Genomic DNA, 1,153,433 nt, shown 5'->3' with positions numbered 1-1,153,433 from the left:
ACATTTCTTCTCCCATTTCCCTTTCAGCACACACATCCTCTCATTCACATCCTGCAAAGCTCTTTTTCCAGCAGCTCCCTACATAGCTCAACAAAGCTTCCTATTCCCACAGCCAAACTCTGGACAATTATATGTTATATTTCCAGGGCCAAACCTATTCTCATAACACAAGATAAGCCACATCGTTTCTCTTAGGCTAGAGAGGTCACATTGACCAACCAGTGAGTAACACTTGGTCATGCATGTAGCTCTAAGTTGGTGAGTATTCCCAAATAGAAAGTAAACAGTTAGTTAACTGAACTTTGAACCTTTAACATAAACTGAGGCTGAGATTATGTGCAAAAAGTCAATTGCTGAGAAAGTTATGCCTACTAAAGTTACTTCAAGCTCTGACCTTGAGTCAGTAACAAACACCTGGGAAAATGGCCTTGTGTATTTGTCTCTAGGGGCAAACAGATATTCATCTCCAGGGGCAACCAGTCTGTTCTGAATCTGCTCTGGAGTCTAAAATTAGCTGTCTTTGTGACTGAGAACACCAGTATGTTGAACATTGGTCGTCACCTGCTTGAATACTTCCACATCAGCTCTCAACATATACCTATATAGGCCTCTCCTTCTTTAGGTTAAGAACATTTGCTTCTATGATTCTGTTAAAAATATTTTCTGGGTCTTTGAGCTGGGATTTCTCTTTCTCTATTCCTCTTATTCATGGATCTTTTTATAGTGTCCCAGATTTCCTGGAAGATTTTTGTCAGGAAATTTTTAGTTGTACCATTTTATTTGACTGGGGTATCCATTTCTTTTACTGTGTCTTCATTTATTGAGATTCTTTCTCCTCTTGTAGTTATTTGGTGGAGCTTGCCTCTATAGTTCCTGTTCGCATTCCTAAATTTTTAGTTCCCAGAATTCCCTCAGCTTGTGTCTTCTTTATTGCTTCTATTTCCACTTTCAGGTCTTGAACAGTTTTATTTATTTCCTTCAACTGTTTTCTTTTCGTGGCTTTCCTTAACGTATTTATTAATTTCCTCCAATTGTTTTGTGTTTCCCGAATTTCTTTTTTTTTTAACATTTAACTTTTTAACTTTTTATTATGATACTTTCTTCCTTTTGTAACACTTGTACCCCCTTTCTCCCGGGTCTGATACATTTGTCAAAACCCAAAATTCAACACTAGTATGTTATTATTACCTAAATTCCCAAGTTCATTAAATTTTATCATTTTTGTTTCCCACACTAACGTCCCTTCTCTGATCGAGTATGCCACATTGCACTTGGTCATCAAATCTCTAAGTCTCCTTTGGCCTATGCCAGTTTGCTCATCTTTCCTTATGGTCCACGATCTTGACAGTGCTTAAGGACACTACTCAGCTGTCTTGTATAATGTTCCTCATTTTTAACTCATTTGATGCTCTCACCAAAGGGGAATTTGACTTCCGTTAGCTTTTGTGGACGAATTTCTTTAATAGATCGATTCATTTCCTCTTTAAGGAACTTTGTCATCTTTATATAGTTTGTCTTAAGGTATTTTTTCTTGTACTTCAGCTATTTTGGAATACTCAGAGTCTTCTGTGGTATGGTAGCTGGACTCTGGTGGAGACATATTACCCTGGCTCATGTTGATAGTGTTCTTATGCTGGCGTCTAGGCCTATGGGATGGGGTTTATTAAAGTCTAGTTGCTGATTTCTGTTTTTGTTATCTTTGTTGTTGTTGGAGGTTTTGTTCCTTGATTTCTGTTTCTTCTCTAGATTTTCAGAGTGTGTGTTGGCTGTGTGATGCCTACTTTACTGCCCTGCTCTGCTGATGTGTTCATAGGGAATGTTTGCTGGGTTTAGAAGCATTGCTGCTTTTGGGGAAGGGGAGGCCTGGGAGAGAGAGTCTGTTGCTGCACTAGGGGCAGCCCTTAGGTTTGCTTCTGGGGGAACAGAAGTAGAAAAGTCAGAGGGCAGCCTACATTGTCTGTTAGCAGGGGTGGCCTATGGTTGAGTCAAGGCAGTCTCCCTAAGTTGGGGCTTATACACAGGGACACGAGGGGAGGGAAGGGGTGGCTAGGTGATATAGTCTGTAGGACCCACAGGATGTGTGGACTGGGGAGGGAGGAGGAGGCAGCTGGTGTTTGGGTGCATGTGGTGAGCCTGGGAGTTGCGTCTGGAGGGAACAGAGAGCCCATTATGTAATTGTTGATTTGTTCACAATAATTATACTTCATTTTTTGTAAGATTTTCGTTTAGTTACCTTTTTGGAAGAAAAGTTAGATTTATTAGAACAGAAATAAAGGCACTCTTGCCCTTTGTGTGATTCATGTGCTTCTATTGTGTTACTCTAAATCTATGTGTATTTTAATTCTAAACTCTCTTATAGATAACATATGATTAAACTGTGCACTTTTATCCAGTCTAAGATTTACTGCTTTGTGATCAAAATACTTATTACATTTAATGTTCTTATTGATATTATTGGATTTATGTATACCATTAGCCATAATTTTTCTGTATGTTGTTTGTAATCTTTTTTCTTTAGTTTTGTTTTAGGAACTTTTTTGATATTATATGAATATTTTATAGTGACATTTTTGGTTTACTTAAGGATTTTTATGTTAGGAGCTTAGCTGTAGTGGGGAGAGGATATTGAACTACAATCTATCAGAATAGCTATAAGAATAACTTAAGCCAAGATTAAATTAACTGTATAGTCTTTAATTGTTTATTGCAAGAGGACAAGTTCAACAAAGGACTAGCTCCTTCCCCTCAGTTCTGTTTTTCTCTGTATAATGGCATGAGTAAAAAAGCAAATAGATCAGTCCACATTGGAGAATTTTTTTTCAATGTTCATGGCACCCTGAGTAACATCTCTGCCTATTTTAGGACCTTGGAGTCTAGGATAAAAGCTAGCAGCATAAAAATACTGATTAAAGAGCCAGAATTAAGAATCAGTAGAGACTCTCCATCCTTCTTAATGATGTTTTGGCAGAAGTACCATAGGCAGCTCTATGTTGAAGGCCTCCAATAAAGCAGCTTCTAAGTGAAAGCAGCTGGACTAGGAATAGAAGTGTACAGAAAAGCATAGGCAGCCAAGTAGGCCTGAGTCTGTTACATGGCTCCTTTCACAGATTGCAGGGCATTGACATTAAAATAAGTTTATATTAAGAAAAGAACTTTGTGCCCTGAGGATGGACAGGTAAAGTTTTCACCTTGGAAAAAGTGTCAACTCTTATTTTAAGGCCCAGTGATTACTCTTAAATGGACTCAGTGGTTCAGTATGATTAGCTTGTTAAGAATTAAGAATACCCTGGTCTATTGGTTTGCATTATCTATCCATGACAGGCTTTGGTACAAGCTAGTATAGCATATTTTCAGATATAAGGTTTGTTTTCCATGCTGCTTGTACATTTTAGTAACAAAAGCCATTTATGTGTATAGGAAAACTCTGGGATGTTGTTTTAATTTCTCTCCTTTCCTTACATTTTCCCCCACTTCTGCCTTAGTTAGGGTTTCAATTGCTGGTCGTGGCAACTCTTATAAAAGAAAACATTTAATTGCAGCTGGCTTATAGTTCAGAGACTTAGTCCATTATTGTCATAGCAGGAAGCATGGCGACACACAGGCAGGCGTAACACTGGAGAGGTAACTGAGAGCTCATCTAGATCCAAAGACAATAGGAAGAGAGAGGGTGACACTGTGCCTGGCTTGAGCATATTAAACCTTAAAGCCCACCCCTGGTGACACACCTCTTCCAACAAGACACTCCCTATGAGTCTTTGGGGGCCATTTTCATTCAAACCACACAATTCACTCCCTGGTCCTCATAGATTGGTAGCCATATCATAATGTAAAACTGCATTCAGTCCAACTTCAAAAGATCCCGTAGGCTATCACAGTCTCAACAATGTTTAAAAGTTCCAAGTCTCTGAGATTCATGAAATCTCTCTACTGCAATCCCCTGTAAAATCAAAATGTAAATCAGATCACATGCTTCCAACACCCAATGGCACAGGATATACATTACCATTCCAAAAGGGAGGAAAGGGAACATAGCGGGGAAATACTGAACCAAAGACAGACTGAGAACCAGCTAGAAAACTCCAAACTATGCATCCCCATGTCTGGTCTGATGTCAAAGTGTTCTTCAGAACTCCAACTGCTTTTTAGCTTTGTTGATTGCAACACACAACCGTCTCTTGACTGGTTCCATTTCCTGTTAGCAGCTTTCCTCAGCAGATGCCACACATCAAGGGGTCTCCAAGGCAATCCAGGCTTCACCTTCTTAGCTTCATAAAATGGTCTCTCCAGGCCTCCATGCAGGGACACCTTTATATATGCCTGGCCTCCGCAGATTGTCTTTTTCTCGGAGGGAGATTCTATAACCACTTTCTTGTATCCTTGAGGCTAACACTAGAATCATTTGACCAAAAGCTGTCCAGTGCTACTGCTTGCTAAGGCTGTTTTTTGTTTTCAATGGTTTCCTTCATTGCTTAAACTTGGTTGTCCTAGAACTCTCTCTGTAAACTAGGCTGGCCTTGAAATCAGAGATCTGCCAGGCTCTGCTTTCTGAGTGCTGGGATTAAAGGTGTACACCATCCCAACTGGCCCTAAACTTTTCTTTAATTCCTTTTTACTAGTTGGAAGCTTAAGCTGGGTGGGGTCTGGCCCTGAGACCACTACTCCCTTTATTCCGTTTGTGCCAGGCTTTTCTTGAATCTGTTTACATGTCCTACTGCTTTTTCTCTCCTCCAATACTACATTTTGGATTTTTCCTTGCTCAGCTTGTTCATTTTTATTATAGATTTGCATAAGCCTGGCTACTAATAGCCACACTGTACAGTCAGTGCTAGGTTGTTTGGAAATATCCTTTGCCAAAGCTGTTAATCTATAACTCTTCGATTTAGCCTCAGGCAGATTTTTTAGACAAGGACAGAAAGCACCTGCATTCTTTACCTAGATATCACAAAGAATGATCTCTGGCCACATATTAATATTCACCTCCTCTGAAACTTCTTGAGCTGGGTCCGCAGAGTTCAGATCACCCTTTGCACCGCTGTCTCCCATGCTCCCATTAGTATGGTCCAGTAAGTCCCACTAAGCACTCAACTCCTTTTTGAATGCAAAGTCCACATTCCTCCAAAAGCATAAATCATGGCCTGGTCAACAATACCCTAGTCCCTGGTCCCACTTCTGTTTTAGTTAGGGTTTCAATTGCTGTGAAGAGACACTATGACCATGGCAACTCTTAGAAAGGGAAGCATTTAATTGAGACTGGCTTATAGTTCAAATGTTTACTCCGTTATCGTCATGTGGCAGCATGCAGGCAGACATGATACTGGAGAGGCAGATGAGAATTCTCCATCTGGATCCCAAGACAGCAGAAAGAGAGAGTGACAGTGGGCCTGACTTGAGCATATGAAACCTCAAAACCCACCCTCAGTGACACACTTCCTCCAACAAGGCCATGCCTGTTCCAACAAGGCAATATCTTCTAATAGTGCCACTCTCTATGAGCCTATGAGGGCCATTTTCATTCCAACAACCTCAACTTGTTTCTGAATTATTTTATTTTTCGATTTTAAAAATATTTTTAATTAAAAATTCATTATATTATATACTAACCACAGTTTCCCCTCCCTCCTCTCCTCCCCTTCGCTTCCCCTCTTCCCATCTACCTCCGTTTCCATCTACTCCTCTGCCTCCATTCAGTCAACAAAGCAGGACACATCAAGTTAAGGCAGGACCAAGATCCTCCACCTGTGTCAAGGTGGGACGAGGCATCCCAGCATGGGGAATGGGTTCCCAAAAGTCAGTTCAAGTGCCAGGGACAGGTCCTGATCCCACTGCTAGAAGTCCCACAAACAGGCCAAGCTGCACAACTGTCACCCACATTCAGAGGTCCTAGATCAGTCCCATGAAGACTCATTCATTAATGCATATAATGTGTTTGGATTTAATCCAACCCCATTCCCTCCCCTCTAATTCCTGCCCCATAGCTTCCCCTCCCAACCTCACGTGCTGTACTTTCAGTAGTTTATTTATTCCTAGTTCATAAGTATCGGTGTTGGCTTACATGCATATATATGCACCACTGGAGTTACAGATAGTTCTGAGCTACCATATGGGTGTTGGGAGGAACACTTCAGTTTTCCGTGAGAGGAAGAAATGCCCTTAACTGATGACCTACCATTCCATCTCCTTGTTTGCTCTCTAATTTTTAGTTTTAACTTGATACTGATTGAGTCTCTGTAGTTCTGCCTGTGTGCCTCCCAAGGCTTTCTTCCCGGAAGAAAACTAACTCTCCCTCTCCCTCTTCCAGGAGCCAATAGCTCTTCAGATAAGAGTGGGACTTCATGAGCCTGTCCCCTCTCCATGCTTTTATTCTGGCTGGAGTGAACTTATGCATCTCTTAGGCATGCAGTCCTAGACATTATGATTTCATGTGGGTAGCTACATTGCTACATCTGCTAAACACTGTTTCACAACAGACATTCCTTATCTCAGCATCTTGTGGTCTCTCTTCCCTCTGCTGGTGATGATTCCTGAGCCTTGGAAGGAGGGGCGTGGAATTGGTGGCCCATTTAGAGCTGAACACTGCACAGTCTCCTATTCTCTGTACATAAACCAGCTTTTTGTCTCTACCACAGAAATAAGATTCTCTGGCTATGGCTGTGAAAGGCTCAGTACCAGGTATAAGTTGTTTCTTCTCATGGTGTTTGCCAGTAAGGTCCCACAGCACGCCCCCCCCACACACACACCATTACAGGTCATTGTTCTTGATTGCCCTCCCCAAGTCTATGGTAAGATATTATTGCTGAAGATCTCATCACTGAGTTTACAGGTAACAAAGGTCTTATTAGGAGCAGAAATGATTTTTATCTCAATATATTGCTTCCACCAGGCAGGTTTGTTTTATGTGCCGTCTGAAGCTTGCCAGTGGCCTGATCAGGTGGCCGAGCCATTAACTGTAACTGCTGAGTTATGCAGGTTAAGACATTTCCATATCTCACTTAAAGTGGCTCTAACTATACCAATTCTCATTAGGATCTAGGAGTGGATATTTTCAGAGCCATACATATAAATATATAGTTCAATGGTAGAGTTCAGGAAAATAGAGATTTTCAAAGACCCCCAAATAATTCACATACAGATAGGTTTGTGTGGGGGTCTTTGGGGTGGTGCATTTGAACTCTGAAGGAGAAGATGCTCCCTGTTTTCCCCCATCTCAGTACAGGGGTTTTAAGAATCACAACCAGCTGTGTGACAACAATTAGAAGGCTAGGTAGGTTGACTCATTTCTTTATTGAATCCTAACCTTGGTGCAAGTATGCCTTGCATATTTCTGGACAGAAAAGTCTTGCTTGATTTTGAAAGCTGACTTTTCTGAGCAAAAACTTATGAGCATTTTAATCTATCCAGAGGCTTACAGAGAGGGGCACCACGATCAGGAGATGCATCAATCACAGGTGCTGCCTATTTCTAAAAGCAGGCGGGGCCAACTGGCTGGCTTTGGCAGAGGCAGGGTGCCGATTATGGGCTGAAGCAAAACGGCTCCTTCTTGGCTGGAACTTTTGAGCCCATGCAGAGAGAACAGTTGAAGTAGAGCCTGGACTTCCCTGGAGGGACACAGCATCCAGATGGTTACAGCTGCTCTTCCACTGCTGTTTACATTCTGTCGTCATGGCTGAGGTTGCTGTTAGGGCACCGCAAAGGCGGATGTTCCTAGCAACATCTACACCCTTAACTTTAACAGGCTTACTTCTAAAAGGATTAGAGCGGATCGAGTGAAGTTTCTAAACTCTCTTCAGGACTCTTGAGTACTACGGATCTTTTTTTCCTTTTGAAGTTACGCAGCTTGCTGTACTGTAATTCGTATTTGCACCAGAGACAAATTTACAGTTACTCCATTTGTGAGGGAACCTGCCTCCTTCCCCATTTCTGTTCCTACTGTCATAGGATAGCTCCTATACTGGAGCTATGTCACTGCTTCGCTGACTTTTTTCAAATATTTTCATTGGATTTCTTCTCTACTTGCCAGTAGAGCACAGCTAAAATGCCAAGGATTAAATAGAAAGACCTACGTCTCCTTTGGCTCTGAAATATTTATGCAAACATCTGGTAACACCTTGGAATGTCCCACAGTTTCCTCTAATACTTTCTAAGATCACATACATAGCTAATAAAGAGATCCCTGGAACCCACAAGCTCACGGAAACCAAATCCATTAGCAAACCCCCCTGGGATGCACAGGAGATTCAAACACTTCCCAAAGGGACTTGACAATCTCAAGCATTTTTAAATGACAGTGGTTAACTGACTACCCATACCACTGCAGCCATTTGGCAGGAGTTAAATTGAGGAGGAGGAGAGCAGAGCTCTGAGGTGTCAGAATAGATATTCAAACGGATGTTTGAGACAATTAGCCAAAATAAAGAGCACAGTCAAGGTTTTAATTGCTCCTCTCTGTTCTAGTTCAGGGCTCCATAGATGAACAAAGACATGGGGGTGGTCTCACTAATGTCAAAAGAAATCAGAGCGGAATGCTGGAGAGCAAAGGTGAGTGCTTATTTAGAAATGTGCAAAACATTCCTTTCCCGTCTGTCACGAAAGATTTCAGCAAAGGTCTGTGACAAAAGTATCTGTCAAATATACCTGAGAGAGGTTACTAAATCCAGGCAACTGGGCTATGGGCACAGCTGTGTGAGAAAGCATGGCTGGCCAGGGACTTGGCTTGTTGACAGCAACTTCTCTCTGGGAGGACAAAGCATCAGTTATACAAGTCTGGTGTGGGGAGAGACATTTTTTTCCCATGAGATCTACTAAGTAAAAACTTTTCTCACAATCTATAGTCAGGCAAGAAAAGCTGTACTTAAGTTTTGAATCAGGAATTAGAATCACACTCTACTTTTTCCTTTCCTTCATTTTTTCTTATCTCTTTTCTCTTTTCTCTGTTCTCTTTACTTCCCTTCCCCTCTCCTCCCGTTCTCTTTCTTCCTTTCTTCTTCTCTTTTTCTTTTTCTTTTTCATTTAGTGCAAATATTTTCCCCTGTGACACTAAAGTATTTCCTTATGAAATTTTTCATACATTAATGTCTGTCCTTATTTGATCATATTCATCCTCTTCCCCCACTGCCCTTTTAATGGGGGAGAGTCTACTGTTTTGTGTTACCCGGGACACTGCCTGCTGCTCCTACTACTACACCCTTTGCCATCTCGTGCTGTGGGCGCTCCTTCAGCCAATAGCCTTTAAGATACCAGCCCACTTGGGCCTAGTATCTTGTACTATAATGTTGTCACAGAGCAGTGTGGATTCTCTTTCTCTCTCTCTTGGTTTCTGGATTCAGTTCCTGTTCCCCACTCGTGCAGAGGACTGTGATTTGTGAGTCTACTCCTAAATAAAGAATCTTCTATTATATTCAATTTTGAGCTAGTGTAAGACTACTTTATCGCATCCATCTGCAATCCTACCTACTGTGCTTCTTACAGGATCCCTCCTCCAAATAACTCCCATTTCTAATTCATATATAATGTGTATTGCAATAATCTCTTTTTTCCTTCTCCCGTCTATTATGATAACTTCATCCTCATTTATAACTTTCTTTATACTTTGTAGTATTCCCACCCATGTGCATATGTATATTATATAAATTTAAATGACTATTTTTGCATATGAGAGAAAACTTGTGCTTTTTAAAAAAACTAACAAACTGAGATAAATTTTGATAAATTATTTTTGAGACTGAGTTCCATGTACTCTAGACTTTCCTTGAGCTTTTGATGTAGCTCCAAATGACTTTTAACTTTGAATATTTTTGCATCTGTCTCATGAGTTCTAGAATTATTGACTTGTATCACCAGCCAGGTTTTATATGTTACTGAAGATTCAGCCCAGGGCTTTGTACAGGCTAAGCAAGTAAGTATTCCAGTCACTGAGTGGCATCACTAGTCCCTTAAATTCTTTCAGTTTTATTAATTCAAAGATTTCTCTAAGATGTACTGTGTGCTTAGGTTTGAGAAACAGATTTAAACTACTGTATTCCAGTTAGAACTACAAATATTCCTTTCCCTCTTTTCATTTGGATATATTGGTTTTGCAAAATAATAACATCCATTTTATTATAATGAAACATTCTATGTAGCTGCAGATCCTTTGCTATTTTATAATACTATTGCATAACAATACCCATTATATCTAATATATGTTACACACAAAAATGATGAATTGTTATAGTAATTACTTTAGATAATTTTATGTTTTTTAAAGATTATTAATTATCTGGAGTAGTTGGTCATACAAATTATAGACTATTATTTTTGTGTACTTTTAATTCTTGTATTTTTGTCTTATTGATTTTTTTGTCTTTTTTTCTGAATACGGAAAGGGTTGGAGGAAGAAAAAGAATATGATCAAAATATAGTATGTTAAAAAGTTTAAATAAATTAGGTAGATAGATGGACAGGTAGACAAGCAGACAGAAAGACAGATAGATAGAAAGATAGATGGAAATCAAGAAAAGAGGATCAAAGGTATACCAGACTTTTTCTTTGGGACCCCCAACCAGCTCCCAAATTATTTCATGGAGACATTAATAATTATGAAAGCTCAGCCTAGTGTGGGCTCATTTCTGACTAACTCTTTTAACTTAAATTAATCTGTTTCTCTTCATCTACATATTGTCTTAGGGATTTTTCCTTTTTTTTTCCTTCTGTATATTTTACTTTTACTGCTTCTTGTGTCTGGATGGCTAGCAGCTGCCTGGCTTCTTGCCCTGGGTGTGTCCCTCTCTCCCTCATTCTCTTCTTCTCTCCTTCTTCTCCTGAGCCTAGATTCATCATCCTATTTATTCTTTCTACTATCCCTCTCCTGCCTAGCTATTGGCTATAAAGCTTTAATTGAACCAATCAGGTGCCTTAGGCAGGCAAGCTGAAACCTTCTTATTTATCATGGGTTTATTTTGCTTTTCTGTAAATTAATGTTACTATATGAAGCAAAATCCTTGACTAGGTAAATATATCCTCACTCTTTAACTTTTGTGCTGTTATTGACAAAAACATCATATATATTGTGTATTATAGATCAAAATATGTTATATAAATATTGTAGTATATAATCAACCTTCATATGGTTAAGAAAGAATAGATATGACTCCGCATAATTGCTCTTACTGATGCTCCTTTGTGTGAATGGATTCAAGTTATCACCGGAAATAACACATTCTCAGCCTGAAAAATTTCATCTAAATATTTTTTGTATAGTTATATGTATAACAGACAGACTAGCGACAAATTCGGTAATGTATCATTTTTTTCAGTCTGTGTTTATTTTATCTAGTATGTACACTGTATTCATGTGGTGTGTGTGTGTGTGTGTGTGTGTGTGTGTGTGTGTGTGTGTGGTATGGTACATGCTCATGCAGGTATTCACAGACCAGATGCCATCTACTTTCACTTTCTGCTTATTCCCTTGAGACACTAAACTTGGAGGTTGCTGGATATTTTTCACATTTTTGAGACTGTTAATTTATATTCTTTTCATTGACAGTATGAAAAATTATCATCTGTCTACAGATTTAATAGTTATTCTGATAGTTTTCATCCACTGTTGAGTTCCTCTAATATTTTTCATGTTTTGTGTTTTCGACTACGGATTTTTTGTTGTTGTTGCTTCAAAAAATAGTTTCTGTCTTTTCATTTATATTTACCATTTGATTTTTTTTTGGGGGGGATGTTTCATGACAGGGTTTCTCTGTGAAACAGTCCTAGTTGTCCTGGAACTCACCCTGTAGATCAGGCTAACCTTGAACTCACAGAGATCTGCCTGCCTCTGCCTCCCAAGTGCTGAGATTAAAGGTATGCACCACCACCACCTGGCAACAAGTGTTTGCTGCTTTGAGATCTTTGAACTTTATTTTAATGATTTTCTTATTTTTATTTATGTGGGAACCCAGAGATTTGACTCTCTTCTGTCTTGACTTAAGATTAGAGAGTTCAAACCTATTCTTGATCCCCAAAGCCAGATAACTGGATGTTTGATCTAAGGTGTGTGTTGCTTTGTCCCACTGAGATGCCCCTTGGGGGAGGGGGCAAGTATGCACAGGGTCAGTGTCATAGATACCCAGAGACAGGTTGAATGCAGAAGCTCAGTTTATTCAGGAAGGGGAAGGCCTTATATACATACCCTCTACCCACCTGGAAGAGGGGAAGCAGCAGCATTGGCATCAGGTCATTTCTTGTGGAGGCTGGAGATCCATTTAGGTTGTCTTGTCTCGTGGCTTGGCAGCTGTCACTGGGTTCCCTTGACAGACCTAGGTTCAGTCATGAGGAAGTTAACACAGAGCATGCTCAGATAGCCGGTTTAGTCCTGTTTAGGCCAGCAAGGACCTGGTGGCCCTCAGGCCCTTTGTGTGTGACCAAATATCTCCCTACAGGTGTGGTCACTAGACTCTTGATCCTCAAGGCCAGATAAAAGGATGTTTGGTATAGGGGGTGGTTACTAGGTGTCTTGAGACACATAAGGAGGTAACTATTGTCTATTGTTTATTTCTTTCCTCAATCCTCACTCCCCGTTTCAGGCACACTCGAATAGGTCAGCTAGTTTCTGACGTATTTATGCGTCTGTGTGTGTTTCTATGTGAATTAATGTGCATCTCATGCATGCAAGTGCCCATAGAGGCCATGAGTTTGTTGGAGTTCCTTGATCTATAGCAGCATTTCACAACCAACTACTATTTGAATGTGTATAAGTTCTGCTCCATGAGATAGGACCTATAGCTGGTACTATTAAAGGGGCCAAGAAACTGTAGCTAAATAGGTCATAGGCACTTTAGGAATACCCAATACTATTGTCATTCTACTAAACAGACATAGTACTAAAATGACTTCTGATGACTTATTGCTATTAACATGATCAGCACATTTCTCAACCCTCACCATAGAGGCTTCTCCTTATAGTAGATGGCAAATAATGGAGACTCTCAACTTGTCCATATAGAGAGAAGTAAGAAACTGTGGAGTACTCAGCTCTAAATGGGACATGAGCATCACACTCCCTACATCCAATGCTCAGGGATATTCTCAGCAGAGGACTTAGAGAGATTGTAAGAGCTTGTGGTGGTGGATAATGTCAAGGAAATGGTGTTTTCCCTACGTGACAGACAGGATAGTTGCAGATAAGAAGTCATAGTGGTTGTGACAGTACATATAAGACCTGCACAAACTCAAGTCAGACAGAATCCCAGCATGCAAGGGGGAGGTGGCCACAAACTCCCACCACAAGCCGAGGAGCTACTGGCATTTGATAGCTGCTGGGAGAGAGAGTCAGTTTTCTTTAATGAGGTGACCCCTGGTAGGTCAACCACATACCAGGCCTGGCCTCACTCCCAAGGGTACTTGTGTAAAACAACCTGGACTTGATGGGGGGAAAAAGGTAGAAAACTCAACAGTTGTGTGGAAAGGGAGGGGGAGAGGAAGAGGTTTGTTAGGAGAGGAGTTAGGGGAGGGAAAACCCACATGTCTTAAAAAATGAATAAATTTCAATTTTTCTTGTTACAATAAATTAATTTTATTTCTATAATATTTTTATTAACTATTACCTATGAGAAAAATACGTTTCTTGTATAAAAACACCACTATTCTGAATTACAAATGTTGTGGTTTTGCTCATAAACTATATTAAAACAAAGTTTTTCATGTAGTAAATTTTAAGCAGTTCATTGATGTAACATGTTGATAACATCCACAATAGATTATACGGCATAAAACAACTTGTTACAAAGTTGAAATCTGACAGAATCCATACCTTTGAGCTAAATGATAGAAAAGTTAAGTGTTTTCCTAATAAGAGAACTCATTGTAAGTACACATTTGAAAACAAAAACTGTTCTAATATGTATAATATGCTGTCTATATCATCCCATAAAATTAACCTAGTTTGAAAGTGTCAGTTGTTTTAAATGAGCACACACAATATAAAATTTCTTTTTAGGAAAGAAAATGCTATTCTCTGACATCATTGTACAAAAAGAGTCTGTGCCTGTGACAAGTTAGTGCAATCGAGCTGCAAAGCGTGTTTTTATAGATTATGATCTGGAGAAAAAAAAAGCCCCTTCCAAACTCTACCAGTTATATACATAAATGTTACAAAGTGAAGCATATGCTCTTATAGTTACTGATTTACCTAATTTTACCACTTTTAAAGAATCTTAGAGAAGAAATGAGAATATATGCAGAGTCATAAATTCCTTGTTATTGTGTGTCTGCAATAGGTAAGACCTGGAATGTTTCCCAATGATCCACATGGTAAAAAGCTTTGTTTCCAGCCTGTGGTGCCATTCCTAAATGGTGAGAACTGTGAGGGGACTACTTCTGTTTAACATATGAACCACGTACAGTAGCTTCACCAGAGAACAGGTGTGTGTATGTGTGTATCGTTTTGGTGCTGTGGATTGAACCCAGGCTTTCAACATGCTAAACATAATATGATCTACCACACAGAGCTACATGCACAGTGCTGAACCAAACATTAAAGACTGTTTTCATACACCATAGAAAGTGATGGAGGAGTTACTTTCATTGGTTAATAAAAAAACTGCCTTGACCCATTTGATAGGCCAGCCCTTAGGTGGGTGGAGTAGACAGAACAGAATGCTGGTAGGAAGTGAGGCAAACGCTATGCCTCTCCTCTCAAGGCAGACACAATGAAGCTCCGACCCAAGATGGATGTAGGCTAGAATCTTCCTGGTAAGTCACCATCTCGTGGTGCTACACACATTAATAGAAAGGGTTAATCAAGATGTGAGAGTTAGCCAGTAAGAGACTAGAGCCTATGGGCCAAGCAGTGTTTAAATGAATACAATTTGTGTGTTGTTATTTCCGGGGCATAAGCTAGCCAGGCGGCTGGGAGCTGGGTGGCAGGAACGCAGCCCACAGCTCCTTCTATAAGAAAGACACTATGGCATCAGGTTAACAGCACTGAGGGCTTGAATGTGCTGTGCCACAGGGTTATATAGAAGTAGCATAGTTACTAAGACTGTTGCATTGAGCTTCAAATTGATCATAACCAAGACCATAGTCAAAAGAATTATCAACTCATACAAAGAACACATATGATAAATTAAAAAAAGATTTAAAAAATTAAACTTCAACATAAAAAAGTGAATTGCTTATTCTTGTTCCATCTTTCACTTTGAAGGAAAAAAACCCAGAATGCTGTACTAATTTATATACATGAATATTGAAAGTAAAAAAGTAACAAACCTCAAAATATTGAGTTACTATACTGAATACTTCATTCATAGAGAAAACAGAAAGCAATAGTAATATATGGAGCCAAAAAGATGCCCAAATTCTTTCTCTGCACAGATTGGCATGCATAGTAATTACAAGGTATACTTTTATACATTATGTCTGTGTATTACTAAATATATTACCATCTGGAATGCATGTCATCAGAGTAGCTTAAGTATCAAGAATTTAAACATTTTCATCTATTCTAAATCAGTTTCTTTAAGTAGAATCATCTGTAGTAAAATATTACAGAAGTAAAATATAAATATACATCTTTGCTATTATTATTTACACAAACTATGATAATTTAATGTTAATATTTAATATAACGAAAAATATAAAAACAGTATTCAAAGTCTAAATAGAATGTTGACAAATTCTAGTTCAGTTTTTTGTAAAAATCAAAACTGTAAGAAGTCTAGTGGAATTCGGGAAAATAAACTGTCATTTAGTAGCCATTTTCATTGAGATGAAAATCTCAGAGCTGTAGAAAACTGGCTTTGTACCCATGTAGAACATTAAAGAAAAAGAAAATAAAAAGTGCCTTAATTCTTTTTCTTTTTTTTTTCTAAGAAAATGGTTCACAAAGGGAGTGGCACCATTAAGAGGTGTGGCCTTGTTGGAGTAGGTGTGGCTTTGTTGAAGGTTGTGTGTCACCATGGAGAAGAACTTTGAAGGCTCTTATATGCTCAAGCCACACCCAGTGCCTCAGACCATGTCTTGTTGCCTTCAAGATATAGAACTCTCAGTTCCTTCTCCAGCACCATGTCTGCCTGCACACTGTCATGTATCGGCGTGAATAAACGCAGGCAAATATTAAAGAATATATACAAATTTAATGATTAAATAAAACTTACAGAACCGAGGTTCCCTCGTAGCACAGGAGTTAGGAAAGATTTATCGGTATGCATTCGCCCGAGGCAAACCCGCCTCCTAAAGGGGCTGGCTTAAACCTACACTGCCATGTCCCACCAGGATGATAATGGACTGAACTTCTGAACTATCAGGGAGTAACCCCAATTATTTGTTTTTTATTTATTTTTTCTTTTGTTTTATTCTTTTAAATTTATTTATTTATTTATTAAAGATTTCTGCCTCCTCCCTGCCACCGCCTCCCATTTCCCTCCCCCTCCTTCAATGAGGTCTCCCTCCCTCATCAGCCCGAAGAGCAATCAGGGTTCCCTGCCCTGTGGGAAGTCCAAGGACCACCCACCTCCATCCAGGTCTAGTAAGGTGAGCATCCAAACTGCCTAGGCTCCCACAAAGCCAGTACGTGCAGTAGGATCAAAACCCAGTGCCAGTGTTCTTGAGATCTCAGTTGTCCTCATTGTCCGCTATGTTCAGCGAGTCCGGTTTTATCCCATGCTTTTTCAGCCCCAGGCCAGCTGGCTTTGGTGAGTTCCCGATAGAACATCCCCATTGTCTCTGTGTGTGGGTGTACCCCTCACGGTCCTGAGTTCCTTGCTCGTGCTCTCTCTCCTTCTGCTCCTGATTTGGACCTTGAGATTTCAGTCCTGTGCTCCAATGTGGGTCTCTGTCTCTGTCTCCTTTCATCACCTGATGAAGGTTAATATTCAGGAGGATGCCTATATGTTTTTATTTGGGTTCACCTTCTTATTTATCTTCTCTAGGATCACAAATTATAGGCTCAATGTCCTTTATTTATGGCTAGAAACCAAATATGAGTGAGTACATCTCATGTTCCTCTTTTTGGGTCTGGCTTACCTCACTCAGGATAGTGTTTTCTATTTCCGTCAATTTAATTCTGTTTCAATTACTTAACTGTAAAAGAAAGACAATGTTCATAAACTTTAAGTATCCTTCACAAATCTGCTTTTAACTTACTGTGCATGTGCAATCTGACATAGACTTCAGTAAAGATTTGCTATTATTGGAAACCAAAACATAGAAAAGCAAGAGACAATACAAAATTTAAACTTTCAATGGCAATGAGAATATTATTATTGAAAAAAATGTTTCGTGCAATGAATTCTGATCAGGGAGGTTTTCTTTCCCCCAACTCCTCTGAGATCCTTCCCACATCCCTATACACCCAAGGCCATGTTTTCTTTCTCTCTTTCTTTTGAGAATATTTTTTGTGTGTCAGTTCACAAGGCCCTGGTTTGTTTTCTCCTTCAGTGACATTACAAATCTTCGTGTTAATTTTGGGTAAAGACAGTTATTCAAAGGAAATCTCTCTCTGGTGTTGAGATCAAAAGTGTACTGAACTGTACATGAGCTTTCAAAAAATTGTATCAATTTTAGGAGTTCCTGGGCAATTTTAATCTATAATCTGACTTTCCATTAGAAGGCTGATAAATAAAGCCTGATTGTAGGTTGCCAATTTTTTAATGTGGTGTTACATTTCTTCCTATTTCTATATGTAGTTTTCTTGTATACAGTGTTTAAAGAAAGGCTGGTACCCACGTAGGCATATTTTGGAGTCTTACATACACTGTAACTTTTTTGGTACACCATCTTCTTTGCCGAAATGTGACTATTATATATCTGAGGGGTTCATTTAAGGGATTCTTTGAATTATGTTCTTGATCTCAATAAACCTAAAAAATGATACCTTGGAAACGACCAGTGAAGGAAACAGTGCGTCTTTCCAGCTCATTTAGATGGACCACAGAAAAATAGTGTTTCCAAAAATAGGCAGAAATAGGCTGTGCTTGTTTTCAATGGAGAACAGCTAAGCCATTTAGTTGTTTTCTCTCAGTGACAGAGCAAGCCTGATGAAATAATAAATACCAAATTGCTTTCCATTATTATTTCTAGGTGGTCATTTGTATGAGCTGATGAATAATAACTATCAAGTCTAGAGTAAGGTGACCGCAACAGCCTCGTCTATTTCTTTTTTTTTTTTTTTTTTTTTTTTTGGTTTTTCGAGACAGGGTTTCTCTGTGGTTTTGGAGCCTGTCCTAGAACTAGCTCTTGTAGACCAGGCTGGTCTCGAACTCACAGAGATCCGCCTGCCTCTGCCTCCCGAGTGCTGGGATTAAAGGCATGCGCCACCACCGCCCGGCAATTTCTTATAAGCCTGTCTTTCAATAGCCTGACTTGAGCTGCTTGGGTCAGAACATACCTAATCACTGATTCTTTAGCAAGAGTAGCATGTTTTATCCACCTGTTTTATATACAGATGTTTTATTATCTCTCCAGCCTCTGCAGTCTGTCCCAGGAACTCTGATTATGCTTTATTGTTGGACAGCAGTTGGAAAAAAGTTGATAGGGCAAGACTCAGTCCCCAATAAGGAAAGCCTTTGGTGATTTCCAGAGGAAGGATTGCTTCTAATTATAACTTTGTGTTAATGTGATTTATAATTTCATTATTGTTATTGAGATTGGAGTCACGTCTATACGCCAAGAAGTCAGTTTCAGCTTCAAGAAATCTTTTTAAGCAGCCAAATTAATAGGGAAAAGTAGAAAAAGGAGACTTATTCAATGTGGTCACACTGGGGAAAAGTAACAAAAAGATCTAATGTCTGCCCCTTGTACCCCAAATCCATCTTTGGAGCATAAGTAGAGGGCCAGCGAGGTGGACATCTAAGCATTTCTGGCCAAGGTGTGGTGCTGCCCATCACCAAGCCGTTATTGTCTGGACTCTGGTGTCTCCAGTAAGGTGTTCTGATGGTATGTCACAAAATACCTTCCTGGCATGTAAAATTGCCCTTTAGCTGGCACCAGGATTCAGCTTCTTCCTTCTTCCATCAGGAAATTCCGAAAGGAGCATTTTTTTCCCCAATAGTCTCATAGTCAGATTGAGGGACTCGAATGATTCTTCAGAATATATTCAAAGGTGTAACAACAGACTTAGAAGGGAGCTTAAATAATTTATTGGAATTAGAGAAAACATCAAGACAGGCAAGTGAAGATCTTGGCAGGTGCCTGAGGGAAAGGAGATGAAAAGGAGAAAAAAGTTAGACTTTCTGAGTTAGAAGTTAAAGAAAGCAGGAAGCCTCGGCCTGAAGCAAAAATCTCTGAGTCGATGTATGGAGGTTGGAGAACCTGAAAGTGCTGGTGAATAGCAAGGTCATCAGGTGTTGTTAGAGCACCTCTGCTCAGGCCACAATAAATACAGCATCAGTTCCCTCTCTCCAGTCTCACAGTGATTGGCAGGCAACCGAAAGAGAGTCTGTTGGTGAGTCTTTCGTTTTCTAGCAGACTCCCTACATATCTTCCCAGGACTTTTCAAATATGTTTGTCAGACTCCAGCAACAGAAATCTACTAGTGGTTACCAGTAGCAACACTTCTTCCTCCCTCACCATGGCTTTCCTTGCTTCCCCAAACATCCCCACTTTTTCAAACACCTATAAGAATGGACCCCCACTTCTTCTTCATGGGCCCGATTCTCTCTGGAGCCCTCCGCATGTTGACTTTAATTCTGGAGCCTGAACTCCTGAGTCCTCATCATGGTGTTAATCTCTCTTCTAAGGAATGTCTCACTCCCAACTTTCCATACCCCCTTTGAACCCAATGCCCGAGGACTTTCAGCAACCTTAGGGTTCTGCCTGGTATCAGAAGCAGGCTGGAAAGAGGGCAGAAGAGAGAGAGTTACCCTTTTCTGAAATGAACTCAGAGAACAGAGTGTGAGAGCGACTACATCAAGGGCAGGGCTTTTGTAGGTCTTCAAGTTCATATTTCATCCTGGGGATCACTATTCCTCTCACTATCATGTCTTCAGGCATATCACATTTCTTTGCAACTTTTGGATTTATGTTGGTCTTCAGGTTGTGAAAAAGGGTTTCTCCTCATCACAGGAGGTCTCTGGCCTTGTGTGACCAAGGGAAGCACTTGCTTTCAACCATAAAGTGCATTAACCACTAACCAAAATATTTGTAAACCATGCTATTTCTGTTAAAGGATGCCAACTTTATAGCAATCATATGTACTAATATATGTGGTCCCAGGACACAAGAGCTTCCCCCTCCAAGTTGTGAAAGAAGGATCTTATCAGGCACAGATCATGCCATTAGTGGCAGGATTCTGCCATAGTTAGATATTCCTATTCCCAAACACTGCCTGGGAAGCACCTAGCTGAAAATGGTCACTTTTACTCTATCTTCCTGAATATTATCCCTTGTGGCAAGGACCAGAATCAAAGCAGTCTTTTTACTCCAAAGGATGCCTCCACAGTCTCCACAAATTCACTGTTCTGGAGTTCTGCCACACCATGGTCGTCTGGGGACTGGGTGTTTGATTTTAAAAGTTCAGTTGGATTTAGTGTGTCTGATGTTGTGTATTGGTGTTTAGTAACCTCTTAGTATCTCAGGGAGAGTGATACTGTCGAACTGTAAATTGGAATAGGTCAAACTCAGAGTTAGACAAATTTGTTGAGGTTTTTCCCCCCCAGCAATGCTCGGTATTAATTCTTCCCCTTTGGAGTCTGCTATTACTTTCTTTTTTTGATTATTAACTGGTTGGATTATTTTGACAATGTCTACTTCTCCCTCCCTTAGGACACAGTACCGATGGTCTTTGGAAAGGTGTATTACCTTCATTTGTAGGCCCACAGTTACCCTGGGAGGAGAGTGGTTTTTTTGTGATTCACTTTGATCGTTTCTTTCCCTGACCACACTCAGCCATTACTCTCTAGTCTCTGCTGGTTGGGGAATACATTGCTCAACAGATTGATCCAATTAAATTCAGGTTCCTTTGAAGGAATAATGTTTTAGGCTGTACTTGAAAATTTTCTGACTCCAATAGGGAGTCTTCTTAAGTATCTTTATCCTTGATTCTCTTGGCAAGATAGCTCGCCTATTACTTTAGCTTTTATTTGTAATGATTCTAGTTCCTCTCAATTGCTTCTAACCACAGAGTCTATTAATTTTTGAGAGGACCATAAGCTTTGACTTTATACTGTGTTGCAAGTGGATTAACTCTCTGAGGGAAACTATGCAGAAATCTCTGCCCTATGAACTGCTTTACCCCCTGGGAAAATGTTGGTGCTGTTGATGTGGATATGGGAGATAGGGGGAAAAGCTTAGGGTATGGAACCAGTCTTTCAAATCCTAGCCAGAGTAACTCCTTCTTGCTGCAGACAACATTTAGCTGTTCTGTGCCACAAAATGCAGCAAAAAAGCCATTCTTCCCAAGGTTGTACTGAGAATGCCAAGACCAGAAGAATCCTTAAGAAGAGTAAGGACAGAATACATGTAAATTTGTAACTCTCAGAAACTGGTTTTATTTATGGCATATATTATTTGAGCCCAGTGTTCCTCCACTGCGTTAACACCAGGTAGCGCTCTGAACTTAGGCTTGTCTCTATTCTGTTGTAGACAGAGAGCTATGTAAGTTAGGAACGTGATAAGCAGAGATGGGGGAGTGAGTGGTATAATAGCTGGACTTTAGAGAAATAACCGCAGTTGCAATCACCAGTGCTCCTTAAGTGGCTCCAAACAATCTCAATTTGCTCATTAAATTTAACTTGAGTGAATCGTTCTTTGGGACGTTTATATTATTTTAGGTTGTAGTCAGATGTTAATTATATACACCGAAAAAGTCATGCAGTGGGATCTCTTTAATAAATGACACTACTTTAGGAGGTTATGTACCCAATGATTATATTAGTGGAGATAGGAGCTTTGTAATAGGGACAATAAAAAGGAGACCCAGCCAAGTATGCAAGAATACAGGTAAGGTTTTAATGAAATCTCAAGTGACTGTTTTTGTTTGGAAGCAAAAGGGAGACAGCATAGACCAAAGAGAAGATCACACTGCTCTCTGAACATAGGGCGAGAGTTGCTGCAGGGGGCTCTCTGAACACAGGCAGAGAGTTACTGCAGAGGACTATCTAGCAGCCTGCATCTTGCCCTAAGAGCTTTGGATGTATCCCTTGCTGCGGCTTCTCACAGGGCATGAGGGGAAAATATGAAGTGTTCTCAAGGACTGACTCTTCAAGAGAAGAATCTCTCTATCCAGCTGGGGACCTAATAGTCTCAGCACTGTTGGAACCATGTTAGGGCCTTTGTCTCATAAGTGATGGCAGCATGAAATAAGAGAGCTTCTACGTCTATACTGCATTTGCCTGGAAATCAGATTTGGGGGAAAAAGTGGTTGAAACAGCATTCAATCTTTAAATGCTCTGTTCTTTTGAGAAGACTTTTGAGTGGTGACTCCGGTGTTGGATGAAGATAATGCACTGTTGTATTGACAGCAACAGTCTTGAATCTTCCTGTACAAAGGAGAAAGAGGGTTCTCTGTCCAGATCTGTACCCCATTTTTAACTGGATTATTTGGTATTTTGATGTCTAGTTTCTTGAGTTCTTTGTATATTTGAGATCAGCGTTCTATCAGATATGGGGTTGGTGAAGATCTTTTCCCATTCTATAGGCTGTTATTTTGTCTTATGGACTGTGCCCTTTGTCTTACAGAAGCTTCTCAGTTTTAGAAGATCCCATTTCTTAATTGTTGCTCTCAGTGTCTGTGCTACTATTGTTATATTTAGGAAGTGGTCTCCTTTGACAATGTGTTCATGTTTACTCCCCACTTTTTCTTCTATGAAGTTCCATGTAACCAGATTATGTTGAGGTCTTTGATCCATTTGCACTTGGGTTTTGTGCATGGGGATAGATATGGATCTATAACAGAATTTTCAGCAGAGAAAGCTCAAATGACTGAAAGACACTTAAGGAATTGCTCAACATCCTTTGCCGTCAGGGAAATGCAAATAAAAACAATTCTCAGATACCATCGTATACCTTTCAGAATAGCAAAGATCAAAAACACTCATGAAAATTTATTCTGGAGAGGATGTGAAGTAACACTCCTTCATTGTTGGTGGGAGTAAAAACTTGTATAGCTGCTTTGTAAATCAGTATGGTAGTTTAAAATCGGGAATCAATCTACCTCAAGACCCAGCAATACCACTCTTGGGCATATACCCAAAGGATTCACACTCATACCACATAGACATTTGCTCAACTATGTTCATAGTAGTGCTATTCATAATATCTAAAACCTGGAAATGACCTAGATGGCCCTCAACCAAAGAATGGATGAAGAAAATGTGGTACATTTACACAATGAAGTACTACATAGCAGTAAAAAAACAATGGCATCTTGAAAGTCACAGGCAAATGGATAAAACTAGAAAAAAAAGCATCCTGTGTTAGGTAACCCAGACCTAGAAAGACAAACACAGTGTGTACTCTTATTAGACATAAAACAAAGGATAAGCAGCCACAGTTTACAATCCTAAAGTAGCTGGGTAACAAGGAGGACCCTAAGAGAGATGCACATGGTTCCCACTGGGAGGGGGAAATAGACAGGATCTCCTGAGTAAATTTGGAGCATGGGGGAACGGAGAGAGGGTGGAAGGGGAGGGGGAGGAGAATATGAGGGAACAGGATGGTCGAGTTGGTGGAAAGACAGAGAGGGGGAACAAGGAAAGAGATATCTTGATAGTGGGAACCATTATGGGGCTAGAGAGAAACCTGGCACTAGGGAAATTTCCAGGAATTCACAAGGATCACCCCAGCTAAGACTAATCAGTACTAGAGAGGGTGCCTGAACTGGCCTTCCCCTGTGATCAGATTGATGACTACCTTAATTGCCATCATAGAACCTTCATCCAGTAAATGATGGAAGCAGATGCAGAGATCCATAGTTAAGCACTGGGTCAAGCTCCTGGAGTACAGCCGTAGAGAGAGAGGGGAAATAATATGAGCCAAGGGGTCAAGGCCATGATTAGGAAACCCTCAGAAATAGCTGACTTGAGCTAGTGTGACCTCACTGACTCTGGACTGATAGTGAACCTGCAGAGGACCGAACTAGGCCGTCTGAATGTGAGTGACAGTGTGTGGCATGGGCAGTTTGTGGAGCCAATGGCAGTAGGATCAGGATTTATCCCTAGTGCATGAACAGGCATTTTGGATTCCATTCCCTATGGAAGAATATCTTGCTCAGCCTAGATACGATCCTCGGTCCTGCTTCAGAGAGATGATACAACAGACTTTGTTCATTTCCCATGGCAGATCTTAACATCTCTGAGGAGTGAATGGGTGTGGGGTGGGGTGAAAGTGAGGGGAGCGGGAGGAGGAGATGGAGGGGGAATTAGGATTAGTATGTAAAATATAAAAAGATTCCTTTAAAAATAAAGAAAGAAGAAAGAGGGTGTGGACATTGGTTCAGATATCATAGTCTCCCATTATTATAATTGAATTTAAATAGATTTTTTGAATTAATGGTGCTTTACTTGATGTATTACCTTAACATCACTCCTAAAGAACTCAGTCAAAGCCGGGCGGTGGTGGCGCACGCCTTTAATCCCAGCACTTGGGAGGCAGAGGCAGGAGGATCTCTGTGAGTTCAAGGCCAGCCTGGTCAACAAAGGGAGTTCCAGGACAGGTTCCAAAGCTACAGAGAAACCCTGTCTCGAAAAACAAAAAACAAACAAACAAAAAAAACCAAAAAACACAAACAAAAAAAAGAACTCAGTCAATTGGATTAAAAACAATTTGGGGGACTGGGAGATATTTTAGTCAAAATAAAATTTTTCACGAAAACATAAATTCCTAAGTTCAACCCCTAGCATTAATGTAAGAAATGTAGTTGTTTTGACATTCATAATTCTGGTGCTGGTGAGGTGGAAGTGGGTTGATGATATCTGAGGTTTGCTGGCCAGCCACTCTAATCAAATCACCAAGCCCCACGTCCCAGCTAGAGACCCTGTACCAAAAAACAAGATGGAAAGTTCCTGAAGAACAATGTATTGCACATTTACCTGTTCACCATACACATGTGAACCCACACACAGGAACATGCACACACCCCAACACCCACATAAATAATAAGTTTTACAACTTTAACTGAGAGAAGATCTGCAGAGCTCCTAAGAATATCACACCTGAAATGTTGCTTCCAGAAATATTACTAATAGATTCTTTAAAAGAACCATCTTGAAAATACCAGCAACACAAATATGAAAACAGATTATGAAACAACCCTTGATTCTCATGGCTACTAGGACACCAACAGAAGTTTTTCATCATGAGTAGTATGCCATTGCCTGACTTCAAATGTTCCAGTTACCCAAAACTCTGGTAAGGCTTAGTTCCAAGGATGACTAGTCTATGGCTAGATTTTCCTATGGACGTAGGAATAAAACTTTCATACTGTATAACTTACTCTTCAGTTGCTATGAGAAAACACCATGGCTACATCAACTTATCGAAGAAAGGGTTCATTTGAGCCAACGATTCCAGAGGATGAGTTCTTCATGGTAGGAATGCATGGTAGCTAGAGCAGAAAGTTGATGCCTTACATCCTCAACCACATCCATGAAACAGAAAGAGTGAACTGAAAGTGATGAGAAGCTTTTTATTCTTCAAGCCAGCCTCCAGTGATGTACTTTCTCTATCAAGGCTAGATCACCTAACCCCACCTCCTCAGACCGCACTACCAACTGGAGACTAAGTGTTCAAGTACCCTAAATTATGGGCACCAATTCTATTCCCGCCACTACAATAACCCAAAGAAGTTTCAGTTCCTTCTGGACAACAATGGTAGCCACAAAAGAGGCAGAGAACCCTTATAGTTAATTTCCAGGAATGAGCTGTGTCAGTTCCTTTAGTTCCATTACTTAAGTGTTTTCTGTATTTGTGTGGAGTAAGGGAAATTGAAGACAGGGACTATGATTAGGACACTGGTAGTGTGGCAAAGGCACATCTGTTTTCTCTAACCCCGTCATGTGTTTAGTATAAAGCAGCACAAAACACCAAGAGAAGCCCCACAAGTCCACAGGGAAAGAGGAGACTAAATATTTAACATAACCCACCTGGACCGTTTACAAGGCTCAGGACAAGACTTCAACTGGGGGCCTGCATGACATCTACATAATGATTTGGAATGTTTCAGTCAACTAATTACTTGTTAAATAAAACAGTGTGTATCTGTTCCTGGTTATTGGCTGTGTGCTGATTGTTTCCAGGTTCTTGACCTTTTATCTGAAAACTGGAAAAGAAAGGCTCATGGAGATTTGCAAAAGAAGTAAGATAACTTTTTTTTTTGTGGAGCAAAGCAGTAGTGCGGATTGTTAGAGGAATATGCTATTAAGACTGACATCAGGTCACATGACTTTGAGCACACACAGGCAGGCCCCAGGCTGTCTCTTTCTATGGATCTATGGGAAAGAGGTTGGGTCCTAGGAAGTGTAGTTTGGGTGGTGCTCTATCTTGATCCATACATTAGGCTATATATTCCTTTCTCCTCTGTGAATGACACTTCCAAAAATAAATTTGATTTCAATCATATTCACAGCCAAATGCATGTACCCATCAGATGATAAATAGGATTCTTTCCAAGAAGTTACTGGAGGACACCATTTTGCTTTACTGAGCACGTACCCAAACCTACTTCAAGCCAGACCTGCCCTTTATATATCTCAATATGTCATCAAAACTTGAATAGAACTGTCTACATTTGATTTTTAGCTGGTGGCAGAGAAAGTTACAATATTGTTCAGATACAGGAGTACGTGTAACCCAAAATGAGTTAGGGGTGAAGGGAGTTCTGAAGTTGCTAGGAGAAGGGTGTGTTTTAGTTGGAGTTTTTATTGCTGTGAAGAGACACCATGGCCACAAAAACCCTTATAAAGAGAACATTTAATTGGGGTGGCTTACTTACTGTTTCAGAGGTTCAGTCATTTTCATCATGGAGGGGAGCATTGTGGCATGCTGGTAGACATGGTGCTAGAGGGGTAGCTGAGAGTCCCTCATCTTGCAGGCAACAGGAAGTTGACTGTGTTACTGGGTAGCATCCTGAGCATAGAAAACCAAAAGGCCCACCCCCACAGTGACATAATTCCTTCAGTAAGCCCATATCCATTCCAACAAAGCCACAGCTCCTAATAGTGTCACTCCTTATGAGATTATGGGGGACAATTACATTCAAACTACCACAGGGTGTATGCATAGTATGTGCAGAGGAAGGACGCCTGCCAGGTAAATTCTTACAAGAGAGTGTGCATAACCCAAACCCAAATGGGGACACCAAACTGAGCCTGCCTCAACTGGCCCTTGAGAACTCCAAACTTACCTGGCAGGCCGTCATTCTTAACAGTACCTGACTCTACAATCTATGTTATCACTTTGCTACAGATAAAGTTATCTTGTTCTTTTAGCAAATCTGTGTGAACTCTTTCTGTTTGTTTGTTTTGGTTTTGTTTGGGTTTTCTAAACAGAGTTGCTCTGGATCCACTCACTCTGTAGACCAGGCTGGCCTTGAACTCACAGAGATCTGCCAGCCTCTGTCTCCCAAATGCTGCCATTCAAGGTTTGTGCACCACGGTTCAGCTGTGAGCTCTTATTTTTAACTCTTTGGATAAGAGACCAAGAACCTGGACACACAAAACCTGGGCCCCATCCACTAGTAATACTTTTTATTCCATAATAAATCCACCATATCAAGGGCCAAGAGGTTAAGTTTGAATTTAGAATTCTTTGACTGCTATGCATTTTATACTATCAATGTGGGAATACCAACTACCATCCTTCTAGCCCCTTGACCCCAAGTAAGCCTGTAATCATTTGTCTCTATCTGTTTTCCATCCCTCACATTGACAGGATACATCTATACAAATGTAAATACCTTGGGCCATGGTTCTATGTGGATACTCCCACAGTTAGTACTCAAACAAACAAAAATAATTACAGATAGGAAATATAAAGATTAGGGTATTGATATTGGGACAAATGTACTAATCTCATTTTAAAAAGTCATATGAGAAAAAAAAGTCATATGAGTAGCAAAAGCAATACAAAGTCCTCAAGGTATGTCCCAAAGGCCCACTGGGGACTGAGTAAGCAAATTGCTTAGTATAGTTGTATACTTATTTTTCTTGTTGCTATGATGAAATACTTGTAAGAAGCAACAGAAAGAAGTAAAGATTTGTTTCTGGCTCACAGTTAGAGGGGGAAATAATCCATCATGGAGGGGGAACTAGGCCGCCCATGGCTCCATGGTGAAAATAGTGTGCAGCTGGGACTCCTCATCTTTGAGGAACAGGAAGCAGGGAAGAGACAGAAAATAGAGTTGAGCTATAAGGCCTTAAATCCTGTGCCCAGTTACCTCTATACATAACTTTCTGTTGTTTTTCACTTCCAGTTAAACAATGGTGTTAAAAGGACCTGTGCTGTCTGTCTCTCTTAGTGAGAAGGAATAGTATGTGATTATGCATCTTTGTCTTTCTTTTTTATTTATTCTTTTTTGTTTGTTTTATTGAGCTCTACATTTTTCTCTGTTCCCTTCCCTACCTCTCCCCTCCCCTCCAACCCTCTCCCAAGGTTCCCATGCTCCAAATTTACTTAGGAGATCTTGTCTTTTTCTACTTCCCATGTAGATTTGATCCATGTATGTCTCTCTTAGGGTCCTCTTTGTTGTCTAGGTTCCCTGGGATTGTGAATTGTAGGCTTGCTTTTCTTTGCTTTATGTCTAAAAGCCACTTATGAGTGAGTACATGTGATAATTGTCTTTTTGGTTTTGGGTTACCCCACTCAATATGATGTTTTCTAGATCCATCCATTTGTATGCAAATTTCAAGATGTCATTTTTTCTGCTGTATAGTACTCCACTGTGTAAATGTACCATATTTTCCTTATCCATTCTTCAGTTGATGGACATCTAGGTTGTTTCCAGTTTCTGATTATGATGAATAATGCTGCTGTGAACATAGTTGAGCACATGTACTTGTGGTACGATTGAGCATCCTTTGGGTATATACACAAAAGTGGTATTGCTGGGTCTTGAGGTTAATTGCTTCCTAATTTTCTGAGAAATTGCTATACTAATTTCCAAAGGTGCGGTACCAGTTTGTACTCCCACCAGCAATGGAGGAGTGTTCCCTTTACCCCACATCCTCTCCAACATAAGCTGTCATCAGTGTTTTTGATCTTGGTCATTCTTACAGGTATAAGATGGAATCTCAGAGTTGATTTGATTTGCATTTATCTGATGGATGGCTAAGGATGTTTAACATTTCCTTAAGTATCTTTCAGCAATTTTAGATTCATCTGTTGAGAGTTACCTGTTTTGGTCTGTATCCCAGTTTTTATTGGATTATTTGGTAGTTTGATGTTTAGTTTATTGAGTTTTTTTAATATATATTTTGGAGATCAGTCCTCTGTCTGATGTAGGGTTAGTGAAGACCTTTTCCCATTCTGTCAGCTGCTGTTTTGTCTTGTTGACCATGTCCTTTCTTTACAGAAGCTTCTCAGTTTCAGGAGGTTCTATTTATTAACTTGTTTGCAGTGTCTGTGCTATTGGCGCTATATTTAGGAAGTGGTCTCCTGTTCCAGTGTGTTCCAGTGTACTTCCCACTTTCTCTTTTATGAGGGTTCTGTATGGTTGGTCTTATGGTGAGGTCTTTGATCCATTTGTACTTGAGTTTTTTTTCTTTGGCATGGCAATAGATATGGATCTATTTACATTCCTCTACATGTTAATATCCAGTTCTGCCAGCAACATTTGTTGAATATGCTTTCCTTTTACCATTTTATATTTTTTGCTTCTTTGACAAAAATCGGGTGTTTGTAGGTGTGTGGATTAATATTCAGGTCTTCGATTTGGTTTCATTGGTCCTTCTGTCTGATTTTATGTCAATACCAGGGTGTTTTCAATACTTTAGAAGAGTTTGAAGTCAGGCATTATGATGCCTCCAAAAGTTCCTTTATTGTACATGACTGTTTTGATTATCCTGGAATTTTGCCTTTCCATATAAAGTTCAGTATGGTTCTTTCCATGTCTGTGAAGAATTTTGCTGGGATTTTTTTTTGGGGGGGCATTGCATTGAATCTCTAGATTGCTTTTGCTAAGATTGTCATTTTTACTATGTTAATTCTACCTACCTAAGAACATGTGAGACCCTTTCATTTTCTGGTGTTTTCTTCAATTTCTTTCTTCAAAGCCATGAGGTTCTTGTCATACAGGTTTTTCACTTGTTGGTTAGAGTTACTCTGAGATATTTTATGTTATTTGTGGCTATTGTGAAGGGTGATGTTTCTCTAATTTCTTTCTCAGCCCATATATCATCTGCATAAAAGAGGGCTACTGATTTTTTGAGTTAATCTTGTATCTTGCTACATTACTGAAAGTGTTTATGAGTTGTAGAAGTTCTGTAGTAGAATTTTTGGGGTCACTTATGTAAACTATCATATCATCAGCCAATAGTGAGAGTTTGACTTCTTCATTTCCAATTTGTATCCTCTTGATCTCCTTATCTTGTTTTATTTCTCTAGCTAGAACCTCAAGTACTATATTGAATAATTATGGAGAGAGTGGATAAACTTTTCTTGTTCCTGATTTTAGTGGGATAGCTTTGGGTTTTTCTCCAGATTTTTTTTTTTGAGACAGGGTCAAGACAGAGTTTCTCTGTAGCTTTGGAGCCTGCCCTAGAACTAGCTTTTGTAGACCAGACTGGCCTCAAACTCACAGAGATTCGCCTACCTCTGCCTCCCAAGCGCTGGAATTAAAGGCATACACTGCTACCGCCTGGCTTATTTATTCTTTGTATCTTTCACATCAAGCATCTTCATCCCATTCATTTCACCATCCTTTTGTATTCTCCCTCTGTCCTTGCAAATTTTCCCCCAAAATAAAATAAAGAGAAAGAAGAAAAAAGAGAGCGAGAAATCAATCTTACCCTGGAAACTGTAGTGTGACACGGTTTTTTTTATGCTTTTATCCATCTGTCTTTACTTGTAAGTAAGTGTTCATTGCAAAGAATTTGGTTCAAGGCCTCTGGTTTCTGCTACCCTATCGATGCTGGCCCTCACCAGAACTCCTCTTTGGTATCCTGTTGTTGCCCTGTGTGAAAGAGATCCTGCAACTTTGGGTCTACAGGACTGGTCCCTTCATGTGCTCCAACAGATCATAGATAGGGTGGGCTAATTCTTATCCCTGGTTTGGGGCCTGGGTAGTTGTAGGGTTGAAAAATCTGCCAGCTTTCCCCTGTCTTCAACATCATGGTGAGCTCTCCTGCATTTCCTTGGCTAATTCACCCCTTGGAGCAAACAGCAAGGGGCAGGGCCAATTCTCCTGTTTTATTGTCCTCAGCCTGGGTTCTCCCACACCAACACCTTCAGAGCCAGCTCTACTGGTTCTACTATGTTACCAGGGTATGGCATAAGGGTCACTTTCCCTGAGTCCTGCAGCTAATGAGATGCAGGGAGAGCTCTCAGGCTCTTATGCCTCAGGCACTGTGGGGAGCATCTCTTCCCTGCCCATGCTGCCACATGACAGATGAGTAATGGGGACAGCTCTCCCATGTTCACAAGTTTAGGGCTACCTCACCCATATTTCTGCCAACAGTATTGGCTCTATTGTGCTGCCCAGGTGAGGTGCAGGGCCTGCTCTCCTGAGTGTTGCAGCTTGTGGGGGACATGAGTAGTACTCCTGTTCTCATGGCATCAGAGTCAACTCTCCTACCTGTCTCAGGCATCGATGGGTTGTGGGAGGGCATTTCTCCCCCAATTATTATACATTTTAATAGTCAATACTAGTGACAGAAAGGGGCATATTTTGGATGCATTTCATTAATTTAATTTTAATATAATAATTGAATATGTACAATGGTGAAAAAAGCATTATGAGAGTACAACTAACATGTTTTTAAGGCCTTACACATTCAGAATTTCATAATGCTGGGGATGTCAGAATGGGTAGACTTGCAGATACACAAATACAAAAATATGATGTGCACATAAACATGCATGAGAGAGCGCTCATAATGCCCCACCTCTAGCTAAGAAGTTGTTGGCAATGGATGGATGTTGGGGATGCGGGAGAAACTTTTCTTTGCAGGTGTTATAGCTTGCCTATGGCCCAAAATAATTCCAAGGATTTTAAACACACAGAAGGGAAAAATGGAACCACAGGACAATCAGTTGTTATTTTTTTTATTTTCACTAGTGTTTATTAATTCCATAAAATAATGGGTGTCATTATGGAATATATCAGACATATGCATAATTATACTTTGATCTTTGTAAATTGTATACCTTCCTCCCTCTCCTTTTGCAACTTCATTTACCACCAAGTCTTACTTCTATTTTTATTTTCATGTACTGCTTCGTTATTATTTTTGCATGTATGCATACATAGAAATATATAAATACAACCTGATGAGTCCATTTAGTGTTGTCCATTTGTATATGTGTTTTCGGTTGACCCCTTGGGATTGGTTAACCAATCATGGGACTTGTCCCTAGAAAATACTGGTTTTCCCCCACTTCAGCAAGAATTAGATTACTGTAGCTCTTTGTCTAGGGCTGGGACCTAGTGACATTTCCTGCAGTCATGTCTCCAAGGTAACTGGTATTTTCACTGTTCAGATCTTGTTTAAAATGAGATACTGTTGAGATTTCATGGGTGCAGCTTCCCTGGCTGTAGGAAATTCTGAAGGACTGAAATCCTCAGTGAGTGTGTGGTGTTGACCTGGGCCAGATCAAGGACCTCAGAGCTTCAAACCCATGGAGGAATGGCAAAGGCTATCTATCCCCTTGGGGTAAAGCTCATAGGGAAATGGTAAAGCCTTTCTTAGGGAACCAAGTGAGTGCAGAAAATGTCCACCATAGCTACTTCCCCAAGTATTAACAACCTCGATATTGTACCAATAGAGAGACTGCTTTGCTGTGGGATATTTGATCACACTGTGAAACTCGGCGGCTATGTTAATAAAATTAACCTTGAATCAGGGGGCAGAGTCAGCAACCAATTGACAAGAATTAACCATAGAGAGTACAGAGGACCCAGGAAGACTGACAGAGAGATGCACAGGAAGTAGTAGAGAGAGATGTGTGGAGAGAGAAACACTTACTGGGAATCCAGTAAAAATGGGAGAGTCAGCTGTTCACTTCTTCTCCACTTCTTTGATTTGTCACATTATTTTACCCCAATATCTGACTCCCAAGTCTTTATTGGTAATAGAAGAATTTAGATAAAACAATGTGGAGATTAGCTAAAACTCCTACTGAGATTAGCTAAAACTGCCTCCTTGATCCAGCTTTATACCATAAACACTGACTCCTTGTTCAGCTGTATGCAATATCCTGCCTCTCTATTCTACTATATATAACAAACATTCTGAGGTTCCAGGGTGTTGTGGTTTCTCTAGCAGAGATCTCAGTCCACCCAATTCCTGCTGTTCTGTTGTGTGCATGTATGTCTTTTCTTCAACCATCCTCCCCTTATTAAGTTAAAGTCCTTGGAGCCATGCTGGATGCAGCAACTGTTCTATATAGAAGGCACAACTTCAAAGTGAACATCTTGGTTCTCTGGCTCTTATAATCTATATGAACCCTTGTCTGCAATGTTTCTTGATCATTAGGTGTAGAGGTTGTGTTTGTAGGTATACCAGCTGAGGCTGGTCACCTAGTGGTTTTCTGCATTTTTACCAGTTGAGGATTCCTATAGTGGGTTTTGTCTGCTGCAAAGGCATGCATCTTTGATGAGTGGTGAGATCTACAAATATCTATGTGTAGAAGGATAAGTATTTATAATGCAGCTAGAAATTATACTGGTTTAGGAAAATTGGTGTGGGAGAATTGTTTGTATTCTGTCAATTATGTTTTAAATAAACACTGATTGGTCAGGCAGAAAGTATAGGTGGATCAACCAGACAGGAAGTAGAGGCAGGGCGATGAGAACAGGAGTATTCTGGGAAGAAGGAAGCTCTTTCCCAACTGCTGCCCAGATCACCAAAAAAGCAGGATATAACCTATCCCGCTAAAAAAGGTACTGAGCCATGTGGCTAACATAGACTAGAATAATGGGCTAAGATAAGTTATAAGAGCTAATAAGAAGCCTGAGCTAATGGGCTAATCAGTTTATATCTAATGCAGACTTTCTGTGTGATTTTCTCTGGGACTAAAATGGCTGGGGGACCAGACGGGACAGAACCCCAGCAAGCAGGCCCACATGTTACAGAAAATACCAGTTGGCTATTCTTTGGGGTCCATGGCCTCACCAGTCATGTACAGCAGGCACAAATCTCCTGCTATTAAGCAGCCCTAAAGTACAATTTAAAGGATGTTGATTGCTCCCCCCCCCCAATATATAAGTGATGGGGTAGAGTCTTCTGGCTTGTGTTAATTTCATTGATTAAATAAAGAGATTGCCTTGGCCCTTTATTAGGACATAAAATTAGGTAGGCAGAGTAAACAGAACAGAATGCTGGGAGAAAGAAGCTGAGTCAAGGAGTCACCAGATTCTCCCACTCCAGCCAGACGCAGGTTAAGATCATTCCTGGTAAGCCAGCTCGTGGGCTACACAGATTATTAGAAATGGGTTAGGTCAATATGCAAGAGCTAGCCAATAAGAGGCTGGAACTAATGGGCCAGGCAGTGTTTAAAAGAATACAGTTTCTGTGTAATTATTTCGGGGCATAAGCTAGCCATGTGGGTGGCCAGGTGCCAGGGACGCAGCCCACCGCTCCTATTACAACAGAGTGGCGACCAGACGTGATGGGCTAAATCCACTTAAAAACCTGAGAGAACTTAATTTTAAACAGAGAAAAAACAGAGTTTAACACAGAGTTTTGCTCTTTGTTGGTGGCATGCCATAGAGAGATTTCCTGATTCGGCATCAGCATCAGAAAAAACGCTGCATCTTGGGGCTGTGCTGCCAGCGTGAACTCTGGCTTTAAAGCATTTCAATGGCTTTTATGGGACTGGATGTTTGTGTTCCTGCTTGGGGATCAGAAGGAGAGTGGTCTAAGACCCTAAGACCGTGCTGATGGCTCAGTGCTCCCCGCCTGCACCTGGGCAGCCAGCCGAACAGGCTTAGGCAGGCAGAAGAGCATGGCGGATTCCTGCCGCCATACAGAGACATGTTTTCAGACTGCGCAGTGCTCTGCCTGTCAGATTTGACCGTAACTTGGATAAAAAAAATTTCTGTGCTGCACGCTCAGTCTCAAAATTAAAGTGCTGAGTGCCGCTCCTACCTGGTGGACCCAGAGCTAGCACAAAATGGTACGTCCTCCATTTTGAAATTTTCCTGACTCAGCAGCAGAAAAAAACTGGCTGTTTTAAAATGCCGGCTTTCTGGGCTGTGCTACCATTGTGATCTCTGTCTGGCTCCTGTGGGAGACAGAGCATTTAAATGGTGTATTTGGAGTAAGTGCTACGATTTGTTGGATGGCAACTAGACTCGCTGTGTGCCTTAAAGGAAGTCATTGCCTGCTGTGGCTCAGAGACACAAGCAGCTCCACCATGCTACTGGTGCAATGTGCAAGGATCAGAGGTACAAGCGGCTCTGCCATGTTGGACTGGGCGGGGCAAGCAGGCAGTACCTGTTTTTGACCTAGGAATTATCACAGCTTAGATTCTTACGTGCTTAACGATTTAAAACTGCAAAACAAAGTGTTCCTAGACAGTAAAAAAATTGCAGATTCACAATAAAACAGATTCAGACATAAAAGACCACAGTGTTGTATGAATGTACGTAGGCTTGAGAGAGAGAAGAAAAAGAATATAAAGAATAAAGTTAATGTCTTAAAAAAGTCTGTAAAGAGACAGAGTACAGATAGTTAAGAGATTAAAAGAAATAAAGAAAAATAAGCCACGTAAAAATGGAAAATTCACAGAGAGTCTGGATTATGTACATTGTGTTTTCTTTAAAATTTTTGACTGTAAAGGAGCTAAGTACAGAGAGACATTTCATTATATGGGCTGCCAAGTGGAACCAGAATAGATATCATGAGGGTATGACTTCAGAATTTGGGTCTAAGATATGATGCTTTGGAAAGGGTTTTCTTTTGTTTTCACAGAGGATGTGACCCTGTGGATTGCATCTATTCCAATATGGTATGATAGATCTTGCCCTCCTGAAAGGTTGCTGTGAACACCCTCAAAAAATTACTTCACTCAACTGCCAACTGAGATAAACCTGGCACACAGGTTACACCCTAAATGATCTGATTAACAGCGCCCCCATTCAGCAGAAAGCAGTTTGGAGAGAAAAAATTGTGCCCATGTTCCCAAAATATTGTTTATAAATGTTCTTTTACATTTAAAGGGGGAAATGGTATAGGTATGAATAATTTGCATTGGTATGGATTTTAAGGTCAATTTTGTTATATGTATTTCTGATCTTGATTAAGGTATTGTGATTGTGTAGTTCATTTTTAAAATATAATGTATAATTAGGAAATATAGGTTGTTGATGGATAATCATAAATAATAGTCAAGTTTGTAGTCATGTTACTTAGATTTTCTAGATATATAGAGATATATTTCAGATAGGCATTCTTCATGTCTCTCAAAGGCTGCAGAATATGGCATTTAAAATATTTTAATAACTTAGGACTTTTCATGACAATGAGACATGTCTGCTCCTGGCGGCACCAATCTACTTCGAGAGGACGATGGGCATCGAAGAGGATCCTTATGGAGTTTGATAGCCATTTGGGCAAGACACTGCTCTTGCCTGGACTGTTGCATAAACTGGACACAGAGAACCCTCAGAGAGAGGACTGCTGAACTTGCCTAAAGGTGAGACGGTCTTTTGGGGTTCATGACTCATGAAAGAGTCTGCGCGACATTCTGCAGGACACAGCAGATAGTGACTGAACTGTCTTTGAAATTTCCTGCTTCATGGAAAAGTCTGCTGGATACTATGGGCCGGAAGGCTGAAGATGGATGCCCCAACGGTACAGAAGAACTTTTGGTGACTGTCCAGGCAGCGAGATATCTCTGTCATTTCTAGAGCTTTGGATTTCTTGTTTGCTTAGGTAATATTATATCCTTCTGGAGTCTTTGATGGAGTTGAAGAATGGTTAGTTATAGTTATAGTTTTCCTTAGTTATGATAAAAGATAAAATAGATATAAATATTGTAACTGTAATTCTTGCTTGATAACTGTTTTGTTATATGTAATCTTACTATGTTAAAATTAAAACCTTTCTTTTTTGTTTAAACAGAAAAAGGGGAAATGATGGGGGAGAGTCTTCTGGCTTGTGTTAATTTCATTGGTTAAATAAAGAGACTGCCTTAGCCCTTTAATAGGACATAAAATTCGGTAGGCAGAGTAAACAGAACAGAATGCTGGGAGAAAGAAGCTGAGTCAAGGAGTCACCATGATTCTCCCACTCCAGCCAGACGCAGGTTAAGATCATTCCTGGTAAGCCAGCTCGCTGGCTACACCGATTATTAGAAATGGGTTAGGTCAATATGCAAGAGCTAGCCAATAAGAGGCTGGAACTAATGGGCCAGGCAGTGTTTAAAAGAATACAGTTTCCGTGTAATTATTTCGGGGCATAAGCTAGCCATGTGGGTGGCCGGGTGCCGGGGACGGAGCCCACAGCTCCCTATTACAACATATAAGTACCACCACTACTGCACCTTGGGGGATTTCTTGCTTTGCTGGTTATTGTGCTTCATAGGCTGTACTGCTGACTAGGACTATGGATTGCTTTTCTCCCAAGGCAGCTTGCGTAGCACCTTCTTGCACTATAGGAGCTAATAGGCAGGGAGGACGCTTCCTAGTCAGTTGTAACTCGATACTTCCAAGCCCTGTTTCCAAAGTATGTACTGTATTCAGCAACAGGAACTTACCATAAAAATCTGAGAGGCACTCAAGAGTGATGGCACTAGGTTATCATATTCTGGGAGGGGGTGTTCTGGGGGATCTCTTGGATTGTTCTATCAACTTGAAAAAAAATGAGAAGTCTTTTTGTGTGTTATTGTTAGTCTATGGCTTTGCATGTGGAGCACTGTGATCCCAACTGGCAGAAATTTATTTAAACTGTGTAACTATATAGGCATATACCTAAAACATGCATGTATATATAGTCTTAGGTAAACATGAAATACTATGATTCTATATGGCTTTTTCAAACATCTTTAGTGTTATATAGCTCTCCTCGAGTACTCTCCCTCTGAGTAGTCCTCTCTCCCCCTTCCTAGTCAAAGAGCCCCCTTCTTAACTATTTCCCCTTTCATTGCACTTGTCTTCTGCCATTTCCATCTCTGGAGCTCCTTCTCTTCTCACGTTGGTTCCTTCTACATACCCATGGATGAGGAGGGTGCTTAGAAGTAAGGATCAGAAGGACCCACTAAGCTAGTCCATGGAAAAGGATGTGTAGGATCTGGTTGAGTGGAGAAACTGGAAGTGGTGTTTCATGCCCATTTTAAACAAACGTGTTTCCCTTCTAGGGGAAGTCCATGGAAGAGCAGCTGCTGTGATGCACACTTTGACTTGTCTTGATAGCTTTTGCCATAACACTGAAAGTCCATAATTGTGAAAGGACCGATAATGTAGTCACCACACTTCTCATATTCATTGATTTTTCTGGTTTTGAGCAAGTGATTCTGGGATACAAAGCAGAAAAGGAAGGCTGTATACTGGCTTTAAGCAGTGGCTCTGCCATGACTTCCTTGTATAAGTCACCTTTTACATCAGTTTCCCAGAACAACATGTAGCATTGGGTCCCACTTCCAGACAATAAGTGGGATCATTCTGAGATCACCAGCCCATCAGGCTTAGATATGGGTTAATGATCATAGAAGATGCAGTTTGGGAAGACCATCTGTATCCCAGCATTTCACTCATGTCAAGTATTGATGGGTCCCAGACCATGACCAACACGACCAAACCTCTTGGCCCTTCTCTGGAAACATCTGCTATTCAGTTACTCTAGTGTTTTTTGATCCCCTCCACATTCAAGTACCACCCCAGGGATCTGTTATATCAACTGGGAGCTCTTCTTCCATCATGTTCAATAATGTGGCTGCTCCACAGACAGGAGGCCTTTGGCTCAGAAGGCTTCCTGTGGTTCATCGTGTACCCGTGGCTCACTTCTGCATGAGTCAGCTTCAGTCCTCAGCCTCAATGGAACTTTTGTTCAGGATTATTTATCCAGGCAGTTACTGGAGCCAGCTGACTGTGCTGATCCCTGGGTCTCCCATGATTCCAGCTTGGTTAAGCTGTAGAAATCAACTGACTCAGACATGCTCTGCCTAAAAGCTACATTTGAAAATGAGCTTCAAATGCTACATTTGCAGTCGTTTAACACTGTCTTCTAATGACGGTGGCATTGATCCTCTATTTCTCGAAGTCTCCTTAAAACATTATTTTCAAAACAGATATTTGCATAGATGAAAACTGAAGCTAACCTAGTGGATATGATCTTGGAATATTCACGATCACCCACTTAAGTCCAGGTATCATATGCTGTTTGTTTTGGGATTGGGAGTGCTCCCCGTGCAACACTACATTCTTCCTGAGCACGAATGCAAACAGCTGTAATCTGGAATAGACTAAAAATGCTCCTATTATTATAGCTTGTTAATTTTGCTTTTATGCTGGCATATAAACCAGCATAATGGGTTTTCTGGTGAGAAAATAAGAGCTTTGCACTTTGTTCCTATCATAAGCTCTCCTGCCTAGTTAATGCTGTGCCCTAATTCATATCGGCCTGAACAGGGGCAGGCAGTAAGCAGTTATGCTGGTTGGTCACTTGTCAGCAACCAAAAATCATGCAAAACACATCTCTAGAAAAAATCCATTTTCCAATGTAGATGTTTAGATTAATTTTAAAGTAGCAATGGTAGTTTATACTGACTTTTCATGTTACCATTCTGACTTTAAAAGGATGAGGTATATGTTTCTCTGAAGGAATGTGAAATGTTACTTTCTAACAAGAGTAGATTTTGAGGTGTTTAACAAGAAAACAAGAAGAGGAAAGATGGCTCAGAGGTTAAGAGCACTGACTGTTCTTGCAGATGTGCTGAGTTCAATTCCCATCATCCACCATGTGTAATGTGTAATGGCTCACAACCATTTGTAATGAGATCTGGTGCCTTCTTCTGGCCTGCAGGCATACATGCAGGAGGAGCATTGTACACATAGTAGTAATAAATCTTTGCCGGGCAGTAGTGGAGTAGTGGCACAAGCCTTTAATCCCAGCACTCGGGGGGCAGAGGCAGGCAGATCTCTGTGAGTTCGAGTCCAAACTGGTCGACAAAAGCTAGTTCCAGAGCAGGCTTCAAAGCTACAGAGATACCCTGTCTCAATAAATCAAATAAATAAATAAATAAATAAATAAATAAATAAATGAACTTAACCATTTAAAAAAGAAGAAAGTACTAATACTAAAGAGAAAGTATGTAAGTAACCTTATGCAATGTATAAACAGGGTCTTCTATCAACGTATCTCTGGCCTTTACCCTTATACAGTCTTCTACAAAAATTAATTAAGGCTTTATTTTCTTTAAATAGCTTGTAGCTATTAGCCCCATTTCCATTTTCCCTCTAATGTTTTGTCAGTTTTTTTTTAATTATTTATTTATTTATTAAAGATTTCTGCCTCCTCCCCGCCACTGACTCCCATTTCCCTCCCCCTCCCCCTATCAAGTCCCCCTCCCTCATCAGCTCGAAGAGCAGTCAGGGTTCCCTGACCTGTGAGAAGTCCAAGGACCACCCACCTCCATCCAGGTCTAGTAAGGTGAGCATCCAAACTGCCTAGGCTCCCACAAAGCCAGTATGTGCAGTAGGATCAAAACCCAGTGCCATTGTTCTTGAGTTCTCAGTATTCCTCATTGTCTGCTATGTTCAGCAAGTCCGGTTTTATCCCATGCTTTTTCAGACCCAGGCCAGCTGGCCTTAGTGGGTTGCCGATAGAACATCCCCATTGTCTCAGTGTGTGGGTGCACCCCTTGCGGTCCTGAGTTCCTTGCTCGTGCTCTCTCTCCTTCTGCTCCTGATTTGGACCTTGAGATTTCAGTCCTGTGCTCCAATGTGGGTCTCTGTCTCTGTCTCCTTTCATCACCTGATGAAGGTTAATATTCAGGAGGATGCCTATATGTTTGTCTTTGGATTCACCTTCTTATTTAGCTTCTCTAGGATCGCGAATTATAGGCTCAATGTCCTTTATTTATGGCTAGAAACCAAATATGAGTGAGTACATCCCATGTTCCTCTTTTTGGGTCTGGCTTACCTAACTCAATATAGTGTTTTCTATTTCCATACATTTGCATGCAAAATTCAAGAAGTCCTTGTTTTTTACTGCTGAGTAGTACTCTAATATGTACATATTCCATACTTTCTTCATCCATTCTTCCATTGAAGGGCATCTAGGTCGTTTTCAAGTTCTGGCTATTACAAACAATGCTGCTATGAACATAGTGGAGCATATACTTTTGTTGTATGATAGGGCCTCTCTTGGGTATATTCCCAAGAGTGGTATTGCTGGGTCCAGGGGTAGGTCAGGTTTTTATTTATAAATATCTAAGTCTTACACAATATTATAGAATATATAATCATCCTTCAATATCTCTTAGAGATTATTTTCAGAACTTGGTGAAGATGATAAACTCCGTGATATTCAAGATATTAAAAAATGACATAGCCAAACATGTAGCATTTGTATATAACCCTAGTAAGCCATCAATATCTCTATATTACTTAGGATATATATTATGTAAATTATTTAAGAACTAAAGAAGAAATATATATATATATAGCATAATTGTTTTTCAAACATTTTTGATTCATATTTCAATTCATAGATATAGAATATGTAGATATGAAGTCAAATGTATTTATACTATGTACCCACCACACTATTTAATATATAAGAACAATGCAAGTTTTCTGTTTCTTCTAATAAACTGAATTTCATTCTCTAAAATAAGGAATGTCAAATTCTAATATCTACTACGTATAAATGTGATTTTATTTGGATATGTTGTCTTTGAAGATCAAATTTACTAAGAAACACAAGATGGAGAGGCCCTGCAGTGAGCAGGGTCTGGGGTGATGTCTGTGGATCCTGATAACACTGAGGTTTCTGCAGATGCACGGGGTCGAGACCATATTGGTGTCTTTCTTAGTTAGGATTTCTATTGCTATGAAGAGATACCATGACCATGGCAACTTTTGTAGGAAAACATTTAATTGGGGTTGATGGAGGAAGGTCATTGGTTAAATAAAAAGAAACTGCTTGGCCCTCATTGGTTAGAAGATAGGTGGGAGGAGTAAACAGAACAGAATGCTGGGAGGAAGAGGAAGTGAGCTCAGACTCCACAGCTCTCCTCTCGGGAGCAGACACCTCAGAGAGACACCATGCTCCCAGCTCCCAGGCAGACGCATGCGATGAAGCTCCGACCCAGGATGGACATAGGCTAGAATCTTCCCGGTAAGCGCACCTAGGGGCGCTACACAGATGATTAGAAATGGGCTAAATTAATATGTGAGAATTAGCCTAGAAGAGGCTAGATAGAAATGGGCCAAGCAGTGATTAAATGAATACAGTTTGTGTGTTGTTACTTCAGGCATAAGCTAGCTAGGCAGCCGGGGTGCTGGGGACGCAGCCCCACCGCTCTTATTACTACATGGGGTGGTTCACTTGCAGTTCAGATGTTCAGTACATTATCATCATGGTCAGACATGGTGGCATGCAGGTAAATTTGGTATTAAAGAAGTAGCTAAGCATCCTACATTTTGCAAGCAACAGGAAATGGTCTGAGACACTGAGAGTAGCTTGAGTATAGAAGAGCTCAAAACCCACTCCCAAAGTAACTCACTTCCTCCAATAAGGTCATACCTTTTCCAACAAGGCCACAACTCCTAATGCTGCCACTCCCTTTGGGTGCCATTTTCTTTCAAACCACCATTGTAGCCAAGGGCAATGCTGCCACCAAGGACATCCTGATCTGGGTGCCCCTGTTGTAGGAGGAGGACCCGCTTGTTCACCCAGGCTGCCCAGCTAGCTTAGCCTCAAAATAACCACACAGAAACTGTATTAATTAAAACACTGTTTGGCCCATTAGCTCTAACTTCTTATTGGTTAACTCTTACATCTTAGTTTAACCCATTTCTATTCATCTGTGTATCACCATGTGGCAGTGGCTTACAGGCTAAGTTTCAGCAATATGTCTTACTCTGGCAGAGGATCTATAGCATCTCTCTGAATCTGCTTCCTTTCTCCCAACATGCCATTTAGTTTTCCCTACCTACCCAAGTTCTGTCCCACCAACATGCCAAGGCAGAGTCTTTATTCATTTATGGTAATCACAGCACACAGAGGGGACTCCCACATCACCCTGTGTGGTCACTGGGGCCTTGGTGACATCTGGGCCTAAGCTGCTGCCAAGGGTCATGTCTGGGTCTATGTTCCTGCTGCAGCTAAGGTCCATGATGATGTCTTTGACTGGTGTTAACCCAGGGAATGATAAGGACTATGCATGTGGAAATCCGAGTGTTGCACTGAGCCAGCCATACCCTCACTTGCCATGGGATAGCTGGCCCTGTGATAGCTAGACACTACAGCAGGAGAGCTGGTCTATGAATTGGGCAAAGATGGCTCTACCCCTCATCATGGGTCTGCAACTCACCTGGGCAACACACTAGAGCTGACCCTGTTGTCAGGACTCAGGCCAGTGAACTGGTCCTGGGGCATGAGAGCAGGAGAGCTGATCCCCCCCTTATCTGCCATGTGGTGGCATGGGTGAGCAAAAGATGCCATCCTCCTTCTGCCATCTCCCTTTGGTGACCACCATAGGTGAGAGAGCTGGCCCTGGGGTCATAAGAGTGAGGGAACTAGTTCTACCCTCCCCAGCTGTAGCACACAGGAGACCTAGCCATGCTCCCTCATCTGGACAGAACACTAGATCTGACCCTGTTTTCAGGGGTGCAGGTGAGCCATTGCTGAGAGCATGAGAAGAGGAAAACTGATACCCCTGTCCCCATGCCCCATACAACAATCAGGAGAAAGGATCTGGCACCTCACCTGGGCAAAACAGTAGAGCTGGCCCTGGTGGTATGACCAGATTTGAGGAACTGAGAGCAAGCAAACTGGACTTGATCCTTGCTGCAGGCTGCATTGGGTGAGCTAGCTGAGGCAGTGCTGCAGAGCTCACCTGAGTAGTGAAGATGAGAGAAAGCAGACAGGCTAACCAATCCAGCAACCACCCAGGCCTAGAACAAGGGCTATATGAGTTAGCCCACTCTAACATAAACCTCAACTATAAACTGCTGTAGCATGTGAAGGGGATGAACCTACAGATCCAAAACAGCAGGATCTCCATGACACAGAACAACAACAGGATATCCAAGAGGAGCCCCTGTGAGAATCCATTATCAGTGATGTAGCAGAAGCCAGAGGCCTTAAACCAGACCAATGACTCATAGCAGTTTGATGAATGGACTAAAGGGTAAACCGTGTGAGTCAACAAACCACATTACAGCTTCCACAATGAGATTCTTCTCTGTCTTCTTTTTGTTTGTTTGGTTTTGGTTTGGTTTTTCTTTTTTTTTGTTTTATTTTTGAGGGAAAGTTGCATGGGTGGAGGGTAGATGTGAGGGCTCGAGGAGATAAGTGGGATTGGGAAGCCTGATGTGAACTTCACAAAGAATCAATAAAAGTTTAAAACCAAAACAACAACAACAAACAAACACACTATGTAATTCTCCTATATTTCTTTTGAGTCTTAAATCAAATTATTAGTGTCATCAGCTAAGAGAAAGGATATGGAGAAAGAAAGTATGCCATACATGAGCTTTCCTTATGAGATGTAAAGAACCATTTAATCACCCCAGATAGAGCACTGACTGACTGACAGAAAGATTCCATGCAAATACAGCTTGGTGAAGCAATGGGTTTATTGAGGTTATATATAGGAACATGGGTGATTCATGCCAAGCTATCTGAGCAACAGACCTGCAGCTATACAACTGAAGAATCCCATCCACCTCATGAATAACACATAAAATGTTATACCTCTGAAGAATGAAGACCCCATGGGTCACATACTTGGAGCTATACAACCAGAGTCCCACAACTTACCAGCGTTTCACCTCCTACATAATATTGGGGAAAGAGGAGCTTTGGGGAAAATCTCTCAAAGATTTTGATCCCTATAATCCCTGAAAAAAATACTCCATCCCTCCACTAGGGGAAGTGTATAAGCCTGATCTCAGGAGGATTGGGAGGTAAATTATCATAGATGCTCTGATTCAAGATAGCAATGGTCATATCCATTCTGGAGGAAACAGACAAACAAGAGAAAATCACATAAAAAGTGACCAGAAGTTAGAGAAACAAGGATTCTTTCCTAAAGCTATGAGTGAGTGTTCCTGAATTAGCAAATTGATTTCAGATTTGTGGCCTTCAGAACTGTCTGAGTATAAATGTCTCTTGTTTTAAGCTATTTGATTTTGTAGTAATAATTCATCATAGATTTATAGAACCAAGAGTACCTTCTCCAAATGAATTACCCATCATCTCTCTTCTCAGCTAGCCATTCTTCTAAATAAAGTGCTTATTATTGACCTACACTCCTCTGTGCAGTCTACACATACAGGCAGTAGTCATATGTATCCCTTCTTTTACACTTGTATGACTTTGCCACTAGTATATGGTTATTTTATACATTATAAACTGTATATATGACATCATAAAATTGGTATATTCCTAGGATTAGCTTTCTTCTCCCTTACCTGATTCCCTTCCTTCCACAACATAATCATTAAGCTTCCACATCTTTATGTTCGGACACTGAGGAATTTAAGTCTTTTCTTCATTATTTATTTCCCTGTTCAATTTACTGAAAAGAGTCTCAAATGAATTAACTAACACTCATAAAGCAGAAACCTGGCCTTCCATTGCTCTAATCTAGTGTTTGTAAAGCATTAATAGGCTTTAGAATCACCTAAAAAAACTTATAAAAACTCAGGGTTTTGGTTTAACTTGAACATTTCTGAGTCAGCTTGTCTGTAGTGGACTGTAGAGAGAGCTGTGGGCTGTGTTCCTGCTGCCCAGCTCCCAGCCCCCTGGCTAGCTTATAACCCAAAATAATGACACAAAAACTGTATTCATATAAACACTGCTTGGCCCATTTCTATTAGTGTGTGTAGCACCACGAGGTGCACTTACCAGGAAGATTCTAGCCCATGTCCATCCTGGGTAGGAGCTTCATTGTGTCTGCCTCAGAGAGGAGAGCTATGGAGTCTGAGCTCACTTCCTCTTCCTCCCAGCATTCTGTTCTGTTTACTCCAACCACCTATGTTCTAACCTATCAGGCCAAGCAGTTTCTTTATTAATTAACCAATGAAAGCAACAGATTGATATATGACAGTCCCACATTAGTGGACTTGTGTAATTGCATTTCTAACAATTACCTAGAAGCTTCTTCTTCTTCTTCTTCTTCTTCTTCTTCTTCTTCTTCTTCTTCTTCTTCTTTCTCCTCTTCCTCCTTCTCCTCCTCCTCATCCCCCTCTTCTCCTTCTCCTCCTTCTGCTGCTGCTTCTGTTGCTGTTGCCACTGCCACCACTGTGCAATGACACTATCTGGCTTCCAGACAAGCCAGTACATTCATTAGTTTCCATGAATAGAAGCTAGACCTCTGCCTCTCTCTTGAAATAAATCGTTTAACACTAATGTTGTAGTAGCTGGGGGCTACTAGTGAAAGAATTTAAAACATGGTCACAAATGGTCCCCTTTAATATCTGCTATATTAAGACAAAAACAATATTAATTAATTGACTCAGTGTTCTGCGAAGAATCTTTTGTTTATGCTTGTTAAGTCTTTTATTTTGTACTGGACACTGTGGGTTATAGGAAGACAATACAGTAAGACATCAGATAATGATAAGGTTAACTTAAAAGGGTGATGAACTTTGAACCACAATCTGTGTTGATAAAATCTTCATGTGTTTCTGCCTTTCTGTATTTCATCTCTATGCCTTCAAGCTGTAGGAAGTAATAAGGGATAGTTAGTACTTGTAGAGCATTAACATGGACCAGCTACTTTGCAAAACGAAGAAAGAAGTCAACCTAAGATGCATGTGCTGTTTTAACATGATCTTTACACAGCATGTCTCCATCATAGCCTGGATCTTTGGGGATGAAAGTGTTCATACAGAATATGCAGTCAATCCCTCTCCTACTATAGCAACTTCATTTTTCTCACTTTTTGAGCATTGAAAAATTCTGTTTTGTTGTTTGCTTTGGAGAAACCATTCTGGAATTTTAGTATAGTCTCTTCTTGGAACCAAAAAGCAAACCCTGCTAGCTGGGCATAATGGGGCACATCTGTAATCCTAGCACTCAAGATGTGAATACAAGAGGATTCTGAGTTTGAGACAAGCCTGGCATATATAACAAGTTCTAGGAGAGTGTGGTCTATGTTATGACACTATAGGAAACACTGTATTCTCTGTTCACAAATCATACTCTCTTAACCCACAAGATCTATACTAGTAAAAAGGGAAAATGGAATGATACAATTAGAAATAAACTAAAAATAAATTCAATGGGAAAAATAATCTTCCAATGACTAATTTTTAATGACTGTTAAATTAAATAGTAATAATTTTGACTAAATGAATACTAAGATACCAATCACAGTGATTCTAGTTATTAAACATTTTTCCCTGTTAAAATAGATTATTTCTGTTAGTACATGATGAAGTCTCAATTACTGTATGTAAATACAACTTTAGCCATTTGTTTTGGGTTCTCAAAATGTCATGGGCTCAACTATCCAATGTAGCAAATCTTCTCTTGATCCTTATAGCTATAGCTGAATGAATAGAAGTGAAGACCATTTGGGATAGGCAGATGGCTTGGCAGTATCCTAGAGAAGCTAGACAACAACGAGGACCCTAAGAGAGACATACATGGATGTAATCTACATGCGAAGCAGAAAAAGACAAGATCTCCACAGTAAATTTGGAGCATGGGAATCATGGGAGAGAATAGAAGGGGAAGGAGGAAGAATGTAGGGGAGCAGAGAAAAATACATAGCTCAATAAAAACAAGAAAAAAGAACAGATAGATCCTAATAAAGCATTTGAAAAGAAAAGAATGCTTTCTCTATGTGCGTGAGGGTCTGGGTTCTTATCCTAGTACCCATATAACAAGTTAGGCATGGCCTTGTGCTAACCTCTAACTCCAGTACTGAAAAAGGGAGAGACTGGATCACTAGGGCTTTCTGCTTTGTCAACCTAGCCAGAAAACCTTGAACTCTGTAGTCACAGATGCCGCCTTAAAGGAAAAGGGTGACAAATGATGAGAGGAACACACCCAATGCCCTCTTCTGATTCCTGACTGCATACATATGTACATCCCATATATGAATATACCACACTTAGTCATACACCATACTCACACACATATAAACACTCAACCACACACACAAATTATTTTTTAAAAAGATAATTAGGAACATTTAAGAACATGTTGTTGTTTGTACTATCTAGTGTTTATTACCAACCTTAAACTGAATTTAACTATTTTTTTAAAGTTTTCATTATTTGGTTTACCAAAGAAAACTTTAAAAATAACACAAGCACACACACAATATACACATACAAACATAGACAGGAATGATTGAATGCTATACACTACATATAGATACCTGGATACTACTCTTTGTTTTCAGCTGAGTTTGGATTATTGTCATCTTCCTCCTCCTGGTTTTCATTTTCAGACTCAAGGTTCCCTGTAACCGCAGCTTCTTTGGTCTCATCATGGGATCGTTCATACAGATGGTCATTTACTTCAATAAGTAAAGAACAGACATTGAGACTAGAACTTCCAAAAAATTCGGGTTTATGATCAGCAGTAATATGCTTTGTATTCTCAGTATAAAAGTAAGTAGAAACAAACAAAATACCAACAAATACTTCTGGGTACCTTCCTCAGGGGTCAAACTACATTTGCATAATCCTCAGATTGTAGTCGAGGACTGGATTGTAAGTAGTTGATAGTTTTCAGGAACATTTCCTTCTTTGCAGTACAGCTCACATCCTGTGTGGCTAATTATTTCTGACTCTTGGGACAAGAACCACTTGGGTCTGGTGTTATTTGCAGCCCTCCCCCACAAAGAAAAATATTCATTTGCATTTATAAACTAAGACAGCATATTGTTTCTCCAGGTTCAGTGTTTTCCCAGGTTCACACGGGTGTCTAACTACCACAAAGCCTGCATGGGCCCTTGAGCAGGATGCGATTGTTACCACAGATATGTTGTATAGAAGGACATAGCAGACCTCGATTAAAGTGCCAAAATTCTGACACAGATAACTCACCAGTGCCTGTGACGGTTTCAGTATGCTCATGATTAGCTTCATCGTCATCTGCATCATCCTCTTCCACATCGTAAACCCAGCTCAGGTCTTCCATGAGCTCTGCTTGATTCTCCTCATCATCATCATCATTTATGTCCTGCTCATGAAACACAATGACCTCGTCCCCATCATCCAGTATCAGGTGGAATTCCAGTTCTGCTTCCAAAGCCACAGGGATCAAGTTTTCTGGAACTAAGTTCACATATTCTTCAGGCACGAAACCTTCTTCATTGATCAGATATGGGCCCATTTGTCTACCAACTTCAGCCTGATCTCTTGGAGATGGGTTTCGCTCTTGGTTATAAAGCATGGTGTAGCACACACCTGTCAAGAAATATGGTTGGTATAGCTGTTTTCTGGGGAGGAACACTACTGGGCAAAAAAAAAAAGTTCTGGGGGTTGGTGAGGACAACTGCTACTTTACTCTGAGACCTCAGATGAGCAGGAAGGATTCACATTGGCAGTTGGCATGGGCAGACCTAGAGGAGTCATAAAATACCAGCCTATTTTTCTAATATGCTGTAAGCTCATTTGCTGAGAACTGATGATTGACATAGTTTGTGTCCAATGAATAACCTAGGTTCTTTGCAAGTGGTTTATCTTAGCTACATGTCTCTTGAGTCTTTATGTTTCTGGGCTAACTTTAGATTCACTGATGCCCTATCTATCTGACAAATTCCACCATTGCCAGAAAAAGTAAAGTGTTATAATATGTTTGTATGTTGTGGCATGATACACTATGATGTTTACCCTCCTGATTTCAACCTAGGGAGGACTCATGTTAATAGGGACAGAAGCATTAAAAATAGTATAGAAACCAGGACTCAGCAGTTTTATAAACCTCTCAGAGCAAAAGGAGATTGATATTGTTTGCATATTTTAGTGTTAGTAAATGTATTTATTTTAAAAGCATATAAAGTTGAAATTTAGAATAGGTTGAAGAAAAGTTTTTTTTTTTTATAGCAAAGCTGGTTGTTGTATAGCATGCACTTGGGAGGCACTTGGGAGGCAGAGGTAGATGGATTTTTATTGACTTTGAGGCCAACCTGGCCTACATAGCACACTGTAGGCTAGCCATAGTTATAAAACAAAAGAAAGAAAAAAGAAGAAGAAACCAATCCATCATCACCACTAAAAATAAAATTTTAATGAAATTAACAAACAAAACTAGAAGGATTTAATGAGTGCTTCTCAGATTACACAAAACCTCCAAAGGGTGCATAGGAATAAGACATTGAAAAACAACTATACTATCCACCTCAGATTATGCCTCTTCTGTCTCATTCGGAGAATGTGGCCTTTACTCTGCATTGCAGAAATGCTTGACTTCTAGTTGACAGGAAACTATCATTCAGACTCTATCAACACTTGATCACTATAAAACTCCAGATTGCCCAACTCCAGGTGTCTGGAAAATATTGTTTTTCTGCATGTTGCCCCTATAAAAATCTAGTACTTCTCTAAGATCTTGGGAAAAGAGGAATTGAAACTAAATTTCTCCTTCTTTCAGGTGTCTATCATCTTCATTAAAGCTATTCTCTTTTCTCAACACTTGTCCCTTGGTCACTGATCTTGGTGACATGCTTCTGAGTAGAATTATGGCAACAGATAGTTTCTCAGGAAACAAAATAAGACTCTGACTTGCCAATTAGCCCCTCCTAAGCCATGGCCTTGATTTAAAATGTTTCTTAAAATTATAGAGACAGATGTTACATCAAAGTTTTTTTTAAATAAAAAAAGCATGGGATAAATCCGGACTAGCTGAACATAGCGGACAATGAGGAATACTGAGAATTCAAGAACAATTGCAGTGGGTTTTTGATCCTACTGCACGTACTGGCTTTGTGGGAGCCTAGGCAGTTTGAATGCTCACCTTACGAGACCTGGATAGAGGTGGGCAGTCCTTGGGCTTCCCACAGGTCAGGGAACCCTGATTGCTCTTCGAGCAGATGGGGGGGGGACTTGATTGGGGGAGGGGGAGGGAAATGGGAAGCGGTTGTGGGGACGAGGCAGAAATCCTTAATAAATAAATAAATTAAAAAAAAAGAAAAAAAAAGAAAAAATGACTTGTGCATCAGATTATTTTTAGAAAAAATATGTATTTACAAACAGCTTTAGAAATATCAGATTTCAGGAAAAAATAATACCAATAAATCTCTTTCATAACTCTAAACAAATTGCAATGCTTTTAAACTTTGCCTCTGGCGCCCACCTTAACATGGGAGCACAGTGGTCATCACTCCTTTGGTTTAAATTTGGAAGGGAATGTAGATAAATTCTAACCCAACAACAAAACTGGATAGCAATCAAATCACGCTGAGATGGAAACTTGGTTTTACCCTGAGCTCTCCCATGTGACTTTTGGTATATTGTTTGTCATTCTCAGACAGCAGTTTTACAATTTACCAAATTAATGAATTGATCCCCTTGTTGCTACATAAGACTTCTTTGAGAATCATTTAAGGTAGCAAGCACAAAAGCACATTTTGTATTGTAGTATACTATATGTATATAAATCAACAGGTTAAGTATCCCTTACCTTAGATGCTCAAAAAGGATTTTGTTTATAGTTCTTTTAGATTTTCATAAATTTGTGTTTATATAGTGAAATATCTTGATAATGGGACCCAGGTCTAAATATATTCATTTTCTGTTCATAATCTTCTACAATATTTTTGAATACCTAAAATTTGACATTTACATTTAATATTAGCACAATTATGAAATTTCTGCTTGTAATATTATATTGGATTTCTTTTGGATTTTGAAAAATGTCAGATTTAGGATTTTGGGTATATTAAACCTCTAATGCTTTTGTCTCAATCTTGTATTTGTGTGAAGCCACTGATTGTTATTTTCTTCATCCCCCAGAGTAAAATCTCTAATTTGGTTTTAGAGGAATCCATTTTCCCATATACAATATTTGTTAGCAAAAGTACTACTTTTTTTCCTATAAAGCTTCTGGGGAGTCTCCGAAACTTGTTCTCTGGAAGAGGGGATTTTCAGTAGACAATTGACTGCACACCACGGCAGAGTAGCACTGCAATGACTTGGGTACTTTGGATTTTTTTGCAGGACATGGGGTCAGGAAGAGAGCCATGTAAGGGAAAATGGGATTGAAAGCAGGAGGGAAACTCTGTCTCACATAGATTTTGTACCTCCTTATGCATACAGATTCAATGCCACAGTAAATGGGACCTTCAGGAAGAGAAGTGTTAGTCATGTCATAACTTCTTATACCTGGAACAGAAATAAAAGTATCAGAAGGCAGAGGACATTTGTAGCTGCAGGCATGAATGGGCTACTATCACTGATAACAGATAGAAAAGAGGATCCCGGACCTACATCATCCTTCAAAGAGTAGTTTTTCCTTTTAGTTTCTGCTTTCTGAAGCTTAGATTGTTGTGAGCAATCCTAACAAAAATCATCTAAAGAAGCTATCTGAGATATGTTTTTGGTCTTAGCAAACTTAACATTTGTCTTGATTAGAGTTTCTATTTATATCATGAAACACCATTACCAAAAGCAACTTTGGGCAAAAACAGTTCACTACATCTTACAGCTTATAGTCCATCACCAAGGGAAGTCAGGGAAGAAACAAGCTGGGAACCAGGAGGTAGAAACTGAAGCCAGGACAATGAAGTAGGGCTGCTTAAAGCATCCTCCCCAGGTCTTACTCAGCCTGCTTTCTTATGCATGTTTTCTTATGCAAAGCAGGAACGCTAGCTTAGGAGTGCTATTGCCCACCCTGATCTTGGTCCTCCTGAATAAGTCATTCATTAAGAAAATGCTCTACACTTTGCTTTACAGAAGCTTCTCAGTCTCAGGAAGTCCGATTTATTCAATGAGGCCCTTAATGTAAAAAACAAGGACTTCTTGAATTTTGCATACAAATGGATGGAAATAGAAAACACTATCCTGAGTGAGGTAAGCCAGACCCAAAAAGAGGAACAGGGGATGTACTCACTCATATTTGGCTTCTAGCCATAAATAAAGGACACTGAGCTTATAATTCGCGATCCTAGAGAAGTTAAATAAGAAGGTGAATCCAAAGACAAACATATAGGCATCCTCCTGAGTATTAACCTTCATCAGGCAATGAAAGGAGACAGAGACATAGACCCACATTGGAGCACAGGACTGAAATCTCAAGGTCCAAATCAGGAGCAGAAGGAGAGGGAGCACGAGCAAGGAACTCAGGACCACGAGGGGTACACCCACACACTGAGACAATGGGGATGTTCTATTGGGAACTCACCAAGGCCCGCAGGCCTGGGTCTGAAAAAGCATGGGATAAAACCGGACTTGCTGAACATAGCAGACAATGAGGACAACTGAGAACTCAAGAACAATGGCAATGGGTTTTTGATCCTACTGCACGTACTGGCTTTGTGGGAGCCTAGGCAGTTTGGATGCTCACCTTACTAGACCTGGATGGAGGTGGGCGGTCCTTGGACTTCCCACAGGTCAGGGAACCCTGATTGCTCTTCGAGCAGATGAGGGAGGGGGACTTGATAGGGGGAGGGGGAGGGAAATGGGAGGCGGTGGCAGGGAGGAGGTAGAAATCCTTAATAAATAAATAAATTTTAAAAAGTTTCTAATAAATAAATAAAAAACAAAAAAGAAAAAAGAAAATGCCCTACAGAGGCCAATCTGATAGAGGTGTTTTATCAACCAAGAGTCCCTCTTCCCACATATGTCTAGATTTCTGTCAAGTTGACAAAAACCAAGTAGCACAGTGTTGTACAAACTTCCCCCAGAACAACCTGGTCATCTTAGAGCATTCATATTTAACTTCTGAGTAACAAAAAGGATGCAAAAGCATCTTTTCACCTCTCAGGATGTTGTCACATGTCACTGAAAACATGTGAACCCTTTTTACACAAAAAGATATCAAGGCCCTGCTTTGGTCTGAGTGTTTGTGTTCCTCTCAGATCTCAAGATTAAATCCTACACCATGGGGCTTCAAGTAAAATGCTTAACGCATGAAAACATGACTTTGATTCATAGAAGCAATGTTAAAAAGGTGGGCAATGGTGGTGCATGTCTGTAATCCCAGTGCAGGGGTCATGGGTGCAGAAACAGATGGATTCTCCAGCTCTTCCTGGCCAGCCAGAATACTCTATTGAATGAGATCCAGTGAGAGACCTTGTCTCCAAAAACAAGGTGAATGGAAAAAGTCTGAGGAGCTACAGCCAAGATTCTTTTCTTGTCTTAAAAAGGCATGTGCGCATGCGCTATCACTCACATGAACACAGACTTGTACAATCAACACACAAATTGGTTTTACAAAAGAAACTCCACTACTTGAGATGGTAGTGTTAAGAGATGGTTCCCTAAGGATGGGTTGAGTTTATGGTAGCATAGTCCTCATGGGTAGGATTAGTCCCCTCCCAAAAGAGGCCTTGTCATATTCCTTTATCACGTCTACCTTGAAGATGTAGGCATAAGGTGCCATCTATGAGCCTGAAAGCAATCTGTCAAATGAAAATTGTGATGGCTAAGTTTTAGATGTCAACTTTACAAAATATATTATCACCTGGAAAAGGCTTTGGGTATGTCTGTGGTGGGGGGATATCTGGATTGAACGGGGAGATGTGATGAGGCCCAGTCCACCGTGAGCAGCACCATTTCCTGAGTTTGGGTCTCACATGTGTAAGAGTGGAAAAGGTGAGCTGAATAATAAGCATATACGCATTCATTCCTGAGGCTCTTTACTGTAGGACTAGCTGCTTCAGGCTCCTCCCCTGATACCCCAGTAGTCATGGGAATAAACACTTTCTCCCTTCAAATTGATTTTGTCAGGATATATTTTATCATGTTAACAAGAAACAAAATTAGGGCAAATATTGAATCTTTCAGTCCCGTAAACATTGCTTTCTCATTCTTTAGGATGTTGAGAAATACGTTTCTGTTGTTTAAAAACAACTCAGTTTATGGTAAATTGTTCTGGAAGGCTGGATGAACCAATGTAGCCCTTTCATTTATATCTGGATGGTACTCATTCCTGCTCCATGTATTGATTGCAATGCTGAGAAGTTAAGTACAACTAACATATTTTATGTAAACATGAGTGGATATAGAAATAAAAGTAGAATAAATGTTTAATATTGATATAGGCATATACTGGTACTAGCACTCTAATTTTCTTCTTTTATTTCTACTCATTCTATATTCTTCTTTCCTTTAACATACACCTTATATGATCACATTTCCTTATTTGCCTTATCTGGATGTATAACCCAACATTCATTTCTTCGCTGCATCTACACACAGAATGAGATGTATTATTTCTATTTGGGAGATCAAATATCAAGTAAAACCAGGGGGGAATGTTTGCACATGAAAGTAACTGGAGAAACAAACATTTACAAAATAAAACTTGAAGGATATTGTATGGCAATAAATTATGGCATTTATCAAAAATAATATGTATAATGTTAGATCTGAGTGAATTCAATGGTATGCTAACACTTTTAAGAGAGTTACTATTCACTCTGCTTAAGGACCCAGTTCTTGACTTGCCTTTGAGACTTAGTTAACAGGAAGAAAGCCACTTTGCTAATTTTACCATTTCATATCCATTATCTTCTCTGCATCTCTAGCAAGACCAGCTTAACACAAGGCTAAAAGTATGCTAAACACAGCTTTATAAGAGGGGTCAGGTTCATCTTGAAGGGAAAGTGTTTGGTGAAAGCAGAAGAGAAGTATGGGTTGGGCATTTCAGTGAGATGAGAAACATATTTCTGCTGATAAAAATGGAGGGGGGAAATGGAGTTTCTGGATTCCCAGGATGTGTCAGCTTCTAGCCAGTCATTCATGTGTGGATGATTTCAATGTGTCTCCTAAGGGTTTGTGTGTTGGAGGCTTGGTCTTCCTCATGTCAGTGTAGAGGCACTGGGAACTTTGCGAAGTGGGGTTAGTATTAGGCCATTGTTCATGGTCCTCAGGAGGGACTAAGTTAGTGCTTGGGGTCTTCTTGAATTAGTTATGTTTTCATTGACTGCTTTTGTTTTATATACATATATGTGTATGCATCTATGTATTATGTGTGTATGTGTATATGTGTGTATATATGTGTATGTGTATAATATAATGTGTGTGTCTGTTCCCACTGGTTCCCTTAAGTAAATTTTTACTAAAAGCCTGAACCTGTGTCATTGTCCAAACATGTCACCAGAGGGCACAGGTTTAAAATTTTCTTTCTTTTTCTTTCTTTCTTTTTCATTTAAAACTTTCTTCGTTTCTTCTTCAAGGGTTTACTGGAGCTAATAGCATCTGAGAAAGTAGACAATATGTTGTTTTATTACCAGGGTTGAGTGTGAGCTGAACAGGTAACCAAGGGACTCAAGCTTGACATGGCCTTTCTGTGTACCACCTGTGCTAGTTACCATTCTATATGTGAGATGTAACCTTACCTATTAAGCTTGAGCAGTGGTGCCATGAGATCACAAAGGCCACTTTGATGGAGGATGAATATTCGGCATTCACCTTTGAAATCCCAGGACTGAATATGTTGTTTTGTATAGAGTAAGACTTTACTATATTTGATTGAAAAGAAACAGCAGCATATTATAGTCACACTCACTGTACTTACCTCCTTTTCAAAAATCCCCCCAGTGTCTTTCCAATGAACTTAAGTTAATATGTTCAACTTATCTTGGATTTCAAGTCCTTCAATAAACTATACATTGGATTAACTTCAACTAGCCCCAATAATGTTCACTATGTCCTTGATTAACATATTGATCCTTTTTTCCCACTAATGTAATATTTTTATTGATTGTTTGAGAATTTCACAACATGCACCCCACCACACTCACTTCCCATTCTCCCAGGTCTGCCCATCCCCTTTGTAACCTCCTCCAAAAAAGAAATAAAAAGATAGGTCTAATTTGTGTTGCCCACATAGTCACTGGAGTATAGTCAAACTCCCAGTGGTCAGCACTTTAAAGAAAACTGAGTCTTTCTCCACTCCCATCCCTGCCAGAAGCCATCAATTGTGGAAAGCTACACTTGATCATCCTTATCGCAATTTTAAGTGTTTTCTTCAATGGCTTGCTGTCTAGGCTGTTACTTTTTTTGGGGGGGTGAAGTAGGGTGGGGATAGGGGTTGTCACAGGAGCCTTATATGTCTTTCTCAACTGTGAGTCTGCAGTCACAGGAGCCTTATATGTCTTTCTCAACTGTGAGTCTGCAGTCATCAGTATCACTACAAAAGCTTCCTTAAAAGATGCCTCCTTGCCCTTTGCAGTCAGCAGGAGCACACATCACAGACATCCCCATGGGCGCTGGCATCGGCATGAGCCACTTGAACCTCAGCATGGTATCCAGTGGCATTTTAGACCACGGACATCAACACATGGCCCTCTGCTGCAGCACAGGCCATAGACATCAACAGGGCCCCCCCGGTAAAATGGGCCATGGACACCAGTATGGTCTCCAGTGACAGCCTAGCCCATGGACATCAACATGAACTCACCAAAAGTCATGTGGATGTTGATGGTCTATGCTGCTAAATGAATACATTGATCATTAATGTAGTTCTTAAGGTAGTTGTTTGGTGAGTCAAGTGTTTTGTGCCATGTCCTTAGCTTGATCAAATAGCAGGAGAGTTACTGTTACTACTATTACTTTAAGTAGAAACTGACAGTCAAGAATAAACTGAAGTTTCATGATGAGATCTAATTACTTTGTTTCTATTTCTTCTTTGTTTTTGTTGTTTTGTTTTGTTTCTGTCTTGTGAGAAAGAATTTCTCTGTGTAACAGCTCTGGCTGTCCTGGAATTTGCTTTGTAGACCATGCTGGTCTCAAATTCACAGAGATCCACCTCCCTCTGCCTCCCAAGTGATGAGATTACAGATGTGTGCCACCACCACCCGGCTTTTACTGCTTGTTTGTATATTTCATATCAGGTAGATGATGCTTGTTCTTATCTTACATTCTTGGCCCCTTATATACCATATTCTGGAGTCCTTGGGTTAGCGGAGGGTGTAATGGACTTTAGTGATCACAAGACATGACTAGTTTACCTTTGAGCATTAAAAAGTCTAGGATTTGAGAGCATTTTCTCCACCTACGCTTAAACCCACCCTACAACATCCAATTAAAAGATTCACCAAGTCTCTGTCTGTACATATCTTTTTTCTCAAATGTCTTCTTGTTATGGCACTATTTGGCAATGGCAATAAAAACTGTTTTAAATGAGGGATGTATGTAGAAGCCAAAGAATTATGTAAAGTTTTACCCAGAGTACAAACCTTATTTTTTAAGCTTTTGTTTTCATTTGGCCTTGGTTTTGTGCATCAGCTTTAGAAAGGCCATCCTAGCATTCATGTCATGGTAAATTGGTAACTAAGAATGCTCTAGTTTTGCAATAGAGGGCATGTTATAAAGATGGGAAGGTATTGCTATGTGAGAGATGCAAGCGGCTTCTTGGGCCTGTACTGTGAGTATTTTTGCCCTTGGGAACACTGAACATTCTAACAAGCCTGAGTTCCAAATAACTGAGTTTGAAGTTTGTCGGTTCAGGAGGCAAGGTCTAGGAGTGGTCCCTGCTAGCTGACCCTCTGGTGAGCCTTGTTAACTTTGGTAGGAAGAGTACTCAGTGATAATGTGGAAATTTACTCTAGAACTGGATGAAGGAAGGCTGGAGGAGGTAAGAGGCCCTCTATCGTGCTTGGAGCAGATAAATTCATCAAAGCCTTAAACTTAGGCATTGGCAACTGGCAGTAGAGATGGAGAGAAATGAAAAGTTTCGATAAGTATTCAGATAGTATTCATTGGTCATCACGACCATTAGTAGTGGTTAAAGAGCATTGCCTGCTCTTCCAAAGGTCCTGAGTTCAATTCCTAACAACCACATGGTGGCTCACAACCATCTGTAATGAGGTCTGGTGCCCTCTTCTGGCCTGCAGACACACACACAGACAGAATATTGTATACATAATAAATAAATAAATAAATATTAAAAAAAGAAGTGGAGAACAAAATTGAAGCAAGCCCTTTTGATATGTGTCTGTCTATTAAGAGGGGTGAAATATATTGGAATATAGAATGAAAATGAAGAAGTGGTTTGGGGAGTTGAGATAGAATAAGTTTACATTTGGAAACTGAGATTTCCCAATGGAGGTTGAAGAATGAATGGACAAACAGGGTGTATATGTCCAGTAGCAGCTGGGTAGTTGAGTAACAATTCAGTAAGACGATATGGGCTAGACAGACATTTTTATATAGCAATTTAGTACCTAAGATGAGGCCGCTCATGAAGAAAATTAAAGGCTTCAGAAGAGGTCCTATACTGCTTTCAAAAATCTTTTTTCTAACCACTGGTGTATAAATATTTGTGGCTCTATATCATGCTCCTTGTTTCTATGTACTATTTCATGCTTAAAAAACTCTCGGCCTTCCTCTCTAAATGTTACAAAATTCCATGCATACTTATAAGAACAAGATTATTAAGATCTGTTAGAAGTGAGAAAAGACTCTTTAGGTGGCACCAAAAGAAGAAAGTCTCTAAAACAAGAATGGTTTACTTCCATTTTCCTATCATTTGAAAATACTCTTATGGTTCCCATATATTTCACAGGTGAATGAATTTTGACTTGCTATGTTGTATATAACTTAATCAACTATCACCCTTCAGTTCCAACTAGTTATTTCTTGTAGGAGCTGTTCTCATTTTATCATATCACAAATGGTACCATAAAATACACACATATACACAAACCAATATTCTTATGTACATGTAACATAATCAGAAGGAGTGCTTGCTTTGTCTAATGGCTCTTCATTCAAATGACAAATGATTCAATTTCCATGAGTTCAAATTAGTATCAATATTTTCACATGCTATTATCATATGTTAATGAATTTATGACATCATATTTCTGTCGTCTAGGCAAATCATTTCTCCTACTCTCTTTCCCAAGTAGACATGTCACTGGTGTTTAGAAAAAAGAGAGACTATCACCTCTTGTTCCCCACTGGAAGACATCTCCAAATGCTTCCTTTAGTTTTATAAATCAAGGTGAGTGACTTTTATGTTTGTCTGAATCAGAAAGTGTTTCATCTACGCTCCCCAAATTGTTATCTCACTTCATGTTTTGTAGATCTTCTCCATTCCAGAATGTCAGTGTTCCTCTATCTGTTTCTCTTGGTATTTGGACTACAAGACTACAATCCATTGTGCACAATATAACATCTCTGAAGGCAAAGTTACAATCTGCCATTTGTCCCAACAAAATGCCACTCTCTATAAGATGTCATCTATCAATGCTGGCTTTGCATTCAGTCGATATTGTAGGTTCCCTGTGGGGAACCCAGATTGGAACATCTTCTTTTCCCCTGGGAGCACATCTGCTGCTTTAGCCATGCTTTCTTTTGCATCTGTCTCTAACACTCAAACTCAGATTCTGGAGGTCTTGGGGTTTAACCTCACAGATACTCCAATAACAGCATTGTATCAGGGCTTCCAACATTTGATCTGTTCATTGAATTTCCCAAAGAATGAACTGGAATTGCAGATGGGAAATGCAGTTTTCATTGGGCAGCAGCTGAAACCACTGGCAAGGGTTTTGGATGATGTCAAGACCCTTTATGAAACTGAAGTCTTTCCTATCGACTTATCCAATGTTTCTGCAGCCCAGCAGGAGATCAACAGTTATGTGGAGAAGTAAGCCAAAGGGAAAATTATAGACCTAATTCAAGACCTTAGACTGAACATTATCATGATTCTGGTGAACTAAATTCATTTCAAAAGTAAGGCATTAAGACATTAATTTCCAGTCTAGTATTAAGATAGAGAAGGGGGGGGCATTATGGCCTCTTGTCACTGGCATCAGTAGGTATTCTTCATACCAAAGTGATTCTTCACTACGTAAGTATTTATGCATTGTGTTGGATTATTCCAGGATGACACACAGTTCTTTATATGAGCCCAGAAAACTTTTAGGTAGGTAACACTTTTAAAAATGTGGTTGACAATGTTATGACTATTCTGATTAGGCTAAATAATTATAGTTTCTAAAATCATTTAATGAGGTGGGAGAAGCCCATGTTCGGCAAGCCAACTGAATTTGTATTTAAGCATAATGTGGTCCCTACTTCCTGTGTAGATTTGGATACACTGCATAAATCCCTTTTACGATATGTTAAGTACTTACTATGTGCAATTATGCTATAGATATCCAAATACCATGGATAATTTTCACTTCTACCCTTTCCAGCAAGGCTATCTAACCCTGAAGTTAGAGCTTAGAGTAAGTATCATGTGCCCTCTTTTCTGAAAGGGCTACACCCACATAATTCCTCTTGATTTTAGAGAACCTGTCTTTCATGTTTGGATGAGTGGGTTTTTTTTTTGTATAAGCCACACACCTATATATGCTTAAAATAGCAGAACATTTTGTTATCTCATTTCACCCATTTTCTGGACACTCCTATACCTTTTCATGGAAGGAGATACTGTTTCTGATGGGTGTACAAAGTTTAGTGTTTCTAGAAATATACTACGAAGTTCAGCAGCATCGGAAAGGAACTCTGTTTTTGCCATGTGGTAGCTGGATTATTATGTCAGCTGACCTTGTTTCTCTGATGCTTACTGAGGCACTTGTAATCATTTGGAAAACTGGGTGACAGTAGACCGTCTTGATTATTAAGTGAATGACTAATATTTTCAAAGAAACATCTCTTCTCTTTCTTTGTTTTAAGCCCAGTGGGCAAATCCTTTCCACATATCTAAAACAGAAGAGAGTTCCAGCTTCTCAGTAGACAAGACCACCACAGTGCAAGTGCCCGTGACACACCACCTAGAACAGTACTATCATTTTCCGGATGTAAAGCTGAACTGCACAGTACTCCATATGGGCTATAGTGAGAATGCCCTGGCACTTTCTGTCCTTCCAAAGGACGGCCACGTAGAGTGGGTGGAGGCAGCCTTGTCATCTAAGACATTGAAGAAGTGGAACTACTTACTACAGAAACGGTAAGCAATTTAGAGGGTGTGATGACATATGGGTGGGCCTAACAGTGGAGATGAGGCTGAGTTCAGAAGAAACCTAGAGGCAGGAAAATGACCCAGGTGCACTTGTCAATGGTATGATGATATTTAGAGTAAGTCCAGTACAGTGTGCATGAGACTTTTCTGGATACTTTCCACAGTGTTTCAACGAAGCATACTGAGAAAATGCCAAAGGAGAAATTTGTCAAATGATAAATCCCCATAATGCTCCCCAATGTGAGCATGCTACAACGCTGATACCTTTTCAGGGACCATATAAAGCTTTGGGATGGATAAGGTTTGATATTATTACATGGAGTTGGCAGTCATTCTTAGAATTGCAAGACGGAAAATCCTGGAGGTGCCCATGCACTAAACTCTTATCTTCATTCCATTAGCCCCTGTCCTTGCTCAGTACCACAGAGACACATCTTTCTGTAATAAAGGCCCAGGAGACCATGTATTACACTCCAGCATTGTCCGAGTCCGAGACAATTTCTACAACAATATCTTTTGTGTTTCTGGTGCCATGTTAGTAGTTCTCAATGTTCAGGGGAGTAGTAGAGTTGATTGAGAGAAAGAAAAAGAGATATATCCTGGTGTGTTTTGTGATTAGTGTGGTGACTGTCATGTCTCCCTTTCCTTATTCCACACAGATGGGTTGAGTTGCTTGTTCCTAAGTTTTCCATTTCTGCCACATATGACCTTGGAGGTACACTTCAGAAGATGGGCATGAGGGATGCCTTTGCTGAAAGTGCCAACTTTGCTGGAATTATGAGAGACAATGGTCTAAAACTTTCCTGTGTAAGCTGATGGATTGTTTTTTTTTCTTTCAAGAGACAATTAATTCACCCACCTTGTTTAGTCAGTGAGAAATCTCATGTCTATGGTGACAGTGTGATTCTGTTAGGTCAGTATCATATGAGAGTATTCTTGTTACTCAAAATAAATCATTTTAGAAGTTACTTCTGGGACTGGAGCAACGACTCTGCAGGTAAGCACACTGTTTGCCCTCCCAGAAGTCTCAGGTTAAATTTCCACTGCCAACATAACATGAAAGCTCAAAACTGTCTATGATTTCAGTCCCATGAAATCTGATACCCTCTTTTAATCTCTGTAGGAGCAAGGCACACATGTGATGTAAAAAAAAACATACATGCTGGCCAGGTACCCAAATACATAAATAAATGTAATTTCCATCCCTAACCCTCATGTACTAAGGTGACTCTAAGATGATGGAAAGCCTTAATGATCAGAAGCAACTCATGAGATGCAGTGCTAGAGGATGTCTGGAAGACACTAAAAAGGTACCTTCTAGAGATGAAAGGTGATGGAGAATGAGATGCTACCCAAACAAATAGTCCTAAAATCACAGAAATTAAGGAAACTTCTCAAAGTAATATTCATATTCAGGTACCATCTACATAATATATAGTATTTCTTTTTGTACTTCTAACACACCCAAAGGCTGTTGCCACTTTTCAGGGGACCTTCAGTGTGTGTTCCTCTCCCATAGGCTTTTCACAAGGCTCTGCTGCATATTGGAGAACAGAGAACCAAAGAAGTAGCTGCTCCTAAAGCTGTGTCTCTGGAACAGCCAGAAGTGGCTTCTCTTCATCCCATTATCCAATTTGACAGAAATCCTTATTGATGGTTTTGGAGAAAAGGACCAGAAGCATTTTCTTTTTAGGGAAAGTCATTAACCCAGCTAATGAGTAATTGAAGAAAAGGCTATTGAGTGTGTATATTATATAATGGGAAATAAACATTTAACATAGCTTGATATACTTGCTATGGGCTTGGACGTTATGTCTTTTGTGCAAGGGATAAAAGGAATCATTCCACCTCCTTTTCCACAATGTTCCCTGACTCAGCTATAGGGTTGTGTTGTAAATGTATCTGTTTAGGTTGGGTACCACAATTCACTTATTCTCTGCATATTGATCACATGTGGATTTCTGTGATAGTCTCTATATTTGCTAACAGTAGCTTCTGTGATGAGGAGACAGAACTACACTTGTGTGTACAAGGACATGTATTATAGTAGAGTTAGAAGTTATAGTGGTTTGAGGGAAACAGTAGCAGTAGGTTCCTAGGGTCTATGACCTCTCTTGCAAGGTCTGCAGCTACGTAGTGTCTTATAGATATGATAGTGCTGCTACACCCATGGAACCTCAACAGTATGACTGCCTAACATATCTGCTTAATGACAGCAATGAGCAGGTATGCCAACACGGATGGGGGAACTTTCACAAGGCCTCACTCCTAGACGAAGGGCTACAGTCAACGGCTATTGAGAAAAGGACTATCAGTTTCCTCCAAGGGTGAACCTCTCAATATGTTATCCAATACCAAGCAATTAGCCCTAAGCATGTCTATATTAGCAATGTTAAATGGAGATTCAGTAGTGTGTGTGTGTGTGTGTGGTATTCGTTACCTTTCTCTTGATATGATAAAATACCATAGCCAAAAAACAACTTTTAAAAGAATTTATTTTGGCTTATGGTTCCAGAAGAGATCTCACAATGGCAAGGAAGATAGAGCAGCAGGTAACCAGAGTGGGAAAACTACTGATCACATTTCATCAAGTAGGAAGCTGAGAGAGCAAACTGGGAAGTTAGAAGAGGCTATAAACTTTCAAACCCTTCCCCTAACAATGTACTTCCTCTAGCAAGGCTCTGCATCCTAAAAGTTCCATACTCTTAGCCCTAAACATGCCACTAACCAAATCCAAGTATTTAAGCGTGTGAGACTATGAGGGACATTTCACATTTAGACCACGACAATCTACTCTATGGTCCTCGAAGGTTTGTTGCCATATCATAATTCTAAATGCATTTAGTTCTACTTTAAATGCCTCAGTTGTCTTTCTGTCTCAACAGCGTTTAAAAGTCCAGTCTCTTCTGAGACTTAATGTAACGTCTTAATTGTGACTTGGAAACTCTGTAACTCCATGTCATTGTCTGCTACATTGGTTTTTAAGGGTTTTGATGGCTTAGTACCTCCAGCTTTGCTATTTGTAACGTACACCTCTCTCTTGGCTTGCTACTACAGTGAATATGCAGCTCTTCTTGACAGGTGTCTCATGTCTCTAGCATCTCCAACGTATAGGGATCTCTAATACAATGCAGGCTTCACTTACAAAGCTTAATGCAGTGGCCTCTCAGAGCCTTCTTGTGGCAACTCAAGTACTTCCATGTATTGACTGACCCCAGTGGCTCCCTCAAACAGTGACGGAAGAATCTACAAACACCCTCATTTTGGCAGCATTTATGACCCAAAGCATGTACAACATGGATTACATTGTTAAATTTGGCTGTCATTTTAGGATGGACCTTTGCCCCTTTCTACCACATTAGCTAACAGATTTTGTATGTTGAAACAATTGCTTTCTAGGACCCAGAAACCCCTCAGGCTTTCTACTTTCAAAGTTAAAAGTTTCTCATCGTTCACATTGTCCCTTTCAGAATAGGAGATCTTTCCTTGACATATACATTTTAGGCAGGGTAGCCCTTGACTGGAACATTAAGCCTCCCAGTATTTTTTTCTCTTTAAACTTTATTATTTATTCATTTATATCCTATTGACTCTTTTTTTCTTAAGTTTAGACGTGTATAGAGTTGCTAGCAATAATCACACCACAGACTCAATGTTACATTGTCTTGAAAATTCCTCTCAGCATTAAGGTCATCCTGGGTCCTACTAGAATAGCTTATTATACTCTCTTAGAAAATTTAACCACGTTTCTTATCCAAACCTCTAGAATCTCTCACACTCCTCCATAAAGCAACATGGTCAACATGATGGTTAATTTTGGTTTTCACCTTGACATACCTTGAAAGAAAAAACCTTAGTTGAAGAATTTCCTCTACCAGATTAGCTGGCAAGCATGTCTATGAGGCATTTTCTTGATTGCGTATTGCTATGGGACAACTCTCCCTGCTATTGTATGTAATACTATCACTGGGGATATGGATCTGGAAGTTGAATGTCAGCCTGGAAGCAAGCCAGTAATCAGCTTTCCTTCACAGTTCTTGTTTCTACTCTTGCTTAAGTTCCTGATCGGTTTTAAATTGTCACCTAAAAGTATAAGCTAAAATGAAACCTTTTCTCCACAAGTTCTTTTAGTCAGTATTCCAAAACAGAAACAGAAAAGCAAACTAGAAATATACATAACAATGCTAGTTATAGACAAGAACTTCAAAAGGAGTAGAAGAGACAAAAGAGGGAATGGATGATGGAGACTAAAGGGTGGAAATCATGTAATTTAGTATTCATGTATGAAATTCTAATCTACTCTGAGACAGGGAAACTTTATCTATGATACCCCAACAGTATGGTTGTCTAAACAAGACCTGAACAAGGACAAGACCAAAAATTGCATTGTGGAGGAGGACAATCTCATAGGGCCCTGCACTTAGACAAAGAGCCACAGGCAATTAAATGCTAAAAGAGAGAATATTAGTCTTCTCCAAGGATGAGCCACCTAATTAGTTATTCAATACAAAGTTGCCAGCCAAGAAATCATAAACACATGTATAGTGGTAATAGTAAACAATATTTAGTAGTACCAGTAAGCAGACTGTATTATTACATTTATATACACATATATGTATACGTTATACATAAATATATGTATATAATATATCATATCTAAAAAAGAGGTCATGAATTAGATAGGGATCAAGGGGTTGAGGACATGGGAAGGATTGGAGTGAGGAAAAGGAAGTGAGGGGAATATATTCATATTTTAATTTTAAAATGTTATTTCAAAAATTAAATCAAATTAAATTGGGTTTATTCGAATAAATGATAGAGGGATGAATCCAATGATATGCAGATAAAATGGATTATTTCCTTTAATAAAAAGGAAATCTTCCTCTTTGTTTAGGTAAAGTTTGGGGACAGTAATCCAAATAAGATAGTCATAACTGTTCAAATCCCTTTATCATCACATCTGTATGAGGCATTAGATTAGTCATGCTTGTAGAAACAGAAAGTAGGATTGCCATTGCTATAGGGAGCAGAAAATGGTGAGATTTTATTCAATGTATATAATACTTGAATAACATCAGTTGTATTGGTTCTAGAAATTTGTGAAACAGTGTCTGTACTTGCTAGTACTATAATATAGTATTAAATATTTTTGATGATAACTCTCACATTTATTGTTTTCTTTATCAGAAAATACAGTGAAGGGCTTAGTGGTATAGCAATTGCCTAGTATATTTAATACATGTAGCCGGGCGGTGGTGGCGCACGCCTTTAATCCCAGCACTCGGGAGGCAGAGGCAGGCGGATCTCTGTGAGTTCGAGACCAGCCTGGTCTACAAGAGCTAGTTCCAGGACAGGCTCCAAAACCACAGAGAAACCCTGTCTCGAAAAACCAAAAAAAAAAAAAAAAATACATGTAAAGCATTGAGTTCAATCCCCTACACTGAAAAAGTTGAAACAAACAAGTAAAATAAAAAAATATTGATACTATATAGTAGTATATACATTTCTATAAAAACAAATAATCTATTGCTACATATCTAACTCTGTTGAGGTGGTTATAATAAGGTACCACTGACTGGGTGGCTATAAACAACAGAAATTTATTTTTCACATTTCTGTAGGCTTGGAGTCCAAAATCAGGGTGTCAGTGTGTTTAGTTTTGGTGAAGATTATCTTCTATCTTGCTGGTGTTTGTCTTATACTTACTTATATATACACATCACATGCTGAAACATAAGCTAGACACTGCTCACATATACTTTTTAAAGGGTTGTTGATTTTCATGAATGCTCTGCTCTAACACTATCACCTTTTGGGATAGAAAAATCCATCCCAGAAAGTTGAAAATGGTATGTATTCACTCATAAGTGGATACTAGCTGTAAAGCAAAGAATAATAAGTTCATGATCCTAGAGAAGCTAAATAACAAGGTGAACCTTAAGAAAACATATATCGATACACCTGGAAATGGCAAATAGACAAGTTCACCTGAAAAAATTGGGACCATGGTGGTAGGGAAGAAGAGAAAGCAGAAGAGGAAGTGGAGCGGAGAAGGGGAGGCGGAAGAGAACTTTAGGGAACAGGATAGTCGAGATGGAGGAAGGACAGAGATGAGAGCAAGGAAAGAGATATTTTTATTGAGGGAGCCATTATGGGGCTAGCAAGAAACATGACACTAGAGAAATTCCCAGGAATTCACAATGATGACCCCAGCTAAGACCCTAAGCAATAGGGGAGCAGGTGCACGATCTGGCCTTGGCCTATAGTCATACTGATGACTATCTTAAATGTCACCATAGAACCTTCATCCAGCAACTGATGGATGGAGATGGAAACAGAGGCAGAGACCCATAACGTAACACTGGGCTGAGCTTTCAAAATCCAGTTGAAGAGTGGGAAGAATGAGAATATGAGCTAAGAAGTCAGGCCATGATGGGGACACACACTGAAACAGTTCACCTGAGCTAATGGGAGCTCACCAACTCCAGCCAGACAGGGAAGGAACAAGCATAGGACCAAACTAGTCCCTTTGAATGTGGTTAACAGTTGTATGGCTGGGGCAGACTGCAGGGTCACTGGCAGTGACACCAGGATTTATCCCTACTGCTTGTACTGGCTTTTTGGAACCTGTTCTCTTTGGATGGATACCTTGCTCAGCCTAGATACAGTAGGGAGGGCCTTGGACCTTCCCCAAAGCAATGTGGCTTGCCTGCTCTGGGGAGTGGATGGGGGTGGGGTGGGAAAGAAGTTGGAGGGAATGGAAGGAGGGGAAGGAGTGGAAACTGGGATTTGTATGTAAAATGAAAAAAAAAGATAGTTTTTAAATAAAATAAAAGAAAAAAAAGGAAGAAAGAGAAAAGAATTTTAACACACAGTGTCAGTAATTTTAATCACCCAAGCCATAACACAATATGTACAATAGATAAAAATTGAAATTGTGATATTTTGATTACAATTGGCTATGAAGTCTATAAGTTTTAAAAGTGATACAGCTGTTATCATTGTAGTATGGAACCATCTCTTCAAGAAAGGACATATTCTAGAACCTAGGAGTCCTGTTAGTAGACAACCTGAAAGTTAGTCATTTCAAGGACTATCTTGCTTGCATGTATTTTCTTTAAATTTTAAAATTACATTCATGTAATTTTACATATGTACATACATATGTATGTATTTATCATGTGTATGTGAGTATGAACTTGTAACAGTCCATCGTGGAACCATATCTATAACAAATGCTCAGCTATATTTTGGGCAAATATTACTTCTTATGTCCATTTCCCATAACAATTCGACAAGATAAGAGATTATCAATAATCTCTTGATTATTGTGTCAAACAAATGATGCTGGAATCTGTTTTGTAACACAGTCTATTGCCCTTCCTGATTATTGTGGTCAATGACCCTTGTGTACATGGAGTAATGAAGAGTCTGACTCCAGTTGTTGATAGTTGCTGTCATTTAAGCCTAATCTCTACCTCATTCCTTGTACTTCATATTTGAGACAGCTGATAAGAAATACATTGTCTTCTCTATTATGAAATTATGAGCGGTTCAAACCACATAAGACCTTTTCTATATAGATAAATACTGTAGGGTAAAAAGACCAGCCAAAGAAACATACCCTAATCCTGCAACCAGAGCCAAAGAAACACACCCCAAACCCAAGACCAGAGCCAAAGAAACATATCCTGGTCCTGAGACCACAGCCAAAGAAACATATCCTGGTCCTGAGACCAGAACCAATGAAACACATTTTGACCCTAAGTCCAGAGCCAGTTAACTGGCTTTGATACCAGAGCCAAAGGTTAAACAGAGTCAGTGAAAGAAACACACTCTGGCCCTGAAACCAGAGCCAAAGTTTAAAAAGGGCCAGTAAAAGCAATACACTTTTTTTTTTTTTGGTTTTTCGAGACAGGGTTTCTCTGTGGTTTTGGAGCCTGTCCTGGAATACACTTTGATCATGAAACCAGAGCCAAAGAAACACATTCTGTCCCTGACTGACCAACCCAGCACAAATCAGCCAATCCCTGAACACAAAAACAACCAATCCCTGAGCAGGAAAACCAACCAACCACTGAGCATGAAACCAAACAATCCCTGGGGAGAAGAATGAACTAATCACTGAGAATGAAACCAACCAATTCCTGAGCATGAAATTCAGTCAGGGATTGAAATCCAATTCTCACCCTGAAAAGTCTTAACCCTGAAAAAACTGTGACCCCTACGAAGCCCTATATAAGCCCTGTACCTGTTCAGTTGGGAGTCGCCTTTTCCACCCTGGCAGAAATATCCTCTCTCCTGGATTCTTCCCTCCCAACAAATCCTTGGAATGAGATTTGGGTGAAGACTTCTTTTGCTGGAACAAAGCACAGCAGAGAAGGGAGCAGAGAAGTAACAGCTTTCTTCTGAGCAGAGAAGAGTGGAGCCGGACTGTAACACTTTGCCTGGGGAAATATGCCCCTAGCAGAGAGGAGTTGTTAAGCTCCTGGGTAAACTGAGGAGGAGCAGAGTAGAGCCAAACTGTAACTTTCCCTGAGGAAACTGTTCCTAGTTGAGCAGAGTTGTTAAGCTCTTCGTGATCTGAGGAGGAGCATCGTAGAGCCGAACTGTGTAATTTTCCATAAGGAATCCTGCCCCTAGTGGAGCAGAGTTGTTAAGTTCCCAGGAACCTGAGTAGAGCAATAACAACTTCTCAGGGGAAACCCCTCCCCTGCCAGAGCAGAGCTGTTACATTGGGGGAAGCCTTCTCCTGACGCAGGGCTGTAAGATACTATGCTTATAGTGCCTGTAGTATTTCTTGACTCCTGATTGCCAGGATCCCTTTTCATCCGAGCTGTAATGCTTACAGATACAGACACTCCATCCATAAAAACGATCAGAGCACACATTTGGGTCATTTTTTGCTCTCTTGAGCTACATTAGTTAACTTTCTATTACTGTGATAAAACACCATTGTTGACCAAGGTTTTCTGTCCTGCCCGGTCCTGCAGCTGTTAAGTCCCAAAGAATCACACAGAGGTCTACATTAGTTATAAACTGATTGACCCAGTAGCTCAGACTTCTTATTAACTCTTATAACTTATATTAGCCAATTATTCTTGTCTATGTTAGCCATGTGGCCTGGTAGTCTATTTGGTGAGGTAGTCACATCTTGTTTCTTCTGAGGCTAGGTCACAGACTGCAATCTGAGACTTCTGTCTTCCCAGAATTTTCGTTTCCCCACCTCTACTTCCTGTCTGGCTACATTTATTTAAAATATATGTGACAGGGTATAGACCATTATCCCACAGCACTCCCCCCTTTTTTTCAAAACAAGAACTCTGAGTCTAATCTTCCTTGTTTACTTCTTCCTGACCATTACCCATAACAACTTGTAACCAACATTCTAAGGAAAGGAAAATATCCATAGTCCATTTTTGGGAATGTGGGCATAGTTTTCCAGGCTACTTCCTGCTGATTAGGGATGCTGATAATCTCATGGGGACCCAAAGAAAATTTAGAATTATAATCAAGTCGTGACTGGAGTATCCTGTGAGGCTTGATCATCTCAGGCAGCAGTCTTGAATCTGTAGACCAGCGTGCCATTGAACTCACAGATATCTGCCTGCCTCTGTCTCCCAAGGGTTGGGATTAAAGGTGTGTGCCACCACACCCAACTCACTACAACCAAGACAACTTATAGAAGGAAGGATTTGTTTGAATGTAGAGCTCCAGAGTGTAAGAGTCTATCTCTAACATGGCATCAGGCAAGCATGGCAGCTGGAGCAGCAAGCTTAGAGTTCATATCTTAAAACAAACAGGAAGCTGAAAGAGCACTGTGAGAGTGATGTGCAATTTTTAAAACCGCAAATCCATCCCCAAGTTACATACTTCCTCCAACAAGGATACATCTCCTAAGCCTACCCAAACATGACCATTAACTGGGGACATTGTATTCAAATCCTTGAGACTTTAGGGGACATCTCATTCAAATAACACACAAGCTATTCTTAGATTATCTTGGGTCCTCCTAATTCTCCTGTAAAAGTGTCATTCAGTAAGCAATGAAAATTTTACTCTTTTGGTATATTGTGATACCATCTGTATTCATCTCTGAACCACAATTTCTATCTCTGACTATGGGATGGCCAAAATGAGGAGGAATTCTTCTTCCTATCCTCTGTTACCTGAACACAGACATCCTGAACCGTCTAAGCAGCATCCATATATCATTGGTGAATGCCTTCTAGCTACATTTCATGAGAAAATATTCACCCCTTAGTTTTTATGATTTACAAGACACCCCTCCCAGCTTAGCACTGTAGAAACTGGAAGCAGAGTCTCCAGGTGAGTTATTGATAGTTATGTTTGGGTCCATCCATTGTTTCTCTGAGCTTTGCATTCTTCCTACTGGGGACACAGGACACATAGCTATAGATAGTGAGTAAAGTTAATATACTGCATTTAAGGGAACAAACTAGAATTTTTAAGTATCATATTTGAACTGGAACTTCAAGCAAGCCTTAAGCAAGTCAGACTCTCTCTATTACTGTGGCAATGTATCTCAGAAAAATATCTTAAAAAGGGAATATTTATTTGGGTTTATGGTTTCAGAGATTCAAGTATATGGTCATTTGGACCAATTACTAAGTTTTTATTGGCACAATATCATGGAACAGAGTGTGTGGAGAGGAAAACAGGCCCACCTCCTGGCAGCCAGAATGAGGACTGAAAATATGGTATACCTTTCAAAGTCACACCCTGAGTGACCTACTTCATCCAACCAGATGTCACCTCCAAGCTACCATAAATAATTCTTTAACAAGCATTCTTAGAGCTCTTTTGGTGAAGAAATACATATGAAGCTCAAATGAACTTGAGACTGTGGCTGCACACATAAGGCCTGAACAGGTAGGTTCAAGTCAGCCAGAGTCTTAGCACTGAGAGGGGCAAGTGGACATGGGGTCCCACTCACAATCAAAAAGCTATTTGAAATTGATATCGCCAGGCAAATGGAAAATTTGTTTTCTACATTTGTTTGTTACTGGGTATATCAACCACATTTGCCCAGGAGTACTTTGTCAAGACAAAGAAACAAAAATAAATAGAACAAACAGAAAAAAATCAAACAAACATGCATGCTTTTTTGTGAAAAAAGCATTCAATGCGTTTGTGAATTTTTTGATTCTATTTTTTTGTCTCACTGTTTTTGTTTGTTTTGATTTTCATTTTTGTTAAAAGGGATAGAGATAGATAATAGATGGATAGATAGATGATAGATAGATAGATAGATAGATAGATAGATAGATAGATATGAGTGACAGAGAGAACATAAATTTGGGTGGGGATGGAGTTGGGAAGAATCTGAGAAGAGTTGGGAGAGGGGAAACATGATTGAGACCTATTATATGAAATAAATTAAATTAATATAGAAAAAAGATTTCAAGCAATAGGAATTGGCAGATTAGAGGATACACACATAGCCAGCTTCCATAGACTCCAATCTCTCTGGGTTAAAATCTGGATTTAGCGTATTTTGTTTGCTAGAATTATTTCAATGAAAGCTGTTATGAATCTTTCTCTCTAACAAATCCAAATTACCTACTTGAATTCTTTGCCTTTTTCTAAGGTTTTTCTTTGCCTCAGTAAGACCGGAGTGGTGTGGAGAATTCCATCCTGATTTTCTGTATTATTTCTACTTATGGCCTTTTAAATTTTTATAATATTTTATTTAAAAGTATTTTTTTCAATTTACATACCAACCACAGTTCTTCCTCCCTTCCTTTACTGGCTCTTCCCTCACCTTCCTCCCACCCAGTCCCCCATCCACTATTCAGAAAGCTTAAGGCCTCCCAAGGGGGGGTCAACAAAGTCTGTCACATCAAGTTGAGGCAGGACCATGTCCCTCCCCCCTGTATTGAGGCTGAGCAAGGTAACCCTCAGAAGGGAATGGATGGTATGGACTGGTAGGAAGGGAATGGGAGGAGGGGAGGAAGTGGGAACTTGGATTGGTATGTATAATGAAAAAAGACAGTTTGTTTTCTTTTTTTAAAAAAAAAGAAAAAGAAACTCAAATCCAGATGGATGAAGGATCTATATATAAGACCAGATACTCTTAATCTGATAGAAGAGAAAGTAGGGATTAGATTTAAACTCATTTGCACAGGCAATTACTAACTGAACAGAATACTGTTAGCACAGGTACTAAGACCAACAATTAGTAAACGGGACCTCATGGAACTGAAAAGCTTCTGTTAGGCAAAGGACACTGTTATTCAGACAAAACAACATCCTACAGAATAGGAAAATATTTTTTTACCAATTACATATCTGATATTGAGTTAGTATGTAAAATATCTAAAGAACTAATCAGACAAACAAACATAAAGTGGGCACAATGAAAACAATCCTCAGAGAGAAATTTATAGTTGTAGGTGCTTTTAACGATTAGAAAGAGCAGAAATAAGTGGCCTAACGACACAGCTGAAAAAGCTGGGGAAAAAAAAAGAACAAACCAAGTTGTTCAAAAACAAATCGAAACCTAGTTGATGGCAAGAAATAATAAAAATGAGAGCAGAAATCAATGGTTCACAAAGCGAGCAATACAAAAAAATCAAAACCTAGGAACTGCTTGAGAAGATTAAACAAGACTGACAGACCCACGGCTTGACTGATAAAAAGGAAAAGATAACAGAAATTGCCAGAATAAGAACTGAATAGGGAAAAATTACATCAGACAACAAGGAAATACAGAATATCATACAGGACTATTTTTAAAGCCTGTACCCCATTAAGCTGGAAAACCGAAAGCCTAGATTCAGCCAAACCGCCAAGAAGTCCACAACCTAAACAAAACCACAATAAATGAGGAAATTGAAATGATAATGAAAAGCCTTCCAGCAAAAAAGGGGTCAGCGCCAGATGAATTCACTGCATTCAGACATCTACAGCGAATCCTTCTTAAGCTATTAAGGACGACGACGACGAGGAGGAGGAGGAGGAAAAGAAGCAGAATGAACAGAATGAATACTCACAATCGCTTCTACGAAGCCAGTATCACTGTAATGCCGAAAGCAGGTAAAAACGCAACAAATAAAAAAAAAGAGCCAAAGAGCACGTAATAAAAATGTCCAGTAGCAGACATGAAATTCTCTTTTTTGAGTTATCGACCAGGGCTCTCCAGGAAACAACCAAAACATGTAACGTTTTGCTAGTGCTCTTCGTTGCGCTTAAGAGGTGGAATACGCCATGCACTTCAGACACAGGGTTCAGAGGTTCCTGATCTGGAACTGAACGGAAAGCCTCCTCCCTGAGTACTAGTTTTCAGGGTACCAGAAAGTGCCATGCAAGCTTCCAAAGGAGGGAAGCAGCAATTCTATCTAGAAATGAAGTCCAAACACTCCAAACAACAGGAGTAATACAACAACTCTCTGGTTGCATTAGCTGCACTCATACCTTGGCAATAAACAGCAGCTCTCTAATTGGACTTAAGACCCACACAACAAGTGAGAAATCATGACTGGTACTGGAAACCTGGCCATCTCCTCAGGGGTACTGAAGTTATGGATCTTGCAGGAGACCATACTAGTCACTATTTTACTAAACCAACATAATCTCTAACAACAATATAAACATCTATTCTTAGTGCTAACTCTTAACCATGAAAGCTTCTCTTTGTGACAGAGACCACACACCTGATCAAAATGCAGAGTTGTGAAGCCAAGTCCCATTGGGTACATCTACAAGATACTCTGGCACCTTAAGACTCAAGGAGCACTGTGGAAGAGGGGGCAGAAAGATTAACAGGCATGTGATCAAGGAGTTTCCTAGTAAAGTCAGAAGTTAAACCCATATAGTTCCACCAACACAACACCTAAACATGAGCTTAACAAAGAAGATACCAATAGGCATTTGAAAACAGATGTGGGAAAGTCCATGATGCTTCAATCTTACACAAAGCACTACATACAGAATGTAGCACGATTTCTATTGGTCTTAATAATAAAAACCCAGAGTCAAATTTTAGGGGTATGAAAGCTGAAAGATAAGAGAAGCAGAGCAACCAGCCACTAGTGCCTTCCTCTACAAAATCCTCAGACTCAATGTGGTATTTGGTCCTCAGACTAAATGTGGTATTTGGTCCTCAGACTAAATGTCTTCTCTACAAAGCCTCAGACTGAATCCTGAGCTCCTGTCTCCTCCTGACTGATATTCCTCTCTCCACCCAGTCATATCACTCCTGTCTCCTCCTCCCTAGTGCTAGGAATAAAAGCATGTGATCCCAAGTGCTGGGATCAACTTTGTGTGAGCTACCACTGTGGCCTGGTTCTGTTTCTCTTTTTAGACTGGATTAATTTCGTGTAGCCCAGGGTGGCCTTGAACTAACAGAGATCCTTCTGCCTCTGTCTCCTGATTCCTGGGATTAAAGGTGTTTGCTACCACTGCATGGCCTCTACAGCCAACTAGTGTGGCTAGCTCTGCATTCTGATCTTCAGGCAAGCTTTGTTTGTTAAAGCACAAACAAAATATCACTACATAAGTAACTAGGGAATGCTAAGAATAGGAGAAATAGTCTTCCCCAGAGAAGGCCCACCATTTGGTTATAGAGTAGCAAAATGTTCAGCCCTGAATACACACATGTAAACATCATACAGACTGAATATGTTACAATTATATATGCTAAGCAATTAATGAAAAAGGAGGCCATAAATGTTAAAAAAGAGCAAGAAAGGGAATGTAGGAGAGTTTGGAGGGCAGGGATAAATTATGTAACTGTATTATAATTTCAAAAATAAATACAAAATAGAAAGTTGTAGATTTTCATACCACATATTTACGCACCATTTTCTTTAGTTAACCCTTCCATCCTGCTCCTTGAGCCACAGAAAACTTGGTTCAAATATAAGCTCTTTGATGAAGTAATCTGTCATTCCCATAACTAGACTCAATGTCTCCATGTAACTGTAGATTCTCTCCCTGATAACTTAATACTATCACTAAACACAATCTATTTCAGTAACTTATTTGCAAGTGAATGAATGGAACTGAGGATCATGTTAAACAAATTGAACCAGACTCAGAAGTCAAGTATCATGTATTTTCTCTTGTGGAGACTCTAGATCTAAAACTAAAATGAATTTAGAATAGGAATTAACAGAAAATAAGTAGGAAATCAATGCAAGTAGAGGGAATACAAGTTTGGGTAATGGAGGCATCAATTTAACTGAAGTATATGGCATACATGTATAAGATATAATAACAAACTCCACCATATTATTCAGATAATGGACATTAATAGAGTAAATCTCCACATATGTTACCACTCCCATATGAGAGAAATATACAAAGAAACCCCTTCTGCCCTGTAAGTAGTGTGCTAGATTCAGCTGAAGCAGAGTAATGGGAGATGAGGTCTGACGTGAATAATTTTCAAGAACCTTAAAGATTCTAAAGCATAGCCATGGTGAAAATCATTTCTTTTGGTTTGAGCCCCATGCAAACAAAGATTCCTCAAAGTGGAGTCAAGACTGTCTCTGTTACACATTTGTTTCTAGCTTCCAGGAACAGAAATAACATAAAGCTGGTGGCTTATCCTATGTTATCCTGGAAAAGCACCTGTGGCACTCCTGTTAATATTAAACAGAGGCCATCCGTTTCATAAGACTATTGAGAAACAGAAGGAAGTCACTGTGAGAAACAGAAGTGACAGCTGTGGGCTCTTGCAACTGTAAGCTATAGTTTTTCTCCTTATTATAAGATGTTTTAGTTTCTTGAAAGCTTTGTCTCTGCAGAGAGAATCCCTAGGTTTGGGGTTTTGACTGCTTTGCATATAGCATCACCTTGGAGAAAATGATGGATTAGATCTAGAAAAAAAATCTATGTTAGGTTCTTTTCTATGGACAAAAACTTCATACAAAATTGTGTGACATTTTCTTCATTGAGTGTGATGGCTAATTTTACATGTCAAGTAAATTTGGCTGTGGTACCTTGATTTTGGTTGGTACCCTAGATGCTGCTGTGAAGTTGTTATTTTGATGTGATTTGCAGTTTACTAAGACTGTCAGTGACTATATTTCATTTGAAGGTCTATGGAAAAATAAGGAATTCTGCCTCTGGACCACTTTGAACTTCACAGTGAAGCATCAGATTGTTCTTTGGGTTCTAACCTGCTGTTCTATTACTTGGTTTTCTACTTGTTAGGCCTCAACAATGAAGTATGAAGTAAGTCAATTCTTTAATATTTATATATATATATATATATATATTTGTATATGTATATATTTGTATATATGTATGTATATGTATACTATTCTCCAGAACTTCCTAATGCAAATTTAACATTTCTTTGAAGTAAAATATATTATTTTCCTGTAACAAACAATATTGATTGATCATAAGCATCAAGCCTGTTTAATAACTCATTAATTTATCTAGTATTGCCCAGATAAGTTTAGTCTCTTAGGAAGTTTTCCTTTTTCTTTTCTTTTGTATGGTACAAATTGAAATTGTCATTTGCCTTATTCTAACTACTCCATGATTTAACTAATAAGGGAGAAAATGGATTGCTTGTGTATTAGTTTCATGCCCAAAAGTAGTTAACGTATGTACACAGTGATTTCTGCTAATATTTCAACACTGGCATTTATCCATTCCTATTGCCATTGGCTCTGTCCTGCCCTGCCCTGCCCTTCAATCCATTGTCCCAACACCAATTTATCTTCCACTCCTCTGCTTCTCTCTCAGAGCTTTAGGTAGGGATTAGCAGCCACTCTCCCTACACTATACAAGAATGCCCTTGTGTGCATGTATGCCAATACTTCTTTTGGTTGTTGAAATTTTTCTAAAATACTATATCTTATTTGTGGCTTGTCTATGAAGGTTTTAGACTATCAGATGGCATATTAGTAAAGAAAGAGCCTTGCTGCCTGAACTTTCCTAGTGAGGTGTAAACAAATGTCTAATTCACCCCAGATAATGTCAGATCAAATGGACAGTCCATTCAAGTCTAACTTAGTGAACAAATGAATCTTCTGCAATGACTTAAAAAGCAGAGATAAATGTTTACTTACAAGAAAGTAGGTGGTCTTAGAAGAGCTGTGTCACGGCTGTTGACGTCCCAAGCACTGTATAAATGGAGCCCTCCTCTTCTAAATCTCCTATCTCAAATGCACTGGGGCACCTCTGGATACCAACTGAATACTGAGCTAGGAGGAAGACAGCTGTAACATCAGCTGATTATCCAATGACATCACTCCTTTCTATGATGTAATGTTAAAAGCCCAGTCCTATGAGTGTAATAATGGTAGCTGAAATTTCAAGAAGGTAATGGCTATGACATGTGCAGAGGACAGCATTCTACAGTGCTTCATTTGGTTTTACGTTCATTTTGCTTCCTTTCCTATGAAAAACCCTGCATTTTGCATTTTGATACAGATGAATGATTGTTTTCATCCATTTAGAGCTGGCTATTGGATTGCTACATCATAGCAGTACTCTTTTATGCTCAGTAGCAGTTTGACTAATTATGAGCCTTTGAAATAACTGGTGCCCATTCAAAAAGAAGCTTCCTTGACCATGATTCAGAGCAGCAATAATCGTTGGGCTTGAACATAAATGCTAAGAAAGCAATTAGGCAATTTGACAGGCATATAATTTCCACTAACCAAAATAAGAGCAATAGTTTCTTCTCTGGGACCTATGACCTCCTAGCTATAGAATTTTGTCTTATAGTACCAAACATGTGGCTTCTCATGTGAAGCAGATCCTAAACCAGTGATTCATTCAGTATTCATATTTTCCTCCTTCATACCCTTCTCTCCTCTCAATCCCTCATGTTCCCATCCTCACCCACCCCCAATCTGGCCACAAAATCTCTCCTTTTTCCCCTTCCCGGGGAGATCCAAGCTTCCTTCCTGGGCTCTCCTTGTTTCCTAACCTCTCTGGCTCTATGGATGGTAGCATGGCTATCCTTTACTTACAGCTAATATCCACTTATGAGTGAGTTGATACCATGTTTGTCTTTCTGGGTCTGGGTTAACTCACTAATGATAATTTTTTTTCTAGTTCCATCCATTTGCCAGCAAATTTCATGATGTCCTTTTTTTTAAAAAAAAACAGCTTAGTAATACTCCATAGAGCAAATATATCACATGTTCTTTATTCATTCTTTGGTCAAGAGACATCTAGGTTGTTTCCAGGTTCTGGCTATTGTGAATAAAGATTATATGAACATAGTTCATATATTATACACACATACAGAGAGAGAGAGAGAGAGACAGAGAGAGAGAGAGACAGAGAGAGAGACAGAGACAGAGACAGAGAGAGAGTATGTGTCTGTGTGTGGCTTTGCAAATATCACAGTGCATATGTGGAAGTCAAAGGACAACTTGCAGGAGTTGGTTCTCTTCTATCATTTACATCCCAAATATCAACTTTAGGACATCAACCCACAATCATTCCTCATGTTCCACTGCACTTCCCATCATTAGGCATCACCAAAGGCTCCTGACGATTTCCATACCCCCAAAGGAGCTAGGCCTGATGTCATGGCAAAAAGGAACAGGAGAAACAATAAAATGCTCTTTCTGCTTCAGCTGGATCTGACAGATTAAATTCTGGTATTGAAGCTGGTCTCTGTTTCTTCAGTGGCCACAGCTTGCTGCTAATGTGTACTTGGATGGGGGAACAATCTCTACCCTTAGGAGAGAAATATACACACGATACTCTGGGGGAATAATTGAACAACTTTATGCCAAATTTTGTTCCTTTTGCCTGCACCACTCTATTTCTGTATCTGTCTACTTTTGACCATTGCCCTTGATGTTTCCTAAGGGCTGCAAAGCACAACTGGCTCTGGCATCCACCCAAGTCCACTTATTGAATGCACACTAGAAGGGGAACAATAAATCTACAATTCCATGGCTTCCAGATACCAAATGCCGTACTACAGTAACTGCCACAACAGGAAAAGCCTCGATCTGTTTGGTGAACTGTGGTGCCCCTGATACAGCACTAAAGACAAACCAAAGAAGCAATCTGATTTTAGTCCAGTTTGCTGGACCACTGAGTTTATTGAGTTCACTTACTGCTGTGGGACAATGGTTTGTACCCTGTCAGTTGAATTTTAATAAAATGCTGATTGGCGAGTAGCCAGGCAGAAAGTATAGGCAAGACAACCAGGCAGGAAGTAGAAGTGGGGCAACAAGAACAGGAGAATTCTGGGAAGAGAAAAGCTTGGTCTGCAGTCATTACCTATCCACAAAAGAAGCAAGGTGTGACTGTCACGCCCCAAAAAAGGTACCAAGCCACATGGCGAACTCAAACAAGAATTATGGGCTAATGTAAGTTATAAGAATTAGTTAATAAGAAGTCTGAGCTACTAGACCAATCAGTTTATAACTAATGTAAACCTATATGTGATTTCTTTGGTACTTAACAGCTGCAGAACCGTGCAGGAGAGAAAACCTCAGTCAACAACTTACCACAACATGGGTGAGGGTTTATGTACAACAAATGAGTCCTAAATAATAGTGTTGCCAAGAAGTCCCATTCTAGCATGGGTGGAAACCACCTGAAATCTTGGTGAGTGAAACCATACTCTCCTAGTTTAACTCTGAGACCAGGTGCATCTAATTAGGGTTATGCGCAACTGGGCAGAAACATAAGAACGAGTAGCTGGAATATCAGGTGAGGGTCTGATCACAATCACCCTTTCTGTAAGGGAATTTTCTTTTCTTTTTTTTTTAACTTTTTTTTAAACTTTTTTTTATTGAGAAAAGAGAAAAAAAAACAAATTTCCTCCTCCCAGCCTCCCATTTCCCTCCCCCTCCTCCCACCCTTCTCCCCCTCCCCCCACTCCTCTCCCCCTCCCTCTCCAGCACAAAGAGCAGTCAGATTTCCCTGCCCTGTGGTAAGTCCTAGGTCCTCCCCCCTCCGTGCATTTCTAGGAATGTGAACATCCAAACTGGCTAGGCTCCCACAAAGCCAGCACATTACGTAGGTTCAAAACCCCGTGCCATTGTCCTTGGGTTCTCATCAGCCCTCATTGTTCGCCATGTTCAGAGAGTCCAGTTTTATCCCATGCTTTTTCAGTCACAGTCCAGCTGGCCTTGGTGAGCTCCCAATAGATCAGCTCCACTGTCTCAGTGGGTGGGTGCTCCCCTCGTGGTCCCGACTTATTTGCTCATGTTCTCCCTCCTTCTGCTCCTCATCGGGACCTTGGGAGCTCAGTCCAGTGCTCCAGTGTGGGTCTCTGTCTCTGTCTCCATCCATCACCAGATGAAGGTTCTATGATGATATGCAAGATATTCGTCAGTATTGCTCTAGGATAGGGTCATTTCAGGTTCCCCATCCTCAGCTGCCCAAGGAACTAACTGGGGACCTCGGCTTGGGTATCTGGGAGCCACTCTAGGTTCAAGTCTCTTGCCAACCCTAAGGTGGCTCCCTTAACTAAGAACCGTGCTTCCGTGCTCCCCCATCCAACCTTCCTTCATCCCAATCCTCCCCCTTTCCCAAGCTCCCCCCCATTCTCCCCTTCTCCCTTTTCTCTCCCCATCTCCCCTTACCCCCATCCCACCCCACCCCCAAGATCTCAATTTTCTCCCCGGCAATTTTGTCTACTTCCCATAGTCAAGAGGACAACTATATGCTTTTCCTTTGGTTCACCTTCTTACTTAGCTTCTTTGGGATCACCAAGTGTAGACTCCGTGACCCTTGTTTATGCCTAGAAACCAATTATGAGTGAGTACATCCCATGTTCATCTTTTTGGCTCTGGGATACCTCACTCAGGATAGTGTTTTCTATTTCCATCCATTTGCATGCAAAATTTGAGAAGTCATTGTTTTTTAACGCAGCATAGTACTCTAATGTGTAGATATTCCACACTTTCTTCATCCATTCTTCCATTGAAGGGCATCTAGGTTGTTTCCAGGTTCTGGCTATTACAAATAATACTGCTATGAACATGGTTGAACAAATGCTCTTGTCATGTGATAGGGCATCTCTTGGGTATATTCCCAGGAGTGGTATTGCTGGGTCCAGAGGTAAGTTGATCCCGAATTTCCTGAGAAACCGAAACACCGATTTCCAAAGTGGTTGCACAAGATTGCATTCCCACCAGCAATGGATGAGTGTTCCCCTTCCTCCACAGCCTCTCCAGAAAAGGCTATCATTGGAGTTTTTTATTTTAGCCATTCTGACAGGTGTAAGATGATATCTCAAAGTTGTTTTGATTTGCATTTCCCTGATTGCTAAGGAGGTTGAGCATGACCTTAAGTGTCTTTTGGCCATTTGAACTTCCTCTGCTGAGAATTCTCTGTTCAGTTCAGTGCCCCATTTTTTAATTGGGTTAATTAGCATTTTAAAGTCTAGTTTCCTGAGTTCTCTATATATTTTGGAGATCAGACCTTTGTCTGTTGCGGGGTTGGTGAAGATCTTCTTCCAGTCAGTAGGTTGCCTATTTGTCTTGGTGACAGTGTCCTTTGCTTTACAGAAGCTTCTCAGTTTTAGTAGGTCCCATTTATTCAATGTTGCCCTTAAAGTCTGTGCTGTTGGGGTTACACATAGGAAGCGATCTCCTGTGCCCATCTCCTGTAGGGTACTTCCCACTTTCTCTTCTATCAGGTTCACTGTGTTCTGAATGATAGTGAGGTCTTTAATCCATTTGGACTTGAGTTTTGTGCATGGTGATAGATATGGTTCTATTTTCATTCTTCTACAGGTTGACATCCAGTTATGCCAGCACCATTTGTTAAAAATGCTTTCTTTCTTCCATTGTATACTTTTGGCTCCTTTATCAAAAATGAGGTGTTCATAGGTTTTTGGGTTAAAATTCGGGTCTTCTATACGATTCCATTGGTCAACTTCTCTGTTTTTATGCCAGTACCACACTGTTTTCATCACTGTAGCTCTGTAATAGAGTTTGAAGTCAGGGATGGTAATGCCTCCAGAAGATCCTTTATTGTATAGGATTGTTTTGGCTATCCTGGGTTTTTTGTTTTTCCATATAAAGTTGATTATTGTCCTCTCAAGAACTGTGAAGAATTTTGATGGGACCCTGATGGGGATTGCATTGAATCTATAAATTGCCTTTGGTAGAATTGCCATTTTTACTATGTTGATCCTCCCAATCCAAGAGCAAGGGAGGTCCATCCATTTGTTGGTATCCTCTTCAATTTCTTTCATCAATGCCTTAAAGTTCTTGTCAAATAGATCTTTCACTTCCTTGGTTAGATTTACCCCAAGATATTTTATGCTGTTTGTGGCTATCGTGACTCCTTGGTTAGTGATTTTCCTTCTATTACTTTCTGTAAGGCTGGATTTGTGGCTGCATATTGTTTAAATTTGTTTTTATCCTGGAAAATTTTATTTTCTCCATTTATAGTGAACGAAACCTTGGCTGGGTATAGTAATATGGGCTTGCATCCATGGTCTCTTAGTTTCTGAAGTACATCTATCCAGGACCTTCTGGCTTTCATCGTTTCCATGGAGAAATCAGGTGTAAGTCTGATAGGTTTACCTTTATAAGTAATTAGGCCTTTTTCCTTTGCAGCTCTTAATATTCTTTCCTTATTCTGTATGCTTTGTGTTTTGATAATTACATGGCGAGGGGATGTTCTTTTTTGATCCAGCCTATTCGGTGTTCTGTATGCTTCTTGAACCTTCATAGGTATATCTTTCTTTAGGTTGGGAAAGTTTTCTTCTATAATTTTATTAAATATATTTTCTGGACCATTGAGCTGCACTTCTTCCCCTTCTTCTACTCCTATTATTCTTAGGTTTGGTCTTTTTATTGTGTCCCATATTTCCTGAATATTTTGTGATGAGAGTTTGTTGGACTTGCTGTTTTCTTTGATCAGAGTGTTTATTTTCTCTATGGTATCTTCAGAATCTGAGATTCTTCTATCTCTTGTCTTCTGTTGGTTATGCTTGTTTCTGTATACTCTCTTTGTTTACTTAAATTTTCCATGTCCAGCCGGCCCTCTGTTTGTGTTTTCTTCTTTGCCTCCATCTCAGTTTTCACGTCTTGCACCGTTTCCATTATCTGTTTGATTGTTTTTCCTCGGTTTTCTAGGGTATCATTCACTGATTTATTCAGTTCTTCAAACTTTCTGTTATATTTCTCATCCATTTCTATAAGGGCATTTTTTACATGCTGTTTAAGGGCGTCAATCACTTTCATGAAGTCAACCTTTTCCACATCTTCTTGATTAAGGTGTTCATGTCCTCCAGTTGTGAGGTCGCTGGTTTCTGGTGGCTTCATGTTGCTTTTCAGCTTGTTGGGCGAATTCTTGCCTTGGCGTCTACCCATCTCTTCTTCCAAATGCTCCCTTATGGATCTTCTTTACCGGATCAGGTCTCCTTGCCTACCCAATGCTGGATCTCCCCAACGTTGTCTCTCCCCAATGCTGGGTCTCCCCAAGGCTGGGTCTCCTGGCGCCTAGAGATCAGGCCTCCCTGCTGGTGGGCAGGTTGCAAACAAAGCGCCTACCCTGCTTGGTGCAGGCAGGCCAAAGAGACAAAGGAACTCCCGCCTGCTTGGGTGCCCCGAGGATTCGGACCCAGTGCCCAGACAGGCTGGGCTGGGTGATGTTATGTGCAGAAAGAGGGCGGTGGGGCAAATTGGGGAGGGTTCTGGATGGAAGCTGGGTGGGCTAGGAAGAAAGAGGAGGTATGCAGGGAGTGGGGGCCCTGCCTAGAGCTCAAGAAGGATAGGGGGGCAAGGAACCTCTGAACTCCCCTTCCCGGGCTGGCGCCGCAGGGTCAGAAACTCACCCCAAGCTGGGTCTCCTGGCGTCTAGAGATCAGGCCTCCGTGCTGGTGGGCAGGTCGCAAACAAAGCGCCTACCCTGCTTGGTGCAGGCAGGCCATAGAAACAAAGAGACTCATGCCCGCTTGGGTGCCCCGATGATTCGGACCCAGTGCCCAGACTGGCTGGGCTGGGTGATGTTATGTGCAGAAAGAGGGCGGTGGGGCAAATTGGGGAGGGTTCTGGATGGAAGCTGGGTGGACTAGGAAGAAAGAGGAGGTATGCAGGGAGTGGTGGCCCTGCTGAGAGCTCAAGAAGGATAGGGGGCCAAGGAAGCTCTGAACTCCCCTTCCCGGGCTGGTGCTGCAGTGTCAGAAACTCACCCCAACTCTGGGTCTCCTGGCGCCTAGAGATCAGGCCTCCAGTGCTGGTGGGCAGGTCGCAAACAAAGCGCCTACCCTGCTTGGTGCAGGCAGGCCATAGAAACAAAGAGACTCCTGCCCGCTTGGGTGCCCTGATGATTCGGACCCAGTGCCCAGACTGGCTGGGCTGGGTGATGTTATTTGCAGAAAGAGGACAGTGGGGCCAAGGTGGGGAGGGTTCTGGATGGAAGCTGGGTGGGCTAGGAAGAAAGAGGAGGTATGCAGGGAGTGGGGGCCCTGCCGAGAGCTCAAGAAGGATAGGGTGCCAAGGAAGCTCTGAACTCCCCTTCCCGGGCTGGCGCCGCAGGGTCAGAAACTCACCCCAATGCTGGGTCTCCTGGCGCCTAGAGATCAGGCCTCCCTGCTGGTGGGCAGGTCGCAAACAAAGCGCCTACCCTGCTTGGTGCAGGCAGGCCATTGAAACAAAGAGACTCCCGCCCGCTTGGGTGCCCAGATGATTCGGACCCAGTGCCCAGACAGGCTGGGCTGGGTGATGTTATGTGCAGAAAGAGGGCGGTGGGGCAAATTGGGGAGGGTTCTGGATGGAAGCTGGGTGGGCTAGGAAGAAAGAGGAGGTATGCAGGGAGTGGGGGCCGTGCCGAGAGCTCAAGAAGGATAGGGGGCCAAGGAAGCTCTGAACTCCCCTTCCCGGGCTGGCGCCGCAGGGTCAGAAACTCACCCCAAGCTGGGTCTCCTGGCGCCTAGAGATCAGGCCTCCAGTGCTGGTGGGCAGGTCGCAAACAAAGCGCCTACCCTGCTTGGTGCAGGCAGGCCATAGAAACAAAGAGACTCCCACCCGCTTGGGTGCCCCGAGGATTCGGACCCAGTGCCCAGACTGGCTGGGCTGGGTGATGTTATGTGCAGAAAGAGGGCGGTGGGGCAAATTGGGGAGGGTTCTGGATGGAAGCTGGGTGGGCTTGGAAGAAAGAGGAGGTATGCAGGGAGTGGGGGCCCTGCCGAGAGCTCAAGAAGGATAGGGGGCCAAGGAAGCTCTGAACTCCCCTTCCCGGGCTGGCGCCGCAGGGTCAGAAACTCACCCCAAGCTGGGTCTCCTGGCGCCTAGAGATCAGGCCTCCAGTGCTGGTGGGCAAGTCGCAAACAAAGCGCCTACCCTGCTTGGTGCAGGCAGGCCATAGAAACAAAGAGACTCCCACCCGCTTGGGTGCCCCGAGGATTCGGACCCAGTGCCCAGACTGGCTGGGCTGGGTGATGTTATGTGCAGAAAGAGGGCGGTGGGGCAAATTGGGGAGGGTTCTGGATGGAAGCTGGGTGGGCTTGGAAGAAAGAGGAGGTATGCAGGGAGTGGTGGCCCTGCTGAGAGCTCAAGAAGGATAGGGGGCCAAGGAAGCTCTGAACTCCCCTTCTAGGGCTGGCGCTGCAGGGTCAGAAACTCACCCCAAGCTGGGTCTCCTGGTGCCCAGTGTAAGGGAATTTTCATAGGATAATCTCGTATCTCATTCAGGTATTCATGATTATTCTGAATTCAAGAGAGTAGCAATCACGCCATAACATAGAGGTCAATGCACCACCACAGTTCCTAAATACTTTGAAGTACAGATATATTTGCCAGACCCTAAAAGAGGAACTTGAAAGCTGCTCTTACACTGTCTCCTGTACTTAACTCAGGTGAGTCCTAAATGGAGAGGCTAAAGGAATCTCAAGATATATTTAGGAACTGTGGTGCTATGTTATGGCGTGATAGTGATCACATATTCTGGCATTTCTTGGAATGGGGAAACATTCTATTCTGGAGATATGAGCTAAGGATCTCTTGTATATATATAACGGGAAGCTATATTTGAGACCCATGTTCAGAAGGAGGTAAGGAAGTAAGGCTTTCTAAGTCAGTAGGACTAACCTGAGAACAATGCACTATAGGACACAGACAGTAATAATAATGTATACATGTTGTACAGGGACACTGAATTAATAGAGCATTCATCAAGAGAAATCATTTACTTAAAAAATTAACAGACTCCTATAGTAATAGTGAAACTGATTTTGAAATTGATAATCAAGTCTTGTATCATGAAGATTAAGATATAGAAAGAAATTACACAAATGCTTTCTGGGTTTCTGCGCTAAGGTTCCTGAGTGTTCAGAAAACCCACTCTAAGTTAATGAATAGAGAAAACGATCTTCATTCTGGGTATCAGCTTGACTCTGTGTCTTTTCTCACAATGCTTTTGATTATAGGCATGAGAAAACCATAGCAAATTCTTTGACAGACAGGGTTAAGTGGTGTGGGGAAAAATATACCACTCTAAAGGAAGATTACCTAATTTGGGAGAAGAGAGTTTGATTTGGAAATCACTTCTCAGTAGGAATCCTTTCCCAAAGTAAAAAGTAAGCCATTGGAGGAAAAAAAGTAGAGAACAACTGTGATTTGGAATAATTTGTTCTTTCTTTGTACTTTGCTACAGTATTTCTCTTTTATTCTCATATCAATCTTTATTTTAAAAATAAGTGATATCTGAAAAGATAATCCACATTTGTAGATTGGCACCTAATATTTTAAAAATGACAGTTCCACCCAAACTGGTGTACAGATGCAATATAGCTTCCACCAAACTCCAAAGGCCATTTTTTTCATTTTTATATTAATTAAATTTGGTCCAATTATGCCCATATGCACATGAGAGTAAGGACAGTCACTGGGACAAGGAAAACCTATGGTGGTCATACCTCCTAACAGTCAGTATCTTCTTAGCTGAGGTGCATTTGGGAGCTGCTCCCCACTTCCTGTTGCAATTTGGAACTGGCTTGAGCTCGTGCAGGTCTTGTGCAGCTAACCACAGAATTCGCATTTCACAAGTGCACCAGCCATCCCGTGGCCAGAGAGCAGCATTTCACAGCACTCCTTCACATCCTCTGCCTCACACACTCATTCCACCTCCTCTTCCAAGATGGTCCTGAGTCTTGGCAGGTCTAGGAAGCCCATTTACATGTCTCAATGACGACTGAACACTTTTTTTCTCAGCACTTTGAACAGTAATGATTCTCTATAGTAACTGCTGCCTGATGTGATAAACTTCTCTGCTGAGATCAATTTTTGGAGAAAAAAAAATCTCATCCTAATGTGTATCAAAGGGCTCAAACTAACCAAAACACCCAGGAAAGGACTTTGTAATTAAGAAATGATGTGAGAAGTTTTTTTTTTTTACTTGTTTTTTGAGGCAAGGTATCTCTGTGTAGCTCTAGCTGTCCTGGAACTGGCTCTGTAGACCAGGCTGGCCTCGAACTCACAGAGATCTGCCTACCTCTGCCTCCCAAGTGCTGGGATTAAAGGCATTTGTCACCACTTCCTATCAAGAAATTATCATATGCAAAATTGCTTGGGAAGCAGAGAATTGATGTTTTTGGTAAAGAGGCTTAGAAACCTTCTTGAGAGTGAAGCTCTATACACATGAAGTTGGTACTCTCCAAAATAAGTATTACTATAGCTCAGAGTTGTGCAAGAAGTTTCACTGAAAAGCATAAGGAAAAAGATAGAAGCACATTTATCTATATCAATCTTTGAGACCTTATATATAATGGCTATATACATTGAAACAAGTGCCTTCACTTAGCCTTTAAACTCCAGAGATCTTGTAACGAAGTGACAATTTTGGAAGTCTTTAAACTGATTAAAAATAATTATAGTTGATCTATGCCCAGTTAGTTAAATATATGTTTCATCTAAGTTTTGTTTTTTAAATGAAATCAATAACTACAAAATGGACAACTGCCTTGAGATTCCTGCAAAAAAATCTCTGGACAGAATATAATTCTAGTAATGCAAATGAAGCCAGTGGGAAAATGGCAAGGATGACACATTCGCTATTCACAGCACAGCTCATCAGCCTGCACATTACTGTGAAAACAAGATGCTGATTGAATCCAATTTCTCAAGGAGCTGGCTAAAATCATTTAAGCCATTGAGACAATTACAACACGGAATTAATATTCACTCAGTGTAATGATCTGTAGTTAATAAAAATTTCAGCTTTCATAAAAGCAAAAACAAACAAAAGAGGTAATGGAAGAGGAAGCATACGCACGAACAATACAAATGGCTAGAAGGAGAATAGATGATCTGCTATTCCAGGGGTTTACTCTATGCCAGGCACTATGCTAAGCATTTTTGCATATATTATCTTATTTTTTTTCCAAATCCCTATGGAGTAGTGTCTAAATAAGCTATCTGTCCTACTCTTGACTGCATGGTGAAGGAAAATTCTGGAAAATGTACAGCCACGGGGGTGTGAGTAACTAAAATTTCCATCTATTCCTGTGCAGTAAAATGTGGTAATATGATTGGTTCTTGTGCTAGACTGAATAACATTTCCCATAGTGGGGAGTTCCCTAAACTGTGTAACATTTCCCATAGTGGGGAGTTCCCTAAACTGTGTAACCTGTGAATTTTCTTTTATATGAAAAAGGACCTTGCAGATGAATACAATTAAGGATCTTCAGGTGGAGAGATTAGCCTCAGCTATCCAGGTGACTAACAAATGTTCCTTTAAGAGGGAGGCAGAGGGGTATTTAATCACTGAAGAAAGTACTGCAATCAGAGAAGTAAAGAGACCTGTGAAGATGGAATATTGCTGGCATTAAGGTTGGATTAAGGTCCTATAGGTCAAGGGATGAATTAATTTTCTCTTAGTGCCTCAAGATAGAATACAAAGCTACTTGTGTCTTCATTTATTTACAGTAAGTCTACTTCAAATTTATGATCTCCAGAGATGTAAGGAAATAATTTTTGTTGTTTTCAGCACATTTCATGACAACTTGCTATATCAGTCACAGGAAACCAGTAAAGACCCTACGTAAGAGCAAGGATATCAGCAGGATTTCAGAGCTATTTGCACAAACCCCAGGTGTTTTTATCTTATGAGCTTTTTTTCTTGATAAAATTATGCTTTATAGGTGCATTGATACAAGAATGAACATAATCTTGGCTTAATTCGCTATGTCCAAAATCATCATACTTTGTTTTATTTGAGAGTCTGTGTTCACATGTGTGCAGTTGCATGTTGACTGCATGGTGAAGGAAAATTCTGGAAAATGTACAGCCATTCTGGAAAGTGTACCTGGAGGACAGAGAGCACAGTAGTTACATTGTCATTCTTCAGGAGGTCTCCTTCTTTATTGAAATAGGATCTCTCATCGACTGGCGTTTGCCAGGCAGGCTAGGCTGGCTGAGTAAGGAGCCTCAGGGACCATCCTGTAATCCTGTATCCATTTGTCTCCATCTCTCCCATTTCAGCCTCCCTAGCACTGTGATTACAAGGGAGACACCATACCTGTTGTTTTTTTTTTTTCCTCCCATGAGTTCTAGGTCTTCATGTTTGCAGGGAAATCACTTTACCTCCTGGGAAATTTCTTCAGTCTACCTTTCTAAAATTACATTTATCTACTATTTAATGTGAGGAGAAGGATTGTGTGCCATATTGCATGTGTGTAAGTTGTAAGAAAACTTGTGATAATTTTTCCTTTCTTTTCACTATTTCAGTTGTAAGGATTGAACTCAAGTCACCAGGCTTGATGGCAAGTTGAATCATATCACCTGCCTGCCTGCTTTAAATGTGGGTCCTGGTTTAGTTTCTTTTCTATTGCTGTGTTAAGACACCATGACCAAAAACAACTTTGGGAGGAAATAGTTTATTTCATTTTATAACTCCCAGGTCATTTTATACCACCTCCTGAGGAATTGACATGTAACTGGCTTTATTTCATTTTATAACTGAGGGAAATCAAGGCATAAACTCAAGGCAGGAACCTGGAGGCAGAAACTGTGGCAGAAGACTTGGAAAAGAACTGGTTACTGGCTTGACTCAGCCTGCTTCTTATACCATCCAGAACCAGGACCAATTGTTCAGGGGCAGCACCACCCACAATGCAATTCGATGGGTGCATTTTCTCAGTTAAAGTTCCCTCTTCTTAGATGTCTCTTGCTTGTGTTGACAAGCAAACCAAAAGAAGACAAACAAACCAAGACTAACCAATACAATTGACCCTTTATCATTTGACACACAAATACATCCCTATTAAATCATAAAATTCCCTTTCTTGTTTGTCCCTAAGATGTCATATTTCTTATTAATATCACAGTATAAAATATAATATAACTTCAAATATTCTATGACCTTTAAATTTTTCATTGCTTTAAAAAGTATGTGTTCTCCTTAAAAATCCAATGTCTCCTTAAAAGTGTATTAACTGTGGGCGCCTAGAAAACTAAAAGTAATTGAAATATTTTCTTGATTCAATTAGGGGAAATAAACAGCCCTGTCACAGCTAAGGCAAAGCAAAACTACTTCCAACAGTGTAAATAATTGAGCATACAATATCTGGGGTTCACTCACAATCTTCTGGGCTCCAAAGGACTTAGGCAGCTCCACTCTGGCTCTGCCTTTCAGAGCACACATAGCATGACTCATAGGCTCAGGCTGGCTCCAAGCCACAGCTGCTGCTGTTCTTGGGGGTCACCCTACAGGCCTGGCATTTCCAATATGCTTGGATCTCCACAGGCTGCACTTTCGCCAATAGATTCCTGTCCTCTCTTTAGTGACTCTGACCATGCCACATGGTGCCTAGCCTCAGCTGTTTTGCATGACCCCTTTAAATTCTGCAGCTCTCGTGTGACCCAAACCAGTAACATGTGGGAGATTCTTATACATTACCCAGTTCAGTTGCCAGCATGGCTCCTGCAACAGCCTCGACTATTTCTTATAAGCAAGCCCAGCATGGCTCCTTCTGGGCCACACCTTCTGTACGTCGACCCTGAGGAAATACTTTCAGAGGATTCCACCTCATCGAGGCTGGTCTATTGTTAATCATTGCTAATTTCTCAGCTCCAGTCAATCAACATTGATTTTGTTCCTGTGATGCAAAGGTTTTGCTTCAGTGGTTCTGGTCTCTTAGTTAAAACTTTAGCCCAGAGACAAGCGTCATAAATTCTTAATTCAAAATACTACATGAGCAGCCTTTGGGGCAGAGTCTTTGGGAGATGCTTAACTTAAACTTCCCTCTTAGAATCATAAGCCAGGGCTCCATCATCTGCACTACTCTTGGCACTATCTTCCAAGTTCCCATGATAGCTCATTAAGCGCTGAGAACTAATGGCTTTTCCATCCTGAAATACCAAACACATATAGATCGTCCCCTGAAACAAGACAATCAGGTCTGGCACAGCAATACCTTATTCCTGACACCAATTTCTATACTAGCTACTAGCTTGTGTTCGATTGCTGTGATAAAACTCTGTGACCAACAGAAGCTTTGGTAAGAAAGGGTTTACTTCAGCACTGTTCATCATGAACGGAAATTAGAGCAGGGATTCAAGGCAGAAATCTGAAAGCAGGAATTGAAGCAGAAGCCATGAGGAAACACTGTTTCCCTGCTTTCTCCTCAGGGCTTGCTCAGTCTGCTTTTTGCATCAACAAGGACCACTTGTCCAGAGACAGCACCACCTGCAGTGGGCTGGGTCCTCCCGTATCAGTTATTAATTAAGAAATATCCCCTGCAGACTTACCAAAGGGTGATCTGGTGGAGGCAGTTCCTTACTTGTTGCTCCCTATTCCTACATGACTGTAGTTTGTGTCAAGTTGGCAAAAGATGACCAGGGCAGTTATTGCTTGTCTATCAATACTTACATCATACTATTACTTAAATAAAAAAGCTTACATTGTCTTAATCACAAGACTGTAGCGGATTTAGAAAGCGGCTAAAAGTGCCTTAAGAAATGTATAAATTGGCATGTTGAGGCAGAATGTATCTATAATATAATCTTATACTTTGTGGATTTGCCTTAGTGATAAATTTATGTGAAGGAATGAAGCAGACACTGAAAATGGAGATATTGGTACCAACTATGTACAGGGGCAGAATATTGGGCGAATTTATCATATGTGATAATTTGGAAATCATGTCAAAGATTACAGTAGCTGGACCTGTAGAAGTTTAAGATAATGTTGGTAGTGGAGGCATGGTAATGGTGTAGGAGGTTCTTCTGTCTATGTGTTGCTTTCATTGGTTGAATAAATAAATTGCCTTGGCCTTTTGATAGGGCAGAACTTAGGTAGGCAGAGTAAATAGAACTGAATGCTGGGAAGGACAGACAGGCTGATGCCATCTCCTGCCCTAGATGGATGCTGGTTAGACTCATGCCCATAAGCGACAGTGAAGTGGCGATACACATTAATGGAGATGTGTTAAATTAATATGTGAGAGTTAGCCAGTAACAGGATAGAGATAATGGGCCAGGCAGTGTTTAAATGAAGACAGTTTCTGTGTGGTTATTTCGGGTGTAAGCTAGCAGGGTGGACAGAACAAACGGACCCTCTCTCACACAACATGTTAAGCTGTGGCATTTTAGCAAGGTATATAAATAATCAGATGCATTGGACATTAAAGGAAAGAAGCACTAATTTAACAATTAGTGCCTGCACTAGTAATCTAAAGTTGCTACAACTAAATATTATATAACAAGTGACTTAAGCAATACAAATCTCTTTTCTCACAATTTTGAAAGACTGAGGTCTAAGATTGAGATCTAACAGTGGGATCTATGTTTGGTAAAGATTTTCCTCCTGGCTTGTAGGCATTTGCCTTCCAACTGAATTCTCTGGTGGTCTTCTACATGAAGAGAAAAAATGATTTCCTTTTCTACTGCTCTCAGACCACCAACCCTATCAGATTAGGGCTCCATCATCATGATCTTATTTTACCTTAGCTGTATGCTATATTTTTTTTCTCTAAATACGTTCATATTGGTGTTGAAAACATCAACACATACATTATGTGGAGAAACAAATCTATCCCATTCAAATGGCATTGCAAGTTTTTAAATGTCAGCTACTGCTGGATAAAAAACAGAATTCAAGATGAAAGTGTCTTTAAGCAAAAGGGTTAACTGACAAGTATCAATCATAGAAAAGCTATTATAATAAAAAAAATCTAAAGTCCTATAGTATCACAAAATTAGCCTACAAACTAAAAGTAATGGTTCTAATAACTTTTTCTAAACTCCAGACACTAACCAAAAGTTGCAAAAAACTAGAGAAATTAATAATTAAGAAAATATGATATAATTAGAATAGAAAGAGTGATCTGTGAAATTTTAAATTGCATTGATTCCCCAACTCAATCCTGGCCTTTCAGACAACAGCTGATATCCTAGAGAGAGGTACTACAAGGAGAAGAATGAACATTTTTTAAATGGGTCACTGCTACTTATTACTATTTCTTTGTGTGTGTGTGATGGCTCCCTAGAGAAAAGTCTGAGAATTTTTATTTTACCTCGTTATCCCACTGATGTGATGGCTAGCCGAGAAATTATTGTTGAAACTATTTAAAGATAAGTAACATATGTTAGGGAAAAAGACTAGAAATAAGATCTTTTGGACATAGGACTTTTCAAATGTTCTAGCATATTCCTAGGAATCAAATAAACACACACACAAGTGTGTGTGTGTATCCAGGAAATTTCTAGAGCATAAACCTAATATTCTGCTCTGTGCAAACAAGACGTGACAGCTAAAGAGGTATAAGAGCAATACTAAGTGTTGAAGACAGGTCTTAATAAGTACACTGGCATTAACCTAATGTAGGAAAGCCTTTATTAAATACACACAAAAGAACATAGGCTTTATGAAACTAGTCAAGAGCAATAATTGTTGAAGTCTGAAATGTATCCCAGAAGCTCACAGCTTGAATGCTTGCTTCCCAGTTGTTGGCACTATTTTTAGAGGTTATGCAAACTTTGGGACATGGAACATAACTGGACAAAATGTTTGTCTGGAGATGGGTCCTTGTGGGTATAAGATTCTGAGCAGTTCCTGGCTCATTCTCTCTGTTTCTTGAAGGCTGGAATGTGAAGAACCTTTGAACATCCGCCACATGCTCTTTTCACCATTGAGTAAGCTGCTCTATTATTCATTCTTTAACACAAATGCACTGAATCCTCTGAGGTCACAAGAAGAAATAAATAACTATTCATTTAAATGGTTTCTGCTTGGCATTTTATCACAAAAATTAGAAAAACTAATAACTACATAAATAAGACCAACAACTCTATTGAATATGGATAAAAATCAAAACCCAGGGATAGGATCTGACTTCCACAACTGCCATTTATAAAATTCCAAAGCCCAAACAATTAATAAGAAATTAGATAGCATGTAAAGAAACGTGAAAATATAGCCAATATATTGTGGGCAATAAGTTAATAGAAAATTTTCTGGTAGAACATACATATTGAGTTTCCTAAACAAGGTCTTTAAAATAAGTAATTTACACCAAAGAAAATCTCATGGTCAGAATTAAAAGAAGCCAAGAAATAATACATCACCAATTAAAGCATAAAACAAACCAATTAGAAACTTGGCAGTTGGAAATATAACTTTACCCAAAAAATCCCTTACTGGATTCAGTAGCAGATTTGAGTAGAAGTGAGTTGACAAGCCTAGCAAATGTAGATTATTCAAGAATCAGAATGGTGAAATAAAAGAATGAAATGTATAGTATTGGTTAGATCAACCTATAAATAATGACCATCCCCTAAGGGACGGAGGAAGAAAAAGATATTTCAAAAAGTAATGATGTAGAAATTTAGCTGAAATTTGAAAGATATTACTATACACACACACACACACACAAACACACACACACACAAACACACACACACACACACACAAACTTAATGGAATCAAATTAGAATGAAGTAAAAGAGATCCATGATGAGATGTATTATAGTCAGACATTCAGAAGACAAATGGAATGGTGATCCTGAAGACAAAAAATAGAGAAGCATCTTCTCAGTTTTATGTGTTCCTGAATAAAATTCTAACTTACTCATCATCAGAATCCATTGAGACTGAAGGAATTTGAAGACACATTTAAAATAATGAAAAACAAAAAATATGTCAACAAAGAGTTTTCAAATCTAGCAAGCTATACACTGTAATAAAGACAAATTAAAATAATACTAGACAGAAAATATTAAAAGGAATATGTTGTCTGTAGTGTTGCCTTAAATGAAATTTTAATTTCAGGATGAAGTAAAAGATTATCATCTAGCACCTCAATTCCACAAGAAGAAATAAAGCATAGCTTTAAAGGTAAGATAGAGAAATACACGGTTTAGGGGGAAGGAAAGAATGCGATCAAATACATTGTATGAAAAAATTACATACAAATTTTTAGAAAGAAAAAATATACCAGTGATCAAATCTCATCCTTTGGAGATCCAAAAAATTACTGTAGAGAATAGAGCTCAATTGCCTGTGAGAAGGGAGTGAGAGAAAGAGAAGGAATGGAGGAAGGGAAGAGTTCAATTGCCTGTGAGAGGGGAGGAAGACAGTGTGCAAGAGTTTGAAGTAAAAGACATGAAACTAAATGGAATCTTGAGAAGTGAAGCTTAGTCTTCAGCCTTGACAATAATGCTAAAAATAAAATAAAGAACAACAAAAGAACTAAACTAAGTTTCTGCAGTTGGCATTCTCTTGTGCTTTATAACACACAAACCTGCTAAGAGGACCACTAGAGCTAGTTAATATATTCAGGAGTGTGGCAGGATGAATAGCCAACACATAAAAATAAGTCCTGTAGCTATCCATCAGGAATGAACAATTGCAAAGAAAATTTGAAAATTCCATTTAAACTCATACAATAGAGATGAAAATTCCTAAAAATATACTTTACCAAGAAATTTAAGACTTGCACATAAACTATATAACGTTGTTGGAAGAAATCAAAACAGACCGACCCAGAAATAGAAAGCTATCGTGGGTTCTTTAGAAAAAAAAATACATTGTTAAAATGGTATTCTTATTCTTCCTATCAATTCGTATATCATTGCAATTCCTAACAGATTTTAACAACCCTCTGCTCCTACACAAATGGAAGGAAGCATTAGCCCTAAAAGGTACATTGAATTGGAAAAGACAAGAATGTTACAAGGCTCACATATCTCTATTCCTAAGCTTATACAAACCTATCTTAATAAAAAGCAGTGTGGTACTGGCACTGATAATCATGCAGGTCAATCAGTGGAATAGAAATGAGAGTCTAGAAATAGCTTGTGCTTTTTTGGTGAATTGATTTTATTGAACAGGGACTTCATGACCATTTAAACGAAAATGATGGTCTAAGAAGACAGATGCTGGAACAGATATATATATATATATATATATATATATATATATATATATATATGCAAAAGAATAAAATAGGACTGTTATGCCATATAAAAACCTATCCCAGGTACAAAAGCTTCAGAATTAAAGAGCCCTTAACCACAAAGGTCCATTAGATCCATTGAGACCTGCCATTTAAAATGATGGGCTCGTATGAAAGGGAGGTTCGTTCTTTCACACTGAGCACAACTGGTTCAGCAAGTGGCTGAAGGTGCTGTGTACACTGCCAAGGGAGGTAAGCAACTGAAAGTCCTACCTGACTGTTAGTCCTATGAACTGCAATAGTGACTAGATGGCAAGCTATTTATAAAGGTGCAATAGTTGCATTCATAATTGGGTGGTAACTAATTACTGTCTAATTGGACTTAAGACCTACTCAACAGGAAGGACATCATACCTGGTACTAGAGTACATTGGGCTTATGAGGTCACAGATTTTAGAGGAGAGCCTACTACCATGAGTTTACTAAACTATCATAATTCATATATATGTATAAACTTATTCCTATATACTTTATTATAAACACAAAAATAAATTTAAAAGTCACACACCAAAATTAACTGTACTAACAAACCTATTACTACCACCATACCAGCATGCTTCCTAACTGTATTCTAAACACACATTCTTCAAAAATATGTGTGACTCCTATTTCTCATCAAAGAAGCTTCTTCAGCAGATGGAAACTGTTACAGAAAGCCATAATTCCTCAAAATGCAGAGAGCCACTAATCATGGGGCCCTCAGCATCAATAGTTATATACCCAAAAATCTCCTACACCAAGGACCAGGGAGCATTGTGAAAGAAGGTGCAGCAAAGTTTCTAGGAGCCAGAGGGCTATAAAATGTGCTGTTAGATGGTTGCCTAGAAATACAGGGAAGCTTTACCCATGATACCTTGAGAAAATGGTTATCTAAACAAGATTTGAGCATGGACAGCACAACGAGACATGGTAATATAGAGGTGGGAAACCTCACAGGGCTCACACCTAGACAAACACCTATAGGAACTAGGACTCCTGAGAGAGGGAGAATTAATCTTTCCCAGGGAAGCTTAAACTAAATTCAATTTAAAACCTTAATGTCAAATTATAAACTAAATCTGACTTTGAAAAAAAGAATAAAACAAAAAGACAGAGCAGTTCATGGAAGATGGCCTTGTGGGTAAAGTACAGTATTAGGTAGATCAACATATGAAGAACAGGAGACCCCAAAAGGAAGAAAAGAGAAAAGAAATTTGAGCAAATAATGGTAGTGAAAAACTGCTTAAATTTTAAACGATATGAGTACATATTTACAAAGCAGGAACTAGCTGAGGAGATGGCTCTCTGGGTAAAGTGTTTGCTTTGCAAACATGAATTTGTGTCCCTAGCAACCACATTAAAGCATGGTATGGTGGGGGAGATACATTTGCAAGCCCAGCTTTGGGAACTGTGGAAATAGTTAGCTTCCTGCACTTCTCTGGACAATCTGTCTGTCCAATCTGTAAACTCAAGGTTCAGTGAAGGACCCTGTCTGAACCGGTAAGGTTGAGAGTGATACAGAAAGGGACTCCAAGTTTTCCTTTGGTCTCCATGCGCACATATGCAGGCAAACACATCCATACACACACATGCACACACACTGACACATGTCCACAGAAAAGACAGAGTAGGGTGAGTTACTAAAGAAAGAAGGCAGAGAATGACTGTTTAGAAAAGGATTAGGCGTGCTCGCTGGAGCTCAGGACTACTTGCATGTAATTAGAGTGAAAGGTTACTGATTCTTGAGATATTTATACAGCCAAAGAAACCAGAAGTCAGTTCTAAAAGATCTCCTTTCATTGAACAAAGTTCTTGCTGACGAACAGTGGCATATCCGAGGCTCATGTTTCCCAGACAGACTTAATCTAGATGGATGTTGTGACTTGTTCAAATCAATATAGTTAAAGGGATCTATCTGTACTTCATCTGAGTCAAGGAGATTAGGAGGCAGAAATCCCATCCCACTGTTGCATTTCCCATTTTGTCTGCTGGACGTAGGATATTCCAGAGCCAGAGGGTAGAGAAGAGTCAGTCAGTCAGGAAACAGGAAGGAGCCTGGACCTCTGAATCACCAAGTGACAAAGACTCATAAACCTCTTCACATCTTAAATGATATCAAGAAGAAAATATAGGAAAATTGATTGTTCTTTTACAGTTTTGCCAAACTAGGGAGAAAAAGCCTCTGAGTACATTTCCTCCTTCTTTACTATAGCAGTGTTAGAGTTTGATAGAAAAATGATGAAACAGAACCCAGGAAATATGCATATATTAATAGAAGTTGTCAGTGTTTTGTGAAATCTTTTCTGGGGAGGTATGTTCTTCCTCTGGCTAGAATGACAGCTGTTACTGTGCCCCTAGAATGGAATTCCTGGGGAAATTTTCATTTTTCAAGGTTCATAGTTTCAAAAGTCTTACAGCCAAAGAGGGAAGTGCAAGTATCTCTCTTGATAAAGGTTTCTCTCCCATCATGGAACTAACAAAACCATACATAGGTGATAAACAACTGCATTCGATTCATATACAAGAGTGAAACAAGCTACTGATTTATTAAGCCATAGAAATGGTGATAATGTTGACAAAACATTACTCGGAGGTAGAAATGTACCATTACTATCCATCATGGAGAGGAGGAAGTAGAGTCAGAGAAAGCTAAGGATCTCACTCAAAGGCACATGAGTATTTAGGAGTATATTCAGTACTGTCTCCTCTGGACTAGGATTTGATCTGCCTCCTGGGAAAGGGTTGTAACAGGGACAATGGCAGCAATAGTGGCCTCTTTCCAAAGTTACTTAGTGTTGCAGCAGAAAACCAGCCACAAGGTAAACAGAAGACAGCAAGCAAATGTTGTCAGAAAGCTTTACTACTTTTTGAGAAGGAATCACCAGTCTCCCAGAAGCCAGTTAGGAAGATGCAATACGACACTAGAATCCTAACATCTCCATTCAAAGGAGGGGTTTACAAATCCTCTAGATGACATGTAATTGAATCTTGCACTTGACACAGACCCGTGGAAAGTCTAGCAGGGCATGTTTTTACAAGACAGAGCAAAACATGGCTCCATGTAGACATTCTAAGCGAAAGAGTAAACTAAGTAAGTACAGTGATGGGATGAGAAGCTATTAGAAATTGATAGCTACTTAGAGAGGAAAAGATGGTTTTCTACAGGGATGTGGCTCCTGAGAGATCCCCCATGCTCCAGTAGATGGTTCTACACTAATATCTGCACAGACAGGACTAAGAGAACTCAGTGAGCTGAAAAAAAAAAGAGCACATGAAAGTTGGAAGGGATAGTGGTGTGGAGACATAGGGGAGAGGTCGGAGAGGAAGGAATGGAGATAGATTTGATCAAAACATATTCAATTCATTTTTAAAATTCTCAATACAAAAATTAAACAAAAGAACTATGAGAAGAATAAAACTGGCATTGCTGTTCCCAGTCAGCTCTGCAACCTGGAGAAACTAAATCTCTTCTCTCTCTCTCTCTCTCTCTCTCTCTCTCTCTCTCTCTGTCTCTCTTTTCTCCCTGATATACTACACTTCCCAGAACCTGGGAAGAAATGCCCCACCCCCACAAGATCTAAGTTGATTTCACCTCTTCGTATTTGTTTGTTTTGTGTCTTATTTGTGTCTCTGCAAATGATTAACCTTGCAGAGGGTGATTTTGCAAGCCCTTGCTTTAGTCTGTTTCTCCCTTCCCCACCGTGTTGTCACAAATGTCGCATTTGCTCTCCATTCTGCTACTGGCAAGCACAGGAACTCTCCTCTGTTGCTTGTGAGTCTACTATGCAGTCTATTGTGGGCAAAATTCACTATACGATCCCTGCACTTCCTGACTCCAGGCTCAGTGTCCCTGCTCATCCATCCCCCGGCCTGCAAGGAGCAGAACCAGGATCAGAAAGCTGAGGTTTGAAGTCAAAGGTACCTGAATACAAACCCCGATTTTACTACTTATCTCCTATGGGAATTTGGTAAATTACATAAAGCCTAGCTAGGTAACATGAAATAGGTACAATGCTCAAGAAACATTTTGGATCATCGCATAGGCAGTAGATAGGGAGATGGCACTTTTTTGGTTCAACTTTTCTCGAGGAGGATTTTCAAAGTCTCAGAGAATCCACCATTTAGTTTGATGTGCCAACATACTTACTAAGCTGTTAGCAGGAGTTAATTAGGCCTGAAGTGTAGAGGGCCAAAGTGGAAGAAAGGTGCAGATATGGATATAGGGCATTTAAATTTTAATTTTATATACTTTACTTTTTCTAAATAGAGCATCTGATGATTATACAATTTTAAAGCTCTGTCTTTCCCCTTTTAAAAGTATTTTTTAAGGTAACTCATTTAAATAATCTCCCTTTGTATGTGTTTTATCTGTGGCTGAACTCTCCATGGCCAGTCATTATAACCATTTTCTTGGGTGTGCCCTTGGCTGCTGTTTGAATTATTTTCTGTTTTGAATTTATTTTTTTTTAATTTCAGTTTACATTGAAACCACAATTCTCCCACCCACCCCTCCTTCCCACCCTCTCACCTCCTCCCCATGCCCACCTTCTATTTACTCTTCCCAATGGGGAAGGCCTCCCATGGGGAGTCAACAAAGTCTGGCACATTAAGTTGGGGACAGGACCAAGCCCCTCCCTCGCATTAAGGCTGAGCATGGCATCCTACCATGGGGAATGGGCTCCAATAAGCTGGCTCATGCATCAGGAATAGATCCTGGTCACTTTCAGGTTCCCCTCAGATAGTCCACGCTTCACCACTGTCTCCCACATGCAGAGGGCCTAGTTTGGTCTCATGGAGGTTCATCAGCTGTTGGGCTGGAGTTCATGGTTTTCCATGAGCTTGGTTCAGCTGTCTCTGTAGATTTTTTCATTGTGATCTTGACCTCCCTTGTTCATATATTCTCTCCTTCCTCCCTCTCTTTGATTGGATTCCCAGAGCTCGGCCTGGTGCTTGGTTGTGGATCTCTGTATCTGGTTCCACCAGTTATTGGATGAAGGCTCTCTGATGATAGTTGGGGTATTCATCAATCTGATTGCAGGGGAAGGCCAGTTTGGGCACCATCTCCACAACTGCTAGGAGTCTTAGCTGGGGCCATCCTTGTGGATTCTTGGGAATTTCCCTAGCACCAGGCTCTCTCTAACAAGATATCTCGTTCAGGATTCTTCCACTTCCTCCCTCCCCCCCCCCCCGACCATCCCTCATTTTTCATCTCTCTTCTCCTCCCTTTTATAGCCCCCCATCACTCCCAGGTTACCCAGGAGATATTTTCTATTGTGTGGATGAGAGATACAATCCCACTGCTACCTGAAGCAACCTGAGGGCTTCTTTCCAGCAGCATCAACACAGTTGTATATAGGATCAGTGACTTCATCATAGGAAAGGAGAAGCCAGGATGAACTAGAGTTGGAGTTTGATATGTGAATGTTCATGCATGGCGTATGTGTGGGTGCATTTGCATGTGCATAAGTGTGCAAACATCCTAAGTTAACAACTGATGTCTTCCTCAGGCACTTCTCTACTTAATTCATTAATGAATTTTGAAACATGCTCTTAGTATGAAGCCCCTGGATATCATGATACTTGTTAGGTAGACAGGGCTGCTGACCTGAAACTGACGGAGATCTGCCTCCCACCTGCGAGGATTAAATGTAAACATCGCCATGCCTGGTTCAGCCACCTTTTTTTGTTTGTTTGTTTTTCTTGAGATTAATCTTCTGCTGAATCTGGGGTTTACAGATTGAGATAGAATGATTGGTCTGCGATTCCCTGAGGTACTTCTCCAGAGCTGGGATGTAAACCTGTGATTCCCAGCTCCGTGTGCATGTGTGCTGGAAATCTGAATTCAGGTCCTCATGCTTGTACGGGGAACATTTTGTCGCCTAAGCCATGTCCCCTTGGAGTTGGAGTTTCTTAAGAAGAGATTCTGAAAAAGATTGAAGCATGGGAATTATAGTAAAAAAGAGGAGTGTTCTTGGAAAGAAGAAGATGCGCCCAAGTGGGCATCTTGACTGCTTAAAGAAGAGTCTTAAATATTTTAGCAGTAGCAAAATATGCAATATTAGAGACTTTCAAGTTACATTTCAAAGGGTTTCTAAGAGAGTTTCCCTCTCTTTCTATTTCCCCTCCTTTTTATGTTTTTTAGAAATATTGTTTATTTTAAAGAAACTGGTACAGACGATGTCCCTTAAGAACTCATGTCCCAGGCCAAAAAGTACAAACAGAATCAAAAGGGGCAGTGTCTGTTGTGTAAATTTCTACCTGAGTAACGTTTTTGCTAACTGCTGAGGAAAATTAGAACTTTTCTCGGGATCTTCAGACAGCCTGCCTTACTCTTAGAATGCTTTCTCTCTCTCCAGTGAAGCCATCTTTGGAGTTAGCTGCATCTGTCTCCTTGACTACAAATGTGATGCTCTTCTTTTGGTCCAGACCCTCAGATTTTTAAAACTAGCTTCAAGCTGAGAACAGGCCATTTTCCCCCAGTTCAGTTCTCTGCACAATTTCTATCTCCCATCGCAAATCAGAGTCCTGGAGTGAAGCAGCTGCGTGCTGGACCTTCAGGGCCAATTGGAAGAGTGTAGGAAAGTTTACACTGCTTGGCCTTTTTATCACCACGAACCTGAAAATGTACAGCCCTGAAAAGGGCAGTCTCTCTGTGCACACATGACATTTTGTTAAATGAAAAAAGGACAATATTAAGGGAGCTGAAGTTTGATCACTAAAAATCAACACAAAAATAACAACCAATAGTGAATTTTGAACACTAGAATTCAGATTAGCAGATGTTCTAAAGAGCTGGAGTGTCCGTATTCAATTTTCATTTTGAACACGTTACAAAAGAACCTATTTTAAAAATAGAAAATGATTGAGAGAAAAGGAAACAGTAAAAAGAATTTGTGACACCATCAAATGGCACTCCTCCCCCATCCAGTTTGTTTTTGATGAACATCAGCCTCATCTTCTTCCATTCCCAGTTCTTGTGGAGTATGTTCATCAGCAATTCTCTGCCCTTCAAAGAGAAATCCAAATGAATCTGTTGGCCCTCCCTGTCTTTGTGATTTTCTTTTGAGTTTCTTCTGATGTGTTGCTATTTTCACTTTGAAATGTATCTCACTGCTATCCTATCCAATAACTTCGAGTTTAATGTATTCCCCTTCCTTCTTGTCCCCTAAGTCCTCAGTTGAAGGTTTTATCTCCTGGCCAGATATGGTGATAGTGGCTTTATTGGAGATCTGTGCACCACAGTGGTCTCTGCAAGGCACATCCTTACTCTCTCTGTTTTCCTTCAGTTTTCAGTAAGTGAAATTACAAGGTGTCTTCAGGGTTCTGTATCTTGTATGGCTTGTAATCTGATGAATCAAGGGTCACAAGGGTCGCGCAATGATGTGAAGTAAAGACATGTACTATACAGCAAATGGGGCTTCTAATGAGATTCCTAGAAAATTGTAGGTTTGCTGCTGGGGAAGAAGAAAGACCATATATCACTTAAGGGCTTAAGCATAGAATATTGGTGTTTTAACACGATAATTTAAAATAGCTTTCTTTAAAAAGTTTTATTTGTTTTTATTTTATGTGTCTCTTAGTTATTGTTCTATTGCTGTGAAGAGACACCATGATCATAGCAAGTCCTATAAAAGAAAGCATTGAATTGGGGGACTGCTTACAGTGTCAGAGGCTTTGTCATCATGGTTGGGGGCATGATGCTAGAAAGGTAGCTGAGAACTACATCCTGATGCACTGGAAGCAGGCAGAGACACTGGGCTGGGTGTGGGTGTTGACACCTCCAAGCCAACTTCCAGTGACACACCTCCTCAATAACGCCACACTTTCTTCAACAAAGCCATACTTCCTAATCCTCCCTGGATAGCTTTTCAATTGGGGACCAAGTCTGTAAACTTAAGAGTCCATGGGGTGTCAATCTAACTCAAATAATCACATTCCACTCCCTGTCCCCATTAGGCCTATAGCCATATCTTAATGCAAAATGTGCTCAGTCCAAGATCAAAAGTCCCCATAGCCTTTCACAGACTCAACACTGTTTAAAAGTCCAAAATCTGTTCTTAGACTCACAGAAATCTTGTAACTGTAATCCTCTGTAAAATCAAAATCAAAAGCAGATCACATACTACCAACATACAATAACACAGGATATATATTACTGGGCTAGAGAGATGGCTCATAGGTTAAGAGCACTGCCTGCTCTTTCAGAGGTTCTGAGTTCAATTCCTGCAACCAGATGGTGGCTCACAACTATCTATAATGAGATCTGGTGCCCTCTTCTGGTGTGCAAGCACACATGCAGGCAGAACACTGTATACATAATAAATAAGCATTTTTAAAAAAGAGAAAAAAGGAATATACATTATCATTTCCAAAGGGAGGAAAGGGCATGTAGGGAGGAAATACTGGACCAAAGCGTGACTGAAAACCAGCAGGGAAATCTACAAATTCTACATTTCCATGCCTGATGTCAAAGTGCTTTTCAGATCTCCTCCTATCAACTTTATTGGAGCTCGTTTCTCAGCCACTGTTCCACTTTCCTCGGCAGGTATCCTAGAACCATGGCAACTCCAACATTTTGGAGTCTTGAAAGTTTCAAATTTGCAGCTCCATGCATTGGCCTCACTGGACCTCCATACCGAGGCTTCCCTTACCTTACACCTGGCCTCAGCAGCTTTTTTTAGCCCTGGAGGGAGAGTGCACAACCCCTTAAAGCCAAACCCAAGTGGTCCCAAAGCTACCAAATCTGCCTCTGCCTAGGGCCAAAACCTGAGCCCCTGGATTACTCTTATTTGCCTAAACTTTGACTTGTTGATAGTTCCCTGCACTGCTCCTTCAATGCATTTATTCAAGTTGGGAATTAAGCTGTGTGGGACCTCGCCCCCAGGTCACTACTCCCTTTATCTCATTTAGCATCAGGCATTTCTTTAAACTCTTTATCTCCTTGAGCACAGGATTTAGATCCAACATTACTCTTCCTGTTTAACCCCACAGGTCAGGGAACCCTGATTGCTCTTCCAGCTGATAAGGGAGGGGAACTTGATGGGGGGAGGGGGAGGGAAATGGGAGGCGGTGGTGGGGAGGAGGCAGAAATCCTTAATAAAGAAATAAATTAAAAAAAAAACATTACTCTTCCTGGTGTCTGTTTTCTCTTTACACTACACATTTTGTGTTTCTGCAGTGTAGATCTGTATCAAAGTGATTCCAGCTAACTACAAGACAACAGTCAATACTAGGCTCTCTTGAAATCTATCAATTCCATTAATCCAAAATTCTTCACTTTAGCCTTTGCCAGAGGAAAAGAACAAAACACCAACCACATTCTCTAGCAAAATGTCAGAAGAATGATCTCGAGGCCAGTCGTTAATATTTTTCCTCTCCGAAACCTTCTTGTGCAGGGTTGTCACTGTCCACATGTCCCTTAGCATCCCTGTCTATGCTCCTACTCAGAGGACCCAGTAAGTCCAGCATAAAGAATTCAACCATGTTTTCCTTGGCCAAAGATCCTGGGTAAGGATGGGAACAGTTAGTGGTATGTGGTGGTTCGAGTAAGATTCACCCCCATAGGCTCATATATTTGCATGGATGGTCCTCAGTTAATGTGCTGTCTGGGAATGACTAAGGGGCATAACTTTGTTGCAAGAGGTGTGCCCATGTGGGAGGATGTGTGTTACAGGGAGTAGGCATGGAGTGGAGTTTGGGAGTTTTAAGAGCCCACATTTATTCCAGTCTCTCTCTCTCTCTCTCTCTCTCTCTCTCTCTCTCTCTCTCTGTGTGTGTGTCTGTGTCTCTCTGTGTCTGTGTCTCTCTGTCTCTCTCTCTGTCTCTCTCTCTGTCTCTCTCTCTGTCTCTCTCTCTGTCTCTCTCTCTGTCTCTCTCTCTCTCTCTCTCTCTCTCTCTCTCTCTCCTGCCAATGGATCAGGATGTAGTTCTCTAACATCATGCCTGCCTGAGTGCTGCTATGCTCCCCACCACAATGATCATGGACTCATCCTCTGAAACTGTAAGCAAGGCCCTGGTTAAATGTTTTCATTTATAAGAGTTGCTGTCATCATCGTATCTCTTCACAGCAATAAAGCAGCAACTAACATAATATGTATGGGCATCTCAACTGCATGTATGTCTATGGACCATGTGTGTGTAAATGTCCTTGGAGGACAGGAGAGGGCATCAAATACTCTGGAACTTGAATTACAGATGTCTGTATTATCTTGTGGGTATTGGGAACAGAACTCCGGACCTCTGCAAGAGGGGTATGTGCTCTTAACTTCTCAGCCAATCTTTCCAGTTCCAAAAATACTTTCAGATAAAAGGAATATTGTCAATTATGATGGAAGTGTTGACACTCAGTTGGCAAGAGGCTTCACTCTTCCAGGGTGAAGGGCTCCCTTCCCTTTTCAAGTTCCTTTCAGTTTTCTTGTTTCTATCCTGCTTCGAAGGTATCTGACAAAGATAACTTCAGAATGAAAAACTGCTTCAGTGCACAGTTTAAGGGTATTTCAGGCCATCACAAGAGACAAGTCCCCGATAGAACATCCCCATTGTCTCAGTGTGTGGGTGCACCCCTCGCGGTCCTGAGTTCCTTGCTCGTGCTCCGTCTCCTTCTGCTCCTGATTTGGACCTTGAGATTTCTGTCCGGTGCTCCCATGTTGTCTGAAAAAGCATGGGATTAATCCGGACTAGCTGAACATAGTGGACAATGAGGAATACTGAGAACTCAAGAACAATCGCAGTGGGTTTTTGATCCTACTGCACGTACTGGCTTTGGGGGAGCCTAGGCAGTTTGGTTGCTCACCTTAGGAGACCTGGATAGAGGTGGGTGGTCCTTGGGCTTCCCACAGGTCAGGGAACCCTGATTGCTCTTCGAGCAGATGAGGGAGGGGGACTTGATCGGGGGAGGGGGAGGGAAATGGGAAGCGGTTGCGGGGAGGAGGCAGAAATCCTTAATAATTAAATAAAAAAAATTTAAAAAAAAGAGACAAGTCCCCAACAGCAGTGTTCATAATGGTCACTGTCACAGAAGTGTGTGGTATAGACTCCTTTCATAGGGACAAGAATGAATGTAGTGGCATTTCATTGTATTTTTATAAATAAAGACTGCGTGAAGATCTGAGAGTACAACCATCCCACTGATCATCTTTACAGACCAGGTTAGGGTAACACACACACACACACACGCACGCACACACACACACACACACACACACACCTTTAATCCCAGTAGCCACACTAGTTGCCATAGAAACTGGGTGGTTCATGCCTTTAATCCTAGCCCTAGAGAAGAATATAAGATGGGGGAGGGGAGGGAGACAGCTCTCTGAACCAGGGAATGGTGCCACTCACAATGGGTTTGTTCTTCCTACATCAATTAACAATCAAGACAATCTCTCCCACGGATGTGCCTATAGGCCAATCTGATCTATATGCAATTCCTCAATTTAAATTCTCTTACCAGTTACTTCTAATAAGTTGCTTACATTGCTATATGTAGCACCATCTTATTTCCTGTATTGCTGAGTAATATTCTGCTATATGAACACACGATAGTTTGTTTATTCGATTCTTTTTCACAGACAGTGGGGTTAATTTTTATGGATGGGGCTAGTACACATCAAAGACGCTACTAAGGTTATTACTCAACTCTTTTGGAAGCACATGTTTTCCTTTCTCTACAGTAATAACACAGTGATGGAATTGTTGGATCCTGTGTTGAGAATATTTTTGACTTTGTGGGAAGCTGCTAAACTGTTTCCTAAAGCAGTAGTTCTGTTTTGTGTATCACCCTTCATGTGCGAGAGTGTTACAGTAGCTTCACACACTTGCCAACAGCAACTGATGCCAATCTTTTGATTTCAGCTATTCTAGAAAGTGTAATTTCTTTCTACTTTGATGCTGCTTTTATTTAATTTTTTATTTACAAACATTTGGCTTTATTTTAAGCCTCCCATTATAGTGATTACAGAGCAACCTTTTTTTCTCATTTGCCACAGGTTTCTTTCTATTCTTTTTTAATTAATTATTTTATTTAATAGTCATGCATGCAGACAATGTTTCTGGATCCATTATGCTCTCATTCCCTTCCCCATTCCTCCCCTATCATAAATACTTTTCCTTCCCAACTTCATGTGTTTTTCTCCTTCTTTAAAAGTTTAATACCCGTGCAGTCCTCTCGGTGCTACCAGTATGTCCATGGGAGCATGGGTAGCCTCCCAGATGCCGCATCCTTGAGGAAAACAAGTCTCTCCCAGCAGCTGTGTATCGTCAATAGCTTCTCAGATTGAGGTGGGAATGCACGAGCCCCTCCCCCATCCATATTGGGATTTAGCGTTGGCTTGATTTTGTGCAAGCCTTGTACATTCTCACAGCTGTTGGGAGTTCATGTGTGCACTGTGCTGTCATGTTAAGAAAATGCATGTGTCACTAGAGACATCTACTTCCTTTCACTTTTCCAGTCTTTCCACTTCTACAGCCTTGGGGAAATGAGGTGTGTCACGGATGTCCCATTCAGAGCTGAACAATCCACAGTCTCTTGTTCTATGCAGTAACAATTAAGAGTTTCTGTATTAATCACCATCTACTGTAAAAAGAAGCTTCCCTGATGGGAGGTGATAGACATCCCAATCTATTAGTATAAATGTAAGAACTTGTGGGGGACAGGTTATTATTTATTTAGCAGAATAAAAGAGCTATTTTTCCCCCCTGGGACCTATGGCATAACCAGCCCAGATTTTTTTCTTTGTTTTTTTTTTGTTTTGTTTTGGTTTGGTTTTGGTTTGGTTTGGATTGTTTATTTGTTTTTTCCTTTTTGTTTTTTTGGCTCAGTTAGTAGTATTAGCTGGGGTCCCACTTACGGCAAGCACCTTAAATCCAATCAGAAAATGGCTAGTTTACATGATGGCATTTGTGCCTCTGTTGTACCAATGGGCATATCTTGCCAAGATAGTCATTATTGTCACTCACGTGTTTCACAGCTGGGTAAGGTGGATGATGACTTTTCTCTCCAGCTAACGTGACAAGAACTTCTCCACACTGGGGAAGTTAGCCACTAGGAATGAAGCTTTGAGGGTGGCAATAGTTGGATTTCTCCGTGTCCTCTGACACAGGTATGTGATATCTTCAGCGACTTTAAGCTATTGATTATTTAGAGATACTACACAGCTTTAGAAGGCTTCATTTCTCCGGAGCACCATTTCGTTTATAAAGGCAGTTGAGCGGGGCTGAGGCTGGAGCTCAGTGACAACACTTTCTTGGATGAACAAGGTCTTGACTTCAGTTACTAGAACTGCAAAAAGAAACTGAGTGACTAGAACAGAATTCCAATGATTCCAATTCTTTCATGTCCCACCAATAATTATCATCATGATTTAATGCTGGGTATTTCATACAATTAGAAAAATCGCTTTGCATTATTAATAGCTATAAATGATTGCTTACATTAATTTGAATTATTGGGCCTATACAATTCTAAGGATTTGATCAATGTGTGATGGCATACCTACATCAACATGAAATGGGTAATTGCATGTACCCAGGACAGTTTCATCATTATCTAAATGTCCTTTGCACTCTACCTGTGTACCTCACACAGGCTGTCCTAAGCCCTCTCTATATTTTTGTCTTGTCCAGAATTTCATATGATTTGGATCATATGATATGTTGTTTTTGTAAACTGGCTTCTTTATCTTAGAAGTATGCACTAACATTCCTCTCTTTTTATCTTTTTGTAGTTTGATAGCTCATTCATTTTTATTGATAAAAGAAAATCACAGTTTGGCTACTCATTCACTTCTGGAAGGATAGCATGTTTGTTTGACAAGCCTTGGTTAAACTGCTGTAAACAGTCACATACAGATTTTTGTATTGACATACGTGGTTAAACTGTGCGGGTTGAATTCAGCACTGTAAGAAAATTTCAAACTGTCTTTCACAGTGCCGTATTGTTTTATAGTCTCACTTGTCCTCAAGAAAAGATCCTCTTGTCAGGATTTGGCATTGACAAATTCAAAAAAATAGTTCTGCTATGTTCACAGGTTTGAGTTGATACATTAATCTAGTTTTAGCCTTCATTTTTTGTATGGCATATTACAAAAGTCATCATTTATAAACATATATCTGTCAAAGTTTTTCTTCATTTTTAAATTATTTAATCCTGTTCAAATGTGTGTAATATAATATTTGCCATGTTAACTACTTTTAAATATATCACTCAGTAGCTATTGTTTAGTTCATATTTTTGTACAATCAATATCCAGAATGATTTCATCTATACAAAATGAAACTCTATGCATATTAAAGAGTATTCTGGCTTCCCAGCTGCTTTATCTTCAGATCTTATTAGCACTATTATGTTTTCCTTATCTATGAATTGGATCATTATCGTTATTTCTAATTTTGTACGTTGAACATTTTTATTTATCTGATTTTGTAGATTTAACATGTGGTTGCTTTCCGGGACTGATGAAATGGCTCAGCTCAGCAGTTAAGATGGTTTGCTGCACAAGCGTGAAGACCCAGCCAGTCATGGGATTGCACACCCCATTAAGCCCAGCATTGAGTGGGCTGAAGACAGGAGGATCTCTGGAACTGCTGCCTTCCAGCCTAGTGTATGTGTTTTGGGGGAGGGAAATCTGAGCTCTAAATTCAGGACATAACTTGTCATGAAGGACTAAAGCAGAGGGGGGCTGAGAGAGATGGCTCAGTGGTTAAGAGCAGAGGACTTGATTTTGGTTCTCAGCACCCATGTTCAGGTGCCTCACAACCAACTGTAACGAACTCCTGCTCCAAAGAGATCTGATGCCTCTGGCCTCCTTGGGTGAGTACACACACACACACATAACTAAAAATAATTTTAAAAAATTATATTTTTGTCTTCTGTCAAGAAATGATCCTGTTGCCTGGATTTGGTATTGCCAAATTTGATATATGTATTTGTTTTTTGCATGGTATCAGGTTTGAGTTGACATCTTAATGTAATTTAAATATATATTTTTCTTATAACATATGATATTATCATACATGTATCCATATAAAGACTCACACAAATACATAGTTCAGAGTAATAAAATCCATTACAAAAGTGAGGCATAGAATAATAGAGAAAACCAAATGTCATGCTCTGGCCTACTTGAGTACACATAGGCTTGTAGACTCCCCCTCCCCACATAGATACATAAACCACATACATATACCACACTCACATACATACACAGAAAAATAATAATAGTTAACTAAAGTGAAAATGTTTAGCTATAGAGAGGTGGCTCAGTAGATAAAGTGTTTGCTGTGCTAACATGAGGATCTGGCTTCAGAACTCTCGCATTCACATAAACAACAGAAGTGAAAGAGAGTCTATGATGCCAACAACTTGGAGCTGTGCTGGCTAGTTTTTGTAAGCTTAACACAAGCCAGTCACCTGGGCAGAGAGAACCTTGATTCAAGAATTACCTCCGCTAGAGTGGCCTACAGGCAAGCCTGTAGGGGCATTTTCTTGATTAATGGTTGATGTGGGAGGGCACAGGTACTGTGCCAGTGCCACCACTAGGTAGGTAGGTGGTTCTGGGTTGCGTGAGAATGCAGGCTGAGCAAGCCATTAGAATCAAGCCAGTAAGTAGTACTGCGCGGTGGCAGTTGCTTTAGTTCCTGCCCTGCCTTTCTTTGATTATGGACTGTGATGTGGAACTGCATGTAAGCCAAACACGCCTACTCTCCCAAGTGGCTTTTGATCAGTATCACAATAGAAGCCTAACTAAAACAGAAAGGAAATGGTTACTTTAAGTGACCTATTTGCAAGGTGTTCATCATAGTTGGAAAACATATGAGTGGACCAGTGAGGAAGACCAATGGGGAAGGGTACTTTGTCAATAAGGTTGGCAATCTGACGGACTCAGGTGGTGGGGGTGGAAGAAGAAAATGAGCTTCTCCAAGTTGTCCACTGCCTCTCCATGAGCTTCTGTGGCACATGTTACACCCTCTCCATAGAAAATAAATAAATGCAGAAGAAAAAACATATTCATAAGAACATTTAAGTTAGAGTTTGAACAACGATTGGGCACTAGAGCCTTGTCAGGTAGATATGTAACAATCCCCATCACAGAAGGCTCCTTAGTTCCCCTGTTTTATCCAGAATGAACTCTGTAATAGCCTTGGAATCCCTAGTGGCTCCTGTGTTGCCACCCCTCACTTTTCTGTTATCTGCCACTTTCCCCCTTTCCATTGGACTAATGATGTATCGAATTCATTGATTGTTCCCATTGTTCCTTAGTTTTCTTCTTCATTAATTTCTACTCTGATATTTATTAGCTTAATTTGGGTTTTACTCTCTATTTTAGGATTTTGTAGGTAGAAGTTGAGGTTACCAATAGGAGACCATATTATTCAGACACAAAAGGAGAATAGATATTTTCCGTACTGTGGGCCCCATACTCTTTGTTGCAATTTCTGAAATTTGCCATTAAAACATAATCACACAATTGCGTACATGAATTGGTGTTGCTTGGGTTCCATATAATATTATTTATCAAAGTAGGTGAGAATCTGCCTTAGGTCTTTTCCTTTCATTTGCTGACTACAGGTTAGGTTGAAAGAATGAATATTTCATTCCTTTTAAATGAGTTGAATGGGGACACAGCTTTAGCTCTAATTCAATTTAGTGCATAGCCGACGAGGCTAATTCCCAGTTGCACCACTGCCACCACTTTTAATTTGACGTTATTTGATTTGCAAAGGCTTCGGCTGTAGTACCTAATATTTTAGGTTTGTTTGGATTCTGGTTTGCACAGCCTAAATCCAAAAAGTATAGGAGCATAATTACTGCAGTTTTTCTCTGCCTTCTAGCCTATTTTCCACCAATACAATCTGGACAAATATTCAGGATGTATCTGTACGATGAATCATTGGTTCATGTGAATTCTCTCTACATCTGGGGCCCATCTAGTTCATATATTTGGCCTATTTTTAGCACAGCACACACAGTACTCTTTTCATACTGTGCATTAGATTGTGTACCTCTCCTTCTCAACCCCCTCCAGGAGAGTCGAATTTCATTCAGAGGCAAAGACAGTGTCTTTCTAATTGCCGACAGGCCCTTCAGATTCTGTCTGCTGTACTTAGTCTTCTCTATCTAATCTCTCTGTTCCTTTTACTCCATCGATGTGGCCTTATTGATTTTCTGCTGATATATCAAGAGCATTCTTATTTTAGGTTCTTTGCTCTGCCTCTACCACACTTGGATTGTTTCTGCCAGATATCTGCTTGACTATGTTTCCCACTTCCTTCAAATCTCTTCTTCAAAATCAATTTCTCAGCGAGAGTTACTACAACAAAAGCTATTTAAAACTGCACATGGTTGGTATTTTTTGGCTTTGAATCGTTTTTATTTTCAAATCAAGATGTATATATTATAACACAAATGAACTTTAAGGGCACTATACTAGGTCAAACAAGCCAGTCGGAAAAGAACAGTTGCTGCATGGAAAGAGGAGCTACAGCAGCTAGGGTCTCAGTTGCATTTCCATGACAGGGAGAAAGTAGCCAAGCACTAGAAGCCGAGGGGAGATTGATGGTCACCAGGTGCTGGGGGAGTGAGGAAAGAGGAGCTACTACAGCAGCTAGTGTCTCAGTTGCTGGGCTTTTAGCTTTGCCGGATAGAAAAGCCCCAGAGGTATGTTAGAAGCAATGTGTACTACTTTATTGTGCACTTTCAATTTTAGGCTGTGCTTTCTTCACACACAGGAAAGAAATCAACAAGCACAAATTAAATTTAGCCAATTAGATGAAAGAACAGAAAGGTCAATTTTGACTTCTGGTTTAATCGTGAGCACAGAAAGACCTGAACAATCACTATTCCCTGGCTCGCAAAAACTAAAAATCGAGGGAATTCAAAACAGATATTTTTTTCACTTTTACTTCTTTATTTCTTTTTAAATTAAATACATAATTTTTGAAAAGAGCCTATCACTTGAAGGGGTATGCAAGGGGTTTGAAGGTGGGTATAAAGGGAAGGAGAAGTGATGTAATTCCATTTCAATTAAAAACACCAAAGAAATTATCAGGCTGAATTTTCAGGGCAAATACCACATTTCGGAATGGAGAGAAAGAACCTGGAGAGTCCCAGGCAGGTTTTTGCCAGAGCTAGAATCCACTAAGGTTCTCACGCATGTGGCTACTTTGAGGAGACACCTGTGGAGGATAGCAATCTGAGGGCAACGGAGGGCAAGGCCACCACAGTTGTCTGAGCTTTACCTCCAGAAAGCTCATTAGCTTTTCATAATGGAAAGCCCAAGGACGCCACTGTTGTTTGGCAGGAGAACAAGTGTGCATTAAAAGACCTGCTCTCCACAGCAGCAGACTTTACCGGAGCTCCATGACATCTGAAAATGTATCCCATTGGCTTCAGCTGCCTCCCATCTCCCTCCCTCCCTCCCTCCCTTTTTGTCTTTGTGAGGGTTCCTAGTTGTTTTTTCAATTTCTTAATTTCTATTTAAAATTTTTGGTGGTATATGTTGATCATATTCTTTACCCTCCCCCAACTTACTTCACATCCTCCCTGACTCTATACCCACACAACTGAACATTGTCTTTTAAAAACCCACAAAGTAAAAAAAAAAAAGCAACAAGAATCAAAACAGACAGACTGAAGAAAGAGAAAAATCAATAAAACAAGAAAGAAAAAGAAAATGCATGAAAACATCATGAAGTCTATTTTGTGTTGGGCAACTATTCCTGGGTATTGGACCTGCCCTAGACTGTGGTTGATATACCCAGTGGCACTGCATGGGAGAAAACTGATTTTTCTCCTTTTCCAGTAGGTATTGACTGCAAATAGCTTCTCGGTTAGGTATGGAACTTTGTGTCCATGTCTCCTTCTCAGTGCTGAGATTTTGTCTGGTTTGAGTCTGTGCAGGTCTTTCATGTGCTGTTACAGTCTCTGTAAGCTCATGTGCATATCAGCCCAGTTGTGTCCGGAAGATGCTGTTTTCTTGGGATCATCCACTACCTCTAGCTCTTAAAATCTTTCCACCTCTGCATCTGCATCTTATTCTGTAGCCTGCCACTTTGCTGGAATGACAATGTGGTTTGCTGGTTAAAAATTATAGTCCATGTATGTAAACGGAGAGAAGCGTGAAATATTAAATTGATGGTGGGAAAAAGAAAAAATGAGGAACTTAAAATTGTGTAAGCAGTAAAATCAATTAAAGAAAAGTTCAGCCTATTGGTTCAGGTCTGCATTCCTAATTACTGTGAGGCTGATGCAGGAAGGTTGGAAGTTCAAAGCCTGCTGAAGCTATAGAGTGAAATCAAGGCTGCCTGAGAATCCTAATGAAATCCCATCTGAAATAAGCTAAAAGAAACTATGAATTTAGCTCAGTGGTATAGTGCTTGATTACCATCTCAAATCTCAAATATCACAAAATAAAGTGAACTTTAAAAGCAAAACAAAAAAAAAAACAAAATAATTCATTTTTCAAGGTATTTTTACTCAAAAGCAGTCATTCTCAAGCTATGAGTTTAACCCCTTTAGGGATCGAAGGGCTGAAGAGAATGACCCTTTAACAGAGGTCCTCTAAGTACACCAGAAAACACAGATGTTTACATTATGCTTCACAACAGAAACTAAATTGCAGTTATGAAGTAACAATGAAAGTGGGTTTATGGTTGGGGTCACGAGAACATGAGGAACTGTATTAAAGGGTCACAGTGTTAGTGAGGTTGAGAACTGGTACTTAAAGAACCTAAAGATGATTTTGTTAGGGACAAGGTACTCTTTAAGTCAAAACCACAGTTTTATATAAAACTGGGAAGAATTCCAGAAGAAAAAATAAATGAAGGTAAAACAAAATCCTCCATTTTTCTTAGTTTCTCTAAAAGGCAAAAGATGGATTAAAATAAAAAAATACAACACTACATTACAGACTTGTAGCATTAGAAGACAAGAAATGAATGGTAGGATAGGCCTGAAGAATTTGAAATGCTTTATTCAAAGGTATGTGTGTTGCATATGAAGTGGTGAAGTGTTATTTGAAGGGGGATTTAGGCTAATTAAGATGCCTACTGGAACTTAAGATTACTACTTAAGAAGTTTAAAAATAAATGAAATGTAAACTCAAGTAAAACCAGAGAAGGCTAAAAAGAGCGAGTACGATGAATGGAAGATAATAAACATGGAAGTTATTATCACTAATCAAAATTTACTGATTGTGATAAAGGACATAGCCTGGATCCAACTAATTAAAACATAAAAGGCAATGCAAAACAGGTTCTGAGTACATATTGTTTATAAAAACTGAATTAGTTTATTGAGCAGATTCTCACTATGTTTCCTGGAGTGGTCGCAAACTTCTAGAGTCCAGTGATCCTCTGCTGCGAGCACTCCGAGTAACTGAGACTATGGGGCTCATTCTCACACCCAGCTAACAAAGCTATCTTAACTAAGAAGACAGCTCAATTGAAAGATGCAGGATGACAAAGATATATGTGAATAAAAAGAAAATTGTACTTTCTATTAATTTCAGTAAAGCAAATCTCAGAATCAGGATGACTTTTACAGAGAAAAACAGGCATTACATGTAATAAATGTGTCAGGTACCCAGACATAATAATCCTTAAATTGTATTCACTTAACAATAAAACATCAAAGTAGGAGACGCAGAACTGCTAAAACTACAAATTGCAGTAGATAAATCCACCCCTATATTTGGAGACATCATAAAACTGCCAGTAGTCAATAGATTAAGCATCCAGAAGGATGGTAAGGAATCAGTAAATCAGAAAAGCACTAGTAAAATCAACTTGAAGGAATTGACATTGATAAAATATTCCCTGTAGTACCCGTATTATAGGCCACAAAGTACACCTTGAACTAGTGCCCAGGAAACAAATAATGACTGGGGAATTGTCAAATCTAAGGAGATTAAACAATATATTTATAAATAAAACACAGATAAAAGAACTCTCAAGGGAAATCTAAAAATAGTTTGAATTACATCAACATGGAAATAAAGCTATAAAATTTTGTTAAGCTTCAAGACCAGTTTTCAGGTAGCATTAGATAGATATACATTGTATGAAGTCGTATGTAAGGATGGGAGGTTGGAGATGAGGAGTTGGTAGGAGTGCTAAGAAAGATGTATGAAAAGCTTTATGAAGATTCACTACATTGTAAGCTAATTTAAAGACATAATTTTGCTGGGTATTGTAGCACATACCTTTATCTCACTACTTGGAAGGCAGAAACATACAGAGTCTGTGAGTTAGAGGACAACCTGGTCTGCATAGCAATTTCCAGGACAGCCAGTACTACACAGCGAAGCCCTGTCTCAAAACAAAAAACAAACAAACAAAATACCAAAACCAGAAATCACAACCAAAAACACCCAACAAACAAGACTACCAACAAAAATAAAGCAAAGTAAAAATAAAATTTTTATAAGGAGCTTAAGTGGAGGTGTTGTAGGAGCTGAGGGCTGTGTTCCTGCTGCCTGGCTAGCTTATGCCCCGAAATAACAACACACAAATTGTACTCATTTAAACACTGCCTGGCCCATTATATCTAGCCTCTTTTAGGCTAATTCTCACGTATTAATTTAGCCCATTTCTAATAATCTGTGTAGCACCAGTCTTACCCAGAAAGATTCAGCATATCTGACCTGGCGGCTTGCTTCATCGTGTCTGGCTCTGAGAGGAGCTGCATGACGTCTGATCTCACTTCCTCTTCCTCCCAGCGTTCTGTTCTGTTTACTCCACCCACCTATGTTCTAACCCATCAGGCCAAGCAGTTTCTTTATTACGTAACCAACGAAATCAACAGATTGATATGACACTCCCACATCATGGGGGTGCTCTGCATATACTGGTAATGCCAAATCCAGAAGCTGTCACAGACTTCCTTGGTTTTCTGCATAACTACAACCCCATCCTAATACTGACTTGGCTGATTGCAACCAAGGGTTGGCACTATGTTTTGAATATTCAGGTTGAAACTTAATGCTCAAGGCAACAATACTAAGAAGCCAATATCAAACTCTAGAAGGAGAGAACAGTTTCTAACCTAACCTTTCTCAGTTAAGCTACTTCTCAGTTATACATGCATGTAAGCAGTTAGTCATTCTTTCTCTTTCGTCCTCTCCCCTTCTTCTGTTCTTTGCATTGTCCATCCTTTCCTCTATAGATATAGTAACTTTTATGGAAGAGAGAATATGTGTCAAGAATGTAGTAAAAGCCCAGAGTTGATTCCATTTGATTTTGTTGTTGCTTTAAAACCATTCTGTATAGTGCAATAGTGTAATCTGGTAATATTCGAGGAAAAAGACATTTAAAGGTCTGGAATGTAGCTCAAGTGTCTTTCTCATGAATAACATGTGTAAGTCCCTACATGTAATCTTCAGTGCTGCAAAAAGGAATACAGTCCCTGAATTTGAGTAGGTGTGGTGGTCCAAGCCTTTCATTACAGATGTTGGGAAGAAGAGGCAAGAGGATCTCTGAGTTTGAGGCCACTCTGGTCTACAAAGTGAGTTCTAGGACAGCTGAGTCTACATAGAGAGACCCTGTCTCAAAAACAAAAATCAAAGAAAATAGTCTTCAGAATTAAAATTTGATGCTTCAGATCAAGTTATCTTACTTTCACAAACTTTATTTTACTTTCTATTAAGTTACACATAAGCTACAGGGATTAATTTGTTGCAATTTGGTCACAACAATGTATATAAATTATCACATTTAACTAATTTCAATAAGCATGAGTTTCTTGATTATATGTATATAGTGTTATTCACATATAACATACAAGCACTCACATGCAGTAATTTAAAGTGAAGAGATTCAATATGCTTGTAGCACAGTGTACAATTTTTTAGAACATTTGGATTACTAGAGGAGCCTTAAAATCAGGAAATCTATTTAAAATAAATTGTCTTTGGGCATTTCTATTAATATCCTTTCTTCACCTTGAACATATTTTGGAGCAAGTTCTATGCTATCCAGCCTGGCTTGTCTATGATGTCCAGCCTGACTTTCAATTCCTAACATGTATGTATATTGTGGTGATATTTGTTTGTGATCGAACAAATAAAGTTTGCCTCAAGATCAGAGTGCAGAGCTAAGCCACTAGTTAGCCATAGAGGCCAGGCAGTGGTGGCACACACCTTTAATCCCAGCACTTGGAGGGCAGAGGCAGGTGGATCCCTAGGAGTTCAAGGTCACCCTGGGTACATGAGATTGATCCAGTAAATAAGAAATACAGAGCCTGGTGGTGGTGTCTCACACCTTTAATCCAGTACTTGGGAGTCCCACACCTTAAATCCCAGCACTAGGGAGATGGAGACAGGAAGGGATATGTCTGGGCAGAGAAAGGAATATGAGGCAGGAGGAGACAGAAACTCAAGGCATTCAGTCTGAGGATCACCCACTCAGTCTGAGGATTTGGTAAACTAGTGACTGGCTGTTCTGCTTTTCTGATCTTTCAGCGCCACTCCTCTATCTGACTCGATGTTTTTATTATTAAAATCAATTAGAATTCATACTACAATATATGGTAATTTAATAACGACAATCGTTATAAAATAGGCATATCTTATAATATTAATCTTCTGAGTAGATTGATGACACATCCCAGTAGCTGTATCACTGGCTGAAAACAAAATCAAGCTTTTCTGTAATCACAGGAATCATAAAACAGAAGCGGGAAGAATAGAAGAACAAAGCTATGGCAGGTTCTAATAGCAAGACCCTATGTCAAGAAGTACCATACTCACCACCAAAGCTTCTTTTTATTCTCTGTACTTTTATTTTTATCAGTCAATGTACATATATTGGTCAAGTATAATGAGCATTTTATAATATTGTATAATGTCTTCTCACCACATCCTCCCCATCCTCCCTCTTTTCTCCCTTGTCTCCATTCCATTGATCTGTGCCCATTTCCTCCAAGACAATTTTATTTCTTTTGTTTAACATAATCGTTCATGAATTTAGGTGACTATATAAAATCTACAAATGATGTATAAGAGGAAATATGATGGTTGTTTTTCTGAGGTTGGCTTAATTTATCTATTCTTTTATAGTTTTCCCCATTTCTGTGTGTGCGTGTGTGTATCTGTTATATACATATACATATGTGTATAATAGATAAAAAGTAGAATTTTTAATTATAAATGTGAGGTAGTTAATTAACAAAGATTTAGTAAATATATACATATGTGTGTATGTATACTTGCATGTGGATGTATATTTGTGTCAGTTTGTGTCTGTGTGTGTAAGTCAGAACTTCACATTGGAGAGTACAGAGATTGATGTTCCTATATCTTCCTCAATAACTCTTCAATTTCTTTTTTGAGACAAGGACTCTTCCTGGACCAGGAACTTACTGGTTCAGCTAGAGAGGCTGACCAACAAGCTCTAGGAATTGTCCTTTTTGCCTTCCCTGGTGCTGTGATGAATTTGGGAGTTAAGTCTTCTGCAGCAAGCAAGCAATTTACCAACTACAACATCTCCCCAGTACGCCCCCCCACACACACTCTTATTTATATATTTACAATTCTCCCTCTATTCTTATTTATTTCCTTCCTGAGTATCCTTCTCTTCCTTGGTTCTACCCCTTGGATATCAATAATATCACCTTCATTCAGTTGCTGCAAACAAATTGCCTTTAGATTCTGCCAAATGTCCCAAGAGCAAAATGACCGTGAGACAATGCCTCTCTTTATCATTACTAACTACTCTAGATAGTAAGAATTTGAAAAAAAATAGATGCAAAGTAGAGCTTTCAATCATAATTGTGAGATAGTTAACAAAGATTTAGTAAATATAAATTTCAGGCACTTATCCCTTTAAGCCTTCTTGTATATCAAGTTTTTACATTTATTTTCAATACTCATAGAGCATAGGCAAATTAAATGCAAGGGAGAATGGGGTTTTAAATAACAAGACAATAATTTCTAATGTTGCAGTTGTATTACAATCTTGTAGTTGTTATAAATAATGTGGTTATTTATATGAAATAAAATTTTGTTTTCTTTCTTTTGTCTTTAACCTCTAGTCCTTCTATGTGGTCAGACCTGTCAATCTCAAGCTTTAGCTTCTGAGTACTCATTTTAAAGAAGATGGTGAGGCTTTGGATGGAAAACAGCCTACAGTTTTCTGCTATGTTTAAAAAAGTCTAAGTTATGTAATGAAATAACTGAACTCAGGATGCATGCTTTTCAAACATGAGCTTATAGCACCACTTAGTGGTTTACATAGTTCATAGACACAGGTCTAAGAATGGTTCGAAGAGGTTCAAGTGGTCCTAAAACTAAAGGCTGCTTCTACCTGCTACATTCGATCTAACACTTACTTAAAACAAGCTACAGGAGAGCCACACAATCCAAACAGTAAGTAAGTTGTCCCACGAGAGCTCAGGTAAATATCATGTTCACCCTTGTCTGCTCTAGGTTTGGCAACTGCTCTGTTTCACCCTATACTATTCCTCTCCAACAATCAGAATTACACCCGTAGGAGAGTTGGAGAAAGGACCAGTGAGTATTCAGATTTGAGTAAGGAGACAATATTAAATCGTGCCATGTAGAATGTAGAAACAGGACTTTCTCAGGAGCAAGGACTTCCCCAATATTTTATAGTTAAAATAATACCTAGGTTTTGGAAATAATTTATAAAATTAAAAAATAAGCAAAATTGTTTTATCCAAAGTATGTAGGAATTCTAAGAGTACAACAGGGCTAGGTGATAAAAACTAGGTATTTTACTAACCCAGGTAACATTTCCCTCCTTAGAGGCAACAGTTGAGTTAAGAGTCTATGCAGTATAATCCATTATATATATTTTTCTGTTATTTTACATCCATTTTTGCACCTTGCATTAACACTGCTTGTGCTAAGTGGTATGTGTAGTTGCACAACCAGAGAGGGCATGGTTCTGATATCCTTTGTTAACTCTTGTTAACCCAAGTAGTAGAAACCAACCCTGTTGCATCCGTGTGTGTGTGTGTGTGTGTGTGTGTGTGTGTGTGTGTGTGTGTGAAAGAGAGAGAGAGAGAGAGAGAGAGAGAGAGAGAGAGAGAGAATAGTAACTCCCCTGGTAGGGCTCTAGAGTTAACATCTTCATACCATTGAGGCACTTATTTGATGATATTTGTTTCCTCTGCCAGTTAAAAACTTAAAAGGCAAGACAATTCTCAAATACAATAGGTAACAGCAGGGGAAAATCTCAGCAGCCAGATGAGCTGATGAAGAAAGATAATTCATTAAAGGTGGGGAAACAACACATACAAACATATACAGACACGGGGAGGGGAGGAGAAGGGAAGGGGAAGAAAGGAGAACAAGAGAGGGAGGGAGAAGTAGAGGAAGAGACAGAAATGGAGACTAGAGACAGACAGAAACTAAAACAGAGACAGAGATGCACACAGAGAGAAAGATCCTCAGTAAAGTCGAATGGGAATTTTAGAAGCTGAAGTCAGGGCTGGGGATTTAACTGTCTCCTCTCTGAGGTATCTCTTCTCTCTATTTTAGGGTTGATAATTTTGAACAAAGACAGGGAGGCTGATAGACCCAAAACTTTGATGTGAATATGTACTGATCTGGTCATTTTCAGACTGGTTCCTCAGTAGTAGAGCCCTGCTGGCAGAAGAAAAAGCCAGTCCTTTAGACCTTTGTTTCAGGTCAGGAATGTGAGGAAGCCAGAAGTTTGTCATCTTTCTTATATATTCATGCTCTCTTTCCCTGTCTGTTTTACCAGTGATCTTTCTTTCCCAAACATCAAGAAAATGAAGAAGCAGGATGGTTCACAGACCATGTTAGTGATCTATAGAGTTAGGCAAAAGAGAGCTGCTCATCTGTGTGGCTGTGCCCCATTTTGCTCTTTTGAGGAAACAATTGAAGGAAGCAGTGGAATCTTCTCATGTACCTTGATCACATGTTTTAAACCCCCATAGCTAATAAATCCCAAGACCAGTTGGCACTTGCTGGAATGAATAGATTTTGGACTTTTCAGATCCTGCTCACTTTTATAGCAATGTTTCATTATATAAAACTAAGCTCTGGATGATTCACAGGTCTAGAAAAGCATCTGAAATGTGCAAGCACACCTAAGCAAGTGATGATGGGAAATCAGTTCTTACAAGATGGAACAGCAGGTACAGAAATGTTATGGTTGGGTGAAGTATAGATAAGAACTAACAAAGTACCTGAAGAAAAATCCTACAAAAGTTTTTACCTACAGAAGACCAAGATGGCTGCGAGAATCACCACTTTCCTCAAGAATGCCTGGGCGAAAGAGCCGGTGCTGGTGGTGTCCTTCTCAGTCTGGGGCCTCGCTATAATTATGCCCATAATCAACCCCTACACCAAGTATGCTTCCATGATCAACCAGGCAACACCCTACAACTACTCAGTCCCTGTACGAGATAATGGGAACATGCCCGATGTGCCCAGCCACCCCCAGGACCATCAGGGCCCAAGCCTGGAGTGGCTGAAGAACCTGTGAATACTCCTGCTAATGAAAGAGGCTCCTTCCCTGTTGCCCCCCAATAAAAAACAAAAAAACCAAAAAAAATTTATCTACAAACATTAGGAGAGTTGTTAGAAGTTTGAAAAAAGGTATTTTGAATAGGTAGATAAAGGTGCTTTTAGAAGCCATAAGGATGGCACATGAAAACATCAGTGTCACTGATAGGCTATCTCTTGGGTATGTTGCTCTCTAGGGAAACCTCTGAAGTCACATATTAATAGGCTATTGCTGTTGTTGCTTTTATGACAGAACTAGATGTTAAGTCACTTTTTTGTTATTGTAGACATGACAATGGGATCTCTAGTTGAAGAACATAGAGAAATCTAATTTGGACTGAAGAGGAACTTTGCTTCCAGCTTGTTAACATGCTCACTATTAGAAGGTCCTAGGTATGCTACTAGGGAAGAATTGCCACCAAGTCCTTGTTTAGCTCCAGACAGCATGTAAATCCATCAACATGGCAAAATGTGCTCAGTGGTTCAACGATGGTAGGAATGTTCTAGATATATCCAACTTTTTCAAATTGAATTTAAGGCATACAACAGAGGAGGGGTTTCATGTTATCATAAAGGGGTGTTGAATTTTGTCAAATGCTTTCTCAGCATCTAATAAAATGATCATATGTTTTTTTCTTTCAGTTTATTTATATGATGGATTACATTGATAGATTTTTTGTATGTTGAACCAGCCCTGCATCTCTGGGATGAAGCCTACTTGATCATAATGGATAATTTTTTTGATGTATTCTTGGATTTGGTTTGCCAGTATTTTATTGAGAATTTTTGTGTCGATGTTCATGAGTGAGAATGGTCTGTAATTCTCTTTCTTGGTTGAGTTTTTGTGTGATTTTGATATCAGGGTAACTGTCGCTTAATAATGTTTTAACATTCTATCCTAAGGAATCTATATCTTGTATTGGAAATGGCTTGGCTAGGTCATAAGAGGATGGTAACTATGACTATCTAATCTTTAAACCCATCGAAGACCTGAGAAGGGAGATAATATTACTTGAGTAGGCAAGAAGTACAACCAAGCAACCAAATTGGCAAGGACTAGAATAAGTAACAGACAATTTTCAGAGGCAGGAAAGTTTTCTGAACTGTCTTACACTGTTTTGGCAAGATTTGACAGTGTTTTTTCTTATATCCTGCTTATCCAGTCCAGACATCGTGCATTTTGTCAGTGGTAGAGGCATGGGCAGTTTCTTGTGCAAAGGCTAATTGTGCCAAGAAAAAAAATGAACGCCAAGTAGACCATTTTTGGTGCTCAACTCTCTCTCAGGAATATATTGGTGCTGCCAGGAGCAATTGTGTCTCACATCAGCAGAATCATAAGCTATTTAAATGTCATGTCCTACAGATATTTAAAGCAGTTGAAGGTTACCTATCTATGCATAATACAATGTCTATGTATCTAAAGAACCTAATTAGTCTGACTAAAACTATAACAAACATGAATGACTATTTACCTATAATACTTAATACATATATAACTTAAAGATTAAGACTTCATATCAGAATATTAAACAATTGTTAAAAAACTGTGCAGTGAAGGAGAACAATGACTTCAAAATGTAAACAATGTATATATATATATATATATATATATCTTGATCAGAGGTAAAAATATATAAAGCAATATGATAAATATAACCTAAAATTATATCAATATACAAAATGTCTTAAACAGAGGTAGAAACATGCATACATGCAATATGATAAAATAACTTTGCATAGCTATCAAATATTGTAAACAGAAATAGGAACATATTCCATATAACAAATATAATCTGAACTTGTATGATGTGGAAGGGTCTTCTTTTTTTGTGATGATTTCATTGGTTAATAAAGAAACTGCCTTGGACCATTTGATAAGCCAGCCCTTAGGTGGGTGGAGTAGACAGAACAGAATGATGGGAAGAAGGGAAGTGAGCCTGATGCCATGCCTCTCCTCTCTGGTCAGGTGCAATGGAGCAAGCCACCAGGTCAGACATGCTGAATCTTTCCCAGTAAGACACCATTTCGTGGTGCTACACAGATTACTAAATATGGGTTAAGCAAGATATGAGAGTTAGCCAAGAAGAGGCTAGATATAATGGGCCAGGCAGTGTTTAAATGAATACAGTTTATGTATTGTTATTTCGGGGCATAAATTCCATGTAGCCAGGAGCCGGGTAGCAGGAATGCAGCCTGCTGCTCCTTTCTACACTTGTATCAATTTACAAACATCTATACCAATGTAAATTGTCCATAAATAATAGTTCAAAAGTATTCACTCTATTACTCACTATTACTATTATTAATGTAAGTTCACACTAATCTGCCTATTATCTCATTCAGTTTTCTCTCTTTTTTTGAGATCTCTGAGCCTCTATAATTTCCACTCCAACCCCCAAACCTGTATGAGTAATAATCAACCCCAAAATGGTGTCTCTAACCCAGAGGAAAAACTTTGTTGGGAGAGGAAAATATCATCTTCTAGAGTTGCTTACAGCTGTCGTGGGGGTCAATGTTTTATCTATGGAATCCTGTAAAAGTAAAATGATAGTTAAGTTTCAAGATTGCTGTTTTGTATAATTGCAAATGGTCTTTGAGTAGTCAATAGGGTCTTTTTGTTTGTTTGTTTGTTTTTTGAAGTTCTTATTTGGAGTTCTGTCCAGAATGTTCTAAGAAGGTGCACCATTTCCACAGCTGGTACCCCCAAACCAGCCTTATACTAGCGCTATCAGCATCATGACATCATATCAACCAAATGAAGTCATTGTTATAGGACCCCATCTTTGATGGAGGAAGGTCATTGGTAATAAACTGCCTTGGCCCATTTTGATAGGCCATCCCTTAGGTGAATGAAGTAGGCAGAACAGAATGCTGGGAGGAAGAGGAAGTGAACTCAGAGGCCATGCTCCCCTCGCCTGGGCAGACGCCATGAAGCTCCGACCGAGGATGGACGTAGGCTAGAATCTTCCCGGTAAGTGCACCTAGGGGTGCTACACACATTATTGGAAATGGGCTAGTCCAAGTGCACGAGTTGGCTGAGAAGAGGCTGGATATAATGTGCCAAGCAGTGTTTAAATGAATACAATTTGATTCAACCTCTTTCCTAGTTTCTGAATTCTGTCCCAAGCTTTTAAAGCTGCTGTGCTACACAGAGACAAGGTACATTCATTGTAGTGAGCCTGTTCCTGAGAATCAGAGTAATGATGTTTGCCAAGAATTTGATCTTGGGGAGTCTCAAATTCTTTTGCTTTTCTAAAAGTTTTGTCTCTTCTCTTCAATAACACTTCCAAAGCAGCTGAGGTCCATCTTCTAGGACTGCTGAGATTAATTGAAGCCAATTGTGTGGGGTAGCCTTAGTGCTTGAAGCCCATATTTTCACCATTTCCCTTAAAAACGGAGAATGTAGCACATAAGAAATTATTGCAAGCTTTATTTCTTTTAGATTGATCATATGTCTTGGTTCCTATGCATATTCTTCGACTACCTTAGGGTACTTTGTGCCAGATAGTATTTCTGAGGAAATTACCAGATATGAAGTTGAAACTCTATGTAAATCATCTCATGGTCTGGCATGTACTGATGAGGCTAAATCCTGTCCTTGTACCTTCTGTCCCTGCTCATTAGTTTCATTAAATTCCTCAATCTTTTAATCTTTTTACTACTGCCTTTTGTAAAATCTGAATCTCCTGACCAGTGTTCTGTTCTAATGCCTTCACTGAAGACTCCAAGGTATGAAACTTGTCCAGTAAAGGTAACATCTCCTCTTTGGACATAATTTTGATTGTGTGCATATTACGTTCCTGGAGAGATATCTTATCCATTAATCTATCATAACTTTTCAACAGATTCTGATAGTTAAATTGAACAGCACAAATTCTTTCAGATAATTTTGTCAAATGGATGCTATCCTTCTCCATAGTATTGGACCATTTTTAATGAGATAATATTGAAAACAGAACTAATTCCTAGAATCAAATAAAGGGGTATAGGAGGAAAATCACATAAGCCTTGCAGAATACCTTCTATAGTATAAGCAAAATAATTATTGAACTCCTGGATGTTATCAGTCACTTTTTGTAGTTTTTTTCAGATCTTACCTGTCATAAGGCAATTACAATGAATTGCAGTAGGTGTAATAATCGTTATTGGCCAGCAGGTGTCACAGTTGCAGCCACGTGGCCAAGAGATGCTGCCAGCAGTGAACAACATGTGTTGCTTACTTAGGTACTGAAAAATATGCGTTTAACAAATTAAAAGCAGTTATTAAGGTGATCAAAGAATTCTGAGAGTTGGGGCCCAAGAAAAAGAAAAAACCCAAAGTTTTCTGTCAGTACAAGTTGCTGACTGTGTACATCACAGGGATTGCAGGCAGCAGCATGTGGCCTGGTGTGTATCGCACAGAGAGGTAGCATGTGGGTCATGAGCAAGGCAGTGCTGAGCAGCAGCCTGCTGCATCTGAGGGCTTGCTAGAGCCATGGACAGGAGATTCAGTGCCCAGTGGGCCACGCAGCTGGCAGACCAATCCCAAAAATTGTGGACTGGTCCCCACGTTCCAGCACCAGATGATGGCAGAAGATACAAAATAATATCACACTAGCTGAGTATTACTTATAATAAAGGTTATTTTTTTTAGGGGAGGCTCATAGATTACTATCCTATAATAAAGAGGTTTTTTTTTAGGGGAGACTCATGTGGATTCCAGCTATGATAAGCTAAGTATGGACAGGTCCCCAAAAGAAGTTCTTTATTTTCAACCATTATCACCTGCCAAAGTAGAACTCAGCCCTTGATAAATTTAATAAGAGGCCTGAGTCTCAGTAGTTTACCCTGAGGCAATACCTGGTTACAGGACCTGACCACCACCCAAGAACAGACCATTCAAAGGAAATGCCTAACATTCCAACTGCTGTAGATAAGATCACCTGCCAGCACACATTCACCAGGACACCACCACTAGACAAATGTCAGCCAATCAGGGGTCCTGATATGGTACAGAAGAAAAGCAAAAATCTAAGGGCTATTTTATTGTTATTCGTCTCATAATCCTTTGGTTTTATATTGACCCCTTAACATATTTTCTTAAGGTATAAGATTTATAGTATATATATGAAACTTTTTGTTATGATATTAATGGTCATATAGAGTACTAATTAATTCTAGAAAAAGGTTCCATATACTTTCCTGTATATGATTTCAGGTTTGAGTGTCTCTCAGTTTTCTGCAGTGAACCATGAACATAAGGAGGATGGAGCCTCACAAGGACAACTCCTCCAGGACTATAATAACACCACTAAGTTGAAAAACAACACCTCCGAATAATTTTGACGTAGCTAGTTGAGATGATCCAGCCTAACAGACTACTGTAGCCAGGACTTGAGACAAGCCCTGCACTTTCCCATGTTGCATAGACTGGACAAAAAGGTGCTAGAGCACAGGGGAAACAGAAGATTGGCTAAAAAGGGAACTCCATCAATGCAGCTTGGAGGAAGTTACCACCATCATTTGTTTAGTCCTATCCGGGTTTATCTGGTTTTATTTTATCTTACTTTATTTTCTTATTCTTTCAGATGACTGTTTGTATTCTAATGAGAGAAACAAAAGATGTGATTTGTATGGGTGGTGAAGTCTGGGAGGGTCTGTGTGTAGATGCGGATAGGGGAAATAGTAATCAGACCTGTATGAAAAAAAATCTATTGAAAATTAAAAAAAAATTAAAAACTGAAAGGGAAAAAAGCCAGAACAAGACTATGCATGGTGACATACACCTTTAGTCCTAAAACTTTGCATGGTGACATACACCTTTAATCCTAAAACTTTGCATGGTGACATACACCTTTAATCCTAAAACTTTGCATGGTGACATATACCTTTAATCCTAAAACTTTGCATGGTGACATACACCTTTAATCCTAAAACTTTGGAGCCAGTGGCAGCAGGATCTATGTAAGTTTGATGCCAGCCTATTCTACATAGGTAGTTTCAGATCAGGGCTTGATAATGAGACCCTCTCTTAAGAGAAAGGAAGAAGATGTGGTAGAAGCAGAAGAGCAAAAGGAGGAGGAGGCAGCAGCAGCACACGGTTCATAGTTTTTTTTTCTTTTTCTTTTTTTTTTGGTTTTTCGAGACAGGGTTTCTCTGTGGTTTTGGAGCCTGTCCTGGAACTAGCTCTTGTAGACCAGGCTGGTCTCGAACAGAGATCCGCCTGCCTCTGCCTCCCAAGTGCTGGGATTAAAGGCGTGCGCCACCACTGCCCGGTTCATAGTTTTTAATTACATGCCTTTAATTATAGCATTTGGAAGGCAGAGGCAGGCAGTTTGAGGTCAGTCTGCCCTACAGAACAAGCTCTAGAACACACAGGGCTGTTACACAGAGAAACTCTTATCTCTATAAAAAAGAAACATCAAAGAGAGGTGGGGGAAGGAAGGAAGGTGGGAAGGAGGGAAGGATAAAGAGAGAGCATGGAGGTGGTGGGGAGGTAGGCCAGAAGAGCAAGGCCAATAGGATGGCTCAGTGGGCAAAACACTTGGTTCAAGCCTGCCAGCCTGAGCTCAGTCCTCAGAACCCATGTAAAGCAGAAGGAAAAAAACTGTTTCCATGTAACTGTCTTTGCTCGCTCACAGTCTCATGCTGATCTCCACCAATCCATATTGCTGGAGTGTATTGGCACACCCAAATCCATACATACACACATTATCCACAAAATAAAAAAAATATTTTGTTTTTTTATTTAAAAGTTTTTTTCATTTACACTCACCCACCCATTAACTCCCAAGAAAGGGTTAGGCCTCCCTTGGGAAGTCAACTAAACTGAGGCAGGACCAAGCTCCTCTCTGCTGTATTAAGGCTGAACATGGTATCCCTCGAAAAAGGCAGTTCATACACTGGGGATAAATCATAGTCCCACTCCCAGTGGTTCCACAGACTGCCCAAGCCATAAAACTGACACCCGCATTCATATGGCTTAGTTTGTTCCCCAGCTATCAATAGTCCAGAATCACTGAGCTTCTCCTAGCTTGGGTCAGCTGTTACTGTAGGTTTCCCCATAATGATCTTGATCCCTTTGCTCATATAATCCCTCCACCCTCTCTTTGACTGGAATCCAGGAGCTCGGCCCAGAACTTAGCTGTGAATCTGTATCTGTTTCCACCAGTTACTGGCTGAAGGTTCTATGATGACAATTAGGGTGGTCATCAATTTGATTACAAGAGAAAGCCAGTTCAGATACCCTCTGCATTATTGCTAGTAGTGTTAACTAAAGTCAACCTTGTAGATTCCTGGGAGTTTCCCTAGTACCAGATTTCTCCCTAACCCATTACTCCCTGTATACCTCTCTCCTTTCTCTCCCTCTCTGTCCCTCCCACAACTCAACCTTCCTGTTTCTTCATGTTCTCCTGCCCCCTTCCCTTCACCCCTCCCTCTGACAACCCTGCACTCCCAATTTGCAGACTAATTGATAGAACTACACAAAAACATTCCTGAGTGAGGTAATCCAGACCCAGAAAGACAAACATGGTTCGTATTCATTCATAAGTGGATATTAGATGCAAAGAAAAACAGTTTAAAAGGAGAAAAACTCATCATAAAAGCCATCACAAGATGATATCTCAAAGTTGTTTTGATTTGCATTTCCCTGATCGCTAAGGAGGTTGAGCATGACCTTAAGTGTCTTTTGGCCATTTGAACTTCTTCTGTTGAGAATTCTCTGTTCAGTTCAGTGCCCCATTTTTTTATTTGGGTTAATTAGCATTTTAAAGTCTAGTTTCCTGTATTCTCTATATATTTTGGAGATCAGACCTTTGTCTGTTGCGGGGTTGGTGAAGATCTTCTCCCAGTCAGTAGGAGCACTGGACTGAGCTCCCAAGGTCCCAATGAGGAGCAGAAGGAGGGAGAACATGAGCAAAGAAGTCGGGACCACGAGGGGTGCACCCACCCACTGAGACAGTGGAGCTGATCTATTGGGAGCTCACCAAGGCCAGCTGGACGGTGACTGAAAAAGCATGGGATAAAACCGGACTCTCTGAACATGGCGAACAATGAGGGCTGATGAGAAGCCAAGGACAATGGCACGGGGTTTTGATTCTACTTAATGTGCTGGCTTTGTGGGAGCCTAACCAGTTTGGATGTTCACCTTCCTAGATATGGACGGAGCGGGGAGGACCTTGAACTTTCCACAGGACAGGGAACCCTGACTGCTCTTTGGACTGGAGAGGGAGGGGGAGAGGAGTGGGGGGAGAGGGAGAAGGGTAGGAGGAGGGGGAGAAGGGTGGGAGGAGGGAGAGGGAAATGGGAGGCTGGGAGGAGGCGGAAACTTGTTTTTTTTTTCCTTTTCTCAATAAAAAAAAAAGCCATCACAAATCATATAAGAATCCCAACTCCAGTTTCTGAGCTATGAATGGAATTAGAGGAGACTAGCTTCTTTCCTTTGAACTGAACTGTGATGTGGCTGAAGGTACTGGGCACTCAGGACCACAAGAAGTGTTCCTACATTCCATGTACTTGTAATCGGGGAGCCTCATGAGGGACCATACTCCAACATTTGAAACCAAATTCCCTCAGTTTCTGGTGTGAAACCACTTGTTATTTTAAACAGTTTAGACAGATATTTGAATATACAAGCAAACACATTCTTTCAACTGAAGCCCATGATATAACCTCATTTAACTTTGTAGATGATAAACAGAGACAAAGGCGGAATTGGCTGCGACGAGATTTCTCAGTGTGTGCCCATGTATCCAGACCAGTGAGAAAAAGATACACTTGTTCGGGATAATAGCTGCCTTCTGCTTCACTCACCTCTTATGAATTACTTTTGCTCTCAACTCCAAGTCAAGAAAAGCATATCATATTTCCTAACACATGTTATCAAGTAAGTACCAGGAGAGCTAATATTCATGGCAACTATAGAGATATGTGTCATAGAGGTGTGTGGCTCTGCCGCCGTAATAGGAGAGCAGAGGATTTTATTTGTTCTCTTTTTTTTTCACACTCTACTCAAGACATTTCATTCAATCAGTCAGTGTTTTCTGAGGCTGTGTGATTGTGTGTGGTGTATGTACCTGTGCATTCTGAGTGTGCCGACCTACATGCTTATGGAGGTCAGAGGACCATCAGTGGTCTTGTTCTAACATTCCCCACCTTATTCCCTTGACACAGGGTTTCTCACTCAACTGGGAGCTAGGCTGGCATTCAGCAAACCTTCAGCTTTGGTTACAGGCACATATTCCATGCCTCGATTTTAAATGAGTGCTTAGAATCTCAATGTGGGTCTTAATACTTGCACAGTAAGCATTCTTACCAACTGAGCCATCTCTTTAGCCCTCACCAGCTTTTTAAGGCTCCATCCACACCCACGCTTTAAAATTAACAATGGGACTTAATGTCAAATAAGTATAATCTTATCCTCCAACAACTGACAAGTAGATGAAAAATTGCACTTATTAATGATTCTGCAGAAAGATATTGTTTGAAGTATGTTGATATTCATTTCTTCTCAATTCTAAGGAACAGCACACATTCTGAAGCCAAACTTTGTAGAGCTTAAATCCTAGCTGGGCCATGATGAGTATCAAACCTTCGCAAGCTATCTTTGACTAAAAGAATCTCCAAGTTTCCTATTGGATTTAAAATTCCAAAAGAATCCACAAAATGAAGCAGACTGAATGACCACCCATGCCCAGTAACTCTTCAATCAGGTTCTGTAAAGTCAGTCAGTGAAGTCAATGATTCATTAAGCTGTGCCCAATTGGGTGTAATCATTCCTCTGGTCTGTCACTGGGGTCATATATGGAGCGAATATGTATTTATTTATTTTACCTAGGCTAAGTAATTCAACACAGCTCATGAGAGTTACTTAAAAATCTTAGGCATTTAAAGGGGTTATATAATAGAGCATGAATGGAACTCTTCTTAAATCTAAGTTCATTGGCATGATTATATCAGGTCATTCTTAAAAGTGAATGAAAAGACAATTAATTTTACATGAAATGGGATGGGGTGCAGACAGATTAAAGGGCTGATTGGAAAAAGATTAATCAGGAGTGGAAAGGATACAGCGAACTATAATTTGCAAAGCTATTACCCAGGGAGGTTTATGACCCAAGGTATTTGGGCACCTAGCCCAAAGACTCTCATGGATGCTCATGCCCAGGAAACCCCAAAGCCACTTCAAGCTATCAAGTATCTATTTGGATGAATGTAGACAATAGACCAATGGGCATTATCAAATATATCCCATATTTTCTCAGCTTGTCATATAAATTTAATTTTACCTATGGAAAATAACTTTGCATTTTGGTAATTCAATCAGTTTTGACCCCATTATATTGATTGCTAGAGATTCATCTTTCTGGTTCGGAATGCTTGTTTTAATAGCTTCCTCCCTAAAAATAATTTACCTACTAGAAAGGTACCTTCAATGAACACAGGAACATATGTTTATAGTAACATAACATTTGTGAAAGAAAACATATCTTGGGATGCAACAAGATAATTTGTGGAAAAGGACCACATCAAAACAAATGTTTGTATACCAGAAAGCAAATACCTTACTTTGTGATGCCTGCAATAACTAAGAAAATTGTCATTACCTATGATCCTTAAAGTATATAGGTCACAGTGGCCTCCCTTTTGAGGGAGATGGCTCCAAATCTGATTTTCTATTTATCTGCAATATTGACAAGCTTCTGAAAACATAATTCCACATAAGTTAATTTTACCTCTTCTGGAACTACTATTTTGAATCAGATTGATGTTTCTAAATATACATAACAAGTGACAATGCCATGTTGATGCTTTCTTCTCTCTTCAGTTATCAGCTTTTACAAACCCCATTATGATTACTAATAAACTACAAATATGTACTCTTCTCTTTGCATAAGGTTCTTACTTTTCATCTCCACCAAACATTCAGATACTGGGGTGGGATTCTAGGGAAGGTAGTATTGAGGTTTGCTTGGGTTTGCCCATATTGAATAATTCTGTACTTATGTGGCTACCAGTGTTCCATGTTAAATCAAAATGTGTTAAACTCTATCCTATGTGATTCTATGTCTGTAGTCCCACATATCTAGAGGTGATGTAGGAAGGTCATTGGCTAATAAAGGCACTGCCCTGGCCCGTTTAATTGGTTAGAGGATAGGTGGGAGGAGAAAACAGGACAGAACGCTGGGAGGAAGAGGAAGTGAGGTCAGAGACTACACAGCTCTGCTCTCTCGGGAGCAGACGCCTCAGAGAGAGACGCCATGCCCCGCTCCTGGGATGAAGCTCCGACCCAGGATGGACTAGGCTAGAATTTTCCCGGTAAGACCGGTTCTCACAGATTATTAGAGATGGGTTGATCGGGATGTGAGAATTAGCCTGTAAGTGCTAGAACTAAAGGGCCAAGTAGTGCTTAAAAGAATACAGTGTCTGTGTAATTATTTTGGGGCATAAGCTAGCTGAGCGGGCGGCTGGGGTGCTGGGGAAGCGGCCCCGCCGCTCCTATTACTTCATATGGCGCCCACGTGGACAACTGCTTCCACATAAAGCCTGAGACAGCTTGGGAAGTAATTCTAGAACAAAATGAAAGCATTGTGCCTGGTTTCTTGGTAGCAGCAATTTCTCGGTTCTACTCTGCTTGCTAGAGGCAAGCAAGCGCCTCATCTAAGAGAGGCTTCCTGACTCAGCTTTAGCTGCAAAGCCTGCAGCTCATTAAGAGGTCCTGCCACGAAACACTTAAACGGTGTTGACGAAAAGCTGATCACATGCTTTTCGGTTTTCAGCCATAGCAGGAAAAAGCTGCGCCGTTTAAAAATGCCGGCTTTCTGGGCTGTCCTGCCAGGGCAAACTCTGACTGTTTGAGGCAGGAGGGCTGGCTACCGAGAGGACTTGAGTGTTGTCTGTTGTAGCTCACTTGCTGGCAGGGACCTTGAAATGCCATGCAGTTGTTGCAGTAAACATGGCTACAGCCTGTATATCCGCCATAGGCTGGAAAGCTAAGGAATGGACTGGATCTAGCTGGCAAAGCCACGCCTTTAGTCCTACTGAGATTGCTTGGTAAATTAAAGATTCATGTGGTCAGAAAAAGAGAGATATACAGTAAAGAGAGATTCAAAGACAGAAAATTTCTGAATGGTTTAAAGTGTGTTAAAAATATATGCAGACTAAAAGTTGAAGTTCTTAAAGTAAAAAACAAAAAAAGGAAGAGAGTTGTTGTGTGTGGTAGCACACGCCTTTAATCCCAGTGCCTAGAAGGCAGAGACAAACGGATCTCTGTGAGTTCAAGGTGTAGCAGTGTACACCTTTAATCCCGAATGCCTGGGAGGCAGAGACAGGCGGATCTCTGAGAGTTCAAAGACAGCCTGGTCTACAGAGTTACTTTAGGTCAAAGATACAGAGAACCTGTCTCAAAAAGCAAAGAGTTAAAAGTAAAAATAAACGAAATAGAGGTCAAAACAAAGCTGTACAAAGATGGGAAATGGACAGAGAATTTTGATACTGTATGCTATTATGCTCTCTTTGAATTGTTTGAATGCTGAGGAAGGAACAACAGCTGCTAAAAGATATTTATTTATAAATACTGCTGAACTAATCCAACATAGATATTATGAATTTGGATCTAAGGATATGATACTTTGGAAAGGAGTTTCTTATTTTGTTTTCACAGAGGATGAGACGCTGTTCACTTCTTCTATTCCGATTTGGTATGATGGACCACGTCCTCCTGAATGGTTCCTGTGCACGCCTTCAAAAAATTGCTTCGCTCAACTGCCAACTGAGATGAAACTAGCACACAGGTTATACCATGAAAGACCTAATTAACGACGCCCCCATTCAGCAGGAAGCAGTTTGGAGAGAAAAAACTGCGCCCATGTTCCCAAATATGGTTTATAAACGTCCTTTTACATTTAAAGGGGGATATGATATAGATATGAATAATTTACATTAGTATAGATTTTGCTTTATTGATAGAAATTTAAGGTCAATTTTGTTATATGTATAAGTGTTTCTGATTTTGATTAAGGTATTGTGATTGTGTAGTTCATTTAAATATGTACTGTATAATTAAGAAATATAGGTTGTTAATGGATAATCATCGATAATAGTAAAGCTTGTAGTCATGTTAGTTAGATTTTCTAGATATATAGAGATGTATTTCAGTTAGATAGACATTCTTCATGTCTTTTAAAGATTACAGAATAGGACATTTAATGTTTTAATAACTGAGGACTTTTCATGACAATGAGACACTCTGCTCCTGGCAGCACCAATCTACTTCAAGAGGAAGATGGGCATCGAAGAGGCACCTTATGGAGTTTGATAGCCATTTGGGCAAGAAACTGCTCTTGCCTGGACTATTGCATAAACTGGACACAGAGAACCCGCAGAGAGAGGACTACTGAACTTGCCTAAGGTGAGATGATCTTTCGGGGTTCCTGATTCATTTTGAAGGAGTCTGTGAGACATTCTGCAGGACACAACAGATAGTGACTGAACTGACTTTGAATTTTCCTGCTTTATGGAAATGTCTGCTGGATACCATGGGCCTGAAGGCTGAAGATGGATGTCCCAACGGTACAAAAGAACTTTGGGTGACTATCCAGGCAGCGAGATGTCTTTGTCATTTCTAGAGTTTGAAGTTTCTTAGTTCTTGTTTACTTAGGTAATATTATATCTTTCTTGAGTCTTTGATGGAGTTAAGAATAGTTAGTTATAGTTATAGTTTTCCTTAGTTATGATAAAGATTATTGTAACTTTTACTTGATAACTGTTTTGTTATATGTAATTTTGCTATGTTAAAGTTAAAGCCTTTTTTTTTTTTGTTTAATCCGAAAAAGGGGAAATGATGTAGGAAGGTCATTGGCTAATAAAGGCACTGCCCTGGCCCGTTTAATTGGTTAGAGGATAGGTGGGAGGAGAAAACAGGACAGAACGCTGGGAGGAAGAGGAAGTGAGGTCAGAGACTACACAGCTCTGCTCTCTCGGGAGCAGACGCCTCAGAGAGAGACGCCATGCCCCGCTCCTGGGATGAAGCTCCGACCCAGGATGGACTAGGCTAGAATTTTCCCGGTAAGACCGGTTCTCACAGATTATTAGAGATGGGTTGATCGGGATGTGAGAATTAGCCTGTAAGTGCTAGAACTAAAGGGCCAAGTAGTGCTTAAAAGAATACAGTGTCTGTGTAATTATTTTGGGGCATAAGCTAGCTGAGCGGGCGGCTGGGGTGCTGGGGAAGCGGCCCCGCCGCTCCTATTACTTCATAGAGGAAATGTTATTAGCTTCTAATTGTACAAGGGTAACCTCGGAGCTATTTACATAGGATGTTGTGTTTTCTATATATGTTCATGTGCACTTGAAGGGCACAGATCAACATTGAGCACCTTCCTCGGTTTCTTGCCACTTTATTTTATGTCTTGCTGAGTCAAAGACTCTGATTTTGGCCATACTGGTTGGCCAGCAAGCTTTAGGAATCCACTTTTTATCCCCTCCCCCAATGCTGGGTTTCCAACAGCTCTACCAATATTTTAGGACTCCACACTGACACCTTCATGCTTGAATGACAAGATCTTTACTGGTTCACACCCCCAGTTTACAGAAAGGTCTCTTATTAGATAGATACGGGTTTCCTTGACCAGAACCATGCAACAGAGAGACCCTCAAATATACACTAATTGTTAGATTCTTACTTGTTTTAAAGAAATTATTTCTCAAATGAGTTCAAATTCCAAGACACTGTGTATTTCAATAATGACATCAATCAATAACTGCAAATTTTTATTTAAGAAGCCAAACAATGATCCATTAGAGTTTCCAATCAAACAATTAGTCTCAAAGATTAACTCCATACACGTTGAGTATAAATGATTCAAACAGGCACATATCTTGAGACAAATCAAAAAGTACTTAAAAGATCCCATTGAGAGTATGTGGCAATATTCATTATCTTATCAAGACCATCTCAGATGAATGAATTGTGTTTTGTGTGTGTGCCTGTGTATGCATGTGTATGTGTGTGTGTGCCTGTGTATGCATGTGTATGTGTCTGTGTTATGAAGGAGACAGAGGGAGGAGGGAGGGAGGGAGGTGAGAGAAAGGGGAAGGAGGGAGGGAGGAAGGGAGGGAGGGAGGGAGGGAGGGAGGGAGAGCAGAAGATAACATCCAGTGTCATCCTCAGGAATGCCATCCACCTGTTTGGAGACAGGGTCTCTCATTGGCCAGAAGCTCTCCAATTAGTTTAGAATAGCTGGCAAGCAATCTCCAAAGATCTACTGGTCTCTCTTTAGCACAAGAATTGGAAGTATCCACTATCATGACTGGAATTTCTATGTGATTTCTGGGGATTGAATTTAGAGCCATAAGGCACGGGCTTTACTAATCTAGTTATCTGTCCAGCCTTCAAATCAACGAATCTTTGCAGAAAACATCAATTTACCTCGCAACGAATTTAATCTTTGGCATTTTAAAATTTGGGTGAAGGGATGTAAGTGTAGGAGTGATACTGATTTGCTCATTTTATTGCTTTGATAATTTTCACTTCTTGCAATTAGCATCTTACTTTGCTTGAACCCATTAATCCATTCAGAAATTTTGCTATCAGTCCTCTTCTTAAACTGTTTTCAAAACATTTTGCACAATTTCTTTTATTACAAGTAATTTAAAGCAACTAAACCACCATTAAATCAAACCATACTCTCACCAGTGCTGATAATAACCCGCTAAAATATTCATGCTTCCAATCATAATCCTAGTTACACTGGCCTTCAGGGGTGCCTCTCCACACTTCTGTGATATGCTGGGCCTTCTAGGCACTGTTACATGGTATAGCACATATGTCATTTCTTCTATTACCGAGTATAAAGACTATGAGATGACATTGTTCCACTGTTCTGGCTCACCTGCCAAAAGCTATATAGATCCTACACAGATGTACACCTAGACTGGAAATATTCATTAGTGACATTTATTACTAGTGAACTACTTCAACTATTTCAATAGCTCATACTTGGCCACCCAATGCGTGCGGCTTCCTTTTCCTTGCTAGGTGTCAACCTTCTTTTCCTCACTAACGCATTAGCCTTCAAAGCACAGCAGTGCAGTGCTAATCTTTCCTGTGTGGTTGGTTTGGGACAACTTTGGAGAGTCTGCTTGCTATTTCCTGTGTTTGCTGGAATACTTGCCTTGGAGAGCAATGGGAGGTGAGTTGCTAAAATTAATTTTTTAAAATGTATTACTGCCTTAAACATATGATTTTAAGATAAAACTTATTATAAGCTTAACTGAGTAAATATGAAGAAGAAAAATGCTTAAAAGACTTTCCTACATACTACTTAAATGAGAAAAATTTCTGAAATTCAAACATAGCAAGCTCCATTTGCTCAGCGATGAGGTACTTGCACCAAGTTCCCCACGGCCTTTGGTGTACAATTTTTTTTTTAAAAGAAAACTACTTCTAAGGTATTGATTTGACATTAAAGTTTGCTTATTTAAAGTAACTACTGAACTTAAAAAAGTAATTTGAATTGTAAACATTGAAGGATAAGCCAGTTTTAGGATCACATTATTGTGTCACAGTAACAGAAATGTGAATCACATTTCACTTGGGGATTTAGGTTCGTCTACAATCTGAACACTGAGCTACTGCACTCTTGATAGAAGTCATGAGAAAATGCAAATCTTCATTTCTGGCACAAAGGTTCCAGGAAATGATACACTGCCAGGAAATCACACTCAGTCAGCTGCTTTCTGTTTTGGTTAACCAGGTAGTTTAACAGGCTTCAGATTTCAGACTAGAGGGCTTGTTGAGGTATACTTTGTGGTAGGTTCTGTGGCTTTTACTCTCGCCCCAGAACTAACCATGGCATTGAGGATGGATAGGTATAAATCACGTTTTCTTATCAGGTAGCAGTTACCATAGGTGATCAAATATCACCTATTTTGGCGTCTATAAAATATTTGGTTATGGACTGGCATGAATTTCACTAGTCCAATTTTGCAGACTTTGATATATGATTAATGTCATTGTTTTAAATCTCTTGTAATTTACTTACTTATAGCAAATTACTAAATTTGAGATTATCACTTGATGACTTTATTTCTCAGTTTGTAGTGATAGAAATGTGAAAATGCAAGTATTAGCTATCAATGTTCTTTTCATTTTGTCACATTGCTTTGTTTAATACCTGGAAGGGCGTTTTATATAGTTTAATGTAGGATGGGGAAATTCATATTCATTGCTGTCTGATGGTCATAGTAATAGCTAGATAATAAAATTAAGAACCCAGCCAATCATGGGGACAGAATTTGACGCCTACTTAGAAGTATTAAAAAAAAAAACAACCTGTCTACAGTACATGTGTATTGGAGTTCAGTTCTGTATTCAAACTAGTAAATACATTGTTTAGTAGGTTGTAAAACAGTTATTGCACATATGTGGGACTTTAGGATGGGGGAACCAAACATCTGAGGTTTTCTCCTTTTCTTCTTATATACAGAAAACCAGTTTAGCAAGGGGGAAAAATCACAATTGGTCTCCAACTGTGGATTTATTATGAAAAAGAATTGGGTGGCATTTCCCCCTTGATCACTGTAGTTTTCTTTTGGTATGCAGGTTGTTCAACCTGAGTCTGGGCTATAAAAATCCTTACGTTTTTTCTCTTAATCTAACTTTTCTTGGAAAAAAGTCACCTACATTAATTAAATTTTTTCTTTGGAAAAGCTTATTTAGGGCCAATTTATTTGAAAGTCACTTGTAAAGTAATTTATAACAGGTTTCTATTTTCCATGCTATAAATCTGAATACAGATACTGTCCAAACTGTCTTAAGAATAATGTCTGAATTCACAGTAACAAAAGTTACAAAGTTCGTGCAAAAGATATTGTACACCATTGGAGTACATAGAGCTTGCTATAGTTAAGTTTGTTTATAAAGCTGTACTTGTCACTGAAACTATGATGTGCTACATTAAAAGCCTCTGATTAAAGTTTTTCTAATGGTAAAACTGGAGTTTTAGGATGTAATGGCATATATGTGATGGATGTAAATGCTGGAGGAAATCATTGGGATCTTTCACACAGCATAACTTCTTTGGAGCTCTTCAAGTTTTCCAAGAGTCATAAAGTAAACCCGGCCGTGGTGATTGCTCAGTGTAGACGTAAAGAACAGCTTTAAAGAAATAAAGAGAAAAGCATCATCAGTGATTGGCTTATCCATTTTAGCAAGATAATAAACAAAAGTGGTAAGTACCAGTTTATAACTATAATTCGATGTAATTAAAATATTAAGCCATTTTGTTTGGAATAACTTTTCTTATTTTAAGAAGCATAAGTTTGATTAGTTTGGAACTTAAATTGCATATTTCAAGGTAACCTTTTCACCATAGTCTAGAGAATTGCAGTTCATATATTTTATTAATTTGGCTTTATGTTTACTTTTAAAATTTATTCTTTGAGACTTTCATACACCTATACAATGGATTATGATCACATGATCACTTACTCAATTCCCTTTGGATCCCTTCAACATGTTTCCTCCCATCTTCATATTCTCTTTTCAAAATTTAAAACCCACTGGGTCCAATCAGGGCTGACCATATGTGCACAGGTGTGAGGCCGGGAACCTACGAGTGCCTTCCCTAAAGAATTATGCTTCTACTTCCCTTAGCAGCTACCAACTGCCATATAATATTTATTATTGATGGTTTTCGTTGGCTGAAGTGCTTTATTAGTTTTGGTTAACAACACTTTCCTTTAGCTGAGGACATGCCAAACTGGATTGGAAAGCCCACAAGACCTCCACTCTATACAAAGAATTATAGGCAAGTGAGGAAAGCTGAGAGCTGGAAGTGGGAGAGGTGCTTTTCCACCAGGTAAAACCACACCAACTAGTTGTCTAGTGCCAAAAAGCCAGCCCTGAATACATACATACAAGGAATACTTTGTGGACTGAACAGGCTATATTTAGGAATATATATGAATATAAAAATTATGATGCAATAAAAATTAGTGAACAAGGGACTATGAATTTGAATGGCTGGGAGAAGTAAACGAGAGGGTTTGGAGGGAAGAAAGGGAATTAAATTTCTACTTTTTAGGATACAAGTTCATTTCACTTTAGGAAAAAACCATAAAAGGTAGAACATTCCTATAACTTCTTAAATATAAGCACAAGTCACAAGTGACAGCAAAAATTCTTTCCTTGTGTTAAAAGACAATTTGAATTAGAATAAATTTGTTTTTATTTTTTGAGATTATAATTGAATTGTAACATTTCCTCCTTTCCTTGGTATAATGAATGAAACCCAATGGAATAGAGAGGAACGTGGTGTACAAACATGGGTTCTTCCATAATAAAGAAAATCAGAACAGAATAGACACAAATATCAGAAAGAAATCAAAGCTTTTTTCCATCATTCAAAGTTCTATTTAGTAGGGCATGCTGACAACGAGCAGCTAACGTTAGCACATTTCATGTGCCGAATCCTCTGTAAGATGCTTACTACATTCTTGTTGTGGAAGAGATTTATCTTCCTTTCCCAAACAGTAATTACTAGTTCTATCTTAGAAATAAAGGAATTAAGTTTTTAAAAAGCCGGTCAGTGGTGGCGCACGCCTTTAATCCCAGCACTCGGGAGGCAGAGGCAGGCGGATCTCTGTGAGTTCTAGGCGATCCTGGTCTACAAGAGCTAGTGCCAGGTCAGGCTATAAAGCTACAGAGAAACCCTGTCTCGAAAAACTGAAAGAGAGAGAGAGAGAGAGAGAGAGAGAGAGAGAGAGAGAGAGAGATAAAACAAGGGTTGGAGATGTGACCCAACGGTACAGTGTTTGCATAACACATGTGAGATCCTGGGTTCCATGTCCAGCATTTTCCTACCCCCGACAAAAGAAACATAGGAAATATCAATTAAACTTCTCTGGTTCTCACATCTTGTTAGGTGGCAGAGCCAGAACTGCAAGCCTAACTCTCTGACCTCAAATCCTGGTTCTTAGCATTGAATTCCAAAATCGGGCACCTTTCCTTGACATGTGGCAAGTTTGCCCACTTTCCCTTATAGTAACTTGAATTCTGTATAACCTGTGGTAATGATTATTAATTCTATTAAGATTAATTCTTCAAAGCATTATTTCTTAAAATGTTAACTGAATTGATGAAATTTCCCATCTAGCTATTTTCAACAGTTAACACTGATCAAATTTCAGAGACAATTTCCAAGACTCAATTTTCATTTTCTTTCCTGTATTCTTCATTATACCTACTTGCGAAGATATAATTGAGACAGCTTCTGAAATAGCAACCATAAAGCCAAACATATAGTTATATATTTAACAAACGTAAACACTTCTTCCTTCTCTTATTCTTGGAATATGCTGAAAGCTAGAAATGGAAGATCTTCAAAAAGCAAAGAAAATGCTGATAAGGAGCTGGCAAAAAAGAATTTCTTGCACTGTTGGTAGGAGTGCATTGTTATAGCCATCATAGAGAATGGTATAAGAGCAGCTCAAAAAGTTCCAGACAGATAAAAACACAAAATAATAAGCTTTCCATGTGATCTGGTTCTCATATATCCAATTGGGTACCAGCCTACCAGAAATATTTGTATGCTGTGGTTATTGGAGCACTATCTACAATAACTTCTGCGTCAGTCTAAGTACCCATCAACTGAAGAAAACCAAACCAAACAAAACCAAACAACCCTCCCAAAACTAAAATCATGCATTTGCATAAAATTACATAGAGCTAGAGAACTTATATTAATTGAAATAATCCAAAAACAAAATATTAATGATTTATTTTGCATATCAAAGGTAAAAATGTCTATCTAGAGATCAGAATGATGTTGGGACTAAGGCAGATGAAGGGAGCTTGATCTGATTAGTTCACATGGATGGCATGCACTGAAATATCACAATGAATGTCACTGGTATGTGTGATTAAATTATGATAATCAAACCAAAATATTTAAATCATCCTAAGGAGGCAGATATGCTTTCATATTTTCTTAAATTTCTTGGTATGAAAGTAAAAATGACTTTGGATCAAAAATAATGTAAGTTCATGCCAAATAAAATATCAAAATTTAATGCTAATGTAACTAGAGATTTTTACTTTGAAATGAGGTTATGTTGAAACAAAATTACATTATTTACCAAATCTATTTCTGCTGCAAAAAAGAAAATTGTTTTTATTAATAGTGTGCTAATTTAAAAAATATATTCTTAAATATTTATGAACAAAAGGTAAAGGTCAGAAAGACTAATTAGTGTCAATGGTTAGTTTATTTTTCCTTTACTGAAGGGTATAAACTATACCTTGTCACCACGGGTGCACAGGAATCTCAGTTTCTTGATTGACCTGCGCTTGAACTCATTCTCGAGAATACTGGATTGTAGGGACCGCACTTCAACAGCCTTTTGGTCCCATCCGGTGATTCTCTGTGTACACTCAAAAGCTATAATACAAATGGAAATATCAAAAGACCATTTAGTTTTTGTAGAAGTGAGGTAAAACTCAGTCATTATCTATAGATCCCACAGTGATTCACATTGACTTGCTAGATCTTTGTCGATGTTTGTATTAGGATATTGTAAGACCATAGACAACTTTGTAGACATTCTGATCAACCCATGATTTAAAAAAAAATGGTAACAGTGTTGGTGAAGTGCAGTGTCACACCAGATACAGGTTGAGTGGTCCCAATAAAGAGCCATATTGTAGTATACATGGAAAACTGATTCATAAACAAATTAAAACAATGGCAGAGAGAGAGAAGCTATGGAGCCTCCAGAGTCAGGCATGCCAAAACTTTGCTGGTAAGCCACTGCCATGTGGCGATACACAGATTAATAGTAATGTGTTAAATTAATATGTAATAGTTAACCAATAAGAAACTAGAGCTAATGGGCCAAGCAGTGATTTAATTAAGACAGTTTCTGTGTGATTATTTCGGGTCTAAGCTGGCCGGATGGCCAGGAAGCAACAGGTAGCTTACTCCTACAACAGACTTGAGTCACTCTAATGTTACTGAGTAATTGTCCTGCTAGAAGCAGAACTCAGAGTAGTTGTCGAGGAAAATGTTATTGCATTTAAATTTCTTAGGCCTGTTTTATAATCCTTTGTGACAATATCATTTATGAAAATACTATCTGAAAGCAGAGTGCTTTTTATTAAACATCCATATACTTCCGTAATTCTGTGAAGTATTTTATGGCCAAAGAAGTAATATTATTAAATGTTTCACTTTCAAGCTACTATTCTTTATGTTATCTATAGGGAATAAAACTCCATACATAAAGTAAATTGTAACATTTAAAATCGCAAACATTTTAACTGCAGGTAATACACAACAAAATCTGGCACTTTGATGACTGAAAGCAGAATTCTTTAATCTATTATTTTTCTTTATTTGAAGGGGGAAAATTGGTGTCACTATAACTATGTCTTTTCTATTTAAAAAAAATCACCCATTTTTATCAAATGCTCCCAGGTACTTTTGTTTAAACCAAAATTTACCTGCTGTATTCTACATTAAATTTACATAAAATAACTTATAGAAGACTTTGTAAACTGTAAAAGTAACTTTCAAATGCATACTGGGAGAAAGGTGGCTTACCTCAAAGAAAAGTTCAAAGCATGTATTATCCCTGTTTTCACTACAATGAAAACTATTACTTGTATGATATTGATATCAATTTTTTTCTAAATTACTACGATATTTTGACTATGAAAAATAACTGTTCTGAAATAACTTTATTAGTGTAATATAGGGTCCTAATTAAATTTTGCCACAGGAAATACAAAGAACTAATGGCCTGCCTTACAGTAACTAGTAACAGAATTAGCATGTATAAATTTGAGTATTTTACTCACATGACTACTATATAAAAATAGTATTCTTCTCAACAGCCATAGAGATCCAAACTTTCTAATTTAATACAGCCTGTTTACCGAGTCCAATACCCAGTGTTTATATCATCACACATCCACTTAAACTAGTTTGTTTTCTGAAATCTTGAAGTAGAGATTTTTGGTAAAATTTTCTATAATTCTTAAACTTCTGTACAAATATTTGGGAATAAAAACCTTGTCCTTGTTATTGAAAACATCATAGATTAATGAAATGTAAATTTTAGTTTAGGACAATTTGGATTTAAGCTAGTTGTTAAGAGCAAGATGTTTGGAGTATGAAAACAGACTGAGTTCTTTCATTGATATTAGTGTTATATTGTAATATATTCTCAATATGCACTAAACAATAACATCATGGGCTTATAGTGCTATAATTTGTTTTACATATACGTGTCTTTCAAATTCTACCAAGCGAAATTAGCTTTTTGATCTAGGTTAGAAATTTTCTTGCCTGAGAACCAGAGATGATGTAGACATTGAAGATCCCTTTTACTCTTGTGATTACCTAGTGGCTTGAATACTAGGGTTATGCTCAGTTTCCCATTTGAACTTGGCTACCTGACTTTCATTTCTGGTTCATATACTTTTTGAGGTTCTGGGGATGCATTCTTTCCCTAGGCTGCATCACTACTTTCTACTTGACATATTATTTCTAAAAGTATTACTATAAAAGATATAACATGACTCATCGCTTTTACTTCCCTTTGCCCTAGATTCATCAATTTGTACCATAAGCATTAAGTTTCTGTCATTTATAATGGTTTTAAACCCTCTGTGAATTCTTACCTGTTTTAAGAAATTAGGGTAGGTTTTCAGGACAATTCTTAACATTAAAAGATTTTGCAGATCCAATGCAAAGAACTATCACCCATAGAAAAAATGTCCAAAAATGAGTTCTTTCAAACTGGAAATTAAAATAATGTGGGTGTCGCTTTTCTACCCACTGTACAGACATTTTAGAAGATTCTGTTATCTGTTTGGACAAATAGCTTTTTTACCCTTCCCTTTCCATCTCTTTTGTATAACCCACTGTCTCTTCAAACACACACACACAGGGCGGGGGAGTTGCCATTCATTCAGCTTATCATTCTACCATTTGCCCATGCTAACATTTTAACTATTGGTATGTATTTTATTTTCTAGCCACTGAACATTGGAAACATACAGAAGAATATCAGATTATGATAATTTCCCAGACCAGAAGGTCTGGGAAATTATTTTAGAGAAATAAAGTGTTCTGGTCAGAAAAAAAACGGATTTTCATGTTGCCACCTACCTGGGTGGCAAATAACAGGTATTCCAGGCAGTATCTGTCTTTTTATATAACTGATTTTAAATAAATACTACTCTATAAACAGAAAATTGATGACTAGACAAAATAGAGTCCCTTTTAAATGTGCAAGACTTTAAATTATCCACCAGTGCTTTAAGGAAAAAAAATTCTGGAAACCTTATTTAGGATACATTTTATACTCTTCAAACTTCTTGGTCTCATCTGAGAGAAAAAGTTGGTACATACCTACGGAAGATGGTATATCTTTCCACACATCAAGGATCTTCTTGTAGAGTTGTTCATTTGCTTCCTCAGAGGCAGCTTCAGCATTGAAGGAAAGCATCACGCCAATTCCCAGGCCATCAGGTAAAATGATGATGTTCTGTGATATAATGATTGCCAGGGATTGGTACTATGTTTATAAAGATTTTTGTGTCCAGAATTTTATCACTATTACATTAATTGAAGCAACTATGCCTTTAATTGAAGACCAAAAAATGTTCAACGTGCAGGAAGGAAGATAACCTCTGTTTCTAAATTAAACAGAATGAGATAAACTAAACATTTGAGAAGAGTTGGTTTTTATTATGTCATGAAGCCTTTGATTTAATTCTCTACTTTTGCTTAGGATAATAATTTGGAAAAAATAAGTAAAGCTGCACTTCCAACACAGTGAAATATTGTGAAATTCCACGAAAGTATTGTTTATTGTAATAGGAAAAATAATACAGTTCTGAATTTAAGATTCATTTCCAAAATTAAGCAATATTTTCATAATGAATATGTGAGCCAAGTAACAAATCATATACATAATTCTTGATCATCAGCAAATTCGTGAAAAAAGGGAAAATAACCCTCAAATAACTTGAGCTTAAAATGTTTTAAGGGACAACTTTTAATACTGTTATGGCTTGTTTAATTATATTTGTCCCCTATTCAAGAAAACGTAGACTTCTCATTCAAGTCACATGTTACCATAGGCTCAATATACAAATTCAGAAGTGTTGGTTGGCAGAATAAGGAAATACTAAGAGATAACTAAATATTTCTAAATATTTAGATTTATAAACAAGACAAAATTTGTTTAGAACACAGATATTATGCCAGTGTGTTTTTCCAAATTAGCAAGTTACAGGAAAAGAAAAGATGAGAAACTATACTTGCCAAAGCCAGCGTCCTCAGGCCAAGTGCTTGAGGCCATGTCTCAGCAACAACAATCCTCAAAACTAAAATGGGAATCCAGAGGCGAAACGCAGTTTTAATGCGTTCCCTGGGCACTTGCATGAGCAGTTGAATCAGAAACCAGATAAGAAAAAACGAAAGAAAATCCAAGAAATAAGGTTGTCTCAAGAAAATCTGTTTGTAATAAAAAGGGAGTGCTGCGAATCCAGACAGCCTCTGAGGTAATTCCCTTGCTTCTCGGATGCTTGCTGAAGGAATGGCATATTCGTCAGCACGCGTGGCTTCTCTGTAACATTAGAGCCTTTGTAAACTAGCACTTTGGAGAAAATATTATTTTTAGGACATTCTCTTTTAGAGACAGCATCCTCTCCCTTATATTAGAGTCCTTTCTATTTTAGTGGGTCAAGACACTAGGGAATTTGTCTAAAAATACGTTTGCGTATATATGAGGGATCCTAATTAGGTCAGAAAAATGATTTGTGAAATCTCTTCCTTTTTCATTCTCGTTTCTAAAGTTAATTAACTGATTTTCTAAAGCAGATAATTTCCCTGCTCATTATTTAGATTTAAACTTCTTTAATGATTTTATTTTTCAAACCAGTGACTAGTATATCCCAGGTTGGCTTCAAATTTGTTAAATAGCTAATGCTAGTAATAATACTGCCAAACTTCCTGCCTACACTTCCAAAGTTATGGGATTATACGTGTGCACTAAGATACCTGGCTGGACTTTTCAGTAAGTGTTAACTTAAGCCAACATTCCAGTATTCTTTATTGAACTGGCTTCTGAACAAAGGCTATCTGTTATGATGATAAATAAGATGCAGGAAGCTACAGAGACAACTTAAATATAGTTATATTTTTTTTCAAAATTATTTTGTGGGTTTGACTGAGGTTGTGTTTAATATTCTCACAGTACGAACAGTGTAAATTGTCTATATGGGCAGCCACTGGGTCATTAGCTAATGATTGCCAGTTTCACCAAAATGCCTTTAAAGATGTCTTCACCAATGTTCTGATTGCTTTATGTAATTGTTTTAATTGCATTATTAGAGACATGCTATATTCCTAAAATGTTCAAGATATCACACAAGTTGAGTGACTTAAAACACACAAATGTTATACAGAATGATAAGCTGCTGAAATGTTAAGATTCAGCAAGCTCAGTATCTTAAAGGAGATGAAGAAAAAGAACGGCGGTGGTGGCGCACACCTTTAATCCCAGCACTCAGGAGGCAGAGACAGGAAGATTTCTATGAGTTGGAGGCCAGCCTGTCTATAAAGTGATGTTCAGGACAGGCTCCAAACACTACAGAGAAATCCTGTCTCCAAAAACCAAAAATCAAAAAAGCAAAAATCAAAACAAACAAAAACCGAAAATCAAAATAAAAAAACAAACAAACTAAAAAACAACAACAACTGGTAAAGGCATTCCTTTAAATATAATTTTCAACAAGGAAAGCCATCAATTCCATGATAAATATTTTGTATGATGCACTTGGTGTGATATGATGTTCTCGTCAAGCTCTTTATATTAATGATGAGTATTTTCACAACCATTCGCAAGTTAGATCTAGACTTTTATTTACATGTTAAAATTGTAGAGCATTTACTTTAAAAATACTGAATCTTTTCGTCAGAAATTCCCAAATATAATGAATATCATAAATGAATTTTAAAGTAATTTGCTATAGTCTATAGAAAATGCAATAAAGAGGGGAGTACACTTAATTATGTAATTCTGCTATTGATTTCTTAACACAATGTATTAGTATATTACAGGGTATAGAAATTCTAAAGCCAATTGAAAAGTATCCTAGGGCCAATTAGTCTAAATGCAGAAAGATAAACAGATAGGGAATGTAGAACACAAAACCATTAAAGGGAGAAAGACCTCAATGAGTTCCACTTGATAATGACCAGATGGTGGTGTGGGCTTGAGATGAACAGATCTGGTTAATCAATATAACTGGATTGTAAAGGTTACATGTATTCATTAATAAGAAAATCATTATGGTCAAACAAAATCTGTCTGCAGACTGCATTTAAATACCTGGAAAATGAAAGCTTTAGTGATTCTTATTTATGTAGCAACACTTTCTGATATGCTTACCTGTTAGATCTCTACACCCTCAGAAACACATGTACATACAGGCAAACTATCAATGCACAGGAAGTAAAAATAAATATTGCTTTTAAAGTAAAAGAAATGAAAGAAAGTTACACTTTAAACTTTTGAGAGGTCTGATAACTGGAAAAATTCAAAGTGTTTACAGTAAGTCCAAGGGATCTGAAGGTGTTATCTTACATTATTTGGCAAGGTCACATCAGACATAACTTCAGATTCTGCATCAATGCTGTGGTAACCATTTGCTGAGCTGAAGAAAATCTTCAGTGTTTTTTCAGAACCAACAGCCAGGTCAACTTTCACTGGCTTAAGGTCAGGAGTTGGAAACACCTGAAAATATAAAAGCAAACATGGCCCAAAGGCCAAAATGACATTCTGACTAGGCAAAGATTTCCCTATTCTTTTGCTAGATTTACAAGTTTATAAAACTCAGATGGCTGTTTATGATTGGCTGATTGATTGATGATCCTGGTAACTGAACCTATAGTTTCCTATAAGCTACAATGACCAAATTGTTATGACCCTCAGAACTGCATATGGCCTTGTTCTCTCATTAGTGGCCCTTAAGTTCCTTGCCTTGAGCTTCAGCAAATGAAGGAGCTCATCTGGTCTCTTAAACCGGTTCGCTGGATCAGCTGCCTTTATTTTTGCCAATATTCGTATATAGGCTTCATAGGACATGTAGTCTCCTTCGGAGTCTGCTGATTGATCAATGCATACTTGGTAAGGAATGAAAAAGGCCATACACGTTAACCTATGGTAGACAGACTATCCTCGAAGACTCCTATGTTTTATAGTCTAAGGAAACAAAAAGGCAAACAGGATTCTTTGCCAAGATCAGCTTATATATCACATCACAGGATTCACAATAATGTGCTTATGAGGTGAGCATCAGAAATGGAAATGAGAAGTTGACAGGAACTGGCTAGACTTATTGTTGGTACTTATCTCTTTGTTTTCCAGTTCCATACCAGGTAGCGCTGACAAGCCAGCAGACACCCAAGAATTAACACATATCCAAATGTTGACAGCTGAACCAAGACCCAGTTTAGGCAGATCAGATCAGGGATGCTATATCTGTCATGGTAGACTGATTGTCTATATAGTAGCCATTCTATCTACAAAGAGGACACTGTGCAAACAGTGCAAATAGTTCTTGAGGAAAATTCATATGTGTTTTACCGTGATCAGTGTATCTATAGATGATGTTCTGGCCTAAAAATAGAACCTCATCTAAAATACAAATGTATTTCATGAATACCTTGAAGTCTATCAGGATGTGTTTCTACAAGAGCTTTGTGAAATCTGTAGGTGGACTGAGTAGTTCAGTATCACAGGGAACATTTATTAAAAATCAGGTTCTCAGGCCCCACTACAGAACCACTAATTCAGCCTGGAGTTGGGTCTGAGATCCAAATATTTAACAAATGCTTCCAGTGATTCTGATGCCTATAATCAGCAAGATAAAATAGCTACTTGCCTTTTGTAAAAATGTATTCTATTTAAATAGAACCCAATTTATGGGAAAGGGAAAACCTCAGCAGCAGATTATTTGGGCCATTAGATGGCTAACTTCCACAGCTGATGCATAAAAGGCAGCGAAATCTTTACATGTGAAGCACACTGCTGTGCCTACCCGCTATGTCCCAGAACAGTTCTCCAGAGAAGAAATCAAGACACCACTTGCTTCCCCCACCCACCTATTGTACTGCTAGCTGGAGCAGGCTTTTATCACCCCCTTCCAATGTGGCTTCCTCAGTATCTCCACATCTCTTCTTACCTTCCCTCTACTCCCCACCCCCCACTAAGAGAGAACAGGGACTTTCCCAGCTTCAAGTTATTGAGGTGGCACCTGAAGCCTGTGTTTTGGCCTCTAGAAGTGAAGATCTTCATGTTGACTACAGGAAATGGGAGTGAGGAGCTGGTGGGGATGTCCTGTAAGGGGAAGGGTTGGGGACATCCCTCAAACTCTCCCTTGCTGTGGCACCTGTGGATTTTCTAAAAAGGGGTTAAATGATAATTATTGACATGATATATTCAAATTGCAATAATTGTAGCCAAATGGTATGTATTTCCACATCTACATTACAAACTACTATTTTGTTTATAATTTCTTTATTTAGAGAAAACAGTATTATGCAAATGAAACGGTCACTCACTTTAATAGCAGTGCTTTCATCAAAGGATTTTGGTGCCCAGGCATAAAGGTGAATGGATGACTTCACAGCCACTGCAATGTATGTTGTTTCCTCATGTTGAACTTATAATGGCAACATACAAAAAGTCATACATCAGAATTAACAAGAACACTCAGGTGTTTATATTTATTATCACAAATGAAATGACAATTTTAAGAGCTAAAACTGCATATTTTTAGAATAGCTACTTGGCTGGAATTGTATTCTTGTCATTCAATATTAATATCACTGCATATTTCCATAGATTGTATTTATCTGTATTTAAGTGATATACTATCCAGGTACTAAAGAAAAATATTAGCAAATTACTAATCTGGTAAGTGTCTAGTATAAACTGGGCAGTGGTGGTGCACACTTTTATTCCCAGCACTTGGGAGGCATAGGCAGGCAATATCTGTGAGTTCGAGGCCAGCCTGGTCTACAAAAGCTAGTTCCAGGACAGGCCCCAAAGCTACAGAGAAACTGTGTCTCAGAAAAAAAAAATGAGTAGTATATAGGATGTATAAAAATTTCTACAACTCTATTCAGCATCAGAGCAAAAAGACTAGGCAAAGTACTTACTTTAAGAAAAATATACAAATGGTCAATAAATACATTAAAAAGTATGGAAGGGCATTACTAACCAACAAAATGTTCACTGAGTTATGAGGAACTACTTTAACTCTGCTTTAGGATGACAAATACTGTAAGGAGAAACACACACATATAAACATTCAAATGGATATGGAGAAAATGCAATCCTTATATATTAGTGGTGGTGATGGGAAATTCTGCATCTAGTTTGAAAACAGTTTAGGAGTACTATCCAAGAGAGAAAAAAAGAAAATGCACATAGATACCCATAGCAGAATTATTGTTATAAGCCTGAAAGTAGCAAGCAGACAAACATCTGCTAACTGATACGCTGATAAATACAAGTGATGTCTATATAATATATTAATATTCCTGAGTTTGAAAAATGAATATTGACATGTGTTGTATTATGACACAATACAAGTGAACCTTGGGAGTATTACACTAAGTGAAAGAAAACTGTTACAGAAGACCACATAATACACAGATATATTTATATTAGCTTCTGAGATAAGGCAAATACATAAAGAAGGAAAGAAGATCAAGGTTTCTCTAGTATTTGACAAAACATGGGTAAGGGGCTGGGCAATGGTGGCACACAGAGCAAGTTCCAGGACAGCCAAGGCTACACAGAGCAACCCTGTCTTGAAAAAACAAAATAGAAAGGGGAAAAGGTAGGAAATACTGAATGCCTGTCATTGAATTCATGGAATACTGGTCTCTTTGGGGACTAAAATCTGAACTTTTATTTAAATAAGATCATAGTAATGGCTATTGAGTTTTCCATTTTTAAAAACTACATTTCATAGTAGGTAAATAATTTCAATATCACTATTGATAGAGAAAGTAAAGGTTATACAAAGCACATGGTCATTTATGTAACATCCCACTTCTTTGGCTAGAATACTGCTTCTGTTCTGATTCTCTCCAATATTCTGTCTCTTTATCGTATTTCCTTCCTCTTTTTTAATTTTATCTCTTCTACCATTTTACCTGTTAATGGAAGAAATGATTTTTGGTAGTCCTGGATAGAAGTATTATTGATTAGAACAGGCTCAGCTAGGAAAAAGGACTTCACTTGTCCATTCACCTAAAGCAGATTTCAAAGGTGATTACCCTCATAAAGATCTATCATTGTGCTAAAAAATTGCCAGCTTAGTAAGAGGAAGTTGTTCAATATAAACTGCTGAATTAACATCTTGGAATGTCTTTCACCTTTGGGGCTATCATAGTTATATGACTGCAGGGCAGTGTGGTATCTAAAGCTAGAAGAAAGAGTTTATCTTGTCCTTTAGTTTTCTAGACACAAATCCCTTCATTTAATGCTATATGTTTATATGTGCACATATGTGCAAACAAAAAGTCAGTTATGATATAAATATTCTCTTGCAATTTGTATAAAGTGATTTCAGCAATCCTTCACCTACATTACCAATTCTCCTCTGAGGGCCAATGGCTTCAGAGTAAAAGGAAACTGAGAACAGATGGGATTTGCTTCAGAACTGGAATAGACTGGGCTAACATTACTTCATAGTCATCGAAAGCTCAGAACAATATTCTGTGGACAAAAGAGGTTCTTACTCTATTTTACAGAAATATTTGTGAGGAGACACAGGATATGAAAAAGTTCTCTAATAAAACATAAAGTATTAGGAGCAACAGTCAGTAGATCACAGAAACACTCTTTCAGAACCTACTACACCACTATAACGTTTCCTGGTCAGTATTAAACAGGATCCTATTTTATTTCCATTAAAAGGGAAGAAAATATCATATACATCTCTGTAAGTTGCTAAAGATACATCAAACGTAGTTACAGTAAGGAAAATATTACTTTTAAATATTAAGAGTGACTAGGAAAGGAAGAAAGAAGTAAACCAAATTGAACTCCAAGAGTGATTCCAGCCAATAGGTATGATTACATAGAAGAGGCCTAGGAGATGCCTCAATGACATTCACTCACATTTTCATTCAAAACTGCAAATCCTTTCCTTTCCTTGCCTTGTCTCTTGCAATTATGGACCTCTCCACATGAATGGAAGCACAAACTATATAACAATATTAAATGTGAAATGGACGTACGGACACTGAAGTGTTCACAGCCAGTCAACTTATCGATAGATTTACAAGCTTCCTCCGTCTTCAGCATTTCCTTCTGTCTTCTCTTACTTTCCGGATCATTATTCAGAATCTTGTTCCTCAGCCAAGTCAAATGATACACGCGAAGTCTGTTCTTGCGACCTGGTAAGAAAACATGATGGTATTTCAATTCTCTCTCTCTCTGTCTCTCTCTGTCTCTCTCTGTCTCTGTCTCTCTCTCTCTCTCTCTGTCTCTCTGTCTCTCTCTCTCTCACTCTCTTTCTCTCTGTCTCTCTCTGATATTCAAAATTCAAAGAAGCAGGGTGTACGCCTGTTTAAACCAATTGTTCATTAAATTAAGTCACTTTTAAAAGCTAACATGATAATCGTATCTTCTGTCTCAATTCCAAAAGACAGTTGGGTTCTACTGTCTGCCTCTATGCCTATCTGAAGTGGATCTAAAATACTCCGCTAGCATAGGTTAAGACTGTCTCTAGGATGCCAACCCAATGACTATTTGTTTGGATTTTCCTAAGTCATAGCTCCCCAGAAGTTTCCAGTCCTAGTGGTGGTCCCCGTATGTATGGATGAGATGTCTGAATGCTGACTGTTTGGGCATTTGGAACCAGGAAATGGATCTTCTAGAGTTCTGTCACCCTAGCATGTTTATAAATGAATCAGACACATTTATTATTTGTTTCTTCAATTCTTTTATCTAAAAAAATTTTGTCTTTTAAGGCTTATTTTTATATGTTTATGATGTATAATGTGGTATTCATGTAGACTGGGGAAATAAGCATATCCATTACTTTAATTGAAAAAATTTATTTATGGTGACTACATTCACTTTCCTTTTCTCTATTTTGATATACATAATCTGTTATTTTTCATACATTCACCTGTTTTACCATAGAACAACAAAATGTGGTACTCTTATTTAAATTTTACTTAACATGTACCTATTGCTTTCTATTGCCTTCCTTCCCTCTTTCCATTCAGTCCAGCCACTGGCAACCACCAGCCTAAATTCAGCCTCTTTGAGACAATGTTTGAATTATTTCTTTTAGTTTTTGAGATTATAATATAATTACATCATTTTCTCCTTCCAAGCTGTCCCTTATAACACTCCCTTCTTTCTTTAAAATCTATGGCCTCTCTTAATTGCTATATATATACACATGGATATTCATAAATACATAAATATAACCCGTTGAGACAATTTTTGAGATAGTCTTTAATTGTAATTTTCTCATTACAAAATTTATTTAAACACTAAAGAATTTATATGACTTTATTCTTTTTTGAAGTCTTATTTATCCTCTCTCTCTCTCTCTCTCTCTCTCTCTCTCTCTCTCTGTAACAGCCCTGGCTGTTCTGGAACTCACTATGTAGAACAAACTTGCCTCAGACTCACAGAAATCTACTTCCCTCTGCCCCCCAAGTGCTGGAATTAAAGGCATGTGCCACCACTGCCTGGCTTTTTAGTCATTTTTAATATTGTTATAAAAGTCCCAATAATAAGAATCTGTGAGAACAGGCTGACTTCAAACTTGGAGATACTCTTTCCTCTATCTCCTGAGTGCTGAGATTAAAAGTGTGTGCCTCTATGCTCAACCTAGCAGCAAAATTTTAAAGTGATTAATTTTACTGTGATTTTAGAGGGGAATTTTAAATAAGTGTTAGGGTTCAGAAAATCACACTTATGGACATTTTATACTCAATTGGTAGAATAAACTACTGATAATTTCACATTGCATCCTTATAACTTCTTTCAGGGTAGACTTTTGGGGATCCTCATCTGACAATAATTTTTTTATAGTATTTGACACAAAATAATTTGTAGGCTGAGGGATGCTTGCTTACCATGCACAAGGCCTTAGTTTTAAAACCTAGTAACAAACATTTGGGTAAACCCAATTACATTTGGGTTAAGTTTAAGGAATCTAAAGAGGTATGTCTGGGTTTGAGAAAATCAGATGAAAAAAAAATCTCTTATCCAGATGTGCATAATCTCTAAGCTATCCAGATGTTTTCAAAACTAAATGTTGCTTCTGTGTACCTGAAATTATTGCAAATGATTGGTCATGAAATATGATTAAAATATTATGATAGCTGAGTTTATCTCTAAAGGGTTTTGCCTTTCTTTAATCAAACCTTGAAGCAAAATGAATCAAATCCAATCACATGAAAATTTGCTAATATATATTCCACATATATCTTATATGTTATAAAGTACAAAAATTCATATAAATATCAGTGGTTGGTATGGTTTTATTTGGTGGCTGAATCTTACGTTAACCATTTCCATTGATTCATTAGTTGTCTTTTGATTTTCTGATACTAATTCCTGTTTACTGTTAGCTCTCAAACCCAAGACAAGCGGCTTAACTAAGGTACTTATTAACATATCAAAGCAGACACTGGCTGCCAGGTTCTCCCAGCGTCCCACAGTCCCTATGGGTTACAGGAACCTGCTGGTTGGCATATCCTGTCCCCCACCCAGAAGCTTTCAGCTCAGGGGCTGGGCTGTCTTTTTCCCATATATATGTTCTCTTATATTATACACTCTCTTCCATGTATATCCCAGCCATTTTGGCTACACCAGTTTTTTTTTTATTCTTTTGCCTTTTGAACTCTTGGCTGCCACTCCAGGCTCCCCTCTCTCTCATATTCTTGTTCAGTCTGTCATGTCCACTCTGGACTCTCCCAGATGCCTCTGGCTATGTTCTCCCTTCCATCTACAGTAAACCTCCTCGACCATACCTAGGAGCAGTCTTGTCCTTTTATTTTTTAATTCATTTAGTAGTCACAATTAATTTAACACCAGCTTACTTGCTTTTTCAGAGTCAGGCTCTTATTATGAAAATTATAAAAGATTATGAAAATCAACTGCTGTTTGGGAAAGGCGTAGATAATCTTGTCTGGTTGCCCTTGTAATATTACGTGGAGACAGGGACTATTCTTTCTTCTACCCAATAATTCATCCATTTGTGTTTTGGACACATCAAAAGCTAGATGGTGGCTATTAGTGTAGTCCCTTGTACGTGAGATTACTCACGGATACAAACATAGTTTTCTTGATCTCCAACCAAGGTTAAGTGCATCAACATCAAAGGGATTTTGTTTAAAGTGTGAATGGATAAGAAAACACAAGTAGGAGATTCTGCTGTCCCAATTAAAGGTTATATTTAAAGTGATTTCCTATGAGCACTTTCACCTAAGAAAGCCTTTAACCTAGTTTGCAGTTCAATTACTCTGCATAATTACTCGGTTAATTTGAGGACTTAAACAAACCAGAGATGGTAATCAGCAAATTGAGTGACTCCACGACTTGGATCTGGCGGAATGGTCTGCGCTTTATAAGTTTAATGATGTCTGCCTTTCCACTTCTGTCCATCAGGTACAGATTAGATCGGGTGCCCAGCAACAAATTGACTCCTGTTCAGACACAGAAAAGTGCTGCATTAGCTGATTATTTTTATGAGTGTGTATTAATTCTACAGAAAGGGTTTTCACTATGATGTTTTTATGCTTATCTATTACATAATTTAATCAAAATCACGGACATCAACCTCCCTTATATTTCCTTCTCACTCCCTCTGCATCCTATTCCATTTCCCTGTCTCCATTCAACTTTTAGGACCTTAAGAAAAATAAAACAACATTTTATAAATAAGGGGAAATGTGATGTTTGTCTTTATACATGTGGCTTATTTCAATATCCAGTTATAACCTACTTTTCTACAAACATGGTTCGAATCTTTTTCACAACTTAATAATACTCTACTATGTATGGGTGTATTCCACACCTTTTAACCTTTACCTATAGATTTAAGTAAATATGTATGTACAATTACTTTTCTTTTTTATTGCAGTTTGCTAATCCATGCAAACCTGACTTTTATCATTTCGGGATAATATTAGCCTTGTTAACATCATACTATTCAGATATGTACACTCCTCGCAGGTATGTTTCATTAAAATGAGTAGATAGCTCTCTATACATACTAGTAATATTCTATTGCCTGCTGTCTAGTGTGCCATCGGACATACAGAATATTATATATACATAGCACTATCTTATTATTTGTCACATACATTTCCAGAATCAATTAGACCTTCTGAATATTATCTTTAAGCAAATTTAGTGTATACATATATCTATACATACACAGTTAATTTTGGTTCTTAGACATCAACTACATCACATCATGCATTATTATCTGAGCCACTAAATTAGAAAATCATTGAGGATGACCATTTTCTTCTAAGGACTCTGTCCCCTGTATTTTTCTTTAAAACTCATCTTCAATCATATATGGGTTAAAATCTATTAAGTGTTAAGTTAGAAGTGGATGTTTACTTTGGACTCTGGTTGTGTTAAGTTATTTTTTAGTACTGTACTGTGTAGACTTGCTTGGGACAACCTATATATAATCTCAGATCTGCTGCTATGATCATTAATATTCTGAAACAAAGAGTTGAAAAAGTCTGTCAAATTTAACATTTATAGGGAAAACTTATACATCCTCTACACTTAAAAATTGCAAGATCCTAAAGAAACCTTTCTTGTAATAAGTATATACAAACTTAGAAAATATTAAACTCAAATTTTCAAATAATCATAGTGAAGTCTAATTTTGTATTTTACTCTAGTTAACTCAAGTTAAAAAGCATAAAATGGGGCAAGACATTAATTCAACAGGCCAAATCAGTCCTGAACCAATTACTATGAATTCATTTTAATTGATTGGCAATGGTAAAATGTTTTACTTCTACAACCTTCCCAAGTTTTCGATATGAACATGGATTTAAAACAGAACAAAAACAAAACTCAGTTTCAAGAACTCAAACTCACCCCACAAAGAACCACAGCAGATCTCAGACGTAAACTCCTTTTCGTACACATGGATTAGTGGTTTGTTATATGCTGGGAAGATACAGAGTGGGTTAATATTTACTTCAAATGGTAGGTGAGGGGGGTTTTCAGGCACCTCAACAAACCCAGCATGTACTGCAAAGGGAAAGGCATTGAGACAAATCACTGATCTATATACTAAATGTGCCAAGTATTTTCATAATGGAGATGACCCTCAAAGTTTGATTTCCTTATTGTATTTCATCTTCTATGTTAGATTTAGTAAATTTTTAGCTCATTAGAAAATACAAATCATACTGGTTAAAATAAATTGCCGAGTATGGATGTGATTTGTGGCTTTGATTATAGTGTAAAAGCAATAATTGAATGAGGGACTCAATTTCTCAATTGCAGGTCAAATCTAATCATCATAAAGAGTCAGTGAGAGCTGGGTATAATAGCAAGTGTCTGGGATCCCAGGAAGATGAGGAAGTCAGTGCCAGCAGCAGCTAGAGAATGAAATTAATGTCATCCCGGTTACACGAGACTCCCAAAAATCTAAGGAAAAAGAAAAGATTTTACTGAGGAGGAATTAAAAAGAAAAACTTATATATTATTTACTTATTTAGGCACATATGTTGTGGTTGGTTCTCTCCTTCTACCAAATGGGTCTAGGGGATCAAACTTAACTCGTTAGGCTTGGTAGCAATATTTTTACCTTCCGACGCATCTTGCCAGCATTCATCAACCTCATTTTATACCATATGAATATTCAACTTCTTTGATTTATCACACACCATGAACTACTGTATGAGCAAGTGGAAGCATGCAGCATGGAAAGATTGCACCAGAAATACTCACAGTTGGCGCTCGCAGTGTCGGTATCAGAGGCAGAAGCAGACCCTCCAGGAGATGAGTGGATGATAGGGAAACCCAGTGTTGCTGATGACCCTGCTGTGTCATTGGGATTCTCACCATCAAGTGCAAGGGATGTGATATCCAAGGCAATTGAATCTGAGGTCTCAGTTCCACCATCTGACTCCTATAAGAAGATATAGGATTGGGGAGCTGGTAAACAGGGGGTCTAAGGTTTAAAAGGAATATCTAAACCCTACATGCATACACCAATAAAACTACTTTGAAAAAAATCACACCCTGGGGGCATATCATCCCTTAGTTTACTATAACTACAGCGCCAATTCTGGTGGTACATACATATATTCCTGGCACATGCAAAACTGTTGCCATGAGTCTTAGGCCAACCTAGGCTACATAACAAGTTCTAGGCTAGCAGGAGCCTACAGAGCTAGAACCTGGTCCTAAAATTGTAAAACACAGACATGCAAACAACCAAAAATAAAATAAAATAATACAAAACAAAAAAACAGGAACAGAACAAAACAAGAAAAATGGCTAAGAAGAACCGTGGGGGTGTGGTTCAAATGACCAAACAAAAGACAGAAAACAAAACAACAAAAAGATTTATAACAATCCTTAAGTAAACATATTTCACACTTCCATTAATGGAGTAGATGCTCAAGGATAAAAGCCTCCAAGCATGACAATTCTATGTTCAGTATGTGGAAGAATTTTCAACTCTCTGGTGGGGTTATTGAATATTGAAGGTCGGGGGGAGAATTAGGAGTTAATTATTTGTGACGATTAAATATACCAGCCTAGATGTCTAATAGATTAATTGTAAAACAAAATGTGATATGTACATATACACAATGGAATTTTTTTCATCCACAAAGAAAAATAAAATCATGAAAATTTCAAAATAATGGATGGGTATGGAAATTATTATAGTAAGGGATATAATTCTACTCAGAGAAAAACATCCTTCCATTTCTTAATGACAGACACACAGATCCTAGAGTTTAATATGTGTGTGTGGGGGTGCGTGGGTGTAGCAGAGAACTAGAAGAGATTATCAAGAAAAGGGAGAAAAAAGGGAGAAAGATTTTAAGGAAGAGTAATGGGGAAAATGGATCAACAGAATCCATGTGACATAGACTTGAAAGGAAGGAAAAGGTACAGTTGAGGGGGCAAGGGAATGGAAGGAAGAGAAGGACCAACAAGATCAAAGTATGTGTGAAAATGCTGTAATGAAATTCATCACTTTATGTGCTATAAAATACAAATAAATACAAAATGCTAATGGTTGCACAATATTGTGTATGTCTAAAATGCTAGCTATATGAATGCTTTACTTGGAAATTTTTAGTATGTTTTCTACAGCTATAAATAGTATGACCAGTACCTTGAAATACTTCTCCATATGTATGATCTAACTTAAATTGACCAAAAAAATCAGGGATTTTTTTCCCCTGAAGTATATAAGAACCGTCAAATTGTATGTAGTGAAGATCCCATGCACTTATAATTTAATTATATATTTAAGTTATTTCAGGATTTGGAATACAAAAATATAATCATTGTGAATAGCTGAAATGTTACATATTATGTGCTGATATACATTCAAATGCTTCATTACCTCCTGCTCACGTTCAAACTCCTGAAATATATGTTGATCCAGTCCTGCACCATCTTCCTGTGAGTGAATTTCGTCTGCACAGAATCCATATGCTCCATTCTCTTCCCTGTTTCCATTGATTCCTCTGTATCTGGCACCTCTATTGGCTCCATGTCCATCTTGGCTTCTAAAGGCTGCACTGGCTTCAGCAGCAGGGTTTCCACGATACTTTCGGGCTCCATCGTTTCCATAGGCTCCGAAAGCCCCCCGCTCTCCATTCCTTCCACCTCTGCCACCATGCTTGAGTATTCCTTCTCTGCGATAGCTCTCCCTGTTAGCAAGAACAAATTCGTGAAAGAAGACCGTTCAATGTATCACAAAAGAAATCAGATTTTACACATATACACACCCATATAGGTTATGCTCAGGAATATTTTTGCTTTTTATTAATGCTTTTGTTTTATATACATGTGAAAATTTCCTCAATGTTTTTCCAGTATTAAATACTGAATTAACATGATAGCCACTGAATTAACATGATAGTCTTCATCATCATGTGGTAGACACGACTGTTTAGTGCAGAAAATACTCATTTTTCTTAAATAACTGAGTAAAAATTTCAGTCATGTTAATGATAAAACCCATAGTGATATTATAATATTTTTCAGTATTCTGTTACTTTTAACATATGTTTTCATTTATTTACATGTATATAAACAGCTCTGCTATAGACCTTTGGTCAATACTCTCACCAGAGTGTTCAAATGATATAGGCTTCATATGTTAGAGTAAGAGAATCACATAATCAGGGTTTATAAATGTTAAGTTCTAAAAATGCTCAATCCTTCATTTTACATGGAGACAATATTAAACCTGTGTCCCTATGAAGATTATAAATTAAAATCAGTATGAAAATGGAATTCTTTATAGTTTTTCTATTTGGGAGAAAAATTCAAAAGATCTTTTGGTAACTTCTGCACCAATTAAACTAATAAATATCATACCAAGTTGATCATATACAGGACAAAATCATCTCTACTCTCTGGGAAATGCTTAGCCAATCTTTCAAACAGTAGTAGAATCCTTCATCTTTTACATCATTTCTCATTGTGATTTTAAAGCAAAAGAAGATTCAATGGCATTGATTTGAAGAGAAACACTCGGACAATCCCAGTTATCAAGAAACTAATAAATAACTGAATTTAAATTGTATATACGTAATTCAGAATTATATGTTCTACATTAGAAAAATTTAAATCACAATACTGAACATATAACCAATATGAAAGTACAGTTCATTAACTCTCACAATGTTATTTTACATTTAAAAATAAACCAAATATGTCAATAGTTCTGAACTCATAAGCATCTAGTATAATAACAGAGACAAACCAACCTTGACCCATTAGTAGCAGCACCAAGATTATCATCTATGCCACGAAGAGACTCATCATCATAGTCACCATCACCACGGACTTCATAGACATTTGCCTGATCAGTCTGGTTATTCAAGTCATCATGGCCATTGACATGGTCACAGTTATCTTCATAAGCATCGTAAGAAGCTTCCTCATCAGTATTAGCACCAGCATCATAGAGTTCAACATAATCACCATCTTCTTCAGGTTGCTGAGTGACAGGTGCAGGAATTAGCCAATCATCCCAGAAGATTTCAGAGAGTGCATTATGGCCTACCCATTCATTTGTCAAGTATACAGGGGGTGATATTTTTCCCACTTTAAATCCATCTGGAACCTGTGTGCACAAGAAAGGTTAAGGTAGTCTCTAATAGCTTCTTATTTTCTTTAGCTATTGGAAGTTTCCAAAATGACAACATTTCAAAACATGTTAAAATCATATTCTTACTGAAACAAAGATGTCCAGCCAATACAGAGAGCAAATATTTTAGTGAAGATGAGTTGCCCAAATCCAAACATTAGTAATTAGTTGTGGACTTTGTAGATCACACAGCAAATAGCAAATTTACTCACTCTTTTATTAACCCTACTTGCCTGCTGAGCAGTAGACATTTGCACTTGATGCCAGGTAGTATGTTCTCTGCATGATGCCAGATAGTATGCTCTCTACAAAGTCTGTTTTTTTCCTTTTGTTTTATTCTAACACTGAGATTAAAGTATCGCTCTTGAAATAGATACATTATTTTTCCAGGTTTGTTCATATATGCCATATATTATCTTAAATTATTTCAAATGCCTCCAAAAAGCAAATGAATACAAATGTAATTCTTATGTTAGGCATAAACATGTATACAAAAAAGTATGGGTATTGTGAACATAGAACAATATGATCTGAAAGCAAATTACAAAAGTTTAGGGTGATCTTTTACTTCTACAATCAAAAGATACTAGTTTCATTAATATTTTCTTTCATTATGTATGGAACACTATTAAACAACAGTTAAAATGTAACTTATACCTCTTGATCGTAACTTAATTTCTAGAAATATCTGTTTGTCAGTATTCTTTCCTATATATTCTATTTGTAATTTGTGTGGTACTGGGATTGAACCTAGAAACTTGAGTATGCTAGGCAAGCATTCTACCATTAGATTAAATCCTTAACACATCTCTTCCACATACCCTGACAAAAATGTGAAAATACAACACTGATCAGATAAGTGCTTTTTCCTATTTCAATTTTAAATTTAGAATTTTCTATTTGGAATACTTCCCCAACAATGTAATCTTTTTAAATAAAGGCTAATAAAACACATTTAAACTCTTTTACTTCTCCATTTAAAAATATTTTATGGTATAAGTGGTTTCCTGTATGCATATTTGTGTGCATTGTGTGTGCCTGGTGTATGCAAAGATCAGAATAAGGTGTTAAATATGGAGCTGGAATTGCAGGTGATTATGAGTCACCATAGTCATTGTGAAAAGCAGACCCTCGTCTTCTGGGACAGGAACAAGTGATGAACCATCTGTCCATGCCTACCCTTTATCTTTTAATGTCAAAAAGAATAGGAAAAACCAAAATGATCTTAAAAGTAGATATAAATGCATCATGAGATAAACCTACATGGATATCAATCAGTAACTTCTGATCAATAGTAGAATAAGGCGGCGATGACTGGGACTTCCTCCTAGTCACAGGACTCTCCTCCTCAGAAGATGACTCTATGGAATGCCAAAAATTACATTAATAACAACAGTGATTTCACAACTGCTTCGGTATGTATAGTGGATCAGTTCAAAACCTTATTGTTTTTCTTTCAGCCTTTGTCATTCTATTTTGAAATTATCAGTTAATATTAAAATCATTGTGACAGTAATAAAGAAACAAGCAAGCTTAAGCCAATCATAGACTGTCAATAGATCATACCATGTCAAAAACAGCAAGTACGTCACTCTAAGAAGTAAGCAATTTCTGTATTTTACTTCTCTGTTATTTGGTTAGTATCAGCCAGTGGCGTAATTTTCAGTGTTTTCTGGTTCTGAGCTCAGTTGTGCTTCTTAATTTATCAAACTCTGTTACATTAGAAACACCTATTGTGGTTGTGGTTCTGAGTTCCACTTCCAAGGGTACTAGTAGGCTCAGGTTTTGTTCATGCTGCAGACCTACAAGGCATTTTTGTCTTCAGTATTTAGCGCACACTTGAGAAATCTACCAACCTCCCAAGTTTTAACCAAGTTATGAATAGCCAAATATTTCAATAAAGATGAAGATTGGGATAATAAAAATTTATAAAACTTAGCTTTGTGTCATAGATTTGGAAACTTTAGAGTAATTTGTGAGACAACTTTCTGCAGTGAAGGAAATATTCTGTGTCTGTTTGGAAATGAACATTTGGGAGTACTGAGTATTAACCACTGGACCACCAGGGTAGCTTCAGAGCATTTAAAATGTGGCCAGTACACCTAAGAAATAGGCTTTGTAAATGTTTACTTAATTTTTCTTTTAGTTTTCATTTTAATAGTCACAAGTGGTGTGGCTGTTTACAGACACATTGGGCAGCACAATTCCATTATGATAATAATTCTATTTAAAATACAAATTCTTTCAGTATAACAGTATAGATTTTGAAAACTGTGATATGATACATAATAAGTTGCATAAAAATTCAGTGAGAATACAAAATAGGCCTAGAACTCAGTAGAGTATAAATGAACATATTTATTATAAAAAGGTGTCCTACTGGAATACTGGCTCCATGTTTATTTCTAGGGGTATTAAGTATAAATACTACTGACCTTTTGTCTGCACACTAACTATAGATAGTTTAAATCTAGACATTACAATTAAAAACCCTGCATTTGCTGTGCTGCTGTCTTTTGAAAATGTTATATACCATATCCCAGAATCTGCATTCTTGCCTTCTTGTGCTGGAACCTTGCTACTTATTGTTTTTCAGGAAGCAATTCTTTCAAGTCTTTTCAAGTGGAAGGAGAGCGACTGTGCAGTCTCAGCGGCTGATGACTTCTCTGCACATCTACATATGTCCTAATCTGCTGGCAATGTAAGATGCTCTGTGGCATACACGTAACAGAGGCTCAGCCCTGAAAGGGTTAGCGCTTCTCAGCAGAGACAGTACTTCTTCTTTCTCCTATCAGTGTTTAGGGATTAGTTTATTCCAGAAAGGCAAGTGAGTGAACTATAAAACTGATGTGTTTGCCATGTATTAGCAAATTTATACGTGACCAAACCAGAAGGAAAATATTGCAGGGAAAACATTCCTAATATTTTGCCTTATCTTTTCAAAACATCATTTTTATGTGAGGCTGCAGTATGAAAAGAATTCTTTCATCATAGTACTCTCCTAAGGTCTCCTAAGGGTTTTAAAATTCAGAAATTTGAATGTTTGATTTTCTATATCCCTTATGATATAAACATTATCACAGATCTGTATTCTACATTTTTATAAATAATGTGAGGGCTTGGTCAGAAAATGTCCTCTAACTAAACAGATCTTGCATGCTTAAAACTGGAAAATGCCGATTTATGACCTAATGCCTAAGTTTATGACAATTTTTTGATTTTTCCTAATGCCTAAAAAGGTATAATAAATTTAAAGTCCATTAAATGCATATCACTAATAAAATACTTGACTGAAATTGATACCAAATTTTGATAACCACTCCTGTTATTATTTGATCAATTAATTTTGTGTATTTTAAATAAAGCCATTGCTTTGTGGTATTTAAGAAATATTTATGTGATACTGTGTATATCATATTTTGAAGAGGTGAGATAAAATGACAAATAAAACTTCTTCTCACAATTATTCTGCTCATATTGTAAATGCAGCCTAATAGATGTTGGGTAGATGGAGAATAGTCCTCAAGTTCTTTAACATATGGTCTCATGTTGTATAGGAACTAAAGGAAATTATCACTTTCCATTTCTCAGAGGTCACCACTAATCACTCAAATACCAAATCAAATCAACTGTTTTTCTTAAATACTACTTGGCCTCCTTAATATTTTTCATTCATTTTTTCTGGAAATTCTTTAGTTCTGAACTATATGCTGTTATATATTTGGTCTATGTATTTGACTGTTCTAACTTTGAATTTCGAATCACCTGATGCTGCTTGGAAATTCTGAGGGTTTAGGAAACTCCTCTGTCTGATGTCCATGGGCTGCTGAACTTCTTCGAAAAGAGGCTGCTCAGAGACACTAAAATGATAAATAGACAAAAGGTTTAACAAAGATATGTTTACAATCATGATAAGCATATTGGGTTTACCTTCATCTCTTAAAACCATTTGTGAAAGAAAACCAAACTAAATTAACACAGAGACAGGAAGGCATGTGCCACAAGATCAGGCCCCAAAGCTACAGAGAAACCATGTCTCGAAAAGCCAAAAAAGAATTTTCTTAAAATTATACATCACACTGAAAAAAAAGTAGAGCATGGATATTATTTTCCAATTTTAATTTCCTAAACCTATTTTATCTATGATAGAGAAACAATTTCCACGTGTAGAAATGAAAGAAAATACTTTTCAATATAGCATGCATTTCCTTCACATATAATATATTCTATAAGTGTTCAGAATAATATTCAGATAAAATTATCCAGATAACATCAGCAAACAAAACCGTCCATTGTATAATAGACATTTCACATGGCAAATACAAAGAGTTTGTTATTATAAATATTCCGCTGTTATCCTGTCTTATTTGCCCATAATTCATGTTTTAAGTGTATTGTTCCTGGTCTGAATAGGTAACACCTTGGATACATAAGCACATCCATGTTTACCATTAAAATTTAAATGCCAGTGTAGACACTTTTATTTGCTCTCAGTTTTATATCTAGGAAGGATTTCTTTTGTTAATTTAAGTTTATAACAGACAAAGACATTAGTATGGCCAATCATTTCAGGAATAACTCAAGGTTCATTTACAGTAATTTTATGAATTTATTTTTGTTTGTGAGTTCATTATAGTTTATGCATTTTACAAATTTAAATATACTTTGAGGAAATGCATTTGTTATTAATAAATTAAAAATCTATTTGTAAAGTTACTGATCACTCTCAAGTTGACATCAAGTTTAAATTTTATATACTGAATTGTATTAAAATCATATCCAAGGGCACTAACAATTTTTTCAAAACTAACCTCATTTCTTCTCTTTGAGGTTAGAAGCATGGTAACTCAGGCATTGACTGGAGAGAAAAACAGCTCTCAATCTGACTTAATTTTTGCAAGTTTCTCTCTCAGGTTTCTTGTGAAAACAAAGTCACAAGATTACAAAACAATGGTGTATGTCTATGCGTATCATACATGAACTCTGCCGTCTGTCTGTACTGTGCAGTATCTTTAATATTATTTGTATTGTTTTTTCTTCAAAGTTTTACTATATTACATGGTGAGTATATACTTAGGAAAATCCAAATTAATTTACTTAGAGAAAAAAATTGTAGAACACTGATTATGAGATACGTTTATCAGTGTGTGTGTGTGTGTGTGTGTGTGTGTTTGTGTTTGTGTCTACATGCACCTAGAATTACAAACATGTCATGTCAGCTATGTGGAAGTCATAGGGACAAATTGTGGAAGTTGGTTCTCTTCTTTGTGTGGGTTGTGAGAGCTGAACTCGGGCCAATAGGCTTGATACAATGTGCTTTTACCCAGCAAAATACCTTGCCGGTCCTGTCTAATAGCTTCAATATAAAGAACGATTAATACATATTTGCTGAATGTTTGACTGAATGAACATAGGCTATGGCCTATTCATTGTGTGTTTAGTCCATTTTAAAAATTGTCTTTCATGTATATTGCATAGCACAGAACAACTGACTTATGGAACATAATCTTTGAAAATTACTGAAACCAGCAATACTACAAAGATGAAAACTACAATGAATAGTTTCTATGATGCATATGTCATCTTATTTATCTGACAATGATTCATTTTGACCACAGAACACTTTGAGGCTTTCCTATTCCTATTTTCTATTAGTTTCTGCACTTATGAATAATTTGTTTTATTATATTGTACATTCAAGAAAACACACCTGACACTTCTTAAATCCTACTGCTAAATGAATCATATCAAATACATTATTTTCAAAATTGTTAGGTAATTATTGAATTAAATCAAATGAACTAGATTATGAAAGCTGTTACTGGAAGATGTTATTAATGGATCACTGCAGCGAGGTTTTAAATGTAAGCCAATTTTGGCAAACTGTCATGATGTGAGTGATAATTTAGTTTTGACTTTACGCGGAAATTAATTTCAAAATTTTGTTTTTGATTTCACAGTTACTCACAAGTAATTTGCAAACAGAAATACATACCTTGAGGAAAATGTCACATGATGTGTACGATTCCGGTTGCCAGGCCTAGAAGCAGAGCTCTCTTGAGCCTTAAAGACATAATGTAATCAACAGTTTAATGAACGTACTTGACCATAAATTCTAAAACCAGTTAAGTTTTCAAACAAAAATTAAGAATTTAAGTTCAAAATCATGTCCATCCAAACTAACTCTAGATTTCACACAGAAAATACATTATAGTTTCTTTGAGAAAGTATGTCATAAGAAGTGTTTCAAATACTTTTTGTCACTAAGGAAATTATTTTGGGTTTTTAGATCCATACACTCATTTGACATTGTAAAATACTCAAAAAAGAGCACATACAATGTTAGCTTACATCAATGAGGTAGAATTGTTTTCTGTTAGCAATAGCAGGCAGATCCATAATCTCTTGCCTTGTCTCATTTAGTTTTAAATCACTGTTTTTACTCCCAGCAATTTTCTGTTCTGCCCCCCAAAGGCAATTCGAACAAGCAATAAGAAAGTCACTATACTATTTAGGGAGAAAATTGCATCATGTTACACTTTAAAAAAATAATTTTTCTCTAATTCCTAGAAGCTGTACTTAGTTTTCATACATTAGTTTGTCCTACGAAGTGACTTTTCAATGTTGCCCTTGTACTGCAACAGACAGATTGGTGAGAATCTGTCTTTTATATTTGGCTAACACGCAGTTCCAAATATAACCAGATGTTTTACAGTATTCATGATTATCATCTTTCTGAAAAATGTTTTCTAATTTCAGTTTAGATAATTGGCTATCCTGGTCAATTCTAGTTCTCTTATGAAGTTGATCTCAGAAAGTTTCTATTTTATTCAAAGATTATTTTTATTTTTGTTTGATATTAGGTCCCTATGTTCCACAGGCTACCCTAAAATTTCCAAGCTCAAATGATCCTCTTGCCTCTGCCTCTCTATAACTGAGACTATAAATATGTAATGCTACTACAGCCAAGTCAAGAAACTAAGCAATACTTATTAAAAGAAATGTCAAAAATCACCAAATGTATATAATGGTAAAAAATGAAAAGGCAAGGCTTAATATGGCTTGACATTCTTTGGTATGAAAAATGGGAAACGGAAAAAAAATTAGTAAGAATTGCATATATTAAGACACAATATGTTCCAAAGCAAACATTACTTTTTCATTGCATATCTTGCTTAGTGTCAAGCTGAAGGTACTAACTACCAGCTGGGAATAGGAGCAAAGCCATGTGCTAAGGCAGCAGGGGAGACATTAGTGACTGTTCTCGTTAACTGACACAGCCTCACTATCTTCCTTCTGTAAATAGTTAGTATTCACAAAAAAGTAATCTTGACTCGTCAATCAAGAGTCTTGAAAAATTTCATAGTACACTTCAGTGATCAAAATAAATTTGTAATGTTGGCTGTTAGGAATGCAAGTCATGATAATGCTACCATGTCTGTTTAAAAAGAAAACTCACAACCCCAGTCTCACAAATGTGGGTTATGAATTCTGTATTATTTGACGTGATCATCAAAAGAGAAGTCACCCTCACATGTAATCATCTAATTTCTCTTCTGTGAGAAAAAGAATCATAGGTTAACTGAGCCACTATTTGTGACAAAGAGTATACCAGAAACAGACACAATCACGGTAAAGGATGGCATGCGGTTATGTTACACAGTGAACTACTAACATTTTGATAGAAAATGTTCTATTTTTAAAAACATTGAAAAGCCTTCTTACTTGAACTTTGTGCATGTGCTAGAAATTTTAAATGAATTACGTCTGCAAACTTAAGAAAAAAAATCAAAGTGATGCAATTTGGCAGCAATTATAAAAACATGAGCTTTTAAGGGATAATTAGAAATTGTAAATTAGTATCTGTTCCCGAGTACTTGACAGCTTATGAATACTCAGTTACATTTATGGTACAATTGGTAGTGATGTTCAAAAGTACTGCTTTGATATTGTCAAACAGAATGTAAACATTTGGGAGAATCTGTATACACAGTGAACTAATATTTTCCAATTGATGAATACATGAATTTATAAATAATGCATAAGTGAAATATCTATTCATAGTACAAAACAGGGCAATGGATTTTAATATCATTACTTGTATACAATTTTATGAATATGACTTTAGATTCTGTTTGTCTAGTTTGGCTGTGTTACCAAAGAATATGCATAAGTATCTGAAGGGAAATCTCCAACAGTCACAATTATCTGAAAATTTTATCCAATTTCCGCCCCCACTTTCTAACCTTCTATAAGTAACAAGCCAGCTCTTATACATATATCTCAGGCAAAACACCATATGGCCACAGATTGAATTATGAAGTAGATATGAACATACAGATGTTTTCTATTAAGCAAGACAGAGTAAAAGCATCTGAAAATATGAGACAATGACATCCCTATAATAATATTTTGGGAAAGATAAATACCATTCCTTTATATTTATTTATCATGTTAAATGTATTTATACCTTTTCAGTTTTATTTTTCAGCAAGTTAGATAGTGAATGACATAATGAAAAAGCTTTACGGAATTCTCAATATTGAAGATTATAAAGGGATCCTGAGAACACTAAGTTTAAGAGGCACTTTTCTAGGTACTTATTAATATCCTAACAACTCATATTGAGAAATTTACCTCATTTCCTGTAGGATTTGGAGCGTATGGTTCTATTTGGACTTCAGCCTGAACTGAATGAAACACTTCATCATTGTCTGATGAGTCATCTTCTTTATCCTTTGAAACCAAAATCATAGAAATGTTTAAATGACCACAAGAGTGCAAGTGATAGGATGACAGAATCATCTTAATTTGTTACCAGGATGAATGATTTGCAAATATTTAAAAATTTTTTAAATGTGCAGCTTCTAACAGCTTTTGCTTAAGGATCCCTTTTCAAGCTGAGGAAAGGTGCCGATTACCTACTAACTGCATTTGCACACACATCTGCATAGATTTCAGCTGAACTGCTGCCTTCCCGAAGCTTATCTATGGGATCCAAATTATGAATCTGATTTAACACTTGATTAGCATATAATCACAAGCTAACTTGCACATTTGTTGAGCTGCTATAACTTCAACATTTAGTCCTGAGTTGCAAAGATTCCTCCTAAATTAAGCTCTCAGAGCTAAGAAATTGTTCAATCAAATGTATCAACCGCCATTATCTCATCCAATTACAAGGAAAATATATGCATTTTTCTTACTAGTACAGCAAAGCACTCAGACATGTCTTTAAATTCCAATTAAATTTCACTTTAAATTGGATTGTGACTTTATCTTTAGTATGAAGGATTTTATTTCCTTTCGCTTGTTCTTAAGAAATGCATATAAAGATATTAATGCCTATGTAGGAACCTAGGTTCATAGGATGGCAACAATTACTCACTGACTTATTTACATCTTGAAATGGCTTCTCATACATACATAGACATACATACCTATGTATGTTATATATCTAAATATATATAAATCCAAAATAATGATTGTAAATATGTTCTCTGCTGCTAATATTTTCAGGATCAAATCAAGTCTTGTTCACTGATGCAAATTCCATTAGCTCTCTCTAACTGGTTAAGAGAGCTCATTGAGAATTGTCATTAGCATGTTAGATGCCTTCATTTCAGACTCCTATCTCCCCTTCTGCCTGTGATTTCTATCTCTTTATATTCTGGAGGTGATGCATTCATTTCTGCTTTTGAGCCATTCTTTCTTTGCTTTTTAAAGTCTTTTCTCATGTAAATATGTCAGAGAATTACCAACTGTTTAACTGATTTAGTGTGCACACACTAAACAATTACTTATTTAGATACTCAGGCAAGGTTCATTTGTAATTAATACATCAGTTATTATTTAAGTGGATGTGGTTAACTGTTTAATCTTCATATAATAATTCCTTTTTTATAAATGAATATTGAAAATTATTAGAAAATAACTGTTCTAATTTTTCCTGACCTAATTCGCTTTTGAAACCTACAAACTACTCATTATCAGATTATTATTGCCAGATAAAATTAACAAAGCCTGTCAAATTTTATCCACCTATGTATAGGAGTTTTATTTGTGTATGTATTTTCGCGAACATGTATGTCTGTGTACTATGTATGCACAGTGCACAGAACAGAAGAAGGTATCAGATCCTCTAGAACTGGAATTATTGATCATTGTTAGATGTCACGTGGTCCTGGGAACTGAACCTGAGTCCTCTGAATGAGTAAGTACTCTTATTTTTTGATACATCTCTCTAGCCCTGACTTTTTGCTCTTATCTTAATTTAAAAGTCCAAAAGCACAAACAAATGCAATTCATACAAGTAGCACTGTCCAGCATTCTATGGCAAGAAATAACAAATAAGCAACTTCAGATTAAAAGAAAATTGCTTATTTTTATTTATATGTATGTGCCTATTTCAATTCATTTGAACCATATATGTGCAGAAGCCCATGGAAGACAAGTTATAGACAGTCAAGGGCTGCCATGTAGGATTCTGGAAACTAAACTCATGTCCTCTGCAGAAGCTGCAAATTCTCTTATCTTCTGAGCCATCTCTCTAGTCCCAGAAAGTTACATCTTAGAGGGATAAAAAAAGGAGGCAAGTCTGGAATTTTAAATTAAAAATGTTTCAAGAGTCAAATAATTAAGTGTTTGTATGCCATCTCTTTACTGGTTAAGGGAGTAACTGGTAAAAGCAAACCAAACACCTAATAACGAAGGTGCAACTCCTGTAGAGATACATTAAGCCATTACTTGTATTAGTAAAGCACTTTTTCCTCTTTGGATCACAATTATCTGGAGATTTCAGAATGATTCCTTTGAAGTGCAGATTAGTAAATCTTTGGTAGAAGCACAATTCCATTGTGTGTCACAGAGGAAATTCGTAAGCATTAACTTGTACATTTTCTTAATAGTTTTCACTGAGGAAAAATATCAAAATCTCTTACATTTTCAACTTGTCTTAATTCCTCTTCATGCTGATTAAAGATGTCCTCCCATCTACGCTGGCGTCGTCTCCTACTGGCTTCTAAATCGGAAAGGTCAAACTCCTCAATTCTCCATAAGGACTTTGCCCTGAACCTCTTGGGTGACAGTCTTTTGGCCAGTGCTTGCTTTAGACTAGAAACTTTTGACTTTTTCTTCCGTGTCTGTTCTGGTTGAGTGTAAAACTCATTTGACGACAAATTCTCCATCAAGATTTGTAGTGGACCAAGTGGTTTTGAGATATAAGCATTTGGTGCTCGAAGCAAGTCCCTTGATAGTCCCTCTATCAGTGCTTGAACTGCTCCAACAGCCTGTGAGGCCTCCAGAGCCCAGGACTGTGCTGGAGGTGCCTCTTCATTTTGTTCCCCTACTGGAATTAGCAGCTGTGTATCCAAGTGAAGAGGCAAGAGCACATGATGGTTCTGTGACAATAAAGGCAGGAACACCTGGGCATGTACTTGGAGTACCTCAGGTTCCTTATCCTCAATTTCAGCTTGTGGGGGCTCGACAGCCTGTTCTCGCAACTCTGGCTGCTCAGGTGCCCTGTTCTGGTCCAGATGCTCTTCTGGGACCTGATTCTGCCTCTGCTGTTGATCAGCACCCTGGCCCTGCCCTTGCTGTTCGGATGCCCTATCTTGCCCCTGAAATTCTTCTGGCACCTGGTCCAAATCTTTAGCCTCTCCTGTTTCTAAGGGCTCAGACTGGGCCTGCTGTTCATTTGTTATGGGAGCCTGTACCTCTAGAGGACTAGGTTCTTTATCCTGAGTAAGGAGTGGCATGAGCACCCGGGCTGCGCTCTTTAGTCGGGGAGGTGCTTGAATCTGCTTGAATAGAGGTGTAGATATCTTAGCTTTAACCTGAGCCTGTAGTGGCATGAACACCTGAGCTGCCCCATGTAGGCACTGTGGTGCCTGTGCCTGCTTCTGTAAGGGTGGATTGTCCTGAGCATGTAGAGGCATGAACCCTCCGGCTGCCCCATGCAGTTGCTGAAGGGCTTGGAGTTGTGGCTCTTCTTGATCCGGTAACCACCTTGGCTGAGAGGGTTCTCCATGCAGGACTCTAAGTGGTCTGCATCTGCTGCTAGTTGGCATTTTCAGAAGTTCATGAGTGCAAGAAGGTCCTCTAAAATAAAAATGCAGATGACTGTCATTTACAGAGAGTGTTCAGAAGAACTAGGTCATGCATGAGAATTGATTTAGTTTTTAAAAGATACAGCCCCCCCCCTCTCCACAAAGATAACAAAGAATTCTGGACTAACTCCTGCAATGTCTGAAATAGTCTGCAGGAAATATATATAGTTCTAATGGATTAAATCCTTAGTGTAGTTTGGTATTCTACATGATTATTCTATTGATAATGTATAAAGTCGTTTTGGAATAGTAACACAAATTCTCAATATTTTCACACAACAGCTCATAGAGCAGAAGTATGCTGTGTTTTTGCTTGTTTGTTTTGTACCAGAAAGGATTAGGTTGTCTTGAGCAGAAAGCAATAGTATCAAATCTATTTTCTTAGGTAACATGCTGCTATCTGATTACATATTTAGTTTTCCCAACACACCTGAATCTCTCTGTGGTGCACTGCTCCTTAATATCTGCTTCTCTCTCGAAGACCAGGGGTATGCCTTAACATGAAAAAGAGAACAGGAAATGATGCATAACCAGTGTGTGACTCTACTTAGTTGCCTACCAGATTCTAAGGCTCACGATGTAGAGTGCATTCAAACCAAAAAGAATACAACAAATAAGACAGCTCCTCAAACATACTTGGCTGTTGGTACCAATTCTCAAAGTATACTTTTGAAACACAGTAGAGATATTTCAGACATTGGTTTTTCTAGACATAAAGAAGGAAAAGTTTTGGCAATATGCTTGCTGCAGTTCTAAAGAGGTAAAAGGAAAAACGGAATAAAGGGGATGGGAGGAACAAGAACAACTTTCTGGTGTAGGTTTGACCTGTAGGGCCATGAATATATGAACACTGCTCCGAGTCGGCTCCGAAAGAGGCTTAACTATGTATGTGTATGATCCCAAGCCCATAGTGGCATAGACACGTTGGCTGCCCCTGAAGTTGTTGAAGTGCTTTTCACTCAGGTAACCACCTTGACTGAGGGGAGTTCTTCATGCAGGGCTCTCAGTCAGCCTTGCTTGTTTTATACCTAACATAACACATTCGGCTTCATTCCTGTCAGCTGCGCTGTTACTACCAAAATGTAGAATCTTACAAATGGAAGAGTTTTCTTTAAGTTTCCTGTGTTAAATCGCTTAGGATAGCTCTAATTACATTTCTAGAGTAATCTCCAAATAAATGGGACTTTCCTGTAACATTTTTTTGAAATCTTATAACTCTAGATTTCATCAAATTATGGCTGATTTTCCTGCAGCAGTTTGAGAACCGCTGACCTGTATGATGCTGGACCCAATAACTTCAGTATCAGAGGAGCATAAAGAACCCTGGAGCTCCCCATTCGGAAAAAGGACACATAATTTCGTAGATGGGACAAGCAATACTGCAGTAACTCCCACTGTTGATTAGATCTTAGCATGCTTTCTACCCTTCTCAAGTTCTCTGTTTTCCACTCCGTAGTTACTCTGGACACTGTCTATGGCCCCTAATTCTAGAAAATATAAAATTGGAGATTTCTGAGTATTTTCTTCTACACTCACTAAAATCATGTCACCCGTTGGCATGAATAGGTACAAGATTACCTTTGGGTACATAAATTATCTTCTTAAATTTATCTGATATTTTGTGATTTGAACATAAAATTAACTTCACATATATATACAAATTATTTCACAACTAATTCATTAAATTTGTAATTATGAGCACATTTATTTCCCAAGAGTTGATTTAATTTCTTTAGTTTGCAGTTTACTTAAAATAGTATAGCCATAATACAATATTCTATTTGAATTTGAGGCTTAAGCCTTGTAAATATGAATACTTAATATGTATGGTAGGAAAAATTAATAACTTCATAGATAAATGCTCACAAAAGAGGTAATTATATGAACTAGTGACATGCAACATTGAAAAACCTAAATGTCAAATTGCTCTGGGTTTTTCACTTTCAGACTAAGTTTTTATATGTGTGTGTGTGTAAGTGCATGTAAGTGTGGGTGCGTACAGAGCACGGGTGTGTCAGATCTACTTGAGGTGGCGTTGATGTTTGTTATGAGCAACCTGACATGGATTCTGGGAACTGACCTCAGGACCTTTTGCCTGCTGAACCACCTCTCTAGGTCCCAATAACTAAATTCTTAAACAAATATGAAACTAAAGTCAGCCAATAAATGTAAGATCCTCTCTTATCTGAATGATACAAAACGTCGCCATCTCCACCTTTACTCTGTCTCTTTTGAATGATCCCAGTAAGATGCTTTGTCAAGGACTCCGCAGCGTGCCGTTCACTTTTAATATTCTCCACGAATGGGTGATGAAGCATATTTTCAGATGTAGGACGAAATAGGAAATTTTTGATCATGCACTTTTCCATGAAATTGTGGAACTTACGGGACCTGAAATAAATGAAGCATACAGAGAAAAGACATTGTCACCTGCTGCACTGTTCCTATCCTACTACTGTGCTACTTTCAAGGCCAAATATTCTGAAAGGCATGTTAGATTTCTATTTGTCTTTCAGTTAGCAAATATTCCATGTCTTAACAATATTCGTTCTACAATGAGTTCATTTAAACTTCAGAAACAGGAGTCGAGTAAACAGACTTTTCTACTCAATAGAAATTTCAATGAATTTGGCAGCATGTACATGGTGAAGGTCATGTAATAAGATGGCAATTAAAAGATTAATGTGGCATATGTTGTCAGGGATCGTATACTGGTCATATGATTTTGACATTCATTCTCTGAAGGTGAATGTTTCCCGTACTATATACAATTCTAGCCACAGAAGCTTCACTATGATTTCAAAACAAGGTATTGATAAATAGGACAAACTAAGTTTGTAAAATAGCACATGAAAAGAGATACAGTCCAAAAGCTTACATATATGGAAAGAATTAAGTTCAGAAAAAATGCCAGCAAAGAAATAACAATTGCAACCTCTTAGTAATCTTGTGCAAGAGTTTTAACTGGATTAACCAGCTTCATAGAACAGAATTCTCATGGTTGCCTGGTCTATAGCAATGCAGAAGGAGTTCTTCAAGTCTATGGATGTTTAATTTAATGGGCCAACCAATAGGGCTGTATATCAGAATTTTCACTGAATGTCTAGGCATCATGAAAAAATATTGCTTATGGGTGCCATTGCTTCACCTCATTGATATAGAAGCAGATGAAAATGTCTGTTAATGAAAAGACTATAACATTCTCACCATATATTATTATAGAGGATACTACATATTTCTAGGTAACCATTTATATCCTGCTGAAAACTGGCTATTTAGACATCAAAGTTAAGATACAGGAAATGTTGTCCAACAAAAATGTTGAAGCAAGAATGAACAAATTAATGAAAACTTTGTTATAAAATATTAAATCAATATATTTAAGAAATTCATGTTTACCATCCACTGGATTTGACTGTGGGAGCAGATTCCCGTAGAATAACAAAAAGGGCTTCCAGAGGCTGAAGGTTCCACAGAGCTGTTAAGGGAAACAGACGAATTTAGAAAGTAAGTAAAGGGTAACTCCGAGCCTACTGCTCACTCCAAAGTCTCAGTGTTCATCCACATATCCTGTTAAGTAGACTAAGAGATAAGCAGATACAAATAAACGTAGAACAACTTAAAGTAACATTTGTTTTAATAAAAACATTACTTTAAGTCAATATCTTAGAAAGTAAGAAAAGGGTAACTGCAGAGCCTACTGCTCATTCCAAAGTCTCAGTGTTCATTCACATATCCTGTTAAATAGACTAAGAAATAAGCAGATACAAATAAATGTATAACAACTTAAAGTAAAATTTGTTTTAATAAAAACATTACTTTAAGTCAATATCTCCATTACCAGGTCTAACAAATCAATTAGAAATGGCTAATAGAAAAATGGTCAACAATATTAAAATATTTACACAATATCCGGGAGAATGCAAAAATAGGGAAACATATGGCTCAGATGAAAGGAAACTGGCCTGGTACTCAGGAGGAATTTTTGTCCACATTCTGCTTTGCAACAAGCAGAAGATCCACACTGTCACAAAAAAGGTAGAGGCTCAGAAGCATATCTCTTCAACTTGTGATCTACGGTGTTACGGGTTTAAATGCTACTATAAATCTTCCAGCCTCAGTGAAAAAAGCCCCCATATTGCTTAAGTCCCCACCTATACTCGAAGAACTAGAAAAGCTCCTGCTTTCCAAAAGGTTCTGTTTTTCTATTGTTAAAGCACCCTCTCCCTGCTAAGTTTTTCCTCTTTTTTTTCTCTGTTTCTCTGGGAGAGCCTGATGTAAAAAAGATCAAAGGATGATAATTTTCTTACCTAAATCTTGGAAGACACCATCTGATAATTGTGGTTTTGGAAAACTATTTCCTCTGAGATGATAATTATCATCACCTAGAAAATTGCTTCAGTTAAATTGATGAGTATCGTTTTCATGCAGAGTAAATACTCCAGGCAATAAAGGATAGTAGTGAAAGAGAAATTTTTGATAGGGAGGCTATCCAGAGTTGCTTGTGATTAAAGCAATTTTCATTAATTATCTAGGCAATGGTCTATCTGCTTGTGAGTTCAGAATCTCCTGGCTCTCACACATCTTTCTAAAGAAGCTTGCCATTTACAACCCCTATAACAAAACTTTTCTGCCCTCGATGAGTTTGCGCTTCAGTCCTTTTCATTACTTAAAAATCTCAAAATAAAACTAATGCCAACTATCACATTCTGAATTTGAAGAGATGTACAGAGAAGTAGATATTAAAAGATAAGACATAAGAAATATAAAATGATAAGAAATACATCATATATTTACATATGGTGATTTTTAACCATGGTGTTTGGTCATTATTGAAAACACGACCATTTATGTTTTGGTACATGATGTCACATGAATAGCCAATCAAAGCTTACTGTTCCAAGTGTTAGCATCATTTTTTAGAGATACAGGTTTGTACAATACACTTGCACAATTTTTAAATAGATTAACTATATCAAACATTTGTACTTACGAGGAGCTCCTTCAGCCATTTCAATAGCAGTGATTCCCACAGACCACACATCACTCTAAAAATGATAGCAAGAAACCTACTATTAAAATGGGAAATTACTATTAAGAACCTCCAAAACATTTAGGCAGGGATGTTTTTTAATAATACCCACTTCATAGGATTCTTATGCATGCATATGTATATGTATATGAGCGTATGTACATATATTTAATAAACATAGCTATATTTAATAATTTATGAGTTAAACATTCACATACAAATTATTCTACATATAAACTATATTTGCTAATATATTTTATATAAATTATTGAATACATATTTCATTTGCTCCTGAGATAAAATCAACTGAACCTACAAAACATTATGAAGCACTTATAAATTATCTTCACCATTATCAGCTGTATTTGGTTTGTCAAAGTATAAAAAGGGGGTTGGTGAGATGGTTCAGTGGGTAAAGACATTAGCTTCCAAACCTGCCGACCTGAGTTCACTCATCAGGATCCATATGTTGAAAGGAAAGAATTGACTTCTACAAGTTTTCCTTTGAGCTCCACCCATGTGCTTTTACATGCACAGCATGCAGATGCATGAGCATAGATATCATACTTAAATAAAATGTGTATATAGGAAAGAATAAAAGGCACCATACTGGTTGACTCTTAAAATAGTATACTCTAGTTTTGGAGCCTCAGTTTATAGATGCCTTAACTTTGCTTTTTAAGAGACTTAAGGTTTCTTTCAATTATTTTCAGATTAAATAATAAAAACAAGTTAAAGTATTTGAAAGACTGCAAAATTTAGACAGATATAAGTTACCATATCTTGCAGTAAATGGGTTAAAAAAAACTTTGTTTCCGTAGTCTTCATAGCTCTCACTGTAGTGCGGAAAATGCAATAGGCTCTCAGTAAATAATTGCTTTACAGAACAAGCAAAGGACATTGGAGGAAATGGCAAAGAGATAAAATGTAAATTGACTGATTTCACGTATTGAGTCCTAAGTACTACAGAGAGAGATCACAGTGAATTGAGTGAATTGTTTGGAGACTTATGATGTGGTAAGTGAGTGAGGTTTCTAGTTTTTAGCAAATGGGGAGTTTTGAATTTTTGGAATATATGTTTGTATACATATATTTATATGTGCATTTCAAATTGAAATTTTAGTTGAAATTTTAATATATACCTCAAATTGTTAAATTTTCTATTCCACTGATTTTCTGTGGTTTTGGAGATGAGCCGAATGCCAAAGATTTTCTCCAGTATACTAAGCAATTAAATTATTATTTTTAATTTTTACTTATAAGAATTAATTATTTGTCTTATTCTATATGTGTGAAGCTGGTGATTAAGCATAGGGCCTTATGAATGTTAGACCTACTGGCCAGCATCATCAACTCTACTCGTCACTCTTAATTTTGACACAAAGCTGAACGTAAACTTATTTTGTAGCTCAAGCAGGCCTAATATTCCTGCTTTTACCGCCCAAGTAGTTGGGATTACAGTCTTGAGGCCCCAGTCCTGGCTTCATTTTATTGAGTTTAGAAATTCCTCTGCTCTTGGAAGTTGAATCTCCAAATGAAGCCATCTAATATATTTTTATAAAGAAGTTGCCAACAACTTGAGCTAGATATTCCCTCCTGAATCTGAAAAAGTGCCAGTGTTCGACTTTGCCTTCATTATTAGACAATATTATTCTTATGCATACTATGAAACCACACATAGGAAATAGAGACTACTATTCCTGATTAGAGGTTATTTAAAAGGAAGAACTACTTTGTATTCTTTTATCATTAAAATAGACATAGTTGGATCTAGCAAGATGGTTCAGTAGTTAAGAGCACTTGTTGCTTAATCACAAAGAGCAGGATTCAGACCCCAGCACTCACAGTCACCTGGCACTCAAGATCACCTGGCTAACAACTCATTGTAACTCCAGCTACAGGGTATTCCATGCTGTTATCTGTCCTCCATGGACACTTGCACACAAATGTGTGTATACACTCATACAGACACATACATCCACATTTAAAAATCAATCTTCACAAATAAGATAAATGTAGTCCACATTTTTTTTCAAATTTGAATTCTCCCTGTCTGAAGTAGCGCACTCACTCTGTAATCATAGGAGCACCTTGGGTCCTCATCACAATGAATCACCTCAGGCGCCATCCAGTATGGTGTACCAATGAAGCTGTTTCTTCTTCCATTTGTTCTGCTCACTTGGGCACTCACGCCAAAATCCACTACATATGTCAAAAGAATTAATCAGGAACACAAATCTCAGTAAGTTATTGCTTTAACTTGGAAAGGCAATACAAAAGCCACAATGGATAACAAATTTTCTTTCTGGCCCAGAAAACTTTACCATGAAGTCTTCTCCAGGAATACTGGGAAATGAGCTTTAGCTGCTATTTATGTTGGAATGAGACCCAACAGTGCTGTTATAAATTTAATGTAGATTTGGATAAATGTTTTTCATGAGTATTAAAAATAAAGTTCCACTGATTACTAAATGTGGCATATGGCATACGGATCCGCCACCAAGCTAAAGGATGACTAGCACTAGGAGCCACATCTTAGTAATGTATGTACTGGTAACAGTTAGGAAGCCTCATGCATGACATCGGAAACTCCAACCCACTGATAAGGAAAAATGAGCTTCCTGATAGAAGCTAAGTAAGTATCCAGATCTTCTGAATCAGGTACAAACACTATCCAGACTATCTATATCTTAGCTTTGTGCTATACAAGTTCAGTTTCTCATTCATCTGTGGGATACATTGTAAGAAAATATTTAATATGGTATCCTGAGAAACTGACAGAAAAGAGCTTAAGTAGATTTGGGTTACTAATTCCAAAAACAATAAGACAGGGATGAAATATGAAGTAGATTTTCAAATTTATAATAGTTTCTGGGAATCTGGAATATGGTGAACAAAATAACTGAAAAGCAGCTTGAATAATTTAGTAGAATCAAAGAAAAATGAAATAAAGTTAATATTTTAAGGCAGTCTTTCAGAGAGCATCTAACAAGAGGAAGGACTATTCCAAATATTTTTGAAGACCATTGGTCTCATTATCTAAAGTTTAAAAAAGTATTTCTTTACACAATAGCTCAACATTCCCACTCTCCAATAGCCAACTCAAAGGCCAAGAAAGACCTATGAAGGACATAAACCGATATACCCCGTATATGCAGGGAAAGCAAGTGTGGAAAATCTAGAAGAAATAATGGAAAATACAAGATTTAAAAAGGCAAAGAGAAAATTATGATAAAATGTAAAATTGAAAACTCAACAATGAAGCTGGGTGTGGTGGTACACACTTTTAATCCCAGCACTCAGAAGACTGAGGCAGGAGTATCTTTGAGTTCAAGGCTAACCTAGCCAAGAGTGAGCTCCAGGACAGTCAGAGCTACACAGAGAGGCTCTGTCTTAAAACAACAGCAGCAACAACAACAAAAACGAAACATCAACAATGAAATAATTTGTATTTTCCTAGTGATACAAGGTACAGATTATGGAGATTATTATCATTTTACAGTATCTTTCTTGGTGCTGTTTCTATAGGTGTCATTTTCATGTACTTTGCTTAAGAGATAATGTGATCTGTGTAGTTTATGTTGCTAGTTTTGTAGCTTATGCATATAAGGCATCGTACATTGTCTCAAAACTACTGTTATTTCAATAACACACAATTGCTTTCTCATTTGTTCCACAAATATTCAATAAATATTCTTAATGACCAAAATCTCTACTCTGGTTCTGTTTATTTAGCAAGAAAATGGGAAATGCAGAATTTGGTTTCTATATTGCTACAACATCACTTCTGATCAATATAATTTCAAAGAATAAATACAAATAAGAAATTTATGTCTAAGCAATTGAAAGCTATTTCATAGTCTTCAAATATGGGCAGGAATATTTTGAAATGGTTAATACCTGCCATAATTCAATCGCTGAAATAAGTATGAGAGCTATCTCTAACATAAAGCACTAAATGACCAAAAAACACAAGTCTATTATATTTAAAGTTAGTTTATTTGCAGTTTCAAAGAACTCATTAGGCACGCCCCTTTTACTTTCATGTCAGTTCCATGCCAAAGTTTCAAGCAAACCCAAATACTACATTGGCACTGCTATGATCAAAGGCATTCTTCTTCACATCCTTCCTCACCTAACCCTTGCAAGGATGAACTTACCTAATTTTACTTCGGCGTTATGAGTCAGCAGCACATTTTGGCCTTTGATGTCCCGGTGAATTACTCGGTGTGCATGAAGGTGAGCTAAGCCCTGTACATACATACACATTTTAAAAGTCAAGTAAATATATAGATGCGTATTATTTTTTCAGTTTTCTAGGATTGCTTTTAAGTTTTTTGGGTAAAAAAAATCTTTTGTTAAGAAAAATTGTCCACATTTGGTTTTTCAAACAAAATTCTTTCTTTAGGCTGGAATGACTACAACCAGTTCCCAGAAATACTGCTTTTGGCTATAAGGAAAGGAAAATAAATCAGAATACTCATGAAAGAAAAAGAACACTAAAAAGTAATATTTATATAGATTGGGAAACTTTATCCTCCTTTATAGCCTCCATATTTCTGACTAGCCATGACAGTAAGGACATGGGCATTTTAACTATTAACTGTTTTCTTCTATTTTTTTTATCAAAATATTTGTTTAGTTCAAAATATGTTCTGATGAGTCCTGTAGACCTAGAATTTGAGCGAATATGGAAATTCATTTTAAAGTGTGTACAATTTGTGTTGGCTTACCTTCTTGGCGCCAGCCCATTCAGCACTTAAAGAACCCCAAGACCTGGCTAAACCATGACATTGCATGCATTATTACATTTAAGTGAGATCATGCCAGACACTAGTTGGGCATTAATAATACTTTATTGAGCTTTTATTCTGTGCCAGACATGGTGCTAATGGTTTAAATGGAATCATCACTAACTTATCCCAGAATCTCTTTGGAGAATATGCTATCCTCCTATATTATGGAAAAGGAAAATGAGTCATGGGGAAATCAAGAAACTGATTAAAGTTCATACAACTAACATGTGACAAACTAAAATCTAAACTTGGTATATGATTTGCATTGTTAGCACAAATAAATTCAAACAAAATTGAAAGAATGCCATTCCAAAGTGTTGTGGTACTCTTCATTTTATTAATATCCTTTTTTGATGACCCTAATGAGTTAAGCACTGAGCATCAATTGAAGTTGGCTGACCAAGAAACTCATTGCTTTCATCCAATTTAATGTGAGATGTAAAAGAAAATGTGGGGCTGTTTTCAAAGATAATATATGCCTTTTTAAAAGGCAGCAATGGTTTGGGGCCACACTGCAAAACCCTGACTTTTCATGACTAGACTTCATCTTAATCTATGATAATAGTGATATGCTTAAAAAATAATTAAATCATAATGTCAGTCCCACAATGTGATGAACACAGTAGCATGAAATTCTCAGAGAGCCTTTCAAGGCTATGATTTGAACTTTTGGATCTCTGAAGAAATTACTTATCACAGGTTATATCTAAAATTCTTAGTCTTATTCTGTATATATATATATATTATGTATATGTATATATGTAAAACTTTGTGTTTGTATATGTGTGATTGTTTGTTTGTTTTATAGCTAGGTTCTTTTAAGATCAGGGATTATTATAATTATTATAACTAAGTATTATTTATATACTCACCTGAAGAATTTCTCGACAGATGTAAGCAATCCAATCTTCTTTTAAACTCTGATTTCTTGTCATCCGAACTACATCAGTGACTGAGCCTGCTGCACATAGCTCCATCACCATCTGCAGATGATCCACAAAAGCATAGCGTATTGTATTTGTTAAAACTTTCAACAGTGGAAGGAGAATTTGTGAAAGTAGATAAACCAAGAACCACATTTGAATGGCTCATTAGCAGCTGGGATTTGAACTAATTCATGTTTGTAGGTTGTAGTTTGAGATATTTAGAAGGAAGATCATTTAAGTTTATATATATATATATATAAAACAAATGCCCCTGACCTTGAAAAGAAGTGTGTGAGGAGGAAAAGGCTGACTGCTGACTGGAGAGAAAAAAGAAGGAGTATTTGAGAGAAAAGTTTGCCTGATATGCAAAGACTCCACAGCAGCACACTGTTAACCTTGGATTTACTTTCATTTCTTTTTTTTTTTTTTTTTTTTGGTTTTTCGAGACAGGGTTTCTCTGTGGTTTTGGAGCCTGTCCTGGAACTAGCTCTTGTAGATCAGAATGAACAGAATATATCTGATAACAAGAGTTAATATTTCTAATAACTTTACATATTGTGTGAAAGCTAAATTTTGTAATATTTTATGAAAAAGACAGTATACAAACAAATATTAAATATGGTAACCACAGAGTTGTGGAACAATATTTAATAAGATTACCACCTCAACTGTCAGAGAATAAAGAATTCAAGTTGCCGGACATCTGAGAAAAAGAGGGTTAATTTGAACATCTTTAAATTTGATGGTTCTAAGAATTCTGGTAGTAATCTGGGAGCACCACCATCATCTGTGAACTTACTAGAAAGTCTAAACTTCACAGGCTTTTCAGACCTACTTAATTTAAAATCTGTGAAGGTGGTCCAGCGTTCGGTGTTATAGAAAATTCTCCAGATGATGCAAGATTCATGCTAAAGTTTCAATTTCATTGGAATGTGTTGCTGTAAGCATTTTTCCAGCAACAATTGCCTTAATTTCCAAAATCCATTCTGTAGAATGTAGTAGGACTTTTGATTGACACTGGAATAGCCTAAAAACTTTCTGTTATTATTTTAAAAAAGACATTACACCAGGTTTTGTCCCAAATTCTCGTTTTAAAACTATCATTGACTAAAACTCATTGTCTAAGACAGTGGAGAGAGTATGGGAAAAATTCTAGTAACTAATTCAGGGGATTAGCTAGGCTAGGTTGCAGTTAGTTACTGAAATTTGTATTTTTTGATATGGAATTTATAATAGTCCAGCCATGATGGCAAATCAACAAACCATTTTGCAATATTTATGCATAAGTGCACAAATGTCAAAGCACCTAATACATAGCTATTTGTTCATGTCAAGTACTAAATCAAATTTGTCCTCATCTGTTTATTGTTTTTAGCCCATCAAGTCACCTGGAAACCAGCAAAAAGTAAAACCAGCAAAGCTGTCATTTCCAGTCTGAAAGTTAAATCAACAGTGTTCATGTGTACCCTCCTCCATCCCACTGGAAAGCTCCTAGTCGGGCATTTGTTATTCTTTTCATTTCTTATCATGCTGTCCCAAGGAGTCAGAATACGTTTTGCCACGCTATCTTGAACAGCTGAGGGCTTAAATTTTCTAGTCAGAAAACAAGTATCACATCTCAGCTCTTTTACTGTGTTGACTTTTCTTATAGAAAAAAACCAGGGCAAAGAAAGACACACCCAAAGTTGATGCCTGTGGCCAGGGGGACTCAGCTTGAAAAAGGCACCATAGAAGGCCACAATGTTTTTGTGGAAAGAGTACTTCCTCAGCAGATTGAGTTCGGTCCTGAGATCCTCCTCTTCATCCTAAACAGTAAAACCAGACAACAAAGTTTGAAGCTAAGCAAACTGGTAGCAGTTCGTCTCAAAAGTGCAATATATTTATAAAAGAAAATCTTTTTTTTTCTTTTTTATTGAGAAAAAAATTTCCGCCTCCTCCCAGCCTCCCACTCCTCCCCCCCTCCCCCCCCCTCCTCCCCCCCTCCCCCCACTCCTCTCCCCCTCCCCCCACTCCTCTCCCCCTCCCCCACTCCTCTCCCCTTCCCCCCACTCCTCTCCCCCTCCCTCTCAAGTTTGAAGAGCAGTCAGGGTTCCCTGCCCTGTGGAAACTCCAAAGTCCTCCCCCCTCCATCCTGGTCTAGGAAGATGAACATCCAAACTGGCTAGGCTCCCACAAAGCCAGGACATGAAGTAGAATGGATGAAGAAAGTGTGGAATATATACACATTAGAGTACTACTCAGCGGTAAAAAACAATGACTTCTCAAATTTTGCATGCAAATGGATGGAAATAGAAAACACTATACTGAGTGAGGTAACCCAGACCCAAAAAATGAACATGGGATGTACTCACTCATAATTGGTTTCTAGCCATAAATAAAGGTCAATGAGTCTATAATTTGATATCCTAAAGAAGCTAAATAAGAAGGTGAACCCAAAGAAAAATATATAGCTCTCTTCCTGGGTAGGGGAAGTAGACAAGAAAATCTTATAATAAAAGTATATTCTGTAGTAATTGAAAATAAGATATCAAGAATGAACAGTGATGGAAATATCTGATAAAATTACAATTTAGGAGCAAAAAGAAAGAGTAAACTAAGGATCTTTTAATTCAGAAGTTCTTAAAATGTGTCCCTTGAAAATCAGCACTACACCATGAGAAAGTATCCAATGAGTGGTTTCATTTCTTTTCTAATTTTATTGAGAGGCAACTCACATAATATAGACTTAAGTCACTTAAAATGGAACTTCTAATTGTTTTAGTGACATATGTGTGTGTGTGTATGTATGTATGTATGTATGTATCATTGCAGTCAATCACAGAATAATTTTCCTCTAAAATGAAGCTCTATGAACTTTGGTTCATAGCCTGGCCCCAATTCTACCACAGTCATCTTAGTTTTGAGAAACCACTAATTTACATTCTATCCAAAGTACATAAAAGAAAATTTTTAATATGTAGTCACATCACACTAGCTATTTCTGAGGTTTATACGTGAAATATCCATTCATAAAATATTAGTACTTCATTTATTTTGGTTTATAATCAATCAAATGATGGGCACATTGGTTATTTCTACCTTCTGGGTACCATGAATAATGTTTCTATGAACATTAACATGAAATTTAACGTAAAAGTTTTCATTTCATTCCGGTGAATCTAGTATGTTTTATACTATGATGAAATGCCAAACTCATTTTCAACAGCAAGTGCATCACTTTACCATACCAACATGACATATATAAGAATTTCTGATCGTTGCACATGCACCCAAAGTTCTTACATCTGTTCTTTGCGAGTGACATTATAGTAGCATGTGATTTTGAGTTATAATCCCCTGGTGAGAACTGGTTTCAGATTATCTTATCAATTTCCTATTAGCGTGTGTGTTGCAAAATACTGAAATAAAAAATTCTTTGCATGTTTAAATGTTGGGTTGGCTTTTCATTATATAAGTGTAAGCTATTTTTTAGATATTCTAGATACAAATTTTTTATTAGATAGTGGATTTATAAGTATCTTCACCAATTCTCCGAGTTGCCTTAAACTTTCATGCTTTCTTTGGAGCACACACATTTTTACTTTTGAAAAAGTTCAACTTATTATTGTTTTAGTTTTAGTAGTTTTGGTATCATATGTAAGGATTCATCATCAAATCAAAATCAATCACAAGTATTTGTCTTTATGTTATTTTCTAAGCATTTTATACTTTGTAAAGCACTTTATAGCTCTCATGGTTAAATGTTTGATCTATTTTTAGTCAGAATTTTTCTTTTACATTTATAGAGCTAGTTGCAAAATGTTGTGACTATCTTTTAATACATTTTAAAGGTATAGGTTCATTTGATTTTAATCTTGTCAAGTAAGTTTATAAAAAAATTAGTTTTTCTAATCATAACAGTAGTACATGTCTATAAAACAAGTAATGATCTAGTCTCACTAATTATTTTCACAGATTCGTGTTAAAAAGTTGTAGTACACATTCTGTCAGAATTATGCATGCTAACAGACTAGTTAGAGACTGAACGGAAAAATACACAATGCATATGTGCAACATATGATACACACAATAGTTATAGATAGTATATGTGGTATTTATTTGAATCTAAGCCACTGCATATTTTTCTTTTGTAATTTTAATCAGCACATAAAGAACATCTATCTACAGAAATGAATACTTCTACATCCTTTGTTGGCAGTATAAAATTATGAAGAGTTGAGATATGGTTCTGGTGCTCAGGGGATGTTGAAGTACTCTTTTCAAGAATTACCAATTTATTGATATCTGAATTCCACCTAGTTAGGTGAGATCATTAAGGTGAGAAGCATAATTTCAAAAGACAACTATCAAAAAGATAAGTTAAACTTCGTCAGAAAAGAGCAAGTACTTAGTGTATTACTAATACATCTCTTTTTATCCACTTTTTCATCCCAAGGTTCCCTTTACTTAGAAAATACAGTAGAAACCAGGAACATATCCCTGTCTTCACAGAAGATCTGTGTATGTGCAACTAACACACATTTTAGCTAAAATAATCAAGCTGATTTAGAGATGCTAACTGATTAGCTAGCAACGATGTTCCTTTACTAAAACATAATCACAGAATTCAAAATACATGACTTAAAAAAATAAAACTTCCAAGAGTGGGCTTCCCACATAAATGTAAACTCTCCCAAAACAAATAAATGAAGATCAGATATGTTTGGAAAGCATTAGTGTGTTTGCCACTCTCAATTAACGGGAAGTTGAGCTTGTAAGAAACACACAAGTGCATAATATCCATCAGGCCAAGTGGGTAATTTAAAACTCTCACACATCTCCCAGTAATAGGATGCTACAGTGTTTCCTGGCTCCTTGCCAGTTGATCCCAGACTGGCCTGGATCCCCTGCTTTTTGTCAGAAGGCAGCTCAAGGATGCCAGAATTTCCTTTGTAAATTCACCAATGCTACAAGCAAAATCCCTTTTTTATATGGAAAGAATACCAGAAAGGTCTTGGAGACTTTAAAATTTTTTCATTAATATACACTTCTGAGGAAAACACAATTGGTCAAATAATTTTAGTTTTCATTCCGTTTGTTTAGTGGGTTTTTGATCTACCAAATCCAGTTACAGCTGCTTCCTCTGAATATATTTGTACTGTTATGACACATTATAAACAAAATAAGCCTGTTGTGTAACAGATAAATCATGAAGGTATTTTGCAATGGATTTTTCATATACCTAGAAAGATTCTAAATGTGCTTGTTTGTATTAGTAGAAGGGGTTATTTTTAATGTACGTGACACTATATTTATTAAGGCATAAAAGCCAAAAACATATGAACCTTATTTATTTGACTGCAGGAGAGAAAACTAGAAAAATTAATCAAGGATTCATATTTATATGAATAATAATTTTGGTTTTATGAGCATATAATATTATGATAGAAAACTAAGGTCTTTTGAAAACTATACTTCTGTGTGTATGAACTTATTCTAAAGCCAGTGATCATGGGTTAAGGGGCATCTCAAAAATTCTACAAGATGAAAGTGTTTGACACTCCTTTTTGTGTTAAAGTATTGTGGACAAATATCTGAAGAGTGTTAGGATAGCACCCTGGTGGCTTTTTACTTTGTGTATTGACTTTGTAATATACAGAGTAGATAGGCAGAATTTGGATCATATATAATGATGTCTGTGATCAGTATAACTGAACAACAATGATTCACTCTAAAGAAGATGTGCAACATGTAAAAAGGAGTTTGCTAAGGTCAATTTTAGGAGAAAAGTTATACTCGGTACAGTCAACTCTTCCTCTGTTGCTAGCTAATGAGAAGCTTCTATACTCTGTAGATACACTCAAAGTTTGCCCTGCAACCGATATTTTAGTATGCAAAGGAACATTTCTTCTAGGCCCTCCTCTTCTTTGACAGATGTTAGTGTTCAACTATGATGACTGAATCTATATGAACAGTAGAAGATATACACGTTATCCTTTCCAGCAGGAGCATTTTGGAGGGACCCAATATAGACAAAATGATGAACTGAAGCCTAAAATTAAAGGACAGCCTCTGGAGGTGCTAATGAAGATGTTTAGTACTCACACTGTATCTCCAGCCAACAGACTTTTGGTATTTATTCACTCTCACCCGCCTTCCTATTTCAGGCAAAGGAGTCTGGGGGGAAAAGCAAGGAAAATACTCTCAGACCTACTAGTACACTTTTGCAATCATTTATGCTGACCTATTTTTAGCTACTTTAGCACTAAATTGTAGAGGAATAAAACATCACTCCTTTCTTGCTTCCCATTAATTGTACTAATTTAAAAATTGAGCCCCCCTCCCTCCCTCTCTCCCTCTCTCTCTCTCTCTCTCTCTCTCTCTCTTTCTCTCTCTAGTTTTTCAAGATAGGGTTTCTCTAGGGTTTTTTTTCGTTTTTTTTTGGAGTCCTGGCTGTCCTGGAACCAGCTCTTGTAGACCAGGCTGGCTTCAAACTCACAGAGATTTGCCTGTCTCTGCCTTTCAAGTGCTGGGATTAAATGCTTGTACCACCACAACACGACAAAATTCAGTCTCTTATGACATGTGTAAAGTGATCACTAAATTCATGGATGTAAATGACACATTAATGGGAAATTTTTATAATACTAAAGTGCTATTTTCCACTTAAAAATGCAGACGGTAAATATTGAGCATCTAGAGGTTTAAGTTTTAAATATTTCAACAAAGATTTAATGTGGTTCTAGAGCTCCTGAGTTAAAAGAAGCAAATATGCATTTTACAAAGTATTACTAAAAAATGCGGGGTTATTTGGAAACTATGCTTTAAAAATCTGCAAAGCTCCTAAACTCCCTGAATCTCACGTTGGTTTGCAACATTTGACATTTACTGGCAAAAAAAAAAGTACTCTACTCTTTCTTCACTTTTCAAAGTAACATTTCATTGTAGGATACAGCAGTGCCATAAAGCTAGAAAGTCTTTCAAATATTTTTCCTTTTGGGTATAATAAAATAAAAATTTCTTAACTTCTGTTATGTTTATGTTAATATTATTTTGACAAAGTGAATTACTCAAGCTAAAGAAAGAGGGCAGAAATCAGTCCTTTGCAAATTCTTTGACAATAGATTATGAACTGTGAGGCAATTTTATGAATATTAGCAGGAACAGTGCCAATTAAATGGTCTCTTGCTTGTCTGTCTGAAAATATATGAAAAGCGTGCATCTTTGACAACTTTCCTTCTACCTGTCATTGACAATCTAATGGCCTCAACTCTCAAAGAAATTATCTGAGGAAAAACTAAGACAGAGTAGAACACTATTACCACAATACAAAAGGAAGTATTTTTGTTGCTAACCCCAGCAATAGATAACCACTGAAACTAGAGGGCAAGATAGGCATTTTCTCAAGTGGCCTATAAAGTCAAATACTTGGAATTTATGATGTGAATGAATCATTTTTTAATGTGAAAATAAAAACCAGTAAGTGTAATACATTGTTAACTGTGATTACATAACTACAATTATTTCAGCTTAACTCACTAGCATATAAAATCATTACTTCAACACAGTGCTTTAGAGTTGTTTCTCCCATGCACACAGTATATGAAGTGCACAGCATACAGAGAGGGCACAGGTTAGATTACCTTCCGGGCATTCATTACTTTAACAGCTGTGAATGAACCCGTCTTTTCATGGAGTCCCTGAAAGAAAGGATAGTGATAAATGTCAAATGTTTGCTATTTACTTAGCTACCAAGAAACTAACAAAGCAAAATATATTAATTAAAGTCAAAGTCATAGCATGTTAATAAATAGGTATATGTGTTTATAGCAAACATAACTATGTCATCAACATTTACATAAATCTGAAGCACTTCACTGGAAATGAAGCAAGCTTATTAGGTAGCTTAGATGTTTGTGCTTATGTTAAGCAGTGGACATAACTGATCATCTAAATTACTGAATATAACTAGTAGTGTCGATTTGTGTTCCACCAAAGAATCCAGATGGAAAGTACACATCTTCAATTAAGACAGCAACAAAAGGAAGACATTTGACTCTACACTTTTGACCACATTTATGTGGCACTGTGCAGAGATTATCTTCCTATTGAATATTTCTTCATACACACAATTTCTTCCATAGTGATCACTGGTAAGAGTGACACATAATTAATTCAACAGCCTCTTAACTTCTTTTTTTTTTTTTTTTTGGTTTTTCGAGACAGGGTTTCTCTGTAGCTTTGGTGCCTGTCCTGGAACTAGCTCTTGTAGACCAGGCTGGCTCGAACTCCCGGAGATCCGCCTGCCTCTGCCTCCCGAGTGCTGGGATTAAAGGCATGCGCCACCACCGCCCGGCTCTTAACTTCTTAATATGATTAAAGGCATGCGCCACCACCGCCCGGCTCTTAACTTCTTAATATGTCTTGAATCATAGGAACCAAAATCGTATGAAGTAAGTTCTGGAAGACTTTTTTTCTTACTGGCATCACAATGATGTCTAACATTGTAATCTTAGGCTAAATGAAAATCATAGATTATAATAATATCAAAGTAAACATATAGATTTTTAAATTAAAGCTTATTTTGGGTGCTAATTTTTAAAAAAATATTTCATGCTGTGGTAATAGAAAAATACCAGTCCAGTGTTACTATGAGTAAACTAAGTGGAATGCCTTATATGATAGTTCTCTAGCAGAAAATTATTCTTGGACTATATACTAAGTTGAGCAGTAATTTCCCAAATTCCAAGTTCACCTTGTACTCCAGATTGTGGCCTTGTTTGGTTATACCTGCATTTCCCCGTAGACACAGTGAATTACATCTTTCCTTTTTTTGATTCTAAGAGGTTATTCACGGGTCAAACTGCTATTCTGTTCATACTGCTATTTTGTACAATATAAAGCATTTGGCAGACTAGCAAAGATAATAATCATATATCACCTTTTTTGACTGACAGCAAAATTTAACACCTTGCAAAATTAGAACTCCATCACCACCATATTTGTGAACACATATTAGTGAGGTAATGGAATGTCACTAAGTGCTAGTAATCATGGTGTAAAGAAACAGTTTGTTAATGTCCTCTCAATCTGTGATTGACTCTCATTTCAAAATTACACACAATTTGTACTAAAGTCGAGTTTCAAGAATTTACTCACTATTCCTGAAGGGAAACTAGACCCTAGGTCTTCAAATCATTTAATAGGTTAAGACAACCATTACAAGCTTCCACAGATGTCCAGCATATTTAAAAATACATAATTATAAAGTGTTGCGATTAAGATAATGTTTCAGGTAACATTTGTATACTGAGTTTTTTAACATTTAATATGAAATAATTTCAAATCCAGAGATTAGTTTAAAAATATTGCAGAGTTCCTATGAATTCTTTTTCAGTTTTCTATAATGTTAGTATATTATGTTACCATGGTATAATAAATAAAAACAGTAATTTAATGTTGGTATGATATTACTTTAAACTATATTACAGTTTATTTGTGATTTTCTTGGTCAACCACATTGTATAATGTATCTCAGCTTTGGTTTGTCTGATGCTTTCTTGTAATTATTCTGAGGTTGCACACTTGGGCAAGAAGTCCCTTTATATCACATATAAGTGAAGTGTATTACAACATAACAATTACGATGTTTTGTCCTTGATCACTTGCCCTAAGACCTATGAAGTTTCTCCACTATCAAGTCACTATTCTCCGTGTCACTGTATTTCAGTGAAAGTGACTGACATTAATTGGGAGGGATAAGGTTATTCCTGACCAGCTATTTAGAGAATCTAGAAAGCGCCTCTCTGAAATAAACTCATTGTTCAGTAGTGCCATCTTGTGGTTTGCTGATTATGAGGAAGCTGTTTTCTGATAAGAGCTGAAGGTTCTGTAGCGAGAGATGTGTATCATTTGCAATGTGGGGGCTTAATGTGGCCTTTCCTTTTCCAGGAACAATTTGTGTTTTATGCATGTGAATTTTTCTGTAAATGTATGCAGAAAATGCTAAGAAATCAGACAGGTTTTGTCTACAATATTAAGAATTGTCATTGGTTCTCATGAGTATTGAAAAGTCCACAACTATAAATTGGATTTTGTCATCCACTTTCCCTACGGAAATATCAACAATATACAGAATCCATTAGTTGGACCGGAATAATAATCTTTAAAATATAAAACACTCAAAGATAATAGAAAGATAAGCTGTCTGGAGTCACAATTTTTAAGATATGTATGATTATGATAGTTAGGGAAAAGAAAACTCAAAAAATAGTTACTCATATAAATTCTTGAATCCTTAATAGAATCTCTTAAAGGGTTCAAGACAATTAATACAGGCTACTATTTTTAAAAAAAGACATAAATAAGGTCCCAAATAGCTGTACTAGCAAATTATAATGTCTTCAGAACTAAACATGTACTCTTTTTACATATCTATTTGAAGTAACTCAGGAGAGAACATATACCCCTCAATGTGCTAATTTCAACTTGGCAAAGATTTGTGTTCTTAATTAATTTAGGTTAGTCAAATAAACAGCATTATTTAGTTTGCTTCCTCTGGGAAAAGCAGAGTTCATTATTGTGCTGTTGGTCTTGAATGATAATATCAGCATTCTGAATATATCTTACTAACAAAAAATGCTACATACCCCTAAATTGAAGACAGTAGTCACAAACATGTAGATATAATGTATACTTACATAAATGTATAATATGTAGATTTAATGTATAGGTAGTGTTTCTTTAATTGGAGACTAAACCTTGATATGCACAAAAGGTAAGGGGAGGTCATGAACACAATATTGAAGGTTAAAGGACGACTTGTACTACTACTTGGTAGTCAGACTCCTCCAATTCCCTTGGGAAGTCAAATTACTACACTAAAGAATAGTTACAATTTGTGAAAGTGTCTTGAAAATAATAAAGGAAGGCTCATTTGAACACTAACATTCCAAAAGTAAATCTAACTGAATTTAGAACTACAGAAGAAATATATGACTTAGCGGTGTCCACATCGCCTAACATTCAGCCTTACCAGGTCCTAACTAACCAAGAAGTCAACCATCTCTCCAAGCCCAAATTTCCTTTCTGTTGGCACTGATCCTTTCAATTAAGCTTTTCTTGCTCTTTATTTCGTACTTCTTCCCTTCATCGTTGGGGCTGCTTAGGTGAAGATGAGTGTCTGTTCCAGTTATTTGCCATTGGAATAGTTGGGAAACCGTCACGGAAGTGGCACAGATGACAATGGGAACATGAATATGGCGCAGCATTTGAAAAGATTAGAGATTAAATCGTGGTCTCATGTGGATAGAGCTTCATAAACAAATACTATCAGGCAATGATGACTGGGGAAACCCACCAAACACAAAAATATTAATAAATGGGGGAATGAGCATACAGCAAAAAAATGAAAACAGAACACCAGAGCACACCTGCTTTAGTCATATCTGAAATGTCAGCGGGAAAGTAAAATCTTGCTGAGAGGGGGAGAGAAGACATCGCTGATTAAATAAGCCATTAGTTGTCTACTGTATGACTGCCTTCTGTTAGCTGAACGTCTGATGCAAGTTTCAAAATCGTCAAGGCACTGAAAAGTCAGCACTGAATTGCAGTAATGATCAATTTCTTGGGGATTATACATTTTAAACCATAACAAATGATTTAAAATAGCAGTTGTGACAGCTGTGTTGGTAAAAATCCATCATTCTGCAACAGTTAATTACTATGTTTTCCCCTAGAAAGAATATAGGATAGTTCTTGATGGCCTTGTAATCTCCATTAAGCAATTTTTATATTATGTAGTTAAAGAAATTGTTGTGGAAAAACTGCCTTCTCTTCAGCCATTCATTCAGAGTCCCTCCAGTCATTTGCTTTGTTTGCAGTTGGCAAACTGAAAGCACCCACACGTATTTGTGGTGCAGAAAGACCACTCAGCTACTCTCGGTACTCATGTTCATTCTACAGCTGTGTGGCTTGCTTTTTATCCACACAGTGTTGTCCTTCATCATCTGTTTTGATCCCTAGGACAACATCCAACTGATTCTTGAAGGCTACCACAAGGGCAGCCATAAGCAGTATCTGGGAACACTTGCTGAGACAACATGACTAACTGAATAGTTACTATAAACAGATCTATGTAGAAATACAAAAGCACGTGGTTGGCTGAAGGGTTTCAAAGAAGGTTAGCATGGCCTCCCAGGAACTATTCCTTCAGACTGGTTGTAAGGGTACTGTTTCTGACATGCATGTCTTCTCATTTTGTTTTCTTTTTCTCCATCCATCATACAAACCAGCTTAAAAAGCCCAAATTGACAGATGTTTTCAGAGTATTCAGTTCTTGGAGGTGTGATTAAAATCAACAAAGATATAGCAAAGACGGAGGGTGAGAACTGAGGCCATGCATGAAATATCGATCACTCTTTACAAGGAGTTGTAGTATATTTTGAAAGAAAAATGAATTTTATGGGCTTCAAACTTAGATTTTTAAATATATGTTTTAAGGGACACAAATATGTGGATATTTGATCGATGATAATTACTAAATGACAAAATTCTCATTCCCACAAAGCCTAGGATACGCAAGAACACACACTGATCATTACATTAGAATGTATGACTGCCAGAGAGCATTATGCAGAACATGTCAATATTTGTATGAGCATCTTTCTCACTGGTACAAAGATTTTGGCAGAGCATGTGCATCAAAAATGGAAAAGTCTTCCTAGGTGTGATTGCTCTTCCCACTTGAAGATAACTCAGAGTAAGCAAGGGATTGTGCCTGGAAGCAAATGGAGCCTGAAACTGAATTAATACTATTATAACATTGAAGCTTTAGGATTTAAGACTTCTATAATCAAACTATTATAACTTTCATGGAAAGTTACAGGGGAGAACAAAAAGCAGTCATTTTCTGTTAAGAATTCCAAAGAAGAAACTCTTTTAAGAGATCATAAATATTACTTATTATAAATATCACTTACAAAACAGTTGTTCTTTACAGGCCATTGCAAAGCTATGTCACATCTTTGCATAAAATAAGGGTAGGTTTATACTCCAGTTACCTAAGTTACATAAACTTAAATTATATAATCAATTGATAACTTATGTATCTGATACCCCAAACATTTTTTACCTAATAAATAATTTACCTATTCCATCTACTTATAGATGACAGTTAAGGGAAATTTTCATTTTTACTTAACTTTAGGATCACAGGCATTCAGCAAATGCGTATTGGGCTAAACCAACTTAATTGAAATATGATTCTAAAACGGAAGGGGATGGGCCAAGTGGAGAGTGTAGACATGTGAGTGGTGGTGGGAAACATCATTTTATGCCACATAAAATAGGAGAAAATTTAGGAAGACCATAGTTCCTAATCATCACGATGATACACTGATATTTCCAGACAAAACCTCTTAAACGTTGCAGTATTGCACAGTACTCCAGGAATCCAAAGGACATTGATTTATCAGTAGGTGAATTTTCCTTCTTCAACCCTACAATCTTCTCTGTGGTTCCACTGGGAGGCCACTTAGAGTTCCAAACAATTCTCTTAAGTTAGAAAGCCTCAAGTCTTAGAAAGACACATGCTTGTCCGTGTCAGAGGGCAGGAACCCATAAGAAGTAAGCAGAACCAAGGCTCTTGCCAAACCCACAGAAGGTTTGTCTGTCAGGTAGCATTACCTAATCCTCAGCTGTGCTCCTATACTGAAACCTTCACTAACTATCTGCAGTAGATATTAATACTACATATTAATATTGTATATATACATACACATACACACAGATGTGTACTTCTGTCAAGTCCAGCGCCATAAAGTAGTGAGAGCGCCAAGTACTTTACCTCTTTCTTTGATAGCAAACCATCCAATTACACAGACCTTGGCTAGTTGTAGTAAATGAATTCATAGTGAACCAGACTTTGAAAGTAAAAAGCTACAGAAGCATCAGAATAACCAGACAAACTAATGCTTTTCCTCTTACAGAAATCTGGGACAGTCATAGTCATGCTTACTAGAACTGTGAATAGGCAGCAGAGGGCCTTTGCGGTTCCAGTGGCTTTGTAGCTTAGGGTCTGCCCTGTAATTTGAGGCAGTTATGTGTGCTTATACAGCAGCTTCAACTGACTTTTATTACCCTTGTTATTACTCCTGCAGGGAAAATAGGTCAAAATATGTAGCAACATCATTTGCAAATGCAGTTGCTCTCTCTGATACTACAGTGCACAAACAGAAAATTGCAAAAAATGTACAATAAAGTCCAATATACTTGACTAAAATTGTATGTATGTGTGTGTGTATTAGAAATACATGAATGGCAGTTAGTAGGTAACTAAGAGATGCCCTCAATAGATTGGTACATAAGTCAGATCTAAAGGTGAAAAAAATACAAAACCTTTGAAAATTATTCTTACAAGTAGGTGGCATCATAAAACATCCAATGCTGGTCACTAATACAAGTTTAAAGTCATAGTCCACAGGAATAAAATGTTGGCTCAGAGGCTAAGAACACTAACTGCTTTCTCAGAGGACTTAAGCTTGGTTTCTAGCACCCATATCCGGTGGCTGATGAGCACCTGTAACCCTAGCTCTTTTGGCCCCTATTGGCAGTTGCATACACACGGAATGTTCATACACACACACATAGATGGGAGGGGCTTTTAAAATGTCAACCCTACAGTCTAGGACTGTATATGATGAGAAAACTATGACCTGCATGAGCCTAGTGCCCACGTACCTCAAATCCACTGACGACACTTCTAAGCATCATTATTCAGTAAAATATAGTGAAAACATGAGGAAGTCAAAGAGAGCTACACAGCTCACTGTGGATGCTTTTAAGCCTACGACAACTGCTTTCCTCGGAAAGCACATTACAAAAATAAGAGGGGGTTGGATATCAGAAGCCACTTGACTTTTCACATTCCTTCCCCTGCCTGCTCTCTGTCCCAGAGTTGCTTCTTTCCCTCTAAGATCTGTCTAGACTTCACCATGGGACTTTGTGTCAGGGCATGGGCAAGTGCAAAGAAACAAATTCCTTGTAAGTGCGCAGGGTCTAGCACGGACTGGATAATGCTTCCTCACAGTGTCGCAGTGTTTTAGCATGAACTGCCGTCTTTCCGCAATGCATGAATCAGCTAACACACTCACACAAAATGTATTCCATGTGTTCTGACAGATGTGACCTGCAGTGTCTCTAGTTCTACCAAGCAACTCAACTACTGAAAGAAACACGTTGAAACAGATGAGGAGAGGGCCATGACAACCAGAAGCAACAGCTTTGCCTTACAAATCCCCCCACTCAAAAGGAGAGTCTTAACTCTTCCAGGTCTGCCTATAGAGGGATAAACACAACAGCCCTGGGTATGAGTCTAAGGTAGAGAGGGTGTCTATGATTTCAAGAAAAGATTTAATGTGGAGCGTGGAACAGATTTTATTTAAGAAAATCACTGGGGAATATCAGTTCAATTTAATAAGGCAATCTTTAAATGTAAGGTAATATGAGAGATTAAGACAGTCACCTAAAGGAAACATATGTTCATGAAAATATTCTCAGATCTGGAATAAAAAAAGGTATAAAATATCATGAGAGCATACAGAGTATAACTTTGCCTTGTTAAAATTTGAGTTTCTTTTCTTTCCTACTTCATATTGTTTCATAACTTTCCCTCCTATATTGTTCACTACTAATCTCTAAATTTGTTAATTCACACAGCCAGTGATAGGATTAACAACAGATCCAAGACACAGTCCAAGAATCACTTCCTATTCTGGTCTTGGTGTTGTGTTCTTTTACTTTTTCCACCTGTCTCTGTACATTTTTAGTTATTCTGTATTCCCTTTAAACTATACAACAAGCTAGATATGTGATATAATCTAATGGTAATAAAAAATTTGAACAAATCTACTTTTACAAGTAGATTAAATAATCTCCCTTCATGTAAGTCAATTATACTAATTGACTTAACAATATTTTATTCAGGCCCTCAGAAAATCTTTATGAATTATGCTGTAAATTTATTATTACTTGATATGTATTAAATATTGCAAACAAAAGCACTCTTTGATTAGATAAATATCTGAGATAACATGTTTTTGAATTTATATTAAAGTAGTCATTTGCCTCCAAATTAGACACATAAGCATGTGGTTCATTTCTGAATGTATCATAAAGATTTAGTGTATTTTGTCATCGCTTTCTAATTTTGGGGGGGGGGCTTATCCGGAGGAGATGCTCAGTGGTCCCTCATGAAATCCTAAGTTCACATCCTGGAGAAGAAGAATTCCTCTCGTTTATTCTCCAAACAGCCTTATATATCAAAACATAAACTGAGGGGGAAATTCATTAGCACGCCATATCCTAGGTAACTAGGTAAATGTCTCCTGTCACGTCCACATCTACCTGTGTCTCCTGTGTCCCATTTTCCTGGTCTTTATGCTAGCTTTGTCACGTAGGCTGAATTAGATCCTCGTTTCAGGCATCCAGTATGTTTTGTAGAATACGGATTCTCTGAAATGTAGACTTAAGCATATAGTCAGGCTTTTTAATGTTCTATATGTGCATAGAAAGAATAGTCGCTAATTGTTTGGTAAAGAGTTCTTCATAATTCAAGAAAATAAGGTTATCATTTTTTGTCAACTACATTTATAAAAATTTTGAAACAAAAGTCAAAGACTTCCACTGTAATTTTGGATGTACTGTATTAATATCATGTTGTAATTTTACTAATCCAACCTCATTTATTTTAGACATATTTTCCATTACTTTGCTTAAAAGTTCTTCTGTTTTAATATTAGAACAATAAATTTTAGAATTCAACTATATATTACACCTCTTATAGCTTATAAAAGTAAATGTGAACTAAGAAAACAATTCCATTTGAGACTTCACAGGAGAACTAAAATTGTACCATCAAAGAATCTTCTGATTTTGTTTCCTTTTTAAAAAACGTATCTGACTTTTATTGTTAGAAAGCTATATGTACCACCTAGAATATTCACAAAGTGAAGAATTCCTTGAGCCTATATTTAGAAAAATAAGACTAAAGTGTATTTCCATTCCCCATGGAGTTCCAAAAAAAAAATTTCCAGTATTGGCAAGATAAAAATGAAGGGACGATTCTGCAATGTATTTTCCACAGCATGGTGACAGGGCTGCCAGATCAATTCCTTTCTTCCTAAACAATTCTTCGTCTTCTTTAGTGACAGAAAAAGAGTTTGAGTCTTAAAAAGAAAGGTGGCAAAGTAGGATGGTTTATTTTACTTGGGTACTCTGATTTATTTATTTATTTATTATTTTTTTTTTCATTTAAACACTGCTTGGCCCATTCTCTTCTAGGCTAATTCTCACATATTAATTTAGCCCATTTCTAATCATCTGTGTGTAGCACCCCAAGGTGCGCTTACCGGGGAGATTCTAGCCTAGTCCATCCTGGGTCAGAGCTTCATCCCGGGAGCGGGGCATGGCGTCTCTCCCAGGCGTCTGCTCCCGAGAGCAGAGCTGTGGAATCTGATTTATTTATTAATATACCAAGCCCCATTAAATTACAGGCCAAATAACAGATTTACATAAACTACAGTGCATCAGGCTTCGCCACTTGTATGGGCCCAAGCATTTGTTGCACACCTTAAGAGCTACTGGAGCATACTGCTATAGTTCTACTTAAACAAGGCAATTAAAAAAAACGACTCAGGATGTCTACATCTGGTATTTAACACAAAAGTATTTTGTCTCCAAGGGTTTTTGCTGGTAACTGAGCCATGAGTCATTGTCAGCAGTGTAGTTTAAAGGTTGTTCTTACTGTCATGTACTGTATACTTTTATTTCATTGTAAACTATGGTAAGTCGGAGAACATCTCAAGTCTTTATGGGGTAATACCTGAAAGACTGAGCTCAAGACCTCCTTAGTGACTGTTTTCTAGCAAAAACCAATCTGTCCTCAGAATGTACTTCTACCCCAACTGCTTTCCCATCCACTGTTCTCCCCCTACGATCACAATTAATGTCTTAGATGCACTGTTTTCTTATTACCTTGCTTAGTAGAACCCTTGCAAAATGTCTCATTATGCAGCTGCAAAGGAATGCAATAAGGAAATTTCCAAGCAGGAGGTGAGGAGGGGCGGGGGGGGGGGCAGAAAACATCTCACAAGGATGAAGGTAAACACAGTGCTATATGGGGAGTAGAAGGAAACAGCTCTATCCTGATGGAGTAACTTAGGACTGGGAAAGTGTAGAATACCCACATGCTGCCTTCCTGACACAAGAGCTGAGAGAAATGGATCCAGAGGGAATAAAAGGAATGAAGAAAAGAGGAGAAAGAATAGAATGCTTTTTTCTTGAAAACTGGGGAGAGTTGTGGTTTTTATGTTAACTGATATTCAATAAGTGTTAGGATACTGAGTAATGTGTAGAGCCAAGTAACTCATGTGACTCGTTCTTTTTCTTTGGAATTTGTGAAATGTAGCTACTATTATAGCAAAATCTAGGTTCCTTGAATGACTTATTTTTTTCTAGTAAATTAATTCTGTCTTGACCCAGTGTTCCCTTACAGAATGTCAATCAGAACTGGTATTATTTTGGCAAGTTTAATCATCAAGTTGAAACAGGAAAATTGTTTAGCCATTGAGAAATATATGTGTGTGTGTGATTCACATTTTATTTTAATTTTGCACACTTTGAACACAACTGTTTTTGCCACCAGTTAAAATAAATGCAGATTTCTATAAGCCTTAGATTTGTTTCTACAACTATTACACCTGATGGTTTCACATATTCTGTGTTAACATTTTATTTAACTTTAAAGGATCTTCAAACACCTGAGGGTTTTTTTTAATAAACAGACCAACTTGATTTTCAAAACTGCCAAGTCATAGCTGGCCTGTGGCCTGTAGAAGTGTCAAGATCTCCTCCATGTTGATGAGGTAACTAAATATACTATGCGGTATTATATGCTGACTGATGTTTTCATATTTCACTTAGGTCTCTGGTTATTAACTATTACTGAGAACTGGAGATTCTTTCCTCTTCTACTGATAATTGTATGGTCTGTCCTTTGATTAAGATATTAAATTCACAATATCTCTAAGTATATAATCTAAATAAAATGGAAATATAGAAAAACTAAGGTACAAATTTAAATCTCCTCACAAATGACAAATAGGTTCATGTCACAGAATGCCCTTGTATGGGGGAAACCTCAGAAGATCATTCTCTTGCATTTGTGAGCAAACTGACTTCTATAGTGAAAGTGTCTAGGAAATGCCTTAACGTAAGCCTTGCTTATATAATTCTTAGAAATCACTATATGAGGTGACTAAAATGACAGTGTGAAAAAAATCAGGTAAAAAAGTCAAGTCACTTAGAATTCTGAGATTGCCAGGCTCCTTCCTTCATCTGAAAAATTATAGAAAGTGACTTTTTGAATAGACTTCACTTCAATCAATTTGAATATTGTTACCATTAAAGGTGAAGAAATTACTGAGTTGTTAGTCTTAACAAGGAAGTTTGCAGGTACTAGGGTTGTTACACTGCAGGGAGAATAGGCCTAATGTTTACTTGAAAGATTCTTCAAGTATATAGAAGATCTTGGATGCTGCTTTATCTGTAGCAAGCTGATAAAATGAGACAAGTTTATGAAATATTTTGACTAAACATCAGTAATAAACATTGAAAATGACAATTTTGCAAATATATATGTTTGCTCAACTAACCCAATAATCTTGATGTACGGTAAGTCTGAATAGAGGGTGTTGCTACTCTTTTCCCCAATAGTATTCAATAACACAATTGCCTTCTTAACTTTTGCAACTTTAGCATCCTTAAAATTATCCCTGGTGTCTTCACAGTGACTTTTTCATGATATTTAGCAAGTGTAACTAATGTAATGAAATGATTTTGGTCGTAATTTCATAAAATTCATATATTATACTATTCCACAACATACCAACTTTTCCTTATCTACCAACTATATCTACCAACTATACAATATGATTTTCCACCCCTAGGCCAATCCCAAGAATGAATGGGATATACCATTTCCTGCTACATTTTATTTTTCTAATAACTAAAATCTTTACTTTCAAACCCATGACTTATCATACAGAAAGTTTAAACCCAAAGTGTGAGCTTGCTATGTACATACAGTGCCACTCTGCCACAAATATATTGCCTACTAGAAAGAAGTTCAGTAAATTTGCTAGGACGCATTAAGAAGATGGCATAAATACAACCCTCCCTATCCTGGGTCTAACATCTGTCACTAATTGTGTTCATCACAAACGTTGACTTAGGAAAGTTAAAGCCACAAATACATTCACTTTGGAGCCAACTTTTTCTCTATATAGTTTGTTTGTACATCAAATGATCCATATCCTGGTACCAAAATATTCTGTCACCCATTGCTAGCCTTTGAAACACATCTCTGGATAATCTCAGTCAAAGGAAAATCATGAGGAAGAAAGTATGTCTGAGACTTTAAAATACTTTTCTCTTCCTTTTAGATATGGATGATGACTTTCCTGTGATTCTTGTTTTGTGAAATGTCTTATGATTAGGTTTAATTAGTGCAGGATGATTATCTGGCTTCCTTTTCTTTTCCTGTTTGAATTTTAGTGGCTAATCAGTGAGGAATTCTTGGATTTTACAGACAGCACCAATGATGACATTTATATATTTTTTCCCAAACTAGCTACCAACTAAATACAAATTCAAGGTTAAACTAGTGTAGCGAAAATTAATTTATTATAACAGAGACTCAATTAAATTTTCCTTCTGGTTGTTGGCTCTGTGGTTTTGTTTTTATTTTGTTTTGTTTGCTAGTTTATTCTGAGCCAGAGTTTCAGTGTAGGCCCAAGCTTGCATGAAACTAACTCTGTTAGGAAGCATGCCTCCTCCTGACAGCAATAATGCCTTGGACTTAAAAGTGGTAGTATTGCAAGTATAAATGGCCACATCTGGCCACATTTGCATTCAGTGTTAAAAGTCACTATTCTTTCATGAGTATAAAATCCTTTCAATAATTACTTGACAGCAAGTAAGCTCACTTTTTATGTTACTATCTCATTTTCACGGAGGCAAAATGTCTAAACCAACTCCATAGCAAGAATAATTAATAGCCCTGACAATTACACAAAATAAATTAAAAATCTTTATATTTACAGCTTATTGGGATTTTTTATGAGAATAGCAGCGCAAGTCATTGGAAACTGTTAAAGAACTTTAGCAAATAATACTGAAACTATAATTTTTTTTAAACTTTCAACTTCTTTCTACTCTATACAGACAGTAACTCAAAATGAATAAACTACCTAAATACAAAAGATAAATGTAAAACATAGTAGAAGAAAACTTATTTTTTAACTATGACCCCCCACAAAGCCCAAAGAAGTAAGGTAAACATAGATAAATTGAATTTATGAAAACTAAACTATAAGGCTGGGGAGACAGGGGCGAAAGGACCACAAGTGTGAGTATATCCCTGGCTACATAGTATGTCTAAAGCACACCTGGGACACATGAGATCCTGTGTCAAAAATTGAAGTATAAAGACAATTCATGGAATAAGAGAAGATAATTATGTAGCTTCTCTGGGACTTGTATTGACAAAATATTTAAATATATTATTCAAGAAAGGTACACAAGAGGTCAAATGCTCATAACAAGGTATTCAAAATTATTGGATATTAGGAAGTTGCCTCATCTGAGAAAAAGGAGTAACTTTTCCACATAGAGTTGTTTTTTGAAATTAAAAAGAAGGCTGGGTGGCGGTGGTACACACCTTTACTTCCAGAATTTGGGAGGCAGAAACAGGTGGATCTCTGTTTGAGGCCAGCCTGGGCTAGAGAGTGAGTTCCAGGGCAAACTCTAAAGCTACACAGAGAAACCCTGTCTCAATAAAAAGAAAGAAAAGAAAAGAAAGAAAGAAAAAGAAAAGAGACAAAATTAGAAATAAAAATATAAATACAAAAAGTATCACAATGCTTGACCCATGGTAAGCACTAAACACTGAAAAATCAAACAGAACTACTACATTCAATGCAAAGTTATAGGCTTGAGCTTCAAAAAGAAATCAAAATCAAATAGTATTCCAACATTATCATCAACCACTTTTGCATTCTTTCTAACTTTCTGCATGAAAATGAATCCCCAACTATTGATTTCCCCTCAAAATTTAAAGAAACTGTGCTACATGCCCACAGAAATACTATAAATTGTGGCAAAAATAATTTTGCTTGTGTGTCCCTACGTGAAAAAGAAATTAGAGTAAAACAATTTTTAAAACTATAAAACTGGAAAGTCTCCTCCTTCCCGTCTACACACTGCTCAAAATGTCCTGTGTCAACTAGATTCTGAGTTTTGTAACCTGATACATCATTTCAACCAGGTGGCTCCATCTTGACCCAGGCCCTGTTATAGGCAAACAGATGTTTCTCAAATTTCACGTGACATTATCCATTCCACCTGTTTTTGTGACAGATGATTTACTTTCTGATACTTAAACAATTCTATTCCCGCCATCACCCTGCAAATCAGGTCACCTCAACAGAGAACCGCCTTAGTTTAATGAGATTCTAATCAAAACCCTTCAGTTTGCAGACACATAAACAAACTACAGAAAAGTAAAGTAACCTGATGGTGCCACTTGGATGAAGAATGTTCCTGGCAAAGCATGAAATTATGTCTGTGGGATCTCGGTCTCAATTCTTTCATCTGTAAAATTTTATCTTTTATTTTTATGGGATGGGGTCTTGCTATTTTGTTCAAGCTGACTTCAACAAGCAATCCTTCCCAGCCTTACTATTTGTTACCCAAGAAAAGAGGTGCACACTACCATGATTGGCTTTAGAATTTTACATTTTTATTATTTTGGTTGTCTGCCATTAATTAATCTATGCATTTGTCTCATGTTTTCATTTTTCTTTATGTTTTTGAGAAGCTCACATGAGTACTGTATTGATATCATTTCCCCTTCCATCTTTTCCTTCCAACTCCTCTAAAACTCATGGCCTCTTGTTCTTTAATTATTATTGTAATATATAATATATATATATACTGGTTATATATATGTATGCACACATTATATATATATATATACTGGTTATATATATGTATGCACACATACACACACATATATGTTCATAATTACAGCCAGTTGAATCTCCTTAATGATGTTGTATGTACATGTGTTTAGGAATGACCATTGCAAGTGGATACAGGGGATTTGTTCCTAAAGAAGACTGATTCTCCCTCTCCCTGTAGCTCTTCATGCAGGGGTGGATTATGTAGGATATATATCAACTGGTATTATCATATTCAAGTATACTTTAGGCAATTGTATTGTTAAGGTTTCATGGATACAACTTCCCTCTCATATACAGAAGTTACTGTCTTGCAACAAATCTCCTGGTTATTTGACTCTTCTGCTGGGTCTTCTATAACCTAGGGTGTCTTTGTAGCTATTCTCCATGCCTTTAACTCCAAAGTACTGGGATTTAAGGTTTTGGATTAAAGGTATATGTAACATTCCTTGCATGATGCACAATTATTGGATAGGTTTACTGGGTTATAATTAGGATATGTCTATTAAGGTATAATTTACATACATAAATACATACTAAAATTAGTGTACATTTTTATGAGTTTTAAGAAATACATGTAATAATGTAACTACTGCCATATATTATACACACACAATATATATATATACACAATATATATATATATATATATGTGTGTGTGTGTGTGTGTGTGTGTGTGTGTCTTACTATATTATATTACAGCTCTGATAGTGGATTCATCATTTAATTGGATTTTTTATTTTACTAAATTTTTAACTTAATATAGGGACAATCAAAAACATTTTATTTTTCTATATTTGTTTAAAGTTTTCTAATATGTCAGGGTTTATTTGCTGGTGAGGAGAGGAGAGGAGTCAAAGCGTTTCGTCAATAAAAAGAGCAACATAGCGCTGGGATCAAAGGCATGCACAACCACTGTCCAGTTAGTTCTGTTTTTGTTTAATGGGATTTTTCTTTTGTTGTTGTTGTTGTTCTTGCTTTTGTTTGTTTGCTTCCTTGCTTTGTTCTGTTTTCTTTTGTGTGGAGGATGCAACAGGGATGGGAGTAATATAGGAGGACTGGAGGGTGAACAGAACTGGAGTGCATGCTGTGAAACCTCCAAAGATTTAATAAAGAGGAGAGAGAGAGAGAGAGAGAGAGAGAGAGAGAGAGAGAATATCAAAAAAGACAGAGGAAGAAGGAACATAGAAGAGGCATAGAAGCAAAAGAAGTGGGGTACAAGACGGCTTGAATGTGGCTTATTCACATATGTTGAAATGTCAGTCTTAACTACTCTTTACAGACATAGAGGTTATGAGAATTGCAGCTGAATTTTTTTCCTGACTATCCATAAGCACCTGAAGAAAATAGCTTTTAAACTTGTTTTGCTATAGCTCTACTTGCTTGGTAAGATTTTTATGTAATATAACACCTATGTGCAGCCAAGGAGTCCTTCTGATTATCCTTAACTATTTAAGATTTGACCACAAAACAATTAGTTGTTTTTCTCTGAAGACATACAAGTTCTGTGTAAACTGATATAAAAGAGTTTTAATTTGCTGAATAATGATGCTTCTGCCAATGGATAGCATATATGAAGGTGGTCACACACACACACACACACACACACACACACATATAATATCTATAGGGTTCTAACTAACATGAAAGACATTCACTAAGAGCTTTTCTATCCGAATGTATCACCATCATTAAGTGATGCCTGATTGTAGTTATTCACCCATTCACTTAGAATACCAGAAAGTCCATTCTATTCTATTCTGTTAATCTCATTATTTTGTTAGATTCTTGAAATAATTTCCTTTTTTTATTTTAGTTTCTCATATCTCACCTTGATATTTCACATATTAATAATATTATAAACCACTTCCAGTCCTTTGACCAGCAGGAGGGTTGGATTTCTAAGCTCTTTACATTCAGCTGCTTGATAGCTGGCTATGAAGATCACTGTGAAACACAGGATCTATATCAAGCTTTTGCTTCTTAATCAACTGCCTGTACTTTTAGAGGATTAAGATACCAAGCGAAGATAGAGCACTCCTGCTTTCACTTTTCTTACTGGTTTATGTCAGTATACAAAGTAACTGGTTTCATTAGAGCAGTTTCATACATTCTTATTTTCCACCTCTCTCACTACCTCACTACCACCCTGCTCTCCTGTTGCTGGTCTTCTCTCCTTAGTAGTCCCCCTCTGCATTCATTGCGCATGTACTCCATTACCCTATCTTATATTCTTCCCTCATTAGAGATCTATTTTCGAAAAAGTAGAACAGAGCAACAAAACAATGACTGCTTTAGAAAGGAAATAAATGCTTGAAGTTTCAGTAGTATGCTTAATATGATATCGTATTGTCCCCCATTCGTTCAAAGTCAGTCATTAGATTCAATTAACATCAATGACAAAACTGCTGATGGCTGACTACATAACATGTTAGTTCCAAAAGCTACATACATAAACTCAGTTAGATCTCATGACTACTTGATCGGTCAAATCATATCACTATACTCACTTTGCAGATGAGGAAAGTAATCACTTAAGGGACAGAATATATAGATCCAAAACATCTGACTCCATAGCTCAAGTTTTCAACCGTTATGCAAAATTTTCTTCCCATATGTTTACTGAATTATATTTGTTAAGGTTCTTTACTAATCTCAAATGTACTTGATTCTGTTCCTAAGAAAACTGGACCTTGTATCACTGTAAGTGATCCCAAGTTCCCTACTCTTTTACCTAAACAGACAGTAGTACTGTGGTAAAGACATCTTAGCCTGGACTATTTTATTTCTTTTTACCAAAATTAGGATGGCCTGTAGTTAGTGAACATTGATATTCTTTCATTATTTTTCATTCCATGAATATTCTTCATCAACTAGCATATGAATAACAATATAATTCCAAAGCTATTACATATAAATTTGATCAAATATCCATGTTTTTGGATTGATATTTTCCTATAATTACCAAAAGCCAACCTCTGAGAGAACTTAAGAACCTTTATGAATTGGCATATCCATTTAAAATATTATGTACCAGGATATAGTGAGTCTGGATTCAGTCAACTTGGGTGAAGGTTAGGAGAAACACAGGTGATGTATTTTAGAGTACATAAGGGTTGGTACTTTCTGTGACTCAAATGAATATGTTTTGTCTGAAGCTCATTAACTATATATAATATCATACTCATATTGCCTCCGTTTCTTACCAGGAAAATATAAAAGTCCAGCAGTAGCTTGAGGCTATGCATCTTGAATGACATATTCAGCCAGTGTAAACTAACCAAGAATTAATTTAGTCAAACACGTGGTTTGACAAACATTTTTTTCTCTCTTATTTCCTTATTTATTCTTAAATGGATTTACAGAGTTGACTGGAACAATGGAGGAATACATTTGACAAGAAAATAGCAAAAGTCTTCAAATCATCTCTAAATTATCTCTTTGTAAATCTCACCATGAGAGCTTACAACTTTTTCTATCTCCACTGTCAACTTCTGCCCTTTCAAAAAAAAAAATTCTGCCCAGGTTTCTAGATCTGAAAGTTCTGCAGAAACATTTAGTGCATTCTAAGCCATCAGCACAGAGAAATTTACTGCAGAACGCTGTTACACTACTGCAAACCAGTGCATTAAGCTGCCATCAGTAACTTGCCAAAAGAGAACTTTGTGAAGACTGTCCCAAAATGCTACTCGACTGTGTATTAAGATGTAAGGAACAAATTGCTTAAGTTTCCACATCACTAACAGAATACATATGCCAAGCAGAGGAAAGTAACTAATTCTATAATCAAAACCAGGGCTGCATGTATTTCTAAACTTTTAAAAATTTGTGGGAGCAGGAGAGTCAGGGTGTTTGCTTTTATCCATGCCCAAAGACATACTTTCATGGCTTATAATTTATTTTTATTGTGAAGGAGAGTCTTACATTTCTTCATCAAACATATATGTTGTAAGATCTTAACCTGGAAAATTTTATGCCTATTTCATCTTTTATCTTTATTATTTTCCAAGTGGAAAGAAAACAATTCACTTTCCCTTTCATGGAATGTTGGAATTTTAAATAATAATATTTTTGTTTTCTAACTTTCATTTTTGCATGTGTGAGCATGCATAGTGTGTATATATTTGTGTGTGTGTGTGTATGCATGTTGTGCATGTGTGTTTAAGTTTGTGTGTATCATATATTTAGGAGATTGGAAAGGAGTTTAAGTAAGTTTTGCCTAACGACCTTGAAACTCCAAGTAAAATGTGTTTTACTCCTGGTCAGTAGCTGATTCTATGTAAAATGGGAGGAAAGAATAAGAAATGTTTTTCATCAGTGACTCTTCCACTAGGTGTAAGCCAGAATGACATCATTTGTTAAAGCAAGCTGTCTGCTTCACCCAGTTAGCATTCCCAACTCTGTTTGTTTCCATATTACTGGAATGAACCAAAACTTCTACATTCTTACCAAGTTTTTGGGTGATGCTGATGCTGTTGGTGATGCAGTAGCCTGATTTTGAAACTGACAACACAAACGGAATTAAGATATAAAAGTAGAATCTGATAATTAACTACTCCACGGGTCATAAATGAAAAACTCAAACAGGATGACCATAATGAGGCCCTGAAGGTAACAGGCTAAGCCAGAAGAGAAGGGGCAGAAACACAGGTAAATGCCCACTTCTGTAATTTCATTAGTTGGATGACAAACTTCCAAAGGATATGATGGGGTATCCAAAAATTTTTTAAAGACACTGCATTTCTCCTTCCTTTACTATCGGGATTATTAACATCTTGGGGTTTCATAGAAATTTCAGATTTCCAGTAAATCCAAAATGACTAGATTTTAATTTTGTATTATTATCTGCCAAGACTTTAGCACTGGCTTCTGGGCTTCCCTTAAGAAAGTGGTCCACATGCCACTTAAACTGGCTTCCTTAATTGAAAACATTGGTAATGCTTTAGGGAATACGTGTCTACCATGGGAAGGGAGGAGTAAGTTCATGAGTCTGGTTTAAATCCTGCTGCTTAGATTTGATATGTGCTTTAATCCTCCTTTTACATAGCCAAATATGAAAAAGAAAAAATATTAAAGTCCAAGACTCAAGTTAACTGACCAAAAAGAAACTGGATGATCCAAGAATGGATTAATCAAAACCACATTTTAAAGTGAACATAGTCTCTGAACTATATGTACTCTGAAGACATCTAGACAAACAGGCTTTATTGATAACTGGAAAGAGATTTAAAGGGGGATAGTAAAAGTCATGGTTGCCAATGTCGTAGTCCCCAAATTCCATTTATATGGGCAAACAGAACTTTACCATGTCTCTCTTCATCAGTTAATTTTAAACAACCTAATCTGCACGACCATGTCCCCATTTTCTCTGTCCTTCAGTCGGAATCCTTAGCTTGTGACCACTACAACATTTTCACCACATCAAAGAGGTCTCACAGGATTTGACCCAATGGTCAATCCCCCTTTCCACTGGAGAACTTAGAAGGCGTCATAACTCTAAATGAGGTTCAGGTAAGCAAATAAAATGCCGTGTGCAAAGAGACTGAGAAGGTTGTTTCTCCATTGGCTTAGTGTAGTCTGTTTTCCTGAAATGCCAAATAAATTTGAACAGTTGCTTGGAATATACAGTGTGTGCTGTCCCTTCTCTGAATTGGTCCGATCAATCAGCTGTTTAATACTTTGTAACTTAAGGGTTAGGATTAAGTCCTTCAGTCTTTCTCTTTTTGTTGCTTTGCATTTAAATGAACTAGGGTCAGTGGAGGGTCATTCGAAGTAAAAAAGACTTGAGCCTGTAGGAGTGAGAGAACCAGGCTCCCTCCATCAAGGGCAATTGGATAACCTCTGACAAAGTGTACTTTGCCTTCATCCCCCACCCCTCCCACATAGCCCTTAAGGCTCTTTCCTTTTACAGAGGTGCTACATCTGGCTTTGCTTTTCTTGGGAGCAACTCTCCTTGTTAGGAAATTCTCCCTCTTAATTCTCACACAGCCATTAGAAATAATTTACCTGCCATGGAGCTCATTTCCCTTGGGATTAGGTGAGAACTAATCTCATGTGCTAAACTGTTCATCAGTGGCTTAATGCACTTCTTAATTTATAAAATGCATGTAAAAAGGTGATTCCTGGCAAGAAGACCTAGTGTATGGCTGTCCAGTGATGGGAGATTGGAGAAATGCAGCAAGCTGTTCTGTGAGAAATATTTTTGGTCTCTCTTTCCAGAAAATCATACTATATTGAGTCAAACCTCTATGTACTCAAAACTTATTAAGCTAAAGTTTTCTAGCTTCTGAATAAACGAATAAGCCCTCCCGGAGTCTTCGTGTTCACATCTGAAGTTTAGCTTAGCAGTAGTTCTCAATGGAAATATTTTCATGTAGACCTTGGACATGTGTTTATGCAAATGATTCCTCCGGAGGATTTTGGTGTGCACCCCTATTTAAGAACTTGTGCAGTACAAAAATAAAGATATTATATTCCATTGAAGGGATGCAAGTCCAGGATGCTACTAACTCTGCTTGCATTGTCGCTGAAACAGTTCATATCCAATTGTTGATTACTCTGGAAAGAATGAAATACTGACGTTTATCCCATTTTATATCATTAATTCTCCCTCTATTACTGCCTCCTAGTCCCAGGTATATCTGGCACCAGCAATATAGACAGACTTCCCTGCTTTCAAAGGACCATCACCATCTAATACAGCTAGGACAAATTACCTAAGATTTGACATAATAATATATAACACACGGACATAAACGTGGTGGAAAATGATTGTAGAAAGCCAGGAACAAATTTTCTTCCCATATTTTCAGATTCTTTCCAGAAAAATTTGAAGAAATTTATGGCAGTGTAAGCTTTTCACTGTACTAAGCAGTATTACTATTTAAAGAGAAAAGAGTCAAGAGAGACGAGACAAAACAAAACAATGATCCAGAGAAAGATGTGTGCCATGGGACTTCTGTGTGCCTCAGATGGAAGACTCCTTCTTTCCTCCTTGAATTTTGATGAATATCAATAAAACTCCTTTACATAAATTGATTAATATTGTTTACTCATGGCTATCACTCAAAAGATCTCAGAGAAACATTTGAATCACATTTAATTTCCAAAGAAATTATGCTCCCCTGGTAGAGGAACAAAAGCTAGTACTATCAGCCTGTATTAACATTTTAATGATTGACAATCTGGTACAGAAGCAGGGGGAAAGTGAGATATTTCACCTTCAGCTCTCTGGAAAGAAGTAGGATATGTAGATCAGAGCTGCCTGCAAACTGGAGTAATAATTAGTATCTGGAAGCCTTGCATGAGTGTACATTAACAAAGAACATGAATTTTCTATAAAGCATTAGGTTTTACGTCCTTACTTATTTGACTTTAAGCATGTAATTTCCCTGTTGAGGGCTTGGACTTTTTATTCATAATTTTTGTTTTTTTTTTTTAAAGACAGGGTTTCTCTGTAGCTTTGGAGCCTGTCCTGGAACTAGCTCTTGTAGACCAGGCTGGCCTCAAACTCACAGAGATTCGCCTGCCTCTCCCTTCCGAATGCTAGGACTAAAGGCCAGCAAAGAACTTTGATTCTTCCCAATCTATATCAGCTTTCAGAGAAGTCATTATTTTATTTTATTTTTGAGATAATAATGTAAATACATCATTTCTCCCTTCCATTTCCCCCTTCCTGCCCCTCCCATATACTCCTTTCTCCCCCCAAGTTCATGATCTCTTTTTTCATTAATTGTTGTTATATACATGTGTATATTTGTATACACATGTTCCTAAACATAAGTGGCTCAGTCTATATACTGTTACTTGTATATATGCTTTTGAGGCTGACCATTTGATACTGAATAACTATTAGCATTGCTTTTCCCAGAGAGCCCTGTTTTTTCCATTCTAAGCATTCCTTAGTTGCCTGGACCTCTATCATTTCCCCCATCCTCAATGAAAATAAAGATGTTGTACAATTTCTAGCATTGGTGAAAAGTTTTTGCATGTTCTTTCAGGGATAATAACAACTATGTTACATAATGAATTTCCCCATTCCCATTGTTTTGTAAAACTGAGCTTAAAGGAGGTGAAGTGACCCACCCCCTAGCCATTCTACTTGTTAAATTCAGACCTGTATGATACCAAAGCATGTGTTCCCACTGTGGCATAGGGACCAGAACAAATTTAATTACAGAAATAAGTTTTCTGCATTGAATTTGTTAGCAACGTGGAGTTTAATCCAGAAAACAGTTATCTTCCTGGGCAGAACTCCTATCAAGAACATTAGTCTCTTAAGTAGTATACACATCTACTATCTAATTAATTGTGAGAAAGCTTTTCCCTTTTAATCTGTATAGCACAATATCAATAACATATCTAATTTGTTTCTGTTCTGGTTAGCTTCAAAATACATTTTGCACTGGACACTTTGCTGTTGAAGTGTTTGACATAAAATTTATTCTTTTTTTTTAAAAAAAAACTTGTTCTAAAGAAAACAATTCTAAAGGAAACAAACAAGTAACATTCATAAAACTAATTCATGGGGTTGATATGAGAAAGAAAATTGTTTAATTCCCATATAGTATATAGAATATCTGGCATATAGCAATCAATTAAAGTTATTATGTATTTTTGTCACCTACAAATAAAAATTTAAGAATTTTATCTACATATTACCTTGATAAACTATCTCTACTTTAAATTAATAACTACTTTTCATGATCCACTAGGAAGAAAACTGATGATGTTAGAGGGACCAACAAATGTCCCTAAGATGGTGACACTGCTCAGGGTTCTTCTTTCCACTGGGACTCAGCAATTGCTTACTGGTATAACTAGCAATGCCACATGACCTAGAGAGCTGTTTTGGTGTTCTTCCTAAAATTAAAGATACACTATTTTTCTGGAGACTGTCAGTAGTAGTGGAGGGAGCATCTCTAGACCATGCTGATATAATTTTAGAAAGGGTGAAGTAATGGCTAGTTTTAAGCAGCATTGCTGCTAGTCTACCTCCATTCCATGCTATACACAAGCTTATTCGCAACCTGTATATGTTTCTGTTGGTTAAAAGTACTAGTACCATATATAGAATAAGTGATTTATCACAACTCAAAAAAATGGACTATATCTGATTGAGTTCTAAGCAACACTAATCTTTGGTGGCCAGTCTGCTTGGCCTCTGTCATAGAATAGATGGTCTTTCAGCAGAAGAAACACCAACATTATCGATTTTTATTAGTTGCAATCATACTAAGTGATTAGACCCATTATGAGGTGCAATGAAGCTGGACAAAGACTGACAAGTTCGCCAGTTCAGAGCCCATCGACATACACAGTAAGAAAGAAAAAACACACAGTAACTTAGGACGGCTACAATTGTCTTAGACAGCCTAGTAGAGTGAGCAGGCAAGTCTTCTCCTTTGTTTGCCAAGGTGAAAACTCTCCTTTGCTTGCTTCGGCCCTTCAGTGAGGAAAAAATTATTCACCTGGACTTAGTGCCCCCTCCAGCTGCCAGCAAAGCAGCTTTGCTATGGAGAGCACAAAGAAGAACAAGACAACATTTGCTAGAAGCAGGGAGGAGTAGCAGCTGTTTCAGGACTAGAAGAGCAGCCCTCCCCACCCTTTGGCAGCAGTTTTAGTTAAGCTGATTCAGCATTCCTCGCCATACCATAGCAGGTGGGTAAGACAGGGCCCCTCTTACTTCTTAATATAGGGCTAGCGGACAATAGATTTGTGGTTGGCTAAAGCTGGTACTGCATAACGCTGGCAGCTAAAGCACAGGACTTGCCCGGCTAGACTCTAGTTTCAGGTGGACAGCTGTGCTTGGAGTAGAAGTATATACCTTTGGGGCATACTTGGAGTAGAAGTATATACCTTTGGGGCAGACTGGCCCTAAAATTATGCTCTGTTCCAAAAGATTCCAATTTAGCTGAAAGTTGTGGGCCAAATCGGCAACTCTAGTTCTGAAGACTCTTAAATTCCTCTATTCCTGTCCTTTTACCACACATGCTTTCTTTTCTTTCCCTTTTAAAGCCCTACCTGTTCATCAAGGCATTGAAATATAGCATTTAAATAAAGAAAACCAGAAAATATACAATAAACCAACAAATTTGTTTTGGTATACTGCTTCTGCAGAGAAGATTAAAGAAATGATAAATATTATCTAGCCCTTGTCCTCATGGCTGTTTTTCAATAAATGTCTCAATTAGGAATCAACAAAGTTATTTAGTTTACCTCTCATTCTGCATATTTTAATGCAAGTATAAGGCAAGTCCTATAAACCTAGCGACATATCCTCAGAAAATAAATCTTTATTGCTATAACTCATGCATCTAAATTTTACTCATCCATGAAGTGAGTGGTAGTCTCGACAAAAATAACTCAAAAGATAATTCAAAACACCACCAGAATCCCAAAGGCACTAGTATTTGCAAAGTTGAATATAACTACCAAAAAAACTGGTATAGAAAAGCAGGTTCTTTGCCTCCTATAATATTGAAAACATACATACAAGTAACATTATTCAGACTGAACAGATTATCTTTAAGAAAATAAATGTACATATGTATACATACATGCATGTAACAATCAATGAGAAAGTGGCCATGAATTTGCAAGAGAGCACGGGGTTATATGGGAGTGTTTGAAAGGAGAAAGGGAAGAGAATTGTTGTTAATTATATTATAATTTCAGAAATAAAAAAGTTAAAAAATATAAATTATCCTATTTTATAATGTCTGAAAGGCCTTATAACAGTTTTAACAGAATTACTGGCATAGTTGTTTTGCCATTTTTTCTAAACATTATCTTGCATAGATTAATTAGCTATGTTTCAATGGGTTCTGTAAACCCTCCTCCAACTTCACATACTCACACATGTCATTGGTACTGTCAAATATGGAGGAAATTGGGGAAGGTTTATCTGTAAAGTTCTGGCTTCATGCCAGAGTATCCCATCTAGAGGGCATCAGGGAAAGATGCTGACGGTAAGTTATTGTTCTGGAATCTTCTTCTCTTGATTCTAGGCATTCAGATTTGTCTGAGAAGTCCCCAAAACCATTTAGGGTACAATACAAAAAACATCTATGTTCTATTTTAGTAAGGCTATATATACCAGTTACCAATAAACATATTTAATAATTTCTTCCAAATAACCAGTCACTTAATTCTACTTGTGTATTTTCAATGGTGGTAGTACGTTGTTGTGAAATCAGTTGAAGTGATTCTCCACTGCCCTGGCTGGAGTAACCAGGGCCTCTGCACTCTAACAATACCACACTATTTTATTTTCCATTTCAACTAGTTTGCACACTTTTGTTCATGCTGATTATTTCTTCCACTACTATTCAGAAGTGGATATGTCTACTTCACACCAAGTACAATATGTTTAAATGAGTGAAAGGGTTATAAATCAAGCATACATAATCTCTCTCTCTCTCTCTCTCTCTCTCTCTCTCACACACACACGCACACACACACACACACACACACACACACACACACACACACAGAGTTTGACTAATAGTAGCATTCTGGGACCTTGCAGCTGGAAAAGCACCCAGTAAACCCAGACAAGTTTGTTATCAATGAAGAGAGAGGGAGTGGGAAAGAGAATAAAAGAGAGGCAGAAAGGAAAGAGACCAAAGCAGAGTGGGAAGGGGGAGGGACGAGGAGAGTAGCAAAAAAAAAAAAAAAAAAAAAAAAAAAAAACAAAACAAAACAAAAAAAAACTACACTACTAAATTTTTTAGAGTTTTCTATTTTGGGTCATTTAATTTATTTTAAAGCATAATAAAATTTAGTATAGTTAAGAAGCTGGCGAGTATGGGTAGAAGTTGAAGGGAAGCAAGGACATTTGTATGTTCTTATTTATTTGTGTTTTTCTTCCTAATGGCTGCCAATTTTCCAAGTCAGGAAATATTTGTACATGCTCTAGACATCTTCCTGAAGGTATGAAGCTCTCTTGAAACCATCTTATTTGGCCATGCCAACAACACTACAGCAAACTACAGTACCCTGCGAAAAAAATATACTCTTTCAAGCTTTCTAAATGACTCATTCAGAAGAGAGTAATAAAAAGTAGAGCTAATATTTCCATCCTTTGGAAATATTTATCTCTACACAGTACCACCTTTTTTAAAAAGTCAGAATAGAAAGTTACTTAGGTGGCATAATTTGAAAGGCTAAGCAGGGTGTCATTATTCCTTCCCATCAAGGTGCATCTGCAGAGAGCTCCTAATAAAGTGCCATTTGTGAGGAAGTCATTTCTGTACACATCCTTTAGGGCCAACAGAAAATGCACTAAGCACTATGGGTATAAGGTACCATGCTTGTTCCAACGAGAATTAAAAAGTGGTTAAAAATTATTTCCTGGATGCACCCCTTCTAAATCATAATCTCTTTGTTAAATGATAATTCTTAAGGTAAAATGGAAACATAAATGTGGACAATAGAAAATCGACCAGGAAATTTTCTCTTGTTATTTGTTCTTGATGGCCTTCTCTCCTCACATGTGCAATTAACTTCTTTATGCAATCCAGAAGTACAGTCAAAATTTTATAAACCGTATAACTGGATCCCTGCTCTCTATAGAATTTCCATAGCAGTTTTAAAGACTAACTAACCTTTCGCCATCCACTCCAAGCCTTCTCGCTGGCTTTATACTGTCATTGCAACACTGTTTTGTGACAAGGTGGGAAGAATTTGGCTGATTACAACTCTTATAGAGGCTAAGCACTAGGGAAATCATGAGCAGTAAGTTCTGTTGAAACCTGCACCCCCATCTGAAGAGACAATATAAGAGACATCTGAAAAGGTACATCTGGTTCTCATCTCCACATCTGCAATGCCAAAGCTTTCCCTCTATGTCCACTTGCTCAACTCTCACCCTCTGCCACTGTCTAACCTTCCAAGCTATGGCCACTTAACCCTTATGTGCATTTTTTTTCTGTCTTTTCTGGGAGAAGTTATGTTCTTAAGCAGAGAAAAGGGTCTCTAAGCTTTCTACAGTCTAATCTTTACACGTTACTAGATGTATATCAACAGATACATTTAGTACATACACTTAAGAGTGTTGATTTTAGTTTTATTTTATTAGTTCTTTAAGAATCCCACTCAATGTTTTTGATCATATCTGATCCCTACCCCAACTCCTTCCATATCCATTCCTCCTTGTCCTACTTACCATCATGCCCATCTTTTAACAAAGCCATCAAGTCATGCTAATCTATTTTGTGTGTATACAATATTATATACATATATTATATAACATATAGAAATTGCAAAGTAAACCCCAAATTTCCTCAATCCTGGGATGTGTGCTCTTAGCTATACTATATTATAGATTTTTGTCAGTTTGTTCATTATCTCTTCCATCTTCTGTGTTCTAATGTGTGAATGAGCAAGACACTCAAATCACAGTGCTCTTGTGAGTTAGAAAGGTAATAATTAAAAGTAAGAGCTAGGAACAGTGCAATGTGCTGTTTAGACCTTGAGGTCACACTTGCTAAAAGTAGATAATATTTCAATAATATATTGCAGTATTTTTCTCCAAGTCAAGAAAAGTTGTCCTTCTCTGAGGACTCTTAGGCCTGTACTTTTTTTTTATCATGGTGGCGCTTTTTTGTTTTTTGCTCTTCACAGTTAATGATTTATACAAAATGTCACTGGCATTGCTTAGACTATAATCAATCTTTTCTCCCCTCAGGGAACTCTGAACAATCCAACCTTCTTTTCCTATTCATAGAGGGACTCTGTCTAAAAAGACAAACTTATAGATGCTTTCTTATTTTATAATACAAATGACACATAAGCCACCACTATGATGCCATCATTTCCCCAACATCCCATTTTCCTCTTCTTTCTCATGCTTTTGTAGGAGAGCACTTTATTATAACATAGGTGTTGCTCAGCAGGGGAAATAAAACTGTAGCATAAAGACCTGTTGGTATATTTTAGTTGCCCTTTATATTGTCTTTAATTTTGCTAATTAAATGTAAGTTTTTAACCACCGAAATCACTGAGCAAAATCAATTTCTAGGAGCTTCCACGTTTTTTTACACTTCTCAGAGAGTCACAATGACATACTAATTTCTAATCACAAATATTGCACCATTCACAACAGTATCTTAGTTAAAGGTATACAAATATGATAGACTGTTGAGAAGCCTGAAAAACAAATAGGGCTCATTCTTATTTTATTGCATTATTTCAATAATGCAAGTGTTATTTTACAAAGTGTCTATTTAATAAAATGTGATGGTGACCTAGCGAGAAACTGGTAAAAGCTAAAATAAAGCCAAAGGAACTAAGTTTGCTCTGCTAATATGAAAACGATTTATATGTGTATTTAAAACTTGCTCTTCCATATATTATATTGAATACATTAATTATATTTTAGAGGCAGAAACTCATACATGACTTGTTCTTCTCTAACTATAATGTTAATGGCTTCTTTCTTCTTCAAGATTAATTGAGAAGCACAAGTTTTGATAATATGGGGGGAAGGCAAGCCTAAAATTCAGAGGCCTATATCCTTTACCACAGTTTGAGAGAGACACTGCCAAGATAGAAACACAACCTTTTCTCCAAGGCATGTAAGACTCAGTACTTTCCATTAATTTGGTCCTGAGTCTCAATTCACTTGGCCTATGCTGGTCCTTTTCACCACCATACTACAAATATTCAACCTCTGTTCCCTTAGTGAAGATGAAGTTGTTCTAGTAATCTCATTGGTCAGAACCTTCATTATACTTCGTATATTCTCCTCTTTGGCCATTCTAATTTTTCTCCCTTTTCTTCCTTTTATTCCTTTGTCAAACGGAAGTCTCAAATAAAAAAAGAAAAATTGTCTCCCCATAGGTTTCTGATTGTCTTATCACATTCTAATGAGCACAATATATGAGACAAAGTACGTAATCAATAACATTTTGGAAATTTCTATCATGAACATTTTAGACATTCGAAACAATGCTTTTTGTAATAGATACACTTAACATTTCTTATGCTAGGTCAGTCTGATGGTGCTTGAGAAGGACCAATTCTTACATCTGAGGCATATCATCACAAAGGAGCAAAGTGACAGAAAGGAGGCGACAGAACTGGGGTATTGTATGAGGAGGACACAATAGCCTGGTAGGCCTATGGTTTCAATTAAGCATCAGCTTCAGCTCCTGCTTCAGAGGCTTGCAATAGATGATAAAATACCCAGCGCTGTGTTCTCTGTGGGCACTCAAGTAATATTTGTTGGCTGACTTAATTGAGCTATATTTGCAAAATGGCAAGGATGTTAGGAAACTTTCCTACCTAAAAAGAAAGCATTCACAGTGCTAGACATTTGGTAGGCAAATAAACAGTATAATTTCAGCCTAAAAGGAAAAATATTCATTCTCTCATCCAATAGACCTAGTGGCTAGGCAACTAAAATGTCAGCACCATATTTCTGGAAATTAATTTTAAATATCATAAATTGTATGCCATCAACTTTGAAGACTTTTCTTTCCTTCCTTTCTTTTCCCATTCCTTGCTCTAAATTTAAATGCAGAAAATGCAGCTAATAAACCTCACTCTCGCCTGTATGAGAAGGACTGCAAAAAGAAGCAATGTGTCCAACAGTGCATATGAACAATTAAATTTAAGAGCCATGCATTGGATGGTGTTTTCAAAGAAGGTGTGCACAATAAGTGGTGCATTTCCAGAGCAGAACCAAGTCAGGAATTATTTACTATAATTTACCTGAATTAACCTTCTGACTAGCAACGGGCAGATTTCTCTAAGATCTCCCAAGGATCAACATCCAAGGTAAGCTTCAATTTCATCTACATAAATTTTTACTATATTTCACATGAATTTTCCTTTGCTTGAAACAGTTGCCTTGAGACATTTAGCTCCTTTAATTGTCTTCCACACATCTAAATGGTAATGTAGGAGTGGGTTTCAAATGTGAGAAGTACAGTTGAGATCTCATGAAGGCCAATGTCATTTAATTCATTCTGAAAATCCTGTTGACTGTTTCACTAATATTACATACCTATGCATATTTGCATTCTTCATATTCTTACTGCAATTTTTTACCTGTGCAATGGCTAATAATTACTCGGCTAATAATCAAGCCTATCGTGTGGTGAAACAGAGGAAGAAACAGAAAACCACACTGAAGAATATTTTGTTTGGTGAACTAAAACATAGAACTACTGCAACAAATTGGCACTAGCCAATAATCAACTTGTAGTGTGTAAGAAGACAGAGGGACTACAGGATTGTTGTCATTATTTTAATGATAGTACAACTTGCTACATTACATGTGGTGTCAGGCACTATGTGAAGTGCTGTATCTCAAAGCTCAAAGCACAAGAAACTTTGACAATTATCGTGTCTGAAACATTTATATTATTGTTGAATATATATGCTTAGAAAATTAAGGTGACATGCTTAGTGTAAGTTAACATGGTCAAGTTGTCAGTATCCCTCCTTCCTCCCCAAAGGGTCTTGGTCTCTTGCTCAGTATTTCATATAATTACCGAGGCTCGTCTGTGTACATTGCTCCTAGAGAAATTTGAGTATTATCCTGCATCATTGAAGAACGAATTGCAATATATTTTTACCATCTCTGGAGAGGTGAGGGGTATCACTCATATGCCATAGTGTACATACAGAGACTGGAGAACACCTTTGTAGATTTGATTCTCTCCTACCTTCATACCGACTCTGGGGGTTGAACTAAGGTCATCAGGTATACACTGTAAGCACCTTTACCCACTAAGCTAGCTTGCCAGCCCATATCCTATTTTCTTTTTGCAGATATACCATCTCATAGCCAAATATTAAATATCCTTCCAATTGAACTTGCTAGTTAGACGCTATGAGACTAGTAGTTAAAGGTAAAGAGAAAAATATCATTTCTAACCCCACTGGGGGAAAGGGGAAGAGCTGTACTTCTCTCTCTCTCCTAAAATGAAGAAGGAAAAGGAAACCCAAAATTTCGAGTGAAGTTTGTATTGGCAGGAAGAAGGATAGAGAGGGAAGATAGCTGTCTAATTAGAAGACGGGAAGGAGAAGAGTTACAAGGTAGAACACAGTGAAAGTCAGTCTTCATTCCTATGTGCACAGACCTCAGCAGACAGCTGGAAACCTGTCAGAGAAGGAGGCCTTGGAAACAAGCTGGAAGACATTGGAGAGACTTTTAACCAAAACAAACAACAGCAGGGGATGTGGTTGGCAGCACCAAAAAAGCAAAGGACTCTGTGAGTCACTCACACAGTAACTTTGAATGGTATCATATCTCCATTTTGTTGTATAGGTTAGTTGTTTAACAGGTGGTACTATTGAATATAGAATAGATGTATATATGTAAAATTTAGACATGTGTTTTTATCTCAAGCATTTAATATTATAGACAGAAAAAATCTAGCAAAAATATAGACTAGAAAAATTACCCAATATCTTACTAAACTAAGGTTTACTCAGTATTTTTCAGCTGCATATTTAGTCATAACCATAATCAAGATGTAAGTGTAATAATGACTATATCATTCTGTTCTGTCATTTTACAAAATACTGCTTTACAATACAGTGAAATACCAAGCATAAGGTTATTCTTTCCATCACTTTTTTTTGTATTATTTACAGTGTTACTGAATTTTTCTTTGTGGAAATAATTGTAGCAATAATGACAGTAATAGCCGTTTTAACAGAAATCTACCATATGTCAAACGTTCTATAACTACTCTTTCTAAGTTGTATTCAAGTCTGCAAGGTAAGGAGAATGAGCTCTCTCTTATAAACAACAAAAGAAATGTGTAATCGGAGGTTAAGTGACTGATTCACTGCCAGAGCGCTAAGCTCTGAAGTAGAGCTGCCTGGTTCAATGGTGCTGTGTCCTCACCACAATAAGCCAACTTTCCACTGCAGGGAGTATCTTAATTCTTCTAATTTGGAGTGTTCAATTATACACTTCTAAAAGCAGAATTATTAGTGTAAAGAGGAGAATCACTTTAAAACTGATGAACACTTACTCCATGTTGTTTTCTATGAGGGTAATATTACTGTATCTTTCTGCAGAAAGAAATTAATTTGAGATATAATAAAAAGGGGTAAAGTCATGTGTGAGTGACAGAAAGACAACTTTATGTTGTAAATAGAGCTTTAATCATCAATGTCACAAAACTGGGTTCTGTTTAGAAAACCCGAGAATGAGAAATATTTTTTACCTCTGGATCTCAATAGGTTCACATAAAATCTACACAATGAATGACTGCATCCTGAGCTCTCATTAAAAGAAATTCAGGCAGACTGCTCGCTTTGAATTAGGATATGAATTCCAGAAAGAGAATCACTCCTAGCCTAACAGCAAGAAAAAAAAATCAAACAATCTACAAAATCACACTTTTTTAATCTAGAAAGAAGTTTCAAAGCAGTCAACAAACCTTAAGTCTGAAGAAAGGCGTGGACTCACCTATGGCCACAGGGGGAACAGACATACATAGAAGCAGACATGAAGAAGTCATGTATTTTTTAAGTGAATTACTAAAGGCCAAGCACGAATCTGCAAAAATCTCAGTAAGTGAGATACAGGATATAATTGCAGACATAAAAGCATCTCTGTATGGATTTATGGCACAAACATAATAAAGGAAGGTGCAACCCTACTAGGATGGGGCAAGAAAATGAACTACACAGGAACACACACACTCTCTTTCTCTCCCTCCCCCCTCATATACACAAGACTTCAGAAACTATGGAAACCAGATGGAAATGGAGTAACGTGTTTATATTGCTGAGAGAAAATGTCAATAGAGCTCCTATGGCTGTAAATATCTTCCAGAAGTAAAGAAGTCGTGCATTTCATTAGTAGAAACCTCAAACTATAAGGGACATTAAGGCCTTCGGTCTTAAGCTCTTCATACCAGATACAGAATTGAATTTTTATAAAAAAATAAAAATTTTAGAAATGACTAAATTAAATGTTAATATAAAAGGCATTATTTTTATTTTGTCTAAGGAACTTGACCATCCAACCCCCAAAAACAATAAGCATAGAAACAGTGAATATATAAATAAATTTATAGCACAATAGTAATTATATGTAAAAACAAAATTCATAATAATCATAATCATCGCACATCATCTGGTATACCACACAGCTGAGTGTAAGAACATTCCTTGACTTTCATTAACATAAAAATTATATTAAAGTCTTTATTGTGGTGATAGCTATATGACTATAAATATTTGTTTAAACTTATGAGTAAATTTTATTAATTTTATACTAAACCCGGAGTTGTTGTTTTTTTAATAAATTATCATGCATAACATACCTTTTTTTTTACCTTTTTGACTGTTCTTCTGGTCAAGACATCACAGCTCTGATGTCCTCTGATGGATGTTCAATTCTTACCTTACTTGCATCATTTGGTGATGGAGGAGTTGCTATACTTCTTAGTCAGAGGAATTACAAATGCATATATACATATATACATATGTCTCAGGAACTAAAATATCTATGGAATATACATATTCTAGATGTATCTGTCACAAAAAGGTATTTTGCTGCCCATGTCTATGGTATTTTATCATTGTATCAGGAGGCAAAAGTGAGAATATTAGCAAGTATGAAATAAAAATTAGCATAAGCAATATACTTGGCTCTGTGCCATTAATACTGTCTGTAGCTAATCGATTCTGTTTATTTGAAGAAAAGGAAACTTTTGTCCTTTTGATTATCATTCTCTCTGTTTTTCGTACTTGCTAAGCTTCTCTCTGTATGTAGGGCTTGCCAACATTGCTCTTGCTACTCTTTGGAATGTACTTTGGTGAAAAAATTTAATAAGCATCTCTCACTCCAATATTGGTAGATAAATTAGAGAAGACACCTCATGCCCTTCTAGAGGGCACCCTTGTGTCAATGGGAAAGATGTTTTCTTTAGGTCTATATTAGGACACTGCTACGCAATGCATATAACTATGACCTGCGATCAGTGGGCAGTTAGGTTAGCTAGTAGGGACACTGCTATTGGTTTCAAGGGAAAGGCCTTAGAAAAAGAAGTGCTTCCTTGTGCACAACCTTATATTTTATAACATATGATAGAGAACTAGAAATTTACCATACTTTTGAGTACAAGAAGCAGGCTGGACTAAGGCGACAAGGCTATTTGCAAGTCTTTATTATTGTCCTGCCCTGGTGGAATGTCTTAATATCCACCATGACAGCACTTCATTCTTTATCCTCCTGATATCAGTTTTTAACTCTTTAGGAAGTGGGTCAGCATTGATCCTTTAATATAAAGGAATTTTCATGTTTTATCTATCTATATTGCTAGGAATTTTCTAACAGTTAATGCATGACAATTAAAATTATAAAGCTGTCTGTTTACTTATATACTATATGTGGGTGTTTTAAAAAAAGCCTCTCTGCATATGCATACTTGACATGTTTCAATATTGTAAGGCTCAAAGAAGCAGGACTTACACTTGTTTCATTCATTAGTTCATCCCGAGAGATTATCATAATTCCTGTGACAGACTTAAGTTTTTAATATATAATTATTAAGTAAGTGTAGCACCCCCCCCACTGAGATTGAGTTTCTCTGTGTAACAGGCCTGGATGTCCCAGAACTCACTCTATAGACCAGGCTGGGTTTGAACTCACAGAGATCTGCTTGCCTCTGCTTCCCAAGTACTGGAATTAAAGGTGTGTACCATGGAAAGTGTAGCATTTCTTGAGAAATTAGCAAATTTTACACATTTGCAGACTCGTGTGCATTAATATAGAAAATTAATAAACTTTGCCTATCCATAATAAAACATTCAATTTAAAGTTGAAAATAAATAACTAAAAATCATTAATACATATTATAACACAAATGATATTATTATTTTGGCACATTCTATTTGGTTTTTTCCCCTTTCAGTCGAAGAGTCTTATTTTTGCTTTTAATTTTGCATCTTATGTTCATTGCTTCAATATAGATTTCTCAATCCATTTTTGCATCAATAAACAGTAAATTTTTAAACCTCATATTTTAAATTGATTCGCCTATCAGATTTATGCATTGTACTTTATACGCTGTATTTTATTGGCATTGTTAGGGTTTAACTCACAATTGCTGTTATTAGAAAATTAAGCATGAATAAATAACCTAGTTCCACTTACCAAATAGATTCTTCCATAAGTACCAAGACCAATGGTTTTATCTAGTGAGAATATTCCAGTTGGATCCTACAAAATGTAGAACAAAAATTATCAGTTTTCTTGAAAAAAATCTGCATTGTTCCTTTAGAATTTATAAAACAAAAGGCACTCCCTAGAACATGTTCTTTGATGAACCCACATCCCAAAAGAAATAAGTAAAAATGTCCTTAGACTGAGTATAGTCACTTTTACATGCATCCTCATGGATTATCTTCCTATTTTCCAAAAACATGGTTCAATAAATTTAATTTTCTTAATCAATAGCAGAGATTTTAGAAAATTTTGTATGAATCATGAGTAGATATCATGTCATACACAGAATGGTAGAGACATTGGCAAATACTTGCAAATCCAGAAAGTGTATAGAACACAAATATTTAATGATATTATAAAATAATTTTATCACTATAAAAATGCAAGATAAAAAATTATAAACAGAAAGCTACTTAGTGTAAGGAGCATCCACGAAGAAAGTCATAGATTTCTTAAGATTAGTATGATATTTACCTGGTCTAGCAAAACTGTCAGGCAAATGACAACTCTGGCTCAACCTTAGTCACACACAAAGCAGTCAGAACAACGGAGTTTTAGCTCCAGAGACGCTATTTACTAACTATACAACTTTGGGTAGTTTATTTATTCTCCTGGGTTCCTTTAGCCCACGTGGAAAATAAAGACATTATGTCCAGTGATTTCTGAGTTCTAATATCTTATAAGAAAAAAAAAACAGGTTCTTTGATCCTAAAATCGAGACGTTTCCCCAGTATTGACAAAAACATTGTTAACGCAGCAACCCAGAATCCTACTTCCTTAAAACACTAATTGAAGTTGATATCACAATAAAGTCATGATTATAAGCAAGTAAATCAAGGTACATCTTCCTATTGAAAGTTTAAAAAAATGTTGAAAGGACAGCTTTTAGTATTTGAGAAGTCTATCTCTTATCTAGTATGACTCTCAGCTTTTTCTATGACTCTCGGCAAGGTTTATGGGGAAGAGGTAAATGACACAGGAGTTAGTAAGAACCAGCTTTTAGGGACTATCACTTTAGCATATTTCGTTCAAAGAGATCATTGAGAAGCTTTTTTTACACTATTAGCAATTCAAGAGAAACAACAACTGTTCACTTTTTTAAAAATCCATTAACTTATTTTTTCATTTCCTCTCTGCTGTGTGTGGACATGTTCATACCTGCCATGACACACAGAGGGAGGTCAGAGGACAACTCCTGAGGAGTCTGTTTTTTGACCTAGTAAGTTCCGGGGACTGAAGTCCAGTCTTCAGACTTGGGGGCAAGCATGATTACCTCCTGAGTCATCTCGCAGGGCCAGGTTCCTTCTTAAAACAATCAAGTTAGCTAACTCGTATTGGGTAAGCTATTGTATTTATAAGTGCATTTGTGTTTAGCGTGATAAAGACGCCATTTTAGGCAACTCTCATATTGTCTGTCAATATAGCTGGTATCTCTGAATTTTCAGAAAAAGTCAGACATTTATCTTATCCTATTTCTGCCTACAACAATAAGTATGTCTTATATGAGATTTTGTCAGATGTCTACTCAAAAAAAGAAAGTGAGGAGCTGTAAAGTGCAAACCCCAGAACCCTCATTTTAGCTTCCTTAACATTGCCAGAAATCTGTTTTCTAGTCCTGACAATGACACCATCTTAATTACCCTAACACTAACTTTAAATAAAATAATACATTCTTAAACTTCAAGTTTTAAAAGCATATCAAACTTAGTCTTCCTATGTTTTAAGGCTAATGTTTTCACTCAGTTTGTGTAATGTTGTTAATCCATGTCTCATCTGCTTTACAACTAAATGCTAACTAAACTCAAGTAAAAAGAGGGAAAACTGATTTTTAAATTAATACTTCAGTCATTCCACTTTTATTTTGGATTATAAAAAAAGAAACCCAGATTCCTAGATCTTCTCTCAAAAAGTGAAATTTTAAAAAAAGGGGAGGGGTCAACTTATTTCTGAGCCAGAAACCATTAGGCAATTTTTAAAAACTATTTTTCACATACTTCGACATATTCAAGTTAAAAATCCCTAATTGAGTTGCCCTTGGAAGCTGGAATTTGAGAGCTGTTTCTTCTGAAGGCAGGAGGAGCTGGAAAGACTGAGACCACAGGGGCTCACTTTCTTAAGGGTGTGTGGTGGAAGGGTGCACAAGAACCACTAGAAGGCAGTGTTTCCTGGTCAAGGAAGACAGTCCTAGCTTGATCAATAAAACTAAATGCGCTATACAAAGGGAGAAAGAAAAGCAATCCACGATCAACACAGGCAGCAGAGTTTCCAATGTACTTACGTTCACTTAAAGGTTAGGGAACATGTTCCACGGCTTACACAGCAAAGGGTGGGAATAAACACTGGGAGTATAGAGAGATGGCAGAGGATTTCTTCCACGTGCTTTAATGGTACAAAAAGTGCTTTTAAGTAAAGAACTTGTGGGTAGAGTTCCTAAAATGTTGGTTCGAATGAGCTAAATACTAGAGCAAAACTCAGAGACAATGGCTAGGATGAGCTTCACAATCAAATCAGAGCTTAGAGAAGAAAACCTTTATAGATGACTACTTCGTAATCCATGGCTTGGCTGTCTATTCCCTCCACAAGACTCATTTAGAAATCTTGTTTAAAAATAAAGAATCCTTAGGCTAGTAGGAGATTATGAAATCAGAATTCCCTTGGACAGACAGTTCTTTTAAGATACCCAGATGATTCTCAATTCATGTACCCTGTGTGTGCACTACCATGAGGAACAAAACCTGTGCTAGGGACAAGGAATGTGGCTCAGAAAATAGATTGAACTGCAAGGTCAAGCCGAAGCAGTATTCTCCATGTAATGGATGTTATGCTGGCTGTTTCAAACCTGGTGCCCTCGAAGGCAAGAATTGGTTTCCACACAGTAGCTGAGGAACTTGGTCAAGTGGGAAGCGTCTCAGGACTGAATGCGGAACTCGGGTTTTGCCTTCTTAGTGAAGAGTGGGGAAACTGGATGTTATAATTAAATATAAGCCTAATGTATTTCAAATATAGCATTTGGATCATGCACTATTTCGGATCACTTCTGCCACTACTGCCCTCAAAGCCTGTCTAATCCTGACCCCAATATAGATTAGGAGTACATATGTCAGCGTCAAATACCAAGGGCAAAGCCACTAGGAATGTCATTACCATACTGGGCAGGAAATGCTTGGGGACAATCGTCGTGAGAGACCAGCTAGATTTGGCGAAGAAGAAGATTGAGTTATGCAGGCTTACTTGTCATACATACATATATAATAAATTATAAATTAATCAAAATGTAATATACAATTCAGTTATAAACACATACAACATTGCAATTGTCTCTGCAAAGAAAACATAAAATCACAAATCTCTGTACTTTTCTTCTCCTATAGGAAGTATACATTCAGTTAAAAATTGGGAAAAGTTAGAGCAGGTCATTAAAAAGTGTGATTATGTGGTGACCCATATTTACTACCAGTACATAGAAAATAAAGGCAAAAGAACTTGAAGCTCAAGAGCAGTGTTAGCTATAGAAATAGTTGGAAACCGGCCACGGCTACACGAAACCCTGTCTTAAAAACCAAGAGCAAATATGATTGAATTGATAATTGCAATGGCTTTCGTATTTTATGTCTCTAAGGCCCTATGCAAAAGGTTTGATAAGTACATCAAAACAACATTTATGATTGTGAAAGTTATATAATTTTTCTCTTCTACTTTCACTACTGATTAATGTTTCAGTATAAAACATTATCTAATTAAAAATACCACATAAATTTATATCACTTTTTGTTGTTTTGTGTCACAAAGAGAGTCTTTTTGGAAGCTCAGGCTATTCTAGAATACTATGTAGCCCACACGAGCCTCCAAGTCATGGTCCTTCTAATTCCATGGCTCAAATTCCCATCTGTTTCTTAGATTCTGAAATGTACTCCTGTTCAAGCTTATACTCTCTAGGGGTTCTGGTTTATGTTCATTTACTTGAACAATCACAAAGAGTATGTAATGTATAAATACCAAACCTATATTTACTTGTACTTCTAGACTCTTAAAGATTTACACATACGTTTCTGTGTGCCTGTGTGATATGGGAACGGGACCCAAGGCCTGTGCAAGCCAGGCGTGCACTCTACAGCTCAGCCAGGCCATACCCTGGCCTCCAAGATTCTTTGTGATCACTCTGGCCTTTCAAGGTTTGAATCTCTCATCATTATCTAGCTGTTTGCAAACTATTTCACTTAGCAGGAACATATGCCAATATTCTTCTGTCCTTCACATGTGTCCTATTGAAGATAACTATTGCAAGGGACACTCACTGCTCTGTGCCCTTTTCTTTGCTTGGTCAGGTCTCTCTGCGTCAAACTGCAAATGTCTATCTAACTTATCAATTCATCTATTCATTTGCTTACAAAGTCTTCAAATATAAGTTAAATGTGAAATAAACATTAAATGTAAAAAAAAAACAACTACACCTCGGTGACTGAAGAAACTGCAACTTTACATCTCTAAACATTTGATATAAAGAAAAATACTGACGAGCATGCCACTCCTCAGCAATATTTCTCTTCTTGGAATTTAGATCTAGGGAGAGGGGAGAATTACCCATGATTTGCTCAGATAGTACAGAAAATTACTCTAAAATAAAATTCTGAAATATAAGAATTTTCCTAAATTGAACCTTCCATGATGATTTAAAATGAGGGAAAATACCATTTTTACCCTATTTTTTGTGTCTTTTCCATTTTCCCAACATTACAAATCAATTTTTTTCTTTTTCTCCTGTACCCATTACCACCCTCACCCAATCTTGAGAATACTAATCTTCTAGTGAACTATAAAATCAAGATTTAAGCCTTTTTGCTCATCTCATGGACTCCCATCAGATCTCTATGTTCCAAAGCCATAACCAGGTGAGTGAATCCAGGGAATTTATCCCCATTGTTTGTGGGAATAGCACCTTTACGTTTTCTGCTATTGTAGTTCTTTGAGTTTGGAATTCCCTGTGCTATCATTTCTATCCTCAATTTGATCCTTTTCAGAAACCAGTTTATTTCAGCTTGTCCATGTGTGCTTCCACACCATGTGGATGCGCGCGTGTGCGCATGCACGCGTGCGCTCGCTCTCTCTCTCTCTCTCTCTCTCTCTCTCTCTCTCTCTCTCACACACACACACACACACACACACACACACATGCACGCATGCACGCACGCGCGCGCACATGGCACTGAGGAGGCAAGGAGGTCACTCACGGGCTTTAATCTTAGTTAGAATCAAATCAACTTTAGACTGCATTGAAAAATTCTGCTCAGAAGGCAATTCACCAACGGAAGCCTCCATAATCCAGACATCTCACGTGTCCATCCTGGAAAAGAAGTGATTTTAAGTGTATGTGGGATGAAAAATGGTTTAAGTTTTTTAAATTCTTTGATCTTATTTTATGAAGTTGCAACAATAACAGCAATTCTAACAATTGACATGTGACGGTTTTGTATTGATGCATGTTCTTTTACTTACTGATAACAGTTTGCTAAAATATTAGCCATGTAGATCACCTCCCCTCACCACAGACCACACCACATACTGTGAAATTATTAAAGGAGGCCTTGGGAGTGGCCCATTTTTAGGGAGTCAGGTATCTGCCATCATTAACAACACGTATCTTTAAATGCCAAACATTCACAAAATTAATTAAGTCACGATGACTTTGAATAGTCCTATAACCTCACGGTTAATATTTAGCTTTTCTCAAGGCAAGGAGGCCAATGCCCCGAACTCCACATGCTTGGCGATCATTCCAACACAGTGCCTGGTTAGTTCCCCTTTGGAGAGTCTAGCAGACGTTTGCATTCAAGATTGGGTGCAAGTGAAATGCCAATCTAAAAAGGGAACTTGAAAAATGGATTTGGGTGGGATCCAGTATCAGCCAGAAACCAGATGCCAATGAAATAAACGGTGTTGTTACAGTAGTAAGTCTGTTGTTTGCGATGGCTTTAATGGCTCACCAAGCAGTTTCAACGGGACACGGAGCAAAAGGAGACCCTGCGCATGATAACCACAAACAAAAAATTACATTTCAATATCTAGCGGTCATAATACATTGTTTTAAAAATTAAAAGGCCATGTTCAGAGTTCAGTTTTTATCCAGGCGGCGTCGAGTTCTTTTCGCTCCAGCAACACTAAGTCGAGAACATTCTCCTGGTAAGAGTAAAGTTTTAGAAACTGCTACTATAGTGTGACTACGATGCTTCATTTTTTCTAGTGCTCATTACTTTTTTTAAGGGCGTCACCCATAGGTACAGAGATCTCTTCGGTCCGGGGGGGGGGGGGGCAAAGGAGGTCGTCAGCCACTTGTCCGCTCTAGGAACCCTCCTATTACAGGTACCCGGGCGCTGCTAGACAATGCTGGCTCTAGTTAAGAAAGATCCCACACTTTAGCACCCACTTCTTTCTCCCCAACCTCACCCTGTCCCTTTGATTTTTGTGGCCTTCACCTCGGCCAGGAGCCCAGGGGCGCTGATTCCGCACAGGAGCTTCTCTGGCCCATCCTGAGCCACGGCCCTTCGAAGTCCTGGCCTAGGCACTGGAGGGTGTGGGCTTTCTTCCCCGGGCTTTGCAAGCCTGGGAAAGAAGCGCACAAGAAAGGCGATGGCCTGGTGTCCTTTACTTACCGGTAAATGGCCCAGATCTGTCACCTCCTTGTCCCTCCAACCCCCTGGTCCTGCCATGACTTCGAGAAGAACCGGAGCAGGAGACCGAGAAGGAGTCCAAGCAGGAGCGCTGGGACCGCGTCTCTGAGTTGAAGGAGGAAGAAGAGTTTAAGGGGGTCCCGGGAAGGGAGGAAGGGGTGGGCGAAAGGAGAGGGGAGGTGGGTTTGTGGCGTGGGAGAGGAGGGGGAAAAATGGAGTGGCAAAGAACAAGCTTAAGGGAGGAGGAAGAGGGAAGCTCGGAGTTTTCGAGAGGCGGGAAAGAAAGTTGGGCTAAGGGCAAGAGAAGAGAGCTCAGGCGTCTGTCCATCCGAAAGACGAAGAAGCCAGAAGGGTGCTCCACGGCCAGAGCGCAGGGCGGTCCGGGCAGGGTGCGCCTTTCAGGGTGAGGAGGGGGGCGGTGCAAGGCCAAGGGGCCCGGAGGAGCTCGAAGGGGATTGGTGGAATGTCACGTCGCCAGGTGGGCAGCCGCGCAGCGGGGAGGCGAGCCAGGGGGGGCCGGGGGCAGAGGGAGTCTCTAACGATCTGCGGGCCGGCCCCTAGCCGCCTGCACCCCGCCCCCGGGTCCTGGGCTGCGCCTGCCGCCCCCGCCCCCGCCCCCGCTGGCCACTGTTCCACAGGAAACTTTTGCTAGGCAGCTGCCAGCCCCGGAAAACCGGTCCCGCTCAGCGCCGCTCCCAGTCTGGGCCCCACAGCCCTGCCACAGTCCAAACAACCCGCACGGTCATCTCCCCCAAAGAAACATTGTAACTTTCCTAGTGGTCTGAGTTCTCTAGCTCGCCCCTTCTCCTTTAATCGCTCCATCGATTAAAGAAGCAGAAGAAGAAAAAAAGAATCAGGAAAGAGTGGGAAAGGATTCGCTCATCCGTTTAGGGAGCAGACTTGGGTACACACTAGTGCGAGTGGAGAAACTGAGTCCCCAGGGCTGCTACAGCTTGATCTTCAAAGCCTTTGGCACAGAACAGGACAGAAAGGACAAAGTTCCTTAGGTCCCCTTGGAGGCATCTGTGGCTCCAGCTCCTCCAGCCCGGGGGCTAATTGTCGTCTGGCGGAGGCTGCTCAGGCAAAACCAGACCTGTGTTTGGGTAAAGAGACACAGACCCACTGTCAGCAGCCCTGGCTGTCCTGTGGCTCCAAAGTTTGCAGGCTTGGAGCTTACTGTGAGCCCAGAAAGTTTCTGCTTGCTTTCCAGCCTCCACTTTCCGGCCCGGTTTCATTCATTCACTCATTCATTGCAAAACTTTTAAGGGCTCCGGAGCTGTGCGCCCCTGTTTCTCCACAAAGCGCAAGGAGGTTGACACTTGGTTCCCGCATGGCAAACTTTAATAAGTTGCCTCTTCAAGCATTTACAGAAAAGGGAGCCAATGCGTAGAACTAACTAACCGCATTCTAAAGCTCTTGCGCACTACAAAGAACACTTCAGAAAATGCCCTGAAGCTGCTTACATTCCCAGGAGCGAGCTTACTGTGCTTAGAGTACCAGAACTCCAAGTCGCGATGCTTTAAGGACCTTGTTTCCTGTTTCTTTCTTTCTTTTTCTTTTTTTAAAACGAAGAAATTTTGTTACCTATCCTAGGAAGATTTATACAAAAATAATCCCCCCCCACACACACACTGTCCTCGAATCTCTCATTTCTGACCCAGCTTCTGAACTTTTGTAATTGTTGTTCTTATATGTTAGTGAATTTTGTTTATTTTCTGACTGTTTCAACGCTAGAGTTTGACTTCTTTACGATCCTTTATCTCAGAGTCTCCATGAGCTCTGTAATGGCTACAGTTTATCCAAGGAACCCAGTCTAGCTACTTAAAGATTCTCGGTTAAAGGCTACAGAAGCAATCAACCACCTCCTCCCTCCTTCAGAATAACAAGCCTGGGTGTTCTGAATCAAATCTTCTAAAACCATATATATATAAATATATATGTAATTACAGAAACTACACTATCAAAGAACTCAAATCTTGACAACCCTGCCACACAAAACCCTATTCCTTTAAAACAATTTAAGATTTCCTGAGAGACCAGCAAAATTCTTCTGGATTTTCCTAAGTGGAAGTAGGAAAAATAAAATTTCAGAACTTTAAAATGGAAGATTTGCAGCTGATCGAAAATTACAACGTTGTAAGTATGTCCTGTTTTAAGAAACCAAGCCAGGAAAATCAAGGAATACAATTAAAGGAACTATGAAGATTATCCTAGGAGAGTCTTTCTTTGTTAAAGGGAAGACATGTTCACAAGTTAACATTTTTACTTCTGCTGTTGTTTGTTGACTGTGGGGGTTGGGGTTGGGGAAATGTTCCTGTGACCAACTGTTTCAGCCTAAGAAAGCCATACCGGACCAAGCAAGAGAATGCAGGCTAGATCTTTGAGTTTTCTAGCCACGTGTTGGAAAACTTCAGGAGCTGGTCTAGTTAAAGTGTCCGGATGAACTCCTGTGGGTGGGGTGACCAGAATCTAGATGTTTCACCAGAACTCCACAGAAAAATAACCTTAACTTTTTTTTTCTTTTTCTTTTTTTTTTCTTTTTTTTCTTTTTTTTTTTTGGTTATAGCTTTCAGGGAAAAGAAGGCAAGGATGAACGTGGACACTGCGTTTAAGATGGCATTCCTGGGATTTTTGAGGCTCACTTGGAGGAAGGTGACCTAACTTCTGCAGGAGCAGATACAAGCAGCACCCACCCTGGAGGCTCAGCTTGGAGGGATGTTGAAACAGGGCACCTGTTTCCCGACCTCAGCACTTTTCCCCTCACCCCACAGTCCACAGGTCCCTAGCCCCTTCCCACATGGCCTCCACCCTTCCTCTCCTTCCGTCCCTCCTTCCTGACCTCAAGTGCCATAAAAGTAATCCTACTTTGTCCAAGGTCCAGGAATTTGTCAGGTTGCGTTTTAGCCAGAAATGAACTCTCTGCCCCCATTTTAGATCCCAAAGTTTTCCACACTGCCTTTGTCCAACACATTATGTTTTCTTAAGACCCTGGGCCCTTTTCAACTTTTGGTCACCGATATATTTTATCACTAAAGTTTACTGAAAAGGTTTTCCCTATGTGCCACACTAACAGCTTTGCATGTAGTATTTCCTTAATTTTGTCAACACTTTTTGTTTTCTAATTTATTCACTATAGTCTTCATTGTTAAGTTAGGGAAATTGAGGCAGGGAGTAAAGAACTGACTTGCCGAAAGCCTCACAGGTAGTAATTAGATGATCCTGGCTTCCAGCTCAGGCACTCTGGCTCCAGAGACCACTTGTCAATGGCTGTGGAAGGGCTGGCACATATTTCAAGACTGTGTGAAGAGGAGCCAGATTCAAAAACGCCCAAGGGTAAGTGAGATCAGATGACAGTAGCTGGGCTCCTGAGCTATCCAGTTCCCTCTTCCCCCTTCCAGTCCTCAAGCCCTCCTACCAGGAATATCATGAGCTCTGTAACCTAGCTGCCTAAGGCAACTATGACTGTCAGGGCAAAGAGCACCAGGTGGAGGAGTACCTAATAGGGACATTTCACAGACCTGAAGCTGAAGATGTGTCCAGAAAGTTCCCCAACCCCCTTCAGTGCCCTAAAAATCTCCCCTCAGAAGACCTTCAGTGGCTCCTTAGTAGAGATTCCACCATGGATGGGGTGGGGGCTCATGAATCCCTGCCTCTAGGAGAGAAGCTTTTAGCAGTAGTTAGGTGCTGGGGAAGGAGGAGCCAGTTTTCTTCCTGCTATTGCCCCTGGTAAGTTGTCCTTTCTCTAGTGGAGGTCCACAACTCATACTCACAGGGGCAGCAGGAACTGGACTCAGAATGTGCTGTTGAGCCCGAGACACGGTGGGAGGGGTCTTGGAGGAGTTGAAGAAGAGAGGCCACATGACAAAAGTACATTGTGTACATGAATGAGATTATCAAAGAATAAATAAAAATAGTTTTTGAAATCCATGAATGTTTCTCCCAGAGAGAAGTTTGGCATAACCAGTACTCGCTGAGGATCTGAATCCTCCTTAGTAGATGTGCCGCACTAAATGCAGAGGAACAGCTAAGTCGTTAGTCACTTGAAAAGAGCTCTGGAAAATGAGGGAAAGAGTGGGTTTACTCCCCCAAGGGCCCACTGTACATCTCTATCTTCTTTGGTATTGAGTACATCTCCTCTCTTGCCATTCTGTGTGCCTTTTAACAGATAATCAAATTCCAAGTCAATAATTTCATCTTCGTCAAAAGAACTACATATTCTTTTTTTTCATAGACTTGGCTAATGACAATAGTCTTGAAAGATTAGTACTACAAAACCCAGGTATATTTCATAAACAGTAAGGGTTTCAAAGATTCCAAATGTTTCTAGAAGCAGAAGCAAGATGCTCTAAAAACAATAAAAAGATTTTCAATTGTTGTTCCTCTTTTTCACGAATGCATTTACTCTCCTGAATATATATCAATCGACATATAATGAAGCTTTACATTTTTTAATGTTATAAAATGCTTTATTAAAAATTTAAAGTACAATGTTTCCTCATTTATCTTCGGAGAATACGTTCCAAGACCCACAGTATGTATCAGAATTCACAGCAATTACTGAACTCAGTACACACCTATCACTTTTTTCCTATACTTGATACCTATTATAAGGTGAATGAGAAAAGTAACAATAACTAATGATAGAACCAAGCTATTATAATAGTATACTTTAATGAAAATAATAAATGGAAAGTTATAAATCAGTCATTTCTGGAATTTTCCAGTCAATACTTTAGAACCATAGCTCAATGTAGTTAAGTGAAGCCATGGAAAGCTACTGAGGATTAAGAATGACTGCTGTGTCGGACCTTGATGACGCATGCCTTTAATCCCAGCACTCAGGAGACAGACGCTAAAGGATCTCTGTGAGTTCGAGATCAGCCTGGTCTATAAAGTGAGTTCTAGGACAGTCAGGACTGTTACACAGAGAAACCCTGTTTCAAAATAAGAAAAAAAAATGGCTGCTGTAAACAAAAGGTCTGTTGTTTTCTCTAAGACGCCATCTCTAAAAATGAATTAATAACTTAAAAACCTCTATTAGCATAAGATTATTGTGTGCAGCACAGGGTCCTGGGAAGGAATAGTGAAGCAAGGGTGTACAACGTAATTCAAAACGCTACCGATTAGAATCAACATGGGCAGCATGTCTGTGTTGTCTCAAGCAGTGCTAGTAAGGGGAGGAAAACTTTGGGCTCTGCTCTGCTGAAGACTTGATGAGATTTTGCTGGTGGAGACGTCTTTGCAACACCGTTTCTGCAACAGTTCGCAACAATCTACCTTTTTTTTTTCTATTTCTGATGGGCTTCTCCTTAGGAGATAAAGCAACAACCCACACGCTATTTGTCAGGCTAAAGGTCATGAAATGTGCCTTCTAACCATAGTTTGCAAAGCTTCGGCTGCTCGTCACGGAATGCTCTTAGGCTCAGCCTGGTTTGAGCTATGCTTGTTTCTAAAATGGGGCCCTGGAAACCTGATCCTGGTTGAACATGGTTTCATTGCTCTTGAAAACTGGAATGCTACTCCTAAAAGTAAAGTCAATTGTTTTATAAGAGAATTAAACTAGGGACACTAGAACCAAGAGCCAGATTTCTGAAACTGATGGCCAAGCTTCCCGTTCTTCCTAGCCTTTTCTTTGTTTTAGAAGATAGACCATTCTTTTTTTTTTCTTTTTTTTTCCTCTTTTTCGGAAAAGGCTGATTTCCTTAGTTACTTTATTGCTTTGTAAACTTGATTTTTTGGTTAATTATTCTGTTTCTTTTTTTTTCTTTTTTTTTTCTGTGTGTCAATTTTATTTATTTTTTTTTTAAATTTATTTATTTATTAAGGATTTCTGCCTCGTCCCCACAACCGCTTCCCATTTCCCTCCCCCTCCCCCGATCAAGTCCCCCCCCCCTCATCTAGCGGACAATGAGGAATACTGAGAATTCAAGAACAATTGCAGTGGGTTTTTGATCCTACTGCACGTACTGGCTTTGTGGGAGCCTAGGCAGTTTGAATGCTCACCTTACGAGACCTGGATAGAGGTGGGCAGTTCCTTGGGCTTCCCACAGGTCAGGGAACCCTGATTGCTCTTCGAGAAGATAGACCATTGTTATCCTCAAATGTATAACTTCAGGTTACACATTGCTGCTGCCTAATACAGATACACACAGACACATGTTAACGGGAAACACTAATGCAATGAATCATGAGCTTTAGTGACTGCTGCTCAAGGTCTTAGGATAATCCAGTAATACTGCATTGATATTGCTGTATTCCTGCTCTAAGTGAGTTTCCTCTATTATGAAGGTTTTGCACCTAATAACTTGGCTTTGGCTGGGCCAGTACTACATACTGACAACATAGGAAATTTGAAATGTGTGGGTATCTAAAAATCTCCAATTTAAGCAGTCAGGGTTTAAAAATGAATTTAAGTTAATAGTGCAAAGCTAGAAAATACATATTTTCAAAAAAGGAAATACCCAAGAAATTTTAGCGTTGAACTTCAAGAAATTGTCTGTCTATATAGAAAAGGAAATTTTCCTAAAAGCAGGATAGATAGCGTTTATCTGGAGATAAAAGAAAGGATAAAGGAAACATATAATATTGTTGTTGTGGTACACTACAGACTGATATAAGGAACTATTTGCCAAGACTTTTCTAATTCCAGGTCATTGTACTGTTTGAGAGAAGCCATACTGATACCATGCATACATACAACAAAAATCAATTTTTAAGAACATAGGGATTTTTTTGTTCAAAATCAGAATAAATGTATGCATATATATGTAGATATGAGTAAATTGTTCGCATCAGATACACTTTAAGAAAATGTGTAAGTAGATTTTAAGTTCCCAGTGGAACCAAAATAATAATCAATCCAAATGCAACATGATAAACCTTAAGAATACATTCCCAAATTTCTGACATATAGGAAACATAAAGGAGAAAAAATACTTTTTAAGCAATTCACCTTAGGGATGACATATTACAAAGCACTAAATAACTAGTTGACTGGGTTACTTATCAAGTGGACCATTACACACACACATACACACATTACATATATATTATATACACATATGATTTCATGATCTATTATTGAATAAAATATAATAATACAACCAAAGCAAAATAAGCATATTAAAAACTTAACAAAAGAAAACAGTTTCATAGAAGTAAATGAATCATTGGAAAATAAAGTGAACTTACAATATTGATACAAAAATGCAAAAAGGATGGAGAAATGGCTGTTACCAAAAACAGGTAGTATTGTTCTTTTAGTGGATCTGAATTTGATTCCCAGAACCCACATTTTGGTATTAATGGGAACCTGAATATATAAAGCATACACTGACACAAACATACTCATATACATAAATAAAAATAAATCTTTAAAATTTATTATTAGAATAATCAAACATTTTAGAATAGCGCTGTTCAAAAGAACTGCCGTAGAATTGAAAATATTCCATATCTATATTATAGAGCCATGATAGCTAGTGGAAGCATATGCCTAAGTGCTCGGAGTGTGAGAAGTTAAGAATTAAAATTAAAATGTATTTTGTTTTAAAATAAAATTAAATCTATATAGACCCATAGAGATCGGAGTCTTAAGATATTAGATGTGCTAAACTCCAGAAAAGGAGAAGTAGAAACGTAAGCAAAGCTATGCTAAAAGGAACATAAAACAGGTTTTGTATTCTTGGCTCCTGGTCCAACTTATTCATTGATGTTTTCGGTGGCAACATGAAAGGCATGGATATAAGTTTTCTTGATGAACTCAAAGTTGGCAGTATTACTCCTATACAGATTTATGTATTTTTCTGATTATGGTCAGACAAAGAAGGGAGTAGAGTTTGAGAAGTGATCCAGCTAAGTCATGAGATAGTCTTTAGGGTTAGTTCAAAGGAAAGGGTCTCGAGGCCAGAATAGGTTAGAAGAGAGAAGCAATAAATTGGGCCTAGGTTTGGGAGGCAGGGGAGCAGAAAATCTGAGAAGATAAAACTAGAGATAAGACCTGGGCTGACAGGAAACTGGAATGATGAATTAGCAAGGGGTTAAGAAAGGGAGGATGGGAGCAGATTGAAATGGAACGAGGAATAAGCACAGATGAAGGCCAGTTCATGCTGGCTTTTGTTTCCTTGGTCCTCCCACTTTCCCCCTCCCTCACGTTTTACATTTTCTCTGCGCTTTAGCTGGAACATTAAAACTGCAGGTCCATTTCGAAGAGAGTCACACTGTTCAAAAACCTAGAATTATTGGCCTATAACAACCAAACTGTATTTGACATAGATACAAATAAAATCCTTGTCACTAAGCTTAGAAAACTGGTCCACAAAGATGGAATTTGAGAAACCAATGAAAACAGGTAGCATTAATTTGGCGCTACAGTGATAACACAGGCCAAGAAAATAACCAAATCGGGGGCAATTGTCTAAAGCGAGCTGGATTGTGTGAAGAACTCTTAGGGGAATAACTGTTTCAGACAACTGTGTTTGAAAGAAGCAGAACCGTCTCTTGATTAAGAAGAGGAAGATGCTGAAGAATTTTGAAATCAGAACTTATTTGGAAAGGATGGCTAGCATTTTGGAAGAGAAAGAAGACTTTGGGGAGTGGGGCTTTGAAGCTGTCTTTGAGTGCTTCTAACGGGAAGTCATAAGGGAAAAGAATGAACACACAGATATTATAAACAGGTAAAAGTTGCAACAGTAGGAGAACAAGGCTCTGATAATTGCCGCTTGTAAATAAGTATTTTCTAAAGGACACATTTCTCTAAAATTAGAACTATTTCAAGCTGAAACTAAATAAATATCTGCCTTGAACTTGCATTTGAAAATAAGGTGGGTTAAAAGATAAATCAATCTAAAGCAACTGTCTTTTCTGATTGTTTGAAGCTATGATATTATTGTTCTTTTTTCATACTGTACATTGTGGTCCTGGGCTGTTTATCCAGAAGACGCCGCAATTCTATTTCTAATGCAAGGGCATGTACTATCCTTAAAGTCACACCCAGGAGACTACATTTTATGTAGGGTCACAGAACAAATGCTACACTGGGCTAGAATGAAGAGGCATAGCTGGCTATTTTTATATATGGAGCAAGCACCAAGCAATGCAGACATCGCCACCACTCCTTCCCTTGTTCCTTAACCTCCTCCCAGTGCGAGGCGTCACCACAGTAAGGGCACTCTTGATCCCAGTCTGCAAATACCTACTAGTGCAGTCTTCTCTGTTATACTCTTCAAAGTGCTGTAACATTAAGGAGGGTCTTCAAAGTCTGCTAGTGCATACGTGAGAGAGGTGGGTTGTGACTCACCTTTGGAAATGTGTCGAAATGATTGTGTTACACATCCAACCACAAGTTATAGGATATATTTAATTGATTCTTTATCTCTGAGCGCTTCCAGTTTCAGAGAGTGGTGCTTGCCCCGCACAATATGTGTTTTCTCCAAGACTGCTGAAAGCATAGTGGTGCTATTCTTCCAGACATTTCCACTTACCCTTTTCATGGACATATATACTTTTATTGATTTTGTAACATGTCAAAACATACAAGGAAGTGTAAAGAAAATGCCAGTTTTCCCTAGTCTTCATCTTATTCCACTGAGATAACAAACATTATTAGCTCCGCGATTTCATTTCCCTAACTTTATTTTTCACTACACTAATAAACACAAAGATACACAAATATAGTTTGCTATCCTGTGTTTTTCAAGATTAGGAACTATATATATATGTTATTACTGATTTATCGTATTTCATATAAATTATTGACTTTGTTGTGTTTTTAAATGCAAGAAAAGATGGACAGTTTGTCTTACAGAAAAGAGGGAGGAAGGATTGTAGAAGCCAGAGGGGTCAAAAAAAAACACACAAAATCAACTTACCTGGGATCACAAGGGCTCACAGAGACTGAACCAACAAACAGAGAGCCTCCATGGGACTGACCTATGCCCTCTGCACTTATGTGACAGTTTTGTACTTTGGTCTTTTTGTGGGGTTCTTAACAGTGGGAGCAAGGGTTGTCTCAAACTCTGTTGCCTGATGTTTGGACCCTTTCCCTCTATGAGGTTGCTTTGTCCAGCCTTAACAGGACCAGTCTTACTGCAGTTTGGTACGCTGTGGCTAGTTCAAATCCATGGAGACCTGCCCTTTTCTGAAAAGAAGCGGAGGAGTGCATGGGGAATGAGAAGAGGGCAGGTGGGGGAAGAGACTATGGTTGGGATGCAAAAAAATTAATTAATTCACTAAATAAATAAATAATATATACTTCAATATATTATTAGTCAACTTCATTAGTAGTCATGGAAACACAAGGAAAAAAACAATTTTCTTAAAATTAAAAAAAAATAGTGAAACCATTTCAAAACACACTAAAGTAAAACTGTATAGATGCATAGATAGACAATAAATTTTTAGCCTAATCTTTATACTGATATGCTCACTCTCTGTAAGCTAAGCATACCAACTAACCTAAAATTTACTGTGCACTTAAAAACACATGAACTTTTATCAGTGGTTATTTTCATAAAGAGCATATCTGTATAATTACTGATTTTTTTGCTGAAAATTATTATGGACATTTGACTACTCAATCTGCCCAAATCTACCTCATTGCTTTTTGTTAAAACTACGTTATATTCCACAGCCAAGATCTCTCATAGTACATTCAAACTATTTATGAACTTTTATTTTAAATATTTATTCATTTAACATTTTTTTTTTGAGAAAGGGTTTCTCTGGGTAACCCCGGCTGTTCTGGAACTCACTCTGTAGACCAGGATGGTCTCAAACTCAGAGATCCGCCTGCCTCTGCCTTCAGAGTGCTGGGATTAAAGTCGTTTGCCATCACCACCCAGTATTGGTTAACTTTTTTATTTAAATGGATTTACGTTTTAGGTTAAGATATAATTATATCAGTTCCCCCACACCTTTCTTCCTCTAGATCCCTCATGCCTCCCTGAAACCACTCCCATGTCCCCACTCTCCAATTGAAAACCTCTTTTTCTTTACTATGGTTACATATACATATGCATGTATATATGTGAATAAATGTATAAATATAACCTACCGAGTCCATATGTGTTGTTTATATGCACATGGTTTCAAGTATTACAACTTTGTACTAGATGAACAATCAGGGGTTCATCACAGGAGAGGTTAACTTTCCCTCTCTAGGAACTCATTAGCTGCTTGCAATTCTGTTTTCTAGGGACAAGACCCCATGAGATTTCTGTCTTTCTGCATTAGCATGTCTGTCTTCATCATTGTTTTATTGCTGAAAAGAGACACCATGATCAAGGCAACTCTTAGAAAGGAAAGTATGTAATTGGCTGCTTGCTTACAGTTTCAGAGGTTAAGTTCTTCATGGTCATAGCTCGGGGTGTGGTGGCACACACACTGGCACACTGGAGCTGAAAGTACATCCTGATCTCCAGGCAGACGGGGGAGCCAGAAACATGGGCCTGGAGTGATCTATTCGAAACCTCCAAGCTCACCTCTAGTGACACACTTCCTCTAACAAGGTTGCAACTCCGTGCCACTAAGCATTCAAATATATGAGCCTATTGGGGTTCATAGTCAAACTACGATAATGGCTTTTTGATATTGTCGTTGCTCAGGTATTGTTTATAGAGCCCTGTTTATTGGGCATGAAGTGCACCTACGTAGCTGTTGGCTACCACTACCATGTTAGGGCCCTACTAACCTTTATGGATATCTTGTCATATTGGTCATTGTTATGATTTACAGATTCATTAGTTTGATAAGACTGTCAGTTTCTTCCCTCCCTTGGTAGCTTGAGTAGTGCTTTCTGGAACTACAATAGTTAGACTGTAAGAAGGAACCTTTCCTGTTACATCCATCTTGAACAATCCAAGTCCTATGTCCTACATATGCTGCGTTTTCAGCAACAGGAGCTTATCTTCAACCTCTAAGTGGCATTCAAAGACAATGGCTGGGAGTTTTGTTTGGACAATGTTTGGGAGTCATTTGGACTACCCTGAGCAAAAACTTGAAAGGAAGTTTCTTGTGACTGTTACAGGAAATTTTGTTCATCTATGGAGCATGTGGGGAGTGTTATCAGTCAAAAAAGAGTGGGTATGTATTACAGTATAATTTTAGGTGAATATAATTAGTTATGACTCCTGATGATTTATCAAAGAACCATGATATTATTTATCCTTCCTCTGTCCTCCTCTTCTTTTTGTAATTATAACCCTCCAGATCCCCAGTTAGAGGCCCCTTTCCTGCGTCATGTCACTGGCGTCCTGCTCTTTCCCTATTTCCTTCTCAAGCTCTATCTCTCTCCCCCGAACTTTTGTCTATGTCTGGATTACCTCGCTCAATATCTATAGTCTTTTTTAAGTCCATCCATTGACCTAAAATTCTCATTTTTCTTGACAGATCAATAATATCCCACATTTTTATACCCATTAATCAGTTCAAGTCTATTTAGGTTGATTTCTGTGTCCTGGCCATTGGGAATAAGGCAGCAATGAACATGGCTGAGCTAGTATTTGTAGAGTGGCAAGAACAATCCTCTGGGCATCTGCCAAGGAACGGTATAGCTGGATCATGTGACAGGTTTACTTTTAGTATTTTGAGCATTCTCCAAACTGATTTTCAGAGTGCCTGCATCAGTTTGTGTTCCCATCAACAGTTAATGAAGGCTCCCCCTTCCCTTTCCTTCATCTTTGTCAGCATTTGTTGTCAATTTTTTTTTACCTTTTTCTTTTCTGACCAGGGTGAGATAAAATTCCAGAGTTGTTTAAATTTGAATTTCCCTACTTGCTAAGGTTTATGAACACTTTTTGAGGCATTTCATAGCCAATTTCATTTCATCTATTGAGAGCTCCGTGCTTAGAACCCCAAAGCATATTTTTAAATTGTGTCATTTGTTTCCTTGCCTCTTTGTTTTTGAGTTCTTTGTATGTTTTTGGATATTTATTCTCTGTCAGATACGTAATTTGCAAAGAGAGTCTCTTCAACTCTGTGGTTTTCTCCTTCACTGAACTGATTGCTTCCTGAGCTATACAGACACTTTTTAGTTTCATGAGGACCCACTTGCCAATTGTTAACTTTAATTCCTGTGCAAATGGAGTCCTATCCAGAAAGTCCTTTCCAATAATTATAACTTTTAGGTTATATATATATATATATATATATATATATATATATAATTTTAATAACAATCCTTAAATAAGTTTACAGAATGCCTGCTGCCAATATACTCCCACTAGCTGCTAACAAAGAATTCTTACATCTCCAATATTTTGCTCTGATAGATTCACCAATCTTTCTTTCTTGCCTCCTCCTTCCTCCTTACCTCCTTTGCTTTCTCTTTCTTTCCCTCCCTTTCATCCTGTCACTCCCCCTCTCTGTCTTTTTCCTCTTTAAGTGAAAAAAGATTACCATGCTGTTTTATTCTTCATGCAGAACTATAAGAACACTTGATTATAGAGAACTTTTACAATGGATTGTTGTGGTTAATTCTTATTTTAAACTAAAACTAGTAAGAAGAAGTATTTTCTTCAACTGTGTGTCTTAATGAAGTTGCATGATCCCAATCTTTTCTCTCAAGTTTATGAGCCTATTGGAAAGGGGATAACAATAAAAAAGAAAAATCCTGAAATAATGGTGGAGACAAGAGTCTTAACTGACTGTCTCTCGTCACCAAATGAACCTTCCAGTACTGGGATTGAGATACATCTAATTTATTTGTTGGCCAAAGTGGTACCGTGGGAATCCCCACACAAATGAGTCTGTTGCCGAGACAATCTGTTGCCCTCCACAAACTGACCTCAGGGTCCCAGTGCTGAAGAGAACACCTACACATCACACTGAACATGGAGCAGTTGAGTTAGTGCTTTCACGGAGCCTTCCCCCTTATGCTCAGTGTCCTTGGTACAAAAAGGAACTTTACACATTAACAGAAGATAAATGTAAACCCCAAGTCGGCCACAAACCTTTGACCTACAAAGGTGTCTTGCCTGCAAGATATGCTAGGACAATGGTGACATAAAACTTGTGGGAGTGACCAACTAAGATCTGATTTGACTTAAGCCTACTCCAGTAGATGGAACCCACACCCATCACCACATGGGTTACCAGAACAATAGATTAGATATCCCAGGGACATAGGGAAAATCAAATACTTATGGTCTAAAACAATAAAAACTACAAAGAAGCTACCGTAGCAACAAAGCAAAGTGATAAAAATGATTCTTAATGGCATTCATTCTGCTATACTCAGATTAGTGCCTCATTGAACCGTAATCACAGAAGCCTCTTTCTAGCAGGTGGGAACAAATATAGAGACCCACAGCCAGAAGTTTGAAGCATGATGAAATAAAAACTCAGAGAGAGAAATTGGGGTTCAACCTGAAGATCTGAAAGCGAAGCAGCCAGCCACTGGCTCTTTACCTCAGTCCAAAATAGCGATCCTGCTCCTGGAATCTCAGAATGAGACTGTGCATAAGAGCTGTCTCCTCCCATTTATAATCCTCTCTAGGGCTGGGATTAAAGGTGTGCACCACTGGGATTAAAGTCTTGCACCGCTTGGTTTCTATGGCAATTAGTATGGCTACTGGGATTAAAGGTGTGTGTCATTGTGGCTACTGATATTAAAGGTGTATATATCATTGCTGGCTGGTCTGTAAGGCTGACCAGTGTGGCTGTTTTACTTTCCCGATCCCTAGGCAAACTTTCTTTATTAAAATACAAGTGAAATGCCACTACTGATGTTACCATTACATGAGAGGTTGGGAGTAGGCAGAGAAACAGACCTTGAAACACTCATCCTTAATGGGGTGTCTCCATCAACTCCCTCCTCTCATGGCTCAGGGAACACCATGAAAGAGGGGGCAGACAGAGTGTAAGAGCCAGAGGGGATAGAGGACACGAAGAAATCAGGACCCTCTAACATGAGCAAAACTCATAGACACTCACAGGGACTGAAGGAACATGCACTGGGTCGCCACGGGTTTGTACCCGGTCTTCTGTGCAGACATTATGGCTCTTAGTTTAGTGTTTACATGGGACTTTTAAGTGCATGAATGACTGGGTCTCTGATTCTTGGGTCTTCGCTTGAGCTCTTTTCCTTCTCTCAGTCTGACTTATCCACTCCAAAGTGACAGGTTTTAGTTTATCTTATTATATTTTATTTTGTTATATTTTAGTATTATCTCTTAGCAATCTGTTCTTTCTAATGCGAGACAGAAAGAGAGTGGCTCCAGATGGGAGGGAGGGTAGGAGAAACTGGGAGGAGCAGAGGAATGGGAAACTGTAATCAGGATACAGAATGTGATAAAAAGCCTCTGCTGTCAATAAGAGGTGGGAAAAGGAAAAGAAAGAGGCTTGTGAAGTCACATACAATGGTACTAGCTGAAATGAAAGATTCAGAAGTTAGATAAAACGGAACAGATGGCTTTCACTTACTGTCAATATGCCAACTAAAAGCTGAAGTCCCCATTTTTGTACACTATCCAGTCAGTCTAGAAAAAGACATTATCATTTTCCTATGGAGTGGTCCTGAGAGCAGTACGTGAGCAGCTTTATTACTAGACAGTTCGGAGGGTGACTTGACAGTGTTGGGCAGTTCTTCAGATTGCAGGCCACCATCTTGTTTGTCAGATACATTTCAGCAAAAGCACCAAAAGTGCCATTTAGGACTATTTCTTTGTCTGTACTCCTAAGCCTTTTGTTTCTGACTCATAGAATCAGTCAGAATTGTAGTAAGCAATCTTGATTTACTTAATGCTTAAAAGATGACTGGCACTGTGCTGACATTTTCACTATTTACCTCTTTTGAATTATGTAGGGGTGCTATTAACATCTCCTCTTGTCATATAGGAAAATGCTATTTGCAGCTCTTTCGTGAGGAGTCTTAGATCCAATTCTGTGAAACTTTTATGCCAGGGGTTGGCAAACTTTTTCTACACATGGTCAGATAGTTAAAGTGTTGTGCTTGCCAGGCCATACAGTTTTTATTGTAACTAATTAACTATGCCATTGTAGCTCCAAAGCCACCTGAAATAATTCATAAGAAAATAAACATAACTGTTCACGAGGCACCTTTTTTCAGACACTAAAATTTCAATGTCACAGTATTTTCCCTGTAACAAAATATTATTCTTATTTTTATTTTTTTCAACCCCTTAAAATGTAAAAACCAATTTTAGCTCAAGGATCATAGCAAAACAGGTGGTGACCAGATTTAGTGGGGGGGGGGCATAATTTGCCCTTACTAGTCTATGACATCTTGAAAGCTTTCAGAGCATATACAAACCACAAACCTAAAGAACTTCTACCATCCTATATTTTCTTAATGCCTCAATATAAGTTAGTCATTCAGTCACATATCTAAGCATTTTTGGAGCTCCTTTTTCTATTCAGTGCCATAAAAGTATCAATTTTATCTGGCATCAGATAGTCGCTTTTTAAGGATCCATTCAAGTACTCGAACATTCACTGAACAAGCCTGTATTTATTGGAGTCTTTTTTTTTAAACCTGGCTCTTTTTTTATTCCTCACTCCATGCCAACGATTTGCCCCTCTTTGCCAACACTTGTTCTATGACATATCCATCCTCCAACAGCTGGAGGCCATCTTTTACACAATTAATGTGTCTTATAAAAATAACAAATATGTGACTTTTTAATGTTACAGTGATTGAGGGATTATATGATTGTCAATGATTTCAACAATGGGCAACTTTACTAAAAAGCTCTGAGCCATTGCAATGCATGCCAAGAGATATTCTATTTCCCACTCCCAGTCTCTTTCAACATTATTATTTGTTCTGAATATCTCTACACAGAGATCCAGAGTAGCAAAGGCCTTTCTTTTTACTGCCTAGGCTATTACTTGACCCAGAGTAGACACTCACTTATGGGACTGACTGAGTTCTAATTTTCCTTGTCTAGCTGGCAATGTATAGAGCCACCATGAGTGATGGATGGAGCCTGATGTTGTTCAATTACGACATAAATTAGCACCTTCTGAAGAATTTGCATTTTCTAGCAGTATTGTAAGAGCAAGTGCCCTGCTAGTGTCCCACCAAGCTTTGAATGAGGAAAAAATAAAGGAGTTGTTTTTGAAGCTTGTTCTTTGTGGATAAAAATGTGTGGCAGCCCGGATAATCCCTTTTACATGTCTGGAGGTTGATAACCTGGGAGTATGCCTTGAGTTAGCATACTCTTTGAAGATCATGGGTTGCCTATTGTTCCCCTCTCACAGCACCAAACAATGCATTTCCCAGTATAAAGGGTTGAGCTTTATGTTCTGTGTGCATTTTTAAAAATAATTAGGGGGAAGGAAGTAAATAAGATTGCAGTTTGGAGTATAGTTTTCTTAGCGATCTGCATCTTTAGCCATATTGTGGAACTTCAGACGTTAGCACTATCATCTGCTCTGTGAGAAACTCTAGTCTTACTTCACAAGGTAGAGATTGTTTCCTAGTTTAATAAAATTCTTTTAACACAAACTTAAAATAAGTTCAAGCATATGGTTTCCCAGCAGAAGCAAAATAGAAGTGCTTGTGGCCTTGGAGAAAAAGTAAAGTATGTATGGAGTGAGGGGAGGTTTTCACTCCAGTGAGTAGAATAAGCGAGATGCCTGAATTACTTCCATAGACTGATGCATCAGTATAAGTAGGAGGGAGCTGGTCACAGAATAGTATTGTAATTTATTGAAAAAAAAAACTGTGATTTGTTCATTTAAGGAAAGTTTATTGTTATAATTATAAAAAACATAATATAATAATAAATTATAATTACCTCTATGCTATGACAATCAATTAGACAAACAGAAGAACAGCATATTCTGACAAGTGAAATAAAAAGTGTAGAGGAATACAGGGGCTGCATGAAAAAAAAAAGCTCACAACCTAAGACACATCCTCAACTAGCTTAATAATAGAATAAAGACTAGAATAATGTAATAATGGATTGTGATAAAAGAAGCTTACCATGTCTAAAGTAACCAGACAAAGTCTCTATAAACAAGGATGCTTTCCTGAGAATGCTAATTATGCATTCAAATACACTCTGACATATTTTAAGTTCAAAACTTTTGCTTTGGAACAGATATTCAAAATGGGGACAATTTCCCCAATGCAGTAATTCTTTTCAATAGGAATGAAAGATCAGTTAGTGATACGCAGAATGAAAGGGACTAACACTTAGTGAGCATTGTCTCTGAATCAGGGAACCAGACACTTTATATCTATTCATTTCAATCTTGTAATAACACCATGAAGCCTTTGTCATAATTTTTATATTGTGTATGAATATACTAAGAATAAAGAAGGTTACACTTTTTAAATTTGTTTTAATTTTTTTGAGATTATAATATATTTATCCCCTTCTCCCTTCCTTTTCCTACCTCTACACCAGAGTTGCTCAACCCGTGGGATGAAACCCCTTCAGGGTCAAATATCAGATATCAATTCAAAATAGTAGAAAAATTACAGTTATGAAATAGCAACGAAAATAATTTTATGTTTGGAGTCACCATAGCATGAAGAACTGTATTAAAGGGTCATAGTATTTGGAAGGCTGTCTTGACGTGGCTTATTTTCCTTTACTCCTTTCAATAAGCCAGAGGTACATTTACTACCATTTCTGGGACTGCTGGGTGGGAACCATGCTCACCACTTCAACTCTCGCAAGCACCGTACAGCACATAATCCCTTTACATGTAAGTAAAAGCTAAATCTGCCATGCAGCACACTGCACAGCCTGGAAATGTCTCTGTGTATGGTGGCGGGAATCTGCCATGTTTTCCTGCCTGTACACACCTAGCAGACCCTATTCAGCTGCTTTCCCAGGGAGGGTGCTGAGTGGCAGGCATGCTCTCAGCTACTCTCCTCCTATCCCCGAGTGGGTATACAAGCACCCAGACTCAAAGTGTATGGCTGGCCACACGGGTTAACTCTATAAGAACGGGTGCCATACAGCTTGTTGGTTTCCCATTGTAAGCTGAGACTGCACGTTGTTTCCCAGCCATCCAGACCCAAATAATCACACAGAAACTATATTAATTACAACACTGTATTAGCTAAGGCTTCTTATTAACTAATTATTACATCTTGAATTAACATATTTCTATTTTTTCTGTGTATCACCACGAAGCTGTGGCCTACTGGTAAGTTTCCAGCATGTCCTTCTCTTTTGGCAGTTACATGGCATCTCCCAGACTCTGCCTATTCTCTCTATATCTCTCCAAGCCTGGCTATATTCTGCCCTGCTATAGACCAAAGCAGCTTCTTTATTAGCCAAAGGTAATAAAGCATTCTTAGCATACAGAGGGGAATCCCACATCACAATGTCAACAAAAGAACATTCTTAGGATTATTATTTCACTTCTATTAGCTTTGGGGTAAACAACTAGATTATTATATATAAGAATAAAAATAAAGCATCTTGTTCAAGTAGCATTTCAAGTCAATTATGCCTAGGATGTTTCCCATGTGATGATTTTGAGTAGTTGATCCTACTTTTAAAACTTTGGGTATCTGCCTGGACTAGTCAGGTATCACTGATGTGGCTCTGTCTTGGGCTCTGATTGAATAAAATGTTAGCTAGTTGTATCCTTACCTTTCTTAATTTTCAACCCAGCTTCTGGGTTAACAAGGCAGTCAAGCAATAATATTACACACAGATGAAATATAGAGGCTACTGCTTGTGTTTCTCACTTGTTAAAGAAAATGCCATTTTCTAGAAAATATAAGAAAGTTATTCCATGAGCCTCCTCTGAAGAGAGAAATGTATTGATGGTGAGAGGTAAAATGTCTGACTGTCAGTTCCCCTTCATTTCAAAACAAACAAGCATGGGTTGTTTGTAGATGTCAATAAAGTTGGTAATATTAGTTGCAGTATCATGATTCTGGGAAAAGAGACTCAGAGTCAACATTCATTTGTTTTCCCAAATCATGCAGCTAATATGTGTGGGTCAAAAGTCTGACAGACTCAAGCCTAGATACTCAACAAAATATTTTATAATCTTAACACAAAATTATAAAGCAATAAATGGTAAAGTTAGGCATCAGCAAGCTACATAGTCATGTGTGGGATGATGGTAGGGATAGAAATGCATCTAGTCTATCACTTTTCATAATGAAAAAGAAAAGCTCTACTCCATTTATTATCTCTTACATGATATCATGATTAAATGAGGTGAAGTATAATTGCTTATTTTGTTCATGAATTATTCTGATTGATGATATTACTAAATTGTACTTTTGGGGGAAGAGGAAAAGTTTCATTTTTCATCATAGGATTACTAACATGTATCTCCAGATGTTTAAATCTGCATACCATTTGATATCTACCTTTGGTTTGTTAGTGCCCTTTGAAGTTAATGAACATTCCTCAGTGATTGAACTGAATTCAAATGTTCTCATCTACATTTCCTGGTATGTGGATGCTATCCAATTTGTCCATTCCAACATCATTAGTTTTTGAACAAATGAAATAGTTTTAATTCCCTGGAGACAATATTGAATCCTAGATTGTATTATATAGGTACAAGTTTGAGGGTCAATTATAGTGGTCTTGCGTCAATAAGGCCAGAGGAAGGCATCAGCTTTTTCTCATCTATAAACAAGCTGGCAAAGAATATTCCTAGTATACTTCTTTTTTAACATGCAATGTTTTGTTACCAGTGTCACATTCTAGTTGAGTAGTTTGGTCATTGGTTCTTTGTACTGTGATGACAATAATTTTTTGAAAAATGAAGGCTCTTGCTAAGCTATAATAGGATGAACTATGTCATAAGGGGATGAGCACATGTATGTAAGTGACAATATGCATTACGTGCTGCGTAAGTTTCTGCCCCTCTCAGGCAAAACAATTACCTTAAGTCTTACAGTTTACTAATTAGTCCATCTTAGATTTATTGTCTTGGCCTTCTAATAACTCTACTTATTCCCTTATTTCCTACTTATCTTTTAAAGTGCCAATAATGTATAGTTGAGCATAGGAGGAAAGAAACCTGTGTTACTGCCATAGCTCCCCTTCTACCCTCCCTTCTCTCCTTGCTCCCCTCTCTTCCATCTCCAATACTGATTATTATGGAACCTCTAAATTTTTGTATAATGCATTCTTTAAAACACCATTTTATGCTAAAATGCGGATATACATGCCTATAATCACAGTACTCAGAAGGTTAGAATCAGATTTGTTTAAATTTGTTAAATGTGGAGGCAATTTGTAGTATGGTAGGTAACACAGTCAGAAATATAATAGTGGAGCATTTAATGTCCAGATAATGTCCTTAAACATACCTTTCTTCTGTTCCCTCCTCTCAATAGATGGTATAGAATGGATGAAAGTCAGACATTTGGAACCACAGAACAGTATAAGAATAAGGGAACCAGAGTTCCTGTAATTATTGTATATACTTTTGCTCCGGATCACCTCTACCTACAAACATGACAGAAACATCAGAACAACAATTTAAATAATGTTATTTTATTAACAAATCTAGCCTTCTCTTAGTCAGGGTTACTATTGCTATGATGAAACACCATCACCAAAGAAATTTGTAGAGGGGGTAGAGGTGGTGTATTATATGGCTTATGCTTTCATATCACAGTTTATCATCAAAGCAAATCATGACAGGAGCTCCAACAGGGCAGAAACCTGGAGGCAGGAGCTGATGCAGAGGCTGTTGAGTAGTGCTGCTCACTGCCTTGTTCTCTCAGCTTGCTTTCTATATTTTTGGTCGTGAGCCTAGCCTTTAACGGCTGAACCATCCTTCCAGGCCTCAGCTTGCTTGCTTATAGAACCCAGGGACTGCCAGTCCAGAGATCACCCCATGCACAATGGGCTGGAGCCTCCCACATCAATCATTAATTAAGAAAGTTTCCTGTAGGCTTTCCTATAGTCTGTCCTTGTGGAGGCATTTTCTTAAATGCGGCTCCCTCCTTTCCAATGACTCTAGTTTGTTGTCCTAACTACCAATTCTATCAGATGCTAGTTTTACCACCTGAGAAGCATTTATGAAATACTGTTATCTTTCTTCCCTAGAGTGCACAAAAAATAATGTCTGCCCAGTTTTTCTCTTTGAGAAACTTCTAGTCTATTTTCAAGATTGTTTTCAGGGTCAAGCTAAATTTCTCTCACTAAATTCCATCCCCACTAGACTATCCCTCTTAAGCTTAACATCCCAGCTGTTCTAAAGAATGCCAAATCATTTGAATCTTCTTTATTGAGCTCTAGTTTTCTTCCTGGACTTTAGTACAAACTTATGCATGGTTTTATTGCCTCAAAGCCTCCATTCTTGTACTGGCAAGAGAACAATAATAATAACTTCTTCCTAGCATAGATTAAATAAGATAATATATCTAAAATATTTATTGCTAGTCTTTATATAAGTACATAAAATTTAACTAATTTGCTACAAATATCACCCTATTCAGAATATCATCTTATTGATGCACTTCTTCAAAACAAAGTTTTGTGTTCAGTCTGGTCTTCTACAGTTCTAGTATGTTAGAATATTGCCTTTGAGCTCTCCCAGAGAAAAATGCTTCAGTTTTAAAGAATAACTCTAGTGTTGGAATTGCTAGATACTAAGACAGACTAAGACCTTCTCAGATGTCCTTCCTCATATTTACCTATGACAAAATCGTTAATGAAAAATGAAGTTTTAAAAGAATTTTGGCCAGGCAGTGACTCCTTTCATCCCAGGACTCAGGAGGCAGAGGTAAGCAGATCTCTGTGAGTTCAAGGCCAGCCTGGGCTGCAGAGCGAGTACCATGACAGGCTCCAAAGCTACTCAGAGAAACCCTGTGTCCCAAAACTAAAAAAAAAAAAAAAGAAAAGAAAAAAAAATTAAGGACTTCATATGTAAAAACTCTCCGTACTTCTAACTGCATTGTAAACACTTATCCTAATATTGAGAGGTAAGTGTAGCTATCACTCCTCATCATAGAAACTCCTTTTGGAAGCAGGAGACCATTTTGCAGTCCACTACCAGTCAAAGTGCAGAGAACAACTGCTGGAGGGGTACCCAGCCTAAATTGATACATCTATAGCACAGCAGCACTGAAGGCCCAAGGATCATTACAGAAGAAGGGACAGAAAGACTATTAAAAACAGGAGGAGTGGGAGGTCTTCAGTGAGATTGTAACTTCTAGCTCTGCTAGGAAACTACACACATGAAATTTCAACAACAACGTGGCTGCCTTAACAAGATCTGAAAAATAGCAATACCAAAAGTTTGAGGGGCAGGAGAATTTCAAAGGGTCCCACCCCTAAATGAGCTGCAAACAATAACAACTGCTAAGAGACTGAGAATTAGCCTTTCTCAAGGCTGAGAACCCTGATTGATTGCCCAGTACCAAGTGGTCAGCCCTAGAAATATATACCTACAGGTAACACCGAGCAAGCTGTGTTTATATATTTTTTATTTATATGGATATGTAACAACAATGGTTAAAAAAGTCCTTGCTTAAATTTGGGAGTGAATGAGATGTGTGGAGGTGGACACGGGAGATGTAGAAGGGAGTAGAGGGAGAAGGAAATGATGCAATTATATTTTAATTAAAAAGCCCTCTCCTCATCTTTTTTCCTTCTTCTATTATGATGACTTGTTTATGCTATTCTATGAAGGTCTTTCTTGCTGGGTGTGCTGGTGGTGGATCATACTGATTTTCTTATCTTCAAAATGGTAAAGCAGACAGGGAGTAACCTCTGAGTGAGTGAGCCAGAGCCAGAGACTGCTGAGGGTCCAGATGTGAATCTGGGACCTTTAAGGGAGTAGACTTAAGCCAGAACCCCTGTGGGTCTGGGCATGAGTCTAGGACCTCCCAGGAACTAGGCCTGACCCAAGACCTCTGCTAGTCTGGGCATGAATCTGGGACCTCCAAGGGAGTAGGCAGGAACCAGAGATCTCTGCAAGGCCAGGAGTGAGTCTGGGACCTCAGAGGAAGTAGGCCTGAGCCAGGACTTCTGTGGGTCCTGGCATTGGTCTGGGACATCAAAAGGAATAGGCAGGAACCTGGAACCTCTGCAGGTCTTAGTGTGAGTCTGGGACCTCTGAGTGAGTAAGTCTGAACTAGGACCTTGGCAGTTCTGGGTGCACCCAAGCCTGGGATCTCCGAGGCAGTAGACCAGAGCCAGCAACCTTTGTAGGACCAACTCCAAGTCAGGGACTTCTACAGGAGGGGATCCAGACCAGGATTTACAGAAATAGGTCAAAGCCAGTAACTTAGGCCCAACTAGGCCTGGGGCAAGGAACTCTACCTTGGGCAACAAATTCCACAGGAGAGGGACTGAACCAGCTATCTGGGACAGAGTTGGCCCTAGGAAGCCAGCTCTACTGGAGCAGAAGCCAAGAGCCAAGACAGTCATGGGAGCCAATTCAGTACCAGGACACTGGCTGAGTAGGACTGAGCCAGTGATTTGATCCAGAGTCAGCAATCTCTACCAGAACAGGTACAGGGAAGTAACTGCTCAACAAGTGAGCCAGGGCCAGAGATGGCTGAGGGTCTGGACATGAATCTGGGACCTTCAAGGGAGTAGACTTAAGCCAGGACCACTGTGGGTCTGGGCGTGAGTCTAGGACCTCCCAGGAACTAAGCTGACCCAAGACTTCTGCCAGTCAGGGTGTGAATCTGGGATCTCCAAAGGAGTAGGCAAAAACCAAAGATATCTGTGGGGCCAGGTGTGAGTTTGGGACTTCTGAGGGAGTAGGCCTGAGTCAGGACCTCTGTGGGTCTGGGCATTGGTCTGGGACATCAAAGTGAATAGGCAGGAACCTGGAACCTCTGCGGGTCCTATTGTGAGTTGGGGACCTCTGAGGGAGTAAGCCTGAGTCAGTTCCTCGGGTTCTGGGCACACCCGAGCTTGGGAACTCTGAGGCAGGAGACTGGATCCAGAAACATTTGCAGGAACAACTCCAAGTCAGGGATCCAGACCAGGATTTACAGAAACAGGTCAAAGCCAGTAACTTAGGCCAAAGTAGTAGGCCTGAGGCAAGGAACTCCACCTAGGGCAACAAATTCCACAGGAGAGGGACTGAACCAGCTATCTGGGACAGAGTTGGCCTGCCGAAGCCTGCTCTACTGGAGCAGAAGCCAGGAGTCCATCCAGTCCCAAGAGCCAAGTAACATATAAAGATATACCTATCAGAATTACACGGGACTTCTCATTGGAGACAATGAAAGCTAGAAGGTCATGATCAAGTCTTATGCAGACATTAAGAGACCACAGATGCCAGCCCAGACAATTATACCCAAAACTGTCAATCACCATAGAAGGACAAAACAAGATATTCCATGAGAAAAGTAGATTTCACTAATACCTAGCCACAAACCCAGCTCTACACAAAATACTAGAAGGAAAAGTTCAATCCAAGGAAGTTGGCTACACCAACAAAAACACAGACAATTGATGATCTCATAGAAGCAAATCCCAAGGAAGGGAAAAAACGTACAATTTAACATCACCAACAATGTAAACTAAATTAACAGGAGACAGCAATAACTGATCATTAATATGCCTTAATGTAAATATACTCAACTCACCTATAAAAAGACACAGGCTAACAGATTGGATACAAAAACAGAATCCATCCTTCTGTTGCATACAAGAAACACAACTCAACCTCAAAGGTAGACATTATCTCAGAGTAAAGGGTTTGGAAAAAAATATATGAATCAAATGAACCTAAGAAACAAGCAGGTATAGCTATCCTAATCTCTAACAAAATAGATTTCAAGCTAAAATCAAAGAGACAAAGAAGGAAATTTCATATTAGTGACAGGAAAAATTTATCAAGAGGAAATCTCAATATTGGACATCTTTACCCCAAATACAAGGGCAACCTCATATATAAAAGAAAATTTTTCTAAAGCTAAAATCATACATCAAACCCCACACACTAATAGTGGGAGACTTCAACACTCCCCTCTCACACTTCTGGACAGGTCAATCAGACAAAAAAATGAACAGAGAAATAAGAGAACTAACAGATGTTATGACTCAAATGGACTTAACAGACATCTATAGAACATTCCATCCAAACAGAAAAGAATATACCTTTTTCTTAGCACCTCATGGAACCTTCTCAAAAATTGACCATATACTCAGTAACAAAATTAACCTCAACAAATACAAAAAAAAATTGGAATAATCCCATGTATCTTATAAGATCACCGTGGTTGAAAACTAGAAGTCAACAGCAATACTAATTCCAGAAAGCCCACAAACACATGGAAATTAATCAGTGCTCAGTGAATCATCAATGGGTAAAGGAAGAAATAAAGGGGGAAATTAAAGACTTCCTAAAATTCAATGAAAATAAACATACAACATACCCAAATTTATGGGATACAATGAAAGAAGTGTTAAGAGGAAAGTTCATAGCACTAAATGCCTACATAAAGATGCTGGAAAAATCCTACACTAGTGAATTAACAGAACATTTGAAAACTTTAGAACAAAAAGAATCAAACTCACATAAGAGAACTAGACGGCAGGAAATAATCAAATTGAGAGCTGAAGTCAACAAAATAGAAGTAAAGAAAACAATACAAAGAATCATTGAGAGAAATTAAACAGACCTATAGCTGTTAAAGAAATAGAAACAGTCATCAAAAGTCTTCCAACCAAAAAAAAAAAAAAAAGCCCAGGACAAGATGGTTTCAGCTCAGAATTCTACAAGACTTTCAAAGAACTAATACCAATACTCCTCAAACAGAAGGAACAATGCCAAACTTTTTTTATGAGGCTACAATTACCCTGAATCCCAAACCACAGAAACACATTGCTAAGAAGGAGAATTACAGATCAATTTTGCTCATGAACATTGATGAAAAAATACTAAGTAAAATACTGGCAAATTGAATCCAAGAACACATCAGAACTATCATCCACCATGATCAAATAGGCTTCATCCCAGAGATGCAGGGATAGTTCAACATGCAAAAATCTGTCAGTGTAATCCACAATATAAACAAACCAAAAAAATAAAAACCACATGATCATCTCATCAGAGGCCGAAAAAGCTTTTGACAAAATACAACATCCCTTCACGATAAAGGTCTTGGAGAGAGCAGGGATACAAGGAACAAACATAAACATAATAAAGGCAACATACAGCAAGCCAACAGCCAACATCAAACTAAATGGAGAGAAACTCCCAGCGATTCCACTGAAATTTCAAATGGAAAAAAAGCATATTCATATTTAACAAATGGTGCTGGTATAACTGGATATCAACATAACTGGATATCAACATGTAGACGAATGAAAATAGAACCATATCTATCACCATGCACAAAACTCAAGTCCAAATGGATCAAAGATCTCAACATAAAGCCAGCCACACTGAACATTATAGAAGAGAAAGTGGGAAGTACACTTGAATGCATTGGCACAGGAGAGCACTTTCTAAATATAACCCCTGCAGCACAGACACTGAGGGAAACAATTAACAAATGGGACCTTCTGAAACTGCAAAGCTTCTGTAAAGCAAATGATACAGTCAACAAAACAAAACGACAGCCTACAGAATGGGAAAAGATATTTACTAACCCAACATTGGACAGAGGTCTGATTTCCAAAATATATAATGAAATCAAGAAATTGGTCATCAAAAGAACACATAGTCCAATAAAAAAATGCAGTACAGACTTAAACAGAGAACACTCAACAGAGGAATACAAAATGGCTGAAAGACACTTAAGGAAATGTTTAACATCCTTAGTCATCAGAGAAATGCAAATCAAAACAACTCTGAGGTTCCATCTTATACCTGTAAGAATGGTGATGATTAAAAACACTGATGACAACTTATGCTGGAAAGGTTGTGGGGAAAAGGGAACACTTCTGCATTGCCAGTGGGAGTGACAGCTGGTACAGCCCCATTGGATGTCAATGTGGCGATTTCTCAGAAAATTAGGAAACAACCTTCCTCAAGACAAAGTAATACCACTTTTGGGTATATATCCAAAGGATGCTCAATCGTGCCACAAGGACATGTGCTCAACTATGTTCATAGCAGCATTGTTTGCCATATCCAGAACCTGGAGACAACCTAAACGCTCCTCGGCTGAAGAATGGATAAGGAAAATGTGGTGCATTTACACAATGGAGTACTACACAGCAGAGAAAAATAATGACAGCTTGAATTTTGTAGAAAAATGGATGGAGCTAGAAAACATTCTTTTGAGTGAGGTAACCTAGACACAGAAAGACAATTATCACATATACTCACTCACAGGTGGTTTTTAAACATAAAGCAAAGAAAACCAGCCTACAAACCACAATCCCAGAGAACCTAGACAACAATGAGGACACTAAGAGAGACTTACATAGATCTAATCTACATGGGAAGTAGAAAAAGACAAGATCTCCTGAGTAAATTGGGAGCATGGGGACCTTGGGGAAGGGTTGAGGGGGTGTGGAGAGGCAGGGAGGGAAGCAGAGAAAAATATAGAGCTCAATAAAAATCAATAAATAAATCTCTAAAAATAAATACATAAAGATATAAAAATAAAATAAAATCTGTATGCCACAAAACTGTCCCTTAAAAAAAAAAAACGGTAAAGTAGGAAGATGGTGACTGTGAAGCCTCCTGGGGCTATATAACAAGATCCTATATTCAAACAAAAAAAGCTCTTTCTTTTGAAATTTTAAAATCATACTTTATTTGATTTATAGCAATACTAAGTACAGATTGAATAGCACTAAAATAAAATGATTTAATATAGTTTTACAAAGACAAATCAGGTTACAGAGACTTTCCTCCCTCCACCCAGATCAATTAAATCAACAACAACAACAAAAACTCTGACAGTCTTTCTAAGATAGGCTAATGTAACAAATGCATTCAGTGACTAGTCTTGTCTAATTCCTATTGCATTAATGGTCAATGGGATTAAAAAGAAATTTCATTTTTCACAGTCACAGGCTTAAAGCATTAACACATGTTGATTTTTTTCTTTTGGTTTTTTGAGACAGGGTTTTTCTGTAGCTTTGGTGCCTGTCCTGGAACTCGCTCTTGTAGACCAGGCTGGTCTCAAACTCACAGAGATCTGCCTCCCTCTGCCTCCCGAGTGCTTGGATTAAAGGCGTGCGCCACTGCCGCCTGGCAGATGTGGATTTTTTTTTTTTTTGGAAAACAAAAATGGTTCTTGATAATTCACTGCACAAAAAGTTGAATTCATGTGTCTACTGCAGTAATGAGGGTAACTGTGATGGAGTTGAACCCACACAAAGTAAAGCTTTCTATCTTTCTTCATGATTCATGAATCCTTTTGCCTATACTATTTCCTTGCGCATTACTTAATATTACTCTTGGTCTCTTTTCTAAAATTTTAAACTTGATCCAGACACTTGGTTACATGCATACATCGTTATGTAATAGCCTAGGGTCTGTATACCAGGGTAAACATGCAAGTCTTTTGTTTGTTTGTCTTCCTGAGTTTGGGTCACCTCACTTAATATTATACTTTCAAGGTCCATTGTTTTGCTGAAGATTTCATGATTTTATTTTTCTCTACAGCTGAATAATGTTCTACTGGGTATATGTATCATATTGCCATTAACCTTTCATCTGTTGACAAACATACAGGGTTCTCCTATTTCTTTATCTTGAATAGAGTTGCAATAAACATGGATGTGCAAATAATTCTGTGATAGGATCTGGAGTTGGTACTGACTGGTTTTGTGTGTCAACTTGACACAAGCTAGTGTCATCAGAGAGGAAGGAGCCTCAATTGAGGAAAGTCCTCTATGAGATCTAGCTCTAATGCAATTTTTCAGTTAGTGATCAATGGGGGAGGGCCCAGCACATGGTGGGTGGTGCCATGCCTCGGTTGGTAATACCAGATTCTATAAGAAAGCTAACTGAACATACCTTGTGAACAAGACAGTAAGAAGTACCCCTCCGTCGCCTCTGCATCAGTTCCTGTCTCCAGGACCCTGTATTGTTTTATTTCCTGTTCTTGACTTCCTTCAGTGATGAACAGCAATTTCAAAATGTAAGTCAAATAAACCCCTTTCTCCCCAACTTGCTTTCTGGTCATGGTGTTTCTTTGTAATAATAGAAACCCTAACTAAGACCGAGTTCTTCAGGGTTGTGACAGGGAGTAGTTTGGCTCGATCATATAGCAGAGAAGATAGAGAATGAAACAGAATGGAAGAACTGGAAATAAACTCAGAATGCTATGGCCTCTTAATTCTTTGACAAAGGTTTTTAAATACGCAGTGTAAAAACGTTAGCCTATTCAATGAATAATATTAGAAAAACTGGGTATCCACTTACAAAAGAATGAAATTAAATCAGTGTCTTTCACTTTGTACCAAACAAACAAACAAACAAACAAAAAACCAACTAGAAGTGGATCAAGAGAAATGTTGAGGCTAGAAAGATGGATCAAGAGCTCACTACTCTTTTAGTTCCTAGCAGTCATGTTAAGCAGCTCAGGGCTGCCTATACTTCTGGCTCCAGGAAAATCCCATACCTCTGGCCTCAACTGGCACTGGCATTCCTGTGTACATTCTGGCCTCCCCCATACACATAATTTTAAAAATAAATCTTTAAAAACTAAAGATAAAAAATAATGTAAAACTACTAGCGGAAAAAATATAAAAAAAATCAACATGCTGGTATAGGCAAGAATTTTCTGATCAGAGTCCCGATAGCACAGAGAGCAGTCCCGCATATCACTAGATGGGACTACATGAAATGAAGTAGTTTCTACATAGCGAAAGAAGCAATCATCAGCCCACAGAAAAGGAGAAACTGGCTCTTTACCTACTATATTTAGCCCAGAATTTATGAAGAACTACAGAAATTAAACAGCAAGGAAATAAAACTTCCAATCAACAATTGTGCTAACAAAATGGAAAGAATCACAAATGGCCAATAACTATTTTTTAAAAAGTATTCAGTGTCCCTAGACATTAGTGAAATGTGAACTGAAACTGCTTTAAGATACCTCCTCACACCACAATGACTGCCATAAAGAAATCGGACAAGAAATGTTGAAGACTGTGTAGGGAAAGAGGAAACCTTATTCCCTGCTGGCGGGAGTTCAAATAAATAAAGCCATCATGGAAATTCGTTCAGAGATTCCTCAAAAAATTAAAAATAGAACTGCCATGTGGCTCAGCCCTACCACAAACCTCTTTCTTACGTGCTCATTTGCCTATTTGGATTCATGGAAAGACTTAAGTACAAAGATGCTTCTTTCCTATCTCGTCACTGCATTATTTGCAGACACACAGTGTATGGATTTAAAGACGAAATGCTGTTCAGATTTTGGTCTCCTCAGTGGAATTTGTAGCTTTTGCTGTGGTGGTCATCTATGGAGTAATTTGTTTTGGCAAGTATTAGCTGGCCTTGTTTTCTGGAAGTCAGGGCTAGTCATATAATCTGATCCCAAACTCATAGGAATTCTTTCTGCTGCTCACCCAGCTGCTTTGGCTTGCCTGCGATTCTTAATACTAGATTTTTCATATGAATCTCTTTGCTCTCCACTCCACCCAAGAAGAGATTTCCCCCAAGGCTGTGATCATAATTGGAAGCCCTGGAAAATTATTTTAGCTCTAATTGGTGATAAAGAAATCCTGAGCTGGCCCCAGGGTGCAGCAGACTCGGATATTCTGTATAAATGAAGTTTAACAGAGCAAACAGCGTCTACAGACTTTAATGTTAATTATGAAATATGGTCCTTATAGATGAGAAAGATATTCTAACTTGCCACCATGAACTTTTAGTACTGTTTTCTTTCTATACCTGCTTTTGTGGTTATAATTGGCTGTACAATGCATCTTTTATCTTCTTTTGAATATTAGGGATATGAATCTAAAAGGGAAACAATGATTTTTTTTTGCATTTTTAAATATTTTACTATATTTATTTTTATTTTATTTATTTCTTCTCTTTTATCCCCCTCATATACTCCTCCTTGCTCTCTTTCAAATTCATGGCCTCTATTTTTATTATTTTACATGTAAATAGATAGATACAGAAATATATTCCTGCATATAACCTGCTCAAGATTTATAATATTACGCATATGTATATTTTCATGGATGAATATTTGGCTTTGAATAACCAATTGGTGTGTTCTTCCTTGGGAAACATATTACTGAATTATTGGCAATCATAGATTTTTTTTTTATTTTTAGTTTTTACTTGCTTGCTAGAGATCAATGGAACTCAGTCCTCATGCTTGGGTGGAAAGTACTTCACCAACTGATTATTTCTCAAGCTCTAATGCTCATAATTTAAATAAATGGAGATGATTGACTGTACATTGCATTCATTGCAAAGCTATAGACAGAGACCAACCAAAATTTTCTAAGCCAGTGTGATAGCCCTCCAATGTGGTCTTGAAATATGTTTTGCTTTCTATGTATTGTATTGGATAGATTTAGCCTATATAAAATGTGAAGGTGATACAGGTTTTAAAAACCTGTTAGTGTTTTGTTGAGTTAGAAAAATCTGGAGTCTTTATGCATTGTTGTTAGGATTATATATTAGTACAATTGCTATAGAAAATAGTTTTATGGTACCTCAAAAGTGAAATATAATTTCCATATGATCCAGCACTTCCTTTCCTAAAGGTCTATCCAAGTTACTAACACCCATGCTACACTTATGAACTTCAACAGTTTGATTCAAATTGAAGTAAAGAAGTTAGAAAAGGAGCTTCCATGATTTGGTTTATATGAACTATCCAAAATAAGTGCATTACTAAAAACCAAAGGCATTCTGGAATTCGAGAAAGGCTGGGTGAGGGTCTGGATAAAGGACTGAGTGCTTAATAAATGTGCTTTTATGCCATTTTAATTTGATGTGATGAAAATGTTTCAAAACTACATTATTTGTTGAATAAATAACACTGCAAATCTAGTGCATACTAGTGAGATGTATGGTTTGAAATGGTTAATTTCATGTCATGCAAATGTGACTTCAGAAATGTTAAATAAAATCTATAATGGGTTTAGCAAGGAACCTTCTTGAGTTAAAGTTATTTATTCTGAGACAGTATTAGTAACAAGCAAAAAGGTTCCTTAGGTCATCTATGTTTACCTAATACCTTGTTAAAACACACACGGATGTCAAAATGATGACCATTGAAAATCAATGTGTCTAACTGAAATATTATTTCTTCTAACCTGTCACATTTTATACCCAGTAATAATATCTTATTTTCAGCTTGTCAGACATGTATGTTATTTCGTTATCCTTTTGTATCTTTTATCTTTGTGTTTGGAATTGCCCTCCTATACTTTTCTAACTAGCACCCTTAATTTGCTGGGATTACAGGCATGCACCACTGTTCCTGCTTTTTAACTTGGTAACAAGGATAGGACCAGGGTTTTTTTGCATGCAATATAAACACTTCCAGCTTGAACAATTCTTTGAGACAGGGTTTTGCTATGTAGTACAAACTGCCATCGGATTTACTATCCTGCTTCAGGCTTCCATGTGCTTCAGTTGCAGATATCTGTCTTTAGATCCTGTTCACATTCATTTCTTAATGAACTAAAAGACTTACATATAATTACATGCTTTCTTGTCTATTATCTCCACCAGACTAAACCTCTTAGGAATAGGATCCATATCCACTTTCCTCTTGCCTGTGTTCCTAGTAGCCAGGAAAGTACAGTGCCTATAAGAGGAACTTAGAAAAAAATTTTGTTGAAACAATTATACAAGCAACAGCATGATCTTGGTTTTCACAGAGGCAGAAGAATGGAAATATCATTGGAAATCTGGAGATATCCAAGAGTGATTTCAGCTGCCATAAAATTCTTTTTAAGAATGTTAGCCACAAAGAATCCTGTCTCAAAGCCTCAATCATTTATCTCTTCCCCAAACACAACGTCTCTGCTTTTTGTTCACAGCTTCTCCATTTGAGAAAGGTTCGTGATTATTTGTCCTGGCAAAAGTATTTCCTGTAGATGTTCTTAATGTAAAATACAGCATTCTGAGATCATGGGATCTACACGGAGCAAATTTGTTTCCCACTTATATCTGCTGCCATGGATCAATTGTTCTGAAGACTTGGACACTTTTTTGTGACCTGATTTTCTCCAAAAAAGACAACTCCCTCATCCCTAGAACCCTTGGAAGTCTTTAGAAGCTTTAGTGAGGCAAATGAGTCCGCCAACTTCAGCACTCTGCCAGTTTCCATCCTGTACATGTTTTAACCCTCAGGGTAGAGCAAACGCCTGGAGATATTCTTTCATAACATTTGTTTGGCAAGAAATATAGAAAAAAATGATAGCAGCCAAGGGTCACAGTTTCTGCATTCTGAAAGACTATCCTTAAGCATAATGTGCTTTTATTTTTGCAAAGTAAAAAGTCCATTGCTTTGTGACAGTTCCTCATATATCCATGCAGTATTTTGTTTTTGATTTTGTTTAGTTGTTGTACGAGCTATCACATAGATCATTCTGGAGTGTACATATCCTTTGCAGTTTTGCTTCATCTGACATTGTTAAATTACATCACCTATTTTCCCCCTTTATCTCTCTATGTTCTGTTTTCAATATTGAAAGGAGGTACTTTTAGTATGGGGGACAACTAGCTCTTAATGCAGCCCATAGAAGTGTTTCTGGAGATACATAGGCCTTTTGGATTGTTACTTCACCAACATTTTAGCTAGTGTTTTCCTATGGAGTATATGCATTTCCCCCTTAGAAACATACCCACGATTTTACCCAGATTTCCAAAGTGGTCGTAGAATGTACTCAGAATCACCATCACATACAAACCTAAACAAATTTGCTTTAGAGGAATTCTTCAAAGAATAATATAAGCATCTCTGATCCTGAGAATACTTTCTGCTCATGACATTTCTTTTTTTATTAAAGGGGGTCCTCCTGAAGTGAGACTTAATTTTTTTCTAGATTGTTTTGCAATTGAATAAACCATCACACCTTAAAATTGAGTCTCCTTATTCAAACTGCTGGAACTTACAGAGCCCTAGTTGAGCTGTTGAAAGTCACATAAAAATCACCAGTTGTAGCTTCTAAAGGAGAAAACAGCAAAGGAACTGTTGCTGGACTTATAAATCTTTTTCAAATATTTGAGGTCCAGCTGTTATTTGGAGGTTGCTAGAGAAAATGTTCCAGCATATTAATATCTGCAAATTTATATGTGTAAACCTGTGTACATTTCTTTATCAATCTGCATTTATTCAGCACTCTAAGATGATTTACACCCTCCTAGTCCCTGAAAACCCCGAGGACAGAGTGTTACACATACTCCCAATTATTTATGCATAAAAATATGAGGTTTGGCTATTGGACCCACTGACATAGCTAAACATTTTTGGCCTCCTCACAAGGTAAAGAGTGGAGATGTGGCGGTTTGTGGACTTACATTCCATAGTCTGCCTTGGTCTGTGGGGGAAGTGAAGAGTGTGGAGAAAAAGGGCTCCTTCAACTTCTCAGGCTGCTCTCTGAGAAACTGCTTCATGCGTTGAGGCACACATCTGAACTGGGACGTGTTCAGGTTTTGTCAACTTGGAGCTCTCATTTCTGCCCTTAAGCCATTCCCTTTCCCAACACTGCTCCCTATACATATGCCTGCTTTGACTAAGTGAGGAGTCAGCTCCATATGAAGACGTGCTTATGTTTCACACTTGGAATTCTTGTGTCTATAGTCACCATTCATTTAGACCTGACAGACTTTCTGTTTCCCTACATTTTATTCTTTTTCTGGTCTCGGGGAAATCAGGAGCTGTAACTTAGACATTGGTTTTCCTGCATGTCTAGAAATATGCTCAGTATATAACATTCAGTATCTACTTATTTCTTCCTGTACATTAATTTGTGATTCTGTCTTTTTATGACCTAAATCCATCTTTCTCTATGGAATAAAATGTTTGGATATTCACTTGCAGTATGAAACCAAAGAATGTAGTTGATTGGTTAGAGGTAGTTTAGGTGTGCTAAATTAAACCATTCCATTCTTAGTTGTAGCTAATTCAGCTTCGATCTTCTTAGCTTGAATAAAACTCCAGCTAGACTGGACAAGTTTCAAAGTCAGCAAATGGCATATGGCACCAAAATATAAGGATAAGAATACAGATTTTAAAATTGTTTCACATTATAAAGTCAGTGTTGTTTTGTTCAAGTTAATTTGATTGCATGCATGTATGGTTTACAGAAGGATAATTCATGTTCACTCTTCTTCCTATAAGTCTGCTATTTCACATAGTTTATTGGCCATATTTCAAACTACCAATTCTATAGAGCTATATATTCATGTTTCTTTTGCTTACTTCTGTGTCCTTTCACCAAAACAGTATTTCCAGAGTGAGTGCTCAATAAAACTTTAAAAGTACAGTCAGGTGGTGGTGGAACACACCTTTAATCCCAGTACTAGTGATGTGGGATTTCCCTCTGTATGCTATGATTACCATTGATAAATAAAGGAACTGCTTTGGGCCTATAGCAGAGCTATAGCGGAACAGAGCTAGGCAGGGAAAGCTAAACTGAATGCTGGGAGAAAGGAGGGAAGAGTCAGAGAGAAGCCATGGAGTTACTGCCAAAGACAGATGTGCTAATACTTTGCTGGTAGGCCATGACTTCATGGTGATGCACAGATGAATAGAAATTGGTTAAATTAAGATGTAAGAGTTAGTCAATGAGAATCTAGGGCTAATGGGCCAAGCAGTGTTTTAAATAACATGGTTTTTGTGTGATTATTTCAGGACTGAGCTGCTGCACACCTGGGGAACCAATAAGCGGCCTCCTTCCAACAAATTGGCACCAACATCGCTGACTACATCCACGTAAAACCTGAGAAAACTTGGAAGGGAATTCTAGACACAGAAAAACAAAGTTTAGCTGCATTTTATTTTGTGCTGGTGGCGTGTGGCAGCTCCTTTTAAGAGAGGTTTTCCTGGTTCAGCGGTAACAGAAAAAAATCCATGCCATCTTGAAATGCCGGCTTTCTGGACCATGCTGCCAGCACAAACTCTGACTCTTTCTGGAGGTCTGGCTATGGAGCATTTAAATGGGGGGTTGTGAGCAGACTACTACAACTTGCTTAATGTCAACAGAGAGTGGCTGTGTGCCTAAAAATGGGAATGTGAGCATGGCTCTCAGAGGCAGCAAACAGCTCCACCATACTGGACTGTGCAGGGTAAGCAGGCAGTGCTGTATATACCATAGTAATGCTACATCTTAAGTTTTTAAGAAGAGCTTAGTATTTTAAGAAGCAGTCCTGGACAGTAAAGAATTACAGATATGCAATAAAGACAAATCTCAATAAAAAAAGACCTCTAAAGGGGTTACAGTGTTGGATAAATGCATGTAGGCTTGAAAGAGAGAAGACAAAATATAGTATAGACAGTTATAAAAGGAAGTAAATGGTTTTAAAAAGTAAAAGAAAGTCTTTAAAGAGACATAGTACAGACAGTTCTAGATTAAAAAGTTTAAAGAACAATAAGCCAAGTAAAGGTGGAAAATACACAGAGAGTCTAGATTATGTATATTATTGTTTTTCTTTAAATTTTTTGACTGTGAAGGAGCTAAGTATAGAGAGACATTTCATTGTACAGGCTACTAAGCTAAACCAGTGTGTATGTTATAGAGGTATCTTGACTTCAGAATTTGGGTCTAAGGATATGTTGCTTTGGAAAAACGTTTCTTCTTTGGTTCTACAGAGGAAAAGAACATGTGGATTTTTTCTAGACTAATATGGTTTGATGGACCAAGACCCTCTGGAAGATTGCCTTGACCACCCCTCAAAAAAATTACTTCACCCAATAAACAGCAGGAAGCAGTTTGAAGAGAACTATGTCAATATTCCCAAATATTGTGTTTGTTTATATTTAAAGGGGGATATGCTATAGAGATAGATACTTTGCATTGGTATGGAACCTGGTTTATTGATTCAAATTTAAGATCAATTTTGTTTTATTTCTGCTCTTGATTAAGGTATTGTATGCAGTTCATTTAAAAAATGTAATGTATAATTAAGAAATATAGGTAAATAAATAATCATCTGTAATAATCAGCCTTGTAGTCATGTTAGGATATATATGTGTGTGTATATATATATATATATATATATATATATATATATATATATATACACACACACATATATATATTTCAGTTAGATAGGTATTCTTCAAATCTTTCACAGGCCTTCAGAATATGGCATTTAAAAAGTTTTAAAAATTTAGCAGTTTTCATGACAGTGAGATACATCTGCTCCTGGTAGCACCAATTACTTCAAGAGGCAAATGGGCATCAAAGAGGCTCCTTATGTAGTTGGCTAGTTTTTTGGGCAATAAACTGCTCTTTCCTGGACTGTGTGATGAACTGGACATGCAGGACTCACACAGAAATGACTGCTGAACTTGACTAAAGGTGAGACTGTCCTGATTCATGAAAGAGTTTGCAAGACATTCTACAGGGCACAGAAGAAAGTGACTGACAAACTGCCAATATAGGCGGAACTGTTTTTGAAATTTCCTGCGTAGTAGAAAAGTCTGTTGGAGACTATGGGATTATGGGCTAAAGATTGGATGCCCCAATAATACAGAAGAACTTTGGGTGACTGTCCAGTCAACAAGATGTCTCTGTCAATTCTTGAGTTTTGGAAATTGCTTACAATGTACTTTCTGTTTACTTAGGTAATATTGTATCCTTATGGAGACTTTAAAGGAGTTGAAGAATAGATACTAATGATATAGTTTTCCTTAGTTATGATAAAAGATAAAATAGATATAATTCTTTCTTGATAACTGTTTCATGTAATTTTACTATGTTAAAGTTAAACCCTTTCTTTTTATTTAAATATAAGAGGAGATGTGATGTGATATTTCCCTCTGTATGCTGTGATTACCACTGATAAATAAAGGAACTGCTTTGGACCTATAGAAGAGCTATAGGGGAACAGTGTTAGGAAGGGAAACCTAAGCTGAATGTTGGGAGAAAGGGAGGCAGAGTCAGGGAGAAGCCATGGAACCGCTGCCATAGACAGACTACTGAAACTTTGCTGGTAGGCTACGACCTCATGGCGATGCACAGATTAATGGGAATTGATTAAATTAAGATGTAAGAGCTAGCCAATAAGTATCTAGAGCTAATGGGCCAAGCTGTGATATAAATAATATGGTTTCTGTGTGATTATTTTGGGACTGAGCTGTTTGTACAGCCAGGGAACCAACAAGCGGCCTCCCTCCAACCCACTCAGAAGGCAGAGTCAGGCAGATCTCTGTGAGTTTGAGGCCAGCCTGAGCTAGTTCCAGGACAGGCTCCAAAGCTATAGGAAACCCTGTCTCAATAAACCACAAAATAAGTACAGGCAAATAATTAAGAGTTTACTGAGCATGGATGATGTACTAACAAAGAAGTATGTTTTATGAAAATTCAAAGAAGGTTTTAGAAATCAAATAGTTCTCATTATCTATAAGAAGAAATGAAAAAAATAGAAAATTATTTTAAAGCATACAGAGAATAGAAATATCCAAGTTGTCCAGTTTTGGAAGCAATATTAGTTCCTTAACTGAAAAACAAATGTGAATTATATAAACTTAGAAACTGGAAACATAGTAAGTCTGTGTTTGAAAAATGGGCAATGAGTTAAGAGACACAGTGGGCCCAAAATAAAGGGGAAGGTCAGGTAGTTTTGGACCTTGAAAAATGAGTTCCACTTAACTTTGTGGCTAATGGGAATATCTCAGGAAGAAACATAGTCTATTCACATTCATGGGGTAAACTGCAGGTTTATTCTGGTTAGGATAACTTTAACACATTTGCAGAAGAGTGAGAAATACAGCTGTCAAATTGAAGTGTTCAGGTAGTAGAAAAAAGGATTTAGAACAAACATAGTCATATCCATCTAGTAGGAGTTTCTGGAACATAATGAATTCAACATATGTCTTAAATATTACATATTTGTGTTTATAAGTAGTAGGAAACAAATTTGGGGAGAAGAAGATATGGGTGTAAATTGGAGAGGAAAACAGATGGGGCAAAGATAAAAAAGAGACATATGAAAGCCAAGTAAAAAGATTATCTGATAGTAATGGGGAAGGTCTGGTAGAAGTCGATGCAGCTAGTTCAACAATATGAGTATCATTGGGCTATAATCATGGGTTTGATTTAGAAATTTTCCTTGATATCAACCACTTTAAGTCACACAACTAGAAATAATCTGTTTTCTTCCCAGCTCTGAGGGTTTGCAACAACAAAGTTTAACACTTTTGTGAGCAGCAATTCTGTTTGTGGGTAGTCTATATCCTTAGACAGGACTTTCAGATCCTGAGCCTAAATTTGCCTCTTCATGAGTTCTACTTATTATCCTGATTCTCCCACAGGGACTACACTGAATAAATCTAATTTTGTTTCCATGTCATATTCTGGCTAAATTTCTTCTTTTTAAGGAAAAACAAAAATTTCCAGTTCCTCCCTTCATGGCAGAATTTCAGAAACTTCAGCAACATCTGCACGATCTTTTATGAGTTTCTATACTGAAACAGTTCGTATTAGAATGCGGGTGCTTAGATATGCGCACAGACCTCTGTCTGTCGTGGAGTGATTTTCTTAGACTGGGCATTTTACTTGTATTACTGTCTTCTAGCCCCGCGTTTGCTTTCGAAGCAGCTTCATCATACTGTTGACTCATTACTTGTGATTGCCTAAAAGCCACAACTATGCAGTGGCTTATTGACCTACTGAACTTTCTCTTTATATTTTGGGCCTTTTAAACCCGTTTGTGCTTTTGTGAGTGGAAATTTAGGGAGTTTGGCAGGTGGGAAAAAATCCTACTTATTTCTTTAAAGTGACCAGGATAGCTTGTACTGGGGAGATGAGGCGAACTGAGGAACAGTCACTACTCACTAATTCCAAACTGTTGGAGGATCTATTGTCTTAGTGTAAACTTTGAATCTCATTCTAATTTGAAGAGAAATGCAGGTTGATATAAAAATAGTAATTGGAATAAAGATTACACTAATGTTTTCAAGGAAAGTGCATGCTTGACTAAGCTTAATGAGTAGGCAAGACTGGTAATTAGAGGCATCCTTCCTCGCATACATTTCATGGATGAAATCCATTAAAACAGTTCCTGCCATGCTCAGTGTTGGAGATTAATTTGCTGAGCTCATTTTTTTCTCATTTTTCCCCCTATATAGTACCAGGTATCAATTTTATGACCTCTATTGTGTGTGAACCCCCTTTCTAGGCATTTTTATGATCATTTTACTTAAATCCTTGTTAGTATACCCATATTACTCTCTATTTTACCACGGAGGAAACTGGGGCACTGTAAGTTTAAGTAATTTATTGATACTGAGATAGCCAATAAATTCAAGTCTAGAATTTAAGTATACAAATTCTGATTCTAGACTTGGTAATGGTAGTTCTTCTCAGATGCAAATACTCATCCTAAAGATAATATCATAATTTGCATAACTGATACTATGTGGGAAATATCTTCTACCCCTAGTAGTTCAAGGCTAACCTGGGGAATTATTGATACTTTACCTCAAATTTTAAAATGTTTTTTTTTCTAAAGGATGGGTATGTAGATCAATAGTAAAGTGCTTACTTGGTATATATAATAAGGTCTTATGTTTAATCCTAAATATCCTCAATAAAAAAAGGAAGAAAATGTTCAATTTGCTTTGGGTAGGAAGTATAAGTTTAAGAACAAGTTAAACTCCCATAATATTAATTTATCTTTTCTCTTGTAAGTGGCGGTGGAGTTTACAAAGAGGAACTTTCCCATTTGATTCTAGGCTCTTTGTGTAGTTAGTGTATCTGGTATAACATTGAGGATATCTCTGATGCATCTATATGGCATAAAGAGATTAAGAAAGATTTAATATTTCAAGCATTAGCAAGAGATTGTCCTTCCCCTACAATGAAAGAGGGACATATGGACAATTTCAGTTATGCATTCATTTTATTTTATCTTATTGAGATGCTGGTGAAGGAACCCAAGGCCCTGGGCATGCTTAGCAAATGATCAGCCACCGAACTACACTCCCAAATCCTGGATGAATGTTTTAAGAATCTGCTCTTTGAATTGTTGAAGGTTGATTAGGATAATGAAATGATTATGGTCAATCAGGAACTCTTGAGTCTAGTTTTGGCTCTGTCACTAATTAGTTTTCTAATATTGGATAAGTGACAACATTTTCTCCATCATTAAAAGAAGAGTATTAGATTGTTTCCCAGGTTTCTTCCAACTTAAAACATCCCATGCTTTAAGAGATTAAAGGAGACCGATGTTGGAGAAATGGTGAAAAAAGTTTAAAGAACTTTCATGAATGAAGGAGGCATGTAAAGTTTGGCTTCATCATTTTTAATCAACCTTGGGTTGTGGCTAGAATAGAAAAGTAAAGAGGAAGATCAATGACCCTCATCCTCCAAAATGTGGCTCAGAACTCGGTTTGCACACATTAAAGGACAGGAAAGAAAAAAGATTTCTCAAACCAATAAAGCTCATTTCATGTGAATTGGCATCCGTGCAAAATAAATGAGATGAGGAGTTTACAGTATATCTCTCATAATAATCTGACTTGTCTTGAAGCATTGAGTTTTTTAAACACATTTTTACTGCCTGGTCCATGGCTTTGTGGTTTCATCGTGCTCGAGGAAAACTGCTGACAACTGGTTTTCTGTTTCCACTGGCAGCATTAATGTTTTTAAATTGAAATGATAAATGGTTGGGTATGGTGCAATGGTTGTGCTTTGAATTCTATAGAGATATTTTGCATTTCTTTTTTATGTACATATTCTTATTTCCAATAACTTTCCATTTTGTTAAAAAAATAGTGAACATCGTGTACTAACCAAAAATCAGTGCACAATTATATTCATCTTGGTACTAATTCTCTCCAAAATGATACACCCTACCTTAGGTTTCTCTTTATTATGTGAGTGTGCATTGAGGAGACATTTCCTGCATTTCTCAGGAAGAAAAAAAGTTTCCAGTTTATTTTCTGTATTGGAAAAAAACACAGAATATTTTCTTATATGTATGCATATACATATACAATTTAAAAATTCATTTTACATACCAACCACAGTTTCTAGAATACCTTATTATTTAGTTTTTAGCCTTTCCTTTTGATGCATTAGAGATTTCTTGATTTGTATTTCTCTATATACTTGCCAAACACAGTGCTAGAGACCTGGAGAGACTCACTTGGATCTTAAGGTGGTGTTGCTGACTTTGTACTTGTGTAATTGAGCACTAGCTGATAATCACAACCAACTCCCAAACCTGGGATTAGTTCTTCAGTGCCTTACTCAGGTATATGTAGCAATTCTTAAAACTTTACATCATCACGTGGCTAATAAGCTCTTCTGGAACCCAAATAATGTGTATACTCTGATTTTTAACCACTGGGGAGGATGGGACAATCACAAAAGAATGTTACTTGTGATAAATAATATGGTATACATTAACACAATTTTCACAAGAGGATCATCATAGAATTCAAAGTACAAAGATACTATTTACCTTGGGATTCCCATACCTTTCCTTCACATTCTCCAAATAACTCACACTTCTATGGTCGATGTATTCCTAGCATTCCCCACGTGACCAATGTCGTCATGAATTTCTTAGTTACTGTTTTTCTTCCCTACTTCCTTAGACTTTGCCAAAATTCACCAGCAGTTCACTCAGAACAGTATGTTTCTGTATCCCACAGTTCTTTTGTCAGTTGAGCAAGTCATGTCACCTCTGGACCATTTTCCATGAGGGAAATACAAAGGTCGAAATAGACGATCTTGAAGTTCTTTTTTGTTTCTAAAACTGTGAATCCTAAATGTGTCACTCAGTCAATGGGTTTCTTTTCTTGATATAAAAGTTCAGTAGAATTCTCCAGGGTAGACTGTGACTGCTCACTCATAATTTAACTTAGTGAAAATTATTTTAGGGCACTGATGAAAGACATTTTGGAAACATCTTTATGAACTTTGATTATCTTCAACTCACATTCCCAAAATGGCTACCATTATTGCTTATGTCTTTAGTTAGTGTTATATTCAAAGTAAAAAATATTTCTTAAGTGGTAATTTCATAAGTAGGAGAAATGTTTATATTTTTCATTTAACTACATATATGTATATGTATTTAGCTGAGAGCAGACTTCTTTACAAAATAAGCACCATTGTGAGAGATTTCTTGAGCAAATTTGCCTTTACTATTGGTATAATCTCAGCCAAACAGTTCAGTGTAATCAGCTCTTCTGATATACTTTCTCACTGTAACAACTATTGTCTCTCATAATGGGTATGTATAGATCAGATTTTTTTTAATGAAGCACATCCATCTGGATCCATTATCAAAAAGATCCCCAATCAGCTTTTGGACATTTTAGAATTCTATAATAAGCAATCAGTTTAATTTTGCCCAGGTTAAGGGAAACACAAACTATGGTAGATTTTTATTTTGTTTTCTTTTGGACTTCTTTTTCTTTTAAAACAAAGAACAAAATGACAAATCCAAATTTGAGACATCTGGATGTTTCCCATCATAAGGCTTAAACATCTGCATTTTTTCACTTCTTATCCAGATGTTTGGGGCTTATGTAAACCTAGCTAAAGTAAAGCAGAATATCAAGCAATCATCTGTGGACTTTGATTAACATGGACAGCAAATCTGAATAATCCATGTTCTGGGAGTCCTGTTTTTTGTCTAGCTCAGAACACATTACTAATGAGGTCAAAGTTACTGTAGGCTTGTTCTTTCTATGGGCCAGCTAGCTCTGATCTGTTCCATGACCACAGAATGCAGCTTTTGCCTAACCAGCTGTCTGGAAAATGAATGTCCTTTGTCATCCAGGCAGTCACGCACGAAACCAAATAGCCCATCTCTTCCAATTGGGAAGTAAAATAAAATGTACATTTTTTTTGGATGGAAGTTTGCTGTACCATTTCTGTGTCGAATAATAATTATAGTGGTAACTTCTTCAATATAATTCTTATGCAGTGCACAGTACTATTCTAATCGCTTTACCTATAATAGTCACAATTCCCCCTTTATGTGTTTATTTTTCAAATTACAAAATGAGATAGAAATGCTAAAGGATTTTCCCCAGCTGGAAATAGATGGAACTGCTCTGGTTTCTAGGTGTTTTTACACAAGCCCTCTATCAAGATGGTGAAGGACTCTTGGTTTCTTTACTGCTTGGAAAATTCTCTGACAGGGTAGAAACTGGATTATTTCTGCATACTGAATTCATTGGTAGAACTGCTGGTGGGTCTCACTCTGTGCCCAGTAAATGAGGCTAATCTAATCCTTATTCTTCCACCTAGAATACTAATTATAGGTATAAATGTAACCTTTGGAAAACAAGAAGTTTTTGTTGGCAATGAGTGGGCATATAAAGTATGTGTTTAGGGAGAGGGATGTTGTGGTCGGCAGCAATGAGCTATATTGGGTGGCCTCGTGGAACTAAACTGTCTGAATCTTTTGAGGAATAATGATTTGTGTAACTGGCAGAATCTTTAAGAAACTTTGATCTCCCACCACAAATATACTTAGAATCATAAAATCCTAGGCCCAGACAGGATATAGAGAGATAATCTCCTACATTTCCCCTCTTGTTAAATTGCAAAGTTTCTTACTATAAAAAGCAAATGAAAGATAACATGTGTCTTATGTGATGGACTTCACAGAAGCTCCTAACTTTCTTTTCCCAGTTAACCAACAAATGTGATGTGATCGACACCTTGTGATGGGCTCTATACGGGTATTAGGACTCCAGCCAGGAATGAGAAGAGTCTACTCATCTTTAAAACCTCACTTCTTTTGTCTTTTCTTTTTGTATTTGACACTTAAATTCTCTCTCCCTCCCTTCAGCTCTCTCCACATGTGTGTAAGTGAAGATGTGGAGGAATGGGAGTTGTGTGAGAGTTGGGCTTCTACTTCTACCATGTGGGTCCTGGGGATCTAACTCAGGTAGTCCGGCTTGGCAGCACGTGGTTCTACACACTGAGCCATCTTGCTTATCTTGACTTAATCGTTTCAATTCTTTCATTTCAAGGTCATAATTCTTTATTTCAAAATGAGATGTGGAATTTAAATAGAACCAGACAGTGGTACTTGAGAACAAAAAAATCCCATCTTTTTCTTCCTTGGGAATTTGGAATTACAAGTGGAGCAAATATAGTTGTTTCTAAACCCGATTTAAAGAAGCACTTTGCCATTTCAGAGAATTTATCTCTTTCAAATGCTTCCCAGGGCATTTCAGTACCAGTTGCCCCTAGCTCTTTGCTTTCTATCTTCTTGCCCTGGCAGTGTTCAGTTTAAAGTATGGGTTAAATGCTCACAAAATTCCTTTGATCCAACTAGTGTTTTTGATTATTGAACTGTTTACTTTTTTTCATTTTTACTTTCTGCATCACTATATCCTGTCTACTTCTTCTTCGTCTCTGTCTGCTCCTTGCTGAGGTTTAAGGTCACCTCTTATCTCCCGCTCTCATTTCAACTGGACTGTGAGAATAGTCTCATAACTGGCTTCCCAGCCTCCATTCCCTTTCCCTTCCTAATTCTCTCTAAGTCTGCTTGCTCTTAGATGAATGCTTTAACATTCCTCCCAGTCTTACTCAGATCTCTGCTCTTGCTATCACCTGAAGAGAATTTTGTTATGCTTCCTTCCGTATTCACATGTGTTATGTTCTGTATCAGAGAAATTTCCATTTTCACCACGGTTTTCACTATCCTAAACTTATCTCTTGTCCAAGTCTATACAGAATCCCCATCTCACTTATTACTGCACATGAAAAATATTATTTTTCTACACTGAAAATGTATTACAAACACTGCTTTCTTCATGAATGTGATGTATAAACTATTTGAGAACAAGTATTGTGACTTAAAATTTCCTATTATATTTTGTGCACTGGCCAGTATACAACAGGCAGTCAACAAATTTAATGATTGACTTTAACACCTTCTGGAAAAAATATAGTTGAGAAAATAGCAGTGAGCATGTAGAAAAACAAACGTAGGTGGTTGTACATAATTTTACAAATTCTGTTTACATGGTAATTAAGTGGAGTGATAAATATTCTTCTTAAATTTCTCTTAGCTGATTTCAGTTTCTTTTAAAGGCAACTTTGATATGAAAGAGTTTAAAGTGAATGATTAAGCTTATCAAAGTGCTTCATATGTTTATCAGAGAGCCTTAATATTTAAAACTCTGACCGTGTATCAGGCATCTCACAATAAAAATGCATGAGTAATAGAGGAACTGGAGCCAGACAATTTTCAACATTAACTTCACTCCCCAAAAAAGAGTAACAATGATTCAGTGTTCCTATTTAGCTGATCACTATAGGACAACTTTCCATCTTAGCTTTAGCATCAGTTCATTACCTCACCTTGGGAAATGAAGACAAGAACTCTGAAGATTTATACGTGTAATTTTCAGGGTATTTTCTTTGGTCATTTATTATTATTATTTTGGAAAACACATTGTAAAAGTGAATAGTTTATATTCTCTCTCTCTCTCTCATATATATATATATATATATATATATATATATATATATATATATATATATGAATATGAACTTGCAAGTGTACATGCCAGAACAGGATGTTTGGTGTCTTTTCCAACTTCTCCAATTTCCTGCCTTGAGACAGGGTTGCTTATTGAACCAAAACTTACCTTTCAGCTCAGCTTCAAGACCAGTTAGGTCACAGAATCTTCATCTCTCCACCCTCCAATGATAGGTGTGCCTGGCATCCATATTCAGGTTTTTGCATAGGTGCTAGGGATTTGAACTCAGGTTGTCATACTTTTAGAATAAATACCTCCCTAACCCCCAAAGTGAAGCCATTTCCTCTTTATTAGTTTATTTAAAAATAAAATGCCAAAAGACAGCAAAGGATTTAGACCAGTGATTCTATACTCTTGTAAGCCCTATTTTAAAAAAATACAGTTGTCACAGATTTTCCTTCCTCTACTTGTCAGAGTCTTCTTGTTTTTGCTTGCAGTGTTCCAACTGATTACATTGCAATCATTTGGTTACTATTCATCTCCATCTCAATTCACACTGAAATCCTATAGATGTGTCTTCACAACTGAACTGTTTTCACTTCTCACTATAGCCCTCTAACAATTTTCAGCCGCACAATATTTATCTTCCATCCACAACCAAAACATCTTTTTTTTACATGATGGCACACTGGATTCAAACCTTACTGGAAGTTTGATGGCAACTCTGTGTCATAGTTCTGAATGAATTCTTGGTAGTAGGACAGATTTGGCTCTAATTCAATTAAGGTTTAGAGGCAGTGATGATATAACTTTTCAGAAAATACACAGTTACATTGTTATTTCTCTGGTTTGATCGGAGACAATAGTTATGAAACCTGCCCAGAAGTCATATTTTGCTATGTAAAATGGATGAACATGTTGCCCATATCTGTGAGCATTGTTTACTCTCAATGGAATGCTTTCATTTGTATATATTATCATGCTTTTTGCATTTTTGTATTTTTCATTCTGGTTTTCAGAACATTTCACCTTTAAAATTCATTTTGGAAATGTATTTTCACATACAATAACATAAAAATAAATTTGTTACGAGTGTGTAAGAACTGCTTGTAACCATGGTTCCTAGATTTCCAAAATTCAGTGAAAAGTTGAAAAGGGGGGAAAAAGCCTCATCATAAAAACAACTGGAAGCATATTTTGTGTTCTCTACTAAATACTTATTATACCCCATGGGCTATATCTTTCCTTTTAAAAAAATCTCAGATGAAAATTAAATTTTGAATTGCCATCTAGAAATAAATTTTTATAGATAGTATACACATTAGTTCCTGAAAATGGTAGAAAAGGTTTCTTGTCAAGGTCTGCAGCACAAGTGTGAATGCTCTGTTTCTGCGCACCTCCAAGCAGTGAAAGGACACATTGTGGCCAGCCAACTCAAATTGCTACCCACGTTTAATCATTGTAAATAAAGGAAGCAGAGAGGCCCATGTTATATTTTCAGAACTGGCATGCTCAATACAGAACTATTAGTTTAAAAATACGACTGAACATTCTATTTGAATTAATCTAGATTTCTGTGAAAAATAAAACAGTTAAAAAGTACAATTGTCCACTTAGAACACACAGCACTCATTTCATGCACATTATTAATTTAGTCATTACATGTAGCATTAAGGAACACCCAGAGTAAATACAACTTTGTAACACAGGAAAAACACTTGAGAATTGATACATTTTCATTTCAAAACACCTATGGTTTTTAGAGAAGTTTCCATTCTTGGTGGAAAAAATACATCTATGAAACGCCTACATACATTGAACAGGCCTCTTCAAAGGAGGAGCTAATTGTCTTGCTGTGAAGTGCATGTGTATCACTGTGAAACTTTCACATAGTCTGGTGCACAATGTATTTTCTGACCAGTTAGATATAGGAAAGCAACAGGGAATCAGGTATTTTCACGGAACAGACGAATTATGGGGAACCAATCATGGAAAGAGATTAGAGACAGGTCAAAGCATGTTTTCTCATATTTGTTTCTACTTTGGGGGTCTCACAATCACAAGGGGTAGACAAAGTCTTAATTTTTACACATTTTGTATATTGTCCTTGTTTATAATTGTCCAAGAATTTTCTGTTAAGAACCATTTACAAAGTTTCTGAATCAACTTTGATATGCACTTAAGAAGTTGACCACCACAGGTATCAAGTTGTAGATCACACAAATTAATTGTAAGTGCTGGAAAGACATAATCCTCAAGAAATGCTAGAGTAGGGGTACATTTCTTCCAGCCATTAGGAAACAGGCTATTGACAAAGATGTTCTGCCATGGTACAGTCACAGTTACTGCATGAGGGCAGGCAAGTTTACTCTATCAAATAGATTCTCTGAAGCACCTGGAATACAGATACTTCTGTGGGAGCTTTGTACGTAGCCGAAAAGATTCATTGTATGTACAGGATAGTCCATTTCACAACTAGGTTGAGAAGAAAACGTCTGCAGTGGCTGCTCTCTTAGTAGTAAACGTGAATAACTTAGCACTTCATTTCTGAACAGTGTCGTTACTTCTTTTCAACTGCAGATATTTGCGGTCAATATATGTTTAAGTTCAACTTGCAATGAGGCTGAAAAACAAGTAGGGCAATGCCCACATCTTCACAGAAATCTTAGAGAAGATCACAAGAGTGTTGGAGGGAAAAACAGGTAAATGCAAATGTTTTTAGGAAACAAGAAAAGGTGTACTTTAAGGTACATTTTCAATGTTGTAAAAATGTTGTTGTTTTTTTTTTTTTTAATGATCCAGAAAGGCTCACTAAAAATCATCTTTAGAGAGTTTAGAGCTGACCATTCATTTGCTTCAGGAATGCACGTAGATTACCTACCTACCAGTTTGGCTACAGTTGATGTGCTTGTCTAATAGAACTGAAAGCGGTTATTTCAGGCTGTTGGTTTAGTCTACAGGAGTTGTCCATTATGTTGAAGAGTTTCAATCATACTTTTCTCAGCTGATCTTCCTGGATAAACAACCTTCCAATTGGCTGCATCAATATTTTTTCCTTTGTTATTCCCAACTGTTTTTAGCTGTTCTATAGAAGTTCTCTTTTCTCTTAAACATTCATTTACAATTTTCAAATTCATTGAGTCTCTAGGATTTCCTTTTTTATTTTTGAAAAATATGTTTAAATGCTGAACTACTAAACACGGGCAGTTCATGTGGTGCCATAAAACCTACTTGAAAAGGACACAATTCAGTTTTTTTTTCTTTTCAGGAAAAAATAAAACTGTACATTGGGACAAGGTGCTGTACTACAAAATCAAGACCTTCTATTCCCCGACTATTCTATAAATGTAAACAAAAATAGTTAAGTATAAACATGATTTTTGTGCCTTTTTTTTCACATTTTCAGCATCTTGATGCTCTTAGGTGCCATTTATGCTCAGTATAGCGTAGCACAAATTCCATATTATCATGTTCAGAGACACTGATATTTTTTTCTCACTACCAAATATCACTGGTGAAGCTAAGCTCTTTGGATGATAATGGCAGTAGGGAATTGTTTCTTGAGAATTCCTCAGTCTCTTTCAGGGGATTATTAAGGGGTATCTGTCCATTGAGTAGTGTCAGTGGCAAATTACAGTAAGTATGGTGGTTGCCTAAGGAAGGTACTGGCAGGGTGTTGGTTGGCATCTCGTGTTTGTATCCTCTGCAACAGTGCCTCATTTGCATTGAATCCGAATGGTGGAAATCAGGGAGATCAGCTTGCGATGGCACCATTGTGGCTGAGGTACTCGTCATGGCAATTGAAGGGATAGGCTGAAGTTCTCCAAAAAGCCCCTGTTCTGCAGAGTCTAGCACATGGCAATGGGATAGCATTTCTTTTTTCTTGATGGGCATTTCATACACTAAGTGCTTCCAAAACTTAGAATTTAATTTGCTGCTTTTGGGCCCCTTCCACTTGATCAGTGATAGAAGTTTGATGCTGTGCTTTAGCGATTCCACTTCCTGGCAATTCACCTTTCCTTTTAATTCTGTACACTCAATCAAAATCACTTTGATTTCTCCACTGACGAGCATGTTGTGGAGTCTGCTTTCCAGTTCGAAAATACTCCATCCCCATCGGAGTATATAGTCTGGAGTTAGCACGATAATAAGTCTTCTGCTTTGCTCAATGCATCTTGTGAGATCTTCAATGTATGCTATAAATCACAGAAAGAGAGAAAGAGTAAAACAAAGGCATTGCCAATCTTTAAAGCATTAGGTTTGCATTCTAGATCTAGTCTTTCACTAATGTCCATTGCATTTTCTCTTTGGTACTGCACGTTCAGAAAACCCATGTCTGCAACAATTTAGAAATTATGAACTGATTAAATTATTATTTTCTTTGCCTTATTATTACTTACAGTGTACTGATGACCCATACAAACTTTGACTTCTTCAGAGTTTAGCTGTCTTTCAATACGTTTTGTTTATTTAATCACTTAACTGAAAACAAACTTACAAACTAGTTAGTTTAGTAAACAAGTAATCAACCAGTTGATGAAAAATAAACAGAAGTCCTTTAATAAATGGTTATTTTACTTCTGAGTTTGGTATACTTTCCTCCTTCTTTTCTGTGTTTTATATTTACAACTTTTAACTAACAAATACTACTGGTCCACATGAATCCTATTTCAACTGCTAAAATATTACAGAAATTATGTATGTGTGTGCTATCAACATGAGAGATTGTGCGAGAGAGACAGCAGAGAATCTCTTCCAGCATCACAATCGCCTTATTTATCAGAAGATGCTCTGGCCATTCGCAACATTAGGTCCTCGATATTGTCCTTCAAACTAACAGATAGGGAAGTGATGTGTATTCATGAATTAAATAGGAACGATCCTTTGCTTTTTGGTTCAAGGACGAAGACTAAAGGATGGAGTTAGAGATGAAGATGGTAATGGAATAGAATGACTGGTAAAGAGGAAAGGAGGCCAGAGAATTATAAACAAACTTTTGTGTTGTAATTTTGAAAACTTGTTGAATATGTTATGGCTTTCTTCCTGGTAGAAAAATACTCATATTGCCTCTAGGTTTGTCTATCCCATGCATTAATCCTTTTGAGATCTCACTTCCAACAGTCTCATCTGCCATAAAGGGGAGCCCATATATGTGTGTTTAACAAATAGAGACTTGGACACGGTACTGCACCAGAAAGCAGTCTTTACTAAGCAGAGCAAAAGGCCCTTTCTAATGTACAGTGTCCTCTAGCAAAAGCAGTGCTTATGGAAGCATGGCGACATTTGCCACAACAAATCTGTCCTACGTTATGGACTGCTTCTGAGTAATCACAGTCAGCACATGTTGTTGGGAAGGGGGATATCAAACAGCTTGGTACAAGCCATTTGAAAAGAGAAACATGGTTTACAGATGCACATTTTACTGATGATCTTCTTTTTCCAGTATCATATTTTTTTTTAACCACTGGCAGCAAGACAACTTTCCAAAGCACTAATGAACATTTCTACACACCTCCACTCATAAACAACAGGAGCAACAACAAAACAAACATTTAAAAGAGATACATGGAGTTTTCCATTTAAACAATTTCTTGCTAAAAGTGTTTTTACAAATATGCTTCAGAATATTCTCATGCAGTAGTTACATTTGACAGTATTTTCGAGTAAGAGGTTAGTCACTGAGTTCAAATGCAGCCTTGAAATAATTTTAAATGCTTTTCTTTATAGATTTGGTATCCAGTGGGGAGAGTTGGTATTGCAATCTACAGAAACACTACACACATAGCAGTGGGGAGGTTTCTCACTGAGAGAACTGGTGAAACAAAATGAAGGAAAGGTGGAAAGTTTCAAGAGAGTGGAAAGATCCTATCCCAATGTATCAACAGCTCTGACTCTTCCTTTTCTTCCTTCCTTTCTGTTCCCAAAAAGAAAGAAGTTATGTGGGAAGCTTCATCATTAGAAGTTGGATCTGTAAGATACAGTAAAGTAAAAAAAAATTACTTTAAGCCTGGCAGTAGTGGCGCACGTCTTTAATCCCAGCACTTAGAAGGCAGAAGCAGGAGGATCTCTGTGAATTTAAGGCTAGCCTGGTCTATGGAATGAGTTCCAGGACAGCCAGGACTATACTGAGAAACCCTGTCTTGAAAAACAGAAATAAAGAAAGGAAGGAAGGAAGGAAGGAAGGAAGGGCAGTTATAAGGTGTCCCATAATTCATCACTGTTAAAATTAATTAACATATGCTAACAGAAAACCTTTGGAAAAAAGAATTTAGGGCATCACTGAGCAAAACAAAGAAACAAAGAAAGAACACATAATTTCTTTCTGCTTTCATTTTGATATCTGCTCTGGAATTGTAACGGAGTTCCTCATAGTTGACGCTGCCTGTGGAAGGATCCATGACTCAGGGGTGTTGTCTTCCTATTCTTTAAGTTGAAGTAGTGTTTGAACAGGAATGGATAGAGGCTGGAGTTTGCTATGATTACTCTCAACTGGACTAGTTAGTAGTGTACCTCATTAGCAGAGAGCCTAGCCAGTGCACAGAGGGCCTGAGGCTTGTGGCACCACAGAAAAGATTTAAATATAATAACATCTTCAGTAATCAGGAGAATGACAGAAAAGGATTAAAAAATAAAATACACAAAAGAAAAAACATAGAGAAATAATATTTTTAAAAGGAAAAACGATTTTCCCCAGCCGAGGTGACTAGTGACTAGAAAAGCAAAAGAAGCGGATGATCATGGTGTATGCTGAGCACTGCTTCACTGTGCGGCTTCTTAGGGTTTGCCATGGAGATTCATATTCTTTCTGTTTCAGAACTTGCCAAGTATCCAGCATAAAGGAGGGTGGCAAAAGTTAGCTAAGCTTCGTTTCAGCTGGGTGGCACCAGGCAGAGATTCTCTCGGGAGGTTATTAGGCTGTGCAAACCAAGGACAGTGCAAAGCAGAGTTGCAGACCCCCAGATACTCTTGTGGTTTTCGTGGGGCATGGAACTGCGGCGTTCTGTGTTGGGAGTGGGGCCTTTTGAATCTTAGGATCCGCCACTCTCGATCCTGGTTTTCCTGCACATGGTACGCCCTAGAAACCTTTAGTTACGTCCCTAGACCCAGAGGGCAGGCTCCCTGACTGACTGACTCTACTGCCCTCTACATCACAGCTTGCATTGCCTACAGCACAGAATTCTCAACCAGTTCGTGCTAGCGACATTCCCAGAGCCAAGCGCGTCTCAGGGCAGTCTACCAACCGCTGATGCCGGACTGCAGTGTTCTGGAGATGGGAATATGAGGAGGTTTCCACCCTTGGTGCAGTACAAATAATCGTACCATTCCTGAGATGGTTCCTAGCATCGGTTCCCCCAAATTTCTCTGGGAAATGTACCGTACTCCTTTTCTAAAGATCAGGAGCTGAGTGACGCCAAGTCGCTTAGCTCTTTAAGAAGCATGACTACGTGATGCCAGCTACTGCACTAGCGGGGTGGCTGAGAGAGACCTGTTCTCTTAGCGTTTTACTTCTGCCAATTGGAGTAGATTTCCCCTTCTTAACCAGGGTGCCCCAAGACAAGGCCTGGGGCACTCTCTTTCTCTTGCTGTGTTGTGTCCCGAAACTTAGGATTTCACTAGGTCTCTTTGTCTCTGTTGCTGAATTCAGTCCTCCACATGCAGCCATTCCACTGGTTCAATTTTGTGGAAGAGGAGGAGTGTCGGCATCCAGGCATCTGTGCTGGCCTGTCCTTGAGGTCCGGACAGGACATGGCCTCAGCTGCAGCCACCTTCTGGGCACCTTCGCTACATTTTCTTTTAAAAGGAATGATGCTTTCTAATTCATTCTCCTGCCTCGAGATTGCCCGTGTTGGCATCAGTTTTGAACTTTGGCCCAGAACATTCCCAGCGCGCCTGTGTTGACCTTAGCTTAGCCTCACATTAGGTACACAGACCACAGGCCATCTTAATCTTGTGGTCAACCTGGAGCGTTTTTCCTTGCTGGTCACTGACAGGCTGGTCTCTGAAAACCAGTCTCCATGGGGTGGCTTCGGCTCCCACTGTGGACTTGTGACGAAGACAAGCTTTTGAGGAAATGGAAAAATGAGGGAAGCTTCCACGCCCCCAGTTTCTGGTTCTTTCTACGGCAACAAATTACAAGCATAGTGGCTTCGTGTGGTTTTACTACCTGACAGTTGTTGGCCATGACTTGTGCTAGTCATTCTGGGTTAGGTCAGGATGTCACCAAGAATAAGCTCCTTTGGGGGTGCTCTGGTGTAAGTGCTGTGCTGATATAGAAAATCATTTTTAGTGCAAACAATTTTGTGAACTAAAAACCACTTGTGGGTACTTGAACACTTAGAAGAAAAGAAAGAAAGAAAGAAAGAAAGAAAGAGAAAAATGCACCCCAGTGTTGCTTGCAGGCAGATTTTATGGAGGCATTTTTTCAGTTGAGAGTTGCCTGTGTTGGCTTTTGACCTTTTCCTTCCCAAGTGGCTGTTGTCTTTCAAGTGTCTTCCACACCAACTCCTCTGCTGCCTTTTTCCATTTAAGGAATTTTCTGAAGACAGAGCCTGCTGAGGTAATCCAGGATCCATCTGTTCAGTAACCTTAGTTCTCCTCTACACAGGGTATCCTCGGGGGCAGGATGGTCTGTTTGCCACCACCTGTACAGTATGCAGAGCCGAGTGCAAACCCTCCTTTAGGGGACAGCTGTCCCTTAGACAGGTTAGTCAGGTTGTGGATATCTGGCCTCAGGGCAGGGCCTCCCTGGCTCTGGGGGAGATAGTGCAGAAGTCACTTCAAAAACAGAGTGGTAGAAACCAGGAGACTTGAGGGATTGTTGGAGGGAGATTAAAGACAAGGACCTTGCTATAGAGTACCACCAAGTGGTGAAAAGTGCCTAAGAGAGAAACAGCCAAGGCCAAGGAATGTGTTAGGTCACTGGCCACCTATGCCTTGTCTTTGGTGCCTTGGAGACAGACTGTGGTTTTGTTGTTGTTTTTGAGACAGGGTTTCACTGTGTAGCCCTGGCTGTTCTGGGACTCACTCTGTAGACCAGGCTGGCCTCAAACTTACAGAGATCCACCTGCCTTTGCTTCCTGAGTGCTGGGATCAAAGTGGGGTGAGCAGGGCGAATAAACTATGAGAAACAAGCCAATAAAAAGCACTACTCCACGGTTTCTGCATCAGCTTCTGCTTCTAGGTTCCTACCTTGAGTTCCTGCCCTGACCTCTCTGGATGATGGACTACAGGCTGTAAGATGAAATAAACCTTTCCAACCCAGGCTGATTTTGGTCATGGTGTTTTAGCACATGAATAGAAACCCTTACTGAGACAGCCATCTTTCTCCATGAGAAAAGCTTTTTAGATTCATGCAGGTGCCCAATAGCCAATGTGTCTAGAGGCCATTTATGGGACAGCAGAGCAATAGACCATTCCGTTACACAGAAAATTCTGTTGGGCATTTCTGTTCTTAAGTCAACAGATAATAGCATCTGTATAAAGAATGGTAAATGAGATTTAATGATCTATTTTATTTCTTTCAGATTCACTTTTATTTTCTTTTTCCTCCTCACACACAGAACTTCTCCACACACATTTTCTGAAGCTATAAAGTTAGCTGCTGTTGGCAAGGAACTATTTTATCTCTAAAACTTTGCTGCTCCCGGACGGCAGTGGCTCACACCCTTAATTCCAGCACTTGAGAGGCAGGGAGAGTCGGATCTCTATGAGTTTGAGGCCAGCGTGGTCTATAGAGCGAGTTCATAGACAGCCAGGTTACACAGAGAAACCTTGTGTTGAAAAATGGAAAAAAAGAAATACTGTGGGGTACTCAGTCCTAAATGGGGCATTTATATCACTCTCCTAGCATCCAAAGCTCAGGGACAACTTTCAAGGAGGGGACAGAAGGATCGTAAGGGCTAAAGGTTAGGGAGGACTGCTGAAAGGCAGTGTCTTCTGGACATGACAGGGTTTCTGCACTCATCAACTCAACTCATAGCGGTTGCGATTGCCCCAACCAGATCAGAACAGTATGAAACCTGTCAAAATTCCAACATGGATGGTGGATGGAACACAGGAAACTCTTGGAAGTTGGCAGTTGCTCAGGAAAAGAAGGGCAGTTGTTCGCAAGGATGTGACAACTTGTCAGTTGTCTGTGCCTCAGTGGATGGTCCTGCTCCTGTGCACATACACATAGCATTGGTGGATATAGTGAATTATAAATATAGGGCGTAATGTTGGCAAAAGAGATTTGGAGGAAGAGATTGGGATGGAGTAGGAGAGGGGGGTGAGCATGGATGCTTTAAAAATATACTGTATACTTATAAGAAACTCTCAGCTTGGTGGTAGTGGTACACACCTTTAATCCCAGAACTCTGAAGGCAGTGATAGGCAGATCTCTGTGAGTTTGAGGCCAGCTTGGTCTACAGAGTGAGTTTCAGGGCAATCAGAGCTGTTACACAGAGAAACCCTGTCTCAAAGCCCCCACAAAAAATAGACATTCTCAAAAATGAAGAAAATATACTTTAAAAACTTTGTCTACAGATATGATTGACTTTTGGGAGGAAAATCCCAAAGCAACAATAAAAATCCCCTGGAACTAAAGAGTTGTCAGATGAATAAATATAAGTCAATTGCTATTTTTTCTATGTCACTTAAAATAGAAATTGAAATGTGAAATTCAAAGTATACCATTGTTACATTAGTATCCCCCAAAGGGCAATATTTCAGCTTAAGTTAAAAATGCATAAAATATCTAAAGAAAAGTCCCAAACTCTGATAAGTCAAAGATCTAAATAAACATATTTCTAGAAATTTGTAGTATTTTGGTATAACTGTAAGAAACAGGAGAAAACAGAATCAGAAGACGAACCAGGGACCAACAATGACCTTCATAAGCATGATTTCTATGACCTACTTCCTTCAGCTAGCTCCTGTCTCCTAGAGGTTCATCTGCTTCCGCAAATAGTGCCATCAATTAGTTCATCAAAAGTTCAACAGACAAGCTTGTGGGGACATTTCATATTCAAACCAAAATACCAACAAAGCTTCCTAAATTACTTTATGTATACTAATTAACACTCGGAAGCTAGTAAGACAAAGGACACAGAATAACCAACATAACATTTGAAAGAACAGGGTCAGAACAAAGACACTACTGAGTTAAATTTTGCCATAAAGCTCTCAGTCCAGGCAATGATGACTGAAAATATTACTTAACCAAAAAGCAAAAATAGAAACCACAGAACAGATACCCAAGTAATTCCCACACAAGAGTCAGCCTAAACTCAGTGAATGAAACCCTGAGAATAGAGCAATGATAACATAGTGGGAAAATACTGCATTTTCAGAAAAACTAACATCCCTATATAAAACATAATGTAGACATTGATTTATATATTTTTTCCAGAAGCAACGTAAATTATAATTCTGTAAAGTACAAAACTGTAAAACTTACAGAATATAGCACAAGAAACCATGTAGGTAACCTTTAATATTTAATAATTTAGATACAAGAGTAAGGTACAGTTCATAAAAGGAAAAACATGCTAAGTTGTATTTCATTAAGATTAAAAAACCCATTTTGCAAAAGTTGAGATGATTGAAAAGGCTACGCAGTATATGATCACAATTACATGAAGACAAAATATTACAAAGAGTAAAATTAGCCAATAATTCAGAAACTACACTCACTAAGTCTCACCAACATAACTGCCTAAAAATGAGCTGAACAGAATAACAACAATAGACAAGTTAACTTCATAAAGAAATAGCCTTTCCCAGGAAAGAGCACACCAACTAGTTATCCAATACAAATTAATTAGCTTGGAAAACATACATAAAAGTGATATTATACAGACTGAGTGTAGTCTGTATGTATATGTGTATTCAATAACAATTACTGAAAAAAAGGCCACAAAGTTGAAGTAGAGTGGGGAGAGGTTATGTAGAAGCATTGGAATTGGGAAAAAGGAAGGGGGAAAATTTCAAAAATGTCTGGTTACTGGGGGTTTCAGTGAAGAAGTGAGGGTGAATTGAAGCAGAAAATAGGATTTATGAGACAGCTAACTTCTGAGTATGATACTACAATGTTTGCTATAGGAATTATAAGCGTTCCAAGTCCATAGAACTATAGATTACAAAGGGTGATTCCCAGTGTAAATTATGAGCCTTAGTTCACAATATTGCGTGATAGTTTTTCTGTGAATTGTAACAAATACCCCACAATAATGCAAGATAGTGATGATAGGGAAAAACGGAAAGAGGTACAGAGGGATGCATAAGAGTTCTCTGTATTTTTCTGCTAATCATTTTACTGTGATGAAAATCACATAAAATTTATCCATGTATCTTCTCATTTCTTATAAAGATAATAAATCGCTATTAAATATGCCTAATAAATAACTCATTTATCTTTGTCTTTCCAAAAAGTATCATAATAGCAAAGAGTTGTTGGGTCCAATAGCAGCTCCAGCACTTGGGAGACAGAGGCAGTAGGACCGAAGGCTTGAGGACAGTGCCGTAACATCAGGAAAACCAGATAAAAATAAGTCAGATGTGATGTCTTTAAAGCATAGTAGAACATCATGGAATGACACAGAAAACCCACAAATGCATTTAAATAAGTAAAAAAGTCAATCTGAACAAGTTATGTGCTGTATGTTGTAAAAAAGCTAAAAAAAAAAGTAAAAGGAAAAACTATTTATATTGGATTCCAACTCTACAATGTTTTAGAAAGAGCAATTATAGTACAAACATCAGGAGACTGATCATGTGATTTGGAAGGAGAGAGACAAATATGTGGGTGGTTTATGAGGTTAATGAAAGAATTGTACATGATACTATATTGGTAAATAACCTATCACTTTGCATTTGCTGAAATATTAGGAATGAACAATACCAGGAATGGATGCTGGTGTAAACGGCAGACTTTATATGATAAGGATATGTCAGAGTTAACCAGTGTACCCATAATGTTGCTGTTTAGGGGACAGAGATAAAGAAGAACTCTACTTTTCATTTTGATATTTCCATAAGTTAAGCCTTTAAAAAATTAAATCTGAATGTATGTGTATAATGCTAGCAAGGTACTACATGAGTTAATTTGGTATAATCAGTGCCAATAAAGAAATATTTTTAAAGCTCCATATACTTAGAATTGTGATGAGCTCAGATATATCAATAAAATTAACACTTTTTAACTTTTCATTATTGATTCCCTGCAAGAATATTTAACTATGGAAATAAAAGGAAAGGAGAAATTAAGCAATAAATAACTCTGAGCTGCCCTTTTCTCTGGGTTCTGCATCCACAGATTAAGACAGAGATTGAAAATATTTGGAAATAATAATCCTAGTATTAAACATGTAAGAATTTTCTTATCATCATTCTATGATTCATGCAGTATAACAATGTTGTATATAGCATTTACATTGTATGTAATATTATAAATAAACTGGGGTGATTTTAGGTGTATGGAAATGATGACTTCTGCATGATCTCTCTCATCTATAGAAATTTTTTGTGTGTATGAATGTTTTGCCTGCGTCTACATATGCTGTGGGACAATAGTCTTTTATCCTGTCACTTGTATTACTTTTAATAAAACACTATATTCTGTCAATTATGTTTTAAATGAATGCTGATTGGCCAGTAGCCAGGCAGGAAGTATACATGGGACAACCTGGCAAGAAGTAGAGGTGGGGCAAGGACAACAGGAGAATCCTGAGAACAGGAAAGATTTAGTCTGAAGTCCTCACCAAGACACAAAGGAAGCCAGACACACAGCAAGCAAGATGTGACTGCCTTGCTTAATAAAGGTACCAAGCCACGTGTCTAACACACACACACACACACACACACACACACACACACACACACACGTATTATGGGCTAATATAAAAGTTAATAAGAAGCCTGAGCTAATAGGCCAATCAGTTTATAATTAATGTAGGCCTCTGTGTGTTTCTTTGGGGCTAAGGGGCTGTGGGACCAGGAGGGACAGAAACCTCAGTCAACATATATATGTGCACCATGTACAAGCAGTGCCTGTGGAGGCCGGAAGAGGGAGCCTGATTCTCCAGAACTGGCGTTTCAATGGCCTCCATGTGGGTGCGAGAAACTGAACCTCAGTTCTCTGGAAGAGTAGCAAGTGCTCTTAACTACTGAACCATCTCCCTAGCTCCTGTGTAGATTTTTTTTTCCAATATAGAGTTTCTCTGTAGCTTTGGAGCCTGTCCCAGAACTCACTCTACAGACCAACCTGGCCTTGAACTCAGAGATTGGCCTGCCTCTGCCTCCCAAGTGCTGGGATTAAAGCAGTGCATCACCACAACCCAGAATGTATAGAATATTTTAATTTGATTTCATAGAAGAAAAAATAATGGTTCTCAGAGGTGGGAGAAGATCAGGACATACTGACCAAACAGTGTGAAGTAACATAACTGTGATAGGCATAAGTAGTTCCAACATATTACTGTAGAATAGGTGGTTATAGACAATAGAAAGGGATATTTCAAAAATTAGAAAAAAATGGATGTTGAAAGTTTTCATTATTAAGAAACGATAAATATTTAAGGTGATAGGTTTATTAAAATTGATTTACATGTTATACAATTTATACCTGTATTCAATCATTATGCCTTATGCCATGAATATGCATAAAATTTATTACTTAAGTTAAAAATATTTGGGAAATACATAAGATACATGCACATAACTGTGCCTTTTTCTATCTGTGGATTTTTGGTGTCTGACAGGGGTTACGGAAGCAATGGAACATGTAAACTGGGTGAGGGCTTCTACTTTCAAGTTTCTTCCAGTAGCAGCAGGGCTTTTAGTAATTTACTTGTCAGTTTACTACCCGTGAGGCCACAATCCATCTGCATCGTTGTAGGTACATTTCACAGACTCCATTGCTGCCACTAATGAGATCATGCCCAGAGAGTAAAGAATAGGATCAATAGAATGGCTTAGCAGGTAAAGTCACTTGCCACAAAAGCCTGATGATTTGGGCTCAATCCCTTTAATTCATATAAAAATCCTGATGCAGTTTCCAGTTAGAGGGGAAGCAGAGACAGAAAACTTACTTAGAAGCTTGCAGGCTCACTGGCCTCGCGTATGCAGCATGATAGAAATGAAAGAGAAACTACATAGACAAGGTGGAAGGAGACAACCCCTGAAAATTGTCCTCTGACCTACACATTCAGGCCATGTCACAGTCCAGTATATAAATGATTGCATGATGGTGTGACTGACTAGGAGCTGCAGCTTAATGGTACTGCCCAGCATATCAAAAGGGTGTCATATCATTTATCATCGGTCTGGTCAAGGTTGGAAGCAGTTTCTACTAAAAGTGTGTCTATTTTGTGTTAGTTTGAAATCATAGTCTGAAGAATTGTAAACTTGGGACTCTGCATCTAATAGTAAGCAGTGAAATGAGAGTAGGAACTCTACGATTCTGTAGATGTCCTTTTTCTGCTCACCTGAAGATCAAAACCGAGAAAAAGCACTCCGAAAGGGAATGGCAACATGACATGACATGTAGATAAAGAACATGGATGCAATGAAATATTGGTTAATTGAATTGGATGGGCCTGGGGATTCTGGCTAACTGAATTTTCTGTTCACCTGCAATTTAAATAGAAAAGTGTGTTGGTTTCTTAATCGAGGTAAATAGTACTATGATGTCTAAATCCAATTTCCATTGGCTGTAAATACCCCCTTCAACCAAATTGACTCCTCCTTTGATGTCTTAGTTCATGCAGAGTGTCTGGGTTATTATTCTGAATTAATAGCAATCATTGCCCTGAGATGATGGCTGAGAATATGAAAGACAGGAGGCATATTTAAAAAAAATACTTTCAATTGAATAAATCTCTCTTTTGATGTTATGTGTTTCCTTCTATTTTTCTATTAAATCTTTGTTAGTCCAAGACCAGCATCAAGTCTGTAGTCTGAGCAGATCAGATTTATTGACTCAATACATTGAGGAGAGGGAGTCAAGCAGCTGCCAACTGATCGTCGATTTACCAAAAAAAAAAAAAAAGTGTAACATTAAGATTTTAAGATTCTGAGGGGATCATAAAGAAGAATTGGTGATTTCTGGGATGTTTTCTGGAGTGGTATCAGAGAAAGGGGAATTAACTTTGGCTTGGATTTTGTCACGAGGTGAGGGTGGCTTAACTTCTGGGTATCCTTGACACTAAATGCCGATAGCAAAGCAGAGCTGGGCATCATTGGTAGAAAAGCAGTTATCACTTGGGGGAGGATGGGTCCTTCTAACATTTTACAACTGCTCCGTGTTTTCTGTTAACTTTGCAGCTAGCTTTATCTGTCTGTCGTCCCACCCTGATTAATGGCAGGACTGCTTATCCTCACTCCATACTGACTTTCACTCTTTCGATTCCGGGGAACTTTTGTCTCTCTGCAGCCTAAATGTTTAATGCAACAAAATATTTTGGCCAATTAAAGATTCTTGAAAGATATGCTTTTATTAATTCAATCTACCGTAACTGTACTGGTAAACTGCTGAAGAGAAGTTATTCCTTAATCTCTAAACCTCTGTTTCTTTAGTTGCCAAATAAAGATAATACTCTTTATCTTAGCTGACTAGGATGAGACTGACTGCAATGCAATATTCTGAGTATTATAACAATGCAAAATAGCAGTATTACTATTATTATTATTTATATTATATGTTCTTGCCCAACAAATCATACAATTCAAGACAGTATAGTTGAGGCTCGGGCATCTAAGTACACTCAGGAAATAAGGAGAAATAACTAAAGTGTCTTAGATAGACTTTAACTATCTTATGCATGTATTCAGGTTAAAGCTCGGTGGATACCAGTCCTCACAAAAGAATACTTCAGAGAAATGGCAGTTCTAAGATTAATGGCAATTAAGACTGACCTGGGCTAAAGCCATGCTGCCTACCAAGGTTTTATTTTATCTTGAAACCTTTGTGTGATTTGTCAAAATTTGCTTACTCATATGTGTTATATTTGAAATTCATTGAAATCACATGAAAATTGCTTCATGATCTTCCTTCTGGGCTGAAAGTGAGTGAAATGGGAAATTACTTTGGAAGCCTCCCTATGGGAAGATGGAGAATATGTGGTGTGCTTAAAGGCACTGAAAAAGTGTGCGTGAAGTTACCAGAACAGAGAATATTGTTTTGCTCTGGGACTCTCAGTTAGTTCCTCTACACAGGCATGAATGACATAAAGATATTTAGGTAAATGGTAGATACATGTATGACCATGTACCTCTAAGGTGACAACTAATTGCAACATAACCATCGTAATCTGTGCATGTTTGTAGTATGATATCCACACAGTATGGTATGTGATTGCCTTGCAGTATACTTATCAGAATATATTTAATTCTTTAAGTGACACATAATTACCTTATGGGGAAAACTACATGTGCTGCATATTGTTTTATTAGAAAGGTATACTGTTTTTTGTATGTGGGGAGATGCACGCCCCAGAGCATTTTGAAGATCTGAGGACAACTTGTGGAAATCTGTATTCTCCTTCTATCATGGGAGCCCATGTCATCAGGTTTGACAGAAAGTACCTTAAAGTGTTAAATGAGCCATGTCACTGGTCCAGAGGGATAGACCGTTAGTAGGTTATTTGGTAGCTCTTAAATAGAGTCACTTTAAGAATAAAATATTTTGTTATATCTATTTCCTTTTTTGTAGCAGTACTCCATTCATTCATAGAGAATATTACAACTTAAAGGTATACTGAAGACCAAAAAGAGTTGAAAGCAAAAGGAAGAAATTGCTACTCAAAACAAAGCTTATATTGAGTTTCTAGCCTTTCAGAAATAGAGTGGAAATGAACTTATTTCCATTTTAAGACGTTTTTCATATAAACGAGAAGATAGATTGAACATGTCTTTGGAAGGCTGTAGCAGCAGGCCCTTGTTCGTCCTGGCCACTCAGACCTGAAATAATCACACAGAAACTGTATTATTTAAAACACTGCCTATGAGCTCTAGCTTATTATTGGATAATTCTTACATATTAATTTAACCTATCTTCATTAATCTGTGTATTCTTATGTAGCAGTGGCTTACTGGCTAAAGTTCTGGCATCCATCTCTGGCCCAGGCTACATGACTTCTCTCTACTCAGCCTCCTTTCTCCCAGCAGAGGGCAACAATTATAAAAGATTCTGTAAACTGTTTTGCAGTATTGCCCAAGGAGAAATCATTTGTCATTGATGGAGTGATTTGTAGCGTGTGATTTATAATAAAAAAAAAATATTCGCCATTGGAACAAAGCAATTGCTGTGGAATTTATCCAGGTTCTTTAACCAATCAGATGCAATTTACATCCCTGCAGGCGCAGGCACTCTTTAAAACTAATATTTTTTGTTTAATAAGATTGATTCAATGTTATCTGGCAATTTAGTAGTAACGTGGAATATATATCTTGGTAGAAAATAGAGGGAGGGGGAGAGGAGTGGGGGGAGAGGGAGAGGAGTGGGGGGACGGGGAGGGGAGTGGGGGGGAGGAGTGGGAGGCTGGGAGGAGGCGGAAATTGTTTTTTTCTCAATAAAACAAAAAGAAAGTTTAAAAAAAAGAAAGAAAAAAAAATATATATATAAATTTAATTCTCATGAGTCTTGGATGTTAAGTAAAGAAATTGATGTGCACATGCACAGCTGAAGTAGCCTTTCATGATTCTCCCCCTCAAAGGCTAGTCCTTTCTGTGAACTCTCTATTTGCACTTTGTAATACAGTTCCCATCCAGCTTTAGCAGGGTCACAGCAATTACAAACCCCTCCCAGTAACAGCCCCAGTCAGTTCTTCTTCAAATGATCATTTGAGTTATCTGAAAAGACACAGTGAAGCTTGCAGAAAGATTTCTTGGAATCACTTTATATCATAGAAAATGTAATGAAAAATACAAGGCACACATGAACCTCTCACCACTTCTACAAATTACGCCTTACATAGCCAGTAGAAGAGTTTGGGTGTAATTGCTTGGGGCAGGCTGGCAAGTGTGAATAGATAATTCCCTACGAGCTCTAATTTTCTTGGGGATCAATGTTTTCTCAGCAGTTTCCGAGACATGAAAGAGTTACACCCATCTTTTTTTAAAGGGAAATGATTGGGAATACGGCAATAAGTGCAAATCAAGACGTGTTAAGGACATCAGAAGTCAAAGTGATTCAAAACAAACTGATAATTCTGAAACCTTGGCCAGGTTTTACACTCAAATTCTGAGCAAACCGCTGGTAAACTGCTGTCTTCAGAGGTTGTAATCTCTGAAGATTGAGGAACATTATATCATTGATCACCCCCTGCTAGTAAATATCAACATTTGCTCTAGGTAGCTTATTGTATTTTATTTATTTGTTTCTAAAAAAAATGTTTTGAATTGAAGCAGAATTATATTACTTTCATCCCCTCTTTCCTCCCTTAAGTCCCTTCCAGCCTGCCATCCCCCTTGTTGAACCTAAAGCCTTTCATTCCTTTGAGGAAGTAGCATGAGGTTCCAAGCTGCAACAAATACTCATAGGATGAAGCGGCACCCAGAGACCGAGAGTCTAGACAGAAGGGTTGCTTCTCAACTATCCAAGGACTGCTTACTTAATTTTGTTTTCAGTTTTAGCTACTTAACAATGGACTTTAAAACTTTTCATAAGTACTAATTATAATATTAATAAGGTCTCATAGGACAACTCTATACATGTATATATAGCACATGCTGACCAAATCCAGCAACCTCCCCTTTCCCCTTGCCTTTTCCCTTCCCAATCTCTAATAATCATCATTCCACTTTCAGGCAGTGCACTGTTAACATGCACATACAACACAAAAACTATGACTAGATTAAAACACAAGTCCACTAGAATGCCCTCTCCATAATATGAATACTTGTCTCTCTTTTAATAAAATTCATATATTGCAAATGAACAGCAAATATATTAGTGTTAACAGTTGAACACTTGGAAATTGCTTTAGCCATAAAAGCCTTGCTCTAATGAAAGAAATTAGGGCTTTTATCAGAGAAACTCAAGAGAGCTATTGTTCCCCTTCTGCTATGTGAAGACACATGCAAAAGCACCAAATCTGATGACTCCTTTCCTAGCCTTCATGATGGTGAGAAATATTTCTGTTGCTTATAAAGTATACAGTTTAAAATAATTGATAATAAAAACCTGAAGAAAGAAAGACAGTATGAAGGAAAACATGTATTCACAGTCAGTCTTGTTTACAGAAAAGCCTTTGAAAAAAATCCTAGAATTAAAAACTCAGCATTTTACATTTACAGCGACACCCTTTAGAGATAAATTTGTAGGCCATGGAAGAATTCAGATCTTGGTTCTAGTAATTATATCATTAGCATTTTTTACTGAACTGTGTTATTTGTGCCAATCTGCTATTCTTTGTGAAATATCTTGTATGCTTCTTTCAAGGACATTGGCTTTGGAGGCTAGAAGACAGGGTCTAGTAATTAATTCCTATTTTAGCATAAATGGCCATAGCCTGAAGGAATGCTGGAACACACACAAGCTCCCAAATAAATCACAGATCACACAATTAATATTACAAAATGGCTGACCATGTGTTTATCTTGGCCAGGAACCCCTGCCTCTTCGTTTTTATTTCTCTAAAGGTGTCTCTATTTAGCTAGTGGGTTTTGTAAAAGTTTCAAAACAAATACTCTGCAACTTTCCACCAGTGCAAGTAAGTCATGTATTCTTCCTTTAAAAAAAAATCTGTTAGTGAGGGGTTGGGGGAAAGTAGAGGAAGAAAATATAACAAAATCAAATAAACAATAGCATTTTGCAAGTCCCTAAAGGCTGATTCATTTAGCACCTAATATAGTGACTCTGGCTCTGAACTCACTTCATGTTTGTGTATTTTGTCTTCTGTCAGCTCTAGAGAACAGCAGCAGAAATGCTTGCTTCTCTTTAAAATGTTGTAACTACACTGAAATGTAATTAGGCATCTGCCTTAAATGCTAATCCTGGAGAAAGAAAAAAATGGTAAAAGCTAAGGGAAGCTAAATTTAAGGATGAATCTTAGTTAACAAGTATGCAGTGATTTTTAGTTCATGTTATAATAAATATAACATAGAAACAGAAGATATTAATAAATAATAGGAGAAATTTGGTGAAAATAAATGGGAATTTTCTTTAACACATTTACAAATTTTCTGTTCAAAAGTTTTGAGAAATATTAAGCTTGTCTGCCAAAAAAAAATGAAAGAGTCCAAAGTGTTTCAGCACATAGACAGGACAGACATCTGAGGAAAGAAGAATGCCAATACTGTATTTCCCCCATAAATATATACAATATTTTTCTTTTTTAGCATCTTACATTAAGTTGAGTTCTTTTTTTTTGTTTTTTGTTTTTCAAGACAGGGTTTCTCTGTGTACCCCTAGTTGTCTTGGAATTCCCTCTGTAGACCAGGTTGGCCTCAAACTCAGAAATCCCCCAGCCTCTGCTTCCCAAGTACTGGGATTAAAGGCATGTACCACCACCACCACTCCTAGTGGTTATCTTGATGTTCTTGTGGGACTCCCAGCAGTATCAGTTAGGGCTGTCTCTGACTCTTTTGCCTGTTCTTGGGACCTTTTTCTTCCTATTGGGTTCCTTCACCAAGCCTTGATATGAGGGTTTATGCCTAGTCTTATTGCAGCTTCTTATGCCTTTTCTGTTAATATCCCTGAGAGACCTGCTCTTTTCTGAATGGAAATGGAGGAATAGTGGATCTGGAGAAGAGGTGAGGAGTGGGGGGGGGCAGTTGGAATAAGTGGAGGTAGGAGAAACTGTGGTAGCCAGTGATGTATTGAAAACAAAAATAAATAATTAAAATATGTACAATACTAAAACTAATAGTAAGGACAACACCAAAGGACATGCCAAAAAGGATGGGGGAAAGCCAACAAAGCCTCAACCCTACACAAAGAATTATAGGCAACTGAGGAAAGCTGGGAGGGCGAAAGATGGTCTTCCCAAGGATGAAGCACACCAAATGGTTGTCTAGTGCCAAATGGTCAGCCTTGACAACATACATACAAGTAATATTATAAGGGATAATCAGGCTGTATTTTAGAAGATATATACATATAAACATTCAATAACAATTAATCAAAAAGAGAATATGAATTTGAAGGAGAATGGGGATGTTTATATGGGAGGGTTTGGAGTAAAAAAAGAGGAGGGAAAAATGTCGATTATAATCTTCCCTCCAACAAAAGATGAAAGCAAGGTATGGAGGTGTACACCTATAATCTCAGCATTCTGGAGGCAGAGGGAAGCAAATCTCTGTGAGTTCAAGGCCAAACTGGCCTACATAGAGTTCCAGGACTACATAGAGAGACCCTGCATTTGTTTGTTTTTGAGTTCATTTTCTTAAAGGTGGCTCCCTAGTCATTAGGAAAATAGATTTGGAAGTTAGATTTACATCTCAGAAGGCAGGGAAATTATTCATAATTGTGATATTTCTAGAGTACTTGAATAAAGATGGAGTTTGTGGGCCTGTCCAGCTGTTGTAGGGAGGAGGGCCCACTTGTTTGTTCTGGCTGCCTAGCTTGCTTAGCCCCAAAATAACCACACAGAAATTGTATTAATTAAATTACTGCTTGGCCCATTAGCTCTAGCCTCTTACTGGCTAACTCTTACATCTTGATTTTACCCATTTCTATTCATCTGTATATCACTACGTGGCAGTGGCTTACTGGGAAAGATTCAGCATGTCTGACTCTGGCGGCTCTCTCTCTCTCTCTCTGCTTTCCTCCTCCCAGAATTTAGTTCTGTCTTCCCCGCCTACCCAAGTTCTGCCCTATCAACTAGGCCAAGACAGTTTGCTTTATTTATTAACCAATAAAAGTAACACATAGACAGAAGGACCTCCTACACCATCCACCTATGACCAGGCTTTGACTAGAACACAAAAATCAATGTTCATAGCAGCATTTAACTTTCTCACACAGATATTTTAAAGGATACTGTGACCATTGGAAAAATACAGACAAAAACTGGCAGGAACCATGACAGATTCTGATGCAAATATTGAAATGTGTTTGTCATTTGTTGAAACTGCTAGCAACTGGGAGAATATTTATTCTTTTCAGTATATTTCATTTGTCTATTGTGTATCACTTCTCATTGTGACTTAAAACTAGGAAACCCAAAGTAAAAGTGAAATTAAATTAAATTCAAAGTAATGTATATTTTAGTACACATACAATCAATACTCGAGATCTGTACCACACGTTTTTTGCACATTTTCTGTTTTATTTATTTTGTGTTTAAAGTCATTTTTGAAATGCAATTCATATGGTTGAGTCTCTCCATATATATCTATGTGTCCTTAATGAAATAGTTCCATCATGGTGTGTAGAGTCATCATGGCCATAAAAATAGCCCTGGATCCTAACCTTTGCATCAAAGCTAAATTATTCTGCAAGCTAGTAATACATTCCTAGCCGTTATGTCTCTGCTCTTTGATACAATGAATGTGTTAAATCAAATGATTTCATTAACAAATAATACTATTCTGAAAAACATTAAATGAGTATGATGCATGAGGACAGACAATTAAAAATAAATTTGCCATTAGTTGCACTAAATTATATAATATTAAAAAATAAGTGAAAAGCTAAATGTACACTTTATATGACTTGCCTACTCCATATCTAGATATTTTGCCAAGGAAAAGGGAACTATATCTCCATAAAGACATACATATATGAATGTTCATATCATCTTTACTGGTTCTAAATTAGATATAACCCAAATGCAATCAACAGAAGAATGAATAGTCAAATTTGTATATACTCTCTCCACATACCATACTCATTCATATTAAGAGAATGAGCTATCCATACACATAACACATGGCTAATTCTCAGAATGACTTCTCAAGTGAAATAATCCAAACATAAAGCATATCTACAATATTATTTTGTTTATATAAAACTACAATATTTAGACTGATTTATAGTGACAAGAAAATTAGTGATATAGGAAATAAGAGGTCCTAACTCCTTTATGGCACCTGTTTTGCAAGCATATGCGTACATCAATTAGCTTATGTGGATTTTAAACCTTCACTTGTGAGTTGTTTATTGCCTGTCAATTACAGCCCAATAAAACTGTTTACTTTCAAAATCAGTCACATCCAAGAATGGGGAGATAATTACTTTGGGTTCATATAATTACTATTCTTGTTTAAAAAAAACTGAGCTCTAAGCCTTTGGGTAGTAGAAATTCAATTAGGAACTAAGTAGATACAAATATATTTAACAGGTGTCCTTTTTGAGGGATAATTGCATTCTCAGAAAAAAAATTAAAAGTGGTACATTTTAAAGCAGGTATGTTGATAATTTTAAGCATGAGTATTCTAAAGTGGTTTAAAATAAATTTAACTATATATTAGTTACAAATAAATGATTAAAAAATTTCCTAATAAAATGGCACTAACTAGTAAACTTCAAGTTTACAAGGATTTTAAATTTGAGGCTTATTTTTTGCTGAATATCTTTGCTATGCCAGGTAACCAATGAATTCAAAATTTAAAGCATCTGAGATTATATGGGTGCCACAAATTACGCTTGATTGGTTTTACAAAAAAAAGAAGTGGACACAGAGTTTGGTGGGTAGTGAAAGGTCATGGATCTTGGGGTTACTGGGGAAGGGACTGGATATGGTCAAAACACACTGTATAAAAATTCTCAAAGAACTGATTAAAAACTAAAAAAATGCACAGTGAAAACAGCTTTATCAAAAAACCTGGCATGGTAGTTAATGACTGTAATTATCAGCCCTAGGGAGGTTAAGGAATTCAATGCTAGCCTCAGCTTGAGAATACCATACCTCAAAATACTCCTGAAAATGGCTTTTATTTGAGAAAAAAAAATCACATACTATACAATTTCCTTTTGTCAAAAAGAAGCCATAGTCTATGAAGTCCAGGATTTTCTTTTAGAGTTTTGAAACTGTTCTTGTAATATATAATGGTAGTAATTGTATAATATTATGAAGGTACAAAAACCCCCCACTGAACCGTATACTTGAAAAATGTGCATTTATGTTAATTTTGATTTGACTACATTTGCAAAAATGTTGCATCTATTCACTGTGACTATGAGCACCTATAATACCATCCATCCAAACAGCCTTGGGTAGGCAGGAATCATGCTTACAATTCTGTAGATATCTTGTTCCAAAAATTTCTTATAAATGAAATTATACAATATGTATTCTTTTGCTACCAGTATATTTTTACAAATGTTTTCCAGTTTGTTTATGTTGTTATTAGATGCCGGTACTTCAAAACATCTTATAAAAATAATATTCCACTCTGTAGATATACCACATTTCATTTATCTATTCCTTACTTGATAGACATTTATATTTTTCCATTTTTCACTCAACATAATGTTTCTATCAACATTCATATGCATATTCCTTTGTGGATATATGCTTTGATTTGTGTTGGGTATATACCTAGCAGGTATAGTGCTGTATTACCTAATAACACTATGATTAAGCATTTGAGGATTTTTCTGAGTTTTGTTCAAAGTTGTTACACGACTTTACATTTGTATCATTGGGGTGTGAGATTCCTAATTTCTCCACATCTTCACCAACATAATCTATGGCTCAGATTTTTTCTATTTTTTATTTAAGGCATCCTAAGGAGTATGAAGTGGATGCATATGATTTTGATTTTTTTGATAACTGCTGACATCAAATATACTTTCCTAAAATATTTTTCCCAGAAATATACCTCTATTGTCAATTTTAATATGTGATTTTGGAGATTATGAATCCTCACAATTACGAATCTATAGGTTAGAATTATTGAGTAAACACATGAAGACTGATTGTCACAGGAGTAATTATAAATAATACTAATTATGGTTAAGTATTTTACAGTGTGAGCAAAGTATGGGGCACATATGCCTACAGTTCTATCTATTTTGGGTTGCTGGAGTGGGAGGATCCATTGAGCACAGAAAGTCTAAGACTAGCCTGACTAACATAACAAGACTTTGTCTCAGAAAAAATATAGGAAATTACATATTACAAGTTCTATGAAAATCATGCTTATTTCTACTGCATGATGCTTGGTGGGAATGAAAGGAAAGTGTGCTCTCACCTATCAATAGCCACTATATATCAGACTGAAAGAATGTTCATCTTTCTATTGCACAAATGAGGAGATATTTCAACTCAATCTGATGTGTGATGCTTATACACTGTGTGAATATGTATTGCTGTGACTGGTGTAATAAAAAGCTGAACAGCCAATAGTTAGTCAGGAGAGATAGGCAAGGTTTCCATGGAGAGAAAGGAAGAGGAGGAGGGATCTAGGTACACGGGAGATGCCAAGAGACATGGGGGACGAAATAGGGGGCACAAAATGGAAGAGAGGGAATACCATGTCATAGAACATAGATGAATATAAATGGGTAAATTTAGGTTATAAGAGCTAGTTAGGAACAAGCCTAAGCTATAGGGGGAACTTTCATAGTTGATAATAAGTCTCTGTATAATTATTTGGTGATGTGGGATTCCCCTCTGTATGCTGTGAATGTGTTTTATTGTCATTGGTTGATAAAGAGTCTGCTTTGGGCCTATGGCAGTGCAGAATAGAGCACAGCAGGAATTCCAAGCAGAGATAGAGGAGAAAAGAACACTGAGTCAGGGAGATGCCATGTAGTCATTGAAAGCCACAGATGCTGGATGGAGCCTTATCGGTAAACCATATTCATCTTTTTGGGTCTGGGTTATATCACTCAGTAAAGTGTTTTCTATTTCCAGCCATTTGCAAGCAAAATTCAAGATGTCATTTATTTTTTTTTAACCGCTGAGTAGAACTCTAATGTGTATATTGCCACACTTTCTTTATCCATTCTTCCATTGAAGGGCACCAAGGGGATGTTCCCAGCTAGGTCCTTGGGCAGCAGAGGAGAGGGTGCCTGAACTGGCCTTCTCCCATATCCACACTGATGAATATCTTGCATATCACCATAGAACCTTCATCTGGCGATGGATGGAGATAGAGGCAGAGACCCACATTGGAGCACTGGGCTGAGCTCCCAAGGTCCAGATGAAGAGCAGACGGATGGAGTAGATGAGCAAGGAAGTTAGGACCGTGAGGGGTGTGTCCACCCACTGAGACAGTGTGACTGATCTAGTGGGAGCTCACCAAGACCAGCTGGACTGGGGCAAAACAAGCATGTGATCAAACTGGACTCTCTTGGCTGACAATGGGGGCTAACTGAGAAGGCAATGGTAATGGCACTGGGTTTTGATTTTACTGCATGTACTGGCTTTTTGGGATCCTAGTCTGTTTGGATGCAAACCTTCCTAGGCCTAGATGAAGGAGGAGGGCTTTGGACTTCCCACAGGACAGGGTACCCTGACTTCTCTTAGGACTGGAGAGGGAGGGGGAAGAGAGAGTGGGGGGAATGGAAGGGAAATGGGAGGAGGTGAAAATTTTTAATAAATGAAAAAATAACATATAAAAAATAAAATGTCTGCATTATTGCTTAGTAATATGATCAAATAAAAAATTTAACCAACAGAAACAAAACAAAACAAAAAAACAGCAAATATAAATAAATAAGAGGACGTTTTGACTCAGCATTGGCAGCAAAGGCTGCTCAGCTTCTTTAGGGGTGGGCTTTTTGGTTCATGCTAATTGCATGAACAGCTCTGGCTCTTTCAGGAGGCCAAGCATGTAAATGGGGGTCTGTAAAAAGTGTGTTGCAAAATGCTTAATGGTGACATAGACCCACTCAACCCTGTAGCTGGAGTGGAGTGGTGTGCTTGGCTCTCAGAGGCAGTGAACATGCCTCCACCATGTTGGACTGGGCAGAGCCAATAGGCAGTACCATGTAGTTGGTCCTATCCATGCCTGCTTAGCATTTTAAAAAAAGCATTCCTGGCCTGGCGATGGTGGCGCACGCCTTTAATCCCAGCACTCGGGAGGCAGAGGCAGGCGGATCTCTGTGAGTTCGAGACCAGCCTGGTCTAGAGAGCTAGTTCCAGGACAGGCTCCAAAGCCACAGAGAAACCCTGTCTCAAAAAACCAAAAAAATAAAAAAATAAAAATAAAAAAGCATTCCTGGTCAGAAACAAATTATAGATAAGCATACAATAAAGACAGATTCAGATGAAAAAGACCTCTAAACGAGTTACAGTGTTGAATAAATGTATGTAGGCTTGGGAGAGAGAAGAAAATGAGTACAAATAATTATAATATAAAAGAGTACATACAGTCATAGATAAAGGAGTAAAGATAATAAAACACATACCTAACTTGTAAAAAAAATATAATAGAGTAAGAAAAATAAGCCATGTAAAGATGGAATATACACAGAGAGTGTGGGATATATATATATATATATATGTATTTTCTTTGAATTTTATGACTGTGAATAAGCTAAATACAGAGAAACATTTCATTGTACAGGCTGATAAGCTAAACCAACATATATTTGGGCAGGAAACTTTCCTTACCTTGACTACTGACTGTATGCTGTCAAAACCGGACAAGCAGGACACAAAAGAAAACAACTTCTAAACTTTCCCAATACAAGATAGTACAATCCTTCAAAATCCTGATTCACAGAAAAGTCTGTCAAATATTCTATGTCTGTAAACCAAATATGGATGTCTCAGCCTTGCAGAGGAATTTTGAGTGACTGTCCAGGCAGTCAGCTGTTTCTGTCTTTTCTGTACTTTTGGAAGTACACTTCCTGTTCGTTCAGGTAATATTATATCCTTCTTGGATTTTTGATGGGGTTGAAGACTAAATAGTTATAGTTTTATAGCTTTCCTTGTTTCTAAATTCAGAAAATAAACTTACATAAGAGATGTAAAGTTTTTAAGGTTGAGAAACATAAAAGTTAAATTGTTTATCTAATCAGATATTTTTACATCTACACAGATATTTTTAAGATGGTAATACAAGTTATAATATAAAGTTAGATACAAAACTTTGAATTCACTTAGATAGGATAGACAATACAGTACTTTCTCCAAATTTGCCAAGTACATATGAACTAAACTTTGTGAATATAATTCTTACTTGATAATTGTTCTCATTGTATATAGTTTTACCTTGTTCAAGTTAAAACCTTTCCTTTTTATTTAGACAAAAAGAAGGAAACGTGGGATATTTTTACAGTGTGGGTAGATGTATTGCTGTTATTAGTATAATAAAAATCTGAACAGCCACTAGCTAGGCAAGAGTTATAGTTGAAATTTCCAGGGAAAGAAAGGACAATGAGGAGGAATCTAGGTGCACAGGAGATGCCAGGAGACATGGAGACAATACAGGGGCTGCAAGATGAAAGAGAGATAATGCCATGTGATAGAACATAGAGTCATATAAATGGGTCAATTTAAGTTATAAGAACTAGTTAGGAACAAATCTCAGCTATCGCCAGCCAGTCTCTGTTATTATTTGGGAGCTGGTTGGCTGGACAGAAGAAGATTTGTCATACCAATACCTAACTGTAGTCTGAACATTTGTCTTTATACTCAAAGATAAGTATATTCTTCACCCTGCACCAAAGAAAGTTCTCTTTGCAACATACAAAGATGATTTCAGGCAACTACAACCAATCAAAATTGTGGATTTGTGAAGTCCAGTTCCAATGGCTACATCTACAAAACAACCCACACACCTGAGGTTAAGGGAACATTGGAAGAGATGGAAAGATTGCTAAGAGACAAAAAGAAAGATTGTGGTGTGACACTGTATCTTCCATGGATGTCAGGGATGTACCCACCTATGAAGTTTTACTAACATGGCTTCACAAACATGAGATAAACAAGGATAATAACAACATATATCCTGAAGTGGGTGGAGAAAGTGCCCAGCCCTATACAAAAGTACAAGCAACTAAGATATGCTGAGAGTGGGAGAAATAACCTACCCCAGGGAAAAGTACACCAACTAGTTATCCAGTACCATATAGTCAACTCTGAAAAATTACATACAAGTAACATTATGCAGAATGAGCAAGTTGTATTTATGTACTCAGGAATATATATCTATTTAAATATATAGACAGATTTTATAACAGCAGTTATTGAAAAAGAGAGGCCACGAATTTAGAAGAGAGCATTGAGGGTTCAGAGGGAGGAAAGGGATGAGGAAATGATGCAATTATATTTTAATCTCAAAAATAAAGAATAAAAACACAAAGCCAAATGAGTTGAACTGATAGCTACACACTAAGATGGGACAACAATAAGAGGACAGCGAAAAACGTTGAAAGAGGTGCTAAATTGAAGCATCACTTTCTTTCAGAAAGCAGTGGATGCTGAGACAAAAAAAAAGAAACACTAACAGGAACCAACAGTTATTGTGGAAGAGCATCAGATTTCTACCACTAACACAGATTCACACTTATGACATAGGAAGATGTTCGATTCCCAAGGAAAGAGCAGAGATTTGTCCATCAAACTTAGATGCCACCTGCAAAGTTTAAAGCCCAGATCTTACCAGTGTAGAAACAGTAGCCTAAACTTGGAAAAGATCATGGAATTTGCCTCGAAAGCTTGAAGGGGATCATTAAATTTTGAGGAAATCTTCCAAAAATCTCAGAAATGACTATTAGACATGAGAAGAAAAGCCTTTGTTTTTGCAAATGTACATTTTTAAGGAGGACATCACTCTTAATCTTTCCAAAATATCAGGTCTTAGAGAATAGACTGGCTTGAAATTGCAATGAAAACTTTTTAGTTAGAATTCCTCCTAGCATGATTCACGGACTAATTGTAAAGACAACAAAGAAAAATAAACAATTGGAATCCTATACCTTATTTCACCTTCTCTAATGTGACCTGCCAGCTCTTCAATAAACTTCTCGCCTTTCATCCAATAGATCATTGGTCCAGACTCTCCACTGAATCCAAAGAATGCTTTGCATGGGATATTCAGAGGTTTACCTGAGAAAGAGAAAAAAACAACAAATGAGCAAATCTCTTCCTGTTCTTATTGTGAGACAAGGATGGACAGTTCACATACAAAAGAAAACTCACAGGTGGCCTATTTTCCAACAATTCTTGCGTGTGAGAAAAAATGTTATTATGAGAGCTTCAGGAAAATTATTAAATTCAAGCTATTATAAAAATTGAAAAGTAAATAAATTATTACTTTATAGCATTTTAATTATATTGTACCTCTCCCAAGAACTGACATAAAAGAATCAAATGGAATAATCCCTAATTATTTTTTCTTTTTTGAGAGTACTAAGTATTTCTAATGAGAATTTGCCTTTAAAATTAAAATTATTTAAGAGCATATGTTAATTCTTTATAAGTGAGAAGGTATATCAATAATAGAGTGTCCACTATTTAGATTGTATAGACTTTAATTTGTTTCTTCCTATTATGATCTATTTTGAGAAAAATAATACAGAATCCTAGTTAAATTTTGGTGTTGACTTGAGAGGATTAAGGGATACCACCATAGCTGATCATCATTATTTCTGGTCACATATATAAGATTTTTTTAGAAGAGGTTGGCATCAGAGGTGATGGGTTGATTTGAGATTGTACACACTGTTGAGTGCCCAGGTGGAATTAAAAAGCGAGAGTGTGGCTATACACCTCCTTGTTTTTTTCTCTCTTCTCCCCACCTCTCTAGTATAAGTAAAGGTGTGTACTTGTGTCTAGGTATGGAGACCAGAGATCAATGCCAGGTGTCTTCTATAATATTTTTGCAGCATTGTCTCTTAGTAAATCTGGTGTCTTCTTTCAGTTGGCAACCTGTTTGTTACTATTGCAGTTGGGCCAGGCTGCCATGTCCAGGTTTTTGTGTAGGTAAAGGGGATCTGAACTTGGTCCTCTTGCTTATGTAGTAAGCAATTTATTTACTCAGCGATCTCCCTGGTCCTGGGACGGTTAATCTTGATTATCAACTTGATGAGACTAATAAATTTCTCAGGGATTAGTTAAGAATACCTCTGTTTATGTTCCCAGTGACATTTCTAAGGAAAACTGGATTACAAAAGGGCTTTCATCTTTTTGGGTCTGGGTTACCTCACTCAGGATAGTTGCCCTATCCTATAGCCATACTGATGAATATCTTGCATATCACCATAGAACCTTCATCTGGCGATGGATGGAGATAGAGACAGAGACCAACATTGGAGCACCGGACTGAGCTCCCAAGGTCCCAATGAGAAGCAGAAGGAGGGAGAACATGAGCAAGGAAGTCAGGACCATGAGGGGTGCACCCACCCACTGAGACAGTGGGGCTGATCTATTTGGAGCTCACCAAGGCCAGCTGGACTGGGACTGAAAAAGCATGGGATAACCGGACTCTCTGAACATGGCGAACAATGAGGGCTGATGAGAAGCCAAGGGCAATGGCACTGGGTTTTGATCCTACTGCATGTACTGGCTTTGTGGGAGCCTAGCCTGTTTGGATGCTCACCTTGCTGGACCTAGATGGAGTGGGGAGGACCTTGGACTTTTCACAGGGCAGGGAAGCCTGACTGCTATTTGGACTGGAGACGGAGGGGGACAGGAGTGGGGGAACGGGGAGAGGAGTAGGGGGTGGGGGAGGAAATGGGAGGGGAGGAGGCGGCAGAAATTTTTTTCAATAATAATAAAAAAAGAATAGAAAGAAAGAAAAGGGCTTTCAAACAACCACTGAAACCCTGGAGGGGTATGTTATGTGATTGCAAACGTGGAGTTTGCTGGAAGGTGGGTGGGTGGTTTAGCCTATTGGAATAAGTAGGTTTCTGGTGATAGGTCTTTGAGCTATTCCCGTCCTCCTTTGTGCGTGACTTGCTATTCATTTCCTATGTCAAGAAATAAAGAAGTGCTTCTTTCATTACAGCCCTGCTCTCACCATGTTTTCTGCCCAAGTTTTTCAGGGGACAAAGCTACCAGGAACTGGACTTTATGAATGCATAAGCCTAAAAGCATCTTTCCCCCTTAAAAGTTATACGCAAAGGACAATGGCACGGGGGTTTGATCCTACGTAATGTGATGGCTTTGTGGGAGCCCAGCCAGTTTGGATGTTCACCTTCCTAGATATGGACGGAGGTGGGAGGTCCTAGGTCTTACCACAGGGCAGAAAACCCTGACTGCTCTTTGGACTGGAGAGGGAGGGGGAAAGGAGTGGGGGGAGGGGGAGAAGGGTGGGAGGAGGGGGCGTAGGGGGGGAGGAGGGGGAGGGAAATGGGAGGCTGGGAGGAGGTGGAAACTTGTTTTTTTTCTCCTTTTCTCAATAAAAAAAAGAAAGAAAAAAAAAGTTATATTACCCATTACTTTGATCACAGTGACAGAGCAGTCACTAATGGAAAACAGTCATTACTAGAAAACTTACCCTTTTTGTCCTAGACCCTACTCTTCTTTTCCTGGTTTTGGATACTAGGACTAGAGTTCTCTTGCCCTTGAACTCAAAGATAGCCACTAACAGTAATTTAAGATCTCTTGTGTCTTCAACTTCTTCATTGAGAGCTACACCAGAAGTTTCCCTGGTTCTAAGATTTTGAGTCTTGCTACTGTCTTGGTTGTTTATCACACAAAAGCTTGTTGTGGTTTGTTTCAATTTCCATAATCACATGCATTAATCCTCTTAATAAATTATCTTTCATCACATTGGTTCTGCCTCTCTGGAGGATCTTAAAATAAACTAAAATTAACATGTTGAATTACAAATATGTCTACAAATACAACCTCAGGAAAAACTCAATTTTGACATATATTCCATATTCTTTACATTACTTACAGTGTTTAATAATTATAGAAACATTATATAACTTTGTTATGTAAATTTTAATTATATTTTTTTCATCATATATACAGGTATTTATAATTTTGATGGTATGAATTGTATGTTTTTTCCTGTAAAGTAAGTATGGGAAGAATGATATAGAAAATACAATGCTGGCGCTTGACACATGAATCAATCCACTTATAACTATATCATAGTATTTTAGTAAGGGTTTATATTGCTGCAATGAAGCATCAAAAAGCAAGTTGGGGAAGAAAGGGCTTATTTGACTTACACTTCAACATTGCTGCCATTGCTGAAGGAAGTGAGGACAGAGACTCAAAGGGCAGGAGTTAATGCACAGGCCATGGAGGGGTGCTGTTTACTGGCCTGCTCCCCATGACTTGCTCAACCTGCCTTCTCATAGAATCCAGGACCACCGTCCCAGGGGTGTCACCACCCACAATAGGATGAGCCTTGTCCCCTTGATCACTACTTGAGAAAATACTTTACAGCTGCGTCTCATGGAGGCATTTCTTCCACTGAGGTCCCTTCCTCTCTGATGACTCTAGTTAGTATCAGGTTGACACACAAAACCAGCCAGCACACATAATTTTCTCCACAAATCACACTTTTCCATTGTTTAGAACACGAGAAAAACCACTTCAAAAATATTTTCCTTGTAGAGCTTTCATCCTTATTCTCTACCATAGACAAAGTCCTCATTCTATATTAAATTTATCAAAAGCTTTCATGTTCTAAATTATTACTTTCTCAATCAAAATATCTTTCAGCACCACAACTAGAAAATGACTTTCTTGGACATTTTTTTCATAAAGGAACAACTAAATAGGAGTTAGAGTCTATGTGAAGGCAAAGTAGAATACAAGGAACTCATAAACACAGAGATATTGGGCAATAGCTTGGGCTTAACCACATAAAGACATATATTGATGATATTTTATTATAATATTAATATATCCCTTCTCAAATTTCAGGTCCTGGACCTTAGAAATCTCCTATAGTTATCCAATTTGTCAAGGTCAAGAATCTGCACAATGTGATTAATACAAATTAGAGACTGTATCTTTAAACACATGCTTCATTTGAAGTTGGGTAAAAGTAAGATACTTGTGCATTATAGAAAGTACATTGGACTGAAATTCAAGAAATTTGGATCTTATATTTAAATATGTCATGACCATAGCCCCTGAGCTGATACTCCTAACCTAACATTATATTAATTGCCTAAGGATGTAGTGAGGTTGGAAGATGGTAATAATTCTGGAAGCTCAAAGAAGACAATGTATATGAAAGTGTTTCATGAACTCAAAAACATTATTGGAAATTTAGCTCAGTATTTTCTGTCTTCTCAGACTTGATTGTCCATGGAGAAATTAAATTTGAGGAGAAGTCTGATATGGTCTTGAGACAGAGATATTTTCATTTGGACTGTGGCAATATTGTTTTCTTTTATTTATGAACATCTGTGGGACAATACTTTCAACATTTTCTTATAAATTTTTCTTGCATTTAGAATATGCATGATTCACCTGAAAAGAGCCTATGTTTTCTAAACCTGAAAATGTTTTTTTCCTATGCCTTTTGCCTTTCATTCTCATAACAAAACTAGTCTACAGTCCACAACTCCAGAGAACCTAGACAACAAAGAGGATCCTAAGAGCTACATACATGGATCTACATAGGAAGGAGAAAAAGATAAGATCTCTCGAGTAAATTGGGAGCATTGAGGTCACAGGAGAGAGTAGAAAGGGGAGAGGAGGAGAAGAGGGCAGTAGAGAAAAATGTGTAGCTCATTAAAAACAATAAAAAATAAACAAGATGACAGAAAAATTAATAGATCATGATAAACTTTATTATAAGAAATTTTAATCACTAAAACTACCAGTGTATACAATTATAGATATAAATATTGGTTATTGTTCTTTTGGGCTATCTTGAAAATATATCTGATATATATCATCTAATTTACATATAGACACATTATATAATATATATTAAATATTCTACATATTTAATGTCTTTATATATTAAATTAAATGTCTACATATTAAAATATCTTTAAATGATTCTTAGTGTGTGGGTGTCCATGACTGGTATGATTTTAATCGAGAAAGGCAATTATTGTAGTGTTTAAAAAAGGGATCTTCTTGAGGTGCTCTATCAAAAATAACAGTGTCTGCCCTTTCCCTTGACACGACATCCAAAGAACTGGCCATTGAAGCAATTTGTCTTGTAAGTAATTTTTCTCTTCCCATCAGAAAGATCCTTCTTAAATAAACAGAAGAGACAGCTATTTCAGAAGTTTATTTTATACAGTGCTGAGTAAATATTCTGAAGCCTTATGCTGATGGCCCCAAACAGTAAAACTGTTCAGCCATCATCTGCCACATTGGAAGAATAGTTCCCAAGGGAGCTTTTATCATATAGTTATTTTCAGTATGTGCTAAAGAGAAGAGATCCTCGCTTGCAAGAGGCAGGGAAGGATCTCTGCATTGACTGGGCAAAAATCTAAAGCAGAACCTTTCTAGATATCTCTGATATGTGCCTGATGTATCAAATTCTATCGAGAAGTGGCATCTGTTAGCTATTCTATTGTTTTGTCTCTAGACAGTTTGAAGGTCATTTTTTTATTGATAAAAGGAGAAAAAGAAAAAAAAACAAGTTTCCACCTCCTTCCAGCCTCCCATTTCCCTCCCCCTCCTCCCACCCTTCTCCCCCTCCTCCCACACTTCTCCCCCTCCCCCCACTCCTTTCCCCCTCCCTCTCCAGTCCAAAGAGCAGTCAGGGTTTTCTGCCCTGTGGTAAGTCCTAGGTCCTGCCCCCTCTGTCCATATCTAGGAAGGTGAACATCCAAACTGGCTAGGCTCCCACAAAGCCAGCACATTAAGCAGGATCAAAACCCCATGCCATTGTCTTTTGCTTCTCATCAGCCCTCATTGTTCGCCATGTTCAGAGAGTCCAGTTTTATCCCATGCTTTTTCAGTCACAGTCCAGCTGGCCTTGGTGAGCTCCAATAGATCAGCCCCACTGTCTCAGTGGGTGGGTGCACTCCTCGTGGTCCCGACTTCTTTGCTCATGTTCTCCCTTCTTCTGCTCCTCATTGGGACCTTGGGAGCTCTGTCCAGTGCTCCAGTGTGGGTCTCTGTCTCTATCTCCATCCATCACCAGATGAAGGTTCTATGATGATATGCAAGATACAAGGGTCATACCTAAATATAATAAAAGCTATATACAGCAAGCCGACAGCTAACATCAAATTAAACGGAGAGAAACTCAAAGCCATCCCGCTTAACTCAGGAACATGACAAGGCTGTCCACTCTCGCCATACCTCTTCAATATAGTGCTTGAAGTTCTAGCAATAGCAATAAGACAACATAATGGGATCAAGGGGATTCGAATTGGAAAGGAAGAAGTTAAACTTTCGTTATTAGCAGATGATATGATAGTGTACTTAAGTGACCCCCAAAACTCCACCAAAGAACTTTTACAGCTGATAAACAGACTTGGGAATGTGGCAGGATACAAGATCAACTCCAAAAAAATCAGTCGCCCTCTTATACACAAAGGATATGGAAGCAGAGAGGGAAATCAGAGAAGCCTCACCATTCACGATAGCCACAAACAGCATAAAATATCTTGGGGTAAATCTAACCAGGGAATTGAAAGATCTATTTGACAAGAACTTTAAGGCATTGAAGAAAGAAATTGAAGAGGATACCAAAAAATGGATGGACCTCCCTTGCTCTTGGATTGGGAGGATCAACATAGTAAAAATGGCAATTCTACCAAAGGCAATTTATAGATTCAATGCAATCCCCATCAAGATCCCATCAAAATTCTTCACAGATTTGGAGAGGACAATAATCAACTTTATATGGAAAAACAAAAAACCCAGGATAGCCAAAACAATCCTATACAATAAAGGATCTTCTGGAGGCATTACCATCCCTGACTTCAAACTCTATTACAGAGCTACAGTAATGAAAACAGTGTGGTACTGGCATAAAAACAGAGAAGTCGACCAATGGAATCGTATAGAAGACCCGGATTTTATCCCACAAACCTATGAACACCTCATTTTCGATAAAGGAGCTAAAAGTATACAATGGAAGAAAGAAAGCATCTTCAACAAATGGTGCTGGCACAACTGGATGTCATCCTGTAGAAGAATGAAAATAGACCCATATCTCTCACCGTGCACAAAACTCAAGTCCAAATGGATTAAAGACCTCAATATCAGCCCGAACACACTGAACCTGATAGAAGAGAAAGTGGGAAACACCCTACAACAGATGGGCACAGGAGATCGCTTCCTATGTATAACCCCAGAAGCACAGACATTAAGGGCAACATTGAATAAATGGGACCTACTTAAACTGAGAAGCTTCTGTAAAGCAAAGGAAATGGTCACTAAGACACAAAGGCAACCTACTGACTGGGAGAAGATCTTCACCAACCCCGCAACAGACAAAGGTCTGATCTCCAAAATATATAGAGAACTCAAGAAACTAGACTTTAAAATGCTAATTAACCCAATTAAAAAATGGGGCACTGATCTGAACAGAGAATTCTCAACAGAAGAACTTCAAATGGCCAAAAGACACTTAAAGTCGTGCTCAACTTCCTTAGCAATCAAGGAAATGCAAATCAAAACAACTTTGAGATATCATCTTACACCTGTCAGAATGGCTAAAGTCAAAAACACAAAGGATAGCCTTTGCTGGAGAGGCTGTGGAGGAAGGGGTACCCTCATCCATTGCTGGTGGGAATGCAATCTTGTGCAACCACTGTGGAAATCAGTGTTTCAGTTTCTCAGGAAATTCGGGATCAACTTACCCCTGGACCCAGCAATACCACTCCTGGGAATATACCCAAGAGATGCTCTATCATATGACAAAAGCATTTGTTCAACTATTTTCATAGCAGTATTATTTGTAATAGCCAGAACCTGGAAACAACCTAGATGCCCTTCAATGGAAGAATGGATGAAGAAAGTATGGAATATATACACATTAGAGTACTACACTGCGGTAAAAAAAATGACTTCTCGAATTTTGCATGCAAATGGATGGAAATAGAAAACACTATCCTGAGTGAGGTGTCCCAGACCCAAAAAGATGAACATGGGATGTTCTCGCTCATAATTGGTTTCTAGCCATAAAGAAGGGCCACGGAGTCTACAATAGGTGAACCTAAAGAAGCTAAGTAAGAAGGTGAACCCAAGGAAAAACATATAGTTATCCTCTTAGCTAAGGGAAGTAGACCAAATTGCGGGGAGAAAATTGAGATCTTGGGGGTGGGGTGGGATGGGGGTAAGGGGAGATGGGGAGAGAAAAGGTAGAAGGGAAGGAGGGGGGACTTGGGGAATCAGGAGAATTGGGATAAAGGAAAGGTGGATAGGGGAGCACGGAACCACAATTCTTAGTTAAGGGAGCCACTTTAGGGTGGGCAAGAGACTTGACCCTAAAGGGGCTCCCAAGTGCCCCAGATGAGGTTCCCAGTTAGTTCCTTGGGCAGCTGAGGATTGGGAACCTGAAATGACCCTATCCTAGAGCAATACTGACGAATATCTTGCATATCATCATAGAACCTTCATCTGGTGATGGATAGAGATAGAGACAGAGACCCACACAGGAGCACTGGACTGAACTCCCAAGGTCCCAATGAGGAGCAGAAGGAGGGAGAACATGAGTAAAGAAGTCGGGACCACGAGGCGTGCACCCACCCACTGAGACAGTGGAGCTGATCTACTGGGAGCTCACCAAGGCCAGCTGGACTGTGACCGAAAAAGCATGGGATAAAACCGGACTCTCTGAACATGGCGAACAATGAGGGCTGATGAGACGCCAAGGACAATGGCACGGGGTTTTGATCCTACTTAATGTGCTGGCTTTGTGGGAGCCTAGCCAGTTTGGATGTTCACCTTCCTTGATATGGACGGAGGGGGGAGGACCTAGGACTTTCCACAGGGCAGGGATCCCGGACTGCTCTGTGGACTAGAGAGGGAGGGGGAGATGAGTGGGGGGAGGGGGAGAAGGGTGGGAGGAGGGGGAGGGAAATGGGAGGCTGGGAGGTGGTGGAAACTTGTTTTTTTTCTTCTTTTCTCAATAAAAAAAATTAAAAAAAAAGATTCCATCAAAATTCTTCATAGATCTGGAGAGGACAATAATCAACTTTATTTGGAAAAACAAAAAACCCAGGATAGCCAAAACAATCCTATACAATAAAGGATCTTCTGGAGGCATTACCATCCCTGACTTCAAACTCTATTACAGAGCTACAGTAATGAAAACAGTGTGGTACTGGCATAAAAACAGAGAAGTCGACCAATGGAATCGTATAGAAGACCCGGATTTTAACCCACAAACCTATGAACACCTCATTTTTGATAAAGGAGCTAAAAGTATACAATGGAAGAAAGAAGGCATCTTCAACAAATGGTGCTGGCACAACTGGATGTCAACCTGTAGAAGAATGAAAATAGACCCATATCTATCACCGTGCACAAAACTCAAGTCCAAATGGATTAAAGACCTCAATATCAGCCCGAACACACTGAACCTGATAGAAGAAAAAGTGGGAAATACCCTACAACAGATGGGCACAGGAGATCGCTTCCTATGTATAACCCCAGAAGCACAGACATTAAGGGCAACATTGAATAAATGGGACCTCCTAAAACTGAGAAGCTTCTGTAAAGCAAAGGACACTGTCACTAAGACAAAAAGGCAACCTACTGACTGGGAGAAGATCTTCACCAACCCCGCAACAGACAAAGGTCTGATCTCCAAAATATATAGAGAACTCATGAAGGTCATTTTATAACTGAAGAGATAGCCAATTGACATTTACATTCAAGCAGTCAGACGATTATCAAAATAGGAGAACTTTATCAGTTTATTCCTCAGTACTAATTAATAAGGTAGGCAATGTTTATTCTATTTTATTTTTTTCAAAGTAGAGTACATGAATTGGACTGGTTCTCCTTTGCCTTAGCTTACTTCAATTTTCTTTCTCAAAGAGCTTTCTGAGAATCAACATTTCAAAGATTGCTTTGAGACCTTGAAAATCTAGCAATCATTACCAGCTTAATTATTTTGACATTTATTACTGTACCAGATCTTGTCTTGAAACCGATGTACTCAAGCTAAGGATGGGCTCAGGAGGAATGTCTCTAAAGTGGTAGTACAAATATTTATATCCCATAAGAGCCCAAATCAAAGATTCTCTTCTCATCTCCCCTCCTTTCCCTTTCTGTCACCTATTTCCTTCCTTTCTCAACCCCCTACCACCTGCCTTCCCATTCTCCCTCTTCTGGAGATTGAACCATTGGTAATTTTTCTACTGTCCCTCAGCTTGGACTTCATCATATGATTATGATGTAAGAAAATCAAAATGCAATGATGTCTGTGACAGCTGTAGTGGCTGTATGGTTTGTGTGGCCCTGTGTGCCCGTGGGTGTCTGTGTAGCATGGGTATTTGTAGGTAGATGGGAAAGAGTATGGATGGAATCCACATCTTATTATTACAAACTGTTCTGTATAACAAAGATATCCTTCAGTAGTTTACTGACAAATAATGAACAACTGGTGTCTTAGATATAAGTATACATGCATCACAGAAATTTCTTATATACTTTACTGGTAATAAAAGATGGAAACACAATTTATACATGATGATAAGAATAAATGTAATGTTTTTGTGAGTATTGTGTATTCAATAGTCTCACAGGATACTTTCATTTATTTGTAGAATTATTGTTTATAGAATCTGTGCTTGCAATGATAAATTACTAAAGTCCAAATATGAGTATTGATCCATATCTTCTCTGACATTAATGAGAAAGTTGAAAGTAAGACAATAAATGGATTTCTGAACTTCTCATATTTTTCAGGTGTGTGACTGACAAGCTTCAATGACTTTGATAACAGATTCATTCTATTTTGCATTTCAAATCCAGATAATTACTCCTTGAAGAGCTTTAAAAGATCCTGAGATTGACTTAGCAGATATGAGAGAACTGCAAGCCAGGGTGAAAATAGAAAAGGCATTTCATTTTCCACACATCTTAATGTCTTCCTGTAACAGGATTTCTAAGAATTTATCACAGGCAACAATTTGCTATTATTAAATATAGTTATCCCATCTCTAAATTGCAATTTTTATATAGGCCACGAGTAACCATCATTGATCTTTTTGGCCACAGTTTTCTACATCCTTACTTTTTATCTTTTAACACTGTCCAAAATCTTCTAATGCCTCTGCAATTACTCTAGCATCCCTAATTCACAGAAAGGGTCTTTTCTCATTTGTGCTGTTGAAAGCACTCTCATCGTAGCTAATTTTTTGTAAGGTTTGTATTTTCATAACTGTGTGCTCATCCATGTTTGGGATTATTTTTGGTGAGTACCTTGGGAGCTCAGAACTGTAGTGGAATCACAGCATTGCCAAGCTTGCCTCTTCCTATCTCAGTGGCATGGAAATAGGTTTTTCTGGCTTTCTTTGCTTTCAGGATTATTCACTTATGTAATGTATGAATCTTAATTTCATATGCTTGTTAACTATAGGTTATCCAGATCTAATGTATCTTGAATGTATCTGTCAGTTTCTAGCTATGGCTCCAGATGGAGTGTGAATTTCCTGAAACAATGAATGGGTTTTTCTAGCACTGTGTGTAGCTTATGGGTTTTCAGTCATTACAGAATATCTAAGCATCTAGATCCACACTTTTTTAAATATCATGTGCAGAACTCAAGACTCCTCAGGCTCATATCTGGTTGTGATGTCTGCTGGAACTATTCCCTTTCTCTGGTTTTGAGTTACCTTTTCTTTCTCAAAACCTCATACTTGCCTTACTTGCTTTTAAAGTTCAATGAACACATAAACTGTTGTTTTTAAAGTATAACTTTTCAGTGACTACAAGATGATTGTCTTTAACATATCAATTAAGTCTGAGTTAAATTGAGTTGCTGTCTGAATATCTACCATAGAAATCTGTAAATTGTGTAACATCAGCTGGAATGATGCTAATTTTTTATTTCATTTTTGGAAAGTTGTTAAAGTTGTCTTCTTACTGCTAGCATAAGCAGAGATCTGATGTGGGATTCCTCTAAGAGCTGTGAATACTATTGGTTCATAAAGAAACTGTCTTGGGCCTATGCAGGGAAGAGAGATAGATGGGGAGGGGAATAAAGTTACTGCTGTGAGGAAGAAGGAGGAGTCAAGGAAAAGCCATGTAGCACCATCAGACACAGACACCGAAACTTTACCCGGTAAGCCATAGCCATGTGGTGATACACAGATTAATTGAGATGGGTCAAATCAAGATGTAAGAGTTAACCAATAAAAAGATAGATACTAATGGGCCAAGCAGTGATTTAAATGATACAGTTTCTGTGTGATTATTTCAGGGCTGAGAAGTCGGGAACCAACAAGTGACCTCCTCCAACAGAGATCATCCTTTCTTTTATAGGATCACTTAGATTTGGCTTTCACAAGATAAGATGAAAAAGAGAGAGGACAGTCATGATGTCAACATAAAAGCTGTCCCATTTCCTGCTGTGCTTTATGTACTTAAGTTGATTCATTTCAAGAGGGCTATTCACTTCTCAAGAAGGAAATCCACTATCAGGGCACACAGTCATGTGTGAGCAAGTCCTGAACTTTACTTTGTAGAATAATCAATGTCGGGACACACAGAGGCACACTGCCTTTGGATGTAAGATATAGTTAAGAATTTTGGTTCCTAAAAATGTCACTTCCTATGCCTAATCAAGTCTGCTTTTCTTTAGGATAGATTAAGGGTGGACTAATAATTTGTAAATGTCTCACTAGAAGTGTTTGTATCAAATGTCTAATGTCTGTATTTGAAGTCCACTGTATCAGGAAGGCAAATACTGGCTGTAGTTCTAGTCTAGCTTGAAAATCTGAGCTAGATCTATAATCAGGCAAGTGCAAGGGCCTGGATTGTAGTCCCAACTCAAGAAAAAGTTAAAGAAATAATAAATTACAAGTTTAAGAAAAGAGAAAGGTCCAAGGTTTTCTTTCCTGAAACGGAGGGCAGCATACATTGTCCTGTTTTGATAATAAAATTAAGATTTTCCCTTCCTCTGTATGTATATATGAGTCTGTGCACATACACACATGCATACACCCACGCCACTGCATCTTATTCCTTTCCTTCACTCTGATGTTCCATTCCTTACATTAGCCTTTCTTATCTCTCATCCTACAGGTTAAGTGCCTACTTGAAACCAAAAGTATACTGATGAAACCACTGGTGTCTTTCTTTACTCTGAGACTCCAGTCTCAAATCAACTGACTGGGTTATTAAGGTTTATAAACAAGGCCAGAGATAAATTAAGTGGCTTTACTGAGGTCAAAGTTGGAACCAGAAGAAAGGATGCATCATTTCTAATTCATTTATTCTAGTATGTAGCAGTGTTTAACGGACTAGATACAAAGTTGTCATTCCACTAGTACACACCTAGAAAAGAAAGGAGCTTCTGCCTTCCACAGTGATCTTATGCAGCCTTTTCTAAACCTTTTTTTTTAAGGAGAGGTCCTTTACTCACAATTCTCCAAATTTAAGTTAGATGCTGACATCACTATGCGACATCCTGAATTATAGTTGATAGTGAGCATAAGTAAAGTTTTAAAAATGCATTTCTTATACTAATTTCCAAAGGGATTAAAGACCAATGACACAATAAGGCATATAAGCTTGTTGTCCAAGATGGTCAAAACCTCAGAAATACAGTGTTTACTATCCAGGAAACAATAAGACTTTATGGTGAAGAAAAGTAAATGCTGACATTAATTCACCCGGGAATAAAGAAGACTGGGAAAAACACATTGGTATCTTTGGGCAAGAATAATTATTAGCAAGAGAAGGAGGAGTGTGGAGAGAATGGGACAGAGACAAAGAGGAGGGAGGGACCAGGTACAGAGCACATAGCGGGTGCCTTAAACTTTCTATTTGTGTGTACATGTGTATGTGTGTGTTTGTGCACATTCGTGCATGCATCTATATGTTTAAGAAATCCTTTTTGAGGATAACAAAGAACAAGGGAATAGTTACTTGCCTATACTATAGGGAAGTAGAACAGCATTGGTTTCAAAGTAATATGAGAAAGAACAGTTTTCACAGTTTCAAGTGATGAGCTGACACTGGTCCACAGTTGATTCAGTGTGACAAATGTTGTGATGCCACGCAGAGAATGAAGTGTTTAGATGAATTGACTTGATGAATTGCCAAGTAGCCTCAATCCCGATAAGTTTCTCTTGTTCTAGGGTGAATGACCAGAACCTCCATTTTAACTACCCAACATGTCCATAACTTAGCGTAGTTTTCTTTCCTCCATTCTCCTCAGACTAAAGACCTGTGGGCTCCGTAAATATCCTGTGCTCTCAGTCATATCTGCCATCCAAAGTCTCTTTGCAGAGGTGAGGCACAAGGTTATGGAATGGGTAGTGCAGTCAGAACACTGAATCTGTGGCTTCAGCCTTCCCACCATGTTGCTGTTTTTTTTTTTTTAAATAACTCCACTCTCTCAACGAGCTTCAGTTATTTTCTTCTAAAAACTGATAGACAATTAAGAAATTCTCTAAACTTTCTTCCAAGTCTAACTTTTTCAAACTTTACACGATTTTTCTAGAATAATATGTTTTAGACTTTGAAAGGTGTGACGAACTATTTCACTCCACTTCCACCCATCTAGAAAAAGCACTTGCTGATTAGTTGAAGGTCCCAGGACCATGGTGTGTTGTTTTGCTTGCCTGCTGTCTCTGGACTCTCAATTCCTCTATATTCCCTACTCAGACTGTTTCTTTCAGAGTGGGCTTCCTGCCTATTAGCACTACTTTGCCTTGAACCCTGTTTCTAGCCTCTGGCTCCTTGGTGCTTATATTGCCTCTGATGATCTTGGCTTATGGCCTGCTTTCCTTGACCCAGTGCTCTCTAGATCTCAGCTTGACAGAGGGATTTTTTAAGTTCTCTGGGGTAGGGGAGAAGATAAAGTCCTTGGATATTAGCTTATTATGGACTTATGAGTCCAACTCATTCACAGCAAAATGAGATGTCAGGAGAGTTGAATGATGCAGGTCCTCTGTGAGTGTGCATTCAAGAAGATGTAGAGTTCCAAAAGAATTCATTTGGACTGAATTAATAGTTCAAAATTAAATACCCATTATTTTTTATATTATGCTAAGTGGAGGGAAAAAGTCAGACCACTTTGCTTGCTTTGAGATAACAGGACATCACATTTTAAAATTTCTCATACGGATTTAGAAATCTAGGTTAGTAGCAAAGTCAGTCTATACAGAACAGCAGTAAACACAGAACACTGGATCACCATGACTTTTGAAAGAAGTTACTTTTGTCATTTGAAAACACTTGATTGAAAATTGAAATTTGTTTTTTTTTTCTGTTTGCCCTCTGCATCATCAAAAATAGGTTTGAATCCCTTACTGATAAGATAACAATTCCTGGTACTACAAAAATCTTGCTAGTCAAATCCCACTGTACAAGTTTGGGGAGAAACACATCCCTACTGCAGCGTTTCTTACTGCGTAGCTGAAGACTGACTCGGGGCTTAGACGGCGGCTGCAGAAAAGACCGCTGTGGTTTTTCTAGACATTATGGTGTGATCTAAATTGTGGCTATGGGAACCTTCAAAGAATCTTCAAAAAATAAAAACAGAATCCAATATGCCAAGGGTTTAACACGGGTACCATTCACTTTGAAGCCTCTCACTTGCTGTCTGCAGACTATCTTTGGAAAAAATAATGCTTAAAATAATCCCGCAAAGATCCTCTGATCCTTCAGAAAATGGAAATATCAAGGTTTAATGTCCAGTTGAGAAAATGAAATATAAAGCTGTCCACAGACTACAGATCAGATTTTGGCGACTTTATTGATTTTCTGAAGTTCTGTAATAGATCTTTTGGCCTCTGAATTTCCTCTCACCACAAATACCTGTAGTCTCAGTATTAAGTATGCTCTCATTTATAGCCTACTTGATTGGCATTACTTCACCCTTTACCAAATGCCAACTTAAATTCATAGACACCAAAATCAAGCTCCCTTTTCATCTATCTTACCTAGTGTACACTCACCTCTCCTTTCTTCTACATTCTGTTTTCATATGGCCACAGGGGTTAAAAGCTGAGATATGCTCTAATTTATAGGATTATTGCAACAAGAATAAGCAAAGTACTTAGTATGTTCAGTACATTTTAATTCTCACATAAAGTTGGTATTAAGGCATTATTATCATCAGCTCACAATAAGCATACAGATGTAGGAAAAAGGTTAAACAATTTGTTCAAAATCATAAATATCATTTAGCTGATACTTATAATCAGACAGATTGGAGAGTCAAAGATTATAGCCAATCAGACAGATTGGAGAGTCAAAGATCATAACCACTCTTCTCTGTTGCATTTTTACAAATACATGTTTCTTCTTCCCAAGTAAATGTTATATTCTTTAAAGGTTGACCCATATCTTCTTTTTACATGCATTCATTTCTTGTGTGTGTGTGTGTGTGTGTGTGTGTATGCATATGCAATAGCACATGTGTGAAGGGCAGAGGACGAGTTTCAGAAGTCAGTTCTCACACTTTTTCTTTACAGTGACTAGCAAGGTATAGTAAGCATACTGTAATAGTATCTGCTTGATTTTAAAAAGCATAGCTTAATTTTCTTAATTCTATTTATTTTAATTGAGTTTGTTTTGTTGAGCTAAATTTGTCTTGTAAGTTATGACAAATCCACTTTGGCATAAGGCAAGGTAAGAATAGTGGCAAGTCAGTGCCTTGCAGTTCATGATATTTCTTTCTTTCATTTATGCTTTTTAAAAAAAGTATTTATTTACTTAATCCTAAATATTAAGCTTATTAGACAACTTCACAAATGAATAAAATATACTCTAATCACACTTAGCCTCTAACTTCTCTTACTCTCATTCTACTTCTGTTCACCCTTCCTTCCCACAAATCTTCCTCTTTCTGGTTTGCTTTTATTTATGACCTATGTCGTTTAAACAAGATTGTCCCCTTGAATCTGGGATTGGAGTTATCCAATGAAGCATGGAGAAACCACTAGTGGTGATACTACTAAAGATAATGATTCGCTTTCCCAAGAATATATCAGCAGTCAATAGTTCCCCAGGGAAGAGCAGGGCCCCATGAGGTTTTTCTCCACCCATGACTGAATGTCCAGAGGCCCAAGCTTATGCAGGCCTTGTACAGGCTATTGTAGCATCAATAAGTTTACTATTACAAGGGCTACATCATGTCCAAATGAGAGCATTTGCTTATCCCTCACACCTTACCATTTTGATGAGGAAGGAGGGAGAAAGAAAAGAGAAGAGAAGAAAATAGATGTTATCTGTGTTTTTGTCCTTGAAAAAGTTCCCTCATAGCAAGGTCACAAATGAAGCAGGTGACAGGAGGTGGATGTCACTGTTATATGCTTGTGCAAATCATCCAAACCATACTGCTGTGTTTAGGTAATGCTAACTGTAGAATGGCCTCTATGTCTTTTTGTTTGCATTTTAGAGTTTGCCTGGAAATGTCCCATGCGTATGGAATATTTCCTTCCCTATGGTCAATAATTCTAGAGGACAGAAGAGAGGCCAATGGATCCAGAAAGGCATATTAGAAAAGATACACTCTGCTCATGGAAAAGGTTCAACTGATGAGTTTTCTTCTTGGCAACAGAAGGCGATTTATGTAAGGTACGGAAACAGGGATTTAAAGTGAGTTATTAGTTATATCACCACATACAAGAAGCTATGTTCTCTTTAGGCCTCTGCTCCAGAGCATCATTATGGAAAGGAATCTAGACAATTAGCATTGTTTCCTTGTCTAATTCTTTGTACCTTCTATGATGAAAACCATTGTGTGATTTCATAAAATAAGGCCCAGTTATTTGAAACCATGAGCTGCAGATTCAAAGGTGTAATTTCAAAGTATTTCATGAAATAGACATTTTTCCTTGAAAATTAATGTGCATATTTAGTGGGCTAATACAAGGAATAACACAACTGCTAAGCAATAAGAATTGTTTCACACAGCAGAGCTTCCTAAAATTCTTCATTATAAATTAATCCACTCAGTTCCCAAAGTAGCTGTCCAATAATCTTGCACTTTCTGCATCTAAAATTCTCCCAGATCCACAGGGAATATGTTTGTCTCATCCTATCTTCTGGATCTAGCCCTATATTCTGCATTTCTTCTCTGCATTTCTTTTTCAGTGTCTATAAACTATCAACTTTTACTATAAAGTAGTGCTTATAATTTTTTCCTATTCGGTAACTTCCCAATTATAGCATTACTTGCTTTCTAAGCATCTTGCGAGGAGGTTTCTAGTTTCAGTTTTATAGGGTTATTCTGTCTTGCTCCACAAACATGCCACTTCATTTGAATAAACATATAGCAAGTACGCCCTGTGTGGAAAACCCTTTCCTGGTGTTCATCAGCTATAATTCAAAAAAAAAAATCACAGTCATCTATGCTTCCAATAATTTTGGTGTCATGAAGGACTCTTTATCAAAGACAGTTTTATGGTATGGGGGGGCACTGGTTTTATTTTCATGTATGTGGGTAAAACCTTCAGAACGTTTTGCTAGTCTCCTTGGTGCAGGACCATCCCTTGTACTACTCCCAATGTCCCACAGTGAGACTGTTGTACGGGTAGAATATCAGGGGGGACCTAGTTTGGGAAATAAAGTCTCAGAGCTGATTGTTTCTGTCACACCCTCTTCTCCGTTTGACAGGAGCCAAGGCGACCTCAACATTCCTTCACTCCAGCCCATTCTCCGCACATCCTTTCTTTAACTTTCAGGAGTCAAAAGCCTGATTAAAAGCAAGTTTTCTCCAAACAGTTCTCAAGTTAAACAGACACTCAAAAATGAGTTCCCTTAAATACTCCCCTCAGAAAATGAAGGCTTTTTTCTTCATGCATTTGGGCTGGAACCTGGTCAAGGTGTGCATGGATTGGCTCTCTGCCTTGTGTTCGTGGCCACCTACTAGAAAGGCATTCAAACACCATTACAAAGTGGGCTAAGAAAGAAGCTGTACATAAGGAAATGGGCAAACCTTTTGGAAGTAATATTTCAGTTAAAAAATGGCAAATAACCTCTGTAGTTAGGAGTCCAGATAGTGACGCAAAAGTCCCTGCATGACCGTGCTGATGGGAGAGGAGATAGTGTAAAGACACTGTGTTCCTACTTTTGCTTATGTCAGTGCTGATAAAAACAGAGTCCAAAGCATTCGTGTTTTCCATAGGAATTATGAAGGAAGGGGAAAGTGGAAGCCTTGGTTCCAGAGGAAAGGTTGCCTCCAAGGAAGAGGTTTCACGTAGCTCTGATAACATATGTGTATTTCTAAACTTTAAAAAAAAAATTTAACACTGACCCAGGAAAGGCAGAGACAAAAACAAAACAAAACAAACAAACAAAAACCAAAACCAAACCAAAAACAAAATACTGGGAGTCTTTTCTAACTGTTTGGCAAATAAATGAACTCTCCTTCAGTAATTTCCGGCATAACTCTGTTCAAATACAACAGATTTATAAATTTGAGTGCCCTGGAAACACCATTATTTTTTTAAAAAAATCAATGAATGTCAGAATTACACAACTATGACGTGCATTTTGTTTTTAAGGAGAGCAGACATGGAACTCCCTGAGGCTACAGAGCTTGGTTTTCTCTGAAATCTTCTGGAGTAGCCAGCACAGTGCTAGGTACATATCAGGCTTCGTTAGCTGACTGGAACACTTCTAATTTAGTGATATTCTAAAGCATATCAGCGTGAATAAATGAAAGTATGGTTGTTTCAAATCAATCTTATTTACTTCAACCTTTTTTTGGCTAACATACAAAATAATGGGTTTTATAATGATATAATGATATATTCATATCTATTTCCACATTTATTTATTTATTCATTAACTATTTTTTTTAAGACAGTGTCTCACTATGTAGTTATATCTGTCCTGGAACTCGCTCTGTAGACCACGCTGGCCTAGAACTCACAGAGATCCACTTGCTTCTGCCTCCTGAGTGCTGGGATTAAGAGTGTGCCTGTGCTACCACACTTTTTTTAAAGATTTATTTATTAATTATGTACGTACACAGCATCTGCCTGCATGTATCCCTGCAGGCCAGAAGAGGACACCAAATCTCATAACAGATGGTTGTGAGCCACCATGTGGTTGCTGGGAATTGAACTCAGGACCTCTGGAAGTGCATCAGTGCTCTTAAACTCTGACAGCCCCGTGTGCTACCACACTTGAGTGAGCCACCTTGCCCAGTTTCATATTATGCTTTGAATGCAGATGGTGCTCAGGGATTTGGGTTCATTTATTTTCTATGATCACTTTCTTAGGATCTGAAGGAAAAGAGTACAGTCATCTGCTTTGCATTGGGGTGCTCTCCTCTTTTCTCCTTATCCCTCGTAATTATGCAAACATATTCCATTCTTACCTACCAAGGACTAGTCTCAGACCTCCCTAACTCTGTGAAGAATTTCCTTCCTGTATTTCTATAAAGACAGGAGTTGGATTCCAAGTAAAACAGTCTGTTGTACTTCTTTTTCTCAACAAGTATTTTCTTAGAACATCTTGTCTCTTCTTTCTGTAGTTTATGTTTCACATTTCTCCCCTTTACCCACATTGTTTTTCTGGACAATAATACATGCATCATTCCAGATGTTGTCTTTTACATTTCAAAACTATCTGATAAAGTCACCCAGAAATATCTATACTAGAAGGGAAAGTCTTCATTGTTTAAAACCTTGAATTATACATTTGGGGTATGATTGGACCTTGTGTTCATAGCTGTTCTTCTGGTCCTCAAATATTTTTAAGGAAGCCAAACAGATGTGGCCATTATTTCCACTTTTGGTCTGTTCACGAATTAAAGAAAGAAAAATAGTATGGTAACTTGGCAGAGACAAGAAAGTAAAGTCGAGCTAATTCCTAAATAATAGCTCTTGGTGTTGTTTTCCTCTGGCTCATATGTAGACAGAGACACATATTTACATGTCTTCCACATGCATGTTTATTGTTTGTGTATTTTTAATATTTTTATTGCTTGAGAATTTCACACATGTGTATAATGTGTTTTGATCAAGTCTACTTCCCATTCCTTTCCCTGCAATCCATGCCCTGTCTTCTACCACTTTTGGCTCCTGATTTCAGGTGCTAGTTTACATATTTTTAATTTTTCTCTATATTTATCTTCTGTCTATCAAGGAAGCTCCATAGCTACCTGCGTACCTAACTTCCTTTCTATCATCTATCTGTTTATTTCATTTTGGGGGTAGCATGGTGCTTTTTCCCTCAATTAATTATAGCTGTCTCTGGCCTATTCTCTGTAGACTGAATACATGTACAATGCAGTGTGCACATACCTTGGGATTTGTCTCAAGTATCTGCTATGTACATACCTCTGCTGATGAGCTGAAGATAGGGTAACAGAGAACTTCCCAAGAAACAGGTCAGCAGAAAACTATTCCCGCAGATCTTACGCTTATTTGTATGGCATATTATAAAACCTTAACACTAGAAATGAGAACAAAGGTCACTAAGGTTTAAAAAGTAGTATAGATACAATTTTAATGTGTATATTTAATATTTAAAAACTCTAAAATATTTATTTTAAGTTGTTCAGTGCAATAATTTGCATATAAACATCTCACTAATTGCCAAAGCCTCCAGTTTACTTGTTAAAGATGTACTTGAAAAACAAGTCAGCCTATGCGTAGAGCAATTACAAATACTAAAAAGCAAAAATTTCATGGAATATATTCATTGTACATAGTGAAAAGCTTCATAAGTACATTTTCACTTAAGAATATTGAGTAGTTTTACTACTTTTAGCTCCTATACTTCCATCTCTTCCTTCTTTTTCTTGTAGTTGCCTTTGTTGACACAAACAGGTTCTCTCATGCATTTATGTTGTGCATGTATGTATTAATGCTCCTGCGTTTATGTTGTGCATGTATGTATAAATGCTCTTGCATTTAGGTTGTGCATGTATGTATAAATGCTCCTGCATTTATGCTGTGCATGTATGTATAAATGCTCCTATGCATCTATAAAAAAATCTATGAGCCACAAATCAGAGTAATCACACAACATTCATCTTTCTGAGCTTGGCACATTTCACTTGCTGTGATGATACCATTTGCAGCTATTTCCCTGCAATGACATGATTTCATTCTTTTTCATGACCAAATACAACTCCATTGTCTTCATATGTGTATATATACCATGTATTCTTCATAATTTCTTTTTGTGATGGATACCTAAGCTGATTTTATAATTTGCTATTGTAAACAGCGTAGCGATGAACATAGGTACGGACTTACCTCTGTAATACACTGACCAAGAGTCCATTCTAAAGAGTAGTATGATTGGGTCATATAGGAGTTCTGTTTTTATTCTTTTGAGGAAACTTAATACTAATCTCTACAGTGAACAAACTAATTATATTCCTACTAGCATTTGAGTTGATGAGAATTGATTATAATTTTCTCAAATATTAGGAAAATCTAGCATAAATACTGTGTTTTGTTTTTAAAAAGAGCAAAATAAAGTCCATGGCAGATTGCACAATTAATACTGTAGTTAATGTTTGTCAACAGTCTTTGCAAAGCCTAATGGCACATTTTCCTAAAGTAGGCTTTCAGTACCTCTCCTGTGTAACACTTCATCTATTATTTATATTGGAAAGAGATACAGTCACATGCCTTTAACGTGCATCACATGGGGCTGGCTAGATGACTCGGTGATTGCTATCAAGACTTCCGATGTGAGTTTGATCACTGAGATCCACACAGTGGGAAGAGAGAAGTGGTTCCTCCAATTTGTTCTTTGACCTCCACACATAAGCAATTGCACATGTGAGGCTACACTTTAAATTACTACAGGTAATTTTAAAAATAAGATATATTGCACAATGTATATGTTAGTTATTTATGATTTACTTTTGTATTGAACTTAATCTGAGATGTCAAATCATTACACAAAGTAGTACCCATTTGATTTTCAATTGCTTTACTTTTAGAATGGAGAATAATGAATGTGGTTTAAGTTAGTGAGGGTATTTTTACATCTGTCGCAAATGGAGCTAGAATGGGACTTTGAGATCATCATGTCTCACCTTCTAATTCTAGATCAAAAATTTGGAAGGGAAGCGCAGCATTAAAAGTGACCCTTCTAATAAATGCTAACAGTTGGCAAAGTTTCCAACACACTCCCAGAGCCTTATCTCTAACTTTAACGATCTTTCCCATATAGAAGCCATTTTTGGCTCACACCCAAAAGCCACTGCCATAGCCTCCCGATAGGGTTTATATTTTTCTTTCTTTTTAATCATTCCTGCCTTTCAATTTATTCTCTATGTTTTGGCTAGTTTTGTCTTCTCTAAGCATGGAGATATTCATGGTACATATCTACTTTAAAATATGGATAGTTTCCAAAATCTAATTATTTAAGTGGTTTTAATGGTGTTGGGGGCTGGGCAGGGATTTTATCGTAGTAGAAACACTGGGTAATATGTGGAGACATTTCTATGTTGTCATAGTTGAAGGAGAGTACATTTTTGGTATCTGTTGAGTGTGCTACTAAATACCTTATAGTGCACAGAAAGAGTTACCCAGCCGCATCGTCAGTAGTGCTGTTTGGGAACTGGATTTTTTGTTCTCAACTTTCTTTCAGTACATTATTTCCCAAGATTTTCCCACACTTGGGAAAATTGGACTGCTTCCACATTTTTCCATTCCCCTGATTTCTCTTAACTTAGGATGGTTTTCCTCATCTGTCCACATTCTTCCTCTGTGTTAAAAACTGGACTGTATTTGATATCCATAAAATCTTTGATCCTTACAACCAGATCATCATTTTTCCCTAGAAATATGCATGTTAGCAGATTTTTTAAAAAGTTTATATATTGTTTTGGCAGAGTTTGACCATTGGATTCAGAAACAGTTGTATGAAAATATACACTCTGATTGGAATCCAACATGCTATAACTTTCCCATTTTTTAAAATGTGTTTTACATTGGGCAGGCCATCCCATCTCACTGGGTCCTATATTTTTAATCATTGAGATCAGATTAAAACTACCCACTTTCTAAAGCTAGTCAGTGGGAAAAGTAGAAGGATCTGAATGAAAGTGTTTTGTATATGTTACAAGTTTATGCTAATGTGAGGAGCTGGCCTTGACAGTAAGGTCAAAGTCTCATTCAACATCACATGGGGAATAAGTAATGCTGTGGACCATACTGCAGATTTTCTGTTTGACCTTGTATGAGGGCAGGGCATATACTTCAGTCTAATTTTATCCATGAAGAATACAGTGTGTTCTTTACACGCTGTGTCTACACGCATACTGGGAAGGAAAACTCCCTTTCTCTGGAGAAGAAAGAGAACAGGTGAATGCACACACTAATTACTCACAAGAAGAACACCAGGGGCAACAAGAGAGTTGTAGAAGACTTTTCAGCAATCAAATACATCCAGGTCATAAAGAATATAATAATTTATTTCTAGGCTCCTACAAGGGCATTTGTGGAAATGCCTTTCCTTTCTATCTCAAAATCCCAAGAATGAAACTTCTCTTTGGTAACCAAGATTTAGGGATCAAATATATGAGGACTATTAAGGATAAACGCAACGTTGTTTTTAAATAATGATGGCTCACATTTGTAAAAGTCTCGTTTGTCACATTTCCCATAACCTGAGGAAACTAAGGCTGGGTAAGAGGCCTTGAAGCTTGTATAACTATACAGATGTTTTACACTAGAGGTCACTCTTGCAATCTAAGAATAAAATCCAGAAAATAAGAAAATATAGCAAAAGAAAACAAAAAGCAAACAACCATTGTCAACAACATTTTGTTACGTATACAACAATGATATGAAAATTAGAGGTGCGGGTTTTCTTTTCTTTTCTTTTTTTGTTTGTTTGAAAGCTTTGAAGATACTCTTAAAATGATGAAATGAATTGGTATTGGGAGGAACAGTTATAGTGAGAGAGAGCTAATTAACAACACTTGCTCTACCCTGCAAGTAGGTAGGCCATCTATCCTGGAAGCAGCCGGTCTTCCTTGGCTTGGAACACCAAGATAAAGCTGCAGTGAAGCAATCATCTTGATAGACACTGGCATGACAAACACATTTTGAAACAGTTACTACACAGGAGAAATTGCAGGAATCCAAATGCAGCAAACTAATAAAACATATCAATTATTCCTGGTTGTTTTAAGAATGGGATTATTATTGTTGTTGTTATGACGAAAACTTAAATAAGTAAATTTAGGATTTGTGTATGAATTTTCTCAAAGATTAGGCACATTTTTCACACACTTTCTGTGTAATTCATAGTAAAAGATTCAAAATGTACCCCTGCTGTTCCACACCCTTCATCCATCATGTAAACCCAGCTGTCTTGCATTGTACCTACACGTCTATTGTAATATCTACCACAAGTTATTATGTTTCCAGATGCCTCCTATTAAATTCAAAAACTCCTGTGATACATAGGGCGGTAAATTATATCTATTACACAGACTTGAATTCATTTTTGTGGTCTTTCCTTATTGAGTCCCTTGACAGGACATGGAATCTGGTAGGAAACATTGCCAGGGTTCCAGGACAGAAAGTTCAGTATTGGTAGGTAACCTGAACCCAAGTGAGGAGGGGAGGGCGTGTTGTGAAGGACAACTAGGTACTTTTACATTTAGTCAGGCTTATGTATGGGTGGGATTAAAACACTCAGCCTTTCATTTCCAAATCAAATCAACATGATCATGAAGCAAACATTTTTATACTTTCAGTGGCAGAAGTAATAAGATGATAAATACTGTTATTGATAAGATACTGAGAAACAAGTCCTAGCTCACTAATAAATCAAAGGGATACTGAAATAGTAAATTTGATCATTCTCACACATCTTCTCTTTTAATGAGCTGTTAGAAACAAAAATGAAGTGGGCTTTGCTTTTACAAGCTAGGATGTTGTAGTTATGAGAACCCGCTAGGAAAATCTCATTGTAAAGCCCCGGTGATTTAAGCCATTTTTACTAACGTCAAATGCTTTTGCCTGGGAAACAAGAGACAGCTGTACTGAATAAGGTAAATAAGTTCTATGATTTGAATCTTGAGGAATAAGTTAGTCATTTAGGAAAACTTTTTTTTACCATGTACACATTTGGAGAAAATCAGATCATGTCTACAATTCTGCCAAAACATGAGGAATGGGGTGGCTATGTGACTCCATTATTTCTAATAATCCAAGGTTCCAAGTATCTCTCTCTTGCCTCAGGTTCATATTTAGCTCCCTGTAAAATTACTGTAAGAAACTGACATTAGCACTCATTTTTCTCTGAATACAGTGATGGCTATTAGAGCCGTGCAGGAAAGGGACTCTCTCTGAACCAAGCCCACTCCAATTTATATGCCAATGTTTGACATTTTTCTTTTATATTTAAAATTATAATAAAATTGCATCATTTCCCCTTCCCTTTCCTCCTCCTAAATCTTCCTAGGTACCCCTCCTTGATCCTTCAAATTCATGACTTCTTTTTTCACTAATTGTTGTTACATGCATATATGTATAGCTTTTATTGTCCTCTATAACCTTGGGAGACTTTGATTGTTCTTATCAACACCAACTGTTCCACAAGGAATGGGAAGTGGGAGGTACTGCTACTGAGGGAAAAAAAAAAAAACCTCTGTAGAAATCCTACAAAATATAAAGTGCACATGCGCAATGCACACGCGCACACACACTGCTGTTGTTGCTTCGAGAGAAATTCAGTGGCTGCTTTAACACATTTGAAAGGAGTCACCTATTCCCTTCTACATAGAAAGCGGAAAATGATGGCTAAGGATCTGTTCCCATCGACATGCTGTAATTTGAAAACCTAAAAAAAAATATAAGCACTGACCTAGAGAATAGGATAAAAAGGATCAAGTGTATGCTCAGAATATGTTCACCCAAAAGAGATAAAATAAGATCATGTTAAAAATAAGTAAGCCTTCCCAAGAACTGTTTCTCGCTCATGCTAGGACCCTTGCAGGTCACAGAGAGAACAGAAAGATATCCAGGCTTGCAAGGGAATTGATCCCATTACTTCATTTTATAGAGAGGGAAAACTACAGCAATGAAATAGAAATTAAGTTGAAGAAAAATTCCTGTAATGTACTCCAAAACTGTTTGCCCATTTTTATTTGTATTATACAAGATAATGACAATGTATCAATATAGCAGCTTATTTAGAACACATTTTCTATAAAATGAAGAATTGGTTTGTCTTTGATGTTCCTGCTGTGTTAACAGAACTTACTTGCAAAATTCACAAAAATACTAAACTCTAATATTACTTTGCTAAAAAACTGAATAAGTGAAGTATATTTCTCTAATATTTCAAGTATAACAGGAATATCATGAGGCTTAGGTTATAGAATTCATGTATATGTACCAGTTTGAGTTTTGTGGATTCCTAATCCATACAATTTGAAGGGAAATACAATTACCAAAAATAATTGAAAATTTGAATTATGAAATTGTATGTGAAACTATTTTAGGATAAATACGTATTATATATCTAAGTTTGAACATACAAACATATATATTTATGTACATAAACACTACATAATTTTAAAAGCTGATAAATGTTACAATCATTACAAAATCTGGAAAAATCAACAATGTTTTCATGGATTAACTGCATGAAATATAGTTATATTTATGCTTTATTGCAGCGGTTTTCTTTACATTACAGTAATTTCTTTACACAGAATGGTAAGGAAGTTCAATCTTTAGTATAATTGATTTAGACTTATTTTTGTTTGTGGTACATTTGAAAATATCCTTCACCTGTATAATTTATTATTATTAATGTCATATAAAGTTTCATAATTGTGATCAAATTTGTCAAAATATATCTACCAATTTTAAAATAAAGTGTTTATTGGCTACCCTTTAGATTTGGAATGATTTTCCAAAGACTGATTACAGTTCTCTATTTCAAAGAAGTTGTCCCTTTCATTTTCCGTCTTTGCTGCCTAACACTTTGGGTAGGTGATTATGCTATGACTTCTGGTTCTTTCGGCCCGTATTTTGAGTTATTTAGCACAGGGACCTGGATAGTATAATATAAGGATGTGCACATTATCTACTATTTCTCTGTATATGCCTTGCTAAAGCCAAGATAAATATTTTACCAGATAAACTTCATCTTGGCTAGATCCCTTGAATGCTCATGTTCATTCAAGTGCCATCAAGTAAAAGGAAATGTCTCAACTAAATTCTGTCAAAATGTCTTCTGTACATTTGATAAAGACATATGGCATGGGAAAACGTTGTCAAGGGTACCCTTGAAGGTTTTTTTTTTTTTTTTTTTTGGTTTTTCGAGACAGGGTTTCTCTGTGTCTTTGGAGCCTGTCCTGGAACTAGCTCTGTAGACCAGGCTGGTCTTGAACTCACAGAGATCCGCCAGCCTCTGCCTCCCGAGTGCTGGGATTAAAGGCGTGCGCCACCACCGCCCGGCCCCTTGAAGGTTTTGGAAGTCCCAGAATGTTCATCTCATTAGTTTCAGATTTGCAGGTAAGTTTACTCAATGAAGTCCATAGGGTTAAACAAGTACTAGTAACAGTAATGATGGCAAAATACCATGTAACCTGGTGACGTTTGTAGAAGATATCAAGTTACAGAAGACGTCACACTCAGGCTTGGAGGAGATTTTTTGTTTGTTTGTTTGTTTTTTGAGACAGGGTTTCTCCGTAGCTCTGGAACCAGATCTTGTACACCAGGCTGGCCTCAAACTCTGCCTCCCGAGTACTGGTGTGCACCACCACCACCCAGTTGTAAGAGTCATTTTTAAGCCACGTGTAATTTATTCCTTTGAGCAATATTGAAGTTCTGACCTAGGTCTCCGGAAGTAGGGAGGAAAACTGGAGTCTTGTGTAACTATGCCTTTCAACAGTCTCCCCAAAAGATCGAGGTCCTCTCCAAGTTTGTCTCATGAGTGTCAAGAAAATCTGCATTGTAGTTCTAATTTGAATCTGGCAGCCTTCTATATTAGACTGCTTATTCTCCCAGGTGGTTGTGTGGGTGGTTCTTGAAACTTTAGGAGTCAGACCAGATGGCTTAGTGGTTAAGAGCACTGCCTGCTCTTCTAAAGGTCCTGAGTTCAATTCCCATCAACCACATGGTGACTCACAATCATCTGTAATGAAATCTAGTGCCCCTCTTGAGGAAGAGACCTGGTCATCCTCATCAACTTAGACCATGAGAACCAATATGGACAAGTTCAACAGAACTGACATATATGGACTACCAATGCATGCTGCAGCAGTGCCAGGGCACAAATGTCATTTCATTTTAGATCATTGGTTGGAGGTGTGTAGTAATAAGAGCGGCGGTGGGGCTGCGTCCCCAACACCCCAGCCGCCTGCTCGGCTAGCTTAGCTTATGCCCTGAAATAATTACATGGACACTGTATCCTTTTAAACACTGCTTGGCCCATTCTCTTCTAGGCTAATTCTCACATATTAATTTAGCCCATTTCTAATCATCTGTGTGTAGCACCCCAAGGTGCGCTTACCGGGGAGATTCTAGCCTAGTCCATCCTGGGTTGGAGCTTGATCCCGGGAGCGGGGCATGGCGTCTCTCTCAGGCGTCTGCTCCTGAGAGGAGAGCTGTCGAGACTGAGCTCACTTCCTCTTCCTCCCAGCGTCCTGTTCTGCCTACTCCTCCCACCTATCCTCTAACCAATAAAATGGGCCAAGGCAGTTCCTTTATTAGCCAATGACCTTCCTCCATCATTTCTCCTTTTTCGGTTTAAACAACAACAACAACAAAAAAAGGCTTTAACTTTAACATAGCAAAATTACATATAACAAAACAGTTATCAAGTAAAAGTTACAATAATCTTTATCATAACTAAGGAAAACTATAACTATAACTAACTATTCTTAACTGCATCAAAGACTCCAGAAAGATATAATATTACCTAAGTAAACAAGAACTAAGAAATTTCAAACTCTAGAAATGACAAAGACATCTTGCTGCCTGGACAGTCACCCAAAGTTCTTTTGTACCGTTGGGGCATCCATCTTCAGCCTTCAGGCCCATAGTATCCAGCAGACATTTTCATCAAGCAGGAAATTCCAAAGGCAGTCACTATCTGCTTGTCCTGAAGAATGTCTCGCAGACTCTCTCATGAATCAGGAACCCCGAAAGATCATCTCACCTTTAGGCAAGTTCAGTAGTCCTCTCTCTGCGGGTTCTCTGCGTCCAGTTTATGCAATAGTCCAGGCAAGAGCAGTTTCTTGCCCAAATGGCTATCAATCTCCATAACGAGCCTCTTCGATGCCCATCTTCCTCTTGAAGTACATTGGTGCTGCCAGGAGCAGAGTGTCTCATTGTCATGAAAAGTCCTAAGTTATTAAAACATTCAATGTCCTATTCTGTAATCTTTGAAAGACATGAAGAATGTCTATCTAAAATATATCTCTATATATCTAGAAAATCTAACATGACTACAAGCTTTACTTTTATCGATGATTATTCATTAACAACCTATATTTCCTAATTATACATTACATTTTAATAATGAACTACACAATCACAATACCTTAATCAATACCAGAAATACATATGCATATAACAAAATTGACCTTAAATCTCTATCAATAAAGCAAAATCTATACTAATGCAAATTATTCATATCTATATCATATCCCCCTTTAAATGTAAAAGAACATTTATAAAATTTTTTGGGAATATGGGCGCAGTTATTTCTCTCCAAACTGCTTCCTGCTGAATGGGGGCGTCGTTAATTAGGTCTTTCATGGTATAACCTGTGTGCTAGTTTCATCTCAGTTGGCAGTTGAGCGAAGCAATTTTCTGAAGATGTTCACTGCAACCCTTCAGGAGGGCGTGGTCCATCATACCAAATAGGAATAGAAGAAATGAACAGTGTTTCATCCTCTGTGAAAACAAAATAAGAAACTCCTTTCCAAAGTATCATATCCTTAGATCCAAATTCAAAATATCTATGTTGGATTAGTTCAGCAGCATTTATAAACAAATATCTTTTAGCAGCTGTTGCTCCTTCCTCAGCATTCAAATAATTCAAAGAGAGTATAATAGCATACAGTATCAAAATTCTCTGTGTATTTTCCATCTTTGTGCAGCTTTGTTTTAACCTCTATTTTGTTTATTTTTACTTTTAACTCTTTTCTTTTTGAGACAGGTTCTCTGTATCTTTGACCTGAAGTAACTCTGTAGACCAGGCTGTCTTTGAAATCTCAGAGATCCGCCTGTCTCTGCCTCCCAGGCATTGGGATTAAAGGTGTATGCTAAGACACCTTGAACTCACAGAGAACTGTTTGTCTCTGCCTTCTAGGCACTGGGATTAAAGGCGTGTGCTACCACACACAACAACTCTCTTCCTTTTTTTTTTTTACTTTAAGAACTTTAAATTTTAGTCTGTATATATTTTTAACACACTTCAAACCATTTAGAAATTTTCTTTGTCTTTGAATCTCTCTTTACTGTATATCTCTCTTTTTCTGACCACACGAGCCTTTAAATTACTGAGCAATATGGGTAGGATTAAAGGCGTGGCTTTGCCAGCTAGATCCAGTCCATTCCTTAGCTTTCCAGCCTCGTGGCTGAGGTACCGGCTGAGCTTCAGCAGCCTGTGCTTGCAAACCGCATGAACTGCCTGTGTAAAAGAGTCAGAGTTTGTCCTGGCAGGACAGCCCAGAAAGCCGGCATTTTTAAACAGCGCAGCTTTTTTCTTGCTACAGCTGAAAACCGAAAAGCATGCGTTCAGCTTTTCATCAACACCATTTAAGTGTTTCGTGGCAGGACCTCTTAATGAGCTGCAGGCTTTGCAGCTAAAGCTGAGTCAGGAAGCCTCTCTTAGATGAGGCACTTGCTTGCCTCTGGCAAGCAGAGTAGAACCGAGAAATTGTCACTATCAAGAAAACATGCTTTACTCTTTCCCAAGCTTTTTCAGGCTTTCTGTGGATTCAGTTGTCCACGTGGGTGCCATATGTAGTAATAAGAGCGGCGGCGGGGCTGCGTCCCCAACACCCCAGCCGCCTGCTCGGCTAGCTTAGCTTATGCCCCGAAATAATTACATGGACACTGTATCCTTTTAAACACTGCTTGGCCCATTCTCTTCTAGGCTAATTCTCACATATTAATTTAACCCATTTCTAATCATCTGTGTGTAGCACCCCAAGGTGCACTTACCGGGGAGATTCTAGCCTAATCCATCCTGGGTTGGAGCTTGATCCCGGGAGCGGGGCATGGCGTCTCTCTCAGGCGTCTGCTCCTGAGAGGAGAGCTGTCGAGACTGAGCTCACTTCCTCTTCCTCCCAGCGTCCTGTTCTGCCTACTCCTCCCACCTATCCTCTAACCAATAAAATGGGCCAAGGCAGTTCCTTTATTAGCCAATGACCTTCCTCCATCAGAGGTGATTGTACATACCTTGTCCATGGTCCTTTGTCTCTGTTCCTTTTGTGAAGAAGAACCACTTCCACTATAGCTTCTGTCACCATGTGATTTTGTCCAAGCACATGGTATCAAGAAGGGATGGACAGAATCCTCAGAAACAGACCCAGAAATCAACATCAGGTCTTTCACCATATTGATAAAAATAACTAATACAATTACAACTCTTTGTTGTATATATGTGTTAACATGTACATATATAGGTACACACGTCCTGAATAAGCTTCCGAGGAGGCCAGAGGATGATGTTTGGTGTCCTTTTGTATCACTTACAACCTTATTCCTTCAAGACATGGTCTCTCACTGAACCTAGACCTCACTAATTTTAATTTGCTTGGCTTGTCAGAAAGCCTAGGGATCCTCTGGTATTTACCTCCACTTCCACTAGTACTGAAGTTCTAAGTTACAAAGCGCCATGTCTGGCTTTTTACATGAGTCTTAGAGATCTGAACTCGGGTCCTCATGTTTATGCAGCCAGCACTCTTACATAATGAGCCACCTCTCCATCCCGCCTTACTTATTTTTAACCATGTGGGTTTTAGAAAAACAAAGAATGATGAAAATAGCTCCAAATGCACTGAGCATTAGACTAGATGCACACTTTATGCATCACAAGAACATTTGCACACAACTGGACACATCAGTGGTCTAGAGATATGAGAAGGACATCGACTGAGCATTCTGGTCTAATTGTGTTCCTATGGTTTCACAGAACGTTTCAGTTCCTAAAATAGTTCTGACCCCAGGAGAGTACATTAAGATTGTGTATCCCATCCAGGAGGGCAGCTGGAAATTTTCTCCCTGTGTCAGCACATCTACTGTAACTTCCAGCTACTCCGCTGCAATCACACAACTGAAAGTCTTGTCCAGTGTCCATTCTGCACGACTGCTGCTTGTTCCCACAAATTTGAGTTATTCATTAGTTGTTCCTCCCATGAATGGCTCGGCTTCAAGCTTCAGATTCAGGCATTTTAATACAACACTTTTATGTTGAAACTTGTCTTCTTTTCTTTATTGAAATCATGGTTCTGTTTGTGCTAATTATAGTTCTTTATGCCATCCAAAATAAATATTGTATTGTTGCTGTTCTTGGATTCCAGAAACTCATATCTTGGGGCCTATCAGTTATGTTCCCTTTATTCAAGAAATGGAAACTGGATGGTGGAATTAGCATATTGTATCCATGAGGTGAGGCTCAAGTGTACCTATGTATCTCAAATTTTTTTTCTATGTTTATCATTTTTTTTACAACTTTCATGATGAGATGCAGTTTAACTCCAGTTCATTTGGTTGGAGCATGATACCTTGCCTAAAGTTTTGGCAGCTTCTCAACTCTTAATCCTTAGAGATTGGATGTACTGTTCCGTATTCACTCAGCATCAACACCCGGTTTATAAACACTTTATCTGCTTTGATGTTAAACACCAGATGGAGACCCTTTGGCTATTTGCCATAATCTAAGCGAAGCACATCTCTCTCTTTAGACGGTATATCTTTTTAGATATGATGTATGTGGATGATAGCTGGTTACCTGGAATCGTGCCCATACCCTTTGTCCTGGTTCCTGGCCCACCTATCTTTCCTTCCTTGCTGATTTATGTAGCTGAGGCCTCATGTGGCTCAAGATAAACAACCAACTGAGTCAGTTGATTTTATACAGTCAACTATGAATCTCTAGTTGATTTATGTGTTCTCCTTATCTCTCTGATGAGTTATGGACTTCTTTATGAAAGGAACCATGCCTGCATTTATATCTTTTCACAGTCCTGGTCATACAATGAATAGTCACTAATTGTAAAAGTTTAATTGGGGTAGAATTTCCAATCCTTCATCTTACTGAATTGTTGTGGGCTACCATTAAAATAACTTCCCTATAGACATTGATTTATAGGCATAAAAGCAATTCATTGAGTATGGGATTTAGAATTAGGCAGATTTGAATCCTGTATTAGATTTCTGGGTTTGACATATTCCAACTGTGGATGCTTGCTCAAGTCACCTATTATTGACACTGTAATATCTTCATATATAAAATCATGATGGTAAAGGTGTTCACTATGTGATGCTTCTGTTATGACTCATTGAGATGAGGCAGAAAGACTAGAACAGTACCTGCTACACTAATATTACATTAGGTGTTACTTTTATATCTTTACTAGAGCTATTTAATACTAAAAGTCTGAAAAAACAAAAGGTTTTACACATTGGCAATATGTATTAAGGAGTCTGTTACATTTCTCTTTATATATTATCATCTAGGAATTTCTAGGGTAGTTAGTTATTGGTCAAAGAATATAAGGTTACAGCTATAAGGGAACGAGATTCAAGAGGTCAATTACATAATGGTGACTATAGTTAATATCCCTGTTTTGTACAGCTGCAGAGGAAGTTAAATGTTTTCAGTTTAAACAATAATTATATGAATCTATGCAATCAATGTAGATTCAACAATATATTTGCATACATATCAAATATACCATTAAAATCAATCTGATATACATAATGATAATGACTATCATTTGTTGAACATATCCTATAAATCTTATGCTGGCTAGGTTTTTCTAATGTTAGAAAAGGTCTTCAAGCTACTTCTATTTAGCTGCATGATTAATGGAAGCACAATGTATGCTGTATATTAGATGATATCCTGTATTTTGTGGAATAAGAATTTCCAATGTAATAGTTTACTTGGGATCTGACATATTATTTCCTGAAAATACACTGCATATGTAGTGATATTTTGTTACGCTTTAACAAATAATGCTTGCCTGAAGATCAGAGTGCAGAGCTAAGCCACTAGAAACCAGGAAGTAGTGGCACACACCTTTAATCCCAGGAATCAGGAGACAGAGGCAGAAGGATCTCCGTTATTTTGAGAGTACTCTGGGCTACACAAGATTGAATCTGTCTAAGAGAGAACAGCTCACACAAAGGTGATCCCAGTAGTTGGGACCACATGCCTTTAATCCCAGCACTAGGGATGTAGAGACAGGAGTGATATGCCTGGATGGAGAGAGAAATATAAGGGGAAGGGACAGGAGCTCAGGGCAGCCTGAGGTTTGGTGGAGGCAGATGGAGTCTGGAGATGCAGTCTGAGTACAGGACTGCCCCTTCAGTCTGTACATTGGTAGAGGTAAAAGAACTCTGTAGTGAATGGCTTTTTTGCTTCTCTGATCTTCAGCATTAACCCCTATATCTGACTCTGGGTTTTTATTCTTAAGACCAACTAGAAATTGTGCTATATACAGATTTTGTAGCTTGAATATCTCACTTACCTATTGATAAATAACACCATGTTATATTACTTATCTATAGGAATTGAGACCAAACTAGAATGTACCTTTTTACATGTAAATTCTAAGTAGTGACATTTAGAAGTAAATCTTTATAAATTTAAGAACAGCATCACTTACTACATTTGTCTTTGCAGTTTTCATGATACTACTCAGTGACATAAGTAAACAGTTGCTAAAGAAACTAGTTACAAAATATATTATCACTTAAGAAATAAAACTGATCTTTCTCAACTTTGGCTGTCTGTAGCTTCCTTAGCTCACCAATCCTTCTCAAAGAGAAAAACAAAGAAGTAGAAACAACTATCATTTCTAAAAAAAAGGGGGGGGTATTTCTCTTTTTTATAAACTGCAGCCCCCTCAAAAGAAATCTTAGTCAATTCAATATTTTATGCTTATTATCCTCTTGGTGTGATTCTAAAAGACGGACTTCTTTGAATTTTCTTTTTTACTATTGCCTTCTCCTTTGAGTTTTTAAATTTAGTTAAAATATAATTACATTATCCCCCCTTTTGTTGTCTCCCTCTATCCCCTACCATCAACTCTATCTTCCCCTAACTCCCTCTCAAGTGTTTGACCTCCTTTACTTTGTGTAAGTGAGGTGTATGTGTGTGTATGTCTGTCATATATATATACAGCTGACACAGTTACTTGTTCCTTGTATGTATATGACTTCAGAGCTGATGATTTGCTATTGGATAGCCAATTGGAGGCTCATCATTTGAACCTCATCAATTCTTCCTCTCTCAGTATTTCTTAATTGTCATATTTCTTTGTCTAGGGGTGGGACCTCATGAGATTCTGCCGTTTCATGGTAGCATGTCTACTGCTGTTGTCATTGTTGTGGTGTTACCTGTGTAGTTTCCCTGTCAATTTCTAGGAGACATAATTATTACCCCGGCCTCATAATTTCTGGCATGGAAAGTTTTGATATTGCTATATCAGTTTTATAGAAATACCAGGTGGAAGTGAACATGAATATGCATTCTAAATGAAACAAGGCATATATTTTGATTAACCTGAGATCTTAGAAATGAAAAATCATGTGAGTGCCAAGATCTTGCGTTATAATTAAACTTATACAACACTGTATGAATTATTTTTGTGCCCTCTGTGTTTTAATATTCCCCTCCATTGAAGGTAGGTGATAATGTTTATTGAACTTTCAAGTGAATATAACATTTTGCCTCTACTGTGTTCCTCATTCAATTAATCATTGAATTTGATGGCACATCTACTACATATGTTTTGAACTTCTGCTCAAAGAAACTTAATGAGTTTTTTTCACTTATCACCTGGATTATTCTAAATGCCTTCAAATGGATTATGTTGGATTTAAAAGGGGGGAGGGAAACACCATTCTCTTCGGTCTTACAATCAAGAGATAAATTCCATTCTCCCATCCCCAAATCTTTGACTTAGTTAAATGAATAGGATGGATGTGACATTATATAATTCCTGAGCAATGTCTCTAAAGGTCTTATAGCTTCTCCTTTTATCGAATCACTTACAGCCTTTAAAGCACCATGTAGATTTGATTTCAGTTGTTGTTATAACAAACAGTTACATATTGGTATTCGTTAATATTATGATTTATAAGACCTGAGGCCCAAAGCATAGATCAGTTTCAAGAAGTCAGCCCAGTTGACTTCCATGGTAGATGATGTGGGATTCCCCTTTGTATGCTGTGAATATGTTTTTTTACCATTGGTTAATAAAGAATCTGCTTTGGGCCTATTGAAGTGCAAAATAGAGCAAGGCAGGAATTCCAAGCAGAGATAGAGGAGAAAAGAAGGTGGAGTCAGAAAGACACCATGTAGCTGTTGAAAGAGACAGATATCAGAGAAACTTACCAGTAAACCTTGAACTTCATTGCAATACAAAGATTAATAGAAAAGGATTAATTTAAGATGTAAGAGTTACTTAATAAGAAACCTGAGCTAATTGGCCAGGCAGTATTGTCATTAATATAGTTTCTTTGTGATTATTTCAGGTCTGGAAAGCTGGGAGCAAACAAGCAGCCTCTGCAAACAAAATGATGCCCACCACCTGGGGCATGGATCCACATAAGATCTAAAATAAGCTAAAGAAAAAGAAAGAGGGCTTCCAGACATACAAAAACAGGAGTCAATTGGAGCTTCTTGGTAGCCACATATTTTTTAGATAGGTTTTGTTTGGTGGTGGTGAACAGAAGTGTGGCTTCTTGAAGAGAAGGCTTCCTGAATTGTACTGGTGGCACAAACAACTGCTGGCAGCATGAACAGCTCTTGCTCTTTTGGAAGGTCCTGTTATGGTGCATTTAAATAGGGTATGTGAGCAGAGTGCTAAAAATTGCTTAATGGTGACATAGAACCAGCTGTGTCCCTGAAGCTGGGGAAGTGTGCATCACGTGTAGAGGCAGTGAACACACCTCTGCCATGTTGGATTGGGCAAGGCAAACATAGTTCGTCCTAGCCATGCACATTTAGCAATTTTAAAAAAACACTCCTGGTCAGAAAAGTATTTCAGATGTACAATAGGACAGATTCAGACATAAAAGACCTAAACAAGAAAGAGGGTGTTTAAAAATGTGCATAGGCTTGGGAGAGAGAAGAAAAAGAATATAGACATTTAAAAAAGAAATAGGTTTAAAAGATAAAACAAAGTTTTTAAAGAGATAGTAAAAGTACAATAAAAGAGTACAGACAGTCATAGATTAAATCTGTAAAGATTAAAAAGCAACAGAGTAAAAAAAAGTCACGCAAAGATGGAAAATACACAGAGTCTGGATTATGTACATTATTGTGTTTTCTTCAAATTTTTTGACTGTGAATGAGCAAAGTACAGAGAGACATGTTATTTTACAGGCTGCTAAGCTAGGTCAACAAATATATTTTAAAGGTATCTTGACTTCAAAATTTGGATCTAAGGACATGTTGCTTTAGAAAAGAGGCTCTGCTTTTGTTTCTACAGAGGATAGAAAGCTGTGGATTTCTTACTGGCTAATATGGTTTGATCAAACAAGAACCCTTGAAGCAATGGCTTAGAATTTCCAACATCTATGACAGCTTCAGGACTGCTGGCTGAGATGGATCTATCACACAGGATATCCCGAGAAAGACCTGATTAACAGGGTCCCCAATCAGCAGGAGTAAGCCAAGAGAACAACACCCAAATTCCCCGAATGATTGTTTATAAATGGTTATTTATATTTAAAAGGGGATATGTTATATAGATAAATACTTTGCATTGGTATGGATCTTGGTTTATTGATACAAATTTAAGGTCAATTTTGTTATAGGAATATTTCTGCTCATGATTAAGGTATTGTGTTTGTGCAGCTCATTTAAAAATGTAATACATAATTAAGAAATACAGGTTAATAGAGTCATCTATAATAGTCAAGCTTGTAGTCATGTTAATTAGGCTTTATAGATGTACAGAGATATATTTCAGATATTCAGGTATTTTCTAAACCTTTAAAAGACTTACATAATATAGCATTTAAATGTTTAAGAACTTAGACTTTTCTCAACAATGAGACACATCTGCTCCTGGCAGCACCAATCTACTTCCAAAGGATGATGGGTATCAAAGAGGCTCCTTATGGAGTTGGTTAGGCATTTGGGCAAGAAACTGCTCTTGCCTTGACTGCTTGATGGTATGCTGTATGAACTGGCCATGTAGAATTCACAGAAAAATGACTGATGAACTTGCCTAAAGTGAGGGTTCCTGTTTCATGAAAGAGTCTCCTAGACATTCTGCAGGAAGCAGAAGAAAGTGACTGACAAACTGCTAATAGAGGTGAAACAGTCTTTAAAATTTCCTGCTTCATGAAAAAGTCTGCTGGATACTATGGGCCTGTAGGCTGAAAATGGATGCCCCAGTGTTACAGAAGAAATTTGGGTGACTATTTATTTATGTAGCAAGATGTCTCTGTTAATTCTAGAGTTTTGGAAGGTGTTTACAATGTACTCTGTGTTAACACAGGTCATATTATATCCTTCTAGAGTCTTTTATGGAGTTGAAGAAAAATAGTTATAAAAGGTAGGTTAGATATAAAACTTTAGACTCACAAAGACATGACAAATAATATTTTCCTTAATTTGCCAAATGTAAATGGACTAAATATTGTGACTATAATTCCTGCTTTATAACTGTTTTGTTGTATGTAATCTGTAGGTTGTCAATATGTTTTATTACCATTGGTTAATAAAGAAGCCTTTTTGGGTCTATGACAGGGCAGAATAGAGCAAGGCAGGAATTCCAAGCAGAGATAGAGGAGAAAAAAGGCAGAATCAAGGAGATGCCATGTAGCTGCCAAAGGAGAAACACACCAGACCTCACTGGTAGGTCACACCCTTATTGTGATACATAGATTAAAAGAAATGAGTTAATTTAAGATATAAGAGTTAGGTAATAAGAAGCCTGAGCTAATAGGCCAAACATTGCTATAATTAATGTAGTTTGTGTGTCATCATTTGGGTCTGGGCAACTATGAAATATGAACAAGCAGTCTTTGCCTACAGGTAGAAACTGTTTTCTCCACATGCCCACCCCATCTTTGTCTCCTATCCATATCTTTGGTTCATGGTTTGGTCTTTAACCAATGACCTTCCTCCATCAAGTACATTTCTAGTTTTTATGTCTATAAGTCACTTATGGTGAGAATGGTGAAGTACCCTTATTCATTGATAAAGTGCAGTCTGGTGTGCCACTGTGGAAATAAGATGTAATTTGTTTACTATGTGGGATGTTTGAGGAGATTCATCAAAGCCATGGTTGCCCATGGATTTCTATTATTACAGTCTTTGTGGTACTTTGCTTAATATCAGATGATAACAGAATATTATTCTAAATCATAATTATCATTACTTTAAAATACTAACTTGGTCAAAAAGTTATATCTTTAATATTAATCTATAATCTCTATTTTTTATGATTTTAACTGGAAGCCATATCTCTTATCAAATAATTTCTTAATACACAGTAAAAAAATGGAGCTATATCTAAGACATTCTAAACTTCTGCTTGATATTGCTACATTCTTGGTTTATTCTGATTGTAAGTTTGGCATACTTCCTCCCATTATATAAAGCTTATTATATTTCATATTGAAGGGCTTGTTCTTCCATATTTATAATTATCCACTTTTATAAATTAAGAAAAGTTTATATCAGGTACTCTTAGATAAACTTTAGCTAACTCAATGTATATGTCTACCTTGATAAAAGGTGATATTTTTAAGACTATTGTATATTTTTAAATTTTCTATTTCTTGAAAATATAAAGAAGACATTTCTTTTTTTTTTAAAAGCGGTTGTATGGTTTAGGCCATGATGCTCAGTTGATGCTGAGTATCCTGAACTTAAGTTACATTTGAAAGGCTTCATACGCAAGGTTCTTCTGACCTTCTATCCTTGTGGTGCCTGTTTCTCTTTCTCCTAATTCTAGACATCTCCAATCTCATACCCAGGGAGAAGAATGCCACACAGACAGTTCAAGGAGAATCTGAACGAATAAGTCTTGTTTGCTCTCCTTTCTCATTATATTTCAATCAGATCAGAACCATTTTATCCAATAATATTTCTGTGTTATTGAATTCAAATATATAAATGATTATTATGTGAGTAACTAAACACTCTGATTATATTTGAGACCTGCTCCTCAGGAGGGAATTATGGTACTATAAATAGTCTGGTACTATAAACATAGTCAGGTTGAGAAGGTCATAGGTCCTATAGGAAACTTACTGCTAAGGTTTAGCTAAATTAACATAGTTCCTGTGGTGGTTTGAATAAGAATAGCCCTCATCTGCTCTTGTATTTGAATGCTTAGTCATCAAGGAGTGGGTAGCACTGTTTGACAGGATTAGAAGGATTAGGAGATAAGGCCTTCCTTGGAGTAGTTAAGGCCTTCTGGGAGGAAGTACGCCACTAATGGGAGGGCTTTAACATTTTAAAAGTCCACACTAGGCAGTAGGCCAGTCTCTCTCTCTCTCTCTCTCTCTCTCTCTCTCTCTCTCTCTCTCTCTGCCCGTCTCTCTCTCTCTCTCTCTCTCTCTCTCTCTCTCGTGTGTGTGTGTGTGTGTGTGTGTATCAGGATGTAGCTCTCTGCTACTGATTCAGTGTCATGCTCTCTGCCCTGCTGGTAATGAACGAATTCTCTAAATATGTAAGCAAGCCCCCCACTTCAATTCTTTCTTTTCTAAGAATCGCCTTAGAGTTAAAGATTTTATCATCTAAGATTTGCCTTGGTCATAGTATCTCTTCACAGCAATTAAACAGTGACTGAACCAGTGCCAAACTGCTTTCTAAGCACCAACATTTATGCCTACAGACAAATGCTTCTTTCAATCTTCTTTAGGGAAGCCTCTCTGTAGTAAATAATAGTAAATGCAGAAAATTTTAGATGCTCATGTTACTAAGAATAAGAAATAGTTGAGGGCCCAAACTTAAGTAAAATATTTAAATCACCCTCTAAGGCTCAAGAACTTTGGAGAATAGAAGTCAGAAAAAAATGCAAAAACTAGAAGACAGGGTGGGGGTGGGGCAGTGGGGAGTGGAGAACAGGAGAATGCTGTGAAATGCCACCTTCTGAGCGTGGCACAGCTATTTCATTCAGGAAGTCAAAGAACTGGATCAGCAAAATATTGTACCTACCATCAGTAGCTGTAAAGTTACCTGCCCACTTGGGCATGGCTTCTTATACTATTTACGCCAATGCAACCTCTTTCCTGCTGTGGGATTCCATTGCTGTTCTCAGTTCCAGCAGAGGATTGACTTGTGAGTCTCCCCCTAAATAAGTAGCCCTCTATTATTCTCAATCCTAAGCTAGTGTGGGATTTCTTTTAAGTATCCTTCTTCATCAAAAGACTGGCCTTGTCAGCCATTAATTATGGATGGTGGAAGTACTCATGGACTTGACAGCTGCCTTCTAAACTGATGGGTTTTGGGTGTGAGGAAACCTTGTTTTCAGTTGTATACTTACTAGTGAGCCCCCCTCCCCCGAAACTCCAGTGGATAATTCTAAACCCAAATGTCACATGAGTGAGCCTGGTTCAGTTCGTTTGACCAAAAAAGAAAATAGAAAGGCATGAATGTGGGAAAAATACTTTGTAGAGGCCAAAATGAGAAACATGTGAAGGAGATAAGAGAGGGTGGAGGAGACAGGAATCAGGACCTCCACCTTTTAGGTGGTCTCTCATGGGATTGCTCAAGTGCTATCATTGTATAAGTCAACTTCTGCAACAAATCCTTCTCATATATCATTATGTATACTCCATTTATTTGATCTTATTAACAGTCTCCATTTCAGGCAAATTTCAATGTCTCTTTAGTCCATAAAAGCATTTACTTGTTTGCTCATAAGATATTAATATCTGCATAAAAGCATGAATTTAGCATCTTTTTGAAGTTCAAGAAATGATACCAAATAATCTAATGCTGCAATATGCTGACATCTTTGAACTAAGAGCACCTAAGAAAAATAGAACAAAGGCAGAGAATTTTCCTGGGCTTCATTCAGTTGCCTAAAGAGGGATTGATGTGGGATCCCCTCTGCGTGCTGTGAATAGGTTTTATTACCATTGGTTAATAAAGAACCTGCTTCAGCCTATAGCAGGGCAGAATGTAGCCAGGCTGGAAGAGATCTAGAGAGAGAGTAGGTGAAGTCAGAGAGAGACTATGTAGCTGCTGAAGGAGACAGATGCTGAATCCTTACCAGTAAGCCACAGCCTCATGCCAATACATAGATTAATAGAAATGGGTTAATTCAAGATGTAAGAGCTAACTGGAAATATTCCTGAATCATTGGCTGAGCAGTGTTGTAATTAATATAGTTTCTGTATCATTATTTGGGTCTGGGCAGCCAAGAAATGAATAAGTATTCTCTACCTACAAGGGATCTTCCAACAGAAACAACATTGTCATGAAGTCCCTCCCTGGGAACCTTCAAAATCAAAAAATAAAATAAAATAACTTGGATCACGGGAGCGGAGACTGGGGGTTGAAACAATAGCCACATCACTTTTTTCCTGGACAACTGTTCCTAGGTAATTTTTATCACCTGGGTGCTTTTTAATCTGCAAATAATAGCAACTTTTATTCCGTATATATTTCCTCCCTTTATCCTCCCATAACTCATCACCACATCCTTCTAGAATCCCAAGGGCCCTATTCCCTTTGTAGCCTAGAATGCAATACATGTTACAGTCATGTGGCCCTTCCTTGAGTCTTTATATTTTGTGATATGCCCATGTGAATACATGGACTTAATTTTTCCTCTCATTAATCTGCATTATGTCAAGTTAATTTGTAGCCATGCCAAATACCCTAGAAAAGTGGAGGCCCCTACATTTGGAAAATGATCTTTGACAGTTTATTTAGTCTTTACTTACCTTCCTTAACTTAGAAACTGAGTTGTGTTCTTACTATCAAGGTTATTTATAATTCAAAAATTTAAAAATGAAGCATGAAAGAAGACATGCCATGATATATAGTGTGTATCATAACTTAGAGACTCATGTCATTTAGAGTTATATTCTGTTGTGATCCCTCTTTCAGTATAGTTTCATATATTAAACACATGGAGGAAATCAGAGGCTAGGTAGGGGAATGAAAAAATTACTTTGTGTATCATATGCTAAGAAAAATGAGGAACTTTGCTAGAAGTTTTCCTTTGACACATTTGGAGGACGTGTTTTATTCCCCAAATAAATAATTTCTCCCACTTTTCCTGTCTGCTCTATTTTTTTTGTTTTTGTGCAATAATACATTAATTTTTCTGCTTGTTTGAGAGAATTATTTAATTTATTTTAGTTGTAATATACATGCATATATATATATGTACAGATATATATTTTCGTCTTTGCTATCTTACAGTCAGCATAAAGAAGATTTTAAAGACTCCTTATAATTTTTTAAAGACCTCAGTCATAGATTAAGAGTTAACGGCAGTCAGGAACTGCTGAAGAGGATAGAATCAGCTTTCACCAAAAATGAGCCCCTGATAGGGTATCCAATACTAAATGGTCAGTCCTAAGGACATACTCTTATAAGACTTGGGTATCTCCTTAGGATCCTCCACAGTCACTGAGAGGAAGTGTAGTTTGTGCTATCAGAGTCTTGCTCTTAACTCTTCCCACCACGGTTTTTACCCTAGTCTCTCCAGTAGAATCTATTTAGAAGATATAAAAAGGTAAGGCAAACAATGGCAAGAGATTTCAGACCCTAAAGAGAACCAGTTTGAGGTTCCTCAATACATTTCATATTCACTGTTTTTCATTTATATTAAATTCATTATTCAATTATCTATATGTTATGTTTTAGTATTGAATGTTAACTGATTAGACATGAATGTAGTATTTGTATTAACTGGTTTATGTTTTGTTGTTTGTTCTTTTTTGTATTTTTAGACAGCTTCTGGTTTGGGTCATTAATAAAAAAAAATTGAACCACAATTTTTATATCCGGTGAGGAGTCTGGGCTTCAGAGTGTAATAGAAAATGTTTATTTTTACTTCATTTTATTTATTTTTCATTCTTTAAGAATTCCATGGATGGCTACACTATATTTACATTGTTTGTGCCCTTCCTATTCCTCCAATATCCCCCAACACCCTCTAAAGTTCATGATTTCTTCTACTATAATTATTGTTACATACATACAAACAAACATATGAGACCTTTTCACAAGACATCACCCATAGCTGAAGGCAATTAATGGCTCCTGAATGACAAAGAATCTATTCTCTCCAGAGGTGAGTCACATGATCCTAAAAGGTCAGCTGTAAACACATGAACATATGGACAACACCGAATAGTCTCAATGGGTAGCATTTCTTCTTTACAAAAGACCAGATAGTACTACATCCCTTACAAGAAGTTTTCTTCCAGAAGAGTTTCAGTTGGCAAATAGGCTATGATATATAGAAGTATTTGAATATACTACAGGATTGATGAGAATATTATTTTAAACCTGTATTTAAGTTTTTCACAGAGTATTCATGGGAACACAGTGCTAGAGGGAACTTTGCTTCCCAGGAGACATTTCTCAAAGCCTTGAGGCATTCTGGGGTGTCACAGCTGATGGGGAGTACTTGAAGTATTTAGCTGGTAGAGGTAAGTGGAATCATTGAACCACAAAAGACAGCCCCATTTGCCAAATAATTTTTCAGGTCCTAAATGTCAAAAGTGGTGACATATAATATCCTAGTCTGTGTATTAACCCTGCATCTAAACAAATATGAACAACTATATCTGGAATAAGGGCTGTAAAAATACTGCTTTGTCTTTGGTAGAATCAGATTATTCATGACATATGTCTTTGCTCATTCTCTAGGATTTAGAGATGAAGTGGGGACCCTAGAGACTTTCAAATAATATAGAATGGGCATAGTGGTTTAGATTTTGGATGGAGAACATACCTTACAATGCTTAGTGAATGAAATCATTCTACAGAGTTGTCAAGACTTGGATTTTATTTGTCTCCCAAGCATTGATTATTAAGTGCTTCCTTCCACCTTCATGCTATTGAAAGATGAAAGAACCTTTAAGAAGTAGAGGTTATCTGGGATTTTTTAGGTCACTGAGGTACCTACTAATGAAGATAATTGTGGGATCTCCCAATCTCTTTCCCTTTTGTATACTATATTTGCTTCACTATGACATGACAGCCTCTGTCCACACACCAGGACTTAGGTTTAATTCACATTATCACACAAACTTTAGGTCCGATAATGTGCTAGGATATAAACAACTGTGAATCAAAGGAAACTTCATCTCTTTGCTAGTTGATTATCACAAGCATTTATTTGTTCGGGGGAAAGGTAATCTTCAATCTAACCCAGGGACGAACCTTGTCATCTGTAATAATGACCTTCCTATAAGATATACCCACTGATGTAATAATGGCACAAATGTTGTGGGAAAATAAATTACTTTTAAATTGGATTTAAGGCCTACTATATGACGTGGAACCCATACCTGACACTGCTAACGTGGCTAAGAACCTGAGATCAGTCCTGGGCCCAAGGGAAAATCTAGTACTACTATTAGTCTGCTAAAGGAATTTAGCAACAAATTAACTCCTAATGACAGATCGTTTTCCCCATAGATCAGTGACTCTCTCAAGTCTAATCAGAGAAACTTGTTTCTATAATAGATGGGAATTAACACAGAGACCCACAACTAGACAATGTACATTGTCAAGCTCTCAGTCCTAAGTAGGATGTCTTCATCAAACCTCTCTCCTCAGGGCTCAGGGGTTGGTGCAGAAGGGGAGGAAGAACGAATATAAGAACCAGAGGTGATGGATGACTTCATAGCAACAATGTCTTCCAGACTCTTCAGGACAGATTTGTATATGAACTTATAGAGATTGCAGCAGCGCACACAAGACCTGCACTGGTTTATACCGGATGGAGTCCCAGCACTGAGAGGAGGATGTTCCAAGCCTAACAAAGGCACTATTGGCAATTGATACCTGTTGGCAAAGGGAATATCAGTTTCCTACAATAGAGTCTCTGGTGTAGGAGGTCTTTCTGTCTTTGTATTGCTTTCATTGGTTAATAAAGGAACTGCTTTGGGCCCTTGATAGGGCAGATCTTAGATAGGAGGGGAAAATTAAATGGAATGCTGGGAGGAAGAGGGCAGATTCAGAGAGAGAAGCCATGGATCCTCCACCTGAGATGGATGCCTGCAGGCTAGAATCTTTCCTGGTAAGTCACTGCCATGTGGCGATTTACAGATTAATAGAAATGGGTTGAATCAACATGTGAGAGTTAGCCAATAAGAGTCTAGAAATAATGGGCCAGGCAGTAATTTAATTAATAACAATTTCTGTGTGGTTATTTCGGGGCTAAGCTAGCTGGGCAGCCAGGACAAATAAGTGGGCCCTCCTCCAACTAGTCTTAATGGATATAACAACCACATCAGAGCAGGTCCGTCCCATGCATAGGAGTAGTTGGCTAACTCAAATATTATTTGTGGGGGAGGCAGGGGAGGCTTTTTGTTTACTTTTGTTTTATTTTGGCATTTTTGTCTTATTGTATTTTGGTTTGTGTTGATTTGTTTTGTGATTTATTTGTTTTAAAGAGAAAGATTAAAGAATATAAAGTTGGTGGGTAGGAAGCTTGAGAGGAGCTGGGAGGAGTTGGGGAAGGGGAAATGATTCAAATATATTCTATGAAAACCCCCCTTTTTAAATACAATATTTAGGCCACGTTTACAAATCCTGTGAGATTTAATATTTACATTAATGAAAAGGAGGAATACTTATCAGAAATTCTTAGAACTAGTGACATATTCCATGATACAGACACTTTGGTGACAACTTTCTCTTTTAAAATCATTACCAACTTTAAAATTTTCAAAGCACAGATTTGGAATCAAGAGAGAAATGAAAATATTTCTTTCATATTTTTCCTTTATACAAGAAAAAGACTTTTTAGTATGATATAAATGTTAATAAAAAGCTATACTAGCCAAATCAACAATAATAACAACCTAAAAAGTATTTGATTTCTTAATGGGATGCTTGCTTCACATAACATATAGCAAAAATAATTAAAATACTTTATAAATTATATTTAATATTATTTTAAGAAAAAAATGTATGAACCACCTGGTTATTAGTATAGAAATATGTGGTCACTAAGGCATTATGTCTAGGTATTTTGCTGTTTCTCTGATATACTGACTGGCACTAGAGAAAGAAAGTGAAAAATATGAAATTATAATCTAGTTTTTACAAGCACTGTGCAGTTACACATTACTTTTTGCTTTACAATTATTTAAAAGGCTATTTAACTAACATTTCCTGCAATTTGAGTAGAGTAGCCTTACAATATCAATTCAAGCAAAGTCTAATATTGAAGCAATTTGCCAAAATTTATAGCAATAATCTTAATCAGGTCCCTCCAAAGAAACAGATGTTCAAGTGATATATTCTATTTGGCTAAAAAGATTATTGGGTAAAAGAAAATATGTTTTCCATGTTTCTTAGGTTAATCTCATTGTGTTTGCCTGTGAGAAGCCTTTAAATGGAATTTCATGAGTCTGACACCATGAAGAAAATGACAAATATTTTATAGATTCCTTGTAATGAACTCTGATAACCTAGGAGGATATGGTAACCACTCCTTTTTTGCAGCTGCAGTGGTTTGCATAAGAAATGTCCCCTAGTCTTGAGTATGTGAAATTAGTCCCTACTTGGTGCTTCTTGAGAACATTTAGGAAGTTCAGCTTTAATGGAGAAAGCTCTCCAGCACTGGGCTGGGAGTAACCTTTGGGATGCTATGTTCTCACCCTACATTTAGCTTGCTTTCTCTGCTTCTTTCTTGTAATAAAATATGTAATTTCTCAATTTCCTGTCCCTGATATCCTGCCTGCTGCTTATTGCTATGGTTCCCCACCAAGGAGGACCCATAATCCTCATGGAACTGTAAATGAAAATAAAATCTCCCAGAAGTCACTTTTTGTGATGGTGTCTTCTCACAGCAACCTAAAAGTAACTAATACATTGACAACTAATAAAAGACAAATTGTGTTTTAGAGACTATTTGCCACCACCAGCATCTTGTTTCAAACTTGTATAAAACAAAACTAATATGAATGAGTTTTAGTATTTTCTGTGATATTTTTGTAATCTTGAAGGAGCTCATTACTCGTTATCAATGGGATAAAAACTTAATTGTATGCAAATTCTGTTTATAAACCAAGTGTAGAGACATAAATTTTGGAAGTTTTATTTTTATATGTGGAATCTTCATTTAAAATATATATATACATACATATGTATATATATGTATATATACATATACATACATATATATACATATATACATACATGTATATACATATATATACATATGTATATATATATATATGATGTGAAACTATAAGTGAACTATGTGGGGGAAAATAAAGAGTCTTAAAGGAAGCTGAACAATAAATAACAATGAATAGAGAAGATAAATATTGTTTTCATTCATATGCATAAGCATCCATCCATATTCCCCCACATATATAATTTATATATTACATACAAATCATGAAAGCAGAGGAGTTACTATTAAGTTGAAAAGGGAATCATCAGGAGAAAGCAGGAATGGCTAGGTAAGTATACATAAATAAATATAAGAAAAGTACAATTATGTATTATGCACATGTATGAAAATGTCATAAAGAAGTCTATTATCTACAAACCAAAGATAAAATAACAGTTTTTGAAGGCTTCTTCTAGAAATATGGAACAGATATACTTTTCCCTTTTTCTCTCACTAATTACAGCCAAGGTATCTGGTTATTTTGTATGAAATATAAAAGCGGACTATGAAAATAAAGAGAAAAACACTTAGGTCTTATTATGTCATGGTACTAGATTTTTAATAAATGAGGCCTTTCACCACTGCCAAGTGATAATGAGGCAATTTCTACAATGGTGCTAATAGAAACTGTGGAAAAACCAGGAATTCACACTTGCCCAATAGTGAGTTGCTGACCCTCAATTTGAGTGTTAGTGGAAGATGGGTATGAACTCCACACATTTATCTCTACCTAAAAACATTGAGGTAATTTTCTCTTCCCTTGATAAGGGTGGTTTCAGATTAAGCTAGTCAAGACAAAAAGTTTACATAAAAATGTCCCTGTTTTAATAAAAAATGTCTAGTCAAATAAAAAATAGGAATATTTCTAATTAAATGAAACCGGAGGTTCAACAGAGACTGATTCCAAAACGATAGCTGTTATAATGAAAATCTTGTATGCCTTAATAAACTAATTTGAAGCCTTAGAAAGCCCAAGAAAAGCTTTGGAAAATGTAAATTTGGGTTCTCTAAGTCCAAGGCTATTTTCCAGAGACTCACTTCCTCTCCGTCTATCTTCCTCCTTTTAGAATTTGCCTGAATACAGAAGGTTCTTTGGCTTGGACCCTGTTGTCAGCACAGGTGATATGCATCTGTATTCTCCTTTACTGCCTTCTTCCTTAGGGTTACCCAAATCCTGGGGGCTGCTTGTCAAGGACAGATACTCTTGGCCATTTCTCCCCCTTTGGGACTTGCTAGAACCTCACCTGGGACCCTGCAGCCAGTATAAGTGACCAGAGTCTTGAGTCCTGTCAGCTACCAGACTGGGACTATCTACTTGCACTATCTGGTATTGAGACCTGAGACCACTACACCCTGTCAGGAGAAATGTGTTAGACTGTAGCAGAGAAATAGAAGACCTGAGATAGAGATTGTATCACCAAATATCAGATAAACAAGGGAAATTTAGATCATAACCATGCAATAAATTAGCCACTGACTGAAGATTGTAAGCATTTCTGCTCAAAGAAGTAATGTGATGTGTATAAAATAAACAAACAAAACTAGAAAAACGCACCCAACAAAATATCCTCAGATGTATACAAATCCCAATACATAAATAAAATAGTACAAAAATTTCAAAGATTATTCCATCTATTAAAAGCACAAGTTCCTCAGTATTGGCCCCAAATGAGAATAATTCAAAAGAAATATTTTAATGAGGTTTAGAATAAAAACTTAAAGAATAAAAAGACATGAATAAAATAAGGAAGTCAATCAAAATGTGAAAATGAGTTTGAATTTTTCAGCAATTTCAAAGTAAAATATGCTGGAGATTAAAAACTGAAAAACCGTGGTGGAAAGCATGAGCAACTAAATAGATGTTGAAAACAGAGTTTAAGGAATAAAAGACTGCTGTGGGAAGTCCTTTGGTATTCATGTTGTTTTTATTGGTTAGTGAATAAAAATGCTTCTTAGAAATGTTAAGAAAATTACAGTGGAGGCATCTTCAGTAAAATCATAAAATGAAGACGGACAATCTAAAGTAATCTAACACTAGCTCAGAGAGTATAATAAATGGTTATTTATTTAGGGGTAGACTCACAGATCACAGTTTTCTGTATGAACTGGAGAACAGGAACTGAATCCAGCAACCAGGAGAGAAAGACATTGCAATCCATATGGCTGTATTTTTAGTATAAGAGACCCTGCCCAAGTGGACTGGTATCTTAAAGGCTATTGGCTGAAAGAGTATCCACAGCACCTCCCCTTTTTGTCTAAATAAGAGAGTTCTAAGCCTAACATAAAACTATATACAATAAGAACAAATATCAGGTAAAAATTAGAATTACAAACAGCATAAACAATATCAAGCAAGTAACATATGCTAAATGTTTCAATAATTATACTATTTTAAGAAGTCAAAGTCTTATATTAGAAATAGCTTGGCCAAGTCATGAGAGGAAAGTAACTGTGACTATCTAGTCTTCAATCCCATCAAAGACCTGAGAAGGGAAATAATATTACTTGAGTAAACAGGAAGTATAATCAAGCATCTTCCAAAATGTGTAATAAGGACAGAAACAACTGGCTACCTAGGCAATCACCCAAAGTCTCATTTGCAACATTGGAGCAACCAACTTTGGCTAAGGCCTAGAGTAACTGACAGCCTTTTTCAGCAGCAGGAAAATTTTCAGAACCATCTTACCCTGTAGATATAAACATTATAGCTATAATTCTTGCTATTTTGTTGCATATAATCTTGCTATTTTAGAGTTAAAACCTTCATTTTTATTTAGATAGAAAAAAGGAGGTTATGTGGGAATCCCCTCTGTATACTGGGAATACTATTGGTTAATAAAGAGTCTTCTTTTGGCCAATGGCTTAACAGATTATAGCCAGGCTAGAATTAGAATATATATATATATATATATATATATATATATATATATATCTGGGAACCTTACCAGTAAACTAGGAGCCTCATGGTAAAATGTAAAATAATAGAAATGGGTTAATTTAAGATGTAAGAGATAGATAGTAATCAATGCTAGAGTCATTGGCCAAGCATTGTTGCAATTAATATAGTTCCAGCATGATTATTTTGGGTCTGGGTGGACAGGAAATGAATGAGTAGGCTCTACCTACAATAAAATTTCCAAAACCTAGAGAAATTGTTGCCTATCCAGGTACAAGAGACCTACACAACACCAAATAGACAAGAGAATTTGTCATGATATATTACAGTTAAAACATTAAAAAACACAGAATAAGAATAGGTATTAAAAGCTTCAGTGAGAAAAGACATGACACTGATCACGGTAGGCTTCCTAGATTAACTCCTGACTATTCAAAAAGAACATTTAAAGCCAGAATGTCATGGAAAGTCCTAAAAGTCCTGAAAGACCACAACTGTCATCAAAGACTATTATACTCAATAAAACTATTAAAATTAAAGGAAAAAATCAAAACTTTCCATGATAAAAACAGAATAAAGGAATTTATGACTAAAAGCCACTTATAAAAAGGATACTTGGAGGAATACTTTAAATTAAAGAGGAGGATAAACATATATAAGAGGTCATAGAAACAAACATTTGTAGGCTAGGAATCAAAAAGCTTTGAAGAAAAACTACAAAACCAACAAAATGACAGGGATAAGTACATATCTTTCAATAATTCCTGAATACTAATGGTCTCAATCCATCAATAAAAGATACAAATTAGCATATTAGAATGTTTAACAGGATCAATTTTTTTACTACTTCTAAGAAATATACCTCACCATCAAAAATAAATAATATCACAGAATTAAAGGATGAAAAAGGGGATCCCAAGCAAATGGAACTGAGAAAAAGCAGGTATAGCTATTGTAATATATGACCAAACAAACCTCAAATCAAAAGTAGTCAGAAAAGACAAGGAGGTGCATTTTACACTCATTAAATGAAAAAATCCACCCAAAGGATATTACAGTCATATACATATATGTACTAGACACAGGGGTACTCAGTTTCATGAAAAGACATTATTAGATTTAAAACTACATATTGGCACAAACTCAGTGCTAGTACGTGATTTCAATAACTCACTCTCAGCAAATAAACTTGAGAAACCCTGTTGTTAAATGACATAAATAAAATGAACCTAAACAAATGTCTACAGAAAACCCCCAAACAAATACAAAGGAATATACATTCTTCTCAGCAGCTGTGGAATATTTCTCAAAGCAGTCCACAAAAAAAAAAAAGAACCTAAAGAAAGCCTTAAAAATGTAGGAAAATTGAAATGACATCCTGTATTCTATCTGACCACAATGAAATAAAGCTATATATAAACATCAATAGAAACTAGAGACAGTGTACCAACTCTTGAAGACTAACCAACAAACTACTAAATGATAATTGAGTAATTGAAAAAATCTAGAAGGAAATAAAAAAAAATCTTGGAACTGAATCAAAGTGAAAACAGCATACCAAAGTCTATGTGGCATAGTGAAGGTGGATGTAAGAGGAAGATTTATAGCACTAAGTGTTTACATTTTTTTAAAAAAAAGGGAACTAATAATTCAAGTGATGAGACAGCCTACAGAATGGAAAAAAATCTTCACCCATGTTACACATGACAGAAGGTTAGTATCAGAATATACAAAGAATACAAAAAAGTAAACAGTAAGAAAACAAACAGCTTAATTGAAAATGGAGCTAAACAAAGTTCTCAAAATGACTTATAAACATTTTTTTAGATTGTTTAATAGTCTTAGTTCTATGGAAAATGAAAATAAAGCTAGTTTGAGATTCTGTATTATCCCAACAAGAATGACTAAGATAAACAAACAATGACAATAACAATAAAGTATATAACAAATGCTGGCACAGACGTGGGGAGAGAACACATATTCACTGCCAGCAGGAATGCAAATTGATATAGCCACTATGAAAATCAGCATGGAGGTTTATTAGAAAGTTAGAAATAGATCTACTACATGTTATAGCCATCTCTCTTATCTTAGTTAGATTTTTCAATTGCTATGATAAAGCATCATGACCAAAAGTACCTTGGGGAGAAAAGGGCTGTCAATACACACTCTGTAGATAAGGCAAGTCGAGGCAGGAATACAGGGTAGGAAACTGGAGACATGAACAGAAGCAGAAGCCATAGCTGAATACTGCTGCCTGGCTCACTCAGATTACTTTCTTACATAACCTGGGATAAACTGGCCAAGAGTGGCACCACCCATAGTGGGCCAGGCCTTTCCACATCGAGCATTAATCAAGAAAATGTCCTATAGACTTGCCTACCGGCAATCTGGATAGAGTCCCCCCCCTTTTTTTTTTCAAATTAAAGTGCCTATTCCCACATAACTCTAGCTTGTGTCATGTTGACAAAAAAATCAAGCAGGGCACTACTCTTTGAAGTTGGACTACGGCTCAGTCCCTCTCCAATTCCAAGCCTGTTGGTTAGAGAAAAACCCAGAGTTTCTGGAGTTTCTGTCTCATGTCAAGAGCCATGATATGGGACAGAAAGAAATATGAGTTTAGAAAACATCTTTGCTTTTCTTCATATCTATCATACTTTTCATTGAATATATCTATCATGCCTTTCATTGAATATATATGCATATATATATATATATATATGATTAATGTTTTAGTTTTTCACAATGAACAATGAGTTTTTCCTGAAGTGACATTTGAAGTTTCCAGGAAGAAGATGGGGCCCCATAACAACAACTCTACCTGGTTGATATGACGTCATGATACTGATAGCGCTACTGCAAGACCTGTTTTGGGTACCAGCTGCACAAGACGATCCCAACTTGGTTAGCTGAAATGGTGCACATCTTGTATAACATTCTAGCCAGACCTCCACAAAATACTCAGAGACTATTTGCAATTTTAAAAGACATTTATCTTGAAATTTAACCATCATTTTACTTTCACAGGATCCCCCAGAAAGAACGTCGCCCCCGTGACAGCTGGAAGTAATTCTAGAGGACGAAGTCCCCTCTCCCAGTAAAGTTTGCCACTGGGTTTAGGGACATCATTTAGGGGTTGGGAGGTTGGGGGAGGAATTTTATAAGCTCAGGGATCATTTTGAAAAAAAAAAGAGGGATGATGGGATAATAGATTGGTAATTGTGAGTTACTGTTTTTAGACAAATATATTGGTACCGATTCTTTTATATTGATACAAAGTTAAATTATATTGACTATTGTATGCATGCATGTTTCTACCTCTGTTTAAAACATTTTTTATGTATTGACATATATTGTATTGATATATATATATATAGTGTATATTTACCATATTGCAGTGTACATTTCTACCTCTGATTAAGATACTTATATATTGTTTGTGTATTGATATATATTTACCATACTGCAATGTATATTTGTACATTGTTTATATTTGGAGGTCATTGTCCTCATTTGTTACACAGTTGTTTATAGTCTTAATCTTTAAATTAGGTATTGAGAATTATATAGATCAATAGTCATCTAAGTTTGTCATTTATAATTAGACTATTCAGGTTCTTTAGATACATAGAGATTATACTCAGTATAGATAGATAATCTTCAACCTCTTCAAAGAGCTGTAGAAATTGGCCTTTAATCTAACTCAGAGTTTTGTGGTAGTGAGACACAACTGCTCCTGGCAACACCGCTCTATTCCCGAGAGAATGTTGAGCACCAAAGTCACTCCACCTGGAGCCTTTCTATTTGGCAGAACTGGCCTTTGGGCAAAGAAATGCCCATACCTCAACCACTGACAGTGATACAGAGCATGCACCAATGGATAAAACAGAACTGTCATATCCTGCCAAGACAGGGTAAGATAGTTTTGAAAAGTTGCTTGCCTTTGAAAATGGTATGTCAGTTATGTTAGGCCTTAGCCAAAGTTGGTTGCTTCATCGCTGCAAACGTGACTTTGGGTGATTGCCCAGGTAGCTAGTTGTCTCTGTGATTTGTTGCATGGTTTTGAAGTTGTTTTACTGAACTTCCTAATTACCCAGGTAACATTATTTCCCTTCTCAGATCTTCGATGGGGTTGAAGACTATATAAATGTAGTTACTTTTCTCTCATGACTTGGCCAAGTTATTTATTATACAAAACCTAAGCTAGTTAGAATAGGATATTTGTACTTATTGTATATAATTTCACAGTAGGTTTAGAACTCTCTTACTTAACCAAAAGGGGGAGGTGTTGCAGGAGGTCCTTCCGGTCCTCCAGACTATAGCCGCTGAGATACCAGCCCATTGGGGCGTGGTCTCTCTCCCTTTAAAAAAGCGGCTACTTCTCTTCTCGGTTTTTTTTTCTCTTCCTGCTCCATTTCCGGCGACTAGACTCTCCCCCATCATGTACATTCATACAAATGATTCTCTATCCTGCTATAAAGATATCTGCTCATTCATGTTTATGGCTTTTCTGTTAATAGTATTTAGGAAATGGAAATGACCTAGATGCCCATCAAGTGATGAATGGATAATGGAAATGAGGCACATTCACACAAGTCAATATTATTTAACTCTTAAGAAAAAAATAACTCTTTGCAGGTAAATGAATGGAGCTGGAAATAATCACTCTGAGTACGGCAACTTTGATCTATTTTGATGTATTTTATAACATTTTTGATATTAGCTTTGATATGTGTATTCCATTTTGAGAACCCTCAGATGCCAGAAAGTAAGCAATGGCCAGAGAGCAAACATTCCTCTACAGTCTCTGTTTTGAATACTTGCTCTGAATTCCCTCAACTGTGACTTGGAAATAAAAACCTTTTTCGGAGGTGTGGTCATTTGTAGTTTTTTTTTTATGCATCAGTAAAGGGCTTCCACATCCATGAATATAAAATAAGCAGTAACTGGACTTAATAGGTTATCAAAGATAAAAATGGAGCTAGGAGGTAGACATGTTGAAGAAGCTATGGGGAGTTAGAGAATGGTGGCGGGAGATAGGATCCTATTTCATTGTATGCATATAAAAAATTCTTCAAGAATATAAACTATACAACTCAGCAATGATACTCATGAGCATATATCTAGGAGTATTTTAATGAAAAACTGAATTGTCATACATAAATATTTTTCCATGTATGTATATATTGACTTTATTCATAGTGACCCAAATCTGGAAACCTCCCAGATCGTTATCAACTGATAATGCTTAAATAAGCATTGGTACATACATACCACATACTAATACTAAACACTACAAGCTGGTGATTAATGGATAATGTAACTTGGATGACTCACCAGGGAAGTAGGATGAATGTAAGCTAGTACCAAAGATTAAACATTGTTAACACTGTCAATATGATATAATTACCTAAATAGGCTGTAATTTAGTGGTTTCTAAGAGATGCGGAAGAGATGGGATCGAAAGAACTTGGCTGTTGCTGTAAACAGTAGCAAGAATGATCTTTATCAGCAGATCCCTGCTTGTGTCATGATAATGCATCAGTATTAGTATACTAAGTGAGATAGTGCAAAAAAATTGCCTCTGTAGAAATCCTAGCAGAAAGTACATAATATCTTTCAGTAGAAATATTTTTCTCTTAGTTTAAGGAATTTAAATCTATTTATTTTTACATTTTATTTATTTTATTATTATTGTATATGTGTGCTTGTATTTAATGTATAGATTTAAGAGTAGGCATATGTGTGCCATAGTGTGTAAGACATGGTACATATATGAATTCACAGCTCATCTTTTGGGGTCAGTTCTGTCCTTCTAAGTCTGGGCTTCATGAATTGTACTCAGAATGTCAGGCTTGCTCAACAAGCACTTTTACTTAATGAGCCATAGCGCCCATCCTTCATGTGTTATTTCTTACACTTAAATAAATGTGAGTATATAATTGTCTCAATAAGAAAGAATAATTAGAAAAGGTTTCTTTGCATGTAAAAAATGAAAATAAAGCAGCAATACAAGAACATTGTGATGCTTGATTTTATCTTTTAAGACATGAAATGATTTTACTTACTTGGCCTTGGGGAAATATAATGGATTTTTGGATGAGAGAAGCCAGGCACACACACAGACACACACACAGACACACACACAGACACACACACACACACACACATATATATATATATATATATATACATATATATATATAATTTATACATATGCTTTCTCTTTCTTGTACTTTCGAAGTAATTATTATGCATTCAGGAAAGTGCTAAAACTTGAGCCAATGGAATTCTAAAAGAAGAATGAAGACAAAATTGTCAACATGAGAAGTCTTTTTAGCCTATTTGTTTATCGAAAATAAGAATCTCTGATGTGGGATGCCCCTCTGTATACTGTAAATATATTTTATTACCATTGGTTAATTGGTGGTGTAGGATGTGTTGCTTTCATTTGTTGAATAAAGAAGCTGCCTTGGCCTTTTGATAGGGCAGCCCTTAGGTGGGTGGAGTAGACAGAACTGGATGCTGGGAGGAAGAAGGCAGGCAGAGAGAGCTGTCATGAATTCGCCAGAGTCAGACATGCTGAATCTTTCTCTGTAAGCCACAACCTCGTGATGATATACAGATTATTAGAAATAGGTTAATCAAGATGTGAAAGTTAGCCAATTAGAGGCTAGAACTAATGGTCAGGCAGTGTTTAAATGAATACAGTTTCTGTGTAATTATTTTGGGGCTAAGCTAGCCAGGCAGTGGGACACAGCCCACTGCTTGTCTTACTACAGAGTGGCACCCAACGTTTTAAGTGGACTGCTGAAAAAGGTACTGAGCTATGTGGCTAACATAGATAAGAATAATGCGTTAATATAAGCTACAAGGTCTAATAAGAAGACTGAGCCAATGGGCCAATCAGTTTTATAACTTCTGTAGACCTTCTGTGTGATTCTTTGGAACCTAAAGACTGTGGGAACTGGGGAGGACAGAAACCCCAACAAGCAGCCCCTCATGTTACACTTCGGCCTATGACAGGGCAGGATATGGCTAGGTGGAAAAGCCAAACTGAATAAAGGGAGAAAGAATATGGAGTCTGGGAAATGCTAGCAGCCACCAGAGAAGCAAGATGTGAGGTAACTGTTTGGTTGGAAGCATCACTCCAGCCCTCTGGCACCCCTACATCCAAAGAGTCTGGAATGTTTGGTTGAAAACATCACCTCAACCCCTAACATCCTTATGTATAGAGTCTGGAATATTTGGGTCCAGGCATTACCCCAGCCCCTGGAACCCCTATATCCAAAGAGTCTGGGATGTTTGGTTGGAGGCTTCACCTCAACCCCTGGCATCCAGTCTAAAATGTTTAAGTGGAACTTTCCATTCCAGGCCCCTCCCCGGGGAGTTGCTGCAGTCCAGACCCCACCTCCAAAAAAGGCTGCCAAACAGTGACCCCTCCTCAGGGAGGGTCAAGACCATTCTCACAGGCTATTTAAACTGCACCCCCCCCCCAATGGATGAACACATGGTCTTCTAGTATTTCCTTTCTCCTCTCTGTGGTCTTTCCAGTTCTCCTTTTTCTCTTTGTTTTTTTTTTTTTTTTTTGGTTTTCTTTTCCATCTCCTCTCTGAGGACTGGAAGGCCACCCTGGAGTGCTGGCATCCATTAAACCTGGGCCTTTTCTAATTCGGTTTGATTTGGTCTGATTTGGATTATTGCATTGGCAAAGAGGTTTGTTAGGCCGCAAAAACTTTACAGTAACAAGCCACATTCTTCATTGTAAAATATAAACTGATAGAAATGGGTTAATTTAAGTTGTAAGAGCTACTTAATAATAAGGCTGAACTAATAGGCCAAACAGTATATAATTAATATTAAGCCTCTGAGTGAGTGGTTATTTTAAAAGTGACTATGGGACAAGGAGGGATGAGGAACCTCTAGTTACAAATCACTATACTTTTCAGCCTAGGGTCTTTTGGAATCTTTATAAATAGAAAACTATATATTTTGCTAAAAGTACTATAGAAATTATAAAGAAATAAGCTTACTATGAACTGTGATTTGCTATCAAAATAATGATAGTTATGTTGAAGTTGCTTGAAGTTATTTTAAAAAATTAAATGTCAATTTTTCGTTTAATTTTTGTTTTTTTACAGAGTCTTTCTATACATCCTAGACTAGTTATAACCAATGTCATTTATATGTGTGTATGTGTGTGTGTATGTCAGTTTTGAGGTTGTAGCAAATTAGTATATTTTGATTTTTTTTTAGTTCATGCTTGGTCAGAGAAAGAAAAACTCATTTTGAGAAAACTATAAAGATTTGATAAACCTAAATCTAGTCCCATAAACATATGACAAGATGGTGAATCAATATTTTTATTTCAGTCACTCAATAAATAATTCTAATGAATTTTAACCCTATATAATCTTTCAAAATATAATAAAACATCTTGTTATTTGTCCTTTTCATAAAACAAGTATTGTTAAATGCTATTATGGTGGCTATAGTTTTTTTAAAGGTCAAATGTTTTGAAAGTCTATTTGTAAAAAAATGTAACAGTTTTTCTCAGTTTATCTTTGCTCTCCTAAATAATAGAAGAGAAAACAATACAACATTCTGCTTTGTTAAATTGGACAAAAGGATACACACACACAAATACACACACGGTGGGGGTAAGAGAGGGAGGGGAGAATGTAACAGGGTCACAGGCTCATGGGGTCATTTACTTTTTTATATTTTTTATTTTTGAGATTATGATTTCAATATTTCTCTCTTCCCTATTTGCCTTCCAGACAACTTCCATATACTTCCCTTGCTCTTTTTGAAATACACATCTTGTTTTTTTCTTCATTGTTAGTGCATGCATATATGTATATAAAATATACTCCTAATTATATCCAGCTCAGTCTGTAAAGTATTACTTGTATGCATGTCAGGGCTGACAAACTGGTGATGGACAATCAGTTGGTGTGATATTCCCTGGGGAAGACTCTTTCTCCTACTCTCAGCATTCTTTAGTTACCATAGTGCCCAATTCCATTAGACATGCCAAAGTGATGCGGAAAAGTTCACAAGGCTCACCCATGCACAAAAAACTGCAGGGGTTATTTCCTTTCATATGAGACTTATAGGTTATTAGTTGTCAGGACAACTATGTAAAACATAATCTTTCTGTGTAATAGTTTAAACTGTTGTCTATCTGCTGTGCATATGTACACAGAAAACATATCTCTGTGGGGGTTTCAGAGTAGTTATAGTCTAATTTTTTAGGTCTGACAGTGACTTAAAGTAACTAACATTTATCATTCAGCATAGTTTGGACTGGGATTTCTTTCTCTCTTTCTTTCTTTCTTTCTTTCTTCCTCTCTCTCTCTCTCCCCCTCTGTCTTTTTCTTTCTTTCGTTCTTGTTTTTTCAAGACAAGGTTTCTTTTCTGGAACTTACTCTGGAGACCATATCTCAAACCCAGAGATCTACCTGTCTCTGCCTCCCTAATGCTGGGATTAAAGGAATGTGGCATTACCATTTGGCTCTAAAGGGGAATTTCAATGGTTTAGTTGGGCACTTCTGGCTCATTATCTCTCATAAATTTTCAGTTAAAATGCTGACTGACATTTCAGCTCTAATAGCTATTTTTCATAACTGTGACTGAACACCTAACAAGAAGCAACTAAAAGGTTAGAGGACTGATTTGGGCTCATGGTTTCAGAGAAGAATCCTTGAAGGCAGGAAAGACATGTTGGTGGGAGTGAAGGCGTAAGTCATAAACAATGCCACACCAGTTTGGAATTATGATTAATAGGGTGGTATTTATTTAAAGGGGAAAAAACTTACAGATCACTGTCAGCCCTCTGCGCAACCAAGAAGGGAGTCTAGTTGCCAGTGGAGCAGGAAGTGAAGAGAGAGAGGAGAGGGAAGTGGTCGCTTTTTTAAAGGGAGAGAGACCACGCCCCAGTGGGCTGGTATCTCAGCGGTGATAGGCTGGAGGAGTGGGAGGACCTCCCGCAACAGTGGGAGTGATTTAATTTTCTCACATCTGAATGGATCAGGAAGCATACTGTGCATGACATGGTATGCAGCAGGCATCTTTCCTGTTATTTACTCCTATCTGGAAACCCAAAATTGCCACTCATTACGCCTTAGGCAATTCTTAATCCAATCAGATTGGCAATATAAATTAACCACCAGAACAGCCATTTGACATTTTGACTGAAGTTTCAGGATACATTTAAAGATGGCTCACTTACAAGACCATTCGTAGGAGACCCTAGTTCTTCACTTTGTATGCTACTTTCATTTTTGTTGTCCCAACTAATCCCCTTACAAAAAGCAACATAGGTGAATGAAGGGATTATATGACTTACAATTCTAGATTATAGTCCATTATTGCTGGAAGGTCAAGGTAGAAATTTAAAAACATCACCATGCTCAGTGAAGAGCAAGGGTGGAACTGCAGCGGTGGGCAGGCTTCCGGGTAACAGCTCGTGGTGGGCTCCAGGTAATCAAAGAAAAGCATAGGGCTGTCTTGACTACAGAAATTGTCACTAAGACTAACTGCAAGATCTGTAGTGCCATTGGGGGAAATTGCAAGAATTACATAAACTTCAATCTGTTACAACTGAACCTTCCAGTCTAAAGTCTTCTGATATCAGTACCTTTGATAGGTGCCTTCAAACAATGTGGGTTTTTGTCCGGAAGATGAGATAGGGCATGAAGCTGCAGTCCCTCCCCTTGCCTTTTCAAACTCTATACTGGAAAAAAGGGATTCCAAAGTTTCTACGAGTTCACAGGAGCAAGAATTCACTGACGTCAGACAGACTTATGATGCTGGAGCTTCAAACCCAGCTAATGTCAACAGTGAAACCTCGGAGGGAACCAACACCCTTTGAAGATGTGATTACTATCAAGCCAGAACCAGATGATCTCATTGATGAAGACCTCAGTTCTGTGCAAGAAAATTACTTATCTCAGCAGAAACCTACAGTGACACATATATACGGTTCTTCTCATCCTTCTATTGAGAATTGTCAACCATCTGCAAGTAGAAATGCAGATACTGGTGCTCATTTAAATGGGCTGTAACTTCAGCAGTTGCAAAACAGGACTCACAGACAAGCAACTGGATTGCAGAATAGCCAGTATAAAAACTGGTCATTTGAGTGAACCAGATGCAAAAAGAACATCTGTGTTAACCAGATACAAACTAGGTATTTGTGTTAACCAGGTACAAACTGGATATTTTTGTGGCTCAGATACAAACTGGACATTTGTGTGAGCCAAATACAAATTGGACATTTGTGTGAGCCAGATACAAGATGGACATTTGTGTGAACCAGAAACAAATTGGACATTTGTGCGATCCAGATATGAATGGCTATTTGTGTGAACCAGATACAAGCTGGACATTTGTGTGGACCAGATACAAACTGCACATTTGTGTGAACCAGATACAAGCTGGACATTTGTGTGGACCAGATACAAACTGCACATTTGTGTGAACCAGATACAAGCTGGACATTGTGTGAACAAGAAGTGTTTAGAAGCATAGAAAAAACTTTTAGGCTCCTCTTCAAAAGTAATTTAGATAAATTAGCACTGAGAACAAAAACTTTCAGGAGAGAAAGATGCCTGTTGTAAGTTTCGTTGTTAAAGTAGAACAACAAGAAATCAGCCACGATGGAGTAGAGCAGGAAGATGCCAGTTATGTCTCCTAAACAGGAAGCATGCCCAGTAACTTGTTTGAACCAGCAATGCCTAAGAGGAGCTCCACAGAAACAAACATTGCCAGTTGCCCCCAGAACTTCTCAAGAAGGAACACAACACAGGTTATTGTAATCTTAACTGGTAGAACAGAGATGAGTCAATATTACTACGACATGGAACCCATGGTCCATGCAGACCAAAGATTGTTATTCTAAAGTTAAATCTGTCTGAGAGAATGGTAGTAATATCAAAGAGGAATATGAGATGAAGCTTGTAGATATCCTTTGGGTACTTTCAGTGAATGAGCATGGGATCAAACTAGTCCCTCTGAATGTGGTTGACAGCTGGGGCAGACTGAGTGGCCAATGACAATGGCACTGGGATTTGTCTCTATTGCATGTACTGGCTTTGTGGGACCCTATTCTCTTTGGATGTATACCTTGCTCAACCTGGATGTAGTGGGGAGGGCCTTGGACTTTCCACAGAGCAGGGTGCCTTGCCCTCTCTTAAGATTGGAGAGGAGTGGGGGGAGAGTGAGTGGAAGGAGTAGGAGGGGAGTGTGAGGAGGGGAGAAAGTGGGAACTTGGATTGGTATTTTTTAAAGCAATAAAATAAAATAATAACAATAATAGAAAAAGAAAATTAAAAAAGAAACCCTGATTCTATCTGACAGAATATTATGAAAATTGAAAGTTTACATTTTTGATGAAAGATATTCTGCAGAACTTGTTTTCTTTAAAAATTTTGAATATATTGATTTAATAATATGCATTTTTAATCCCTAACTGGTGTCTAATTTCTTAACTGTGTATATGTGGTTTATTGAGTGCATATTTTAAGTGTATAAGTGTTAAAGTATAACTTTATTAAGTGATCTTAAAATTATTTGTTTTTTAACTGGAAAAGACAATTTTAAAAAGTCAAATTCTATTAAAACATTTGTGATTTGCTTGGAGAAAAATAGACATACTGTTATATGGAGACTTACCAACAAGATACAGTGATTCTTTGTATTTGCAGTGAAGGAATAATAATAGCAGGGTGCAGGCATCTGTGTACATCTAACTGTTCCCATCCAAAATGATATGATTTTTAAAATGAGTAATAAAAAATTAGAAGTCACAAGCTATTCTTCCAACATTTCAATGGGGACAGAAAATATATCTTTGGAACAGTAAAGAAAAGTTTCTCTAATATGTACCAAGTTGACAGCACTGATCTAATTTAATCAATCAAGAATCACTGTTCAAAGGATTCATGCTTAATGGATGAAATGTTAAATGGATTCTTTCCATTAAAAATGTGTTACATTTTGTTCTCTGACATTGAAGAGACATAGATTGCTACAAATACACTCTCTCTGTTCATAATATATTTTGCAGCCAAACAAATCCATTGGAACATAAGAGAAACATGTTATTTGGACAGTGTATCATAAAGCTCAACAAGCCAAATGTCACAAAATAATTGGCAATACAGAAAACAATTTCAGACTTAGGATAGAAAGTCTTGTTTTATAATTGAAGCAAGGATATTCCATATACAGAATGGCACAGGTTGGGGTGAGGTGGAGTGGGATGTAGGGATGTAGTATAGGGGGAGATGTGAGGTGCTTCATGATTTCTACTGTCCCAAATTGCGATTACGCTTGATTCCTGAGTTCTGGCATACAGTCTAAGATACATGCTTGTCTTCAGTAGGGAAAAGTGATACTTTAAACACTTTTAGGAACAGAATAATTGTTGGCTTTTTGTGACTTGGATTTAGCCTAATGTTGTATTCCTTATGTTGGGTTTACAACAGAAAGGAGAATTCAAATATAATTCCAAAATATCAGAAGGAAAATAAACAGTCTATCCAGCCAGACTGAAGAATCTTTTGTCTCAAAGCACCAAGAAGATTTATCCACCATCTCAATCAATTCTGAATGTTCCACATTTCCTTGGCCTCTAGCCCTCCTTACTCCCAGGACTGCAGTTAGGACATGAAAAATTAATCTGAAAAGTGACCTATACCCAAATCTCAAGACTTGCCAAAATTCACTTGACCTAAAATCTGTTGATTAAAAAAAAGTATTTTAACCACAGTAGTGTATTCTGAGAAACAAAAAGGAGAAGGTATTCTAAAGTAAAAGGCAATCGAAGCCAGAAATATGACCCTGAATGTGATTTAAGTTTTTCATCTGTTTTGGAACAGATGCTTCTACACAAAAATGAAGGAGTTCAAAAGAAGTCTTTTAATTGAACATTCTAACTCAAAATAGTAAATAGTATCATCGGTGACAAACATTTCAGGACTAGTTTCTCACTAAATTATCAAATGAAATATCTATAAACTACACTGTACTCAAAATTCAAAAGGAAGGCACTTTCCATGAACTCCAAAGACACACTTTCTCTAGTCTAGAACTAAGTGATAAATCAGTTCAATACTCAGTTGATGTTGCTTCTTTTCTTTCATTTGACAGTTGCTTTGTTCACAAACTTCTGTTCTATTTCCCTCGATTACTGTACATTTAGACCTCTCTCTGTATTGTAGGCAGAAACATTATTTTCTCTTTCTCTTTTATCCTCATAGATAACAACACAGAAGTTGATGCACAATAGATGCTCAATAAATGAATGTTTGTTGACTGAGATTTCTGTCCTGCCTGTCCTGCAGCCATTCAGTCCCAAAGAAACATACAGAGGTTTAGATTAATTATAAACTGGTTGGCCTATTAGCTCAGGGTTTTTATTAACTTCTTTCTTATGTCTTAAATTAGCCCACAATTCTTGTCTGTGTTAGCCATGTGGCCTGGTACCTTTATTAGTGAGGCATTCTCATCTTGCTTCCTCTCTCTCTGGGTGATGACTGAAGAATGAGCCTTTCCTCTTCTCAGAATTCTGCTATTTCCATTGCGCTGTCTCTATTTCCTGCCTGGTCACATAGCCTATACTTCCTCCCTGGCTATTGGCCAATAAGTGTTTTATTAAAATACAAGTGACAAATCTTTACAAAGTACAAGATCATTCTCCTACGACAGATGTCAATAAAATAAAATATTATTTGTGCCAAAAAAATACAAGTTTAAGCCAGGTGTTGGTGGTGCACATCTGGGAGGCAGAGGCAGGCCTCCCAGATGTGCACCAATGGTCTATAGAGCAAGTTCCAGGACAGCTAAGACTACACTAAGAAGAAATTTTGTCTCAAGAAAATAAATAAAACAAACAAATAAAAAAAACAACAAAAACCAAACCAAAACAAAAAAACAAAAGATACAAGTTTAACTGATTCTGATCACACCCTCCTATCTCTGCAACCCACCATAGAGTAATATTTTGATTGTGAGCTTACTGTTTGTTTTACATTAGTACTGGTATCAATAGCAGGTCTTCACTTTGAAAGTTGTAATTTAATCACATGGATATTAATGAGAGAATATTAACACATATTATTATTATCATCATTATTACTATTATTATTATGGTGTGAGAGAGAGGAAGAAGAAGGAGACGGAGAGTGGGAATATGTGGAATTCAGAAGACAACTTTTGGTAGTCAGTTCTCTCCTTCCATCATGAGTCAAAGGACCACACTCAGTTTGTTAGACTTGTAAGACACGTGCTTTTACCTGCTGAACCATCTTACTGGCCTCCTAATGTCTTGATAGAAGGTAAAAACAGTAGGCTTTGCTGGGATATACCCAAGCGAGGCCTTATCATACAACAAAAGTATATGCTCTACTATGTTCATAGCAGCATTGTTTGTAATAGCCAGAACTTGGAAACAACCTAGATGCCCTTTAATGGATGAATGGATGAAGAAAGTATGGAATATATACATATTAGAGTACTACTCAGCAGTAAAAACAAGGACTTTGTGAATTTTGCATACAAATGGATGGAAATAGAAAACACCATCCTGAGTGAGGTCAGCCAGACCCAAAAAGAGGAACATGGGATGTACTCACTCATATTTGATTTCTAGCCATAAACAAAACATTGAGCTTATAATTAGTGATCCTAGAGAAGCTTAATAAGGAGAACCCAAAGAAAAACATATAGGCATCCTCCTGAATATTAGCCTTCATCAGGTGATGAAAGGAGACAAAGAGAGAGACCCACATTGGAGCACCAGACAAAAATCTCAAGGTCCAAATCAGGAGCAGAAGGAGAAAGAGCACGAGCAAGGAACTCAGAACCACGAGGGGTGCACCCACACACTGAGAAAATGGGGATGTTCTATTGGGAACTCACCAAGACCAGCTGGCCTGGGTCTTAAAAAGCCTGGGATAAAACCGGATTCGCTGAACATAGCGGACAATGAGGACTACTGAGAACTCAAGATCAATGGCAATGGGTTTTTGATCCTACTGCACGTACTGGCTTTGGGGGTGCCTAGGCAGTTTGGATACTCACCTAACTAGACCTGGATGGAGGTGGGTGGTCCTTCGACTTCCCACAGGGCAGGGAACCCTGATTGCTCTTTGGGATGACGAGGGAGGGGGACTTGATTAGGGGAGGGGGAGGGAAATGGGAGGCAGTGGCGGGGAAGAGACAGAAATCTTTAATAAATAAATAAATTAAAAAAACAGTAGGCTTTATGAATTCAGAGAAGGTATGCATTAGTGGAGTTCACCAGGTTAAAAGAGGTGTCTTGGAAGAAAAACTACCAGAAATTAACTTGAAAAATATTTAACTTATAATAGTACCTTTGCAAATACTAAGAGTGCTAAAAAATTTGAAGCCATCAAGCATTGTCTGAGCAATGTTAGCAATCAACCAAAAGCACCTATTATGCAAAGAGAGAGAAAGAGAGAGAGAGAGAGAGAGAGAGAGAGAGAGAGAGAGAGCAAATGAGGAAGAGGGAAATTGATTAGCTAGTAAGCCTGACATAATTCAAACTGTAGAATGGACTCAAGCAAAGCATAGAATTTAGGTTAAACATGTTGGGAGGGAACAGTGAAGTTAAAACAGAAGACCAAAAATAACAGAGCAAGATCCATGTAAGACTGAGGGTGTCTTGAGTGTCTACCTTATAAATTAAGAGTCGTTTTTCTATACACAGTGAAGACCCATTGGCATCTGTTTGACTTTTGCTACAATCTTCTTGCTCGGTAGGTATTTTTATTAACATGGGCATATCCATGTACTTGAATTTGACAGACACAGTCCTGAACAAAGATATGGGCAATGAAAAGATCATTTTTTTTAATCTAAAGCTACTTATTAAGTGGTTGAATATTTTCTCTTTCTAGATCTAAGCTCTTAGTCCCTACCTTAAAATAGCTGAAGCAAATGGCTGTTTTGATAGACACAGCAAATGTGGCAGTAAAGACAGATACTCAGTCAAGGTCAAGGGGAAATGGAATGCTGGGTTGTCATCGCATGGGATTACATTTTCTCATATTTTATGATGTTCTTAAACTCTAAAATAGCAATTAACTATTAAATTTGTCTAAAACATGCAGTGTGCTAAGTACTATATAAAGTCTGCACACTATCTCGAGTCTTTGCAGGAGATGAAGCAAAATTGAAAAGTAATACAGTTAAGAGAAAAAGTTTGGGAGGAGATGAAGGGCAGTAAGGCAGAGTTACTGTGATTTCTAATACTCCAGGAAGGTTAAAAAAAAAGTCACATACTCAAATTCCATAACTAGAAGTAACAGAGAAATTGAAATTTCATTAAGGGGTAGTAGAATACAAAATGCATACTATAAAATGAGCACCTTAGGGGACATAAAGATACAGACGTCATAGAATCACAGAGCAATGGAAAGTCTTAAATATCATGTGTCCTTTCCCCTGATCTTCATGCAAAACTTCACCTCAGCCATCTCAGACAAGAATCTCTCCTGTTTGAAACTGAAATGTAAAACAGCCCAGAGGTAATTTCACAACCTCTGAAGTAATGGATTCTGATGTTTGACAGCCGTCACTGCCAGTAAATTCTTCTTAAACTTTCTTTTGCTATATTGTCATTTCCTGTGTCTCCACCCTCTCTGCAGATGGGGAGCATCTGGTCCTAATGATTGTCCTTCAGGTCCTTGAAGATCATTACTAAGTTACCTCTTAGCCAGCACTTCTATGGAATGAACAGTTTCAATTCCCCTCGGTTCTCTTCTTCAACTTATTTTCCTGTTGTTTATCATCTCTGTTCTGGGATCATTTCATAATAAGAAAAACATTCTTGCTGTCTTTTGTGCCAAACTGTCATACAATTAAAGCCCCAATTAACAAAAAAAGAGTATATATCTGCCTGAGCTCCTCAGGCCAAGGATATATTCTAAAAACTAGCCTCTTTTTCTGGATGATAAATACCAGTGGAAATTCTTACTTAGACTAAAAAACAGCATTTTTCTAAGGAACTGAGCTGTGTAGAAGAATTATTTCTGGTTTTCATGGGTACATTGTGTAGTTACTTAAAGAGAAGTTACTCAGAGCCCCTTGGACATAGGAATTTTAGCTGACTTACATAGCCTCAGGCAAAGGTCATGCTCCTGAATTCTGAACTCACCTTTTCTACTTTTTTTTCTGTAATCGAGATATAATAAATGATAGAGGGAAATATCCCAGGCCTTCAAGTCATAAAGTAACACTTTCCAAATCCTCAGAAACAAAGACTGTTGCAGGCTTGATAAATCATAACCAACTGTAGAAATATTGGCCCCGTTAAATACTGTAAGTCAGTAGTAATCTGAAATCTTGAGTCCACAATTTAGATGGAAAATTTATTTGTTGCCTTGAAGACAATACAATTCATTTGCATAATTATATATTATGCCTTTTGGAAATTATTGATACAACATCTCTTCACTTATAACCTGGGCTACTACTAGAATTCAGACCTAAGCACCATACTACTTTTAATCCAGGAGAGCATTTCCAACTTCATTCTATGATATGGGCACTGGCAGTTTCATCTCTTCTTTATGTGGAGTAAGAAGTATGCAAGTGTGCAATGTTTATGGAAGATGTTGGCCCAATTTGACGCTTATTTTTAATAAACTGCCTTGGTCATGGTATTTGATCACAACAAAAGTAGATAATACACGGGGGCATGAGAAGGGTTGGGGAGGGAACACCGGAAGGAATGGAGGGAGAAACAGAAAGTGGGGAAGTGATGTAGGATCCTCCTCTATGTGCTGTGAATACCATTGGTTAATAAAGAAGCTGTCTTAGGCCTGCACAAGGCAGAACTTAGGTAGGCAAGGAAAACTAAACTGAATGCTGAAAGAAAGGAGGCAAAAAGGAAGAAAGGAAGCTATGGAGCCGACACCAGAGTCAGACATGTTGAAAACTTGCCGGTAGGCCACGAACCTCGTGGTAAAATATTAAATAATGGAGATGGGTTAATTCTACATGTAAGAGCTAGCTAGCATTACACTTAAGCAATTGGCCAAACTGTGATTTAATTACTATAGTATCTGTGTGGTTATTTCAGGAGTCTGGGCAGCTGGGAAATGTACAACTGGCCTCCTTACTACAACAGGGAAGTGATATAATTGTATTTTATTTAGAAATGTAAAAACAAAAGTTCCCCAAAACACAAAAGAATCCTAGTCTAGCTTAAAAGATACTGCTCTTTGGACAGTAGAGGGAGGGGTAGGGGGTGGGGGAAAGGGAAGGGAAATGGGAGGAGGGGAGGAGGTGGAAATTTTTAATAAAATTTTTAATAAAAAAACCTGACACATATCTCAAATCAGGAGCAGAAGGAGAGAGAGCACAAGCAAGGAACTCAGTACCACTAGGGGTGCACCCACACACTGAGAAAATGGGGATGTTCTATCGGGAACTCACCAAGGCCAGCTGGCCTGGGTCTGAAAAAGCCTGGGATAAAACCGGATTCGCTGAACATAGCGGACAATGAGGACTACTGAGAACTCAAGATCAATGGCAATGGGTTTTTGATCCTACTGAACGTACTGGCTGTGTGGGAGCCTAGGCAGTTTGGATGCTCAACTTACTAGACCTGGATGGAGGTGGGTGGTCCTTCGACTTCCCACAGGGCAGGGAACCCTGATTGCTCTTTGGGATGACAAGGGAGGGAGACTTGATTGGGGGAGGGGGAGGGAAATGGGAGGCGGTGGCGGGGAAGAGACAGAAATCTTAAATAAATAAATAAATAAATAAATAAATAAATAAATAAATGAAGATGCTCCCAGCATGATACTACTATGGAGATGTTGCAAATTTGCCTCTGCTACTTTTTGCTTCCTACTTGCTCCTTATTGTGATTTTAGAAATGAGCACAAGAATATTTGTGGATTTTTATGAAGAGTTACACATGTGTGGGTGCATGCAATGACCAGAGGTCATCCTTAGGTGTCTTCCTTGACTTTTGAGAGAGTTTCTCATTGGCCTGAGGCCTGTTAATTTGGCTTAGTTTAGCTGGCCAGGTGAGCCCCAGTTATCAGCCTATCTCTGCTTCTCTTATGCTGAGATTATGAATGCGTGCCCAAATCCCAAATTTTTAATATAGATTCTTAGTCAAATATGGGCCCTAGTGTGGCAAGTACTTATATTTTGAAACCATCTCCCTAGGCCCTACGCCTATTTTTTTTTTGAAAGGTGGATTCCTGAGAACACTTCAGATACCTTTTCTTTCCCTCGGAGAACTGTGACAAACTGTACCGTAAGGGCTTCGTGCTTCTTGCTGCATGTTTTCAGTCACGATTCTTGTGAGAAAGTCCAGAGAAGCCACATAAAAAGAAATGCACCGGGATGGCCTGAATGATTTTCTGGCATTGACAGACAAGTGGTCTGGCCCTTGAACTCCTTTCATTTCCACCCTCAGGTTGAGTTCCTGTACTTCGTAACTTTGACTTCTATGTCTCTGTAGCTTATGAATGCACTTAAATAAAATATGCATTGGGGTGTTTGCTACTTTATTAGTTGACCCCAACATGTTTTAAAGTTATTATAGATTATGATTTATTATTGAAAGGAATATGAGTTATTCTGGTTGACCTGAATTTTTTTATTAACAGAGAATCATCAGAGTTACCATAGCAGGGTCATAAAAGGAATTACAAATAAAGTAAACAGTTAAACCTTGCAATTGTGGTAGAGTTCATCCAATCTTTAACTGGCAATTTTAACAACTCATTGTGACCTCTTATTGAAATAAGGTCATTTCTAAAAGTTCCTCACACACTGTCTTCTTTTGCTCGATTGAGGGTGGGTGGAGGAATCAGTTAATCCAAGAATTCAAGGCAAGAGACTCATAGCCTGAGCGAACGATATAGGCTTACAACAGCAAGATCTTAGAGGTACCCTTGTGGAAATCACTTGCTGACAACTTTATACATTTTACAATCTAGAATCATAAAGCATAGCAATCAAAGAACTAAAATCAGTGTAGTACTCTTTGGTGCATATTAAATCTAACTCTCATGTATAAACTACTCAGGAAATGCTACTTTAACAGTCTAAAGGCCTCTACACTGAGCTTTAAATAGGCTGATGTTTTCCCTAATCCACTGCTGCCACCAGGTTGACTGGGAAGCTGGAGATGGCACTGGAAGTTCAGGGTCAATGGCAGTGGGAACTTTACCCTGTTACTACTTCGCTGACACCTTCAGTACCTTAATAAGAATTCTGCACACTCGAGCAATTACACAAGCTTGGTGGCCAGCTCATCGTTGTCTTTTGCCAAAGGAAGAATCAGAGTTTGGTTTTGTTGCCTTGGAAAATGGAAAACACGACTGTAGCTCTGGGCCAAGTAAGTTGAACCTAACAGCCTCTCCCTTATTGAAGAATTCTTCAGTGTCATGGAGATGCAGTCCTAGGAGAGTTCAAATTCACCATCTCCTTCTGTTGCTGCTTCTGCAGGGGACGTCCCTCTGCAGATTCCCTGCAACACCCCAGACCTAATGAAGCAGAGGATAGTTAGCAAGCCACATCTCCCAATCTGATGATCTATTTGCATTTCAGGAATTCACTTTTCCGATTTTCATTTCCTTATTTTTAACTTTTCTTTGCTTTTAAAAAAAATTCCTTTTTAAATTTTATTTTACATTTTATTTGTTTAATGTCTGCTTTCTTAACAGTGTCAGACAACCTGAACAAAGTAGCACATGCTTGTAGCATATTAAAACACAGACATTCCCAGGAGGCCAGGCTTATGCACTGAAACTTTTCTATTGTTTATCACTTCTGCCAGTAAAGAACAATTATAAGCAGTAGAAACAGCACTTCGTAGCTTACATTTTTATTAATAAAAAGGTCACTATTCATTTTCAAACTTTCATCATAAGCTCTACTCTTCTAGGAGCTATTTTTTTGCTTTAACGTGAATGAAAGTAACAAGTGCCGACCACACTAAAGGGATTTTGCCTGCATTAGCATGATTATTCCTAAACCACAATATGAAGTAGGATTAGAAACTCCATTTTAGCAATGTGGCAGGAATTTCAGAGAACCGAAATTAAGAATTATATATACCTTTCCTTACACTGAAACTATTTGGTTTGGTTTGTTTCTAGGGATACTGAGTCTCTGTACTGCCTTATCATGTCTAACTTGTGATCAAGGAATATCGACAAGTCATCTGGCAGTTATGGAGCATACTGGTCAAGTCCTCTAAGGAGCAGATGCCATGGCAGAACACGACATATAAGAAACTTACTGAGGACTTGAAGAAAAGAGAGGAAAAAAAAACAAGAATAGAGGCAAGTGAAGTTGGGAAAGACAACTGATTGTGATACAGTTGCAATTCATGTAAGGGCAAGGAAAGGTCAGTTAATCAGTCTTTTTTTCAAGACAGCGTTTCTTTACGTTACCCTGGAACTCTGTAGACCATGCTGGCCTTGAATTTACAGAGATCTGCACGCCTCTGTCTCCTAAATGCCGGGATTAAAGGTGTGTCCCACCACTCCTCAGCTAATCTGTCTTAACATGCTGCAGAATTCTAAGAATATTAGAGTAAAGTCAATGGGGAGTTCTGTAATGAAGATAGACATCAAAGTTGCCCCGTATTTTTCACGGATGAGATGCTCATTTGCCAGGGTCATACTCAGCTATTGTCTGAGAACAACCTGTAAGAAATGTGGGCCTCTGTGTAAGAAAGATTGAGAGCACAGAAGCAAAAACTCTCAATTATGTTCCTCATGACAGAACAAGAAGACAGTGTTCCATTGTTGCTATGGGGATGCAGGCTGAGCTTGAATCAAGGCTGGGTGGAGTCCTCTAGCCGAATTACAAAGGTTCTTTAGTCACATTGTATTAACGGCTGTATTCTTTTTTTTTATTGCTTATGAGTTTCTTGTTGTTTTTGGTTTTTGTTTATGTTATTGTTTGGGTTTTGAGACAATGTTTCTCTGTATAGCCCTGGCTGTCCTGAAACTCACTCTGTAGACCAGGCTGGTCAGACTCACAGAGATCTGCCTGCCTCTGCCTCCTCAGTGATGAGAATAAAGGTGTACGCCACCACTGCCTAGCTCGCTTGTGATTCTTAACACATGGTTAGGTACAAAATAGTTGTTCAATGACTGACATCAGCAACACAACGTAGCCAGCATCAATCTGCTTTCTTGTAAAGTAATAAAAATGATACGATACTTTCCAAAAAGATTATAATATTCTTAAATGACTCCTAATGTAGATAGCTGTTGTGGAACAGAGAAGGCTGGACAAGTTGATGGATAAAAAGGAAAGGGGATAACATAGTCAAGAGACAAGGAATGAAGCAAAAGCTGTGCTAGAAATGGCAATGCATATCTAATCATAATCTGGGGATGAGGAAACAGATGAAGAACACAGGTTATTCATGCCAGTGACGGTGGGCATAAAAGCTCAGTGGTCTTGACAATTAACTGGAATACACACCAAGAACAATACAGGTAGCATGCATTGAATATTCATTACATGTCAGGCAATGTACAGAGTACTTTATCTCAGTTACTCAACAAAAATCTTGTAATAAAGCCTCTGAAGTAACTGCTAATACAACTCATTTTTAGATGAAATGACTTAATGAAGGTCATAGAACTAGTCCATATTGGAACTCAAATGGGAACCTGGTTCCATCAGGCACATCTACTATCCATATGCTTTTTCTCCTTACCTGTAAAGACTATTCAAATAGCTGATATATATTGCCTAGGAACATTGTCTTATTTCAGGTTTCTATTGCTGCAAAGAAATGCCATGACCAGAAAGCAAGTTGGGGAGGAAAGGGTCTGTTAGGCTTTTGCTTCCATATTGCTGTTCATTACTGAAAGAAGTCAGGACAGGAACTGGAACAAAAAGAAACTAAAGGCTGAGCCAGAGCTGTAAACTCCCTGCCTGACCACGGAGAACGTTCCAAGATATACTCACAGAGCGAGCACCTGGGTAAGAGCTGGAATATTTATTAATGAAATGCTGGAATACACCAATAACTTCAGTATCTGAGGGCTGAGGCAGGGAGAGAAGATTTGGAGGCCATCATAGATTACATAAGCAGAACCTGTCTCAAAAAAGACAGAGAAGGAAAACAGAACGTCTGGAATGGAAAAGCACAGTAACAAAAAGGAAACCGTGCCCATTGCAACTCAGTAGCAGATGTGACTTAGGAAGAGAGAATTGTAAACATCATGACCAAAAGCAGCATGGGGAGGAAAGGGAGTATTTCTCTAACAGTTCCATGGAACAGTTCATCATCGAGGCAGTGAGGACAGGAAATCAAGCAGGGCAGGAACATGGAGGCAGGAGCTAGTGCGCAGGCCATGGATGGATGCTGTTTACTGCCTTGCTTGCATGGCTCTCTCAGCCTGCTTTCTTATAGAATCTAGGACCACCAGTCCAGGGATGGCACCACCTATAATGGGATGTACCCTCCCCAGTAATTACTAATTAAGAAAATGCCCTACAGCTGGATCTTATGAAAGCAATTTCTCAGTTGAGGTTCCTTCCTTTCAGATAACTCTAATTTGTGTGTCAAGTTGACATAAGAATAGTCAGCACATTTTATTTATTTTGTGTTTGTGATTTGGGGGCTGTAGCTAAGAGATAGTCCCTGGTATCAACCACTACAGATTTTACCATCTCACTGGAGGAGGTAAACCCTCAACCTCCCCACCCCCAAAAGGCATACTAGGAGAAGGAAAGCATGACAGCAGGTTCGAGACTAGGCTGCATCTCTCATCCAAACACTTTTCCAGGTGTAGCAACCCTGACAAACACGAGCAAAGGCCGAAGGAAGCATGGCATGATTAAGTATTTAGGACCAAAGTCCAAGCTAAGACATTAGACCTAAGAACTTTTAGGTTCAGTTGTTTAAAAGCTTGTTTAAATACAAATTCTTATGCCGCGAGGCAAAACTGTCACTATGAGTCAAGTGCATCATCATCAGAAAGTGTCACCACTGGGAGGGATTGAATAGCCAGCACATATAATGGCACCCTCTTGAGCAGTGTCAACCAGGATGCCAATGACTGACTGAGCATGAAAGGTGGCAGATGGATAGCAATGACAAGGAGCTTGCCCAGCTGCTGAATCTATAAAACTTGCTCCAGATGTGAGACATTTTTCTCAGCCGGAGTAGGTTAAATCCTGACACTGTCAGCTTGAGGTTTTTATTTATTTATTTACTTTTATGAAAAAGCAAAACTCAAACTTGTCACCCAAGGAAGATATACATTTGACCTGTTCTGTATTGATTTGTGTTATTGTTTGTGCTCCTGCTTCTGTTCCGCTAAGTACATCCAGATCCTCTGTACCATGCTAATATAAGCATGCAAAAGTTCAAGTTTTGGTCAAGGTGTTCAAACTCAGGTATCTCCTCTTCCTCTCCTCTCCTCACACATGTTTATTTTAACAAGAGTGCTCTGTTCTTGCTCTCAGACCCTACTTACTCTAAGCCATGGCCGCTAATGCTTGCGTTAGATACGCTTCACTTTGTCTATAAGAATATTTTCCTCTGGTTTACTTACTTCAGCTCTATGTACAGAATTTATGACTTTCACCTCAGCTCTATGTATAGAATTATCAGTTTTCAACTTTGTATACAGGTTGTCAGCATCATAAATACCTGCAGCTATAAGGGAGAGGGAGAGGTGGTCCTGCCACCCACCCCAACTCAGTAAGGTCTCACAAAAGTTATGCCAGCTTATTGGTAATCTTTGCCAAGACAAGAGATGGGACATCTGGCAATGATGAATATTTCCCTATGAAAAAGAACTATGACAAATTCAGAGGTTGTATTTGGTTGCATACTCAGGCTACTAAGGGCTCAAAGGGTAATTATGGGAGACAGAACCTTGTCAGTCAAGATAATTAATTTGAAGGTGTGAAAGGACTGTGCTTAAAGCAGAGCAAAGGATGGCAGCATGCCTACAGAGGCAGTTGGGATATAGTATAAAGAGAACTGATCTAGTTACCAAGAGACCTGAATTCCAGATTTAATAAACCTTGGAGAATTGTGTGAGCTTAGGTCAGTCCATGTCCCCTCTCTGTGCTTTGGATTTCTGATCTACTAAGAAAATATTGGGTTAAATGACCTTCTGGGGTCAAGTCCATTTCTCTTCTCTTAGTACTAATTGATTGCTTAATAAGCAATCAGTACTGGAGAGAGTAGAAATGATTCTTTACGGATGGCCTGAAGCTTGATTATCAATGGGGCAGCTTTACTGTTGGGAAATAAAAGCGATAAATTGCAAAGCTCAATAAAAGGTATCAGGAGTTGAACATCAGTTTTACTTTGTAGGTCCGGGAGAGGGGCATACAGTCAGTGAGGGATCATTTATTTGAAATAAATATGTCTGGTGGATTATAAGTCTAAAAGCAGAGTTGCTAAATTCCTGGAATATATTAGACAAATCTTTGTCTAATGGTGTTTTGGTGGTGGTATTTGAAGAACACTGTAGGAACCTAATTGTTGCTAAATGACTATCTTACCATAATACCAATGGTCTTGTATTTTCAAATTCTTGTTCCTGTATTTTACTAGGAAAGTATGCAGCAGAAAGACAGAACTAGTTACTTACTTTGATCACTAACCTTTTCTACTGTTCACTCTACACCCCAGTAGGCCAATGAGGGAATGCGATACAGAATAGAGGATGTGGGTATGTGTGAATGTGTTGGGAAAGTGACCGTGACTTGAGGAGCTATTCAGGAGTAAATATGCGGTACCAGATTATGTCCTAGGGATCCCTAGCTAGTCAGTGAGAACTGCGAGGACATGATAATCTTAGAGAAACCTCATAAATTTCAAAAGAGAATGTATAGAAAAGTCAGAACACAAAAGGAAAGGTATAGGTAAAAACAATTATCAGCTACTTATAGGCAAATAAACATATGTAGAATTTCATGATTTATCTTGAGATACATATCTATTCAAGTATATATTCAACAACTATTACAGTCTATCCCAGCAAGTACCTCTAAACAAAACATGATCGGCATAGAAGGTAAGAATGAGATCCATAGATGTGTTCTTTCTGTATTCTCAATCCTGACTGAAGTCACCACCTCCTAGTTACTTTGTCATCCAAGTAGAAATAGAATTTCTAGAATCTTTGCTTTTTCTTATTTCTCCACCTGTATCTCTGCAGTCTTATATTCTCTGACTGTTTTGAGGCAAGGTCTCATGGAGTCTATGCTGATTTCAAATTCACTATGTAGTTGAGGATTACTTGAACTTCTTGCCTCCAGTTCTGGAGTGACAGGATTGCTGGTGTGTATCACCTGCATACTGCCTTTTCCTCTCACTTTCATACTCTTTACTTTTCCACATCTTATAACATTGACATATACGTGTGCCTTTGAATACGTAGATGCCATCTCTAGCTATTTTCATCTAGCTAATAGCTTAACCTTTAGGATTCAACTAAAGAATCATCTCCTCAAAGATCGCCATTGCCTCCTGGTACACCCTCCCAATAGGTGAGGTATAATTTCACAATGTTTTCATAGCATCTTCCACTTAGCTCTATTGTAGACTTTTGTATCAAAATTGTCTGGTTACTTCTCTGATGTCTACAGGATAATGAATGCTGCAGATGTAACTCCTACCTAGGGAAGTATGTGACAGGGAGTAAATGCTCAGTTGATATTTGTTAAATGAATCAACAAAAGAACTCAGTGATTTTCTGATGTGTGATTCCCCTCTTTATGCTGTGAATACGTTTTATTACCATTGGTTAATAAAGAATCTGCTTTGGCCTATGACAGGACAAATTAGAGATAAGAGAGGAAAGCTAAACAGAATGCGGGGAGAAGGAAGGCAGGGTTAGGCAGATGCCATGTAACTGCCAAAGGAGCAAGATGCTTGAACCTTACCGGTGAGTCACAACCTCGTGCTGATACACAGATTAATAGAAATGTGTTAATTTAAGAACTAAGAGCTAGCTGGGCGGTGGTGGCGCACGCCTTTAATCCCAGCACTCGGGAGGCAGAGGCAGGCGGATCTCTGTGAGTTCGAGGCCAGCCTGGTCTACAAGAGCTAGTTCCAGGACAGGCTCCAAAACCACAGAGAAACCCTGTCTCGAAAAACCAAAAAAAAAAAAAAAAAAAAGATCTAAGAGCTAGCTAGGAATATGCCTAGGTCCTTGGACAATGAGTGCTGTAATTAATACAGCTTTGTGTGATTATTTTGGTCTGGGCAGCTGAGAAATTAAGTGCAATCTCTGCTTACAGAATTGTGCCCAAATATTTGGCAACAATATCCACATAAAGCCTAACAAAGCTTAAAAAGGGGGGTGAGGTTCTAGTCCCACAAAATTGGGAGTCAAGTGGAGCTTCGTGGTATCCATACTTTTGCAGATAAGCTCTGTTTGCTAGTGGCAAGCAGAGGTCTGGCTCCTTTAAGAAAAGGCTTTCTGACTCAGCTTTAGAAACCAAAACTGCAAGGTTTATGCTTGTAGCAAGAACAACTCTGACTCTTTTGGGAGACTGCTAAGGGAGTACTTAAATGGAGTTTGTGAGCAGAATATTTTAAATTGCTTAATGGCGACATAGACTTACTGTGTCCCTGGAGCTGGGGCAATGAGCATGGTTCATGGAGGCAGGTTCATGACCATGGTTTGTGAACATACCTCTGCTGTGTTGGACTGGGTGGAGCCAACAGGCCAAAGTTGCAGCATTAATCCTAGTCACACCTGTTTAGCATTTCAAAACACCCCTCTCCTGGTCAGATAAAAATTATAGATATAGAATAAGACAGATTCAGCCGAAAAAGACCCTCTGAATGGGTCACAGTGTTGGATAAATATATATAGACTTAAGACAGAGAGAAGAAAGAGTACAAACAGTCATCAATTAAAGGAGTAAAGACAAAAAATAAATATTGAAAAGTAATAGAGGAAAAAAATAAGCCATACAAAGATGAAATATTGAGAGTCTGGATTTTCTATAATTGGTGTGGGAGGTCCTTCTGTCCATGTGCAGCTTTCATTGGTTAATGAAAAAAGAAACTGCCCTGGCCTGTTGATAGGGCAGAACTTAGGTAGGTGGGGAAGACAGAACTGAAGACTGGGAGGAAGAAAGCAGAGTCAGGGAGATGCCATGAATCCGCTGCCAGAGTAAGACATGCTGCCAAAGCTTAGCCAATAAGCCACTGCCACTTGATGATACACAGATTAATAGAAATGGGTTAAATTAAGATATAAGAGTTAGTCAAAAAGAAGTTAGAGCTAATGGGTCAAGCAGTGATTTAATTAATAGTTTCTGTGTGGTTATTTCAGGACTAAGCTAGCTGGGCAGCAGGGACGAACAAGCAGGCCTTCCTCCTCCATATAATATTGTGTTTTCTTTGAATTTCTTAACTGATAATGAGTTAAATGTGGAGAAAGGTTTGATTCTGTGAGTTGCTAACCTAAACCAACATAAAGGTATATTGACTTCAATATTTGAGTCTAAAAATATGCTACTTTGGAAAAGAGGTTCTGCTTTTGGTTTAACAGAGGATGCAAACCTGTCAATTTATTTCAGGCTAATGTGATTTGTTAGAATAAGACTCCCCAAAAAGTCTCCATGAACCCTAAACTTACTTTGTCCAACAAACAGCAAGAAGCAGTTTGGAGAAAACAATGCCTAAATTCTCAAAGTGATTGTTGATAAATGTTTATTTTCATTTTAAAATGATTGGTTATAAATTAATGGTCACAGTCAATTTCTAAAAAAATAAGGGGGCTATGATATAGAGATGAATACTTTGCATTATATAGATCTTGGTCTATTGATAGAGGGTCTATTTTATTACACTGTATATGTGTATTTCTTCTCTTGTTTAATTTATTGTGTTTTTATAGCTCATTTAAAGATGTAATACAATTAAGAAATACAGATTAATAGATAGCCATCTATAATAATAAAACTTTTAATTGTGTATGGTTTTCTAGAAATACAGAGATATATTTCAGTTAGATAGTCTTCAACACTTTAAAGACCTATGGAATATGGCATTTAAAATATTTTAAGAACGTAGACTTCTCGACAGTGAGACATGTCTGCTTCTGGCAGCATCAATTACTTCAGTCAAATTGATAGGCATTTAAGAAACTCATTATGGAATTTGCCTTCAATATGACAAGGCTAGCTAATGGGGAAGAAATTGCTCTTTCCTGGACTGCTTGACCGTATGTTGTATAAACTGGATATGCAAGACCTACAGAAAAATGACTACTAAATTTCCCAAATGAAGATGAGGCAGCCTTTTAGGGTTTCTGCTTCATGAAAGAGTCTGCAAGACATTCTGAAGGACACAAAGAAAGTGATTGACAAACTGCGAATAAAGGCAAAACAATCTTTCAAATTTACTGCTTCATGAAAAAGTCTGTTGTATAATGTGGACCAGAAGGTCGAAGATGGATGCCCCAACATTACATAAGAACTTTGGGTGGATGTCTGAACAGTGAGCTGTCTCTGTATATTCTAAAGTTTTGGAAGTTGTTTACTTAGGTAATATTACATCCTTCCGGGATCTTTGATGGAGTTGAAGACAGATAATTATAATTTTCCTTAGTTATGATAAAATATAAATTAGATATGAAACTGTAGACTTACAAAGATAAAATAGATGATAAAATATTTTCTTTAATTTTGCCAGATACAAATAGACTAAATATTTTAACTGTAATTCTTGCTTGATAATTCTGTTATATGCAATTTTATTATATTATATTTAAATCCTTCCTTTTTATTTAGACAGAAAAAGGGAGATGATGTGTGATTTCCCTCTGTATGCTGTGAATACATTTTATTACCATTGGTTAATAAAAAAGCTACTTTGGCCTATGGTAAGACAGAATATAGCTAGGTGGAGAAAACTAAACTGAATTCAGGGAGGAAGAAGGTGGAGTCAGGAAGATGCCATGCAGCTATTAAAGGAGAAAGATGCTAGAAACTTACCGGTAGGCCACAGCCTCATGGTGATATACAGATTAATAGAAATGTGTTAATTTAAAATATAAGAGCTAGCTAGGTATATGCCTAAGTTATTGGCCAAACAGTGCTACAATTAGTATAGTTTTTGTGTGATAATTTGGGTCTGAGTGGCCGGGAAACATAAAAGCAGTCTCCGCTTACAATTTTCTTTACAATTTGTTGGATTACTATATTCTAACTAGCAAAAATGTTAACTATAAATTAAAGATTTTTGCGCTACACATATCAAAAAAGAATATATTTTCCCTGGATGGAACGAGTAACAATCATATTAGGTAAAATAAACACAACTCAGAAAAACAAATAGGCGTTTTCTTTCATTTGTATAATTTCAATTCAGAATGGTTTAGTATTTTTTAAATTTTCCCCATTTTTTGTGTGTATACATATACATATAGAAATACATGGTTTGATGTGAGATGCCTCTCTGTACACTGTGAATAAGTTTTATTACCCTTGACTAATAAAGAAGGTGATTTGGCCAATAGCTAGGCAGAATAGAACCAGGCAGAAATCCAAACAAAGATAAAGGGAAAAAGAAGGCAGAGTCTCATAGAGACAAGCAACCACCAGAGAAGCAAGATGTGAGGTAAAAAGCCATGAGCCCCGTGGTAAAATATAAAATAATAGAAATGGGGTCATTTAAGTTCTAAGAGCTAGTTAATAATAAGCCTGAGCTAATAGGCCAAACAGCTTGTAATTAATATTAAGCATCAGAGTGGTTTTTCTGGTATTGGCAGGTGGGAGAGAAACCTCCAGTTTCATTTGTTTGATGTTGGAAATTAGCTTGTATGAATTTTCCACCTTCCTCATTGAGGCACAGTCTCTCACTCAAATGACAGCCTCTCTGATACAGTTAGCTGTGGATGCCTTATGTCTGCCTTTGAAGACTGGGCACACCCACATGGCACTTATTTGTATCTTGGGATCTAAACTCCAGGCCTGACACTTGGGTAGCAGGTACTTTAACCATTAAGTCCTTTCCTCAGGTACCGTGGAATCTTGATTTTTTAAAATAAAAACCATAGAAGTATAAGGGTCACCTGCTTGTGGTAGGAAACTTGCAAGAGAGGGTGTGAATGTGAATATGATGAATGCAGATTGTATGATTATATGAAAATGTCATAATTAAACAAATTATTTTATAATTAGTGTGTAATTATTTAGATGTTAAATCATTTTTACTTTTAAATATGTATTTAAGTATATTTCCCAGTGGTCTTATGTTATATGCTGAATAAATTGCAAAAAAACTCTTAGTCTGTTGTCTATCAATCTTAATCTTTTTTAACCTAAATATAGTTCCTCTGTGACTATTTTTGATGAATTTGCCATCTATTTTCTTTTTATTTAAATCATGTATTATTAAAACTTATTTAAATTATGCATTTCATTTTTTTTATGTTCAGATAGGGTGTCATATTTTATCTTAGGATGGTGTGGAATTTGCTATGTAACACAGTATGGCTTTGAACTTGTTATTTCTTCTGCCTCAGCTCCCCAACAGGCATGCATAACCTAGCCCAGCTATTTTACCACCTGTTTGGGTTTGAATGTGCAATGTCTTCCATAGGCTCACATGTTTAGACATTTGCACCACAGCTGATGGTGTTGTCTGGGAATGTTATGGAACCTTAAGGAGGTGGAGCCTTGCTGGAGAAAGTGTGCCACTAGGAACAGCCCCTGGAGTTTTGTATTCTAGCCTTACTTCCACCTCTCTTTTTCATCCCTTAAGATGGATGAAAGGGAAGCCCTCTGTGCATTGCTCCAGCCACTGGGCCCTCCCAGTCCAGTGTCAAGTCTTCCCCATCATGATGAACTATATCTGAATGAAACTCTAAGCCAAAATAAACTTTTTCTCCTTTAAGTTTTTTTTCCCCAGTGTTTGTTATCATAGCAATGAAAAAGAAACGACGATGCCACCTATATTCAACATTATATTTACAGGATGTCAGATGTCCTCATAAAGAACTCCTAATTAGGACTCCCATAGAGCTCCTTGCCAGCATTGTTACACCTACCAATCAGTTCTAGTCATTAATATATTAGTGGAAAACAAAGGCTTAAGAAAGGAATAAAAACCATAAATAGCCAAACTTCTTTGCCCACCTTTGTGAAAGTTTGAGTTGAAAAGACTTTGCATAATCCAGTGAGCAATCCATGCATTATTTTTTATGAGTTTTTGAAATGGTTTGGTTCGGGGTTTTTAGGGAAGCAGTTTTTTAGTCCACCCTGACCTTTTTGGTCACTTCTATTTTTGTTTAATAAAAGCAAACATTTCAATCTACAAACACAAAAATAGGGTTTGTAACTGCCACTCAATAGATGTGTGTATCATGAGCCCGTTGTAGGATTGTTTGTAGGATAATTGAATATTATGCTGAAACAGCAAAAGGATTCCTGCTGTGTCTGATATAGTGAAGGCAGGAAGGTCCTGGGCAGGTGTTTGCAAGTAACACAGTAATTGGCTCATACTGGCTGTAGGCATTCCAGAGTATCCAGTAAAAATAAAAGATTGCTGAACATCAACTTTTCAAATGAGTTACTAGTCCCGATTCACATCCCTAACACAAAGCTGAAAGAGTCTGGATATGAGTTATAGGAACAGCAACAATTATTAAAGACCCTTGTGTACATTTCATAAAATATGTCATTCCTATAAGAAAGTGGGGGAGGAAGGATTGCAGATTTTCACATAGTATCTTTGTAATATTGAGAAATACATAATGATAAAAGACAGACTCTAACTTTGATATGACTTGGCTCACCGTAATGAGAAACCAATGACCACAAAGAGGCTCATGAAAAATAGTATGTTGCTTTGCAGCTGTCATTTCTATCAATAGGCTTCAGGCCTTGAGTATTTTAAGTGTGTGTGTGTGTGTGTGTGTGTGTGTGTGCGTGCATGTGTTTGGTGTTGTTCTTCCTTCTATCCTACACATCTTCTTTGTTTAAAGAGGGAAGGCAGATAGAAAAGTTTTCAGATACAATGACGTTAGTCATCTAAGAATAGATTGTTAATTTACCACAAGAAGAGTGGTGATTATGACTGGAAAAGGAAACCTGTAAAATAAAATCTTCGTGCAGAAAAAACTGGATCCAGGGATTTATTAATTTTAGGGTCCTCATTTCTCTAGTTCAAAGCACAAAGATGATCTGCTTTGGAACGTATAAGGGTTGAGCCAGGGGAGGTGTGTATACTAAGCAAGCACCCTACCACGGAAGTGCACCTCCGGTCCTGGAGATTTTGAGACAGATTCTCATTAAGTAGTTTAGGCTAGCCAGAAACTAGTTATATAACCCAGATTGGCCTTGAAATCGTGACCCTCTTAAGTCAATCACAGGCTAGGATTGGAGTCATGTGCCACTTTTGGTTTATTTTTAATGTTTTCTTAATTGTCGTATCCTGAATGCTACAAAAATGTTCACATCAGTGTTGTTTCTGATATCACAAAGATTTCCCTGGAATTAATAATGGAAATTCCAGTTCTAGTAGGTTGTGTATCATGAAATGTGCCATTATGAACATAATATAAAATAAAAATGCATGTAATTTGTATTTCAAACTCATAAATAAATAGAGAGATATGAAGGGTGATAAAAATTAGAATTATTTGCTAACTCTTCTCCAGAGAAAAAGCCTGACAAAATCTATACTTGATTCAGTATTAATAGTAAGTTGAATAAAACTCAGAAGTAACTGAGGGGGAAATGAAAAAAAAAAACCCTGCCCAAACAGTACTTATATTTCTACTTAAAATATACTAAAGGGGGCTGGAGAGATGGCTCAGTAGTTAAGAGCATTGCTTGCTCTTCCAAAGGTCCTGAGTTCAATTCCCAGCAACCACATGGTGGCTCACAACCATCTGTAAAGAGGTCTGGCGCCCTCTTCTGGCCTTCAGGCATACAGACAGAATATTGTATACATAATAAATAAATAAATAAATAAATAAATAATAAAAAATATACTAAAAAATTTTAACATTTTATATGCTAATTTGTTTTTTTAATGAAATAATGATTTGATTATTAAGATGGTATTTTTCTCTGTGACTTTTTTCCACAAGAAATTACTCCTGTGTGATTTAGGACAAAGGAGAAAATATATCAGTGAACTTGAGTTGTACCATATATGGTACTCACACCTGTAAAAAATCTCCTTCCCAAGTCTGAAATTCTTTGTTTTGAAAGATATTTGCGCAAAACTGCAATGTTGTAATTCTCACCAATAATTTTGAATACATAGAACATCATTCCTTTCTCTCTACTTTTTTTTCCCGACGTTATATTTGAAGAACTGGTTTATGTCAAATGCTTTCATGTGTATAAGAAGTATGAATCTTTCACACCACTAAACAAGACATCCTTCTCAAGTACAGGAGAACTTTTTGTGTTGCAAAGTCAATACAGAGTTAAGGTATTTATTGTGTGGGGGTATACAGCCCACACAATAAAACCATAAAATTTCAATATGATGATATTCACCCCTCAAACTGATAAACACCATCTAGAGTATATGGTTTTGCCATTCCCCAATTATGTTTTTTTTAAGAAAAATGGTTTACCAAATATAAAGAATCATATCGAAGTTAAAACAAAATGATTTTCAGGACTTCCATAATAATCTTCTATTACCAAACCTAGTATTTAATCTCTGTAACGTACTTTCTCATGTTTAACCATTTTTCCATCTTCAGTGTGTAGCTATTCTTTTTGTTAGGTAAAGGGGAGACAGAAGGAAATTTGAACATTCTTCAAACTGAGTCTTTCTTTCAAAATATCTGAGTCTGAAGATGAATGGGGAAGGGGTTGCCAGATAATTTTATACCAAGAGCAGACCTTTGCTGTTTGGTTTCCTGAGATTCTGAGTCACACGAGGACAGAGGGTATCTGATCAGATAGAAAGAATCATTTCAGAATTTCTTCCTTCCAAAATTTAAATTTCATTTTCAATTTCCTTAGGGAAGTATTCCAGATGGGCTAAGTTGTTCATACAAAACAGAAGCTGACCTGCAAACACTAGTTCAGCTTCAAAGGAAGGAAAAATAGACCTTGGTTGGGGGATATTTTTCATTTTTGAATATCTCTGCACTGGGCTGAGATATATTTGGTGCCCTTTCAATGTGGCAAAGGTTGTAAAAATGAAGACTGAAACAAAACCAGAAAAGTAATTTATGTTCAGGGAGGAAATTTTCTTCTCAATAAAAAAAAAATCTACCAGCAAGGTAGTTAGTTGCCCTTCCCTCTTTCTAGGAGCTCTCCGTTTCCCCTTTCTCACCTCAGTCCTAGAAAAGGAGAGACTATTAATCTAGATTACAGTTTGGAGAGTATAACTTTGACCTTCTACTCTGACCCATTGGCCCAGTTGCTAGATTTAGAGCCCATGAATACCACCCTCCCCCTTAGGCTTGATTTCATTTTAGCATCCTTGATGTCACACATTGAGGACAAAGCCTTGGGAGTGAGTTGCAGCTGTTGCCTGTAATGGGACACTTTAGGGGAATGCCTGGCCTTTAGTGTAGGTCCCTATAAAAGCAACAGTACAGGGTCAAAACTCATCTCAAATATCACCTCCTTTGGGAAGTCTGCCCTGTACCCCACCCAGTGTCTCCTTACCCAGCACGCCAATATTCCATGTTTGTTTTTAAACCTACATTAGAGCATTCATATCACTCCTGTTTGGTTTTGAAATGTTTAATGATATGAGTTCTGTCTATTATCTTTGTTTTCCTCAATGCATAGTACAGAAAATGGAAGAAATAAATACCGAATGTTTGATAGCTTTACATTAATGTCTTTCCAAGCTCAGAGCCAGCTGGAGATATATGTGAAACTCCTATGATCACATACTATGTCATTAACTAATTTCCTAATTACTTATAATTTCAATGAACTGTATTTAATGTTTTACAGCTTCCTAACATGTTGAGCTTTGCATTTTTCAACAAGGGTTCATACAAACCATACCAATTACAATAAGTAATACATATATTTAAGTAAGGAGCTTAGGGAATCCAACAGAGAACTGATGTCACAGTTTAATGAGATAAGGAAGAAAAGAGCTTAAGGAAATTGGTTGCCTACTACATGTCTTTTTCTTTCTAATCTGAACCCTTCCCCTTGTCTCTTTCATCATATTCTTCCTTTCAGTACCACATTCGTAACCTATAAATTATGTCTTTCTCCACCAGCTCTGACTGTCTGCTCAGTGCTGTCCCATTCTTAAGGAAACTTGCTTGGAATCTTCTACCGTTTAGGGCTTCTCACCCCCACCATTTCCTTTTCTTTGTCAATGCGTCTGAGTTGTAGCTAGGATGGGTTGATACCTATAACCATTGATGCATAACTACTTGTTTTGTGATCACTTTCACGTCTATCCTCTTCTTTCTAGTTACTTCTTACTGTTTGACTTCTGCATTTACTACTCAGCTGAAACGTTTCTCTCAATGATAACCCCCTGGTCAATAAATTCAATGGTACTTGATCTCCGAGACTAAAAGCACAAGACTCAGGGATCAACCGATTTTGAGTTAATGCTAGACTGTGCCTTTTAACTAGTTCTTCAGACTTAATTGAGTTTATTAACCTGGACACTCAGTACACTCAGTCTTATTGCATTTCAAATGGGCAAGATCTGGGCAGTAGAATTGGCTCAATGTTTAACAGCAAATACTGTTCTTGTAGAGAACCCAAGTTTGATTCCCAGCATCCATGCCAGGAGGCTCACAACCACTTGTAGCCCAGCTCTGAGGGGAATCAAACTTGCCTCTGGCCTGCATTCACGTACACATATCCACACACAAAGATGAAAATAATAAAAATAATAAGTATTTTTTTTAAAGGCCTAAAAACAAAATTGGCAAACCTCACAAGGAATGCTGAGAATTAAATGGGAAATCTCTGAAACACAGAATCTGGTCAATGAGTGGTAGAAGTTTAGCCTCCTATAAATCTGTATTCTGTTCAACTTTTACAGTTTGACACTAGAGTTTATATACCTTATTCTGGTGCTGCAAACACCAATGATATTCTGAACTTTGTGTTTTCTCTTACATTCTAGCTGCTCTGTTGCCTCCTGTAGAACTGAGTAACTCTCCCTGTTCCTTCCCCCGCAGCATGTGGCCTGTCCTAGGATTCAGATCTTAGCCTTTAGGTTTTACGTTCTCAATGAGACTGGAAATCTGGATCTGGAATTCCAAGTGAAGAAATTGCCATTCACAGTAAAATTTAACCCGTTCCTCAAATACCATTTTGAATATAATCTCTCACATGTGAAATCTTTTGTGTGGACAAGTGTTTTGGAATAATTGTAGCTCTATTACTTTTCAGCTATGTGTTCATCCAATCTCTCTTCATGCTTGGCTTCTTCCTCGTGTTTTTCTTTCTAAGGAATGGGAAAGGAAGTTTCCCCAGACTGGGAGAGGGAATGAATGATTGAGTATATTGGCGATGCACCTTCACATTTGAGCACGGACACGAAATTCTGTGTCAATTTCTATTTGTCTAGGCAGTAAGGAAGAGAAACTGGGTTTTGTGTAAAAGCTGAGTACTGGGCATGCCTTAAACTTTCCTTGGTGAGAGCTGACGCCGTGAGATTTGTCTGGGGCTGTGGTTTTCCCCAGTTTGGAAATCAAAGAATTCTGATATGTTGCATTATTTTGCTTAAGATTTGAAATCATTTCCTAAAAGTTGGATGCTTTTCTGGAGGCAAAAGAGAAGAGTGATTGCTGCCAAGCACTGCTACATCTAAAGAAGTTCATCCAATTCCTTGTCCCTTCAATAGAAATTGAAAAGTTTGCCTTTTCCCCCAAGACTGTTAACAATTTCCACCATACTGACAGAATGTGAACATTAACAAAGCATTATCCTTCAAAGAGGCCAACATTTGAGTTCTTGTGTCAATTTCAAAGTCTATCATCTGTTGAAAGCTCAAGTATCTTATTTGCAGTAACATGGAAGCCTACAGGAACCACTTTGCTCGTTCTATTGGGCAATTGATAATTCACACTACCCCAACCTTCTACCCAGTGTGGAATACAAAAGTATATCACCTCAGTCTAAGGATGTTTATGAACTTAGGTCTGGAAAAGCTAATGGTTGAGAGATAGTAACTTCTTTAGTTCTGTGTCGCTAACAACAGAGTTAAGTCAGAGTGAGCTGACACAGGCTTAAGGCCAAGACAGAAAATGAAAGCAAGGGAAAAGAATAAGAAAGGACCTGGAGAATGGGAACAGGCGAAGAAAAAGTTATGTAATAATGGCAATATAGGAGTGAAAGGTGTGAGGGAAGGTTAGTTAGGGAGAAAGAAGGCCAGCTTGTGGGACTCAAACTTAATGCTGTTTTCCCTATTTAATCAGAGTCCACTCTGACTTAGAAGTTGCTGGATTGTTCAAAGCAGGAGTCAGGATGCATGGGTGGCTTGACTGTGGTTTCATGCTGAAGGCAGTTGAAGGAAGGGGGGAAGTAAGGTATCATGCTTTAATTCCTTTATTTGCCTATCAATCACAACATCCAGGCCTTGAAAGTGCCAAAGCTTGCCCTGAGAATGAATTGTGACTTCTTATCTTATAAAGCATCGAGGCTTGACACGTACTAAACCATCTTCCCTCTTCCAGAAAAGCTATTTTTTCCAGTTAAAAGGTGACCAGACTACTCTCCTGTCCCTTACAGAAACAAGCCTGAGTTTGTTTGTTTATTCATTCCTAAAACTGGATTCCGGATGCTACAAGGAGGAGAGAGGCTATGTTCTCAGGAAATAAATTAGAGCCCGTGTCAGGGCAGCATGCCCTCGCCATCCCTCTCCATTTGTTGTAAAGAAGAATCAGACAGAATGATGGATGGTTGACGTTGTTTATAAAACTATTGAATATGCCTAATCTGAATTCTCAGCAATCAGGGCTATTCAGCTTTAACCCTTCAACTGGGCTATTCATTTCAACCAGATGTAACAGATGCATTGGCTAAATCTATCTTCACTTCTTCGACATCTCCTATTTTGCTGAGCACATCACCTAACATACAAATATACTCTGCTTTAAAATATGCTGTGGACTAGTTCAAAGTATATTTATGGTATGCACCAGTTTTTCTGCACTCGAATGCTCTACCCCTGAGCTATATCCCCACGATCCAGTTTCTCTGTAGTTGGATTGTTGGTAGCATTTCTGTGGCTACTTTGTCAGAGATAGACATTTCCTTTAAATAATTCCTACCTCAGACATGGATAAATTCCTTGTCGGGATATCATCCATTTCAGTCTCCACTCTTAAATTCCTGACGTTCTAAGCAAAAAACTCCAAGTTAACATATAATCCCAAGGATGGACTAAGAAATATTTTAGCTATTTTCACCATTTAACAAATCAAAAAACTAACATTCAGAGAGGAAAAGGAAGGTGTTGTCCAAGTTCACATGCAATTTGATGGCTGAACTGGCAAGTCTGACCTGAACACATGGAGGGGGCAGCAGTAGTATCAGTGGACGCTTTCTATTCAACAGACACATTTCCTAACTCTGAAGACTTTTCTTCTTAATTTTATTTTTCAATTTATCCATATGTAATTCCCTCAATGTTCACTTTCTGCATGGTTTTCACTTTTTGCTGAAGCCCAAATGAACAATAAGTTTTCCAATTTTATTAAAACCTTAAAGTTGAGTCTTATCAAACATTTTGTTCTCCATAGTGCCTTTTACAGTTTGTATATAATGCTTGCGAGTATATGGAGAAGAAATGGGATTTAGTGAGAAAGAGATCAGAATGCAAAGCCAGACAGACCTGGTTTTCCTTTTAGCACTAACACTTAAGAATTATATGCCCTTGAGTAAGTAATTTGTCATATTGGAGCCTCATTTCTACATGTATAAAATGGGATTAACAGTATATAATGGGTGGGTTTGTTATAATTGTAGTAATATATATAGTGTTTAATATGCTGCCTGCATTAGTACACTCTCAAATACAATAGGGCCATTCATAATACTCTTGAAATTGAGAGTGGTGTGCTATTGAAGTGGAGGTCACAGAATAGAATCAAGCAGTGTCAAGAAAGGCAATTCAATAGTTTCATAGCATCTCTTCTGTCTTAATTGAGATTGCCTTTTGTTTTACTGTTGCTTGAATGTCACTGCCTAGTGTATTTTGAAATTGTGCAACTGAAACTTGTTTCAGGGATCACTTGTGAAAATTCACTCATTTTCTAGCTTGCAAAATGAGAGTATAAGGTAAGAGGACTCCATCTTAATCACAAACCAACTGACATAGGACCACACTTCTTGACTATTTAAGTTCCATTTCAGTACTTAAAAAATGTTTACTCCTACAACTCAATCTGACTTACCTTGTTATTAATTTTTATTCATTTATGTGTATGGGTGTATGGTCTGCATGTATGTCTGCGCACCACATGCATGCCTGGCTCCGGAGGAGGCCAGAACAGGCTGCTAGATTTCCTGAAATTGGAGTGACCGATGGTTGTGAGCTGTTGTGTGGGTGCTGGGAACAGAACCTGGGTCCTCTGAGAGATCAGCCAGTGCTCTTAACCACCTAGATCTCTCTCAATCTCCAGGCCTTCTGATTTTAACCATTAAAAAAATAGTTCAGGAGCTGGGCGGTGGTGGCGCATGCCTTTAATCCCAGCACTCAGGAGGCAGAGGCAGGCGGATCTCTATGAGTTCGAGGCCAACCTGGTCTAGAAGAGCTAGTTCCAGGACAGAAACCCTGTCTTGAAAATAAAAAAAAAATAGTTCAGGAGAATACTACATATAGGATGTGTGTGCCTGTGTATGTGCGTGCTTGCTTGTGTATGTGTGTGTGTGTGTATGTGTGTGTGTAGCAGCTCCCTTTCAAATATTCTCAGTGAATTAAATATTTAAAAAGAAAAGTAGAAACTGTGAAAAACAAAGAATGAGTAAAAACAAATTCACCACAACAAAAGCAAGCTGATATGGCAGCCTGGGCTTGGTTTTATGGGCGAGAGTAGCATATGGAACTGCTCTTTACCATCAGGTGAAGGTAATCTTCAGTGGAAATTGAATGGGATACCGTTGACCTTTTATTTTGTGCATTTTTTTTGTAAAGGAGCTAATCTCCTCTTCTATTTCCTTGCCATAACATTCTAATTGTCATATGATTAAATGGTCCCATTTTAAAGGAACAAAGAAAAAAAATAATGAGTCCAAGAACAGACTGAAGGCATCCTAAAACAAGGTTCAAGAAACGTTTTGGTATGTTGGCCAGCTCAAGTATATAAGGATCAAGAAGACCTGGCAGCAAGGAGCTTATGGCTTCTAGCCCACTGGTAAGTCTTGCCAAAGCCTGGACTACTTTTCACAAAGTCAATGTAGAGGAGAATTCTTTGTTAGTGGAAAACTATAAGGTGTTGAGAGCATACCATTCTAGGTTATCTAAAACTGGCTGATTCCAGCCGTTCAGTCATTTAATAACTCTGCAAGCTGCACAAAACTGAGCAATGTGAAATAATTTCAACATAGATCCTCAGCCTCCCTCTCAACATCCAAGATCAGTTTAGCTCTGTTTTTACAAAGATCCTTGTTTGTAAATGTGCTCTTCCTTCTGGAATCTTCCTTTTGTCTGGTTGTGATATGACATAAGCTTTCTCAGCAGTGAGTTAAATAAAATCTTTATCATTTGCTCTTTTTATATCCACATGACAGTCATGACTAATCATATTTAACAAAAGGTTAAACTCTCTGTTGAGTTACAGTAATCAAGAATGGTATTTTCTTGTTTGAAATGAATACAAGCCCAGCACACCATAGCATCAATACAGGAAAGCCTCTGGGACTATTTTCCAAAGGAGCAAAATGCATACAAAGCATGTAAAATATCTCCTCCCATCTCTACCTCATCCCATCCCTTCCATCCTCAGACTCAAAGTCCTAAAATTAAAGGAATTCTGTTGACATGGGGCTGCCTGAACAGAGAAAGTATACTTTCAAGGAGATACTATACTCAATGACTTTAGCAACTGGGGTGCCATTTCTAGATGTGACAGATGCAAAATGACTGAGGAGCGCTGACTTCGTGAAATCGACTGGCATCTTTAATTATTGAATAGCATTCTGGGGTGCATTCTCAGCATATGCCTTTGGGACGATTCACACACAGGCAACAAAATGATGTGATAAAACTACTTTCATCAAGACTCAGGGAGAGATCTGATTTCAAGTGGTGATCAGCACAACTCCATGTCATTAAGAGAACAATGTTCTGACTTTCCAAAGATTTCAAGTTACAAAACAAACTATCAATGGGTTGGAGGGAACTTCAGATTGAATGTAGGAGAGAGGTGGCAGGATCCAGGGCTAATCAGGCAAAAGTTGCCAGGGTAGGGTATGGAAACAAAGCTTTCAGTATCCGTGTCTCATTTGTCAATTGCTGAACTCTTTCATACATACCGTATGCTTAAAAGCGTCTCTGCTGCACAAAATACCACATTGGCATTCAGAAACTACATATTCTTGGCGTTTACTAGTTCACTGGTCACTATGCTGTTTCAATCTACTCATTTTAACTTTGGAGTAACTTTTGTATTTAAATTACAAAATAATAATTATATATGTAAAACAAATCATGCTTATTGATAATGAGAAAAAATCACTATCATAAGTTTTTAACTACATATCTTAATCAATGATGTGGATAGTTTTGTTTTAAAGAAAGCAAAAAAAGTCATTATGGTCCAATATTCAGTCATAGTTTTATCTGGGCATTTTGTTGTTTGTTTGCTTAATGTTTGGGGGATAGAATCCATGGCCTCACATGATAGACAAGGGCTCTGCCCTAGCCATGTCAGTTCTTATTAAAAGTTCTCTAAGATATAACACCAGCTTGTTCCTAAATTAGCTCCTACTGCTATGAACATAGTTGAGCCCATGTCATTGTGGCATGGTTGAGCATCCTTTGGATAGATAACCAAAAGTGGTATTGCTGGGTCTTGAGGAAGGTTGTTTCCTAATTTTCTGAGAAATTGCCACACTGACATCCAAAGGGGCTGTACCAGCTTGCATTCCCACCAGCATTGGAGAAGTGTTCCCTTTACCCCACAACCTCTCCATCATAAGTTGTCATCAGAGTTTAGCCAGAACCTGGAAACAACCTAAATGCCCATCGACCGAAGACTGGATAAGAAAAATGTGGTACATTTACACAATGGAGTACTACACAGCAGAAAAAAAAACATGACATTTTGAATTTTGCAGGAAAATAGACGGAGCTAGAAACCATTATTTTGAGTGAGGTAATGCAGACACAGAAAGACAATTATCACATGTACTCACTCATAAGTGGTTTTTAAACATAAAGCAAAGAAAACCAGCCTGCAAACCACAATCCCAGAGAACTTAGACAACAATGAGGACACTAAGAGAGACTTACATAGATCTAATCTACATGGGGATATGAAAAAGACAAGATCTCCTGTGTAAATTGGGAACATGGGGACCTTTGTGGGAGGGTTGAAGAGAGGAGAGGAGAAATAGGAAGGAGGGCAGAGAAAAATGTAGAGCTCAAAATCAATTAAAAATTTAGCTACAAGTAAAAACATTAGTAAACAAATACAAAGCATCTCTGATTAATTAAAAAGTGGTTTCTCTATTATCTATTATTACTACTTTATGTTGTTGTAACATTAGTCCTGAAGATCCCTGGGTCAAAACTCAGGATTTCTAGTATGTGGAGGCTCACTGAAACCAATAAAATTTCTTCAAGAATGTTTGATGCATAGAGAAGTTTGAGGATACAGGATTGATTTCTTTTTTAACATGCACTTTTTTGGGAGGGAGGAGTGGACATGCACTCACCACAGAGGTCCGAGACTACTTAGTTCTCTCTTTCTATCATGTGGGTCCTGGGTATTGAACTCAGGTACTCCAGTTATCGAGTTTGCCTCAGAGCGCTTTTTCCTTGCTGAACCATTTCTCCAACCCCTCACAGTAGATCTTAAATGACAAGACAGGAGCACTCTTCAAGCTGTGTTTTTTTCCAAGTATTTCTTTTATGAGTAGGAAAGTTTTATCTTCATGTATGTATATGTACCATGCACATGCTTAGTGCTGCTGGGTGCCAGAAGAGGGTCTCCCTAGCACTGAAGTTCTGGCAGGTTTTGAGCTGCCATGTGGTTGCTGGGCCATGAATTTGGATCTTCTGTAAGAATAACAAGTGCTCTTCACTGCTGAGCCATCTCTCCAACCCTGGTGTGTATTCTTTTTAAACCAAGCTTTTGTCTCTTAAGTACAGTTGACTTGATTATGTATGGAGTTATTAAATTAAAGTTGGAGTGTGAAAACCGCACTCATTCTGTTTAGAAGGAAGGGATAGTTGTTAAACCACCACCACCACCTTCTTTTTCCTCATCACTCTGGAATAGAGAGAAAATTCTGAGTATGTCAGCACAAGTTCCATCTGGGACCACTCTGAACCCAGATAATAGATTTAATGAGCTCGAAATAGGTTGTTGACCTTCTTCCAACTCATTAATGCCTTAGGGAGCGTTTCCTATTTCTCACTCCCTGTCAACTTCTTTCAAAGTGTACCTTCGTGTGGCATTTCAGTGAGGAAAAGATGTATGTTCCCCTCAAAAATTCAAACCACTTTTTTCAAAGGCTCATCTGACAAAGGATAAGGTTTCAAAGAACTCTACTTCATCTCTGCTTTTTTTTTCTTATGTCAAGTTGCTTCTATTCTGAAATGTGTACAACTCTGAGAGCCTGTTAATGCTGCCTATCTTCTCTGCTAATACATGCTTAACCTACCTGTCTTTGGATGACCTAAGGGTTGTTAGCTAATTTAAATAAAGCACTCCTAAAACAATGAACTATAAACTCAGATGAACAAACGTTTGGAGAGATTCTGATACACTGAATTTATGTTTCTCTTTTGGGCTATTATGCAGTGGAGAAGATGTGAGTCACTCACTAAACATCTATAGGCAGATTCAAACTTGAACTTGTAGTTGAGTGTAGGAGAACACATATTTTGGCTTCTTACAGTTTCAACTCACCTTGAGATTTTTCTCTCAAATAGTGCTACAGTGAATAACAGGAAATGAAAGGAATATAGACAGAACAAAGAAGTCAGACTATACCCATTTTCAGGTATGATATTGTTCATATGAAATCCCCAAATATCTATGAGATTCTCTAGGCATCCTCCCTTCCCCAGAATAGACAAGCCAAGCTGCAAAGAGAACACTGAGACTGGCCAAGCTGCATAGAAGAAACAGGCATAAGCTGAGCTGCCTGAAAGAGGTTTAGAGCAACTAAGTCCCTGGAGGGTCACTCTCCAACCTGGTGAGCTTCTAGCAGGCTTTTCACAGTGCTCCAGATTAATCGCTTTTCTGTAGTCATCCATGCTAGGCGCTTTGGAGATGAAGTTGTCGTCATCATTTCTGCTCCTGTAAGCAACCCCTCATCTATATTCCTGTAAGCAAGTAACCCCAATACAATGCACAGTTTACCAAACTGAACTTTGGTGAAATTCATACTTTGGGTTTTGAAGGATTCCTATCTAGAGTGAGTAGACATGTATGTCACAGGTTCCCAGGAATGGTCTTGTTATACAACAAAGCCATTTACTGATTCAATGCAATCCCAAGCAAAATTTCCACCTCATTCTTTGCAGAAATGGAATAAAAAGAAAAATTATTCTAAATTTCATATGGAACCACAAAAGACTCTGGATAGCTAAAACAAGCCAGAGCCAAAGCTGGAGGATCACCATTTCATCTTAATATACATTACAGAGTCATAGTAATGAAAACCATGTGGTACTGGCACAGAAACAGGCTCACAGACCAGTGTAACAAAATAGAAGACTCGAGAATGAGTATACATAGCTAAAGTCTTCTAATATTGATAAAGATACCCAAAACATACACTGGAGAAAAAGACAGCATCTTTAACAATTAGAAAAACTGAATGTCCACATATATTAAGAATGAAATTAGATCTGTTATATACATTGTCTTCCACAAAAATCATCCCCCAAATGGATCAAAGGCCTCAATATGAAACCCGAAATGTTGAAACTAGTAGAAAAAATAGAGGGAGCACGTTATGTCATGTCAGTACATGAATAGATTTTTTTGAATAGGTCTCCATTTGCCCCAAAATTGAGGCCAACTATTGACAACTGGCACTGCATAAGCCTGAAATGCTTCTGAATATAAAAGAAAACAAAAACAAAAAGAAATAAAAAATAAACAACAATAAAACAATAAAAAAGCAATCAAGTCAAGAGAAAGCCAAAAGAATGTGAGAGGATCTTTGCCAGCTATATATCTGACAGAGGATTAATATCCAGAATTTATAAAGAACTAAAAAAATACCCCAAAGAATCAAAACCAAAACATAAGAAAACAACAACAAAGCCAAACACAACACATTCCAAAAATAGTCTTGGTTTCTGAAGAGAATTCTCAAAAACAAATTCTAAGAAATATCTTAAAAAGAATTCATTATCCTTAGCAATTAAGAAATTATAAATCAAAACAACTTTGTGAATTCATGTTTCCTCAGTCATAATGGCAAAGATCAACAAAACAACCAGCAACAAATTCTGCAGAGAATGTTGGGGAAAGGAAACCCTTATTCACTGTTGGTGTGATTGTGATATGAATCCACAGAAAACTAAAATATATCAGTCATATGACTTACACATACTATTCCTTGTCAAATTTCCAAAGGCCTTGACTCCACAGATACATACCTAGTCATCTTCGCTGCCACTTTATCCACAATATGTAGGAATCGAAAAACAAAAACAAAAAAAACTAAGTATCCTTCAATTTATGGATGGATAATGAAAATGTGGCATGTTTATAATATGGAATACTATTCATCTATAAAGAGAAATAAAATCATAAATTTGTAGGCCAATGGGTAGAAGTAGAAATGGTCATATTGACTAAGGTGACCCAGACTAATAAATATCACATCTTCTCTCTCATCTGACGTTCTTTTCTCCAAATCTTTAGCTATGAGTATATTACAGGGAGAAAGAACAGTTACTGGGAATGTAAAAAGGAACCAGTGTGGCAAGGAAATAATTGTGAGGAGAAAAAGAAGGGTACAAGTGATCTTAGGAGGAAATGGGAAATACAGGTGGTGGAGGAGGCTTTAACTTAGGGAAGAAGGAGGAAAATCAATAGAGAAGGCGGGAGGAAAGTAAATTAACTGTAAAGATGTCTGAAAAAGGCATATTATATAATTATTTAAAATTACATATAATAATACAAGTCTAGGGCTGGAGAGATGGCTCAGTGGTTAAGAGCATTGCCTGTTCTTCCAAAGGTCCTGAGTTCAATTCCCAGCAACCACATGGTGGCTCACAACCACCTGTAATGGGGTCTGGTGCCCTATTCTGGCCTGCAGGCATATACACAGACAATATTGTATACATAATAAATAAATAAATATTAAAAAAATAATACAAGTCTATGTGCATACATATATTTTTAAATGAAATTTCCCTATCTTGGCTGGCAATGCTCCCCATAAGAGCCATAGACTATCTTAAAACAAAACACCAGCACCTATGTCAGATCCTACTACCCACATAAAGTCATTCACAAACTTCTGTAATGTTACCGGGCTCCATTGCCCCAGACCTCCTGAACACATGTTTGCAAGCCCACACACATCTAATACAAAAAAAGTTTTTTTCCCCAAAGGCTCTATTTAGATGATAGTACTTACTTAAAAATAATAAAGAAATTAAAGCCATCAAAACATGAGATAACTATTTTGACTGTAATAATAGCATAAACAACTCATTACAATTTAAATGTGAAGCATGACTTTGAGAAAGAAATACTGCTGCATGTCATTAAACAATAAATTTATCATTTCCTTGAATCTCCTGCATTCTGTCAGTGATTTTGACAGGTTCTTTCACAAGAAATAAGCATCTGATTAATTGTTACAACCCTTCTTCTTCATAGATATTAGGTTTGCTCTTAAAAAAAAAACCCTGGGTTTGGAGACTTAATTGTTCGAGAGAATTAACAGAGATAACTGAGCCAGCAATACAGCCCAGAGGGTAAAAGCACTTGCTTTAAGGGCCTGATGACTTGAGTTTCATATCTGGAATCCATAGTGAAGAGAGAAAATCAAATCCTGATGTGCGAGTGTCATATATCAATCTGTTGATTTCATTGGTTAAGTAATAAAGAAACGGCTTGGCCCTCATAGGTTAAAACATGGGTGGGTGGAGTAAACAGAACAGAATGCTGGGAGGAAGAGGAAGTGAGCTCAGACTAGACAGCTCTGCTCTCTGGAGCAGAGGCCATGCTCTCCTCTCCCGGGCACACGTGATGAAGCTCCGACCCAGGATGGAAGTAGGCTAAAATCTTCCCGGTAAGCGCACCTTGGGGTGCTACACACATTATTAGAAATGGGCTAGTCCAGGTGCGAGAGTTAGCCGAGAAGAGGCTAGATATAATGGGCCAAGCAGTGTTTAAAAGAATATAATTTGTGTGTTGTTATTTCGGGTAAAGCTAGCCCGTGGCAGGAGCTGGGTGGCGGAACGCAGCCCACAGCTCCTTCAACAAAATCCTAAAAGCTGTCCTCTGACCTCCACATGCTTGCTTCAGTATGAGTACACACACACATGCACACAAATGATGAATAAAATAGATCTTAGAAAAAAGATCATGTAGAAAATTAAATTCAAATGTGAGCCATATATGTGAATTTCTATCACATCATAACTCCAGAGCCATTATAGGCTTTGTTATTACCAAACTACAACCACAAGGATCATATTTGGGATTGTTGACCAGGCTTCCTTGGGGTCCTCATTGTCTTTAAATTCTATTCTAAGTGCTTTAGTTCCACATTTATCCTTAGATATTGCAGCCAACCCCTTGAGACTCAGGTTAAATTTCCTTCCATGAAAAAATGACCCAATTTCGAACTTCTTTCGTTTTTATATTTTCCTTCCTTGAAGATTTTTAAAAATTAGATTACAAAGTAGCATCCTTAAAGGGATTGTTATACATTATTATCATTTGTGTTTTTTAAATTTTATTTTTTAAAATATTTTTATGACATATTTAATGTGTATCAGTGTCAAGGTGTCAGATCCCCTGAACCTGAATTTACAGACAGTTGTGAGCTGCTATGTGGGTGCTGGGAATTGAACTCAAGTCCTCTGGAAGAGCAGTCAGCGCTCTTAACTGCCAAGTCATATCTCCAGTGCCAAATGATTTGTCTTGATTGCCTCTTTGTCACACTCTCTTCCACCTCCCATCTTCTTCCTCATTGCCACTTAAAGCCTTCCATTCCCACTATCTTATCTTCCTCTTCCAATTTCAAGTACATGTGTCCTACTACCTTTCCCATCCCTCTCCCTTGGGCGCCAAATAAATGTTTCTTAAAGAAATGAAAGGCTTATTACAATACAGGGAGTGATCTTTATTTGGTCATAAATAAAATAAGACTTTTATAGTATTAATCTTGTCTGCATAGCATCCAAATTAAATCTGATTTTATATCTCAGAGAGAAATTCTCCTACCTTTATTTTTGTCTGTAAAAAATTCACAGTCAGATTCACATGTAAGCTTTTGAAAAACCAGAAAGGACTAAGAGGAAAGTGAGCAAGGGAGGAAAATGAACAGAACATTTACCAAACTACTGCTAAAATATAATAAATTGACCTTGAACTAGTGTTTATTGGCTCTGGAGATGATATTATATGTAAGTGAATTAGTATGTGTGATGGAAGTAGGATAATGTTTGATGAATGATATTAGATGTGAGTTCTCTGTCATTTTAGTTCTCACAAAAACTTCAAGAGCAAAAATTTCCAATTTCATATATATCATAGTAGAAAGCCATCAGTGAAGCCAGTCTTGTTTTATTATAGAAGAATGAGGAAAATATTTAACAGTTGTTTAAATAAAAGGCTAAAAATTATGTAATAGATCGTTTGGAACTTAAACAATGAGTGGGTATAGGACCTGGCCACATATGCTGACCGGTGGTAGCTATATTTTTAAATATGGGTGGTATTATTTAAGGTCGTGATGATTATTAGAGTAGTAAGAAAGTTGCCTTTACACAACATACTAAGGGTTTTTTTTCTAAAGCCCCCATTTTCTTCTTTTATCAGGTCGTGTTTTCACACTGCAAGTTTTCTACCACCAGATAAACTTAAGGGACATCTAAATGACTGTCATGAAGCTCTATGAGGTAGCTTTATGGAAGAGGACCATATATGATCCCAAGTATTCCCAAATTATACAATTGAAAGATAATAATAGAAATCTACCAACATATTGTATTGACAGTAGCCAGGGCCACAATGGTTAAAGACAGAAAATACTTGCTGAGATCATCCTCCTGCTGCTTCCTCTTGTGTCTGACAGAGAGCTGCTGGGAATTTATCTATCCATTTATCCACAGGATGTGATGCTTGGCTGAAATAGGATTGTGAAAGATTTAGAAATTCTCTGATGCTTTCTTCCTCCTCCATCATCACCACCACCACCACCACCACCACCATCACCACCACCAACACCACCAACATCACCACCACCACCACCACCATCACCACCACCACCACCACCACCACCTTCACTACCACCACCATCATCATCATCATCACCATCATTCTCATCATTGTCGGCATCCTCATCATCTTCAGCTTTACAATTCATTATTAACTTCTAATTCAACTCATGAAAATGGATATCACTTACTGTGCTTCTACTGAACACATTTGTAATTCCCGAGAGCTTGCAAATGAATATTATAAAACATTTGATTGTTAGACTATTATCAATTATATCATAATTGTGGTATGATTAAAAAGGCAGGGGACTTGAAATGAGTCGAGCAGAAGTTGCAGATCTGGAGCATCCTTAGGGAATACTTGGAACATTTTAAATTGATTGCTAGCGATGACAGAGGAGTATGTGCTCCTGAGATGAACTATCGTTACTCCCTGTCCCCTAGACATATGTGCACAGTTAGACCCAAGGGAATACTGAGATGCTTCTTTGGAGCACTGACAGGAGGAACTAGGGTAAACTCTGCATGTGGATGAGCTCGCTTACTCTCCCTATCATTCACGCCTGAAATATGTGACAGTAGCTTCAGAGAACGAGAGTGGGAGTCAAAAACATTGTTTCCTCAGTAGTGGGTAATTGTTGGCCAATAGCCATACTCCACTTGAAGATTTTAAGCAGAAGTCCTTAAATCACTGACGAGCCACAAAAATAACAATGGAGGCTGGGAGGTAGCTCAATCAAGTAAAGTATTTGGCCCATGATCATAAAAGACATAAGTTCCAATGCCCAGTCCCCATTTAAAAGGGCAGGCATAGTTATGTGAACTTGTACTCTCAGCAGTGGTGGAAAAGAAAGCAGATAGGAAGGTAGAGATAGGAGGATGTTTGGGGCTTGTTGGCCAGGAAATCCAACCAGGTCTGCAAGTTTCAGGTTCAAAGAAAGACCTTGTCCCAAAATACAAGGTGGAGAATAAATTAGGACTATAGACACTATAAACCTCTGCCCTCACCACACAAGTACACATACATGTATGCACATGTGAACACACAGACACGCATGCATATGCACATACACAAACTAACAACAACAACAAAAACAGACAAAGATTTCATAAAGGGCCCAACCCTTTCAACTAACACATTTCTGTTTGTGGAAAGTGTTAAGTTTTCATCTACTCATCCCTCATAAAAATCTGTGCTAAGAGTTATGAACATTTATTTTTCAATGTCTTACATGAATCTAGGCATTATTTTACTTTTGTTTTGAATCTTACTTCAGAATCTGCTCTTACTGCTCAGTCATCGGAGATTATCATGCAAAAAACAAATGGGCTTAAATTATAGAACCAGTCTAGATTTCAGTTATTAGATGAATGGATGTGGACAAAATTGTATATGTACATAATGAAGTTTTGTTTGCAGAGTTTCAAAGAACAAAGTCATAGCATCTATAGGAAAATAGATGGAACCGAAGATTGTTATGTTAAGAAAAATTAGTTAGGCTCAGAGAGGAAGTTTCCCATTTTTTTCTCATGTCCAAAAAAAGAAGCATTAAAATAGAAGGGTAGACTATTTGAAAAGAGTATCAAGGGGATGAAGGAACTGAAATAAAGGCAAAGGTGGGGAGGCTACATATTATTGAAGTACATGCTATGCATATGTGAAAATGTATAAAGCATATGAAAACTCTGAGTTTATTGTGATGATTGAAAATTCATAGTAACAAATACTATGCACTGAGTTTGGGGAGGTTCATTGACTAAATCAATAAATAATTTTTACTGTTTCATTTTCCATGTTAGGTGTTGAAAAAAATCATTGAGACAAATTAAATATGCAAAGAATCTCCAGAGAGAAATTTGTTCACCATTAGGTCTCTACAATGAGTTATTTAAAATAATTAAAACCAATTTAGTATATCAGAGCAATCAATATTGTGTTGTTGTTGATACTGTATATGTGTTTATTAAATGTCTATTAAAACTGTATATTTATGTTGCATTTGACTTGCTGGCCAAAGAGCTCCCATAGGAACCACCAAACAACCATGGCTGGTGCCAAGACTGTAAGTTGCTGTCCACAAACAGACAGCAAGTCCCCACTGCCCAAGGTAACACCTACACAACTCATTAAAAAGAGTTGGGGACTACATAGAGACTTCACCCCTATGTGCTAGTGTCTTTGGTATAGGCAGGTGCCCTGTATGCTACCAAAGAAGAAATGTAAACACCAAACCAGTCATAAACTCTTTGATCTACAGTGGTGTCCTGCCTGCAAAATTTGCTAGTGCAATGGTGAAACAAAACGTGTGGGAGCAACCAAACAATATTTAATGTGACTTAAGGCTCCCTCCACACGGTGAAACTAATACCCAAAAATAATGGATGACCAAGAATATGGGACTTGATAGCCTAGGGACATAGGGTGAAGCTAAATACTATTGTTCTAAAAAGCAATAAAATGACTCCTAATGACATCCTGCTATACTCCTAGGGCAGTATCTGGCTCAGCCATCATCAGAGAAGTTTTTCTTCTGCAGCAGATGGAAACAAATAGAGAGACCCACAGTCAGATATCTCAAAAACTGAGAGACCTTGAAACATTCAGCCCTAAAGAGGATGCCACCATCAAATACTTCCCTGCTGACAAGGAGGGAAGAGAGGATGGAGGCCACCAAGAAAATAAGGCCTTCAAAATCAATAGTGTCACCACTTAAAAGCTCCATGGCATTTCAACATTGCCACAGTGGAGACCAGGTAGTGTTTATGACATGCGCATTTTTGAGAAATATTCAGCAGGACTCTATTTAATAGGTGCAATTTTAAAACTCACCAGTAGGAGTGAACTCATGCTTGGTTCTGTAAACCTAGCCAGTCACTCATGGTTGATGAGTGAATAACTAATGCTGTTGTTTTCTTAGTCTAGTACATCTTTTAACTGCCTACTAATTACTAACTCTTCCACTCACAGGTAAGTATATCACACGCACCTCATCAAAGAAGCTTCTTTTTGTAGAACACAGACAGCATCGCAGAAAGCCATAATTGATCAAAGTGCAGAGAACAACATAATATGAGAAGCCTAGCACCAGCTGATACATTTAGAACACAACCCTACACTTAAGCTCGGGAACTATTACGGAAGGCGGGGAAGAAAGGTTGTAAGACCTACAAGACTGAGACACTTACAAAAGACAGGGAAGCTGTGCCCACGGTATCTCAACAACATGGTAACCTAAACACAACAACAATGAGGAGCTGGAGAGATGGCTCAGTGTTTAGGACTAGTTCTGGTAGCTTTTCCAGAGTACCTAAGTTTTGCTCCCAACACCCACATAAGTGGCTCACAACTAGTTGTGACTCGAATTTCAGAGAATCCAACACCCCTTCTGTTCTCCTTCCATGTCAGGCACACGTGTGATAAGCATACACACATGCAGGCAAAATACCCATACACACAAAACAATTTTTAAAAGTTCCAAGCAATGGCAACACCAGTTGTTATTCCAACATGGATTGCAGAAATCTCAAGGGGCCCATGCCTAGATCATAAGATTGGGGAATTAATGACTGCTGAGAGACAGAGAATCAGTCTTCCTCAGGGATGAGACCTTTAATTGAGTATCTAATACCCCATTCCTTTCTGAACAGAAAGAGAGGAGAAATGGAGTGTGTGTGTGGGGGGGGGCATAGAGAAGATGGGGGAGGGGAGGGAATGAGATGAGAAGAATGTTCTTGTTGTTTTTTTCCTCTTTTGGGGCCCACGCAAAATGATAGGCTTCTCCTTTTTTCTTTGTCTTTTAAAAATTTATTTATTATGTATACAGAATGTGTTCTGCCTGTATGTATGCCTGCAAGTCAGACCTCATTACAGATGGCTGTGAGCCACCATATGGTTACTGGGAATTGAACTCAGGCCTTCTGGAAGAGTAGCCATTGCTCTTAAGTGCTGAGCCACCTCTCCAGTCCTGGCTTATTTTCTTATGAATGCCCAGGCTTAGCTTGGCTTATGTCTAGCCAGCTTCTCTTAAATGATCCCCTCTACCTTTTACCTCTGCACTTTATCCTTCTTTCTAGTCTAATACCTTTCTTTCCTTCTTATTCTGTGACTTGTTGTGTAGCTGGGTGGCTGGCCCCTTCTCTTTCTCATTCCTTGAACTTTTCTTCCCAGAATTCTCCTATTTATTTTCTCTGCCTGCCAGCCCTGCATACCCTATTGGCCATTCAGCTCTTAGACAGGCAAAGTAACACAGCTTCGCAGGGAAGCACAAGAGGTCTCTGCAACAACACAGGTTGTTGACATTGACCGTGGTTACCCATCGTAACTAATATATCTAAGTATATCTAAGGAGAGTTTTTTTGAAAATGAAAGATACAGTGCATATAAATCATTTACCACAAACAGCAGGAAACAGTGATTGCTAGAATAAATAGTAAAACTGCAAAGTCCAAATTCCTTCCTTTTACAATTACATATTATACTTTTAATTAAAATATATCTTCAAAGTAAATTCTAGTTACATTATTTCCCCCTTTCTTCCTCTCATCCTTCCATGTTCCCAACCCCTTGTGTTCCCAACCCCTTGTTGTCTCTTGAATTCAGGGCCGTATTTTCTTAGTTATTATCATTACATATGTTTAGTATTAGTTTCAACTGGTATGTATATGATCTCAAGACTGACCATTGGTATCAGATAACCAATTAAGATTATTCTCAGGTGAAGACTATTTCTCACACTCAGAATTCTTTATTTTCTTGTATTTATTTTTTATGGATGGAACCTTGTGAGATTTTCCCCTTTTATGTTAGTGTAGTTATTGGTGCTGTGCTTGTTTAGGTCTTGTTGAGGTACCATGGCCAAAGTGTCCCTGTCATTTTAACCGCATAATCATACAGCAGATTTCCTAGTCATATGGATCTTAAAGTCTTTCCATCCCTTTTTCCTTGATGGTCTTTCTCTAAATAGAGTGATTACTGGGTTTAACAAAAGATGGAATGTTGTGTTTCTACAACATTATAAACAAATATGAAATCAACATACACTCTTCCCCATACCTGATTAATACAGAGAGATCTACACTCCCATATGTTAGGGAAATCATCTCATCTAGTTTCATGTACATGACTCATAAATATTTATTTTCTGTCTGAACTCTAAACTCACATTTACCTATATATTTTATATTATCCATGTGCATGTCTACTAGGCATCCCCAAATCAAAATAGTCTAAAATCTAAACCTCTGATAATCATAGGCATTCCCTTTCTTTGATAGTCCTTTCATTCTTGAGTCTTTTTGAATGCACAGCTGAAACATATTGCCAATATGCCTATTTCAATCTCCATTGTCCCTACCTTAGGCAAAGAACCCATCATCTATGTCCTCTATAATAATAACAGTATCTTAAATAGCCCCTGGTTTCCAAACTGAGCCTTACTATCACTATGTTAATCACATTTGATAAGGCTTAGGAAATGCTACCCCAACATATAACTGTAAAAATGTAGTTGCTTTATAAAATTTAATTAATAATAATACTCAAGTAAGATCCATGGGAAAGCACCTAGTATTGAAATTATTCCCTGTCAGATAATCCAGAAAAGAGTTTCAAGAGAGCTTTGTATTCCAGGCATATCCTGCAGACAAACTTCCACATTCAGGTCCTCTGTATTTATTATTCATATGTAGTAGGTGAGACTGTAAGTAAGCTTCAAAGAATTTTTTTTTTCAGTGTCAAAGCCCAAAGTCTTGCTGAATGATTTGAGAGGGTGGTCAAACCTTCATAATTAGTCAGCTTGTCATCCTGTCAGCGGACTGAGCTGAGCTAGAAGTAGTACCTCCTTAGCAAGAGTACCTATTGTTAATTATGACAAGGTCATGAAAGTAATATCTTACTGAAGTCTAGATGATATTAACAATCCTGAAGAATGTGTCTGAGATTAGAACAAGAACCAAAATAAAACAGAAAATGATTTCTAAAGAATTTGAGCCTGATGATCTCATTTGAGTTCTATGATGTTCTCAGTCAAAAGGGAGCTCCCAAAATCAAGTATACAGCCTTGGGGCAAGCAGTAGCCACACAAGAATATGCCAACAGATCATATGTTCTCCTTCCCTTGTTTTCAGAGGAATACAAGTTTGACTATTTCACTAAACATCGAAATATTCTGGAGCCAACTTTAGTTACTATTGTTTTCTGATGGAGGAAGGTCATTTGTCAAATAAAGAAACTGCCTTGGCCCTGATTGGTTAGAACATAGGTGGGTGGAGTAAACAGAACAAAATGTTGGGAAGAAGAGGAAGTGAGCTCAGACATCATACAGCTCCTCTCAGGGCAGACGCTATGGCTCCAACCCAGGATGGATGTAGGCTAGAATCTTCCCAGTAAGCGCACCTTGGGGTGCTACATACATTATTAGAAATGGGCTAGTTCAGGTGCGAGAGTTAGCCGAGAAGAGGCTAGATATAATGGGCCAAGCAGTGCTTAAAAGAATACAATTTGTGTGTTGTTATTTCGGGTAAAGCTAGCCCGTGGCGGGAGCTGGGTGGCGGAATGCAACCCGCAGCTCCTGCTACAGTTTTCTTTTTTATTGTGTAGATTATTCAGAGTATGAAGAAAAATTTTCTTTGCAGTCTGCCTAAATTGTGGTAATCAGGCAAGAGGGATGCACAAAAGACAGAGGAAGCCAAGAGGGAAAGCCATATAAAAGTCTTTCATTCACAATGCACCATAAAAAAAAACCCTGAAGGGATAGTAGGGCATTAGTGAAATGAAAGTGGTGAGAACACTGATGATTAAATGGTAAAGTAGAGATGAGAGCAGAGGAGCCGGAAGTAGTTCATGGGTTAGTTAAAAGTGGGGATGTGTGACAAAACCTTATAGAAATCCACTAGTTAGTAAGCTAATCTCAAAATACAATTATAAAGGAGTTAGAAAGAAATTACCTGGCACAGATGGACAATGACTCAGCCAGAAGAAATGATTTATTAGATGAAAAATGCAAGACAATGCATGGAATCCTTCCATGTATGTTATTGGTCAGGGAAGGACAAGGAGTCTCTAGAACAACACAGGTTGTTCTCCGTGCCCTTAGTTACCCACCATAACTATAGGATAAGACACCACTTCTGTAGTTGCTGCACTCTGATTACAGACGTAGAGCAATCCATTTCTGACGTGGAATCAGACTTCCTTCTGGGTAGTTGTATAGTGCCAGAGGTGTTAGACAAGCTACTGAAAAACTCTGTCAGCGGCTTCATCCAGTAATAGGCCCTGCGTGCTTCTATATCAACTTTCCAGGCAAGAGAAACTTCCTAGTGCAGTGACATGATGATTATGGTGTAACTAAACACTTGCTGGAAATGATTGCAGTTGAGGGCCGCTCCACAGGAGAGGATTCCATGCCTAGTATTGCGATCCTGGTCAAAAGCCGGAGACTAAGGAGGTCATAGTTCCTCTGGTCGAAATTTCTATTGTTAGCTTGCTAAGTAGTCATATTATCAAATTGCCTTCTATATATTTGTATATATCCATGGACCTGGGCTGCTCTCAGCCTTGGTCAAAGAGACTTCTTTTTTGCAGTGGACAGCAGCCCATGGGGAAATGTATAACTGATCAGCATTCTGAGAACAACAGACTGAATGTTCAACTCTAAAGGAGACGTCTGCATTAAGCCCGCCACAAGCCATGCTCAGGGAATATCTTGGAAGAAGAGGTGGGAAGAATCTGGAGGCAGAGGATGGGAACAAGTGTTTGAAACGGTGTGCTCTGGACACGACACGGCTATCACAGGTGCTAGGGGGTGAAGAAGCCAACCAGAGCAGTTCTCATCCATTGGTGATAGCGTGGCTGCTCTAACAGTAAGTGCACAGTGCTCATGTGACCTAGCAATTAGACTTTCAAATATTTGTCCAAGAGAAATAAATACATACATGTACCAAAAATTACTTTGTAAAAGGTCATAGCAACATAATTCATAATAGCCACAAACTAGAGAGAGCTTAAATATACATAAGCTGCTAAATTGATAAAATCTGTGTTCTAGTCACATAATAACTCAAAAATGAAAATCTGCCGATGCAAAGAAAAACACAGTTAAAGTTCACAGACTTTATGTTGAGCTAAAAAAAAAAATCCAGACCATGAAGATCTCCTTCACATGAACTTATGCAACAGAAAAGAATTCTTTTTAATAAAGAAAGAAAGTCTATAGCTGCTGAGGGTAGGGATAGAGGAAACTGTTCTAGGTTGTCTACAAAGGGGCACAAACAAAATGCTTCAACCTTTAATTCATATGTTGATTATGTGGGCTCTATATGTCAAGCCGTGTTAGTCTGCAAACTTAAAATACTTAAGTCCTTGCATAATAATTATAATTCCGCAAGGAAGAAAATTAACATATTTATAAAGGGACATGCCTTTAAGAGATATTGATTTAAGAAAAAACTGCCAAAGAATCAGTCTTCTATCTTTTTTTTTTTCTTTTTTGGTTTTTCGAGTCGGGGTTTCTCTGTGGCTTTGGAGCCTGTCCTGGAACTCGCTCTGTAGACCAGGCTGGTCTCAAACTCACAGAGATCCGCCTGCCTCTGCCTCCCGAGTGCTGGGATTAAAGGCGTGCGCCACCATCGCCCGGCCAGTCTTCTATCTTAACAAGCAAATGTAACCCACTAATCCAGAAAGCATTTATTACATAAAGATAGGTACACAAATAACTTTGATTTTTAATCATTACACTCATCAATGATAGATTGCCTTTTTTTCAGTCGAAGCTGTTACCAAGTGGGAGCCACAAATAGAAAGGAGGCCCTTTACTTGCCTTTACTATTAAATCTTGCCATGTATATATAATATATATATTATTTATTAAAATTACTACATGTATTTGATGGCAACGTGGCATATATCCATCAAATTAAAACTCAGGGAATAGAGAGATGAATCAGTGGTTAAGAGAATTTGTTGCTCCTCCAGAAGTCCTGGGATAAAATCCTAGTACCCACATTGGTAGGTCAGAACTGGCTGTAATTCTAGTACCAGGGCTTCTAATGTTTTTTTTTTTTCTGGCCTCCACAGGCAACAAGGATGTATACAGACACACATGCAGGCAAAATATTCATACACAAAAGTTTTTTTTAAAATAAAAAGGAAAAATATTTTAAAAGGAAAACTTATAAAGTGAAATAACTTTAGTAAAATTAATCTAACAGAAGAAACTGAACGGTTATAAATCCTAAACAGTTTAATCGTATCTTGGTATTACCCTACAATCTAATTAGATCTCATTGAATCACCCTAGGTTTTCAAAGCTATCGTAGATCTTTGGCTTAGGCACAAGTGTTGCTTGTCTCCTGGCTAATCTGTTGACTCTTGTTGAAACTGTGGGGCATCAGAGCTTGGCATGAAACAGGTCACTTCAGGCTCTGAATCCTCTTAATAACTTGATAACTATAATTACTCTCTGCTAAGATCTCATCTGTCCCCATCAGAAAGGCTGCTCTCACTTTGGTTTAGCCCTTCTGCCAGTCTTCCTGGACAGAGACTGGAGAAGGATCATCCTATATTACTTTCATGTATTTAATTTACGGAAGGAAAAAGTGAAATCACCATAGATGGTGATACATAGAAACAATTATCTTTCTATCAGTACCCAAAGCTCATTTGAAAAGAAATTTATATTTCCTCTAATACAGTTTCATTTTAGTTTTTTGATTTTTTTTAATACACACCTTTTTGTGATCCGGGGATTGAACCCAGGACTTTACACATGGTATGCCTGACCTCTACCAATAATCAACATTCCAGTACCATCTTTGTTTGCTTGGTTTCTGTTTCTCCCCCATTTAAAAATTGTTTTCCTCTTATTTTTGAAATCATAATATGATTATATCATTTCTCCCTCCCCTTTCCTCCCTCCAAACCTTCTCATATACCTCTTCTTGTTTTCTTTCAAATTCAGTCACTTTTTTCTTAATTATTTTTTATTTTCATGTCTGTGCTTTATATAATGTATTTTGTCCATATCCAATCCCATTTCCTTTCCCCATCTGTTAATTAGCCTGAAATTCTTCTTCTCAATAAGTCTTCTGTTACCTTCCTGTCTTTAGTTTTTAAATATTATTATTTTTTAAATTTTTGTGAATATGTGTGTGTGTGTGTGTGTATACATCTGTGTTTGTGTGTGTATTTCTGTATTTGTGTGGGGGTACGTGAACATGAGTTCAGATGTCCATGGAGGATAGAGGGTATCAGATCTCCTGAAACTGAAATTACAGGTAGTTAGTTATGAGCAGTTCAGTGTGGTGCAGGGAGCGGAACTCAAGTCCTCTGCAACTACAGGAAATGCTTTTACCCCCTGAGCCATCCCTCCAGCACCCCACCCCTTTTTAAAAAAATGATATATAACATGCAAGGCATAAGAATCACTATTCAACTGATTTAAGTGTAACTTTTGGTGCTATTGAGTACAAATAATTATCATACTACCCATTTTTTATTATTGCCCGGCATCTGTTTATTAACTTATTTACACTGGAGTATTGAGAATTACACTCAGGACCCTGAACTTTCTGGGTAAGTGCACGAAACTACACCACCAATCCCTAAACTATCACGTGTTCATGGATAGTATTATCAGTTCATCTCCCCACTTAAAACCCTTGTTCAACTAAAAGCAATGGATTGAAAAGAGATACCCATCAAGTTCCACCTCATAGTTTTTTTTCAAGCACATTTGTTTTGAACACACAGAACCGAATCATCCTCAGTAGCTGCTCAGAATAGCAGTTTACTCACTGAGAAATTACAACACAAGGAGTGTGACATTCTCCCATGATCCAAGGGATCAGGCCTCAGAACAGATCCTAGACAGGAATTGAATTTCTTCTCACTGAGCTGTGCCTGATTTCAGGAAGTTGTCCCAGCATAATGTGTGACAAATCATCAGGCTAAAATAGCAAGTATGGCAAGTTTGATGTTCTTAGACATAGAGGAACTGTAAAAAAAACTAGAAGAGTGTCCGCTACATGTTCAGTGACATTATTATATGTGCAAAATAATCTTAAAATATCACACATTATTTAAAATCACTGTGATTATTTTAGCCATGCTACTCACTATAAATAAAAACAGGAAAATATAGGTATTTGGATGCTTTCCAACTTTTGCTTTATTTATCTGATTTAATTAACAGGTTGTTGTATTCATTTTGAATGAAATCTGGCCTCATACATCAAATAGTAAAGATAGATTTGAGGTAGTTTCAAGACTTAAAATATCCCCACAATGTTTCTATCATCTGTTCTAAAGGGCAGATACATTTAAGACTGAAACATCAATTCTATAGCTTTTTTTTGTGTGTCTTGCCTGCTAAAGGAATTAATTTTTCTTTAGGCTTTTACTTGAAGTCATGCTAGGTTTGCTCTGTCCTTCACACTCACTTTCCAAAGTGATTTAGCTTTTTAAATTTAATTTAACTTTTTAAAACAATCCTTTTTTACATACTAATTTCAGTTCCCTCTCGCTCCCCCCCCCCCCCCCCGCTCCTGCTCTCTCCCCACCTTCTCCTCACCCCATCCCCCATCCACGTCTTGGAGAGGGTGAGGCCTCCCATGGAGAAGTTAACAAAGTCTGTCAAGTCACTTGAGGCAGGACCAAGGCCTTCCCCTCTGTATCTACCTAGGCTGAGCAAGGTATTCGTCCATAGGGAATGGACTCCAAGGCAGCCTACAGAATCTGATTTAATTTTAAACCAGAGAGTGGTCATATTTGGTTTGTAATCTAATAAATAAAGCTTGCCCGAAGATCAGAGTGCAGAGCTAAACTAAGAGAGGCCAGGGAGTGGTGATACAAGTCCTTAATTCCAACACTGGGGAGGCAGAGGCAGAGAGATATCTATGAGTTCAAGGCCACCCTGGGCTACAGGAGACTGAATCAATCTAAAAGAGAAAAAGAACTGGGTGGTAGTGTCTTACACCTTTACTCCCAGCACTAGGGAGGTGGAGACAGGAAGTAATAAGGCTGGGAGGGGAGAAGAATCTTAGGCAGGAGGAGACTGGAGTGAAGGATTCAGTCTAAGGATTCCTAGAGACAGGCTTTTGCCCCCTTTGGTCTGAGGATTCTGTAGAGAGAGGTAAAAGGTCTCTCTAGTGGCTGGCTCCTTTACTTCTCTGATCTCTCAGCATTTATCTTATATCTGACTCTGGGTTTTTATTATTAAGACCAGTTAGAAGTCACAGTACACCAGAGGCATTTCGGTTCTTAGCTATTTCAAAAAGTCTCTCAAAACTGTCTTCATTGCCGTCTCTCCAATCGCCCTCTCATTCTCTCTCATCCCCCACTCCTCTGGGGTGTGTGTGTGTGTGTGTGTGTGTGTGTGTGAGTGTGTTGTATGTACATGTGTTTGGGTGCACAATGCTATGACATGGATGCAGAAGACACACAGAGTAACCTCTGGTTTCAGTTCTTGCTGTCCACCTTGTTTGTTCTTCACTGTGCATAGCATACCAGGCTAGCTGGCCTGACAGCTTCTGGGGATTCTCCTGTTCCTGCCTTCCAACTCACAACCGGAACACTGGAATTAGAGCCCTGCTATCAGGTCTGGCTTTACATCCATTCTGGGGCTCCAAACTCAGATCCTCATACTCTCATGGCAAGTACTTCACCTATTCTGTCACCTGTCTGGCTGCAATGTTTTTAATAATGAAAAAATCTTGATTTGGTGTGTTAAGGTTTATCGCTTAAAGCAATCATATTGCACCATTTTTTTCAGCAAAGCTATCTTGGCTTCAATTAAATTACATGATAATACTATGTATACTCAATTTTTAAATTAATATTCACCTTTGATGAAACAGATATAAGGTAACAACAACAATAATAAAAAAATTAAGTGCACACATAATTGGCTTCTTCTGAATTCATAGATCAGACTTCTCTCTATAAATTAATCATACCTTATTCTATAGTAATTCAATAGTTATTAAACTTTCTTTCATTGGCTAATCCAGTTCACAAAGGTCTCGTCTTTTTAGAAATTCCCACTGCAGTTATATCACACATTCTTCAATACCCCATCTTTGGACTTCTGACAGAGATGGATAATTATATTATCCCCCCCCCCTACTCAAAACCTTACTGCAGCCTAGAAGATAGCTTCTAATCTTTAACAGAGCAATTGAACCCCCTCCTACTCAGACCCTATCTTCTTCTTTGGCCATAACAGACACCCTAACCTAGAAGGACTGACCTCCTGATGCCACACAGCTGAGAGCCCTCAAATGTGCACTCTAACTCCACACTTCCTTCTATTCGTGTAGCTGTCTTCTAAATGGAGCCTCTCATTTTGTTGTCACTGCTTGACAAGGGTCCCTCAGCCTTTTACTACCTGGAGGAGGCTCACGTCCTTCATGAAAACTTCTCTGCCAACTCATAGGCAAGTTAACAGGCTACAGACTTACTAGAATAAAATAGTATAATGGTGGCAGGAGAGAAGCAATAGAAATGTAATCTGACGGAACTTCAGGAGCAGACTCATCGGGATCTGGTAATTGAGTATGAAGCTAGGTAATTACGCTAAGGTGTGATTTCAATTAAACTATGCTGGAACAATTGATCACTTGTTTCAAGCAAGAAAGGACAAAGAAGAAAAAAGAAAAAGAAACCCTTTATCATTTTATTCTTGGGCTGTTTTAGATCGGTCAAAAGACCATACACACTCTAGGAAAGCAATTCAACCCTCAGTCACACCCCAGTCGATAATTACAAAATTTTATGAACATTTATGTAGTATTCAAATTAATATGTTTCATTATGATATTTTCATATATGTATATAATTATCTTTTGTTTTATACTGAACCTCCAGTATTTTATATTGTCCTCCTACTGTTCCCCTTGGGAGGGGGCACGTCTCGACCAATAGACCACCTTCTACTTTCATAATGTTCATATATATAATTATTTATGCATGCACATACATTCCATGTTCTTGACTTTATTCAGTTAATATAATAATTTTCAATTCCATTAAACTTACTATAAATGACTTAGTACTGTTCTTCTTTGTGGTTATATAAGACACATATTTAATCACATTTTCTTTTTCCGTTCATTGGTTCTTATGCATCCAGACTGGTCCAGTTATCTTATCCTAGTGTGACTCACATGGCACGGATATACAAACATTTCTTTGGTATATTGATGTCCTAACTTTCTGGTATATTCCAGTGAATGATATAGCTTTCTGAAGGACCTTCTTACTAATTTCCATAGTGGTTGCACTAATCAGTTACACTCCTATCATTAAGAATGAAGATTACTTTTCCCCAACAGTATTTGTCATTGTTTCTTTTCTTAATGGTAGCCATTCTGGCTGGGTCAAGATGGAATCAATGTAGTTTTGATTTGCATTTTTCAGATGCTGAACATAGTTTTTCGATATATTTACTAGCTACTTGGAATTTTGACTTTGAGGACCATATTTCCAATTCATTTGAATATTTACAAATTGGATAATTTTTGATTTCTTGATAGATTCTATATACTAACCTTGTGACAGATGGTAGTTTCTCCCATTTTGTAGGTTCTGTTTTTAGTTAACAGCTTCTTGTGCAATACAGATGCTTTATAATTTGCTATTGTTTCCTGAGCCATTGTTGTCATTTCAGAGTTCTTTGTTTGTGCATATATCTTGATGTATTTCCCCTGTGTTTTTCTTTGGAAATTTTAGGGTTTGGGTCTTACATTGGAGTCTCTGATATGTTTGGAGTTCATCTACTGTGAAAGGTGAGTGAGAGGGGTCTAGTTTCACTGCTACACATGGAGATGCCCAGTTCTCACTAAGGAATCTGTTTTATATTCAATGTATATATTCTTAAAATTCACATGGCTGTAGCTGTGTGGCTTTATATGTGAGTCCTTTAATGTATTTCATCAGTTTGCTTTTCTATTTTTGTGCAAGTACCATGTTGTTTTAATACTGTGACTCCGTACTACAGTTGATGTCCAGTAATGGTGATAGCTACAGCTATGTTCTTTCTGCTGAGAATTTCTTTGGCTACCTGTGTCTTTTGTGCCTCCATGTGAATTTTAGTACTGCTTTTCTATTTCTATGAAGAAAGACATTGGCATTTTTATGGAGATTTTATTGAGTTCGAATGTCATTTTTGGTAATATAACCATTGTCACAATACGGCTTTCTACTGATCCTTCCTGAGGCATAATATTTTTTCTGTCTTATGTTGTATTCTCTAATTACTTCTTAACGTTTCACTGTGGAGATCTTTCACCTGGCATCATGTAGTATTCTTCAAAAGTTAAATTGATTTCTTATAAATGAATCATAAATGAAAATGATGTAAAATAGAAGTAAATTCATTATTTAGATTATCTTAAGTGAGTAAACAATAAAAAATGAAAACAAACAATGTACTTCAGAAAAGGTTACATTTAACTGTATAGACAGTAAAACTTTATTAATTATAAAAAAATTTAAAACATTAAACTAAAACTAGCACATTAGGAACAATTATCTGAATTATTTTCAGTATAATGGTCAATATATTAGTATCCAATTCAAAATTAAATTTGAAAAGAATGAGTTTTCTAATAGAATAATAAGAAAATATTTTACATATATGACAAATGTATAAAAAGATGTCCACTATCAAGTACATAGTGAGGTTAAAACAATATCAGTGTGATGTCATTTCAAACTATTGGATTATTAAAATATTGATTGGCTAAAAGAGCTATCATACATTTACAGTGGGAGAATCAATTAAAATGGGCAAATTGGAACAATTAAAAGATGTTAACATTCATATTCTATAAAAGAAAAATTCTACTCAAATATACTTAATCTAAAATATATTATATCTAGAAAATATGTGTATGTTCAAGAATATTCACTGTAGCAATGTAATAGTGGTTAAAGGTAAACAACTCGAAATGACCACAGATCATTACCACAATGAACAAAGTACATTTTAGCTCTACCTACACTCGGAAATATTATGTGGCAAGTTGCAAAGATGAACTATTGATGTAGTATGGTGTTAAATGCAACAGAGGCTATTACAGAAAAATATTAGTATCAGAGAATTATGACTTCATAAAATGTTGAAATGACAAAATTATTATATTCAGATCCTATGTATCTAAACACCTGAAAAGAGTCTTGTTTAAAGGAATGCCAGTCATAATAACAATATACTTTTGTGTTTAGATAATTAAGAATTAAATGCACAAGGTAACAAATAGCATAGATTTCCTTGTACTGGAACCGTATTTACTGTCAATAGTATTAGTTTATAAATTGTGTTTTCCCCACTACAAATGATTGTTTGCAAAATTAAAAAGGCTATTACAGTTTATAAATCACCTCTCAAGGAAAAGACAAGAGGCCAAACTTAGGGCGAATTAAGAAGTGAGTGAGTTCTAGTATACAGTTGAACTTGCCTTCATTTTAGAAACTGTAATTTCATTCATGGCATCTTTCTGCATTAACTTGAAGGTTTTCAAAAATCATTATATCATTTGCCATAATTTCTGAGAATTTGGTATTCTTTAAATTCTTCACCTCAGTTGAGTCCCCTGTACATATTTCCTGTCTTGACCCCTGTGAAACAACATTTAGAAGTCTGCCATGATTTTACCAAGTTAGAGGGGGAAGAATCTATTCGAAGAATATAAGGCAATAAAGCTAGTAGATAATAGAGTGAGAATTCACACCTAGGCTCATCAAGGTGAAATTTTATAGTTAGCATTTCTTAGTATCATTAAAGTTTTTTTTATTTAAAAAATAGTTTAACTCTACTATTCTCTCCCCAAATGATACTGTTCTTCATATATCTTTCAGGAGGTTGGGGCTCACACTGTTTTTGGAAAACTATTCTTAGCCTTGACACCAATTGTGAAAAAAACTTTACTTAGCATTGCTTATGATATGTCAGAAAGATATTGAGAACATTTCATTAGAAATTGGATATGAGTTGCTGGCAAGATATATCATCAGGTTAGAGCATTTTCTACATAAACCTGACGACCTAAATTTGATCTCTGGACACCATGTTGGAAGAAAAAAATTAAATTCATTGTTTTCTGATGTCTATAAACATTCAACAGTATACACTCACATGCATGCACGTACGCGCACACACACACAACATATGCATATACAATACTAAATTATTAATAAAATAAATATAAAATGGGATATGAAATATGTAGGGTATAGTGGGTCTGATCCACCACTTTCAGGAAAAGAATTATAAACATATAGTGACTGAAATGGAGATTTGTTGGGTCCATCTTCGCAAAGCACTATGTGAAAGGTATCTCATAATGATTCTTTGTAAATGCCATGCCCTTCTTTGTCAGTAACCAGTGATCATGCTGAACTGAACTCAGAGTCACTGACCTATACTGGAAATCTAATAGATATACATTTATTGAAGCTCATGTCTACACTCCATGGTTTAATTATCTATTTAGAGATAGGGTCTCACTATGTAGCCTTAGCTGCCTTGGAACTTGCTTTGTAGACCGGGGTGGCTTTAAAAAGATCCACCTGCATTCAACACTTGGGCTGTGGAATTAAAGGTGGACACTACCACACTTGGCTAATAGTTTTCATTAGGGTCAGTTGAGCCTCCTTCAAATACTTCCAAAAAGGAAAGCTATATCTATGAATTGTGGGTGGTGGTGGTGATGGAGTTTCTGAGAGACAAGAAATGCTACATAGGGAGATACAATCCAGATAAGGCTTTTAAATGGTTGGATATAGAGAGTACAACAAAAAGAACTTGAACAGATATCAAATCAAACTCACATGCCTTGATTACACTCTGTGTCAGACAGTGCTAAGACTGCCTTGGAGCTTTACTCTGTTTAAACTGAATATTTAGAACATGAAGTTTCGATAGACATATAGAGATCAAAATCACTGCTATAAACAGTTCAATCCATCTATTTTCTAATGTATTTAAAATCTCTCTAAGAAAATTCTTAATAAACGTTGGAATTATATTAGTTCTTTCACTGTACTTGATATTTTGTATGTTCATTGTGATTGCTACTTTAGAAACTTCGACTTAGCTTCCCTCTCTCTTTTCTTCGGTGTGGTAACTCATTATTTTCTTTGTTTCTATGTATTAGTATTTTAAAATACTTCATGGATAAGATGCACATTTGAAAAAAATTATAGTATTTTTGCTGTGTCTGGTTTATTTCAGTTAATGTTAATGTCTTTCAGCTTCATCCACGATGTACCAAATGTCAGCATTTTCAATTTTTTAAGGATAAGTAATAATCATATCATAATTTCTTTATTCAGGCATTCATCAATGAACATTTATTTTTTTTCTCACATCTTGGCTATTGCGAGCAATGTTGCAAACAAATGTTGTAATGCAGGTATTTTCTTTTCTTTTATTGAAAATAGATTTTTGTTTCATATAATAAATATATCCTTATTACAGTTTCCCTTCCCTCCACTCCTCCCAGTTTCTTCCCACATCCCCTCCCATCCAGATTTACTCCTTTTCTGTCTCTCCTTAGAAAACAAGCAGGCTTCCATGGAATAATAATAAAATAAAGTAAAAGAACAGGAGATAAAACAAAAACTAAGACATAGAAAAGAACCCCAAAAGTAAGCAGAAGAAACAGATGCCCACTCATTTGCTAACTCTGGAATCCCAAACTGGCGCTAAACTGGAAACATAATGTATGCACAGAGGACCTGGTGTAGACTCCTGCATGCCCTGTGCATGCTGCCTCTGTCTCCGTGTGCTTATAGGAGCTTTGATCATGTTGATGTAGAGGGCCTTGCTTTCTTGGTGCCATCCAATTCCCTCTAGATTTTACATTCTTTTTTTTAAAATTTTATTATTATTATTATTAAAAATTTCCGCCTCTTCCCACCTCCCATTCCCCCCCCCCCCCGACTCTCCTTCCCCTCCCTCTCCAGTCCAAAGAGCAGTCAGGGTTCCCTGCCCCGTGGGAAGTCCAAGGTCCTCCCCACTCCATCCAGGTCCAGCAAGGTGAGCATCCAAAAAGGCTAGGCTCCCACAAAGCTAGTTCATGCAGTAGGATCAAACACAGTGCCATTGTCCTTGGCTTCTCATCATCCCTCATTGTTTGCCATGTTCAGAGAGTCCGGTTTTATCCCATGCTTTTTCAGTCCCAGTCCAGCTGGCCTTGGTGAGCTCCCAATAGATCAGACCCACTGTCTCAGTAGGCGGGTGCACCCCTCACGGTCTTGACTTCCTTGCTCATGTTCTCCCTCCTTCAGCTCCTCATTTGGGCCTTGGGAGTTCAGTCCAGTGCTCCAGTGTGGGTCTCTGTCTCTATCTCCATCCATCGCCAGATGAAGCTTCTATGGTGATACGCAAGATATTCGTCAGTATGGCTATAGGAAAGGGCTATATCAGGCTTCCTCTCCTCAGCTGCCCAAGGAACTAGCTGGGAACATCTTCATGGACACCTGGAAACATCTCTACAGTCAAGTCTCTTGCCAATCCTAAAATGGCTCCCTTAATTAGGATATCTTCTTCCTTGCACCCATATCCACCCTTCCTCCATCCCAACCATTCCATTCCCCCAGGGTCTCCCCATCCTCCCCTTCTCCCTTTTCTCTCCCCATCTTCCCATCTCCCCTTACCCCCACCCCCAAGATCCCAATTTTTGCCTGGCAATCTAGTCTACTTCCAATATCCAGGAGGATAACTATATGTTTTTCTTTGGGTTCACCTTCTTATTTAGCTTCTCTAGGATCACGAATTATAGGCTCACTGACCTTTATTTATGTCCAGAATCCACTTATGAGTGAGTACATACCAAATTCATCTTTTGGGGTCTGGGTTACCTCACTCAGGATAGTGTTTTCTATTTCCATCCATTTGCATGCAAAGTTCAAGATGTCATTGTTTTTTACCACAGAGTAGTACTCTAATATATATATACATTCCACACTTTCTTTATCCATTCTTCCATTGAGGGGCATCTAGGTTGTTTCCAGGTTCTGGCTATTACAAATAATGCTGCTATGAACATAGTTGAACAAATACCTTTGTTGTATGATAAGGCCTCTCTTGGGTATATTCCCAAGATTGGTATTGCTGGGTCCAGGGGTAGGTTGATCCCGAATTTCCTGAGAAACCGAAACACTGATTTCCAAAGTGGTTGCACAAGTTTGCATTCCCACCAGCAATGGATGAGTGTACCCCTTATTCCACATCCTCTCCAGCAAAGGCAATCATTAGTGTTTTTGATTTTAGCCATTCTGACAGGTATAAGATGGTATCTCAAAGTTGTTTTGATTTGTATTTCAATTCTTTGTGCTTCCTCTTCTACTGGGTTCCCTGAGCCCTGTGGAAAGGAATTGGATGGAGACATCGCATTCATGGCTAACTGTTCCAAGGTCTCGCATTCTCTGCATAGTGTTGTCATATTAGTTCCCATCTGGAATTCAGGTATTTCTATGGGTAGATGGTTTTATTTTCTTTGAGTCCATATCTAGTACTGTGATTGTTGAATAATGTGAGATATACATCTATCTATCTATCTATCTATCTATCTATCTATCTATCTATCATCTTTGTATTATCTATATTCCTCCAGAATATTTCCATAATAGCTGTATCAACTTACATTTTCACCCATAATATCTGAAGTTAACTTTTTTTCACATTCTTACCAAAATGTACTTCTTAAATTTTGGTTGATGAATCCCTCCTGGAGTGATATAGCACTGCAGTGCTGATAATCATTTCCTTGATGATTAATGATTCTGGCCATTTCTTCTTTGGAGAACTGTCTATTTTGGTCTTTTGATCATTTTTATATCAATTCATTTACTTATATACTTTTACTATTGATTTGTGTATATGTGTAACATGTTTTGAATATAAATTTTTATCAGCTATAAGGTTCATAAATATTTTATCCACAAATTATAGTAAGCATTTTAATTTTGACTTATTTTTGTACTTTGATATGTTCCCATCTCTTTTCACTTATCTTTTTCTGTGATGTGGGTGTCTTATTTGAAAACATCATTGACAAGATCAATGTCAAAAAGATTTATATATATATATATATATATATATATATATATATATATATATGTTCTAGGAGATGTAAAGTTCCAGTTTTCACATTTAGCTACTTAACCCATTTTGAGTTGATTTTTCTTGAAGCTGTAAGACAAGGGTCCAGTTTCATTAACAGCACACTTTCAACAATGGATAAATCATCCAGACAGAAAATCAATTATCTGAACCCGAACATTGAATTTCCGCTACACTTTAGGCCAAATACAACTAATAGTTATATACAGAACAATCTGTCCAACAGCAACAGAATATGCATTCTTCTCAAGTTTACATGGAACACTTTTAAAGATAGATCATATATTAAGTCACCAACAAATATGAGGCTTAACAAATTTAGGAATATTCAAATCATATAAAGTACCCTTTCACATCAGAGTATTATGAAACTATACATCAGAAATACTTAAAAAATGGAATATTTATTTAATACATAAGTATAACAAAAACTCATAAGTAAGCAATGGTCTAAGAAGTCAACAAAAATTAAAAATATTTTGAGAAATTTTAAACTAAAAACCAATCGTGCAAAAGCTTCTATGATACAACTTTGTTTTTTTTAAAGTATGCAGTAATTAAAGAAAAAGTGTTCAAAACAAAAGAAAAGATTTTGAATAATTTTCAAGTATTTCAAATCAAGGACCTACTAAAACAACAACAACAAAATCCAGACCTAGCTGAAAGAAATAAAAGATAGCAGAACCTAACCAAAACAACCAGGGGATTTGAAAAAGGGAGAAAATCAGTTAAAAATTGTTACATTTGAAAATTTTAAAATTTGAACAAAATCAACAAATTTTTATATACATGGAGAGAATGAAAAAGAAATGTAAACAAATCAGAAATGAGAGAAGTGCAGGCTACTGTAAAAGAAAACTGGAAACTAACCTAGCCACAAAAACTTTGACCTAACGTGCGTTCTGCCTGCATGATGAGCTGGTGCAATGGTGGATCAGAACTTGTGTTAGTGGCCAACCAATGACTGGATTAACTTGATGCCTATGCCACAATGAGCACATGTGCCTGACACAGACTGGATGGCCAGGAACCTCAGACTAGATATCCCAGAAACCTATGGTAGATCCAAACACTACTGGCACCAAAAAGAATCAATGAAGTGATTCCTCCTGATATTCTGCTATACTCATATATGAGTACCCAGCCCAATTGTCAGCAGAGAGGCTTCCTCCAGCAGCAGATAGGAGCAGACGTAGAGACCCACAAGTAGACATGATGCAGAGGGAGAGTCTAAATTGGAGTTATCCCTCTGTACCCCACCCCTCCAAATTCGGGAACCCCATGGATGAGTGCAAGGAAAGACTGTAAGAGTTAGAGGGGATGTACAAAACCAGGAGAAGATGGCCCACTGAATCAACTAAGTAGGGCTCACACAGACTGAAACAGCAAGCAAGAATTGTCTTATTCGATCCTTTGTGTAGTTGTTGTCTCTTGGAGGCCTGCTCATTTCTGAAGGGAAATGCAGGGGAAATGGATCTAGGGGAGAAGAAAGTTGTGGGTGGGGGGCCTGTTAGGAATAAAGGGAGGAGAAACTGTGGTTTGGATGTATTGTATGAAAGATGAATCTATTTTTAATAAAAGAAATGAAATGAAAGTGGAGGTGTTCCGATGAAAACCTCAAAAATTAAAAGTGAAATTAGGTATTATTATGAGCAACTATATGGAAACAAATTGCCTCACTTAGGAGAAGCAGAAACACATAACCCTGCCACTATATAGTCAAGCAGGAACAGAAATTTAAGTAGGATTCAATGTACTAACAAATACACTCAACATGTTGAAGACTGTAAAATACAAGCACAATGAGGGAAACAAATATGTGCAGACAGATGCAAACAGAATTACAAAAATGAAAATACAGTATCCAAAATGAAATAGTGTGGTTTATGGATGAGATCAATAGCAGACTGAACATTCAAAAAATCAGTAAACTAAAATAAACCATAGCAGGAAGGAATGAAGAAACCAATAATTTTGGGTAGCAGACTATTTTCCATATTTGATGAAGCATGTAATTATAATCATGCCGCTGAATATCCCTGATCAAAAGGCGCTCAAGGGAAGGTGGAAAAGACACGGTTTTCTGAAATCACGCCGCCCAGCCAGAACATGGCAAAGCACATTATATCAAACATTGATAATGCTAGCAACATGAAATTGAATAATGAGACCAGTGAATAAATCAATAGAATCAAATAAATGTTGATAGTTTTTCTCCCTCTTCCCATTTAAATGCCCCAAATTATACAGTAATTTTCTGCCTGTAAATTGCAGGAAAATACATCAAATAAAACAAGAATTGAAAAAATAATAATAGGGAATAAGCATGAGTTGGCTCTTGAAATAACTTTTTTTTATTTATTTTTCTGTTGAAAGATCGCAGCCTAACAGCGAATATTGTGTTTTTTATACATCTATCTGTCTGTCTGTCTGTCTGTCTGTCTATCTATCCATCCATCCATCAAGCTAGTTATCATCTATTTATTTATCTATTTATGTTTTATGTGTGCACATGTGTTCCCTTGTTTATGTTTATGTTCACCTTGTACATGAAGGAGCCCATAGAGGCCAGAACATATCATCAGACTCCCTGGAACTGGAGCTATAGATGGCTATGTTATGCTGTGGCAGTGCTGAGAATTGAGACCCTGAACCATGCAAGTGCTCTTAACCACACAGCCATCATCTCTTCAGATATCAGAAATATATTTGAAGTACAAAGAAATGAAGTATAAAGTGATAGAAAATAAACCAGCAAACACAAATCACAAGAAAGTGGAAATTGCTATAGTAATACTATATAAAGAAGATTTCAGAGAAAGAAATATTAGGGCAGAGGATAACATTTGATGATAATGCAGTTTATCTGGAGAATGGGACATATCATGAAATAATAAACCTAAAAGAAAAACAAGCAAAACTTAGCAGAACTGGAAGTGATTAATCTTCCATTACAAATAGCAACTTCATGTTCTTCTTATATATAATGGAACAATTAGAAAGAAAACTGGACAGACTGTGGAAGATGTAAGCATTACAGTCACTAATTTGACCCAGTTGTCACTCATATCATTCTTCAGATATACACAAAACATATGCCAAAATGGATCATGCTTGGAAATTGAACATGCTTCTGAAAAATCTGTTGGCCACCTGTAATCCTTGTACTGGGAAAGTGGAGGCAGGAAGTTCTCACCTGGCCAGGTATTCTTGCAAATCAGTGAGCTCCAGGTTCAGTAAAAGTGTCTCTCTCAAAAGGGTGGAGAACAATAGAGGCAGACACCCAACATAAAACTCTGGCTCATACATGCACCTGCATACAAGTGCAAGCACACACTCATACACAAGTGCACATACATAAATGCACATATACACCACACACATATTTTTAAACAGAAATGAAAACTACACAGATGTTGCTTATAATTATAAATATATAGATTCACAGATGTGTAACAATAAATAATAATGTATTAAATGATCTCTTATGAACAGATGGTATTAATCCCATAAAAGTTATTGTAACATTATGATAAAAATAACAGAAAATCCAACTTACTATTTTATATAATATAATCTTTTATTATATCTTCACAATAAAATTTTATATAATATCTTCAAAATAAAAGAAAATTCTACAAACTACTGGGCATTAACTTAACCAAGAGCACCTATTAAAAACATTCAGCTTATATAATAGTTGACTGTAAAAAGGTGGACAGTATGTTGACTATGTTGATTAGATTTTGTTTTGTTTTGTTTTTTTGTCAATTTGACATTTGAGAAGAAAAGACATCAGTTGAGAAAATGCCTCTACCAGATTGTCCTCTAGGCAAGTCTGCTGGGCATTTTCTTGATTAACAATTTATGTATGAGTGCTCAGGCCACTGTGGGTGGTGCCACTCCTGGGCAGGTAGTCCTGACAGGTATAAAAACAGGTAGCTGACCCTGATTCCAATGAACAAGCCAGTAAACATCGTTTCTCTGCAGTTCCTGCCCTAGATTCCTGACCTAGGTTCCTGCCTCAAGGTTCCTGACTCCAGATTCCTGCCTTCAGCTCCTGCTTCAAAGTTCCTGCCTCTAAGTTCCTGCCCTAACTTCCCTGCATGAAAGTCTTTAAGCTGCAAGATGAAAGAAACCTTTCTTTCCCCAAGTTGCTTAAGGTCATATGTTTATGGTAGCAACAGAAAGCAAACTAAAACTAATAAATGATAATTTCGGTGGCATAAAAGCATGCAATTATTAGCAATGTATTTTAAAATTACCATTTAATTTTGAAACATCTAAAAAGGATAAATAAATCTTGTTTTATGAGTGAGAGAAAATACATTAATGCAGATATTTTCTGCAAATTTGTATTTGGTTTGATGAAATTTCTTTTTTTTCATTGTAGAATTTGATAAGCTTAGTACAGAGTCCTATAAAATATGGAACATTTAGAAAAGCCAACATAATTTTCAAAATAGAAAATTTTGAAAACTTAAAATGTCATAATTTAAGGCATACTATAATGCTGTATTATTCATGATTGTGGTTTTCATATGAATTCTATTGTTTGTTGTGATGGTTATACAAGTAACCTTTATAAAACTTATCACATCACTTATCACATTAATACTTAAAATTAATTGATTTTATTATACATGAAGTGTCTCTCAAAGAAGCTGTGCTAAAACTGAAAATAAAGTCATGCAGGATGAAGGGGTTGCATTCTTGCCATACACGGAAAGGACAGAGCGATAATGCAGCTAAGTGGTAGCGCACATGCTTAGTATGTGGGTGACTCTTGGCTTAATCCCTAGAACCTAAAATAAACAGATAAAGCAATAACCAAATAACAAATGGATAAAACACCTTCAAATAAGTCTTTTTCAAAATAGTTATATAATGTAAGAAAATCCTAGAGATTTGCATCTTATACCAAATAAAGAAAATAGGAATAACCAAAATCCTACTTTCCCATCTAAATATGTGTGTGTGAGACAATGGATTGTGTGTAGAGATGGACAATTTTAGACAATGCTGGAATGATTATAGATATACAATTTTTTTCATGATATTTAAGAGGCTCAGAAATATGTATTGTCTTCATTTTGTATTATCAATATTTCAGACTCTGTCTTTAAATAATACTCAGTGATGTATTTTAGAATTTACTCTTAATAACTTTATTGTAATGGAAATAATTAGATACTGACTGACCGAAAAATTTTCCATGATTAATTTGATCATGTTGTGTTTAAGATATCAAATGTTATAGATGATCACATTTGCTTTTACCATGGAAAATGTCCTCAACAAATAGTAAATAAACCTGGGTAAAGCTTTAATAAACAGTTTAATAAACTTCATGCTCTCTGTACATTTATAATTATAAATAAAATTTGGTTTAGAAATACAGAGATTTTTATAGCTATTTTTACATTCTAGAATCATAGGAGTTTCTATTTTTCCTTATTAATTATGCTCTTTCCAAATATTTTGCAATGAGTGATTACAAATATGTACAATCAGAAAATATGCAATCAAAATCATTTTAAAAGTTCACAATGGACCCAAGTTTTTAATATTAGATTTAGACTATGGAAAAAGAGATTGCAGAAGTGTATTAATAAAATCAAGCCCAGAATAACTGTGTGCACTTAATCCCTTTTAGAATTTAGCTACAGCAGATGTTACATCCCAAATTTTGGTTTAATTTTTTGCTTCTAGGTTCCTTGCCCTATGCCAGTTGATCTATATCCAGGAACTTTCAACTTCTTGAGCCATTAGTCTGAACAAAAATAAGGTGTGTCTACAGAAGGAAGAGCTATCCCACAATGTATTTCTAAGCCAGAAATAAATCATTTAAGAAACCCTAACAGCCATACAACACACACCCAGTTTTTAATCATGTCACTCTCCTACCTCCAGTTTAGCAGTATGGAAAATTAAGAGATTTAACCTTGTTTTTAAAATTCCTGTCCAACACTTGGACAAAATTAGCCCAGTTGAGGCCTAGAATAATTTGTCCTAAAGCAATCAAATCAGAAGAGCTGCCCGAGCTTTTCCCTTTCAAGTTATCCTAATGGTCTTTTCTTTTTGGAAGTCTCTGGGCAGGTTTTTTTTTTTTCTAGATGAGCCCCAATGTCTTGGCTGGTGGAATCGTTTTTAGGTCTGACAGATTTGTTTGTGCTGTCCTGCAAGCATTCGGAACTTCGTTTGTGAAATCTGTCTGCTGTGGGTCATCTCTCTCCAAATGCACACCATTCTGCTACTCTTGTGAAAGAGTCTGCATTAGCAGAACCCGCAGCTGTCTCAGGGGTGGGTGTAAGTCAAGGTGATTGCCCTGAGCATCTTATTACAGGAAATGGGGGATGTGTGCTGTTGGCAGCTGTGCAGCAATTTAACTGGTCGACACAAGAGAAGTGGCCTCTGCCAGAGTACACCACAAAAAAAAAAAATGAAGCTCGTTTAACATCAGTTCTTAGCCTTCTTCCTCCTGCCAGCACCATAAACATTGCCTAGTAATATCTATCTCCAGGACTCTTAGCTCTTTTCCACTTAATTGTTTCCTAATTTGGTGGATACAAAGGAAGGATTTGGGACAGGCAAACACACAGGGTGATTTCTCAACAATGTCTTATATACTGAATAACAACAATGTACTGAATAGCATTAATGTTATCATATATCCTTCCACACAATAAAAATACAGATTTACATAATCAATTAAATTGCAGATAATAAGTTTTCAAAACTGCCAGTGTTACAGTATTTCAAAGACTTTCATGGAAAGGTACAGGAATCAGATGAGCTCCAATGGCTATCTTAGCTACTTAGTTATTAATATAATGATCTGTCGGGACACTATGAATATTACAGCTCATTTATTTTTGGACTTTGATAAGAACCCACTATTTGGTTCTACCGCAGATTTGCCACTTTGGGGGTGCTCTGAGGCAACATGGATTAGTGAATAGTATTGGACTTTTAGAGACCACTGTACATTGATTTTACATCTCTATACATATGCAATCATGAACAAGTTGATCTCTCTTTGGCACTCTTTCACACATGGAATACTGCTGTGGCTTAAACATGTGATATACCTTCTAACACTCATTTGAAATTTATTCCGAAAGTTATTTGAAGTTGGTATAGGAGGCCCTTCTGTTTGTGTGTTGCTTTCATTAGTTAATTAATAAAGAAACTGTCTTGGCCCGATAGGGCAGAACTTAAGAAGGTGAAGAAGACAGAACTGAATTCTGGGAGGAAGAAAGCAGCGTGAGAGATCCGCCATGGAGCTGCCAGGTCAGACATGTTAAACCTTTCCCAGCAAGCCACGACCTTGTGGTGATACAGATTAATAGAAATGGGTTAAATCAAGATGTGAGAGTTAGCCAATAAGAGGCTAGAGCTAATGGGCCAAGCAATAATTTAATTAATACAGTTTCTGTGTGGTGATTTTGGGGCACCAAGTGAATGTGGAGAGATCTGGCGCTTAATAAAAGGAATCCCACACTAGCTCAGAACTAAGAAATATACAGGTATTTATTAATAGATAAAACTTACAAATCAGGATTCTCTGCATGAACGATGGATAAAAATGAGATCCAAACAAACCGAACCAGCAAAACCAGGGTCCAGGGAGAAAGGCAGAGAGGAAGAGGGCTGGACGCACTTCCGCATCCAGGTAAATAGTCTATGAGGCGGGTAGCTAGCTATACACCTTCCTGCAGCATGAAGTTGTGAGCTATGAAAATGTGGGCGTGCTGAGCTCACAATCAGTGTGTGTCTGTGTATCTGTGTACACCATGCACACACATCAGTGAGTTTCTGTGTATGTGTGTGCACTATGCGCACACATCAGTGAGTGTCTGTGGTGTGTGAGTGTCTGTGTATCTGTGTACACTATGTGCACACATCAGTGTGTGTCTGTGTATATGTGTGTACAGTGACTCTATGCTTACTTCTCAAATTGCTTGATACCAACCAAAAAGCCTTTTAACCAGAGAAATAGATAGATCCCAAAGGGGAAAGTGCTGTGCCTTATGTGTCTCTATCTGAAATGTGAAGCTCTTCATTTTGTCTTGTTCTAAATTATATTGTACCTTCCTGCTGCCATTTGGTCAAAATAGAGAATATTTACACTTTAAAGTTAATTTTTCTGCATTCAAGCCCACACACAAATCTTTGGGAAGGAAGTGGTAACATTAAACTTAGTAATTTAAAATGTTGACTGTTAACCTTTCTTATTCTGAAGTAATGAGTATTTGAGCAAAAAGTCATTTTGCTGAGGTCTTACGTTCAATACTAATTATTACACCGTATGTAAACTTCTCACATACCCACAACCGGTGCTGGAAAAAGCTTCCCAAATTCTGTGTTTGTCATTGTTTCTTTCTTTACACATAATGTTGGTGTTTATTACTTTGGAGCTTGCAATTTAAAAGTTCTAATTTTGACGATTTACACTTTAAAATAGAATGTGGGAACAAGTAGGGCCCTTGGGAAAAGCAATTATAACTCTGCCTGTATGAATGGATTAATCCATGCAGATGATCAATGCATTTATGTCCTAATGGCTATTTCCAGAATGAGTTTATTATAAAAACTAGCTTGTCCAGGTTTCCCTACTTCTTCCTGTCTCTCACTTGTGATATAATTTCCTCAGGACTCAACTAGGAAGAAGGCCATCACCAGATGTGGTCCCCATCTTTATACCATAATGGTGAACATTTTTCTTTATAATGTATTAGGTCTGTGATATTGTGTCGCTGGCAGAAGAAGCCAATCAGATTTAGACAAGGAATATGTGTTGCTTAGAATTCTTATAAAGAAAAAGTGTGATTTAAAAAGCCATTCACTTACTATCTGGCTGATTTTAATCTCAATACTACAAGTAATACTGTTTGTGTGTAGGTGTGTAAACAGCAAAAGTACTAGCAGCAGAAAAGTTATTGTTTTGTTATTATCATTTATTCCCAGGCTAAAATTTCAGTGACTACTATAAATAGATTATTAGGTGTCAGAGTAGAGCTAGAGACCTGTTTATTATTGTTTCCCTGGACAATTTTTTAAAGTAAATATGTTTGGCTACTTTTGTAACTATACAGTTTAGGTTATTTATAAAAATCTAATCATAGCTCTAATTTAAATGTTTATTTTCCTCATCTATATTTATTTTATGATTTGAAAAATCTCCAGAGAGTTTACATTTTTTCCTGAAACTGAAACTAGAGTTACTTGCATGGCAAACACATGCGAAAAGTTAGTTGAAGGACGCAGCTACTCTATTCTAGTGCTGATAGTCACAAATGCCACATGTAAATGTAGCTAGGCAGCAGAACTCTTTCCCCAAATGGAAAGCTCATCCACAAGAGATGCAAGCCAAGCAAGTAAGGCATGTGGCACATACCAATAGTCTACCTCTAGCAAACATCAAGAAAATAAGATAAGGTGGAAAATCTAGTAGTTAGGAATTTTAGCCAGTGAGATTCAATTCCTGGAAGTATCAAGAAGCCTTCATCATAAAAGAGATCTCAATTATAAGATAGTAACAGAGCATGAACTGGAGGGCAACATAGACTCAGTATTTAATTTATTCTTTCAACAACTCATTATTGATCATACAACTCCAGAAAACTACTGAAACAAAACTCTTGATACATCTCTCGTGTTTTCTTTTTACTCCGGCTTTAGAAACGATATAGAATTGTTTTGTAATTATTGACACTAAAACTTGGCCTCTGCTCCATATGCAATCATTAATGGCACACATTCAAGGAGCCAATATTTTTAAAAATGTCTTATTAGCACCAAAAATCAGACCACAAGCTTCCCAGGGCTTCTCTGTTTTATTATCTTTAGGGTATGGGTAGAATTTTAAGAGTGAAAACTGTAAAGGAAAGAATTCAATCCCACTGAAGAAGATTGAAATCACTCATAAAGGATATCAGGCACAATGATTTAATGTGCCTCAAAGTATAATTAAAGGTACTTGAAGGGGGAAAATGTCAAGTATAAATATATTTTAAAAAGCCTATCAAGCATGGCCTTTGCTTTATATAGCCTCTATGTTTGACATATATCACTTAGCCTTGAACAGAGTATGAGACCCTTCCTTTGAAAACTATACTGTGTTTTTTAAACTATTCCAAATATAAGGAATACATTTGTTGACTTTTAATTATGTGCATGAGATCAAACCAAAAGGATGTAGAGTTCCTCTGATGTCATAAATGATTTTAAAGTATGTAGTGCATAAAGAAAGTGAAAAATCCTACAACTAGGAACATCTTGAACTCTTCAAGGCTCACATAGCTTCATAGCAATGGAAACCACATTTTTACTGTGTCCTAGATCCTACCACAGAGTGGAAAATGCAATGGAAATTGGTAGGAGAGTGGAGAAATCTGGTCAATAACAAGGGAAAATACTATGTATGATGCTTTCAAATTCTTCAAGAAAGATCTATAGGTGGGGATTATAGGATGGTAGGCAAATACTATCTAATAGATCAGTTTAGTATAGAAAATATAACCTCGATGTTGGATGATAAAAAAAACCTAATTAAGTGAAATCTATCTAAATTTGTCAACCAAATTTATCACAGTAATAGTGCACAAAGTGACTACTATATATGTAATAAAGGAATGTCAAAGAGATAGACTATCATTTCTTTAACTATAATGGTTTTGAAGTGACAAGCATGAAAATTATGCTAAATAAATAATATGCGTGCTTTGCTAGTACAACCATGTTTAATGTGAGGGCAAATGTGGCTTTAAAGTCAAGCTTTCTGCAAATTGTTCCATCAAGAAATATCCCATGATGCACACCTTCCTAGACCTGGATGGAGTGGGGAGGACCTTGGACTTCCCACAGGGCAGGGAACATTGACTGCTCTTTGGACTGGAGAGGGACTGGAAGGGGGTGGGGGGAGGGGGAGGGAGATGGGAGGTGGGGAGAAGGCGGAAATTTTGAATTAAAAAGTCAAGGAAAAAAAAGATTCTCTAATACTGCTATGATTTCCTTTATGCACCAAAATCTCTGATCTATTTGTGATTTACTCAGAGGTAGAATGTAAGGTTAGATTCCAGGTTTATCCATTTTCCTGATGATTGCCTACATCCTTGTTGAATATCTACATTTTCTCCAATGATTTGAGATATTACTTTTTCATATAATAAACTTCCTGTTTGCTCAGGTTTATTTCTCAAAAGAAATATCCCACGAGAAGTCTAACGTTTTGAACATCACTTTAGATAATTATTTTAATAAGTAATCCTATGTAATTTCACACAGGACTATTGTCTCTCCTTCCTACCCTACTTCCTTCCCTGCATTCCTTTCTTTATTTTTGACATAGGGTCTCATTGTACAGCCCATAACACATAGAGATTTGCCCATCTCTGCCTCCTGAGAGTAATGGTATTTCACCTCATCTCTAGAAATGAACATAAATTTTAAACTTTAGCTTCATTATGAACAAGAAGCTCTGACCATAGGAACAAATTTATAATTTGTTTTCTAAATTAATGAATTTGAAGCCAGACATGGTGGTGCAAACGTATAATCTTAGTACTTGGGTCGTAGAGGCAAAAGGGTCAGGAGTTCAAGGTCACCATCTTCTACATAGTTAAAGGACAATCTATAATACATAATGCCTTACCACAAAAACCCAAAGCAACTACAACGAAAGACTATATTTGTTAATCTTTGTCATGATTAACTATACATAAGAGTCTTACTTTGCTTTCAAGAAATACATTCCAAACCCTCAGTATAAGCCTGAAAACAAGGAAAGTATAGAGCCCAATACATACTTTAATATATATGTACTTACAGTGGTTTAATTTATAAATGAAGCATACTAAGATTAATCATAGAAATAATAAAAATATAAAAAATATAGTGATTGCGATGACAAATGGTTAGAAAATACATTGAGAAATTAGGAATTTTTTTATTATTTTTTAAAAGAAAAAGTATCCTTTTTCATTTTACATACAAATCCCAGTTCCCACTCCCTCCCCTCCTCCCATTCCCTCCACCTTCTCCCACAACCCCGAACCACATCCACTTCTCATAGAGAGTAAGGCAAATGGCTCTGAGGAAGGACAAAGTCTCTCCCTACTATATGTTAATTTTTTCTGTGATTCTCCAGGAAGGTATTTGAATCACAGATGACCACATATAATTGAAAACATGAATAACTGAAATCATAGGCAGTCTAAACCACAGATAATAGTGGAGTATTATAATATTCTCTACAACATGTTTATGCCATCTCCTATTTTTAGGGCATTTCTCCTTTTTCCCCATGAATTCTAACATTGACCAGGTACTAACATTTTATAATCATTGCATGTAACTACTTTTCCACATGAGTATATGTTAGTTCCCTAAGAAAATGAAAGGTCTTTATAGAAAATGAGTGGGCTAAGCCTTCTGAGATTTTTGTCAAAATGCCCACTCTATAGTAGTCTGTACATAAGAATAGGCACACAGTATATGGCTAATTTACTGACAAGCATAAGGCTTGATATTTTTATTTCCAAGTTTGAGTAATGATATGCTGATCCCTCACCTACTTCCTTGCTTTTAATGCTATCTTTGCACTAATAAATGATTTGGTAGCATCTAAAAATGTTAATAATGTTTTAATAAATTTTACCCATGTACCCATTGGATCCTTTTTTTTTTTTTTTGGATTTTTCGAGACAGGGTTTCTCCGTAGCTTTTGGTTCCTGTCCTGGAACTAGCTCTTGTAGACCAGGCTGGCCTCGAACTCACAGAGATCCGCCTGCCTCTGCCTCCCGAGTGCTGGGATTAAAGGCGTGCGCCACCAACGCCTGGCCCATTGGATCCTCTTATTCACCACATACCCACCAATATACTGTATTTCAGTCTCATAGAATCCTACATAAGCTATAGAGTTCCAACTTAGCTTTCTCATCAATACACTCAAACACCAAGATCTTCCTTCTTCTAAACATGATATCAATGTAGAATTGCTTATGCATTCAAGTTCCATAGCAGACAGCAAAAGGACAAATTCACTGTTCCATGTTCCCATCTGCTACCTAGTTTCCCTCTGGGCCTCCCTATCGTTTATTCTTGATGGAAAAGAATATTAAAACATGGTTCCCTTAGATGATCTACTAAGGAAAGAACCATGGGAAATCTAATGTCAAGAAAATATGAATCATGTTCTTGGACAAGTGATTATCATTTCAAGTCTAAATGACAGCAGTTTTTTTTTAATCAGTGACCCTGACAGGAAGAGAGATGCTAGAAAGTGGGATGACGATATAAAGAGTTTACTTGGCTGGTAGTGTGTACCTCAGTGAATATTTTCTTGTATCTTCTCCCTCTCTTTTGCATGTTTTGCCACTAGCTCAAGAAAACACAGCTGGGTCTTTACCTATCCTGAAAAACACTTTCTTGATTCCTTCCAGACATTGATTGTCTTCTACAGTATTCTCCCTCCACCCCGCAATGTACTTCAAGGGTTCATGTATTTCACAAGTCTTTACCTTCCTTCAAAGTCACTGCCTTTTCTAAGATCTCCAGTGAACTCCATATTTATAAGCCCAATGTAAGGTCTTTGTTTATGATACTTCTTTGTTCTTCAATCTTGCTTAATTCCCCACTAAATTTCTGTTTTCTCTTGGGGCTAGAAAGATAGCTTAGCAAGAGTGCTAAGGTTCCATCCAGAGCACCGTGACATAAAAGAAAGAAATTTGCTTCCATGATACCGCCTTGTTTTATAAGTAAATACTCTATTAATTCTGTGAAAATATCATAAAATATATTTTGATTATATTCATTCCAAACTCATTACCTTACTCTTAACAGACGTACCCCTACTTCCCTATTCTCTGACTTGTAGTGTTTTTTTTTTTAAATATCCATTTGACTCCAATTTGTCCTGTTCATATATGTTTTAGCAACAGTGATCTTGTTGGTAGTGTTCATCTTTACAGAAACAAATCTGATATGGTTAGTACCTGGGTAATTTTTAGTGAGATTGCATTTGAAGTAAGGCAATGTTCTTCAAGAATAAATGGTGTGGCTCTAGGCGCCAGGAGACCCAGCGTTGGGGTGAGTTTCTGACCCTGCGGTGCCAGCCCGGGAAGGGGAGTTCAGAGCTTCCTTGGCCCCCTATTCTTCTTGATCTCTGGGCAGGGCCCCCACTCCCTGCATACCTCCTCTTTCTTCCTAGCCCACCCAGCTTCCATCCAGAACCCTCCCCAATTTGTCCCACCGCCCTCTTTCTGCACATAACATCACCCAGCCCAGCCTGTCTGGGCACTGGTTCCGAATCCTCGGGCACCCAAGCGGGAGGGAGTCTCTTTGTTTCTATGGCCTGCCTGCACCAAGCAGGGTAGGTGCTTTGTTTGCCACCTGCCCACCAGCATGGAGGCCTGATCTCTCGGCGACAGGAGACCCAGCGTTGGGGTGAGTTTCTGACCCTGCGGCGCCAGCCCGGGAAGGGAGGTTCAGAGCTTCCTTGGCACCCTATCCTTCTTGAGCTCTCGGCAGGGCCCCCACTCCCTGCATACCTCCTCTTTCTTCCTAGCCCACCCAGCTTCCATCCAGAACCCTCCCCAATTTGCCCCACCGCCCTCTTTCTGCACATAACATCACCCAGCCCAGCCTGTCTGGGCACTGGGTCCGAATCCTCAGGGCACCCAAGCAGGCGGGAGTTCATTTGTTTCTATGGCCTGCCTGCACCAAGCAGGATAGGCGCTTTGTTTGACACCTGCCCATCAGCACGGAGGCCTGATCTGTCGGCGCCAGGAGACCCAGCCTTGGGGAGACCCAGCATTGGGGAGAGACAACGTTGGGGAGATCCAGCATTGGGTAGGCAAGGAGACCTGATCCGGTAAAGAAGATCCATAAGGGAGCATTTGGAAGAAGAGATGGGTAGACGCCAAGGCAAGAATTCGCCCAACAAGCTGAAAAGCAACATGAAGCCACCAGAAGCCAGCGACCTCACAACGGGAGGACATGAACACCTTAATCAAGAAGAAGTAGAAAAGGTTGACTTCATGAAAGTGATTGACGCCCTTAAACAGCATGTAAAAAATGCCCTTATAGAAATGGATGAGAAATATAACAGAAAGTTTGAAGAACTGAATAAATCAGTGAATGATACCCTAGAAAACCAAGGAAAAACAATCAAATAGATAATGGAAATGGTGCAAGACGTGAAAACTGAAATGGAGGCAAAGAAGAAAACACAAACAGAGGGCCGGCTAGACATGGAAAATTTAAGTAAACAGAGTCTACAGAAACAAGCATAACCAATAGAATACAAGAGATAGAAGAAAGAATCTCAGATTCTGAAGATAACATAGAGAAAATAAACACTCTGATCAAAGAAAACAGCAAGTCCAACAAACTCTCATCACAAAATATTCAGGAAATATGGGACACAATAAAAAGACCAAACCTAAGAATAATAGGAGTAGAAGAAGGAGAAGAAGTGCAGCTCAATGGTCCAGAAAATATATTTAATAAAATTATAGAAGAAAACTTTCCCAACCTAAAGAAAGATATACCTATGAAGGTTCAAGAAGCATACAGAACACCTAATAGGCTGGATCAAAAAAGAACATCCCCTCGCCATATAATTATCAAAACACAAAGCATACAGAATAAGGAAAGAATATTAAGAGCTGCAAAGGAAAAAGGCCAAATTACTTATAAAGGTAAACCTATCAGACTTACACCTGACTTCTCCATGGAAACCATGAAAGCCAGAAGGTCCTGGATAGATGTACTTCAGAAACTAAGAGACCATGGATGCAAGCCCAGATTACTATACCCAGCCAAGCTTTCGTTCACTATAAATGGAGAAAATAAAATTTTCCAGGATAAAAACAAATTCAAACAATACACAGCCACAAATCCAGCCTTACAGAAAGTAATAGAAGGAAAATCACTAACCAAGGAGTCCAACAATGACCACAATAACTCAGACATCTAGAGACCCTTCACCAACACAAATCAAAGAAGGGAAACACACAAACTCTACGACTAAAAAAATGACCGGAGTTAACATCCACTGGTCATTAATATCACTTAATGTCAATGGACTCAACTCACCTATTAAAAGGCACAGGCTAAGAGATTGGATACGAAAACAGGATCCAACATTCTGCTGTTTACAAGAAACCCACCTCAACCACAAAGACAGGCACCTACTCAGAGTAAAGGGCTGGGAAAAGGCTTATCAAGCAAATGGACCTAAGAAACAAGCAGGTGTGGCCATACTAATCTCTAACAAAGTTGACTTCAAACTTAAATCAATCAGAAAAGATGGAGAGGGGCATTTTATACTCATAACAGGAACAGTTCAGCAGGATGAAGTCTCAATTCTGAACATCTATGCCCCTAATTTGAAAGCACCCACGTACATAAAAGAAACATTGCTAAAACTCAAGGCAGCCATCAAACCGCACACACTAATAGTAGGAGACTTCAACACTCCTCTCTCACCAATGGACAGGTCAAACAGACAGAAACCTAACAGAGAAATAAGAGAATTAATGGAGGTAATGAATCAAATGGACTTAACAGACATCTATAGAACATTCCACCCAAATAGGAAAGAATATACCTTCTTTTCTGCAGCTCATGGAACCTTCTCAAAAATCGACCACATTGTCGGTAACAAAGCAAACATCCACAGTTACAAAAAAATATTAGTAACCACCTGTGTCTTTTCAGATCACCATGGATTAAAGTTAGAATTCAACAACAATGCTACCCCAAAAAAAGCCTACAAACTCATGGAAACTGAACAGTCAACTACTGAACCATACCTGGATTAAGGAAGAAATTAAGAAAGAAATTAAAGTCTTCCTGGAATTCAATGAAAATAAAGAAACAACATACTTAAACTTATGGGACACTATGAAAGCAGTCCTAAGAGGAAAGTTCATAGCACTAAGTGCCCACTTAAAGAAAACAGAGAAAGCTCACATTGGAGACTTAACAGCCCAACTGAAAGTTCTAGAAAAAAAAGAAGCAGACTCACCTAGGAGGAGTAGAAGACTGGAAATAATCAAACTGAGGGCTGAAATCAACAAAATAGAAACACAGAAAACAATACAAAGAATCAATGTAGCAATAAGCTGGTTTCTGGAGAAAATCAACAAGATTGACAAACCCCTATCCAAACTAATCAAACGGCAGAGAGAGAATTTGCAAATTAATAAGATCAGAAATGAAAAGGGGGACATAACCACAGACACAGAGGAAATTCAAGAATCATTAGATCTTACTACAAAAGCCTATATGCCACAAAACTGGAAAATGTAAAAGAAATGGACACTTTTTTAGATAAATACCATATACCAAAGTTAAACCAGGACCAGGTGAACAATCTAAATAGACCTGTTAGTCGCGAAGAATTAGAAGCTGTTATCAAAAACCTCCCTACCAAAAAAAGCCCAGGACCAGATGGTTTCAATGCGGAATTCTACCAGAACTTCCAAGAAGACCTAATACCTATACTCCTTAATGTATTTCACAATATAGAAACAGAAGAGTCATTGCCAAATTCCTTTTATGAAGCTACAGTTACTCTGATACCAAAACCGCACAAAGACTCAACCAAGAAACAAAATTATAGACCAATCTCACTCATGAACATCGATGCAAAATCCTCAACAAAATACTGGCAAATCAAATCCAAGAACACATTAGGGAAATAATCCATTATGATCAAGTAGGCTTCATCCCAGGGATGCAGGGCTGGTTCAACATACAAAAATCTATCAATGTAATTCAGCATATAAATAAACTGAAAGAAAAAAACCATATGATCATTTCATTAGATGCTGAAAAAGCATTTGACAAAATTCAACATCCCTTTATGATAAAAGTATTGGAGAGATTAGGGATACAAGGGTCATACCTAAATATAATAAAAGCTATATTCAGCAAGCCAACAGCTAACATTAAATTAAATGGAGAGAAACTTAAAGCCATCCCACTAAACTCAGGAACACGACAAGGCTGTCCACTCTCGCCATACCTCTTCAATATAGTGCTTGAAGTTCTAGCAATAGCAATAAGACAACATAAGGGGATCAAAGGGATTCGAATTGGAAAGGAAGAAGTTAAACTTTCGTTATTTGCAGATGATATGATAGTGTGCATAAGCGACCCCAAAAACTCCACCAAAGAACTTTTACAGCTGATAAACACCTTTAGTAATGTGGCAGGATACAAGATAAACTCCAAAAAATCAGTCGCCCTCTTATACACAAAGGATATGGAAGCAGAGAGGGAAATCAGAGAAGCTTCACCTTTCACAATAGCCACAAACAGCATAAAATATCTTGGGGTAACTCTAACCAAGGAAGTGAAAGATCTATTTGACAAGAACTTTAAGGCATTGAAGAAAGAAATTGAGGAGTATAGCAGAAAATGGAAGGACCTTCCTTGCTCTTGGATTGGGAGGATCAACATAGTAAAAATGGCAATTCTACCAAAGGCAATTTATAGATTCAATGCAATCCCCATCAGGGTCCCATCAAAATTCTTCACAGATCTTGAGAGGACAATAATCAACTTTATATGGAAAAACAAAAAACCCCGGATAGCCAAAACAATCCTATACAATAAAGGATTGTCTGGAGGCATTACCATCCCTGACTTCAAACTCTATTACAGAGCTACAGTGATGAAAACAGTGTGGTACTGGCATAAAAACAGAGAAGTTGACCAATGGAATCGTATAGAAGACCCGAATTTTAACCCACAAACCTATGAACACCTCATTTTTGATAAAGGAGCCAAAAGTATACAATGGAAGAAACAAAGCATTTTTAACAAATGGTGCTGGCATAACTGGATGTCAACCTGTAGAAGAATGAAAATAGACCCATATCTATCACCATGCACAAAACTCAAGTCCAAATGGATTAAAGACCTCACTATCAGTCAGAACACAGTGAACCTGATAGAAGAGAAAGTGGGAAGTACCCTACAGGAGATGGGCACAGGAGATCGCTTCCTATGTGTAACCCCAACAGCACAGACTTTAAGGGCAACATTGAATAAATGGGACCTACTAAAACTGAGAAGCTTCCGTAAAGCAAAGGACACTGTCACCAAGACAAATAGGCAACCTACTGACTGGGAGAAGATCTTCACCAACCCCACAACAGACAAAGGTCTGATCTCCAAAATATCGAGAACTCAGGAAACTAGACTTTAAAATGCTAATTAACCCAATTAAAAAATGGGGCACTGAACTGAACAGAGAATTCTCAGCAGAGGAAGTTCAAATGGCCAAAAGACACTTAAGGTCATGCTCAACCTCCTTAGCAATCAGGGAAATGCAAATCAAAACAACTTTGAGATATCATCTTAGACCTGTCAGAATGGCTAAAATAAAAAACTCCAATGATAGCCTTTGCTGGAGAGGCTGTGGAGGAAGGGGAACACTCATCCATTGCTGGTGGGAATGCAATCTTTTGCAACCACTTTGAAAATCGGTGTTTCGGTTTCTCAGGAAATTCGGGATCAACTTACCCCTGGACCCAGCAATACCACTCCTGGGAATATACCCAAGAGATGCCCTATCACATGACAAGAGCATTTGTTCAACTATGTTCATAGCAGTATTATTTGTAATAGCCAGAATCTGGAAAAAAACCTAGATGCCCTTCAATGGAAGAATGGATGAAGAAAGTGTGGAATATCTACTCATTATAGTACTATGCTGCGTTAAAAAAACAATGACTTCTCGAATTTTGCATGAAAATGGATGGAAATAGAAAACACTATCCTGAGTGAGGTATCCCAGAGCCAAAAAGATGAACATGGGATGTACTCACTCATAATTGGTTTCTAGCCATAAACAAGGGTCACGGAGTCTACACTTGGTGATCCCAAAGAAGCTAAGTAAGAAGGTGAACCAAAGGAAAAGCATATAGTTGTCCTCTTGGCTATGGGAAGTAGACAAAATTGCCGGGGAGAAAATTGAGATCTTGGGGGTGGGGTGGTATGGGGGTAAGGGGAGATGGGGAGAGAGGGGGGAGAGGGGGAGAATGGGGGGGGAGCTTGGGAAAGGGGGAGGATTGGGATGAAGGAAGGTTGGATGGGGGAGCACGGAAGCACGGTTCTTAGTTAAGGGAGCCACCTTAGGGTTGGCAAGAGACTTGAACCTAGAGTGGCTCCCAGATACCCAAGCCGAGGTCCCCAGTTAGTTCCTTGGGCAGCTGAGGATGGGGAACCTGAAATGACCCTATCCTAGAGCAATACTGACGAATATCTTGCATATCATCATAGAACCTTCATCTGGTGATGGATGGAGACAGAGACAGAGACCCACACTGGAGCACTGGACTGAGCTCCCAAGGTCCCGATGAGGAGCAGAAGGAGGGAGAACATGAGCAAAGAAGTCGGGACCACGAGGGGAGCACCCACCCACTGAGACAGTGGAGCTGATCTATTGGGAGCTCACCAAGGCCAGCTGGACTGTGACTGAAAAAGCATGGGATAAAACTGGACTCTCTGAGCATGGCGAACAATGAGGGCTGATGAGAACCCAAGGACAATGGCACGGGGATTTGAACCTACGTAATGTGCTGGCTTTGTGGGAGCCTAGCCAGTTTGGATGTTCACCTTCCTAGAAATGAACGGAGGGGGGAGTACCTAGGACTTACCACAGGGCAGGGAAATCTGACTGCTCTTTGGGCTGGAGAGGGAGGGGGAGCGAGTGGGGGGAGGGGGAGAAGGGTGGGAGGAGGGGGAGGGAAATGGGAGGCTGGGAGGAGGAGGAAATTTGTTTTTTTTTTCTCTTTTCTCAATAAAAAAAAGTTAAAAAAAAGAATAAATGGTGTGGGGACATAGCTAAATTGAGCGAATGAGTGTCTAGTAAGCACAAAACCTTGGATTCAATCCCCACCTAGTACTTCATAAAACTGGATACAGTAGCAAACACTTATAACATCAGCATTCATGTGGTGGAGACAGGAGAGTTGGGATTTTAAGGTGACCTTTCGCTATATAGTGAGTTTGAGGCCAGACCGGGCAACATGAGTGTACTGGTTCATTTGTATTCTCAACCTTACAAAACTATTGAAGCCCGTGTGGGTCCAACACAGATAATTATTTCCCGTAACTGAACTGGTACGGAGTCGTGAGGAATAATCAGACACAGCTTACACGGTCATGATGGAAGTAGACTCACCCCTAACATGGGCATCTCAGTTGACAAATTACCTTTATCAGATTGGCCTGTGGTCATGTGTATGAAATATTGTCTTGGCTGGTGACGGGTGTGGGCAGGCTCAGTAAACTGTTAGTTGAACTGTCCCTAAGCATGTGAATCAGCACTGTATAAGAAAGCTAGCTGAGCGGGAGTCACTGAGCAAGTCAGCTAGCATGGTTTCTTCGTGAGTTCTTGCTTAAGTTCCAACTCTGACTTCCTGAGGACTATGTTCTAAAAATGTAAACTGAAATAAGCTCTTCCCTGTCTAAGTTGCCTTTGGATATGAGTAATTTTTTGATACTTTCATCTATGAATACATTGAGTTATATCATTCCCAACCCTTCCTCTCAGCTCCATCTTCTACCCCGTCAAACTCACCCCCTTTCAAATTTATGTCCTCTTCTTTTGTAGTGGTTATTGTTACATAATCATACATGATATAAACATGAGACACATATACACATGAACACATATACTCACCCACATACATGCACACACACATACACAAACACATACATTTTGGGTCCAGTAAGCATTGCCTGTATACATATCTCTTAGGTGAGACACTTACGATTGGCTAACCTATCAGGGGTTCCTTCCTGGACAAAATGAATTCTCTTTCCCCTAGCCCTTGAAGTACCTGTAGCTCGTCATCTGTGACTGGGGCCTTGTAATATTTTCCTCAGTCCAACTGTCATGTTGACTGCTGTGATTACAGTGGAGGTCTTGTATAGGGAACTATGTTGTTGAAATTTCACAGGTGCAGCATCTCTGTTATGCATAAAGACACAATATCACAGCAGGTGTCCTGGTGATCTGGCTTTTGGTAATCTTTGCCTCTTCTGCAATTCTTCATGTACTTAAGTTTAGGATATTTATTTATTTATTTATTTATTTATTTGGCTTTTTGAGTCAGGGATTCTCTTTAGCTTCAGAACCTGTTCTGGAACTAGCTCTCGTAGACCAGGCTGGCCTCAAACTCACAGAGATCTGCCTGCCTCTGCTTCCTGAGTGCCAGGATTAAAGGTGTGTTTAAAGGATTAAACCCGGCAGGGATTCTTTTGTAGAGGTAGGAACTGGGACTGGGTACCTACCCCACAGTTACTTATTCTCTGCATTTTGACTAGTTATGATATCTATAGTAGCCCCACTCTACTGTAAAATAAAAGCCTCTTTGATGAGGAAGAAGAGATAAATTTGTCTGTGGGCATAAGGATAAGTATTTAGAATACAGTTCAAAATATTAGTTTAAAGAAATGGAAGTAGTAGGTTGTTCTCTAAGGTCTATGACCCCTCTTGTCATGGGTTATTGAGTAACTTTATAATACAGACATGAGTTCCTTCTTACTGAGTTGGCCTCAAATCCTACTACATAGCTGTTGGTTAGCCCTAAGACATTGGCGCCACTATTCCACCATTGGGAACATCTCCCTGGGACAGTCATTATTGTGGTTTACAAGCTTTCTATGTGGGTAGAACTGTTGAGTACTTGTCTCCCTTGGGAACCTATATTGCAACTTCAGAGGCTAGGAGTGTTAGCCTTCAGGGAGGAGGCTTATAGCTCCCTTCTGGTCTATATCTTTCTATGCCTAAAGTATGTGCTGTCTTCAAACATAGGGTCCTACCTTAAAGTTTTGAGAGGTATCAAAGGGAAATGGAAAGAGACTATACTGTTTTAGAGCAGTGGCTTTCCACCTTCTTAATGATGTGATCTGTTAATACAGTTTCTCAGTTTGTAGTGACCTCTATAAAATTATTTTTGTTGCTACTTCATGACTGTAATTTTGCTACTGTTATGATTCATAATGTAAATATCTGAACTTTCCAATGGTCCTAGGTGACCCTTGTGAAAGGATAATTAAATTCCCAAAGGGATACAACCTACAGGTAGAAAACCACTGTTTTGGAGGGTCTCTTGGACCTTTCATTCATAGTTTTTAATAATAGCAATATAAAAGCAATCTATAATAATGAGAGCTCATATTTAAACAAATAAACAAGGTAAAATTTAATTTCTATGCTAAAGAGTAAAACCTGAAGTTAGTATAATTACTATAGCAGTTGTTTGAAATAGTCATCTTGTACCACTGTGCAAGGTTCTTCTGCACAAAATTAAAAAACAAATAAAAACACAACAAACAAACAAAAGAAATAGTCATCTTGGACTAAGTAGATGAGTACAATAGAAGACAGTAGAGCTATTGGAGACAGAGTGCTGCAATCTATTACAGTATGAATTGTTGTATTTCTTTGACTGTCGATACACTGACGAGCATGGTGGCCAATCACACTTAAATATCAAGACATAGGGTATTTAGGTTTCTTTGTTATAGGGACCAAAACTTGTATGTTTTATATAATCTTAATGGTGTATTTTCTTCTTTTCCACAATAACATACTGCTGTTGAGAGGATGTAGCTTATATTTTTTTTATTGATTTTTATTGAGTTTTACATTTTTCTATGCTTCCCTCCTTGTCTCTCCTTTCTCCCCTTTAACCTTCCGCCAAGGTCTCCATGCTCCCAATTTACTCAGGAGATCTTGTCTTTTTCTACTTCCCATGTAGATTAGATCTATGTGAGTCTCTCTTAGTGTCCTCATTGTTGTCTAAGTTCTCTGAGATTGTGGTTTATAGGCTAGTTTTCTTTGCTTTATATTTTAAAAACCACCTAAGAGTGAGTACATGTGATAATTGTCTTTCCGTGTCTGGGTTAGTTACCTCATTCAAAATAATGCTTTCTAGCTCCATCCATTTTCCTGCAAAATTCAAGATGTTATTTTTTTTTTTCTGCTGTGTCCATTGTGTAAATGTACCACATTTTCCTTATCCATTCTTTGGTCGAAGGACATTTAGGTTGTTTCCAGGTTCTGGCTATGACAAACAATGCTGCTATGAACATAGTTGAGCACATATCCTTGTGGCACAATTGAGCATCCTTGGGATATATACCCAAAAGTGGTATTACTGGGTCTTGAGGAAAGTTGTTTCCTAATTTTCTGAGAAATCACCACACTGAAATCCAAAGATGCTAAATAGACTTTTATGTTAAGAATTTAAATATGAAGTACATTTAAAAAAGAGAGCATCTTCAACAAATGGTGCTGGCAAAACTGGATGTCAATCTGTAGAAGAATGAAAATAGATCCATATCTATCACCATGCACAAAACTCAAATCCAAATGGATTAAAGACCTCAATATCAGTCCGAACACACTGAACCTGATAGAAGAGAAAGTGGGAAGTACTCTACAGCACATGGGCACAGGAGACCACTTCCTATGTATAACCCCAGCAGCACAGACACTAAGGGCATCATTGAATAAATGGGACTTCCTGAGGCTGAGAAGCTTCTGTAAAGCAAAGGACACTGTCACTAAGACAAAAAGACAACCCACTGACTGGGAGAAGATCTTCACCAACCCTGCAACTGACAAAGGTTTGATCTCCAAAATATATAAAGAACTCAAGAAACTAGACCGTAAAAGGCTAATCAACCCAATTACAAAATGGGGCACTGATCTGAACAGAGAATTCTCAACAGAAGAACTTCAAATGGCCAAAAGACACTTAAGGTCATGCTCAACTTCCTTAGCGATCAGGGAAATGCAAATCAAGACAACTTTAAGATACCACCTTACACCTGTCAGAATGGCTAAAATAAAAAACACCAATGATAGCCTTTGCTGGAGAGGTTGTGGAGAAAGGGGTACACTCACCCATTGCTGGTGGGAATGCAAACTTGTGCAACCACTCTGGAAAGCAGTGTTTCGGTTTCTCAGGAAATTCGGGATCAACCTACCCCTGGATCCAGCAATACCACTCTTGGGAATATACCCAAGAGAGGCCCTATCATACAACAAAAGTATATGCTCAACTATGTTCATGGCAGCATTGTTTGTAATAGCCAGAACCTGGAAACAACCTAGATGCCCTTCAACGGAAGAATGGATGAAGAAAGTATGGAATATATACATATTAGAGTATTACTCAGCAGTAAAAAACAAGGACTTCTTGAATTTTGCATACAAATGGATGGAAATAGAAAACACTATCCTGAGTGAGGTAAGCCAGACCCAAAAAGAGGAACATGGGATGTACTCACTCATATTTGGTTTCTAGCCATAAATAAAGGACATTGAGCCTATAATTCATGTTCCTAGAGAAGCTAAATAAGGTGAATCCAAAGACAAACACAAAGGCATGCTCAGGAATATTAACCTTCATCAGGCGATGAAAGGAGACAGAGACAGAGACCCACACGGGAGCACCGGACAGAAATCTCAAGGTCCAAATCAGGAGCAGACGGAGACGGAGCACGAGCAAGGAACTCAGGACCACGAGGGGTGCACCCACACACTAAGACAATGGGGATGTTCTATTGGGATCTCACCAAGGCCAGCTGGCCTAGGTCTGAAAAAGCATGGGATAAATCCGGACTAGCTGAACATAGCGGACAATGAGGAATACTGAGAATTCAAGAACAATTGCAGTGGGTTGTTGATCCTACTGCACGTACTGGCTTTGTGGGAGCCTAGGCAGTTTGAATGCTCACCTTACGAGACCTGGATAGAGGTGGGCAGTCCTTGGGCTTCCCACAGGTCAGGGAACCCTGATTGCTCTTCGAGCAGATGAGGGGGGGGACTTGATCGGGGGAGGGGGAGGGAAATGGGAAGCGGTTGTGGGGACGAGGCAGAAATCCTTAATAAATAAATAAATTAAAAAAATATAAAAAAAAGAATTATGGTCTAAAAAAAAAGATTTGATTAAATAGGTATGGATCCTGATAGTCCTATGGGTTAATAGTTATGTATGAACTGTCAAGTCTATTTTACTTTCTGGATATCTGTTTCCTCCACAGGACAAAAGAAAGTTTAATGCCACAATTTCTTGATGTTTTCTATTTATAATGTCTGAAATTCTAAAATTTGATTGCCTTTCCTAGGTATTTTATTATGAGTGATTATGTCAAGGTCGAAGAGAAAAAGATAATGAATATTTGTACAGCATAAAGGGAAGGCCATGCTGAAGTCTGAATTATATCTGTAAAAAGGTAACTATTTTTTCCATAATACATTTTACCCCCCAATTCTGACAACTTTTGCCAATTCCTTCCAATAGCTGACATTTTCACTGTCACAAGATACACTTAGAGAAACCTACTTCTAGCTTTAAAGAGTTCATTTTTGGTTTGAGGGTGCTTGTAAACAGTTATCCTCCCCTCTCAATTCTTACCCATCTTCTTCCTTCATTGATACTATGTGAAATACACTTAAATTCAATATGGCATGTCTACCTCCAAATGCATGCCACCTGCTCACTGCCGTGCTCATCTCCTCTAATCTAATTGGTCCTTTTCTCCTCTCACATTAAACATCTTCCTTTCTGATGCAAAACCACACATGTAGGAAGAGGATAGTATCCTTAGCTGATTAAAAGTTGCAAGAATAATTACTGTCTTTTTCATATTCCTTCAAGGCCGGAATCTATCACTATTATGCTTCAAAAACTCGGCAGTGACACTCCTTTCAGCATATCTACCCAATCCAGAATACTTCATTTTGAGAATGTGCACCAGTTGTTACCAGTGCAGACTTGCAGAAGTAGTACCATTATTTTGGGAGAGTAAGGTTTTACAGATTTAAGGCAATGAGAAAGACCAACAAGAAAATACTCTTTCTTTATTTTAACATTTAAAAGAAAACTACATATTCATTCCAACAGCTTTCCCAGGCCTGGCGGCCCAATAAGTTACACACACATTCAGGCACTTGAAGGCTACGGACACAGGTGATCACTACGAAGGTGGCCAGAGTCAGAACTTTCCCACAGTGAGACCCCAACAAGGACAATTTGGGGGTCACAGGCCATGGGAACTGTTGCAGTGGAACCTTCCTCCAGATTACTGAACCAAGAAGAGCAGCATGGTTCTTGCTCAGGTGAGGCTTCCTGCATGCAAGGCCAGGGACTGCCTGCTCAGCAGGGCACCGGGGGCAGTGATGATGCTCCTGCAGGTCTTGATGGCGCATTTCTCACAGCTGCACAGTGGCCACGGCTCCAAATTCTCTAAGACGATTTGCTAGTTAGCTTAGCTCTTTGTTTTTTTTTGGCTGGTCGAAGACTTGAGGAATTAGCTGTGATCCAGGGGTGCTCAAGGACTTCCGCTAGTGTTAGCCTCTGGCTTGCATTGTGCTTTAACAGTCTTGAAATGAGATCCCTGGCTCCTTCAGTCACAAAGTCGGGGAATGTGAATTCAACCCGTGATATCCTTCTATAGGTCTCCTGGTAGGTCTGTGCCTCAAAGGGGGGCATCCCAACTAGGAACTCATAGCAGAGGACACCCAGGCTCCAGAGGTCCACCTTCTCATCGTGCATCCGGCCTTCAATCATCTCGGGGGGCAGGTAGTCCAGGGTGCCACACAGTGTGGTTCTCCTGGAAGATGGAGCATGTACAGACCACCCAAAGACTGCAATCTTCAACTCTCCATTTGGCCCAAGAAGCAGGTTCTCTAGCTTAATGTCTCTGTGGATGACTCTCTTTGAATGACAGTAAGACAGAGCGTTTGCCAACTCGGTGATGTAGGTAGCCATTCTCTGCTCGTCAAACTCGGAGTGCTTCTGGAGCTCTCTATAGACTGTCCCAAGGGGTGCGTACTCGAGAATTAGATAAACTCTGGTGGCATCGTGGAAATATCCATACAGCCTGAGGATGTTGGGGTGCCGCAAGTGGGACTGTATCTCCACTTCTCTTCGAAGCTGGTGCTCCACCCCTGCTTTCTCCAGTTAAGTCTTAAACAGCACCTTCAGGGTTTGTTTCGCCGTTTCTTAAGTGGCAACCCTTCAGAACACTGGTTTTCAGCCTTAAGCCTGTACGGGATTCAGACCCTCAACCACCTCAATGGAGCCTGTGCTCTATCTGCTTTGGACTTGAATCAGGTGTTTCTAGATGTTATGGGCTGTTATGCTGGAGTTCTGTCAAGTACACAAACTTGTTAAATATATAAACATATGTATAACATCAAAAAAAAAAGAAAAGAAAATACTGGTTCTTTTAATGGAAAGCATGTGCTTCAATTAGCACCTATTTCCTAAGTACAGACTTTGCTGGGAGATTAGACTCATCTATGTTAACTGTCTAGGTGGGAAAGTGCTGTAGCACAGAGGCTATAACATACAGATGTGCAGTCACAGACAGCTGCTGGTCCATTAAGAAATAACTCAAATCCCACTGTATTAAAACAACAAGGGTACATCTTTCACTTTGATTACATGTTCAATACAAGCTGGTAAGGTGAACGCTTTGTCAGGTAATCATTCAAAGGACTGACTCAAAGGACAACCCATTTTGAAATAGGTTTCCATGTCACTACAGAAGAATAAATGAAAAGCTAGATATGAACACTGGCAATGAAATGCTTCTACCAAGAAATGACAAGGGACCCTTCTGCTCACATTTCCAGAGCCAAAGAACGTCATTTACAAATGATTTCAAAGGGACAGAGAAGTCTAAACTTAATATATAGTTGGTTGCAAGGGGAACTGAAATTTTTGTGGCAGCCTTACTGGCTACTAAAGACACTGAGCACACCAGTCATATCAGGGATTCAGTTGTAATTTTGCCATTAGGTGCATGACTTTATAGCAGTTTGATTTATTGAACCTGGTAATCATCCATGCTGATTAGGTGGAAGGATCAAATCATGATACAGGATAGAAAGTATATACCATAAATAAAATATAAGGCCAGGTATATGAATACACACAATTTTGTGATGAATTATTAAGTCTAAAATAGAAGTATAGGGTACTTCTTCAGATAGAATGCAGTGAAGTAAATCGTAGAGGCGGGGGTGGCAATTGTTTAACTACCATGAAGCAATAATTTGCTGCTTATAGAAGGTATACACACTGTCACTTCTTTGATAATGTGCAGTATTTGAGTACTTCAAAGAAGCTAAACTGGTGCCAGAATAGCTCTGTGATGATTGGTAATAAGAGAAAGATCAGGGTCTGGGTGGCTATGAGAAGGTTCGAAGCAATGCCAATGATTTCATGCAATTAAAAAAGGTTGCAACCACTCTCCCATCCAATTAACTTCTTTTTCAAAGCCAGCATTCCATGCAGTGCAATAATGTAAATTATTAATCCAATAAATTACCATAAATAAAATTTCCTTTTATTTGAAACTCACCTAGTTGATATTTCCTGGATTGACATGTGTAGGGAAAAAGATAAAGAGTTTAACAGAGAAGTAATAAAATAGAATCCCTTCTCTTTGTCTCTCTGAAGGATCCAAGTAAACAACAGTTTATGAATTATGTCAAGCTTTGGGGGGGGGTTTATAAAGGGTTCCAAATGCACATCAGTAGCACCTCATGTCAGGGCAACATAGCTGAGCTTTCTATGATACCTCCTATTTGTCATCATTTGTGTGATGGCTTCTTTGCATTACCTTACAAAGTTCTAGGAAGATTCTAATAATAGGCTCAGGAAAAGGAACGATAACTGTCTTCTGATTTTCCTTTTGAGATGAATTTGTTGGTACACACATATACAATATGCATTTTTAATTAGAAATGTGCTGTGTGGTATATCTAGAATATGCAGCTAATATCACAAAGTCAAATTTGAGGGATAGGAGATACTGCCTGAAGACAGAAAGGAGCCACTACTATTCAAGCAACTTCCTGAGGAAAGCTACTCTTTTTGAGTAGGTGGTTCTAATGCAAATGATGCAATTGGGTGGTGGCTCACGCCTTTAATCCCAGCACTCGGGAGGCAGATGGATCTCTGTGAGTTCGAGACCAGCCTGGTCTACAAGAGCTAGTGCCAGGACAGGGTCCAAAGCTACACAGAGAAACTTTGTCTTGAAAAAACAACAACAACAACAAAAGCCCCCAATATAATGCATTTGACTGTGCTATTCAATATCATTGTTGTTTGTTTCATACTGACTTTCTTTTACACACATATACAGACACAAATTTGACAGTTTAATCAGGGTTTTCCTTCTGAATCCTATTTATAAGCTCTGGATCTTGTTACAGACACTACTCTTGGTGAGATCCAATAAAAAGAATGGAAGCATTAAAAGAGGAGGGGCTCAATGAAGTTGACTGTCTGGTGTTTTGATGTTTTTTTTTTCTTTTAGAGCTTTATTTTCCTTTGAAAGAATCTTTTCTAAGATACTTAGATAAATATCACGAGCTGTTCATTTTCAGCAAAAATAAAGAAAAGAGAAAAAAAGAAAAATTATCCATGTGATGTAAAATTTCCCTCTGTATGCTGTGATTACCATTAATGAATAAAGAAAACTGCCTTGGCCTGTTGATAGGGCAGAACAAAGCTAGGAGGGGAAAACTAAGGTGAATGCTTGGAGGAAGAAGGGCAGAGTCAGAGAGAAGTCATGGAGCCACCTCTGGAGACAGACATTTAAACTTTACCTGGTAAGCCACTGCCACAAGGCGATATATAGATTAAAGGAGATGGGTTAAATTAAGATGTAAGAGTTAATCAATAAGAAGCTAGAGCTAATGGGTCAAGTAGTGATTTAAATAATATAGTTTCTTGGTGATTATTTTGGGGCTGAGCAGCTGGGAACCAACAAGCAGCCTCCTCCAACATCCATGGGAAGAGAATCTCAAAAATTTTCAATAGTTCAATCTTATATTAATAAGATTTATAAAACATTTTAGGCCAAGAAAAATCCATGACAAATTGACAAATGAGATTTTATTTATCAGTCCTCCAGATTCACCCCCAAATAATGGTATGGTAAAAGACACCAAGTAATTCAGAATGACATAATCCATCACAATGGAATTGAAGATTCATATGGAAATGAGCTCTTAAGTGGAAATGTTGGATCATTAATCACAGATCTGTACCTTTAATAAGATACTGTTTTATTTAACTGAAAGTCCTCTTATGCTAATAGTTATGTCTAAATCCTGTGCTAGACTTATTGCTTCTTGCTTATATTAAAACAAACTATTCTGATTTCCTGGTAGAATTACAGACACTTCAATAGGCATATGGGTTGTGTGTGAATGTCTCCCTGTATATATGTCAGAGTGTAGAAATTGTTCATGTTTTTTATAGTCCAAGGACATCAAGCCTAAATGATATTCCCAATAAATCTGCATCCTTAACTTTAAGAGAATAGGTTTCTCTGGTTTCATGCTTGATGAAGTATTTGATCCATTGTTTGCATCTTTTGTGTGTCTGCTGTCCCCTCCTTTATTATGGATAGTAAGTGTGCTGTATGGAAATGCAAATAAGTATGATGTATGCATTCATTCTCTCTTTTTATTTGCAAATCCGTATTTATTGATTTTTAAAAAGAACTATTGCTTCTTTGGGATGCTGGGTTTAAAGAACTTACTTGAAAAGTACTTTCAAAATTGAAGCAAACAATTGTCTTGAGTTCTCTTGTTCCATATCTACTACCATTAGAGTCAAATCATTTCAGTGATCTTTCTACCATTTTACCCAATGGATTTACTTTCGCAAATCAGAGCCATCAGTTTCCCTGGGAGTATTTAGGATAGAAGAAAAAGGAAGTTACAAAATGGATACTCTGAGGTAACACTCAACTTTGAGTTGCTGACTGAGTTATGCATGTTTTTGGATTCTCACTCCCCCTCTTAAAGAGAGCAACAGGATTCAACAGTTGCTCCATTGTCTTCTCTCTCATCGTCTTTGGTCTTTGTGCCTCGCTGGAATATTCTTTACTAATTATGTCATCCCCTGTTTTCTTCTGCTTAGAGCATGTGGTTCTCAACCTTCCGAATGCTGAGACCCTTTAATACAGTTTCTCATGTTGTGTTGAGCCCCATAAAATTATTTCGTTGATACTTCAAAACTGCCATTTTGCTACTGTTATGAATCATAATGTGAATATCTGATATGCAACCCCAAAGCGGTCATGACACTGGTTGAGAGCTGCTGGCTTAGACAGAAATAAAGGTTTTAAAAAATTCTAAGCACATGAAGTTGGGAAGGTAGCAAGTGGGAAGTATCTGGGAGGAGTTGGGGTAGGGAAAAGAATATGATCAAAATACATGGTCTGAAAAATTTTAAAATAAAATAAAAAATTAGAGCTCTACTTTTTTCTCAAAGAATTAATTCAGACATTCTTAGAGTGAGAGAGATATTAGATATCTCTTGGTGCACTGTATGATATAATTTCCCAAATCTTTTTGCAAATTTTTTATCAAGAAATTCTTTGGGATCAGCAAAGAAGGGACACCTACAGTGGAGAAAGGAAATATGAAGTAAGCCGATTTATGGCTTGAAAGGTCATATGAATGTCTAGGAACACCAGTTACCTATTCAGCAAAAGTCAGAATCCTGCATACCGAACTCCACTACATTTTAGTCACTGAGTTAGTTTCCAGTACTGACACTTCTACTCCTGAATGTCTTTGGATGCAAACCCTGTTTTTATGTCTCTTTTCTACCCTTCCCACCTTCTCTGCATGCTTCCCTCCCTATCTCATTAAGAATATGCAGGATCCAGTTGTGGAGTAAGCAATGGTTTTATTTCCCTGAGGAGAATTCCATAAACAGAGCACTTGTGCAGCTTCCTCTTTTCTGGCTTTCATCCATACTGGCTCCCGCTCCCTTCTATCCCCAAGTGAATCTCTACAAGCCAAGTGACAATGGCAGCTTTCTGATTTTAAAGCTGACATGACATTCTGACAATTGCCACTTGCCAAATTACCCTCTGTAGATTGCTTAATTTGTGGAATGTGTTCCATAATCACATTTTTCTCCTGACTATTCTATAACCTTTCTTTCTCTTTATTTCTTTGCCCCATTTCCTTTCCCTTGCTGACAGCAGGTGGTCACTGGCATCTTGGAAAGAGAAACTGGCATCAAACCAAATCTGGCAAAAGAACAGAAATTGTGCTTCAATTAACAACTATTTCCTAAGTATAGACTTTGCTGGGAGATTAGACTCACCCATGCTAACTGCCTAGGTGGGAAAGTGCTACAAGAGCAGGGGCAATAACATATGCAGCCACAGAAAACTGCTGGTCCATAAGGAAGGATTAAGAATCAGCTCCATTCTCTATTTTGTTTATAGGTTAAAATGAAAATTCACAGAAGACATTGGCACAGATGTTTATTATAAAAAGTGACTCTGAAGTTATTTGATGATGGGATAGGAGTAGCAGGGGATGCCATAGAAGGGGTCTATACTCATTCTTTACAGGAAAATTCAAAACCCATACCAGAATTGGATTTCTTGTCTTCTGGGTCTTCAAAACCTAGACACTTGGCAATAGACCCTGAAAATAATCTTTTCTCATAATATTTTATTTATAATTAACTTGCAATGTTAATTCAATGTTTAACAGATATTGTTGCTGCTTTCTGGCTGTGCAGAGCCTACATTGACCATCCAAGCTTTTTCTGGATTCCCTTACCCTAGTGTTCTAAAACCAATATTTACATTTTCCTTTTAAAATAACCTGAAGAATGCAAATGATGTCAAGGGCTAGCCTCTAGTTATGGGAAAAGTCTCAGCTTGCCACTGTAAAGAGCCACCTAAGGCTCTTTTTTTTTCAAGTTTCAAAGATTTATTCATCAGTTTAATAAACTCCAAAAAATCAACATGATTTCATGCATTCAGAGGAGTATTTCCTGGTCAAGTGGAAAATTGTGCGGATGCTTCTGAAAGACCTTCATTATAAGCAGCTTTATGGTGAGTTTCAAGGTTTAGAAGTCAGGGCCTTCTTTCTTCAGTTTGCTGTAGTCCACATTCACTGAGTAGAACTTATATTGTTCATTGGGACCCAGTTTGTTCCAAGGCTCTGGGTTATTTTTCCTGTCCCAGCTGACATCTGGATTGAACAATGCCAGGCGCATCACATACAGTGCTGCTCCAGTACCTCCTGCTCCAATAAATACGAAGAGAGGAATCAAGCTGGGATGCTTCTTGGCTTGCCCGATGATCTGACGGAGCATGTTTGCGGCAGAGGCCTACCTCCACGGAGACAGGAGAAGGAGCGCCGGACACAAACCAAGCGGCTTCTGCCACCTAAGGCTCTTTTAAAGAAAGTCTAAGCATTGCTTTGTCTAAAACAAAGAATGTGCCTAAGAGTGGAAAGGGAAGAGAGGTGGGGAATGGAAAGGGAAGGCAAAGCTGAGCATGCATGGGGTGAGAGGCAGACTTGCTGCTCACCCAGAATAATGAATGGGTGAGTCAGACCCAACCCACATGTGATCTGACCACATCCTGGCTTCTCCTACCACACAGTGGCTACAGCACAAGACAGGCAGTATGCCATCTGACTTTCTTTGCCAACCCTGCCCATCAGCCTATTATTCTGACATCCCCACAGTGTTACTACTGTATTATTAGAAAGGAAAAGGTTGGCAGGCATGGCATTTCTAAAGTTATTTCATTAAGGTTGACAGCTTTAAACTGTGCTTTCACAGGGAAAGAAAAATAAAGCCTTGTTATCAAACAACTACTTGCTAGTCCTCAAACCCCAAATGGGTATTAAATGTTCATTTGTATACTTAAGATCTTACTTGCCTTGCTTTACTAGAATACTGAATTCAAAGACAGCAACAATTGTATCTATTTACGAACCCACATGAATTAATAAAGCCTTAGAATAAAAGTAGATACAGCATCTCTTCTCAACTCTAAGTCAGGGAATCCTTAAAAATCCACCTCACTTGATTACATTCTCTGTGTGTTTGTGTACTTGCCCCAAAACTACATGCTGAAACTACATACCCTGCAATTGTAAAACATTTCTATGAGGAAGATAGACCCTTAGACGGCAGAGTCATCATAAAATGAAATTAGTATCCATATATAATAAAACTGAGGCACCCTGGATGTCCCTTCTATGTTGCAGAGACATGGGAAAAAGCAGACAAAAGTCACCAGACTTTCTGTCCTCTGGTATACTGATTCTGACCTTCCTAGCCCCTTGAACTATGATAGGACAGATTTCTGTTGTCTATAAACCACCTGATTTTCTTTCATTCTGTTTCAGCATCCTGCACAGAGTGAAATATTCAGTGTAGAAGTAGAATACTGTGAAAAATAAGCTGCTATGACCCTCTAATGTTGTCAATTTTTATGTAGCTTCCTTCTCACTTTGTCCCTGTGCATTTTTGCTTTGGAATTCTTTATCTTATTCTTCTCTCTATAGATAGCAATGGTATGTAGGAGTGTAGGTTTTGCTGATAAATTAAGCCACACTCACAAGCTTAGTCTATTGTTCCTGTAAGAACATGGGCGATTTCCTTAGCTTCTCTGTACTCAGTTTGGTTATCTGTAAAGTTGTTGTGCCTACAATTAACTTATAGTTTGGGTAGGAGATTAAGTAAAAATATTAAGTAAAATAAATAAATAAAATATTACTGTATTAGTCATTTTATTTCTTCTCCTCTTACTGGGTCTCTCAGCCAGGCAACTCCCTTTCTCTGCTGCAGTAACTGCTGCTTTTCCCTCCTCTGTTTCTCATTAGCCTCTCTCTGCTTCAGGCAGTCCAAAGAGCAAGCATCACAGTGCTTGTAAGTGCTGTACAAGAAATTCCAGTGAGAGACTCCCAGGTCTCTACAGGTGAGGAAGTCCTTAACTTGAGCATGGATACCTTGCTATTGTCTTTGAAATTTCTTCTTTGGAGAGCGTCAGGAAAACCAAGTGAAATCCTCTGGGAGACTGGAGCAGTAGGACTAGTTCTGCCTATCGGGCATCCTGGGTATGAGGCCAACTATTAAATTCCTTAAGATGCCTCTCTCATAACGTAGCATATATGCATATTTAAGGGTTTTATTTAAAAAATTTTAAAAACTCATTGCATATTTTATAGAATTTTGACTCATTTTATACATCTATTTTATAAGTGATTAAGTCAGATTAACGTATATATCAACTCAATATTTAGCATTTTTATAGTAAACAGTTTTCAAATTCAGTAGTTATTTTGAAATATTATTAACTATAACAATCACGCTATGCAGTTAACATTGAAAAATTTTGTAGCATTACTGAGGATTGAACCTGGGGCCTCATGCATGGCAGGAAAGTACTTTGCCACTGTGCTACATCCTCACTCCTATTTGCCTTTTTCAAATCTTGAGACAGGATTTTAGTAGGTTAACTAATGTGAATCCCCGGGTAACTTTGTGGCCCAGGCAGGCTGTGAATTTGTGGTGTCTCTGCCTCAGCCTCCCAAGGACCTGAAATTATAGGCCTGTGCAGCAAGACCTCTCCATTTCAGATTTCATCTCGCATCACAAAATAATTTTAAATGATGAAACTGGAGATTGCTATGCAAACAAAGTACGTTATATGCAGACAGACAAATGCTGCGTGTTTTCTCTCATATGTGAAATCAGATATTAATGTGCCATGTATGTGTTTTACATGTGTGTGTATATATCTGTATAGGGTATAACACAGAAAGGGGATCATGAGAATAAAGGAAGAGATCTTAAAGGAAAAGAGAAGGCAAAGGAATTCACGTGACATGAATGTGGAATGGTGGCAGTCAGGCTGTGAAGAGGCAGTAGGGATATACATGGAACTTGGGAGAGCTGATGCCGTTATTAGGGTTAAGCACTTGCCTTAGGCAACCTCCTCAAGCTAGGTTCAGTCATATATCTCCTCTACACTAGTTAAAGAGATATGTAATCGCGAAAAACCAAGAAAAGAGATTTGGCCGTATAAGAAAGAAGCACGTACATCCCCTAAGTTCATCCTCAAAGTACTAATGTGAAGCTTAAATTTCAGTAGATGGCAAGAGGTATGCGTCAGCATAATTAAGTAGTCCTGGCCAAGGTGTGGCCAAACCACAAATTGATCTACTATTTTCATGGCTCCTGTCTATACTGCAAGGCATTCTGTAAAGTGGTCAAAATTTGCAACGTTTTTCCAAGAGTCAAATTCTTCCTCCAACTGGCCCCAGGGCTTTAGCTTTTCTTTTTCTCAAGCATGGTATTTCTACGAAAATTTTAATTCTTTGAGATTCATTATTTCAAATCTGATGGCCAAAAGGAGAGTTACAAATATCTCTTTAGGATATGTCTTCTGTTTCAGGAGAATGGTGAGCGAGAGAATAAAGAAGAACAAAGTACAATGACAGACATTTGTTGAAAATGCAATAATAAATCAATTTTATTTGTATGCTATCAAAATAATAATAGAAATTAAAAACTATTAAGTGGATTATAACCTTAATATTCTTGGATCTCAATTCATGTCTATAACACCTTAATGCAGAGTGCCAGAACAGATATGTTAGCCAGAGTTGGCATAGGTACTCTATATAACGACCATGCCTCCAGGTATCTATTTTCCTCTGTCAGCTTTTTTGCTACATCAGCCTTAAGTGCTTCTATTGACTGTACCTTATGGGCAATTATTGGCCATTTGGTATTTGTGAAGTTTGTGTCTTTTCTCTGATAGGAAATCTAACACTATCTTCTGACGTCTACATAACACCATTATTTTTTTTAAGGCCTGTATAATTGCAAAAGTCAAGATTGAAAAAGGGATTAAGCACTAGTTGGCCTGTGTTGCATTGGTAAATGCAAGCGGAGACATTCTATATACTTCTAAGAGGAAGTATCTTTGAGCTTCACTGTTACTCACATATGCTTTATATGAATGACCTTCAACATACAGTGACAAATATGTTTATCTGTTCATAATGATTCCTTTCCTGCTGGTAATCTCAAATCTATTTGGATTTGATAACAGCTGGCTGTGACTGCATAAGATGTTTCATGCCCCTTCACACATATAGCTGCTTGAGAAGTTCCTGTTCTTACCCACATACCCAGCCTAAATCAGGGTTCTCAAAGCAAACAAGAACCAAGGAATATTTCTGCTAGAGGTTCTTCACTTTAGACCTGCTCTCAAGTTAGGAATATAGCTTTATTAGATTTTAAAGGTGAGCTGTGAGCACTGATATTTACTTGAGTAGATTTTTAATAGTGCTTAGCTTCTATTATTTCAGGGAGCTTATGGTATGAAGGTATTCCATATTTTTGAGACCTGGTGGTTTCTTCGGATCCATCTTGTGGACCACATTAAAGGAAAGATATTCAATGACTGGCACTTTTCTATAAACTAAAATCTGATGGGTCTAAAACCTACCTGGTTTAAGGATGGTGGATTCTATGGATCAAGTGAATTATTATGAGCCAATGTTGATAATGTCATCTACCAGACGTAAATATAAAAAGCAGTCCACTTAAACCAAGTTTGATAAGAAAATACAACCATGAGGCTCTATGGAGCACTTATTAATGAAAGTCAAATGACATATGGTGAAGTCCATATTTCTTCTTTCATCTGATGTCATGGAAGTGAGATCTTTTCTTTATCCTCTTGTTTTTTGAAGGACTTTTTTATTGTAGGAGGATATGCAAAGAGTAGAAAAAGGGACTGTAGAAGAATGAATTTGTGAAACGACCATAGATAAAACAAAATGTCCTTTTCAGTAGGAGGTCTTAGGGTTTCTATTGCTATGATAAATCAGCATGATTGAAAGAAACTTGTGGAGGAAGTGGTTTATTTCACTTAATACTTCCACATAACCATCCATTATCTAAGGAAGTTGGGGCAGCAACCTGAAGGAAAAAAATTGAAGCCAAAGCTATGAAGGAACACTGCCTATTGGCTTGCTCTCCATGGTTTGCTTAGTCTGCTGTTTTTATACCATCTAGGACCATCTGAGGTAGTATCACTCAAATGGACTGGACCCCCCTACATCAATCATTAATGAAGAAAAATATCACAGAAGAGTAGGTAGAAAGATTGTAGAATTCAGAGAGTTAGGAAGTCTATTGATAGTGTCTCTTATCATGGTAGGAAAAAGGCACCAATAAAATCTCAGCAATATAGTTTCCTGAACAAATCACCACAATGACAACACTAGCCAACATACAAGTGTGGACAGGGGAAATTTGACATGGTACTGTCCCCAAATGAAGAATTAAGGTGGTCAATGACTGCTGAAAGAGGGAAAATCAGATTCCTCCAGAGAAAGGTTCACGCATCTGATGTCCAATACCAAGCTCTAGGTATGTATACATATGAACAATGTTAAATGGATTCAATGGACTGTATATACATGTGTGCATGCATGTTCTCTCCCTCTTACACACACACACACGAAACAATAGTCATTAAAGAAGATCATTAATTGGAGGGAGGGACTTGTGGGAACTTTGAGTGGAGCGGGAAGGGTGGAAGTGATGTAGAGACAGGGATGATGTGTGGAGGTCTCAAAAAAAATTTTTAAAGTAAAGAATCACACTCCCATTTTTGACCTCACCAGTGTGTTCTGACCATCTGAATTAACTGGCTGTGATAGTTGCAAACAGTTTCCTTGTGGAATATAGAAGCTCAAAAGTCTCAGCAATGTGTTAAAGATAAGTTTGAGTGAAGATTAGAAGACACTCTGAGTCAATGGCCCTGGGTAAAGCGGGGGCAGTTACAAAAAAATATAATGCCTGCTCTGAGAAGGAATGATAACACTACCAACATATAGAGTGGAACCTATGAACAGGGAATGGAAAAGATGTATCCAAGTCTGAGGTAAACAGATTTCATTAAAACACAGACTTCCTAACTCCATTTTCTGGGATTATTTGCTCTTATTCTGAGGAGCTTGCTGATTAAGTAGTAACAGATATCACTAATACAGAAATCTCCTTACATATGTAAAATATGTTTAATACATAAAAGGCCATGATTAGAATATCTCTGAAATGTACTATTAGCTATTTTGTACATTATTTGAAAAGAAAAAAAACTTTATATTTAGAAAGTGCAAAATGTTGTGGTTCAAACCTGAGTCATATTTTAAGTGATGTAAGTCCTTTATATTTAGATGTATAATGTTTATTGCTTGTGAATATCGATATAGAAATCAGAATAGGGAGAAATATCTAATTTACCTGGTCTTTACTTTAAAGAACATAACGTTATTTAGCTTCTCTAGGATCATGAATTATAGGCTCAATGTCCTTTATTTATGGCTAGAATCCAGTTATGAGTGAGTACATACCATATTCATCTTTTTGGGTCTGGGTTATCTCACTCAGAATAGTGTTTCCTATTTCTGTCCATTTGCATGCAAAATTCAAGATGTCATTGTTTTTTATCGCTGAGTAGTACTCTAGTGTGTATATATTCTACACTTTCTTTGTTCATTCTTCCATTGAGGGGCATCTAAGTTGTCTCCAGGTTCTGAACCCGAAGAAAAACATATCGTTATCCTCCTGGATAATGGAAGTAGACATGACTGCCAGGCAAATATTGGGAGCTCGGGGGTGGGGGTGGGGTGGGGGTAAGGGGAGATGGGAAGAGAAAAGTAAGAAGGGGAGGATGGGGAGATCTTGGGGGAATGGGATGTTGGTATGGAGGAAGGGTGAATATGGGAGCAGGGAAGTATATATCTTAGTTAAGGGAGCCATTTTAGAGTTGGCAAGAGACTTGACTCTAGAGGGGTTCCCAGGTGTCCATGGAGATGTCCCCAGCTAGTTCCTTGGGCAGCTGACGGGAAGGAACCTGAAATGGCCCTATCCTATAGCCATACTGACGAATATCTTGCATATCACCATAGAACTTTCATCTGGCGATGGATGAAGCTAGAGACAGAGACCCACATTGGAGCACTGGACTGAGCTCGCAAGGTCCAAATGAGGAGCAGAATGAGGGAGAACATGAGCAAGGAAGTCAGGACAGCAAGGGGTGTGCCCACCCACTGAGATGGAGGGGCTGATCTATTGGGCGCTCACCAAAGCAAGTTGGACTGGGACTGATGAAGCATAAGATCAAACCGGACTCTCTGAGCATGTCGGACAAGGAGGGCTGACTGAGAAGCCAAGGACAATGGCACTGGGTTTTGATCCTACTCCATGTACTGGCTTTGTGGGAGCCTAGCCTGTTTGGATGCTCACCTTCCTAGACCTGGATGGAGGCGGGAGGACTTGGACTTTCACTGTAGATGCTAAAAGTTTAAGTATAGTAAATAATGCTAGTCAATACACATATCTGGGCAAATGTATGAATATAAAATGAGAGTTCTCTAGCATGCTACATCTTTCTTTTAGAATAATCAAAGGTGATTTAAAAATTTAAAACATAGTGGCTGGAGAATTGGTTCAGGGGTTAAGAACCAGCACAGCACATGAAGAGGTCTCAAGTTTGGGTATCAGAACCCATGTTAGGTGGTTCTCAGCAGTAATAACTCTATCTCCAGAGGATCCAATTCCCACTTCTTATCTTTCTGGGCACCTACACTTATGTGCACAGACCCCCATTTACACACACACACACACACACACACACAAATAAAAATCATTTTTAAAAGTTTAATATATGGAGTATGTTGAAGTCAAAGACAAATCTAATCCCACTGTGCAGAAATGACCAGTGTTTATGTTCCATCCTCCAGAGTCTATCCCACAATAAGCACTACCTCTCAGAATCTTCGTTGCTTATGATGCTCTAGGGTCATAGGCAGCATTAAAAATAAAAATAAAAAAACCCATTCATTTCTACTTTTCTACAGTATATCTCACTTTGGAAAATGATCTACAAGCAATCATGGGGCTATTTCTCTTCCATTTTTAAAGTTAGAAACATCAGCTATTTTCAATTTGAAGGAGCTTGCAACAAAAAAATGAAGGGAATATGCTGATGACTTGAGGCTAAGAAGCATGGTTTGTACGAACAGGGCTGTAAATAATATTAAAGGTGCTGAGATGACCTGGATGGGACAGAAAGATTTATTTCATAGTTTATCTGAACACTCCTGGGAGATAGACAATAGAATACAGGATTAGTGTTCAATTCCATCCATTTTTATTGAGTCAGGGGATGTTTAGAGAAATTTATAGCACTCTTTGAAAGTCAGCATTTTTAATAAGAGGCACTGAGAAAAGATTACTCCAAGGGAAGTCCAGGTGACAAAACAGAACACGAGTCACAAAGGAATTTATAATGGCTGAGCTAATCGTGGCAGAGGACACTCCGGAAGGCAGACCCCAGTGAATTATCTGCTCGTTTTCCTCAGTACTGCCTGTTATCCTGCTTCTTTATCAATGGCAATTTCAGTGTTTTGGATCCTATCTTTAGCAAATGCAGTGTAATGCAGAAGCCTTAGTTTGTGTAGTAGTGTCATTCTGGGACTCAGAAATCATTCCAGTTGTAGAAATATATGTCAGAGAGCTGACAAGATGGCTTAGACTCTAACCTTAGAGGTTAAGAGCACTTGCTGTTCTTCTAAAGAATTGGATTCCTTGTGCCTGTCCTAGGTAGCGCACAACTGTCTGTAACTGCACCTCCAGGGAATCTGAAGTTCCTTGCTGACCTCCATGAAAATTGTACTCATGTGTTAAAAGGCATACACAGATAAATACATACACTCATTGAAAAAACAATTGAATAAAAAAGAAATAAATGTCAGTACAAAAAGGCAAGTTTCATAGACTTGAGAATGGGCATTATTCTTGAATATCAAGAGAAACAACACTATTATTAATTTCAGGACCATGACTCAATTAATGACAATATACACACACACACACACACAAACGTGAGAGATCCCCAAAAGCCCCTGGATTCTGCATGCCCAGCCCTGGAATTACAGACAAATATGTGCCACTACACCCACATCGTTTTACATGGATTCTGGGAATAGAACACACGTTCAAACAATCCATCTCACCAGCCCTGTGTTGCATAGCAATTTTCTCTAAATTGGACACATTCTGTATTAGTCAGGGTTCTCTAGAGAAATGGAATTTATATCTATCTCTATCTATCTTTCATCTATCTAATTATCTTCTCTAGAGAAATGGAATTTATATCTATCTCTATCTATCTTTCATCTATCTAATTATCTATCATCTATCTAATATATATATATATAACATTTATTGGCTTACAGGATGTGGTTCAGTGAGTCCAGTGACAGTTGTCTACACAGAGAAGATTTGAGAATCCAGTAGCTATTCAGTCCATAAGACTGGATGTCTCAGCTGGTCTTCAGGATATTTCAAAATCCTGAAGAAGTAGGCTCTAATGCCAGTGAAGGAATGGACTTGCTAAAACAAAAATAAGAGCAAGTAGATTAAAAAAAGAGCTCCCTTCCTCTATGGTCTTTCTATAGGCAGGTGGCCAGAAGAAGATGCCAAGAGTAAAGGTAGGTCTTTTCACCTCAAAGATCTGGATTAAAAGTATATCATCCCACCTCAGAAGAGGTGGATTAAAGGTGTATCTTTCCACTTCAAATGATTTAATTAAGAAATCTCTCACATGATGTGCTGAATCATTTGAGTTTTAATTAACTCCTGATGCAGTCAAGTTGAGAACCAAGAATAACCACCACATCCACCCCTTCTTGACTTGACACACAAACATATCTCCTTATGTCATGCTTAATTTCCAAAGGAAAACAATAGCCTGGAAAGTGCTTTACGTCAGAAGGCAAAAAACTCAAAATACCTCCAGGAAGTCCATGGAACTGACTAGATCCATTAGGCCTCTCCCACCCAGAGTAAGCCATAAAAATGGCAAAGAGTGAGTCTCAAAGAAGCCAAGCTGCACAGAAGGCCATGACACCAGAGCTGCTGCTAGAAGAAGCAGAAAGCAGTTGAGCTGTCTGGAAGAGATCAACTGAGGTACTTGGAAAGGACAGTCGCCAACCTGCATGCTGTGCAGTTAGCTCCAGGTTCTCAGCTTTGGTGAGCTGTCATCATGCTGGGGTGGGCTTTGTTGACAAATTTATCTTCGAGTCATTTCTTTTCCTACAAGTAACCCCTCATTCATAACCTTATTAAGTAAACCCAATAAAAACCATTGGTTCACTGGTTCAAACTTTGGTGGTATCCGTACTTTGGTCTGTTGCATGCACTCTACCTGGGGTAAGCAGATGCATATGTTGTGTCTCCCCCAAAAAATTCTTGTCACATATCACCCTGTAATATATTTTATACTGGGGCCAATGTGATAAGCACCACACTGAAGAAACAACTCAATACTGAGGTTTGTAAGATTATATACTGACTTTAGTTTCTCCCAACCCCTCAAAAAAAATCATACAATATCTGAGTTCATTATATATCACAGTGAGAAGAGTCGAGGAGGAAGCTCATTTAAAACCCATATGGTACCTATTTTAAAGCCACTAAATTTGAAAGTGGTTGGTCAGAGAGTACTAGATACAAAATCAGATGTTGCTGCTCTAATAACAAGTAGAGAGGTTTTAAGATATGATGTTATGTAGGTCTTTGAATCTCAAGACTCTGTAGTTGCATTGAATGTGTTTTTCAAGTACTTAAATGTCATTTAAATAGTTTTCAAGTATCTTCTTAGTAAAATATATCTGTTTCTCTTTCACTCTCAGCATTCCTTAGCTGCCTATAGTTGCTTGCATAGGGTTGAAGCCTCTTGAGCTCCTCCTTCCGTATTAGCAAGTCTTATGGTGTCATCCTTGTTTAGATAGCTATGTTGATGAAACTTCATAGCTGAAAACATACATGCAAGCAGCATTATATGAACTGGGTAGGTTGTGTTTAAGTATGCAGGAATGTACATAATTTATATGTAATCATATAATATACATTTTATATTCATATATCCATTATATATGCACACATATATAAGAAGATAGAAAGAAAGATGAAGAAGAGTACATGAATTTGAAAGAGAGCAACGAGGGATACATGGGAGGATTTGGAAGGAGGGAAGGGAAAAGTGATGTAATTACATCATTATTAAAAAAATAAATGTACAAATAAATAAATTACGCTTCATGGGTGCTCCAGGGAGAAATAGACCATAGAGGCTATTCATTAGTTTATTTGGAATTTATTGCACATGCCATAATTAAAGAGGCACTTAAACATTTGATTTGTACTTAAAGTGCACATAATTTTAAAGACATTCTCCAAATCTTCCCAAGCAAGCAAAATAACATTTTTGCTGAAATCTGTCTCATGGCCTGTTCTGTATCACCATGTACAGACTGCAGGAGGTATAATTCATCCATAAAAGACAGCAGAAATATGCACCACTTTGAATTGTTTTAATATTGTGCACAAGGGAATGGAGGAGAAAATTAACTGCCGTATGCTGCCTCGTTCAAAGTATCAGATGGATAATAATAAAACAGAAAATGTATAAAATCATTTAGAGCCTTTTTAGGACCATATGCTCAACTTCACTGACAATAATCAACTATAATATATTTCAGAAAATAGGAGTGGAGAGAGTATAATTCTGCTTATTATACTGGCTGTTTGACTTCAAATCATTTGAAGACTTTATGAATATACAGAAAATGTGCTTTCTAACTAGAGGTAACTAGAAATATGATAAAGATGAGTTCCATAACTTATGGGGCAAGTTGTTCCTTTTTATGACATGACTCATGTTTTCATCCATCAAGAGGCAAACCCAAGCATACAGTTTTCATGACATTCAGACCTATTACAATTCAGGAAAACTTTCCTCTGTCTAATTAAACCTGCTGACTTATGTAACACACACACACACACATGCGCACACACACACACACACACGAGGACAGGAGGTGGTGGTGGATGGATAGATGGATAAATGAATGGGTAGGTAGATGGTATTGAATACCAGCTCGAGAAAATCTCACCACACCATTCCATTAAACAATAGGAAGCACTACTGTTAACATTCTTTTTTCTCTCCAATAATTGAATAAGAAATGTCCCCCATAGACTCATACCCTTGGATACTTAGTCCCTAAGTTGGTAGGGCATTGTTTGTGATACTTAAAGGATGTTTGGAAGGTGGAACCTTGCTGGAGGAAGTACATCGCACAGGGTGGTCTTTGAGACTTTAGAGCCTCATCCTGGCTTCCACTTTGGTCTCCCTGCTTCCAAAGTGATTAAAATTTGTTCTTTCAGCTTCCTGCTCTGACTACTGCTATCCTATTATGGCTTCCTATTATGGTTTTCATTCTGGAACCATAAGCCCAGAGAAATCCTTTCCTTTTTGAGTCACTATTGGTTGAGGTATTCTGTCACTAACATGTCACCTCTCTGTTTCAATAATCTCATGGTATTGTTTCTGAGTCTTAAATTTTTCCTCCTTGTTTTCCTAATATTGAGTATGAAGTTCTTTGAGGATAAATGAATAACATCAGTTAAAATATTGAATTAAATCATGAAATATCATATCTTGAGGACATATTTAGATAGACAAATGAATGAGTAAAGAAATGAATTGAAGGTAATATGTAAATTATAGCATTGTCCTTATATTAATCAAATGGCATTTGAAAAGCAAGCCACATTCATTTTTCATGGAATTTTTGGTTTGTTTCATTACTTCATATGTATAACAGTATTTTTTAATCTACTAATTTAGCCATGTAAACATCAGAGACATACTGAAATAGATGTGACTTCTAGATATGAATATGTAAGGTGACAGACAAATTAAGTCTCCTAAAAGCACTTAACAGTGTGTAGAAATTTTTAAAAATAACAATTCAAACATTTGTAAATTGGCTAAAGGCATAAAACAATCAAGGATTATTTATTTAGAAAATGAATATTTTGCCTTTGGTTATGAAAATTAGAAAACTGTGCTTTTTAAATTTCCCATCTTTGCTGCTGCCTACTCTCTCTGTCAGAGTCAAAGCAGACATTGCACCTGACTATGCTAGGCAGTTAGAACTGGCAGTCTCTGTCACTGTCAGCATATAGTCACTTGATTCAGAAAGGTAAGTATTAGTGACAATCTTGGCCAGCAAAGTTGTCAGTGAAAGTGATAAACTTTGAGTTCAGTGAGTAAGAATAATCAACAGCCTAGTAACTGAAGATTGCAGCAATAGCTGTATAATCATAGCCGGGCGATGGTGGCGCACGCCTTTAATCCCAGCACTTGGGAGGCAGAGGCAGGCGGATCTCTGTGAGTTCGAGACCAGCCTGGTCTACAAGAGCTAGTTCCAGGACAGGCTCCAAAACCACAGAGAAACCCTGTCTCGAAAAACCAAAAAAAAAAAAAAATCATACAAACTGGAATGGTTATATTGTTGTATACTATTGCACAAAACATTTAAGAAGAATGCTTAATAACAAAATAATTGATGTATATTTATCTTATATGTATCATTTTCACAATTTATAACAATAACAAATATATATTTGCACCTATTATAGAGGCTCAACATACATGAAACAAACCCATAAGTAATCAAGAAAAGAAATTACAATTCAACAGCAATTTTAAGCTGCAAGCAGTACTTTGGTTATTACCAAGCTAGACATTCACTTGCAAGGCATTCAATAAACTAATTTAAAAAATAATATTTAGCATTCTCAATACCTTTGGCACAGCGATATATAAGAAAACCTAAAACAAAATCAGATGGAAATAATATCCAAAAGCAATACTACAATTGACTGACATTTAGAATAGGGTGATCAACCACTATAGAGTACATATTAGTTGTTCATATTTACTACTTTTTCATTATTCATTAACCATTTAATGGGAACTGCCATGTTTTATTTTGACTACTGTAAAAAAGAGCATGTGCGTGGCGAACAATGAGGGCTGATGAGAAGCCAAGGACAATGGCACGGGGTTTTGAACCTACGTAATGTGCTGGCTTTGTGGGAGCCTAGCCAGTTTGGATGTTCACCTTCCTAGAAATGGACGAATGGGGGAGGACCTAGGACTTACCACAGGGCAGGGAACCCTGACTCCTCTTTGGACTGGTGAGGGAGGGGGAGAGAAGTGGGGGGGAGGGGGAGAAGGGTGGGAGGAGGGGGAGAAGGGTGGGAAGAGGGGGAGGGAAATGGGAGGCTGGGAGGAGGTGGAAACTTGTGTTTTTTTCTCCTTTTCTCAATAAAAAAAATTTTTAAAAAAAGAGCATGTGGGAGTAGAGATGTCTCTTTAGTGTACTGACTTAACGACCTCTAGCTATATCCCCAACTTTGGGGTTTCTGGGTTACTTTCCAATTCTTAAAGAAAACTCCATAATGTCTTCCATGAATGCAATGCTAATTTATATTGCCACTGAAAAATGTGAAGAAATCAGCTTATTAACCATTCTCATCAAGTACTTGTCATTTTTAGTCTTGTTGATGACAACCCTTACTGGAGTGAAGTTATATATCTGGGATTTTCATTTTTCATTTTCAACATGTATTAACTTTCTGGTACTATAAGGAAATACCTCAGACAATTAACTCACAAGGAGATGGGTTTATTTAGCTATAGTCCTGGAGGGTATAGTCAAGAAAGGGGCTCAGGCAAGTGTGAAGATTGCAGTGTTGTAGCAGACTGTGTGCAAACCAAACTATTCATATTGAGAGACAAGAGGCATAGGTTGGGTAGGTGTTACTGTATCATGCAGTACTTTCCTAGAATCTGCATATTCCTTTTGCTTCCTAGTACCATGTTAGGAACAAGCAAACAAACAAACACCAGGAAAGAAAACAAATAACATTTCCCTGGTATGGTGGGTAGTATACTCTTGTAGTCCCAGCACCCAAGAGGTTAAGAAAGAAAGACTGTGAGTTCCAAGACCTAGCTGAAAACAAGTGGCCAGCAATTAAACAGAACCCAAGATAATGGCATCCTATAATGTTCTTCAAAAAGGAATGGACCCTGTGGTCTACGGACCTCCTACTAGGTGCTAACTTCTAAATAGCCCCAATAGTGCCATTCATGGGGGAAAAGTCTTTGACAAAATAGACCATCAGGGACACATTCATGCAATGCATAACACTGTGCTCTTTGCCCAAATCATGAACTCAAGATTGCTAATCAATGGAGTTTTTTATTTTATCCATTCTGACAGGTGTAAGATGATATCTCAAAGTTGTTTGATTTGCATTTCCCAGATTGCTAAGGAGGTTGAGCATGACCTTAAGTGTCTTTTGGCCATTTGAACTTCTTCTGTTGAGAATTCTCTGTTCAGTTCAGTGCCCCATTTTTTAATTGGGTTAATTAGCATTTTAAAGTCTAGTTTCCCGAGTTCTCTATATATTTTGGAGATCAGACCTTTGTCTGTCGCGGGGTTGGTGAAGATCTTCTCCCAGTCAGTAGGTTGCCTTTTTGTCTTAGTGACAGTGTCCTTTGCTTTACAGAAGCTTCTCAGTTTTAGTAGGTCCCATTTATTCAATGTTGCCCTTAATGTCTGTGCTGCTGGGGTTATACATAGGAAGCAATCTCCTGTGCCCATCTGTTGTAGAGTACTTCCCACTTTCTCTTGTATCAGGTTCAATGTTTTCTGACTGATATTGAGGTCTCTAATCCATTTGGACTTGAGTTTTGTGCATGGTGATAGATATGGGTCTATTTTCATTCTTCTACAGGTTGACAACCAGTTATGCCAGCACCATTTGTTGAAGATGCTTTCTTTCTTCCATTGCATACTTTTAGCTCCTTTATCGAAAATGAGGTGACCATAGGTTTGTGGGTTAAAATTCGGGTCTTCTATACGATTCCATTGGTCGACTTCTCTGTTTTTATGCCAATACCAAGCTGTTTTCAATACTGTAGCTCTGTAATAGAGTTTGAAGTCAGGGATGGTAATGCCTCCAGAAGATCCTTTATTGTATCGGATTGTTTTGGCTATCCTGGGTTTTTTGTTTTTCCATATAAAGTTGATTATTGTCCTCTCAAGATCTGTGAAGAATTTTGATGGGACCTTGATGGGGATTGCATTGAATCTATAAATTGCCTTTGGTAGAATATAAGTGATCAGATCCTGCCTTAGTGATTTACTTACTTTAGCAAGGCTCCACATGCTAAATGTTCCATCACCTCCCCAAACAATATCACTATCTGGAGACCAACACATGTACTTCCAGGGGCCATTTCTCATTCAAACCACAACAATGTCTTACTGTCTAAAGTTATTTACATATTTAATGCATTTTCTTTATAAAACAAAGAGAAAATAATCCCATAATTTTTATGAACATAATAAACTCTAAAAATCCAAAGATATCCTCCAGACAACAATAAAGTAGAGGTATTATAATGTGTGCTTTCAAAATACACAAGAAAGCTAAAGTAATGGAAACAGTGTGGTATGAAAATCAAAAGTGTCATATAGACTAATGGAATATAAAAAAGGAATTCCAGCAGTAAACTACACTTAGCATGACAACATCATGACATCCATGGTTAAAATAAATATTTTTGGAAAAAGACAGTGTATTCAATAAATGGTGCTTTGAAAACTGGGAATGTCTATCACAAACAGAACAGTAAATTTAGATTTCTAGCTCTAATAGTTAACAAAAACGACTGAAAAGAAACAAATGCCTTAAACATAGGGCCTGACATTTTGAAGATACTAGGAGAAACTGATATATAACACTGGAACTGCAAGGATTTTCTAGATAAGACCCTCAAACCACAGCAGTAGCTGGGGTCAATTGAGAATGAATTGTAGCACTGCAACAAGCATTAGAAATGACACAAAATGGATCATAGGACTAAGAGTTAAGCTTTTCGCCTGCATTGAAGTCAGAATAGAGGTTTAGTCTTTAGTATTTGATGTCTTCAAATGTCAGCAGGTTATCCTGGAAAGTTCAGAGCCTCAGCTGTCTCCATAGGTTAATATGAACATCAATGCCATCTAGAGAATGGTTGGTTAATAAACCTAGAATTTCTTACTTTCAGTGACTTTTGCCGAGCTCTGGAGAAGATAGCCATTGAGTGGATATAAGTAAAAACCAGAGGAATTTTTGTTTGAATGTCACAACAATCATTCAAACAATTTTTTAGTCTACTTCATGTATTACTTCTGAGATGTGACTATCTTAAATGATTGCAGAGTTTTCTCCTCCAACTGCAAACAGGGTTGAAACACATTATGTACTCAAGACTTAGTAGTTGATTGACTGATTGAACTTTTCAAGTTGAGCTCACTGTTTTCACTGGGTTTAGATGAGAGAAGATGCCGGGTCACTTCCTTGGAAACTTATTTGCATAAGGAATTGTGGCATGATTCCATGTTTACTTATACAGAGGTCAATGTTCCAAATATTTCTCAGAGTTTTACACAAGTTTCTCTTACCAATAAATTTGTGTGTGTGTGTGTGTGTGTGTGTGTGTGTGTGTGTGTGTAGTTTAACAGTGGCAGCTTAATATGTTTGGATTGGATTTAGGGAACTTGAACTGTCTGGCAATGGAGTTTGGATTTTGTACTATGGGTAACAAAATGGACTTTGATGGAGGATATGGTATTATAAGAACTGTGATTTAAAAATTAAGGTGTAGAGGGAAAAATAAGGTTGAGAAATGGAGGTAGAGAGAAGGACTACCTAGGAAGCTGTTTGAATTGTTCAGATATGGAAAATTGTGGTTAGAGCCTAGGAGCAGCAAGTAGTGGAAAGTAGAAGAGAGACTCAAAAGAAATTTTGCAAGACAACATAAAGGAATAGTTGACACTTTCTCACATTCCCTTCCTGTATAAGACATGACACAGCTCAGCATTCAGTGATCTCAGCAATTTGTTCGTATTATTTTTTCAAGATTTACTTCTCACTAACCATGCTGCATGCTTCATGCCCCAAACTTACTGGAATGCTTCCTTTATTAAAGGATAAAGTCTAGACTTTCCCACTTAGTCTCCCATCTCTGCATGTGCAAGTCTGATTTGTCTTTGAAAGTCTACTTCAGTTATGATCTCATCCCTCACACCTTCCTGATTTTCCTCTAGCCACAACAAACCTATTTCTCTTGGATTTTTGCAGAGTGCTTAAAGTCTTACCTCTGCATTAGCAGTTACCTCACTTTACATACGCATTTCAAAAGATGAAGTTTAAAAGTCTTGGCGTGATATTCAAAGCTTTTCACACTAAAAGTACCTAGTTCTATGGGCATTGATTTGTTCCATAATCAATTCATCCAATAAATATTTGAGTATGGGATAAATGTGAGATATGTTGCCCAGGCCTGGAGTTAAACAGTAAAAAGACTGATAAAGTCCTGAATCTCACAGGTCATATGTTGTGGTAGGAGAGTCATGGAAAACCATTTAAATAAATCAAGGAAGACTTTTATTTAGTGATATGAAAACCATGACCATTCAGAATAATGTAGAGCAAGAAGGAAGAGCCTCATTTTAAGTAAAACAGCCTGCAAAAGTCTAACTAAGCAGCTTACATTTAACTGAAGACAAGGGAAGCAGTTTTGTTAAGAGTGTGAACAATGAAACTCCAGGCAAAGGCATTGCGATAGGAAAGGCTTTGGTATAGTCAAAGAACTGAAATAAAATTGGTGACAAATTAAATGTACTGAATTCTAAGAGGGGTATGAAGTAATGCTGGAGACATGAAAAGAACGTTAGACTTTTCTCTAAGCTCACTAGGAATTAACTTAAGAATTAAAGCAGCAGACTTAAGGAAGTAAGACTTAATTTACACTTAAAAATAAACGTATCTGTTCATTGTGCATGTCCAGGACAACAATAGGATCACCCAAGTCATCAGAGAAATAAGATTACTAAGAGGGTGAAGCTTAAGTGAGAGGAGAAGCAGACCAATGGTGACCTGCTTGCAAGATACACTTGCGCAATACTGACACCAAAGTTGTGGGAATTGCTAATAAATACTTGATTGAAATTAAAGTCCATTCCATGAGATGGAACCCATGCCAATGCTTCTCATGTGGCCAAGAACCTGAGGCTGGAAAGGGTGTGTACCTTCTGCTAAAGGAATATAGCAATACAATGACTCATAAAGACATTCTGCTCTACTCATAGATCAGTACCTTGCTCAGCTCTCATCAATGAAGCTTCCCACAATGTATGGGAATGAATACAGTGATACACACTACAACTGTATTCTACAGTCTTTGTCCTAAATGGGATTTCTCCTTCAAATCCCTCCCCTCAGGACTCAAGGAACTCTGTAGATGATGAGGCAGAAAATTTGTAAAAGCCAGTGGAGACGGAAAACAGCAATGCAAACCAGCACACATACATACACACTCATAAACTGTGGCAGCATAGCCAGATGGGGTCCCAGGGCTGAGAGAGAAAGTAGACACAAGCCCCTACCTCTAACCCCAAAGCTATCTCCAGTTGCAAAGCATGCACAAGGCAAAGATTAGTCTTCTTCAACAGCATCTCACTCACTATATGAACCACAGTGAAGGGCAGGCCCCATTCTCAGAAGTAGATGGCCAACACAAAACAAACTCAGTGGGATTTTTTGGAGTTATTTTGTTCTCACGATGCTTTGAGTTTTTTTTAATCTTATAGATCTTTGACTATATATTATGGCTTCCCATCTTGCTTTTGTTGGTTTTCTGTCTGCACAAATGTGTCTCAGTATGTATGTGTTTCTTGTGCTTTCTTTTGGCTCTTTATTTTTTCTTTGTTTTGCCTTATTCTGTCTTGCTTGTTTTTATCTTTTTCTATTCCCATTACATAGTCAAATTACTTTTAAAATTACAGGTCCCTTATTTACTTTTGTATTATAAAAATATACATGGTGAGATTGTACATTGATTACATTCTTTTTCTTTTTAAAAATATTTTTATTCTTCTTCCATACAGTACATTCTGATTGCAGTTCACCCTCTCTCTTTCCTTTAGTATCTCCCTGTACATCTTCTCTCTCATAGATTCAAGCCCCCTCTGCCTACCCTCAGAAAAAAAGCAGGCCTCCCAGGGATATCTACCAAACCTTGCATAACGAGCTACCATAAGACCAGCCACATACCATCACATCAAGGCTGAAAAAGGTAATCTGTAGGAGAAGAGGCACACAAGTAGTCAAAAGAGAGAAAGCCCCAGCTCCCACTGTTAGGAATGTTTTATTTTATCTTATTATTACTATTATTATTTTACATGCCTGTTTGTGTTTTAATGAAAGAAAGGATGTGGATTCAGGTGGGTGAGGAAGTAAGGAGGGTCTTGGGTTTGGGGGAGGGGTACCATCACGGGACTATATTATATAAAAAAATTCTACTTTTCAATTAAAATAAATAAAAGGAAAAAAATTTCCAGTCTTGGGCCAAGGATATGACTCACTGGGGAAGTATTTGTGACACAACCATGGGAATATGAATTTAGATTCTCAGCACCTGCATAAAAAGTATGGTGGGATATATCTGTAACTTCAGCTCTGGGGAGGTAGAAACAAAGGACTCTAGGGGTTTCCTCTGACAGACAGTCGAGTTGAATCAGTGGGAGATAAGTGAGTGAACCAGTCTCAACAATAAATGTTAGTGAAGAATAAAAGAAGACATATGAATTTGGCCTTTGGGCTACTTGCCCCACCTCACCACCCTTATACCCATTCCCCTACACACATACAAAGAAGAAACACCAATTTCAATGGAATACCCACAAATTTAATAACTTGACTTATTTGGCATTTTTGAAAATAATTATAAACACAAAGAGCAGGTCAAGGGGTTTATTTGGGACAGTGGTATATGGCAGGGAATAATGCTATCAAGAGAACACTAGGAATTATTGTAGTTATGCTGTGCTTGAATATCTTACATGTGTTCAGAACTAAAAATATATACAGAACAACACATAATAACTGATTAAATAATACTAACTATATGTGTTATTATAATATTACATTTTGGGGGATTGTTATTTTACAAACGTGTAAAATGTTAACCTTGAGGGAGGGCTGAGAAAGAAGATGCACAGGATATTTGAGTTCAATGATTACAAATCTATATTTTTTAAAATAAAAAATATTTAAAAGTGAGATGATTTATAAGGCATGAACTTAAAATATGTTATTTTCTAGAATGAATCGACAAGTGAAAAAGATAAAAAAGATAACATATATTATCTTTAGAATTCATATAGATATTTTCCGTGAAAGACGAGAAGTAGGAAAGAGAAAAATTTGAAAGTATGCTTTTACTATTCCAAACATAAGATGACTAAAAAAGCAAACCACTACCATCCAGGATAAATTTACTTTTTGACATACCAATTAATTTCATACAATATTCACATACACAAATATATATTAAAAAGAGTGGAGAAGCCAGGCAGTGGTGGCGTACACCTTTAATCCCAGCACTCAGGAGGCAGAGGCAGAGGCAGGCAGATCTCTGGGAGTTCGAGGCCAGCCTGGTCTACAAGAGCTAGTTCTGGGACGGGCACCAAAGCTACAGAGAAACCCTGTCTCAAAAAACCAAAAAAAAAAAAAACAAACAAAAAAAAAGTCTGAGGTTCAAGACCTGAAAAATTCCCTCTGACTTCCACAGACGTGTCATGACATGCAAGTTCTCTCAAACATTAAGTACATAAAATTAAATTAAATATATATTAAAGACTGAATATAAAGAGAAATAAAATGTCTAATTGCAACCAACTTTAAAAAGTACATATTGAGAAGGTTACTCTGACTAAGCACTCTAGATGTATTTGAAGGGCAAAATTAACAACAAAGATATTCTAGCATAGTTAAAGGCTTGTTACTGATATATATCACTATACATATAGACATTCCAAAACAAATCCGTACGTTGTTTCCTTACGAAGTCTGGGGTCACAATTTGTGTGAAGGGACATGTATGCAAGAAATAGAATCAAGAGAGGAAGGAATCAGTGTTGTTAGATTCAAATTACAATTTTCATTGTGAATTTACTTGTCTGCTAAGAAGTCTACAATTGTTGATGTTTTAATAACAATAGTTTCAAAATACTATCATGTTCAAATGAACCACAACTTCTAGGGCTGGAACAAGGAAAATACACAGTAAGTCCAGAACATTATGTCCCCTGCCCCAAATAAGGAAATGTAAAAAATGAAGGACATATTACAAAAGTGCAAAAAGGCAAACTTAAAGTACACATCCCTGGCCAAGATGAAAAAACTGTAGCAGAAAAAGATTAATATGAGCTTCAGAAAAGTTTAAAACGTCTCATGACACAATATGACTAACTGTGTGAAAAGAAGAGTGACAGACCTAGGGAAATGATTTCTTTCCCTTTCTTTTCTTTTCCTCCATCTCTACCTACACACCTCTTTTTCAGAATATGTAAAGACCTCCCAAAATTCAAGAATGAACATAGAAACAGTTTTGAAAATTGTTCAAGGTTGTGAAGAAGCACTTTACCAAAGAACTGACCTTCATGAGCAACAAGAAGGTAATGCATCTCAGTTGTGATGAGAGAAATAACAGGTGAATATGAAATACAATACACACATAGAGCTACTAAAATGACAAAGCAGTCATGGAGAGATTATACACTCATGGTGGCAAAAGGCCCAGGAGCTCATTTGAAAGCACAAAAGTGTGTGGTCTTGTGATTTTACTCCTGAGAGATATCTAATAGAAATGAGTAAGTATGATTAGCAGACACCTTAACAAGCATGATTAGGCTGACTTCATTTAGAGAAAACAAAATTTTAAAATAACCCAAAATATATATCCTCAGGGAGATAGATAGTTTTTAATATGATCTATGGAATGACTAAAATAATGCAGTATTAATCTACATATAATAAGAATACATCAAAGGTACATTAAATACAACATATATCTAGCAATCGCTGTCCAGCATGTTACCCAGCTCTGATTTATACATACTAGTAGCTGGTCAAAAATCAGCGCGTCCATATAATTGCATAGTCATTTCCATTGATCTGACTAACCATCCTGTCTTTCTCATCTTACCTCCTGAAAGAAACCTTTCAGGACCATTAAATACTTGTGTCATTGTTCCAAACCAGTCCATCCAGTTGTGTTTGCATCTAGCTTGTGTGTGACTGCCTCATCAAGTGATTGTCCCTTCTTTAACTAAATCTTACGTTCCTTCACGACATGGACCTTGTCTCAAATTTCTGCATGGCTACTATATCCTTGGAATATTTATTTAACAAAATATAAGTAACCAATAAATTGCTCTTCCCTAAAACAAACATATTGAACAATAGGGTGTGCATTGTTTGATCCTATTATATGAAGTTCAAAAACAGACCAGTTAAATCTATGTTAATGAACACCACAGCATTTTTTTAAGTATGTAAAGGACAGACTATACTGGAACATGAAGTAATGGCTTCTGAGATTACTAAAACAGCCAATAGATCAGGTGTGTCAAATTCAGAGATGTATACTTAGGTAAAGATTCTGTGAGTCAGACAGAATAATGCCAAAATAGCAGTTGAATTTATGATCATGAGCAATATACAATCCAATAAAAAAGCAGTACAAAACTCTACTTATTATATATATATTACAAATAAGTAAATATTTTAAAATATAATCAAATAAGTGAAAACATTGAACACTGAAAACTAGAATATACAGTTAGACCAACTAACATAAACTACTGAAAGGCAGGCCACACTCATGGGTTTGATGGCATATATTGTTAAGATACCACCAATACCCAAAGCAACCCATGACTTCAATAAACTCTCTATCAAGATCCCAATAGGATTTTTACATAAAAACTTTCCTAAAATTCACATGAACTCTCAACCAGTTACAAAGAATCAAAACAATCTCAAAAGTTCACATGAATTCTTAACCAGTTACAAAGAATAAAAACAGTCTCAAAAGACAACTGGACTCAAAAACAATATACCTCATAAAGAATCAATATCCACAATATAAAAATAATCACAATTTGACGACAAGACCACACAATCTTATTTATAAACAAACAAAGGAACTGAACAGACATTTATTCAAAGAATATATACAAATGACCACTCAGCACCTAATGATGCTCAAAATTACTAATCATTAAACCAAGTCAGAACTAAAAATAGTTAAAATGTAGCACAATTAATAAAAACCCAGAGACAGAAATTGGGGTTCAACCTGAAGGTCAGAAAAGCAAAGCAGTCAACCCCAGGCTTTTACCTCTACCTCAGTTCAAATTGTGATCCTGGCTCCTGGAATCCCAGAATGAAACTGTCAGTGAGAACTGCCTCCTCCCATTTTATATTCCTCTCTAGTTCTGGGATTAAAGGTGTGCACCACTATCACCTGGTTTCTGTGGCAAACTAGTATGTGTCACCACTGCCTGGTCTGTAAGTGTGGTTGTTTTACTCTCTGAACTTTAGGCAAGCTTTATTTATTAAAATACAAATGAAATATCACTGAGAGTTACTTATATAAGTCTTATATATTCTTATTAAACCCCCAGAACCCAAAAGTAGATAATAATATACTTATGAGGGATGTAGAGAAACTGAAATATGAATTTTCAAATTCTATACCAATGCTCTAACATATATTGTATCTTGTATAAAGACATTATGCTAAGCTAAATAATTAATCACAAAACAGTGGATGTAATATGATTCAACAGAGATACTTGGAATAACAAAAACATAGACTATCAAAAAAAGCAAAATAAACAGCTAAGAAACTGTTAGAAATTAAGAAAAGAGACATGAAAAGTGGAATGTATGACCTCAATATTGATTTGAGATCAGAAAAAAATAGCATAAAGAATACTTTAGGAACCATTAGAGAAATTTTAATGTAAAATATATATTTGATGTATACAATGTTAAATTTCTTTAACTTGCTAAATAATTTAGTAGTAAGCATCATATTTACTTTCAAACATCAATTTTTTTTTCAGAAAAAAGCATAGATAAATAAAATATGTAGATGTAAAATCTTTTTTTTTTTTTCGAGACAGGGTTTCTCTGTAGCTTTGGTGCCCATCCCGGAACTACCTCTTGTAGACCAGGCTGGCCTTGAACTCACAGAGATCTGCCTGCCTCTGCCTCCCGAGTGCTGGGATTAAAGGCATGCCCCACCACCGCCCAGCTAGATGTAAAATCTTAATCATAGAGTGATCTTAACAATTGGTGAATCTAAGTCAAAGATAAACATATGTTCACTGTATTTTTTTAATTTTATCCCAGAACAATTTATTATTTTCATTTATGATTTGTACTTTTGTTCTCACACCAAACAATTTACTTAGTCAAAGACTGCGAAGAATTTGAATTTTATTTTCTTCCAGATTTTTTTAATTAATTAATTAATTTATTTATTTATTTTTTCCCATTTTTTTATTGAGAAAAGGAGAAAAAAATACAATTGTTCTCTTGGCTTGAACATTAAAATGTTTTGGAAAACGTGCTAAAAAAATATCTCTTAAAGTAGCTACCCTCTCCTTGAGGGAATCGTGTACACTGAAACTAAAGTTGCTCTATTTGAAGGAAGAGATGGCAGGATGGATGAACAGTTTGGAGTCATATGTTCTAAATTCAAGGCATTTCACTTGGGTTTTGTCATGGGTCAAACAGAGTAATAATACTTCCAGGCCTCCTTGCCTGCTTTATAGTGCTGCTGTGAGGATTAAATTAGCTAATAGGCAGCCAGGCAATGTTGTCACATGTCTTTAATCCCAGCACTCGGGAGGCAGAGGCAAGCGGATCTCTGTGAGTTTAAGGCCAGCCTGGTCTACAAGAGCTAGTTCCAGGACAGGCTCCAAAGCTACAGAGAAACCCTGTCTCGCAAAATATCTCAGATATATATATATAATATATATATAAGATAATAGATGGGGAAGTTCACTGAAAAGGGGAAGTGCTATTCAAATTCAAAACAGATTGTTATTGTCATATTCACATACTATTTCTATGTTTGTTTCAAAACCCACTGCAGGAAACTGATGACTACTGATATGCATATGTTCAGTGGTGTGCACTTTCCTCTTTGATTTCAAATCCCTGTAGCTTATGGCATGGGTATTCCCTGAAATGACTGATAGCCATTGCAGGCTATCATTAGCACTAAATGAGATCACTGGCGTCCAAAAGGATTCTACCGCATGCCTGCTTTCTGGCCAGCCGTCCTACATATTTTCCATTTGAGTCAGTGGTAGGAGCTCTAGTTAAATCAAGTGTAACCAGAGATAGTGGGAGGGAAAAGGAGCTTGGTGGGAGGAAAGAGGAAGGCAAGTGGTAGGGTCATAGACTACTTGATACAGGTTAATGGAGAGAAGCACTAATATTGTCAAATACGGAAATCACTGTTTATCATTTTCCATGAAGTTAATAAAGAGAAAACTCTTCAAAAGTCAATGTGTCATCCATTCTATTTGTTTATAAAAAAAGTAGCTTCACTTCAATAATCATAACATGAAGTAGGGCTCATTTTTCTTTTCACTACTGATTATAAATTCCTTAAGGCATAGAAATTTCATCATAGTTAATCTGAAGATGATTTTTGCTAAAACAAAAAATAAGATGTCCAAACTATCTCAGAAACAAGCATTCACTATCAAATTCATGGCATGCCCCTTTGCCTGTAACTTTTGAGGAGAAAGAAATGTTTTATAACTTAACATTCTACCATGGTTTTAACATTTTTCATAGGTATTTTGACTTGCATGGGGGATATAAATAGTAAAGATCTAGTCCCACAATTTTATTTAATCAAATCACCTGATAAGTGAAAAAATCTCTATGTTATTGTTTCTGCATTAAGTTATTCATTTGCATGTTTAATTCTTGCAACTTAGTTCAGAATCTTGCCTCCTGGCTGGTGATTAAAGCTCTCTGTTAAATTTTCATTAACAAAAAAAAACAAGTTATGCAAAATGGGGTGCAGCACATGGCATTTGGCTAGGATTTAAGGGAAGGGTAGAGAGAGAGAGAGAGAGAGAGAGAGAGAGAGAGAGAGAGAGAGAGAGACTGACTCCAGGCCTTCATAAATTTTAAGATTTAATAACAATGTTAACTTGCTAACTTTGAAAAATAGACTCAATAGTTCTCATCCAATATTAAAATAAACCATAAATGTATTTAACATAATCAGGACTATTACATTTAAATATTATTATACTGAATAAAACTTTGATCTATTTGAAATATATGTCTCTTACTCATAAAGCACTACAGCAGAGAAGAAGGAAGACAACACAGAGACAATTTATTTTTCAATTATGACTAGGTCAACTGCCCAGATGTCAAATAGCACTATTAAAATCGCTCTGTAGCCAACTTGTAAAGCTTAAAAGAAAGTTTAGAGCCTGGCAAAGAACAACTGCCAAAATGCCAGAGTCCCTTTTTCCTGGCAGCACTGATGGAGCCCATAATAGCAATGAGGGACAGCAGTCCTGTCAATAACCACTAGCAAGGGAACAAGACCTGTACAGTACTTGTCTAGGCATGATGGAACGCTTGCTATTTCTAAATGCTCTGCTTTGTCCAAGATTAAATATTTGACTTGAGATTTAATCTTTAAATGGGAAAACACAATCAAGGCACAATGAACTGGGGGAAACATTGAAGAAGGCTGCTATTTAATAATTAAATGTATTTTCCAAGTGGTGAAACCTTTTGAAGAGTTGATCTTTCTAAGAGCAGTGTTTTGGCTTGAGTTTTCCCAAAAGAGGATTGTACAATTAAGAGATACATTTATTTAAAAAAATACACAAAGCCTTAAACTGATCATACTTGATAAAAATTCAAGGTTTTACATCTCTAGCAAGCAGAGAATTATTAAATGTTTCCAAGAAGTTGACAGAACAAATTAAGTACAATCAAAGGAGAAAGATTATGTTAATAAATGGTGAAATGGGAATACTGTTTAGTTTAGAACCATAGCTACTGATGGAGTTGGTATTGTAGCTATTTTAATTATTCAAATAGAATCAATGCCAATCATATGATTACGGCAGGGCTTACACTGCAACTTTCACTTGTGAATCTTCAAGGGTCTAATAAGCATGAATTTCCTTTCATGAGAAGGAAGTTAGTATTTTCTGCAAGTACAGAAAGAAGATTATTATCTTGTAAAGAGGGGCACAGTACCATGGATGGACCCAGCAGCAAATTCTATGAGTTTACACACAGTGAGAAAACTTTAATTTTCTCATTTTTTTTCTGTCTTGATAGCCAGAAGAAGCAGGGATGAGGGAACAAGAACAACAAATTGAGATTTCCTGTGTTTTGTGCTCCAGAATATGAGCTGAAGAAACAGAATAAAATTCTACCAAATCAATTGACTAGTCAATTCACAAAGATGAGCTTGTCACAAATTCCCATATCTGTGCTGATCATTGATATGGGGAGTGGAAGAAGACACTGTCTTGGTCCTTCTTAGAAGCAAAACTCTTAAAAATTCACTAATTCACATTTTCAGTGACAGGAGGAATTTGAGTAACACTGTGATTACAAAAAGACCTTTATTCTTTAGCCATGCATGCTGAAGTACTTAGGAACAACATCATGATATCTGTAATTGTGGGAAAGCAAAATTTAAAAGATTTTTTTTTATTTTTGGTTATTTATTAATAGTTCAGACTAATCTAGTTTTGACTTATTACATACAGCCATTTTTAAAGAGGATAAACAATTTAATGCCAAACAAAATTAAAATAACAGTAGAAGCATCAACAAAAAGGAATCAGAACAAGCAACAAGCATCTGAAAAAATCTCGTTTTCTCCCAAGCAGGTCATGAGTTGTACCAGATAACAAATCTTGATACTAGCACGGGTAATATATAATGAGTAATTAATCGTGTGTCACTGTAGTTCTGAGCATGTATATTTTGTGGGTTTTACAGAGCAAATAATTAACATCCTCAAAGAAACATCTTTACTGTAAACACAGTGGCAGGTTTCACCAGGCTTGTCATGATGATTTATAATTATCATATTCAGTATTTGTTGCGAATGCGTTCTTCGGTACCTGGAAATGATGTGTTTTAAGTAGCTGAAACACAGCTGTCCCATCTGCTGAAACTGTTACTGCCAAGAAAAAGGGTACTCTCTGTTTTCAGAGAAGCCTGAGTCATCACAAATTCTGAACGACTGTAGCATATGCCTTTGACATGTTAGAAGTGGCAAGGTTCATTTAAACTTAATTTATGTGTATTTACGACAGAACCATGGATGGAAGACTTAGAATATTGTGATAGATAAAATGATGGAGTCAAATGGTGGGAAATTAAGGATGAGCAGCTTGACTGAATGTTAAATCCTGTTATGCTAACAGACCGAGAATTTGGTCTGCAACAAATCAAACAAGTACCCAACTTTTAGCCTACTTCTATTTCTTTTCCTCTATTTATTTGTGCTGTAATCAGTACCTTTAAATGCAGAATTTCTACCTAGAGAATAATCTAATAGCGCTTACAATAAAATGGTATGTAGAATGCTGTCTTTTTTTTTCCTTAAAATCTAGAATTATATGATTAGGTAATATGGAAATGAGCTGTCATGAAGTTATAACATCACTACATTTCAAAATCTAAGTGTGCTGACTTCAGAATGTACTGTTCATTCATACAGTACTGTTCTGAGAAGGAGAAACAGGTGGCCTATTATTGGATCCATTAAACAAGAGATTCATGCATTACATATCCATCTTGAGGCAATTAGGCAGATAATTTTTTTCTTTGATAGTTTCATTCAGAACTCGTGGAAATAAAGAAATTATTATGTACCCTAACATTTATCTCTGATATCAAAAACAATGGCCTCTTCATGTATTAGATATAAGTGGACCCCAATTATTTATTCCCATGAAAAATTCAGCATGTTTAAGGCAAATTAGCTATTCTGAAAGAGAAACATATATAAAGAAACGTTATGTTTAAATGACAAACAGGATAGGTGAGGTAATTTGTTTTGACTACCAGATCATCATCTGTTGAGTTTAAATGAATTAAAAGTGTTATCTACCAGTTATTTTATCGCTGGAAAATCACATGGTAATGTAGATTTGAGCAAGCTTTGTGTAAAATGTACCCCAAGGATTATATTCTTGATATTGGCACCCCCATATTTATGATAGAATCTCTCAATTTATAGATATATAAACTGAGGCTCAAGATTACATAGCTAATAAATAGTGGATATGAATTTCAGTTCAGGTAATATCAATCCAAAGTCAGTGTACAAATTACCAGTGTGAGTTAGTTTTTAATGGCATGATTCTACAGTATTTGTGGAAGGCAAATGCACAAGCATCAGGGTACTGGTGTTGTAAATCAAATTACAATTCATAAAAACGGATGAAATGAAGCGCAGAAGTCATAGTCTAGGTGGATACCTAGATTTGATCAAAGGTCAAGAAACAGGGAAAACAATGCTATTGGAGAAAATAGAAAACTGGAAAAGAATCAGAATTTAAAACCTATTTCAGGATGAGCAGGTTCAACTCAAACAAGTGATTCTGTTTTAAACAGGAAGAATTTAGCAGGGACCAAAGCAATACAGTAATTACTATATGAAAAATACATGTCAAAACTAAGAAACTCTGGGGAAATCATCTTCTGAATAGGAAACTATTTATTAGAAAAGTTTTGAAAGTTTATGGGTTGGCTACAACCTAGTGGGTGAATCAATTATATCATTGCTTTTAACTTCATCTTCATATTAAAAATATCTTTTCTAGTGAACTACTAAAAACATTCTGATGGGGTTGGAGTTGGATCAGTGGTTAAGAGCATTATCTGCTCTTCCAAAGGTCCTGAGTTCAATTCCTGGCAACCACATGGTGGCTCACAACCATCAGTAATGAGATCTGGTACCCTCTTCTGGCCTGCAGACATACACACAGACAGACTATTGTATACATAATAAATAAATATTAAAAAAACATTCCAATATCTCAGCCATCGTTAACACCTATTGCATTTGACCTCAGTATGTATTTTTGAAACAAGGTATCACTTGTAGCCTAGGCTTGCTCAGTCTTGCAATAATTGGCTTACACAACCACTACTCAGCTCAAAAGTTCTTCCATTTTTAAAATATTGACATAGAATTTGAGGCCCTCTACACAGGAGCTCTTTATTTTGTGACTGAGTTTCATCATTAGCTAAGGAATCAATACTTTTCAAAGTTCTCCATTGACTATACTATGTAGAAAACTTTAGAACCACTTAAGTAGGAAGTGGATGAGATAATCATTGGAACTTTTTGTATTTCTCTACATAGACATAGAAACTATCACCAGGGATAAAATGGCTTTGAACCTGTAAGGTATGTAATTCCCACACAGTAATGTACACCGCAAGCATGTCATCGTGTTTCTACCTAACAGCTAATCCTACATGACTTCACACTTGATTGATGCGAGGTTTTGAATATACAGATTAAACATAATTATTGACATTATGTAAGTAATTCATTTTGATGATAAAATAAAATTAGATTTTATGTAGATAGGTTGATTTAAAAGGATAGTTTCTAATACAGCCACAAAATTGAACATTGTACTGATTTGAATATATTTATACATTATTAAATAACAAATATACCTACAGCAAACTTGTCACGATCACAGGATCAAGTTCCAACTGTTGAAATTCAGAGTTCAGATTTTGATTCGAATTCCCAAATGGCCCACCATTTGCCAAAATACTGATATTTGCTTTGTTATGTATTATCTAAGTGTGAGGTTAAGGCTTTGTGAGAACAAAGTTACAGAGTGATTAAGAGGATCAATTGAACTGTGTGGAGTTCTTGTTCCTAGTGAATTACAGAAAATATTAGAGATGGAAATCGACTTAATGAGATGTGTCTGAATCGTTCACGGATCTTGTGCATTAGACAGGCTTTGTTCGGTCACTTTAGTCATGTAGTGATCTACAGCATCAACCTTGCTGACATTCCTTTAAATTCTAGTGGACAAAGTGCTTTCTTCCCTCTGTAGTGTTTGTTATCATACAACTTTAGTGAGACATTAATAGGAAATTAGAGCCCAATAAAAGTTGAAGTCTGTTAGTTGTTTGTGTCATGTGAGCCCATGACTCGCTTTATGACGCTGATAAACTTCAGATGCCTTACATTTGAATTGTTGTTCTCAGAAAGTCATAGTAAAACTACCCTACTTAACACCATGAAATAGAACAGATGTAATCTGAGGAAGGGAGTCTTAGTTACAGTTTCAGCAAGCCTAGCATGGCATTTATAGCACTGATTTGTGAATTTCCCTTTAAATTGTATATGCATACAGTTAATTATGTCTCCCTGGGTCTTTCCCCAGCTTAAGTTTCTTTACAACTCTGAAACTGACTGTATCTATCTGAGTGATATAGGGAGATGAATGGCTCATAAGCTGTTGTTTCAATAATAAAATGATGTGGTACCTTTTAAATTCTTGGCTATGTTGTGATATAAACTGGGTAAGAATAATTTAAATGTTAGAGGACATTTTGTTATATAACCAACAAAACACAAAATTATCTTTTAATTATTTAAAATTTATTACTACTACTATGACAACAATGACAATGAGGACGACGACGATGATGATGATTTACATGCCTGCATGGGCATATGCAAACCCATGTGACTATGGGTGTGTGCATTCCACAGGGTACATGTGGAAACGAGAGGGTAAGTTTGTAGAGCCAGTTCTCTCCGTCCGCTGAATGTTCCAGGGGTCAAACTCAAGCTGCCAGGCTTTTGTGGTAAGTGCTTTTATCCATTAGGCCATCTCAGCAGCTCACACTGTTACCTTACCTTCATAAGTCCTATTTGTCAAATGACTAGTATATAATAAGTCATTATCAAACGTGCCTTGAAAAATAATTCCAGTGAGTGGTAAAACATAGCTTTGAAAAGCAACATTTGAAAGTCATCCAAATGTGTGTACCTCAAGTGCAAATGGTGATTCTAACTCGGTGACAAATGAGGAATGACGGCATGAAGAAAGCCTATTACAGATTTTTTAAAGAGCAAGTAAATAGAATGATCTATTTCATACACAAAATTGCCTTTAAGAAGGGGAGGACCTTGGACTTTCCACAGGGCAGGGAACCCTGACTGCTCTTTGAACTGGAGAGAGAGGAGGAAGGGGAGGAAAATGGGAGGAGGGGAGGAGGTGGAAATTTTTTAATTATATATATATATATATATATATATATATATATATATATATAATATGGCAGAAGCCATGATGGAGGAAGGTCATCTTTCTATCTGTTGTTTCATTGGTTTCAATGGTTAAGTAATAAAGAAACTGCTTGGCCTATGATAGGACAGAAAATTAGGTAGGAGGAGTAGACAGAACAGAATGCTGGAAGAAAGATGCTGAGTCAGGTCAGTCGCCATGGTTCTCCCACTCCAGACAGATGCCAGTTAAGATCTTCCCTGGTAAGCTACCTCGTGGGCTACACAGATTATTAGAAATGGGTTAGATCAATATGTAAGAGCTAGCCAATAAGAGGCTGGAACTAATGGGCCAAGCAGTGTTTAAAAGAATACAGTTTTCATGTAATTATTTTGGGTATAAAGCTAGCCGTGCAGGAGGCCAGGTGCCAGGAACAGCCTGCCGTTCACACTTCAACAGAGTGGCACCCAGACATGATGGGCTAAATTCATTTAAAAACCTGAGAGAGCTTATTTTTAAACAGAGGAAAAACAGAGTTTAATGCTGTTTTGCTCTTTGTTGGTGGCATGCTGTAGAGAGATTTCCTGATTCAGCAACAGCAGCAGAAAAAAAAAGCTGCATCATTTTAAAGTGCGACTTCCTGGGGCTGTGCTGACAGTGTGAACTCTGGCTTTAAAGCATTTCAATGGCTTTTATGGGAATGGATGTTTTTGTTCCTGCTTGGGATGGGAAGGAGAGTGCTCTGAGACCATGCCAATGGCTCAGTGCCGCCTGCACCTGGGCAGACGGCAGAATCAGGCTTAGGCAGGCAGAAGAGCATGGCGGATTCCTGCCGCCATACAGAGACGTGTTTTTAGACTGCGCAGTGCTCTGTGTGTTAGATTTGGCTGTAACTTGGATGAAAAGAGTTTCTGTGCCGCACGCTCAGTCTCAGAGTTAAACTGCTGATTGCAGATCCTACCTGGCTGCCCCACAACTAGTAGAAAATGGTTCATCCTCCATTTTGAAATTGGAGAGAGGTGGAGCCAACATCCAGAGCAGCCCTTTGCCCTACAGCTCAGAGGTGCAATTGATTCAGTCACAAGTGGCTCCTCCATGTTGGACTGGGCAGGCCAAGCCTGCAGTACCTGTTTTTGACCTAGGAATGTCACAGCTTAAATTCTTAAGTGCTTAGTGATTTAAAGGCGCAAAACAAAGTGCTCCTGGATAGTAAAAAAAATTGCAGATTCACAATACGACAGATTCAGACATAAAAGACCTTTATGGATGACAGTGTTGGATGAATGTATGTAGGCTTGGAAGAGAGAAGAAAAAGAATATATAAAATAAAGTTAATGTTAAAAAAAGGGTAAAGTGTTTGAAGAGACAAAATAAAGTGATAGAGTAAAAATAAGCCACGTAAAAATGGAAAATTCGCAGAGAGTCTGGATTATGTACATTGTGTTTTCTTTAAAATTTTTGACTGTGAAGGAGCTAAGTACAGAGAGACATTTCATTATATGTGCTGCCAAGTGGAACCAGAACGGATATCATGAGGGTATGACTTCAGAATTTGGGTCTAAGAATATGATGCTTTGGAAAGGGTCTTCTTTTGTTTTCACAGAGGATGAGACCCTGTGGATTGTGTCTATCCCAATATGGTATGATAGACCACGCCCTCCTGAAAGGTTGCTGTGAACACCCTCAAAAAATTGCTTCGCTCAACTGCCAACCAAGATGAAACTAGCACACAGGTTATACCATGAAAGACCTAAATAACAGCGCCCCCATTCAGCAGGAAGCAGTTTGGAGAGAAATAACTGCCCATATTCCCAAATATTGTTTATAAATGTTCTTTTACATTTAAAGGGGGATATGATATAGATATAAATAATTTGCATTGGTATGGATTATAAGGTCAATTTTGTTATATGTATATGTGTTTCTGCTCTTGATTAAGGTATTGTGATTGTAAAGTTCATTTAAAACTGTAATGTATAATTAGGAAATATAGGTTGCTAATGGATAATCATCGATGATAGTAAAGCTTGTAGTCATGTTAGTTAGATTTTCTAGATATATAGAGATATATTTCAGTTAGATAGGCATTCTTCATATCTTTCAAAGACTGCAGAATATGGCATTTAAATGTTTTAATAACTTAGGGCTTTTCATGACAATGACACACGTCTGCTTCAGGCAGCACCAGCTACTTCAAGAGAAAGATGGGCATCAAAGAGCCTCCTTATGGAGTTTGATAGCCATTTGGGCAAGAAACTGCTCTTGCCTGGACTTTTGCATAAACTGGACACAGAAAACCCACAGAGAGAGGACTGCTGAACTTGCCTAAAGGTGAGATGGTCTTTCGGGGTTCCTGACCTATGAAAGAGTCTACAAGACATTCTGAAGGACACAGCAGAAAGTGACTGAACTGTCTTTGAAAATTCCTGCTTCATGGAAATGTCTGCTGGATACTATGGGCCTGTAGGCCGAAGATGGATGCCCCAATGGTACAGAGGAACTTTGGGTGACTATACAGGCAGCAAGATGTCTCTGTCATTTCTAGAGTTTTTGATTTCTTGTTTACTTAGGTAATATTATATCCTTCTGGAGTCTTTCATAAACTTGAAGAATGGTTAGTTATAGTTTTTCGTTGTTATGATAAAAGATAAGATAGATATAAATATTGTAACTGCAATTCTTGCTTCATAACTATTTTGCTATATGTAATTTTACTATGTTAAAGTTAAAGCCTTTCTTTTTTGTTTAAACAGAAAAAGGGGAAATGATGGAGGAGGGTCATCTTTCTATCTGTTGTTTCATTGGTTAAGTAATAAAGAAACTGCTTGGCCTATGATAGGACAGAAAATTAGGTAGGCGGAGTAGATAGAATAGAATGCTGGGAGAAAGAAGCAGAGTCAGGTCAGTTGCCATGGTTCTCCCACTCCAGACAGATGCAGGTTAAGATCTTCCCTGGTAAGCCACCTCGTGGGCTACACAGATTATTAGATATGGGTTAGATCAATATGTAAGAGCTTGCCAATAAGAGGCTGGAACTAATGGGCCAAGCAGTGTTTAAAAGAATACAGTTTCCGTGTAATTATTTCAGGTAAAAAGCTAGCCATGCAGGCAGCCGGGTGCTAGTAATGTAGCCTGCTGCTCACACTTCAACAAAGCCATGTTAGCTGTTGTAAAAAAAAGACTTATTTTTATTTGTAGGTATGCATTTTTTGTGTGTATGTACACGCAATGGGAGTGCAGGTATCTACAGAGGCCAGATGGAATGACTCCGAGTCCCTGGAGCTGGAGTACAAACGGTTGGGAGCTGCTCATCATGGGCCCTGGGAACTGAACTCTGGTCCTTTACAAGAGCCCCAAGTGCTTTGAACTGCATTGCCATTGCGCTAGCCCCCACATACTGAACACTTGCCCACTAATGAGTTTTCAACTGACAACTTCACAACTGCAGCCCTACTCAGGGCCAGAAATCACTATGTAGGTTATTAGAAAAGAAGCCTAGCAAGGCCCACCTAGTCAGTCCCCAGAACAACGGCTGCAATGACTAAAGGAATGGCTACATGACGGCTTCTATTTAATGTTGCCAAGAAATTCGTAACCAACCCACTTGTGGTGATTATTTAGTGAGATTAATCCTACTATGCTGCTCAGAGAGGCCTCAACTCCATGCCCCTTCTAGTTCAGTGCCCCATATAGCTATAATTATGGAGTTGTATCACATTCTCAACTGCAGCTGGCCAACCTCTACGTAAGCTTCAAGCAACTACATATTTTTGTAAGAACAGCATAGAATGCCCTGTGTCAAGGTTTGAATAATCTATCAGAAGTCAGGTATGACAAAATCAGTTCCCATCCAATGGTATAAATCAGTGTGTGACCTTTAATAGATAATTAGGTTACTGAGGGTTGTGGTGGGGGCTCTACTTTTGTTGGTGGACAATTCCCTACTCACACAGTAAGTAATCAGTTACCTCGATATTTGATTATTATATAATATGGTTGCGATGGAAGTTTTATCTTTGTGTGTGTGTGTTTTCTTGCTCTTTTGCATTTCTGTCATGTTACAGCATAGCCTTCTCTGTGACTTTAATACACTTTGTGAAATGATCTACTCTCATTGTTGATCTGGACAATGAAAAGCAAAAGAAAACCTCAGTGCCTATGATAACATGACTATGATTTCTCTGTCTTCATTTACATATTTGCCTTTTCGAGGGATACCCTGCCTGGAGAAATGGTTTAATTGTTTATTACAGGAAATTTCAATCTACTTTCCAATTGAAAGCATTTGCAATTTGAACCTGTAGTCATAAATCACTTCTTAAATATTGTCACATCGCTGTCTCCACCAATCCTAAAGTTATTTTTATCATCATTATTATTATATACTTAGTTTGATTTCTATACTTTCATATAATTCAAGATCTCCTGATCAGAGAATGGACCTGTCCAAATTGAAGTGGAATCTCCCATGTGAATTAACTTCATCAAGAAAATATCCCACAGACATACTCACACATTTTAACTTAATCCCTTTTTGGAAATCCTTTTCCAAGTGATTCTAGATTGTATTAAGTTGACAATGAAAGCTATAATTATATGCCATATAATTATATACCAGCTGAGGGGGTCAGAGTTAGAACATAGAAAAACTCATCTTAGTCCATGGTCCACTCTATTATATTATTTATAAAACACAATATATAAAAATAATGGACAAACACCTTCATATGCAATACAAATGTGCATTATATGTTGGTACTATTCAAGTAAGCTTAGAACATAGTAGGCTCTATCAATAACCCTTGCTGCTTTTGAGGAGAACTCAGGTATGGTTCCCAGTATCTTATCAGGCAACACATATCTTATAACTCTAGATCCATGGTGGTTTCATATCCTCTCCTTGTCTTTCTGGATACCACCCCACATGTTATGCACATACATACAGTTAGGCATACACACATATACATAAAATTTTCAAACACACACACACAGAGAGAGAGAGAGAGAGAGAGAGAGAGAGAGAGAGAGAGAGATTTCGAGCAGGTGCATTGACTATCCCCCTAAGTCTTTCATCAAATCCAGATGTTTGACATCCTGGATACCCAATACCAGACTGATTCCTGGGTTTTGCTCCAGATGTCCTGAAATCTTATAATTATGGCTGAGAGCTTTCTATGTTCTGGAGTTACAGTCAGGAGCAACCCTAAATAACTTACTGTAACTTCTTAAAACAGTTAAGTAATTTTGAATGGTGAATAATTAAAAAAAATTCTTGTCCTGTATATAAAGAAACTGTTCATTTTTTGACAAGCCACTGTTTGAGTGGAGTTATTTGCTCTGTGAGTAAACAGTAGACACTCGGTGAGACTAGTGTGAGGCTGAGGACAGAACACTGCCGAATCATGCAGAAAGAAGATGCTTTCCCTTGCACATTAGCTATTCGTGTTCATTTCCCTCTCCTTCCCCTTACATGTTGGCTTTCATCTTTTCACAGAAACATATTTTACAACTTACAAACTCTTAAACCCTACTGACCACCACTAAAATTTCCCAGGCACGGGTTTTTGGTGAATCTGAGCAGAGCTCAGACTCTTCTTGTACTAAAGTAAGGCACAAGGATAAAGGTGCTTTGCTTACAGGTTTCTGTAATATGTCCATATGTACTCATATCCAGCAAGCCATATCTGTTTTCCAGATGGCAAACCACAAGGCAGATAGTAAATTATTCAAGTCATAGTTGTTCTACCTTCTGCATTTTTCCTATTCAAAGATTACTGAATTTCAATATCTACTTATTGATTGATTGGTTTACTTGTTTATATATTTAGTGTGTGTGTGTGTGTGTGTGTGTGTGTGTGTGTGCACGTGCATGTTTTTGTATGTTCCATTCTCCTATTCTACCCCATGGGTTTTGGATATTGAACTCAAGTCTTCAAGCTTGGTGAAAAGCTTCTTTCCACTGAGCCATCTGTCACGCCCTAAATTTTGGATTTTCATCCCCAGAACAACCTTGCTATTAACCTTCCATATCTCCTTCAAATTCTTCAAATGAAAATATGGCTCAGATTCTTGGGACTCGGGTTCTTTGGATTACTCCTAGCTCCTGGAATCTCCCCAACCACTCAGCCCTTGCATTCTAGTTATACTCCACATTGCCAATGTCTGATTGGAACTTAGGACCCAAGTATTTAAGACAGAAAGAAATCTAATCTCATTACTGACCATCCATTGTGAGTCTGATAAATTAATGCAGATCAAAAAGAATGAAAGATCAAAGTCAACATGCAATGATAAACATGTTTTTAACCTAGGGTCCAGAGTATTATGAATCTCTTGAAGCTATCTGTAGAGTTTCAGCCTATAGATTTAATATTGTCTACAGAGTTCCTCTAGTTTTTATAAGATTCTCAAGATGATCCCTGTTTGTCAAATACGTAAGGACTACCTGATCTTTAGTTTATGGCCTCATCAGGGAGATTTTTGTCTGTGCTTCTGTCTTCAGAAAAAAAATGTTGTGTACAGGGAACACATTTCCTCGGGACTTCCCAGGGATTGGGAAGTAGAAACTGATAATAAACTCATAGATCTACCTAAAGAAATGAAACTCAGTGATGAGGCCTGTGAGTAACACTGGTCATCATTACTATTAATTTCCTTATTGGTGTGTTCATAATGCCTGACAATTTCAAAAGCTCTTATTATGTCCTATTTCCATTCCCTTCTAACTTTGTCCTGCCTCTCTCCCCTGCTTCTCCAGGACCTTGATTAGATTGATTTTCTATAGCAGGATCTGCCCTGGAGGCTGACAAAGGTTAATGTTTTAAACAAATTAAAGACAACAGAACCTTTGTTTAAAGTGAGTTGCTGGTGCAACTGGTCGTTCAAGAACTTGGTTAAGTAGAAAGTGTAAAGCAAGATTTCTGTTAACCCTTTTTTTTAAAATTTATTTATTTATTAAAGATTTCTGTCTCTTCCCCGACACCGCCTCCCATTTCCCTCCCCCTCCCCCAATCAAGTCCCCCTCCCTCCTCAGCCCGAAGAGCAATCAGGGTTCCCTGACCTGTGGGAAGTCCAAGGAACCCCCACCTCTATCCAGTTCTAGTAAGGTGCGCATCCAAACTGCCTAGGCTCCTACAAAGCCAGTACGTTTTGCTTCGCCTTTCTTCTGTCATCATCCACTAGGCCATAATGGCTCTTCATGACTCTCCTTTGATTACCTACCCACTTCTGATTATCTCCTGTACACCTGGATCATTTCTGCCTATTTACCGTAGTTACATCTAATAATATGTACTTTCTACGTTTTCAAACCATTTTGTTCATTTTAAAATATTTTACCAGACACAGGATTTTTATTGTGCCATGGATGGCATTGTTTCTTCCAGTTGGTAAATGAGTTAAGTAGGAGAAGGGGGATATGGCAACTTGTTGAAGATTTAGCAGGAATGCACACAAGAAAATTCCTGAAGTATCATCTGTTTTTGTCTGATTACACTGGCTCACGAAAGCTCTCTATTTGAAAGATTCAGGACTGAGGTCCCAGTGGTTATTGTTTATAAATTAAAAGCGGAAATGTGCAGCTTTTCTGCTTATTCTTTAGGGAGAGGTACTTTGCCTAGTGGGCTAATGTCTGATTGTAGAAAATTGGTTATGCATACTACTCTTCGGAAATGCTCATAGAAAGTAGATTGCTGATTATTAAAAACAAGGCTGCTTGGACTCATCATTTTGCTGACAATCCAGAGATTTTCAGATTGCAAGCTCAGCCTTTTCTATTCCATGACCATTTATACCGTGTGATAGAGAAGCTAAATTTAATTAGATGGAGTCAGCTTACAATTTTTAAAATTTGCTGTTTTAATCTAGATACACCTAGAAAAATTAAAACTTTATACACATGCTTGCCAGCTGCTCCGCTGCTCTTTTCTTAATTCCATAATCATCTGTTATTATCACTAGAAATGCCAGACATCTTTCTTCCTCTTCTTCCCTAAATTGTCAATCCTCGAAAGAACACCCAAACCATGTCATAAATAATGACAAAGGCTTGTTCCACAACCTAATATTTCAATGAAATTAAATGAGGGACAAAGAATAGAAAAGTGCTAGATTCATGCTTCTGGCAAGGGGAAGACTTACAAGTGACAGTCCCATCCTGTATATGAAGTGATTCAAACCCTTAAGGTAAATGGAATTGTCAAACCCTAAATGAATTGTGTGAATGTTTTAGACACTATTTCAACAATGCTTCGGCTTTAGAGGAGTCAAGCCAGTTAAACACATGCCTTTCTTTGAAGAGAGCTGCCCATGAAAATCAGGTGTTGTTAAATGACAAGATTGGCTAGTCCAGATAACAAGTTAAACAAAATTAGTATACCAAATTATATAAACAGTGAATTATTGATACTTCTTTTGTTATTTCCTTTGCGTCTTCATCATTTGGGACACATTCTGTTAATTTGTATAGAGTTGGCTGTATTTTTTTAAATAACATTTAGCTGATTAATTTAACTATATTTTAGTGTGCAGAAAATGGAATTATACAACACTGATGTTTTCCATGATTTGTTTGTGGATCCTTAGTTGGAAGATTACAAATACTGAATTTTTTGTTTGTGTTTCGAAACAGAGTTTCTCTGTAGCTTTGGAGTCTGTTCTGGAACTAGCTCTTGTAGATTAGGCTGACCTCAAACTCACAGAAATCACCCCGCCTTTGTCTCCCAAGTGCTAGGATTAAAGGCATGCACTACCACCACCCAGCTTTCAATTCGTTTTGAATCACCATCTCTTTAGGAATTTTATTCTTTTTGTTAAATATATATATGCCCAAATGTGACTTAATTTTCCAATATTTTAGAGTCTTTTCATACAAATAACTTCACAAATCAGATAAAAATATTGTTAAATAACATACTCTTATTTGGTAGTTATATTATGGTTATTAATATTTCATTGGGTTTGTTGAATCTAAGAAAAGAACAATCATTGTTAAAGTATCACATTGGCTTCCATGTTTACAAAATATGGAGAAGGATCGTGACTTATAGAAAAACACCATGCTTCAGACTCAGAGAAACATCTCTGTTAGAAGAGTAACTCAAGAAAAGATTCCACAGCTAATTTTTACTACTGATTTGAGTCAGTAAGAAACAACAGGAAACAGCAGAAATTTTCCTATCCAATATCTATGTTTGTTCAATCGGAACAAGTTAATAATCCTCGGAAACAAAAACAGTTTTTAATGTTCTTTTGGCCAGACATACCATATGGTACCACTGAAATTAAGGAGGGAAAGACTCATAAAGTTTAAAATTAGAGCCATCGAGTATTTTAATCACACCCAATATTTTAAGATTGGTATTATTCAAATGTTGGGTTCTAACTCATAGAACAAACCATTTAAAACTGAATTTGTTTATATGTGATATCTATTATTTCAATATATTGGAGTTCAATTAAAATTATTTTTATTGGCAAAACATTCAGATGATCGTGGAGTATTAACAGAATCCATCTACTTGGATGATTACTTCAAGATATTTGAGAGAGGGGAGTTTTAGTCTTTTGTTCACTATTGTGCTAATCAGAAAACGCCAGAATAGTGATTAGTTTTTAATTGTTTATTTTATTTTTCAAAGTTATAATATTATTATATCATTTACCCTGTCCCTCTTCTCCCTCCAAATCCTCCCACATACTCCTCCTTGCTATTTTTCAAATTTATGGCCTCTTTTTTCATTAGTTGTTGTTACATATGTATTGATGAATACAAATGCGTGCACACACAGAGACATACACACACAAAGTGCAACCTACTCAATCTGTATGTTACTTATATGTATGTATGTTTTCAGGGATGGCCATTTGTTCTTAAAGTTAAAATAGAATTTTTTTATTGTTAATTTATCTGGCTACTAGTGAAACCAAATTCATGGATTTAGTTGTAAAAGCCAAGCAGCTTCAGTACATCTACAACCATCCAATCTGTCATAATGATATTGACCAATGAAATCTTGTCTATTTACTGTGAAGATGACGTATGTGGATGGGTATGTAATTAAGGAAAAATTGTGTCTAAAATAACACCTCAAAGCATATGCTGTACTGGGTTTAGGTTAGTAGTATTCTTCTCGAATTTCTGTGAGATAATGCTCTTGTACACTGACAAGATTTGTCACTTGAATTGGTTTAATAAAACACTGATTAGCCAGTAGTAATGCAGTAGGTATAAGTGTGGTGAGCAGACAAGGAAAATTTTGGGAAGAGAAAGTGTGGAGTCAGGAATCAGAGGAAGCTAGATGAGAATGCTGCGCTGAGAAAAGCTGCATGGCTAAATATAGATAAGAATTGAATTATGGGTTAATCTAAGCTTAAGAGCTAGTTAGTAATAAACCTGAGCTACCAGCCAAGCATTTTTAATTCATATAAGCCTCCTGTGTCGTAATTTAGACAGCATCTGTGGAATGAGGAAGGACAGAAACTTAACTCTGATTACATTGCATGCCTATGTTAGCACAAACTAGACTATTGGGAAGGTTTTTGCCAGAAATTTGCTATCAGCTTTGAAGATGAATAACCAAGGCAAAATGTCTCCTCCAGAAACTAGTACCTGTAGTATAATATTCCCTGAAAAAAGCAATTTAGCTGCAACATTAGACAAGGACATCAAAATAGAATTATGTTCAAGGGCCTTAAAGAGAACATGAATAAATGCCTCAATTAATACTATAAAAACATAAATGGTGAATGAAATAATGAAAATAATTCAAGATATGAAAATAGAATTTAAAAAAGAAATCAAATCAATAAAGAAAAAAACAAACTGAAATAATACTCTAAGATAACCCAGGAAGTTAAACACAAACCTCAGACGGAAGCTTCATAACAGATTAGATGAAAGGAAGGTGAGACCATCATGTCCCAAAGATAAGGCAGAAAAGCTAGATCACTCAGAAAAAGAAACAGTGAAATAAAACAAACATATAGGTATAAAATCTGCACACTATGAAAAAAATAAACCTAGAAATAATGGGTATAGATGAAAAAATACTTTGGCCAAAGAAAAAAATTTTCTGTTTTCTTTTTTCAGAACAGGGTTTCTTTGTGTAACAGTCCTGGCTGTCCTGGAACTCGTTCTGTAGACCAGGTTCACCTTGAACACAGAGATCCGCATGCCTCTGCCTCCCTCGTGCTGGGATTAATGGCATACACCACCATGACCTGGCTCTAGAATATATTTGATTTTTTATGGGAGGGGGGGTTAGAGACAGAGTTTCTCTGTAGTTTTCTGTGCCTGTCCTGGAACAAGCTCTTGTAGAGCAGGCTGGCCTCGAACTCACAGAGATCTACCTGCCTCTGCCTCCCAAGTGCTGGGATTAAAGGTGTGCACCACCACCGCCCAGCTAGAAAATACTTGTAATAAAATCATAGATGAAAATTTCCCTAGTATAGAGAAAAAATGTCTTTTAAAGTACAGGAATTATACAGAACACTGAATAGAATGGACCAGAAAAAGAATTCCCCATGACACATTATAATCAAAACACTAAATGTACAGAACAAACAAAAAGATATTAAAAGTTGCAAAGAATAAAGACCAAATTACATGTAAAGGCAGACCCATTAGGATAATACCTGGATTTCAATAGATACTCCCAAAAGCTGGAAGGGCCTGGATAGATGATCTACACTCTCTAAGAGATCACAGATACCAGCCAAGACTACTATACCCAACAAAACAATCAATAATAATTTAAGGATAAAGAGTAATATTTCATGATAAAAACAAATTTAAGAATTTGTATTTATGGACACAGCACTACAGATGATACAAGAAAGCAAACTCTAGTCTAAAATGGTTAACCCAGCCTAAGAAGACACAAGCAATAAATAACTCCAGGACAGTAAACAAAAAAGATTTAAAACAACACCTCAACAATAAAACAACAGGAATTAACACACACTAGTCAATAGCATCTTTCAATATTAACTATTTCAGGTCTTTAATAAAACACACAGATTAGCAGATTGGATTATAAAGCAAGATCCACATTATTGCTACTTCCAGGAAACCCATCAAGTGTGCTCACTGGAAGGGAAGTATGTGCTTTCTGAACAGGACCCTGATAGTGCAGGCATTAAGACCAATGATTAACACATGGGATCTCAAGAAACTAAAAAGGTTCTGTACAGCAAATGACACCATCATTTAAAGAGAAGGCAGACTAAAGAAGGGGAAAATATCTGTACCAATTATGTAGCCGACAGAGGGTTTGTATCTAGAAAATATAAAGAAAAAACCCTGAACATCAAGAAAGTTAATACCCAAGTTTTAAATAGACATGGAACTAAATAGAAGAGTCTCAAAAGATGAAACATAAATGGCTGAGAAACACTTAACAATATTCAACATCCATAGCCATCAGGGAAATGCAAATTAGAGCCACTTTAAAATTTCATCTTACATCAGTCAGAACGGCCAAGTGTAATTAAACAAATTACAGTAGATGCAAGGGATAGGGGAATACCTATTGATTACAAACTGGTGCAGTCACTGTGGAAATCACTGTGGTGGTTTCTCAAAAAGTTGGAAATAGTTCTGTCACAAGAACTCTTTTGAGCATGACTATCCAAAGGACTCTACATATTACTAGTGAGATACTTCCTCATTCATATTCATTGCTACTTAGTTAATAATAACCAGAACTTGGAAACAGCTTAGAAATCCATCAATTCATCAAATTTATGAATGGATAATGAAAAGATGGCATATTTACAAAATGAAATATTATTTAGCTGTTAAGAAAAATGAAATTCACAGGTAAATTGATAGAGTAAGAAACCCTCATCTTGTGCTGGCTATTTTTATGTCAACTTGATACAAGACATAGTCACTTTGGAATTGGGAATCTCAGTTGAGAAAATGTCCCCACCAGATTGGCCTTTGGGCAACCATGTGATACATTTTCTTGGTTGATGATTGATATAGGAGAGCCCAGCCCACTATGAACAGTGTCATCCCTAGGCTGGTTGGAAAGTAGGCTGAGTATTATTTAAAAAAAAAAAGCAAGCCAGCACTTCTCCATCAGCTTCTATCTCCAACTTCCTATCCTGTTTGAATTCCTGTCCTGACTTCCCTCACTGATGAACTATGCTGTGGAATTGTAAGCATAAATAAACTCTTTCTTTCTTACATTGCTGTTGGTCATTTTTTTTAATAAAAAAAATCATAGCAATCAAAATCCTAATTAAGACACATTCTGAGTGAGGTAATGTAGTGATGAGGTGAGCAGACCTGCTTTTCGTCGCGCCCTGCTCCCACATGGCTAGCTTTACACCCAAAATAACAACACACAAATTGTATTCATTTAAACACTGCCTGGCCCATTATCTCCCTCTCTTACTCGCTAATTCTCACATCTTGATTAACCCATTTCTAATAATCTGTGTAGCACCATGAGGTTGTGGATTACTGGAAAAGATTCTAGCCTATGTCCATCTCAGGCCAGAGCTTCACGGCAGTTGCCTGACTCTGCTTTCTTTCTCCCAGCATTCTGTTCTGTCTACTCCACCCACCTAAGGGCTGGCAGTGGTGGCACACAGCTTAAATCCCAGAGACAGAAGCAGATGGATTTCCATGAGTTTAAGGCCACCCTGAGCTACACAAAATTGATCCAGTCTAAAAGAGAAACAGAGCTGGGAGGTGGTGGCTTTATTCCCAGTGCTTGGGAGTCACATGCATTTAATACCAGCACTAGGGAGATGGAGACATGAAGGGATATGGCTGGCAAGAGAGAGTAATATAAGGCAGGAGGAAACAGGAGTATTGGCATTCAGCCTGAGGTTTCATAGAGACTCTTATATCTCACTCTGGGTTATTATTATTAAGATCAATTAGAATTCAAGCTACATACATATAAAAGATGCTTAAAGGGAGTTACTATAATGGTAGGGGGCAATTCCCCAACTACATGTCATATGCTACCAAGGAAACTTCCAGTTTTAGGAATAAATTGTCTTTTTTAATCATTGGTCAAAAAGAGTTCCATAGACATCCCAAACATTACAGGCCAATGTTATTGTTACCCTCCACAACTTGATAGTAAGAGCCTGTTGCTAAAGACAACACACAGTTATTGGCTGGTGTTCATAGTACTCTCTCTCTCTCTCTCTCTCTCTCTCTCTCTCTCTCTCTCTCTCACACACACACACACACACACACACACACATACACATACACACAGGAGGAGAAAAACAATTATCAATACCATCAAGCTATAAACCTTACTAGCAATGATAATGACCTGTCTGTATGATATGCCCACTCATACAATAGTGGAAGGAATTTCATGAGCGTGGCCAACCACATTTTTACTGGTACTGGTACCCACCTCATGATATGGAACTCATACCTGATATGGCTAATGAGGCCAAGAATTAGACCAGTATGTTATGAACCCTAGCAGAAAAACTACTGACTCCAAAGAATATATTACTATATGTATAGATCAGAACATCACTCACCCCTCAGCAATGAAGCCTCTTCTTATAATCAATGGTAATTAACACAGAGACCCACAACTAGACCATGTGTGGAGAGTGAGAGACTTTGGAATGTTCATCCCTAAATTGTATAGTTTTACCACACTCTTCCCCTCAATGGTCAGATATATATGTGAAAGAGGGGGTGGAAAGATAATACTAGCCAGAGGTGGTAGATGACTCCAAGGACACAGCTTTTTTTTAACACAACAGGATAAAGACATAAGAAATCACAGAGTTCAAGTCTACTTCCTAGTTTCTCCTCTGTCAGGTTCAGTATAACTGGATTTGTGTTGAGATCTTTGATACACTCTTGGCCATATAACTAAATGGTATATATTCATACTACAAGCAAATTTGCTTTACTATATTCATAGCAGCATTATTCATAATAGCCAATACCTACAAACAACCTAGATGCCCCTCACTCAAAGAACAGATCAATAAAATATTGTACATTTAAATAATTGAATATTATTCAGCAGTAACAAACAATGACCACTTGAAATTTGCACACAAATAGATGGAACTAGAAAAAAAAGTCTTGAGTGAGGTACCCCAGACCCAGAAAGACTCACTTATAAATGGATATTAGACTTGAAGAAAAGGATAACTAGGTTGCAATCCACAATCCCTGAGAAGTTAGGTAACAATGAGGACACTAAGGGAGACATGCATGGATGCCCCTAGGAAGGGGAAATAGATAAGATCTTCTGAGTAAATTTAGGAAGGTTGGAGGGGATGGAGAGGAGAACAAGAGGGAACAAGTTGATTGAGTTGGGGGATGGACCGAGAGGGAGAGCAAGGAAAGAGATATCTTAATAGAGGGAGTCATTATAGGGTTAGGAAGAAACCTGGTGCTAGGAAAACTTCCCAGTCTCTCACTTTTCACCAAAATAAGCTTTCCTCTTTTTCCTCTTTCCTCTCTCTTTCTCTGTCCTTCTGAAGAGGCAGTTCTCTGTCTCTCCCCCTTCTCTTTCCTCCTCTTGTCTTTTCTCTCTCTGCCTTTCTCTCTCTGTCTCTCTACTACCCTCCCATTACCCTCTTCCTAATAAGACTCCATACTCCCTAAGTTCTCTTTGCATGGTGTATTCAATTTCCTGCACATGTTCCTCACCCGCCACAGGAGCTGCAAAGGTCCCTCTTGTGACCTAATCTTTCCTTGGTGTCAAGAATCCACAGACAATCCCAACCCCCCCCCACTTCTATCCCCAAGGCTGCAATCCTTCACCAGGTTCATCCACAACTGCCCATTTTCCTTTACCAGGCCACTGAATCGCTGCACACAACACCAACTACTTCAATTGGTGAGTTGCACCCAGCTACGGCATACACAGCTATGGCTGATGCCTTTGCTGATGTTCACCTCTGGAAATTCCCCCTGGCTGTGGACTTAGGCCTTGTTTCTCATCTCTGACTGTTGTCCTTCGGGCTTCTCAGCCCTGCCATGCCTACCTGCTCCCAGGAACTTGGAGCAGCTTGAGCCAGTTCACTCAATCCTTATTCTATCTCAGGGATTCCTGAAATAATAAGCTATTGGATCTCATTTATTTTTCTCTATGTCAGCTATGGGAAATAGGCCTAAACCTAAAGTGGATGCCTAAAGGCACGTTAGATGCCAATATGGGAACTTTTTAATTTCTGTCAGCAAACAGGCAGATGGAAAAGTTACCACATACCCAGCCATGCTAAACTGCCTGACCAAACTGCTTCCCACCGTGACTAAGCTCGTCTATCTTCAGCAGGATCTGTCACTCTTCTACCTATCCTATCCCCACCATTTACAGAGCCCTGTGTCTGCCACCGATGCCACTGAGAGTTCTTCCCACCCAACCTATGTGGGCTGGCAGCCTGGGGAATTTTACTTCTACTTCATGTATGAAAGAATGTGTGAATGGTGTGGCCACACAGATGTGATTCGATTTTAAATGTATGTTCTATCCATCCTACATGTTTCTCTTGTTATTTGTATATGTTTAAAGTTCTCAAGACTGCACTAAAAACCATGTGGTTTTTCCATGCCTTGTACCATGTGACCACCGTCATCTTGACTAAGGGCAAGGAGGGTGGGTCAGATGATCTCACCGCCTTCTTTGCTATGGACAACCGCAGGACCACCATCATCTTGACTAATGTCAGATCAGGTAACCTGGTTGTCATCTTTACTAAGGTCACTCTGCCTTGTCTTGCCTTTTCCTTACATTTTTGTCCCTAAATTCCTCTTACTGACTCTGTTACATATGGTGTGTCTTGCGCAGTGGCATGCTTTTTGTAGGGCCCACCAGAGCATCCACTTCACACATCTCCTGTTTAATGTAAATGTGTGTGCATACATGTGACTTTTGATTTAACTTTATGTGTGAATAATAAGCTAGCTTAAATTCTGTATGTGTGTATATGTGCATAAACCTTAAATTCAACTGCGCATATTTGTACATGTACTTAATGTTAAAAATGTTTTAAGCAGTCCTAATGAGCTGTGCTCATTGTATCTCCTTGCAGTCTAAGAAAGCAATAAGTCTCAAATATTTTAAATATATATGCACTTTTAAATGATGTGAAATATATGCTTAAATCTGTTACAACATATTGCACATGTGATTCAACTCTGCTTTAAAATATATTCTATTTAAGGATAAAATTTAAGGCTATAAAGATCTATTTCAGATAAACAAAAGCTACCTACAGCCTTTCCTGTAAGCTGTTCCTCACCATTGTCAGGTTTTAATGTTAAGCTTCTATTGCAAAAATATTTCTTTATTTCTTTGTCCTTCACAAGTAGAAATCTGTCCTGCTAAGTTAAAACCAGTATAGTCAAGCTGGAGGACTCTGGATAAAACATTCCTTCACAACCTCTCAGCTTAGATCCAGCTCTCCAGGCAGGTCCTATACTATACTCATAACTCATATATACCCAATAGACAGACCTCAAATGCTCAGAGATCTGGGGAATATGGCATTTAAATGTTTAATTATTAAAAGACTTTTCATAACAGAGATAGGTTTGCTCCCGACACCATCCCCATTTCCCCCAAAGAAGACAGAAGACATATGGGCACAGAATAACGTCCATCCGTAATTCACTTCAAATGAAAGTGCTAACAACTGGAAAAACTTCCTTTCATCTAAACTGCTGAAGATCTTCAGACAGTGAGCACCAGGAAGCTGGAATTGACTGCCTAGTTGCCCAGAGCAAGGTAGGCTGGTATTCCTATAGACTCCTAAAGCACAAGATCTTCTGAAGCCTGGCAGGCCCCATGATAACAGCAGAAGGCAAATGCTGCCCTGAAGCCCCTGCCCTCAATGACCATGGAGGACCCTGGGGAGTGGATGTAGAGGTAGTCAATCAAGTAAGGTAAGTTCTCTGTCACTTAAATCAATAACGTGGGTAAAATTTTGTACTTCCCAAGGGCTATGATGCAGTTTGATGACTGAGAGGTTTGGCAGTTTAAAAGGGACAACCTCACAAAACAGATTTCAGCATAACTTCTTACTGTGTTTAAATAAAGTGTATTTTAAAATGCAAAGCTCAATATGTGAGGGTCTAAGGATGTCTTAGGGTTTAAGAAGGTGTTTAAAGGTGTGCACCTGCAAGTTAGAAAGGTCTGAGAATAAAAATGCTTCAGGGTACAAGAAAGTGACTTACGGTGTGTAAATGCAAGTTCTAAGGGTGTGAGGATATGAATGTTTCAGAGTATAAGAAAATCTTTTAAGGTGTGCAAATGCAGGTGGTCAGTTTTCTCTCTTATTATGCTGCAGTTCATAGTCTTAACATTGATCAATATAATTCTGATAAACTACTAATCTAGCTCTGCGAGAGTACTACCACTACTATACTGCATGATTAAGATTTTAAATTCTCTTTGGTTGTTTTCTACCTAAAAGATACTTTTCCTTGTGCGGAACCATCTGTCACAGTCATTTCTGGTATAAATATACTGCCATTTGCTTATATAATGTATGCATCCAAAACGTATGTTTTCACAAAGTCAAAGAATTCTTGTGAGTTCTAGGGAATCAAATTGGTCAAATGCACCCCTCCCTCAATTACCAGACGCTAAGACCCCAAGTCTTCCCACCTTTCCCTTGTCCTAACATTTTTCCTTTCAATTACCAGGACCTAAAGAAAATTTTTTTTTCTTCCTAAACATTACCTTGTCCTCTGCTCTGCTAGCACCTCACCAGGTTTAAGAGACACTGGACAGTTCCACAGAGCCTGGACAGCAGTGAAGCAAGCAGTTACCCCAGGATGTGACCAGCATCCCAGCTTTCTCAGGTCCCCCAAGATTGTGATGTCCACAAATCAATAGGAAGCAGTCTTGAGAACCCTGTACCCCATCCCTGTCCCACCTGCTATCCACTTTAATGATCCACCTTTTTATGATAAGAGAAAGACAGGAATGCTAGGATTATGCTGTCACTTAGCAGGATGAACACAGACAGTACTTAGTCCCTTTAAGAGACAAGCACCACTTACTCCCAATCTTTCTCTCCCCACCGAGGTTGAGGTAAACTCATCTCAGCTCGCTTTTCTCACTCTCTCCCAGCTTTTCTTCTGAAGAGGCAGTTCTGTCTCTTTCCCCCTCTCTGAATCTCTCTCTCTCTCTCTCTCTCTCTCTCTCTCTCTCTCTCTCTCTCTCTCCTCTTCCCTACCCTCCCAATACCCTCTTTCTAAATAAAACTCCATACACCACCAGCTCTCTTTGCATGGCGTGTTCAGGTTCTTGCCTGTGTTCCCCATCCAGCATGGGACCTGCAAAGTCTTTCAAAGACCCCTAGCAATAGTGGAAAGAGTATCTGAACTGGCCTTCCTCTGTAATCAGAATGATGACCACCCTAATTGTCATCACAGAACCTTTACCCAATAACTGATGGAAGCAGATGCAGAGATCCACAGCTAAGCACTGGGCCAAACTGTAGGAGTCCAGTTAAAGAGAGGGAGGAGGGATAATATAAGGAAAGGGGGTCAAGACCATGATGGGGATACCCCACAGAGACAGCTGACCTAAGCTAGTGGGAGCTCACAGACTCTGGACTGACAGAGGAAGAGCCTGCTATGGGACCAAACTAGGCCCTCTCAATGTGGATGATACTTCTTTGACTTGGGCAGTCTGTAGGCCCACTGGTTAGAGGGACCAGGATTTATCCCCAGTGAATGAGCTGGCTTTTTGGAGCCCGTTCCCTATGGAAGGATACCTTGCTCAGCCTAGCTATACGGGGGAGGGCCTTGGCCCTGCCTCAACTTGATATGACAGACTTCATTGACTCCTCATGGGAGGCCTCACCCTCTCTGAGGAGTGGATGGGGTGGAAGGAATGTGGAGGAGGGGAGGTAGGGGGAACTGCAGTTGGTATGCAAAATAAAACTCTTAACTAAAAATTAAAAAAAAAGTAATCACAGAGAATATGTCAGCAAGAGCAAGACATCTATAAACTCAAGTCAGGCAAGATCCCAACATGGAGGAGAGAAAGTGGGTGAAAAGTCCCATACTTATCCAAGAACTGATTCACAATTGATAACTTCAGGGAGAGGGAGGATAAGTTGTTTTAATGGAGTGACAGTGGGTATATTGACCACACTCTAGGGCAGGCCTTGCGCTCGGAGTAGTTTTCCAACACAAGCCATACTCCACGTTTCTTTGTGTGGGGGTACAGATGGTTTGTTTGTAAGAAAAAAATTATAAAGTTGGGTTGGTAGGGAGTCAAAGAAAGATCTTGGAGGAGTTGAGGAAGGGGAAAGATAATGATCAGAATATATTTTATGAAATACATTTAAAGATATAAATAGAAACATTAAAAACCCAATTCCTTTTAAGTATAAAAATCTTTACTTCAGGAAAATATAGTTTTAACTGAAAATTAGAAAGTATAAAATTAAGTATTCACTGATATAATATTTTAAATTTATTTTATTAATTATTTAAATATTTCCTACAATGTATTCTGATCATATTCATTCTCTATTACTCCATCTAAAACATGTACCACACGAGAAAACACATCCCTGCCACTATAATCTGGCCAAAGACCATGGCGGGAATGTTCATAGGCTCCAGGGGTTAATCTAATATTATTCTGATAAATGGAAACAATATCAAACTGCTGCCTAAAATCATATCACTATACCCATAGATTGGTATAGCTCTTATACCTCATTTAAGAATTACTTTGTGCTATGGACAATGGTTAATACAGAAACTCACAGCTGGTCAAATATAGAGAATAAAACTGAATTTTTTTTTTTTTTTGTTTTTTGTTTTTTGTTTTTCGAGACAGAGTTTCTCTGTGACTTTGGAGCCTGTCCTGGAACTACCTCTGTAGACCAGGCTGGTCTCGAACTCACAGAGATCCGCCTGCCTTTGCCTCCCAAGTGCTGGGATTAAAGGCGTGCACCACCACCGCCCAGCCTGAATTCTTTTTTTTTAAATTGTTTTTATTGAGCTATATATTTTTCTCCACTTCCCCTCCTTCCTCTCCTCTCCCCTCCTACTCTCTCCCATGGTTCCAATGCTCCCAATTTACTCAGGAGATTTTGTCATTTTCTACTTCCCATGTATGTTATATCCATGTATGTTTCTCTTAGGGTCATCTTTATGGTCTAGGTTCTCTGGGATTGTGAATTGTAGGCTGCTTTTTTTTTTTTGCTTCATGTCAAAAAGCCATTCATGAGTTACTACATATGATATTTATCTTTCTGGGTTTGGGTTATCTCACTTAATATGATGTTTCTAGATCCATCTATTTGTCCACATATTTCAAGACCTGTATGACAAGAACTTTGTATCTTTGAAGAAAGAAATTGAAGAAGACACCAGAAAATGGAAAGATCTTCCATGCTCCTGGGTAGGTGGAATCAACATTGTTAAAATGGCAATCTTACCAAAAGCAATCTACAGATTCAATGCAATGCTCATCATATATCCCAGCACAATTCTTCACAGACCTCGAAAGAACAACATTCAACTTCATATAGTAAAATACAAAACCCAGGATAGCCAAAACAATCCTGTATGTACAATAAAAGAACTTCTGGAGGCATTACAATCTCTGACTTCAAACTCTACCACAGAGCTTTAATACTGAAAAAGCCTGGTATTGGCCTATGAACAGACAATGCAACAAAATAGAAGACTCAGATATCAATCCATATACCTATGAATACCTGATTTTTGACAAAGAAGCTAAAATTATACATGGGAAAAATGAAAACATCTTCAACAAATGGTGCTGGCATAACTGGATATCAACATGCAGAAGAATAAAAATAGATCCATATCTATTGTCGTGCATAAAACTTAATTCTTAATCTGTCCTATTTAATAAAGGAAATACAATATTAATATTAATATTTTGAGTACCTTGGACCACTTACTTTAAGAGACCAGTCCTAAGTATATAACAATCTAACTGGTCTATTATGTGGATATAAATCACATGTAATCTATCATCTTATTCCCTAAAATATTTTTCATTTCTTGCTCACTACTTCCTGACACTGGAAGGATTTAGCGCGCGCGCATGCGCGCGTGCACTCTCACTCACACACACACACACACACACACACACACACACACACACACTTATAATTCAAACTTACAAAAAAACTAAGTATAATTTATATATTTAAAACATCTTAACACAGGAGACAACTGTTTATATTCTGTTAATCTCAAGCAACCAATGAAGCCAAGTTACTGTTTTTTTTTCTATTTTCCCAATCTGATAATCATGAGATCGGGCAGAGAAAACCTAGTTATTTTGCCCACTATTCCTCAAGCTTTTGGTGAACCCTTCACTTGGATTGTCAAACCAAATATGGTCTTTTCAGAAATATCTCTTCTAACCTTGTCATAGTAACTAGGCTCCTCCTATTAGTTTTCATTATATAATCTTGTTTTTTTATGTAACCTTTTCAGGCCACCTGGAAATCTTATTGCTTGCTTATCCAGTAACTGACGTAAATGCAGTGAGGGCAGATCTTTTCGTTCATCTTTCTTACCATTTTCCCAGTGCCTAGAATGTTTCCTGATACACTGCAAGTGGAGAATAGATGCCTGTTGAGTGAATGGATCTCTGTTCTATGGATATGAGTTAATGTGGTATACCACTTATTAGTAGCACCACACCTCTTTTTGACACAAGATGGAGTGTACTCTGTCTCGTTATGCTTAGAGAACTGTTTTTGTTTTATAGACAATAACTTGCCACTTCCCAGGATATCAATACACTGGGATTTAATTGGTAGCTATTAGTCAATACTCTGCCCCCTGCCTGCGCTGCTTTGAGAATGAATTTGTAGGCACTGGTGTTTGATCAATGAAGACTTCCAGTGTCAGACACAGAAAGAGACGAATGGGAAAGTTCCTATTACTCTGTTCTCAGAAGTCAGCCATAAAGAACTGTGTTGTAATTTTCTTTTCTGCTAGCTCCCGAAGGGCCATAGATGGGAGGTCCCACAACTGTTCTGCTTAAATCTGAGGTCTGAGAGCAAGCAATTAGTGAGCATTTGTTTTTAGATCTGGCAAACATTAGCTAAATGAGGTAACCCTTACAATGCTGCAAGAAGTGTGGAAGTGCGTGGAATCCAAACACATTAATTCTGATAAAGGGGAAAGGTTTGATGATTAGAGCTAAGTGGCATGAAAAATCTAGCTTGAAATTTGTGGCTTATGGACACCATTAGATTTCCTTAGTGGTTCAGGAACCGATTGCCCTGCTGGTGACATAGCTCAGTGGTAGAGTGCTTACCTAGCATGTAGGGGGTTTGAATTCAATCCACAGTACTGTAAAAAATTATCTATGCCAATCTTAGTAACATGTACCATGATCTCTATAGAATATTCAATGTTGAAGGATGATATTTCTAAGTAGTCTCTAATAAGTAATGGGACTGAATTGTAAGCCTAACACTGCCTTGGTTTCTTTACAAGGTTTTGTTAGAAAAAATTCTCTCTTGAATATGAATAATTCTGTGTCTCATTCATCCTTGGGGGAAAGTAACAAAAATTCACTCTCCAGGATTGGGTGTGAGTTCAGAGGTAAAACTATTGTCTAGCACATGTAATGCCCTGGGTTCCATCTTCAGCACTTCAAACTAATCGAACTTTAGGCTGGCTCGGTCTCAGTGGGTAAAGTGCTTTCTGAGTAAACACATGGGTTTGAGCTTGCTTCCCTAGCACCCATGCAAAAGCCAGATGTGGTAGCTTTCTCTTGTATCACCAGTGCTGAATGAGGTCAGATATAGGCTGATGTAGGAAAACTTGATGGCCAGCTGGTATTGGCAATACAAAGAGCTCTAGCTAGGTTCAGTGAGAAGCCCTGTCTCAAGAAATAAGGTAGACATGAATAGGAAAATATACCTGATATAAACCTGTGGCTATTATACCATTATGAGTGCACATACATGCTTAACACATACACATGCCGATATACATGCATACTCACACACAAATGCACATATACATACATCCACACACATACACAGATGGAACTCTTTCTGCATCAGTTTCTCAAGTCTTAGGATTATAAGCAAGCACTAGTGTTCCTGGCTAGAAATAGGTTTTTAAAGGCCATGATACCTTGCAGAGCACTTGTGTTTTGTTCAAGATCCCATATTCTCTAGGGATCTCCCTTGTTAACGTTGGTTCTTCTCAATTGGTCATGTTTGACTTCAGTTTTTCCTTTATTTATTGACAGAGTTCCCCTACTAAGAGTAGAATGCCAGTGACACCATAATTTTCAACTTCTTTAAAATTCCAACATTGCTTCTATTTTGATTTCTAATTCCAACTTGTATATGCTCAGTGGAATTTCAATAGTAATATTGAAATAGATTAAAATCAAAGTTTAAACAAAACTTTTGGAATTTGAAATAGAAAGTCATGATGTGTCTAGTCTTACTGTAACTTGTTATGCCCTATTTGGTTGATATCCCTGGGAGGCTGGTTTCACATTTTTAAAAAAGGGAAACAGAGGAAGCATGGATCTGGGGAAGAGGGGAGGTGTGGGAGGGACTGGGATCAGTGGGGGCAGGAAAAACTACAGTCTAGATACAGTATATTATAGAATACTAAAAGGAAAGAAATTCATGATATTTCCATTCTTAGGTTAAGAAGATAGTAATATCAACACATTTAAAATATTTTTACTTTTTGAGATTATTAATATTATTATACTGTCTCTCCTTTTTTACTTTATTGAAACCATCCTACATACATCACCAATTTCTCTTTCAAATCCATGATGTACTTTCTTTGATTATTCATATGTGTGTGTATTCCTAAATATACAAATATAACCTTCTTCTTCTACTTAATGTTATTTGTACATGAGTATGTTTCCAGAGCTGATCATTTGGTATTGGATATCAGCTAATTTTGAGGTGGATCTTTGGTTTACCCCTAACACATTAAAATATTTTTTAAAATGCATTTAAAAACCAGTGTGATTTTTGCTCATCATATTGTTCTTTTATGTCTTCCACATCATCATTAACACGTACATAATTTCTCCCTCCACTCTTTCTCTCTTTGGAACAGGACCACGTTGCATGTCTTGGAACTTGCTGTGCAGAATAGGCTCCTTCTTAATTTGCATTATTTCTGACTCTGCCTTCTGAGGTCTTGGATTATGGTCATGTGCCCTCAAGCCCAGCCTCCATGGGTATGATGGGAGGGAGGAGGCAGTAATAAGACAGGTTTATCTTGATTTTTAAACCTCACTTTTAGAATTGGTTTCATGATGCATTATTTTGACCTTCTCAGTATTGTATATTTTGATTTGATGGCCATTCCACATCTTTTTCACAGTTCACTGGGGCTGTAAACAAGAGACATGTGCAGTGGCATACCCTGAAAATTATACATTGTTGAAAAGGTCAAAACAATAGAGCAGAATGTTGCTATTTGTAATTTACAGAATATATGAGGCATTCAACTTCAAATAAGTCATTTTCTTGACAGACAGAATAAGCAAACATAAAACGGCACAACATGAATCCATTTGGGAAGCAGCGGCTCAAAATAAAACATAGTCACAGCCCAGTGTCTTCCTTGGTTTCTCAAGATAGTGCAGCATCTACTTTTGTTTCTTCTACAGGCAAAATTAAGCCTATTAGGTTCCTTAGAAACAAGCTCTATGCCATTTAAATGTTACTTTGAAAATGAGGAAAGAAAGAAGAAAATCCTCAAATACATTGTTACCCCCTGGCGGGTAGGAAAAGAGAGGGGAAAGAATGTAGCCTGAAAAGCACTGGCTTAAAGTAACTACTGGGGATAGTATGTGTCATGTGCATGTGGGGCTTTATTGACTGGCTGTACTTTTTCTTTTGAGGCTTGTTTTTTCACATGAAAAACAACATGGCTAGACCCTAAGTTCTTTTGAGAGTGCCCTATCTTGAAAAATTCAGATTTCTCACTTGATTGATTAACTTATAATCATAACCACCTCCCAAACTTTTCCATAAAGATTTTTTTCAAGGTTGTTATTGACCACTGTATGCATGCAATTCCTTCTTTTGAAGGTTAGGGGAAATTTTGCTTCCCTTTAAGTCCATGCTGGGCTTGTGACTTAATTTAACAAACAGACTAAGACAAATGTTGTAATGGCATTACCAGGTGTCTTAGCAGAAAAGCTTTTGATTAAATAGATCTTCACTTAAAAAGAGTGGAGAATAATAAAATATATTTTAGATATAAAAAAGAAGTTATTTAAATAGTATCTATGTAAGGTGAGTATCAAAACTCCAGAATTTTCAGTGACACTATGGTGCAACCAAAAAAAAAAAAAAAGAGTCAAGTTTATTCACAGAAAAAGAGCCATCCAAATGCTCACAGAATCCGGACAATTACTGAATTATTATTTTCACCCTCTAAATCTGGAAGAGGTGATCTTATATAATAATAGCACTTTAAAACAGTTCTTAATAATATATCATCACTTTCACTTAATAACAATTTTTAATATTACATCAATGTAAAATAATAAATAAATTTACTTACTCTCTCCTCTGATGAGACAGTTAATAGTCACAAGAAAAAAAAGTCTTACTTTTGACCCATCCACAGATACAGATATTCTTTCTTCTTTCCACGTAAAACAATTTGTAATATTACATGAATGCAAAATAATAAATAAATTTACTTACTCTCTCCTCTGCAAAGACAGTAACAGCCACAAGAAAAAATGCCTTACTTATATCCCCAGTGTTCAGAAAAGTGTTCATTTCATAATGCAGCACAATAATTCTTTGTTGTATGATTTCAGTATAATAAATTGTTGCTTAAATCATATATTGTATGGATTACTATTTAAATTTATGCAAATTACAGTACTTTTACAAAGGTCATGTTTGGTGACATAAAAGATGGTGTTCGGGCAGGGAAGGGAGTGTGAGAAGTCATGTCACAACTCTTCACATAAAAAGAATTAAATCATCTCACATCACTGTACCAGTACTAGCAACTTAGGGGTCATAATGTGAATGTTGCACCTTTATCAACTAGCACATAATAACAATATATTAATTATTTAATACTTCTTAATTGTCTATTAGCTGAACTGTATGTTTGCCTCTCTGAGGACACATGGCATCTTCATTGCCATGTATGGAGTACTAGAAAGACCACACAAGTTGTACCATATGTCAGGACTAAATAAAAACCAGGTTGCATCACTCCTATCTAGCAAGAATCTCGAAACTCAATTTATAATTATTGGCATTCTACTTATAAGCAAACAAGAGAATAATGCTAGCTATTTTCCGTTACCTTCACAAATACCCCCTTACCTTCTGTGATTTGTACTTATACCTCTAATATTACACTGCTCAGCATGTGCTCTCCTCAATATTGTGGCATAACAAAAGATTTTTATTAAATTTTTCCTAATTATAAATTGATATTTCTCCATAAATACAGATTGTAGGAATACATTCGATCTTAGAGTTTTACAGGTGTTAAGGAAATATTTCTGTCAAGGGAGATGGCTAAAATTAGAAATCCCTTATGTCCCCAGGAAATGGGAGGGAAGAAAACAGTCCTTGAAATGCATCCCAGTTTTGAAAGGTTCCTTATATGTACACAGGAATTTCTATTCCTGGACTTGGAAAGCAAGACTCATAGGTTCAGCCCTGAGGTTAAAGCTCAATTGTACAGAAAATGCCCCTCTTAAGAGCTGGTGTGTTTCTCTACCAATCCAAATCACATGGACACCCAAGAATGCAGGCTCCCATGTGCTCATATTTTGGTTTGTCAAACTTTTCACTCTGTAAATCAAGTTTTTATGTGTCTTCCTGTTGCTAACTGTACTCTGAGTCTAAATGAAAGTAGGCATGGCCTTATGAATGGAACTGAGCCCCATTCACAATATGTGGCTTACTTCTAATACCTGTGAACATAAACCTTGGTAGCAGACGTGGACGGTTACGCAGGCAGACTGCCACAGATACAGGTGGCAGCGCAGGCAGACCAGCGCAGTGGCAGATGCAAACTTGTATTTTCTGGTGGTCCAAGCTTGAAAACAGTGAAGCCCACACTGAGAGCAGATCGTCCAACTACAACTAATTCAAGTAGGTATTTTGGTGGCTGGCCTACAGAGTGGGAGTTCCTTTGTTGGCGAGGTCCCTGGTGAACGGGGAGCCTGGACCTGACCCTGAAGACCCTCCTAAGTGGTGAGAGTGTTCTTGACTCAAAGCGGGACCCAGGAAACGGAGCGGGAGAATTTTGTAAGCGGGGTCCCTGGCCAACAGGGAAATCAGATCCTGTTTTAGAAGACCCACTAGATAGCATCAGTAGGAGGATATGGGCAGGCGCCAAGGCAAGAATTCACCCAACAATCTGAAAAACAACATGAAAACACCAGAACCCAATGATCTGACAACAGAAGGACTTGAACAACCTAACACAGAAGAAGTGAAAAAAAATTGACTTTATGAAAGCAAAAGAGTCCCTTAAACAACATGTAAAAAATGCTCTTATAGAAATGGATGAGAAGTATAACAAAAAGTGTGAAGAAATTAGTAATTAGAAAAATTAGAAATTAGTAAATAATACCCTAGGAAACCAAGAAAAAACAATCGAATAGGTAATGGAAACAATTCAAGAATTGAAAACTGAAAGGGAAGCAAGGAAGAAAACACAAACTGAGGACCGGCTGGATATGGAAAATCTAGGTCAATGAGCAGAGACTACAGAAACAAGCATAATCAATAGAATACAAGAGATAGAAGAAAGAATCTCAGATTCTGAGGACACCATAGAGAAAATAAACTCACTGATCAAAGAAAACAGCAAAGCCAACAAATTCTCATCACAAAACATTCAGGAACTATGGGACACAATAAAAAAACCAAACCTAAGAATAATAGGAATAGAAGAAGGAAAAGAGTCACAGCTCAAAGGCCCAGAAAATATTTTCAACAAAATTATGGAAGAAAACTTTCCCAACATAAAGAGAGATATTCCTTTGAATATTCAAGAAGCATACAGAATACCAAATAGACTGGATCAAAAAAAAAACATCCCCTAACCATATAATAATCAAAACACAAAACATACAGATTAAAGAAAGAATATTTAGAGCTGCAAAGAAGAAAGGCCAAGTAACTTATAAAGGTAAACCGATCAGACTTACACCTGACTTCTCTATGTAAACCATGAAAGACAGAAGGTCCTGGATAGAGGTACTGTAGAAACTAAGAGACCATGGATGCAAGCCCAAACTGCTATACCCAGCCAAGTTATGGTTCACTATCAATGGAGAAAACAAAATATTCCAGGATAAGAACAAATTCAAACAATACGTAGCCACAAATCCAGCCTTACAAAAAGTAATAGAAGGAAAATCACAACCCAAGGAATCCAACATTGCTAACACTGCCTACAATAACTAAGGCATCTAGCAACCTTTCACCAGAACAACTCAAAGAAGGGAGACACACAAACTCTATTACAAAAAAACAATAAGAATAACCAGAGTAAACAACTACTGGTCATTAATATCACTTAATGTCAATGGACTTAACTCACCTATAAAAAGGCACAGGCTAAGAGATTGGATATGAAAACAGGATTCAACATTCTGCTGCTTACAAGAAACACATCTCAACCACAAAGACAGGCATCTACTCCGAGTACAGGGTTGGGAAAAGGTTTTTTGAGCAAACGGGCCTAAGAAACAAGCAGGCGTGGCCATACTAATTTCTAACAAAACTGACTTCAAACTAAATTCAATCAGAAGAGATTGAGATGGACATTTTATACTCATAACAGGAACAATTCATAAGAATGAAGTCTCAATCCTGAATATCTATGCCCCTAATAGAAAAGTACCCACTACCCACTTATGTAAAAGAAATATTACTGAAACTCAAGGCAGACATCAAACCACACACACTAGTAGTAGGAGACTTCAACACTCCTCTCACACCAATGGACAGGTAAATCAGACAGAAACCTAATAGAGAACTAAGAGAATTATTGGAGGTAATGAAGCAAATGGACTTAACAGACATCAATAGAACACTCCACCCAAATAGGAAAGAATATACCTTCTTCTCTGCAGCTCATGGAACCTTCTCGAAAATTGACCACATACTGGGTAGCTAAGCTAACCTACACAGTTACAAAAAAATATTAGTAACCACCTGTGTCTTATCAGATCACCATGGATTAAAGTTAGAATTTAATAACAATGCTACCCCCAGAAAGCCTACAAACTCATGGAAACTGAACAGTCAACTACTGAACCACACCTGGGTCAAGGAAGAAATCAAGAAAGAAATTAAAGTCTTCCTTGAATTTAATAAAAATAAAGAGACAACATACTCAAACCTATGGGACACAATGAAAGCAGTCCTAAGAGGAAAGTTCATAGCACTAAGTGCCCACTTAAAGAAAACAGAGAAAGCATACATTGGAGACTTAACAGCACACCAGAAAGCTCCAGAAAAAAAAAGAAGCAGACACACCCAGGAGGAGTAGAAGACTGAAAATAATCAAACTCAGGGCTGAAATCAACAAAATAGAAACACAGAAAACAATCCAAAGAATCAATGAAGCCAAAAGTTGGTTCTTGAAGAAAATCAACAAGATCAACAAACCACTATCCAAACTAATTAAACAACAGAGAGAGAACACGCAAATTAATAAGATCAGAAATGAAAAGGGGGACATAACCACAGACACAGAGGAAATTCAGAGAATCATTAGATCTTACTACAAAAGCCTGTATGCCACAAAACTGGAAAATGCAAAAGAAATGGACATTTTTTTTAGATAAGTACCACATACCAAAGTTAAACCAAGATCAGGTGAACAATCTAAATAGACCAGTTAGTCGCGAAGAATTAGAAGCTGTTATCAAAAACCTCCCTTCCAAAAAAAGTTTAGGATGGTTTCAATGTAGAATTCTACCAGAAGTTCCAAGAAGAGTTAATACTTATATTCCTTAAGGTATTTCACAATAAAGAAACAGAAGAGTCATAAATTCCTTTTATGAAGCTACAGTCACCCTGATACCAAAACCTCACAAAGACTTAACCAAGAAAGAGAATTACAGACCAATCTCACTCATGAACATCGACGCAAAAATTCTCAATAAAATACTGGCAAACTGAATCCAAGAACACATTAGAAAAATTATCCATTATGATCAAGTAGTCTTCATTCCAGAGATGCAGGGCTGGTTCAACATACGAAAATCTATCACTGTAATCCATCATATAAATAAACTGAAAGAAAAAAACCATTTGATCATTTCATTAGATGCTGAAAAAGCATTCGACAAAATTCAACATCCCTTTATGATAAAGGTCTTGGAGAGATTAGGGATACAAAGGTCATACATAAATATAGTAAAAGCTATCTACAGCAAGCTGACAGCTAACATATAATTAAACGGAGAAAAACTCAAAGCCATCCCACTAAAATCAGGAACACGACAAGGATGTCCACTCTCTCCATACCTCTTCAATATAGTGCTTGAAGTTCTAGCAATGCCAATAAGACAACATAAGGGGATCAAGGGGTTTCGAATTGGAAAGGAAGAAGTTAAAGTTTCGTTATTTGCAGATGATATGATAGTATACATAAGCGACCCCCAAAACTCTACCAAAGAACTCTTACAGCTGATAAACACCTTTAGTAATGTGGCAGGATACAAGATCAACTGCAAGAAATCAGTTGCCTTCCAATACAATGAGGATAAGGAAGCAGAGAGGGAAATCAGAGAAGTGTCACCTTTCACGTTAGCCACAAATAGCATAAAATATCTTGGGGTAACTCTCAACAACGAAGGAAAAATCTATTTGACAAGAACATTAAGGCATCGAAGAAAGAAATTGAAGAGGATTCCAGGAAATGGAAGGATCTCCCTTGATCTTGGATTAGGAGGATCAACATAGAAAAATGGCAATTCTACCAAACGCAACCTATAGATTCAATGCAATCCCCATCAAAATCCCAACAAAATTCTTCACAGACCTTGAGAAGACAATAATGAACTTTATATGGAAAAACAAAAAACCCAGGATAGCCAAAACAATCTTATACAATAAAGGATCGTCTGGAGGCATTACCGTCCCTGACTTCAAACTCTATTACAGAGTTACAGTATTGAAAACAGCTTGGTATTGGCATAAAAACAGAGAAGTCGAACAATGGAATCGAATAGAAGACCCGGACTTTAACCCACAAACCTATGAATACCCGATTTTCGATAAAGAAGCTAAAAGTATACAATGGAAAAAAGAGAGCATCTTCAACAAATTGTGCTGGCAAAACTAGATGTCAATCTGTAGAAGAATGAAAATAGATCCATATCTATTACCATGCACAAAACTCAAGTCCAAATGGATTAAAGACCTCAATATCAGGCTGAACACACTGAACCTGATAGAAGAGAAAGTGGGAAGTACTCTACAACACATGGGCACAGGAGACCACTTGCTACATATAACCCCAGCAGCACGGACATTAAGGGCAACATTGAATAAATGGGACCTCCTGAGACTGAGAAGCTTCTGTAAAGCAAAGGACACTGTCACTTAGACAAAAAGGCAACCCACTGACTGGGAGAAGATCTTCACCGCAACTGACAAAGGTCTGATCTCCAAAATATATAAAGAAGTCAAGAAACTAGACTGTAAAAGGCTAATCAACCCAATTATAAAATGGGGCACTGAGCTGAACAGAGAAATCTCAACAGAAGAAGTTCAAATGGCCAAAAGACATTTAAGGTCATGCTCAACTTCCTTTGCGATCAGGGAAATGCAAATCAAGAACATTTTAAGATACCATCTTACACCTGTCAGAATGGCTAAAATCAAAAACACCAATGATAGCCTTTGCTGGAGAGGTTGTGGAGAAATGGGTACACTCATCCATTGCTGGTGGGAATGCAAACTTGTGCAACCACTTTGGGAAGGAGTGTGGCGGTTTCTCAGGAAATTCGGGATCAACCTACCCCTGGACCCAGCAACACCACTCTTGGGAATATACCCAAGAGATACCCAATCATACAACAAAAGTATATGCTCATCAATGCTCATAGCAGCATTGTTTGTAATAGCCAGAACCTGGAAACAACCTAGATGTCCATCAATGGAAGAATGGATGAAGAAAGTATGGAATATATACATATTAGAGTACTACTCAGCAGTAAAAAACAATGACTTCGTGAATTTTGCATGCAAATGGATGGAAATAGAAAACACTATCCTGAGTGAGGTAAGCCAGACCCAAAAAGAGGAACATGGGATGTACTCACTCATATTTGGTTTCTAGTCATAAATAAAGGACATTGAGCCTATAATTCATGTTCCTAGAGAAGCTAAATAAGGTGAATCCAAAGACAAACACAAAGGCATCCTCAGGAATATTAACCTTCATCAGGCGATGAAAGGAGACAGAGACAGAGACCCACACGGGAGCACCGGACAGAAATCTCAAGGTCCAAATCAGGAGCAGACGGAGACGGAGCACGAGCAAGGAACTCAGGACCGCGAGGGGTGCACCCACACACTGAGACAATGGGGATGTTCTTTCGGGAACTCACCAAGGCCAGCTGGACTGGATCTGAGAAAGCATGGGATAAAACCAGACTCGCTGAACATAGCGCACAATGAGGACTGCTGAAAAGTCAAGAACAATGGCACTGGGTTTTTTTCTTTTAATGGTCTGCTTTGTCCCTTTATTATTTTTTTTTTAATTTATTTATTTATTAAGGATTTCTGCGTAGTCCCCGCAACCGGTTCCCATTTCCCTCCCCCTCCCCCGATCAAGTTCCCCTCCCTCATCTGCTCGAAGAGCAATCAGGGTTCCCTGACCTGTGGGAAGCCCAAGGACTGCCCACCTCTATCCAGGTCTCGTAAGGTGAGCATCCAAACTGCCTAGGCTCCCACAAAGCCAATACGTGCAGTAGGATCAAAAACCCACTGCAATTGTTCTTGAGTTCTCAGTATTCCTCATTGTCTGCTATGGCACTGGGTTTTGATCCTACTGCATGTACTGGCTTTGTTGGAGCCTACGCTGTTTCGATGTTCACCTTTACTAGACCTGGAAGGAGGTGGGAGGTCCTTGGACTCCCCACAGGGCAGGGAACCAGGTCTGCTCTTCAGGCTGATGAGAGAGGGAGAGTTGACTGGGGGAGGGGGAGGGATATGGGAGGTGGTTGCAGGGAAGAGACAGAAATCTTTAGTAAATAAATAAATAAGTAATAATTTAAAAAAATAATTAAATTAAAAAAAAACCTTGGTGGCAAAGGTGTCTTTCAGTGTTTGAATGATGTTCATCTGTAATAAAGGGAACCCTAGAATCCAATGGATTGTGAGAAGAAGATGAATATTTACAGGCAGAAACATACATAGCAGAAAACCAGAATACTAAGTGATGGAGATATATCAAAGATGGCCCAGTGTTGGAGAAAACAAACTTCATCCTCCTTTGGTACCTTCAAAATAAACCAACACTACTAAGAGAATGATTTTAGATATCTTGTCTCAGGAACTGGGATACGATCTGGTTATCTCACTTTTGGCTTCTCAGCTGGTAACTTTTTTGGAAAGCAGCTCTAGGAAGCTGGCACATAAAGCAATGGAGGGAGGGCATAGGAAAGACCTCCAGATGACACAGCCCTGTCTTCCTCTGGTGACTGTCTCAAGACACATTAGACCCAGACCCAGCAAAAACTGCTGGGTCCTTTTCACGATCTGGGAAGAAAGCTGCTTTTCGCCTACAGAGAAAACTGGAAATTCTAGTCTGCCAAGACCAAAGAGAGTTAATAAAAGATTGTGTAATAAGTAGCCTTTGTCTGATTGAAGTAATACAATTAATTAGTTGGGAAGTTTTTCTTTCAAAAGCTCAATATTTGAAAATGCCATTAACAATTCCCCCATGGAAGAGTACAAATAGACTAGGCAATTAAAGTGACTGCAATAAAAGAAAAAAAAACATGATCCTTTCATTATGGTCCTCTAATCCTGGATTTAGCAGATCGGCCCTGATTAACGGGTTTCAGAAGTAAATGATCAATAATGTTCCTAGAGAGGAAGAAGAACATGGCAGAAAAGGTATATTTTTTCATATTTCTACTTAATTGTATTAATCCCGCAATCTCACGCTTGGTGTCTTTTACAATTTCCGTACTTTTGTATACTTTAAGTTGTTTACACTGTTTGCATAATCCTCAGAAAAAAAAAGTTCCCAGTTCTTGGCCATAGAGAGAAGTTAATGAAAACAAAACCATTAACTACCAAAGAAGAAATCAAAAGTTTTAAAGCTGTTCCTACTCCAATGCCACAAGTGGATAAAAATCAAATACGTGGTGTGATGCAGAGAAGAAAATATGCTTAGTTAACTGAATTTACACTAAAAAAAAACATCAATTTGGTTAAAGTGGTTTGTGTTGGTCGATGGGTTCTAAAACTTGCAAAGAACTTCAAGCTGGTATTTATTCCTGATAGCTAGACAGTATTAGTCCTCTTTTTCTGGATACAAAAAAAAATGAATGATTTATTGATCACTGACCACAGAACTAATGATTATGGGCTCTTTCGCATAGTAACTCCTGTGAAAAGGGTTGGGGAGTTTATCTAACCGCAAGTTTAAAAGACTAGCCAACAGTGTGATGTGGCTGCTGAGTAAGCTCATGCAATTTCAAGCTACATTTATAAGGATAATGATATCTTCTATGAATGTGCTGCTTTTTACTGTAAAAAGTGCTTGCAGATGGATGATCTCATTTTATACAGTGGCTGGAATATAGGAAGTCAGTTGTCTTATGCTCTAAAGAAGTTATGTATGTCTGAGAGGAATACAGACTCATATTTTAAGACTTACCCTGACATTCTTTATTAGAATATATCCAGAAAAGGAAAGACATAATATTGTAAGGTTCCTTTAAGAATATATATACATACACACATATATATTTATATATAAATCACATACACATATATACATGTAGTATATGATGCTCATGACCCTGTTAGTATATGCAGCTATTGGGGAGACTAACAGGAAAAAGAACAGAATGATTCTGCATTACAAGAAGAAATTACAGCTCAACATAAGGAAAAACTTTGCAATGAAAAGTAGTACAGTAATGAAACAGACTGCTCTCTAGGAAGAGCGAGGTTTTGATTGTTATAGGACTCTCTGTTCCAGACAACACTCTTCGGGATGTTCCCAGAGGAAATTCTACATTGCCTCATTACAACCAAAAGTCATCTAAATCTCTGTGCTCCTCTGCATTCTGAAACTCTCTCTCTCTGCTCTCTCTCTCTCTCTCTCTCTCTCTCTTTCTCTCTCTCTCTCTCTGTTTTTCTAAACCAGTGAGTTTTATTGGAGTCACTAAGAGGAATATGGGTGAAGGGTAATTTACAGGAACAGAAATGATTCACAGACAGCTGTATCACCAAAGCTCACTCTAGCATGGGTGAGAGCTCACAAAAGCTCAAAATCTGGATCATGCGGAACAACCTGCAGGAAGCTCAACAGAACATAGATGTCTCAGGATGCTCAGGTGACAGTCTGAGCCTCTTCCACATAGCTTAGTTGATCTCTTTTTTTAAAAAAAAAACATTATTTATTTATTATGTGTACAATATTCTGTCTGTGTGTCTGCCTGCAGGCCAGAAGAGGGCACCAGATCTCATTACAGATGGTTGTGAGCCACCATGTGGTTGCTGGGAATTGAACTCAGGACCTTTGGAAGAGCAGGCAATGCTCTTAACCTCTGAGCCATGATGGGAGAGATGGCTGGTCTCTGCCCCTTTCAGACTATCTGGCAGTATACCTAAGTAGTCCGCACTGTGCAGCAGCTTTCATTGGAATTCCAATGGAATGCTAAACTCTGGACAAGAAAATGTGATTGGAAGTACTATATATACATGGCTTTCTATGCTGATATTTAATGTCACTGAAACCCTCTGAATTCTTGTTTACTTGGCTAGGTAAGTATAGGAATTCCAGGAGAAGACTACTTTGAGATTTGACCCTATATCTGCCAGAATGGCTAAGATCAATAACACAAATTATGGCTCGTGCTGGTGAGGATATGGAAAAAGGGGAACACTCCTCCGCTTCCACTGCTAGTGGAAGTGCAAGCTTTTATAGTCACTTTGGAAATCAACATGGCATTTCCTCACAAAATTGTTAATTATTTTACGTCAAGATCCAGCTATACCACCCTTAGGCATATACCCAAAGGATGTTTCATGTGACCACAAGAATACTTGCTCAACTATGTTCACTGATGCTCTATTCATAATAACGAGAAATTTGAAACACCCTGGATGTTCCTCAACAGAAGAATGGGTAAAGAAAATGTGATACATTTACACAATGGACTATTACTCAGTTTTTTAAAAAGACATCATGAAATTTGCAGGCAAATCAAAGGAACTAGAAAAAAAAACATCATTAATGAGGTAACCCAGACCCAGAAAGATAAAAATAGCATGTATTAGCTTTTATGTACATTTTAGCATTTAAATAAATGATAACAAGCTACAGTCCACTGAACCACAGATTTTAGGTATTTAGTAAGGGTACATTTACACAATGGAGTATTACACGTTAAAAAGAATTAAATAATGACATTTGCAATTAAATTAATGGAACTAGAAAAACTCATCCTGGGTGAGACAACCCAATCAACAAGAACAAATATGGTATGTAATTGCCTATATCAGGATGTTAAAAGGTAAGTAAATAATAATTGACCTACAATCCATAGGACCACAATGGTTAAGTATAGATTAAGGGACTGGGGACAAACAGATCTTTCTAGTAAAAAGAACTAGAATAGATAATTAAGGCTGGATGCAGGGGGACTGGAATGGGAAGACAAAGTGGGTGCTGTGTGTGTGTGTGTGTGTGTGTGTTTTATTAGATTGGAGCCTGAAGAAGTTTGGTTCTGAACAAGTAAAGGATTGCAGCAGCAGCAGTAGCCTATACAAATGGGAACTGAGACGCAAACCTGGGTCCTCTGAAACCACTGAGCTATCTCTTCATCCCATGTTGTGTCTTTTTATTTCAAGAGTACTTTATAACTTCAGAGTACATTACCTACTTAGCAAACTGTGTTTTAAAACATGTTATTTTTATACACTTTTTAAAACTGGAATTCTTAGTTTGCTCTGTAGATTACTCACTGTTAGTCTGTAAAAGCACAGTGCTCTTTCTGTACATATTCTATGTCCTGAAGCTTTGTTTAATTTATTTCATACAACTTTTTTTTTGAAATTTTAAATTTTCTTCTACTTGAGAAGAAGGCCATGTCACCTGAGAATTAAGATACTTGTACAGGCTTTTCTGGTCTTTGGTGTCTGTCTGTCTATCTATCTATCTATCTATCTATCTATCTATCTATCTATCCATCTATCTATCTATTTTGCTTGGTTGCTTTGGTTAAGACTTCATGTACCAACTTGGTTTAGGAGAAATATCAAACTCTGAGGATCCTTACTCCATTTCTTGTTCATCATATAGGAAAAGCATACAGTTTTTCAACATTCAGTATATAATTTTCACTGAGTTTTTCATATATGACCTTTATTCTGTTCAAGTAATTTCTTTCCATTTCTAATTTGCTCCATATGTTTTTATCATGAAAGGTTGTTGAGATTTTTCAAAATCTTCACCCACAGCTATTAAGATGCTTATGTGATTTTCATATGGTGAACCATCTGTACATTCCAGGGTAAATCCAACTTGGTCATGGTGCATAATCCTTTTAACATGCAATTGAGTTCAGGTTGCTGGCATTTTATTGAAGATTTCTGCATTTATATTCTTCAAGAATATTGATTAGCTTTAGTTTTCTAGTAATGTCTTTGTCTGGTTTTGCTAGTTGTGTAATGTTGGTCTAGTAGAATGTGTTTGGAAGTGCCTCAATTTAAATGTTCTAAAAATGTTGAGAATTGCAAATAATTCTGTAAATGTAAGGTAGGCTTATACAGTATATATATTCCATGTGTGCCTGGAATCTTCTTTGTTGTGAAACTTTTTATTCCTTATCCAGTAGTCACATTCATTATTATTTGTTCAAACTTTCTCTTTCGTTATGATTTAGCTTCCTTGATTTATGATTCTAGGAATTTATCCATGACCTTGAAATTATTCAAGTCATTGTCTATATGATTTTAACACCATATAAGTAACAAAATATTGTGTCATCAGTTATTTCTATGATTTTATTTATGATGTTATTTATTTGAGTCTATTCCTTCATACTTAGAATTTAATCCAGGGATGCAAGCTTTGCATTCTAGGCAAGTTATACACCTGACATACAGCAATAATGTCGCCTTCCTCTGAAACAGTTTTGTCAATGTCTTAATAATGAAGTAGTACCTAGTTTTAGTGATTTTTTTCTATTTTGTTTTTAATCTCTATTTTTATTATTCTCCTTCTTCCGCTTCTTCCTCCTTTGCTAAATTTGGGCATTTAAGCTTAATTTCTTATTTAGAAGTATAAAGCTAAATTAAAGATAGATTGTTACTTTGAAATATTGACTCTTGTTTAAAGGGGTTACTAACAACTATAAACTTTTTTGTCAGTGTATTAACTGCATGATGGGCTTTCATTATATTTCAATACATGCATATAATGTATTTAGTCATATTAACCAATTTTATTAAATTGTGTTAGTCCTTCTTGCCCTTCTCCTGTTTTACTAATAGTCCCCAGTTGTCTTTCACGTGCTCCAGCCCCTGATTTTATATATGACATAAAACATGCAATACTTGTCTTTATGGGACTTTTTTATTTAACACAAAACTAAAATGCTTAGTATTATATTTGTTGTATCTCGTAGGTTTTTAGTATTACATTTTCATCTCTTTTTTTCTTAAGATATTATCTCCTCTCTTTAATTTTTGATTCCTTGTTTAACCCACTTGTTGTCCAACAACATTCTTTAGTTTCCCCATATGAATTTTATCTTTTCTTCAAATATTTCAATTTCTACTTTTATTCCATAATGGAAGGAAAATCTACTTAGTTTAATTTGAGCCTTCTTAAATGTGTAAATACTTGTCTTAGGACATAGCACATGATAAAACCTGGGATATGTTCCAGATGTATTTTTAAAAAAAAGACTCTGGATGGTATTTCAATGTTGTGAAGAAAGCTTGTTTTTTGCCAATCCAAGTTTGGTTGGTAAAATCAAAACAAGAGTTAATAATTTCACAAGGAAGTAAAAATATTGTGTATAATTTATAGGCACCACCATGGTCACAAATTACAAAAGATCATATAGATTCGAAAACTCACTTAGCTATTCCACTCTTTGTTATTAATTGAAAAACTTCAGATTACTATGGTCAAACTGAAGATAGACAAAAGCTCACAAATGTTAAGTAACATATTTTAGATTAAAGGCCACATTTTGGAAAAAAACAAAGTAGGCCTGCCTCTAAGCTTTATTCTTATTGTTCTTTCAAATCATATGCATTGAAGGAAGGGAACACATCCACAGACACAAGCACACAAGCTTGACGTTTTATGCTCTTGTTTGAGACTGTGAAAAGAGACTAGTACTCATAAATCAACTTGTTACTTTTCCCGACATCATATGATTCATAAATATTCAGGATCATGTCCTTAAAATGGGTTTTAAATAACACTGGATTGTGTTGTTGGAAATAATATTATCAAATCATTTTAAAGGCTGCACCAAGCTTTGTCTTTTATGAAGTGCTTAGTCTCCAGAAGTTAATGGTCTCCAAATAAATTTATTTGGCTGACACATGTATGGAAAGTTTTCTGTACCAATCACCGATGCAAGACAACCATGAATCTATCAATCACAGAGTTAAAAAGCTCTGTCGTATAGCACACTTAATACCCAGTGTAACAAATTAGTATTACCATTCCTCCATGCAATACAAACTCATTTCCTTAAACTGCTATTGTACTGAATGCCAGGGTTATAAATGAGCAGAACACAAATTGATTTGCATGTAATAACAGTGGCAATAAACCTTTCCTGGTTCATGCAATTTTCCCCATCTGTTAACAGAGAACAAGTTTAGGATCTATTATTATTCCCAGAAGGAGACTTACCCAGCTGGACATCTATCACACTTGGCTGATTTTCCATGGGGAACAATGGCTTGGGAGGCTTGTCTGTGAGCAAAGCTAAAAGAGAAAATGAAAGAAAGTAATGGAAAAATTGAGATAAATTATAGGGTAAAGATGATTCCATCGTGTATGATATTTAATGTTTATAGACTTGATGGTGTGTAAACATTTATTAGATAGTGTTTGTACTTGGGCTGTTACTCTAGCCATACAATATCCATTTTCCAGTAAATTTAGAGCTCCATTGAGTCACTTAAAATAGGATATCCGCACAGCTATATATTCCAACGCATTCAAACAAATGGACTGCTTATTTTGGATGTATATTCATAAGCTTGTATGTGTCAAGAAATATAGATTGAAAAAATAAAATCATAGAAACATTGAAATTCACGTATTTGCTTTGTAGCACTAAATAGTCAAAACGAATTGCAGTAGATTTCCCGTAGCATAAACTTTGCAAGAGTCCAAGTCATCCCCACTTTTGCCCTAATCTTCAGTAACGCAAGCAAGACTGATAGCTCTTTAGGGACTGGTTTTAAAAAGTCAGCCTCTTTGGCTCTCTGTGAGTTCAAGGCCAACCTGGTCAACAGAGCGAGTTCCAGGACAGGCAACAAAACTACAGAGAAGGAATTTTTTAAGTACGGAATTTGATGTCAATGTGAAACTTAAAGGATAAAATAAAGGACCTTAGTGATGAGACTTATCAAGAATGATGTATGTACAAAGGAACCACCTGATGAGAAGGAATTGAATGGGTGATGTGAAGAACCAATTTTCATGGAATAAACAATACAAATTGGAAATGACACTACATAGATAGGGAAGGACTCAATCCTGAAGAGTTTTAAGAAATATACCAATGGATTGGGGCATGATACGGTAGGTTATAACGTCATTAGTGATTCTTAGAGTAAAACAATTACTCAAATGTCAACTGAATCTAATGATGATGAACATGGCATGGAGGATGTGCTGGAGTGCAAGAAAAGTGAGTGAGAAAATGGTACTAAAGGCGAGGCAGGGTAAAGCAATGAGTAAGACCATGAGTCTGGAAAAACGGGAAAAAAAGAAACAAATAGTAAGGATAATCAGAAGAAAACAGCAGAGGAATATGTCATATATACTGTTGTCAGAAAGACAGTCTTATCCTATTATTCATATATTGATTTCATTTAAATTACTACTGTTTTCATATTTTGCTTAAACTATATAACTTGATCTTGCCTCTTTAAAATGTTTTATAAGTCCTTTTAATACACAAGAGGCTTAGCTATGGGGTAGGTTACAAAATATAATAATTATCTCATGCTTTTTCAGTCCCAGTCCAGCTGGCCTTGGTGAGCTCCCAATAGATCAGCCCCACTGTCTCCGTGGGTGGGTGCACCCCTTGTGGTCCTGACTTCTTTGCTCATGTTCTCCCTCCTTCTGCTCCTCATTGGGACCTTGGGAGCTTAGTCCAGTGCTCCAGTGTGGGTCTCTGTCTCTATCTCCATCCATCGCCAAATGAAGGTTGTATGGTGATATGCAAGATATTCATCAGTATGGCTATAGGTAGGATCATTTCAGGTTCCCTAAACTCAGCTGCCCAGAGAACTAACTTGGGACCTTGCCTTGGGCATCTGGGAGCCCCTCTAGGTCCAAGTCTCTTGCCAACCCTAAGATGGCTCTCTTAATTAAGATACGTGCTTCCCTGCTCCCCATCCAAACTTCTTTTATCCCAATCATCCCGTTTCCCCAAGTTCTCCCCATCCTACCCTTCTCACTTTTCTCTCTCCATCTCCCCTTACCCCCCTCCCACCCCACCCCCAAGATCCCGATTTTTTGCCCTGCAATCTTGTCTACTTCCCATACCCAGGAGGATAGCTATATGTTTTTATTTGGGTTCACCTTCTTATTTAGCTTCTTTAGGATAACAAATTATAGACTCACTGACCTTTATTTATGGCTAGAACCCAATTATGAGTGAGTACATCCCTTGTTCATCTTTTTGGGTCTGGGTTACCTCACTCAGGATAGTATTTTCTATTTCCATCCATTTGCATGCAAAATTCGAGAAGTCATTGTTTTTTACCGCTGAGTAGTACTCTAATGTGTATATATTCCACACTTTCTGAAAAAGCATGGGATAAAACCGGACTCTCTGAATATGGCGGACAATGAGGGCTGGTTAGAAGCCAAAGACAATGGCACTGGGTTTTGATCCTACTTCATGTTTTGGCTTTGTGGGAGCCTAGCCAGTTTGGATGTTCACCTTCCTAGACCAGGATGGAGGGGGGAGGACTTTGGACTTTCCACAGGGCAGGGAACCCTGACTGCTCTTCAGACTGGAGAGTGAGGGGGAGAGGAGTGGGGGGACGGGGAGAGGAGTGGGGGGACGGGGAGAGGAGTGGGGGGACGGGGAGAGGAGTGGGGGAGGGGGAGAGGAGTGGGGGGAGGGGGAGAGGAGTGGGGGAGGGGGAGAGGAGTGGGGGGAGGGGGAGAGGAGTGGGGGGAGGGGGGAAGAGTAGGAGGCTGGGAAGAGGCGGACATTTTTTTTCAATAAAAAAATTAAAAAATTAAAAAATATATAATAATTAAATCATAATTAATTAAGCATTTGGGAAATCTCTGCTAATGTGAAAAGGGTCTATCTCAGCATTGAGCATTGATTACAGGGGCACTATCTCAGTGTTAAGTGTTGATTACAAGATATGTACAGTTATAGAAATAAACGATCATGATGAGAGTCTCAAAAATACTTCTTGATAACCAAAAATACATCATAAATATATGTAGAAAAGATATTTATATAACATAAGCTCCATTTTCCTTAACTGCCCATGATAGAAAAAAATGCTAAATGAATTGTTTTCATTTTTCAACAAATCTTCATTGGTAGCCAACAAAATATTCTTACAGAATTTAACATTTTTAATTCAAGCAGACTTGTAAATAATGTATACAGACCTAAATATCTAATATACAATCTTTACAATGTATAATAAATAATCATAATGTATTATACTTTTAGTTGATTTTAATAATACGATCTTTAATTGTTATTTAGAATATAAGAAATAAAAGCTTAAACATCTGAATTCAAAATCCAATCACATATGATGCTCAGATTGGCTGTCATAGTTCACTACTGTCAGTAACAACCAAATATTTGAAACAACTTAAATTTCCATTGATAAAACTTTGGCTAAATAAAATTGTGGTAATTTTATATATTTATATCATATATTATAATACATTAGATTGAAAGAATGAGATACAGTAGATTAAAAGAATGAGATACATTTGTAAATCTGATATAAACATATCTCTACAACACATTGCAAAGAAGCAAGGTCATAAATACTGTATATAGCATGGTACTACTGAATATATAACTGCAAAAGTTTTAAATGCATAAAATTTAGATAAATATGGAATATTCTGTCATAAGGTGTCACTAAGGTGAGGAACTGGTTAGCTAAGTAATAGTGGGAAACAACGGCAATAAAGAACGGTAGCCTATACAAAAATTCAAGTAACATTATGCAGATTGAGCAGGTATATATTTAGCACTATACATAAACAAATTTTATATATATAAAACACAATTTAATGAAAAAGAGGCCATGAATTTTCACTGCCTAGAGGATTAGCCTTCAGCAGTGCAGGGCTCAAAGGTAATCCATGCATGAGCATACTAAAACGTTATATCTCGGGGGTAAGGGAAAAGATATACACTCTCTTGATGGTTTCCTTCTAATCTTTTCTTTATTCTTCTTTTACCTTCTCTTTATGCTTTATTTTCCTGGTAATTTCCTTCCCTCATTCTTCATGTTTTTCTTCTAACTCTATCTTTATTCTTGATGTTTTCCTTCTAACCCCTTCTAACACTATCTTTATTCTTTTCCTTACAGATTATATATTCCAGCAAAATCTTTAGGGCGATATAAAAATTACAATATGGTTACATTCTATTTTTCAAGTGAATGATTACAATGAGTACAAGTAAAAACATGTTTTCCATATTTTTACATGATTAAACATTTTACATATTACAGGTAAAAAACAAATTATTCCAAGAACTCACGTACATTCATACCCTAGCAACTCGTTATAGATTAACAGTGTAGGCAAGCAAGGTATTCTTTTACTGGCAGGCTGCATTTTTGTAACTACAAAGAAAGGACTAATCACTTTATTACTTATCTTGAAAGGTAATCTTATAAGGAGTCTTAAAGGAATCACAAACCTAAACTTTTATACATGAAAAGCAATCAGCTCTACTTTACATGTTTAGGGTGCATACCACTCAGGAGATTGAAGAGAAATGGATATTATAGAGAATTTAACACATCTTCAGCCACCAACCAATCCTAGCAAGAAAGGCACATCAGCTAATTGAACTGTGATCCCTGGGCCATTCCAGTGGTTTCATGACAGGCAATGAGTCAGCTGAGCAATGATAGCTTTAGAACTTCTCACACATATACAACTTTAACTCCAAAACTCAAGAGAGGGAGAAAATAAAATTGCATCTTCTGTCCAACAATTCACTGTAGGATATTTAAATGTGGACCCTCATTTCATGCTAGAACCATGCGTAGGCCTTGGAATTACAAGAAAGTCCTGAGTATGTTTCATGATAAACTGGCAACTGAGTCATTCATCTGGATCTTGACCACCAGCTCAAAGCCAAACCTTATGGCAACCCCATGTAATGATAGCAATAAGATTAGCAAGAATACATGTTACCATGGGTAGGACAGCTCATTTGTCTGCCCCACAACCCTCTTTTAAAAATTTCATATCAAACTCACAATTATGGCTTGGGAAAATAAGATCTGTTGAAATCAATAATCCTGAACAACAGAGTAGACCGTTTATAATTTTATCAGAAAACCAATCCTAGACATGAGAGGGAGTAATTTGGGTATAACTAAATGTTACTTTGTGATTGGAAGAATGGAAACAAGGGATTCCGTTTGATACACATGTTTCAGACTGATTTCCCTCCGCTGCCCTTCCATCTGTGGCTGCTTATCTGCTTTGTTTAATTACCCTTAAATATAATTGCTCTACAGAGCATACCAACACACTGGGCTTAATGTGCTACTTAAGCTACTAAAGCTACTGTCTGCATCTTCCTTAAGTGAGGTTTTATGTGTTCAACCCTAACACTCTTGAGGCGCATGCTAAAATGAACCCGTTTCTATTGAGTCCAGTAGTTTCCGTCATGCACCGCCAGATCAGTCAGTGTAACGGAAATGATTTGACAATGCCATGAACGTAGTGGATATATGAATAGCATTATTTATTGAAGTGGATGAATCGGTTGATTACGTTGCCTTTACACTATACACTAGTATTACATTTTTTATCGTTCTTTTCAGCTTTTCATTTGTCTACTTAATTAGATTTCCAAAAAGATCAAGTGAAAGGAAGTTAAATTCAGCCATTAATTTCTGCAAATGATGTCATTTTGGAATAAGTAAGTTAGGGTCAATCAACTGGACCAGCTCCACAAAGCCTAGTAAGTACCACAACACCTGAACCCACATACAGAAATCACTATTTAAAACAGCATTTCAAATCACATACCAAAATTTCTATTTTTATTGCAACATTTAGCTGTTTACACCTAACAGTATCTCCTACATTTACTGGAGGATAAAATCTAAACTGATCACTGAGGAACATAAATTACGGTGATGACAATATAGTCTTTAAAATGGTGTTGAATTTTTAGTTATCCTCTAACTTATCAGCTACACATATCAAAGATTTTTTTCCTCATTTACCATATTAGTATACTATATTAATTTCTAAAACTGCACTCTGACTGAAATCCCCCCCCCCGAGTTTATAATTACCAAAGTTATCCTTTAGAATAGTTATCAAAGTGATCATGTGGTTGTTTGAATAGGAGTGGCACACATAGACTCACATATTTGAATACTTGGTCAGGAGGGGATGGCACTATTTGCTAGTGATTAGGAGGTGTTGCATTGTTGGAGTAGATGTGGCCTTATTGGAGGAAGTGTGCCATTGAAGGTGGGCTTTGGGGTTTCAAATACTCAAACCAGACTCAGTGGTTCCCCTTTTCTTGCTGCCTGCAGATCCAGATGTAAAACTCACAGCTCTTTCTCCTGCACCATGTCTGCCTGCATGCCATCATGCTTCCCCACATGCTGATAATGGACTAAGAATCTAAAACTCTAAGCAAGCCCAATTAAATTAAACATTTTCCTTTATAAGAGTTGCCACGTACATGGTGTCACTTCATAGCAAAAGAGCGCTAAGACAGATTGGTTATTTAGCATCTTCTGTGACTATGTGTCATTCTAAGATATTTTGCATTACGTCTGGCAAATAGCTTGCAAATAAAGTTCCATAGATTTCATTCCTAAAGCTGCAATGAGACCTTTCTGATATCAGCATGTCCACAATATTTTCCTTACTACCTTCCACTTCCATTGTGAATTCTACCTAAGCTCCCATAAAACAGCCCTGATAACCACAAAAGCAATTTTTTTTCTTGTCTGAAATCCCAAAGTATTTACAAGTTCTTTGAACTATTCATTTGGTAAATAGCAAGCACTGCCTTGATTATAAACTCATCCTCGCTTTATATGGATCTGCCAAGTTATCCCAAATGGATTTTTAATCTTCTGGATGAAGATCATGCCTCCAATAAGTCAGCATACAAAGTAATATTTGACCTTGGAGAACAAATAAACACAACCTGAAAATTAACTTTCACTAGAAAATAGGACTTCCCATGGGCCTCTTTGATTGCAAGGAACACAATTTTGCTGATTACAGCTAAAAAACAAAGAAATTATCATGGGGCTCTTTCAAGAGTGGCAGAGAAATCTGGGGAACTAGGTCTAGGAATGAAAGAAACTAGGCCAGGTATACAGACAAGAAGACTAAATAATAGTTTCATCTTATTTCCATAATTAAGTTAAACTGGTTTTATGACTTCTTGACTGTGTTTTACTTTATTGTGTTTTTTTATTCTGTCTCACTTTGGTCAAAATTTAAAAACACCAAGAAAAATAAAGAGAATAGACAAGTTTTGAGTTATATTATAATCAAGAAAACATACATATAATGATGGAAAGAAGAATCCCCTAAAAACAGGTTTGCTCAGCTTCTACATTTCTAAAACTTATTGATAAACTAGCAGTTTTCAATCTGTGGGTCATAACCCTTTGGGGATTGAAGGATCCTTCCACAGGGGTTGCCTAAGACCATTAGAAAATGCAGATATTCACATAATAATTCATAACATTAGAAAAGATGCACTTATGAAGTAGCAATGGAAACAATTTTATGGCTGGGGATACATGAGGAACTATGTTAAAGAGTCACAACATTAGGAAGAGGGAGGAACCCTGTGCTAGACAATCTTTTTTTTTTATCAAAAATGACTGGTCTGCTCATTGCTGGATGCATTAGAACCTCTGCCCAATCAGATGTCAGCAAAGCCTATCATAATGATAGACATTGGCCAATGGCCAAAGGGGAATAAAATCACCCTTGGTAATAATTCTCAACCAAAAAGGAAATGAAAGTTGGTACTAAAAAGAAAAATAAAAACTAGATAGCTAAGTCACAGTATGGGCATAATTTATTAATTTCTATGTCAACAAAATTTTCTGGAAGAGGTACTATTTTTTTCCCATTTTTTTATTGAGAAAATGAGAAAAAAAAAACAAGTTTCCACCTCCTCCCAGCGTCCCACTTCCCTCCCCCTCCTCCAACCCTTCTCCCCCTCCTCCCACCCTTCTCCCCCTCACCCCACTCCTTTCCCCCTCCCTTTCCAGTCCAAAGAGCAGTCAGGGTTCCCTGCCCTGTGGTAAGTCCTAGGTCCTCCCCCCTCCATCCATATCTAGGAAGGTGAACATCCAAACTGGCTAGGCTCCCACAAAGCCAGCACATTACGTAGGTTCAAAACCCCGTGCCATTGTCCTTGGCTTCTCATCAGCCCTCATTGTTCGCCATATTCAGAGAGTCCAGTTTTATCCCATGCTTTTTCAGTCACAGTCCAGCTGGCCTTGGTGAGCTCCCAGTAGATCAGCTCCACTGTCTCAGTGGGTGGGTGGAAGAGGTACTATTAATAAGGTGTGTTTTTACCACCCAGATTCACTACTGATGGCAATGTGCATTTCACTAGTCAAAACAATGGTATTTGTTCAAATACATTCAAAGTTCCAAAATAGTGATGAACCTTTTCCAATTGGCAGAAACTACTCCCTGGACTTGTGTGTCCTCCAAATTACCCAAACTCACAAACTAACTCAAAAATGAAGGAGGGGACGGGGTCATAACAAATCTATGTATAACCCCCAAATGGCAAGGTGTATGAGAATCATAAATTATGTGGTGTTTTGAGGGAATTAACGAATTTAGGAGGAAAATTAATGATAGCCTCTCTATATGAAGACAGAAAGGAAGCTCTTCCTGAGTGGATTAGATTTCAGAGAAGCCAGATATCTTTTAAATAGCCTTCAAATTTTCCTACAACCACGAACAGGGATTTACCAAGCTTAACCAGATCTTTGATTAGTGTGAAGATTTAAGATATCCAACACAGAATTGATGCAAAAGTTTCTGAACTCTGACCATACCAAAAGTAGCATTACTCATTAAAATATTTTGTACTTTTGTAAATTAGGTAACAATTTCCCATGGCCAAGAATATATCTTTCTGGAAAATCAAATACATATATTTTCTTAGTCTAAATATGGTGTGCACATTTTACTATTTAATCTAAATCATTTTTATTAGAATTACAAAGATGAGAACCCGCATAATTTAGGTGATAATCCAAGAAACACACACACAATTACAATAATTCAGTATCAGTCTTACCCAAACCTATAAACAAAACCAGAATCTGTCACATATAATGTGTCTCCTTTGTCCTATTTCTTGTTCTGTGTTTCCCACTTCGGAGATTTTTCTCTAGTCTTTGGGTATCCAAACTTGCACATCTCTCATCAAAATCAATTACAAAGGTGACTTTTATTATGAATTTCAGATGCTTGTACTTCAGTTCCTTTTGTAGGCTTGTAGAGTAATGCTTTATTCCTTTGTAGGCAATTTACTGGAAAACACTTACTGGACCTTACTGTCCTTTCTCTGCATTCATGCACAGTACAAGGAAAATAAGACTTTCTTATAAATATGAGTTTTGGATTTTAAAGAGAGTGGATGTTAGTAGAACTCTATGAAATCTGAGAATATTTTCTTTGATATTATAGTTGAATATTTTATGATTAATTCTCCCTTCTTGTGATATTTTAGGAAAGAGATACTGGTAATATTTCAAGTAAATAAATATCTGTGAAAAGTCAAATTGTTTTGAGTTCAGTCTGCTATTATTTCTGTCAACTATTCACTCTAGCAATTGATTTTTAAAATTATTTTCACTTACTGAAATTATTGTTTACTCTGCCTTATTTATAACAGCAGAGAAAATGAAATGAACTATTTATTAAGCCTGTTTACAAAGGGGATATTTTCTCTAGATGTCTCAATTATGACAAAAAAGCTGTGCAGGACTAGGGGGAAAAAATTAGTGATCCTCATAATTGTTTGCAGAGTTTGTCAAACCATTCAGTTACTCATCTCACTTACTTCCCTATCCCTCACTTAAAAATCCTTTTTTTGTTTTGGATTTTTAATAAGCAACGGATGATGACAATGGATTATGTCTTTTACATGTGTATTAGAAAAACAAAATGTTAATAACCACTAACAATGAGGCAGATAGAAGTCATATTCAGAAGATTAAATTATTTTGAAATACACATTTTTGTTGCGCGCACACACACACCATACGCATACATTATCCCTGACTCAATTTAAAGTCACTACAAGCATTTACCTTTTTTTTTCCAGCTAGAACAAAAAGTTAATCATCCTCTTTAATAAACAAAGGGTCCTTTAACAGGGAGATGATAAGTTCCTGGGGAAGTAAGACAAAATTCACTTAGCCATTACCTCTGTACAGCTCAGAGCCTTCAGGGCAACTGGTTAAGGGTCTGTGTCCTTCCCTGCAATTCAGAGGATGTGCCCTGAGGGTAGTGAATGGTCAGGGCTGCTGTGAAGTTGCCCTCAGATGACCTTTTCTCTAGATCCCATATTTATATCCACTAATATTTGAATTTGAGTAATGCAGGGGCTTGAGGGAAAGCTTAGCAGGAAAGTAGGGCAATTTCTTCTCAACGCCATTTGACACAGGGTCTTTCTCTGGAGAGAAGATTGTTTGTTCAGCACAAATCTGCTCAGACATAAGACTTGAAAAGAAAACAACCTTGGGGAGAAATGGAAATTTAAACAGAGGTTGTTATGGTAGCTACCACCCTTTTCCTTCACAATATATTTTTCCCTGGTTTTGCCTTTTCTGTCTCAGGTAAGATAGTCACCCTCTTTCTATAAAAGAGTACTCCCAGGACTAATATTGCTGATTTCAAATAAATTCCATTGTTGTTATTAAAGAAATTCACAAAGTAGTATATATTCTGATTCTACAGAGAATCTGGGATATAGTTAGAATTCAAACAAGTACAAAGTTTAAGCATTCCAATTTTTTTGCCCAGCAATCTTGTCTATTTCCCATAGCAGGGATAATAACTATATGTTTTTCTTTGGGTTCACCTTCTTATTTAGCTTTTTTAGGATCACAAATTATAGACTCAGTGACCTTTATTTATGGCTAGAAACCAAATATGAGTGAGTACATCCCATGATCCTCTTTTTGGGTCTGGGTTACCTCACTCAGGATAGTGTTTTCTATTTCCATCCATTTGCATGCAAAATTCGAGAAGTCATTGTTTTTTATGGCAGAGTAGTGCTCTAATGTGTATATATTCCACACTTTCTTCATCCATTCTTCCATTGAAGGACATCTAGGTTGTTTCCAGGTTCTGGCAATTACAAACAATGCTGCTATGAACATAGTTGAACAAATGCTTTTGTCATATGATGGGGCATCTCTTGGGTATATTCCCAAGAGTGGTATTGCTGGGTCCAGGGGTAGGTTGATCCCAAATTTCCTGAGAAATCGCCACACTGATTTCCAAAGTGGTTGCACAAGTTTGCATTCCCACCAGCAATGGATGAGGGTACCCCTTTCACCACAACCTCTCCAGCAAAGGCTATCATTGATGTTTTTGATTTTAGCCATTCTGACAGGTGTAAGATGATATGGGTGGGGTGGGATGGGGGTAAGGGGAGAAGGGGAGAGAAAAGTGAGAAGGGGAGGATGGGGGGAACTTGGGGAAATAGGATGATTGGGGATAAAACAAGGTCGGATAGAGGAGCAGGGGATCACATAACTTAAGTAAGGGAACCACCTTAGGGTTGGTAAGAGACTTGAACCTAGAGTGGCTCCCAGGTGCCCAGGGCAATGACCCCAGTTAGTTCCTTGGGTAGCTGAGGATAGGGAACCTGAAATGACCCTATCCTATAGCCATACTGATGAATATCTTGTATATCACCATAGAACCTTCATCTAGCGATGGATAGAGATAGATACAGAGACCCACACTTTGGGAGCATTGGACTAAGCTCCCAAAGTCCCAATGAGGAGCAGATGGAGGGACAACATGAGCATGGAAGTCAGGACCACGAGAGGTGCACCCACCCACGGAGACAGTGGGGCTGATCTATTGGGAGCTCACCAAGGCCAGCTGGACTGTGACTGAAAAAGCATGGGATAAAACCAGACTCTCTGAACATGGCGGACAATGAGGGCTGATGAGAAGCCAAGGAAAATGGCATGGGGTTTTGTTCCTACTTCATGTTCTGGCTTTGTGGGAGCCTAGCCAGTTTGGATGTTCACCTTCCTAGACCTGGATGGAGGGGGGAGGACCTTGGACTTTCCACAGGGCAGGGAACCCTGACTGCTCTTTGGACTGGAGAGGGAGGGGGAGAGGAGTGGGGGGACGGGGGGAGAGGAGTGGGGGGACGGGGAGAGAGGTGGGAGGAGGGGGAGGGAAATGGGAGGCTGGGAGGAGGCAGAAATTTTTTTTTCAATAAAAAAATACCAATGATTAAAAAAAGGTTAAGCATTACAGATGGGTTGTTTTATATCTGCATTAAGATCATTTTCTGTCCCCCTCCCTCACCCCTCGCCACCAGAGGACCTGAGAACCAGAGAACTGGCCCCACCCCTTGATCAGTGTTAAAAGGGTTGAACTAGTCAGAACAATGCTGGAAAGCTCACCTTGGTGGTGAGGATAAGGGAGTGCTGGTGGGCTGACCAACCCTGAAACTTTTCAGGCCCAGACCAATGCTATGAGTTGACCAACTCTAATACCTGCTCTATCTGTGATATGCTGGCACATGCACATGAAGAGGCCAGTCCTGGAGACCCAAAGCTGCAGGATCTCCATGACACAAGACAACAGCAGGATATCAACGAGGAATCCCAGTGAGGGCCCAGCATCTACTGATAACATAGCAGACACTAGAGGCCTTGAACCAGATGGTTGACTCATTGCAATTAATGCTTGCAAGTAAAGATGTAAGGACTAAATGCTTTACTGTGTCACACTGAAGCTTCCATGAAGAGACTGATTTTTTCCTCTTAAATTGTATTATTTTATTTTGGGGGGCAGGTTGCAAGGGCAGGGGGCAGATATTAAGGTATGGGAAATGAATGGGGTGGAGGTGAATGATGTGAAAGACACAAAGAATAAATAGAAAGAAAGTTTAAACTCAGTCCAGTGCTCCAGTGTGGGTCTCTGTCTCTATCTCCATCCATCACCAGATGAAGGTTCTATGATGATATGCAAGATATTCGTCAGTATTGCTCTAGGATAGGGTCATTTCAGGTTCCCAATCCTCAGCTGCCCAAGGAACTAACTGGGGACCTTGGCTTGGGCATCTGGGAGCCACTCTAGGTTCAAGTCTCTTGCCAAGTCTAAGGTGGCTCCCTTAACTAAGAATTGTGCTTCCGTGCTCCCCTATCCAACCTTCCTTTATCCCAATCCTCCTTTTTCCCCAAGTTCCCCCCATTCTCCCCTTCTCCCTTTTCTCTCCCCATCTCCCCTTACCCCCATCCCACCCCAAGGTCCCAATGAGGAGCAGAAGGAGGGAGAACATGAGCAAAGAAGTCGGGACCACGAGGGGTGCACCCACCCACTGAGACAGTGGAGCTGATCTACTGGGAGCTCACCAAGGCCAGCTGGACTGTGACTGAAAAAGCATGGGATAAAACTGGACTCTCTGAGCATGGCGAAAAATGAGGGCTGATGAGAAGCCAAGGACAATGGCACGGGGTTTTGAACCTACATAATGTGCTGGCTTTGTGGGAGCCTAGCCAGTTTTGGATGTTCACCTTCCTAGAAATGGATGGAGAGGGGAGGACCTAGGACTTACCACAGGGCAGGGAACCCTGACTGCTCTTTGGACTGGAGAGGGAGGGGGAGAGGAGTGGGGTGAGGGGGAGAAGGGTGAGAGGAGGGGTAGAAGGGTGGGAGGAGGGGGAGGGAAATGGGAGGCTGGGAGGAGGTGGAAACTTGTTTTTTTTTTTTTTCTCCCTTTCTCAATAAAAAAAATGGAAAAAAAAAGAAAGAAAGTTTAAAAAAATCATCATTTTCATGTGTGGTTGCTGATCTGTGAGCGTCTAGAATTTCACTCAGATTAAAATACATAGGGATATAAGATACTGAAAGATATGTAATTTTGGAGCTAGCAAACCCTTAAAGTTTTGAAAGATGAAGAAACGGAATGGCAGAAACAAAATCAATATGTTCATGCCGCACTTTTGTCCTAAAAGGATTAAAATTCAAGAATTTTAAAAGTCTAATATTTTTACCACTTCAAAATGGTTAACATTCAGTCATCATAAATTTAAAACAGGGTACTTTTAACATTTATTTTTCTCTTAAATCCTCACAACACATAAAGCAAGTTCTATAATTATCAATATTTGATAAGTAAGAAAGAGTATGCTCACCAAGATAAAATTATTTCCCCAAATTTATTCAGCTAGTAAATATACTACAGGTCAAGGGCACAAATCATTCTTACCCTTGAGTATAAGTTGGTAGCCACTATAATACACTGCCACCTCTAGTCACTGTTCTAAGATTTAGTGTAGCTTATTAGAGACAAATGTGGTAGAATACACTTGTCATTACACCATAGTTGAGACAGAAGGATCTCTATACTCTTAAGCTATCTGAGACACGTAGTGGGTTTTAAGCAGGCTGTGCCTGTATAGCGACACCCTTTCTCAAAAAAAGGAAAGAAAACCATATGGTCTTATGCAAACATTGCTGTCTATGTGACTGAATTAATGAGATTTTATATGATGGCCTAGTTCTCTGCTACAGTTCCCACTGGATTAAAATAAAGGTGGTGTTGGGGTTGGATAAACCACACCTAGGAGAGAACTTCGTTCCTCTCCTTTTTTGGAGCCTCATTTCTTCACGTTTATCCCTCTTTCATCCTCAGTGCTAGCCAGGGCAAGCGAAGCCCTTCTCATTTTATAGTGAATTTCCCCTCCTCCTCCCTTTTATTGATAAACTTGATTGTGAACTTGATGGGATTTAGAATTGTAATGGAAATGAACCTCTGGGCATATATAAGAGGGAGTCTCCAGATTAGGTTAATTGAAGCTTCACCCTGAACGTGGGTGATGCCATCTGAAGGACTGGAGTCTAGGGCTGAATAAATAGGACAACTTGAGCTAAGCATAAGACTTCATCTCTTCCCCTCTTCCTGAGCGCCAGTGCAATGTGACTAACTGCTTAGAGTTACCTCTGCCATGACTTCCCCACCATGTTGGACTGCAACTTCAAAACTGTGAGCCAGAATAAACACCTCCTTCCTGAAGTTGTGTTTCTCATGTATTTGGTCACAGCAACATCGACTGCATCTTGATCTCCCAGGATAACTTCCGTTTCTGAGCCAGGTAGTTAACAATCATAACTCCATTTTAGCCTTAGCTTCCTTTTTCTATAGCAGATGAAAATATAAACATCTTTGGAAGGGACATTATCTTCCCGAGCACTATGTCACATACACTAATTAAATTAAATAATAGTATAATTTTGCTTTTTTTTATTTGAGACAGGTTATTATATAAGCCATTCTAGCTTCAGACTCTCTTTGAAGCCAAGGATGGCTTTAGATATCTGGTTTTCCTTCCTCTACATTTAGAGTGTTGACATTATAAGAATGTACTACCACAACCTGTTTACCAAGGGCCTCGTGCATGCTAGACAAGGTTCTATATGATGTACACTCCTAGGTTTAAATAGAATGTAAGGAAAAGAAGTATAATATTGCATTTTGGCCGAAATATAGTAAAATGTACACTACATATTTCATATAGTTATCAAACGGACTTTTCTTTACCTGTTAAATTTCATTCAAATCAACTTGTTAACATACTGTTTGTATTTCAATAAAAATCCATCAAAGCAATTATTAAAAGTTTCATTTTCAGAATAGTATTAAAGCTTTTGTTTTTGGCTTAATGCTTTATTTCTTTATCGTTTCCAAAACTCATTAGGCATTCATAGCCTGTCAACATAATGTTTTGTCTAATGCAAAAGTGTAGGGAAATGCAAAATAGCACTTCAGCAAGTTTAGCTGTTTAATTGTGTTAATAGTACCCAATGAAGATGACAGACAAGTGTCGGTATGAAGCAAACACTTTCTTTAGAATCAGGTGTTTCATGACAAGAACAATATAATCTGACTCACAGAATCGTCTTTTGGTGGACATTAAACAAAATGTCATATTTAGAACTTAGGAAGAAATTTTCCTGATTGCAGAACTACTCTAATAAAAAGAGTTACTTAGTTCAGGATTTGAAGTGGAAATAAAGCTGGTGTCAATCACAGGCATTATCCTTTTAGCCTTCTCTATGTGAGCTATTTCCGCATTTATTTTTGACAACTGTCAGTAACTAATTTGTTTGCAAGAGAGAAAGCCAAATGCATAATCATCAAACCTCATAAACTGGTGCCAGGCATGCTGATGCAACTGTCCTGGCAGAAGGGCAGATAATCTCTAAAGAGAGACATTTGTACCCTTCCCTTTGGCTATCAGTCTATTGAAATGATTTATCATGCTTTAGGAAGGGGAAGACTGAAGCTTAGTGCCAGCCAGAGGATAACTTTACATCTCAGGAAAATATTTCTCAAAGTTCTGAAAGGTTCTCATACCACTTTGCAGGAGAGACTGGAGAGCCCAGACAAATGTGGATCAATGATGGACAGAACCACAACTTGACTGGGAAATTTTCCTTATGTATACCTCATTTTTTATATATTTATTGAGCTCTACATTTTCTCTGCTCCCCTCCCTACCTCTCCTCCCACCTTCAACCCTCTCCCAGGTCCCCATGTTCCCAATTTACTCAGGAGATCTTGTCCTTTTCTACTTCCCATGTAGATTAGGTCCATGTATGTCTCTCTTAGGTTCCTCATTGTTGTCTAGGTTCTCTGGGATTGTGATTTGTAGGCTGTCTTTCTTTGCTTTATGTTTAAAAACCACTTATGAGTGAGTACATGTGATAATTATCTTTCTGTATCTGGTTACCTCACTCAAAATGATGTTTTCTAGCTCCATCCATTTGCCCACAAGTCAAGCTGTCGTTATTTTTTTTCTGCTTATGTATACCTCTTATCCTCTACTGAAACCAAAACCTCCTCTCTCTGCCCCTGATGTCAGACATGGGAGTTACTGAATCTCTTTATTTTTTCCTTTTCCCAATGTGATCACAGAGACTAAATCTGTGGTTTTCACTGTCGCTTGTCCCTTTAATGGGTGAATTGGGAGCTGGTAGTTGAGCTTATCTTGTTGGAACTTCCAGAGTCAACTTTTTTTTTTAATTTAACTTAAATACTCTGATAACTGGGACGATTACCAAAATCCACTTGGTTAGCAGAAGAAGAAGGATCAAAAAAATTCAAGACCATTATCGGTCATATGTGACACTAAACAAAACAAAAGCTAACTAAATCTATAAATTGAAAGATTGTTTACATTTCACAGATGAAGAAAGAGGAGCTTGGAGAGGTTAAATTTTTTTGGTCCTAAGAATTCATTTCTAGACTCTAGAACCAGTATTACATCCCACCTTAGTGATCACTATTTTGTAGAATCCTATTTTCACCTGAGTCTTAATGATATGAACTGAGAACTTAAGTTACTGTTGTCTTATCATAGAGGACTTTGCGTAACCTCAGCAAAGTCACCTAGCTAGCAAAATGTGCAGGGCTGTCTTTGAAACTCATCTGTTCGAACTTAAAACTGGAATCTTTGCCCCTGATCTCTCTAGGATGAATATGTAATAGTGTTTTAATTGAACTCAATCACACTAAAATATCTGAAAATCATTTTTATCACTGAAGTCAAGACCCAGCTTTTAGAAATCTTGATTAATTTTCTCCACATGATGGGAGCTCTCTGGGAGGTTCCCAAGCTTGTTTCTTGTCTTCATAACACTGATGAACTCTAATTTAATTAATCAAATATAAGTTGATGATCTATGATGTTGAAATTGATTTTCAAACGAAGCCAATTATGACTGCTCACAGTTCCAAGGAGAAAATATAAGCTAAGTGATTTTACAATGCCATTAGTGGATGAAGAAGAATCAAAGGGGGGAAAAACTTAACTGAACTTACAAAGCTCTTGCCCCTCTTCAGTTAGCTCACATTAAGTACAACTGAGAAACTATGGAGGCAAGACTTATCTTTAGAAGGTTAAACAGGGAAACTTGGGAAGGTTCTAAGGAGGATGAAACTCTTGCAAAACAGGTGTCTTGCTTTTTGAGTTTAACCTTATAAACTCTCCCACTAAATGGAATTTTGAAGATGCCCCCAGATTTTCTAATAAGATTGGACCACTTGAGCTCTCATTAGTAACCCCCTGGTATAGCTTTGTTCAGACATTGGGCTCAGTGCTTAGAAAAAGTGACTGCCTGTTTCTACAAGCAGTGTTTGAAATCCTAGAAGGCAGGTTGACAGGTGAGCCATTGCCACTTGCCTTCCTTATAAACAATTAAATGGAGAATAAATAAATTTCTAAGTATAATCTGAATTTACCCAAGGTTCTGTACATCTCCCCCGTATCATCTGACCTTTTCATCCCTTGGTCTAGAAGACTGACACTTTCTCTGAAGAACGTTCCAGTATAGACAGAAACCCAGGTGTTCAATGCTGCTCTGGCTTCCTGCCCAATTGACATGGTGCCACTGAATGTTTCTACAGATAACATAAGCTTTCCCTGAGAATGTCTGCAGTCAAGAAGTGATCGGGTCATTTGTGAAAGAACAAAAGGCTTTTCAGGAAACTTCTGTGGGGGTGTTCGCTTGCTTTTACAAACCAGAGAAAATCCTGCAAGTGGTTGTTGCTGCATCAGGTGAATTAGTGTGTGCTGCTTTGCTTTTAGTCTGACAGGCTAGTTACACAACTGAGTGAAAACCAGGCCTTTTGAATCTTCATCTAAGGTCATCTAGTCCATCAGAGTTTTAACATGAGCCGGCCAGCGGGTTCTTGATAGCACAGACCCATTTCCCCTTACCCAGTCTTAAAGAAGAGAGAGGCACTGCTTAGCTCTTGAGAAGGGAATTTTAGTTCCCAGGACAGCAAAAATCTCCTCACCCTTGCCTGTTTTATGTTTTCCAGACCTTGGAAATGTCTGTGATGTTCATCAGCATCTGATCGCACCCTAATTCAGAGCAGATGGCAGCTTGTATGTTAGGATTTTATAGGAAAAGTCTCTCCCAACTTTCAAAAACACCTGCCACCCACTATCTAGGTCACAAAACTTTATAGCATTGCTGTTGGAAGCACACTCTCTAGATGAGGAATACTTGCGTTTAAATTTGTGCTCTGCCACTTGTTGTTTGACCTGCATCAACCATTCTTAACCTCTGATGGGACTGTGCTCCCTTAATGCAAACCTGAGGATGATACACGCACCCAATTCTGGGAATTGTGAGGGTTAAATAATAATGAGTTTATAAAATGCTAGGACAAGGGCCAATTCATAGTTTTGTTTTCAATAAATGGTAGCAAATTGCATTGAGTTGTTTTCCCGCCTAAGAATGGAAGCCAATTAATTACTCTAGAGTGAATGAATGATGGGAAATAATTATGAGAATAGGAATGTTGAAATGGAAGGCGTGGGATTCTGATGGAAAGATGGTAGTGTGTAACTGAGACAACGTGAATCAGGTTCACCAAAACAGATCTCTTGAACTTGAAATATTTGGGTCTCTAATACCATGAAATATTACAATACTCTGTCCCTTGAAGTCTAGCTCTAAAATTCAACATAGCTAGCTTCTGCTTTGGTAAGTGCACCAACTTTTTTCTCCAAGCTTAAATACATCTACAATAATGCACAAGGAAACGAATGAGCTAGCAGAATCTATCCCTCCCCAAATCCCACCACCAGGTCTTGCAAAATCACAGAGAAATTAAGCTAGATGACTGGAGTTTTGGCAAGATGTCAGCAATTTGGCTGAAAAGCAAACAGGCAAATTATTGGCAGGATAACAAGTCATTTCATCAGCTGAAATACTGTCTTCCACAGACTGGATAATTTAAAAGTGGCTCACTTTCTATGTGCTGTCTTTGACCCTGGGATAAAATTGAAGAAAGCTGGATTGGAATCCCGAATCATCTAGTAATTCACAGCAGAACATTTGTGCAATTCAGCTAATATTTCTATTGATTTGGGCCCTCATCTTCAAGACAGGGATGAAATTTTCCTGTGTAGTTGTAGAATTAATTTGAAAAGCAAACAAAATAAGAAATAATAAAAGTACTCAGATGTATACAAAAATAAAATGTAAATATATGAGTTTTAAAACTGTAAACGTCTTCCTAATGTCACTACTTTCAACAATATAGTCAAGAAACAAAGCTGTCATTCTCAGTTCTTAGGGACTTCTGGAAATATATACAAGACCATTTCAGTTGCCAGTGTACTATTTTTTTTAATTTCCCACTACACTATTCTATATTATCTTTCTTATAAGTTGACCTAATTGTAATGAAAGGTAGCTTCATTGAAGAAAAGTGAAGATCATCAATTATAGTTCTGGAAAATAATGCATAACAATGTACTATTACTATAAGCTGGGTACTAATTGAAAGGTTTATCATTTAATGCTTCTAAAAACTCTACTTATAAATGCACATACTATTATTATCTTTATTTTTTAGATTGAAAATGGAGACATTGAGAAATTGTATGATACACCCAACTACATAGCTACTAAGAAACAAAGCTAATGTAACAGTTTTTATTAAGTATAATTCTGAGTATCTTAACTGATTTACAGTATGTCCACATTATTTAGTCATAGAAAACCGTATAAAGACCCCAGTTTTCCTACCTAATACACGAGTTCCTTCTACAGATGCCCAAATATTGTAACTTACATTAAAAAATTTTATGTAACAAGCTTATATATAATTGCATTAAAAATTCATTCTTTTATTCTGCTAATTTTATCATTTTGACATTTTGCCATAGTATTACTTTTTATTGTCAGAAATAATAAAGAATAAATTATTGCCAATGTCTAAAATATTTATAGACATGTCTTGGTCTCCACCGCCTGTCTGAAAATTCTGCCACCCCCTTTCAATGCTGAGGATTCAGTTTTTCCTTCAATTGTTCATTGTCTTTTAGGTGACATGTTTTCCAAACTCTTCTCCATCTTAGACATCCTTTTATGGACACAATTTAGTCTGTCGTTAGGCCTCTTAAATATGTTACCATAAACAGAATACTAATTTAAGTTGTCATTTAAAGTGCAATTGAACCAATACTGCTATTGTTCTGGATCCTAAGTTTTTGTGATCTGGACTAAGAGGGGAATTAGTATTTTTTGGCAACCTAGTCACTCTGCTCTTGCTTTTGGCCAAATAAAATCCCAAGACTGTACTTTTGCAGTTGGATTTTTGGACCTGAATGAAAAGTTTTGCATTTTTTTTTATATTGAATGCGATCTGGTTAGTTTCAACCCATCATTCCAAACTACTGAGATCTTTTTGAATAAGACTGATGTATTCTAAAGAATTAACTGTCCCTCCCGACTTCCTAACTTCTGACAATGTGATAAGTAGAATTTATATGTCATGTAAGTCACTGATAAAAAATGCAAGGCAGGATAGCACTCTGAGACAGATGCTCTAATGGTCAACATACTGGTAATATAGAATGCTGAAGTCTACATCTCATTGTCTTAACAAATCCCCACGCTATGCTCTATCCCTTTGATTTTGTTTTACATTCTTAACCAAACTGCATAGCAAAATAATTTGTGGATATCAAGGAAAAGTTAAAATGTGGGACTCATTGCTCAAAAATATTTAGGATTTCAAGGCCATAATTGACAGATCATTAAAGCAAGTACTAGGTCTCTACATATAGGAGACCATACATCTGTACAAGTCAAATGTCTGTGAACCCAACCCTGTTACATACTTTCTTTATAAAGGATGGCTGTCTGTTCAACAAAGTCAGTTCCTTCTTTTCCTGAGCACTTACCTAGCCTTCACATTTACCAACTTTCCTTGCAGTTAGATGTGGCTAAATGTCTGAGTTTTAGCCAAAGCAATGTACATGGGAGGAATAAGCATTACTTTCAGGTTTGAATCATAAAAATCTTCCACACAATTTTTTGTCAATTTTGCTTCCATAATCGTCATACAGATGATAGCAATGACCTTGGAAGCTATTTGCTAAAGACAGTGAATATTTAAGAACGATACCGTTTATGTCCTCAAAGTAAGACTATTTGTTATAAAAGAAGCCAAAAAAGAAATGTATACCACATGTATGCCATTAGACTTCTTGAATCTTCTTGGTAAGCTGCTAGTATCATTAAATAATTTATTGCCTGATTACCAGAATTATCCCAAGGGTTAATGGAAATTCTGATTTCCCTAGTCAACAAAATAGAATCCAGTGGGTCTGGAGTGTGAAGAAACCTATATGTTTAACAAGCCCTCACTCAGAAAATTCTGATGACAAAGGCAATTTGAAAGCCTGACAAGCTTGGATTTTCTTTTCATTTTTCCTATCATAATGTGTCTTGGCCTATGTTGTACCCACAGATTTTTAAATATATTTTATCTTTTAAAAGATCACTGAGTTTTTATTTGACAATTTTATTCATGTATGATGTGTATTCTGAATACTATAAGCCCCCTCTAATGTCCCTCCTACTTCTACCACCTTCCTCTCTTCACTAAGTGTCCCTATTGCACATTGGTGGTACTGTTACTTTGGGGGCTTGGGGTGAAACCTATTGATTTTAACAAGGATCACCTTGTGACAATGGGTTTAAAACTATCTACTGGAGCTTGGTGAGGTCCTTGGTGGATTTATAACAGAAGATAATGGATGCACTTCCCCTAACTGGTCTCAGTAGCCAATAGTTAAGCACGAAGGGGTAAGGACCCATAACCTCCTCCCCGATTTATAATGGACAGTATATAGGCCCATGGCTCATGTTTTTAGTTAATCTCCCCCGTAAAGCCCAGACTTCACTTTTGAAGATTATGGGTGAGAGGAAAGCAGAAGTCAAGGTTCCTGATAACTTTCTCCAAGCAACTATACTGGACTCCTAATTCTCATTCACTGAGAGAACGAACGTGATTGAATACCATATGAAGCAGGGTTTTGCAAGTTTATCTTAAAGCTAGTATTTAACACCAGATCTCCGAAAGTTATATCAAACTGTGGTGCTTGCGTCAGATATTTACATTGCTGTGCACAGATATTTGAGAAAAATAATATGAAGAAAGGAAGACTTATTTTCGTTTGTGGTTTTAGAGGTTGCAGTTCATAGTCAGCTAGTACCATAGTTTCTAGGCTGATGGCAAAATAGAAGCTCCATGGAGGAAAAAAATCCATGGCAGAGAAAGCTGCTGTGTGGTCGTTAAGAAGTAATGAGAACTAAAACAGGGGCATTGGGATGAGGTATATCTTTCAAGTTCATACATACAGTGACCCACTAACTCCAATGAAGCCTAACTATCCATAATAGCACTTTTCCATAATACTACTTTTTCATAATATCATTATATCAAGGGATTGACTCATTGATTAGACCATAAACCTCAAAATCTATTTAAAATTGCATCAGCTGGCAAGCAAGTCCTCATATCTAGCCTTCAGATGATGTCTCTGGTTTAACCAAGATAGTGCATTTTCCAGGGGCTATGATGTGTATTTACTTATGTTGATGCTTACTTTCCACATTTAAATAAAACCAGGAATTCTAGTTGCTTGTGAAGGAATTGAGTGACAAGGTACATGTGATGGAAGTCCGTGCTTTGTTTTACTATGATCCTAATCAGCTTCTGATTCTCTGGTTAACAAGAACTATCTCATAGAAGGCAAGAGAAATGACTGAGTTCCCAAAGTATTAGAGACAATATCACTTATTTCTTGTTTGCCAATGAATAAAGTTTGCATCTTGAACTGACTCACTCATGTCACAGGACAGTGACTAGTAAATGCATGTGTTATAAGAAGCAACAAGATTGCTAAAAGTATTCCATCTGCATCAAGGCAGTTTTGAGAAGTATGTTGTAGGATTGGCCTCTCATCTGCCTTTATATTTCATATTAGAAAGCAAAGAATGAGTGATGAGTAAAGCAGGATCTGATATTCATCTCAAAGGGAGAGTTGAAGTCTTTGCATACAAATGAAAGTTATCATTCTTGTCAGTCTTAAATTGGAGCTCTAAATATTGTGTCTGCAACCAATTAATATTCTGTGACCAATCAGAGCATTTAGCAGACTGTTCTGCCACCATGAAACATAATACCAGTGCCAAGAATTATTAGCTTCAGAAGAGAGAGCCGTTTTAACTTGTGATTCCCAACCAACTTGACTCAATACATTATTCATTTATGCTGAGAACATGCATTTTCCAAAAATATTTTGACAGAATATGTCTTGACAATGAAAATCAGCTGAATAATAGGCCAAAATTACTTGAAATTAGGTACCCTAAAATGTAATGTCGCCACAGGATCCAATTCCACAAAGGTTAGCTTCCTAAGGACCTTAGTCATGCCTAGGAATTTACACACTCCTGATTTCTGATGCAGGAGACAAAATCATCACTTGCCTAGGTGACATTGACCATCAATTCTGGCTTTCAGTGGTGCCACTACTATTTCTTGCAAATCCTAGAATATGTCAATTTGGATGTTCTAGAAAGATATATGTGCAACATCAATAATGTCAGGTCTAAAATATGCCTAATGAGCATGCTCAAGGGAATCTCATGCCCTTAAAAAAGTCTAGAGGAAAAAAAAAAACAAAAGATATTGACAGCTAACAAAACAGCCAGGCACAGTTTAAAACTAGCGGTATGATAAATATTGTTGAGAAAACCCATTATTCTTTAACAAATAGAAATGGTATCTTACACATAAAACATAGGCCAGTTTTCCCACTCTAAATTGTTGCCATCACTTTCATTGTTAGTGCAGGAATCAACCAAATGCAAAAACTGTTGATATCTTAACTCATTAAATTGGCAAACAAACCTTCAGAAGAACTATTTGGGCCACTCAGATTCAGGGCCAAGCTTAGTAGTATTTGTAGTGGTTCTCATCAAGATGGAATAGTGTACTACTAGAAATACACGGAATAACTTTTATAAAGTTTAAAATGTGAGAAGGTATTAACCTTTTTATACATTTGTTTCAATGTTTTTACAGAAAAACACAAATCTCTTTAATGCTAGAAGAAAATACCCCAACAAATGTATAAGCAAAAATCTGTTTTTAAAATAAGATCTAAGATACAGATCCACAATCATAATTCTATGCCCTGATACGCCCAAATGAGGATATGTCTTATCCAATCATATTCTTAATACGTTTATTTTGCATTCTCTGAAAAAAATCAGAAAGAATGCATTTCAAGGAGAAAAAATATTGGTGCCTTTCAGAATTGAAGCAAGGAAAAGAAGCAAATTTTATCTTTTCTACTTGCTATATGAAACAAGAACCTGAAACTAGAGAAATATAGTATGTACACTTATAGCAAGTTGTTTTTCACTAATGTCAGTAATTATACAACATAGATGACAGGGCTTTTCAACCTAGATCTAGGTTAAAACCCAAGCCCCATTACTTACTAGTTTTACAGTGTCATGAAAATGATGTAACCTTACTTTGCCTCTGGTTCCTTATCTGTAAGTTAAAATTGTACCATTTATATTGTAAGGCTGTCATAAAGATTAAATAAAATAGCATTTAAATGTATGGCACATAATAATTACTTAATAATTTGGGGCTACTGATGTGATTTTTATTATCATCACAATCCTATGCCATTTGTCCACTTATAATAATCTTTATAAAATTCCAGGGGAAAATTTAAAACACTGCTGCCTTATCTCAATATAACTTCTCAAGTATATTTTTCTTAGAAGGTATTTACTGAGTCTCTATTATGGTCTTGTTACTTAAAGAAAGAGATGACAATTGTTCCATTCCTACATTCAAGGAATGTACATAAATTTAGAAGCATGCAACCTATCTTGGAAAAACACTATAAATATCTTCTGGTAGAAGCTAAGAAGGTTTACTCTATAATAAGTAAAATAAGGCCAAGACTATAACCTAAAATGATTCAAAATTCATTTCTGTATACAGAAGCAAAGAAGGAGGACAGACAGATACAAAGATCATGTCACTCATGGTTCATTTACTGATTCTACATTAAATGGAAATTTTACTTAAGGTAAAATTTCTTAACATAAACATAATGTACATTTAAGAGGTAATATAAAGATTGAAACTTACCTACTAGAATAATTTATTTGTGGATTTTGCTGAATTCAGAATGTTTGATTTGCATATCTTCCATGTTGGCGCATAAAAGTACAAATGTAAATATTTGTGTTTTCTAGGCTCCTGAGATATATACATATAAAAAGTGATATTAAGTATAATATTTATACAACAATATTCCTTAAAAATGAAATCGGCAGTAGGATATCCCTACTGCTTGACTGGCTTTTTCGGAGCCTATTCTCTTTGGACAAATACCTTGCTCAGCCTGGTGTGGGAGGTCCTTCTGTCAATGTGTTGCTTTTATTTGTTAATAAATAAAGAACTGATTTGAGCCTATGGCAAGGGCAGAAGAGAACTAGGTGGGAATAGCTAGGCTGTAAGCTGGGAAAAAGAGAGCAAAGTTAGAGAGATGCCCCGTAGCTGCCACCAGAGTCAGACATGCCAAAACTTTTCTGCCAAGCCACTGCCACACGGCGATATACAGATTAATAGAAATGGGTTAAATTAAGATGTAAGAATTAGCCAATAAGAAGTTAGAGCAGAAATTTAATTATTATAGTTTCTATGTGACTATTTCTGGTCTAAGCTAGCCTGGGGCTGACAACAAACAAGTGGCCCCCCTTGCAATAAATTGGCACCCACTAAAAACCACATAAAAACCTGAGAAAGCTTAAAAATTAATTCTAGACATGAAAGAACAAAGTTAAGCATGGTTTGCTTGCAGTAATTTCTTGGATAGGCTCTGTTTGGTAAAAGCAAACAGAGGCATGGCTCCTTTAAGAGAGGTTTTCTTGATTCATCCATAGCAGGAATAAAGCCATGTATATCAGGAAAAAAGCCATGCCTTTTTGAAATTTTAGCTTTCTGGGCCATCTTGCCAGCAAAAACTTTGACTCTTTCAGGCAGGAGGACCAGCTACAGAGTATTTGGATGGGGTTTGTGAGCAGACTGCTGCAGCTTGCTTAATGGTAACATGGACTAGCTGTGTGCCTGAGAATGGGGCTGTGTGCATGGTTCTCAGAGATATGAGTGGCTCCACCATACTGGACTAGGCAGGCAAGCAGGAAGTACCATAGATATCATAGTAATGCCACAGCTTAAGTTTTAGACTAAGCAGGGCAAGCAGGAAGTGCTGTATTTTCCCTAGTAATGGTGCAGCTTAAGTTTTAAGAAGCACTTAGCATTTTAAAAAGCACTCCTAGACAGAAAAGAATTACAGATATGTAATAAAGACAAATCCAGATGAGTCATCGTGTTAGATAAATGTATGTAGGCTTGGAAGAGAGAAGAAAAAGAGTAGAGTCATAAAGTAAAGTTAATGCTTTAAAAAGGGGTAAAGTCTTCAAAGAGACAGAGTACAGATAGTCATAGATTAAAAGGAGCCAAAAAAAACACGAAAAAATGAAAAATTATCAGAGAATCTGGACTATGTATATTATTGTGTTATCTTTGAATTTTTGACTGTGAATGAGCTAAGTATAGAGAGACATTTCATTGTATGAGCTGCTAGACTAAATGAGCATGTATATTATAAAGGTAGCATGACTTCCAAATTTGGGTCTAAGGATATGTTGCTTTAGAAAAGAGGTTATTCTCTTGTTTCCACAGAGGATGAGAACCTGTGGATTGCTAACAGACTGGTGTGGTTTGATGGAATCAGACCCCCTGAAAGGTCACCTTGAACACCCCATAAAATTTACTTTGCCCAATAAATAGCAGGAAGAAGTTTGGACAGAACCGTGCCCATTTTCCCAAATATTGTCTAAAAATGTTTGTTTACATTTAAAGGGGCATATGATATAGAGATGGATAGTTTGCATTTATATGGATCTTGGTTTATTGATACAAATTTAAGGTCCATTTTGTTAAAATGTATATTTATTTCTGATCTTGATTAAGGTATTGTGTTTGTGTAGCTCTTTAAAAATGTAATGTATAATTAATAAATATAAGTTAATAGATACTCATCTATAATAGTCAAGTTTGTAGTCATGTTAGTTAGATTTTCTAGATGTATAGATATATTTCAGTTAGATAGGTATTCTTCACATCTTTCAGAGACCTTCAAAATATAGCATTTAAAAGGTTTAAGAACTTAGAACATTTCATGACAATGACACACATCTGCTCCTGGCAGCACCAATTACTTCAAGAGGAAGATGAGCATCAAAGAGGTTCCTTATGAAGTTTGCTAGCCATTTGAGAAAGAAACTGTTCTTGCCTGGACTGCTTAACTGGACATGTAGCGCCCACAGGGAAATGACTACTGAACTTGCCTAAAGGTTAGATGATTTGTCAGAGTAACTACTTCATAAAAGAGTCTGCTAGACATTCTGCAGGGTATAGAAGAAAGTGACTGACAAACTGCCAATATAGGCTGAACTGTCTTTGAAATTTCCTGCTTCATGGAAAAGTCTGCTGGATACTATGGGCCTGTAGGCTGAAGATGAATGGCCCAATGGTACAGAAGAACTTTTGGTGACTGTCCAGGCAGCTAGATGTCTCTGTCAATTCTAGCGTTTTGGAAGTTGCTTACAATGCACTTCCTGTTTACTTAGGTAATATGATATCCTTCTAGAGTCTTTGATGGAGTTGAAGAATAGATAGTTATTATCATTGTTTTCCCTAGTTATGATAAAAGATAAAGTAAATCTAAATATTGTAACTGTAACTCTTGCTTGATAATTGTTTTATTATCTATAATTTTACTATGTTAAATTTAAAGCTTTCCTCTTTGTTTAAACAGAAAAGGGGAAATGGTGTGGGAGGTCCTTCTGTTTATGTATTACTTTTATTGGTTAATAAATAAAGAAGTGCTTGTCCCTATGGCAAGGGTAGAACAGAACTAGTTGGGAAAAGCTAGGCTGTATGCTGAGAGAAAAAAGCATAGACAGAGAGACACCATGGAGCCACCACCAGAGTCAGACATGACAGAACTTTTTCAGTAAGCCACTTCCATGTAGTGATATACAGATTAAAAAAATGGGTTAAATTAAGATGTAAGAGTTAGCTAATAAGGAGGTAGAGCTAATGGGCCAATCAGTGATTTACTTAATACAGGTTCTGTGTGATTATTTCAGTTCTAAGCTAGCTGGGTGGACAGAAATCAACAAGCAGTCACCCCTCGCAAAATCAGCCTAGATTTAGTAGCAAGGAACTTGGACCTTCCCCAGTGCAGTGTGCCTTATGCTCTCTGAGGAGTATATGGGGGTGGGATGGAGATAAAAGTAGAGAGGATGGAAGGAGGGGAGAGAGTAGGAACAGGGATTGGAATATAAAATGTAAAAGATAGTTTGTTTCTCTTTTTTAAAAAATAAAATAAAAAAGGAAAAAAAAGAAATCATTAAGAGACATATTCTAGTGATACCTATAAGCAAAATAAAGGTCACCTGAATGAAGGAGTTAACATTATATCTAATGTAGATAAGCTAAAATCTTTCTTGCCAACATTTGGAAAAAAGAAGACTCTACATTTTTACCATAATTATTCATCATTGTGCTTGAAGTTCTAGAAAGAACAATAAATCAAGAGAAAGAAATAAAGAGCATCCAAGTTGGAGACTAAGAAACTAAGCTATTATTATTTATGGAGGGTATTATATTAGACAAAGAAAAAACCCTCAATAATTCCACACATGCACATATGTACACACACACACACACATTGAACTAATCATTCAATTTAGAAAGTTTCAGGATACATATCAACTTGTAAAATCAGTACAGAAATAGAGAGCTCTGAAACAGAAATAAAGTGAGTATATTTATAATAGATAAAAGAACATAATGAAAATTCCTGGAAATAAATTCCACCAAACAGGTGAAAGATCTTTACTCTGAAATTTTTACAACACTGAAGAAGATTGAAAAACATGGAAAACCACAAGATCCATGTAAGCCACTATTGGCATATACCTAGATACCTCTACATCTTATAGTACATATATGTATAATAATAGCTAAAAATTGTAAACAGTACAGATATCCATGAAATGGTGAATGGGTAATAAAGATGTGGACATGTTTACACAATGGAATATTATTCTGCTGCCAAAAATAATAAAATTACAAAATTTATAGGTAAGTGGATGGAGCTAGAAACAATCATCCTGAGTGAGGTAAAAGGAAGTCCCGTACATACTTTCGGAAGAAGTTAAAATTAGTACAGTCATAAAAACTATGTAGGTTCATCAAAAATTAAAAATCAAGTTAACACATGACGGGCCAATATGATCCAAAACTAGACATATAACCAAAGTAAAATAAATCATTTGAGATCCATATACATCTTGTTCATTGCTACATTATTCACAACAGCCAAGATACAAATGATTTCTGCATCCACAAACTGAAGAATGAATAAATAAATGTGCTACATATGTACAATAAAATATTATGCAGCTGTCAAATCTCATCATTTGCAACAACATAGATAAAACCAGAAATTGTTTTAAGTGAAATAATCCAAACAGAGAGAAATAAGTCCTCCATAATCTCACTAGTATGCAGACAGAAAAGGTTGATTTTATAGAAATGAAGAATAAAAAGAGTCAAGTTGAGGAGGTGGTGTAGTGGGTAAAAACACTTGCCTGCAAGACTCTTGACCTGAGTTCTATCTTCAGAACCACAAGGTGGCTTGCATTCCCAGGGCAATATGGCAGGTTTAGCAGTGGAGACAGGAGAATCAGCTAGAAGTTCACAGACCAGTTAGTCTGGAGGAACTGCACAAGAGCAGGAACCAACTTCAAGGAGTTGTTCTCTGCTTTCTATATGTACACAGTGCCCCATCTCTCTATGTCTCTCTCTGTTTCTCTCTCACATATGCAATACATACATACATACATGCATGCAAAAATGGAATTCTTTTGTAAAACTGTAGAATGTCAGTTAAATAGAGGCAACACTAAATGGTGTAGGAAGTCCTTCTGTATTTGTGTTGCTTTTATTGGTTAATGAATAAAGAATCTGCCTTGGCCTGTGATAGGGTAGAGTGGAGCTAGGCAGGAAAAACTAAACTGAATGCTAGGAGAAAGAAGGCAGTGTTGGAGAGAGGCCATGTAGCCGCCAGAGGGGAAAGATGAAAGCTGCCAGATGGAACCTTGCACATAGGCCACGAACCTCATGGGAAAACATAAAATAATAAAAATGGGTTAATTTCAGATGTAAGAGTTAGCCAGAAATATGCTTAAGCTATTGGCCAAACAGTATTGCAAATAATATAATTTCTGTGTGACTATTTCAGAAGTCTGGGCAGCTGAGAAATGAACAAGCAGCCTCCTACTACAACTATGATTGATGAATATTAAGGTACAGTTAAGACAATGGTAGTATATAACATTTATGTATGTTATTAAAATATCTAAAACACACTTTTCAAGTATAGAGTCCAATACTTCAGATTTATATAAACAAGGACACAGAGATAAGTATTTGTATTTAAAGTCAAATACTTGATTGATAGAAAGCAAAAATGACAATTAAACTTTAACCTCTCTCAGTTATGGGAAGATTATGATATCAGGGAATCCATGACTCAAAATAATCCAAGTTTGCTTATGTGACTATGAAACAGAATCACACCATTAGCATCCTTTGTCCAACACATTCACTAATACCTTATAGTGCATTGAACCAAAAGCCCCTGTGCCCTGATACAATACTAGTGGGAAAAACCCACAAAGTCACCTATTCAGTACAAAATTCACACATTGTTGTGATCCTTTTCATTATGACAAACACATCAAATTAACAAGACTCTCATTTATGGTTATAACAGAGAATCTCACTTCATAGAATGAAGATTCTTGGTGATTTTAATGTGAGAGTTTTGGCCATGAGGGAGAAACTTCAACCTGCCTTCTTTATACCACTACGAAAAGAAAATGGAGTTCAGAGCTGCAGGTAGCAGTTTGGGAGAAAATTCTAGATAGTTGAATAAAGGGTAAGTAGTGTAGACTGATTTGGACAGAAAGCCCTGTGTACTTATAAAGAATAATTTAACCTCTTAATTTGGATCCAGGTCTGTAAAACTACACTGGCCAAAAGGGAAAATGCTGATGTAAAACAACTGGGATGTCATTCTCAGAAGCCTTCCTTTGATGAACGGCCAGGCAGTATGCATCGATTTTTCTCTGAGAACAATCATTCTGAACTTAAAATTTTTCAATAGCTATTTTAACAAACTAATTCTTAAAAGTCCTATACTGAGAGCAAAAGCTAAGGACAAGAAGATATTTCTTCCCTTCTGAATACAATGGTGTAATTAAACCCAGCAGCTATTTCACGAGTCTTCTGTAATAAATATGACCCAAACACAATGCTGTTTATGTATAAATTCCAAGCATTTCTCATCTTAACTAAAATGGCATGAGGAATGCAAATCCATAGCTTCAGCAAATTCTCTCTGTCGAACAGTGATTTATCACTGTCAGATTACATTGCAATTTTACAAAATGGGCTTTGGTGTCATTTTGAAAAATTAGGAAAGGGGATTGCAACTGGAATGAAATAAAGAAAATATTACACAACCCCAAGTGAGATATTAATCTCAATCCAGATGGTTACTGTACTTGCATTATCAGAAAACAAGGCCATACATAATTTCTTAATAAACCAAATTTTGATAGCATTAAGTAACCCAGTAATGAGATCATTCAAACATAAGGTCTATCCACAGGAAGGAATTAATGATGCCGTTTGGAAGTTTTACATGAGGGACACTTAGCCTGGAAGGAAAACCAGGAGTATAAATTAAGGAGGATGCTTTCTAGTGTCCTGTTTAATGAGAAACCAAAAGAGTAACAGCTCTAATAAGATATAGAGTGTTTCTTTTATAAAGATGAATACCTTATAAATTATACAAGCATGCATATGAACATTCTGACAAACTTCTATATATACTCATTGTGGTAGTTTGAATGAGAATGGCTCCCATAGGCTCATATATTTGAATGTTTGGTCCTTAATTGGTGGAACTGTTTGCAAATACTAGGAAGTATGGTCTTACTATAGAAACAATGTCATTCGGAGTAGAATTTTAGGTTTCAAAAGCCCACATGATTTCCAGTTGGCTTTCTCTTTGCCTCATACTTGTTGCCTCAACATGTAAGCTACTGCTTCAGTACCATGCCTATCTGCTTGCCTGTTGCCATACTTCCCACCATGATATTTATGGACTAACTCTCTAAAACTTTAAACCTCATGCCTATATGTTTGCCTTCTGCCATACTTCCCACCATGGTAGTTATGGACTAACTCCCTAAAATTTTAAACCTCAAATAAACCAATTTATTAGCTCTTTTGCCCATACTGTCTTTACACAGCAAGAGAAAAGTAAATTATATACTCATATACCTATACACAACTCACACACAACAAGGTGTTTACCTCATTCTTCTATATTCATTCTATATTCATTCAAATTTTACATGTTTCTTGATTGTCATTCCTTTCATCTTCTCTTCTTACTATTAACCCATAATTTGCTCTTATTTCTCACCACTTTTCTACTAAGTGAAATACTAACAGTATGCAATTGTTTGCCAAAATAATAAGTATTTCCCAGTGTTCAGTGGCTTACTCTTTAGACAGCCTGAGCCTTCAAGGGGACATGATGTGGGAGGTTATGTATAATGTGAATATATTTTATTGCCATTGATTAATAAAGAAGATTATTTTGTCCAGTGGCTTAACAGAACATGGCCATGCTGAAAGATATATATATATACATATATATATATATATATATATATATGTATATATATATATGAAGAGAGAGAGAGAGAGAGTAGGAGGAGTGAATGACATTCCAAGTAGCTGCTGAAAGAGAAACATGCCTGGGAAATTTACCAGTAAACCATGAGACATGTGATAAAATATAAAATAATGAAAATGGGTTAATTTAAGATATAAGAGATAGCTAGCAATATGTTTAAGTGATTGGCCTAGCAATTATTTAAATAATATAGTGTCTGTGCAATTATTTCAGGAATCTGGGAGGCCAGGAAATGAACAGTCTCACCCAACAAATTGGCACCAACACGGCCAACTAAATACTCTTAAAACTGAGAGAGTTAGCCGGGCGATGGTGGTGCGCGCCTTTAATCCCAGCACTCTGGAGGCAGAGGCAGGCGGATCTCTGTGAGTTGTGAGTTCGAGACCAGCCTGGTCTACAGAGCTAGTTCCAGGACAGGCTCCAAAGCCAAAGAGAAACCCTGTCTCGAAAAAAAAAAAAACTGAGAGAGCTTGGGAAGGAATTCTAGATACATTTAAAAAAGAGTTTAACACAGCTTCTTGCTCTGTTTGCTGCTGGCAAGCAGAGATTTGACTCCTTTAAGAGATTTCCTGACTCAGCTTTAGTGGCAAGAACTGTGTAGTTTCTTTAAGGGAAGGCACCTGGCTCATACTAGTTACGTGAACAACTCTGGCTCTTTTTTGGGGTTGATGCCCACTACCCACTTTGGATCTAGATCTTTAGAAAGTATCAGACCATGCCCATGGCTAAGCACTCCCTACCTGGGCAGACAGTGGGGTCTGGTTTGCTAGGAGGGTACAGGCAAAAAAGCATGGCAGATTCCTCCTGCCATACACAGAGATATTTCCAGGCTGTGCAGTGTGCTTCATGCCAGATTTAGCCTTTACTCAGATAAAAAGGGTTTATATGTTGCATGGTGCTTCCCAGAGTTGAGGTGGTGAGGAAGAATCCCACCTGGCATTCTCAGAGGCAATTAACATGACTCCACCATATTGGACTGGGCAGAGCCAACAGACAGGATCATGGAGTGGTCCCAGTCATGCCTGCTTATCATTAAAAGCACTCCTGGTCAGAAAATAATTATATATATGCAATAAAGACAGATTCAGATTTAAAAAAAGATATCTGAATTGGTCACAGTGTTGGATAAATGTACATAGACTTGGGAGAGAGAAGAAAAAGAATATAGACAATTATAAAAAGAAGTAAATGATTTTAAAAATAAAACAAAGTCTTTAAAGAGACAGTATAGACAGTCATAGATTAAAGGAGTAAAGATAATAAAATAAATATTAAACTTGTAGAAAAATTAATAGAGTAAGAAAAATAAACCACATGAAGTTGAAATATACACAGAGAGTCCAGATTATGTATATTATTGTGTTTTCTTTGAATTTTTTGATTGTGAATGAGCTAAGTACAGAGAGACATTTCATTGTATGAGCTGATAAGCTAAACCAACATATATATTTTAAAGATATCTTGACTTCAAAATTTGGGTCTAAGGATATGTTGTTATGAAAGAGGTTCTATTTTTGTTTTCACAGAGGATGAGAACCTGTGGATTTCTTCCAGACTAATGTGGTTTGACCAAACAAGACCTCTTAAAACAATGGCCCAGATGGTCCAACATCCATGAGAGCTTCAGGACTGCTGGCTGAAATGGACCAACTCCACAGGATACCCCATGATGGACCTGATTAACAGCACCCCAATCAGCAGGAAGTAGTCTAGACAACAATACCCAAATTCCCTAAATGATTGTTTTTATTTGTTTACATTTAAAGGGAGATATTTTATAGATATGAATACTTTGCATTGGTATGGATCTTGTTTTATATATTTCTGCTCTTAATTAAGATATAATGTGTTTGCTCTGTTCATTTAAAAACGTAATGTATTATTAAGAAATACAGGTTAATAGTCACCTATAATAGTCAAATTCGTAGTCATGTCAGTTGGGTTTTCTAGATATCTAGAGATATATTTCTGTTAGATAATCTTCAAATCTTTCAAAGACTAACAGAATATGGCATTTAAAATATTTTAAGAAGTTACGACTTTTCATGCCAATGAGGCACATCTGCTCCTAGCAGCACCAATTACTTCAAGAGGAAGATGGGCATCGAAGAGATTCCTTATGGAGTTAGCTAGACATTTGGGCAAGAAACTGCTCTTGCCTAGACTGCTTGATGTCATGCTATATAAACTTAACATGCAGGACCCACAAAACATGACTGCTAAAGTTGTCTAAAGAAGGTAAGAACATCCATCAGGGTTCCTGCTTCATTGAGGAGTTTGCCAGACATTCTACAGAATACAGAAGAAAGCAACCAATAAACTTTGCCATTACAAGGCAAAACAAATCTTCAAATTTCCTGCTTCATGGAAAACTCTGCTGGATACTATGAGCCAGTAGGCTGAAGATAAATGCCTAGAAGACTTTGACTGTTCAGGCAGTGAGATTTCTCTGTCAATTCTAGAGTTTTTGAAAAACAATTCCTGTTAACTTAGGTAATATTATAACCCTCTGGAATCTTTGATGGAGTTGAAATACAGATAGTTATGGTTTTCCTTAGTTATGGTAAAAGATAGATACAAATATTGTAACTGTAGTTCTTGCTTGATACCTGTTTTGTTATATGAAATTTTACTATATTAAAGTTAAAACTTTCCTTTTCCTTTCAATGGGACAGAAAAGGGGAGATGATGTGTGAGGTAATGTATGCTGTGAATATGTTTTATTGTCGTTGGTTAATATAGAAGATGCTTTCTGCCAAAGCCTTAAGAGAATATAGCCAAGCTGGAATATATATATATATATATATATATATATATATATATATATATATATGTATATGTATATATATGGGGAGAGAGTAGGCAGAGTAAGTAAAACACCATGTAGCTACTGCCTAAGGAGACAGGTACCCAAGAATTTTACCAGTCAACCACAAGCCTCATGGTACAATATATAATTATGGAAATGTGTTAATTTAAGATATAAGAGCTAGCTAGCAATACACTTAAGTGATTGGTAAACAGTGATTTTAAATAAAATGGTTTCTATGCAATTATTTTAGGGACAGGAAAAGCAGACCAAGTTTAATTAAGATGTGTATTGGTTTGTATTTAGCTTTCTTTTAGTGCCTCATATGGTCTACTTGAGGTAACCTATTCAAGTCATTTGGTATAAGTGTTAGTTAAATATCAATTCTAACACAGGTAGGTTTAATAGTGATTAAAAAACCAAACAACTAAAGGAAAGTATCCATGGGATATAAGTTATCAAGTATATCTATCTACTTTCCAGTATTTGATCCTTACCATGTACAGTTGAGCAAACATTACAGAAATAATCTATCAATTGTAAATGGGTTTTATTTAGATGTTCACAGGACTTGTGGATATCATTGCTCCCCTTTAATATCAAAAGAAACCAATAATAGTAGCTGAGTACCTACTACATGGCAGGCACAGCAACTGACACTTTCTATAAATGATTTCACTTAATTTTTTCCACCTCTTTCACTTTAAAACAACATAGGAAATTCACCTTTAATTCACCAGGAAATTAGGCAATACATAATAGACTACAGGCATGAGCCCATTTTTATCCTAATATTTACATTACTTAAACAATTTCTCTCAAGGAAGAAAAGAAATTCATCCATTTTAATTAGGTTACCATTTTTATACACATATATAAAGTTGTTATGGCTAAGAAAAGTATATTTTTGTGAGCTTTATGGCTTAGATCTATTGGAAAATGGGTTTTAACTGCACATATCTGTAAAAGTTCATGATCTATTCTGCATGAACCACTTCTCGGGGAGAGATTACAGAGAAAAAGTTGGAGGAAAGAGAACTCTTCTTATCTGTTGATAAACAAACATTATAAGATGTTTTATATATTTAATATTATAGTATTCTAAAAATCTATCTCTCATTGAGTTTCAGAGTGAAGGTAGAGGAAAAGTTACAATGTGTTATTGATAATAGTCAGGGGAAGAGTTACACATAGAAAATTAGATTCAGAGTTCTTCTTTTGAAAGAAAAAATGGGGAAATGCTGTGGGATAACGCTCTTGTACACTCTAAAGATTTGTCACTTGTATTGGTTTAAAAAATCCTGATTGTCCAGTAGCCAGGCAGGAAGTAAAGGTGGGGCAACCAGACTACGAGAATTCAGATAAAATAAAACCTCTAAACAGTTTACAGTGTGTCTAAAAATATACATAGACGTGGGAGAGTAAATAAAAAGGATAAAGCTCTTTTTAAAAAAGAAATAGAGGGGGCTGGAGAGATGGCTCAGAGGGTAAGAGCACTGGCTGCTCTTCCAGAGGTCTCGAGTTCAATTCCCAGCAACCACATGGTGGCTCACAACCATCTGTAATGAGACCTGGTGTTTTCCTTGCCAGCAGTACATTGTATGCTTAATAAATAAATAAATCTTAAAAAAAAAAGAAATAGAGTAGCCAGGCAATGATGGTGCATGCCTTTAATCCCAGCCCTCAGGAGGCAAAGCCAGACAGATCTCTGTGAGTTCAAGGTCAGCCTGGTATAAAGATGAGATCCAGGAAGGCTCCAAAGCTACAGAGAAACCCTATCTCAAAAAACCAAAAATTAAAAATAAAAATAAAAGAAACAGATTAAGAAAAAAATGTCACGTAAAGAAGAAAAATAAACAGAGTATGAATACTGTATGTTATTGTGTTGTTTTTGAATTGTCTGAATGCTTAGTAAAGAGCACAACCTGCTAAAAGACATTTGGTTATAAATGTTGCTGGATTAATCTAACCTATGTATTTTGAAAATGCCTTGACTTCAAAATTTAAGTCAAAAGATATGTTAATTTGGAGAAGAGATTTCACATTTGTTTCCATGGGAAATGAAAGGCTGTGGATTCATTCTTGGTTAAGAAAAACAAGGTGTGATTGAGGAAGATTCCCTGAAAAATCTCTAATGGAAATGGATGTCCCAGATGATCCAACAATTCAGAGTACCTCTGTTGCAGTTTCTCTTAAGTTCTTCATCCAGAATGGCTTCAAGGCTGCTGGCTGAGATAATCTAGCCTCACAGAATACTCTTGTCAGGACTTGACTGTAATCCTAAATTTTCTTTGGATCCCCATAAAATTATCAGCACTTCCAATCAGCAGGAAGTAGCTCAAAAACTGTGCCCATTTTAAAAAAATAAATAGATTATGGACATTTGTTTTTGTTTAGAGCATTGGCTACAAGTTGTTATGGATAATGATAAGGAAAAAACTAAACAAAGGACATTAGGTTCAGAGTACTTGTTTTGAAAAGAAAAAATGGACAAATGTTGTGGGATAATGCTCTTGTATACTGCAATGGTTTGTGACTCATATTGGTTTAATAAAACTCTGATTTTCCAGTAACCAGGGAGGAAGTATAAGTGGGGCAACCAGAATAAGAGAATTCTGTGAAGAGGAAAGGCAGAGATGTAGTTACTACCCAGATGCAGATGAAGCAGGATGAGAATGCTGCACTGAGAATGGTACCAAGTTGTGGCTAAACATACACAAGAATTATGGGTTAATTTAATTTGAAAGAGATAGTTAATAAGTTTAAGCTAATAGGACAAAGGGTTTATAATTAATATAAGCCCCTGTGTGTTTATTGCGACTCAATGGGTGTGGGACTGGTCAGAACAAAAACTTCTGTCTACAACAGTGTGTTCATTGCTTAATTTGTAACTTCTAATACTTTGGAAAATTTCTACAAGTACAACATGTCATTATTTATAAGCTTATGTGCTGAATACTCTATATAAGAGAGAAATAATATAAAAAGTTGTGCACATGATAATGAAAGGAAGCAAAGAAAGAAAAGAAAAAGTAGAAAGAGAAGTTAGAGAGGAAGAGAAATAAGAAGGAGCAGTGTATGGGGAAAAAGAGAGAGTGAGAGAAGGGAGAGCTGAAAGAGACATGGACACATAGGTACACATATTTGCACATGGTAAGACTCTACAGGTCCCAGATGTCTTCCCTCTTGTACTTTGCCCTGCCTTTCTTGAATAGTGCTACTTATTCTAAAAACATTTTTGTGCTAGTCTAGAGGGCACCATACAGACCAGGCTTACCTGCTTGACTGTGTTATGAGAAAAGAACCTTTTGGATAGTATTCTTAATAACAAGGTTCTTCAGTAATAATTTAATGAGTATGCCTTTCCTTTTCTATATATTTGTAATTTACACCCTTGGTTTGTACCATGATCCCAGACAGGTTAGAAATTCAAATTAGGAAAGGGAATTTAAAGGATTTTGATAATAAAGTATTTTTGCTGCCTAAAAATTTCATTAGCATATATTAAATATGTATAATGGGATAATATGTTTCATAGTGCCTTTTTCATACATGGATATAATGTTTAATTCACATTCACCTCTTGTTATCCTCTCTAGTCCTCATCCCCTGACCACTGATTGATCCCTTTCTTCTCCCAAACTTGTTTCCTCTCCACTTTCTTTCTTTAGTGATCAAATGAGTTTAATTAGAATTTCTTACAAGAGAATTGACGATGAGTTATTTAGAGAAACATTGACGAATTATGTGACTATGCTGCTGGGAAAAAAAAAAGTGCTTCTGCCTCCCCTCGCAGTCCTTAATTGCCCATAACTCATTAGGAGGAGATGGAGCTTTTTGAGCCACTCTTACTTCTGTGGTAGAATATAAGGGGCCAAGTCATGGAAAAGACTTGTAGGTAATCATACCTCTGAAGAGTTCATGAGCACAGGGTCAAGTCATCTCCAGAAAGAAAGTGTTTCATAGTGTTCCACTTTAACTTCTGCCTCTTACATTCTTTTTGTTCTTATATTCTCTCATTTTCCTTAACTTTGGAAGGAGTTATGCAGATGTCTCATTTAGGGAAAAAACATTGCATACTCAAAAAGTTTGTTTGTTTGTTTGTTTGTTTGTTTTGATTTTTCGAGACAGGGTTTCTCTGTAGCTTCGGAGCCTGTCCTGGGAACTAGCTCTTGTAGACAAGGCTGGCCTTGAACTCACAGAGGTCTGCCTACTTCTGCCTCCTGAGCGCTGGAATTAAAAGCCTGCACCACCACCATGTGGCAAGTTTATTTTGATTGGAACATAAAAAAATGCATTCACATACTCATTTGGAAATGTTCAAACACATAATAATGGGTTTTCTTTAATTTCCACATGAAAAAAGATGCTATATATTTTTTAGCATATATATATATATAATCATAGAAATCTTTTTAGTCTCTTAAAGAAATAATGTAATTGGGCTTTGTGTCATGCTCATATGCTTAAGATAGAAAATAAAATGGCTGCTAGAAGTTAAACTAGATGAATGTATAATACGAATGCAAACATGGCTGATATTTTAAGAAAAGATAAGAATTGTGTAAAAAAACATAAAATTTTAAAATGAATATTCAAGAACCAATCCATAGACAAGAGACAAACAATCTAAGTGGATTAATATCACACATGTGTAAGGGAGATTAATATATAGACAAACATACATACACAGCCGTTGACTCTCTGTTGAACTAATTAAGAGAATCCATTTGAGAGGAACAGTTTTCAATGGTAATAAGTTCCCTCAAAATCTACACCTATACAAAACAAAGACAACACTAGGATACAAAAACTGTCAATGTCAACTGTTTTTCCCTGAAATGCAGAAATTAATTAAAGGCTTGCAACAATCTAATGAGTATTTATTTCAGAAATGTGGCTGGCAGTAAGGACAATAGTTTTGTGCTGCTTTTATTTGACTGAATCCCCACCTACACAGCAAACTAGAAACAAATCTTCACAAAACTATGTTAGCTTCAAAACTCATAGTCTAGAAGCCAGTAAAAGAAACAGATGGACTGAGAGTAATCCAAAAGTCATATCCCCAGAGAACCATCATTATCCAACTTGTCCAAAAAGTTCCATTCTCAGGTCATAATTTCTTTGATCAGATAAGGTTTTATCCAAAGAAACAAAAGAGAAAAAATTGGAATCAATTGTTTAATTTTATAATTATGGTAGTGTTTCCAAAGAAATTACGACCAAAACTGACAGAACACGAAAATGGAAGAATGAGACATGCAAAAATGATTCTGAAATACACTGAGGTGTTTTATTTTTCATTTGTAAAGTCATTGGCCTGAGCAAGACTATAAGCATGCCTAGAAAAGAACATAGGAGATGTGCTAGCAGGCAAGTGTTTCTTTGGTCAATTCTCAGAGTACAGTGAAAATTGATTGTGGTAATTGGTTGCATAATGGTCTTCATAATAGAGTCAGATGTTTTCATGTTTATCCATTCATTTATTAGTGACTCTTTCTCTTTCACCAGGGAATAATGTATTCATTTTAAACAGTTAAAGTACAGTTTCTATTTCTAGCTATCAAATGATGAACAATTTGGTAATTTCACTTTTAGCTATAATGAATAATACTGCTTTAAATATTTGTATACAAGTTTTGGTGAGCACATATTCTTGTATTTAATCAGAACCAAACAAACAAAGCAGATGAAAACAATTCCACTGATATTTCAAAAACTAAATAGATACATGATTTTTCACTTTTCATTCTTTAATATTATGGACAGCTGTACTATATAAGCTCGACATGATATATAAAGCTGAATCTGGAAAAATCTTCACTAGAGAAATTTTGGCCTCTGTGATTATGATTGACAGGACTGAGAATCTTTAAGATATTCAGTGATTCCTTGATTATATATTATAAATTCACACTGAAACACAGTTCTTTTCCTGGAAGCAAAGCAGATAGTACCAAGTGAAAGGAGGGAGGATATCTCACGAAATGATATGAATCAACAATGTTAGGGCTTCCCCTCCAAATTCTTTACAGAGGTCATAAAGTGCTAAGTATCAAAAGATTTGACCCATGAAATATAAATTTTCTTTGCATAGGAATTTTTTGCTGTGGCTTCCTATCACTTAGTTGGATAAATTTATTCACTTGGTAGGGAAGAAAGAAGGTTATTTCCGAGTCTTTTCTTGAGTCTAAAGTAGTCTATGATTTTTGATATATGTTTTGTTTTTAAACACACATCAAAAAACAAGAACTTAATAATACTGGTAGTCTTGAAAATATTAGAAAGCTCACATTGGATACTAATATTGGCCAAAATTACAGAGGCTTTATCTTTTGTATGTGAACTGGCTTTTTCATTCTATCTTTTACCATACACATTAAGTTTAGATCATTACCAGATGGCATAAAGCATTTTCAGTGTGCTATTTAGCATAACAGGAAAGATTTGACGCAATAGATTTTGTCAAGAACAAAGCATAAGTTTTCTGTACCTCCTAAGGCAAAGAGTACAGTTGAAAATGCAACTTTGGGAAACATCTAATAGTGTTGTAGAAAACTTTTCTTTAGGCCACATCTGCCATAGTAATTATGTACTAGGTAATCTGACAAAGCATCATATAGAAATATATCTGTAAGTTTATAATTAATACCAAGAATATATTCTATTCATATATCTAGTAAATGTAGTTAATAGCTAATTTGCTAAATACATTTAAATCTTTCATTCATCATACACACAATGATAGCATTATACTGGAATTGATGACAAGAGCACTTGCAAGCAATACGTGTGTAGAAATGGCTTTAACCTCTCTTTATAGATATTAAACTTGCACACATACCTCATCTTTTCACAGATGTTATTATGGATAGACTAATCTGGGAAACAAGAATGTTTATGCAATCAAAGCACAGATGTTCATGGGGAACAGTGGAAACCAGACATGTCTAAAGCCAATGAGAACCACTGTGAAGGCTAAAAGAGATTTAAAACACTGTCTTTCCATTCTCTTATTCTCTTTAACACTTTGATGTCTGTTTCCTGCACTAATGCCTATGATTTCTACATTCATTTTCACTCAATTTTTACATTTTAAGAAACATATATAATTACTGTCTTCATGTTGACAGATTCATAAAAACTAAGAGGAAGATAAACTTGACATTTTTTTCAATGGAAAGACAAGTTTTAGCATAGGCTATCAAATAAGACCATAGGAATAAGGTGAGTAGTCAAAGGATAAGACAGTCCAATGGAGAGTTATACTATAATGACCAGTTTGTATCTCATTTTCTGTTTATGTTTGGCAAAATATGTGTGATATTTAACAAAATTTTCTAAGGGACAAACTCGAGTCAATTGGTGATGGCTTCATGGAGGAGATGACCCTTGGATAAATCTGGAGGGGAATTATTGGCATGAGAGTAAGGTATGAAAGGATGCAGAGGTACAAAGAAAAGGCTGCATTGATCAATCCACATTAACAAATGAACTGATCCATTAGAATTGTAATTCTAACAAAACAGTAAAAGTGAGAGGCTGTAGTGATGGCTGAGTGGTTAAGAACACTTATTGCTCTTGCTAAGGACCTGAATGAGCACTTATGTCTTGCTAAAGTCCTGAATGAGCACTTATGTCTTGCTAAGCTTGCTGGGCTTAGCTTCCATCCCCCACATCTGACATTTTATAACCTCCTGTAACTTCAGTTCTAGAAAATCCAATCTCTCTCTCTCTCTCTCTCTCTCTCTCTCTCTCTCACACACACACACACACACACACACACACACACACACACACGGAGAGACAGGAAGAAGGAGAGGGAGAAAGAGACACACATGCATACACACATATAAAAATAAATCTCTAAAGATAAAACACACAGCTGGGATTAGACTGTGTTCTTTATCATAAATATCTTTTTTACAACCTTAGCAAAGTTAATTAAGCTTCCTGATTTATAAAATAATAAAGACAATATCCATTCCTCCCTCACAAAGTCATTGTAGAAAATCCATCAACTAATTTATGTGATTATGCTATCTGTAGATTTACTCAGAGACAACGCTGTTATACAAAGTCATCTTTCTGCATAAGTATTTACTCTTGAAAAATTCCTAGAAAATCACACTGAAATTTTTATACAATTTTCTCTTTCTTCTCAGAGTTCTTCACCCAAACTCTGTGTAACTTTGTGATCCATGAAGACTGTTGAGGGAATAAAAAAGCCTTTAAAGAAGTCAAGTTTATGTTTACTTTTGGTTTAATAGGTTGAACTGGTTATTGATTGGCAGCTATCCAAATGGGTGACTGAAGCAGTACCCATAAAGTGCACCTTGTTGGTGATATATCTCCTGAATAGAAGACTTTGTTTTGGCCCAACAGAAAAGGGACCTAGAATTTGAATGTATGATAGAAAAGTTGGGGAACAGAGTTTCTGTTATATATTATGAAGGTGATCTGTTAAGAAAATACTCCAAGTATGGGTGCATCCTTCTAAAGCCATCACTTAGAGTGGAACTCTTTCTTCTACTTCTCAGTGTCCTGTTATTTCCCTGTACGTGATTACATGACATACATTTTAAAGACATTATAGATGCACAAAGACCTGAATAAATGTACACACTTACCTGATCAATTTTGTCCCTCCTTCCTCTCTCCCCCTTTCCTCAATACTAAAAGTGAAGAATTACATAGAAGGGATATTAAGCTTGTACTCTATACCTAAAAATAAAATTTGTCTCCCAGCATATTCCCTAGCCAAAGTCAGTTTAAGGATATAAATGAGTATAAAATAATGACTTATGTCTTGTGATTTTAATATATAAGAACTGGGGTGCATTTGGAACAACTTGTATTCATTTAATACTAGAAATATTGGCGCTCATCTCAAGGCCTGTTTTCCCAAGTGAATATTCCATTACTCAGCACTTCTGAGACACAACCCCATCTCTTATCAATTTATTTCAAGTTCTCTTTGTTTTCCAATTTAGAACACTTGGCTACTAACATTCTGATAGAAGGAAGTGCCATCCAATACCGTGATGTGGTAGCTGCACTGGCAAGGTGACATGAACAAATCCTGATTTTGCTCGCCACCATAATATTTGTTAAGGAAGAACATAGACCATTATTCATAAGTGAGGAATTCACTGATTGAAAAAATATTTTACATACTTTTCTCCTAAAATTGCATTGTACTCATCTTAAATCTTATGTTCATCAGACTTCAAATAATACTGCCTAAAGCAAAACAGTAGACTGGACATATTCTGTAATTACTAATATTTTACAGTGTGCATAATTATTTTAATAAACATTGAAAGCATCTGAGCATTCTATAACCAGTTTTCAGAGAACACATTCTTTTTGAAAAGGAAAACCTGTTTCTTTAGTGCAATTTATGCTACAATCATAGGCTATAGGTGATTGTTCCTCTCCATTTGGCTCCAGTTGTACAAACCTCTTAAGTTACTCCTAGTGGCATGTACAGATTTGACCAGGCATTCAAAACTCCAGTTATTTCAGAGCAAAGCAATGCAGCCTTCAGCCTTTGCATCACTGAAGGATGAGCAACATTACTTGAAATGACGTGTTTTTGTCAAAGTCGCTTTGGGCAAAAGACAGAATGAATCTATTTGGATAAACTGTGGCTTCACTATTGAAGGAGTATAAAAATATATTGTGCTATATTCATATCTAAAACTATTAGTGCAGCACAAGTATAATAGCATTTTACCATACAGTAGAGAACATGGTTAAAATGATATCATCAATCACAACTAATTTACCAAATATACAACTGCGGGATTGAAAGAAGAAAGGAAATGCTGTTGGGCAGATCATCTGTCACTAAATCTAACATCCCCATATTTTACTACATAAAGTGACTAAATATTTTTAAGATCTAAGGCACAGATAATCCAAATGTGAATTTGTTTTCCAAGGGGACAGAACTTCATGTTGTTATTTGGGTGGATGCTTTCTGGGTCAATAAATGAATTTATTTTGAAAGGTAAAACTCTGTGCCTTTTTTTTTTCTAAATGAGTCCGTATTTTTCAATTTAGCTGTGAAAGACATACGCTCAGGCAGTCTTTTTGTTTCTGTATCCACAAATAGTTGTCAACAGGGAAATATACCTGACAACTCTTGTTCCTAAAACCCCAAACCATCTCTTAAGTCATGTTTAATTTAATAGTCGGCTAAGGTCACCAGATGTTTTTCATTACACAAGATAATCTTGGATTTCAACTTCCTATCCCATTCTCATTGATACTTTTTGTCCTCACAGAGCCTGGCTTCTTTCCAGGCATACATAACACCACTCTGAGCCAGAACAATTATCTATCCAGCGCAGTTTGATTTTTGTTCTGACCTGAACTAAAATGTTTTACAGAAGAAATGGGTCATGTTACCTGCAGGATGCAATGGAAAATGGTGAGTAGGATCACTTCCTATATATTCTCTTACCCCATTTTTTTCACATGCATCAAGAAATAAATTTCTGAAACTAGGGTTATGAGCATTTTCATTGAGTCATTACAGTGAGCTTAATAGGAATCATGGTAGAATCCATGTAAAAACAATGCCCAAACCACTCTTGCAAAGAGAAATTAGGAATGTGGTTGGGCTTTGAGTTTCAGAAACACAGGAGTTAATTAGAATCTGAAGGAAAGCAGATGCAGCTAAAAAAGAAGGGAGATCATAAACAGACAAAAGTTAGGTCAACAGCAAAGCCAAGAACATAGTCACAATAGGTAGAAACCAGAGTCTCAAACGGCAATAGCATAGAGACAGAAGACAGGTCAGGTCACTAATAAGACAGAGGATACTCTGCATGAACTTGAGGTCCACGTAACTTTCTTATGACCAGTTATTTGTCCTCTTTGTGGTTATGAAGACTAACGAGACAGGAGGAGGACAACAGGGATATCCTGTAATGCTGCCACTCCGATATACTTAAAAAAACGAAAGGTAAAACTTCAAGTTTCAGTGTTTGGAGTTCATCAGAAAAAAAAAGCACATTTAACAGAAACAAAATGAACAAAAAGACAAACTCAGTCCCTGTGTCTTCACAAATTGGGATTTGATATTTCTGTCAGTCTTTTGCCCCAGCATACCACTAAATCTGATGCCAATAGATACTCTATCCTTAATCTTGTCCTAAAGTTACTTCTGAACACAGTCTTCAAACACTTATCTCTGAATTATTAAACTTTCTCATTTTTTTCCCTAATTTCTTCCTGATTTAAAATCCTGGATCACCTACCTGAAGTTTGGCTACTCCAACATCTTGCCATATGTGAATTCAATTTTTCCTCTCTTCCTAGCCAAAGCCTCTTTTTGATTTCTGGCCCCTAGCCATTATCTTGCAGTTAAGCAAATTATCCACGATTGTGCTATTGCTCAAACTTTAGGCATTTTCCTGGTTAGAGAAGACTAGGTAAAGGTAGAAGTCACTTAAAGTTAGAGAGGAACATAAAATACTTAGAAGAATGATGAAATGATGGCATTAATATTTCAAAAGAGAATTTATTGACAATTTATTTTGGTGGTGTAGGAAATGGAGGAATAGCATGTCTCCTGAATTTGATGAGTTATTCTTTCTCTAGAGGAAACTGTTTCTTCAGGAGCCTTGCATATCTCCCTTATACCATCTACTACTTATCTCGCACTTTTAAACCCTAACAGTAGGTGTTGATTAAGTCAGTTATTTACTGAATTTTCATAATGAAATCAAAATATTCTTCCCCAAAGGAAAACACTCCTTGAAGACTCATGATGGTAACAAAATGTGCAATGCCTCAACTCCTTTTTAACTCACTGCAATGCTTTATAGTTTAGTGTTGTTCGCAAGGAAAATTTTGAAATAGATTATTTTTTAAATGGATCCTTGGTGAAACTGGGATAGGATAGATACAACCCAAAATACCAGTTCATTCCACCTCCCTCCAGCTGGGCAATAACACCATGTTGTGCATCTATTAATTGCCGTGTTGCCAATGCTTGTGCTACTCAGAAGAAGCAAAAGAGTACAATTAGCAACATGCGCCTTAGGCATCAATAGAGTTCACAAAGAATATTTTTCAAATGAAAATGAATATAGATAAAATATTTCAACTCAGACATGTTGACTTGGGGGTTACTTTAGAAAGAAATGCAGCTCTAATTTATTTTGGGCTCCTTTATTACTTTTGCTGTGATATCATTAAGATGAATTTATAGAAAAAATTACAAACATTTCCTAAACTGCTTGTAAAGCTAATTTACCAGTACCTCAGATTAATAATAATGAAAGATATGAAAATTCTACAGTGCTCAAAAACGCCCCATTCTTCCACAATTTGATGGTTGATATTGATTCTTAGTATGACTGACTCTAGATTTAGCCAGGAGAGAGGCCTCTGGGAATACCTAGGAGGGCTTACCTAGACTAGGTCAACTGAGGTAAGAGGGCCTATATTAATTGTGGGCAGCACTAGTTCATGGGCTGGGTCATGGATTGACCAAAGAAAGGAAAAAGTGTGCTAAGCACTAAAATTAATTTTTTGCTGCTTTCTGGTTGTGGCCAGAAGCTTTTTTAAGGTTTTGCTGTCATATCTTCTTTATCATCGGATTCTATACCCTAATACTATCAGTCAGAATAAACTCTTCCTTGCTTCCATTGCTTTTGCAAAGTATTTTTATCACAGAAATGAGACTAACTAATTCTACATGACCACACTTCACTTTAAGAAAGCCTCACATGCAAATGTATCTTTTAAAATGGATAAAATACTTGAAGTTTTGAGTTAGTATACTGTATCTTGCAAAAATCCTCATCATTAAAGCAATTTATATGCAACTATAGTTACTCATTTCTCAGAAAGTAACAATAAATTTATATAGATATTTAAAAGGAGCATGGATAGTTTCAGATTTTTGATGTAAGAAATCAATCATTTAAAATGACTTCTATTAGTAACAAGTTAAGATTTCAAGATATTATTTTCACTACTTCATAGGGTTTCTCTTTAGCCCAAGAATAATCAAGATTTGTGAGGGTCATGAGCATTCTTTTCTATTCATCTGTCGCACCACAGACTATGCTATATTGTCACACATCCTGGAAAACACAAACTCAGTACTTAAACAGTCCCTTGTTATTGTCTTGTTCTGGTATTGTTTGTATAGCCATTTCTAGGAGACACTGTTTCAGAGCAGACATCCTGGTAATCTTCTGTCCTCTCTAACATGATGTTCCCTGAGCCACTGATGCAGAAGCTGTGATGTAGAGGTTTATATCCGGGCTTGGATACCCCCTGACTCCATTTGCTGTGGAAGAAATTAAATTTTGCAGGATCCCACCCCTAGACAAAGAACTACAGGTAACCATTGACTTCTAGCAGGTGATTTAACCTCTGCTAGGGATGAGTCCCCTTTTTGTTTGTCCAATGCCAAGTGATCAGCCTGGTAAACTATATATATAAGCAACAAAAACAAACTCTGTGTTGCAGAATATTTGTTTGACTATGCAACGATGTGTTGTATTTGTTTAATTATGTAAAGATGTGTTGCTTTTTTACCTTGCCTGACTATGGGACCTCATTCATCTAATTAAAAACTGAATAGCCAATAGTGAGGGAAGAGGTATAGGTAGAACTTCTGGGCAGGGAGAGTAAGTAGGAGGAGAAATTTAGGCTTGGGGGAGAAAGAAAAGGGGACACCAGGGAGATAGCGCCAGCCAGCCACAGAAGAAACAGGACATATAGAATGAAAGAAAGGCAAAAGTTACTGAGGCAAAGCATAGATGAATAGAAACACATTAAATTAAGTTCAAAGAGCTAGTGGGACAAGCCTAAGCTGAGGTTGAGCTTGCATAATTGGTAATAAGTCTCCATGTCTTTATTTTTGGGGCTGGTTGAGGGACCAAAGAAAATGCCAACTACACAGTAGGTTCTATTTATATATTTTTGTACACACACACATAACACATGTACACACATATGTAACAAATATAAGTAAAAAAGAGGTTGTCAGCTTGAAAGTAGTGGATATGGGAAGGATTTGAGGGAGTTTAGCTGGTGAGTGATATAATTTTATTTCAATTTAAAATATTTTTCAAAAAAAACTTAAACACATATGCATTCTCTTCAGTAATGTTAAAGAGGCAGTCCCAGCTCTTTCTCCTAAACTATTCTTTATCCACCAATGAATCATTGAATTGTCTTCCACTATTGAACACATATTTCTTTAGATTAAAAATTAGGGACCTGTTCAAGAAAAATGACACCATAGAATAAAAGCGCATGTCTGTTTGCAATCATTTGAACTTTGTGCACATTAATTATCAAATCACATCCTGAAAGTTGAGTGTGGCAAACAAGAAAAGATGAAATGTCTATAGGAATACTGAAGGCTGTCTACAGAAATACTACTGATAGACAACAGTAGCAGAAGCATGTAGTGCTAAATTCAACTCTTTTATTTTTAAATTTTGGCTAGGACCAAGTTTATACCAGGATCAATGCAAAATAACTATCTTGTAATATTTCCTGATGCACATGTCTATAAGATTTACCACATACACAAATTATTGTAACTACAATTTGAAAAGGGATCCACAATGAAAATAGCACTTTTCAGAATGTTTTTATGCTGGCCTTTCAAATCATTCTTAACCTTTGGTAACTACCAATCTATTTTTTTTTCCCAACATTGTTTTGCCTTTTCCAGAATATCATCTAAGTAGAACTATACAGTTTGGACCTTTTTGTGTGAAAGCTTTTTCACTTTACATAATATATTTAACATTCACCCATCCTGTTAACTTTCCACTGATTCTAATATACCAGTTTATCATTCACATGGCTATGGACATTTGTGCTTTTTATAGTTTGGGTTAATGGTGAATAGTCTACTATAAATACTTAAGCACAGATTTTCGTGTGCAAACTAATTTTCTTTTCATTGTAATATCTGGGTTGTACAACTGTGTGTTTAACTTCCCAATAACCCATTAAATTTATCTCTAAAATACTTGCATTCCTAGCAGAAGTATAAGAGAGTTCCAGTTTCTCCACATCCTTTCCAGCACATGGGATTGCCTTTTTAAAAAGATGTTAGTTATTTTAATGGATGTTAATGGTAGCTCATTATAGTTTCAGTTTGCATTTCCCTAATGACTAGTGCTGGTTTAGCATCTTTTCATGTGCTAATTTTCCATCTGTACATATTCTTGGTTCAAGTGACTATTCATCCTATTTTTAATTCAGGTTATTGACTTCCTATTATTATGTTTTGAGAGCTGTTTATGTATTCTGGAGTCAAGGTCACTGATACATATACAATTTGCAGTTTTTTCCTCCTTGTCTGTGACTTGCCTTTTCATTATTTAGTGTTATTCACAGAACAAAGTTTAAAATGTTGATGAAATTCAAGTTATTCATTTTTCTACTTTTCTGGATCACGACTTTGGTGTCACATTAACATTACTAATGTTTACATCTATGTCTAGTCTAAGTAGTTACACAGCAGAGACAGAAAGATGGGGAGTATTAAGAGGTTAAGTCCACGAACATGAAATTCTATGCCAAATGCACAGTTGTAACATTTTGTCACTAAACTTGAGTTTCCAATTCTTTCTCAAAAATTGGAAAATAAGCCTTAGATTGTCTACTGTAGATTTATATCCTCTGAAACTAGACTCAATATCATCAGCATTTAGTAAGAACTCAGTAAATAGGTAAATAATGGGGATAAATGGAAGGGTCAGTTAACATATGGGGATATTAGAGTGGTATCAGAGTTAATGCACAATTTATGTGAAACCAAATTAAAACATAATAGATGTTTAGTGTTTGGAGGAATATTAGAGAACATAGCTATGGTATCTTATCCAAATGCTGATTTTTACTGATTTAGCAACTAAGGAAAAAACATTTATTTTTTTTTTCTGGTTTATTTTGCACCAGTAAAATAAACTTATGATCCCTTCTACTTGGGAGGTAGTTTTAATAAGCCAAGAAAATGGGGCCAGCCAAACATTTGATGACTTCCAACTTTGAGTATAAATATAGCCACTGTGAATGAAACAGGAACACAATGATAGTCACTAACACTATACAATGAATCATACCCCAAATATCTTTCAGATGTTATTTTCCAGAATGACTGGCTACATGCAAGAGAGGATACTGAGCACCAACTGTGACATGGTAAGAACTTACTGGGGTGAGAAAAGTATAGAAAAGATAAGCTGATGACACTGAATCCGGCACTTACAATTTCCAATCCTAGAGCATGAAGTTTCTTGGTGTGATAATCTGAGTTTGTTGATACGAAAGTTATAAACCCAGGCATTTTTTTTTTTTGCAGTTCAAACTCCCAAAACACTGACATCTGATCCCCTGCTCTCTGTCCAAACACCCTACAGGAGGTTTCTGACTCCCACTTTATTTTCCAATCTACCTATTACCTTAACATGTCTTTTTGACTGTATTTTCTCCCCATATAACTGACACACGAGCTCTGTGTTTTTCATTTGTTGACATTCACTTACAAATGCTATTGGGAAATGTCTAGACTAGAGAATACATGTAGGAGACAGGTTCTTGTCTGTCGCAAAAACAGGCATGAAAACTATAAATATGGGAAATCTGTTATTTCAGGAGATGGCTCCCTAGAGCTGTTAACAAATGCCCCCTCTTTGACTAAAGCTGTTGACAGTTTTGTTGAGTTGCAAGAAGATATTTTCCATGTTTTAAAACAAGCAAGTTGGTTAAAAATAAATATAGTCAGATTCTGTTATGGAGATTTGGAAATATCAGAGGTCAGATCATGTCCCCAAGGCCTAACAGAGGCATGAAGGAAAAGTCTGGAGAATGTAGGTTGTCTGTAAGGAAGGTTTTGTTCTGAAACATAAATACCAGATATAGTTACTACTATCCATCTGCTTCACTTTGCTATATGCAAGTCTTTCACATTTGCTAGGTGTCTGGTCGAAACTGACTTTCAGATCTCATTCCAGTGGAAATGTTCCATTTATCCCTGTTCTGGCCTAGAAACTTTAGTGGAAATAACCAGGAAAAAAGTGCTTAGTCCTCTGCATTTGGATTTCAACACCATGCAATTCTTCATATTCAGTACTCCTAATCATAAAGCATTTGCTACCAGCTCAGTAAATATTTAGATACAATCCTCTTGCACAGGAACTTTATGCACCAAGATGGAATTGCAAATGCTTTGGAAATTGCTTTGCTTTGTTAAATGGTAAATTTTCTCCAAGTTTTACTAAATAAGTTCTACTGAAATAGCTAGCAGATGACTTGATGTTTGCAGAGTCAGTATTACGCTGTGCAATGGAGTTCATTTAACGCTATAAGCTACATTGTACTTAGTAAGCGAACATTTTGATTATGTAGCCAAACAATGCTTTAACAGTGAATATTAACCAAAATAGAGCTAAAATGAAATTTTAAAGAACATTCCACAGCTTTATAGATATCAGATCAGATATAGAACAAGTCTCTGCGATTTACACATTGGCAACAATATCAGGTTTTATTAGGTAATTAATAGTAATTTTCAGCATACCAATGATATAATAATCATGATGAAAACTGAAATTTTAATTTGAAAACATGCCAGCTAAACCAGCAACAAATGTTTCTAGAATGATCTCAGAAGAACACACATAATAGAATAGGCTATCTCTAGATTTAAATATTTATGTTCTATTAAAATAATAAACAATACACATATTTTTATCAAGCAAGGTTCATAATTATATGAATTAAGAAATAACAGAAGAAATGTTATGCACCCTATAATATAATCAGCACAGATAATAGCAATACCATGATAGATGATAGTTTATTCAGGAAGGACACATAATTTTCATGTCAGTATCAACTTTGATCAATTATTACACAATACTTGAAAATTTGCCAGATTCTGTAGAGCCGAATAATGTGCTCAGAGTGAGTCTTACCAATGTCCACCAATGTTTGCCTCTGGTGTAAGAAATAAAAGTAAAAATGACAGGCATATTTCCTACTAAACTATAATTTACTTGGTTGAATTTTATACACTCACATTACTTTATTGGGAAAAAAAGAGATAAAAAGGAAGGCCATGACTGTTACTAGGAATGGTGGAGGAGAAGGTTTCTGTATATATTGTAGGACCCAGCCATGAAAAGCTCAATAGAGTCCTGAGTCTTGTAGTTTACCCTAAGGCAAGACCTGGTTTCAAGAAAGACCACAAACGGACTACCCAGGCACCACTCAGGAACAGAACATTCAAAGGAAATTCCTAACTTTCCAACATTGTAGATAAGATCACGTGCAGCACACACCCATGGCTTTTCACCAAGATACCCCTAGATAAATGTCAGTCAATCAGGGGTCCTGAACCTTAGAAATCCTTCACTCCCCACCTTTGCCACTATAACAACCCAAATCTAACTGAGCTTGGGCCTCTCTGACCACTCTAATATGTTGGACACACTGAGAGTTCACGTTTGTAAACTTGTGTAAGAATAAAGGCTCTTTGCTTTTACATACAGGACTTGGTCTCCTAGTTGATTGTGCGGAGACGCTGTGATCAGTCCAGAAATATATGAGGGAGAGCAAAGTCAGAGGCAGAACTTCTGGGGGAGTCCAGAGTGGACATGACTCTAAGCTGGGCCCTGTGATGAAGGAAGGGGAGCCAGATCAAGAGGTCAGGAGGGTAAAGGGTAGACCAAAGGGGTAGGGAACCAAAATTTGGGGATTATATAGGGGAGAGCAGTTGGGGGAAGGGCAGTCCAGCCACTAGCCTGGAGAAGTTTAGGGTAGGGGGCAGGGTTTTGCAGCCACACTCTGTAACAGGTAGGGACTGAGGAATGCTGGGAGAATCTGGTAGCCAGGTCTGCTTTGATGTGTTAAATAGGCACCTCAGTCATTTGTCCCCGGTTTGAGACCTAACATCACTTTTATCCTGATGCTTAGAATCATCCTTGGCAGCCACTGAAAGCAAAGCAAGAGAATATGCTGCTTAAGTAAGTTAACTAGAGGTTGAGTTTAGTTAATTCAAGAAAATTTGGGTATGAGGGGTTGAAAAAAATTGCTCAATGGTTAAGAGCTTTTGCAGAGGACCTGAACTTGGGTTCCAACACCCAGTCAGGTGTCACAAAAACCACCTGTAACTCCAGCTCCAGGAGATCCAATACCTTTTTTGAGACCCTAAACACCTGTACTAGTATGTGTATATACACCTCCGTGTGTGTGTGTGTGTAATTAAAAAAGTAATAAAAATAAATTGGTTAAAAGCACGTGGAATTGATTCCCAGATCCCACATGGCAGTTCACAACTATCTGTAACTACAGGAATCTGGTTTCCCACTTCTGACTTTTGTGGGCACCAGGCATGCAAGTAGTATCCTAGAATACATAAATGTAAAACACTCATGCATATAAAATTGAAAGTTTAAAAAATAAATATTTTAAAAGATTTTTGTGGAGAAAATAGGGCATGATATTTTTCTTCTATTTATGCAAAACACTTGAGAACTTTTGCTCTCTCTCTTACTTGGTATAACAATTAATGTTGCTTGTCATCTTGATTGGATCTGGGATCAACTAAGAGATATGCTTCTAAGTGGATCTAGGAAGGAATTTTCTAGAAGGATTAACTAGAGTGGTTAACTGGAAGTTCTTGAAGACCTTTGAGCCCTGATTTTAAGAGGTCTGCCTAATGGAAAAGCAAGAGGGCTTCCGCCTCTCTACCTTCAGTCCTAGCTGATGAGCACATCCATTCTCTGACTGCAGCTGCTACCGTCCTTCTCTGGCTTTGGACCAGCTTCTTCAGCCTTCCAATATGGACAAAAGATGAGCAGCTGTGCAGTAATTCTTTAGGCCTCCAGGGCATGATTGGAACTACTGTGGCATCCAGTCTTGTGGACTGAGTAGCTAACAGGTTCTCAGCCTCTCTAGCATACAGTCAACTGTTGTTGGATTCCCTCGCCTGAATCTTGTGAGCCAGTCTATCAAATCCTGTTTTGTGATATGTATCCGTACTATTGGATCTATTCCTCCGGAGAACTCTGACTTGGTTTCCGAATAATAAATGAAACTGGACTTCAAAGAAACAGTTGAACAAGAGCTATTTCTTCCTCCAATAAATTATAACAGATATTTAAAAAATCATGAGACTGGAGGTTTTAGGTTCATAAGACAGGTTAATTTTTTAGACTTAAAGGTTGAGAAACAGCTACACAGCTCATGGGTCAAATCCAGCCTAAGGCTTCCTTTGTTTTTTTTTAAAGGTTTATTTGATGAAACAAAATCATTTTTGTTTGCTTACTTACTGTCTATGGTTGAATAGCTGTAGGCAGATTATTTGGTTGGCAAAGCAGAAAATATTTCCTTCAAAGAAAATATCTGCTGAATCTTGTTTGCTAAAAAGTAATCTGGGCTGAGCTAGCTCTAGAATTATACATCTCTTGTTAGAATACTGATTCCTGGGCCTACTCTATATCTATGCTCTATGTAATTAGGTTTAAATAATCTGCATTAATCAAGTATGACAGTTGATTATGAAGCTTGTAGCAGTCTGAAAACTACTGATTTGTATCACCAAATTGGTTCATTATCAAATCTTCTGATAATGAACAATGCCTGTCCTATATTTAATCTATCACATTGATTGTAGATACTTGTGGTGTTCTTGCACCATCTAACAGAAATTTCACATTTAATCTCATAAATATTGTCGTCTGCCTTTGCTGCAGTTCAGCTATAGCTCCTTAATGCCTTGAATCCAATTTTTATAATTTTCATCAATATTAATTTCTCCAGTTCCATTCTTACTTAGACTCTACATATTATGATACCAACAGCCAAGTGGGAAAGCATCTTTGTGATTTAAAAAATAATGTTTGGACCAGTAAAAGATGGTTCCACAGATAAAGGTACATGTTGACAAGCCTAAGGACCTGTGTTTGAACCTTAGGGCCCTCATGGTAGAGGGAAAAAATCAAGTCCACAAAATTGTTCACTGAATTACACATACATACACACACACACAGTGAGAGAAAGAGAGGAGAGGGGGATAATATGATCATTACACATATATTGTATGAAATTCTCAAAGAATTTATAAAAACATTATTTCAAATTATCTTAAATAGTTTTAAAGTAAGATTTAGTGTAACACTCTGGGATTTTCACTTTTCACATTTTCATGTTCTAAAACTTTCTTCAGTTAAGTCTGAAGTGATGTTTATTTTAGATCAAGGTATTTGTGGGTGCTCTGGAGTTTCTGTTTTAGGGGCAGAATATATCTCTATCCTAATCCAACAGACTTCTTTCAGGAGATGAAAAAAAAATCGCAGTTCTGGTTTTCTTTCTGTTTTAAGGAAGTAACAACTAAGTACAATATGCTGAATTTCCAAGTCTCTCAATTAGGTTGGAATTCTCAAGACAACTGATTTTTATGCACGTATTTTATATAAAATATGATTGTGATCTGTGGAAATCAGAAAATGAGACAAAACTGCATAAATGGCTAGATCTACTAGAAATACATATTCTTGAAGTATCCATATTAATAAAAGAAACAAATATAGCATATATTTAATACTGATTTAAATCTTGAAAGTCGGCTTCAAACCCTTTCTGCTTTGTCTCTCAGCTACATGTGTTGAAACTGCAGCCATAATTGGTGGTTTTTCACTTGCTTAATAAAAAAAGATCAAGATTTCTCTCTTTGCAACAGGAGATGGATGTTGGTGGTAGAATCTGATGACCCCTAGAGACCTAGCTGAGTCAGCCAGGTCTGGATGTTGTCAAGGACTCAGAAGAAAATGGATTCTGAGATTGTCAAAGAAAAATGGCATGTTAGCAAATCCTCAACCTGTGAAAGAGAATAAATGATGTTGGATGTCCTTCTCTGTGTGTGCTGATTTTATTGTTTGATAAATAAAACTGTTTCAGCCAATGACTTAGCAGAGTAAAGTTGGACAGGAAATCAGGACAGAGATAGAGAGTGAGTGTAGGTGGAATCAGGGAGATGCCATGTAGCTGCCAAAGGAGAAAGACAAGCAGATGCTGAAACTTTACAGTAAGCTACAGCCTGGTGGCAATACACAGATTAAAAGAAATGGGTTAATTTAAGATATAAGAGTTAGTTAATAAGAAGCCTGAGCTAATAGAACAAACAGTGTTGTAATTAATATAGCTTTTGTGTTATTAATTGTGTCTGAGCAGTCAGGAAAGGAAAGAGTAGCCTCCTTTTACAGATAAATCCGAGGTTTGGTGAAATTCAGTTTCAAAGAAAAAAGGCACATTACCATATTTACCTGTTTCCCTAGAGACTAGAGAGATTTTATAACTTGTAAAATTGTTGTCCATATGTAAGGAACTTTAGGAGCTCATAGAGACCTGATAAATTTGCATAACATACGTTTGTGCTGTTTCCGTTATTTTTTTCTACTTTCTGAAAATTAGAGAAACATAGGTATTAGTATTGTGATGAGACAAAACAGTGCAGAAGCTCCTCCAACTGTATTCTTGCTGAGGCCATTTCAGGTTGAGCTAGGCTTTGATTTTCTTGATGGAGATTCTCATGGAAATTTATTTAACATTATTCTAGAAACTCGAAATTAAGCAAATTTATCTTAGCTTTTGTTACACTTCCTGTGTGAAGAACCTCCCTCTCTATTTAACAACTTAGCTTCTGTTAAACTGTTTGCTTTTGGGAACCCCGCTCCCACCCTCAACAGATGCAGAGCAAGATGCCAGGTTTTGTCTTCAAACATCTCATGCTCTGGATACTCAGTGCTACACTTAGGTCTGGAATAACCGAGTGCAATCCCAATCTGCATGAGTAGAGACCTGCAATTGGCTATAAACTGCATCTCAGTGGTCATCTCTGGTGGTCTCCCCATTTCACTAGATGAATCAGTTGTATTTTAGTTTTGACATAAAAATATTTTTTTCATGAGTCCTTAATTTCTTTTCACGTTTCTAAGATGCAATTTTCAATATTTTAAGCCAGACCCTTTTTTATGAAATGTCTCAAACTTCTAACAACTTCTGGCAATTTTGAAGATATATTATTTTAAATGCTTTTACTAGATACCAAATATAAACTCAATCACAGACTTGCTGAATGTACCTTCCTGCTCCTGACACAGGTCAAAAGTTCGTGCTTAAATTTCAGGCCACCATAAGCCAAATCTTGTCACCGTTACATGTAGTTCACAAAAATGAAGTTCTCAAAATGTCAGTGACATGAAGGTGCCAGAAATGGTTTAGACCTCTAATCTCAGAATTAAGGACACTGAGGTAGGAGAATTTACCATGAGTACAAGGCTAGTCCAAATTACAAAATGAGTCCCACGCCAGTATGGGCTTCAGAATGTAACATTGCAGCAAAAATAAATAGACAGATAAGCAAATAAATAAATGGGTGAATGAATGAATGAGATATTCCTTGAAAACATACTTTTGGAATTATATTACTGATAATGATATCAATAAACTTTTAAGTTTGACTCAGATCAATTAAATGATACTGAACACCTACAGAACCTAAGGATTTGGGGCAGGAGCTGAAATCAGCAAGGTCTACATATAGAGCAAACACCTGTTGCATTTATAGATATGACTCCAGAAAGTTTAGAGACATGCACTAGGATAGATACAAAGTCAAAATGGCATATCCTAAAGTAAATAAATATTTGAGGTGGCCACATTTGAGAAAAATTCCCTGCAACAGTCTAGTTATCCAACTCTTCCACTCTATTTTAGACTTCTGCCTCCCTCAGACGCAGAGACATCAGCTGCAGAAAGTCACAGTGTGTCAGGAGAAAGGATAAGAAGTCAGGCAGCAAGCAGGTCTGAGAAGGAGCATGCACAAGCCCTTTCTCCCAAAACAAAGAGGAAAGGTGGAGCATCAATAACAGCTGTTCCACAGGGACTCAATTCAAATGTCTCACTTGCCAACTTCCTAAAGTACTCTATGGCACCCATTAGAGAATTTGTATTTGTAATTTTTTTAAAGAATGTGTTCTGGCTGTTGCAAGAATCATGCATTTATAATAGGGAAAGTCCACTTTTGCACAGAAACTATTTGAGCATAACAAATAAAATCAAAAGTGTTTGTCCTCCTTTTTAAAAGTAGTATTTTGTAATCTTCAATTCAGAGCACCCTAGAGTGACTGGAGTTATCCAGGCTTTTCTAATTCAAGGTTTCCTCTAAAGTGGCCTAAGAGGGCAAGGTAAAGAAAGCAACCTAATAGGAATTTCAGGCTTCAAGGTGACATTTAGGAAGAATACTGGTAATTAACTCATTCACTTTTCACTATGCAATCAACAAGTATCCAAATGTTAACTCTATAAACAAAGATGGTGTTTTCTCCCTGTGTTCTGTTTTGATTTCCTGCCTAGCTATATTCTGCCCTGCTATAGGCCAAAGCAGCTTTTTTTTATTAATCAGTGGTAATAAAGCATATTCACAATATACAGAAGGGGCTCTCACACCAGTGTTTGCTTTGAGAGGGTACCAAATAAAAAGAGGTAGAATCTATTACTGAGAGCAGCAGGGAGTAGAGAGACCTTTTGACCAAATGTCTTGGGACAGGCTTTTGTTTTATTTATGGTTTTGTGGTTGTTGTTGCTCCCTTTTTAAAAATTTGTTAAAATATAATTGAATTATTCTCCTGTCTTCCCTTTCCTCCCTACTACCTCTTCCAGCTACTTCAGCATTCCTATTCAAATGTGTAAGTATACAAATACAATCAGCAGAGGCCACATAGTGTTGCTTATATGAAGTCAGGGCTGATGCCTTGGAATTTGATAGCCAATTAGAGGTTCAATTGCCTGCAGTGTTTTAGGGTTGAGGCCCCAGGAGATTTCCACCTTCAGCTTTGTCATGTCTATGGGCCAATTTTACTGGCACTCCTAAAAGATGCAATCTCACAACAGACTTCCTGGTCCTCTGGCTCTTACAGTCTTTCTACCCCTTTTCCTTGATGTTCTCTGAGCCTTAATTATAAGAGTAGTACTGTAGATGTCTTTAACTGGAGCTAGGCTTTCTAGGATCAGTTGCTGTCTGTATTCTGACCAGTTATGGTTTTCTGAAACAGTCTCGAGCCGCTACAAAGAAAAGCGCTTTTTTTTTTCTGAGAGGTGAGAACTATACTTATCTGTAGGTGGAAGGATAAGGTATTACACTTATGTAGTAAAGTGGAATATTTGGAAGTTTTCTGATAAGATTCATGACTTGAGTAGTTGGCTACTTTTCCAGTGCCAGACACAATTTTCTACCTATTGAACATGTCTTAAATCCAAGCAGACAGATGTTGGTTACCAGAAACATAGGAGAACTACTATTGCCCCTTTAAGGTGATCTTACCATACCGGTCATTGTTGTGGTTCTTAGAAACCACAGCTTGGTAGGACTATTGGTTGCTAACCTCTCTTGGTAGTTCAGATAAAAGGGACCCCTTTTAGTCCTCAGGGATGAAAATTTCAGGTCATATTCAGCTCAAATCTACCAAGTCTGGTGTCAAAAGTGCATGGTATCTTCAGGGATAGGGAGTTACCTTTAGCATCTGGGATGCAAGCAAATGCAACAACAATGGCCTATATTGTTTGGGAAGTCTGTTGGACTTCCCTGACCAACAACTGAAAAGCTTTCTCATACCTGGTACTGGAAATTACTGCCAAATTGCTGATAGCTTTTGGGGGGTAAATTATAAGCCCAAATGGCATAATGTCATTTTACACACACATACACACACACACATGCGTTATATAGTGCATATATTATATATATACACATATATACTCTGATTATACTCTTATGTATTATTTTCCTCTTTCTCTCTCTTTCTCTATTAACTTCTTTCCCCTCCCCCAATTAAAGTTCCTCTCTATTTTCTTATTTCCCTCCTATTCTACTAGTTCCATCTCTAGCATCCCTCAGTCTATCTTTTTTAGTGTGTTTTATTGAAATGATCTAAATTGTATCTGGGACATTATTGGTGATCACAGACAGCAAAGTTTCACTCTTTTGTTTTTTACTCCCTGGCTTAATAAATTGAAAATGTTATTCTCCGGAGAATAATTAGGACTTGGAGGAGACAAGGTCAGCACACTTGGTCAGCTGCCTTTCCTCTAGACAATGGGCCTGCTCACAAACTAGCAAGAAAAATTGGAATGGAGCAAAGGAGAGCTCCATGGAATAATAAAAAAAAAGCTGCTTAGTGTCATTTATTTTCAAACGACTTGAATCGTATCCATAGAAGTCTGCTTAAGGACAGGAAAAGATAGTTAAGTGTGCAGCTGCAGTCCTGACAGTTCCTAGAGGGGAGACCGCCAGTCTTCAAAACGAAATGCCTCCCCTTGCCTATATCCTCAATTTCCCTTTTCCTTATTCTTCCCGACTCTCACCACACTTTTTCCCTATCTAGCATTTTTCTCTCCCTGTCTATCTTTGTCACAAGTCTGCCAGGTACTTAAGGAGAAAGGAACATCTACTTCCCTGGTTGCATTCTTCACAGAGTTATTAGGACTTGAACCTAAATAATCACCTTTACACCCCTCCTCACCCCGGGCTGAGCCATAATGTTGTCCTCAGTTAGGGTTCCGGCTTGTGACAATCTCTCTGGACCAAGATGAGGTTTAAACTTCCCTCAGCCAGGCTGCCTGATCTCTGGAGCCGAGGACTCCAGTTATCTGTCAGGGCAGAAGGCTGCCCTGAATTTCTTTCAAGTCTGACCCTGCTCTGGTGGCTCAGTTGGACAGAGACTCTGAGTAAACAGCACGTCTCTCCACACCCAGCTGGTCGCTAAAATAGGACACCCCTGGGTGGTGTCCCAAAGTATCAGGAGGCATTACAGTGCTGCAAACAGAGCTAATTAAGGAAGAGATAAGCTTGCAGGGAAGGAGGAGGAGGTGGGAAGAGGAGGCTTGTCACTTAGCAGTCCTCCTGCTAACTGGGTACCTAGAGTTTCCCCTAGATGTCTCTCCCTGGTTTCAATTTAATCCTCTGTGGGATTCCATTTCTCCCGCCAAGCATGTACTGCTGTTTTTCTCAGTGGTATCATTTCCACGAGGATTTCCCAGCCATGTCTGCCTTTAAGTAGATGACACGCTTTCTGTCCAGCAGAAGCTTGTGACAGTTGTTCAACCTAATGTTGAAACTGATAATTTGAATAGGTTAAAGGGCCACATTGACCAAACTTACCAAACACCCCCATATTGAATGAATAATTGCTATCAGTGACTTTTAAAAAACATTAATATTTTGGTTGTGAGCCTAGCCTTTAATGGCCGAGCAATTCTTCCAGTCTGAAACACCTTAATGTTGAGTGCCTAGCCATGATGCAAGTTCAAGGGAGCCACTGCAGATAAAACTGTCCAATGTAGCATACCTGAAAATTAAGGAAGAAGAACTGATTTTAAATTTCTGATATAAAGGTAGCTTTGCATTGCAATTGCGTTGCATGTTATGTACAGCCCTCAGGTCTTGAGAAAGCAAAAGAAGATATCCTAATAGATCAAGTGTATGCATAAATATGCAGTGTTTATTATGAGATTGCTAGACATATATTATTGGGGGGGTTCTAGAACATTGGTTTAACATATAAGAACTTGGGGGATGGAGCTGTTTCTCAGTGGCTAAGAATGGTTGCTGGTTTTATGTTGAGGTCTTTGATCCGTTTGGACTTGAGTTTTGTGCATGGATTTAGATATGGATCTATTTTCATTCTACATGTTGATATCCAATTACATCAGCACCATTTGTTGAATATATTTTTTTTCTGTTTTATATTTTTAGCTTCTTTGTCAAAAATCAGGTGTCCATAGGGGTGTGGATTTATATCCGGGTCTTAGGTTTGATTCCTTTGGTCCTCCTGTCTGTTTTTATGTCAATACCAGGCTGTTTTCATTACTGTAGCTCCGTAGTAGAGTTTGAAAACTGGGATTCTGATGCCTACAGAAATTCTGAACCTCATAGAAGAGAAAGTGGGAAGTACACATGATCGCATTGACAAAGGAGACTACTTCCTAAATATAACCCAAAGCACAAACACTGAGAGAAACAATTAATAAATGGGACCTCCTGAAGCTGAGAAGTTCCTGTAAAGCTGCCGTTTTGTCAACGAGAGAGCCTACAGAATTGGAAAAGATCTTCACCAACCCCACATCAAACAGAGGACTGATCTCCAAAATATACAAAGAACTTAAGAAACTTGACATCAAAAGAACAAATAATCCAATTAAAAATTGGGTACAGGACTAAACAGAGAACTCTAAACAGACGAATCTCAAATGGCTGAAAGACAGTTAAGGAAATGCTCAATATCTTTAGCCATCAGAGAAATGCAAATCAAAACAACTCAGAATGCCCAAGATCAAAAACACTGGTGACAGCTTATGCTGGAGAGTATGTGGGGTAAGAGGAACACTTCTGCATTGCTGGTGGGAGTGCACACTTGTGCAGCCACTTTGCAAATCAGTGTGGTGATTTCTCAGAGAATTCGGAAACAACCTACCTCAAGACCCAACAATAGTGCTGTTGTGTATATACCCAAAAGATGCTCAATCTTAGCACAAGGACACTTCAACTATGTTCATAGCAGCATTATTTGTAATAGTCAAAACGTGGAAACAACCTAGATGCCCCTCAACTAAAGAATGGATAAAGAAAAAGTGATACATTTACACAATGGAGTACTACACAGCGATAAAAATAATGACATGTTAAAATTTGCAGGCAAATGGATGGATCTAGAAAAAACTATAGTGAGTGAGGTAACCCAGATCCAGAGAGACAAATATAATATGTATTCACTCATAAGTGGTTTTTAGACATAAAGCAAAGAAAAACCAGTCTATAGGCCACAACCCCAGAGAACCTCGACAACAAAGAAGATCCTATGAGAGACATACAGGGATCTACATAGGAAGGTGAAAAAGACAAGATCTTCTGAGTAAATTGGGAGCATGGGGGTCATGGGAGATAGTAGAGGGGGAGAGGGGAGGAAGGTAGGAAACTGGGAAAATGTATAGCTAAATAAAAACACAACACAACAAAAAAAAATGGCTATTGTTCTTGCAGAGGACACAAACTCAGTACCTAGTACCCCTGTCCGACAGATCACAACAATCTGTAACTTCGGGTCCAGGGAAGTCTAATGCCCACTTATATCCTCTGTGGGCATCTGAACACATGTACATATAGCCCCCCATATATATGTAATTGAAAACAAATTTTATGGAACTTTCCATTAAAATTTTCTACAAATGGAATGGGCTGCCTTGATTTATTTAATGATCACATCAAGGTCTTAGTAAAGGTCAAAGGGTTGTACTAGCTCAGGAACCCTGGAATGGTGAATCAATAAATTATACTATACTCTGTAAGTACTTTCAGACCTACAAAACAGAAATGTTAGAACAGAGACTTGCATCAACTTTTATTGCTGTAGTGAAACACCTAGCACACATTAAATTCATAGCGATGGGAGGTTTATTGACCTCCTATTTCCAAACATTCGGAGTTCAAATGGCATAGCACAGGCTAGGCTACAAGCCATTACTTCACTGTGCCACCACATATCAGCAGAGAGTTATGGGAGCAGCATGCAAAAGAAGGCTCATACTTCAAACCAGGAAGCAGAGGGGGAGGAGACAGTAATATTTCTCACATAAGAACTCACCCTTGGAGGAGTAAACAGAACAGAACGCTGGGAGGAAGAGGAAGTGAGCTCAGAGACTCCACAGCTCTCTCGGGAGCAGACGCCTCAGAGAGAGACGCCATGCCCCGCTCCCGGGATGAAGCTCCGACCTAGGATGGACTAGGCTAGAATCTTCCTGGTAAGACCGGTTCTCACAGATTATTAGAAATGGGCTAAATTAATATGTGAGAATTAGCCTAGAAGAGAATGGGCCAGGCAGTGTTTAAAAGAAAAAAAAAAGAACTCACCCTTGGAGAGAGGAAGGATTGTAAAAGCCAGAAGTGGGTATCAAGGTCATCACAGGGGAACCCATATGAACTATCCTGGGCTTATAGGGGCTCATAGACTCTGGACCAACAGCAAGAGAGCCTGCATGGGACCTACATAGGCCCTCTACATATTGATGACAGTTGCGTAACTTGGCCTATTTGTGGGAATCTTGGCAGTGGGATTAGAGCCTGTCCCAAAGGCTTGAGTTGGCTTTTGGGAACCCATTCCCCATACTGGATTGCCTTGCCCAGTCTTAATACAAAGGGAGGATCTTAGTCTTACCTCAACTTGATATGCCATGCTTTGTTGACATCCATGGGTGGCCTGCCCATTCTGAACAGAAACAGAGGAAGAGTGGATGCAGAGGCAGGTGTGGTGGCATTTCAATTGTATTTTAATAAATACAGACTGTCTGAAGATCTGAGAGTAAGACAGTCCCACTGGTCAGCCTTACAGACCAGCTTATAGTAACACACACCTTTAATCTCAGTAGCCATAATGACACGCACCTTTAATCCCAGTAGCCCCACACCAGTTGCCATAAAAACTAGGCAGGGCATGCCTTTAATGATGCTGGTGCATGCCTTTAATCCCTGTCCTAGAGAGGAATATAACACGGGAAAGATATCTCTCAGGTGCAGTCTCCTTCTGAGATTCCAGGAGACAGGATTGCCATTTCAAAATGAGGTTAAGGTAAGAGCCAGTGACTGCCTGTTTTACTTTTCAGATCTTTAGGTTGAACCCCAATTTCTCTCTCTGAGTTTTTATTAATCATGCTTCAGGCAGTGAAGGGGAAGAGGGGAGCCTGGGTGGGGGTAAGAGAGCTGTCATAAGCGTGTAAAATAAAAAAAAATAATTAATAAAAAATAATGTGAGAACAAAAGAACTCACTCTTGGGGACTCAAGAGTCACATGAGAAACATCTGAATGCCTTTTGAAGGCAGCTTTCCAAATGTTCAAATACTTTCTAGCAGGTTCCATCTTCTCAAAGTGTCAATCTCCCAGTTCCTCCACCCTGTGGAAAAATCTCCAAGTCCATAGATCTGGGGCAGGGGTGCTCAAGTTATAACAGAGTCTAATGCTGATCCTATTGTCAACGGCTGCTTTTAATTTGTACATAACACATAGGCTTGAGGATCAGTGGACCAAGTGACTAAATAAATTAATTTCTCTAAAATGACTGGTTATCTTTATTTGGGACACTTAAAAGAAAAAGAAAAAAAAACCTTTAACACAAGATTTCAAAATACTGAGTTAATGTTATTAATAAAAATATGTATTTGAAGGCTGTCATAGTCATGAACTCACAGGAACCATGGTTACCTGTACAACACTAGACGTATAGAATATTTTGGTATAGATGGAGAGGTACTCTCTATGGCACAGGTGTCTTACTGAGGAGTTATGAAGTATGGATAATAAAAACTCAGAGACAGATATTGGAGTTCAACCTGAAGATCAGGAAAGCAAAGCAGCCAATCACTGGCCCTTACATTGACCTCAGTCCAAAAACGGTGATGATGCCTCTAAGAAGCCTAAGAATGAGACTGTGACCGAGAGCTGTCTCCTCCCGTCTTATAATCCTCTCTAGCTCAGGCATTAAAGATTTGCATCTCCACTGCCCAGTGTCTATGACAAGTTAGTGTGGCTACTGGGATAAAAGTTGTGTGTCATTGCTGCCTGGTCTGTAAAACTGACCAGTGTGGCTGTCTTCATGCAAGTTTTATTTATTAAAATACAAATGAAATGTTACTACAGAGCTATTGGAAATTGATAGTTTCTGAGAAGGTCGAATAATTTTTATTTATGGAAGATATTGGTAGGTTTACCATGTTCTTGTGGGTTGGCTGAATACCCATGCAATTATGGGCAGTGCTAACTAAACTTAATGAGTTATCAAAAATAAAAGACACGTGTTTGTGAAGGGGCAATTGAGAGAAAATATGGGGGGAGTGGAAAAGGGGAATTGGGAGTATAGATATAATTGAATGCCATTGCATACATATATGGAAGTCTCAAAGATGAAGAAAACTTACAATAAACAGTAGATAACAATAATGTAAATGTTTTAAACAAAATGAAGAGCTTAAACAACATATAAAATAAAATACATATATATTATTCCTTCCATATTAATCTTGCTTTATAACAATTTCAAAACAAAAATAAATAACCTGAAGAAACCATTTCATGTTAATTCTTATTAACTGTCTACCAATGTAAGAAAAAAGGGAATGACAAGGTGAAGAACCATCTGATGCAAGATGTAACTGACACTAAAACTTCAAGTTGATTTCATTTATTGAGTTAAATATTCTCTATCAATGTGGAGTTATCTCTGGGAAAAACTTGCTGACTCTGCACTTCAGCAGCTTTGTACACCACACTGTCAGCAAAAGAATATGTATAATCATTGGCACACACTTGCACTGATACTGGCATTTTTCTCTTGGTTTGAAATAAATATAGCATTTTTCTTTACATCTGTTGCCTTCACATGAGGATGTGTTTGTGATCATCTGCTCAAAAAATAGTAGCATGCAAGTCTATTTCTGGAACACTACAAACAACATCCCAATCTCAATTCAGTAAAATTCTGGCTTTGAAGGAGGCTTATGTAAATAGATGCGGGATCCTTCATAGATATAGAATGAAGACACGTACTGAAGTAACTGATTATGTGGTGACTGTAAAATGCTTGCTACGATGAAAGGTTTTGCAATTGCAATCCATCCACTTTTGTTTTTTCTTAGAAAGTCAGGAAAATCTGAATGGACACCTAGTGATTTTAACAAAGGGTATGAGTGACATTTCTAGAGATAGAGTGGATTAATAATACAGGCCAAATTTCACAAACAACATTTTCTTTTGTTTAGGCATGTTTTGCTTTTTTAACAAAACAGTATTTTTGAGAATTATTGAAATTATTGTAAATATTTTATTGTCAACTGTTTTAATGGACTTTCTTGTATGCTATTCCATTGATTAATATGGAATGAGGTAATTACTGAAAATTTAACCAAGAGCACACACACACACACACACACACATATATATATACATATATATATATATATCTGTATGTATATACATATACTCCCATTTCATTAAAAAGCTAATGACTTTTCCCTATAGATGATTAATAAAAATATTCAAATAACTAGCATTTGTTATTATTTATTTATTTTAATTATTTATTATGCACGTCCTCATTATGTGACAAGTATTAACATATTCATGATTTCACATAAACATCTGTGATGTATTTTCATGGAGTCTGCCACAACAAGCAATGGTGATAGAAACTTCAAGGACAGTCAAATGGTATACTAACTTATCAAAACAAAAGAGTTTCACTAATGTGTTGAGAATTTTAACCAAGAACAACAGGATTTGACTTTAGCACTTGAGAACATTCTACACAATTTAATAATCACTCTTATATTTGTTTTTGCTTTCCTTAGGGCTTTTGCCAAAATTGCTTGTTGAACATTTGATTCATTCATTCTTTTTCTATTAACTAGGTGCTGACTACTTAACTATATGCCAGACATTATTGTCAGTTTCAGAAAATCATGCATCAGTTAATGCCTTGATCAGTTTAGAGCTCACATTAAACCTGGAAGGATAACAAAAACATCAATCTTCCTCACTATGTGGTAAGAGAGACACGTGTAAATACAAAAAACAAATGTGCGGAGGAAAGAATGATCAGAGACCATTTCAGTGAAAAGACATTATTGGTATTATTTCTTGACAAATGAGGAAGAGTAAAGCAGTAAACAAGAGAAAGTATACAGATATTTGTGGACTAGGCATATAAGCATACAGATCATATGGGCTGCATCTTAGGGACTGAAGGAGAAAAGAAAATAGGACTTGTTATCATTTTCTTTTTTCATATATACAGGTGGTCTGATCTAACAGACTCTAACCTTTTTAAAGAATTTTAAAGCATTCATCTGTGGTTTAGGAGGTCCTTGTGTTTATGTGTTAGTTTCATTGGTTGAAAAAAGAAACTGCCTTGGCCTATTGATAGTGTAGAACGTAGGTAGCAGAGTAGAAAGAACTGAATGCTGGGAAGAAGGGCAGAGAGAGAGCCACCAGGTCAGACATACTGAATCTTTCCCAGTAAGCCATGACCTCGTGGTGACATACAGATTATTAGAAATAGGTTGAATCAAGATGTGTGAGGTAGCCAATAAGAGGCTAGAACTAATCGGTCAGGCAGTGTTTAAATGAATACAATTTCTGTGTGATTATTTCAGGTGCAAGCTAGCGGGGCAGCTGATATGACAAGCAGCCCACTCGTTCATGTTACACATATGTATGTGTTTGTGTATGTGGATGTGGGGCCTGCAAAGGTCAGAAGAGGTTATTAAATTCCCTGGATCTGGAGTTTCAGGTCTTTTGAGCTTTCTGACATAGGCGCCTGGAATCAGCTGTGCAAGAGCAATGAGCTCTCTGTCTCTATCTCCATCCATCACCAGATGAAGGTTCTATGATGATATGCAAGATATTCGTCAGTATTGCTATAGGCTAGGGTCATTTCCGGTTCCCTATCCTCAGCTGCCCAAGGAACTAACTGGGGACCTTGGCTTGGGCATCTGGGAGCCACTCTAGGTTCAAGTCTCTTGCCAACTCGAAGGTGGCTCCCTTAACTAAGAATTGTGCTTCCGTGCTCCCCTATCCAACCTTCCTTTATCCCAATCCTCCTTTTTCCCCAAGTTCCCCCCATTCTCCCCTTCTCCCTTTTCTCTTCCCATCTCCCCTTACCCCCATCCCACCCCACCCCCAAGATCTCAATTTTCTCCCCGGCCATTTTGTCTACTTCCCATAGCCAAGAGGACAACTATATGTTTTTTTTACTTAGCTTCTTTGGGATCACCAATTGTAGACTCCGTGACCCTTGTTTATGGCTAGAAACCAATTATGAGTGAGTACATCCCATATTCATCTTTTTGGGTCTGGGTTACCTCACTCAGGATAGTGTTTTCTATTTCCATCCATTTGCATGCAAAATTCGAGAATTCATTGTTTTTTACCGCAGCGTAGTACTCTAATGTGTAGATATTCCACACTTTCTTCATCCATTCTTCCATTGAAGGGCATCTAGGTTGTTTCCAGGTTCTGGCTATTACAAATAATACTGCTATGAACATAGTTGAACAAATGCTCTTGTCATATGATCGGGCATCTCTTGGGTATATTCCCAGGAGTGGTATTGCTGGGTCCAGGGGTAGGTTGATCCCGAATTTCCTGAGAAACCGAAACACCGATTTCCAAAGTGGTTGCACAAGATTGCATTCCCACCAGCAATGGATGAGGGTACCCCTTCCTCCACAGCCTCTCCAGCAAAGGCTATCATTGGAGTTTTTTATTTTAGCCATTCTGACAGGTGTAAGATGATATCTCAAAGTTGTTTTGATTTGCATTTCCCTGATCGCTAAGGAGGTTGAGCATGACCTTAAGAGACCCACACTGGAGCACTGGACTGAGCTCCCAAGGTCCCAATGAGGAGCAGAAGGAGGGAAAACATGAGCAAAGAAGTCGGGACCACGAGGGGTGCACCCACCCACTGAGACAGTGGAGCTGATCTATTGGGAGCTCACCAAGGCCAGCTGGACTGTGACGGAAAAAACATGGGATTAAACTGGACTCTCTGAGCATGGCGAACAATGAGGGCTGATGAGAAGCCAAGGACAATGGCATGGGGTTTTGAACCTACGTAATGTGCTGGCTTTGTGGGACCCTAGCCAGTTTGGATGTTCACCTTCCTAGAAATGGACGGAGAGGGGAGGACCTAGGACTTACCACAGGGCAGGGAACCCTGACTGCTCTTTGGACTGGAGAGGGAGAGGGAGAGGAGTGGGGGGAGGGGGAGGGGGAGAAGGGTGGGAGGAGGGGGAGAAGGGTGGGAGGAGGGGGAGGGAAATGGGAGGCTGGGAGGAGGTGGAAACTTGTTTTATTTTTCTCCTTTTCTCAATAAAAAAATGAAAAAAAAAGAGCAATGAGCTCTCTTTGATCCTGAACCATCATCTCTCCTTCCAGGACTCTGTTTCTTGACTTTAAAGTCTCAGTTTCCCTCCTTTATCCTTCCACATGTACCTCTGATAAACAACTTCTGAGCTTCTATTTTAAGACAAGGACTAGAGTAAATAGTATTAATGAGGCCCTGAAGTTACATGAAAGGAGGAGCTATGGTAATGGTCAAAAAAGTAAAACTGACTAGTGGCAGTGTGCATGATGAATGTTAACTAAACAAGTACTCTTTCTTGCAGAATTTTCTAATACTATAACATAAATCTCATGCAAATGCAATTTCTTTATCAGCCATCAAATAGGTAGTAGTGGCCCATGATTTTATGTATTTTGGCTTTTTGTTTGTTATAGAGGGAGAATCAGGATATGAATGCTTTGTTTCTTGAGAACACTCTTTGCTCCTGATATCTTAGCATAGGGATAAGTGCTCATCTTGGACTTGCTAATTGTGGATGTAGAAGAAAGGAGAAAGGCACTTCCCACAACTTGTAAATTGGAGGTCAGATAGCAAGACTTAGAATAGGAAACCAGGAACAAACTGTGAAGAAATAGCAACTTGAATATTGATATTTGATGGAAGTAGAGGACCTATGAAAAAAAGTTTTGATATCTTACTGGATTTTTAGTATATTATATTTAGAATTTGGATTGCACTAATCAAAGGTACTCTGCTTTACCACAGTTGGTGTTTTCCTCATGACAATAAGAAGAAAATCAAACTGAGGTAAAAGTGGTGCACTCTCCTCTTTATTCTAGGAAGGATATGGAAGGAGGATGCTTTAGGGTATTGCTTTAATAAACACAAGTGATTTAGAAGGCTGGTATTGGAAAATAGTAAAAGTAAGCATTAGTAGCACAATTTAAAATAATAGCTTATATCCATTGCTAGCAATTATGCCAAAATACACTTTATACTGGCTGCTTTTCATCTTCATCAGAATTCTATGAAGCAGTATTATCATTATGTCCACTTTCAGAAATAGATTTTGAAGCACAGAGAAATGAAATGACTAGATACCACTAAAGGTTTAGCAAATGGTAAAAGACACATGCAAATTCAGTAGTCTCATTGGAAACATGATGAGTGCAGCAGGTACAGAGGCAAAAGTGGAAAAACCTTGGGTGTTGTGATAGAGATAAAATGGACCATTGGAGCATAAGATACAAATTTGCCTAAGGCAAAAGAGTCAAGTACACAGGAATTGTGTAATAGGGCTTTCATGTGGCTTCGTAAGACGCATCACCTAGTAAAGACATACTTTCCCTCTAAGCCTATCTTGTGTCTGATACATCTGTATCTATATGTATATCTAAAGATAACACACTGAACCTAAAAGGCTTAACATGGTATTTGGTATTTCAAAGTTGAAATAAGCAGATCAATCTTGATTCTGAATTCATCACACCATGTGTAGCATTTTTCAAATACCACATTATACTGTTCATGTTCCAATTAGAGACCTGATTCTGTTTCTTGAGAATTAATTCAGTAACTTCAAAAACAAAGGCTTTCATCTTCTTCTAAGAAGATACAGAAAGGTAATACTATAAGGAAAACACAGAAACAAAATCCTGAAAAACAAGTTTTCTACAGTAATTTTTGTTGCTTTCCTTTACAACATTCCTATTTAAATGCAGATTGTAATTCACATCTAAGTAGAAGGTAGAGTTTTTTAGCTATTAAAATGCTAATGAGAAGGTTAACTTTAAGTCAGAAACTATTTTTGAAAAGACGGGAAGGCTGGAAAATTCACTTTAAGGTCATTTAAGATTTTGTCAGGAAAAAGAAAAACCCTACATTTATTATTAGAAAAAATATGCACAAAGCATTGGGCAATTATACATGTGTGTGGCTGAACATTACACTAAGGGACATAATATTTCATCTTGGTGTTGCAAAAACTAACATTCTTGAGTGCACTTGTATCTCTGGATAGCTTCACCTGCAGCAGGGAGGGGAAAAATGACAGATTGTACAAATACTTCTTACCACTGGGCCTACTCACTGGAATGTGATGAATTGCACAAGGCCGTAACACAGGATGTACCGAATGGCTGCAGATAGATTTGAGACTGCCTGAATTTTCCCTAAACTTTTGTTTTTTCCAGCAACCAAATTTTAAATAGTGACTCATACTCTGTTCCAAACTTATGCTTTGTAATAATGTTCTCATGCCTATTAACCCATGATAACAAGATATGCCTGTAACTGAATTCAATTAAAAAGTCCTTGTAGTTATTGAGAAAAAGTTGAATGCTTAGCCTTAAGGAAGACACTAACCCCATCCTCTCCAGAGTGCAGAACAACACTGGGGAAGAGGGAGAGGAAATAATGTGAGCGCCAGAAGACCCATAGAAGGGCTGCAAAATGCCACTGTCTGGACAAGATGCCATCACAATGATGAACTCTCCAAAGCTGTGTATTGTTTGTTCCCATGAATGGGCTGATTAACAAACAGGTATGGATTTGGGAGGGACTCGGGGAGCCATAGAACTCATAAGAACAAATATAACTAGTAGGAAACCAAAGTTACTAGCTGATGGTAGAAATATTTCCCATTGGTCCATTTGTGCTGTTCTTTTTTTTAAATTAATTAATTTATTTATTTAAGGATTTCTGCCTCCTCCCCGCCACCGCCTCCCATTTCCCTCCCCCGAACAATTCCTCCTCCCTCATCAGCTCGAAGAGCAATCAGGGTTCCCTGACCTGTGGGAAGCCCAAGGACCGCCCACCTCCATCCAGGTCTAGTAAGGTGAGCATCCAAACTGCCTAGGCTCTCCCAAAGCCAGTACGTGCAGTAGGATCAAAAACCCAGTGCCATTGTTCTTGAGTTCTCAGTAGTCCTCATTGTCCGCTATGTTCAGCGAGTCCGGTTTTATCCCATGCTTTTTCAGACCCAGGCCAGCTGGCCTTGGTGAGTTCTCAATAGAACATCCCCGTTGTCTCAGTGTGTGGGTGTACCCCTCGCGGTCCTGAGTTCCTTGCTTGTGCTCCCTCTCCTTCTGCTCCTGATTTGGACCTTGAGATTTCTGTCCGGTGCTCCAATGTGGGTCTCTGTCTCTGTCTCATTTCATTGCCTGATGAAGGTTAATATTCAGGAGGATGACTATATGTTTGTCTTTGGATTCACCTTCTTATTTAGCTTCTCTAGGAATGTGAATTATAAGCTCAATGTCCTTTATTTATGGCTAGAAACCAAATATGAATGAGTACATCCCATGTTCCTCTTTTTGGGTCTGGCTTACCTCACTCAGGATAGTGTTTTCTATTTCCATCCATTTGTATGCAAAATTCAAGAAGTCCTTGTTTTTTACTGCTGAGTAATACTCTAATATGTATATATTCCATACTTTCTTCATTCATTCTTCCATTGAAGGGCATAGATCCTAGCCTTAGTCCATTTTCTGCTCCTATAACACAATGTCACATTCTGTGTAATTTATAAGCAACAGAAATTTATTTGGCCCACTATTCTAGAGTTTTAGAACTCCAAGAATATGACACTAGCACCTGATAAAAGCTTCTATGATGTATTACATAGAAGTAAGTGGGGACTTGGAGAGATGATTCAGAAGTCAGGAGCACTGGCTACTTTTCCAGAGGACCCAGGGTCTTTTCCTGGAACTGACATGGCATCTAACATCCATCTGTAACTCTGATTCCAGGGGATTCATCACTTTCTTCCAGTCTCTGTGGCCATTGTATATACATGGTGCATGGACACTTACATAAAGACAAAACGCATCTATACATAAAATAGAATAAATTCATCTTTTGTTTTAAGAAAAGGGAAGTGTGTATATATTTAATAGGACTTGATAGGGATTGGATTTATCCTTCTATTAGGAATTTATGCCTGTCAATAATTAACCTACTCCTATGGTAAATGAAGTTATCCATTAATGCTTTACAATCTCTTGAAGTCATCTCTTAATGACCTTACAATGAGAAATAAATTTCAATATTAAGAATAGAGGAGACATCCAAACCATAGTACTGTCAATTCAAGTTTTGTCTTTCTCTGTCATTCTTTACGTTAGATATGTGTCATATCTCTGTAGAAATTGAAATTATGTATTTAATAAGAGAAATGAAAAATGTGAGTCACCAGAAAACTTTTTAACAAACTTTAAGAAAAAATAGAAATTCATCTTTTAATATGAATATAGAAACTTTTTTCTGTTTGTAGACAATGCATTATTGGGCTATTTATCCTCAAAGGTTTAAATATTTAACTGTATACACTAGATGCCCTGTTGTGCTTTCTGTGGCTGCGACAAAAGGAACCTGGGGAAGGAACGGTTTACTCCTCCTTTGAGGTTACACTCATAAAGGGAAGCCAGGAGATAATCAAGGCAGGAACCTGGAAGCAGAGACTGAAGCAGAAACAGTGAAAGAATGAGATTGACTTACTCCCCATGATTTGCTCAGTCTGCTTTCTTATATTCTCAGGATCAACAGGCCAACCTAATGGGGTCATCTTCTCAACCAAGTTTACATTTACATTGAGACCCTAGGTTATGTTGAGTTGACAAAACATCAACCAGGACACTAGAAAAATCTGAAGCTGTTTTTTTTAAAAAAAAAAAACTTTAAAATTGCTGGGCAATGGTGATGCACACCTTTAATCCCAGCACTTGAGAGACAGAAACGGGTGAATCTCTGTGAGTTAAAGGCCAGCCTCGTCTACAAAGCAAGTTTGAGGATATCTAGGACTGTCACACAGAGAAATCCTGTTCCAAAAAATAAACATTTTTCGAAATAAATATATTTTAAAAAGCTTTAAAATTACTCCAATTTCTTTCCTTTCTATCCTCACCTTTCTCTTATTTTTTAATGTATTTGATTAGTTTTTGTGAATGTTATACAAGGTATTTTGATCATATTATCCCCTTCTTATTTTCCTCAGTACTCACAGATCCATCTTCCTCCTTGCTCCCCCACTCAACTTTATGACCTCTTTTTCAATAACCCATTCAGCCTATTGTGCTGCTTATTAGTATTTTAAGACAAATATACCTTGTGTGATTAGTACATTAAACCAATCTGCTTCAATGTCCAAAACCTCATTTGGTCATTTCATAATTTTTAATATGTATTTGAATATTTATCCTGTGTATAGCTTTAAATGGCAGTGATAAATAAAGCATACACTGAACTAACCATTTGTTAAATACAACCATTATTTTATGTGTATGGGTATTTTCCCTGCATGAGTATGTGTACAGGGCCCTTTGAGGACAGAAGATGATTCTGGATCATCTAGAATCAGAGTTACTTAAGGTTCTGAGCTGCCATGTAGGTTCTGGGAATCAAACCCAGGTCTTTTGGAAGAGAAGTCAATGCTCTTAACTGATGAATCATCCCTATAGCCCCAAACTTGTCATTTCCAACAAAAAATTAAAATAAATTCCTCATGTTACTTATGAAAAGCGCAATTAAGAAAATGAATATAGTGCTAAGAATTAGGGAACACAAAAGATGTCATGGCATGACACTCAGGTGAATGGGAAGTTTCAATCAGATATAGAGAGGGATGAAGAATTTCCTGGGCCTATTGAACAACATCCAGAAAATGAGTTTAGCCTATTACAATGAACTAGAAAAAGAAAAATACTAACACTGATGGGCTTCAGAAGAGAAAAATGCAAAAACTTATAAGTTCAAATTAAGGAGTTCAAAGTAATTTCTGGATATAGTAGGATAAAATTGGAGGGTTTGATATATAGAAATAATATTCTACTCACCCACATTAGTGTTGAGTAATATAAATATAATTTGAAGTTTATAAATTACTTTGAGTTCTGGTACCCACAGTAAAATATAAAGTAAAATATATAAAATTAGACTTTAATTTTTTATTTAAGCTAAGATATTAAAAATATCACCATTATAATATAAATTCAACATTAAAAATGAAGAGATAATTTTTGACATTTTATTCCAAGTTTTCAAGATCCTGTGTATATTTTACATAGATAGCAGATCATATATATTTTACATCATCATTTACCCTATGTGGCTAGTTGTTATCACACTTATAAAATTCATTTTTCCTGCTGTGTAGAAAGTAAATTATTGAGGAATGAGCAAAAGAAAGTGTAATTTATATCCTACGGAATAATTTCAAAGTCAATTAATTTAATGGAAATGTTTTACCCTATGGCTGTGTATGTTAGGGTTCTAAGATGAGGCTCAATGGATCAAATTCTAGGTGTTGTCTAGGTTATTTTCCTTCCAGAAGCTCCATGAAAATATTAATTTAATTAGATCCATCACAAACTTAGATCAATCACATTAGAATCATCTATCATCCTGCATAAAACCAAATTGATTAAAGACTTCAATATGAAACCTGAAAAACCAAAAGAGCTAGAAGAACACATAGGTACAACACTAAAAGATAGAGGAGAAGGGAAGGACTTTCTGAATAAGACTTCATGACTAGGTAATTAAGGTTATCAATTGGAAAATGAGACCTCCTGAAACTAAAAGGCTTCTGTACAGCAATCAACAAAACGAAGAGAAAAACCACAGAGTGGTAAAGAATATTTGTCAGTTATCCATCTGATAGAGGATTAATATCCAGAATACACAAAAAGCTTAAAAAGACAGTCTGAAGAAAACAAATGATCCAGTTAAAAATGGGCTATGATCCTGACCAGGAAATTCTTAAGAAATAAATAAAAATGGCTAAGAAATACCAACACAATTACCTAAACATGAGCTGAATAAGGGCAACCACAATGGACTTGCTAAAGTAGATGGACAAGAGGCCACAAAGCTTCAACCCTACTCAAAGAACTAAAGGCAACTAAGGAGAACTAAGGAATGCCAAGAGTGGGAGAAATCATCTTCCCAATGGAAGACCACACCAATTGGTTAACTAATACCAAAAGGTCAGAGACATATATAAGTAATGTACAGACTGAGCAGGTCATAGACATTTACATATATTTATTTAAAAACAATCAATGAAGAGGCTATGAATTTGAAAGACAGCCAGGAAGAACATGTGGGAGGGATTGGAGAGATACTAGGGAAAGAATAAAGTATGTAATTATAATCTCAAAAATAAAAGAAAAAATGAAATTGTAAAATTTGGAGACAATGGATAGAACTAGAAAATGTTATACTGAGAGAATAGACTCAGTAAGACAAATTGCACATGTTCTCTCTTATTTGTGGATCCTAGCTCTGAGTCTTTAAATATGCATACTCCAGAGAAGTAGTAGAAACAAGGAAAGTGACCATGGTGTGTCGGCAGAGGTTTCTGTCCCACCCAGTCCTGCAGCCATTCAGTCCCATGGAAACACACTGAGGCTTATATTAATTATAAACTGCTTGGCCTATTGTTCAGGTCTTACAACTTAAATTAACCCATAATTCTTGTCTATGGTTAGCACTGTGGCTTGGTACCTTTTCTCAGTGTAGCATTCTCATCTTGCTTCCTTTGCATCTGACTGGTGACTGCATCTCTGCCTTTCCTCTTCCCAGAATTCTCCTAGTCTGGTCGCCTCGCCTATACTTCCTGCCTGGCTACTGTCCAATCAGTGTTTTATTAAACCAATACAGGTGACAAATCTTTACAGTGTACAAGAGCATTATCCCAAAGCAATAGTGAGGTGGGGGAAGGGGAGTTCTATAGAAGATAAAGTATGACACAGGTGCTATGGAGAGGGAAACCTTCCACTGAGTTGTATGTCAGGAAAGTTAAAAAAAAAACTCCTCAAACAACAGAGCATACTTCAGTTTCCCTTAATTACCTCAGAGAATTGAATACTCTATTACTGAAAACACCATATAGTTCAGACTTAGGATTTGGAAGATTGAACTGGAACTGACCTAGAAGCCTATTCCCTAAGAACTAGCTCTCAAAATATTCAAAGTTGTGATGCAATGAGACAAGGGAGAAAGTAGTCACTAGTCTTAACTATTTTAAAGCCTATGAACCACAGTAATGACCATCATGGTAAAATATTTACAAAGTGCAACAGTGGCATTTATAACTAGACAGCAATGGCTGTCTAATTGGACTTAAGTACCAGTCAGTTGGAGGCAAATCATGCTCAGTACTATAAACTTAGCCAACACCTGTGGTTGTTGAGGCCATGTAGCCTAGAGAAGAATCTATGATTGCCACTTTCTTAAACCAGTATAATTATAAAATACTATCCTTATATCTAAAGAGAAGTGTGATTCTCACCCCTCATCAATGAGACCTCTTTTTTTGTGGCAGGCAGGGATAATTACAGAGAGTAACAACTGGTCAAAATGCAGAAAACAACTGACTATGGGATGTATGCCCCCAATGAAAACTTCTACAATGAAACCCCTACACCTAAGGCTCAGGGAACATTGTATAAGACCAGTTGGAAAGATTGTAAAAGCCAGATGACAGAATGGTCGACTGTGAGATACTATTTTCAGTATATAAGAAGAGGCTACACCCATGAAATCTTTGCACTTGGGTTGTCTAAAGAAGACATGTCAACACAAGTTGACATGTCAGTGTAGATGTGGGTAATCACACAAGATTCCACCTTTAGATGAAGATCCGTGGGCAATTAATAGCTACTAAAATGGAGAAAGCATCTTCTTTAAGGATGGGCTCCAACTTGGTTATCCAATCCTAATCTTCAAACATGTACACATATGAACAACACTAAACAGACTCAGTAGGTTATATACAATAATAACTAATGAAGAGGTCATGAATTTGATGAGTTGGAGATGAAAGAGGGTGAGGTAGAAATGATGTAAATACAGTACTCATTTATAGAACTCAAAATAAATGTAAAAATAAAAATAAAAGCTACGCTACACAATTCCTTTTTTTTCAGCATTTCAAGTTAATGAAACAATGTATACATAGTGTTTTAAAATGATTAGGCTGTATTTTCTGATATTTCTTATATTCTCATGAAATTATATGATATTAATACAAGATTTTAAACATTCACTTCCTTATCTCTAGAAACCTATAATTTTGTTTCATTTTGTTTTTTTAAAACAGAGTTTTTCTGTGTAGCCCTAGCTGCTCTGGAACTCATTACCTGAACCAGGGTGTCCTCAAACTCACAGAGATCCTCCTGCCTCTGCCTTTCAAGTGCTGGGATTAAAGATGTGTCCACTATTTCCAGCTAGAAAATACATTTATATCATTGTTAATATGTGCTACTAAAATCAAAGTGGAACTTTATTGTAAAGGAAGAATGCTTTAAATGTTTTCATGTACAGTGGAATTTTTATGAACATATTTATAAAAACATTTCATGGATATTTCATTTTTTACTATTCTGAACCAAAACATTTTTAAAACCAAAATTCAAATTAAATACATCCACAAAACTAAATATAATTACATATACAAATGATGTTAAAAATCATATGTAAAAACAATAAAAACTAATGTTTTGGGTCATGAGAGGGGATAAGCGTAACCTAGGTGCTCTGCAAAGTTGTGAACATGCCATGGCAGTATTCTTATATAGTTGCTTTGAATAGTTGAACACAACAAATAAGACCGTGGTTAACATCCATTAGGCAAATTCATATAAAAAAATATCATGCTCTGACAGACAAGAATGAAACTGACAGTCTGTTCTTTTTCTTTTTTTTGCCCCAGAACTTTATTACTTGGTGGCTCATATCTCCCTGGCTAGAGGAATTGTGAGGTTGGATGAAAACTTAGCTGCTCTATTTATTTTCTAGGCATTATTTATGACTAGTTGAGTGAGTGGATACAGCGATCAGTCGACAGATATATCATTTGATGGATAGCAAATTTGTAACTAATGCTATTATAAGTGGATGAGCATAAACTTCTACATTTAACCACAAGAAGTTGCTTGTCAATAGAACACTTGCTTTACATACTCAGTACTGCAGAAACTAAACAACAAACAAATAAAAACTGGTTGCTGTCCAAAAATACACGTTTGCAAGTATCAAAGTAGGCAATAATACATCCTTTTTTTCCCACCAAGACAAATCAGTTAATTGTTTCTGTAGAAAAGTAGGAAACTAAAGACAAAAAAAGGGTGGAGGGAGAGAATAGAGGTTAGATAATGGGAACCAAATTACAGTTAATTCCGAGAAATTAATTTTGGAATTCTATAGAATGAGATAACTATAGTTTACAACAATTTATAATGTATCTTGGAACATCCAGCAAGATAATACATCATGAATGCTTAGAAATAATAAATAATTGAGATCAAGATGCTAATTATGTTGAATTGGTCAATACATATTGTATACACATAATAAATTGTCCTTTCCTACCTCATAAACATGAATAACTATAACAAACCAATTAGAGATTAATTACAGAAATTCAAAATTATATATATGTATATGTAAAAATATGAACTTTAGGTTCATTAAGATGTGAACTTTGGGTTGTTTAACTGTTTTTCAAAGAAAATGGCATAATATAAATAATGTTACCAAAAATGAACAAATACATAAGCAAAAGGAAAATAAAAAAGTGAAAAAATGGAAAAGAGGGAAGGAACGGAAAGACAATAACAAAAATCTTAGAAGCAGTCTAATCTAAATAATGTCCTTTTGGAGAGAGAGCAGTTTGTAGGAATTGATCAGGAATAGGATATTGAGACAATATCCTTCCTTACAGGCTATAAGGAAGAATAACCATAACCTGGAAGTTGGACCCTAAACCACTCCATAAATATCTGAAGCCACAAATATCATAGCCACAAACATCATAGCATTAGTAAGACCAAGTTGGCAAAGTGTGGTGAATAAGACATATACACAATGTGCTACCAAAGGCTCTTGTTTTGGTTCCTTAAACACATTCTCTTTTTCTATGAACTCTTTCATAAATCATGAGCATCTACAACCATATTGCACCAGTGAACCTCATAAAAGAGCTTCCCTGAGAATATATGGGAGATATTAACACAACAAGAATATTTTCCTCATTTTATACAATGGCTTAAATGATTTTTATATTTTAAAATATTTCAAATTGCCATTTTCTTATTGGAGAATCACTAGGAAAATGACATTGTAGAATCTCTTTAATAAACTGTATAACTCCAGTTATTGGTCTTAGAAGGCATTTTGAAAGCAAAGTGTTACAATAAACTTCAGCTTTGTGACCAAATCTCAAGCATTATAAAAAAGTGATAAATGCTGTTTTATTTTCCCAGCAGCCTTCATAGCACCATCCAGCATGGTGAAAGCTAGCCATCAGTGAGGAAGTAAGTTTGATTTCTGCATGTCCAATGGCTTAAGTATGGGGTATCCTCAGCAATAGGGACTTACTTTCCTCAATGTTCTGGTGGGTAACCAAGAACAATGACAATAACCTATATTGTATGGATATCAATATCCCAAGACTCAGGGATCATAGTAGAAAGAATGGCTGAAAGACTGTAAGAATCAGAGGTTTGTGAGAACCTGTAACAATAGTGCTTTCTTAATATGAAAAGGCCATTGCACACATGACCTCACAGTAGCTGTGTCTGCATACTCAAACCCTGCATGAGGTCAAGTCAGCCAAAATTCCAGCAGGCATCAGGGCTAAGATCACGAGCTGGGAAGCTACTTGAAATTGATGGTTACTGAAGGAGGAAGAGTTCGTTTTCTTCAGGGATGTGGCCCCTAGCAGGTTGTCCATGCTCCTCTGGATTGCCATATATCAATTCAGAAACTGGTAGCAAAAAAAAAAACGAACTCAGTAGATTAATAAAAGAGTACATGAAGTTGGAAGGGAGAAGTGGAAGGAATAAGGGAAGCAATGGAGGGGAGAGAGTAGAAGGTAGATGTGATCCAAACACATTATATACAAGTATGGAATTCTCAAAGAATAAACGGATGACACTCTCTTTACCTAGTTGAACAAATAATTTGAAATAGTCAAAATGAAGAACTTAGAACTCTCTAGGTATTTCATGGGGGGGGGTGAAGGTAGCTGAAAAGTATAACCTCATGCAGTTCTCCACAAACCAGCAGTTGTATTTTTCCTACTATATTGTAGTGCAATTTAGTTGTTGAAATCTCTCCTTAACTTTGTGGGATTTTTCAAGACTTGAAAACTGTGAGTAGAACAGGTAATAAAAGAAAGGAAAATAAAACAAGCTAGAAATATGAACAGCTTGAGCCTCTGTTATGAATTCATAACTGCCTTAAATTTGGAAGAATTACAGTGGGATTTAGAGCTATTGGGATGAATTTGCATCTTGATCTGGTCTTTTAACGACTAAGCAAAATAATTTACTGACTCTTTCGTTACAGGAAACAAAAGCATACTGCTACTTTTCTAATGTGTTACATAAATGTAGTATATCATGGGCACATAGAGTTAAAGCTTTTAATTTTAATCAAAGCCTGAAAAGTTGACATCTGTCCTCCAACAAAAGCAAGAATATAATACTGACCATCATAGCAGTTTTGTTTCTTCCTATTTTTACATTTTAAGAATACAATCTCTATGAAGAAGATATCAAATATATAGAAAACTGAAAAGAGATCTAAATTAAGTTCATTCAGGGAATCCCTTTACTAATACATATTTAAGTGCTCCCTTTTACTCTTTTAAAATTTTATATTTTGAAATTAAAGTAGAAAAGCAAGATTTTCTTATAGTTATATTGTGGAATGCTGCCAACAAAATGGAGAGCTGGTTTACAAAAGCTTTGGCTTATAATTATTAGTACTGCTCAATGAGTATAAAATAGCAATCTATTATACCCCTTTCTTCTCTTTTCATGATAATCTCTTTTGACTGTGTATTGCTTCAGATCAAATTGCTTAACACTAAAAATTTCAATAATGCTAAATTATCATCATGTTGATCTTTATTTTGCAATTTTAGTTGTTGGCTTCTCTATGACAGATGTTGTGACTTGAATGAGAATGGGCTGATCACCTTATGTATTTGAATACTCAAGCCCCAGTTGGTAGAAATTTTTGGGAAGGATTAGGAGGTGTGCTCTTATTGGAGGAAGCCTGTCCCTGGGGACAGACAGGTTTTGAGGTTTCAAAACCCATGATATTCTCAATTAACTCTCTCTGCTTTGTGATGCTTATGAATCACAATGTAAGATCTCAGTTACTGTGTTAATGCAATGACTACCTGCTGCCATGATCCCTGCTATGAGAGTCATGGACTCTTAACCCACTGAAACTAATCCTCAAATTAAATGCTTTCTTTCTATATGTTGCCTTGGTTATGGCGCTTTATCACAGCATTAGAAAAGTAATTAAGAGAACATTTGGTACCTGGAAGTGGGCTATTGCTCTCACAGTCCTGGCCATGACATTTTTCTGGAGGATTGTGGAAGACTTTGTAGCATTGGAGTAGGAATGCTCTTGAATGCTATAAGCTAGATTCAATGGCCATCTGAATAGGAGATTGGAAGACAGTAGTGCTAGGAGCAACATGGAATATGGATGCTGCCTTAAGGTTTGTATTGCTGTGAAGAGACACCATGAACACAGCAACTCTTATAAGGAAAACATTTAATTGAGGGGGCTTGCTTACAACTTCAGAGTTCAGTCCACTATTATCATGGTGGGGAGCATGGCAGTGTGCAGGCAAACATGTTGCTGGCTACATCTTGGCTTTCACGCAACAGGAAGTTGACTGAAACACTAAGTGGTATCCTGAGCATAGGAAACCTCCAAGCCTGTCCCACAAAGTGATGCACTTCCTCCAACAAGGCCATGCATACTCAAATAAAGCTATATCTCATAATAGTGCCACTCCCTATGAGATTATGGAGGCCAATTACATTCAAATCACCACAGACGCTCAGATCAAGAAGTTTCAGAGCATAGCGATATAAACAACTGTGGCAGAGAGTATTCTTGTGATATTTTGGCAAAAAAAATATGACTGCCTTTTGCCCATGTCTTTAATCCTTAGTTTACATTTAAAAATATTGGATTAATTTCTTATCAGAAAGTACAAGACAGTTCGACTCTCTAGCGTGGTTATTAGCAATTACTCTTATGCAGGCTTACAAAGGAAAAGAACAGTGAGGTAAAAAGAAGCACAAATGTACAGTTTGAGGAAAAATTAAGACCTTGAAATGTAATTTTTGAAACAAGCTTGTGTTGAAGGAGATGAGCAGACTAAAGAAAGACCTGTTCTGGAAAGGAACAAAGGGTGGGATGCCCTCAGGTAAAGACCTTATCCAACTAAGTTTACAAGGAAAGGCTTATGCAAATGTGATTCAAGTGAGCCAGGCTCATCTCAAGCAGGCAGCCAAACTTAGCAGCAGCATCCAGCATGGTAAAGGACACAGAAGCAAATGGGATGTAAATCATTTCTCCATGTTTGAAGAGACCGGGAAGTCTCTACATGAAGGTCTTGAGAGACCATTGCATGAAATTTTGAAAGTGAAGCCTGGACTATATTGGAGACCCCATGAAAGAGAAGGTGCTAGAGCTTTGGGATGTCTTCAAGGGAGAGCTGCAAACAAGGAATGGAAATAGCCCAAGATAGAGATATTTGTTGCAGGCAGAAAAGCTAAAAGGAAAGATTCACCTAATTGGTGATATCAGACATGGAAATTTACCTTGTTGGGGTTTGATCTTGATTTGACCCAATATATTTTTTCTAGGTCATATTATTTTTTCCTTTGGGGATGGTAATGTATATTCTATGCCATTGGAGGTTCAAAGAACATAATTTACTTTTTAAAAAACATCACAGAAAGTTATAGTTAAGAGATTGCCTTGAGTCTCATAAAAGATTTTGGTTATTAAAACTGTGGAGACTGAAAGATTATGGGGAATTTTGAAGTTGGACTAAATGAATTTTATGTTATTATATGGCGACAAGCCTATGAGGGTCAGGTAGTAGAATGCTGTTGTTTGAAAGAGGATGGCTTCTATGGGCTCATATACTTGTATACAAGTCCCCAGTTGGTGGAAATATTTGGGAAGGATTAGGAGGTGTGTCCTTGTTGGAGGAGATATTTTAGTAGGGTAGGCATTGATATTACAAAAGACTCTTGAGTTTCTTTACCTTGTGGTTGTGGATCAAGACTTTAAGTCTCAGCTGCTGCTCGACCACCATGTCTGCATACCTGATGCCATATACTTTGCCATGATGTTCTTGGATTCTAATCCCCTAAAACTGGTAGGCCCAAATTAAACATTTTTTTTCATAAGTTTCTTTCATCATGGTGTTTTATCACAGCGAGAGAAAAGCAACTATGGCAAAAATTGTAGAGCCTGTTCACTGATGTGACATATTCCACAGAACTAAAAGCAGCAATGGTCCAATTGTAGGAACAGGTTTTTTTTTTTTTTCAAATACTCATTTGGGGAAACAGAACTACTTTCAGTCACGTTAGCTTTGGTAATTACCTTCAGGAATGCTTACAAATGTACACTAATAAGTGTAATAATTACTTTGCTGTGTGTCCTACAATAGGAAAGGTTTTAAGTTAATTCCTGAGAGTATAGTGAACAATCAGAATTCTACATGTTTTACCCTGCTTCATTTTTAAAAATCATTAATTAGCAGTAGCTGAGCAGTGATATATCCACCTTTATATCTCATCATAATTTGTGAGTGGCATCAAAAAGGGTGCCATGAACTCCAGGGAGTAGCTGAGGAATTGCCTCACAATTGGAAGAAAATTTTCTTGGCTATATTAAAAATGTGGATGAGCTATTTTCCCCCTAATACTCTCCTTTTAATATTACCTATTCAGTGCCTAGGGGTTCAATATCAAGAACTACAATAATACAGAGGAAATTGTTTTTGCTGTATTACTTTAATGATGAATACATTCTACAATATCCTAATTTTGTAATCCTAAATATATGATGACGTTACATTTTCTTGTGAAAATGAAATGTGCCATTTGCAGACTGCTTAAGGACTGACTGATTGACAACATAAACTAAATTATATTTTCAGTAGGCAAAATGTATTTATTTTTAATAGGAAAATACACACACACATACACACACATATATATTTTTGTGATTATTGCTCTGGTTTTATATTTGTCTATTCTAGTTTTATATTTAATTTTGTCATTTTACATATGCATAATTATCAGCCTACAATTTCTTTTTATTTTCTTCTAGTTTTAGATTCTGACCTTAAGTTCCCCTCCCTCATCTCCTACCAGTCCTTTCCCCCTCCTCTCTTTTGCCCCTTTCCATCTATTCCTTATTCATTTCTCTTCAGAAAAAAGCAGACCTCCTATGGATATCAACCAACCATGGTATATCAAGTTGCAATAAGATTAGGTGCCTACCCTTGTATTAAGGTTGGACAAGAAAACTCAGACTGTAATTTTGATTCTTTATGAATTACTCAATCTCAGACATTCTGTTACTGTATTAAAAAACAAACTAAACCGATGGTTAAGATTATGTCTTATTCAATTTCAGTAAGCAGTGCACATCTTTATGACTACTTTATAATGTGCACTCAATGCAATTTTGTGAATCGGTAAAACATTGATTGATAATATAGTAGAAGACAAGTCAACATGATGATGTAATTGCCAGGATGTAGTCATCAGATTGTTTTGGTATATCTGTATCTTACATCTTCAAATGGTTGTTCTTTGATCACTAGTAAAAGCATTTGCATTATCATTTCAAGAATGGATTTTACTGTGTTTGGGAGCCCTATGTATCTTTTGAATTCAGCATGAATAAACTACTGGTATGTGAATATTTAGGAGGAATTCAGAAGGTAAGTATTACAGAGTATCTTGAGCAAAAAGCTCTGTAAGAAATCCTTCTAAAGTATGAAGTAAGGTAATATAGGAGTCCTCTATAGCATGAGTAATAAAAACCCAGAGACAGATATTGGGGTTCAACCTGAAGAGCAGAAAATCAAAGTAGCCATTACCTCTACCTCAAGTTGAAATAGTGATCCTGCCTCCAGGAATACTCAGAATGAGACTGAGATTGCGACCTGTTTCCTCCCATTTTATTTTCCTCTCTAGTGTTGAGATTAAAGGCACACACCACCACCACCACCCAGCCTCTATGGCTAACTAGTGTGGCTGCTAGGATTAACGTTGTGTGCAACCACTGCTTGACCTGTATGACTGAAAAGTGTGGCTTTTTTTGCACTGACCTTCAAGCAAGCATTATTTATTAAAACAAAAATAATATACTACGGTATTTCCCCTTTTTGTATATAATAAAAAGGAAGGCTATACCTAATATAAGAAAACTACATACAATAAGTACAATAACTATATACAATAGATACATGCAGTAAATACATCAACAATGTCTAGTCTATTTTCACTTGACAAATTCAGAGAAAATACTCCATTATCTATCTTATCTTGGTGAGTCCAAAGTCTTTTACCTAAATTTACTTTATATCATAATTTGTTTTCTGCATCAGGTAAACAAGGAAAACTATAATTATAACTATCTAATCTTCAACTCCTTCAGAAACCCAAGAAGGAAATAATATTACCTGAGTGGGCAGGAAGTGCAAGCAAGCAACTTAAAAAAAAATTCTGAAATGACAGAAACAACGAGACAGTCACCCAAAGTTCCTCTGCAACATTGGGACATCCATCTTTGGGCTACAGGCCTCGATGTTTGACAGACTGTTCTATGAAGCAGGGTTTTTGAAGGACTGTCTTACCTTGTCTATACAAGTTTTCACAGTCATTCTTTGTGTCCTGCTTGTCCCATTAAGACAGCATACTATTAGCAGTTGAGGCAAGGGCACTTTGTTGCCTTGTGCCTTAGCTTTTGCCACTAAGAATGCAAATTCCATGTGGATTTTCTTTGATGCCCATCATCTTCTTTGAAGTAGATTGGTGCTTCCAGGAAGAGACATGTCTCATTATCATAAAAAAATGAATCTATGTTATTAAAATATCTTAAAAGCTATATTCTGTAGGTCTCTGAGGTGTCTGAAGATGATCTGTATATTTAAAAAATATCTCTGTTTGATCTTGAAACCATACCTAATGTGACTACAAGTTCAATTGTAATAGGTAACTAATTACTAACCTGCATTTCCTTTTCATCCTAAAAAGCTGGTAATAATAACTTTCAAGAACTAGAAGTTTGCATTACCTTGTTATAAGCACAATACCTTGAACAAGAATAGAAACACATGTACAGTATGTTTTGTTTGTGTTTTTATTGAGCTATATATTTTTCTCTACTACCCTCCCTTACTCAGTATGTTTTAACAAAATTAATCTCAAATTTTTATCAACATAGAAAATTTGTATACAATAAACAAACATTCAATCCAATGTAAAACATTTAAAACTAGTAGTTGCTTTTAAAAAGTAGATTCAATAATCTATCTTTTTTATCATATCTATATCCTCCCCTTTTTCAGAGTAGATTAAATAATCTACTCTTTTATCTTATTATATTTATATCCCACATTTTTCTTTTCAAAACAAGAACCTTGTTCTAATTTCCTTTGTTTAGCTCTTCTCTTGACAATTAACAATAATAACTTGTAATCAATCCTTCTTAGCAATAACAAATATCAATAACCCATTAAATGACCAAACACTACCAACCCACCTCTTGGGAATGTGGGTCCTATTCTTAAATTCAATTCCTTCTGTCTGGGGGTGACAATATCTTTAGGGGATCCTGGAAAGAAAAATTTGTGTTAATTGTCAAGTCCTGGGAGAGGTAGTTACATTATTTTTTGTCCAGAATTTACATAATGGGAAAGTGCATGGCTCATTTCAAGCCCTGGCTTCAGCAGTCGGTTGGGCTGGATCATCTCAGCTAGCCACCTTGAAATTGTTCTGAGCAGTTTGTAGTTCAAAGTCAACATTTAGATGGTGTTTTTCTGTTAGTTTTGTTATCATAGTCCTGGAGGAATCATTGTGGTGCCCCATCCTCCTTTTGGAGATTATAGTGGTATGTTATTTGTGTTTTAATAAATAAAGCTTGCCTGAATGCCAGTATAAAGCAACCACATTGGTCAGCCATACAGGCCAGGCAGTGATTGCACACATCTTTAATCCCAGCAGCCATACTTGTTAGGTATAGAGGCTGGGCAGTGGTGGTACATGTCTTTAATCCCAGCACTAGAGAGGAATATAAGATGGAAGGAGATAGGTCTCAGCTCAGTCTCAGACTGAGGATAATACCAGCACTAGAAAGGGATATAATATGGGAGAATACAGGTCTTAATCTCAGCCTCATTCTGAGTATTTGTGGAGGCAGGATAACCATTTCAGTTTATGGTAGAGTTGAGAGCCAGAGGCTGGCTGCTTTGCTTTTCTGATCTCTAGGTTGAACCCCAATATCTATTTCTAGGTTTTTATTACTTATGCTACAGCACTCATAATGAACACACAAATTCTAGAAATTTTTGTATATTCCTTGAAAGGCTACTCCATCTAGACTGAAATAATCAAAGAGCATTTTTGGAGGACATAAGCCAGGATCTACAACTGAACCTTGAATGATATTTGAACTTGCAGAAAGAAGTTGTGGTAATAAAACTAGTTGAGAACCACACAACTAGAAAAACAAATACTAAGATTTATAGTGTGGGAGAATAACAAAACAGCCAAGCATGTGAAAGAATACATTTCTTATTGCTTTTATCATAAATGCAAATGTACTTTAACATGACTTGCCTGACAATGCATGATTTACTACTTGCATACTTCTCTAGCTCCATCTGTCCCTTTTTCTATCCTTGGCTCAACTTCATAGGGACTTCTGACTTCTGGAAATTATTTGTTTTTGCTTTCTACCTAGGAAACACTGATTTATCACTATGATCTAATCTTAAGGCTTCTGCTTGTAGTTTAGCAGTAGTGAGCTCACCTAGCATTCATAAAGACCTAGGTTCCATTTTTACGGCTGGAAAACGTATCAGTATAGTTATTACATTTTTCTTCGCAATTTACATTGGATTCTCAAGTAGTCCCAGTACATTATCTCTTATTCTGCTAAATGAGGTCTTTCAAGACCCTTATCTCAGTTATTTTATACTTGCATAACTATTTTTCCTCCCATTCCACTGAACTATCAGCACTCTAAGAGTAGAATTAGTTTTTATTTTCATTAATTATTATTCCTAGGGTCAGAAATATGATAGGTTACTTATGAATAAATTAATAAAGATGATATATTTAAAAGATCATATTAACAAAGGCCTTGAAAGTAGACTCACAAACTCTGGGTATACTAGAGCATCATTTGTTCTTTTTAATTAAAAAAAATTAATACAGACTAACAGCAGTTTCCCCTCCCTCCACCCTTCCCAGTGTCCCCACCATCTCTCTCCACCCAGATCCACTCCTCCTCTGTTTTCCTTCAGAAAGAAGCAGGCCTCCCAGGAAAATCATCTAAACACAGAATAACAAGATGCAGTGGTACTAGGCACAAGCACTCACATCAAGGCTGGACAAGTAGAAGGAAAAGGGTTCCAAGAGCAGGCAAAAGAGACAGAGACACTTCCACTCCCACTGTTAGAAGAGTCTAAAAAAATCACCAAACTTCACAACCATAAAGTATATGCAGAGGAACCTAGCTGAGATACATGCAGGCTCTGTGACTGTCACTTCCATCTTGGTGATCCCTATGAGTCCTGCTTAGCTGATTTTGTGGGCCATGTGCTTTTGGTGTCCTTGACCCCTGGAAACCCAGTGGAAGAGGGCAAGGAGGTAGAAATATAGGAGCACCATATATTCTTTATCCCAATACACATGTGCTGACTATTCAGTCATATGATAGATTTTTGTACTGGGTACAGGAGATAAACACATTGAAAAATTGTCTATGATTCAAAATGGGGAAGATAGAGAAAAGTAATTTTATTTCTACAAGATAGAGGAATTAGTACTATGGCATAATAAAATATTGAGAAATTCTGGCCCATTGGTAAAGGGACTTGAAAAATGATAGTAATGATGAATTGAGAGTTCATGATTTTCACAACTACTATATATATATTAGTGGACCCACACTGTGCTGATAAGGAAAAGTACGGGGCAGAGAGAAAGCTCAGTGTGCAAAGGGTCCTATTGTACAGGCTTGGTTAAATAAATTTACATCTCAGAACCCACATGATATAAGGAAAGAAGCAACTCTTGCAAGTTGTTCTGTGATCTTCCCATACACTGTGACACAAGTACCATAGCTTATGCATGCATGCATGCATGCATGTGTGCGCACACACAGCACACACACACTCACCCAATAAATAGTTTCAAGGTGATGTATTCATATTTTAATTAATATTTTCAATGTCCTTTATTTATGGCTAGAAACCAAATATGAGTGAGTACATCCCATGTTCCTCTTTTTGGGTCTGGCTTACCTCACTCAGGATAATGTTTCCTATTTCCATCCATTTGCAAGCAAATTTCAAGAAGTCCTTGTTTTTTACTGCTGAGTAGTACTCTAATGTGTATATATTCCATACTTTCTTCATCCATTCTTCCATTGAAGGGCATCTAGGTTGTTTCCATGTTCTGGCTATTACAAACAATGCTGCTATGAACATAGTAGAGCATATACTTTTGTTGTATGATAAGATCTCTTTTGTGTATATTCCCAATAGTGGTATTGACAACAATTTTAAAAAGCTAGAAACAGACTATCACAAAGAATGCCCACTTCAGTGTCACTATAGATAGTAACAAAATGCTTTTTAAATTTTATAAGATTCTTTGTAAGAGGCTGAGGAATTCCAGCTACTCAGTACACTGAAGTTGGAGGATCATATGTTCAAGGCCAGCCTACACAAATTTCCAAGGCCCTCTATCAAATTCAAAACAAGGGCTGGAGAGTTGACTCAGAGGGCAAGAGTGCTTGCTATACAAGCATGATGACTTTAGTTTAAATACTCATCCTCAACGTAAGAATCCCCCAGTATGATCACATGGGCCTGAAACCCTAATGTTTGGAGAACAAAGACAAGAGGCAGCTCCAGGTTCAATGAAAGATCCTGCAACACACACACATACATACACACAGAATATAATTAATAATAATCATACGTAGGAAATGACAGAAAGGATGTTAAATAGTTTTTTGCATCTGTATGAGTTGAAGGGTATACAAGCTACACACACATGTGCACATAACAGACACAAGTCAAAACAGAGAAAGGGGCTGTAGTACATACAATTCAGTGGTAGAGCCCCCTTCCTGCATATGCAAGGCCCTCGGTTAATTCTTTAGTGCTCACCCCCTTCAATAAGGCAGAAAGGAAAAAAGCGAAGTCCATAAAAAGAAGAGGAATAAACACTTGCTCACAGCATTGAAATAGACAAGCTAAGATGACAAGTTGACCAAGCCTCCTTATGGTCCTTTAAAGGAGATTTCTGGAGATTATACAAATTACCTCATCACTTTTCTATATATTTCTTCAATATACATAGGAAATTTAGTGAGCATCTGTTACACAGATCTAACCTTGTCTCCAGACTCAGACAGGAATCTGTTCCCTAAATATAGGGTCGGCAGGGATATGCTCAAGGAGGAGTGAGAGGACACAATGGATCTGTAAAGTGTTCAAATCAACAGGTATGTAATTTCCTCCTGTTTATCCTGTACTGTGTTAGGCACCATGAACAAGATGAGAGAAAGAAAACTGGTCCTTCTGCAAGGAATGATTTTGTGCTCTTTCTAATGGCTGCCATTCAAGGTCATTTATTGTTCAACTGGTTCAGGGAAGTAAGGAGAAATATCTTCCCACCCCCTTTATTTAAAAAGCATTTCATCCACAGACAAACATTAGAATGTTGTAAGCCAAGAATAAAAGGGTTAAAAATTAAATATCCAAGGCATCTCAAAGCACATTGGTTCATTTCCCAGGCCTTTCCTAAAATTAGCCATGGAGCTTTACTTTGACATAAATATAGTAAATTACTACTTTGGAAATTAGGCTCTTAGGCAACACTGTTTCTATTTTAAATGGTCATTCCTAATTACATACATGAAGAAAATAAAATATATCTTTAGTTCAGACTTTTTGCTTAGAATAAAAATAGTTATCCTGCTTCAACCTATATATAATATTCTCTTTCACAGTGAAGCTGCTTATATCTTTCAGCGAACAAGCTGGCAAAATCAAATGAAGAGAAATCAAACTATGCTGATATAGGTATGAAAATCATCAATAATCTCTAAAACCCTTCCAATCTATAGAAGGTGAGCAACGAGGTAACTATAAGTGTTTTGCAGACAGAATGTTGCTCAATCACTCAGGCTGGCCTGAAACTACGATATTGTTTAGGCTGACCTGACACTCAGCAATACCTCTCCCTCAGTCTCTGAAGAGGTAATCTTCAAGTATGAGGCATTGTGTCTAGGTTCAAGGGTTCCTTCACACTGGAAAAATGGAGGCAGGTATAGAAATGGAAAGTTCCTGAGGTTGGAAAGTTGGGGAGGATTCAGGCAGGACTATGAAGTGAAAGGGCTCCTATCAAGAATCTCGATCATATTTAAGAACATGGCCCTCAAAGTCATTCCAATTTTACTTCCCAAAGCTCCTTAAGAAAACAAAGAGGAGGCCAGGGACTCGATTATTTGTCATTTGATATTACCCTAAATATGAAAGATGTAGTCACAGTAGAGCCTTGCCTGTTTGAACATTGATGAGATATATTTAAACTATGTAACAGTGACAAGATGAGATATATGGAAAAAATGGGGGTGGGAAATAAAGAACAAGTGGAAGAAAGAGGAAGCACTGAAAAAAATATAAACAGCCTGCATTCATTCAGCAAACATTATCATCTTTTTACTGAAATGAAAAGAATATTTGCATTAATGGAAGGAGGAAAAGGAAAGAAGAGACAATATAATTACATTATAATCTCAAAAAATTTATAAGTTGTTTTAAAAAGACAAGTATACACTATTTAAAACTACCTTTTCCTGTTTCATGTTTCTTTCTTCTTTCAGGTCCTCTCAGATTTTATTCCACCAAGTTATCCTCTCTGTGTATCTGCAAACTTTTGTGCTCCACTCAGTTTTCATCTTTCAGAATGCAAACATTTATAGTTATCTAATTTTAAAAAAGAAAAACATTGGTGTGCCTCAATCATACTGGCACCTCCCTCTACTAACTAACATTTAATCTTCCCACTTACAATCACTCAATTTTCTGCAGTCTACTCACAAAATCTTCTCTGAACCTTTGATGGTTCAGGATATCAGTGAGTCCCAAGTCAACAAATTATTTCTTTTCCTTATTGATCTACCTATGACATTTGACAAAGCTCATTGTTGAGATTATGATATTCTTGTGCCTCCATAATATTTCTTTCTTTATAGAAATTATTACTACTGTTATTATTGTTACTCAGACTCTGTAAATGTCTGTCTTAAATTTGGATTCTCCAGATTAGTACCTTTGAGCTTCCTTTCAACCCTCAATAGTCTTCTGTATTGTTGACTCTGTTCAATTCATTCACAGGTAGCATTCATTTGAGTCCAAAATCTTTACCTATAGCTGTAATCTCTCTTCTGAGGTACAATTCCAAATATCCAACTTTTCAAAACATTGATACCTTAAGTATAAGGCATAAGTATAACTCTTAAGTAACTTCCATTTTGTGGGAAAAAAGAAAGAATGAGTTCATTGATTACATTTTAAAACTCTAACCAACATATTTATTTGCAGTCCAGGTTTAGATATTATTCCTCCTTCTTTATCTTATCTATTCAAGTGAAAACACAAATCAATAATTATTCTTTAATAATTCATTAGTCTAGTTTATTACCTGTCTATTTTCAAAAGCTTACCTGTATTTGTGTTCACATATAGGCATATAGTATTGTGCACATGCATACGTACTCTATGTTCCTTATGTGGAGGTAAAAGGACAGCTTGGAAGAGTTTATTCTCTTCTTCCACCATTCAGGTCCCAGAAATTGAACTTAAATCATTAAGAATGGGGGCAAGCACCTTTACCTGCTAAGCTGTCACCCTGGCCCTCTGTAATTACGTTTACCTTTAATTAGTCTTCTAATGGATGATATTATCTTTAGATTTTCTCTTCCAATCCATCTTCCACATAAGAACCACAAAACAGCTTTCAAAAATGCATACCCAACTAGGTCAGGTCCCCTTTCAAGTTTCAGGGATTGCTTCACGAAAAGCCAAAAATGCCCCTGTGCCTCTTGGCAGTCTTATCCATGCTAGAGATGCCAGAGTGTTTGTGGGCTATAATCAAGTTTCAAAATGATTTTAGGGTTAGTTCACCAGAGGGAGCGGTGTTAGGTTGTCAATAAAAGTCTATTAAGAAAAAAGTCCTCATCATTAATAGACAACCCCTGGCAGAAAGGAACTTTTATATTTATTGTAGGAATGTAAATAGTGCAGCCACTTTGAAAGTCAATCTAGAAGTTTCTCACAAAACTAGAAAGAGAGCTGCCAGAAGATCCAGATAGACCATTCCTAGGTATACACTATGGAGACATTTCTAAATCCATGTTCGTTGTTGCTCTATTCACTAGAGCTATGGGTGAAATCAATCTAAATGCTCATACACATGAATGGATCAGACAAATGTGTTACATACACTTAAAAATTAGAATTATAATAGTTGGAAAAATGAAAGCATGTAAACGGATGGAAATGGCAAAAATTATACTGAAGGTAACTCAGGACAAGAGAGACAAAGTCCATATGTTCTCTCTCATATGGCTATTGAGCTCATCTTTTGTTTTATGTATTTAATTTTTGAACATAAGTGGAAGATAGGAAAAAAGAAAGTGACTTTGGGGGGAAGTATGTGATGGGAGAGACATAGTAGATTATAAGTAATAATCCAAGTAGACAGGCAAAATACCAGGGCCAGAATAACTTAAGCACAGAGAATGAAGGAGTAGAGAAAAGTGTTAATCTGAAGCAAGGTGTATAGAAAGTCATATTGAGACCAGGCAGTGGTGGAGCACGCCTTTAATTCCAGCACTTGGGAGGTAAAGGCAGGTGGATCTCTGTGAGTTCAAGGCCAGCCTGGACTACAGAGCTAGTCCGAGGACAGGCTCCAAAGCTAATCTGATGTATTGTTACATTCCACAGAATCTAGAAAGTGATAATAATAATAGTAATAATAAGTTGCTTCCATGGTGAAACATATATTCTTAATTGTTGAAAGGAAGGAAGCAGAAAATGTCAGGATTTGAAACAGAGATAGTCTGTATAGATGCTGACCTACTAAAATGTTTTGTATAATACAATGATAGAATTAGATATGCATTTTAGACAGAATATAGTGCTGTCTATTTTTTCTCTTAAAGTCTGTTTGATGACCAAGTACAACCACAAAAGAGTGAGGATATGAAAATATATTCTGAAAACCTTGGTTTGATTGATTTGAAACCAAATGAGAAAGACATGCTGATTTTTTAAGTGATCTTTGACAGCTGAACATAAATCATTATGGTTGATTTAAGACACTCTGAGCTATGTGTATCATAGAAAATTTCCATAGGTTGTGTGTGGGAAGAAGTACAGAGAGTAGAAGGGAAAGTACCGTGAAAGCAAGCTTGCATGTAGTCCTAAGGTGAGTGGACCATATAATTTATTTTTTTCACGGAGAGCCCCAATCTATGCTAATTATTGTTTCAACACAATTATTATTTTCATTTCAAAACATTTTCTGGCTTTGATTATTTATTACATGAGCTCCAAGGTGAATGTTCTACCAAAAATCATCAACCTGATAAACATTGAAAAAAGAACACTTATGGTGATGACATCTTCAGACCCATAGAGAGCAATGGGAAGGAGTCTTCTAAATTTCCTTTATGCTAGAAGGCATAAATTTTCTCACAAAACATAATAGGGTTTGTCAAGTTGACGTCTGACTAGTTTCCCATCTAAGAAAAAGAAAAAGAACACAATTATCTTAAAGAAATATCTGGAAGACATTTAAAGCTCAAGAATGGATCTATATGACCAAATTCGAGCCATTACAATTGCATACAGTAATCAAGAGAGAGGATTAACTAGATTATGTTTTAGGAAAAAAACACAATTTAATACCTTGAAAGTTCTGGACCAAAAAAGAGCACAAAGTAGCCCCAAAGTGGCAATATCTTTTTTTGGGATTATGTGCATATCAGCCCAGTAAGTACCAAATAAAATCAATTTTATCTCTAAATAAACAGAATCCTACCAACATGATTATCTACCTTATATCAAAGAAATTTAAGATTGTAAAGTATTTTGTAAGAATCCAATGCTAATGAAATTATAGTACCACCAAGAATTCACATTAGAAACGGAGTGAGAAAGCATACAATAATATTCAACCAAAACTTACTGGGGAAAATAGACTCCTGTGATTGTATTCTTAAATAAATACAATAATAATTTGTACTAATATAATGGGAATTCTTTTGCAGCCACTTATTATTTTAAGTGGATATACAAAATGATAGGTTTCATATACGTCATTTCATACATAATTTGTTTCTGTTGTTTCTCCTTTCCTATTCGCTCACAACCACCTAACTTCTTGTGTTCTTCTACTCCAAGTAGCTCTCATTCTGCTTTCTTGACAGATGTTATTTTAATCTCTTTCCTTAAAATAGCTATTTCCCCTCTCTTATGGTTAGTAGTTTAAAGACTAACACATACACACACACACTCTCTCTTTCACACACACACAGAGCGAAAGAGAAAGAGATCATCTGCAAATTTCATTGTGTATATGTACCACAATTTCACTATCCATTCATTTGCTGATGAACATAAAGGCTGATTTTATTTCCTTGCTATTATGAATAGAGCAGTTAGAAACATGAATGTAGGAGTATCTCGGTGGTAGAATGCAATCTGTCTACAATACACCTAGGAATTGCATTGTTTAGTCAAATGTTAGCTGTAGTCTTATTAATCATGTTCTCATGTCTGCTGGCATGTGAGTGTTTGTGTGTGTGTATGTGTGTGTGAATATGTGTGCGCGTTTATACTTATACATGTCTGTTCACCTCAGAAGGCCAGATACCAACCACAGCTGCTGCTCAGGATGACTACCCGACATTTTCTCTTTAGTGAGATAGGACCTTTCTCTCTGACCTGCGGCTCACTGATTGGCTGCTCAGAGATTCCCAGGAATCCTTCTTTCTCCACCTCCCTAGAGTGGAATTACAAGTATGTGCCACCATGTTGCCTTTTAATTGGGGTTATGGCGATCAGACTTGGGCTGCCATGTTTGCATAGCAAGTACCTTATGGACTGAGACATTTCCCTAATCTGATTAATTGTTGGAGAAACTGCCATAATGATTTCCATAGTGTGTTGCCAATTATTTATAATAAAACCATAAGCTTTCATCTCAAGTTGCAAATTACAATGGACTCTAGTAAGAAACTAATTTCTAAAGATTAGTACCCCTTTTATATAATAAGACAGAAACAAAATCAAGACAAAAAGATAACAAGATGCAATCAAGTATTAAATAATGCCAAACTGTGGATAAGAGAGCTATACACAACTCTGATAAACCTAAACAAAAGAAAATGCAGACTTCTCCTAATTAAAGAGTGATTTCAAAGAGCAAATTAATCACTGACAGAGAGACCGAGGGAGTCAAAGCCTCTATTAGTTTAGAGCATAAATTAGAATGCTACAAAATTGGTCTCTTGAGGACTCTAGTTATAATCTCACTCCCTCTTTTTTTTTCTAGTGGCCAAAATGAAGCAATAAATTATAAAGATCTTTCTACTAACAAGCATAAATATGTCAATTTAAAGAATAATAAATAATGCAGAAAATATTTTGTCACAAGTATTGTTTTTTTGTCTTGTTCATGAAAGTAACTGAGTCGTTATTAGTGAAAAAAATCTGTGTAGGGAAATTATTTGTTTTGACTTGACACTTCTTGTCTAATTTATTTTTCTCTTTTATCACATTTTATTTATTTATTTACTTATTCATTCATTCACTCGCTTAATCTGTATATATGTGCATGAGTGTATGCATGTCACAGCACATGTATGGAGATCAAAGGATAACTTGTGAAATCTACCATGTGAGTACTCTGGGGTTGAATTTAGGTTGTTATGCAAGAAGTTTAAACTGATGAGCTTTCCCACCAACTCTTGTGTTATTTCTGAGTATGATAATGTATACATTAAATGCTTTTTATGGGCATGCCATATTGTGGCATCAAATATTATCAGAGTTTACTGACTCATGCTTTTAAAAATCATTCGCTTTTTTCAATGGACTATTTTTAGAACTCTAAGTATAATTTAACCATTTACTGTTTTGTAAATTAAAATGTTTAGAAACTGAAGAGGTATTTTTTTAAATAAACTCAATAGTTAATTTGATATTTGCAAATACATATGTTAAAATTACATGGTAATAGTTTAAGATTTTTCTCAAAAGTAAAATCTTCACAGATGAGTCACATGAAAATAAATGCTACCAGGCACACACACATACACACACACATACACACACACATACACACACACATACACACACACACGCCAAGTCCTATATTCTCTAACTTAGAAATAAAGTTCTATTAGATATTCGCTATGATGAAATAATTATATACTATAACTGAAGACTTCTTTTGGGGTGCATTTACATTTCAATGTGAAAAAAATATTATTTCATCAATAAAATACAACAAAACTGTACATTCATAATTAATTATTAATCTCAATACAAAATTTTTAATTTTGTTTACTTTGCGACAAGGTCTCATTACATAATCCTGGACAGCTTTGAACTTATTTTCTTCTTGCTTCATCTTTCCAGGTACTCAGAATGCACCATCATGTCAGGCTAGGTCAATGCTTTTACATGATAATGTGAATTTTAATCTCTGTGCTCCAACTATAACTAATTAAAAGATTATATTTTGGACATTCCAGATGCGCACTTCATAACTAAGTATTGCTTCATTGTTTAAGTGCCAATTTTTGCATATTATTAATGATATTATTGGTACCAAGTAGTATGTAATTATATGCATATAAACATATATAGATGATGACTTCATAAAATTAGAGTCAAAATACATTACAAAATACTATAGTAAAAATACTAACACTTGGCACTAATAGCAGTTGGTTCACCCTGGGGTCTAAGAACTCCCCAGCCATGATTTGATATTTTCAGTACCAGATATGTTTCTTACTGTGGAGAGAGCCTTTAGTGGAAGCAGAAAATGGAAGGTTATCCTTATAACATTCATGCCACTAATGTAGCTATGGTCATACCTTGGTAAATCAATTATTAGTTATTGTAATTCATAGGGTTCACAACTATTTAGGACTACTGGTTACTATTATCCCATACTTGCCCATACCATATCTTCTGGTACTATGAATACTAGACAGCAGAGAGGCTTCTTTCAGGTCAGTACAAGCTTGATTTCCACATGTCTGTGACCAATATATATGGTATCTTCATCAATAGAGTTTTACAGCTGATTTCCCATTGGCAATGAAGAGCAATGGCAATAGCTCTATTGTTTTGGGAGTCTCCAGAACACCCCTGGTCAATAACTCAAGATGAAATACTTCATTCTAGGTGCTGGGCTTTTTATCTGGAAACTGCTGCTTCTATGAGGAACATTAATTCCTGTGTAATGTTTCCATATGGTTCTTTCAAACATCCTTTGCAGTAGATATCCCTCTGCCCCTTAAGGCTCAGAGAACATTGTAAAAAACTGGGCTGAAATATTATAACTATAGGTAAGATTTTGTCAAAATAATGCCTTCTGGACACAAGAAGTCTGTTGAACTTAGGAACTCACAGAAGATATGGTTGTCTATACAAAATCTGTAAAAGAAAAATACAGTCAATATTCCAGCATGGATTAAGAAAAGGATCAAGAACCTTCATGCTATATAAGAAGCTAGTGACAGCTGATGGATGCTGGGAAAAGAAGAGCCAGTATCCTAAAAGGATATGCTCCTCGTAGGCAAACCATGTTCTAGTGGAGAGTTCCACACACATATGTAGACAGGCAGCGTAAACTGGACTAGTTGAAAGGGAAGTGGGTAACCTGAATTTAGAAGGGGATGTGAGAGTTAGATCTGTGAGGAGATAAGAATCAGAGTGGGGTGAATATGATCAAAATATAAAAGAATTAATAAAATATTATATTAAAAGGAAGTAATAAAACATAGTGTGAAAATTGCTTCATTTCATAACACACACTAAAATAGCCATGGATATCTCATAAGAACATAAATTTATGAAACAAAGCATAGAAATATTTCTTTCTTTCATTTGTTCTTCCTTTCTTCCTTTCTCCCTCACCCCTCATCCTCCCTCTTTATTTTTTTAGAACGTTTCTTGTAACTCACACCAATTTTGAATTTACTGTGTAGTGGATATTGAACCTGAACTTCTGATTTTCCTGCCTGCAAGTGTATATCATAATACTCAGTTTTATAAAGTGCTCGGTATAAAAACCATGACTTTATGAAAGCTATGGAAGCTTTTAAACAGCTGAGGTGTGTCTCTAGCCCCATATCAGTTTTTAAACAAGTTTTCATTAAAAATAAATGATTGACATTAAATATTAGTTTATCAGCTTTATGGCCTTATTTATATTTCATTTATATACATATATATATATACATATATACACACACACACAAGTTTAGTGTCTATGGATTGTGCTGAAATATCAAGATTAGGTTGAAATTCATTTTACAAAGTATAATAAACATTAAGTAATCAGATCAAAGTATGGTCTAATTAATAGGAAACTATCTTCTTTTTAAAGGCCTAATTTATTAGCTGGTGCCATTTATAAAACATCATACTGTTATTGCTTGATACTGGTGGGCAAAAATCTCAGAAAACAAGGGAAGAAATTAAAGAGAAAGTTGTACCTTATGACAGAGAGAGGGGGAGAGGGAGAGAGGGGAGTTGGGAGAGATAGAGATTGATAGATAGATAGATAGATAGATAGATAAAATATCTACATGGTCTAAGCCTTTGCTCCTCTCATTCTTTTCACTATGGCTCCAGAGTATGATTCTCTTTTGAAATCTTAGCTTCAGTCTTACATTGCACCCTCCCAACAATTCCTTGTACTTGGACATTTTATCAAGAATTTGGTCTTGGAATGCCAGAAACTAAATTATTTCCCCTCACAAGTATTTGGTCTCTTCAGAATTAAAAAAAACCCCACAACTTTATCAATAGTCTAATCAGTCTCATTGTCACTTCAATCTGATACTTAGCAAATCCAATTCCTTTTTCTCTAGCCTGGCTATGGAACACAAACATCCTGCTATCTGTTCTCGTTGTTACTGCCCTAGTTTATACCTTTATCATCTCACATGTGCATTTGAAAGAGAAAAAGCCACTTTCAGCACAATGCATTATGTTATATGTATTGCCCTGGACAGTAAAGTCATAACTCTGAAAATTTCCTATAATTTTATCTGTTTTGTTATAGTAAAACTTAAGCCTGTCTATGCTTTGATTCACTATTTAGACAATGGAGATAATAGTAACAATAACCATATTATAGGGTAGCTTTAAGAATAAAAATATTATTGGTGTTGGAGAGATGGTTTAGAAGTAAGAACACTTATGCTCTTTCAGATGACCCAATTTTTGTTGCTATCATTCATATAAAGCATCTGCTTGTAACTACAGTTTCATGAGACCCAGTGTACTCTTCTGGCCTTCATAAATACCTGCAAGCATGTGGTGAACACAAACTTGTGCAGGCAAATATGCACATTACATAAATGAATCAATCAATCAATCAATCAATCAATTAATCAAATAGATTTTTAAAAAGTAGAAAGGATAATGGCCTCAAGTTGTGGCTTAGTTGATAGAGTGCCTTCCTAGCATGCATGAAACCCTGAGACAATTTCAGGTACCACATAACCTAGTAGATTGACACATACTTCTAATCCCAGTAGAGGGAGGAAGATCGGAAGTTCAAAGTTACTTAGTTACTACATGAGACTCTGCCTCAAATTTAAAAAATCTTGAATGTACAAAACTATATAAGGAGCAGTCAATAAAAGCTATGAGCCCTGCCTTAGCTCTCCCCAAAGTAACATCGGTGTAGCAGTGTCCATTAGAATCTAGAAAGCCTATGCACATGATGCTTTACTAACACGCATGAGGGTTTCTTTCTGTCTTTCATTTCTGGAACTGTATGTATCATTATTACAAAACAACAAATGATATGCATGGTTTGCTAAAAGAGATGGTAGTTTAGAAGGTCATGGCACAAAAAGGTTCTGTACTAAGGTTGAATAGTGGATAAGAAAACTAGAAAACACTATTAGAAAAAGAACATGCATAAATCGAGCCCATATTATCTCAAGATTTGTTCTTGGCTATGTGACCTTGAGTAAGTGACTTATTAACTATCTCTAATTTATCCTTCTCAACTAAGGATAGTAAGAGTGTCAGTGTTATGGGTTTTTTTTTTAAATGAGGGAATAGATATGAAAATAAAAAATGTGAGTTCCATGAGAATTAGCCATTTTGCTGGTTTTGTTCAGTCTTATATAATGACTTAGAATAGCGTATAGGCTATAGTAAACAACCAGTTAATAGGGAGATTCGTTAATAATGTTTCTGTCCATGGTCACTTAGAAATGACGCCTACTATTGCTTACTGTCACCTTTTTTCTTTTGTACCTGAGGTAAATGTGTTAATCCAGCAAAATTAAGTAGAATCAGAAAATTATCAGTAGAGCTTTAAAGCAAGAGAGAGAGAGAGAGAGAGAGAGAGAGAGAGAGAGAGAGAGGATGATGCATGCTATCAAGCCAATAAGCAATCAGATCAATGAAAGGAAGCAGCTGTATGTCCACTGTAATTTCCTAATTGCAGTTCATTTGGCTCTTAACAAATGTTTTCCTTTTTTGACTGGAGCAAATCAATATTAAATTCAGACCACCTGTTCCCTGCGAGCTCCGTGGAACCCTGCTACATAGCCTGCTCCAATACTGAGTGGACCTAAGTGGTGAGTCAGTAGTGGCCACCGCCAAACAGCCTGATGCCCCACTCCCTAGGACCTCCAAGTGAGAGAAAAACCAGGGGTCCCTCCCCAGATTCCTTGGCTTTTCTAGCTGCCAGCATGGAGATTTCCTGATATCCCTCAACCCACCCCGCCCCCAACCCCACCTGTTCCTTGCGAGCTCTGTGGAACCCTGCAACACAGCTTGCTCCAGTACTGAGGGGACCTAAGAGACAGCCAAGTGTCTTGACTGGACCAAGACACTTGGACACTGCCTGACTCATTTGAAGGAAGATATGGGTAGGCACCAATGCAAGAATTCTCCAACATCCTAAAAAGCAACAAGGTAACACCAGAACCCAGCGGGCACACAAACAGGAAGACTTGATAATCCTAACCCAGAAGTAGAAGAAAACGACTTTAAATGTAACTTGAGGAAAATGATGGAGACATTTAAATAGGAAGTGAAAAACTCTACGAAATAAATAGAATAGAAGACAAACAAAAAGCTAAAAGAAATTAATAAACCCCTCAAAGAAACCCAAGAAAAAGTAATCAAACAGGTGAAGGAGACAGTTCGATACTTGAAGACTGAAATAGAGGCAATAAAGTAAACACAAACTGAGGGAATTCTAGAAATTGAAAATCTGGGTAAATGAACAGAGAACCCCTACAGCTGATAAATACCTTCAGTGATGTGGCAGGATACAAGATCAACTAAAAAAAAAACAGTAGCCCTACTATAAACAAAGGATACAGAAGCTGAGAGGGAAATCAGAGAAACATCACCTTTCAGAATAGCCACAAATCACATACAGTAACTTGGGGTAACATTAACCAAGGAAGAAAAGACCTATTTGACAAGAACTTTAAGTCTTTGAAGAAAGAAATTGAAGAAGATACCAGAAAATGGAAAGATCTCCCATGCTCTTGGATGGAAGGATAAACATAGTAAAACTGGCAATCCTACCAAAAGCAATCTATAGATTCAATGCAATCCCCATCAAAATCCCAACAAAATTCTTCACAGACCTTGAAAGAACAATAATCAACACTCATAAGTAGATACCAGCCATAAACAAAAGACATTGAGCCTACAGTTCATGATTCTAGAGAAGCTAAGAAATAAGTTGAACCCAAAGAAAAACATATATAGACCCACCTGGAAAATGAAAACGGACAAGATCATCATATAAAATTTGGGAGCATGGGAGAAGGGGAGAAGGGAAGGGTTGAGGAGAACTTGAGGGAATGGGATAGTCGAGATGGAAGAAGGACAGATGTGAGAGCAAGGAAAGAGATATCCTGATTGAGGGAGCCATTATGGGGTTAGCAAGAAACCTGGTTCTAAAAAAATTCCCAGGAATCCACAAGGATGACCCCAGCCAAGACCCTAAGCAATAGAGGAGAGGGTGTCTGAACTGACCTTACCCTGTAGTCAGACTGATGATTATCTTAAATATCACCACAGAACCTTTGTCCAACAACATATGGAAACAGAGGCAGAGACCCACATCAGAGCACTGGACTGAGCTCCCAAGGTCCAGTTGAAAAGTGGAAGGAGTAAGAGTATGAGCAAGGAATTCATGAATATGAGGGGTTCATCCACTGAGACACTTTGCCAGAGCTTATGGGAGCTCACCAACTCAAACTGGACTGGGAGTGAATGAGCGTGGGAGCAAGCTAGTCTTTCTGAATGTGGTTGACAGTTGGGGCAGACTGAGGGGCCACTGATAGTGACACTGAGATTTGTCTCTACTGCAAATACTGGCGTCATGGGATCCTATTCTCTTTGGATGTATACCTTGCCCAACCTACATGTAGTAGGGAGGGCCTTGGACTTTCCAAAGGGTGGGGTGCATTGCCCTTTCTTAGGATTGGAGGGGGTAGGAGGGGGTGTGGGGGGAGTGGGAGTGACTGGGAGGAGGGAAGGGAGTGGGAATTTGGTTTGGTATTTTTTAATGTAATAAAAATGTTAACTTCAGAATCTGAGGAAATGTCTTTGAGGACATTATGAAGACTAAAGGTAAGGTAGCTATAATGAGGTCCATTTGTTTCTATGGCCTGCCTGCACCAAGCAGGGTAGGCGCTTTGTTTGCGAGCTGCCCAACCAGCACGGAGGCCTGATCTCTCGGCGCCAGGAGAGCCAGCCTTGGGGTGAGTTTCTGGCCCTGCGGCACCAGCCTGGGATGGGGATCTCAGAGGTTCCTTGGCCCCCTATCCTTCTTGGGCTCTCTGCAGGGCCTCTACCCCTGCATACTGTCTCTTTCTTCCGAGCCCACCCAGCTTCCATCCAGAAACCTCCCCACTTCGGCACCACTGCCCTCTCTCGGCACATAACATCACCCAGCCCAGCCTGTCTGGGCACTGGGTCCGAACCCTCGGGGCACCTAAGCGGGTGAGAGTTCCTTTGTTTCTATGGCCTGCCTGCACCAAAGCAGGGTAGGCGCTTTGTTTGTGAGTTGCCCAATCAGGATGGAGACCTGATCTCTCGGCGCCAGGAGAGCCAACGTTGGGGAGAGCCAGCGTTGGGTAGGCAAGGAGACCTGATCCGGTAAAAGAAGATCCATAAGGGAGCATTTGGAAGAAGAGATGGGCAGATGCCAAGGCAAGAATTCGCCCAACAAGCTGAAAAGCAACATGAAGCCACCAGAAACCAGCGACCTCACAACGAGGACATGAACACCTTAATCAAGAAGAAGTAGAAAAGATTGACTTCATGAAAGTGATTGATGCCCTTAAACAGCATGTAAAAAACACCCTTATAGAAATGGATGAGAAATATAACAGCTTCCATCCAGAACCCTCCCCAATTTGTCCCACCGCCCTCTTTCTGCACATAACATCACCCAGCCCAGCCTGTCTGGGCACTGGTTCCGAATCCTCGGGGCACCCAAGCGGGAGGGAGTCTCTTTGTTTCTATGGCCTGCCTGCACCAAGCAGGGTAGGCGCTTTGTTTGCGACCTGCCCACCAGCACGGAGGACTGATCTCTAGGCGCCAGGAGACCCAGCTTTGGGGTGAGTTTCTGACCCTGAGGCGCCAGCCCGGGAAGGGGAGTTCAGAGCTTCCTTGGCCCCCTATCCTTCTTGAGCTCTCGGCAGGGCCCCCACTCCCTGCATACCTCCTCTTTCTTCCTAGCCCACCCAGCTTCCATCCAGAACCCTCTCCAATTTGCCCCACCGCCCTCTTTCTGCACATAACATCACCCAGCCCAGCCTGTCTGGGCACTGGTTCCGAATCCTCGGGGCACCCAAGCGGGAGGGAGTCTCTTTGTTTCTATGGCCTGCCTGCACCAAGCAGGGTAGGCGCTTTGTTTGCTACCTGCCCACCAGCACGGAGGCCTGATCTCTAGGCGCCAGGAGACCCAGCTTTGGGGTGAGTTTCTGACCCCTCGGCGCCATCCCGGCAAGGGGAGTTCAGAGCTTCCTTGGCCCCCTATCCTTCTTGAGCTCTCGGCAGGGCCCCCACTCCCTGCATACCTCCTCTTTCTTCCTAGCCCACCCAGCTTCCATCCAGAACCCTCCCCAATTTGCCCCACCGCCCTCTTTCTGCACATAACATCACCCAGCCCAGCCTGTCTGGGCACTGGGTCTGAATCCTCGGGGCACCCAAGCAGGCGGGAGTTCCTTCGTTTCTTTGGCCTGCCTGCACCAAGCAGGGTAGGCGCTTTGTTTGCCACCTGCCCATCAGCACGGAGGCCTGATCTCTCGGCGCCAGGAGACCCAGCCTTGGTGAGACCCAGCATTAGGGAGAGACAATGTTGGGGAGATCCAGCATTGGGTAGGCAAGGAGACCTGATCCGGTAAAAGAAGATCCATAAGGGAGCATTTGGAAGAAGAGATGGGTAGACGCCAAGGCAAGAATTCGCCCAACAAGCTGAAAAGCAACATGAAGCCACCAGAAACCAGCGACCTCACAACGAGGACATGAACACCTTAATTAAGAAGAAGTAGAAAAGATTGACTTCATGAAAGTGATTGATGTCCTTAAACAGCATGTAAAAAACACCCTTATAGAAATGGATGAGAAATATAACAGAAAGTTTGAAGAATTGAATAAATCAGTGAATGATACCCTAGAAAACCAAGGAAAAACAATCAAACAGATAATGGAAACAGTTCAAGACTTGAAAACTGAAAAGGAGGCAAAGAAGAAAACACAAACAGAGGGCCGGCTGGACATGGAAAATTTAAGTAAACAAACAGAGTCTACAGAGACAAGCATAACCAACAGAATACAAGAATTAGAAGAAAGAATCTCAGATTCTGAAGATACCATAGAGAAAATAAACACACTGATCAAAGAAAACAGCAAGTCCAACAAACTCTCATCACAAAACATTCAGGAAATATGGGACACAATAAAAAGACCAAACCTAAGAATAATAGGAGTAGAAGAAGAGAAGAAGTGCAGCTCAATGGTCCAGAAAATATATTTAATAAAATTATAGAAGAAAACTTTCCCAACCTAAAGAAAGATATACCTATGAAGGTTCAAGAAGCATACAGAACACCAAATAGGCTGGATCAAAAAAAAAAAAACAAACATCCCCTCGCCATATAATTATCAAAACACAAAGCATACAGAATAAGGAAAGAATATTAAGAGCTGCAAAGGAAAAAGGCCAAATTACTTATAAAGGTAAACCTATCAGACTTACACCTGACTTCTCCATGGAAACGATGAAAGCCAGAAGGTCCTGGATAGATGTACTTCAGAAATTAAGAGACCATGGATGCAAGCCCAGATTACTATACCCAGCCAAGCTTTCATTCACTATAAATGGAGAAAAAAAATTTTCCAGGATAAAAACAAATTTAAAGAATACGTAGCCACAAATCCAGCCTTACAGAAAGTAATAGAAGGAAAATCACCAACCAAGGAGTCCAACAATGACCACAATAACTCAGACATCTAGAAAACCTTCACCAACACAAATCAAAGAAGGGAAACACACAAACTCTACGACTAAAAAAATGACCGGAGATAACAACCACGGGTCATTAATATCACTTAATGTCAATGGACTCAACTCACCTATAAAAAGGCACAGGCTAAGAGATTGGATACGAAAACAGGATCCAACATTCTGCTGTTTAAAAGAAACACACCTCAACCACAAAGACAGGCACCTACTCAGAGTAAAGGGCTGGGAAAGGCTTATCAAGCAAATGGACCTAAGAAACAAGCAGGTGTGGCCATACTAATCTCTAATAAAGTAGACTTCAAACTTAAATCAATCAGAAGAGATGGAGAGGAGCATTTTATACTCATAACAGGAACAGTTCATCAGGATGAAGTCTCAATCCTGAACATCTATGCCCCTAATATAAAAGCACCCACGTACATAAAAGAAACATTGCTAAAACTCAAGGTAGCCATCAAACCGCACACACTAATAGTAGGAGACTTCAACACTCCTCTCTCACCAATGGACAGGTCAATCAGACAGAAACCTAACAGAGAAATAAGAGAATTAATGGAGGTAATGAATCAAATGGACTTAACAGACATCTATAGAACATTCCACCCAAATAGGAAAGAATATACCTTCTTCTCTGCAGCTCATTGAACCTTCTCAAAAATCGACCACATAGTCAGTAACAAAACAAACATCCACAGTTACAAAAAAATATTCCTAACCTCCTGAGTCTTAGCAGATCACCATGGATTAAAGTTAGAATTCAACAACAATGCTACCCCCAGAAAGCCTACAAATTCATGGAAACTGAACAGTGAACTACTGAACCATACCTGGATTAAGGAAGAAATTAAGAAAGAAATCAAAGTCTTCCTGGAATTCAATGAAAATAAAGAAACAACATACTCAAACTTATGGGACACTATGAAAGCAGTCCTAAGAGGAGAGTTCATAGCACTAAGTGCCCACTTAAAGAAAACAGAGAAAGCTCACATTGGAGTCTTAACAGCCCACCTGAAAGCTCTAGAAAAAAAAAGCAGCAGACTCACCTAGGAGGAGTAGAAGCCTGGAAATAATCAAACTGAGGGCTGAAATCAACAAAATAGAAACACAGAAAACAATACAAAGAATCAATGAAACAAAAAGCTGGTTCCTGGAGAAAATCAACAAGATTGACAAACCCCTATCCAAACAAATCAAACGGCAGAGAGAGAATTTGCAAATTAACAAGATCAGAAATGAAAAGGGGGACATAACCACAGACACAGAGGAAATTCAGAGAATCATTAGATCTTACTACAAAAGCCTATATGCCACAAAACTGGAAAATGTAAAGGAAATGGACACTATTTTTTGATAAATACCATATACCAAAGTTAAACTAGGACCAGGTGAACAATCTAAATAGACCTGTTAGTCACGAAGAATTAGAAGAGGTTATCAAAAACCTCCCTACCAAAAAACGCCCAGGACCAGATGGTTTCAATGTGGAATTCTACCAGAACTTCCAAGAAGACCTAATACCTATACTCCTTAATGTATTTCACAATATAGAAACAGAAGAGACATTGCCAAATTCCTTTTATGAAGCTACTGTTACTCTGATACCAAACCGCACAAAGACTCAACCAAGAAAGAGAATTATAGACCAATCTCACTCATGAACATCGATGCAAAAATACTCAACAAAATACTGGCAAACCGAATCCAAGAACATATTAGAAAAATTATCCATTATGATCAAGTAGGCTTCATCCCAGGGATGCAGGGCTGGTTCAACATACGAAAATCTATCAATGTAATCCATCATATAAATGAACTGAAAGAAAAAAACCATATGATCATTTAATTAGATGCTGAAAAAGCATTTGACAAAATTCAACATCCCTTTATGATAAAAGTCTTGGAGAGATTAGGGATACAATGGTCATCCCTAAATATAATTAAAGCTATATACAGCAAGCCGACAGCTAACATCAAATTAAACGGAGAGAAACTCAAAGCCATCCCACTAAACTCAGGAACACGACAAGGCTGTTCACTCTCTCCATACCTCTTCAATATAGTATTTGAAGTTCTAGCAATAGCAATAAGACAACATAAGGGGATCAAGGGGATTCGAATTGGAAAGAAGAAGTTAAAATCTCATTATTTGCAGATGATATGATAGTGTACATAAGCGACCCTCAAAACTCCACCAAAGAACTTTTTTTTTTATGAATGAGGCAATTTATTAACCCAGCTTCCTTTGTCCTAATGCTTCTTGTTGGCAGCTGCCACCTGTCCGGCAATCCTGTCCAGATCTCTCTGTCCCTGAGGTGTTAGCTTGCGCCCCCGTCCTGGTCCTTTTCCACCATTTTCAGTCCCTCTAGGGCTTGGAGAACGCGGTGGGCCACACTCTTGGAGTCTCTGCTGAAGTGGCTGGGCCTGACACCATTTCTCTGCCATCCTCCATAGATCTTGGTCATGGAGCCAGCCCCGGCACCACCACGCAGGTACAGGTGCTGTGCTGTAGAGGCAGCTCGCGTGTGGAACCAGTTCTCATCATAGGGGCAAGCTCTTCATGTTTGGCCAGCTTGACTGTGTCCACCCATTCGGGGACTTTCAGCTTCCCGGACTTTTTGAGGAAGGCTGCCAGAGCTCTGACGAACTCCTGCTGGTTAACGTCTTTTACAGTAACTCCAGGCATCGTGCGGCCTCCGTGCTGCTAACCAGGGGAAAGGGCCACCAAAGAACTTTTACAGCTGATAAACACCTTTAGTAATGTGGCAGTATACAAGATCAACTCCAAAAAATCAGTCGCTCTCTTATACACAAAGGATATGGAAGCAGAGAGGGAAATCAGAGAAGCTTCACCTTTCACGATAGCCACAAACAGCATAAAATATCTTGGGGTAACTCTAACCAAGGAAGTGAAAGATCTATTTGACAAGAACATATCATCATAGAGCCTTCATCTGGTGATGGATGGAGATAGAGACAGAGACCCACACTGGAGCACTGGACTGAGCTCCCAAGGTCCCAATGAGGAGCAGAAGGAGGGAGAACATGAGCAAAGATGTCGGGACCACGAGGGATGCACCCACCCACTGAGACAGTGGGGCTGATCTATTGGGAGCTCACCAAGGTCAGCTGGACTGTGACTGAAAAAGCATGGGATAAAACTGGACTCTCTGAACATGGCGGACAATGAGGGCTGATGAGAAGCAAAGGACAATGGCACGGGGTTTTGATCCTGCTTAATGTGCTGGCTTTGTGGGAGCATAGCCAGTTTGGATGTTCACCTTCCTAGATATGGACGGAGGGGGGAGGACCTAGGACTTACCACAGGGCAGGGAACCCTGAAGGCTCTTTGGACTGGAGAGGAAGGGGGGAAGGAGTGGGGGGAGGGGGAGAAGGGTGGGAGGAGGGGGAGGGAAATGGGAGGCTGGGAGGAGGTGGAAACTTGTTTTTTTTTCTCCTTTTCTCAATAAAAAAAAAGATAGCTATAATTACTTGTGACAGAGTCAACGGACTGTGGAATACAGACCCATAACACTAGAATAAAATACTGGCTTGTGCCACTTGCTGGTATTCTGGCAGTTGAGTCAGTTCCTTACACCTCCTCTTTTCGCCTCAGTCTCCTCGTCTCACTGGCAGAAATAACAAGTTCCACCAGTCATCATTTCAAGAGTGCCTATTATATAAAAGCAATTTACCCTTAAACTGTCAAACTTTTTAAAAATCCCTTTGACACCAGTTCTCTATACATCTCCCATCTTGTAATCACCATAACCCAGGGATGGAGCCGGGTGTAATGTAGAGCCCTTCAATCATTTTAGCAACAAGCAGGGATTTTACTTTTCTTCCACACTCTTTCACACTTGAAAATATATCCCTAGATCAACAACATCCATGATTTCAAATTTAGTTTCCCCATTTATATTCATCAGAGACATATAAAGCTGCCAATCAGTTTCCAACCAGCATGAGATAGCCAGTATTATCAAAATGAGTTGATATAATTTCAGGCAAAAGCAAAGAAACTTGACATTTTAGTCAGGTTGTGTAATTTATCGAAAGTAAATGAACGTTCTCTGTTAGGCTCTTTTCAAATATTGAAAATGACTCATATATTCTCATTATTATCTTCTCAGATTGCCTCGGGGAAAGGGTGTGGGCAGAAATGTCTCATGCTATGAGTTACTGATGTACTACAAACAATACTACAGTCTAATAAATGACACAGATTCTCAGAGCCTTGTTTTCTATATTTTATTAAAGGGGAATAACATCACCTGGCATACTATCCCATAGCTATCACTTTTAGAACTCCTCTATGTATACTATGTAAAGCTAAGCACTTTATATACTTGATTCTATTTTGACTTTATCGGTATCTAGTTAGACAATTATCGAAGGTTTATAAATAACTAACTGGTGCATATGAGACCGAGGGACTGCCTAAGATTGCTCCAGTTCCAGTCAGTGGCAGAGCTCTGTCTGACACACACACACACACACACACACACACACACACACACACCCCAAAACTCCAGGTCTATTTGAGTTCCAAACATTATTCTACCATACTCTCATATAATAATGATGATTACTAAGCACTATAAAAAATAAGGTACAGTTGTCATTGGCATTAGTAGAAAATTACATTCCTATGACTCCTCCATGAACTTCCTATCCACAATCTTCCTTTTGTTTTGTCTACAAGTCTTATTTATATCTACCGTCTAACTACTTCAAAACACAGAGTAAAGAATCTTCCAAATTGACTTTATTCTACCTTTGGTTAGTCAGTAGTAATTCCTGTGTATTAACCAAGAGCCAAGAAGTTCCCATGACTCATCCTTCATAGGCACATCCTTCAATGCCATGCCCTCCATGAAGTGATTAGAACACCATCTATTGAAATGATATGTTCTTCCTTTCAAGCTCCATATCCTTTTGCTTGTACCTTTTATCTCTTCTACCATTGCCAGTGATACTCTGCTTTGTTTTTCTTTATAGTTACTTCTATAGGTCATCATCAACATAGAATCATATCAATTTCTACTGGATACAATGTGTTTTACTCATTGAATGGGACTGTAAATAAATTGTGGTGGGAAAGTAACTCAGGAATAATTGAATACAGGATCTCCCTTCACTCTCATATGAGAAGCAAATGTCTAGGTCTTATAGGTAGTAAGTGGTCAAACTGAGATAAATGGCAAGATTTTTAAATTAAGGACTAGTGCACTGCCCCTTGAATTTGCTTTCCCTACAATGCTTTCTATGGTACTTTGTATACAGAACCTATCTAAAATACTTGAAGAATAAAAAATTTAAGAAAAATAAAACATTATTAAGAAGGTGACATTTTACGTTTCACTAAGTGTTAGAGCACAGTTTACAAAGTATAAGATGTAAATGGCAGACTGTATTGCTTATTTGGATGAAAAATAAATCTCACTAACTTTTTGCAATCACTGATTTCAAATTAACTAAATGTTTGGCATGAGCTGCTCATTCATTCTGTTATCCCAACATATTCTAAAAATAATAAATATCAAAAGGTAGACTTTCTCTTAAATGTGCTTTATCACCTTTCATCACCATATCAGCTTGTTGAAATGACTGTGGTAGCAAAAGGGACAATGATACAAGCTAATGACCCATCAAACATTAGATTATAATGTTTGCTTTTAACATCCTTCAAAAATTCTTACACTCTCAGTCTGAAAATATAAAATGAAGGACAATAGGTACAATATACCATTCTTCATAAATCGAAAGTGATCATCAACACCTTCTCTTAAACCTTCGTTTCCATGTATAGCATTTTTTAACCCAGTGGTCTAATCTCTACACCAAACTCCACAGAGTAGCTCCTAAGTAATACCAGTCTCTTTTCCCATTTTTTCCTTTGATTTTCTTAAATGGAGATTATTGTTTTACAACCAGCAGTTTCTAATGAAACAAGCAGGCTGCCCTTTTGGAAATAAATTCCAGTGGCTTGCCACTGCATCTATACGATATCATCATATGCCCACACACTTGGCAAAGAATGTCATTCAGCCACTCTGAGGATGAATAACCTTGTTACAGAGAAATGTTACTTCACTTGGTAGTGTTTTCTTCAGATTTCATTGTTTTGCAAAGCTACTTCTTGGTGATAACAGTACTACTACACTCTTCAAAATTTGCCCGTTGTCTTCAGGTTTAAGTTTAGGTTAAGTCTCAGAAGTCTTAGAAAACTATGTCTTGAAATATAATGGTTGGGATATTTATTTTCAAGTATCCAGGTTAGGGACATCTTAGTGACACTTGGAAAGTGGTGATAATTTATGAGAAAAGACTCTAGGGGTTTATCTTCTACCATGAAGAACAACAAAAATCAGAAGTAATTTGAAAACTTTTGAGCAGTAGATTTAGAAGAACCAGAGCACGGTGACTGCCATTTTGAGCCAAGTCGAGCAAGAGCAGAAGGAAAATGGATTTTCTTCAGTAAAGATTGAAAACTAGGTTAATATAAAATCCTCATGACCAGAGACAAATTTCATATTTCTTACAGAAGGGAAAAGGACTAATACTTGCCAGGAGGAAGTGCAAATCTCTCAAAGTAAACATGTAAGCCATGACTTGGGGGAGCACTTGGCCTAATTTGTGAGCATTTCTTATCAATGGTCTACAAGGAACATGTTAAATCTGCAAGTAGAGTCTTAAAATTTCCCAGGGCCAAGTAACCTCAATGAATTCACTATCTGGATAAGCTGAAGTACCTCATATCCAAGCAAACAGCATCATTTTTTCCATCCATGGTGTCTGGCTTCTTGAAATCAGCTAGAATATCCAGCCCAGAATCCATGTGACCTAAGTCTTCCTAGAAAGCTGGGTGGGGTTAATGGCACAGACTGGAGTGTCAGAGAAGAGCCAAGTGACACAGACCACATGCAGATACTGTCTGTTATAAAGTAATTATTAAGTGCTTATTGTGCTAGATATTAGGAAAAAGCAAAAACCACGAACACAAAGTAGAAGATGCATGTTCTGGTTTCAAAGAGTTTATGAAACATTTGGCAGGGGAAGACATGCATACAAAAACAAGCAGAAGATAATAAGTTTTATAACATAACCAAAAGCCGGGTTATAAAGAACATTATGAGAACTGTAATTCAAAACATTGGTGATGAATTTCAACAAGCTGAGCTGGTTTTTAACATCTAATGACTAACGGCTAATGTCAGTTATTCTGAAAGCAAGCAATGTTGCAAGAAATGGTTAAAGTGTTTCCTTCGATGAAGCAGACTAGTTCCCAGAAGCCCAAGTCTAGTTGAAAGGCACGGCTGATAACTAATGTCTCTTCCTGAAATATTCTGAAAAACACAGCAGGGATAGGTTCTTGTTCTTTAGGCCATTTGGCACGAGCATGATGGGTCTCTTGGAACCTGACACTGTCACAGATAGAGCAATTTTTCAAGCAATATGTCCCAAATTATCTGCCAGACCTCTTCTGTCTAAATATTCTAACACTGACTGGCCCAGGAGAAGAAGTAGTCAGAAATCTATCCCTACACATTAAGTTAACTTAAAAAGTGGTGAATACCTGATTTGAAAATGTAACAATGAGGTCCTTAATATTTAGTAAACTATTTAACGTTTAAGAATCTCCTCTAAACCGAGACTAAACCATATACCATGTAATGAAACGTTGATGAAATTTTGCATTACTCAATACTATCAGCCCCAATGAGATTGCAGGAACTGGTCTTATTATATTTAACATTATTTTTATAAAATTATATATTTTTTTTACTACTAATGTTAACAAATTATTAACAGATTACTGTATCTTCAGAGGGATGCTCCAGGATGATCAAAGGTTTATAATGTATGCCACAAATATAAGGAATGGTGGTTTAATGAAAAGAAGAAATATTTAAAGCTAAAAAGTACTCTTCCAATATTAGGAAAATCAACGTATTTCAGAAATGAGGTAAGCATGTTTGTTCTGTGTCAAAGTGTATGACTTAAGTTAATGGGTAGAATTTTTAAGTGTATAAATTCAAGATAATTAATGTAAGTCCGTCTTAATATAAGCTGGCCAAAAGGACAGATTGCGCCTCAATAGGTAACGAATCACCTGTTATTGGAGGTAATCAGCAATCAATTTAAAAATGGAAAATGGTACTATAGAGAGAATTCCCACAAGGAAACATGCAAGCAAATAAATTTAGGTGAATAGATGTAGGAGATGTCTGATATTTAATATCAATCTGTTATGCCATCTTCGCTTCAATGATTTTCTGAATAACTTTAATAGTTAAACTTCATTATCAATTTGTCTGCATTTAGAATCTCCATGGGAACACGACTCTGAGTGAGTCTATCATAAAGATTAACTGAAAGGGAAAGCCCCCTGCTGAATGTAGGCAGTCTTGGTCAAAGACTGAATAATAGAAAAAAGGCAGGTGAGTATTATGCTCCTTTTCTTCTGTTTCCCGATCATGGATAATGAGATCAACTGTTTCATGCTCCTATTGCCATGCATTCTACCACCATGATGGATTATATCACTAATTAAGCAATAGCCAAAATAAATTATTCCATTCATAAATTACTTTCTTTCTTTCTGTCTGTGGCCCCTGGGTGGATATAGAGCCTGAACCAATTGTCAGGAACCACTCATCTAATTGATAAATGACTGATTTCCAGATTTATTTATTTTTTATTTAATTTTTTTAAAAAAAGAAAAAAAATTATCTTTTTCATTTTACATACAAATTCCAGTTCCCACTCCCTCTCCTCCTCCCATTCCCTCCACCTTGTCCCCACCTCATCTACCATCCACTCCTCAGAGAGGATAAGGCACTTTGCTTTGGGGAAGGTCCAAGGCCCTCCCTACTATACATCTAGGCTAAGCAAAGTATCCATTCAAAGTGAATAGATTTCCAAAAAATCAGTACAAGCAGTACGGATAAATCCTGGTGCCACTGACAGTGACCCCGCAGCCTGTCCCAGTCATATTCAGAGGAACTAGTTTAGATCTGTGCTGGTGTCTGGCTGGAGTTGGTGAGCTCTTCCCTTGGGGTGAATTGAGCACTTATATGGGATTTATGAGCAGTGGGCAAAACAATATTATATGGCATAAGACAAGGTAAAATGCCCACAGAAGCAAGGACTCAGAAACTTCCCAGAGCTGAGGTGGATAATGTGGCTCTCATTGGGAACTGAGTGGGGTGGAATCAGTTGCCAGCATGCCATAAGATAAGTTGAATAGCAGTTTAGTCAGAGAAAAAAATAGTTTAAAAATAATAAGGTCTTTAAAGAAAGAGTAAGGTAATATAAAGAAAAACGTCATGGAGAGATGGAAAACACATGGGGAGTCTGGTTCCTGTATTTTCTTGTGTTGTCTTTGAATTTGTGGATTGTTGATGAACAAATGGTAAGTCAGTGGATTATGGAAACTGCAAAATTAAAACAACCTATACATTCTAAAAATGCCTTAACTTCAAAATGGAAGTAAAAAAAATGTTGCTTTGTGGAAGATGTTATGTTTTTATGTTCACAGAAAACAAAAGGCTGTGGGTTCATTCAAGGTTAAAGAGAATCAGGTTTGATCATGGAAGACCCAATTAAAGTCCTGTCTATAAACATAAAGAAATAAACCTAGAAAACTACAAGATGTGTGACTTAAATTTTATATTTACAAAAAAATCAACTTTGGTGGACTCATGTACAACACATAGTCTATACTTGTATTACTGAAGATATGTATGTTACCCTTTTGAAAGTTTATACATTTTCAGAGTAACAGGACCAGACAGCAATGAAAATGGTGGTCCAAGTGATTCAGCATCTCAGAGTGCCTATGTTGCAGTTTCCTCAGAGTTCTGCATCCAGAACAGGTTCAAGGCTGCTGGATGAGATGGTCTAGACTCACAGACCACTCCATCCAGGACTTGACTATAATCCTGATTTTCTCAGGGTCCCCCAAAGATTGCAGTGCTCCCAAACAACAGGAAGCAGTCTAGAGAAAACAATGCCCACGTTGCCAAGAGATGGGTTATAGATGTTTGTCATTACTTAATGCGGGGGAGGGGTGGTTGGTTACAAGTTGTTATTGATCATGGTCAGGAAAAAAAGGAGTTAGATTCAAGGATCTTTTCTGAAGGAAAGGGCTGATATAGATTGAAATGATGAGATAGAAGAGTAGATTATTGAATCTACTTTAATCCCAAAAGCACTATTAATCTCATTAATCTCAAAATAGGCTTCACTGGTATGGATTTTGGTTTACTAATACAATTTTAAAGCTATTTTTGTTACATTGTATTATATAAATACCCTTGTTTTGGGTATTGTAGTTATATAGCTCATTTAAAAATGTATAATTAAGAAATACAGTCATATATAATAATCAAAGAGTCATATATAATAATCAAACTCATAGTCATAATAGGATAATTTGCAAGGTTAAGCAGATATATTTGGATGGTCTTCAAACATTTCAAAGCCATACAGAATATAATTTTTAAGATGCTTAATAACCTGAGGCTTTTCATGACAGTGAGACACATGTGCTCCTGACAGCACTAATCTACTTCAGAGAAGATGATGGACATCAAAGAACTTCTGCATATAGAGAACTTTCTTTGTGGCAAAAGCTAGCCATTTGGGCAAGAAAGTATCCTTGCTTTGACTGCTGACAGTATGCTGTTCAAATTAGACAAATAGTACCCCCCAAAAGTGACTGCTACACTTTGTCTTCAAAATTCCCTTCTTCAGAAGGGAGCAGAGAAAAACGTATAGCTCAACTAAAAAAATTCTCTGCTTCTTAAAAAATGTGTATAAGAATATATATAATCTCCAAAGATGAATGCCCCAGTGTTGCAGGAACTTTGGGGGACTGTCCAGGTAGCCAGATGTCCCTGTCATTAAGTAATATTAAATCTTTCCAGGGTTTTTGATGGAGTTAAAGACTAAATAGTTAGGCTTATAGTTTCCTTAGTTATGATAAAAGGTAAATTATGTATAAAACTTTAAACTCACAAATATAAGATAGATAATAGAATATTTTCTCTAAATTTTGCCAAATACACATGGATTAGATATTATAACAGCAATTCTTACTTGGTAACTATTTTTGTTGTATGTAATTTTACTCTATTAAAGTTAAAACCTTTCTTTTTCATTATACAAAATGGGGAAATGTTATGGAATAATCGTTTTGGACACTGATATGTGTTACTCTCATTGGTTGAGTAAAGAGCTAAATGGCTAACAGCCTAGATAGAAAGATTAGGCAGGACTTGCCGACAGGAGGAGAGCTCTCAGGGATGAAGGAGAGTAAATTTGAAATGCAGTGTGGCAGGGAGCCAGCCAGACAGAGAAGGAGTTGGAAACACAAAATAAGATAGAAGCAATAAAGCCATAAAGCAGAAAGTAAAGTAATAGAAATAGATATTTAAGTTATAAGAGCTAGTTAGAAATGAGCCCACTCTATCGACTAAGCCTTAATAATTATAAAGTACTCTCTGTGTTGTTATTTGGTAGCTGGCTGGTGGGACAGAAAAGTCTACCTGCATACCCTTGTTCCCTTTCACTTATCCCTTTCCCTTTCTCTTCTTGTCTCCTATTATCCTAGCCCATTTTAACACAGACATCCCTTTTAATCCTCTTAAAAATTACATCATCAAGGTCATCTATTGCTGTTTTCTACCTGAGTCAGAAAGCAACCACTTTAACTATTTTTCCCTGCTTAATAAAGGACCTCTCTGTGAAAATAGGTATTTGGGTTTGGTTTTTGCCTAATCCAGGATCTCAGGAGAAGCCCCAGCTGTGAGAAAGTACCCTTCCTTCACGAAGCAGTTTATAAATAACAGAAATTAGTTTTTCACAGTTTTGTGACTAGAATCTCAAAATACAATGCACATGTGCATTCAATATCCAGCTTGGTCCCATATCGTAATTCACAGATGGCACTTTAATCACCTGCTATGAGCCTCCAACTCCAAATACTATAAAATAGACAATTTCATCTCAACCTATTATTTTGTGTGGATATTGAAATATATAGTATTTTAAAATCAAGTCTTCACTAATAATAGGGATACAAATATGACACCTATAAGTACACCCCTTTTGAATAAGGGGTGTTTGGAGCTGATGACAAGTAGTAAAGAACAGAAAGAAGGAAATTTCAGCCTATTTCCTCTCTTCATAACACTGGGGCCTAAATACTCACTTTTGATAGTATCCTCCCTCTTCTTTCCCACACTAGAAAAATGAGGTAACTGTAGTTGGATTTTGGGGGGTGCCACCAACCAGCTCCCAAATAAAAACATGGAGATTTATTATTAATTATGAATGCTCAGCCTTAGCATAGGCTTGTCCACTAGCTCTTTTAACTTTATTTAACCTGTTTCTGCGCATCTACATTTTGCCTCTGCACTTTTACCTTTCTTTCATTCTGTATGTCCTGCTTCTTCTGTGTCTATCTGTCTGTCCCCTGGCATCCCCCTGTTGTCTTTTTTCTTTCTTTCTTGAGCCTACAATTCTCCTACTACTCACTCTCCCTGTCCAGAAGTTCCACCTATACCTCCTCCCTTGCTATCGGGCATTCAGCTTTTAATTGATGCAATCAGGTGCCTTAGGAAGGCAAGGTAAAACAGCAACAAATCTTTACATAGTTAAACACATGTAACACATCTTTGCATAGTTAAACACATATTCTACAACAAAAAACTATTAAAGGCAGAGAACTGACACCATGGCATGTCTATATAAATAAGCTTTACTAAAATAACCCACGAGCTTTCCACATATTAGTTACGTTTCTACAATTTGCCACTCCTTCAAAGCTGAACCCTCCTTTCCTTTGTCTTGTGTACTATCTCCACTGTTTTTCCCTTTTGTTGACATAACAGATAAGCTCACAAGCCAAATGACTAATTTGTTTATTCTTTCTCCTACTTCTATTTTTTACTTCTTTCCTGTGAAACACACACACACACACACACACACACACACACACACACACATATATATGTTAAATCAACCCTTTGTTTTATTTTTATTTATTTTTTAATTTATTTATTTATTAAAGATTTCTGTCTCTTCCTCGCCACCGCCTCCCATTTCCCTCCCCCTCCCCCAATCAAGTCCCCCTCCTCAGCCCGAAAAGCAATCAGGGTTACCTGTCCTGTGGGAAGTCCAAGGAACCCCCACCTCCATCCAGGTCTAGTAAGTTGAGCATCCAAACTGCCTAGGCTCCCACAAAGCCAGTGCAAGCGATGAAAGGAGACAGAGACAGAGACCCACAATGGAGCACAGGACTGAAATCTCAAGGTCCAAATCAGGAGCAGAAGGAGAGAGAGCACGAGCAAGGAACTCAGGACCGCGAGGGGTGCACCCACACACTGAGGCAATGGGGATGTTCTACTGGGAACTCACCAAGACCCCCTGGCCTGGGTCTGGAAAAGCCTGGGATAAAACCGGACTCTCTGAACATAGCGGACAATGAGGACTACTGAGAACTCAAGAACAATGGCAATGGGTTTCTGATCCCTTTGTTTTATTAATCTGTCTTCTGTCAGTTTAATTTGTAGTGCTTAGCTCCTGAATCTAAGAGAGTAGATGAAAATGATTTTCTTCTACATTTGAGACCATTTTAGTGCAAGTCCATTCCCCTCATGAGAAATAAAATCCCACCGACTCTCTTGTTGATTTTGTTCTGTCATTTGAGGCTGTAACTCATATTGTACAACATAACTATTTAATGCCATAAATCATCATGATTATTAGCTAAAAATATGTAGGTTGATCCCTACTTTCATTTATTACTATAAGCTGCCTATTTATGAAAGACATTTGCTGCAGGGTTGAGAATGGGAACAGTATTTTAGTAAAATAACCAGTCTGTTTAGTACAAATATTTTTCCTCACTGATGACAGAGCAGAGTCATTCATTGTTAAAGATGAAAATTATGGCGTCTTGGGAAGTAGATTTTTGTAAATGTTCTTACAGCTCAGGCCTAAAAGAACAAAAAAATTCTAGTCATCTATGCTGTATAGAACACTAAAGGTATAATATCTTAAGATTTTATTATCTACTTTAGGGGAATTATGTAATTTTATCTGTCATCCGCATGCTAAAAAGCATTACTTTGGAATGAAAGCAGTCATTTCCCTTTTAAATTAAATGGAACACTTGAACAGGAGCTGCGGGTTTTATCACACTGGATTGTACAGCAAAAGTCATCTATCCACCTTCATATTTTCAAAGATACAAAGTCTAGTGAATGGTAAAAATGCTACAGCAAGAAAGTCAGTCTTTTTCACATGTACTAAAGCAAAGATGACGCGTATATGTGTTAATTATAAGTGGGAAAATTCCAAAGACATTATAAGGATCAATGAGAATCTTGCACAATTGTTTTTGAACAGATGATTATGTGTCTGGTGATAAAGAAACTCAGAAAGTGACATTATTATTTAGCAGTTAGTAAATTATGAACTTGGTAAAAACCCGAAGAATTCAAAGTGGAAAAAACATATGGATACCCTATTTAGAGAGGACCATGTAGAGGATGATAGATTGGGAAATTTGTTTGCTACATTCAAATTTTCATTTGAAAATCCAAGGCTATCATGGCATGTGAGAAAACATTTCTCAGGGATCTATTTATCTTGTGTCTACATAGATCTACAGTGCAGTCCTGTGTGAGAAATGAAAAGCCCCTTGGGAGTTAGTTCCCCAACTGCCATTGAAGACCTATCAGAGTGAGGTTTGAGAGATGGTTTGAGACTGAGATTACCAGCTTCAAAACAATACTTCTTTATGAGCTCCTATGAATTAGGAGTGTGGAATAGCTTAGCTAGATTTATTTTAATTCCTGGCTCCCACCAGACAATAATCCAGATGTTGTCTAGGGATGCAGGTCCCTCAGATTTGATATAGTAATTATATTATTCCAAAGTTATTCTTGTTTTTGGAACAGTATATCTCTATGTTTTTGTAGGAATGAACATGCAGCCATTTCAGTAGCTATAAGTAAGAGGCTGCCCTCTGATCCTAGAGGCTACAGAGTGTTCCATCCTTTTGCACCTCTCCATAGGCTCTCATAATATGGCAATGAAACAAATCTCAGATTGCTAATACATGTCAGAAAGAGTAGTTCTTTTAGTCATAAAATCCTATATCAATAGTCTTTGTTTAGCTTCAGAATAAAATGAAGATTGATTCCTTTCTGAAATTTCTTGATTTATTGTTTTTATTTTATAAAATTTCCAGTCATTTTTCTGTATTCCACAACCCCTTTTCCAATGTCTTCCTAAAAAAATGCCATTAGGGGTCACATTCTGTTTTAACTGAATGTCTTATTCTTAACTACTGTCTAAAGGGTAGTCTTCAGAAGGCAATTCTATTACTTCTTATAAAAAGTGTATGTGATTTCTATGGACAGTCATTAAATAGGACATATCATTCATTTCTTTTGGATGAGTTGGCTTTAAAAACATTAAGCTTTTTCTGTTTGGTCTTATGCCAATTTGCTCTATAGGAGTGGTTCTCAACCTGTGGGTTACAAGCCCATTGGGGGTCAAATGACCCATTCACAGGGGTCACATGTCAGATACCCTGCACATCAGATATTTACATTACAATTCATAACAGTATCAAAATTACAGTGATGAAGTAACAATGACAATTATTTTATGAATGGGTGTTATCACAACATGAGGAATCGTATTTAAGGGTTGCAGGATTAGAAACGTTGAGAACCACTGCTCTACAGGGATATAGATAGTCAACTTTGTGTAAGCGCTTCTGAATTTTTTAAACAACTAGTGAGTCATTTACAAAACTATGTTCATGGTCCTCAGCCTCATCAGAGAAGCACTCCCCTCTAGGCTTTTATGTTTTCTGTTCCTTTCCTGTGCTCATAAGGCTATTCCTTAGCACATTGACATGGCTCGTGTCTCCTCCTTCCCATCTCTGCTTTTGTGTTCTTATCAGAACACATCTGCTGAACAGCCTGTCTAAAACTATTCACATCCTTCCCTATTTTTCTCCAACTCCATCCTCCTTTTGAGCAGTTGATTTTTCTTCAGAGTTCTTAACTATATGTAGATGTCCAAAAATGTGAGCCTATTTCCACCTTGTCTGAAGGTCAGAGAGTTTGAGGTTGCTCAAAATTGTTGACAACCTGGACTATACCTTCTGACCCAGGATGTGGTTACTTGGTTTTTCTTGACATTAAGATGGCTCATAAGGGTAGTTCCACTCTACTCACACAAATGGTTAGGATATGCAAACATACTGCTCCTTCTTTTGAATTAGGTTTGACCTTGGGAGTCCTTTGCCTTTAGGATACTTGATCTAGGGTGGGTTTACTGCCTAAACAACAGAATGATAGTGAATGAATTAATGGTTTGATGGCTCAAAGTATTGAAGTAATAACCATTAGAGGTGCTCTTTGTATCATGTTTAAAAAAAAGTCTTTTGTTTCCTTCTTCCCCCTTTTGTATTGAGGTATAAAAGTGTATGGGAAATTAATTGTGGGGATTTCAGCATTCACTAAAACTTCCTCCTGATATTTTCCTATGTTTCTGTTTTATTATTTTTCACTCGTGCCTTTGTCCTTTTTACTATTTTTCTGACCCCCATCTCCCTACCCTGGTAAGTGGTATTTTTGTCGAAGTTTGTCTCAAACTGCTGTATCTTGATATATTAAATGATTTGACTTTGAGTTGCATGAATCTCTACCTAGAATATAAACTAGGTAAACAACAACTTTGTCTCCTTTTACTATCTGAAATTATGACTATCCCAACTCAATACATATCAATAATCATACATTCTAATAAAATGTATGGTAGACATAAAACAATGAATCCAAATTAACCCAAATCATATATTCTATAGAGCATGAAGCTTGAAAAAAATCAGGTACAGCTCTGTAAGTTCAAGGCTACCCTAGGCTTCACAAAATCAATCCAGAAACAGATCCAGGTGGTGGTGGCTCACACCTTTAACCCCAGTGTTTGGGAGTCTCTCACACACCTTCAATCCTAGCACTAGGAAAGCAGAGACAGGAGCAATATGGCTGGGTGGAGAGAGGAATATAAAGGGGAAGAGACAGGAACTCAGTGGAGTGTGGAGTCTGAGGATTCATGAAGACAGGATCTCTCCCTTTTGGTCTGAAGATTTTGCAGAGGTGAAATGTCTCTCTAGTGGTTGGTTGCTTTGCTCTTCTGATCTTTAACTTGAACACCAATATCTGTCTCTGGGTTTTTATTATTCAAGTTATACAAGCTTACCAATTTAATCTGTTTTTTTTATATTATTCTTGCTGGTCATTGGATTTACTGCAATAAAAGTATTGCTTTACTCTACTGAAAATGGTGGTAGGCTTTGAAGTAGGTACCCAAAGTCACTTACTCTAAGGGAACAGTAATAATTAAGTGTAAACCATGCTTCTAATGGTGTACAAATGATGATGGAAGATATAAAAAGGAAGCCACATCTGGGAGCTCTCATGTCTTCCTCTTGGTGGTGAACTGATTGCTCAAACCATAAGCAAAAAATAAACATTTCCAGTATGTTGCTTTTTATCTAGGTATTTGGTCACAGGAACAAGAAAATTAATTAACACATGAACTGTAGAAACTTGAGATGATTTCTTATTTTCTCTATAATTTAGGCATCTCATTCAAATGAGAAGATATACACACATATATAAACATATACATACATATGCTTCAATGTATTGTTTCAATTTATGTATACACCATAAAATGACCAAATCAGACTAATTCCCTGTGATCTGAAATAGTTATTATTTCTTTGTTTCAAAGTATTTAAAAACCTCTAGGAAATATACCATATACTATTATTAGCTGTACTTACCTTGACATGTGTGGAGGTTTGAATAAAAGTGGCCTTCATAGTCTTGTATGTTTGAATACCTGGTTGCCCAGTTTGTATAACTGTTTGGAAAAGACTATGAGGTGTGATCTTTTTGGAGGAAGTGTATAACACTGCGAGCTCTAGCTTTGAAGTTTTAAAAGTCCATGATGTTCCCAGTTAGATCTCTGTGCCTCTTGCTTGTAGTTCAAAATGTAAACTCTCTGTTACTTGCTCTAGTACCATGCCTTCCTGATGTCTTCCTACTGTGATGAACTCTAACCCTCTCAAACTGTAAGCCCCAAATAAAATTTTCTTCTGTTAGTTCCAATGGCATCTTATCATAGCAGTAGAAAAGTAAGATATCACTTAATAGAATAAAATAACTTACTCATCCTGCTTATCTATAATTTAGTACCATTCACCAGTATCTGTCCTTTCCCTGTCTCCTAACCTACTGCTTATGGTAAATGTGCAACCTTCTTCTTCAGTAAATTTTACTTTTAAAAACTCAGTCTGTGGTTGCTAACAGAAATTACTACTTGACTAAATTTCTGAACTACATATCTTTCAACCATTCTCAAAATGATTCTTGATAACAAAGTTTTATATTTATATACAACCACAGACTGTACATTTAATAGACTGTATATTATAGCAGAAAGAGAAAATATATATGATTTGCAACTATTCCTTATTCTAACCCATATTTGTTTTGAGCCTACCATGATCCAAATAATAATGCTGCAGTTAAAACAGTAGTTATTTTAACATTTTTCTCACTTATTTCTTCCAATATGTAGAAAAATCCTACTGGGTTTGGTGTAGCATCATAAGTAGGGATGAGATGAGTATTGAATTAAGTGGGGAATACAGAAAAGAATTCTCCGAGGATGGGAACATAAGCTTGTTAGAATTTTTACTCTTAGTAAACATGTATTTGGTATGCTCTTCTGTCATGGAAAATATACTGTTAGTCAGATACGTGACTCAAGACTATAATAATAATAATTTCATCATCTTCTTTTATTGTTCTCTGAACTCATCACATTTGAATGATCTGAAAAGGAAAACCCCTTGTAAGCAAAAGGGGTGGGCCAAGCTCATGACATATAAAATAAATAATGCTATCTTATGGTTTGTTCACTTTTTAATAAAGAATATTACCCAATTCAGTTCAGTATGATAAATCAAAACAAAATAATATATGAAGAGAAACTTCCTGGCTACTATTATACATCTGTCAATGCTAGTAACATAATATACACAAAGAGACCAAGATTACATTTGCAATATAAAATGTCTGGGAAATATGACCTCTTTGTATGTTGTATATTCTGAAAATAGAATCAATGACTAGCAGGTTCAAACATGTTCTTTCAATACATGGAATCACTAGGATCACTACCTCATCTAAATCTACACAAGAATCTAGGCTAACATTTGGACTGTCAAAGTAAAATGCCCACTTTAAGCAAGAAGTTATAAACCCTGAGAAATAACTTCTTATAAACTGGCCTGAGTTTGTTTATTCTCTAAGTCTCCAAGGAACATATACATACACACATACATGCACACACACACACACACACACAAACACACACACACTCACCCTAAGCAGCTTTATTTTATTACCTGAAAATGCTCCCAAATCACTATTTAAAGAAAACATTTTTACTTGTGAAATTACAGGATATTTTAAAATTTAAATCAAGCAAATAAGTGCTATTTTATGGTGATAGAAACTGAAATTCAAGGATATAAACAATATCACTGAATTGGGCATGTAGCTCAGTTCTTAGAATGTTTGCCTAGAATGCATGTACCACCAGTACAGCATTAAAGAAACTGAGTATGTTGCCATGAGCTGGTAATCCTAAAACTCAGGAGTTAGAAGCAGAAGTTTCCGAAGTTCAAGGTTATCCTCCACTGCATACCAAGTTTAAAGTCATATAGAGTTACTGTTCCAAAATGAAATGAACAACAAAATAAAGCATTACTTTTAACAGCTTAAAATTAGTAGATTAAACAACCTCTGGTTATACTTCATTCTTACTTTTTATCTAATACACAACATAATTTTCCTCATGTCAAATCATAAGAGGATTTAAATGCAGAGGGTTTTGAATATCATGGTAAATATTATAGCTTTCTTGACACTAGGGTTTGCAGTCTGTTATAATTCTCAGTATCGTCTCAACAGTCAGCCAGTCAATTGTTGATGCTCTCCCTTCCTAGAATAAAGATTTTTCAAAATAAAATTGAGAGATAGTTTCAAAAAATTTTAAATAAATACATTTTCTTTCATAAAATTCTGATCTTATTGTCCTTGGGGCTTTTTGTTTGTTTCTTTGGGTTCTCCCTATGAATTGCAAGTCTTATGGAAACTTTCCAGAGACCAAAGTTTGGTAATCTCTGAAATGTATGTATTCCAAGATTCCTTCCAACACTGTCATTCTATGAGTGAGTTCTATACTAGAAATTTATTTAACAGGTCTTAAGAATCACTGAAGATTTTCGGAATGGAAAATGATAATATCAAAGCTGTTTTAGGGAATTAGATAAAGGATCTTGTTAGTTTAAAAGCAGGTAATTCAATCATGGAAAGTTGGACTAAATGCATATGGTTGATGTGGGAAGGTCATTTGTCAATCTGTTGTTTTATCGGTTAATCAATAAAGAAAACTGCTTGGCCTGATAGGTCAAAAAATTAGGTAGGTGGAGTAGACAGAACAGAATGCTGGGAAGAAGGGAAGTGAGGCAGACGCCATGCCTCTTCTCTTCAGGGCAGACACGATGAAGCTCCAGCCCAAGATAGACATACACTAGAATCTTTCCCGGTAAGACACCACTTCGTGGTGCTACACAGATTATTAAAAATGGGTTAAGTAAGATATGAGAGTTAGCCAAGAAGAGGCTAGATATAATGGGCCAGGCAGTGTTTCAAAGAATACAGTTTCTGTGTAATTATTTCGGGTATAAAGCTAGCCGGTGGCTGGGAGGTGGGAGGCAGGAAGCAGCTCGCAGTTCCTTCAACATATGGTGCCACAGGTTCTAGGAGGCCTAAAAGGATACTGTGAAAGCCAGAACTCTATGGGAAGGGTTAACTTCTTTTGTCAAATTCTTGCCTAACCTCTGATCTATTTGTCCCATCCTCTCATTTAGGAGGCTCTTCAGGAAGAGGACTCAAAAACACTTTCTTTATTTCTGACTCAACAAATCTAAACCACTAGTGCTAATGTTTCTGGGAGGAAGATAGTATATTATTTATATTTTGCTGAATAGAAGAAGAATTAATTGCTTCAATGGGATGAATCATACAGAGGAAGCATATGCTAATGAGTTATATAAAATCAGTGCTTGGAGAGGTCACAAGTGAAAACAGTCCCTATCATGCCATAAAATCAAATCTGGAGGATTCAAACAATATCAGAGAAAAAAATAGCCCCCTTTACATCCTGGCATATTTTTTCTTCAATCCTTTGCAATAAAATTACAAAAGCTAAGTGGCATGTCATGTGAAATTCTATGAAGAGCTGCTGCTCTCCAATATTTTTGTGATAAAATTCTCACAACTCTGCATTTGTTGCATATGCACGATTTGGAGTTTTAAGGGCAGAATGTGTGAATGCCTAAAACCTCATGTTCCTCACTTCATATTACTTTAATTTGTTCAAAGAGAAAAACCACAGAATTTCAGAGACTTGGATAGATCTGAGAAATTAGTAGGTGTTGAGATCTCAAAGTGTCGAAATAAGAATTCATAACTTTTAAATGATTTACCACTTAGAATTTTGCTCTTCCCATTGTGCGGGAACTAACATAACCAGAGCACTGTGCAACTCCACATACCGCAAATGGATGACATTCATTTTTATTTCGTCCATCATCAAGTGATTACCCCTAGTGTTGTACCAGCTTGCTAGACAAATAATTTTAATTTAAAAAGTGCCTTATGGCATGACAAAGTTACTAAACTTGCTGGAACACTGAAGTGGAGCATAGGGGTTATCCCCTTTTACTATAATTTTCTCCCACATGTATCTTTATGATAATAATAGTTTAGCATTGTCAATATTTTAAGTGTATTATTTCTAACTCAACTAGTCTCACAATTCTATAAATAGTGACATAGCATTATTTTATAAATGAAAGCAAATAGAAAGCTTAAAATTAAAGTTACTAGACCAAAAGCTGGAAGAATAGGAATTAAAACTCAAGATACCTGGCTCAATAACAGGGCTTCTCAACCGTTCTAATACTGTGCTTCTTTTATACAGTTCCTCATGTTTTGGTGACCCCCAACTATAAACTTATTTTGTTGCTATTACATAACTGTAATTTTTCTACTGTTGTGAATGGCAATGTAAAACACTTACATTCAGAATATCCTATATGCAGTCCCTGTAAAAGGGTCATTTGACACCCCCCCCCCTGCAAGGGTTCACAACCCAAAGGTTGATAACCGCTTGTCTAGAGTCTTTATTTCACTCTAATTTAAGACAACAATTTGAAGGGAAGGCACAGAACTCGCTCAAAACTGAATGTGGGAGTTTCTGGTTTGCAACAAGGCAACTAAAAAGTTTAATAAGACAAGAATCAGGGAACCTTAAAAGCAAGAGGATAGTCCAAGGTTATGACGAGATAGCCTGCTGAAAATAGAAGTAAACAAATGAAGAATAGCTTGATGGATGATAGAAAAGCAGATAATTACCATGGAAGCTATTAAACCCCAAACCTTTCTAGAGCAATTTCTATCCAGAACATATTCAGCAGTGTTTAGTAAGATTGGGTGAGGGGCATAGTGTGTGTCTGGTACTCCCGTTTAGGGGCTAGAAGCAAAGCATCTTGCTAAATAGTCAAATCTGCACACAACTTCTTCATATCATAACCATTATCTGGCCCCAAATGTCAGAGCCTTCTGATTGTCCTCTTAATACAGAGGATAAAGAGAGTAACCACTCTCAGATGAGGATTTATTCAGCTGTTGCACTGTGGTAACCTTTCAATTATACATTTGTAATGAGGACAGGGCTTCTAGAATATTTTCCTATTTTCTTGTGAAATTTTTTGTATGATCCCCCAGTATATAGGGGTATAAAATGAATGTACAATTAAAATATGTACAGGTATAGATATTTTAAAACTCTATTTTAAAACAATTACTTGACATAGTTATGTAATTTAACATTACATTAAAGATAAAAGCAGATGTGATACTAATGAGATGGACATGCTTGTTTATTTTACATATAGAAGTAAATCTTGGGTTTATGTTTGATTCTTCAGGATATAGAGAATCTTCCAAAAATTTTCAGAGTTGATTGATACTTTTACTTTATAATTGTCAGTGCTAAGGACACAACTTCACATGAGTACACAATTTATAAATGGCAGAAATAGAGGGCCCATGGCCTCTGGCCAGGGAGGACACTACCCACCTCTTGATAAACCCCTTTAAGCCTGCCCAATAACCCCAGATTATACCACACTCCTGGGCCCTATATCTCAGCCTACTACTTCAAAATAAGTCTTTGGCTTTACCAGAGGTCAAGGAGGATCTAGAAATCCCAGGTAAGACACTACCCATTACCAGCTAACACTCCATAAAGCCCTCCCAATGACCCCAGACTGTACTCCCTCCCTTGAGCTCCATTCTAGGGCCCACAGCCCCTTGACAGCCTTATGGGAGGCCAGGCTGGTCCTAGAAACTTCAGGTAAGATAAGGCCAACCACTTGTAAAACCCCACTAATGCCTGCCCAACAATCCCAGACTACACAAACTTCAGCCTCTCACCCACAGTTTTATACCCTGCTCCACAACTTTGGAAGAAGACTTCTGCTTTACTAGAAGCCAGGGGAGCTCTAGGGACGCCGTGTCTACAACTTCAGATAAATTCAGCTTTACTGAAGCACAAACCAGATATACAGACCCCAGAGATGGCAGCTATATTGTAGTCCAGGTTGTTCCAAGGTACCCTGGAGGCCAGACCAGATCTAGGAATCCAAATCTACCCTCCCCACCCCTGGGCTCCATATATTAGTCTATAACTTCAGAAAAGGACTTCAACCTTACCAGAGGCCAGGACAGATCTAGGGATCCATAGCCCCCCAAAACCCAGAGGGAACACCCTAATAGACCTGAAGACATGCTTGTCACCAGTACCCTTGGCCATTTAAGCTAGAAGGTCAGGGAGAAAATAGAAACCAAGGAACAAAACACCCATCCAACAAAGACAAACGCAGAAATGAACACCTGGAGCTATAATCATTCTAAATTCAGAAGCTTAAACACCAGAGGAAGAATACAATCAATAACAGTGACAGCAATACGTCATCACTAGAACCCCGCTATCCTGTGACAGCAAGACAAGAACAATTCAACACCACTGAAGCACAAGAAAATGACCTTTAAAATTACTATATGAAGATGACTGAGGTCCTTAAAGATGTTATGAACAAATGAATAAATCTCTTATGGAAATTCAGGGAAAGACAAAAAGTTGGAAGTAATTAATAAATCCCTAAAAGAAAACCAAGAGAAACAAACAAACAGATAGATGAAGCTGTTCAAGACCTGAAAATGTGAATAGAATCAATAAGGAAAACATAAATGGAGGAAATCCTGGAAACTGGAAAATCTGAACAGGAACTACAGATGCAAGCATCACCAACAGAATACAAGAGATAGAAGACAGATCCTCAGGTATTGAAGACATTATAAGGAAAATAGATTCATCAGTCAAAAAAATGTTAAATCTAAAAATTTCTTAACAAAAAACATCCAGGAAATCTGGGACACCATAGAAAGACCAAATATAAGAATAAAAGAATATAAGAAGGAGAAGAAATGGGGCTCATAAAACCCAGAGAATATATCTACCAAAATCATAGAAGAAAATTTTTCTAACCTAAGTACACGTCTAGAAAGTTACAAGAAGCTTACAGAACACCAAGTAGATTGGATCAAAAAAGAAAACACCCTTGCCACATAATAATCAAAACACTAAACATACAGAACAAAGAAAGAATAGTAAAAAGTATAAAGGAGAAACAAAAAATTCAAGATAACTAAACAATCCTGTACAATAAGAGAACTTCCAGAGGTATCACAAAACCTGATTTCAATCTCTACTACAGAGCTATAGTAATAAAAACTGCATGGTATTGGCATAGATACAAACAGATAGATCAATGGAATCAAACCCAGATGTAAACCTACACACCTATATAACCTGATTTTTGACAAAGAAGCCAAGATTACACAATGGGAAAAGGAAAGCAACTTCAACAAATTGTTCTGGTTTAACCAGATGTCAGCATACACAACAATGCAAATTGATCCATATTTATCACCCTGGACAAAACTTATATTCAAGTGGATCAAATTACCTCAACATAAATCCAGATATACTTTACCTGACAGAAGACAAAGTGGGATATAATCTCAAACACTTTGTCACAGGAGACAACTTTCTGAACAAAACACCAATAGCACAGATACTACATCAACACTTAATAAATGGGACCTCATGAAATTAAAAAGTTTCTGTAAGACAAAAGACACTGTCGATAGGACAAAATTGCAGCCTAAAGAATGTAAAAAGATCTTCACCAACCTCACATCTGACAGAAGGCTTATTTCCAAAATATATAAAGAACTCGAGAAACTAGATATCACAACCCAAATAATCCAGTTTAAAAATGAGGTACATATCTAAATAGAATTCTTAACAGAAGAATCTCAAATGGCTGACAAATACTTAAGGAGATATTAAAAATCCTTAGCCATTAGGGAAATGCAAATCAAAACAAATCTGAGATTCTATATTACACCTGTAAGAATGGTGAAGACCAAAAATACTGATGACGGCTTATGCTGGAGAGGATGTAGAGCAAGAGGAACACTCTTCCATTGTTTGTGGTAGTATAAAATTGTACAGCCTCTTTGGAATTTGTTATGATGGGTTCTCAGAAAACTGGCAATCAAGCTACTGCAAGAGCCAGCAATACTGCTCTTGGGCATATACCCAAAGGATGCTCAATCCTACCACAAGGGCACTTGTTCAACTATGTTCATACCAGATTTATTTGCAATAGATAGAACCTGGAAACAACCTGAATGTTCCTCAACTGAGGAATAGAAAAAGAAAATGTGGCAAATTTACACAATGGAGTATTACTCAGCTGTTAAAAACAAAGACACCAGGAAATTTGAAGGCAAATGCATGGAGATAGAAAAAAAATCATCTTGGGTAAGGTAACCCAGACTGAGAAAGACAAAAAAAAGGATAACTGTGCTACAATCTATTGCCCCAGAGAAACTAGGTAACAAGGAGGCCTCATAGGTGGACACCCAGATCTTCCTGAGAAAGGGAAATAGAAGAGATTTTGTGAGTGGAAGAGGGCAGGTGGGGATGAGAACACAAGCGATTAGGTTTGGGGATACAGAGTGGGAGGATGCTAGGAGGATTTCTAGGGGGGGGGTCATTTCAGGGCCAGTTAGAAAACCTGGTATAGGGGAATCTCCTGGGAGTCTAGGAGGAGGAGGAGGATCCCAGCTTAGACACTTAGCAATGGTGGATTGCTGAATGGGCCTTCTCCTGTAACCAGACTGATGTCTGGCCCAATTGTCATTAGAGAGGTGCCATTCAGCAACTGATGGAGGCAGATACAGAGACCCACAAAGAAACATAAAGAAGAGTTCAGGAATCCCGCAGATGAAGAGGAGGAGAAAGGAGAATAAGAGCCAGAGGAGTCAAGGACACCATGGGAAGGCCCACACAGTCAACTAACCTAAGCTCGTAGGTACTCACAGGGACTAAATGGCCAACCAGGGAGCTTGCGTGGAACTGACCTGGACATTCTACATATATGTTACACAATGGGAACAGGGGCTGTCTTCAACACTTTTACTGGCTTTTGGGACCCTACTCCTCATATTTGGACACCTTGCCAGTCTTAATACATGGAGATGTACCCAGTCTTACTGCAATTTGATATGCCATGTTTTACTTGAAACTTATTGGAGACCTACCCTTTCCTGGATGGAGATGGAAGAGGAGGGGACTGGGGGGAGCAGGGGTTGGGAGGAGGGACTGGAAGAGGAGAATAGGGGGAGGTTGTGGCTGGTATTTAAAATAAACAGATGGATAAAAAATGCCCCCAGAAAGAAACAGAAAAATATGACAGAAGTATATTTAGGGCCATTTCAGTAATTATTGGAAATTCTTTCTTATTCCCAGGCAGATTTCAGTTTACAGATCGTTCTGAAACTCAAGTTAGCTACTCAAAGAGCAATTTAAAAATCAAATTCTCTAACATAATACAATTCAAAGATACACTAATTGATACTTACATGCTAAGGAATAAGGACAAGAAAATATTGAAAGTCTGTTTTCTATAATTAAACTCTGCTGTTTCTTTAAGAGCATAAACTTTTGATTGCACAACAAAAACTTTGTAATTCATAATATTCAATTCTCAGTCAGTGGTCACAGTGTCACATAGTATGTCAGCATACCTAGTTCAAGGGCACATAGTCAGTTTTCAGACTCGGCTGCAATGACGCTGTGTGATGAAATATAGGACAACATTCCCCCTTCAGATTATTCTTTTTAATCATTGTCTTCTCTCCGTGCCAAAGGTTTGTGATACCACATTCAGCTACATGACCCCATATAGGGTTACACCCACAGAGTAAGAAACTGTACCTTATATCATCAACATACATAATAATTTAATTTTAAGTGATGTCTGTTGAGAAACTGTGACCTAGAAGCATGATTTTATGACCAGCCCTGACCAGAAAACCCTTCTGAGGTGAAAACAGTTTTGCATAATGATGATCACACAGATGAAGTATGTATTACAACAGCTCAGTGAACAACAGAAACCCAATTTACTATTGTGAGTGTTTGATCAGACATTGTACACAGCTCTTTATTACACTGTGTTGCCTAATCTTCAAAGTGAGTCTGTAATGTAGTTAATATTTGTAGCCCCATATTACATTATTGAAAATGAGGCGCAGGGAAGTTAATTACCTTGTCTGGGATCACATAAGTAAAAAGTGACCCAACATGAGGCCACAGAAAGTCTGTTGAACTCATTGATACACATCATTACACTCTGCAATATGTATTCAGTTGTCTAAACGTTTGAGTATGGTTCAAATATCAGAAGCAAGGCCTGGAAACGCATAAATCCCTTTCCAGTTTCCAGTGTGTGTGTGTGTGTGTGTGTGTGTGTGTGTGTTTTGTGTGGTGTGGTGTCATGAAGAATGAAGAATTTTTAGGGAAGAAAGATTAATATAAATCAATGAATTTTCAAAAAGATTTTCACCTAGCAGGAAGCTCTGTATGCCATTTGATGAAAGAGCCCAATAGGAATCAGTTTATTTCAAACTGAATTCCACATGCACATTCCTTTCAGACTCAACAGCTAGCTGTCTGTCTCACCAAGGACAAACTGTGTATCACCTCGGCTAAAAGTGAAGAAAGCTGTTTAAAATTGTCTCTTTCAGCAATTCTACCTAGAGGAAAAAATACCTACATTTACAATTCTTTTTCAATGTTAAATTATTGCGCAATTAAGTCCCTAAAAAAACTGCTTTAAAACTAGAGTAGGACTCCCACTCCTTATACACAAGATACTTACAATATACAGAGGCCAAAATGCATCTTAAGAAAGAACCACATTCAGTAAAAGCCAGTTCTACTCCAGCTAGCCTGTGACATAAGTGTTAGTCTTGTCCCTTACAGCCAGCATTACAAAGGCCCGACAGTCTTCTTCAGTGCCTTTCAAGACAGATTTCATTTTTCCGCTGTCACAAAATGTAGCTTTTGTCAGTATGACATCTGCTTCCACATTTCGCAGGGGCTCTTTCTTCTGTGACAATGAAAATGAAGGTCCTTTCTTTTCTGATTGATTTTAGGGCTTATTCATGCACAGAGCTTTTGTTTCTTCGTGGGTTACACTAGTACAGGGAAGTATCTCAGCACTCCAGTCTTTTTCCTTTTTCTTATTTTTTATGACAAAAAAACCCACTGTTCATATAAATCAAAAATGAAATGTCTAGAGTTCATCCATTGTATTGTGTGTTCAAAGCTCTCAATATTACTAAACTCTTTTCATTTCATTCCATTTTCCAGAGACATGGCATCATTGAGTCCTGGTTTATACTAGTTAATAAACTGAATTTCCTAATACAATCAGAGTTTATTAGGCCTATGTGAGAAGCAGATTGCTCAAACGCCTTGTAGCCCTTATACTCAGTGGTCTCTGCTTCTAATAAGCAGTGTGTTCTCACTCCCTCCCTCCATCCCTCCTTCTCTCCCCCACCTTTTTCTCTCTGTGTATGTTGAGTTATACAAACAGGGTTGAGAATGTGATGGATACTATTCTTAGTTTAACAGCCCAGATAATACCTTCTTATTAGAAGGCTGTCTGAAATGGGACAACAGGCTTGCCCTCAGTTTCAAATGCCTTATTATCCTGTTGTTGTGCTTTCTGTATTGTTCCCTCGGATGGCTATGCAGACAAACAGCTTAGGTACTTATGCTGTGACTAGCACACACCACTAGTTGACGTCTTTTAATTCAAGTTAGAAGAGTAGGCAAGTGATGTTCCTGAGGATACGTCCTGTGATATATGCCTGAGCTTAAAATCAGTATGACAGCAGCTGGTAGAACAGGCTAATCAGTTCTGCTTTGAAGATGGAGCCATATTTGAGAAGCAGAGAGTTGTGGCACAAATTTACATACTATACAATCACATACTGAAACATTTCAGATGCATATTTCATATCATTATGCTCACATTCAATGCCAATTATAGATTATATTTGAATCAAAACAAATGAATCAAAAACAATCAAAGTTAGTCTTTGAAGTCAGCTTTACCCTCTCTTGATGTTCATGCAAAGACTAATTAAGGCATTTAGCCAGGATTCTCAGGATATCCTAATTTCTCCTTCCGTGAAATTCTGGGAAGCAGAAAGGACAGTATAGACATATGGGATAACAATTGATTCTGCCTTCAGATGTTACCTCTAACATCACTTCCTATCTCTAGTTAAATCAAACGTGTTTGTCCTTTGCCTATACTGGACTGAACTGTCTTGTCAACATTTGATAAGTATAAGGATGGGGCGATGTAAAGTATCGCTCCTATCCTAAATAACGTTCACTGACATTTATGGGGTTTGTACTGTATGAAAGACGTTATTCTCAGCAGCTCATATGCAACTCATGACTCCTCCAAATACAGATGTAAGTTAGACAGCTTTATAACACTTACACCATTATTCTTCCAATCTATAAGCAATCTAGGCAGAGAGAGATTAACTTACTAGTTGTTTCCATTGGAATCTCAAATGTTTTTCCATAGAATCATACATTGAAGGCTTCTGTGCCAGCTGCTGGTATTTTGGGGATGTAATAGAAACATTAGTGTATGAGACTAGTTAGAGAAAGTCGGATGTTGAGAGATGCCTTTGAAAATAATACTCTGACGTTTGGCCCATCATATCTAGAGGTGAGTATTTTTGTTCCATCATTCCCTTCTGCTATGATGGCCTGCTTTGCGACCAGCCTAGAGCTGCCACTGATAGAATGAGACCTCCGAAGTTATAAGCCAAATGCATCTTTTCTCCTTTATATTGATTTGTGGGCATCTTTGTTAGGGATTTTATAGCTGTGCTCAAACAATAAGCAACTTAGGAAGGAAAGCATTTCTTTCACCCAACACTTCCAGGTAACAGCTCCTCACTGAGGGAAGTCGGGCCAGGAACTTTAAGCAAGGAGGGAACCTGGGAGACAGGAGCTGATGCAGAGACCTTGTAGGAGTGCTGCTTACTGGCTTGCTCCTCAGGGCTTGAGCACCAGTACCACAAGCCCATTGGTGGCACACCCAAAGGAAGCTGGGCCCTTCCACTTCAATCACTGATAAAGAAAACGTCCCATCAGCTTCCCCATTGGTCCTTCTGGTGCAGCATGTTCTCAATTGAGGTTACCTCTTCCAAAATGACTCAAGCTTGTTTCAAGTGGACATAAAACTAGCCAGCATGGTGAATGTCTGTACTAGAGAAGATACTCAATTATACAAAAGTGAGTGCATGGTACATGCCCACTAAATAGACATTTGAAATGACTCAAGTTAGAAGTAATCTAAATGCCTATCCTAGTACATATTTTTTCCCCAGTGGGCTATTTAGATAGGTGTTAAAACCATGACTATCAAAACTTTACAAAGTTTTGAAATATTCATGACACAATATAAGTTTTACAAAGCAGTCTACAAAATTCTAAAACAATATCATTATAAAGATACAACTTTTTGAGGATATTTTAAAAAGACTAAAAATTATAACAAACCATGAAAATAATTGTATAGCAGTAGGTATATCAGGCTAAGTCTTTTAAACTTTATTATATATTTTCTGAAAATTTCTCATTTACTGCCTTCTTTATAAACAAAATTAAAGAAAGATATGCTTCAAAGGCCCTGCCACCTCCATATAAGGTTAGCCTTGTCACAGTTGATAGATGTAGGGATAAGTCCCGCCCCTTAAAGGGCGTGTTCGCCTTGGGCTAATGTCTGCCTATAAATTTGGTGAGCAAGCTCCGAGGTCTCGCTTCTGCTTTCCTGGGCTCCGCTGGAAGGGTGGTTCTGTAAGTCTATTTCTACATTAAAGCTATATATATATATATATTTTTACACTCTGTCTGCATTCATTTATGCCGCTACATTTTGGCGCCCAACGTGTGGACAGCCTAAACCCACTTAAAAAACCTGAGAAGGCTTAAAAATAAGGGAGAGAGAGTTTAACACAGATTTTTGCTGTTTGTTGGTGGCGTGCTGTAGAGAGATTTCCTGATTCGGCAACAGTAGCAGAAAAAACGCTGTGTCATTTTAAAGCGTGACTTCCTGGGGCTGTGCCGCCATTGTGATCTCTGTCTGGCTCCTGCGGGAGACAGAGCTTTTGAATAGAGCATTTGGAGTAAAGTGCTACGATTTGATTAATGGCAACTAGACTCGCTGTGTTCTCAGGTCTGCTCTACTTGCCAGAGGCAAGCAAGCTCCTCATCTAAGAGAGGCTTCCTGACTCAGCTTTAGCTGCAAAGCCTGCAGCTCATTAAGAGGTCCTGCCACGAAACACTTAAATGGTGTTGACGAAAAGCTGAATGCATGCTTTTCGGTTTTCAGTCGTAGCAGGAAAAAAGCTGCACCATTTAAAAAATGCCGGCTTTCTGGGCTGTCCTGCCAGGACAAACTAAGACTCTTTTACGCAGGCGGTTTGTGCGGTTTGCAAGCAGAGGCTGCTGAAGCTCGCTTGCTGGCTACAGCCAGTACCCCCGCCATGAGGTTGGAAAGCTAAGGAATGGACTGGATCTAGCTGGCAAAGCCACGCCTTTAATCCTACTGATATTGCTTGGTATATTAAAGACTCATGTGGTCAGAAAAAGAGAGATATACAGTAAAGAGAGATTCAAAGACTAAGAAAATTTTTAAATGGTTTACAGTGTGTTAAAAATATATGCAGACTAAAAGTTGAAGTTCTTAAAGTAAAAAACATAAAAAAGAAAGAGAGTTGTTGTGTGTGGTAGCACACGCCTTTAATCCCAGTGCCTAGAAGGCAGAGACAAATAGATCTCTGTGAGTTCAAGGTGTAGTAGTGTACACCTTTAATCCCAATGCCTGGGAGGCAGAGACAGGCAGATCTCTGAGAGTTCAAAGACAGCCTGGTCTACAGAGTTACTTCAGGTCAAAGATACAGAGAACCTGTCTCAAAAAGCAAAAAGTTAAAAGTAAAAATAAACAAAATAGAGGTTAAAACAAAGCTGCACAAAGATGGAAAATACACAGAGAATCTTGATACTGTATGCTATTATGCTCTGTTTGAATTATTTGAATGCTGAGGAAGGAGCAACAGCTGCTAGAAGATATTTGTTTATAAATGCTGCTGAACTAATCCGACATAGATATTTTGAATTTGGATCTAAGGATATGATACTTTGGAAAGGAGTTTCTTATTTTGTTTTCACAGAGGATGAGACCCTGTTCATTTCTTCTATTCCGATTTGGTATGATGGACCACGCCCTCCTGAAGGGTTGGTGTGAACACCTTCAAAAAATTGCTTCGCTCAACTGCCAACTGAGATGAAACTACCACACAGGTTATACCATGAAAGACCTAATTAACGACGCCCCCATTCAGCAGGAAGCAGTTTGGAGAGAAAAAACTGCACCCATGTTCCCAAATATGGTTTATAAATGTCCTTTTACATTTAAAGGGGGATATGATATAGATATGAATAATTTACATTAGTATAGATTTTGCTTTATTGATAGAGATTTAAGGTCAATTTTGTTATATGTATAAGTGTTTCTGATTTTGATTAAGGTATTGTGATTGTGTAGTTCATTTAAATATGTACTGTATAATTAAGAAATATAGGTTGTTAATGGATAATCATCGATAATAGTAAAGCTTGTAGTCATGTTAGTTAGATTTTCTAGATATATAGAGATATATTTTAGATAGACATTCTTCATGTCTTTCAAAGATTACAGAATAGGACATTTAATGTTTTAATAACTGAGGACTTTTCATGACAATGAGACACTCTGCTCCTGGCAGCACCAATCTACTTCACGAGGAAGATGGGCATCGAAGAGGCTCGTTATGGAGTTTGATAGCCATTTGGGCAAGAAACTGCTCTTGCCTGGACGATTGTATAAACTGGACACAGAGAACCCACAGAGAGAGGACTACTGAACTTGCCTAAGGTGAGATGATCTTTCGGGGTTCCTGATTCATGAAAGAGTCTGCGAGACATTCTGCAGGACACAACAGATAGTGACTGAACTGACTTTGAATTTTCCTGCTTTATGGAAATGTCTGCTGGATACCATGGGCCTGAAGGCTGAAGATGGATGCCCCAACGGTACAAAAGAACTTTGGGTGACTGTCCAGGCAGCGAGATGTCTTTGTCATTTCTAGAGTTTGAAGTTTCTTAGTTCTTGTTTACTTAGGTAATATTATATCTTTCTGGAGTCTTTGATGGAGTTAGGAATAGTTAGTTATAGTTATAGTTTTCCTTAGTTATGATAAAGATTATTGTAACTTTTACTTGATAACTGTTTTGTTATATGTAATTTTGCTATGTTAAAGTTAAACCTTTTTTTTTTTTAAACCGAAAAAGGGGAAATGATGGAGGAAGGTCATTGGCTAATAAAGGAACTGCCCTGGCCCATTTTATTGGTTAGAGTATAGGTGGGAGGAGTAGGCAGAACAGGACGCTGGGAGGAAGAGGAAGTGAGCTCAGTCTCAGACAGCTCTCCTCTCGGGAGCAGACGCCTGAGAGAGATGCCATGCCCCGCTCCCGGGATGAAGCTCTGACCCAGGATGGACATAGGCTAGAATCTTCCTGGTAAGCGCACCTTGGGGTGCCATACACAGATGATTAGAAATGGGCTAAATTAATATGTGAGAATTAGCCTAGAAGAGAATGGGCCAAGCAGTGATTTAAATGAATACAGTTTGTGTGTTGTTATTTCGGGCATAAGCTAGCCATGTGGGTGGCCGGGTGTGGGGGACGCAGCCCTGCCGCCCCTATTACTACAGATAGAGAGTCCCAAACTCCCTAGCTGTGTCTAATGGCTTTCTGGGGATAAATAAGCATTCTCAAGGACTGTGCCTCTTCAACATAACTACCCAACCAATCTTGTATAGCAGCATCTGTTCTACCTTTGAGGATTCCTCATTTTTTTCAACCAATAAGTTATGTCAGATCGATTGCCTAAGCTTCAGTATATGGCCAATTGCTATACTTCTTTTTATTTTTTTATATGAAACATGACACACTAGACCTTGGTTAGAAAGACGAGATCTTACTTATGATGGAATAAAAATTTATAAAATTTATATCCAAGGTAATATAATATCACAATCAATTACTAGAGCCCCCTAACTTAAAAGATAAACTCAATTGTGACATATTTTTAATTATTTTTAAATCAATCAATATTGGACCTTCATTTAGATTGAATAAGAAACAAGTTTAGTATTATGACTTAAATGATACTTCAAATATTTCATCCTAAAAACTTACATTCTGTTTTGTGTCCTGCTTCAAGTTTTATAACTATAGCTATATTATGGGGTTCACTGATAGTTAAGAGAGAGCAAGGTGAGTTTGCCCTGAGTTTATTCCAGTCCATTATGTTCTGCCTTGGGAAGCCACCCAGTTGACTTCCAATCTCCTGTAGAAAAGCGGTTAGGAGTAACAAACTAGATGTGGCAAAAAACACCATCAGAATTTAGCTAAGAGAAGCTGTGAGGAAAAGAGGTGAAAAAATTCAAGTAATGATAGAAAAGGGGGGGAAATTAAGATAATTAAAATATTCTAATGAAATATTTCCAAATGGGCCCCTCTTTGAAGTTACTGTGTTAAGGTCTCTGTCTACAAAAATGGAAATAACATTTCTTAACATTTGCCTCCTAGGAGTTAAACATGCCTCCTAAGGTTATATAATAAGAACTGATTTATATGTAAGCCAAAGAATTAAAGTATTATTTTTGCAGACTAAAAAGGATAAATCATGAAAACAAAACTTAATTTAAGCAGTCAGATAATAGAGTTAAATCAGGTAAGTTTCTCTAATTTGGATTCTTTATAATCACTGTGTGGATGAATGAGAGGGTAGGTCAACAATTATGCTCATTTTTAAGAAGTCCTAAATAAATACATTCAAAACAGTCCTGAATAAATTGACAGCAGACACAGCAAAAGCAAATGTGCAAGAATTTAAGACTTAAGTGGAGTAACAGATGTATTTGGAAACAGTCTTCATCTAAGCTAGCAGGAAGAAAGGAGCTTCAGGTTTGCATGAACAAATTTTGTCAACAATAAGTCATAAATACTACAAGATCATAAGCTAAACAAAGTAGCAAACATCTACAAATTCTTCTGCACACAGTATGTTTGTTACAAAGTGACTACTTTATTTTCACATTTTATGATGATATTTTCCCTTTACTTTTAGAAACTTTCATACATGTATACAATATATCTTGATCATATTTACCTTCCCACCCCATTTCTCTAACTTTATCTGTTATAATAACATCTCACTGCCATCTTCATGTATCCCCTTTTAATAATCCACTGAGTCCACTGAGTGTCTCCATATATACATGGGTGCAGAGTCATTCAATCAATTATGGGGAACCTATTAGTGGCTTCCCCCAAAGAAAACTGACTCTACCTGCCCCAGTAGCAATCAGTTGCCAATAGTTCCTCAGCCAGGCATGGGCCATTCAGAGCCCAATCCCTCTCCATGCCAGAATTATTTTAATAGCTTGTTTTATTCTTTGAAAATGTTATAAATTTATATAATATATTACTTATATCCATCCACCATTATTGGTTTGATCTTGTTAGGTCTGTGGAGGTAACTATAGCCACTATCAGTTCATGTGTGCTACATCCAGAGGACAACATTCCATGACAATCTTCCCCATGCTCTGGCTCTAACATTCTTTCTGCCCTCTTCGGAGATGCTTACTGAGCCTTGAGAGTAGGTTGAATAAGGGTAATAATATAGATATCTCATCTACAGTTGAGCACTCATGGTCATTATTATCAGTGTAAAATGCCAATTGTGATATGTAGTCATGCACATACCCTGATTTCTTCAGCATGAATTAGTTTCATAAATGTTGTGATAGATCTCATTAAGCAGAAATCACTTATTCATTCAATGATATCATACTGAACTATCTGCCAAGTAGGAAGTAGTCCAGGCATTGTGAATATTTGAAAGAGTAAAGGAGAAAAAACTCTGTGACTAATTTTCTTGTGGGACAAAAATTCAAAGTAAATATCATAGACTATTACAAGGTAGTAAATGAGATCCTACTTCAGGGTAAGGCAAATAGAGAGTGTGGGGAGTTGGGACTAGAATGGGAACAAGTTTATACTTATATTTCATCAATTCTAGTGGACTTTCTTCAACTGCACATTTCATTAAATAATGTGTTTCATTATTATAAATAAATAAAGACAAGCCTCATCGAGAAAATAATATTGGAGGGAATGATGGGGAAATTCATTTGACTAATAGTTTACATCTGCAGCAAATCGATGGTAGCTCAGATCAGAGAAGAAACAGTGACTATAATGAAAACATCTATGATTCTGGTAGTCATAAAACGTACACTACCTTTCACCTGACTTACAGTTTTTATACTGCCTTAGACAATGCACTATTCTACTGCCTGTAATCAGAGTGGAATGTTTCCGTGGCTATCCTGCCTATCCATGATTTATATTTTAATTGAAAATATAAAAATACTGTAACTTGGCTTTTGCTCTATGTGTATAATTCACATGTTTTTCATCTGATGATTATATGATTTGAGTTTTCTTACTTGTAATTAGGATCTTTTTTCACAAAGTTTCTTAAACTTTTGAGTAGGTGGGTGCTTTCAAAAATAAAAAGTGATCTGCCTTGTAATATTTCTACCTAATGGAATTATAAGCATAATTTAAATATAAATTTGAATTATGGTTACAAAACCTGGGATTTTGGTTTGCTTTGATGTTTGAAAATCCTTCTCCTTGTACATATGCACTGTACTCTCAACTTCCACCATCATCGCTTCAACTTTAGGTCTTTACCAAATTCCTTATATACTGAGATTTGAAGATATATCTAGTGAGGGAATTTCAATAGCTAAAATCTTCTGTCAACTGTTAACATAGATGCTCTTAATTAATGATAATCTACATGCTTTGAGGAACTCCTCGACTTTCCAAAAATGAACCAGTATGATAGATGGCAGGTGTTTCCAAGATAAATAATCAAGAACAATAGAATAGTAGCTTTTGAGTGAAAAAGAAACCAACAAACTAGAATCAACCCTAGAAGCAATGGACTAGATGTGAGCTTCCTAGTGTGGGTCATGTGTTAAATGTTTTGTTTACTGATGCAAGTAAGCAGATAACTGGCACTGTTAGGAAGCCTGACTCGAAATGCCTTATAGGGTTATCTGATATAGTTGGAGGAGGCCAGTTTCAAGTGACTTCCTTTGACTTCACTAACACCAACCCTTCTGTAATGCTACGATGATATTATCAAGAACTTTGCAAAATAACAGAAAACTTTTGGGTTTAGAGAATAGAGAACAATGGAGAGGCAGAAAATTGCGACAGATGGAATCCTCAGAGCCTACACTAATGTTTGGTCTCCAAGGAGTAAAACCTGAATAATCTTTCAGGTATAGGTACAGGAAATCCATCCAAAGAGAAAGAACAACAGTTTTTATGAGCACAACACTGTAGTGATATTTCATTTGTATTTTAATAAATAAAGCCAGTCACACTAGTCAGCTATACAGGCCAAGCAGTGGTGACTCACACCTTTAATCCCAGAAGCCACACTAGTTAGCTATAGAGGCCAGGCAGTGGTGGTGCAAGCCTTTAATACTAGCACTAGAGAGAAATATAAGGTGGGATGAGACAGGAACGTGCTCTCTTTTATTCTGAAGATTTCATAGAGGTAAGAGCTCTCTAGTTGCTTGGCTGCTTTGCTTTTATGATCATTAGGTTGAACTCTAATATCTATCTCTGGATTTTTATTATTCATGTTAAACACCATTATTCTAGATTCTGCACCTGATGCGAAAGACTTGGTCATGTTCTTAGATATTTGTGAGCTAACATTCTAATCAGCAAAGAGTATATGATTACTTCTAACTACAATCAGAGCAGTAACATGAACCAAAGCCATGCTTTCCATTATACTCCATTCTCTGGTGATGGAGAATACAGGTAATAGGAATATCAAAGGAACACTTCTGAGATGCCTGCAACATATACCAACGATTTCAAACTTTTTAAAGTAGAAAATAAACATCCATGTAATAGGGAAGTATGGTTGAGTTTCCAATATCTTTTCTACTAATTGTGGTTTCTCTTAAAAGTACCAGTTTTGTACTTCTTAAATTTATCAAGTGAACTTATTAAAAATTCTAAATTCATCAGGAACAACATATATGCTCAGAAATACTTAAAGTAACATCTCTGGAATTGGAGAGATGTCTCAGTGATTAAGAATACTGAATTCTCTTCTAGTGGTCCTACGTTCAATAACTAGTACCCATGTGGCAGCTCACAACAATCTGTAATTAGTTCCAGGGTATTTGGCACCTTCTTCTGGTTTCTATTCTATGAGCATCAGGCACATATGTAGTGCAAGACAACTATATACATGATATTAAAATAAATAAATCTCAAAATAAAATAGCATCTCCATTTTTCAATTTCATATTTACCACCTTCAGTCACTGGGGAATTGTCTTTCTTCAGTAGCATTTAGAATTTTGATACCCACTGTTTCTTCCTTAATCATCTGTCTACACCCACAGTGCATGCAAGAAAGTAGTATTTGATTCAGGGATATGTCAAAATAAAGCAACTGTATTTTCTATTTTGTGTACCCTAACCAACCTTCAGCATTCATATAAAACCCTTTCTCCTCTAAGGATTCTTTGGTTGTAACTCAACTCAAGACATTTGCATCTTGGTGAATGCAAAGCCAAAAAGCCCAACCAGACTGTAAAATGTGAAGAAAGATTTATTACCTGCAGTAGACAAGAAGAGCATGGCAGTCATTTCAAGACTAATGTTCTCCTTGAAAAGAAGCATGAGGATTTTATTGAAGAGTCCTACACATATTCAAATAGTGAAGCATATTAGAAACAAGTGTATTTTTAACATGCTTTTTTTAAAGAGCACATTTATGAATAGGTTCAATTTGAAGCCACAGAGCACACGTCAGTAAAAAAAGATAACTGGCCATGTTTACTTCAAAATCATAAAGGACATGTTTCAATAGAGAAGATAGCAGACATGAAGAATTGTGAACAGTCTCATTTCAAGGTCCAGGAAGACATACTCAAAAAGCAACAAGAGACGAGCAAACACTATTAAAGAGGGTTATCTGAGTATTATATTGAGCCTAGTTACTCTTATGATTCTTCAGAGTTTTTCTGAAACAGAAAGAATAGCTTTGAGGGTCCATTAGTACTTTCTTCAAGAGACAGTAGCTTTTCATCCCCCATCAGTTTATGAGTTTGCCCTAAAGGTGTCTGCCTGTCTGAATTTTAAGCTAATATAATTATACCCAAATTAGTCTTTCCCCTTTTCATTACGCACAAAACTAATAGCTTATTCTATTTTTCTGTGATATTCTCACAGTTTGCTTTGACTTATAGGAAAATAATTTAATTTACAGATATTTTATATTTTCCAACCTGATTGTGAGTTTTTCAATATCAGGCTATTTGTAAGATATTGCTTTACTATCTAATGCATGCAAGATACCAGTTCAATACTTTGTAAAAGAGCTAAAATAGAAATATGGTTAGCTATAGAATATACATTCATGGTACTTTTTATAAATTTTATACAAATATATATTTATATTGAGTATATTCCTTTATATTCTCCTCACCTCTGTCTTTTTACCCTTTTATTTTCCCATTAGGCTGACATGTTCTCCTTGACTGGTTTGATTCCATTGCTATGTCATATATAAATAAAGGATTTTAATATGTCTATATAAAATCTACAAATGAGAGAAAATACATAATGTTTGTCTTCATGAGAATGACTTAATTCACCTTATATGATTATTTCCAATTGCATGCATTTTCCTACAAATGAAATAACTTCACTCTATTTTATGGCTGAAAAAAGTCAACTGTGTATCTACACCATGTTTTTATCCTTATCTAGTCAACTGTTATTAGGGTCAGGGAGATGACATTGAAAAACTAGGTTAGTTCCATAACCTAGATAATTCTACAATTTCAAATAGTGCTGTTAGGAACATTGACCTGAAAATATCTCTGTGGTAGCTTGACTTGAAGCATTCAAGTAAATGGCCAAGACGGGCATAACTGGGTAAAACCACATAATCTATATTTAGAGTTTGTTTGTTTTTGTTTTGTGAAAGCACCACATTGACTTCCGCAAAGGCTGGGCAAATTTACACACCTACCAGCAGTGTATAAGGACTCCCCTTTGTGTATCTCTTCATAAGCCTTTTTTTGTCTTCTCCATGACTGCCATTTCTTATGAATGGCTGCCTTTCTGACTGGAGTAAAACAGAATCTCAGTAGAGTTTTGATTTGCCAAAATAGCCAATTTCCCCCCAAATGTTGATAGGCCATTTGTATTTTCATCTTTGACAGTAAGTACTCTTCTTCATTTCATTAGTCTACTTACTGATTGGGTTATTGGATTTTTAGCTCACTGCTTATTTAAAATATAGGATGTCTCTTCACCTTACTGTTTTCTTTGCTATGTCGAAGCTTTCTGATTTCATAAAATCCTGTTTGTTGAATGTTGACATTATCTTGAACAACTGAAGTCCTGTGAAGGAAGTTCTTATCCGTCTTAACATGTTTTCAGGAGGTTTTCTTCTTACAGTTTTGGGATTTCAGGTCATATATTAAGGTCTTCAATGTATTCAGAATTGTGCTTTGTAAAGCATGAGATAGAGGTCTCATTTCATTCTTCTGTATGTGACTATCCAGTTCCCAGAACTATTTGCTGAAGAGGCTCCAGTGTGCTCTTTTGGAATTTTTTTTGAACAGTAGTGTGGGTTTTTATTTGGGTTCCCAATTCTATTCTACTGCTGTATGTGTCTCTTTCTGACAGTACTGTGCTAGTTTTATTTCTATGACTCTGTATCATGGATGATGATACTCCCAGCATAATTCATTCTGTTAAAATTGTTTTGATAGCCGGGCGGTGGTGGCGCACGCCTTTAATCCCAGCACTCGGGAGGCAGAGGCAGGCGGATCTCTGGGAGTTCGAGACCAGCCTGGTCTACAAGAGCTAGTGCCAGGACAGGCTCCAAAGCTACAGAGAAACCCTGTCTCGAAAAACCAAAAAAAAAAATTGTTTTGATTATCTGGGGCCTCTTGTGTTTCCATAAAAAATGTAAAATTTTTCTCTATTTTTGTAGAAAGATAGCATTAAAATTTTAATGGGAGTTGGATTGGCTTGGCTGGTTTTCATGTGCTAATATAGTGTTTTAATCAGGGGTAGTTTTTCTATCTTTTAGTGTATTCTTTACTTTCTTCACAGTTTCAGAGTTTTCATTATTAAGATTTGCAGTTGTTTGGATGAAATATCCCCCATATTCTTGCATGTTTGAATAATTGGTAGCTAGTTTGATGGGGAAGTTCAGCCATCCACATTTTGTTTAGGGTGTGTCCCTCTGAGGCCAAGAAAAAAAGATAAAAACATCCAGGTGCGCCTCCCCCCCCATTATCTCTGTGCTCCTGGTTTTCGCTGGACCCCTGGTTATGTGAGTTTCCTTTTTTTCCAATTATTAAACTAACTCTTATTGTATTGAGCTGGTCTGGTTAATTCTAGCTTATTGATCGACCACACCCATCACCAGTTGGTGGAACTGCTTTGGGATGCTTAGGAAGTATGACCTTACTAGAGGAAGTATGTCACTGGAGGCTTCAAAAGCCAGGTGCTATTTCTAATGCCCTTTATTCACTTATTGGTTGTGGTTTGATGTAAGTCCTCAGTTCTCAACTGCTGCTTCAACCACCTGTCACCCCTACCTTTGCTCTACCGTCATTGTCTCTAACCCTCCTGGAACCCTAAGCCCCAAATAAACCGTTTCTTCTATAAGTTGCCTTAGCATGGTGTTATATCACAGCATTTAGAGAGTAACTAAGACAAGACCCCATCAGAGAACTTTAAGATCAGACAAACACTTAGTCAAAGTGAACATAAAAACTCCGTTGCCTTCCTATATATCAATGACAAACATACTAAGAAAGAAATAAGCAGAAAACTTTTGGATTCATAATACCTCAAATAAATATATCTTGGAATAAACCTAACCAAGAATGAAAATGACCTCTAGAGGTTAAAATATTTTTTAAAATAAATACCATGCGGTCGAAAAAAAGCACATACTGCTTGTAGATTCCCAGGTTGTAATTGCTTCTCTAACGAAGGCTATAGGATGAGAATCATGATGAGATGTACACTCTCTCCTAAACTCTTCAATATAGTGCTTGAAGTTTTAGCAACAGCAATAAGACAACATAAGGGGATCAAGGAGATTCGAATTGGAAAGGAAGAAGTTAAACTCTCGTTATTTGCAGATGATATGATAGTCTACAAAAGCGACCCCCAAAACTCCACCAAAGAACTCTTACAGCTGATAAACACATTTAGTAATGTGGCAGGATACAAAATCAACTCCAAAAAATCAGTTGTCCTCTTATACACAAAGGATAAGGAAGCAGAGAGGGAAATCAGAGAAGCATCACCTTTCACGATAACCACAAATAGCATAAAATATCTTGGGGTAACTCTAACCAAGGAAGTGAAAGATCTATTTGACAAGAACTTTAAGGCATTGATGAAAGAAATTGAAGAGGATACCATAAAATGGAAGGACCTCCCTTGCTCTTGGATTGGGAGGATCAACATAGTAAAAATGGCAATTCTACCAAAGGCAATTTAGAGATTCAATGCAATTCCCATCAAGGTCCCATCAAAATTCTTCACAGATCTTGAGAGGACAATAATTAACTTTATATGGAAAAACAAAAAAACCCAGGATAGCCAAAACAATCCTATACAATAAAGGATCTGCTGGAGGCATTACCATCCCTGACTTCAAACTCTATTACAGAGCTACAGTAATGAAAACAGTGTGGTACTGGTATAAAAACAGAGAAGTCGAGCAATGGAATCGTATAGAAGACCCGGATTTTAACCCACAAACCTATGAACACCTCATTTTCGATAAAGGAGCTAAAAGTATACAATGAAAGAAAGAAAGCACCTTCAACAAATGGTGCGGGCATAACTGGTTGTCAACCTGTAGAAGAATAAAAATTGACCCATATCTATTGCCATGCACAAAACTCAAGTCCAAATGGATTAAAGAACTTAATATCAGGCTGAACAAACTGAACCTGATAGAAGAGAAAGTGGGAAGTACTCTACAACATATGGGCACAGGAGACCACTTCCTATGTATATCCCCAGCAGCACAGACATTAAGGACAACATTGAATAAATGGGACCTCCTGAAACTGAGAAGCTTCTGTAAAGCAAAGGACACTGTCACCAAGACAAAAAGGCAACCTACTGACTGGGAGAAGATCTTCACCAACCCTGCAACAGACAAAGGTCTGATCTCCAAAATATATAAAGAACTCAAGAAACTAGAATTTAAAATGCTAATTAACCCGATTAAAAATGGGGCACTGAACTGAACAGAGAATTCTCAACAGAAGAAATTCAAATGGCCATAAGACACTTAAGTTCATGCTCAACCTCCTTGGCGATCAGGGAAATGCAAATTAAAACAAGTTTGAGATACCATCTTACACCTGTCAGAATGGCTAAAATCAAAAACACCAATGATAGCCTTTGCTGGAGAGGTTGTGGAGTAAGGGGCACACTCATCCATTGCTGGTGGGAATGCAAACTTGTGCAACCACTTTGGAAATCAGTGTGGCGATTTCTCAGGAAATTTGGGATCAACCTATCCCAAGATCCAGTAATACCACTCTTGGGAATATACCCAAGATATGCCCTATCATATGATGAAAGCATTTGTTCAACTATGTTCATAGCAGCATTGTTTGTAATAGCCAGAACCTGGAAACAACCTAGAAGCCCTTCAATGGAAGAATGGATGAAGAAAGTGTGGAATATATACACATTAGAGTTCTACTCAGTGGTAAAAAACAATAACTTCTCGAATTTTGCATGCAAATGGATGGAAATAGAAAACACTATCCTGAGCGAGGTATCCCAGACCCAAAAAGATGAACATGGGATGTACTCACTCATAATTGGTTTCTAGCCATAAATAAAGGTCACTGAGTCTATAATTTGTGATCCTAATGAAGCTAAATAAGAAGGTGAACCCAAAGAAAAACATATAGTCATCCGCCTGGATATGGGAAGTAGACAAGATTGCCGGGCAAAAACTGGGAACTTGGGGGTGAGGTGGCATGGGGCTAATGGGAATTGGGGTGAGAAACGTGAGAAGGGGAGGATTGGGGGAGCTTGGGGGAATGGGATGGTTAGGATAAAGGAAGGGTGGATAGGGGAGCAGAGAAATATATATCCTAATTATGGAGCCACCTTAGGGTTGGCAAAACACTTGACTCTAGAGGGGCTCGCAGGTGTCCAGGGAGATGTCCCCAGATAGTACCTTGGGCAACTGAGGAGAGGGAACCTGAAATGACCCTATCCTATTGCCATACTGATGAATATCTTGCATATCACCTTAGAACCTTCATCTGTTGATGGATCGAGATAGAGACAGAGACCCAAATAGGAGCACTGGACTGAGCTCTTAAGATCCAGATGAGGAGCAGAAGGAGGGAGAACATGAGCAAGGAAGTCAGGACCATGAGGGGTGCAGCCACCCACTGTGACAGTGGAACTGATCTATTGGGAGCTCACCAAGGCCAGCGGGACTGGGACTGAACAAGCATGGGATGAAACCGAACTTTCTGAACAGGGCGGAAAATGAAGGCTGATGAGAAGCCCAGGACAATGGCACTTGGTTTCGATCCTAATACATGATCTGACTTTGTGGGAGCCTAGCCTGTTTGGATGCTCAACTTCCTGGACCTGGATAGAAGTGGAAGGACCTTGGACTTCCCGCAGGGCAGGGAATCTGGACTGCTCTTCATTCTTGAGAGGGAGGGGGAATGGAGTGGGGAGAGGGGGAGAGGGGGAGGGGAGTGGGGGGAAGGGGTAATGTGAGGGAGGAGTGGGAGGGAAATGGGAAATGGGGAGGAGGCGGAATTTTTTTTTTCAACAACTAAAAAAAAAATAAAAAAATAAAGAAAAAAAAGAATCATGAATGTCGAGGTCATGCTGAGTATGCAATGCACCTAGACACAGTACAGAACAAAAGAAGAACAGAGAACAAAAGCGTGGAAAACACTGATACTTGATAACTATACAGGGAAAGTGAATGTTGCAACCATGACGACAGAGCCCAAGAAGAAGGAGGCAATGTCTCAGGACAAAAAGTCAGAGAACATTTGAAAGAATAGTATAATTTTAAAAGACTGATAAAGTGTTTGCCACATACGAAGGCATATGATTAAAACTGGCTTAATCTGTGAGTGACGGCATCAAAGTTCTGTAGCATAGAGGGCAAGTAACTCAGACCACATCAGACTCTTCTGAACACCAGCATCCCAGCTACCGCCAGCTAAGCACCCCAATTATAACCACAGCATGGAAGAGAGTGGTGCTATTTTACAACTTTTTATTATTTGTTCTGCCGCTGAACACACCTCCCGCTTAGATGACTATCATTTTCTTTTGAGCTGAATGGTTCTCTGATCACTTATACCTTCAAAGTGGAAAATGAGGGGCTATTCACAACTAGTGCAACTCTAGACTGTTTCAAGGTTTGTGGAGGGTTACAGAAAATGTCTTTGGACTGACCATAAAAGTTTCAAAGAAGAAAAAAATTAGGGCCAAGAAAATGGCTCAGAGTGTAAAGCTTCCTGTTGTCAAGCTTGATGATCCCTGGGACTCACATGGTGGGAGGGAAGTAAGCAGATCACACAAGTGGTTTTATGACCACCACACAAATATAGAACATAGCATGTGTTCCCCACATTCACATACAAAATAAACAATGTACTTTTATCTAGCCATTGTGATGCACACTTTTATTTCTAGCTTTTTGGAGACAAAAGCAAGAAGATCGTTGCTGAGTCTGAGGCCAGCATGCTCTACATAGGGAGTTCCAGGCCAACCAGGGATATGTAAATTGAAAAAATTGAGAAGTATTTATCTTTAACCAATAACAGTATTCATCTAAGTGTCATTTTTATCGGTGCAAAGACATCTCCAGAGAAAATCAAAGGGCATTAAGTTCTGCGACTTTTTGTTTCTGTTGTATAGTGAGACAAAATATTACCATGTAATTAATTCACTCTAACTTGCCATAACAAGAGTATATTCAAACTCAATTTTAGCCAGGCGGTGGTGGCGCACGCCTTTAATCCCAGCACTCGGGAGGCAGAGGCAGGCGGATCTCTGTGAGTTCGAGACCAGCCTGGTCTACAAGAGGACAGGCTCCAAAACCACAGATAAACCCTGTCTCGAAAAACCAAAAATTACAATTCCCTGTTAAACATTTCAAAGTCCTAGCCCTTTTCTTCTCCTTCCCTCCTATAAACACTTCCAGCTCATGGGCTTCCCTTTCCCAAAATCCTCATTCTCTTTCTAACCCAGGTGTTTTCATTTTACTCTTCTCTACTTCCCTCCCTCTTTCACTCCCACTCTGTTCTCTTCCTGTTTCTCTCACTCTGTTCTCTCTATTCTCTTCCCCCTGCTATATTTTCTTCTCTCTTACTGATAGCTCTGGATTTCCAGTCTACTGGACATGTTCAGTCTGTTTCTTTATTTCTCTATTATGAATGCTTCCAGATGCCTCTGGCTATTTTCTGTATCATATCTATAATAAGATAGAAAGAAAGAAAGAGAGAGAGAGAGAGAGAGAGAGAGAGAGAGAGAGGAAGGGAGAGAGTAAGGAGGGAGGGAGAGAGGAGGGAAGAAAGGAAGGAAGGAAGGAAGGAAGGAAAGAAGGTAGGAAGGAAGGTAGGTACAAACAGAAAAGAAAAACCAAAGGGGAAAACCCCAAAACTTTTCACTTGATCATACCAAGGGTTGGTCATTTTGTCTGTTTCAGCAGGAAAAATGCATGGCTCAATTTCATGACTACCCACCCCTTCCAAAGTTTGAAATAATTAGTTCAGGAGCTAGGAACTAAAACAATATTTTAGATGCTAGGGGGAAAAAACGGTAATCACCACAGTGAGCAGTTCAGTTTCATTTTACTTCAGAGGGAGAGAGCCATTAAGAGAAGTTACATGGATGATTCTTTTCTGGTCCATATTGTGACAGCACTTAGTTGAGAGTTAGCTTAGTCATCTGTTTTCAGAAACTACTTTTTTATTAACAAATATCTATGAAGATAAGAAATGTAGTGCCTCTCCATAACTAGCAGCTGCATACATAATCTAGGTGATGATTAGAAGCCACACTCGAGGACAAGTCCTTAAGAACTAACATTCTTGGCAAAAACAATAGAATATCATGGAACTGAGTGAAGCAGCACAGTTATCTTTATATCCAAGAAGTCTATAAATGGAGTAGGAGGTGGTCTGAGGATCAAGGCTGACTTTTCTATAGATCTCAATAAGGTAGTCCCAGCAGAGTAGTCCACAAGTTGTTTTATTATGAGGCGCCCACCAGAGATGAACACTGAGACACAGTTCACAGCCAATTGAAAAACTTAATCCAGCCAGCTGGGACTACACTCAGGTATTTGGCACCTAAGTGTAGTATAGCCCCAAATGTCCAGAGAACAGGATTTCTGAAGGCAAAAAAAAAAAAACATGTTCTGGCAGTTGTGCAGGTAGAGGTAACCTCATAGAAGCAAGTACTTTAATAAAAGCTAAGATAAGCTTTTAGCTGGGGCAGGTTCCACACAAGCAGTCAGTTTAACAAAAGATATACTATTTTGGACACCTTGCCCTTGGGTTCCTAGAATAGAATTTGTCCATGGGATTCTCCATGAAGAAGATCAAATTGTAGTCAGACCTGAGATGGCCTCAGCAAGAATACAAAATGAAGAAACCTCTATACTGTCTTGCCCTGTCACGGTATTGTTTAGTTATATTATGCACATATTTACATGCAGGATTTGGGTTTTAAGACACTAGAATCCATCACAGAAGAGTTAAGATAAAGATGTTAATCCAAACCCAAATTTTCAACATATGTCAGATTTTGTGAGTCTTTCTCACAAAGAATTGAACAAATGAGGATGACTCCAAGAGTAAGATCCAGGGAAACATCTATGTCTAGAGAACATTGGCAAAACCAATAAAGTAAAGGAGAAAAGGGAGTGACACCACCATGGGTCAGCATAAGAAATGGTAAGCAGATGGAGAGAAGGAACACATGTTACTTTAACACAGGTAAAGAATCACCGTAGAAATCTAAGTAAATCAAAATAGGCTCCTGTTGGGGGCCATAGAAAATGTTGGGACACCAAACTTGAGCTTTAATGAAGTGGTTCTCAAACACTATGCATACCTGCATTTTATTTTGGGACAGACATAAATTAATGTCTGGGAGTTTATTAACATAGATTTCATTTCATAGATTTGGAAAGCTAATGATACTGTAAAAAATGGTTTTGCATTTTTGAGACAGGGTTTGAGTTTGTAGCTTTTGCTGGCCTGGGATTAACCACATTGACCAGACTGGTCTCAAACTCATAGGGATTCTCCTGTCTCTGCCTCCCAAATGCTGGGTTTAAAGGCATGAGCCACCATGACCAGCAAAAGAGGTAGGGGTAAATTTTTTAATAGCACTTCCAGTGGTTGTTGATTCGGAGCTCTAGAAGCTATACTTAATTGAGTTCAGAGGAATGCCAGTAGGACTCATTATTGGGCTCCTTTACATTTTAATTCTGCTTAATTTTGTTATAACCATTAATTTGAAGTAATTTTATTTAACTACATCTCTTCTAAAATAGATATAGTTTGTAAGCAAGTTAGGTTCACAATTCTTTTTGGAATTAAAATCCTTCAAAGAAAATACCAAACAATAGTGTCTTTAAAATTTTACTTCTAAAAAGCCTGTTTCAAATCACTTTCCTAGGAGTCAGGGAACAACTAGTTCCCTTTTGAATTTTGATAAATGATGAGACCACCTGCTGTTTTGTTTACAAAAATTAGCTGTTCAGTTCCTTGTCTGATAGTAATATGGTTATTTTCGTTTGAATGTTCAGAGTAATGAAATCTGAAATGTTGCCATGCATTCCATTTGGACGGCATCATAGATTTATTGTCATCTATGACCTTCCAAAATTAGAAACTCCCAAGCCATATACAAATAAATAAGCACAGGCTATCAATGACAATTTGCTATTAAAAGAAATTGTGAAACCCAGGAAACAATTTAGGCTCAAAATGAGGATCGGAACTTTTATCGGGTATAAGATTAATGCATGCTTACTTATGCAGGGAAAATCGTATGAGGAACAGACATAACCCATAGAAAATCTTCTCTGTTGTGAGAAATAGATGAGGGAGAAGAACTAGGTAGAACACTGCTTTCGCTAGAAAGGGAGATGAAGGGCTTATCCTTGAATGGTAATCACAATATAGGCCATTATCTATCTAAAGTTTCCTCTGTTCCAGGCACTGTTGGAAAATAAACACTTTGTAAACATTAGTCTACTAAATTACCCCAAGTCTTTGACCTAAGTGCTATCATTTAACCCATTTCACAAGGAAATTTATATTTCAGAAAGATGTTTTTGATGCAAAGACTTACACCAGAGCCAGAAATTTAGGAAAGATGCTAATGGTTTGGGCAAGACTGAACAAAAACATAGGCACATATAGAAATGACTATACCACGGTCATAAACTGGATTTCAGGTTTCAACACAGCAGAAAAAATTACTAACTCTTATTTCACAATCCTCATCCATAAGTAAATGAAAGTGATATATTTTTAGTTTTTAGTTTTTTATAACAGCTTTATTGAAATTTAATTTATATAATTTACATTGCACCTCAAATATACAATATAACGACCTCAGTATATATACAATGTAATGAATTTAGTATACCTAGAGTTGTGTTCAATCATTACCACAATCTGGATTTACGTAAGGTAATGAAGACAAAAATAACTGGAAAGCAGTTGTTTGGCTGACCTGCTGCATGCAGAATCCAGAAACATAGCAGACAATGAGCAGACAATGAGGACTACTGAGAACTCAAGAACAATGGCAATGGGTTTCTGATCCTACTGCACGTACTGGCTTTGTTGGAGCTTAGGCAGTTTGGATGCTCACCTTACTGGACCTGGATGGAGGTGGGGGTTCCTTGGACTTCCCACAGGGCAAGGAACCCTGATTGCTCTTTGGGCTGAAGAGGGAAGGGGACTTGATCGGGGGAGGGAAATGGGAGGCGGTGGTGGGGAAGAGACAGAAATTTTTAATAAATAAATAAATTAAAAAAATAAAGCATTACAAAATCTATTTCTGGGGGATATTTATCATCCCTTTTTGTTTATTTAACATATTCATTATAGTTCAATTCGATCTTTCTATAACTGCCTGACCTGTAGGATTGTTTGGTGCACCTATAATATGTTTTATATTATAATAAACAAAACACTGTTTTATTTTCTTAGGAAAAAAAAAAGAAATCTGAGGGTTTTCTCCAAGACTCAGAAAAGAAATTGATAAATGGTCCAAATACACTATTTAGATAAAACTGAATTCTTTATCTCAAATAGTATTCCTGTCTTTTATATTTTCTTATTCATTATCATAATCTGAGAAGAACATTCCACTTCACAACTCATCTCTTCCCTCTGATGGAGCTGGGAAAGGTATCATAATAAAAAGTGGGTTGAAAGCTGGAGAGTTTCCCCAAGAGGGGATTTGTAAAGATATGAAGATAGAAAAACATGGCTGAGAAAATACAGTTTCCCGAAGGTTGCTGGTTAAAATGGACACATACATATATACTTACAAGGGGGATTTTTTTAGAGATATGGAGATATAAAAACATGACTGAGTAAATACAGTCTCCCCGAGTTTGTTGGTTGTTATGGTTTGAAAGAAAGTGGCCCCTCGAGGAAGTGGTACTATTAAGAGGTAAGATCTTGTTGGAGGAAGTATGTCACTGTGGGGTTGGACTTTGATGTCTCTTTTGCTCAAGCTTCCTCACTGTGACTCTCAGTCGATTGTCTATTGCCTGCAAGATGTAGGAATCTCAGCTATTATATTTGCCTGCAAACCATGCTGCCTCTCATGATGATAATGGACTGAAGCTCTCTGAAACTGTAAGTCACCCCAATTAAATGTTCTCATTTATAAGAGTTGCTGTGTCACAGTGTTTCTTCACAGCAGGGGACACCCTAAGACACTGGTTTAAATGGATACATACATATATTACATACATGTACATAGTAAAGATGAATATGACATGAAATTAGAAAAACTAGGAGAATTAATGGGAGAAGGGAGGGGTAAGTACAAGTGTCCTGTGTAACACAGTATCCTGTACAAATTTCGCAATTACATTATTTAAAGGTTGGATGACACCGAAGGCCCTAATAGAGAGAATATATCCCTATAGTAGTCTCTCTGTTTCCATATTGTATCCAAGATAATGACTCATATTTACCACCTGAAACTAGCTCTTTTCAAGACATTTGTACCAGTAGGCCTTAAGTCCACAGCTTCTGAAATTAAGCCTTTCTAAAAGCACCAACGTCTTCCTACTCAGTAAGACCTCATGCTATAAAAGCAAAAGGGAAATTGGTATTTAGAAGTAATCTCAGACTACAAATGCATACACTATAGATAGTGCATGTCTGTATATGTATATGTAATATATATGCATATGTCTTCACTCATGATGTCATTCAACCATACTTTCAATGCAGTCATTCTTCATGTTTCTTAATATTCATGTTTGAATATAAATTATTTTTAAAATCAATATTGCCTAATTATACTTAAATATTTAAATATTTACTAAAATCTCACTTAAATTAATGAATACAGTATAACTTCCTCAAATATTAGAATACATAATTTATATTTATATGGATTACAGCTATTGCCTTTTTAAATATACTTATGTCCTTTGCTAAAACAAAATTGAGCACCTTGCTATTTGATAGAAAATACTTAATTTATTCATGTAGGAAATATGGACCATTAAAGAAGATCTGTGGTGGTTGGAAAGAAAATGGCCCTCAAAGGGAGTGGCACTATTAGTAGGTGTGGCCTTGCTGGAGGAAGTATGTAAATATTTGGGTGGGCTTTGAAGTCTTCTTCTCAAGCTTCACTCATGTGACAGTCAGTAGACTTCCTGTTGCTTGTGAGCTCTGGCACCACATATATCTGCCCTCATGTTCCCATGCTCCCGGCCATGATGATAATGAACTAAATTTCTGAAACTGTAAGTGAGTCACCCCAATTAAATATTTTCTTTTAAAGAGTCATCAAGGTCATCCTGTTTTCTTAAGTAATATTAAGTCCTGGATCTCTGATGGTGATTGAAGTTTAGCTAGAATACAGTTTTCCTTCTTGCCAAATTAGGAAAAAACTTACATAAGAGATAAAAAGTTTATAATGTTGAAAAACATAAAAAAACTTAAGTTGTTTATCTACTAAGATATTTTTAGGTCTAAAAAGATATTTTTAGGATGGAAATAAAAATTATGATTTTAAATGGTTTAGTTATAAAACTTTGGACTCACTAAGATAGGATAGATACTTTCTCTAAACTTGCCAAATGCATTTGAACTAAACATTGTGAATGTATTTCTTACTGGATAATTGTTTTATTATATACAGTTTTTTATATACAGTTTTATTATATACAGTTTAACTATGTTAGAGTTAAAAGCTTTCCTTTTATTTAGACAAAAGGGGCAAATTTTATGGACTATTTATACACTGTGTAAATATGTATTTGTTGTTATTAGTGTAATAAAAAGGTGAATGGTTAATAGCTGGGCAGAAGGTATAGGCAGGACTTCCAGGGAGAGAAAGGAAGAGGAGGAAGAATTCTGGTGTGCAGGAGATGCCAGCAGACATGGGGAAGAAACAGAAGGTCCAAGATGAAAGAGAGGTCAAGCCAAGTGATAGAACATATATAAATGGGTTAATTTAAGTTATAAGAACAAGTTGGGAACAAACCTAAGTTATAGGCCAAGCTTTCATAATTAATATTAAGTATCTGTGTCTTTATTTGTAGGCTGGTGGTCTTGATGAGAAAGCTTGCTGTAGTCTGACCTAAGTCCTCTGCAAATATGTTATGGATGACTGAGTAGCTTGATGTTCTTGTGGGTTTCCTAACAGTGGGAGTAGGGGGTGCCTCTGGCTCTTTTGCATACTCCTACTGGGTTGCCTTGTCCAGCTTTGAGGTGATAGTAATGTGCCTGGTCTCACCCACCTTTTTATTTTATTTTATTTTATTTTAAAGAAGAAAAACTATCTTTTCTTCATTTTGCACACCAATCCCAGTTCCCACTCCCTCCCCTCTTCCTATTCTCTCCACCTCCCCCCGCCAACTCTCTATCAACTACTCAGAGAAGGTAAGGCACATTGTTTTGGGGAAGTTCCAAGGCCCTCCCTACTATATCTATGCTGAGCAAGGTATCCATCCAAAGAGATTAGGTTCCCAAAAAGCCAGTATGAGCAGTGGGATAAATCCTGCTGCCACTGCCAGTGGTTCCACAGTCTGCCCTAGTCATGCAACTGTCAACCACATTCAAAGGGTCTAGTGTTGTTCTATTATGATTCCTTCCCTGTCCAGCTGGAGTTGGTGAGCTCTCATTAGCTAAGGTAAACTGTTTCAGTGGGTGTCCCCACCATGGTCTTGACCTTTTAGCTTATAGTTTCATTCCTCCCAAACATTGACTGGAAATTGGGAGTTTCATTCAGCGGTCCACTGTGGTTCTCTGCCTCTGTTTCCATCAGTTGCTGGATGAAGGTTCTATGGTGACTTTAAGATATTTATCAATCTGACAATAGGGCAAGATTAGTTCAGGCGCCCATTCCTCTATTGCTTAGGATCTTATCTGGGGTCATCCTTATGGATTTCTGGGAAATTTCTCTAATGTCAGGCTCCATAATGGCTCCCTTAATAAAAATATCTCTTTCCCTGCTCTCATCTCTATCCTTCCTCCATCTCAACCATCCAATTCCCTCAAGTTTTCCTCCCCACTTCCCTTTTCTCCTTCTGACTTCTTTCTGCACCCACCCCCATGCTCCCAGTTTTCTCAGGTGATTTTGTCTATTTCTCCTTTCCAGGTGGATCTATATATGCTTTTTGTAGGGTTAAACTTGTTACTTAGCTTTTCTAGGGTCATGGACTATAGGCTCATTATCCTTTGCTTTACAGCTAGTATCCACTCAGAAGTAAGTACATAACATATTCATCTTTCTGGGTCTGGGTTACTTAATTTAGGATTTTTTCTAGTTCCATCCATTTTGAAGAAGATACCAGAAAATGGAAATATGTCCCATGCTCTTTGATAGGTAGAATCAACATAATAAAAATGGCAATCCTACCAAAAGCAATCTATAGATTCAACACAATCCCCATCAAAATCCCGAAACAATTTTTCACAGACCTTGAAAGAACAATAATCAACTACATATGGAAAAACAAATAATAAAGATGGCAAAAATAATCCTGTACAATAAAGGAACTTCTGGAGTCATCACCATCCCTGACTTCAAGCTCTGTTATCAAGCTACAGTACTGAAAACAGCTTGGTATTGGCATAAAAAAAGACAGGTGGAACAATGCAATCAAATTTAAGATCCAGATGTTAATCTACACACCTATAAAGACCTGAGTTTTGATAAAGAAACTAAAATTATACAATGAAAAAAGAGCATGCTCAAAAAATGGTGCTAGAATAACTAGATTTCAACCTGTAGAAGAATAAAAATAGATCCATATCTCTCCCCATGGACAAAATGCAAGTCCAAATGGATTAATGACCTCAATATAAATTCAACCACACTGAGCCTGATAGAAGAGAAAGTTGGAAGTAGACTTCAATGCATAGGCATGGGAGACCACTTTTTAAATGCAACACTAGAAGCATAGATGCTGAAATCAATAATAAAGAAATGGGACCTTATGAAACTGAGAAGCTTCTGTAAAGCAAAGGAAACAGTCAATAAGAAAAAAAGGCAGCCTACTTGAATGAGAAAATATTTTTACCAATCCCACATCAGACAGAGGACTGATCTCCAAAATATATAAAGAATTCAAGAACTTAGGCATCAAAATTCCAGATCTATTAATTAAAAATGGGATACAGAACTAAACAGAATTCTCAACAGAAGAATCTCAAATGGCCGCCAAAAGACACTTAAGGAAATGTTCAACATCCTTAGCCATCAGGGGAATGCAAATGCCTCTGAGATACCATCTTTTAACAGCCAGAATGGCTAAGATCAAAAACACCAAAAATAGCTTATGCTGGAGAGGATGTGGAGTTCCCACACTCCTCCATTGCTGGTGGGAATACAAACTTGTATAACCACTCTGAAAATCAGTATGGCAGTTTCCCAGAAAAATTGGAAACTACCTACCTCAGAACCCAGCAGCATCACTCTTGGGCATATACGCAAAGGATGCTCAATCATACTACAAGGACATTCATTCAACTATGATGTTCATAGCTGCCTAGTCTTATTGAACCTTGTTATACCATGTTTCACTGATGTCCCTGGGAATGGAACTGGGATAAAGGGGAGGTTGGAGAGGAGATGGTGGAAGGGAAGGAGGGGAAAACTGTGGTTGTTTTATAATATATGACAGAAGAATTTTTAAAAAGATTACCCATATATCCACTGGTACAGACACAATCATTGCCCATAGAAGGCACAGTATCCCCTGGGACTGGAGTTACAGAAGATTATAAACTTGAATGTGGGTCCTTAGAATCAAACCTAGGTCCAGTCCTTTTATCCTCTGAGTCATTTCTGCAGCCCCTTTACTTATTTTTTATAATTTTTTTTATTTTCAATTGATATGATAAAAATGTTTATAATAATCATGTAAAATTTTGATGCATGTATAATGTTTTAATGTTTAAATGATGGCAATCATATTTATGTCAAATGTATATGATGAGGACTTTTTAAAATCCTGTCTTCTAGCTTTTGAAAATATATAGTACATTCTTGTTATCTATATATTCTGAAAATTGTATGGCAATTCTCTTTGCTCCTATATAACTGTAGGCAGTACCAAATATTTTGCATTTCCCCTTTATTATCCAATCTATTTTTTCAAGATTCTAGTAAATATAATTCAATTCTCAAATTTTTCATTTTTAGAAATTTTGAAATAGGCTATCACTATATAGCTCAGGCTAGAATGAATCTGTTATCTTCTTGATACTACCTACCAATCAATGGAATTTTGGGCACAAACCACAGCTGGTTATGCATTTTCAACTTCTCATGAGATTAGCAAAAGTAAAAAAGTATATCTATGCTAACAAATGACTGATAACAAATACTCATGAGAATATGGAGAAAATGAACCATTGCCATCATTGTTATAAATATAAAATAGTAACAGCATCTTGGAAAATGATCTGACAGTTTTTCTTATAATGTTGGACAGTTATTTACTATATAACCCAGTATATCCACATCTATCCATATATCCAAAGGCAATGAAATAAAACATGTTTGCATAAAAACTTGTGCATCAATATTTATAGCAACATTATTTATCATAACAAAAAGAGGAAAATGTAAATCTTCATGAACTATTGAATGCAAAAATAATATGTAGACTAATCTGTATCTGGTAATAAAATGTAGTATTAATACATGTTATAATACAAATGAAACTTGAGACATTATGGCAAACTAAATTCTAGACAAAATAGACCACACATTGCTCTTCCTCAGGGAAGAGCACACTTTCCTCTCATGACTTAAATAAGCCATAATACAAGATTTAGACCCCTTAGGATAGGATGATTAACATTTAGCATATGTTTCTTGCTTAATATTGTTTATGCCATTTTTAATTCTAATTTTATACTTGATATCTGTTCTTATTGTATATAGTTTTGTATTGGGTTTAAAATTCTGTTATTCAGACAAAAAGGGGAGGTGCTGGGGGAACTCCTTCAGCCAATGTCCTTTGAGTTGCTGGACCACTTTGGGCATGTCCTTGGGTACTATAAAAACAGATGTAAAAATTTGTTCTCTCTCTCTCTCTCTCTCTCTCTCTCTCTCTCTCTCTCTCTCTGTGTGTGTGTGTGTGTGTGTGTGTGTGTGTGTGTGTGTGTGTGACTGGATTCAGTTCCTGTTTGCCACTCATGCAGAAGACTGTTAGTCTGTGTGTCTACCCTTAAATAAAGAACCCTTTATTATACTCAGTTCTGAGCTAGTGTTAGGCCACTTTACTGCAATCTTCTACATATGTGTGTGCAATGTGTTACATATATATATATATATGAATGCAATAACAAGTAATGAATAAAGACTACATGAATTTGAAAGATGGCAAAGAAGTTTATATGGGATGGTTTAAAGTGAGGAAAGGAAAGGCAAAAATTAAGTAACTATATTAATCTAAAAATAAAAGGAAAAATAGATCATATAATGCATGATTTCATTTACATGAAATGTCCATAAAAGGTAAACCTATAGAGACAGAGCATAAATTAGCGATGGCCTTAGGATGAAAAATGACATGCAAATTTCTCTTGAGATACACTAAATATATTGAAATTGAACAAAGGTCATAGTAATGGTGCCTTTTTAAATCTGAAAAAGAAAAGTCTCAATTAATAGTACTTTGAAAATAAGTTAATTATATAATACATAAATTGTACTCATTGAATCTATTACAATGTGTATTAAACATCATTGTTACATGGGATGTAGGAAACGAAACTAAATTATGGTTACCCTTTCTCACTATTTGCTTGTGAAGAGAATAAATTACAGAGAAGTTAATCTGTCTATTAAGCTAAGTGGTATTTTATCTAGACATCTGAAGTGAAATAGTTAAGATTAGTAACATTTTAAATATATGCAAAACTGTGGTCATCTTTATAAACTATGTACATAAAGAACTGTTTGATGAAATAAAACAAAAAGACACAGTTGGTATGAACATTGGCTCATATCATGGTTCTACTACATGTTGGTAGTAGAACTCATGTTTAGAACCTTAATTTTTTTTTAATCTGTAACCAAGAGAACAATAGAACCATACAAGAAAAACTGCTTTTAAATAGAAAGAATAATATAATAAAAAAGATGATTCCTCTAGGTATGTTAATGGAAATGATGAAATATAAACATGCATAGCTATGCTAAATAATAAAAGGATTATTGTGAAATAGGGGGCTAAAAGGGGGTAAAGGGCCAGCTGATAAGGGAGTTTGTTGTGAGAGAGTGATTCTCCTAGGAATGCTAGAAATGGTACCAGTGAAATGTCACCAGTGTGACAGCCCAAACATGAGCTGAACAAGGGTGACACCCATAGACACACTGACATGGAAATCTTATGAAACCTCAACACTGTACAAAAAACTACAAGTATTTAAGGAATATTAAAAGAGGGAGATACGTTCTTTCTCAGAGAAGAATACACCAATTGGTTATCCAATAACAATACCAAATAGTCAGCCCTGAAAACATACATAAAAGTAACAGACTCAGTAGGTACTATTTGTATATTTAGGAACACATGCACATATATTTATGTATGGAAGCACATATGTGCATGAGAGTTACATTTCTATTGCTTCAAGGACACACCATGACCAAGGCAACTTATAGAAGAAAGAGTTTACTAGAAACTTGCTTATAGTTTCAGAGAGTGGTCTATAAACTGCTCAGAACAATTTTGAGGTGGCTAGCTGAGATGATCCAGCCTAGTAGACTACTCTAGCCAGGACTTTAAAGGAGCCATGCACTTTCCCATTATGCAAAGACTGGACAACAAATGATACAGCTACCTCTCCCAGGATGTGATAACTAACCCAAATTTTTTCTTTTCAGTATACGCTAAAGATATCATTGGAAAAGACACCAGGAAGTGTATTTAAGAGCATGATGCCCATACTCCCAAGAGGTGGGATGTGTGGTTTTTGGTCATTCAATGGATTATGGATATTTGTCATTGTTTAGAGGAATTGGTTACAAGCTGTTATTGGTTACAGTCAGGAGGAAAGTTGAACAAAGGAGATTAGATTCAAAATTCTTGTTTGGGAAAGAAAAAATATCTAAAAATTTACAGAAGGAATTGCATTTCCTAACCAAGTGACATCAAGTTAACAAAAAGGAGATTATCTTGGTTTGACTTGCCCTAAGAAGAGGAAAATGTAAATGACAGAAGTCTGAGAGATTCTAAGTCACAAAGTTACTTTACTGTTGTCCTAAAAGGACAACTATGTTTAGAAGAGAAAGATGCCTTGGAAGGGCATGAGACCATGCCTAGGATGACAGCTAGCATTCAGTAAGAAAATGAGACCATTTTCTAATAATCATGAGAGTTAATTCTAACAAGAATCTAAATGAACTTGGAAGTAGACTCTGAGCTTCAGGTGAGAACATAGGCAAAAGTGTGATTTCGCCTTTTGATGGCCTGATCAAAGACAGCATGTAGTACATGAATAATGCTGCTCCAAGAAGTCATAATTTATGAAATGAAAATCCAAATGTTGGATGTAGGATACCTCCTTCTGAGTTTTTTGTTGGGAAGGACACAAAGGGCTCTCCCCAAAATAGTATAAGTTCTTTCCATTCCTATTGGTTAACTGCCAGAATTAGTTATAAAATCTTATTACTAAAGACATAATATATCCTTGTCACAAGATATAGAAAAATAAATTTGGAAGTGATCTGGAAACTTCCTTTCTGTCGGCTATCTTGCATAGTGCTGGAATGTGGAATGCATGTTGCTGGGAGAGAACTAGCATCAATGGTCTTACTCACTTGTGAAGAGTACAAGGTACAATACAAAGCTTTCAGGTAAAATGTTCTCACTGATATAATGCTGCCATGACTGTGGTGTGGGCAACCAATGGCTTTCTGATCATGTTTGCATCCTGTTCTACAGGAGGAATTCATGCCTGATACTGTAAAAAAAAAGTCTATGGTTGGTGTCATAGTAAGTTTTCTATTGTTATAAGGTGACACTAGGACCCCAAGGTAAGTTTTAGAAGAAAACGTTTAATTGGGGAGGTTGCTTATAATTTCAGAGGGTTAGTCCATGATTATCATAAGGAGGACTGTGGTAGCAAGCAAGCATCGTGCTGGAGCAATAGCTAAGAACACAAAAGACCTGCAAGTTACAGGAAGAGTGAGAGAGCTAGAAACTGGGCCTGGCATGGGCTTCTGAAACTTGAAAGCCCTCCATATTTCCTAGTTACACACTTCCTACAACAAGGCCATGCCTACTCCAATAAGGTCACACCTGTTTGTCTTTCTCAAACAGTTGTACTAACTGGGCCCAAGCATTCAAACATCTGAGCCTGTGGGGGCCATTCTTCTTCAAACCACCACAGTTGGGCAGGGATGAGCATTGTCAAATGTTGCCTCCTGACATAGATGACCTAGCCCCTGCATTCATGAAGTCACTGGAGCTGTGGTTTCCTTCACAGACATATATAACAATTAATCTGATGCTATTTTATCAGGCATGGGGGGACTCAGTAGGCTTCAACCCTTCCTGAGGCACTATGGGCAGTTAATTTTTGTAGTGGGGAGAGGGAGTCATATTCCTTAACTGTTACTAAATTGACTTTCGTTCAAGTAAATAACACTCACATACATGGCCATGCGATCAAATACAAACAAATCCTGCAAACCATAAAATATTCATGTGAAAATGGGAGGGAGCATGTTGAGAAAACAAAGTCTTCAATTGGAGTGTAAGGGGATAAGATTATGAGGTTCATATGATAAAAGTATATTATATATGTATATATGTGTATTTTTGAAGTTATGAATTAATAGATAACATTTAAAGGAGAGCAGGCAGGCTATGCCCACACCTCTGATCTACAGGAAAGGTGTGATCATAATTAAGTGCCTTAAAAGCTGTTACATTTGCAATAATGTACTATGTAGCAATAGAAAAGTAATACAAATATAAATTAAAAAGCTGTGACTTAACAGTATAATATGTCCCTAGGCAATATTCCATAACAGGTGTGCCTTTCAGAGGTCAGGATTCCAAATAATGATACCAGACATCTCAGTAAAGCTTTGATTATTCTTTTGCTTTCATCTTCACTGAGGGAGGAAATTACATATAAATAACACAGGCAGAACAGGTTTAATAAACTCAGAGGATTTATTTGTACCCTGCCTACCATTTATTAAGCATGTGTAGTTGTCCAATAGGCAGCCATTTTTATTTTTTCCCTCCAACCCTTTTTATGAAATAGTCACTAAGTGCTTGAAATTCATTGTAACTTTCAATCAGAAACACTGCTGTTTACTCAGTGATTGTATATACTGTACACCAACTTATAGTACCCTTAATTTGTACAAAAAATAAGTTAAAAATCCCAGTAGAAACATCAATAACCTCAAATTTCAGGGTCAGATCTATTTTTCCTTTCTTTCCTATGTTTCCACCAAATCATAATTGTCTAGCATCTCATTCTCACAGATCATTGAAAGATGAGAGTTGTTAACCCAATCCATTAATTCACCAAACAAGTATTTATAGAATGACCTAACACACACACACACACACACACACACACACACACACACAAAGTGGATAGAGCCAGCTTTACAATGTGTGGTGTGTGCATTTGCACAGGGTTCTAAATGTAGAATGACCCTGTACTTGATTTAATGCTCTGTTTGTGCTCTCTTGAAATCCCTCATCATTTTTGAACAAGGGATTCACATTTCCATTTTGCACTGGGGCCCTGCAAATCATGTAGCTGGCCCTGCTAGGGAAATATAATGCACAGGGAAATATAAGTAGACTAAAAAGCTAATAGTGTTTGAGGAAGATATAGAGGGAGAAAGTTAGAAGGAGAAATGAAGCTTAGACATAGTCAGGTTTCATTGCATATTTGTATGAAATTTTCAAAACTAAATGTTTCTTTAAAAAAAGATAATGGTGTATCAAGATGCAAACTTTTGGTTCTGTTACAAAAGGACTGTATGGTCATTGTCAAGTCTATGTCCTGTCTCTGAGTCTTAACCATCTCTATAAACTGGGGGGGGGGATTTTGTTCCAATAACTGCTAATGAGAATCACTCACAGAGGGTTCATGCTACGAATACAAAGTACAAATTCTCCCAGAAAAAAAATCACAACTCTGATCATTCCTGTCATCTTATATCTCTCTAAATGTTTTCAATACTTCCTTCCACTCCAATACTGATGCTCCATTCCTAACTCATACCCATTGGAGAAGTCATACTTGAAGTCATATAGACTTCACGAGCCAGACTTTTAGGAATGAGCAGTAATTCCCATGCATGGAGAGGTGGAACCTTTTTCAGATGCAGAGGGTGCTTTATGTGTAAAGCCAGGAAAAATACACAAGTCTAACTCTGGGTTCACAAGACAAAGTTTGTTCAAACCAAGCCAGGCACCAGCTGTTTTGAACCAGGGTGCCTAGCCCTTCTCTGGGTCTGTGTGAATTTCACAAACACACTTTCAGAATCACATACTCAAATACTCATACTAATAAGAACACATATACTCACATTCTCACAGGCTGCTTCTCAGAGGATAAGTCTCTCTTAGCTGCATTTTTTTGGCCCCAAAGTAAGCAGTCTCCACCCTTTGGAAGGGATTGCTAACACCCTCAACTCGCTCTACTTCACTGTAATTGTACACTTGCCTAGGGTGAGGGCATCTTGTCTCCTTATTCTCAGACTCAATCAAAGAACTACCAACTTTCAATTAGAAGCACAGCTGTGACTAGATTGAATTTATTGTTCTATTATGTTATTTACATTACGAGACTGAAGGATTATTCGGTGGTTGAGAACACTTACTTGTTCTTGCAGAGGAACTGAGTTTGATTCTCAGCATCTGCATCAGAGAACACACAACTGCCTCTAAGTCCAGTTCCAGAGAATGCAGTGCCCTCTCTTTTGGCCTCTGTGGGCACAGCACTCATGGGAACAAATCCATACTCAGACAAAAAGACAGTCACCTAGACACAGATACGCAGACACACAGAAACACACACATACACACTTAAAAAAGTAAATCTTCTAAAAATAAAAAGAAATTTACTTTGTGGCCAAGGGTTTAGAAAAATGCATCTCCTGGAACAACTCCAAAAAGATCATAAAAGCAAAGGGAAAATCTTAGTGCAGTTTAAGAATTTCCTTCCCATCTCTGTCACAGCTGCCTAGTTCAGTGTCCTCAACATCTGACATCCAATATTGATGCTTCCCTTTGTCTTCTTCTTCAGGTACTGCTAGTCCACTGTGAATGGGCTGCTAAACATTCCATTTCACCTCACATATTAGTTGCTATCTCTGACTTATCACATGTATAAACACACTTTAACAGTACTACACTTTCAGTTTTGACACTATACCATTCTGTCATTTTGTCAGTGGAAAAATGAGCTCTGTCTACTTCCTGGAATTCTTTCTTGCAACATACCATTAAATCTGCCTGCTAAGGGTTCTCTGAATTTATCAAAATTGGATTCTTATAAGCTTCTGAGTGTGAGAGTGAGTAGCATGGAGTTCTTTCTATGACAAATGAACATCACTCATCATCTAAGGACATTACAGACAGATTTTGAATGGTAGTGTATGGTATACAGAGAGAAATAAAATCATCAAATAGTAAACAGCACTAATTATGTTTGATTTGATTGAAACATGAATGTTATAAAATAGAATTAGGAATAAAATCAGTATCAAGAAAGCAAGCATAATAGGCACCATTTTTCCAATCTCCCATATTAATGGAACTTTTCAGAATCATCTTGCTTCTTTCAAGAATGCATTCCCATAGCAATGGATGTAAATTGCTATATCAATGCCAATAATTCCAAAGTTATGATGTTCCTACCCTTGAGTTCAATTTCCTAGAACCACTGTCTAATACTTCATACCGTAGGAAATTCAGATGCCTGGCTTTGCAAATGAGGGCACTGACATTTAATACATTGGGAGTTTTACGCTAGCTTGGATCATTTCATGCAATTCGACAAGGTTTTTGCTTTGTGAGTAACCTAACTTTGGCATTGGAAAGAGCTAATCTTACTGAGCCTTACCCTTTCACTGATAACAGAACAAGGTGTAGGTCAACCTGGGATATCTGTCAGGTTGAAGCTTAAACGTCAGCCAACAAAGAAAGATAGCTCATCGCCAAGCTCCTTTGCTGAGCTGTGGGAAAGTGGGTATAGCAGCAGAGGGCCTAAGCTCCACATTAAGTGTGACAGCAACAGCTGGAGCGGCTACAAGTAGCAAGAGCAATGAAAGAAACAAAGGCCAGTCAGGAAAAGGAAGCTATAAAAAACCTATTTTGATATACTAAATAATGAGTTTCTGGGCTACTAGTACGCATGAAAATCCCAGCTGCCCCCATGTATGGGGTTTTGGATTGCATTGTGGGCAAGAGAGATAATTCCTTTTGTTTATCTCAACTCATCTTGTGAGATTTTCCCTTACAAATATGCAATATGCTTGTTTGCACTATGGAAACCAAATGCACCTTGTGTTCCACTTGATGGAATGGAGTTCCAGTGATAAGAAGAAATTTGCTTGCTCAGTAAAAACATTAAAGGTAGATACAGCTCCTGAAAGTTGACGCGGAAGGCCTCTGTGCCTAGCTTCCCATGCACCATAAAACCCACATTCTTTGTTATCACTGTTTAATCTATTATTGAGTCTGTTTGAATAAACACAGTCTCCAGCCTCCTAGCTAAAATGATCTACTTCTTATACTATCCTCTGTGTGCTGGTTCAAGTCCTATCCCTTCCACAAAAAAAAATAATACTAACCCTGATTAACAAACCCAAGTGCTGCTTTCCTTTCGTTTATTTTTATAGCACTAATAGTATCACATAACCAAGTCCCTACTGTCACATAATTTAGCACTGTCCTCCACTGTGCCTCTCTTGGAGATTAGAGGCATATTCCTCATAGTACCTGGAGAGTACTCAGCACACAATAATTTCTAGGGATGAGATGTATGGTCTTTCAATCCTGAACCCAAAGATGCCTATATGACTAGAGGCAAGTTATGTAACTTTACTAAACTCCCATTTCCTCATTTGTGAAATGGGAGAGAAAGTATCTATTACACAGAAATAACTGTGCCATAGCCTCTTATTTTATTGGTAGGATATAAATTATGCTTTTGTTTTCATTTTCCAAAGCTTGTCCCCTCATAGAAAGGTGAGGTTTTAACAACTATGCACATATGACTGTATTTTCACAAGAGCTAAGTAAAAAGAATGAAGAATTACTACGCTTGAGTGTGACAATGCAAGAAGAAAAAGACACATTGATGGGCTGGGAAGCTAATTTCACTTCATCCATGTGATCCCTTTTGCGAGCCCGAGAAATGTACAGCACAGTGTGAACAGAGATGTCTTCCACAGGAAGTAGGAAGAGGGAAGTGAGTACATGATCTCATCTCAAATCCTGACACCAGCATCACTGAAGTGAACCACAATTGTGGACCAGTTTCCTTCTTTACATGCTCCTGCCACAGTGCCAAAATGATTCGCCTGGTTCCCATGGCTCCCATGAATTCAGGGTTCAATTATGGTACTAGGAAGATTGACCCTAGGTCAGTCTTCCTACAAACATCAGCAGCAAGCAATCTCCAAAAAGACATACAAATGACCAATGGTCCATGAAAAAGAGTTCAATATCACTAATCTTTAAGAAAATACTAATCATAGAACCTTCATCTGGTGATGGATGGAGATAGAGACAGAGACCCACACTGGAGCACTGGACTGAGCTCCCAAGGTCCCAATGAGGAGCAGATGGAGGGAGAACATGAGCAAGGAAGTCAGGACCACGAGGGGTGCACCCACCCACTGAGACAGTGGGGCTGATCTATTGGGAGCTCACCAAGGCCAGCTGGACTGTGACTGAAAAAGCATGGGATAAAACCGGACTCTCTGAACATGGCAAACAATGAGGGATGATGAGAAGCCAAGGACAATGGCACCTGGTTTTGATCCTACTTCATGTTATGGCTTTGTGGGAGCCTAGCCTGTTTGGATGTTCACCTTCCTAGACATGGACGGAGGGGGGAGGACCTTGGACTTTCCACAGGGTAGGGAACCCTGACTGCTCTTTGAACTGGAGAGGGAGGGGAAGAGGAGTGGGGGGAGGGGCAGAAGGGTGGGAGGAGGGGGAGGGAAATGGGAGGCTGGGAGGAGGGGGAAACTTTTTTTTCCTTTTCTCAATAAAAAAAGAAAAAAAAGAAAAAAAAAAGAAAATACTAATCAAAACCACAATGAGGTATTACCTTGCAACTGTTAGAAAGAAAGGTACTAGAAAGATCAGAACTATTAGTTCAGATTTTAAGGGAAAGTAAACTCTTGTACACTTCTAGTCAGAACATAAATTAGTATGACCATTATAGAAAAGAGAATATATATTCCAAAAAATGTAAAAAGGAAGCTACTATATAATCTATCATTTCTACTCCTGGGTATATATCCAAAGGAAATAAAATTAATGTATCAAAAAGGTATCTTTATACTATGTTTATTACAACATTGTTTATAGTAGCTAAGATACAGAATCTATTGAACTGTATATGTACAAAAACAATGTGGAATTTTATGTGTGAAAAAGGTTGAAATCGTCTCATTGATCACACCATGGTTGAAACTGGAGGACTTCATGGTAAGTGGAAAGCAAATATTGAATAGTTTCATTTACATGTAGATTCTAAAAAAATTGAACTCATAGACATGGAGTAGAGCAATGCTTGATGAGGCCTAGAAGGCAGAAGAAACAAGTAAATGGTAGTCTCAGTTAGGTGGAATGCAAAAGTTCTGGAGATATAAAGCATAGCATTATGTATATACTATAAATATGAAACACATAGAAGAGAGCTTAATTATGTCAGGCAATGGCTATGTTGATTAGCTTGATATGGTACATTAACAAGTTGTTCATGCCAAAAATATATTACATTTTATATCTGTACCTATCTATTTTTTATTTTTAATACAACAGCTACTTTCTGTTGCTAATAATTTGATATCCAAGTGTTTTAATAGGAGAAACCACATTTATTTTGCTCAATGTTCTATTCAAAAGTCAAGGGGATACTTATGGTGATGACAGGACTGTTGGCAGCATCCCAGCATTCAGTGCCACATAACCAGAAATACAGAAAATAAACCTACATTCACTTAAATTTTCTGTGCTCTCATGCCCCTCTAATAAAAACAGCAGAGTCCAGTCATGCAGACTCTGCCCTAATATATTTAGTTCATCTTTAATCATCACCTGATAACATCAACTCTAAACACCACATTTGGATTGTTTATATATCTCCATACTTAACAACTCTGATGAATTTTTAACAGTCTATACTAGCACCTACTGTCATTTGTTATCTTTGTTGTTTGTTTTTGGATCTTATTCTGATTGAGCAAGATGAAATTTTATAGTAGTATTAATGTGCATTTCCTGACTAAGCACATTGAACATTTTAAAATCTGTTTGCCAGTCATTTGTATTGCATCATCTGAAAACTCTGGTTAGTTCCATAAATGGTTTTTCATCAAGGTGTTTTTCTGGAAGGTTAAATTTTTGTGTTCTTTCTATATTCTAGATACTATCCTTTTCTTCTGTGTATAGATGATAAATACTTTCCCTTTCTGTTGACTTTTCTTCACTCAAACGATGTTGGTCTTAATGACTGTGTTGCCCAAATCCTGTTCAGAAAGTCCTTTCCTGTAGCAATGAATTGAACCATATGTCTACTTTATCTTTTATCAGATTCCAGGTATCAGTGCTTATGTTGAGGTCATTGATCCATTTGGAATTGAGAGTTGTACAGGATCATAGATAAGAATCAAATTTCATTCTTTTAAATGTAGCTATCAAGATTGTCAAGCACCATTTGTGGAAAAGGCTACATTTTTCTTCCAATAAGAAAGTGTGTGGTTACTCCCATGATGTCTATAACACTATTGCACTAACAGGCATACGTTTCCAGACTACTCATTATTGTGGCTGAAAGGGTTCACAACTGGGTAAGATCAAGGATTGTTGGTATCTTTATCAAAAATCAGGGAGCTGCAAGAATGTGAGTTTCTGGGTATTCAACTTTATTCCATTGGTCAGCATAGCAGTTTAAAAGAAAATGGTCCCCAAAGAGAGCTGCACTATTACTGGGTATGATATTGTAATAGGTGTGTCCTAGTTGGTGGAAGTGTATCACTGTCATGGTGGGCTTTGAGGTCTTCTATTCTTAATCTATGTCCAGTGTTACAGTTACCTTCCTGTTGCTTGTAGATAAAGACATAGAACTCTCAGTTCCTTCTCCAGCACCATGGATGCCTGCATGCCACCACGTCCCACCATAATGATAATGAATTAAACCTTTGAAAATGTGAGCCACCCAAATTAAATGTTTTCCTTTATAAGAGTTTCTGAGGCCATGGTGTCTCTTCATAGTAACAGAAACCCTAACTAATACAGAAGTTGGTATCAGTGACTAGGGTAATGCTCTGATAGGCCTGATGACTATGTTTTTATTTGGAGAAATTTGGACTTTGGTTCTTTGAGTTAGGAAAGCAGTGGAATGATTTAAGCATTTTCTAATGGGCCATACTAGTTGGAACATGGCAGATTTGAACTGTGGGGACTAGATCAAGATGTTTCAGAGGAGTAGTATTTTAGTATGTTGCCTAGAGATCATTCCTGTAATATTTTTGTGAAGATTGTGACTGATTTTTGCCTTTACCCAAAGAAGCAGCCTGAGATTAAAGTGAAGAGATTTGGATTACCTCTGAAGGCAGAGCAAATTTCAAAGCAGCTTAGAATACTCTGTTGTGTGGTTAGTAATGTTGGTTCTTATGAAGATATATAGTGAAAAGGAGAAAGCTGAGTAAGGAAAAATTAAAAAAATGTGCAATTTAAGGAGAAATAGAGCAACTGGGAGTGGGATCGAGCTAAGTTCTGTGTTCAAAGAGATAAACAGATTAAGAAATGGAATAAAGGCAGTGATAACCTCAGGACAACATTCTAGTAGCAACATCCAACTTCTGAAAGGGAATTAAAAAAAAAAACTTAGATCTGAGTGTAGTATTACATGCCTTTAATCCCAGTACTCCAGAAGAAGAGTCAGGAAGATCTCTGAGATCGAGGCCAACCTGGTCTACAGATGGAGATTCAGGACAGCCAAGCTTAGGCAATGAAGGAAACCATTGAAAGCAGAAGCTGGTAAAGATGTAATTCAATGAGAGGGCCATGTTACAGCCTCAGAAAGCGGCAGAACTTGGCAGCTTTGGTTAAATAGGTTTATCTTTAGAATAAAGTTTAGAAGAGGGGGTTATGGAATCTTCCTCTTCTACTAAGGAAAGCTTCTGAGGCCAAGCATGTGTCAGGGGTGTCCCTGAATGAAGACCTAGAAAGGCCATTCCATGAAGTTGTGAAGTTGAAGCCTGGATTGCCTTATAGACCCCAAGATGTTGAAATGGCCAGAGTTATGGAATGGCTGTCAAGGAAAATTTCTAAGAGGGAATGAGAACAGCCGAAGAGAAAGAGCTATGTCGCAGTCAACAAAGCTGAAAGGAGCTGGAGATCTGACATGGAGATTCAGAGTTTGGAGTTTGCCCAGCTGGTTTTTGATCTTTCTTTGGTCCCCCCAAAGCTCCCTTCCCTATGTTTTGGAATGGTAATGTATATTCTGTGCCATTATATGTTGGAAGTATATGATCTGCTTTATGATTTTAATTTTATAGGGGATTTCAGTTCAGAGATTGCATGAATCAAAGAAAGACTTTGAACTTCAAACTTTTAAGTAAGTTTGAGATTGGTATAGCCTATGGGGACTTTTGAAGTTGGACTGCATGCACTTTTGCATTACGGTATGGCTACAAGCCTTTGGGAGCCAGGGAATGGAATGTGGTAGTTTGAAAGAAAATGGCCCTCAAAGAGAGTAGCACTATTAGGAGGCTGGAGTAGGTGTGGTCTTGCTGGATAAAGTGTGCCACTGTTGGGGTGGACTTTGAAGTCTCCTATGCTTAAGCAGCATCTGGTGTTCTAGTTCATTTCGTGTTTCCAGTGAGTCAAGATGGAGAACTCTCAGCTCTTTCTCTAGCACTGTCTCCCTCCATGCCACCATGATTCACCATGATGACAATGCACTAAACCTCTGAAATTGTCAGCCAGTTCAATTAAATATTTTCTTTTATAAGAATTGTCATGGTCATGGTATCTCTTCCTAGCAATACAAACCCTAACAAAGAAAGTCAGTGAGTCTTATTTTACACAAGTGCCATGTTGTTTTTACTACTATAGTTCTGCAGTATAATGTGAAATGTCAGACGGTGAAACTGACTACAGCTTGTTGGCATTGTTTTGGATGTCCTGGATCTTTTGCATTTCTATATGAAATTTAAGATTTTTCCTCAATTTTTGTGGAGAATTGTATTGGAATTTTGATAGGGATTACATTGAATCTATAGACTTCTTTTAGCAGGATGGTCATTTTCACACTATTAATCCTGTGAGCAACGGAAATCTTCCCATCTTCTGGTACCTTTTTCATTTCTTTTTTCTGTATCACTAAAATTTCATTGTACAAAGCTTTCATTTTTTCCCATGGTGCTGTTTGTGCTCTTGCAAATGATACTGTTTACTTAATTTCTTTTTCAGCATCGTTGTCATTTGTATATAGAAGTCTCCTGATTTTTCTGCATTAATTTTGTATTCTGCTACCTTCCTCAATTCATTTATCAGCTTTAGGATATTTCTGACGGATTTTTTAGGGTCTTTTGCTGGAGTAGGGCCCGCTTGTTCATTGCTGTTTGCCCAGCAGTGCCTACAATCTTTTATGTAAAGAAACATATCATCTAAAAATAATGATACTTTTATTTCTTTAAAGAAAGACATTTCTTTAATAAAAGTCCAGTGCCAGAAATTGATTCTCTCTTTTAGATTTGTTCATCAGCGGGGTCCAATAAACTCCCGAACCATGCAGGCTATTTCTAATGCTATTGGTTATCATCCAGAATTTGTCAGTAAGAACCTTTCGCAGAAGATAATCAAATATTTGAGTCACAGAACACACACATATCAAGGTGTTACTTACCTGGAAGCTTCATCTCTACTTGCTTTTATATTGTTGGAAGTTGCCATGCATGCTACTGGAGGAGAAAAGTAACCATCAGTCTTATCCAGCATACAACTTGCAAGCCACAATAATATCAGCCTGGAAATATATGCCTACCAGTGTAATAGTATCATAGACATAATGAGAATAATAAAATACTTTCTAACTGGATTCAAGTAAGTCCTGCTTGACAAGATGAAAGCCATACCTGGCACTATTGTCTGTCCAAGATACTATGGATAGACAGGCCCTAGGAGAGAACACAATACTAATATTCTGTTAAATGGATGTAATATTAAACCAGTTCCTAATGACTTCTAACTATATATTAAGATACCACTCAACCATCATCACAAAATCACAAAATCTTCTGTTTGTAGTATTTGGTGGCAAGGTGCAGAAAATAAGATAATGTAGGAAGTTCATTCCTAAAGGTTCTCTCTCTCTCTCTCTCTCTCTCTCTCTCTCTCTCTCTCTCTCTCCAAAAGTACAGGGAAGTGTTTCAGAATAGAAGTTGGGGAAAGTATAAGAGCCTAAGATGGTTAACTACAGAAAACTGTTCGCTGGATACAATAGAAAAGCAGCACATACAAACTCATAGAGGTTATAATAGCATGCACAAGACCCATGCATGCCCAAGTAAGAATAAATCTCAAAATGAAGAAGGGAGTTGGACATAAAACACAACACTAGCCAAGAAGCTATTGGCAACTCTCAGCTGCTGGGAAAGGAAAGGTCAGATTTCTCTAAAAGTAAAACCCCTGATAAGTCGATTGCATTCCAAGAATATTTGGGAAGCATAAATTGGCCTAAATGTGAGAATAAAATGATATGAACTTGATTTGGGTGTTGAAGGAAAGAATGGATATGAGAAGAGTTGGCAGAGAGCAAAACTGACTGTATGAAATTTTCAAAGAACTAATGAAAAACAAATAAATATCTATTATGATATTCTCCATCATTTACCCTACCTTTTAAAGATGAGTTTGATGAAAATTAGATTACTGTAGCCTCAAAAACAAAAAGAATAACAACCATTGCTTAAAACTTTTAACTGGCTAATAGGTGTGGTTTAAATTTCTTAATCTGACTGGTAGCATAATGAATCCTTCATGTGTTGTACTGCTTATCTTTCCTTTTCTCTTGATTAGCCTCTTATGAAGACAATATTCTCCCCATTGTAGATTCCAAGATTAAAAACATTAAAAAAAACTACAAGCATTTCTTGTTCCCTTTGAAATCATAGGACATATGATTAAAACTCAAAGTGCTTTGGGTTGAAGCACAAAAAGACATTTTCAGAAGTTTTGAGAGAAAAATTGGTCAGAAATCCAGTGTAAATAAGTAGAAATCCAGTTCAAATGGATAATCATAATCAGTATCTTTTCATACTTATAATACTCATCAAAATATCAATTTGAAATATTAATGACTATACTTTATAGAAGAATCCAATGCTACTAATTAGACCACTAATAAATATTTATTTACTACTGTAAGAGGTTATTTCTTACATTTAAAGACCTACCAAGGAGTTATTTAGAAATATTCAAAGTTCAAGTTTCTAGATTCTATAAAACTCAGATAGCAAGGGCGAATTAGGAGTGTAAAGTCACTAAGCTAATTACTACTGAAGTCTAGATGAGCGTCTCTAATGATAACCAACTAGCTATCTCAAGTTTGATTTTCTAGAGATTGTGTTTGCCTCAAAAATTAAATGAATTCAAATACTTTGCTTTGAGTTAAAATTAAATGTGTACATCAGTGGTCTTCCACTTCAGTGTTTCTAGTGTGTCTAGTATCAGGAGGCTCAAGAGACATTTAACAGAAGGTCAATTTCTATATTAGGCTGGCAAGGTAAAATTGGGCTTAATCTTGCATTTAAATGATCTCTATAGTCTATTCTTCTTGTGTCTCCCTTTAACCTTACTTCCAAATAACAAACACAAACACTTGTCTGTGATTAACTTGATTCTGCTTTTTATGAATACCTTCCTTCCTTCAATGTTTATTTTATTTTTCTCTTATTTAAGTTCTTGTTTTAAAGAATAAATTTTTTTGTATGATGTGGTAGCTAATTTATTTTTACTCTAAGATAAAATATCTACATGCTTAAATTCAAATTTCCTGGCATTTTTTTCCTTCCTGGATTGTTGAGTTTTTTTTTTTCAGTGTCTATTGCAACCACAGAATCTGCCTACGTTCTCTTCATTTTTTTCTGCTTAAATCTGGATAGCAAGTGAGTACAGTCTTGGCCATCGTTCATTTCATGCCTTATTTTCATTGATTAGCGAGCTGAATTATCTATAATAGCCCATCACCAGCTTATTTATCTTTAATAACATTCTTATTCTAAAAACCTAACTTGGCCAGCATTTGGTTTCAACTGTTTTTCACCAGCTGCATCAAATAGCATACAGTCAAAAGTGAATGCAGGGCAGGATGTCTGTGTCTTTCCTGGGATGGCAGAAGAGTGCAATGGACAATGAATAATGTAGATGAGTCATGTTTTGTTTAGTGCTCACACTTTTAGAACTAGACACTGATAACATTTACCCAACACTATGATTATGCTGAAGGGTAGTGAGTCTCATGCTTTAAAATGGTTGCTTCTAGGTGGTAGGAATTTCATTTAATATTGAAAAAGAATGAAAAAAAACATCTGTTTACACGGCACATGTATTCTAAGGATAAAAAGCAGACAAAACTCAAATAGGAAAGTAAATTAGATTCTACCTTCAAATGTACCCATATCCATAAAGAAAGAGAGCATGGTTATACTTTGCAAAAAATGAAATTTTATTTGTTGTTGTTGACGATGATGATAGGGAATGAGCCCAGAGTTTTAACTTGCTAAACACAAACTCTAACATTGAGCCACACCCCCAGTCAATACAATTTTAAATATGTTGGTCAAAGAAGACTTCATGGAAAAATTGAAATAATGATGAGGGAACTGAGGGATCTAACAACATGTTTGGAAAATAGAAGAGTCCTGAAGAATGACGGAATACTGAGGGTAAACATCTTGGGATCTCAAAGCATCTGACATTAAGTCAAAGTGCAAAGACCAAGGAAACTGAACACTTTTATAAGCATAGAAATGTTCTTCACCTGAGATCAAGCAGTTGTCTTCTTATTGCATGAACTAAAACCACATAGAGTAACAGTTCCCACCCTGAACCAGCTCAAACAGACTTTCTGTTTCCAAAATCAGATGAAAGTCGTTGGGCTAAAATTCTAGTCAACATTTTGGTCATTTTTCTTCTCTAGCGATGTTTGCTTAATGGGTATTCTGTAATTTTAAGGTGGAAAGAAGAAAACATCAACTTGATTGCCTCTTTTCTACAAAACTATTTTTGATCCAAATAAATTCTGTCATTTGAACATTTAAAAACATGAACACATAATCACATTTTCAGTGTCCTTCCCTTTTGCTTGCTCTTCCAGACAGATGGGCGTTCTTTACTGGAGAGCAAGAGTGAGAAGGGCACTGGTACTGTGACTATTAGATTGGCTTGTGTCTCTGTTTTACTGTCCTGAATCTGCTAGCTTTACGTTATTTAAACAGGTTCTTCTCAGTTTGTCGTTGTATCCAGCAGCAGCGTGCCTTTTATGTGGGTACTGACCTTATCCTAGTGTAATATTAGTTTGCTCACCTTTAGCTTCATTTTCCACATTTCCACGTATTTCATGTATTTGTATTAGCTGTCTCAAGCCTTTGGGAGAAAAAAATGAATAAATACCTAAAATATCCAAAGAGAACACCAGATTGAAAATGAACATCTGCTTCTGAAATACCTGCTTTAACATTCTGATTCGTCTCTAACTCTTCTCTGCAATTGAAACAAATAATTGCATGAATACATACAAAGAAGACATCTTTTTGAAACCCAGATTAAGTCAGGGTCACTATCATCCTTGAGGTATCAAGATCCACTCCAGGGTAAGTTCACTCCAATATAATACACATAACAGTGACATAGTTTTTCCAAGAAAATAGGAGTAAATTGCATAGAATTTTGCCTAGGAAGAAGCCAATAAAGAAGACAAGAGTGTTTGAAGTGACAATGTACCTTGTTAGCATTAAAAATAGTTCTTGTTACATTTATTATTTTCTTCACATAAGATATAATTGAGAGTCTAAATATCTTTAAAGAGATGTAATTTATAAAAATCATGATTCATTGTAATCAGAAGATGTATGAATAGGATAGTTTAAATAAATTAAGATATAATGTGTCACATATGTTTTTATTAAAACTTAGCTGAGAAAAGCTATTCATCAATAAACCAATTGCTAATGTAGTCTTTTCTGATGTCACAAACATACCGTCATTAATGTGAATGTTTGGTGAGCTCTAGGTCAACTCAACCATTATGCCTTCTATATCTTGTAAACTGTGCATTTTACTCATTTAAACTTTGTGGAGTGATGAAACACTTGTGTTATTAAAAAGCATAGCAAGCCATCCATATGCACATGTCCTAAATGGAATCTATAAAAGTAACTACAACAGAAAGCCTATTGAGATTTTCAAGAAGATCATTCCAAGCGTTTATTAAATGCCTTATTCTGTGTGTGTAACTAATAAGGAGCACAATATAACAACAGTGGCTGGCTTATTTTTAGTTGCCTCTTGTTCAGTGTGAAACAATAAAAATATAAACTAAAGGTGTAATAATGAGAAGCACTTGGGGAGTTTAGATGACAAAGAGCTGGCTGTCAAAATCAATCACTACAGATTGGAATTCTCAGTTCTCTCTGATTCCTAGCTGGAAAAGAAAATGTGGCTGAAAGATGAAAAGACAAAATTCCTAATGTGGGGCACTGATTCTATCAAAGTTAATACAATTTCTAGAATCATCCCTGCCTCTGTATGGGATGCTTATTAATATGCAGTATATTATATCTAGTCTAATTACCTCATCTGTAAAAATCTCACATACCTCTCTAACATTGGCATTGCCAGATGCAAGAATGGACCACAAGATCCACAATGAAACCTACTTTAAGGGTTTTATTAAAAGAGAAAAGTGGGGGAAGAGGGGAGTGCACAAGCCTGTCTGAAAGCAACATGATGAGAGAGGGTAGATCAGGGTGTGGCTGCTTTTTAGAGGCCTACTAGTGCATGCACATAGGGGCTTACATAGCCACAGCACACATAGATTACGTGACCATGATGTATATAGACGATGTAGAGCATAAGGCCCTAGTATGACTAGGCACTTTGCCTGAGTGTTAATGTCACATGAGTGGTCATGAGACCCAGAAGCTCCCACTTTGGCTAAAAACTCTCTTACCCTGAGGGGTACAGCACAGGTTGACAAAATCAAAAATGAATGAGCCAGAGGAATACTTCTGAAAATGCAATTTAGTTGTGTGGTTTATTGAGCCAGGTAAGGCTATTCTTCTACCCCAACAATAGAGAAATGAGGAGAGGTAGGACCCCAAAAGTCCCTCAGTACCAAGTATGTGGCTCCAGTGTCCAAGAGAAAGGACATGGTCAGCTCTGATACTGTGATTTCTACCCATGGCTTCCTGGTAGAGATGACAGTGGTTGGGTCAAAAGAGCCCAGGCATCCTCAGGCATCTAAGACCAGACCTAAAAGATTGGTTGGAGAATGCTCTGTGTCTTTTGTCTCCATGCCACAAGGTGCACAGGAACAATCAATTGCCCAATGCCCATCTAGATGACATTTTGGACATCAGGTGCGGGGTGTGATGAATTGTGCCAAGGTATGCCTGGATACTAAGAAACAACATAAATTTAAACAAGGGTGTTGAGTTTTTCTCCCTGGGAAGATTTGAGCTAAAGCTGAATGTGATAAACTTGTTCTAAAAGGGAGAAGGAGGAGGAAGAAGAGGTGGGAAGGAGCAGTGGGAGTGAGAGCAGGAGTGGGAATGACTGTTTCCAGTAACCACTAGATACTTGCTTAGAACATGGAATGCAAGTACTTAGAATGAGATCGTGAAAGCTTGCAGCATGAGTTCTGGCAATATTAAGATAAATATATACTCCAAAGTCAATCTCACATCATTTCACTTTTCCATTGTATCTGTTATGTTCATTCAATTCAGCACTGACTGTTTTGAATCTGTGAAAAATAAGTCAGGCATATGGGAAAATAGCAAATGTCCAATGTTTCCTTTCTAATATCTTGCATTTGCACACAACAAATAAAATTATATATATATATAATGAAAATATGCATTTCTCAGTATACATATGAAAGCCTCTGAATATCCTAAGCGACTATAAAGCAAACATCCATATCATACCTCCTCCATGATTCAGGGAGCAAACATCCCAGAAGAGGGACCAGAAAGAAAGCATGAGTAAGAAGATGGGGATATGTGCTGCCAATAGACATTTGGACATGAACTCATTTCAGCTACAGTGACCTCACAAGATCCAGCCTGTCAAATAACAGTAGGAATTGTGGGTGAACACAGAAAGCCTTATGCCTAGCCAATGAACTGTTGGCAGTTACTGACTGGTAAGGGAGTAGGGGACACTTTACTTCATGGGTATAGCCATCGGTAAGTTGCTCATGGTGTATTAAATAACATTGTGCCAATGTGCATGCAAGCAGCCATAACTGAACCCAGTGGGCTATAAAAAACAAAAGACATGAAAGTTATAGGGGACATTCTTGAAAGAATGGTCCAGAGGGAGGGTAAGGGAGGTAAGAGAGGGGAAATAAGAGTGAATATAATCAAAATACATTTATATGCAAGACATTTTATAACAAAAATAATTCTGTGAGTATCTATATAAGACTTAAAGCCCTAAACATGGTATCAAAAATTTAGGTTATTCATATCATTTCTCACCTTTTTCAGCTATATTGCCACACATCTTCAGAAAAATACCACATCCACTATATTTATAACCAAGCAGATTTTCCAACAAAGAATACAGAATATCCTGTCTCGAGAAAAAGAGTAGGACATAAGTAATCTGAACATACAACTTAAAGCTGGAAATTAAAGTTGCTTTTCCATACAGGAACATCTTTGAAACATTGACATCTCTGCTGTAGTGTGCTGTAGTGACCTATACATCATGTCTTTTTCCTTTTTTTTTTTTTTTGCTTTTTTGAGACAGGATTTCTCTGTGGTTTTGGAGCCTGTCCTGGAACTAGCTCTTGTAGACCAGGCTGGTCTCGAACTCACAGAGATCCGCCTGCCTCTGCCTCCCAAGTGCTGGGATTAAAGGCATGCGCCACCACCGCCCGGCCATCACAGGTGTCTTTAATTGACTCGCAAGCATCTAGATATTGAAGTGGATGATGCACACTTCTAATAAAAAGAGTGGGATTCATATTGGTGTTTCAGCTGAACAGTGGGTTTCATTTCACATTTTTATTTTCTTCCAGGGAATTTCATAGCCCTAACCCTTCCCTTGCAACTAGGCTTATATTATCTTATCCAAAACTGAAATAAGCATTCGTTTCACAGGCCTGCCCAAGCATGTAGGAAATACTAACGTTTATGTGACCATTTTACAATGAGGGCATTGGAATGATGCATACAGAGTCACTTACCCCTGACTATTAGCAAAAGTACAAGAGATATTCAAGCTGGCAACTCTTTTATTTAATTTTCTTGTGAACAATGTCACATAAAATGATTGCACATATTCTGTCTCCATTAAGTATAAATATACTAAAACATGCATACTAATAGGAACTTATAGATTGCTATGAAATAACAAATACCACATAATATAGCTAGATAAAGTTATAAACAAAGCTTATTACATACTTGCTTGCCTTTGAAAATTGTGTTTGTTGATTAATAGTATTTCACAGTTTTATGTATAATGTCATTAACAATAAAAATTTTTTGGCATGTAACATAGCACACATGATTTGCAAAGAGTTTTTGCTTAATGCTAGATGCTCTCAGTAAATTGTCAATTTTAGTTCTTATATCTGCTTCACTTAGATTTTCTAATGTCTTCTAGTTTTCACTGTATTACTTATTTACATTTTTCATGCAATCTATTTTGTTCATATTCCTTATCCTCCCCAGAACCTCTCAGTTTCTCTCCCCAATCCACACAACTTGTATTACTTATAATAGACACTGCCAATACGCTTGTTTAGAGTTACCACTTATATTGGGTTGTATATAAGTTCATTACAAATATAAGCACAAAAAATATATAAAAATTAAAAATATATAATCATCCACAAAGGTTGATAGAAGAGGAATAAACATATACTGTGACAAAGTTGCCATAATTTATAAGAATCAAAAGATTTTATTCAGATAGGCAGGTCTATAATATGTAATCTATAACCTGTAACTGAGGATGTGAAACCAGGATGGTTGCTAGTGCATGGCCAGCCTAAGATACATAGTGAGATGAGAGACAGGGAGTGGGGAGACTCTATGATAAAATACATGTGTATTGTAATATCTAAAGATACATAAAATGAATGTAAACATGTATAATCTACTGGCTTTAAAGAAGCTGAAATAAAACACTAAAATAATTTATTATCCAAAAATGAAAAGATAAAAGGAATCTCATGAGAAAATCAAAAGAACAAAATGACAAGAAACAGACAGGACTTGAGATGTAGTTTAATATATAATGCTAATATGGTATTCACAAGGCCATACCAATAATACAAAAGCACATACACAAGAAAAACTAAAGCATATAAATACAATAAATGGAAAGGAGCATTGGTACCCTATTATAAGTAATGCGATTAACTCTTAAAAATCAAGAAATGGTTACAAATTGTCTACAAAAAGAATTTTTATTGATTACATTGAGCTATACATTTTTTTCTCGGCTCACCTCCCTTCCTCTCCACTCCCCTTCAACCCTCTCCCAAGGTCCCCAAGCTCCCAGTTTACTGAGCAGATCTTGTCATTTTTACTTCCCATGCATGTCTGTCGCTCCTAGGGTCCTCATTGTTGTCTAGGTTCTCTGGGATTGTGGGCTGCTTTTGTTTGCTTTATGTCTAAAAGCCACTTATGAGTGCATTCATATGATATTTGTCTTTCTGGCTCTGGGTTACCTCACTCAATATGATGTTTCCTAGATCTGTCCATTTGCCTGAAAATTTCAATATGTCATGATTTTTTTTCTGCTTTGTAGTACTCTGTTGTGTAAATGTACCACATTTTCCTTTTCCATTTTTGGTTGAGGGGCATTTAGGTTATTTCCATATTCTGGCTATGACAAACAATGGTGCTATGAACATAGTTGAGCACATGTCCTTGTGGCACAATTGAGCATCCTTTGGATATATACACAAACGTAGTATTGCTGGGTCTTGAGGAAGGTTGTTTCCTAATTTTCTGAGAAATTGCCATACTGGTATCCACAGGGGCTGTATCAGTTTGCATTCCCACCAGCAATGTAGGAGTGTTCCCTTTACCCAACATCTTCTCCAGCATAAGTTGTCATTGTGGCTAATCTTACAGGTATAAAATGGAATCTCAGAGTTGTGATTTATATTTCTCTGATGGCTAAGGATGTTGAGCATTTCCTTAAGTGTCTTCCAGTTATTTTAGATTCCTCTCTTGAGAGTTCTCTGTTTAGGTATGTACATCCATGTTTTTATTGAATTATTTGTTATTTTGATGACCAATTTCTTGAGTTCTTTGTATATTTGGGAGATCAGATCTCTGTCTGATGTGGGGTTAGTGAAGCTCATTTCCCATTCTGTAGGCTGCCATTTTATCTTGTTGACCATGTCCTTTTGCTTTACAGAGGCTATTCAGTTTCAGGAGGTCCCATTTATTAATTGTTTCTCTCACTGTTTGTGCTACTGGGTTTATATTTAGGAAGTGGTCTCCTGTGCCAATGTGTTCAAGTGTACTTCCCACTTTCTCTTCTATGAGGTTCAGTGTGGCTGGCTTTATGTTGAGGTCTTTGATCCATTTGGACTTGAGTTTTGTGCATGGTGATAGATATGGATCTATTTTCATTCTTCTACATGTTGATACTCAGTTATGCCCACACCATTTGTTAAATATACTTCCTTTTTTCCATTTTATATTTTTTGCTTCTTTGTCAGAAATCAGGTGTTTGAAGGTATGTGGATAAATATCCAGGCCTTCGATTTGATTCCATTGGTCCCCATGTCTGTTCTTATGCCAATACCAGGCTGTTTTTGGTACTGTAGCTGTATAGTAGAGTTTGAAGTCAGGGATTGTGTTGCCTTCAGAAGTTCCTTTATTGTCAAGGATTGTTTTGGCTATCCTGGGTTTTTGCTTTTCCATATAAAGTTGAATATTGTTCTTTTGAGGTCTGTAAAGAATTTTTCTGGACATTGCATGGAATCTGTAGACTGCTTTTAATAAGACTGCCATTTTTACTATTATTTATATCTACCCAAGGTCATAGGAGATCTTTCCATTTTCTGGTGTCTCCAATTTCTTTCTTGAGAGATTTAAAGTTTTTGTCATACAGGTCTTCCCCTTGTTTGGTTAGAGTTACTCGGATATATTTTATGCTATTTGTGGCTATTGTGAAGGGTGATGCTTCTCTGATTTCTTCAGCAGCCCATTTACCATCTGTATAAAGGAGGGATACTGATTTTTTTTGAGTTAATCTTGTATTCTGCTACATTACAGAAAGTGTTTATGAGCTGTAGAAATTCCTTGATAGGATTTTTGGGGTAGCTTGTGTAAGCTATCATATCATCCACAAATAGTGAGAGTTTGACTTCTTTTGCAATTTGTATTCCCTTGATCTCTTTTTGTTGTCTTATTGCTCTAGCTAGGACATCAAGAACTATATTGAACAGATATGGAAAGAGGGGACAACTTTGTCTTGTTCCTGATTTCAGTGAGATTGCTTTGAGTTTCTCTCCATTTAGTTTGATGTTGGTTGTTGGCTTGCTGTATATTGCCTTTATTATGTTTAGGCATGTTTCTTGTATCCCTCTTCTCTCCAAGAATGCTGTATTTTGTCAAAGGTTTTTTTAGCATCTAATCAGATGATCATGTTGTTTTTAATTTTCAGTTTGGTTATATGGTGGATTACATTGATAGATTTTCATATGTAGAAACATCCCTGCATCTCTAGGATGAATATGACTTGGTCATGGTAGATGATTTTTCTGATGTGTTCTTGGATTTGATTTGCCAGTATTTTATTGAGTATTTTTAGATCAATGTTCTGAGTGAGATTGTTCTCTAATTCTCATTCTTAGTAATGTCTTTATGTGGGTTGGGTAACAGTGTAATTGCAACCTCATAGAAAGAGTTTGGCAATGTTTCTTCCGTTTCTATTGTATGGAACAATTTGAGGAGCATTGATAATAGTTCTTTAAAAATCTTGTAGAATTCTGAGCTGAAACCATCTGGTCCTTTTTTTTTGGGGGGGGGAGATTTTGATGACTGTTTCTATTTCTTTGGAAGTTATAAGTCTATTTAATTAGTTTATTTGGTTTCTATTTAATTTTGATAAGTGATATTTATCTAGAAAGTTGTCCATTTCTTTTAAGTTTTCCAATTTTGTGGAGTACAGGTTTCCAAAATATGACCTAATGATTCTCTGGATTTCCTTCGTGTCTGTTGTTATTTCCCCCTTTTCATTTCTGATATTGTTAATTTTGATATTTTTTCTCTGCCTTTGGTTAGTTTCGATAAAGGTTTGTCTATTTTGTTGATTTTCTTGAAAAACTAACTCTTTGTCTCATTGATTCTTTGTATTGTTTTCTTTGTTCCTATTTTGCTGATTTCAGTTCTCAATTTGATTATATCCTGCTGTCTAGTTCTTCTGGATGAATTTGCTTCTTTTCTGTTTTTGTGTCAAATCTGTTAGTCTGTGCCTTTTTATAGGGGAGTTGAGTCCATTTATATTAAGAGATATTAATGGCCAGTAATTGCTATGTCCTGTTATTTTAGTTTTCGATGTGGGTGATATGATTTTGTGTGTTTTTCCTTTCTTTGGGATTTGCTACTGTGAGATTATTTTCAGTGTTTTAGTTGATGTAGCCAACTTCCTTGGGTTGGAGGTTTCCTTCCAATACTTTGTGTAGGGTTGGCTTTGTGGCTAGGTGTTGGTTAAATATGGTTCTGTCATGGAATATCTTGTTTTGTCATTCTATGGTGATTGAAAGTTTTGCTGGATATACTAGTCTGGGCTGGTATCCATGGTCTCTTAATGTTTGCATAACTCTTGACCAGAACCTTCTGGCTTTCATTGTCTGGAGAAGTCAGGTTTAATTCCAATAGGTCTGCCTTAATATGTTACTTGGCCTTTTACCTTTGCAGCTCTTAATATTCTTTCTTTTCTCTGTATGTTTAGTGTTTTGATTATTATATGGGAAGGGAACTTTTTTGATCCAGTCTATTTGCTGTTCTGGAAGTTTCTTGTATTTTCATAGGCTTATCTTTCTTTAGGTGGGGAAAGTTTTCTTCTATGATTTTGTTAAATATATTTTCTGTGCTTTTGAGTTGAACTTCTCCTTCTATACCTATTATTCATAGTTTTGGTCTTTTCATGGTGTTCCTTAATTCCTGAATATTTTGTGTTAAGATTTTGTTAGATTTAATGTTTTCTTTAAATGATGAATCAATTTACTCTATTGTTTATTCAGCACTTGAGATTCTCTCTTCCATCTCTTGTATTCTGCTGTTTATGTTTGCATTTGTTGTTCCTTTTTTCATGATTTCTGTTTCTATAATTCCCTTGGCTTGTGTTTTCTTTCTTGTTTTTATTTCAATTTTCAAGTCTTGAATAGTTTCTTTTATATGTTTGTTTGTTTCTTCTTGGTTTTCTTTAGGGGATTTGTTTATGTCTTCTGATCTTTTGTTTGTCTTTTCCTCCATTTCTTTGATGGAATTTTTCATTTCCTCTTTAAGGGCCTCAAGCATTCACCTAAAGTTATTTTTAGGTCATCTTTTCTGCTTCATCTATATTTGTGTGTTTAAGTTTTGCTGTTGTAGGGCCACTAGATTTTACTGGTGTTATGTTGCTCTTTGTGGTGTTGCATGTGTTCTTACCTTGTCTACTCATCTTTTCCTCTGATTGGTAGAGTTGGGGCTGTCTGTGACTCTGGTGATCAATCTTCCAGGTGCCAAGGTTCAGATGGTTTCTCCTCATGGTGCAGTCAGGACCACAATTCCAGTAACCCCATTGGTCACTCTGTGTTTTTGGAGCTTGCTTGGCATTCCCAGGTTTTGCACTGTAAAACCAGGGGTCGTTCAGGCTTGCTCACATGGAGATTGCTTGTTTGGGACTCTTTCTGCTGAGGTTCCTGCCTTGGGCCTGCTCTGACAGAGGTCACTATCAGGTCTGTTCCAGTAGATGTCATTGCCTCAGGCCTGCTAACTCTGAGGTCACTAATCCATATCCAGTTGGTCAGAGTTCTCTGGTTTGTGCCTGCTCCCTCAGTGGTGGCTCACTTGTACCTCTCCTGGTCCTGCAGAGTTCTCTGACTTGGGCCTGCTTCTTGGTGGTCATTCTCTTGTACCTGCTCCTGTGGAGTTGGCCGCCTCAGGCCTGTTATGGCAGAGGTTGCTGGCTCAGGCCTTTTTCTGTAGATGCCCCTGGCCTGGGCCTGATCCTATAGAGGTCCCTGGCTTGGGCCTGGTCCCACAGGAGTCTCTGGCTCAGGCCTACTCCCTCAGAGGTCCCAGAGTCACACCCAAACCAGCAGAGGTCTCTGGCTCAGGTCTACTCCTTCAGTGGTTGCTTCCTTGTACCTACTCCTGTCCAGTTTGTTGTCTCAGGACTGCTCCAGCAGAGATTACTAGCTCAGACCTGTTTCTGAGATGTCCCTGGCCTGGGCCTGCTCTCACAGAGGTCTCTGACTTGGCCCTGGTTCCTCAGAGGTCTCTGGCTCTGGTCTACTCCCTTGAAGGTACCAGACTCATGCCCAGACCTACAGAGGTCCAGGCTCAGGCCTACTCCCTCAGTGGTTTTGTACCAGCTCCTGTGGATTTTGCTGCCTAAGGCCTGCTCCACTGGAGGTTGCTGGCTCAGACGTGTTTCTGTAGATATCGCTGGCCTGGGCCCGCTCTCATGGAGGTCCCTGATTTGCAAAGGTACCATAGAGGTCTTTGGCTCTGGTCTACTCCCTCAGAGGCCCCAGACTTGTGCCAGGACCTGCAGAGGTCCTGACTCAGACCTATTCCCTCGGAGGTCCCAGGTCTCTTGTTCGGGCCTACTTCCTTGGAGGTCCCAGACTAACACCCGGACCTGCAGAGGTCCTGGCTCAGGCCTCCTCTCTCAGCCGTTGCCTTGTACCTGCTCCTGTAGAGTTTACTACATCAACCAAAATTCATTTTTATGTACAGATGTACCAACAGCCTGACAATGGAAGAAACTAAGGAACTAATTTAGCTACAATAGCTATCATGATACACTAATACAAAGATACTTGCTACTGTCATAGATGGGCATTTCATAACTATAAAAGGTCAATTGATCAAGAAGATATAGTAATCATGAATATATACAACTAATAAATCTAAATAAGTTGTAGTTTTCTGAAATGGTCTCCATTTGCTGTAAAATGAGGCTTCTTTGATGAAGAGTAATAGCTACACTTATTTGTGCATATAGGAATAAAATTTAGATTGTAGTAAGAAATTATGGTGGTCTACCACAGTGGCAGGAGTACCTAGGCTTATAGCTTCACTAAGACCAGAAAGCTGACTAGGTTTCCCATACTAAGCTTGATTTCCATCCTGCCAAGTGGCCCTGAAGTGTAATTAGACACCAGTAGGTTGCCATGAACATCTGAGAGCCACTTCTTTTACCCTTATGTGTATCTTGCCATGCTGGTAATTACTGCAGTTCATGGGGTTACAAGAGACCTACGGATTGTGGGGAGCCCAGCCCTAAAAGATACATCAACCGTATAGTTTCTGTATCTATGACTCTGGCAACACTGTAGAAAGGGAAATGGAAAAATTATAAGAGTCAGAATACGAGGAAGTCTGCTATGAAAGAGACTTGCCTAGAAATGGCTACCAAAACAAGACCAGAAAAATAGCAGTATAAACAGAAATGTTAATGTTTAAGGGGGAAATTTTGTGGGGTCCTACCCATAGACAAAGAACTGCAGACAACTATTAACTACTGGGAAACGGGAAATTTAAACTTCCATGGGGATTAGCCCCCCAATGCAGAATAGTCAGCCTTGAAACTATTACATACAAACAACAATGATATACTCAGCAGGCTATGTGTGTGTGTGTGTGTGTGTGTGTGTGTGTGTGTGTGTGCATGCACATACATATGTGCTCAGGGAGAGTAACTGGGAGGAACAAGAGGAAGAAAAGAAAGGGAAGAAGTGAGGTAATTCTATTTCTACTAAAAACATTAAAAAGTTTTAGTAATATGCACTGAAAAGGAGATAGTCTCTGTTTAACTAGCAGTGTTCCTGAGAGCTAACCAGAGCCTAGTTAGAAGAAAAACAGTCTATAAAATTATTCATCCATACTTTCCAAATGTCAAGGCCAAGGAAAACAAACATTCAAAACCCATTGTGGATTAAAGAATATCAAAGAAGAAAGCACACAAATACAATGTATGCCTTGGAATTTGATCTTGTCCTGAAAAAATTACTCTGAAAGATAGGATGAGGACAAGAACCCAACAGTGAATATGGACTATGGATTATATATAGCCTATATATTATATTATATCAAATCATATTTAGTATTTCTATATATAAGCTAATGAATCAGTTGAGTATATTTTAATACTAATAATAGGGTCTATATAAGAGAATATTGTTGCTCTTTAGAAATACATACTGAAATATGTATGTTCAAAGGGGCATGGCATCTTCAATTTATTCTCAAATTGTTCAGAGAAAAGATTCCTGTATATTATAATTATATTCTGCAATAGAATTTCTATGTCTGGTTAAATGATGAGTGGGCATTCTTTGAACCATGTTTGAAACCTTTCACTTCATAACTAGTAGTTATAATTGAAAGTTTAAGAATTGAACCTTTATAATCATAAAGACTGCAATGCAATTCCTCAAAGAAAAATATTTTAAAAATTTAAAAAGAACACGAGTTTTAAAAAGATCAAAATATTGGGGAAAGGGGGCAAGGGGAGTAGCTTTGTCTCTAGAAGACACCCTGCTTAAGTATCCCATTTAATTTTGAATTCTAGATTGCTATAAATCATTTCTAACTTTTATAAACAGAAAGCTTTACCCTCCAGAAAGATAGCTGTAGTATAGACATAGAACATAGCTGTAGTATAGACATAGAACATAGCTGTAGTATAGACATAGAACATAGCTGTAGTATAGACATAGAACATAGCTGTAGTATAGACATAGAACATAGCTGTAGTATAGACATAGAATATAGCTGTAGTATAGACTCAGTGCTGTTACAAAGCAATAGCAGTTTGTAGCTAAATCTATTTTCTTCAAAATAGATTGAGGAAAAATTTAGTTCAAAGGGGAATAGAAAGCATTGAAAAATAAGTAGACTTTCCAGATGAGAATTTTGGAGATTATTATTTTTCAGTTCAAAGACAGAGGCAGGGTAAAAAAAAAAAGAGATGGAGAAAAAAATGTTGACAAAAAGCAAGAGATAAAGATGAGAAAATGAATGTTGTCACTGACCATATGTAAGTCATAAAGTATATCTTAACTAGATGTCTTGCATATATTTTTCTTAGCTCTGAATGACCGGCCTTAGTTTGGTTTTAGTTTGGCTTTTCTTTTTTAGTTAATTAATTAATAATTTTAAATCACATGATGGGGAAACCCACAGAAAGAGCTGACCTTAGCTAGTGGGAGCTCACTCACTCCGGACTGATATCTGAGGAACCTGCATAGTACCAAACTTGGCCCGCCCAGTTGTGTGGCTGGGGCAGACTGTGGGGCCACTGGCAGTGGGACCAGGATTGATCCCTACTGCTTGAACTGGCTTTTTGGAGCCTATTCTTTTTGGAGGAACACCTTGCTCAGTTTTATATATATATTTTATGGTTAAAATCACCAAATGTGAAAGCTATGCTTTCAAAAATGTTTTAAAGTATATAATAGCCTAGTGTTAGTTATAGGTACTATGTTGTATAGCATATTTCTAGAACTCATTACATGTAATTGAAACCTTATACCCACTGAGCAATACAAGGAAGCTTTTGGAACTTTTTTGGAGGTGAAGCTTGTGTGTGGTGCTTTGATGTAAGGATGGTATCAATGCATGATTGACTATGCCCAAATTTAACAAAATATCTATGTTAAATATGCAAAAGATTTATATACTGATTAAAACTCAATATAACTTAAAAACATAATCTAACATGTACGAGGAAGTGATATAGGCATATCCAGTTCTAAAAGTCTTTCAGCAATCTTCTCTTTATGTTAACATCTCCTTCACAAACATTGCCTTTGTTGCCCCCATCTTCCTTCCACTATGCATTGACTTCACATGGAAACTTCTTTTTCTTCTTTTTTTGTCATTTTCTTTTTATTTTAATTTTTAATTTTTTTGAAAAAGAAAACAAACAATCTTTTTTTTTTAAATTAAACATACCCAATCCATGTTCACCAGGATATATCCCTACTGCTTGTACTGGCTTTTTGAGAACCTACTATCTTTGAATGGATGCCTTGTTCAGCCTAGATATAGTAGGGAGGGCCTTGGACCTTCCTCAAAACAATGTGTCTTACCCTCCCTGAGGAGTGGATGGGAGGGGGGGCGTGAAGCACAAGGCAAGTGGAGGAAATGGGAGGAGGGGAGGGAGTGGGCATATGGAATCTTTTCAACAGACATTTCTTGTCTTCCTTTCTTTGCTTCCGACATTCTCTTCAACTCACACTTGTAGATGTGGTAGTTTCCAAACCATCATATCAAAACTAACATTTTTTTTTCCATGGGGCTCAATGAGGTACATACGGTACTGTCACATGCAATGATCTATTCCTAGTTCTCAATTGATTCCTCCCTGATTTGTCTCTTCATAAAGACTCCTGCCAAAATGTCACATCCTTAGACATAAGTCCCAAGCCAAACTTTTCACTATTTTATTTTTATTTTGGCAATTATCACTAATTGAACACACACATGTACATATGCTATGGTTCTTTACTGTTTGCCTCCACTCCTATAATATGACACCCATGGAAAAAAAAGTCTTCTTAGATTTATTTCACTGCTACTAGTAAATGAAATGGAGTGAATGAAATTGGTGCAGTAATATTCTTGCCTTAAATGCTCTTAGAAAATACCTGATGCTAACAAGATCAGTCCTCTATTTTTATAGGAGAAGCATGTGAAGCCCCAGGAACCAGAAGGATCAAATGGCATATAAAAGGTGACAGAATTTTCTGACGATACAGCCAAGGTTAGTGTTGAGGTTTTCTGAATCATAGTCCAGCAGTCTTTCTGCTGATCCTTTCTGCCTTCTACTGTCATTTATTCTCAGCAAAACAGTGGGGAAATACTTTACTGAACTCCACAATGACATTGTGTACAAGTGAAAGGAAGATGCTGAACAGTATCACAAATTCACTGGCTGCATTCCCCCACTTCTTCACTGGTTTTTATTGGCTGCCAACCATATATGCAAGATGTGACTCATGTTGAATATTAAAAGAGAAGGGCCCTTTGCAGGAAATTTTTTGCATGTTCAAAGGGAATAAATCCAATTAATTTAACACAAGAAAAAAAAACAAGCCTGAAATGAATGGTAAGAAATTTCATGTGGCTCCAGAGGAGACCCTAATTTTGTTCAGCTAAAATGATTATTAAAAGCATCCTTTTAAGGATGAGGGGGACACACCAACAGAGAATAGTATGAAGAAAGGTGAAATGGAATGTCAGTGAAGGTATTCTGAGAAGATTAAGTGGAGCAGTTAAGAGCCACAGAGTTCTGGTTGTGCTATTGGAATTTTCAAAGAAAAAAACCTGTTCAGATAAGAATAGGAAGGATTTTTCAAATAAGATTATAAGAGTTTGGGCTTCATTCACATACTCAATCACAAGTTGCTAAGTACAATTTAAATACATAAATGAATAATCATTGTGTTTTATGGAAGAGGGGATGGCATATGAGAAGTGTTTTCAAAAGAATGATTCGGTATAAGATGGGCTGGCAGGGGAAATAATAATGTGTATTCATGGATTTGGATGGTTAGAAATGGGCCACGAAAGAAGCAAATAACTGGTGAATTCTATTAGTGAATTATTTCATTAATGTTGAAATAGAGCATACAAACTCTGATAATTTACATAGGAAGCAAAAAGACTGATTAAGTATTATAGCCCAAACTTATTTTTTTTAAAAAAATAGACTTTCACTTTTTTTGTTGCCAAAAGCCATAGCAACCAAGTAAGAAAAATGAAAGTGTGAGTATTTAAATAACTCAAATACAATAATCACAAACATAAGTACAGTAGCATTTTTGTTATACTCTTGATTTCCTTTCAAACACCAGTCATGATTTGGGGCATTAAACTTATGAACTACTAATGAACCATATTCAAAATTTGAAAACATTGTCATAAATTTAAGCCAAGTGATTTGGATGTTTAGGGCCTGGGTCTCTAATACACTCACTCGTATAATCGTCTACCAAGAATTATTGTGAGAGTGAAGTGTTCGGCTTGATATGAAACACCTAAAGACACCCTTCCCTATGGCTTAGGAACATTGCAGAAGAGGAGAGGACAACTGAGAAATAGTGTCTTCTGGACATGACAGTACAGTGTACTCAAGAACGCACAGCAGCTGTCGCTCCCTGTAGATGGCCAACTTAAGAGTAACCTGTCAACCTACCATCTAGGATGGAAAAGTGGCTCCTAAGGTCCCACATTGAGCTGAGGGCTATTGGAAGGCAATGATTGCTGAGGGAGGCAGTGTCAACTTCCTCCAGGTTTATGGTCTCTCATAGGTTGCCCGTGCTCCATTGAGTATCTGTGTACCCAAGCACACAGGGACAACTCTAATTGGGCTCAATGGGCTGAAAAAAGGAAGGACATGAAGTTAGAAAGATGAAATATTGGAGGAGTTGGAGAGGGAAGCAGGGGTAGATATAATCAAAATTCACTGTAAACATACATGAAATTGTCTACTAGACAAATAAAATGAAATTTAATTTTATTGAGAATAATAGCCAATAATTTGGGATCAAGAAAAATTATGCTTTTAGAGGCCTATATCTTACAAGTTCTTTTATTTGGAAAGACAATACCTCATGTCGAACCACTTCACTAACAGCCAGTCACCAAATTCACTGCCTTTAGAGTAATCTGCTTGCCACATTCTTTCCCTCCCACTCTTCCTGCTTCAAACCTTCTAAAGATTTTCCGTGTCTTCTTCATAATGTTAGACTACAATGGCTTGACTTTCAAAGTCTTACAGTAGTTATGTTTTTTTATTCAATCTTATTTGTCACACTGCACAAAATTTTGGTTGCTGTTACACTTTTAAATCTTACAAGCATACACTGTTACGCTTCCTTCTAGAGTGGGCTTGCATAGTCAATTCTGCCTTCAATGACTCTTTTTGGTCCAACAAACACAACACTCTACCTATTTTATGAGACACCTGCTGCTCATTATGCCGCTTTTCACTAATTTCTGTTAATATTTACAGTGTTTGACATGCTTAATGGAAAAGGTACAAACTTGACCCAGACTGATCTAAGTTTTAATCCTGAATCTTGTAGTTACTAGTGAATCATATTTTACAAGGCATAATTTTTCACTAAGCCTTAAACTGTATAAACATAACAAACCCCAGAGGCACATGCATTTGTGACTTATGTATTTGTAAGGCTGACATAGGAAGACTGCCACAAGTTTGAGACCAGCTTGGCTTTCTTAGTGACCAACTTCAGAAGGTATATAGTAGGCCATTAGTAAAATCTAGGTGATTTTTGTTTTACTCTTTTTGTTATTGTTGTTGTTTTTTTTTTTTTTTTGCTCTTTTGAGACAGGGTTTTTCTGTATAGCTCTGGCTGTCCTGGAACTCACTCTGTAGACCAGACTGACCTCCAATTCATAGAGATCTCTCTCTGCCCCTGCTTCTCCAGTCCTGGGATTAAAGATGTGTGTCAGCACCACCTGGCCCCAGTTTCCTCTTTTATAGTGTATATTTAAAGTAAATAAGCACTTCCAGATCAGCACACACAACCAACTTTACACATATCAGACCGATACAAATGTCAATCAGCCATCTTTTCAATTGGCTTACTATGTTTGAAAAAAAAATATTCAATGGGAGGTTTCCATAGGGATTTTTTTTTTTTTTGCGAAATAGACAGAAAACTGACCTTTAAAAGATAGTAGCTTCTCCTGAATGCCTTATTCTTCTCTGAGACCCTTGCTTTATCCTCTAAGTTTCATTTCAGTGTACTCTGCTAATTACATTGCAACAAGCAACTGGAAACAAATATGCCAATCATGAGGCTGTGATCTTATTTTGGAAAATAATTGCACCTAAGCAGAATGAGCTGTCCCATTACATTCACAAGGTAGAAATTCCAAGGCATTTCCCATCTCTTACAGAAAAGTTTCAAATATTCCAATTATGTCTAATCTCAAGATCATTAATAGAAGTATATGGAAAAATTCCCCTTGCCACAGCTTCAAAAAAGTAGAAGTCTGCTAACATAAAGAGGGAAATATTGAGGAACTTGACCATTGTGGCAAGTGGTGATAGATATAGGACTACCATTCCTCTTTATTTTCAACAAAGGATAGGCAAAAAATAGCATATTAGTTATATGAAGGACTAAAGTGTTTTTTAAATTTTGATATATTGTTACAACTTTTGCTCAGCTTCCTAGTTTTAGTTGTATTACTAACAGTTCAAGGCCTATCTTGGGCACATGCTAACCTAACTTTCTTACATAGCTCAAATGTATCTGATAATGTTTTAAGGCTGAGTGACAGAGTACAAATGTTCTTTAAAGTTTGAGTTACTAAATTCATTCCAGAGGGGCATTCTATCCAAAGCTAAAGTTCTGTATTACTCTAAAAGTTGTATTTAGAAATTTAAAGATTGTCTATAGCAAGATATCAACTTCTTTTTTAAATAAATGGAAACACATGGATTGCAGAAAAAATATCTTTAAATATTGAGAAAATATTTAGCACTAATTATTGTGAGAGAAAATAAGACACAAGTTTTACCCTGATACTCTTGGGAAAGAATAAAGAGTTTAAGGAAAGGTGACAGTGACAAAGATTTCAGGAAGGTGTTATTTATAGAAACTGTTGCAATGAGTATAAACGTGGGGAAAAGTTATCAATTTTACCGGACCAGAAATAATACATATGTAGCCCTGGATGCCCAGGAAAGAAACTCATTATGTAGGTCAGGCTGAACTCAAAATCACACAGATCCACCTCCTTTCACCTCCTGGGATTAAAAGTGTGTTACACGATACTAGGCTAAAGATATATATATATATATATATATATATATATATATATATATATATATTCTTATTATTTGGTAATTCCACCTTGTATAACTCATGTTTGCATTCACATGTTGATAAAACTATCATTCTCTCTGTGCATTGAAAAACGATGCAACTATTTAAAATTACCTATCATTTCTCATATGGAGTGATGTTCAAATGGTGTTAATCCTGAAACAAATTATGACAGTTGAAAAGCCATGCCTGAGTATGTAAAAATAAATGTATGGGCAAATACATAACCAACTATAGTGACACATGCAATAACCAGTGCACGCTTATGTATTTATTTTAATCTTTTTAATTAGCAAAATTAATGCATTTCCAATGACATATTCATATGAATTTATCATTATACTTGTTCCTATTTGCCTCCATTCCATCCCTTCTTATGCTTCCTATCTATAGTATTCCTAGACAGATACTCAAAAAAGTCTAAATCAGTATAATACAGAGATATTTATATACACATTTTTATTCCTGGACTATTTACAATGGCCAGGAAATGTCCATCAAGAGTTGAATATAACAAAGAAAACATGATACATATACATAATAGAATTTTATTCAGTCATAAAGAAGAATAAATCCAATACATTTGCAGGAAAGCAGACGGAACTATGATCATTATGCATGTTTGCTGTCATGTGTAGAATATAGATGTATGTATGTAGGTCATGAAAGTAAAAAGAGGAAAATTATAAAGTGATAGATAAGGAAGAAAGTGATAGAAATAATATACTTGTGACATGAAAGGAGAAGGTGAGAATATGTGGGATGGAAGAGAAATGGGTAAAATAAAGTGCATGCACAGGTAAGGATTTTCTGAGGAGGGTTCCAATATCATGGGAAACAAATAATGGAATGGCATGAAATTACAGAGCTTCCATTCAGCAAAGGATATAGTCAGCATGGAAAGAGACAGCCTACAAAATGGGGAGAAATCTTTGCTAATTATATATCTACCAGGAGATAAACATGTAGCCTCTACAAAGAACTCAAAAATTTAAATGCCAAATTATTTTATACTGCCTCAATCAGTTCCCTGAAATTTTTCATTCTTAAGCATTGAAAGGTCTCTTAGCAGGTGAGATGATTCAGAAGAAAGGAGTGCTTCCTTAACACCAGAGATCCATGTGTTAGGAGAGAAATGATTTCCATGTTATCTTACCATTGCAGGGGCACCATGATGAGTGAGCATGCTCACACACACTCATACACACACAAATAAAATATGCTCTCAATGAATTTCTGTATAATTCTCAATGAATATTAGTGTATATATTGTATTAAGAGTTAAAATTGAGAATATTGAAAATGTAATTAATAGTACATTTAAATAATAAAATCACACAACTACATATATGATGTATATATGGTTTGTCAATATAGGGTTTCTCTGTGTAGCCCTGGCTGTCCTGGAACTCACTTTGTAGTACAGGCTGGCCTCAAACTTGGAGATCTGCTTGCTTCTTCCTCCTGAGTGCTGTGATTAAAGGTGTGCACCACCACTGCCAGGCCAGGAATATAATATTTCTGGGCAAAATCTTTTTTTCAAAGGCAAAACAGACAATGAGAAGACTGCTATTGTTTGTCACTTATAAAAATCTGTTTAGTACCTGACTTGTTCTAAGATAAATGAATTTGCATATTTGATCCTGCAACCAGTCTTTTGTAATGTATTTTCTTGAAATATACCAAAATTATAAGTTGTTAAAATTAAAATTGTTTCTAAAATTATGGATCCCATGAAAAGTTCCTGTGGCCTCTATAGATAACTATAATTACATGCAATAGAATGTTTATAGAAGGTTACACAAGAAAATGGAAAACCTACAATATCTGATTGGTTAGAAAAACAAAGGATATTTCTCAAAGGACACCCCTTTTTGCTGTCTGATTTTTTCACTGGGTTCAAGTTCTTAAATTCAAACATCAAGATTCACAGGAGTCTTCTTATTTTCTTAGTAAAAGCTAAGTTAGTTCAGTAATGATTTTCATTGGAACAAACACATTATGATTATGTAAAGATATTATTATTCAGTTGGGCATAATTCTTCACATTACAGTTTAAGTCTTCTTTATTTGCTTTTCCTTCGATATTTAATTAATGGTCATTAATTAAGAGCAGTAGACATGCCTTTTGTCATTGAAAAGATAGTTATCTAATATCTATCTAATAGCACCTAAAAAAAGCACAAAAATTTGTGTAAAAGTCTCAGCAAACTCAGTTTTCAAGCATCCTGTTCTGTGTAAGAGGCATTGACAAGAAGCAATTCAGCACAAAATGTAATAATTCATTATATTTCAAATGGTTTGGATTTTGATCAAGCCTAGAGGAAGCAATGAATAGTCAGAAGAGGCCTTCATGAAGGCCTAAGGGGACAGCTGTCGCTCTGATTTGATGGTCCTTGAGTCATGTGTCCCAACTCTTGACCCACTTTTGCCCTAGCAAAGAAGAAATGTTACTGTTATGAAAGTCAGATGTTAGAAACCTAGATAGATCACTTAAAGGAACATACAAGTCCATCAATTGTTAATGAAGTATTCTGGATTCACTTGTCTAGTGACAAGATACTCAACTTGAGGCATGTTTGAGCAACAGACTCATAATTCTTATGACAATCTCAAAACTGGATCACCAATGATATATAGAGACTTTGAGCAAACCATTAAGCCACTCACTCAAATAAGGAAATGGAAATTTTGTTTCTCTTTTTCCTTCACACTCTGTCACCATCAGTTTCATTAAAATTAAAAAAAATCACTTGACTCAAAAGACTTCAATGATAACCAATCATCTCCAAGATAAAAATCCAACCTCCTTATCATGTCATCTAAGATCTTGAATTATCTGGTCTTTGTTTCTCACTCTGTGTCTCCTCTAACTTCTTTGTCTAATTAATTACAATTTGTTCTGAAAACTGCACAGATTCTACTGCTTTGTGAAGTATTTCTGGATAAGATGATCTATTGCTTCCTAGATCTTAACTCATCACCAAAATTTTTTTGGAAAATAATCTTTTTGTATTCTTTTTAAAAAGAAAATAAATATCTTTTTACATTTTACATACCATTCCCAGTTCCCACTCCCTCCCCTCTTCTATCCCCTCCTCCCCTGCCCAACTCCCCATCCACTCCAGGGAGGATAAGGCACACTGCTCTGGGGAATGTCCAAGGCCCTTCCTAATATATCTAGGCTGATCAAGGTATCCATCCAAAGAGAATGGGTTCCCAAATAGTCAGTAAAAGCAGTAGGGATAAATCCTAGTGACACTACCAGTGGCCCTGCACTCTGCCCCAGCCATACAACTGTTAACCACATTCAGAGGGTCTATGCTGGTTCCTTCCCTGTTTGGCTGGAGTTGGTGAGCTCTCATTACCTCAGGTAGACTGTCTCAATGTGTATCCCCATCATAGTCTTGACCTCTTTGCTCATATTCTCACTCTGCCCACTCTTCAACTTGATGTGGGAGTGTCATATATCAATCTGTTGATTTCATTGGTTAAGCAATAAAGAAACTGCTTGGCCCTGATAGGTTAGAACATGGGTGGGAGGAGTAAACAGAACAGAATGCTGGGAGGAAGAGGAAGTGAGCTCAGACTCGACTGCTCTGCTCTCTGGAGCAGATGCCATGCTCCACTCTCCCTGGCACATGTGATGAAGCTCCGACCCAGGATGGACATGGGCTAGAATCTTCTCGGTAAGTGCACCTTGGGGTGCTACTACACGTCCTTGTAGTATGATTGAGTATCCTTTGGGTATATGCCCAAGAGTGGTATAGCTCGGTTCTGAGGTAGGTTGACTCTCAGTTTTCTGAGAAGCTGCCATACTGATTTCCAGAGTGGTTGTACAAGTTTGCATTCCCACCAGCAGTGGAGGAGTGTTCCCGTTACCCCACATCCTCTCTAGCATAAGATATCATTGGTGTTTTTGATCTTAGCCATTCTGACTAGTGTAAGATGGTATCTCAGAATCATTTTGATTTGCATTGCCCTGATGGCTAAGAATGTTGAACATTTCCTTAAATGTCTTTTGGTCATTTGAGATTCTTCGGTTGAGAATTCTCTGCTTAGTTCTGTAGCCCATTTTTAATGGGATGATCTGGAATTTTGATGTCAAATTTCTTGAGTTCCTTATTCATTTTGGAGATCAATCTTCTGTCTGATGTGGGGTTCATGAATATCTTTTCACATTTAGTAGGCTGCCTTTTTGTCTTATTGACTGTGTCCTTTGCTTTACAGAAGCTTCTCAGTTTCAGGATGTCCCATTTCATTATTGTTGTTTTCAGTGTCTGTGCTACTGGTATTATGTTTAGAAAGTGGTCTCCTGAGTCCATGCATTGAAGGCTGCTTCCTACTTTGTCTTCTATCATGTTCAGTGTGGTCAGATTTATATTGAGTTCTTTAATCCATTTTGACTTGAGTTTTGTGCACAGGGATAGATATGACTCTATCTATTTGAAATCTTCTACATGTTGACATCCAGTTATGCCAGCACCATTTATTGAAGATTTTTCCTTTTTTTTAATTGTATAATTTTAGCTTTGTTGTCAAATATCAAGTGTTCATAGGTGTGCGGATTAATACTCAGTTCTTCTATTAGACTCCATTTGTTAGTCTCTCTTTTCCTTTTTATTTTAATTATTTAATTTTTAAAATTGATTTTATTGAGCTATACATTTTTCTCTGTTCCCCTTCATTCCCCTCCCATCCCCTTCAACACCTCACTACAGTGATCTATTGTTTCTTTGGTCTTAACTCATCATTGAAATGTTTTTTGAAAGTAATCTTTTTTGAAAAAAACTTCTGCCAGTCTCTCACTACACCTAACTCATGTAATTTATATTTTTGTATATTTTATACTTGTTTCTACTGTGTCAATATGTGAGTAGTATTATGATTAGAAATGCAACTCACTTTTCTACTAGGCCATGTTTTCTCTAGAAGCAGAGAAAACATCTTATTTGTATTTGTATTTCATTACCTATTACAATACTTAGTACACAGCAAACTCTTTGTAATTATAGCTAAAGAGTAATGGGCTGCATAGTTAAGGAGAAGAATCTGAAAAAAGAGCATAAGATAGGGCCACGGTACATGGTTTTGTTCCTTAAGATAAAGATTTAGTCAACTAGTCATCGTAATGTTTCAGCTGAGCTCATGTGTAGCGGCATTCCAATTGTATGTAATAAATAAAGGCTGTCTGAAGATCTGAGAGTAAAACAGTCCCACTGGTCAGCCTTACAGACCATTTTATGGTAACACACACCTTTAATCCCAGTAGCCATAATGACACACACCTTTAATTACAGTATCCATACTAGTTGTCATAGAAATCTGATGGTGCATGCCTTTAATCCCAGCCCTAGAGAGGAATATAAAGATGGGGTGGGGAGACAGATCTCAGACACAGTCTCATTCTGAGATTCTGGGAGGCAGGATCACCATTTCAGACTGAGGTCATGGCAAGACCCAGTGGCTGGCTGTTTTGCTTTTCAGATCTTCAGGTTGAACCCTAATTACTTTTGTATATTGTGTACAAATTTTGTATATTGATAAAAATTTGAGATTAATTTTGTTAAAACATACTGTGCTTACATTTCTAATCTTGTTCAGGGTATTGTACCTATAAAGCTCATTTAACAATGTAATACAAATTTCTAGTCCTTGAAAAATCACTATTATTAACTGTTTAGGCTAATAAAGAAATATAGGTTAGTGGTTAATCACCTAGTATAATTGAACTTGTAGTCACATTAGGTATGTTTTCAAGGTCAAACATAGATATGATTTAGATAGATAGGTCATCTTTACAAACTTCAGAGATCTACAGAATATGGCATTTAAGATGTTTTGATAACTTAGGTTCCTCTTTTTTTTAATGAGAATGAGCCATTTCTGCCCCTGGCAGCACCAATCTACTTTAGAGAAGGTAATGGTCATTGAAGAAATGACACATGGAGTTAACTTTCTTTGTGTCAAAAGTAAGCCACTGGGCAAGAAAATGTCCTTGTCTTGACTGCTGACATTATGTGGTCCTATTAGACAAGCAGAACACAAAATATTCTGCTTCACAGAAATGTCTGTCAAATATGCTAGGCCTTTGGCTAAAGATGGATTCCTCAATGCTGCTGAGGAAGTTTGGGTGATTGTCTAGGCAGCCAGGAGATTCTTTCATTTCTCACATTTTTGGAAGTCACTTGCCTGCCCTTCCTGTTTATTCAGTTAATATTATTTCCTTCTTGGGTCTCTAAGGGAGTTCAAGATTGGATAGCTATAGTTATAGCTTACCAGACACAGAAAGCAAGTTATGAGAGAAAATAAATTAGGTATAAGACTTTGAACTCAACAAGATAGGATAGATATAAAATATTTTCTCTGAATTTATCAAATGCAAATGGACTAGACATTGTTGATGTATTTAATGCCTGTATATGTTGCATATAGTCATTGTACTTACTGTATATAGTTTTCTTATATTAATTATAGCATTTTTAGACATAAAGGGGAAATGTAGTGGCATTTCAATTGTATTTTAATAAATAAAGACTGCCTGAAGATCTGAGAATAAAACAGTTCTACTGGCCAGCCTTACAGACAAGGTTATGGTAACACACAACTTTAATCCCAGTAGCCACACTACTTGCCATAAAAATCGGGTAATACATACCTTTATTCCCAGCCCTAGAGAGGAATATAAAACGGAAGGAGACAACTCACAGACACAGTCTCATTGTGATATTCCAAGAGGTAGGATCACCATTTCCGTCTGAGGTCATGGGAAGAGGCAGTGGCTGGCTCTGCTGCTTTTCAGATCTTCAGGTTGAACCCCAATTTCTCTCTCTGAGTTTTTATTAATTGTGTTTCACTCATGGATTTTTCTTAGCAGCTATATATGTTGTCCACTTCCTAATTATTATTCTTTGGTAGAATTTTCCCTTGAGTTAATATATACAACTCTATATCCAATATTTCAAATATAAGATTCCTAAAAGACATTTTAAATATATCATTACCTAAAATAAACTACTAAAGTCTAGTCTTCTTCATTTCACTAATTAGTTACTCTGTCCTTCTAGTTATACAGGCCAAAAGATTGAGAATCATTTGTAACTCAACCCCCACCATATTCCTTATTTAATATATAAAACTCTGTTAGTTTTACTGTGGAAGAAAGGGAAGAAAGGTTATAAGAGCCAAAGATTAGAGACTTTGCCATGAGACTGTGTCTTCTAGTAAAATCAAATCTACATCTACAAAGTCTAATCAATATATCTGATTAAATATTAGATGAACAAGCAAACAGCGATAGGCATACTAATATTACTAGGGGAAAACCTGCCCACCCTTAACACTACAAAAAGAACTACAGGCAACTAAGAAATTCTGAGACTAGGAGAAATAGTCTTCCTCAAAAAAGAGGACACCAATTGGTTATCCACTACCAAATGTTCAACCCTGAAAACAAACAAACATATAAGTAATAATATTCAGACAGAGCAGGGTTTATTTTGCAATATATATGTGTGAGTGTGTGTGTGTGAGTGTGTGTATCTATCTATCTATCTATCTATGTGTGTAAGCTGTGTGCATGTCTTATTCTTACAGGCATATGCATATATACATATATGGACACAACATATATACACATACATATACATATGCATGTAACAACAATTAATGAAAAAGGGTCATAAATTAAAAAGCAAGCAAGGAATATATAGGAGGGTTTGGAGAAAGAAAAATGGGGAAATTATTAATTATAATCTCAAAAATAAAAGAAGAAGAATAAAAATAAGTAAATAAAAGAGAGTTTTGGAAGGGAGAACATTTTGGTCTAGCTTAGCTTTTTAACATCTAAATACAATAAAAATACAAGGTCTGTTTAATTATTATTATTTTTTGTTTTTTCGAACAGGGTTTCTCTGTGGTTTTGGAGCCTGTCCTGGAACTAGCTCTTGTAGATCAGGCTGGTCTCGAACTCACAGAGATCCGCCTGCCTCTGCCTCCCAAGTGCTGGGATTAAAGGCTTGCGCCACCGCCCAGCCTAATTATTTGAAACTTTGGGTTCACTTTCTTATTAGTTTCTCTAGGATCACGAATTATAGGCTCAATGTCCTTTGTTTATGGCTATAATCCACTTATGAGTGAGTATATACCATGTTCCTCTTTTTGGGTCTGGGTTATCTCACTCAGTAAATTGTTTTCTATATCCACCCATTTGCATGCACAATTCAAGATGTCATTGTTTTTTACCGCTGAGTAGAACTCTAAAGTGTATATGTGCCACATCTTCTTTACCCATTCTTCTATTGAGGGGCACCTAGGTTGTTTCCAGGTTCTGGCTATTACAAATAGTGCTGCTATGAACATAGTTGAACAAATGCTTTTGTAGTATGATTGGGCATCTCTTGGGTATATTCCCAAGAGTGGAATTGCGGGATCCTGAGGTAGGCTGTCCCAGTTTCCTGAGAAATCACCACACTGATTTCCAAAGTGGTTGCACAGGAAGTAGACAAGATTGCGGGGCAAAAGTTAGGAGCACGGGTGTGGGGGTGGAGTGGGGGGAAGGGGGGATGGGGAGAGAGAATGGAGAAGGGGAGGATTGGGGAGTGCTTGGGGGAATGGGATGGTTGAGATGGAGGAAGGGTGGATATGGGAGCAGGGAAGAAAATATCATAACTAAGAAAGCCATTTTAGGGTTGGCAAGAGACTTGGCTCTAGAGGGGTTCCCAGGTGTCCAAGGGGATTTCCCCAGGTAGGTCCTTTGGCATCAGAGGAGAGGGAGCCTGAACTGGCCTTTTCCCATAGCCACACTGATGAATATCTTGCATATCACCATAGAACCTTCATCTCTTGATGGATGGAGATAGAGACAGAGACCCACATTGGAGCACTGGACTGAGCTTCCAAGGCCCAGATGAAGAGCAGAAGGAGGGAGAACATGAGCAAGGAAGTCAGGACTGCAAGGGGTGCATCTATCCACAGAGATAGTGTGCCTGGTCTAATGGGAGCTTACCAAATCCAGCTGGACTGGGACTGAATGAGCATGTGATCAGACCGGACTCTGAATGTGGTTGACAATGAGGGCCGACTGAGAAGCCAATGATAATGACACCGGGCTTTGATTCTACTGCATGTACTGGCTTTTTGGGAGCCTAGTCTGTTTGGATGCACACCTTCCTAGATATGGATGGAGGGGGAAGGGCCTTGGACTTCCAACAGGGCAGGGTACCCTGACTGCTCTTAGGACTGGAGAGGGAGGGGGAGGGGAGAGGGGGAAGAAAATAGAAGGGTGGGAGGAGGTAGAAATTTTTAATAAATAAATTTTTAAAAATTATTTGAAACTTTCAGTAAGAAAATATTAACCTTCTAGTTTTATTATTTGCTTATTTTTCTAGCTAAATCAGAGGTTTCAAAAACTGTTGTGCATACAGTGTATTTGCTGTTACTAATGTATGGTAACTTGTTCTTAAACATTTTAATCTATAACTACACTTCATGGTACAGCATTGGAAACTACAATGTATTGTGAATTTATTTATTGTGAATACAACTCCTAGAAAATACTAGACAATGACAATGCTAGTTAGAAAACATTTTGGTATATACTTGACTACTTTATCTGCATGTGTTTCATAGAATATGGAACAAATCAATCTCTTGTGATCAAAATAAATTTCATCTTTATTTTTTATATATGTCTACTGGTTCTAGCTTTAAAATATAAACAAAGTAAGGCCAGCTTGGGCACTCTCTCCTTTATTGCCCAGGGTCCCAGCTTCTGTAATCCCTGTGGTCTCCTGAGAATTTCTCTAGATCCAAGTTTCTTGCTAGCCCCATAATGTCTCCCTCAATTGAGATATCTCCTTCCTTGCTCTCATCCTCATCTTTCCTCCATCTCGACCATCCCACCTCCTCAGGTTCTCACCTCTCCCCTTCTCCCCTCCTCTTCCCCTTTTACTACCCCCACCTCTATGTTCCCAATTTTGTCAGGTTATCTTGTCTATTTTGACTTTCCAGGTGGAGGACCAAACTAGTTCCTCTGAGTGTGGTCGACAATTGAGTGGCTGGGGCAGACTGATGGGCACTGGCAGTGGCACCAGGATTTATTCCTACTGCTTGTACTGGCTTTGGGGAAGCCTATTCTCTTTGAAGGGCTACCTTGCTCAGCTTGGATATAATGGGGAGGGCCTTGGACTTTCTCCAAGGCAATGTGCCTTGCCCTCTCTGGGGAGTAGATGGGGGCATGGGTTGGGGGGTAGGTAGAGGGAGTGGGAGGAGGTGAGGGAGTAGGAAATTGGATTGGTATGTATGATGAAAAAAGACAGTTTTTTTAAAAAAGAAATAAAATAAATGTAAATGGAAATCTCTTGTTCAGGCAGCCATCATATTCCATTTAGAAAGAGTCTCCTAATTCATCTCTCTGCCCCCTAGCCCTAACTTTCTCCTGTGTATTTTCAATCCAGGATCCAATGAGAACCATACACATATAGTAAATCATTACAAACCTTTCTTCTAAACTTACCAATGCTTTTCTAGTAAGAGTGTCCAAATCGTTACATGAGTATACATATACTTTTATGAGCTGTAATTCTAACTTCACTATCTTTCTGATCATATCTCTTAGTTTTCTATTCACATCTCATTAGCCTATCCTGGATTTCTTGATAGTCCTTATAATCTGAAGGCTTCTTTCTACCCATGGCTTTTGCATTTATCATCTTTTTATCCAGAAATACAATGCCTGAGATATCAATATTGCTAACTTGCTCACTTCTGTCAAATTATTATTAAGTATAACTTTAGCAATGAGGCTTTCTGGACCACTGTATATATTCTATTTGAAACCATTGAATACAGCAACTGGTCTGCTGGGAGATGAGATATCATCTAGTAACACTGGGAATTGCCTCTTGACTTTTATACATGTTATAGACTATAGTTGGCTTTTTTTTCTCTTTTAATCTTTGGGGGTCCGCCACACAGATTCCAAATAAATTCACGGAAACTTATTCTTATGAATGTCTGACCTTAGTTTAGCTTGTCTCTAGCCAGCTTTTCTAATCTTAAATTTTCCTGTCTATCTTTTGCCTCTGGGCTTTTAGTTTTCTGTATTCTATATACTTTTTTAACCTTCTTACTCTGTGGCTGGGTCGCTGCCCCCCCCCGTGTCCTGCCCCCTCCTTTTCTTGCTTCTTCATATTCTCTCCTCTGTCTTTCTCTCTCCTCCTATTTATTCTCTCTGCCTGGCAGCCCCACGTATTCTTTCTCATGCATAGCTATTGATCATTCAGCTCTTTATTAGATTAATCAGGTGTTTTAGGCAGACAAAGTAACAAAGCTTTACAGCGTTAAGCAAGTGCAACATAAAGGAATACAAGATATCTTTGCATCATTAAACAAATATTATACAACATAAATGAATGTAACACATCTTAAACTAATATTTTTCAACAATAGGCAACCAGGTTATTCATTATACTAAGCAGAAGATGAAAAGGAAAAACAAACAAACCAAAAATGTGCTTTATTTTTTCATAATTAATATTTAGTAGACAGGTTTTGCAAAAGCATAAGTTATTAAAACAGAACTCTACAATAGCTCCTGTCTTTCTTCAATGGTCCCTCTGCTCCCCAACTGAGACTAATCTATAAGATATTTTCCCACTCTGGGTTGTCCAGTATCATGGTCATATTTCTGTCTAAAGAGTTCATTATTATACTGAAATCAACTGTTAATTTTCTATGTTTTCTTTCCCAGCTGACTATAATTTTCATGTTGATATAAACCATAATTTATTTTGTTCTGATTCCAACATCTGGCCTGGTACTTAGGACATAATGGCATATAAAATAATCAGTGGCTGAATGAATCTTGCCATACCAAGTCTTTCTCTTAAAATCGCTATAATACACACACTGGATCAAGTCAAGGCCTAAGCATCACTTAAGAGACTAAAAGGCCAGTGAGAGGGCTCAGCAGGTAGAGATATTTGTACTAGACCAGAGGATCTGAGCTTGACAACCAGATTCTATAATGTGGCAGGACAGAATCAACTACTGAGAGGTATCTTTCCACTTCCCTTCCATATATGTTTTATAGAATATGTGCACCTATATTCATAAACATACATAAACATATACAGAATTAAATAAATCAAGAGAACACACTTTTATATCTAATACATGATAAAACACTAATGATTGTACTTTTCCCCACCAACCCTCAAATCTAATTTCCTTTCTTCATGGTTATTAATCCCTTCATACTTAAAATTACTGTTACTCCTAGCATAGACTAGAAGAAGTACATCTATTTGGGGTTTCTTCATAACCATTCTGCACTAAAGTCATATTCTTCCTTCCATTTACTGGCCTGTCATTGCTGATGGGATAGCAATGGACCATCTTTTCCCTAAACAGCACTACAACATTGCTTGTTCTTGTCCCTTACTAATGTGTCTTACTCCAGCCAGTTGCAGTTGCCCCTATCTTAGATCCAGTATTTTCCATGATCTGTTCACTGGATACACTTGCATTTGATGATCCTTTTAGACCCACAGTTCCTTCCCTTAGTTTTTCTACCTGATGCTTACTTAGCCTTTGTGTCTTTGCTCATTTAACTTCATCCATGGAGCTTTTCATGATTAAGTCAAATAATCCAATATATGTAAGAGTCCATGTACTCCCTTCATTCATAGCATTTTCATAATCAAATCATGTACCTTTTGCATGGAGAAGAGATGTGTGTGATTTTGTTTAGCAACATATTCCCTCGGCTTGGTACAATTAATCATACAGAAGGAGCCCAAGGTTTTCTTTAACAAATGAATGAATACATATATAGAAAAACAATAACATTTATGTAATACGCATGTTTTTGCCTTCTGGGATCCCATTTAATTTGCTTAACAATTACTAAGCTCTCACTCAGTGTCAAACACATTAGTTACTTAGTAATAATATAAACAGAGAACATAGATAGGCTTTCTGCCCTAGTGGAACTTACAGGCTAATTTAATGAAAGGGTAGTTTTTTCCTAACACTTTCATTCAAAAAAATATTTTTCCATATTCAAATAAGGTACTACTTTTGTTCAGTAGGTTGTTTGAAATTTCTGAATTTATTATGCTTTTTGTCAGGTTTCCTTACTCTGTCTCAAGGCTTTTTGCTCTTAAGGTGAATTCATTTATGGTTACTTCTGGAAGCTTTGTCTCTCTTACCCAGCAGATTAAATATGGTAACAGTAGCAGTTGGATTCATACCGATGGGAGGACCAGTAGAAGAATAGTAAATAATAACAATAAAGACAATGCCAATGGTAAAAATAGCTTTAGTCTACCTAGCATCCCAAAAATCTCCCAGAAACTCTACAAGGTAAACACATACAAATAGGTGTAAACTAAAGGGATTCAGAAATACCACCCCTGGTTACTTAGCAAGTAATCATTAAGAAAAATTTTACAATCCAATCATTATGACTTTAATTACTGTGCTCCTTGTATTTTCTTTTTTCTGGTTTCTTGGTTCTACTTCAGGCTCTCTCCCTACTAATAGTCTTTATTCTTTCCCTACTAATCAACTTTAATGTTCATGAAAGAGTTTGTGACATGATCTTGTACTTCTTATAAGTGCAAAGGAAAGCTGCAGCTTTTGAGGAAGAAAACATTTTGGATTATAAAATTGATTTATGAACTAATCAAAAGAGGATAAATAGGGATCCTGCTAAGGTTAGTTTGAAAATTGTTCTCCTTTGATAAAAATTCTGAGACTTATTGAAGAACATAAGCTAATAACTTCTAGAAAATATCAAAAACCTCATATACCTTCACAGTTTTGCCTGAATGACTTTTATAAATTAGATCAGCAGAACTCTCAAAAGGCTTTACATTAATTTGACTTAAACATTTCAATTATAATGAAGACATTGATTAAGTTTGGCATATAAAAAGCCTCTAAGGCAGAACTCTGGACTAGGTTAGAAAGACATTTTGAAGTGGTAGGAAATGGGAGAGAGCAGCCCTGCATTGGAAAAAGTCCCCTATTACCTGCTGCCCAGCAGCACCTGGACTTCTGTTATCTCCCTTACAGAATGAGTAGCTCAGACCATCGCATGCTCATCTGGGTATTTATGAGTTGTTTTCCACACTTGAAACTACTTCCTGGCTTTCATGTGTTACAGCGGCAATAAAAAGTTTGGAGTGAGGATATGGCTCAGTCAACATTGTGTTTGCCCTGCAGGCACGAGGTCCTGGGTTGAAATGCTAAGAGCTAAAGGAAAGTCAAGCTTGCAAACCCAGTGCCCCTAATAGGAGATGGGAGGCAGAGAAGGGCTTTCACGCCAGATAGCCTTGTATATGTGGCGCAACAACAAACAACAAAGAGACTCTACTTCAAAACGAGGTGGAAAGACAGAGCTAACACCCATGGTGAGGACTAATGAGCTCCACGTGTGTGCCAGGGCACACGTGTACCAGCACATATATACATGAACAAGTATATCATACACACACACACACACACAGACACACAAACACACACACACAAACACACACACATACAATGTTAAGTGTATGTAGCAGCGTAAACGAATGCAGACAGAGAGTAAAAATATATATATAGCTTTAATGTAGAAATAGACTTACAGAACCACCATTCCCGCGGAGTCCAGGAAAGCAGAAGCTAGAAGCTTGGAGCTTGCTCACCAAATTTATAGGCAGACATTAGCCTGAGGCGAACACGCCCCTTAAGGGGCGGGACTTATCCCTACATCTCCCCTTTTTGTCTAAATAAGACAGAACTAAACCAAATACAACTACATACAATAACAACAAATAATAAATACAACAAACAATATTGAGAACAAAAGCTTTGCTAAACATTCTATCTCAAGAAGTCCAAATAATGTAAAGAGTAACTACAATTATATAATCTTCAACTCAGTCAAAGATCTGAGAAGGGAATAAACACTACTCAACAAACGAGATATATCCAAAATGTGCAACAATTGACAGAGACAACTGACTACCTGGGCAATCACCCAAAGTCTCGTTTTCAACGTTGAGTCAACCAATTTTGGCTAAGGCCTAACATAACTGACATACCATTATTAAAGGCAAGGAACTTTTCAAAACTATCTTACCCTGTCTTGGCAGGATATGACAGTCCTGTTTTATCCATTGATGCACGCTCTGTATCTGTGTCAGTGGTTGAGGTATGGGCATTTCTTTGCCCAAAGGCCAGTTCTGCCAAATAGAAAGGCTCCAGGTGGAGTGTTTTTGGTGCTCAACATTCTCTCGGGAATAGAGCGGTGTTGCCAGGAGCAACTGTGTCTCACTATCACGAAACTCTGAGTTAGATTAAAGGCCATTTTCTACTGCTCTTTGAAGAGGTTGAAGATTATCTATCTATACTGAGTATAATCTCTATATATCTAAAGAACCTGATTAGTCTAATTATAAATGACAAACTTAGATGACAATTAGTCTATATAATTCTCAATATCTATCTAACTTAAAGACTAAGACAATAAACGACTGTGAAACAAATGAGGACAATGACCTCCAAATATAAACAATGTACAAATATACATTGCAGTAGGTAAATATATATCAATACACAAATATTATATAAGTATCTTAATCAGAGGTAGAAATGTACACTGCAATATGGTAAATATATACTATATATATATATATATATATATATATATATATATATCAATATATGTCAATACATAAAAATGTTTTAAACAGAGGTAGAAACATGCATGCATACAATAGTCAATATAATTTAACTTTGTATCAATATACAAGAATCTATACCAATATATTTGTCTATTATCCCATCATCCCTCTTTTTTTTTTCAAAATGATCCCTGAGCTTATAAAATTCCTCCCCCAACCCTCAATCATATACTAATTATAATCAACCCCTAAATGATGTCCCTAAACCCAAGGGCAAACTTTACTGGGAGAGGGGACGTCGTTCTCTAGAATTACTTCCAGCTGTCATAGGGGCGACGTTCTTTCTGGGGGATCCTGTGAAAGTAAAATGATGGTTAAATTTCAAGATAATGTCTTTTAAAATTGCAAATAGTCTCTGAGTATTTTTGTGCAGGTCTGGCCAAAATGTTGTATAAGATGTGCACCATTTCAGCTAACCAAGTTGGAACTGTCTTGTGCAGCTGGTACCCAAAGCAGGTCTTGTAGTAGCGCTATCAGTATCATGACGTCATATCAACCAGGTGGAGTTGTTGTTATGGGGCCCCATCTTCTTCCTGGAAACTTCAAATGTCACTTCAGGAAAAACTCATTGTTCATTATGAAAAACTTAAACATTAATCATATAGACATATATAGACATATATATATATTCAATGAAAGACATGATAGATATATTCAATGAAAAGTATGATAGATATGAAGAAAAGCAAAGATGTTTTCTAAACTCATATTTCTTTCTGTCCCATATCATGGCTCTTGACATGAGACAGAAACTCCAGAAACTCTGGTTTTTTCTCTTACTAACAGGCTTGGAATTGGAGAGGGACTGAGCCAGAGTCCAACTTCAAAACCAGCTTTATAAATTTAGAAATATGGTTTAATATTACTTACACAACCCATTCAGTTGTCTTGATATTTCCTATTGGGCGGGTATTTTTCCATCTGTCAGCATCCAAACATCCAGGGTCCCTTGAATTTCTCAAAGATGAGTGTTTTCCTGTGGAGATAAGAACAGAACCCTGCCCCCATTCTATATGTTTTTCTTACCACCTGTATGAATATCATCGTTGTGGATGAGTTGTCATTTCTCCTTTCCAAGAGGTTTCTCCTCTTCAAATCGAAACTTTATTAATTTTGATGGTATCCACAATTTTTCTTCTCCTGTGGAAACAAGAGCAAAACCCCTTCCCCAACGTAGCACATCTCCTGGCTTCCACTGAGAGGTCAGCACATCTTTGAAATAAATCGGTTGATTTAGTTCAGCAGACTTTTCCATTATCCAATGTCTTTCTGCTGCTGTCGTTCCTTTCTCATTAGCGTTAAGAAAATTCAAGGTTAATAAAGCATTATGTAATCTATTTCTGGGGGTATTTTCAGTCCCTTTCTGTTTGTTCAGCATATCCTTTATAGTACGATTTGATCTTTCTATAACTGCCTGACCTGTAGGATTATTTGGTATACCTGTAATGTGTTTTATATTATAATAATCAAAAAAGCGTTTCATTTTCTTAGATACAAATGCTGGACCATTATCTGTCTTTATTTGCTCAGGTATACCCATGATGGCCATAACTTCCAATAAATGTGTGATTACTGAATCAGGCTTTTCTGAGCTCAGGGCAGTAGCCCATTGAAAACCTGAATATGTGTCTATGGTGTGGTGTACATATTTTAATTTGCCAAATTCTGCAAAGTGGAACACATCCATCTGCCAGATTTCATTCCTTTTAGTGCCCTTTGGATTAGCCCCTGCAGGCAGTGGCGTTTGGTTATAGAAAGAGTAAGTAGGGCATTTCTTTACAATCTCCTTAGCTTGTTGCCATGTAATTGAAAACTCTTTCTTCAAACCTTTGCTATTAACATGATGTTTTTTATGAAATTCAGAGGCTTGTAGCACACTACCAATCAATAATTGATCAATTTCTGCATTACCTTGTGCTAGAGGACCTGGCAGACCCGTATGGGATCGGATGTGTGTTATGTACATAGGGCAAAGCCTGTTCCTGATCAAATCTTGAACCTGGGGGAACAATGAGGTTAGTTCAGTATCATCAGGTATAAATTCAGCAGTTTCAATATGTAAAATAACTCTTTCTGCGTATTGTGAATCTGTAACTATATTAATAGGTTCTTTAAAATCCCTTAGCACCATAAGAATGGCATATAATTCCGCCTTCTGGACAGAATTATACGGACTTTGTTCCACCTTATCCAAGTCTTCTGATTTGTAACCTGCCTTCCCTGATTTATTGGCATCAGTATAGAATGTACGGGCTCCAGTTATTGGAGCATCACGGACAATTCGAGGAAGAATCCAAGAGGTTCTCTTTATGAAGTTAAGCCTCTTGCTTTTTGGATAGTTGTTATTAATGTCTCCCAAAAAATTAGCACAAGCTCTTTGCCATGGTTCATTATCTTCCCATAATTTCTTTAGTTCATCAGCAGTGAAAGGCACTATAATTTCTGCTGGGTCTATGCCTGCTAGTTGACAGAGTCTCAGCTTGCCTTTTATAATTAACTCAGAGACTTTTTCCACATAAGTTTTCAGTTTCTTACTTGGTTTATGTGGTAAAAAGATCCATTCCAAAATAATATCATCTCTCTGCATTAAAATTCCTGTAGGAGAAATTTTTGATGGTAGTATGACGAGAATACAACCGAGCTCTGGATTCACCCTGTCCACATGTGCCTGTTGTAATTTTTCCTCAATCATTGTCAGTTCCTTTTCTGCTTCAGCTGTTAATTCTCTGGGACTGTTTAAATCCTTATCACCATCCAAGGTTTTGTTCAAATGAATTATTAGATCAGGTGTTATTCCAATAGCTGGTCGTAGACTGGAAATGTCTCCTAACAGTCTTTGAAGTCATTAAGAGTCCGTAGGCGATCTCTCCTAATTTGTGCTTTTTGTGTCTTAATTTTTTGCAAACCTATTTTATAACCTAAATAATTAACAGAATCTCCCTTCTGAATCTTTTCAGGAGCTATTTGCAATCCCCATTTAGGTAAAAGTATCTTTATTTCTTCAAACAGTCTGTTCAAGGTATCCATGTTTGAATCGGATAACAAGATGTCGTCCATGTAATGGTATACTATAGATTTGGGAAATTTCTTGCGTATTATTTGCAATGGTTGGTTCACAAAATATTGGCACAGGGAGGGGCTATTTAACATACCCTGGGGGAGAACGGTCCAGTGGTACCTCCTCGAAGGTTGAGAATTGTTGTAAGTAGGCACTGTGAAGGCAAATTTTTCTCTATCTTCTTTTTGCAAAGGTATAGTGAAAAAACAATCCTTTAAATCAATAACTATGAGAGGCCATCCTTTTGGTAATAAAGAGGGCAAAGGAATTCCAGATTGCAGAGGGCCCATAGGTTGAATAACCTTGTTGATGGCCCTGAGATCTGTCACCATTCTCCATTTACCTGATTTTTTCTTAACCACAAATACAGGCGAATTCCAAGGGCTGGTAGATTCTTCTATATGTCCAGCATCTAATTGTTCTTGTACCAGCTGTTCTAAAGCCTGTAACTTTTCCTCAGCTAAAGGCCATTGCTTTGTCCATATTGGTTTCTCAGTCAACCATTTTAGAGGCAAGGCTGTTGGTATCTCTGAAGGGACATCAATTGCTTGTTCTTGTACAGCCCAAATGGCCGGTTTTCTCCGTTTGTAATATCTTTTAATATTATTCTCAGAAATATAGGCTCTAGATTTAGCAGGAATGTTAATTTCAGTATTCCATTGTTGTAATAGGTCACGACCCCATAAATTCATTGCGATATTGGCTACATATGGCTTTAATTTTCCTATTTGTCCCTCTGGCCCTATACATTCAACCCATCTCGTGCTCTGCCTTACTCGAGATAGGGTTCCAATTCCCAGGAGCTGAACATTTACATTCTGAAGAGGCCAACACGGATGCCAAGATTCTGGGGTAATGATACTTACATCAGCACCTGTGTCCAGCAGGCCAGTAATAAAAATGCCATTTACACACACTCTCAGTTTAGGTCTTTGATCATTTATAGAAGTTTGCCAAAACACACGTAACTTATCTTTCTGATCATTATTGTTTGTAACAGTAGGCATGGGGCTTCCTAATTGTCCTGATGAGGCACGTTCTCTGCAGAAACTGGATATGACTTAACCATGTTTGCCATGGGGGCCTGTGAGGCCCCCCTCTCACGTTTCCCGGCTGTATCAGGTTGCCTTGTCTATCTCTTGTAGACCTGCATTCATTCGTCCAATGTCTGCCCTTTCCACATCTTCTACATAAACCTGAAGGCTGAGTCCTCCTATTTCTGTTATTTCTAGAAGATGCATTATTATTATTATTTCTGAAAGATGCATTATTATTATTATTATTATTTCTGAAAATCCGTTGTCTACAATTCCTTTTAATATGACCCATTTTTCCACAATTAAAACATTTGGTATTCTGGTGTCTCCTTTTACCATTGGAAATTGCTTCTTCTACCCATGCTTCAGTGCCATAATCAAATGTATCAACATTGAGTGTATGCAAGACCCATTCTTCCAACGGCGCTGATCTGAGCTTTAAAGGACCCAAAATCCTTTTGCATTCCACATTTGCATTTTCATAAGCCAAAGACTCAATCATTATACGTCTTGCTTCTGGGTCAGATATTCCTATTTGTACAGCCTTAGTTAATCTTTGTAAAAAGTCACTAAAGGGTTCTCTCTGACCCTGTTTAACTCTGACAAATGATTCCATTCTCTGTCCTGGGTCTTGTACCCTGTCCCAAGCCCTTAAGGCTGCTGTAGTACACATGGAGAGTGTGTTTTCATCCAAATTAGCTTGTTCCTGAGGATCAGAAAAGAGCCCTTCACCTAGAATTTGATCTAGGGAAATGTCAATTCCCTTTGCTTTTTCCTGCTGTTCTAAGAGTCTAGCCTCTTGCCTGAATAAGCATTTCCATTTCAATTGCGGTCCACTCTCAAGTACTGCAGAGCTCAGCTGGAGCCAGTCTGAGGGGGTTGCTCTGCTTGTCGTGGCCCAAGATCTTAGCATCTCTTTAACAAAAGAGGCTTGCATCCCAAAAGTCATGACAGCCTGTTTTATTTCCTTGAGATCATTCATACGCACAGGCTCCCATGTATCCTCCTTGATGACCCTAGGGTTTTTGGAACCAATCACCTTCTCTGTTGTTATTACTGGAAAGGCAGGTAGAGCTGTAGGTAGAGCTTTGTAGAAATTGTCCCGAAGAGACTTACCCACAGATGTAGTTAAAATTTGCCTTTCTACCCTTTGCTCTTCCTCATCAGAATTTAGAAATTCCTCAATCTTTTCAATTCTATTCACCATTGCCTTCTGCAATGTCTGAATCTCCTGTCCAGAATTATGTTCCAAAGTCTTCATTGAGGATTCTAAAGTATGAAGTTTGTCCGTTAGAGATAACATCTCATCTTTGGACATAATTTTTATGGCATAAACCGTGCCTTCTTGTATTGACAATCTTTCCGTCAATCTGTCATAAGCTTTAGACAAAATCCGATTGTCACATTCAGCAGTTTTGATTCTCTCAGTTAATGTTTCGTTTCCTACAGAAAGGGACTGAATCTTATGGTCCAGATCAGCTGTTCCCTCTTCCATAGTAATGAATTTCTCCTTAACATCAGCCTGAAGAACTTCAACCTGATTCTTGAGAAGATTGTTATCAGCCTGGAGAACTTCAAACTGATTCTCGAAAAGATTGTTATCAGTCTGGAGAACTTCAACCTGATTCTTGAGAAGATTGTTATCAGCCTGGAGAACTTCAAACTGATTCTTGAGAAGATTGTTATCAGCCTGGAGAACTTAAAACTGATTCTTGAGAAGATTGTTGTCATTCTCAATTGTTTTTAAGCGTTCAATCTCTACCTTAAGAATCCTGGATTCGTCTCGTAAGGACTTTATCATATTTCTATTATCAAACCATTTGGTGCCAATGAAAACTACGAATCCCAGAAGGATCCATATATGTGGGGTGATAGACACCTCTTGTAAAATCTCCCACATGGTACAATTAAAAAAAATCATTAAATTCTTGAACAGTAATGTGTTCAGACATTTTATTTATAAAAGAAAATTTTTTTTAACCTGCAATGATCGGTTCCTGCCAGTGGTGGTCTCTGTGTTTTTGGAGCCTGTCCTAGAACTAGCTCTTGTAGACCAGGCTGGCCTTGAACTCACAGAGATCTGCCTGTCTCTGCCTCCCAAGTGCTGGGATTGAAGGCGTGCACTACCAAGGCCTGGCAGGCCTCAAACTCACAGAGATCTGCCTGCCTCTGCTTCCCAAGTGCTGGGATTAAAGGCGTGCTCTACCACTGCCTGGCCGGCCTCAAACTTGTGATCCTCCTGCCTCTGCCTCCTTCAGCAAATCCTACCGGCGTGGGCCACCACAACCGGCCAAGTCACTTTGTAACAGACCAAATCTGACGCTGTGGCAGCTTTTGTTGCAAAACCGCAAGTACTTGAGCTTCTGCTAATTCAGGCAGTGGGGTTCCGCTGCAAAACTTAGCCAAGGCAGGCAGAATGGGCCTGTGTCTCCGAGTGTGTCTCGGACTCGGCACTGGGGCCGGAGTCATGAACTGAAAAACAGCACCCAGGAGGGTGCTGTGTTAGCTAGAGGGCTACCCGCTTGAGTCGGGGGCAAAATAGCCCGACGTTGGACGCCAAAATGTAGCGGCGTAAACGAATGCAGACAGAGAGTAAAAATATATATATAGCTTTAATGTAGAAATAGACTTACAGAACCACCGTTCCCGCGGAGTCCAGGAAAGCAGAAGCGAGAAGCTTGGAGCTTGCTCGCCAAATTTATAGGCAGACATTAGCCTGAGGCGAACACGCCCCTTAAGGGGCGGGACTTATCCCTACAAGTGTATGCGGCTATAATTCTAAGTATAAATTAGTTAGTTTTAAAAAGAAGCCTTAAATAATGAGGTAGTACAAACTTATATCTTCTTCCTGCAGAGTGTACAAAAATGGTACTGCCTATCTCTCAAATATCTTTCTTAGGCCTTCCCACAAGTTAGGCCTAATAGACTCCTTAGTATAATTAGGTATACCTAAATATTCCCAATGTAGTATCAGGTATCATAGAGTCTTGGTAGAGTAGAGATCCTGAGAAAATTTCCCTTAACTTGAGTTAAACTAAGAAAAATTAAGAAGGAAATGTGTGCAAATCAAAGAAGACAAAGGAAGGCAAACCTTCCGGATTCAGATAGACATACTTATTATTAGCAGTGCCTATTCCCAGGTGTAATAGCTCTGGGTTAGGAAGCAGGCCACTGATGTCCAAAAGCTGGATCCATTTTACATGTGAGGCAACCTCACAACACTTTATGGTATGTGCTTCCTGATTGGCTAATGACAGGATTTAGTCCTTCTTGTGTTTAAGGTCCTTCCGTCATCATGTCTAGCTCTAACAATACCTCTCAATATCTTCTAACCTAGTGTCATGACCTAACTTAGTCACTAAACCTGGGGATATGAGACTCACAATCTTAGGAATCAGAAATCAGTCTTCAGATTCCATTTCAATGCCACCTTAGCTGTGTGTCCTAGAAAAGAGATACTTACTGACTCTTGATATTTTCATTTAAAAAAAAAAGAAAAAGAAAGCCGATTTTACCAACATTTTGTGAGTCTGTCACTGAACGAGATGAAAAAATGGAATAACAGTTATCATTTATTATGAACCAGTTATGCACCAGGATTTATGACACTTTCACTGTATACATTTAGGGAGATGCCCTCTTCCTGGTAGGGAATACAAAGGGTTTGGCAGCAAAAGCTACTAGTTCAGGCAAGTGTTCAGCAAGGATTTAGCATCCTAGTAGCCATAAGAGAGTGGCAGGAACCATATAACAGCCCCTTCCTGTAGGCTTTTATTCAATAACTAGCATATGCCACAGCACATTTTCACAGCTTGATTTTTTTATTACAATGTAAAAGACCTATGATGCTGATAGAATTCCAAAGAAAGCACTGAGTCACTTGTCTTAAAATGTGAAGCTAAAAATAAGTCCCATTTTACTTGCTGTGTGGCATTAGGTAGGCTGCAGAACCTCTACAGTATGAGTTTTCTTTATATAGTTGGGGGCTATGCTGTTTAGAGGATGGCAAAGACTAGAAATGATGTTTTTATGGTAACTAATAAGTCCCAGCTTTCGCATGAACTAAGCTATATATCTCTAGCTCTAAAGATTCAAATGTCAGCTAAATACAGAGAGTTACCACACATATCAGCAAAATGCAGGTCCAAACATCATGCTTGATATTTAGCAATTTGATGAGCTTTGGAAAAATCACGACGAATGGCTTTCTCGCACTGTCATGATTCAAGCAGAGACCTGTAACATAGAGCCCGGGAGCTGCAGTTTGCATTGATCTCCTATAGCAATCATCAGTTGTCCTACACAATTTAGTACTTCATTGTAGCCTGCCCTATACACCATGCAGACAACTCCAAAATTTATATCTCTAGTCCACATTTTCCCCTGGATGCCAGACTCATATATCTAACTGTCTACTCCATGCTCTCTACAAAGTATCTAGTAGATACCTCAAACAAAACATGCATAATGCAGAATTCCTGAAATTCTCTACAAAATCTGCTTTCTCCCAGTCTTTCTCACTGCAGCACAATCTACTATTGTCCATCCTATTACTAAACTAAGAAAAAGAAATCATGAATCATCAGAAGAAAGTGTAGCCTTTTTAAACTTGTAAAATTTTTTCAATTTGTAATTTTTTTATATATTCCTATGCCGTTAGTTCAAACCCCTATCAATACATGCCATTACTCAGAAATAGTTCACTTGCTTTTCTCCTTGATGGCTTTTTCAGAATTCAGGATCCAAGTACATAACAAGGAAATAGTTCCCCAAATACAGTCTGCTATTTTCCTTTTGTAACGGGTTACTGGGAATGGAAACTCAAATCCTGGGCATGTAAGGCAAGCACTATACCAATGATCTATGCAAGCCCAAGACTATAGCACCGATTCCTAGAACCTATGTAAGAAAAAACAAAGCTTGGCATATGGGGCAGTCACTTGTAATCCCAACACTCAGGGCCAGAAACAAGGGAATCCCAGGGCAAATTGGCTGTCTAGACTCACTGAGATGGGAGATCTCCAGGTTCATGGGGAAAGCATGCCTGGAGAAATGAAGCAGTGATTGAGAAAGACAATTGTGAGGCTCCACATGAACACATGTAAACAAGTATGCAAACATACATGTACACTATAGACACATATACACAAAGAATATTAAATGCACAACATTAAACAATAAATATCTATCCACTTATTCTAAATTTTCTTTTCCCTTTGTACTTTATGTAGTTAGTAGTCAGGAGCTACGTTCAATAGAATAATAAAATAATTTTATTCATATAATATATAAGTATAAAAATAGCAACAAATGTTTCACTTTAGTAGAAATGTATCTATGTAGCTAAAATATGATTTTGAATGCCTTTTTGGAAATAGGGTCTCATATCATATATCCCAAGCTATCCTTAAACTTGCTATGTAGCTAAAGATGCTCCCAAGTGCTGGGATTATAAACTCATGTCACCATGCCTGATTTATACAGTATAGAACATTAAACTCAGGACACTGGGCATGCTAGGCAAATAGTCTACCAAATGAACTATATTCTTAGCTCAGCAAAATACCTTTTTATTAGGAAAAAGCAGAAAAGTATTTCTTTCTCATACAATTACTATGGCGGGGTTGATGCTGAGTCTATGACATCTTAATCATTACAAATGGGCAAATCATTCAGGATACTGTTCCAGACACATGTGAACATATTAGTACTCCTGTCTCTTGCCACAAGAGAGTCAGAACTATCACAGAATATAGATAAGTTCTGATGTTAAAGAGCCAAACAAACTAAATGACTATTATATTTCAGATACACAAGTAGATGCCCAAGATAGGTAAGAAGATCCAAGTGGTGTGGCCCAGAAAGGAATCTACTTTCTTTCCTTACCGACCTCTGCCCATACAGCTCATCATTTAGCTGCTCCCCCAGATCCCCACCAGAACATGGTGCCAAATCAAAGAGACACTTCAGATACAAAGTACTCTTGATACAAAGAAATGATTTGTAGATTCAAACTGATGGATTATCTTCCTATTTGACAGCCAAAAGAGGACATGTAACTGCCTTTATAAACCACTAGGGATGAATCATAATGACAGATGGAATTGCTAGATAGGAAAGGGCCAGTCTCCTCAGCACGCTTGTCCTCGAAACTAATTTCCACCTCAGCTTTCTTTCAGCAGCCTGTGCTCTTGGCTCGCACATCATTAAAATGTCCTTGCTGGCTGCAAAACCTCATTTCTATGGGCAACAATATTTTCTGACCATCTTAATTGACGAATTATTTCACATGATTGCATCTCCTTGGATGAAATAATTCGTCTCTAAACACTTCCTTATGAAGCACTTTGCTTGAGTTTTGCTGAGCTCCCAGTTAACTTGTCTTCAAAATGCATCCGCTGTAAATGCAGCCCTCCAATAATAATGACCATTTGTATTAGACAATTGGTTGGACTCCTCTCCTGTGGTAAAATTGTTACAAAGTCACCTTTTCAAGCTTTCCGGGAATGATAACGATGATAACGATAATAGTAATTTTAAGAATATCACTGCAAGTTACCTGTTAATTCTCAAACACAATTGTCTGTCTTTCTCATATTATTTTTTCATAATAACATGGCAAAAATATTAGAATTTTCAATAAAAGATAAAACCCTGAGTTTCCACAAAGTAAATTAATTCTTTCAAATTGACACAACTATTATTAGATTCTGTGTTTGGATCATAGTTTTCTGGTTCTGTAACAAGGACTATGGAGCCAATCAAGGTATACACACACACACACACACACACACACACACACACACACGCGTCTGTGTATGTGTGTGTGTGTATCCATCTTTTATTACAGGCAAATCCTTTGCTTTATAAAGTTACCTCTGTGTGCATGTGTTTAAAAGTATTTCCTCTAGATATTTTGCTCACCAAATGGATTTTTCTTTCTCCTTAGAAGAGCATCCATTCTCGTCACTTCAGAGCACATTATCATGAGCTCTGATCATCGAGCAAGTAGAACGGGCTGAGGCTTTGTGAAGACCACAGCCACCTGCAGTTTTAGTGCAAAGCCATCAGTTAGTTACTATGGAAAACTGAGAAATTTTTTCTCTGAATTTCATTTGCTATGTCTATAAATTAAAAGCAACATAGCATGCCTTACATGTTCTTTTTTATGGTGAGTTCATGTACAAAAGCAAATAGCAAAAAAAAAAAGCACATGGCCATCCGTATAGATCCATAATTATATGCTGAATCTAAGTGTTATGGCGAATCTCTAGAGAGCAGCAAATTTTGGAGTATTTGAAAGTAATTGCAAAGAGAAATCTAAACAAAGGAGAACTCTATGGTAATTATAAATTATCATCAGATAGAGCCAAGAAGATTTGCCCTTAGGAGAAAGAAACAGGTGACTATAAGACAAGTCTGTGGAGGCCTCACAAATTACAGAAGTACAAAGAGCATAGAGAGCATGGAGCAGGCAAAAAGGGAGGGAGGCAAATCATTAGTGACATTTACTTAACATGGTTATATTCAGGAGCTCTCTAGGTGGCATACAAGAGCGTGCAAATGTGGAATGAAATGCTAACTCCACTGCTTATGGGGGATAATGCCATAGACAAGTAGCTTACACTCTCTTAACTCCTCATTTCCATTGTTAAACTAGCGAAAAAATCTCAGCAATGCTGAAAGCTTGTGAGTTCTGAATATGTGTGAGGTATAATGTCTGACCCCATAAATGGGAGTCCACTGAGTAACTCCTCCACTCTACCAGATCTAGTTCATGGCCAGTGTCCTTCCATACAAAACCCCAGCTCTCTGTTTTACAGGGGGGGGGTCACTTGATACACCATTTTCTGCTTGCTCAAGCTAATGCTTTTAATTTAGGCAAAACACGGTAAATGAAATTCATAAATAAACCCAGTGGACTTAAGAAAATTGATTTCTGTGGCTATCACAGTCTACATACTGTCACGGCCACCCTCATCCCACAAGGATGACACGACCACCGGAGCTCTTCTCACTGCAGTTTTATTCCAGGACTTTTTACACTTCTCTCTCTCTTCCTCTCTCTCTCTCTCTCTTCCCCTCTCTCTTTTCTCTCTCCTCTCTCTCCTCCTCTCTCCTTTCTCTTAAGTAGGCATGGGCTGCCAACCCTGAACTGCCAGGTAGGCACTGCCCATAGGTCCATGCATATGCAGGCAGCTGATAATCATTGCGTGATTATAGCATAGGTCAGACTTTAGCCATCTCAGGAGTTGATTATACATCTCCATCAGGTGATTCCATGCAGCTCGCTACAACATACCTTAGACTGAAAATGCAAACCCCTTCTTAAACACCCTCCTCTACCTCTTACCTGATGTCAGAGCAGCCAGCCAGGAGAATCATCGCAAACCCCTGGTCTAGATAGAAGACTGCCAGTAGAACTGAACTGTCGAGGATTAGGTACTTTTGCCAGATCCTGCCGTTGTGTTCCCTAACGCGTTCACCCCACCTCTAATCTGTGATCCTGCATAGCTGCTTGTGAAATCAGCCCATAGGAATGAATATGCTCATAGCATCTTGTTTTAGAGAGAAGCAAGCCTGCCTTTCTGCTGATGGGATAGTTCACAGTGTTCCTTTATCTCCCTGCAGGGCATAGAAACATTACATAAACATTTCCTTAGGACAGAAACTGGTGATCTCTTTGACCCTGGTCGTCAACATCAGGGTTAACAGTTTCATGTCATAGGTTAGAACACAGTGAAGGAAATATGGAAAGAACAGAGGGATACAATAAGAATGATGAAGAAGAAAAGGGGTAAATCACTCTTGAACCTGATACCTGAAGCCCCGCCTTTCTATAACTCTAATCAGGCTATTTTTTTTCCTAGTCCCTCAAGATCAGCAATATGGTTGACCTTGTTTCTAAAGGGAACAAGCAACCACCTGCAGACAAGGAATTGTGACACTCTGAAAAAGGCTCCCATAGGTCTAAGGCGTTGCCAGAATTTCCCACTATTAGTCATGCCTGTAAGTTACAGAATTGAAATATCCATTAACATGCAAATACGCTGGTTGAGAAGATTGTTGGTTTTTATCAGTCACAAACTGCTAAGTTCACTCTGGTACTAGAGTAGTGGCAACACAAAGCAAGAATGGGCTAGACATGAGACAGAACATCAGAACACTTTTACAAGCACATAAGTCAGTGCAACACCATCCAGGATGTGCTGTGAGTCAGCAAAGGCTAGCATTACTCAGAATGGGAGAGGGAGGTTTAAGAGGAAAGGCAAGGGAGTTGGTACAAGCCAGTCTGGGTCCTAAGATTTCTGTACCCACGCCTGTGCAAAAGAACCATCAGCTATGAAATGCACAGTCAGTCCTGTGAAAGTTCCTTTAATGCAGCCAAGAACTATTGACTGCTGGGGTCTTTCCTCATTAAATCACTGAAAAGGTACAAATGAGATCCATTTTTGTGTGATAAGCAGGACACACACATTCAGATCATGTCAATTGGCTGCTCAGACAGAACGTGAAGGGGAGAGAACAAATGCCAATGATTTGTTTCTGCAGGTGCTTCTCATCACACTGCTTCAGGGTAACCTAAGGTCGATATTTTATCCCTGGGGCTTTTCATTCATCTCTAACAGTCGAGACCAAGATGCTTCATCATCTAAAATGCCCTTTTCTATAAGGTGATCACTTTGTTAATATTCCTCCTGTACATGTTTAAAGTGGGCCCCTTCACTGTCCAGTTGGATTAACCAGTCTATTGGATGCCATGAGTGGAGTAGTTACAGAACACTATTCTCAGCTTGCCTATTGCATTCTCTCCAACATTCTCTAAAATTTAAAAGCTGCCCCCCCATCCACTATTAGAGATGGAAATAAATTCTGAACTGGCCAGATAATGGCTTGCTTAAAAGTCATACTGAGCATGCCAGATATGGTGGAACACTCCATTGATCTTAGCACTCTGGAGGAAGAGATAGGTGAATCTCTGTGAGATTAACGCCAGCATAATCCACATAGTAAGTCCCATGCCACTTGGGGCTACGTAAGTGAGACTATTTCTAAAACAAAATGAAACAAAATAAAGTCCTACTGGACAACATTGCTTAAGGCAAGATCACAAATGAACAATTACTAAATGCAATTTTGCCCACAGCCATGATTTATGTGCTCCATAGAGTACATTTCCACATAAAAATACAGACTTCTAGGATTTCTTGAAAATAACTTCAAACAATTTAGCATAGTGGACCCTACTCTCATTTGCCAGCAGTGAGAAATGGCGGGATGTTACAATTTGCTACTCCCTATGGCCTGGGACAGTCTATGTCTGAATCCTAGAAACATTTGACAATTGATTGGAAGGCTAATGATTGTTTGGGTTCAGCCATCCAACTACTTTTCCTTGTATTGATTATTTGCATATTCACCAGAGAACCGCTTAATAGGGTTTGTTTCCTAAATGGCTAAAGCTCATTTCTAAACTGCACAAAAGCATTTGTTTATGAATGATTCACCAGCCGAAGAAGTCTGTTCATGCTAGATTTCGCCTTTTGTTCATTTACAGAAGTTTCAGTAATTTATGTCTCTCTGAAACCTCCTTAGGGCAGACCTCTTCTCACCCCAGGGACCTTATTCCATTATCTCGCTCATCTTCTCTCAATCCTTCCCTGTGTCTTCCATTATCACCTGATCTGCATTTTCACCTTCTAGGAACCAAATATCCTGCCTCCTCTGATTACTTCAACTAGTCCTCTTCACAAATTCAAGGTGAGAATAAAGGGGGAAAATGCTACAAAATAGCAAACAGCCACCTAAAATAGGCCTTGGGAAATAAAACTATTAGCTGTAGGCATATTGAGCAAATGACCTAAACTTGCAATTATGTATATTTTCTGTTCTGTCTTATTACTTATTCATATGGACATTCAAAGGAAATAAAAATAAATTTACAATAATGTTCTATAAGTACAATATGATTTATATAATAAATGTGTTGCAAGGAGATGGATGCATTTAAGACAAATCCAATTTTCATACAATAAGAAAGCTATTTGAGCAAATATTATTGAAAATGTTTCATATAGGAAATCATTTCATTATCAAAGGTTAACTTTCTAACTTACCATTTTTTAATAGTTGGACCTTTTTAAAACTTGATATACTTAAATTAACCAGCACTTAACATTTGTTTTATTGAATACACTTTTCTTAGATTCATAAATTTTAAAAGAACATTTGGGAAACAACCTTTTAAAATTGATAATTTTATAAAACACATATGCTTGTAACACACTATTTTACCTTAATCTACATGATTTTATAATGAACAAATACTGTTATTTCCATATTAAAATTGCTCCCCCATGTTTTTATGCTACTAGATTCTAAACAAGTATGATTAGTATTTAATGTGATGCCAGCCTTGGATTTTGACGATGAGAATTAAATCATTGTAATTGCTCTGATAATGCTAAAATGCACAAGGCACCTAATACTACAAAAAAGAAACAATTTTCATATAGCAACTCAAGCTTTTCCATGTAGCAGCCATCTTTGTTTCTACATCAAAAATAGCATTTAAACTCTTTAAGTAAATATGAATATTTCTATCTTCTCATATGACTGATTATCACTGATTGACAGTGATTTTTTTTTCCTGGCTCTCAGCTCATTTTTGATGTGTTGTACATAGTTAGTAAATTTGAAGTGAATGCATAACTGCTTTCATTGATTGAGGCTGCTGTGTCCATATACTCCCTTACCTTGTTTCCCTTGGTAACCAACCACCTGAGTAGTCAATGAAAGGAAATGATTTGGGAACTGTGAGAATGTATTTGTACGATGTATGTACAAGGAAATCAAATCTATTTTGACCTTTTTTTTTGTAAACCACCATTCTCTCTTCCTATGTTTTTTTAAAGCATTCCTGCTCCTTGAAAAGCATAAAAGAGAATTGCCTCAAAAAAAAGGTAAATTGTGCAAGTGATGTATGAAATGAAAATCTTGTAGAAGAGTCTGGGAAGATTCTTGTGGAAGAGGGTGAAAGATTCTCATATTACCCTTGCTGGGTCCTTCCACTTGACTCTGAGACATACTAACTTTTGAGAACCTCTGCATGATAACCAATGAAATATTAAACCCATAGTTCAATTATTGATAAATTTGGCACTTGTAAATTAAAGTGATATGAATGACCCAAATAAGCAACCCTAGCTTTGTTTCTCCAGGATCTGGAATGAAACTAAAGGCACAAATTGTTCTCACCAAAATCCATTAGATGAGACTGTAAAGAAGGCTTGGTGCTTGGTTTATTATAGTTCAGCTTAGAACCAAGCCAAATACTAAAATGTCATAAAGCTTAACAAATGATTACCAAACACAAGAGTTAGTATGAATCTGATAAGAATCTGTGGTTATGGTCAAAGTGACCATGCCTTGTGCATGGTCAGGTCACTTATTAATGATAGGCCTGCAATTGAATCTTCTGCCATGAATGTGTCATGGAAGTTTGCTTCACATTGAAGAACTCAGAAACTAATCAAAAGCAGATCTTTGCTACTTAGGATTAGTCTAAAACAGTAGTTACTTTAAAAACCCATACAGAGAAAGAACATACATTGCTATTTCAAAGAATTACTTGAGTTTTTACAGAAGGTGTTCTGCAAATTGAATATGAGAAATAAAATTTTCATTACTTAAGATAGAATATGAACTAGTGGATTGAAACTTGGGGATCAAAAATTTACCTGAACATAGGAGTTATATGTCTGAATGCAGAGATTATCAAGACATCTGATTTTAATACTATTCATAAAAGATCAGGCAAAGATAAACAAAAGTAGTTGATTAAAAAATACCATTAGCAAGTATATGTCTTAATTAGTCAAGTGGATGATACCAACATTAGGTAACTTAAGAGGTAATGATTAATTACATTACTCTTAAGTCAATTAGTGAAAATTCTGAATGCCAAGTCCTTAATGCTACAAAATCCAAAACTTATTGAGTACCAAGATGATGCTACAAAAAGTTCACATCTCACATCATATAATAGATCACAAGAAAGTACTATCTAAAATTACTGACATGTTATCTATATTTAAATTGATATAAAATAAACATATTTATTTAAGATTCCAGTAATATTTACATAAAACATATTAATATAATACAAATACATTTTATATTTATACCCACATCTCATCTCCAAGCTGTTTCATCATTTATATCCAAGTTTTCCAAAAATTAAAAATAATCAGGACTATGAGTCACTTCTGGTCCTAAGAATTTTAGGTAAGGACCATCTAAGAGGTAAATAAACCAAGATTTGCAGATGAATAAAGAAAATTAAGTTTTGTCACACCATCTCTTGGCATGTGAGAAATATCATAATAGTTTTAGATTCCATCCTATGCTGCTGAAAATTAATTACTAAAATATTTGTCAGGTAAGAGTATTCTGAGTTTGTCTCTTGTACTCCCATGAATTCTTACTTATTCTCACTTCTACTTGGAGTTTCTTTATCTAAGAATCCTAACTTATAATGAATTGTGTGTAAATGCAATTCAACAGATTTCATTACAAAATACCAACAGAACCTCAAGTTAAAGACAGCCTTCAGCTAGATGGGGATTCTACCCATGAGGCAATATCTCAAAATCATTCCAGCATATCTCCTCAGAGTTATACACTGGCAATCAATGGCAGGTTGAAGAATTAAGGATGTTTCATAACAGCAGAGAACACACAGGCAGCCAAAGAGCCCTTGACCTCCAATCGCATGTTCCAATATCTCTTTAATTCAGTGCAACTTATTAAAAGTGATGTTTCCAACAGCTTGATCTGCTGCCAATTCTAAATTCACAGAAAGTTGTCTTGTCTCATTAAATATAACTCTTCCCTATCAAACCAAATCATAATTAACTTGCATTTGTCACACTTTGGTAGAGCAGCTCCTACCTGTAACTTTCAGTTCTGTTGTTCGTCTTACAAGTTTTCCTTCATATTTAAGTTCACATGTGTAATTTCCTCCATCTTCTTCTTGAACTTCCTGAATGAGAAGAGCATTTCCCTTCTGTATTATGATGCTTCTCCACATTTTTGGCTTGCATTCCTGCAGGTAAAATATTTGTAAGTAAGTGAGAAATGAATATTCGCACTGCTAAGTCTTAGAATTGGCACGGTAAAATTACATTGTTCCACATAGTCTTTCAAATGTGTAACTAAGAAGTTTAAATAATGTCCAAGCAAGTATTGTGTCCAGTTCAAATATCATTAGTTACAACATCAAGAGCCAATTTACAAACCCAATTCCAAAAGCAAAAGAACTTCAGAGGTTCTAAGCAAAAAAAAAAAAAAAAAAGAAAGAAAACTGTATAAGCTCCCAAAATACAAGAGTCACATAGAGTAATATTAAGAGCTGCTAAACATTACTTTAATGTCTTGCTATTTTTTAAACTGATATGGGTGTTTCCTAAAAGTCTTAAGGGACTATGGTTCATTTGGCCATATACCATACTTGATGGGAATATGAAGTATCACTTAACATTTATAACAGGCTCTTACATTAGTAGTGATGTTTATAAGTATTTCATTAAATATTTTCTGTTGTAAAACTAAAATGAAAAAAAGAAAAAAAACAAAAATGAAAACACGCATAAACCTTAATATTTATATCTCCAAACCTTCTTCCTTGTGGTCAAAAGTTGTAGGAGAGAATCTAAAAAAACTAGAACTCATTATTTCCTCAGAAATTAAAGGAAATGTAGGTATACTTTGTAATAGTAACATCACAGAGAAATCAACAGATTTTTTTTTAGAAATAAAAGGAAATGAAGCCATACTTTCCAATAGTAACAGCATAGAGAAATCAATGACCTATTGGGTGAAATCATTGATACATTATGAGAGAAGAAAATTTTATTTTGAAACAAATTGTCATTTTCTTCAGATCCGGAGGTGGGGGAGTCTTGCTAATACTTCGGACTTTCCAAGAAAATAAGGCACAATACTTTCCCATGAAGGACAAACACGTGGCAACCAAGTATAGAAGACTTTTCAGGCAAGAAGCTTTGGTTTGGGATTTTCCTAAACGACTTTTATATATTGTTCCAGTTCTCTCTGCTGCCAACTGGAAATTTTCAACCAAATTGTTAGTCAGACATTGTAGAAAGCAAGAAGGGAAGCACAGTGGCCAGCTATAAAGCAATACTGAACAGTTTAGATAAAATTACTTTGTCTTCTACATTCTGACTCTGTCAGTTGAGACAACAATAAAATTGATTACCAAGCAGATTATGTGGACAATAGTCGAAAGTACTTTCTCATTTCACTCACTGTGGTTTATGTAACTAACATCTGCATCCACTCTTCCTAACCCCTACATTCCGTATACATATTTCAGGCACTCACAAAACGTTGGAATCAGTGTTGATTTTCAGTCCCCAGCTGTGAGTGCCTGTAAGTGTTTATAAATTATTTGCAAGAGCAAGTACCCATTTATTACTTTTTCACTATAACTTTTTCTTCCTGTTAGCAGGAGACTTGGCAACAAAGCATAAAAATTGGCACTTAAGTTCATAGGTATAATATTCAAGAGATATGTCCAGTATAGCTATCCAAACACATTTTCAGAGAGGAAATAAAAGTAATACAACGGAGGACCTCTAGATATAAGACTGTTTTACTCCCTGGAGTCTTTCTGAAGAACAGTTAAGAGTCTGTCTGAAATTATATTACATACCATGTCTGGCAAGTTTTATCACCTATATGAGATTTGCTTCTGAGCTAAACCTTGGGATATAAGGTTTCTGGGAAAATGAAGAAACGTCTAAACAGAGAAGAAAAAAACCAGCCCAGCTGCCACTAACGTCATACAACAATAATCCACAATTATGTTCGCATTGCTTCCAACACTGATAGCCTCAGATTTCTAAAGAATCATTCTGAAGGTCATTAAACAAAAATATGGTCCCTCTGGGCATTTTGAGAGGAAAGCAAAATGAAAGCTGAGATGCTTTGCCCTCACATAGAGGTGGTGGGGGCAGGCAAAAGCCCATACACTTATTTTATTCAAAGATAAATGGCCTCATTTTCTAATGTCATTTTGGGGAAAATCCATATGTAATTAGTTATAACGACTTTTACATTCACTGACCACAGATTCCCGCCCCCCTCCATGCAGGAAGTAAAAGCTAAAATATGTAGAGGACTTAAAAATAGTTCCTGATGAATAGGCTAGAATCTCTGCATGTCCTTTGAGATAAATCTAGACAGTCGTGTGTACTTTCTAACTTGTCATTTAGATATATAAATGACTCCTTGTATCCAGCGGAAGTATGTTTCTCTGTTTGTAAAGCCAAGGCTTGTGAGAATGTTTTCAGATCATCTTCATTCCTATGCAGACCATGTGGTAAAGATGAAAAAGAAAACTAGGCTTGGGTGAAGATAACTCTAAGTGGAAATTCATGGTTTACCAACTTCTTAAGTCTCAATTTTGCATTTCCTATTATGGGGATAATATTAAGTACCATCTGATTTGCCATGACACAAAGGCCAGGTTTGTTTGCTTGTCATTTGTTGTTGGTTTGTCTTGGATTTTTTGAGTTTTGGGTTTTTTTTGTTTTTTTTTTTTTTGGTGATTGTTGTTGCTGTTTTCTTTTCAAGAGGCAGGGTTTTATTCATCGCATTCTTAAGCAGCAGTACCATGTATAGTTGTCATCTGGTGCAGAGAATATTTTCCATTTTGAAACCTTCCCAATCCTGGGTCGTATCTCTCTAGAGCCACTTGTCCTGTTAAATAAGCCTTGTAGCTACTGGACTAATCAGATAACACTAAATCCTTACTCGTTGGCTAACTACCACCAGTAAAACAATACTTCAGCTGCCTGAATATGCACAGCTCCGAAGAGGGCATTCTAACAGTAATCTTACAGGTGGATGGAGGAATTGTATTTACTCATTTATTTATTTACTTATTTTCATTTAGGTTTTTCGAGATAGGGTTTCTCTGTAGCTTTGGAGCCTGTCCCGGAACTAGTCCTTGTAGACCAGGCTGGCCTCAAACTCACAAAGATCCACCTGCCTCTGCCTCACGAGTGCTGGGATTAAAGGTGTGCACTACCACCGCCCAGCTGAGGAACTGTATTTTGATCGAAGGAGCCTGTATTAAGTATCTTTACCATTACCCCCCACGGATGACTCTCTGTCTGTTCCCAGCTATCTACTATTCAAACAATTATTTTTGCATCATATAGAATTGCAGATGTTTTCTAGGCTTTGGCTCCACTTATTTGAAGTATTTCTTCTCTAAGATACTGGCTGCTAAGTTTAATGATGTCATTACATCAATTCTGCCCCCTACTTGCCTAGTGGACATATCATATTGCCACATTTCACTGTCTCATACCTGATTTATTGTTACGGACCACTGAGTGAAAAATATTCAAGTGCACAAATCACAGAACAATAGGTATTCTTCTAAGAACAGTTAGTAAAACCACCAAAAAACAGCTCAAATACATAAAAACTCTGAATATTCACCTGGTTTACATTCCCTCCAATATATTGGCCCTAGTTCTATTGAAATAAACCGCATCAATTTGAAGACTTTAGTAAGGGTCAGCTTTATAGAAGTTGTCCAGCTCTAGTTCTTTTTCATCCAGCTTTATTTTCTAGCTGGCTACCCCTTCGTGGAGCAGGTTTTCATAAGACATCCTTGCATGACAAATGCCAGTCTATAAACCCCAGTTTCTTTCCCTTTCGCCCTCCTTTGGATACAGATAACTCATGCAAGCAGTTGCTAGATTGGGAGAGCTGAATGCACAAAAGACACATTTATTCATGTAGTCTTTTTAAATAACCTGTTGGCTGACTCATTTAGATCTTGGAGTTTTTCTCCCCTGTACCCATAATCTACTTAAGAGATATCATCTTCATACCCATGGAAGGTTTTTTAATCCATTTGTTATGGTCGTCATGGTTCATTTACTGCCATTTGGTACACACAATTCATTCCTCATGGCCAGAAGATCATGAGGGTTGATTTAAATATTTCACCTGATTCTGAGGATTAATCACCAAGCAGCTGTGTGGATGAAGGCCCGTTAGTGACTTCTGACCCTCAAATCACTTATATCTGCGTAGATAACACCCACCCCCTTAGGACGACTTCTTTCCTTTCTCCTGCACTGTGTACTGTCCCTTGAGGCATCTATTCATCAGTTTCATGGTCTTCAGGAAACCCATGTTTTCTATAATATGAAGACAGGATAGGTGGCTAAGACTACAAGTATGAATTGGGAATGGACCTCAACCTCATCAGTCCTACCTCTACCCTAAACCAAAAACCGAGAATATCTCACTCCAAGGAGTCTTTCCCCTCCCGAATTTTAATCTTCCAATCATATCTTCAACCTTACTGTTGATAATAATAGCCCATAGTCAAAAAGAATAAAGTTTTGTACCTGAACACTTGAATAAGAAATACCAGTTTTGTGCTTCTGAGCAGTTAGTTGCTGCCCCTATTTTTAAAAATTGGGAGCAATAATATGTATTGAGATGACAAAGATTAAGTGGGGCAATGCATATAAATGTCCTGTATTATAACATATTGTAAGTTAAAATTGTGTAATAAATCCCAACTCTCATTCTATGACTGTTAACTCAGTAGTCTTTTTTCAGATTGGTTATTAACCAATTATAGAGAATTAATATAACTAGCATTTCTAGAGGACTCTAGAAACAGCATTTTAAGTGGTTATCATTCTAGAGCTGGGGCCATCTTTTACAGTCTGTCATCAAAAGGGGTTTAAAGTCATCACTATCATTCTTACAAAAAAAAAAAACACCTAAACAAACTGAAGCTCAGCAGTTCTCAGAATCTTCAGACAGTTGATGTCATGGAGGAAACATCCACCACAAGTACTGCAATGACACAGAATCGTAGCTCTTAGGAACAGGAACTGGAATAACTGTTTAAACACTATAACTCCCACTAGCCTTTGAATTGTAGGAGGAAAAATAAAGACAATAGGTATGTGTGATGGTATCTACCTAGAAACAAGGCTCACTAAATCGCTGAGACCCAATAATAAAAGGACAGAATGTAGAATGCTTCCCCTACCATGTACCATACTGGCAAAGTGATAAGGCTCCTTTATAATATTTCAGAATTATGGGGCCAGTCAGATGGCTCATCATGTAAAGGTAATTGCCACCAAGCCTGTTGATCTAAGTTCAATCCTAAGGACCCATATGGTTGAACCAGAGAATATTCACATGTTATCCACTGGTCTCCACACATGTGCTATAGTAAGTTTGTGAACCAACACACACAAATAAATAAACATAATTTTAAAACAACTTAAGGGGGTGCTTTCTTTGCGACCTGCCCTCCAGCACGGAGGCCTGATCTCTCGGCGCCAGGAGAGACAGCATTGGGGTGAGTTTCTGGCCTGGGGCGCCAGCCTTGGAAGGGGAGCTCAGAGGTTCCTTGGCCCCCTATCCTTCTTGGGCTCCCTGCAGGGCCTCCACTCCCTGCATACCTCCTCTTTCTTCCTAGCCCACCCAGCTCCCATCCAGAACCCTCCCCACTTCGGCCCCACTGTCCTCTTTCTGCAAATAACATCACCCAGCCCAGCCTGTCTGGGCACTGGGTCCGAATCCTTGGGGCACTCAAGTGGGCGGGACTCCCTTTGTTTATATGGCCTGCCTGCACCAAGCAGGGTAGGCGCTTTGTTCGCGACCTGCCCACCAGCACGGAGGCCTGATCTCTCGGCATCAGGAGAGACAGCATTGGGGGTAGGCACTTTGTTTGCTAGCTGCCCAACCAGCACGGAGACCTGATCTCTTGGCCCCAGGAGAGCCAACATTGGGGAGAGCCAGCGTTGGGTAGGCAAGGAGACCTGATCTGATAAAAGAAGATTCATAAGGGAGCATTTGGAAGAAGAGATGGGCAGACGCAAAGGCAAGAATTCGCCCAACAAGCTTAAAAGCAACATGAAGCCACCAGAAACCAGCGACCTCACAACGGGAGGACATGAACACCTTAATCAAGAAGAAGTAGAAAAGATTGACTTCATGAAAGTGATTGATGCCCTTAAACAGCATGTAAAAAACACCCTTATAGAAATGGATGAGAAATATAACAGAAAGTTTGAAGAATTGAATAAATCAGTGAATGATACCCTAGAAAACCAAGGAAAAACAATCAAACAGATAACGGAAACAGTTCAAGACGTGAAAACTGAACTGGAGGCAAAGAAGAAAACACAAACAGAGGGCCGGCTGGACATGGAAAATTTAAGTGAACAAACAGAGAACACAAAAACAAGCATAACCAACAGAATACAAGAGTTAGAAGAAAGAATCTCAGATTCTGAAGATACCATAGAGAAAATAAACACACTGATCAAAGAAAACAGCAAGTCCAACAAACTCTCATCACAAAATATTCAGGAAATATGGGACACAATAAAAAGACCAAACCTAAGAATAATAGGAGTAGAAGAAGGAGAAGAAGTGCAGCTCAATGGTCCAGAAAATATATTTAATAAAATTATAGAAGAAAACTTTCCCAACCTAAAGAAAGATATACCTATGAAGGTTCAAGAAGCATACAGAACACCAAATAGGCTGGATCAAAAAAAAAAAAACAAACAAACATCCCCTCGCCATATAATTATCAAAACACAAAGCATACAGAATAAGGAAAGAATATTAAGAGCTGCAAAGGAAAAAGGCCAAATTACTTATAAAGGTAAACCTATCAGACTTACACCTGACTTCTCCATGGAAACCATGAAAGCCAGAAGGTCCTGGATAGATGTACTTCAGAAATTAAGAGACCATGGATGCAAGCCCAGATTACTATACCCAGCCAAGCTTTCGTTCACTATAAATGGAGAAAATAAAATTTTCCAGGATAAAAACAAATTTAAACAATACGCAGCCACAAATGCAGCCTTACAGAAAGTAATAGAAGAAAAATCACTAACCAAGGAGTCCAACAATGACCACAATAACTCAGAAATCTAGAGACCAGTCACAAACACAAATCAAAGAAGGGAAACACAAAAACTCTACTACAAAAAAAAAATGACCGGCGTTAACAACCACTGGTCATTAATATCACTTAATGTCAATGGACTTAACTCACCTATTAAAAGGCACAGGCTAAGAGATTGGATACGAAAACAGGATCCAACATTCTGCTGGTTACAAGAAACACACCTCAACCACAAAGACAGGCACCTACTCAGAGTAAAGGGCTGGGAAAGGCTTATCAAGCAAATGGACCTAAGAAACAAGCAGGTGTGGCCATACTAATCTCTAATAAAGTAGACTTCAAACTTAAATCAATCAGAAGAGATGGAGAGGAGCATTTTATACTCATAACAGGAACAGTTCATCAGGATGAAGTCTCAATCCTGAACATCTATGCCCCTAATATAAAAGCACCCACGTACATAAAAGAAACATTGCTAAAACTCAAGGTAGCCATCAAACCGCACACACTAATAGTAGGAGACTTCAACACTCCTCTCTCACCAATGGACAGGTCAATCAGACAGAAACCTAACAGAGAAATAAGAGAATTAATGGAGGAAATGAATCAAATGGACTTAACAGACATCTATAGAACTTTCCAACCAAATAGGAAAGAATATACCTTCTTCTCTGCTGCTCATGGAACCTTCTCAAAAATCGACCACATAGTCGGTAACAAAGCAAACATCCACAGTTACAAAAAAATATTAGTAACCACCTGTGTCTTATCAGATCACCATGGATTAAAGTTAAAATTCAACAACAATGCTACCCCAGGAAAGCCTACAAACTCATGGAAACTGAACAGTCAACTTCTGAACCATACCTGGATTAAAAAAGAAATTAAGAAAGAAATTAAAGTCTTCCTAGAATTCAAAGAAAATAAAGAAACAACATACTTAAACTTATGGGACACTATAAAAGCAGTCCTAAGAGGAAAGTTCATAGCACTAAGTGCCCACTTAAAGAAAACAGAGAAAGCTCACATTGGAGACTTAACAGCCCACCTGAAAGCTCTAGAAAAAAAAAAAGAAGCAGACTCACCTAGGAGGAGTAGAAGACTGGAAATAATCAAACTGAGGGCTGAAATCAACAAAATAGAAACACAGAAAACAATACAAAGAATCAATGAAACAAAAAGCTGGTTCCTGGAGAAAATCAACAAGATTGACAAACCCCTATCCAAACTAATCAAACGGCAGAGAGAGAATTTGCAAATTAATAAGATCAGAAATAAAAAGGGGGACATAACCACAGACACAGAGGAAATTCAGAGAATCATTAGATCTTACTACAAAGCCTATATGCCACAAAACTGGAAAATGTAAAGGAAATGGACACTTTTTTAGATAAATACCATATACCAAAGTTAAACCAGGACCAGGTGAACAATCTAAACAGACCGGTTAGTCGTGAAGAATTAGAAGAGGTTATCAAAAACCTCCCTACCAAAAAAAGCCCAGGACCAGATGGTTTCAATGCGGAATTCTACCAGAACTTCCAAGAAGAACTAATACCTATATTCCTTAATGTATTTCACAATATAGAAACAGAAGAGGCATTGCCAAATTCCTTTTATGAAGCTACAGTTACTCTGATACCAAAACCACACAAAGACTCAACCAAGAAAGAGAATTACAGGCCAATCTCACTCATGAACATCGACGCAAAAATCCTCAACAAAATACTGGCAAACCGTATCCTAGAACACATTAGAAAAATTATCCATTATGATCAAGTAGGCTTCATCCCAGGGATGCAGGGCTGGTTCAACATACGAAAATCTATCAATGTAATCCAGCATATAAATAAACTGAAAGGAAAAAACCATATGATCATTTCATTAGATGCTGAAAAAGCATTTGACAAAATTGAACATCCCTTTATGATAAAAGTATTGGAGAGATTAGGGATACAAGGGTCATACCTAAATATAATAAAAGCTATATACAGCAAGCCGACAGCTAACATCAAATTAAATGGAGAGAAACTTAAAGCCAACCCACTAAACTCAGGAACACGACAAGGCTGTCCACTCTCGCCATACCTCTTCAATATAGTACTTGAAGTTCTAGCAATAGCAATAAGACAACATAAGGGGATCAATGGGATTCGAATAGGAAAGGAAGATGTTAAACTTTTGTTAATTGCAGACGATATGATAGTGTACATAAGCGACCCCCAAAACTCCACCAAAGCACTTTTACAGCTAAAAAATAACTTTAGTAATGTGGCAGGATACAAGATCAACTCCAAAAAATCAGTTGCCCTCTTATACACAAAGGATATGGAAGCAGAGAGGGAAATCAGAGAAGCTTCACCTTTCACGATCGCCACAAACAGCATAAAATATCTTGGGGTAACTCTAACCAAGGAAGTGAAAGATCTATTTGACAAGAACTTTAAGGCATTGAAGAAAGAAACTGAGGAGTATACCAGAAAATGGAAGGACCTCCCTTGCTCTTGGAGTGGGAGGATCAACATAGTAAAAATGGCAATTCTACCAAAGGCAATTTATAGATTCAATGCAATACCCATCAGGGTCCCATCAAAATTCTTCACAGATCTTGAGAGGACAATAATCAACTTTATATGGAAAAACAAAAAACCCAGGATAGCCAAAAAAATCCTATACAATAAAGGATTGTCTGGAGGCACTACCATCCCTGACTTCAAACTCTATTACAGAGCTACAGTGATGAAAACAGTGTGGTACTGGCATAAAAACAGAGAAGTCGACCAATGGAATCGGATAGAAGACCCGAATTTTAACCCACAAACCTATGAACACCTCATTTTTGGTAAAGGAGCCAAAAGTATACAATGGAAGAAAGAAAGCATCTTTAACAAATGGTGCTGGCATAACTGGATGTCAACCTATAGAAGAATGAAAATAGACCCATATCTATCACCATGCACAAAACTCAAGTCCAAATGGATGAAAGACCTCACTATCAGTCAGAACACATTGAACCTGATAGAAGAGAAAGTGGGAAGTACCCTACAGGAGATGGGCACAGGAGATCGCTTCCTATGTGTAACCCCAACAGCACAGACTTTAAGGGCAACATTGAATAAATGGGACCTCCTAAAACTGAGAAGCTTCTGTAAAGCAAAGGACACTGTCACCAAGACAAAAAGGCAACCTACTGACTGGGAGAAGATCTTCACCAACCCCGCAACAGACAAAGGTCTGATCTCCAAAATATATAGAGAACTCAGGAAACTAGACTTTAAAATGCTAATTAACCCAATTAAAAAATGGGGCACTGAACAGAACAGAGAATTCTCAGCAGAGGTAGTTCAAATGGCCAAAAGACACTTAAGGTCATGCTCAACCTCCTTAGCGATCAGGGAAATGCAAATCAAAATAACTTTGAGATATCATCTTACACCTGTCAGAATGGCTAAAATAAAAAACTCCAATGATAGCCTTTGCGGGAGAGGCTGTGGAGGAAGGGGTACCCTCATCCATTGCTGGTGGGAATGCAATCTTGTGCAACCACTTTGGAAATCGGTGTTTCGGTTTCTCAGGAAATTCGGGATCAACCTACCCCTGGACCCAGCAATACCACTCCTGGGAATATACCCAAGAGATGCCCGATCATATGACAAGAGCATTTGTTCAACTATGTTCATAGCAGTATTATTTGTAATAGCCAGAACCTGGAAACAACCTAGATGCACTTCAAAGGAAGAATGGATGAAGAAAGTATGGAATATATACACACTAGATTACTACGCTGCGGTAAAAAACAATGACTTCTCAAATTTTGCATGCAAATGGATGGAAATAGAAAACACTATCCTGAGTGAGGTAACCCAGACCCAAAAAGATGAATATGGGATGTACTCACTCATAATTGGTTTCTAGCCATAAACAAGGGTCACAGAGTCTACAATTGGTGATCCCAAAGAAGCTAAGTAAGAAGGTGAACCAAAGGAAAAACATATAGTTGTCCTCTTGGCTATGGGAAGTAGACAAAATGGCCGGGGAGAAAATTGAGATCTTGGGGTGGGGTGGGATGGTGTTAAGGGGAGATGGGGAGAGTAAAGGGAGAAGGGGAGAAAGGGGGAACTTGGGGAAAAAGGAGGATTGGGATAAAGGAAGGTTGGTTAGGGGAGCACGGAAGCACAATTCTTAGTTAAGGGAGCCACCTTAGAGTTGGCAAGAGACTTGAACCTAGAGTGGCTCCCAGATGCCCAAGCCAAGGTCCCCAGTCAGTTCCTTGGGCAGCTGAGGAAAGGGAACCTGAAATGACCCTATCCTATAGCAATACTGACGAATATCTTGCATATCATCATAGAACCTTCATCTGGTGATGGATGGAGATAGAGACAGAGAGCCACACTGGAGCACTGGACTGAGCTCCCAAGGTCCCAATGAGGAGCAGAAGGAGGGAGAACATGAGCAAAGAAGTCGGGACCACGAGGGGTGCACCCTCCCACTGAGACAGTGGAGCTGATCTATTGGGAGCTCACCAAACTTGGACTGTGACTCAAAAAGCATGGGATAAAACTGGACTCTCTGAGCATGGCGAACAATGAGGGCTGATGAGAAGCCAAGGACAATGGCACGGGTTTTTGAACCTACATAATGTGCTGGCTTTGTGGGAGCCTATCCAGTTTTGGATGTTCACCTTCCTAGAAATGGATGGAGAGGGGAGGACCTAGGACTTACCACAGGGCAGGGAACCCTGACTGCTCTTTGGGCTGGAGAGGGATGGGGAGAGGAGTGGGGGGAGGGGGAGAAGGGTGGGAGGAGGGGGAGAAGGGTGGGAGGAGGGGGAGGGAAATGGGAGGCTGGGAGGAGGTGGAAACTTGTTTTTTTTCTCCTTTTCTCAATAAAAAAAATGGAAAAAAAATAAAACAACTTAAGGGAGTTTGGGGGCAGGGGTTAGAAGGAAGAGTAAAAGGGGAAGAGAGAGGGGAAAAGGGGAGGGTTGAGGAGAACTTGAGGAAATAGGATAGTTGTATTGGAGGAAGGACAGATATGAGAGCAAGGAACGCATTGATTGAAGGAGCCATTATGGGGTTAGCAAGAAACCTGACTCTAGAAAAATTCCCAGAAATCCACAAGGATGACCTCAGCTAAGACCCTAAGCAATAAAGTAGAGGGTGCCTGAACTGGGCTTGCCCTGTAGTCAGACTCATGATTATCTTAAATATCACCATAGAACCTCTGTCCAAAAACAGATGGAAACAGAGGCAGAGAACCACATTGGAGCACTGGACTGAGCTCCCTAATTCAAGTTGAAGAGTGGAAGGAATGAGAATATGAGCAAAGAGGTCAAGACCATGAAGGGTTCATCCACTGAAACAGTTTGCCTGGGCTAATCAAAGCTCACCAACTCCAGCTGGACTGGGAAGGAACAAACATAGGGCCAAACTAGTCCCTCTGAATGTATTATGTCTGGAGCAGACTGAGGGGCCACTGGCAGTGGCACCATAATTCATCTCTACTGCATGCACTGTCTTTTTGGGATCCTATTCTCTTTGGATTTATACCTTGCTCAGCCTAGATGTAGTAGGGAGGGTGTTGGACTTCCACAAAGCAAAATGCCTTACCCTCTCTTAGGACTAGATGGGGGTGGGGTGGAAGGGTGTGTGGAGGGAATGGGAGGAGAGGAGGGAGTGGTAATTTTGATTGACATTTTTTTTAGAAATTTAATAAATCTAAGAAAATAAAAATAAAACAACTTAAAATAATACATGATTATGGCTAAAGTAATGTTATAACTAGGTCTTATTTTGAAGACACTTTTTGCAAAACCAAAGACAAGTACTGCATCAAAACAAATATATCAAACTTTTAGTTTCTAGAATCTACAATTACAATGAACAATAGACAAAGATTATTAACCAGAAAAATGTAAAACCTTTACCATAAATGCTTATTATACTCAGTTTGTTTTGGAAGGTGGTATATTATATTACTAACCAAATATTATAAGACACACCAAAGTACAAAATTCACTTATGCACAGTATAAAGATAATTTTATATAGTATTTATTGACTTCATACATGAAACAGAGATTAATTGTATGGAATTTCCACTTTTATTATCATTGTTCAAAATACTTCATATTTGTAGAATTTCAAATGCCAACATCTTAGATCAGAGGTGACCAGCACGAACATATTGGTATGCACACACATTTACTCCTTTCCACTGCTCATTGAGCTTTGTGAAATACTTGGAAAAGATAAAAATAGATTTTCATCACATTTAAGCAAGTCATTTAATCTTTTGTTCTCAGCTTCCTCATATATAAAAAGTTGTATTGAAAAGCTGTAAGGTCCCTATAATATAATTCTTGCTATTTGGTTCTACTTTCATTTTGAAGAAGAACAACAAAAAGTTGTCATTCTGTTTCATTTCCATCTCCTTGGACAATCATGATCACTACAGAATCTTGAAGAAGCATGGTAGGATTTGTTTCTGGAACAATACTTGTGATAGAAACTCTGGTTGAATTACTGATGCAAGTGTGCATAGGTGTAGAACAGCTATTCTGTAGAGCAATCAATACAATGCTATGAGAATATTTACTGTTGATTATAAGTTCAGGATTGGAATCCAGTTGGCCACCTGTTAGCTTAATGACCCTCTATAAGTTATATCACATCTTTTCTCTTTATAAAGTCAGATAGCTACCAACAATAAGTAGCTTCATATTTTTTAACTAGCTTGTGGAGTTCAAATATAGGAGACACAGTTCCACCCCTTGACACCTTGAATTGACAGAACAACCATAGTTGAGTTACTCCGCTATTATTATAAAAAAGTGAACAAGAATTCAAAAACCAATGAGCCACAGTACTGTGGGGTGCTTTGCTGGAGCTAATGTTGTATAAATGTGTCAATCTTCTGGTTTTCAGCCCTAAATCAGTCAAAGGGGCCTGGAACAGCTAAAATACTCTAGTCAGGTCATCATCTCTCTTCTCCCTACCATATTGTCACTTTCTTAGTGTACTATACATATAAAACACTGTGCTGTCAGCGGACACCAGACTGAGCTCCCAAAGTCCAGTCAAAGAGTGGGAGGTGTGAGAATACAACAAAGAGGTCAAGACCATGATGGGGACACCCACTAAAACAGCTTATCTGAGCTAATGGGAGCCCACCAACTCTGGCCTGGCAGTGAGGGAACCAGCATAGGACCAAATAGTCCCTTTGAATGTGGCTGACAGTTGTATGGCTGGGGCCAATGGCAGTGAGACCAGGATTTATCCCTATGGCTTGTTCTGGCTTTTTGGAACCCATTCTCTCTGGAGGGATATGTTTCTCAGTCTAGATATAGTGGGGAGGGCCTTGGTCCTAAAATACCTCAAAGCATTGTGTTAGGCTTTGTTGACTCTCTATGGGAAGACTTACCGTTTCTGAGTAGTGTATGGGAGGGTGGGATGGGGGAGAAGGTAGAGGAAACGGGAGAAGGGGAGGGAGTGGGAACTGGGATTAGTATGTAAATTGAGAAAAGACAGATTTTTAAAAAGCAAATAAATTTTTAAAAAGACTGTTGTCTATAGTATGTTGAGAAGCTGTTAAGTAATCTTTAGTTTAAAGTTTTACTTTTGGTGAAAAACATTGTATTTCCCTTTACTCAATACAAAGATGCTATTACTCACAACTAGAAGCTATTTTTACATGTTTTAATTGAAGCAGACACTCTCTAGAAAGTTGAGAAGAGCCCATTTATTTACATATTACCTTTAGGGAAATGGGGAGAGCCCATTTATTTACATATTACCTTTAGGGAAATGGGGAAATGTGTTTACTTTGGTCACTACACCTATCCCAGCTCCTAGAATACTGTCTTGCTTAGATTGGTACCCAGAATGTAAGCATTGAACCAATGATTCTTTGAATGAATACATTAACAAGTATTAATTCATTTATTCTCAGTATCAATTACAACTAATGGCAAAAATTCATTGATGGAGGAAGGTCATTGGTTAAATAAAAAGAAACTGCTTGGCTCTCATTGGTTAGAAGATAGGTGGGAGGAGTAAACAGAACAGAACGCTGGGAGGAAGAGGAAGTGAGCTCAGACTCCACAGCTCTCCTCTCTGGAGCAGACGCCTCAGAGAGATGCCATGCTCCGCTCTCCCGGGCAGACGCACATGATGAAGCAAGCCGCCAGATTAGACATGCTGAACCTTTCCCGGTAAGACCGGTGCTCACAGATTATTAGAGATGGGTTGATCGGGATGTGAGAATTAGCCTGCAAGGGCTAGAGCTAAAGGGCCAAGCAGTGTTTAAATGAATACAGTTTGTGTGTTGTTATTTCGGAACATAAGCTAGCCAGGCTGCCTGGGTGCTGGGGATGCAGCCCCGCCGCTCATATTACTACAATTCATAATCACATAGACATAACAGAAACAAGAAAATTCAAACTGCTATCCTTTACCTCCTTAAAATTGGGCCACGAATTGAGGCAACTACTTAAACTAGAAGAATATCAAATGTCAAAGTATATTTTGTGTTTGCACTGTTAGTTTTCTAGAAAAGCTAGAGAACCTTTTCATTTAGAAACTGAATAAATTAAATATAGGACTTTCTAAGGAAAGTAAAGGAATGGTAAGGAATGGGTCAAAAGAGGATAATGGTAGGGGAGAGCAAAAATGTATTCTATATATGTGTGAAAATGTTATAATGGAACCAATCATGTATAAGTAATATACTCTAATAAAAATTAAAGTAAAAATTTGAAGTAAAAGTACCAAGTAATGAGACTTGATACTTTTGTGGAAAATTGTTCTCAGTGAATGAGAGGGGTATTGAGTGTTATCCTTAGTTCAATAAGGAAGATACTTTGCCTCTTATTTCTAAATGGTAATAAAAGCCATTCAATGCTCTACCCAAGCATCTAGCCTTCATTCATGGAATATCAGGCAGAATTTCTAAAGTGTATCCCCTTCTCATCTCCTCCTTCCATTGACCAATGAGATTCAGAGAGGAGTCAAGTAAGCTACTTACTTTTATACCTTGCATTATATGTATAGGAGGAATTCCCTTACTCATTCATCTTTATAAACATTTATGAACAGTGCTGCCAGCTAAGCTTTGATCCTGTGATTATGGACTGGAAGAAGATGATAGCCACCAGAGGCCACCACCAACATATTGCACAGAGTCTTGGAAACTCATAAGAGAAAGTGAGAGTAATAGTATCAGAGAGAAGGTTAAGAAAATAGTGGTGAACAGAATGGAAACCAGATTTAAGATTGCATATTTGAAAAAATAGCTACAAAGATAATAGTGAAAAAAATATGTTCTCACTGCAAAACACTAGAAAGAAGACATTAGATATACCAAGATTAGGATTTGTCTGGGAATAAAAATAAAGAAACTGCCTTGTCCCTTTAATAAGACAGAAAAATAGGTAGGCGGAGTAGACAGACAGAATGCTGGGAGAAAGAAGCCGAGTCAGTCAGTCGCCATGATTCTCCTCTCCGAGATGGATGCCCGTTAGACTCGTCCCGGTAAGCCACATTCAAGTGGCAATACGGATATTAAAAATGGGTTAGATCAATATGTAAGAGCTAGTCAATAAGAGGTTATAACTAATGGGCCAGGCAGTATTTAAATGAATACAATTTGTATGGTGTTATTTCGGGGCATAAGCTAGCCAGACGGCTGGGCAGCAGGAACGTAACCTGCCGCTCCTACTACAGAATAAACTCTATACAAATAAATCCTTCACTTTATATAGTGATTCTGTAGCCAGAGACAAGTACCTTCCTATGTTGCTAGGTATGAAATTCAGAGACCTGAAAAGAGGGCAGAGTATGGTACTGAAATAATTAACTTCAAGAATAAACCACTTTTTTTAACACCTCAAAACATCTTCTGGGATTTGCTTGAAACTTCATAAGAGAATCAATGGTCAACCACACACTTGAAATCTCAGAAGTTCTTTATTATCAAATTCCAGATGAAAGTAACACTCACACACTACTATGTTGCTTTTCTGTTCTGCTTCTCTAGTCCCTTATTCTACAAAATGGGTTTAAAATATTTAAATTGTAGTTCTAAGAATTGAGCTAATATGGAGAACAAGCATTTAGTATCACAAAGGAAAAGGGTAAATTGTACTGAAGGCAAAAGTCAGGGAGGGGATACTGGTAATAAAGACAATGTGGTATACAGATACGGTGTAATGCTAACCATGAAAAGGTTGCAAATCCCATCATGTGTGTCAACATGGCTAGAACTAGAAATTGCTAGATTAACTGAAGTAAGTCAGGCCCAGGAAGAAATGTAACAAATTATCTCACTCACATGTGGAAAGCAAAAAGTTTATCTCATAGAAGTTGTGAGGAGAACTCACAGTAAAGGGGAAAATTTGGGGTAACTGCATGAATTCCATTTATACAGGATCAATAACTTGTGCTCTACTATTATTTTACAGTTATTTTACTATAATCAACAAGGTATTGAACATTTAAAAATAACTTAAAGAGAGGACTTTAAATGCTCTTGCCACAAACAAATGATGAATGTTTGAGGAGACAGAATACTTTAAATTAATATAAACATTGCAAAATTTATATAAGCGTTAACAGGCAACTGTTATGCACTATTTTATACTTTTTGATCAATTAAAATAAATTTAAATTAATAAACTAAATTTTAGACATTATACTCAGGCAGAGCTTAGAAGTCCTTTTGTTCTTGATTTATTGATCCATTTGGCGAGGGGAGGGAGGAGTATTACTTCCCAAGGACTAAGTGGCTGGAGGTGTGAAAGTCCTAAGGAAAGGGGAAGGAGTGAGCTAGCAGAAGATAAGAAGATGAGGTAGAAGGAATTACTGTACAGGGAGCCTGCTAAGCTTGATTTTACTCCAGCTGCTCAGTCTGGGGTAGGTGGACTCCCCCATTCCCTCCTATAAAATTGAAGTAAAGTTTTTGTTATTTTGGGGGGCAAATGTCTGGTCTGTACCCATCATGCATGCATCTTATAGAAGTGTCTATGATCAAGACTGAATCATCGTAGAAAAGCATAGTAATCAAGAAAATGGTCTCTCAAGTCATAGTGCCTTGAACACAGAGCGCTGTAAATTTAGCAGTGTTACATCTATCCAAGCTCCTGTTTTCTCTTTAATAAATAAAATTCTCACCACACAAAAGTTATACTGAGATTTAGATGAGATAAGATAGAGAACAAGCTAATTACAGGGAATGGCATATAAGAATTACTTAAGATATACAAAGGAGGTTGATGATAGCATGAAAGGTCCCATTAAATTATTTATAGTCTGCCTGAAGGAATAAATGTTATTTGTAATAACTGTCTCTGCTAAGAAAAAAGAAAGAATGAAAGTCATAGTTGAGTACATACTCTTAGTATGTGCTGGTGAGTTCTTCCAGGTGTAAAAACAAAAAAAAATGTTTCCAAAGGTAAAATGTCCTAGCAGCTTTAAATATTCAGGTATAGGGATCCACAGGAAGAGTAGGATCACACAATCCGGCAGAAACCACCAAATTCAACTCTTGCAATTTGGTCTAATAATGTGCACATCACCTATGAAAAAATGTACTTGATCACTTGTAACTATCATATAAAAATCTGTATAGAGTAGCAACTTCTGTGGTCAAGAAAATGTTTGCATCTGGGCAGTGGTGGTGTACACCTTTCATTCCAGCATTTAGATGGCAGAGGCAGGCAGATCACTGTGAGTTCAAGGGCAGCCTGGTCTATAGAACTATTTCCAGGACAGCTATGACTATACAGAGACACACAGTCTCTAAAATCCCCCCCCCCCAAAAAAAGAAAGACAGAAGATGAAAGAAAGTAAGAAAGGAAAAGACAAGGAATGAAGAAAGGAAGGATGAAAGAAAAAAAGAAAGAAAGGAAGGAAAAGAAAATGTTTCAGGGCTATAAGTATCATCCAGGATTTTAGCAAGAATTCAATGACAGAACTGTGTAATTATTCTCTGCTTCCCTACTATGCCTGCCCTTTGTGCTATAGTCTAGGCCCAGTGCACCTGAAGGCCTGATTCTACCTATTGCTTTTGTCCTGTGTTCTAATGGAAGTAGGAGTCAACTAACTTCAGAAATGCAGGCAGGTGTTAAGAGAGACTATGTTACTTATTCTAGCCTCCTTTTTTCTTGTCTATCATCTTCATATGTTCTTCTCTAGCTATTAATCTTGGAAGAACACCTTCATTCTTGCTGGGTTCCAGTGACAGCTCCTCAGGAGTAACAATCAACAGCTTCCTCTCCTGTTGATTCCCTCAATATTGCCTCTACCTCAGTAAATACTCTCCACATACAATGTCCTTCCATTGAACCTCTGAACATAGCTTATGCCTGGTTAATCCTCCTCTGGTGTTCACATGAATAGAACAAAAGCCCACTTGTCACTTCTGCCTCCACTGCAGTAGCTCACACTGTTCATCATGGTAACAATGGTTATCCTTCATAGGTGTTATTACTACTTTTCTTCTTCATGGTACACAAGATACCTATATCAATAAACTAATTTGTTGTACATTTTGTCTAAATATTTACCCTTCTTCTTTGCTGAGGTGGTAATTTTATTTCTTAACAGTTGGGGAAATTGGGATAGCTTCTGACATTTGCTGATGGAAATCCACAAAAATCAGTGGCATATAGGAGTCACACCTCTAAGTTTTTTTTTTTTTTGCTGTAAATCTGTTGAGTCTTCTCAGCAAGCTGTTTAATACCAGAAACTGGTAATAAAATGCCCATTCCCAAGGCTGCTATTAATTAAGTCTTTTAAAAATGTTTATTTGACACCATGCTGAATTACCTTGTACCATACAACATCAGGTTCCTGGTCGGACTTCTTAAAATCTTCCATATCTGGGCAGGAGATCTCCTTTCTTTTAGTAATTTCAGATTTCTCTAAGTAGCGGATCCTGCTATTGTAACAGAGGCCTGATTCATTCTCGGCAACAGTCAAGGACATTGACACCTTCATGCAGTATGTGGAGTTTCTGTAGGAAGAGAAAAATAAGAAAATGACTTTACTGGCTGTTTACAACTTCTGTACTCTATACATTTCAAGAGTATTGACTTTTCCATTTAGGGCATTGCCTAAAAATGAGAAACACCATCAAAACAATACACAGCAACTTTCTTCTTCAACCAACAGAATGGTGTGGAGCAAAAACGGTATGGAGAATATTCCTGATTATGAGATAGATACAGAGCTGTGAAGGTAAGATGTAGCAATCTAGGAATCTGTAACATTGTCAGACTTCTCTCCTAGCAATCCATATTGCTCCCTTGAAACTTTGAAAAGAAATCTGTGGGAATTTTGCCAGAACTGTGGTTATAGCCATTTCTACACTTCAGCTATGTTTGACAGTTCTCTGGGAGATTGTTGAACTTAACAGTGCTTTCTACCCGTAACATTTCATTCTCTAAGATACATATAGGAATCAAGATTGACACACAAAGGATACCTATTAACATATGTAGAATTTCTTTTGCTTCCATTTTTATTATCATAAAAAAAGATTGTGGTGAATATACTTCTATACACAACATTATACCTTCTGTCCCAAGGGTAGAATCACTAAATTAACGGAAATATGTATTTCTAGTTGAGTTTGAGATCATCATTACTTATCACAATATGAACTGTTTTACATGCCCAAGAGTCAATTAGTGGTGACCACAGTTCTCTGAAGTAACAATATGGACTCCTACATTTGGAGGTCTCAGGAGAAAGAAAGACCCCTTACTTCTTTGAATAGTTGACTATAACTGTTGCCTTGACAGGATCTACAATCACCTAGGAGAACTAACCCCTGAACATAATTCCATGAATTGGTGCTTCCCATGTTCAGGGGAAGTCTTCCTACAAGAAATTCATCCTAAAAACATACATAGTTGTATAAAGTGTTTGTTGAAATATGCTAATGGTAGGACATCCTACCCCTAGACAAAGCTCTATAGTAAATTAATAGTCATTAGACTATTAAACTAATTAGACTAAGAAAGGGAGAAATAGCTTTTCCTAGGGATGAATGCCTAATAAGTTACCCAATACAAAAGAATCCAGCCCTGAAACCATATGCACACGAACAACAAAAGTAGATCCAGAAGATTGGATTTATATATTTGTGCATCTATATGGATATAATGATAATAATCAAAGAAAAAGAAACTATCAGTTTGAGAGGGAGGGAGGAAATAGGAGGAACTGTAGGAAAGAGACATAGGGGGCTAGAATGAGGAACAGGAAAGGGGAGAGTGATAAAACTACATTTTAATTTCAGGTATATTTACAATCAATTACAATAAAAAGAAAATAAATAATTAATAATATTTAAAATAAATAAACAAAAAGAAAGCATCTTATCTAGTAGAGTGTGTCTAAATGGAATTAATCCTGCCCACCAGCACTATGACATTAGAGGGATTTAAACACTGAAATTTGTCATCTGGCCACTTTACAAATCACGTGAATTGATGAAGTTATTATGTGAGGATATCTAGGGTTGAAAGTTTTGCTTTCCTGAAAGTTGGGTATAGGGACCGCATAATTGAACAAACAAGGGTAAGTCCTGGCATCAACCTGACATCTCCACATTTACATATGCTTCCTGCATACCCACATAAACACACATACACATGCAAAAATGTTTATGTGCCCACACTCACACCACATACACAGATACATACATAAATGAGAATAGAAACACAAAGGTAAAAATCTATTTGACTAATTTGGTTAATTTCAAACAAATGAATAAATATTTTATCTTTGCCTATTTGTATACATGATGCTTCACTATGCAGACCAGAAAATGTCAATCACACAGAGGTAAATGGCAATGTATAAGAGAAGAGATCAGAAGCAACTTGACAAGGCTGAGAAGGGCAACTGCAAATTGTGGCAGAAGTGTTTAGTCTTTCTTTCTGGAGGATATTTCAGGACCACATCTAAAGTAACATTAACTCACTGCTAGAAATACAAAGTGTCAAGTGTAGCTCTTCAAAGTGAAGTAATTGTATAATTCTATATCAGATAGAATTAACGTGCCAACCACAATTTTGAAGAGGGCCTCAAATGGCTGGTGCTATGCCTACTGTTTAGTGGTCATTCATTGAAATTTTACAACATCCCAAACAAACAAAACACAGGAAAGCAGATGGCTGTACACATTAGGTTTACAAATAAATGTGATCAAACATTTATATTTATAGCAGACAGAAACCATTAAGTCAAAATGGGGAGCTCAGCTGACTGGGGAGTACTCAACTCCAAGTGATATACCAACAACATAACCCCTAAATCTAAGGTCCAGGGAACATTTTTGAAGAAGGAGCAGGAAGATTGTAAGGGCCAGAGGACAAGGATGTCTGCTAGGAGACCAAGTCTTCCTTATTTGACAGGAAAGTTATACCCACAAAATCTCAAAAATATGCTCACCGAAATGAGACACCAGGTGATATATTAACTTGGGTGTGGGAAACCTCTCAAGTCCCTGTCTATAGGAAATTAATGGCTGCCAAGAGAAAGAGATTTAGTTTTTCCCTGGGATGAGCTCCCATGTGGATTATCAAATCCCAGGTGGTCAGTCCTAAAAATGGTGCGTACAACCAACAGTAAATACAATCAGCAGGCATATGCATATGTATGTGTGGGGTGTGAGTGTGTGTGAAAGACAGACAGACAGACAAAGACAAAGAGGAAAATTAAAGAAGAGTTCATGAATATGAGAGGAAGTAGAAATGTGTGGTACATAGGTAGAGTTAAAAGATAATGAGGGCTAAGAATGATGTAAAAAATATTTTCCATATTAAATTCTCAAAAGATTTTCAATTAAAACTTAAAAGTTTGTTTACATTTTTAAAGTAGAAATGTAATAATGCATGCCCTTTCCAGACAATAGTGTCAAATAAAATATCTAAAATACCCAGCATATTATTTGTTAAATATTAGGTATTCAATATATTTTAACTACAAAACCAGAATTTTAGTATAGCTTACATTGCTATCTATATCACCAATAAATAATAACAATGATAGTATATAACTATCACAAGCAATCACTACTATATTTGCAGTGGGATGAGGTAGGCCACAAGGTGAGGACTGCTACTTGACAGGAAATCTTCGGAACGTGGTAATTTGGGGAACAAATCTAATACCAGAGGACCAGGAAAGTTTGAAAGGATCAAAAAGATACACTGAATTAGATACAAAAAGGAAAATGGATGAAAAACAAAAAAACTTCCAGGTACCATAAAATACTAGCTACAAGACAAAGGTCATAACTTTGGAGGTCAAAGGGTTAATGATAGTCCACTAAATTTTCTGGGGGCTTCTTAGACAAATGTTTCCTCTAATAAAACCCAGACCTCCAGGCAAAGTTTTTCAGGCACAAGAGATGCTCTCATCTGTTCATTCTCCAAAGATTAAATGATTTAGGCCCTGCCAGCAGTACTTGTATTAACTTGGGGTGACTGTAAGGGCAGGGGACTCACCCTGAAGGTGGCTGATGAGTTGCAGGAGGAGAGGGTTCAATCCTCCCTAACCCTTAACACACAAAAAACCTTAGTCCAGGGCCCTGGATGGACTCCCTCTGGCTCTTGTCACTTGCATGCCAATTGAGGCTGACAAATTGCTTGTTAACCCATGAACAGGCCCTAAGATGAAGTTGTTGGTGATACCCAAGGTCCCTCGAACTCAAAGACAAGGCTGAATTTGAGTGCTCTTGTCACCATGGCTGACCTAGTAGAAGTGTGATCAAGGCTCCCTGAATGTCTGAGATTCCAGTTGATTTTTATTAGTCATATAATCCAGCCCTGGCACAGTTCCTGCTAACAATCTTGCATTATTTAGATTTTATTTTGAAAATTGCCCTCGGGCCAGTTCTATTTAAAAATTTTCCCGCAAGTGGGGCCTAAAAATGTTACTTTTCTTTCATTAGGAACAATTAGCGCTATGCAAGTTGAGGAGGCAGACTGACTAGTTTGCAAGAATAAGGATCACAAATTTTTTCTCTCCCCCCATTCACTTCCCAAGGGGGACAAAAAAACACATTCTGAATTAATGTAACGAAAGGGCCTTCACAGTGATGGCTTACACTTACTTGCATCTGTAATCTTTGCAGGTAGAGTTATTCTCAGTAACCATAAAGGAATTGTTCCAGGATGCTACAACACACCTCTAAAGCAAAACCTTTCAGATGTTCAAGCTTATTTTTAATATAAGATGACCTTACATTTGCCTGTACCCTATACACATTCTCTAGGATACTTTAAATCATTTCTAAATGACTTTTAACTAATGAAATGTGGATGCTATATAAATATGTAAATAATATCTATACTATATTATCTAGGGAATACTGACAAGAAGTCAGCACAAGTTCAGTACAAATGCAATTTATTTTTATGAATCTTCCAGTCATGGCTATTTGGATCCATGAATGTAGAACACATGAAACAGAATAGCTGACTGTATTTCCACATCTTTTATGACAGTTTATTCTACCGGTATGTGGGAAAATGAGAAGGCAAGGTAAGTATCATCTAAAAGGAATAAAATGCAAACAAGAAAACGGTTTCAAAATATAGCTCTGTTAAGCATATCTATCTAGGACCAAGATCTCTTGATTACTACTCTCAGAAATTGTTGCTAACATTGCTTAACAGCCAAACTAATTTGTGGTTAGCCATGCGAACTTCGTAAGCTGAGAGAATAAGAAGTAGATTCTTGTAGATAATGTATTAAGAATAATTTGACTAACATGTGTTAATCTGTTGCAAGTTTTTGAATAAACATCACAGTTTTCTAAACAAAAGTGTAATTGCAGCTAGCTTAAATTGTATTTTTTGCTTGTTTTTTCTTTCAAAGGCAGTTCTAAGAAGGAATGTTGATTAAACTTAGATTCTCTGGGGAAAAGGCAAGTCTTGAGCTATCATGAAAAAAACCAAAATACCAATTATAACTCACATTATAGAACTTGTTTATATTACAAAATCTAAAGTATTATTTAAGTATATATGATTTTGTGTAATGTGTGGGTTAACCAAGTGTCAAGAATCTAAAGAATTAGAAAAAAATGTATACCTAAAAATAGAAGTGTTAGCAAAATGACTTAGGATATAGCTAAACTCTTTTTAAATAGAAGCATTAGTAAAATGACTTAAGATATAGCTAAACTCTTTTTAAATAGGTCCTTTCATAGTCTTATTTCCTTTAAAAATATTTTCTTTGCGAATTCCAGAAATATCTAGTGATTAACAAACTAAAACACACACGCGCACACACAAAAACTTCTTGACATTTTAAAAACGTAAATTGGAACAGGATAGATGACTCTTCAGTTAAGAAGTACCCACTATTTTTGGAGGACCCAGGTTCAATTCCAGCATTGACATGGCCAGTCACAACCTTATATAACTCCAGTTCCAAGGGACGCAATACTCTCCTCTGACCTCCATTGGCACCAGGGTTTCACATAGTACACACACACACACACACACACACACACACACACACACACAGGCAAAATGCTTATGTACAAATATAAAAATTATAAAAACTAAAAATGCAAATTTATTAAGATATATATATATATATATATATATATATATATATATAACTACAAGTCAATTACAGTTGTTAGAGGAGACTGTTCTTCTCCAAACATAAAACAAGTAGCAAATTTTGAGAGCCTTTGCTGACTTTTCACTCTTCATAATTTATTAGTCAAAGAAGGCTTTGCTGAAAATATCTTTAATTATTTTATATTTATCTACTTTATTTTATGAATGTGGGTGAGTGTTTTGATCGTGTGCATGCATGTCTGTGTAGCACATGCATGCCTGGTGCCTGTGAATATTAGAAGACAGTATCAGATCCCATGGAACCAGAGTTACTGTCAGTTGTGAACTCCCACGTGGGTATTAGGAACTGAACCTGAGTTCTTTGCAAGAATATCAAGTGCTTTTAACCACTGAGTCATCTCTCCAGGTCTTGGAAATATATTTGAACTTAGTGCACAGTCAACTTTAAGACTAATACAAATTCTAACTACACAAAAGTACAAGCATGAAATATAAATGCAGTGAAACTCCAAATGAAAGCAAATTAACAAATTTATTGATGTCATTCAATAAAAAAAGTCCTACATAATCATTAAAATGATAGGTATTTGTTATATACATTGAAACATAAATAAAAGTCTAATGTAAGAATAAAAAGTATTTATGCGGTAAAAGATTTTGGGAGAAATACAAGGTCATTTGAGAAAAATCCCCTTTGTGTTTTCATTCTGTTAAATACTTTTAGTTTGTCAAGCTGTGAAGAGTTTAGAGATTTTTGCTTTTTCTAAGATGCTTTGTCAAACAGATAATTTTGTATTTCACAGATGATGTAAATAAATAAGGATGTGTTGGAAGTATGAACAGCAAGTAATTTCTCAAGTGCTTTGATCTCCCAGTGACATAAATATCCAGCCTTTGGCATGCTACTGTTAATCTCCAATTCAGAATTATCCACTTATTTCTAGAACTAAAAGGTTTATGGTACAGTTAGGGAATATGTGAAGTTAACTCTAGGCAATGAAATGAACTGTACTTGAGAAATTTGCTTTTAGAACCAGATATTTGGGTTCAAATCTTTCTTCTATTGTGTCCTAACAATGGGTCTTTGGCCAGGTGACTACGTCTCAGGTTTTGGTATATAAAAAATGAGAATAGTAAAAGCAACTGGGTTTATAGGGTTATTATACTTCCAAACGTCAGAAATGTAAGGTCTGACATTTTGATGGATTTTTCAACTAACAAGTCAGTCTGCCGGGTTCATGAATACTTATAGAAGACATGAGACTTCCAGGTAATAATTCATAAACAGTAAATTAGTAGTGGCAATGCAGAGCACCAGTATTTGGTTGGTGACTCAAAAAAAGCCTATATTCCATATGATAACATGGAGGGGATCATTGTAAGCAATACATTACCTACAGTGGAAGAATCTCAAGCTTACGAAACACTTATCTTTTACAATGGGTCATAGGAATTCCAGCTCTTTGCTATACAGCTAACTACATTCTCTTTTTTTCCAACCACTGCTCCAAAAAGGAGAACAAGCAACCTTGTTCTTCAATTTAGAGGAAGATGTTTCTTGCAGTTTCCTAAATTGTTCTCTTTACATATGGCTTTTAAAAATATGATATTATATTTATTAAACAACTTTATTTTTACCCATGTGGGGGTGCCCATAAAAGATTAAAAGAGAGACCTAGATGTCCTAGAGCTGGAGTTACAGGTGACTGTGAGTTGTCCAATATGGGTTCTGGGAACTAAACTCAGGTACCCTGGAAGAGCAGAAATTCTCTTTTTTTTTTCTTTTTTTTGCTTCATGCTTTTTTTTTTAAACATGATTTCTCTGTATAGCAGTCCTGCCTGTTCTGAAACCCGCTTTGTAGTCCAGGCTGGCCTGGAACCCACAGACTTCTCTGCTTGTCTCTGCCTCTGCTGTGATTAAAACCATGTGCCACCATTGCCAGGCTCAATGGTTCTAAATTGTTGAGCCATTACTCTGGTTCTTCCATATACATAGTTTTGAAAAGGAAATCCAAAACAAAGGGTATTCTTCTCATAAGGCCTATAAAATATGTGACAGAACTAATGCAAATTCTCTTGGAATAGTGAGGCACTTTACAGAAAGCATTGAGTATGGTGTCTCATATGTTCTAGGTGTTCCAATACAAATGAACTCCGTTAGCAACTACAACCATATTATGCAAGCTGTAAACTACATGAGTAGATTTTGTATTCTGTGTTACTGTTTTCAAAAACAGATAAGAGATCAGAATCTAGTAAATATGTGTGTGTGTGTGTATATACAGTACTTGTTAAAGATAGAATTTTAGCCTGAAAATATGGTGTCATTCACTATTGAGCAATGGATGTAGCTTGGTGGTACAGTACTTGGCTGGCATGTGCAAGACCCTATGGTTGTTCCCAGCACACTTATGTATACACACACATGCATAAATATGTATATGTGTGAGTGTGTGTGTGTTCTAAATTCAAAACACACTACAATATTTAGGTACTTGCTATTAAAGTCAGATATACTTTTAAAATAATTAGCTATTACACACGTATTTTTTTAATTTATCTATTTATTTATTAAATACTTCTGCCTCCTCCCAGCCACCGCCTCCCATTTCCCTCCCCCTCCCCCGATCAAGTTCCCCTCTCTCATCAGCTCGAAGAGCAATCAGGGTTCCCTGATGTGTGGGAAGTCCAAGAACCACCCACCTCCATCCAGGTCTAGTAAGGTGAGCATCCAAACTGCCTAGGCTCCCACAAAGCCAGTACGTGCAGTAGGATCAAAAACCCATTGCCATTGTTCTTGAGTTCTCAGTAGTCCTCATTGTCCGCTATGTTCAGCAAGTCCGGTTTTATCCCAGGCTTTTTCAGACCCAGGCCTGCTGGCCTTAGTGGGTTCCCGATAGAACATCCCCATTGCCTCAGTGTGTGGGTGCACCCCTCGCGGTCCTGAGTTCCTTGCTAGTGCTCTCTCTCCTTCTGCTCCTGATTTGGACCTTGAGATTTCAGTCCGGTGCTCCAATGTGAGTCTCTGTCTCTGTATCCTTACACACGTATATAACAGCTATTAATAAAACAAAACCTGAGATTCTTAAATGTTTCCAGCGATGAGTTCACATTAACATAACTAGGAAAAACAACTATAATCTGCCCCATAAAAGCCCAGTGATCTGACTCATAAGGATTGATTGAGGGGGCATGATCAAGCATAATTAACAGAATTAACTATCTCCATTCAAAACTACCATCTACATTATAGTAGGAGTACTCCCTGTGCTCTTGTTTGAAGATATATTTAAGAATTACAATTGGTATGCATTAGCTCATAATAAAAAGTTTTTCATAGATATATAGACAACAGTATTTTGGGGAACTACCATAACGTCCCTGAACAGTCTTTCTATAAATTTCACTGACTATAAAAATTATTGATCATTTTCCCATTGCTTTTTATTTATATTATGTTGATATATTCACACATCAATGTTTCTTCATGATTATTCGCATAAAGGTTTTACCTTATTGCCTTATTTATACTGCAAACTCTTCAAAAACACATCTTTCCTTAGATGTACCTCTCTCTATGTAGTCGATAAGATCATTCTTCGTGCCTTTGTGTTGAAATTGCCTAACTTAAATGACTAGATAACTAAATTACCAAGCCATATGCCTCCATGATCTCTTATCTGATCTCTGTTTGCTCATCATTGTCTGAGATCTTGGAAGACTTGTGAATATTCTAAAGTTTTATTTGCCTGCTATCACATGACTTCTGCCCTAGGAGCCCTACCATTCTCCTCTCACTTGACTCAGTAAAGCTACCTTATTAGACAAGCCCAATGAACCTTGTTTACCTTCATCCTGTTTGAATTCTATGTATTATTTGTAAGACGACCATTTATTTCACCTTATAATCTCCCTTATTTCAGAATATCTTCCTCTGCTGATTCTCTGCCTAGAAACACCTATGCCTTATCCACTCTCCTCAGGCTTTCTTCAAAATGCTGAGCATTCTTCTAAAGGCTTCAGGGATTTTTGTTCTACTTCCTTTTATTTTTTTTTTCCTTTTTTATTAAAAAATTACTTTTTATTTTACATATCAACCCTACTTCCCCTTTCTCCCACTCTCCTGCCCCCCCCCATCTCCTTCCTTCCCATTCCCCGTCTGTCCCTCAGAGGGGGTAAGACCTTCCTTGGTGAGTCAATAAAGTCTGGCATACCAACTTGAGTCAGGGCCAAGTCTTAACGCCCCCATATTTAGGATGAGCAAGGTATCCCTCCACAGGAAATGGGCTCCCAAAAGCCAGATCATGCACCTGGCATAGGTCCTGGTGTCACTGCCAGCCGCCCCGAACAGATCAAACTACATAATCATCACCCATATTCAGCGGGTCTAGTTTGGCCCTATACAGGCTTTCTGGCTGTCAGCCCATAGTCTGTGAACTCTCACTAGCTTGGGTCAGTTGTCTCTTTGTTTTTCTTCCATCGTGTTCTTGATACCTCTTGTTCATATGATTCCTCCTCCGTCTCTTCAACTGAACTACAGGAGCTCAGCCCAGTGCTTGGCTGTGGGTCATTGTATCTCCTTCCATCAGAGACTAGATGTAGGTGCTATGATAACAATTAGGATAGCCATTAATCTGATTAAAGGGGAAGGCCCTTTCAGATACCCTCTCCACTATCCCTAGGAGTTTTAGCTGGGGTTATCCTTGAGAATTCCTGAGAATTTCTATAACATCAGATTTCTCCCTAACTCCATAATGGCTATCTCTATCAAGATATCTCTTTCATTGTTCTCTCCCCCACCCCCACCATTCTTCCCCTAACTCGGTCTTCTTCATCCCTCATGTCCTCACCCCCCCATCAGCTCCCTTCTACCCACCCACTCCCAGTTTACTCAAGATATCTTAACTATTTTCCTTCCTGGAGTCCTGCATATATGTCCCTCTTAGGGTTCCTCTTTTTACCTAGCTTCTCTGGGATTATGGATTGTAGCATGGTTATCCTTTTCTTTACATCTAATAACCACTTATGAGTGAATACATACTGTGTTTATCTTTCTGGGTCTGGATTACATCACATAGGATGATTTTTTTCTAGTTTCATTCAAAGAAATTGAAGAAGATACCAGAAAATGGGACGATCTCCCATGTTATTGGAAAGGTAGGATTAACAGTAAAAATGGCAGTCTTACTAAAAGCAATCTACAGATTTAATACAATCCCCATCAAAATCCCAACACAGTTCTTCACAGACCTCACAAGAACAATACTCAACTTCATATGGAAAAACAAAATCCCAGGATAGCCAAAACAATCCTGTGCATCAGCATTCCTGACTTCAAGATCTACTATGGAGCTACAAAAATAAAATCAGTTTTGTATTGGCATAAAAACATATGTGGATCAATGGACTTGAATTGAAGACCCTGATACTGATCAACACACCTATTAACACCTGATTTTTGACAAAGAAGCCAAAAGTGTACAAGGGAAAAAAGAAAGTATCTTTAGCAAATGGTGCTGGCATAGCTGTTTGTTGACATGTAGAAGAATGCAAATAGATCTATATCTATCACCATGCAGAAAACTCAAGTCCAAGTGGATCAAAGACTTTAACATAAATCTAGTTACACTGAACATGACAGAAGAGAAAGTGGGAAGTATCCTTGAATTCATGGGTACAGGAGATCACTTCTTAAATATAACAACAGTAGTACAGACTCTGAGGGCAACAATGAATAAATGGAACCTCCTGAAACTGAGGAGCTTCTGTAAGGCAAATGACATGGTAAATAAGACAAAACAGCAGTCTACAGAATGGGAAAAGATCTTCACCAACCCCATATCTGACAAAGGGCTGACTTCCAATACATATAAGGAATTCCATAAACTAGACATCAAAATACCAAATAGTATAATTTAAAATGGGGGTATAGATCTAAACATAATTCTCAACAGAAGAAACTCAAATAGCTGAAAGACATTTAAGGAATTAATCAACATCCTTAACCATCAGGGAAATGCAAATCAAAACAACTCTGAGAAACTATCTTATACCTATCAGAATGGTTAAGAACAAAACCATTGATGACAGGTTATACTGAAGAGGATGTGGGTTAAGAGGAACAATATTCCATTGCTGGTAGAGGTGCAATCTTGTTCAACCACTTTGAAAATCATTATGATGATTTCTCAGAAATTTGGGAGTCAATCTACCTCAAGATCCAGCAATACTACTCTTGGACATATGCCCAAAGTCTACACAGTCATACCACATAGACATTTGCTCATCTATGTTCATAGCAGCATTATTTGTAATAGCCAAAACTTCATTTTATTTTCTATCCCTCTAAACTTTATTTCCAGCAACTTTATCCAAGTGACTAGTGACTCGATCTTAGTCACAACAATGCACTGAACACATAAAATCATGTGTATGTGTCCAATTCCTCTTAAATCCTCCCTTTTAAATTCTTTGTCAGTACAACAAACTAAGAGCTAAAACATAATATAATTCTCATAAACAAACTTACTGAGTCAGGAAATGATCTTTTCCTACAGTCTGAATTTCCGTTTGTACTAGGTATTATGATTAAGAGTATCTCTAATCACACCACCTAATTTCTCAAGTTGAATGCCTCAGAATTAATAGAAAGAGAAAAAATGATAAAAACAGAAAAGCAAGAGATCAAAATATTCTTATTTACAGATAATCATCATCTTGCATTTTAAAAGTTCTTGAAGACTCCATCAGAAATCACTTAGACCATATTCATAATCTCAACACAAAATTAACAACAGAAAAAACAGACTTTCTATACATAGATAATGAACTTGTAAAGAATGAATTTAGGCTTAGAAAATTGCCTATTTACAACAGAGTTTAAAATACCTAAGAAGGCCAGACGCACAGAGGCGGAGAGGCGGCGGCCAGATGCGGCGGAGCAACACTGCATACAGGAAGAGGCCTTCGGGGAACAGCGCAGCAGCAGACCCAAGCAGCTGGGACAGGTGTGCAATAAGGAGAGCAGATCGCCCTACTACAATTGAATCAAAGAGGTAGGCCTTTGGTTGGCCAGGTCACTGGCACAAGGGGAGCCTAGTCCTGTCCTGAAGATCCTCCTGAGGGGTGAGAGGGTTCTTGGCCTGCAGCAGGAACCACGAAAGAGAGTGAGGGCATTTTGTAAGCGGAGCCCTTGGCCAGCAGGGAAACCTGATCCGGTTTTTAAAGGACCCATTGGATAGGATCAATAGGAGGAGATGGGCAGGCGCCAAGGCAAGAATTCACCCAATAATCTGAAAAACAACATGAAAACACCAGAACCCAATGATCTTACAACAGAAGTATTTGAACAGCCTAACACAGAAGAAGTGGAAAAAATCAACTTTATGAAGACAATAGAGTCCCTTAAACAACATGCAAAAAATGCCCTTATAGAAATGGATGAGAAGTATAACAAAAAGTTTGAAGAAATGAGTAAATACGTACATGATACCCTGGAAAACCAAGAAAAAAGGATCAAACAGGTAATGGAAACAGTTCAAGAATTGAAAACTGAAATGAAGGCAAGGAAGAAAATACAAACTGAGGACCAGCTGGATATGGAAAATCTAGGCCAACGAGCAGAGTCTACAGAAACAAGCATAATCAATAGAATACAAGAGCTAGAAGAAAGAATCTCAGATGCTGAGGACACCATAGAGAAAATAAACGAACAGATCAAAGAAAACAGCAAAGCCAACAAATTCTCAACACAAAACATTCAGGAACTATGGGACACAATAAAAAAACCAAACCTAAGAATAATAGGAATAGAAGAAGGAGAAGAGTCACAGCTCAAAGGACCAGAAAATATTTTCAAAAAATTATGGAAGAAAACTTTCCCAACTTAAAGAAAGATATTCATTTGAATATTCAAGAAGCATACAGAACACCAAACAGACTGGATCAAAGAAAAACATCTCCTCGCCATATAATAATCAAAACACAAAATATACAGGTTAAAGAAAGAATATTAAGAGCTGCAAAGGAAAAAGGGCAAGTAACTTATAAAGGTAAACCGATCAGACTTAAACCTGACTTCTCTATGGAAACTATGAAAGCCAGAAGGTCCTGGATAGAGGTTCTGCAGAAGCTAAGAGACCATGGATGCAAACCCAAACTACTATACCCAGCCAAGCTATCGTTCATTATCAATGGAGAAAACAAGACATTCCAGGATAAGAACAAATTTAAACAATACGTAGCCACAAATCCAGCCCTACAGAAAGTAATAGAAGGAAAATCGCAACCCAAGGAATCCAACACTGCCAACACTGCCTACAATAACCCAGGCAGCTAATGACCCTTCACGAGCACATCTCAAAGAAGGGAGACACACAATCTCTACTACCAAAAGCAATAAGAATAACCGGAGTAAACAACCACTGGTCATTAATATCACTTAATATTAATGGGCTCAATACACCTATAAAAAGGCACAGGCTAAAAGATTGGATACGAAAACAGGATCCAACATTCTGCTATTTGCAATAAACACATCTCAACCACAAAGACAGGCACCTACTCAGAGTAAAGGGTTGGGAAAAGGTGTTTCAAGCAAATGGTCCTAAGAAAAAAGCAGGTGTGGCCATACTAATTTCTAACAAAACTGACTTCAAACTAAAATCAATCAGAAGAGACCAAGACGGTCACTTTATACTCATAAGAGGAACAATTCATCAGGAGGACGTCTCAATCCTGAATATATACGCCACCAATATAAAAGCACCTACTTATGTAAAAGAAATATTACTAGAACTCAAGGCAGACATCAAACCACACACACTAGTAGTAGGAGACTTCAACACACCTCTCTCTCCAAGGGACAGGTCAATCAGACAGAAACCTAATAGAGAATTAAGAGAATTATTGGAGGTAATGAAGCAAATGGACTTAACAGACTTCTATAGAACATTCCACCCAAATAGGAAAGAATATACCTTCTTCTCTGCAGCTCATGGAACCTTCTCAAAAATTGACCACATACTCAGAAACAAAGGAAACCTCCACAGATACAAAAAAATATCAGTGTCTACCTGTGTCTTATCAGATCACCACGGATTAAAGTTAGAAGGCAACAACCACGCTGCCCCCAAAAAACCGACAAACTCATGGAAACTGAACAGTCAACTACTGAACCACACCTGGGTCAAGGAAGAAATCAAGAAAGAAATTAAAGTCTTCCTTGAATTTAATGAAAATAAAGGGACAACATACTCAAACCTATGGGACACAATGAAAGCAGTGCTAAGAGGAAAGTTCATAGCACTAAGTGCCCACTTAAAGAAAACGGAGAATGCATACATTGGGGACTTAACAACACACCTGAAAGCTCTAGAAAAAAAAAAGAAGCAGACGTGCCCAGGAGAAGTAGAAGACTGGAAATAATAAAACTGAGGGCTGAAATCAACAAAATAGAAACACAGAAAACAGTCCAAAGAATCAATGAAACAAAAAGCTGGTTCTTCGAGAAAATCAACAAGATCGACAAACCCCTATCCAAACTAATTAAATGACAGAGAGAGAACACGTAAATAAATAAGATCAGAAATGAAAAGGGGGACATAACCACAGACACAGAGGAAATTCAGAGAATCATTAGATCTTACTACAAAAGCCTGTATGCCACAAAACTGGAAAATACAAAAGAAATGGACATTTTTTAAATAAGTACCATATACCAAAGCTAAACCAAGACCAGGTGAATGATCTAAATGGACGGGTTACTCGCGAAGAATTAGAAAAGGTTATCAAAAATCTCCCTTCGAAAAAAAGCCCAGGACCAGATGGTTTCAATGCAGAATTCTACCAGAACTTCCAAGAAGAACTAATCCCTATACTCCTTAATGTATTTCACAATATAGAAACAGAAGAATCATTGCCAAATTCCTTTTATGAAGCTACAGTTACCCTGATACCAAAACCACAAAAAGACCCAACCAAGAAAGAGAATTACAGACCGATCTCACTCATGAACATCGACGCAAAAATTCTCAATAAAATACTGGCAAACCGAATCCAAGAACACATAAGAAAAATTATCCATTATGATCAAGTAGGCTTCATCCCAGAGATGCAGGGCTGGTTCAACATACGCAAATCTATCAATGTAATCCACCATATAAATAAACTGAAAGAAAAAAACCATATGATCATTTCATTAGATGCTGAAAAAGCATTTGACAAAATTCAACACCCCTTTATGATAAAGGTCTTGGAGAGAATAGGGATACAAGGGTCCTACCTAAATATAATAAAAGCTATTTACAGCAAGCCAACAGCTAACATTAATTTAAATGGAGAAAAACTCAAAGCCATCCCACTAAAATCAGGAACACGACAAGGATGTCCACTCTCTCCATACCTCTTCAACATAGTGCTTGAAATTCTAGCAATAGCAATAAGACAACATAAGGATATCAAGAGGATTCGTATTGGAAAGGAAGAAGTTAAGCTTTCGTTATTTGCAGATGATATGATAGTGTACATAAGCGATCCCAAAAATTCTACCAAAGAACTCCTAGGGCTGATAAACACCTTTAGTAATGTGGCAGGATACAAGATCAACTCCAAAAAATCAGTGGCCTTCCTATACACTAAGGATAAGGAAGCAGAGAGGGAAATCAGAGAAGCATCACCTTTCACGATAGCCACAAATAGCATAAAATATCTTGGGGTAACTCTGACCAAGGAAGTGAAAGATCTATTTGACAAGAACTATAAGTCTTTGAAGAAAGAAATTGAAGAAGACACCAGAAATTGGAAGGACCTCCCTTGCTCTTGGATTGGGAGGATCAACATAGTAAAAATGGCAATTCTACCAAAAGCAATCTATAGATTCAATGCAATCCCCATCAAAATCCCATCAAAATTCTTCACAGATATGGAGAAGACAATAATCAACTTTATATGGAAAAACAAAAAACCCAGGATAGCCAAAACAATCTTATACAGTAAAGGATTGTCTGGAGGCATTACCATCCCTGACTTCAAACTCTATTACGAAGCTACAGTATTGAAAACAGCTTGGTATTGGCATAAAAACAGAGAAGTCGACCAATGGAATCGAATAGAAGACCCTGACATTAACCCACAAACCTAGGAACACCTGATTTTCGATAAAGGAGCTAAAACTATACAATGGAAAAAAGAGAGCATCTTCAACAAATTGTGCTGGCAAAACTGGATGTCAATCTGTAGAAGAATGAAAATAGATCCATATCTATCACCATGCATAAAACTCAAGTCGAAATGGATTAAAGACCTCAATATCAGTCCGAACACACTGAACCTGATAGAAGAGAAAGTGGGAAGTACTCTACAGCACATGGGCACAGGAGACCACTTCCTACGTATAACCCCAGCAGCACAGACACGCAGGACATCATTGAATAAATGGGACCTCCTGAGGCTGAGAAGCTTCTGTAAAGCAAATGACACTGTCACTAAGACAAAAAGGCAACCCACTGACTGGGAGAAGATCTTCACCAACCCTGCAAGTGACAAAGGTCTGATCTCCAAAATATATAAAGAAGTCAAGAAACTAGACCGCAAAAGGCTAATCAACCCAATTATAAAATGGGGCACTGGTCTGAACAGAGAATTCTCAACAGAAGAACTTCAAATGGCCAAAAGACACTTAAGGTCATGCTCAACTTCCTTAGCGATCAGGGAAATGCAAATCAAGACAACTTTAAGATACCACCTTACACCTGTCAGAATGGCTAAAATAAAAAACACCAATGATAGCCTTTGCTGGAGAGGATGTAGAGAAAGGGGTACACTCACCCATTGTTGGTGGGAATGCAAACTTGTGCAACCACTCTGGAAAGCAGTGTTTCGGTTTCTCAGGAAATTCGGGATCAACCTACCCCTGGATTCAGCAATACCACTCTTGGGAATATACCCAAGAGAGGCCCTATCATACAACAAAAGTATATGCTCAACTATGTTCATGGCAGCATTGTTTGTAATAGCCAGAACCTGGAAACAACCTAGATGCCCTTCAACGGAAGAATGGATGAAGAAAGTATGGAATATATACATATTAGAGTATTACTCAGCAGTAAAAAACAAGGACTTCTTGAATTTTGCATACAAATGGATGGAAATAGAAAACACTATCCTGAGTGAGGTAAGCCAGACCCAAAAAGAGGAACATGGGATGTACTCACTCATATTTGGTTTCTAGCCATAAACAAAGGACATTGAGCTTATAATTCATGTTCCTAGAGAAGCTAAATAAGAATGTGAATCCAAAGACAAACACATAGGCATCCTCATGAATATTAACCTTCACCAGGCGATGAAAGGAGACAGAGACAGAGACCCACATGGGAGCACCGGACAGAAATCTCAAGGTCCAAATCAGGAGCAGAAGGAGACGGAGCATGAGCAAGGAACTCAGGACCACGAGGGGTGCTCCCACACACTAAGACAATGGGGATGTTCTATTGGGATCTCACCAAGGCCAGCTGGCCTAGGTCTGAAAAAGCATGGGATAAATCCGGACTAGCTGAACATAGCGGACAATGAGGAATACTGAGAATTCAAGAACAATTGCAGTGGGTTTTTGATCCTACTGCACGTACTGGCTTTGTGGAAGCCTAGGCAGTTTGGATGCTCACCTTACAAGACCTGGATAGAGGTGGGCAGTCCTTGGGCTTCCCACAGGTCAGGGAACCCTGATTGCTCTTCGAGCAGATGAGGGTGGGGGACTTGATCGGGGGAGGGGGAGGGAAATGGGAAGCGGTTGCGGGGACGAGGCAGAAATCCTTAATAAATAAATAAATTTAAATTAAAAAAAATAAAATAAAATACCTAAGAATAAGCCTGACTAACGGGAGCAATACCCTTATAATAAATCATTAATATTCTGAAGAATGTTATTAAAGAAGGCACTAGAAGATGCTACAACCTGTCTGTTTAAAAATATATGATGTACACATTCAACCTAGTCATCCTCAAAATTCCAAATGTTTTCTTCATAGAACTAAGTAATAATAATAATTAATAATAATCTAAAGTGTATTGGAAAGAATAAATATTCCAAATAGCCAAAGAAATCAAAGTAGAAAAAACAATACTAGAGGTATCACAATGAGTCTCAATTTATACTAAAAATCTATAGCAACAAAACTTTTATGTTGCTAGAACAAAGCCAGATATGTATATCAATAAAATAGAAAAAAAAGGATACAGAAACAAATTCATGAAGCCACAGCCATCTAATTGCTGGCAAATGTGTCAAGATACATATTGAATTAAAGAATGCCTCTTCAACAAATGTCACCGGGAAAACAGAATATCTACATGTAGATGAATGAAAACAGATTGCTATCTCTCACCATGTACAAAAATTAATTGAAAAAGGACGAAAGACCTAAATGTAACACCTGAAATGTCAAAACTGCTAGGGGAAAACATTTTGACATCTAGGAAGTATAAGCAACAACCGTCTGAGCAGGAATCCAATAACATAGTAAATAATAGCAAGAATTGAAAAATTAGAATTCTGTGAAATTAGAAAGCTTCTACACAGTAAAGGGAAGAACCAGGAGAATGAAGAGGAAGCTACATTACAAAAATATGTAAATTATGTATTATGTAAAATATTAATATCTAGAACAAAATTAAACACAAGAAAAAATTTTCAAGTTGATAAATAAACTAAAGAACTGAATAATCCATTCTTGAAAGAAGAAATACAAATGGCCAATAAACATCAGGGAAAGTGTTTAATATACTCAGCAATCAGGGAAATGCCAATTCAAGCTTCCTTAAGAGTCCATCTTTCTACAAAGAACTAACTACAAGTAACTAAGAAATGCTGAGAGAGGGAGAAACTGTCTTTCCTAAGGAAAAGCACAATAATTGTTTATCCAATATCAAATTCTAGGCCTTAAAACACAGAGCTATTATATGAACTAAGCAGGATATATTTAGGAACATGTATTCATATATAACATGTAATGAAAAATGAGGCTATGAATTTGATACCGGTCAAGGAGAGGTACATAGGTGGGTTTTGAAGAAGGACAATAAGAGAAAAATGTAATCATATTATAATCTAAAAAATAAAATAAGTAGTAAAAATTTGGTTATACACAGTAAAATATTATGTGGCCATAAGAAGAACAAAATTAGGATATGTGGGAGAATATTGAGCAATTGATCATTACATTAAATAATACAAGCCAGAGTCTAAAAATGAAATGTGTTTTCTCTTATTTTTGAATACTAAATTTTTACAGATGCATAAACACATACAAACAAAAAGGAGATTAGCATAAGTGTGAAAAGGGGAGAAGGAAAGGTATGTTGGTCCGGACAGATATGCTCACAATATATTATAACATGGATGAAATTATTATAAATCCCAGAATGATAGATAAAATGCATATGAATAACAACAATAAATTTATTAAAAGAAAGAAATCAATCTGAAAATGCTATTATTACATGATTCCAAATGTATTTTTTTTCCTGAGAAAGACAAAAACTATGGACCTAATAAAAATGATCACTGGCTGTCCAAGTACTGGGGTGAATGTAGGGTGGGGTGATGCATTGTGGAAGAATTAAAAATGATAGATACATTTGTTGTATGATAAGGCCTCTCTTGGGTATATTCCCAAGAGTGGTATTGCTGGGTCCAGGGGTAAGTTGATCCCGAATTTCCTGAGAAACCGCCACACTGCTTTCCAAAGTGGTTTCACAAGTTTGCATTCCCACCAGCAATGGAGGAGTGTTCCCCTTTCTCCACAACCTCTCCAGCAAAGGCTATCATTGGTGTTTTTGATTTTAGCCATTCTGACAGGTGTAAGATGGTATCTTAAAGTTGTCTTGATTTGCATTTCCCTGATCGCTAAGGAAGTTGAACCAAGGACATTGAGCCTATAATTAGTGATCCTAGAGAAGCTAAATAAGGAGAACCCAAAGAAAAACATATAGGCATCCTCCTGAATATTAACCTTCAGCAGGCGATGAAAGGAGACAGAGACAGAGACCCACATTGGAGCACCGGACTGAAATCTCAAGTTCCAAATCAGGAGCAGAAGGAGAGAGAGCAAGAGCAAGGAACTCAGGACCGCAAGGGGTGCACCCACACACTGAGACAATGGGGATGTTCTATCGGGAACCCACTAAGGCCAGCAGGCCTGGGTCTGAAAAAGCATGGGATAAAACCGGACTTGCTGAACATAGCGGACAATGAGGACTACTGAGAACTCAAGAACAATGGCAAAGGGTTTTTGATCCTACTGCACGTACTGGCTTTGTGGGAGCCTAGGCAGTTTGGATGCTCAACTTACTAGACCTGGATGGAGGTGGGGGTTCCTTGGACTTCCCACAGGACAGGGAACCCTGATTGCTTTTCGGGCTGAGGAGGGCGGGGGGACTTAATTGGGGGAGGGGGAGGGAAATGGGAGGCGGTTTCGGGGAAGAGACAGAAATCTTTAATAAATAAATAAATTAAAAAATAAAAAAAAATAAAAAAGATGATAGATACACATATATTTTTCAAATCCTATAGACTGCATTATTCTGGATGAATGTTCATCTGAACTGTAATTAATAATGTATTAAATTAGCTTTGTAATTTTAACCAGTTAAACTAATAATGGTGTTGGAGACAAAGTAGATGGAAAATGGTTTCTGCTCAATTTTTAAAAAATGCAGAATGACTTAAAAATGCCTATTAATTCTTTTAAATGCAAAAACCCCACTTCAAATTAAAATAATAAAAATGAGGTTAGTAAGTTAAATAAAGAAAAGATCAATCCGAGGTCCTCTCCATACATTTCCTAGTTATCCACAATGAATTTGATGTGCAAACAAACCTTAACTTTAAAGGGTTAGAAAGAGCTGGTTTTCTACCAGTCACAATTGGATGGTTTTCAACCAGTCCAGGCAGCCAAGTGATCCAACAACCAAATGCCTAGCTACAACCCATCAGGTGCTTTCTCTCCGTCCAGGCTTATCTAACTCACCATTTTTTCTGATGACTGGAGTGCTTGAAACTTTCATCTGGTTCTTAATATGCTGAACCCATGAATTATCATTTACATCAATAAATTTTAATTTGCCTATATTTTTTCCAGTTTTTATTGGGAAGTAGGGTTTTTTGTTGTCTTACTTTTTAGAAAGAGTTTGGTAATGGAAGTCTTTAGACATGCCTTGCAACATTGTAGCTCCAGGAAGGGCCACGTGAGTCTTTTGTGTAGGGTGAACTCCCTGGCAAGAAGAGGAGCAAGAATTTTAAATCTTTTTTTTTTTTCATAGAGTTTCAGTTCCTTTGGTTTCACGTCTTTTCTGTCCCCTTCTTCCCCCACATGACTTCAAGGATGTTTCCCTTACTTCCAAGGAGGTGTAGAGACCATCTAGTTCTCCCTATTATTTTCACAGTCTGGAAGTTAGAATAGTCCTAGATTAAAAACCAGCAGAGTTGGTCTAAAGATTTCCTTTCCCTTAAGTCCTTGGAGAGAGACAGGCTGACAGTCTGAGGTTGTCCTTCCTCTCTTGATGTATGATAGGAAGACTTTGGAGGGACTGCTAAGTGGATCCCATGTTGAGGAGGCAGTTATGGTGGACCTAGAACTCTGTTCATTGACTGGAAAGGTGAGGTCACTTGAGAAATCTCTTAAAGAATGGCAGCTACAGAATCCATTATGACATAATAGTTGAGGGGCGGGGCCAGAGAACCTGCTGTGGGGATCAAAAGTGTGCCAGAAGACCAGAGGGAGGGAAGGGGAGGGGATGGGTGGGGAGGGGAGAGCCGGAAAGAACAAAAGGCTGACAGGACATTGACGGAGAGGAGAGATACTAACACCAAGGGACTAAAGAAGCAAGGACGGCAGATTGATTTATTCTCTCAGTGCCAGGAAAAACCAGAAGGCACTCAACCATCATGGCCTTGAATCCTGAGGATCTTGGTAGTGGGTTCCGGCACAGCAAGGTGTCGACATTCATCAATGAACAAATAGCCAAGCACGACAAAGGCCCTGATTTCTACCTTGAAAACCTCTCCCTATCCTGGGAAGAGGTGGAAGACAAGCTCAAAGTTATCCTGGAGGATAGCGAGGTGCCTAGCGAGGCTCGTGAAGCCTGTGCTTGGGGCACCTTGGCCTTGGGGGTGCGTTTCGCTCACAGGCAAGGCTGCCTCCAGGGGCACGGGGTGCAGTGGCTACAAGACTTGTCTAGCATGCATAAGGTGTCTCCACTATCCTTGTCGTCAGACCTAAAGCAGCTCACTCACCAACAAGAGATGGAACGGAAGGAGTTAGCTATCAAGCTTCAAATGGCCCAGGCCAAACTGGAAGAGGTGCAGAGAGAGCGAGACCTGCTGAGACTGAAGATCCTCCAGGCAGTAAGATTTGTCACCTGCTTTTGTTTTACCCCTGCCCACCCCACCCTTATGTGTGTACCCCATTCCCAGAACCGATCTCATCCCTATTCACTTCTCCCCAGGAGCTGAGGGCTCTCCCAGCTGCAGTAAAACCGGCTGTGACCCTTCCTCCTGCTTTTGTCAGAAGAACAGGGACACAATGGTCAGCTGGAAAGGAAAACTTGGCGGAGTTAATGGCTGCTGCTAAAGGAAGACAAGGCAGAGCGGAGATGACAGCTGCTACTATGACAGAGACCGTAAATGGCCCTGAAGAGGCTTCGGAGGAGACCAATGGAAGTATCATGCAGCTTCTTGGAGTCATGAAGTGGAAAAATTATCCCTTGAAGAGGCAGAGAGCAGGTGATCTGAGATCGAAGGAATCATCCATGTGCTCTCTCTCCCAGTCCCTGAATCTGAGATCCGCATCCTCCTCTGAACCCATTACTGTCCAACTCCCTGCCTCATTCACATACTCCTATGAAAGCCCCTTCCCAGCCATGCCCACCACATCCCAACTACCAACCATAGACAGACCACCTCAGATGCATCCCTATCCCATGGCCTGTGAGGTGAGCCACCTGTCTGATTTGGGAATCCACAGAGGAGATCATCAGGAACTACAGAAAGACAAAAGAACTACAGCGTTTCGCAGGCCAGGGGACTGGGACTGCCCTTGGTGTAAAGCTGTGAATTTTTCAAGAAGGGAAAACTGCTTCCACTGTGGGAAGGGAATCTGGCTGCAAAACCCTTAGTGAACTTGGAATTTGAAATAGAACAGAAACAAATCAATGGAATATCATTTTTTTTGGGGGGGGTGGAGGGTACTGGGTATAGTTGTGGAAGGGGAATGGGGGGTCAAGAGAATGGGATAAATTTGGGTGTGAGATATTGAGACAGTAGAAATGGTATGGGGAGGCAGAAGTTTTGATTATTTCTGTTGTATTCTATATCATTAGCATTCACAGCCCAGAATAGCTTCTCTCTCTCTCTCTCTCTCTCTCTCTCTCTCTCTCTCTCTCTCTCTGTGTGTGTGTGTGTGTGTGTGTGTGTGTGTGTGTGTTCGATATGCATATGTGTATGTCCTCCCTAGTGTCTGGTAGACCTAGATAGCCGAATATATGGAATCCCTCCCTTTCCAAACACCTAGCCCTTAAGTGATAGAGCCTGAGGGATTATTTGACCCTGTCTGATTCTCACTGCGGATCTGAAGAGAGGTAGACTCTATAGTCAGGATGGAATTGGATAAAGAGTCCGTGGATCACTGGAAGTCGGGGTCAGCATTGCAAGCAGTGCTTCTGAAGGCCACAGCCCATCCCTGGCCCTGGCTAAGGTAGGGAACAGAACCGGCTGCTTTCCAAACAGTTTTAGATGGATACTAGAGACTCCAGGAGATGACAATTACGAGGAGGCACAGTGCAGTTGATCAGCTGACTACAGAGAACTCAGTCACCTTTTATTTCTTTGCAGTTGTGTTCCTCAAGGTTCTATTTTATCTAGATCCTTTCTCTTTAAGCAAAGAAGTATGTGCCTATTCAGAGAACTAGATCATTCTCAATCATGCAATTTTTCTTTTGTATCTTGATCTTTCTTTCTTTCTTTCTTTCTTTCTTTTAAAAAAAACAAGGTCTCATGTAGCCCAGATTGTCCTCAAACTTAATATGTAGCTGAGGATGACTGAGCTCCAGATTCTTCTGCCTCCACTTCCTAAGTGTTGAGATTATAGGTGTATATTACCACATCTGACTTAGAAAAGTAGTTTCAAAACAATACACCATTAAAGAAACTTAATGGATTTGGCGGGGGAGTTGAGGAAGCTTAGTGCAAGCAGTAAGTATTCCTTTATCCCATGTCTCCAGGAATGAACTGGGTAGGATGCCTATGTTCTGAGGGAATTTGATTGTCAGAAACAGACCAAGCCTCGGGTAATTGTTCCCAGTAGTGAATTTGACTGGAAGCTCCCATTCTGAGAGAGTAATACCACAAGAAATAAAATCATCAAACCAAACCCGGGATGGGTTAGCCTTGGGTTTATGCTTGACTCAACATGGAAGAAATTTGCCATTCCTCCGAGTATTCTAAAATACTGTGGAGGATGCCAGCACTACATGCAAGCAAAGATTTCCATGGTTATCCAGCCTTTTAACAGGGTAAAATTTCCTAGTCTTTGGCGTGCACTACTAGAGACAGATCTAAACAGGAAAGCCATGGCCACTTCTCCAAGGTGAGTCAGCAACTAATAGCACATAAAGGGTTTGCCAGTCTACGTGGGCCAAAGCACAGTGCTATCTGGTGGGATTCTCCCTTCCTGCTCAGTAGCCTGCTAAATGGAGGAGAATGAGGATTTAAAAGTACCTCGGTGCATTTAAAAATGTAAAGTACAACAGAACCTTATCTCTGTGGGGAGCAACTCTGAAGGAAGGTGAAAGTTGGCTGCATAATGGATAAGTAGGAGGTTGGCCTTCTCCTTCCCTTCATGTGGCTATAAGATACGTCGAAATTAACTATGTGTATATTTTAATCCACAGGTGAAAGGAGGAAAGAGTGCACCTGGACCAGACTAAGTCCTTGGCTGTTCTCTAGGTACTACAGACTTAGAGAATGAGAAGCCGTTGTAGCCATGAAACACCCAGAACAGATATGTGACTTTAGGTTATCTGTTATCGGTGACCCCACAGTCATTATCCGGATTAGGGGCCAGATCCCTAGCCTGCAATTTTCCAAATACTATTTGGGCTTGTTTATCCTCCTCTATTGCAGGGTTTACTAATCTCAGTGTACTGGACACTTGGATTTGGTTAATTCTTTGTTGTGAGTTAACGTTCCTTGTGCATTTTAGGGTGTTTGGCAGATCCCCCTAGTCTCTCTTTGTCTGAGTGGACCACTCATGACTCCTTCAGTTGTGACAACCAGAACTGCCTCTTGGATATAATCACATGTCCACTAGAGGGCAAAATCCACCTGATTTAGGAACCTATCAGGCAATGAAGTACTTAACAGAATGAACGGGTGAAAAATCCAAAGACAGGATCATAGAGGCGGGTCAGCTGAGCAGTGGCCATTAAGCCTAGCATTTACTTTAAATATTCAAGCACACTTGGGGTGGTTGCAGAGTAGAAACAAAACTGCCAGGTTAAGGAGTGAGGAGCACTTCTGCAAGGACTGGAGGCTATGAAGGGAAGAAGTGAATCTAGGTTTAGACACTGAACAGGGGAAAGCATGAGTCATGAGGAGGATGTAGCAGAAGCAAGCTTGAAATCCAAGACATAAGTTTGAGATCTAAGAAAGAATAAAATCTCATAAAGTACTGTGGCATGATTATTAGATTATTAAAATTTAAAATTCATATGATAAGACCACTTGTTTGTTTTCTACATAAAATCCCTTCAAAGTGCTGCTTAGGTACGTCTATGTATGGTGGCAGACTTACATTTTTAAAAAGGCTTGAAAGTCATTTTGCAAAGGGAAAATGAGCTTTGGGTTAGGGGATAAGATACAATGTGGAACAGGATGCTGCAGGATTGAGGAAGGCCAAGGAGATAGTGCTTTTTATATATGTCTGTTTTGTAAAAGTAGTGGAATTATTTCACCCCCGCCTCCCCCAAAAAAAGAAAAACATGGATTTATTGACACAGGTAGACTGGAAAGGTTGTTTCTTCCTTGGGGACAGGGGGACAAAGGGAATGACTGTGTGAGTAGACAGTAGGAAACCAGGGGGACTCTTGTGTTAGACTTATGTGTTAGAATAAGCAAGGTCACATAACGGGGGTTTCTGAAGGGTACTCTATTTCAGAGGATGTAGAAGATGGGGTGAGATGGAAGAATGGATTGTTAAGATATGGCTGACTGATCTGAGACAGGGCCCAGCTGAAAGGGAGCTCTGCTTCAAGGTAGCAGCAAGACACTCAAACAGGGATTGAGGATAGAAGTTAGGAAGCACATTATAAGGACACCAGATACAAGTCTCAATAGTGTTATAACTTATCCTCATTTTTTCTAGTAAAAAAAAATTCCACCTCTTTGGATATGGGTTTTATGTTTGGAAGGATTGGGAAAAAATAAAAAAAATCTTATTTGAAATCACATATTGTATACTTTATTTTTCAATATAAAGTCTAAAGCATGGAGGCGCATGTCTGAGAGCTTGGGAAACTGAAGTGAGGTGGTCCACACAATTCTGAGGATAGTCTCTGCTAAATAGTGAGTTCAAGTCCATCCTGCGCTATACAGAAAGACCTCGTCTCAACAAAATACATTAAAAATACTAACAAAAATGACAACCAAAATTAATTCTGAGTCTGTCATTTGAGTACATTCTATAAACACCCCAGAGATGGTGAGACTTGAACTTTGGGCCTAGATCAAGGAAACAGTGATAAAGACAGATAAAAATGAAAAAGTCTTTAAAGACAATATTGCTGGGCCAAAGAGATGGCTCAGAGGGTAAAGACACTTGGTTATCAATCCTGAAAATCCTAGTTCCATCCCTGGAATCCATATGGTGGAAAGATGAAACCAATTCCTCTAAATTGTCCTCTAAACTCCAGATGTTCACATATTTTCATGCACACAAATCACAAAATAAATTAAATGCAAAGTATTTTGAAAATACATTGCTGAAAGTGAGGGAAAGGGAGGATATCTCATGGGGCCTATATAATGCCTTTGTCTAGAATAGTTCACTTTCCATCTGTCTAAGCTCTAATGGCATTCTCAGGACTTTCCTTTGGAAATAACAGTTTTCACAGAGAATGATTATAGAAATCTCTTTTGTTGACCACCAACTTTTTTAACAGTCATCTACACACTAAGAAGTCAAACCTACTTAGAGGTATCTCTAAAGAATGGAAAAGAAAACCTTAAAGCATATACCATTTAAAAACAACAGTACTTTTCTATTTTCATTTTGCATCATGTGGGATAAATATCAAAAGTTAGACTAGTCAGATGGTTACGGTAGAGCGTGCCTTTAATCCCAACACTCACTCAAGATGCAGTGGCAGGCAGATCTTTATGAGTTCAAGACCACCATGAGCTATAAAGCTAGTTCCAGGACAGTTAAAGCTGTTACAAAGAGAAACCCTTCTTAAAACAGCCCCCAAAAGTTCAACAAGGTGTACACACAGAAGCATTATTCACTACACAGAGGTATCCCTAAATGTCTCTAAATACAAACAAGTTTTCTTTTTTGGGGGGTTGTTTGGTAATTTGTTTTTGTTTTTTATTATAATTATTTTATTACTTGAAAAAAAATCCAAATTTCCATTTCCTCCCCTCCTCCCACTCCCTTCACACTCCGTCTCACCCCTCCCCTCCAATCCTAAGAGAGGCCAAGGCACCCTTTCCTGTGGAAAGTCAAAGGCCCTCCCTACTACATCTAGGCTGAGCAAGGTATCCATCCAACGAGAATAGGATTTCAAAAAGCCAGTACCTTCCTTCTACCCCAGCCCCCATGCTCCTAATTTTGTCAGGCAAACTTGTCTGTTTCCATTTCCAAAGAGGATCTATATATGTTTTTCTTTGGGTTCACCTTATTACTTAGCTTGTCTAGGATCATGAACTATAGGCTCAATGTCCTTTGTTTATAGCTAGTATCCACTTATGAATGAGTACATGCCATAGTCACCCCGATATCAAACCCACAAAAAGATTCAACCAAGAAAGAGAATTACAGACCAATCTCACTCATGAACATGGATGCAAAAATACTCAATAAAATACTGGCAAACCAAATCCAAGAAAACCTCAAAAAATCATCCATCATAATCAAGTAGGCGTCATCCCAAAGATGCAGGACTGGTTCAACATACGAAAATATGTCAATATAATCCATCATATAAATAAACTGAAAGAAAAAAATCATATGATCGTTTCATTAGATGCTGAAAAAGCATTTGACAAAATTCAACACCAATTCATGATAAAGGTCTTGGAGAGATTAGGGATACAAGGATCATATCTAAATATAATAAAAGCAATACACAGCAAGCCAACAGCTAGCATTAAATTAAATGGAGAGAAATTCAAAGCAATTCCACTAAAATCAGGAGCAAGAAGACAAGGTTGTTCACTCTCTCCATATCTCTTCAACATAGTTCTTGAAGTTTTAACAATAGCAATAAGACAACATAAGGAGATCAAGGGGATTCAAATTGGAAAGGAAGAAGTCAAACTTTTGTTATTTGCAGATGATACAATAGTGTACATAAGTGACCCCAAAGACTCTTCCAGAGAACTCCTACAGCTGATAAATACCTTCAGTGATGTGGCAGGATACAGTATCAACTCAAAAAAAAATCAGTAGCCCTCCTATACACAAATGATAAAGAAGCTGAGAGGGGAAATCAGAGAAACATCACCTTTCACAATAGCCATAAATAACATAAAGTATCTTGGGGTCACACTAATCAAGAAAGTGAAAGACTTATTTGACAAGAACTTTAAGTCTTTGAAAAAAGAAATTGAAGAAGATACCAGAAAATGGAAAGATCTCCCATGCTCTTGGATAGGAAGGATCAACATAGTAAAGATACAATCCTACCAAAAGCAATCTATAGATTCATTGCAATCCCCATCAAAATCTGAACACAATTCTTTACAGACCTTGAAAGAACAATAATCAAATTTATATGGAAAAACAGAAAAACAAGGACAGTCAAAACAATCCTATAGAACAAACCAGGTTTTTATATGGCCTTTTTAATCTGCTGTTTTTAAAAAGGAACTGATTTAACCATCATTGTTCTTTTCATATTCTCCATACAACAATTTTCTTCATGCTATTTGCATTGGCAAAATCAGGAGGGGCCTGGGAGAATACACGAGAGGGAAGGGACTACAGGGGGAGGATCGACAAAAAATATACATGAAAATTTATAGTGACCCTTACTACTTTGTATGGTAAGTGTTTCCTCAAGAATTTTTTAAAATATATTCTCTCCTACATTATATTCTAACCACAATTTCTCCTTCCTCCCAGGTCTCCCCACAACCACATCTCTTCTCCCCCAGATCTACTTCTCCTCCATTTTCCTTCAGAAAAGAACAGGCTTCCCAGAGATATCCTACTGAGCAAAGAATAACAAGCTACAATAAAACTAGACACAACACCTCATATCAATGCTGGGCAAGGCAACCCAGAATTAAGGAAAGGGTCCCTAGAACAAATGAAAGAGTCAAAGATACCCCCTACTCCCACTGCTAGGAGTCCCAAGCAACACTACCATAACATACAGAGGTCCTAGCTCAGACCCATACTGGCTCTGTAATTGTCACTTCAGTCTCTATGAGTCCCTATGAGCCCTGCTTAGTTGATTCTGTGTGTCATGTCATATTGTATGGCAAGTTTTATTATAAATATTTGAAGTGGCTGGCAATGTAGCTCAGTTAGTAGAATGCAGGAGACCCTAGGTTTGAGCCTCGGTACTTCAGAAACTGAATGTTATATCTCACACATCCCCAAACACTAGGAAGTTCATGAGAGGAGGATCAAAAGTTCACAAGGTCATTCTTAACTACAGCACAAAATAGAAGCCAGTCTGGTATACAGAAAAAAAAACAAGCAAACAATTGAAGGATAAGAAGAAAATATGATTTATGTGAGTAACATAAATACCTCCAAACTTTAGTGATTTGAGGGTTTCAGCTAATCATCAAATGACATTGCTAGAAAGTGCACTTTGTGTGTATATACTGTGTGAAGATGCTGGGGAATAATCTTCAGATTCAATTAAAAAAGACGATATTTCCTCTCTGAGAGTAAGAATGCAAACACAAAGCATGAACAAAGTCCTTTCCTTAAGGGGAATCAAGGGAAGGGTAACAAGAGGAGATTGTGGCAATGGCTCTTAAAACACAAATATTCATTTAATATCTCCTTATACAAGTAAGTATATTGCCTTACATGGGTAGACTGATTTGGCCTTAAAATGAGCATGCATAGCTCATATCGGCCTAATTTTTTAATGCATTCAGCACCTCAGGGTGGAAATGTATATCACCTTCTGACTTTTTGTTGTTTTATAGTAATAGATCTAGACCATATCCGTCAAATAGCAACCAATGTATCTTGCCAAGGGGAACCATTTTGCACTGTATGTGTTAGAATATATGCTCTGATTACTGAGGTGAGCAACTTTGTTTTTCTTTAATAAGGGTTGGGTCATGAAAGGGAATTTACCTCCTTTAAATATATATTTTCTCCATGAAGCTGTCATCTGTTATAAAAATGCTCTATTGTCTAATTACAAGTCAAGCCATACATTATTTATTTTGTTTAGCTTCTTTTCTAAGAACTGGTCAGTTTCTTAAAATAACATGCTCCAACTCTCTATATAAATCTTATATTAAATAAAAGTTAATTATTGTGTGCTTTATATTTAGAATAAAGACTTGAGAAGCCTATGTTCTAGTCTAAATTACCTTCTATTTTCCCCTGTACATGGCCATGTTTCACTTTCTCCTTGCCCTTGAGCACTGTTCCACCTACCTGTGAAAACTGTGACTATCTATCTGTTTTAACGATCATGAATCATCTCAGACACTATAACTCTGTAAGTCAATTACTACCTTTTCATGTTCTCTAGTAGTCTACTTGATATAGCAATCAGTCATTGGATGTTTATCATACAGAACGAACGAATAGCTGAAAAGAGATGATACATTGCAAAGAGAAACAGAAATTTCAACAAATTACATTGGAAAAGGATACTTATAAGTCATATATCAACCTGGAGAGATGACTCAGCAGTTGAAAATGCTTGTTGCCAAATTTTCTGAGAAATCGTCACACTGACATCCAAAGGGGTTGTACCAGCTTGCATTCCTCAAGACCCAATAATACCACTTTTAGGTATATATCCAAAGGATGCTCAGTAGTGCCACAAGGACATGTGCTCAACTATGTTCATTTCAGCTTTCTTTGTCATAGCCAGAACCTGGAAACAACCTAAATGCCCCTCGATTGAAGAATGGATAAAAAAATGTGGTACATTTACACAATGGAGTACTACACAGCAGAAAAAAATAACAACAGCTTGAATTTTGCTGGAAAATGAATTGAACTAGAAAACATTGTTTTGAGTGAGGTAACCCAGACAGAGAAAGAAAATTATTACATGTACTCACTAATAGGTGGTTTTTAAACATAAAGCAAAAAAACCAGTCTATAAACCACAATCCCAGAGAACTTAGATAACACTGCAGACACTAAGAGAGACTTACATAGATCTAATCTACATGGGAAGTAGAAAGTAAAAAAAAGACAAGATCTTCTGAGTAAAATGGAAGCATAGGGACCTTGGGGGAAAATTGAAGAGGGGAGGGGAGTGGTAGGGAGGGGAGCAGAGAAAATTGTAGAGCTCAATAAATATTAAGAAAAAAAAAAAGAAAATGCTTGTTGCTCTTCCTGAAGTTTGGCTTTCAGAACCCATGTCTGGGATTTCACAATAACCTATAATTCCAGCTTCAAGGGATCTCACACCCTCTTTTGACTGCTGTGAACAATCCCACACATGTTTGCACATGCACTCTCATGGATACACACACAGGCACATACAAACTCACAAGTAAATAAAAATTCAAGATAAGTAATAAGTAAGAAAAATAATAATGTGGTGTGTGTGTGTGTGTGTGTGTGTGTGTGTGTGTGTGTGTGTGGTTTTTCAAGATAGGGTTTCTCTGTAGCTTTGGAGTCTGTCCTGGAACTAACTCTTGTAGACCAGGCTGACTTCAAACCCACAGAGTTCCACCTGCTTCTGCCTCCTGAGTGCTGGGATTAAATGCATGTGCTACCACCACACAGCTCATGTAATATTTTTAATAAATTAAAATAAGTAATAAATAATAAGCAACACACACACAAGGTGGAAGGAAAGAAGAGGTCAAAAAGAGGAGAAACTTGCAGAGAATGCATTTTGAAAAGAGTTTTAGTTCCAAATCAAACCAAGGAATGATGAGAGAAGTTTCATGTAGCTACAGAATGTAACACACATTTAGAGTGATGGTAAAGTTAAAAATTAAAAAAAAACAAAAACACAACAAAAACCAAACCACTTTGTGTTGTTAGTAGTTAGACATCTCCCCTTGATGTTTTAGGCAACACAGGAAATACTTACTTATTCAAACTTATTCAGAATTATTAAATGTTTTTAGTTGCTGGACTAGGCTTCCAGAGACTTACTTCCTTGTTAAATCAATTAAGAATCTGTCTTCTAAATTATCCTTGCTTGATTACAATTTGTATGACTGTACCAATTCTTTTAATCTGTTAGAAATTAGATCTTTGTCATTTTATTTTGCTTGCTGTCATACCTTTTACATAGAAGACTCTCTAAACATAGTTGTTTCAAAACCACCCTACAAATCATGATCCCAGAGAACCTAGACAACAATGAGGACCCTAAGAGAGACTTACATGGATCTAATCTACATGGGTAGTAGAAAAAGACAAGATCTCCTGAGTAAATTGGGAGAATGGGGACCTTGGGAGAGGGTTGAGGGGAGGGATGAGGCAAGAACGGGAGCAGAGAAAAATGTAGAGCTCAAAAAAATCAATAAAAATAGTTGTTATGAAATTGATGCCTAACAGCTAAAATAGTCTTGACTGAAAACATACCTTTTATTAATAATAAACGCCTGCAGTTAGGAATGTGTGAGTTATCATTTCTGTTTCATTATGAAACAGTTCAACTATGAGATGAACAAAGGAAAATGGTCTCACGCAATGAGTTCTTAGACAAACCTAAACTATACACTTGTGACCCATGACTATATTCATTCTACCATCAAACAATATGCTGATGAATATGTTTCTGGAATTGCTTGTGAATCTTATATGTCGGATATTTGGGGGTTATAGTAAATGGTCAAAAATAAAGAAGCAGCCAGGCATAGTGTTACATGCCTTTAATCCCAGCACTTCAGAAGCAGAGGCAGGTGGATCTCTGTTAGTTTGAGGACAGCCTGGTCTACAGAGTAAGTTCCAAGCCAGCCAGCACTACAAAGTGAGTCCTTACTGAGAGAGAGAAAGAGAGAAAGATACAGAGACAGAGTAGTCATTTCAGGACACACATCCTACAAATATCATCAACCTCTCTTTTTGGTGAAAAGCAATTTTAAAACACTTCTTAAAAAATATATGAAGTGTGGAAACTGAAAAATGACAATAGTGTTTCTTACTTTATAAAGCAAGAACTGATTGTGGTTTTGAAAAATCCTTTTTGGACTTGATCCTTACTTTCCATGAACTTATTATCTCTATTCTACTGCCCTCTGTTGTTCATCTTTATTCGGCAAGCTTCTGCGTTCATCACCAGACCACACTGTGAACCAAGGGAACTGCAAACAGGACCACAGAACTTATGCGGGCACAAATTAACATAAGTAATTGCACCTTATTCATTATGATACAGAAAGATAGGTTCCTACAGAGAATGGGTAATACAAGAGAAGACAGTAGCACAAACTGATTTGTATTGAGCTCTGGAATTTGTAACATCTGCCCAAGTTTCAGTTGCCCAATTCACTGGGAAAGTCTCTTTAATCTATATAACTACCTGATTGTTTTTGGGTTATATGCCTCAAATTGGAGTAGCTGGATCATACAAAATGTATATTTTTTAGGTAAGGACTTCCACACTGATTTCCACAGTGTCTGAAATAATTTATATGAATACTAGCAATAACTAAGGATTCCCTTCCTGGCTCTGGCTTTCTTTTCATCAGCATTTGTTATTTTCTTGATGAAAGTCACCTAGGCTAGGGTGAGGAGGAACTTCAACATAGTTTTGACTTACATTTCACTGATGGCTAAGGTGGAAACACCTTTTTTAATTTCAAATATTTTTTGCCATTACCACCTACTTATAAGATAATTTGAATTTTTAACTTAATTTTTGCAATTCTTTATGAATTTTCCATATCAATCATCTGTCAGGGAAGTGTTTGACAAAGGTTTTCTATCATTCTATAGGCTTTCTATCTAGTCAGTTAAATGTATCTCTCAGGAAACAAAAACACTTTTTTATTTCATGAAGCCCCAGTTGTCAACAGTTGCTTTTACTTCTTGAGCTGTTAGGCTCCTATTCAGAACATCCTTGTCTATTCCCAGATCTGTAAGATTTTTATTAGCTTCAAAGATGTAGATTTTACATTACAGTGTTTGATTCATTTTGACCTGATTTTTACACAGGGTAGAGACAAGACTCTAATATTTCTATACATATAGGTATCTAGTTTTCCAAGTACCTATTGTTAAAGAGGATTTTCCCTCAGTGTATTCTGTACCTTTGTCAAGATTCAGATGGTTGTATCTGCTTGGCCTTATTTCTGGGTATTCTATTTTATTTGCTTTATCTATGGTTTATTTTGTGCCAGTACCATGCTGGGTTTGTGTCTATGAGTCTGTGTGTAGTTTGAAGTCAGATGTTGCGATGCTTACAGCATTGCTCTTTTTCCTTAGGGGTCGTCTTCTGTTTTGGGTCTTCTGTGCTTCCCTATGAATTATGAATTATTTTAAACATTCCTGTGAGAAATGTTACTGATATTTTGATGTAAACTATATTGAATTTGTAATTTAGTAATGTGATTATTTTTATAGTACTTATTCTGCTGATCCAATAACATCTTTCTGTCTTTTAGTATTTTCAACAACTTCTTTATTTGGGGCTGTATAGTCTTTATTACAGAGGTTTTTGCCCAAACTCTACAGGCACTGCATCTGGTATTCTGTTTCCTGAGACTGCCAGTCTCCCTCTCACCTTACACCTACTCCTCTGTCATGCACATGCTCTGGACTCCAGGCTGTGCCCTTTATGCACTGTATTTTCTTTTCATGGCACCATTCTGTGTGTTCACTACCACAACCTCAGTACCTTTTCACTATCTTCTGCCTCAAAGGATGGCTACACTCTAGCTGTTCCAGGTTTATGCCCCAGAGATCCCAGTAATCAGTGTGTGTCAGCAGCCTTCTGTCTAGCTTCCCTGAAAATAAGAAGCCTGTTTCCAAAGAACAAAAAAGCAAGCACACGAACAAACAAAAAAACAAAAGAAGCTGGTGTCCATTCCACAAGCTTTCTATTTGTTGTTTGTTGACTATAACACTCTCCCCACGAATCTCAAGAGACTGACTCCTTCCATTCCGTCAGATCTCAACATAAGCATCACTTTCTCTGGGAAGTTGCCCTGGACTCCTAAATAAAACAGTCTCCACGGTGCTTCTGTAGCATGACCTTTAATCGACTCTCCACCCACATTACCCATCGGATTTGGGGGGGAGTATTTTTTTTTTGTAATTTGTATGTTTCCTACAATCTATAATATAAGCTCCATGAGAAGAGGCACTTACATCCATATTGTGAAATATAAATACTCAATATCTAACGTAAGTGTTCAAAATGTCTGCTGAATAAATAAACAAGCCTTTGTTTTTCTGCCTGAGGAAATCTAGACACAGTCATTAGTATCTGCCAGTCCCTGGGCTAATATTGAAATCATAATCTACACTTCATAGTTTTGAAGCTGTGAGTCTACTGCTTTAACCTGAAACTGCTTATGGCCACAAAAATTATAATTGCTCCAGGAAAAGAACTCAAGCAACTTGGCTACAAAGACTCAGCTACAGAATCAAGGTAATAATACTAGTAACAATAAATAAAAGAGCACCACTGTGTTTTAACTATATATGAATCCTAAATGGACCGTACCTTTCTCAGGAACTGGCTACTTTTTCCTTAGTTTTAATGGATACACTTGTGGAAATTGCTCTCCATGCCTGAGACTAGACTTATCATGACATTTTCAGTATTCTTTATTTTTGGAAAGGAAGTTTTAGATGAAACACAGTTCTATAGCATTAGAAATTTTCTTGCAAAATACCATTATAAATCTATGGTTAGCAGTAAGAGCTCCTATATTGACCAAAGTACCTTTCTTAGAGATTCGAAAAGCTTCAGAAGAAAAAAACAGAGGTTGATTCCTGAATGCAGGCACTGAGGCAGCATTTGATTTTCTTACTGTCTTCATATTTCATATATATTCTGGAGAGCATGAGAGACTTTTTCCTAATCTATTATATTCCCATAAGAATGCTCACTTTTTTGTTTTTGTTTTGTTTTGTTTTGTTTTGAGACAGGATTTCTCTGTAGGTTTAGGGACTGTTCTGGAGCAAGCTAGCTCTTTTAGCCCAGGCTGGCCTTGAACTCAGTGATCTGCCTACCTCTGCCTCCTGCATGCTGGATTTAAGGCATGCATCACCATTGCCCATGGCAGAATGTTCATTCTTCTGCTCCACTTTAATTTATATGAAATAGTCTCCAGCTCTGCTCTAAGGAGTTATAGCATCACTGCTTAGGCTACTGTAGGTGTTAGAACCCACTCAGAGTTTGCAAAATGAAGTTACTTGTGAACAATTAATATGTATTATTTGGGGGAGTGTAGACCTCTCAAGAACTTAAAAATTCGTAAATTTTTGTCAACAACTCAGATTCGATGATCTCTCCTTTTAGAACTCAGAAAACTTGAAAATGTTGACCTATCCAACATTAAAAGGTTAAGAAAATAAGAGATGCCGAGACAAAAAGGTAAGGGAGAGTGACAAAATTTCCCAGGGTGACTACCATTCCTGATATCTAGACTTAGGGTAAAGAACGCTTTCAAACAGAAGTGGAAGATGGAGTATGCCAAATCCACTTACTGGTCAAGGAAGGAATCACAGGACTTAAAGCGGACTTGGTCATTGTGGCTACTATTGCTGAGCTCACTGGAGACTTTGGGGAGAGCAGTTTTGATAAGTGGTGAAACTTTAAAAAAATTATGGCTACACACATCTCACATTCTTAAATGTTTTTGGGGGGTATATTTAATATATGAAAAATTCCACACATTTAACTATGCGGTCAGTTGTTTTGGACATCTGATACCATTACCAGAAAACTCTTTAAAGTAGTTTTGTTCGTCAAATGGCCATAAAATTGGGAGCTGTGGTAGGCAATGGAGATGCAAGAATTTTTTTAATAGTACGAATATTGATTAGTGTGTTTATAGAAAGAATGTGTGTGTGTGTGTGTGTGTGTGTGTGTGTGTGTGTGTGTGTACAATTCCATGATACAGGAAAATATAAGAAAACCAATCAGATGATATATTTGAGTAGGCAAGCAGGGAGAAATCGAAAGGACAAAAGAGCCTTAGTAAACTATGTTAACAGGCTATGAGGAGATTAAGTAGATACAGAGACTATAAGGAGATTAAGTAGATACAGATGACAATAGGAAGGTAGATAGAGTTGAAGTTCTTTCCTAACTGCTTCGTTTTCTTCAGTGAAATAGGAAACAATGAGGAGGATGGGATACAAGTATGAGGCACGGAGGAAAATGTAAACTAGTCACATAAGCAGATAAAAGACTGAACTAAGAATACATAGTAAGACCACTGAAAAGGATTAAGGATTCATTTGAAGACCATGATAATTCACTTAAAACCAAGAAATGTTATCATATTTCCCTTTAGTCAAGATAAGCAGTAAGAAAAGAGGCACAGTATAGCTGACTGTGTGGGCGTAAACAGGGCTGTAATTTTTTTTTACGAACAAATAGGATGAGGGAGAAGGGTAAAGAGAATCAAGATGATATAACTGGAAGTGATTATAGCAATTGATCACTATATTTTAAATATTCTGTGTAAGAAAAGAGAGAGTGCAAACTTGTGAGCTAGTTCTTTCAGTATCTGGGTGGCATCAATAGATTATTGGAAATGGGATAGAGAAAAGTAGGGCATGGTAGCAATAGAATAGGGTGTATGAAAGGAGACAACAAAGGAGTTTGTTACAACCTTCAATACTTTACATTTCAGGTGGGCTGCCACACTTATTACATTGCTTTCTTGTTCCTAAGATTTTTTCGTTTTCAGTGCACACAATGGGTTAAAAGCTTAATTCTTACAAAAATGAGTATAGGACAAAAAGTCTCTAAGATTGTGTTATGACACAAGGCATGAAACTAAAAAGGTATCTACACACACCAGTATTAATCAACTTACTAATGGCTACTTTTAATCAGTTCTCATTCATAGTTACAAAATACAATCCATTAACTTAACTTATCTAAAACAAAAGTCCTGCTAACTCACTAAAAAATAAACACATGCTTCTGTTCAATAAACAAACTGAAGAGAGTTGAATTTCATTAGTATTGTACAACAACTTGGTTACAATTCTGAATTATACAGCTAATGTATAATAGTCTGGTAATATTTCCTAAGCTACAGCATATCAAATTTGCTGTTAATGGGAGAAAACAAAGTATAATTGCCATATATTTGCTATTTTATGCTATTTATAATTTTGTAAATAAACACATTATCAAAATTTGAATGTTGAAAAATAATTTTGTCGGTCAGATATGTTATCATTTACACATAATTAGTATCAAAAATAATTAAAGCAAGGGCTCCCATTTGTAACAGAAAGTAGGTAAAAAATAACTAATTGCATTTCATTTCATCCCACACAGACCAAATAAGATATTGCTACTGTCTCAAGATCCTGCTGTACAATCTTGAACTTTTCTGGGGGTCAATTAATTCTATAAGATTCAGGCTTTCATTTGTCCAACAAGACACTATCTGCTCTCCTGGAAATTGCTACCCAGGCAACTGACTTGTTGACACTTAACTTTTCAAGGATCAATAGTTAGGCTGGAATTGAATTATGAGAAATGTTCGATGTCCTTGAAAATCTCTTGGTAACCATGACAGAGAGGAAGGAATGAGGGTAGAAGGTGATAAAAACTATTTCTTAGTGTCTGAGATAGACTAAGGCAATTGCTTTTTATGAAACATATCTTTCCTATCTCTATTGTATGTGAATACTATGACATATATTCGCTGAATATTCTTGACTGAAATATAAAAATATAGTCATAAATTATATAGCACTTTACAGATCAATAAATTTAAGAGCAAAATCAGTCAAATTTACTGTATGCTGATACGTCTTTCTTTTAAATTGTGAACTATTTCAAACATACTCAGAAATCAAAAAGACAATGTACTGAATTGTCCTGTACTGATTACAGATATTCAAGAGCTAACAACTTGACATATTTTTTATTCCAAATACTTACACTCTCTTCAACTTTTCTGATGGTGTGACTTGTTATCATAATAACTACTTGAATATGACTTGATTAAATCACATTTGGTGAATCAAAACAAATGGCATGCTTCCTGGAGGAATAAATTCACTAAGGCATTATCTGCAAAGCAATTGTGATTCATTAAGGTCTTGAGACTCTAATTTATTTCATTGATTTTAAAGAACAAAATATTCATATTATAGTCCCATTTAACAAATGGGTTCCTTCGTTATTCTGTGTATCTATTGCACAGTAACAATTGTGATGTGTTTCTACCTCCAACTGATTACCTACATTTGGTTTTGGCTCCCTTAAAATTTGAAGATTTCTATAGATATTCATTTATATTCATTCGTTCTTTTCAATATGCATGAATTCACTCTGAAATTTTTAGACTACATCTTTATCTACAGATTAAGTCATCTCTTATGTACAATCTGTGAGAGTGATAGGTGGATTTTGTCAAATACAATAGATTTCATCTTTTTTTTTACAGTATTAAAAATCTTAATTGAAAGGCCTAGAATGGAAATACCCGTAATTAATTATGGATTAGCCCTGTGTGCCAAAATATGCTTAAGTCCTCTACTATTCCTTCATTACTAGCTCATCTATATTCTGAGATTGAACAATAAAAGATGTTAAAAAATAAGCAACTAGTTACTGAAAGGTCACAAACAGTAAATAACTTGCTATGATTCAAATGAGTATAGGATTTTACTAAATGTTTCATCGCTTGATTTTTAAGAACAGCAAAGTCTACTGAATGATTTCCAGTGGGGTCAATAAAGCACAGACAAATCATTACTGATTACCTTAAGATAACACCAAATTTAGAATTTTGGATTAATACTGAACATTTTTGTAACCAGAAATTTTACTCTATTTCTCTATATGGACTAATTTCCTCATTTGGAACCTATTTGAAGTGAGTGGTTACTACTAGATTAAAAAAACAGGTTTATTATTTACCACCCATTGCTAGCTATGCCAGTGTCATATACAATAATATTAATTCCTTTTCATTATATTTTGCATTAACATATGAAGTGATGGATTTTACTATAGTATTTCCGTGTGTGTACTTGTTGTATGATTACAACTGCTTTAGAATATAAATTCCTACTTCTCTGAGTTGATAAGACTATAATTACTTACTGTAGAATGATAGCTCCCAAACTTTGTTGAGCCTTGTCAAGGGACATATGAGGAATATTTTTCCAAAGTTCTACCTGTACCTTTGCTCCCTAAGGCTTGGGACACAAATTGAAAGAAGTCACCAGTTAGGTCTAAATCCAAGTCTCTGCTATTGATCTACCTGCAAGAAGAGAATCACAGACTCAGATGGTATCTACAAGAGTTATAATTAAAGCCAACCTGCTATGAAATCAAAAGGGGACCACTGTGGGAAATACATGGGGACACTAAGAAGCTCTAGGACTTCTAGCGTTTCTTCAGCATCTAGAGAATTGTGCATGAACTAGCACAATGCTTAAGCAAAGGTTGTAGCTCTGTGGTGAAACACTTGCCTGGAAAATAGAAGACCCTGGCTTTAATATCAAATATGGCAAAACCCAAACAAAAGTACATTGCTTTTTTGAAAAGCTAATACATTTTGAGGTGTAAAGATAGAAGTAGCAACAATCTAGTAGTAATTATACCTAGCCTTCAAAAACTGGATTCATTCCTCTAATCTAGTTCAGTCTATTACAAAGAATTTGGGCTTTTAAAAAAAATGGGTAATTCTCAGTGCAAGGCAGTATATACACAAAATAAGTCTGGAGCATCTTTCAATAATGTAAAAAAAAAAAATGAAAAAAACTACCCAGCAATGATGGCCTTATATCCAAAGAACACACGAGCCAACTGAAAGAGCTCCCATTTCCAAATGTAAGAGATTTCAACAAAGGGAAAAAATGTAATTGTGTTGCATAATATAAATATCCATGGGTCCATACTGGTGAAAACCCATTTGACTGAATAGATAAATTGGAGAGGAGAGATAAATCTGCTAAGATAAATTGTAATTCATGCAAATATTCTGTCTTGAAGAAGAAGATAGAATATTTGCATGAATTACAAATGTGAATAATGACTTTCTTCCAAAGGTTACAGTAAGAAGCTTCGGTGATGGCATATGCCTATAATCCCAGCATTTGCAAGGCTGAGGCAGAAATTCTACAGGTTCAAGGTCAGCCTAACATGTACAGCTAGTCATCACCAATAGTCATGCCATGTTGACCATTTGTGACCTTGAAATGATGATGAGGATGGTATTTTATGTCTGTAGTCATCCTTTCCAAAAATTTTTAGCCCAGTTTACTATGAGAAAATATTAGCTAAATCTCAATGGGGGCACTCTAAAGAGTTTATTTTAAATTTTCAAACTTATCAAAAAACAAGATAACTCTGAGGGACTGCCATAGCCAAAAAATCTTTAAAAGACATGCCAACCAATCTAGGCATAGTGGTTATGTGCCTTTAACCCCAGCACTCAGGATGTAGAGGCAGGTTGATCGTTGTGAGTTCAAAGCCTGCCTGGTTTAAGTAGTAAGTTCCAAGACAGCCAGAGCTACATAGTGAGATCATATCTCAAAAGGCCAAATTAAACAAAAGAGAGAAAGAAATATAAAAACTAAATAGAATGCAATATCTGGATGATATCCTGAAACAGAAAAAAAAGGAGCTAGAAAGAAAAAATGAGGAAATAGTGAGTATGATTTCTAGTTTATAGTAATGTGTCATTGTTACATAGTTTGACTAGTTCAATGATTGTAATAAATATATCACAGTAATGGGGGTGAAGATTATATAAATACCATGATACATTTGTAATCATTCTTTTAATCTAAAGTTTATCTGAATTTATTTTAAAACAACTAGATTTGAATTATAGTGCCCCCTCCATTAGGACAAATGTCTACGAAGTATGTTCTCGTCAATAAAAAATGATTAAGTTGTGGTCTTATAGAATAGTATGTAGCACTTAACATTATATACCTACAAGGAAACAGTGGATTTTGAACTATTTATTTTAAAATTTTAATGTATAGACCTCATTTTGCTAAAAAAAGAAACATTAACAGGAATAGCTCTATTAAATACACTTACGTAATTAAGACCTGTGAAACATATGTGATGCATATAATAAACCGTTAACTTTGCTAAGAGTATGAGTCTAAAGGGAAAGGAAGGAAGGACGATCGGGAACAAATTATGGCAGAGGCAGTAAGCAATAACTAGTTCATTAATTCAGTCTAGAACCTTTGGATAGTAAGATAGAGGTTTGCAAAGAAACTCTAAATTTATACAAACAGAATACAAAAGCAAGTAACATATTGGGGGGAAAAAGTACTTTTGGTTGGCAGGCTTTAGTGGTGGTAAGGATTAATAAGGGGCCATCAGGCAAAGAGTAGTGACATTCTGGAAATTACAATGTCAGTTTTTAAAAGTGTCTGATACCTATTTCTCAGTTTTGTCAAGAGCTACACAAATAGAATCTATTGCCTATCAGTACTGTTGCTGCTGCCATGACCATGGGGATTCTTCTTGCCTTCAAAAGAAACTAACCTCTTGATTTGTTCCTCTCAGTACTGCCCTGCACGTGTGCACAGAAGTGACTCGAAGGCTTCAGGAGCTTTCTCTATTTAGACACTACTTTGTTCTCTTGGCCTTTAGAACAATGAGGACTCACCAGGGAGCTCTGAGAGCTTTTGATGAAGAAGTGACATAGCTTTACACAGGAGACAAAAATAGGAAGGGTTTGTATTTCCAAGAAGTTAAAATCAAATAGTAGAGTGCAGGTCCCCGGTGAATAAGACCAGTGATTCTCAAAATGGCAGAATTGAAAGGTGAGTTAAAGGTCATCTCAGCTCTCTACTTTAATACCTAATGCAGTCTCTGTCTGCCATGTTAGACCCCAGGTCTTAATGCTGGGCTGCAGGGAGATCATAATGTGGAGTTCCTAAGACAAGCTAATGTGCTTCTCATTGTAAATATCTGACAAGAATTAGATCTGTTAAATCATCAGCATACAGCACTCAGAACGTCACGATGACCAAGTGTATAGTGCACTTCCTGCTGAACATTTAGAGAGAGTAGAGTGAAGATCATTTTGCAAATTTTATGGATAGTACCAGTTGCTCATTTGCTGTGAGGTCTCTAGGCAGCATTTGAAGCTAATTTCCATCAACAAGAGGGGCAGCCAGACCTTGACCTAAATGATATATGGAGGTCAGGTTCAGAGCCAGGCACCAAGATCACTGAGTCAGTTGGCTCTGTGGTGAAATAATTCTTACTATAAGACCCGGGAGCAGGGATGGGTGAAGGCCGGAAAGAAATGAGTCACGCGATGTTCTAAATTAAGGAAAGACACGCAGTAAGTAAGCAGGAGTCCTGAGTTATGAGAATCTGATAAGAAGTTGGTATGTAGTTCCAATAGATCATTGGAACCGAGTTTACTGGAGGTCTTCAGCTGCTGCTAGGTAACATGAGTTATACCAGCAAACACTCCAATATAACACTCCAAAACAAAAGACTGCAAGGCGCATGGTTGCCCAATATTTTCAAATGACACTTACCTTAAAACGCAAGTGTAGAATCCGCTGTCTTGTGCCTCAGCTGAGTGAAACCATATGGAGTCTTCCTCTTTGCTCATTCTGACCTCTGAAAAGATGATAGGCTCTTCCAGATCGCCTTTGTTTTTGTACCACATGAGCCTGAGCCCAGTACTCTGGGCCATGCTATAGTTGGTGCGAATATAACTGTAGAAAAGGGCACATTTCACTCTGACAGGTTCGCCTGCCAAAGCCATGTATGTCTTGAGATCCACTGACCAGTCAATGCAGCCGTCCACTGAAAGAAAACAAGACAAGACATGAGATGCAGGGAACGTCGTTCATAATAACAGCGAGAGAAGTAATCGCTGCCATCATGCACAGGGCACATGTGTGAGTCAGAGCTTTATTGAGACGACTTTAGCCAATCCTCCCAGAGGCTATATTCGAATCCCTAGCATTTTACTCAGACATTAGCAAGCAGAGCTGCTGCACTAAGTCTGTGTCCTTAGGTATTTCCCTATCATCCCCAGCAACTTTTAGGTAGAGATTTGCTAGGTAAGCTCCTCCCCAAGGCTCTCTAGCAAGTCACACATGCCTATATGGTAGCCTCAGAGCTTCCCAGCCATGGCCTCCAGGTTCTCCCTCCAGTCGTCTGGCCTGCTAAGTAAATCGTTCCTATTAACCGGCAAAGTTTTCCTCTATGAGATCATATAAACCTAGACTGTAGCATGCTGCTGACATGGCAGTTTCAGATTTCAGATAATTCTGACTGATTTTTTTTTGGCAGAAATTTTATAAAACAAGTATGTCTAAGAGATCCCTGCCCTGACCAGGCCCAGTCCTGGAATTAACATTTGTATGCATACTTTCCAGATGATAACACTGAGATTAAGAAGACTTACCCAAGGACACAGAGCTAATAAGTGGTAGGAAACCAGTCTCTGATCGGAGACTCTATATATTCTTAACCCCTACCTTGTACTATCTATACCTATAATTGTGACAATAGTCACTATGTTATTTACTTGCTGTTGAGAAAATAATGCTGAGGTTGGAAGCACTGGGAACTTAAAGTGATTACATGCTATTATATGAAATATATACATGACATATACATAAAATGGTATATATGTATATATGCATATATATGTATATATGTCATTTTCCATGGTATGACTTATTAAAATCAGATATTTAAACATAGGTTGCTTTCTTTTTATACCCTTAGGCCTCTCTTGTTGCTCAGGTGTTAATTGCTCATGGGGATTTATTATATTAATATCAGCTTTAATCAGATAATTATGAGTGGATAAAACTAATATTAAAGAAATACAGATAGAGTAAAACTCCTTTTCCAGAAACATTAGCAATAGATGCGAAAGATAATTTAGTATGTTATTCAATACAACTAGCACAGATATTATACTTCTGAATGCCTATTGTTTCTCAAAAACTCCATCAAATGATTCTGTGTCCTTTTATATTTCCTGATTATCCTTTATAAAGCATATTATAAAAATGTGTAAATATTTCCATTCTAAAATGATGTTTTGCTTATAATTCTGTAAGCTGGTCTGTTTCCTTTTTCAGATGTTGAGAACTCTGTAACCCGGTGTGTTTAATCCTTTAACCTCAGTTGACAGGAAGCTTAGAGCTAAATGTAATGCTCAAATATAATAACTATCATACTTCAAAGTTTCACTTTCTCTATATGAAGGGTTATTGAACTAGGGTTCAAGGGCACTCAAGGGAAAGGTGCTCTAATAGGCTTTAGATTGTTGGCAAAATATGTGCCTATTCACATAGGCATACTTTTCTGGGGAGATTTTATACTACACTTCATTAGATTGTCAGAGGAGTCTATAGCCTAAGAACTCCATGGTTTCTTTTTCATAATTGTTGTGTGGTTTAGGAGGGCAAACCCATAGCCTTGTGCAAGTTAAGCAAGTATTCTGCTACTGAGTTACAACCTAAGCATGACTTCTAATCTTTTTCCAATGCCATTTTTCACTACTCTGCTTCATATGGGCTTTTATGATGAACTCCTTGAGTAGTATGTGAAGTAGCAGAATGGTAATTGGTTTTGGATTAATGAATTTGACTTAGCAAAATTATCTCAAAGTAGGTACTGTCCTGATAGGAAAAAGTTTGCTTATTCATTTCCTTCCTTAACTCCTCCAGGTTCCTCCTTTAATCTGTCTGTTATGTAACTAGATCATTGCAAGTTCAAGCTACATTTCCAATCTTAACAGACTAGTTTTGCCTATAAACTATGGGGTATGGTTGATATTGAAGGTAATAAAAATGTTTGCTCTTGAGTCACAACATCCATGCCCAAGCTCAGTTTGAGACATTTAACTGCCATTAGAATTAGCTTTCTCACATAGGCCTTGAAAGCATACTGAGAATTCATTTCTTGTTGAGTACAATCTGAAACACATGCATTTGATTTAATAGATGTATGATCCTGTTGCTTCTTCTTCCCTTGTTTTGGGCAGCAGACAGTTAGTATTTATAAATGACAGAGTCAACAGTCAGAAAACAAAAATTCAGCAACTAGGGGAAAATACAATTTCTAAATATCACCCTTTTAGTTTTTTCTACTTTCAATATTCGTAATACATGAGTGCACAATGACCTATTTTGGGAGGCCTGAAGGAGATTTCCCACAAGATAGACAAGGAATATGAAGGCCCACCTGAGACCATTTTTTTTCACCACAAACACACTAGGAGAAATCAAATTAAGGTGTTGTAGCTTTATATCTAAAGATCATTACACCACTAGTGGATTCTAAAAAGGTGGTTTGATTTGTTCTTATTGAATTTCCATTCTTAGCTGCTTACCTGCTGGAAAAGAATGGGTGGCATAGGATAAAGTACATTTATTTTAGATTTGGAACTAGTGAAAGCAACTAAAGACTATAGAATGGAGTCCAAGGTCTATACAGTCAGGTGGAATGCTAGTATTAAGGGACCAACATCTTGGTGAGGTAGGAAGCACAGTGTGATGTCGGAGGATCACAAAAATGGAACAATGGGTAAAAGGTCACACATGACTTAATTTTCAAGTGCCATCAGGAGCTACAGGTTTACGTTACATTGTTGCCACAAAGAGATGGCAATTAAACCTCCAGAAGTGTTTGCATGCTGATCAGACATGCATGTTTGGCATACAGCTGAAGAGCTGCCTCTGTGGTGCAGCAGGCAAAGGTGGAAGCCATAGGCATGAAGGTGGCGTGGAGGACCTGAGTAGTTCACAGAGGAGGCTAGCCTGCGAGCCTGACCTCATCCACGCAGCATCCGGCCCACAGAACCATCCAGACCTATTCTTATTCACAATTCCAGTGGCAGCTCTGTAAGCAGAGGCCCCCCACAGGGTTTCAGTGAAAAGTGTTTTCCATATAGACAGGATTCTCTCACAAGTGATCCCATAATGGGGTCTCTCTGATTCATTACAAGTGTGAACAGGCACACCACAGGCAGGGAAAAACTGCTTTCCCCCAAAGGTTGAAATTCTGCAGTTGGTGAACTGTATTACAGAAAAATACCTGAAAATATAAAAGGGGGTCTCCTTAGTGTCTCATCACTACCACCTAGATTCCGATCTCTAAAAGATTCACAAATTATTGCTCTTGATTTAGTCTTCTTGGCAGAAAACACTTTAATAGTTAAGCTTTCCAAAAACAATTACAATGGAACAAAGAAAGCCACTAAAAAAATTTCAGAGCTGTATTTTAATCATTTTTATTCCAATCTTTAAAAACAGGAAAACGGCTATGTAATTGAGGATCTTGGCATGAAGATTCAAAACAGGGGGCAAGCAGACTGTATACATGGGCACTGTGACTTCCAGGCAGTGTGTTTTGTCACTCCTATGAGTGAAAACAAGAGAAATCGCTAGCAATATACCCTGGGTGACACCAGCAAAACCGTTTGGCCTCTTTATAACTAAGTTTCTCACTGCCATATCTACCTTCCTTAAAAACATGGCATGGTGGGAAATGTATGAATCCTTGTAAGAGGATATGATGCCAACATTAATAACTATCAATACAATTATGAAGGGGGGAAGAATACAGAGTGTGCTTAAATTAGACTCCAGCGGCCATGTGCATTGCAATTCTTTTATAGCTGTGGTGCGAAAATGGATATACAGCTGCACATATAATTGCCAATTCTGTATTTTTACCTCAAATTTGGAATTTGCCTCAAAATTCCCATTAAATAAAATGCTTCATTGGTCCATGAGAAACTACGGAAACTCCAGAACCTTGGATAACTAGCTTTGGTGCAAACTATAGTTCCTAGCCTCCTGGTAACTCACTGTGTATGTTTAATACATACATTTTTAACCTGATTTTTTGAAAAGAGATATCAATTAACTCTATTCTCTTTATTTTTATCATCAGCCCTTGCTCTTTGTTCAAGAGGGTAGTAATTAGGGGCAATTCCATAAATTTCCACTAGAGGGAGAGCTGCCCAAGTCTTTGTGCAGCACTGAAGTTCTCCCTGCCTACTTTCTCGAACTAAGGATTTGCTAAGATGTCCAGCACTGTGCACTGGTTGTTGGGGAAGAATCACAGCACAGCTATGAGGATGCACGGCACAGCTATGAGGATGCACAGCACAGTTATGAGGATTTGCTAAGAGGTCCAGCACTGTGCACTGGTTGTTGGGGGAAGAATCACAGCACAGCTATGAGGATGCACAGCTGTGATGATAGTGGTAGCCAAAACTTAGGGATGCCGCAGAAGTTTTACTCAAAAGGGAGAAAGGAGAGTACACACAGATCAAGTGAGGAGAGGTGGAAACACGGGAATAAGGGCAAGAGAAGTCAATCCAGCTCTTAACCTTAGAATAAGTAAACACTACACTAGACGTTTATATGTTTTTCAAAGTCGTTTCTTGTGGTTTTCGTTTTGATTTTTGTTTTTTTTTCTTCTCTGATTTTATTCTCATGTCCACTCAAGAAAAAAAAAGAATTGAATATTCCCATTCTACTAATAAGAAAGCAAAAAGCTCAGAGAATTTAAAGTAACTTGTTCAAGGTCACACAAGGTGAAATGATAGTAGACACCACCTCCAAAATGCCCCCACCCTGAATGTGATAAAGTAGACTCCAGAGCTTTGGCTCTGAAAGTCTGTGTTTCATACTCTTTCATTTATACTCTTCCTCCTTGTAGCTCACAAATCCAGTAGAAAATTAAATTCTGCTTGACAGCATCTAAATTATCAAGTGTATGCCCCAGAGTCCATGCCTGTCCAGTAGAGTAGACCTTTAAAGCTGAGTCACAGTCTATGCCTGCATAAACACTACATGAATAACAGCCATCAAGTAATATATGCCAATTATTCAACTACAAATTACACAGTGCTTACAAAGGAATTAATTATTAATAATCTATTATATCATGTTCTTTCTAGGATGAGGTCAAAACCTCAGAGAAATGGTATCTAACCCCTATCAATGGATTTTGAATTAATTATCTAGAGATTATCAGCAAGTTTTACCGTTATAATTAAGTCATAAGGGTGTGTACTTAGCTTAACAGCTGTACTAATAAAATACTTATTAATACAATGCATGACCCTCACTCTTAGAATTTTAATGTGAGAATTATATGTATTCTATTTCTATCTTGGGCCACTCTGACCCCTAAAACAAAGTTTATATTTATTTATATTCATCAGAGTTGACTCTGTCTCATGTGGTCATTTCTCCAGAACAAGCAAATCAAATGCTCTGAGAATTGATTGAATTGTGCATTTATTGCTAGATCTGTTCCCATTTGCCTCTAGCCTAGACTTGTGGATAGATCTGTTCATCATTTTTTTAAATACATTTCTGTCTGGGAAAAAGAAATACTGACTTTCAAATTTTATCTGTACTGCAATATCTACCAATAGAAAGAAGATTTCCTGTTACAGCTCTATAAATGCAATGAATGATCACTGCCTGTGTTTTTGAAAGCATCATTACATTTTTTTATGAACTGGATTATATGTTCAACTTCCATGTTTTTACCCCCTACTATTCATCAATGGGAAAGTTCTGCTGAAATAAAGTCCTTCATCTCGTTTCAACCTAGTCATTATGCTTAATAATGGGCTGGCAACCATTTTAATTTCCCTGTCATTACAAGATCTGTGTGATGCTTTGTCAGGATCATCTTTTTTATTTGATCTGATGGGGAGCCTCCATGGTATTCTGGAAGTGAAATCACACTGCATCATTACAACCAACTCTTCAACTCGTGGTTCCCTGAGGCCTGATGAGTTCCTGAGGAATGGTCAGTAAGTAGCCGGAACCTCCTCAGATGCAGTGATGTTAATGCTGGAAAGAGCTAGTAAAGCATCCGTGGGAGGCAGGATATCAGCACTGCCCACCAGCCCCTCTGCCAGGCTTGCTACTGCCCACTTAAATCCAGAATATTTGGCAGAAAGCTGCTTTCCTGTGCCAGTTCAGCCCCGCCTCCCATAATCAATCATTCATGGTCATCTGAGCCAAAAATGTTGGGAGCCATCCATGAATCTTTTCTTTCCTTCGCATCAACTTTCCCCAAATCGTTACTTCCATAATATATTAAGCCTTGCCATTTCTGATGTAACTCAAGTATCTCCCCATTTCTTTACTCCCATACATACTGAAGTATAGGACATCATATTCATGTGGCTTAGTATAATATTCTTCCCTTATTGGATTTATTTAAATTGAGATACTTTTATATACTATGGTTTACAACTGATATTTTTATATTTGTGTCTACTGTTAAATGATTAATCTTTTAACTCATGTACTTCCCAGTTTTGTGATAAAAACATTTAAGATCTACCCTCAAAAATGTTTGTCTTTGTACTGTTAATAACTAAAGTTATTAAGCTATAAAATAGATCTCTTAGGCTTAATCACCCGTTTATCTGAAACATTCCACCCTTGAACCAACATTTCTTGTCCTCCTCTCTCTGCCCCTTGTATTTATCATTCTAGGTTCTTTCATCAGGCCACTTTCTTTCACATATCAAGACACAACTGCTTTTCTGGGCCTTATTTCACTTAGCATATGCTTTCTCTATTTGCCAATGCTGTTTCAGATGACAAAATAATTCTATAAATCAGAACAACACTCCATCACACATACAGATTGCATGTTTTCTTGTTCCTTCATCTGCTGACAGACACTATTTGCTCTCTGTGCTTTAACTATAGTGAAAAATGTTTAAAAAATACACATGTGCGGATATATTGATCTATAATACCCTATATATTTAATATATACTTTCCACACAAATATCCCATTGATACGTCAGTCAAACATCTCTTGATCAAATACCTAAAAATAACTTTATTTTTTATTTTTGAGGAATTTCCATTTTGTTTTTCCTAATTGCTGTATCAATTTACATAATTATCAATTGTGTACAAGGGTCCTCTTTTCCCCACATTATCGCCAGCTATTTGATAACTTTTTCTTATAAATCTCATCTTAACGTGTGTTTGATGATGTGTCATTGTGACTTTAATTTCCATTTGTCTGATGAATAGTGACATTGAGCATTACTTTATAAGCCTGTTAGTAATTTGCATGTCATCTTTTGTGACCTGTCTAATTCTCCTGTACATTTTTAATTGGAATGTTGCTCTGAGTTGAGACCACACACATATTTTCATATATGAATTCCCTACCTGCTATACAGTTTACAAATGCTTTCTCCCATTCCATGGTTTGTCTTCATCATGTTGATTGTTCACATTGTAGAAGAATTCTATTATTGTGATATCTCTATTTTTGCTTTTGTTTTATGTGCTCTTGAATATTTCTTTTGTATTCTTCTATTGTAGTCTTTCTAGATGACCTCCCAATGTTCCCATTCAGGTCTCTCAGACTCCCTGTCATTATTGGGCACTGAACAAGAAGCCTCCTCCCCGGTAGGCAAACAATCCACTAGTGAACTTTACCCCAGCCTCCAGTCTGATTTGGAAACTGTGAACATAATGAACATACTAAAGCAATGGTTCTCAACATTGCTAAAGCCATGACCCTTTAATACAGCTCCCCTTGCTGTGGTGACTTCTAACCATAAAATTATTCCCATGCTACTTCATGCTACTGTTAAGAATCATAATGTAGATACTGTGCTATCTGTATTTTTTTAACTTTTTTTATAGAGAAAAGGAGAAAAAAAAACAAATTTCCTCCTCCTCCCAGCCTCCCATTTCCCTCCCCCTCCTCCTACCCTTCTCCCCCTCCTCCCATCCTTCTCCCCCTCCTCCCACCCTTCTCCCCCTCCTCCCACCCTTCTCCCCCTCCTCCCACCCTTCTCCCCCTCCTCCCACCCTTCTCCCCCTCCCCCCACTCCTCTCCCCATCCCTCTCCAGACCAAAGAGCAGTCAGGGTTCCCTGCCCTGTGGTAAGTCCTAGGTCCTCCCCCCTCCGTCCATTTCTAGGAAGGTGAACATCCAAACTGGGTAGGCTCCCACAAAGCCAGCACATTACGTAGGTTCAAAACCCCGTGCCATTGTCCTTGGGTTCTCATCAGCCCTCATTGTTCGCCATGCTCAGAGTCCAGTTTTATCCCATGCTTTTTCAGTCACAGTCCAGCTGGATAGGGGAGCACGGAAGCACAATTCTTAGTTAAAGGAGCCACCTTAGGGTTGGCAAGAGACTTGAACCTAGAGTGGCTCCCAGATGCCCAAGCCGAGGTCCCCAGTTAGTTCCTTGGGCAGCTGAGGATAGGGAACCTGAAATGACCCTATCCTATAGCAATACTGACGAATATCTTGCATATCATCATAGAACCTTCATCTGGTGATGGATGGAGACAGAGACCCACACAGGAGCACTGGACTGAACTCCCAAGGTCCCAATGAGGAGCAGAAGGAGGGAGAACATGAGCAAAGAAGTCGGGACCACGAGGGGAGCACCCACCCACTGAGACAGTGGAGCTGATCTATTGGGAGCTCACCAAGGCCAGCTATCTGCATTTTTTTAACGGTTTTAGGCTGCCCTCGTGAAAGGGTTTTAGAGTACCAAAGGGATCGTAACCCACAGGTTGAGAACCGATGTTTCAAACCCATGGTCACACCTTTTCACATCTAACCACTTTGAGAGAGTACCTATCTGCCCATCTGTAAGCCTGGCTTCCCCTGGTTCATTTGGGACTAACTATCTTTTCAGTTCCCCTGAATAACTCTTCATACAAGCCACTCTTTAGTCAAATCATTGCCTGAGGAGGCCAAGCACATTTCTTTTCTTTTTTTAAGCTACGGCTATTCTTGCTGTGAAGAAACACCATGACCAAAAAGAAAGTTGGAAAGAAAGGGGCTTAATTTGGCTTACATGTCCACATTATCACTGAGGGACTTTAGGGCAGGAACCTGGAGGCAGAACTAATGCAGAGGCAATGGAGGAGTGCGGCTTGTTGGCTTGACCCTCCTGGCTTATTCTGCCTGCTTTCATATATGCCCAGGACCACCTCGCCAGGGGTGGTCCCACCCACAGTGGCCTGGGCCCTCTCATGGCAATCATTAATCAAGACAGTGCACCACAGACTTGCTCACAGACCAATCTGCTGGGAGCATTTTCTCAACTGAGGCTCAGTTCTCTCTGATGAATTTGTCCTTCTGCTTCCTTACACTGCATTAGTATTTGCTCCTAGCTATTGAGCTCACACATTCTCTAAGACACAGCTTTAAAGTCCATGTCTATGAAATTGTACTTGAATATTTTATGTCTATTATTTCCTCGGTGGTACTCTTACCTAATGTGTTCGTTTACATAGTTCCTTCCCAAATGAATGATGTGTGTCCCAATTCATCTATATCTCTAGGCCAAGGTTCATTGGTGCACCGAACATAGTAGGCACTTATTAAATCTTCAGGAGTTTAAAATCCTATAGCTGCCCCCTAACAAGAGTGATTTGAACTTCTTAGAAATGCCATTAGCTTCCTCCTGCTGATCCTAAACTAGAGCATCAATGTCTTTAAACTCTAATAAGGATCTTTAAGTAAAGTAGAATAGTCTCAATGTATAAAATGTGATCAAAATGATTTTGACATTAGAACACAGAAGAAGAAATGAGAATAATAAGACTATCTCTCTGCCATATCCCTGCTCCAGAACTCACTATCCCCAACTGAGTAACATAAATAACCACGTCTACATCCAGGTTCTTCCAAAGAAGCCCAGTTCTATCAAAGTAGCAGCCTACCAGAGTCCAAGAAAGAAATTTCCTGCTCTAGGTAGAATTCTATCTTCTTACTCACTCAAAACTTATCCTATTTTGTGTAAGAGCACTTACACAAGTGACTTTTGCCTACTCAGCTCTTTATTGCTTGGAACCACACGCCATACTTTTATCCTTATATGAATTTCTTCCGACAAATTCTTGCACTTCTTTGGGCTGCTAGAAATGGTTTCTTACAGCAGTTTTTATGTCACTGTCATACTCCTTTTGGTTTGATATATAGTTATCCATCTATCTATCTATCTATCTATCTATCTATCTATCTATCTATCATCCTATCTTCCTCAGTATCTTATCTCTACTCAGTACCTCCTGGACCAGATACTTAATAGCTCTTATTGAAAATACTTTTATAGATATTCTCATTCTATGAGCCCTCACACAATTTAGTGCTGCCGAAACAAAGTACATGATTTACTAATTTCATCCTAGCTGGGAGTTAACCTCTAGATTATTGAAAAATCTCTCCTAAAATATCTGTATGTACTTTCGCTCAGAGTTTAGAGAAATATGAAGGGAATGACATCTCTGTGGCTTACCTGAGTATTTGTCATGTCATTGAGGTCATCACCCTGAACTTTAAAGCCAAGGTTGGAAAAATAGTACAGAGATTACTGGATAACAGAAAGCTTGGGTTTTATCTCCATCTGCCTCTTTATTGAGATATCTAAATTGAAGAAAGTCAGTTTCTATGCTTAAAAGAAATAAAGACATTGAACTAGATAGGCTCTAACCCAACATCAAAAAACATGAATTGTCAGATTACTCGAGGTCCACGGTGAAGAAGTTTACATACTCAATTGGCAAAGCTGCCTGATGCTCTCTTTTTAATGTCTGCACTCAGTTTCAATATTATGAAAAACTAAACTTAATAATATTAAAAACTCGTATGATGTCACCATCCCAAATTAATAATGTTCACATTTTCCCACCCACTTTCAGCACCTCTATTTTATTAATGGAATAAACCATTGCCAACACAGTTAATGTTCCCTTTATCCAGAGCACACAGATCCATATTCATCTTAAACATCTGCTAGATGAACAATCACTACTTACCTAATGTGTAGAAATATATATATATATATATATATATATATATATATATATATATATGAGAAACTTGGAAAATAGCGATTGAAATCATGTCTTAAAAGATAAATATAGGAAAATCAACTTAGGTCTCCAGTATGTTTGCAGATGTGCACAGGCCTATGAGAATACTCGACAGCACTTAGCACACAATGACAAGTGAGACATTACTATCACCATGTCTGGTACTCATGCTCATCTAAATTCTGTATCTATTTTGCCCAACTCCGTCTCTTCCCACGGTATGTATCTCCTCAAATTCTTTAGCTCTGGACAGTAGCAACTTTAGGAATGATGGAAGTTTGGATGAGTGATCTTGAATGAACTAAAGAAGGAAATCCTGACAGAACAGAGAAGGCAAAGTGACAGTTTTCAGTGACTTTGAGAATGTAGTGCATTGCAAGAATATTCAGAGCGAGTCCATAGCCTAAGAGGAGGTTGAGGCTCGCGGAGCTAGTCATCCTAGGATGCTTGAGTCTGGCAGTGTGGATTATTGAGAGGTCTGCCTCCCAGAGGATCTGTTCTGGTTGCAGTAAGGAGAGTGGCAGGAATGGAGCTGAAGAGGATTTGAATATGAAATGAGTCTTTGGAGTTTGATGTTCTGGGGAAAGTCTCTTTCCTCCAGCAAATAACATTTGTGTCCCTTTCATAGGGTTATTGTCACAGCTAGATGATGGATATATGCCAAGCACATATAACAAACAGAAAATAATATCTAGTTAGCACTCATATATTAGTTGTATGAATAGTTGTAATCACAGTAGCAATATCAAATACTATTTGATTCATAACTGTATCAGTAACAATTCTTATCAGTACTAAAATTTATGATTATATTAACTAATATTAACTTTTCCATATCATCAATATTAGGAATAGTATTGGTTATTAACTAAAATATTAGTTAATATTACAAATGATAATTTATACTATTGAAAATAGTATATTATAACAGCTGTGATAATTCTGTTTACATTTGCAAGAATAAATGAACTTATTATCCTAAAAATAACTCCATAATGTGTTATAAATATTTTCATATACTTGATTGTAATTTGTTTCCCATTATCATCATATTTGCACACTCCTTTCCAGCTGACACCAACAATGGATTCGAAAACTCTCTCCCTTTGTTTTATAACTCTTTGGATGCTGTCCTTATTAACAACCTGCATATAAACTTTTCACGACAAAGAAGCAGCTGTGACTACATACATTTTTTTATCTCTTATGACATTGATTCTGATATGATGAAATAATCAGGAAATGAGAACTGAGTTAGACACCTTACTGGTGTCTTATGGCTTTCAAAGCTGTTCTTGTTGGCTTTCATAACTGCCTAAAATCATTACAATTGCTAGGCAGAACAAGCAGAACCTACCCCATCCCATCATAGCCATATCCATTGTCTTTTTTAAGAGCAACTGAAACCCTTTGCGACCAAAGGAATTTACCTGACTTCACTTCACTTATGTTACCGTTTAGGGTCTTTGGGAATCAGCAGGTTCTTGTTTGTTTGGCTTTTCTTTTTATATGCTGAGTTGTAATGTCTTATACTTGAAGAGGAACAACAAACATCCTACAGAGATCACACACACACACACACACACACACACACACACATGCATGCATATTAAGAGATTTCTTTATCTGACTAACCTGTTACCTCTATGATGAGACTAGGCATATTTAGATTTAATTAGAAAATGGGGGGAGCAGAAGTGTAGATGTACTTGGCTATTACATGGTCTTTAGTGTTTACTAAATTATGTGTTAACAAGGGCTGCTGTGACAGTTATATCTTGCTAAATGAAAGGACAGACAACTGTCTGTGTTTTGATCTGACTTTCTCATCTGTGAAATGGAGATGTTAGTCCAGTTTACTATATGGTTCTGTTGTATCTATCAAGGAGGGAGATCTGAAGTGAGGGATCATTCATTAAATTATAACAACAGGTCAGATATCATGACGGTAGGTGGCTGTGATGACTCGTTTTATGTTCCAACTTGATTAAGGCACTAATCAGTCATTCTGTCAATCTTTATTCTGGGTGTTTCTTTAAAGGTGTTTCTGGAAGAGACTGGCATCTAAATCAGTTGACTGAGTAAAATGGATTGCCATCCTTAATGTGGCTTTGTTTGGTTTCATCCAATTAGCCTAAACAGAACAAACACAAACACACACACACACACACACACACACACACACACACACACACACAGTCTAAGTACAAGAGGATTTCTTCTGCCTGACTACCTTAGAATCAGGACATCAGTTTATTTCTTGCCTTTGGACCTTAAATGAAACATGGGCTGTTTCAGTGTCTAGAGACTGCTGACTTTCAAGATATAATTTATACCATAAGTCATCCTTGGTCTCTACCTTGCTGACTGCAGATCCCATAAACTTACAAGCCTCCATAACCACATAAGCCACTTGTAAAATAAATGTCCTTATCTCTCTTGATATCTGTCATCTCTACCTGTCAATCTGTTATATCTAACAGATTATTCTCTAAATAACAGTGATACACAGTGCCTAATAAACTTCAACTCACTTAATCCTTATCAAATTCCAAGCACAAAACATCATAAGTTCTATATTTGGATGATGACACTGAAGCTCACACCCATAAAATCATGATTTCTAAAATTTTCATGTTGTTGACACAGAGAAAGGAATGTCATGTGATACTTTATTTCGGTCAGGGGATAACAATGTTCTTGCTTGAAGCAATTAGTTACTCCAGGCTTTATCAGTCCTTCTGAAGGATGAGAGATTAATACATTGGTATCCCTGTAGCCTGCCCATGACTCACTGGAAAATACAAAATTAAATTGTCTAGCAAGAATACATGATTTTAGGGAAGTCAAAGAGAAAAATTATTAATATTCAGATATACCTATATTTGAATTCAGAATCTGTACCTAAATTTGTCTATGCATTCATGTTTTGGGGTAACTAGTATAACCTAGCCATTCCTTAATTTTCCCATATGTGAAATTGTGCCTTTTTATGAGTCATCAAAGAACAAAATGCAAATTCAATAGTGTTCAGTATAGACCTGGGAGCATAATAAACACTGTAAGTAGTACGATTGCTGCTACTCACAATAATGATAAGTAGCAAAGTAGTGAATATCTGACTCTGACGTCCATGCTTTCTCCCCTGGCTTTAGCTTTGAATCTTGCTATAAACATTCTGCATGGCTTTCAACATAAGCTCTCAGTGGGTAGGAATATGTGGCAGTAATTTATGCAAGAGGGCAGTGCAGGGCACTATCATGTCCAGCTTTGCCACCCGTAAAAATTGTCATGACAGAATTAATCAGAATTTATTTAATGTCATCTTTTTCCAAAGAGTCTTATTGAATTAACCAAATCAATCACATACATTGTCAGCATGAACTATAGTGCAAGTGTGGTATTGTAGCCAGAGCCCCTCTGTGACACAGAGGTATGAAGAAGAAAAAATAATAATCCTCATCTAATAGCAGTAAACAAATCTCTCCTGAAAAACCTCATCTCAGCCCACATGTAGCTGCATGAGACTTAGGAAATCGTTTTTTACTAAGAGACCTTTTGGGAGATGCCAGCAAAATCTGTAGTCACAACATGATGTATATACCTCTTCATGACAGAGCCCTGGGCCAACTGTCCCCCTACCTCATTAAATCTGGATAGCAGTGTTCAAACTGCTGGCTCACTACTCCAGTCAATGATCTGGGAACTCCTTGATTTTAGGATCAGACAAGAGGTGAGAAATGTTGGAGCACTGAGCCCAACTTGCCTAGTTATCTGGTTGAAGAAAGGCAAGATCAAACCCCACAGAGTAATAATAATGACAAAGAGAAACAGACAGAGAGAAGGTAATAATTTATAATAAGGCTTGTAACATTTGATGGCATTTTTTAAAATGGTCTTCCTGTGAGTTTGGACTATGTCTTAATTATAGAAGAGTTGTCAATCACATGGAAGCTTTCTCCCGATTCCCTATTAAAGGCTTCATCAAGAAGCCTTTTCTTGGGAAACTGTACAGCCTCAAATCTAGGTCAGCCTGCCTCCATTTATGTGAAGCAAAGATGTTCTTCTTTCTGTGCTGTCAGTCATTCCGGGTCATCTGCTTTCTGATTAATCTGGAAGCACAAATTCTCAAAATCATCTATCCAATTGTTTAGAATGAGCAAGATGGAACACAGATAACTCCATGATTAAGAAGCTCATTCACCTTCTCCTTCCTTATCTTTTCTTTCCTTTTTTGTATGTGATTTCTTAGGATGTCCGTTTTAGAATGAGGGATAGTTTCTTTGATTATTTTTCCAAGGCTTAAAGTGATAACGAAGGCAAAAACTCCTGGCATTCACAAAAAAAGCCAAGGCTTTGTATTTTCCCCTATTGTATATATGCAGTAGATAATACATATGCAAAAAGAATGAGCCAGATAGGTCATTAATCTCTGCCTCTTCCATGTCATATACTTCATATAGTCTATGTGGGGATTCATGGGTGTGGATGTTAATTGCTTTTGGTGAGCAATGAGTTTCAGTTCTACATTTCTTTATTATATCATTTTATTCATTCATTTACTCATGTACTTTAATTAGCACTTATAGAGTAGCTATGCACTAGGCACCAACATAAGTTCTAGAGCTATAATGTCTATCAATCCATGGTCCTCACTTTCAGAAATAGTACTGTATAGTGCACTTAGCAAACAATTATGGTGATGCTATTAAAAGGTAACAATGCATTTACTATGTATCAGACACTATTGTAAACATGTATATTTATTATTTAATCCTCACAACACTCTCTTGAGGTTGACTCTGCATTTTTATTTCCTAATTTCACAGATAAAGACACTAAATATTAAATAATCTACCCCAAACTACTGGGGTAGAAAGTAAGAGCTTATAAATAAATTGCTCCCAGAGGCAAGTTTTGAATAAATCATTAAACTCTCTGCCTCATTAATGAGATATAGAAGAAAGAATGTTGTGTCATGGAAGGCACTAAGTCAGACCAGAAGAAGAGGTAACCCTCGATCTTTTCAAGAAGTAAGAGACCAAAGGATAGATGCAAACAGTGAATAGAATATTCCAATTAGAAAAAACCACACCCGTGAAGCCATGAAGGCCTAAAACAAAATGACATGTTCAGGAAACTATCAGAAGTCCCATATGGCTATACGTATGAAAACACAGAGAGAAGATCATACAGAGATCATAAGGCAGATCATACAGAGACTGGGAAAAAAGCTAAGAATTTGGGCTATTACTAATTACTATGAGAGCTATGTGAAACCATTGAAGGGTTTCAATGATTTGTTTTTAAGATTTTTTAAGCATAGTGATCATTTATGAAGTTATTATCATAGTTCAGGCAATACAATAGGTGATTTGAGCCAAGTCAGAAGCAAGGAATAATAGAGGGCTAGATACATGTACCATCGAGATAGAAAGACTGGATAGGTAGGGAACGAATGCATTCCAGGTATAGCAGCATGTGCCTTTAATCTCAGAACTTAAAGAAATGTGGGTGGGGAGAGTCCCAAAGTTCAAGACAGGTCTTCTCTGTATGTTGAGTTCCAGGCCAGCAAGGGCTATATTGTTAAGCCCTGTCTAAAAAAAATGATAGCAGGGTGTGAAGAATGATGAAATGATTAATTACTGGCTCTCGGGTTTCTGCTTCGGTGACAGTAGAGCTGCATTCTCACGGTTGATGGCAGTTATTGGAAACCATATTAACTTTCCTAATAAATAAGTAGTTGATAAATGAGGGAATGAGTGGATGGAGAGTCAATGTTATATATTTACAGAACAAAAATTATCATTTCTTCTATAGAGAGAGTTAAAGAAACAAAGGGAGTCAAGAATGGTCCAGGGATTCAGGCTAAGATAAGTAACTTACCTTCTATAGTCAGAAAAATACACACTAAAGACAGAGATATCTGGAGACCAGGATGAGGCAAATTGATTTGGAACTGCCTGGGAGACAACCCTGTGGTACTAATAGGAGTGAAAAAAAATAAAACAATGTAGAAAATACCATAAAATGCTTACACCAATCTATACTGTCTTTCTGAAACATATAAGTGATTTTTGATGATTTGTCTAATCTTTCCCTAAACATGACAAAGTAGCTCCTATCCATAGCTTGTTACATATTGATGGGGAAATTAAGGCCCAGAGAGTTTATGTAATGAGCTCATTATCCCGCATTGTATAAATGCAGAGTCAGGATTCAAACTCACCTTATCTGATTCCCAAGACAGAAGCTTTAAGTGCTGTGCTATAGTGCTAAACCATAGCGATAATAGAATGTGAACTGAAAGTTCTTAAGAGGGAATGTGGTTAGGCCAGGAGCCCCTGTAACACGCTGGCCCTAATAACGTGTAATAACTTTAGGGAGCTTTTACCCTTGTCCTGCTCATTTTCCTCTATCAAGTATCAATTTTGGTGCACGGTGGTGTTTCATAACATTTTCCGTGGTGTTTGCTCAATTTACAGAGTGAGCTGTTATTTTATCTACTACTCTACATTGATTTGCTGATTGCCCATGATGTTTTCAAGACGCAAAACATAGAACTTTCAGTTCCAAAATCACAATAATCAAGCCAGTCACCCTCTATATGAAATCAGGAGTTTCACAGTCACAGATATGAGGCCTGGGAAGACATTAAAGTTTCCAGGTTCTTGTGTACCTTGGCAAAGAATGAGAGCAAGACTATGTGGTTAGAAATACAAACACAATCTGTTAAATGGGGACAGCATTCCTGAGGATGGGAGCAGGAAAAGACACACACTCAAAAGGGCGGGCCAGGGAGCCCACATGACCCTTTCTAGGTCATTCATGTGGTGCCCTACTCCTCTAAATATGTATATTATCAGTTTGTGTGGGCATATTCTGGTTGTTGTGTGGAGCCCAGATGGGGAAGATCCTTCCGCCATTCTCTGCCAACTGATTTCTTTTGTACGTTAGTCTTGACACAGCTTTCTCTATTCTCTATTCTCTCGCCTCAAGAGCAGTTCTAGACAATTTCCACTTTTACCAAAACCTGTCAAACAGAAATGGATGTGAGAATCCAATCAGTTATCACTTCTCAGGCAAAGCCTGATTGGCAGGAAATCTGCTGTCAGCTAAGATTAGTGATTTCAACGAAACTGAACATTTTTTGTTTTGGTTTCCAAAGGCATTTGGTTAAAACATTCTTCGCCACCTTCAGCTCTTGAACACGTGAAGGTCCTAAACTCACCATAACAGAAGTCTAGTGTAGACACCTCCCAGATACTCCATTATACTGGTATTAGTTTAGTTCCTTTAGAAGAATTCTCTTAAATCTCTTCTTTAGAAATCAGTGGGATAGGATGCTTTAAGACAGTGGTTCTTAATCTCTGAGTCATGACCATTTTGGGGATCAAATGACCTTTTCACAGGGGTCTGCTATGACCATCAGAAAACACAAGTATTTACGTAATGATTCTTAATAGTAGTAAAATTACAGCTATGAAGTAGCAATGAAAATAATGTTATGGTTGAAGGCCACCACACCATGAGGAACTGTATTAAGGGGTCACGGTGTTTGAAAGGCTGAGAACCACTCTTTTAAAGTGTACATCTTTACATAGAGCTCACTGATAGACAGGTAAGTAGGAAAGTTAGACAAGTCTCTTCTAAGTTTGGGCAAGAACTGACTGTGTGCAGTTGATTGCGTCTGAACTGGCGATTTTCTAGGAATAATAAGAGCAAGAGCTATAGAAATGACAGGAATTCCCAGACACCAGGGGAGAGTTGCTCGGGTATTATACTTGCAGATACTACTAATTTAATTTGGGGTCTGCAGGATACATTAGCAGAGCTATCAACTGTTCTAGAAAGTATAGTTTAACTTCAGATAATACTTGTATGAAAAACAAAAATCTTACTGCAAATCCTGGGAAGATTATTATCTTCATTATCTATATGGAGATGGGAAGGTTGGAAGCACAGGTGGAGGGAACCACTAACAGAAGCAAGAGCCTGCTAGTTTCCTTTTGTATGTTATTATCTTGAGGAATATAAGTACTAAAAAGCTGGGGGGGCTCCAGGGAGATGTTGTACTGTTCATCTGAAATATGAAATCAAGTATTGATTTGGTTTTTGTTTTTAATTCATTAGTTTTTCTGAGACGGGGTCTCATGATGTCATGCAGGCTGGCCTGGAAACTTGCTCCCTAGGCCAGCTAGCCTCAAACTTGCTACCCTCCTGCTTCGGTGTCTGCCATCGTATCTGACTAGTAGGGTAATTTTCCTATAGGTTTTTGGCAAAGCATAGAACATAAGTTAGCATTTATTTTTAGTAAATGTTAAATATTCTCAGCTCTAAGAACCATACTACATGTTATAAAAACAATAAACCAGCCATAGAGAATGCAATCAGATAAGCACAACTGTATTCCAGAGAAACTAAAAAAGCAAAAACAAACAAATGAAAAAATAGGAATGAGATTAATTTGGTTTAGAACCCCTGATCTACAGTTTAAAAGAACAGTTTAAAAAGACAATTGCCTTGGTCTCCCTCTGTTACACCTGAAATGGTTTTGTACCCATGATGCACATGATTTTGAAATGCTAAAGGACACAAGGTCACACAGTAAATAACACTGCAATGCAAATGATCTTAATTTCAGCAACAAAAGAAAGTCTTTCCATTTCTATGTGATCTTTTTTATGAAGCAATTGTCTTTAAAAGTTTCATTTCTTCATGAGGAGTGGGGTCTACAGAGTTTTCATTTATATTTCACGTCACACAGGAGAATGAGGCCAAGACCAAGAGGAGCCATCACTTCAACTCATGTCACACAGTGAGTTACGATTCCATTCTTAATTCCATAGCCTGTGCCCCTACCAAGACAGCATACGATAGCCAAATAGTTTATATTATTATATAACCCAAATTACAGTGTCATTTAATAATGGTGAGAGGACATGGGCTGGACTGAATAAGTAGACATTTATTTCTCGGCTGAGGAAATTTATTCCAGTCATTAAATTCAGTTCAAGAAGCTATGCAATGATAAGCTTGCTGAGGTCTTCCGTAACAGTTTTCAGGATCAGAGCCAGGGAAGCCGTATTAGAAGGGAAAGTATCTAATGCCATCCAGTAACTCAATATCCATGGAGAAGTTCCAAGTTATACATACCTCATAATGAACTCTAATTTATGGCAAATAAACTTATACTGAGATTCCATTGGCAGATTTTCTATTGTAGTTTTGCAAGCTGTATAGTCTTAACAGCTATGATGAAATACAGATTTTTGAGAGATAGATGCTGATAGCAAATGAAAAGGTTGCACCTAAATTACCATGTCCCCACGAGAGTAATCATTTTATAATGCATGTTATACTTTCCAATGGCTAACAATTTGCAATTTTCTTATTTAAAATAAAATTATGTGGTTTGGCAAACTGTGTGAATTTTATCATGAACCATAATAACTTATGAGCAATTATATAAGCACATATACACAGCCTCTGAGTAATTTGTCTTTCTGCTTACTGTCAAATCAATAAATTTTGCATCTTGAATCTGCCTGTAATAATTTTGCTATGGCACCATCACCTGCAGCAATTTATACTGTGCAGTTGTTACACCCATTTGTCTCTTATCTTGATACCCCCACAAGGCCAATTTTAAGTCAATGATAAAAAAAAACACACTAATTTGCTCTTTTGCTTTCTAAAGTAAGCTAGTGGCTTAAGTAGTAAATAGTTGCTAACTACATATAGTTCAAAGAGATCACTGTCTACCAGAGGGATCATTCCAAATATTTTCATGTTTGGGCCTAGTCACCTAAATGTTTTTCAGATATTCTGTTAATTACCCTTCATTAAATTAGGAAGAATTATGTTGATAGATTTTTTTCTAGTAAAAGGGCACAACAAAAGCCCAGATAAAATGTAAGAATTGTATACCAATTCTAAATACATTTTTGGGATCACAGATAGAATTAAAATCAATCAGCATCCCTTTGTGTCTCTCTCCCTCTCTCCTTTCCTCAATGAGCTCTCTTAGATTTAACAATGTGCTTAATTTTAAGTTTTAGATGACTAGTTCCACAGAGAATGATTGGCAGAAGAATAAACTAGATTCAAACATATACATATATTACATGTGTGTATATATATTTGAATGCTTGTGTTTGAATGTTTATATATACACTTGTACAACTAAATGAGAGAAACTCCCCTAAAGGCACAATCAGTAATTAAAGTATATATCATATATGATTCTAAAAACATTCTAACATTTTTTTCCTCATGTGCCCCTAAATTATGCAAGTGTCCCTGGATGGGGCTTCCATGCATATATAAACATTGATTATCCTGTATAGTAAAACTAATATGAGAGATGACTCCCAGATGACAAGAAAATTTCCACATCTGCCTATACTCAGCAATGGGATGAATGCAGAGACGAACCAAGCACTGAAGCAGTAAGCTGAGAGCAATACAGAAAAAGCTGGGGATGAACAAGGGAACTTTGAGAGTTCTCTAAGTCCTCACAATCAAATTTGGAGTTAAAGGAACAAAAGCAACAGAAGTGGTATAGGCTTTCTCTGAACTTCATCTAGCTCAGGGCAAATGTTCAAATCAGTATGGGTCTCAAGCTAGATCACCAGGTCAGGTCCTAACAAATTACATTCTGTGAAAGTAACCATTTCATTACAGACAACAACAAAAATGTATGTTGGCTCCTTAAATCAGTTGTATGTAATCATTAATTGAGCAACCTTGTGCAAGCCACTTAACCCATGTCATTTGTTTCCCTGAGGAAAAATCTGAGGCTTGAGGTCCATGAACTTTCAGGTCTGTTTCAATTCAGAGTGCTTGAGTTTGTGAGGAGGATACAAAAATCTCCTGTTCTGTGAGAGCGGAAGAAGCAGATGTCAGTGCTACTGGGAACACTTGTAAAAAAATTAAGCAAACAGCTACTGATGTAGAGTGGAGAGAGGCATTCTATCAAAGGATGTTATGTTCTACGTGAGGCGTAAAATTTCCATGTCCTAATAATTGTGTGGGAATCAAAGTTCCTCTAGAAGGAATGCTTGTAATTTATGCCCATTTCTTCCAGCTTGGCACTGATAAGTTTATTCCTAAACCAAAAGAAAGTTATGGGGTAGATTTTGTAAGGGTTGCTATGGTTAACATATGATTTGTTACACAAGAGATTGTGTTGGAATCTTGATCTCCAGTGCTGCAATACTGAATGAAGATGGTGGGACATTTAAGAGGTGGTACCTAGTAGAAGATGGTTAAGTCATTGTAGATGTTACTCAAGGAAGCCATTGATGCAGCTTTCGTAGCATCCTTGTTAGTTTTCATGGGGCTCCTGTTACTTCTTATGAATATGTTCTTTCCAGAGAGTAGGACTGGGACTCTGGTTGCAGGCTTCCTGTCTGAGTGTGACACTCCTTCTCACACATATTTGAGTTATACCAAGTATGATGCAATATAGCCAGTAAGGCCTTTCTAAAAGCAGGTACCATGCTTTTTGCATTTCTACCTTCTGAATCTCTAAGCTAAACAACATTCCTCTCTTTAAAATTTAAATGATCCAACTTCAGATATTTAATTACATCAATAGAAAAACCACGGGGGGGGGGAAGACTTCCCTTTCATTCTCGTTTTGGTAGCAAAGAAGGAAGAAACCTTTTAATGTCTTCAGGGGGAGACTGGAATTTCTAATTTGTTTGATTTGTCAATCTGAAAGGAAATAAAGTTATCACTTGACATTTGTCCCTCTTCCACCATGGACCATTAGAATCAAAACTCCTCACCCACCTCTAGGCTATAAAGAAATGAAAAAAAAATATTTCTTACACACAACCTGGAAATGTCTAGTCTATCTCTTGTTACAGCTTGGGTGAGTTGCTTAATGATGTGAGAGCTTGTTTCCTTTATCTTTAAAACCATAATAAAATCATATCCACTTCATGGAACTATAAAAAGGCTTAAAAATGATAATGTGCATAAGGCAACAGATAATGCCCAACTTGAAATAGAAATAAACATCATGTGTAGACTCCCTCTTCTATAGCCTCTAGCCTCAAGGACCAGTTGTAATGAAGGAGACTGGGAGCTATTTGCAAGTAGCCAAGAGATAGTATAGCACTTAGAGAACCAAGCAGTAAGATGATGAGCTCAGTCTGGTACAGAAAGACAGCATTGAAAGAGAAAGACCTCCTTTAGTCAGAGTGAAATTATTCATACTGCTTTGCATAGCAAGTTAATAGAAAAGATGGAACCAGGTCACACCCATCTCGCATGGCTTTCAGTTTAGAATTTTGTGCCATTCAAGCTTATTCCTGAAAAAAAAAATACTCACACCTATTTTATTATGTAGCCCAAACCAGGAAGCCACATAGTCCCAGGAAGACCGGGGGTTGACTTTGACTGGCAAGATAATGATGGCGAAGATGACAGGATGTATTGTTTTTCAAAACCTGAGGTGATGCTTTAGATATAATATAGGAAATAGATATATTAAGAACGACTCTACGGTGGTACACACTTTTAAGCTCAGCCCAGTGGAGGCTGACTGCTATTGTTCAAACAGAAGTCCACTATAAACATAATGGAAATAATGTCAGCTCTTCAGCACTTGACATTTGTCCTAACTTCACTGTGAACCTTTTTAGTAAATGCTTCTCACAAACTTCTAGGCTAGAAAAAAAAATGGTGGAAAGCTTGTAGCCAGTATTAGCACCTTAGTGGGACCATGTTTAAGGAATAAAAAATAAACAAGTAAGTAAAATGTAAAAATAAACAAAAATTACTGATTCTGTAACTGAGCTGAAATGAACAGAGTCACCATTTTAGGGAAGAAAGGAGAAAGCAGTGAGTTGATGCAGGAAAAGGCAGAATTGAAAGTTCAGTTTTGAACATGTGGAGATTGAGAAGCACTTCAAAGAACAATGCCTTGACTGTAAAGGTGAGGCTCTAAAGATGTTTAAAAGGCTTTAATTGTAGATGAAGCTTTTCCTCTAAGTCTCCATGACATGTTTTTCTTTGTAAAGCAACATGGTGCTAGCCTCTAAGGAATCCACATTCTCCTGTCTGAAACAAAACCTGCTTTTCAAGACAGAAGCAACAGTTCACTCTCATTAAAGATGAAGAAAGACAGCCTGAAGTAGTTCATAGGAGAATTCAAACAATAACAATCACAATTTCTGCCGCCTGCTCTTTAATTGCTTTCTCTTTTGATGTTCCATACTAAATGATATTCTTTGGATAAGAGAATTTCAGATTTATAAATAAAGATTTAGGGTTATCAGTCCACATATTTTCCTGGATCCTAGTTTGCGCAATCTTTTGCCTCCATTTTCATACCAAAGGAAGCAAAACCTCATTCCCAACACCCACAAAATGATTAGGCCACTGTGGGCATTTAAAACAAATATAGTGATTCTGTAGCCTCCCTATCAACATATGACTTATTAAGTCTGTCTTTAAGAGACAGGCTGACCCGATCATTGTCCTATTCAGATACAGTAACTGGAAACTGGCAAAGAGAGCCTAATAATTTGTGGAAGCTGAGATAAAAGAAAACAGTGCACTTAAGACTGAAACTTTCGTGAGCCATTTGAATCCATGGGTCATACAAGTAAGCCAACAAAAGAAACAGAAGAATATTCTAACTATGTGGAGAAATACAGGAGGTTGTAGGGTATGGAATGTGTGCCTTCTGCTAAACGGATCTCAAATCAGTATAATTTCTAACTGCATTCTAAATACTGTCCTTATACCCACAGAGAAGTGTACCTCTAACCCCTCATCAAGGAAGCTTCTTTTTGAAGCAGTTTCTTACAGAAAGCGTAACTGATCAAAATGCAGAGAACTGACTATTGGGGTACCCAGCTCCAACTGATACATCTGCAACACAACCCCTGCATCTAAGGCTCAGGAACACCACAAAAGTGACAGCAGAAATATTACAGGAGCCAGAGGACCAATATGTCTACGTAGAGATTGTATCTTCTATATATGTCAGGAAAGCTACTCCCAGAAAATCTTGACAATATGTTTGTGTAAATGAAACCTGAAAAATGACATCACTAAATGATACGCCAATGTGCCTGGGGCAAATTTCACAGAGCCCCACTCCAAGATGAAGAACTACAGCACAATACTAATGGCTGCTGAGAACCTTAAAAACATATACACATGAACCGCACTAAATACACTAAGCAGGTTATACTTTTATGTTTATGAATATGTGTACATGTAGCAGAAATAAAGAAAAATCATCAAGCCATATGGTTTTCTACCTAGGAATTTAAATAATCTAGCTCATTTGTTTGAAAGTATGACCTTAACTATAATTCTTCAATCTGTCTTTCTTAAATCAGAGTCTATTTTTATTAATTTATTTATCCATTCTTCCAGTAATAGCAGCACCTCTTCCTTCCCATGTGTTTGCTTGATAGTGCATACTCAGTTCCCTACTTTTGTTTTATGTCATCTTTTTAATTCACTTGACACTGTGGGATTGAGAAATTATTTTTCATAAAAATTCAATAATGAATAAATATTATATCTTTATTATCTGCACAATATACAATACCAAGAGTGATCCTCATGAACATTACAAATTTAATAATAACAATGATAATAATGCATCAAGTTGATATAATTGTTCATTGATCAAGTGACTCATCAAATAATCAAACAAATCATTGATTATAATAAATGCAGCTCTTTTTTAGAGGAAGCTAAAACATCAGTATAGAGCCCTTCGAAGGAAGAGTACTATTTGGGGGCATTTCTGTTCCTTTCTTGTCATTTTGCTGTGAACTTAAAACTTCTATAACACAGATAAACTTTGAAAATTGCTGTAATTTTTATTGTGTCTACAGTCCCTAAAATGCCCAAATTGTGGCAGGCATAAGTAACCTTAATTTCTGTCCCTCATTTTTGCTTCTGTGGGATCCAATTATGCTGAGCTCTAACCTAGATTCGTGTAAGATGCTGCAATGTCCATGTTGTGCACTTTCAAAACACATTTTTCCCACTTGAATCCCAAAATGTTGCTTAGATAAAAAGTTAACACTATTTTATAAACGGGGAAAGCAGGTCCAGTAAGTCCTCATAACACTTAAGGGGCAGACTGGGCATTAGAATGCAGGGCTCTTAAACAACTGAGAATTTCTTACATTTTTTTTCTAATGAGTATTACTATCAAGTACATTTATGCTTACCAATTTAAAGAAACAGTTAAATGTATAAGAAGTTGGCAACAATATATGAGAGAAAGGTAATTGGGAAAAAGAAACTCAAAATCAAATAAATATTTTGTTTGTAGATATATTCATTCCTCTGCCTGATTCAGAATTTTATAACAATAAAACAAACTATATTTCCAGGTAGCATTAAATGTCTGCAGAGATGAAAAGCCCCATAGTACTCTTGAATTTATAAAATTGAAAATGCAAAGAAACAAACCGAAGTTAAACAGTTACAAAATCCAACAACCAAAATCTGTCATTTGTGCAAATATATTCACTTTCTGGAGTGTTGCCAAGGTATTCAAATGGAGTTAAAGCTGCATTTGCTATGAGGTAGAGAGCCGACACCATAAGCAGGAATCTTAGAATAAAGTCAACCAGCATCTACCATGAAGCTGCTGAAACACAAACTCATTCAGTAAACAGTAGTGGACAGAGAAAAGAGACCCAGGGTGGGGGCAACAAGAGGCCGTGAGTTTTGGAAGAAGTAAGTCTCAAGTGTAGTGAAATACTTACGCTGTGATCTTGCCCATTATAATAATAGGCAGAGAAGTGAATCAGTAGATGAGGTACCCAAGCACGTTAAGAAAATGAAGGGAAACAAGCAGGGAAAGTAATCGACAAGGAAGGCTACAGACCTACAAGTAGACTGTATGAAATGGCTAGCTACAAATAAGGCCTGCTTTCAGCACTCAAGAGACTCCTGATATTTCTTATGGCAGAAGCAAAATGCCATCAAATTAACGGTAAATTAGTAGAAAGCACGCTGCTTATGTTAAGTTCCTGCTAAGTCCAGAGTTAATAGGTCCTTTCCCTGGCACAGCATGCAAAGTCACTGTCAGTTGGAGTGGGCTTTCAATTAACTCTCTGCCTATCCATTATAGACAAAGTGTCATGCACCCGGTGCTCCTTTGAAACAAGACCTCTTAGAAGAAGAAGCACTACAGCTCTAAGAATGAGAACATTTCAACAGACTCTGCCCAGGTCATCTGTTCTCTAGTTTTCCCACTTCCCTCCCTTACCACCTGCAAATTCAACCACCCATGGAACCTGGTCAAATCCCTTTCCATGATGCTTTCACATCTGCATCCTCCTCATCAGCTCTGTTCTCAGTGTCTTCCTTTTCAAAGCCATCATTAACTCACATCTGAACTCCATTACAACCTCCTCACCAGGCCTCCTCTCTCCAATATCTCCTCCCACTAATCCACCCTGCACACAGCAGCTGCCAGATTCTTCTTTCTGAAATGCAGTTGTCATCAGGTCTCTACCCATTTCCTATACCACACATTTGAAATGCCTTTGCCTGGTGTTCATGGAATCTTACAATCAGAACCCAGACTGGAGTTATAGCCTAATTTTTCATCCGGTGATATTCAGATTTAGCCAAGTCTAGTCATTGTTCTCAAGCTTCTTTTACATTTCTTTCTCAAACTTTGGTTCACACAGTTTTCTCCAATCCTAAGTACTGTCCTCAACCCTCTTTTTTTTGTTTAAAAAAAAAGAAGAATATAAATTCTAAATTCCATCTCCTTTGAAAAGCTTTCCCTGATTGCTCCAACCAACACTGAGTGTTTGCTCCTCTGACATCAGTCTACTCTAGTTCCTTTTATTTTTAACTCTGTTCTGGGGATTTTCCTCCTCCCTTCTCTCAGCAGAATAGGTGATAAGGATATGAAATGGAAAAAGACAGTAGGGGGTAAGTACCATAGAAACCAAGAGACCTGCTAGAAGGTTATTATACTCTTACAAGCAAGAGATAATGAGGCCTGGAAAATATTCAGACCTTGGGAATACAAAAGAATTAATGGATGACATACATTAAAAGACAATGAATGTATCAATAGGACTAGATGGTTGACGAGATACAGGAATCAGAAAGATGAATAACAAATGAGTGGGAAGTTTTGAGACTGAATCACACTATTAAAATTAAAAGGTGGCATCCAACTGGATTGGTAAAGAGAGTGACAGGTTTGTTCTTAGACTAAGTGAGCTCATGAAAGGATAAAGCAGGTGGCTTGAGAGAAAAAGACTTTATAAAAATCATCAGAGCTGGTGATACAGTCTGACAAGAGACCTACAGGAGTTGTTCCCTGGAGCCATGACTATAAATTCCTATACCAGGAAAAAGAAGGAACTGGTCTGCAATCTCAGCTACTTGAAAGGCTGAGGCAGGACGATTACAATTTTAAGGCCTAACTGGGATACAGAGTGAGTTCAAGGCAAGACTGGGCAACTTAGTGAGATTCTGTAAAACTTGAGAAGTTAAAAGAGTGTTCAGCATGTAGCTCTGAAGCCAAACACTTTCTGCATGAAGCCCTCGGTCCAATGTACAGTACAGAGAACAAGACAGAAGGATTTGAAAGAGGGGCAGTGAATTAGAGTGGGAGAAAAAAAGAACAAGAGAGAAGGAGAGAGAGAGAGAGAGAGAGAGAGAGAGAGAGAGAGAGAGAGAGAGAGAGAGAGAGGAGAGAGAAGAGAGACAAGGGAGGAGCAAAAGAAAGGACTATGGACATGTAGTAAATAGAGAGCTTGAATATCAAGCAAACAAAAGCTCAAAAATTCTCATCATGTGTGGGTAAAACCTATCTTCACAAGAAGCAGGATGTTTTGAGAGATAAGGCAATGGGAGCAATAAATGTTGATCTCTTGGAAGGAGACAAAAATGAGATGGGGAAAGGAAGAGATGGTTCAGTGGATAATAATGTTTGCTACACAATTATGAGGATCATAAGTTCTGATCCCAGTAACCATATAATGTGCCAAGAGTCCCATGCATGCCTGTAGCCCCAGCTCTAAGGAGAGCAGAGAAAGGAGACTTGCTTCTGCTTCAGGCCCTGCGATTGAGTTTAAAATGTTGGCCCCAGATTCAGAGAGAGCCTGCCTCAAAGAAACAGAAAAAAAAGTGGTAAATAATGACACATAACAGCCTCTTCAAACAATACATGAATACACAGGCATGCCTACTCCCTACATGTACAATCCATTTAAAAATGGAAACAGAAACCACAGAGCATGGAAGAACAAAACAGCAGGTTTTATGTAATTGCGTTCTACTGTACCTTATGGTGACATGGGTGAGTTGTGTTTTTGAGTGTCTAAGAATGTCAGTCCACCTGAGTCTATATTTCAGGCCACTTTGAACATATTAAAGGTTTATGTAAGGTACCCTTCATTCCTGTCATATGTGATACTTTCTTTGCTTTTCAATAAAAGAGAGAAAAAAGCCTTTTGTTGAGGACACACAGGGCCAGGGATAGACAGATTCAAAAGACAGTCTTTACTATATTGATCCTACCTCTCTAAGAGCATGGGAGATCTTTCCTTTTTCTGGTATCTTCTTCAATTTCTTTCTTCAAAGACTAAAGTTCTTGTCAAATAGGTCTTTCACTTTGGTTAGTGTTACCCCAAGATATTTTACGTTATTTGCGGCTATTTGTGAAAGGTGATGTTTCTCTTATTTCCCTCTCAGCTTCTTTATCATTTGTGTACAGGAGGGCTACTGATTTTTTTTAGTTGATCTTGTATCCTGCCACAACACGTAAGGTATTTATCAGCTGTGGGAATTTTGTAGAGTTTTGGGGGTGACATATATACTATAATATTATCTGCAAATGATGAAAGTTTAAATTCTTCCTTTCCAATATGAAACAACTTGATTTCCTTTTGTTCTCTTATTGATGTTGCCAAAACTTCAAGAACTATGTTGAAGAGGTATGGAGAGAGTGGACAGCCTTGTCTTGTTCCTGATTTTAGTGGAATTGCTTTGATTTTCTCTCCATTTAATTTGATGTTGGCTGTTGGCTTGCTGCATATTGCTTTTATTATATTCAGATATGTTCCTTCTATCCCTGATCTCTCCAGGCCCTTTATCATGAAGGTCTTTGATTTTGTCAAATGCCTTTTCAGTATCTAATGAAATGATGATCTGGTTTTATTCTTTCAGTTTATTTATATGATGGATTATATTGATAGATTTTTGTATGTTGAACCAGCCCTGCATCTCTGGGATGAAGCCGACTCGATCATGGTGGATGATTTTTTTGATGAGTTTTTGGATTTGGTTTGTCAGTAATTTATTGAGTATTTTTGCATCCATGTTCATGAGTGAGATTGGTCTGTAATTCTCTTTCTTGGTAGAGTCTTTGTGTGGTTTTGGTATCAGGGTAACTGTAGCCTCATAAAAAGTGTTTGGCAGTGTTCTTTCTGTTTTTATTATGTGAAATACTTTGAGGAATATAAGTATTAGCTCTTCTTGGATGTTCTAGTGGAATTCTGCACTAAAACCATCTGGCCCTGGGCTTCTTTTGGTTGGGAGGTTTTTGATGAGAGCTTCTATTTCCTTGCAGCTTATAGGTGCATTTAAATTGTGCACCTGATCTTGATTTAATTTAGGTATATGGTATCTATCTAAAACATTGTCCATTTCTTTTACATTTTCCAATGTTGCGAAGTACAGGTTTTTGTATTATGACCTAACGATTCTCTGAATTTTCTCAATGTCTGTAGTTATGGCCCCCTTTTCATTTCTGATTATGTTAATTTGGATGTTTTCTCTCTGCATTTTAATAGTTTGGATAAGGGTTTGTCTATCTTGTTGATTTTCTCAAAGAATCAGCTTTTTGTCTCATTGATTCTAAAGATTCAATGCAATCCCAATCAAAATCCCAATGCAATACTTCACAGACTTTGGAAGAACAATAATCAACTTCATATAGAAAAACAAAAAAACCCAAGATAGCCAAAACAATCATATCCAATAAAGGAACTTCTGGAGGGATCACCATCCCTGACATCAAGCTCTATTACAGAGCTACAGTATTGAAAACAGCTTGGTATTGGCATAAAAACAGAGATGTTGACCAATGGAATCGAATTGAAGACCCAAATATCAATCCTCACACCATGAACTCCTGATTTTTACAAAGAAGCTAAAATTATATAATGGAAAAAGATGGTATCTTCAATAAATGGTACTGGAAAAACTGGATGCGAACATGAAATGAAAAATAATGAAAATAGATCCATATCTAAGCCACATAAAAAACTCACATCCAAATAAATTAAAGACCCCATTATAAATCCAACCACACTGAACCTGATAGAAAAGAAAGGGGGAAGGAGTCTTTAATGCATGGGCATAGGAGACCACTTCCTAAATATAAGCTTAGCAGCACAGACAATAAGAGCAACAATAAATAAATGGGACCCTCTGATTCTGAGAAGCATCTGTAAAGCAAAGGACAGTCAATAAGACAAAAAGGCACCCTACTGAATGGGAAAAGACCCTCACCAACCCCACATCAGATAAAGGACTGATCTCCAAAATATATAAAGAACTCAAGAAATTAGGCATTAAAATTCTAAATAAGCCAATTAAAAATGAGGTTCAGAACTAAACAAGGAATTTTCAACAAAAGAATCTCATATGGCCAAAAGATACTTAAGGAAATGTTGAACATCCTTAGCCATCAGGGAAATGCAAGTCAAAACAACTCTGAAATACCCTCATACACCTATAAGAATGACTAAGATCAAAACCACCAATGACAGCTTGTGCTGCAGAGGATGTAGAGAAAGAGGAACACTCATCCATTGCTATTTGGAAAGCAAACTTGTACAGCCACTTTGAAAATGAGCATGGGGGTTTCTCAGAAAATTGGGAATCAACCTACCTCAGGATCTAGATATACCACTCTTGGGCATATACCCAAAATATACTCAATCATACTACAAAGGTATTTGTTCAACTATGTTCATAGCAGCATTATTTGTAATAGGAAGAACCTGAAAACAACCTAGATGTCCCTAAACTGAAGAATGGATAAAGAAAATGTGATCCATTTACACATTAGAATATTACTCAGCGGTAAAAAAAAAGATATCTTAAATTTTGCATGCAAATGGATGCAAAATTAGAAAACATTATACCGAGTGAGGTAACCCAGACCCAAAAAGATCAATGCAGTTTGTACTCACTAATAAGTGAATACTAGCTATAAGAAGGACATTAAGCCTTTTTATAGTTCATGTTCCTAGAGAAGCTAATTAATAAGGTGAACCCAGAGAAAAAACATATACAGACCCACCTAGAAATTGGAAACAGACAAGGTTGCCTAACAAAACTGGTAGCATGGGGACAGGGGTATAAGGAAAGATAGATGGGGAAGAGGAGGAGAGAAGGGGAGGGTTGAGGAGAACTTGAGGCAATGGGATAGTCAATATGGAGGAAGGACAGATGTGAGAGCAAGAAAAGAGATATCTTGACTGAGGGAGTCATTATGGAGTTATCAAGAAACCTGGCTCTAGAAAAATTCCCAGGAATTCACAAGGGTGACTGCAGCTAAGACCAAAAGCAATAGAGGCGAGGGTGCCTGAACTGAACTGGCACCCTGTAGTCAGACTGACGGTTTTATTAAATATTACCATAGAACATTTGTCCAACAACAAACAGATGGAAACAGAGGCAGAGAACAACATCAGAGCACTGGACTGAGCTCCCAAGGTCCAGTTGAAGAGTAGAAGGAATGAGAATATGAGCAAAGAGGTCAAGACCACGAAGGGTTCATCCAATGAAACAGTTTGCCTGGGCTAATAGAAGCTCACCAGCTGGACTGGGAAGGAACAAGCATAGGATCAACTAGGCCCTCTGAATGTGGTTGACAGTTGCATGGCTGGGGCAGACTGAGGGGCCACTGGCAGTTTCACCAGGATTTATCCCTACTGCATGTACTGGCTTTCTGTGAACCTATTTTTTTTGGATGTAATCCTTTCTCAGACTAGATATATAAGGGAGGGCCATGGACCTTCAGGGAAGCAATATGCCTTACTCTCTCTTAGGATTGGAGGGATTGGGGTGGGAGGGTGTGTGGAGGGAATGGGAGGAGAGGAGGAAGTGGGATTGGTAGTTTTTCAAATAAAATTTAATAAATTGTTTTAAAAAGCTCAAAGAAAGACAGTCTTTAGGTAGAAACAGATTTGAACTCATCCAAAAGACAAAATAGGGACAATTTGAAGAAACAGAGAAAGCAAAGTAGAAGATTCAAATCTGGACTCCCTCTTGATTTAATGAGGCAAACTGAAAATGCTTTTATTTCTTAATGCAACATTGACACATTACTGGTGACTGTGTTTATCTTTACTGCATTCAAACCGATGCAAATGATTCAGTTTTGTTCTGCTGTAACAGGCATCACAGACTGTAATTGATACTGAGTAGTTCTGGAGTCTAGGAAACCAAAGAGCATGTAATCAACAAGGTTTTATTTTCTGTAACGTTCTATGGCATAAGGTCAGGGAGACATCTAGGCAGACACACAAAATTGGTCAAATACATCCTTTTGTAAAGAATCCACTAACAAGGTTGATCCATTCATCACTAAAGATCCTACCGCTTAACTTTGTTAATGCAATTAATTTCAATGTGAGCTTGGGAAAACACAAACAGTCAAATCACTGCACCAATTCTATTTGTGAAAGTCAAGAATTTGAAAGTTTTATGTCTAAACCAGTGGTTCTCAAACTTCCTAATGTTGCGACCCTTTAATGCAGTTTCTCATGCTATGGTAATCACCAACCATAACATTATTTTCATTGCCACTTCATAACTGCAGTTTTGCTACTATTATCATTATGTACAGATATACAGGATATCTGATATGTGATCTCAAAATGGTCTTGACCCACCACTTGAGAACCACTGCTCTAAATTAATTCCCCTTGAAGACGGCCTGTGCAAAGCATCTTTTAATTGTCAGGATTTTGTGTCTAATCTCCAATATGTACAATGATTCAAATGAATGACATAGCACATGAAATATGCCATTTAATTTGATTAGAGAAGTAAATATCCAACAAAAGAAGTAGTTAATGTTATGTTGTGGCTCCCTGGAATAAGACACTAATAATAAAAAATGGTTCATGTTATTTTTTATGGCCCATGGAGTACATTTAGCAAACTATATATAGAGAAGGAAAGTCAATCAAGTGAAAATTCTATATTTACAAGATAAATTGTTGGTACTCATAATGAGAACTATGTACCTGAAAAATAATTTTTGTGGGGGTAAATTTTTCATGTGATAATATTTTTTATTATTGTGTTAAGACAACTTAGGCATTGGATTCAAGCTCTGTTTCCTGCTTTTCCTTCTTGCTTCACCCTGAGGAGTCAATAAAACAGAAGAAGTAAGGTTCTCTTTCCAGCTGAATTCTCTCTTGTCTACTATGATAAATGTATAGATCTTTAAAGTCCTTTTTACATTGTAATATAATCTTCCCTAGCTTTCTCCTTTCTATAATAAAATATGAATTAGTCAGATCACAATTAAAAGAACTCTCATGTTATGCCATAACTTAAATGTTCCTCAAAAAGTTAAAAATAGAAATGCCATAGGAGCGGATTACACCGATCATGGGTACATACCAAAGAAATCCATGTGAACACTCACTCATACACTTGCATATCCATGTTCCTTGCTACACTATTCATAATGTAACCTAGAGAATCAGTTAGACAGCCATTTCCAAATGAATACTATACAATGGGGTTGTGTTCAACCATAAAAAGGAAATTATGTCTTTTTCAAGAAAATAGAGGGATCTGGAAGTCATCAAAGGTAAATATGTTTTATGTTGTATGTTGTACTTATCGGTATAAAACATGTGAATGAGAAAGAAAGATAATTATGGATATGAAGGAAAAGGGGAGGGCAATGATAGGGAGGGATGGGGAAAGATGATAGAATGAAAAGGATCAGAACATTACTCTAGCATCTCTTCAGATCCTAGAAATATATCGCCTCTTATAAAACATTATATGATAAGAAATAAAAAGATTGTAGGAAGACAAAAGTCTTATTTCTAATTTCACTGAAATTACTTTGAAACGCCAAACCCTCAGTGCAAGTCACCTCAATTTCCTAAGCATACACTTCCTTCTATTATCCCAGACACTGTTCACTAATAGTCCAGGGGCTTGGGGTGCTCTATAGAGTTTGTCAATAAAGATGCTCAGGGATACTGCAAGAATTCCCATCATTACAGAAAAAATTTACTTCAACTTAATTAACCTTCCATAAAGACAGAAAGTAGACATAATTTAGAATGGTTCTATAACAACTCTAAAATATAAAGTAAACTTGGCAACAGTAATAAATATGTAGTTGAACCATCCCTTTGAAAATATACTTGCTTTGTTCCTGATTTCAGTGGGATCACTTGGAGTTTCTTTCCATTTATTTTGATGCTTGCAGGTGGTTTGCTGTATATTGCCTTTACTATCTTTAGGTATGTTACTTCTATCCTTGCTCTCTCCAAGACTTTTTATCATGAAAGGGTATTGAATTTTGTTGAAGGTTTTTTTTTTCAGCATCTAATGAGAAGATCATGGGTTTTTTTTTTCTTTAAATTAGTTTATATGGTGGATTACATTGGCAGATTTTCTTTTTTTAAAAAAATATTTATTTATTTATTTATTATGTATAATAATATTCTGTCTGCATGTCTGCCTGCAGGCCAGAAGAGGACACCAGACCCCATTACAGATGGTTGTGAGCCACCATGTGGTTGCCGGGAATTGAACTCAGGACCTTTGGAAGAGCAGACAGTGCTCTTAACCGCTGAGCCATCTCTCCAGCCCCATATGTTGAACCTTTCCTGCATCTCTGGAATGAAGCCTACTTGCTCATGGTAGATGATTTTTTTTCTGATGTGTTCTTGGATTCAGTTTGCTAATATTTTATAATTTTTGCACTAGTGTTCATGAGTGGTACTGGTCTGTAATTCCCTTTCTTAGTAGTGTCTTTGTGTGGTTTGGGTATTAGGGTAACTGTAGTCTCGTAAAAAGACTTTGGCAATGTTCCTTCTGTGTCTATGGTGTGGAACAATTTGAGGAGTATTTGGTATTAGTTCTTCTTTGAAAACATTGTGGAATTTTGCGCTGAACCATCCGGTCCTGGGCTTTTATTGGTTGGGATAATTTCATGTCCATTTCCATTTCCTTACTGGTTATAGGTCTTTTTAACTTGCTTATCTGGTTTAATTTTAGTTAAGTGGTATTTTTCCAGAAAATTGTCTATTTCTTTCAAGTTTTCTGGTTTTGTGGAGTACAGGATATTGAAGTATGACCTAATGATTCTCTGGATCTCCTCTGTGTCTGTTGTTACATTCCCCTTTTCCTTTCTGATTTTGTTAATTTGGATATTCGCTCTCTGCCTTTTGATTAGTTTGGATAAAAGTTTATCTATTTTTCTAATTTTCTTATGCATCAACGCTCTGTCTCATTGATCTTTGTATTGTTTTCTTTGTTTCTATTTTCTTGATTTCAGCTCTTAATTTGATTATTTCCTGTTGTCTAGTTCTCCTTGGTGAGTTTGCTTCTTTTTGTTCTAGAGCATTCAGGTGTTCTGGTAACTCACTAGTATGGTATTTTCTCTCCATATCTATTCAATACAGTACTTGAAGTTCTAGCAAGAGCAATAAGAGTATAAAAGGAGTTCAAGGAGATACAATTGGAAAAGAAGAGATGAAACTAATTATTTTGCTGTTGATATGATAGTTTACATAAGTGAGCCCAGAAACTCCTCTAGGAAACTTGCCCAACTCATAAACATCTTTGGTAATTTAGCAAGACACAAGATTAACTAAAAAAAAATCAGCAGCCTTTCTTAATACAGATGACAAACAGGCTGAGAAAGGAACCAGAGAGTCATCACCCTTCACAATAGCCACAAATATCATAAAATATCTTGAGGTAATTCTAACCAAACTAGAATGAGACATGTATGACAAGAACTTTAAATCACTGAAAAAAAGAAATTGAAGAAGACACCAGAAAATGAAAAGATCTCCCATGCTCTTGGATAAGCAGGATTAACATAGTAAAAATGCCAATCTGCAGAATCAATTAAATCCAGCAAAATTCTCACAGACCTTGCAAGAACAATACTCAACTTCATGTGAAAAAAAAAAAGCAAAACCAAAAAAATCCCAGCATAGTCAAAGAATCATTTACAGTAAAGAAACTTCTGGAAGCATCACCATCCCTGACTTTAAACTCTATTTAATATATAGCTACAGTAATAAAAACAGGCTGATACTGGCATAAAACAGAAAGGAGGACCACTGGAACTGAATTGAAGACCCTAATATCAATCCACACACCTACGAACACTTAATTTTTGAGATTCTGTCTTGATGGAAGGTTAATTAAGTTGAAGTAAGTTTTTCTATAATGTTGAGAATTCTTGCAGTATCCCTGAGCAACTTTATTGTTAAACCATATACAGCACCCACGCTAAAAATATAAAATGGAAAAAAAGAAAGTATATTCAACAAATGGTGCTGGCATAACTGGATATCAACATGTAGAAGAATCCAAATAGATCCATATCTATAGCCATGCACAAAACTCAAGTCTCAATGAATCAAAGACCTCAACATAAAACCAACCACACTGAACCTCATAGAAGAGAAAGTGGGAAGTACACTTGAACACATTGGCACAGGAGACCACTTCCTAAATATAAACGCCAGCAGCACAGACACTGAGACAAACAATTAATAAATAAAACCTTCTGAAACTGAGAAGCTTCTGTAAAGTAAAGGACATAGTCAACAAAACAAAATGACAGCCTACAGAATGGGAAAAGTTCTTCACCAACCCCATATTGTACAGAGGACTGATCTCCAAAATATACAAAGAACTCAAGAAATTAGTCATCAAAAGAATAAATAATCCAATAAAAATAGGGTACATATGGAAACAGAAAACTCTCAACAGAGGAATCTTAAATGGCTGAAAGACACTTAATTAAAGAAATGCTTAATTCCTTAGCCATCAGAGAAGTACAAATCAAAACAACTCTGAGATTCCATCTTACAGTTGTCAGAGTGGCCAAAACCAAAAACACTGATGACAGCATATTATTGGAGAAGATGTAGAGTAAGGGGAACACTCTCCATTTCTGGTGGGAGTGCAAACATGTACTAGTGCTTTGGAAATCAATATGGCAATTTCTCAGAAAATTAGGAAGCAATCTACCTCAAGGCCCAGTAATATCACTTTTGGGTGTATATCCAAAGGATGCTCAATCACACCACAAAACACTTGCTCAACTATGTTTATAGCAGCATTATTTGTAACAGCCAGAACCTGGAAACAGCCCAGATGCCCCTCAACCAAAGAATGGATAAAGAAAATGTGGTACATTCATGCAGTAGAATACTACGCAGTAGTAAAAAAGAAAATGACAACTTGAAATTTTCAGGCAAATGGATGAATCTAGAAAAAAAAACATAATGAGTGAGGTAACCCAGATCCAGAAAGACAAATATCATATATGTACTCACTCATAAGTGGCTTTTAGATATAAAGCAAAAAAAAAAAAAACAGCCTACAGTCTACAACCCCAGAAAACATAGACAACAAAGAGAATCCTAAGAGAAACATACATGTATCTACACAGGAAAGAGAAAAAGACAAGATCTGCTGAGTAAATTGGGAGTGTTGGAGTCATGGGAGAGGGTCAAAGGGGAGAGGTGGTAGGGAAGGGAGCAGAAAAAAACGTATACCTCAATAAAAACAACGAAAAAGAAATATATTGGCCATGTAAGGAGCTTCTGTGAAAAGATAGTGATTTTATCTCTTTTTTTGTGAAAACATACAATATTCTGGTTACCTGATTCTTGCTGTTTGGTCACACTAAAACATAAATTAAGAAACAGAGAAGAAAAATGGTTTAAGCTATGCATATTACCTATGCTGATTTACTCCAATATTCAGCACCTGTCTTGATAATGCAAGCATGATTTCTAAAAAATCTACCAGAAAAGCAGCCTGTTAGAGTTCTCACCTTTTGAGTGTCAAGGCCTAAGCAGCTATGGACTCACCAACAAGGCAAGTACCTAGCAGTTTCATGAAAGACAACCCACTTATTCTTTCCTTTAAGACTGAGGCTACCTGAGAACTGTCAGCCTAATCCAGTCAAAGACAGATGTTCTCTTTCTCATGGAGACAGCTGTTCATTGGCTCTAAGGAGTCAAGATGTCGAATAAGATCAGGAAGCAAAAAAGTGAAAAAATGCACTGTATAGAAGGGGGAGGGCATTAGAAGGCCCTTTAAACAAGACAGCTCCAGTTCCAGTAAAATGAACAGATGGGGTTTTTCACCTCCAATGGTCCTAGTGAAAATTTATCTTAGTACATCATGGCTTGTGTCTCAGCACCATGAAAATAGACATTGCTCTGTGTGTTTTTTACTGCTTCACCTCACTAACAGGAAAGAGGGAAAGATAAATTGTGACTAAATTGCCAGAGAGAATAACTAAAATCAAGCCTTGGCAGCACACAGTATTTTTTTTTTGGTAATAGCATTTGGATGCTCTAGAGCTCAGTTAATTATCTATTATTTGGTTTAATTATGTTTTGATGTGATTTTTAGGCACTGCTGTTGATTATGTATGAATATGAGTCTTTATTTCATACTTTTTCTGTGTAGGAGTAAAAAAATATAATTCAAAAATGGAGATTTTGAATTGAACTTGTATTAACAAATGACTATTTACATTTGTGTTGTTTGTCCCTACATCTCAATCCAGAATCTTCTTTTCTGTGACAAACAACATGGTATTGCAACTACTAACTAAAACAAATAGATCACAAATAGTTGTGTTAAATAAGTATTTATATCATATTCTACCTTTACTATAGTTTCATTCATTTATAATCTGTATTTTGTGTTTGTTCACATACACATACACCATAGTATCTTTGTAGAGGTCAGAGGTCAACTTCCAGAAGTTAGTTCTCTTTCTACTCTGTTGAAGCAGGGCCTCTCTTGCTGTTTTGCCCATGCTCTGTGTACTCCAGGGTAGCTGGCCCATGAATTTTTAGCCAATTTTCCTGTCTCTTCCTTCCATCTTGCTAAATGAGTACTTGGCCCACAAATGTAGACTCTTAATTTTCAGTGAGGCTTGGTAAACACATCCTTGCTAGAGAAAGACACGCATTTTAGCTTCTTTGTTTTGGTTGTGGTGTTTTTTCTTGTTTTGTTTGTTTGTTTGTTTGGTTGGTTGGTTGGTTTTCTTTGGTTTTGCTTTTTGAAATAGGATTTCTCTGTGTGGCCATGGTTGTCCTGAAACTCACTCTGTAGACCAGACTACCCTCCAAATGAGAAGGCCTCTACCTCCCAAGTGCTAGGATTAAGGGTCTGTGCCACCACTGCCTGCTCATTTTAGCACTTTTAAGTCATGTAAAAAAACAGAAGAGATTCAAGAGGGGAAATATAATAAAAATAAAATCTCATAAAAAGTTAAAATGATTATCCTACTTGAAAGATTAATTTCAAAGCTCCTTAGGAATATATTTATTAGCAAATTGTACTTTCAATACTTAGCTTTAAAAATATTGGTAAACGCGGAAGGAAACACCGAAAGTTTTAGAAAACAAACTGTATCTGAAGTTTTCTCTCTAGACTTTTAAGGACCCTTGAAGACAGCTTGTGTAAACTATTTTTAATAGTCAGGATTTTGTATCTTATCTTCCACATATACAATAGTCCAAATGAATGGCATAGCACATAAAATGTATCATTTGATTTGATTAAAGACTTTAGCACCCATCAAAAGAAGTAGTTTGTGTTATGCTGTGGTTCCTTGGAATAATGAACTCTTATACATAGCTGGGTTTGGGGAATCCAACTGTGGTTGTCAGGCTTGTGTAGCATATTCCCTGTGGTCTTCACAATACTATGAGGTGGACACACTTATTTCTACCATATTCCAGGTGAGGAAATGAAAACACAGTGAAGCAGCAGAGATATGGGTATATGCATAGTAAGCAGCAGATGTTAAGAAACAGATGTCAAATTTACTCTTCTTTCACCCCTATTCTCATCACGTGTTAGAGATTTCGCAAATCTTTCACTGAAGGACTTTCATTATGTGCATCTTCCCATGCTTTTGGCTCACTCAGATGAAATATCGTATCAGTCTGGGGAGACGAAGCATTACAAATAAGCTTTAAATACATGCTTGACATTTATAAACAGGACTTTGCGGACTCAGAAGGGTGAGTTGACTGCACGGGCAGCGTGGTTTGTTCTTTCTAAGAGCCTCGGGCTCTGAGAAGCTTTCTTGTATTTCTTGTCATCTTTTGCAGTGTACATGAATTCACTGTGTTCTTTTTTTTAATCTTAGAAGCCCAAACCAAAAATTGTACGTTCATGTGTGTGTGTGTGTGTGTTCATGTGCATGTGTGTGTGTATGTTCATGTGCACATGTATGTGTGTGTGTTTCTTAGTCTATCTGTGCAGCTATAACAAAATCTCTTTAACTAAATTTGTAAACAATAGAAATGAGTTGGTCATAAATCTTGAGAGGAAAAAAAATAGATGAACGTACCAGCAGATGCACACTCAATATAAGGGCTTGTTCATTCCCTAAAATATGGCATATTTTTGCTGTGTACTCACACAGTGGACGAGAAAAACAGGCTCCCTTAGGACTCTTTCATAAAGGCACTGATCCTATTCCTGAGGGCTTCATCCTCATAACCTAATCATCTCCCCAAACCCTCACCTCCTAATAACATTACAATGGAGATTCGGGTTCAGCATGTGAATTTGGGCTAATCTAGTCATTCCAACAACAACACGACCTTGATAGTTAAGGAAAGTTCTTTAGTCTTAATTCAGAGAAAAAAAATCCATTAATAGATATTAAATGGCAACTCAAACAGCCCTCTTCAAAAGCAAATTCAAGCTTCCCTCCTCTCAGATCTGTAACTAAAAGATTGCATCTCTACCTCTTTTATATAAAACCAGGATTCCTGGATTCCAATAAAATGCTAGAAAAAAAATTAATAAAAGATAGGCCTTTCAAAAATCTGTTAAATGACACATTTATAACATAGTATTTATGAAAGCCAAGAGTACATTTTTATGTAACTTCTTGTGTATGTCATTAACTGATTGCTGAGATTCAGATACAAAATGCTAGTGGAGACATTATACTTGCCATCAGAAATGCTATAAGTGTAAGCTTATGAGAATGCGCTCTGTATTATAGCCTGGAGGGAACAACAGGCTGACTTGCTAGCTGGCTTTGTCCATATATAGACAAAATCCATTTCCTAAAAGAATAGTATTATGGTTTTGAAATAGGATAGTTTTCAATGCAACTGTTAATTTATTGATAGGAGGAAGAAAAACAAAACAATTATTTCATGACATGAAGTTCCAGGACAAAATGATCTGCTTTAGTTATTTTGATGGGAGGGTCGGGAGGCAGTTTCCTTTAATAACTAGGGGTGTTTTAACCCTACTGGAAGAGAGAGTAGGAATGGCAACGCCTTGTTTTTAACCTCATAAAAGAATACTGTTAATGTATGTGTTTCCATGGAATTCTTGAGCATTAATTTTACAAATGAAATAGCAATTCTATGCCTAAGTATATACACAAAAGAAATAAAACTTGTATAAGACAAAAGCCTGTCTGTGATATTTCATATCAGCTTTACTCCTAATCAAAAAATGAAAGTGGTCCAAATTTACATCCATTGAAGAATGAACAAAATATTTTACAATGAATAAGATGATATATGGAAATATATTAAATTCTGATACAAGATACAACATGGGAAAAGTTTTAAAAGACCCCAAAATCCACATGTATGACACCACTTTTGTGAGAAATATTCAGAATTAGAAAATAAAAAAGAGAGATGAGTGATTGCTAGTGAATTCGGGAGTAATTAGGAGGAAATGCTTTTAGAATTGGCAGCATGTCTAGAGTTGCTTTTGAGAGTGACAAAGAGGTTACAAAATTGATAATGGTAATGACTATATAAATTTGAATATACAAAATGCCATTAAATAATATACTTTAAGTGGCTGAAGTGCATAGTTTATTGATCGCATCTTAATAAATTTGCTGTTTCTTTAAAATTAAGTGAGTTTCAAGCAAGAAAACGCAGTTTTCTTTTTGTTTTGTTTTTATTGTTTTACGACAGGGTCTTGCTTGGTAGCCATGATTTACATACACTATGTAGACCAGATTGACCTATGAACTAACTGATACCTTCCTGCCTGCCTTCTGAGTGGTAGAAATGAAGGTCTGTGCCCCAACACTCAACCTAATTTCTTTATATTAAAATAAAATCATAAAATTGATGCCACCCAGATAAGGAAATTTGCAAAATTAATAAACTACTTGGATCAAGTGGATGAAAAGAAGTGAAATTCTGTTGCTGCTGCTGTTGTTGTGCCATTGTAGAGCGCATTTCTAGAATAGTAGCCCCATGAATCTTTTGTAGGTGAAGGAAATTAGGATGGAAAGGTCCTAGGAATGCCTACATTGCCAATTTAGGGCCAAAGGATTGTGACATTAAATTAGGAGAGGAGAGAGAAGCTCCTGGACCACCTCAGAGGGCAAAAGAAGATCTAGTCAGTTTATAAAAAGCATGCCTTCTTAGTCCATTTGGGCTGCTTCTGCTGGATGCTTTATACACAACAGAAATTTATTGCCAATAATAAATTCCAGAGGTTGGAAAGTTCATGATTAAAGCATTAGCAGATTTTGTGTTTTGGGAATTCTCTTTTCAGGCTCACTATGTCATCACATGTTGGAAAAAATAAACAAGTTCTTGGATTCTCTCTAATATGACCATTAATTTTATTCATGAAAACTCCACTTTCATGGCCCACCTCTCAAAGGCCCTGTTTGTATATATTATCACACTGGGGGATACTGCTTTTGATACATGAGATTTTAGGGGAATAAAAACATTCATCCATTGCAAGAAAGAAGATCATGTCATACATAAACTAGAAACATTTTACAGTCTTGACTAGCAAATGGAAGACTATAGCATCATGGTGGTAAACCAGTCCTGTACCCAAAGAAATAAGCAGTCATTCCATAGACATATATATCCTCATATACCGAGAAGCAGGTAATGGGGATGTAATGTCGTTGGGAGCACTTGACATGTCTGTTTAGCATGACTTGGAATCTATAGGAAGAGTAGAAGAGCTGGGCAATTTTGAATCTAAGGAAAACCACAATTGTTATTCTTGGGAAATTATCACTATCCTGATGATTCCTGATGGTCATTTTTGCCCTGTGGATGGCACAAGAGAGTTCTGAAGCAAACGCAGGAAGGCTGATACAGGAAAGTTCATGGAACCAGACTTGAATGAGACTTGCCTGAGGAACTTCTTTCATTTGGTATGTATAAACAGGATAGCTTCATATTCTCTATAATAAAGATTATATTCAAAACACCCTTACTGGGTTGGGTTCCATCCCCAAAACCACACACGCAGCAGAGGGGGAGGGGAGAGGAGAGAGAGAGCTTACTCATCACTGTTTCTCAGACAAATTCCTCTTCTGGTGTCTGGGACACAGAACCAAATACAACATGACCCTTCATTTTTGAGATTTGAGGTGTTAACACCCCCATTCTATGGTCAGTATGATTAAGGAATCTAAAGTGATTTGAAATAACGAGTTCCTGCCTACCTTGGACTAAAGGAATTATATGAATGTAATCAGTGCAGGGTTCCCTGAGCAACTTCATAAGAGATACAATTCATTGATCTGAATAGTCCATCAATACAAATGTAGTGGCTTCTATGTAACAGACTGTGTGACAAGCACACAGTATGGATAACTAGCCTAAGCATAGGAACAAGAATGTTCCACATATAAGAAATACTGTAAACAAAGGTAAGGTGTTTCAAACCACACAGGGTTCATGGGGGAACGTAGAAACAATTGTGTAGGGCTTAAATACAAACTGAAACTGGCGAGATGGCTTCCAGGATAAAGCTACCACTAGCAAAGTTTGATGACTTTAATTAGACCCCCAAGATTCACATGGTGGATGGTGGAAAGAGAGAACCAACTCCTGAAACTTGTCCTCCAAAATCCATATATGAGTTGTGGCAGTATACATGTGCACCCCACACATATGCATGCTAAATGAATAAAATCTAATTCAAACGTTATCAAACAAACAAACAAAGAAAACCAAAGTGAGATGACTGAGTGTCAGTGAGAGATAGAATCAGCCAGGGGTTAGGATCAAATCCTGAATACTTAACCATGCCAACGTGCCAGATTTTTATTGGATATACACTGAGGAATATCTGAAGAAATATCAAAAGATAAGTGAGTCTAATTGCTACTCTGGTTACAGAACAGATGAATAATGTGAGAAATAGATGCTGGAAAGTCTACTGATAACAAAAGGGAAGAATTTTTATAAGGACAACAACGTGAAGAGATTAAACTCTTATTAGGAATACTCCCCTTAATGGACCTTGCTTTTGCTGGTCACTTTGGTAACCAAAATTATTTATTTTAGGCTCCACTTTCTTGTGCCTGGCTGAGAGGTATGCTAATTCTAGCAACCTCACTAGTATAGTGAAGTTAATAGCTGACACTTGCTTAATGTGTAACATTCCTACAATCTGTATTCCACTAAGGATTAGACATTTCTGTGATTCAATAAAGTGAAAGGGAAGAGGAAATTGTGTTAGGCTGGACTCTCCCAGTATCAAAAGAAAAGGGATGGAGGGCACAGTGAATAAAGCAAAGACAGCGTAACTCAAAGAATAAAAGTATTGGGAAAGATGAAGTGTTTATCAGCAAGTAATCACTTACCCCAAGAGGTGGAAGAGAAACATCCAGGTTACTAGAAAAGCAAATAAGGAAGACAAAGACAGAACAGACAAGAAACACACACCTAACCAATCTCTAGATAGTTAAGGGAGGCTCTGATGATAATCTGAGCCCAGGCAGTGCGGTAGAAAACTCACTACTTAATGTTTTAAATAGAAGTATTTTTGTGAGAATTTCCACAAACTAGAATCATCTTCTGAAAAATCACAGTAGTAAACAGCTTTCCCTGAAGGGACCACTGTTTTCCCAGTTTCTTTCCTTTTGTGCCATCCCCCCCATACACACCATGACCTCACAGACACCTAATCTAATCCTGGAAAAATGCAGAGCACCCAGACAGGGCTTCTTCAGCAAGGAATAAAGATGAGGATGTATCTCCCACTCCAGGGACGGTTTGTTTATTAAAAAGAAAAAAAAAACAGGTGAGTGAGTGGATGCTTCTGAGAAAAGAAATGAGACAAAATATTGTTCTTATTTAAGAGATAAGGGGAAAATGAGACAGATGGGTTTTTTGAGGGGGGTACCAAAAGATCAAGAAAAACCTAGAATAAAAGCCATGTGGGGTAGGTGACTGCAATGTCTCCTTCAGAGATGCAGTCTGTCTCAGCGAGTGTGTGCATATAGGACTCTGAAAGATGGAGATGAGGCTTAGGAAAAATACGAATGGCAAAATCCTTCAATGATCAACTAATTTCTGTATTTCTGGACTGGTGGTAAATAACATAACTGAAATAAACTTCCGAGCAAAGAGAATGTATTCTTCCTAGGAAGCCTATGATGTAAAGCAGTCATCTCTCTAATTCTGCGTGATGTGCTGAGTTCTGAAACAAAGAAAGGGTATTTGAGCTTGCAGTTGACAGGGTAATATATGCAATTATAGCCATTTGCATATTAAAGACATTATTAATTCACGGCAAATATTTCCAACAGGATAGAAACAAAAAGAATCCTTCCTCCCAAAAAGGCTACACAGCTTTTGTCAGGTTTGACATAATTTGAGGCTGTACTGTGTCAAACCATCAATTGCAGGAATTCATCAAAGCTATCACAGATCTTATTTTAATCTCTCTGAGGACTCATTTGCTACTACATAGTTGAAAATAACCATTGGTTATGATGTGTCAGTTTTATGAAAGCAAAAGAATAGGGACCCAATGCTGTACTTTCAACCACCAACTTTAAGGGAAAACGGGACTAAAGTTTTAGTATCTATATCAGCTTGTCTCAAGTTGCATATTTTCTATAATATCATTTGGGGAGGAGCTTCATTTGAAACTAAATATTCTTGAAAAATAATGACATTTTGCATGCAAATGGATGGAAATAGAAAACACTATCCTGAGTGAGGTAACCCAGACCCAAAAAGATGAACATGGAATGCACTCACGCATAATTGGTTTCTAGCCATAAATAAAGGACATTGAGCCTATAATTTGTGATCCTAGAGAAGCTAAATAAGAAGAACCTTCATCTGGCGATGGATGGAGATAGAGACAGAGACCCACATTGGTGCACGGGACTGAGCTAACAAGGTCCAAATGAGGAGCTGAAGGAGGGAGAACATGAGCAAAGAAGTCAGGACCAAGAGGGGTGCACCCACCCATTGAGACAGTGGGGCTGATCTATTGGGAGCACACCAAGGCCAGCTGGACTGGGACTGAAAAAGCATGGGATAAAACCGGACTCTCTGAACATGGTGGACAATGAGGGCTGATGAGAAGCCAAGGACAATGGCACTGGGTTTTGATCATACTGCATGTACTGGCTTTGTGGGAGCCTAACCAGTTTGGATGCTCACCTTCCTAGACCTGGATGGAGGGGAGAGGACGTTGGACTTCCCATAGGGCAGGGAACCCTGACTGCTCTTTGGACTGGAGAGGGAGGGGGAGAGGAGTGGGAGGAGGGGGAGGGAAATGGGAGGCTGGGAGGAGGCGGAAACTTTTTTCAATAAAAAAATTCAAACAAAAATATATAAAATAAAAATAAATAAATAAATACATACATAAAAATAATGAGGTCTGAGGTTTACTTTCTTGGAGACATAGTAACCTGTCTCAGCTTATGCACATAAATCAGTTTCCTGGAGCTGTGGGCATAATTCAATAGTAAAGGGCTTGCTTAGTTTGCAAACAGCCCAAGGTTCAATATTCAACACCACACAGATGATTTTGTAAACTGTAAGATAATTTCTTAAGAATTACATGTCAAATGAGGAAGATAATGCTTTCTCCCTTTCCTCCTTTCTTCTCCTTCTCCTTCTCTCTTCTTCATTGTTTCCTAAGAAATTGCTAGTTACTTCTACTTCAAGTCCCTTAAATTACCTATAATTATAAACCTATTTCAAAACACTGTAACTCTTTATACCTTCTCCAGTGATGTTCACCCATAACTTTCAAATACTTCAATAGAATTATATATAGGCTACAACTGAAAGTCTAAATGAAAGATGTGGCTCTGATAGTATCTTGCAAACTAAAGGGAAAAGCTAATGGGGTTTAAATTAGTAACATCTAAAACCTTCCCTTCAAGGAAACAGAATGGCTTTCAAAGAACTGACTAATGAAAAAGAATAGTATTCATTTAGGCTTTGCCTGGGACCCATTATAGAGTCCCTTATCAGAATATATAGGTATGTGTATCCCAAGGCAGAAGCTTCCATTTAGCAATCTCTTGAGATAATGATCCTGAAGGATTTTCTAGCTATTGTTTGCCCTCCGTGCTTTCCAGGCTCTTTCCTACCACTCTTTGCATTCTTTGCTTCCATTCACCTAACAGTCAAGTTTCATTTCACTTGTACTATTATTTTATAATAAGTTTTCTAGAGATGTTTCTTCTCCTGAACATAACTTTGTATTTCAACTCTGCTTAAACATTTGCAATTGAATATTTGAAACATCTTTTAGTCTTTCATACTTAAAAACTCTTCCATAAATTTTTCTTAGGTGTCTTAGCTACTTTCCTATTGCTGTGCAACTTACAGAACTTATTTGGAACTTACAGCTTCAGAGAATGAGTACATGACCATCATGGTGGAGAAGGTGGCTTCGAGCAGGCTGGCATGGTGGTGGAGCTGTAGCTGAGTGCTCACATCTCCAGGCAGAGAGAACTAACTCGGAATGCACGGACTTTTGAAACCTCAAAGCCCACTCCCAGTGACACACTTCCTCTACTAAGGTCGGTCACACCTTCTACTCCTTCCCAAACAGTTCCACCAACAGGGGACAAAGAATTCAAGCACATGATCTTATTGGAACCATTTCCATTCAAACCACCACATTAGGGTTCTCATTTGCAATTTGGGATTGGCTACTTCAGAAGTATTGTATCACAGAGTTTGCATTTGGTCCTGAGTAGTAATAGACAATATGATGACTTTGGTTTTAAAAAATGAATGGGTTTTGTACTTCTAATATAAGGAAAAGCCCTCATGGAAGGCACCCAAAGGCTACAGCTGTTCACATTGTCAGACACAACCCAGGGTTTTTCCCCTACATTTTCCTGCATTCTTGACATTTGACTATCATTTTTGTACTTGTCATTTCACGATCCAGGATGAGCTGTTCTGCATCCAACTTAATGCCTGCATTCTAGTCAAGAAGGAAGGGGAAAAAAAAAAAAAAAAAAAAAAAAAAAAAAAAAAAAAGAAGGAAGGGGATTAGGAAGTAAAAGAGCCTAATCTCAGCATATATGCCACATGGCTGCCTTATCTGTAAGCACATATGAGAAGGCATATTGCTGCCATCAACAGCAGTAGGGAACTGACAGAAAGGGAAAAGAAAGATGGCTACCAATAACTTTAATAGCATTTTCTGCTACAATGTTCTTCGCTCACTTATATGAAATGTGACCGCTCTAATTGGACTATAAACTTCCAAAGGTTAGAAGTCATTGGCTTTGTTTTCTTTGTTTTTATCTCACAACCTTAGCATACTGGAGCCATTCCACCCTGGGTGGTAAAAGAATAATCCAAGTCAACACATATACTACATGCTCCCTTCTATGACTATGCTAGATGACAGGTTTTAAATGTGATTTTACTCCAGAAGGAGAAACTAAGCAGTAAGTATCATTTTAAACAACTGGGCCCACATTAAATGGAAATATGGCTCCTATTTCTTTTCTTTTAAGTTTGTCTTTATGTATGTGCATGTGTATGTGTGTAAATATTCACATGTCAGAACAGATGCTCAAAATAGTCCCAAAAGGGTGTCAGATCCCCTGGAGCTAAAATAATAGGCAGTTGTGAACCACTGGACATGGATGCTAGGAAATGAACTGAAGTCCTCTGCAAGAACAGCAAGTACTCCTAACCACTGAGCCATCTCTCTGGAAACTGGCTTCTGTTTTCTATCACATACTGTTCATCCTGCCATTGACTGCCTGTGCCTTGTTACATTCATTTGTTGAAACCCAATCATAATTTGCTAGTAGCACCTTGACAAAGAACCCATGATAGTGGCCCCTTCAAGTCTGGATGAGCTCTCATATAAAAAAACAAGAGCCACTCGGCTCTTTCTGTCCCATGAGTCCAAGTGTACAGCATGAGTCTGTAGTCTCAACGCAGGCTCATGAGTCTGTAGTCTCAATGCAGGCTCTTATTAGACCCTGGCTACTCTGTTCTTTGATATCAGATATCCATCATCCATAGCTGTGGTAAATAATAACAGGAAGATAATGATAGGCAAAAATGCATACCTAAATTTCTTATTTGTTAAGGCAGGGCATGGCTTTGGACAGAGGAATGACTTTATTTATCCATGTGAGTTTATATGACTCTGCTTCTTGACAATATTTAGTCAAATTAAGATGCAAGAGAATAAAAGAAGGTATTCTAGTTTGATTTTACTGTATAACTCATATCCCTCTTGTACAAGAAAACATTGAAGTTGACATCTCCAGAAATTTTCTCATGTTACCCTAGCCATTGAGTGCCACTACTCCCCTACTGCTCTGTTTTCCTTCCTCCCTTCCTCCCTTCCTTCATTTCTCCCTCCCTCCCTTCCTTCAGTTCTCCCTCCCTCCCTTCCTTCCTTTGCTACCTCACTCCCTTCCTTTCTTTCCTTCTTCTTCATCCTTTCTTTCTTTCTTTCTTTTTCTTTCTTTTTTTTATTATTTTTTGAGACATGGTTTCTCTGTGTAACAGCTCTGGCTATCCTGAAACTCACTCTGTAGAACAGGCTGGCCTCGAATCACAGAGGTGCTAGGATTATAGGTGTGCACCACCATGCCCTGTCCTGTTTTCCATATAAGTAACACACACACATGCACGCGCACACACACACACACACACACACACACACACATCAGGATGCAATAAAGAAGAGTTAGAGCGAAATGAAGAAATTTGTTGTTTCAACATGACGTTAACTAAAATGTTGAGATAATGATGAAATTTTCTGATGACAAAGAGCACAAATACAAACACTATGAGGAAATTATGCTAAAAATCTCTTTCAAGTCACTTCGTGCTTGTAAACAAATAATATATTTGAGCACACACTCTTCACTGACGTGAGGCATTATAGTCATTCAAGTGCTTGTTTATTTTGCAGCATGTGTGCACTCCACATAACAGAGAGTGACAGGAAGTACGGATTACACTTGTAAATGATTACGCAATACAAAAGATTCTTACAATGCCCATTTGCAACTGTCCAGCAAAGAAGGCCTAAGAGAAATAGGCAGGAAAGGTCAAAGGAAGCAAGATTAACTCCGGAAAAAATCTAACTGGGCCTTACTGTAGACTGTCTAAAGTCAGGAAGATAGCTGTAATCTGGAAGCATATTTATTCAGGTGCCAGGAATAGTCATCTTGTTAACATTTGAACACAATTGCTGGCAAATGAAGTCATAAAACACTAGCCTCCCGGGTTCTCACTTTAGTCCTACTTCTACAATTTGACATGCCTTGTGCTGGTTTCATTAAAGCCCAGGATGCCACCGTCTATGTTGTCTGTGAAACTTTTCACTGACCCAATCACATCATGCTAAGCAATTCTAAAAGTATGCTAAGGATGTGAAGTCAGTAGTAAGCCTATGCATTGGGTATGCTGAGCCTTTGCCTAATATCCCAGAAAAACAGACCAACACCTCACAATTAAAAAGCTCAACCTTTCCTGTAGCCATCTGTCATTAGGGGAATGACATGCACAGACTACGAAAGGCAGATGGGTCTCAAATCTTCTAGGAAATCTCTATGGTAAAACAGGAACTAATTATTAAGATGATTATTTTAATGTTTTAAAATCATGAAATAATTTCTGCACACTTATGTGCCCATCACTGTGAAGTTACTAGAGATTAAAGCCATGATTTAAGACATTTTTGAGGACCTTACAGTTCAATTCTGTCTTCTAACTTTAGGGTCCTGTATTAGTAATATCAAAAATACTTAGCCAGCAATTATTTTACAGCCTCCAAAAGCATAATAAAATGCTCGGAGGGCATAATGTTTAACTTTTGAAATTCTCAAGTTTTAAAACAATTTTTTCTTTTTTTCTTTTTCTTTTGTTTTTGTTTTTTGTTGTTGTTGTTGTTGTTTTGGTTTTTTGTTTTTTTTTTTTTTTTTTTTTTTTTGGTTTTTCGAGACAGGGTTTCTCTGCAGTTTTGGAGCCTGTCCTACAACTAGCTCTTGTAGCCCAGGCTGACTTCAAACTCACATGAAACAATATTTTCAAAAATTACTTTAGATTTTCATGTAATATATTTTGAACTTATTCACTCCCATCTCGACTCATGCTATAACCAGCCTCTCCATCCTTTTATCCTTTGCAGCCCAATATTGAGATTCTTTTCCTTTCCTCGTCAAACTTACTCTGTACTAGAAGTAGGGCCTGCCTTGGGATGTGGTCACCCTATCCTGGATCACATCATTAAATAAAACTGATTCTCCCCTCTCTCAGAAGTTATCAAATGACAATAGTTTCTCAGATATTGTTATGAATTCATGTCTACCTTCCCCCTCTATGCCAGGATTTTATCTGGCTCTAGCTAGCACAGGTCCTGCCCATGCTTTCATAATCACCATGAATTGGTGTGTGCCGCATCTCTGTTGTGCCTACAAAATACTTTGCTTAATGTTATAGACTACCTCTGGCTCTTAGAATTTTTTTCACCCCTTCTTCTGAAAAGATCCCAGAGCCTTTCAGGAAGGGTGTAAATATGTTTCATTTAAAGGTGAGCATTCCACAGTCTCTTATTCTCTGCACCTTGGCCAGTTGGGGGTCTCTGAGTTAATTTTCATCTGTGGCAAGAAGATTCTCTGATGAGGGTTGAGAGATGTTCTGAACTATGGCTACAGCAATAAATTAATGATTATTTTGTTACTTTATCTATTTAACAGAATAATAGTATTCTGTTTTTCCCTAGGGCTTATGACCTATAGCCTTGGGTAAATTCTTTTTTTAAAAAAATTAGATAAACAACAAACTAATTTTCATGTTCTTTTTTCATTCTTTGGAAAAAAGGCTAGCCAAAGAACACTAACATTTGACTTAACAGAACAATTTTTCAAGCACAAGAAATCACTTAATGGTACTCTAACTAGTCATTAATTACAGCAGTTAAACTAATAGGAGCACATTTTTAAAAGAGTAGATGGAAATTCTTCATGCTAACATATTTTGCCAAGTAACAGCATAGCCTATTGACTGTGACGGTTAATTTTTACTGTCAATAGACTGGATTTGAAACCAGTAGACACCCCCAGTAGACACACCTTTGGGCATATATTTGAATGTATTTCTAGAGAGGTTTAATGGAAAAAGAAAAACACACCCTGAATGTCGGTGGCATCTTTCAATGGGCTGAGGTACCATTCAGGGGTTGGGAGATGATAACGTGGGTAGAGAGCATCAGCTCTCATCTCTTATCTGCTTCCTGACTACAGACTCCATGTGACCAGCTGCCAGGCCTCACTGCCTTCTTCCTCAAAGTGTCCTTAAATTCAACATCTAAGCACAGTGATGAGAGAAGTGACTATAGCATGTATTAAATATAGTAAACCACAATGCTTACTACATGAGGGTATTTAATGTTACTAAGAACATGGTATAGATAATTGACAGTGTGGCAAGCGGGGGTTCCCTGTTTGTAGTTCAAACTTTAGTATACTTTTCCCAAAGTAATGCACCTCTCTTTGTTTGCTATATGTTGGTCACTATCAGGGAAACATCACCCCATTTAGGGAAACTATTGAGGATATCGAACTGTTTCGCTATTTTGTGAAACAGTGGTTTCACGTTGTTAGTAATGCACAAAGATTAATCCTTAGAATCAATCGTTTTATTGCAGATTATAGTGGTATATTATTTGTGTTTTAATAAATAAAGCTTGCTTGAAGATCAGAGGGTAAAGCAGCCATGCTAGTCAGCCATACAAGCCGAGGAGTGGTGGCACACACCTTTAATCCCAGGGGGCAGACATATATTTGTGAATTCAAGGCCACCCTGGGCTACACGAGATTGAATCTGTCTAAAAGAGAAACAGCTCACACAAAGGTGATCCCAGCACTTGGGATCCCAGGCCTTCAATCTGAGCACTAGGGAGGAGGAGGAGACAGGAGCGATATGAATGGGTGGATAGAGGAATATAAGGGGAAAAGGCAGGAACTCAGTGGAGTGTGGGATGTGGAGTCTTCAGGATTCATGGATACAGGATCTCACCCATTTTTGGTCTGAGATAGAGGTAAGAGCCAGTGGCTGGTTGCTTTCCTTTTCTGATTTTCAGGGTTGAACCCCAATATCTCTCTGAATTTTTATTATTCATGCTACAGCAGAGATAAGACTGGGTAAGGTTAAATTCAAATATAGGGCATAGTTAAGAAACTCCTTACTTGGCTAGGACATGTACTTGCTCCATCATGAAGAATAAAAGGAGGCAGATTTTAGAAGTTATCACACATCACTGAAAAATATGGGTACTCATCAGTTCAAAGTGTGGAAACCTATAGTTAAGAGCTATGGCTTCCATTGTTCAGAAGGTGCCTCTGGGTCCTAGAGATACAGTCCCTATAAGTAGATAGTAGTGAACAACTGAAGTAGTTGAGCCCTTCTCAATCATTAAAATCAGAATGTTCATACCAGTGTAAGAAAAACTAATCAATTACAATTTAATAATTTTGTGTAGGAAAATAATGAGAAAATATATTGTCTAATTCCTCACTGTATCTCTAGAACTAAGTATGAGGTTGAACACACACTAGATAAGTACTAACAAATATTTGTTGAATAAATGACTATGTATAATATACTGATGCAATAGCATTAGAAAGAGATAGAAACCTCCAATGTCTGTGGTTACACTAAACTAACTACTTATTATACATTTTTAATTTAATTAACCAAAAATTTTATTCAAAAAGCTGGCCAATTTCATTTTTAAACAAAAAGGTTGAATTGAGTTTACCTAATGAGTTATCCATATAATTTACTAGCATGGATAATTAAACTATAGATTATTGTGGTATCATAAGTAAATATTCATGATTAAAGAGAGTAAAGGGGAGCATAAACAATCATCACAGCTAAGTCAATCTGAAAATAGAAATAAAACTTAGGGTACTGTTAGTAAGGTAAGTTTACAGACATATAGCAATGTCTTACAAAAACAGAATGGCAGGATCTCCTATTTAAATGAGAAAGCATCTGCAGGTCTTTCCTCAATGGTATGATACAATGGCACCGTATTTTTTTATTATTTTATTTTTGTTATTGTTTTTAATATTTTATTTTTGTTTTTGAGACATGATTTCTCTGTGTATCAGTCCTAGTTGTTCTGGACCTAGCTCTTGTAGATCAGGCTGGCCTCAAACTCATGGAGATTGACCTACATCTGCCTCCCGAGTCCTGGAATTAAAGGCATTGCTACCACAGCCCAGTGACACTATATTCTTTTTTTTTAAATATTTATTTATTATATATACAATGTTCTGTCTGTGTGTATGCCTGCAGGCCAGAAGAGGGCACTAGACCTCATTACAGGTGGTTGTGAGCCACCATGTGGTTGCTGGGATTTGAACTCAGGACCTCTGGAAGAGCAGGCAATGCTCGTAACCACTGAGCCATCTCTCCAGCCCCCTGACACTATATTCTTAATGCAAGGATTGCCTCCAAAATTCCTATGCTAAATACTAATCCCCAAGGTAAGATTATCAAGAGATTGGAGCCTTTGGGACATGATTAAATCACAAGGGCAGGATGCACATGAATTGAATTTGCATCTTATAAAAGAGGCCTAAGATAGCTTGTATATTCCTTACACAGAGGTAAAGACACATAGAAATCATCATCTAAGAGGAACAGGCCATTTCCAAATACTAAATCTGCTGGCCCTCTTCATCATGGATTTCCCAGCCAGAACAAAGAGTAATAAATTTGTTGTATATAAACTACCTAGTCTAAGTTATTCTAGCAGCCAAAACAAAGAGAAAAATTATAACGTAATTATCTTTAAAACTTTTCATTATATGTGTGTATCTATCACTCTGAGTGTGTGTGTGTGTGTGTACATGCATATAAGGATGTGCACATGCTAAGGCATGTGTGTGTAGGTCAGAATACAACTTGCAGGAGTGGGCTCTGTCCTCTGCCATAGGGATCCCAGGTATTGAACTCAGGTAGTGAAACTTAGCAGCATGTCCTTTATCCATCTTGCCAGGCCTATATAATTATCTTGTCCTAGAACAAATTCATATACAAGATACTAGGAATGCAATTATACCTATATCAAAATAAATTATCAAATAGATTGAAATGGCATTTTATGTAAAGGTTGTTCTTAGTCTATAGAAAAAGGAATGAATTCCTTTAAATCGCATGTGCAGTGAAATCTCTGTTTACAACTTGCTATTTAGCCAAAGTTAGGAACTGGTGGGAGGGAAGGGCTAGGATGTTATTAACCACAGTCTGTTAAAGAGTTCTGAAAATGTTATAGATCTCCCTCAAATTATCAAAGTCAGTAAAAAAAATATTTGATTAGAGGTTTTAGTAACACACATTTTCTGTGCAAAACTGAAATCTACTTCCAATGTCAATATTTTGGAAGGATTTTAGATAATTACAGAAATCTTCAAACTTAGGAAAGTATGGATGCGACGAAAGAAAAGAAACAGTTGTACAGATTCTAATGGGGAATTTGAGTAAACAACAAGCAGCATAACTTCATGGAATATTTTTATTGAACAAATTTCAACTATGTGATTGTATGGACATCATACTTTTAGCTGATTCCAGCTTTCTGTGTTTGGAAGTGCATTTTCTGGTTTTTGCTTTTCCATAGTGACTTCAATTAAGGTCCATTTCCAAAAATGTAGTAAGCTGTATAAATTGCTCGTCTCTTCATGACTTTGGTCCCCAAATATTCTCTCTGCTGTCTTAATCACAACATATGGAACACAAAGGGAAAGATATGACCTCTTTCTTGGTTTATATTCTTAGAGCTGAATATATATATATATATATATATATATATATATATGAATATATATATATATATGAATCTTCTCCAGGTTTTCATTAAGAATAACTTTTTAAAGAGAAGTCACTGGTTTTGGAAAGGAAGTATGGTGGGAAGCCAGCCAGGCTCATTGTCCCTTTTTTGGCCACCTTTCTATTGCAGCTGGTTATCTGAAGGCTGGGCAGTATGTAAAAATATCATGTTAGAACAGCTAAATTTGTGCTTTTCTCTTCTTCCTGGAAACCTGTGTTTTAAAAGAACCCTGAATTTATGTTGATCATTGTTATTATTATAAGAACCCTTACCTAGTCTAAATGCTGAAAATTATCTTATTTGAACCTTTTTGAGCAGAGAAATACCTATCCACCATTTTGAATAAAGCGTTGAAATGCTAATTGACAATATTCTAGTTGAATTTCTAACTGTGATTTTCCTTTGATTAAGATAAATAAATAAATGGTAGACCAAGAACTTTGTCACCTGAGCATTGTTAAAGCTGACATTTGCAAAACAAGTATGCTAATATGACATTTCCCTGTCTTCTTGGTACTGTCGTATGATCTGACAATGAACCAGGAGAACTTTCTGAGAAACCTTTGGTATTTGACCAAGTGCCACCTGTACATCAGGTGATTTCAAACTGCTGGCATTTCCCTGCCTCCCTGCCACAATTTAAAGGAAGTGCCCTGTCTCCCAACCAAATATACCAGAGCAGCTAGTTCAAAGACTGCTTTTTAGAAGCTACAGAGTCTTTTTAGTTAAAAAGTATTACTAGGGACTTGCAGAAACAAGTAGTTATAGTGGGAAAAACTCGGGATTTTATAGGTTTCATAGTAGCCAAGCCAAATCTCATTCTTTATTTCAAATCAGAAAGAGAAATGGGATCCCATAGAAGTTATTTCATAACAACGCCTTTACTTCTTAGCAAAATATGAATATTGTTAGTACATTTAAATTCTGGGACACCTTAAAAAACTCATTCAATTGAGGATCATGAGTCTGTATTGTTTAAAAAATATTGATTATTTGAGCACACTACTATTATTTTTCAAAATGGACATACTATTAAACTGCCTTCTAAACTCAAGTCAATGGCTTTTTAGGCACAGTTTCTATGGTTCCATGTCTATTCTTTAAAGTGAAAATTTTAAATGCCCCATGTTTTTAACTTAACTTTTTAAATAATTTTATGTGGGTGCATGTGGGTGTATTTGTATAATTTCCACTCCTGCCTCTGCCCCTGCAACTCCTTCCCATATATCTCCGTGAATTTATGACCTCTTCTTCTTCAATTGTTGTTATACAACATTTATATATTCATAGATAAATATATCCTGCAGAATCCATTTAATGTTACATTGTTGCTCATATGGAAAAGTGTTGAGGAATTACAACTAGTGATTAGATAACTTATCAACAGTGTTTATCTCTGGAGATTGGACTGGAGTTTAAGAGGTCTCCAAGAATATAAGCTATTACATGTTTGGTTGCCTCTCCAAACTTAAGCGAAGTTCCTATTACCAAAGACACCACACACTTTAGGCACAGGACTTGGAGGAATCAAGTTATAAATGACCTAGAAGCCTTCTTCCTAAGGGCTAGCTGTCATAGTATCCAAAGTTGCTATATCCAAGGTGTCGAGACAGAAGAGCGATCAATGGTCCTACCCAGCTGTAAACCTAAGAATGACAACAGTGACCAGCACAGCAACATGTCTCTCAGGGTGCAACAGTGGCACTTATATATTGGAGGCAATAAAGAGTTAGTTGTCTAGTAGGGCAGTGGTGGCGCACACCTTTAATCCCAGCACTCGGGAGGCAGAGGCAGGCAGATCTCTATGAGTTTGAGACCAGCCTGGTCTACAAGAGCTTGTTCCAGGACAAGCTTCAAAGCCACAGAAAAACCCTATCTCCAAAAACAAAAAAACAAAAAAAGAGCTGTCTAGTTGCACTTAAGCCCTGCTCAGTAAGAGAGAACTTACACCTTGTACTTTAAACCTACCCAAGTCCCATAGCTTCTGGGGTAGTAGATTCTAGAGGAAATTCTATTACTGAAATCAATGTGAACCCATTTAAAGCATTTATTAAATATTTTTGTCTGTAAAGAAAAATGATATCATGAATTTTGCAGAAAAATGGATGGACCTAGAAAATACTATATTGAGTGAGATAACTGTGCTGCAAATCCTAATATTTGAGTGGACAACATAAAGTAAGCACAGAAACTAGGAAAATATAACCAGAGGTGGGAGGGAAGTTTGGGAAGGAAATAGCAGAATACAGGTGATTTGGAGTGGGGAATGAAATCATCGGAAGTGGGCTCCACCTGGGTGGAGCAAGGGTGGTAAATGCAAAAGGAGACGGGAGTAAGAGACAACACTGAAGCTGTTTGATAAAACATCAAGGAATCATATTCTATATTTGCCTAAAACTTATAATACATATAAATCAATGTGCGTAATATAATGCACAATATATTAAATACATTATACACATTATAAATTATATGATATTAAAGTTTAAGTTTATACATTATGTTAAATAATATATAAAATGATATATTTGAATATATTTTATTGTTTATGAATACATTGTGTATAATTATACACAATACACATATGTGTATATGTATATATATATTTATGGAAGCTAAGACCCGTGGGCTGTCAGGGCTTCCTACAAAAACCATAGACTAACAAAAACTCAGGTACCAGGGACAAAAAAATCTTTCAAATGGTTAGTTGGGATAGTGCAAGTGACTCTTAAAACTATATAGACCTGGGTGGTTGCCTCTCAGGGTTTAGAGTTGGCCCCTATTGTTGAATACAACTCACACTAAAGACACCGGACTCAGGTGATTCTATGTAGATCTGCTATAAAAGCCTCTTTCCTTTGGTCTAGTTTCCACGGTTCCAGAAAACACTGGGCAAGCTGTCAAGGGAGGGAAGCAATTAGATAGTTTTATCCAGCTGGCAACACCTATGCATCACAACACTCAATAAGCATGACAAGATATACAGAAAGGTGTAGTCACTGACACTCACATGTTAGTAGCAACCATCAGCTGTCTAATTGGACATCAGGCCCACTCAACAGGAGAGGAATCATGCCTGGTACTGGAAACCTATTCGGCTTCCTGAGGATAGTGAGGTCATTGACCTAAGAAAAGTATCTACTTTTGACACTTTGCTAGACTAACATAAGTACTTGTTGATTCTCAATCTAATCTTTAAACCCACGGATAGTGTAACTACCATCCCTCAACCTCTAATCAAAGAAATGGAGACCATTACAGAAAACCACAACTTAACACAATGCAAAGGTCAATAGACCATGACACATATCTATTGATACATATATTTCACAGCTCCTGCATCCTTGGCTCAGGGAACATGGTCGAAGGGGATGTGGAATGATAGATAATACGATCCAGATTACTGGAAAGTCTGCTGGGAAATAGTCTCTCCTAGGAATGGCTGCTCAAACAAGACCAGAACAATGGCAGTATCAATGGATATATTAATGTGAAAAGGGAAAATTTTATATGGTTATACTCCTAGAAAAAGAACTAAAGGCGACTAATGACTGATAGAAGAAGAATTGGCCTATTTCAGGGATGAGCAGCCTTATTTATTTTCCAGTGTAGAGTAATAATCCCTGAAAACACAATAAAATGGACCTAGAAGTTATATATATATGTATTAAGAAGCACACATATATATGTATGTGTGCACACACATATATGTTTGTGTAAAGTAAAGAAAAAAGAGGCTATCAGATTGATGAAGGCATGGGGATATTTGAGGGAAGGTAGCTGGGAAGGTCTAGATGGGGGAAGATGAAGCTAGAGGGGGAAAGGTTATCAATTAAAAACATAAAATATTTTTAACCAATTAATCTGCCCTTAAATGGCTGGTACAGTATGTATACTTCCAGAGACATATTTGGCTTTAACATTTGGCAGATTTGGGTAAAACACATAATCAAACTGACAAAAATGCAATAGCAACAAACCACCATTGATGTTGCTACTGAAGGAAACTGACTATTTTTTTATAATTTAGATAAAAACAGTAAACTCAAGCCTTTAGGTATTCCTTAAGCATCAGTAAAGATGAGTAAAGATGAGATTCTTCAGTGGTTAAAAGCAATGACTGAGGGAGGAAGGTCATTGGCTAATAAAGGAACTGCCCTGGCCCATTTTATTGGTTAGAGGATAGGTGGGAAGAGTAAACAGAACAAAATGCTGGGAGGAAGAGGAAGTGAGCTCAGACTCTCGACAGCTTTCCTCTCAGGAGCAGACGCCTGAGAGAGATGCCATGCCCTGCTCCCGGGATGAAGCTCCAACCCAGGATGGACATAGGCTAGAATCTTCCTGGTAAGCGCACCTTGGGGTGCCATACACAGATGATTAGAAATGGGCTAAATTAATATGTGAGAATTAGCCTAGAAGAGGATGGGCCAAAGTAATTAAAAGAATACAGTGTCCGTGTAATTATTTTGGGGCATAAGCTAGCCAGGCAGGTGGCTGGGGTGTTGGGGACGCAGCCCCGCCGCCGCTCCTATTATTACAACTGACTGCTCTTCCAGAGGACCTAGGTTCAATTCTCAGCTTCAACTTGGCAGTTCACAACTGTCTGTAACTCTAGTTCCAGGGGACCTCACATCCATTGCAAAACATTAATGCATATAAAATAAAATAACGAGTAAAGACAAAGTTACTAAAAGTTAGATAGAAATATAAGAATGCCATGGGGCTTCCCAACTCCCTTAATTTATTATATATTAATATTTATATAAACAGTTATGTGAATGAGAAGACTCCACCCCAAGATAAAGAGCTACAGGCAATTAGTGGCTACAGAGAGAAGGAGCATCAGTTTTGTCCTGGGACAAGACCCAACATAGTCTATCTAATTTCTATTTGTCAGCCCTTAACACTCACACACACACACACACACACACACACACGGGCTCAGCAAGTTGTGAGTCTGTATGTTTGCATGTGTGTTTCTATATCTCTCTATATTTATATATGTGTATGTATATATAACATGTGTATATGTGTGTATATATTTAATATATATATATATATATATATATATATATATATATATAAAGAGGAAAAGGTCATGAATCAGAAAATATGTGGAAGGACACAGCAGGAGTTGGAGGAGGAGAGAGTTAAAAAGGATTTATTTTTTTACCTTCTTTACTAAAAACATAATGTATATATATTTTTGGGGGTCCCTGTCTCATATATGATGGTTGTGTTCTGTTGTTTTTTTTTTCTTTTCTTACAAAACTGATAGAATATGTTTCTCAATGAAGTAACTTCATCAAGGAAAACCTATTCAACTATTTGTGAAGTACAGGCAAAACATGGCAACACTCCTGGCATTTCTGGGAACATTTCTGTTATGTCTTATCCACAAATTTAAATCAACTTTATAATAGAAGAAGGTTTAAGTCTCCTTATCTAGAAGGAGCTTTAATAAATACATCTAAGTCTCTACAACAATTAAGTCCTAATAAGTCAAACATAATTTTTGTCCGGGATATTCAGTTCACAATTAACATTTTACATATATAATTGTATATGGCTGTTTCTATGCTAGAACAGCAGTTAAACAGTTGCAACATACAGAATGTATCTAGCAAAGTAAAAGTTATACTACATAACTCTTTTTTTGTTTGTTTTTGGTTTTTTATTTTCTTTTGTTTTGTTTTTAAAGATAGGATTTCTCTGTAGCTTTAAGGTCTGTCCTGGAACTAGCTCTTGTAGAACAGGCTGGCCTTGAACTCTCAGAGATCCACCTGCTTCTGCCTCCAGTGCTGGGATAAAGGCATGCACCAGCACTGCCGAGCATCTACATGACCTTTTATTAAAGAAAAATGGCTAATATTAATCTAGACTCATCTTTATTTAAAATAAAGTGTCCTATATCATTGAGCCCTTTTCAATACAGCTATAATAATATTTTTCAATATTTAACATTCCAAGACAGAGGTAAAACCAATGGTATTATTATTTGGCAAGAAGTGTGGGTATTGGAGCGTATTCTCATTATGTAGTTCCGGAAAGCGTGGAGTTTACTATGCAGACTAGACTGGCCTCAAACTTGAAGCGATGCTCTTGCAGAGTGCTGGAATTAGAGATGTAGGTCACCACATCCAGCTAAAAACAATGTGACTCATTATAACCAAAGAGCAGACTGTTGAGATGAACTCAATCTAAAGTAAAGCATCATGATAGCACAGAGGTATTAAGTGGGAGAGTTAAGAATGCTGTGCTTCTTCTACCCCAAATATTACTACTACTTCAGCATTGTACATAATAATATGCATTATAATCACACAGAGTACTGAAAGAAAACTAACTTTTAAACCTTACTCAAGAATTCCTGATTCAGGACAATCACTGTGCATATTGGCATAGTCCTTCAATATCTTTGATGACTGTCAAGGAAGAAAAAATGCCTTCTAAAACTAAACTTTCTGGCCTGCTAGTGTGTGTATATTAATAAATTTTGACTCACTTGCTATACTCACCTCTAAACACTGAGAAAAATTATTTCACCCTTTTAGCAAATGACTATATGTACATATTATTTAATCCTTAGCTAGGATTACTTTAAAATTTTAGCATATGTCTTTGAGAAAAAGAAATGGGTAAAAATGCAAAAATAGGGATGACTAACTGACTTTTAAAATTAAGCTGTATGCAAACTACAAGCTCATTATTCATTCAACACATATCTCAAGAACCTTGTACCTGCCAGTGATCATACAAAGCTCTGGGATTTATAGTATAGAAAACAAAACATCTCTGTGCCTTAAAGTCAACAATAATAAACTTGAAGAAAATCTACCATCCATAAACAAAATGCCATTATTACAAAGGATATCTGGATCAGTCTTAAATTAATATATGGTTCTATGAGGCATGAGGTATGTTAAAATAATTCCTTTTAAGTAAATATAGAAAGAAATGAAAGTGAATAGGCAGATATTACCACTAATGTGAACAATCTAATGAACAAACATGGTTTTAAAAGCCTCTGACTAGTCAAAGCAAAAAATTAGAAGAAGAAAATCTGGAATGTTTTATTATAATATTTTAAAATACTATAATACTTAGGAAGCTGTAGGCACAGGTAAGATTTACTTGGCTGTTTGTGATCAGATAGTTTTACCATCCGAACCTTGTGATTAGAACACTATGGATGAGTTCCTTGAACCCATTAATTTCTGAAAATGTATATAAAAGCATTTGTGTATGCATATTTCCCTCTGTCTAGACAGCTCATATATTTTCTAGATTCTAAAAAGTGGCTTTTACCCATCTGTACATTATTGCCGCAGTCTTTTTAATGCTATTTTCTAAAGGTGCATGGTGAAAGACACCAGAAAGGAAAGAATGGGCTATTGGCAACACAAATGTTTTGTAGGAGAGGGAGGAATAATAACTGGTTAAGCACTTTAGCAGAGTGCCAGCAGTGTTCTGAGCCAATTTCTAAGTGACAGAATGTCAAGTTTGTGCCTTAAAACATTCTTGAAATCTCCTGAATGGTGCTACATTTGTGTAATGATGAATAATAAATTTGATGAGAATTTTCTACCTACCAAGGAATTATAAAAGATCATCACACTAAATAGAAGCCAGGTCTGAGGCCACTTCACTTTAAATCATGTTGAGGCCGCAGAACAAATACATTGGTTGTAGCTGTGACAAAGTCTGTGTTTAGAAGCCTGTAGGTGTTGAAAGAGGAGTGCAAAGGTGGATAGAATGAGACTTTAATAAATGTAGGCTCATCTCAAGGTCACTCAAGGGAAAGAAAATACTAGTTCACTTACAAACCAGCTCGTATAGCTTTGAATATTTAAACAAGTATTTAAATAATCCTCTTTCGCTTTACCACTGCCATCAGCATCCACAGAGAAATCCCATTTGATATGCTCTTTGTTCCACAAGCCTGGGAGAATTCATGATCTTAATTCACCAGCTAAATCTCAGATCATGAGTCTACCCATTATTCTTATGCATCACTGATCATACAGAAAGAGGAGGTGTTTGATCCATTCTCTTTTCCAGTCATGAGAAAAATGTGCACCTGCTTTTGATTTGTCACTTGCATTTGTATGATGACTGATAAGAAGATGGAACAGGTCTGAGCTAACTGGCTCAGACGGGACCTGAATCTTGAACTATGATTCCCTTCGAACATAGAACTCTTCGCAATTCAGTTGGACAGTGCTTCAATATTAAAATAAGTCTTTAAGTATGATCATAGAAATAAAGTTTTCTTAATAGGATTTTCAGTACCTATTCCACCCCCCTCAATCTCCCTCTCCCTCAGACTCCTGTTTTCAATTTTCTTTGAAGAAGCAGGTAGCCCACATTGTGTCAGAAAATAACCTTCTGTCTTTCCCATAATACCACAGTGAAGTACTATATGAACTCCAAAGCAAATGGCTACCACAAACATTACATCATTGAGATTAGTATGTAGTTTTACTGTAAGTCATAACTAAGAAAATGTTTAAATCTGCATAATACTGTGTGTACATTAGCACTAATACAGTATATTATCTGACATCTGAGTAAAATTATTAGTAAATTGTTCACATTTTAGCTTTTTGAAAATTTATATTTAATTTTTCAAGTACAAATACTTGACTTACAGTGAGGTTGCATTCCAATAAACACATTGTAAGTTAAAAATAAAAAAAAATAGTATGTAGGCTCCATTTCATTTTGGTCATAGGGATACTCTTAGGCTAAAGTTTCAATTTCAGAAAGACCTCATAAATATTTATCTTTTAAGAAATATCCAATTATCAAGGCTAATAATGAGTCCTGGGCTCTGTACAGAACAGATAGCAGGCTGGTTTATCATCTGCCTTCACCACACCTGGAATGGTAGCTTTTTGAGAACATAGACTTTGCTTGGGTCACTACCATATTCCCTGAATCTAAAACAATGCCAGGAGCCCATTAGATGGGCAGGCAGTGCTTCCAGCTGTGGAAATGAGCAGGTTACTTTCTGATCATTGCAGACTTCCCCAAATCCTCTTCTAAGAAAGCCTTATTACTTTTTTATTTCTAAATAATATCCCACATTACTAAGTGACATTTTTCACACTGGTCAATTAGGATCTCTGATTTAATTCAGAAACCAGTACGCCAAGGTCATGCTTCTCCCAAGAGCACGGTACATTGGACTCATTATCACCATTTGTAAATCTTAAGCTTTTTCTACTAGTCTGTGTTATTTGTTGGATATTGCCTGTCTCTAGTTGAGGCTCAGGGTTATTTTAGAAGCTTTAAAATGGCTGCATATATTTAAACCCATTTCCCAAGCACTCCTCTGTTTGTAATTATAGCTTATTTCCCTCTTCCTTTTTTTCCTCCAAAGTAAAAAGGCAGGCATTTAAAAATCTCCTTCAAGAACTTGGACTGAAGTAAACCTTGTTAGAAGGTGTATTGTTTGTTCAAAATGAAAGAAAAACCTAGTCTTCTAATGTCAACCTTGTTACCAATTTTCCCTTTGCGCAGTTCTAATAAAAGAAATATGTATGTACTCTTGAACTAGAGACACTCCAGGGATGAGAAATTAAATAGACTGGCTCAAAGCAACCTGGATACAAACAGATGGACAAATGCTGGCTCTTCAATTGCACCATTCAGTGGGGTTTCCTTTTGCCAATTTGAAAGTCTCTGAGGATGAGAGCCTTTACACCTGGCACATCTGTGCTCTAGATCCCCTGCCTTTAAAATGACTTTTCTGAGTGTTATTGGAAACCGCAACATTAAGATAATGGCAGACATGACAGTGAAGCTTGCTCAAGAGAAGCGAAATAAATGAAATCAATTAGTATCATAAATACTGGTTCTGTTTTCGCATGTCTTTAGCATGTGCTACATATATACACAACACCCTGAGGTTCCAAGTATAATGATTTGCTTTCATCAGATACCAACAATCAAAAGAAAAACACAGAGGTATTTCTATTTTTTTTTCTATTCTCAATCCTTTTCTCTTTTCAATATCACCTGAATTTATGAAATGCATTAGAACAAAAATGCTTCAATACAATCCATTGCTTGCGTAAATAAAAAAAAAATCCAGATACAACAACAGTGGTTTAAATAAACCTACTTAATAGAAAACTGCATGTTCTAATTTAATTGATTTAATGAAAACTCACTTGTATCCCAGTATAAATGAAGACAAAATGAGCATGACCAGCAGCTCCGTTCAAATGGGCACTAGCAGAATGTATCATTTTAAGGTCAGCTGTCATTCTGTTTGAATGGGTCCCTGAACAGATCACAGAGCAGATGGAAAAGGCCACTGTGACATGACTCTCTGGCTTAATTATAACATTATCAAGACAGCATATGGACTTTGTATGTACTAAAGAATTTTATTCAGTGAATTTATTTGCACATAAATTCTGTGATGTGCTTCATTTGGTTTTATGCTACCTTCAATATTTATATTTCATTTTAATTGAATCATTTTTATCTATGGATTAATAGGTCAGGCTGTTCTACCAATTACAGCTGACTCTTGAAGCCCGTATTTTTTTAAAGTGGTGAATTTGAATTTATGTCTTACTCAAGATTACTCAATTTAGAACACAGCCATCATTCCTAAAATTGAAGGGAAAAGTCTTAATGACTAGGTTTGTCATACCTTTGGAGGTTCAAAAAGAGCTCTCATCTTTTATTTTTGTTTTTTTTAAAAAAAATACTGGTCTGCTATTTAGGAAAAGTGCACAGCAGGGCCACAAAAGCCCAGAGAAAACTCAATCACCTTACAACCCATCCAAAAGTCTTTGGGAGCTACAGATCTAATTCATTGAAAAAAGGACGTTGAGAGCTCCAGGATTTTCCTGCAAATCTGTCCTATGAAACTCTGCATGGACATGGTATGCATCACTAGAAAATAATTTAAACCTTCTGCAGACATTGGGGAGTATAGTCTAAGTGCTAAATTTAGGCGACAGCACAGATAAAACAGGAAGTGAAATACTGCCAAAAGAAAGCAGCCCTTGACTTGGTCAAAGCAAGAATTTAGATCCACAGTCCACAATATATCAGCAGTTGTAATTTAACTCGATTCCCAGAAGAGCAATAAAATGGTGGCTCGAGAAGAGGGCAGTAACATCACATACATACCAGGTTTGCTTCCTACTCCAAAGGATCTTGCTCTTGATCTTTGCGAAAGCAGATTTAATTTGAACTCAAATAAATATTAAGGCAGAGAGATAAATGGATAATGCTCTGATGACGAATATTTAAAGGTTAGTTCATTTATTTGAAATGGCTAGAATAATTCAAACGAGAGAGTAACTCTTTTTCACCTACATAGAGACACATATATTTCTTGAAGTCTTTACGCCCTTTCTTCCTATGTGAGGACATTGAAGGGTCTGAATGTAAGTGTCTAGGACACGCTTATAAAGGACTTTCTAATTTAAGTGAACTTTCCTTTTTCATCATAAAGATGTCTTAACAGAGTTCACAGATCTACTGCGACAGTGTCATAATAAGCAGCACAGCCTCTAGTGTCAAACTGTCTAGTTTGAGGCTCAACTAAACACTTAAGAGACATGAGACCATAGACAGATCTAAGTCTAAATTTTCTTCTCAGTAAAAACTGAAAAAATACAATATCTCTGTTATATGCTTGATTCTCAGGACTAAATCAGTTTACATAATATGCCTGAAGAGAGTGCCATAAATGTAGCTGTTTCAATTACAAAAGTCATTTAATTACCAGAGTCAGTCTTTATCACTGTTATCATTACAATAATGGCCTTTTCTAATAGACTGGTCAATTTGTCTGCAGTGCTAACTATTCTATCTTAAACTTCAGTGCTCATGTTGTACATCTTTTGTGTACCGTAGCTGCACGGATTTGTTCGCACCTTTTCCTCCAACACTGCCTGGGTTAACATACTTGGAGTGAGCTAATCTTTGCCTGGAAAAAGCCAATTTGACTTCCTTCAAAATTCAAATAAAGAGAAAGGAAAAAAAAACATATTTAAGACAATAATAAATGCCGCAGCAACCTAAAGCTCTTGCTGAGCTAAAGGTATGGGAGAATAAACATTAAGAGCCAGACAGAAAGCCATTTTGCAGAATCTAGGGTCATGTTGCTGTTTAGAAAGAAGCATAAATGACAAACTGTGTGGTTCCAGAATGCCAGAAACAGGGAGGTGCGATGACTGATAATTTCTTGTTCCTATGCAATAAGGTTTCATATAACTCCCTTTACCCTCAAAATATTTTTCCTTTACACATCTGAACTTAAATTCTTCCTGCTTATATTCTCATTCCCTTTAAACGCAGCCTAGGTTCTCTTCAATGAGATATACATTGATTTACTGAGTTCTGTAAAACACATCAGAAGTCCATTGGGAGAGAACTTATAGCTCAAAACTTGGCTATACCACAGGTCAGTGTGTCCTATGAAACGAAAAAGATGAAGTGAGCATGGTATCTCTCTAAGACTGCCATTCATATATGACATGTTCCCAAGAAACAAGTTTTAAAATCCAGTGTACTATTAGCTTGCCAAAAGCATAACTTACATTTACATCATTTTAGACAGCAAAGAAAAAACAGAATTACACATGTACTTTAGTTCCTACATGTCATTTCTCTCTTTCCCTCCCTGGTATCCTTCCCTCTCTTACCCTTCCCTACTTCATGTGTGTGTGTGCATGCACGCATGACCATGCATGTGAATTATCAGAAATGAAAGGGGAGTGAAATCTAGAGTATTGTGAAAGTTAGAAAAGTATTCTACCACTGGGCAACACCATAGTCCTTTTTAAATTATTGAGACAGAGTTTCAGTTGCCCAGGTTGGCCTTGAACCTGCAATTCTTCTTACTCAGCTGGAATTAAAGGTATGCAATATCACATTGGGCTATGCACTGCAATTTTTGCTTTTTGTTAGAGTTGTATACCATATGTTCTTTCGAGCTATTGACATGATGGACATTTTGTAATATACTCACACATCTCTGCTGACAGGGGAATAGCAATCTGTGTGTGCCATCCCCAAACAGAAAAATCAGCTATCATTTAAACATCAAACCTGGACAAATGAAAAGCAATATATTTTTCAGAAGAACAATAGACATTGCGTTTAAGGCCATGGAGGTTTGGGGCTTTTGTGATATCTTCTGCTCTTTATTTCCTTTTCTTTACTTGGATAACTTAGTATTCTAAAACATATCCACAGAGCTGAGGTAGCGAAAATATAATGGTGGTCTGCTCAGACAATTCACATGAATCGCTTCTTTGGAAAACATTTAGTTCTAACACAAATTGCCCTCAATTTTTCAGGCATATTTGTGAACGTATTAAGTGCATTAGTCAGTCCTGAGCTACCACTAGCTGCTGCCAAATGAAAGCAAGGGAGAGTAGCTGTCGGATAGTATTCTTTTCCTCTCATCTCACCAGCGCTAGGGCCACAGGATCTTTTCAATATTGCCTTATTTACCTGTTGGGGCTAACAACCCTGACAGAGACAAACTTCTCACTTTGACAGCTTTCTGCTTCTGGATTACCAAAGATCTCATTAAAATTGTCTGTTAATTCTTATTCAAATTCATGGTACACATTCTGGTTGCTATCATGGTGTGAGAACTTACTTTCCTTAAATCATGACTTTGGAATTTCTGCTCAAACATTCATTGAGATTTATGAACCTAAACAAGAACTTTGAGTCTGTCAGGCAAGAATTAAAAAGCAATTCCAAAGAACAGTTTATTTCTGCCTTTATTCTACACAGTTCTGCAAGATAGGAATTGGATTACTATACTTCATGCATTGAAGTGATACTAAGCATCTTAATCCTTCAAGCTTAAAACCTCGGACTCTGGCTTCTTCTTTTCCAGCAATATAGTTGAGTTAGTCTTACTGTATCCTTCCTAGGAGCAGTGACATTTGGTTGAGATAAAGGACTACTGACTCCAGGCCTGAGTCAATCCCATCATGTACAGAGTTCCTAACTATGCATGTTTGGGAAAGACAATAATGATTCTTCCTCCTCATCCTTTGGGATAAGCCCGGGGCATTATATCTCTTCTATTAGAACCAATATATTAAGAAAATGGCAAGAGAACCTCCTACAAAAAGTCCTAATTCCCCAAACATACTGTTGCACTCCCTCTACCACATTTGTCTCCTACCTCATCTTTAATCAAATCCACTGGTTTCTGACAAACAACTGAACAATTTGATATTAATGGAAAAATAATTAATCTTTGCATATATACTGCTGTACAAGAGTATAAGATCAAGTTCAGCCAAATCCTGAAATATATGGGGTAGATTATCTCCAGGACCTACCTTATACTGAGGAGTTACTGATGGTGCATGGTTGCGGTAGAAGGAGAATCATTTTTAGTGAGAATATAGAGTCACTATACATTCCCTATGCTCTAGTGAATTTACTGTGCACCCATATATGTATAAGAAGCATTAAGTTGATTTGGTGGTTATCAAAAGAAATGACCTGAAGTCAGGAGGTGGGTCTGTATGATAGAGGAATGTGGAGGAAGTAGGGAGCAGAAGTGGGGAGTAGATACTATCATATTTTATTAGATGCCTGAATGAAATTCTCAAGAATAAAGAAAAATAGTTATTCTCAGGACCTAAAGAAACTGAAATTTTCTTATGAGTACATTTGTTAGCAATGTTAAGTCGGCCAAGAAGAACTGGGGCTCCAGATAGGATTTATTCTGTGAGCTTGACAATAAAAGGCAAGAAAACCCTTGCTCTATAACTTTTATTTCCTAGGAAAGTAAGTTCAATACTAGAACAGTTTTCTTGGCAAGAATTTTTAAAGTTCAAAAGTATACTTGAATTAAAAGGGGTATTTCAAACTTCAGTCATATCTCAAATATTTTCACAGGGTTTTTCTACTCTGTAGATGGGTTACAGAGATTCTTGTATTCCATTACACTTTCCATGGATCTTAGACATGCCTCTCAACTGCCTCCATGCCAATTCACACCTTTTCTAGTCTCACCGGGTATGTATGAACAGTGTGTCTACCAAGTCATATGGGAGAAAGACAACTGTACAAAGAAGGGCTAATCTGCCCTGAAAAAATTACATGTCACATTTTAAAATTCTGATTATGTAAGTATATAAGAATGATGATAACATCTGCTGAATACTAAGTAGCTACAATGTGCTAGACTCTTTGTATATAATTTCTCTAATATTTTTGTTTTACAAATGTTCAAGCTAACTATTATCATCTTCACATTTTAGGTCAAACAGTGGAAGTCCAGATCAATTTAGCTAATTTCCCAGAAACACATGGCTCATGAGCAGAGTTTTATATTTTGACCCCTACAGTGTTTCAATGGATTCCTGCTATGTTCCAGGCACTATATATGATACTTCTCATGTAGTGTCATATTTAAGGGTCATATTTCTAGATGTTCCTAAGCAAGTCTGAATCTCAACAAGAAAATGGTAAGTTCTAAAACTTAAGAGTAATCTTTAAGTCAGTACTATGCCCTCCATGCTCAGGAAGTCAAAGCTTCCTGCATTCCCAACACACTGGGGTAGAGTTCCTACCCTTCAGACCCGGGCAGGGGTTCTCATTCATGAAGCAATGCAAGGCATGGTTAATTCAGAAAATCAGTGCTATACCTAAGAATTTGTGTGGTGCTACCTTTGCAATTATTTTATACCTGGGTTATAGTATTTTGACTCCCATGAGCTGGAATTATACACACCAATGACTCTATAAATTTGGGGTCATGATGATGTCACCATATACATTTGACACCTAACGTTTGGTGTATGAATTCACAATAAAAGCTGTTTGCCTGTAGTTTTTTAGCTAATGAGCCAGGCCAGAGCTGCACGTGGGGATCAAACCTGGGGATCGACCTGCATAGGCTTTTTTTTCTTTTTTTTTTCCCCAAGCCTCTGAGTGAGTTTGGAATTTTCCTGTTGTTGCCACTTTGAAACAGTTTCCAGCTGCCACCCAAACTCCAGAAGCACTTGGGCTCCAAATGCCACAGAACTCACCATCTCACCAGCTCTAAATTGGCTGGTTCTGCCTTCAGGCAGCCCCCCACCACACGTGATTTTTCCTAATAATCCCCTGTGTGTTGTTTAGACAACAGGCTCTCTCTCTCAACACCCTGGGTTGCAGGTTCTCCATGAACCCTCTTCTCAGGATACTGCCAAGCTAGGTAGCTGCTTTGAAATCCAGTCAGGCTTTTACAGGCAATAAGCTTCACATTTTCTTTCTTTTTTTTTAAATTTATTTATTTATTAAGGATTTCTGCCTCGTCCCCACAACCGCTTCCCATTTCCCTCCCCCTCCCCCGATCAAGTCCCCCCCCCTCATCTGCTCGAAGAGCAATCAGGGTTCCCTGACCTGTGGGAAGCCCAAGGACTGTCCACCTCTATCCAGGTCTCTTAAGGTGAGCATTCAAACTGCCTAGGCTCCCACAAAGCCAGTACGTGCAGTAGGATCAAAAACCCACTGCAATTGTTCTTGAATTCTCAGTATTCCTCATTGTCCGCTATGTTCAGCTAGTCCGGATTTATCCCATGCTTTTTCAGACCTAGGCCAGCTGGCCTTGGTGAGATCCCAATAGAACATCCCCATTGTCTTAGTGTGTGGGTGCACCCCTCGTGGTCCTGAGTTCCTTGCTCGTGCTCCGTCTCCTTCCGCTCCTGATTTGGACCTTGAGATTTCTGTCCGGTGCTCCCGTGTGGGTCTCTGTCTCTGTCTCCTTTCATCGCGTGATGAAGGTTAATATTCCTGAGGATGCCTATGTGTTTGTCGCCCAGCAATACCACTCTTGGGAATATACCCAAGAGAGGCCCTATCATACAACAAAAGTATATGCTCAACTATGTTCATGGCAGCATTGTTTGTAATAGCCAGAACCTGGAAACAACCTAGATGCCCTTCAACGGAAGAATGGATGAAGAAAGTATGGAATATATACATATTAGAGTATTACTCAGCAGTAAAAAACAAGGACTTCTTGAATTTTGCATACAAATGGATGGAAATAGAAAACACTATCCTGAGTGAGGTAAGCCAGACCCAAAAAGAGGAACATGGGATGTACTCACTCATATTTGGTTTCTAGCCATAAATAAAGGACATTGAGCCTATAATTCATGTTCCTAGAGAAGCTAAATAAGGTGAATCCAAAGATAAGCTTCACATTTTCATCAACATCATTGGTATGGTATATTTGGTAAGAAAATTGGGAATTATTAAATGGAGGAATTGTTTAATTGAGATGGGTTTTTCTCACACTAAAAATGGGGGAAAACATTACAATGGAAGGATTTGTGTTTCTCTATGATAACATGCTAGGCAGTTTGAAAATGGAATGATTAAATGAGAGGATATCTAATTTAGATGGGATTTCTCTAATGTCAGCTTTATCACTTTTGTCTTATCACTAAAAAGTGGTTAATTTGAATGCTAAGATAGAGGCCTTAGAAAAACCTAATAAAACAAATCACAGAAATATTCAAACTTAGAGGAATTTAATCGGGGTCCAATTTCAGCATTGCATTACAAGAATAAATAGGAACAGCCTAAGGTTTTCAACAACTAACCTTAATATATCCAGTAACCTTACAGGAATTGCCAAATGGCAGAGGTTCTGTAATTGCTAACTGGGCTCCTGTGCCAATTTAAGAAGATTTAAGAAGATTCGAGGAAGCAATAGCCTCATATGACATGCATTCTCTTTTGTAAAGCAAATGGTAACCTCATGGTCAGTTCACAATAGAATTATCCCTAAAGATTAGAAAGAACTAGTTAAAGGTGTTAAAGAGCCATGTCCACAATTACAATAGTGTTTGTAGCTCAGAGAAGAGGCTAAGATTATTGAACAATGGAGTTAAGCCAGAAGTAAGGGAATCTCCCAATATCAAATTCTTGGAGAAAGAGACTATGCTATTATAGAAAGGCAAGCTGTATATGATGACCACACCCTTCATTTATGCTGCACAGTAGCTTTGACTTCTTGGAACAGAATTGGAGAAGTAGGAAAGAAAATTGAGTAATTTAATAAAGTTATACATTACCCAAAGGAAGTCTTTATGGATTTCTTATGAAGATTGACTACAGCAGTAAATAGAATGATATCAAATTCAGAAGCTAGGCAAATAATAATTGAATCTCTGACTTTTGAATATTTCAATTCTTTATGTAAAAAGATATTAGGATGTTAAAGACAAGGTTAACATCTTTGGAGGAATGGATGTGAGATACTATTAATATTTATTCTCATGACCATAATGATGCATGGAGAGGAGAGATGATTTCCAGAGGTTTGAGTAAAATCCAAATGTCAAATGTTATAATTATGGCAAACAAGGACACCTTAAAAGGGACTGTAGACAAGGTGTTCCTAGAAATAATGATATTTCAAAGCATAACCCATCTAGAATGTCCCTCAAGTTTTGGCTAAGAAAAAAGTATAGCAAAGGCAAGCATTGGATTAATGAATTAGGTCATCTTTTGCCATAGGAAAACTTCATGAGGGGCCTCTTGAAGGCCCATATGCCAAATCCAGTTCATTTCTTTCTTGCCATCATAGAGGAAACTCCTTCTCAGACCAATTGAAGACCCTAACGCCTATTGCAAGAAGCCATACTGCTCTGGATAATAGAACAGCTATAGAATAGAGAACAAAAAATTCAGAAGAAACCATGAACCAAGTATTTTGGCAAACTTCTATAAATGGACAAAGACCAAAATTAAAAAAAAATGATATTGTTATTGAAGGTCTGCTAGATAAAGATACAGATGTAACAATAATTTCATCAGAATATTTACCTCTTTAGGATATATATGTTCAGTTTATAGGGATCAGAATTTTATCTCAGTTAAAGCAGAGAATAAGGTGGGTTGAATATATTGGGCCAGAAGGACAAAGAGAAATAGTAAAAACATAGCAATAAATTTTTAGAAGTGTGATTTATTCCAGCAATGCAATACTCAGATTAACATTTTACCAATCTTAGAAACAAACTATAAATTAATATATGTTTCTTGGAAAAATATTAAAATGTTTTATTAAGAACAGTCACCTACCACTCAGGTTGTACAAGAACAGGACACAACAGTTGCTGATATTTTAAAGGCACCAACAGCCCTACCTTTAAAGTGGTTGTTAGACAAAACTGAATGGGTTAAGCAATGGTCTTTAGCAAGAGAGAAACTACAGGCTCTAGAACAGCTGGTACAGGTTGAACTAGATGCTCAGAATATTGAAGAATCAATCAGCCCTCGCAATTCTCCTGTATTTGTTAAAAAGAAATCTAGAAAATGGAGAATGGTGACAGATCTAAGAGCTGTTAATAAGGTGACTCAGCCAATGGTCTCTCTACCGTGTGGAAATCTTTTGCAATAAAATTAAATAAAAAGTCACCTATTACAGTCTAACATATTGTAGTAAGGAGCTGTGGGCCGCTTCCCACCACCTGGGAGGGCTCCTGGCCATTGGCTAGCTTTACCCAAAATAATTACATGGAAACTGTATTTTTTTAAACACTGCCTGGCCCATTAGTTCTAGCCTCTTATTGACTAATTCTCACATCTTGCTTTAACCCATATTTAATAATCAGTGTAGCACCACGAGGTGTGGATTACCAGGAAAGATCTTAACCTGCATCTGTGTCAGGTGGGAGAATCATGGTGACTGCCTGACTTGGCTTCTTTCTCCCAGCATTCTGTTCTGTCTACTCCACCCACCTAAGGGCTGGCCTATCAAATGGGCCAAGGCAGTTTCTTTATTAACCAATGAAAGTAACTCCTCCATCAATGTATAGTCACAATAGGTATGTGGGCAAGGTCAAACAGAGATATATTTTAAATAGGCAAGTCATCTTCAAACACTTCAGAGATCACAAAATGTGGCATTTCAGATGTTTTAATAATATTGTTTTTTTTTATGACAATGAGACATGTCTGTGCCTGGTAGCACCAATGTCCTTTAGAAAAGATGATGGACATCTAAGAAACTCCACTTGGAGTTTACTTTCTTTTGGGAGAACTAAGACACTGGGCAAGAAGACCCTTGCTTCTACTGCTGAAGTATGCTGTCCTACTGAGACAAGAGGACACAAAAGAGAGTGACTGTCAAACCTTTCCCAGACATGGCAGGATAGTCCTTCAAAAACACCACATCAGAGAAAAGTCTGTCAGATAGTGTAGGCCAGTAGGCTGAAGATAGATGCCCATACATTGCAGATGAATTTTTGGGTCACTCTCCAGGCATCCAGATATTTCTTTCATTTCTCACATTTTGTGGAATTTGTTTGCTAGCACTTCCTGCTTACTCAGTTAATATCATTTCTTTCTTGGGTGTCTGAGGGAGTTGAAGACTAAATAGTTATCGTTTTCCTTGTTTACATTACAGATAGCAAATTATAATAGAAATCAAACTAGGCACAGGACCTTGGACTCACCAAGATAGGCTAAATATGTAGCATTTTCTCTGAATTTGTAAAATACAAATGGACTAAATACTGTTGATATATTTATTGCCTATATAAATTCTATATAGTTAGTATACTTATTATATATAGTTTTTCTTATATTAGTTATAGGTTTCTTTTTTATTTTAGACAAAAAGGGAAAACATAGTGATATCTCATTTATATTTTAATAAATAAAGCTTGATTGAAAAACAGAACACAAAACAGCCATACTAGTCAGCCGTATAGACTATCCCAGCAGCCACACTAGTTAGACATAGAGGCCGGTTGGTAGTGGTGCACACCTTTAATCCTAGCACTAGAGAGGAATATAAGGCAGGATAAGACCAGAGCTCACTCTTTATAATCTGAAGATTTCACGGAGGTAAGTGCTCTCTAGTGGCTTGGCTTCTTTTGTTATTCTGGTCTTCCGGTTGAACCCCAATATCTGTCTTTGGGTTTTTATTAATCATGCTACAGCACCATCCACATTGTTTCTCTGATACTGTTATAACAGGATCTTTCTGTAATGTCTTCAACTTTGCTGGATCTCCTGTATTCTGACACTGTAATTAGTAGAGGGGGTCTTAATTTATTAGTTACATTCAGGAATTACCATTCCTTTTCCTTGGATAATAGATCCTATCTCTATTTGGATAGCTAATTTATTTCCTTATTGTTACAGTCTTTAAGTTACACTTTTTGTGTTTTTTACTAAACATGCTTTCTTTTCCCCCATTCCCTTTAGTTTACCACATAGACTCTTATTCTTCAAAATTTAAGGTTTATTCTCAATTTAAAATTTTAACCTTTAATTCATTTACCTTTTTAGTTCTTACTTCACGTAGCCAAGGAAAACTTGGCTGTTCTTCTAAATTCTTTTTAGATATCTCCACAGGCAAATACCCAATACCATTACTCCAAAAATCTACCTTCAGTGAAACACTAAATCATAAATATATTTCAGTTTGTGTGTGCGTGCATGTGTGTATCTCTGTGTGTGTTTGCATGTAAATTATAGCAGGATGGACTTTCTTCCACTGTCCAGTAACATGTCACTCATTTCTATCTGAGATCTTATCAGAATATACATTAGGTTCCATAATTAAGTCAATACTCTGACCAGCATATGAAACATGCTCTAATATTGTTAGGGCACTTTCTTCACATTTCTGTACCCTCACCAGAATAGCCTTTAATGATGGCTATGTCCGTTTTTGTTCACTTGTTTGTCTTTATTATATTGTTCAGCATTTATGTCAATAGTCTTCTGCTTTTATCTATCATCTAGATCTATAAGCACTTCCATGTTTCTAGGTATTTGTTACAATGCTAACATCACTTCCAGTACCAACATCTGTTAAGGAAGCTATAACAAAACAACATATAACAGAACTGGGTAGCTTCCAAATAAAAGAAACAAGTCAAAGATAATGCTGCTACAAAAAACAACTTCTTCTGAGTTGTAACCCCCTAAAGATATATATCCATCTTCTCTCAATAACTTCATTTGGTAGAAAAGTTGATTCTCTGCAGTGTATTTTTTAAGGGTAATAATTCTTTTGATGGGGATTACTCATCAATATGATTATGATGACCTACTTACAACCCACCCTCAAGGTGGTTAAGATTTCAACATATGAATGAAGGGGATACACATTTAATCCATTGCAATAGCTTCCCCCCAAAAGAAAATGAATCTCAGGGAAATTAAAGAATATGCCCAAGATCAGGTAACCAGTAAGTACTAGTGAGAAAATTTAGTTTATGTATGTCTTCTTCTAAAGCCCTCTTCACTGTGTACTTTATTAAGTATATATTCACATATACCACAATTATCAAGGAAGTATAAACAAACAAATATAATATTTGTAACCATCCCTCAAACCTGAAGTATGGTAAGAAGTAAAAGGATCTGCATAAATAACAAAGGGGAAACCCTCCCCTTTCTTCAATATTGGTCATGTTGTCTTATACAGTATTTAAAAAGTAACCAATACAGGTAGGAATACAAAAGTAATAGTTAGCATTTAAAGCAAGGTGCCATTTAGTCAAAGTGTAACTTCTTCATCAGAGGCAGAGTAAATAGGAATACATTTCTGGAAAACTGGCAGTTTAGTCAACCACATTTTGCTATACATGGGCACTTAGGTAACATGCTCATGAGTAACAAAGTTATTTGTCTATACTCTTCCACATCTAGATCTCCCTTCACTAACCACTCTGGACATACAGAAGAGTGCTTAGTCACACTTCAATGAAGGGATACCCAAAGCCTCGTAATGTAGTTATATGTGGTGTAGGAATTGAGAAGAGAGAGTAGAAGAATGTCATTTTCACATTCAGAATAATGCCCAATAGTAATATAAAATAGCATCACCACTGTCCGTGATGAAACTCTCCAGGGTGATAGCTAAGCTCATTTCATGCAGATTGCCTTGTTTCCTGTTTGCTGATAGTGAGACCATGGAGAATGTACCGATAATAGAGTTGTGATATGTAAGGAGAGATTTGTGTCATCCTCATGTAATTATAGATGTTTGCCCTTATGTCAGTCATCACAGATGCACAGTTAGCTGCAAAGATACTTGTCTGTACTTATAACAGGTGAGATATATACACAATGACTTTTTCTAATATTTGTGTATTTTTAAAGCCTAGAAATCTTTGAAACGCCCCTTCTAATGTAGAACTGCAACAAGAATGGACAGGGTTTTGTTAACATGATCTTTTCTCAAAAATAAAAATGACAACTGAACATGTATAATTCCCTTAAGGATTTTTCCATCCTTGAGGGTACATGGAAAACCATTGGCAGACATTTCCTTCATTTCTCCCTTGGATGCAGAGAGTATGCCTGCATCTGTTGTTATACGGAAGTTGACTGACACTTAATTACATTGCTCTTGATGGATTAGTGGCTAACGGAAACACAAGAACATGCATAAATTCAAGCAGGTGCACTATGCAGATCCATGGATGTTGTTCTGTAAATTTCCTGAATTGTCTTATTCAACTAATTTCTATTCACTTTTTAATATACATTTATGAGACATACTATCATTCATGCAGATCATGATATAATTATAATCCAAGCTCCAGAGTTTTAATAATTACCTTTTAACCTACAAAACCCAATTTTAATTGTCTTCAATACACATTAAAAGTTTAATGAAAACCTGGGTAAATGGGGCTGTCAAAACTGTGCAGTGACGAAAGGTGTCTGTTGCCAAACCAGAGTACCTGAAACTTGATCCCTGGGAAAAAGAAAGGTGTTCCTCAGACATTTAATTATTTGGTAAATCTATGAACAGTAGGATTGCTTTGTCACAGTTTTTGCAGAAAATTGTACAATAGGGAAAAGATGTAATCAATCACCATTCATTTCTTTAAGCAAGGCTCTGTGAATAAAAGTAAATAATACAAAAATTGGAAAATTCCCAATGGTCTCAATATACTCACTTTAAAAAAAAATAATGGTTTTCCTAGAAGCAAGTACTCCTGTAGTTAAAATGTCTGTAGACTAATTTAACTTGCCCCAGGCTTATGGGTAATAGAATTACTCACTCATGCTTTGGGAAAGGTACTCTCCCATAAAAGTGCATAGAGATAGTGAGGTTTGGGGCCAAAATCATTCAAATTTGAACAGTTTAGGTTGGCAGAAGTTGAATTAGTTCATTGGCCTAGGATGTATCTCAGTAAAGTACAGCACTATCAGAATTCCTCTTATAAAACTTAAGTAGCATCACTGTCTTAATTGCTTTCTTTTCATGCATAGAAGCATGAAAAATGAGACCAGCCATTAATTTAGGTCATCTAAAGAGAGATTCAGAAAGAGTGCATTTGGTGTCTACCATATAATTTCCGTCCTTCATTCTCAGTTTCAAAACAACAACTAAAAAATGCCCAAGGAAACTTTATAAGTTAATTAGGAGTCAGAAATATTTTTCTGAAGACTGTCAGTGTAGGGGTACTCATTACTTTCCCTGGGAACCGCCCATGCTATTCTAATACCATTAGTAGATCAAGAAACTTGAAACATTTTTTCCAGGCAGCTAATTACTCATCTGTGCGAAATGTTGCCATTATTTTCTCCATTCTACAAATGGATGTTATTTGATTGGGTCTTGGGGTGAAATTCAGTTGAAAAAAGTTAAATGCGTTCTGCCATAATAATTTATTAGAATATAGTTTATTAAGAGGTAGTGAACTTTTATTTTTTTCATCTCAACTTCATAGTTCAGGTATGATTAGCATGATTAATATCAACTTCATGGGGCAGAGTATCACCAACAAGGGCAGAGGCCCTACCCTCTGCAACCAAGACACCTTTCCATACACTTTTACTTTAAACAGGCTGATTCCAACAAGTGGGAGGAAATTCAGAAAATGTCCATCATACTTTATTAAAAAGTACTTGTCAATAGAAGTTGAAGAGAATATTGAAGTTACTGAGCTATTTAAATCCCTTTTTAATGGAAACTGTTTTCTAGCCTACCCTTCAGACACGGTTAAACAATAATTTGTAAACAGAAGTCGTGGAGACTTCCTGGTCAAATTCATGAGAAGACTGACATGACTGTGTATAATGGAACAACTCTGAAATGAGATCGAGTGGACAAAGGCCTTTGTATTGATAAGGTCATTAATTTATTTCCGGGTCTTAGAGTGACTTGTCCACTAAGCTTCCATTTTCTCATTCTTGAAGTTATTAGAGTAGCAAAAAAGACCCAGTAAAGAAAACTCCTGGTGAAGAAAATAGAATCTCTGGCATAAGTGCGAACCTAATATTCCCATTGGTCTGATTCAAACACCTAGCCAAGAGAACAACCCTAGGAAAGAGGGTACACCTAAGCCATTCTAAAGAGTTGGTGAAATAATTATCCCTTTAATTCAGATGATGTATTTTTCTTCTCAGAACCCCCAACTTCTAGTTACTGGTACTCAGACATGCAGCTTCATAAGCCTGCCAGCTTTTCTGAATTAATTAAAAAAGTCTAACCTTTTCTTTTCTCCTAGCGCCTGAGTTGTGTTCCCTAAAACTTTGGACTTTACTCTTTCTCTAAAGCTCCAGTCTCCATCATGTGACTGCTTATATTCCATATGACTGATCTCCTTTCTGGCCTAATGCAAATAACATGGCTTTTTCTCTTTCTTGTCTCCACATCCCTCCACTTGGCAGCTGCCAACATTGCAGCTTATCTTCTTTGGAATTATTCTTGGTAGGTCCCGTAAAATTGTCTTCCAGCTTCCACTGGAGTCTGTTCACAAAGCCTTTCTTAACAAGACAAAGAACAACAAGAAGAGACACTCATTTCCCTGATATTACCTGGCAACCACAGAGGGACACTCCAAAGTGTCCACTAACAAAGTAAGGTAGCTGAATTACTTAATTTTTAAAAGATCTTTTCAAAATAGAAGATAATACACTGTCTTTCTCAGGTAGTTATGAAAAGACTAATAGAAAATTGATTAAATTAGTATAAGCAAAGTAAGGATGCACCATCAGTTTCACCTTTTTTTCAACAGCACAGCTCAGTGAGGATAAGATTCATGTATATTAACATTTAAAGTCTACAATAGGGATTTTCATATGATAATGAAAAAAAGTGTACTTCTGACACCACTATGTATGTTTTATAACTTTTACATCTCTCCAAAAAGTAACCCCATATTTTTTGGCAGTTTCTTCCTGCTCTACGTTCACAGCATGTGTAAAACACAAACCTACACTCTCTCCCTATAGATTGACCTATACCAAGCATTTCTTACAAAACGAATCAATTATACAATGTGTGGACTTTGGAGATGCATTTCTTTCATTTTGTCCAGTTTCCAGAATTTATTCGTGCTTTATAATGAATTAATATTTCATTCTTTATTGTGGCTAAATAATATCCCATTGTATAGGTATATCACATTTGTTTATCAACTTAACAGAGGATATTACTAAGTACTTTGGTACAATTATGAATGATGATGCTATACACATTTTTGTAAAAATAATTTGTAATATATATTCATAATGTGCCTGGTATTTTGCTTGATGGATAAGACGAACACCATCTCTGTTCTCATATACTTGCATAGTAACAGTGAGTTGGAAGATATACTGACCAAGTAATAAGTTTTATTATGCCAAAGATTAAGAAGAGTATACAGCATAGAGCTTTGACTAATATTCCTTGTAATTTTTAGAAAAATAGAAGAAATCTTCTAAGGAGATTTTTGAAAGAGCAACCCTAAGGGAAAGTTGAAGAGTACCTCACAGAAGTCCAAGACACACAATACCCCAAGAAATGTGTGTTCAATTCTAGAGCTCATCAAATTTATTGACTAGATTACTTGTTCTTTTGTTGTTTATTTTTGAGTACTTTATGAACTTTGATACTAACCCTCTGATAGATGTTTATTTGGTAAAGAAATATTTCTTATTTTATAGGCACATTTTTCACTTGATTCACTGTAGTGGTCCTTATGTATATTTCTATATTGTAACCTCACATAGAGTCATTTCCATACTTCCGATTTACCAGGGATAGTGTCAAGATGAGATGAATTTGTTCAGTCACCTCACAAGCTATCAGCATTAGTCAATAGAAGACAACAAGCAAGGTATAGATTTGAGAACATGACAGGCAACATCTGTGCTATCTTGGAACATTGAATATAATTAGAGGAGCTATAAAACAAATATTTATTTATAGAATTAAAATTATTCCATGTAGTAAGTAGGTTCTAGAGAATAGCAGGTTCTGTGTCTGCCAGGAATGACATGGTTGTTTGTATCACATAGTACTTTCCTTCCTTCCTTCCTTCCTTCCTTCCTCCCTCCCTCCCTCCCTCCCTTCTTCCTTCCTTTCTTTCTTTCTTTCTTTCTTTCTTTCTTCTTTTCAAGACAGAGTTTCTCAGTGTAACAGCCCAGGCTGTTCTGGATCTCGATTAGTAAAAGCAGGCTGGCCTTGAACTCACAGAGATCTGCCTGCCTTTGCCTTCTGAGTGCTAGGATTAAAGGGTGAGTCACCAAGCCAACTATACAATGTTTCTTAAATGGTTTAGTATTCAATAGCATATTGCCATAGAGCTTTTGTTTGCTTGGTTATTTATGCGTTTGTTTGTTTGTTGGGGGTAAGAGAAGGTCTTATTGTGCAGTTTTAGCCAGCCTGGAATTTACTTTATGGACCAGGCTAGCCTTGAACTCACAGAGATCCCTCTTCCTCTACCCCCACCAGGGTCCCTGCCTCCTAAGTGATCAGACTAATGGCTCATGCCACTATGCCTGGCTAATATAGGTTTTCTATTTCCTTCTTTATATATTGTTCCCTCTCAACTAATGAAAGGTGAATCCTATTAGTAACATTCATGCCTGTTTGATTCCTCAAAACAAACTTAGATCTTAGTATATAGAGCTCAGAATGACTAAGTTATAAAAGACTGTGGAATGAATAACTGAATTAAGAATGATTGAATGAGCCACGTGATGATGGCACAGGCCTTTAATCCCAGCTCTCAGGAGGCAGGGGCAAGCAGATTTCTGTGAGTTCAAGGCTAGCCTGGTCTACAAGATCTATTTCCAGGACAGGTTCCAAAGCTACAGAGAAACCCTATCTAGAAAAGCCAAAAGAAAAATAAAGGAATGATGGAATGAATAAATTAATAAGTGACTCTTCCCTTTCTGGTCCCCTAGTACTACTGTCCATTGCCAAGGCAGTAAACCCTGTGACTGTTCTAGCATCCAACTAAATGTCTTACTTCCAGTTTGCTCATGAAGGATATTCATATTTATATCCATTGCTTGGCTACTTCATCCTCTCCATCCCAATTCTTACCTTCTTGATTCTTTTTTAGATATTATGCCACTCCTGTCAAAATCTGCACACCCAAATGGAGGCACACATATGTGTAACAATAACAGAACTCTCCAAGAAAACATCTGCTTTAACACTTCTCCACAGGATTGTTTTCTGATTTTTTTTTCTACAAAAGGGAGCACGGCATTATTGAGAGATGATGCGACTTAATCTATTCTCCTCTGATGGTGGAAATAAAAATGTTATAGCCATCTTTAATGGCACATATAGCTGATATCATGAGGACAGGGTCAGAAAAAAGATGTAGTGCTGTTCAGTATGCAACCTTGAGCTACACTCTGACCTGTCTATAAAGAAGGGCCCTACAGGAAGAATTTGGCAGAGAATATTTCTCTGAGAGAGCACCACAGCCACTGGAACCACACGGTAAATCTGGGTAATTAAGGAGAATTCTAGAAAGGAATCTCTCCAGGAGACTTCTGCACAGGCACTTGAGGACACGCCTATTTGTCCTTCCTTAAGGAACCCACGCAACTCACTTCATCTTTCAGCTGACTCTTAGAATGACAGAAAGAAACTTTGCTTGTCAATGTCTCCTCGGGTGGGACCAACTTGATTTTCCTGGAGTAGGTTTGAAAACAACTTTCTGGCATTCTGCTCCTAGGAGACACTTAAATGATTTTCTTGTTTCAAACACCATACTTCTGCTTTATCAACTGTCAAGCTATAAGGAAGAATATGTATGTCCCGCTTTACATCTTTATATATTCACAGGCCCAGAAGCCCACTTGTATCGCCACACCTACATTTATTATCATTAGTGAACTCTGAGAATTTTCTGGCATTGTGGGTGGGGTTTGTTATTGCTGATGATTTTATTTTCTAGCTTTGACATGAAAATTGAACCGGGGAGGTATCTGAATAAAGGTGGGGACTGGCTGTAGAGAAGGTTCGGTGTTTAAGAGCACTGGCTACTCTTCCAGATAGCCTGGGCTCCATTTCCTGCACCCACATGGAAGCTAACAGCCATCTGTAATTCCACTTCCAGAGGATCCTACAACCTCTTCTGGCTTCTGAGGACACTGCATGCACACGGTGCACAGACAACCATGCAGGCGAAATACCCATGGGCATAAAATAAAAACAAATACATCTCTCTAAAATAAATCAATAAAGATAGGAGAAGTTGGTCAGATTGTCTTGTCACATGAACCCTTCCTTCCTGAGTTTTTTTGATCAGTCAATGACTAATGAAAGACAACAGAAGAGATTTACAATGGAAGGACCGATGGGAGATTAGCAGCAGGTCCACCAGTGGGTTTCTTACTTAGCAATGGAGAACTAGTACAAACAGGCTCTTCTCGGTATTCTCAGAAAACAAAGTATGTGAAAGGGAGTAGAGACTTCCTAGAAAGAAATCAGAGGAAATGGGCAGTTGTTTTAAAGGGCTCACTTAACAGCAAGTGTGAGAATCTACCATAAGACTGTGCAGAGTAACTTAGCAGGATGATATAGCTGTGACTGGAGGGAAGTGGAGGGAGCATAAAAAGCGTTCATTCATTCCATTCAAACTATTCATTGATATCACATGTTATTATTTTTTTTTAATTTTTTAAAGTTTAAGGAAATAAAGATATCAACTACCTTAATTTTATCATTATACATTTTCATCCTTACATCACATTATCATACGGCACACAACAAAGCTCTATAATTAAAATAGTAAGAAAAGTGGCCCAGAGGTTAAGAGCATTGCCTGCTCTTCCAAAAGTCCCAAGTTCAGTTCCCAGCAACCACATGGTGGCTCACAACCATCTGTAATGAGATCTGGTGCCTGCAGTCATACACGCAGACAGAATGTTGTATACATAATAAATAAATAAATAAATAAATAAATAAATAAGACTTTAAAAAGTATTCATTGTATCTCACTGTGTTCTGGATAAATGTCTGAAGAGGTCCGTGTGATAAAGGTTTCTTCTTCAGGGCTGTGCTAAGGAGACATGGTGGGATTTTAAGGTAGGGTGTAATTGGAAGTTCTTAAAGCATTGAGGGAGGCTGTGAAAGCTGCGTATCTTCTGCTTCCTCTCTGGCCTTGCAGCAAAGCTCGGGGTTAACGCTGTTTCTATAATCAAGCAATGCTGGAATGCTGTGATGTTTCAGTTTGAGTTTCAAAGTCAATCTTGAATGAAAGTAACTAAAACCATAGTATAAATACATGCACTCTTTTTTAAGCCTCAGGCATTTCTATAGAAGTATTAGAAAAGTAATATATGAGTATTGACCTTATACAAAATTGTGTTTGGGGCACTAAATTTGGTTTTTTAAGGGATATATATTTATATTTATATTTTTTTCATACAATATATTTTGATCATGTTTTTACCCTCCCAAGTCTCCTCCCACATCTGTTTTGCTTGCATGATGACAATACATCACATGTGTGCAGTACCCACAGTGGCCAGAAGACAACATTGGATCCTTTAGACCTGGTGTTATAGAGAGTGAAAGTTATTATGTGAGTGCTGGGATGTGAACCCTGGTCCTCTGCAAGAGCAACCAGTGCTCTTAGCCACTAAGCCATCTCTCTAGCTGCTGATTACCTATTGGTATTTCAAAACAATGTTCAAAAGATATCAAACAGAATGTTTATAAAAATCATGTCAACAATTCTTCCATACCCCTAAAATTCTCCTAATCTTCCTCATCGCAGTACCATCTTCTCCTGCTTTTTTTCTTTCACACTGTTCATGCCATTTCTTAGTAAATATTCTTGCCTGTTTCCTTAAATATAGGCAATATCTGGCCACTTCCCATTTCTTCCAAATTCACATCACTATCACTTCCCACTCTGGAAAACTGCAACACCCTGCCAACTGGATGCTGTGTGTAGCTTTATCCTCTATTTTTTTAATATATTATTATTATTATTATTATTTATTAAAGATTTCTGTCTCCTCCCCGTCACTGCCTCCCATTTCCCTCACCCTCCCCCAATCAACTCCCCCTCTCTCATCACCCTGAAGAGCAGTAAGGGTTCCCTGCCCTGTGGGGAGTCCAAGGACCTCCCATCTCCTTCCAGGTCTAGAAAGGTGAATATCCAAACAGCCTAGGCTTCCACAAAGCCAGTACATGCAGTAGGATCAAAAACCCACTGCCATTGTTCTTGAGTTCTCAGCAGTCCTCATTGTCCACTATGTTCAGCGAGTCCGGTTTTATCCCATGCTTTTTCAGACCCAGTCCAGCTGGCCTTGGTGAGTTCCCGATAGAACATCCCCATTGTCTCAGTGTGTGGGTGCACCCCTCGCTGTCCTGAGTTCCTTGCTTGTGCTCTCTCTCTTTCTGCTCCCGATTTGGCCCTTGGGGTTGTAGTTTGGTGCTCCAATGTGGGACTCTGTTAGCTATTCGTCACCAAGAATCTTAAGTGGCCATTTAAAAACATATAGCCATGTTATAACTTTATCCAAATAGAGCCACTAGTACTCTATGGAATTCACAAGAAATTGAATGAACTTCCCAAGGACTTCCCATGCCCTGTATCATGGGATTACCTTTCTACACTATTCACTCTGACCTTACTTTCTACCTCTCTTAGCTGTACTTACTCACTCTATCTCAGACACGTTGGCTTCCTTGTTCTTTGAATACACTATGCTTTCTCCTACACATGAGCTATTACACTTGATGTCTTCTCCCTCAACTGGCCCAATCTACCCGCCCCAATGGAGATAGATGATGTTATCCTCATGTCTTCACATGGCTATACCCTTATCACTGAGCTCTTCAATCTTATTTAAAATTATCACACACCCATAATATCACCACTACCATCTCGGTTATCACCTTCCCTATTATTTTATTTAAAAATAAAGCTTATTGTTACCTTTGTCCTTTTATAGCCCTTCTACTAGAAAATAGGACCCAGGTTGCAGCAATTATTTTTTACTTCTTTTATACACAAAAGTATCTTCAGAACCCTAACAACAATGCATAGAAAACAATAGAACTTCAATAAATAGTTAGGAAATGAAGGCTTACTTTCTTGGAACCCATAGATTTAGATAAGGGGGAAACAAACCAAAAGCAATCACATGTTATCAAATGAACTTGCATCTGTAAGAGAATGACAAAGTTCTTGTAAAGTATTTAAATAGCATACGGATATGTCGTACCAAGGTACTTCTTCCTTCAGAGTTGTTGGCACAGAAGGAACGAGGTATAATAGCATGAATCTTAGAAACAACCATAAGAAGACATGCAGCTAGAGGAAATACCTGCTCAAGGTTGTAATTTCCATGACCACAAGCAGACAGTCAGAGCTGGTGGTGAGCAAGGGCAGAGTGATGGGAAAGGAAATCAAAGAGAAAGGACAGGTCAGCTCATGTACGGTTCTTGAGGTCAGGGATAGAAGCTTGGGTTTTATAGAAAGCACTAAGACAAAGAACTTGAAATTTTAAATTAAGTGAACACTTTAACAGGATTTATGTTTTAAGAATATATTCTTCACTGTGCTGAAAATATATGTGAGCAAAAGCAAAAATGCCATGGATTATAACAGTGATAAATGGTGGGAAAAGGTATACGAAGGGAAAATGGATTAGAGGTAGAAGATGAGGGAAAGAAAGAGAAAGAGAGACTATTCTTTGAGTGTGGTCTGATAGGCAGGTCTAATTCGAAGGAATTTCTATCAAAAACAAGTATTGTTCCTCTGAATCTTTCATCAGCCATTCCCCATCACACCCTCTCATATTAAAACACTCAGGATGCTCAGAAGTCTACAGTCCGGAGGGCTCTTAGAAGAGGAATGGCACTGCCAGAGTTGAGGGGAAAGCTAGCTGCTGCCTCTCCAGTTGCTGTGGACCTCAGTTCAAAAAGGAGGGGCAGGCAATTTCAATCGGAAAAGTGTGGTCTACAGATAATTTTATGTGACACTGGCACTGGTCCAAGACCAGTTCAACAATATTTTGTGTGAGTCTAGAGGGCTGTTGCTTGATGAGACAAACATCTTAATTGATACACTCAGTAGATTTCCATATTCTGTATAAGCCTCATTTAACCTGTTGGAGGTTCTAAAGAACAAGTCTGGTGAAGAATTTCCTCTCTCATCCTGCTGACAAAGCTGCAACATTGGTCTCCTACCCCTGACTATATCATCAGCCTTCTACAGCTGCCAGTTTATAGACAGCAAACTACAGAGTTGTTCCTGGTAAGACTTGGCAAAACATCAGCTCACCCCAGATAAGAAATTAACAACGGCCAAAGTATGGATACTATCAAAGTCCAAATTAGTGAAGCAATGATTTTTAGTGGGCTTACTTACATTAGTGTGGATGAGGTGTTATTATAGCAGCAGAAATGACTCAAGACACTCATTACGAAAGCCCACCCGAACATGCGTGACAACTCCTGAAAGATGGAAAGCCTGAGAGTATCTCACAAACCATAGCCATCTCAACAGATTGAAAAATATCCTTTCTAAATAGTTCAGTTGCTCTGAGGCTCTTCAGGGCAGTATGGCCAGTGTCTGCTTCATCTTAGCTGGCTTCTGTCTCTTCCTGATAGCTCAACAAGTCTGGGATTGTTTTAGGTAAATTGAATAAATGGTCTTTCTTTATTTCAAATGGTTTTGCTAGTCTGAGACTGTCTTTATCAACAATCTTTACTGTTTTTATAGACTTGGAGTGAAAGGCCAGGTAAATCTGGTCAGTTTCAGGAATATTTTTGAAGTTTTTATGTACTTTCCTGACCATAATAAGCTTCCTTATAAGATGGAATGTTTTATCTTCCTTTGTAACATCCTAAGTCTTTGAGGAAAGCTACCCTCAAAGTTGGATGGCCTTATTTTGGAAAGAAACTGCTATACAACACCATGTACTTTAATATAACTAATGTTTTCATTCGATAGTATTTTGTAAGAATTCATTATATATTGGAACCACATTACTCTAGACAATCCATACATGAAAATGCACTGGTTTCTACTTTAAAGCAGCTTTGTACTCTACAGGCTAGGGAACCAGAAGAACCAGAACTGATTTGGGGATCAAATTTTATAAAACATAAATAGTCTTTCAAGCCATTAAGGAAATCAGGCTTTGATGAAGACCATTAAAGGAAAGCTATTTTCTCTTCATGTAAAGAATGAATGTGCCTGTGAGCATAAGTGGAGACATGGCATTCTTAGCTTCAAAAATATCATATAACATAGCACTGTCTCTTTCTTTAAGAGTTAATCCAGCTGGACAACAAGATATCCCTAAGATTCAGTAATGGAATTTATACTTTAGAGGTAACCCACAGTTTATTTAAAACCTACTCATTAGTAGGTAAAGCATACTAGTAACATAAACTTACCCATCCACCTATCGATTGGGTGGCCATAAGCACTAAGAGAACTACCAATACTTTGCTAAAGCTATAATTCCTAACTGCATTCTAAGGACCTGTTTTAATACCAGCCAACAGAGTAGCTGTCAGCCTGCATCAGAGAAGCTTCTCTATGCAGCAGATGTAGACCAGTACAGAAAACCACAACTAGTCAAAATGAAGAGAACACCTGACTGTGAGATTTCCAGCCCCAACTGTTATAGCATCAACATGCCTCCTTCATCTACAACTCAAGGAACATTGCAGAGGAGAGAACAAAAAGATCACAAGAGACAGGGGATCATAGAGTTTCCTGTGAGGTTGTGTTTTTTCTACCTGTGACAGGCAAGTTAAATCTGTGAAATCTCAACAACATAGCTGCCTAAGCAAGATCTGAACGGTGAACAGTGGGCATGCCGATCTGAGTGGGGAAAGTCTCACAGGGCCCCCATCCCTTAGATGAAGAGATACAGACAATTAAAAACTGTTCAGAGAATTAGTCTTCCCCAGGAATGAGACTTCCCAAATGTTTATCCAATGTCAAGTAGCCCTAAAAATGAATACATATAAACAACACTAAACATACTCAGTGGGCTACATTTATATAAAAGCACTACATATATATGTAACAATTATAATTTAAAAAGAAGCCATGGATTTGAGAGGCAGTGGGGATGAAGACATGAGAGTACTGGAAGGAAATGAGGGAGGGGGATGGTATGATAATGTTTTAATTAAATTTTACAAAACAGTTAATCCAGCTGGGTATGTCAATCATCTGGTTAAGAGACCACATCTCAGGAAGGGTGATATACTTAAAACCATGTTTGAGGTTATGGGAGGAATAATTATCTCCTTGATGTGAGAATGCACTTATCCTTCCCGTAAATCCCATCCCTGTCCAGTCATTTGAAGAACTGCAGAGCCTGCCAGCTTTTGAGGGGAAAAAAAGGCTTGCCTTTCTCTTTTTCTTCTTCTTGCCTAAAAATCTTTTCCCTAGCTCTTCGGCTTCCTCACTCTCTCTGAAACTCCTTCATCCCCCCCCCCCCGTATGAGAATATTTTGTATATATTTGAGAATAATGGAGATTTTCTCAAGGAGCTTGGGATCTGGAAACTTGATGATCATCAAAGCCACCTGAGCCAGTGGCTTTGGGGTCCTCAGCTTGTGATTTTAAATTCTAATAAAAAATATCCTCAAGCTTCTTTTCAAGTCTGTTTTTAGAGGACCCTAATTTCCCTTGTAATAATGCTTTCTTTGTAAAGCAGTCATTTGGAAATACACATTTTTAAAAGTAACATTTAAGGATAAAACCGACATTTTTAAATGTCTGAATGTAAAAATTTTCGGAGTCTTTGAGTTGGATATATATATATATATATATATATATATATATATATATATACATATGTATATATGTGTGTGTATGCAATATGAGATGTACTATTCCTACAATCTCATTTTGTTCCTTTTAAAAATATTTTTAAATTATTCACAAAGGGCTAAAACACACATATATTCATGCTTAGGCTAAAAATATAGTTAAATATGCAGTACACTGGATATACACATAGCTGGGCGTGCCTAGAATTACTATCATTCATGATAATACAGACCAAGTAGATACTATTGATATCTTAATGTGTGGATAGAGTCAGATTGACCTGCCCAATAATGCTATCCCCAAAATACCTCAGGAAGATTCTACTTGCCAATTATTATAAAATGGGCCTAATGAGTAAAATCCAGCATTATTGCCTTAAAAGCTGCGCCACTCAACAAGCATTTGGTAGCTGTATGGCACTGATGTTAAGTAAATTCTTGTGCTTACTTTATGTTTCTTCTTGCCCTTGCTGATATGAAAAGGCCTTGACTTTTGAATTTATCTTATCCAACTTTAATGAGGAAGGGCTAAATTAAACTCTATTGAGATTTAAAACAACCTTCTGGGAGTCCGGGGGAACTTAGGTCTGTTTTGAAGGCATTTTTATTTCCAAGCCAATTAATCATGTGTCCATTGGGGAGGAAAGGGCCCATTTATTCATTTCCTAAGTTGAGTATAATTATACTAAATTGAGTTATGAAAACCCTAAGCCCATTTAAGCTGTGACTCTTGCATCACAATAAGTAACCCTTTACATGACATATCCACGAGAAAGCCCACAGAGCTATGAATAAATTGGCAAGGCAAGTGTTCTTAAAACACACATTTAAAGAAAGTAGATTTGGCATTCAGCCATTTTCCAGGGGTGCTAGTGCCTCAGAAACACTAACTTCACAGAATGTTATACCTGAAAGGATCTGTTCCAGGCCCCCTGATGATTCCTGTACCCTCCAGGGTAAATCATAATCTGTCTATTTATGGAAGCTTTCCAGTCTCCTTCATTCAATCATTCTGATATATTTAACATGAGGCAACCCAGAAATATTTTCTATTAAGAATGTTCCTCTGGAAAAAGACCAAGTTAGAATGATAAATATGTATAAAAATTCCATAATGAAACCTATTACTTTATATGCTAACTAAATTTAATTTAAACATTATTAAAAATAAATTTCTATGCATAAGTATACATATATAGTTTAAATGAATTTTCTCAACTGTGCCGACAATATTCTCTCTAAAAATCCAAGAGCCAAAGACCACCTAACGAAACCCCAACACCAAGCATAAGAAGCCTGTTTTTGAGTTGTTGGTCAGGGTTGTCCAAGAGAGTCCCAAAACATTATGAACTATTGGTAATATTTTTTGTTGCTTTCCAGAGCTGAAAGGTAAGTGCCTATTGCTGAAGTTACAATGCATTTCAGCAACAGGGCTCAGAGGCCTTTACACTGGAGCTGACCTGAATGGCCCATCTCAAAGGACTAGCTTTCACCGTACCAGAAAATACCATGCTAGCTTACAATAGAGAGAGAGGGCAACCAGCATTCCTGCCCAGATATGGTACCTATTAACCACATCAAAGACCAGCATGACACAAAAACCTAAGTCTTAAGGACACAGTAATGGTTCACATACCTTGGCAGTAACTAACAACTCTCTATGTAGATTTATGACCTGCTCCATATGAGGGAAATCACACATGGACTTAGTACTGGAAGCCTAGCCAACTATCCAGGGCTAGTGAAATCAGAAATCTTGGAGAAGAACCTACAACCACCACTTTACTAAACCACCATAATTCCTAACTACATTCTAAATAATTGTTCTCATACCCATAAATAGTGTAGCTCTCACCCCTCAGTAGGAAATTTCTCTGTAACAGAAGGAGACCATTATAGAAAACCAAAATGAACCAAAAATGCAGAGTTGTGGAGCGTGGACCCAGTAGATACATGTACAAAATAATTCCTTCAACTAAGGCTCAGAGAACATTGCAGAAGATGGAGAGGAAAGATTGTCAGAGACAAAGGGAGTCTGCTGTGAGACCATGTCTCCTAGTAATTTTGGAAGCTATACCCATAAAGTCTCACCAACATGACTAACTAAACATGAGTTTGATATGGGATTTCCTTCTGTATGCTGTGAATATCATTGGTGAATAAAGAAACTGACTTTTCCAGCTGGACTATGACTGAAAAAGCATGGGATAAAACCGGACTCTCTGAACATGGCGAACAATGAGGGCGGATGAGAAGCCAAGGACAATGGCACGGGGTTTTGAACCTACGTAATGTGCTGGCTTTGTGGGAGCCTAGCCAGTTTGGATGTTCACCTTCCTAGATATGGACGGAAGGGGGAGGACGTAGGACTTACCACAGGGCAGGGAACCCTGACTGCTCTTTGGACTGGAGAGGGAGGGGGAGAGGAGTGGGGGGAGGGGGAGAAGGGTGGGAGGAGGGGGAGGGAAATGCGAGGCTGGGAGGAGGGGGAAACTTTTTTTTTCCTTTCCTCAATAAAAAAAAAACTTTAAAAAAAAGAAACTGCCTTTTGATAGGGCAGAACTTATGTAGGCAGGGAAAATTAAACAGAATGCTAGGAGAAAGAAGGGCAGAGTCAGAGAGAAGCCATATAGCTGCCACCAGAGACAGACACTAAAAACTCTACTCAGTAAGCCACAGCCATGTGGTGATAAACAGATTAATGGAGATGGGTTAAATTAATATGTAAGAGTTAGCCAATAAAATGCTAGAACTTAATTGCCAAGCAGTGATTTGATTAATATGGTTTCTATGTGATTATTTCGGGACTAGGTAGCTGGGAACCAACAAGCGGCCTCCTCCTACACGAGCTGAACAAGGGCAACAACAATAGATGTATCAAAGTAGCAGGGGAATGTCCATGATGCTTCGACCCTACACAAAGAACTATAGGCTACTAAGAAACTCTGAGAGTAAGGGAAATGATCTTCTCCAGGGAAGAGCACACCAGTTGGTTATCCAATAACAAATAGGCAAGCCTGAAAGCATATATACAAGTGACATAATACAGACTGAGAAGGTAATATATAAGAATATTTATTATACATACATATATATATATATATATATCATGTAACAAAAATTAATGAAAAAAGCTGCCATGAATTTGAAGAGAGCAAAGAAGTATATATGGAACCCATTTACTTGGGGGAGAAAAGAGATGGGGGCATGATGTAATTATATTACAATCTTAAAAATATAAGAAAAATAAGAAAAATAACTTTCATTTTTTATTTATCTCACTATGTAGCTCTAACTGGTCTGGAACTCACTAAGTAGACCAGGCCTGCCTCACATTCACAGAGATCTGCCTTCTTCTGCCTTTTGAGTGTTGAGAGTAAAAGGTATGCACTACCATACATAGCCTAGGATTGTTTCAAAGATGAAAAGAATGGGACAAATAAGACAGATATTTGGGTATAGATAGATAATAGTGTTCATTCCAAATTGAGGGCACAGAGACATCTCAGTAAATCCCTGGGAAGAAATATTTTCATTTATTATTTGCTTATAATTTGATCTATATGATGTATAGGAGAGCACAGAAAGCTTTCGGTATGATTCCTGGCTTTATTTGAATAGTAAACTTAGGTTATAGAACAAATCTAGCAGTATAAGTATATTCTCCATTAGCACGTGTGACTTTAATATTTTTGGTAGATATTCTGAAGTCAGTAACTACAATATACTCTTACATAGATGCACCTTTGGCACATGGTATGATTTCTCACATGTGTGCATGGAACATGGGTTGTATGAGTATATAAGAATCTAGACCAATGCACAGAGAACAAAGTTAACTTCATTTTAGTCTTGCCTACTGACATAAAAAAAGGGATTTACTTCTATATTACCTCACCTTATAACAGCTATGTATTTAAAATATTTTCTCTAAATCACACCTTTACCATGTTAAACCTACTCCATAATTTTCTGTCATAACGTGATTTTTCTGCCATTCATTCATTCCCATCACCTCAAAAGAACACACACGAACTACAATTAAAGCATGGGATAAATCCGGACTAGCTGAACATAGTGGACAATGAGGAATACTGAGAATTCAAGAACAATTGCAGTGGGTTTTTGATCCTACTGCACGTACTGGCTTTGTGGGAGCCTAGGCAGTTTGAATGCTCACCTTACGAGACCTGGATAGAGGTGGGCAGTCCTTGGGCTTCCCACAGGTCAGGGAACCCTGATTGCTCTTCGAGCAGATGGGGGGGGGACTTGATCGGGGGAGGGGGAGGGAAATGGGAAGCGGTTGTGGGGACGAGGCAGAAATCCTTAATAAATAAATAAATTTAAAAAGGAAAAAAAAATGGACAACTTCCCAAATCAAGCAAGACTCTGACCCAAACCAGGAGAGGAAGAAACAGTAATTCTTTCTGGCACATTAATTAATTATCACACAGATTGCTTATTGATTTTCTTGTATTCAGTGTTATGCTTTATGAAGCAGTCTCACTTCATACAAAGTGTGCACAGCCTGAAGAATGTCAACAGATCAAAACATATTAAATGTTTTAGAATACAAGGTTAGACATTTCCCTAGAAGTGATCTCAAATAATGCCCAGAAAGAGACTCTAGTCATACTTGAAAATATATATTGCCCTTGCATAGGTGACCAAATTCTGTGGCTGTGAGGCAAAGAAAACTAACTGAATGTAAGTTATGACCCATTCAGAATTGTTTATGGTGAGATATGTTCGGTATTAGTTTCCAGTAGTGAATCTATCAGAGAATAATAAAATGGAACCAGGGAGAAGATGGATGAATTCAGAAAGCAGGTGACTGATTAAGAAAAGAAGACTGACCTAGTTATTAAAGCTCTGCCTAAAAACTAGAAATGAAGAACTATGAGGTGTGCTTTAGCATAGAAACATGATGCTAGCAGAATAAGGAAAGAGACAGAAATGGGAGAAAAGACACAAAAAGTGAAATTAAAGAGACAGGGCAGTTGAAGATTTGAAAATGCAAATAAAGAAGAAACCTCCTATAAAATATATACATAATCATACAAAAACAAGTAGGATAAATTGAAATTCATGATTGGGGTCTGGAGAAATTTTTCAGTGGGTTAAGAGCTCTTGTTGCTCCTGAATAGTTCCCGACACTCACATTGCAGCTAAAAAATGTCTATAACTCTAATTTGATAAAATACAACTCAATGATCTGGCCACCTTGGGTACCAAGCATCCAAGTGGTGCATTTCAATGCATGCAAGTAAAATACTCATAACATAAAATAAAAATAATTATTTTATATAAAAATTAAAATAATAAAATTCATTATTATCTATCTCTGAAAGAGACACTTAGCATTCTTGAAAGAGGATGAAGATGCACATATTTCTGCAATATGCTATCTCAGAATTACTTTCATACATCTTCTTGGGATGAGTTTTGTGTTCTGTTTTTATAGGAAGTTAGGTAGACAATATGAACACATACACTTCCCTTCTCTTATATGATGAACACGTTCTAGTTTCTGCCATAATTTTAGGCATAAAGTTTCATATATCTAAACAAATACAACTACAATAGTCTGAAGAAAGGTTCACCAATTTTATAATTCTTTGATGGGTATCCCATGTATATTGCTTTTATTTCTACTAAGAAAAAAATTGTAGGGATAAGAGTAGGATTAAATTTTTTCACTTTTTAATTTTTTTTTAAAAAGAAAACAAACTATCTTTTCTTCATTTTACAGAGAAATCCCAGTTCCCACTCTCTCCTTTCCTCCCATTCCCTCCACCTATTCTCCCATTCCACCCCCCCCATCCACTCCTCAGAGAGGGTAAGGCACATTGCTTTGGGGAAGGTGCAAGGCCCTCTCTTCTATATCTGAATGTGGGTGACAACTGTATGGCTGGAGCCACTGGCAATGGCACCAGGTTTTATCCCTACTGTTCATACCCACTTTATGGGAAACTATTCTCTTTTGATGAGAAGGAATAAATAAAAGATGAGGCAAGCACAGGCTGCAACTGCACAGAGCAGAACAAGAGATGAGAGATTACCCACCTAGCTGGGCATCCCACTCTTTATCTAGGCACCTGGTACCAGGGTAAGATCCCGGGCCCCTCCCCTGCCTGCCTCAGCTTCACTAGCCAGCCAGCAGGCCAGTTTCCTGCAAGTACACCACTCTAACACCCCCACACAATTGATTAGACCCTGAAAGCTACAAGTCCCACTCATCGCCCCCACCACTTATCCCCTGTGACCTCAGAGGAACTCTGAAGCACAGGCTGTGATGGCACAGAGTGGACCAAGAGGTTAGTGATCACCCACCCAGCTGGCCCCCTCACTCTCTAGGCCCTCTGTACTGGGATAAATCCCTGGGCCCTTCTCCCACCTACATCAGCTTCACTAGCTAGCCAGCAACACCCCCCTCCAATACCCCCACCCAATCTATCAGACCCTGTAAGCTACAAATTCCACTCATTCCCCAAACCCACCCATTCCATGTGACCTCAGAGGAACTCTGAAGGACAGGTTGTGACGACACAGAGCAGATCAAGAGTGTGAGCCAAGAGAGACCTCAGTGGCTCCCTGAGACACAGACAGCAACATGGTATGGGAAGTCCTTCTGTATATGTGTTGATTTTATTAGTTAATCAATAAAGAAATTGCTTGGGTCTGTGGGAGGGCAGAATAGAGCAAGGTGGGAATTCCAAGCAGAGATACAGGAGAAAAGAAAGTGGACCCATAAAGATGCCATGTAGCTGCCTAAGGATACAGATGACCCTAAACCTTACTGGTAAACCATGAGCCTTGTGGTAAAATACAAAATAATTAAAATGGGTTAATTTAAGAGGTAAGAGTTAGTTAATAAGAAGCCTGAGCTAATAGGCCAAGCAGTATTTTAATTAATAAAGCTTAATAATTAATTAATGCATAATTATTCACATATGGGGGGGCAGAAGCAAATGAGCAGTCTCTGCCAATAAAATGGTGCTCAACATGGGGCAACTACATCCACGTAATACCTGAGAGAGCATGGGGAGGGATTCTAGACACAAAAGAACAGAGTTTAGCACAGCTTCTTGGTAGCCGAATTTTTTTTTTTGATGAGCTATGTTTGCTGGTGGCAAGCAGGGGTGTCGTGGCTCCTTTAGGAGAGGTTTCTTGACTAGGCATTGACAGCAAATGCAGGGCTTCTTCCTGTTTTGTGCTGGCACAAAAAGCTCTTTTGGGAGGTCCAGCTATGGAGCATTTAAATGGGGGTTTGTGAACAGAGTGTTACAGGTTGATTGATGATGACCTGGACCTGGTGCATCCCTGGAGCTAGGGCAGAGAACATGGCTCATAGAGTTGATGGTAAATATATCTCTGCCATGTTGGACCGGCCAGAGCCAAAAGACAAAACAACTTTAGTCCTAGTCCTATGCCTACTTAGCAATTAAAAAAAAGGCTCTCCTGGTCAGAAAATGATTACAGATATGCAATTAAGGCAGATTAAGATTAAAAAAAACTCTAAATAGGTCACAGTATGTTTAAAAATGTACATAGTCTTAAAAAAGAATATAAACAGTTATAAAAAATAGTTTAAAAAATAACAAAAGTCGTTAAAGAGACAAAATACAGCCAGTCACACACTAAAGGCATGGAAAATAAGCCACATAAAAATAAAAAAAATACCCAGAGAGTCTGGATTATGTATATTATTGTGTTTTTTTTTAATTTTTTGACTGTAAATGAGGTAAATACAGAGACACATTGCATGGTAAGGGCTGCTAAGCTAAACCAAACTATATTTTAAAAGTAGATTGACTTCAAAATTTTGATCTAAATCTTGTAACTATAATTCTTGTTTGATAACTGTATTATATATGCAATTTTACTATGTTAAACACCTTCCTTTTTATTTGGAGAAAAAAGAGGAAATTGTGTGGAAAGTCCTTCTATATATGTGTTGTTTTTATTGGTTAATGAATAAAGAAGCTGCTTGGGCCTATGGCAGGGCAGAATAGAGCAAGGCAGAAATTCCAAACTGAGATAGAGGAGAAAAGAAGGTAGATTCAGAGATGCCATGTAGCTGCTAAAGGAGACAGATACCCCAAATCCTTACCATTAAACCATGAGCCTCATGGTAAAATACAAAATAATAAAAATGGGTTAATTTAAGATGTAAGAATTAGATAATAAAAAGTCTGAACTAATGGGCCAAGCAGTGTTTTAATTAATATAGTTTCTGTGTAATTATTCACATATGGGCATCTGAAAACAAATGAGTAGTCTCTGCTAACAGTGACAGTACAGAGCAGACTGAGAGCAGCTCCCGAAGACACAGACAGCCACTGCAAGGACTGAACCAAGAGGCAAAGACACTGCAGGTACAAGTGGGAGGAAGAGATGGGTGGGAGCCAATGAAAGAATTCATTCAATAACCTAAAAAGCAACATGGTAACACCAGAACCCAGTAATCATACAAAAGGAAGACTTGATCACCTGAATCCAAAAGAAGCAGAAGAAAATGATTTTAAATATAACTTTATGAGGACGATATAGACTGTTAAAGAGAAAATGAAAATTTCCCGTAAAGAAATGGGGGAAAAACAAACAAAAAATGGAATAAATCAATAAATCTCTTAAAGAAATTCAAGAAAACCAAGAAAAAACAATCAAACGTGAATTAAACAGTTCAAGACTTGAAAACTGAAATAGAGGCAATAAAGACAACACAAACGATGGAAGAGAATTCTGGAACTGGAAAATCTGGATAAATGAACAGAAACTACAGAGTAAGTATAACCAAGAGAATACAAGATATGGAAGAAAGAATCTCAGGTGTTAAAGATACTATAGAGGAAATAGACTAATCAGTCAAAGAAAATGTTAACTTCAACAAATTCTTAACACAAAATATCCAGGAAATCTGGGACACCATAGAAAGACCAAACCTAAGAATAATAGGGATAGAAGAAGGAGAAGAACTCCAGCTAAAAGGCACAGAAAATATATTCAACAAAGTCATAGAAGTAAACTTTCCCAACCTAAAGAAGGATATCCATATGAAGGTACAAGAAGATTGCAGAACACCATATAGATGGAATAAAAAAAAGTCTCCTTGCCCTATAATAATCATAACAGAAAACATACAGAATAAAGAAAGAATATTAAGAGCTGCAAAGGAAAAAAATTAAGTAACATATAAAGGCAGGCCTATCAGAATTATACTCTACTTCTTAATGAAAACCATAAAAGTCAGAAGGCCCAGGACAGATGCACTGTAGACTTTAAGAGACCATGGATGCAGGTCCAGACTACTATACCCAGCAAAGCTTTCAATTACCATCGATGGAGAAAACAAGATAAAACCTAATTTAAACAATACTTATCCACAAATCCGGCCCTACAGAAAGTACTAGAAGGAAAACTCCAACCCAAGGAAGCTGACTGCATCTACAAAAATGCAGGCAACAGATAATCTCATACCAGTAAACCCAAAAGAATGGAAACACACAAACACTACCACCGAAAAATAACAGGAATTAACAATCTCTAGTCATTGAAATACCTTAATATCAATGGACTCAATTCATCTACAAAAATATACAGGCTAAGAAAATGCCTATGAAAACAGAAGCATTCTTTCTGCTGTGTACAAGAAACACACCTCAACCTCAAAGACAAACATTACCTCAAAGTGAAATGTTGGAAAAAGATTTTCGAATCAAATGAAACTAAGATATAAGTGGGTGTGGCTATCCTAATATCTCACAAAATAGACTTCAAACTAAAGTCACTCAGAAGAGATGGAGAAGGATACTTTACACTCATAACAGGAACAATCCATCAAAATTAAGTCTCTATTAGAAAGAGGATTATAGGGGGATTGGGGAAACAAAGATGATTGGTAGGGAATTAATCAAAGCAAAGCATATATTGGAAAGGCCATCATATATAAACCTACCATCTTAGAACTTCAATAATAAAACACAAAGAGAGACTTATGGGAGTTACCCTGCTTAGCTAGATAGTGCAGTTCCTATTAAAAGTGGGATACTGAACAATATTCCCAATCTGGGGAGTAGGATACTTACACAGAAGAGGCATCCAAAGCCCTTAAACAGTACAGACTTTTTTCAGTCTTCTTGTGGTTACCTACCAAAACTAGAAAATAAGACCCTATTGCTGAAGGTAACAGACATCTTGGTTGTAAAATGTAAAGAAAGAAATCTAGAGCCATGCTGGATTAGAAGTTTCTTCTCTGCTGGCTAACTCTCACAGTCTTAGAAGATACTATGCATGGAAATGAGATAGAGCAAGCATCGGTGATGTTCCCCAGTTATAAATCTTATAAACCAAAAAGTTAACCACTTGGGAAAGACATGCCCTCCTGTACAATAATGGCATGATTGTTGTGGGGGTAATGAATCACCCTCTTATTGGATTTAAGCTAAACTTCATGGAAAGAAACCCATGTCTGATATTGTAAGTATGGCTAATACCTCATTACTGGGTTGGGGTGGGGCTCATAGTTCCAAATAAAGCATTTACTACTTTTATGTAATGAAATTGACATAGCATCCAGCTGCCTCCTAAATCTCTTTGTTTATACCCATAGGGGGGAAAAAGCTATTCTCAGTCTTTATCAGAGAAGCCACTTTTTTCAGTGAACTACAGTTAATGCGTAAGATTCATTATTACCCAAGGTACTTAAAATAAGAGCAGTTATGGGTTCATCCCCACAGGACATTTAAACTACCTGCTCTAAAGGCACAGGGAATATTGTACAAGATTGGTCAGGAAGTATATAAGATGACAGAGTAAAGTGCTGGGAAATGCCATCTTCTTGACTCAATAGAACCAATGCAATTAAGAGTTCACAACTATAGCCATACTGATGAATATTTTGCATATCACCATAGAACCTTCATCTGGCGATGGATGGAGATAGAGACAGAGACCCACACTGGAGCACTGGACTGAGCTCCCAAAGTCCCAATGAGGAACAGAAGGAGGGAGAAGATGAGCAAGGAAGTCAGGACCAAGAGGGGTGCACCCACCGACGGAGACAGTGGGGCTGATCTATTGGGAGCTCACCAAGGCCAGCTGGACTGTGACTGAAAAAGCAGGGGATAAAACCGGACTCTCTGAATATGGCGGACAATGAGGGCTGCTGAGAAGCCAAGGACAATGGCACTGGGTTTTGATCCTACTACATGTTCTGGCTTTGTGGGAGCCTAGCTAGTTTGGATGTTCACATTCCTAGACCAGGACAGAGGGGGGAGGACTTTGGACTTTCCACAGGGCAGGGAACCCTGACTGCTCTTCAGACTTGAGAGGGAGGGGGAGAGGAGTGGAGGAGGGGGAGAGGAGTGGGGGGACGGGGAGAGGAGTGGGGGGAGGGGGGGAGGAGTGGGAGGATGGGAGGAGGCGGAAATTTTTTTTCTCAATTAAAAAAAAAGAAAAAAATATAAAAATAAAAATAAGAAAAAAAAGAGTTCACAACTGCAGTAATCTGAACTGGGCCCATACAATACATGCTCTGCCAACAATGAGTCATGGAAAGGAAAGAGGCTGGTGTGGTTCTACCATTTAATACTGAATTACTATTAATAGATTCTTGGAGTAGGCAGACCATTTTGTGTTGTGAAGAGCTGCGGGGGGCTGCATCCTGCCACTCAGCTCCCAGCCACTGGTTAGCTTTACCCGAAATAATTACACAGAAACTGTATTCATTTAAACCCTGCGTGGCCCATTAGTTCCAGCTTCTTCTTGGCTAGCTCTTACATATTGATCTAACCAATTTCTAATAATCTGTGTAACACCACAAGGTGGCTTACCAGGAAAGATCTTAACCTGTGTCTGTCTGGAGTGGAAGAATCATGGCGACTGCCTGAATGGGCTTCTTTCTCCCAGCATTCTGTTCTGTCTACTCCGCCTACCTAATTTTCTGTCCTACCAGGGCCAAGGCAGTTTCTTTATTAACCAATGAAAGTAACACATAGACAGATAACCCTCCTCCATCAATTGTGCTCTGTTGTATACTAACTGCTGAGCCCACCAGGTTGCAATTGTTAACTCCAAACCCACGGTCACAACATGGCTCTGGTTAAACTTGAGTCACAAGGTAAAATAGACATGAATATGAGAAAAATATGTGTAGAGAAAAGGTGGAATAGATATGGGTGGTAGGAAAACAGGAGCAGTAGGAAGTGAAAATGGTTAATATATATTATGTGCATATGTGAAACTCTCAAAGAACAAGTTTAGCAATGATGACGATGGCCAAACTTCCCAAAATGAACCATAGATTTAATGAAACTCCTGTCAAAATTCCATCTAGCCATATTGCAATCCAAGAACTTAGGAAATAGATACAAGAAGATCATAAGTTCAAGGCCATTCTCAGCTACATAGTGAATTTGAGGATAGCCTGGGTTATATGGAACCCTTTAAACATAGACACATGCATATGAGCAAAAAACTTATCAATCTTTGTTTTCCAAAAAAGTATAGACTGATCTTAAATTTCATATGAAATATAGAAGAACGCATGATTCTGAATAACCAAAGAAACCTAGGAAAATAACAAATATGAAAGATTAAAAAATTAAAATTAAAAATTCCTGATTTCAATCTCAATACAAAGCTATAATAATCAAAAGACTGCAAAACTGAGATAAGTATAAATGAATAGATCAACAAAGTGGAATTGTGTATCTAAGTATCAAATTATAGGTTTAAGATCATTTGGTTCAAAACCATTCAATGAGAAAGGATTAGTCATTTGAACATATGTGTAAACTATATATGCATATATTACATGTAAGCATATATGTGTGATAACTGGTTTGTATAAAATTATATATTATTTTGTTTAATTACAAAGATATTTATTTACTCTTTAAAAATACTGAAGGGCAAAATAAAATACATCAGGAAATACCCATTATGTAATTTGTGAGGTATATGTTAGTACCTAGTACCCTTGTTGAACAAGTTAAGTAAATTCAATCTCAGAAAGGCTAAATCTTTTCTTGTAGATTACATAAGATGAAAATACCAGAGCACAGATTTAAACCTAGATCTATGATTATGTAATCCAAGAATTTTTTTCATTGCATGAGTCAAGACAACAAAACTTTAATAATACATTTATGACTCCTGAGAAAATGGCTCTGCATATACTCCAGTTCTCAGGCTTTTTGTGCACCACTGTTCATTGCCATATAAGGACCTAGGCAACCAACTTTTCAGAATGAATAGCAAAAGACGTATGCATCACCTTGTAATGTAACCAGAACACTGATGTCCATTTTATAGGTGAAAATAATGCATCATCCTAAATTTCATTTCGGGCTGGAGAGGTGGCTCAAAGGTTAAGAGCATTGCCTAAATTTCATTTATAGAATGTTTACGTTCTACCAGAGATGCTAAATACTTCAACATGTATTCTTACTTAATCACTGTAGATTTACTATGAATTCTGATTGTTAATGCCAATTGAATAATTCAACTATGGTTCAAAGGAGACAAAGGAGTTTTTCTATCTACATATAACTAATGATGGATTTCAGCTGTAAACCTTTCTGACTACAGTGTGTTCTATTTTCCTGGTACCAATATGAAGTGGGTGAACAGTAATTTCATATTCCTCTGCATTAGAAACAGAACAAAAATGATGGTATCAAATCACTTGCTCTCCTTTTGTTATATGTTTCCTTGGCCCTTTTTGTTTCATTTAAGCTATCGATGCTCTTTCATGTGACAAGACCTGTTGGATTGTTTTCTCACTTCTGAATAGGTGTCGATGACTACAGAGCTTCAGAATGACTTCTCTTCCCTCTGTTTCTCACCCCTCTTATTATCTTTCATTTTCTGCCATTTTTCTATCCTGTAGGATCACACAAGTATTCAGGATGGTTGACTATTCTCTAATTTCAGAAGATCCCAAGAGATGGCCTTACAAATCAGTGTTAGGAATCTCATAAATAAAAATGAATTTCCTGGTCACTATGGCTTTTCAATGTTCAAGAGTCTATCTTTAAAATAAAATGGCTCTGGCTCCTACACCTCACCTGGGCAACACAGTAGAGCTGTCCCTGAAGGTGTAGGTTGGGAGAGCCAAGCCTGAAAACATGATAGCAAGAGAAATGGCCCTGCCCCTTGACCATTGCTGAATGGGGTGAACTAGCCAGGGGAAGGATGGAGAGCTCGCCTTGGTGGTGAAGACAGGGGAGAGTTGGAAGACTGAACCACTCTGCAACTACCCAGGACCAGAAGCAGGGTTTTTGTTGACCCACCCCAACATTCACCCTATCTGTGATCTCCTAGAGCATGGTGAGGGTGGGGGGGGGTCAGTCCTGTGGATCCTGGGCTGCAGGATCTCCATGACACTGCAGAGCAACGGGATGTCCAGGAATAGGCCCAGTGAGGACCCAGCATCAATGGTGCAGAGACCAGAGTCCTCTGACTGGACCAGTGATTCTTTGGGATGACCCCCTTCATGTAAAAATCTATGGATAAAGGTGTTTACTGTGTGAATCATTTTATCACACTGAAGCTTCCATGACAAGATTCTCCCTTTCTTCCTTATCTCCACCCCTTTCCTCTCTTAAATTTTATTTTGTTTTATTTTGTGAGGAGGTGGATGGGTGAGATTGGGAAACATGATGTGGAAACATGGTATGAACAAGACACAAACAATAAATAAAAAAGAAAGAATGAAGTTACTCTGGGAAAAATGTCTAGATGTGTTCAATACTTGAAATGGTCTTTCTTGAACAGATCATGAAAGGAAGTTGTACATGAATGTTCACCCACACACATGTATAGAGAGCCCCATTTACATAAAGGGGGAGCTTGGTGGGATAGAATCCTACCCCAGACAAAAGTTCTGACGACTTCTTCTACTGTATATTTTAGAAGCCAGACACAGGCTAGGAGTCAATACATAAGAACCGGTTCGAATTTTAGAACTGTGAAAAAAAAAGCTACATGGAAGAGAAAATTTTGTTTGTTTCTTAGACTCTCAATGAAATATTTCCCTGTTATAAATATAAGAGCACATAACATCTTATAACTTATCAAAGCTACATCACTTATCAGGCACACAAGGTATACAATGAAAAGGCAAAACACCAGAATTAGAATTGACTGGATCTACACGCTGAGTTCAGTCCTGTTGACAGTGGCAACTTGTTGACCTCTCTGTACCTTTTTCTAATAAAGTATGCAAACTCATCGGAAAATAGGTATGGCCTTTTGCCTTCACCTCCTAGCAAACAAACTTTGTTTTCCTAGGGATCATAGCCAAATAGTAACAATGTAAACTTGCAGTTTGTGTCAGAAGTGATTGTACTCTTGAAACCTTTGGCCTTTAATCTTGTAATTTGCCCGTTGGATAGGCACTGTGTGAGGACAGACTTAAAACACTAAATAAGCTTAAGATTCAGTAAGGTAGTCAATAAAAAAACAGATGCACGTGTGTACTCATTATCATCATGGATACTTTTCTCTATTGTTTATAACACATAATCTCTTTCACATCGACACTTCTCTTTTTCAAACAGAATATTTTTATTGATTATTTGGAAATTTCACATCATGCACCTCAATCGCACTCATTTCCCTGTCTTCCCAGGTCTGCCCCTGCTTGTGACATCCCCCCACAGAAGAAGGAGGAGGAAGAAGGAGAAAGGAGGAAGAAGAGGAGCGGGAAGAAGGAGGAAGAGGTGGAGGAAAAAGAAAAAGAAGAAAAGTGAAATTTGTGTTACCCACATAATCACTGAAGCATGATCAAAACTCCCAGTGACCAGCCCCTTAAAGAAAAATGGAGTCCCTCCCCAGTCCCATCCCTGGCAGACGTCCTCAATTGTGGAGAGATAACACTTCAGCATCCTTAACACAATTTTTAGGAGCTCTCTTCAATGATTTCCTGTTTAGGATGTTACTTTTTGAGGCTCCACAGAGAAACCAAGATTACTGATCCACAGGTCATACTTTGAGCAAGTTACCACATGTGATCATGTATTCCTTGTATATTATTTATTATTTAAAACTTGACATCTTGGCCTGGAAAGATGGCTTAATGAGATTAAGGTACTTACCACCAAACCTGACAGTCTGAGTTCACACATTTGAAGGAGAGAACTGATTCTCACATCTTGTCCTCTGGCTTCCAGATGCATTTTGTGGCATGCATGCCCCATCGCCCCAATTAATGTAATTTAAAATGTTTTTAAATATCTCTTTTTGAAAAACTAAACCAAAGCAGCTCTTTGTCACATGAGTTACTATGATTTTTATATTTTCATAATAATACATTGCATACTGATCATATCTACTCTCTGCTATGTTCTCTCTCACCTCTGTTCCTTTATCCCCCTTCATGGCCATGTTCCTAGTTCCTCCTTTACTTTTAGTTCATCTTTTTGGTTGCTGTTTGTATATATGATACGGGTCTTTTGGAGTATATCATAGTTGACTTAAAATTATAACCGTCAGTTCCATCTATTTTCCAGCAAATAAAATCATTCCAGTCTTCTTTTCTGCTGAGGAAAATTCTATTGTATTTTTGGACCACATTATCATTACAGGTTCATCTGTTGATGAAGATCTAGGCTGATTCCATACTTGACTACTATGAATAGTGTTCAAATAAAAGTGGATTTGAGCATCCCTATTGGATGCTGCCTTTGATTCCATTAAGCATATACCTAGAAATGGTATAATTGAATCATATCTTAGTTCTAAGTGTACAATTTTGTTTGTTCTAAGTGTACAATTTTACTTTTAGAAACCTCTGTAGTGATTCCCATAGTGGCTATACCTCTTTACATTTGCACCAAACATGTATAAAAGCTACTTTTTTTCCTGGATTCATACCAATATTTGTATTTTTTGGATAACCATTCTGACTCAGGTGAGATTGAATCACAATGTAGTTTTTACATACATTTCCATGGTGGCTGAGGATATCAAGCATTTTTCATCTACTTTTGGCCATTTATACTTCTTGTAAGAAGTGTATGACCTCTGCTGAGTAAATAAACCTTTCTCTTTTGGTTACATTTTATTAGACCCGGTTTTCTTTTTTCATGGATGGGAACAGTAAATCAAGAATATATATATACTAGTTTCATACCATCTCCTCAATATTGACTGGCCTGTGACTTGACAAAGGGAATAAGAAGTTTACCAGGTTACTACCTGGACATTCAGGTAAACTGACATTTCAGATTGAGAATCAATTGTTTTATTTTTTTTCTCTTTTGACATTTTTTCTCTTATGTCACTTTTAGGTTTCTTTCCTTCTTTTTTACTTCCTTTTTATTTATTCTATGTGTCTTTTACATCATGTCTCTTTGCAACTGTCCTCTGCCCCTGCATCCCCCCAAAATAAAATAAAATTTAAGAGAAAAAAAAGGTAAATTTAAAAATCTCATCTTGGAAGCTGCAGTATGACACAGTGAGTCATTCAGTAAACCCCTTTGTCCATATATCTTTACTTGCAAGTGCTCATTGCAAAGAGTCATCATCCTGGTTCAAGGTCTCTAGCTTCCACTACACTATTGATGCTGGGCCCTCACTAGGACTCTTCCTGGATATCTTGTTTGGATATAAAAATAAGTGTTGTGGAGGTCCGAGATCTGCAAGTCAGGTCCCGTCACGTGCTCCAGATATCATAGATGCGGTGGATGTTGGGGCGGGCCAAGTCATAATACTGGTTCTGGGCCTGGACAGCTGTAGGTTTGGTCTACCAGCCAATTCTCATCTATTCTCACTTCCAGGGTGAGCTTTCCAGCATTGCCCTGGAAAATTTACCTCTTGCAGCAATGAGTGAGAGGTGGGGCCAGTTCTCCTCTTTTCACACCCTCTAGGTCAGCTCTTCTTGAAACAGGATCTTACTATGAATCTGGTTAGCCTGGCACTCTCTATGCAAACCAGGTGGACCTAGATTCTCCTGCCTCTGCCTCCTGAATGCTGGAGTTAATGGTATGTGTCATATATACCCTGCTTATTTTTATTTTCATTTACAAAATAACATGTTTTTATGAAATATTCACAAATGTGCATCATTATACCTTGCTTATTCGACCTCCACTGTCATCCTTCCTTCATCACCTCCAAGTGTACTGATGTCCAGATAAGTCTAATAACTAATTATATATAAATTATTGGCTGGAAAAAAACACTTTGCCTTTTAACAATACATTAAAAAGACTTTCTGGACACTATCCTGATTGAGGTGTCCCAGACCCAAAAAGATGAACATGGGATGTACTCGCTCATAATTGGTTTCTAGCCATAAATAAGGGCCACGGAGTCTACAATAGGTGAACCTAAAGAAGCTAAGTAAGAAGGTGAACCCAAGGAAAAACATATGGTTGTCCTCTTGGCTAGGGGAAGTAGACCAAATTGCCAGGGAGAAAATTGGGATCTTGGGGGTGGGGTGGGATGGGGGTAGGGAGAGATGGGGAGAGAAAAGGTAGCAGGGAAGGAGGGGGGACTTGGGGAATCAGGAGAATTGGGATAGAGGAAAGGTGGATAGGGGAGCACGGATCCACAATTCTTGGTTGGGGGAGCCACTTTAGGGTGGGCAAGAGATTTGACCCTAGAGGGGCTCCCAGGTGCCCAAGATGAGGTTCCCAGTTGGTTCCTTGGGCAGCTGAGGATTGGGAACCTGAAATGACCCTATCCTAGAGCAATACTGACGAATATCTTGCATATTATCATAGAGCCTTCATCTGGTGATGGATGGAGATAGAGACAGAGACCCACACATGAGCGCTGGACTGAACTCCCAAGGTCCCAATGAGGAGCAGAAGGAGGGAGAACATGAGCGAGGAAGTCGGGACCACGAGGTGTGCACCCACCCACTGAGACAGTGGAGCTGATCTGTTGGGAGCTCACCAAGGCCAGCTGGACTGTGACTGAAAAAGCATGGGATAGTACTGGACTCTCTGAACATGGCGAACGATGGGGGCTGATGGGACGCCAGGGACGATGGCACGGGGTTTTGATCCTGCTTGATGTGCTGGCTTTGTGGAAGCCTAGCTGGTTTGGATGTTCACCTTCCTGGATATGGACGGAGTGGGGAGGACCTAGGACTTGCCACAGGGCAGGGAACCCGGACTGCTCTGTGTACTGGAGAGGGAGGGGGAGAGGAGTGGGGGTAGGGGGAGAAGGGTGGGAGGAGGGGGAGAAGGGTGGGAGGAGGGGGAGAAGGGTGGGAGGGGGGAAATGGGAGGCTGGGAGGAGGTGGAAACTTGTTTTTTGTTTATGTTTTTTTTCTTCTTTTCTTAATAAAAAAAATTAAAAAAAAGACTTTCTGGAATATTAGCTCTTACTACTTCTCCTACAACTAAAAAAGTGGCATAGAATTGTAGAATTGTAGTGGCTAAAAGCCTAGTCATTTGGAATTAAACAAACAAATTGAGTCCTTTTATTCACTATGGGATCTTAGACAAGACAATTAATCTTTTTAAGCCTCAATTTTATCATGTGTAAAGTGAGGATTAAATGAATTGCTGGATATAAAATACTTACAGAGTGCCCAGAGCACAATAAAACAGTGATTATACTCAACACTGGCTATTGTTTTCATTGTTCTATTATGATTCCTCCTACTGTCATTACTCTACTAATAACACTCTTGAAAGACAGCAAGTGTCTGAGAAAATGGACCGAGGACAGTAAATTTTGTGGGGACAGAGTAGAAGATGAAAAAGCAGATGGGAAACAGAAGCTTAAGCCTGTTTGGGCTATTGAACTAAAGGGTTCTTGGCTACAGAGGAGGCCACTGGGCATACTAAGGTTGGAAAAAATTACAGAGGGCAACACATTCAGAGAAGAAGGGCAACAGGGACCTGTCCATCCCATCTGTCTCACAACTTGGGCTATGTGTACACTTACTGAAAATCTTTAACATACTTATTTCTATAATTTCCTCATCTTACTAAAGTGGGAAATGTCTTAGAATTGGTAGTGAAGATAATATGGGACATTTCAACACTCCCAAGAGGGGTATAGTATAACCATACTTATATAATAGCATAATGACAAAAAATAGTCTGAAGAAGCAAAAGTCCTGACTCTTTCCAGTTAAGGAAGAAAACACTCGTAATCTACTTAAATGAAAATCAATTTTAGTGGCTTCTTTATAACACTTTTTATGGTTGGCAAAGTCCCATTCTTTTCATGCTCTAGAGGGAAAAGTATGCAGTTCTACAGCAGTGATAAATTTTCCTTTAGGAGAAACGTGGAGGCTTTAACTTTTAAAAATAATCATTATTCACCAAGACTCTTTATCTGGTCCTCAAGCTGTTTAATTTGTAAGGCCATATCTGTGATTCAGAAAACTTTAAGTGACAGTAATCGGGCTCAGCTATTTTCATTATTAATGTACACCAATGTTAATCCAGTGTGACTTGACTCTTTTGCCATAGTATTAAGGTTTTTCTTCTCCCTAAAGCAAGATTTAAGATTAGCAATAAAATTTAACATTTCTGTATTAACTTCTTATGCTACTAATGTTACATTCATTGAAGATTAACAAGTTTCAATAAGTCAGTCTCTATTTAAAAACACACATTTAGTTGTGATTGTTTCCAGGGAACTTTTATAATCCTAATACCATGTGTAGAGTGGCAATAAAGGTGAAATTTGTGATAGGAAGAAAACAAAGCAAGGAAACAAAGTAAGACAGCCTAGCCCATAGCCTACTTTATGCTTTGCTTTCTTGCATTGTTACCATAATAAACACTCATTAATGTGGCCCTTATAAAATGAAGTTTTGTGATTATTTGGACACAGATTGGGCTTAAGTTGACCTTGTATTATCTATGAAGAAAGGCTGTGTTAAGCAAATTAATGTTATAAACAGAAATGCTGGAAGAATATTCAAACTACTTAATAGACTGAACTCTGCTTTCAAACACTTTAATTCCATCCCATTATTATAGTGATTACAATTACAAATGAGTGTCATCGTTCATTAAAGCAGGCTCAGCATGAGTCTTACTCATCACTAAGTGCCCAGTACTCCTTTTTACATCTTCCCCTATTTAGACTCATTAGAAGTTCGGCTTGGTCTTGCTCACAATTACCAGGCACTAATAGTGCTTTACCATTTCAAGCAATGTGATGATTTATAATGTATTATTTTCTGGAAGAATTTCATTATGTTATTGTTTAATGACTTCCTTTAAAAAGATCCTGACATTTCCAGTAGATCTTAAAGTCATTAGTATTGTATGTGTCACATGCATGTAGTTCAAATGCACCACCATAACACATCACACTAATGAAATTATGCAGTGTTCATAAACCACATAACCAGGAGTGCCTTCATTTCTTCCAGGGCTAAGAAAATTAAGGGAGAATCAAGAACACCATAAACAAACCCAGATCTAAATCTCATGGATACAAACTTCCATATCATCTGCCAATGCTACAAGATACCATATCATTGGGGGATGAAGTTAACGAAGAGAGAAGATCCAATTAAAAAATGAATCTCTCATGAGACCTAAAGTTAGAACACTAAAGACACCATCTCCCTTACTGGTACTGATTCTAAAGAAATACTTTCCTGTGGATAGATCAACATCACCTGATTATACCAAAGATTTAGTACACGTTTCTAATTAATTTTCACTGCAGTCATGGACAAAGAGTTATTTCTGCTTGGACAAAGAAAATCTTTGAACTACCCAAGTTTGGAAAACTGTGTAGTCTCTTAGGATGCTGCACAATTGGAGTCGGAAGCTAAGTAGCCCACAATCTGCCTTCCTTGATAGATGATGGTGGTAGTGGAATTACTATAGAGGCTGCTTTTCCTAGAAGCCATAGCAGCAGCGGTAGTATCTACTGCTTACCATGTGTTCCACTGGATCCTTACAATGCAAGATTGTCCTCATTTTATAGATGAGGACACTGGAAAAAATAAGATGGCAGATGATTTTCCCAAGCTCAACTCAATAGTGTGTTTGGAACTGGGGTACAAACCAGTCTTACTTCCAGCACTGGACACTAACAAATTATGTCCTATAGGCCAAATCTCTGCCTGTATTTATTTAGCCTTATACTTCATATAACAGTTATACGGACTCCCTTGTCTCACTATCTCAGTCAAAAATCTGTGCACACAAAGTATGATCAAGTAGGGTCAATTTACTTTAACCTGTTTACTGGATTAGTAACAATGTGACCAAGCCTAATCATAGGCTCTTATTTTACTGTGCTTCTCAGATATTTTTGAGGTTATTATGAATGAGATTGTTTCCATGGTTTATTTGTCTATCTGTTTGTCTTTGGAATATAGGAAGGCTACCTAATTAAGTACATTAATTTTGTAACCTGCCATTTTGCTAAAAGCATTTATAAAATAAAGGAGTTTCCTCATCCAATGTTTGACATTTTTCCTGTATAGAATAAACTTATCCACATACAGGGCTAATTTGTCATCCTCCTTTCCTATTTGTATTCATTTTATTTTCTTCTCTTGTGATACTTCTCTAGCTAGGACTTCAAGCACTATACTGATTAGGAGAGGTAGACATACTTGCCATGTATCTAATCATAATGGAAAGTTTTTGAGTCTTTCTCCATTTAACGTGATGGTAGCCATCATTTTGTTATACATAGTATTTATTATGTTGAGATATTTTGCATCCATCTCTGATGTCTCTAGTATTTAATCATAAGGGGATGTTGGATTTTATCAAGACCTTTGTGGAACCTCAGTGCATTTTTTTACCCCTGAGTCCATTTATGTGGTGAATTACATTTATAAATTTACATATATTAGACCATTCCTGCATCCCTGGAATGATGCCAATTTAATAATGGTGAATGATCTGTTTTGATCTGATCTTGAATACACTTCATAAGCATTTTATTGGGAATTTTGGATTCTATGTTTAATGGGAGATAGGTTTGTAATTTTGTGTGTTTGTGTGTTTATCTAGTTTAGGGATCAATGCATTGTTTCCTTTTCTATTTTATGGAGTAATTTGACAAGTGATGTAGGAGTGTCATATATCAATCTGTTGATTTCATTGGTTAAGCAATAAAGAAACTGCTTGGCCCTCATAGGTTAAAACATAGGTGGGAGGAGTAAACAGAACAGAATGCTGGGAGGAAGAGGAAGTGAGTTCAGAGACGCCATGCTCCCCGCTCCCGGGCAGACACACACGATGAAGCTCCGACCCAGGATGGACGTAGGCTGGAATCTCCCTGGTAACCACCTCATGGGCTACACAGATATTGCAAATGGGCTGGTCCGGGTGCGAGAGTTAGCTGAGAAGAGGCTAGATATAATGGGCCAAGCAGTGTTTAAATGAGTACGGTTTGTGTGTTGTTGTTTCGAGCATAAGCTAGCCAGGCAGCCAGGGTGCTGGGGACGCAGCCCCACTGCTCCTATTACAACAGACAAGTATGAATTTTAGTAGAAAAGTCTAAAAATATTGTAGAATTTGATTTAGGTTTTGTTTAGGTGTGTGTATGTATGTATGTATGTATGTATTTATGTATGTATGTATATATGTATACCACCATGTATAGATACCCACAGAGGCAAAAGAGGGTGTAGGATACCTTGGAGCTATTATATGTGGTTGAGACCCTTCTGATATGAGTGCTAGAAACTGATTCAGGTCCTGTGGAAGATCAACAAGTGTTCTTAAATGCTGAGTCATCTTTCCAGCCCAAGATCTAGGATTTCTAACCTAATTATAAGAGTCAAGAGATTAGGGAAAATGTTCTTCTTGCTAGAATATGTTCACTCAAGGATGATGGTCCTTGGTAATTTCCTCAGTGTATCGCATATAACAAATATCTGCTACCAAATAAAACATTAATTACAGAGGGCATTTCTTTGGACCAGTGGTGGATCAGTAACTTTTTGTTGCTGTTGTTTTATACCAAGATAACAGGGATCATCAGTGTAGTCCTATCCTGGTGTGGGCATAATTGACTCTTTAACATGGCCTCACGAATATCAACACATTCTGTCTTAGTTAGGGTTTATATTGTGGTGAAGAGACATTATGACCACCGCAACTGATATAAAGGAAAACATTTAGTTGGTGTGGCTTGCAGTTTCGGGGTTCAGTCAGTAGCATCATTGTGGGACATGGCAGTATACAGGCAGACATGGTGCTGGAGAAGGAGCTGAAAGTTCTACATCTTGATCCTCAGGCAACAGGAAGTGAACTTTCTCACTGGGAGTACCTTGAGCATAGGAGACCTCAAAGACCACCTCCGCAGTGACACACTTTTTCAAATAAAGCCATACTGACCCCTCAAAAGCATACCTCCTAACAGTGCCCCTCCCTTTAGCAGCCATTTTCGTTCAGACTACCACATTCCACTACCTGACCCGCAAACACTTATAGCTGTATCATAATCCAAAATTGCATTCAATCCAACTTCAAAAGTTCCCAGAGTCTACAACAGTCTCAAACTTATTTAAAATTCTAAAGTTCAATGTTTCTTGAGATTCATACCATCTCTTAATTGTAATCCCCTATAAAATCAAAATAAAAAACAGATCACATACTTCCAACATATAATGGCACAGGATATGCATGACTATCCCAAAATATAGGAAAGGGAGCATAATGAGGAAATATTGGACCAAAACAAGACAAAAACTAGCTGGGCAAACTCTAAGATCTCTATCTTCATATCTGGTATCAAAGCTCTCTTCAGATCTCCAACTCCTTTCAGCTTTGTTGACTGCAACACACTTCTATCTCTGAGACTGTCTTTACTCATTGTTAGCAGCTTTTCTTGAAAGGTAACCCACAACTCTGGCATCTCCAGCATCTTAGGGTCTCCAATGCAATTCAAGTTTCACCTTCACAGCTTCACAGAATGGCCTTTCTAGGTCTCCATTCAGAGACACCCCTGACACATCCCTGGCCTCAGTGGCTGTCCTTAGTCTTGGAGGTAGATTCCATAGCCCCTTACTTAGATCCTTAACTCCAGAACCACACGGCCAAAGCTACCAAGCTCTGCTGCTTACTGGGGTTGGAACATGGCCCTTTGTTCAATTACATCTTCACCATCTTCCTGTTTTTGATGATTTCTTTTACTGCCTAAGCTTGACTGTCCTGAAACTGGATCTGTAAACCAGGCTGACCTCAAACTCAGAAATCCTCTTACCTCTTCCTCTGAAGTACTAGGAATAAAGGCATGCATCACCACACCCGGCTCTAAGCTTTTCTGTAATTCTTTATCACAAATTGGAAACTGAGGTCACCACACATTTTATTCCATTTCTTAATCTGTTTATCTCATTGAACACAGGATTTAGCTTCATTCCACTTTCTGATACTTCTTTTCTCCTCTAATTGTACATTTTGTATTTTTCCTTAGTCAGCTTGCTCCTTTTCATTATATATCTCTGTTAGTGTTAACACTAATAACCACAGGAGAGAGTCTATAGTAGGTTGTTTTGAGATTTTCTCTGCTAATGGAATTAATCCAGATCTCTTCACTTTAGCAAACTCTTAGAAAAAGAGCCACATTCTTCACCAACATATCACAAGAAAGATCTTCTCCTCGGAAACCTCTTGAAACAGGCTCCTACGAGTCAAAGAGTCAAATCTTCCATGCCCCTGTTAGCATGGTCCATTGAGTAGTGCTTAAAACATTCCACTGCTTTCCTCACCCAAAGTAGCAAAGACCAAATTTCTCAAAACCAAAACATTGTAGGCCTATCACACACACACACACACACACACACACACACACACACACACACAAACACTCCCTGGTACCAACTTCTGTATTAATTAGGGTTTCTATTGCTGTGAAAAGACACCATGACTATGATAATTCTTTAAAGGAAAACATTTAATTGGAGTTACTTACATTTTCAGAGGTTTAGTCCATTATCATCATGGTGGGACATGGTGGCACGCAGGCAGACATGATACTGCAGAGGGAGCTGAGGGTTCTTCATCATCACTCACAGGCAACAGGAAGTGAACTTTCTCACCTGGCATAACCTGAGTATAGGAGACCTCAATACCCATCCCTACAGTGACACACTTCCTCCAACAAAGCCATACCTACTCCAAGAAAACCACACCTCCTAATGACTCCATTAGCCATTGGGTGCTCAACAATATAAGGTCCACTGAGTTCTTACTACTCTGTGTTGGCACAAAATGCTGGGCTAGTTTTCTTGTCTTGTTTTAAACCTTACAATGTCTCGAATTATTCAATGGGTCCTCATCAAAAAGTCAGATGAAGTAAAGCAAAAAACAGAAAATCAATCCTAATAAGAATAATAGCTATTAACTTTTAGATTAGGAGAAAAGCTGATAATGAAGACTTTAACAATACAGAAAATTCTTTTTAAAAGAAAAAATTACCTCAAAGACTTCAAGTTTTCCTGACTTCATTTTTCTTACAAAATGTTTTTATTTTTCTTTGATGTGATGGAAAGCTAATATTACTCTATTATATAAGTTAAATAATAAAGAAATGTAATGGATAATAGATCATTTAGAATTCACAGCCCCCATTCTGTACATTATAATACACCCATTTCTTCATATAACCTATACTAAATGGATTCTTTTGACAGGATCTAACTAACACCTTTTCCCAAATCTTGCCTCATTTATTTACCAATACAACATGAATAATTTTTTATGTCAGATATTAGAAACCAATAACTTCAGACTGAATCTGTACAGAAAATGTAATGAAGGTTTGCAGATCAATTTAAATACATCAAATTGGATTTGTTTGAATATTCAAATGATAATAATTATAAATCAGATTGCATCAGGTGAGAAATGTAATACCCACCTAATCATTCCTATAGGTCTATTCATGCCTTAGTACTTCTCTGTTGGTCTGTTTATGTCTCAGTATCTTCTCCATCCTCAGGCTGTAACATAGCTATTTAAAAGATCAGGATAATTAAGGGAAGCCTGTTCTACTCCCTAACTACCACTCTCAACTTGATCCTTCTTAGGACATTTTCCTCAGAAAGGAGTTCTTACCACCTTATGCCACCTTAAGGAACACCTTGAACAAAAGCACAAAGGTCAGTCTCTGAAGGCCAAATTGAGGTCTTCTGAAAACCTGTGTTTAGTTCTGCTTTGACAAAAATTTAAAAGACACATCTTTGATGGTAAAACCAGATGCAACTTCAAAACTCTCAAAACAAAAGCATTAGAAAGCATGGAATGATCAAGTCTTGCATCCAGTCATTCAAATTACATGATTTGCTGCATTTCCCCTTCTCAACACATTAAAGAACAAGAGAATACACTACTTCTTTAGAACTCTGATATAACTGAATACCAACAAATACTACTTCTACTGCAGGCTATCAGGGAGCATGATGCTGACAACTCCTAATGAGACTTGACAGATTCATTTCTGCTGGGTAAGAGAAGTCAGCTGTCCACCGCAGAGGACTGACTTCATCCTAATCAATGCTCACTTACGGATCCCAGGAGGTAGGGAGAAACAAATTAATGCTGAGACTGAACAGAACCTGATAACTTCCTGCTATGATAATGCTCAACAAAACTATAGAATGTTGATGCTGGAAGAGACCTTTGAAAGATCATATAGGGCAAATCTATCCCTTTGACAGATGAAGAAACTTAGGATTTTTTAAGGAACAAGAAAATAGACTTATGAAGTCTCAAGGCTAAAACTAGATTACGAAATTATTCTCTGAATTAACTTGACTAAGAAAGACTCTGAAAGGTCAGCTTGTTATTGTAGATTAACACACAGAAGACTAAATCTGTTTCTGTTATTCTGGTTACTAGATTTGGGAGTAACTAATATTATCATTGATATATGTGGGTTTCATTTAGAGGTTAAGAAGTCCAACATTTTCCTTGGTTTATAAATAAATTAAAAAAATAAGGAAAGGAAGCTTGTAACCATATATGTTAAGGACAGGAATAAACATTGACTTATTATGCTTGTTTATTGCTCTTTTCCATCCTAACTTTAATAAGGAGCCTAATCTTCAGCTATTCAACTGGTTTTTACACATGTAGAGGGTAACACTGATACACTGATTTACTTGTTCTTCAGCACTTATTCAAAAGGATCAAGGTACTTTCTCTCACTGCCAGTTAATGCCACAGTTCATCATGATATATACCCATTTCTCAATGTTCATGTTAATAGTCAATGTAATGTTTACAATCTCAGTCCCTGAAAGGATGGGACAGGATGACCAGGTGTTTGAGGTTTTTCAAGACAGGGTTTTACTGTAGCTTTGGAGCCTGTTCTGGAAATCACTCTGTAGACCAAGCTGGCCTCAAACTCACAGAGATCTGTCTGTCTCTGCCTCCTGAGTGCTGGGATCAAAGGCATGTGCCACCACTGCCTGGTCTACAGAAGGAGTTCCAGGGCAGACTCCAAAGCTACAGAGAAACTCTGTATCAAAAAAGGGTAACCCCCCACACATTTTAAAAGGACTAATCAATGCATTTCTTTTAAAAACAATTTATTTACTTTACACCATGTGTATGTGTATCACATGTATGCCTGTGAAACCCAAAAGTCACAGGATCCTCTGGTACTGATGGGATGGTTGCTAGCTGCCACATAGATGTTGAGAACTAAAGCAGATCCTCTTTAAGAACAGCAAGTACTGTTCTAAGTCATCTCTCTAACCCTGGCCAATATATTTCTGTGAAGTATCATTTTGTGTCTTTTTTTCCTAACCATAAAGGAATAATTGATCTAGAAAAATCTATGTACACTCTTTTCTTTTGGTGATATAATTAGTACTTCATAGAGTTGTTGTGATAATTAAATGAATGCTACAAGGAACTTGGACTAATACCTGGCAAATAGTACTTCCTAAGTAAATCTGCTACACAAGGGCTACTTACAGGGCATGTAATTTCAGAGTAAATTGTCTGGCCCAGGGTATTTTCCATCTGGTCTATACATTGTCTTCAACCACCTTTTGGAGGTAACTTTTGCCACAGTCTAGCCTCGGCAGGTTTGTTCGTTCCAGAGTAGGGGCATGAGGATTCGAAAAGTTAGGTAGGAGGAACAGAGATAAGAAAGAAACAGAGACACAGGAGAGTACTGGGAGGGCAACTCAGCCGATTGTGAATGCTGAACTTCACCCATGTTTATTTCACATATACTTTTCTACCCCAATATAAGAAGGGGGAAGAAGGCAAAAGACCGCTTTTAATATGACACAAAGAACAACCAGAACACCTGCTTGCTCCAATACTTGAGACATCAACACTAATTCCTGAGCAAAGCATTTGATGGTTTGGGGCAGTGAACACACCCTAAACCAAGTATCCTGTAGGCAGTCACTCCTTAAATTAAACCTCCTATTTCAAAAGAAAAATTAGAAGTATGCTTGAATTCTCTGACCTTTGGTCAGAGTGGAAAGGATCCACCTCTATGGGCTATCTTAATGTCCAAAACACCAAGGAACCATACCCTAGGTCAGGATATCTTGTTTTTTAGCCATACTTGTTGTTAAAAACTTTGAAAGAGCAAATAAGCTCAAACTCTCTGACCTTCAGACAAGGGGGAACAGGCTCACATTTGTGTGTGCTCCAATAATAGGTCAAAATGTACTATAGGGTATTTAAAAATGCAGGTGTTCCGGCCCTTCTCCATATCTACTTCATCTCAATCCCCTAACAGATCTGATAAGGAGATATAACATCAGTATATGTGTCTATATTCTGTGGAATTTGCCAACATTTGAAAGTTTCCTAGCCATGCCTCATTGAGAATAAGTGGTCTATCCTAGTGATGATAGGTGGCATTTTTACTACTCTATGGCTTCCTGAAACCTGAAGTTACAAAAAGTATACTGTTTTCCATTCATGCAGCCTATTTCCTGGGCAAAATTCTCACAGCATTCAACTACTATCACTTCTAGACTACATTTAAAGAGATGGCACATTAACTTAGTATCATTACAATGTAGATGTTTTAAAGAAGGGAGAAATCTGACATATCATTTAGAAGTACATTGTGTCCTCTGCCTTAGCTTGAAAGCAAAGTTCACTGTACATAACAAATATTCCTGGTGCTAACTTTTATACTCTCCCCTAAGTTGCCATCTTTGCACAAAAACATATATAATAGAAATAACTGAAAATGGAATGTACAGGAAGAAGAAGGTGTTATGAGAATAAAGGAATGACTACGCAGCCCACTTACTGATTAATTTAGATAACATATATTTAACTGGGAATCCCCAAAATTTTCCCACAAGTCACTTTATTATTTGTTAAATTTATGTAGGTCCTTGCTGAGTTTCACAATTCGGAGACACCAATCAAAAATATATTTTCATGGAACTGGTTGGGAAAGACAGTTTTAAACTGAAAAATATAGTTTTTTATCCCTCACCAGCTGTCAGATTTATAGTTAAAATGTCAACAACTACACCTAAGATTCACTAGCATTTACTTGTTACCACAGTTAGAACTTAGAGGATGTTATTCATGACACAAGACATGCTGGTAGGTGTAAAAAAATTAAATTTAATAGATAATAATGTTGAATGTGGATAAGAGGCAGAACAGCTAGGAAAACTGATTAAGACATACTCTGGGACCAGAGAAAATGCAATTGTTTCACTGACAACCTTGGAAAAAGCAATGAAGAAGAAATTGAATTCCAAGAGTGAAGTTAGAAAAGGAAATGTTCATACAAATGTTTGAAAACAATAGAAAGCCTTTGGGGACTGTGTGCCAACAAGACAACAGAGCCTCCAGTTCAGTTCATTCACATAACCCTTTGACTGCATTCCTTGCCTCTCCTAACACCAGTGACTTTTAGTGTTCTTTTATTCTCCCTTTTAACTTTGTAAAAAAAAATCAAGACCAATCTACAAATGACCTAAAATATCTTCTCTCAGACTTTGGAAGGAGGAAGAGAAGAACAGAGGAAGAGGAAGTTGGTGGGTGTCTTTATACAGAGATAGTTTCCCCCCAAACTCCAGCAGCTAGATTTCTGAATTTGATTGTCAAATTTAGAACAGGTCCTGCCTAAAATAATGTCAACTTCCAAATAACAAATTACATAAAAATGTGAGGTTAGAAAAATGATTCTCTAAACAGCAATAAGAATTGAACAGGAAGCAGAGAGTGGTGGCACATATGTTTAATCCCAGCACTTGGGAGGCAGAGGCAGCCAGATCTCTGAGTTTAAGGCAAGCCTGGTCTACAAAGTGGGTTCCAAGACAGCCAGGGCTACACAAAGAAACCCTATCTTAAAAAACCTAAAAGACAAGAAGAATATAAACAGAAACCAACATTAATGTAAAAGTGTAAAAGTGAAAGCTGCTATGTATTGAGCATGTTTGCTTTATTTTATGATTTTTCAGTGTACTTTGTATACATCAGTACTGACGTTTATTCACGATTTTTAGTAGGTAAATCTCTTAAGACCTTTTGCCCACATTTCGTTTATTCTCAAATTAGTTTTTATCCTGACCTCTTCCTTTGTGTCTTTTTCACGTCTTATCCTGGCACAGCACAGAAATGAGAAACTGGTGCTTTTTAAGATGAGACAGCAATTAGAGACTTTTACCTGACTCTAGTAGATGCAAATTAATATAAACAATCTTGTAACTATGAAATCTGCTCTCAACTCACCTAGAAGACATTTTGTGACCATGAGTTTCTATAAAAACATATCAAAGAACACTTATTTAATTCATATAAAGAAACAGAAGCCAAAGAAATACTTTTTCATGTGTGTCCTAGGTAATCCTCAGTTACCACTGCATAGTCTTCGGGGGCTAGATATTCTATTACCAGCAAAATTTTGGGTTTGCTCCATTTATTCAATCAAGTGTAGTTATGATATTCAAGTACCTATTTCACCTTGACAGCTTTGTGTCCAGAAAACTATATAAAAAACTATATAACATAAAATATACAGTCTCTTAAATCATTTTAAAATGCTTTTCTTTGTTGACAGCAGCAGTATACAGAGCCTGCGGATTTTAGACGCTTAATAGCTTGCCTTCACTTCGAGACCAAGGCGACTGGCTTACAGGAGAGTAAAGAGAAAGCTGCACAGGTGTGAAGCAGCTGTTCCGAGCAGGGAGATCCAAATTTTTTTTTCAGAGACGATGAAACTGATCACTCTCCAACATTTTATTTCAAATAAATGGAGAGTTTCTCAACATTTGGTTGCAATGGTTTACAGAAATGTATGACAAAGGTAAACATGACTCTGATACTTTGATATAAAAATCAAAGGTGGAACGATGACATCCATAAAGAGCTGCATGAAAATGTGCTATGAAGAGAAACTGACATGTGTGTTTGTGAACATAACCAATACACATGTATGAAAATGTCACAATAAAAAACATTGTTTTTTACAATTAATATATACTAATTAAAAATTCAAAGAAAAGATAAGCATACACAGTGTGGACATAATAAAGGATATATAACCGTGGCTTATCATGGGAGGAGTGGTCAATATTGTAGCTGCTCTTGAAATGAGACTTGAGCTTCTCTCAGTGATGAATCAGAAACAAATACCCCCAACAACAAACATAATTTTAGCACCTCAGTTTTTGTCTTTTAATAAACAAAGTATTATTAGAACATAGCCATACTTTCTCATATCTATTTTTATCTATTTTTATTTCACTGAAAATAGAGTTTTTACAATATATTCTGATTATAGCTTCCTGTCCTTGATCCTTCCAAATAGAACTCACGTTCTATTCAAATGTATACATTTTCTCGCCCTCACAAAAATAAACAAGATTCTAAAAATAATATTAAAATAAAACAAAAACAGAAAAAAGAACCAAAGAACAAGTACATGAAATACACACACACATACACACACACATGCATTTGTACACATAGAGGCCCCATAAAAGCACAAAACACCAAACCATAATACATATGCAAAACAGTACAGATCTAAACAGAACTACCCACAAAGGAAACTCAAATGGCCAAAAAACAGTTAAAGAAATGTTCAACATCCTTAACTATCAGGGAAATGCAAATCAAAACAACTCTGAGATTCCATTTTAGACCAATCAGAATGGCTAAAATCGAAAACATAAGTGACAGCTTATGCTGGTGAGGATATGGAGTAAGGGGAATACTCCTCTACTGATGGTAGGAGTGCAAACTTGCACAGCCACTTTGGAAATCAGTATGGTGTTTTCTCATAAAATTGGTAATTTATATACCTCAACATCCAACTATACCACTCCTGGACATACACCCAAAGGACACTCAATTTATCACAAGTATGTTTATAGAAGATTACTTCATAATAGCCAGAAACTGGAAACAACCTAGATGTCCCTCGATTGAAGAATGGATAAAGTAAAAGTGGTACATTTACACAATGGAGTATTACTCAACTGTTAAAAATCAATGGCATTAAGAACTTTGCAGGCAAATAGATGGAACTAGAAAAAAATTATCCTGAGTGAGGTAACTCAGATTCAGAAAGACAAACATGGTATATACTTAGTCAAAAGAAGATATTAGCTGTAAAATAAAGTATAGCCATGTTACAGTTCGCAGACCCAGAGAGGCGAAGTAACAAGGAGGGCTTCAGTGGGTTTCTTTTTATTTATTTTATTTATTTATTTATTTATTTATTTATGATTTCTGTCTCTTCCCCACCACCGCCTCCCATTTCCCATCCCCTCCCCCAATAAAGTCCCCCTCCCTCGTCAGAAATCTCAAGGTCCAAATCAGGAGCAGAAGGAGAGAGAGCACGAGCAAGGAACTCAGGACCGCAAAAGGTGCACCCACACACTGAGACAATGGCGATGTTCTATCGGGAACTCACCAAGGCCAGCTGGTCTGGGTCTGAAAAAGCCTGGGATAAATCCGGACTTGCTGAACATAGCGGACAATGAGGACTACTGATTAACTCAAGAACAATGGCAATGGGTTTTTGATCCTACTGCATGTACTGGCGTTGTGGGAGCATAGGCAGTTTGGATGCTCAGGGGGTTTCTTAATTGTCTCTCTGGGAGGGAGAAATAGAATAAATTTTGTGGGTGGACTGGGGGCAGGTGGTGTCAGGAATAGGAGAGATCAACTGTGGAGATACTGGGAGAAAAACTGGAATTAGGGGGCATTTGTGTGCAAGGTAGAAACCTATTGCAATGGAAACTCCATGGTATCTATGAGAGAAACCCTAGCAAAGACTTCTAGTAATGCAGGACACAGAGCTTGAACTGGCCAGCTTCTGTAACCAGAGGAATTGGAATATCAACCCAGTCACAAAACCTTCGACCTACCTGAAGAGTGTTCTGGGACCAGAGTCTAGCCAAATTCCCATTAAAAAACAAACAACAACAAGAAGAAAAAAACAGAGAGATTTCATCCAGTAACCGAAGGGAGAAGTTGCAGAGTCCTGCAGGCAAATTAGGCAGAGGTCAGAGGTCCTGAAGGAGAGGCAGGAAGAATTGGAGAAACCATAATGGTAAGTGATACCAAGAGAACATGGGCCACAGAATCAATTAAAGGATTTTATTGTGGATATGAAAGAAACAACCAGAGGCATCTAGGAGTGTAGAGACTGAATACAATCAGTAAAATAACCCAGGCATGAGAGCAGGTCTGGGAAGCGAGAGAGGAAAAGACAGAGGGGAAAAAGACCAAGAGTGAGCCTAGAATCAAGAAGACCAAGAACGAGTCAAGAGAGCATGTGCTAAAAATGGCAGAGTTATATAGGAATCTGAAAGAGGGGAAAAGGAAGCCCAGTCCCTGTAGTGGAGAGATTAGGGTAAGTGGTGGGGTGAGAAGTACTGGGAGGGGCAACATGTACTGAGTGAGACTTGTCCCAGGCTTCTTTGGGACCAGACAAAGTTATACATTTATTTTTCTAGAGAAAATGAAACAATAAAAAATGGGTCTTCTTAAATTTATAAACTCCTTCTGGAGGACTAGGTATTAGACAGATCCCCAATAAGCAGACAGAAAGGGAAATGAGCTACAATTAGATAATAAAAATGGCAAACTTCTACTGCTTCTTCAAACTCATGACCTTAAAACAAAGGCCTAAAAGCAGGAAGGATCCCCTGCTGGTCGACCCTCTTGCATTCAAGGCCTCATCAGGAGATGTTTGCCTTAAAGTTGTGGGTCTATCAACCTCCCTGTCTATGTACAAAGTAATCAGTCCTAAACCAAGAGAAGAAGATCCATCAAAGACCCTTAAAATCGCAATCCCTCCAGAAGAGGTTTGGCTTGTGGACCCCAAGTTCCTAGTTTGCTTTGCAGATTACAGAGGGTCTTTCTGGGTGCCTTATGTTCTCTCTCTCTCTCTCTCTCTCTCTCTCTCTCTCTCTCTCTCTCTCTCTGTGTGTGTGTGGGGGGGGGGGTGTGGTATGTATGTGGTGTCTGTTTGTCTCTTTGTGTGTCTGTCTGTCTCTGTCTCGTGTGTGTATGGTGTGTGTGCATGTCTGTCTGTGTCTCTTTGTGTGTGTGTGTGTGTGTGTGTGTGTGTGAGTGTGTTTCCTCACCCCTAATAAAAGCCTTTCTTCACTGGTTGATTCTGTCTGCTGTGCCTGAGTCTTTCCACATTGCCACCTGCTGCATTTGAGAAGCTTTTTCTGCCTTTTAGCTCCTTAACTAGCAGAGAAAATGAACATGATCAAGATCCCTAGATGGTAACACTTGCTTGAACACAGCAGAATTGAGTTTTTTTTTTTTTTTTGATTTTTCGAGACAGGGTTTCTCCGTAGCTTTTGGTTCCTGTCCTGGAACTAGCTCTTGTAGACCAGGCTGGCCTCGAACTCACAGAGATCCGACTGCCTCTGCCTCCCAAGTGCTGGGATTAAAGGCGTGCGCCACCACCGCCCGGCCAGAATTGAGTTTTTACAAGAAATATTATCAATCATTTATTTGTCCAATTTTCTCTGTTGACAGGAAGAGGGAGAGGCAAACTTCCAAATACATTCGGATGACATTCTCTTTCATCTTGACTAGATCTTAAGGAATGATGAAAACTTGATAACTATAAAACTAACATTAAAAGAGCAGCTACTAAAGTGATCTATAAATTAAAACCAATTCATTGGTTACTCCTTTGTCATTTCTGGCACATTTACTATACACTAGATGTAGATATAGAATGCTGAACATCAGAACCTCTCTTGCCATGGGGCAATCCTGCTATTCCTCTCAGTACACGAGAAACCTGCTACATAGAAGAAGCTAAAATACTGTTTAGCATAAGAAATAAGGACAAGGACAGAAAAGTGCTGACTTCTAACTGTTGCTATAAAATAGGTTACAAAATGCCCACAGGATCACTTTCTGAGCTAGCTGGTGCCTTAGTCACTGTTCGAGTGCTGGGAAGAGACACCACAGCCAAGGCAACACTTATAAAAGAAAGTATGAAGGGAGGGCTTGCTTATAGTTTCATTGGATTAGTACATTATCATGGTAGGAAGCATGGGGGCAGGAAGGTAGGCATAGTCGTGGAGAAGTGGCTGAGAGCTGCACCCTGATCCGCAAGCTCCAGGCAGAGAGTGACTAGGCCTGGTGTGGACTTTTGAACAGAAAAGCCCACCCCAGTGACACACCTCCTCTAACAAAGCCACACCTCCTAATCCTTCCCAACAGTCCATCAACTGGGAGTCAAGAATTCAAATACACGAGCCTGGGGGCCAGTATCATTCAGGCCACCACATCGGGGACACTGTGTAATGGAGGTACCGTGCAGCAATTTCAACAACAATTTAGCCTGTCAAAGCAAAGAAACACAGCTCTTACCGTAAAACTATATGAGATTATTTATTCTGTAGCCATGAAGACCTAGGAAACATGGAGCTTAGTTACCCAGGTATGATGCTCCCAGGTGGAAGCAGTTTCATGAAGTTTTATAGAGGCAGAAAAAAGAAAGTCATAAATTACGGCAACTTTAAAGTACATCAGTGGGTGTATCTGAAAGGTGGTTTCAGCAAAATGGGGCAATCTCTTCTATAGGCCTCATATCCTATCTGCTGAAATTCTACACTTTGATTTGGTAGAAGCTAGTAGCTGCTTAGTTAATAGATTTTGAAATGTATTTTATCTGTTAGTCACAGGATATTAGTTCCAACACAGAGATGGGTAAGGAATGATATTCGGGGGGGGGGGGGGCTACAGCTAGCACAAGATAAGGTAATTAGGCCTGGGCCTGAAACATTCTAACCTCTCCTCATCGCCACAGTTGCGATCAGTCCATCAGCCTTTGCAAACCCAGCTTCTTTCTGGGAATTTTCACTCCTAAGTCTGAACATCACTACCGTCTATGCAGTGTCATTGCTTAGCCAGATATATGCATAAATGTCACTATTCCTGCACTTTTGCTCCTTATTAAACAAAGCAATAAAATCCAAGTAATTACATCAGTGTATGCATCTTGCCTGACCAAACAATTGACTTGCTCCAATTAATTAACTTACTAGCTAGTTTAAAGAAAGCACAGTGAAATCTTGATTAACTGGTGTGTTTGGGGAATAGGATATTGTAAATAATTGAATTGTATAACCAAAAGTTGGGCAAAATGCTTTTGTTCTTTTTAACCCATGTTTAAAATTATTTTCAAATACCCAAGGCAGATTTCTAGCTCAAGTCAGTGCAAGGTAGCACACAGAATTGCATTTTACTAGCAATCATAAATAGATAAGGCTTCATTGTCAACATTGCACACAATAACACTCACTGTCTAAAGCAGAAAAGGGGAAATGAGAATATTTGAGACTGGGTTTTGACCTAAAACATTTCCTGAATGCTATTTGTTTCAAATACTTTTGCTTGTGTGTGTGTGTGTGTGTGTGTGTGTATGTGTGTGTGTGTGTGTGTGTGTGTGTGTGTGTGTGTGTGTGGATTTTCAAGACAGGGTTTCTCTGATTGTCCTGGAACTTGCTCTGTAGACTAGACTGGCCTCGAACTCAGAGATCCACCTGCCTCTGCCTCCTGAGTGCTGGGATTGAAGGTGTACACTGCCACTGCCCAGCATCAAGTGCATTCTTGATTTCAATACCCTTGTCTTGATCTCTGAAATCAATTAAACAGTAATAATAAGGTTATCAAATGTAGTGTTTTTGTTAGGTAGTCTTCTAAAACACTAAGTGATTACTATAAGCAAGGGCACAGCAAAACCACCAAATTGGCAACTCCATGAGTATAAAGAAGAAAAGTTCATTGGGAATAAGAAACTATCCTGTGGCTATCAGGTAACAGAGAAAGGACAGCTGGAGGCTTGAGGAATACATAGCTCCCATGGCTAACTTTGCAGCAGCAGAGAAGATAGTAGACAGTAGACAAGAGACTGCCATTTCTGTTAAGATCCAGGTACATTTTGGTCCTGCCCCTCAGACACAGGCACCCCTCTTCTATGGCACTGTACGCAGGCGCAAAGGCCCCTTTAAGAGAAGATCAGCCCACCCCCAATCTCTCTTCCTGTCTTCTGGCTAGGCAAGCTCCTCTCTGCCCCCCTTCTCTCTTCTCCCCTCTTCCCTCTCTCTGAGTCCCTCTCTCTCTCTGAGTCTCTCTCTCTGAGTCTGTCTGGCTATCTCTCTCTCCTCCTCCTCCTCCTCCTCCTCCTCCTCCTCCTTCTTCTTCTTCCTCTCTCTCTCTCTCTCTCTCTCTCTCTCTCTCTCTCTTCCCTCCTACTCTCCCAATAAACCCCCACACCCAAGCTCTCTCTGCATGGTGTACTCTGTTACCCACCATAGTGCCCCACCTGCCATGGGACCCACAAAGGTCTCTCATGCTGTATCTTACAGTCTGTCTCTTAGGAGCAGAGAGAAGGCAAATAGGGAAAATCATGTGTTTTAAAGAGAAGAGGCAGCTGCAGGGTGCAGGGAGGACGTTGGAAACTGAACAGCTTGGGTGCTAGCACAGCTGGGCAAGAGGGGCCGAGGTGAGAAAAGCCAGGAGGACAGAGTCAGGCTCTGATATGTACTACTGGTACATGTTCATGGGGATCCAGATGCCCCAGGTAAAAGGAAATAGAAGGGGCTCTTCCTGGCAGGCAGAAACCTGTCCCATGGGTTCCTGAGAAATGCTGAGTGTAGGCTTTTATCTGTCTGCCAGCAGTTCTTCTGTGTCCAACCTTAGCTAAGGGACTGCCATTTTTGCAGGGAGGGGTGGAAGATCTAACACTTATCTTTACCAAATAACCACAAATCATGCATAGACCTTACATATAAAGCAGGTTTAATTCGTTCTTTACAGAGGACCTATTTTAAGCCTTGCAAGTGACCTCAGACCTAACTCTTCCAGGCAGATACCCCCGTTCAAAGTACAGGTTTGTTCTATTCTACCTACTCATTGAGAACTCAAGTTCTCTGGGCTAAAGTTCTCTTTTATTCTCTTATATCTAACTATCTGCTTTTACTCCCATTGTTTTGGTTTCTTCAAATCAATCTGGCAACTAATATGCCTATGCATAGATAGCATGCTTGTTTAATATTATTTTTGTCTTTAATTAGGCTCAAGGTATGCGTATGCTCAAGCACATTTTTTGACTTTTATATAGTACTTCAAAACAGACAACACAACATAGGGTGCAGGCAACTGTCAGAAGGCCCATTGTGTCTCAGAGCTACTTAGACATGGAACTTTGAAAGATCATCACTTTGCTCTTCTCCCAGGTTGATTTCTTTCATTACAGTATAAACCATTTCTTAAAGATTGCCTATTATTGCTAAGAAGAATTCCAGGATAGGGTGAAGTGCTAAGGACCTAAAAGCCTCAGGCCCCAGGTGGGCTTGGAAACTAGGGACAGGAAAGTTGACAAGTGATAACACCTTTGGGGCTTAGGATCCTGGAACCTTTTGATAAGACCAATATACCAAACTCCCTTAGTTTCTATCACTTTGGAACCACAGGGGAACAGGCCTGCAGATGGATTCTTCCAATCCAAATGTTCCCTTTTATGCCCTATTAAACCTCCAATCCCCCTACACCACAGTGCAGTCTCCACTCCTGCAGAGAGACTACAGCCCTTCATTGTTTTGATTAAAAGATAAAGTGCTTCTCAAGAGGTCTATCTCCTTTTTCATTTACACATTACCTCGATCAGTCTCTATCTAACATAGGGGAATAGGAATACATGTTGATTTTTTTTTAAATTGAGGGACTAAGGGTTAGATAGGTTCCCTGGTAGACAGCCAGATAGGCAGATGGGCCATGATTAGATAATAAAGATGGTGAACTTCTAAGATTGCTGTTTTCATCTTCACCCTCCTGAGCTGAGATAAAAGGCAGGCAGCTTAAGATAAAGGCCTGACAGCATTATTTTCTACCAGTAAAGCCCCCTAAATGTAGAATGATCTGACAACTTCAAGGCTAGACAAGAAAATTTACCCCAAACTTTCTGACTTGTCTTTGTTCAAAACTGACCAACCCTAAATGGAGGATGATGGCCCCCAAAGTGTCTCCTGCCCTCAAGAAGAGACTCTGATGTAAGAAGTCCCTCTGTGTATGTGTTGCTTTTATTAGTTGATGAATAAATAAATTGCCTTGGCCTATTGATAGGACAGAGTAGAACTAGGCAGGAAAAACTAAACTGAATGCTGGGAGAAAGAAGCAGAATGAGAGAAACACCATGTAGCTGCTAGCTAAAACCTTGCCAGTAGGCCACATGCCTCATGGTAAAATATAAAATAATAAAAAGGGGTTAAATTAAGATGTAAGAGCTATCTATAAATATGCTTAAGTGATTGGTCAAGCAATGACTTAAATAATATAGTTTTATGTGTGAATATTTTGGGAGAATGGACAGCTGGAAAACACACAAGCAGACACCAACAAGACTCAGATTTGGTTTCCTGCCCCAGCACTGCTTTGAAAAGGATTTGTTCTTTATTATTATTTTTTTATTACTTTCTTTTATTGAAGAAAAAAAAATCCCGCCTCCTCCCAGCCTCCCATTTCCCTCCCCCTCCTCCCACTTCTCTCCCCCTCCCCCCACTCCTCTCCCCCTCCCTCTCCAGTCTGAAGGGCAGTCAGGGTTCCCTGCCCTGTGGAACGTCCAAAGTCCTCCCCACTTCATCCTGGTCTAGGAAGGTGAACATCCAAACTGGCTAGGCTCCCACAAGGCCAGAACATGAAGTAGGATCAAGACCCAGTGACATTTCCTTGGCTTCTCAGCAGCCCATTTGTTCTTTATGTGTACTTACTTGCCATATGTGCGCATTTCTTCATCGCCTAGAAAAGTCTTTTTTCATCATTTGGTTCTATCTGTTCATCTTTGCTGTGTTCAGAGAATTTCCCTACTACTATCTGTCAGACTCAAGAGTTTCTATGCATTTTAATTCTTTAATTGGAAGAGAAAAGAATGCAATCAAGACACCTAGACATTTACAATATAGTATTTTCTTATTTTTACTCATACCTCTTTAATTCAGAAGAAACTGATTTGACTGTTTCATTCACTAGAAGTAACCTGTCATTTTCTTTTTCCATATTAAAGCAACTGGTGTTTGCTAATTTGTCATCTGAGTATACATTTGAAACACAAAAGACTAGATATCCAAATTACAGAAAAATGTTGCTTTTCCTAGGTAAATTTTCTCCTTTCACCTTTGAGAAAAGAAAAGTAGAACTAATTGAATGCTGTAGTGTATTAAATCATTTGACTTGCTCTTTTTCTGGCCATATACCCAAGTATTCCCTTTATGTAGCATTTTTTCAAATAGAAAAACCTGAAGGGCTTTTTTGGGTAAAAGCTAGGAGTGATTTAGTGAAACTGTGCTTTTTTTCCATAAAAGTTTTGAAATTCCTGCCATTGGTAATTCCGATGCATTTCACTGTGTAGATAATACTCTTGTTTTTTTTTTCTAACTACTCACTTTTGAGTCTTTATCTTAGAAATGGATTCATAAAACAGCCAATAGGATAAGATTAAAATAATATTTCATCTTGCACACAGTTAAGTATTTTTGCATCTTTTGTTATTTTACTTTTACCACTGCATAATACTGAAAAGAATGAGAATCAAATTATATCTTTGTAATGTAGAAAAAATGGACAAATAGATCCTATAAATTCTGTGACCTTCAGTAATTTATATTAAACATTAACTAATGCTAAGAACTGATTGCTTGTATTGTATCCCCTGATTTGATAGGGTGAAGAAGTATGGCTTTGGAGAGATAATTAGCACATGGTGATTAAAGCCTTATGAATTGGGTTATTACTTTATGAAAGAGGCCTGGAAGAGCACCCTTGCCCCTTGAACCATTTATCAGAGTGCATTCTTACCAAATATCAAATATATCAATACTTTGCTCTTGGGCTTCTCAGCCTCTAAAATTATAACGAATTATGGTTGTTTAGAAACTACCTAGTCTGTAGTATTTATATGACAGCAGTCAAATCAAAGTCCACTATCTAGACTGATATTATATCTAGTTATTTGACCAGTGAAATAATAACATTTATGTAGCAAGTAGTTACAATGAAGGCAAATTTTCAGTTCAAGTAAGTACAGTGTGCTCCATAGAGCTGTAATCCTAGGAATAATGGTCAGTCGTGGCTTCATAGAGCCACCACGGTGCACTTCATATCAGCACTTACTCTTTAGAGCAGAAAACAAACCAAAATGAAACTAAACCCCTGATTGAATCAATGATGCTTCAGAGACAAATTCAAGGATTATTCACAGATCTCATGTATCTTTTATGCATAAAGATGGACTTTATGTGGCAAAATGACTAATCTTGATAAAATTCTTTAAGGTTTTGCCACTATTTTTCTTTGGTTATATCAGCTTAGTATTACAATAATCTATATCAAGTAGTCTCTAAGTAAAATATGTGGTGATGGAAATGTATATGGTGGCCACTAGCCATGCGGTCTAATGAGCACATGGTATGAGTATACTGAAGGAATGAGATTTTTAGTTTTTAATTACTCAACTTTAGTTGAAATGTAAATAGCCATAAGGGACTAGTAGCTACCATACTGATGGAAGATTTAGACACTTTTCATGTAAAATAAGTTTACCAATGAACATGGAGAGAGAACACAGAGTAGAAGGACAGGGACATCTGGATTTAGTATGAATCCATGCTTCATTTTTCATTATCTGAAGCATTTGGGCAAGCTCCATGGTGTCTTTGAAGCTCAGTTTCTTCATCTATAGTCTTATTTTAGAAGGTTCTTCTGAAGATTTAATAATACAATTTGAGTCAAATTGGTAACAGAATACCTGGCATAGAGAAAGTTCTCAAAGGCACAGTAGTTGACCCTTTTTTTTGTTTTGTTTTGTTTTGTTTTGTTTTTCGAGACAGGGTTTCTCTATGGCTTTGGAGCCTGTCCAGGAACTAGCTCTGTAGACCAGGCTGGTCCCGAACTCACAGAGCTCTGCCTGCCTCTGCCTCCCGAGTGCTGGGATTAAAGGCGTGTGCCACCATCGCCCGGCTTATACATGGCAGACTCCAATATGTTTTAGAGATTTGTTTATTCAACTTTGGGTTTTCCAGAATGTTTTCAATGTCACTGAAAGTATTTTAATGTATGGAGAGTGAAAAGACCCAGAAGGTCAAACAGTCAGTATTTCAGACTCTTTAGAAAGGAATTCAAGCTTTCCTCATCCTGTGAGATATTATGCCAGGACAGAAATTTGAAATCTAAGTTCTTATCGTGGTTGGAAGGAAAGTTTAGATAAGGAAGACCTGAAATCTAAGGAACATGGTCTCTGAGAGGAATGGGAGTTCAAGATGATATGGAGAGAGGGACAATCAAAATGTAGCAAGTCAGAAAAACTAAGATATTGAAACTGATTCTTTTAGGAAAATATCTAATGCTAATAATGGACTAAATTTCTGAAACTGTAAACAAGCACCAATTAAATGTTTTCTTTTTAGGAGTTGCTGTGTTCATGTTGTCTCTCACAGCAATAGAACACTGAGCATAACAATATATTTTTAGAATTATTACATACAAAATCCAAAAGACTAGTTAAAACACAAGTAGATTGTTAAGGTTCTAACAGGAAGAACTAGCCCTAAAATGTAGAGCTATGAATATCGTGGAAAATGTAACATCATCTTATAACATCTATTGGTTAAAGAGAAGTGGAAATGTGTACTATCAACCTACTATGCCCTGTTTCTAAGAAGCAGCTTTAACCCTTAGACCATTATACTATAAACAATGGCAGAATTCTGTCCCATGAGAATAACCATTTCTTGCCCACCCCTGTGTGGTAACTAATATTTTGTTGTTATAGATTAAAACAAAACAAAACGACAATGGGAAAAAAACTGCAAACTTTTAGAGCTATTGATTTAGCAGGCAATTAGCTTCTACAACCCCAAATGTTAAGAATGCCATCTATGAGCATCTTAACCCTATAGGAAAGTTTCCCCCATCTCTCTGTACCTGCCTTTTTGATGTACCCTCCAACGTACTTTATACTTGCCTTAATTTATGGCTTTCTTTGTTCTGTAAAACTATAACAACTTTGTGTGTTGCAGAATATTATTTTAAGATGTGTTACATTTGTTTATCCTGGAGAACATTTGTTTAATGATGCAAAGATGTTTTGCAATCTTTTAGGTTTCATTGTGTAACTCTTTGAAACTGTGTTACTTTGGCCTGTCTAAAACATCTGATTGGTCTAATAAAGAGCTGAAAAGCCAACGTTGGCAGGCAGAGAGAATAAATTGGAGGAGAAATCTGGAAAGAGATGAAGGAACAAGAAAAGTAGGAGGACATCAGGGAACAGACACCCACATACACAGCAAGGCATTAAGTAAGAAATAAAGAAAGGTATATAGAATAGAAAAAGGTAAAAGCCCAGAGGCAAAATGTAGATGGGAAAAGCTAGCTAGAAACAAGCCAAGCTAAAGCTGGGAATTCATAAGAAAAAAGAAGCTTCCATGTGATTTATTTGGGAGTGGGGTGGTGGGCCCCCAAAAGAGTAAAGAGTTCACAGAGTAAAATCAAACAACTACATTTGTGAAACTGCTTCCACATTGAAGCATAGAATTTGGGGTAAACCTAAATCTGTGGTCATAGTCACTCAAAATGGGTCCAGAATAAAGTGTCTCTTATTCCCTTCAAAATGAGTGCTGTGGTTTTGCTTCAATAAAAATTTGAAACATTTCTGGTTCCTGGTATTTAAGGTACTCAAATTTTGCCATTCAAACTGTGCTTTCTGGTAAGTTCTAGAACAGTGGCTCTCAACCCTTTTTGGAGTTGAATGACCATTTCATAGGGGTCACCTAAGACCATTGGACAACACAGAGAGTTATATTACAGTCCATAAAACTAACAAACTTGCAATTATGAAGTAGCATGAAAATAATTTTATGGTTGGGAGTCCCCACAACATGAAGAACTGTACTAAAGGGTCACAGCATTAGGGAGGTTCAGAACTACTGCTCTAGAAGAAAAGCTACCAAATGTGCTCTAACAAATTAATCCTATTAGAATAAAAAAAATCCTTACAAGCTGTTGATATTGTATTTTTTGAAAGGAAAAAGAAAACATTAATCAGAGTCAGTCTTAAGACAACTACGAAGTGCTTTTAAAATTTGAAACACATTTGAATTACTGTTGCTTAAAAATAAGAACTTGGAGAGTTTGGGGGCAATAAAAAAAGTCAATACCTTCCCTCAAATACTGGATTCATTATTCAGAGTGCAGGGAGTACTTTTCAAAAACCACGTGCTAATATTGACATTTCAACTATATAGCATTAACTTTATTTACTGTAGTAAAACATATTAATGTTGATTTATTTAAGCATTTCGATGAAGTGGCAGTTCAGTTTAATCAAATGCCAACTTAATTGGGTTATGTTTGATTGAAAAGTTTCAAAAGACCACTATAAGATTTGTTAAAGGCTGAATTTAGAAAAGTTATAATCATTAAAAATTTACATTATGTGCTGAGGCTATACCGGCTTTTGTGGCAGATTTCCAAGCAGCAGACCTTTTCAAAGACTAATTGTCTGTGACTATGCAATTCCCTCAGTGCTGAGTAGGCCCTGCCATTGACTTGCAAATACCAAGTTAGAACACTGCCCAGAGCTTTGACAAGGGGAAAAAGTGTGTAAAATATATAAAGAAGGGGGACAAAAGACTACTGTTATATGTTTGCATTTTTCTTTGTTATTTGAAACTGGGAGTTCTAGAATCCTAATGATGCGCTCTAAGATTGCAACCATTTTCAAAGAAGTATCTGGCTGTTTGGAAGTGCTTCTTCACCCTGCTTTTTCAGGCATACCCATATTTCAAATACAGATTGAAACTTAGAAAAAAAATGCAATTAGACAGAAAGCCTGTTCTCAGAATAGGTCTGTTTTCAGGATTCTCTTGGACAATGCTGTACCTTGCAGCCACGCTTTGATAACATGTTGGTGGAGGGACAGATGGATACAGATTTCCTGGGTAACGGGATGAGGAAATAAAGAAGAAAGTTGTGAATGGAAATTTTTGAAAAGAACCTATGTCTAATAACTGTGAGCAATAAACCCCTGGAAGGAGTTTTTCTCCTCAACGATGTGAGGAGAAAAGCCACCAACCCAAACCATCATGGCCAAATTAATTAAGGCAAACAATTAATTAAAGCATGCTTTTTTATTTGTCTACATGGGCTGCCTCCCCATAAGGCAAGGTTCAAGAAGCCAGCACTGGACATAGAGACGATAAGGTATTTTATAGCTTATAGGGGTGGGGGGGGTTCCAAATGAGGGATTTGGCAGGCAAATCGGTGGGGTTACAGAAGCCAAACATATGCATAATAAGTTGGCCATAACAACCTATAAAGAAACAATTGCAGAGCAGTCATATGATAGTCATAACAACCAGTGGCCAGAATAATATGTGGTCATAATAATCTTTTGAAACAAAGACATAGTTGCAGTTTCCTGGAACAGCTAGTAGAGAAACATTTGTAGTTAAGATTACAGGTGGGGCACAGTCCAAACATTGAGAAACAGGGATTTAATAATAAATAAGAATGAACCTAGTTTGTCTTTATAATAAAATGGCATACGATGGTGGTAGCCTTGTTCAACACTTCTGTAGCCGCCTTGGCAGGTTACTCAGTCTAGGGTTGTAACCCACCTGGCAGGTCAGTAATTCCAGGGTCCTGGAGAGGTGCTATCTGGAAGATATGGGCGGGAGACAGGAAGGAGGCTAGGTAGATTTGTCAAAGCCTCCGTTTATCAGAGTCAAGGTTACAGCTTATATAGGATGAGGAATTTGGGGGGCAGGGGCATGGGCAGGAAGGAATCTTGCAGCTGTGGTTCCAGCCAGTTGCGAGGTCCTTGGCCAGAAGGTTATGGTCAGTCAGGTCCCGATTCCTTGGTCAGGAAGTCAAAAGTTGACACTCCTAGTTCTCTAGATAATTGGAGTGTGGGGCGGGTTCCGCTAACAGATAGCTCTCTATTAACAGATAATTGGGTGTGGGGTAGGCTCTGCCAATAAAACAATTGTTAGGGTGTGGAGCTCTTTGCAAACTCCTCAGGGTGATGGTTCCTGTAATGATTTTTAGGGCGAAATGGCTCCTGACACACTTCTATGTCTGCAGAGACTCATGGACTGATTTGAATTTCAGTACTGCAGAGATATTGAAATTTTGTTTAAGTGGTCTTCTTTTGTGGGCTCCCTAACACACTATCCTTATTTCCTTTAAGACGAGAGCTATTTTTTTATATTGACAAGGTACATCTGTTTTCATCAAAGTTAGAGCAAATTCCATGTAAGTTAGATATTATTCTTTGAGGTTCTATTTAGAAGTTAGAAGAATAAGTCTATAAACCCTCTGTGTTGTTATTAAACTTGGGGTGGCCACAACATGCCCCAAGTCAGTTCTGGCCACTCATCATCAATTAAAAGTCAATTAAAAGAAGCAAATTAATAATGTAAATGAGTAAAAGGTTATTCAATGTGGCCACCTTAGCAATTGAAACAAAGAGATCTAGCAAATCCTTCAAGTCCATCTTTTGGGTCTTAAAGTTAGATCAAAGTTTAACTAGAGGGTGAAGAATGTGCACACCTAAGCAGTCCAGGTCCCTCTGTAGTCCCATGCAGAGGGCAAGATCCCCCCTCTGGCTGATGCCTTTTTTTCTCCCAGCATGAGCTTCCTGGAGAAATTCCCATTTCTTTGGCATCCATTGTTTCAGTAGTCTGATAGATTGAGAGAGTGCATGCGGGGGTAGGGGTTCTCCTGGCATTTCCCCCCCACATGCTGACTCTTTCTCTCTAGCCAGGCCTGTGACAGGGCCTAAAAGTTGCTAATTGCTTCATGTGGTTAGTGAGGGTATGAAATGTGGCTAAGTGCAAATCAGAGGCTGGATTTTAAATTTTGATTAAAATTAATTTGAACGTAGATTGACACATTTTGAATCCATTTTGTCTGGCAGAAATTGATATACTCTAAATAGACACTTTGGTCCTTAATTTGGCTATAAGACTATTGCAAGAGTGGCCCCCCAAATTGAGAACTTCCTGCAGGACTCTCCTGATGGGAGAGGAAATGGTTGAAGCTGTGGGAGCATCCAGAGGAGGGACTTGTCTCCTGGAGAAAGATTTATGACTTGCCAGAGATTTGTAGGAGAGACTTACTGCTGTGAAGGGGGTAGGGAAGAGACCACACTTTGCTGGGCCCTTTAGTTCTGCATACACTTGCTTTTTATTTAAATCCTACTTTCAAGTCAGGACCTCCAAAGATAGATTTGAAGGAGTTGTTGGATCCCTTAGTTCCTCTTCCCATCATGGTCACACTGAATAAATCTTTTTCTGTTTTCCACTATTAATTTGGCTTCTTTAAGTGGCTTATTGAGCACAAGTGGTTGAACCTAGCTTCTTGGGACACAGGCTATTACCACTAAGTTTAGTAACAATAGTAGTAATGGTTACTATATTTGATAGTGCTGATCTAATGGTATGATTAAATTATGTTTTGTTTCCACGATTGCATGTACGGTGATGAAAAGATGGATTCCTTGAAATCAACACTGAATTTAAGAATATGTCAGCTCCTTCGCTACATGTGATTATTAAGAACATGAAATGTTATTGGTTCAAACTGAGACAGGCTATCAATGTAAAATACACACTGGGTTTCTAAACGTCAACATGAAAAGAGTATTGCATCTGATCAATACTTAATATTGATTAACTTAAGAATATTTTTGATACCTTGCACTAAATATTAATTTTAATTGTTTCTTTTATATTTGGCATGCTTAAATTTAGCCACTAGAAAATTCTAAATTAAGCAAGTACCTTATAATTTACCTTAGTATACATTCTTCTCTCTCATTTTTTCTTTCTTGTAGTGATGTGGATTAAATCCAGATTCTTTCTTGCACAACTCATATTTTATTTCTAGTAGGCAATGCTACGCTAGTCAGACTAAACTTTAAGTTCATTATGCATGAAAATATATCAACTCAGTGAAAAAATACTGTAATGCTGCAGAAGTTCACAGTTCTTTGATTTCTATATTATTAAGCAGTTTCTTTCTTTGCCATGTGCTCATGACACATGAAAGTCTCCCCAGTATCTTCCAAGGAATTAAACTCTCTCATCACAGTTATAACTCCTCTCCCCTTTCTAAGGAGACTGTCCCAGTACTCCTGTTAGGTGACCTCTAGACCAGCTAGCACTTTCTTCGGAGGCTGCTTCTTTGGATCCCTCATTTCTTCAGTGGCAATGCTCTCAGAAGTGCTCTGAAAAGTTGTTTATAAAACAGATATGCGGCTGAGGTGAAGCTCAGTAGCACCGTATGTAGTTAGCATGTGCAAGATCACATGTTTGATTCCCGAACAGCCAAAAGAGAAAAACCAACATAACAATAACCAGATCCTTCAAGGGACTGAGTCACTATTATTTCATTGAGCTTTTTAGCTATCTCTCATCTGTTCTTCTCTGAATTCTATTAGCTGCGAGAAAGAGTTTTGGTTTTTGTTTGGCTGGTTTTGTTGTATAACCCAGACTTTTCATATTTTTAACATGATTCAATATGTAAGTCTCCCATGATGCCATTTATCCCTAGGTGCTAGCAACTGATCATTGTTTCTCAGTTTGTAACCCCCATCACTATATCTTTTCAAAACAAGAGATTGAATTAGACTAGAATTCCCGGTCTACTTGCATAATCCTAAAGTGTTCACTGGGAGAAGAATTAGGCTGGAGCTGGAACTTTTAAATGAGCAAAAGTTCTTGTAAGACTAGAAGACAAGCTGATAAGGATGTCTTCACACTTAATTACGTCTAAAACCTTCTCTCGAGAGCAAACACAGCAACTCTGCATTATTCGCAGCTGGAATGAAAATCAACCTTAACATTCAAGCTAACAACAAGTATCACCAATCAAAAAGAAATAATTTAAGAAAGTAAATTCCCCTTCTTGTCAAAATAAATCAATAAATAAAGTAATTCATTAAAGGAAAATAATAAGAATTTCTATCTTTGCTCGCTAAATCAATAATGGATATGAAGCACACATAAAGAAGTTATTAGAAACATAAGAGGGAAGCCTGAAGGAGACACATGCTACTAAAGCTATGGTGGCTCATTAAAATAATAATAAATTTCACCTATTAGATATGCACTATATTTCAGAAGAAAAATCTCAACATGCAAATTGTCTCTCATCTGGAAAAGAAGTTTCTACCTAAAGGATTTATGCAAAACCCTATATTCGGTAAGAACTTAAAAGGACCAGAAATAGTGTCTTCTGTCTCTCTTCCACCCCTGCCATCTATTATTTGCCATTTTGTATAGATACACGCACGCACGCGCGCGCGCACGCACACACACACACACACACACACACACACGCACGCGCGCACTACATTATCTGGATAATGGAGAGTAAAGAAGTCAGTTGCAGTGTAATAGCTATTACTCAGAGAAAAATTACATTAAATAAACTTCAAAGTTTACCACTCTATTGTTTTTAGTTCCAATTACATAGCAGAGAGCATAATCCAAGATGAGTTGAATTTTAGATATGGAAATTCTGTTAGGCTCTGGAGTGTAAGATAAGTCTTGGTATGGAATGTTTTCTTGCATATGGAAGAAAGTGTACTGAGAATCTCTAGATATCCAGGAATAAATTAAGAGGGAAAGATAAAGATCATATTAAATATTCCATCTGCTAAATGGGAGAATGGAGCAGGGTAACGGAGGCAGGAAGTGCTCAGGATGGAGAGGTGCAATGACACACACCTATAATTCCAATACTTAGGTTATGGGGGAGGCAAAAATAGCAGGAGCTCAAGTTCAGCCTCAGCTACATAACTAATTCAAGGACAGTGAAGGCTATAGGACACCTTCTCTTAAGAACCATAACAAGCCAAGCAGTCATGTCACACGCCTTTAATCCCAACACTGGGGAGGCAGAGGCTGGTGGATCTCTTTGAAGTCAAGGCCAGCCTGGTCTACAGAGTGAATTCCAGGACACCAGGGCTCTTACACAAAGAAACCCTCTCTCAAAAACAAACAAACAAACAAAAAACACACAGAAAAATGTCCAGGAACAACTGTTTATGTTGACACTCCTACTAGGTGGAACACCAATAATAATTTCAAAATGCTCCTAATTCTTAAAAAACAAGCAATATAGAGAACAGACCAAGAAAACTGGATAACAGCTGCTGGAGCACTCCCGTAACTCTGGATCACCACCCTACATGATTGACGTGCTCAAGGGAATAAGAATAGTGGTTATCACACAACTGGTAGCTATAAAAAGTTTGTGAGTGCGTAGGGATCAGAAATTAAGTCAAAATCAAACACATAATGAATCTGAGTAGTTTCTAGCAAAGTTCAACTCTGGCGCAGCAAGCAAACACAGCGCAGCGTTGGATGAGAACTCACAGTTTTCACTTTACATTGTGCAGGCTGTCCCACCGTGTGATGCCAATGAGTGCCTCTGAAATACCACAGCTTATATTTGACAGGATTTGATGTTACTGTTTACACTGTACACACGAAGCTTCCAGAATAGGAAGGACCTTTGCTAGATGTAAGGCTGACAGAGGATTAAAGGCTACGATGTACGATGTAAAAGATCTCAAAAACCGAAACATCCAGAAAACTACCCGATTAAAAATAGGCCATAGATCTAATCTACATGGGAAGTAGAAAAAGACAAGATCTCCTGAGTAAATTTGGAGCATGGGGACCTTGGGGGAGGATTGAAGCGGGGAGAAGAGAGGCAGGGAGGGGAGCAGAGAAAAATGTAGCGCTCAATAAAAATCAATTAAAAAATCAGAAAATAAAAGGAATTAAATGGTAAAAAAAATAAAGTGTTCATGGATGAAAAAATAGGCCATAGAATTGAAGAAAGTTTTCATAAAAAGATACACAAATGACTGAAAAATATTTTAAAAGTATTTCAACATCCTTAACTTTCAATGAAATACAGATTAAAACTACTCTGACATTTCTTCTGACCCCAGTCAGAATGGCTAGGATCAAGAAAAGAAATGACAAGAATAGCTAGTGAGGAGGTGAGAAAAGGAGAACGATTACTCATTGTTAGTAGGAGTGCAAACTCATGGAGACACAACGTAAATCAATGTAGGGGCTCCTCAAAAAGCTAGAGTACCATATAATCTTGTTATACCATTCTGGGTAGAAGCCCAAATGAGCCTACATCTTACTACAGAGATCCATGCTCAACTATATTCATTGCTGCTCTATTCACAATAGCTGGGAAATGGAAACAGCATAGTTAGCCTTCAGCTGATGGATGGATAATAAAAATGTGATACATATAGACAATGGAATACTACTCAGCTCCAAAGAATAATGAAATTACAGAATTCTCTGGTGAGTGAATGTGGTATAGAAAAAGATCAAAGTAATAAAATTGATGCTCTAAAGGGTTTAATAATAAACTTACTTAGAAAACATCTTTCCACACAAAGTAGAATGTAGTTAAAGGAGCACTCCCTCTAATTAGCCCAAAGATAAGGCGTGTACTAACCAGGCTTGTTAGAAATAACTGAAGTTTAGGATTGCTAGGATAATGCTTCCTATAAATGTTTGATCACCAGGCATGGCAGCCATTAGGCCTATTTGTCTATCAGAGAATATTCCTTTAGAGCACAATTCAGGGAGGCAGCACAGGGTAACCACAGCCCTTAAGTCCCCAGTTATTTTCTTAAGCATAATTCTGCCAGGTGGGCTAGATGACCCCAGGCAAGAACTATTTCAAAAGAACAACACTGGTGTACTTAAACAACATCTGTGCTATGTAAAGCTCCCATCTGCCCAAGGGGCCAGACTTGGGGTCCCCTGCCATTTTTAAATTGTCTAAGTGATACCTGGGGAGAGGACCTGAAAGAGAGTTAAGGATGACAGCATATATAGATTGTATAAGCCTGAGGTGTATGAAAGTTAATAAAATTTTCTGTTCTCTTTGGGCACTAGCTAGAACTAAATCACGGTATTCTTTAAAAGCTTTTTCCTAATTTTTACTGAGCGGGGTAAGACAAATCTCTGCTTTACATGGAGATCAAATTTAAGGGTTACTAATACTAGTAAGAAATGTTATTCAGAGTCATTAAGTAAAGACAATCAAACAAGAACAAAAGAAAATTATGATCTAGGCAGAAATTCACATCAGGAAGCAGACAGTCAATGCAGGAAGCTAGAATATGACTCACTTTTGAGATGTAAAACATTCTCTAATGAGTCAGGGCAATAGTGTTCATGGAAGCTTTGGATTGTTAGTTGTGCTGAGTCATTTGTTTTTAGATTCAGCACACACATGGAAGTCAGGCCATACCCAAAGTGAAGCAAAGCCAGCCAGGAACAAAATTTACCAAAGTAAATTTTAGCTGTGTTATAAGTTATCTGCATATGTAGTTTGAATACTATAAAAGTGCCTGCAAGTCTTTATATGCCCTGTTTCCAAAGAGTATCTGACATAGTAAAAGAAAGTGAGTTCAAAGCACTTGATGAAAGACAGCATTTTTCATAATTATTAATTGATAAAGTAGGAGAGATCAGGTTGATTAACTGAATTTAATTATTTCAGTGGTATTGTTGATTGAATCCGGAGCCTTATGTGTACTGGGCAATTGCTCTATCACTGAGACACACCCCCAAGCAACAATTTGAAATTAATTTTATTCTAACTCATCAATGCATAGTCCTTAAAATCTCAGTTTCACGTTTAGGAAATAGCTGATCCCCATTCCATCCTATTCAAGTGCTGAGTGATATCAGGTCCCCTCAAACGAGCAGCATCCAACTTTTCTTCTTCTGGTGTTTACCTCCATTATGTGCATCATAGTTACTGCAGAATATTAGTTAAAGATGTGATCCATTTGTTTATGCTGTGGACCATTTGCTCAATGATGCAAAGATATGTTGTATTCTTTTATGTTGCATATGTTTAACTCTGTGAAGCTGTGTTACTTTGCCTGTCTAAAACCCTGAAGAGCTGAATGGCCAATAGCTATGCAGGAGAGGGATAGATGAGGCTGCCAGGCAGAGAAAATATATAGGAGGAGAAAAAGATATCTATTTAGGAAAGAGAAAAGGGGACAACCACCCAGCCACACAGCCAGGCAAGGAATAAGATGGAAAGAAAACATATACAGAAATAGAGAAAGGTAAAAGCTCAGAGGCAAAAGATAGATAATTTAAGAAAAGCTGGCTAGAAAGAAGCCAAGGTAAGGCCGGGCATTCATAAGTAATACTAAACCTCTATGTGATTATTTGGGAGCTAGATTGTGGGCCCCCAAAAGAGAAAAGAGTAAAGAATAAAAAACAAACAACAACACATAGTTATACTGTTAGCTTTTTTAAAAATAAGATTTATTTATTATGTATACATTATTCTCAGTATTCTGTCTGTATGTATGCCTGCAGGCCAGAAAAGGGCACACCAGATCTCATTACAGATGGTTGTGAGCCACAATGCAGTTGCTAGGAATTGAACTCAGGACATTTGGAAGAGCAGGCAATGCTCTTAACCGCTGAGCCATCTCTCCAGGCCTACTGTTAGCTTTTAAATTTAGTTTTAGGTAATGTCTGCTGACTTCCTATTATAAGGCTTCAGCTTTGCTAAAGAGCGCCCTCACCTTCGATGGCTAAATCATATTAGGTTAGATGAGTTCAGAAATGATGCATTGTGATTGTGTTATGTTATTGTGATTGTGTTCCATTATTTGTAGTTGAGTTATTCAGTTTGTTATGATTATAATTTCTTTCTTTTGTGATTTTATTTTAACATTTTGCAGTTCATCAGATGACTGTTTTGTTTTGTTTTTTTTAAAAAAATACTTATTTTGCTATGTATCAGTAATTAATTCATCTCCAAATTGCTGTCACTCATTTTTAAGTTCCTCCTGGAGGTATAGCTGTCAAGAGTTTTCTGCCATCTCTCCTGGATGTGAATGGCACTTTTGGAACACATATGAGGATGTCTAAGGAAAAAGCTTTTTATTCCTTTCTGCCTGCCTGCATGCCTTTACGTTTCTCTGGCAATTTGCTTTACCAGAGATAATGCTGCCACTTTCACTGTTGCTGTCCTAATTTGTTGACATCAGAACACATCTTCATTACTTTCCAATCTGGACTGAAAATCAGTGGCTTTACAGAAACCTTTCCAGTTTCTGAATTCTCAGCTTTTCCAGGGTGAAAAAGACCATTGTTGGACTACCTAGACTGTATCATGTAAGTCAATCTAATAAATTTATTTTTAATATATCTGTACTCTATGGGTTATCTTACTCTAGAGATCCTTGACTACTGGTCTCCCTCCTTACTTTATTTTTTGAAACAAGGGTTCATTATATATCCTAAGAAGACCTGAATAATATTCCTCTTTTCTCAGCCTCCTAAATGCTGGGAGTGTAGGCATGTGCCATCACACCTGGCAGAAGCACACTTTGAGAATTTGGGAAAACTTGATCCCTGTTCTAGTTATATTCATGTGTTGTCAAAGCTTACTCTAATACTTTTAACATTTTCTTTTTTAAAAAATCCATGTGCGTTCAAAATAATTTTCAGACAATATTCTGACCAATTTCCCCTACCCCAAAGTCTCCCAGGTCCTCCCCACCCACCAAACTCCCACCCCTTGTTTTTCTCTGTTTAGAGAAAACAAACAGGCAAAGGAAACAAAAAAAATAAAGAAGAATTTTAAAAACAAAAAAGAAAAGAAAAGGCACAAGAAACACACACACCATAGTCTTAGCTATAAGGACAATGGAATATTTTTACTGAACTGTATTTAAAGAGAATATCATTTCTCTATTCTACTAGTTTTTTCAAAGCCATTTAGAAGGATGAATGTTAAGTTAGTGAGTGTGAAACCTCTTTCAAGGAGCTTTACCATGGCATGGATAGTAGCTATGGTGGGAAGAGGAGGATGAAGAGCTTTGTTCGTTTATTACTTAGGTGGGAGAGAATGGAGCATGTTTCAATATCAACGGGAATGTTCTGGTAAAAAGAAAGAAATTAAATTAGATTCAGGTCAAATACAGTAGGGGTGACCTCTGATAGGGCCTTGGTCTCTACATCCCTGGCAACAGAAAGACAGCAAAGCAGAGATGCAGATTCAGGAACACATTAAGCCCTTAGAGGGCTGTTCTGAAGATTTCAGTGTGATAGTAATTTGAAGTTATTGGTCTATTGATGGCCATGTGGAAAGTTCTTAATTAACATTGTTGCCCTGGTGACCTGATGGTCAACCTGACATCTGACAACCCTTTTGATCTAATCCATACTCCTCAGTCTGACATTGTTCATCTCCTGTAACTACCCAGCTCTTACTGGGTCTTGTCTGAGTGTCAGTTCCTTTGTGAATGTCCATTTTCCCCGTCAATCCTCTCATATTGCTTAGTTCACCCTGACTAATCACTATCAAACTCATCTTCAGTTTCCTCTTAGACTTATTTCAGGTGACATCACTCTATTGCCTTTTCTAACCCAAGAGTCAATTTTTCTATCTAGTGGATATAACCATTAACCCAAGTTACCACTCCATCCTCTTGATTACACTCTACTTGTCTAGCTTCTGTTCTTCTTGTTAATATGTCCTGCTGCTCCTGTCTTCCAGGAAATGTTTAAACAATACACACCAGCAAATCTGTGCATGCTAATATAGAGAGAAGAAGGCTTTCTAGAAGCATATACAAAATTAACTTGTAAGCTAAGATGGAGTTTCTCCATTTTACTTGAGAGTTCTATGTGGTGATGACAAAATGAAGTAATTATGAGTAAAAATCTTTTCATATAGGCACTCATGGACTTTGGTTCCCTATCTCTTTGTATTATATATTATTGTGCTCAGCTATAGTAGCTCAAAAATTATGGACTTTTTGTGAATAAATTATGAATGTTTAAATTTATAATATCAAAATAGTAGAGTTTGTCAAACTCTCAAAATTGTAGGCACTTCCTGAATCTGTAGGTTCTGGCATTTGAGAGCATGTGAAGAACTAACAGGCAAATCTTCTACAAAACCTTTTGTGGAAATAAGCATTCTTACTGAGTTTTCAAAAAGAAACATTTTCAGACCTTTTCTATTTTAGTAAGTGGCTAGAAAGATACTTTAATAAATATTTTTTCCAAATGTAGTTTCAGTTTGGCGTGTGTGTGTGTATCCAAACACGCATAAATTGTTGTGAGTATTGGTGATATGTTTTGGAAACTCCAGAATACCTAAAACTGGTCCATAAGTAATAGAAATGACTAAGAGGGAAAAAATAATTGCCTTTACCTGTTAGTAGGGGTTGCAAGTTGGTAAGTTACTATGCAAACTTAGTTAAATAACTTGAAGTTTTCACACTGTCATTTCTTAAAAATCTTAGTGAAAGGAACTGGACTGGATTTATGTTTATCTCCCTTCTAGAAGCCCATGCTATGTTACACTGGGAATAAGAGATGGGCACTGAGCCGACCAGAGGTTTAGTATTAAGAAAACCCAAGTGCAGGTGAAATCCAATCATCACAAATGTTCATCAAATTCCCTTTGCTTCATCCTATTATTAAAATAATACTAGCCTTATGATTTGCTACAGAAGTCATAGTGTATGGAGGGAACCACAGAGGTTATATGAAACACTGGTTTAAGAAAAGACTCATATGCAAAAAATGATATTGCTTAATGAAAGTATCATAAGAATGCTTTGTCATATTGGTTCAGTAGAACACAGTAAATACTCGACACTGTACTGAGGAGAATGAAGAAAGAATAAATTGCTCAGAAAACATAAGTAGAAAATAAGGCAGAAGTCATATGGGATTTAATTTTCTCATGCAATGAAGGGCACAAATTGTTTTTTGGTAAAATCTCTCCCTATGTAAAGATCCATTAAACACAAATGGAGTTATATGATTTCTGCCCCTTTGACTAATAAATCCTTTTTATTATATTTGTGAGAATAAATTAGATAACATAGGAACACACAGGGTTTCTGTGTTTAATAGTCAAATAAAAGTAGATTCAACCAAGTTAAATATTTCTGTGGGACTTGGAGCTATTACTTCGCCATTATGAACAAAGAATCTGTTCATAGCAGAATATGAACTATAGTAATTCACACATTTTTAATGCAATTGTATTTCTGTGGATGACTAGGTACATCACAGAACACACTAGACTATTGGATGCAGTTTTTACCTTTTCTTTTTTCTCTTTATTTATTCTTCTCTCATATAATACATCCTGACCACAGTTTCCCTTCCCTCTAGTACTCCCAGCCCTCCCCCCTTAGCCCCTCTCCCCACAAGTCCAATGATCCACCCTTTCTCTTCAGAAAAGAGCAAACTTCCTATGGTTATCCACCAAATACAACATAACAAGATACAACAAGACTAGACACAAACCCTCATATCAAAGCTGGACTAGGCAACCCAATAGAAGGAAAAGGGTCCCAAGAGCAGGCAAAAGAGTCAGCGATGCCCCCACTCCAACTGTTAGGAGTCCCAAAGGACACCAAGCTGACAACCATAATATATAATCAGAGTACATATGACATAAAACAATGGTAGTTTAAAAATACGTTAATGAAGAAATGTTAATTATGTTAATGGAAAATGAAGACAAAAATCAGAAAGAAATGTATCTACTGTTTAATACAAATAGACAGTTACATTCAATTACTTTAAAATATAAATCAGGATGCTCAAGTAAAATATAAATATATTTCAAACTGATCTTGAATAGCTCTATATAAAACTGATCAAGTACAAGTACATGAAAAATACATAAAATCTGAGTGCATAAGTATTAATAAATTCCCTGTGTCCTGGGGGCAGGGGGTGTTTCTGCCTGTGTTTCCTCACATATGCAAGATATATCTCCCCTTGCTCTCTAGCCTTCTGGATTTACCCTTTTAACATCTCAATGAAATTACTCTAGCCCTTACTGATACATAATTAAAATTAAATATAATTAAAATGTATATAATATATCTGGCATGTTCTTTAATATCCCTTTTATTTTCTGGTCATTTTCCTTACCTTTATTTCTGAATCCCCAGTTTGTAGCTTATCTTGGAACCATCATACTGATAACTGTTGTCTCTCTCTTATTGACTCACTCTAAACTTAGCTACAACTGTACAGCATGACTCCTCAAGGCATCACTAAAAGTGGTTTTGCACATAATGGACTTTCCACTAAAGGCTGGTTTAACAGAGAATGGAGTGGTGCACATGGGAAGTAACAGCTTGTAAAAAACTGACTCTTAGATATCAGTTCCTGCTAAAGTTGTTACAGTAATGGCCAGCTGCCAGGATTCTGGAGCCCATTCTCCCAAAAACATTTTCCCATGGATTCATCCTCACATCTAGCTCTTGTTTCTTTGGATGCCTGAAAAACAAGTTCACTTATTGAGAAGGTCAATTTACCTCCCTTTTGTTTAAACATCCACTATCAGCTTAGGCCTTAGCCTTTATAATTGAAATACTTGTTAATGTGTTCTTCCCCTTAGGACTGCAGAAACACTTGCAGGGTTTTTTGTCCAATAAGAAAGAATGCAATGGTGAATGGATAAGAAATATTGGTAACAATATGAATGACATTACCTGGTGGATAAAAAAATCAACACCATTTTGTAATTTTTTAATTGAAATATCAAGTTTCATGTTGAGACTAATATGAATTGCTTTGCTTTTATGACTCAAGTACTTAAAAAGATGAAAAAAGGGAGGAACAATACAGTATTTTTTTAAATATTTATTTATTATGTATACAATATTCTGTCTGTGTGTATGTCTGCAGGCCAGAAGAGGGCACCAGACCTCATTAGAGATGGTTGTGAGTCACCATGTTGTTGCCAGGAATTGAACTCAGGACCTTCGGAAGAGCAGGCAATGCTCTTGACCACTGAGCCATCTCTCCAGCCCCAACAATACAGTATTGAGCTGATTTAAGAAATAAGAAGAGGCTGGAGAGATGGTTCAGAAGTTAAGAGCACCTGGGTTCAATCCCAGAATCCACATTAAGACTCATAATCATCTTTAAGTCCCATTTCAAGGGATCTGATTCCTTCTGGATTCTGCAGGCACCAGGCACACACATGCTACAAAATACTCATATACATACAAGTTTTCAAATTCTTTTTTATATAAAAGAAAAAAGTAGAAACCATATTTTCTAGTAATCTTATGAGTTTTTAATCTGACAATTAGGGCCAAAATAGAAATGTACTAATGGGGGGAAGATCAAGTCCATTCACTTGAGTGTTGGAGAAGAGTTTTAGCAGCCTAGTTAGTTAGACAGTGGAAATATTTTTAAATTCAATTGTGTTTTACAAATAATAATAATAATAATTACCCCTAACTACATGGTTGCCCATTAATTAGCATTAAGAGCTTTCTAATAAAATCATATTAAAGGATTTATTTGGCATAAATAAAGAAGTTTGACACTCCCCTATGATGACCAACAAAGAGTCCTATTTTAAAAGCCTCTAAGACTCCCTTCTCGTCTTCTTTCATCTTAAATAAAGACAAAAGACTAAGGAGTGTGTGAAACTGATAATAGTTCTAAGCAGGAACAAAATGAAATATCTTAAAAGATGTTTTGTCTATAATCTTCCTACTATACACAGCAGAAAACAGGGCAAGTTAATTTTCAAATGTCACCACAGAGAAAGCAAGGTAGAAAATGCCTGACTTGCCATCAGTCGGTGCAGAAAATGTATTTCAACCCAATTCCCCCCCCCTAATAAATTAGCAGCATCACTGCTATTAAAGAAAAGCAAAGTAAAAGTGTGAAAAATAACCCAAAAACTGCACTTGTCTTTCAGAAATAGGAAAGAAGTTTCCAGAAAGACAGTAACTAATGAAGATTGCTGACATATTTTAAGTCCCATCTCATCCTTATACCTACACTCTTTTGCTTTATTTAAAACCACCAAACACTCATGTTAGAAAAGCTTCCAGTTCCTGCTAACTTTGAAGTCTTCTTTATTTTATCTTTATCTTAGAACTACTCTTCTCTGCTTAAGCAGTGACTCTTTCAGACTGCTATACCCTCATCGCTCCCCACCACACAAGAAAAGATTAAAAGAAAACAATCAATGTCTAATTCATGCACACTCCCTTACTACCAGCCAGTACTTGTTTGGACACCTCTAAGAACAGAACCTCTAAGTCGTAAGTTGGTTCTCACAATTTTGTATTTGATCAACCCGCGTATCTTTACATACGGAAATTTTGCGGTATTACTTCCGATCACAACAAAGTTGTGCTATTTTTAGTCCCCCAATAATTCTGTGTGAGAGGAGCGGCACCTCTGATGACAGCACACACGTAGAGGTTAGAAGGCAACTTGTGGAGTTATTGCTCTCCTTTCGCAATGTGGATCCTGGGAGTTGAACTCAGATCACTAGACTTAGAGGTGGGTGCTTTTATTCATTAAGTCATCCCATTAGCCCCTCACTCGTTCTACTTTGAGAGGAGCCTGAATTCTTGTCTGTCTGCTCCTCATGGTGCTCACAGTTGAACCCTGAGGGTAGACTTTGAAATACAAAGTGTCACATTCATAATCATATAACGATCCCTGGAAGATGAAATAAATTTCCAGAGTAAATGTTTCGAAATTAAAAGCAAGATTTGACTAATTTCTCCTATATTGTCCATTATTAGGCTGCTTTAAGGCAAATTGGGCAAGTTACTTGTCTGACAAAAATGCTAAATGAGTCTTTAAATTTGACATGCAGCAATATTCTCATTAAGTAACCTGTTGGATACAGGGTATACACTAAAATGGCAGATGTCCTCCTTTGGGTTTCAAAATATTTCTTCGTCCTTTGATTAGTATTTTTAGAGAAATATGGTAACTGAGAAATACAAGAAGAGGCTCATTTCACAGTTCCTGCTAATTGTGAAGAACATAGAATTTCTCCCATCATCAGCAAGAAGTCATAGGCCTTGAAAATATTTTAGAAAATAACTAAAATGAAAGAAAAAAAAACCTCTTTAAGGAGCTGAAGGCTTTAACTAGTGAATTAATTCAAATAATGCCATTCTCTTGGAGTAAACAAGCATTTATAAAAACCATCCCTAATAAGATGAAAACATTCTGATATTGCCAAGAGAACTTCTTATTCAATGCTTGCTCTCTTAAGATTCTTCTTAACACTTTATTGACTACTCAGAGCAAAGAAATGAAGAACTAGAAGACATTTTCTTTCCCCAAGAGTTCATGCTCTCAATGTTGTCTTTTAAATATATATGATATTTATGGAATTCAGCATAGCAAAAACTCTTGAGATAAATCTATTTGGGAACATGTTCCTTGATCTTTCTTATATACTTCAACAAATGCTTGCTTTGATTATTATTCTGAGCTTGACTTGACACTGTGTTCTAGCTATTGGATATTCAGTAGAGAACATATGCAATGCCTCTGCTATTAGGACGAGCACAGTTTATCAAAAAAAAGCAGACAATAAATAAAATAAAAATTAGTCCTCTATAATTTCAGGCAGTGATAATAGCTAGGCAGGAAAATGTGGTAGCCCACATGTGACTTAGTTTCCATCTGGAGTCCATTCTGACTTAAAAGTCATTTGAGTTCAAGCTTGCTTGTTTCAGTCTCCTTGAAGGCTGTGAGAAAGTTCTGATTAAACTGGTGGGAAAGAACATATCATCTACTAAGACACAGTCTGGTGATTGACAGCCGAGGGCACATCCAGACAGAAAAAAAACTACTTGCTCAAGGACAGAGTAGTCTTGTGGTTAGATACTTACTGCCTGACTGTGCTGTGCTGTGCCTTGTTCTGCTTTTGTGTCTAAGCAGGCTCTGAAATAAACTCGGGGCTGATTGGTATTTACCAACACACCTCCTGGATCCATCCTGTGTTTTCTGTCCCATTTTTTTTTCATTCTGTCATTTCCTCAACGTTGCACCCCCTTCCAGATACCCCAGCTGACGTTGTTGGAGCAGGCTCCAACAGGAAGATAGATCAAGTTAAGGTCCTAGAACAGGAAGGTTCAATTTTAGATGTGATTGTGGAAGGAAGTTGGTAATACTACATGTAGTCAAAATAAAGACTGTTACTGGGGACTATAGCTCAGTTGTTAGAGTGCTTTCCCATCATGCACTTAGTCCCCAACACACCATAAAATTCAGGCATAGTAATGCATAGGCCTAGCAGTGGTGAAGTAGATCAACTATATTCTCAGTTTTAGGGGTGGGAGTGAGAATGGAAAGGAAGATTTAAAGGTTTTAGACAGCCAATATTTCTTTAAGAAACAGTATTTATTCAACATTTTTATATCAGGCAAGATATAAGGAAAGTCATACAAAACAACTAGAATCTAGGTTCTGTCTCTCAAAGGCTCAGAGTTAAGTGGGGTATATAACTTGACCATGCTGGTCCATATGTGCTGATCAGTTCGGCTAAAAACAGGGCAGAACTCCCAGGAATCCATAAGGACAATCCCAGCTAAAACTCCTAGCTATAGTGAACAGGATGCCCAAACTGGCCATCTCCTGTAATCAGACTGGTGATTACCCTAATTGTCATCACAGAGTCTTCATCCAGTAACTGATAGAAGCAGAGATCCACAGCCAAGTAATGGGCCGAGATCCCGGAGTCCAGTTGAAGAGAGGGAGGAAGGATTGAGCAAGGGGCATCAAGGTCATCAAAAGGGAACCCACAGAAACAACCTGGGCTCATAGGAGCTCACAGAAGCTGGACTGACAATTAGGGAGCCTGTATGGGACCAACCTAGGCATATATGTGACAGCTGTGTAGCTTCATCTATTTGTGGGTCTCCTGGAAGTGGGATCAGAGCCTGTCTGTCCTAACACTTGACCTAGCTGTTGGGAATCTATTCCCATACTCTGTTGCCTTGCTCAGCCTTAATACAAAGGGAGGAGCTTGTAGTGGGTAATTGCCCTGCCCATGACCTTGGGCTATCTGGCCCAATAGAGGGATAGCTTCTTGTTTGCTGACATAACTCTTTTTTTAAAAAAAAAAAAAGAGGGGGGCAGGCACTCACTTTCTTGTGTGGTGGCCAGAGATTGAATTGCTGCTTCCCTTCACCCCAGGGCAGAATGGGGGACTGCAGCAGCCCCCTATCTTGTTGTTATTTGTGGGAATTTCCTAATAAATCTTTGATATCCTTTTATTTGGACTCTTGTTTCACATACTTTTACCTACAGGAGCTTAGTACTACCTCAACTTGATAGGCCTCGCTTTGTTAACACCCATGGGAGGCCTGCCCCTTTCTGAACAGAAACAAAGGAGGAGTGGATGGGAGGGGCAGAGGGGAGGTATGCGGGAGAGAATGGGAGGAAAAGAGGGAGGGGTAACTGCAGTTAGGATATAACATAAATGAAAAGATGAATGAGGGGGTAAGTGTGCTTGCTGAACAAGCCTGGGGACCTGAGTTCAGATCCTCAGAACTTCTGTAAAAAGCTACATATGGCCACATAGATCTGTAACCCAAGCACTACCAGGGGTATCACCATAAGCAACTGTCCTCTGAGTCAAACAACTGCCTTCTTTGGGAGTTCAGCTGAATCAACCCCAGTCTCTTGCAAAAGATCTCACAATGGGCTTACTGATAGTTTATAGCCCCCATAGGGAGGTGGTGAGGGGCACTTGGTGACGATAGGTCCTATATTAGAACTGTCTATAGTGTAGAGGAAGCCCATACTCCTCTAGAGTAAGAATTTTCAAATGGAACCAGTGAGGGTATGTTGCACACAGTCCTGTAAGCAACCCCTCACCACATCTATGCAGGGAAATGCAACAAACTCATCTATTCCTCACAACGAACTTTGGCAAAATCATACCTCAGTTTGTTGGTGGAATCTTGGGAGGAGGGGTAGAAATATCTTCGCTTAGTACATTAATAGCTTAACAGCTTAATTGTTTAGTCTCCCCTGGAAAGGACTTTTAGGAAAAAGGTGAGAAAACAGGAGAAAGGCGAGGGCTTGCTCGCTACCAGCTTAGCTCTCATGCCAGAAGGACACCTGGTGTTTGTACTCTCACAAGGGCATGTGCATGTATATACACACCACAAACACATTCACACACGCAAACACACACCTACACACAAAACACAACTTGACAGTGCAAGTTTAACAAAATTACAAAGTAACGAAGTGTTTTATTTAGTTACTATCATTCACCTTCTCTCTGATCATTTCTCCATCTAGTGTCTCATATTTCTCATTTTAAAGTATATATAGCACTTTAATGCACATATCATATAGGCATATATTTATAAATACACACATACATCTCTGTATGTGTGTATTTCAGTTTGTAGCAGGTATGAAGAAGTATCATTGTTTAATCGTCTTAGCATCCTTTTCTCTTGAGCGGCAGAAATGGCATCTGAAAGCATCTCACAAATATTGGACATTTTCTGAGCTCTCTACAAAAGCAAATTCACTTGCCCACTAAACTGTTACCTCTATGGCACAGAGCTGTGTGATGTAGCCCTCTCACACTAGATAGCTCAAGTTCAAATACAGACTTTGAAAGGTCTCGAAAGAATCATTCAACTGGAGGGAGATTCTGCCTTTGAGGAGAACAGTAGGGAAAATGTCCACTGTCTCTCATGTGCTGGTTAGAGGCAACTGCTTATGACCCATAGGATGAGCATTGATAAATAGGAGCCAAAAGCTAAGGACCTTGTTCTGCGCATGAGAAGACCCTTCTTATTTCCTCCATATTCTGGGGGCAAAACTTAAACTTTTCATTTCCTTTGTGTTTTGGCTAAGCTCCTCATCAAGATGGAGTGAGAGGATATGTCAGAAAGAATCCTTTAGAAACAAGGCACTTAGACCCCAGAGGAACTCTGAACCACAGGTTGCAACTGAACACAGCAGACCAAGAGGTGAGTGATCAACCAGCCAGCTGGGCACCCAACACTCTAGGCCCTTAGTACTGGGGCAAAACCCTGGGCCCCTCCCCCACCTGCCCCAGCTTTACTAGCCAGCCAGCAGGCAAGCTTCCTGCAGGTAGGCTCCTCCAACATGCCCCCGCACCGACTGAACCCTGAAAACTACAAGGCCCACTCCACCCCCAAACCCACTCATCTCCTGCGATCTTAGAGGAACTCTGAACCACAGGCTGCAACTGCACAGAGGACCAAGAGGATGCAACTGCACACAGCAGACCAAGGGAGAGGCCAAGAGAGACCTCAGTGGCTTCCTGAGACACAGACAAGAACTGCAAGAATTGGGCCAAGAGGCAAAGACACTGCCAGCACCAATTGGAGGAACAGATGGGTAGGCACCAATGCAAGAATTCATTCAACAACCTAAAAAACAACATGGTAACACCAAAACCCAGTGGTCATACATCAGAAAGACCATCATTCTAACCCAGAAGAAGCAGAAGGAAACAATCTTAAATATAACTTTATGAAGATGATAGAGATCTTTAAAGACGAAATGAAATATTCCTTTAAAGAAATGGAGGAAAAGACAAAAAATTGGAAGAAATCAATAAATCTCTTAGAGAAACTCAAGAAACAAGGCACTTAAAAATTAAAAATAATCTTCATAAAGTAAAGATCAAAATTTGGTTCTTGAAGTTTTCTGATAGCAGAATGATAATAAATTAATTATCTAGAAATGGTCACAGTTTTCAAATTTCTTCACCCTCATGACTATTCAATTCTTTATACTTACAAGAGTTTTCATAACCTTGGTCTATGCATATTTAAATTTATAATATTTAAATTTAAAATTAATAAACACTATTAAATAAAATTAAATAAAAATTAAAACATAAATTTTTCATACAGAATTATGAGCTTCTGCATTTAATTGCATAAGGTTTTTTGTTTTGTTGGTTTTAGATTTTTCACACTATGTAGCCTTGGCTGTCTTGACACTCTTTTTAGACCAGGGTGGCTTGGAATTTAGAAATTCCCTTTCCTTCCTCCCAAGTGTTGGGATTAAAGATGTATATCCTTACTCTTGGCTAATTACATACTCTTTAAAAATGTTCCTGAGGAAGATAAAAACTGACCTAAAATTTGTGAGGATACAGATGGCATAGCTAGGGTAAAGTATGATTTTCCTTGGCTCCACAGCTGTTTGGATGGCACCATAGTCCACAGTGTCATAGAACTATCATCTATGGTCCTGACAGAAGAATAGACATTACAATTTGAAATGTTGGTTATATTGGAGGCTGGACCTTGTTTTAAAATGGCATGTAAAACAACACCATAACTTGAGAATAGCTAAAGATAATTCTGTAATGGTCACGTAAATATTTTGAAAATAACAAGGCTATCTCCCAAGTTAAGGATGGCAATCAGATTAGAACCAAGAGGCATCACAACAATTTGGTTTTAAAGTTAGCCTTTTTGTGTTACAACCTTGCGGGAGGCTGTGGAGGATCACTGCTTACTGGCCTGCTCTCCATGGATTTCTCAGCCTGCTTTCTTATACTATCTAGGACCACATGGCCAGGGATGGCACTTCCCACAGTGAGCTGGGTCCTCCTATGTCCATCACTAACCAAGAAAACACCCTGTAGACTTGTCCACAGACCAAGCTTATGGAGAGGAGATACTTTATCAATTAATATTTCCTATTCCCAGATATGTCTATGTTTGTGTCAAGTTGATAAAAAAAAAACAACCGATATATCTCGTCACTTTTATATAACGCAAAGTCCCCATGCTCATATATAGAATTCATATTATAAGAGAGGACTGCTGCCATTTCTTTCCATTCTGTTCTCGTCACTGCTCGAGTCCCACCAGCAGAGATAGTCCCAAAACACTAACCAACTTTGTGGTATCTCTGCTTTTGATAACTGTTTCTCACCAGAGGTTAGGTTCCTAACCCAAGAGCAACAATTAGAGCTCACACTCACTGAGAGCTTGCGTGCCAGAAATTGTGCTAAAATACAACAATGCTTAACATTTCTTGCTTGCTTATTGCCTGACAGGCAGTGTACTGCTTTACCTGGATTATATTCTTGTTCTCCTGAGCCCATGACACTAAATTATAACCTTACTAATCCTCATTTTATGGATGCAGAATAATCTGATCCCACTGGGTAATGGCATCTGATGGTTACTCAGGGTAACTAACTTTCTAGTCTGTTCTGTCATGAAATCTGTTGGTTATAGCAACAGGAATGGGGTGCCATTGAGTCAACTGTTTGCATTAGTACCTACAAAAGCCACATTGGCATTGTGAGTTATGAACTATTCTTCCACTGTATAGAGAAGAGAAATTCATTTTCATGGGGTTAGAGATTTGCCTAAGTGAAAAATGCAGAACCTCTCAACTCCCATGTTGCATCCACTGCAAATGTTTGGACCACTGCAAATGTTTCAGAAGATTCTACTGGGTCTGCTGCATTCAGTAAGCAAAGCAACTTTCTTATGCATTTCTTGAGTCAGTTAGATTTTATATTCAAAGTTTTCTTGAATAATAACCAGAAATTTCTTTAGAGAAAAAGTATACTTACAGTCTACAATTGCATTTGAAGGAGAGTCTCTGAATATGGGAGCAAAGCTAGAAGGACATTGTTACCAGTCTTTATTTCTAGTCAACTTTTAAAAACTCAGAACATTTACTATTCGTGTGAGGCTGTCTTGGGGGAATTCCCAAGAGTATTTTTAGCAAGGGGTAAGACATTCCTTTGTTATTCTTTAACTATTTATTATGTTTCAAGAACAGAGTATCTATTACCTACTGATTTTGAGGGTTGGATATTTCTCTCATAACAGATGGTCTTTTGTTCACGTCTTGATTTCTCTGACTTTTTAATTGCTAATATATGTGTTACTACTAATTATACCTTAGCAGGAACCCCACTCCAGGGAGAAGGAGCTTATGGTTGTTTTTATAGAGAACGCTTCAATTTTTGCAGCTTTCCCTGTGAGCCAGTTTTCAGGCAAGACAAGATTTCACACAGTGGTTGAAGGCATAGTTATCTTCATATTGCTTCGAACAAAGAATAAGGATGCGGAGAGTCAATAAAGGAAGGTAGGAAAGCAGAGAAAAATGATAAGATAAGAACGTGAATCACACTTCTGGAGAATAGAGTCATCCACTCCCAGGCTACTGAGGTCCATACTTGAATTCTCTCTCTGCATGCCTGGCCAGTAACCAACCAGCCCTGACTTATACATGACTAAAAATAAAGAGCTATAAATAAAACAGTTGGCCTAGTGCCTGGACATATAATAAATGTAAGCCCTTAAGAAAATGTAACAATTGTGACTGAAATGATTGGCTATTTCTCAGAGGGCCTCAGTAATACCAGGCAATTCTTCATCATATCACGTTGAGAGGCTTCCATCTCCTTGTAGGTTATTCCCTGGGTTTAAAATCAATGGCTACACGGGGAACATAAGAAACCTGTATTTTGATAGTGATTATTGACAATAGGGAAAGCAGGGCCCTTGATTAACTTCTTAGGACTAAAAGGCGAGTAAGTGAGGGAACCCCAAATAGCACACATTTTCTTGACAATTCTTTTGTATTTACCCATGATTAGAAGCTCAAAAGATTTCAGAACATAAAGGCTCATGAATACCTTATTTTAGTTTAATCTCTCCATGATATTATTAGATATTATTGTTATAACTAGCTTTTAAGTGATGAAACTGAGACTCACCTATAGAACTTTAGGGCAAATTTTCTAAACTAAGTAATTCCAACACCACAGTCCAAAGTTTCAATAGAGTACTATCTTTTCAGATCATATATATGATTATGGAGTAAGTGTAGTTTTGGTTAGGAGCAAAAAAACTGTAGTATAAAGTATAAAGAGGTACTGAAGCCACCAATTACATCAACAATCTTCCTCCAAGTTGCAATGGCAGGAGAAAGCACTTCAGGGAAAGCTTTTCAGAAAGGCTATTGAGTGAGACTGGTGTAAAGAGAAAAGAGGATACACAGCAGAGGAAACACACACACGCACACACACACACGTGTGCACATGTTCACTTAGGACTAGGCTGTAAGAAGCAAAGGAGAAGGCTTAGGAAGAAGGGGGTGAGGATGGACTGGGCAGAGAGGAAACACTGAAAGGTACTCTGAAAGACTAATCTTCTGCGAAAGTCTTATGGCCATGTATCCTTTTAAAGCAATGGATCCTAGAAATGCAAAGCCATTACCCAAAGGCTGACTTTAATGGTAGGAATGCCAGGTACAGGATTGGGGAAAGGAAAATATTTTGGGGCCAGACACATCTCTTGGAAAGCCCTTGTATCACATTGTAGAGCTTGCTAACAAATAGATACAGGCCAACTTTCTTAGTTGCTGACCTGAGCTGATATTATTTATTGGAGCATATGAAATGTTCTGGCTTCAGCCAGGTTTTTTTCTTCAACTCATGGTCTTTCAAATCTTTTATATGGTATCTTCCTCTTTTCTCGGTACTTTATTTCCAGTTTTCTTCATTTTACCTTTTCCCCTTCCTATGTGGCCTCTCACTTGTCACTTCCATTTTCTCAGCTCGCACACACTCCACATTTGCTATTATGGGTGGCTTTATTATACTTGTAATATACCTGTCTATACCACCTCTTTGATCTGCAATCTCTTTTTAGTGATACTTTAATTGTACATTGAAGGCTTTTTTTTTTGTCTTTTGGTTTACAGAACTTAACTTTCTGATACTTGCAAAGGCTATTTTCTTTTAGAGAACAAGTCAGAACCTTAAATGTGTAATTACTGGATCAGATATTCCTTTTTTAAAGGTAATGTTCTCTCTCTTCTGTACAAATAAAATGCATTTTTTTTTAGTATGGAGTATAAATTTACTTAGAACTGCAGCAAGCTTTCATTCCTAAATTCCTGTTTTCTGATTTGAGTTTGCCGTTTCTTTATAGATACTCTTCCAACATTTCTGGTAGAACATTGTCTTGGAAGACATTCAATTCTAAGATAAAATTTAAGCGCAATTGCCATTCTAGCATTTCCATGCAGGTGACAGAGATACCCAGTATGAATGGCTTACTATGCAAGATTAGTCAAGTAATATCAAATTAGTCAAGGCAGTTGCACTCTGTGTATCAGCTGCTTTCAATCTAATTGAGAAGATAAAACAAATACATATAACAATTTTTAAAACAAAGCAATACATACTGACATATTAATAGCATGCTATGAGATAGAATAGAAAAAAGCAATCAATATGCAAGAAAATAATCTTTGAAAAGTTTTAAAGGAGAAATGGCTTGAGCTGAGCTTGGAAAAATAGAAATTATCAGTATGAATAACAAGAAGACAGTGGGTATTTCAATGGAAGAAAATTAAAAACAAACAAACAAAATCCCCCACAGAGATGGCTTTGCCACACAAAGCAGCATCATTATTAGAGTTTTCTGAATCCCTACCTTCTGGAATCCTCTCTCATTAGCAGAAAACAAACAATGCAAGTCCCTCTTCCTCCATAAAATAGAATGTTTCTATTCTAGAGTCAAATTTATACGAGCCCCTGTCTCCACTTAGCAGAAAGTAGAGTCTGTATTTCTAAAAGGCTTCTTTCAATATGAATCCCTTAGACTGTGATGAAGCTCTGCAAGGACACCTGCTCCCTACTACCATGATAATCTTATTCTTTGCTTCGGTCACAGAGCATCAGATACAACTGGGTTGTCAGAGACTCTGATTCAAGCCACGAGACCCCTTACAGGTATACTTATTTCCTTTTGTTGAATTACAGCTTATTTATAATACCTTATTGAATTCCATTCCTTCAAGTTATATTTCAGCAGCAGATGGAAGTAAAAATAACAATACCTCTACTCCTCAAACTAGTGCGCATCTCCATAACCAAGAGAGGATGAATATTTGAAGGGAAATGTTCTAAAATACATTTAAAAAATGTTCCACAGTTGATCTAACCTGATCAGTCTTTTTGGCTTGACATCTTGGTCAATTGATTTTAACAGTGTTCAAACTATAATGACACATTTTTTTTTCTTATAGAAAAAGTGAATGTGGAAAAGATTAAGAATTAGAGAAACTACAATAAAAGAAGATTCAAAAATCTGATTTTTGTCTGATTAACCTAAGTCCTTCAACCTACATCTATCTTACCTTTTGCATAAGTCTCCTCGTGTCATATAATTTAATAAAATTACATTTTATAATCTCTTTTGGAGCACATGTATATGCTCATATATGTGAAAGAGAGAAATGGAAATAGCCTTGCTTTCTAGCCCAGACTAGTTCTATAAGTTAGTGCAAAGATGGTTACAATGTCTCCCATAACATGTTACTCTTGGGAATATGTACTACTTAAAGCATAGGACAACTGAATACAATCTTGTAGCTAAGATCCTAGGATTCTAGAATGCCCTAATGCCTTTTGTTTGTATATAATGCTGCATACAAACCACTGTGTAGTCTTCCTTGTGAAGGGATTGTATATCATTTCATGAACTACTATGAAAGCATCCATCCTCTCTCCTCTTTCTGTTATGTGCTGATTCAAGCATCTCACACAGAAAAAGAAGAGGTGTCACAAGATAAATCTTCCTTGTTTTGATGCCCAGATCCTGACACCATTATTTAGACTCTGTATTAATCACCAGTAAATCTTTGCCTATGTGAGGCATCACATGTTCTACTGACATTCAGACAGTGTAGACAAGCCAAAGTTCCCAGTATTACAACATAACTTAAACAAAACACTCTTTTTATTTTCTCAAAATCAAATGTCTTCAAATTATGTATCCTGTGATTAAATTTTATTCCCTATATAAATCTTATAATTTTTAATTATAAGGGCTACTGGTTTTTATTTTTATTTGTTTAAAGGTGCATCTGAAACTGGTTACTTTGTTTGTTACAGAAATCAATGCATTTAACAATCAAAAGAGTAGCAGATATTACCACCCTTACTAATAACACTATGGCAATTTCACTATGAGATGTACACTCAAGAACACGCATTTCCCTTCAAATAAAAACTGTTGGTGATCAACTGATGATCTGATATAAACAATATTGTATATTCACCCAATACAATACTGTTTACCTGAATGAAATTCTGATTCATGGTATAACATTGATGAACCTGATTTACATCATGATAAATCGGGGGGGGGGGCAGTCACATAAGGCCAGAGATTACATGATACATTTAATAAGAATTGTCCATAGTAGACAAATCTATAGGAACAGTAAACATAGCCCATAGGGGTTATCTATGGTTGCTTATGGTATTAATGTTCTAACTGGGTAATGGTGATAGTTACAAAACTGAGTAAATTTACTAAATGCCACTTAATTGGATGACAGCAGTGAGTGATTTATGTGGTCTTTAAATTATGCCTCAATATACCTGGTCTGAAGAAATGTAAAGCAAACACTTGAGGAGACATAATAAGACTTTCAGAATTAAATAAAATGTGGAATGTGGATGCTATTTTCAAATTGTTGAATATATAATACATACCACTCTTTTATCTCACCACTTTATATGAGTATCATCTATAAATTTCACAATGAAATTGTGAGTTATTAACACCACCTTCACTCATGAGGAGACAGGCTCATATATGTGTAAAATTTTGCCATGGCTATACAAACAGTAAAGAGAAGAATTAGGGTTTAGAATTTAAAGAATATGTCTTTAACCGCATGCTGTAAGCTTCAAATATATTTCTAATTTTTACCATGCATTCATTTCAAGGTCTCCCCTTCAGATTTCTAATATGACACATTCCAGCCTGTATCTCACAGCAATATCATTGAGAAAACAATATCCTCAAAGTCTCCCTATTTCCACTAGTCATTAGCATAAGGTTTTAAACAGTCTTTAGAATAATAAGTTGAATGATATGGAGAGTTTTTGTTACAGAGATGGGACAATAGAATAGACCTATGCTAATTTTGAGCTTAATGTTTTTTTCTAATATTCTATAAACATTCCTAATAATATCTTTTTTAGTTCATGTTTTTTTTTCCTGGCCTAGGTCATAACAGCAAATGCTGTGCAGCAGGCCCAGAGTTACTGAAAATCCATCTGGAAACATTCACGAAGATATGAGACTAGATATATCTATGATGAAGCTCTACAAATGATTTTTACTTAGTATTACTAAAGGATCTTCAATCTGGAATGTTATTAAGGTGAAGGAAATGGCCAATTCCTACAGTAGTCCATTAAGCACTAATATAAACATGAAAGGGCAGCAAATTAGCTTTCTTCTGACTCTAATCAGCAAATGAAAAGTTCTGGTAAAAAGGAAACCAATATGATTAAAAAATCAAACGTGTGCCTTCAAATATAATAGCCTGTTATTGTCATAATAGGCCTGCAAATGAGCAACTTAAAGTCCATCCCAGAATGAGAATAAAACTCTTGCAACACAGTGGGGAATCATACCGGAAGAAATGTGCTACTGCCAAGGTGGCAAGTGCTATTTTTGCAAAAAGCAAAGCCCTGTATTTGTTTTACCTCAAATAGGCATTTCTAGGCTAATAGGGTGTACTGTAACTTTTAGAGAATGCAGTCAAGTATGGAATTCCTTAGTTACTCTTGAGACCCGCCATTTCTTAAACCAAATTGACTGAAAATGAGACGAAAAATACAACTCTTTGCAGAAGAGGTGACAAAAATGGGAATAAAAAAATCAAATGAATATCTACTGATGGTTTGGCTCTCAAAGCTAAATTTCTGAAAGGTATATAGCAGCTTCTGCAAGTGCATGGTAGTTAGCCAACATACTCACAAGGAAAATATTCCATTCGAAGCAATATTGGAAAGTTACATATGAAACAGTAAGTATTAAAACATAATGAAAACGAGAATTTTTTTTATCATTTTAGGGCTGTGCACACCATACAATATCGACTAGCTTTGATTCCTCAAAGCTCTGCCACTGGCATGCATATAACTGATGACGTCTATTTCTGGCTTAAAAGCTGGGGTAATAGTTTCTGCTTCACCTGTGCCACCTACAGCATCTGGTAAAATGGTACCAGACTTCACATTTCCAACACAATGCTGGCAACAGGTGTTATTTCTTTACATGTCTCGTGTAAACACTGATGTTCACATTGGGACCAAATCTATCTGAAACAAGATTGTGAATCAGGCTATTTACATTAACTTTTTATAGAGTCCATGTTGCAGCTCCACTTACTTGCATGAGGGACCTTAGACTCCCCGTGTTTTCATCTTTATTTCTTTACAAAATTGGCTCAGACACTTGACTCACACGGAGCTACTATTGATGAATGAGTAGTGAATGTGTAAGGTTTGGTATGCTAGAAAATAATTTAACTTTCAGATCATTGAATTTTATGTGCTAGTTGAGAGGCAGGAGTAAGGGAAGAAGACAAAGTATTTGACCATTCCTGATGCTATCAGTTGTACAATATATAGGCTATCTCTTCCACATATAAACTATGTTTCCCACAGGAGGAAATATAGTTAAGCCGAGGATCAGTAAACAGTAACTACAAAGTTTCTCCTTTGGAAAACAGTTGTCTATAAATGGATTTGTAGATGTAGGACAGAAGCTTTCCCTCTTCACAGATGCCACTGTGAAGGTCAGGGTTGTTCTCATTGATCATCTCATCGTTAGTGAACCACCAAGTCACTTTTGAATTTGTGAGATTTTTCTCTGCTGTCTCTGTCTTTCTGACAATTCCCTCACCCCACCCCCACTTTTGTCAGATGGCTGAATCATTTGGGAGTATATCAACATTATCAGTTAGCCTCCTCATTGTGATTCTCCCCAGATTGCTCTCAAAGAAACAGTGCATGTCAAAAGACCATAATTGTGTACTAATTAAACATTGCATTGTCTTCAAAAGACAGGAGCGGAGATCTAGTGTGTATGGTATTGTGCTCAGCATGAATCATTTCCATTGACACTGGTAGATTTTATGACTAGAATCTTACCATCCAAAGAGATTGATGGGTTTATATGCCCAAATTTACAGACTATATACTACATACTGAAGTCCCAATGCTGAACCTATGGAGGAGCTATGCTTTCTTATTTCTTCCAAAGCTTGAAAGATAGTTTAATAAATACTACGCACTGTTCATTAGTCAAGGGACTGCCACTAGCTTCTATAATTCAATACAAGTCACTTGACTTCTTTTAGGGTTATATCCCCCTCACCCAGCTTTGTGCTGGTTTCAGCATCTAACTCTGCCTTTCAACTACCAGAGAACTAAGGTTACATGTTTCTGGCATGGGTGAAAGGTAGTTGTGAGAGTAAAATACAGAATAAGAAAGATATTTGCCAGCTAGACTGCTTTAATTGGTAAATGACTCCTTCTCAAAGGACTGTGATTAGAATCAATACATTCATAATTAACTAGATAAGGGTAAAGAACCATAGGTATATTTAAACATAATCATTGTGCATCCTCATTCTAAATACATTACTCCAAGCCATATGAAGCCATCTTGTTCCTCTGGGAAAGGAACAAAGACTTTGGTTTCCCTAATTGCACGTTGGTAAAAATAGGGGTGGTGGCAAAGTGATACAATGAGAGCCCAAGAGTTTCAACCTCAAAAAGTGTGGTTTTTTTTGGCTCAGTCTTGAAAACAGTGCATCTCAGGGTTTCAGTGAACTTAAACAGCCAATAATTGGTTAACTCATTTGTAACACTGTGGGATTTATTGCTTAGATGCCTAGAGTAATTGCCTGGGATTTAGCGTTTGATTCCTTCAATGAGGTTCAGAATGGTAGGACAAATCATGCATATCTTTCTTGAAACGTCAGAACAGCACTTATCTTTTGACAGTCATATCAAAGAAGAGGTTGCTAATTAATTTAATCAAATGCGTGTTTTAAGTTGACAAGAAATGTCCAGCATTGTTTCTTCATCTATGAATTGTTAATTTCACACACACACACAGTTTATTTGCCGAGTGATGTGAATTTCTGTAGGATATTTGCCCTCAGGCACTCATTAAGGCCAAAAAAAATTAGTCATAAAAAAATTATTCCAAATATCCTTATCTTATCTGCAGTACTTCCGGTAAAAGTTCAAAAAGTAAGAATGACACAAATGTCCAGTGAGGAGAGGGAAAACATAACATTCAATAAAGCTTCTTCAGTTAAGAAGGGTTAATACAGCTGAAAATTGCAGGAGCAAATAAGGCATAATATAATCTCATTAAATTTTGAAGTACTGTGTCTTTAAGAGTGTCAAAACATTAAAAATCTACATTAGATAAATATAATGTCCCCCATATGTCAGAAATCTCAGAATGAATTTCTTTTAATTCTCTTGTCCCTCTGCCTTTTCAAAATATAAGCGAAATCTCACCACCCTGAGAAATAGACTTCATACTCTTTGGAGGGACAATTTCCATATCAAAATTCTGTTCATTGCTTAAAGGCAGTAATATTGTACCTCTCAACACTTGAGAGAAACTATATATGATGTCAGTTCAGAAAACATAGTCTGAAAACGCTATAAAACTCCCCCTCCCTTTAATAAAGCCAAGAGAGAAAATCTAGATGATTCGGTTTTGATTACTTTATGAAGAATTTAATGTCTCTTGTTGAGGATTAAACTTTACAAATGTAACACAATCTATTGAAGAAAGAGGGGCAACAAATGAGATAAAACAAAGAAAGAGTGTTTAAAGTGGGATTAGTAAAGTTCGAAATACAATAATCTGCATCAAAGAACAGCTAGATCTTCCTCAGATCACACTGTATTGACTAAGTCAGCAGTAGGGCTTGCGATTCTGCAGCCATTAAGTTCCAAGTGAATTTTGTGTTGCTGGTCAATGGAACATAGACAAAGAAATGTTTACAGAAAAATCAGAAAGTTTTTTTTAGCATTTCCATTAGCATATATTAATTGTACAGAGTAATATGTTTCCCTGTGACACTTTAATACATTAATGCACTTATATATAATGTGCTTCACTGAGTAGGCTTGAGTGTTACTGATTAACTACAGTAATCAGTTTCACATTAAACTCATTAAACCTTTATCTAGCACTAGCTAACGTAAGACAATGTAGGAAGCTACATAAAGTAAAATCTCTGTCTCCTTACTTAGCTTACAGTCTACATGGAAAGCCAATATTTAAAAGTGGGTTTCTACAAGATCACAGAAATGATCTTCCACACTCAGATGTGGATATACCTGTGTGCAATGCGGTATTTTAATACTTTCTTAGAATGACCCAAAAGGAAGTTATATTGAGAAAGGGGAAGGAAACACTGAGGGACTGAGTGTAGAACACACATAGGTGGCACTTTATTTCACATTCCGAAACTATTTCATAGGTGACTCTTTCCCATTAACATTAAACAAAGCAACTTTCCTCCCTCACCTCATTGAGGGGCAGAAACATTTTAACCTTATACCAAACGTGTAAATTGAATTTAGATACTCTCATCTCACATTTTGCACACGAAACTTCACAACATGTGAGACAGGACTATGATGAATCCCATTTTAAAGCAAATTTGCGTAATATCCTGGGACTAGAGTTACCACAAAAAACTTAATGAGAAGAAACAAGATTTAGGGTCTCCACAGATTTTCATCCTTCGATGAATTTTTAACATTTCATGCGAACATAATTTAATGAAAATAAAATTATATACCGGAAACTTTAACTGTACAAGTTCCTCAAATGTTTCATCCTAGTTCAATTTTCATTGTTTAAAATGGGTAGGAAGGATTCTAATAAAAATGAAATTATATTGTTGAAATCAGAGAGCAAGTCACCAACTTTTATCACAAATTTAAAATGTTCTTATCTCACTTCTTATTTCCGGTGCACTATAAAAACGCTACATTCACTTCCTGAATTGTAAAACTACTTTTAAAAGTAATTGTTACTTTCATATTAGTGGCATTCACCTTTAAAGCTACGACTGAAATGAAGCTGGCAAAATTGATCCCAACTGATATTCCCCCTAGTCTTAAATCAGTTTATTCTGAACATTTACTTTTTAAAATCTAGACCTACATCTTGATCTCTCTCCTATTTTTATGACCTGGAGCATTAAAATTAGCTTACCAGGAAAGACACATATGCTGAAAATAGGGTATCAACACATTCAGCTAGAAATCATATTGTTTGCTGTTTCTGGTATTTGATGGTTTTCTGAAAGTGTACTTTAGTTTTAAGTTAATGATTGTGTCTCTCTCTGTGTGCATGTGTGTTTGTATGGCTTATATCTGTGTCTGTCTGTGGGCATGTGTGTGTGCTATTGTACATGTGTGCCATGATTAAAGTCAGAGTACAACTGTTTGGAATCTGGGGTTTTTTTCCTTCCACCTTAGTTTTTGGCAGGGCCTCTCTGGTACATTTTGTTCCTATATTGAATATTACAGGCTAGCTGGCTCACATGCTCCTGGCTATTCTCCTGTCTCTAATTCCAAACTCACAATAGGAATGCTGGGATTACAAATACACACCACCTTCTCTGGCTTTTTTGTGGATTCTGGGACTTGAACACAAGTCCTAAGGCTTTCACACACACACTCCAAATATTTTAAAAGTTATTTCATTTTTTGTGTACCAGTACATAATTTCTTTCATTATACTAAAACGTTTTTGTTTTAATTATTTCACAGTTCCATAAATACACACACATAATGAGTTTTTGTCATTTTCAACCCTGTTTCCCTCTCTCAAAATCCTCTTTGTCCCACTGAAACTTTCCTTCTTTGCAACATATCCCCCTCCTGCTTTCAAATCTCTGTCTGTCTGTCTCTGTATGTGTCCCACTATGTTTAATCGGGGTTGGCTGTGTGAACATAGATATGAGATTATTAACTGGCACACAGGCAACTTATTAGTATCTACATTACTGGAGAGATTGACACCCCTCCTTCAGCAATTAGTACCTGATATAGTTATGGGGTGTATGATTCCCTCCCACTTTCATGACAGAATGTTGATGGGTCACTTTTTCTGTAGGTTATTGCAGCTCTTCTGGAGCAGCTTTCTATTAACATTGTCACATTCGAACTGAGATATTTGTTGGGAATTGCCGTATGACATCTTCGCACATGATTCCCAACACAAAGCTTTAGCTGTTTGTCAAAGCATACTGGTTATGCACATTGTTCTTCCTCACGTTCTTCATTCTCCTTCTAGCATCCTCACATATTTGCAGATTTCATTCTCCTTCTCTTCTAGGAGGTGAAATACTAATTGTGGCAACACATAATGCTTATTGAATGTTTTCTCTGTGGTAACCACTAGTCAAAGAGTTGTTAGGTATTAATTCATCCAATGCACATGTCTTTATGTCCACTTTTATTTCAAATTTTTAAAAAGACATTGCAGAAATGTAATTTAAGGAAAGGGAATATTTAGCTATATCAAGGGGCCGGGGAGATGACTCAGGGCATAAAAGAAAGTGTGAAAGAGAGTGAGAGAGAGAGAGAGAGAGAGAGAGAGAGAGAGAGAGAATGACACACACAGAGAAATCACAAATAAAATACATATAAGAAAAACTGTAAAACACTAAAAGTTAGGGCTTCTTTGCCTGTATCTTAGCCCATTTTCTGATTCTACTAAAGAACATTTCAGATATGTGTGTGTGTGTGTGTGTGTGTGTGTGTGTGTGTGTGTGAGTGTGTAGCTCATAGTACTGGAGGCTGAGAAATCTAAAGGCAGTAAAACATTTCAACAGGCTGTTTTAATGTAGCAAGATGAGAAAGGCCAAGTGAGCAGACAGGAGAGACAAAATACAAGTGTGGCCTCATTTTACATCATCCCATTCTCATGGTAACTAATCCAGTCCCTGGAGAACAAGAAGTCACTCATATCCATGGCAATTAGCCCAGTCCTTGAGTACAATAGAGCCCATTAACACTTTCAGGCTTCTATTCCGAGCACCACCACAATAAGTGATCGAATTCCAAAGTGAATTTGAAGGACATGAACAATACAAGCTGTAGTTCCTGTATAATCAAACAGAGAAGTTGAAAATCCTATGCATTTGAAATGTTTAGAAGCATAATGAAATTCAGGACCTATATTATTGCATGATAATTAAGCATTCCATATTTCTACCACAATTATTGTCAATTATTTGATGATCAGATTTTATTCAATTTTAGCTACTGATAGTATCATAGACTAATAAAAAATAAAAATACATGCTGAGTGCTGATTTTAGAACAGGTGTGTAATCTATTAAATTGAAAGGAACCAAGGAATTTGGACTTTAAGTATATTCTAGGTAATTTTCCTATTCAACATGAATATAAAAGCAAATCTGCTATATTTAAATACCATGACAAGGATGAGAAATGAGGAACATTTGGAAAGCCTACTTATCTTTCCATTATGACCAAAACCTTCATCTTAATCAATCATTCCATTTTATCATTAATTTCAACAACTCTTTGTGGCATGCAAGATCCTTAAACTTTCCATAAAGAAAGGACCACAACATTACAGATGAAGTAATATTATAAAGGAATCCACAGCCTTAGGTCATCGAAATTGTGAGCTGTCTATAGCATTAAGAACACACTTTCTTTTCCTTCAGTGAATCTTTCTTTAAATTACTGTGCTTTTGTTAAGTTGTTAATATTAGAATCTCACCAAAAATGTTCTTTTGGAACAGTATTAACACATAATGGCATTAGTGTATCGGTGTATTGCAGAGTTTGATATAAGGGCTACTGACATTTCTCATTCTAGTAAGGAAAATGTAAACAACACAGATTCCACTACAAAAATAAAGTTTGTGATTGTTTTTCCCAGAGAGTTCATAGACCATCTTTTAAAATTTTTAAATATTGAATTCCTCCTGACACGAAAAAGGTCTCTAAGACTTCACTGCCCAGAACAAGGAGAAATTTCAAATTATGTAAGGCACAACTTCCAGATCACAAAAGGTATTATTTAAGTGGAGTTTGTGTCTGCCTATCAATTCAGAAAGGAAAAATTGTGAAATGGATGGGCTTTCAAGACATCTTACATATGGCAGCTCTTCCATTTATTCTTTCCTTTTGTCAGGCTTATCTTTATTTCACACTCAAACTTGTACTGTGGTATTTTCCTGTCTCCCTGTAAACTTGATGTTTTATTCCCTGAATATATCTCCTTTTGTCCTGCCATGCTTTTTGCGTATAGCAGTTCAGACACTGAAGGCCTCTTTAGCTCCTATTATTTTTATTGGTGGATGACAGACAGAATCCTTAGAACTCTATTGAGGGACTTTTAACGCTTTGCATTTCTATTCTCTGCCATTTCCTGCTTGCACTCATTCAATTTCACACAGCTCTTGCTGCAATCTTCCCAGATTCATTCTGCAGGAATGCAACACTTTTCTTTTTACCCCCTTTGCTTTCACTTCGCTCGCAATTACCAACCTAACTAGATTCTTACTTCTGTTCATTTCAGGAATACCCTGCCCTTCCACATCATCTTTTACTCCTTTGATATGCAAACCTGACGCTCTCAATTGCTTTCACTTTCTCTCCCAAATTTACTTACTGTGTAATAAGAAAGCCCTTTACCATGCCCTTGTCACCTCCATTGCTGAATGTATCCACCTACTAAGTCCCCAGAGATAGAACAACAGTCATCAATTGATGCTTGAATGCATTGACAATATATTGCAGACAAGTACAAAATTGTCAAATATTAACAATATTGCAATAAAATGGTGCCCAATTTACACATCCAGTTTATTCTTCTTTGAATTAACACTTAACAAAATACCTTTGTTTTGGCTTGTCTCTTAGAAAGTTCTTATTTAACTTCTATTATCTCTGTTCGATTTGGGGTGTTAATCATTTCATTTTTCTCTTATGGCTTATTTAGAAACCTTCAAACAGAGACAAGCCGGTCACGCCTTAATGACAAAATATCATAGACCATCCTTCTCATCCTGATATGTATTGTTTAGTGAATACCGTGAAATGTCTCAGCTCCTTTACAACTACTTACATTTAACTACAGCAAAGTGTCAACAAAGCATGACTAAACTGGCAATGTGTGAGTAAGATCAGAAAGGGCAAGTGAGATTATTGGAGACTAGATGTTGTCATCTAATTTCTATAGTCATTCTGCTTGGATCACAGCAGAAGGTAATGCTAGGGCGTCTAATCACACAGGCAAGTGGCAGCAAGAAAATTCAGTGTTAAGTAACTAGGCACAGGGAGACAACACTGATGTTAGCATAACCCTACAGCAGCGGATCAGTTGACAATGCTAGGGAGTGTCAGATAAAATTTAGGGAGAGCAGAAAGTACAAAACAAAACATGGGAACCTTATTGTTTCTATATGGATAGAAGGCAAGAATCTTGTAACTAAGAGCAATCAAGAGGCAATATAGAAAGCATCTTTGCTTCCTCTAATTAGAATCAGATTGTTGAAAGAAAAACCTTACTGACTGAAATCACCCATTTGTGGGTTAAGGTTGGGTTAATAAGTGAGTTTTTACAATTCTTATTGTTAATAATTATTATTTAATTATAATAGGCATGCAGTTCTATGAAACTGGCATAAGACATTGGGACTCACATAACTATAATTAACAACAGACTACATTTTAGTGTAACCTGTAATATTCATAAGTTTAAAAATATCAGAAGTTAGACCTCATTGAATGGGTTTCAAATGCTTCATTAATACAAGTTTACTTATTGACTTTTTAAAAGTATTTATAATTTTTATTTTATGTGTCCATGTGTGAGGATGTACATATATGTATGTGTATCATGTGTGTGTCCCTGGAGGCTGTAGTGATATTTCATTTATATTTTAATAAATAAAACTTGCCTAAAGAACAGAATGCGAAACAGCCACACTAGTCAGTCATACAGGCCAGACAGTGGTGGCATATACTTTTAATCCCAGCAGCCATATTAGTTAGACATAGAGGCCAGGCAGTGGTGTGCACATCTTTAATCCCAGCGCTAGAGAGGATTATAAAATGAAAGGAGACAGGAACTGACACTCTTTCAGTCTGCAGTTGCCCAGCCTTGGTAGAGGTACAACTTCTCTAGTGGTTTGGCTGTTTTGCTTTTCTGATCTGTACCTTAAACCCCAATATCTGTCTCTGGGCTTTTATTATTTATGCTACAGGGGGCAAAAAGTGGATGCTGGATATCCAGGAACTGGGATTACAGGTGGTTGTGAGCTACCCAACATGGATGCTGAGAATTTAACTCTGGTCCTCTGCCACAGCAGGTACTGGTTTTAATTATTGAACCATCTCTCCAGCCCCTATCACCAATAAAATGTGAACATTAATAGGAAGAATGATGCTGGAGACAAACAATGGTATGATGAGTCCTTATAGATACGATGTTAAGAAAAGGCAAACTAGATTTTCAATGATATTTAAAGTTTGTCCCTATCTTTACACTGTTCAGAGTGTCCAATAATAATTTCCTATTTTCTACTGAATTGTTAAAGAGAAGGTATTTACAAAACTTCTTCTCCCCATCCTTGAAGCCATCATTTTCCAATATCCTCTCAACTAGGGGTGGGAATTTATGAGCCCTTTCCCATCCATGCTGAGATTACGATTGGCCTGATCTTGTGTAAATCTTCTGCATGCAGCCCCAGATGCTTTAACTTCACATGTATGAGCAAATGCTATTTCACTGCATAAGTTTGCACCCTCCGGTTCATTTAATCTTTCTATCCTCTCTTCCAGAATGATCCCTGAGCCTTTGGGTAAGGGGTGTGATTCAGCTGTTCCATTAGAACTAAGCACTACAGTCTCTTAATCTCTGCATTCGATCTGCTAGGGGTCACTGAATTAATTGCCATATAATGCAAAAAGAGGCGTCTTCGGTGAGAGTTCAGAGAAGCACTAATATACCCATGTAAAGACAAGGATTTAGGGATAGTTTAATACTATGCCCATTGAGCTGAAAATCAGTATCAGGCAGGTTCTGCCCTAGAGCTATTACCTAGTTAATCACCAGTTTCTGGGCCAGTTAACATGCTTTTTTAAAATGAGACAGCAGATGAAATTGCAATGGAAAAGTGGCGAATGTATAGGAGTGGACCCAGAAGAGATAGAATGGGGGTGTATCGTGTGTCCTGTAGCACTTTCATCAGAGATTAACACCTTCTGTCTTGGGGGAAGCATTTGAAAGATAGGATCTCAACAACCAGGCCATACAACAGGATGTTCTAAGGAGAGGTGAAATACTTCAGAGACGTTCATTAAGACAGGAAGCAAGCAACTCAAAATAGCTTCAGAAAGTCCCTTAAACTGACCAAATTCATTGGACCCCTTCCTCTCCAAGAGTAAAGAAACAGTAAAGACTATGGAGAGAAGACTCTTAGATAAATCCAGCCGCCTGGATGAAGCTGAGACCAACAAAACCGCTTAGAAGAAACAAAGACCAGCTGAGCTGCCTGGGAGAAGCTTGGACCAACCTGGGAAGGACACTCTTAATCCTATTAAGCTGCCTGCAGGCTGTGCAGTACATTCTAAGTTTCCAGTTTTTGTTAACTGTCCCCCATGCTGAGGTGATCTTTGGTTGTACAGCTGTCTTGGAATCATTATTGCTCTTATATGCTTATAAAGTAACCCCTCATCCATATTCCTGTAAGTAATCACAATAAAATTCTTAAATTCACCAAGACAGACTTTGGTGGGATCTGCACTTTTGTTTGTCATCAGCTTCCTGTTTGGAGTGAGTGGGCATTTATTCTTTCCTCCTCGAGAATAGTGTCTCACAATATATATAACACAGAGGCATCACTAAGTGGACTCTATGGGGAAGAGAAAGAGAGAGGAGAGAGAGAACAGGAATTTGGGAGGGAAAGGAAGTAAAGGGATAGGTGAGGAATTAAAATAGAGGGAATGGAGTGGATTTGATCGAAACAAATTTAATGAATGTATTAAATTCTCACTTAAAAGTACTTAAAGATAAAAATAAATAGAAAGTGGATTTCTAATTGCAGTTTCCTACTAGTAATAGGCATACTACTTGTGAAGTTTAGTCCACTTGAAGAAAATACTTTCTAAAAATAAATGTTAAAACATATTGAGAACCTTGCTGAGAATGTATTCCATGGGAAAGGGATAACAAAGGTAAAACATATATTCATATATGAGGTGGTAGGCACTGAATCCACTGAAGCTTTGTGAGAAAAATGAAAGCGGAAGTTGAGAAGGGACAGAGGAGTCAAAGAGGAGTAAGAGCTACTTAAAAGAACCAGAACGGCCATGAAAATGTGATGGGAATATGCAAAGGTAAAGAGAGACGACATAAAGGGGGGGAGGAAATAATGCTGAAGTAGAAGACTAAAAGTCCGAAATTAAGAAAAATGTGTTAAATTAAATGTTTCCCTGATATACAGGGAGAAATGATATTTGACAACTTTAGTTCAAAATGTACATTAGAATTAAAGCAAAGGTGGGGGCAAACCTATTCGTTCCTGCTTGAAAATCTGTTTTTATATTGTCATAGGAAGTATAATACTTTTTAGAAAAAGACACAATCTGCAAGCCAACATGCAGATTTCTGTAGTAATTGTCTTATATAGAAAAAAGCCAACTCCAGATAAATGAGTGCGAGGTAACATAAACAAACTACGCAAGTGTATGTCTATGACCCTCACTCTAGAAATTACGAAGAGCAGCTTCTTTCGGCTTTCTGTCAATTCTAGGCAGTTGCTGGCAGAAATCATACAACTGTATACATTGCCCTTAACCGCACAAACTCAAATCTTAAATGGCATACAGCATTGCCCGGGGATATCTTCAGACCCTCATATATTTACTGTTTTACTTTTCAAAGCTATTTCACAACTTCTTTCCTCTTCAAATCAGCTGCAATAGCTCATTTGCCTGTTTTTGCCTCATAACCTCCACTCATGGCTCCTAGTCCCAGAAACAACCAGATAATTCTTGCCATAATCTATGTCTTTCACTGTTTCTACTCCTTCAGTGACTGGCACATCTCTGTTCTAATTAAAGCCCTGTCTATATTTCTCAACACTTCATTTCCATAATTACCCTTTTCTCTCCTGTGTACTCTCTTCTTTCTGTGGAATCATTCCCTCATTATTGAAAAGACTATAGTATCTCTCATTTAAAAATGTTTATTTAACTTTATGTTGGTGTGTGTATGTGCACTAAATGCATGTATATATGTAAATTACATGTATGGAAGAATCTGAGGGAGTCAGAAGAGGCAAAGGATATTCTGGAATAAGAATTACAGATGTTCATGAGTCACCATGTAGGTACTAGAAACTGAACTCAGACCTTTTGAAAGAATATTAAGTACTCTTAACCACTAAGCCATCTCTATCAATCCAATATACTTTCCATTTTGTAAAATATAACCATAAAAATTACCTCCCCTTAATACTCTATTTTTCTTTAGCTAATCCCCCATTTCTCTTTGTGGTAGTTTGAATCAGAATGACCCTCATAGGCTCATGTGTTTGAATGCTTAGGCACCAGGGAGTAGAACTGTCTGAAAGGATTAGAAGGATTAGGAGGAATGGCCTTGTTGTATAGGTGTGAACTATTTGGAGGAAGTGTGCTACTGGAGGTGGGCTTTGAGGTTTTTCAGAAGTCCACAACTGGCCTAGGCTCTTTCTCTTTTTCTGCCTACAGATCAGGATGCAAAGCTCTCAACTATTGCTCCAGAACCTACCTGCACGCCACCATGCATGCTGACATAAACATGGACTTAACCTTTGTCACTGTAAGCGGGCCCCCAATTAGATGCTATATTTTATAAGAGTTTCCTTGCTGACGGTGTCTCTTCACGACAATAGAGCAGTGACTAAAGCACTCTTCTCAGGAAATATCTAGGAGGAGTCGTCATTTTCATTGTTTCTACTTACACTCGCATCTCATCTGATTCTAATGACGCTTATGTTGCCATCACTTCACTAAGATCAATGATCTCCACGATTCTGTAATAGACTTTTCATTGCTATGATAAAATATTTGACATAAGAGGAAATGTTGATCTTGGCTCATGGTTTTAAAGGCTTCCATCTGTAATATCTGTTTCTGTTGATTCTTGGCCTGTTGTAAAGCAGACATCACAGAAGTGGAAGCATGTTGCAGGATTTATTCACTTTATGCCTGTCTGCATGCAGCAAAAAGAAAATCAGGTACAACAGTCAAAGGTGCACAGAAGCCCCCGCTCATCTACTTTGCTCAACTCAGTCGCACCTATCAAAACTTTCACCACCTCCCAAAGTTGCCATACTAGCTCAGGGCTAAACATTCAACACATAAGACTGTGATAGGCATCTCAGTTTTAAACTAGTACAGTTATGAATAAAATAATTACTTCTCTTCCTCACTTGACTACTGAAGAGCACAACTCAGTTGAACACTTTTTCCTTACACTAAAGATTTCTGTATTTTGTCTTCTGTATTACCATCCCTCTTTCACTAACAGATTACCAGATGTCCCCTATGCCATTTATTGGAGTCTCCTTTTTCATTCAGTCACTAGTGTGTGTGTGTGTGTGTGTGTGTGTGTTATATGCATCTGCATGCACATTTTGTGTGTGTGTGAAGGTGTGAATGTGAGTGCTTATTCTAGCAGAGAGCAGAGGAGAACACCAGGTGTCTTTTTAAACCCTCTCTATATTGTTTCCTCAAGACAGAGTCACCTGATAAACCTAAAACGTTCTGTATTTTAGCTTGCCTAGGTAGCCAACAAGCATTAGTTGTCTTTCTGTCTCCATCCTACTTTAGTAGAGGGAATATAGGTACATATATGGTCATACACAGTTTTGAAGTGCATGTTGGAGATTTGAACTCAGATACTCATGGTTGCATTGCAAACATTGCTGCTTCATGAGGTAACTCTGCAACACTTATCCAGTCACTTTAGTTTGAAGGCCTTAGAGTTCTCTCATTGGCACTATCCTTTATTCTATCAGCTACCATTGGGTGATGAAATATTCTCACAGAGTATATGTATATATGTATATATGCTTATGAATCTTAAATTTATACCTCAATTCTCATCTGTTGTTGCATGAATTTTCCTGTGGATACATAAACAAACATCTGTTTACCACAAGTAATGTACTGATAGACAAAATAGACAAGCTGAGCTAGATTAGCTCAGGGAATTAATGACTTTATTCTGGCTCCCTACAGGAGCATGGCTAGAGATGAATGACAGGAGCGTATATGACACAATGGAAACTGTATCAATGAAAAGTTCCATTCCCACTTGGGTGACAACTCATAAAAGCCGCATCAGTGCAGAGCTCCAGCTCAACCACCCTTTCACTTCCTAGGAAATCTAGAATCTTCAAGATGACATGCAATATGTATGTAGTTCGTTAAAATTTATTATTGACATACCTTACATTGCACTTTTTTTAGACCAACTTTAGGTATACCTCATTTTGTTCCAGTTGTATTGTAAGTTCTAAATAAACACATCTAACAGTTGCTGCCATATTAGGTAGTGAATGTATAAGAAATGTTCTCCACTATTTGAGTAAAATCTGGAGGTTCACAAAACCACACATTTCTGCTTGTATCCTTCCTTACCTTCCAATCCCTCCTTTTTCCCAGTGATCTGTCTTAGTGGTTTATCTTGACTTCCAGTTTGCCAAATTCTTTCTGCTTTAAGTCATTCACCCTTAAAATCACAATATCTTGGAATATTTGTCACTTGTCTGATTTTCTTGCAATTTATACCTCAGCTTAAATAATATCCAACTTAATGAAAAGGAAATCTTCTAGTCTGTATTTCATTTTCAATGATAATCAGTACCTAGTATTTTTCTCATTTAGTTATTTTTGGTCCTTCTACTAGACATAAAATGTTCTTTAATACAAAAGTCCCTGATGGTTTATTTTTTTTTAACTAGTATACTCTCATGAGCAAGGAGAGTGTGTGGCATTATATATACTCCTTAAATATTTGTCGAATAGTCAAATAAATTTACTGAGAGCATAAAATTCTTTCTACACACTGACATTTTTGTTAACTTCATATGATATGGCACTAGCTGATGACTTTTGCATGACTTCAAGGCTAGAATGCATGGCAGAATAAAAGAGAACGTGATCACCAAATAGAAAGAGTTGCAAGCATTTTCAGTCTTCTCATGGCTACCTTAAAATTACATTGCAAGTTTCAACTTAAATATTTCCCTCTCATGGAAGCCTCTCTGAATCCTATGGTGGGCTTGCCTTCATTCCTATTACTGATCAGATCTTTAAGCACAGAGAACAAACACACTTTCAGTCTGTGTTCTCCATGCAGACAGAGGTTGTGGAGGATTTTTTAAAAGGAGATTTATTTTACTGCTTTTAGTTATGTGTATGTATGTGCTTGTGTTTGTACACATGAGTGTAGGTAAACAGAGAGACCAAAAAACAAAGGCACTGAGTGACTTGGGGCTGGGATTACTTGAGGTTGTAAACTGCCCAGATGGGCAGTGGGAACCAAACTGGAGTCTTCTGCAAGAGTAGCATATGCTCTTACCTGCTGATATAGTCTATACATACTCTCTTTATCTAGTATCTTCCATCCAACAAGAGTTCATTAAAAAGTTGTTGAATCAAATTAAAATGAACTTACTCACATGGGCACTGGAGATAAAAAGCCTAAAATAATAATAATCTACTTAGAGAGAGTAAACGTAAGTTACAATTATAAAAAAATAAAATAAAAGTTGAATCTGTCACACTCCATTCTAGGAGAAAAGAGCTAGAGTATAAGACTATGTTTTCCAGTGACAGCATTTCTTTTTCTCTTTTTATTTTCCTAAATTGGAAATGTGACATTCAGGCATTCCATTTCTGAAAATCTGAGAACATTCAAGGCACTAAAACATAAAAATATGTGAGAGGTTGAGTAGAGTAACTGTATTTAAAATATTGTGTTGTTTGCAAAGCTGTAAGTTGCTACAGACATGGTGAAATGGTGTGACCCTTTCAGAAAGAGAGATAAGAGGGATCAAAGGCAGCTTATGGGTACCAAAGAAGATAATCCTCTATCACATGTAGGATTGATCTGTTTCAGAATGAAAGGAGACTAGCTCAGACAGATGTCAACACAGAGAAAAGCACCACTTTCTGCTTCTATCATAAAGATAAATTGAAGCATATGCCTTTACTCCTGAGACTATTTGAACTTCATGGCCCAGATGGCAGAAAGAAACAACTAGAAGGAAGCTAAATTCAGCCTGATTGCCAGGTCTTTACCCCATCTTTATCGTTGGTTGTTTTATTAGTTACCATGAATATAATTCAGGAAAAATTTCCAGTGTTTCTCGGTATAATACACTAATTCTAAGCACAAGTATCCAGACTTATTTCTATGTAAATGCAGTCCCTGCTCTCACCAGGATAAATTTTAGTTGTCTTATTTTTATTTTCCGTTTTTGTTTTGTTTACAAATAATTATTTGTGTGAATGTACGTGTGGGTTATTGGAAAGAGAAAAAAAAAACTGAGCAGCTCCCATATTTAACAATAGGTCCCCAGTTAGTGGTGATGTTTTAAGAGGTCACAGAAACTTTAAGAGGAAGAACCTTGCTGGAGAAAGTGAATCTAGCCTCACCCCACCTTCAGCTTTGATGTAGATGGGTCTTCTTTCTATGTGTTGCTGTCATTGGTTAATTAGTAAAGAAACTGCTTGGTCTGATAGGTCAGAACATAGATGGGTGGAGTAGACAGAACAGAATGCTGGGGAGAAGGGAAATGAGTCAGACACCATGGAGCCAGCCTCAGGTCAGACATGCTGAATCTTTCCCGGTAAGCCACCACCTCGTGGTGCTACACAAATTATTAGAAATGGGTTAATCAAGATGTGAGAGTTAGCCAATAAGAGGCTGAAACTAATGGGCCAGGCAGTGTTTAAAAGAATACAGTTTCCATGTAATTATTTTGGGTAAAGCTAGCTGGGAGCCAGGCTTCAGCCCACTGCTCCTATCACTACACAGCTCATACTATTTTGCATCTGTGATTGAAGAAGTAAACACTCTCATCTTCGTGTTCCTGCATTCATGTTTGCCACTTGCTGCCATGCCTTTCTGCCAAGATGGACTCTTACCTTCTGAAATCATAAGCCAAAATAAACTTTCCTTTTATCAGTTGCCTTGGTTGTAGCATTATATCATGGCCACATAAAAGCAACTAATACAGCAGGTGTGTGTATGTGTACAAGGTATATGCATATTCATGTGTATATACAAGCACAATTGTGTCCAAGTATATATGTTCATTTGTGTGTTTGCATGGGGAATCCAGAAGTTAGCCTCATGTGTCAATCCTTAGGTTACATCCACTTTTTTTTCTTTGATATAGACTCTCCCATGTGTCTGGACTCACCAAGCATGGTAGGCTGGTTGGCCAGCAATCTCTAGGTATCTACTTACCTCTACATCCTCAGCACATGTTACCAGATCCTTTTCTCATAGGTCCTGGAGACTGAACTAAGGTTTTCAAGGTTGCATGTGAAGCATTTCACTAATTAAGTCACCTCCCTAGTTCCAATTCTCAACATTTTTAAAACAAAGTAATTGCTCCATTTCTTTTTTTGATCATCATATTTTAATACTTTAATAAATATTTATTGATGACCTTTCATGTACCAGAAACTTTTCTAGGCAATGAAGACAAAAAATTGAGCAAAAAAAGTTAAGTCTCAGTCTTTAGTGAGCTTGTAATAATGAACAAAAACCAAAAACTAGATAGAGTAATACCTATGCTGAATAATATAAGATCTATGACAAACAATAAGCCAAGGTTTGGGGACATATGTTTGTTAGTCATCCTTCTGTTAATATAATAAATACCAGAGATGTTCAGTTTATAAAGAGGAAAATGTATTTTGGGTCATGGTCTCACAAGTTCTAGGTTATAATAATTTGACTTTATGTTGAAGTAGAACATTACATTTAGAATTCATGTTAGTACATTGCTACTCTAAATGGCTGGAAATCAGAAGAGAAAAGCAAGGGTGGGAACTTCCGGGATCTCACCATTCTCTTTGATGACATACTCCCAGTGACTGAGGACCTCCAACTAGGCCTCAACTCTTAAAGATTTTACCACTTTCCAATAGTGCCAAGCTGGGGACTAAGTATTCAATACCTGAGACTTTGGGGATATATCATCCTGGATAAAAATTATAGGAGGGAAGTTAGGTGAGATCTCTCAACTGGTAAAAAAGCACTTGCCATGCAAGCCTGATGACCTGAGTTCATTCTCAAGAGCACTGGTTAAAAAAAAAAAGGCTGATACAATGTTAGGCATTTGTAATCCTAGCACTGCTACTGTATGTTGGCAGGCAGATGCTCATGGGCCAGCTAGCCTGGAACAGGCAGCATGGTAAAAACAATAAGAGAGACCCCGCCAAAATAAAGGAGTTGTCCTCTGACTTCCACAGGTATACTGTGGCATATGCAAATACCACTACTACACAATTGACACTAATTATTAATTAATCAAAATTTAACTATAACAAGACATAGCAAGTGAATATTTTATATAAGATGGTCAAGGAAGATCACTGTGATGCCTCTGTGAAGAGACATCAGAGATGCAAATGAATAAGGATAGATGCAAGCCATGTGAATAGTGAGGGCAGGGTGTTTTTGTTTTAGAAGATAAAAAAGCATTTTTATTGACATTTTTATTTAATAATGAAATTCCAAATAACATAGAACAATGGCCAGTAGCATTAAGGGCCCTCAGTCTATTTCTACAGCCCATTTTTTTTGCAATGCCCTTTAGAGCATGTATGTGGGGCACCTCAGCTAGCTAGAAGAGTTTTACTGTTCACACCTTCTTGTCAATTTCCTAACGGTATTGCAAAGATGAAAACCCTTGAGCATACCTTACAGAACTTAACAATCATTTTCTGGGAGATAGGCTTGGACTTCAATACCCTTTGTAATGCACTCTTGGCTAAAATGCTTAGAAGTGCCTAGCTATGCACATTCCGTGAGTTCCACTGTGTATCTTCAGAGTCCATTCTAGTCTACGCAGAGCAGATCCCAGTATTCTGAAAGCCTGACCTAGTAATGAAGTCTATTCTTTTTTTACCCCTGAAAACTATGTTAACATTATTTTGAGGGCTAAATTTTGCTTTTATTCTTTGTTTATTTTACCTTATTTTGAACATTTTTAATTTTTCAATATTTGTATGCATGTGTAGAAGATAACTGGTGGGAATCAATTCTTAGTGTCTACCATATGTGCCAAGGGGATCAATCTCAGGTTTTCATGCACCTTTGTTCACTGAGTTTTCTAACTGCTCCCCCATTTTGCCTTTTATTGGGGTTTATAGTTTATAATGATTGAAATAAATTAATCATAAGCATATGGCTCATTGGCTGACCTATGTATACCATATCACAATCATATTCTCTTACTTAAGAAAGTAATTTTCTATGGTTTACATTCAATCTCTCTCCAGATTTTTTGATTTTTTTCCGATCAAAGTTTATATTCCCCTATTCATAAATTACATATAAATGGATTCTAACAGTATATGTTTGTATGCAACTTCATTCACTCATAATTATGTATAAGAAATTCATCATATTATGTGTATCAACATTTTGTTTTCATTGAATGTCAGTCTGTTGTATAAATATACCACAATTTACTGTTGACAGAAATTTGGATCACTTCCAAATTGAACTATTATGAGTAAAGCCTGTGTGAATACTGATGAGTAAGACTCTCTGTGGATATGTGCTTTTATTACTAGGAGTAGTCATCAGCCCACAGGATCATATGAGATTGATAATTTTAATGTATATAAGTTTTGTCTCTGAAACCAAAGTTCCTATTGATACGAACTCTTTAATGGGATAGACTTTAACCCCAATGGAAACAATTTTGTATAAGACAGTGTAGCATAGTGGTTAAGAGTAAGGTTTCTGGACAGAATATACCTCAATTCCTATTGTGGTTCTAGGATATGACAGCTGTGAGGCCTTGGGTATATTGTTTAGTGTTTCATGAACTTTGGTTCCTTATAAGTGAATTATGCTGTCTCACAGGGCCCCTCAATAAGTGTTCATTATAAATGCTCTATAAAAGTAATTAGTATGGTGCTGTTCACTACTTATAATTCAGTAAATGTTGACTTGGGGGTGAGAAAACTTCAGCTCTATCTGTATTTCCTTGAAAGTTTCAGTAAATAAAATATCAAAATGGAAAGCAATCATAACATCAAGAAGCATGCAATTAAATTATAATGAATGACCAAGACTTGAGTTCACAATTAAAGAAAATATGGACCTCTGCAGACTTGGCCCAACCCAGGAAACAGGCCCAGGCCAGGGACATCTATGGGAAACAGGCCTGAGCCAGTGACCACAGCTGGAGCAGGCCTGAGGCAGCAAACTCCACAGGAGCAGGTACAAGGGAGCCACAGCCAAGGGAGCAGGCCCTAGTCAGAGGCCTCTGCAGGACTTAGAGTGAGTCAGGGACCTCCAAGCAAGCAGGCTCAAGTGAGGGACATCTGTGGGAACAGGCCTGAGCCAGGTACCTCAGTCAGAGCAGGCCTGAGGCAGTGATCTACAAAGGAGCAGGTTTGAGGCAGTGACCTCCACTGGAGCAGGCGTGAGGCAACAATCTCCATAAAAGCAGGTTCAACAGAGGTACTGCTGAGTGAGCAGGTCTATGCCAGATGGCACGAATCGGTGACTTCTGAGTTAGTAGGCCTGAGCCAGCAACATCTGTCAGAGCAGACCCAAGGCAGCAACCTCAGAGGAAATAGCACCAAACAAGTGACTCCATGGGAGCAGGCCGAAGGAAGCCCCTCCATGTTACAGAGCTACCCTGGGAGCACTGAGTGACCTCCAGGAACACAGAGTGACCAACAGGGTGACTGGAATCGTGGCCGTGACTGTACCACAAGGAGCAACCATCTGAGCCTTGGATCCATTGGCACCTGGAAGATTGAGCACCAGAGACACAGACAGCCCCAATTATACCAATCAGTGGACAAGATGGTTAGATAAGGTAAGAACACATATAATACCACAAAGAACAACACGACACCAATAAAAACTAGAGGCCCTACAACAACAAGACTTGAACAACCAAATACCAATGATGAAGAAGGAAATAACCTAAAAAATAACTTTGGGGGAATATTTGAGGCCCTTAATGAGAAAATAAAATAGTCCTATCAAAGAAATGGAGGAAAAGACAAACAAAATAATCAGAAGACATCAACAAAATACTTAAAGAAATACAAGAAAAAGAAATCAAACATATAAAAGAAACTATTCAAGACCTGAAAACTGAAATAGAGACTAAAGAAAACACAAGCCAAGGGTATTGTAGAAACAGAAATTATGAAAAAATAATTAGAAACCACAAATGCAAGCATAAACAGCAGAATATAAGAGACAGAAGAGAGAATCTCAAGTACTTAAGATACAATAGAGGAAACAGACTCACTTGTCAAAGAAAACATTAAATCTAACAAAAGCTTAACACAAAATATTCAGGAAATATGGGACAGCATAAAAAGAACAAAATTAGAATAATAGGTATAAAAGAAGGAGAAATCTAACTCAAATCACAAAAATATATTTAACAAAATCATAGAAGAAAACTTTCTCAACCTACAGGAAGATAGACCTATGAAGATACAAGAAACTTACAGAACAACAAATAGACTGAATCAAAAAAAGTCCCTTCGCCACATAATAATCAAAGCACTAAACATACAAAATAAAAAAAGAATAATAAGAGCTTCAAAAAATGTCTAAGTAACATATAAAGGCAGACCTATCAGAAGTACAACTTACTTCACAATGGAAACAATGAAAGCCAAAAGGGTCTGATAAAGCATTATGCAGATATTAAGAGATCATGGATGCCAGCCCAGACTACTATACCCAGCAAAACTTTCAATCAACATAGAAAGACAAAACAAGATATTCCACAACAGAACCAGATATAATCAATATCTAACCACAAAACAGCCGTACACAAAGGAATAGAAGGAAAATTCCAACCCAAGGAAGTTAGTTACATCAACAAAAACACAAACAATAGATGATATCACAGCAGGAAATTCCAAAGAAGGGGAAAACACACAAAATCGCATCACCACCAACAAAAACTAAAATAACAGGTACTAGCAACCACTGGTCATTAATACCCCTTAATATAAATGGACTCAACTCACCTGTAGAAAGACACAGGTAACAGATTGGATATAAAAACAGAATCCATCCTTCTGCTGCATACAAAAAACACACCTCAACCTCAAAGACAGGCATCACCTCAGAGTAAATTGTTGGGAAAAATTTTTCCAATGAAATGGACCCACGAAACAAGCAGGTGTAGCTATCCTAATATCTAACAAAATAGACATCAAACTAAAGTAAATCGAAAGAAACAAAGAAGGAGATTTCATATAAGTCAAAGGAAAAATCCATCAAGAAGAAATCTCAATATTGAACAGCTATGCCCCAAATACAAGGGTACTGTCATATACAAAAGAAACACTTCTAAAGCTTAAATCACACATCAAACCTAACATAATAATAGTGGGAGACTTCAACACCCCACTCTCACCACTGGACAGGTCTGTCACACAGAAAATAATCAATTTGAAAGCTTTAATCGACAAAATAAAAACAAAGAAAACAATATGAAGAATCAATGAGACAAACAGTTGGTTCTTTTAAGTAAATCAATAAAATAGACAAACCTTTATCCAAATTAACCAAAAGGCAGAGAGAAAATATCCAAATTAACAAAACAAATAAAAAGGGGGCATAACAATAGACACAAAGGAAATCCAGAGAATCATTAGGTCATATTTCAAAAACCTGTACTCCACAAAATTGGAAAATTTAAAGGAAATGGACAACTTTCTGGATAAATATCACTTAGCAAAATTAAATCAAGACCAGATAAGTAAGTTAAATAGACCTATAACTGCTAAAGAAATAGAAACAGTCACCAAAAGTCTTCCAACCAAAAAAGCCCAGGACCAGATGGTTTCAGCTCAGAATTCTACAATATTTTCAAAGAAGAACTAATACCAATAGTCCTCAAATTGTTCCACACAAAAGAAACAGAAGGAACACTGAAAAACTCTTTTTATGAGGCTACATGACACCCAAACCACATAAAGGCATTACTAAGAAAGAGATTCATGAACACTGATGCAGAAATACTCGATAAAATACTGAAAATATAATTCAAGAACATACTAGAAAAATCATTCACCACGATCGAGTCGGCTTCATCCCAGAGATGCAGGGATGGTACAACATATAAAAATCTGTCAATGTAATCCACCATAAAAACAAACTGAAAAATAAAAACCATATGATCAGCGCATTAGATGCTTAAAAAGCCTTTGACAAAGTACATCATCTTTTCATGATAAATGTCTTGGAGAGAAAAGAGATACAAGGAACATACCTAAACATAATAAAGCAAATATACAGCAAGCCAACAGCCAAAATCAAACTAAATGGAGAGAAACTCACAGCGATCCCACTCAAATCAAGAACAATACAAGGTTGTCCACTCTTTCCGTATCTATTCAATATAGTTCTTTAGGTGTTAGTGAGAACAACAAGACAACATAAGGAGATCAAGGGAATACAAATTGGAAAAGAAGAAGCCAAACTCCCACTCTTTGCTGATGATATGATTGTTTACATAAGCAACCCCCAAAATTCTACCAAGTAACTTTTACAACTCATAAACAGTTTCAGTAATGTAGCAGAGCCAAAATTAACTCAAAAAAAAATCAGTAGCCCTCCTTTACACAGATGATAAATGGGCTGAGAAAGAAATCAGAGAAACATCATCCTTCACAATAGCCACAAATAGCATAAAATATCTCAGAGTAACTCTAGCCAAACAAGTGGAAGACATGTATGACGAGAACTTTAAATCTTTGAAGAAAGAAATGGAAGAAGATATCAGAAAGTGGAAAGATCTCCCATGCTCGTGGGTAGGTAGAATTAACATAGTAAAAAATGGCAATCTTACCAAAAGCAATCTACAAATTCAATGAAATGCCTATCAAAATTCCAGCAAAATTCTTCATAGATCTCAAAAGAACAGTACTCAACTTCACATGGAAAAGCAAAAAAAACAAGATAGCCAAAACAATCCTGTACAATAAAGGAACTTCTGGAGGCATCACAATCCATGACTTCAAACTATTACAGAGTTACAGTACTGAAAACATCCTGGTATTGGCATAAAAACAGACAGGTGGACCAAAGGAACCAAATCAAAAACCCAAACATTAATAATCCACACACCTACGAACACCTGATTTTTGACAAAAAAAGGAAAAAAACATAAAATGGAAAAAAGAAAGCATATTCAACAAATGGTGCTGACTTAACTGGATATCAACATGTAGAAGAATGAAAATAGGTCCATTTCTATCACCATGCACAAAACTCAAGTCCAAATGAGTCAAAGACCTCAACATAAAGCCAGCTACACTGAACCTCATAGAAGAGAAAGTGGGTAGTACACTGAACGCATTGGCACAGAAGACCACTTCCAAATATAACCCCAATGGCACAGACACTGAGAGAAACAATTAATAAGTGGGACCCGCTGAAACTGAAAAGCTTCTGAAAAACAAAGGACATGGTCAACAAGACAAAATAGCAGCCTACAGAATGGGAAAATTTCTTCACCAACCCTACATCAGAACAGAAAAAAAAATTATAGCTCCATAAAATCAATAAAAAAGAAATGATTTCACCAGAAACATACATAGTACCTGACCCTATCGTAAGTTTGAGTAAAGTATCTGATTCAGTATTCAATATAAAAAAAAACAAAACAAAATTTAACTGTGCTCATTTCTCTTAATTAACAGTGCACAACCAACAATTAATTGACAATTTTGTCCTTTACCACTCAGGACAACTTTGACTTCAGGAGCACTATGAATTTTATTGGTAAGCATAAGCCAATAAAATTCTTCTTTAAAATAATACTGATAATGTATTTATATCTATATATCCATGCATACAAGCTTCAAATATTTTTACTACATTGAAAGCATATTGTTGATATTCATAGGGAGTGTCAATATTAACAGTTAAACTTGCAAATTAGGAGTTTCAATTCAGCAAAATCACCATAGCCAATTAATGTCATACCCAAGTACAAAGATGAGTAAAGAATAACAACTATTTTATGGCTTTTCAATTACAATTATTAATTGATGCATGTTTTATTTGTCAATTTCTATAAAATCGATTTTCCCGCTCTCTCTGCTGAATACAAATTTTATTGGTGAGCATAAGCCAATAAAATGTGCACATATAAAAGGAGACTTTTCTCTCCATTCAAGTAACTCCACTTCATTCACAATGTCAAAGTACTCAGCTGTTTGATTTCCAAATAGCAGCAAATGTCAAGCAACTGTTCAGAAGAGTAATACTGAAGTGTCCTGTTCTTTTTAAAGGAGTGTCAGGGTGCTGGCTGATGTAGCTGAGGACTCTAACTCAAGACAAACTGAGAATCTAAAACCCAAAGTTCAGTAGAAGCTGTTTTTTATCAGACTATATTGTTTAGCAATAATGCTTAATCTATGAGTGTCCCTGAAAGAACCTTAAACTAATTTAATGGGATATTGAAAAGGTAATTGGATGTTGTGGTCTGTCTCATGCTTAGCTCAGACTAGAAAGAGTCAAATCTCAAACACTTGTATTGGACAGAGAATGCTCAAAGACAACATCACACTCCTAATTCCATCCTCCATAAAGACTCCAGCAATGTGTGAAATCAAGATCAGAAGCCCATGTTCTAGCTTAGTATCTTACTTGATACCATCCTTCAATTGGTATCAAAATTGTCCCTGCATCTTGGTAGCTCCCTAACTGTAATCTCAGAATGTCTCTGAAATCTGCATATCCTTCAAGTATCACTTTCTGGAAAATGTCCTATATTTTTAGGAACTAAAACAAACAAAACTTTTAAAATCTGGAAACAGAAGAGAATGTAGCTGGACCATGGTGGCGCATACCTTTAATCCCATCACTGGGGAGGCAGAGGCAGGCAGATCTCTGTGACTCTGAGGTCAGACTGGTCTACAGAATGAGTTCCATGACAGCCAGGGCTACTCAAAGAAACTCTGTCTTGGAAAAAAGACAGAGAGAGTATGTACATTAAATAACTGTGTCCCCAAAATGGCGGTGCCAATTATATTGGCTTATATAGGCTGTCAGTTATTGAAACTGGTGTGCCCTCTGTGTACTTTCCCTCTACTGCTTGAGTGCCACCATTTTCCTCTACTATAATATTACATAACTGTCAGTATGCTTTTTTCCAAAATGTAACTCTATGTAAATAATTTTCTGTTTTACAGTCTTTACTGGTTCCCCGCAGTTTCCAAGATAACATATAGATTCTATTATGGTCTACAAAGACCTTTCACAATTTGGTCCTTGCTTGTCTTCCAGTATTATCTCTCATCATCTCTTGCCCCCTTCCAAATTTAGTTAAACTGACTTACCTATGGCTTCTTGTGTCTGCTTATTGTGTCCCTTGGCACCTTAATAGAAGCTATTTTCCTGCTAACTTGCTTGCCTTAAACCTGGCCCCTTCTCCAGATTCTTAAAGATGCAGCTCCAACCTTATCACCCCCTAAGGTCATTTTTCAGCTCTTCTCTATTTAATATATGAAAAACAGATAAATAGTGTAAGTGTCCCTCTTCCATATGCAGGGTTTCCCCATAGCACTTGACACTTTCATAATTATAGGTTTCCCTAATTATCTTCCCTACTCTACTTGGATTTCCTGGTAGTCAGGGACCCTGTTTTATAAATTTCTATATTTTCTATTTTCTATTCTGTTGCAATGTCTGGCTCAAAGTGGATGCTTAACAATTGATGGCTTAGCCAGTATAATGAAAGAAAGGAAAATATCTGACAACCTAGTGACACACACACATTTTATATACATATATTAGTTTATGTTGGTAGATATTTGGCCTTAAAGGCTTTCGTGTGAAAAAATGTGAGTGCAATAGTCATAATTCCTTACCCATGGCAACTCTCAGACATCCCCTTCAATCCCTTTGGTATCCCAGCTTTTGGAATGCAGGCCTCTGACAGGCTCTGATTATTTCAAAGGCTTTTAGGCCTCCTGATTATGTTCTTGGTACTATCTCAATTTCCTATTGTGGTCTTATACTGAGCCTTGTTTTTCTTGCTAGGATGAGCCCCTCTTCTGAATCTCCCTTTGATGTAATCCCGTTCCCTTTTGGGATAATTGATTACCAATCATATCCAGCATGAAATCTTTCTTTGTCCAGGTTTCTTAATAGTTTAAATGTACTGATATTTTAAAAATACAGCAAGCCAACCATAAGCCATTGAATAGAGCCAATAGCATCATAACTATTAATGAAATCTTATAGAGAAGGGGTAAGAAGGCATAAAAGTGCTGCTATTTAGTAGTGTCCTTTCACTGGATGTGTAGGGAAGCTTCTTGCATTACGTTCCCTACTGTACCTGTAATCCCATGCTGAAGTCTTTGCTGAAGAGGTGGTAGTCTAGTTGTATAGAGAGACACTTGCCAGGTGTAATGGCTCACTCCCGTGATCCCAACAACCAGGGAGAGAAACTCAGATAGGAGAATTGTTCCAACTTAAGGGCCAGTCTGAGCTACAGTGCAGAACCATGAATCAAGAAAAGGAGGAGGAAGAAGCGGGGAATGGAAAGAAAGGAGGGAGGGAAGGAGCAAGGGATGGAAGAGGAGAGCTAAATGGGCCTTTCTTCTGATACTTTTTTTTCACCTGTAAAATACTGTGTTTAACAGGCATTACAAAAGTCTGAGCTAGAACCTGACCTCCAAAGGAAGTCATCGAACAAAGGAATAGATAATGAACAGAATGACAAAGAATTTTAAACCTAGCATGCCAAGTAGCTCACATTCACCGTCTCATAAAACCCTTAAGACTTTTTACTTTGAAAAATGCTTAATACTTAGGATTACCTACATCATTTTCCATTGGCCTGGATTTGAACCAAACAAGCGAGTCTCCATGTAAACTGGGATTGTGGTCATATTTCTCTTAGGAAAGGACCAGTTCATCTCTCTCACTGGTGGTTTATGTATTAGGCTGGGGATGTAGCACAGTGGAAGAGCTCCAGCCTAGCATTTACAAGTTTCTGGGTACCATCTGCTACACCCACTAGAAAAATAAACAGAAGGATACATAGTGATGTAAAATGTGCATGTGTCCTGTCTTGTGCCCCATGTTTTTGAATTAATTGTAAAATGGCCAAATGTATCTTCCGCCAGATTGACCAAAGTGTAAATAAATCAGTTTTCCTTCACTAATTTCTGCCTCCTGGTCCGTTTGTTGAGATACATGGAAACTAAGGTGCTAGGTAGGGATGTAAGTGTGTGGTTATATTGCTAGGAAACTGAATTTCCTGTCAGTTTCCATGCATTCATTCACCAGATGGTGTTTTCCCACTGAACTTTATTAGGGTTGATAAAGCCAAATAGTTCTCCTTTAATAGATCCTAGAATCATATAGAGATACACTATTATCCTGTTACTAATCACAATTTCTGTTAAAAAAATGTACGTAAATATTCTCAGAAGTAAGTCGCATCTGCTATAAAACAGCTGTTGACCTTTAGACATAATTCTTCAGTACAGGTCTTTCAACTGTTACTGACCCCCAAGAAGGTATCAAATAATACATTTGCTTTATTGAATAATAATTTGCAATATGCTTTAAAGGTCTCTCTTTCCTCCTCGGCCATTGCTATTTTAGTGCTTTTGAAGCCTTCAACCTGTTACATTTTTATAATCCCCTGGCCACATTAAACTTCTTTTTTTTTGTAAGATCTAGTATATGACAAAATCATCTGTGTGTGGAGATTAGCACACCATAGATGCCTTTCCCTCTCATACGCCTCTCACAGGAAAAGAATCATAAACACAAGAATTTTTCCCTGTCATTTGAACTCTCTGGTTTTATTCTTAAGAATGCCATCAATGCTAGCAAATGTGCCTCTCCAAGCCAACCCTGAGGGGGGAGAGATAGATGAATGTAATGGATTGCTGGGTCCAGGGGTAGGTTGATCCCGAATTTCCTGAGAAACCGAAACACCGATTTCCAAAGTGGTTGCACAAGCTTGCATTCCCACCAGCAATGGATGAGTGTTCCCCTTCCTCCACAGCCTCTCCAGCAAAGGCTATCATTGGAGTTTTTTATTTTAGCCATTCTGACAGGTGTAAGATGATATCTCAAAGTTGTTTTGATTTGCATTTCCCTGATTGCTAAGAAGGTTGAGCATGACCTTAAGTGTCTTTTGGCCATTTGAACTTCCTCTGCTGAGAATTTTCTGTTCAGTTCAGTGCCCCATTTTTTAATTGGGTTAATTGGCATTTTAAAGTCTAGTTTCCTGAGTTCTCGATATATTTTGGAGATCAGACCTTTGTCTGTTGCGGGGTTGGTGAAGATCTTCTCCCAGTCAGTAGGTTGCCTATTTGTCTTGGTGACAGTGTCCTTTGCATTACAGAAGCTTCTCAGTTTTAGTAGATCCCATTTATTCAATGTTGCCCTTAAAGTCTGTGCTGTTGGGGTTACACATAGGAAGCGATCTCCTGTGTCCATCTCCTGTAGGGTACTTCCCACTTTCTCTTCTTTCAGGTTCACTGTGTTCTGACTGATAGTGAGGTCTTTAATCCATTTGGACTTGAGTTTTGTGCATGGTGATAGATATGGGTCTATTTTCATTCTTCTACAGGTTGACATCCAGTTATGCCAGCACCATTTGTTAAAAATGCTTTCTTTCTTCCATTGTATACTTTTGGCTCCTTTATCAAAAATGAGGTGTTCATAGGAAGCCGAGGTCCCCAGTTAGTTCCTTGGGCAGCTGAGGATGGGGAACCTGAAATGACCCTATCCTAGAGCAATACTGACGAATATCTTGCATATCATCATAGAACCTTCATCTGGTGATGGATGGAGACAGAGACAGAGACCCACACTGTACCACTGGACTGAGCTCCCAAGGTCCCGATGAGGAGCAGAAGGAGGGAGAACATGAGCAAAGAAGTCGGAACCACGAGGGGAGCACCCACCCACTGAGACAGTGGAGCTGATCTATTGGGAGCTCACCAAGGCCAGCTGGACTGTGACTGAAAAAGCATGGGATAAAACTGGACTCTCTGAACATGGCGAACAATGAGGGCTGATGAGAACCCAAGGACAATGGCATGGGGTTTTGAACCTATGTAATGTGCTGGCTTTGTGGGAGCCTAGCCAGTTTGGATGTTCACCTTCCTAGAAATGCACGGAGGGGGGAGGACCTAGGACTTACCACAGGGCAGGGAAATCTGACTGCTCTTTGGGCTGGAGAGGGAGGGGAGAGGAGTGGGGGGAGGGGGAGAAGGGTGGGAGGAGGGGGAGGGAAATGGGAGGCTGGGAGGAGGAGGAAATTTGTTTTTTTTTCTCTTTTCTCAATAAAAAAAAGTTAAAAAAAATAAAATGTAATGGAGTTTTGTTTGCATGATACAAATAAGTAAAATATTCCTTTAAATGTGAATTATTAAGAATTTCTGGTGATTTTCAAATTAGAAAAAGAAGACACAATTATAGATTTTTAGTGTTTGCTGATGAGTCCATTATGTAGAGTGTTTTTCAAAACGTCCTATTATGAATAACGAAACATACAGTGCCTCTGTTTTCCCAGAGAATGGCATAGATTTTGGTGATAGGATTCAATAGAGATTATCTATACCTTGGCAACAGCTAATTTCTTAGCAAAAAATAAGAGTGATCAAGGGACAACACAACTGATAATTAAGAGTAAAATTGTTTCTACACTCACAAACACACACACATGATGTGGGACAATGGTCTTTTATCCTGTCACTTGTATTATTTTAATAAAACTCTATTTGGCCAATAGCCAGGAAGGAAGTATAGGCAGAGTGCCCCAGTAGGAAGTAGAGGCAGGGCAACAAGAACTGGAGAATTCTGGGAAGAGGAAAGAGTCAGTCTACAGCCGTCACCCAGACACAGAGGAAGTAAGATGTGACTGCCTCGCCAAAAATGGTATGAAGCTACGTGGCTAACACAGCAAGAATTATGGGCTAATTCAAGTTATAAGAGTTAATAAGAAGCCTGAGCTAAAAGGTCAATAAGTTTATAATTAATATAGACCTCTCTGTATTTCTTTGGGACTGAACAACTGTGGGGCCTGGTGGGACAGAAACCTCTGTCAATACACACACATATACCACCATCACCATGACCAGCACCACCAACAACAACCAGGAAATGAAAAATATACTACTTGTTACATGAATAAGAAACCGAACTTTAGCAATGGTAGAGGAATTAAAGGCAAAAAAAATTAGAGATAGAAATGTATATCAGTAGAATATGATATTTCATGTGATAAAAATAAGAGAGGAAGAAATAATGATTTAGAAATAGTATCATAACATCAAGAGTTTGAAAATAGGCTGAAATGATTTGAGAGAAATTTAACTACTTATAGGGCTTCTATTTGAAAGTGAGAGAAGTTATTCAAATAGGTAATGATTTTGTGATAAGGGCATTTTGTTATTTATATATTCCCCCTTCCAATATTTAAATGTTTCCAACACTGCATAGCAAGAAATCCTGTCTAAGAGCAGAGAAAGGCAGGTTGCTTAGTCAAGGAGAGATGTAGACGAAGAGAGCAAAGGATGACATAGACGAATGCAAACATCATGTAAAGAACTGAGAAAATATTTGCCAAGGATTACTCTTGTCAATGACGTGATCCTTTCTGTCTTGCACATACTGTTCACAGTCATTTTGTCTTGATCTCAGTTACTGAAGGTAGGTTGGGCCATCTACACTTATTCATCTTTCTTTGAAACTACAAGAATAGACTTACAAGAAATATTGCCCCTGAAATACTGATCGAGTATTCAATATCTGAATTAGAGTAAGAGTGGCAAAATATTTTGCCAGATTTGCCACCAGGTCTCTAGCTATGCATTCTGGAATCCAGACATCATGAAAGAGTCAACATTCTTATACACTAATAAAAAGTCAGATCCCCCTTTCTGGGTTGTCTTACTTAGGATTACTAGTACTATGATGAAACACCATGACTAAAGGCAACTAGGGAATGAAAGGATTTATTTCACTCACAGTTCACATCAAAAGCAGTGAGGGCAGGAACTCAAACAGGACAGGAACCTGGAGACAGGAGCTGATGCAGGGGTCATGGACAGGTGCTGCATACTGGCTTGCTCTTCATGGTTTGCTCAGCCTGCTTTCTTATAGAACCCCAGACCTGCCAGGCAAAACCCCACCCACAATGTGCCCAGGCAAAACCTCACCCACAATGGACTGGGCCCTCCCCCATCAATCACTGATTAAGAAAATGCCCTACAGGCTTACTTACAGCCCAATCTTATGTAGGCATTTTCTTAATTAAAGTTATCTCCACTTAAATGACTCTATACCAAGTTTACATAATACTTTCCAGTACCTGGAAGGAGAGTATACTAATTTGTGTCCACCAGCTGCTCACTGTATTGTGACGACTGTGATGATGTATTCCTAAGCGACAGTTGTCTTTCTCGGTATTCAGGATAATAGATAATAAATTAATAAAAATGATGAACCTATAATTAATTTCGGGAACCCTGTTAGGTCAGCTTTAGACAAGGTTCTTTGTCACCTTAAAAAATAATGCAAGCAACGGCACCGAGGGTCATGTTGCTGCAGGGACCATACTAATCTGGGAGGCCTATGCTGTCACTTGGGGCCAAGGAGACATCTGGGCCATGGCTGCTGCTTGAAACCATGTCTGGGTCCTTGACCCTGCAGTGGCTGGGCTCTGGGGTGATGTCCATAGCTCCTGTTACCACTACAGAGGCCCTGATCAGTTACTTGAGACAATGTTGGTGTCCAAGGCCCATGATGCCGCCAGGGTCATACTGATCTGGGTGGCCTGTCTTACCACAGGCCCTATGGTGATGTCTGAGCCCAAGTTGCTGTAGAGGGCCATATCTGGGTCTGTGTTCCTACTCGGCTAGGGTCTATGTTGATGTCCATGTCCCAAGTTACCATAGGGATCATAGGAAGCATGCCTGTTGAAATCTGAGGGTTGCGCTGAGCTGTCCCTGCCCTTTCTGACCCTGGGATAGCTGGATACTGCAGTAGAAGAGCTGGCCCTGCCCCTCAGAGGGGAGCTCCCCTTGACCACAACTTGGGACAGATGGCACCACCCCTCACCACCAGAGTGTACCTCACCTGGGCAGCACACTAGAGCTAATCATGTTTGAGCAGCACATGTAAGCTGGACCTGTGGGTATGCGAGCAGGAGAGTGGACCATGCCGCCTACAGCAAGCAATCGAGAGAGAAGGGCCTGTACCTTGTCTGGGCAAGAGAGTAGAGCTGGCCCTGATGGTGTGAGTGGGGGTAAGCCAGACCTGAAGGCTTGACAGGAGGAGAACCGACCCCTCTCCTCACTGCAGGCTGCACTGTGTGAGCTAGCCGAGACAGTGCTAGAGAGCTCACCCAGGTAGAGATGAAGGTGGGCTGACCAACCCAGCTACCACCCTGGCCCAGAACCAGGACTATGAGTCCACTTCATCTATGAGCTGCTGGAGCCTGTGAAGGGGATGGACCTACAGATGCAAAGCAGCAGGATCTCCACGACACAGGTCAGCAACAGGATATCCAAGAGGAGCTTCAGCAAGAGTCCAGTATCCAAAATGTAGCACAAACCAGGGCTTCGAGCCAGACTAGTGACTCAGAGCAATGAACACTTGCAAGTAAAGATGAATGGACTAAAGGGAAAGCTGTGTGACTCCCAGGGCCACACGACAGTTACTACTCTGAGATTCCTCCCCCCTTTTTATTTGTTTGGTTTGGTTTGGTTTTAGTTTATCTTTTAAATTTCATTTTGTTTTTGTTTTATAAGAACAGAAGGTAGATGTGAGGTGACAAGGAGATGAGTGGGATCAGAACGCATGATGTGAAAGCCACAAAGAATCAATAAAAGCTAAAAGAATACAAAAGAGAGAGAGAAAGAATAATGCAGATAGTAGCAATTTCATTGTTGCCATGTAATTTGTATTGTGCATCAGAAAAATATGTACCCAGAGTGAGACTAAATACACCAATAACTTGAGAGAAAGGATAATTTTTCCTTAACAAATGACTGTGGGATTCATAGTTATGAAAAGATCTTAAAAAGCATAGTATACGTGTGTGTGTGTGTTTCTGTGCATGTGCCCTTGTGCAGTGCCATTGTGTTCATGTGGTGGTCAAAGCACAACTTATCCTTTTATCTCTTCTTATACCATGTGGGTTCCAAGCCCAAAATTCAGCTTATTAGATGTGACAACAAGCACCTTTACCTGCAGAGACATCACTGGCCTCACATTTCTGATTTTCATTCTTACAGCAATCCTAGTGTGGATCTTTACAAACTAAAGGACCGGCTACTCTGAGAGCAAATGGCATATTACATTATACAAAAACAGTGACACGGTACCTTTTCGGACAATCAAAGTTCAACTCAAATGAGATTACATATGTATCATATGCTAATAGAAGACGGTAAAGCCTATATATTGACAATGCCTTTCTGGCAATCATATTATAATAAAATCAAATGTAGAATACCTGTGAACTTAGTCTTTGACATATACAGAAGCAGTTTGCTGTGAACAACTACTATTAAGATAAAACTTGTAGTGTCCCCTAATTTATCAACACACAAAAAGCATTAGTTCTTAACTATAAACTGCCCTTAATTTTGTATTGTTTAATGAGCAAATAGAAAATTTTACCTTGGTCAATTAGGCTAACCTCGAAATTGCTACCAAGGCATGTTAGTGGCAGCTGTCAATTCAAAGCAGCTTCTCAGGACTGAGAGATGAGAAGAAAATGCTGAGTTGATAGGATTTGCTAAGGCATGTATTCCTGTAAAACATGGCTCCATACCAGAGAAGACAGTTACTAGTCAAGGGAAATTCAGTAGGGCCAGCACTATGTGAACTTTTCCTCTTTGTTCTGGGAGACGTAAGGCAAATCACTTTCTCAACCCTTTAAAAGCAGAGCTTGGTCTCCGTGCTTCATGGCTGCTGGCAAATGTGTTTGTACTAAGCTTTTGGTTGGCAAGATAAACTAAAACATTTAGAAGGAATAACTCTGAAAATTTTCCACTAACAGTCTGCAAAATTTATCAGACACGCTTTACTGAAGGGGCTAGGCTATTATGCCCGTTGCCTGGGGAGACACATCATGCAGGTAATGAATGATTCACGGAGAAGCACACACTCACGTCAGATCCATTTGTACCCGCTGTCACAAAGCCACTGAGAGCTACTCTGTATGATTCACTGGGGGCCACTCTGGTCCCCAGGCATCCGATTCAGGATGAAGCTACAATACGGGAGGGCAGTCTTTCGCAGTTGAGTAGGCAGGGGATGAAATCTCAGAGACAAGGCACAAAACAAGAGGGAAAATTCCTCGTAGATTCAATAAGGAACAATTCCAAATTTGAGGACAATAAAGCTGTATTCATTAATGGAATTATCTTTGATATTCAAATTTTTCACTTTTATGACATTTTTGCTTTGACTTACCTAAAAGTCATTTAAAGGCAATCAGAATACACATTCCAAACAAGTTCCTGCCGTTCTGCTGGGTGCCGTCTGAAAGCACATATCATGATGACTCACAGTCTCAACAGACCTAGACTGGCCTTTTCACAGACTTATTTTGACTCATATGCTAGAAACACAATTTCCTGTGCTGAATTGTCCCTCCCCTTGAATTACCCTAATCAGTGAATAAGATGTTGCACACGGACTGGGGCAACTGAGTGCTTTATGGGCAGAGAGTGAATGTATTTCGAAATCGAATGTATTTCATACCCTCTGAGTGTGAACTGTGATGAAGAACTGACCACCATATGGGAAAATAGGGGAACAAGGTCTCTGCACAAAGACAACCGCTTTGCTAAGACAAATCTCCTCTGTTTATATTAGCGCCTGGAAGGCTGAGACTACAAGGGCATTTTCTGCCACTGCTTAATGCTTTGTTATAATTGGGAAATTCTCTCCAGCCAGAGAGTAAGGGAAGGAAATATTGATCCAGCTATATGACACTTGAAAGAAATCAGGGCAAGATTAATAGAGAATGAGTCTCTTCTAAACACGCAAACTCAAATGCTGGCTTCACTAAGTTAAATAGTAAGTCTATCCAAATGCTTCCTAGGCCTGACTTTAGTCTTCAATTTCTTAGTCTTAGTAGTGATTTTTATGGAAAATTTGGTATTATAAATATTGGATGACAACACACCTAAACTACCAATTACTTGTCTTAGATAATTCTAACTATTTATTATGTATGTGTAAGGAAAGTACCTGTATTTACGATCATTTGTTTTGCTTCTGTCCTAGTGACTAGAGTCTTTTTGCAGGAGACAAATATTTCTATTGTCTTAGAATATAGATATATAATCAACGTAGTCATTACTAAGAATTTTTATAGTATAATGATAAGAGTCAAAGTTTATTGGGTAGTTAACATGTGTCATATACTGAACTATGTAATTAATATAAGCCTTTTGTAAATCTTTATTATTGTTATTATTACTTTTTATCATCTGGGACTAGGACTCAGGGCCATGTACATGTTAGTTAAGTTGTACAGCACAAAGCCATACTCACCCCCAGCCCACACATAAGCCCTTAAGATGCCTATATCAACTTCAACAGGTTCAAACAGCATCCAATCATGCAGGAGGAAGTGCAATGGCAAAGGACATCAGCATAAGAATCTAGAGACCAATATATAGGACATTACAGAACAAGCCCTTAGTGCAACAGAGGCCATCAGAGAAAAGCAAGAGCATAAAAACAGAGTCAGAAAAAGCTTTAGAGAACAGGAAGAATTTCAGCAGAGCTCTGAGGGACAGATGCCAAGAGTGAAGGAAAATATTGTGAGCATAATGGCCAAAAGCAGATGAAATGACATCAACTAATCTAAAATGAATGATTTAGCTTGAATGTATAATGTTGGCATTAAAATATTCTGCCAATATTTCATTTCATTTTGTATGTCACGAGTTTCTAAGGGAAAATGCCAGCAGTGAAAAGCAGGTATACGCAATGAAATATCTGGAAATGAAATGAACCTCGATCTTTGGAAAAAGAAAATCAAATATTTGATGGCTCCAAAGACATTTATTAAATGCTTCACTTGTTCTAAAAGTGTTTCTTAAGGAAAAATATTTGATATTACCTGTCATTTTATTGACAAGCCTAAAGTTCCTTTATTTTCTCTATACTGACACTCACCAAGTTCTGGGAAATCCACAGGGGTAATATCTTCCTGACAAGAGGAATTATTTAGAAATTGACATTTTTAGGCCAGTCACCTGTTAGACTAAAACATGTATCTATTCTCAGCATGTATACTGTCTCTCTTACCAACCACGCACTGTTTCAACAGTTTAGCATCAATGGGCTTGTTTTAATGTTTCTTTTCACAATAAAGACGGATAAGAGGGAATCTGCTCTTTGCTATTATCTAAAAACATTGTAGAATGAAATAAACTAAGATTTATTCTTTAATAAACATAGAATCGGAAGTTAAGAAGTCATTTATTCCCATCTTTTACCAATATCAAGAAAAGATTATTTACTTTATAATAATATGCATTACACAATATCATTGAATTTTCATCAATACTCAGATACTATTTGTAACCATTTTTCATTATTCATTCTTACTAATAGTACCTAGATTTAGATACAATCTTTTAAGTTAGTTATAAACCCAAAGTTAAAATCGGTAAAACACAATTGTAATCCATTCCGCTTATTTCCATTCTAAAACAGGAAGCCTTCAAACAATGGTATATTAAGGTATAAGTCTAGGTGAATATAATTCAGTGACTGAGCACATGTTTTGAATGTGTGAGGTTCTAAATTCAATTCCTAATACTGCAAAAAAAAAGATCCATTTAGCATGCATTTTAGGTTGAATTATTTTTTTATAATATGGGACTACGCCATTAACCTTAATATAGGATGGGGTCTAACTAGTGATAAGCATCATTCTATACCCCTGTGTTTGAAATAGTAATGTAATCATCCTTCAAGCCCCTCCTACTTTGTCTAAGACTGCATTTCTAATCCTTGTCTTAGTCATAAAAATGTAGCATCTGTTTCCATATCTATGGTTGTCTACAGAGTTATCTGGAAGGGAAATGATAGTTTTTATTCTACCTTTTTTTTGCTTTTGTTATTTTTTGGCTCTATCACATGATGTCTAGCAAGATAGAGATAGGAAAAGATGAGTAAAATAGTAGTAGCCAGTGGGTAAATTTAAAAGTGAGGGTAACGGGATTGCTGTAGGTCATGTTGTCTCAAAAGCACTTCTCATATTTTTCTTAATTAAATGTCTTTAAATTCTCCCAAGTGTGATTAACTTTGTGCTCATAAATTATTCTAGAAGAGACTGAAAGCTCTTAGTCTATAATTAGCCATAGCACATTTCCTTAGGTTAGCATAGAGTTTCAAAATGATAATCTATCACCCCAATAGAACCTTATCTCACAAAGTGACTTTATTTTAAGTAGGAAAATAGTTCATCAAAGTACTGTAGAAAGTAAGCTGTTTCCCCATTGAGATACAGCCCAAGGGAAGTTGAGGGTACATTTGGGAAACTGAGGAGCTGTTGGATGGGTGATCAGTGGTTATAATATTATTTCACATGAGGTCCAAACAATGTCCCACTTGTTTTCAATCATAAATTGTGAGAGGAACACATTGATAGACAAGCAGGATAGTAGAAATACAAAATAAAGAAATTAAAGCTACAGTTATAAATCAATATTAACTTGGAAAAAATTGTGAAATATATGCATGAAGGCAGTCTACAAAGCTTCCGGGAAAGATAACGAATGGCAGAGATTCAATATTTTTATATCTCTGTCAAAGCTCAGATCTAATGAAAGTTTTTTGGTAGAATACAAAATGTTTGAAATGATCAAGAACTTTGAACTTTACACTAAATCTGACCCTACTGTATGATTACAAGACAAATAATGAAGTATGCCTGAAGAAGCAACTTAATGAGATCTTTCCTTCATATCGTGTTGCTTCCAAAGAATAGTGATTCTGGTGATAATGGATATGGTTCAGCCTCATGAATATCTGAAATTCTGGATTTCAGTAGTAACATGTCAAAAAACAAAGACATGAAAAATGGTAAGAAGTATCACATGGTAAATAAATACAAATGACGATCCCCACAGTGAGACACATGAACAGTGACTGACACTTAAAAGCAGCAATTTGGGTTGCAGTGTAATGTCTGGAAAAGCTTTTATTAAAGAAAATAGAATACAGGCATCATCTAGGTATACTGAGTGGTTTCTGGTCAGAAAATGTAATATACACTTAAGTGTTAAGGTCAGAAGGTTAAAAAAACAAGTATAGTGTGGTAGAATACTGAAAGGATGTTACCTTTTTCTTATGTGCTTCTATGTTCATCCATTTTATCCATTTATACTTTCATATTTATGATAAGCCTTTGATGCAATTTAGCAAATTATTATTGACCTCTGTCCCTCAGGCACTCTGGTACACACTCTACATAGTTCAAAAGCCTCACAACTAATGTGAAGATCTGGGCTTAAGGCAAAAAAAAGAAAACCTCAGACACAGGTTATGCATGACTTAAAATATGCACTTTTTATGAATTTGCACATGTTGAAGACCAAGGAGGATTGGAAAGATTTTCTAGAATGTAGTCTTTGAGATAACATATACCTTGAATAAATTTTAAAGATTCCACAAGTAGAGGAATGTACATAGGTACTATTTATCTGCAATGATGCTCCTGGTTAGGGGGAAAATAGAAACAAGGCTTGGGAAAGTTAGTCAGAATACTAATTTCAGCATAGGATTCTTAAATAGTAAGAAATTAACTTTAATAAAACAACATTTTAAATGATACATAGGAGAATGTAACAAAAATGAGTTTTCACCCGGATTTCAGGCAATCACTAACTATACAATCTCTGCACATTTCCATATGTATGTATGCGATACATGGAGATATTAATATGCGACTTTTCCTTTTTTACAATTGGGAATATAGTGCATGTACTGTACTGTATAGTAGTTTTTTGACATTTGTCATAAATGATTTCTATTACTATCCACCTATCTTATCCATTCTGTAATACAGCAGCACTGTGTGTATGTGTCCAAAGTATTTTAAGCAGACATCTATTTGGTGGGTAGAGCTCCCCACCATGATTTTACTTATAAAAACAATGTAAAATAGTAAAAAAAAATCCAGTAAACCCCTATTTGTGTGCACGGTTTATCTGTGGCAGCATTACTTCATCATGGAACAATTGATATTTTGGTAAGGTAAGTATTTGCTGTAGGGATCAGTCCTGTAAATTTTAGGATGCTTGGAAGGACTCCTTAGTTCTAGTCACTAGATTCTAGTGTCATAGACTACAACTGAGATAATCAAAATTGTCTGTAGACATTGTCTAATGTCCCCTTTGAGAGAAAACTGCCCCAGCTTGAGAGCTACTCTACAGAAAATGTCCTAGTAATGGCTTTAAAACATGTTAGGAGGTTTGTTGGCAGGGTTGCTTATAAGCAAAATTTAGTATTTGTCTCTTTATTTTATACCACGCTTTCTCACTCATGAATCTAACTAAATATATTTTTCAAAATGTATAAGCCATTTATATTTCACTCAATGAGTTTTGCTCATCTCTTTTCTTTTATGGTGAAAAATCTTGCATTGATTTCTAAGAAAACAAGGTATTAACCTTTTGTCAGTCATAGGTTGCAAAATATTTCCATTTCATTATGTTTTTCTATGCAGAAATTCAGTTTTTATATGGTGGTATTTATTAACTACTACAATATCTAGACTTTGTGTTAGACCACTTACATTTCAAGATCTCCATTTACTACCCCATATCATGGTCCAAATGTACTTGTAACAATTTTATGATTTCACTCAAAACGTTTCGTATGAGTAGTAGTACTAACATCAAACAGAAGGTCTGTTAGAGAAACATTTTTTTTTCTGTTCTCCATGTACAGAGGGGGATCGTTTCAAAGTCCTGTATGTAATTCCATGTTCAGGAAAGGCCAAGAGCCACTAGCTAGACACAGGTCAGTGACATAGTTATTTTAATGATCACAGCAAGAGTTACGAAGAGCAATAGTAGAAGGGAAAAGTTGAGTAGAAATGCCACCATGCTGCCAACTGATTGGCTATGGAAGGAAGTGAAAATGAAAGCATCTAAGGCTGAGGTTTTAAAGGTAGGCGACTGGAGAATTGATAGTATCAATAAGAAAAGCAGAGGTGTAGGAGGAAAATCTTATATAGGACAGAAGGATCATAGTGAGTTATTTTCTAATGTGTTATGAAATATTTCAGAACTTCAAAGGGATATATTAATATAATTACCACCCACGACATACCACCCAGCTTAGAAACACAACCAACATAGTTGAAGCCTTTGTGTAATCTTCCACTATTGAACTCTGGTTTCTATTCTAACAATGTGGTGAATAAAACGTTAAACAATTTAGATGATTTTCATTCTCTCACCCTGTTTTAAAGATGTGTAGGTACACTGAAGGATTAAGAATGTGTTCTTTTATTGTTTTGTCTATCTACAAAATATGTAGAAATGGAATATACATCCATTCAACACTGATCATTCTTGTTCATTATTATATGGTATCTCATTTATTTTTACTTTATTTATTTTTACTTGTTGGTATATACCTTTATTATACCAAAATTTGTGTATGTATTACTGTGTCTGACAGATGAATTGTTTAAACACTATTTCTCTAGCTGAGCATGACAACACACACATTTAATACTAGCAGAGGCAAACTGTTCTCTCTGAGTTCAAGGTCAGCCTAGTCTATATAGTAAGATCCTGTCTCAAAAGAAGTATCTTGGAGTATTCTTAGAAACTAAGATATTCTTCCAAATGTTTTAGAACAATTACAGAATAATGTTTTAGGTAGTATACTTACAAGCAGAATTACAAATTTGTAGGACACACCTTTACTTTTCTACATCCAAACAGCCTCCTCAGAAACTGCATCAATTTAAATTGATACCAACAATGTTATCTGTTCCCATACACTTTCATGAAGGTTCAATAGAGCCAGAAACTGCATTTTCATTAATGCAGTGGGTTAGAAAATTACATGTCATTTTGGATGTCATTTTTATGTCTCTAAATACAAGTCAAGTTAAACTTCCTTCCCTGTATTTATTAGCAATTCAGGTTTTCTGTTATGTGTCGTGAACTACTTACTCATGAGCTGCCTGGATTTCTTATGGACTGTATACTCTACATATTGATTAGTAGGAATTATTTTCATAATATAATGAATAGTAACTATCAGTTGATTTTGTGCCTTTTACCATTCTTTTGCTTTTTTTTCAAATGGCACTTTTATGAGAAGGGTTTATTTTAATATAGGAAAACAGCCATTCATTCCCATTTATTTTTATTAAAACTTAAAAATATCATATATGATCCTGAGCTCATACAGTCTATCCTCTTTATAATGTTGAAAAGCATTTTCACCCTTTTATTTTTTTAATAAATAGTTCCACGTTAAATTTGTTCGTTCTTAGATCTTTTAGATACATGTAATTAGTAGACCATTATTTACTGAGCTGCCTATTCATCAATGCTCACCTTTTGTATCAAATTTTCCTTTATGTAAAAGACTTTTCCTAAGATTGCTATTCTATTTGATTGCTTCTTACATAAGATAATTATAGCAATTATCATAGTTTCTGCAAACCTTGATATCAGTAAGCCATATCTCTTTCCCATATCCCATGATTGTAAACATTTATTAGATTATTTTAAATCCTTTATTCTTCTGTAGTTTGAAGTCAGTTACTATGCTTCTATATCAAAGCAAATACCCTTGTGACCTTGATCGGAATTACATCGAATATATACATAAACCAGAGAAAACTGCCATGTAACAGCAAAGTATGGTTTATATAAGTCTTCATTTATCTAAATCTTTCAATAAAATCTTGTATCTCCTTCATATATATATATACATATATATATATTCTCTAGGGTTAGAATTCATTAAACTTCTTAAGTGGTTCTTTCTGTCTTTCTTTCTTTCTTTCTTTCTTTTTTTTCCATTTTTTTATTGAGAAAAGGAGAAAAAAAAACAAGTTTCCACCTCCTCCCAGCCTCCCATTTCCCTCCCCCTCCCCCCACTCCTCTCCCCATCCCTCTCCAGTCCACAGAGCAGTCAGGGTTCCCTGCCCTGTGGTAAGTCCTAGGTCCTCCCCTCTCCATCCATTTCTAGGAAGGTGAACATCCAAACTGGCTAGGCTCCCACAAAGCCAGCACATTACGTAGGTTCAAAACCCCATGCCATTGTCCTTGGCTTCTCATCAGCCCTCACTGTTCGCCATGCTCAGAGAGTCCAGTTTTATCCCATGCTTTTTCAGTCACAGTCCAGCTGGCCTTGGTGAGCTCCCAATAGATCAGCTCCAATGTCTCAGTGGGTGGGTGCACCCCTTGTGGGTGATCCCAAAGAAGCTAAGTAAGAAGGTGAACCAAAGGAAAAACATATAGTTGTCCTCTTGGCTATGGGAAGTAGACAAAATGGCTGGGGAGAAAATTGAGATCTTGGGGGTGGGGTGGGATGGTGGTAAGGGGAGATGGGGAGATTAAAGGGAGAAGGGGAGAATGGGGGGAACTTGGGGAAAAAGGAGGACTGGGATAAAGGAAGGTTGGATAGGGGAGCACGGAAGCACAATTCTTAGTTAAGGGAGCCACCTTAGAGTTGGCAAGAGACTTGAACCTAGAGTGGCTCCCAGATGCCCAAGCCAAGGTCCCCAGTTAGTTCCTTGGGCAGCTGAGGATAGGGAACCTGAAATGACCCTATCCTAGAGCAATACTGACGAATATCTTGCATATCATCATAGAACCTTCATCTGGTGATGGATGGAGATAGACAGAGACCCACACTGGAGCACTGGACTGAGCTCCCAAGGTCTTTCTTTCTTTCTTTCTTCCTTTCTTTTCTTTCTTTTTATTTTGAGATAGGGTTTCCCTGTGCAGCTTTGGAGCCTGTCCTGGCGTTCTCTCTATAGACCAGGCTGGCTTCAAACTCACAGAAATCTGCCTGCCTCTGCCTCCCTAGTGCTGGGATTAAAGGTGTGTGCCACCACTGCCCAGTTAAACATTTTCATTTTTCAAATGTTTATTCCCAGTATATAGGGATATAATGAATTTGTGATGACCTATTATAGATTCTAAGGGTTTGTAGATTAGGTGAAGTTTTAAATTTAAATTCTGAAGGATTTTAAAGTCTATACATTTTTACACCTGTGACTCCAAGTCCACAGGATCTGATGTCCTCATATGGTGACCTTCCCTAAATTTTCATTTATTCTAGAAGTTTGCCTTTACATATTTTCTTATTAATTTATAGCCCATTATAGCCCATTTTTTCTTTTTTTTAAATAATCTTTAAAACAATAATTTTTATTTTACATCCCAATCCCAGTCCCCCCTCCCTACCTCCTCCTGCTCCCCCTCTTTTCCCTGCCCTACTGTCCATCCACTCCTCAGAGAGGGTGAGGCCTCCCACTGGGAGTCAACAAGGTCACTCAAGGCAGGACCAAGACCCTCCCCCACTGTATCTAGGCTGAGCAAGGTATTACTTCATAGGGAATGGGCTCCAAAAACCCAGTTCATGCATTAGGGATAAATCCTGATGCCACTGCCGTTGGCCCCATAAACTGCTCCAGCCACACAACTGTCACCCACATTTAGAGGGCCTAGTTTGGTCCTATGCAAGTTCTCCAGCTGTCAGTCCAGAGTTAATGAGCTCCCACTCACTCAGGTTATGCTTAGCTGTGGATCTCTGCCTCTGTTTCCATCAGTTACTGGATGAGGGTTCTATAATGACAATTAAGGTAGTCATCAATCTGATAACAGGGGAAGGCCAGTTCAGGATCCTTCTCCACTATTGTTTAGAATCTTAGCTGGGTCAACCTTGTGGATTCCTAGAAATTTCCTTAGTGGCAGAATTCTTCTTAACCCCATAATGACTCCCCCTATCAAAATATCTCTTTCCTTGTTTCCTTCTCTGTCCTTCCTCATATTGACTATCCCATTCCCTAAGGTTCTCCTTCTCTCCCTGTCCCTTCTCTGTCCCCCTTCTCCCCTACCACCATGCTCCCAATTTAGTCAGGAGACCTTGTATATTTTCCTTTCCAAGGGATATTCATGTAAGTCTATCTTAGGGTCTTCCATGCTATCTAGCTTCTCCGGGGTTGTGAACTGTTAGGCTAGTTATTTTTTGCTTTATGTCTAATATCCAATTACGAGTAAGTATATACCATGTTTGTCTTTCTGGGTCTGGGTTACCTCACTTAGGATGGGTTTTCTAGTTCCATCCATTTGCCTACAAGGTTTCATTCATTTGACGCCAAGTATCATAGCCCAATTTTAAATACATAATATTGTTTATTTGTATTCTCATTCTCACTTGCATGGCTTCCAATTCACATTGTAAAAGGTTATTCCATTTTATTAGCCTTTTTCAGAAAACAAACTTTCAGAATGTCAGCTCTCTCTGTTCCATTTTTCTGCTTTATTAATTTCATATTAATTTTATTTTTCCTTTGTGTTTATTTTTCTTATACTATTCTAGATGTTAGCTAATTTATAACCTTTATTTATTTTACTTAAATTTGTTTTAAGATTTAATTTTTACATATAAGTGTTTAGTCTGCATGCATGTATATGCACCACTTGTATTTGTGTGTGTATGTGAGAGAGAGAGACAGACAGACAGACAGTGAAACGGAGAGAGATCTGGAACTAGGCTTATATATGACTATGAGACACCAGGTGAATTCTGGAAACTGATCCTAGGTCCTCTGCAAGGGCAAGAAGGACTCTTAAACTCTGACATACCTCTCCAGACCCTCTAACTTTTGTCTTTCATGTAAACTTTTTCTTCTAAAGATTTTTTCTTGATTTCTTAAGTTTTCATATAAAGCTTTCCTCTTTGAGATCTTGGAGCACACAGCTCTAAATGGGCTTTCTCCATCAAATCCCTCCCCTCAGAGTTCAGGGAACCCTGTGGAAGAGGAGGTTGGAGGAGGGGAGACAGTGGTTGGAGGACACTAGGAGAACAAGTCCCTCTAGATCAACAGAGCAAAGCTCATATGAACTCCCAGAGCATGAATCAGCATGCACATGGACTACATGGGTAGGTAACATGTCCTCTGCATATATATTATAGCGTTCGGTTTAGTTTTTTTATGGGGCTTCTGAGTATGTGAACAAGTGGCTATCTGACTCTTGGGCCTTGTCTCAGGGCTCTTTTCCTTCTGTAGGTTTAACCTTGTCCAACTTCGATGTGATATTTTTTGTTTTATCTTATATTTTATTTTGTTAAAAATTAAAGGTACACACACATTTCCTCTCTGTAAATACTTTTCAATTTTCTATGAATTTTTAACTCATGGATATTTATTTACATTTATTTTAAGTTTGTACAGAATTTTATATATTTTTTTTTAAATTTATTTATTTATTAAGGATTTCTGCCTCGTCCCCACAACCGCTTCCCATTTCCCTCCCCCTCCCCCGATCAATTCCCCCTCCCTCATCTGCTCGAAGAGCAATCAGGGTTCCCTGACCTGTGGGAAGCCCAAGGACTGCCCACCTCTATCCAGGTCTCGTAAGGTGAGCATCCAAACTGCCTAGGCTTCCACAAAGCCAGTACGTGCAGTAGGATCAAAAACCCACTGCAATTGTTCTTGAATTCTCAGTATTCCTCATTGTCCGCTATGTTCAGCTAGTCCGGATTTATCCCATGTTTTTTCAGACCTAGGCCAGCTGGCCTTGGTGAGATCCCAATAGAACATCCCCATTGTCTTAGTGTGTGGGTGCACCCCTCGTGGTCCTGAGTTCCTTGCTCGTGCTCCGTCTCCTTCTGCTCCTGATTTGGACCTTGAGATTTCTGTCCTGTGCTCCCGTGTGGGTCTCTGTCTCTGTCTCCTTTCATCGCCTGATGAAGGTTAATATTCCTGAGGATGCCTATGTGTTTGTCTTTGGATTCACCTTCTTATTTAGCTTCACTAGGAACATGAATTATAAGCTCAATGTCCTTTATTTATGGCTAGAAACCAAATATGAGTGAGTACATCCCATGTTCCTCTTTTTGGGTCTGGCTTACCTCACTCAGGATAGTGTTTTCTATTTCCATCCATTTGTATGCAAAATTCAAGAAGTCCTTGTTTTTTACTGCTGAGTAATACTCTAATATGTATATATTCCATACTTTCTTCATCCATTCTTCCGTTGAAGGGCATCTAGGTTGTTTCCAGGTTCTGGCTATTACAAACAATGCTGCCATGAACATAGTTGAGCATATACTTTTGTTGTATGATAGGGCCTCTCTTGGGTATATTCCCAAGAGTGGTATTGCTGGATCCAGGGGTAGGTTGATCCCGAATTTCCTGAGAAACCGAAACACTGCTTTCCAGAGTGGTTGCACAAGTTTGCATTCCCACCAACAATGGGTGAGTGTACCCCTTTCTCCACAACCTCTCCAGCAAAGGCTATCATTGGTGTTTTTTATTTTCGCCATTCTGACAGGTGTAAGGTGGTATCTTAAAGTTGTCTTGATTTGCATTTCCCTGATCGCTAAGGAAGTTGAGCATGACCTTAAGTGTCTTTTGGCCATTTGAAGTTCTTCTGTTGAGAATTCTCTGTTCAGATCAGTGCCCCACTTTATAATTGGGTTGATTAGCCTTTTACGGTCTAGTTTCTTGAGTTCTTTATATATTTTGGAGATCAAACCTTTGTCAGTAGCAGGGTTGGTGAAGATCTTCTCCCAGTCAGTGGGTTGTCTTTTTGTCTTAGTGACAGTGTCCTTTGCTTTACAGAAGCTTCTCAGCCTCAGGGAGTCCCATTTATTCAATGATGCCCTTAGTGTCTGTGCTGCTGGGGTTATACATAGGAAGTGGTCTCCTGTGCCCATGTGCTGTAGAGTACTTCCCACTTTCTCTTCTATCAGGTTCAGTGTGTTTGGACTGATATTGAGGTCTTTAATCCATTTGGATTTGAGTTTTGTGCATGGTGATAGATATGGATCTATTTTCATTCTTCTACAGATTGACATCCAGTTTTGCCAGCACCATTTGTTGAAAGCATACAATTTTTAGAGTTGATGCTAGTGGTTAAGAAAATATGATTTATAGTAAATATATTATATCAGAAATATTGATAACTGTATTACGGCCTACAAAGTGAGAATTTTAGTAAATAGTACTTGATAAATACTCCCTAAATACTAGAGATAAGATTTTTTACTAAGTTAAATCATGTCATACAAATCTTGGATAAGAGAGGTTGCAAGCTATGCCTGGTGGATCAAGTCTAATCTGCTCTTTGTTTAGCATGTAAGCTGTGGTGGTTTGATTAAGAGTGCTCCATAGACTCACATACTTGAATGATTGCTTCCCAGCTGCTAGCACTATTAGAAAGGGTTAGGGGGTGTGGCCTAGGAAGGAGGTGTGTCACTGGGGATTGGCTTTGAGGTTTCTAAAGCCCACGTGATTGCTAGTTAGTTCTTCACTCTGCCTAGTGGTTGTTGTCTCAAAATGTAAGCTCTCAGCTACTGCTCTAGTGCCATGCTCCCTGCCATGATGGTCACATACCAACCCTATGGAACGGTAAACCCCCATCTAGTTTTTTTCTTTATAAGTGGCCTTGGTTATGGTGCTTCATCACAGCAACAGAAAAGTAGTTAAGGCAGAAGGTAAAAATAGTTTTAAGGTGAAAATTAGCAAATGTAGATTTTCTTATACATGAAAACAATGAGATATTAAAATCCCATGGTTTAAATAGTTATATTGGAAACAGCCAATATACACATGGATCATTCATGTGTATATTGTGTAAGGCTGATTTCATCCAACATTGGTAAATTTATATAGACGTATAGACCATGAAGTTGAAAATATTTACTATTGTATTATTGTACTTACAGCAAAATGTATATTGGCCTACCTATATTCTTACCTATTTTTCTTTTAACTCATCAGTTGCATCTAGTCAGTGAACTAAAGATTATATATTTATGTGTTTCTCCCTCATATTTGACCAATTTTTCCTTTATGCATTTGTTGGGCTGATTTCAACTTTGTAGTGATCTGAATTCTCAATCATTATAAAAGAATACTCTTTTTTAGCATGCTTTTTAAAAATTATCTTTAAGGCTCATTTTATCTGACAAATAGTATAACTATGCAAGTACTTGCAAGGTACATTTGTATATGCCTGACAATTTTTATTTGGCCTTTTATTTCAATGTTTCTACTCCTTTTACATTTGAGGCAATGTAGAGGGAGGGGTATAGTTGGTATTTTTCTTTGGGCCACCATCCAGCTCCTAAATAAAGACACGGAGAGTTATTATTAATTACGAATGCTTATCCTTAGCTTAGACTTGTCCCACTATCTCTTTTAATTTAATTTACATGTTTCTATTTATCTATGTTTTGCCTTGTGGTTTTTTACCTTTTTCTCATTCTGTATGTCCTACTTTCCTGCTTCCTCCACGTCTTTTTATCTGGCCCCTGTCATCTCCCTGTCATCTCTTCTTCCTCGAGCCTAAATTTCTCCTCCTATTTACTCTCTCTGCCAAGAAGCCCACCTATACCTCCTTCCTCACTATTGGCCATTCAGCTTTTATTAGACCAATCAGTTGCCTTAGGCAGGCAAGCTAAAACAGCAACAGACCTTTTCATAATTAAACAAATGTAACACATCTTTAAATAGTTAAACAAATACAACACATATTTGCATAGTTAAATATTCCACCACACCGGGGGGAGGGGATAAATAATACTAAAGATGTTTGAAAAGTTATAGGTAACCTTATTTTACGGTTACTTAAAATTAGGCACATATTAGTGTGTCTGTCTACCTATATCTAAATCTGTATTTATCTATAAGTATCTTAAATAAAGTTATTCTACTTGGTGTGACAATGTTTCTTCAAGAGCCATAGATTGTCTAAGAAAAAACCCAGTACCAGGCATGGGAAATCTCCCTTAGAGTTGTTGGCCAGGGGAATTCAAGAGACTCCTCAAACAATATAGGCTATCTCCATTTTCCTTAGTTGTCTATCAGACATAGTACATTTTAAAGACCTAGTATGAAAACCACTGTGCTGCCCATTTGCTAAAATATAATCTATTCATATTACTGTGATTGCTGACATTCTGTTATTTTACTTGATAAATTTTCTGGACATTTTTCTGCAAATGGCCTTTTTCTCTTTAAATAATTGTTTTAGTATTCTGAAGTTTTATTATTCTGTGCATAAGTGGTGTGTGTCTGCATATATGTACATGGCTCTGAAGATTTAGCCATTTTTCTCCTTGGCATAATTTTTTCTCATAGTCTTATTCTTTCTCTACTTTTAGGATTCTGATTAGATATATAAGACATCTCGTTGTTCTATCCTCCATATTTTCAATATATTTTACATTTGTCTCTATGTAACACATTTTGAAAATATTCTCAGATTTTCCCTCCAGCTCATGAATCTTCTCTTTATCCTTAATCTCCTGTTAAATCTACCTATTGAATTTTCCATTTCTGAAAAATACATTTGGCTTTTGAAAATGAAATATTTTAGAAATTGTATTTTGACTTTCATTCATGCTGCAGATGTTTTACACTCTTTAAATGTAAAGGTAATTTCTATTATTTGATAATTACAATAATTTAAATTCTTGAATTTTCAATTCAGCTGTTCTGTTGTTTTCACATGTTTCACAGTTTATGTTCATAAAGATTTTATTAATGGGAGTCCCACAAAGCATGGGTTAAGATGAAAACCTCCAAAAAGAAGTTAGCTTTGCATCTTCCAAGAGCCCTGGGATAAAGGCACTCTCTAACCATTTTTAAGGCAACTTCTCTGCCTAAAGTGTTCATGGTCATACAGATACTGCATTCTTAGTGTTGGCATCACAAGGGCAGGAAACTTTCTATACAATTTTGCATTTCACCAAGAGATTAGTTTTACTTTTCATTTTCCTTTGTTTATTGCCATATGCCTTTTAGTCGGTTATTTCCCTTGTGGCTGTAATCTTTTACAGATTTGGGTGGGCAACTTCAGTCTGGAATAAGTACCATTCATAAATAAGGTTTCCCCAATTTCTCCTTTCATGACTGTTAAAGTGCAATGTGGCAGTTTAAGAAGATGTAAAAAATATTACCCAGACAGCAACAACTTCATTTTTTTTTTATTTCTTATTTTCTTTTAGCTATATCACCAAAAAGATATATGTAGGTGGATGTTCCTTTCCCAATCCTGGCCACCAGTCCCCCAATGACCGACACAGAGGCTTAATATTACTTTAAAATGCTCAACTGGTAGCTCAGGCTTATTATTAGCTAGCTCGTATACTTAAATTAACATATCTATGAATGTATGTGTGTATTTTAATCTATGCTTGCTTGACCACGTGGTTCATGCCCTTTTAGCAAGGCAGAAGAAAGTGAGATAGGACAATCGACCTTAAGATGCTGGGATAAGAAAGGGTGGAGTCAGGAGATGCCAGGCAGTTGTCGAGGAAGCAGGATGTGTAGAACATGAGGTAACAACTTCATTCTTAATTTCTGGCATTGAATTTAGGGGATGGAGGGTTACCCTGACTGTTTTCATTGAAACCTTGTAAGAGCAGCTACATTTTATTTAGTTTTTATTTTTATTACTTTTTAGATTTAGCATTGAAAGTATTGAGATTTGCCATGATAATTTCAAACATGCTATGTTTTTGTCGACCCTCTTCCTTACCCCATTGTTCACTACTATTGGTTCCCTCCTTTGGCCCAGGAGACTCCTTTCTGCTTACAGGGGCACATGTATTCCACTAGTCTCCTTTCCTGCTCCCCAGCCTTCCCCTCAAGACCTTCTTTTTTATGTTTATTTTTCTAGTTTCAAGACATACATGCGTGTATATGAATGCAAAATTAAAACTTAGGAACCACATATGGGAGCAAATATGTAGTATTTGTATTTCTGAGAAATGTAACATCATTCCCAGTTTCATTTCCTTTTCTGTAACTTTCAGAATTTCATTTTGATTCATAACTGAATAAATTTTAATTATGCATATAGTCTATATTTTCTTATCCATTTATCTATTGGTGGACATCTAGGGTAGTTTAATTTCTCAGCTCTTGTGAATGTAGCAGTAGTAAAAACGGATATGCCAATAACTGTGTGGAAGAATGTAGACCAAAAATTAAACACGAAAAAAAATTAATTAATGGACTAACAAATTGAATAGACAGCTTTTAAAAGGAGAATAATAAAAATCCAATAAAAATTTTTAAAATTTCAGCATCTTGGCCCTCTGGGAAATCAAATTAAAATGTCTTTAAGATTCCTTCTTACCTCAAACAGAAGCTACATTTTCAAAATGAGCACTACATGTCTTTCAGTATTGATAAATATTTTATCATAACGATCTCTTGGGTATCTAATTTGCTATACTGTGCAAAGTAAGACACTTCTACATGCGTGTCTTTAATACTGATCCTGGAGGAGCCGAGGGTAGAAAGTTATTTTTTCTTTTTACTAAATACATAAGAAAGGAATACCTGGAATGATACATTATGTAGAATTCTGGCTATACAGTATATCTGTCAAGTTAATCATCAGGTATATTTTTGAGGGAAGACCAGAAAAGGTTGATTTTCTAGACATTTTTAGAAATTTGCTGAACTGCATGAAAATCAATGGACAGTGTATCTGAAGAATAGTTATTGAGAAATTTTTAAACATACACTCAATCAATCAATCAATCAATCAATCAATTTTAAGTAACATATACTCATGATCTGCTCTCATAGGCCATCAAAAGAAACACACACCCCTACTGTTATTGTGACATGTGATATGTTCAAATTAATCTTATATACCTAACATATAATTATCTGTATGTTTTGTGATTTATATAGGGACTCTTTTTGTCTTATATAAAATTAGCTAAAACAAAATTCAAAGAAAGAGTGTCAAAAATTGTAGAGTAGATGTGTAGGCATGCTGGAGGAATCATAACAAAATGAGGAAGCATTTTGTTTCTCGTCTGACCTAATTTAGACTTCAAACTTGAAATTATCATTTATTTCCAGGCATAGATAGAGTGGCCCCAAGAAGGTAAAGGCCACTGCTGATATATTATTTGGCTCTAGGAGTGTGGAATCTATTTACTATCCCTAAGGGCTCAACAAGATCCAGTGGTGATTCCTAATTTGGGATGACAGGTGAGGACATTGACCCCATTATTGTCTGTGAGAAACACCTAGATGTCAGAATACTTTCCTGAACTATACCGGACATGCTCAGCATTCCTGTAGGAAACAATCCCCTATTATGTAAACATAATTTCTGTGAGAGATGCAATTGCATATGAGTAATTAGATTTGTGGTGAAACCTCTTGTTTGGAAGAGCAAACATGTTAACTACTGCCCTAAGACTATTCTAATTTTTTATAATAACTATAATGTGAAGATGATATATTTTCATAACTTTTCAAAAGTAAAGCTCAACACCTATTTACTAACGCCTAGAAAACAAGATTGTATCTTGGCTGAAATACTATGTCTAAAATTGGCTAAAATGACCAAATTTAAAACAGTATTTGCAAACTTGTCAGTAAGAGCTACCCCCCACCAAGACCTGTGGCCACTTTGATTCTGAACAGACAGACAAGTATAAAGAGATTAGCACCTTCCAGTGATAAAGAAACCGGGATAGCTATTGAGGACAATAAAATGATCAAAATAATGCCTAGTATTTGTAAGGACTATTACCCAAAGAGAGAAAATGAAATAACACTTATTCAACAGCTTTATTAATGAAGTAAATAATTTTCTCTTGTCCATAAATACTTAAAGAAAAAACCTTTCAGCATTTATATTTTCAAAAATTAACTAGTAAAGTAAATTTATTTTTTTTCTTTCTTTTTTTTTTGCACTCACTCATAGGTGGTTTTTATTTTTTTTTACATTTTTTATTTATTTATTAATTATTTATTAAAGATTTCTGCCTCCTCCCTGCCACCACCTCCTATTTCCCTCCCCCTCCCCAGGTCATGTCCCCCACCTTCGTCAGCCCAAAGAGCAATCAGGGTTCCCTGCACTGTGGGAAGTCCAAGGACCACCCAACTCCATCCAGGTCTAGTAAGGTAAGCATCCAAACTGCCTAGGCTCCTACAAAGCCAGTATGTGCAGTAGGACCAAAAACCCATTTCCATTGTTCTTGAGTTCTCAGTAGTCCTCATTGTCCGCTAAGCAAAAGACACTGTCACTAAGACAAAAAGGCAACCCACTGACTGGGAGATCTTCACCAAGCCTGCAACTGACAAAGTTCTGATCTCCAAAATATATAAAGAACTCAAGAAACTAGACCGTAAAAGGCTAATCAACCCAATTATAAAATGGGGCACTGAACTGAACAGAGAATTCCCAACAGAAGAAGTTCAAATGGCCAAAAGACACTTAAGATCATGCTCAACTTCCTTAGCGATCAGGGAAATGCAAATCAAGACAACTTTAAGATAACATCTAACACCTGTAAGAATGGCTAAAATAAAAAACACCAATGATAGCCTTTGCTGGAGAGGTTGTGGAGAAAGGGGTACACTCATCCACTGTGGGTGGGAATGCAAACTTGTGCAACCACTTTGGAAAGCAGTGTGGCGGTTTCTCAGGAAATTCGGGATCAACCTACCTCTGGACCCAGCAATACCACTCTTGGGAATATACCCAAGAGATGCCCTATCATACAACAAAAGTATATGCTCAACTATGTTCATAGCAGCATTGTTTGTAATAGCCAGAACCTGGAAACAACCTAGATGCCCTTCAATGGAAGAATGGATGAAGAAAGTATGGAATATATACATATTAGAGTATTACTCAGCAGTAAAAAACAAGGACTTCTTGAATTTTGCATGCAAATGGATGGAAATAGAAAACACTATCCTGAGTGAGGTAAGCCAGACCCAAAAAGAGGAACATGGGATGTTCTCACTCATATTTGGTTTCTAGCAATAAATAAAGGACATTGAGCCTATAATTCGTGATCCTAGAGAAGCTAAATAAGAAGGTGAACCCAAAGAAAAACATATAGGCATCCTCCTGAATATTAACCTTCATCAGGCGATGAAAGGAGACAGAGACAGAGACCCACATTGGAGCACTGGACTGAAATCTCAAGTTCCAAATCAGGAGCAGATGGAGAGAGAGCACGAGCAAGGAACTCAGGACCGCGAGGGGTGCACCCACACACTGAGACAATGGGATGTTCTATTGGGAACTCACCAAGACCAGCTGGCCTGGGTCTGCAAAAGCATGGGATAAAACCGGACTCGCTGAACATAGCGGACAATAAAGTAAATTTATAAACGACTAGAGTATCCATAAAAGATATTTTCAGTGCATATGGCAGAGACCGTGGCTATCAGTTTCCCATGTATATTGAAGTATCTTCAAAGTCCTGAATGGTTCAAGACAGAGGTAACTGCTTCAATGTTTTTAGAATTTAATTGCCTAAAATTAGGAGAAAGGATGGTGCCTAGAAACATGGCTGAAGCAAGACAAACTATACCCTCCAGCTCTGGGGAGCACTTTTGAAATACCTTGTCCCTGAAGGCCTAAAATAGGTCTTGTTCTCTACTGCTATGAGGAATACAGTGACAGGAGACAAGAAGAATGGCATTCGTTAGCCTTCGCAGCCTGATATTTGTGTCAGGAAGATTTCTGAGAGGTCAGTGGGAAAATGAGTTGTCAGGAGGTAAGCCCCTATGAGCTGTTCAATAAGCACTTTCTGAATTCATTCATTCATTCATTCACACAACAGGTTTGTGCTGGGAGACAGGACAGATGGGAGACTATAAAACAGAGAAGGCTACTAGTATATTACAGCAATAGGGCAGAGAATAAGCCACCAAACAAATTAACCTAAGTTAGTAATATGTTCCATGTGAAGAAAAAAACAAAATAATGGGATTGAGGGTTCTTAAAGGGATGGGAAGCAGGAGCTACTTTACTTAAACTTGTGAGTAAAGAACTCTCAGATGACACAAGAGAAGAGCTACAAAGAGCCGTGAAAGATACCACACATGGAAAGGGAGTCACGTCATGCCACCAGAGCCAGCAAGTACCATAGGGCCTGACTGACAGCAAAAGCAGCATCATTGCATAAGGTGGATGGAAAGAGGATTTTCAGCAACTCTAAAATCTTAAAGACAAATGTGGGTCACTGTTCACATAACATATTTAAAAAAAATCAGCAAGGGCACAGGACCCAAAACGTCAACTTAAACACACAAGCGTGATCAGACTCCAAGGCAGCAATATTTGACCCCTGGCTGCTTTTCTGATTCTTTCTTCTAAGCCTATAGATCAGCAAGTGAGGGGACACTGTACATGGAAGCATAAGCAAGAGACACCCAGGTTTCTCTGATTTTTCTTATAGATCAGAGACTACAATTATCAAGATATTTCACAAACCTTTTTATATCCTCTCCTTTGTCAGTTAAGCACAAACCGTTTTTCCACTTTTCCTATAGTGCAATATCCTTTTGAGAATTTCTTCTTCAAACACAAGCAGTCAATACATGAAGTGATATCCTGTTCATTTGTGTCTTCCCTTCCGAAACAGTCATAAAAGCACAAGGTTCAGGAGCAGCCTTTGCTGAGCTTTCACGTTTCTTTCCTCTCTCCTTCTGCTGTGTGGGGTTGCTATGGGAATGCAAGGCAAAATGGCACTCAAAGCTGAATTGCATAAAATCAATGGAAACTCCGGGTGTGAATATAACACTATGAAGTCTGTAATCTGTCTTACAAAACTGTAATTAGGTACTTGGAAGGAGGAGATGGAAGGTAGAATGTGAAGAGGAGGAATGAATGTGGGAAGAGGAGGAGCTGGTGGAGGAATTAGAGGAAAGATGAGATATCACCATGATGGTTTTGATTCACATGTTACAATTTGCCAACATTTGAATTTCTAAGCTAATAAATAGCTATTCACTCCCCCATAGTCCCCAACACACCCCACCCCCAGTGCTCTCTTCTCTTGTGATCATCTGGGTGCTGCATTGAAGAAAGACACAGAAAATGTATACCATATGAATTCCAAGGAGTGGATGGTAGGCTTGACAGGAAATATCTAGGGAAGGTTTTGTGCACATAGTAGTATCTGGAGGATTCCTGAAGGAGAGGTTTGGAAAATGGGTCCCTGGTCAAAGAGAACAATTTGAGGAAGAAAAAAAAAAAACAGACACGATATGGGATTTCCCCAAACTGTAGCAAGTCATAATTGGTGACATCTTAAGACTCTTTGCTGGTTAATATCAGTTGTCCACTTGACAAGTTCTAGGGTCACTGGGCAAACAAACCTGCAGGAATGCCCGTGACAGAGTCCCTAGATTAGGTCAACCTAGTTGACAAGATTTACCCAGAATGAATATGAAGGAGAAAGCCAGCTGAGTATCAGCATCTATCCCTTTCTGCTTCCTGCCTACAGATACAATGTAACCATTAGTCTCAAGCTCAACATTCTCCACCAAGATGAACTGAATCCACGTGAACTGTAAGCCAAAACAAACCCTTCCACCTTAATTTGTTTCTCGTCTGGTATAGCAATGGGAAAAGTAGCTAGTACAGATGGCTAGTGTCTGCTTTTACACATAGTTACGGCTACACCCACACATATGGTCGGTCAGCAGTATTTATAGGCTCTGATCTCTAGCTGGTCCTCTTAGATGCAAAAGAAATTATATAGGCACTTATTCAAAAGCAGCCACATAATATTGGCAAAGGAATCATTGCTCCTGGCAGTCCATTAACTTTTTAAAAACAATATTTTATTAATTCTTGGAGAATTTCATACACTGTATTTTGATCATATTTAACCTCCCTGCTCAGCCATCTCCTCCAAGATTCACCCCTAATTTCATACCCTCCCAACTTTGTTTTCTGTCTCACTCTCTTTCTCTTTTTTAAGCACATCTAGTCCAATTTGTGCTTGGCAGACCTTTAAAAAAATGTCTATTCAAAAAAACGTATCTCAGCTTTAACCCCTCTCAGCACAAATCGCTAACTTTAAATGTCTGCCTAAATCAGATGCTAAAAACTGGAGGACCCATCTCAGAATAAGACTCATTTCAGAAACTATAAGGAACTATCACCATGCTGTGAATCCCATGATCATGCATTACCAGAAGACTTCCACACTAACTCTACCCATAACAACTATCAAGAACCAGCTTGGAAATACAAAGAAGGCTGGTGAAGAGGCCTGGTAGTTGAGAGCACCTAACTCTCTTGCAAAGGACCAGACTTGGATTCCTGCATCCATGCTGGCCAGATCTCAGTTGCCTCTATCTGTAGCCCCAAAGAATCCAGTACCCTCTTTTGGCCTCTGGGGGCACATATACACAGATACAAACAAATGAATATATAAAACAAACCAAAAAACATGTGACAGACCATTTTCAGATGGGTCACTGTATGCTGCAAAGAACAAAGGCAGACACAGCCATGTTTCACTCATCTGATAAGACAGGTTAGATTGGCTTTGGAAAAAAAAACAAGCCACAAAGAAAGAGATGTTTCTTCACCTGGTCAGAATGGGTACCGGCAAAGCAGTTGTTAGTAATTAACAAGAAAATTTGTCTTAAAACCTCGTTCAGTCAGAGAGTGCTCACATGCATCCAGCACTTAGATGCTGCTAATTTGAAGATGACCTCATGAGAATGAAGGAGACCCAGCATTCTCATGGAGGGCAGTCAGAGTATGCACTCTGTCAAAGGTGCATATATTCATGGCCTTACCTTTATGTGAAATAGATTTAATCTGTCATACTTGTGAGTTTAGTATTTACCTCTAGCTTGCTAAGCCTGAGATTTCTTCCCTCTGATGCTCAGAGTACTCAAATGTTAACTAAGCTATCGGGCCCCTAATGTTCCAAACAATAACAATGAATAATCTCTAGCAAGTCTCAGCATCTCTCCTGAGGGGGAGCCCAAGGCTTGTGCCAGTTCTCACTTAGCAGTCTCGACTGTGTATAGCATTGCAGAGTGGTAGAAAGCCATTGCTAGCAGGGTCTTCTTACCTGGTGAGAGCAACAAATCTTTATCATCCAGAGCTATATCTGCCCTGCCCCTGCTACCAAGTTTATAAAAGAGCTCATAGGATACAAGTTAGAAACAATTCACACATGAAAGACCTGAATTATTTAGATAGCAATTGAGAGATCATTACATCTAGGCCTCAGGGAGTGAAACACCAAAGTTCTAATACTAGGGCCCTCTCAATTTTTAGCTAGTTTAATCTGGTATTTAGGACCAATGACAAACGCCTGATATTCAAGAACTAAAAAGAATTGTACTAGTCTCTTTCTAGCCATTATGTCTACAGACAACATAGTTTAGCAAAATTTCGATAATGATATCAAGGACAAAGATTGACTATGTAATTTGTGGATTATATCACAAAAAAAGGCCTGACCCTTTATATATGTTTGGTGGCACATGTCTAGGCCCCAGCAATGAGGAGGCTAAGGTAAGAGGATGTCTGTGAGTTCAAGAAGAGCCCATACTACATAATAACTTTTAGGCCAGACTGGTCTACAAAGTAAGATCTTGTTTCTCCAGCCCACATACTTCTAAGAAAAGAGTTCCAGACAGAGTCAGAGCATTAGCCCAAAGCTTCATAGGTTACATGCCCTGCCATGGGTACACCTAAAGAAATACTAAGAGATGTCATTTTCTAAAGAAGCTATAGAAAAATGAAGTGGGAGCTGGGGATACTGACACAACATTAATCCAAGTACTCAGAAGCAGATAAATTTGAAGCCAGCCTGGTCTACATGGCAAGTTCAAGTCCCAGGACAGCCAGAGCTACATAGTAATAGCCTGATTAAGAATAAAAACCTGAGGCAGAAGAGGAAGAAGCTAAATGATAGAAACACAATATGTTTTTTAAAAAGTATAAATTAATACAAAAAACAAAAAACAAAAAAAGTATAAATTAAGATCCTTAATTTTAAGATTTTACCTTAAAAATAATCACGGATAAAAGTGAGATGTTTCTATGAGTCTTGAAATATAGTCCTTAAAGCAGCTTAAAGGTTTTATTTTAGGTGGCATAAGTACTTTAAAATAGGAATATAGTTTCTCCTTCCACAACTCAGCTCACTTTCCAGTTTTATAACCCATCATGCCTGTTTGTATTTCTTCAGAATGGATCTTCCTATCTTGATGTACTCAACAAAGCAAAAACAAAAAAGCAAAATTTCCCTCTAATCTTAGAATTTCCCAAGGGCTCCCTCTCCCTCATTCCTTGGCAAGGTACTTTGCATTCAGAACAACTCCAGGCTTTACTTAATTCTCAGTACAATTGCACAGCATCAGTGACTGACAGCCCTGAAGCCTCTGTTCATTAACATATGCCCTTTTAGGCTTAGGCCTTTAGCTCCACCTACTTCATTCAAGGGAAATCACTCTCAGAACACCCTGCAGAACAGTTCACTTCCCACTGCCATCATGTCTTATCTCAGCAGGAAGAAATATACATGCAAGAAGAGAAAAATGAGTTTCCTTAAGAGCTTTAGGGGATCTTTAAGCACCTTCTGGGTAAGCTGCATCTTCCCACATCAACTAGTTTTTTTTTATTTATTTTTTAATCCTGCAACTTAAGACTTTTTGTACATCAGGATACCTGAAGCAAGCCCAAGAACCAAGAATCTGACTCCTTAAAAATATCTAGGATGATGATTTACAATTTCTAAGTCTATGAACTTCTGGTCAAATTAAATCATGTGTGCAAATTGAAACAGCAAAGTAGAGCTCTTATACTTCAAACCAGGAAGCATGGTATATGTGTGTGAGTGTGAAAACCTTGGTCACTGAATTCCTTCTAATGCTACCTCTATAAATTGCCTAAAGAAAGGCACACAATTTCACTTGAACATTCTCTTTGCCATAAATAGTGAAAGTGGGTCATAGAGAAGGCAAGAGTTACCTAGCATCATGATTATACTGCTGTAACTGGTAGATTCCAGATTGCCTTCCTTCAGTCAGCATATTGCAGGGCACCTTCTACCTACCAACTCAGCCAGAATTGAATCAAACATACATTCCTCTAATTTGCAACAGGATTATTTCTCAATAAATCTACTGTATAAACTGAACATGCATTGAGCACCTCTGATATATAGAATATGCTAGCTTAGAAACATTGCACACTGTACAGTGTGACTTAGTTACTGTTGTGATAGTAGGGATCGCCCATTTCCTACTGCAGCTAACATCACCATGGAGAATTGGACCATCTATACCTAGCAAAGGAATTCATGAAAATTTGAAGGACAAAGTATTGTTCCTCTTGCCTGAAAATTCCTTTTACACTACTGAGAAGCAGAAATACTGTGAACTGAACAATGGTAAGAGGAAGGGAGAGTGTAGAAGGGTAGTGACTTGTAGATACTGTCTCCCCATCACACATTTAACTTGGGGCATGGTGCAGTAGACTCACACTTGTCTTTTAAAAGTTACATTTATGCATCCATTTAATCTTGTGAATATCAGTGGACATCTTGAGAGAGTCCATTCTCTCCTTCCACCATATAGATTCCAGAAATGGAAATGCATGGTACTCAACTTGGCAGCAACTTTTCTTTCCTATGTAGCCATCTTGCTGGCCCTATAAACCTCTTTTAAATACATTCAGAATGCAAATTAGTAGTTTCTAAAGAATGCTAATGAGGCAAAGAAAAGAAGTACTAATCTTTGACATGGGGCTGGGGTTTCTTCATTTAATTTTACTTATTTATGTGTGTGTGTGTGTGTGTGTGTGTGTGTGTGTTACCATGGTATATGTGTAGAGGTCAGAGCATAACTATTGATTTCTCTCATGGTATCTTATGAGATCTAGAGATTGAATTTAGGTCATCAGACTTGCTTACACCTACTTGTATCTACTTAGACATCTTGTTTTTTTCAAAACATCTCTTGTATTAATTATCCTTGGCATATTTAACATACTTATATTAGCCTAAAGTTATACAAATAACATAACACAAAACCTCCTTTATAAATAAAGTATGGAATATAATGAAATATACTGATTTTTCTGCTCTTTTCTGTTGGTCATGTGACCTACCCTTAAGAGCAGTCTGTTTCCCCAGTGAGACTCCATTGGAGGAAACTAAACTTTTATTTGCATTTGGCATTCTTCTAAATGCACCCATTTAGTCAGCCCATGAATGTAAGAGGTTAGTAGATGATGTGAAAACATATTTAGTTTGCACTCTAAAGGATAAATATATGTCATATTCTTTCATTTATCAAGGTACAAATGACATTCCAAAATCATTTGATTCTGTGACATGGCCCACAGTGCTTTGACAGCAGAGTCATATTTGTGCTGTTTCTATTGTTAAAGTAAATGTATGCTACATAAAAGTGAACTACATGGAGTTCTCATGATTTACTATACATTTGACAGCATGCTGAAGGATGCATCTGGACTACACAATAGTATACAGGGATTAGCCAATAATCCTCTAACCGCTTGGGCTATAAACTTTTGGCTTTCTCTGTATGTTTTACACATAACACTTTTAAGCCTCAAAACACATACCTGCTCTTCAAAACGTTAGTTTTATTTTTCATGTAAGTCAATTTAGAACAAAGTAAAGATCACTTTATAAAATGTTAATCTTACTCTCAAAATGTTAGTGACATAACTCATTTGCTCAATATATATATATATTATATACAGGATATATTCTATTGCAAAGGCATAACCAATGTATGCCCCCATCTGGACTGAAAACTTTATATGTTCTTCAACATTTTCACATATAGAGTTATTGAGTGTCCCTTGTATAGTATTTATCTTCTATAACATTTAAAATTTAGACAGATTAGGATTGTGACTAATTAGAGCATAGTATTTGTCAGATCAGCTGCATTACAGCCATGTCTATATTGAAAATCTTCTATGGTATATTTAAACCTTATTACCAGATAGTATTGAGGAGATGTGTGGGTGTGGGTGTGGGCGTGTATGTTTTACTTCCATGCCAGCATCATACAGAAGCATAAGAGTAGTGCACACAGCTTTTATTAACAGTTTCCATTTATTGAGAGGGTTACCATGACACTCCTCCCCCCGACATGCACACTTTTCTTAGAGAATCCTGACTATACCCTGCAAAGCTAATTCTGAGAGTCTAAAGGTTCAATTGAAACAACAGAGTTAGGAGTGGATTAAGCTCTTCCCTGTCACATAATACAGCAGGGTAGCATATGAAACCAAAAGAGCATCTGTTTGATTGTAGATCTCATGCCCTTAAACACCACAGAAGACTGCGCAGAGTAAATATTTGTTGGGCTGATTACTGAAAACAGAAACTAAGTAAATAAAAATCCACCTGCATAAAATGGGTTTTCTAAAAGGAGTTCAATTGTTGGCGCTATCATTTGCTCTCAGTAACTGCAACTCCACAGACTGAATATCAATAACTACCATCACTTGCAGACAGACATTTGCTCTTTATTTGAAGAAGGAAAAAGAGAAACAATCACAAAACTTTTATTCTCCATTCTCTTATTATTTAGTTTAGTTACTTTTTTAGTCTATTTTTCTTTGGACAATGGTATTTTTTAAAAGAAAATCCCTAATTCCAATCACATTATTTTCATACCTAGGTATCTTCTAACCTTTAGACATGGAATTGTAGCATATGATATGCAACTATATAGTTAAAAATAACAAATCAGGATACCTCTTACTGTCAAGTCATATTTATGACCAAGTCATATTTATCCACCTGATTTCAAAGTAAATTGAGCAAAATGAGAAAGCAGGTTATTTGAAGTTATTTTTTAAAGGCTTAAATATAGGGTACTGGAGAAATTGATTGCTCAGCATTTAAGAGCATCTACTGCTCTTCCAGAGGATTTGAGTTCAACTCCCAGCACTCACACTACAAAGTTCACAATTGCTTGTAATTCTAGATCTAGAGGGATACAATTCTTCTGTCCTCGATGGGCACCTATACTCACATGCACATATATACACACAATTAAAAATAATAATAAGTCTTATTCTGAGAGGTAATGCTTTTGTACACTGTAAAAATTTGTCACTCATATTAGTTTAAGAAATGCAGATTGACTAGTAGCCAGGCAGGAAGTATAAGCAGGATGACCAGACTAAGAGAATTCTGGGAAGAGAAAAGGCAGTCACCAGCCAGAGGCAGATGAAGCAAAATGAGAATGCCTTACTGAGAAAAGGTAACAAGCAAGCCACATGGCTAAACATAGACAAGAATTTTGGGTTAATTTCAGTTGTAAGAATTAGTTAATAATAAGCCTGAGCTAATAGGTCAAGCAGTTTATAATTAATATAAGCCTCTGTGTTGCTTTAGGGCTGGATGGCTATGAAACTGGGTGGGACAGAAACTTCCTTCTACAATCTTAAAAGCTATAATCTTCCATTATACATACTGAATTAATTTAAGGTAGGATACATTCAATACAAATAGATATTGTAATGGGATTATAAACAATGAATTTTGCAAACGCTTTGTCCTCAAGAAACATTAAGCTTCAGTGTTAACATTGAGAGCATTAACTCAAGAACAATGGCAATGGGTTTCTGATCCTACTGCACGTACTGGCTTTGGGGGAGCCTAGGCAGTTTGGATGCTCGCCTTAGTAGACCTGGATGGAGGTGGGTGGTCCTTGGACATCCCACAGGGCCTGGAACCCTGATTGCTCTTTGGGCAGATGAGGGAGGGGGACTTAACTGGGGGAGGGGGAGGGAAATGGGAAGCGGTGGTGGGGAGGAGGCAGAAATCTTTAATAAATAAATAAATAAATTTAAAAAAGAAGGAATACACAAATCTGTTAAAACATTTATAAATGTACACTCCCCTAATTTTTTATTTCCAATGTAAATTCTGTATATATTCAATTCTGATGACCAGTAAATAATACTTTAATTATTAAGAATGTTGGCTAATATGCTAGATTTGATAATCTAACCATTACCATTTCTTTTGGGTCTATATTTCATATCTTATAAATCTTTACAAAAATGCAAGCTTCATAAGGACAATGGGATTCACCATGAAGAAGTCTTTACTGTTTAGATATTTTAGTCATATAATAAGGCAAACACTCAATTAATGCTTTCAGAATAAGTTCTCATTTAAATTATTCCTTTAAAATTTATTGTCTTACATATACAATCTGTGAAAAAAAATCGTTCCTCATTTATTCACTTTTCCCTTCCCATTGATATTATTTCCCTTACCTAGTAATCTCAGCTATCTTCTAGCAATAGCAAGGGAACTATCATTATGAAAATTATGTACTAAATGACAGAGACCTCCAGCATTCACAAAACGTAATGTTCAAACTGTATCTGCCATCTAGGACAGAGATGGGTAGAGGAGGAAGATGTGGAGAAGCAAAAATTGAGCAGGCCAGAATGTTGGGTATGTTTAAATTTTATCTAATCCCTCACTTTATAAAGTAGATCTTAAAATGGAAAACACAGTCCTGGCCAACCAAGCCAACAGAGACCCTGCTTCAAAAACAAACAACAACAATTAACAACAATAACAAAAGACCACAAATAAATACAATGCACAGATGACAGAAATAAGGATCAGTGCCACTGGCTTTTCTAAAGCCACAAAGCTAGTTCCTGGCTGAAGCAGGACTTGAATCCAGGTCTCTTATTTCTCCATGTCACCTCTGATATATGCACAGAAGAATCATATTTATTTGCATTTTAATATTTAAAAATCATCTATGAACCAGAGGAATTCAACATTAAGCCCAAGTTCATATAATAAATTAATGAGGTAACTAAAAATAAGATCTAGGAAAGGAGTCTTAAACTTGTGTTTCCCACTAGATGTGATATAACTGACAGACTAGGTGAGCTTGTTCTAGGGAGACAGCACTGTCTTCATAAATTAGCTATAAAATTTAAACTAATGAGACTCTGTGGGTGATGACTTCAATGTACGAGTCATTTAAGTCCCTGGTTCTGAAACTGAAGTCGTAATAGCAAGATTAATTTGTGTCAGTTGTACATATATAATATTTTACTTTTTTCAGGCTGTAAACTATGTACTTTTAGAAACAAACTAACACTTCAAAGACAACAAGGCAAGAGTTTTAAAAAAATGTACACTAACGTGAAATGAGTAATACTTTAATGGTATCCAAGTAGAAACTCCCATAAGAAATGGCCCTGATTTTGCTCTTTCAGTTTTGTGGAGGTGCTGTCTTTTATTAAAAGCAAAATTGCAGAAATTACAGTGTCTCTTTTTTCCAGCAGGGAATATCTACAAACTGACAATATGTTCAGCAAGTGACAAATTTTCTGTTGGAACTTAATTTTGAGTTGGAGCTGGTCAAGGACAGAGATACCTAGTTAACGAATAGTTGCTTTGAGTCTGGAGAGATGGTTCAACAATTAACAAGCACTTACTGCTGTTATTAGAAGACCTGGGTTTAGATCACACCACTCACACCGGGCAGTTCAAAACCACCTCTAAGTCCAGCTCAATTTCAAAACCAAATAGGCTTTCTAAGTGAATATTTTCTCAAATCCATTAAAAGGATAAAATAAACTGTGATTATCTAGTACAAGATTCAGTATTTTCTTAATTTCTTCCTTTCAAGAATCCTAATTTGTGAAATTTTCCATGGGACTATTATTCAAACGGAAAATAAATGGTAAGTTTGATCTATTATTTAAGTTCATGTTCATCAATTGCCTGTAAAATGAGCACATTATTTTTTATCATCATTTTCAATCCATTGACCATTTATTAGAAAAAAGTCTACATTTAGATGGTCAGGTTACATAAAGAAGCCCATGGCTCCCATGCCTCCAATAAAATGTCATGATGCCTACCCTTCCACCTTGCCATTTACACAACAATGGAGATGCTATTTCTGTTTTTTTTTTGTATATGTGAGATAATTTAATACTAGCACTTCACTTACTAGCTACTCACTAAACTAGAATGGAAAGCAAAAACTGGAGGAGGGAAGACTCATGTAAATTTGTTAGAATCATTTTAGTAAAGCACAGTCATTTTATCAATAGTAACTTAACACATCTCCTGAATTCATTATTTTGAACCAATATGCACATCACATTTCGTATATAGGCAATATGACTTTCCATAGTCACACTGGGAGAGACTTCTTGAAGAAAACACTAATTGTTACTAGAGAAATCCACATTTCTATGGTTTGTCTTGGTTGTCAGAAAAGAAAACGGGAGATTTAATACCATCAGATGAATATTGGGCAAGAACTCTGAAAAAGCAATAATGCATTTGTCGGCAATTACTATTCATAATTATGAATCATTTAGATATTCAGTAGCTTAAATAAAATCACAAGGATAATTTCTAGCCAAGTACTTTCTTCCCCAAATAAATATATTTATATTCAATTCATTCAGATGACTGTTTAAACCAGATTGTAATGTTTTCAGTATTTCTGGCTTACCGTTTAAACCATTTCAAGCTTTCTGTTTAATCAAAACTTAAAACCATTCTACTGCATCCGGATATCACAAATCACATAATGCAAAGCGCTCTGTCTGGTCAACCAAATGGAAAGCAGCAGCTGAATAAATGAGGTAGCTGTCTATGATTTAGGATTTACTACCTTTATACACTTCATGCTTGTGAACTGCATTCATTTTCAACTAAAATAATACCCAGCTAAATGTGAAGATGTTAAAATGACTACCTTAGCAAGACAGAAAAGTGCAGCAGCCTATTTTTACCCCCAAAGAGGACAGATGCACCAATAATCAAGAACGTGTTGTTGTAATGCAAAAAGAACTCTATATAGAAGGTAAGTGGAGGAGTAATATGACCCCCGATTTCTAGAGACCTTTTTGTTTTTGGAGACAGAGTCTCAGCATGAAGGCCTGGCTGACCAAACACTTACTATTTTGACCAGGCTGGCCTTGAACACATACAGACTTTGCCTCTCAAGTATTGATATCAGAGGTGAATATCACCATGCCCCAAATTTATGACTTTAAAAGATGCCTGTAACTTACAATGGCTAAAACAGTCATGTGTTCACCAAATATTCATGTACCACTATCAACCAGCAGTGATACTGTTGGGAGGTGCCAGGAGTTAAATTCCCTAGTTCCTCCTTAGATGGAGACAGATGCAAGAAATCAGTTCTTACTAAAGGAATGCAAAAGAAAGTTTGGGTATATTCCTGATATGAGTTTGAGGTAAGCAGTTATGGTTTTTTTTCCATTTTTAAATTGATTTTTATTGAGCTCTACTTTTTTCTCTGCTGCCCTCCCTGCCTCTCCCCTCCCCTTAAACCCTCTCCCAAGGTCTCCATGCTCCCAATTTACTCAGGAGATCTTGTCTTTTTCTACTTTCCATGTAGATTAGATCTATGTATCTCTCACTTGTTTTTTAATCTCTTTCTACCAATACTTAGGTAAAATTGAGCGGACTCTGGAAGCTCTGTGAGAGAGTAGCATCATGAACGAATGCTATTTCTAGAATCCTTCTTTGGAGGTGCTACTCAATTGATTGCCATCCCTGCAGTGAATTACTGTGTGAGTAAAGAGTGATCTTACGTTATGCTAATGCTACACCACTAAAACTGATCATTCCTGCCTTCTGAAAAACCCTAATAAATACATTTCCTTTTAATTTTTTAAAAATATTTGTTTATGTATTGTGTGTGTGTGCTCACATGCTTGTGCATATGCTGAGGTTATACATGCCACTGTGTGTGTGTGTGTGTGTGTGTGTGTGTGTGTGTGTGTGTGTGTGTGTGTAAGTCAGAGGACAACTTGTAAGAGTTGGTTCTCTCCTTCTATCATGTATAACTCAGTCTCGGTGGAGGCTCCTTTTATCTGTTTAGCTATCTTACCAGTTCTAAGAAAGAACACTGTTAATCTCAACATAAAATTGATGTGGGATCCGCCTCTGTATGCTGTGAATATGTTTTATTACCATTGGTTAATAAAGAAGCTACTTTTGCCTATGACAGCACAGAATATAATTGAGCCTATAATTCGTGATCCTAGAGAAGCTAAATAAGAAGGTGAATCCAAAGAAAAACATTTAGTCATCCTCCTGAATATTAACCTTCATCAGGCGATGAAAGGAGACAGAGACAGAGTCCCACATTGGAGCACCGGACTGAAACCCCAAGGTCCAAATCAGGAGCAGAAGGAGAGAGAGCACGAGCAAGGAACTCAGGACCGCGAGGGGTGCACCCACACACTGAGAGAATGGGGATGTTCTATCGGGAACTCACCAAGGCCAGTTGGCCTGGGTCTGAAAAAGCCTGGGATAAAACCAGACTCGCTGAACATAGAGGACAATGAGGACTACTGAGAACTCAAGAACAATGGCAATGGGTTTTTGATCCTACTGCACGTACTGGCTTTGTGGGAGCCTAGGCAGTTTGGATGCCCACCTTACTAGACCTGGATGGAGGTGGGTGGTCCTTGGACTTCCCACAGGGCCTGGAACCCTGATTGCTCTTGGGGCTGATGAGGGAGGGGGATGTGATCGGGGGAGGGGGAGGGAAATGGGAGGCGGTGGCGGGGAGGAGGCAGAAATCTTTAATAAATAAATAAATAAATTTAAAAAAAGAAAGATTAAAAAAAAACGCCAGAAAACTAAACTGAATGCAGAAAGAAAGAACGTAGAGTTGGGCAGATGCTATCTAGGTGCTGAAGGACAAAGGCGCCAGAACCTTACCTGGCCACAGCCACAGCCACAGCTTCGTGGCCATATACAGATGAATAGAAATGGGTTATATTAACATCTAAGAGGTAGGTAGGAATATGCCTAAGGCACTGGCCCAGCAGTGTTGTAATTAATATTGGTTCTCTGTGATAATTTGGGTCTGTGCAGTCGGAAAGCAAAAACACAGTTACCATTTACATAAAATCTGTACAGACATAAGACAAAAGGTATTCACAAACTTAATAGGATAATAATGTGAAGCGCCTTCAAAGCAAATTTCTTTAAATACTGGTTCATTCTTTAACTATTGGTTCATTAACTACTGAGAGGAACCAATGAAGACTGTGTGCAGATGGAGAAAGGACATGAAAAAAAGGATCACTAGAGGTAGAGATGAGTTTCACTAACTGCTGCTCTAAACAACACAACCCTATTTACAAATGTAACCATCTTCCTCATATGTATTACAATTCTTAGCGAATTCTCAAACAGATGTAATTTTCTCTATCATCTGGTAGTCCCAGTGCTATTTTGTGCCTAAGAAATACTTTTTTTTTGCATACAGATTGGAACCCAGGATAGTTGCCCAGCTGGTAGGTCCCTTAAAGTGACTTTGAATCAATGTCTTACATCCTAAAGTGTGTTTTATAGAAATATTTCTTATTTCCTCTGAGTTGTCCCACAGGATAAAATACATTTTAGACTGTACTTCATATGCTCCTATGTTTGTTTCATGAAAACGTAATTGTCTTACTATATGGGATGTGCTGATATGGATTGTATTTTATGTCATTTTAGAAGTGCTGGATTCAACTTTTTGAATTGATTTTACAACCCACTGAAGGGTCATAACCCACAGTTTGAAGCTATTCTTGCATGGACCCTTCTGCCTGATATTTAGCTTCATCTTGTTGAATAAGAATGAGGAAGATAACATGACAAGAAATAAAATGGAAGAAAAAGATACAGTAAGGTGTTAAAAAACAGAGGAGGATGGGAGTAAACTTACTAATGGTGCATCTGGAAAGGAGGAGAAAAGGCATAATATCCAGGGATGTAAAAAACCTGATTAACTCCACTCCCTGTGCAAAATGCTTTTACAAGCATGTCTGAGCACTGTCTGGAGGATTACAGAGTTTGAGATAATCCAAGTGTGGAAGAACAGAAGTAGGTTAGCCTTGTAAGAGAGAAGCTTGAGGTTTCACTTCATAATATACACAGAAATGTTGAAAAACCCTGAGAAAAGAAAGCCAAGGATAGCCTAATTGAGAATTTTATGATCACACTAGACAACATCCTTGCCCTGTCACAATAGTTACACACACACTGACAAAATTTCCAAGAACTGAGATCCTGTGAGATCATGTTTCATTTCAGTCTTGGAAAGTATCCATTCCATTCTGGGACTCCTAAGAAAGAACAGAACAAATGAAAAGGAAAAAAAAACATTTTGGCTTTGCAAGCATGGCACAGGCTTTGAGTGAAAATGATTAGCAAAGAGTGTATTTATGGCTGAAAGCAGATGATATGTTAATTTTCACATGTTTGAAGGAAAGTTCCAGCTAGAAGTCACACATTCTCTCCAGAAGAACATTTAGATTTTATTTTATGAAGCTTTATTTCCATTTTATTTGGCTGCCACAAAAACTATGTGTTATTACTAATCAAAACTATTGCAAAGTTTTATACACTTTAAAACAAAAATTTCTTTTGCTTTCACATATGGACATTTATTTTATTTAAAAAATAAGATTAAAAAGCAACAGGAAAAAGTGTAAAGGATTCTATGAACAATTGTCAGAGAAGGGATATTATTGGATACCTTTTGAGATAAATGCTGCAGTTGATAGGCAAGACAAGGGAAGTTAGAGCAGTTTAACTGAATTTTTATTATGAAAAAAGAAACCGATGGTGGGGAGTTACTAAAAGGATTAAACAAGTGTTTTTATTCCAGCATCAAAAATAGCAACAACAATTTAAAAAGAGGTGATAATGATTATGCCTAGTCTTCAATATCTTTGCTTCTTCTGATACTCCTTTTTTTTTTGCTTTTTTTTACCATTATTCTACTGTCTGCTTCTATAAGATCAATGAAACACATAATTTCTGTTTTTCCTTATTATTTAGAATCTACGTTGGATGACACTATTCATATGTCAAGCAAATATGCCATGTATAAATAGCCTTTTCAATGGCATCCATAATTAAAAGGAAACTCTTGGAAAATGTACCTCCCCATCTTCTTGATTCACTAATAATCTCTAGATTACGATGGACTCTCTTAAGTCATCTTGTAAATTAACCTTATCTGTGTCTAATTATTGCTTTAGTAGTTACTTCTTTCTTGGGAATATTTAAATTATTAGAGTGGCTCTCTATTCTTCAGGCTTATTGTCTCCCTTTTGAGTCCCATCTTTGCCCTTTTCAATACATTTTAAGACTATCTTTCTAATATACATAAGTTCTCACCGATTTGATTTTTAAAAATGTTTTCCTAATCCTTTGTCTGTATACTGTATGTATGCAGTGTCTGAAAACATCAGAAGAGGGAGTCAGATCTCCTGGAACGAGAGCTACAGATATTTGCGACCTGCTGTGTGGGAGCTGGGAATTTAAACGTTGATAGTCTGCAAGAACATTTGTTGCTCTAAACCAATGAGCTGTCTCTCCAGTCCCTCCCTAATTTGACTTACACCACTGTCAGTTCTGACTTCTGGCGCCTCTGTACAAACTATAAATATTTGGTTGTTAGTTTTGGTAGTCTTTTTCTATCTTGATGAGCTCTCATTTTTAAGAGTCTAATTCCACTGTCTTGTCATTGTTGTCTTTTTTAAAATCACTTCATAGGCAAGCTTAAGAGAATATGTAAAACTTCAGAAAATGAATCCCAAAATGAGTATATTTATAATTTTTGTATAGGGAAAGGATCCAGAATTTTTATCAATTTTTAACAGTCCATGACATCACAAAAGGTTATAAGCACCTACCCTTTTACACCTTGATTCTTCATAAAAGCTATGTTACCTTATAATACAGTCCAAGATTTCAAAATCTCTCTTTGTTGATCCCTGTAAAATCTTACATCCAGGAATATTTTCTTGTGCCGAGTTTGTATTTAGCTTGTTTAAAGACTTATATTTCCATATACATCACACTGTATTTTTATTTCTCTTGTCATTGCCTATTTTCAAAGGTCTTGTGGTCTGTCTTGACCTCATATGTAAGTCAAAAGTAAAAGAGAAAACAATCACCCTAGGCTAACCTCAAATTGGCTAGTAGAGATATGCTATTCTCAGCAGTATAGCTAGATAATACTTTGATATATATAACTTTTGTGGTCTGTTCTCAATGTCTATCTTGATTATATCTAATATACCTCTTTTGAACTAAGATTAGATCATTTCCTGATGCCAATTCTTGCTTTGGTAATAATGTGAACTAGTAAAATACACAAAGGCTAGACTACCTGGAATATAGATTCTCCTATGTACTTCTGCATTCTCTTCTTATTGTTTCTGAGTGTTCTAGGTCCCAAGAACACATAGAAATAAAGAGAATATTTTAAAGGATATGGTCTAGCCTTGTAGCCATGTAAAAATCACCTTCTAGGCCTTAACAAAGGACTTTGTGCTTTGCTGTTTGCAGGATAGGTCATAAAACAACAACTTTATATTTGTCTGGTTGTGGAATCTTTTATTTTTGAACCCAGATGCAGAATGAATTTTAAAAATGTACCTTGCATATTTTTTTGGTGTATTGACTTACCAGAATTTTAGCAGCAGCATGTAGATGCATTTTGATTTTACTGAAAGTTCTCCCTCACTGTGGAAATTATTTGACTGAAAGCATGAAATATCAACATTGTTGTTTGTTCTCATCCTTTTTATATGTCTTCATAGGTGTTTTAGTAGAAATTAAAGAGTAGCTGTGTGAGGCGCTGCCAGCCAAATGCCATTTTTCAAAAGTTAGCATTTCTAGGGTTTTGCCAGGAGAAGAAGATTCCAAGAGAAGCCTGGCAGCACATTCTAAATCCCTGCTAATTCCAGTGTGTGAAAAAGCAGAAATTTCTTCACCGAAATACTAATACCGAAAAGAAAGTCCTTTTTATTTCTTTTAGATACTTTGATTGTTCCCAGAAGGAAAAATTAATAATGCCATAAGTGAAGGTTAACTATGATAACATTTGTAAAGCAGAAAAAAATCTACTTTTGACTATTTCCTTTGTTTTCAGTGGACTTCTCACCAGAAATGCCATTGCTTCCCTTAAAACTCAGGGCCATCATCTTTCCCATTATAAATCCAGCGTGGCCTGGTCAGCTCTCCTTGAGCAAAAACACATATTTTAAATGATCATTCTTTCTTCCTTGGATCAAAAATGTGGTTTCTTCAATGGACCAAGCTCTTGTCAACAAAACAGAAAATTCAGATTCTAATCATTCATTGACTGATTTTGGAGAAGAAAAAGAGGAGGGAGAATGGGGATTTTAATATTATAAGCCCATGCTTCCCACTTCGTTTTGCTAGGTTGCTATTGCCCTTGGATGGTATCCACTGTCCTTTGGGCTTTCGTGATACATTCCATTCCACTTTTCCTGGTTCTAAAATAAAGTGGGACATTCTTTGGTGAAGAAAATTTCTTAATTAAGAAGAACATTGTTTCTTAACTCTTTAAGAATTGTCACAATTCTTATTTTATTGATTTTTATTGAGCTCTACATTTTTCTCTGCTCCCCTTCCTGCCTCTCCCCTCCTCTTCAACCCCAGAGAACATATGATCTTTACTCATCTCATCCAAGTCCTAGATAGTTGACTAGATAGTTGACTAGATAGTTGATTTTTTCTATTTTCCCATTTCTAGCTGTTTGCACACTTCGTTTTCATTGATGAAAGCCTAAGGAAAATTTACTTTACAAAGCTTAAAGATAAAATTTCCAATGCTAGGTAATACTTCAATTGGAGGGTAAGATAGGAGAAGATCTATCCAAGTGGATATCAAGGACATTCTTGGTGAGGTGATGATATTGGATGAAATCATTTTTAACACAATTGGTTAACTTTGTCCAAATTATACTCCCGCTTACATATTTAAGTTAGTAGTGAAGTTATAATGGAATAAGAAATTTGAAATATTTAATATCATCAGACTTAATGCTCTTAGACAATCAAAGAAGGTATGATTCTAAGAGCTTAATAAATTTGATAGGTAATATTTCATTTGTCAATGTTAATTCCATAGAATCAAGGGATCTCAGTGTTTATTGAATATGTTATTTTAAGGACTTGTCTTTTTGGTCACTTTGAGTATGTGTGGCATGTAATTTAATTCTATTTAACTCTATTTTTACATTGTTTTTAATGTTTAAAAAATTTAGTTTTACATTTACATTTGTCAAAAGGAACCTTTATCTATAACATCAGTAATATTTCAGCAATATATGCATACACAGAGAAAAGGAGGACATATCTGAAAAAATATTTTTCATTAACTATACAACTTTCGGTAAGTGAGTTAAATGTCATGCAGTGTTAAATGAACAGTTTGGTTTAAAGTTGAATGAATTTTTGATAGATTGTAAGGTATCTAGATTTTGGAGAGCAGTCTTCTTTTTTGATTAAATTTTCAAGGTTAAATGTGTTTTCACTGTCTACAATAGAATTCAAAGCATAGAAATTCCTTCCAAAGTAGATCAACATTTTTTTCTTACTTCCAATGATGGCTCACTCCATCTGTGTCAGAGTGTAAAGAGAAAAAGAAGCTGTTTCGCTTGATGTAATTTGGAGGTTAACGGTGGTAATTTGTGAGAAGCAACATCTCAGAACTTTTTCCATTATTGTTTAATCTACTGTGTCGAAAAGTCCTTTGCTTTCCAAGAATTTTTTTGTATCTCCTCAGTTTCTGATGTGTTAAAGTTCAGAGGTGGTTTGGAGCAGAGAGTTCAATTTTCTTGTGGCTTTGGAAATCTCCTTCCAGAAAACAAGAGGCTATTTTACTTCCACAATATTCACATCAGAAGATGCAGGTTGATATAGCTCCAAGGAATGCATAGTGTAAATATAGCCTAGTCCGGCATCTATAATCCGATCATAGAAGAAAGCAGCATATAATTTGATTCCAGAGCCATAGAGTAAGAAGGTTCAGAAAGTTTTCCACTGGTATTTTTCAGAATAGAAACATGTCAATGACCATAATACAATAAGGATATAACTATCAAAACACAGACAACTATGGAGATGGGAGGGACTCACATTTTTAAATTCCTATAAAGTGACAAGTACAAGATACATCGTCTTGCTTAATCCTCAGAAAGACTTTGCCCCATGGAATCTTACCCATTGTTCCCATTTAACAGATAAGAAAACTGAAGCACATGGAGGTTTATTTATTAGTCAGAGTGTTCATGAACAACAGAAAAGCATCAAAAGCCAGGTCTCTGTTTCGGTATTCCCTCTTCAGTATATGGCTCCTTCGGGAGATCTACTAAGACACAACTACAGAAGTGAGTACCAGATTTCGGGTGCAGAAATATCACCGGTGATTTGAAGAATGAGCTCTGGGAAATCTATAGCCTGGTATGAAGAAACTAATACCCACTCAACCTGAAAATTTGGAAATTATTACACAAATAAATCCTGGGTCATTAAAACTAGACTCTATTGTTGAATGAAGCAATATATGAATAAGTGAATGGCCTACAACAGAAAGCAGTTTTCACAAGGAAATGGGTGGGATCCATTTTCCTTGAGACTGATAAAGAATAATATACTTAAAAGTCTGAAGGGACTACCTTTTCAGAGGCACTCTGCAGCAAATCTATTTGTAAATAGAAGAACCATTGTGCAAACGGAAACGATCTCTACAACAGTGGATTTCATTATTCTGGGTCTCTCAATGCAGGGTACCCTAATTACCAAGCCTGCCCCAAACAAGAAAATGAAAATGAATGAAATTTATGCCCCGACAATGATTGAAGCATGCCCAGGCAGCCCATATATGGCAGTTCTATTGAATTTATCCATATTGAGTTTCATGGTCTATGTTGATGAGGACAACTGAACAGGTCTCTTCCTCGGGAGGACACCAAATCTCATTACAGATGTTTGGGAGCCACCATGTGAATGCTGGGAATTGAACTTAGTACCTTCAGAAGAACAGGTAGCACTTTTAACTGCTGAGCCATCTCTCTAGCCCCAGACAAATGTATTTACTAATACTATTAGCTACTTTTTAGTTACTGAAATTTACTATACTTTGATGTTATTTGCTATGAACAGTGGTGTTTTTACATTCTCCCAACAGAAGTCAAGATAGGAAAGTGGCAAGCTTCCATTTCCAGTTTACATATTTTTCTTGGAATGAAGGAAACATCAAGCATGGTAGGCTTTGGCAGAATCCATTACAATTAGACTTTCAATTAATTGTTATTGGATTTAATTGGCAGAAAATAGGTTAGAGTCTCAGTTCTATTATTTACTGTGTGGCTTTGGGCAACTCACTTTACCTCCCCCCACCTCAGAATTCTCATTTGTAAAGAAAGGGGGTAGAAATTCGTCAGGGAAGAGATCATGTTTTCTTTACATTCAGCTTGGGATTTTGGAAGATACAGAGCTGGCTTAAGTTACTATAAGGTGATGAATTTAAAGAAGACAAATACAACCATTACATCTACAGTTAAATATAGAGCTTAATAAAAATCAATAAAAAGAAAACACTATCAAAAAATGTAATGATGTTTACTATCTTACAATTAAATCTACTCATTTCTTGCTATTTTTCATAAATATTTTACATACTACTTGCTAGAGAAACAGAATTGAGGAGCAATGTAATCTACAAAAGTAAACACATTTTAACTGTAAGTTAATTTTAAGAAAACAAGTGGCAGTATATCACAATTGATTGTGATTGATTCAAATAATAACAACAAATAGAAATTATCTTCCCTATTTTATATATGAAATTAAGGCTGCGGGATTCTCGGTGATTCCTTCAATTGAAATGGTTTGAATGAGAAATGTTCCCAATAAAGTCAGGCATTTGAACACTTGGTCCCCAGTTGGTTTATTGTGTGGAGAGGTTATGGAAGAGAACATCACTGTGTGTGAATTTTGAGAGCTTGTACCATCTCCAACTTTCCATTGGCTCTTTCGTTTGTCCTTGAGGATGAGGATGTGATCTCTAGGCTCTTTACTCCTGCAACCAGACCGCCTGTGGCCTTGCCTCCTCTACATGATGGACTCTAAGTCCTCTGGAACCATAGGCGAAAATCAGCTCTTTTATGAGTTGCTTTTGGTCATGCTGTTTCATTACAACATCAGAAAAGTAATTAAAACACCAATATTATGAAGCCTGATTAACATTGAACTTCGTTCCAGAAACAACCATGAGGAAAGGATTCAAAAGTTAAAAAAAATTGTTGAAATGCACATTAATAGTTTAATGTCATATCTAGGTAAATTAAAGGGAGGAGTAATAAGCAAAAGCATATGCTTAATGATTAAAGAGCATTCTCAATAAATATAAAATAGAAATTCTTAGTGATGGCCAACTCTTATGGCAGAGTTTTACTAGCAATATTTTTTCTTTCCTTCTGGTCTATAATATAGTGTACTTTACAACCAATGGTATATTAGAAATGATGAAACTTCAAGCTAATTTCTACATAACAAATGAGGGAATGTGGCTCAGCTAACTGCATCTTATCATTTAAAGATATAGAAATCAGATAGGTTTGTTAAGAATGGAGATTAAATTATGCATTATTGCTCTAAATACACAATTATGCTCACAATGAAGCAGATTTGTGGCCACAATTTCAGGTTGGAATTAAGATACAACTATATGGGGTTCTGTTTCAGCACAGATGTCTAGTAAATAACAGATACAAGCAGAAAGATGATAAAAGATAAATTTGGGCCATAGTACTTACATAAATATTAATGGATATAATAAAATATAAATTGGACCATCTTGTCAAGGAAGTATAAAAGAACCTGAGTAGATTTTGGAGAGTAGGAAAACATTCTAGAAACATAACTGGTTTATTCTAGGACTGAAAAACAAAAATGAATTTGAACCATTATAGTAAAAAAAAAAAACAGGAAATAAACCAGATAACTCAGAGAAAAGTTGTAACAGGAAGAAAGAAAAGGCCAAAAGCATAGAATTTTCTGTGGCAGAAAATATTGTTTACATCTTCTGCAGATTGACAGTCATTCAGTATTGTGATGCTGGGTCAAGCACTTAGAAGAGAGAAAGGATCAAAGAGAGACTGTCTTTAGGGCTTCGATTCACATCCTTAATTTAAAATTCCAGAGGTAATTTCATTTATCACCTATGACTCATTCCCTCTGGGAAGATAATTCTATGAAGTTTTGAAAACAACAAGTGAAATAAAATTTACAATGATATTCAAGATAAAATGTTCTAGAGACCATAGCATGTGTGTCACTCAATAGAAAGACACAGGAAAATAGATTCAGGAGCAATAACTTCAAGGTAAATAAATAGCATTATAGCTGATAACAAAATTACAGACACGTAATTCAAGCTCTCTCAAGGGCCTTACATACTTCAAGGGAAAACATCTTCCAATTATCATCAAAAGCTCTCCAATTTTCACAGTTCATCTGTAATAGGCTGATTGCAAATGCAAAATGTACATCGCAGGTAGTACTCTATAGCTGCAACCGTAACATTCCATGTAATGACAAGCAATTGGGAATGCAGCACTACTACTTAAGCTATTTAACTCTGATTGCTTGGTATTTATACTGATATTCCTGCTGAAGGGAAGAAAACACACACACACACACACACGATGGTGATAAAGAAGTATATTCTTATTGTTTACCTTTAGCACATAGAACAAGTCAGTAAAGTGAATTAACAGCAGAAAAAGGAAGTGATTTTTATTACAGTACCAATAGAAGGATGTCATTTTCTGTGATGTATTTTCTACAATTATCAATAGAGTGCTTATAGGCTTAAAAAATCAAACAAAGGAAGATGTTTAACTTAAAGAGTAAAAGAAAGTATCCAAGAATAGGATTGGGTACACCTCTTGCAACCTTGTGAAGAAGAAAAGTATCATTTTAGAGGCTAGAAATATGACTCAGTGTAGTTAAAAGTATTCCGTGCTCTTCCAGAGGTTGTGAATTCAATACCCCACACTAACATGATGGCTTACAGTGACCAGCCACTCCATCCCAGAAATTCATCAACTTCTTCCGACCTCCATTGACACCAGGCAACTCATGGTACACATACATATATACAGAAAAACACTCGTATACATAAGATAAATAAACATTAAAAATTAAAGTGACTATTAAAATTTTCAGAAAAACCAGGTGGTAGTGGCACATGCCTTTAATCCCAGCACTCGGGAATCAGAGGCAGGCAGAGCTCTTAAGGCCAGCCTGGTCTACAGTGAGTTCCAGGATAACTATGGTTACACAGAGAAACCCTGTCTCAAAAAACCTAAAAAACAAAAACAAAAAATAAAATCAGAAAAACAACTAATTGGGATTATAGGACAAATATTTGATTTTCTATTTATTAAGAAAAATGTTAACTTCCCTGAGAGAAGAAAATCAAGCAAACATTTCCAACAGATGTGAAAGGTTGGGGGACTGTTGTCTCCAGGTATTGAAACACTCTGGTCTAAGAAGTCTGTTTTCCTCAGTAACACATAATTTAGTATCCATAGAAACATTTCTGTCATTCTTTCACTTATTAGTATACGCACTTAAGACTTGATTCTCTAATTTATGTCATTCTCTTGTAAAAATAAAAAGTTCTCATTTACCTAGAAAAGACAATTAGTAATGCTGGGTGAAGTGCAGGGTTGATGGCATTCTCAAGGCAGGAAAAGATAAGAATAAAATTCCAAGCAAAACAAATAAAGTTTATTAAAGTCTCAGAAGTATGACCAGTCATCATGTTTTAGGAGCATTGATTGCAGTTGAATTTAAAGACTGGGTTTTGTGTGTAACTAAGAATTCCCATTTCCCCTTGAAAATTCAATATTAAGCAAATATCCTAATATCTGGTCCATCTCAGCACACAGGATTTTATCATATCCAAGTCATATTTAAGTAACAAAATTTGTGCTGACCATAAACACATGGGTGTGAGGCCATCCACTGGAGCATAGTTAACATCCCGTGGGCCACAGATTTAAAGAAAACTGAGTCTTCCTCCTCAGGAGCATCAACTGTCAATAGCTCCTCAGCTAGGGCTGGGGCATAAAGTTTAGTTTCTGTTGTTTTCTTTTTCTAGAGAGAGTTTCTCTCTGTAGCCTTGGCTGTCATGGAACTAACTATGTAGACCAGGCTTGCCTCAAACTCATGGAGATCAGCCTGCCTCTGACTCCCAAGTGCTGGGATTAAAGTTGTGAACCACCACCATAAAGTCTACTTCTAATATGTAGTGAGCATCAAAACAGATCCCTCTGAATGAGAAAAATAGGGGAATCTATAGTGTAGGCAAAGTAGGAAATCTATAAGGATAAGTATAATATAGAAAATAGGAAATTAAATAAGAAAACTGTGTGAAGTAGAAAACTATTATGGTGAAATATTAAGAGAACATTTTGCCCACTTGGAGGCTGTCACACCCATCTGGCCCTGCCAGAGGAGAAGGCTGCACCCTGTAACTTTGGTAACAAAAGTAATCTTGCCATACGAGAAGGACCCCACCCTTCTGTGTCCAGTCGATACTGGTAGCCATAGGACATCTGGCTATCAGAAGGATCGAACAGGAGACAGTTTCGAATGGGGGTAAAAAGAGAGGCAAAAGCAAGACAGGTATCTCACCATCACGATGGCCCTAACATGATGTTGAGCCTCGTAGTGAGATCCTCAGAATGACCTGTCTCCTGAGAGCAGATCCTCTGAATGCCTTGCCTTCTGAGAGGAGACTGAAAATCCTTATCTCCCGAGAACAGACCATCACCAGACCACACAGGTCAAGAGTTGATCTTCATGGTCAAGCACCCAGTGCGGTCGGGCATTCAGCCTGAAGAAACCTAAAAGTCCTTTTTAGGGCTGAAGAAACCCTTACAGAGGATATCAGGTTGTATAATGCTATTTAATGTGTGTGTGAAATGTTAAGAGAAGAGCATAGATGCGTTAATACGTATGTTTGGTGTGTGAAATATGTGTGTTAGTGTTTGAAATGTTAAGAGATATTTTATGGATAATTAGTAAAGATCAGGAAATGTTAATTAATAAGTTGTTTTAAGGTTAAGAAGTGTTTTATGGATAATTGATAAGCCAAATGGAGGTTAGGAATTGGTTTTATGTATTAGGATTAGTAGGATTCATAATTTTGATATTGAATTGTTTATGTGTTTTCTATTACATGCATGCTGAGTGTGAACCCCCTTAATGCATTGGATATAGAAGCTATTAATAAAGAATCATTATAAAGACAATTATCTTGCTTGGTCTGGTTACTCATCGCTCTCTGGGGAGAAGGGCACTGAGTTCTTATAGCACTACTCGTAAAAGAACCTTGAGCTGAAACCCAACAGCTCACGATATAATATATAGTTCTTGTGCCTAAAAATCAAAGCCTTGCAAGCTACAACCCACCTTAATTGCTTTTTCTTTCTTATCATTTGGAACCATAACCAGTCCCTTTATCCTTTTACAAGGAGCCTAAGGGTCAGGGGCAGATCAACTGTACACAGCACTTAGCAGGAGGAGAATATAGCTTTCTAGAACAGTGCTTGTGTAGGATTCATAAAACCTTTAATTCAAACTCTAGTTCTACAACAAAGACAAAAATAACAGTACCCTTTCTTGGCCCTGTGGTCATTTCTGAACCATCATCAGATGGATTCCTGGCATAAAAGACTAGAGCTACTTTAAGATTCACTTCACTTATGATCAAAATGTGCTAGACCAAAGATCTGTTATAAAAATAATGCAGTTTACATAAATAGACCTTTGGCACATGCTATCAATTTTTGCACTCTGTCTTTTTACCAAACATATTGATACACTGTGGGAAAAAATTGAAATATAATTTGTAGAAATGGTTGTTGATTAAGTAATTTACAGACCTGGTGTCTTAGTAACTTTTCTATTGCTGTGACAAAACACCATAAATAAAGCAACTTATAAAATAAAGCATTTAATCAGCCTTATGGTTTCAGAGGGCTGGAGTCCATGATGGTAGAAGAAACGCATAGTAGCAGGAATAGCTTGGAATTCACATCTTAGTCTTCAAGTAGGAGGCAGAAAGAGAATATTAGGAATGGCATGAGTCTTTTGAAACCTCAAAACTTGCTGCCCAGACTGACACACCTTCTCCAATAAGGCCACTCCTCCTAATGCTTTTAAAACACGTCTACTAACTGGGGAACAAGTCTACAAAACTATGAGCCTCTCAGGGCCATTCTCATTGAAAGGAACATCTCCAGGCTCAGGCCATATTCGTGAGCAGTTTTTATTAGTACACCAGGTAGACAATAACAACGTTTCATTCAGATATCAAACTAACTTCCTTTTAATTTCTGAATTAAACAGCAAAAGTCACAAAGAGCCCTTTGCAGAAAGCCATTCCAGAGAAACTAAGATTGTCCTTACATTTTCTTACTATGTATAAAACTCCTGCATTTTCTCACCCAGTGTTTTCTCATTCCTCCACTCTGAAAATAAATGGGGCTTCCACAGAGTTTGACATGCCTACTTTGGTCTTTTAGTTACTGTTTTTGAACATGTTTGATCTCTTCTTATATGTGTGTTCAGAATGGTACTGTGTCTCTAAGACATGAAGCCCCCAGAGGGCAGAGGCTCTGCTCTTTGTTAGTATAATTAATGGAGCATGATGCACCACAAACAGCAAGGTGTTTAATCAATGCCTTAGTACTTGGAGATTCATGTATAAACAGGGTGACCATGTGTGTGATCATTCAAACTAGGACGTTTCTGAGAGTGAATGGGAGCATGATTAATAATTATTCTGGGACAAAGGGCATAATCCAGCACTGTGCTGGGTAAAACATGGAGTTATTAGTTACACTTTTGATTCAAGGGATTATTATTTGGAGCTATCCATATGTCTTATCATTACAAATTAGATCGTATTTTTGAGTCAGGCATCATTTTCAAAGAGTAGAGAAAGAAGATTCTTTAAAAATGACTCCAAAAGAATAACAGCAAATGTTTTCAACCATGGAAAATGAATTATCTTGGTATAGTAAGACTACTAGGTCGCCATTCTTATCCTTACAATTTTTCATTTGGGTATATATCTATCAGAATGACACCTCATACCAGCTCTAATGGAACTGAGCTCACTTAGCAATGGTTATGCTTTGAGGAAAAATAATAAAAAATTCTAGAAACAGATAAATAGACATCTATTTATTCAGCTTTTCTCAGAGGTTTCCTCTTAGAGCCAATAGTTCATCAAGTATATTAACATTTCTAAGAATGGAATTATTTTTCACATGTTGCAATCCTCACTTTACATTTTCTCTACATACTTATTTTCTTCAATAAAGTTCTCTAGAAGTTATATGCTTTAGACTACGTAGAAAAACTTCTCAGATGAAGCCTGTTTGCTAAAAAACTAAGCTACAAAAGTTTTGCTTGTCTAATATAATAAAAAATTGAAATTGACTAATTAAAGATATATTTCACACTTTCATTGCCATTATTTTATTTGCATCCTTTCCTGATGTCTTCACAGTACCAAGAAAACAATAATAATAATAACAAAACTTCAGAAGATTTTCACAAAATTAATTAAAATAAAATGAGAATGTGATGAAAATTATTTAGTTCTGGCAGTGTTTGTATATACAAACAGGATTCTAAATGTCAGATTTCTATTACATTATGGCATTTCCTTAAGGTTATTTTAGTAACTTGCTACAGATATATTAAGATTTTGTCTATTCATACTTCTTCCAATCATGCAAGTATGAATATCTAAAATTAACTCTTTTTTCCTCTTGGCAATTTACAAAGGGATGAGGAAGGGAGAGGCATGCATAATATTTTATCTCAAATTTTCAAATTAATTCTGAACAAGGCCCAAAGCTCCCATCAAGGTACTTGAAAGGTAATGTTAAAAATGTTAACCCCCATCTTTTGTCTCCTGATTTTAATCTAAAATATGGATTAGAAAACTTAGATATGTTATACCACTTTTAAATTCACTTATGCTCACTATCACAAACTAATCTGAGCACTAAGATATCTCTACTTGTCACTCAGTGGCCATACTATAGAAGCATGTTGCTTAAATTAGTCCAACTAAAATAAAATCAATCCTCATTCACCAAGAGTCTGCTTTGTTTTACCAGCATTGTATTGGTCTTTTTAGTGTTTATTAACACCACTTCATTATTATTTTACTCCCTCCTGGTACCTATGCACACAGGCACACTGTAGTTAGTTTCCCCTTTAAAACTGGTTTCCACAGGAATCAAGGGTATTCATTTCAAAATCAGGCCACCAGTACCCTGCAAGATTTCCTTTGCTGTTAACCACTACCACCACCAGCACACTCAGCAGTTTTCGTGTCCCCAAACCAAGAATAGAAGCTTATATTCAAGGCTTCCAACCAGTTCAGCTGAGTGTTGAGAGAGAATCGGCATGAGAGAATAAAAGAACATTTATCCTTATACCTCCTTTGATTTCAATACATTTACGGATGGTTTACTTTAGAACAAGTATTTAAATAGTTAGCAATTCTAGAACATATAAATAGAATTTGACTTGTCAAAAGGATGTCGATGGCACCGTTTGAGTGCACGGTAAGTCTAATATCAAGGATTTCATGTTTGTTTTTCAGACACTGTTTAATTTGCATACATCTCTTCTGACATTTCTATGGGTTTTTTTTCCCTGTTATTTCTAACATAGTTCTTTACGGATTCTTTGGCTATTTCACATCATGTACCCCAGGCCTGCTCATCTCCCCATCACTCCATATCTGCCCCTCACCACTAAGGTATCCCTTGCCCCAAAGGAAACTTCGCAAATTAATTAAAACAAAACAAAACAAAGAAACAACAAAAACACCTTGCTCCTCCATCTTTCCCATCTCTCCAATACCTTTACACACACAACCTAGTGACATTGGGAGCTGCAGTGTGTCATGCAGTGTGACATGCAGTATATACCCTTTTGTCCAATGACCCCACCCCCCCAATGCTCATTGTAATCAGTCATTGGTCTGCTTCAAGGCCTCTGGCACACCATCATCACTAGATCCTCTCCGAAACTCCTCTTGGATATCCTACTGTTGCCCTATTTGTAGTGATCCTGTGGTAGCAGGTCATAGATGGAGTGGATGGTAGGGAGTGCCCACTCAAGTCCCAAGATATGGGTTTGGGTGGTAGCTGAGCTGGTCAGTCTGAGTCTCTGGGTTGCCCCTTTTAGTCAAGGTGTGGGCCCACTTCCCCAAAGTCCACACCATTGTGGCTAGTTCTCCCACCCCCATAGTGAGGGGTGGGGTCATCTCTCCAGCATGTGGGGGTTAGCTCTCTGCTGCAGTGTCCAGTGAAGAGAAGAGTCCGCTATCCCAGGGCCAGTGAAGTGTAGGGCAAACTCAGCACTGTCCTTGGATTTTAACACGCTTGGTTCCTATGAACCCTGTGGGAACAAGGGCTATGGATGTCATTGTCATGGTTGATTTGGGGACACAGATGCAGACATAGACCTCAACAGCAGCCCTGGCTGGGATGACACGGTGGCCCTGGATGACAATGCAGGTCACTCAGATTGGCATGTCCCTCAGACAACAGTAAGATAACAGGCTTTTTAGCCTAGATCCTAGACATCCATGTGGTCTTTGGTGGCAACTTTGGCCAAGGATATCAACACAGTCCCTGGCTGTGTTAGGACCACAGACTCAGACATGGCCCTCAGCAGCAGGCTTGGATGTCACCATGGACCAAGGTAGCAGCACAGGCCACTCAGATTGGCATGGCCCCCATGGCAGTATGCCCTTCAACAACAGTATGCCCCTGATGGCAGCCCATACCCCTGTCATCAGTATGGCCTTTGATGATATCAGGAATCACAGTCAACAAAACAGGGCCATTGGCGTTTTGTTTCTTATCCTTGCTGTTTCAACAAGATAAGAAGCATTCTGCCACATGTTACTTTCATAGTTGATTCATTTTGGCCACCATATTCCTTAACACTTCTCCAATGGAGAAATATGGTCAGTTCTTTGAATATTGGAAAATTCTGTGGCCGTTTCAACTATCAGATTATCAGGAAATGATTCTGTGCCAGACTGTCAGGCAAGAAATTAATAGATGGGCAGCTTTCATTTCTTATTTCTGGGATACTTGCTCTGATGAAAATACCTATTCCAAAACAAAATTATTCACAAAACATGCCATGCTGTTACAAGAATCATTCTACAATTTGGAGTTGGCCACATGGAAAGAAAAATGTCTAGATGTTCCACAACTACTCTTCCTATCCCAATTTTGTCTTTAGACATAGGCATGATGATAAGATCATGACATCAATCCCTCTAAAATCCTCAGAAGATTCAAATCTCAGTTATCTGAGAGTGTCTTTATGCATTTGAAATTGAGATCTGATTAGTTGCAACTAGCCAATCTATAGACACATGTAGCTCTTGTTTAAAGAGTTATAGGCTGTAGAATGGTTGGTTATTCAGCAAACAATAAAACTGCCAAGTCTCCAAAAAGGCAACTAAATAATTTCTAGAATAACTTAAAATTGGTAGTCTTTACAAGAAAAAATTGAGCTCATCCAATTAATTTTCCTGACATTCTTCACACCAATGTGTGTCTATTCCATCCTTCAAATTTTTCCAGCTATCTAAAGTTACAGCAAAACAAGGCCTCAGCTTTTAATATTCTTTTTGCATTCCCCTAATATTTATGTTTTCTATCTGTATGCTTTTCTGAGAAAATTTACATCTTGCAAACTGTAACTTTCTATTATGATATGAAATGTACTTCTTTTTTTTCAAGAAGGCAAATACTCCACAGACAGCTCAGATACACCTGTAAACCAAGCATTACTTCAAACATGGTGTAACATTTTTCTTACAGTGTTCAATCCTGGACTTTTCAGAGAACTGGCATTTAAGAAGCCAAGCTTTACTCTATTCTCTTCTTAAGGCCAGGTATTTCTCACTTTGTGTAGGGTTTAGTTTAACAAGATATTTAGGGGAAAGTCCTCATGAGAGTTCTCACGCCCTTCCCATGTCCATTCCACAAACTTTTATGAGTGTGCATATGTTTTCTTCCCTTCTTGTTCCATTATCTCCACAAAGGAAAAGGAATGAACAACTAGTAATTCCTCAGGATATAGTGTGCTTCAAATTCTGAAATAGTAGAGATACCTTAACTATTTGGATTTAGCTTCTTAGAGTTTATATTCCCCTACACAGCCACTTTTCAGTAGATAAGCATTCCCCATACACTCTCCAGAATCTATTTAAATCCTGTAATAAATTACCAGCTTGGTGTCTGTATATACCTATATTATGGAGTTTGGACATGCATAAAAAATATCAGATTGCTGAAAAGCAAAGTTCCATCCACGAAAATTATTTTTCTTTGTTCCATGCATAACTACATTAATTCAATAACATTCCTAAAATGAGACTATGCTTATATAAGCAGATAAATAATTAGAAAGCATATAAATCATTACTTCCTAATATGACTGGAGCTAGACTCTATGCAATTTATGGATAAATATGAGAAACGACTCCCTTTTACTGAATTAAATCCAGCAATGTTTCAATGAAGAGAAATGAAGATTCTTATGTTCATTCGCAAAAAAATCCTCCAAACCCCCAACATTGTAAAGAAAGATATATCTTTTCACCCATTTAATACAGTCTCTCATTGAGCTTAAAATAGCTATAAATTTAACATTTGCTACTCTTAATCAATAAGATGGCATGCTAAAAAGAAAAGATAACCTTTCATTTTTACAAGAGATTTATCTTAAATAAAATGAAGTTTGTGAGAGTAGAAGAAGCTCAATTTACTTTCTTTAAGAGGAGTTTGAACAACCTTGGAGCTGCTGAACTATATTATACATTAGAAGTAAGATGAGAATATTTATGAAACACTAAGAATACAATAGAAGTCAATGTCACTTAACATAGTGAAGTATAATTCACTAATAACTTATAAACTCGAACTTGGAACCCAGGAGTTTATTAATGGACAACTTCATGGGGTTTCAATTGGGAAAAACAGAAAGATGAAGTTTTGTGAAGAATTTTTTTAATTGAAAGACACTGTACTTTTGAAAAAGGACATGTTCATTCTACCAGTTCATATAATAAGTTACACAGATGCATCCAAACTACTGCAAATTTTGATTTCACAAAAACAAACTGAGTCATTAAATTTTTCGTGGAAAATTTGCCATGCAGTTCTGTGTCCCTATTTAGCAGAGGTAAATTTAGATGATGAAAAGGAACAAGTAGAAATTTGGGTTAAAGGGGCTTCCTGGAAAGTAATGCATGTAGTGAACAGTGCCGTGGCTGTGTACAGGTTTCCTAGAAGATACACCTTAAGTTCTTATGAAAGTGATTGGAAGACGTTACTTGATTCTTAGAAGGTCTGTGCTGTGACAGACCACCTTAGAGATGAAGTGCTCCCTGAGGTTATCGGTGTTGGCATAAGCACTAATTTCTGGCTGAGCGGTACTATGAAAGCCTCATTGTGCAGTTGGCCAGGAGAGATCTGATCAGCTTACTGAGATACCATTTTACGTCTCCCATTCAAAGGATTCCTCGCTGATTTGTTACAGGTATTGTTTGAGGATACACCCAATTGGAATGGTCAGAGCAAATAACAGATATACTTACAGTTAGCTGCAATTACTGTAAGATAAAGCAAGACTAGCAGATGAGAATGAAAATATTACAAAAGAGAGTTCATGAACTCAGCAGGGGAAAGATGAGCAGCTCCTGGTTTGATTACCAGGCAATTAACCCACTCTTCATACACACTCCTACACTTTTCACATTTCCCTAATTGACTGCAATGTTGGCCTTTCTCTTCTGCTAGCTACAAAGCATGCCTTAGGAGATATTCGGTTCACACTTAGATTGTCTTGGAGACGTTCCCTTCGAATTTTGAATGCTCGTAATTGAGAACTTCCACTTTCCTTAAGCCTCACCAAAATCAGACCCACCCTTATCTGTGACTATAACACAGAAAATGCAAACGAGAACTTATTCACTAAGAAAAAAAATAACCCTTCATGGTCACTAACCTCATATTTTCTTAGAGTAGGCTAAAGTCAATTGGATACATTTAGAAAGTACACACCCCTTGCTGACCCGAACAAATGGCATGGTTTACATCACATGTGGGTAGTACGATGTATCTGGATGATATTTATTTCGAGGCAGAATTTAGTGGTATATGTCATATTGCAAAGCAAACATTAACTTTAGCCAGCAAAATACACCTATACAATATTCCAAACAGTAATCAATACACCATCATAAAAAATAGAAACGCCATGAGTGGAACAAGTTGTTAATTGATACAAGTTTGTGCCTGACTTTTTTAGAAATGTTGGCAAGAAGAAACACGAGGAAGTGCCACCCGTTTCCATGGAAGAGGTCTTCTTTTTGCTTATCCTTGTTTGCAGCAAGTTTTACATTGTCTCATTTTATAAATTAATATATTTGCCTTATTTTTGTTTATGTAAAAAATTAGAAAATGATAAGACTATGAATTTTTGCTACTCAAGAACTAAATGCCCTTAAAGCAATGGCACACTTTCAAATCTTAACTAGCAATTGCTTATTATATAATTATTTAGCAATTAGTATTTAATATGTACATTATAACAAAGTAGTACATCTAAAATTAATATCCTGTTACTCTATGTAATAAAGCATTTTGTATAATTTTGTGCCCTTATATTTATAATATGCCATTTTAAAGTTTGTATTAACTATCGGACTGGCTCATTTGGAAACCAAAACACAGGTTGGTTTTAGGCAAGCTTAATGACTTTCTCTGTTATCATAGCATTACAGCTTTATTCTTACCAATGGTTGATACTCAGCACTATATATATATATATATATATATATATATATATATATATATATATGGCTGTGAGGCTGAGCTGCCTCTCCATCATTAGTCTTAGTAGCCTTGGAAGCTATGCTGTAGCATGCTGTACACCCTTCTGTCCAAACAACTTTACTTGCAAATGTGCATTGTGTAGTGTGTTGTTGGTCAGATTCAAGCCATCTGACTTCTGGCACACCATCAATACTGAACCCTCACCAAAACTCCTCTCAGACATCCTGCTGTTGTCCCGAGTCATAGAGATCCTGAGGCTATGGTTTCACAGGACCAGTCCTTTCACAGGCTCTGACAGGTCACAGATGGGCAAGAGGTTAGGGAGTCCCAACTCAAAGCCCTGAATGTGTGCCTGGGTAGTAGCTCATTTGATCAATCCAGACAACTGGGGCCACCCATTCAGGTGAGGGTTAGAGCCAGCTCTCCCACCTCCCCTGCCCTCCCAAGTGCAGCTCTCCTCTGAGGGACAGGGACAGTTTTCCTGTGTCATGGGGTCACTATCCAAGGATCATTGAAGAGAGGAGTAATGCTTACTTTTGATGTTGGCATTGTAAACCTGACTTAGACATGATTCCCAAGTGGGTTCTGAATTCCCCTGATTAGCTGCATGTGCATTTTCTTAAATTAAGAGTTGGGAAAGAAAAAGCACTATATACAAGGTCAAACTGATTATGCACACATGCACATTTGATGGAGGAAGGTCATTGGTTAAATAAAAAGAAACTGCTCGGCCCTCATTGGTTAGAAGATAGGTGGGAGGAGTAAACAGAACAGAACACTGGGAGGAAGAGGAAGTGAGCTCAGACTCCACAGCTCTCCTCTTGGGAGCAGACGCCTCAGAGAGACACCATGCTCCCCACTCCAGGGAAGATGCACACGATGAAGCTCCGACCCAGGATAGACTTAGGCTAGAATCTTCCCGGTAAGACCGGTGCTCACTAAGACCGGTGCTCACAGATTATTAGAGATGGGTTGATCGGGATATCAGAATTAGCCAGTAAGGGCTAGGGCTAAAGGGCCAAGCAGTGTTTAAATGAATACAGTTTGTGTGTTGTTATTTCGGGCATAAGCTAGCCAGGCAGCCGGGGTGCTGGGGATGCAGCCCCGCCGCTCTTATTACTACAAATGGTGCCCAACGTGATGGATTAAACCCACTTAAAAAACTTGAGAAGGCTTAAAAATAAGGGAGAGAGAGTTTCACACAGATTTTTGCTGCTTGTTGGTGGCGTGCTATAGAGAGATTTCCTGATTCGGCAACAGCAGCAGAAAAAACGCTGTGTCATTTTAAAGCACAGCTTCTTGGGGCTGTGCTGCCAGCGTGAACTCTGGCTTTAAAGCATTTGTGGCACTCCGCTTGCTAGAGGCAAGCAAGTGCTCTCATCTAAGAGAAGCTTCCTGACTCAGCTTTAGCTGCAAATCCCTGCAGCTCATTAAGAGGTCCTGCCACGAAACACTTAAATGGTGTTGACGAAAAGCTGAATGCATGGCTGCGCCGTTTAAAAATGCCGGCTTTCTGGGCTGTCCTGCCAGGGCAAACACTGACTCTTTTACGCAGGCGGTTCATGCGGTTTGCAAGCACAGGCTGCTGAAGCTCGCTTGCTGGCAGGGACCTTGAAATGCCATAGAGTTGTGGCAGTAAACATGGCTACAGCCAGTACCTCAGCCATGAGGCTGGAAAGCTAAGTAATGGGCTGGATCCAGCCATCAAAGCCACGGCTTTAGTCCTACTGAGATTGCTTGGTAAATTAAAGACTCATGTGGTCAGAAAAAGAGAGATTCAAAGACAAAGAAAATTGTGGTCAGAAAAAGAGAGATTCAAAGACAAAGAAAATTTCTAAATGGTTTACAGTGTGTTAAAAATATATGCAAGCTACAAATTAAAAGTTCTTAAAAGTAAAAAAATGAAAGAGAGTTGTTGTGTGTGGTAGTACACACCTTTAATCCCAACACTTGGGAGGCAGAGGGAGATTGACCTCTGTGACTTCAAGGTGTGGTAGCACACGCCTTTAATCCCAGTGCCTAGAAGGCAGAGGCAAACAGATCTCTGTGAGTTCAAGGTGTAGTAGCTAACACCTTTAATCCCAATGCCTGGGAGGCAGAGACAGGCGGATCTCTGAGAGTTTAAGAAGGACAGCCTGGTCTACAGAGTTATTCCAGGTCAAAGATATACAGAGAATATAAAATAGAAGTAAAAAGAAATGAAATAGAGATTAAAATAAAGCCGCACGATGATGGAAAATACACAGAGACTTTTGATACTGTATGCTATTATGCTCTCTTTGAATTATTTGAATGCTGAGGAAAGAGCAACAGCTGCTAAAAGATATTTATTTATAAATGCTGCTGAACTAATCCAACATAGATATTTTGATGCCTTGACTTTGAAATTTGGATCTAAGGACATGATGCTTTGGAAAGGAGTTTCTTATTTTGTTTTCACAGAGGATGAGACCCTGTTCATTTCTTCTATTCCGATTTGGTATGATGGACCACGTCCTCCTGAAGGGTTGCTGTGAACATCTTCAGAAAATTGCTTTGCTCAACTGCCAACTGAGATGAAACTAGCACACAGGTTATACCATGAAAGACCTAATTAACGACGCCCCCATTCAGCAGGAAGCAGTTTGGAGAGAAAAAACTGCGCCCATGTTCCCAAATATTGTTTATAAATGTTCTTTTACATTTAAAGGGGGATATGATATAGGTATGAATAATTTGCATTAGTATAGATTTTGCATTATTGATAGAGATTTACGGTCAATTTTGTTATATGTATGTGTATTTCTGATATTGATTAAGGTATTGTGATTGTATAGTTCATTATTAAAATGTAATGTATAATTAGGAAATATAGGTTGTTGATGGATAATCATAAATAATAGTCAAGTTTGTAGTCATGTTAGTTAATATTTTCTAGATGTGCGTAGATATATTTTAGATAGGCATTCTTCATATTTTTCAAAGATTATAGGATATGGCATTTTAAATGTCTTAATAACTTAGGACTTTTCATGACAATGAGACACTCTGCTCCTGGCAGCACCAATCTACTTCAAGAGGAAGATGGGCATCGAAGAGGCTCATTATGAAGTTTGATAGCCATTTGGGCAAGAAACTGCTCTTGCCTGGACTATTGCATAACCTGGACACAGAGAACCCGCAGAGAGAGGACTACTGAACTTGCCTAAGGTGAGATGGTCTTTCGGAGTTCCTGATTCATGAAAGAGTCTGCGAGACATTCTGCAGGACACAACAGATAGTGACTGAACTGACTTTGAATTTTCCTGCTTTATGGAAATGTCTGCTGGATACCATGGGCCTGAAGGCTGAAGATGGATGCCCCAATGGTACAGAGGAACTTTGGGTGACTGTCCAGGCAGCGAGATGTCTCTGTCATTTCTAGAGTTTTAAAAGTTGCCTTTTTCTTATTTGCTTAGGTAGTATTGTATCTTTCTGGAGTCTTTGATTGAGTTAAGAATAGTTAGTTATAGTTATAGTTGTCCTTAGTTATGATAAAGATTATTGTAACTTTTACTTGATAACTGTTTTGTTATATGTAATTTTGCTATGTTAAAGTTAAAGCCTTTTTTGTTGTTGTTGTTTAAAGCGAAAAAGGGGAAATGATGGAGGAAGGTCATTGGTTAAATAAAAATAAACTGCTTGGCCCTCACTGGTTAGAAGATAGGTGGGAGGAGTAAACAGAACAGAACACTGGGAGGAAGAGGAAGTGAGCTCAGACTCCACAGCTCTCCTCTTGGGAGCAGACACCTCAGAGAGAGGCCATGCTCCCGGCTCCTGGGCAGACACACGCGATGAAGCTCCGACCCAGGATGGACGTGGGCTAGAATCTTCCCAGTAAGACCGGTGCTCACAGATTTTTAGAGATGGGTTGATCGGGATATCAGAATTAGCCAGTAAGGGCTAGAGCTAAAGGGCCAAGCAGTGTCTAAAAGAATACAATGTCTGTGTAATTATTTCGGGGCATCAGCTAGCCGAGCAGGCGGCTGGGGTGCTGGGAACGCAGCCCCGCCGACCTTATTACTACACACATTCACTAGTTTTTACTCCCTTTCTAGTAAACATAATCAAGTACCTTTAATCTTGCTACTTTTTCAGATGTTCTCTTAGAACTTATCAAACATTTTACATAAGTTTGAAAATTGACATTGTTATAAAATCATTTGCTTTTATTAACTGTTAAAAGCATAAAAATAATCTCTCTGACTTGTTACATATAAAGTTTCCTGAATTTCAAAGATAACAAATAAGAACGAATGTACACTGTAAAATTCTCGTGGCTGTGAACATATGACACCTACTAAAGCAGAAATCTGAATGGAGTGTTTACATGAACCATGTCAATGATTATTAAAGTCTATTCCATGTGCTAAATGCATCCACAGTACAAATCTATTTTTCAAGGTTTCTGCTCATGAGTTTGTTTCTAAATGTACAGGGACTCTTATATATGGCTACCAGAGTGCCAACACCTCAGTATTTAAGGATTGCAGAGCCAGTATAATCTACATTAAAAGCATAGATAGTAGTAGAGATGGTTTCTGGTAGTTTTCATCCAATTACAGAAATTAGAATTTTAATGTTAACTTGGTCTCTCCAGCATTTGTCTATTTTTTTAATTTATTTATTTATTAAGGACTTCTGCCTCCTACCCGCCACCGCCTCCCATTTCCCTCCCCCTCCCCCAATCAAGTCCCCCTCCCTTATCAGCTGGAAGAGCAATCAGGGTTCCCTGACCTGTGGGAAGTCCAAGGACCGCCCACCTCCATCCAGGTCTAGTAAGGTGAGCATCCAAACTGCCTAGGCTCCCCCAAAGCCAGTACATGCAGTAGGATCAACACCAGCAAGAAACTCAGGACCACGAGGGGTGCACCCACACACTGAGACAATGGGGATGTTCTGTCAGGAACTCACCAAGGCCAGCTGGCCTGGGTCTGAAAAAGCATAGGATAAAACCGGACTTGCTGAACATAGTGGACAATCAACATTTGTCTATTAATTGAACAGTTCTGTTTTGAATTACAAGAAATACTTTGCACTGCCATGAGCTCCAGCTCAGTCCTGAAGAAAACATATATGATTCATGCCTTCAGAGAATGCACATTCTAGCTGGAAATTAGACAATATACAAAAATAAATGAGTAAGTAAATGTCATAGTAGGCGAGATAATAAGCTGTAGCAGGTAATAATAAGCTGAGGCCAGATCATATGTCCGTCTTGGACTGTGGAGGTGGTGAGGGAGAAAGAGCAGAAAGATGCAATTTTGAAAAAAATCCAGTTCAGAGGTCTTTATAAAATCTTAAAAGATTAAAAAGAACTATCTATCTATCTATCTATCTATCTATCTAGATGTATGTATCTAATGAAATAAATCCAGCAATGTTTCAATGAAGAGAAATGAAGATTCTCATGTTCATTCGAAAAGTATCTCCAAAACCACCAACATTATAAATAAAGATATATCTTTTCACCTGTTTAATATATTCTTTCTTCGAGTTTAAATTGCTATAAATTAACACTTGCTACTCTTAATCAATAAGGGGGCATATATTTTTCAAGCATAGAGGAGTCCCAGAGCCTGGGAAGTCAAGAACTAGAGGGAATAAGGAAGCAAAGTAGAAGATATGGACCATTTCTGGAAGAAATATACAATCTGGTTTGTGGAAAAGCATTCATAACTCAGTATTCACAAAGAACCTTGTGCTTACTATTTTGTCTGACATGGTATTTTTCATATTTTCCAATACTATTTTAATTGCCTAGATAATTTCCTATCTCTCTCACACTAAATTGTGAGCATCTTGTTGTTTTTTTCAATTTATTTATTAATTAAAGATTTCTGTCTCTTCCCCGCCACCGCTTCCCATTTCCCTGCCCCTCCCCCAGTCAAGTCCCCCTCCCTCATGAGCACAAAGAGCAATCAGGGTTCCCTGCCCTGTGGGAAGTCCAAGGACCACCCACCTCCATCCAGGTCTAGTAAGGTGAGCATCCAAACTGCCTAGGTTCCCACAAAGCCAGTACATGCAGTAGGATCAAAAACCCATTGCCATTGATCTTGAGTTCTCAGTAGTCCTCATTGTCCACTATGTTCAGCGAGTCTGGTTTTATCCCATGCTTTTTCAGACCTGGGCCAGCTGGCCTTGGTGAGTTCCCGATAGAAAATCCCCATTCTCTCAGTGTGTGGGTGCACCCCTTGCCGTCCTGAGTTCCTTGCTCATGCTCTCTGCTCCTGGTTTGGGCCTTGAGATTTCTGTCCGGTGCTCCAATGTGGGTCTCTGTCTCCTTTCATAGCCTGATGAAGGTTAATATTCAGGAGGATGCCTATATGTTTTTCTTTGGGTTCTCCTTATTTAGCTTCTCTAGGATCACTAATAGGCTCAATGTCCTTTGTTTATGGCTAGAAACCAAAAATGAGTAAGTACATCCCATGTTCCTCTTTTTGGGTCTGGCTTACCTCACTCAGGGTAGTGTTTTCTATTTCCATCCATTTGCATCTTACAGGAGAGAATACTAGATCTTTGTATTCTCACCATTAAACAGTAACTGACAGAGTAGTAACCTAATAAATACAAATCAGCTTAAGGAACAATATTGAAGAGTACAGAATCATAATGCTTTGAAGTTATGTATTTCTATAGGAGGTGGAGGATTTAAAAAAAAAGGTGAGGGAAAAATTGTCAGTGTGCACTTCAAAGATCAAAGTACTCTTTGGGTTAGCACCAATAGTGGCTAAGGATGAGAGTGGGAAAGTAAGTCCCAAATTCAACATCATAGGGTTGGAAAATCTCTCGTTTTACAATTAAGCAGGGCAATCTCAGAAAAGTGCAATATTTATAAGACATAACACTGAAGAATTCATGAAAATGAGATAATATTTATCATCGAAAGTTATGCTTAAGCCTGATGAACAGAGAACCCTTAAATCTAATTCACCTGAATCCAGTTTTCTTAAACACATTCAGCATTAAAGTTCTCAGTTAATCACTTCTATATGTCTGCCTTCTGTGCTTCTTTAAAATCAATGACGCTTCAGAAGAAAGACTAATAACAAACTCTAGTCAACATTTTAATCTCCAAATTTTCAATGACAGGCGCTCAGTTCACTGAACTGGATAAGCAGGCATTCGTTGACACACTAAAAAAAATAAGAAAATTCCTTGTAAGGTGTCTTTTTACTATTATAATTATTTTATTTGGTTATTATCTGGTCAGTGTATAGATTTATATTCTGGACCCTTCTGAGCTTGAATATAAAAATTCCTCCTGCCAATTTTGCTGATTTTCTATTTACCAGCCATTGATTTTTCTAGTACATTTCTAAATGGAGCTTGAAATTAACATGCCTCTTTCTTTTATTCACATTCCTCTTCCTGGCAGCATCAATAACCAGTCCAAGAAGTGGACCTGATTTGTGGCTAGGGGATGACTCTTGCTATTGAAACCAACCTACTCTGTCATTTCTAGCAAAGTTATTGAATATAAGATTTTCCTAATGAGGAAAGAAAAACATGTTCCACCTCATTTTCTCTGCTCATGATTCTGTGCACATCCTATGTTTTAAAGGGAGATATTTATAAAGAATCAAAACAGAACTTTAAGGATCTATAGAAGGACATGACAAAGACTGGAAAAGAACCATTTCAGACAGGGTCTCCATATTCCAATGTTTCTTCCATCTCCTGTTCCCAAGATACTACCTCTCTAGTTCCTGAAACTGTAGGGCTTCCTCACCACCCATAGTGGGAAAGGCTTTGTTAAAATCAAAAGTAGATTTTTTTCATACAATATATTCTGATTATGGTTTCCCCTCCCCCAACTCTTCCCAGGTCCTCCCCACGTTCCCAGAAAAGGCTTTAAACTGAAGGTATAACTGAAGAAATGACATCCATGTCTGCATATTTGGGTCCATATAACTGGAGAGTATTGGTTATATTTCTTACTGTATCAGCAAATCATTTTTGAAGAGTATCAAAATATATAGGGGAAACAACAGAAAACAGGTCATATAATGCTTCCAAATACAAAACAGAGATTAATTTGCTAATGAAATATTTTTGAGGAGTCACAATCAAGCCTAATATCCCTTTAAGAAATAATCATTTGTCTTTCTTTCAGGAATATTATATTCTTGTCTCCAGCCTCATTATGTCTAGACATGTGATTAACATTCACCAATACAGCAAGACGGGAATGATGCATGCTACTTTCTAGAACTTCCAGAGCCACCAAGTAATTTATCACTTGGTTCTTTCCCACTCTGAAATGAAAATGTCAGTCAATATCTCATACAAGACCTGCTCCTTTATGGCCTCAATTCCAGAGTGAAGAGGATATGAAACAGATTTATAGCCCACCTTAAAATAATCCTAATAAAAGTGGGGAATAAGGTTATGGATCTGTCTCAGTGTTGGACTAGTATATGTGACTCCGTAAGTTCAAATACCATCACTGCGTTTGAAACAATCAACATTTTAAAGTCAATAAGGAGATAAGGCAATATTTGTAATGGTTTCATTTTTTTTCATTGTGGTAATGAAATACCTGACAAGATATAAATTATGGAAGAAAGGATTCATGGTGACTCACAGTTTGAGGAGGTAGAGTCCACCATATCAGAGAAGTCATGGCAACAGGAGTTTATACTGTCTTCGCATCAGGGAGCAGAGGACCGGAAAAGGGAGCACGTAGATGGCTTTCTTCTCCCACACATCTTTATTAAACACAAGACCTCAGCCTGTTGTATGGTCCTGACCGCATTCAAAGTGCATCTTCCCCTCCTCAGTTAATTTCTCTGGGAAAATCCCTCATAGGCCTACCCCAAGGTGTGCCTCACTAAGGCCCTACGTGTTTCTGAATCCAAGTTGACAACAGAGATTAAGCACTACTCTTTCTATGAAGCAAAAATACTATTTATGTTTGAAGACTGCAATAGACAGAATATATATAGCTCTTAAATTCATATGTCGAAATATTAACCTTCATTGTGATCATATTAAGAAAATGACTTTTGGAGGAGGACATGGTAATTAGGTACTGAAAGTGGAGGGCTCATAAACAGGACAAATGGACTTTTGAAAAAGGACCCCAAATAATTTTCTATGAACCAGAAAAGAGCTCTAATTTGAGTTCAGATTTTAAGTTGTTAGAATTATAAGAAATAAATTCATGTTGTTTTGTAGGCTAATAAGTCAAATGGCACTTTGTTTTATATATACCACACACATTTTATATAAGCGTATATGTATGCATATACATATGTGTATATGCTTTTATTTGAAATGAGGTTATGTTTTGAAAAGCACATATTTAACTGAAAACATTATAAGTGGGTAATGCATTTGATATATGAATTCTACCAATCATCATAGCATATTCAAACCTATATTAAATATGCTCCAAATACTTACATTAGTTTACAGTTAGGCATAATCATCTAACACAAAACCTGCCTGACAACAAATTATTGAATCTCTTATATAATTTGCTGAATATCCACATACAAAAGTTGCTGGTAGCATGGATACTTCAATATATCAGGTATTTGCCTTAGTGATCATATGGCTGTTTAAGCTAAAGCATGCTGTCACTTCCCAGCATGGCAAATGAGGAACAGATGGCCATCACTAACCAAGGAAAATATCACCTTTGCATCATCATAGAGTTGAAAAAATCATAAGATAAACCATAAGTTGGGGACTACTCTATATATTATATATAAACTACATACAGACATATATATGGTGTATGTCTATACATACTTATACATATAAATTTATTTTTACTTTGAAGTTTCTTTCCTATTGCTTTACTGTCTCTGGTTGTGTGCATATGAATTCCCCCATCTGTTGGTTTTGTGGAGTAGCTTTCTTAGTGTTGAAGTTTCTCATATGTTTCATAATTCTTATTTCAGACTTCATCTTCTTTGAATATGTGAGCATACTTCCTGTAGAAGATTTGAATAGGACATGGGCTCTAAAACATTGTTAGAAGTTGTCGTCAGATGTCTCTGTCTCGTTTCTTAGACTCGGTAGTTCCAAATTAGTATTTATATTTCTTTATTGGCTGTAGTGTTACATAGCTCAAGGGTGGGTTAAGTAGTCAATTATCTTTAGTAACACAATCCAACCAGTGGAGACTTTTAAGAGCTATTCAGTTTCTGGCTGTGGACTTCAAATAGGGAACTAAAGTATAGCTCCTTGCCCTTTACCAAGCTTATGGCCCTGACAAAGGCCCAAGGCATGTTTACCATGCAGTTGATGAAGCTAGGGGTTCAGAGATTCACTCTCACGGGCTTTTTCTGTGACTCTAGACATGTCCTGGCTTTAGTAAAAGGGAAAATATGTTGTAGTAAAGAAAAACTTTGAACTTAAGTTATAGGTCTGAGAAAGCTTGGACCTATTCATGCTCATAACCCTATTATATTTCACAACCCTAAAGGAGTAAAAGTATATTTGGAGTTCACGTTCTTCACACTTTGGGAGACTTCAATGACAGTGATGATCTACAATTTTAGCTTACTATCCAGTACCAACATCCCATAATGGGTGTTTTGTATTTTCAGGTCTCTCTCTCTCTCTCTCTCTCTCTCTCTCTCTCTCTCACACACACACACAAACACACACACACACACGTAGTAGTGAGGGGCATTCAGCTCTGTATACTCCACCCTAAATGCTGCCCTATCAAAAGTCCAAGGTAGTTTCTTTATTCAACCAGTAAAAGCAACACATAGAAAGAAGACTCTCCTACACCACACGCACACACACACACACACACACACACACACACACACACACACACATACACACAGAGACACTCACACACACATTATTAATAAGCCATTTGGATAAACAGAAATGCTAACTGAAGCTTATTTTCTACATGTTAAAATTTTTGTAGTGGCAGCTTCAGTATAGAAGAAAATTTTCTTTAGTAGAAAACTTAAGTATATGTTTTTTTAAAAAACTGTAACTTTGATAATTTGGTCTGACTTATTGAGATAATTATGAATAGACTTCTTCTTTCAGAGAATCATTTTAAACTCCAAAACATCTTCAAACCATACTTGTTTCCATTATGAACATTTAGGAATTGATATGAATACTTAGACTGATGTTTTTCCTCCATGTTTAAAAATGTGAAAATTCCTCTCAGATTCTCAAAACAAGTTTACAACATGGTAGGATATACAATTGGGATGATTTTACAGTTAGAATAAGAATATCAGGACTGTGGATTGCTGTCATTTGCACATAGGAAGAGGAAGTATACATACCATAAGGGAGACACTGTGCTTCCTCACTCACAATACACAATAAGGAAATGACAAAATAAACAAATAAAAAACTGTAAGTTTTCCTGAAGGACAAGAAGGACAAGATGTAAGAATGCTAGTAGAACCAATTAGACACTATAACAAGACAAAAATCATTGACCAAAAAATTCTATCCTGATGATTTTCCTCAGCAGTGGAAAATTAAATCCCGAAATACGCAGAACAGAGTCGGAAGGCATTTTCAATTGTGCTGTAGTTTTGAATGACTCCACTAAAGCTCATGTTGGTATTTCATTGCATTCATTCAGCAGAGAGAAGAAAAGAACTTATAGAAACTCTACTGTTTGGAGGAAAGGATGTCATGACCTAATTTAATTAAGTTAAGGCCATTGTGGTGTTGCCTTAAAACATGAAGGCCTTCATTCTCTGTTATTTTCTATACTCTTTTGTGACCCTATAGGGAGTCCACATCAGAAATAAGGCATTGTTTAGATGTGACCGCCTGACCCTGAATTTGTTAGCTTTCATGACCATAATTCAGACACACCTTTTGTCCTTATACATTATTTAATCAGTGGTATTCTGAAAACAGATATGGCAGAATGTAGGCAAACAGAGGTAGTAGGTGAGAACACAAATTAGAATCTGTTCTCAGTAGGATCACACGTAGATCTCAGTTGTCCAAGATATGCTGTGGCTTTGACCAGTTATTTAATTTCCTAGACTGTCAGTTCCCAGGCATAAGCTTTGGGAGTATATGCATTGCAAGCATCCAGATAAAATCGTGCTAGCACAAAACAGGCAGTCAATATATGTTAGTCATTATTACTGTTCATAGTTAAATATAAGACCACAATCCATGCAATTTAATGACTCCTCCTACTATATTTCCTCACAAGATAAGTAATAATAATTTTACTGCCTTTTTAAATAAAAACTTTTAAAATAATCCCCTTTATGCAGTTGTAAGGTTGAAATGAGATAATTTACATTAAATAAAGTTACTAGCCCAGTGCCAGGTATATTAGAAGAACTCAATAAATAATCAATATTCTCATACTGAGCACTAGAAAAACATTTTAGAGGAAAAATATTACTAAACCATATTTACAATAGTAGAGTGGTCATAGATCATAAAACAATGCCATTCACATTTCAAAATAGTACCTCATCAAAAACATGTGAGGTGATGGACATATTAATTACCCTAATTAATTCATTCCACATTGTTCAAATAATTCAAAACATTATGCTATGTCCCAAAGTATATGAAATTATCATTTGTCAATTAAAATTAAAACTAAAAATATAAAATAAGATGTATTTATAGTTCTCTTAGAATTGTGATTGAAAGACACAAAGATATGCAATATAGTTCTTCCATTAAACAAATATATAAGATTTGAATTTTAAAAATCCCTTATAATAACTTTCCTGACTATTACAATAGAAGCCTAAGAAAGTTTGCATTATTATCTATACCAATTAGCATTTGATACTAAAGAAAGTGACTATTTAAATTAAGCACATATACAGAAAGCAAGAAAAGATCATTCAAAAAAACCTTAAAACATCAGTGTTAAAGAAGAATGATAAGAAAATGTCTCACTCTAGGGCATTTTCTGGCCTTTTTGAGAAAGATTAGAATTCTTATTTGACTAGAAACTATTTTTAAAGCTGAGGATCCATGTAGTACTCATTAGCCTTGCAAGGCAGACTTTTGTATTTGGCAAAATAAAATTGATTTGTATAAAAATTAATTAGCAGTGTAACTCACAGATGACTATAATCTCTTCCCCTTAGAAAAACTAATTGCAAGACAACAGCATCACAGGAGATGTTGTATTTATTCAAATTTCTACTGCCACCAAAATAGTACCAATGTTTATTTAGGGATCAAATAACCAACAATTATACATGTGAGATGAGGTTAAAATGGCAGGTGCCTCATTGGGAACAAGCTATCACAACCTTTTTTTCTACTTATTTGCTGCTGCTGCCAATATCCTTGATAGTAGACTTCAAACAACATTAAAAGAAAGGAAAAGGTTAGCTACTTTCTTTAATTCTCCTTATAGCATACATAAGTAACAAGGAGCACCCTTCAAAAGGATAACTTATTACAGCAGAAATGCTAGTTTGTCTAGAAACACACGAACTTACAGAATTTCACAGCTTTGCCTAGGAAAACAGGGCAGAAATCCACTCTAACATTCTAAGTTATATTCCGTATCTTGCAACACAGCTGAACTCTTCACTCTAGCAACTGGATTATTCCACTTGTGTTCCAGAGAAGAGAGCAGGACCTTGAAGTTCTTAAGACATCCAAAGTCTTCCTAAAATCACTTTCTAAGTAGGTCTCCTGGAAATAGTCTCTTAATGGATCTCTATCCCTCTGGGCTTGCCTCTCTTTAATCCACTTTTAATACTGCAGGTGCGTGATATTTTTCCCATAGTTGGTTCCTTAGTTACTTTAATGATAAAGACTGAGTTCTTTAATGTGGTGTAAAAGGCTCTCCATCAGAGATCTTACTTAACTTCCAGTTTAGCATTTTATCAGTTTCCACCGATATTATGATTCTACTTCCTAAATAGTTTTCATATTAATATCTATGAGTTGGTTCACAGGCTCACAGCACTCACTGCAGCCCTTTATTAATTTTCAACTAGATTCTAAAATTACCTTCTACTTGGTCTTCCTTCTTTTACACTTGACCTTGTCCAACCCATTAGTCAACCTTCAAAGAATGTTTCTGCCTCCCCTCATGTTAAGCCTCTCGCGGCTTCCCATTTCCTATAGAACAAAGGGCAGGCTCTCCCCAGGCTGGATGACAAGGCCTTTTAAATACTGTGTGTGTATTACTAACCTTATATCCTCTACCATGATTGTCATAGTTGCCAACATTCATTGTAGCACTCACATATAGATTCAAAGGGATGGCTTAAATAAATATTAATGAGGATATGGACAGATCTTTGTTTCTACTGAGTAAGTTCAACAGTTAAGATTTGGGGGAAAAAGAGTCAGCATTACATACACTGCTTTACTCCTTGCACAAAGCTCTTACCTTGTCTGTATTCCTCCTCTATTGAACTTTTCTCAAACTCTAAATGAACTTTCTGATTTTGCTGCTACTGGGGCTTGAACTCATGGCCACTTGCATCCTAAGTATCATAGAATTATGGCTCTACCTCCTTCAATCACACTTTCATAAGGGCTTTTAGGTTTCAGGACTCAAGCATTTTCACAGCATATCTAAAATATTTACATTTCTCAGGAAATTCGGGATCAACCTACCCCTGGATCCAGCAATACCACTCTTGGGAATATACCCAAGAGAGGCCCTATCATACAACAAAAGTATATGCTCAACTATGTTCATAGCAGCATTGTTTGTAATAGCCAGGACCTGGAAACAACCTAGATGCCCTTCAACGTAAGAATGGATGAAGAAAGTATGGAATGTATACATATTAGAGTATTACTCAGCAGTAAAAAACAAGGACTTCTTGAATTTTACATGCAAATGGTTGGAAATAGAAAACACTATCCTGAGTGAGGTAAGCCAGACCCAAAAAGAGGAACATGGGATGTACTCACTCATATTTGGTTTCTAGCCATAAATAAAGGACATTGAGCTTATAATTCATGCTCCTAGAGAAGCTAAATAAGAAAGTGAATCCAAAGACAAACACATAGGCATCCTCCTGAATATTAACCTTCATCAGGCGATGAAAGGAGACAAAGACAGAGACCCACATTGGAGCACTGGACAGAAATCTCAACGTCCAAATCAGGAGCAGAAGGAGAGAGAGCACGAGCAAGGAACTCAGGACCGCGAGGGGTGCACCCACACACTGAGAGAATGGGGATGTTCTATCGGGAACTCACCAAGGCCAGCTGGCCCAGGTCTGAAAAAGCATGGGATAAATCCGGACTAGCTGAACATAGCGGACAATGAGGACTACTGAGAACTCAAGAACAATGGCACTGGGATTTTGATCCTACTGCACGTACTGGCTTTTGGGGAGCCTAGGCAGTTTGGATGCTCACCTTACTAGACCTGGATAGAGGTGGCCGGTCCTTGGACTTCCCACAGGTCAGGGAACCCTGATTGCTCTTCGAGCAGATGAGGGAGGGGGACTTGATTGGGGGAGGGGGAGGGAAATGGGAGGCGGTGGCGGGGAGGAGGTAGAAATCCTTAATAAATAAATAAATTTTAAAAAAATAAAATAAAATATTTACATTATTCACAGTAACTTCAGCTATTTTTAATGGGCGATGGTTGCAATGTTTGCTGTGGGGTGAAGAGCTACTACTACATACTAGAATAGATAGGTTGCTCATTTATGCATCCTCTGTATCATAAGGCAGAAGTAACCTTTTATTTGCATAGCTAACATTCGAATCCCCACTCATTTATCCATTCATTCAACTGTTATTAAAAGGACAGCATTATAAATGATAGACTGTTCATACAATGACTTGCCCGTACATGTTCTGAGTCCAACACAGTGAATTTTCAAAAGGGACTCCAAATAAGAGCTCGAATACTCCACTCTCAGTATTATTGGTCTGCACTTTCTACAACTTGAAGCAGTTACACTCACATTCCTCATCCATTGCTAGCTTAGAGCATGTTCCAGAAACATAGTGAGGCCCCTTGGATCTTTCAGAGCTCAGGAGCAAATAATATGAGACTAAGTAATTATTTCTGAATGAGGACTATCTTTAGCCTGAGGGGAATCTCTTTCTGCTTAGCCTCTGCAGTTAATTGACCAATCTATGAAACTGAAATGAAAAGGAGAATATAACATGGGAACCCTAAAAGTTCTTTATAACCTAGCCTGGAGGCTAAAGGAAAGTCAGTTGACTGGCCAACATGCAGAATTGAAGAAAGGCTACTCATTGCTTGGTTTACATTCCTTCTACTTTATGATAAGAGTTCTAAATGACAGCGCCACATCCAGCTTCCCTCAAGTGTTATGAGACTTTAGGAGTTCAAAAGCTAAAGGTAGTAATATATTTTGCATGAATGAAAGATGGTTTCATATTAAACAAGTCCTCCCACCTGGGAAAGAAAATAACCATTTTCATTTTTGTAGTTAGAAGTAGTTTAAGTTATTCAGTTCAAACTATAAACAATACACAATCTTTTACCATGATAGAGTTAAGCTTCTAAGAAATAAAAGATGTCCAGGGAATACTCTTTGAACTAATATCATTTTGAACATAAATACAAAATGATTATGTCTTAGTTTGTGAAAATTGTCTCTGATTGGCTAAGCCAGGTAGTAAAAGACAGTTGTTGTTTACAACTCAGAGAAGTGCTCTGTGAAATAACAAATGTGCCCCTAAATTTCGTTGACAGGTAATGTATTCCAGACATGAACTAATTTTACAGAGCATAGGATTACTGCAGCTGGAGAAGAATTTCTTAACTTACTCTCGGGATTTAGTTCTATAATCTGTAACTGGATGTTTTTGAGGGACAAACTAATAAAAGAGAATTGAATGCAAGCTCCTCCAGTATGCAGCATGCGCAACACTGATGCATCTTTATTCTCGGGTACACTATAATAAACAGCCTGCCCCCACAAAGAAAATGTCTTTACATACATCCATGTGTTATCAAATGATCATTCCTCAATAGGGTAGACGAGGTGTGTTTTGTATCCTTGGTAGAAAGGAGTTTGCAAAGATAACTGGGTGGCAATAATCTGTCTGGGTATCATTTGTTTGCACATTCAAATTCCCATTGACCATGTTGTTAGAAGTTCTAGTCTGAAGTATAGAGCATGCTAGCTTCTATTGGTTCTTACCCACAGCTACCACCTCCACATCTACCTCCTCCACATTAAGGCTATCATGTCCGTATCTAGCTCACTTTTTTGCTTTATTTCTCAATTGGTTCAGAACCCATGCAAAGAAGAATGGTACTATAGTATTTATTCAGCAATAAAACACTCAAACACCTTCCCACGGCTCTTCCTGCTTCTTTCCTTTTTTTCCTTTAATATCTTTTGAAAAAATAATTCTTCTCTCATACAGTACATAATAACTGCAGGCTGCCCTCCATCCCCTCTTCCCAGTCCCCAAGAGCTCCACTCTCCCCCATATACACTCCTCCTCTTTCTCCCTTCATAAAAGAGAAGGTTTTTCAGAGATATCAACAGAACAATTTACATTAAAAAAAGGAGGATGGGGATAAAGGAAGGTTGGATAGGGGAGCACGGAAGCACAATTCTTAGTTAAGGGAGCCACCTTAGAGTTGGCAAGAGACTTGAACCTAGAGTGGCTCCCAGATGCCCAAGCCAAGGTCCCCAGTTAGTTCCTTGGGCAGCTGAGGATAGGGAACCTGAAATGACCCTATCCTATAGCAATACTGACGAATATTTTGCATATCATCATAGAACCTTCATCTGGTTATGGATGGAGATAGAGACAGAGACCCATACTAGAACACTGGACTGAGCTCCCAAGGTCCCAATGAGGAGCAGATGGAGGGAGAACATGAGCAAAGAAGTCGGGACCACGAGGGGTGCACCCACCCACTGAGACAGTGGAGCTGATCTATTGGGAGCTCACCAAGGCCAGCTGGACTGTGACTGAAAAAGCATGGGATAAAACTGGACTCTCTGAGCATGGCGAACAATGAGGGCTGATGAGAAGCCAAGGACAATGGCACGGGGTTTTGAACCTATGTAATATGCTGGCTTTGTGGGAGCCTAGCCAGTTTGGATGTTCACCTTCCTAGAAATGGATGGTGAGGGGAGGACCTAGGACTTACCACAGGGCAGGGAACCCTGACTGCTCTTTGGACTGGAGAGGGATGGGGAGAGGAGTGGGGGAGGGGGAGAAGGGTGGGAGGAGGGGGAGAAGGGTGGGAGGAGGGGGAGGGAAATGGGAGGCTGGGAGGAGGTGGAAACTTGTTTTTTTTTTCTCCTTTTCTCAATAAAAAAATGGAAAAAAAAGATTAGGCATAAACTCTCACATTAAGGCTGGGTGAGGCAACCCAGTAGGAAGAAAAGGGACCCAGAATCAGGCAAAAGAATTAGAGACACTCCCACTCCCACTGTTAGGAGTCCATCAAAACCCCAAGCTAAAGAACCACAGCATGTATGCAGAGGACCTAGAGCAGACTCATGCAGACTCCATGATTGCACTTCAGGCTCTATGAGTCCTGATGAGTCCACTTAGTTGACTCTGTGGTCTTCCTACTTCTAATAACAGTGAATGATGACCCTCCATCTACACCATTCCAAAAATAATTTTCTGAACAAAGAGTTTTGAGTCTGTCTCTCTCAAAATATTAAGGTAGCTTCACCAATGTCTCTCATACTCAAGGAGATATATTTTATTGTAAGTCAATGATCATCATTATAAGAGTGAGGTGAAATGTATTTTACTTATTTTTAAAAAGTATCTTGGGATTGAGCAATGCTGTTTGTAATTGTATTCATCTGTTAGAGCTGTTGAAATATAACATCACATACTGCATACCTTAATTATTTTCTTGAAGCTCCAAATAAAAGAAGTCTGTGACAGTGATATTAGAAATGGTTTAAGGTTTCCTCTCCTCGTTTGTGTATGGGAGTGTTCTTTCTGTACCTTCATGTACTGTTCTGTCTATAACCTAATTCTAATAGCATTTGAATAATCATGTCTTTATTCATAGCTAATTACACAAGGCATGAAGGCGTAAGTCACAAACAATGCCACACCAGTTTGGAATTATGATTAATAGGGTGGTATTTATTTAAAGGGGAAAAAACTTACAGATCACCGTCCCAGACAACAGCCCTCTGTGCAACCAGGAAGGGAGTCTAGCCACCAGCAGAGCAGGAAGTGAAGAGAGAGAGGAGAGGGAAGTGGCTGCTTTTTTAAAGGGAGAGAGACCATGCCCCAGTGGGCTGGTATCTCAGCGGCGATAGGCTGGAGCGGGAGGACCTCCCGCAACACCTCCCCCTTTTGTTTAAGTAAGAGAGTTCTAAACCTACTACGAAATTATATACAATAAGTACAAATATCCTATTCTAACTAGCTTAGGTCTTCTATAATAAGATCTGAGAAGGGAAATAATGTTACCTGAGTAATTAGGAAGTTCAGTAAAACAACTTCCAAAACATGCAACAAATCACAGAGACAACTAGCTACCTGGGCAATCACCCAAACTCACGTTAGCAGCGTTGAAGCAACCAACTTTGGCTAAGGCCTAACATAACTGACATACCATTTTCAAAGGCAAGCAACTTTTCACAACTATCTTACCCTGTCTTGGCAGGATATGACAGTCCTGCTTTATCCATTGATGCACGCTCTGTATCTCTGTCAGTGGTTGAGGTATGGGCATTTCTTTGCCCAAAGGCCAGTTCTGCCAAAAGGAAAGGCTCCAGGTGGAGTGTCTTTGGTGCTCAACATTCTCTCGGGAATAGAGTGGTGTTGCCAGGAGCAATTGTGTCTCACTACCACAAAACTCTGAGTTAGATTAAAGGCCATTTTCTACAGCTCTTTGAAGAAGTTGAAGATTATCTATCTATACTGAATATAATCTCTATATATCTAAAGAATCTGATTAGTCTATGATGGACATATGTAATACAGTTTAATGACTGTAACTTCAGGCATCAGCCTAAAACTACTTGGATGTAATATTGCTTTGCATTGCAATTTCAGTGAAGTAGACAGACAGAATACAGCTCAGTTTTGCAGTCTGACCTCCTGGTCATTACTTAAAGCCATAGAGTCTTTTTTAATCTTTCGATTTTTCTCTTTGCAAGCTGTTTCCAAGAAAGACAGTGTGTCATGTGATAACTGAATTTCAGATTCTAAAAATACATTTAGCTCTATAATTCTAGACGATAAACCTGTTTAAGGGAGAATGTTCTTTTACTGCTGGTTTGACCAATAAATTAAATAGATTGATTAAGTCCGCCTATCAGGATCAAATACTGTCACTAACTTAGCCAGATACATTAGCCCATTTATTAGAAGCTGGAAAAGAGCAATCTTTGTCCTGTAACTCAGTAACAAATATAATCAAATAGTGAAGAACTCTTCCACTTGCCTATATCTCAACGTGAAGTGCATGTAGTTAACAGGCTGGGTGGGAGGTTGCTTTACTGAATAGAAATCATGAGTCTATTCAGAGATGTTCTCCTGGTTATGTCTGTCCTGGTCCGTGAGTACCCATGGCCGGTGCACTGGACTGATCAGCCCAAGATGCTTACTCTCCACACCTTGGGAATAAGGGGCCTATTGTTCAAGTCTCTGGGTTCTCAGGTTAGAGGCTTATTGCACTGGCCTTTATCAACCAGTGGCCCTAACATTTAGTAGCTATTTTAATCCTTTCATTTCTGTGGCCCTGTGGCAGCAGCAGGCACCAAGAAATACCTAGCAGTGCGGCACCTGCTGGCATTGCAGTTCTCCCATGCTTTTGGATTCTGGAATTGGTCAGCTCTCCAGTGTCTAATATTACAGTTATTGAGCCTAGGGGTTGAGGAGGATCCATGACAGTTAAAGCTGGACTTCTCCCTGCTACTCCATCAATTCCTCATCGCTTCACAGCCATTGCCTTCATTCTTTCTAGCCTATCTCTGCATACACTATCTTTCATTATTGCCCCTACTCCCTGCCAGTTCTGCCCCAGCCAGAAAAATTTGGCTAGCCGTCAGTTGGTATTGTCATTATCACCACCTACATCATCTGACAGTGCTTCTCTCATGTTCTATCTCACCTGCTTAATGAATAATCAATTTCAAAAGGAAGCAAGGAAGGAACATTTAGGAGAAACCATTTATTGGCTCTGAGATTGCAAACTTAGAGGAGAGAACAGGTCGACATCTCCTCACTGCCTCAAGAAAATGAGCCAAACAGATAGCCTTCTTATGTAGTAGGGAGGATGTTTGTATCAGACATAATAGAGTTTCATAACAATGCAGAACTCCATTTTCACCATTAGTAGGCCTTTTGACGGGTTACCAGGGAAAGTGCTTGTCCTCTTTCCTGAGTGATAGTGGTTTTCATGATCATCTGGACTTTACCAAAGCTTGTGTTGGCAACATATCTGGAGAAAGTTGTTGGAAACTGTTGTAGCTGTGACTGTTTCTTCTGAAGCAATACTCGTGTTCTGGTACAAGCTGCATGGTGGCAGTATTACTTCCTCCCTCGGAGAGTCAATAGGCTGTTCACAGGAGCCAGGCGTAAATAAGAAGGATACATCTGAGTGTTTTGCAGATAGACTTCTAGTCAGGCAGCCTGGATACCAAGGAGGGTCTTAAAGTTGTCAGAGTTAAATTGTTTCAGCCTCCAATATCTTATATTATTTAAAGAAAAAGTAAACCTAGAAAAGAGTGCTTATAAGAAAGCCATGTCATAAATATAATAACATTGTTATAAAAGTGTTCTAACGATACTATTATTTCAATATCCCAGGGACTGGTGAGATACTGAACACTCTATCTCAAACTAGATGTTGAAAATTGATCTCAATATGGTGTGAAGAAAAACTCTACTGTGTTGTTTTTCCTAGCTTGCTTGACACTTTTTTTTTGATTTCCCATTTATTTTTCTATATCTACCTCTGTCTTTATATGTCATTTGATTCCTTACAAAATATTAAATAGAATAAGCCACTCTTTCACTTGTACCTTAACTGGAGATACATTTGACATAGTAATCATCAAAAATATATTAAACATTATCCTTGCTTTCATGCAGCATATTTAAACTCAACATGAATAGAACATAGAAAAGATCACATTGGGGCTACAGATTTAGGTCAGTGGGAGGTCATTTGACTAGTATGCATGTCATCCTGGCTTAGTTTAATACTGAAAGATACAATAAGAAAGGTCTTAGTGACTAATCACACCTGTAAAGTAGGGAGCAGTTTGTTAAACTGAAATACAGGATTGGAAACAGGTGAAACCATTGCTTAAGAGTTTTTCAGTGAAGTCAAGCTTCCTATGGTCTTTCTGAACACTTTCTGAACTCCTCCTACCAAAGCTGTGTTACTCCCTCCCTGTTTTCACTCTTCCATAGAGTTTATTCTTCTTGGCAGGTAATCATGGCTTCACAAAACCTGGCATTGACTTCTCCCTAGTATTCTTCATGTTTGCTTCCAAAATTTTATTTTCAGCCATGTAATCTAGATGCCTAAACCACTCTAAATGGTTTACAAGAAAAATACAAGAATTTCCTCCTATCACTAAATGCAAGTACAAATAATGTCAGTGTTCTGTTTGTCTGGCGTCTAAGTGACAATGTTCCCAAAAATAGCTTATAGGAAATTACTTTAATTGTATATTCTTAGGATTTAGTCTATAAAGGTAAAGGTGACCTTTAGGAATGACATTTATTAACCCAGATATTCACCAATTTATTAACAAATATTTATTGTATGTCCATATGTGCCAGACATATGTGAGCACTCAGGGCATAAAATAAGTATCCTTTAAGTTATTTCAATAAACACACACATGTGGGGACATGCATACATGCACACACATTCTCTCTCATACATGCCCAGTCTATGTTAAGTAATATAATGTTTGTATAAGGGGAAATTCGTGTTCCAGGAAAAGATTTGCTCAGAAGAAAACAAATTTGAATGTAAATAACAAATAGGATTTTACTGAAATGTCAAGGTACAATTTAGAAATGTTTTGTTGCTGAAATGTAGAAAATAAGTGAAAAATGTATCTGGAAAGCCAAAATACATTTGGATATAGAGCTCTTTTAACTTCCATTAAAGAAGTGACTTTGGGGTTGGAAAGATATTCAATAGATAAAAGTTCTTTTGTTCTTAGAGATGACTCAGTATTCGCATAATGCCTGGAAATTCTCTGTGATCCAGTGCACTCTTATTGCCTCAACAGGCAAAAGACCTGTGTAATGCACATACATAAATGCACGGAAAACATTCAGATACAATAAATAAAATAAATAAATAAATAAATGGAAAGAAGTGAATTGATAATGGGCAGATTAATAAACAGCAATTAGCTGCTTGCCTTGGAGAAGTTATTGGTTACTGTTATTAACTGTATTGTGCTCCAGAGTTTGAATGTATAAATCCTAACACTCTAGTTGGTCAAAATAATAATTGTTTGGAGATGGAACTTTTTGCGGTGATAAAGACTAAAATTAAGCCCATAGAGTAGGTTTTGAACCAATTGACCGTATGTGTTTATATGCCTTTGTTGCGGGAGGTCCAGCCTATAGCCATTGAGATACCAGCCCATTGGGGCGTGGTCTCTCTCCCTTTAAAAAAGCAGCCACTTCCCTCTCCTCTCTCTCTTCACTTCCTGCTCCGCTGGCGACTGGACTCCCTTCTTGGTTGTGCAGAGGGCTGTTGTCTGGGACGGTGATCTGTAAGTTTTTTCCCCTTTAAATAAATACCACCCTATTAATCATAATTCCAAACTGGTGTGGCATTGAGATGAAACTAGCACACAGGTTATACCATGAAAGACCTAATTAACGACGCCCCCATTCAGCAGGAAGCAGTTTTGGAGAGAAAAAACTGCACCCATGTTTGAAAATATTGTTTATAAATGTTCTTTTACATTTAAAGGGGGAAATGATATAGGTATGAATAATTTGCATTGGTATGGATTTTAAGGTCAATTTTGTTATATGTATAAGTGTTTCTGATTTTGATTAAGGTATTGTGATTGTGTAGTTCATTTAAATATGTACTGTATAATTAAGAAATATAGGTTGTTAATGGATAATCATCGATAATAGTAAAGCTTGTAGTCATGTTAGTTAGATTTTCTAGATATGTAGAGATATATTTTAGATAGACATTCTTCATGTCTTTCAAAGATTACAGAATAGGACATTTAATGTTTTAATAACTGAGGACTTTTCATGACAATGAGACACTCTGCTCCTGGCAGCACCAATCTACTTCAAGAGGAAGATGGGCATCGAAGAGGCACCTTATGGAGTTTGATAGCCATTTGGGCAAGAAACTGCTCTTGCCTGGACTACTGCATAAACTGGACACAGAGAACCCACAGAGAGAGGACTACTGAACTTGCCTAAGGTGAGATGATCTTTCGGGGTTCCTGATTCATGAAAGAGTCTGCGAGACATTCTGCAGGACACAACAGATAGTGACTGAACTGACTTTGAATTTTCCTGCTTTATGGAAATGTCTGCTGGATACCATGGGCCTGAAGGCTGAAGATGGATGCCCCAACGGTACAGAGGAACTTTGGGTGACTGTCCAGAAAGCGAGATGTCTCTGTCATTTCTAGAGTTTTAAAAGTTGCTTTTTTCTTGTTTGCTTAGGTAGTATTGTATCTTTCTGGAGTCTTTGATGGAGTTAAAAATAGTTAGTTATAGTTATAGTTTTCCTTAGTTATGATAAAGATTATTGTAACTTTTACTTGATAACTGTTTTGTTATATGTAATTTTGCTATGTTAAAGTTAAAGTCTTTTTTTTTTTTGTTTAAACCGAAAAAGGGGAAATGATGGAGGAAGGTCATTGGCTAATAAAGGAACTGCCCTGGCCCATTTTATTGGTTAGAAGATAGGTGGGAGGAGTAAACAGAACAGAACTTCTGGGAGGAAGAGGAAGTGAGCTCAGAGACTCCACAGCTCTCCTCTCGGGAGCAGACGCCTGAGAGAGACGCCATGTCCCGCTCCCGGGATGAAGCTCTGACCCAGGATGGACATAGGCTAGAATCTCCCTGGTAAGCGCACCTAGGGGTGCAACACAGATGATTAGAAATGGGCTAAATTAATATGTGAGAATTAGCCTAGAAGAGGTTAGATAGAAATGGGCCAAGCGGTGTTTAAAAGAATACAGTGTCCGTGTAATTATTTCGGGGCATAAGCTAGCCGGGCAGGCGGCTGGGGTGTTGGGGAGGCAGCCCTTATTACTACAGGAAGTTATGGCCATCATGGGTATACCTGCACAAATAAAGACAGATAATGGTCCAGCATATGTATCTAAGAAAATGAAATGCTTTTTTGATTGTTATAATATAAAACACATTACAGGTATAGCAAATAATCCTACAGGTCAGGCAGTTATAGAAAGATCAAATCGTACTATAAAGGATATGCTGAACAAACAGAAAGGGACCAAAAATACCCCCAGAAATAGATTACATAATGCTTTATTAACCTTGAATTTTCTTAACTCTCGGGTCAGGGGTGACTTACCTTAGCACAGTTCTGCGTCCATATTTCTAAGAGCAGGCACATGCCACTGCTCTAAGAGATGGATTGGATAATTGGATAAAAGACATGGGAAAATGGAACACAGCAGTGGGGAAAAACAAGATCTAAATAAAGGAAGGCTCAAAAGAAAGAAGAGGAAGGAAGCAACTTCCACCGACCTTCAAAATGACAATTACAGACTCCTTGTCAAATCTAGCAGAGAAGACAGCTGTGAAAATCAGCCCAAAGCTTCCCCAAATGCTGCTTTACTGGCACGAAGACACAGCTGCAGTTGCCTTTCTCACTCAGGCTCTTACCCACCAGGAGCTTAAGGACACACTCAGAGAATAGTCTGCAGGTTGACAGGAATCTTCTTCATCGACACTGGACTCTGTTCTCTAAACCAACGTAACACTTAAGCGAACAACACTGAAAAGAACTAGAAGCTGATCTTATTGGCAGAAGAGGACTGATAATGCGACCAGACTGGAAGGAGTAACCTGTAATTTCCAGGGATCTGGGCGGTTCAGTCACAAAAAGGATTTATCACAAGTAGATGTTTATGTATGCTCAGTGAATGGATGTTAATTGAATGGACAACAGCAAGCACTACACAAATGAACATTAGCTGTCCTTTAGTATACTATGTGATACTTTTTATGACCTTTCTTTCAATGAGCATTCCTTCAAGACCCTAAGTCCCACACTGATATCAGTGTTTCTTCTTCTTTCATCTCTGTAGTAGCATCCACTACCACTTTTGCCACCTGCTCATCATACTCCATGACTCCTGATTCAAGTCCTCAGGTACCTCTGCTGTTTTGCACCCATGGTAGTTTATATGCTATTTCCAGATGTGATCATTCCCTCCCATTCTGGACTTGGTGCCAAGATTCTTTTTATCATTGGGATCTGAATTACATACTATTTCTTCAGAAAGGATGTTTGAATCCCTCGCAGGAAGCCAACTATAGAAGTATGCATCAACATGTCATTTATAGAATTCAGGTAACTAAACAGTTGATAATATGAGGTGTGACTTAGTTCTCTAATAATATATCCCTACTGTTCTCGTCATATCTGGAAGAAGACACTGAACAGACCATAGGCATTAGCTAATGTGCTACAATCTTTATGCCTTGTGTAGTTGAGTGAGGAATGAAGAATCAACCAAGACCAGATTTTGAAAAGGTTTAACTGAGTTGAGAACTAAGTAGTCTCTCTATGTGTTCTTTCCTCACTGATTCATGAGTTCCTTCCCTTCTTTTTTTTGTTTTAAGATTTATTTTTATTTTATGTACATGGGTATTTGGCCTGTATACACATCTGTACAACCTTGTATGTGCAGTGCTCACAGAGGTCAGAAGAAGGCATGGGATCTCCTGAACCTGGAGTACAGGTGGTTGGGAGCCACCATGTGGGCTCCCGAAATTGAACCCAGGTCCTCTAAAGGATTAGTCGGTGCTCTTAACCAATAATCCATTTATCCAGTTTCTATTCTTGTGTTTTTAATTAATTAATTAATATGTATGTGTGGTTCCTTCCCTTCTTATAGTCTCCTCCTTATTCAGAATGTCCACCTTGACTAATATGCTCTTTTCCATTCTGTCCTCATTCAGCATTCTGAAAAAATGAACCTGCCAAAAGGATGGCAGGTTAACCTCAATCTTCCAAGTCTTGCATACAGGGTAGAATTTTGTTTCTATCTTCCAATACCCACCACAGGCAAATGATGTGAATTAACCTACTATCACATTTATATTCTAAGTCACTTCCTTACCTTCCATGCCTCAACAAAACTCAGTTTTTGACTATCATGAGAAAAGTTCTGGTATTTTCACTGAAAGAGATCAACAAACAGAACCGCCTTGTCTTTAATCAGTATTGAAATCTTACTAGAAAGTTCTGGGCAGTACTCACATCATGATCTTGGTGGGAATTACAAACATTGTCCCCAAAGCATCACGATGCACAGAAGAGCACTCATTTTGGTAGGTGACAGAGAAGTTCTAAAGGTCAGTGGTCATTTCTTGCCCAAAGCCAAGTATTATGGTTATGTTTATACACAAGGCTTGAGCCCCTATTTTATGCCACTGACAGGAATATAAAACTATCATACTGTGAACACTAATAATACAATATTCAGTATACAGACACCAAGGAAGGTTTCCAAGGGCTAGATTAAAAGCCTGAAAATAACTTAATTTAGCGTATTATGTCATTAAATCATTCTAGAGTTCTTTCTTAGAAACTTCTGTTTGATAGGCGATATGTTTGCCACTTAAAATGAGATTCACAGCCCTTGGGTACTTTTTGAGTTTCTCAGAGGGCCATTTAGATTGTCCTTCCTGTCATTCTAGTAAACTTGGTAATTTCCTCCCCAAACTCATTAACCTATAGGAAATGAGTCAGAAGAGGGAACCACAATGACACCTAAACTGCATCTGAACACAGGGCTCAGGTACCTGACACAAATGGCAAGAAGTCTCTTAGTTGACCAATTATTTACTACCTATCTGATCTTTAATCAAGACTGGACAAATAGAAAGCAGGTGGACAACTGGACCCCATACTCCATGTTAGTGGACTTGAATGATAAACAATTGCCCTGTTATGGTGGTTTTCTTTAAAATGCCCCCATAGGTAGTGGTACTATTAAGAGGTGTGGCCGTGTTGGAGTAGGAGTGGCTTTACTGAAGGAAGTGTGTCACTGTGTGTGGGGGGGGGGCGTTGAGGGCTCCTCTGCCCAAGCTATGCCCAGTGTGGGACACTGCTCAGTTCCCACTTCCTGCTACCTGCGGGTCAAGATGTAGAACTCTCAACTCCTTCTCCAGCGCCTTGTTTCCACGCACGCCACCATGTCCCACCATGATGCTAAAGCCATTTTCACATGATTGAACCTCTAAAACTGTAAGCTAGTCCCAATTAAATGCTTTCCTTTATAAGAATTCCCATGGTTATGGTGTCTCTTCACAGAAATAGAAATCCTAAGAAAATTTTATTTCCAAAAGAAACCACCTCAGGCATGTTATCCATCCATAACTTTCCAGATACCTCTAAGGCTTGGTTTCCTTGATCACCTTTCTCCTACTTTCTATTTTATTTTATAAAAATTTGTTCCTTTCTACCACAAAAAGGAAAATATCATTTTGGGCTTGACTCTATTTTGTAGTTTTGGAGAGCAATTACATTTGTCCATCCATTCAATGTGAAACTTATGAAAAAAAATTATCTCAATGCTTTCATTTTCTCAGCAGTTCTGTTTTACTTACTTGGGTCTCCTCTGACTTCAACAATCACCAAAACACTACAATTACTTTCTCCAAGATCACATGGAACCTGCTGAAAATTGCCTTTATTCTTAAACTATGTAGTTTTGCCTGCTATTGCTCCTCTTTTCTCCCTGAGCCAGCCTTTTCTTACTTGGTTTTGTCTGCTTTTGTCACTGTCCTGCTTGTTAGGGCAGTTATTATTTGTCTCCCCAAGACTTTACAGAGGTGGTATTACGTAAACCTCTATCCTTAGAGCTCAGTGTTCTCATCTCTAGCATTTTCTCCTTAAGAAACAAGGAAATATACAAAAAAAAAAATTGCAAGTTTGAATGCTTCCAAGAGCTAGACAGATAATGTTATTGGAGAAAAGGATGAATGGGTTTAAGATGCAGTAAAGAATTCCTAGATACAGGGCATAAACTATAAAATCAGTTTATGATTCTAAAATCAAGCTACTATTCAGTCCAAGCCAATTCCCTTGCTATATATCAATAGAAGATTCTGTTTCCAATCAAATTATTTGTTTCTTCTCTCCTATTTTACTTCCAAAATCTAAGGTCCATATATCCCTGTTAACTCTTCAATTTGTGTGTGTGTGTGTGTGTGTGTGTGTGTGTGTGTTACGTGTGCTTAGCAGATAAGCACGTATAGTCTTCCTCAATACCTTCTTTGCATTATTTTTTTGAGATAGGATCTTTCACTGAACCTAGATATCAATGATTCACCTAGGCTAGCTAGCAAGCAACCCCCGGGATCTTCCTGTCTCCACTGCCTCTGAGCCCGGGGTTCCAGATACCAGCCACCACACCCAGTGGGTACTGAGGATCGAAACTCAGGTCCTCATGCTTGAGCATAACTCTATCAACTGAGACACCTTCCCAGCGCCTAACATTCCAAATATAAAAATGTTACCACTGATTCAGAATTTCAAAAATGATGGAGGTCTTTTCAGACAAGACAATTAGACAGTCCTCCTGACCCTAACCATATCCTATCTCTAGGCCTAGCTTGGATCACACGCTCTGTGTTGTCAGCTCAGTCTTGTGAGTTCTGTTTTTGTCGTTCCCAACTGCAAGGCTTGGCCCAGTTGCATATCTTATGCAACAGACCAGCCTGGGAATCACACCTAACCATACAATGCACATGCCATATCCATTCTCCAGGCCTAGACAAGGTCATAGATTCTCTGTGCTGACTCCGTATGGTGAGTCCTGAGGACACCAACCCTCCCATACCATTCACAGCCTCTAGGCTTAGCTCTGATTGCACATCCTGATCACCAGTTCAGCATGGGGACTGAATCAGGCCTACATCATATCCAGACTCCAGGCTCAGTCCAAGTTGCAGACCTTGTGAACTAATCCAGAGTTGGGAATACCACTGGACCTAGCCCACCTGCATAATATCAAACCTTCAAGCCTAGCCTGGGATACATATTTGTGTAGAGGCTCAGACTGTTAAGAATCTGGAACCTTGCCTGCCAGTGCTATTCTTATCCCTCAGGCCTAGTCTCAGTGACAAAGCCTGAACACTGCTCTAACCTAGTTTATATTCACAGTTCTAAGCCCACCATACCAACTTCAATTTCCTAAGCATAGTTTGGATAGCACAGCTGGCATATTAGTCCAAGAAGATTTATGCACATGCTTTCTTGTTTACCACTGAATTGAAATTACCCTCATGTTTCCAAAACAAAATCAAAACCAAGAAGCAAGAATGGTTCAATATTTCAATAAGCGTAATAAATTATATAAGTTGACTTAAAAATAACATGACCATTGAGATAGCTGAAAGACACGTTACAAAATCTTTCATGCCTTCATAACAAAAATCCAAGAAAGAATAGGACTCCATAGGGTATATCATAACATAATAAAGGCTATATATGTCAAAAATTGAGCCAACATTATCCTAAATGCAGAAAACTCATACTCATTCCACTGAACTCTGGAATGAAATAGGCCTGCTCACCATCCCCACTCCTTTTCAACATTGTCCTTGAAGCACAAGCAGGAGCAAGAAATCGAGAAAAGAAAATTAAAAGGATAAAAATAGGAAAAGAAAAAGTCAAATTGTCCCTATATGCCAATGATAGAATCTAAATATTACAACAGAAATCTTCTAGAAATGATCCAACATCTTGAAAAAAAATGGCAGGATACAAAATTCACTGAAAAAAAAGCAGGGAACTATGTATAGCAAAATGAACACCTAGAAAAAGTGATCATCCATATCTTCTCTTTTATAATAGGTTTAAGAATGTTTGCAGGAATAAAACTAGCAAAAAAAAAAAGAACGATCTCTACAATTAAACCTTTAAATTGATATATTTTTGAAAAGAGGTGAATGAAGACACTAGAAAATGTAAAAGCTTCCAATGCTCATGGATTGATAGAATTAATATTTTGACAAGGAGCACCATGCCAACAACAATTCACATATTCAACATAATTCCAATCAAAATTTCTATGAAATTCTTCACAGAAATAGGAAAAAATGTCCTGAAATACATATGTAACCACAAAAGATCTTGAAAAACCAAAGCTATTATGAACAAAAAGAATAGTGATAGGAAGATTACCATACAAGATTTCAAGCACTACTCCAGAGCTATTGGGATAAATACAGCATGATACTGGCACAAAAACAGACAAGTATATCAATAGAACAAAACAGAAAACCTAAACATGAATGCACATAATAATAACAGTCACCTCATATTGAACAGTGATTCCAAAAATACACACTAGCGTGATAGAGAAGTTCAACCAATCACATCTGGTTAGGGTGTGGCCGCCTGGAGCCCAGGTAGAAAAACCGGAAGATGTAGGAGCTCTCTCTCTCTCTCTCTCTCTCTCTCTCTCTCTCTCTCTCTCCCTCCCTCCCTCCCTCCCTTCCTCTCTCTCTCTCTCTCTCTCTCTCTCTTTCTCTCTCTCTGCTGTGCTCCCCTGACCATTTGGATTTTGGACCTCCTACTCTGGTAGCGTGAGTTCCCCTTTTTTCAATTATTAAAAATATAACTGTTGTTCTTGAGCTGGTCTTGTTATTTATTGTACCGACCGAGTACGTCAACACCAGAGAAATGAAAGTAACTTCAACAACAAATGGTGCTGGAAAAATGGATGTCCAACTGTAAAACAATTAGTTAGACCCAAATCTATCATGCTACACACACACACACACACACACACACACACGTGAGTGAGCGCGCACACACACACAAATCTAACACCAAATGTATCAAAGACCAAATATGAAAATCACTGAACCTGCTAAAAGAAAGCTGAGACTGTACCCTGTATGGTGTATATGGAGGAAAGGACTTTCTGAATAGGACCCCATTTGCCCAGGAATTAAGTGAAAATTTGACAAGTAGAACCTCACGAAATTATAAATGTTTCTGTACAGCAGAAAATAAACGTAAACAATGGAGTGAAAACAAATTCCACATAGTAGGGAAGACCCTTTCCCAGACAAACATTTGATAGAGGATTAATATTCAGAATGAAAAAGAATAACAAAAACTAAAATACCAAGTGCTGGGATTAAAGGCCAAAAGAAAAAAAAAAACTAAAAAAAAAAAACAAATGACCTAGTAAAAATAACGGACTATTAACTTAAACAGATAATTCTCAAACAAAGAAACCAAAAATGGCTAAGAAATATCTTTTAAAGTGTTCAAGACCTTTAGCAATTAGGGAAATGTAAATTAGAACTATTTTGAGATTTCATTTTATAGGAATCAGAATGATTAAAATCAAGAAAACAAATGACAAAAAAATGTTGGCAAGGATTTGGGGAATAGAGAATTCTCATTTATTTTTGGTGGACTTGCAAACATGTAACCACTATGGAATTCCGTGTAAAGAATTATTTTTTTTCAAGACAGGGTTTCTCTATGTAACAGCCCTAGCTGTTCTGGAACTAGCTCTTGTAGATCAGACTGGCTTTGAAATTGCAGAGATCTGCCTGTCTCTGCTTTCCAAGTGCTGGAACCAAAGGTGTGTGCCATCATTTCCTGACCGCAAAGAATTTTTAAATTATGGATCCAGCTAAACCACTCCTTGGCATATGTCCAAAATATTTCACATTTTATTCCAGAAATGCTTGTTCAACAATTTCTACTGTTGCCCTACTCATAACAGGCTAGGAAATGGAAAGAAACTACATGCCACTCATTTGTGAAAAGAAAAAAATGAAAATTTGGTACATATACACCATAGAATACTAGAAGAAAATGAAATTTGTAAAGAAAAATGAAATCTGTCGGAAAGCGAATGAAACTAGAATATATTATGGTAAATGAGGTAATCCAGACCCTGAAAGGGAAGCACCCTATGTTGACTCTAATTTATGAATCCAGGGTTTATAAGGCATGGATGTTTATATGTGAGTATTTAACCCTGAGTAACCGTAGGAACCAGGAAAGTAAAATGCTCTTGTTGTTGTGTGTGTGTGTGTGGGGGGAGTTCTAGAGATATGGATTCTGGGACATGGATATTATAAAAGGAGAAATGGAAAAAATGGGGCAGACTTTATCTGGAAATGCAGAGGGAGAGCAATCGAGAGGGGGAAGGATTAAGGAAGGAGAACACTGGGGATATTACAAAAGCTCATAGAAAAATCTATAACTTGTTTTTCTTAAGGTAGCCTATGTAGCAAATACTCCGAGCCTCACACAAGAATCCTTTTTTCAGGTCGTTGTTCCAAATTATTCCCCAAACAATGTATCTTCAGGGCTCTGACTACATCTTCCTGCTTTAGAGAGCATCTGCACGCATATGCACACATGCATGTGCTGACACTCTTCCCATGAATAAAAACAAAACGTTAAAATCTCTTCCTAAAACCTTTTCCCCCAATTTAATATTTGTATTGATTCTTTGTGGATTTCACATCATGCTTCTCAACCCCACTTATCTCCGCATCTTTTCCCATTCACCCTCTACCCTTGTAACCCGCCACCCCCGGAAGCTACAGTGTGGCACAGTGAGTCACACAATATATATACCCTTTAGTCCATATGTTATTACTTGCTTGCAAGTGTTCATTTTAATGAGCCATTGGTCTGGTTTGAGGTTTCTGCTTTTGTGTGATACCATAGATACTGGACTCTCACTGGTACTCCTTTTGGATATCCTGTTGTTGCTCCGTGATATGGAGATCCTGTCACTTTGGGTCTGCAGGGCTGCCCCCTTCACATGCTCTATCCATGGGGTGGATGTTAGAATGGCCCAACTCAGCTTGGTTCTCAGTTTGGGAGATTGCTGGGTTGGTCAGCCCGCCAGCTCTCCCTGGTCCTCAACACCAAGGTGAGCTCTCCAGCACCCATTGGCTAGCTCACCATATGTTGTAAGCAGCTAAGGGTGTGGTCAGTTCTCCTGCATTTGATTCCTTTAGGATGGTTAACCACACCTGCCCCACCTTGTGTGGCCAAGGCAAGGTAAAGGGGCCACTCTGTAGAGTGCTGCAGTTGGTGAGGGGCAGGGCCAGCTCTCTCATTCATATGAACTCAGGGCTAGCTTTCTCACCTGCCACAGGGTATGAGGGGTACTATAATGTTACCCAGGTAAGGTTCAGGGTCTACTCTTCTGAGTGTTGCAGCTAATGAAGGCCAGGGCCAGCAGCAGCACTTCTACCCTGATAACCCAGGCGCCAGCTCTCCTACCTGCCATAGGCAGCAGTGAGCAGGGAGGGGAAGGCGTCTCTCCCCTGCCCATGCTGCCACATGACAGATAAATAGTGAGGCCAGCTCCCCCATGCTGTGCCATGGGGTTGGCTCACCCACATCCCCACCAGCAGGGCCAACACTACAGTGCTGCCAAGACAAAGTGCAAGGCCTGCTCTCCCTAGTGCTGCAGCTGGTGAAGGGCAGGACCAGCTCAAGGGTGCTCATGACCTCAGGGCCAGCTCTCCCACATGCCATAGGAGGTAAGGGGTGCCAGGGAAGGGGTGGGAAGACATGTACTCCTCACTCATCTCTCTGTCTCTCTCTCTCTCTCTCTCTCTCTCTCTCTCTCTCTCTCTCTCACACACACACACACACACACACACACAGACACACACACACACACACACGAAAACCCTGGAATATACAACAAAATGTTAAAGAAGATTATGAGTGTGGCTGGGCCTGTGAATAAGGAAAGAGAAATGGGAGATTTCCACTTTGTATACAGAGCTATATCGATTGTTATTTGCAGTTTTGCTTTATTTTATAGGACATTTTCAAGGGAAATAATTTCCCATTTAAGAGATATTCTATTTAAAATCAAAACCAACATCTTATTTCACAGTAAAGCCAAACCATATTCCCAAGACATCATCAGAGTATCAGAGAGTGCCAGACTAGACTTCAAACAGTCCTAGGTCTTGTCTCACTGAATGATGTTTCCAGGAAGATAAACTCCCCTTCACCTCATATCCTGACAATTATTTATAGATATGAGGAACTATGATCACTCAATTGTTCCTTGTGAGTGAACAGATTGGTAGCTACATTTGTTGGAATAGCTATGAAAGACCAGGGAAAATTTTGAAGAAAACAAAGAATGGCTAAATTACCTGGCAAAAGTCTTCCTTCCTTCAGGTGGTGGCCTCTGGAGCTGCAGGTCCCAGAAGACATAGTGGGGATCTGAGAATCAAGGACTTCATGTGGAAACAAATTGTTTTATATATTGCCATCTGTAACCAATTCTTGAACATCAGGATCCTTTGCTTAAAAGAATCATTTATCAAATCCATGTTCATTAGCCACTTTATATTAAGCCCTCCTCCCCCATCGTTTCTTAACAATGATGCAAATATCAGCTGTCATATCTTAGGAAATATTGTCCAAAGGGACTAAATAGAAATTAGGTAGGTAGGGATGTAAGTTAGGAAGTCCAAGGCAATAATGAGCATCTTTAATGAAGATTGCCAAAATATGTAGCAGTGATGAAAAGGATTAAAGTCTTAGTCTAATAATGATAAATACTTTTACTGAGTGTGCAGAGTATGCTAAACATACCATATGCATTACCTCACTTAATTTTCCCAACATACTAAGGTGAAAAGTGGCTCATAAATCTAGCATGGATCATCCACATTACAAAGCAGAGTAGGAAAGACTCAACCTGATAGTTGGTGCATGCTTTGCTCTTATAATTATCACAGTGCCATAGTAGCCATCATTTTAATAGTTTTCAGACCATCTCTCCTTTCTGTGAATAGGATATGTACGACTGTGAGTTGACAAGAATATTAATATTTTTTTCTCAGAATCAATCATTTTATCCCTCAGATCAAGCACTCTTCCAATCAAGTACTTATTCATCAAGGGGATAGATGCAGAAAATCCAAGGAAAGAAGTCTACTAAGAAGTAAAGACTTCCTAAACCCAATACAGTTTGTCATAGTTTTTAGATGTGAGTGAGCAGTTGAAAATGGAGTACACCAAAGTAATTGTCATGTGTCTGCATTTGGCC

General features: G+C 37.6%; 5 protein-coding genes and 5 pseudogenes across 5 annotated transcripts; 4 read left to right on the top strand and 6 right to left on the bottom strand.

Annotated features, from left to right (window-relative positions):
• Window positions 1-60,455: 60,455 nt before the first annotated feature.
• LOC121437031 lies at window positions 60,456-64,052 on the top strand (annotated as a pseudogene).
• Window positions 64,053-105,584: 41,532 nt separating this feature from the next.
• Window positions 105,585-108,095, bottom strand: LOC121437112 (annotated as a pseudogene).
• Window positions 108,096-125,898: 17,803 nt separating this feature from the next.
• On the top strand, window positions 125,899-126,153 carry LOC121437058 (NADH dehydrogenase [ubiquinone] 1 alpha subcomplex subunit 3-like). Its single transcript, XM_041636918.1, has one exon. The coding sequence runs from the start codon at window positions 125,899-125,901 to the stop codon at window positions 126,151-126,153; it is 255 nt and encodes an 84-aa protein (XP_041492852.1).
• Window positions 126,154-143,453: 17,300 nt separating this feature from the next.
• On the bottom strand, window positions 143,454-241,425 carry LOC121437191 (nik-related protein kinase-like). The gene is made up of 29 exons (XM_041637044.1): window positions 241,369-241,425; window positions 234,650-234,715; window positions 198,082-198,138; window positions 196,544-196,615; window positions 192,139-192,264; window positions 190,406-190,516; window positions 188,898-188,988; window positions 186,809-186,939; window positions 184,699-184,753; window positions 183,105-183,183; window positions 181,921-182,096; window positions 180,136-180,199; window positions 179,433-179,697; window positions 178,539-179,396; window positions 176,236-176,334; window positions 173,594-173,661; window positions 171,364-171,458; window positions 168,862-168,959; window positions 167,216-167,574; window positions 165,841-166,150; window positions 164,205-164,382; window positions 163,344-163,415; window positions 161,780-161,923; window positions 158,489-158,647; window positions 155,795-155,895; window positions 153,816-153,965; window positions 150,572-150,707; window positions 147,456-147,595; window positions 143,454-144,312 (listed from the first exon to the last, which is right to left on the bottom strand). Exons 1-29 carry the CDS (start codon window positions 241,423-241,425, stop codon window positions 144,217-144,219), a joined length of 4,413 nt encoding a protein of 1,470 aa, XP_041492978.1. The 3' UTR covers window positions 143,454-144,216.
• Window positions 241,426-292,333: 50,908 nt separating this feature from the next.
• LOC121437110 (X-linked interleukin-1 receptor accessory protein-like 2) lies at window positions 292,334-866,140 on the bottom strand. The gene is made up of 8 exons (XM_041636947.1): window positions 866,029-866,140; window positions 857,084-857,357; window positions 812,173-812,359; window positions 792,302-792,455; window positions 552,962-553,036; window positions 319,635-319,764; window positions 296,077-296,261; window positions 292,334-293,031 (listed from the first exon to the last, which is right to left on the bottom strand). Exons 1-8 carry the CDS (start codon window positions 866,138-866,140, stop codon window positions 292,334-292,336), a joined length of 1,815 nt encoding a protein of 604 aa, XP_041492881.1.
• Window positions 341,930-384,018, top strand: LOC121437061 (annotated as a pseudogene).
• LOC121437060 lies at window positions 472,103-478,007 on the bottom strand (annotated as a pseudogene).
• On the bottom strand, window positions 478,601-479,079 carry LOC121437134 (cytochrome c oxidase subunit NDUFA4). The gene has a single exon (XM_041636972.1). It carries the CDS (start codon window positions 479,009-479,011, stop codon window positions 478,763-478,765), a length of 249 nt encoding a protein of 82 aa, XP_041492906.1. The 5' UTR covers window positions 479,012-479,079; the 3' UTR covers window positions 478,601-478,762.
• Window positions 666,484-666,950, bottom strand: LOC121437133 (annotated as a pseudogene).
• LOC121437132 (testis-expressed protein 13A-like) lies at window positions 834,901-836,129 on the top strand. The gene is made up of 2 exons (XM_041636971.1): window positions 834,901-835,359; window positions 835,461-836,129. The coding sequence occupies exons 1-2, from the start codon at window positions 834,901-834,903 to the stop codon at window positions 836,127-836,129; spliced, it is 1,128 nt and encodes a 375-aa protein (XP_041492905.1).
• Window positions 866,141-1,153,433: the final 287,293 nt, after the last annotated feature.

Source organism: Microtus oregoni, unplaced genomic scaffold, assembly GCF_018167655.1.
Source record: "Microtus oregoni isolate MIOR12 unplaced genomic scaffold, Mior012 000050F_ref0000143, whole genome shotgun sequence".
Classification (NCBI taxonomy): domain Eukaryota; kingdom Metazoa; phylum Chordata; class Mammalia; order Rodentia; family Cricetidae; genus Microtus; species Microtus oregoni.
Note: the sequence above shows the minus strand (reverse complement) of the source record. Positions and strands in the feature narration are given on the sequence as shown.

Coding starts and splice junctions, on each gene's coding strand:
- LOC121437058 (XM_041636918.1), top strand. CDS start 125,899: ATGGCTGCGAGAATCACCACTTTCCTCAAGAATGCCTGGGCGAAAGAG.
- LOC121437191 (XM_041637044.1), bottom strand. CDS start 241,425: ATGGCAGGACCAGGGGGTTGGAGGGACAAGGAGGTGACAGATCTGGGC. Junction 192,265..196,543: donor CTGTTGGCTGGAGATACAGT/GTGAGTACTAAA, acceptor TTTACTGTTTAG/GATGAAGAGGAGGATCTCAG. Junction 147,596..150,571: donor AGATATACCATCTTCCGTAG/GTATGTACCAAC, acceptor TTTGTATTATAG/CTTTTGAGTGTACACAGAGA.
- LOC121437134 (XM_041636972.1), bottom strand. CDS start 479,011: ATGCTCCGTCAGATCATCGGGCAAGCCAAGAAGCATCCCAGCTTGATT.
- LOC121437132 (XM_041636971.1), top strand. CDS start 834,901: ATGGCCTTGAATCCTGAGGATCTTGGTAGTGGGTTCCGGCACAGCAAG. Junction 835,360..835,460: donor GACTGAAGATCCTCCAGGCA/GTAAGATTTGTC, acceptor ACTTCTCCCCAG/GAGCTGAGGGCTCTCCCAGC.
- LOC121437110 (XM_041636947.1), bottom strand. CDS start 866,140: ATGGGTTTGAAACATCGGTTCTCAACCTGTGGGTTACGATCCCTTTGG. Junction 857,358..866,028: donor AATGCAGATAGCTGGCCTTG/GTGAGCTCCCAA, acceptor GTTTTCTTTCAG/TGGACGGCTGCATTGACTGG. Junction 319,765..552,961: donor TGTGATAGATGTCCAGCTGG/GTAAGTCTCCTT, acceptor TCTCTTTCTCAG/GTAAACCTCTGAATATCCCA.